At 38.4% G+C, this 1,109,128-nt stretch overlaps 6 protein-coding genes, 1 long non-coding RNA gene and 2 pseudogenes across 17 annotated transcripts; 3 read left to right on the forward strand and 6 right to left on the reverse strand.

Annotated features, from left to right (window-relative positions):
* Positions 1 to 65,068: 65,068 nt before the first annotated feature.
* Positions 65,069 to 79,906, forward strand: PMPCB (peptidase, mitochondrial processing subunit beta). Of its 2 annotated transcripts, NM_001133726.1 has the most exon segments (13): positions 65,092 to 65,208; positions 66,197 to 66,337; positions 67,078 to 67,164; positions 67,850 to 67,979; positions 71,517 to 71,715; positions 72,085 to 72,164; positions 75,271 to 75,383; positions 76,420 to 76,563; positions 77,794 to 77,954; positions 79,103 to 79,188; positions 79,268 to 79,356; positions 79,518 to 79,593; positions 79,671 to 79,820. In NM_001133726.1, coding segments are annotated over 13 exon segments (1,470 nt in total). In that variant the 5' UTR covers positions 65,092 to 65,109; the 3' UTR covers positions 79,736 to 79,820.
* A 103-nt stretch (positions 79,907 to 80,009) lies between these two features.
* Positions 80,010 to 112,597, reverse strand: DNAJC2 (DnaJ heat shock protein family (Hsp40) member C2). 2 transcript variants are annotated; one of them, XM_002818317.5, is made up of 17 exons: positions 112,288 to 112,597; positions 109,512 to 109,702; positions 105,498 to 105,573; positions 95,428 to 95,526; positions 94,314 to 94,455; positions 92,254 to 92,334; positions 91,359 to 91,424; positions 90,459 to 90,550; positions 90,262 to 90,383; positions 89,412 to 89,561; positions 87,202 to 87,290; positions 87,054 to 87,123; positions 84,260 to 84,444; positions 83,423 to 83,523; positions 83,200 to 83,307; positions 80,438 to 80,592; positions 80,010 to 80,134 (listed from the first exon to the last, which is right to left on the reverse strand). In XM_002818317.5, the coding sequence occupies exons 1-17, from the start codon at positions 112,349 to 112,351 to the stop codon at positions 80,060 to 80,062; spliced, it is 1,866 nt and encodes a 621-aa protein (XP_002818363.2). In that variant the 5' UTR covers positions 112,352 to 112,597; the 3' UTR covers positions 80,010 to 80,059. The 2 variants fall into 2 exon arrangements, with proteins under 2 accessions (XP_002818363.2, XP_054415622.1); XM_054559647.2 differs by lacking the exons at positions 105,498 to 105,573; positions 109,512 to 109,702; positions 112,288 to 112,597 and adding an exon at positions 95,104 to 95,150 and having other exon boundaries at positions 95,428 to 95,481.
* PSMC2 (proteasome 26S subunit, ATPase 2) lies at positions 111,887 to 133,690 on the forward strand. Of its 5 annotated transcripts, none has more exons than XM_009243090.3 (13): positions 111,887 to 112,254; positions 115,039 to 115,296; positions 121,425 to 121,462; positions 122,372 to 122,453; positions 123,201 to 123,300; positions 127,395 to 127,526; positions 128,152 to 128,224; positions 128,805 to 128,900; positions 129,604 to 129,768; positions 131,543 to 131,630; positions 132,881 to 133,083; positions 133,182 to 133,278; positions 133,366 to 133,624. In XM_009243090.3, the coding sequence occupies exons 2-13, from the start codon at positions 115,227 to 115,229 to the stop codon at positions 133,521 to 133,523; spliced, it is 1,302 nt and encodes a 433-aa protein (XP_009241365.1). In that variant the 5' UTR covers positions 111,887 to 112,254; positions 115,039 to 115,226; the 3' UTR covers positions 133,524 to 133,624.
* On the forward strand, positions 115,303 to 121,408 carry LOC134761780 (small ribosomal subunit protein uS14-like; annotated as a pseudogene).
* A 5,892-nt stretch (positions 133,691 to 139,582) lies between the features above and the next one.
* On the reverse strand, positions 139,583 to 187,004 carry SLC26A5 (solute carrier family 26 member 5). The gene is made up of 18 exons (XM_024250169.2): positions 186,800 to 187,004; positions 186,165 to 186,304; positions 178,519 to 178,629; positions 176,890 to 177,056; positions 175,856 to 176,020; positions 173,308 to 173,460; positions 163,445 to 163,527; positions 158,466 to 158,613; positions 157,155 to 157,268; positions 155,963 to 156,040; positions 154,862 to 154,957; positions 154,543 to 154,649; positions 145,952 to 146,021; positions 144,718 to 144,810; positions 143,922 to 144,028; positions 143,075 to 143,282; positions 142,282 to 142,336; positions 139,583 to 140,060 (listed from the first exon to the last, which is right to left on the reverse strand). Exons 1-18 carry the CDS (start codon positions 186,949 to 186,951, stop codon positions 139,867 to 139,869), a joined length of 2,241 nt encoding a protein of 746 aa, XP_024105937.1. The 5' UTR covers positions 186,952 to 187,004; the 3' UTR covers positions 139,583 to 139,866.
* A 45,659-nt stretch (positions 187,005 to 232,663) lies between these two features.
* Positions 232,664 to 232,791, reverse strand: LOC129060764 (U4 spliceosomal RNA; annotated as a pseudogene).
* Positions 232,792 to 235,450: 2,659 nt separating this feature from the next.
* Positions 235,451 to 757,009, reverse strand: RELN (reelin). The gene is made up of 64 exons (XM_024250358.2): positions 756,491 to 757,009; positions 683,872 to 683,982; positions 599,870 to 600,005; positions 537,215 to 537,285; positions 513,944 to 513,976; positions 510,192 to 510,270; positions 495,577 to 495,673; positions 490,601 to 490,652; positions 467,467 to 467,563; positions 464,414 to 464,654; positions 448,693 to 448,838; positions 428,035 to 428,186; positions 420,782 to 420,894; positions 419,237 to 419,445; positions 418,355 to 418,483; positions 416,952 to 417,061; positions 408,491 to 408,557; positions 404,197 to 404,430; positions 403,361 to 403,522; positions 398,004 to 398,240; positions 379,297 to 379,489; positions 378,368 to 378,480; positions 371,975 to 372,112; positions 370,930 to 371,116; positions 364,093 to 364,298; positions 361,958 to 362,129; positions 361,317 to 361,517; positions 354,967 to 355,199; positions 339,362 to 339,519; positions 337,762 to 337,969; positions 335,868 to 335,944; positions 330,295 to 330,453; positions 329,918 to 330,106; positions 328,952 to 329,225; positions 325,522 to 325,662; positions 325,241 to 325,418; positions 321,681 to 321,765; positions 320,693 to 320,875; positions 317,395 to 317,566; positions 317,196 to 317,298; positions 314,830 to 315,059; positions 308,902 to 309,122; positions 306,527 to 306,674; positions 303,999 to 304,257; positions 302,884 to 303,133; positions 299,137 to 299,305; positions 287,216 to 287,356; positions 285,818 to 285,995; positions 283,434 to 283,627; positions 279,336 to 279,592; positions 274,982 to 275,136; positions 266,612 to 266,826; positions 264,332 to 264,509; positions 261,709 to 261,884; positions 261,456 to 261,562; positions 260,154 to 260,396; positions 259,354 to 259,529; positions 255,596 to 255,669; positions 254,354 to 254,515; positions 253,440 to 253,597; positions 249,845 to 250,064; positions 247,330 to 247,527; positions 246,550 to 246,648; positions 235,451 to 236,603 (listed from the first exon to the last, which is right to left on the reverse strand). The coding sequence occupies exons 1-64, from the start codon at positions 756,714 to 756,716 to the stop codon at positions 236,507 to 236,509; spliced, it is 10,377 nt and encodes a 3,458-aa protein (XP_024106126.2). The 5' UTR covers positions 756,717 to 757,009; the 3' UTR covers positions 235,451 to 236,506.
* Positions 757,010 to 771,618: 14,609 nt separating this feature from the next.
* LOC129060443 (uncharacterized) lies at positions 771,619 to 848,868 on the reverse strand. The gene is made up of 4 exons (XR_008527174.1): positions 848,719 to 848,868; positions 829,911 to 829,995; positions 823,124 to 823,351; positions 771,619 to 771,889 (listed from the first exon to the last, which is right to left on the reverse strand). It is a non-coding gene; the product is annotated as an uncharacterized LOC129060443 (long non-coding RNA).
* Positions 848,869 to 903,258: 54,390 nt separating this feature from the next.
* On the reverse strand, positions 903,259 to 1,004,420 carry ORC5 (origin recognition complex subunit 5). 5 transcript variants are annotated; one of them, XR_008527175.2, is made up of 16 exons: positions 1,003,630 to 1,004,420; positions 999,962 to 1,000,054; positions 996,578 to 996,778; positions 993,610 to 993,684; positions 991,040 to 991,151; positions 984,177 to 984,307; positions 980,057 to 980,105; positions 979,877 to 979,967; positions 950,094 to 950,146; positions 948,389 to 948,501; positions 946,798 to 946,845; positions 942,643 to 942,753; positions 918,813 to 918,925; positions 909,001 to 909,164; positions 907,659 to 907,784; positions 903,259 to 907,008 (listed from the first exon to the last, which is right to left on the reverse strand). XR_008527175.2 is itself a non-coding variant. In XM_002818322.3 (14 exons), exons 1-14 carry the CDS (start codon positions 1,003,699 to 1,003,701, stop codon positions 909,119 to 909,121), a joined length of 1,308 nt encoding a protein of 435 aa, XP_002818368.1. In that variant the 5' UTR covers positions 1,003,702 to 1,004,420; the 3' UTR covers positions 908,612 to 909,118. The 5 variants fall into 5 exon arrangements, 3 of the variants coding, with proteins under 3 accessions (XP_002818368.1, XP_054415624.1, XP_063581830.1); XR_008527176.2 differs by having other exon boundaries at positions 903,259 to 907,784; XM_002818322.3 differs by lacking the exons at positions 903,259 to 907,008; positions 907,659 to 907,784 and having other exon boundaries at positions 908,612 to 909,164.
* Between the last annotated feature and the right edge of the window lie 104,708 nt (positions 1,004,421 to 1,109,128).

Below are 1,109,128 nucleotides of genomic sequence, written 5' to 3' on the forward strand. Positions count from 1 at the left end.
ACACCCTGGGCCTGGTAGTTAAAGATCAACCCCTGCCCTAATTGGTTATGTTATCTATAGATTACAGACATTGTATAGAAAAGCACTGTGAAAATCCCTATCCTGTTTTGTTCTGATCTAATTACCGGTGAATGCAGCCCCGAGTCACGTACCCCCTGCTTGCTCAATCGATCATGACCCTCTCACGTGCACCACCTTAGAGTTGTGAGCCCTTAAAAGGGGACAGGAATTGCTCACTCGGGGAGCTCAGCTCTTGAGACAGGAGTCTTGCCAATGCCCCCGGCCGAATAAACCCCTTCTTTAACTCGGTGTCTGAGGAGTTTTGTCTGCGGCTCGTCCTGCTACATTTCTTGGTTCCCTGACTGGGAAGCAAGGTGATTGGCAGATGGTCGAGGCAGCCCCTTAGCATAAGCCTGTCCTGTGGAACATCCCTGCAGGGGACTCCGACCGGCCCAAGCAACACGGATCCTGAGAGTGCTCCCGGGTAGGCATTTGCCCCGGTAGGATGCCTTGCCAGAGCAGTGTGTGGCACGCCCCTGTGGAGGATCAACGCAGTGGCTGAACACTGGGAAGGAATGGGCACTTGGAGTCTGGACATCTAAAACTTGGTAAGACTAGTCTTTGAGACTTGCCCGTTCCATTAGAGTGGAAGCGTGGCCTGATCACCCATGGCGTGTCTTTATCGGCACTTTGGTTTTGGTTTTGGTTTTGGTTTTGACTTGGTTTGAATTGCTTGACAGGAGTGGTCTTGGGAACTTGTCCACTCTGAGTGGAAGCGTAGCCTGGTCACCCACGGCGTGCCTTTATCAGCACTTTGGTTTTGGTTTTGGTTTTTGACTTGGTTTGAATTGCTTGATAGAACCGGTCTTAGGAACTTGCCCACTCCCTTTGAGTGGAAGTGTGGCCTGATCACCCACGGCATGCCTTTATTGGCACTTTGGTTTTGGTTTTGACTTGGTTCGAATAGCTTGACAGGATTGGTCTTGGGAACTTGCCTATTCCATTTGAGTGGACACGTCACCTGATCACCCATGGTGTGCCTGTACCCACACTTTGGTTTTTCTTTTTGACTTGACTTGGATTGCTTGATACTTTGGTTTTGGTTTTGACCTGGCTTGGATTTCTGGATACTCTGATTTTGGTTTTGATTTTGGTTTGGTGCAAACTGCAAAAGTGTGTGTGTGTGTGCCCTTTTTACCTGTTCTTTGTTTTCTGGTGTGCATGTGGTGTGTGTGGTGTTTTGTCTCCAAGAAGCATAGGTCAGGCACAAATAAGCCCACCCTACTAGGAACTATGTTGAAAATTTTCAAAAAAAATTTAAAGGAGACTATGGAGTACTATGACACTAGGAAAACTTAAAACTTCGTGTAAGATAGGCTGGCCAGCATTAGAGGTAGGCTGGCCATTAGAAGGAAGCCTGGACAAGTCCCTTGTTTCAAAGGTATGGCACAAGGTAACCTGTAAGCCAGGGAACCCAGACCAGTTTCCATACATAGATACTTGGTTACAGCTTGTTTTAGACCCCCCGCCCCCAACACACAGTGGTTGAGAGAACAGCAGCATAAGGGGCTGGCAGAGGCAGGGAAAGAACAGCAGAGAGAGAGAGAAAGGAAACAGACAGAGAGGAAAAGAGACAAAGGGAGAGAGAAAGAGACAGACAAAGAGGGAGTTAAGGAGAGAGAGAAAGAGAGAGGCAGAGAGAGAAGAGACAGAGGCAAAAGGAAAAGTCAAAGAGAGAGATACACAAGTAGTTAAGAAAAAAAAAGTGTACCCTATTCCTTTAAAAGCCAAGGTAAATTTAAAACCTATAATTAATAATTGAAGGTATTCTCTGTAACCCTATAACACTCCAATACCACTTTGTTGTCAGTGTAAACAAGGGCGTATCCCAAAAGCACTGAGGTCATCCTATCAAAAATCCTTGACCCAGTAACCCGTGGATGGCCCAAATGCATTCAATCTGTAGCGGCAACTGCTTTGCTAACAAACAAACAAAAAAGGTAAAAAAAAAAAAATAAATAACTTTTAGGGGAAATCTCATTGTGATCGCACCTCACCAGTTCAGAAGTATCCTAAAGAAAAAAAAAAGGAAAAAAAGGGGGGGGCTGAATTTATATAAAAAAAGTATTATGTGGTAAATTCTTGTCCTGAAATAAATTAACTGGTTGTTTAAAGAAATAAATATCTGTAATAAGTCAGAAAGTTGAGGCATGTCGAAGAATTATCTGCGAAAGTCATGAAAAAGAAAAATGTTATAAAAAAGAATTTATGCAAAAAATTTTGTATAATTTAAAAGTAACTAGGCCTCCTGAATGTAAAACTATTGAAAAAAAAAAAAGAAAACAGTTTATGTGCAAGATGTATAAGAAAAGTACAATGTACCTTTGGTAAAAGGATTATAAGGAGGCCTAAGAATGTACATTTTTACCTGCATTAAAAAGTTTTAAAAAATTATTGTTTTGAAGGTTTAAGCAAGTTTTAAAATGTTAATTGTAAAGAAAATGATGTGTGTAAACATATTAGCTAAAGTTAAAGAAGTATCATCCAGTTTTTCTGTGAACTGGACATTAAATTAAAAGCATAACAGGTTTTTCTTAAAGCACCAACCTGCTCTTTAGCAAAAATTACAGAAGGTTAAAGAGTCTATAAAATCTTACCTTGTAGTCAAACATTAAAAATTAAATAAATATGTCTACAAGGTTTTATTAAAATTAGGTTTAACATTAATAACACACTAATATAAAGATAAAATTTAGCTTATCTGGTATAAAAATCATATGAGCAGCATTGTTAAATGTAAAATGGTATTTGGCTTTCTTTGGTTTAAAAACTAATAAAAATAGGTGCTAAAGGAAATTTCTCAGTAAAAAGGCACTAAGGACTATAAAGTCCACTGCCAAGGGCCCCATATTTAAAGCAAAAGGTCAATTTCTTAAAAATTATATACTTGGTTTATCTTCCACTTTCCTTTCTCACAAAAAAAGAAAAACTAAAAGTCTTTTAGCACATGTACCACCCCTAGAATTTCTGGTAAACTAGCACCAGCTTGAAGATCACATTATCATCAAAGAGTGGAAAGAAGAAAAACTGGAGCCAGCCTAGGAAGGACCCTACCTTGTGCTGCTAACCACTAAGACTGCTGTTCGTACAGCAAAAAAAAAAAAAAAAAAAAAAAAGGATGGACTCATCACACCTGAGTCAAGAAAGCACCACCCCCTCCAGAGTCCTAGGCCATAGTCCCAGGGGAAAATCCTACCAAACTAAAGCTAAGAAAAATTTAACTCTTTTCATCTATCTATTACCCTTTCTTCTTTCCTCATTCTATTGCTGACCATCTAGTTATTAACATAACCAAGTTGATTTCACCTCAAACTATTGCATTTAATGCTTGCCTTGGGAACTGGTCTTGGGAACTTGTCCACTCTGAGTGGAAGCTTAGCCTGATCACCCATGGCATGCCTTTATCGGCACTTTGGTTTTGGTTTTGGTTTTTGACTTTGTTTGAATTGGTTGACAGGACTGGTCTTAGGAACTTGCCCACTCCATTTGAGTGGAAGTGTGGCCTGATCACCCACGGCATGCGTTTATCGGCACTTTGGTTTTGGTTTTGACTTGGTTTGAATAGCTTGACAGGATTGGTCTTGGGAACTTGCCTACTCCATTTGAGTGGAAGCGTGGCCTGTGAGGACTTGCCAAGTCAAAGACAGCTTTCTACTTCAGAAAAGCACTTCTGTCCCTCCTGACTCTCCTCAGGCTGGGCATTAGTAAACTAGGACCATTTAATCCGGGGAGATATAGATAAAGACCCCAGTGCCAACAAGGAGTCTTGCCCCCCGATGTAGAGCTTTCATGCCATAGTTGGTCCAACGTTCTGTGGACCACTAAAGAGCAAGAATGGACTGCCTCAACCGGTTTTGTTATTTCCTAAAACCATACATTTATTTTACTAGAGGATGATAGAAGTTAAAGACTTAAAACAAACTTTAGCAATTAAGACAGGGTACCAAGATGCAAATGCCTGGTTAAAATGGATCAAATATTCCATCTGCACGTTAAACAAAAGCAATTGTTATGCTTGTGCACATGGCAGGGCCAGAGGCCCAAATTGTCCCCTTTCCACTAAGGTGGTCCTGCAGTCGGCCAGGTGTGGGCTGCATGGTAGCTGTTTTCCAGGATTCTACAGCCTGGAGTAATAAGTTGTGCCAAGCTCTCTCTGCTATATCCCAAAGTCCAGCGCCCTATGGGTCAGCCCCCGAGGGCCATCCAGCCTCCGTCTCCCAACACTAAGTTCACTTCGTGTCTCTCATGACAGGGAGGAAACTTAGCATTCCTTGGAGACCTGAAAGGATGCAGTGAGCTTAAGAATTTTCAAGAGCTTATCAATCAGTCAGCCCTTGTTCATCCCCGAGTGGATGTGTGGTGGTATTGTGGTGGACCTTTACTGGGCACTCTGCCGAATAACTGGAGTGGCAGTTGTACTTTAGTCCAATTGGCTATCCCTTTCACCCTGGCATTTCATCAACCAGAAGGAAAAAAAATAAGACATCATAAAGTGAGAGAAGCCCCTTTTCGGTCTTTCGACTCTCATGTCTATTTAGACGCAATTGGAGTCCCATGAGGAATACGAGATCAATTTAAAGCTTGAAATCAAATAGCTGCAGGATTTGAGTCAATATTTTGGTAGGTGACAGTTAATAAAAATGTAGATTAGATAAACTACATCTATTGGAGCCAACAGCAACGAGCTTTTCATGAGTTAAAAGAAAAACTCATGTCGGCCCCAGCCCTGGGGCGACCTGACCTGACAAAACTCTTTACACTCTATGTGTCAAAAAGAGAAAAAATGGCAGTTGGAGTTTTAACCCAGACTGTAGGGCCCTGGCCAAGGCCAGTGGCCCATCTCTCAAAACAACTAGACAAGGTTTCCAAAGACTGGCCCCCAGGTCTAAGGACCCTAGCAGCAATGGCCCTGTTAGCACAAGAAGCAGATACACTAACCCTTAAGCAAAACCTGAATATAAAGGCCCCCCCATGCTGTGGTAACTTTAATGACTACCAAAGGACATCATTGGTTAACAAATGCTAGATTAACCAAGTACCAAAGCTTGCTATATGAAAATCCCCACATAACCATTGAGGTTTGCAACACCCTAAACCCCACCACCTTGCTCCCAGTATCAGAGAGCCCAGTTGAACATAAATGTGTAGAGGTGTTGGACTTAGTTTATTCTAGTGGACCCAACCTCTGAGACCATCCTTAAACATCAGTAGACTGTGAGAGGTACATGGACGGGAGCAGCTTCGCCAACCCCTGCAAAGTGACTCTGAAGAAGACGACAAGCCCTGCTGCAGTCACACCCGCAAGCTGACTAGTCCACGCACGGCCGAAGCATGAGAAAACTCATTGCGATACTCATTTTCCTTAAAATTTGGACTTTTACAGTAAGGACTTCAACTGACTTTCCTCAGACTGAGGGCTGTTCCCAGTGTACACATCAAGTCACTTAGGTAGGACAAAAGGTTGCTACAGTCCTATTATTTTATGATTTTTATAAGTGTACTGGAACTCTAAAAAGAACTTGTTTGTATAATGTTATTCTATACAAGGTGTGTAGCCCAGGAAATGACCAACCTGATGTGTGTTATGACCCATCTGAGCCTCCTACGACCACAGTTTTTAAAATAAGATTAAGGACTGAGGACTGGTGGAGGCTCATAAACGATATGAGTAAAGTGTTAGCCAAAACGGAAGAAAAAGGGGTGCCCAAACAAGTCACCTTGAAATTTGATGCCTGTGCTGTCATTAATAGTAATAAGTTAAGAATAAGGTGTGGTTCTGTTAATTAGAAAAGAGGCTATATGGCAGAAAATAAGTACATCTGTCATAAATAAGGACTGTGTAGAAATAAATGTAAATACTGGTCTTGTGTCATTTAGGCCACTTGGATAAAAAAAAAAAAAAAATGAAAAGGATCCAGTCCACCTTCAGAAAGGAAAAAATGGCCCTTCCTCTGCTAAGGGATAATGTAACCCCTTAGAGCTAGTAATAACCAATCCCCTTGATCCTCGCTGGAAAAAAAAGGAGCATGTGACCTTAGGAATTGACGGGGCCGGACTGGATCCTCGAGTAAATATCTTGGTTTGAGAAGTTTACGAACGCTCTCCTGAGCCAGTGTTTCAAACTTTCTGTGATGAACTAAATGCCAGTACCAGAAATTCCAAGAAAAACAAGAAATTTGTTTTTGCAATTAGCCGAGCATGTAGCCCAGTCTCTCAATGTCACTTCATGTTATGTATGTGGAGGAACTGTAATAGGCGATCAATGGCCATAGGAAGGCCGAGAATTAGTACCTACAGACCCAGTTCCTGATGAATTCCTGGCTCAAAAGAATCACCCTGATAATTTCTAGGTCCTAAAAGCCTTGATTATTGGACAATATTGCATAGCTAGAGAAGGAAAAGAATTCACTCACCCCGTAGGATGACAGTTGTCTGAGACAGAAACTGTGTAATGGTATCACAAAAATAGTCACTTGGTGGAGTTCAAATCACACAGTGAGAAATCCATTTAGTAAATTCCCAAAGTTGCAGACCATGTGGACCCACCTGGAGTCCCACTGGGACTGGATAGCCCCCACTGGATTATACTGCATATGTATGCATAGAGCTTCTGCCAAATTACCTAACCAGTAGGCAGGTAGTTGTATTATTGGCACTATTAAACCATCTTTCTTCTTACTGCCCATAAAAACAGGTGAACTTCTAGGCTTCCCTGTCTATGCTTCCCATGAAAAGAGAAGCATAGCTATAGGAAATTGAAAAAATGATAAGTAACCCCCTGAGAGAATCATACAATGTTAGAGGCCTGCTACTTAGGCACCAGATGGCTCGTGAGGATACCGGACTCCCATTTACATGATCAACCGAATCATACGGTTATAAGCTGTCTTAAAAATAATCACTAATAAAACCGGCAGAGCCTTGACTATTCTGGCCCAGCAAGAAACTCAGATGAGAAATGCTATCTATCAAAATAGATTAGCTCTCGACTACTTGCTAGCAGCTGAAGAAGAGGTCTGTAGGAAATTTAACCTTACTAATTGCTGCCTACACATAGATAATCAAGGGCAAGTAGTTAAAGACATAGTTAGAGATGTGACAAAACTGGCACATGTACCCATGCAAGTGTGGCATGGATTTGATACCGGGGCCATGTTTAGAAAATAGTTCCCAGCTCTAGGAGGATTAAAACTCTTATAATAAGAGTTATAATAGTAATAGCAACCTGCTTACTGCTCCCTTGTTTGCTACCTGTACTTCTTCAAATGATAAAAAGCTTCATTGCTACCTTAGTTCACCAAAATGCTTCAGCACAAATGTACTATATGAATCATTATCTATCTGTCTTGCAAGAAGACACAGATAGTAAAAATGAAAGTGAGAACTCCCACTATTAAGTGAGAGTCTCAAAGAGGGGGAATAAGGGAGGAGACCACCCCTCATATTGTCTTATGCCCAATTTCTGCCTCCAAAGAAAGAAAAAGTAAAAACTACAAGGCAGAAATGAAATCCACAAGCAGACAGCCAGGCACCACACCCTGGGCCTGGTAGTTAAAGATCGACCCCTGACCTAATTGGTTATGTTATCTATAGATTACAGACATTGTATAGAAAAGCACTGTGAAAATCCCTATCCTATTTTCTTCCTATCTAATTACCAGTGCATGCAGCCCCCAGTCACGTACCCCCTGCTTGATCAATCGATCACGACCCTCTCACGTGTGCCCCCTTAGAGTTGTGAGCCCTTAAAAGGGACAGGAATTGCTCACTCAGGGAGCTCAGCTCTTGAGACAGGAGTCTTGCCGACGCCCCTGGCCGAATAAACCCCTTCCTTCTTTAACTCGGTGTCTGAGGAGTTTTGTCTGTGGCTCGTCCTGCTACATTCTGAGGATATTTGGGCTGTCTCCAGAGTTGCAGTGTCTTGGGCTGTGGGAAGGTGGTGACATACAGATCTTCTTTTTGTGCCTGTGGACACCTTTCAACACTGCCTTCTTGGCCTTCAAACCCTTTGCTTTGGCTTCGGCTTTAGGAGGGGCAGGAGCTTCCTTCTTATCTTTTTGTGCCATCTTGTGGAAAGGGCACTCCCATTCTTTATTGTGAAAAAAATCTAAATATACAGGTAATAGATATGCCTTTTTGTAATACTGTTTGAATAAGTTGCAGACATCAAAATGCTTCGCCCCTAAATAATTCAGCCTGTCTCTCCTAAGACTGAGGACATTTGCTTCATAACCACAGTATCATTCAACCTAAGAAAATATCAATTCCCCAATATCACTTAATAATCAGTTTTCAAGTTTCCATGATGTACAATCAAGGAATGTCTTTAACAGCTGTTTTTTTCTGAGCTAGGATACTACCTACGCTAGTGTGTTGCACTTATGTATTATATTTAAATAAGAAGCAATCTAAAGTATTCACTCACTATTTTCTATACATATCGTGTTATGTTTAAATAAGAAGCAATCTAAAGTATTCACTCACTATTTTCTATACATATCATACAGACATTATAAAGAGACAGATGTTCACAGGATGTTTTTCACTGAGAACGGGTGCTTTAGAAAAGCGTATCTCTGTGTACACCAGAAAAGTCCAGGAGGAATGTCTTTTAACACAACGCTGACAGTATAATTGAAGCTGTACTAATTAAACAGTAACGTTTATACTTTCTTAACTCCTGGAATACTACATCAACTTTATGGATTATGTGGGAATCTCAGCTCAACACGACTTCTAAAGTGTAATTGGCTGGCTTTTTTCTAGACAATGGAAAGAAGCTGTTTAGTATAATAATTTATATCACTCCAGACAGAACCTCTAGCTTGCCTTGCTTCACCTTACAAAAAAAATGAACATTGCACCCTAAGCATTTTACTCATGGTTTAATTTTAGATCCTGGCCTGCTGCACTGGGCTTTATTTGTCCTTCCCTTTTATGCCACCCCTAGGAAGTCAGACATTCAGAAAATAATAACTATTTGTCTTCTAAGTTGTTACTTAATTTTTAAATAAGAAGCAATTTAAAATATTCACTTGCTATTTTTTGTACCTATCATTGACCTTCTTCCTTACCTGTGCTGTTCATTAATTCTGTCAAGAAGGACAGAGATACACAATTCCCTAAAAGTGACCAGTGGCCAATGTAACTTTTTTCTTGGAGAGTAGTACTGTATTAAATAGGATTATTTTAACATTTAATAAAGTATTAGGTGGTACTTAAATTTTAGCATTGTTTTAAGGTAAGTTCTGTAATCAGCACTGTTCTTTTTTCTCCTAGCTCTAGTTTTAGAAGCACAGAGGACTAGAGGACTCATTTCTAGAGGATTTTTAATTTAGTCTATATTTATAGTGGCACCTGTAGAATTCAGTTGTGAAAATAAGTAATTTGAAATCTAAGTTGTTGGAACTCCAAATTATTTTGAGCCTTAAAAGAATGTGATTATGGGGCCTGAAAAGCAGCTATATCCTAGACAGCTGTAACTAGGCAGCTGTAAACTTTGTTTCTCTAATTATAGACCTTCTTCCTTACCTGTATTGTTTTGTAAAATGTTGTAAATGACTGAAGAGTGTCAGGGAAAACCTCTTCCCTCTCCATTGTTGATCTTCATTATAGATTAGCCTCCCTCTTACCTTTCCCACAGGAAGACTTAATGGCTATTTCATTTTCTTAAGATGAAATGTTAAATACACTCTTTTAAATTGGAAACAAAATGAACATCCTCTATAAAGAAAAGAAAACAAGCTGTATGGAAAAGAAATCAAATGAATTAATGTGTTGTAATTCCCAAACCAGCTTTGTATAGAAACTGTAATCCTATTAAATTTCTTTGTCTTCTTCCTATAAAAGCAATAACTTAATTTTAACTTCAGAGCACTGACCCCATTTCTCTGGAGTCGGCGTGTCCTGGAATGGCTATTACCAGCTTTTCGCTTGAATAAACTCTTTAGAACGCGATTCTGACCCTTTTCGTTATTTCAGGTTGACACAGCTAAAGACTGCATTCACTCCCAGTCAAATTAAAGATTGTTCTCCTGATCATTAAGAATCTATAGATAACTCCAAATAGCAGTAGATCTTGGGCAGCTAAATTCTTTTTTTTTTTTTTTTTTTTTGAGATGGAGTCTCGCTGTCACCCAGGCTGGAGTGCAGTGGTGCGATCTTGGCTGACTGCAACCTCCACCTCCCTGGTTCAAGCAGTTCCCCTGCCTCAGCTCCCAAGTAGCTGGGATTACAGGCGCATGCCACCAAGCCCGGCTAATTTTTTTTTTTTTTTTTTTTTGTATTTTTAGTAGAGATGGGGTTTCACCATGTTAGCCAGGCTGTTCTTGAACTCCTGACATCGTGATCCACCCGCCTGGGCCTCCCAAAGTGCTGGGATTACAGGCGTGAGCCACCACGCCCAGCCTGCCATGTGTTTTCATAGTTTTAAGTTTGCCATCAGTTGTCTTGTTCTGTGAGCTAAGAATGGCCTTTATAGTTTTAAATGATTGGGGGAAAAAAGAAAAAGAAAAATAATATATCGTGACAACTGAAAATTACTTAAAATCCCAGTTTTGTTGGCCCACAACCACACCCATTCATTTACATATTGATGGCTTTTGCACTACAACAGCAGAGCTGAGTAGTTGCAACAGAGACTTATGACCCATACTACCTAAAATATTTACTATCTAACCCTTTACAGAAAAAGTTTATTGACCCCTGTGTAAAGCCACTTTTTCCCCCAACCTCTTAGTATCTGGCAGGGCAGAAAAAGAAAAGATAAAGTACAGAGTCAAGGACTCAGGACAAGATTGTATTATCAGTGATTTTAGTGTTCTCCCTGAAGGAAAGGGATATTTAAGAAAAAGTTTTCCAAACTTTCTCTTCTTCTTATAAAGCAGAGCTAATAGGTAAGAAAACTCTTTTCTTCATTAATTTATTTTTACTTGACAAATAATAATTGGGAACTATATATTTTTCGGGCACAATGTGAGGTTTTGCTCTATCTGTACATTGTAGAATGATTCAAAAGCTAATTAACTTACCCATCACCTCACCAACTTATTATTTTTTTTTTTTTGTGGTAGGACATTAAAAACCTATTCTTTTAGCAATTTTGAAAAATATAATACATTCAGGCTGGGCGTGATGGCTCATGCCTGTAATCCCAGCACTTTGGGAGGCCAAGGCAGGCAGATCACTTGAGGTCAGGAGCTTGAGACCAGCCTGACCAACATGGAGAAACCCCATCTCTACTAAAAATGCAAAAATTAGCCAGGCGTGATGGCACATGCCTGTAATCCCAGCTACTCGGGAGGCTGAGACAGGAGAATCACTTGAACCCAGGAGGCAGAGGTCGCACTGAGCCGAGATCCACCATTGCACTCCAGCCTGGGCAACAAGAGCGAAACTCCGTCTCAAAAAAAAAAAAAAATTGGAGACCAGTATAGGTCTCCACATTAGAGAATAGTATTTGCAACTGTGGGAAACAGCTGACACAAGAAAATAACTAAAAATTAAACTCCTTTGCTTCTTAAGAGTAATTTCGGCAGAAGACGGGTGATTTCTGCATTTCCATCTGAGGTACCGTGTTCATCTCACTAGGGAGTGCCGGACAGTGGGCACAGGTCAGTGGGTGAGCGCACCGTGCGCGAGCCGAAGAAGGGTGAGGCATTGCCTCACTCGGGAAGCTCAAGGGGTCAGGGAGTTGCCTTTCCAGGGGTGACATGGCACCTGGAAAATCGGGCCACTCCCACCCAAATACTGTGCTTTTCCAATGGGCTTAGGAAACGGTGCACCAGGAGATTATAGCCTGCACCTGGCTCAGAGGGTCCTACGCACACGGAGTCTCGCTGATTGCTAGCACAGCAGTCTGAGATCAAACAGCAAGGCGGCAGCGAGGCTGGCGGAGGGGCGCCCGCCATTGCCCAGGCTCGCTTAGGTAAACAAAGCAGCCAGGAAGCTTGAACTGGGTGGAGCCCACCACAGCTCAAGGAGGCCTGCCTGCCTCTGTAGGCTCCACCTCTCGGGGCAGGGTACGGACAAACAAAAAGACAGCAGTAACCTCTGCAGACTTAAATGTCCCTGTCTGACAGCTTTGAGGAGAGCAGTGGTTCCCCAGCACACAGCTGGAGATCTGAGAACGGGCAGACTGCCTCCTCAAGTGGGTCCCTGACCCCTGACCCCCGAGCAGCCTAACTGGGAGGCACCCCCAAGCAGGGGCAGACTGACACCTCACATGGCTGGCCGGGTACTCCAACAGACGTGCAGCTGAGGGTCCTGTCTGTTAGAAGGAAAACTAACAGAAAGGACATCCACAGCAAAAACCCATCTGTACATCACCATCATCAAAGACCAAAAGTAGATAAAACCACAAAGATGGGGAAAAAACAGAGCAGAAAAACTGGAAACTCTAAAAAGCAGAGTGCCTCTCCTCCTCCAAAGGAACGCAGTTCCTCACCAGCAACGGAACAAAGCTGGACGGAGAATGACTTTGACGAGCTGAGAGAAGAAGGCTTCAGACGATCAAATTACTCCGAGCTATGGGAGGACATTCAAACCAAAGGCAAAGAAGTTGAAAACTTTGAAAAAAATTTAGAAGAATGTATAACTGGAATAACCAATACAGAGAAGTGCTTAAAGGAGCTGATGGAGCTGAAAACCAAGGCTCAAAAACTACGTGAAGAATGCAGAAGCCTCAGGAGCCGATGCGATCAAACGGAAGAAAGGGTATCAGCCATGGAAGATGAAATGAATGAAATGAAGCGAGAAGGGAAGTTTAGAGAAAAAAGACTAAAAAGAAACGAGCAAAGCCTCCAAGAAATGTGGGACTATGTGAAAAGACCAAATCTATGTCTGATTGGTGTACCTGAAAGTGACGGGGAGAATGGAACCAAGTTGGAAAACACTCTGCAGGATATTATCCAGGAGAACTTCCCCAATCTAGCAAGGCAGGCCAACATTCAGATTCAGGAAATACAGAGAACACCACAAAGATACTCCTCGAGAAGAGCAACTCCAAGACACATAATTGTCAGATTCACCAAAGTTGAAATGAAGGAAAAAATGTTAAGGGCAGCCAGAGAGAAAGGTTGGGTTACACTCAAAGGGAAGCCCATCAGACTAACAGCGGATCTCTCGGCAGAAACCCTACAAGCCAGAAGAGAGTGGGGGCCAATATTCAACATTCTTAAAGAAAAGAATTTTCAACCCAGAATTTCATATCCATCCAAACTAAGCTTCATAAGTGAAGGAGAAATAAAATCCTTTACAGACAAGCAAATGCTGAGAGATTTTGTCACCACCAGGCCTGCCCTAAAAGAGCTCCTGAAGGAAGCACTAAACATGGAAAGCCACAACCAGTACCAGCCACTGCAAAATCATGCCAAAATGTAAAGACCATCGAGACTAGGAAGAGACTGCATCAACTAACGAGCAAAATAACCAGCTAACATCATAATGACAAGATCAAATTCACACATAACAATATTAACTTTAAATGTAAATGGACTAAATGCTCCAATTAAAAGACACAGACTGGCAAATTGGATAAAGACTCAAGACCCATCAGTGTGCTGTATTCAGGAAACCCATCTCACGTGCAGAGACACACATAGGCTCAAAATAAAAGGATGGAGGAAGATCTACCAAGCAAATGGAAAACAAAAAAAGGCAGGGGTTGCAATCCTAGTCTCTGATAAAACAGACTTTAAACCAACAAAGATCAAAAGAGACAAAGAAGGCCATTACATAATGGTAAAGGGATCAATTCAACAAGAAGAGCTAACTGTCCTAAATATATATGCACCCAATACAGGAGCACCCAGATTCATAAAGCAAGTCCTGAGTGACCTACAAAGAGACTTGGACTCCCACACATTAATAATGGGAGACTTTAACACCCCACTGTCAACATTAGACAGATCAACAAGACAGAAAGTCAACAAGGATACCCAGGAATTGAACTCAGCTCTGCACCAAGCGGACCTGATAGACATCTACAGAACTCTCCACCCCAAATCAACAGAATATACATTTTCTTCAGCACCACACCACACCTATTCCAAAATTGACCACATACTTGGAAGTAAAGCTCTCCTCAGTAAATGTAAAAGAACAGAAATTATAACAAACTATCTCTCAGATCACAGTGCAATCAAGCTAGAACTCAGGATTCAGAATCTCACTCGAAACCGCTCAACTACATGGAAACTGAACAACCTGCTCCTGAATGACTACTGGGTACATAACGAAATGAAGGCAGAAATAAAGACGTTCTTTGAAATCAATGAGAACCAAGACACAACATACCAGAATCTCTGGGATGCATTCAAAGCAGTGTGTAGAGGGAAATTTATAGCACTAAATGCCCATAAGAGAAAGCAGGAAAGATCCAAAATTGACACCCTAACATCACAATTAAAAGAACTAGAAAAGCAAGAGCAAACACATTCAAAAGCTAGCAGAAGGCAAGAAATAACTAAAATCAGAGCAGAACTGAAGGAAATAGAGACACAAAAAACCCTTCAAAAAATTAATGAATCCAGGAGCTGGTTTTTTGAAAGGATCAACAAAATTGATAGACCGCTAGCAAGATTAATAAAGAAAAAAAGAGAGAAGAATCAAATAGATGCAATAAAAAATGATAAAGGGGTTATCACCACTGATCCCACAGAAATACAAACTACCATCAGAGAATACTACAAACACCTCTACGCAAATAAACTAGAAAATCTAGAAGAAATGGATAAATTCCTCAACACATACACCATCCCAAGACTAAACCAGGAAGAAGTTGAATCTCTGAATAGACCAAAAACAGGAGCTGAAATTGTGGCAATAATCAATAGCTTACCAACCAAAAAAAGTCCAGGACCAGATGGGTTCACAGCCGAATTCTACCAGAGGTACAAGGAGGAACTGGTACCATTCCTTCTGAAACTATTCCAATCAATAGAAAAAGAGGGAATCCTCCCTAACTCATTTTATGAGGCCAGCATCATCCTGATACCAAAGCCGGGCAGAGACACAACCAAAAAAGAGAATTTTAGACCAATATCCTTGATGAACATTGATGCAAAAATCCTCAATAAAATACTGGCAAACAGAATCCAGCAGCACATCAAAAAGCTTATCCACCATGATCAAGTGGGCTTCATCCCTGGGATGCAAGGCTGGTTCAATATATGCAAATCAATAAATGTAATCCAGCATATAAACAGAACGAAAGACAAAAACCACATGATTATCTCAATAGATGCAGAAAAGGCCTTTGACAATATTTAACAACCCTTCATGCTAAAAACTCTCAATAAATTAGGTATTGATGGGACGTATCTCAAAACAATAAGAGCTATCTATGACAAACCCACAGCCAATATCATACTGAATGGGCAAAAACTGGAAGCATTCCCTTTGAAAACTGGCACAAGACAGGGATGCCCTCTCTCACCACTCCTATTCAACATAGTGTTGGAAGTTCTGGCCAGGGAATAAGGCAGGAGAAGGAAATAAAGGGTATTCAATTAGGAAAAGAGGAAGTCAAATTGTCCCTGTTTGCAGATGACATGATTGTATATCTAGAAAACTCCATTGTCTCAGCCCAAAATCTCCTTAAGCTGATAAGCAACTTCAGCAAAGTCTCAGGATACAAAATCAATGTGCAAAAATCACAAGCATTCTTATACACCAATAAGAGACAAACAGAGAGCCAAATCATGAGTGAACTCCCATTCACAATTGCTTCAAAGAGAATAAAATACCTAGGAATCCAACTTACAAGGGATGTGAAAGACCTCTTCAAGGAGAACTACAAACCACTGCTCAAGGAAATAAAAGAGGATACAAACAAATGGAAGAACATTCCATGCTCATGGGTAGGAAGAATCAGTATCGTGAAAATGGCCATACTGCCCAAGGTAATTTACAGATTCAATGCCATCCCCATCAAGCTACCAATGACTTTCTTCACAGAATTGGAAAAAACTACTTTAAAGTTCATATGGAACCAAAAAAGAGCCCGCATCGCCAAGTCAATCCTAAGCCAAAAGAACAAAGCTGGAGGCATCACACTACCTGACTTCAAACTATACTACAAGGCTACAGTAACCAAAACAGCATGGTACTGGTACCAAAACAGAGATATAGATCAATGGAACAGAACAGAGCCGTCAGAAATAACGCCACATATCTACAAGTATCTGATCTTTGACAAACCTGAGAAAAGAAATGGGGAAAGGATTCCCTATTTAATAAATGGTGCTGGGAAAACTGGCTAGCCATATGTAGAAAGCTGAAACTGGATCCCTTCCTTACACCTTATACAAAAATCAATTCAAGATGGATTAAAGACTTAAACATTAGACCTAAAACCATAAAAACCCTAGAAGAAAACCTAGGCATTACCATTCAGGACATAGGCATGGGCAAGGACTTCATGTCTAAAACACCAAAAGCAATGGCAACAAAAGCCAAAATTGACAAATGGGATCTAATTAAACTAAAGAGCTTCTGCACAGCAAAAGAAACTACCATCAGAGTGAACAGGTAACCTACAAAATGGGAGAAAATTTTTGCAACCTACTCATCTGACAAAGGGCTAATATCCAGAATCTACAATGAACTCCAACAAATTTACAAGAAAAAAACAACCCCATCAAAAAGTGGGCGAAGGACATGAACAGACACTTCTCAAAAGAAGACATTTATGCAGCCAAGAAACACATGAAAAAATGCTCACCATCACTGGCCATCAGAGAAATGCAAATCAAAACCACAATGAGATACCATCTCACACCAGTTAGAATGGCAATCATTAAAAAGTCAGGAAACAACAGGTGCTGGAGAGGATGTGGAGAAATAGGAACACTTTTACACTGTTGGTGGGACTGTAAACTAGTTCAACCCTTGTGGAAGTCAGTGTGGCGATTCCTCAGGGATCTAGAACTAGAAATTCCATTTGACCCAGCCATCCCATTACTGGGTATATACCCAAAGGACTATAAATCATGCTGCTATAAAGACACATGCACACGTATGTTTATTGCGGCATTATTCACAATAGCAAAGACTTGGAACCAACCCAAATGTCCAACAATGATAGACTGGATTAAGAAAATGTGGCACATATACACCATGGAATACTATGCAGCCATCAAAAATGATGAGTTCATGTCCTTTGTAGGGACATGGATGAAATTGGAAATCATCATTCTCAGTAAACTATCGCAAGAACAAAAAACCAAACACCGCATATTCTCACTCATAGGTGGGAATTGAACAATGAGAACACATGGACACAGGAAGGGGAACATCACACTTCGGGGACTGCTGTGGGGTGGGGGGAAGGGGGGAGGGATAGCATTGGGAGATACACCTAATGCTAGATGACGAGTTAGTGGGTGCAGCGCACCAGCATGGCACATGTATTCATATGTAACTAACCTGCACATTGTGCATATGTGCCATAAAACCTAAAGTATAATAATAATAAAATAAAATAAAATAAAATGGAAAAAAAAGGGTAATTTCACATACTGTCATTGTGACACCACACTTTGAATTTCATCTAGAATTTATCAGAAACTGGAAAATACAGGCTAGCCAGATACTATAGTATTTCCGTTGTGAGAAAAGTAATATTTGTCTTACTAATAATTGGCCAATTTCTTTCTTTTTCTTTTTCTTTTTTTAATCTAAAAGACTCAGGATATGGTCTTGAAAATGTAAAATGTAAGACCCAGGTAGTTAAACTTGATAACTAATGCTGATTAGTTTGGTGATTTAAAAAATATAAATTATAGCTTTTTAGAAATACTATTTTCTATGTGGATCAATAACTGCAAAAATACAGGGGAGAGCTTCAAAAGTGAAGGGATTAGTCTACCATCTTTATCATCTATTCCACCTTGAAAAATTTTGTGCCTCCAAGAACATGTAAGTACCCAGCACTAAGATAATACAAGTGAATGTGCTACTTTTCATCACAACAACAAATGTTTAGACGTGTTTTTAAAACAAAAAACGACAAGAAATTAGTAAAAGAGGAACTACAGTAGCCAATACATATTTTATGATTAAGAATTATTAGACTTTCAGGCTGGATGTGGTGGCTTACACCTGTAATCCAACCCTTTGGGAGGCCAAGAAAGGAGGATGGCATGAGGCCAGAGTTTGAGACCAGCCTGTGCAACATAGCAAGACCCTATCTCTAAAAGAAAAACAAAGCAACGCAAAACCATTAGCCAGGCGTGGTAGTGCACACCAACTACTTGGAAGGCTGAAACAGGAGAATTGCTTGAGCCCAGGAGTTCGAGGTTACAGTGAGCTCTGATCATGCCACAGCACTCCTGCCTGAGCAATAGAATGAGACCCTGTCTCTTAAATAAATAAATAAATAAATGATTAGACTTCAGTTTTAGTCTTTGTTAATTAGTTTATCCAGAGAAATTCATTGCTAAATCCACCGGTAGAATTTTGACCTTGAGAGCTTGTTTGGAGGTTCTAGCAGGGGAGCGCAGCTACTCGTATACCCTTGACCGAAGACCGGTCCTCCACTAGCGGGGATGGTAGTCCTCTTCGACTGAGCGCTCAGCTTCAGGAGGGATGCACATGGAGCGGTGAGGGAGGAAGGTGACACTCACCTAGCCAGCCAGATCAGCCGAATCAACTCTGGCGATCAATGGGGTGACAGATGTCGCAGCCAGATCACCCTCACATCCCAGCCGGGAGAATTTTGAGAAAATCCATCCTGGTTTTCTCCAGTGAGAAAGGATCCAACCTATACCTAAGTGATTCAAAAGACATGATTTGTGTGAATCTTCATGGAAGGATGCCACTTAGGAAAAATCACTCATTGTTTTGTTCTCTTAGATTTTTTCTAGCATTCTTATGCCGCTGAATTACATAGTTATCATAAGATTGGAACTTAGGAAAAAGAACCAGACATTTTTCAAAATCTAAACACTGAAGACTAACTTAATGTTGAAGGCATTAAATCTTGTTTATTCTCCTCACCCCAGCTAAGTAAATAAACTATTTCATGAATGTTGAGGCCCTAAGATAGATATTGCTGTCCTCATGATTTGAGATTAATTGGTCTTCTTTTTAGATTCAGCCTACTGCCCAAAGAACCTTGACTCAATTCCTTCCTATTATGGTGATTTGCTTGTGCCGCTTGGTTGGATGTGGCCACCTCTGACAATTGTTGCTATTTGTGGCAGTGAGTGTAGCTCTGGCCAGGCTTGCCACTCGCATGCACAGTACCCGAGGTAAGAGTACTAGCCCACATCCCACATGTCTAGTTATTTAAAGTGTATAAAGCAGGCTGAACAACTGTTAAGTACAAGATATTTGGTCCTGCTACCTTGACAGATACACCTTCATAAGGCTAGACTGAGTTCTCAGACTCTTCAGAATTCTTGTCTTCAAGGCTTTGTCCTGTTCAGTGACAGCCTGGAAGTTATCCATGCAGACCCTTCCCATTGTCTAAGTTCAGCCTGTCTCAGTCTGTTCAGGTTGCTACAACAAAATACCATAAACTGGGTGGTTTACCAACAACAGGGATTTTTTTTCATCACAGTTCTGGAGGCTGGGAAGTCCAAGATCAAGGCACTAGATTGGCTAGTTCAGTGTCTGGTGAAGGGTCACTTTCTGGTTCATAGATGAGTACTTCTCACTGTAACCTCACATGGTGGAAGGTGCAAGGGAGCTTTTGGTGGCTGTTTTTATAAGGGCACTAATCCCCAATCACCTTTCTAAGGCCCTACCTCCCGATACCATCCTCTGTTGGGTCAAGATTTCAACATATGAATTTGGAGGACACAAACATTCAGACCGTAGCACCATTTATCCCCAACAAAGAGCTGACCCTTAGCCATCCCTGGACCTAGGAGTACACACAGCAGTGTTGCCTCCTGACCTTAGGAGGATGGACCTGGGGAACATGTTGGTACAGGCCCTGGAAGCAGACTTGGAACCATTTGGACAGGACCCTAAATTCCTGGATACCTGAAGAGTGGTTGGGGAAGGAGCTTGGACTCCAAATATGCATGTCCCCTTGGCACACATGGGGAGAGGCACAGCCAATGGAGGCTAGAGTAGGTTCTCAAGTGCAGGCCTTGGAGCAGGGGTCCTCTTACCTGGGTCTAAAGGAGTTCTGCTCTGAGACTTTGGCATGTTCTGAATTGTACACACAGCCAATCCAGAGTCAGAAACTATGAACCTCATGTATTTGTACATCAAAAAAGTTCACTTCCAATGCTCAGTCATGTGACTGCCATCGGTGATCAGTTAACACAAATTTTAGAAGGAGGCCAGGCACTGTGGCTCAAATCTGTAATCCCAGCACTTTGGGAGGCCGAGGTGGCTGTTTCGCTTGAGTCCAGGAGTTTGAGACCAGCCTGGGCAACATGGCAAAACCCTGTCTCTACAAAAAATAGAAAAATTAACCGGGGATGGTGGTGTGCACCTGTAGTCCCCGCAACTCAAGAGGCTGATGTGGGAGGATCATTTGCGCCTGGGAGGCAGAGGTTGCAGTGAGCTGAGATCGTACTGCTGTACTGCAGCCTGGACAACAGAAGACCCTGTCTCAAAAAAAAAAAAAAAAAAGGAGAAAGAAAGAAGAAAACAATAAATTTTAGAAGGAGCCCTCCAACTCATTTAAAATTGCCAAACACATTTCCAGCACAATGTTAATTCAACTAGACTGGCATTTATTACGAGCAGAGGAAGAATAGACTATTGCTTTCCTCCCTGCGAAGAACAGACCAAACCCCTCAGGTATATCTGATTCTCCACAGATTAAGTAATTAATGAGGGCTGCTTGTCCCAGCACTTACCAGTTACAATTGAATTCCCAAGTCCCCAGCCACAAACAGGTATGTATCTGCTACATGCTTCCAATGTGGGGACCATGATATTATTTTATTATAGGCATGGCTGTCAAATGTAATTGGACAAAAAAGGAATGATCATAGACTAAGTGGGGAGAGCCAGCAAATCCTGTCTGTTTAGATTCTTCTGAGCTCTTCTTCTGCCCAGCATTCTGTGTGTGTATTCACAGACACACACACACACACACACACACACACACAGTTCTTGGCTCATAATTCCCATAGCCCTTGTTATCATGTTGGGGTGCTTTAGGCCTCAGAGAACAGAATCTCTCTCTCTGATCTTCTCCTACCCTCCTTTCACCTAACCAAGACAGGACTTTAATCTGACTGTGGGTCATAAGACCCTCATTTTGGAAACGGTCCTGCCTGATACCCTGGAGGAAGGAAGGCCATGCAGAAGAGCCCAGAAGAACCTAAACAGACAGGATTTGCTGAGTTTTCCCACTCAGTCTATGAGTATTGAATCATTCCTTTTTTGTTGTTGTTGTTTTGTTTCGTTTTGTTTTGAGGTGGAGTTTTGCTCTTGTTGCCCAGGCTGGAGTGCAATGGTGCGATCTCAGCTCACCGCAACCTCTGCCTCCCGGGTTCAGGCAATTCTTCTGCCTCAGCCACCCAAGTAGCTGGGACTACAGGCATGCACCACTATGCCCAGCTAATTTTGTATTTTTAGTAGAGATGGGGTTTCTCCATGTTGGTCAGGCTGGTCTTGATCTCCTGACCTCAGGTGATCCACCCATTTCAGCTTCCCAAAGTGCTAGGATTATAGGCGTGAGCCACCGTGCCCAGCCTAGATCATTCCTTTTTTGTCCAATTACATTTGACTATCATGCCTATCCACTGAAGTCTCCATAGAAGGCCTAAGAGGACAGGGTTTGGAGAGCTTCTGGATAGCTGAACACGTGGAGATCCCTGGAGGGTGGTGAGTCCAGGGAGTTCATGGAACCTCCATGTCTCTTCTCCCTTACCTTGCCCTATGCATCTCTTCATCTGTGTCCTTTGTAATACCCTTTATAATAAACCAGTAAACGTGTTTTCCTGAGTTCTGTGAGCCACTCTAGTAAATTAATCAAACCAAGAGTGGGTCGTGGGAACCCCAACTTGAAGCTGGTTGATCAGACATTGTGCACACCTGGACTTGTGACTGGTGTCTGAAGTTGGGAGGCAGTCTTGGGGACTGAGCTTTCAATCTCTGGGATCTGACTCTATTTCCAAGTAGACATAATCCAGAATTGGATTGCAGCTGACGTCTGCTACAGAATCGATTGCTTGCTAGCTGGTGGAGAGAATTCTTCACATACTTTGGGGTCACAGAAGTCTTCTGTGTTGATTGTTGTTGTTGTTGAGAGAAAAAAATAGGAAAAAAGCACTCTGTGTGAGTGTGGTTTTTTCACTAACAGAGACTAAGAATATTATTCTCTGTAGCAAACTGAATAATCCCCATCACCACCAGCAACCGAATATCCACTTCCTAATCCCCAGAATCTATGAATGCTGCCTTATATTGCGAAAGAGATTTTGCAGAGTGATTAAAGACCTTGAGATGGAGAGATTAGCCTGGATTATCCAGATGGACCTGGGACCTAAATGTGATCACAAGGGTTCTTAAAAGAGGGAGGGAGAGGGTCAAAGGGGGAAAGGGGCAATGTGACAACAGCACAGAGATTGGAGCCAAGACATGTGAGCAGCTTCTAGAAGCTGGAACAGGCAAGGAACAGATCCTGCCCGAAAGCCTCTAGAAGGAACCAGTCCTGCTGAACGTTGACTGTAGCCCAGTGAAACAGATTTCAGATTTTGGTCTGCAATCAGAACTATTGTGTTGTTTTAAATCACCAAGTTGATGGTAATTTGTTTCAGCAGCAATAGAAAGCTAACACAGTTTCCTTTAAGCAATCTTTGAAGTCTGATAATGATATATAAAATATTTGTCAAATTAGTATAACATTAATAAGTAGGCACAGGTCTATAGATCTCAACTCCATACCGTAACCTCTAGATTGAGCTAGAACTGTGGCAAAACATTTTACCTTTGAATTTCATGTTTACATGTTATTGCCATTACAGTCTCTCCTCAGCCTCCCTGTTCACCATGAAGCCTGTATGTCAACTGCATGCACATCTGAGCTTCTGCACATGTTTTTTTCTTCTGCTTGGGTTTTATTCCTGGCCTTTACATCCCTCAACACTCAAATCAAGAATCATCACCTTTGAGAAGCTATCCCACCTTCCCAAAGCAGAATGGTCATCTCTGCCTTGGTGCTTTTGTAGAATTGTAAAGTAGTCATTGTCATGCACATCCATGTGAAGAGACCACCAAACAGGATTTATGTGAGCAACAAGGCTGTTTATTTCACCTGGGTGCAGGTGGGCTGAGTCTGAAAAGAGAGTCAGCAAAGGGTGGTGGGATTATCATTAGTTCTTATAGGTTTTGGGATAGGCAATGGAGTTAGAAGCAATGCTTTGCGGGCAGGGGGTGGATCTCACAAAGTACATTCTCAAGGGTGGGGAGAATTACAAAGAAACTTCTTAAGGGTGAGGGAGATTACGAAGTACATTGATCAGTTACGGTGGGGCAGAAACAAATCACAATGGTGAATGTCATCATTTAAGGCTATTTTCACTTCTTTTGTGGATCTTCAGTTGCTTCAGGCCATCTGGATGTATACGTGCAGGTCACAGGGGATATGATGGCTTAGCTTGGGCTCAGAAGCCTGACAGTTATCAAATTACATTGTGACTATTTGTTTCCATTTCTGTTTCCCAAATCAGAATGTGAATGCAAATATGCATATGCAAATACTGTGTGATCCATATTTATACCACTAGTACCTACTTCTGTGCTTGGCACAGACACTCCTATCTATGAACTGAATAAAGAGATGAATGACTATTCCCTGAATTCTGAAGAGCTTACCTGGGGGTGGGTAGGGATGGTAAGTGGGGAGGGATAGAGGTAAAGGACAAGGCAACAGGAAATTCATGGTCCAGCAAGATATCCAGAGTCTTGGAGAAAAAGACGAGGCTGATTTGTGTGATGATTCAATTTGAGGCTACCTCAGATGCTCATTATACATGCAATTTAGCGTCTCTCTTGACCTTGCTTCAAAGTCAGTTTCTAAGTGGAGTTAACAGTATGTGCTACCTCACACAGCAGTCTGCTGATTAGAAGCTCTTAACTGGGGTGGATGGCAAGCAGCCACACACAATTTGTCAGCTCTGCATCCTTGAATGGCTCTAGGCAGAGGCTGACAACTTTAGGATTTTATAGTAGCTGTTTAACAACTCTGTCTTTATAGACCATTCAGAGTAACAACTCATAAAACTATCTACATTTAGTTTTCCTTCTTAGGCATAAAAAATACCCTCCCTCTACCCCTCAAGTGCTCCAGATGTATCTTCCTTTTATCTTGATCCAAAGTACAAAGGACAAACCTACGCTGAAAACCTCCTTTCAGTGGAAATGAGGCTGTCAATTTCACACACCTAGAAAACTTATGAAGTCAGTTTTTGCAATATATAGATGTTAGTTTATGGTGTTAATTAAATTACTGATGTTAATTTACGGTGTGTCTTTGATCATGCATCACTCCCCATGATGTAGTTAGCTCTGTGTGCTCCTTTGCTGTTTTATACTATATATCTGTGTTGGTTTAGAATTTTACATTTGAGATTCAGCTTATTTTTCAAGGTACCACTTACTGTATATTTTCCATGTGCCAGACACTATGCTAAGTGCTTTACAATTCTCATTGAATCCTCATAACAAATTCAGGCACTAAGCATTATTACACCCTTTTTATAGATGGGGAAGCTGAGATTTACGGAGGTAATTAGCTTTTTCCTTAAGGCTAGTGGGATGTGGAGGCAGGACTCAGGTTTATGCCTATTGGATGGAGAGATTCGATCTTCTTTCTTGCTTTCCACGAGTCTAATGTGACATTAAATTGCCAAAGAAATGCCATTTAGCAATTAACAATAGCCTGTGGGGAGAAATTTTTAAATGTAACCTTTACTTCCAAAGTCAAAATTTCCCTTGAAAACCAAGTGCTGTGGACTGAATTATGTTCCCTCAATTCCTATGTTAAAGCTGTATCCCCCAATGTGACTATATTTGGAGAGAGAGTCTTCAGGAGATAACTAAGGTTAAATGAGGTCATAAGTGTGGGGCTTTAATCCCATAGTACTGTGGCCTTATAAAACAGAGAAAGAGTCTGGGCATGGTGGCTCACACCTGTAATCCCAGCACTTTGGGAGGCCGAAGCGGGTGGATTACCTGAGGTCACGATTTCGAGACCAGCCTGGCCAACGTGGTAAAACCCGGTCTCTACTAAAAATACAAAAATTAGCCGGGCATGGTGGCAGGCGTCTGTAGTCTCAGCAACTCTGGAGGCTGAGGCTGGAGAATCACTTGAACCTGGGAGGCGGAGGTTGCAGTGAGCTGAGATCACGTCACCGCACTCTAGCCTGGGCGACAGAGCCAGACTCCATCTCAAAAAAAAAGAGAAAGAGATAGAGAGAGGGAGAGAGACTCCCCCACTCTAACTCTCCTTGCCTGGCATGTGAGGACAGTGGGAAGGCGGCGGTAGGCAAGCAAGAAGAGAGTCATCACCAGAAACTGACCATGCTAGCACCCTGATCTCTAGAACTATGAGAAAATAAATTTCTGTGGTTTATGCCACACAGTTTGCGGTATTTTATTACTGCAGCTTGAGCAGACTAATGCACAAAGGACCACCATCTTGGTGGCCCAAGGTAACATATATTTACATCTTGGTGGATAGAGTTGTGTATTACATTGTGTTCAGAGTTTCTTCAGCCTCAAAGACTGGTGGTTAAATCACTTATAAAACAAATTATTCTCTATTTTATCTATTTATTTATTTTGGAGATGGAGTCTTATTCTGTCACTCAGGCTGGAGAGCAGTGTCGCAATTACAGGCCGCTGCAGCCTGGAACACCTGGGTCACAGGTTCTCCCGCCTCAGCCCTCCAAATAGCTGGGACTACACGCATGCATCACCATGCTCAGCTAATTTTTAAATTTTTAAATATTTTTAAATATTTTTAAAAATATTTTAAATTTTTAAATTTTTAAATATTTCATAGAGCTTTCAAGTTTTTAAAAATTTTTAAAAATTTGTAGAGTCTTGCTATGTTTCCCAGGCTGGTATCAAATTCCTGACCTCAAGCCATCCCCCTGCCTAGGCCTCCCAAAGGGCTGTGATTACAGGCATGAGCCACTGGGCTTGGCCTCTATTTTAGTTCTTGAAGTTAGAGACAGAGCAAAGCTAGAGGCCTAAGGATTCCCTATATCCAACTGGGCCAAAAGTGAAATATAGTCTTATAATGTGCATGTAAATGTACATTAGGGGAAAATTAGCAGAAATGATAATGCTCTGTAGAAATTCAAATTAACCTATGACCCCTACTCATGTTCTGTGCCATCATTAAGATGAAACTTTGTGGATTCAGTTTTATTTATTCCTTATTTTGCTTTATAAGGGGTATATGGTATCCTGTAACCTGATGTTTCTATGGAAGTATAAGGACTTGTGAAAGGTTTTCCAAGGCAACCACAGTGAACCTACAGAATGTCTCAGATTCTCAAAGATTGTTCTGAGATTCCCTCTTCAGTTGGTCTTGCTTCCTACAAGAAGCTGCTCAACTCTCCAAAGAGCAAAAATCATAGACTTCAATGGTTTCTGCAGATGTCTATGGGTAAGCCCATCTGGTTGCATAAAAATTACTCGAGAAGTTTGCTCAAAATACAGACAGATGGACCTAAATTCAGAGGAGGTCTCAGTAATAATAACAATAATAACAGCTAATACTTACATAGTGTTTACTATTGGCCAAACTCTGTTCTAAGCACTTTACAAACATTTACTCATTTAACCTGCCCAATAATCCTGTGAGGTAAATATGATTATCATCATCATCATCTATCAATAAGGAAACTGAGGCACAGATAGGTTAAGGAACTCGCCCAACGTCACATCACCGGTCAGGGAAGGTCCAGATTTGAGCATAAGCTGTCTGACTCCAGTCTGCACTTTAACCTCTATGCTGTGCTCTTCATATCTGTATTTTAATAAGTTTTCCAGGTGATTCTGATGTGCAGCAAGGCTTGGAACGCTGAAAACTCTCATCTGATGTATGAATCTTCTTCTCTTGCAACTTTTTACCTGGCAGTCTCTGAGCTAGGGTTGGAAGCCAACCACCTCAGGACAGCCTATTCTTTTTTTTTTTTTTTTTTTTTTTTAGATGGAGTCCCACTTTGCTGCCCAGGCTGGAGTGAAGCAGCACGACTTTGGCTGACTGCCACCTCCACCTCCCGGCGATTCTCCTGCCTCAGCCTCCTGAGTAGCTGGAACTACAGGTGTGTGCCATCACACCTGGCTAATTTTTGTATTTTTAGTAGAGATGGGGTTTCATCATGTTGGCCAGGCCGGTGTTGAACTCCTGACCTCAAGTGATCCACCCGCCTCAGCCTCTCAAAGTGCTGGGATTACAGGTGTGAGCCACCGTGCCTGGCCCTATTCTATTTTTTATATAATCCCAGGCATCAACTATTGCATCCTCTGCTCTATGGAGACTAAGTCTGAGCCTGAGAAGAAACATGATGGGATGGAGAGCATGGACTTGGGGGTCAGTAAGGCAGTATACTGGAGTTGGCTCATACTGACTTGGAAGAGTTGTTTATGTGCATCTCTTCCTAGCACTGTGTTTAATGATGCCACGTTGTGAGCTTGAAGCCAATCTTGATAAAAAAAATATTTACACCACAGAAATCAGCAAACACTACAAACCAGGGCTTCTTTTTCCCCAGACAGCTGGTAGCTAAACATGTAGCAGCATGTGGCTAAATATATGGCATAATTCCCATCTCAACCACCTATTGTGTACATTATTACATCAGGCATATTCTTCAAGCTCTCCAAGCCTCAGTTTTCTCATTTGTAAAAATGGAAGGAATGGCCTGGCACGGTGCTTCATGCCTATAATCCCACCCAGCACTTTGGGAGGCTGAGGCGGGCGGATTGCCTGAGCTCAGGAGCTCACAACCAGCCTGGGCTACGTGGTGAAACCCCATCACTACTAAAAAATACAAAAAAATTAGCCAGGCATGGTGGCACGTGCCTGTAGTCCCAGCTACTTGGGAGGCTGAGGCAGGAGAATTGCTTGAACCTGGGAGGCAGAGGTTGCAGTGAGCCGAGATTGTGCCACCGTACTCCAGCCTGGGTGACGCAGCGAGACTCCATCTAAAATAAATAAATAAATAAATAGATAAATAAATAAATAAAAATAAATAAAAAATGGAAGGAATTACATCTATGGGAATCAAATGAGATAAGAAATGTGGAAGCCTTTTGCTTAGTGTTGAACAAATCAATGAAGACCAGGCACTTTACAAATGTTCTTTCCACTTTTTCTTTCCACTTCCCAATTATTCCCAGTTTAACTGTTTAGCTGACATCTCATATTTTTCCTTGTTTTCTGTTTTCCAAGCTCAATTTTCTTTGAATTACTATTCATTTGCTGGTGTTTTCAGACCCTTTTTTGTATTTCTGGATATGTCAGAGTTCATCACGATCTGCAAGGGAAGCTCCCAGTGCTCCCAGTGTTGGCAGCGGGCCTCTTGCTCCAGCTCTGCCTGCCAGCATCACCATTCCCTGCAGCTCTGTGGCCTGCATCAGACACTTCTGCTGCCTCTGGGTACCATTACTGATGCCCCAGAGCCCAAGATGTGTCAGAGTTCTGTGGCAAAGCTGGAAAACCACTCATATTCCCATATGGTTAATTATTTTCTACAAGTACCAAGGACATGTTGCTTAGACCCCGCAAGGCCCCCAAAGTCCTGAAGAGTTTTGGTGAAATTGCTGTTTTAGTAGTTTTACTTACATCCTCTCTCTGTAAGAATCAGGTGTAAATTTGTGTGTGGAGTGTGGGTTTCGGGGTGGGGGGGATTGTTGTCTGAGTCAAGAGATAAATTTAAGTGACAAGCAAAACATATGCCCAGATAACTCCTTCCATCAACAATTAAGGATTTGTAACTCGGCCACGTTTAGCTGCCTATTCTTTTCCGCTTTCTCTCCCATGAGGCTCATTTGTCTGTCAGCCAGCTAGACACATCCATACCTATCTGAATTCCAGAGGTGAAACAAACAGACTCAGCCTGGGGCCTCGCCCATAAAATTTCTCTGAAAGAGCTGAACACCATTTCATGTGCAGCTGGATGTGCAGAATGGACAGGGAGGATCTCTTCTCCAGGATAGGACACTATAGTTTTACAAAAGTCACCTAAGATTGACTTACTTTTTTTAGTCATCATACTATTGATTTGCTTATATAAACTGAACTTGCAGTTATGGGAAAAAAAATTGCTTTTAGTTTGTTTAGTCCTATCTTCCACTAATCTCATATTGGTACAGTTGATTCTTTAAACATAAATGGAGAGCTTTTATGCCTGTGAAATCTTAATGTAATACAGTAGGTCCATCATCCTAGCCTTTTTTTTTTGAGACAGAGCCTTGCTCTGTCACCCAGGCTGGAGTGCAGTGTCACAATCTCAGCTCACTGAAACCTCCACCTCCTGTGTTCAAGCGATTCTCCTGCCTCAGCCTCCCGGGTAGCTGGGATTACAGGCGTGCGCCAGGAGGCCCAGCCAACTTTTGTATTTTTAGTAGAGACGGGGTGTCACCATGTTGGCCAGGCTGGTCTCAAACTCCTGACCTTAGGTGATCCACCCACCTCAGCCTCTCGAAGTGCTGGGATTACAGGTGTGAGCCACCGTGCCCGGCCATCCTAGCCTTTTGAGGGCATTTTAGGTCCCAATTTTTTCTCCATAAGGTATTCATTCATATGGCAAAAAAAAAAAAAAAAAAAAAAAAAAAAAAAAAATCTATTGTTATTGAAAGATATATAAGGTAAGGGCCTCACAGAAAACTGGACAAATACTTAGCAGTTAGGATACAGCTATAGCTCTAAACATTTTTGGTAACCCCAAACTGGCCCAAACATCTTTGGTAACCAAGAGCTAGTTCAAATGCCAGTGACACCCCCATTTTTTAGGCCGTACATTTGTATTTGTTCCCCTATCTGCTTTTCCATTAACTCTGCTTCTATTGCTCCCTGTGCAGCTATTTACTTCTACTGCCTTCCCTCTATATTTTCGATTCAAAATGCCCTTAATATGAATTTGATGAATACGAATCTGATAGTTACAATCTGTAGCACACTGCTGGGCAAATTTTTCATGCAGACCACTCCAAGGCTGCTTCTCTACCATGACTAGCCTAACGGATGATTTGTACTTGAATAGTAATTCCTGGTCCCCTTGGATGTGGCCAACACAATAGGATCACTTGACAAAAATATATTCATATCAGGGAATCTGCGCCAATATTCACGTAGGTTCTTTTCTATTTTCCTTAAGCGTCGGCCAGCTTGAGAAATAAAGGGACAGAATACAAAAGAGAGAAATTTTAAAGCTGGGCGTCCGGGGGAGACATCACATGTCGGTAAGTTCCGTGATGCTCCACAAGCCACAAAAACCAGCAAATTTTTATTAGGGAGTTTCAAAAGGGGAGGGAGTGTGCGAATAGGTGTGGGTCACAGACATCAAGTACTTAACAGGGTAATAGAACATCACAAGGCAAGTGGAGGCAGGGCGAGATCACAGGACCACAGGACAGAGGCGAAATTAAAATTGCTAATGAAGTTTCGGGCACCGTTGTCATTGATAACATCTTATCAGAAGACAGGGTTTTTGAGATCAACTGGTCTCACCAAAATTTATTAGGTGGGAATTTCCTCTTTCTAATAAGCCTGGGAGTGCTATGGAAGACTGGAGTCTATTTCACCTTTGCAGTCTTGACCATAAGAGACAGGCGCACCTGGGGGGTGCTGTTTATAAGCCTACACCTCCAGGCGCGTGTTCTCTTTCTCAGGGATGTTCCATGCTGAGAGAAAGAATTCAGCAATATTTCTCCCATTTGCTTTTGAAAGAAGATAAATATGGCTCTGTTCTTCCTGGCTCACCGGCGGTCAGAGTTTAAGGTTATCTCTCTTATTCCCTGAACAATTGCTGTTATCCTGTTCTTTTTTCAAGGTTCCCACATTTCATATTGCTCAAACACACATGCTGTACAATTTGTGCAGTTAATGCAATTATTACAGGGTCCTGAGGTGATATACGTCCTCCTCAGCTGACAGGATTGAGAGATTAAAGTAAAGACAGGCATAGGAAATCACAAGGGTATTGATTGAGGAAGTGATAAGTGTCCATGAAATCTTTACAATTTATGTTTAGAGATTGCAGTAAAGACAGGCATAAGAAATTATAAAAGTATTAATTTGGGGAACTAATAAATGTCCATGAAATCTTCACAATCCATGTTCTTCTGCCATGGCTTCAGCCGGTCCCTCTGTTTGGGGTCCCTGACTTCCCACAACATATTCATTCATTAATTCAACAGATATAAATTGAGTACCTGTTGTGTGCCAGATGTTGTTATAGGCTGGTGATACAGACTAAGACCCCGTCTTCAGAGATTACTTATTCTAATGGGAAAGAAAGACAATAAACCAATAAATAGGTTAAAAAATAAGGCTGGGCACGGTGGCTCATGCCTGTAATCCCAGCACTTTGGGAGGCCAAGGTGGGTGGACCACGAGGTCAGGAGTTTGAGACCAGCCTAACCAACATGGTGAAACCCCGTCTTTACTAAAAATACAAAAATTAGCCGGACATGGTGGTGCATGCCTGTAATCCCAGCTACTCAGGAGACTGAGGCAGGAGAATCACTTGAACTCTGGAGGCGGAGGTTGCAGTGAGCCGAGATCGTGCCACTGCACTCCAGCCTGGGCGACAGAGGGAGACCCTGTCTCAAAAAAAAAAAAAAAAGTAATAATAATAATAATAATTTAGTGATACATGCCATTAGGTAAAAAATAAGGCAAGAGATGGAGAGACCAGGCTGGAGAGAAGAGAACTAATAGGGTTGACAGGAAAGGCCTCTTTGAAAACATAAAGTTTAAACTGAGACCCAAAGGATGAGAAAAGGAGTTACTCTGGTCAAAATCTTTGTACCAGCATTCCAGCACATTCTAGCCAAGACCTGGGTGCAGGAACAAGGTCAGTGTTAGGGAACAGAAAAGCCAGAGTTGTGAACCTCAGGAGGAACAGGAAGAGTGGCAGAAACAAATTGGAGAGGTAGGCAGAGCCCAATCGTTGGGAAGTCTGGCTTTTATTTTCAGTGCACTAGAAGGCTGGTTGAGAGTTTTAAATACGGAAGTGTGTTGGAGGTGGGAGAGACCATCTGGTTTTAACAGAGGTGGGAATACTGTAGCATCAGAAGACACTGGCTGGTGCTGCTTTCTTCAAAGCATTTGGGGCTGGTGGGAACTTAGGTTTCACAAATTGTCCAGTTCAGTCATCCAGAAGGTTATATCCCTCCACGTTTTTGACATTTATAAGCATGCTTTCATTGGGGTTATGATATAAACATTGCTTCAGAATGTAGGGCTAAAGCTGCCAATGATGACGATAGGAAGATCTGGATTTCACAGTTGGCCAGAGCGGCCCCTGGAGGACAAAAGGCAATCTCCCAGCTTTCCTCCTCAGATGACTTCACCCCTTCAGTTTCCAAAACTGAAAGATGAAAAATCAGCTTGAACAGAAGAACAAGGCAGCCCTGCTGTGAGTCAGGCTGGGAAGAAGAGGACAAAGAAAGACAAAGCCAGCCATAAAGTTACCAGAAAGCATTGTCTGTCCCAGGGTCTTGCAGCAGCTGTACAATGCCACACTGTCCCCTCTTTGAGGGACTATTACTTTCTTTCCAATGATGCTCCCAAACCATGTTATAATTCCCGTCTTTCACTGGGGATCCTAATTGCTAGGCCACCCCTCACCTCATGGCAGCACCCAGCCCCTGGACTAACCCCACTTCTCATAAACCCACTGTAGAAACCAGTGGTTTACCCACTGGCCAGGCACAGTGGCTCATGCCTATCATCCCCACACTTTGGGAGGGCAAGACCAGTGAATCACAAGGTCAGGGGTTCGAGACCAGCCTGGTCAACATGGAGAAACCCCATCTCTACATATAGAACCCCATCTCTCCATATATATACATATATATATATATAGCTGGGCGTGGTGGTGCACACCTGTAATCCCAGCCACTCAGGAGGCTGAGGCAAGATAATCGCTTGAACATGGGAGGCAGAGGTTGCAGTGAGCCAAGATCGCGTCACTGCACTCCAGCCCGGGTGACAGTGCGAGACTCCATCTCAAAAAGAAAAAAAAAAAAGAAAAAGAAACATCACCCACTGCACAGGTGATCCCCACTTCCCTTCTGCCATCCTCCACATCCTTCAGAGGGGACCCAAAGATGCTTCCTTGTCTCCTCTGTTGGAGTCAGTAAATCTGATTTCATCAGACCACAGAGTTGCACCTGCTGGTCTTGTGTCCGGAATTGGTTCCTTCCAGTGGGTTCCTGGTCTCGCCGACTTCAAGAATGAAGCCCTGGACCCTCGCTGTGAGTGTTACAGTTCTTAAAGATGGTGTGTCCGGAATTTGTTCCTTCAGATGTTCAGATGTGTCCGGAGTTTCTTCCGGTGGGTTAGTGGTCTTGCTGACTTCAGGAGTGAAGCCACAGACCTTCGCAGTGAGTGTTACAGCTCTTAAAGGTGGCGTGTCTGGAGTTGTTTGTTCCTCCTGGTGGGTTCGTGGTCTCACTGACTTCAGGAGTGAAGCCACAGACCTTCCCAGTGAATGTTACAGCTCTTAAAGGTGGCGTGTCTGCAGTTGTTTGTTTCTCCCAGTAGGTTCGTGGTCTTGCTGACTTCAGGAATGAAGCCACAGACCCTTGTGGTGAGTGTTACAGCTTATAAAGGTAGTGCGGACCCAAAGAGTGAGCAGCAGCAAGATTTATTGTGAAGAGCAAACGAACGGATTTTCCACAGCGTGGAAGGGGACCCGAACATGAAGTGGTGGGTTGCCCCTCCACACCTGTGGGTGTTTCTCGTTAGGTGGAACGAGAGACTTGGAAAAGAAAGACACACAGAGACAAAGTATAGAGAAAGAAATAAGGGGGCCCAGGGGACCAGCGTTCAGCATACAGAGGGCTGATTGGTGCGTTTACAATCCTTTAGTTAGACACAGAGCACTGATTGGTGCATTTTTACAGAGGGCTGATTGTTGCGTTTACAATCCTTTAGCTAGACACAGAGCACTGACTGGTGCATTTTTACAGAGTGCTAATTGGTGCGTTTACAATCCTTTAGCTAGACACAGAGTGCTTATTGGTGCATTAACAATCCTCTGGCTAGACAGAAAAGTTCTCCAAGTCCCCACTCAACCCATGAAGTCCAGCTGGCTTCACCTCTCAGTCTCAATCCCTTCAGTCTCAGGCTGTTCCCTCCCTGCTTCATTTCTTTCATCACCCTGAAGAGGGTCATGGCGAGGTAGTCATACAATTTTGAAACGAAGATCCTGGAATTTGGGATTGCAAATGGTAAAGACACTTCCCCTCTCAAGGCTGTGCTTTGTACTTTTTGGCTAGGGGAGTTGGCAATGACACTGCTGGTTTTGCTTGGGAAGAATGGGGCTGGGTCCCAGGATGCTTCTTAGAAGCCCATGACCTCAAACCCTCCCACCAGGATTCCTGTGCCTGTTGACAGTTTGCCTTAACATACAATATATAGTCTTTGTTTTAAAATGACTCTAATTTTGTATAATAAAGCTCCAATGGCTACCAGCTGACGTTAACTTATGAGATCTCTACAGAGTTAGCAAAATGACCAGCAAGAATGTCAAAGCTCCTACCAGTTCCTGTCACTTCAGGAATGCTTTTTCTTTTTCTTTTTTTTTTTTTCTTTTATTATTATTATTATTATTATTATTATTATTATACTTTAGGTTTTATGGTACATGTGCGCAATGTGCAGGTAAGTTACATATGTATACATGTGCCATGCTGGTGCGCTGCACCCACCAACTCGTCATCTAGCATTAGGTATATCTCCCAATGCTATCCCTCCCCCCTCCCCCCACCCCACAACAGTCCCCAGAGTGTGATGTTCCCCTTCCTGTGTCCATGTATTCTCATTGTTCAATTCCCACCTATGAGTGAGAATATGCGGTGTTTGGTTTTTTGTTCTTGCGATAGTTTACTGAGAATGATGATTTCCAATTTCATCCATGTCCCTACAAAGGACGTGAACTCATCATTTTTTATGGCTGCATAGTATTCCATGGTGTATATGTGCCACATTTTCTTAATCCAGTCTATCATTGTTGGACATTTGGGTTGGTTCCAAGTCTTTGCTATTGTGAATAATGCCGCAATAAACATACGTGTGCATGTGTCTTTATAGCAGCATGATTTATAGTCCTTTGGGTATATACCCAGTAATGGGATGGCTGGGTCGAATGGAATTTGTAGTTCTAGATCCCTGAGGAATCGCCACACTGACTTCCACAAGGGTTGAACTAGTTTACAGTCCCACCAACAGTGTAAAAGTGTTCCTATTTCTCCACATCCTCTCCAGCACCTGTTGTTTCCTGACTTTTTAATGATTGCCATTCTAACTGGTGTGAGATGGTATCTCATTGTGGTTTTGATTTGCATTTCTCTGATGGCCAGTGATGGTGAGCATTTTTTCATGTGTTTTTTGGCTGCATAAATGTCTTCTTTTGAGAAGTGTCTGTTCATGTCCTTCGCCCACTTTTTGATGGGGTTGTTTGTTTTTTTCTTGTAAATTTGTTGGAGTTCATTGTAGATTCTGGATATTAGCCCTTTGTCAGATGAGTAGGTTGCAAAAATTTTCTCCCATTTTGTAGGTTGCCTGTTCACTCTGATGGTAGTTTCTTTTGCTGTGCAGAAGCTCTTGAGTTTAATTAGATCCCATTTGTCAATTTTGGCTTTTGTTGCCATTGCTTTTGGTGTTTTAGACATGAAGTCCTTGCCCATGCCTATGTCCTGAATGGTAATGCCTAGGTTTTCTTCTAGGGTTTTTATGGTTTTAGGTCTAACATTTAAGTCTTTAATCCATCTTGAATTGATTTTTGTATAAGGTGTAAGGAAGGGATCCAGTTTCAGCTTTCTACATATGGCTAGCCAGTTTTCCCAGCACCATTTATTAAATAGGGAATCCTTTCCCCATTTCTTGTTTTTGTCAGGTTTGTCAAAGATCAGATACTTGTAGATATGTGGCATTATTTCTGACGGCTCTGTTCTGTTCCATTGATCTATATCTCTGTTTTGGTACCAGTACCATGCTGTTTTGGTTACTGTAGCCTTGTAGTATAGTTTGAAGTCAGGTAGTGTGATGCCTCCAGCTTTGTTCTTTTGGCTTAGGATTGACTTGGCGATGCGGGCTCTTTTTTGGTTCCATATGAACTTTAAAGTAGTTTTTTCCAATTCTGTGAAGAAAGTCATTGGTAGCTTGATGGGGATGGCATTGAATCAGTAAATTACCTTGGGAAGGATGGCCATTTTCATGATATTGATTCTTCCTCCCCATGAGCATGGAATGTTCTTCCATTTGTTTGTATCCTCTTTTATTTCCTTGAGCAGTGGTTTGTAGTTCTCCTTGAAGAGGTCTTTCACATCCCTTGTAAGTTGGATTCCTAGGTATTTTATTCTCTTTGAAGCAATTGTGAATGGGAGTTCACTCATGATTTGGCTCTCTGTTTGTCTGTTATTGATGTATAAGAATGCTTGTGATTTTTGCACATTGATTTTGTATCCTGAGACTTTGCTGAAGTTGCTTATCAGCTTAAGGAGATTTTGGGCTGAGACAATGGGGTTTTCTAGATATACTATCATGTCATCTGCAAACAGGGACAATTTGACTTCCTCTTTTCCTAATTGAATACCCTTGATTTCCTTCTCCTGCCTAATTGCCCTGGCCAGAACTTCCAACACTATGTTGAATAGAAGTGGTGAGAGAGGGCATCCCTGTCTTGTGCCAGTTTTCAAAGGGAATGCTTCCAGTTTTTGCCCATTCAGTATGATATTGGCTGTGGGTTTGTCATAAATAGCTCTTATTATTTTGAGATACGTCCCATCAATTCCTAATTTATTGAGAGTTTTTAGCATGAAGCGTTGTTGAATTTTGTCAAAGGCCTTTTCTGCATCTATTGAGATAATCATGTGGTTTTTGTCTTTCGTTCTGTTTATATGCTGGATTACATTTATTGATTTGCGTATATTGAACCAGCCTTGCATCCCAGGGATGAAGCCCACTTGATCATGGTGGATAAGCTTTTTGATGTGCTGCTGGATTCTGTTTGCCAGTATTTTATTGAGGATTTTTGCATCAATGTTCATCAAGGATATTGGTCTAAAATTCTCTTTTTTTGTTGTGTCTCTGCCCGGCTTTGGTATCAGGATGATGCTGGCCTCATAAAATGAGTTAGGGAGGATTCCCTCTTTTTCTATTGATTGGAATAGTTTCAGAAGGAATGGTACCAGCTCCTCCTTGTACCTCTGGTAGAATTCGGCTGTGAATCCATCTGGTCCTGGACTTTTTTTGGTTGGTAAGCTATTGATTATTGCCACAATTTCAGCTCCTGTTATTGGTCTATTCAGAGATTCAACTTCTTCCTGGTTTAGTCTTGGGAGGGTGTATGTGTTGAGGAATTTATCCATTTCTTCTAGATTTTCTAGTTTATTTGCATAGAGGTGTTTGTAAGATTCTCTGATGGTAGTTTGTATTTCTGTGGGATCGGTGGTGATATCCCCTTTATCATTTTTTATTGCATCTATTTGATTCTTCTCTCTTTTTTTCTTTATTAATCTTGCTAGTGGTCTATTAATTTTGTTGATCCTTTCAAAAAACCAGCTCCTGGATTCATTAATTTTTTGAAGGGTTTTTTGTGTCTCTATTTCCTTCAGTTCTGCTCTGATTTTAGTTATTTCTTGCCTTCTGCTAGCTTTTGAATGTGTTTGCTCTTGCTTTTCTAGTTCTTTTAATTGTGATGTTAGGGTGTCAATTTTGGATCTTTCCTGCTTTCTCTTATGGGCATTTAGTGCTATAAATTTCCCTCTACACACTGCTTTGAATGCATCCCAGAGATTCTGGTATGTTGTGTCTTGGTTCTCATTGGTTTCAAAGAACATCTTTATTTCTGCCTTCATTTCGTTATGTACCCAGTAGTCATTCAGGAGCAGGTTGTTCAGTTTCCATGTAGTTGAGCGGTTTCGAGTGAGATTCTGAATCCTGAGTTCTAGCTTGATTGCACTGTGATCTGAGAGATAGTTTGTTATAATTTCTGTTCTTTTACATTTACTGAGGAGAGCTTTACTTCCAAGTATGTGGTCAATTTTGGAATAGGTGTGGTGTGGTGCTGAAGAAAATGTATATTCTGTTGATTTGGGGTGGAGAGTTCTGTAGATGTCTATTAGGTCTGCTTGGTGCAGAGCTGAGTTCAATTCCTGGGTATCCTTGTTGACTTTCTGTCTTGTTGATCTGTCTAATGTTGACAGTGGGGTGTTAAAGTCTCCCATTATTAATGTGTGGGAGTGGGAGTCCAAGTCTCTTTGTAGGTCACTCAGGACTTGCTTTATGAATCTGGGTGCTCCTGTATTGGGTGCATATATATTTAGGACAGTTAGCTCTTCTTGTTGAATTGATCCCTTTACCATTATGTAATGGCCTTCTTTGTCTCTTTTGATCTTTGTTGGTTTAAAGTCTGTTTTATCAGAGACTAGGATTGCAACCCCTGCCTTTTTTTGTTTTCCATTTGCTTGGTAGGTCTTCCTCCATCCTTTTATTTTGAGCCTATGTGTGTCTCTGCACGTGAGATGGGTTTCCTGAATACAGCACACTGATGGGTCTTGAGTCTTTATCCAATTTGCCAGTCTGTGTCTTTTAATTGGAGCATTTAGTCCATTTACATTTAAAGTTAATATTGTTATGTGTGAATTTGATCTTGTCATTATGATGTTAGCTGGTTATTTTGCTCGTTAGTTGATGCAGTCTCTTCCTAGTCTCGATGGTCTTTACATTTTGGCATGATTTTGCAGTGGCTGGTACTGGTTGTGGCTTTCCATGTTTAGTGCTTCCTTCAGGAGCTCTTTTAGGGCAGGCCTGGTGGTGACAAAATCTCTCAGCATTTGCTTGTCTGTAAAGGATTTTATTTCTCCTTCACTTATGAAGCTTAGTTTGGATGGATATGAAATTCTGGGTTGAAAATTCTTTTCTTTAAGAATGTTGAATATTGGCCCCCACTCTCTTCTGGCTTGTAGGGTTTCTGCTGAGAGATCCGCTGTTAGTCTGATGGGCTTCCCTTTGAGTGTAACCCAACCTTTCTCTCTGGCTGCCCTTAACATTTTTTCCTTCATTTCAACTTTGGTGAATCTGACAATTATGTGTCTTGGAGTTGCTCTTCTCGAGGAGTATCTTTGTGGCGTTCTCTGTATTTCCTGAATCTGAATGTTGGCCTGCCTTGCTAGATTGGGGAAGTTCTCCTGGATAATATCCTGCAGAGTGTTTTCCAACTTGTTTCCATTCGCCCTGTCACTTTCAGGTACACCAATCAGACGTAGATTTGGTCTTTTCACATAGTCCCACATTTCTTGGAGGCTTTGCTCGTTTCTTTTTACTCTTTTTTCTCTAAACTTCCCTTCTCGCTTCATTTCATTCATTTCATCTTCATGGCTGATACCCTTTCTTCCATTTGATCGCATCGGCTCTTTTTTTTTTTTTTTTTGGAGACGCAGTCTCATTCTGTCACCCAGGCTGGAGTGCAGTGGAATGATTTCAGCTCACTGGAACTTCTGCCTCCTGGTTTCAAGCAATTCTTCTCCCTCAGCCTCCTGAGTAGCTGGGATTACAGGCATGTGCCACCAGGTCCAGCTAATTTTTGTATTTTTAGTAGAGATGGGGTTTCACTATGTTGGCCAGGCTGGTCTTGAACTCCTGGCCTCAAGCAATCTACCCACATCAGCCTCCCAAAGTGCTGGGATTATGGGCGTGAGCCACCACACCCGGCCAGGATTGTTGATGCCTTCTTAAATTAATGACAGACTTCACTGTTACCTACAGTATGGAATTATAAAAATATGTTATTGATACTACCAGCTTGAGGCTTGAGCTTAATTTTCCATGAATAAAGTGTTCTTGTTTTAACATGAATTATATGTTACTTACATGGCATTGCCTCTAAAAGCAAAAACATTTGGAATCCACTGGGCTTATATATAGTAAGGAGTAAAGGTGTTTATAGAGTAGTAGAAAGATCATGAGTTTAGAGTCAGGTGGACCTCAGCTCGTCTCTTCTGAACTCTATGACCTTGAGCTATTATTTATCCTCTCTGAGCTCCAGTTTCTCATTTATAAAATGAAAATAATAATACCTACTGTATTCGTCCATTTTCACACTGCTATGAAGACATATCCAAGACTGGGTAATTTATAAAGAAAAGAGGTTTAATTGACTCATAGTTCCACATGGCTGGGGAGGCCTCAGGAAACTTATAATCCAAGGGTAAGCAGGCACATCTTACATGATGGCAAGCGAGAGAGAGCCAGCAAGAGCAGGGAAAACTGTCTTATAAAACCATCAGATCTCATGAGAACTCATTATCACAAAAACAGAATGAGGGAAACCGCCCCCAAGATCCAATCACCTCCCACCAGGGACCTCCCTTGACACCTGGGGATTAAAATTCGAGATGAGATATGGGTAGGAACACAGAGCCAAACTATATCACTACCTTGTAGGGGTTTTGTAAGTTTAGTGACAATGAATGCAACATTCTAACTTACTTATTCTAACACATAGTAGGTGCTCAGTGAGCAGTTGCTATTTTTATCAATGTCAGATTCTATCTAGTCTCCAACTACTTAATTCTTTCTCCCTACCAAGTCTGATGCCACCTTACACCCACAACAAGCCCCATTCCCCACCAGGTGGCTTAGCCCTGGGCCAGTGTTTAGGCCAATTCTGACCTTCATGTCCACTCATGCAGGCTGCTGGTTTTCCTGCTCACCTGCTTCTGCTATGAGAACTGGAACTCCGCCCTGTATCCATGGTCCTGAGTCTTGGTGCTCTGCACAGTACTGAGTCTCTCTCTGCAACCCTCTTGTCAAACTTCCCAACCCCTACAAAAAAGATCAAGGACAACAGTCCTGCTCATTAGGTCGGCCCATTACTGCTGTCCTACCACCTGCTAACAAGCCTCCCTGGTTGCACTGCCTGGATTTTCAAGGATCTCTTGCTCTGGACTTCCAGGTCTTGTCCCCCACCAGTTGGTTTATCCCAGTCACTTTGAGTAAGATCTTCCCTCACCTGGTTTGGGTAGTGTGTTCTGTCTCTCTGACTGCACCTTTCTCCCAGTACTGCCTTCTGAATACCTGTTTCAACCCAGTTTCAGGTCTAATTCCTGAATGCTATTTATTCCTCCTGCCTATTTATATTGGAAGTAGTATCAGGGTAATAAAACTACTCTGAAGCCTTTAATTGAGGGTCACATTGAGGTGTATAAAATCTGGTTAAATTTTGATCTGGGGACTTGTAAATGGTAATGGAGGCTGCAAATGACAGGGTTAAAGTGCTGTGGGTTGCAGACAAGTCATTGCTTTAAATTAATCTGGAATGTTCATATATTAAAGAGCTGGAGAGTTCAGCTGTTCTTAGCATTTAACAGTTTGCTGAAGACAGAGTTTCAATTTAGGTTGTAGATTAGTGTTGTAATATTGCCAATTCTCAAAAAAAAAAACACAGCTGCCAGCTTGTTTTTGACTATGTTTGGGAGCTAAAAAGTAATAAGAAGTAGGCATCGTTGGTACTGTTTTATTTTGTCAACATTGTGCTGGAGGTAAGCCCAACTCAGATCCAGTAAGTCACTGGGCTCAGTCATCCTTTCTTCCTGATGGGGCGTCTGGGGAAATTTTCAGCACCACGTGTTGTTGTTTTTCTAACTCTTCCACCTGCCTGGTGACAGTCATCCAAATTAGGAAGAAGACAATTAAAAATAACATTTTATGTGGTAAAGTAATGCATGTTTACTTTGGAAACTTACAAAAATACATTGAAGTATGAAGAAGCAGTAAAATTACCATCTATTCCAGCATCCAGAGGTAAGTACTGCTAACATTTTTTTTTTTTTTTTTTTTTTTGAGACAGAATCTCGTCTCAAAAAATCTCTGGGCCTGTTGCCCAGGCTGGAGTGCAGTGGTGTGATCATGGCTCACTGCAGCCTCAACCTCTAGGGCTTAAGCGATTCTTCTGCCTCAGCCTCCTGAGTAGCTAGAACTACAGGCATGTATGAACACGCCTGGCAATTTTTTTTTTTTTTTTTTTTTTTTTGAGATGGAGTCTCGCACTGTCACCTGGACTGGAGTGAGTGCAGTGGTGCAATTTCAGCTCACTGCAACCACCGCCCAGTTTCAGGTGATTCTCCTGCCTTAGCCTCCCCAGTAGTTAGGACTACAGGCTCCCGCCATCACGCCTGGCTAATTTTTGTATTTTTAGTAGAGACGGGGTTCATGATGTTGGCCAGGCTGGTCTTGAACTCCTGACCTTGTGATCTGCCCACCTTGGCCTCCCAAAGTGCTGGGATCAGGCGTGAGCCACTGCACCCAGCCCTGCCTGGCAATTTTTTTTTTTTCTTTTTGAGACAGAGTCTCGCTCTGTCGCCCAGGCTGGAGTGCAGTGGCGCGATCTCGGCTCACTGCAAGCTCCACCTCTCGGATTCACACCATTCTCCTGCCTCAGCCTCCTGAGTACCTGAGACTACAGGCACCTGCCACCACGCCCGGCTAATTTTTTGTATTTTTAGTTGAGACGGGGTTTCACCTTATTAGCCAGGGTGGTCTCGATCTCCTGACCTCATGATCAGCCCGCCTCGGCCTCCCAAAGTGCTGGGATTACAGGCGTGAGCAATGGCGCCCGGTCGGCAATTTTTTTTTTTAAATTGTTTGTAGACATGAGGTCTCACTATGTTGCCCAGGCTGGTCTCAAACTCCTATGCTCAAGTGATTTTCCCACCTCAGCCCCCAAAGTGCTGGGATTACAGGCGTGAGCCACCACACCCAACCACTGCTAACATTTTAATACTGATCATGCTTTTAGTTGAAAAATAACTTTGTTTGCATATAATAATAATATTTTTATTAGAAAACAACATTTGGGAGAAAAAGTAATAAAAATAATGACAACCACTTATTGGGCACTTATTGTATGCCAACTACTGTACTCAGTGCTACAATGTGTATTAACCTATTTAATTTTCCCAACAGCCCTGCCAGGTAAGCTGGTAAGAAGAAAGCAGATTCAAGCCAGGCAGCCTGTTTAGAGCATGTGCTCTTACCCAACACAGTCTTCTTTGTGCACAAAGAAAGAAACAGTGGTCACCTGGAATCCCATGACTTAGAGGGCCACTGTTAGCATGTTACATTTTAAGACACTAATTTCAAAAACATCAGTACAAAAATTAGCCAGGTGTGGTGGTGCATGCCTGTAGTTCCAGCTACTCAGGAGGCTGAGGCAGGAGAATTGCTTGAGCCCGGGAAGTGGAGGTTGCAGAGAGCTGAGATCGTGCCACTGCACTCCAGCCTGGGCGACAGAGCAAGACTCCGTCTCAAAAACAAAAAACAAAAAAAAACATTTATGGCCGGGCGCGGTGGCTCACACCTGTAATCTCAGCACTTTGGGAGGCCGAAACGGGTGGATCACGAGGTCAGGAGATGGAGACCATCCTGGCTAACACGGTGAAACCCTGTCTCTACTAAAAATACAAAAAATTAGCCGGGCGTGGTGGCAGGCGCCTGTAGTCCCAGTTACTCGGGAGGCAGGAGAATGGCGTGAACCCGGGAGGCGGAGATTGCAGTGAGCCGAGGTTGCGCCACTGCACTCCAGCCTGGGGGACAGAGTGAGACTTCGTATCAAAAAAAAAAAAAAAAAATTTAGTATTTGCACATGGCACTGCTCCAAAGTGCAACATTTTCTCTCACAAGCAGAATGATGGTACAATGACTAATCTTTTGTCCATTCCTTTATTCCTTAATGCATTCAAACTATTTTTATAGCAGGCCCTGTTGTGGGTGACACTGAGCAACAGTGACTAAGCAAAAAAGTCTGAATGAAGAGGGAAATAATGAAGGGCCAGGTGCGGTGGCAGGCACCTACAGGTCCCAGCTATTCAGGAGGCTGAGGCAGGATGATTACTTGAGCCCAGGAGTTCAAGACCAGTCTGGGCAACATAGTGAGACCCCCCCCATCTCTAAAAGAAAAAAAAAAGGGCTGGGCACGGTGGCTCACAACTGTAATCCCAAAACATTGGGAGGCCGAGGCAGGTGGAACATCAGAGGTCAGGAGTTTTGAGTTTGAGACCAGCCTGACCAACGTGGAGAAACCCCATCTCTACTAAAATTACAAAATTAGCTGGGCATGATAGCTCATGCCTGTAATCCCAGCTACTCGGGAGGCTGAGGCAGGAGAATAACTTGAACCCAGGAGGCAGAGGTTGTGGTGAGCCAAGATCGTGCCATTGCACTCCAGCCTGGGCAACAAGAGCGAAACTCCGTTAAAAAAAAAAAAAAAGGAAGGAAGGGAGGGAGGGAGGAAGGAAGGAAGGAAAGAAGGAAGGAAGGAAGGAATGAAGGAAACAACAGTGACTAGAAAATAAGCTGTAGTGGAACACAGGTCTGAGACGAACTTTCTAACACTGCAATTTAAAATCAGCATCTTCTGGACTAGATTATGCTTCTACAGACTATTGCAGTCATTATCTCACTAGTCTACCAGCACTCACTCTGGCATCCTTCCATCCATCTTCTATGTACAACAGCCAGAGTTCCCGTGTACAATACAATCTGGGTCTGTCACCTCTCAAGATGATGACTAAGCTCCTTACCTGGCCCACCAAACCCCGTTGGCCCCGTTTCCAGTCGCACCCACTGGCTTCCACGACTGCTTCATCCTCCTCTTCCCTGCTGCACCCTCTGCTGCACCCTCTGCTGCACCCTCTGCCTACATTGCTGCCTACGATCATTCTCCTTTCTTGGCTCAGAGGACATTTTCTCAGAGGAGCCTTTCCTGACCTCCCTGAATAAGCCAAATTCCTTTTCAGTGGGTATTTAAGACACTGACAGCACACCGAATGCACACCTCTCCTTCTTAGCACGTGTCACAATCTCAGTTTTACATTTGTGCACTTGAATTCTTTATCTGCTGTCTGCCTCCCTGACTAGAGCATGAGCTTGTGACAACAGGCTCCATGTCAACATTCTGGACCCCCAAGGTCTGGCATGGCTCCTGGCACAAGGCAGGCATCCAAAAGGTGAGTGAGGAAATGGATGACTAAATCAGTCTTTTTTTTTTTTTTTTTTTTTTTTCCTGTGAGACAGAGTCTCACTCTGTCACCCAGGCTGGGAGTGTAGTGGTATGATCTCAGCTCACTGAAACCTCCGCCTCCCAGGTTCAAGCGATTCTCCTGCCTCAGCCTCCCGAGTAGGTGGGATTACAGGTGCCCACCACCATACCTGGCTAATTTTTCTATGTTTTTAGTAGAGATGGGGTTTCACCATGTTGGCCAGGCTGATCTCGAACTCCTAACCTCAAGTGATCCACCTGCCTCGGCCTCCCAAAGTGCTGGTTTTACAGGCATGAGCCACTAGGCTCGGCCAACTAAATCAGTCTTTACTAGAAAGTGTACTAGCTGCTATTTTAAAAAATAAGTCATCCATTTGAATTACTATGTGACCATAGGAATAAGAATAACATTAAAAGAAAACACAGTCTGAGACAGAGTGAGCACTGGGCTGACTTTACTGTCCAACAGAGAATAGGATGTTGATCTAACAGAGAAGGGTTCAACTCTGGGATGGAGCCTCAGGGAATAGAGATGATACAGGCTCTTAGAGCAAAATCCACAAATGGTCCATAGTGTAATAGGTTTCCTGATTGGTTGAATCCAGATCATACAGTTGAATCACAGACTGCAGACAGCGACCATTTTACCATCAAGGTGTATTTCTGCTGGTTCTAACAAGTATTTGGAGAAAAATTGTCCCTGTTCTTTCTTAGGTGGGGGTGGGGGATCCTTACCACTTGTTATCTTGAAATTTATCTTACCCTCCAAAGCTCAGAGTTCTGCAGATCCTCACTTTGAGGGTTCATTCATAAAGACAATGCTTTCTTATTTTTACTTGGCTGAGGCATTGGTTTGCATTCATCTGTAAAATGGGGCCAATAATATCTTCCTCAAAGAATTCTTAAGAGGATTATTCAGATAATTAAATGAAGGAAGATAGAAGTGTGTAGTCTACCTAATAAAGACTACTTAGATGTTACTGAAAATGACGCTGGGTGCGATGGCTCATGCCTATAATCCTAGCACTTTGGGAGGCCGAGGCGGGTGGATCACCTGAGGTCAGGTGTTCGAGACCAGGCTGGCCAACATCATGAAACCCTGTCTCTACTAAAAATACAAAAAATTAGCCAGGCATGGTGGTACATGCCTGTAATCCCATCTACTTGGGAGACTGAGGCAGGAGAACTGCTTGAATTCGGGAGGAGGAGGTTGCAGTGAGAGCCAAGATCATGCCATTGCACCCCAGCCTGGGCAACAAGAGTGAAACTCTGTCTCAAAACAAACAAACAAACAAAAAGTTACTGAAAATGGTGTTAGTAATTCAAATGGTAACATTCTTTTTTTGAGGACCAGTATGCCAGACCCCACTAAGTTGTGCTATGCCAGTACAGACTTCACCTACTTCTATATTGATTCTCTAAGACAGAATAAGAATGATATCTTGTGGATCTTGTGGAGAGTCTTCCTGAACACATTTTTCTTCACTGTGTTAAATGAACTTATGCCTTCAGTATCACCAGATTCAAGGCCCAATTTGTGGGAATGAAATTCCTTAGGCAGTCATCTTGTGAGATAATGTCTTAGGATAGTGGAGTCAATGAAACAGAGAATTTGGCCAGAACCCTAGGTTCTTTTAAGCATCTCACCTTGATTTCTTTCTTTCTTTCTTTTCTTAAAAGACAGGATCTTGCTCTGTCACCCAGGCTGAAGTGCAGTGGTACCATCTCAGCTCACTTCAACCTCCACCTCCCAGACTCAGGTGATCCTCCCACCTCAGCCTCCTGGATTGCTGGGATTATAGGCGTGCACCACTACACACAGCTAAATTTTGTATTTTTAGTAGAGATGGGTTTCCCCATGTTGCCCAGGCTGATCTCGAACTCCTGGGCCCAAGTGATTCGCCCGCCTTGGCTTCCCAAAGTGCTGAGATTACAGGCATGAGCCACCGTGCTGGGACACACCTTGATTTCTTACAAGCTATGTGATCCTAGGAGGTTTCTTAACTTCTCAGAGCCTCGATTTCCTCATCTGTAAGACAGCAGTGATAATATTAGCTTTATCATCAGGTGAATTATAAGGACTAGGAAAGAAAGGTTTCATGGAAAACTGTAAACTCCTGTATAAACTGAGTAATGATGCTATGGACTGTATGTTTGTGTCATTCACATGCTGTAGTCCTAATTCCTAATGTGATGGTGTTTGAAGAAGAGGCCTTTGAGAGGTAATTAGATTTAGATGAGGTCATGAGGGTAGAGCCCTCATCATGGGATTAGTGCTGTTTAAAGAAGACACAGGAGAAAGCTAGCTTCCATCCTCATGTGGATACAACACAAAGAGCTGTCTGCAAACCAGTAAGTGGGCCCTCACCAGACACTGGATCTGCCAGCACTTGATCTTGGATTTCTCAGCCTCCAGAACTGTGGGAAATAAATGTTGTTTAAGACAGCGGTACCCAACTTTTTTGGCACCAAGGACCAGTTTTGTGGAGGACAGTTTTTCCATGGAATATGAGGGAGAAGGGGGATGGTTTGGGAATGAAACTCTTCCATCTTGCATCATCAGGCATTGGTTAGATTCCCATAAGGAGTACTCAACCTAGATCCCTTGTGCAGTTCACAGTAGGGTTCACACTCCTATGAGAATCTAATGCTGCTGCTGATGTGACAGGAGGCGAAGCTCAGGCAGTAATGCTCACCTGCCTGCCGCTCACCTCCTGCTGTGTGGCCTGGCTCCTAACAGGCCATGGACCAGGGTTTAAGTCATCCAATATATGGCAACTTTGGTATAGCAGCCCAAACTAAGATAAACTATTGTCGTATATACAATAATAATAACAGTTTGATATACAATAATGATAATAAATTGGGCCTAGCTTTCCATAGAAACACAGTCATATTATCCTACCACTTTGCAGTAAGTTGATCATATGCACTTGATAGAGCTCAAAATAGTAAGGTGTTATGGGAATCAAAACATAAATGTAAAGAATGAGCAAATGACCATTATTTGAGGCTTATGAGGTTTAAAACCATAACATTATGGTTTTATGAGGTTTAAAACCATAACATGACTGAGTATGGTGGCTCATGCCTATAATCCCAGAACTTTGGGAGGCCGAGGCTGGAGGATCACTTGTGCTCAGGAGTTCAAGACCAGCCTGGGCAACATAGCAAGACCTTGTCTCTACTAAAAATAAAAAATTAGTTACGTGTGGTGGCATGTGTCTGTAGTCCCAGCTACTTGGGAGCCTGAGGCGAGACGATTGCTTGAGCCGGAGAGGTCAAAGCTGCAATGAGCCATGATTGTGCCATTGTACTCCACTCTATCTAACCTGGGCAAAAGACCAAGACCCTGTCTCAAAATAATAATAATAATAATAATAAAACCATAACAATTGGCATATTTTTCATATTTTCATCTCTCTAATCAACCAGAAGAGAGTACATTAATCAAATGTGTGAATGCAGCATCCCTACCTAGTTAAAACTAAAGGCATTCTGTTATTGCTATGTTAATGCCGTTCTAAATGAAATATTTTTAGGCTGGGCACGGTGACTCATACCTGTAATCTCAGCACTTTGGTAGGCCAAGGAGGGGGATCACCTGAGGTCAGGAGTTCGAGATTAGCCTGGCCAACATGGCAAAACCCTGTCTCTGCTAAAAATACAAAAATTAGCCGGGCATGGTGACAGGCACCTGTAATCCCAGCTACTCGGGAGGCTGAGGTTGGGAGGCCTGCCTCGGCCTCCCAAAGTGCTGGAAGGCAGAGGTTGCAATGGGCCAAGATTGCGCCACTGCACTCCAGCCTGGGTGACAGAACGAGACTCCATCTCAAAAAAAAGAAAAAAAGAAATATTTTAAAAGAGAAATACAGATACATACATAAGATTTTAAGTGAGGTAAACCCAAGTAAATTATCTAAAAACAAGTAAAATAAACATGTTATTAAATTTAATCCTGTATGAATACTGGTTTTAAAGAAAGATTTCTAGGTAGAGTTGTAGATGAGAAAGGATTTACTTTCCCTGTGTGTATATGTGTGTGTGTGTGTGCATATACACATATGTACGTATATATGGCATATATTTCCCAAAGGAAGTTCTATTTATTTGCTGCTAATAAAAGAAATATTTGCTTTGTCATTCCCCTCATCTTTTTATTTTTAATGTGGAGAAAGAATTTCATGAATCATTCTCTTTTTTTATGCCTGAGAAAGGTTCTGCTTATGTTAGAAGCTGAATGATTTGAGACAAAGTGACAGGCCTACTTTTTGTATATCTTTTAATATTCTTGGTGGTTAATGTCTAGAAGCAAAAACTGTGTGCATAGACATTGCAGCCTGATCCTCCCTGAAGGAAAATCCTAATCACCAATTTCAAAAGCAGGAGCTTTACTAATGAGCGGAACAACTTGCAATCTGCAGCCATTATGTTTTACTTTAACCAGATTTCCTTACAACTCACAAGTACAAAGAATCAATCTCAGTGCCCTGAAGACTCTTCAGGCTGTTACTCAGTGATTAATCATGGGGAGGGAAAAAGCACTATTTTCAACTTAATCGGTTGGAGGGCAACGTATAGACATTAAAAAAAAAAAAAGCAATTTACAGCCCACTAATGAACAGCTATGCAAGAAATGCACACATTGAAAACACTATATACTCTGTAAGGAATGTATAATGCAGAACACTGCTTAATTCACACAAAACCCTTCTGGTCTTACTTGTTTGTTCTGTCTTTTCAGTTTCTATCCGCTGCTTCAATGAGATAAAGAACCTCTAGGCAGAAGCCATTGAAATACTCTCTAAACCTTGTGCCGCATTTTTCAGGCTGAATCATAAATGCTGGTGCTGGCAAAGTAGTTACTGTGGAACAAGGGAGATTTTTAGGTTGTCTTTCCAACACTTTTTATTACTATTGTTATAAAGCTTTGGGGGATTGTTATAATTTGACTGTCTGTGTCACTAGCTTTTATTATATTTCAAAATGCAGTTGAGAAACTCTCTCCTTACCAATACATGGAGTGGTAGGATCTCTGGTTCGGAGGCTATTGTTATATTCTTTTTTTTTTTTTTTTAAGATAGAGTCTCGCACTGTCACCTGGGCTGATGTGCAGTGACACGATCTTGGCTCACTGCAACCTTCGCCTCCCAGGTTCAAGCGATTCTCCTGCCTCAGCCTCCCGAGTAGCTAGGATTACAGGTACCTGCCAACACACTCAGCTAATTTTTTTTTTTTTTGTATTTTTTAATAGAGACGGGGTTTCACTATGTTGGCCAGGCTGGTCTCGAACTCCTGAACTCGTGATCCGCCTGCCTCGGCCTCCTAAAGTGCTGGGATTGCAGGCGTGAGCCACTGCACCGGATTCCTGTATCTATGAGGGTCCTGGCAGAAAACAGAATCGCATACGAAGAGTTTAACTGAGCTGACGAGATCATTTACAGGGATGTGGGCATGGTTAAGGCATATTCACAAGGGGTTAAGGAAGCACCCAGGATTAACAGGGTGGCTGTCACTATCCTGGCTCTGAAGGCAAGGGCAGGAAACAGTGTTGTGAGCACTGTGAGAGCTGGAGCTGAGGGAACTGTCATCCTATGCAGAGGAAGATGCAGCCCCTGAGGCAGGGAAGAAACAGGAAGAAGTACCTCAGTCTCTGTCTTCTGCCCTCCATCCCCTGTGAGTGCCTCCCACTGGATAAACCCCAAGGGAAGCTGGAGGCAGGGAACCTAGACTACACTGTCAGTAAGGCTCAGCTCCCACCTGGGAGCACAGATCAGGTTACAGAGGGGCAGGGAATGAATTGGGGGAGCAGGAAGGCAAACAGAATAATCAGAAGAAACCTTTAAAGGGCCACGTATCTAGTGATTCTCAGACCTGTTCGGGTGGCAAAGCACATGAAGATCAGCTGATTCCTTGTACAACACCTTCAGTCTAACCAACTTTAACTGCCTGCCTACTGCATGTTACGCCCTCTTAGAAGCAGATGAATTGGGAGATGCATAAAGCATCATTTCTTGTCTCAGAGGAACCAATAGCCTAAGCCAAGAGATAGTCTGGTAGGAAGATCATGTCAATATAATGTGGCATGTACAAACTGATGCATATGTGCAGCCATCTCTTGTAGCATTGCCTGCGATAGCAACAAATTAGAAATAAACTAATTGCCCATCAATTGGGGATTGGCTAAACAAAGAATGGGGCATCAATTCAGTGAAATCCTATATAACTGTACATTTAAAATGAAGAAGATCTTTATGATTGTCCTATGTTATGGAATTATCTCTAGATATATTGTTTTAAAAAAGAAGAGCTGGGCTGGGCATGGTGTCTCACGCCTGTAATGCCAGCACTTTGGGAGGCTGAGGCGGGCGGATCACGAGGTCAGGAGATCGAGACCATTCTGGCTCACACGGTGAGACCCCGTCTCTACTAAAAATACAAAAAAATTAACCGGGCGTGGTGGTGGGCGCCTGTAGTCCCAGCTGCTCGGGAGGCTGAGGTAGGAGAATGGCATGAACCCGGGAGGCGGAACTTGCAGTGAGCCACCACTGGACTCCAGCCTGGGCGACACAGCGAGACTCTGTCTCAAAAAAAAAAAACCACAGGAGCTGAATGTTTTTTATGGTATGATACCATTCGTGTAAAAGGAAGGAAGGAAAAAAGGAAAGGAAGGAAGGAAAGAAGAAAGAAAGGAAGGAAGCACAGACAGAATTTACAGAATGTACGTATACATTTGTGAGATATACTGGTCAATCTCTGGAAGGATTCTTATATAAGTGATAATGTTGGTTGCCTCTGTATAAGGGAAAAAGCTGGCCAGAGGACAGGGTAAAAAGGAAGCATGTTATCATTTACTCTCTTGAGCCTTTTTAATTTTGAACCACATGAATGTATTACAAATTAAAAAATAAATGAATGAAAATGAAAATTAAAAAATCAAAACAATATGGTAACGGCACAAGGCCTATGGGAGCCCACAGGAGGGATCTGTAGCCTGGCCTTAGGATCAGCCCAGGCCTTCTGGTGAATGTGCTGCCAGAACTGAATCTCAAAGGAAGAGCCCAGAGCTTGGCAAGAAAGGAAGAGCCCTGAGGTAGCAGAGATGGTTTAAGCAAAGGCAAAGAGGCTGAAGCTGTGGAAGGGTGTACCTTGGAGTATAAGAGGCTGTGCATGACTAGAGCCAAAAAAAAAACCAAACAAACAACAAAAAAAATGGAGAGTGACCAGAGATGGGGCAGGAGGCTGGCAAGGCCAGGTTATGGGAACCTGATGGACCCTGCTAGAGAACTTGAGTTTTGACTGGGTGCAGTGGCTCATGCCTGTAATCCCAGCTACTTGGAAAGCTGAGGCAGGTGAATTGCTTGAACTCGGGAGGTGGAGGTTGCAGTGAGCCGAGATCATGCCACTGCACTCCAGCCTGGGCAACAGAGCAAGATTCTGTCCCCCCTCCCAAAAAAAAGAAGAGTTTTTAGTTTTATCCTGAAGAGAATGAAGAGTTACTGTAAACTCTTGGGATAAGGATGGATTTAAGGATATGAGACTGGAGACACCAATATATTTAATTCCATCAGATGAACCCGGAACAATTGGTCCAGCAGGAAATCCAATTGTTTGATACAAATTGACAACAAACAAAAGACGGTTTCCTAATAACATTTGATGGTATTTTAAAATATTAAGCTACCAAGACTTGCTTACTCTAGGTTCATGCATTTCGACATGGATCAGAATAGAGTTCCTGGAGAAACATTTTATCCATTAGCTTAATATCTGGATTGGGAAACAGGCCTCAGGGCAGGGCACCTTGTTAACACAACACTACTTTTCCGAGGGGGCACAAGATGAGAACCACAGATCTCATCCAACCCACACCTCCTGGCCACCAGACCAGACTCTGACTTAGAAGTGGCTGGAGTAGGGAACGTCTCATTCTAGAACAAACCCCCTATCCTCTAGGGCATACAGCTTTTCCTCCTCCGACTGAAACAGAGTGGATAGTGAAGCATCGTTGGATTTAGAGGCACAACTTTAGTTTCTCTTCTTGGATTTCTCCCTTACTAATTATATAAACTTGGGCAAGCCCTTAGAGCTCTGATTTCCATATCTACAAAATGGAGATGTAGATACTTGTTTTTTCTGTCTCACGAATACATAGATATATAAAGAAACCTAGATAATATATGTGAATGTGCTTTAAGAACAATAAAGCATAAAATAAACTTGACATTTTAAAAGTAAATAAATAACTAATAATGACTCTGTCCCAGACACAAAACAGACTGTCGAGGCTGGGCGTGGTGCCTTAAGCCTATAATCCCAGCACTTTGGGAGGCCGAGGCAGGAGGATCGCATGAGCCCAGGAGTTCCAGACCAGCCTGGGCAGCATCATGAGACCCAGTCTCTACAAAACAAACAAACAAAGAAACAAAACAGACCATTAAACTTATAAGCCCTGACTTATTCAGTCATCAATTAACAACCAGAAAACCACAAAATCACAACCACAAAAACAATTAAAACCAGAAAAACACAAAAACGAAACAAAATATCATCTCCAATGAACTTCCTTTATTCATGGCGAGATCCATGTTTAACACATTATAGATGTTCAGTAGAATACCATAGACTAACAGTGTTTCATATAGACCAACAGAACTTTAAGGTTTATGTCTAGTTATGACATTTATTAAAGCACAGGAGCTTAGGTATTAAAACTTACTTATAAATATTTAGCTCATATTTAGTATAAAGATTTACTCAAGTAAGAGTGGTAGTAGTAACTTGAGGGAGTAAAATTTAATGGGAGAAAAGAAATGGGTTTTAGAGTCAGAAAGTCCTCGATTAGGTTCACAGCTCAAACTTTTACTTATTTTATGCCTTGGGCAAGTGGCCTAATGCCCCTGAACTTCGGTTTTCTCATCACTATAAGGTGAATAGACAAATACCACCACTTGACCATAACTGTGTTCTCCTCCCATCTGTATCTACTTAGGAAGCAAGAGTAAGTTCCTGAAGCCTTGTTTTCTAAGTGCCTCCACTTAGAAATGCATAAAGAAATATAGTGTACTTATTATTACTATATTATTATTCTATGACTATATATTGTGTTATAATGCAGCATTGAACTCAAATGACTTGTAGTTAAAGAGGGTTTTCCTCCCCTCTGTCTAACAGAGTGCATCCTTTATTCTTCTTTACTTTTCCTCATAGCACTCATCATTACCTGTTACGTTTGCTTCTTTGTCAGTGATTGCCCCTCCCTAGTAGACACTGAGTTTCATGACAGTAGGGGTCCTGTCTGCTGTTCAGTGCTATAGCAACAGCAACTAAAACAGTGCCTGTACCTAGTAGGGGTTACATAGATCTGAATATGAATGAACAAAGAGACAAAAGGGCTCATACTATTGTAAAATCTCTATAGGATACAGGCGTATGAATTGATTAGAATCACAGAAATCATTATTGTTAGTGCAGGGTGTATTTCTCGTTTTCTGGGAGAAGAGACTCCTAGCTTGGTCCCAGTGAATAGGAGCCACAGGGATGCAGGGAATACTATTAGAAGACTAAACCTCGGCTGGGCTTATTTATTTATTTATTTCAAGACAGTCTCACTCTGTTGCCCAGGCTGGAGTGCAGTGGCGTGATATCGGCTAACTGTAACCTCCACCTCCTGGGTTCAAGCAATTCTCCTGCCTCAGCCTCTCGAGTAGCTGGGACTACAGGTGCACGCCACCATGCCTGGCTAATTTTTTGTATTTTTAGTAGAGACGGGTTTTTACCACATTGGCCAGGCTGGTCTTGAACTCCTGACCTCAAGTGATTCGCTCACCTTGGCCTCCCAAAGTGCTGGGACTACAGGCGTGAGCCACCGTGCCCCGCCTGGCTGGGGCTTTGAGATCTATCTAAGCTCCATGCCAGCCATACTCGTCTTGAAGAAAGACACCAAACTCACAATTTCATTCATCCGTTCAATGACTTCTGAGCTCCCTGCTGATACTGGGCACACAAAGGAAGATGAAACAGGTGTGGTCTCCACCTTCACAGAACTCACAGCTCATCAACCTCATGGCTAATAGGCAAACAGAAAAAATGAATAAATCCACAAACAGATATAAACTTGCTATTTTTGAAAAGTGCAATAAAGGAAAAGAGGGTGTATATGAGAAAATAATGAGGAATATCTTTTTTTTCTTTTTTTGTACGGAGTCTCGTTCTGTCGCCCAGGCTGGAGTGCAGTGGCACAGTCTCGTCTCACTGTAACCTCCGCCTCTCAGGTTCAAGCGATTCTCCTGCCTCAGCCTCCCGAGTAGCTGGGACTACAGATGCATGCCACCACGCCCAGCTAATTTTTTTTTTTTTTTTGGTATTTTTAGTAGAGATGGGGTTTCACCGTGTTAGTCAGGATGGTCCCCATCTCCTGACCTCGTGATCTGCCTGCCTCGGCCTTTCAGAGGGCTGGGATTAGAGGCGTGAGCCACCGCGCCTGGCCGAAGAATATAATTTCTATCGGGGATGTTGTAAGGTAGGTTTTCTAGAAGCAGAATTTGGGGTGGGCATTTTCATGCAGTGATTCATGAAGGGCAGGCTCTCCGGAGAAATTTGTAAGGGAGTGAGGGCAGCAGGATAGGGCAGGAAAAGAATGTGAGCAATGTTGTTGTTTCAAGAGAACTCTAGACTCAGCCTGACCCCACAGGGAGTTCTGGAGCAGGAACTGCAGGGCCAAGTCTATCCGTTCAGACACAAGGGGGCTGAATGGTTTTACCCCACATCTGTCGATAATTGGCTTAGAAGAGCCACCTTAGAAGAAACTTCCAGGAATCTTTCAGCAAGGCAATTCCCATCAATCAAAGTCTATGCTCTGAAGAAAGGTGCAAGTGTGCAAGTGTGAGTGGCTCACAGCAGCCACACCTGCTCTGGTTGAGGGGTGGATGCACTAACTGTGTACACATGATGTAGATGGGCCATCAGGAGTATCTGCTACAGAGTATGTGCAGAGGCTTCTCTGTAGAAGTTATTTTGAGCTAAGATTTGAAGGATGAGTAAGAGGTAGACAAAGAAGAATATTCCAGGCTTAGGGAACAACATGTGCAAAGGTGGAGAAAAACAAACAAACAAAAAAATCAGCAGGGCTAAAAAATTGTGGGGTATAAAAAAAACGGGTCAAGATTATTTTGAGGCCAGGTGCGGTGGCTCATGTCTGTAATCCCAGCACTTTTGGAGGCTGAGACACGCAGATCACCTGAAGTCAGGAGTTTGAGACCAGCCTGGCCAACAAGGTGAAATCCTGTGTCTACTAAAAACACAAAAATTATCCAGGCGCAGTGGCATGTGCCTGTAATCCCAGCTACCCGGGAGGCTGAGGCAGGAGAATCGCTTGACCCGGGAGGCGGAGGCTGTGGTGAGCCAAGATCACACCACTGCACTCCAGCTTGGGTGATAGAGCAACACTCTGTCTCAAAAAAGAAAAAAAAGATTATTTTGAGGGCCCAGATCACTCTGGATTTTGGACAATAGGGCACCTTTGAAGTGATGGAATCTTTCCTTCAGCATTTTAGTATCAGTTTGGACTGGTCAGGAATGAGTTAGAGGAGGGAAAGAGACAATGCTGAGAAGCCAGGTAGGAAAATGGTTTTAGTTGTCTGGGTCATAAGTGATGGTGGTTTAACTAGGATGGAATGGGAATTGAAAGAAAAAGATGGACTTGGGATACATTTTGGAGGTAGAATTAACAGAATTTGATGACCGGGCCTGGTGGCTCATGCCTGTAATCCTAGCACTTTGGGAGGCCAAGGCAGGTGGATCACCTGAGGTCAGGAGTTTGAGACCAGCCTGACCAACGTGGAGAAACTCCATCTCTACTAAAAATACAAAATTAGCCAGGCATGGTGGTGCATGCCTGTAATCCCAGCTACTCGGAAAGCTGAGGCAGGAGAATCGCTTGAACCCAGGAGGCGGAGGTGGTGAGCCAAGATTGTGCTATTGCACTCCAGCCTGGGCAACAAGAGCGAAACTCCATTTCAAAAAAACAAACAAACAAAAAAGAATCTGGTAATGACTTGTATTAAATGGGAAAATCTTATATTTTGGGCAGGAAATGGGAGATTAAGGTAAGAATTTCTATTTATACTTCTTTGATATGCAAAATATAGGCTTAGAACCTGATATTAAGTGGTATTTTTTTTTCTTTTCTGTCTATCCCTGTCTAGTTGGTAGGACATATTGAAAGAGACTGACAATAAAAGCAAGGTAACAAAACAGCCACTCTGCAACAGCCTGCCACATTTCTGGAGGTTTTTTTTTTTTTTTTTTTTTTTTTTGAGACAGAGTCTCGCACTGTTGACCAGGCTGGAGTGCAGTTGCGCGATCTCAGCTCACTGCAACTTCTGCCTCCTGAGTTCAAGTGATTCTCATGCCTCAGCCTCCCGGGTGGCTGAGATTATGGGTGCGCGCCATCACATCCTGCTAATTTTTTAGTATTTTTAGTAGAGATGGGGTTTCACCATTTTGACCAGGCTGGTCTTGAACTCCTGGCCTTAAGTGATTCGCCGCCCCACCACGCCCAGGTTCCCAAAGTGCTGGGATTACAGGCATGAGCCACTGCACCCAGCCACTTTTGGAGATTAAATGGGGTATTTGTCTATATTGCTGCATTATAAATTAACACGAGCCTAGTTGCTTATAGCAATACATTTATTATTTCACAGTTTTCATGGGTCAAGAGTCTGAGAATGGGTCCTTTGCTCAGGGTCTCACAAAGCTGCAATCAATGCATCAGCCAGGGCAGCGGTCTTACCTAAGGTTTGGGGTCCTCTTCAAAGTTCACAAAGCTGTTGGAAGAATTCATTTCCTGGCAGCTGTAGAACTCTTGGTGGCTTGCTTTTTTAAGGCCAGCAGGGAGAATCTCTTACCTCTAGATCTTCTAACAAAGGGTTCAACTGATTAGGTAAAGTCCACCCAGGATAACCTCCTAGATGATTAACTTAAAGTCAATTGATTAGGAGCTTTCTTGACATTTGAAAAATCCCTTCACCTTTGCTGTATAATGTAACCTAATCATAGGAATGAGATTCCATAGGGAGGGGATTATAAAGGGGCTTGGATTATTGGGGGACATCTTAGAATTCTGCCTATCACAAACTAAAACTAAAAAGAGATCAATAATAGAAGAGTTTCTTGCCACCCTATAGATTTGATGGGAATTAAAAAAAAAATACTTTTACCATTAAATTTCTACTGCAAGATAAGAGCTCTCCACCCAAAACTAGTGAAATCAGCCAGGAGTGAAGAGGAGGATGCATGCAGGTGATCCAGGCAGATAGATAATAGAACTGAGTAGACTACCTTTTCTCCCTGGAAGTCAATACTAAAACAATGCTCTAGGTTACTTAATTGGAAAATCACCATCCCTGCATTTTCTGAATCTCCTATTATGTTTTCAGATACCAAACAACTGAGCAGATGTTGAAAATAGGTTCGGTTTACTTCTGTAAGAATCTTATACTCATCTCAATAACAGCATTTTGGGACCCAAGCGATTTGGTATTCTTGAAAATTTGTGTTGAGATCTTTACTAAAGCTTTCCCTCATGAAATTAGAATCTGGGCTCTGTTCCCTTCCCCCCACTTTCACCTTACCAAGCCTCTTGCTAAAGGTACCCTGGAGACATCTAGAGCAAGATACTTGTCTAGAAGGCCCTGCTGGTCTCCACAACAGATATACAGAATCTCCAGGAAGGTTTGTGGAATGAATGGAAGTTGGGGCAGAAACTCTCAGTACACATCAATCCAGGGTCAGTCAAGGAGCACCAAATAGAGGAATTCTGGAGAACAAAATGAGGAAACAATTCATGATTCAACCATCCCAGAAAGACCAGTGAGCACAGAAAGAGCTTCACAATTTGGGATCATCATAGACCATGGGGAAATGAAGTTGATGAAGATAAAAAATCAGGTTTCACTAGTATCATACAGGCTGGGCTTAGTTTCCTATAGAAGAGATATAGTGGCTTGCATGGGGATAAGTGGGAGTTTTAAAGAAATCCTTGATTATATAATAGTTGGTTTCTAATGGGCACAAAGCAGAAGCTTGAAGGATGTGAAGTTGTTTGCATAAAGTGCCCATATTTTTTTCAGCTTCTGTCCTCAAGGACAAATCGGCTAACCAGTAAAGCATATACACACATAGGGAGGGACATATACACTCACTCAAACTCAGAAACATTCAGAACATTAAAAAGTGCACAAGAAGGTCGGGTGCAGTGTCTCAAACCTGTAATCCCAGCACTTAGGGAGGCCGAGGCGTGTGGATCGGTTGAGTCCAGAAGTTTGAGATCAGCCTGCGCAATATGGCAAAACCCTGTTTCTACAAAAAATACAAAAAATCAACCAGGTGTGGTGGTGCACACCTGCAATCCCAGCTACTGAGGTGGGAGGATAGCTTGAACCCGGGAGGCGGAGGTTGCATGAGCTGTGATCATGCCACTGCACTCCAGCCTGGGTAACAGAGAGAGACCCCATCTCAAAAAAAAAAAAAGAAAAGAAAAGAAAAAGGAAAAAACAGTGCACAAGAAGGATTTTGACAAAAGGCATATGGGGGCCATGGGCCACATTCCCAGGGATTAACTGTAGCCTCAGTTCCCATGGTGATTATACATTCAACTCAGGGACTGCTTCCTACTCAGTGTAACCTCCATCAAGAGGCAGGAGACAAAAAGGAGTAAAGCCGAAGCACTTCAATGACACCAGACTGTGCACAAAGGCTGCCAGCACCACAGTCAGACACAGGGAGCTACTCAAACTGTCACATTACACATCTCATAGCACACTAATCGCTCCCTCATCACCAGCAACCATTGTAGAAAAGGCTGGATCAGAAACGCTTTATGAAACATGCAAAGATTTTTTTGCTCCAATTCATCTTCAGTTCCCTTTATTATGTTATTAGTTACGGCCAGATGAACAATTCTGAGATTCTCTTCCTATTTCAATTTGTGTAAGAGCTCTTGTGATGTGTGTGTGTGTGTACTTGGATGCATGACTATAATACATAACGGTCAACAGATAGAAAGCAGTATTCTTCTCCCACTGTCCCCTTCCCATAAAAAGAAAAAGGTTTTGGAAATGTAACCTCATTTTTTCTTTTAATTAAACTTTTTATTGTGAGATAATTGTAGGTCCACCTGTAGTTGTAAGAAATAATACAGAGAGATCCCATATACTTTTCATCCAGTTTGCCCCAACGATAACATCTTGCATGAATAGAAACAATATCAAAACCAGGAAACTGAAGTCGATACGATACACTGAACTGATTCGTATTTTACCAGTTTTATGTGCGTTCATTTGTGTGTATTTAACGCTATGCAATTTTATCTGTGTACATTCGTGTAACTAGCAGCACAGCTGAGATAGAGAATGGTCCTATCGCTTCAAGAACCTCTTATGCCACCCTTTCATAGCCATACTCATCTCCCTCTTGTCCCTGCCCTTCTCCCCTCCCCAGTCCAACCCTTGGGGATCACGAGTCTATTCTCCATCTCTATAATTCTGTCATTTCAGGAATGTTATATAAATGGAATCATATAGCATATAACCTTTTGGTATTGTCATAATACCCTTGAGGCCCATTCAAGTTGTTGCATTTATCAGTAGTTCATTCCTTTTGAGAGCTGAGTAGTATTCCGTGGTAAGAATGTACCACAGTGTGTTTAACCATTCACCTGTTGAAGGACATTTGCATTATTTCCAATTCTTGGCTATCATGAGTAAAGCTGCTATGAATATACGTGTAGATGTTTTTGTGTAAACTTCAGTTTTCATCTTTCTGGGACAAATGCCCAGGAGTTCAATTACTGGATTGTATAATAAGTGGCTGTACTACTCTGGAGTTTTATATTCCCACTAGTAATGTATGAGTGATCTTGTTTTTCGACCTCCTTGCCAGCATGTGGTGTTATTGCTGTTTTTCACTTGAGCCATTCTGCTACATGTGTAGTGATAGCTCATCATTTAAATTTGCATTTTGTAGTGATTGATAATATTGGACATCTTTTCATGTGCTTATCTGCCATCTGTATTTCTCCTTCAGTGAAATGTCTGTTCATGTCTTTTGCCCACTTTTTTTTCACTGTTTTTGAGAGGGTTTTTTGCATAATTTAGACACAGGTCCTTTGCTGAATATGTGGTTTGCAAATATTTTCTCCCAGTCTGTAGCTTGTCTTTTCATCCTCTTAACAGCATCTTTTTTAGAGCAAAAGCTTTTAATCTTGTTTTTTTTTTGTTTGTTTGTTTGTTTTGGATGGAGTTTTCCTCTGTCACCAGGTTGGAGTGCAGTGGCACGATCTCAGCTAACTGCAACCTCTGCCTCTCAGGTTCAAGCGATTCTTTTGCCTCAGCCTCTTAAGTACCTGGGACTACAGGCGCGTGCCACCATGCCCAGCTAATTTTTGTATTTTTAGTAGAGACGGGGTTTCACCATGTTGGCCAGGATGGTCTCGATCTCTTGATCTCAGGTGATCTGCCTGTCTCGGCCTCCCAAAGTGTTGGGATTACAGGCGTGAGCCACCGCGCCTGGCTTTAATCTTGTTTTAAGCATTATATTTTTGATATCAGGTCTAAAAACTCCTTGTCTATTCCTATATCCCAAATATTTTATCCTACGTGTTTTTCTAAAAGCTTTATGGTTTTATGTCACATATTTGCATCCATGATTCATTTTGAGTTAATTTTTGTATAAAGCGTGAGGTTTAGGTTCATTGGAAGTTGGGGAGCGGGGAGCCGTGGATATGAACATCTAATTGTTCCAGCAGCATTTGTTGAAAGGCTATTCTTTGTCTATTGAATTGCTTCTGCACGTTTGCCAAAAATTAGTAGGGCATGTTTGTGTAGGCCTACTTGTGTCTTGAGATAATCACAAAAAAAGTAGAGGAAAATGACAAAGCTTTAAAAAGTTAGAGAGATGCTAATAAATATGAAGGACAGATAAAGTCATTCAGCATAAGGAGAGCTGCAGTCCTTGAAAAGATAACATACTGAATGGAATGCCAGAATATGTATTCAAAGAGACTTTCTCTAAAATGAAGGAAGAAGTGAAACTGCAGAATGAAAACATACTATGTTTTTGAAAATTTTGATAAAAATCATGACACAAAAATTACTCAGCATTAAGATATAGCCTAGTTAAGTTACTGAACTTCAAGAACAATTTTTTAGGTTTTTAGGCAGATAAAACAGGTCACATTTAAGGGTGGTAAAAAAAGAAAAAATCTGGCTAGCCTCAGACTTCTCCAAAACATTTAACTCAAGAACATAATGGAGTGATGTTTATAAAATTCTGAGAAAATGAAACTGTGACCCAACAATATTAAATCCAGACAAAAATGTCATTCAAGTATAAAGATAAAAGCAGACATCCTCAAACATGAAAGAATTAAAGGAATATGACATCCATGATGAAAATTTCCAAACAACAAAAATAGCAATGACTCTGCCAGTAAAATCCAGTCAGTTAAGAAATCATTTAAAATAGGCCAGGTGCAGTGGCTCACGCCTGTAATCCCAGCACTTTGGGAGGCTGAGGCGGCAGGGTCACTTGAGGTCAGGAGTTGGAGACCAGCCTGGCCAACCTGGTGAAACCCCGTTTCTACTAAAAATACAAAAAGTAGCCGGGTGTGGTGGTGGGAGCCTGTAATCCCAGCTACTTGGGAGGCTGAGGCAAGGGAATTGCTAGAACCCTGGAGGCAGAGGTTGCAGTGAGCTGAGATTGCACCATTGCACTCCAGCCTGGGCAACAAGAGCGAAACTCTGTCTCAAAAAAAAAAAAAAAAAGAAAAGAAGTTGTGGATACTGTTGTGGGTGTAGGGCTACTTTGGGAGTAGTCAAAGTACTTTGATTTCTTGGCTCTACTCTGGTGCACTTAATTTCTGTAGGCTTTATGTTCTAAGATATTGACTGTAAATAATGACTAATAAATTAATACCATGGAGTATATTAGATTGAATACAAATTCTTGCTAAAACTTCCTAGGTGCTTCCTGTGATTATACCTAAATGTTTTTGTATATATGTATGCATGTTTGTATTTATTTTTGGTTAACACACATTTGTTTTAGAAACATGAGAGAATAACCTTGGTGGTCCTTTATTACATTACATCATGAGTCTTGTGGGCTGAACCTGCGAAGCATAGCAGCCGGGTAGGTGGAGGGAGATGAGTCTGGAAAGATAAATGGGAGTCAGATCATGAAGGGCCCCACCTGCCATGCTAAGGACCCTTTACTTTATTGTGACCAAGTGCTCCCTGGTGGATTCTTCATAACGGGATAGCTGTAACAGTTTCATTTGTAAAAGATCCCATAGGTAGTAAGGTGAAAAAACTGACAATGGGCCTGGAGTAGATTGAAGAGGCAGGAAAGGGGTGTTATCAATTGAATGTGGAAGATGGAAAAAGAGAGGAGCTTCCGGGTGGTTTGGATTTTTGGGTGAATGGAGGTATGATTGGCTGTTTAGCATTGCAAATATGGGAAGAGATTCAGGGGCCACAGTGAATTCCCTTTGGACAAGTTGATATTGAGTTTCCAATGGGATATTCAAGTGTAGTTTCCTAGTAGTTGATGGTTAAGTGGGCTGGAACTCAAGAGAAAGGCCTGGGTTGGGCAGATAGGTCCTGAAGTGGAGGGAAAAGCCCAGAGGGAGAATGTTCAGTAGAAGAGGCTTAGAGTCCTGGCAAACACCAGCTTTTAGGGCAAAATGTAGTGTTTCACAGCACAGTCTTTGGGATTAACCTATTACTAGCAGGGTAACCTGGGGCAAGTTATTTGACTTCAGTGTCTTAATTGCAAAATGAGCACAATAACATCTACCTGAGTTAGAAAAGCATTTGCAATTTTTAGTTCCTTGAGAGATCTGTGGGCTGGGTGCAGTGGCTCACGCCTGTAATCCTAGCACTTTGGGAGGTGGAGGTGGGCAGATTACCTGAGGTTAGGAGTTCGAAACCAGCCTGACCAATATGGTGAAACCCCATCTCTACTAAAAATACAAAGTAGCCAGGCGTGGTGGCGCACGCCTGTAATCCCAGCTACTTGGGCGGCTGAGGCAGGAGAATTGCTTGAACCTGGGAGGCAGAGGTTGCAGGGAGCTGAGATTGCACCACTGCACTCCAGCCTGGGCAACAAGAGTGAAACTCCATCTCAAAAACAAAAACAAAAAACAGATCTGTGAATAAAGAGGAGTCCAAGAAGGTGCAGAGGGAACTATGAGGAGGTGGAGCTCTAGAATATATTGAGAAAAGAGAATTTCAGAGAAGCAAACAATGTCAAATCCTCCAACAGGACTGTAACATAAGTCTGTAAAGTGTCCAACTTTTAGCAATTAGTGACCTTACCAAGGGCAATTTCTATGGAATGAGATGAGCCATATTGTAGAGGTTCGAAGAGTGGATAGTGGTCAACACGGATACATCTTTTCCTCCCCTCACGGCATCTGTCTCTCCCACTAGACTTTTCCTTTAAAGGCAGTGACTTATGAATATTATTCCACTGTTTTCAATCAATTCCATCCACCAGTGAGATATATTGCATCAGGTTATCTTTCATTCCACCGCATTTGTGCCTTGCACTTAGTAGGCGATCGATAAAATAACTGATGATACAGGGGCTTCTACAGATTCCCCAACTCATTTGGTAAAGACCGCTCAGCATCATGTTCGAGCCCTGATTGCTTTCACGACCGCTTCGAGGCGTGTCATTCCCATTACGGCCACAAGGTGGAGCCCGCTTCCCTGCTCTGGGACCTCAGGTCGCGACCCCGGAAGTACATCCTTCATCCTCTAACTTCCTTCTAGCAGAAATGGCGGCTGCGGCGGCTCGAGTGGTGTTGTTACCCGCGGCGCGGCGGCGGCTCTGGGGTTTCAGCGAGAGTCTCCTAATCCGAGGCGCTGCGGGACGGGTGAGCTTCCCTCCGGGCCGGCCCTGGCCTCGAGATCTCGCCAGACCCGGCGCAGCGCACGTGAGAGTCGGCGCCACAGATCCGAACAGTGGGTCGGGCAGGGCCTCCTCGACCCGGACCCGCCGGGCGCCTGGCGGCCTGGGGCTGCTGAACTGGCCGGGGGTGTCTGGCTTGTGGCCACCCGCCGGGAGACCTGCTAGTGACGTGTGGGATGACCCTGGTTTTCGGCTCCTCCCGCCAGCTACTGAGGAGTGCGTGTTTGACCACTAAAAACGTAGTGCTTGCAAATTGGGGAAAACTAAAAAGTGAAATGGGTACCGCTCCAGAGTTCTGTTTTTGCCTAAGACTGAACTTCGTCCTTAGCTGGGCTTCCCGCGAACCTGGACATCAATGAAGTAAAATTTTTTATGTATTTGCATTTTTCTCATGAGAGAGTCTCTGACTTTCAGCAAAGGGATGTGAGACTTTTGTATAAGGGCAAAGAAAAACTGCTGAAAGGCGAATAGTTCCTGGCCGAAAAGCCAGTCATTTGCATTTTGAACATCGGCCCATCTTCCTATCCTCTCTTTTTTTTTTTTAAACCATTTCCAAACCCTGTTGCTTTTCTTGAACAATGAAAACCCGAGTGTCAGTTCTGTCTTGTGTGTAGGTAGTTTTACATCTTTTCCCTCTCTTTTTTTTTTCCCTGCTTGTTTTCTCCGTAATGAATATAAAACATTTCTAGAAGAGGTAGTGAAATAAAGTCAATTTCTCTCTGGGTAATGATAATAACTGCTCATCTTCCTGAGGGAAGGGCATGTTTATAATCACGTTGCTGGCTTTAGGACAGTGGCTGGTGACAGATGTTTCTAGGCCAGGCAGAGATCCCAGTGGAACCAAAATTCAAGAAGAAAGATTCTTTTATAGAGACAGCCTATTTAAAATATATTTGGTTTTAAAAGCAACATTTAATATCAGATTAGTAATGTGTTTTCCTACCCCCAACCAGTCATCATATTTTGGAGAGAACAGATTAAGAAGTACACAGGCTGCTACCCAAGTTGTTCTGAATGTTCCTGAAACAAGAGTAACATGTTTAGAAAGCGGACTCAGAGTGGCTTCGGAAGACTCTGGGCTCTCAACATGCACAGTAAGTGACTCAGGCAACCTTCTCTAAGTGATTCTTCATTTAGCGTAGCAAATTGTCGATTTTAATCTTTAGCTTTTTCGTTGGCTGGTGGTTCAAAATAACTGCTGGTGGCAGTTATTTTGCCTTGACAGATTTCCATGAGTTGTGAACCTTTTCTTCCAGTGGTACTTAGTTACAGGGTGTATATGTGTCCTGTTGCATTGTCTGCATCTTGTTCTTGTAGCTTATTATTGGTTATTTATTGTCAGTAGTATTGATAATAATGAAAGAGATATATTTGCAGGGCTACTCTGCCAGGTGTTTTTACTGATGTCTTATTTGCTAAAAAGCAATTGTTTGTAGTGGGCGTCCTCACACCTGTTTTATAGTTAAGGAAGTGAGAGAAGTTAAATGGTTTTGTTCAGATAACTCAGCTAATACATGACAGAGCCAGGATTTCAACCGAAGTTTTCTGACAGTCTCTGATGTTCTTGATACTACAGTTATTAATTGGCTGGATTAATGAGTTGGGCAAAGAATCCTCAGTGAAGGTGGCAGGTAGATACTTGTAGCACCCAGCAGTATCCTGATCAAAATTTTTAAATCTCATAGTTCACAGGAATGAACTATCAATTCACTCAGGTCAAGAAAATCTTAGTGTTAAGACCAGAAAGCATTTGTCAGAAAAAGGAAGGAGACTGTTCCCCCCAACCTCAAATAAATAAAATGGATTTATTTAATTGTTCTTTGATTGCATTAAGGTTGGACTCTGGATTGATGCTGGAAGTAGATATGAAAATGAGAAGAACAATGGAACAGCACACTTTCTGGAGCATATGGCTTTCAAGGCGAGTTGTAAGACTTTACAAAAAAATGCACTCTCTTTAAGAGATAGTAAGCACAAAGTCTCATTCTTTAGAGGCAGGGAGAGCTCTTTCAGTAGTATAGCATGTTTTATGTTTATTTTTCCAGGACAGTATCTAAAATAAGTACTGATAATTGCTTTGTAAAGCTGAAATGAAAACTTTCTCTTGGGATGCAGGAGTCATCTGAATGTATACCATTTCTGAAGCCTGATGTACCTTTTTTTTTTTATTTAATTTTTTTTGAGATAGCATCTGGCTCTGTTGCCTAGGCTGGAGTGCGGTGACACAATCTGCTTACTGCAACCTCCGCCTCCTAGGCTCAAGCCATCCTCCCACATTTACTTCTGGAGTAGCTGGGACTGTAGGTGCATGCCACCACACACAGATAATTTATATTTATATATATATAGTTTTTTTTTTCGTAGAGATAGGGTTTTGCCATGTTGGTCAGGTTGGTCTCGATCTCTTGGGCTCAATCTGCCTGCCTCAGCTTCTCAAAGTGCCGGGGTTACAGGTGTGAGCCATCATACCCTACCTGATGTACTTTAGGAACCAAATTTGACCCTGCATGAGACGAACTTATGTCCTCCATATTCATTATCTGAAGTATTTAGAATAGATGAAGGATAAAGGGAGGTGGCATAATTTGTTTTTCTTTTATTTCAAGGGCACCAAGAAGAGATCCCAATTAGATCTGGAACTTGAGATTGAAAATATGGGTGCTCATCTCAATGCCTATACCTCCAGAGAGCAGACTGTATACTATGCCAAAGCATTCTCTAAAGACTTGCCAAGAGGTATTGTTATTATTTATACAGCAGATAATATAATTTTCATGAGAATCAGAAATTATTTAGTACTATTTTTATTATGTCTGTTGTAAAAGAGTAAGTTCCAGAAATGTGAAAAAGCGAAACTGAATTCTGGGTGAGGGTACAGCTGATCTTATTTTTTTTCTAAATATGACAAATAGTAAGATTATGGATGATTGTTTTTCTTAATATGTAGCAATAAAATAGAGATTATTTGGTGGGAATAAAATATTTTGACAGGACAGCAGTTTGTTAGTTACCATGTTTGTAGACTGTTTTGACTCTCTTAAAAGTTATTACACAAAACATTTCCCAGTGGAAGAATTAACAACAAAATTTAGCAGTTTTAGAACTAATTGGTAAAATCATTATTTTTGTTTAGAGAGAGTGTCTTGCTCTGTCACCCAGGCTGGAGTGCAGTGGTGTGATCTTGGCTCACTACAACCTCTGCCTCCTGGGTTCAAGTGATTCTCCTGCCTCAGCCTCCTGAGTAGCTGGGATTATAGGCTCCCGCCACCGTAGCTGGCTAGTTTTTATATTTTTAGTAGAGATGGGTTTTACCATGTTGGCCAGGCTGGACTTGAACTCGTGACCTCAAGTGACCCACCCCCTCCTCGGCCTCCCAAAGTGCTGGGATTATAGGTGTGAGCCACTATGCATGGCCATTAGTGAAATTTTTAACCTTTAAGGTCCTTCTGTAGTTGTAGTTAGTACTTTGCAATTTTGGATTCCTAATAGACTTTCATTAATAATGTTTAAATGGCACTTAACACAAGTACTTTTGTGTATATATTATCCATTTGATCTGCATAGGTGTTTCCACCTTGCAGTTGTGGAAATTGAAGCCCAGACTCTGACTTGCCCAGGATTACATAGCTATCAGGTGGCTTACTGTGGACTCAAGTGCGTGTCTTCTTACCAGATTCATTTGCTTTGTCAAAACAATAAAATAAGAAATCTATCACCTATAAATAACTGAAATACTTAATATGATACCCTAACTTTTGCATTAAAACAAAAATGACAGCAACGATGGAGGATGTGTTGGTTTGAATAACAAAATCAATAGAGACAGTTTTTGTTCCAGGACTAATTAGGGACCAAGAACATAGGGCTAGGCCAAGCTTCTTTAAAGAGTTGTTCATTCCAGCCTAGTTTCTTCCTTTATTTACACAGAACAACAGGGAAGGCAAAAAGGAGAAACAGAAAAAGGAAGGGTGAAGTTCAAAGACTTTTTCCCCCCCTTTTCTCCTGGCATCTAGCTGGGAAGGACAGAGCCTCTGTTAGTGGCAGTGGAAAAACAGAGGGGCTCTCCCTGAGGAATACAAAATGGAAGTGCTCTCTGAAGCAGCTCCAACTTTGGGGATTTATTTGGAGTTTTTCACCCTTCACCCTGGGTGTGAAGCCTGGTATATGAAGTAATAATTAGATGTTTAGACTAATGGTCTCCAGGTTTTTATGATCACTTATTCTTTTATTTTTATTTTTGTTTTTTATTATTATACTTTAAGTTCTAGGGTACGTGTGTACAATGTGCAGGTTTGTTACATATGTATACATGTGCCGTGTTGGTGTGCTGCACCCGTTAACTCGTCATTTACATTAGGTATATCTCCTAGTGCTATCCCTCCCTGCTCCCACCACCCCATGACAGGCTCCGGTGTGTGATGTTCCCACCCCGTGTCCAAGTGTTCTCATTGTTCACTTCCCACCTATGAGTGAGAACATGCAGTGTTTGGTTTTCTGTCCTTGTGATAATTTGCTCAGAATGATGGTTTCTAGCTTCATCTATGTCCCTACAAAGGACATGAACTCATCCTTTTTTATGGCTGCATAGTATTCCATGGTGTATATGTGTCACATTTTCTTAACCCAGTCTATCATTGATGGACATTTGGGTTGGTTCCAAGTCTTTGCTCTTGTGAATAGTGCTGCAGCAAACATACGTGTGCATGATGATCACTTACTTTTATTGGTAAGAAAGTTGATCATATATCCTTAATGTATGTATACTTGTAAGTTAAATACATGTGCTGCTATACTAACATATATTAAATATACATTTTTAAAAAAAGATTCAGATTAAAACAGACTGGGAAATAGAAGCCCCCCTCCCCACCTTTGGAAACTACCAGTGTTGACCACCAATCCCACATAAAGGAGGATTTTCACACAGGAATTCTTGTCCTTCCATTTGTCTATAGGCTCTTTCTCACCCATTTTACTGGACTGTGTTCTCTCATCTGGACAGATGGGTTTTATTTGGTTTTACAGATAATTTTTTCCTTTTGGTCATGATCTCAGCCACAGCTTACTATAATAGTTTGTTCTGTCATGTTCTTAATATTTGAACATAATCAGTTTTGAGACAGTGCTCCTTAAAGTGAACTTAATTAAAACAAGGAACAACAGTTTATAGTAGAGTAAAAAATGAAACCTAAACCAGACATGGTAGTACATGCCTTTAGTCCTGGCTACTTGGAGGAAGCTGAGGCAGGAGGATTGTTTGAGCCCAGGAATTTGAGTCCAGTCTGGGCAGCATAATGAGACCTTGTCCCTTAGGGGAAAAAAAAGAAACTTAAGATTGTAAGTTTATTTTATAACATTAATTGTATTAATGAAATTTAGATTTATGATTGCAACCATGTACTAATTCTTGAAGAATGAAGCACAGTTTTTTTTTGGAGAAGTATGCGCTTTTTCTGATAAAATTGCTTAATGGCCTAATAGGACATTTTCCACTTCACTTTTGGGTTTTTGCAAATTAGGGTTTGAGAACACACAATTCTGTGATTCATTTGGGGCATATTTTAGATTATAAGGATTCTTTTCTCTGTTGCCCAGGCGAGAGTGCAGTGGCGCAATTGCAGCTCACTGCAACCTTTGCCTCCCGAGCTCCACCCATCCTCCCATCTCAGTCTCCCGAGTAGCAGGGACTACGGGCACATGCCACCACACACAGCTAATTTTTGTATTTTTTGTAGAGACAGGATTTTGGCATGTTCCCCAGGTTGGTCTCAAACTCCTGGGCTCAAGCCCATATTAGCCTCTCAAAGTGCTGGGATTATATAGGTGTGAGCCACCGTGCCTGACCAGTTCTTTGCTTCTTAACATAGCACTGTCATTGCTGTGGGAACTTGCATAGTAAATACTTGGGTGATATGAACCCTCTGTACATTGCTAGCTAGGTATTTTCAGACTAATATATATAACTTTGTAATTTTCATATAGAACAATCTATTAATATGCAAATTTCCATAGTATTTTTTAAGTAGGTAGAGTCATTACAAGGTGATGGCAAATTTATACTTTTTCCCCAAGGAAAAAATCTTTTGTACTATAGGGGTTTATATGTTACATTTTAATTTTGTCCTCTTAAGTATATCTGATGTTTTTCTCCTAGGCTAATCATTTAGTATTGAGTGATGGGTCAGTGTCATGATTTCTGATTTTGGCTTAATAGATTTTAATAGTGAAAGTTAAGATTGCTGGTGCTTTTTCTTATATTTTATTTTCAATTAGCTGTAGAAATTCTTGCTGATATAATACAAAACAGCACATTGGGAGAAGCAGAGATTGAACGTGAGCGTGGAGTAATCCTTAGAGAGATGCAGGAAGTTGAAACCAATTTACAAGAAGTTGTTTTTGATTATCTTCATGCCACAGCTTATCAAAATACTGCACTTGGACGGACAATTTTGGGACCAACTGAAAATATCAAGTAGGTGTAACAGAATTTCTTGGTATATAAGGGAATTTATGAATTTTGAAAATTAACATTTACAGACTTTCAAAAAGTATGTTTCAAAAAGTAATTTTCCCCCTGGTAATCTAAGTGAAATTGTAGTTAGCTATATTTTAGTCCCACCTAGCTCCCAAGCGCGTGAGTTCATAGGTACTTCGGGAATAAACCAGTAATGGTGTATTTTTTCCTCGATGTAAAAAAGTTGAAGTTCTTCGATGTGTTGCCTATATCCTATTTCTGACTGCATTTTAGGATACAGTTATGGTCCAATTTGATTTCAGGTATATTACGTGAAGATCTGTTTTTTTTTGGTTTCCTTTAAAAATTGTTTTACTTCATTTACAGATCTATAAGTCGTAAGGACTTAGTGGATTATATAACCACACATTATAAGGGGCCAAGAATAGTGCTTGCTGCTGCTGGAGGTTAGTCAATTTAAATTTCTACAGATGTTTTAAACACAGTTGTTGGAGTGGTATGCTTATTAGTTTGATCCTGTTGGGAGATATCCTAAGAATTTTTATTTACATAGCAAATAACTGTACTTGATATTGTCTAAGGGGAATGTGGAACACTGGAACCAGACTTTGCCTCTATTTTTTTTTAAAGTAGGTTTCATTTAGGCCAGGCCTGGTGGCTCACGCCTGTAATCCCAGCACTTTGGGAGGCCGAGGTGGGCGGATCACGAGGTCAGGAGTTCAAGACCAGCCTGACTAATATGGTGAAACCCCATCTCTACTAAAAATACAAAAAGTAGCCGGGCGTGGTGACATGCGCCTGTGGTCCCAGCTACTCGGGAGGCTGAGGTAGGAGAATCGCTTGAACCCGGGAGGCGGAGCTTACAGTGAGCCAAGATTGCACCACTTCACTCCAGCCTGGGAGACAGAGTGAGACTGTCTCAAAAAAAAAAAAAAAAAAAGTTTTTATTTATAGAAGGACTTAATTACATAAGTGTACATAGTAGAACGTGCAAGAAAAGGGCAAAGGAGTGAACTGGGAGAGAGTTGGAAGATAGTGTTCCGTACTTTGAGAATTTCTTGAGATTTTAAATTATTTCTTGAGAACCAACTTCGTCCTTGTTCAAGCATGGAATGGGTACGTTCATTCTTTGATTCGTTCAATCATTCATTTAATAGATCTAATTTTTGGGAAGGAGAAGCACATAGGGAGCTATGAGAATGTTGAATGGGAATCCAAACATGCAGGTGACTTTAGAAGGTTTCCTTGAGGTCACGTTTGAAGCCAGTGAATGAAAAAACAAAAATTGACAACAGATATTGCCAGATTTCCTGGCAGTCTGAATCTAGGCAGCAGTACATTTTAATTGGTTTCCAGTTGTTTTTTTTCTTTTTAAAATATATTTATAGAAATAGAGATGGATTCTTAACTATGTTGCCCAGGCTGGTTTCGAACTCCTGAGCTCAAGTTATCCTTCCACCTTGGCCTCCCAAAGCTTGGGGATTACAGGTGTGACCCACTGCACCTGGTCTCCAGTTTTCATTTCTTTGTATTTTTTAATATTAGAGCAAAGCGAAGCGTTCTTTCATGTTGTAAATTTTTTTCTTTTTAGAAATTATAATTTAAAAATTCTAGTTTCTCTGGATTGATTTCTGAGCTAATTACCTGGGGGGTAATGGAGAAGATGAAAACATTAAACATCAAACATGTTATTCATTGTAGCTACCTTCATTGTACATGGCAGGAAGTGCACTCTGAAATTCTCTTGAGTAACATTGTTTCTAAATTGGCTCTTGCAGACTTGGGCTTAAGTGTTTGAAACTGCCTTGGAAATGGGACAGGAGACTTGTTAGATGGGTCCTTAACAACCAAGCTTTCTGGGACCTCTCTGCTATTGTTGGTGGCATATGGACAAAATGAGTTTTACTTTGGTTCATGGGTTCATTTTGACGTAGCTAAAGTTGAGATATCTTTAGTTTAATGGCTTATAGATTAATTAGTATTCATTTTAAATACTACATAAGTGATGTGCCTTATAAATGATTGCATCTTAAATTCAATGAAATAGGCCAGTTTTAAGTTTCTGCTGACCTCTGAATTATGTCTTGGCTACCATTTATCTCTTCTAGGTTAATCTTCAGGATGTGTAGCTTTTATTTGCCAAATAGTTTTTTGTATCCTAGCTTCATTTATTATAAAATTATAATTTAACATTTTAATTATAAATTAAGTTAAAGAATCTTAATTTGGGTCTCAAGTAAGGGATATAGAGTCTAAGTAATTCCTGAGATTTTGCATTTGGATACCTATTGATGTATTCAGAAATTTAGATGACACTGTTTTGTTCCTGAGTTTTTTTTTTTTTTTTTTTTTTTTTTTTTTTGAGATGGAGTTTTGCTCTTGTTGCCCAGGCTGGAGTGCAATGGCATCATCTTGGCTCACCGTAAACTCCGCCTCCCGGATTCAACTGATTCTCTTGCCTTAGCCTCCCAAGTAGCTGGGATTACAGGCATGCGCCACCACACTCGACTAATTTTGTATTTTTAGTAGGGATGGGGTTTCTCCATGTTGGTCAGGATGGTCTACCTCTGATCTCAGGTGATCGCCTGCCTTGGCCTCCCAAAGTGTTGGGATTACAGGCGTGAGCCACCGTACCGGGCCCTGTTCCTGAGTTCTGATAGCAGAGCGTGGAGAATAAAGTATATCTGTGTATCCAGCTTTATTTATTTATTTAATTTTATTTTAGACACAGTCTTGCTCTGTCACCCAAGTTGGAGTGCAGTGGTGTGATCTCAGCTCACTGCAACCTCTGCCTCCTAGGTTCAAGCAATTATCCTGCCTCAGCCTCCTGAATAGCTGGGATTATTACAGGCACCTGCTACCATGCCCAGCTAATTTTTGTATTTTTAGTAGAGACAGGGTTTTACCATATTGGCCAGGCTGGTCTTGAACTCCTGATCTCAAGTGACCTGCCCACCTCGACTTCCCAAAGTGCTGGGATTACAGGTGTGAGCCATGGCACCCAGCTTTTTAAATTTATTTTATTGAGACAGAGTCTTGCTATGTTGTCCAGGCTGGTCTTGAACTCCTGAATTCAAATGATCCTCCCACCTCAGCCTCCTAAAGTACTGGGATTATAGGCGTGAGCCACCATGCCCAGCTCCAGCTTTTTAAAAATTAGATAGAGCCCATATTTGCATTTTCCACTAAAAAAATTTTTTTTTTTTTTTTTGAAAAGTGGCATTTTTTGCTAGTTTGGATCCCAGAAGTTTTTATAATTTAATAGAACATGATTTTGTAAAAAGTGGAGTTTTCAAGTTGTCTTCTTCTTAGCTGTGAATCCACTGGTCTGTTGATGAAAACTGTCATTTGCTCTACAAAATGAGAAAGCTGTGCAACCTCAAGCTTTGCAACACCAAGGAAATAGGTGTGCTATGTGAGCTTACTCTTAAATAATGGCTTTTAGTGAGTGTAGACAGTTCATGTGTAATGTACATCACATTATACCACCTAGGGTTTATTGTAAACTATATTGCTGCTAGATACATGTGAAAATATTTTCTTTCAATTTAGGTGTTTCCCATGATGAATTGCTTGACTTAGCAAAGTTTCATTTCGGTGACTCTTTATGCACACACAAAGGAGAAATACCAGCTCTGCCTCCCTGCAAATTCACAGGAAGTGAGGTAGGGCAAGCCTCTCAGCTAGTATTTAGCCTTTTGGATTCCTTGTGTTGTATTTACACATAAGTAAACAAAATGTGCATATTTCCAGTAGGAATAGAATGGAATAATAGGAAAAGGGAAGAGGATGTACTCATTTGCTTACATTCCTTCCTTGTCGTATTGTTTAACCACGTATTTTTCTTTCCTAAGGAAGCAAGGGGTTTTTTTTTTTTTGTTTTTAAATTTCTCCATTTTAGTCTGAAAGGAAGCAAAGTTTTAAGAGCAGTTTATAATTTGGTCTTTTTGTGCTTTTTCTTTGGCACTATGCCAATTTACATATTGTAATATCTAGAAGTAATCTTTTAAACTCCATATTTTGACTTTCACTTCAGGTTTACTCTTGGCTCAGTTTTGCCCACAGTATGTTTTGGGAGGAGGGTAGTAACTCTTAGAGCCAGAACGTGCAGGGAATCTACTAGTTATCAACTAGCTTTAAGCCCCACTAGCGGCTTGGTTTGCCATGTTAAGGATGATGCTCAAACATGGTGAAACTCCGTCTCTACTAAAAATACAAAAATTAGCTGGGCATGGTGGTGCATGCCTGTAGTCCCAGCTACTTGGGAGGCTGAGGCAAAATTGCTTGAACCTGGGAGGCAGAGGTTGCAGTGAGCCGAGATGGCGCCACTGCACTCCAGCCTGGGCGACAGAGTGAGACTCTGTCTTAAAAAAAAGAAAGAAAAAGAAAAATTCAGATTGACAAACATAAAGGGTTGATTTCTACCAGTGAAATGATGCAACCCTTTTTGACCAGGTAAACCATGTGGTGCCTGTCTGTAGTAAAATGCTTTGGGAAAAGTAATTTTTCCTTAATTTAATCTAAATTCTTCTAGATTAAACTCAACAATGTAATGAGGCCTGATAGTTAAAAAATCAAAGTAGAATCCTGGTGTGCATTTTAACTTTGCAATTAATGGGACTGGTGATTTTTTTTCTTGTTAATAAGCATGTTATATAATGTTAATCTTAACTAGAGGTCCTCCTGCTTTATCTTAACTAGATTCGTGTGAGGGATGACAAGATGCCTTTGGCGCACCTTGCAATAGCTGTTGAAGCTGTTGGTTGGGCACATCCAGATACAATCTGTCTCATGGTTGCAAACACACTGATTGGCAACTGGGATCGCTCTTTTGGGGGAGGAATGGTAAGTGATTTTAAAAGAAATTTTCCATAACAGATGGAAGATTATGTTTTCTGAAATATAAGTTCTTTGTAAGAATCCTTGTTTAAAGTGGCAGAATAGAGCCTTGTACTGTGAATTCTGACTTAAAAATATAAACTGATCCTGGATTGCATGTGGGCCAGAAAAAGTTTGTTTTTTTCTTTGCCACAAAGTTTATTAGTGGCAAAATTTGAATAAGGACAGAAGAATTAGCTAGAAGTACTATATCAATGTTAATATCCTAATTTGAATAGTCAGTAGGCCCTCTATATCTGTGGGTTCCATATCCATGGATTCAACAAACCATAGGTGGAAAATTTTGGGGAACAAATGGATGGTTGCATCTGTACTAAACATGTATGGACTTTTTTTTTGGTCACTTCCTAAACAATGTAGTATAACAACTATTTACATAGCATTTACATGGATTGGGTATTTACCTAGAGATGATTTAAAGTATACAGGAGAAAGTGAGAATGTGCTTATATGCAAATATTACATATACCATATTACATGAGGGCTCTAGCATCTGTGGATTTTGGTATCCACAGGGATCTGGGAACCAATTCTCCACAGATACTGAGGAACTATACCAAGGTGATGTAAGAAAATTAATTTTCCTTGTTTTTCACAAGTACATACTAAAGTATTTGGGGCAAGAAGCATCACATCTAATACTCAGTTGAAAAAACTTGTATAAAGAGAATAAAGGAAACATGGTAAAATAACAGGGAATCTGGATAAAGGAAATTCTCTGTACTGTTTTTGCAACTTTTTTGTAAGTTGGAATTATTTCAAAACACATTGTATAGATTTGTCTTTACTCATAGATTTCTCCAAAATACATTTCATCTAAATAATCTTAAGCTTCATATGCAATGTAACTTTGAATCTTTAAGCGTATGTAGCCAAGAGCCCTAGAAATTGGGTTGATAATAGCAATCTAGTTTTAGAAGTAGGTATAGCTACTACATTAATTATAAGGATTCATTGCTTTTATAACATGAATTTCTTCAGGGGGTGCACTGGGTAAGTGAGATAATAAGCACAATTCTTAGTCATACTGAATTTTAACTCCGCTACTGAGATGTTGAATAAAACTAGGAAACTTAGCCTCTACGGATATTCACTATTTTCCACATACTCCATTTTTTTTCCTGTATTTTGGACATGTGTAATTAAAATTCTCTTGGAATTTTTTTTTCCTCGCAGAATTTATCTAGCAAGCTGGCCCAGCTCACTTGTCATGGCAATCTTTGCCATAGCTTTCAGTCTTTCAACACTTCCTACACAGATACAGGATTATGGGGACTGTATATGGTTTGTGAACCATCCACTGTTGCAGACATGCTACATGTTGTTCAAAAAGAATGGTGAGAAAATAGCTTTAAGTAAATTTAAATTTTGCCTTTAATTCGTTTTAAACTAGTTTTTTATTTATACTTTATGGTGATCTATGGTAATTTTACCTTTTAATTAAGAGACCTAGATAAACAGGAGTTGCCATGTTTTTAAAGGTTGCAGTTGGTTTTTCCTAAGTCTCAAGATGTGAAGCTGATTTATACTATAGAACTTTTTTTTTTTGAGATGAGGTTGCTCTGTTGCCTAGGCTGGAGTGTAGTTGCGCCATCTCGGCTCACTGCAGCCTCTGCCTCCCAGGTTCAAGCCATTCTTCCACCTCGGCCTCCTGAATAGCTGGGATTACAGGTGCACCACCATGCCCGGCTAATTTTTTGTATTTTTAGTAGAGATGGGGTTTCACCATGTTGGCCAGGCTGGTCCTCAACTCCTGACCTCAGGAGATGCACCCTTCTCAGCCTCCCAAAGTGCTGGGATTAAGGTGTGAGCCACCACACCTGGCTGAAAGTTTTAATCTTTCAGAAGCAGGTTAATTCAGAAAGATGATCCTAAAAGTTTAAAAGCCAACTAGAAGTTGTTTGGAAAATATCTCTGAACGTAATCTGGTTGAAGGGAAAGTAAATCTGAAGTTGCCACTGCTAAAAGAAAACAAAGTATATTGAGTCAGTAGATGGGCAGAAAGGCTCACAGCTTCTTGGAAAACATTCAGCTCTGGTTCCTTTCTTCCACTACTCTTAATTGGCTTACATCTTTCTAAATCTAGTCAACTAGGATGTAATTATTAAGTTAAAAATTAGATTTAAGTTAGACTCTACTCATTGTTTTCAGAAACCAATGAATGACCCACTGACTTTTAACCCATAGCAGATCAGACTCCAACAGATGAGGACTCATGAAGTCTCAAGATGCTTATAGCATTTCTGAAAATGTGATCAGCCCATTTGTATTAAGCCATTGTCTGCTAATGTGTAATTAAGCATGTTTATGTATCATTTTTGAGAAATTAATACTGGGGAAAATAATCATTTTAGCTTTTGCTTAGCATTGGAATTAAATTGTAATCACCTGTATATTGTGTGTAGACGATGGCATCATTCTTAGGTCATTAACTCATGAAATACAACATTTTCCAACTACTACTGTTTTTCCAAATGTTTTTTAGGATGCGACTCTGTACAAGTGTCACTGAAAGTGAGGTCACACGAGCCAGAAATCTTCTGAAAACAAACATGTTGTTGCAGCTTGATGGTAAAAATAAAGACATAGGTTCTGTTTTCATATGGTTGATCTATATTCCAATACTTAATTTTTCCTTCTCTTTAAACAGGCTCAACTCCAATTTGTGAGGATATTGGTAGGCAAATGTTATGCTATAATAGAAGGATTCCCATCCCTGAGCTTGAAGCAAGAATTGATGTAAGTAGTCCTGAGTTAGTATTGGGTCATGTGTAAAAAGATCCTTGTTACAAAAGCTGAGAATATGTATCTTTCATCTTGCTTTAGTTTTAAAAAGTTCCAGGTATATAGACTTTGTCTTTACTACAAAAAGCTGAATGACAATGTCTTCCGTATTTCAGGCTGTGAATGCTGAGACAATTCGAGAAGTATGTACCAAATATATTTATAATAGGAGTCCAGCTATTGCTGCTGTTGGTAAGCCTGGCTTCTTTTCTTCTGTGCAAAAAGTTCGCCAAGTACTTTTAATTAACTGTCTTCTTTTTAATCCTTAGGTCCCATTGAGCAACTACCAGATTTTAAACAGATTTGCAGTAACATGTGTTGGCTTCGTGATTAAAATGCTCCTAATCAAGATTGTTTGAACACATGTATTTATAAAACAGATCTAGAAAAAAATAAAAATGAACATGTATATATATTTGGAAATTTGAATTAAATACTGTATCATACTTTCAAACGATTGGAAATGTATCATACTTTCAAAGGATAAAAAGACTACCCCTCTGAAGGTTGTTTTGTATTAATGGTCAGTCTTTGTTCTCTGAGAAATTACGTTGGAAGCAGCATACTTTCAAATTATTACCATGAGTATAATTTTAAGAATGAAAATGTTTACAGTATTTTCAGTTTTATTATAAAAATGCACACACAACAAAGATTGTCATTTCTTGGCTCTACTGGCATTCAGCACTTGTTCTTGAGCAGCTTTCTTTGCTTTTACCATCTCGACAAGTTCCTAGTAAGGGAGAAAGGTGTGATTTAAGAAGTTGTCAGAATTTAAAAACAGACATTTTAATCTAGTGTTTGGTGTAAAGAATTCAAACAACTAAGATAGATAGTACTAAATAAACTGATTTCAGTATCTGTCAGGGCCTAGAAAGTTTCTAAGGTGGTTCATTTCTTCCTAATAATATTGGCCCCGTAACTAATGGTATTGAAATAAGCACTATATTAACCACTTAATAGACATAAAATATGAGCTATATAACCCAAGTTACAATTTAAAATACAACAATCTATAAACTCTTAAGTCTGCAACCTTGTATCGTTTCATGCAGTCCTTCTTTGTCCTGCCAGGCACCGCTTCTGCTATTTTTTCCCATCTTTCAGGTGTATTTACTGGGTATGTTTTCAAAGCTTGTTCCAAAAGCTTCTGTTCTTCCGTTGTCCAAGGGGTGAAGTCTGTGTATGGACCTGTTTAAGAAAAATTTTTATTTGAAAACTGTCTTTGAACATGTTCCCAGACAAGTCTTGTGGTCCACAAGTGTTCGCTAAGTGCCCATTTCAATCTGGGATGTGTCATTTTGAAAATAAACTTGTAGAGATGAGTGATACATATAGCCCTCTGAGTGTTAATAAGAGAAAAAATTTCAGATGTCTCACATCCCAGAAAATCTCAAAGGCTTTTAAAACACAATAGTAAAGATCTGCCTTGTACTGTTTATCTCTTAAAAATCAATGTAATATACTCACCAGACTGGAAAGCCATATTTAAATTTATAGTACTGTTGGACTCTTGGACTCAGAAACACAATCACAGTTCATTAAGAGTTCTGATAAATCTACTTCCTTACAGGATAGGTAAAAGAGCTTCCTCACAGTTAAACTTTTGCTGGATAGAAACCCTGGAAACCATTCTTGTTTTACACTGAAGGAAACCTAGCAAAATTAAGCCAAGTGCCCAAAGTACCAGTGCTGGAGAGGCAAGCTGAGATTAGATTGTGTTGTAGTGTGGTGGTCTCTTCATCACATCTGCTAAAATCTTGGGAGCCGATGCTGAACACTTCAATAACTGCAATTGTGGTTCTTCAACTAAACCTTGTATGTTTCAGAAAACATCTAAGATGTGTGTCAGAAACAAATATCTTAAGGATGTTAAGTATTACACAGTCCACTTGTGTAGGTAAAAGGAGAATGTTAAGTGATAGAAAGCTGATTTGGTTAAGTTAATGGACTTCTGGCAATTTAGTTATTTCAGACTATGCAGTGACAACACAGACTAATACTACCAGTAGCCTGACTACTACTAGAAACTGCGGCTTGTGAGATCTGTTACAAATTTAAGCCTAGAAACCAAAGTTCCTTCTCAATTAAAGAAGGAAAAAAACCCCAAAAAAACAAAACCACCACCTATTCAAAACAAAGCAGAGAATCTGTATAATATTTGAAGGTACCTAAGGTGCCTAAGAAGCTTTTTTGAAGGTAGCTTTTAAGTTCTGGGAAGTCTTTTGTTGAATTTCCTTGTATTGGTTTAAAGCCCTAAATACCATAGGTTTTATTTCCTCTCTTGGAAAAAAGATGGAAGTGACATGGCAGTATTTCCTGCTGTTCTCCAATTACTTCACAATACCAAAATAAACATACTGTTGCAAAACTATGAGAAATCACTATTCAAAAAATGGTGCCAGCTTGCTGTTTAATGGTACAACTGAAGAGGAAGGAGCCTTCCCATTTCCATAAAAGAGGCAAAGGGGTCATACCCACATAGCACTACTGCCAGTCACTCTTGCCTTCACAGGGTCACCTCTCCACAGAAAGCAGACTGGACAAATATCAGGGCCCACCTCCCTCCAACATGGAAACAAGTCCCCCTAAGAAAGAGCTGAGACTAGTGTGCTAATACCTGTTGTATTTTGTGGAGATAAAGGTTCAGGAGAATAAACTCCTTTAGAAGTGTCTTTCAGGTGTTCTGAAACCCTGCCTTGTTAATTACCTTTATTAAAAGAACTGAAATAATGCCTAACTCAGCCAAACAAGTCACCCCTGATTTTTGCAATGATTTTCCTCCCCTATATAACACTGTAAGTCTCATATTTTTAAGTTGAAATTTTGGGATAATAAGATTAAAGACTATAGGTAAAACTGGGACTCTCAGAAGAAACAGCTTATTAATTCAAAAGCATCTTTCTGCGATTAGTTTAAGAAAGGATTGATGGCTCAGAAAACATGAAGTGAAAGAACTTTTTTCCACATAAACTGCTTTCAAACCTTGTCATAGCAAGAAAAAAATTTATATCACATCCCAAACACAAAGACACACATCATCAAGAGTTTCACAAGTATACCCACCTATATAATGGGTGTAACACATTTTCTATTCAAGACACTAAATTGACTTCATGACCCAGCGATGGGTCATGATTTGTAATATGAAAAGCATTGGGCTAGAGTAATCAAATTAGAACACCCAAGATAATATCAAACCCTAACTTTTTTTTTTTTTTTTTGAGAGTCTTGTTTCCCAGGCTGGTTTTGAACCCTAACAATTTTTAACTTTTTATTTTGAAATAATTTTAGAGGAGTAGAAAGAATCCCTGTATACTCTGTCTACATTCCCTAAACGTGAACATTTTCATATTTGCTAATTCTTTCTCTGTATGTACAGACATACTTTGAACCATAAGTTACAGACATGATGCCTCTTTATTCCTTAACACTTCTGTGTTTTTCCTTAAACATAAGGACATTTTCTTATATAATTACAGTACATTTCTCAAAATCAAGCAATTATCCCGATAAAACACTATTCTTTAGTCCCAATAATATCCTCTAACACTGATTTGTAAAACCTGATAAGCAAAACAAACACAGCCCCCTTCTCTAATGGCATCTGAAATGGAAGAACTCCATTTTTAATGGTTAGGTGAAGTAAATCTTTGCCCTGGAAATATTTGCTTACAGCTTCCAGTCTGCTAAACATTTTATTTCCCTATCATTCTGAACACAGACCCTAAGTCTTGTACATCCAAGCAGCACAGATACATGGCTAGCATTTTCTACATTTAGAAAAGCAAAATTTACCTTCAAATCGTTCTGAAGGCGTTGCGTTGTCTGCTTGAGGTACCACTCCGTGTTCTTTTTTAAACTTATCAAATGCCTTTTTATTTATGTCATCTTTTTGATGAGGGTCTGAGAAATGAAAAAAATTTAATGCTTAACATCATCTCATTTAATTTTCATTAAATTGCATAAGTTATTTTAAAAATAGGTGTTTAAAGTAACAAATGGACTTCTCAAAACTCACCAAGTTTTTGGAGACTCTTTGCTTTGCCAATAACATCTTTGGCAGTTCTTTTGACTCCAGAGGAAGAATGTATGTTCATGTAATTAGCAATAACTTCCCATCTGATAGGATATATTATACCAATAATATAATAGTAGTAAGGAAAAACAAAACAAAAACCATTAGATTTTTACTGCAGAAAGGTTATAGTATGTACAGAATGAGCTCAAATTGGTGGTCTATGTATGCTGCTACTATAAATTCCTGTTGCCTGGACTACGGTTTTTGCTTTTCTTATGTTTAAATCAACTATATAATCTTGGTTTTAAGTCCATACATCTTACAGATTCTGTGTACAAATCAACATAAATAAAACCACTTATTTGTGTGTACTGCCAGTTTAATACATTTCTTCAGAAGATCAATCATTCTGAAAACAGCCTCGGTTTCATCTATAGAATTAGGGACACTGGATCTCTAGGGCTTTCTTGGGAGTTAAACTCAAGCTCCAGCTTGAGGTGGGAAGAAACAAAGAGCAAAACTGTAAAAGAAAAACTACAGAAAACCTAATCCCTAGCACAAGCCATGACAGAGTAAGCCAACATAAGTCAAGACTTTTCTCATGATCTTCAATTTCCTGAGAAACAAGTATTCTGTCATATGTATATGTGCATGTGTACTGATGCAATGGGTAAGACTGACAGCTTCAAAATGCACCTCGCTTTTCACACTTTTCTACTGTGGCATAGAATTTATCTCTGCAAGTTTCTGTGATAATAAGTGCTGCTATTTGGAGTCTGTCTACATTATCTCCAGGCTCCAGCGTGAGTTGAAGAAAAGTTTCATTAAAACCAGTACCTTGAATTTGTTCCAGCAGGGAACAGATTCACAGCTTTAATTAGTAATTGTAGATCATCTTCTGACCAATTTTTACTTCCATTTCCACCTCCACCAGTTGATTTCTCTGTGTTCTTAGATGCTTGTCGCATACGAGCCTCAGCTTCCTCTTTCTCTTTTCTGATTTGCTCATTTATTTCTTCTATCTGCACAAATATCATAAGTCAGGGACTTAAAAGTATATTGTATTGCTATTCTACACCTTCTTCCTGGCTAGGTCTTTGTGGTCCTCAACTCTCAATGTCATTCTCACTCTGACCCCATACTCCTCTCAGGCCAACCCAAAAAGAAGCACCAGCTTTTCACTCTGGCTTTTCGTGCTCTGGCTTCCAGTCTGCATAGGTCTGCCTGAGGGACCAAGAACTGCCCACAGCCTGCCTGATTTTCCCAGTACTCATGTCACGTGACTTCCATTAGCCTTGGACACTAATTGACAAGTCTGTGGGTCACTGAGTTATTCATCCACAAGGCCATTTCAAACCTCTCTTTAAACTCATATTCACCCTTTCTGCAGACAATCTCATTTATTCTCTACCAAAAGGTGAAGGCATAGCAAAATGGCCTCTATTTTATTCTGAAGCTCTACCATTTACATTGTTCCTTCTAGACTACCTTCAAACATGCACAAGTAAAAAAAGAAGACCTTTATTTGCCCTTGTTGCTTCTGTCAGCTGCTATCATCTTTGGCTCATTTCTCCCTTTCAATCCCTTAGAACCAGTAAAGTCCCAATAATGCTAACCTTGAAAAATTTTTTTGATTCCCATCATCACGTTCATAGTGCAGGTTCTTTTTCTTTCTTTCTTTTTTTTGAGGTGGAGTCTCACTCTGTCGCCCAGGCCGGAGTGCAGTGGTGTGATTTCGGCTCACTGCAACCTCCGCCTCCTAGGTTCAAGTGATTCTCCTGCCTCAGCCTCCCAAGTAGCTGGGATTACAGGTGCCTGCCACCATGCCCAGCTAATTTTTGTATTTTTAGCAGAGATGGGGTTTCATCATGTTGGCCAGGCTAGTCTCGAACTCCTGACCTCAGGGGATCTGCCTGCCTTGGCCTCCCAAAGTGCTGGGATTATAGGCATGAGCCACCACGCTCATAGTGCAGGTTCTTAAAGTAAGATTCTTGTAACTAGTTACATCTATCTGATGCACCTTATCCACAAACGTCAGATTAGTAGTACAATGTTGAACCTTCCGTTAATCAAAGATTTGCAGTAATGGAAACTAGTCAACAAGGTATTAAAAACCTGATCATTGGTTCTGCTTTTCCTAACTGATTTTGTTTCCCACTCCTTTTCCCCATAACTTTCTACCCTTTTTTTTTTTTTGGTCTATTTTTTTGAGACAAAGTGTCGCTCTATTGGCCCAGGCTGGAGTGCACCAACGTGATCATATCTCACTGCAGCTGTGACCTCCCAGGCTCAGGTAATCCTCTAACCTCAGCCTCCTGAGAAGTTGGGACTACAGGTACAGGACACCATGCCAGTTAATTTTTGTATTTTCAGTAGAGATTTTGTTCATGTTGCCAAGGCTGAACCATACTTTATACTTCTATTTTATAGTTTGTGGTATTCTTCTGACCTTCATTTTAACTCTGTCCTTCCTTTCAGGCTGGTTCAAACTACACTGAGCCTTCCCTGGTCACTAAAACTTGTGGCCCTTCCTATCCTACACCGCATTTACTATGGGCTCTCCATCTTTTGGTCCTTAAGGTTCTTCTCAGGTTCTTCTCAGCATAAGTCCTTTGTGGTGCAATAGCATTAGGCATTTCTCCAAAAGAACCTAGGTATAGTGCTATATATAGTAGGTACTAATACTTGTTGAACTGAATTGAATTTCTGGGCCTGTTTTCTTATCTGTAAAATAAAAGGTATAGACTAGACAGAACAAAGATCTCTTTTGGTTCTAAATGTTATTACCCTATGAAAATACTCAAGGAATAATCAAAACAATTATTTTTTTCTAATGATGATTTTGCAAAAGCTATGATTGTGATCGATACCACAAATCAAACACTAAGCATGGTAAAAACCATAAACATTAAATCCAACTTAAATCAACAACAGCACTTACTACATAAACAAAACACAGGCTGGGCATGGTGGCTCATGCCTATAATCCTTTGGGAGGCCAATGCGGACGCATCACTTGAGGTCAGGAGTTTGAGACCAGCCTGGCCAACAGAGCGAAACCCTGTCTCTAGTAAAAACACAAAAATCAGCCGGGCATGGTGGCACACACCTGTAACCCCACCTGCACTCCAGCCTGGGTGACAGAGAGAGACTCCGTCTCAAAAACAAACACAAAAACAAAAACAAACAGGCTGGGCATGGTGGTTCACACCTATAATCCCAGCACTTTGAGAAGCTGACACGGGCGGATCATAAGGTCAAGAATTCAAGACCAGCCTGACCAATATGGTGACACCCCATCTCTACTAAAAATACAAAAATTAGCCAGGTGTGGTGGTGTGCCCCCACAATCCCAGTTACGCAGGAGAATCACTTGAACCCAGGAGGCGGAGGTTGTCGTGAGCCAAGATCATGCCACTGCACTCCAGCCTGGACAACAGAGCGAGCCTCCGTCTCAAAACAAAAAACCAAAAAACCAAACACACAAAACAACAACAACAACAAAACAGTGGGAAACACAAAGAGAAATCAGATACTCCTTGCACTTGGTGACTTATATATTAGGTGAAGAAACAGGTCAAAGCAGAATTAAATGCTACATATAGGTAGGAGTGACGTGTTCTTCTATTACCTGTTTTTCCAAAGCAGCCTTTCCTACTTCTTTTGTGCATGATGTGAGTGTTTCATTCAAGCACTGTAAGCTAAAGAAAAAAAAAAGAAGAAATGAAACTTTATCCTAAGCTCAAATGAAGACTTCAATAGCAGTTCCATAGGTATACCTTGCCAGTTCAAGCCGATCACAAAGCTTTTCCACTTCTTCCATCATTTTAACCCGCTCTGCCTCATTATCAGAAAAATGATTCCAGGTCTAAAAGCACAAACACAAAAATTATCTTATATCTACACTCAAAAATACATCCATCAACATAATTACAAAGCTGTAATCCCAGCTACTCGGGAGGCTGAGGGAGGAGAATCGCTTGAAACCAGAGGCAGAAATTGCAGTGAACTGAGATCGCACCACTGTACTCCAGCCTGGGCGACAGAGCAAGATTCTGTCTCGAAAAAACAAAGAGACAATGACAACTAAACAGGTATATAATTTTATCTCAATGTAAGTGTTTTTAACTTTTTCTTTTTTTTGAGATGGAGTCTCACTCTGTCGCCCAGGCTGGAGTGCAGCGGCACGAAATCGGCTCACTGCAACCTCCACCTCCCAGATTCAAGCTATTCTGCTGCCTCAGCCTCCCGAGTAGCTGGGATTACAGGCGCCCGTCACCACACCTGGCTAATTTTTTCTATATTTAGTAGAGACGGGGTTTCACCATTTTGGCCAGGCTGGTCTTGAACCCCTGACCTCGTGATCCACCCACCTCAGCCTCCCAAAGTGCTGGGATTATAGGCGTGAGCCACCACGCCCGGCTGTTTTTAACTTTTTCTAAATTTCAGGTGTACATATTTCAGTTTTCAACCCTGATAGTTTTTTTCTAAACATAATCATCTTACCATTATCAAACAAAAAAACAAGTTAATATTCTAAAACTGTCCCAGCACTTTGGGAGGCCAAGGCAGGCGGATAGTGAGGTCAGGAGATTGAGACCATCCTGGCTAACATAGCGAAACCCCATCTCTACTAAAAATCCAAAAAATTAGCTGGGCGTGGTGGCAGGCACCTGTAGTCCCAGCTACTCGGGAGGCTAAGGCAGGAGCATGGCGTGAACCCAGGAGGCAGAGCTTGCAGTGAGCGGAGATTGCGCCACTGTACTCCAGCCTGGGTGACAGAGCAAGACTCTGTCTCAAAATATATATATATATATATATACACACATATATATATATATTCTGAAACTGTGTCTATATTCATATCTTCAGTTATCTCAGCAATGTCTTTTTTTTTTTTTTTGAGATGGAGACTCGCTCTGTCTTGTTTAGTTACATTTGCATAGTAAAGAAAAGAAATACATTTGTGCTTGGCCAGGTGCAGTGGCTCATGCCTATAATCCTAGCACTTTGGGAGTCCAAGGCAGGGGGATCACTTGAGGCCAGGAGTTCAAGACCAGCCTGGCCAACATGGTGAAATCCCGTCTGTACTAAAAATACAAAAATTAGCAGGGTGTGGTGGTGTGCACCTGTAATCCCAGCTACTTGGGTGGCCAAGGCATGAGAATGGCTTGAACTGGGGAGGTGAAGGTTGCAGTGAGCCAAGATGGCACCACTGCACTCCAGCCTGAGTGACTGAGTGAGACCCTGCCTCAACAACAACAGAAACAAAAACTTAATTAAAAAAATTTTTTTTTGGCTGGGCACAGGTGGCTCAAGCCTGTAATCCCAACACTTTGGGAGGCTGAGATGGGTAGATCATGAGGTTAGGAGTTCAAGACCAGCCTGGCCAACACAGTGAAACTGTCTCAACTAAAAATACAAAAAATTAGCCGGGCATGGTGGCAGGCACCTGTAATCCCATCTACTCAGGAGGCTGAGGCAGGAGAGTTGCTTGAACCCAGGAGACGGAGGTTGCAGTGAGCCAAAGTCGTGCCATTGCACTCCAGACCAGGTGACGGTGCGAGACTCCATCTCAAATAAATAAATAAATAATAAAAATAATTTTTTTTTTCAAGAAATATTTTGGCTGGGTGCAGTGGCTCATGCCTGTAGTCCCAGCACTTTGGGAGGCTGAGGCGGGGAGATCACTTGAGGTCAGGAGTACAAGACCAGCTTTGCCAACATGGCGAAGCCCTGTCTCTACTAAAAATACAAAAAATTAGCCAGGCGTGGTGGCACGCGCCTGTAATCCCAGCTACTCGGGAGGCTGAGGCAGGAGAATCGCTTGAACCCGGAGGCGGAAATTGCGGTGAACTGAGATCACGCCACTGCACTCCAGCCTGGGCGACAGAGCGAGACTCCATCTAAAAAAAAAAAAAAAAGAAATATTTTTGCTTAATAAGCAACTTGATTTACTTGTGCCTAGTGTTTGTTCAGTCTGACATACCTTGCATGAGTTTCGAAGTTTTTGCCTTTCCTTCTTAATGGCTTTTTTCTGGATATCTTTTTCCTTCTTTGCCAGCAATGCTTGCTGTCTAACTTCCTCCTCTTCTTTCTCCTTAGCTAACCGAGCAGCTTCTAATTCAGCTTGTCTTTGCTTTAAAAAAAGGGAGTAAAATCATTTTAATAGGTACAGTAAAATTCCTAAATGTTTTATAATTTTAAAAATTTAAACTTTTAATAAATTATATTAGGAAAAAAGGCAACATAAACTTATTGAAAACTGAAGGATGAACTCGGAAAGACAGCTGGTAAAGATCTATAAACATTTATTAGAAAATGTAAAATTGACATATTAGAAATAAGCATAATATTAAAGGAACTTATTGAGAGGTGACAGCGTGCTGGCAGTCCTCACAGCCCTCGCTCGCTCTCAGCGCCTCATCTGCCTGGGCTACCACTTTGGCGGCACTTGAGCCCTTCAGCCCACCACTGCACTGTGGGCGGCACTTGAGGAGCCCCTTTCTGGGCTGGCCAAGGCCGGAGCCCACTCCCTCAGCTTGCAGGGAGGTGTGGAGGGAGAGGCGCGAGCGGGAACCGGGGCTTCATTCTTGAAGTCAGTGAGACCAAGAACCCACCAATTCCGGACGCATTATGACACAATTTTTTGCTCAATAAAAACTTGCTGGTAAGGAAGATCTCTCTCAATTATACCAACTGGTCATGATTCATTCACAGTAGCACCCAATCCTCTGCTTTCAAATTATAGTTTTTTTAAAAAATAGATGTGAAGATTAAAGTGAAGATTAAAGATTTCATAAACATTTAAAGTCCACCTTCATTAAATGTTGTCTTACTTTTTCTTTAGCTTCTTGCTCCTTCCGTTTAGCTTCTACTTTTGCTTTCTTTTCTGCTTCTTTCTTGGCTTTTTCTTCTTCCTTGAACTTTTTTATCCTTGGATCACAGCTATATGCATTGTCTAGCAAAAGAAAAAGTTAATCTCATTTTGAATTTCTAACATTTAGGGGACTTAAAAAAAATCAATTCTACTTACCAACTAATGTTCTTATTCTGTTCATTTCTTCTTTTTTTCTTTGTGCTCTTGTTGCTCTGTTCTGCTTTTCAATCCATCTCCTCTCATCACGACTATAAAATAGAAAATATTGGAAACAAACTACTCCTTATAGATGCTATGACTGGAAAATGCAATATTTTATAAAATATTTATATGTAAATAACATCCTAGAGTTTAAAATGCTGTGTCATTACTAACATTAAGCAACGATTTTTTTTTTTTTTTTGAGACGGACTTTTGCTCTTGTTGCCCAGGCTGGAGTGCAATAGCATGATTTTGGCTCACTGCAACCTCCACCTCCCAGGTTCAAGTGAGTCTCCTGCCTCAGCCTCCGGAGTAGCTGGAATTACAGGTGCCTGTCACCATGCCTGGCTAATTTTTGTATTTTTAGTAGAGACAGGGTTTTGCCATGTTGGCCAGGCTGGTCTCGAACTCCTGACTTCAGGTGATCCGCCCGCCTCAGTCTCCGAAACTGCTAGGATTACAGGCATGAGCCAGCATGCCCGGCCTAAACAGTGGTTCTATTTAATATTAATTTTGGTTATTTTTTGCACATTCATGTCAAAAGCATTTCTGCACACATACAAAAAAAAAAATTAATAAAACCTAGGTTAAGCAACCAGAAGAAAAAGATTTTGCTGAACTGAGCTATCTGACATTATATTCCTTGGCAATTTCTTAAGCATATCCTAACCAATTATTGATATGGGCCCACCTAGTTTAACTTGTGAGGAAGGATTTCAAAATATTAAAAAATTGTTTAAAAAAGATGTACCAAGAGAAAATATGAAAGAAAATTTATGTGACATATTTTTACATCATCACAAAGACCAGAGAACCAAATAAATACCTTCCATTATTAATGATTTGCATACATACCATTCTGCTTTTTCTTTTTCTTCTTCATCTAAATAAGAAAATTCTCTCCAAGAATCAAAATTATACCTAATATAGACAGAAATAATACACAATCAAGACAGAACAAAAGAAAAAAAATTCCTTTTAATGCAAGTGAATGAATTTGTTTTAATAGATACGTTTCCTTCCCTTCTAGTATTGAACTAAGATCAAGTCTTTCTCCTTTTTTAAGGACACTGCATTTGGTATGAAAATCTAAAATGCACACATCACTCCATAATCAAAACCACACCTCCCTGCTATCTCTTCTTTGTTAGGTTTTTCGCTTGACCAAGACCTATTTTTAAGTTTTCCTTGCCTTCAATTTTGCTAGTCCGTCAAGTCTGAAGGTAACCCTAGTAGTGGTTATCTGATCTCCAGTTTGTATCCTCTGAAGGTAAAAGCAATTACAACTGATAGAGCTAAATCTTGTTATTTTTGTTCTATGTGATTTTATGTTTTTGTATTTACTAGACATTTGATGAGAAAATGTAGCACATATAAAATGGCCACTAACTATTGTGCATATTAAAAATTAGTGAATTAGTTACAGGGACAAATAGCACTGTCTCCTTCCTCATGAACTCAAGTACTTTTAGTAGAAAGTAACTAAATAAAAATGTACTTATTTTTATTCAAATGACTCCCCAATTTTCATTTTTTACTACTATCATGTGCTTGATATCTAGAAATCTCATTAATAGAAAACAGGCTGAAAATCTTAAAAGCGTAAATATCACATAGGTAACAGAGTGCTTTTCTTCAGTGAAGGTTCTGCAATTTGCCCATCTGAATTAATTTATAAACAATCAAGTACTTATTGAATACTTTTCCTTTTAAAAAATGACAGCATCATACAAACAGTATATTCACTTACCAGAAAGAATAAAATATATCTACATCTTCAAATGATGAATTCATATCACCAAGTTTAGGAACATTTTTTTTATTTGACCATCTGAAATATCAAAGGAAATATTCTTACAATTCTTCAAAAATTATGTACAACAGTTCAACAAACAACTTAATTTATTAAAAACAATGATTTTTACTAATTCCTCTGATTTCCCTTCCCTACAAGCTCTACAACTCGAAGATGGAGCTGGAAGGTCAGCAGTGGGGCATGAAACAACGCAGGTGTGCGAAAAGTGAGGCCAAAGATAGACTGGGGTGAGGAGAGAAACAACGGGACAGATTTCTAATCACAGGTTACCTTCAGTTCTATAAAATACAATGCCATAGCAGCTGCTAGGCAGGCTAGAAAAAATGGCAGCTAGCCCCTTTTGCCAAGCTCCTGTCCCTAAATAGTCAGCACAACAACCTGTAGGCCTAGCCCTTTAAAAATGTTAATATTCACAGAGGGAACTCATGTCCACCCCATCACCAGCACCACCTTCCCCTTAGAGCCAGATTTCTCGGCTCAGCACTTCATCGATCACTGCTGAAAAGGATCCTGAAGCTGCTACTGATCCATGTTTTCTACTCTGTGAAATCATTACACAGAAAAATATACTACACCTTTTTACCACCTCAGCACTGTTATAAAACAAACGTGGCCAGGCACGGTGGCTCATGCCTGTAACCCCAGCACTTTGGGAGGCCGAGGCCAGCGGATCACCTGAGGCCAGGAGTTTGAGACCAGTCTGGCCAATATGGTGAAACCCTGTCTCTACTAAAAATACACAAATTAGTGGTGGCAGATGCCTGTAGTCCCAGCTACTCAGGAGGCTGAGGCAGGAGAATTGCTTGAACCTGGGAGGCAGAGGTTGCGGTGAGCCGAGATTGTGCCACTGCACTCCAGCCTTGGCAACAGAGCAAGATACTGTCTCAAAATAAAAAAGGAAAACAAAAAACAGGTGAAATCCAAGGGAGAAAGGATGGCGGAAATACTAGGCGGCGCCAAACCGCTAATCAAAGTGGTTCTCAAATTTGGCTGCACAGTAGAATCACCAGGGAGCCTTAAAAATCCCCACAGAAATTCAAACCAATAAATCAGAATCTTTCCAGGTGGAACTCAGGCATCAGGAGTTCTTCCTGTTCTCCAGGTAATTCCAATGTGCAGCCAAGATGTGCTTTAAGGGAACCTGCCAATGCAGATGGAAAAAAAAGATGTAAAATAATATTGGTACACACTATTTTAAAACAAACTTTAATGAAATAAAATATGTATGCTTTAATCGTAAATATAAATAATGTTTTGTCAAAGAAGCCTTATGATAATCAGATGATCAAATAAAGAACAATGGATTTTCTCAACTGACAATGAGTCAAAGAGAGTAGTATACCGATTGATAAAGAACAAATCAAAGAATGGAAAATTACTGTCACCTAAGTGTAAGAATCACACTATAAAAGTCAGATACTGTTATTTCTCTCAAAGCAAAATTTTTTTTTTTTTTTTTTTTGAGATGGAATCTTGCTCAGTGTAGTGGCACGTCCTCGGCTCACTGCAACCACTGTCTCCTGGGTTCAAGCGAAACTCCCGTCTCTGCCTACTGAGGAGCTGGGATTACAGGCATGCACCTCCACGGCCGGCTAATTTTTGTATTTTAGTAGAGATGGGGTTTCACCATGTTGGCCAGGCTGGTCTTGAACTCCTGACCTCAGGTGATCCGTCCACCTCGGCTTTCCAAAGTGCTGGGATTACAGGTGTGAACCACTGCGCTCAGCCCAAGTAAATTTAAAAGAGAAACCTCTCATAAATTGTACAGAAATTTTACTATGCAAATGTAGAACTTCTGTTTAGAAAGCAATATAAATGAGAACAATTAAGTTCACCAGAAGGGCTCAATATTGCAGAGGAGGAGGAGGAGGAGGAAGAGACAGTGGAAATAATCTATAAATGAAGCTATTATCAGAGGGAAAGAGCAGAAACCTGGAAGACTACAAGAAACAAGCCAACAGGGCACTATGATCAAAAGGGATGCCTTAACTCACCTGGAATTCCTTTCAAACACTGGGGTAAACACTTCGAAGAAATTATCCTTTGCTTCACTTTTAGAAGGAACTGAGTTATCAAAAGTAGGATCTACACTGTTAAATGCTCGTCTTTTCACTGGATCAGATAACATTTCATAAGCTGAGAAAAAAATTGTTAAGATCACATCACCATAACTTTACCTATTTTTTTCTGCAAGAAAACAAGTATCTCCCTCCTTAAAACATATAAGTCATTAATTTTCATATTCGAAAATTCTGTTTGCAAGTTGGGGAGGATTTAATTTAGGTAACAACAGCTTTAGCACTACTGGATATAACTGGACTTAACTCCTTCTTTATTTTTCTAGTAGACAAGTGACAAAACAATAAATATCACCCACCCCTCAAGAGAAAAGATGACTCTGGGGAAAAAGAAATAGCTAGTAAGTTAATTGTTAGATCCCAAGGTTGTAATAGATCGAAGGATCTTAGGCTTCTGGAGCACTGTGTAAGAGAACCGGCAAAGAGTAAATTTGAACGGTGTGCATACAACTGTTCAAAAATTAGCATCAAAATGTAAAATCACATTTAAGGAAACATTTAGAAATGGTGGTAACCTACAATAATTTGCTTAGTGATGTGTATGTAAATAGCAATAAGTAACTGTAGGGTCTGTACTAGGATATAATCAACTTCTTGATTTAAACTAGGCTAGCAAAACATCTAAGGAACAGTTTAGTCCCATAAAGCATCTGAAACGAAAAAAAAAAAAAATCTTAGTATTCTCATCATTAAATAGAACACTTACATGAATTAACTGTAGGATGAGCTTCTGATAAGAATCACCTGGGGATCCTGTTAAAATGCAGATTTTAATCAGTAGGTTTGGGGCAGGGCCTGAGACTGCATGTCTAATAAGCTGCCAGGTGTTGCTGATGCTGCTGGCTGGGGAAACCTCACTTTGTGTCGTGAGGCTCTGGGGTGATGATTAGAAAGAACTTGATATAACTGAAATGTTTTAAAATGTCAAAGGATAGTTGAGTGAACTACAGTATGCGTAAGAAACCCAATCCCAGCAATTAATAAATAACAATTACTATTAGAAATTCCTGACTCTAAAGCATTTTCTTACCTTTAGTTATGCAAGTGAAGTAGTCATTATCTCCTTCTTTTATTGGTTCACCAGCTGCTTTCCGTTTGTCTGGGTGATGTTTTAAAACCATTGCTTTATCTACAAAACCAGTCAGATTGAGATAATTTGTCACTTTAAGCACCAAAACTAAAGAATGAACTACATGTAGACCATTTCTAAAATCATAAGGCTAATATTAGAATCTTTTCTCCCACAGTAAAATATATGCTTATTCAATGTGAAAATTATAGAGAAACTGATTTATTATTATTATTTTTTGAGACGGAGTTTCGCTGTTGTTGCCCAGGCTGGAGTGTAATGGCATGATCTCGGCTCACTGCAACCTCCACCTCCCGGGTTCAAGTGATTCTCCTGCCTCAGCCTCCGGAGTAGCTGGGGTTACAGGTGCCCACCACCATGCCCAGCTAATTTTTTGTATTTTTAGTAGAAACAAGGTTTCATTATGTTGGCCAGGCTGGTCTCAAACTCTTGACCTCAGGTGATCCACCTGTCTCGGCCTCCGAAAGTGCTGGGATTACAGGAGTCAGCCACTGAGCCTGGCTTGAAATAATTATTTTAAGAATTAGCCAAAGTGCCCCTAACCAATGACAATGACTCTTAACATTTTGGTGTATTTCTGCATAGACATTTTTTTTTCTTAAACATATGCTTTAAAAAATTCAGGTGTAGGCTGGGCATGGTGGCTCATGCTTGTAATCCCAGTACTTTGGGAGGCCGAGCTGGGAGGATCACTTGAGGTCAGGAGTTCAAGACTAGCCTGGCCAATATGGCAAAACCTGGTTTCTATTAAAAATACAAAAACTAGCTGGGCGTGGTGGTGCATGCCTGTGGTCCCAGCTACTCGGGTGGCTCAGACATAAGAATCGCTTGAACCCATGAGGTGCAGGTTGCAGTGAGCTGAGATGGCACCACTGCATTCCAGCCTGGGTGACAGAGTGAGACTCTGTGTCAAGAAGAAGAAGAAAAAAAAAACAATTCGGGTGTAATCGTATGTACTAATTTATATTCTGCTTTTTTCAGCTTCACATTATAGCATTTGCATTTTCCATGGTTTTTTCCTTGCAAACTCTTCAAATTTTTCTTTCAAATGACTGCTTAATACAGTATTTCAAGTAGATTTGTTATAATTTAGGCATTTCTCTACTGTTGGACATTTGTGCCATTTCCAATTTTGCATTATTATAAATAATGCCAATTTGAATAATTTTAAATGTAAGTATTTTTCCTTATTTAGGATTCTTTCTTCTTAGGATATAACCACAGAAGTGAACTTCATGAATGGAAATGGAACAAGTTATTTTCCAAAAGGCATACTATTTCATACTCCTACGTGAACATCCTTTTACCACAGCCTCAGCCACAGTAGGTCTAATTATTTAAAATTTGTGATTATCACTGGTGGTCAACAATTTTTTTGTTTTTCATCCTTTAACTGGAAAAAGGAGGGGCTGTCTCAGTTTTTCTTCTGACTCTGTGTGTCACTTACAATAAATAATGATAGCTGTTAACATCTACAGAGCAGTTGACATGTGCCAGGCCTGTTTACCAGTTAATCTTCTCCATGATCCTATGAGGAAAGTACTATTACTGTCTCCATTTTATAGATGAGGAAAATGAGGCACAGAGACGTTATGTAGCCACTACCACTGCAACTTGCTTAAATTTCCGGCCAAGTCGGGCTCTAATCCAGACAGCCTGACTCCTCAGCCTGTGTTTGTATGCTGCCTCTCCTAATTCATTATGTTTATTAATAATTTTTCCCCGTTTTGTTAACACTTATGTTTTAAAAAAAATTGTCATCTTTATTTACATTTACCGATCATTTCTTTTGTAATTTCTTCTAGTACTGACAATAGTTCTGGTTTCATTAACATTTCCTATAGATTGAAAAAATTTTTAAATCTTTTTGGAATTTTAATATAGTCAAGAAAGTATCTAAACTTGTCATTTTTCAAAATCTTACTGTCATTTAATAATCCTTCCCTTTTCCACTGATTTGTGACACTATCTTTATAATAGAAAATTTTACAAGGGCTTGTTTTGGCTACTTATTCTTGCCCTGGGGTTATCTTTAAACTGCCACAGCTTTCTAATATATTTGATCGTAACTTCCAAAAACTGTGTAATTTTTGCTTATTTTTCTTGCGTCTAGTCACTTAACTCTCTTTTGCTTTTCTAGGCAGATCCTATATTATCTACAAATAATATATTTATTTCCTTCTTTCCAATAGTTGTCTCTTATTTAATAACTTAACTCACTGACCCAAACTCCCAAAATAGCATAAAAAATAAAAAGCAGTCTGCTTCACCCCTGGATTTTAGGTAATAGCATTAACGCCACATAGCTAAAATTTTGCTAGCTGTGGGCCTGAAACAGTTATCAAAGTAGGGAATTAACTACATTTCTTTTCAAAATTCTTATCAAAACAGAATGGGTGTTAAATTGTATTCTATGTGCTTTCACTGCCTACTCAGGGAATCACATGGATTTATTATTATCTGAGCTATAATTCTGCTATATTAATATACTTCCTAAGTTGGATTCCTGAGAGAAACTCTATGTGTTCATGAACACTATTATTCTTTTAGTGTACTGTTAAATTGCATTTGTTATTTTATTTTATTCTTTTTTGAGACAGGGTCTCACTCTGTTGCTCAGGCTGGAGCACAGTGGCACCCAATCTCAGCTCACTGTAGCCTTAACCTCCCGGGCTCACGTGATCCTCCCACCTCAGCCTCCCAAGTGGCTGGGATTACATGTGCTCTCCACCATGCCTTGCTAACTTTATTTATTGAGACGGAGTTTTGCTCGTTGCCCAGACTGGAGTGCAGTGGCACAGTCTCAGCTCACTGAAACCTCCACCTCCTGGGTTCAAGAGATTCTCCTGCCTCAGCCTCCTGAGTAGGTGGGATTACAGCCATGCGCCACCACGCCTGGTTAATTTTTGTATTTTTAGTAGAGATAGGGTTTCACCATGTTGGCCAGGCTGGTCTCGAACTCCTGACCTCGTGATCTGCCCACCTCAGCCTCCCAAAGTGCTGGGATTACAGTTGTGAGCTATCGCATCCAGCTCTTTTTTTTTTGTAGGGGAGGGGTTTCATTATGTTGGCCAGGCTGGTCTTGAACTCCTGGGCTCAAGCGATCCTCCCACTTTGGCCTCCCAAAGTGCTAGAATTACAGGCCTGCACCACCACGTCTGGCCACTATTTTTTCATGATACAAGTATCTGTACACACTTATGGCATACATGTGATATTTTGTTCATAATACATGAACAAAATCCTTTTTTTTGAGACAGAGTCTCACTCTGTTGGCCAGGCTGGCGTGCAATGGCACAATCTTGGCTCACTGCAACCTCCACCTCCCGGGTTCAAGCGATTCTCCTGTCAGCCTCTGGAGTATCTGGGATTACAGGCACCTGCCACCACGCTCAGCTGATTTTTGTATTTTTAGTAGAGACAGGGTTTTGCCACGTTGGCCAGGCTTGGTCTTGAACTCCTGACCTCAAGTGATCCGCCTGCCTTGGCCTCCCAAAGTGCTGGGATTACAGGCATGAACCACCGTGCCTGGCTCATTTTGTGCATAATTCATGATACATGCATAAACCACGTAATGATCAAGTCAGGGTATTTGGGTATCTATCAACTTGAGTGTTTATTATTTCTATGTATTGTGAACATTTCAAGTTCTGTCTTCTAGCTATTTTGAAATATACAATACATTATTGTTAACTATCATCACCCTACTCTGCTACAGAACACTGGGACTTATTCCTTCTAACTGTATGTATCCACTGACCAACCTCTCTTTATCCCTCTCCCCCCCAACACCCTTCCCAGCCTCTGGTATCTATCATTCTATCTACTACCTCCACGAGATCAACTTTTTAAGCTCTCACTGTTCTCATGAGTGAGAACATGCAATATTTGCCTTTCCGTGCCTAGTTTATTTCACTCAACATAATGACCTCCAGTTCCATCTATATTGCTGCAGACATTTCATTCTTTTTTATGGCTGAGTGGTATCCCATTGTATACATATACTTTTCTTTATCCACTAGTCTGCTGATGGACACTTAGGTTGATTCCTTATCTTTGTTATTATAAACAGAGTCGCAATAAAAACATGGGAGTGCAGGTACCCCTTTGACATACTGTTTTCTTTTCCTTTGGATAAATATCCAGTAGTGGGACTGCTGGGCTATATGGTAATTCTATTTTTAATTTTTTGAGAAATCTCCATACTAATTTGCATAGTGGCTATGCTAATTTACATTCCTACCAACAGTGTATAAAAATTCCCTTTTCTTGAATTTGCTATTTTTTTTTTTTTGAGGCAGAGTCTTGCTCTGTCACCCAGGTTGGAGTGCAGTGGCGCAATCTCGGCTCACTGCATGCTCTGCCTCCCGGGTTCACGCCATTCTCCTGCCTCAGCCTCCCGAGTAGCTGGGACTACAGGTACCCGCCACCACGCCTGCCTAATTTTTTTGTATTTTTAGTAGAGACGGGGTTTCACCGTGTTAGCCAGGATGGTCTCGATCTCCTGACCTCATGATCCGCCTGCCTCGGCCTCCCAAAGTGCTCGGATTACAGGCGTGAACCACAGCACCCAGCGAATTTGCTATTATTCTTAACATTTTACCTGTTTTTTTTTTTCATTATATTAATAGGAATTGTTTGTAGGATTTTTTGGGCTCTCTTTGCTAGGTTTTGCATACTCAGATTACATTAAACTTTACAATTTAACAAAATGAATTATTCCAAAACAGTTTATGATTAACCGATTCTCCAATTACAAAATAAAACATCAAGTTTATATTCAGCATTAGAATTTTTAATTCTTTAACACTTGAAACAATTCACCTGAAAAATTATCTGGGCCTAAAAATTGTTTTTAGGAGTAAATTCTTTGGTAACTTTAATGTTTTTCATCCTTTTTTTTTTTTTTTTTTTTTTTTTGTGGGGGTGGGTGGGGACAGGGTCTTACTACTGCTCAGGGTGGAGTGCAGTGGTGTGATCACGGCTCACTGCAGCCTTGACCTCCTGGGCTCAAGCGCTGTCTCAGCCTTCTGAGCAGCTGGGACCACAGGCACGCACCACTATGCCCAGCTAATTTTTGTATTTTTTGTAGAAATGGGGTTCTGCCATGTTGCCCAGGCTAGTCTTGAACTACAGAGCTCAAGCAATCCACCCACCTCAGCCTTCCAAAGTGCTGGGATCAAAGGCATGAGCCACCATGATTAGCTCTTTGTGTATTTCACTACATTTTGAGTATCCTGTATCTGAAATGCTGGGGTCCAAAAGTGTTCGGGATTTCAAATTGTTTTAGATTTTGGAATATCTGCATTATACTTACTGGGTGAGCATCCATTCCAAATCTGAAAATCCAAAATCCTCCAGTGAGCATTTCCTTTGAAGTGTCATACTGGCACTCAGAATTTGGAGCATTTTGGACTTTGGAGTTTTGGATTAGGGATGCTTAACTTTTATTTGTTTATTCTTCTTATAAAACCCATTTTGGGATACTGTCTTATTTATTTTCTTCCTACATCTTCCTTTGTGCTATTCTTTTAAACCTCTGAATTGAATTTCCACCTTATCTTTTCCCTCTTTTGAAAAAAGTAACAGAATAGGTTAAGGCAATGAATTTACTTAAGGTACACATCTAGCTGCCAGTCCTTAAGTTTTGATAAAGCAGTAATCTTACTTTTGTGGAAAAAAAGAAGTCTATTAGCATAATTTTTAATTCTGTCTAGGCTCAAAAGAATATATTTAATTTCCAAGGACTGGTATTTTTGGTTTGTTTCATCATATCTATCTGATTCAACGGAGATAAAATTTAAATAAAATAAATGCCCAGATTTTAAGCATTCATTAAGTTCAATGAGTTCTGACAATCATATACACTCATGTAACTACTATCCAAAAGAAAATATAGGCCATTTCCATCATCCAAAAAGTTCCCTTGTACCCTTTTCCACTGGGCTCCCATCCTCTACCAGCTAAGGCAACCATTTTCTGATGCCTGTCACCACTTCTGCATGTTCTTGAGCTTCAAGTAGATGTAACTTACAGTATGTCTGTGCCTGGCTTCTTTTATTCATGGTTTGAGATTCATCCATGTTTTTCTGTGTATTGGCAATTTGTTCTTTTAAAAATTGCTGATTAGTATTCCACTGCACCAAAATATATAGCAGTTTGCTTATCTATTTCCATGTTATTAAACATTTGGGTGATTTCCAGTTTCTGGACATTGTGAATAGGCTGTTGTGAACCTTTTTTTTTTTTTTTTTGAGACGGAGTCTCGCTCTGTTGCCAAGGCTGGAGTGCAGCGGCGTGATGTCAGCTCACTGCAAGCTCTGCCTCCCGGGTTCATGCCATTCTCCTGCCTCAGCCACGCGAGTAGCTGTGACTACAGGCACCCGGCCACCATGCCCGGCTGATATTTTTGTATTTTTAGTAGAGATGGGGTTTCACCATGTTAGCCAGGATGGTCTCGATCTCCTGACCTCGTGATCCGCCCGCCTCGGCCTCCAAAAGTGCTGGGATTACAGGTGTGAGCCACCGTGCCCAGCCTGTTGTGAACATTTTTGCAGAAATCTTTTGGCTGGGCACGGTGGCTCATGCCTGTAATCCCAGCACTTTGGGAGACTGAGGCAGGTGGATCACTTGAGCTCAGGAGTTCGAGACCAACCTGGTCAACGTGGTGAAACCCAGTCTCTACTAAAAAATACGAAAATTAGTCTGACATGTTGCCAGGTGCCTATAATCCCAGCTACTTGGGAGGCTGAGGCAGGAGAATGAGGCAGGAGAACCACCTGAACCCTGGAGATGGAGGTTGCAGTGAGCCAAGATCACGCGACTACACTCCACCCTGGACAACAGTTAGACTCTGTCTGAAAAAAAAAAAGAAAAAAAAAGAAATCTTGAAAAAAAATTTTTTTTAATTAAAAAAAACAAAGAGAGACAAGGTCTCGCTATGTTGTCCAGGTTGGTCTTGAATTCCTGAGCTCAAGTGATCCACCAGCCTTAGTCTCCCACAGTGCTAGGTTTACAGGGATGAGCCACCATGCTTGGCCTATAGAAATCTTTTCATGAGCATAATAAAATTATTTATTTCAACATATACTGCAAGGGTTCAGAAACAGTGACAAATATTTTTGGTATTTTTGGGGCATTTTTTGAGACAGTTTCCCTTTGTCGCCCAGGTTGGAGTGCAATGGTGCGATCTCGGCTGGCTGCAACCTCTGCCTCCCAGGTTCAAGCGATTCTTGTGCCGCAGCCGCCCAAGTAGCTGAGATTACAGGCATGCGTCTCCATGCCTGCCTAATTTTTATATTTTTAGTAGAGACGGGGTTTCGCCATGTTGGCCAGGCTGGTCTCGAACTCCTGACCTCAGGTTATCCACCCGCCCCAGCCTCCCAAAGTGCTAGGATTACAAGTGTGAGCCACCGTACCCGGCTCCTACTTCACACTTAATTAATTTTCATTATTGACATTCAAAATATACTCAACAAAAATAAAACTTTGCTTGTAATATGAAACAAGCACTCAAAGGACCTCAAATAGTACCAGATTTACATTTTTATTAGGTTTGTTTGTGCTAAGAATTACAGATTTGCAAAGAGTAACTTTGCATTTTAACTTTTAGATAGATTTTCAGAAAGCAATGAGTAGCAACTGTGTTTTACAGTGACAGAGGTAAGAGAACGACAGTTTCTTTCTGAATAAAGACTGACGGAATATTCCACAAGGGTGGTAGAGAGTAAGTTAGAATTACCCTTATTGTTAACAATCTCTACATTGGTGCTGCAAAACTTTTGGCTAGAGAATACATATTCAAAAGCTAAATTTCTTTTCTTTTTTTTTTTTTTAAATGAGACGGAGTCTCACTCTCTCACTCTGTTGCTCAGGTTGGACTGCAGTGGTACAATCTCCGCTCACTGCAACTTCTGCCTCCCGGGTTCAAGTGATTCTCATGCCTCAGCCTCCCAAGTAGTTGGGCTTACAGGCATGCGCCACCGCACCTGGCTAATTTTTGTATTTTTAGTAAGAGATGGGGTTTCACCACATTGGCCAGGCTAGTATTGAACTCCAGCCTCAAGTAATCTGCCTGCCTTGGTCTTCCAAAGTGTTGGGATTACAGGTGTGACCCACTGTGCCTGGCTAAAAATCAATTTCTACAAGGCCAATAAAAAGAGTGGATTTAGGCCGGGTGCGGTGGCTCACGCCTGTAATCCCAGCACTCTGGGAGGCCGATGTGGGTGGATCACCTGAGGTCGGGAGTTCGAGACCAGCCTGACCAACATGGTGAAATCCCATCTCTACAAAAAATACCAAATTAGCCGGGCGTGGTGGCACATGCCTCTAATCCCAGCTACTCGAGAGGCTGAGGCAGGAGAATCGCTTGAACCTGGGAGGCGGAGGTTGTGGCGAGCCAAGATGATGCCATTGCACTCCAGCCTGGGCAACAAGTACGAAATTCTGTCTTAAAAAAAGAAAGTGGATTTAACAGAAGCATATGAATGTTTCTTTTACAATTAATAGCACATTTTTAATCTTTTGAGAAACAAAGAATTCTTTCACCTTAAAACACAAACTATTTTCACAGTTCTATTATCAATTCTAATTAACAAATTTATCTGTACTGAGACATATTTGGTATTTGTATGCTATTCTTTTTTTTTGGAAACAGAGTGTCGCTCTTGTTGCCCAGGCTGGAGCGCAATGGCGTAACCTCGGCTCACTGCAACCTCTGCCTCCTGGGTTCAAGCGATTCTCCTGCCTCAGCCTCCCAAGTAGCTGGGATTACAGGTGCCCGCCACCACACCCAGCTAATTTTTTTGTATTTTTAGTAGAGACAGGATTTCACCACGTTGGCCAGGCTGGTCTCATACTCCTGACCTCAGGTGATCCACCCGTCTTGGCCTCCCAAAGTGTTGGGATTATAGGTGTGAGCCACCACGCCTGGCCAATGCTATTCTTTCATATAGTAAAACTTTGCCAACACTTGTGCGTGGCAAATGGACTTTTCTGGCATTTATGTATACTGGAATAACTATTCACATGCATTACCATATGCTTTGTCTAGAATCATGCCAGCCTTTAAACAAATCCAGTTTAAAATAATCTGATAAATTCCTTCACTTTGTTAAAAAATATTTCCTATGATTTTCCTAAATGTAAGCAGTAATGGGGACAATTTTGAGTTCATCTACTATGCTAAGTACTGACTAATAATTTTTAGCATAGACATCTTCCTCCACGTATAATACTTCCTCTTCTTGACAGGCCCTGACTCCCTACACCTTTTCCATGTGGCCACATTCTTACCCTCTCTGACCTCAATATCCATTCTCTAGAGTGGAGGGCAGAACATTCTCCTAAGACAGAAAACTGATCACCTTCACCTCTTATCTCTTTCACTAAACTTTATTAATCAGTTGAACTGATCACGTGTATAAGAAATTATGTCCACAGGATTGCAAAGCATAGGACATTTATGAGCATTAAGGGATGGTGTTTTATAAGGCATATGAAGACTGGGGTCCCAACATTACCCTGTCCCATGCCAAATTTTAACCTTGTCAATGAAAACAACAATAAAACATCAGACAACTTTTCTTGGACAGAAGACAGGGTGATATCTACAAAGGTGTGACCTAAGATTACAAAATAACATTAAAAAAAACCCAAAAACCAAAAAACAATAAAAAGGCAGTATCCACTAAGTGCAGCTGCTATACTTCTAAAGAGAGGTGAAGTATTATTTTTTAAAAGCTTGCCATTGGGGGAGTATTCTGTATCCACACACACACACCCATCCTAATTTCTTATCCCTAATGGGAAAGTCTATATGTAAAATGGATTGCTTTCTTCTGATTCTGAAGGCAGGGGAGACCGTGGTTTTTTGCTTGTTATGACAGTATAACACATGCTGTTAAATGTAGTTATGGCTGCAGACTATGATACTGTATATCTTTTAAAAAGCATAGCCAGCCTGTTCCTATACAAGATATTTGATTATTTCAAAATAACTAAGTACTTACGAGCTGCTTTGATCTGTCTCTGTGTAGCCTTGTATCTCACATGGCCAAGTCCAAGAACTGCATAATGATCTTGGTTCTGGAAAAAAAAACACAAAAGGGAGTCAAATTTGAAATGGAGCCAATATATTCCATCCCTTGTGTTCTGGTACCTTAATACAGCATTTCCTAAAGTGACATTTCATCAGGAGTCCAGTAAGAGGTTCTGTATAAACCAGGGTCTATGGTCAGGTAAGGCTGAGAAATGTGGATTAGGCTGGGTGCCATGGTTCATGCCTGTAATCCTAGCACTTTGGGGGCCCAGGTGGAGGATTGCTTGAACCCAGGAATATGAGGCCAGCCTGGGCAACAAAGTAAGATCCCTGTCTCTACAAAAAAATTTTAAAAAATTAGCTGGGTGTGGTGGTGTGTACCTGTAGTTCCAGCTACTCAGGAGGCAGAAGTAGCAGGATTGCTTGAGTCTGGTAAGTAGACGCTGCAGTGAGCTGTGATCATGCCACTGCACTCCAGGATAGGCGACAGAGCAAGATCTTGTCTTTTTTTTTTTTTTTTTAATGATTTTAAGATTTATTTTTTTGAGATGGAGTCTTGCTCTGTTGCCCAGGCTGGAGTGCAGTGGTGCCATCTTGGCTCACTGCAACCTCTGCCTCCCGGGTTCAAGCAATTCTCCTGCCTCAGCCTTCCAAGTTGCTGGGATTACAGGTACACACCACCACGCCTGGCTAATTTTTGTATTCTTAGTAGAGATGGGGTTTCACCTTGTTGGTCAGGCTGGTCTCAAACTCCTGACCTCAGGTGATATACTTGCCTTGGCCTCCCAAAGGGCCAAGGGATTACAGGTGTGAGCCACTGCACCCGGCCAAGACCCTGTCTTTAAAAAAAAAAGAGATAGGCTGGGCATGCCAGCTCACGCCTGTAATCCCAGTGCTTTAGGAGGCTGAGGTGGGTGGATCATGAGGTCAGGAGTTTGAGACCAGCCTGGCTAACATGGTGAAACCCTGTCTCTACTAAAAATACAAAAATTAGCCGGGGGTGGTGGCGCCCACCTGTAATCCCAGCTACTTGGGAGGCTGAGGCAAGATAATTGCTTGAACCTGGGAGGTGGAGGTTGCAGTGAGCCAAGACTGCGCCACTGCACTCCAGCCTGGGCAACAGAGTGAGACTCCGTCTCAAAATAAAATAAAATAAAAAATAAATTAAAAAAAGAGGTAAATATGGACTATTATATAGCCTCCTTGATGATTTGTATGCACAAAAGCCTAAGAAAGGCTCTGAGAAGTCCTGTAATTAGATTTAAAAAATAAACAAACAGAAACCTGTAAAACCTAGCATTTTCCAAACTTACTTGACCAAAGACCCCTTTTATCTCTTAGCACCTGTTGATAGCTTATGGCCATCCTATGGAACTTATGGCTACATGTTCTTGTTTACTTATTATGTCACTGGAATATAAGCTGTGTGGAAGCATTAATACTGTCTTGTTCAGTACAGTATCCTCGGCACCCAGAACAGTATCTGACATGGTGTTTGATCCATACTTGATGAATGAAAATAAACTGAACAAGTGAAAGAACCCTGCTACCTTACTCTGATACAATCTACTTCTTTCTATACCAAAGACCTTCTTCCTCTTATAGATCTCAACACTCCCCAGTTCTGTCTTTTCCTGACTCTGCCTTCTCCTGAAGTTACTATCTTCTCTCATTTTCTTTACTACCCAGCTTTGAAAGAGTACTTTACACTTTGATCCTACTTCATCACTTCCTAATCACTCCTCATCCACTGTAATCTCTTGCCTTCCCAATCATTTTACTCAAACTGCTTTCAATGAGGACACCGAAACTTTTAGTTTGCCAAATCCAATGGTTTTTTTTTTTTGAGATGGAGTTTCACTCTTGTTGCCCAGGCTGGAGTGCAGTGGCACGATCTCAGCTCACTGCAACCTCCACCTCCCAGGTTCAAGCGATTCTCCTGTTTCGGCCTCCTGAGTAGCTGGGATTATAAGCATGTGCCACCACGCCCGGTCCAATGTTTTTTAAAATAATTTTTCATGTTATGTGATTGACCTCTTTCTGAAGCAGTGACACAGGTGACTCTCCCCACTCCTCCTTTTTTTTGAGACAGAGTTTTGCTCTTGTTGCCCATGCTGGAGTGCAATTGTATGATCTCGGCTCACAGCAACCTCCACCTCCTGGGTTGAAGTGATTCTCCTGCCTCAGCCTCCCAAGTAGCTGCGATTACAGGCATGTGCCACCACGCCTGGCTAATTTTGTATTTTTAGTAGAGATGGGGTTTCACCATGTTGGTCAGGCTGGTCTCGAACTCCTGACCTCGGGTGATCTGCCCACCTTAGCCTCCCAAAGTGCTGGGATTATAGGCATGTGCCACTGCACCCTGCCTCTTTTTCCCTCTTGCTCCTCCCTTAGTTTCTGGAAGAATACGGTGCCTGATGTTGAGGAAGTATTTCTTCAAATAACAAAGTGTCTTTTTCTTTGTTTTCTTTCTACTTCTGTCACCCTTCTTAGTATCTTCTGCTGTTTTTCCTCCTCTTCCTACCCCTTAAATATCCATGCTCCTCAATGTTGTCTTTTTCTTTTAAAATGGATAAGGTGGTGGGAGAATCAGCTAACACTTTCTGAGTGCTTACTTTTCTAAATGTTTTATACATACGCTTTAGCTTATTTAGTCCTCTAAACAACCAATGACATAGGAACTCTTATTATCCATTATTTGTTTGGCATTTATCGTGCGGCAAGTACTAGCTTAAATGCTTTATAAGCATCCTTTTATTAATCCTCAAGATAAACCTTTGAGCTGTCAATCTCACTGTAGCAACAAGGGAAATGAGGTACACACATATCTGGGAACTTTCCCAAGGTCCAAGTGCCCCAAATGGCAGAACCAGATTTGAATTCAGGCACTCCAATTCCACAGCATACACATTTAACTATTATACAAGTACCTACTAAAGCATTATCTATTTGTTTATACTTTTGTCCCTTGCTGTTGTCATTCAATTCCTCACAGCAACCACCACTATGTGCCAATGACTTCAAAAAGTCTTTGGCTCTAACCTCTTTTCGGAGTCATAGACCAATTTCTAACCATCTACTAGACAGCTTCACCACTATGGTACCAAAACCTCAGTCTTCACATAGTCAAACTTGGACACAAACAGCACCTCCCACAAACATTCTTATCCTCATCCCAGCATTGGTTACTGACCACACACTCTAGCAGGTCACTCAAGCTCTAATGCTGGGAAGGACCTCTGAATACTTCTCTTTCTCTTGTGCCACATAGCCAGGGTCACCAAAGCCTGTTAATGCTACCTTCAAAAAAAGGCAAATCTGACCCCTCTTCCTCAAAACCCAGCCACATAGTAAGTTCAAGGATTCAGTCACAGGTCTGCCTTAGTGCACTAGCGCTATTAACAGTAAACCATTCACTTCCCCTCCGGCCCCTTGCCCCCTTTCAAGCAATTTCCTGTACTGCCAAGGGAATTACTTTTCTCAAATTAGCTAAGAAACTTTTCATGGTATCTTACTGTCCTCAAAATAAATTTTAATTCCTTCGTTAGCATGGTGTAAAAAGGACACAACAGAGTTTGGTCTAGTGTCCTTTTAAAGACACTAGATTTCTCATCACCATACTGCATGTACCCTATATGACTTATCAATCCCTCAAGAGGCACTACATATTCTTTTACTCCTTTGTGTCTTTGTATATCTTACTCCTTCTGCCCAGAATACTTTTCTCACTTCTCTGCTTCACTAATTGTCCTTTTAAGACCAGTGCAAACATTATCTTTTCTGTGAACTCTTCCTGGATTTCTCCAGCAGAGACAGTATCTCATGGCTAGTGCTAACCCACTCAACACTTAGTAATAAACAGATGCTAAATTATAGTCATCTTGCTGAATCATCTTAAAACATGTTTATTAATGGAAAACTCGCAAGAAAATTGTCTATGTCTAACAAAGCATCTAACTGAACAAAATTTTCAGATATTAAATACCTTCCAGTCTTTGGGATCAAGTGTTTTCAGCATGGGAAACTCTTCCAACTGCAATTCTTCATCTTCTGATTCCTCAGATAACTCTTTCTTATCCTCCAGTTCCTGAAAAGAGGCAGAAGCATTTCTGTTTCTCCTCTTAACAAAAGCTTCAAACCATCTTCCCACAGGTTCAACTCGACAGAGTGTAGAGGCTGTGATTGAAAGTGTTAAGAGAGGCTTCAATGTATTGCATGGAATAAATATGTTTCAAGGCAATTAATTTTTTCAGGAAATAAAATCAAAACAGTGATACCAGCATATACTTTTAAAACCACCGACTAAGAAAATAATTGCAGTCATCCAGTTTACATGAGGGTTAGCAAGAAATTATCCTTTTCTAGTATTAAAGAGTATTTAATCAACCTCTTCCAGTTATCTGACAAAACCAAAAAAACTCAGTAATGTCAACAATAAATCAGAACTTTTTTGGGGATATGAGAGTAAGGTTAGGAACAAGAAGAAATGTTGCAAACTACTTTACTTTTAGATAAATTATTTTTTTTTTACTTTTTTTTTTTTTTTTTTGAGATGAAGTTTTGCTCTTACTGCCCAGGCTGGAGTGCAATGGCGAGATCTCGGCTCAATGCCATCTCCACCTCCCGGGTTCAAGTGATTCTTGTGCCTCAGCCTCCCAAGCAGCTGGGATTACAGGCATGCACCACCACGCCCGGCTAATTTTGTATTTTTAGTAGAGATGGGGTTTCTCCATGTTGGTCAGGCTGGTCTCGAACTCCCGACCTCAGGTGATCTGCCTGCCTTGGCCTCCCAAAGTGTTGGCATTACAGGCGTGAGCCACTGCGCCCAGCTAGACAATTTTCTTTTTTTTGAGACGGAGTCTTGCTCTGTCACCCAGGCTGGAGTGCAATGGTGCGATCTTGGCTCACTGCAAGCTCCGCCTCCCGGGTTCAAGTGATTCTCCTGCCTCAGCCTCCCGAGTAGCTGGGACTACAGGCGCCCGTCACCTCCTCTGGCTAATTTTTTGTATTTTTAGTAGACACAGGGTTTCACCATGTTAGCCAGGATGGTCTCGATCTCCTGACCTCGTGATCCACCAGCCTCGGCCTCCCAAAGTGCTGGGATTACAGGCATAAGCCACTGCACCCGGCCTAGACAAATAATTTTAATAAAGTAATAAATAGTGATAAATTGTCACAAAGAGCTAGCCTCACCAAAAATAAAAAATCTAAAAACAACTCAAACTATCTTTTTTTTTTGAGACAGAGTTTTGCTCTTGTTGCCCAGGCTGGAGTGCAATCGTTCAATTTCGGCTCACTGCAACCTCCGCCTCCCGAGTTCAAGCGATTCTTCTGCCTCAGCCTCCCAAGTTGCTGGGATTATAGGCGCCCCACACGCCCAGCTACTTTTTTGTATTTTTAGTAGAGACAGGGTTTCACCCTGTTAGCCAGGCTGGTCTCGAACTCCTGACCTCAGGTGATCCACCCCACTCGGCCTCCCAAAGTGCTGGGATTATAGACGTGAGCCACCGCACCCAGACAACTCAAACTGTCTTAATTATTAAAATCTTGAACTATAGCTCTTAAAAATTTTAAGAATTCACTAACAAGAATTTGTCCTGAAAGCAATTTTCCAAGCAGCAAATGGGGATTTACTAATGCAGCTAAGCTGTAATGGAACAAGCTCTCAATCTGAAACCAGACACTCTGGGTTTTATACTAAGTCTGACAGTGGCTATGTGACCTGAAATGAATCAGGATGTCTTCACCTGTAAAATGGGAACAATACCTATTTATCTCATTCAGTTCCTAGGAAGCTTGAATGAGACCATAGAAACTCTCTGAAATTACAAACTTGTAGTAAAGGTATCATCTATTCCTGGGAAGTGGGGGTAAATCACTGTACATGTGTATATTAGCAATTCAAAAAAGGAAAATCCCTGAACAACTTATTTTAAGATTTCCTCCACCTTACACAGGAAAGGATTAAAACACTGTCAAAAAGGTACTACCTGTGTAGTATGGGTGTGTGGCTTTTAAGAACACTGCCTTTTAAGCCTTTTCCTCTAGTTGTAAGAGGCACATGGAGACACACAAATGCAACACGTACCAGGGGTTATGTTCAAAATCACATTCAAAAAGCGCCTATGTGACTGGCTATGGGAATTACTGTAGATCACTGGACCTGGAGACTCTTTAGTTTACAATACTCATGACTGTCCTGGGCCATAAATCTAAAACCTACAGCAGCAGGACAAGTTTCACTTGTAATAACTGCCTTTCAAAGTCTACGCGGATCTTTTCAGCAGCACAGTCTTTGAACGCCGAGTATAAGAAGCGGTGTCTGAGTTGTGACATTTAAAAAACAAGGCCGGAGCAAACGTAGAGAGGGAGAAAGGTGTTTAAGAGGGCGCCAGTAGCAAAGCTTTGTACGACCCCAGGCACGTGGGATGCTCCCTGCGCGTAGTCTTTCCACCGCAGGCAAGGAGATGCTTATGAGAACCTTTCTGGGGTACTGGGGGGTTCCGTCCCGAAATGCTCAGCCCAATCCATGAGTCAGCAGCGGTGAGAGGAGGAAGCAACGGTAGGAGCAAAAGGAAGGCACCCCTCACCCTCCTTCCTTCTAATCTATGGTAGGATTACTTTAAAACACGGAGCAACCCCACACGGCCCCGGGACTAGTCGCCAGCGTCAAGGGTAGAGAGAGCCCAGGGTTGCCGAGGCGGAGGACTGAGGCAGGGGCGGCTGAGGTGAGAAGGAACCGGGGTTGGGTGGGCACTTACCAGAGGTCAGAGCGTGGGTGATGGCGGTGCCCCGGCCGTCCGCGGCGCTTGGCAGAAGCAGCATGATGGCGCCGGGTCTAGCCCGGTGGGCGCAGCGGTTCACGTCCCGGGCGGAGGGCGCTTAGGGTCCCCTCCAGCTCTACCTCTCACTCCGAGCCTCGCGCCTTGGCTCTAAGACGCCCAGGAACCGGCGCATGGAGACGACCAGTAAGCACTTCCGGGATAGATCTTTCGTGGCGTGGAGGCCAATCTCACACCCTCCCACCCCCGCCAACGTGTGCGGCAACCTAGTTCTATACTGACTGAGATCCGGCTGGAGACCAAGTCGCACGAGAGAATGGTTCCTAGGCGCATCAGTTTTCCTGTAAAAGGGCTTATATTCCACGTCCCAGTGCAATACATAGAACATAACCTTTAAAAGCAGCTCTTTTTATATTATCTTTAAGTTCTTACTGCTTTATATATTAATCTGAACCTAATCAGTGATTTTCCCAGGAGCGCTATACTTTTAAGTAAAAAATGAAAATACCTGTATGAACCAGTATCGACTAGTATATACATTTGCGGAGAATTACGTACGTATATTTGTGATACATTTGTGTTTAACTTGATGATGATAATGGCAGCTAATATTTGTCGTGCTATTACTAATTTACCTGCATTATATCTTTTAATACTCACTTGGAGAAGAAACCTCTCTCTAGTGTGTTAGATTGTATTCCAAGGCCAGTAATATTTTTACCCTGTTCTAATGAAGTTTTCATTCAAGATATTCCCAATTATAGGACACTGGGACTTAATTGTTTAATGTATAATAAAATCAATTGTATTCCTACTATATGCTTCCTTCTAAGACTGCAGTCAAAAGCAAAACTAGCAAAAACAAACAGTGGGTAAAGGCTCACCCCCAACAGCAGTATCTGAAACAGGTTCAATAAAATAAACTTGATATGCCACTCTTTAGCAAGGACCACCAGAAATTAGTAAATTAGAAAATAACTTACTAAATACATTTAATTGGTCTGTATATCTGCTGCATGATAAAATTGTCACTTCAAAACTGACATTTCAAAAATTGACCTAAGGGAGGCTGAGGTGGGAAGATCGTTGAGCCCGGGAGGTGGAGGTTGCAGTGAGCTGAGATCGCACCATTGTGCTCCAGCCTGAGTAACAGTGAGACCCCGTCTTTAAAAAAAAAAAAAAAAGAACTAATCTTCTGCCCCAAAACCTCTTCCTGATCCCTATTAATGCAACCACTGTTAAAACTCCAAGGTGCAAAGTAACCTGACTCCACTTTCTTCATATTAATATATTTTTTTCCTCACACCTCCTCCCATTCAATTTTACCATTAACTCTAAGGTCATAGGGTTTTTTTTTTTTTCTTTCTTTCTTTTCTGAGACAGGCTTGCTCTGTCGCCCAGGCTGGAGTGCAGTGGCCTGATCTCGGCTCACTGCAATCTCTGCCTTCCAGGTTCAAGCGATTCTCCTGCCTCAGCCTCCTGAGTAGCTGAGACTACAGGTGCGTGCCACCACGCCCAGCTAATTTCTGTATTTGTAGTAGAGACGGGGTTTAGCCATGTTGGCCAGGCTGGTCTCCAACTCCTGACCTCATGATCTGCCTGCTTCAGCCTCCCAAAGTGCTGGAATTACAGGGGTGAGCCACCGTGCCCGGCCGGGGGTTTTGTTTTTTAAAAAAATTGTGCTAAAATACACATAACATGAAATTTACGATCTTCACCGTTTTTAAGTTTACAGAAATGTTAAGTACCTTCACATTATTGTGTAACATCCCTACAAAACTATTTTTATCTTACGAAACTGAAACTCTATACCCATTTAATCTTACAAAACTGAAACTCTACGCCAGTGGAGAAAACTGTGCACTGGAAACCATCCTTCTACTTTGTCTTTAGGAATTTGACACCTCTAGGTACTTCATATTTGTGGAATCATATAGTATTTGTCTTTTTTTGTGACTGGCTTATTCACTTAGCATAATGTCCTCAAGGTTCATCTGTGTTGTAGCTTATACTAGAATTTCATTCCTTTTTAAGGCTGAAAAATATTTGTGTGTGCGTGTGTGAACACACGTGCGTGTATCACGTTTTGTTTATCCATTCATATGTAGATGGACACTTGGGTTGCTTCCACCTTATGGGTATCGTGACTAATGCTGCTTATGGACATGGATGTACAAATATCTCTTTGAGATCCTGTTTTCAGTTCTTTTGGATACATATCCAGAAATCGAATTGCTAGATGGCATGGTAATTATTTTTAATTTCCTGAGGAATCATCATACTGTTTCCCACAGCAGTTGCACCATTTTATCATTTTACATTTACATCAACAGTGCACCAGGATTCCATTTTATCCAGCAGCACACGCAAGGGTTGGCTGGACCCAAGGGTCATCCTTTCCAACACTTATTTTCTGTTTTGTTTTTGCTTGTTTTTAATAATAGCTATCTTAATGGGTATGTGGTGGCATCCAACTGTGGTTTTGATTTGTATTTCCTAACAGTGATGTTGTCCATTTGTATATCTTCTTTGGAGCAACGTTTATTCAGGTTGTTTGCCCATTTAAAAAATCAGGTTGTTTACTTGTGTGGTAGGAGTTCTTTATATATTCTGGATATTAACTCTTTACCAGAAATAGATTACCTTCACTATATTTGTAGATGTGGCCACTACTTATTGTGTCTAATATGCCAGGCGTTTTACAAACACTGTAAAGTTTCCTTCTCACAGGTAATCAGGCCAAAAACCAGCGTGCCAAAGCGTTTCCCCAGGGCTCTCTCCGGACTCTCAAGCCCTGCATAAAGGAGTCTGTCTGAGCCCAATCTACTTCCGGTGGGGAAGGGAAAGGGAAGACACCACCGGAAGCAAGGAAGGTGCTGTGTAATCATTAAGGAGCGGAGGCTTTTGGAGCTGCTAAAATGCCGGATTACCTCGGTGCCGATCAGCGGAAGACCAAAGAGGATGAGAAGGACGACAAGCCCATCCGAGGTCAGTTGACATGGGCCGGAGCTCGGAGCTGGGGCGGGACTGGAGCGGAGCTGCCTTGGCACTGGAGAGGAGCTGGATTCCCGCTCCTGGCTCTGTGCTCTGGCCCTTTTGTGCCCCTAGTAATTTAGTCTGGACGCCGGCCGGATAACTTGCCTGCCATCTCAGTCTCCCTCATCCACTACAAGTTCTGTATTATCTGCTGATGGAAATTTTTATTCGTTCTCAGCTCTCGGGTCTTGAAGAAGTCACTCAGCCTGCTTAGCCTAATAGGCCTTGAAAAGTTCTGCCTGGCGGTGCTCGGTCACCTGATCCTTTTTCCTCTCCTCCTCCTTCCCCCTGTGACAGCCGGGAGCTGTCACTGTGTAGCCACAATTCTGAGACATAATTTTCTTAAAAAAAAAATTATTTGACCAGATAATACATTCACAGGGTTCACAATTCAAGAGGCAGAAAAGATATCTTTGAAAAGCCTCGCATCCTTGGTCCCAGCCACCAACTTCTCCACAGAGACAACTAATGTTGCTATTTTGCATATCTTTTTAGACATATTCTATACATATACAAGCAAGTGTGCTTATCTATTCCTTTTTTTTACACAAATGTAGCATGCTGTACATACTTCAACATCTTGATTTTTAAAAAATTTAATATATATTAGAGATACTTTCCTATCATGTCACTTCCTCTGCATCTGCATAGTATCCTGTATTATGCGTATACAATAATGTATTTAATTATTATTGATGGACATGTAGATTTTTCCAATTTGTTGCTGTTATAAAACAATGAATACCTTTTACCTTGTTGCACTCTGAGACCAAGATGGGTCACCAGAAGCTATGCTGGAGCCACCCGCGAAAATTCGGTCAGAGTTCTCGCTCTTGTCGGCGTCTGTTCAAACCGGCACGGTCTGATCCGGAAATATGGCCTCAATATGTGCCGCCAGTGTTTTTGTCAGTATGCGAAGGATATTGGTTTCATTAAGTTGGAGTAAATGATCTTCCTTCAAAGGATTATCCAAGGCATCGACCCAATGAAAAACTATGATAGTTCTTTGTACATAAAATAAACATTTAAAAAAATGAATACTCTTGTTTATGTAACTTTTACCAAGTGCACAAGTACAAATTGTAGGATAAATTCTAGAAGTGGAGTTCTAATTTTGTAAGTGCCAAACTACTCTCCATGGAGATTGTACCAGTTGACACTTTAACTTACAGTGCATGAGATATGCACACCATTTTTGGATATAACTTCTTCCCAGTAGTCCCGTTTGTAGTCTCATCTTTATGCTGTTTCTCCTTTTGTTCCTTAAGCTATTTTTAAATGTTCTTTTGGTATTTCTTATGTTTCTTCTTACTTTTACCTTTCTTAACATCTTCAACTCTTCCTAGCACCCTTCTCCATTTACACTGTCCCCCAAAAGAAAGCATTTCCTTTCTACCTTCATCTCATTCTGCTGTTTCTTTTAAAAATATTTTAGGACACTGAAAATGTCAGAGATACTCAGTATTTATCGGAAAACTTAGACACAGAGATTTATCATTTGATCTGTGCACAGTGATCTGTGTGTTTCTCTGGGTTTTTTATTCTTTAAAAATATTAATACATTTATTCCTTGGATACAGTTATGACTAACATGTATACAGGATCTTATGCGTTTATTCATACATACCCTTTTTTTTTTTTTTTTTTTTGAGATGGAGTCTTGCTCTTGTCACCCATGCTGGAGTGCAGAGATGTGATCTCAGCTCACTGCAATGTCCGCCTCCTGGGTTCAAGCGATTCTCTTGCCTCAGCTTCCCAAGTAGCTGGGATTACAGGCACCCCCCCCCCACGACGCCCAGCTAATTTTTGCATTTTTAGCAGAGACCGGGTTTCACCATGTTGGCCAGGCTGGTCTTGAACTCTTGACCTCAGGTGATCTGCCCGCCTTGGCCTCCCAAAATCCTGGGATTACAGGCGTGAGCCACCGCATCTAGCCTGATTAAGTTACTTTCAATTTAAGCTTTCAGATCTCATCTTGGTCCTAATTGCCGTTAACTTTTTGTGAATCTCCTATTGACACACTTTGTTTGAGTGGTTATTTCAAGCCTTTTACATGTTTTTCAGGTCCTCAGTTCAGTCTCTTTCTTCGTGACTGATGACTTTTTTCTCTCCTGAGACGATTGAGAATCCACTTAAGAGTTCTCTTAACTTCTCTGACATTTTCCATTTTCTGTTTTAATCCTGCCTTAGAGGAAGTGGTATCAATTTTTGTTATGTGCAACCTTCCCCATTTCTGTCTTTGACCTTATGCCTTCCTCCTCTGGGCTTTGTTTCTTCAGTCACTACCTCTTCTATTTGTTGTCCTATGGAATTTTTCCCTTTTGTTCTTGTAAGCATGCTAATATCCATTTTATCTTAAAAACATAGTTGAGAAAATCTTCCTGCTCTCCCAAGTTACAAGTCATTTTCTTTTTTTTCTTTCACTGCCTAAAAGTGGCAGAAAGGACAGGCTTAGGAGTTAGGAAGACCTAGGTTTGAATCTTGGCTTTGAGTTTTGTCTAATAAATTCTGTGGAACTGTTTTTCCTGTCTGTAATGTAGAAATAATTGTATTTACTTCACAGGTTTATATAGAATTAGATAATATCAATATGTATCTCTAATCACGGTGTCTCATACAGTGATCGTCTCAATTTATAGCAGCTATTACTATTCGCCCACAGTACATTTCTTTACTACTTATATATTTATTTTTAGAGACAGTCTTGCACTGTCGCTCAGGCTGGAGTGCAGTGGCACGATCATAGTTCACTGCAGGCTGGGAGCTCCTGGGCTAAAACCATTCTCCTGCCTCAGCCTCCCTAGTAGTTAGCACAACAGGCGTGTACCACCTTGCCATGCTCATTTAAAACTTTTTTTTTTTTTTTTTTGTAGAGACAGGGTCTCATTATGTTGCCTAGGCTGGTTTCAAATTCCTGGGCTCAAGTGATCCTCCCACCTTGGCCACCCAAAGTACTGGCATTTCAGGGGTGAGCTACCATGCCAGGCTCTTATTTTATTTTTAAACTTCTTGCACTTTAGTTTCTATCTATATAAATCAGTTGAAACTGATCAGTAGTTTCTTAATTCCCAGATCTTTAGTATTTCTCAATCCTAATCATTGTGTTTTTGACATTGTTGAGCCTTTGAGCTTCCCTTGGTTTCTCTTGCTGAACCTTCCCGTTTATCTGCCTGCTTCTTTTCTTTCCTTCATTGTGTCCTCACGTGGTTTCTCTAGTTTTGTTTCTGTTAATTTCATCCATTCTGGTCTTGGACTCTATATGCTTCCCTAGTCAACCTTTTTAACCTCAAGCTAGCATCTGACCTCTAGAGCCAGATTTATCTCCGCCTTTTAGAATGCTGCATCAGGATGTGCTGGTGTGTTGGATAGTCTTCATGCCTAACCTCAGGCTCAGTAATTTGCTAAGAGCATTCACAAGACTCAGCGTGTAGTCATACTCATGGCTATGATGTATTTTAGTGAAAGGATACAAAGAAAAATCAGCAAAGAGAAAAGACACATGGGGCCAAGTCCAGGAGAAACCAGGCACAAGCTTCCAAGGGTCCTCTTCCAGTGGAGTCACACAGGATGTGCTTAATTCCCCCAGCAACAGGTAGTGACAATATGTGTAAAATGTTGCTAACCAGAGTAGCTTGTTAGAGATTTGGCACCCAGGGTTTTTATTATGGGGTGGTAATGTAGGCATCTCTGCCTAGAACATACCAAAATTCTAGACTCCCTGAAGGAAGGTAAGTGTTCTGCATAAACTCTGTAGTTTGTATAAACATTTTAAGCACAGTGAACCACCTTTTTCAGTTCTGGGAATGGTAGGAACCCTCTGAAATTGTTCTCAGACAAGAGCCAAGAACCAACCTTATAAGCAGGCCTTTCAAAGGATAGCAGTTAACTCTTCTGTGCAGATAGCAGTACCACAAACTTAATAAAATTAAAACTGAACTTCGTATCTCCCTCTGCTAACCACTTTCTATTGTGACTTTTGTTGTGTGGTACCCAGGTCCAAAGCCTGGGCATCATGTTTAATCCTCTCCCCTCAGCTTCTCACGTTCAGTTATTTGCCATGTGCTGTAGATTCTTCCTCTGAGGGGTGTTTTTTAAATCCAACTCTTCCTTTCTCTTTTCATTGCTACCATTTTTATTTAGGTTCTTATGACTTCCGAATGGCCTCACTCCAATTTGTTCTTCATATCTCAGTGAGCTAATTCTTCCTAAGGCACAGTTCCTATAATGTCAACTGTAGTGGCCCTAATTACCTTATTCTGGAATTTATGGTCTACCTCACTAGAGCTCCAAACCTCCATCTACCTAATTTCCTATTACCGCCTAATGTGTATACTATGCTTCAGCTTACCTGGTCTAGCTGCTGTTACCTAAGCATACTCTACTCATACTTAGTTAAAAAAGAAAAAGGCCTGCCGTTTTTTTCCTTAAAATATATATGATTGTATGATTGGTTCTTGTTTTTCATGATAGATATATTCTATAAAGTTGCTGTGAATGGTGAATTAGGAAGTACTGAACACTTGATCCTAGGAGAAATATATATATATACATCTCACATAGATTATAATCTTTTTTTTTTTTTTTTGAGACAGGGTCTCTCTTTGTTACCTAGGTGGAAGTACAGGGGCACGATCTCAGCTTGCTGTAGCTGTCACTTCCTGGGCTCAAGCGATCCTCCTGCCTCAGCCCCCCAAGTACCTGGGACTACAAGTGCATACCACCATGCTAATTTTTGCATTTTTTGTAGAGACACGGTTTCGCCATGTGGCCCAGGCTGCTCTTGAACGCCTGGACTCAAACAATCCGCCTGTCTCGGCCTGGGATTACAAGTGTGAGCCACAGCATCTGGCTGATTATAATCTTAAATCCTAAAAACAACTCATCCTGGTAGATTCTTTTTTTCTTTATTTCACAAAAGAGAAAACAAAGTTCAGAAGTGTTAAGTGACTTGGCTGAGGTCACCCCACTAACAGATTCCAGAGCTGGCATTCAAACCCTGTCCACCTGGCCCCAGAGCCTGAACTGCTTGGATTACACTGCATTTCCCCTACAGTCTCCATCTTCTGGTCATCTCTGTATGAAAGCTGAAACAAGGGGGTAGAGTGACTTGTTCTTAGTTGTGAACTTACATTTTTTACCACTCTGGCTATTTGCAAATGACCATGAAAGCACATGAGTATTGATTTGGGGATTACAAATTTGAGCAACTAAGCAAATTCAGAAATGCAGAATTTGTAAATAGAAAAGATTAACTGTAAATCACTTGAAATCCCAGATAATCACCGTAGAACACCATTTCAGGTTACTCTCCACATGTATTTTAAGTGATTTTTATATAAAAACAAAATATATGCACATTATATCCTTTTTTTTAAACCTACCTGATTCACTGAATAGCGTTTGTTGGATTGCTTTCTATGTCTATGTTCTGTTATCATTTTAAATTGCTGCATTGTATTTCCTTTTCTTTTTCTTTTTGAGATGGAGTCTCTCTCGGTCACCCAGGCTGGAGTGTGGTGATGTGATTTGGGCTCACTGCAACCTCTGCCTCCTGGTTTCAAGCAATTCTCCAGCTTCAGCCTCCCAAGTAGCTGGGACTACAGACATGCGCCACCATGCCAGGCCAATTTTTGAATTTTTGGTAGAGACGGGGTTTCGCCAGGTTGGCCAGGCTGGTCTCAAACTCCTGACCTCAGGTGATCTGCCCGCCTCGGCCTCCCAAAGTACTGGGATTACAGGCATGAGCCACCGCACCTGGCCTGCACTGTATTTCATTGTATGACTATGGTATAATTTAACCAAGATCCTTAATGGATGTGTTTTATGTATGTACTATATAAAATAGGTCATCATGTATATTATGTACTTTTAAAAATCTGTTTTCCTCCCAGTTAGATAAAAATTACTTGAGTCCAGGAACTATTTGATTGAATTTATATCATCATAATCTTGCTTGATTTTTGACACTCAAAACAATTTGAATCGAACAGAAAAAAAGCTCTAGTTTCTTTTTTTTCTTTTTAAAAAAATTTTAATTCTAGTTTCCTTTTGAATCTCATGTATTGTCTCTCTTCTTTCAGCTCTGGATGAGGGGGATATTGCCTTGTTGAAAACTTATGTAAGTCCTTTCAGTGTCTACAAACTATAGATGTTTTATGTTGAAATAAAAACTGTTTTGTTATTGTCCTTCCAAAATAATTAGAAGAAGTTAAGAAACCAAAAATTAAAAAACCAAACAAAAAATAAAATAAAAAGAAACAAAATAATTAGAAGAGAATGTCTGGCAGCTTATAGTAATCTTCACTAAATGAAGTTACCTACCTGAAGTTTATAGAATAGATCAAAGTATTTGGCATGTCTCAGTTTATGTATTATTTGAATACTATTCGTGATTAAAATGTGATGCTGTATTGAAAGATATTTGAAATCATTTACACAAGTTTACTATATTTAACAAGTATTACTGAATTAGTTCTGAAATGAAGTTTTAATGCATAGAAATCGATAGTTTTGCATAATTTCACACGATTTTTTTTTTTTTTTTTTTTTTTTGAGACGGAGTGTCGCTGTTGTCACCCAGGCTGGAGTGCAATGGTGCGATCTTGGTTCACTGCAACCTCCGCCTCCTGGGTTCAAGCGATTGTCCTGCCTCAGCCTCCTGAGTAGCTGGAGCTCCCACCACCACGCCTGGCTAATTTTTTGTATTTTTAATAGAGACAGGGTTTCATCATGTTGGCCAGGCTGGTCTTGAATTCTTGACCTCAAGTGATCCACCCACCTCGGCCCCCTAAAGTGCAGGGATTATAGGCATGAGCCACCGTGCCTGGCCATGATTTTCATTTGTTACCTTGCATAATAGTGGATTGTGTATTTAGGGGGAAATATTGGGTCAGGAATACCTCTCTACTTTACAAGCTTTGGGATAATGATAGCTATTGAAATTGTAACTTAAAAATAATTTTTACCTGTAATTTTAAGAAATTGTTGATATCCTGATATTCTAACTAAACTGACCTTCATCACCTAGGGTCAGAGCACTTACTCTAGGCAGATCAAGCAAGTTGAAGATGACATTCAGCAACTTCTCAAGAAAATTAATGAGCTCACTGGTATGTATTTTTAAATTCCCATTTCCTTCCTTTAAATGTAATGTGTGAATAATATCAAGAGTTTAAATACAGATTTTACTCCTTCATGATTATGGATTTAAAAAAATCATTATTCTTCCTTTCTGTTAAGAAATTAGATCTCGTTTAACCATATCTTTCACTGCTTTTTACAACTAGGTTTAATGCTTATGCAGTTAAAAAATAAGAAACAATATCATCTTCTAAGCCAGTAATGTTTCTATTGGTCAAAACCCAGTTCAGTAAACTTCAGTTAACAAGTCAAAAAACTTTTCTGGATAAAAATAAGATCTCACAACATAGTTTTGCTTAAGTAATTGGGCTCTTTCCTGGAAGTTGGAAACTTTTTAGGGGGAACTTGAATGATGAAGTTTTATAATATTTGACCTACACAAAAATGTGAAATGTGGCATATTTTTGGGTTGACAATTACTTTAGGGCAGGGTGTAGTTTTCAGCTGGGGTGATTTTGTCCCACCCTCCCAACCCCTCCCAGAGGACACTGGGCAATGTCTGGAGACATTCTTGATTGTCATGACTTTGAGAGAGGGTGGTGCTGCTGGCATCTAGTGGTGAGAGGCCAGGGATGCTACTAAACAGTCTATAATGCACATGATAGTCCTCACAATGAATGATTCAGTGCAAAATGTCAGTAGTGCTGAGGTTTAGAAAGCTTATTATAGGGCGATGCATTACATTTTAGTAAATTTTGTCATCTTTCTCTATGTAGGTATTAAAGAATCTGACACTGGCCTGGCCCCACCAGCACTCTGGGATTTGGCTGCAGATAAGCAGACACTCCAGAGTGAACAGCCTTTACAGGTTGCCAGGTATGCACGGGTGCTCTGTGGCAACTTACCTTTGTCTGTATTTTCAAGCACTTAGAGTCTCAGGGATAATGCAATAGTTCATAAATAATTTTTATTCCAAATTCCAAGTAAATAAAGCTTTCTACAAAACTGGGGTTAAAATTTTATGCCTTAAACAATTATTCAAAAATACATGAAGGCATAATCATTTAAAAGATTTAAATGATACAAAAAGATGTAGAGCAAGAAATGAAAAACTCCCTTCTCATACTTGCTTTCCTATTGCCCTTTCCTCAAACATAACTACTGAAATAGTTTGGCCCTCCTAATCCTCTTTCTGTGTATCTTCCTGTGTTTGCATGCAAAGAAACATATCCTGATTTTTTTTTTTAGACATAACTACATGTTTCGGGACTCTCTGTCTTTAATATAGGTATACTTATTTCTTTTTTCTCATGTTTTTAAAAAATTGCAAAAAAATTGCATAATGTGTAGATGTTAGGCTGTAACAATTTCTGTTACTATACACAGTGCTGTAGTGAATATTCATGTTAAATGTTTCTCAGTGTATGTGCATACATTTCTGTAGGCTAGCTTACTACAAGTGGAATTCTAGGGGTCAAAGATATTATAGTTTTAAAATCCTGTGAAAATTTCTTTGGCCAGTTTATGCTTTTATCAAGAGGCTTTGAGGCAAATGTCCATTTGTCTGATCAATGTAAGATACGCAGTTTTCAATTTTTGCAGTTTTGCCATTTGAGGGAAAATAATTTTAATTTGTACTGTGCTGATTACCAGTATGATAGCTACTTCTTTTGTTTACTAAACATCTGTATTTCTTTGACTACTCATGTTTTCTTCTTGGGTTGTTTCTTGTTACTTTTAGAAACAGTTCATATATTGTACATATTATCTTTTCTTAAGTATGCTACAAGTATTTTTCCCTAGTCACTTTTAACTTCTTGGTACCTTTTGTTGTACTAATGTTTTACATTTTTAGGAGATAAAATATACCAATATTTCCATTATACCTTTAAGGCCTTAAAGAAAGCAAAGATTATTTGGAAAAAGTTTCCATTGATTTTAGTCTCATACTCTTTGCTTAAAACTCTTGATAAAATTTGTGTATGTGTAATTTTTAGCTTGTGAATTTTTTTTTTTTTTTTTTTGAGACAAGGTCTCACTTTGTTATTGAGGCTAGAGTGCAGTAACATGATCTCAGCTTGCTGCAGCCTCTGCTTCCTAGGCTCCTACCTCAGCCTCCCAAGTGGCTGGGACCACAGATGCACACCACCCCATGTCTGGATTTTTTTTTTTTTTTAATTTTTAGTAGAGACAGGGTCTTGCCATGTTGCCTAGGCTGGTCTTGAACTCCTAGGCTGTCAGGACAAAGGCCATCTGCCCACCTCAGCCTCCCAAAGTGCTGGGATTACAGGTGTGAGCCACCGTGCCCAGCCAGCTTATGAATTTTTTAATAACAATCTTATTGATATAAAATTCAGATATCATGAAGTTCACTCTTTTAAAGTATACAATTTAGTGATTTTTAGAATATCTAGGAAATTGTGCATTGATCATTACTATCTAATTCCAGAATAGAATATTTTTGTTACCCCAAAAACAAACCCAATACCCATTAGCAGTCTTCATTCCCCTCTCTTTCCAGCCCCTGACAACCATTAATCTATTTTCTGTTTCTATGAATTTGCCTATCCTGGACATATCATCTAAATGGAATCATATAGTACATGGCTTCCTTCACTTAGCATATTTCAAGGTTCATCCATATTCTAAAATGGATGGAACTTTTTAGGGCCAAATAATATTCCAGTCTAATTTCTCTATCTATATTCACTATTGGTGAGACATTCTTCTCATCATTCCTATAAACTTTTTAAATATGGTTTCCTTTAGCTTTTTGAAAATATTTCTTGTACTGATTTAAGGTTTTTGTTTGACTGGGCGCAGTGGCTCATGCCTGTAATCCCAGCACTTTGGGAGGCTGAGGCAGGTGGATCACTTGAGGTCGGGAGTGTGAGATCAGCCTGGCCAACATGGTGAAACCTGTCTCTACTAAAAATATAAAAATATTAGCTGGGCGTGGTGGCAGGCACCTGTAATCCCAGACACTTAGGAGGCTGACGCAGGAGAATTGCTCAAACCTGGGAGGCGGAAGTTTCAGTGAGCCAAGATCGCGCCACTGCACTCCAGCCTGGGCAACAGTGAGATTCCGTCTCAAAAAAAAAAAGTTTTGTTTAATAACACCAACATCTAGGCTTCCTAAGGGACAATTTCTATTGACTGCTTTTTTTCCCCTTATGTATGAGCCATGATGTCATACATAAGGGAAAATGCATTTCATAATGTTTTGCATCTCATAACTTTTTGGTGATAACTAGACATTTAAAATAATGTAATGTGTCACCTCTGGAAATCAGATTCTTCCTCTCCCTAGGGTTTGGTATTATTGCTGTTTATTGTTCTTGTTTTTCCTTTCAGGTTTTTTGGTCAGCCTCTTTTTTTGTTTTGGTAGAGAATAGGTATAATTCTTCATCCCTAGCAAACGTGGTTGGTAACAGAAAACAGAGTCCTTCACACAATTATGCTGTCAGGACAAAGCATTCTTTTTTAGCCTTGACATCCTGGGCTCAAGTGATCCTCCAGCCTCAGCCTCCCCAGTAGCTGGGACTACAGGTGCATCCCACCACACCCAGCTAAGCCAAAGCATTCTTTACCTTACTTTTAGTTCTACCTATGTGCACACTCCACAGGCTATTTTTGTATTTCTCTGTAATTCTTGCTGTGGCTTATGTAGCAGCTTTCTAATGTGAGTTCTGTTTTTTGTTTTTGTTTTTCTTTAGTAGATAGAGACTATAGAAGGGGAAAGGCAGTTGACTATTTTATACTGTGATGTGCATGGCATTATAAATTCATTTTTACCGGGCCATACAGAAATGAACATAATTAAGTTAAAAATAGCTTCTACTGGCTGGGTGCAATGGCTCACGCCTGTAATCCCAGCACTTTGGGAGGCCGAGGCAGGTGGATCACTTGAGGTCAGGAGTTTGAAACCAGCCTGGCCAACATGGTGAAACCCCATATATACTAAAAATACAAAACAATTAGCCGGGCGTGCTGGCGCGTTCCTGTAATCCCAGCTACTTGGGAGGCTGAGGCAGGAGAACTGCTTGAACCCAGGAGGTGGAGGTTGCAATGAGCCGAGATCACACCACTGCACTCCAGCCTGGGCTACAGAGCAAGACTCCGTCTCAAAAAAAAGAAAAAGAAAAAAAAAACAAAAAAGCTTCTATTGCCTCAGTTAAAAAAAGAAAAAAAGTAGCAAAAACAATAAAAATGGATTTAAAGTCCGGGTGTGGTGGCTCACGCCTGTAATCCCAGCACTTTGGGAGGCTGAGGCAGGCGGATCACCTGAGGTTGGGATTTCAAGACCAGCCTGACTAGCCTGAGGTTGGGAGTTTGAGAGAAACCCCCTCTCTACTAAAAAAAAAAAAAAAAAAAAATACAAAATTAGCTAGGCATGGTGGTGCATGCCTGTAATCCCAGCTACTCGGGAGGCTGAGGCAGGAGAATTGCATGAACCCAGGAGGTGGAGGTTGCAGTGAGCCAAGATCATGCCATTGTGCTCCAGCCTGGGCAACAAGAGTGAAACTCCATCTCAAAAAAAAAAAAAGAAAAATGGATTTAAAGTATAAACTCAGGAAAAGAATGAAAACCCATTTATTACTGAATTTGGTGTAAGACAAGATGACCATCTTTTTGTAGGGAAAATAAAAACGAGAGCAACTTAAGATATACAGGAGCATCACTAATAATAAAGGAATACAAATTATGGAAATCAAGAAATCAGAGAACTTCTTAATGATGAGATATTTGGGTTTAATTTTCCAGGAGAATGTATTTGAAAATTTTATGGCTTGGCTAAAGTCGAATGGACCTTTGGAGTTGAGTATAAAAAAGGATCTTTAACAATGTCCCAGTTTCTGTAGTTCTAGTTTATGCCTATATATTGCACACTCAGGATATAATCTAGTTAGTTGAATTCATTATTAGTAGCTTAGGTTCCTTATTCTAATCAAGCTTTTTTGCTGTGTTAGGTGTACAAAGATAATCAATGCTGATTCGGAGGACCCAAAATACATTATCAATGTAAAGCAGTTTGCCAAGTTTGTGGTGGACCTTAGTGATCAGGTGGCACCTACTGACATTGAAGAAGGGATGAGAGTGGGGTAAGATTTCTATTTACAATAAATACTTTTATTTCACTAAGGATACTGTCTCACATTCATATCCTTGGCTTTGTAGTAAATAAATGAACTGAGTTCCTTGGAATACCAAGGGATGATCTAGTAATGTACTATAGTTGAAAATTCTTTCTTCTGCATCTGCTTCCTAACTTCCCATCAGCTTCCCTGACTCCCCTACTCCCACTGTTGTTTATTATGAATGGCTTCAAATTTCAGAGTTGAGGTTACCAGTCCATTTAAGGTAACATGGTATAGGTTGGGGGAGTACTTGCTTTAGGGTAGTTGTGATGCTAAGTGTGTTAATGTCTATAGAATACAATTATAGAATACAATGTCTATACAATAACAATTCACTCAGTAAATTAAAAAAAAAAACTCCCCTCCTTCCTCAAGGGTTTGGTTGCTGTTGGATATGTTGTTTGCCACATTAGACATATAGTTTAGTATCCTCAGGTTTCATGCTCTCTTTATTTCTCTTTATATAACCTTAGGGACTCTGTCTCTCTCTTGTTTTCTTAAAGTATGGTTTTGGGGATAAAAGATTAAACATAAAACCACTTTGAAAGCTTAAAGAATGTATTAATGACTATCTTTTTTACTTCCTTAGTGTGGATAGAAATAAATATCAAATTCACATTCCATTGCCTCCTAAGATTGACCCAACAGTTACCATGATGCAGGTAAGAAACTATGGGAGGGAAAAGGAAGGCTATGTCTTTTTTTTTGAGACGGAGTTTCACTCTTGTCGTCCAGGCTGGAGTAGAATGGTATGATCTTGGCTCACTGAGACCTCTGCCTCCCGGGTTCAAGCAATTCTCCTGCCTCAGCCTCCCGAGTAGCTGGGATTACAGGCACCCGCCACCATGCCCGGCTAATTTTTGTCTTTTTAGTAGAGACGGTGTTTCACCATGTTGGCCAGACTGGTTTCGAACTCATGACCTCAAGTGTTTGGCCCGCCTCAGCCTCCCAAAGTGCTGGGATTCCAGGCGTGAGCCACTGAGCCTGGCAGTATTTTATATATATTTTTTTGAGACAGAGTCTCAGCCTGTCTTTATTTTACTAGTTTGTCTTTCATTCATTAGTGTCATAACAAGTTAATACAGCAAGTAGTTCCAGGGCACTGGGCAATGTATTCAATTTTTATTAAAATTCTCACTTGTTATGAGTTTTTCTTTTAAGGTATTAGGTCTATTCTGTTGAATTTGGACAGTATCCAAAAAGCCTGTGACTGTATGTTGTACATTTCTGTCCCTCTCTTAGGTGGAAGAGAAACCTGATGTCACATACAGTGATGTTGGTGGCTGTAAGGAACAGATTGAGAAACTGCGAGAAGTAGTTGAAACCCCATTACTTCATGTAAGTAGCTGAGTGTTGTATTTAAATTTCATTGTATAAAGACGTCTTTTGTGTATTGAGCACTAAAATTGCTTGTATATTAGATGGCTTTTAATATTTTCCCTAATGAGAATTTTTTGAGAGGGTGGAGAGAGGAGGTGTGGAGAGTTGGCAAGTTCTAGGGGAGAGCAAGCAAAAAGGATTGAGTGGTCAAGTATATTTAAAAAAGAAAGATCTGCTGTTTACAGTGACAGAGGAGGCACATTGTAACCTTTAGCAATATGTTAAATATGTTACAGGCTATTATAGAAGAAACTGGTTCTTCAAAAGACATCGAGAAGAAAGGGGCTTAAATTGAAGCAGGTTAAACTTGGGAGGATAATGGAAAACTACGATATTGAATACCAGATAATTTTGTTCCTTAAACACCGTAATTTTTTTTAAATTAGGAAAATATTTTAAGACTGGATAATAGAAGTGCTTTTTAAAAGCCATTTAGGCTTATGTATTGATAGGAGTCTAGTTTAGAACTTATGTCTTAGAATAAGTAAAATTTCTTATTTAGTTCAAGTATGTAGATTGTGGACTTAATAATTTTGATTTAAATATTAAAGTATGGTTTTCAGGATAAAATACTAAACATAAAAGCACTTTGTTGATGTAGAAGTAGTCTGGTTTTTGTTATACAGAAGTGGTAAGTGTGAAAATTGTGTCTCTATCACAGCCAGAGAGGTTTGTGAACCTTGGCATTGAGCCTCCCAAGGGCGTGCTGCTCTTTGGTCCACCCGGTACAGGCAAGACACTCTGTGCACGGGCAGTTGCTAATCGGACTGATGCGTGCTTCATTCGAGTTATTGGATCTGAGCTTGTACAGAAATACGTCGGTGAGGTAAAGTAAATTTATCAAAGAATATATAGCCTTGTGAAAGATTTTACAGTATGAATGAAATTAAAAATGGTACTTCTGCATTGAGGGATCCAGACCTGAAATTTCTTTTTTCTTTTGTTGAGACAGGGTCTCATTGTGTTGCCCAGGCTGGAGTGCAGTGACATGATCTCAACTCACTGCAGTCTCTACCTCTCTGGGCTTTGGCGATCCTCCCATCTCAGCCTCTCAGGTAGCTAAGACCATGGCTACGTGCCACCACGCCCAGCTAATTTTTCTATTTTTTGTAGAGAGGGGTTTTGCCATGTGGCCCAGCTAGTCTCAAACTCCTGGGCTCAAGTGATCCATCTGCTTTGGCCTCCCAGAGTGTTGGGAGTATAGGCAAGAACCACCATGCCTGGCCTGAGACCTGAAATTTCTTGATTGTAATTAGTAGTTTAGAAGCTGCCTTTGTGGTCATTTGGAAATAGGCAACCACTTAAAATTTTAACCAGTATGCCCCCTCCTCAAAAGGGTGACATTTTCTACAGATGTGGCTTTTCTACGGAAATGCCTGGTAAATGAATTCAAAAGTATACTTTTACTTCAGGGGCAGTGTTTTCAGTCCTAATGAGAAAGGGAGAACATAGGTTGTTTTTATGTTTGTAGACATACATATACATATATATACATATATATATATTTAGAGAATAAGTCTAGGGCTATACGTATTGTATCTGAAACCTGTTGATGATTCGTGTATTTACAATAAGAATTAGCTACGGAGCTGCATGAGTTGAGGTATCCTTTTATTCCCTAACTAAAACTTGCAAGTCAAATTCAATGATCAGGAATTCCAAGTGATAGATCAAATGATTTTATTTACTCAAGTTTTACTAATTAGAATGGTTCCTTTATTTAACTATTAATTTGACCTCTTCAGATCTGAAACCTATTGCTATTTAATAGATACAGAATCATGAAAATGACAATATTTTAAGGCTGGCAAGATTAATTTGGTGGACTGGGGAGCAAACTTCAGTCTTTTTAAAAAAAGTTTAGGTAGGCCAGGCATGGTGGCTCACGCCTGTAATCCCAGCACTTTGGGAGGCAGAGGCGGGCGGATCACCTAAGGTCAGGAGTTCGAAACCAGCCTGACCAACATGGAGAAACCCCGTCTCCACTGAAAATAGAAAATGCCGGGCGTGGTGGCGCATGTCTGTAATCCCAGCTCCTCGGGAGGCCGAGGCATGAGAATTGCTTGAACCCAGAAGGCGAAGGTTGCAGTGAGCCAAGATCGTGCCATTGCACACCAGCCTGGGCAACAAGAGTGAAACTCTGTCTCAAAAAATAAAAAATAAAATTAAATTAGCTGGGCGCAGTGGCTCACGTCTGTAATCCCAGTACTTTGGGAGGCTGAGACGGGTAGAACATGAGGTCAGGAGTTCAAGACCAGCCTGGCCAAGATGCTGAAACCCCGTCTCTACTAAAAATACAAAAATTAATGAGGCGTGGTGACACATGCCTGTAATCCCAGCTACCCAGGAGGCTGAGGTAGGAGAATCGCTTGAACCCAGGCGGCAAAGGTTGCAGTGAGCCGAGCTCGCATCACTGCACTCCAGCCTGGGCGACAGAGGAAGACTCCATCTCAAAAAAATAAAAAAATAAAAAACGTTTAGGTAATAATGGGTGAGAATACTGTTAGGAATAAATATTGAAAAGTTTGAAGCATAACTTTTTATTTATTTTAAAATATTTTAAAATCAATTTTGAATTAATAAATTATTTTTCTCGTTAGGGGGCTCGAATGGTTCGTGAACTCTTTGAAATGGCCAGAACAAAAAAAGCCTGCCTTATCTTCTTTGATGAAATTGATGCTATTGGAGGTGAGAATGATACGTTAGAGAACTGCTTTAGGATTCAGTTTCATGAAAGCTGTAAAGTGATATGTTGTGATATGTTAATCTTGTACAGAATTTTAACTCAAACTCTTCTATGAGCTCTGAAACATTGGCGCCACAGATCTAATAAGTAGTAGTGCTAAACTATAAAGGCAAGAAGACACATTATATACCACTGCCATTTTTTCAAAGCCTTTATTTTTGTGCTATGGGTTGAATATCCCTTAGCCGAAATGTTTGAGAAGTGTTTTGGAATTCACATATTTTGGATTTTGGCTTTTGGAGTACTTGCATTACACTGATTGAGTATCCCAAATCTGAAAACCTGAAATCTAAAATGCTCCAATGAGTATTGCTTTTGAGCATCATGTTGGTGCTCAAAGTTTCAAATTTTGAAGCATTTTGGATTTTGCATTTGCAAATTTGGGATGCTCAATCTATATCTGATTTCATTCATACAACACCTATTTCCACACTTTAAACTCGTAAATTGCGAAGTATCATCTAATGTCATAAGAAAGCACTAGGGCATAATTTAATTGACGGTGATTTGTTTTTCTTAGTGCACATAAAATAATGTTCTTATTGGCTTCACAGATTTGATGAAATACAGTATTAGCCATGAAATCTAGACTTTTTTTTTTTTTAAAGAAACAGTCTCGCTCTGTTGCTCAGGCTGGAGTTCAGTGGCGTGATCTTGGCTCACTGCAACCTCTGCCTCCTGGGTTCAAGCAATTCTCATGTCTCAGCCTCCTGAGTAGCTGGGATTACAGATGCCTACCACTATGCTTGGCTAATTTTTATATTTTTAGTAGACACGTGGTTTCACCATGTTGGCCAGGCTGGTCTCGAACTCCTGAGGACAAGTTATTTTAATCTCTGAGCCTCAGTTTGCTCATCTTGTAAAGGGAATAATTCTTGCCTTGTGTACTTCATGAGTTTTTGAGAGGTTCAAATTAAGTAATAAATGTGGTAGACTTTGAAAACACTAAACTGCCCCATAGGCAGTTTAAAAAACGTTAAGTAAATCTGTGATGAATACTTTTGAAAGCAAAGATTCACTTTCTAATTAGTTTTGTATAAAGCAGGCTGTTCTTACAGGATTTGCTTCAAAGTGGGATGTGCACTTGTTCCTGAGGACATGATTTGAGCTGAGATTTATGGTACTTTCAGGTCATGCATAGTGCTACTGTTGAGTGGACTTGAAGAGCTTATCTTTCCTTTTGTCTTCTCAGGGGCTCGTTTTGATGATGGTGCTGGAGGTGACAATGAAGTGCAGAGAACAATGTTGGAACTGATCAATCAGCTTGATGGTTTTGATCCTCGAGGCAATATTAAAGTGCTGATGGCCACTAACAGACCTGATACTTTGGATCCAGCACTGATGAGGCCAGGGAGATTGGATAGAAAAATTGAATTTAGCTTGCCCGATCTAGAGGTAAGAAAACTATTTCATTTTAGGAAAGGGATTTTTGAAGTTTTTTATTCCTGTGATTTTTTTTCCATTTTAATATTTGTCAATTCTCTCATTTTTAGGGTCGGACCCACATATTTAAGATTCACGCTCGTTCAATGAGTGTTGAAAGAGATATCAGATTTGAATTGTTAGCACGACTGTGTCCAAATAGCACTGGTAAGTAGAAAGTTCTTGCTTATATTTGCTGGTCTGTCTGCTCAGGCTGCTTTAATTAAGCCTGTTTATTTTCTTTTTGTTTGAAAGGTGCTGAGATTAGGAGTGTCTGCACAGAGGCTGGTATGTTTGCCATCAGAGCACGGCGAAAAATCGCTACCGAGAAGGATTTCTTGGAAGCTGTAAATAAGGTCATTAAGTCTTATGCCAAATTCAGTGCTACTCCTCGTTACATGACATACAACTGAACCCTGAAGGCTTTCAAGTGAAAACTTTAAATTGGAATCCTAACCTTATATAGACTTGTTAATAACCACTTCATAAACAAATAAATGGCTTCAAAATTGTATGCTTTTTTCCATATCTCTTCTTGTAATATAATAAAAGGTTATCTCTAATGTTATTAGGCAGAAAAGCTTGTTAGAATATATTTTGACTGTTTTTTTGACCCACACCCGTTTAAGGATTTCACATCATACAAAGCGCTTGCTTAGATGGCTTATATCCTAGGCATATGCTGGCTGGGTGCTCTACATATAAATTCTCATTGTATCCTCCCATCTGTCCATTGAGGAAGATTATCAAATGGATCTTCATCCAATGGATGCATAAACTTTCCTACTTACTTGTAGTGGCAAAGCTGGGTTTCAAGTACAAGTTTGTCGGCTCCATTACCTATGCTCCTATTATCCGCTTCTGTCCCACATCAAAGTAGCTCACTTAGGCGTATGACCACATGCATTATGATAGTTTCCCACCACCATATTGAATAATAAAAGCTTTGGCCAAAGCTTTTTTAAAGTAGGAGAAACATTGGATATATATGTTTTGCATTGCCATTTGATTTCAAATTAATCAGGAAGAATTAGTGATTTTAATGGGCAGTAAAGTGGTGCAATAAAGCAGAAAGAAAAATGTTCAGCCAGAGGTGAAAGACTAGTAAAAAAAGAAAAAAAAATGTGTGTACATAGGATCTAATTTAGAAAGTCCAGAACTGGCTTCATACAGAAAAGTGATTACTTTCATTTTACCAATTAATTTAAAATTTTGGTAAAGTTTCTGTTAGGCTTCTGGTCTACAGTGAGGTATTTTAAAAATAAAGGTTATATTAGAATCCTCAACAGATCTCTTTAAAATTATCTCCTGTGTAACCACCACCAAATCCTATCTTCTACCACAATTACCCCTTCCCCCAATGCCAAGACCAAAGCACAATAATGAATATTTTTATTGAAGTTCAATATTCATAAATAAGTTGCAAAATAAGAGTTGGATGCATTTTTAATTCACAATAGAAAAATTGACAACATAGAAAATGCTGCTTTGCACTGAAATACTTAAAATTATGAAAGTTTTCAAGAAATTAAAGCCCTTTATAAAATCCAACCAACATTCTTGATTTTTCATTTTTATGAACTTGATCAGAAAAATTCATCTTTTTTTAACCCTGCCCTAGTTTTTCTTGAGGAATTAAATAGAACTATTTGCAGGTTATGCTTACAATAAAATATACTTAAGAAAATGACTGAAGATGTATGTTTTTGAATGTTTTGATTAAATAAATGTACACATTTAGAACACACTCTGAAGTCTTTCCACTTTGTCATGGCCACGTGCTCATATATACCAATTAAAGACAACTCAAATTAGATAATGTTGAGCACACTCTGTTCTAACGATACAGAGTGACTATCGTGATAATTAACTTAGGTCCATAAGGAAAATCTAATTGGCCACACATCAAATATAACATCAACTACTTTAAAAATTTGGGTGTTTCTGTCAAGGCATATTTATGCAGGTAGCATCAACATTGCCTAGGTCAGCATGTTTGTACTCTACTTAAAAAGATGAAACAGACATTTACCAGTAACTTCCTCCACCTAAAATAGATGTGTCTATATACATGTGTGTAGATGCACATATATATATATATATATACACACGTGTCAGGGTGCTGATAAGTTAGAATACAAAGGATTTATGACTTTAGAAAAATATACTGTAGAATCCTGTTTAAAAACTTCTTAGTGTTAAAAATGTGATTAGGTTTATTAAAAAACTCAATTTTCATGATGCTTCTGAGGTTTATCTGTTACGTAAAGTGAAATGCAATACACCAGTACAATGAAAAGCCTGGTATGCCTTTCTCAAAGGCCAGGTGGAGTTTTAAGATGCTCAAACTTGATAAAATCTAAGTCACTAAGCAGGCACGTTACCTGGTGTGGTGCTAACTTTTACCATTGTGTTGTTGGGATTGGGGGAGTTTCAAAACCATTGCATGCATTTTGGTTAGCTGTATGCTTGAAGAATTCGGTAATACTTTTACAATTCTCAAACTTTTATGAGCATTCAAAACAGTAAGAATCTAAACATCTTGAATCCTAAAGGCACTCCTGAAAGGTAAGGTGCACTAAAAAGGACCAATAGCATTTTTTGCACTCAGTAAAGCATACAAGCTCACACCAAGGAAGTTCTGTTTCATTTTAGAATTTAAATTGATTTACTATCTTTAAAGGGGCAGACATAATACAGCCTTCCCCACCACTTACTCTTCCCTCCCTCATCCCCACACAAGGGCACATCCCCACCCCCCAACACACACAAAAAAAACATACCCACCCACCCCAGGACAGATTCACTAGGTTTGCTACCCTCTCTTTTCTTCATCCACACAAGAGAGCAGACTCATTTTCTCAAAGTGTACACTCAGAGGGTGGTACTGTCTTTCTCTGCTAAACAGGTAAGGACACAGGATCAAACCATACAGAGTGGATGTTTTAGATGTTTCCTGCAACTACAAAATGAGCTATTCCAGGGCTTGAAGAGGATCCATACCCTTAACAGTTTCTTGGGGTTCCACTGCAGATGAGATTGGCAATTGGGATCCCATTATCAGCTGTCATATACTAATACAGAATCAGTGTCTAAGACATAGATTGGAGTTTCCTGGGCCCTGGTTCACAAATGTTTTCCAACATATTCCATCGATTCATGAGACATAGATCAACCACTGTCATACTGCACAGGATTTCAGAAGGTCAAAGGACTTTTCTTTATGGGACCTTCTTCAAAATAGTGCTTTCCCATATATTGCCATAAAATAAGGCTAGTGCTTAGATTATGTAGATTATGCCCATTTTGATAGGACAATATGAACCTGAATTTGAATCAGGGTGGAAAAACATAGAAGATACAGTAGGAGCTATTAAGGCCCAGAAAGAACAGGTGGGCTTATATATTATTTCCTTGAAAGGCAGAGACAAGACTGTAAGACAAAAAAGGTCAGGAAATTTTTGCTGTATGAAATAATTCTGAGTAAAACATTCTGACATATTTACATATGGATGAAACGTATTTTGAAATGCACTTGTTCTCAGATGCTAAGTGATAAAAATATATTTTCCCACCTTAAGACTTGTGCTTTTAATATACATAACAATTCTATTCAAAACAGTTTAAAAGTTCAACAGAAAAGTTAAATACAAATGTATAACAGGCAAATACCTTTTTTTGTACACTACTGTTTTTTTTTTTTTTTTGAGACGGAGTCTCGCTCTGTCCCCCAGGCTGGAGTGCTGTGGCGCGATCTCTGCTCACTGCAAGCTCCGCCTCCCGGGTTCACGCCATTCTCCTGCCTCAGCCTCCCGAGTAGCTGGGACTACAGGCGGCCGCCACCACGCCCGGCTAATTTTTTTGTATTTTTAGTAGAGACGGGGTTTCACCGTGTTAGCCAGGATGATCTCGATCTCCTGACCTCGTGATCTGCCTGCCTCGGCCTCCCAAAGTACTGGATTACAGGCGTGAGCCACTGCGCCCGGCCTGTACACTACTTTTAATCTATCAACCACAGTATCTGCTAAGTGGAAGGCTGGTGCTAAAGAATGTGCAATTAATTAATTTTTTTTTTTTTTTTGAGACGGAGTCTTGCTCTGACACCCAGGCTGGAGGCGTGGTCTCGGCTCACTGCAACCTCCGCCTCCCAGGTTCATTCCATTCTCCTGCCTCAGCCTCCCGAGTAGCTGGGACTACAGGTGCACGCCACCATGCCCAGCTCACTTTTGTATTTTTAAATAGAGACAGGGTTTCACCATGATGGCCAGGCTGGTCTCAAATTCCTGACCTTGTGATCTGCCTGCCTTGGCCTCCCAAAGTACTGGGATTACAGGTGTGAGCCACCGCGCCTGGCCGAAGTATTTTATAACATAGTTTAAAATTCTTAAATTCTACTTAAGTGGCTGAAATGATATTAGCTCTTTTACAAAAGTTTCTAGTGTAAGCTGAGGTTCTACAACTACATGCTCTTTCAGAAGGCAGTCCGTATCAGAATGCAGATGTATATGATCTCATGTGATGATTGCAAAGAAAATAACTAAGCCAATCTAAATTTCACTCTAGAATTAGTTAAAGTTTTGATTAAAAGGAGGAGTTTATTTTGAATTAAATTAGTAAAGACAGTGAGAAACCTGATAGGAGTTAGCATGAACACATACCACAGGCTTTGGTTGCAAGTAGGCCATGCTAACAATTCTACTGGGATCTGACTACTTTCTCCTGGCAGTATCTTATTCATGAAAGCTATAACAAGATGTCAATAAGACAACATATTAAAGAAAAGACAAACTCACTATCAGCAGGAATTCTTAGCAGAGGAGGCTTTAGACAGGTTGGCTAATGCCTGTGCTTTGATTTGTAGTGAGCTGGTAATTATAAACAACTGAAAGTGACGAACTGGTTTAAAGGTATCCTCCTCCAACCTTTGACATTCCATGTTTCTGTGGAATGACTAAGATGAGCATTATGCTTACTCCTAGGCTGAACATTGAGTTTGATGTATAATGAACTGATAGCTGTTATGAACTTCTAAGGAAGATTTAAGTTATATCTGGGGGTTAGTTGTCTTAAAAACATGGTCTTTAATGCTACTTCATGATTAGCAACAATAGCAAAGCTTCTAAGGACTTATACTGGCCACAGTTGTGACAATTTGAGCATTGAAAAGAACATAATGGATTGAAACCCATTAAAACTGTAAAAATTCACAAGACCACCATCACACCAGAAAAGAGAAATCTAAAAAAAAAAAAACCACTAATTTGTCACCATCTAATAAACCAGTTATTTAATTTGAAGTTCATAATTAAATGAAAATAATAAAGCATTCAACCTGCCCTTCTAGTACAACTGTAGGTAAGAATGACCAAATAGCTCAAGTGGAGAAGGGAAAGCTTAGTTCACATAGAACAACCAACTAACAACGCAGAAGAAATGAAAGAACTAGACAACCAACTCACAAACTTTAACAAAGTTAATGATTTAGGCAAGAATTACCACCTAATGTTAAAACTCCTGGGTAAATGGTAATTCATTCAATGCCAAAGGAATACCACACAGATAAGTCTGTAGTCACAAAGGGGAAAAATCTAACTGGAGGATCAGACTGTCATGCTGATCCAGTAATCAAACTTAGATCACTAGATTAGTTAATGGTAGATCAACTAGATATTACATGTTTTCTGAAGTGATGCGATATGAAGCATGTATCTTACCTATGATATAATCTAGCACAAAATGTTTTAACTTGAACCTATAAAGGCTTTAGATATAACTTCCAGATTGCAGGTAGTACAGGCAATATAAAAACAAGTTAAACAACACCATGAAAAAGAAGCTAGGCAAATTCACAAGACAGGATTCTACAGGACTGCTGCCCCAGTCTCTTTAACAAGTCAATGTCATAAAAAAGGAACTGTGCTAGATTAAAATAGATGTAAGGGACTTTAAAGGTCATGACCAGTTGCAATGTAAGGTCATAGAATGAATATCAGTTTGCACAAACCAACTGCAAATCTGGGGACAATTGGGGAAATTTAAATATGGGCTAAGGTCAAAAATGTGCTGGAATGAGAAAGTAGAGATTGTTGATTAAAGAAAAATCAGTTATAAAACACTATAGATGTGGTCTTACTTTGGTTAAAAATGTAAATGTATATGTATGGAAAAAGATCTGGAAGGATATTAACAGTGGTAATCTCTGAGTGGTGGAAATATGTTTTATCTTATTTTTGCTTGTCTATTTTTTTAAAATGTCCTCAATGCATTTATATTGCTTCTATAATAAATAAAAGGTTATTTTAAAACAAGAACTTCTAGAAAATTGCAGTTCCTGTCTTCTGTTAGATAACTGATTATAGACAGTCTGTAGACCAACAAGTACAAAAACAAAGAACCACTACTTATCTGTAGACCAACAAGTACAAAAACAAAGAACCACTACTTAATATCTTATTCGTAGGTAAAATACTTGATTGAAATAAATTTTTCAGTGCTTAGCTTACAAAGATAATACTAGAATGTAGCAGAAATGTCTCTCCATAATAAATGCAGGCAACAGGCCAATTTATCTTTGAAATATTCAATTAAAAAAACTCAAGTACAATATATCTTGCTAGGCGTCATTCACCCTCCAAATCCAGCCTCGACTACTAGTATTCACACTTAGAAAAAAAAATCTAGTGTCTAGTATTTAAAACGTGTGAATTATGAACTTCATGAGAGGCTTATAACCCCATCCTAGGGTGAGGTCCTCATCTATGCCTCAGGAGTGGCAGGAGTGGCATTGGGCTCCAAGTCCTCCTGGGAAGGGGGAGCCGAGGCTTCCTGTTCAGCAAGTGCCTCTCTAAGTTGGCTGCCTAAAACTGCATCATGAATGCTGTGGAACAGCAGCTCCCATAGGGCAGGATTTTCAAAAAATCTGTTCCGAGTGAGGTCATTCACAACTTGTGCTATTAAAAGAAGAAAAGAAAATTAGTCCACATTCTGGGTATCAGTCTTCAACAATTAAAAAATAGTAAAAGTTCCATATAGTGTTTTTTTTTGTTATTGTTTTTTGTTTCATTTTTTTTTTTTGAGACAGAGTCTCACTCTGTCACCCAGGCTGGAGAGTAGTAGTGTGATCTCAGCTCACTGCAACCTCCACCTCCTGCGTTCAAGCACATACAGTTTAAATATTAAAATGCTATAGTAAAAGTTTCACTCCAAATCCTGTCTCCACCCATCATACCCTCAATTCCAGGAAACTATTTTCTTGTGTGTTCTTCCAGGATTTCTCTATGTAAATATAAATAAATATAAGTATGTATTCTTATTCCACTTTTCTTATCCCCAAAACAGCACATTTTATATATTTGGGGATAAGAAAAGTGGGAAATACATATACACACACACACACACACACACACACACACATATATATACACATATATAAATATATATATACACACACATATATATAAATATATATACATATATATATAAAATGCTGTTTTGGGGATAAGAAAAGTGGGAAATATATATATTTATGTTATCTATATATAATATATATAGATAATTCTGAACCCTTTTTGCTTAATTTTTTACCACTACGTCATATTCTATTCTACAGATGTTCCTAGTTTATTTAACTAGTCCCCTTTGTTTGGCACTTGAGTTTTTTGTTTTATAACAATGCTGTGATGATCAATGACATACAAGTGTCATTTTGAACATATGCAGCATATTGCTGGATTTTCTGTGTTGAAAGGTAAATGCACTTATAATTTTGAAAGCTAATGTTAGTCTGCCCTCCACAGTGGCTGTTGCATTTTGTGCTCCCGTCAGTAATGTCTGAGAGAGCCTGTTTTCCCACCATATGCCTATGGAGCATGTTGTCATTTATTTTTGATTTTTGGCAATCTTACAGGTGAGAAGTGGCATCTTCATGCAGATTTCATTTTCAAGCACTTTTTTTAATTATTAATTTTTTTTTCTTTTAAATAAAGATGGGATCTCACTATGTTGTTTAGGCTGGTCTTGAACTCTTAGACTCAAGCGATCCTCCTACCTTGGCCTCCCAAAGTGTTGGGATTATAGGCATGAGCCGCACACCCAGCCTCAGGCACTGTTTTACTTTTTTTTTTACTTTTTTTTTTTTTGAGACAGAGTCTTACTCTGTCACCCAGGCTGGAGAGCAGTGGTGCAATCTCGGCTCACTGCAACCTCTGCCTCCTGGGTTCAAGCGATTCTCCTGCCTCACCCTTCCGAGTAGCTGGGACTAAAGGCATGTGCCACCAAGCCGGGCTAATTTTTTGTATTTTTAGTAGAGACTGGGTTTCACCATGTTAGCCAAGATGGTCTTGATCTTCTGACCTCTGGTGATCCGCCTGCCTCAGCCTCCCAAAGTGCTAGGAATACAGGTGTGAGCCACCACGCCTGGCTCCTTTTTTAAAAGATCATTTTCTTTCTTTTTTTTTGGGAAACAAAGTCTCATTCTGTTGCCCAGGCTGGAGTGTAGTGGCGTGATGCTGGCTCACTGCAACTTCTGCCTCCAGATTCAAGACATCCTCCCACCTCAGCCTCCCGAGTAGCTGGGATTACAGGCATGCGCCACCACATCTGGCTAATTTTTGTATTTTTAGTACAGATGAGGTTTTGCCATGTTGCCCAGGCTGGTCTTGAACTCCTAGGCTCAGGCAATCCACCTGCCTTGGCCTTCCAAAGTGCTGGGATTACAGGTGTGAGCCACAACACCCGGCCTCAAGCATTGTTTTAACCAAAATATAATATAAAACAAAAATAGCAGGCAAAGTATTGCCAAATGACTGGATAGAGAAACAAGCAACCTGAATGATTATATGTAACTGTTTATGGCAGCCATTAGATAATTGCTACTGTGGTAATGTATATATTATAATTACTATATTTATAGCAGCCATTAATATTATAATAAATGATGGCTTATTGGCTTCTTTCCTCCAACTCCAGTTCAGGAGGGTTGTCACAAGTAACTTGTAATATGAATGCCTCCATGTGGCTAATTTCAAAGCTGGCTTTAGAGTGATTTTTCAGAAGAATAATTTTCATTTTGGTAAAATAACTAAAATTAAGGACATTTCCAAGTGCAATTATTTAAATAAGAGAAACAAAACTAAAATATTAAGCTTCACCCCATCTTAGAGGTATACTCACCACTGCATCCTGCTAAGTATACATATATACCGACATCTCCATATTCTTTTACAATCTGTAATAATGTTGAAATAAAATTTAGTTTCTCTTTACTCTGTGCCAGATGAAAGTATCTTTTTACCAATGTTTTTTAGTGATAGAAGACACTCTAATTCATTCACTTGAGTTACTTTGCTTCAATAATGATGTATTTTTGAGCTAATCAGTTAAAAATAATTTTGTATTTCTTTTACTTTTTATGTGGACGGTGATAATTAGGGGTAGCAAAAATACTGTTAAATTTTACTTAAATATAATAAAACTATTACATTAACTTAAAGGATATTATAATTTTAAAATAAAGAGCAATTTTTTTTTAGAGACAGCATCTCACTAGTTTACTCATGCTGGTCTTGAACTCCTGAGCTCAGCAATCCTCCTGCTTCAGCCTCCTGAGTAGCCTAGCATATTACAGTAATGTTTTCTAAAATGAATCTTCTTGTAGCAATACACATTAAAATATTTACAGATGATGTTATGACTGGGATGTGTTTCAAAATAAAACAAGAGAAAGTGAATGTCAGCTATAAAGGAAACCAGATTGACCATAAATTGATCATTGTTGAAGCTGAGTGATAGTTCACGGGGGTTCAATATACTAAAATCTTTACTTCTATATATTTTTGAAATTTTCCATAATCAAAAGGGGATAGATCTTTTGTTGAAAAGAGAGCCTAGCCCACCTCCCTGATTTTGCTGATAGTACGACACCAGGCATAGAGGTGTTAAATGACTCATTCAAGAGGATGCTTACCCCTGCCAGAGTTTTCACTCCAACAGAATCAATAAAATTGACTTGAGTGAAATCCAAAATGACAGTGTGGACGTTATCCCCTGGGGGCATAAATCTTTGCATTTCCTCAGGAAATGTGCTTTTGATCACTATTGGGGGATATTTTACTTCACCATCCTCTTCTTCAGGCTTGGTAGCATCTTCTCCATCTACTTCTGCATCCTGTGTCAAAATTAAACCAAATCAGAATTTTATGAACAACTCACATTTCTGGTTGTGAGAAAGATTTATAATGGAAAATCTGCCCTTGTATTCTTAAGCTACTGACTCTACCAGACCCCTTGTAAAATATTTGTCATATTCTAGCCTTGTAACTGAACAAAAAAAGGATGTATGTATAACATTCCATTTTAAGTCAACTTTTCTCTTTCTCCTTCTCCTCCTTTTTTTTCTTGTCCAACAAAATCCACTCTCCTCAGTTATCCTATCCATTTTCTGCTAACTTCTAAAATAGTTCCATTAACTTTAGTATGATGGGTCACACATTAGCATGCCTGAACAGCAAAAGCCACCTTTGAGCTTTTTAAACTATCAGCTGAATAAATCTACGACAAAGTGCTAATGGTAAAATCTGTTAAGGTATTGTGTAATTTTTATTTTTTAAAATGATGTTTTCCTTACTTTTTTCAGAAACAGCCTCATAACTGACCTTATCAGGTGCTTGTAAAATACAGAGCATACTAAGGTGGTTTCCAAACTTTCCTCTTTTAGTAACTTTGTGCTGTGTTTAAACTTCAGTCATGAGTAAAGATGGAGGACATTGCAGAACAAGACAGAAGGTAACATTTCAATGAAAAGACCACTCACCGCTTTGAGAACAGTTGCGTTGGCCATATTTGCATTTCCGACTTCCTTAGCGTACTTCCGCATGGCCTTTCTCCTTGCTCCCATGATGACTGCTGGGTTCACTCCAGTCTTTACAGAAGAGCAACATATGCAAAATCACTTCATGGCTCTCAGGGACCCACCTCGATGCCACTCCCCTTCAAATCTCCCCATTTAACTGCTTTCTGTGTCAGATTCTATCACCCCAACCCTTGCACTGCCTTTCCCTCAGAGGCCCTGAACTGGTTACTCCCTTACATTAGTAGTCTTTCTTATTCTCAATCTTTATTTAAGACAACCAGAAGCTAAAATATTAAAGACAATTTTTAGAGTAGTCTTTATCAAGCTCAGATCTGTCAGGTTGTTATATTTAAGAGACTCTGTGGGTTGACAGGGAGCTTTTCCTATATACAGGGTGGTGTAGGGTTGAGTTCTAAACGTGACCAAAGGAATCTACATGATCCCAAGAGTAAGAAACCTAAAATTATTTTCTCATTTTTTCTTAAAATTTTGTTTGAAAAGTAATATATATATATACACAATAAGAGAGAATGAACAATGGTGATGGCTGCACAATGTTTATGTACTTAATGCCACCCACTGGACTGTATATTTTGAAAATGCTTAAAATAGTATATTTTATGTTATGTATATTTTACAATAAGAGAGAGAAACAAAGCGAGAATGAAATAGTATATACAAGGGTATACTAGTGATCCTCATATCCCTGTCAACCCACAAATCCCATCCTCAGAAATAATCAATTTCTCATGACTCACCTTTCGTTTTAATGCATTGCTATACAAGTCGCTATTTGCATAGTAAATTGGTGCATTTATTTGAAATATTTTTATTCCAGGAATTTCTTTCACCTAAAGAGTAAAATATTGCTGAATTTAACAAATGGAAATATTTCAGAATCAAAACTGCATAGCCTCCCCACCCCAAATAGAAAATGAATGCAGAAGTTGCTAAGGTCCCCTTTTCAGGGCTTAGCTAAAATGATGTCACTCTAGCACACACAGACAAAAAAAAAAAAAAAAAAAAAAAGATAAGAAAAGTTACTCTTATCTACTCATGCTCTGAATAGAAGAGAACTGACAGAGACCTTTTAAACATGCACATCTTTCCATTTGTTTTAAAAGTTGTCTTTGTTTTATTTTTACCATTAAACACAAAGAAGAAACTGAAAAATACCCAAAAACAGAAAAGAAAATGGACAGGAGATGGAAGGCTGCTGCCCAGACTGTGAGAGGCAGGTAAATAAAGTGAACAGAGGTTTACACTGGTTTGAGTCGCAGAAGCAGGAAGGAGCTTAAATGGATACAAGTGAAATTGAGTGAATATTTTATCAAGAACCCTGGTGGAACTCTGGGAGGCAGGCTGGAAACAAGTAATCCTGCATATAATTCTTTGGATCGAGGAAAAATATAGCAATTCTAACACCTTTACCTTAGAGTGAATTTTATTTCCTCATTTCCTAATACCTTAGAGTGAGTCTTTCTTCCCAAGCATAAGACAAGACAGACAAAACTAGTTTTAAAAGATTTTGTAAAAATCTTCGAGATTCCACAGAAGAAAAGAACGTTCAAAATCAAGAAAATCTGAAGCCATAATTTTAACCATTAAAATGAAGTGGGAGAATTCCACAGTCTCACCATCTACATTTTACATGGTTAAAATTATTTTACCATTGGTATACATTCATCAGAAAAAAACCATGCACACACAAACCATCCTTTCAGTTTGAATACTGTATAAATGTATACTTTAATTTCAACAATATATATTTATCCCCATTAAAAATGAGGAAAAATAAATATTGGAAATTGAGTAATTAATGCATAGTATAAATTATAAAATTGAATCCATATAGTAGATCAAAGCTCAGATTTTTCACTTTGACCACTATACCTCCCACCTTACTCCTACTTTTTGTCCTGAGTAAAAACAGTACTTAGCCAAGCACATCACATGCTTACAACCTTTTTAAGTGATAGAAAAAGGTCCTACCTCCTCATATGCGTCTATATCAATATACACATCAGTTTCAGGAAGCTGTCCAAGGACTTTGTAGCTTGGACTGAAGATAAAGAGTGTTAAATATCATTGTGTTGAGGCACAGCGTGTGATTTCAACAGGAGGTTGTGTATGTTTATGTCAGGCTGGGGTTTGCTAGTGCATTTGGGAATGCTTGAACCTTACATGGTGCCTTTGCAGAAGGGCTCCACACATATCACGTTCCCAGTGCCATTCCAAGCCTAATAACACCCCACACACCTCATGCCACTTACACATCACATGCCACACACACACATACATACCACATATGATACGCACACACCATGTACACCTCATACTACACATACACATCCCAATACCTACCTCACACACCACACACATACACAATACACACACCTACACATAATGCACACATACCACACACATATACACATAATACACACACACTACACATACAGAACACACACACATTACACTATATACCACACATATACATACACACATGCATACATACCACATGTATAATACACAATACATACCCCCCCCACATGCATACACAATGTACACACACCACACATACATACCTCATATCACACACAATATACACACACAACACTACATACCACACATATACACATCATACACACCGTATATATACTACACAATGCACATCCCCCCCACATGCATACACACCATGCACATACACACCACACATATGCAATACACACATACCACATACACCTCATACCACACATATACACACTCCCACACATACACAATACACACACATACAATGTATATACACCCACATACCACACACACATACAATACACACATCTACACATAATGCATGTACACCACACACACATATAAACAAAATATACACACACATCACCCCACATATCACACACATACATACAATGTACACACACCCCACCACATACGCAATACATATACCTACACACAATGCATACACACCACACACAAACACACAATACACACACATCACACACACATCACACATACACAATATACACAATCACACCATATACCATGCATACACATCCACACATGCATACAAAGCACACACACACTACATGCCAAACACAATACCATACACAATACACACATACCATATACCTCACACCACACACACCCCTACATATACACACACACATACATACACACAACACATGCAATATACAATACACACGCTACACACACGCGTACATACCACATATATGCACACACTACACACAATACACATACATGCACACACATGCATACATACCCCCACACTACATGCCACACACTATACCATATACAATACACACATCACATACCCTTCATACCACACACACACATACACACATGCATATACAACCTTCATGCAAGACACAATACACACACCACACACATGCATACACACCACACAAACACACACATAATACACATACATACACATCACGCACATATACATACATCACATACACCTCACACTTCACATCACACACACATCACGTATATCTCACACCACATACACGATGCACATCACACACCCTATACGTCCCCTCCCCCCAACACCATAACACAAACACTATCTGGTCAGGACAAAAGGTTCAGGCATTTAGAGGTGGAGGCAACACTGAATTTCGCAGAGTTCAAGTTATGCCAGGGATATATGTAACACAAGTTCTCCTCATGCCACTCAGTAGACAGAACTGTCTTTCTGCTCTACCTCTAAAGTAGGAGAGGGAATTTTTGTTTGTCATTAGCAAGAATCACTGACTCATGGTAGGGGAGTAGTCATTTGAGGGCGTGGGGAGAAAATGAAAATCTCAAATTAGCATAGAAGTTAACTTAATTTAGTCTGAATAGATTTTAAACATTATTTTTTGAGAGCCTTAATTCCTTTTTTTTTTTTTTTGAGGCGGAATCTTATCCTGTTGCCCAGGTTGGAGTGCAGTGGTGCAATCTTGGCTCACTGCAACCTCCACCTCCCGGGTTCAAGCAATTCTCCTGCCTCAGCCTCCCAAGTAGTTGGGATTACAGGTGTGAGCCACCACACCCAGCTAATTTTTGTATTTTTAATAGAGACAGGGTTTCACCATGTTGGCCAGGCTGGTCTCAAACTCCTGACCTCAAGTCATCTACCCGCCTCGGCCTCCCAAAATGCCGGGATTACAGACAGGCATGAGCCACTGTGCCTGCCCCTAATTCCTAACTCTTTATAGGATCATCTGGCTCAAATTAGATACTGTAATAATAACAGATACCACTTCTTGAACACCTGTTATTATATCCTTTGAACAATGCTACTGGGCACATTAATAATATTATAATAATAGTTAACATTATTAACAATTCTGCCATCGTGTAGATGAGAAATTGAGGCTCAGTGGGGTTAGGTAAGTTGTTCAATGTCAGAAAGCCTGCCAGAGCCAGAATATGGCTCAAGGTCTTTGACATTCCACAGTTTTGCTACTATGTCCTGGTGCTTCTTAGCATGAATGTCAAAGTACTTTGTAAATTAGAATATACCACACAAGTGTTAGCTGTTTTGCTGGGTAGATTCCCTCCATAAGCATTCAGAGAACACAAATGATGTGCCTGGTACTAGACTCCAGGAACATCACTTCTACAAACAAGATGCTCACAGTCTAGTGATATCTGTGGACAAATATGGCTCTGAGGACTGATATTGCAGATAGGGGGCTAAGGCTCTCAGCTGAGTTTGCAATTATGAGAAAACCTCTAAGAGACTCAAAGTGCCGTCCATGTGTTGCAATCCAGTACCACAGGGGAAGCAGAGTAAGGGATGGGCACATGGATCACAAGTACACGAGTAGCTGAGATGGACACATGAAAGGTGCTGGGGAAGGATTAGAGCATCGTTGTGGGTACACAGGGGAAGTTGAGGTCCCTGACTGGGTGAGCTGGGCCTCAAAGGATGAGGATTTCAAATGTAGATGATGAACAGGCCTTCCTGACAACCTGCAGTGCCCTGGCACACCATTTCTGCAAGTCTAAATACTATTGCTCCCAGTGAAGGCCAAGTCCTTACTACTTCCCTAATGACACCAAGAGCAAGAAAGTCTCTTTTAATGAAATCCCATGGGGTTTTATTTGGCATCTCTTATGCTTATCACACTGTACCTTGCTTACACCTGTTGAGGCACTTATAACTGTGTATTCTAAGTCTTTAAAAATTTTTTTTGTTTTATTATTTACTTATTTCTTTTTTTAGAGATGGGATCTTATTCTGTGGCCCACGTTGGAGTGCAGTGGACTGATCACGGCTCACTGCAGCCTTGAACTCCTAGGTTCTAGTGATCCTTGTGCCTCAGCCTCCTGAGTAGCTGGGACTATAGGTGTGCACCACTACACCTTGCAAATTAAAAAATTTTGTAGGTCTCACAATGCAATATCTCACACCTGTAATCCCAGCACTTTGGGAGGCTGAGATGGGAGGAACACTTGAGCCCAGGAGTTCAAGACCAGCCTGAGCATGATGGCGAGACCCCATCTCTACAAAAAATTTAAAAATTAGCCAGGTGTGATGGTGTGTGCCCATCATGGGAGGCTGAGGTGGGAGGATCCCTTGAGCCCAGGAATTCAAGGTGGCAGTGAGCTGTGACCGTACAACTGCACTGCAGCCCATGTGGCAAAGTAAAACTGTCTCTAAAAATAATAAAATAAAAAATAATTTTTTTTTTTGGTAGAGGCATGGTCTTATTATGTTGTCCAGGCTGGTCTCAAACTCCTTGCCTCAGCAATCCTCCTGCCTTGGCCTCCTAAATTGCTGGGATTATGGGCATGAGATGAGCCACTGTGTTTGGCCTATATTCTAATTTTTTGAAGATGGATTATAAAATGCTGATTGAGGCCAGGCGTGGTGGCTTATGCCTCTAATCCCAGCACTTGGGGAGGCCAAGGCAGGTGGATCATGAGGTCAGGAGTTCAAGACCAGCCTGGCCAAGATGGTGAAACCCTGTCTCTACAAAAAATACAAAAAATTAGTTGGGCGTGGTGGTGGGCGCCTGTAATCCCAGCTACTCAAGAGGATGAGGCAGAGGCAGAGAATTGCTTGAACCCAGGAGGCGGAGGTTGCAGTGAGCTGAGATCATGCCACGGCACTCCAGCCTGGGCGACAGAGCATGACTCTGTCTTAAAAAAAAAAATGCTGATTTGTCAGCTTCTGGATTTGCAAAAACTCACATCTGAGTCATTGCCTCACCACTTACTGTGATCTTGGGCAAGTTACCCAGTCATTCTAGGCTTCAGCTTCCACATCTGTGAAACAGGGTTGCTGATTGTCATTGGTTTATAAGGTTATGTGAAATGGCATAAAGCATTGATCTTTGCACAGAGCCAGGCACATAAGTAATTATAATAATTTGTGCCATCATTACTTCATTGTCCTTATTAACACCATCATCATGATTACGTGTCTGGTCATCCTTAGGACAATGCAACCTTTGAAGGGAAGGACCACATCTTATATACTGCACTGTCCCTCGAGTCTAGCTTCTCCCTGGGAATATAATAGGCCCTCAACAAATATCTATTTAGTGAAATTATAATTTTTAAAATTTTATAATGCTAACCAAATTGTGAGCTTTGGGGGGCAGAAGCTGAACCTCTGTCACATTTATAACACATGCAAGTGCCTGAGTTCAGGAATTATCTGCAGAATGATGTGATTGTCTCTTTTTTGTCGTTTTTGTTGTTGTTGTTGTTTTTGAGACAGAGTCTCGCTCTGTCGCCCAGGCTGGAGTGCAGTGGTGTGATCCGGGCTCACTGCAAGCTCCACCTCCTGGGTTCACACCATTCTCTGGCCTCAGCCTCCCCAGTAGCTGGAACTACAGGCACCCACCACCACGCCCGGCTAATTTTTTGTATTTTTTGTAGAGATGGGGTTTCACCGTGTTAGCCAGGATGGTCTCGATCTCCTGACCTCGTGATCCACCCACTTCGGCCTCCCAAAGTGCTGGGATTACAGCACGGCCGGGCCATGATTGTTTCTTAACTATGCCTACTCTGAGGGAAAATGAGGGTTTTGAATAAACGGCCAAACCCAGTGCACCTCTACTCCTCTCCAGAAGTGTGCCCTAACTACAGAAGAAGCCAGCTGAAAATAAACACATAATCTGAGGGCTGATCTCCTAAACTCTAACATACAAAGATCCAGCAAAATCACCAACAAAGGATAGAACATAAAAAATATCAACTTCCGTTAATTATTATTTGAGGAAGAAAGAGAAGTATTCTTTTTTTTTTCTTTTTTTTTTTTTTTGAGACAGGGTCTCAGTCTGTCACCCAGGCTGGAGCGTAGGGGTGCCATCTCAGCTCACTGCAACCTCTGCCTCCCAGGCTCAAGTGATCCTCCCACCTCAGCCTTCCAAGTAGCTGGGACCACAGGTGTGCACCACCATGCCCGGCTAATATTTTGTATTTTTGGTATGGATGGGGTTTTACCAGTTTGCCCAAACTGAAGCTTTTTTTTTTTTTTTTTGTGATGGGCTCTCACTCTTTCATCCAGACTGGAGTGTAGTGGTGTGATCTTGCCTCACTGCAACCTCAGTTTCTTAGGTTTAAGCAATTCTCCTGCCTCAGCCTATTCAGTAGCTGGGATTACAGTTGTGTGCCACCACACCCAGCTATTTTTTGTATTTTTAGTAGAGATGGGGTTTCACCATGTTGGCCAGGCTGGTCTTGAACACCTGACCTCAAATGATCCGCCTGCCTCAGTCTCCCAAAGTGCTTGAATTACAGGTGTGAGCCACTGCGCCCAGCCCAAACTGGAGCATTAAAAAACAAACTTGCTGGACTTTAAAATTTATGATAACTGGTCAGGCACGTGCCTCATGCCTGTAATCCCAGCACTTTAGGAGGCCGAGGTGGGCAGATTGTGAGGTCAGGAGATCGAGACCATCCTGGCTGATACGGTAAAACTCTGTCTTTACTAAAAATACAAAACATTGGCTGAGCATGGTGACACGCGCCTGTAGTCTCAGCTACTCAGGAGGCTGAGGCAGAAGACTTGGACCCAGGAGGTGGAGGTTGCAGTGAGCCGAGATCATGCCACTGCACTCCAGCCTGGGTGACAGAGCAAGACTCTGTCTCAAAAGAAAACAAACAAAAAAATTTTATAACTCAGGTGAGTTCTCTAGTGTTAGAAAAATAAAGACTAAGTAAATAAAAATAAATAAAATTTATGATAAGATACCATAAAATCCTATTCAGTAAAGAAAACAAAAAACACCACCACCAACAAAAAAAATCTCAAATTCTATACTGTAGGTTGTTAAAAGTTATAGATTTTTTTTTCTTTTTCTTTCTTTCTTTTTTTTTTTTCTGAGACGTGTGTCACTCTGTCGCCCAGGCTGGAGTGCAATGGCTCCATCTCAGCTCACTGCAACCTCCGCCTCCTGGGTTCCAGCAATTTTCCGCCTCAGCCTCCCGAGTAGCTGGGATTACAGGCACCCGCCACCATGCCTGGCTCGCTTTTGTAATTTTAGTAGAGATGACCAGCCATGTTACCCAGGCTGGTCTTGAACTCCTGACCTCAAGTGATCTGCCTGCCTCAGCCTGCCAAAGTCCTGGGATTACAGGTGTGAGACACCACATCCAGCCAAAAGTTATAGATATTTTAAAACCATAATGTTCACCAAAGTTCTGAGATAAAGAACTCTTATATATGCTAATAAAGTTCTTTATAAAAATGGGAAACACTTCTTTTAGGTAAATACGGGCAACAGTGTTGGAACTTGTTATTAAAAGTAGTTAAATTCTTATCCTGAGTTTAGAATCTCACATATTCTTAACATTTTTCTGTTATGTCACTTGTGATGATGAAAATGCTCATTTCCCACCCTTGAGGGTAGGGAGCATCCTGATCTCCTGCAGATAAGGGGTCAACATCCTCATAAAGTGCCCTTTCAACACATCACAGTCAACTTTAAGATTTCATGTGATTTGCAACCATAGGCAAAACCACACTAGCTTCATTTTCATTTCCCTCTGTGTTAAAGCAGGAAGGGCACTGGCATTGGTAGAGTGGGTGGCACTTGTCAGGCACTGTGCTGGCTGTTTGTAGGCCTTGTCATTTAAGCCTTATTGTAACTATATGAGGTAGGAAGTATTAGTATCATTTTACAGATGCAGAAACAGGCTCTGAGAGGTATGCAAAATCACAGAGCTTACAGAAGGTGCTGCCAGGACCTGACTAAAGTCCAGGCTATTTCTTCATTTTATTTTATTTAAAAAAATTTTTTGAGATGGAGTTTTGCTCTTGTTGCCCAGGCTGGAGTGCAATGGCACGACCTCGGCTCACTGCAACCTCTGCCTCCCAGGTTCAAGCAATTCTCCTGCCTCAGCCTCCTAAGTAGCTGGGATTACAGGTGCACCTGCCACCATGCCCAGCTAATTTTTTGTATTTTTAGTAGAGACAGGGTTTCACCATGTTGGCCAGGCTGGTCTCGAACTCCTGACTTTGTGATCCACCTGCCTTGGCCTCCCAAAGTGCTGGGATTCCAGGCAAGAGCCACTGTGCCTGGCTAGTCCAGGCTATTTCTATGACAATGTTTCCTTTTCATCTTTATGGTGATTTATCACAAAAAGGTGTTTTTTTGTTTGTTTGTGTTTTGGTAGAGATGGAGTTTTGCTATGTTGCCCAGGCTGGTCTTGACCTCAAGTGATCCTCCCACCTCAGCCTTCCAAAGTGCTGGAATTGGGATTATAGGTGTTAGCCACTGTGCCCAGCCCATAAACAGTTTTTTTTTTTTTTGAGATGGAGTCTTGCTCTGTTGCCCAGGCTGGAGTGCAGTGGCATGATGTTGGCTTACTGCAACCTCCACCTCCTGGGTTCAAGCAATTCTCCTGCTTTAGCCTCCTAAGTAGCTGGGATTATAGGTGTGTGCCACCATGCCCGGCTAATTTTTTTTGTATTTTTAGCGGAGATGGGGTTTCACCACGTTGGCCAGGCTGGTTTCGAACTCCTGACCTCAAGTGTTCCGCCTGCCTTGGCCTCTGAAAGTGCTGGGATTACAGGCGTGAGCCACTGCGCCCAACCATATTTTTTTAAAAATTTATTTTATACTTTCCCTAGTGGGCTCAGCTTCCTACTAGGGAGAAGAGATAACAGGAGATAGTGGTTCAGGGTGGAGGAAAGGACAATGGAAGGAATGCATACGATAACTTGGCGTCAGAGTTTGCTTCATGTCATTGAAACTCATGTCAGTATGTGGTGCCGAAACAAATTGCAAGAGGGTAAATAAACCAGCATAGCACTAGACCGGGAATGGCAGAAACAATGATGGAAATTAGGCTCTTTTAACATAACCATTGATGGGAGCATAAATTGTGACATAGAAGAGCATTTGGCAAAATTATATGGAATTTTTAAATTGGCATTTTATTCATTTAGTCAACAGGCTACATGAGTGTTATAGCTTCCTCTCACGCTAACTAGAAACCATCAAAGGGCTCCACTTCTACCAACTTAAACTTTGGTCTACACTTAAAGTCAACATTGTCATCTCTGCCGGAACACTCACATCTATTCCAATTTGGGCACTCACCTCTGTGTTCTGTAAATCACAGTCAGCAGAGCAATGATCACAGCGGTGATCAAACCATAGTCCAATCCCAGGAACAAGGAGGACACAAAAGTGGTAAGCCAGATGGTCTAAGCAAAAGACAGAAAACTTGATGGAGAACCATGTTAAACATCCCACAAGAGTTAAACACGCAAGTGTGCACACACACATGCTACTTTTACCTTGCCTAACTGGATACTGCACACAACGACTGCATTAACTTATCTTTCTCACATTTTTCTTAGCACGAATCATGTTTGCTCTATGACATATTAACAGAGCCATCACCTTTGTTACTTACCAGCTCTATTTTGCTGGTTCTCCAGAAAAAGGGGAGATCTGAGAACTGCATAAACATTCCCTTCAGGTTGACAATCACAATGGCCGACAGCACAGCCTGAAACAGAGCACATCCCCCATGCCTCTCCTCTTGTGTCCACAGAGTGTCCTTTGCTGGTTCCTCACTGTCCTCCTGCTGTTCTCCCCATGCCTTCTCCCTACTCACTTCCTATATGGCACCGATGGTAGCTTTGAAGCCATGAACACCTGGATTTTCAGGACCTGGTTAGCTAAAAGGGGCCTTGGAAAATCAGTCTTTCTTTTTTCTTTTTTTGAGATGCAGTCTTGCTCTGTCGCCCAGGCTGGAGTGCAGTAGCATAATCTTGGCTTACTGCAACCTCTGCCTCCCAGGTTCAAGCAATTCTCCTGCCTCAACCTTCCCACTAGAGTAGCTGAGACTACAGGTGCATGCTACCACACTCAGTTAATTTTTGTATTTCTAGTAGAGACGGGGTTTCACCATGTTGGCCAGGCTGGTCTCGAACTCCTAACCACAGGTTATCCGCCCGCCTCGGCCTCCCAAAGTGCCAATTACAGGCGTGAGCCACCGCACCTGGCTGGAAATCAGTCTTATATCCTAATAGCAAACCTGCATGGTGGCCAAGAGGTTCAGAATTAAACTTGGTACTCAAGGAATTATTTCACCTATGGTCTTTCTACATTATGATCTTCTCTACTCTATATGGTTCTGATCTCTACTAGATTAAATATGTCATCATGTAAATGTCTTATGAATGTAGGCCATCTCAGATTTTTTTTATGAAAGTATAAGGTTATAGAAGGTCAAAGAGAGAAGGGACGTTCAAGATCAGCAAGTCCAAACCCCGACTTTGCAGATAAGGAAACTGAGACTCAGAGGAGTTAAGATGGCTTTCCCCAGGTCCTGCAGGCAGCTGTCAGTAGGTTATAGAGCAGGATCTTGGTCCTAGCCTTGGCCCTTTCTCATACCATCCTGTGAGGGTTACAGTAAATAACCCTAATATAGCCACAAAAACATAAACAAATAAAATAGCAAAATCTCTACACATGAAAAAAACTTCACCCACGTCCACATTACACACACCTGGGGCAATGATTCAAAGAGGAATCCAGTTGCTAATATGACCAGCAGAATCATTAATGAGGCCAAACAACCTGCAAGCTGAATGAGAGAAGACACATGGAAGGGGCTTTTAGGAGACTGGAATAAGAGGCAGGGCATAAGTTGGTTTTATTCTTTTGATAATTACTATGGGAAGATCAAGAAAATATGGATTCAAATAAATCAACTAAACCACTACATAACCTATAGCTCCATCACACTCCCTCTCTGAAGTTTTGGTTCTTCTTATGGCTTTTAAATGGAAGCTGAAATGCTGTAATATCCTAATTAAAATGTCCTTTCCAGAGGTGGAGGAAAGATGTCTGGTGCTAACCTGAGACCTACAAGGGCCACCAGAAGAGTTCAGCTAAGTGTCTGCTGTCCAGTATGGGAGCCAGTAGCCACATGTGGCCATTTACTTTTTTTTTTTTTTTTTTGAGACAGAGTCTCACTCTGTTGCCAGGATGGAGTGCAATGGTGGGACCTCGGCTCACTGCAAGCTCTGCCTCCTGGGTTCGAGCGATTCTCCCGCCTCAGCCTCCCAAGTAGCTGTGACTACAGGCGCCCGCCACCATGCCCAGCTAATTTTTGTATTTTTAGTAGAGACAAGGTTCACCATGTTGGGCAGGATGGTCTCGATCTCTTGACCTCGTGATCTGCCCGCCTTGGCCTCCCAGAGTGCTGCGATTACAGGCATGAGCCACCGCGCCTGGTTGGCCATTTACATTTGTGAAAATTAAAAGTCAGGTCTTGGTCGAACTAACCACATTTCAAGTGCTCAAGAGCCACATGTTGCTAGTGGCTGCCATATTGGACAGTGCAGATATTGAACATTTCCATCATTGCGGAAAGTTCTACTGGATGGTGCTGGCATACTGCCCACACTCAGTCTCAGGCTTTCATAACAACATTCCATGTCTGAACTTTGAGGTTTACTGGTAGCCGAGTGTTGCATAACTTTCCAATGTAACTGGAGAATATACCTCTTTCCTATAGATTCAGTTCCTTGTGATTCACTTCAACCAATCATGCCTTTCTCTGATTCACTATACAGCTCACTGGAGCATGGATCTGCAGGCCAGAGTAGCTTTGTTTGGGTTCAGAATATAATCAAAAGATTAAAATTTAATTACCACCCATATCATCAGGTCTTAGAGGCCTGTTATATACACACCTGTGTCTTCCCACCGGTTCCCTCCTGAACAAGGCTTCGAGACAAGGAGCATGAAATTGAAAAGGTCTGGAAGAGTGAGCCAATGGAATTGCACAGTCCCAGGGCAATGAGCTCCTTTCCCATGTAGAAACAAAACACAAAAGAGATAGGTCATTCTTCAGGAAAAAAGGCATAATAGCCCATTTAATACACATTGTCAGCACTACAGCCTATCTCTTCATTTTCCTTTCAGATGTAAGAATTTGTTTAGCATGAGTTCAAAATAGGAATTATGGCATATTTTATAGTTAGAGGGGGGAACACTTTGAATTTTTATTTTGTCAGGGATAAACGCTGGGCTCCCTGCTCAGCCTCCTCCTTTCCAAACCCACCCTCTACATAAATAACGCTTAAGAAGAAAACTGCACTAAAAGGGATAAACTATTTTTACTGAAGAGAAAGTTATTGTTGTATAGGACTCTTGGCATCTTTTTAATGCCTGGGCTATTGCTCACAAATGAGTACATGCCAGTGTCTTCCTGGGGCAAGTGAGTCCTGCTCTTAGGTTTACTTTGCGTATTTCTAGTTTGACAACCGCATCTCAGATGAATGTGGAGCATCTAGTTTCTCCTTAGAATACATAAGGTATTGAAATAGACATCGTTATGTCAACATTATAGGTCACAGTGTTTGGATTAAATACCTTATCTGTGGCTGTGTTATAAAAGTAGGTGACAAAGAGAATATTGTGGAGTTAGTGACGAATCATATACCCAATGTTTAACGAACAAAGATAAACCTTCCTGGGGAGCAAAAACGCCCTGGAAAAACATTTAATCCCAAGCTGTGAGCTTCAAAAATAGGAATAACATTGCAGATTGAATAAATACATGCTTCGGATACATCAATCACCAGTACAAAAAGTTTTTCTACCAAGATAGAGTAGTTCTTGTGCCTTCCATAACCGACCTTGGTGATTTTTTTTTTTTTTTTTTTTTTTTTTTTTTTTGAGGCAGAGTCTCGCTCTGTCGCCCAGGCTGGAGTGCAGTGGCGTGACCTCGGCTCACTGCAAGCTCCGCCTCCCGGGTTCACGCCATTCTCCTGCCTCAGCCTCCCGAGTAGCTGGGACTACAGGCGCCCGCCACCACGCCCAGCTAATTTTTTGTATTTTCAGTAGAGATGGGGTTTCACCATGTTAGCCAGGATGGTCTCGATCTCCTGACCTCATGATCCACCTGCCTTGGCCTCCCGAAGTGCTGGGATTACAGGCATGAGCCAGACCTTGGTGATTGTACTGCTATGAAACATCTGCAGGAAACTGATTATCTTTACCTGATTGCCGTCAACCTGGTAGCCATGTTTATTTGCTAAGGTCTTGGCCATGGAGATGGTCACTGAAAATCCAACGATGGCTATGGCAATGGCATCTACGTACACAAGGTGGAAGAGGCTGGTGTCCGGATTGGCTGGAGGTAGCAGCCTGAAAAGTCAAGCTGCCTTTAACTTGTGTTGTGACCACAAGGGAAAAGAAAAAAAAAAAACCCTGCGACTGCAGGGAAGCATTTTAGGGGGGCATTATCTGCAAATGAAGCAATGAATGCTTGGATACTTATTTGCTCTGGTTGGCAAAAAGGAGCGCCCTCCTTGACACGAGAGGTTCTTTTCAGGCTCAAACTGCAAAGTGTAGCTTTCTACCTGGATGGGTTATCAGAAGAGATCAGATGCCATTTTATTTATAAAACGAGTAACCTCATACCTCATGGCACCCTGATGGCAAGTGTAAGTAAGACATAGAAACCAGGAAGAAGAGAGGGTCAGCAAAGTGCTCAGATGCCACCAGGCATCTGAACCCAAGTCTTGGGGTGGGGAGGAGAGTAGTCTAAGGGCTACCTTAGAGGAGAATTAATGTCCTGGCAATGCTAGGCACCACATACTTCTCCCCCTTGTCATCTGATGTAAGGACTCCGAGTCTGCTACCTCTTCCTGTGTGAGTGCGTGTGTGTTTTTTTATCCCATTAGCTGAGTTTGTAACATGGGAAAGGAGCAGCAGAAGACTATACTCCTCGGGTGTCACCTGGGAATCTTGTGAATCTGGAGGAGATAAAAGTGTGACTCCTGGAATCCCACAATGGAGAACCCAGCTTTTGTGGTACCTACTTGTAGTCTGGGATCCTTATCCTAAAGAAACAGAATAGGGATTCCCTAGAATGTTATGGGGGAAGGGGCAATAGGGATTTTCAGACATTCTCCTCCAATTCAAGGCATTGGGCTAAACAATAATAACAATAACTTAACTGATACTAATAATTATTACAATAACAAGCATTTATTATGTGCCTTCTCTGTGCCAGGTTCTGTGCTCATTTAATTGTTTTCAATGGCCCTGTGAACTAGGCACCATTATAATTCCCATTTTACAGATGAAGAAAATGAGGCATAGTGAGGTTCAGCAACTTGTCCAAGGACAAGCAGCTCATCTACCAAGTACAACAAAACCATGAAGAACCTGCTTGGCCACAGCCATTTCTCGACTATGTCATAGCGCAGTGACGGAAGGGATGTTTCACATCATGAAGTAAGGAAACAGACGAAGAAAGGGAAAGGAACCTAATGTCTGTTAAGGTGAGTTTACCTGCTATATGCTTTACATAAGTCGTCTCATTTTCTCTCACAGCACTCCCATTACATAGGTTCTACTATTATCCCAATTTATAGGTGAAAAAATGGATTTTGACAGATGTTAAGTGATTTTCCCAAACTGCAGCAGGGAGTCAAACCTGGGGGGGTCTGACTATAAAACCTGTTGTCCTTCCCTGCTCTTTGCTGCACAGGCATGAACTAAGAGGGAAGGCCTAGCAGCAGGTTTGAGCCTAAGGGAATAAGAACATAAGAAAAGGACATATTTTGGAACAAGTTAAGGAAAGTAAACAAACAGACGAACAAGAAAACAGGATATAGTGCTATGATTGGGATCTTTAATAGTCAACTGTCACTTTCTGGGCACTGCAAAATGCACTGCTCATCTACCAAGTACAACAAAACCATGAAGAACCTGCTTGTCTACAGCAGACGCATTTATATGTGTAGGTATGTGTATTTAGAAGCATGGTAGTTTGCCTCCAAATAGGCCACTAGTCATTCCTCCCATACTTGTATGTGCATGTCTCTCCCCAAATCTAGACGTGGAATCTGTTTCCCCTCCAGCTGTATTTGGGCTGGCCTCGTGATGTGCTTTGAGCAACAGAATGTGGTGGAAGTGATGCCGTATGAGCGCCTTAAGAGGCCTGGTAAATTCTCTGCTTTTCTTTCCTGTTGCTCTGGGCCACCATGTAAAGAGGTCTGGCAATGCCGCTGGAGATACCAGATGTAGAGAAGATGCCCGCTAGCCCTCACCTGTTCCAGTCACTCCAGATGAGGTGTCAGACACATGACTGAAGCCCTCTTGGATCCTCCAACACTAGTCACACCTGCAGACATCTGCAGATGCATAACAAACCCCAAGTGAGACCTGCCAAAGAACCACCCAACTGAGCCTAACCTAGACTAAAGAATTATGAGCAAATTAATGGTGGCTGTTTTAAGTCACTGTTTTGAGGTAGTCTGTTATCAGTGGAGCAATAAGACTCACAGGTAACTGAAATGGTATGATTGTATGTAGATAGGTAGGTAGGTATTTGTTACCTACTTGGTTTTGGGCAATGTTCCAGAAAGATAAGGTCTCCTCTGGGTAGCCAGTTGCCAGAAACATAAGGTCTTTTTTCTTTTTTTTTTTTTTTTAGTTAAGCTGTCACATACAGAAGGGAAGCAGTATGTTTGAGTACAATGCAATAGGGAAAGGAAGGTATTAAGTAGAAATTATAGTGACAAGTAGATTTTAACATATATATGTATTTTGTTTGTTTGTTTTTTTGTTTTTTTTGAGATGGTGTTTCGCTCTTGTTCCCCAGGCTAGAATGCCATGGCGTGATCTTGGCTCACTGCAACCTCCGCCTTCTGGTTTCAAGCGATTCTCCTGCTCAGCCTTCCAAGAGTGGGATTACAGGCACCCGCCACCATGCCCGGCTAATTTTTGTATTTTTACTAGAGACGGGGTTTCACCATGTTTGCTAGGCTGGTCTGGAACTCCTGACTTCGTGATCTGCTCGCCTCAGCCTCCTAAAGTGCTGGGATTACAGGCGTCTGCCACCGTGCCCGGCCAATAATATGTTTTAAAAGTGTACAGTTAGATAATATAGATGAGGCAAAGAAGTAACATGATTAGAAACTAAAAACTCATTGAAATAACAGCCTTAGAACCCATTACTAATAAGTAGTTAACACGACCTGAATGCTTACTGTGTCTTCAGGTGTTCACTCATTGCCTTGCATGCATTATCTCCTGTAGCTCTCACAACTGCCCTTGAGATAAGTATTAATTACCATGCCTACCTGGCAGGTAAGGAAATGGAGGCTTTGAGAGGATAAGTGGCCTGCTTAAGATCACACAGCTAGTACGTGGCAGGATAGGATTTAGGTTGTTTTGCTCTTAAATCCCATGTCACTCAGGGAGAGATTTTTAAAACTATTAAATTTAGGAGAACAAAAGAAAACAGAAAACCACTTGCCACTATTGGTGGGATCGTAAAATGGCATAACTACTATGGGAAACAGTATGAAAGGCTCTCAAAAAAGTAAAAATAGATCCAGCAATCCACTTACATGTATATACCCAAAAGAACTGAAAGAAAGGTCTCAAAGACATATTTGCACACCCATATCCACAGCTGCACTATTCACAATAGCCAAGAGGTAAAGGCAACCCACATGCTCATCAATGGATGCATGGAGAAATACAATACAGTATATATCCACAATGGAATATTATTCAGCCTTAAAAAGGGAAGAAAATACTGTCATATGCTACAATATAGACAAACTCTGAAGACGTTACGCTAAGTGAAATACGCCAGTCACAAAAAGACAAATGCTGTATGATTCCACTTATATGAGGCATCTAGAGAAGTCAAATTCATAAAAACATAAAGATGAATGGTGGTTACTAGGGGCTCGGGGAAGAAGAAAAGAGGAAGCTCTTGTTTAAGGGGTATAGAGTTATAGATTTGCAAGGTGAAAAAGTCCTGGAGATCTGTTTTACAGTAATGGGAATATATTTAACACTACTGAACTGTACACTTAAAAATGATTAAGATTGGCTGGGCATGGTGGCTCATGCCTATAATCCCAGCACTTTGGGAAGCCGAGGTGGGTGGATCACATGAGGTCAGGAGTTCGAGACCAGCCTGGCCAACATGGTGAAACCCTGACTCTACTAAAAATACAAAAATTAGTCGGGTGTGGTGGCACACACCTGTAATCCCAGCTACTCAGGAGGCTCAGGCAGGAGAATCACTTGAACCTCGGAGGCAGAGGTTGCAGTGAGCTGAGATTGTGCCATTGCACTCCAGCCTGGGCAACAGAGTGAGACTTGGTCTCAAAAAAAAGAAAAAAAAAAAAAGCCAGGCACAGTGGCTCACACCTGTAATCCCAGCACTCCAGCACTTTGGGAAGCTGAGGGGGGCAGATCACCTGAGGTCAGGAGTTTGAGACCAGCCTGGCCAACATGGAGAAACCCTGTCTCTACTAAAAATATAAAAATTAGCTGGGTGCGGTGGCTCATGCCTGTAATCCCAGCACTTTGGGAGGCCAAGGCGGGCGGATCACGAGGTCAGGAAATTGAGACCATCTTGGCTAACATGGTGAAACCCTGTCTCTATTAAAAATACAAAAAATCAGCTGGGCGTGGTGGCGGGCGCCTGTAGTCCCAGCTGCTCGGGAGGCTGAGGCAGGAGAATGGCAAGAACCCAGGAGGCGGAGCTTGCAGTGAGCTGAGATCACGCCACTGCAATCCAGCCTGGGGGACAGAGCGAGACTCCATCTCAAAAAAAAAAAAAAAAAAAAAAAAAAAATTAGCCAGGTGTGGTAGCATACACCTGTAATCCCAGCTACTTGGGAGGCTGAGGCAGCAGAATCGCTTCAACCTGGGAGATGGAGGTTGCAGTGAGCCGAGACGGCGCCACTGCACTCCAGCCCAGGAGACAGAGTGAGACTTTGTCTCAAAAAAAAAAAAAAAAAAGGTTAAGACAAAAATTTGTTATGTGTTTTTTACTACAATAAAAATAAAAATAAAATGCACCCAACCCCCATAAAGCCCTCAGCTATTTGATTTATAGAAAAAAGATTATTTTTCATTGTAAGAGAACTAATGTAAGAGTTAGAGACAATAGATCCATTGATTATTTCAGTCACACAGTTACTTAAAACTACTTTCCTACCCTAGAGGAAGCGTTCCAACGACATCCACATTGTATGATTCTTTCAAGTTAAACCCAGCTGAAATGCCAGTTCCCATTACAACCTAAAAAGACACAAATCCAAATGCATCTTTAGAAATGAATGTTCAAATACCGCAAAAATCAGCTTCAAATAATGTTAGTCAAGTCAAATCTATTCTCACTTTTAACACTCAGATTTAAAAAGAAGATTTACCATTAGCTTCAACAATTCTAACTTCTCTTAATGACCCTACCCCACATAATTAAAATGAACTCTACAGTGTATGACCTGGCATTTTCTTCATGCTTTGTCCTTTTCTACACTAAGGTGTCTGGCTAGTTGACTGCTACAGAAAAAGGCCATAAAGCCTTTCAAACGTTGACCTTACCTTTAGGGTAGTGAAATGAGTCTCTGGCCACAATATTATGAATAAAGGATATTTAACTCTGTACTTCGAGGGTGGTACAATGACACTGTATGATTACAAAATGTACGTCTGGATTTAGAATCCTCCTAGTGATCCTGTTTCTGGGACAGCAGCCCCAAGTGTGGTGACAGGGCCCCAGCAGCAACCCATAGCTGTCTCCTCCCATTTCAGCTACAAAGTCAGGGTAGAACTGTACATCAAACAGAGGGTCACTTTACATAAGCCCATCCTGGATTGGCAGGGCATAGATTTACTTGGGGTGTAAAGTACGATCCCTAATGAGTTACAAGAGAAACACAACAAAAGGTGAGATAGCAATTTGCTCCATGCCCAGGAACTATTGCCTATAGAGCTTTCTAAGTGAGTTACCCAACAGAGAAGAAATTAGAGCTGGCCAGAGAAGGAAGCCAGCCCCTCCTGAGGACGGCCACTGCAGGAAACAAATAAGGTAAACTTATTATCAGAAACAGCAGCCTGGGAGACCAGGGGCATGGGTGATTCTGGCTCTTTTGATGGGAGGATCCTTTTCTGTTGATGACAATTATTTTCATCACCCTTAATTGCATTTTTTGTGCATCTCTAACTGGGGAGTGCCTAGAGTATTCAAATCCACAGAATATATATGGCTCAAGCTCCTGGAGCTATAATTTTATACAGTGGTAAGTAATTTAAACCATTGTTTTCTTATCAAGACAAATAGATGTATTATAAAATTGAATGCAAAACTCAAAAAATATTTTTATAATAAAAAATAAATTTGACACTTAAAGGGAGTCATAAAGATGCTGTCCCTAAACTTTCTAGAATTCTGGGAAACCATTCCCCTGGGAAACATGGAAGAGTCTTTAAAGGGAATCTGGGAAACAGAATTAGTAACCCAAAGCAGGAGAGGCAAGCTGTGTCCTTTACTTCATAATTGGGGCTTGCCTGACTTCTTTCCCATGCAAAAGTGCTCAGAACCTCTTGCTGTACTCCAAGTCAAAACGGAAACTCTGTGCCTAGCCCCAGTGAGAGAAGAGGTTTTGAAACTGTTAGAGATATATTTTGTTTTGTTTTGCCTGTTAAAAGGTACTAATGCCATGTAGACAAGACTGAGGAAAAGAAAAAGTTTGAAGGTATTGCTTCCTTGTGAGCTACACCAGCCAGTTGTTTCAATAGCTAGAACTTGTTGCTATAATTTGGATCAGACACCTATACTCATTTCTTTTTTAAAATTTTAAATTTATTTTATTATACTTTAAGTTCTGGGATACATGTGCAGAATGTGCAGGTTACATACATACACAAGTGCCATGGTGGTTTGCTGCACCCATCAACCCATCATCTACATTAGGTATTTCTTCTAATGCTATCCCTCCTCATGCCCCCCACCCATGGACAGGCCCCAGTGTGTGATGTTCCCCTGCCTGTGTCCATGTGTTCTCACTGTTCAACTCCCACTTGCAAGTGAGAACATGTGGTGTTTGGTTTTCTGTTCCTGTGTTAGTTTGCTGAGAATGATGGTTTCCAGCTTCATCCATGTCCCTACAAAGGACATGAACTCATCCTTTTTTTATGGCTGCATAGTATTCCATGGTGTATATGTGCCACATTTTCTTTATCCAGTCTATCATTGATGGGCATTTGGGTTGGTTCCAAGTCTTTGCTATTGTGAATAGTGCTGCAATAAACACATGTGTGGATGTGTCTTTATAGTAGCATGATTTATAATCCTTTGGGTATATACCCAGTAATGGGATTGCTGGGTCAAATGGTATTTCCAGTTCTAAATCCTTGAGGAATTACCACACTGTCTTCCACAATGGTTGAACTAATTTACACTCCCACCAACAGTGTAAAAGCATTCCTATTTCTCCACACCCTCTCCAGCATCTGTTGTTTCCTGATTTTTAAATGATTACCATTCTGACTGGCATGAGATGGTATCCCATTGTGGTTTTGATTTGCATTTCTCTAATGACCAGTGATGATAAGCTTTTTTTCATATGTTTGTTGGCTGCATAAATGTCTTCTTTTGAAAAGTGTCTGTTCATATCCTTTGCCCACTTTTTGATAGGGTTGTTTTTTTCTTGTAAATTTAAGCTCCTTGTAGATTCTGGATATTAGCTCTTTGTCAGATGGACAGATTGCAAAAATTTTCTCCCATTCTGTAGGTTGCCTGTTCACTCTGCTGGTAGTTTCTTTTGCTGTGCAGAAGCTCTTTAGTTTAATTAGATCCCATTTGTCAATTTTGGCTTTTGTTGCCATTGCTTTTGGTGTTTTAGTCATGAAGTCTTTGCCCATGCCTATGTCCTGAATGGTACTGCCTAGGTTTTCTTCCAGGGTTTTTATGGTTTTAGGTCTTAACATTTAAGTCTTTAATCCATCTTGAGTTAATTTTTGTATAAGGTGTAAGAAAGGGGTCCAATTTCAGTTTTCCGCATATGGCTAGCCAGTTTTCCCAACACCATTTATTAAATAGGGAATCCTTTCCCCATGCTTGTTTTTGTCAAGTTTGTCAAAGATCAGATGGTTGTAGATGTGTGGTGTTATTTCTGAGGCCTCTGTTCTGTTCCACAGGTCTATATATCTGTTTTGGTACCAGTACCATGCTGTTTTAGTTACTGTAGCCTTGTAGTATAGTTTGAAGTCAGATAGTGTGATGAGTCCAGCTTTGTTCTTTTTGCTTAGGATTGTCTGGGCTATGCGGGCCCTTTTTTGGTCCCATATGAAATTTAAAGTAGTTTTTTCTAAATCTGTGAAGAAAGTCAGTGGTAGCTTGATGGAGATAGCATTGAATCTATAAATTACTTTGGGCAGTATGACCATTTTCATGATATTGATTCTTCCTATCCGTGAGCATGGAATGTTTTTCCATTTGTTTGTGTCGTCTCTGATTTCCTTGAGCAGTGGTTTGTAGTTCTCCTTGAAGAGGTCCTTCACATCCCTTGTAAGTTGGATTCATAGGTATTTTCTTCTCTTTGGATCAATTGTGAATGGGAGTTTGCTCATGATTTGGCTATTTTTGGTGTATAGGAATGCTTGTGATTTTTGCACATTGATTTTGTATCCTGAGACTTTGCTGAAGTTGCTTATTAGCTTAAGGAGACTTTGGGCTGATACGAACGGTTTTTCTAAATATATAATAATGTCACCTGCAAACAGAGACAATTTGACTTCCTCTCTTCCTATTTGAATACGCTTTATTTCTTTCTCTTGCCTGATTGCCCTGGCCAGAACTTCCAATACTATGTTGAATAGGAGTGGTTAGAGAGGGCATCCTTTTCTTGTGCTGGTTTTCATAGGGAATGCTTCCAGTTTTTGCCTATTCAGTATGATATTGGCTGTGGGTTTGTCATAAATAGCTCTTATTATTTTGATATGATCCATCAATACCTCATTTGAGAGTTTTTAGCTCGAAGGGCTGTTGAATTTTCTTGAAGGCCTTTTCTGCATCTATTGAGATAATCAAGTGGTTTTTGTAATTGGTTCTGTTTATGTGATGGACTATGTTTATTGATCTGTGTATGTTGAACCAGCCTTGCATCCCAGGGATGAAGCTGACTTGATCATGGTGGATAAACTTTTTAATGTGCTGTTGGATTCAGTTTGCCAGTATTTTATTGAGGATTTTTGCATTGATGTTCATCAGGGATGTTGGCCTGAAATTTTTGTGTGTGTGTGTGTTTCTGCCAGCTTTTGGTAGCAGGATGATGCTGGCATCATAAAATCAGTTAGGGAGGATTCCCTCTTTTTCTATTGTTTGGAATAGTTTCAGAAGGAATGGTACCAGCTCCTCTTTGTACCTCTGGTAGAATTCGGCTGTGAATCCGTCTGGTCCTAGACTGTTATTGGTCTATTCAGGGATTCAAGTTCTTCCTGGTTTAGTCTTGGGAGGGTGTATGTGTCCAGGAATTTATCCATTTCTTCTAGATTTTCTAGTTAATTTGCATAGAGGTGTTTACAGTATTCTCTGATGGTAGTTTGTATTGCTTTTTTTTTTTTTTTTTTTTTTTTGAGATAGAGTCTCATTCTCGCTCTGTTGCCCAGGCTGGAGTGCAGTGGTGTGATCTTGGCTCACTGCAATCTCTGCCTCCCAGATTCAAGTGATTCTCCTGCCTCAACCTCCCAAGTAGCTGGGACTACAGGCATGTGCCACCATGTCCGGCTAATTTTTTAAATTTTTAATAGAGAGGGGGTTTCACCATGTTGGCCAATATGGTCTTGATCTCTTGACCTTGTGATTTGCCTGCCTCGGCCTCCCAAAGTGCTCGGATTACAGGCGTGAGCCACCGTGCCCAGCCAGTAGTTTGTATTTCTGTGGGAGCAGTGGTGATATCCCCTTTCTCATTTTTTATTGTGTTTATTTGATTTTTCTTTTCTTCTTTATTAGTCTGGCTAATGGTCTATCTGCTTTGTTAATCTTTTCAGAAAACCAGCTCCTGATTCACTGATTTTTTTGAAGGGTTTTTCTTGTCTCTATCTCCTTCAGTTCTGCTCTGATCTTAGTTATTTCTTGTCTTCTGCTAGCTTTTCGATTTGTTTGCTCTTCCTTTTCTAGTTATTTTGTGATGTTCGGGTGTCGATTTTAGATTTTCCCACTTTCTCCTGTGGGCATGTAGTGCTATAAATTTCCCTCTAAACAGTTTTAGCTGTGTCCAAGAGATTCTGGTCGTTGTGTCTTTGTTCTCATTGGTTTCAAATAACTTATTTATTTCTGCCTTAATATTGTTATTTACCCAGTAGTCATTCAGGAGCAGGTTTTTCAGTTTCCATGTAGTTATGCAGTTTTGAGTGAGTTTCTTAATCGTGAGTTCTAATTTGATTGCACTGTGGTCTGACAGACTGTTTGTTATGATTTCCATTCTTTTGCATTTGCTGATAAGTGTTTTACTTCCAATTATGAGGTCAATTTTAGAATAAGAGTGATGTGGTGCTGAGAAGAATGTATATTCTGTTGATTTGGGGTGAAGAGTTCTGTAGATGTCTATTAGGTTTGCTTGGTCCAGAGCTGAGTTCAAGTCCTGAATATGCTTGTTAATTTTCTGTGTCATTGATCTGTCTCATATTGACAGTGGGGTGTTAAAGACTCCCACTATTATTGTGTGGGAGTCTAAGTCTCTTTGTAGGTCTCTAAGGACTTGCTTTATGAATCTGGGTGCTCCTGTATTAGGTGCATATATATTTAGGATAGTTAGCTCTTCTTGCTGCATTGATCTCTTTATCATTATGTAATGCCCTTGTCTTTTTTGATCTTTGTTGGTTTAAAGTCTGTTTTATCAGAGACTAGAATTGCAACCCCCCTGCTTTTTTTTTTTTTTTTCCTTTTCATCTGCTTGGTAAATCTTCCTCCATCCCTTTATTTTGAGCCTACGTGTGTCTTTGTACACGAGATGAATTTCCCGAATACAGCACACTGATGGGTTTTGACTCTTTATCTAATTTGCCAGTCTGTGTCTTTCAATTGGGGCATTTAGCCCTCTTACATTTAAGGTTAATATTGTTATGTGTGGGCCAGGTGTGGTGGCTTATGCCTGCAATCCCAGCACTTTGGGAAGCTGAGGCAGGCGGATCACCTGAGGTCAGGAGTTCGATACCAGCCTGGCCAACATGGTGAAACCTCGTCTCTGCTAAAAATACAAAAATTAGTTGGGCATGGTGTCAGGCACCTGTAATCCCAGCTACTCAGGAGGCTGAAGCAGGAGAATTGCTTGAACCCGGGAAGTGGAGGTTGCAGTGAACCGAGATTGCGCCATTGCACTCCAGCCTTGGGGACAAGAGCAAGACTTTGTCTCAAAAAAAAAATATATTGTTATGTGTGAATTTGATCCTGTCATTATGATGCTAGCTGGTTATTTTGCCCATTAGTTGATGCAGTTTCTTCACAGTATCGATGCTTTTTACATTTTGGTTTGTTTTTGCCATGGCTGGTGCCGGGTTTTCCTTTCCACATTTAGTGCTTCCTCAGGAGCTCTTGTAAGGCAGGCCTGGTGGTGACAAAATCTCTCAGCATTTGCTTGTCTGTAAAGGATTTCATTTATCCTTTGCTTACGAAGCTTAGTTTGGCTGGATGTGAAATTCTGGTTTGAAAATTATTTTCTTTAAGAATGTTGAATATTGGCTCCCACTATCTTCTGGCTTGTAGGGTGTCTGCAGAGAGATCCGCTATTAGTCTGATGGGGTTCCCTTTGTGGGTAACCCGACCTTTCTCTCTGGCTGCCCTTAACATTTTTTCCTTCATTTCAACCTTGGTGAATCTGATGATTATGTGTCTTGGGGTTGCTCTTCTTGAGGAGTATCTTTGTGGTATTCTCTGTATTTCCTGAATTTGACTGTTGGCCTGTCTTGCTAGGTCATGGAAGTTCTTCTGGATACTGTCCTGAAGAGTGTTTTCCAACTTGGTTCCATTCTCCCCGTTACTTTCAGGTACACCAGTCAAACATAGGTTTGGTCTTTCCACATAGTCCCATATTTCCTGGAGGCTTTGTTCATTCCTTTTCATTCTTTTTTTCTCCTTTAATCTCGTCCTTATGCTATATTTCATTAGGTTGATCTTCAATCTCTGACACCCCTTCTTCTGCTTGATTGATTTTGCTATTTATACTTGTATATGCTTCATGAAATTCTTGTGCTGTGTTTTTCGGCTCCATCAAGTCATTTATGTTTTTCTCTAAACTGGTTATTCTAGTTAGCAATTCCTCTAACCTTTTTTCAAGGTTCTTAGCTTCCTTGCATTGGGTTAGAATATGTTCCTTTAGCTCGGAGGAGTTTGTTATTACCCACCTTCTGAAGCTTACTTCTGTCCATTCGTCAAACTCACTCTCCATCCAGTTTTGTTCTCTTGCTGGCGAGGAGTTGTGATCCTTTGAAGGTGAAGAGGTATTCTGGCTTCTGGAATTTTCAGCTTTTTGCACTGGTTTTTCCTCATCTTCATGGATTTATCTACCTTTGGTCTTTGCTGTTGGTGACCTTCAGATGCGGTTTTTGTGTGGACGTCCTTTCTGTTGATGTTGATGCTATTCCTTTCTGTTTGTTAGTTTTCCTTCTAACAGTCAGGCCCCTCTGCTACAGGTGTGCTGGAGTTTGCTGACATCCACTCCAGATGCTGTTTTCCTGGGTATCACCAGCGAAGGCTGCAGAACAGCAATGATTGCCACCTGTTCCTTCCTCCAGAAGCTTTGTCTCAGAGCGGCACCCGCCAGATGCCAGCCAGAGATCTCCTGTATGAGGTGTCTCCCAGTCAGGAGTTTCGGGGGTCAGGGACCCACTTAAGAAGGCAGTCTGACCCTTAGCAGAACTCAAATGCTGTGCTAGGAGATCTGGTGCTCTCTTCAGAGCTGGAAGACAGGAATGTTTAAGTTTGCTGAAGCTGCGCCCACAGCTGCCCCTTCCCCCAGGTTCTCTGTCCCAGGGAGATGGGACTTTTATCTATAAGCCCCTGATTGTGGCTGCTGCCTTTCTTTCAGAGATGCCCTGCCCAGAGAGGAGGAATCTAGAGAAGCAGTCTGGCTACAGCAGCTTTGCTGAGCTGTGGTGGGATCCACCCAGTTGGACCTTCCAGGTGGCTTTGTTTACACTGTGAGGGGAAAACTGCCTACTCAAGCCTCAGTAATGGCAGACGCCCCCTCCCCCCACCAAGCTCAAGCGTCCCAGGTTGACTTCAGACTGCTGTGCTGGCAGTGAGAGTTTCAAGCCAATGGAGCTTAGCTTTCTGGGCTCTGTGGGGGTGGGATCTGCTGAGCTAGACCACTTGGCTCCCTGCCTTTAGCCCCCTTTTCAGGGGAGTGAACGGCTCTGTCTCACTGGCGTTCCAGGCACCACTGGGGTATGAAAAAAAACTCCTGCAACTAGCTCAGTGTCTGCCCAAATAGCTGCCCAGTTTTGTGCTTCAAACCCAAGGGAATCTTGGTGGTGTAGGCACCCAGGGGAATCTCCTAGTCTGCGGGTTGTGAAGACCATGAGAAAAGCATAGTGTCTAGGCCAGAATGCACTGTTCCTCACAGCACAGTCCCTCACAGCTTCCCTTGGCAAAGGGAGGGAGTTCCCCGACCCCTTGCGCTTCCTGGGTGAGGTGATGTCCCACCCTGGTTCAGCTTGCCCTCTGTGGGCTGCGTCCATTGTCTAACCAGTCCCATTGAGGTGAGCCGGGTTCCTCAGTTGGAAATGTAGAAATCACCCACCTTCTGTGTTGATCTCGCTGGGAGCTGCAGACCAGAGCTGTTCCTATTCGGCCATCTTGCCAGCCCTTTACCCCCAAATGTACTCTTCATTTCTTTTGAGACAGAATCTTGCTTTGTCACCCAGGCTGGAGTGCAGAGGTGCGATCTTGGCTCACTGCAACCTCTGCCTCCCAGGTTCAAGCAATTCTCATGCCTCAGTCTCCCAAGTAGCTGGGATTACAGGTGCATTTCACCACATCTAATTTTTTGTATTTTTAGTAGAGAAAGGGTTTCACCATGTTGGCCAGGCTGGCCTCGAACTCCTGGCCTCAAGTGATCTGCCCGCCTTGGCCTCCCAAAGTGCTGGGATTAAAGATGTGGAGTCACCATACCTAGCCTACTCTTCATTTCTTATCCTTGCAGCTCCCACACATGTGCAAACAAGTCCCAGGGTGCCAAGGGCACTCTATGGGACACTTTGGATATTAAAAGGTCTCCAGTGAAACAGTGACATCTACTGGGCACTGTGCAAACTTCTAGTTGGCAGTAGTTCACAGTTTGAACACTGTGTTCTTTTTGCCGTATCTTTGCAAAGCTAGGTGTTCAGTGGTTGCTGTGATGAAAAAGCAGGAACCACAGGCATATTCATGTGAACAGGAAATGAGGGTAGCAGTGTCCTTTTTGATTCTGACGTTTGAGGATCTATGCAGTTCCCATCAGGCATACGCATTCCATGATTAAATAATTGTGGTTACTTAAGAACATAATAAAATATTTTTATTCCAATTTATGTGCATATTTTTATAAACAACTACAAAGTTGTTAATCATAAATATTATTAAAGTGTTTGGACCTAACTACTTAATAAATGGAACTGTGAGGTATTTCTTTTGGCTCAGGAGTGTCAAGGGATGGAGAAAGTTTGGAAACCTTTGTTTTGTCAAAATGGAAATGGATTTTCTTTTAGGTTATTAAAGTAATATGTGTTCATTACAAAACAATTAGCCAATAAAAATTTGAGGAGAAAATCCTCCATAATCCCATCACTTATAAATTAATGTTAAAATTTTCATGCATAGTCTTACATATAATTTAAAAAATCATCTGTGTCTATGTTTTAAGGCTTTTTCTTTTTACTTTCTTGTCAATGAATTTGTGAAATTTCTTTGACAAATTGTAACCTTCTTTTGGCAGAATTGAGAGCAAAAAATTCCTTTCATCCACTTCAAAATCCCTCACAGAAATAAGTAAATGCAGTTGTAGAAGCTGAATAGGTCACTGACCGAAGGTGACTTACCGCAAAGAACTCTAAAGGAATAGGCGCCGGCAATTTCTCTTTAAATCTCTCATTAAACTCCTTGCCACCCAACAGCAAACCAAAAACCATCAGCCCGACGCCTAGGGAACACACGTTGAGGTTTTTAACATTCTGCAACACAGCAACTGTACTCTGTAACACAGTGAATGCTGGATGTTTACATCAAGAAATCGCCCCTGAGAGAGACAGAGACACTCTAGTGCACTAATTCACACCAGCCATTCCGTTATTGGATATTTCTAGCTGAAAGTTCTCAGGATGAAATGTCTTTTTGTAGCTTCTACCAATTAGGAGGCATTTTTACCCAGTCTACAACTTTATAGTTGTTACTCTTTTTTTTTTATAGCTGTAATTTATTTATTTATTTATTTATTTTTGAGACACAGTCTTGCTCTGTTGCCCAGGCTGGAGTGCAGTGGCATGATCTTGGTTCACTGCAACCTCTCCCTCCCAGGTTCAAGCAATTCTCCTGCCTCAGCCTCCTGAGTAGCTGGGATTACAGGTGCCTGCCGCCATGCCCAGCTAATTTTTGTATTTTTAGTAGACACGGGGTTTCACCATGTTGGTCAGGCTGGTCTCAAACTCCTGACCTCAAGTCATCTGCCCGCCTCGGCCTCCCAAAGTTCTGGGATTATAGGTGTGAGCCACTGCGCCCAGCCTTATAGTTATTCTTATTAAACAATTATTCTTATCATATGCTGATGTCTCAATGTAATATTATAAAATCCAGAAAAGGAACCCTGAAGCTGAGTCCTGAGCATTTGGAAAGAATTAAGGGTTGATAGCAAAGTACTCCAAAGGTAAATACATTGAAAAGCTTTTAGGAGCTGAAAGAGAGAGAAATTATTGTTAGCAGGACTTTGTAGTCAAGAGTGCTGATGTTTGGGAAAGGAACCTAGGAGAACTAGAGAAGAAATCCACTTAATTATATCCTAGTGTTACCAACTGGGCACCTCAAATATAGTCAGTTCTCATTTGAAACCCAATAAAGTAGACTTCCCACTCAGCCCAGGCCATGCACCCTTTCCTATCAATGCCTAGAGTACTCAGTATGTTTTATTTCCTTTGTGACAACGCATTTCGACAAGTCTCAGAGTAAGAAATACGATAATAGCTATTATGGGAAACTAAGAATTTTGTTATTTAGAGAATATTCCTAAAGTCTGATTCCATTTTAATCAGTCAGGGACTCAACTTAAATGTCAAAGTGCCTTTCCTAGACCCCTAATCTAAAGAACTCCCTATTTAACTTTCAGAGCAGCTGGTACTTCTTCTTCACAGCACTCAACACAAATTGTAATTGATTACACATGTATGCGATTAATGGTTTACTACCTTCCCACTGGACTGAAAGCTCCAGAGGGCAAGGCCTGGATCTTTTCAGCTCACAGCTGCATCTTGGCACCTAGCAGTGTCTGGCACATAAATACCTACAAAGGCTACAGGCCTCTTTTTCCAAGGATAGCTTTAACAGCATCTCAGAGGTTTTGATATGTAGTACTTCTGCTGTCAATTAATTCTAATTATTTCCTAATTCCCTCTTTATTCGTGGGTCATTTAGAAATGTTTTTTGGTTTCTAAATATATGGGAGTTTTAAAGCTATGTTTAGTTTTTGATTTTTTTATTATATTGCACTGTGTGAAAAAACATTGAATTTTTAGAATTTGTGATCAGTTTCACACGATCGATTTCAACATGATCAGTTATTATCATTGTTCCTTAAGTGTTTGCAAATAATTTATATTTTCTCTGTGTTTGGTAAGGGGTCTACATAACTAAAAGATTCATGTTAGTTAAATGTTTTATAGCCTTACTTGTTTTTTTTTGCCAGTTTGAACTAGCAGGTTTTTTGTTTTTTGTTTTTTTGAGACGGAGTCTTGCTCTGTCGCCCAGGCTGGAGTGCAGTGATGGGATCTCGGGTCACTACAAACTCCGCCTCCCAGGTTCACGCCATTCTCCTGCCTCAGCCTCCTGAGTAGCTGGGACCACAGGTGCCCGCCACCACGCCTGGCTATTTTTTTTGTATTTTTAGTAGAGACGGGGTTTCACTTGTTAGCCAGGATAGTTTCCATCTCCTGACCTCGTGATCCGCCCATCTCGCCCTCTCAAAGTGCTGGGATTACAGGTGTAAGCCACTGTGCCCAGCCTTAATTAGCAGCTTTTGAGAGAGATACGTTCTCCCTTCATGCCTTTAAATTATTTCTTAGTTTCCAAAAAGACCATGATTTGGTTGTAAGAAAAAGGTCTCTCTTTACCTAATCAGAGTGATGGTGCAGTCACCAAATAAAGACCTAGCAAAAAATTCCTTGTGAAGTATGCAGTATCACATATTAATAATATTTTAAGGTTTAGTCCTCTTTGTAACACTCTTTTCAGAAAACCTTAGAATAAATGAATTTTTCCCTTTTTATGGAAATTACTGGAGAAAAAGAAAAATGAGTCTTGAAAGTAAAAAGAGATACAGAAGAGAAGGTGGTGGGGGGAATAAAGAGAAAAGTACTGAATGTCAGGTAGTTGCTTACTTACATACACCACTGAAAAGATTCCACTGTACCGCTTTGTTTTAACTCCAAACAGATATTTTAACATGGAGGTGAAGACATGCACAGCTGCTGCAGTGGTAAACCCACGGACCAGAGGCTCTGTGAGATATATGGCCACAAATCCAAACCTACAGACACCTAGGCAAAACTATTTTTTTTTAATGACAAAGAAACAAATGAATCACATGATAGGTCAGGAAGTTATGACCCACAGCAAATATACAAGTTATTTCTTGACCATTTTCTTTTTTTTTGAGATGGAGTCTTGCTCTGTCACCCAGGCAGTGGCACAGTCTCAGCTCACTGCAACCTCTGCCTCCCGGGTTCAAGCGATTCTCCTGCCTCAGCCTCCTGAGTAGCTGGGACTACAGGTGCATGCCACCATGTCTGGCTAATTTTTATATTTTTAGTAGACACGGGGTTTCACTATATTGCCCAGGGTGGTCTCGAACTCCTGACCTTGTGATCCGCCTGCCTCAGCCTCCCAAAGTGCTGGGATTAAAGGTGTGAACCACTGTGCCCAGCCTCTGGACCATTTTCTAACACTGCAAACTTGTACCTCAAGCGGGTAAGTAGCTAGCAAATCAACCACTGGTTATACAGAAAACAATGGAAGGTCTGGAGTGGCTTGGTGCCCCACAGTGCATTAACCACACTAATGCTTTCCCTGTCTCTCATTGAGCTGGGGGCATGCTTCATCATGTAGACTAAAGTGCATGATCGTGATCACTGGCTGTTTCTTCTAAGCAGAGAGGAATGTCCTCTCCCAGCACTAACCAATCCTGCCGTGTCAAACTTGTTTTGCTTTTGGGATCTTTAAAGCACCCACCTGAAGCTTGCTTGCTGGTCACTCATAGTTGTGAATACGGCATGCGGTTGGTATGCAGTTACTCCCAGAGCTCTGGGGTTTTTCTGGCTGACCCCGTCCACCGTGTAGTAAGACCAGCCAAGAGCACTCAGTAGATACTTGTTAGGTTAACAAATGAGACAGTCCATTTCCCCATCTTTGAGCCTTACCTGAATGATTCCTGAAAGTAAGGTCACAGACATGGCGACTTTCACTCTCAAGGCATCTCTGGCCTCTGTGCCATTGGTTGCATTTACTCCTCCTGGAATGACTATATCATCTGGTACTAATCGAACAGCCACACCACCAATCATCAGGCTAATAACAGCAAAAGGACCTGAAATAATGAAGCATGAAGATCCCTGTTCAGGGTTCAAGGACACTATCTAATTCAGAGTATCTGATATGGTTTTTGCCAGTACACCAAGAGACAAAGGTGAGGTCAAGAAATCATGCGTGAAGGAAGGCTACGCTCCCTTCTTTAGTGTCCTGCCCCTGGTGTATGAGCAACCGTATGTGTGCGTGTGTGCGCATGCAACTGTGTGTGTGCACATGCAGACTGTATTTTCCAAAAATAGACATAGCAATATCTTTCATCCACATACTCCTCTTGACATTTCTCCATCAAGAGGTGGAATCTAATTTCTGTCTCCTTGAATCTGGGTTGGCTTTGACTTGTCAGTAATCAAAAGAATGCAGCAGAAGTGACGTTGTGTGACTTCCCAGGCTAGGTAATAAAAGGGCTGCAGCTTCCGTCTTCTGCTGAAGCCCTAAGTCACCATGTGTAAGAAAGCTCCAACTAGGCCAAGTGGAGAATTCCTGGGACTGCATGGAGAAAGGAAGGCAGGGAAGAGGGAAGGGAGGGAGGAAAAAGGGAGAGAGGAAGAATTACCCAGACCAGCCCTTCCCAAGCCCTGAACTGCAGGCACTATGGAAGATATAAACATGATTGTTGTTGTAAAGCTGCTACATTTTGGGGGTATTTGTTACCAAACAGTAGATATCTGGAAAGTATGTGTGTGTTAGGTGGTAGCCTTATGCAGCACCAGAACTATTATGAAATCCATATGCCTCTGATAAACTGAAAATATGTACAATTCAGAGCCCAAAATATGACAAAAATGAAATACATGCATAGCGATTAGGAACTTGAAGTACTACCATTAGTATAAAAATAAAAACCAGATGTTGGCAAATTACATTATGAAATCAAGCATTTATCTCATTTCACAGATTTCAACAATTGCCCTTTTACACAAGAAAATTGTCTTTTTTATTATTGCAAGATTATAAGAAAATTGTAAGTTCTAGAAATCTAGGGAGGAGTGTAGTGTTTTTTTTGTTTTGTTTTGTTTTTGTTTTTTTGAGACAGAGTCTCGTTCTGTTGCCCAGGTTGGAGTGCAATGGTGTGATCTCAGCTCACTGTAATCTCTGCCTCCCGGGTTGAAGCGATTCTCCTGCCTCAGCCTCCCGAGTAGCTGGGATTACAGGCACCCATCACCAAGCCTGGCTAATTTTTGTATTTTTACAAAGAGATGGGGTTTCACCATGTTGGTCTGGCTGGTCTCAAACTACTGACCTCACACGATCTGCCCACCTCGGCCTCCCAGAATGCTGGGATTACAGGGATGAGCCACCACACCTGGCTGAGTGTAGGTTTTTAAAACACCTATTGTGTATGCAGTAACAAAAGTTGTTATTAAGACAATTTTTAATAACGACCATGCCATTTCTTTGGCACATTGCAAGGTTGGAAATACACAAGGAAAGGTAATAGAATATCAAGTATAAGCTTTTACCTATGGATATGTGTCTGGAGGTTCCAAGAAAACAATACATGATAACAGGATAAAATGAAGAGTACAGGCCAAATATCGGAGGCACAGCTGCCAGCATTGCAAAGGCTAAGCCTGTGGGATTAAAAACCAAACAGAAATGGGGGATCATTAGAAGACAGAGGGGTTACATGTGTTTTTCTCTTCGTTCTTTATTTCTGATGAACGAGTGAAGCCCATCTTAATTTAAGCTGCAACCTGCCCTACCCCAATTCTGCACATCATCTTACCTTGGTGCTGATACAGTCCAAGCTGAGACACTTTGCATTGTCATCTCCTTTTTGCCAGTGGGTGATTTTTTTTTCTGCTTTATTGTTTCACAAATTAGATAAAAGCAGAAAAATGTCTTATCTTAGTGGGTGTCATTGTAATTTGGTGTTGATGCACAAATGCAAGCTCTTTCTCCAATGGGGTGTTTTTGTGGGTTCTCTAGAGACCCCTTTGCAATAAGGGACTCCCAGTTACTACGCCCTAACCTATGTAATGCTCCCTCCTCCTGACTCTTAGATATCCCTCGTCCAACTCTTATCAGAAGGTACAGCCTTCCACGTTCTTTCAGCTGGCGTATGCTCATCCTGTAGGCAGTCTTCTTGGGCAGGTACCTATCAAATGAGCCAAGTCTCGTTACCTTCCAGTTACTCAATGGGAAAGCCTGGCATTTTACTCCCAAGAAACTTTGGAAGTGAAGGTCATACGCTCTAGGGGACTCTTTCCCTCACTCTGCTGTCCTAGGCAGTTCACATCATCCTTTAGACTTTTTTTTTTTTAAATAGACTTTTTAGAGCAGTTCAGGTTCATAGCAAATTGAGCAAAAGATACAGAGGTTTTCCATATATTCCCTGCCCTTATGTATGCACAGCCTCCCCCACTATCAACATCCCCCACCAGAGTGGCACATCTGTTACAAGTGATGAACCTACATTGACCTATCATTATCACCCAAAGTCCATAGTTTACATTAGGTTTACTCTTGGTGTGGTACAGTCTATGCAAATGTACAATGACAGGTAGCCATCAGGATAGTATGATATAAAGTAGTTTCACTGCTCAGAAATTCTCTGTGCTCTATTCATACTTCCCTCCCCCCATCTCCTGGACACTAATGATATTTTTACTGTCTTTGAAGTTTTGCACTCCCCCCCTTTTTTTTTTTTTTTTTTTTTTTAAAGACAGGGTCTTGCTCTGTCACCCAGGCTGGAGTACAGGGACATGTTCATGGCTCATTGCAGCCACAACCTCCCAGGCTCAAGCAATCCTCCCACCTCAGCCTCCCTAGTAGTTGGGACTACAGGTGTGTACCATCACATCTGGCTAATTTTTGTAGAGACAGAGTTTCCCCATGTTTCCCAGGCTGGTCTTGAACTAGGCTCAAGCAATTTGCCCACCTCAGCCTCCCAAACTGCTGGGATTACAGGCATGAGTCACTGTGCCTGGCCAGTTTGGCCTTTTTTAGAATGTCATTCAGTTGGGATCATACAGTAGTAAGCTACACAAGGCTGACTTCTTTCACTAAGTAATAAGCATTTAAGTTTCCTTCATGTCTTTTCATGGCTTGATAGCTCATTCCTTTTTAATATTGAATATTTCATTGTTTGGATGTACCACAGTCTATCCATTCATCTACTGAAGGCCATCTTGATTGCTTCCAAGGTTTGGCAATTATGAATAAAGCTGCTATAAACATCCATGTGCAGGTTCTCTTGAAAGTTTTTTAAAAACTAGTTTTCAGAGCAGCTGTACTTTTTCATGCAAGAATTAGGCAGCAGTCTTCACAAACTCCAGAGGGTGCTGTTCAGCACTCTGAGTAGCTTTCTTGTAGTCCTTTCTTACTTGACTACAGGTGGAGGGGAAATGGATAGGGTTTTAACCTCTCCCTGGAAAATTCTCATTCCAAATCAGTCTCCTCGTTCTCTCATATATTCCGTTAAAGTGACACACTCAAGAGAGCCTGGGTCATTCCTTCATAGCTTGGGATAGATTGACTGGCATCCCTCTTCAGAATGTGTAGGCAATAAGCCCTTTTTATTCTCAGCTTTGCGGGCTCAGCCAAATTTCTGGGACAATTAGAAAACTCATTTAATGCACTGTTATGCTGTGGAGAAAACAGCTTTAGCAAAACAAGAGTTGGGAAAGCAGCCTAACTTCATGTATAATAACATGGTCACTCGAATGTTGTTAAAAAATTTATTTCTAGCAAAGAAATGTATGCATACAATTTAAAAAGCCAAGCAGCAAAGGCTCTCTGGAAAAGCCAGCTCTTTTCTGCTCACCCCTCTTCCTCCAGGTTTTGCTTCTCAGAGCCAATCACTTCCAACTTGTTTAGCTGTTTTTCTCTATTTACCTCCATTTTCCTAAATCAGCATTCTCAAAGGACAGCGCTCCCCCACCCCCACTTCTGGCAGGAGACATTTGTGGATGTCTGGAGACATTTTTGATTAACATGATGGGGATAGGGGTTGGGAGTATTACTGGCATCTAGTGGGTGAAGGCCAGGGGTTTGTTCTAAATATGTTTGTATCATGGTTTCTCAATTTATCAATTTTAGATGCAAACTTAATTTTCCATTATGTTTACCTTTTCAGCTTTTCATTATGTGACTTTTTTTCTTTCTAGTCTGAGATCCTCTATTTATCCCTGATATTCTATATTTTACTATGGTGTACCTTGTTTTATTTTTCATTTATTGTGCTGGGTATTTAATGATTCCTCTCAGTCTGAAAACACATGTATTTCAATCCTGGGGATTACTCTTTGATCATTTCTTCCTTCTGTTTACTCTCTTCTTTCTTTCTGGAAGTCCTATTAGATGTATGATGGGACATCAGGCTTGATCCTCCGGTGTTCTTATGTTTTCTCTCTTACTGTCTTTTTCTTCTACTTTCAGGAGATTTCCTCTACTTTATCTTCCAACCCTGACTAAATATTTATTCTAGTTATCATATTTTTAATTTCTATGAGCTCTTTATTGTTCTCTGAATGCTCTTTTCAAAATAGCATCCTGTTTTTGTTTATAGGTTCAATGTGTTTTTGTATCTCTTTTAGGATACTATAGTTTTAAAGTTTTTTATTTTGCCCTGTTATTTCTGTTCCTTATGAATTCTTTTTTGTGTGATTTCGTCTCTTTCTTGAAGCTTCTTGTGTATTGGCTCTTTGTTTACTGATGGGCCTTATTGTGGGACAACTGGGTTGCCAGCCAGCATCTTCACTGGGGGACCCCCACTTGTCACTATAGGTGTTTTATAGGTCACCATCTGCTTTGGGCTATAAGTTTTTTTGCAGGCACTTTGAAGTAAACAAAGTAGAGAAGGGAACAGCCTTTGTTGGCTCACAGTTCAGCGTGCAGACTTTTAGTTAACCTTCTTGACATCTGTTGGTATTTTTATCCTACCATCCACTGCATCATATAAGTGTGGGAGCCTGAGTGTATTGATGCTACTGATTGCAAAGACTTTGAACCAGTTCCCTTGCTTTTAGCCTTCTGCCTGGCTTCCAGCTTTGACAATACTTGGAGCCTCCAATTTCCCAGTGTTATGTAGTGTACGTACCTACATTTCAGCTTCCTCTACTCTAATAATTCAGCTGCCCCTTGTCCATCTGCTTGCCATATATAGATTTTTCCTGTTCCACTGTGTTTCCTCTCTCATTTTCTTCCTCTTTGCTAGTTTATACCATTTCCCCCTCTTTTATTGTCATTTTAGAGGGATTTTTAAGACAATTAGAGATAAGAGCATACTTTCACTCTGACATGCTTAACACAAAATCTTTTTGGTAATTTAAATTATTTACCAATCACAAGAAATGTATTTACTTTCTCTTAGATCTCTATCTTTGTTATATTTTGTTTTTCATATTTATCTATCTTCATTAATAATGAGCAGAAAAATAACTTTCCAATGCAAATTTGATTGTGGGATGATCTGTGCCTCTCAGCAGTGTTCCACCTACTGAATTATTCCCTGATTTGAAATAATTTCTTCCTAGGCTGGGCACAGTGGCTCACCCCTGTAATCCCAGCACTTTGGGAGGCCGAGGCGGGTGGATCACGAGGTCAAGAGATCGAGACCATCCTGGCCAACATGGTGAAACCCTGTCTCTATTGAAAATACAAAAATTAGCCGGGCGTGGTGGCACACACCTGTAGTCCCAGCTACTCGGGAGGCTGAGGCAGGAGAATTGCTTGAATCCGGGAGGCAGAGGTTGCAGTGAGCCGAGATCGTGCCACTGCACCCCAGCCTGCCAATAGAGCAAGACTCTGTCTTAAAAACAAAAACAAAAACAAAAAAAAGAAAGAATCTCTTGTTTCTGTAATAATATACACTCCTAGTTTCCTTTCCAGATATTTTTCTATCTCTTCTGCTGGTTCCTCCTTCTGTATTTGGTCTTTAATGTTGGACACAGCTTGATCTTAGCTCCCTTCTTTTTTCACTCCACATTCTCTCCCTAGGCGCCGTGGTCTATTGCCATGGTTTAAATGCTTTCTATAGGTCTGATTCCACAGTTGATATCTCTAGCCCCTACCTCTCTTTTGAGCTCACCATATATTAAATACAAACATGAAATATCTACTTGTCTATCTCACAAGCATCTCAAATTTAACATAATCAAACTTACTCGTCAATCCTATTCCTGTCATCTTTTTTATTATTTTTATTTTTTGAGATGGAGTTTTGCTCTTGTCACCTAGGCTGGAGTGCAATGGCACGATCTCAGCTCACTGCAACCTCTGTCTCCCAGGTTCAAGCGATTCTCTTGCCTCAGCCTCCCAAGTAGCTGGGACTATAGGCGTGTGCCACAATGCCTGGCTTATTTTGTATTTTTAGTAGATACGGGGTTTCACCATGTTGGTCAGTCTTGAACGCCTGACCTCAGGTTATCCACCCGCCTTGGCCTTCCAGTGTTGGGATTACAGGCGTGAGCCACCACACCCAGCCCTGTCATCTTTACTATGTCTGCAATTGGCACCTCCATCCCTCAGGTGGTTGAAACAGCAACCTGAAAGTCATTGTTGACTATCCCTCTTCTTTACCATGCCCATACATCCAACCCATCAGCCCAGCTGCCTTAAAGTTGTTGTTGACACACTCTCCTCCTTCTTTCTAAATTAATCCAACAGCCAGTTTTGCTGATCTCACCTACAAAATATATCATATGTCTTTCCAAAGTCTTTCCATTCTTACAGCCACCATTCTAGTTCAAGATGGAAGAGTCAGCTGGTTGAAAATAAGTTTGCAGAATGACTGTGAAAATTCAACTAGGCAGAATCCTGAAGAGTTCTTTGAGTGTGAGCTTGCGTGGTTGTCGGCAGTCATTCCTGCAGCTCTGTCAGTCCAGCTTGACTGAATGTCAGTTTGATTTCTGCTTCCTGTTTTGGATACTGAGCCCTTATCCGCTCCTCACCCTGCCCTTGCCCCTGCCTTTGAATCTGTCCCTTTCTCTGTTCTTGGGGTGATGGCACCAACATGATTGTAGGAATCTGTCCCAAATCTGCCTTAAGATGTTGTATAATAGATTTAATAAATATGGTAAATCAGTCACTTGGAAAACAAAAAGCTCAGCTAATTGATCATTAGGGGAAGTGATTTTTTTTTGACAAGTTTTTTTTTTGGAAACTGGCTAGAAGGGAATTGATTTTTGGCCAGCTGACCTACAGCTGTTCAAGCCATTATCACCTTTGCCTACCATGAACTGCTGTCACCTCTACCTGGTTTCCTCACATCCATTCTGGTGCCCCTCCCACTACCCAAATCCATTCCCCCCACAGCAGTCTTCAGTGACCTCTTACAAAGTGATATGGTTTGGCTGTGTCCCTACCCAAATCTCATCTTGAATTGTAGCTCCCATAATTTCCATGTGTTGTGAGAGGGACCAGGTGGGAGGTAACTGAATCATGGGGGCGGGTCTTTCTCATGTTGTCCTCATGATAGTGAATATGTCTCATGAGATCTGATGATTTTATGAAGGGCAGTTCCCCACACAAGCTCTCTTTTGCCTGCCACCATGTAAGATGCGACTTTGCTCGTTTGCCTTCTGCCATGATTGTGAGGCTTCCCCAGCCACATGGAAGTGTGAGTCTATTAAACCTCTTTTTCTTTATAAATTACCAAGTCTCAGGTATGTCTTTGTTAGCAGTGTGAGAAGACTTATGCACAAAGAAAACCTAAATAAAAAGTAATGCCGATAGCTTTTCACTGCACTCAGAATGAAACCCAAAAATGGCCTAAGAAGACTCTGCAGGCCTACCTCTGCCCACCTCGCCTGCCACTGCCCCCTGCTCCCTCACACTGCTGGAACACTGCTTTTCCATTCATTCTTTGTACCACATCCAATTCTTTTCCTGCTCAGTGCCTTCACACACGCTATTCCTTCTGCCTGAAATGCATTTTCTCTCTTTCTTGACCTGAGTCAGGTCTCAGCTCAAACCTCATTTCCTGGATCCACTATTTTTTTTTTCCAATACAGTCTTGCTTTGTTGCCCAGGCTGGAGTCCAGTGGCACGATCTCAGCTCACTGCAACCTCCACCTCCCAGGTTCAAGTGATTATCCTGCCTCAGCCTCCTGAGTAGCTGAGACTACAGGCACATGCCACCATGCCTGGATAATTTTTATATTTTTTGTAGAGATGGGGTTTCACCATGTTGGCCAGGCTGATCTCAAACTCCTGACCTCAGGTGATCCACCCACCTCAGCCTTCCAAAGTGCTGGGATTACAGGCATAAACCACCACAGCCGGCCCTAGATCCACTATTTTTATTTCACAATACCTTATCTTTTCCTTCATTTGGCTTATCATTATAATTAAAATTTTTGTATGTGCTTTTTTCTGCTTAGCAATCTCATGCCTTGATTGGATGGTTAGTGAGCTCCATGAGGACAGTGAGCCAGATAGGTGCCTAATAGACATGTACTGTTTAGAATACATGAATAAGTTAATGAATATTTTCTTAAGTTCTTATATCACATATAAAACCAGAGAGTTGCTGCAATATACTACAGAAATTTAGCATATCATGGTCCCTTGTAATTAGAAAATGGACTCAGAAGCCACAAACCTTAACAACAACCACAACAATAAAATGTTTCTTGAGTGACTGACTTAGCAAGTGGTAAGATAATGCCCAAACAGTGTACTGATCTGCAAAATAGTAGCACCATTTTCTACTATTAATATCCCTGGAGCTTTTTTTTTTTTGAGACAGGGTCTCACTCTGTCTCCCAGGCTGGAGTGAAGTAGTATGATCATTACAGCCTTGAACTTTGGGGCTCAAATGATCCTCCTATGTCAGCCTCTCGAGTAGCTGAGACTACAGGCATGCCCAGCTATGTTTTTTGTTTTTGTTTGTTTTTTCTTTGGTAGAGACAGTGTCTCACTTTGTTGCCCAGGCTGGTCTCCAACTCCCAGTCTCAAGTGATCCTCCCACCGTGGCCTTCCAAAGTGCTGAGATTACAGGTTTAAGGATTACATGTTTCTGAAGAATGCCTTTAGATAGGTAAAGGTTACTAGAAAGACATGATAAAAATTATGAATTTGCAATCATGATGAAACAAACAGAAGGTCAAGCAATTGTTTGAGGACAGCAAGGGGGGGGGGGAAGAAAGAAAGATCTACTGACCTTGAGGAAGCTGAAGCACCCCTGTGCTTATGCCTGAGACCAAGTCACCCAACACATATTCCTTGAATTTGTATGCTGGCAGCCATTTAGTTATGGGTAGGAACATATAAATGATATTTCTTATTTTTTTAGGAGTACATCTGAAAGGACAAAGACAGACAGAGATAAAGTTACAAATGAGAAACATCTCTGTAGAATTCAGACCAAAGCATTTTCCCTTCCTTATTCCCAGGAGCAATCTGGAAAAATTTCCAATTGGTGATTCAAGATGTTGCCAAACAGGGTAGGAGTCAGGGATGGGGAAAAAGAGAGTGGCTGGAATATTCCTGGGAGACAAAAGGTATTTTGAAGGTGGGTGGAGAATTAGAAAGCGTGTTGGTTATGTTAACATTTACACAGACAAAAGGCATAGTAGGAATTCAATAAATATGGTGAAATTCATGATGAAGCCTGTGTGCAAATATCTAACACTGACTGAACCTCGTGAACAGCTTTGCAAACCATGATGGCTCAGCATTCATTTTTCTCTCCACTTCACCAAACAGATTTTCTTTACACATTTGACCTTGCGCCTCTCACAACTGAAGAATTTTGTTTTCTGAACAATATCAGAAAAAGGTTAAAAGGCAACATACGTGAATGCCTGTTTCAGCTTATCCGCAATGGAATCAGGAACCTTGTCCTTTGTGTGTAGTCTTTCCTGGAGGACCGGATGACTAAAGATAGGCCTTTCCACATAGTACCTCTGGGTTGCTGCAAGGATTTCATTTTCTTCAGCATGATCCATAGTACTCTGAAATTATTCATTAACAGCCGGAGACAAGCATTTCCTGAGTGTCACTAGGGGAAAAAAGAAAAACTCCATTTTACTTGCCAAAATCCTACTGATGACTTTTCCTAAGCATCTCTTCTTTGTGGTGTTCCAAGTTCTTCTGAGGCTTTCTTTGGATGCCCTAGAGGACCTAATGTATTGATCTGTATATAGGAGGCAGTAATTAATGAAATCGAAATCAATTAAAAAATAAACGTGACTTATTCCCTCCCAGGGTAATAAATGGTCAATGTGTGTACTTTTAACAAAAGCTCATATTAAGTGCAATGGCTAAATACTAGTGAGTTCCCTCTAGGTCCATATAAGAGGAATTGCAAATCAGGTCAATTTTGACCAGCTATATGTCAAGGAAACAGAAAAAAAGAGTATGATCAGTCCTTAAATTGACTCAATGTTTCTTAAAGCTATATTAGCCTCATTTCCAATTCTATATTTATGGTTGATTACTCTTTAAATTATTCTATGGTTCAGAGTTGAGGCTTACATGTCTGTTTGAGGGAAGTTGCTGGTGACCTTTGTGAAAGGCAGTAAGTTAAAAACATCAAATGGCCATACTGCCCAAGGTAATTTATAGATTCAATGCCACCCCCATCAAGCTACCAATGACTTTCTTCACAGAATTGGAAAAAACTATTTTAAAGTTCATACGGAACCAAAAAAGAGCCCGCATCGCCAAGTCAATCCTGAGCCAAAAGAACAAAGCTGGAGGCATTACACTACCTGACTTCAAACTATACTACAAGGCTACAGTAACCAAAACAGCATGGTACTGGTACCAAAACAGAGATATAGATCAATGGAACAGAACAGAGCCCTCAGAAATAATGCCACATGTCTACAACTATCTGATCTTTGACAAACTTGAGAAAAACAAGAAATGGGGAAAGGATTCCCTATTTAATAAATGGTGCTGGGAAAACTGGCTAGCCATATGTAGAAAGCTGAAACTGGATCCCTTCCTTACACCTTATACAAAAATTAATTCAAGATGGATTAAAGACTTAAACGTTAGACCTAAAACCATAAAAACCCTAGAAGAAAACCTAGGCATTACCATTCAGGACATAGGCATGGGCAAGGACTTCATGTCTAAAACACCAAAAGCAATGACAACAAAAGCCAAAATTGACAAATGGGATCGAATTAAACTAAAGAGCTTCTGCACAGCAAAAGAAACTACATCAGAGTGAACAGGCAACCTGCAAAATGGGAGAAAATTTTCACAACCTACTCATCTGACAGAGGGCTAATATCCAGAATCTACAATGAACTCAAACAAATTTACAAGAAAAAAACAAACAACCCCATCAAAAAGTGGGCAAAAGATATGAACAGACACTTCTCAAAAGAAGACATTTATGCAGCCAACAGACACATGAAAAAATGCTCATCATCACTGGCCATCAGAGAAATGCAAATCAAAATCACAATGAGATACCATCTCACACCAGTTAGAATGGCAATCATTAAAAAGTCAGGAAACAACAGGTGCTGGAGAGGATGTGGAGAAATAGGAACACTTTTACACTGTTGGTGGGACTGTAAACTAGTTCAACCCTTGTGGAAGTCAGTGTGGCGATTCCTCAGGGATCTAGAACTAGAAATACCATTTGACCCAGCCATCCCATTACTGGGTATATACCCAAAGGACTATAAATCATGCTGCTATAAAGACACATGCACACGTATGTTTATTGCGGCACTATTCACAATAGCAAAGACTTGGAACCAACCCAAATGTCCAACAATGATAGACGGGATTAAGCAAATGTGGCACATATACACAATGGAATACTATGCAGCCATTAAAAAGGATGAGTTCATGTCCTTTGTAGGGACATGGATGAAATTGGAAATCATCATTCTCAGTAAACTATCACAAGAAAAAAAACCAAACACTGCATATTCTCACTCATAGGTGGGAATTGAACAATGAGAACACATGGACACAGGAAGGGGAACATCACACTCTGGAGACTGTTGTGGGGTGGGGGGAGGGGGGAGGGATAGCTTTAGGAGATATACCTAATGCTAAATGATGAGTTAATGGGTGCAGCATACCAGCATGGCACATGTATACATATGTAACTAACCTGCACATTGTGTACATGTACCCTAAAACTTAAAGTATAATAAAAAAAAAAATCAGCACACTATTCTAATACTGTTTTGAAGTTGATTACATTGTCATGTTTTTGATTATTAGAATGACTGGTAGTTTTTTTCATTGCTACATAGTGATACTACTTATATGAGTAAAAGAATGATTAAAGAATAAAAATACAACATATTTGTGCATATGGAGTTGTGTACAAAAATGTTTTCTGCAGCCTTATAACAGTGAAAAGTACCTGTATGCAGTAAAAAATACATTTTGGTATATTCATAAATGTAATTCTATGTAGTAATTAAAAGAAATGCACTAAATCTATGTGTCATCATCAATAAATCTCAGAGGCAATTTTCAACAAAAATGTAAGGCAAAGATGAATACTGAGAGGATTCAATTATTTAAAGTTTAAAAACATAAAACAATAGTATATGTTATTACATATATTTGTAGTAAAGGTATAAAACCACTCATGACAACAATAAATAATGAGATCAGGATGGTGTTACCTCTAGAGAGAGGGAAATGAGACTAAGAAGGGATAGTAGAGGGCTTCTACTAACTGTATCTGCAATGTTTTAGTTTGTAAAAAAAAAAAAAGAACTGGCACAAAGACAGCAAAATGTGAAGATTTGATTATGCTGCTTAGTAAGTAAACTGGTGCTTGTTACATAATTGTACTTATCTATACATTTGAACTATATACTTCATAATAAAATATTAAATGCACAACAACTAAAGCCAGTATTCCCAACTGAAGGAATTTAATGGCACAGCAGGCAGAGGTTAACATGAATGCATGGTTAAGTGTTTGTGTGGTGACTGTGGAATTGTGAGGGCTACTAATGTTGGTCAATACAACTCCTTCACAGTGAAAACTCAGGTTTTCATCAAAATGAAATTACATTCAAATTGAAATCAAAGCCAGGCGTGGTGGCTCATACCTGTAATCCCAGCACTTTGGGAGGCTAAGGTGGGTGGATCACCTGAGGTCAGGAGTTCGAAACCAGCCTGGCCAACATGGAGAAAATCTGCCACTACTGAAAAAAAAAAAAAAAATTAGTGGGGAGTGGTGGTGCACGCCTGTAATCCCAGACACTTGGGAGGGTGAGACAGGAAAATCTCTTGAACCTGGGAGGCAGAGGTTGCAGTGAGCTGAGATCGTGCCATTGTACTCCAGCCTGGGTGACAAGAGTGAAACTCCATCTCAAATCAAACAAAACAAATTGAAATCAGGGTTGTGTATGATCTACCACAAAATATTGTGCAAAATAAATACCTGTGTCCAAAGAGGTTGAAAATTCAAGAGCCTATAATAAAAAGAAATTCTGGCAGCAAATGCAACCAAGTACCACCAAAGATGATATTAAAATGTTATGGTTTGACTGTTTTTGTCTCTTTCAAAATTCAAGTTGAAACTTAACCCCCAATACAAGAGTATTACGAGGTGTGGTCCTTAGGAAGTGATTGATTATGTGGGCTCTGGAACACTCACGAATGGGATTAGGTTATAAAAAGACTTAGCAGAGGGAGTTCACCCCCTTTCATCCCTTCTGTCCCTTCCGCCATGTGAGGATACAGTGTTCCTCCTCTCTAGAGGATGATGCAATAAGACACCATCTTGGAAGCAGAGACACCTGGCCCTTAACAGCTGGTGCCTTGTTCTTGGACTTCCCAGCCTCCAGAACTGTGAGAAATAAATTTCTATTGTTTATAAATTTCTGTCTGTGGTATTTTGTTATAGCAGCTCATATGAACTAAGAAATGGTAAATCTGGAGAAAGAATTTTGCAGCAGAACCTGAGAAATAAAGATGATATGTTTTTTGTTTCAGACTAGCAAGGTGGGTTGGCCACCTCTTATCTAGCTCTTTAGGGCCACTCTAGGAACTCATCAAAATACAAGAATGACTGGGCTGATGTACAAGTGGAGTTTGACACATCACAAACCCTACCACTGGCTTCCACCTGCCCTAACTCCTCCAGATCATTACATGACAGCATTATAAAACCATTTGTAATCCAGGCAACATACCATGCTGCTTTAAGCCTCTGTGCCCATCCAGAGTTTCAATTCATTCTAATAAGAGATGTTGTTTCTTTCCCTTCACTCCTTCCATTTTCCCCACAGCCTAATCATTCTATCTTCCAAACCCTTGTTCTGTCTTCTGCTTCTCTGTGAGGTCTCCCCTCATTTATAATCCTTTATGAAATGGGCCTATGCATGTTACTTGGTGTACGCTTCCATTCTTCTATTCTAATAGAATCATTGATCTCCTCTTCTAGACTGTAAATTCCTTGAGACAATATCATACTCTGAATTCCCAGGACCTATCTCAGTACTTGTATCTTAGCAGGTGCTCAGTAACTGGGAGGTGAATGAAATCTTTGAATGGGTATGTTATGATTATTGATAATGCATGCCATGCTTTCTCTCTTTCATCTTATAGATTATGTCTGCTTTGAACTTTTATTATTTTTTGTAGGTATCATCTTCTTAGTCTTCTTTTGTCCTAGTTCAGAAAGGTAATTTCTTCCTACATATGGCCACTTGAAGAGAAAAGGAACAGGTAGACCTGAGGAAGGTCTAATAAGAATAAGACTCTAGTTTTTCTCCTGTTGCAGAAACTCAGTTTTATCATTGATTTTCCTGTTACCCCACAGGAGTTTGCTCAGCTGTCAAGCAGGTGAATTATGATGATCATGTCTAGGGATGTTTTATCACCTACAAGGCAGTGGTGACCAAATGTGGCCAATCACCACAATGGTCTGGGGAGGGCTTGAATTACTGGGTTCAGGGCCTTATCCTGAACCTACCCAGTTAGGATTTCCATTGGGTGAGGCCTGAACAATGGGTATTCACTACTTGTGGATGTAAGCGTGTGTCTCTTACCCATGTATGTGGCAACCTTCTCTGGAGATTTCAGGCCAACAGAATGGTTTACACTGAAGCATAGCACAGAAAACACGTAAAACACTAGGCATCTTTATCTTTAGTCTTAAGAGTCCTTTGGCTATCCCCAACATCAGGAATTCCTTGTGACACCCATGAATCTGAGAGTATAAAGGCAAGAGGGTGGTCACTTACCACGCCCTTATTTCTCCTTCTCCCAGAACCTCAAAATTCCTTCTATTTCATTAATTATATTTATGTATTAAAAGTTAAGCTATATTTATGTATTAAAAGTTCCCCAGGACATGCAGTTGATCAGCTAGATAGGTACTTGACATATTGAAAACATTGGCTTTCAACTCTGGCTAAACCTAGAACTTCCTTAGGTATTTTTACAAAACACTAATGCTTAGGCTCCACACCTGACCAACTAGAGCACGGCCTCCAGGAGGCAGGCTTGGGCATTTCTTTATAGCATCCTAAGATGATTCTAATGAGCAGTTCAAGTCGAGAACCACTGGCTTAGAATCTGAGAGAGAGAGAAACACATATGAAAAATACATAAGAAAAATCACAAAGAAATATTTGAAAATGGAAACCAATTATACATGTTGAAGAAATTAATACTGAATCAGTGACAAGATTAAAGCCTCATGAGATCATTTTTTAAAGTAAACTTTATATTATACATCATATATAGAATATATAATACAAAATAATAAATGTAATTGCCATAAGATGCTTACTGAAAAGTACATGAAATCAGTTTTGAAGAGGATTAAAATATAAGGTCATAATTTAGTAGTAAAAAGAGCTTTTTCAAATTTACCATTTTCATTTAGGGCATTGGTTCTCAGCCATGGCTACACATTGGAGTCACCTGGGCAGCTTTAAATACTGATGCCCAAGTCTATTTCCAGGGATTCTGATTTAATTGGTCTGCAAAGCAGACAGGGATTGAGAGCTTAAGAAGCTCTCAGGTGATTCTATTGTACAGCTAAGGCTCAAAACCCCTGACACAGGAGATGGCAAAACAAACACCCTCACCCACCCATCCATGTACCCAGCACCCAAACAAACAAAAAGAAAAAAACTAAATAGGGTGTAAATAAATTCTGTGCAACGCATTATAGCACTATCTTTACTTATGTGTGTCTGCAAAATATTTAATACAAATTACAAAAGAGTACTATTTAACTTAGGTTTCTCAAGCAAAGTCTTGTTTCTATGCTTATGTTCTCACAACAAAAGAGAGTTGTGTGGAGGTGGGCAGTGCAACATCCACTATACTTCAGGCAAATGCAGTCTTAACTGTCACAATCATTTCATTGTGGGTTTCAATTAGGAGCAAATCTCAAACAAATTTAGATCTCAAAACATTCAATGGATTTTCTAAAGCATTAAGATATGCACTATCTGTAGGGTTGCCAGAGAAAATATAGACGGCTCAGTTAAATTTGCATATAAGATAATCAAGAAATAATCTTTTAGTATGTCTCAAATATTGCATGGGATATAATTATATTAAAAAGTATTCTTTGTCTCAACTTTAACTGGGTATCTTGTATTTTTCTTTGCTAAATCTGGCAACCTTAACTCTGTAGGTTAGGAAGAGACACAGAGAAGAGACGATTCTCAAATATTTTTGAGATACTGGCACCCTGGCTATAATCTATGTCCTTTTTGAGATAGCTGGTTGGTAGTTCAGGGATGTTTCAACTGGGAAAGGAAAGGAGAAGAAGATGGTGTAATGAAAGGCTGTCCTTTTGGGGGACTTTTTATTTGCATCAACAATGATTAAATAATTAAAGCCTCAAAGGCTATCAATAACCATCTTATCAGAGGCAGAGAGGCAAAGTAACCGAGGAACCAACACTAGGATATCAAATAACCAGACTCTTATAAGACAGATAATGAGCTTCCAGTGTGCTGATTGAAATTATAAATCACCAAATTGTAAAAGTACACAAATCCTTACATGAGAAAAATCACTTACTAAGATCACCTAAAGGGACACGTCTTCTGGCAGGTCCTCAAACACAAAATACTAATGACAGCAAAGCAAATTGACCTAGAGCTTCAAGGTCCATTTCCCCACAGGCAGGAAGGGAGGAATTTGAAGGTAACTTAGAACATTTTTCATCATAGACTTTTTTTTTTTTTTTTTTTGAGACAGAGTCTCACTCTGTTGCCCAGGCTGGAGTGCAGTGGCTTGATCTTGGCTCACTGCAACCTCTGCCTCCCGCATTCAAGCGATTTTCCTGCCTCAGCCTCCCGAGTAGCTGGGATTACAGGTGTGCGCCACCACGCCCAACTACTTTTTGTATTTTTTTGGTAGAAATGAGGTTTCCCCTTGTTGGCCAGGCTGTTCTCAAACTCCTGACCCTCAGGTGATTTGCCCACCTTGGCCTCCCAAAGTGCTGGAATTACAGGTGTGAACCACTGTGCCTGGCCTCATCATAGATTTTAAAATCTAAATTTATCGTAACTCTCTCACTTTGTAGATGAGAAAATGGATCCACCTACACTCACTTGGGGTAAGAGACTTATCCAAAAATATTCACAAAACACAAACCCTGCCTCCTATTCAAAGTAGTCTTTAAACACCATCTCTGATACTTATAAAATATTGCCATGATAAATATTTACAAATAAAAAAATAACAAAATGGTAACAACATTTTAAACTTCAGACTAAGAGCCAAAGTCAGCTGCATGCCAATAATGAAGATTCACTGTGGTTCTGTGGCGGATGCTCTGAATTGGAGGTCATGATCAGGGTAGAGCCCTGGTTCTGTACCTTAAGTGTCTCAGTCGTTCTACATTGTTATGGCAGGGTCAACTACACCAGGGTTTTCTATGCCTTGCTGGCATGTCACAATCACCTGGGGAGATTAAAACCACAATTTCCAGGCCTTCTAGAGATTCTTTTTTTTTTTTTTTTTTCTTTTGAGATGGAGTCTCACTCTGTCACCCAGGCTGGAGTGCAGTGGTGCAATCTTGGTTCACTGCAACCTATGCCTCCTGGGTTCAAGTGATTCTCCTGCCTCAGCTTCCCAAGTAGCTGGGATTACAGGTGCCCACCACCATGGCCGGGTAATTTCTGTATTTTTAGTAGAGATGGGTTTTCACCATATTGGCCAGGCTGGTCTCCAACTCTTGACCTCAGGTGATCTGCCCACCTCAGCCTCCCAAAGTGCTGGGATTACAGGCATGAGCCACTATGCCCGGCCCCCTCTAGAGATTCTAATTTAGTAATTCTAGAATCTGTATTTTTTTAAAGCTCATGGAGTGAGACTGATGCACAACCTACTGGGAAAATAGATTGTGAGCCTCATGAAAGGAGAAACGCAATACTAATTTCTGTACAGTGATTGGTACTTAGGGCTAAAAAATGCTTACTGAATGAACATATAAAAATAATTTGCCTGAGTCTTAGTTTCCTCACCTTTATTAACTTTTAAACCACTTTATTGAGATATGACTGACATACAAAAAGCTGTATATACTTAGTGTATACAAGTTGATAAGTTTGGAGGAATCTATGCCATAAATATATCACCTCCAAAAGTCTGCTTTTGCTCTTAATTTATTATTATTATTTTGTGATAAGAACACAAGATCTACCCTGCCAGTACTTTTTTTTTTTTTTGAAACCTGCTCTTGTTGCCCAGGCTGTAGTGCAGTGGCACCATCTTGGCTTACTGCAACCTCCACCTCCCAGGTTCAAGTGATTCTCCTGCCTCAGTCTCCTCAGTAGCTGGGACTACAGGTGTGTGCCACTACACCCGGCTAATTTTTGTATAATATTTTTACGAGAGATGGGGTTTCACCATGTTGGCAAGGCTGGTCTCGAACTCTTGACCTCAAGTGATCCATCTGCCTTGGTCTCCCAAAGTACTGGGATTACAGGTGTAAACCCCTGTGCTCAGCCAGTTAGTGCATTTTTAAGTGTACAGCAGTGGGTGGTTAACTACAGGTACTATGCTGTACAGTAGATCTCTAGGATTTCTTCATCTTGCATAATTTTAACTTGGTTTCCTTTGATTAACTTCTCCCCATTTTTCTCTGCTCCCAGTCCCTGGAAATAACTATACTATTCTCTGCTTCTATGTTTCCTTATCTTTAAATGTTTCCAGTGACAACATTCTGGGAACAGTATCTGGCAAGTTTCAAAATGCCAATTAAATCTCTTGGTGCTTAAACTAGCTAGAATGGATTCAGTTGTCTGAAACTAAGAGCCATCATCAGTAAAGTAATGATTTTCTTTAGTTTTGAAATCGTATTTTTCTCTGTGAACCATATATTAACCTTTTAATCTCAAATATGCAAGCACATGCCCAAGCTTACTGTATGTTTCACATGACTTCTCTATGGGACTCAATATAAACAACAAAAATAAATTTTACTATGAATTTTTTCAACATTGCCCTGAGCAACAGGATGTGAACTTTTCTATAATGTACACAGCAAATAGCAAAAGTCTCATGAATTAGAACCCAGAAAAAACATATTTTCACTTATGGCTTTATCAGCCTTTCCTAAAAGGAATTTGAAAAAGCTGTTTTCCATTCTTATTACTTTTTGGACTGTTAGCAATAACTAGAATATATTATCTATCTGTTTTCCCTTATTAACTATCATTGATTAATTATAGTGGCTCAATATGTAGAAAGAGCAAAAGGCCCTAAGACCTATGCAAGCTGGTTTTGAATGTAGACTGTAAGCTCGATGAGGGCAGGACTGTTATTTCTGAGCATCAAGTGCACAGCCTGGCATGCAGCCAGCTACCAGACATTTGTTGGCTGAATGATCTTGAGTGAGTGGCGGGGGCCAAGGTTGCCATAGCATGTAGTCTTGTGCTGTGCCCATCCTTTCCCTCTTCTTTTATATTAGGTTGGTGCAAAAGTGATTGTGGTTTTTGCCATTACTTTCAGAGGCAAAAACAATACTTATCCACTCCCCTTAAATTCCTCTGCCAAAGGACTCTTACACGTTAATATCTGTAGAGGCAATACCACATGCAGAGCCTAGGGTTCAGGACTGTATTTGAAGGCTGCAACTGGCACTTTTTTTTTTTTTTTTTGAAATGGAGTTTCACTCTTGTAGCCCACCCTAAAGTGCAATGGTGCGATCTTGGCTCACTGCAACCTCTGCCTCCTGGGTTCAAGCGATTCTTCTGCCCCAGCCTCCCAAGTAGCTGGAACTACAGGCACGCGCCACCACACCTGGCTAATTTCTTTATTTTTAGTAGAGGTGGAGTTTTACCATGCTGGCCAGGCTGGTCTCAAACTCCTGACCTCAGGTGAGCCACCCTCCTTGGCCTCCCAAAGTGCTGGGATTACAGGCGTGAGCCAACGCGCCCAGCCAGAGCTGGCACTTTAGAGCTTCATGTTTTTTTGCAAGATATACAAGATTTCTGTACCCTAATTTCCTTATCTGTAAATGGCAACTGGGAGTACAGGCTATGGAATGACATAGACCTCAGTTCAAGTCCTGGTTCTGCCACTATGGTGGGACATCTGGCGAGTTACTTGATCTAAGTAGGGTGACCAAGGTCCTGGCTTCTGCCTGCTGTTCCAGAGGATGGCTTTGGAGAGGATACTGGATTTGAGTGGCTCTCAAATAATGGATAGAAGGCAAAAAGGCAGGCACGTGATTTTGCACAGAGATGTGAAAAGGTAAACGCTAATATGACATGTTCATGGAATACCAAAGGTACTGGTAGAAATCGTGCTTTGGGTGGTTACAGGAAATAAAACTGGAGAGGTCAAGTAGGATCAGATCTTTAAAGTCCATGAAAGGCAGGATGCAGGTTCCAATTTGCAGCCATGGGCTCTTGCTATTTGACCATACCCCAGTCCTCCTTTGTCCTATACAGAACTACTGCTCAAAATCACTCTGCCACGGATAAATTATTCCATACCACTAAATAAGTTGAATCCTTTCCAGCACTAATTTGCTGTGACTCCCTAAGTTAATAAATAGCAAGATTTATTTTCCAGCCAGAAACACTTGAAAGATCTTTAACACTCACAAGATATGCCTTTAGAATCTTCTTTGAGGTAAAAAGCTCAGTAATTCAAAGTGGTGCTTAGGTTTGAATGACAGATACTTTAATAGAAAAAAGTTCTCTAAGCAAAAATGAAAGGAGAATCTACTGGTTGACTAGTCATTTCTTTTTCCAACATAATATACCATGATAAAATTGCAAGTATTATGAAAGAACTAATAATGAAAAGCAATAGTTTTCCATCCTATTCTCCCCAACTCTAGTTCTATTTCCTGAAGCAGCCATTTTCTTTCTTTTTCTTTTTCTTTCTGAGACAGATGTCACTCTGTCACCCAGGCTGGAGGGCAGTGGTGTGATCATGGCTCATTGCAGCCTCAACCTCCTGCACTTGAGCTGTTCTCTTGCCTCAGCCTCTTGAGTAACTGGGATCACAGGCATGTGCCACCACAGCTGGCTAATTTTTAAATTTTTCTTCATAGAGAAAGGGTCTCATTATGGTGCCCATAATGATTTTCTGGTTATGGCTCCAAAGTCACAGACAACAAAGGCAAAAACAGACAGATGAGATGGCATCAAACTAAGGTTCTGCAGAGAAAAGGAAACAACAAAATGAGGAGACAACCCACAGAATGGGAGTAAATATTTGCAAACCACACATCTGACAAGTGCTTAATATCTAAAATATATAAAGAACTCAAACAACCCAATAGCAAGAAAACAAATAACACAATTAAAAAATGGGCAAAGGACCAGAATAGACATTTCTCAAAAGACGCAGAAATGGCCAAGAGGTACATGAAAAAATGTCCAGCATTACCAGTATTTAGGGAAATGCACTTTAAAACCACAATGATACATAACCTCACCTGTTAGAATGGCCTTCATCAAAAAGATGAATGATAACAATTGTTGGTGAGCATGCAGAGAAAACGGAACTCTTACACATTGTTGGTGGGAGTGTATATTAGTACAACCATTATGGAAAATGGTATGACAGTTCCTCAGAAAACTGAAAATAGAACTACCATATGATCCAACAATCCCACTTCTGGGTTTATATCCAAAGGAGTTGAAATCAATATGTCAAAGGGATATCTGCATTCCCATGTTTATTACAGCATTATTCATAATAGCTAAGACATGGAACCAATTTAAGTGTTCATCAATGGATGAATGAATAAAGAAAATGTGGTATGTAGACACAGTGAAATATGATTCAGCCTTAAAAAAGAAGGAAATCATGTCATTTGTGATAATATGGATGAATCTGGAGGATATCGTGCTATGTGAAAAAAGCCAGGTACAGAAAGACAAATACCACATCATCTCACTTACATGTGGAATCTAAAAAACTCACAGAAGTAGAGAGTAGAATGGTGTTGACCAGAGGCTAGGTCATGGGTGGGAGGGAAGGAATGGGGAATTGTTGATTGAAGGGTACAAAGTTTAAGATAGACAAGAATAGGCTTTGAGAGCGATTGCACAGCAGCGGGACTGTGTGCTTTGTTGGGTCTGCACATTGCTTCATGAAAATTTGCATTGGTTTCCAACATTTAAAAATTGAGAAAGTTTTTATTAAAATGTAGTTTCAAGTTCTCCTTCCAAACTCATGTTCTATATGAAGTTCTAGAATAGGCAAAACTAATCTATGGTGATAGAAATCATAACCGTGACTTCAGCCCTCTATATCCACAGGAGAGTGGTGCCAGGACCCCACAAGGATATCGAAATCCACAGATGTTCATGTCCCTAGTTGGCCCTCTCTATCTGCAGAACCTGTGGATACAAAGGGTCAACTGTATATTTTTAAAAAACTAAGAGTAAATTTCAAATTATAAAAACCAGGTAAGTAAGCAGGTTGGTGGACATGTTAGCTTGATTTAATAATTCTCCATTGTATACATATATCAAAACATCACGTTGTATCCATAAATATATAAAATTATAATTTGTCAGTTAAAATATTAGTTATAATTTTAAAAAATTTTCTTTCTATTGAGATTTCTTTTTTTTTTTTTTTGAGATGGAATCTCTCTCTCGACTCACTGCAACCTCTGCCTTCCAGGTTCAAGCAATTCTCCTCCCTCAGCCTCCCAAGTAGCTGGGATTACAGGCATGTGCTACCACACCCAGCTAATTTTCATAATTTTAGTAGAGACAGAGTTTCACCATGTTGGCCTGGCTGGTCTTGAACTCCTGACTTCAAGCGATCCACCCACCTCAGTCTCCCAAAGTGCTGGGATTACAAGTGTTAGCCACTGCACCCAGCTATATTGGGATTTCATGTACACATAGTGAACTATACGGATCAGTATATGGTTTAATGAGTTTACTGTGCATTTCAGACTACTAGAAATATAATCTTTCATTATCTAGAAATTTCCCTTCTGTCCCTACCCAGTCAATCTCTGATGTGTCGGCAACTGTAGTTCTGATTTCTATCACCATAGATCAGTTTTGCCTATTCTAGAACTTTATCAGGAACATGAATTTGGAAGGAAAACTTGAAAATACATTTTAATAAAAAATTTCTCAATTTTTAAATGTTGGAAATCAATCCACATTTTCATGAAACAATGTGCAGACCCAACAAAACACACAGGTTCAACTAAGCTCAACAGCAACACAACCACTTTGTGACTGGTCTGCAGTATAAACTAAGAATACATTTTGCATAAGTTTATTAAGATTTCTTTCATGACTATTGGGTTGGGTGCTACCTGACAGTTTTTATTCTTTAGCAACTAGCAGCACATTTCTTAGAATAGGAGGGGCAGACTTATCTTCAGGGCAACAAGGAGAAAGGGAAACTGAAGCCCTCTCTGCAGCCAGCCTTGGGGGAAAGGAAGCACAAGAGTAGGAATGGGAAGAGGCTAATTTGGAGAGGAAAGGAAAGCTGGGGGACTATCCAGGAGGTATAACAAGGAAGAAAGAGAACACAGGCTGCTGCTGTTTCAACTAAACAGTAAGAAACCCCATCTTCACATCACCTTACAAGTATCCCACTGAAAAGGGGCCCTGTGTGATCTTTAGCACCCTCTCAAACTCTTGCCCACTGCTCCTTTCCTTGCTGTGGTCATTTTCTTTGCCTTCCCACCTTGTCACTCTGCTCCAGTCACATGGACTTCCTTGCTGTCTGTTGTTGTTGTTGTCTGTTTGTCTGATTTGAGACAGAGTCTCACTCTGTTGCCCAGGCTGGAGAGCAGTGCTGCGATCACAGCTCGCTGCAACATCTGCTTCCCGGATTCAAGTGATTCTGGCACCTCAGCCTCCCGAGCAGCTGGGATTACAGGCGTGCACAACCACGCCCAGCTAATTTTTGTGTTTTTAGTAGAGATGGGATTTCACCATGTTGCTCAGGCTGGTCTTGGACTCCTGGCCTCAAGCAATCCGCCCGCTTTGGCCTCCCAAAAGTGCTGGGATGATAGACATGAGCCACCGCAGTTGGTCTCCTTGCTGTTTTATGAACATGCCAAGCACTTGTCTGCCTCAGGGGCTTTGCACTGGCCAGGATGCTCTACTCCCAGATAGACTCGTAACTTCCTCCTTCACCACCTTCCGGTCTATGCTCAATATCACTTTCTCAGGGGAAGATTTTTCTGACCACCTTCTTTTAAAAATGTCACAGCCAACACCTCTACCACCTTCTTTCTAGCTGTATTTTCCTCCATAGCACTTAACACTATCTAACCTATATGATGGTTTACTTCTTTATTTTCTGTCTCCCTTCCCCTCTTCATAAGAATGTAAGCTACATGAAGTCAGGGGCATAGGGGGAACTCATTAGATATTTGTTGGATAATGAGTGACTCTAGGAAGAAAGGAAGGAAATAATAAAGCAAGAAAGGAAGCAACGAAAACCCTGTTACCTTTCAGATTATTGTTAAAAGTGTTCAATAAACAGGGACTGGCTAAGAAATTTTTACCGTTTCTAATTATTTTGCAAAATTGTAATGCTTTTTGGAAGTAAAGATTTAAAAAGCAAACTAATGATAATCCTAAGGACTAGCACAACCTTATTCTTATTATCAAGAAACTAGATGTATGTAAGGATACATTTTTATTTATAAACACATAAATGGGCCATTGAGTTTAGTAATAATTAAGTTTCCAGTAGAGTTGAAATTATGACAAATCTACCTTTTCCTGATACATTTCTTCCTACTTTAATTCATTTTAAGAAGTAGGTCAGGAATAAATTATGAAATAACAAAAGAACATGTGCCCAATACTACTAAATCTTTGGGAATAACGATCAGCAATAAACATATAAAATGACTCCAATCCTAGAATTGTTTTGTTTGTTTACTGGCAATGAGTACAACCAGCTCTAGGTGGCTGGAGAGGTGGGGGCTGAGCTGGTTTTTTAGGTCTGCATTGGATTTTTGACATCAGGTAAAGGCCAGTCCTCTGAGATACAGAGGTAAAGAACTTTACGCCAGTAGCTTTTCCACTCCAGGAAAAAATATGCTCCAACCTAAGCTGTGATTTAGAATTAAGTCAGGCCCTGGGATTGGCCAATGCTGGATTAGACCAAGTGTGTCCAGGCTGCCAGTTCACCCCTGGAGACAGTACTGCATGCACTGTGTATGGAAGGCTGCAGGGAACATGCGGGAATCAAGGGCCATAAGCCCACATTTGTCAACACGGAGCAGGTGGGACATGGTGATCTGCCTGCATTTTGGCAAGCTTGAGAATAGGCTTATAGCAGAGATAAGACTAATCAAGAAAGAAAAGAGAGAAATTAAGTGTAGCTCCTGGTAACCCACGTGCCTCTTACCCTTGTCAGTTTTTCTTCCTTAATGCCTTTCCATTTTTGGTCACCTCATGTCTGTCTCTCTTACCGATTTGACAGTCACATATACGCACTGTTTTTTGTCTTCTAGGTATTTTGGGAAATGAAAGGTAGTAGGAGATTAAAAGAAAAGTAGAGTAAACAAATACCTTTCATGGATTATAATTTAGAAAGTCCTAACTCTAAATTTAGAAGAATTTTCCAAGTGTGGAAATCTAAAGAATTTACAATGTAATGGCAACATGATTAGGTCCCAAGAAATAATTAAGGTAAACAATGTGCTCTTTTTCTCCTCTTTCAGTTCTGGTAACTCAATAGTCTTCAACTACTTGAGAAGGTGTGAGGATCATTTTTTATCTCAGTTTGGACACTGAAGCTCACATTTCAGCTACGGTCAAGTTGATCATGCTTATCCCCTGCTGACACCTTTCTTCCCCACCTCAACAAGTCACAGATCACTTCAAGAAGAAAATTTCAAGAGGCTATTAAACACTGGCATGGATACCCAGAGCAGAGATGTTATCATCTCTGGGGACCTTTAGGAACAGCTGATCATCCTGGATAGGCAGACTTACACCTAATTCAGTCCATCAAAAACTACTGGGTGCTGCAAAGTCAGCAAAGGATTGTGGGAATATCGAAAAGGTGAGCAGGCACAGCAGCTCCCCCTGAATAACCTGAAATGGCTTGATCTGGACTGCTTCTGAGAAACGCATGTTTAGGTTTGGTTACCACAGAGGAGGCGCAATGCTGGGCCAGGCAATGTTTAACAGGGACTCTGTGGGCCTGCTTTCCATCCTAAGATGACACAATCTTAGAATCAGTTCTTAGCAATCACTTAACCCAGTGAGTCTCAATCCTGACTGGACATTAGTATTTGCTGGAGGTACTTTTAAAAAATAAAGATGCCTAGGCCTATGCCAGTCCATTATCTCCTCCCCACCTTCATCACTCTTTTTTTTTTTTTTTCTTTGAGACGGAGTCTCCCTCTCGTTGCCCAGGCCGGAGTATAGTGGTGCAATCTCAGCTCACTGCAACCTCCACCTCCTGGGTTCGATTCTTCTGCCTCAGCCTCCCAAGTAGCTGGGATTACAGGCATATGCCACCAGGCCCAGCTAATTTTTATATTTTTAGTAGAGACAGGGTTTTGCTATGTTGGCCAAGCTGGTCTCGAACTCCTGGCCTCAAATGGTACACCCTCCTCGGCCTCCCAAAGTGCTGGGATTACAGGTGTGAGCCACTGAGCCTGGCCCACACTTTCACTATTGAAAACAATTATATTCTGGAGGGCCATGAGGGAGGGGACAGGTCTTTTTCAAAATCTAGGGAACACTAAGGACTTTATCCTCAGAATAAATCTGATTAATAATTAATCAGGATCTCTGTTGGGTTTTTTTCTAAATAAACTCCCAGGCAATGCAAATGCAATGGAATCATACATTAGTTGCTGAGAACCACGGGTCCCATATAACACCCTCATTTTATACATAGAAAAATTAAGGTCCAAAGAATTTAACTGACATGTGACTTACCCAAGATCATATGCCTGGTTAGTGGCAGAGCTTGGCTTAAAACCGTGATCTCCATTAATTTACAAACCCAATAAGCATCTATCAAGTACATTCTAGGGTTGTTGGCCCACCACCTAGTTGCTACTCAAGAATACTTTAAGTCAAAGCTGGTTGATAACTTAGGATATCTTAGGCTGATCCTGATCCAAGTTAAAAGTGTAAGGTGTGATGGTTCTCGCATTCTCTCTTATACTTTTCTTCCAAATAGTGTTGTGTGATTTAGACCTCTGGAAATTTTGAGGAATCTTTTGATCTGGATAAAATCCATCACTACCTCTGACCCACTCTCCTATTTACTAGTTCCAGGGGGCTGTCTACTTACCCAGATCCAAAGTGCAGCACAAAAGTCAGGACAGGGGACAAGATCCCCCGCTGGGAGCTCCAGTGCAGTTCACTGAAGCCTTGATCACTGGGGCTGAGAGCTGGAGAAGGGTGAGCTTGCTCCTTGGCCCTATGTATAGAAGAAGAAAAGGAAGTTAATTCAGCAGTTGCTGGTTTGTTTTTTGAAAGAAGCTATGTCCAAAATATTTCTTAACACTGTCCTTTCATTCCTAATACCAACCCACTCCCTTCCAAGGCACAGCTACCGCTATCACAGTGGCTTACATGGGATAGACTAATTACATATAATTATATCTTCTTCCTAAGAGTGAACTGCTAGGGTGTGAGAAAGCTATAGTTCAATTTTTGAACTCAACCATTCCCATATGTAGCAATTCATGAATACAAGTTTGCATATGAGAAATTGTGTCCCAAATGGGGCATCATCAGTACTGGAAGCAAACCCTCTTAGAGCACTTGCCTTGAAAACAGCAAGAAAAGTAGAAAAATGAGAGACTCATAATGTTCAAGATAAGAGCTGATCTTGATCAATTAAAAACTTAATTAGGCTAATCTGTCTTTAGTCTTTTACAAATAATACAATTATTCCTTCCCATTCACAGAATACTTACTCAAGGGGCCACGTATTTATTCCATTTGAAAGTAAATTAAGTCATACCCACTCAATTTGTGAATTTACCCACGTTGCTTCACTTCCCTTTCCCTCCATCTACTTACCCTCTGACTAATTTGCTGACCCGTTCTGAAGCAAGCTCTCATAACCTGGGCACCAGGAATCCTCTGAAAGGTGTACAAGATTTTGAATGGGTGTGCTTTTTTTATTTTTTTTCTGGGGTAAGTCCCTAGTGTCCTCCAGATTTTGAAAGAGTCCTGTCCCCTCCTTCATAGTCATCTAGAATACAATTGTTTTCAAGGGTGAAGGTGGGGAGAAGATAATGACGTTAATAGTTGTTGGTACCTACAATAAAACATTTTATGAAGTTGGTCCTGGAACTAGTCTTCAAAAGAAGGATTAAATGAGTTCATGAAACTGGATCTATCCTCCAAAAGAATAGACTTACATAAAATGTACTCTGAAGCACAAAATGATTAAATTTAACCATGCTGTGTCTTTTGTGCAAGATTTCACTAGTTTGAAACCAAAAGAAAGGAAAATCATCATCTCATTTTTCTTAACTTTATTAACTTAATGATAATGAGAACACCTGGGAATATGGACGTACTTCCCATTTATCATGATTTCCCTAGAAAACTGTTTCACTTGGGTTGCTAAAATGCAGACTACCTGCAACGGTAGAAAAATTAAGATACCAGGGGGCAACACATGATATTTAGAATGAGATGAAAACTCAACTGATTTTGATTGTCAACTAAATAGGCAGTGCACACCTGCATCTACACCGCACAAGGCAATCCATTGATTGTTAGAAACTTCCTCAGTCTTCCATTCTTCTGTTCTTAGCAAAGCGCCTCTATGCGAAAGGCACTCAAATACTTGTTGGATTGAGTCAATTCTTTTGGTTTCACTCATAAATTAATGAGGAAAGTGTAACTCTGTACAGTTTCAGAGTAGTTAAAGAGAGAAAAAAAGAAATGCTACGTAAGAGAATTGGGGGTTCAAGTGTTACCTAATAGACTAGAAAGCTTTCCAACAGTGCACTTAAGATATGAGCTATAGCAACCTTACCTGGGAATTCTTCACCCTAAGTTTCTTTCTAATGCAAATTAGTTTGAATTTCTCTCTCCTCCCTCCTGTCCTCTGCCTGAAAGTCTTCTGATACAAAGCAATACTACAGTAATTAGAAGGGATGCCTCGCAAAAATACATTTTAAATTTCATTTTCAAAAAGGTTGATACTTCCTATTGCATATTCCGAATTCCCCTGCATTTCTATGCTGTAAATTCCTAAACTTTAGATAATACCTTTATATCTAGTGCAGATTGTTCAATTTTCAGACAGGAAAAAGCTAAATCTCAGTCTGTCCCCGCAAAAGGTTACTATTTTTTTGTTAAGAGTCTCCATGAATGTTGTTTAAATTCTAGAATCCACTGCACTCATCGAAGCTAGGAAAAGAATTTTGCCCAACCCACAGCGTATCTGAGGCTTTCTTCATAGCTAGCAGATCGGATCCTTGCAGCTGTTTCTTCTGTAGGTCTCGGAGCTCATTGAGAACGTCCAGCACGCCTTCCCGGCAGGGCCCGGCCCAGGTGCGCACTAGATGAGGCAGTCAACCAAGTCAATTGGTTCCCGATCAACTAAATCTCTCCTAAAAATAAACACTGCCGCGAGCTTCGAGAGTCCAGCGTGTCAGAGCCTCTATGATGGCAGAGCACCTGCCGCGATGCCTGATTAGTAGGGAGAAGGATTTCCCGGCAGGGGGCCAATACCAAATTTTAGGGCTGTTAGGCTCTGAGCAGTCCCTTCGTGAGCGGAGAAATCAGAGACCCGGGGTTCGAACCTTGCCCGGCGCTGAGCGGAGGGCCCAGTCTCGGGACCACAGCCTCGCTCCCTGGGGTCTCCGGGCGGCCAATGCCGGGAAAGCCCAGCCCGGCACAGGAGGAGGCAGGGCCGGTCTCCGGAGAGAGGGCCAGAGGCAGAACTGAGGGCCTGGTTTTGTGTAATTCGATTTGGATACAAACAAGCCAGACCCAAACCGGAAACGGCAAAGGGCTGGATTAGCACCGAAGGGATTCGAGGAGGCAAACGTGAAGTAAAAATGCTGTGTGGAGCTGCAGAGGGCGAGGGGACGGGGGTTGCAAACGAAAGAGCTTCGTGAGTGAGACTTTCTCCTTCCTGGCGTATAGACCAGCAGAGTGCCGGCAGGTCAGCCCTGTCACCTGTTCGTTTAGGGAAAAAGCGCGACATGGAGCCCGGAAGAGAGGGGCAGAGGCGGTGACAGCGAAGGCCCCTGCTCAGCCCCCTCCCAAGGGACCGCGACCCCAGGCCCCGCGGCCGCCCGCGCGCACTCACCAGCCCGGGCTGCCCTGGGCGGAGCCGCCCCGCCGCGCTCCCCAGCCGCTGCCTCTTGGACGCGCGCGCTGCCTCCAGGTGAGGCTCTAGGAGGAGGCGCCGCGGGCAGTGCCGGCCGCGCCCCACGCCTCCTGGTAACCCGAGCCCGCCCAGCCCCTCCCCGCCCCGCCCCTCCCCGCCCCACGGGTGTCTTCCCAAGCACCTAGAACTTTCCAAAGTGTGTTTGGAATTTAACACCTTGGTCGTCAAGCCCCGCAAATGTACTCTGATGAGACCGGCTTTCTTCCCCTACCGCCCAGGAGTTTCTCCAGGTGGCATTCCGGTCGCCTTGAGGTGGAACGTTAGTAGAGGCTCGAGGCTGAAGCAAGCACAATACACAAGGTATATCGTTCAAGTGGAAAACATTGCATATTGTGATTTTAAAATGAAAAAAAAAAAAAAAAAAACCCTGACTTACCTTTTCAATTACAATCATTATAGAGGCTCGGATTCGGTTTCGTACAGGAACATTCGAAAACTTAGGAAATCCTGAGGACAATGTGAATGTGAGTTGTTTTTTTTTTTGAATTTTCAAAAATCTTTGATGAACTGCCTTTGGTTAACACTTTGCAAATATTGACTATTGCACATCAAGGCAATGCATGATAGGTTATTTTCCGGGCTTTTAAGTTAGAATTTATAAAACAACTTTTGCTTTTTATTAAGTAGAATAACATAACATGTTACCCCAAGATGGGAGAATTGTTTGAGCCCAGGAGTTTGAGACCAGCCTGGGCAACAAAGCGAGACTCCGTCTCTTAAAAAAAAATTAGATAGGAAATAGCTTGTTTTGCTTCTAACAACTCGGATACAAGACAGCACCGCAGCCAGAGTGCCGGGCTCCAAGAGGGTGAGGGGTAGAAAATGATTTCAAATACACACTTCCCTCTGGCTGTATGTCTTAGCAAGGATTATAGTTGGTTCATTAAGAGCATCTTTTTTTTTGCTTTGTGCATTTCTGCGCGTGCACACTGTAGTGACACGTGGTGGACTAGCTGTTTGGTCTTAAAGCTGTAAATGCACGCCTGCAGACACCAGAGGCTTCTGCCGAGGAGACCCCACCTCTAGAACCTAGGCCAGGCCTTTGGCTTGGAGCGCTGGTGCTGTTCTTCATCCAAGAGGAAAGGCTAGAGATTCCCTCCCTACTCCACACGAGGGCGATCTCTTCAAGGGCACCAGACAACTCTCCGCGTCCCTAGCTGAGGAAACCAAATTTGCTTTTCTCCACGCTTTTGAACGTCTCTAAACAAATCTTAACAGGGTAATTTACTAACGAGGAGTTGGGCTCCTGGGACGTGTATTTCTGGTGTCCTTCATTTGCCACTTGGCCTTTGCCATCCTATGAAATTATTTTGTCACATACCTGTCTGTAGGCCAGTACTTCTTACACTTTAATGTGCATAGGAATCACCTGCGGATCCCGTTAAAAATGCAGATTCTGATTCAGTAGGTCTGGGGTGGGGTCTGAGATGTGCCTTTCTAACGAGGACCAAACTTTGAGTAGCAACACTGGAGACAGGTGGATGATAAACTGGTTTTGCCGGTAGCACCAGGTACCTGATATACTAACACAATAATAGCAATGTTGCTAACACCTGTTCAGTGTTTACATGTAGTAGGCACTGTTCTGAGTACTTTACATGTATTTACTTGTATAGATATTGCTATTATTTCTGGTTTAGAGATGAGTTTACTTTTAATATGAGTCTTCCCCACCCCCTACCCCCTTCCCATCCTTGCTGGCTTAATTACATTTCTTTAGTATTAGAATATTAGGGACAGTATCAGGAAGAACAGCTAGTGGATGCTAGACCTTAATACCTAGGTGATGGGGTTGACCTGTGCAGCAAACCACCATGACACACGTTTACCTGTGTAATAAATCTGCACATCCTGGACATGTACTCCAGAACTTAAAAGCGGATAAAAGAAAAAATTAAAGAATATTAAAAAGATCTGAAAATGTATACTCAGGGAATTGTCTTCTCTCCTTTTTTCCACACATTCTAGCCAATCCTGTGTGAGTAAACAACGTCATGATTTCTCATGTATTCTTCCTGTGTTTTTGTAAAGCCACACAGATATTTGTTATGTGTTCTTGCCAGCTTGCCTTCCTTCCTTTCCTTCCTTCCTTCCTTGCCTTCCTTCTTTTCTTTATTATGCTTTAAGTTCTGGGATACACGTGCAGAATGTGCAGGTTTGTTACATAGGTATACATGTGCCAGGGTGGTTTGCTGCACCCATCAACTAGTCATCTACATTAGGAATTTCTCCTAATGTTATCCCTCCTCTAGCCCCCCACCCCCGACAGGCCCCAGTGTGTGATGTTCTCCTCCCTGTGTCCAAGTGTTCTCATTGTTCAACTCCCACCTATGAGTGAGAACATGAGGTGTTGGGTTTCCTGTTCTTGTGTTAGTTTGCTGAGAATGACAATTTCCAGCTTCATCCATGCCCCTGCAAAGGACATGAACTCACCCTTTTTTATGGCTGCATAGTATTCCATGGCGTATATGTGCCACATATTCTTTATCCAGTCTATCATTGATGGGCATTTGGATTGGTTCCATGTCTTTGCTATTGTGAATGGTGCTGCAATAAACATACATGTGCATGTGTCTTCAGAGTAGAATAATTTATAATCCTTTGGGTATATACCCAGTAACGGGATTGCTGGGTCAAATGGTAATTCTAGTTCTAGATCCTTAAGGAATCACCACAGTGTCTTCCACAATGGTTGAAATAATTTATACTCCCACCAACAGCATAAAAGCGTTCCTGTTTCTCCACATCCTTTCCAGCATCTGTTGTTTCCTGACTTTTTAATGATCACCATTCTACCTAGCATGAGATGGTATTTCATTGTGGTTTTGATTTGCATTTCTCTAATGACCAGTGATGATGAGCATTTTTTCATACGTCTGTTGGCCACATAAATGTCTTCTTTTGAGAAGTGTCTGTTCATATCCTTTGCCCACTTTTTGATGGGGTTGTTTTTTTCTTGTAAATTTGTTTAGGTCCTTTGTAGATAGTGGATATTAGCCCTTTGTCAGATGGGTAGATTGTAAAAATTTTCTCCCATTCTGTTGGTTGCCTGTTGACTCTGATGATTGTTTCTTTTGCTGTGCAGAAGCTCTTTAGTTTAATTAGATCCCATTTGTCAATTTTGGCTTTTTTTTTGTTTTAAATTATACTTTAAGTTCTGGGGTACATGTGCACAATCTGCAGGTTTATTACATAGGTATACACATGCCATGTTGGTTTGCTGCACCCATCAACTTGTCATTTACGTTAGGTATTTCTCCTAATGCTACCCTCCCTGAGCCCCGCACCCCCCAACAGGCCCCAGTGAGTGATGTTCCCCACCCTGTGTCCATGGGTTCTCATTGTTCAACTCCCACTTATGAGTAAGAACATGCAATGTTTGGTTTTCTGTCCTTGTGATACAGAATGGGAGAAAATTTGTACATCATTTATCTGACAAAGGGCTAATACCCAGAATCTACAAAGTACTTAAACAAATTTACAAGAAAAAAACAACCCCATCAAAAAGTGGGCAAAGGATATGAACAGGCACTTCTCAAAAGAAGACATTTATGCAGCCAACAGACATGAAAAAATGCTCATCATCACTGGTCATTAGAGAAATGCAAATCAAAACCACAATGAGATACCATCTCATGCCAGTTAGAATGGCAATCATTAAAAAGTCAGGAAAAACAGGTGCTGGAGAGGCTGTGGAGAAATAGGAACGCTTTTACACTGTTGGTGGGAGTGTAAATTAGTTCAACCATTGTGGAAGAGAGTGTAGTGATTCCTTAAGGATCTAGAACTAGAAATACCATTTGACCCAGCAATCCCATTACTGGGTATATACCCAAAGGATTATAAATCATTCTACTCTAAAGACACATGCACACGTATGTTTATTGTGGCACTGTTCACAATAGCAAAGACATGAAACCAACTCAAATGCCCATCAATAATAGACTGGATAAAGAAAATGTGGCACATATACACCATGGAATACTATGCAGCTATAAAAAAAGGATGAGTTCATGTCGTTTGCAGGGACATGGATGATGCTGGAAACCATCATTCTATTGGTCTATATATCTGTTTTGGTACCAGTACCATGCTGTTTTGGTTACTGTAGCCTTGTAGTATAGTTTGAAGTCAGGTAGCATGATGCCTCTAGCTTTGTTCTTTTTGCTTAGGATTATCTTGGCTATGTGTGCTCTTTTTTGGTTCCACATGAAATTTAAAGAAGTTTTCTCTTTTTTTTTTATTATACTTTAAGTTTTAGGGTACATGTGCACAACATGCAGTTTTGTTACATATGTATACATGTGCCACGTTGGTGTGCTGCACCCATTAACTCGTCATTGAACATCAGGTATATCTCCTAATGCTATCCCTCCCCACTCCCCCTACCCACAACAGGCCCCGGTGTGTGATGTTCCCCTTCCTGTGTCCACGTGTTCTCATTGTTCAGTTCCCACCTATGAGTGAGAACATGCAGTGTTTGGTTTTTTGTCCTTACGATAGTTTGCTGAGAATGATGGTTTCCAGCTTCATCCATGTCCCTGCAAAGGACATGAACTCATCATTTTTTATGGCTGCATAGTATTCCATGGTGTATATGTGCCACATTTTCTTAATCCAGTCTATCATTGTTGGACATTTGGGTTGGTTCCATGCCTTTGCTATTGTGAATAGTGCCACAATAAACATACGTGTGCATGTGTCTTTATAGCAGCATGTTTTATAATCCTTTGGGTATATACCCAGTAATGGTATGGCTAGGTCAAATGGTATTTCTAGTTCTAGATTCTTGAGGAATTCTCACACTGACTTCCACAATGGTCAAACTAGTTTACAGTCCCACCAACAGTGTAAAAGTGTTTCTATTTCTCCACATCCTCTCCAGCACCTGTTTCCTGACTTTTTAATGATTGCCATTCTAACTGGTGTGAGATGGTATCTCATTGTGGTTTTGATTTGCATTGCTCTGATGGCCAGTGATGATGAGCATTTTTTCATATGTCTTTTGGCTGCATAACTGTCTTCTTTTGAGAAGTGTCTGTTCATATCCTTTGCCCACTTTTTGATGGGCTTGTTTGTTTTTTTCTTGTAAATTTGTTTGAGTTCATTGTAGATTCTGGATATTAGCCCTTTGTCAGATGAGTAGATTGCAAACATTTTCTCCCGTTCTGTAGGTTGCTTGTTCACTCTGATGGTAGTTTCTTTTGCTGTGCAGAAGCTCTTTAGTTTAATTAGATCCCATTTGTCAATTTTGGCTTTTGTTGCCATTGCTTTTGGTGTTTTAGACATGAAGTCCTTGCCCATGCCTATGTCCTGAATGGTAATGCCTAGGTTTTCTTCTAGGGTTTTTATGGTTTTAGGTCTAACGTTTAAGTCTTTAATCCATCTTGAATTAATTTTAGTACAAGGTGTAAGGAAGGGATCCAGTTTCAGCTTTCTACATATGGCTAGCCAGTTTTCCCAGCACCATTTATTAAATAGGGAATCCTTTCCCCGTTGCTTGATTTGTCAAAGATCAGATAGTTGTAGATATGTGGCATTATTTCTGAGGGCTCTGATCTGTTCCATTGGTCTCTATATCTGTTTTGGTACCAGTACCATGCTATTTTGGTTACTGTAGCCTTGTAGTATAGTTTGAAGTCAGGAAGCATTATGCCTCCAGCTTTGTTCTTTTGGCTCAGGATTGACTTGGCAGTATGGGCTCTTTTTTGGTTCCATATGAACTTTAAAGTAGTTTTTTCCAATTCTGTGAAGAAAGTCATTGGTAGCTTGATGGGGATGGCATTGAATCTATAAATTGCCTTGGGCAGTATGGCCATTTTCACGATATTCATTCTTCCTACCCATGAACATGGAATGTTCTTCCATTTGTTTGTATCCTGTTTTATTTCATTGAGCAGTGGTTTGTAGTTCTCCTTGAAGAGGTCCTTCACATCCCTTGTAAGTTGGATTCCTAGGTATTTTATTCTCTTTGAAGCAGTTGTGAATGGGAGTTCACTCATGATTTGGCTCTCTGTCTGTTATTGGTGTATAAGAATGCTTGTGATTTTTGCACATTGATTTTGTATCCTGAGACTTTGCTGAAGTTGCCTATCAGCTTAAGGAGATTTGGGGCTGAGACAATGGGGTTTTCTAGATATACAATCATGTCATCTGCAAACAGGGACAATTTGACTTCCTCTTTTCCTAATTGAATACCCTTTATTTCCTTCTCCTGCCTGATTGCCCTGGCCAGAACTTCCAACACTATGTTGAATAGGAGTGGTGAGAGAGGGCATCCCTGTCTTGTGCCAGTTTTCAAAGGGAATGTTTCCAGTTTTTGCCCATTCAGTATGATATTGGCTGTGGGTCTGTCATAGATAGCTCTTATTTTGAGATACGTCCCGTCAATACCTAATTTATTGAGAGTTTTTAGCATAAAGGTTGTTGAATTTTGTCAAAGGCCTTTTCTGCATCTATTGAGATAATCATGTGGTTTTTGTCTTTGGTTCTGTTTATATGCTGGATTACATTTATTGATTTGCGTATGTTGAACCAGCCTTGCATCTCAGGGATGAAGCCCACTTGATCATGGTGGATAAGCTTTTTGATAGGCTGCTGGATTTGGTTTGCCAGTATTTTATTGAGGATTTTTGCATTGATGTTCATCAGGGATATTGGTCTAAAATTCTCTTTTTTTGTTGTGTCTCTGCCAGGTTTTGGTATCAGGATGGTGCTGGCCTCATAAAATGATTTAGGGAGGATTTCCTCTTTTTCTATTGATTGGAATAGTTTCAGAAGGAATGGTACCAGCTCCTCCTTGTACCTCTGGTAGAATTCAGGTGTGAATCCATCTGGTCCTGGACTTTTTCTGGTTGGTAAGCTATTAATTATTGCCTCAATTTCAGAGCCTGTTATTGGTCTATTCAGAGATTCAACTTCTTCCTGGTTTAGTCTGAGGAGGGTGTATGTGTCCAGGAATTTATCCATTTCTTCTAGATTTTCTAGTTTATTTGTGCAGAGGTGTTATAGTATTCTCTGATGGTAGTGTGTATTTCTGTGGGATTGGTGGTGATATCCCCTTTATCATTTTTTATTTCGTCTATTTGATTCTTCTCTCTTTTTTTGCTTATTAATCTTGCTAGCGGTCTATCAGTTTTGTTGATCTTTTCAAAAAACCAGCTCCTGGATTCATTGATTTTTTCGAAGAGTTTTTTGTGTCTCTACTTCCTTCAGTTCTGCTCTGATTTTAGTTATTTCTTGCCTTCTGCTAGCTTTTGAATGTGTTTGCTCTTGCTTCTCTAGTTCTTTTAATTGTGATCAGTTTTGTTGATCTTTTCAAAAAACCAGCTCCTGGATTCATTGATTTTTTTGAAGGGTTTTTTGTGTGTCTATTTCCTTCAGTTCTGCTCTGATTTTAGTTATTTTTTGCCTTCTGCTAGCTTTTGAATGTGTTTGCTCTTGCTTCTCTAGTTCTTTTAATTGTGATGTTAGGGTGTCAAGTTTAAATCTTTCCTGCTTTCTCCTGTGGGCATTTAGTGCTATGAATTTCCCTCTAAACACTGCTTTTACTGTGTCCCAGAGATTCTGGTATGTTGTGTCTTTGTTCTCGTTGGTTTCAAAGAACATCTTTATTTCTGCCTTCATTTCATTATGTACCCAGTAGTCATTCAGGAGCAGGTTGTTCAGTTGCCATGTAGTTGAGCAGTTTTGAGTGAGTTTCTTAATCCTGAGTTCTAGTTTGATTGCCCTGTGGTCTGAGAGACAGTTTGTTATAATTTCTGTTCTTTTATATTTGCTGAGGAGTGCTTTACTTCCAACTATGTGGTCAATTTTGGAATAGGTGTGGTGTGGTGCTGAAAAGAATGTATATTCTGTTGGTTTGGGGAGGAGAGTTCTGTAGATGTCTATTAGGTCCACTTGGTGCAGAGCTGAGTTCAGTTCCTGGATATCCTTATTAACTTTCTGTCTCGTTGATCTGTCTAATGTTGACAGTGGGGTGTTAAAGTCTCCCATTATTATTGTGTGGGAATCTAAATCTCTTTGTAGGTCTCTAAGGACTTGCTTTATGAATCTGGGTGCTCCTGTATTGGGTGCATATATATTTAGGATAGTTAGCTCTTCTTGTTGAATTGATCCCTTTACCATTATGTAATGGCCTTCTTTGTCTCTTTTGATCTTTGTTGAAAATTCTTTTCTTTAAGAATGTTGAATATTGGCCCCCACTCTCTTCTGGCTTGTAGAGTTTCTGCCGAGAGATCAGCTGTTAGTCTGAAGGGCTTCCCTTTGTGGGTAACCCGACCTTTCTCTCTGGCTGACCTTAACATTTTTTCCTGCATTTCAACTTTGGTGAATCTGACAATTATGTGTTTTGGAGTTGCTCTTCTCGAGGAGTATCTTTGTGGCATTCTCTGTATTTCCTGAATCTGAATGTTGGCCTGCCTTGCTGGATTGGGGAAGTTCTCCTGGATAATATCCTGCAGAGTGTTTTCCAACTTGGTTCCATTCTCCCCGTCTCTTTCAGGTACACCAATCAGATGTAGATTTGGTCTTTACCCATAGTCCCATATTTCTTGGAGGCTTTGTTCATTTCTTTTTATTCTTTTTTCTCTAAACTTCTCTTCTCACTTCATTTCATTCATTTGATCTTCCATCACTGACACACTTTCTTCCAGTTGATCAAATCGGCTACTGAGGCTTGTGCATTCGTCACGTAGTTCTCGTGCCATGGTTTTCAGCTCCATCAGGTCCTGTAAGGACTTCTCTGCATTGGTTATTCTAGTCAGCCATTTGTCTAATTTTTTTTCAAGGTTTTTAACTTCTTTGCTGTGGGTTTGAACTTCCTCCTTTGGCTTGGAGTAGTTTGATCATCTGAAGCCTTCTTCTCTCAGCTCGTTAAAGTCATTCTCCGTCCAGCTTTGTTCTGTTGCTGGTGAGGAGCTGTGTTCCTTTGAAGGAGGAGAGGCGCTCTGATTTTTAGAGTTTCCAGTTTTTCTGCTCTGTTTTTCCCCATCTTTGTGGTTTTATCTACCTTTGGTCTTTGATGATGGTGACATACAGATGGGGTTTTGGTGTGGATGTCCTTTCTGTTTGTTAGTTTTCCTTCTAACAGTCAGGACTCTCAGCTGCAGGTCTGATGGAGTTTGCTGGACGTCCACTCCAGACCCTGTTTGCCTGGGTATCAGCAGAGGAGGCTGCAGAACAGCGGATATTGGTGAACAGCAAATGTTGCTGCCTGATCGTTCCTTTGGAAGTTTTGTCTGAGAGGAGTACCTGGCCGTGTGAGGTGTCAGTCTGCCCCTACTGGGGGGTGCCTCCCAGTTAGGCTACTCGGGGGTCAGGGACCCATTTGAGGAGGCAGTCTGTCTGTTCTCAGATCTCCAGCTGCATGCTGGGAGAACGACTACTCTCTTCAAAGCTGTCAGACAGGGACATTTAAGTCTACAGAGGTTTCTGCTGCCTTTTGTTTGGCTATGCCCTGCCCCCAGAGGTGAAGTCTACAGAGGAAGGCAGGCCTTCTTGAGCTGCGGTGGGCTCCAACCAGTTCAAGCTTCCTGGCTGCTTTGTTTACCTACTCAAGCCTGGGCAATGGCGGGTGCCCCTCCCCCTGCCTCGCTGCTGCCTTGCAGTTTGATCTCAGACTGCTGTGCTAGCAATGAGTGAGGCTCCGTGGGTGTAGGACCCTCCGTGCCAGGCGTGGGATATAATCTCCTGGTATGCTCTTTGCTAAGACCATTGGAAAAGCGCAGTATTTGGGTGAGAGTGACCCAATTTTCCAGGTGCCGTCTGTCAGGGAATTCCCCGACCTCATGCACTTCCCGGGTGAGGTGATGCCTTGCCCTGCTTCAGCTCACACTCAGTTCGCTGCACCCACTGACCGACACTCCCCAGTGAGATGAACCTGGTACCTCAGTTGGAAATGCAGAAATCACCCGTCTTCTGTGTCGCTCACACTGGGAGCCGTAGACTGGAGCTGTTCCTATTCAGCCATCTTGGCTCCACCGCCCCCCAACCCCCAAAGTAGTTTTTTCTAATTCTGTGAAGAAAGTCAGTGGTAGCTTGATGGGGATAGCATTGAATCTATAAATTACTTTGAGCAGTATGGCCATTTTCTATTGTTTGGAATAGTTTCAGAAGGAATGGTACCAGCTCCTCTTTGTACCTCTAGTCGAATTCGGCTGTGACTCCCTCTGGTCCTGGACTGTTTTTGGTTGGTAGTCTATTAATTACTGCCTCAATTTCAGAAACTGTTATTGGTCCATTCAGAGATTCAACTTCTTCCTGGTAGTCTTGGGAGGGTGTATGCATCCAGGAATTTATCAGTTTTTCCTAGATTTTCTAATTTTTTTGCATAGAGGTGTTTATAGTATTCTCTGATGGTAGTTTGTATTTTTGTGGGATTGATGGTTATATCCCCTTTATCCCTTTTTATTGCATCTGTTTGATTCTTCTCTCTTTTCTTTATTAGTCTGGCTAGCAGTGTATTTATTTTGTTGATCTTTTCAAAAAACCAGCTCCTGGATTCATTGATTTTTTTTTTTGAAGGGTTTTTCGTGTCTCTGTCTCCTTCAGTTCAGCTCTGAGCTTAGTTACTTCTTGCCTTCTTCTAGCTTTTCAATTTGTTTGCTCTTGCTTCTCTAGTTCTTTTAATTGTGATGTTAGGGGGTCGATTTTAGATCTTTCCTCCTTTCTCTTGTGAGCATTTAGTGCTATAAATTTCCCTCTACACACTGCTTAAATATGTCCCAGAGATTCTGGTATGTTGTGTCTTTGTTCTCACTGGTTTCAAAGAACTTATTTATTTGTGCCTTTATTTTGTTATTTAGCCAGTAGTCATTCAGGAGCAGGTTGTTCAGTTTCCATGTAGTTGTGCTATTTTGAGTGAGTTTCTTAATCCTGAGTTCTAATTTGAGTACACTGTGGTCTGAGAGAAAGTTTGTAATGATTTCTGTTTTTTCATATTTGTTGAGGAGTGTTTTACTTCCACTTATGTGGTCAATTTTAGAATATGTGTGATGTGGTGCTGAGAAGAATGTATATTCTATTGATTTGAGGTGGAGAGTTCTGTAGATGTCTATTAGGTCTGCTTGGTCCAGAGTTGAGTTCAAGTCCTGGCTATCCTTGTTAATTTTCTGTCTCATTGATATGTCTAATATTGACAGTGGAGTGTTAAAGTCTCCCATTATTATTGTGTGGGACTCTAAGTCTCTTTCTAGGTCTCTAAGAACTTGCTTTATGAATCTCACTGCTCCTGTATTGGGTGCATATATATTTAGGATAGTTAGCTCTTCTTGTTGAATTGATCCCTTTACCATTATATAATGGCCTTCTTTGTCTCTTTTGATCTTTGTTGGTTTAAAGTCTGTTTTTATCAGAGACTAGGATTGCAACCCCTGCTTTTTTTTTGCTTTCCATTTGCTTGGAAGATCTTCCTCCATCCCTTTATTTTGAGGCTGTGTGTGTCTTTGCATGTGAGATGGGTCTCCTGAATACAGCACACTGATGGGTCTTGACTCTATCCGATTTGCCTGTGTCTTATAATTGGGGCATTTAGCCCATTTACATTTAAGGTTAATATTGTTATGTGTGAATTTGCTCCTGTCATTATGATGCTAGCTGGTTGTTTTGCCTGTTTGTTTATGCAGTTTCTTCATAGCGTCAATGGTCTTTACAATTTGGCATGTTTTTGCAGTGACTGGTACTGGTTGTTCCTTTCCATGTTTAGTGCTTCCTTCAGGAGCTCTTGTAAGGCAGGCCTTGTGATGACAAAATACCTCAGCCTTTGCTTGTCTGTAAAGGATTTTATTTCTCCTTCACTTTTGAAGCTTAGTTTGGCTGGATATAAAATTCTGGGTTGAAAAATTCTTTTCTTTAAGAATGTTGAATATTGGCCCCCACTCTCTTCTGGCTTGTATGGTTTCTGCCAAGAGATCTGCTATTAGTCTGATGGGCTTCCCTTTGTGGGTAACCCAACCTTTCTCTCTGGTTGCCCTTAACATTTTTTTCCTTCATTTCAACCTTGGTGAATCTGATGATTATGTGTCTTGGAGTTATACTTCTCGAGGAATATTCGTGGTGGTCTGTGTATTTCCTGAATTTGAATGTTGGCCTGCCTTGCTAAGTTGGGGAAGTTCTCCTGGATATCATCCTGAAGAGTGTTTTCTAACTTTGTTTCATTCTCCCCGTCACTTTTAGGTACACCATTCAAACATAGATTTGTTTTTTTCACTTAGTCCCACATTTCTTGGAGGCTTTGTTCGTTTCTTTTCACTCTTTTTTCTCTAATCTTGTCTTCTCGCTTTATTTCATTAATTTGAACTTCAGTCACTGATATCCTTTCTTCCGCTTGATTGATTTGGCTACTGAAGCTTGTGTATGCTTCATGACATTCTTGTGCTGTGTTTTTTCAGCTCCATCAGGTTATTTATTTTCTTCTCTACCCTGGTTATTCTAGTTAGCTGTTCCTCTGACCTTTTCTCAGGGTTTTTAGCTTTCTTGTGACAGGTTAGAACATGCTCCTTTAGCTTGGAGAAGTTTGTTATTAGCCACCTTCTGAAACTTACTTCTGTCAACTTGTCAAACTCATTCTCCGTCCAGTTTTGTTCCCTTGCTGGTTAGGAGTTGTAATCCCTTGGAGGAGAAGAAGTGTTCTAGTTTTTAGAATTTTCAGTCTTGAGGCTCTGGTTTCTCCCCATCTTTGGTCTTTGATGTTGGTTACCTACGGATGGGGTTTTGGTGTGGATGTCCTTTTTGTTGATGTTGATGCTATTCCTTTCTGTTTGTTAGTTTTCCTTCTAACAGTCAGGCTCCTCAGCTGCAGGTCTGTTGGAGTTTGCTGGAGGTCCTCCCCAGACTGTGTTTGCCTGGGTATCACCAGTGGAGGCTACAGAGCAGCAAATACTGCTGCCTGTTCCTTCCTCCAGAAGCTTTGTCCCAGAGGGGCACCCATCACATGCCAGCCAGAGTTCTCCTGTATGAGGTGTCTGTCGGCCACTACTGGGAGGTGACTCCCAGTTAGGCTACATGGGGGTCGACCCACTTGAGGAGGCAGTCTGTCTATTATCAGTGCTCAAGTGCAGTGCTGGGAGATCCACTGCTCTCTTTAGATCTGTCAGGCAGGGTTGTTTAAGTTTGCTGAAGCTGTGCTGGCAGCTGCACCTTTCCCCAGATACTCTGTCCCAGGGAGATGAAGGTTTTATCTATAAGTCCCTGACTGGGGCTACTGCCTTTTGTTCAGATATGCCCTGCCCACAGAGGTAGAATCTAGAGAGGCAGTTGGCCTTGCTCAGCTGTGGTGGGCTTCTCCCAGTTCGAGCTTCCTGGCAGCTTTGTTTACACTGTGGGCATAAAACCGCCTACTGAAGCTCCAGCAGTGGCAGACATCCTTCTCCCTGCCAAGCTCCAGCATCCCAGTTCGATCTCAGACTGCTGCGCTAGCAGTGAGAATTTCAAACCAAAGGATCTTAGCTTGCTGGGTTCTGTGGGTGTGGGACCCGCTGAGCCAGGCACCTGAGAGAATCTTGTGGTCTGCTGGTTGCGAAGACCGTGGGAAAAGTGCAGTATTTGGGCAGGAGTGTAGCATTCTTCCCTCTCTCACAGCTTCCCTTGGGTAGGAAAGGGAAATCCCCAACCCCTTGCACCTCCTGGGTGAGGTGATGCCCCGCCCTGCTTCTGCTCTTCCTCCGTGGGCTGCACCCACTGTCTAACCAGTCTCAATGTGATGAACCAGGTACCTCAGTTGGAAATGCAGAAATCACCCGTCCTCTGCGTCCATCTTGCTGGGAGCTGTAGACTGCAGCTGTTCCTATTCGGCCATTTTGAAGTCCCCTCAGTTTTGGCTTTCGTTGCCATTGCTTTGGTGTTTTAGTCATGAAGTCTTTGCCCATGCCAATGTCTTGAATGATATTGCCCAGGTTTTCTTCTAGGGTTTTTATGGTTTTAGGTTTTACATTTAAGTCTTTAATCCATCTTGAGTTAGTTTTTGTGTAAGGTGTAACGAAGGGATCCAGTTTCAGTTTTCTGCATTGGTCTAGCCAGTTTTCTCAACACTATTTAATAGGGAATCCTTTCCCCATTGCTTCTTTTTATCAGGTTTGTCAAAGATCAGATGGTTGTAGATGTGTGGTGTTGTTTCTGAGGCCTCTGTTCTGTTCCATTGGTCTATATATCTGTTTTGGTACCAGTACCATGCTGTTTTGGTTACTGTAGCCTTCTGTAGTTTGAGGTCAGGTAGCATGATGCCTCCAGCTTTGTTTCTTTTGGCTTAGGATTGTCTTGGCTATGTGGGCTCTTTTTTGGTTCCATATGAAATTTAAAGTAGTTTTTCCAATTCTGTGAAGAAAGTCAATGGTAGCTTGATGGGGATAGCATTGAATCTGTAAATGACTTTGGGCAGTATGGCCATTTTCATGATATTGATTCTTCCTAACCATGAGCATGGAATGTTTTTCCATTTGTTTGTGTCCTCTCTGATTTCATTGAGCAGTGGTTTGTAGTTCTCCTTGAAGAGGTCCTTCCTATCCCTTGTAAGTTGTATTCTTAGGTATTTTATTCTCTTTGCAGCAATTTTGAATGGGAGTTTGCTCATAATTTGGCTAATATTGGTGTATAAGAATGCTTGTGATTTTTGCACATTGATTTTGTATCCTGAGACTTGGCTGAAGTTACTTATCAGCTTAAGGAGATTTTGGGCTGAGACGATGGGGTTTTCTAAATAGACAATCATGTCATCTGCAAACAGAGACAATTTGACTTCCTCTTTTTCTTATTGAATACCCTTTATTTCTTTCTCTTGCCTGATTGCCCTGGCCAGAACTTCCAATACTGTGCTGAATAGGAGTCGTGAGAAAGGGCATCCTTGTCTTGTGCTGGTTTTCAAAGGGAATGCTTCCAGCTTTTGCCCATTCAGTATGATATTGGCTGTGGATTTGTCATAAATAGCTCTTATTATTTTGAGATACATTCCATCAATACCTAGTTTATTGAAAGTTTTTAGCATGAAGAGCTGTTGAATTTTATTGAAGGCCTTTTCTGCATTTATTGAGATAATCATGTTGTTTTTTGTCATTTGTTCTGTTTATGTGATGGATTACATTTATTGATTTGTGTATGTTGAACCAGCCTTGCATCCCAGGGATGAAGCTGACTTGATCGTGGTGGGTAAACTTTTTGATATGTTGCTGGATTTGATCTGCCAGTATTTTATTGAGGATTTTTGCATCAATGTTCCTCAGGGATATTGGCCTGCAATTTTCTTTTTTTATTGTGTCTCTGCCAGGTTTTGGTATCAGGATGATGCTGGCCTCATAAAATGAGTTAGGGAGGAGTCCCTCTTTTTCTGTTGTTTGGAATAGTTTCAGTAGGAATAGTACCAGCTCCTCTTTGTACCCCTGGTAGAATTCAGCTGTGAATGCATCTGGTCCTGGACTTTTTTTGGTTGGTAGGCTATTCATTACTGCCTCAATTTCAGAACTCGTTATTGGTCTATTCAGGGATTTGACTTCTTCCTGGTTTAGTCTTGGGAGGGTGTATGTGTCCAGGAATTTATCCATTTCTGTTAGATTTTCTAGTTTATTTGCATAGAGGTGTTTATAGTATTCTCTGATGGTAGTTTGTATTTCTTTGGGAATCAGTGGTGATATCCCCTTTATCATTTCTTATTGTGTCGATTTGATTCTTCTCTCTTTTCTTCTTTATTAGTCTGGCTAGCAGTCTACCTATTTTGTCGATCTTTTCAAAAAACCAATTCCTGGATTCATTAATTTTTTTGAAGGGTTTTTCATGTCTATCTCCTTCAGTTCTGCTCTGATCTTAGTTATTTCTTGTCTTCTGCTAGCCTTTGAATTTGTTTGCTCTTGCTTCTCTAGTTCTTTTAATTGTGATGTTAGGGTGCCAATATTGCATCTTTCCTGCTTTCTCTTGTAGGCATTTAGTGCTATAAGTTTCCCTCTACACACTGCTTTAGCTGTGTCCCAGAGATTCTGGTACATTGTGTCTTTGTTCTCATTGGTTTCAAATAACTTATTTGTTTGTGCCTTAATTTCGTTATTTAGCCAGTAGCTATTCAGGAGCAGGTTTTTCAGTTTCCATGTAGTTGTGCAGTTTTGAGTGAGTTTCTTAATGCTGAGTTCTAATTTGATGGCACTGTGATCTGACAGACTGTTATGATTTCCTTTCTTTTGCATTTGCTGAGGAGTGTTTTACTTCCAATTATGTGGTCAATTTTAGAATATGTGTATATGTGGTGCTGAGAAGAATGTATATTCTGTTGATTTGGGGTGGAGAGTTCTGTAGATGTCTATTAGGTCTGCTTGGTCCAGAGCTGAATTCAAGTCTTGGTTATCCTTGTTAATTTTCTGTCTCATTGATATGTCTAATATTGACAGTGGGGTGTTAAAGTCTCCCACTATCATTGTGGGGAGTCTAAGTCTCTTCATAGGTCTCTAAGAACTTGCTTTATGAATCTTGGTGCTTGTGTATTGGGTGCATATATATTTAGGATACCTAGCTCTTCTTGTTGCATTGATCTCTTTACCATTATGTAATGGCCTTTTTTGTCTCTTTTGATGTTTGTTGATTTAAAGTCTGTTTTATCAGAGACTATGATTGCAACCCCTGCTTCTTTTTTTGCTTTCCATTTCCTTGGTAAATATTCCTCCGTCCCTTTATTTTGAGCCTATTGTGTCTTTGCTGGTGAGATGGGTCTTCTGAATACAGCACACCAATGGGTCTTGACTCTTTATCCAATTTGCTAGTCTGTGTCTTTTAATTGGAGCATTTAGCCCATTTACATTTAAGGTTAATATTGTTATGTGTGAATTTGCTCCTGTCATTATGATGCTAGCTGGTTGTTTTGTCCATTAGTTTATGCAGTATCTTTATGGTGTCGATAGTCTTTACAATTTGATATGTTTTTGCAGTTGCTGGTACCGGTTTTTCCTTTCCTTGTTTAATGCTTTGTTCAGGAGCTCTTGTAAGGCAGGCCTGGTAGTGGTAAACTCTCTCAACATTTGCTTGTCTGTAAAGGATTTTATTTCTCCTTCACTTATGAAGCTTAGTTTGGCGGACATGAAATTCTGGGTTGAAAATTCTTTAAGAATGTTGAAAATTGGGCCCCACTCTCTTCTGGCTTGTAGGGATTCTGAAAACAGATCCACTGTTAGTCTGATGGGTTTCCCTTTGTGGGTAACCCCACCTCTCTCTGGTTGCCTTTAACATTTTTTCCTTCATTTCAACCTTGCTGAATCTGACGATTATATATCTTGGGGTTGCTCTTCTTGAGGAGTGTCTTTGTGGTGTGCTCCGTATTTCCTGAATTTGAATGTTGGCCTGTCTTGCTATGGTGGGGAAGTTCTCCTGGATAATATCCTGTTGAGTGTTTTCCAACTTGATTCTTTTCTCCCCCTCACTTTCAGGTACACCAATCAAATGTAGGTTTGGTCTTTTCACATAGTCGCATATTTTTTTGGAGGCTTTGTTCATTCCTTTTCATTCTTTTTTCTCTAATCTTGTCTTCATGCTTTATTTCATTAAGTTGATCTTCAATCTCTGGCATCCTTTCTTCCGCTTGATCGTTTTGGCTATTGATACTTGTGTATGCTTCACGAAGTTATCGTTCTGCATTTTTCAGCTCCATCAGGTCATTTATGTTCTTCTCTAAACTGGTTTTTCTAGTTAGCAATCCCTCTAAACTTTTTCAAGGTTCTTAGCTTCCTTGCAATAGGTTATAACATGTTTAGCTCGGGAGGAGTTTGTTATTACCCACCTTCTGAAGCCTACTTCTGTGAATTGGTCAAACTCATTCTCCATCCAGTTTTGTTCCCTTGCTGGTGAGGAGCTGTGATCCTTCAGAAGAGAAGAGGCGTTCTGGCTTTTGGAATTTTCAGGCTTTTTGGGCTGTTTTTTCCTCATCTCTGTGGATTTGCCTATCTTTGGTCTTTGATGTTGGTGACCTTCAGATGGGGTCTATGAGTGGACATCTTTTTTGTTGATGCTGATGCTATTCCTTTCTGTTTGTTAGTTTTCCTTCTAACAGGCCCCTCAGCTGCAGGTCTGTTGGAGTTTGCTGGAGGTACACTCCAGACCATGTTTGCCTAGGTATCACCAGCAGAGGCTTCAGAACAGCAAAGATTGCTGCCTGTTCCTTCCTCTGGAAGCTTCATCCTAGAGGGCCACCCGCCAGATGCCAGCTGGAGCTCTCCTGTATGAGGTGTCTGTTGACCCTTGCTGGGAAGTGTCTCCCAGTCAGGAGGCACAGGGATCAGGAACCCACTTGAGGAGGCAGTCTGTCCCTTAGCAGAGCTCGAGTGCTGTGCTGAGAGATTCACTGCTTTCTTCAGAGCTGGCAAGCAGGGATGTTGAAGTCCTCTGAAGGTGTGCCCACAGCTGCGCCTTCCCCCAGGTGCTCTGTCCCAGGGAGATGGCGGTTTTATCTATAAGTTCCTGACTGGGGCTGCTGCCTTTTTTTTCAGAGGTCCCCTGCCCAGAGAGGGAGGAATCCAGAGAGGCATTCTGGCTACAGCGGCTTTGCTGAGCTGTGGTGGGCTCTGCCCAGTTCAAAGTTCCCGTTGGCTTCGTTTACACTGTGAGGGGAAAACCATCTACTGAAGCCTCAGTAATGGTGGATGCTCCTCCCCGCACCAAGCTCGAGGGTCCCAGTTTGACCTCAGACTGTTGTGCTGGCAGCGAGAATTTCAGGCCAGTGAAGCTTAGCTTGCTGGGCTCCACTGGGGTGGGATCCGCTGAGCTAGACCACTTGTCTCCCTGGCTTCAGCTCCGTTTCCAGGGGAGTGAACGATTCTCTCTCACTGGTGTTCCTGGTGCCACTGGGGTATGAGAAAAAACTCCTGCAGCTAGCTTGGTGTCTGCTCAAATGGCCGCCCAGTTTCGTGCTTGAAACCCAGGGCCCTGGTGGTGTAGGCATCTGAGGGAATCTCTTAGTCTGTGGGTTAAGAAGACCGTGGGAAAAGTGTAGTATCTGGGCCAGAGTGCACCATTCCTCACAACACAGTCCCTCACGGGTTCCCTTGGCTAGGGGCAGGAGTTCCCTGACCCCTTGTCCTTCCAGGGTGAGGCAATGCCCCATCCTGCTTCGGCTCACCCTCCGTGGGCTACACTCACTATCTAACCAGTCCCAATGAGATGAGCTGGGTACCTCAGTTGGAAATGCAGAAATCACCCACCTTTTGCGTTGATATTGCTGAGAGATACAGACCGGAGCTGCTCCTATTTGGCCATCTTGTCAGCCACCTCCTTCCTTTTCTTTTTTTGAGACATAAGTCTCTCTCTGTCACCCAGATTGGAGTGCGTGGCACTCTTATGGCTCACTGCAGCCTTTAATTCCTGGGCTCAAGCGATCCTCCCTCCTAAGCCTCGTAAAGTGCTAGGATTACAGGTGTGAGCCACTGCGCCCAGCCTCCCCTTCTTTCTTACACAAAAGTGGCATTCTTCATATATTCTTCTACACTTAGCTCTTTCCACTTAACAGTATCTATGGAAATCACTCCACGTTATGTCACAGAGATCTTCCTCCTTTTTTTTTAAATAGCTACACAGTAGTACATTGCATATATGTAGCACAGTGTGTTGAAATACTCTCCTATGTTTGGATAGTTATGTAGCTTACAATATTTTGTGGTTACAAATAATGCTACAATTAATAACTTTGTGCATGTACATTTTCATATTTTTGGAGGTGTAGCTTTAGGATAAATTCCTAGAAGTGGGATCAAGTGTTTGGTGGGTCAAAAGGTAAATGCATATGTAGTTTTCTTAGCTATTGCTATAATCCTCTCCTCAGGGCTTATGTCATTTTGCATTCCTACCAGCAAGGTATGAGAAGGCCAATGTTTCACAGCCTCTTCAAGCTTATATTGTCAAGCTTTTGAATTTTGCCAATTTGATGGGTTAGAAGTTGTATCTCAGTGGGGCTTACTTTACACTTCTATTATAATGAGTGATGTTGCACACCTTTCATATGTCGAAGGGCCATTTTTTGTATGATTTTCCTGAATTATCTATTCATATCTTTTGCTCATTTTTCTACATAATTTTTGGTCTATTTTTACCTTCAATTTAAAAGATCTTTGTATATTAGGAATATTTGCTTTTTATCTATGATATGTGTTACAAATATACTCTCAATTTCTCATTTGTATTTTGTCTTGAAAGCATTGTTTTTGCTTAGAGAAAGAACTGCTTATTTTTTAAGGGACACACATATATTTTTACTTAATTCTTATAGTTTCATGAGTGGCTATCATTCCTCTGGTATTACAGACAGGCTAATATTAACTGACTAGCCGAAGAATGTAAAGCTAATAAATAGCATAATATAAAATTTTGTAAATACTTATGGGTTCATTTATTATTTTAATAACTGCTAATTTTTCAAACAACATGTGGCAGGCATTGAGACTGCACTAGTAAGTTGCTCACATGGAATTTACAGACTAACAGTGGAGGAGAGGCCAGAGTTTGGTTAGATAATCACACTGATAACACTAACTACCAACTTGGATAAATGCTCTAAAGGCAAAAAAAATCCAGAAGTATGAGCATATTTAAATGGAAAAACTCAATCCAAATCAGGAAGTGGTGGGGGGTGGGGTGTCAAACATTAGGAGTCAATTAGATAAAGGGGTGGAGGTAGGGTGAGGAGCTAGCACCTGCAAACACCCTGTAAGTGCAAGTGGCATGGCACATTGGAAAGACAGAAACAAGCCTGAAGAAGGCCCAGGTGGATGGAGCACAAAGGGTAGATTGGCATAAGATACAGCTGGAGAGGAAGGCAGGGCCAGTTCTCTGCTCACTGCAAACTCTGCCTTCCAGGTTCAAGTGATTCTCCTGCCTCAGTCTCCCGAGTAGCTGGGATTACAGGCACCTGCCATCATGCCTGGCTAATTTTTGTATTTTTAGTAGAGACGGAGTTTCACCATATTGGCCAGGCTGGTCTCAAACTCCTGACCTCAGGTGATTTGCCTACCCCAGCCTCCCAAAGTGCTGAGATTTCAGGCATAACCCATTGTGCCGGGTCAATGTGAACTCTTTGAAGAGGTTGAACAGGAGATGACATGATTGTATTTGCATTTTGAAAAGATCCACCACATCAGTGCTTGCAAAATGGATCGGAAAGGACCAGAATGGATGCAGCAGGGGACCAAATGCTGGCTACTGTAGTAATTATTATCAACAAGTAGACTGAGAAAATACAAAGAGAACAGTAGGTGGAAAACCAGAAGAAGGAAAGGGCAAGGCCATTACTAGATGTTATGAGAATTAGAAAGTGGTGCCGCCTCCAGGGAGGCCAAATTTTAAAAAGGTTTGTGTTTATCCTGCTTGAAGTTTGCTGAGCTTTTTAAATCTGTAGATTTATAGATCCTTTCAAATTCAGAAACTTCTAGTTATTAGTTCTTCAAATAAATAATAGGGAGTTCATCAGGTGTGTAAAATTACCTATTTTATATGTATATTGGATGACATCTTTGGTTCTTTGGTTTCTTTTTCTTTTTTCTTTTTGAGACAGGGTCTCACTCTGTCACCCAAGCTGGAGTGCAGTGGCGCAATCTTGGCTCACTGCAACCTCCGCTTCCCGGGTTCAAGCGATTCTCATGCCTCAGCCTTCCGAGTAGCTGGGACTACAGGCACCCGTCACCATGCTGGGGTAATTTTTTTTTTTTCAGTACAGACGGGGTTTCACCATGTTGGCCAGGCTGCTCTCAAACTCCTGACCTCAAGTGATTAGCCAACCTCGGCCTACCAGACATCTTTGGTTACTGGTCCATCTTTTCTTGATGAAGTCTGGCAGTTCCAGATAGTATTTATGAAATTTGTCAATTTTTCAATATTTATAAATTTGTAACATGTTGCGATATCTTTTCTTATTTTAAATATGCACTTTTGTACCTAATTTTGTATTTCTCATATTGAGGTTTTTTTTTTCCTTACAGAGATTCTACCAAATTGTGTAAGTTAGCCCATCAAAACCTGGATCTGCCCCAATCCCAAGCAGCATGGGAGGTAATAATGACTTGGGGTGAGAGTGTCACCCAAGGAATAGGTGTAACTAACACATTATCTCTGGCTTAGGCAGCTCCTTAATATCTCTTTCAGCTGAGAATCAGGTCTATTTTTTTGGTTTTAGAAGCTCGCCTACCAGGCCAGCATGAGCAGGGCAGGGCAGATGTGCCATCGAAGGTATTTAAACTATCAAATGCTGAGCGTTTGTGTGCACTGAGTTTGAAACAGATCTAGTGGACTAACCTGTAGGTCAAAGTCTTACAGGAAGGTGGGCCCTGGAACTTGTGTCACCGGATTAGCAACTCAGTGTCTGATCCATCCAAATGGAAGACTTCAGTTGCCATGGCAATTGACAAAGCTATTTTGCTAAAATAACTACCTCAATTACCTAAATACCCTCCTCAGTTACCTAAATACCCAAAGTCTCTCCATTAAAAACTCATTCTTTTGGATCTGGAAACAGTTCTGGAAGTTTAACACTACTTACTAAAATGTAAATCCCTCAGGGACAAGTTACAGTTATATTATTTATGTAATCATTAATTATACTAACAATTTTTTGTGAGATATGTAAATGCCTACCACTGTAAGTAAATGCCTACCTTTTCTCTCTCCATTATGAGAGTTGGTTAATCTGTAGGACTGGGGATGAAAGCTGGTTTTCGTGATGTGGGAATTTGAACAGATTTCTGGTTGCATGAAGGTATGTATTAGTCCATTTTTATGCTGCCGATAAAGACATACCAAGACTGGGCAATTTACAAAAGAAAGTGATTTATTGGACTTACAGTTCCATGTGGCTGGGGAGGCCTCACAATCACGGTGGAAGGTGAAAGGCACGTCTCACATGGCGGCAGACAAGAGAAGAGAGCTTGTGCAGGGAAAATCCCCTTTTACATCAAATCTCAAGAGACAAATTTACTGTCACAAGAATAGCATGGGAAAGACCCGCCCCCATGATTCAATTGCCTCCCAGGTCCTCCCACAACACGTGGGAATTGTGGGAGTTACAATTCAAGATGAGATTTGGGTGTGGGCACAGCCAAACCGTATCAGGGTGTGTCTTAGGTAGAGAGGCCAAAAGACAGCTTTCCTTCTCTGGTGTTTTATCAAGCTCAACACACAGAAGGTGCTAGAAAGTAAGTATTTGTTACAGTTAGGAAATTTAGAGGCAGAGCAAAGAACCAACTTGAAATTGCTTAAAGTATCAATATGAAAGAAATTGTGTTAGAATTAATAGTGATTGAGTTTCTTCTTTAGCCTTTAAGGGAGCTGTTTAGTTTCTGTTAAGGTGATTGTAGAGGTGTTAAAAATGTCTGACTTGTCTCATTGTGTCTGCTTTCTATGGTTAGTAACATTAAGGGGGTATTGTAATAACTTTGATATAAGTTAGTTTACTGTTTCTAGATTTATGAGGCAATATTTCTTACACACATTTCTGTGCCTTTTTATTATTCACTTACATATCTCCATATATTATTCTACCAGTACTCTCTCCATGAAAAGTTATATTTTCCAGACATTATCTTCTCCTTCTTAGCTGCACTGGCATGAATTCTGGGACAGGGGATCCAGGTGCTGGGATATGGTAATAGGGCCACTGGAGAGTGGCAGACACTCCCATTGTCATTGCATGGTCTCCCATGTCTATAAAGGCAGCATCGGTTTACAGCCATGTTGGATTATTAAAAACAAAACAAAAAAACCAACTGTAACCATTTATTTATAATAAACACCCAAAGGACTACATGGAAGAAACAGTAATCATGACAAACCCTCTCACTTCTGAAATGGAATTCTTTTAATAACAGCTGATTTTTTTTCCTGAACAATACATACATGCATAGTTACTTTTTGTCTTTATTATTATATTTTGTAGGTGAGGAGTTTGTAGTTACTGTGGATAAGTATGAATCCTTAGCAAAATTCTCGTCAATTTAAAAATATTCCTTAGCTGTTATCTCAGGACTACCTATAAATTCTAGTCTCCCACCTTCTCTTCTTCACTCACTCCAGCCATTCTCCACACCTTGGCCAGAGTGATCTGATCAAAAGTCGTCTGTTTAAAACCCTCCAATAACTTCCAGTAAATGCCTCCTGATTAAAGCTGAATTTTGTTAGTATGAGAAATTACTGCCCATCTCTCACTCCTGCAACACCAGCCCCTCCCCACCTTTTCAGGCTGCTTCTTGTAAGCCCCTCAAATCCAATGCTCTGCGTCTCCCCTGAGGAGCCAAGCTAGTTCCTGACTTTGCGATTTTGCACATACTTTTATTTTTAGAATATATCTTCCCACTAAGTCAGCTTGATACATTCTCCTTATTTTTTTGCTATATTTAGATCTTCACATGAGAATAGAGAATAATACAATAAATAATTTTGTAGGCACACAATTCATTTAAACCTTAACATTATTCTATTTTATTCTGACTTTTTAAAAAAGGAATAAAACATTTTAATAGAGCTGAGATCTTCTGCATACACTTCTCTGATCTTATTCCCCTAACTGAGGTAACCACTATCATGAATTTTTAAAACTTTTTTTTTTCTTAAGGGAGAGTCTCACTCTCATCACCCAGGCTGGAATGCAGTGGCACAAGATCGGCTCACTGCAGCCTTGCTTCCCAGGCTCAGGTGATTCTCCCACCTCAGCCTCCTGAGTAGCTGGGACTACAGGCGCATGCTGCCACCATGCCTAGCTAATTTTTTGTAGTTTTAGTAAAGACAAGGTTTTGCTATGTTGCCCAGGTTGGTCTCAAATTCTTGGGCTCAAGCTATCCTCCTGCCTCAGCCTCCTAAAAAGTGCTGGGATATAGATGTGAGCCACCATGCCTGGTTTGTCATTTTAATTATTAATAACTTGTCCTATTACCTTGGCTCACACTTAATATAAATTAATGTTTAAGAAGAGTTTTAAAAAACATTTGTTCATTGCTAGTATATAGAAATACAATGATCTTTTCAACTAGCAATAATTGTGCTTTGGATAAATCCCACTGGCTATGATACTGCCATTGCACAAAGTTGTAATTGATCTTTTAAAACTTTTTTTTATTGTTTTTGATTGACAAATCATAATTGTACACATTTATGGGGTACAATGTTTTGATATATGTGTACAATGTGGCAGGATTAAATCAAACTAATTAACATATCCTTCACCTCACTTGCCTATCATTTTTCATAGTAAGACATCGGGAATTTACTAATGTTTTGAAATATACAATAAATTATTATTGACTATAGTCACTTTGCTGTGCAACAGATCTCAAAACTTATTCTTCTTGTCTATTTGAAATTTTGTATCCTTTGATCAACAACTCTCCATTCCCTCCCTCCCCACCCCCATCCCTAGCCCCAGCCTCTGGTAACCATTGCTCTACTTTTGACTTGTAGGAGGTTCAGCTTAATTAGATTTCACATGTAAGTGAGATCATGCAATGTTTGTCTTTCTATGCCTGGCTTATTTCACTTAGCATAATTTTCTCCAGATTCATCCAAAAGCTGTCACAAATGGCAGGATTCCCTTTGTTTTTAAGGCTAAATAGTATTCAATTGTGTATATATACCACATTTACTTTTTTGGGGGGACAGAGGCTAGCTCTGTCACTCAGGCTGGAGTGTAGTGGTGCCATCTTGGTTCACCGCAACCTCCACCTCCTGGAATTAAGTGATTCTTGTGCCTCAGCCTCATAAGTAGCTGGGATCACAGGCACACACCCCCATGCCCAGCTAATTTTTGTCGTTTTAGTAGAGACGAGGTTTCGCTGTGTTGGTCAGGCTGGTCTCGAACTCCTGGCCTCAAGTGATCTGCCCGCCTAGGCCTCCCAAAGTACTGGGATTACAGGCATGAGTCACTGCACCTAGGCTCACATTTTCTTTATCCATTTATCCATTGATGGACATCTGGGTTGATTCCGTATTTTGGCTATTGTGTGAATAGTGCTACAGTGAACATGGGAGTGCAGATATCCCTTTGACATACTGATTTTAGTTCCTTTCGATATATACCCAGAAGTGGTATTCTTGGTCATATGATAGTTCTATTTTTAGTTTTTTGAGGAACATTTATACCATTTTTCATAATGGTTATACTAATTTGCATTTCCCTCAACAATGAAGAACAATTGATCTTTGTATATTGATTCTGTATCCTGTAATCTTACAAAACCCAATTATTAGTTCTAGTAGCTTTTCATAGATTCCATGGGCTTTTCTATGCACATAATCATGTTGTTTCCCAATAAAGACAGTTTGACGTGTTACTTTTGAATCTGGATGCCTTTTATTTCTTTTTCTAACCTTATTGCTCTGGCTAGAATTTTTAGGACAAGGTTGAGCAGAAGTGGTAAAAGGAAATATCTTGTTTTGTTCCTGAATTTAGGGAGAAAGCATCCAGTTTTTCATCACTAAGTATGATATCACTTGCAAATTTTTTATTTTTTACTTTTCTTTGAGACAGGATCTTGCTCTGTCACCCAGGCTGGAGTGCAGTGGTGTGATCACAGCTTACTGCAGCCTCAACCAGGGCTCGGTTGAGGCCAGATCCTCCCACCTCAGCCTCCTGAGTACCTGGGACCACAGTGCATGCCACCACACTCAGCTAATTTTAAGGTTTTTTTTTGGTAGAGACAGGGTCTCACTATGTTGCCCAGTCTGGATGTTTATATGTGCCTATTAGACCCAAAATACATGTCTATGGCAGCACCTTCTTCTTAGTATTGTATGTATTAGTTGGTATTTCTGAGTTTCTGTCTAGACTACACATTGAGAAACAGAACCATGCTTCATTCATGGTAGTTTCCCAAATAATGTACATTAGTATGGTAGATGTTTAATAGATGCTTATCAAAAGAATATTTAGTGCTTAATGAGGTATTTACCCAGTTATCCATTTATTTATGTGATTATTAGTAAATATCTTCCTCCTCCACTAACTGTGACTTTCCTTAGTGCAGAGAGAGATTGTGTCTCCTTTTGTTCACTATTCCATCTTTAGTGCCCTTGCCCGTGCTTGGTACATGGTATCCCTTAATAGATATTTGATGGAGGGCTGCATACACAAAATGACTCAAGTGGGCCATGGTAGGAAGAATCCTCTGAAGTCAGTTATTTCTTTGACATTTAAGTGTCTTAAAAGGTGCTGTCCTCCAGTGGGTGTATTTGTTCTTTAAAATATTAATTCATTCATTGTAGGAGTATTTAGGTTCAGCATTAGAGGGGTCAAAAGTATTGAGAAAGTTTGCCATTGCTGAAACCTCTAGTTTTAACGTTTTTTTCTTTTTTTTTTCCTCCTCTTGAAAGTTAAAAAAAAAAAAAATCAATGATATTAACACACTTTTTATTTTGTAGATGTTAAAATCAAGAAGGGAAAATGTTTCAATCACCATTTTATCCTCAACACTTAGCACAGTGCCTGGACCATAGCAAACACTCAATAAATATTTACTCAATGAACACGAGTGCTTATGATGAGACAAGCGTTAGCAGCTAACAAAATTCTCAGGAGTGAAGTCATTATCTATTGACTTTTCTTAGTGTAATTACAGAGTAATTAGCAGAAAAATGGCTAAATTGAAAGTGTGGCTTCATAATTGCTATTGTCAATGATGAAACAAAAAACTGGTGCAAATATTTGACATCATAACTTCCAAACTGACCAGGCTTGCAAATCTTACATAAAATTTAATTAAAAATGAATGACGACCAATGAACTTCAATGGCTTTTGGACATAATTTTTATTTAAGCATGGGCTTTTAGCTTGGTTCACCCTAGAGTGCAACCTTTCAGTTACACAAATAGCGTTCAGAGCTACAGGGCCATTATAATGTTGCTGGTGTTGTACAACTTCATCAGAAGGTATGAATATGACCCGCAGATAAAACAATCCACGAAGAAAACACAATGAAAAAACAACCACTGTTTTACAAATCACTCTGTTATCACAGACACAAAATGGCAGTTACTGTTAGTAAATCAGCCTCAGAACACTTAAGAAAATCTTTAGACAAGGAAATGGGAACTTATTTGTGGGAGATAGGGTCTTCATCCACAATTTAAAGTAGAAAATATTTCAAGGTCAAGCATTTTTCTTATCCACAAAACAACGCTAAACCAACATACATTTTTAAGGAGTATATTAAAGGAGATACAATATCTTTACAACTATCTTCTTGAATAGGTATTTCAATTAATTTTCTGCAGAATATAAGTAGCCCCAAATTCAGCAGCAAAATATTACAACATAACAAGTAAATACAGTTTCAATGTGTTATATTGTAGAAGAGAATACATAAAGGACAAACAATGATAATTTAATCATATAAAACATGAGACATAGCTGAAATACAGTCCACTTAAATAGCTTTGTGACCAAGAATGTTAAATACTGTGCTCAATGCCATTTTAAACATAAAATCTCTTAAATTTTTTGTTCTTAAACTCCATTTTTTCTGTTAAACTGTTTCTTATTGTCAATACTGCCACTGTAACCGATATTACAACAGATCACAACTTTCATGGACACATCAACATGAAGACATTTACTTATGAGCAAATAAGTCACTTGTCATTAGTTCACAGTGTGGGAAAGTGGTGTACACTCGGTCTTGAGAAGGGCTTTCAGGTAAATCACCAAGTCCTTCACAGATATTTCCTGATATCAGATGTAGTGCGAGATTTAAAAGAATGGAGAGCAACACATCACATGTTGGAAGAAAAAAAATAAACTTTTTGATTCTTCATGGGTATCGCCTAAGTGACCTTCGTCTTCTGTTGTAGAAGTGCCTGAGCCCATGTTGTCGTGAAAAATTCATCATGTAATTTTGTTTGCGAGTGCTGTTAAAATCAAACAGGATAGAGGCAGGGAGGGAAAGGAAAAAGAGCATGTAAGTCCCATCATTGAACGTGCAATCTATTCTAGGTCCTAAGTTAGTCTGATATTTATTTGAAAATTTTCAGGGTTAATAGGTCATGTTCACATTACCACCCAGGGTCAGAGGAACTAAAGGCTGGGACCTATACTCACTGCCTTTGGCCTTGAAGAAATCCCTGTCTTTTCATGAGTGAGCTCTGAACCAGAAAATATGTGAAATTCTCTTGATTCATAGCAAAAGCAAATTAAATTTTAATTTTATTCTTGAATGCTTCCTGAAAATATTTACTTGGGTACCTTTCATTTGAGAAGTGTGCTCGATACCCATTGCCTTATTTAAATATATCTTTAACAAGTAGGAAAAATAATTTGGTTCCTTTAGCAAACATTCTCATTTAAAGCTTAGAAACTAAAAACAAAGAAACAGACTGTTAGCTGGATCAGCTTGACATTCCTAGTTCATGCAGTCCCATGAGACAAAATAAGGAGGTCAGTTTTTCTCAGAATGTTGGATTCTCTTGTCTTCCCCAAACCATAAGCATCTGGGTTATATTTTATAAACATGGCCTTAGGAAAGAGACACTCCACTGAAAAGAGGTCATAAAATACTAAGAAAGTGTAACCAAATGTATAATTGTAAATATGTATGTATGGATTCCCCCACATATGTACATACACACATTTATACATATATGCTGTGTGTGAAGCTGATAAAAATACTGAAGATGGATTTCAGGATCCTGTAGGAAACTGTACAATACTAGTAGTGATAGCTGTTAATGTTTTGGCATGGTCCTTTAAAAAGGATCGTGAGCTATAACATCACTGAAAGGATCATATTCTCACGCTCTGACCTGAGTGACAACATATCCATATGTGGCATTAACATGTGGTTTATGAGAGTGAGCCTATCAGTATTTTTCAAATTCACTGAGTTTCCTCATGGTCCCAAAGCCTTTTCTCCCTAATTCCATGAAGATATAAAATGCACATAATGTCATGTGATGTGATTCCAACATAAAGATCAATATGACATGAACTTGAGTTAGGGTAAGAGAGGGGGAAAGGGTAATTTTGTTCTGAGCAGTATAATCTTCATTATCAATCATCAATATGCTAGTAAGGTGTAAAATGATGTTTTACCTAGTATAATAGGCATTATACTTAGGCATATTATACTAGCACCTGTAAAATGTAAACTTTAAAACAAGATAATTTCATAGGTTCATCATTAGAAAATGTATAATAAAATATCTCAAAGGAAAAGACATGAATTTCATCAGATATGTATAATCAAAAAGAAATAGCATCTGTGCTAAAATACTGATACAAAGACGTCAAATTGATACATATTTTATAAAATAAAAAAGATACTAATAACATCCCCTGCTAGATTTCAATAATATCAAAATGCTAGAAACAATAAAATGGAAACAAAGAATATATCCTGAAGACATTGTAGAGAAAAAGATTTCAAAAAAATCAGGTTTTGTCTTTAGGCAGATTTACTATCCTCCCCCTCCTATCCCCTCCATGTAACAATAGTACATGTATCAACTAAGTTGATCAGTTTCAGTGTCATAGTTGAATGACACAAATTTATCCATTTATTAGCTGCTATAAGTACTAACTGCTGCCTATGTAAAATTGAGTTACAAAAAACCTCCCAAAGAATTAATGTATTGAACTAATCAAGTGTCAAGAAAAATTATCCTGTTGCTCCTTTATTCACAAAATCTTGGTACTGGAACTAGCTGTCTTACTGCCAGCATCCTCAGTCGCCTTATAGTTCTTTCCCTGAGCTATTATAGTGGCCCCCTGAACTAGCCTCCTTAACTTAATATTTTTCCTTTTATGAAAAAAAAAACTCCACTGAAAGGAAACCCCTGAAATACTAAGAAAGTATAACAATGCATAATTGTATATATGTGCATGTATACCTTCCTACACATACATGCAGTTGATTTTGCACACCAGATTCAGTAAACTTTTCCTCAAACACTGGCTTCACTTAGCCCAAAACCATGCAGAATCCTCTTATCTATGGAGCAACAGCTAAGCCAACTTAAACAGACATTTCAAGTCCTCTTCATGCTTAATCTTATTCTGCCCTTTCTTTTTCTACATTCCTATACAAACCGCTCTACTCAAATGCCTTGAGTCCTTTCTACCCGCCTCATTGGCCAGCTGTCAACATCACTTCCTAGATTCTACGTGTTCAAGTATTACATTTCCTTTGTTTACTCCCTCCATAAGTGAACATTTTTTTTCTACTTTGAACTCTCATAGTGCTTATTTCCTGCTTTGAAGGAGTTTGTGTTCATATCTTGGCTCCCCACAACTAAACTTTTGTTGGTATGGGGGCCAGTCCCCCAACTCCCCCCACCCCTCACCATAGCACTGAGCCTCCTGCCTGACCCGTGCATGGGTGGTCAAGGCATGTTTGTTGAACTTATGGTGACTTACTGATTGGATTCCTGCTGTAAATCATTACTCTTTAACTATAGGGAATAATTGCAAAGTTAAAGCAATGAAAATTATTCTGTTAAAACACGTTTAAAGGTATAAGGTACTCAAAGAGAATTTAAAATAGTTAAAATATTTTACATCAAAAAAGATAAAAGTTAGAACACTCAAGATATTTTGTTATCTCAATGCAACTTAGATTGACATGAAAGTTACCTTAATATATAGGAACAAAAGAACATTCAGTTTTAACAAAACTTGATGTGCCTACTTAACAGCTTTAAAGCAACGTCTCCATATAATTATTTACTTATTATGGAGCTGATTGAAAGTCTCCATCTTTATAGAAAATAAATACTACCAGGTTGCAGATCTTTAGTGTCCTAAAAACTAGTCCAAGGTGGAAACTTAAAACCAATTTAGGGGACATTTTGAATCACTGGATGTTCTTTTTTAAATAACATTTTTTTCTTAAAAGATTTTAAATATATTTCTTATTTTTTTGGTAGAGACAGGGTCTTGCTATGTTGGCCAGGCTGGTGTCAAACTCCTGGCCTCAAGTGATCCTGTTGCCTCTGCCTCCCAAAGTGCTGGGATTACAAGCATGGCCACTGCGCCTGGCCTGGGTGCTCTTTAATTTTGAATAAGTTTATGTATCAGTATCATATCTTTGGATTCCTGAGAATGTTGATATGCATATAGTAATAGACTTGATATAAATGCCTAGTGTTTATATAGTCACATTAAAAATGGCGGCTGGGTGCAGTGACTCACACCAGTAATCCCAGCACTTTGGGAGGCTGAGGAAGGTGGATCATGAGGTCAGGAGATCAAGACCATCCAGCTAACAGAGTGAAACCCCATCTCTACTAAAAATACAAAAAATTAGCTGGGTGTTGTGGCACGCCAGGCGTGGTGGTACGCGCCTGTAGTCCCAGCTACTTGGGAGGCTGAGGCAGGAGAATTGCTTGAACCTGGGAGGAAGAGGTTGCAGTGAGCTGAGATTGCGCCACTGCACTCCAGCCTGGGGCGACACGGCGAGACTCGGTCTCAAAAAAAAAAAAAAAAAAAAAAAAAAGCCACACTATGAAAGCATCGTGGAAACTAGGTGGTAATTTGGTATGTGAAATATAAAAATCTTTTGAGTCAGTTAGGTTGGAATCTAATGAAGTGGATATTTCCAGTTTATGAGCCTTTGAAAATCAAGCACTATGGCAAGCTATACTAAAATGCTGTCTGCCTCTAAGACCACTTAATAAATTGACATCGTTACTAAACAGTTATTGTACCTTCTAAAATGTCTAACAGCCTTGGGAATTAGGGGAATTTTTAACAAATTTATCTTATATTTACTCATTTTTTGGTGTGTGGTATATTTGTGAGCCTATTTTTTGTTTTTGATACATTTTGATGTACAGCTATAGATAACCTTATAACTGAAATAAGAAGTGCAATGAACTTTTAAAGATTTATTTATTCACTGCAATTACCAGAGAAAGTAATTTTTAAGTTCAATAAAAGGAGGTAATGTTCATCCCAAGGCACATCAGCTATGCCACTTGACATATCAATTTGCTTTGGTTTTGGATAGAACTAGGTCCATTTTTAAATTCTTCCATTATGAGTAAGTAATTGAAAGAAGGGAGAATGAACAACAAAGTCTTCTTGGAAATGATAATGTAAATGTGCGTTATTGCCAAGGGAGTTTAGGGACTTAGACGGCATATAGAATTATAAAGTGTTTCCTTGTTTCTGCATAGGAAATATGGCCATTGCAAGATCTTTGAATAACTAGTGACTCTGTGCTCTTTTGAACTGTTACTCTTTAAAGGAGACGCAATCTTAGTTCATTTATTATGATGAAAACAATTCAATTGATTTTTTAATGGATTCTAAAGGAAATGGAGGAGATAGAGAATTGATACTAATTTGAGCTCATAGAAATATAGGCATTTCTACTTGTCAGTAATTTATCACCAAAACATATGGTAGAACACATAATGATTTATATGAATGCAGACATAAGAATCCAGTGGACTGTTCAACATATCTTAGAAATATTGGTGAGCGTAAGACAGGAAGCTGCCATTCGAACTATCACTGAAACTCCCCTGCATAGAGGATGCCACACATTTGACTTAAAGGCCATGCATTTGCAGGAAGGCTATGCAAAAATAAGTGCAGGCACAAATATCTCACACATACTGAAGATTTCATATTTCTTTTCTCTGCTAAATGGGATGAGAATAATATCCAATAATGTGCACCTCAGGGAGCTGTAAGGATTAAATGAAAACTAGCACTATATATAGATGTTCAATAAATTATAACCATTTTGCCTTCTTAAATTTTAAAGAATCTCAGAGGACAAATACAAGTATATATTAAAAGTGGCCAATCTTACCTAAGGACAAGATCTAGAACTCGTAAGTATTATGAATACATCTACTCCGTCTGCCAATTCATTTATTAACTTAGAGGAGAATTGGTAAGTCAAGGGACCCTCATGCATCTTCAGCATAGTAGGTCTTTTGACAGACATTCCATTTAATCAGAGTCCCTAAATCTTTTGCACACATTTCTATTTTCCCTTGTCTCTCAAAACAAATTTATCAACTGTGAGCACTTCAAGGGCACCCAATACAGTGTCAAGCACTGAGCAGAATCTAAGTCAAATCTGTTGCCCAACGATGAAATGCTGACTAGCACTCTGGTCTATGCTGTTGTGCCCTATATTGTATATATTAGGGACTTATCTCAATTTGACTGACTCTGAATTTACATGGAAATAAGTTTCAAATGTTCCAGTATATACCAGTATCATTTATTACTGTTTTCATAGATTTTTTTTTTTTTTTTGGTTGCAAAGGTGCTTTACAAAACTTCTCAGTTAAGTTTGGTGTCACTGATGAAACTATTATTAAACAGTTCCCCAGATTTAGTAAGGAGGACTTACCTTACTCTAGTGGAAAACCAATGACAGCAAATAATGAAATATAACACAAGTTAAAAAATGCCTTTCAATGCATGCAGCACTGTGATTAGTCATAAAAGTCTGATCAGGTTTAGACGCAATATAGGATTTTTCATCTCTTTTGAAAATAAAAATTAAAGAAGTTATTTCTTATTCTTCTATACCCAATATGTACATATACTTTTCTATGTAATGCAACATGCAATATTTGCTCATAACCATATGTTAAGGTACATGTAGCTGTAGTACTACATTTGGCATAAATGTTGCATATAAATTATAAATATTAATAGCTTAATAACTACTAATTTTATTATCTGATTTTTCAATTATTTTACATTTTAGGAAATACTAATTCCTGAATATATTAAGGAATGGGCTTTAAAAAATACAGAAGTCTTCTATGTCAGATAACAATCATATTTAATAAAGGACAAATATGCTTTGCAACAAATGTAATATGCTCATTTCCATAAATCATTTGTGCCAAAAATGTGACAGTATCTTGATAATGAAGAGCATGAGGGGATGGTCACGATGGAACTCATTTTAAAATCTGATAAATGCTTTTAAGACCATAGTTAGCAACATAAGGTTTGCAGTTCTCCGTAAATGTGGTAATAATTCACTTTTTAGTAAATTCATTCACGAAGGCTTTTTACTGAGCTTTCAAGGTACACATGCAAAAATTGGCCCACTTCATCATACACATGACAGGTGTGACTTAGACACGTACACAGGAAATGTGATGTGTGAATGAAATGCGAATTGGGTGAGGGAGATTCTTAGGATAGAAGTACGAGTGCCCAACAAAAGTGGTTAAGACAACAAATTCTCTTTTATCCTAAGAAGAACCTCACCAGCATGGATCTTGTAAGGGATCTGCCCAATGTATTCATAAACATATACTGAAAAATAAATATTCTGTGCTAGCAAATGAATTCAGAGAAATTAGATTTCTGACACTTGATTGTCAATGATCGTGTTATGCCACATCATTCAGACTTTATGGAATGAGGACTTTTTGTAAGCTAGTGAGGCTGGAAAAATATTATCTGTCAATTCGGTTCATCTGTTATATGGCAGATTAGCGGGGCTAATCATGGTGAAGTGCTTTTCATGTGCAGGTTTTATTGGAAAATATGAGAGTGGGAAGATTACACTCTCAAACAAGCGTTAAGAGACTGCTTGTTAAATGCTAAAGGGTGGTCTTCATCTTTATGGTGTGGGGCTTGTCATTCTGTATGTCCATATTTATGAAACTCAAATCCTTCCACATGTAGTATTTTAGAATTAAACCATTTAATTAAAAAGACATTACAAATCTTGTTCATTTAGGATGCACTCTTAAATCCTGAAATATTGTTGAAAGTGCTAAATTTGTTCTCATTAAACTTGTGTTTTCTTGGTTAATATGGGCAGTACTGAGGTTAAACTCAATATAAGATACCATGCATGACCATAATTTTTCTAAGAGTTTTTAGCATGTGTCCTTGGTGCACATGCACAAAAGCGAAACTATGGTAATAAAGTTAGATTAAAGCCAACCTTCACTTAAAAAAAGAAGTATATTTCTAAAAATTCCTAAGTGAAATGTATGCCCCAACCATTAGTTGCAAAAACATATCAGTAGCCCTGTTTGTAACATACAGTTAGGTAGGGTTTGTATCTCTTAAGATACAAGCCTCAGTCTGCTCCTCTCCCCGCCATGCTTGAGGAGTTAACATTGCTAGTGCAAATAATCAAGTGTTCTGATACAAAAGTGCAGTTAATTAAGAGAATGCTTTGAGTTAATAGGGGTTTATGGAAGTATTCCACCTATTTCTAAATATACATCCTCTGAAGCAAAGTTATAATTAAGAATATTTGTGATCATGACATGAACCTTGGCTTTAGCTTCTTTGTGCCTCATATGATTGAAAGACATTCTGGAAAACTATTATATTTAATTTTTTGAATTATCTGGAACTTTACTTTGAGCTCATCAAATGAATGAATGAATTGAAGTAATTATTTTGTAGAGCTACTAATTGCATACTAATGAATGCCTTAAAACTCTTTGTGGCTCTTTTGAAAAGAAGTACTTTGAAAGGGTAGAGTGGTATAGAAATGTTAAACTCTAAGACCAGAGCAAAACATCAAAAACATAGTTCTGGAAATATAACATCTTAGTATTATATATTTTTTGAAACAACTCATTTATTGAACTCAGCTTTGTGAGATATTTCTTTTCTTCAAAAAGAAGGAAAATAAAGTAATTCCTTTAACAAATTTTTGAAATGTCATTAAAGAGACTGCATTTGCTTTTGAAATTATATATACATAAAAGCATATGGTGGTATATATGAAGTTATAATTTTTAAATTATTCCTGAAAGAAGACTTGGAGTAAAATTCAAAGCATACAACACCATGCAAATGTAGCAATGCTCTTGTCTCATTCAAAATGTTTTAGTGCTCTGAGAGTTTGAGATAATAATGCAGGATAAGAACAGACTTATAAGGATAAGAGCCTGGTAGATGACAAATTCTTCAAAGTATTTAAAATACGGAGCTTGATGCTAGTTGTTGCTTATAAGCATTAATTCCAACACCAGGTGACCTGGGAGATTCTCTTGGGTGCTGTGTGCTGAGGCTTCCTGCCGGTGCTCTGACAGCCTCTGAGGCAGCATGTTGACAGGGAGCAAGGAATAGAGTCCTGTTTCCAATATGTGAAAGGGTTGCTTTTACACTGGCTGGTATATTGGTGCCTCTGAACCCCTTGCCCCTGCTTTTTAATCTTAGTACAAGTGAGGAAATTACTGGTGATGATATGTCTCTGAAATCCAAAATAGGTAAGTGCAATTGATTGTTTGGGCAGGATGAAAATATCTACTCAAATGTGTGATATGTTAAGAATTATTGTGTTTACTCAAGGGCAGGATTACTATCCTGCCTTCTTTTGAGGACTGTCAGATTTTGAAGTTTCCACAGGAGTTGGTAATGCTTTGTCAGGCACAGGAAGCCCCATTAATGCAAATTGTATTGGCAAGCCACTTGAAAGATAAGAAGTGGTTATTGACTCTCATTTTATTGTCTACCAGTTTATTAGAATCACCTGAGCTGCTTTTAAAACAAGAATGATGCCCAGTTCCCACTGCAGATCAATTTAAAGCCCCATCCAAAGGGATGGGCCTGGGCATTGGGATATTTTTTGATGTCTTCAAAAGCTTCCCAAGTGATTTTGACGTTCAAACAGATTGAGAAGTGCTGTTTTGAAAGGCAAGTAGCCAGGGTAAAATGGTTCTAGGGTTGGATTGTGGTCTATCTGGAAATCTCTCTATGGCCTTACTGTACATAGATTCATTTCAGGCCCCAGGTTATTTTATTCTGCTGGAATAACGTGGTCTGAGGAAATCAGTATCTAAGTAAAACATCAGCCTCATATTTAGATTCAAATGAGTCTGGACTGTTACTTTAAACTTCAACTTTGTCTTGTGGAGGCAGAGCCCAGCAAGTTGTCCAAAAGCAGCAGCACGCACAGGAGGCTAGTGTGGGGACCAGGTTGCTCTTGGATTTGGGGGTTGATATGGATGCCATGCAAGCAGGTGCCTCAGTGAAAACTAAGACGAGGGCTAGCTCAAGACTGAAAAATTCAGCTCATGGCTATGACTGAACGAAAACAAATCTGGTAGTTTTCCTACCAATTAATCACTTAAATTTGCTTGTAAAATGATTGAAATCAGCCAAGGGACTGATTTCATTTTGGATTTGGTAAACAGAATGAACATTTGAACCTATCTACCGAGAAGATTCGCCTCTCCTTGCCAACCACTTGGAGCCATCAGTCCGAACCCGTCGAGACATAAGCATTCCAGTTCTACAGGAACTAGATCATTAGAGAAAAAGCAAGTCATCTCTCTGTGAGGGAACAGTCAACCCGGCCAGGTAAGAGTGGTGACAGCTTTATTATATAAAGAGGGAAAAACACCTTTAACTTGTTAGGTGCTGGGATTGGTCAGGAGGAATCTGAAACCAGAAATTCTTTGTTCTAGTTGCAACCACATTGTTCAATGGAGAATGTCTGTAATTGGGCACATTAGCTAGTAACACTTCAGACACCGCCCACTACAGATCCTTCCTCTTCAAGGATGTCATTTCATTTTATAAGGCAACCCAGATCTGCCTTAAGACATGGTTTCCCATTTACCTGGAGACTTTTGTTTTATCCAATTTAACCAATATTGTCAACCCTTAAATAAATGTTGTGCTTATGGAAGTTTTCTAAGGTACATTACATTTCATTTGGGGCTTTGCTGTTTCACCGATGACTTGAGCTATAGCTTGCAGTTGCAAAAGAGTGTAAGCCAAAGTGCTCCTGTGGGGGCTTCTCATCAAAAACGGATCTTACTGAATTAAGGGTCATGCTATATCAAAGGAATTTCAAACCTTCCTGAAATGGACATGGGATGCCATGTAACAGATACTCACAGGACGACCTCCACATGGTCCAAAGCCCATTGATCATGACCTGTTCCATTGTGGCGTGGTTGCCACCAGCGCAGTAAGACTCCTTTCATCCGTGCCTCCCTGGGTCACACACAGAAGGACAAAGAGATTATACATTAGGAAACAGAACTTTTTGGTATTTGACTTCTAGATGTCAAATATTATAATAGGCTAATCTAAATCAACAAAATGTTATGCATGGAATTCAGATTTGCTTAGGTCATAGTATTCTTCTGAGCAGCATTAAATTTTATTGGCTACTCAAGGACTTGTAAAACTTTTCCATCTCTCTCCCTTCTTTCCCTCGTTCCATTAATATCTAGAAGATACTTGGTCAAGCATGGAGTGCTTTCTGTGTGACAGACACTGTGCTAGAAGCTAGGCTTACAATGCAAAGCAAAACTGACATGACTGCTTAACCTCAGTAAAATTTCAAACTAGCACACCAGCAGAAAATAAATGTTTTCTAAGACTAGAAAAACTGGTTAAAGCAAGGGAAATCAGCAAAAACTGCCCTTGCATTTAGTTATTATTGTCTATTCCCTCTTGTCCTTATTCCTTGCTTTAATTTGTGCCTTTCTTGTCCTAATCGAAAACAGTAACAGCACTTTGGAGATCTGGGTTAGTCTTCGTTCTGCCGCCACCTAGTTTTGTGGCATTGGTGCATTAACTTTACCCAACTTCTACCTCAAACTTTGTGATTCCCAGGGATTCGCAAAGGGATTGTGCATGAGACCATGCCTTTCCATTTGGGCCACTTACAGGGGGACATTGTAAGACACTCTCTGAGCTTGTGTGAAGTCCTTTGGCTGGTGCTGGGCGATGACATGCCAGGTGATCCCGTTGTTGACGCTGTACTGCAACAGCACCGCCTTGTCCACAGCGTGGGGGCCACTCAGGTCACTGTTGCAGCTGTCCGTCTGCGACGTGCTCCCAATTTGCAAAACAAACATGATTTTGCTGAAAAACACAGGGAAATCATCTTTATTTTTATTTATTTATTTTTTGAGATGGAGTCTTGCTCTGTCAGCCAGGCTGGAGTGCAGTGGTGTGATCTCGGCTCACTACAACCTCTGCCTACTGGGTTCAAGCGATTTTCCTGCTTCGGCCTTCCTAGTAGCTGGCATAACAGGTGCGTGCCACCACGCCTGGCTAATTTTTGTATTTTTAGTAGAGACGGGGTTTCAACATGTTGGCCAAGCTGGTCTTGAACTCCTGACCTCAGGTGATCCACCTACCTCAGCCTCCCAAAGTGCTGGGATTACAGGTGTAAGCCACTGTGCCCGGCTGGGAAATCATCTTTATACTAAATTCAGGAAGTATTAAAGGAATTATACTTCCTTAATCTTTTCTTGTTCCTAAAGTCCATAATTTCCAAGTTCATAATATAATAGAAACAGAAGCAGCCAGTCTTGAGAGCTTGTTTGGAGATTCTAGCAGGGGAGCGCAGCTACTTGTAGTACCCTTGACCAAAGACTGATCCTCCCCTATTGGGGATGGTCATCCTCTTCACCCACACGCAGCTTTGGGAGGGACGCACATGGAGTGGCGAGGGAGGAAGGGGACACCTGCCTAGCTAGCCAGATCAGCTGAATCAACCCTGGTGACCAATGAAGTGACAGATGTCACAGCCAGATCGCCCTCACATCTGTGAAGCGGCCAGTCTTATGACTACATCACTGTTAGTAACAAAATTTATTTATATTGTCTTCTATATTATACATGTGAAAACCTCATAAGGCTTATTTTCTACACAAAGAAAGTATTTTCGACTTTCAAAGATGTGTCCTCTTTTCATGATGTTGGAAATCTTGTTAGAGTATTTCATTTAAAACACCTTCTATTCTCTGAAAGGTAACGTGGGCCAAACAGACAGCTGAGGACATGGAATACAACCACAATATTTATGCTGCATTCTTTTTACAAATAGCTCCAAGCTGAACACATCTGGATGGGGATAAATTATTATGACTGTTTTAGGAAAGGCTGTCTGGAGATCAGAGCTGAGGGAAAACTGAGTTAGGACGTGCAGGTTCTGAACCATGTCTGCTATTCCGTTCAACATGACATTTTGCTTTTCATTGTCATCCTTGCCCTAGATAGAGCTTTTAGGCATGGGAAATAAATCCTCATAAGATTCCTCATGATTAACAGAGTACCTAATTTAAAGTAGGTGGTGGAATAAAGAGCTAGACTTAAAAACATATAAATGCATAAACTAATTTAAAACATAGTGTGCCATTGCTAACTATGCACCTAGATGCAGCTATATATGGTGGTGTTACAGAAAACACCAGGTTATCTCTAGATTAAGTATATCTTTTTAGTAGGCAAAAAAAAAAAAAAAAAAAGGAAGATGATAGATGCAACTTTTCTCATATCATGGTTTCCATACAGGAATTAATTTTACTTTCATTGTTTATCATATTAAGGGCCCCCAAACCTGCCTTTCCGCTTGTGAAAATACAACACTGATATTATATTTTCCAAAGTGAAAGGTTTCAAGTAAACTATCTTCCCATTAATCAGACACATCTAATTCTCAAATATTCTCATAGCTACTGAACACTTTTCAGCATTCAAGAAATACTCTACAGTAATACCTAGCAATCTTTTTTAAGCCTTAGAATCTTTTCTTGAATTATATAGACAAAAAGCTGTGTTTACTCTGGATAAGGTAGCCAAAGCTGGGAAGGGCAGGTAGGGAAGGAAATTCAGTCCTCCTTATGTCTTTCTTTGTCAGTCACTTCCCTAGTCCATTTGCAAGGTCTCTGCCCACTCTACTCTGCATTAACCCTCAAAAATTATAGCACATAAATTTTTAAAGATCTTATCCATCCAACCATCCATCCATCTACCCTCCATTTCTATTTACTGTACTTACATAAGCTAAATATAGGCATATGTTTGCATTGCTACAAATTTATTTCACATACACATTTATATACTTGGCTGTGCTCAACATTAAATTATCTATGTAGTTTATCCCTAACCATTTTTTAAAATATTTGGCCATTTCTCTGGGCTTATGCCTACATTACCACCACTCAGCCACTGTGGGTGAAGAAATACAAAGCAATTCTCTAATGAACTTAAGCGAAGCATAATTCTGAGTTGTGATACATATATGCTTCCTTGTCCCAAATTCAAATGAAAGGTTTTCACTGCTTAGTGGCATCTGTGCCATGAAGTTCACAATCCTATCTAACAGACAGTGGACAGTTACTGGGCTTGTGACTAATTCTATGTCTGGACTACAATACGGAGGTTTGGGTACCTTGCTCGAGTGAGATCCAGAGGCTTGGTAGCTGCTTGCCTGATCTGACAGCCATTAAAGTATAGCGAGTCTCCATGGGCGTAGGGGGCCAGCTGCCCACAGCCACTTCCTATGACTCCACCTTGAATGGTCTCCCAGTTTGCCTCGGTGACTCTTGCAGACTCAAAATTATCTTTAATATAACTGGGAAGGTCGTGACTGAAAACAGAGCAGTCATCACCTAGAGGACAGGGAACAGTCACAGAAATTAAGTGGACCAACCAGAGTCATTCAAGATTAAGAACAAGTATTCAAGTTCAGATTTAAGTAGTTGTTATTGTAAGAATGGCAAAATACAAGGAACTTAAACAACTTTACAAAAAAAAAAAAAGCCAAACAACCCCATCAAAAATTGGGTGAAGGATATGAACAGACACTTCTCAAAAGAAGATACTTATGTGGCCAACAAACATGAAAAAAAAGCTCATCATCACTGGTCATTAGAGAAATGCAAATCAAAACCACAATGAGATACCATCTCATGCCAGTTAGAATGGTGATCATTAAAAGTCAGGAAACAACAGATGCTGGAGAGGATGTGGAGAAATAGAAACACTTTTACACTGTTGGTGGGAGTGTAAATTAGTTCAACCATTGTAGAAGACAGTGTGGTGACTCCTCAAGGATCTAGAACTAGAAATACCATTTGACCCAGCAATCCCATTACTGGGTATATACCCAAAGGATTATAAATCATTCTGCTCTAAAGACATATGCACACTTATGTTTATTGTAGCACTATTCACAACAGCAAAGACTTGGAACCAACCCAAATGCCCATCAATGATAGACTGGATAAAGAAAATGTGGCACATAAACACCATGGAATACTATGCAGCCATAAAGAAGGATGAGTTCATGTCCTTTGCAGGGACATGGATGAAGCTGGAAACCATCATTCTCAGCAAACTAACACAAGAATAGAAAACCACATCACCTCATGTTCTAATTCATAGCTGGGAGTTGAACAATTAGAACACATGGACACAGGGAGGGGAACACCACACACTGGGTCCTGTTGGGGGATGGGAGGCAAGGGGAGGGATAGCATTAGGAGAAATACCTAATGTAGATGACTAGTTGATGGGTGCAGCAAACCACCCTGGCACATGTATATCTATGTAACAAACCTGCACATTCTGCACATGTATCCCCGAACTTAAAGAAGAAAAAAAAAAAAAAAAGAAATATAACAAAATCCAGAAAAAAAAAAAAAATGAATGTTGTTACAGTAAAAAAAAAAAAAAAGGCAAAATACTAACTAGATACAGACTCCCAAAGTAAATGTTTTATTTGGCAATTATTGGCTTATATTGTTGGAAAAAAATTCCAATTTTCTTTGAGTCAATGTTTACTAAAATATGTAGTGCTTATGTCCGTATTTGCCGTGTAAAACTGTTGTTTAAATACCACAGCATCTGGCTGGGCCTTGAATGTTTACCAATGGTGGGTCTCAGTAGGGAACTCTCACCCTGGTATGAGAGGCCTATCTAATTTCTTTTTTCCTAGCATGATTTGTTGTAGAAAATACAGGTTAATGTATACTTGATGATTCTTAAGAGCAGTGTCTATATTTTAACTTGTTGGATTCCAGCACCTAAAACAATATTTAGCACATATAAGATATTCAGTAATGTGTGGGGCGCGGTGGCTCATGCCTGTAATTCCAGCACTTTGGGAGGCCGAGGTGGGATCGCCTGAGGTCAGGAGTTCGAGTCCAGCCTGACCAACATGGTGAAACCCCATCTCTACTAAAAATACAAAAGAAAATGAGCTGGGCATGGTGGCATGTGCCTGTAATCCCAGCTACTCAGGAGGCTGAGGCAGGAGAATCACTTGAACCCAGGAGGCAGAGGTTGTAGCGAGCTGAGATCATGCCACTGCACTCCAGCCTGGGCAACAAGAGTGAAAACTCCGTCTCAAAGAAAAAAAAAAAAAGATATTTAGTAATGAAGCTGGGATAAATAAATAATCATAAAACTAGAAGTGTCTCTCAGAGACCACTGAACTGAATTACCGCCATTTAAGTAAGATATTATATTAGCAAACGTGTATGTGCTTGCATTTCCCCTTAATTTAAACAGTACCTTTTTTCTACATGTCCTTAATAGTTTCAAATTAAGGTTCAGGGGAGAGGGCAAATTCCAGACATCTAGGACTTCTTGTGAGACATTTGATTCACTCATTTGCCTAGAGTTAAAATTCTCCAGCTAATATAGTGACAGACCCAGCCGGTCTCAGTGACAATGACACCAGGGGAAAAAGGAAATGGCTAAGTAATTTCTAACATCAGAGATGTGCAGCAGTCTACATTAATTGTATCCATTTGATTTCAATGCAAGGAAACAACATCAACCAAGAAATCTAAATAGATCCGACTCCAGAATTCAAAAACATGGATTCTTACATTGTATATCTGGGGGAAATTGTGTTAACTCTGCTCCTCCTTGGATAAATCTCTCAGCCATAAGAGACAGCAAGGTTGATTGGAAAGAACAACTTGACTAGTGGTCTTTCTGATATATGCTGGCTGTGTGACCTTAGGCAGGTCATTTAGCCTCCCTGAGTCTCAGTTTCTTTGCCTGTAGCATGGGAATAATTATATTAACCATAGATAACTGATGGGGATATCATAGATAATAAGCGACTGAAGAATAAGTTGGTGTATACTATGTAAATAGTAAAGCATAAGACAGTGTAAGGATTAATTCAAAGAAGATTAATTAGCATTGCTATCACCCAGGTATTAAGCTATGAGGATATAGAATGTTAACTATGGAAAGCGAACTTTGTAATGATAGAGGCTGAAACCTGTTAGAAACATTGGATCAAAGGAAAGCAGGCCTGCATACCTTCTAACAGACCAACAGAGCAATTTCCTGTGATGTGAGGGGTCGAGTAGATATTCTCTGCCCTGGATATATTCTCAGCCTCAAGAAACTCAAGGAGTGAAAATGTATTTCTTTGAGTCATAAAGGTGTGTGTATGTGTGTGTCTATGTGTGTGTGTACATATATGTGTGTGTCAGTGTCACAGTGACCTGGAAACCAGAACATCTTGAGTTTTCAGCTACATCTTAGGAGAACAGTGGCAGCTGCTGCTGGAAGAGGCTGAGAAAGGAGGGATACTGGTAGAAAGGAGGGATACTGGTCAAGTATGTAGGTACAGGCAGCTACGCCAGGAAGGAGGGAGGCCCAGAAGTGGAAATTAAGTGTTGGGGCTGTGGGTGGGGGCAGGGAGTTATATGAAAGACGGAGAATGTGAGGTACTATACCATATCCTGATTTAGCATATCTGGATTTATATGTTTATAAATTTATAGAATGTCTGGAGTAGATTTCATTTGTATATTTTAAAAAATGCCTTCAGGAATATTGCATAAATCTATGCTTAATAATTTGTCCCAAAGTTAAAGAGTGACCAAGGAGGGTGTCATGAATCTCAGATCCCTCAGGCTGGAGTTTCTATCCATTTCCAAGTGGACTTTTGTATATATGTTAAGATGAGGAGAACCTCTTGGTCTCCTCTATCAAAGTCGGCAGCCTGGGATTCAGACCTTGGAAGCTCTCGTCGCAGATGCAGATGGCACCGGTCGTGCAGTATCCATGCCCGCTGCAGAGCTTGGGGCAAGCCTCTCCAATGTACACGTGGTCAATTGCCCAGCTTTGCTTCTCAGTTTCTTCTCCCTTCTGGATCCAGCGGAACTGTGTCGCACTGAAAGAACCAGAGAGAGCAGAAGGGATTCAGTAGGTTGTACTTCCATGGCTGCGTCCTGCCTCCAGCCTCTGGGAGAGGGGACAATTTGTGAGAAAAGGGCTTCCCAAATGTCTTCCTGAAGCACCCTGCTGGCAGAGGTGAGAGAACTTGTATTTCTTAGACTCTGGGAGTATAACCCAAAATGCCATTCTGGAAGCTTGTATCTTCTCTGAAAATTTCATGTGAATTTCCTATTCTAGTCCATAATAAATCTGTGTCCATTTTTCCTACACAGGTGTATCGTTTTCCTCTTTGAGTAAACCGAATGCTGCTCTAAGAAGATTGCACTCCATTGTATTTATCCTGCAGCTTTGTGTAACCTGTCAGCCCTGCACACCCAGCTGGTATTTGTATCTGGATGAGAAGCGCAGCCTTTTGGAGGGCAGAACACTGGGGCAGAACTGGTGCCAACGCCAGTCTTGGATTGGGGTCTGTAATTCAGGGCCTGTGATTGAGTTTGGTACATGCTATTGTATTAAGTCAAAGGAAATCTGAGATCTCTGAATCATTTACAGACAAACTCCAATTTCCTCCTGGAACACGCAGTTGCCATTTGGGGGCATGGGATGGTGAGAGGAGGGAGAGAAGATGGGAGAGGGCACCAGGGCTGCATGTAAAGCTCTGGCTCACACTGTCAGTTGTTTTCAGCTCACTGCATGAACTCTGTAGAGAGGCCAGATAATTTCACAAAGTTTACCTTAATTTGCAACCTACCTAGAGGAGACATGGTCAGGCAGCTGGATGGTGATTCTTTTCCAGCTTGAGCTGTTGACAGAGTTGTAGATGGTGGCTTCATGGAACTGGAAAGGGGAGCAGCCAATGCTGTTAGAAGAAGAAGGAAGGCACTGGGTCTGTACGAGCTGCCAGGAATCCGATCTGCAGAAACCAAAAGGCTTTGTTAGACAAATTGTAAGAGAAACATATAATCTGTCTAATGTCAAGGTAATGCTTTGTGGTCGGGTTAAATTAAAATATTTGTATAGAAGTTTCCTGTTTTCTATACACATTTAAAATTACAGATTATAAAAAAATTAAAATATTTTCTCTTAAGAAATATTCTGACTCTTTAAAAGCACACGGACAACAGAATAAAATAATAGCATGCATAGCAATGAATTCTGGTGGATTCTTCCTACTGACATTGTTACTAGAAATATACCTGGAGTTGAATGACAAAATTGTCCGTCTTCTCAAACTTAATGTAATTAATGTTTAAAGGTGATAGTCGGAGGGCTATTAATCCTAATAAGGTAACTGAACTATGTCAGACTTTTATTCAATACTGCTAATATGCTTTAGAAGAGGTGACTCTGGCTGATGCATATTCAGATCATTCATTGATTAAAGTTTTTGTTAGAGGTAGTTGAAAATGAGTAACATGAATGAGAGAGTTCTACTCTGAGGACAAAGTAGTGCTTTGCTTATTTTGATAAAATTTAAAATATAAAGTTTCTTGGTGGCAGCCTTGTATGAAAATGGATTTTTTTGGTTTGAAGGAAAATTTTGAAAATAAGACATATGTATACATTTTGTACAAGTAAAATTTATATAAAAACATGCACGAACTGTCACTTTTAAGATATAAGGTTATTCCTCTGTAAGCAGCTGCCTTAGCCTGTAATTCCCAGCACTTTGGGAGGCAGAGGCAGGCGGATCACCTGAGGTAGGGAGTTCAAGACCAGCCTGACCAACATGGAGAAACCCCATCTCTACTGAAAATACAAAATTAGCTGGGCGTGGTGGCACATGCCTGTAATCCCACCTACTCAGGAGGCTGAGGCAGGAGAATCGCTTGAACCCGGGAGGCGGAGGTTGCGGTGAGCCGAGATCCCACCATTGCACTCCAGCCTGGGCAACAAGAGCGAAACTCTCTCTCTCTCTCACACACACACAAAAGACAACCATTTGGATTGGGTATTCAAGTTTGGAGATAATGTTAAAAATTATTTCACAAACCTTGCATCCTTAGTGTATTCCAACATTACGGAATGAAGGTCACCACAAGAAGTGGCTTCACAACCCACCACAATCTAAAACAAACATAAACAATCAATACACAGGTAAGATTAGATGATACTGAATCCCATTAATTAAAAATCCCATCCCTCCATTTATTACTCTGATAGGTAATATTCAGAGAAGCTTTTATAGAGCAGCCTGCTGGCATACCAAGAATACATTCTTTTGGATTCTGTTAAAGACGTTCAGTTCTGCATGGAGATGAAAATTAAGGTTTTAAAAGTTACATTTCTATGTACTAAATTAGTATAATGCATTAATCACAAATCTGGGTAAGATAAACTGGCCAAAAAGAAAGTAACATTAGGCAAATTTATAGACAGAAACTGAAAGTATCACTGATTCAAAACATTTTCATTCATAGCCTAACTTTCTTGATTGTTACTATTAAATTTTTATTTGGAATTAAAATCAGCAATTTTAATTACTTAATATTTGTTCTTGGGGTTTTCTGTATTTCCATATGAATGAAAGCTTTCCATATTATATGCAATTAAATGTTTGAATCATTAATAATACATAAATGCTATAAAAATTTGGTGATTCAAATTTAAGTCCTAATCATCTATTTAATCATGTCCTATTTCAGCACTGATAACTAGGGAAGGTTAGTGCTAAAAATTTCAGGCCATACAGTCATGAATAAAACAACTCTAAATTCAGAGAGAGAATAAGAAGCATAATGATAGTGGGAATCATAAGACACAAATATAATGCTGTGGTGCTTCAAAGGAGATAGTATTTGATTCAGTGGATTAGAAAATAATCAGATAGGGTACATGCGAGCTGCCCCTGAAGACTGGGAAGAGTGTGAGAGGTAGAGATAGGAAAAAGATATTTAAGTGAAAGAAAGAGTGTGAGTGAAGACAAAGTAGGGAATCATGGTGGGACATCTAGAGCACAGTATATAGCATGTTTTGGTCCAAGTATATTGTATATGAAATATTCAGAGATGAGGTTAGAATGGTCGGTTGAATTTGGCAGACCAGAAGCTGTAGTCTAAGGTGTTTGACCTTAATTTGATAAGTGATGGAGAGTCATTAAAGGTTTCTGTGGAATGATGTGCTGCTTAGAGATATGCTTTATAAAGATCAATCTGACCATGATGTCAAAGACAGATAGGAGTGGAGAGAGATTGGGAGTGAAAAGAGTACTTAGTTAACTGTTGATTTAGTTAGGGCCAGAACGGAGGTGGTGATAGTGCAAACAGAGAAGATTGGATGGATACCAGGAACATTGGAAAGTAGAATTCAAAGGATGCAGTCACTGATTAGATATGAAAAGTGAAAAATCAAAGCCTAGTTGAACATTTCAAGCTAGTTACTAGGTGAATGGTGGTGCCATCGACAGAAACAGGAAAATCAGAAAGAGGAGTTGGTATGGTGAGGGAAGATATTAAGTGCACTGTTAGACACATTCAGTTGAGGTGCCAATGTGCAAAGGTGTAGAAATGTGTAGGAGCTATTAAAAATATTGAATTAATTGTTAGCCAGTCAAGGTTGGATGTACAGATTTGAAATTTGTTCGAGATATGATTCTTGAAGCTAGATGATTGGATACAATTCCTGATAGTGAGAATGTCTATGGAGAGAGAAGAAAGTTGATACATAATGAGAAATGCTGACATTTAGAGGGCTGAGGGGAGAAAAGCCATAAGAAGATAATAGGTATCAAAGAGGTAAAAGGAGAACGAGCAGAGAACACAGAAGCCTAGGGGAAAGAGAATTCCACATGTTGAAGAGGGCAAGAATAACAGTGTCAAACAGTGTAGAGAGGAAAGAGAAGATGGGGAATGTGCAAAAACTGTTGATATTGGGTACAGTAAGTCTCTGGTGACTTTCAAGTATGTAGTTTTAGTGATACTTTACTAAATTTTTGAGGATAAACTCTCTTTTTTTTCTAAAGAAATTGCCTTGGTTAAAGAAAGAGAGACCCTGTCTCTTCAGTGCAGTTACTTCTGTTACAGAAGTAACAAAAGAGGAGGCTCCAATCAACTCAATCAAATATAATACCTTTGATCTGGGCCACAATGTGAACCTGGGAGAGGGAAAATCTTCACTCTTAAGGAACAGGGCTTAGAAGTAGAGGAAGTATAACACTTCTTCATATCACTAAGCTAAGAATAATCCTGAAGGAGTGGTAGAACTTGGGGAGCTTGCCTTACCCTCTAGTCTCTGAAGGAGAGTTTAACAGAGAGCTGAGGCAAAAAGCAAATACATTTTTATTTCTGCTAATAAGGATTTTTACTATTAACTGTCATTGTAGTACATCAAAAAAGGGTATTAGAATAACTGATGTCTTTAAAATGACCTAGTAATACATTTCTGTACTGAATTTTGTGTGTGTGTGTGTGGGATACGGTCTTGTTCTGTTGCCCTAGCTGGAGTGCAGTAGTGGGATCATAGCTCACTGTAACCTCCAACACCTGGGCTCGAGTGATTCTTGTGCCTCAGCTTCCTGAGCAGCTAGGACTACAGGTACATGCCACCATGCCCAGCTAATTTTTTTTTTTTTTTTTTTTTTTGGTAGAGATAGGGGTCTTGCTATGTTTCCCAGGCTGGTCTTGAACTCTTGGCCTCAGAGATCCTTCCTCCTCGGCCTCCCAAAGTGCTGGGATTACAGGTGTTTGCAATAGAGATACATCAATTGATATTGCTTTGCCTTTCTCTCTCTGAGTGTCTATTAATTATGTCATCACTTTCATCCTATATGAATCAAGTATTCAGTTTAAAATATTTGAGAGTCCTCCTTAATTTTTTGAGGATTTAGGAAGTTCCAACAGGACTAATGTAGTATAGGCATATGAAGTCAGAGACACAAGAAAATAGAAAGATATACTGAAAAAAATAGATGGAGAAAAAATGGCTCAATGCACATAATAGGCATGGAGTAAGATAAAGAGGAAGGGAGAGAGAGAGGAAGGGAAGGGAGAGAGAGAGAATTGAGAATTGTGCAACATAAAAAGGAGATAGTGTTACAGAGAGCTAGAAGTAGGCAGAGTCTCCTATTTGAGCTTTTTATTTACAAGGGTAGGGAGACTGAAATCCAGATTACATATATAAGATAGAATATATTCACAGTTGGTGTAAAAGTAATTGCGGTTTTTGCCATTAAAAGAATTGGCATTAAAAGTAATTTTTTTTTTTTTTTTTTTTGAGACAGAATCTTGTTCTGTCGCCCAGAGTGCAGTGGTATGATCTTGGTTCACTGCAACCTCTGCCTCTCAGGTTTCAGCAATTATTTCTCAGCCTCCCCAGTAGCTGGGATTACAGGTGTGCACTACCACGACCGGCTTTTTTATTTTATTTATTTTTTTATAGAGACAAGGTTTTGCTGTGTTGGCCAGGCTAGTCTGGAGCTCCTGGCCTCTTGGCCTCAAGTGATCCTCCTGCCCCAGCCTCCCAAAGTGCTGGGATTATAGGCGTGAGCCACTGCATCCGGCCTGCAATTACTTTTGCACCAGCCTAATAGTTACATTTCTTGCTATGTCCCAACATTTTCAGGGATTTTATCTATCCTCAAATAATCATACTTGAATGAAGGTCTTTGCAAAAGATGACCTCTTTTATTCATAAGATAAAGGCTTTTTTAATGAATAATATCAGTCATTTCCTTATAGTTGTCTGAATAACCATTCTACCCGCAGACCCCAAATGCAATGCTACTTTCTGTTTTAAAGAGCCACTTTTCCTTACTTTAAACTGCATCATGTATCCTGGCTGTATAATGAGTTCTCGGGAGGAGAGAGCATTGTGAGTCTTGTCCTTCTTTTTATTTGGCCAATAGAGGTGGAAGGATGGATTGCCACAAAATCCTGCTGTCCTTACAGCATTAGGGTAAAAACTCCAGTTTTCTTCATGGGAAGTGCCTTCTGTTAAGGAAAAGTTGGAAGCAATATGGCATGTTATTCTCTTGAGGAAAATTGGAAGCAATATGGCATATTATTCTCTTGAACTGACCGATTTATTGTTGAATTCCTTAAATTTTTATGCTCTACTAGCTTTCTGCTTACACTTTAGGATTGATTTTTATTTTATTTAACTGGGATAATGCATAAATCCAACGTGAGAAATCAAACTTAGACAAGACATTAAATGGTAGTATAATGATTACCGTACTTTTAAAATGTAATTGCTAGTCTAGGTAACCTAGCACTGGAAAGTTCTGGATACACTTTGTCAGCCAGTGCATTAAGTATTTCTGTGACACATTAATTACTAAAACTAAAATTAGTTTGGGGTATTGAAATTTCAAATTATATTTAAAGCCAGACATTGAGCCTTTAACAGGATTTATTGAATGCTTAGTGGACATTTCAACAGGCAGCCAACTTTGAAGATTTATAAACCACTGGGCAAAATAACAGCTAACATTTCTTGAGCAGGAGTATGGCCTAGGCATTCTCATGAATGCTTTTCATGTGCTAATGTATCTGAAGACATAAGCAGAAAAATGGCTCACTGGAAAGAAAATTGTTCAATGTCTTGTTTCTTACCATCATCAAAAGTGTCCACCAATTGGCTGGGATTGATTTCTGCTCCACCAATCAAAATGTTGTCCAGTGCCCACTGAGCACGCTCCACCCCAGAGACCACAATTCCATTGCTGATCACAAAAGGCTGCCACCAGCGAAGTCGAGTTGTGTTGGTGAGGGCATCTTCAGGAAGAAGTATGTAGTCGTGTCTAACAGAAATGTATTTCTGGTAATCCATCTCATGGAGCAAAGTCCAGGTAATTCCTATAATAACAAATGTACCAACATAGCAATATATCTAGAATCTCCTGCCTCCTCATAAACCACCAGTATACTTCAGATACTGTGAACTTCCCAAAGAAATTTTCAGCCAGGAAATGACAACTGATTTTTCTGACTTTGATATTAGGTATTCACTACTTATAAATACTGTTTCTGTATGAGGCTAACGATATGAGGGGAAGGATATTTCGAAAGAGTTGGCTAAAATAAAAACACTGAAGTAAAAATAAGTTATGTTTTGCTTTTAAAATTTAGTTCTAAATTCTTATTTCTCACAAATAATGAGATACACCCATGCTTTACATGTTTCTAGGCAATAGCTTTCAGTATTAAAATAGTTATTGTAATTTTATGCAATTTGTAATTGTTTGGACTGGTATAAAGTTTATCTCTTCTTGCTTGATAAGACTGCAGGTGGGATGTTTAATTACTTAAGAAAACATCCTTCAAATACCTTAAAATACTTTAGGGTCATCTGTTAATCAGCTAGTTATTAAGAATGATATCTATCTGCTAAAGTAGATTTTTCTAAAGACACCATGGTATTACTGGTATGGTTTTAGCTACTTCAAAATAACAAAACAGAATTCTATTAAAATATTCTATGACAAACTCACAAAATCAGATTTTTTTTTCACAATTTTTGAATATTTCTATAGATTATAGCATTTATTACATGCTTATTTACATGTAAGCTTTTAAAAATGCTTTAAAGTTTTAAAAATGATCTTTTACTTGGAAATCATACAAAATGTATTTCTTAATTGTATCACTCAAGCTTCAGTAAAGCATAGAGGTTGTTTTCTTTATTCATAAAGTTTGGACTTTATTTTTTAATGTGATTTCTCTCTTGTTCCCTTTTTGTATAACACAGAAGTCACTTGTACGGAACATGTAATACAAACAAAATCTGTAGTTTTTTCTTTGTGAGTTTCACAATTCAAATTGTGAAGTCAGCAAAGCTTTGCAGAGACTTTTCTGAGGGTGTTGGATGGATTTGGGAATCTGCTCCAAGGGGTGGTTTTCACCCCTGACACGTGCCTCCATCGGTAGAGTAGTCCAACAGCACGCCTTCCTTCCGGCAGATGGGACGATGGCAAGAGGTCATGTTGTTCTCACTACCGATACGCCCCCAGTATTGCAGGAACCTGAATGCAAGCATATTTTATCCATCAGAATAATTCAATAGAACAAATACTCTACTCAAGTCCTGGATAATTTCTTCCATACAAGTGTTCCTTGCTTTGGGACCAATTGGCTATGTTGCAATAGAAATAACAAAAAATTGACTTACTTTGCACCTCGAAGATCCAAATCTTGTGTAATCGCTTGTCTCACAGTGGATCCCCCAAAATAGAGTGCAGTGTCCTCGGCAAGAATTCCACACTCAGTGCAAGTACTTCCACCTTCTAAGGACATCCATAAGTCAGGTTTGATTTCTTCACTGTCAAAGCGTTCCTTCAGGAAAGTCTGGAAATAAAATAAGCCAGATGTGGTTAAAAAAACAATTTCAGATAACTATGGAATATTTAAGAAAATACAGAGTGATGTCTTGGACTTAAAAAAAAATAGAGCTGATTTCAAATGCTTTTCAAAGATGTTTAAAAAAGGCTATTTCCACAATGTTTTTTCCTGCCATACATTGAAAATCATTTAAACTGCTCAAATAATGTTTGATAATTGAAATTTAAAATAATTGTAAAGTTGACTATATCAATTTTTTTTTTTTGAGACGAAGTCTTGCTCTGTCACTTGGGCTGGAGTACAGTGGCACGATCTCAGCTAACTGCAGCCTCTGCCTCCCAGGTTCAAGCAATTCTCACGCCTCAGCCTCCTGAGTAGCTGGGATTACGGGTGTGCGCCACCACACCTGGCTATTTTTTGTATTTTTAGTAGAGATGGGGTTTCACCATGTTAGCTAGGCTGGTCTCGAACCCCTGAGCTCAAGTGATCTGCCCACCTCCACCTCCCAGAGTGCTGGAATTACAGGCGTGAGCCACCATGCCTGGCCATATTATAGTAACACTTCTATTTGTAAAAAGTTATTTAAGCATATACCCCCAAATATGTATATTTGTTTATATAGTATATAAAAGTATTATTGTAATATATTATATTATGAAACATGCCAAAAAAAGGAAATTTGAAAGCAATAAGATAAAATATAAACATGTAATCCAGCACTTTCCCCCCGACATTCCCCAATGGATTGTCCTGGTGTGTGGGCCCTCACTTTGGAGACTGCTTCAGGCAGCCAGGATCCTTCAGCCTCTAGCACAGAATGAACCTTGAAGGTCTATATGGTTAGGTGGGGACACTTGAAACCAAATCTCTCTATGTAAAGTCAAAAGAAAGTAAACCTTAGAAGGCAGTTTGAAAGATGTTTCACCTGTTTATCAGGGCCAAGTTGCAGGGTGTTAAGTACTCAAAATCTAGAATACAGTATTTTCCCCTGGGTCTCCAGTTTATCCTTTTAACTAAGAATGACTGACAACCAGAAAGTCTATTTTTCAGAGAGTGTACAAAGTATAAAGGTTCTTGGCTACATTTTTTTCTCCTCATAGTCGAGGTCTTAATTTCCCTATTCATTCTGTCTACAGTACTTTCATTTTATCCATAATGCAGATTTGTATTAGGTAGAGACACATTTCTTGTTTAAAATGATGAAAAGATATCATAAAGCCAATTTGTTCTAGTTGCAATGCAATAACTGTATACAGAAAAACCTATATTTTTTCATTTAAGGAGAGTTCTATCTTACTGTGTAGTTAAAATGATTTAAACAGTTTCTTTTTTCTCAAACTTAGAAGATAATCAATTCTATAAAGACATACAGTCAAATGTCAGTCTGCCTTTGTCTCACTAATGGATAGCAAATGAATACGTTTTATAATTGAAGGTTTGTAAGAAGACAAGTGTTAGACGAAACGCATGGTTAACTAATCAGGGTTTATAATTTATAGATTTGTACAATTTCTTATCCAACTGAGGAGTACTAATAAAATTTGAGTGCTCATGAAAGAAATTAGATTTTCAAAAGTTTATTAATTACCTGTGATATATAAAGCTATGTTTTTTATGTGGTAACCTCATTTGTTAATAACATACTTACATCTTCAGACACAAATGAGCATTGTTCCAATTTTATTTAAAAAATGTTCAATGCCATAGTTGAAGTATTAGAACAAACACAAATGACAGAACAGGTTTGGTTTACATTGTTGCCTCTCATATGTTGGATTTCAATCACTAAGAATTTTGCTTTTTTTAGCCTAGTCATTTTTCTGTTACAGTAATGACAAATGCACTATGTTTATTCACAGAAATAGAGTGCATATATGGCAACTGTGTTGGGTAACTGTATTTGCTTTGCATATTAAATAATGATGTAACAGCTAAAGCTTTCAAAAGTGACCTCTCCATTCTTAATACACAACCCCATTTCAGCAGTCAACAAATCAGAACACCGAATTCTCTAAACAAAAATTCAGGTACTGTTTAGGTCTTTTTGAAAATTTGGTCTTTTGTGATAATGTATATTATTTGCTTTATTTCATAACAACAATAACAATAATATCCTCCTTCAAATAGTGCATCAATTGAAAAAGTGAAGTAAAAAAGCCTTAATACTGACTTTAAAAATAGTCTACTTAAGAAAAAAAAAAGAAACCCAGAGTGTTTATCATTTGTAATCCATATAGTCTGGCTCATTTTATGAAGGATAAACTATACTAGAACTTGATCCTAATATTCTTGTACTTAGGAAACATAAGACATTTTTAAAGTTTCTATTCGAAGGATTTTATTTCCTGGGGCACCCAAAGGACATTGTTATAGATTATGTCTCATACATAAGTTGGTTCCCAGGCATGGCCCATGATGTGAGTAATGTTTCTTGTCCAGGGCTTTACCCTTACCTTCAGAGTGTGGGTCAAGTAGCAGTTTGGCCCTGAGTATCCCGGATCACAGATGCACTGTTCCCTTAAGCAATCTCCATGGCCCCTGCAGTTGTCCAAGCATCCAGGGCCCAGGTAGAAATTATCGATTGCCCACTGCATGTCTGAGTACTTCTGATAGAACCTAAACCTTACCGGACTATTGACGATGCAAAAGCAAAGGAGTGAAAAACAAAAGTTAACTTTATTTAGGTCCATTGTCCCGCATGTGTATTCAGTACTCAAGAGAAAAAAACATTTAAGACACTCTTACTAGATGAAATAGGTTAGTAAAAAATGTTTTCTGACCACTCTTATCTTTCTAGTAATGGAACTTTCAAGCTGGTTTTATTTAAATTTCAGAATATCTGAGCCCACTTGCACAACAAAATTAAAATCAATCAGTGGAATCTCTGTGTCAAGAAATAGAAATATTTAAATATACAAATCTGTAACTTTCATAAATCAGGTTTCTTCTGAATTGGAGTTCTGTGGTCATGATGCAATTTATATTCACTAATTGCATTTCTGAAATTGTGCAGAAGGTGAGTGACGCCTTTGACAAGAGCCTTGTCAGCATACACACAGCCCTCAGGCGGTTGGGAAGCAGCATTTTCTGAATTCCCTGAAGACAATCAATATTCTCAGAGGAACTATGCTAATTAGAAAACAATTTTGAAAGGGTTATATTAAAGGACATTTTCTCTGAGATTTTAATTTCATCTTTGTTCTTCTCTGTCTTCTGGGGGAAAAAAAAGCCTCATAATTATCCTTATATTAAAATATGCCATACTATTTTGGTTTAAAGAGTCCAAAGTACATGAACTTTCTGGGGTGATATAAATGTTCTGTATCTTGTTTTATGTGGTGGTTACATGGGTTACACAACTAAAAACTCATTGATCTGAACAATTAAGACGTATGTATTTTACTGAATGTAAATTATACCTCATTATTACAAAAAGAGAGAGAATGGGAGGGGAAAATGAGTCTGTGATAGACATCATGGTGGGTCCCCAGCGTCCATTTCACCCCAGATAATCCATGAAATAATCATTGTAATATCACTTTCCTAACTATTGAGTGGTTAATTGGTACCAGTGGGATGCAAGGTGGCGCTTGTTCTGGCTGTCTTGGAACAAAAGGCAACTATCTTTCTTTCTTCCTCACTGGACATAAGTATGGAAGCATCCTGCTCCAGTTCTCTGGCTGCTGTCTCATGTTCAATAGCAAAACCAGCCTGAGAGAGCTGAGTATGCCGCCAGTGCTGTGGACAGCAGATATTCTCTTAAGAAGGAAGAACAGTGTCCCTGAAGACACCGTTCAACTTACAAATCAACAAGCCATTGAGTTCACTTATCCTTGGATTCGTTCATTATAGATATAACAAATTTCGAGCTGGTTTGCATTGGGTTTTCTGTTCCTTGCAGCTGAAAGCATCCTAATTTAATTCCTTAGTATGTTAATTGAATAAGCTCTTTAGATACATTCCAGAAAACCATGAGTGGTAATAATAATAATAATATCTATGGGACACTGGGAACTGTGTGTAAGCACTTTATTCAAAGACTCTATATGTTTCACAAGATTCGTTTAGTCAGACTATCTGATTAATACAGTCTAGGTGCACCTGTTATTTTCTTTTGTGTATCTTTTTCTCTACTTTTAAAGTAGAAGAGAAATCTTTTGGAATTGCCTTAAATTAATATATCCACAGACTTTGCAGAGCAAGGTTTAATCACCTCTGCTCATCACTGGTCCAGGCTAATTACCTCTCACTGCAGGATCAGAATATAATGCTTTGATAAGAGAAAAATGGATCCTGTAAGTCACACTGGTAGAAATAGCATGATGAGGTAGGATTTGCTCCTGGCTCTGTCTATCATGGATTGATAAGGCAATAATGTGGAAAGTATATAGTGCACAGAGGTCCACAGTCTACAAGGCTGAGAAGGTAGGGTACACCTTTTCATCTGGCTCCAAGGCCATCACTATTGCTCTGTTCCCATTTTAAGATACTGAGGGTTAGAAAATAGAAGAGTCTGCGAAAGCCCATTTTGCCAAGTGTGAGGATTACAAGTTGAGGTCTGAAGTTAGCTCATCATAGAAGTTATGATGAAAGTCACCAATTAGAGAACCTTTAGAGTTAGGGAGAAAGAAAGCACTTTACCCACAAATACACATAATTTCAGGCATGACAACAGTGTACCTAATGGGCTTCTGGATGCTTGGAACCAGGCTTTGTTTTAGTTTTCTACTTACTTTCCCACTAAGCTTTCAGGAAGTGGGTAGGTGATCCTTTTCCACCCTTTAGTTGGAAAGAATACAGATGGCTGAGAAACACTTCCAGAGCATTTTGGGTCGGCAGGCAAGCACTGAGGGACCAGATAATTCCAGCTCACACCGAAGTCAGTAGAATACTGCACATGAATTTGATTCTGGGCAATTTTTTCAGACACCTTACATCCAACCGAGATCTAATAAACAGAAAAACAAGATCAAGGTATTGAAACTATATTATATGATTCTTCTCCAAGGACTTGGCAGCAAAAAAGCTGCTGATCACTTGATATACACTGTACCACATCCATCCTGTATTTTCAGATTCATTATTTGTTCTGCTAATGGACAGAGAAAGTCACCATGATTGCCCTAGGTGACAAATTATAGAAAGTGCCAAATATATTGTGTAGGGGGTTTGGAGAGAAACTCAAACCCCGGGCTTCTGCCATGCTGGCTGAATGCCTTGGAAGGCCTGGGCTCACTCCTACAAACTGTTAGTTGTGCTAATGGTCTGGCACTTCTATTTGGCAGAATACTTAACCAAGAAGAATAGCTAACAGCTTTACCAATTTTACTATTTTGTTGTACAATTTATGACTCTCAATACAACACTTTCAACTACAAGTAAGATGAAATAATAACTGAAGGTAGTTTAAACAAGGCACAGCACCCTTCGTTGATGGTGATAGCCATGATGTGACATTGCTGTCAATACAGTGGGATTTAGGTAGACAGAATAAATTGGTTCACACAAAATCAGCCAAAGTTGATGTTGACATTAATGCTAATCATGCCTTAGTTTTCTATAATTTTTTTTTCTCCAGAAACATCCAAATGTTCTTGTAAAAAAAAAAAACAAAAAACTAGAGTCTGGGTGCCGTGGCTCACGCCTGTAATCCCAGCACTTTGGCAGGCCGACGGGTAGATCATGAGGTCAGGAGTTCGAGACTAGCCTGACCAACATGGTGAAACCCTGTCTCTACTAAAAATACAAAAATTAGCTGGGCATGGTGTCGTGCACCTGTAATCCCAGCTACTCAGGAGCCTGAGGCAGGAGTATCGCCTGAACCTGGGAGGCAGAGGTTGCAGTGAACCAAGATTACGCCACTGCACTCCAGCCTGGGCAACAGAGCAAGACTCCGTCTCAGAAAAAAAGGTCTTATTTAACCTAAATTTCTAAGTTATAGTTAGTATTAATAGAGAGATGGGTAAGAGGAAAAAAAGTAGAAATAACCATTATAGCTTTAATCTTCTCTTGTTGAAACAAATTGCTTAAGTCATAATGATTTAACTCAGGGAGTTATAATCAGTATCCTACATTTTTATTGTTGATATTTTTCTCTATCAGTATTTCATCCTGAGCAGGAACACATTTACTCTTATAAAAGTTTCAACTTGAGAGACAGCTGGCAAGATGGCCGAATAGGAACAGCTCCAGTCTGCAGCTCCCAGCAAGATCAATGCAGAAGGTGGGTGATTTCGGCATTTCCAACTGAGGTACCCAGTTCGTCTCATTGGGACTGGCTGGATAGTGGGTGCAGCCCATGGAGGGCGAGCTGAAGCAGGGTGGGGCAGAACCACAAGGGGTCGGCGGATTTCCCTTTCCTAGCCAAGGGAAGCCGTGAGCGACTGTGCTGGGAGGAACAGTGCACTCCGGCCCAGATACTGGGCTTTTCCCACAGTCTTTGCAACTGGCAGACCAAGACATTCCCTTCGGTGCCTGGCTCGGTGAGTCCCACCCCCACGGAGCCCAGCAAGGTAAGATTCACTGGCTTGAAATTCTCGCTGCCAACACAGCAGTCTGAGGTCGAACTGGGATGCTTGAGCTTGGTGGGGAGAGGGGCATCTGCCATTACTGAGGCTTGAGCAGGCAGTTTTCCCTTCACTGTGTAAACAGAGCCACCCATAAGTTTGAACTGGGTGGAGCCCGCCTCAGCTCAGCAAGGCCAACTGCAACTCTAGATTTCTCCTCTCTGGGCAGGGCATCTCTGAAAAAAAGGCAGCAGTCCCAGTCAGGGACTTATAGATAAAACTTCCATCCCCCTGGGATAGAGCTCCTGGGGGAAGGGGTGCTGTGGGCACAACTTCAGCAGACTTAAACGTCCCTGCCTGACAGCTCTGAAGAGAGCAGCGGTTCTCCCAGCACAGCATTTGAGCTCTGATAAGGGACAGACTGCCTCCTCAAGTGAAACCCTGACCCCTGTGTATCCTGATTGGGAGACACCTCCCAGTAGGGGCCGATAGACACCTCATACAGGAGAGCTCCGGCTGGCATCTGGCAGGTGCCCCCCTGGGACGAAGCTTCCAGAGGAAGGAACAGGCAGCAATCTTTGCTGTTCTGTAGCCTCTGTTGGTGATACCCAGGCAAACAGGGTCTGGAGTGGACCTCCAGCAAACTCCAGCAGACCTGCAGCAGAGGGGCCTGACTGTCAGAAGGAAAACTAACAAACAGGAATAGTATCAATACCAACAAAAAGGAGGTCCACTCATAGACCCCATCCTAAGGTCACCAACATCAAAGACCAAAGGTAGATAAATCCACGAAGATGGGGAGAAACCAATGCAAAAAAGCTGAAAATTACAAAAGCCAGAAAATTCCAAAAGCCAGAATGCCTCTTCTCCTCCAAAGGATCACGACTCCTTGCCAGCAAGGGAACAAAACAGGATGGAGAATGAGTTTGGCAAATTGACAGAAGTAGGCTTCAGAAGGTGGGGAATAACAAACTCCTCCAAGCTAAAGGAGCATGTTCTAACCCAATGCAAGGAAGCTATAAGAACCTTGAAAAAAGGTTAGAGGGACTGCTAACTAGAATAACCAGTTTAGAGAAGAATATAAATGACCTGATGGAGCTGAAAAACACAGCACGAGAACTTCGTGAACCATACACAAGTATCAATAGCCGAATCGATTAAGTGGAGGAAAGAATATCAGAGAATGAAGATCAAATCAATGAAATAAAGCAGGAAGACAACATTAGAGAAAAAAGAGTGAAAAGAAACAAACGAAGCCTCCAAGAAATATGGGACTATGTGAAAAGACCAAATCTACGTTTGATCGGTGTATCTGAAAGTGACGGGGAGAATGGAACCAAGTTGGAAAACACTCTTCAGGATATTATCCAGGAGAACTTCCCCAATCTAGCAAGGCAGGCCAACATTCAAATTCAGGAAATACAGAGAATGCCACAAAGATACTCCTTGAGAAGAGCAACCCAAAGACACATAATCGTCAGATTCACCAAGGTCGAAATGAAGGAAAAAATGTTAAGGGCAGCAAGAGAGAAAGGTCGGGTTACCCACTAAGGGAAGCCCATCAGACTAACAGCAGATCTCTCTGCAGAAACCCTACAAGCCAGAAGAGAGTGGAGGCCAATATTCAACATTCTTAAAGAGAAGAGTTTTCAACCCAGAATTTCATATCCAGCCAAACTAAGCTTCATAAGTGAAGGAGAAATAAAATCCTTTACAGACAAGCAAATGGTGAGAGATTTTTGTCACCACCAGGCCTGCCTTACAAGAGCTCCTGAAGGAAGCACTAAACATGGAAAGGAACAACCAGTACCAGCCACTGCAAAAAAATACCAAATTGTAAAGGCCATTGATGCTATGGATAAACTGCATCAACTAATGGGCAAAATAACCAGCTAGCATGATAATGACAGGATCAAATGCACACATAACAATATTAACCTTAAATGTAAATGGGCTAAATGCCCCAATTAAAAGACTGGCAAATTGGATAAAGAGTCAAGACCCATCTCATGTGCAAAGACATACAATAGGCTCAAAATAAAGGGATGAAGGAATATTTATCAAGCAAATGGAAAGCACAAAAAAGCAGGGGTTGCAATCCTAGTCGCTGATAAAACAGACTTTAAACCAACAAAGGTCAAAAGAGACAAAGACTGGCATTACATAATGGTAAAGGGATCAACGCAACAAGAAGAGCTAGCTGTTCTAAATATATATGCACCCAATACAGAGGACCCAGATTCATAAAGCAACTTCTTAGAGACCTACAAAGAGACTTAGACTACCATACAATAATAATGGGAGATTTTAACACCCCACTGTCAATATTAGATGAACGAGACAGAAAATTAACAAGGATATCCAGGACTTGAAGTCACCTTCGGACCAAGTGGACCTAATAGACATCTACAGAACTCTCCACCTCAAATCAACAGAATATAGATTCTTCTTAGCACCACGTCGCACTTATTCCAAAATTGACCACATAATTGGAAGTAAAACACTCCTCAGCAAATGCAAAAGAATGGAAATCATAACAAACTGTCTCTCAGACCACAGTGCAATCAAATTAGAACTCAGGATTAAGAAACTCACTCACACAGGAAGGGGAACATCACACTTCGGGGACTGTTGTGGGGTGGGGGGAGGGGGGAGGGATAGCATTGGGAAAAAAAAAAAAAAAAAGAAAAATCTGAAGACTTTTAAAAAATATTGATGCCCAGGTCCCATAAGCAAATATTCTCATTTGATTTGTCTGGTATGGAGAGACAGTTTAGCCTACTGCTAAAAATGTAGACTTTGGGGCCAGACTATCTAACTTTGAACCCAAATTCAACATTAACCCTCTGTTTGACTTCTTTAGATGGCTTCAGTTTCTGCACCTTTAAAATAAGGGAAATAATAGTTGCAGGCTGTTGAGAGAATCAAATAAATTAACACATGCAAAGTGCTTAGAATTTTCCCTAGCACGGGGTAACCAGGTAACTGTCAGCTGTCAATTTTAATCTGAGTTGGTTAGTAAAAGAATTCATTTTTGAAGTAAAAAAAAAAATAAAAATAAAAAAAATTAAAAAAAAATAAAAAATAAAAAAAAAAAAAAAAGAAACTCACTCAAATCCACACAACTACATGGAAACTGAACAATCTGCTTCTGAATGACTACTGGGTAAATAATGAAATGAAGGCAGAAATAAAGATGTTCTTTGAAACCGTTGAGAATAAAGAAAAAACATACCAGAAGCTCTGGGACACATTTAAAGCAGTGTGTAGAGGGAAATTTATAGCACTAAATACCCACAAGAGAAAGCAGGAAAGATCTAAAATTGACACCCTAACATCACAGTTAAAAGAACTAGAGAAGCAAGAGCAAACACATTCAAAAGCTAACAGAAGGCAAGAAATAACTAAGATCAGAGCAGAACTGAAGGAGATAGAGACACAAAAAACCCTTCAAAAAAATCAGTGAATCCAGGTGCTGTTTTTTTGAAAAGATCAACAAAATAGATGGACCACTAGTGAGACGAATAAAGACGAAAAGAGAGAAGAATCAAATAGATGCAATAAAAAATGATAAAGGGGATATCACCACTGATCCCACAGAAATACAAACTACCATCAGAGAATACTATAAACACCTCTACACAAATAAACTAGAAAATCTAGAAGAAATGGATAAATTCTTTGACACATACACCCTCCCAAGACTAAACCAGGAAGAAATCGAATCCCTGAATAGACCAATAACAAGTTCTGAAATTGAGGCAGTAATTAATAGCCTACTGACCAAAAAAAGCCGAGGACCAGGTGGATTCACAGCCGTATTCTACCAGAGGTACAAAGAGGAGCTGGTACCATTCCTTCTGAAACAATTCCAAACAACAGAAAAAGAGGGAATCCCCCCCAACTCATTTTATGAGGCCAGAATCATCCTGCTACCAAAACCTGGCAGAGACACCACAAAAAAAGAAAATTTCAGGGCAATATCCCTTATGAATATTGATGTGAAAATCCTTGATAAAATACTGGCAAACCAAATCCAACCAAGATCAAGTTGGCTTCATCCCTCAGATATAAGGCGGGTTCAACACACACAAATCAAGAAACGTAATCCATCACATAAACAGAACCAATGACAAAAATGCCATGATTATCTCAATAGATGAAGAAAAGGCCTTCAACAAAATTCAATAGCCCTTCATGTTAAAAACTCAATAACTAGGTATTGATGGAACATATCTCAAAATAATAAGAGCTATTTATGACAAATCCACAGCCAATATCATACTGAATGGTCAAAAACTGGAAGCATTCCCTTTGAAAACAGGTACAAGACAAGGATGCCCTCTCTTAGCTCTCTCTCCTATTCAACACCGTATTGGAAGTTCTGGCCAGAGCAATCAGGCAAGAGAAAGAAATAAAGGGTATTCAGTTAGGAAAAGAGGAAGTCAAATTGTCTCTGTTTGCAGATGACATGATTGTGTATTTAGAAAACCCCATCGTCTCAGCCCAAAATCTCCTTAAGCTGATAAGCAACTTCAGCAAAGTCTCAGGATACAAAATCAATGTGCAAAAATCACAAGCATTTCTGTACACCAATAACAGACAAACAGAGAGTCAAATCATGAGTGAACTCCCATTCATAATTGCTACAAAGAGAACAAAATACTTAGGAATAATACAACTTACAAGGGATGTGCAGGACCTCTTCAAGGAGAGCTACAAACCACTGCTCAAGGAAATAAGAGAGGATGCAAACAAATGGAAAAACATTCTATGCTATGGTTAGGAAGAACCAGTATCGTGAAAATGGCCATACTGCCCAAAGTAATTTATAGATTCAATGCTATCCCCATCAAGCTACTATTGATTTTCTTCACAGAATTGGAAAAACTACTTTAAATTTCACATGGAACCAGAAAAGAGCCTGCATAGCCAAGACAATCCTAAGCAACAAGAACAAACCTAGAGGCATGATGCTACCTGACTTCAAAGTATACTATAAGGTAACAGTAACAAAAACAGCATGGTACTGGTACCAAAACAGTTATACAGACCAACAGAACAGAACAGAGGCCTCAGAAATAACATCACACATCTACAACCATCTGATCTTTGACAAATCTGACAAAAACAAGCAATGGGGAAAGGATTTCCTATTTAATAAATGGTGTTCGGAAAACTGGCTAGCCATATGCAAAAAGCTGAATCTGGACCCCTTCCTTACACCTTATTCAAAAATTAACTCAAGATGGATTAAAGACTTAAATGTTAAGACCTAAAACCATAAAAACCCTAGAAGAAAACCCAGGCAATACCATTCAGGACATACACATGGGCAAAGACTTAATGACTAAAACACCAAAAGCAATGGCAACAAAAGGCAAAATAGACCAATGGGATCTAATTAAAGAGCTTCTGCACAGCAAAAGAAACTATTAGAGTGAATAGGCAACCTACAGAATGGGAGAAAAATTTGCAATCTATCCATCTGACAAAGGGCTAATATCCAGAATCTACAAAGACCCTAAAGAAATTTACAAGAAAAAAAAACCATCAAAAAGTGGTCGAAGGATATGAACAGACACTTCTCAAAAGAAGACATTTATGTGGCCAACAAACTTGAAAAAATGCTCATCACCACTGGTCATTAGAGAAATGCAAATCAAAACCACATTGGGATACCATCTCACACCAGTTAGAATGGAGATCATTAAAAAGTCAGGAAACAACAGATGCTAGAGAGGCTGTGGAGAAATAGGAATGCTTTTACACTGTTGGTGGGAGTGTAAAGTAGTGCAACCATTGTGGAAGACAGTGTGGCGATTCCTTAAGGATCTAGAACTAGAAATACCATTTGATCCAGCAATCCCGTTACTGGGTATATACCCAAAGGATTATAAATCATTCTACTATAAAGACACATGCACACGTATGTTTACTGTGGCACTGTTCACAATAGCAAAGACTTGGAACCAACCCAAATGCCCATCAATGATAGACTGGATAAAGAAAATGTGGCACATATACACCATGGAATACTATGTAACTATAAAAAAGATGAGTTCATGTCCTTTGCAGGGACATGGATGAAGCTGGAAACCATCATTCTCAGCAAACTAACACAAGAACAGAAAACCAAACACCACATGTTCTCACTCATAGGTGGGAGTTGAACAATGAGAACACATCGCCACAGGGAGGGGAACATCACACACTGCGGGGCCTGTCAGGGAGTGGGGGAAGGATAGCATTAGGAGAAATACCTAATGTAGATGACGGTTTGATGGGTGCAGCAAACCACCATGCCGCATGTATACCTATGTAACAAACCTGCATGTTCTGCACATGTATCCCAAAACTTAAAGTATAACCAAAAAAAAGGTTAAAAAAAGTTTCAACTTGAAATAGTTCAGAAATAAAATACTTTTAATTATTAAGCAATATATAGTTGAGTTGTATATTAGTTTAATAGTAAATTTTACTTTTCAAAGTATATACTAAGTCAGTGAAATATTAGATCATCTTTTCTCTGATATTTTTGATTTGTTATATTGCTAATGTATGGTTGTTTATATAATCAAGATAATAACATTTCACCTTGAATTGCATAATCCAGCCTTCAGTGGGAGTCAGGTCGTGGGTCACTGCATACACCTCCCGTCCATCATGACTGCCACAGAGCATCACACCGTCAGGGGAGTCACAGAATCTTTCTACTGTACAATCATCATGGAATAGCCAGTGCTCATTCACTTAAAACAAAAAACAAAATTTTATGACAAATTTGTGACAAAAATACTTGAAGCAAATTTTCACTTTAAGCAAGACATAGAATTATTTTAAGTAGAAACTGCTCATATTATATACACTCTATAGACAAAAGACTAATGTAAATACATTGCTTCAGGAACATAAATACTAGGAGGATTGAGATGTATGCCCTTTGTCTGATGTTAGTACACACACAACCACAGATATTAGTCTACACATGAAAAAAAGTATATTGTACACATTGTAAATGAAAATCAAAAGGAAATAACTAATTTTTTGACAGATATTTAACTTTTTAGGTAGCATATAAAGAAGTAGAGATAATTTTTTTTTAATTTTAAAAATTTTATTTACAGTGTCTTGTTTATTAGGAAAGAATCATGAAGAATCACAATTGCACTGGGCTGGTCATTTTTTTTTTTTTTTTAATACCGGATAGGGAAGAGAGTTAACTACTTCTACTCAAATTCTGAAGGTATTATCTGGGTAACTAAAAAGCTTGTAATGAATTTTTTTATAGCTTTATCAAGATATAATTGATATACAAAAATTACACACATTTAAAACATACATCTTGGCTGGGTATGGTGACTCATGCCTGTAATCCCAGCACTTTGAAAGGCTGAAGTGGATCACTTGAGGCCAGCCTCAGCAACATAGTGAGATCCTGACTGTTAAAAAAAAATTAGCTGGAGTGGTGGTGCACACCCATAGTCTCAGCTACTCAGGAGGCTGCTTGAGTCCAGGAGTTCAGGGCTGCAGTGATTTGTGATTGTGCCACTGCACTCCAGCCTGGGCAGCAGAGTGAGACCCTGTCTCTAAAAAATTTGTTTTAAAAAATGAAATATACATTTGATGACTTCGGAAACATGCGCAACCCATGATACTATCACCACAAGCAGGGCACCAAATCGATCCATTACTTCCAAAAATTTCCTTGTATTCTTTTGTGTGTGTGGTTTTTATTTTTTGTTGGGGGGTTGCTGTTTAGAACACCTAACAAGAGACATATCATCTTAACATATTTTCAGTGCACAATATCATCCTGTCAACCACAGACACTATGTCATACAGCAGATCTCTAGAACTTATTTCTTTTGCATGACAGAAACTTTATAGCTACTGAAAAAGTATTCCTCATTTCCCCTTTCTCCAGATCCTGGCAACCACCCTATTTAGTTAGATAAACAAATGATTTTTGAGTTTAAGAAATGAGTTTATAACAAATGAGTTTATAACAAACTTGTTATAAAGGCTAATTTTAAGTCCTATAATGTGAAGCCATGTTTAATTTGGCCAAAAGTAAAATAAAATCTTATTAAAGAGATTATTTAAGAAATTAGGATTCTAAGATAATACTGTTATAAATTTACCTTGGTAATGTTCTTAATATTTTATTATTTATGTATGGATATTCAAGTATTCTGGATAGATATTTCTTTTAATAAGTCTTGACTCCTAAACCTGATTAACAGTTAACACTTTGAGGAAATGTACTCAGCAAAATACTACTGAAGAAATAGATTTGGAGGAGTCTAAAGAAAACCTAAGTAGTAAGACTATGAATTGATTAATGCAGAGTACATCTTATGTGTTGATCCTCTCTCTCTTTCTCTCTTAACCCCTACCTCCACAACCCTCACAGTTCCTTTTCTCTTCTGGAAGAGGTGATTTTACATTAATTTTATCCCAGAAAAGCTAGAAATTAAACATATCCATAATATATGTTGCATCTCATTCACAATATGCTTTGATTTTATAGGTCCAATTCTTTTCTAAAAGTTTTCTGGCTAGTCCCAGCATTTCCAGGGAAGCTGAACAGGTGCAGCTGGAGGCTTGGAGCCACTATGGAAGCAGCACAGTTGATGCCTCAGAGGATCCAGAGAAAAGACCAAATAACTATAATTCAGCCTTCACCCATATTGTGTCTTTTTGATTTTGTCTGAGCATATATGCCACACAACAAGCAGCTTATCTCTGGGATTCAAATAGTGACTGCAATACCATTATCTGTTTTTTTACTGTGAGGGATTTGGAGCCACATTTAGTCCTACCTCACAAATACAGGACTCAAGAGTCAAAGTGCACAGAAATTTGAATTCCAATAAGAATACTCTGAGCCACTTTATTCTGGGGTACATACTTCATTTTATGCTAGAACTCTGCAATCCCGATGAAAGAGGGCTTGCATTGCTCAACTAACTCACCCGTCTCTCCTGCAGTATTAGAAACTACTTCTGTATGTACACGTTACAGTTTCTAGGAACTCCATTTTTGCAAGACAGATAGGAGCCAGAAAATTTGTTCCTTCGATTGTATATCGCTAATTAAACATAAAATCAAATCAGCATTTTAGGTACTTGAATAACTAGTTTGTGCTTACTTTTATTCATATGGAAGCAGTGTTTAAATTATTCTTTGATTGTAAACTCACTTATGTAAACCATTATACAGGAAAAAAATAAATGAGTAATGAAGCAAAGTTCTGAACCAGATCTATGTAAGCAAATTTCAATAACCTTCTTAAGAGAATATGACACTTAGTAGTGGCGAGGGACATTTTAAGCTTTTTCTATTTACAAGTTTTTTTTTAAACAAGGGTGTTTCAAAGTAAATATTTGCTGTTACGTTATGCCACATGATATACTAATAAATGAATTAATGAAATTAACCTAAATATCCAGTATTATTATTGAGTATATAGCTACTAAAATTTTATATTCAAAGATATCTAAGGACATGAGGAAATAAGGATTTAATTCTAAACAAAAAAAAGAAGCTATGAAATATATATAATTTAAGACTATAATTTTGTTAAAAATATGTTTATGTAAAAAAACTAAAAAAAGTTCTCTAAGAATATATGCCAAAATATTGACAATGGTTATCCCCTGAGTGATTTTTATTTTCATCCTTAGGATTTTCTGTATTTTCTGTTTCACATTTTGAACATGTATACTTTTACAAGAAAATATTAACTAAAATTAAAATTTTTTAAATTCCTCAAGTTTCAATTTTTTTTTCCAGGACATGCTATTCTTCTGGAAGATTCTTATCAGTCTTATTATTGTAAAAATGAACCAGACTGTCTTTTCCCTGCAAGATGCTAGGGGCTGAGCTGGGTGTGACAAGAGTTCCACTGTCTGAATCAATACTGGCATAACAGTATATCGATCTTTACTGTTTAGATACATGTTAGTGTGGGATAGATAATGAATATCACTGCTTTATCTGAAGATACCACGTTGCATGTAGTATAACAGATATGTGGCATGGCAAAGATACATACTTAATATAAGACACCACTTTTTATAAAGATGACCAGAATAGTGTCATGAAATGAAAACAAGACATTAGAAATGAGAGGAGGATAGGCTGGGCACAGTGGCTCACGCCTGTAATCTCAGCACATTGGGAGGCTAAGGTGGGCAGATCACCTCAGATTGGGGGTTCGAGACCAGCCTGGCCAACATGGTGAAACCCCATCTCTACTAAAATTACAAAATTAGCTGGGCATGGTGGCGCATGCCTGTAATCCCAGCTACTCTGGAGGCTGAGGCAGGAGAATTGCTTGCACCTGGGAGGCGGAGGTTGCAGTGAGCCAGGATTGTGCCATTCTACTCCAGCCTAGGCAACAAGAATGAAACTGTCTTAAAACAAAGAGAGGAGCACAAAGAGGTCCTTCCTGCTTCACCAATATCATTGAATACCCATATAGGGAATGAAGGGTAACAGGCAAGACCTGGGACATGACCTAAGACATGGAATTGCATTAGAAATGTGTCTGCCTTGTAGCAAAACAAAATATTTGTCTTCAGTTACTAAAACAAATGACCGGGAAATGTCATTTGTTGGGTAGAAGATTTGGGTAGAAATCTTTGGCTTTCTACCCAAAATAGAAAACAGGAAACACTGAAAATTTTCTAAGAAAAGCAAATCCTGTTAATAAAATTATAGATTGCTATATATAAAAACACACTAGCTGGCTTGAATGAAAGAAAAGATTTAGTTAAAATGCCAACCAGGAAGGCTGAGAGGAACAAAAGGATGACACCCTTTTCAGTGTTTCTACACCACTGGAACATCTGAAAAGGTTCCATATTTCGCTCTTTTGAAAAGACCCAAATCCAAACCACTCCATTTCCAATGGGCTTTTTATTTAGCGCTGTGCATAATTTACCTGAAGTTTTGTCTTCCATAAACATGTCAAAGGCAATCCTCCCGACAGGGCCGGCATCTGCAGGGGAGCGCTCGTGCTGGGGTACTGGGGCGCTGCTGAAGGTGTCCAGCATAACGGTCCTTTGGTCAGCAGAGCCTGAGATGAGGACATTGTCAATGGCCCAGTCGTTCTGATCCAGGCCGTCATGTCTTGGCTGCCACCAGCGGAAGCGAGTGGCAATCTCTTTAGCATCAGGAGGGAGAAGGATATTCACAAATCTATAGGAAAATGATGGGGGAGGGTGTGGGGAAGAACCCTTGTCAAATATCTCCTGTGAGTAAAAGATTTACAACCAGCCATAAGATACTGTATGTCACATGGTGGGTGAGGGAAGGACATAAGCTAAAATAATTTTCAAAAACCACGATTAACTGGCTTAATTTTATGAAGTCTCAGTAGTCACTAAATTGGGGGAAATAGAATGTGAACAGATTCAAGTATCCCGGAACTCCCAATTGGTTCTGTCTGTGGGCAGGCTTTAGAGGGACTACACAGTTTTTTGCATACCTGGTGGGTATCTGTAGGCCTAGAGTATATGCACTTTGGTAGACATAAGCCAATGCTGACTTTTTTCTGTCACCTAGTGCTTGGTTCCTTCTGCTTCCTTCCCTGGCACCTTGTTTTCACTCTGTTTCCATGAGTGCTGGCAAGTGACTTGGGGTATGGACACTGGATTGTGGGAAGACATTTGAGTTCTCAGCCTGAGGGTACCAGGTCCATTATCAGTTGTCTATGGTGCAGACACTGACTTTGTTTATATGCTTTGTTGAAAATATTTAAAAGTGTATATATTCGTAGAAAATATCATGTGAGAACCATGGGCTAGCAAGCCCAGCATGCTATCTATCCCTGTCTCACTCACCAGGGACAGACATGGAAAAATGTGGCTCCATGCTCCAACAGGAAACAGAATTAGCTAGAAATAAGGTCTAAAATGCCCCTTAATCACAATTATACATGAAAACCCAGGAACATATCAACCTCTTGAATTTATATTCATAACTCATAAAATCTGTTGGGGAAGACAATGTCCTTAGATTTACCATCCTCCACACAAAGTATCTTTTTTTTTTTTTTTTTTTTTGAGACGGAGATCTCACTCTGTTGCCCAGGCTGGAGTACAATGGTGCAATCTCGGCTCACTGCAACCTCCGCCTCCTGGGTTCAAGCAATTCTCCTGCCTCAGGCGCGCATGCCAACACGCCTGGATAATTTTTGTATTTTTAGTAGAGACGGGGTTTCACCATGTTGGCCAGGTTGGTTTCGAACTCCTGACCTCGGGTGATCCACCCACCTCGGCCTCCCAAAGTGTTGGGATTACAGGCATGAGCCACTATGCCCAGCCAGTATCATCTTATTTTTTAATCTATGCTAATCTACCTCCCTTTAACCTCAAGGGATGCCTCTTAGTGTTTGCAGAACTCCAAGGCAAGACAACCAGTCCAAGTTCATCCCATGAAGCCCCTTAAACTGAGGGCTTCAGTGACACTTTTAGTTCTTGTCTTTCACATTAAAGAGATTTCATTATATTAATTTTGTTTATACAGTATCTCCTTGTTGATTTTATTTTTCCTTTTTTTATTCTGTCTTCCTTGAGGTAGAGTGGCCAGAACAGTAGGTAGTATTCCAGATGGAGGCCAACCAAGATTCATTCACAGGTAGGATGCTTTTAGTTGGATTTATACAACTTGAATTTTAAATACTTTTTTCTATTATGCCATCATTCTGTGCACCCTTTGGGCCATGATAGCTTAATGGATCTTAGTCTTAGGGAAGAACAGTGTAGTCTAGAAAGTATGAATCTTAGACCCTCCCCTGTGCGGGTACTGGCAGCTGGGAGACATCACCCTTTATGCAGAGTCTTTTCCAAAGTCTATTTCCTCATTTATGTCAATTTTGAAGCTCATCTGTCTTCCCTGCACCTTTTTTTTTTTTTTTTTGGTATGCTTATCTTGTGAGATGTTCCTAAAATTTACCTCGATTGGTTTGGCATGTTTACATACTATCCAAAATCTGTCAGTTTCTGGAGGGATACACAATTGCACTTCTTCACACAGAGCAATGATCTTTTATCTCTATTTTTTCTTTCCTATTTCTAAATTAGTTTTTATTTTCTCTGATAAGTCTTTGACCACATTTTAAAAATCTCTGGAATGGAAATTTACCTAAGGCTACTTGAAAGTCTAAATAAATTATGACCACTGTTTCTACCTCAGTCAATTTGATTCCCCTTCAGAGAACTAAAGTAGATTAGACAGTTACGCTTTTACCCTACAGAAACATAACTCTCTCTTCCTTGCACGTTATGCTGCTTAAGTGTTCAGGAACTCATACTTGAGGTCTTTATAAATTCCTCCAACAAGACCAAGGAAACAGTTTACTTGGCTTCTCTGTTATCTCCTACTAATAGTTGAGCACAGGGTACTCTGTACCACTTAGCTTCTAGTTGGATTCCTTTATTGGTGTCCAACTTTAATGCAAGTGGAAGATTTAAAAGTTTTGCTTGTGGCAAAAACTGCTTTTATTTCCTCAATGGCCATTCTCCCTTTCTTCCTTCCTAATAGGAGCCTTTTTATCCAAGTGACTGGTCGCCCAGAATAAAGACAGCATGTCCAGCCTTCCTTGCATCTGGGTGTGGCTATGTGGCTAAACTCAATAGCTAATGGAATATGAAAGGAAGTATGTGCAGCTGTTAGGAAATGTCCTTGAAGAGAGAGCACACCCTTCTCGCCCCAACCTCCTTCCTATGGACTGTAAAGTTGGGGAGCTAGTGGCCCTTTTGGACCATGAGATGAAAGTCACATGCTGAGTGGGGCAGAACAATAAGACAGGAGGAACCTGGGTCACTGGTGCTTGTGGAGCCTACAGCAGTCCTGGAGTACTTTTTTTTGGGATGTAATTTACACAGGAGAGAGAGCAAAATTAAGTTATTTTGTGTTTCCTGCCATTGACAGCTGAACCTATTCTTAACTGATATATTGAATTTAAATTATCATTTATAAGATTCTTTTTATTTTACTCAAATTTTAGCCTGTATCTGGCTTGCCATGCATTAAAGGATTATCTATGTTTCCTTTTTTTTTTTTTAAAGATGGGGTCTTATTCTGTCACCCAGGCTAGAGTATAGTGCCATAATCATAGCTTACTGCAGCCTCAAACTCCTGAGCTCAAGCAATCCTCTTGCCTCAGCCTCCTGAGTAGCTGGGACTACAGGCACATGCCACCACACCCAGGTAATTTAAGTTTTTTTTTTGTTTGTAAAGTGTCTTGCTTTGCTGCCCAGGCTGGTCTTGAACTCCTGGCTTCAAGTGATCCTCCTGCCTTGGCTTCCCAAAGTGCTGGGATTACAGGTGTGAGCCACCATGCCCAGCATGTGTTTCCTGTCTGGGCTATATTTATTTCCTCTTCTCTTCAGCCTCCCCCTGGACCCTGCCTTTCTCTCTCTCTCATTCTTTCTGTCTTCTCTTTTCTTACCCTCTTCCTCCTCCTACTTTACTGAATATGCTATTTTCCTTCTTAACAACTCTTTGACATTTCTAATTGGTCATAATCATTGCTTTTGGCCTTTCAGTACTTTTTTAAAAATGACCCATACGTTGTGTTTATTCAAGGTTTTTAAATAAGGGGTTTAAAAATAATCTCTAGGCTTCTTAAGGATATTTACATTTTATTGTGTTTCTTTGCTTTCCAGTCCAAAATTATCTAAAAACGGAGTGTACACTATATAAATAAATATTTATTTTTCTGTTTCCATTTTCCCAAAGCATTGCTGAAATTAATCATACTAGTTAATTTCTGTGGGTTTTTGCACTGGGTTTATTCACGGTTGGCATTGTGGTAGAATATTTCATCTTATTCTGGGATGTGAAAACTAGTTGTTCTTAAAATAAAAACCCAAACCAGCTATTTATCCAGCTCAGAAACCCTTCTTCATTTCAGTCTCAGAGGCATCTTCTAGTGAGGCATAAGTCTGAGGTCCCCCTCAGTCTCCCATGATTGATTGCTGGTAGCAATCTCTGCTCAACGTACTCATTATTAGATATCAAATCGAATACAAACCCGGGCTTACTGTACTGGTCATAGAAAATCTCCATGAGCAGGTTCCAGGTAATGCCTCCATTGACAGAATATTCCAAGAGAACACCTTGGTTACGGTTGTTTGGTGTAATCAGGCACCCATACATGAAGTAAAATTGGATGAACTCAGCATTAGTGAGGTTTAGATCCACAGTGACTAATAATCGACTACAACCCTAAGAAAAAGAAGTAAAATAAAAAAAAAAACAGTCATAAGGAATCTCCATTGCAGATTATAGATTTTCTATGGATTTTTTTTTTTTTTTTTTGAGACAGGGTCTTGCTCTGTCACCTAGGCTGGAGTGCAGTGGCACCATCACAGCTCATTGCAGCCTTGACCTCCTGGGTTCAAGCGATCCTCCCACCTCGCCTCCCAAGTGGCTGGGACTACAGGTACATGCCTCCATGTCTAGCTAATTTTTTGTAGAGGCAGGGTTTTGTCATGTTGTCCAGGCTGGTCTTAACTCCTGGGCTCAAATGATCTGCCTGCCTCGGCCTCCCAAAGTGCTGGTATTTCCATTCTTTTAATATTTATTTTGTGATACAAGCCACATAGTATTGTAGCACTGATTTTCTTATCCTCTTTCTTACTATGCTAGCTCTTAGTATTTTGCCTAGTACACAGTAGGTACCCAGCTCATGTTTGCTGAACTTTGAAATTTCAGCATTCAAGACTTATTTACAGAGAACAATGTATTCCAAGATAATTTTCTCTTTTCTTTTTCCTTTTTTTTTTTATATGAATGTCTATTTGGGCCAAGGTTGAGTATCGCAGCCCAGGACACATTTCCAAGTTGCCTTGGCTGTTTTTTTCTCATAAGCAAGATGAGAGCTGGAACTAAGATAACTGTCCTTTATTTTTATTAAACTATCTCCAGTTATTTTCAGACACTTATTAGATTTTTAAAAATGAATCAACCACTAAGAAAATAGCATGTTGAGATGACTATTTTATTATGATTATTATTATTTAATTTTTTCAGACAGTCTGGCTGGAGTGCAGTGGTGCAATCTCGGCTCACTGCAACCTCCATCTCCTGAGTTCAAGTGATTCTCTTGCCTCAGCCTCCCGAGTAGCTGGGACCACAGGTGTGTGCTACCACACCCGGCTAATTTTTGTATTTTTAATGGAGATGGGGTTTCACCATGTTGGCCAGGCTGGTCTTGAACTCCTGACCTCAGGTGATCTGCCCACCTCGGCCTCCCAAAGTGCTGGGATTACAGGCGTGAGCCACCGTGCCTGTAAATAGATGACTATTTTAATATGAAATTTAAAAATAGCTACATCTGGAAATTTTATAATTATAGAGATAATCTCTAATTATTGTAATGTTTTAAATTCACACTTTAGCAGAATTTAATGGCATCTGTATTAATTTCTTAATGTTGATATATGGATCTTTTTTCACATATGAACATATGTGAAAAACTCACTTTTAGTTCTAAGTGAGGAAAAGTATCCTGAACACTGCAGTCTTTGTCAGTGTTGATGATTATAAAAAGCCTATATGCTATATGTCTTCTTGTTACTCGAGCTAAAATGTTGAATATAAATAATACACTTCATTGGCACAAATGTAAACTCTAAGGTAGGGCATGCTAAGGAAATAAAAAGCTGGCAGTAAATTTGTTATTTTAAAACATTAATTTGTCTATCTAATCATGGTATAAAAGAAACTGTATTTTAAACAGAGTCGCCTTTGGCAGAAAAGTAGAGTGACTATAAAATTTCTCAAAGAAAGTTTCCAAGCTTGCTGCTGTCACTCACAAGATAATATGCTACACATACAAATGTCTAGTAATTTCTAATAATTATTCTTTCCTGGATAATCTATAAAAATGATTCATTGTTGTTAATAAATTCAGGAACCATCGCAGCTCATTTTCCAGACTTTTGGCTCCCTAAATCCAAAATCTGTTGCAAGCTCAGGAGTTGTCAATTAGAAGGGCTCCATGCAGATGGAAGATTGCACAAGTGCTCTTTTCCAAGACGAACATTCACTCGCATTCTTTTATAATATGTACTTAAATATGCCCTGTGCTGACACTACTCTGAATAATTAAATAGTCTCAACTGATTTGTGGTAGAGAAATCCTGGGAATGATTAATATTTTCTGATTCCTTAGTATAAAACATATCATAAAGTTATACTATATTTATTTTCTAATTACTTGGTATAAAGTGTAGTATAAAGTTATCTTTATAGTATAAAGATTTGTATAAAGTTACAAGTTCAGATCAGGGTTGTACATTTAGGGTAACTAACTCTGCATCTTGATTTGCCCATTAAACTTCAGAAGAGAGTCAACTATTTGGAAGGAACTTAAGAGGAGCAGAAATGAATAACCAGCAGCCAAACACTCACCCCACTGAAATGGAGAGCCATTCCTGACGCCACGGCTCCACACACTGTACTCAATTTCCCTCCGTTCACAGTCAGCCAGTTCTGACTGGATGGAACTCGATTGAAGTTGTCTTTGAGTTGGGTTGGAAGAGAGGTCTCGGGGTCATCACAGTACAGGCCACCCCACTGTTCATCACAGCTGGGTGCAGAACAGGAGAGAGGAAAAGTCAACATCAGACAAAGCCCCTGCAAGCTTGTTCTCAAATTGTGAAGACTACTCTTTTCCTAGTCCAAGATGACGAAAAGTTACTGATTTTCAGAGAGCTTGCCAGAATACACCTGCTCTCCTTAACTGTGCTTTAGGTTACAAATAATCTATGAATTAACTAACTCTAACATTTCCTAAGGTAGTGATTCAGGGTTATAGGTGGAGAGAAAGAAGCAACTTCAAAGAATCTACTAAAGGCCCATCTCTTATATCACACAGCTCTGAATGGCTGATAAACAATGGGAGCTGTCAAAGTAAACTGGTGGGTCCTAATAATTTACAAAATTGGTCTTTTTAACAGAGGCTTTGAGCCACTTAGGAATCCAAGGGGCCATGGTCCTAACAGCAGAAGATACTTTGGGCAATAACTGTCACTTCTTACCAAAAGACTGACTTCCCTGTTTAGGGTGGAAGAGAATATGAATATAGGACTGGGAGGCTCAGGGGTCTCAAGGGTCATCCTGGGTATGGGCTAAAATCATTAGCCAAAAAAAGACTTCCCAGGTGTATGGGGAAAGCATCTTCATTCATACTTCCCCATTAAACAGCGTAATCTCAAAAATAAAGCATAGAGGCCCACATACCATGGGCCTCTATGCTTTACACACACACGCACACACCCCTTCATTTAAATTATTCCAAACATACTGAGGTTCTCTAAGAGTAATATAATAGGCCTGTGCATCAAATACCTCTGGTAAATTGACCAGACATCTACATACTTTCTTAGGCAAACAACATAGCAATATAAATTAAACAACGACATGTGCATATCCTTACATATATTCAGACCTAAGTGAGAAAAATACTTAATGATGTATTAGTTTTGATCAGAACTTACTGAACTCCTGAACCTTTTCTAATGTTATTTTCAAGGCTCAAGTGTATCACAGAAACACAGAAGGAAATAAAATATAGTTAATTATAATTCATCCGTCTCCTGACAAGATAGCTATTGTTCAGTTCCTAATCTCTAAGCAAGAATGAAGATACAGCATCCATCAACTTCACAGTTAGCTCAAGATCATATTTCAGAAAAAATGTTTAATTTAAGGAGCATGGGAGTGATTCAAAAACCAGTTACAGAAAAATCTCCTAGATGGAATGTGAATCAGGAGCTTTCAACAGAAGGAAGAAAAAAATCGACTTACACGCAGTTTCCCTGGATGCATCTCCCATGGCCACTGCACATGTCTACGCAGCCATCCCCGATATAGACATTATCTATTGCCCATGTCTGCTGCTTGTCAAAAGGAGCTGGTTGATGCCAACGGAAACGAGTGGCTTGGGACCTTTGAAGAAGATGAGAATTTTAATGAAGGATGCTTGGAAAAGAAAATGTGTTCCAGTATGTGTGAACAAGTGCATGGAGAAGTGTAACACAAAAGCATGTACATTCCTACTTCTTTTCTGAAAAGAACGTTCATTATTACAATATTCTTCTTTTCTTTTTTTGATGGAGTCTTGCTCTGTCACCCGGGCTGGAATGCAGTGGCGCCATCTAGGCTCACTGCAGCCTCCGCCTCCTGGGTTCAAGCAATTCTCATGCCTCAGCCTCCCGAGTTGCTGGGATTATAGGCGTGCACTACAACACCCAGTTAATTTTTGTATTTTAGTGGAGACAGGGTTTCACCATGTTGGCCAGGCTGGTCTTGAACTCCTGACCTAAAGTGATCCTCCCACCTCAGCCTCCCAAAGTGCGGGGATTACAGGCATGAGCCACTGTGCCTGGCTGGCCATTATTACAATATTCTATACAAAACATTGTTTATAGTCAAACCAAACCAACCAAACTATGATAGTTTGATCATACAGTTTGGCCCAGTGATCTTTCTGAGCCTTGTAAAGAACAGACAGTCAGAAACAAAAACGAATCCTAAAACTGGAAGCCTCAGGGGAGCTGTGAGCCTTGGATTTCGTGTGGGAAGTACCATGGAGTGACACCAGAGCTGCTGCTAACTTGTAAGTGCAAAATCAGAAAAGATGACTCCCTGAGCAGCCGCAACCCCTCTGCATTTGGCTTGGGAACAGAACATGGGCTGGATTTCAGCTGCCCACTTGCTCCCTAATTGGACAGAGAAAATTGTACAGAGAAAAGAGAGAGCATAATAAATGAGACCAGACTTATTTTACATCGCTATAAAAGCGATATAAGTAAAGCTAAAACAGAGGTTCTCCCATTCCAGAGGCAGAAATACATTTGCTCATTCACAGAGTTCTGGAGAGTGTCTTGCTCAAAAATACAACACGTGTTTTCAGAGGCACTAGATGGCAGTAAAATCCAAGCAATGCCTGAGGCTCAAGTGCATTGAACATGAAAAGACTTCTAGAGGAAACCATTTGTGTTTATTGATCTATATATGTTCTGTCATTAAGAGACCGTTAATCATTTGACTCAGGAATATCTGTTTAAGGCAGGACAAAAGACCAAACAACAGGAAGGAGTTTGCATTTTCCAAATGAAAATATTTCTATAAAGTTTAGAAAATGGAGAACAGACTAGAACTAAAATCTTCACCTGAAATGGTCAGTCCGATACATGTCTGTTGAGCGTCTATGTACAAACTGGTTTCTCCATAATTTTGCTTGCTCCCCAGCTTTGGCATGTTCCCTCAGCAGAGTGATCTCTGCCTAATAAACTCCTGTCACTTTCTACTGCATTTTACCGAAACCCCTAGTCCTCTCCTTGGCCCACAAGGTCCTGCCTGAGATCCGCCTGAACCTGGGCCTCTGCTTCCCTCCCTCGTCATGGTCACTCGCCTCTGGAGCACTGTTTCTCCCCTCAGGCCCCAAAGCACACCAAACTCATTCCCACCTTTCTGCCTACATATTCTCTCTTTCTCTGTCTCTGTCTCTCTCTCTCTCTCTCTCTGCCTCTCCCTCCCTTCCTCTCTCTGCCTCTCCCCCACTTCCTCTCTCTCTTTCTGCCTGGTTAACCTCTGTGTGTCCTTCGGGTCTCAGAGGAAATGTCAGGTCCTCACAGAGAATTTTCTTCCTGACCCCTTTTAAGACGATTTTTCTTCCTTGATATTCTCTCTCATAGCAAACTGTTGTTTTCCTCTTATAGTATTTGTCACAGTTATAGTTATACATTTATTTGCATACATATTTGATACATGTCTGTCTCTTCCTTGAATGGTAAGTTATAAGGAAGAGGGTAGGGTTGATTCCTTTTTGCTCAACATCGTAGACTTCATGGACAGCACCTAGAGCTTAGTAGGTGTTCTAAAGGTCCAGGAAGTTGGTATCCAGGGGCTTCCATTCTCACAGTAAGCAATGTGGAAATGCACTCATCCCTGTAAGCTGTGTAACTCAGCGGTTTTAATGATAAATTATTTTTAATGACTAAATTTATTTATAGCTATGTCTGTTTATCTGCAGCAACAACTTATAATTAATGTAGTGGAATACCATATTTCCATAGCACATAATTACTCGGAGTTAACATTTATATATTTATTCTGTTTTTTTTTTTTTAGACTATAAGCTTCTGAAGGGCAGAGAATATCTCTGTATCCCTTAGGGAATATTGGTTTGTATCCTCAGTGCTTATAGATAGTAGGTGAGTAATAAACTTTCTTTGTTCCTCTAATATCTTACACATACTTCACCAAAGCCCTCGTCACCTTGTATTAAAAGTGCCTATTCATATGTAATTTCCTGTTAGATTATTTTCCTTATTTATCATTTTATTGTTGGTGGCACCTACAGATGGAGCTTCATAAACATTTGCTGAAAGACTATTAAGTTGGTAGCAATAAAGATGCCCAGGAAGATCAAAACACCCTACAAGAGATGTCCTGTAGGGTAGATGGGCAGGGCCTGGTGTAAGCTGTGGAGGGGTGGTGATTTGATGGCTGTTAAAGGGGGCAGACAGCTTCCCAGCAGCTGAGAGGTGGCATGGGTTGCCTAGCAGGTGGTTGCTTTCTGAGCATTGGCTGTGTTTAATCACAATGTGGGCAACCACTTAGAGAAACTGTATGGAAGATTTAGGAGCCAGATGCATTGTTGGAGTTGACAGCATTTATAGGGACTTCCAATGCTGACATTTTCAATTTGTGCAACTCTCTGGCATTTCAAAGAAAAGAAAACAGTAAGAAACTACATGCAAAATGTACTAACATGGAAGTTGGCCCCTCAGGAGTAAAGATAAGTGAGGGCTTTCATTTGTACTCTGGCACTAGTAGGTTCTATGTCCACGGTGAGTAACTAAACATGTATAATAAGGGAGTTAAATGAGATGATTTTTAAGGCCCCTTCTCAGATGTGATTTTATATTCTTAGGAATAACTACACCTAGTAATTATGTACCCATCAAACAAGGATACACATACTATCCAACATTAATTTGTAAGAAGAGGAAACATTTTCACTAAGAACTGGAATATAAGTTAAAAATGAGAGTTTGGAAGCTGAATTGCCAGGACTTCTTATTCCCAGCCCTGTCACAGCTCCACTGTGTGAAGGGGCCACATCACTTATGTTTATGTGCTGATGCTTCTCTGTCAGTAAAACTAGGAAGATGCTACTTTCTGCCTCACAAGGGTGTTGTGAAAATTAATTAGTTCTTGTTTACCAAGACCTATGAGTGTCTTGGTGGAGTTCCTCGGCAGGTGTTATCATTTATCTTTATAATGATGGCCACCATCAGCTGCTACTTCTTGGAGTTGGGGGAAAAATGGTCCCAGAGACGATCTCTCATTTTTCCATATCCTTGAACTCTCTCCTCTTGCTTCTTTTGTGGAGTTATACCATTTCTTCCCCATCTACAGTATGTAGTAAGTGTTACATCAGTTTTGTTTAATAGATATCCATTGCTAAGTACTTAAAATATTACTGTTAATAGTATGGTTCCCCTCACTGGTCTCCCAGGTGTCTCTCCCCACACTACCTCTACACCTTTTAACAAATTTCACTACACATTACAGAGTCTTCATTTTTGCTCTTTTCTTCAGAATGACTCTGTCTACCTATGAAGTCCTCACTGTCATCATCATCATGAGAAAAAGCCCTTTGAAAGGAACATAATGTTTTAAACCTCTTCATCCTTCCCTGAAATATCTTTTACTTTGAAAGAGATACATAAAATATTTAAGCCTAGAAAATCTAGCCTAACAATGCCATTCTAGCAAAGATGACGATGACACCCAGTGACCTAAGTCTCACACTGATTCACTAACAAAATTGAGACAAGGCAAGGATCTCTTGGTTCACAATTACTTTGTATTCTCATTAAGTAAATCTTTCAAAACGCCACTGCAACCTCCACAAAATCATCCTACCCTTATCATTACCAGTAAATATGAACAGTTAAGCTATGGGAGGCTGTATGTGTTGCAGCTATATGTGTCTTGACTTTTGTGTCAGCTTCAGCGCTGAAGCCCCTGGCCCTCTGTGTTTGAGCAACAGACTCTGTGATGTCAGCCCATTTCAAAATGTGTGTCTATTTGCCTTGCAAGCCAAGACCCTTCCTTTATGTTTTGCATAAAATTTCCTCCACTAGCCTATTTCTTTGTATTAGCCTATCTTCTTTGACAAAGTTGGAGAATATTCCAAAGATATATAAATGGCCAATAAGCACAGGAATAAGAAGCCCAACATCATCAGCCTTTAGGGAAATGTCAATGAGAACCACAATGAGATACAACCTCACACCCATGAAGATGGCAACAGTCAAAAAGACAGTAACAAGTGCTGGTAAGGATATGGGGAAATTAGAATCCTCTACATTGCTGGTGGGAATGTAAAAGAGTACAGCTGTTGTGGATAAAAGGTTGTCAGTTTCTCAAAATGTTGAACATAATTACCAGCAATTCCAGTCCTAGGTATATAGGCAAGAAAAGTGAAAACATACATCCACATAAAACTTGCACAGGAATGTCCACAGCAGCATAAAAGGTGGAAGGAACCCAAGAACCTATCAAATGATGAACAGATAAATAAAATGTGGCATATCCATAAAATGGAATATTAATCAGCTGTAAGGTGGAATGAGGAGCTGATACATTCCACAATATATCACACTACACTTTGATGCTAAGTGAAGGAAGCCAATTGTAAAACAAACACACATTGTATAATTCCATTTCTATGAATTGTCCAGAACAGACAAATACAGGACATAGCTTAGTGGTTACCTAGGGCTGGGGTGAGGGGTGGGGAGTGACTGCTAATAAGTATAGGATTTCTTTTAGGGGGGACAAAATATTCTAGAATTACACTGTGGTGATGGTTTCAACAACCCTGTGGGTTTTCTTTTTTTATTTAGTAATGACTAAAAAACATTGAATTGTACACTTTATTTTTTTGAGACAGGGTCTCATCTTGCTCTGTCATGCAGGCTGGAGTGCAATGGCATGATCTCAGCTCACTACAATCTCTGCCTCCCAGGTTCAAGCGATTCTTATGCCTCAGCCTCCCAAGTAACTGGGATTACAGGCATGCACCACTGTGCCCGGCTAATTTTTGTATTTTTAGTAGAGACGGGGTTTCACCATGTTGGCCAGGCTGGTCTTGAACTCATGACTTGAGGTGATCCACCTGCCTCGACCTCCCAAAGTGTTGAGATTACAGACATGAGCCACTGCACCCAGCCAATAAGCTTTTTTTAAAGTAAAGAATATGGCCGGGCATGGTGGCTCACGCCTGTAATCCCAGCACTTTGGGAGGCTGAGGCGGGTGGATCACGAGGTCCAGAGATCAAGACCATCCTGGCCAACATGGTGAAACCCCGTCTCTGCTAAAAATACAAAAATTAGCTGGGCATCATAGTGTGCGCCTGTAGTCCCAACTACTGGGGAGGCTGAGGCAGGAGAATCGCTTGAACCTGGGAGGCGGAGGTTGCAGTGAGCCGAGATCGCACCACTGCACTCCAGCCTGACAACAGAGCGAGACTCCATCTCAAAAAAAAAAAAAAAAAAAAGTCCTCTCTAAATTTGTTTACCTGAAAGTGTTATAGCCTCCCCTCCCCATCTCTTTCCCCCATTCCTTCCACAATGTTGCCCTTTTTGTGCACAGCACCTTTCCTTACAACTTCCTGCAGACATTAAGTAGCTTCCACGCTGTGGCTAAAACCACCTGGGCTTCCAAAGTGTAGTTAATCTTTAAAGAAGGTGGTATCAGTTAGGTCATTAGGGCTAGTAGAAGGGAATAAGATCATCCTCAAACTGTGACTTAAAATAGCCAAGTCACACCTGAGCCTTTCAGTGGCCACTCCCCTCCTCCCTTTCTCGGTGGATTTGGGTTACCTGCCCTTCCACTGACTCACCCTGGGTCTAAGGTGATATTCAAGAACCCCATGCTATTTGAGCCACCTCTTATTTTTAGGTCTGGGGTTAGTAAGGAGGAGGAGGCAGATTCAGAGTAGCGGCTATGAAACTGATGTTGGCATCTTCCTCTCTTCCTTTTCAGTCTCTCTCAATAACTCCTGACATTCCTGCCTTCCTATTTCTCCTCGGCCCATCTCTTAGGCAAGCAATAAAGAGGCAGTACTGATATAGTGGTTAAGCCCATGGGCTCTGGCACCAGACAAACTGTATTTATTTCCAGTATCTTACTGAAACTGTTCGTTCGAAGGTCACTCATTCTCTCAAATTGAAAAATCCAGTAAAGTTTTTTGTGAAACTTTAAAATTCATTACTCTCTATAGTTTATGTCATTGAAGGCCATCTCTTCCTGCTTGTTAATCTCCTCTCACCTGGCTTCTGGATACCATGTTATTCTGAACCTTCTCTCTGCCTGAATCCTCTCAGTCCCCTTGCTGGCCATTTCTGCTCCTTCTGCTATTAAATTTAGGAGTCCTCTCTCTCCCTCTCTTTTTAAACACTCTCTTATGGAGGAAGGTGCAGCTTTACAGCATTGCCTATTACTCTATGTTCATGCCTCCGAAGTTCATTATCTTCTCTTGGGCTCATATCTTCATGTCTCTGTCAAATGGACATTTCCATTTGTACCTCCAGCCATCACATGTAATCCAGCATCATTTGACTAAATTTGCCATATTGTCCCTCCTGGAATCAACTTTAGCTTGCTCCCCACATCTTCTCACTATTTTACTGGGCTTCAAACTCTAGAGTCATCTCTTGATGTATGCAATTGAGAAGGAGAAATTAGTGACTGGGTTTTAATCAATTCTTCCTTTGAAATGCTCTGTCATATCTGCCTCATTCCCTCAGCTGTAGCCCAGACTTGTTATTTCACTTAGAAGTTATTGTCACAACACCTTTGCCACCTCCTCTTATGTGAATCTGTCTGTTGTTCCGATTTTTTTCTTGGAAGAATATTCTCAGCTCAAAACCCACCACAGTTCATTTTGCCTACAAATCTAAACTCCTTTGCCTTGCTTCAATGCTTGCTATAAGTTAACCCAACTCTGTGAATCAGCATCTTGTCATAGCTTCCAGATATAAGCCCTCTGCTTGAATTGGCAACTCATGTGCTTCCCCTAGGCCCATACCTATGTGTCCTTGCACTGTCCACATTGTTCCCCTGATTTAGTGTTCTTTCATTTACCCACCTAATTCCTAGCCATCCTTCAAGGCCAGGCCCCATCTCTTCCACGAAACTCTAGAATTCTGGCTTTCAATATCATCTCCCATTTCTTGATACTGCAGCATTTCTAGCCCACTCCTCAATGAAGCACTAAATTATATAGAGCAGGTATTATTTTTCAGTTGTTTCTTGGGTATATGTCTAATTTTCCTTAAATAGATTGTAACCTCCTCCAGTGCAAGAATTTAAGACAGTGCCCTAGCCATTATCATGGGCTCACTCATTCAAGATTAAGCTGTGACTTAGGAAAACTTCTTAGTCTGAGGTTGAAGTCTGATAATAAACCTGTGTTATGGTTAACAAGTGTGATTATGTGGTTAACTCATAAAAGTAGAAATAATTTTCATTTTTAATAAATCTTGACAATGTTCTCAACACTTCCATGCACATTTATGAGATTTTCATATGGTGAAAAGGATCTCCATTTTTCAGATGAAGAGACTGAAGTTTAGAAACACAAAATAACTTGCTTAAAAGCTCATAGGGGTGAAAAGGCAGAGCCCTCCACTCTACTACAATGCTTTTTGTTCATTTATTTATAAATCATCTTCTTTCAGGAAGATCTAACTTAACTAATGTGTATGGCAAGGAATAGAAACTATGAATCTATCTACTCCAATTATTTATGTTTTAACATAGCAATGTCTGGAGCAGAGTGTGATGTAGTCTGGAGCAGAGTGTGATCTATCTTGTGTTTAGTTTCAGTGTTCCCTTCCTAGTTAGGAGCACCAGCATCCGTTCAGTTTTGCAACTCAAAGACCAGGGAGTCATCTTCAGCCTTGCCCTTTCCCTCAAGCTCCCACGTCAATTTCATGACCCAGCTTGGTCAGTTTCATTGCCTCCCATGTCTCTTGACTTTCTCCACTTCTCTTCATGTCTACTGCCTGTACCATCGGCATTTCTTATTTCTTCAAGAGCCTCTTTACATCTACTCTTATCCTCTCCTATTTGTTTTCTGGTTAGAATGGGCTTTTCTGTGGCTATTACAAAAGTAAAAAAAAAAAAAAAAAAAACCCAACAGATGCTGGCGAAGTTGTGGAGAAAAAGGAATGCGTTTACCCTGTTGGTGGGAGTGTAAATTAGTTCAACCATTGTGGAAGACAGCGTGGCGTTTCCTCAAAGACCTAGAGGCAGAAACAGCATTCGACCCAGCAATCCCATTACTGGGTATATACCCAAAGGAACATAAATCATTCTATTATTGATACACACATATGTTCATTGCAGCAGTATTCACAATAACAAAGACATGGAATCAACCTAATAGCCCATCAATGATAGACTGGATAAAGAAAATGTGGTACATATACACCATGGAATACTATGCAGCCATAAAAAGGAATGAGATCATGTCCTTTGCAGGGATGTGGATGGAGCTGGAAGCCATTATCCTCAGCAAACTAATGCAGGAACAGAAAACCAAATACCATATGTTCTCACTTATAAGTGGGAGCTGAGCAATGAGAACACATGGACACACAAGGGGGGGAACAACACACACTGGGGCTTGTTGGAAAGTGGGGAGTGGGAGGAGGGAAAGCATCAGGAAGAATAGCTAATGGATGCTGGGCTTAGTACCTAAGTGATTGGATGACCTGTGCAGCAAACCACCACGGCACATGTTTACCTATGTAACAAACCTGCACATCCTGCACATGGAACCCTGAACTTAAAAGCTGGAAATAAAAAAAAAAAGAAGAAGCTTTTCTGAATGCAAATCTGTTCATGTCTCCCTATTGCCAAACACTTTAACAGGCTTTTAAGTGTTCCTATAATACAACCTACAATGCTCTTCATGGTCTGACACCATCTCATACCTCACCTTGCTCCTCTCTCTATCTGATCCATATATTCAGCATCTCAAATACACCTGCCCCTTCCTACAATTGGCTGCTATCCTTGCTTGGAACACTCCTACCCTTACACTTTACCTAGTTAACTTGTATTCAACCTTCATATCTTACCTCAATTATACTTTTTTCAAGAAAGCATTCCTTGGCCTTCTTGACCAGGTCACATCACCCTATGATACAGAAACTTAGAGCATCATGTACCTGTTCTCCATCACTTATCACAGTTGAATTTTATATTTACTCCTGTGATTATTGGTGATTTCTGGCCAATACTCCTCTCCTACCAAATTAAAAGCTCCTTGAGGCAGGGATCAGTTCAGCTCCCTCATAGGCCTAGCACATAATTAAACAGTTAAAAATATTTGTTTAATGAGTGACTGAATGAATAATTGCTACTGATGACTAGTGACCATTTTACTTTGGTGAATGGTTTGACATCAATTTGTGACCAGCCAACCTCAGCTGACACTCACTAGTACTGTGCCAACAATACTGGGATCCTAGCCTTATGGTCATGTGTTGAGTAGACAAGGCTGCAGTTGTGACATGGTCACAGTCATTCCTAACCCTTACTGAGCACGTCTTTAAGTTGTCAGCATCACGTTTCTTTATAGCAAAGAGCTACAAACTGAAATCCTCAATTCTGGCCTGCTGGACCACATAAACATTGACATTTCAACACGTTTCCAGATAACAGAGACAGTGATTTTAATTTAAAACAAGGAAACACCATATTTACCAAGTAACTGAATGTAAAAGTAGATGTAGTATAGATATGTTTACTCATGTTTGAAACAAAACTCTGAGACTGGCATATTGTTCTAATGATCTTTGGCATATGGCAGAGAAGTGAGTCTGGCTTGGGCTCCCTCCATGCACATTTCTTTTTGAATTACCCAAAGGGCCTTGTTACAAGGCAGTGTCACCTTTAAGAAAATTGTACATGAGCCTTGAGGGTAATATAATAAACAAACTGCTTATTTTCAGTACAGAACAGGGGGAAATGGATCCTCATCAGATTTTTCAAATAACATTTGAAAGGGTCAAAATTCTTGTGGGTATGTACAAGAGACAATTAAAAGATAGATTAAAAGATGAGAAATAATGATTTTTCTTGAGTAAAAGACTCAAGGGCATAATGACTAGCTGGAGTAAATCTTAGAATGTCGCTTATTTGCAAAATGTGACTGAGTAGCTGGGTAATAATTCATAGAATTCATAAAGACTTAAAAGACTGTTGCCTTAATGAAGTTTTTTTTCTATTTTACTTATTAAGATCGCTTTAATAATTCATGCGTGGCAACACCTTTAATGAGCAACAAAATCTCACGTATCTCATTTAAACTTGGCAACTCTGCTGACAGTTAATATAGTCTCATACCTCTGAGCCAGCAATTGTAAAGCAGCCCTAGGCTGTTACTAACTGAAACCATTCCATTTATGATAATCCTAAGAAAAGTTATGCCCTAGATGAATGGTTGAATTTTATGGTCATTTGCTAGGAAAATTTATTCATTCTTCATTTGTGGGAAGATGACAAAACAATAATGAGCCCAAACTATAACTCCTATTCCACACACTGGATTGGTTGCTTTGCTTCTTTCTTAATGCAGCAACTGAAAACCATTTTCTTGGAGGAAATAGGAGTTTCTATCAAGATGTTAAAGCTTTCCTATAATTAGCACCTAGTTTAGATGGTGAAAGAGAGAGTGTCATGTAACACTATTCCACTAGGCAAAGCTAATTCTCTGCTTTACTCAAACAGGAGTGGAAATGCACAGATAATTTAGATTTAACTTCTTTATCAGAATTTACTAGGCAATTTTATTTTTATTTACTTTAATTTTTAATTTTTTTTTGAGACAGGGTCTGGCTCTGACACCCAAGCTGGAGTGCAGTGGCATGATCATAGCTCACTGCATCCTCAAATTCCTGGGCTCTAGTGATCCTCCTGCCTCAGCCTCCTGAGTGGCTGGGACTACAGGTAGGTACCACCATGCCTGGCTAATTTTTTAAATTTTTTTGTAGAGATGGGGTCTCGCTGTTGTTTCCCAGGCTGGTCTTGAACTCCTGGTCTCAAGTGATCCTTCCGTACCAGGCAATTTTATTAAGCCCTGATCCCTTTCCATAGAGACAAGAATGAAAGGTTTTTCACATAAAAGAATGTTTCAGGTGATAATTCCCAAGATAAGGTCCAAAATAAAATTTTAAAAGCAGACATAATTTTAAGGTACATTTATTTGCTACATTCATTTATAGGACATCACTCACTCCTATATTTACAGCAGTCTCACTAGCAGAAAACAGACTCCGTTTAAGTCTATTCTGTATCCAATGGGCCTATTTTAAATGACTTGTCTGGGCATCTTTGAATTAAGTTGGAGAAGCCAAGTGATGCAGCCACTGTTTTCTTTTGTAGTTCATTCTTTAAAAATATTAGAGTTAAAAGTCAGTAAAGGCCTGGCTTTTGGGAAAACATGGAATAATGTCACGATAAAAACTGGTTTCTATTTTACTCATTAAGACAGCCTTAATAATTCATACATGGCAATACCATTAGCAATTAACAAAACCCTCACATATCTCATTAAACTTGACATGCCAAATTTTATCACATTTGGGCTCACTATATGTAGAAGCATGTGGTGAACATGTAGAAGCATCCTTACCGGGTATAAGGAGGGAGAGGCAGAGTGATTCTGGTCCACTTGTTGAAAGTGTCTGACACCAGGATCCGCTGCAGGTGATAGCGACTGCATTCCACGTTGGTCGGCAGACAGTCCCTTACCAATGGGTGCCATGACAATCCAAGATCTACTGAGTATTCCAATTCAATCGCTGAAACAGGAAACATTATTTTGGATATAAACATATATCTGCAGACCCAGGAACCATAATTGCTTATCATATTTCTGTAAGTTTGTTTCATTCAAATGTCAGTTTGATTTTTTCCCTATATTTATATTTCCTACTTTGAAATACTTCCTAGTTTAATTTTTCTCTCTGTATATTACTAGTTATTATTTTTAAATTTCCATGTTGAAATAACTTTTAAGGGGATATGATCAAGTGAAACATAAAGTAAATTTTTGTGAATCACATAATGAGAAGCTTTTGGAACAATCATCATGACAAAAGTATTGCTTCACATACAGTTACAGTATTTGAGTAACTGCATATAATTGCTAAGATATATTTGTAATTTAATATTATAGTGATAGAATATATATCACAAACATCATTTAAATGGTATATTATTTAATATAGTATAATACTTAAAAATTAATATAGTTTGTTTATTTAATGGTTAACATACAAATAAGGAACATATATATTTTAATAATTAGTGTTCAAACTGTTAATAAATTGAGCAGACTTCTCCAATTTTGACCATTTTATAGGAATCCTGACCAACTAATGTCAATTTTGACCCTGGTATGGGTGAAACTTCTTAGAAACTGTAAATTCTCTTTTGCTTATATATCTTGCTCTGCTGTGTTATAGAACATATATAAAATATGGAAATCCAAGGGGTTTAAGGAGGGAGTTGAAGGCCACGGAATATGTGCCAATGCATGCCATCAGGTTGTGGGTCTAAAGAAAGATATTTATTTCTTTCCTTTTCTTCTTCTGGAACATTCAACCCATACCCCCTGTCTTATATTTCTCTCTCCCTATTCACTTTATAAGCTGCCTAAGTCCCTACCTCCCTTCCGAAATTGCTTTCTCTAAGGCTGTGGTTCTCAGTCTTGGCTGCACACTGAAATCACCTGGATACCTTTAGAAATGACTGATTGCTGAGTCTCCTTACCAGAGATTCTGATTGAACTCTTTTGGGGCATGGCCAAGGCGTCAGGAGCTTTAAAGCTTCCCAGGTGATTCTCCCGTGAAGCCAGTGTGAGACCACACACTGCCCTAAGGTTTCTAGGTAAATACAATGGCCTGGTCTCAGTCTTCATTGTGCTTGCCTCCTAACAGCATCGGACATTATTGATTACTCCCTGATTCTTGAAATGTTCTTTTATTTTGAGGGACATCATTCAGAGTCTCCTGTCTTTTATTCTGACTCCTTTGCAAGTTTGCCCAGCTATGGGCATTCTTCTAGACCCTGTTTCTGGCCATCTATTCTACAAGTACACTCTTGATTCAGTGATCACCTCTGTGCCCCAAATTTCCTGGTTTTATATCTCAAAATAGAGTTTGTGTCTACTGAGTCTGGCACGTGCTGGATGCTGGGTGCGCTGTGATGAGCAGTATACACACAGTTCCAGCTTTCTATACTGTATGTCATCTTCACTAAAGGATATCTTCACTTAGAAGTCCTTTCACTTGAATTAAGAAAAACTCACCATTTTCCCTCATTAACAAACATCTCCTCTTAACTACCACATTTTATCAATAGCAATACTTTTACACTGGTTTTCTGGGTCCAAAATTTAGAAGTTATTTTAGCCTTTGGTATCAGAGGTTGTTAAGAAAAAACACAATTTAGAAGTTATTTTAGAAATTTTACTTTTCTGTGTCCTTTACCCTCTATGTTCAACTCAGTCCTGAGATCTGCTGATTTTTTTTGCATTATCTTGTATCAATTTTATCTCTTCCATGTCTCTTCATGCCACGTAGTGCAACTCTACATTGCTTCCTACAGAGATGACCACTGTGGTTTCTTTACTGGAATTCTTCTGTACCCACCTTCATTGGCTCTGGAGCTCATCTTCGTGAAACACATCATGTCACCCCTCTGCACTTGTACTCTCTTGTTCATGACCTTACCAAGCACAAATCCCCATGCCTGCTTCTTAAGGCCCTTCTTAATTTGTTGCCAACTCCACTCAGCCACTTTACTCTTTCATTTTATCATTCATTTTAACCTTTCTCAGGAGGCTGCACCAGCCTGTACACGTGACTGGGCTTACGAGGGCAAAATTTTAGTCCTGGTGCTGTGCTGCAGGTTGACCATGTGATAACTTACTTCTTTGGGCTCTCCTCTACTTTCTATGTGAAGAAGGGAGTAAGAGTCTAGACTGTTTTCAAAATCACCACACTGTGCTCTTCTCCACTAGATGCACACCAAGACCTGTTGAGGCTGGTCTGCTCTCAGTTTTAGGAGAACCCCACATCAGCTTCTTTGCTTCTACTTACAGCCTAGTTTGGGGGCCCTTTCTTTTCCATCCACCCTTAGAATCTACTTCAACCATCAAGGTCCACTTAAGACTTAGCTCCTTTGTGAAATGTTCCCTAACTTCTTAGATTGGCCAACCATTGGTCATCTCTTGCTCCTTTGAGTTCTCATTACATTTTGTATCAGCACTACTCCATGGAACACTTGATTTACTGGACTTTCTTTGAGGTATCCCATCAGGTAGTCTGTATCTACTGAAGACAGGGTGTGCACCTTCTACTTTTCTGTCTTCTCTTTTCCAAGTTCCATCCCCACTGACTAATCTAATCTTGACTGACTGTGTCTGAGGTAGAAAGAGTATCTCTGGTATTCCTCCTAAAGTATGTCTATTATGTTCAGACTAATGAGAATAATAAAAATTGTGAATTCTGTAGGACCTTGAAAATAACCAAATTCCTCAAATTTCTGCCTCCCTTCTGCCCAGAATCTAAAACTGAACGGGGCCCTTGTGAACATTCTAGTTTTTGTCTTTGGAAGAAGAGTTATATGGGGATGTGAAAGACCAGGAGACCCAGAATCCTGACAGGTCTGTAAGTTCAGGTAGAGAGTCCAAGTGTGCAATGATGCCAGCTTTTATCTCTCCTAAGATGGGTCTGTGTGAGTGCATGGTACATATGAGTGTACACATGCACATACTCATTCTAGGGGATGCAAATTGGTCACAATGAGGGTGGCCTGGAATGTGCTATGATCCATGGTGGCAAAAAATATAGGCAAAATGGGAACAACAAAATGTCATCATTTGGGACGATATGGAGAGGAGACAATAACTGGTTTAATCTAATGCCCCAAGAATTTAAATCTGTGAATACATACATTAATAAGTCATATATATATATATGAATAAATCATATTGCTTATTCCTGGCATTCTCTATGTGATGAGAGTCCTTACTGGAAAAATACTGCAAGTGTATCCTTTATTCTGCGAGTCTAATACTATAAAACCTGGATTTACAAATTATTACTATTTAGGTTATTTACTTTACAAAATAAGTCTTCACGTACGTATGCTTAAAAAATAAGCTCACATTCTATTGCTTTCAAAAATCAACTTTTAAAACTCAGTTTATTAATACATGCAGTATTTTCAAGAATGCAGTGTGGTTTGACTCAAAGTGCACTTGTGTTTTACTTACAGACCTATCAGAGAGGCAGAGTAGTCCTATGACAGAGGCAGCCACAGAAGCTCATGCACACATGCCTGTCCCTCTATCTGGAGACGGCATACTTACCATAACAAGAGTCTGTGACCGAGCAGGAGGCAGCGAAGTCTATCTGTAGAAAGGAATCCTCATTCACGGCAACGTCTGTGCTGACCACGTAACGGGTGCTGGCCTTTTCAATGAAGACCAGGGCATCACCAGTAGAGCCACACACGGGCATCTTGGTGCCTCCGGGGTGAAGCAGCCATTTCCTACTATCAAGGGTTGTGAAATCATCTTCCAAGACCGTATTACCAGAAATATTTCCTCCAATAAGAATCTGAAATGCATTTTTAAAAAATCCCAAATTTTCCATTTAGTTTTAAGAAATGGAAAGTTCTGCCTTTTTCATTTGTTTGTTTGTTTTGATCTGTCGGCCTGCTCAGAACTGGCGCTGGATGGCCAGCAGAATGTGAGGGGCCTTTCAGAATGCTCTTGTTTATGTCTGCTTGCCCATCTGGCAAGAAACTACAGAAAACAAATCAAAGGATTGACAAAACCATTCACAGCCTACATTGGCCAAACTGTGCCTTTGGAAATGACATGTACCCAAGCTGGGAAGCAAAATTTGCCTTATGTGTGAGTATTTTCCATGTAAAATTTCTATTTAAGGACAGTTGTACCCTAAGGCATTTCAGTTCCAATTCTTTGCATGAATTCTACGGTTTGTTAACAGGTTCTTTGAGTTCTATTTGATATACATTTTATTATGTATAAAGATCCTTTGGAGCAGTCTATAAGGATGTGGGGGAGATTGATTTATTTTTTTTCCTCAAAGGCTAGGAAAGAGGATTTGGGAACTACTGCATGTGGCACCAATGCTAATTTGCACATTTTCCTTTTCAGAGAATTATAACTTTGTATCACACTTGATAAAGTCCCTCTATCCATATGGCAGAATCCTCTATGAGCAGGACCTAGTCCTTCTGTTGTGTCGTTTATTTTTATAAGCTTAGGCAATTGAAGGAAGAGAGAATGAAAGGAAGCTAAATGTCATATCTAATCTAACTGTGTGCCCTTGGGCAAGTCACTCAACTGTCGGTTCTGGGATATCTACTGAGCAAGCAGGTTGAACTAAATGCCTTCTAAGGCCACATGCAGCTCAAGTGACAACAATTAAAATAGTTAATCCTGAAGGGACTGACCTGATCGATAACCCAGGGGCTGTAGAAGTGCCCATTCTCAGACGGTTGCCACCAGCGAAGGCGAGTAGAACCAGAACGGGCTTTCAAGGGTATCTCCAGGGCAATGTACCTGCCCACATTGCTGGAATTGCTGAAAAGGAACTCCTGAAGAAGACTCCACGAGAGGCCGCCGTTGAGAGAATACTGTAGGAGTACGGGTTGGCTCCTGGGGTCAGGAATGCCTTTACCACATCCCAGTCTCATGAAGAACTGCACAAATCTGACATTTGTAAACGTTACTGAAGACTTTCACTTCCAAAAGAAATCCACATGCTTAACAACAGACAAGCACATGGGGTAATGCAGGGGAACGAAAGGCCTCAATAAATATGGTGATTTAATGAGTGTCCAAAGCAATCACTTCAAAGTCTGATTTCCCTTTTTAATCAGAAAGGGAGTTAATTAAATGTGAAGTCTGAAAAAAGGCAATTCTGCACCCATATTTGTGTCTAGAGACTCTCCTCAGAGGAGAGCCTGAGGGACTTGAGTGTTCCCCACACCCTCTGGCTCTTCTATAAAAAGATGGGAGGGATCTAAAGGCGGTTTGAGTGTCTGAGTGTGTGTTGTCATCTATTTAAGGTAAGTTTAACTCCTTAAACTTTGAAACTGAAAGTGTGAAACGGGAAGAATGTAATTAATGTAGTTTATGCCATATAACTGGCAGATTATTTCTTCTCATGTTTCACCAGTCGTTTTTCAGATCTCATATTATTGGCTTTGGGAGGCACATTTAAATTCACCAGTTGTAGCACCTCTTTGTGAAAGGCCAGGCATCTTTTGGAAGAGGTATGTCAAGCCTGGGCCTCTTTTCTCTCTTTTGTGCTGGGGCAGGGAGCATGAGTGTGGGGTGGTGGTGGTGGTGGCTGTGCTAGGCTCTGACTGTTGCTGGGTCTGGGGATGGATGATACTGGCCACTGAGAATGGTGGCAGCCGGCCAGTGGCAGCATTCTCAGCTGGCAGGGAGGTGGACAGAGTGGCAGCAACCAGCTGGGATGCCAATGAAAACTAGCTCACATGTTATCTTTGGCAGGCAAGCTGCTGCTTTCTGGTCTGGCCACGATGCTAGCTGGTAATGCAGAATAAATTTCATATGTAACACAACACACATACCCACTAATGTATGCATGCTGGACACAGGAAATATATTAAGATGTATAATAAAAATATTATCAGTACCATATGTAAAACCATTCATTCCTCATGAGTTCCCTTCCCCACCCCATTCATTTATCTCATGACCCTGAAAAAATTGGGATTTTACATGGAGCATATTCAGGTCAATATATGCAAATCCTACACAGCATGCTACTGAGATGAGCTAAATAACGGAGCTTTTAACATTGGAGTAATGAAAACATACATGGTTGTGTCTAGTGACGTTTACATTTGTAAAAACAATAATCATTTACAGAGAAATACTTTTAGTATATTGTCTACTTGTATTGAGAAAATCTTTACATTAACTTAGTGATAGATAAACCATGAGATAATTACTTATTTGGGAACACCTAATAATTTCTAAATTAGAGAACTCAGCTGCTAATAAAAATCTGAAATAAGGAACATCAAATTAAACTATATGCATTAAAGTGGGATAATGATAAAATATTGTTTTTATAACTGTAATTATTTCACAGAACTGTATTTTCTATGAAGTGTGATCAAATTTATGATCAATAAATGAAGCATTTAGGAAAAAGAAGGGGTAAAAATGTTAAGATGTATTTTAAGATACTCTGAAATATCTCAAAAGACAAAAACATGGTTTCTTTGTTCACTTGCAAAATTAGGTCAGAGTTCCATTTTACACATATTAAACCATCTTTTTTATCGTCCTTGTTAAGTTTTTGGCCCATCAAATGATCAAGGGATACACATCTTGACAGGACATAATCCTCTGAGCCAGTTTAAAATGTTTGTTTCTGAGTGACTGTGTTCAATTTAGAAAATGACTGCTTAGAATGTGTGAGTGAATCATTGGAAAGATGCTTATAAAGAATAATGCTGCCCTTCAAATGTTTTTAGCTTAAATTGCTGGCAGAGATAAAATTAATTATGAATAATTTGAAGATATATTGCATTTCAACTAAGCTTTCTACTAAGCATGGTATAAGTGTAAATAATTTCTACATAGTGCAAGTGCTAATGAAAAGTATGTTATACAGAAAGATAAAGAAGACACAATATTTTATTGAAGTTAAAGTAAATTAAACATTGTTACTTCCTAATCTCAATCTTATAAAATATCAGATGTTAATTTTTGGCTGTTTAGGTATGTTTCCTTTCTGATTAAGTTATTGAATAATCTTTTTCAGTTTTAGAATAGAAATTATGTAAATTGTGTCTTCCTGAAAGCTTTGATAAAGAGAGAAGTTCAGTATTTATAATGGAAGGCCTTGTCCTTGAAATCTGCTTCTTTCTGATTTGATTATGTCCTGCTATTATACGTTACGATGTGTTTTTTTTCAACAGCATCTAAAAATGATTACCTAGCATGTGATAAATCCAGGTCTCGTGTCATCAACATGCGCAAGCCATCTTCATTGAAAAAGAGGTTGTTTCCACTAGAAAGGATTCCACACTTTCGAGATGGTTTCCCACCACTCATTAATAAGAATCTATCAGATTCTAGCTGACCTGAAAAAATTGGAAAATATGGTTTACCTATGACCCCAACTATAGTGAGTTGTATTATATTTTTAAAAGGAGTATGGTAAATGCATTATGTAGTTTCAAAATATGAAGTCATAAATATTAAAGTCATGTTTTAGGATAAGAGGCCTTTTCAACATTTTAGCTTGTTTGAATTGTTTAGCCTTGGCTGGTATAATTTAAAGATTCTTGTGATAGGAGGGGGGGGGTATTTTCTTGAGTATCTATGGTCCAGATAGATGGATCCCTCCTTTCGGCTTGTTCACACTGAAAAAAAAGACACTGGTTAGTCAGAGAGTAGTTCAGCCCATCAGGAAGGTGGGGGCTGTGTAGCCTTTCTACCAGCCTCTCTACTGTGTCCTTTCTAATTTAAGGATAGTGTCAGGCAGGGACAACAAAATATTTAAAAAAGCAGTTTTAGTGGGAGAAATTTCAATACCATTTATTATTGCCTATTAAATAACGTCTTTAAGGCTGGGGGCGGTGGCTCACACCTGTAATTACAGCACTTTGGGAGGCCGAGGCAGGTGGATCACCTGAGGTCAGGAGTTTGAGACCAGCCTGGCCAACATGGCAAAATCCTGTCTCTACTAAAAATACAAAAATTAGTTAGGTGTGGTGGCGGGTGCCTGTCATCTCGGCTACTCGGGAGGCTGAGGCAGGAGAATTGCTTGAACCCAGGAGGCGGAGGTGGCAGTTAGCCAAGATTGTGCCACTTCACTCCAGCCTGGGTGAAAGAGCAAAACTCCATCTCAAAAAATAAATAAAATAAAATAAAATAAAATATAAAATAAAATACCGTCTTTAAAAACCAGCTCTTAAATCTATTCAGATACTCCGATTTAGTTTATTTTTTCATTGTGGTAAAATACACATCACATAAGATTTACCATTTTAACCATTTCAAAGTAAACAGTTCAGTGGCATTTAGTTGATACACTCTGTTGTGCAGCCATCACTACTACCTAGTTCCAGAACTTTTTCATGAGCTTGAAAGGAAACCCTGTGCCCGTTAAACTGTCACTGTCCCCTCATTTCCCCCTCCTCCAATGCTGGCAAATAATAATCTGCTTTCTGTCTTTATGAATTTACTTATTCTGAATATTTCATAAAGACAGATTGACATAATATGTGGCCTTTTGTGTCTGGCTTCTTTCATTTAGCATGTTTTTGAGTTTCATCTATGTTGTAGCATGTATCAGTATTTCATTCCTTTTTATGGCTGAGTAATGTTCCACTGTATGGATATACTTAGATCGTTTTAAAATGTATTGTAAAACCATAAATATAACAATTTTACAAAAACTGAGCAAAAAAAAAAAAATCTTTTTTTTTTTTTTTTTTTGAGATAGAGTCTCGCTCTGTCGCCCAGGCTAGAGTGCAGAGGTGCGATCTCGGCTCACTGCAAACTCCGCCTCTCAGGTTCAAGCCAATCACCTCCCGAGTAGCTGGGATTACAAGTGCCTGCCAGCGTGCCCGGCTTTTTTGTATTTTTAGTAGAGATGGGGTTTCACCATGTTGGCCAGGCTGGTCTCGAATTCCCGACCTCGTGATCCACCTGCCTCAGCCTCCCAAAGTGCTAGGATTACAGGCATGAGCCACCGCACCAGGCCGAAAGAAAATCTTTTAATCTCACTACCCTAATATAGATAGCTATTATACTTAAGACTTTCTTTTATGGAGGTGTTTTTCCACAGTTTGATCAAAGTGCATATATAATTTAAATGCTTTTTTCTAATCATTACATTACATGCATTTTACTATGTTGTAACATTGTCTTCACACATAATGATACTGAATTCTAGGTGTAAAACTAAACTATAGAAAGTGATGACAGGCTATTTAAGCAGTTTGTGGTAAAGCAGTAACAGAAATTTGTATTTCTGGAAACCCTTCCATCCAAGATTAACTCTCTATAGATATATTCTAAAATTGTCATTAGTCAGAAATTACATGTGGTAGAAAAAGTTGTGAACACAGCCTTAGTTTTTCTCAGTAAAGGTCTTGTAGCCTGTATCAGTATTTCACTCACTGACCATTGTTTCCAAAATGGAACCCTATAAATTCAGAACTAAATGAATTCTTGGATGTTCACACTTGAAATAATAATGAGATATTAGAATTAAACTTAATGATTAGTTATCTACCAAAAATTGTGTTTAACATATAAGTTCTTTCACAAGACTACATAGAATTTGTATGAAAAGACTACCTTCGAAATCATCTTTGAGAAAATCAGGATTTTTGGTGCTTATTTTACAGGTTGGACCTGAGTAGCCAGGGTCACATATACATTTGGTTCCATTGATACAGCTCCCCTGTCCATTACACATCTCCTCACACTGGGGACCGATGTAGACATTATCAATGGCCCATGTCACTGGCTGAGAGCCGGCAGGGTAAAATCCCTGGTACCATCTGAAACGGACAGATCTGGAAAAGAGGACAAGTCTTTCAAAAGCTAATCAATGGAACAATATACCTTCAAAGTAAGCACATCTGATCAATGAACAATGGGAAGCTTCTACCTATGCTCAACACCCAAGAAATAGAAAACATTTGCCATTTCAGGAACAAAACTCCATTCCTCAATCTCCAGGATTTTGCCAGTAAAGTTCTTGTTTCTTGTAAGCTTTTCCTAATCCTATCAGAATGTCAACGTTTCACTTGATCTTCCCATCTTTTTCAATATTGACTTCCTTGGTGAAGATTTCTCCATCCTTACTATTTTTTTTTTTTTTTTTTTTTTTGAGACAGAGTCTCACTCTGTCCCCCAGGCTGGAGTGCAGTGGTGCAATCTCGGCTCACTGCAACCTCCATCTCCCGGGTTCAAGTGATTCTCCTGCCTCAGCCTCCCGAGTGGCTGGAATTACAGGTGCACACCACCACGCCTGGCTAATTTTTGTATTTTTAGTAGAGATGGGGTTTCACCATGTTGGCCAGGCTGGTCTTGAACTCCTGACCTCAGGTGATCCGCCCACATCAGCCTCCCAAAGTGCTGGGATTACAAGTGTGAGCCACTGCGCCCGGCCCCTTCTGTCTATTTAATACACTCTGTATAACTAACCTTTTTTTAAAAAAACTGAGGTAAAATTCACACAACATAAAATTAACCATTAACCATTGAAAGTGTACACATCAGTGGCATTTAGCACATTCATAGTGTTGTCCAACCATCACCTCTTTCTAGTTTCAAGACATTTTTATCACCCCAAAAGGAAACCCCATGCCCATTGAACAGTTTTCCCCATCTCTCCCTCCCTGACAACTGACAACCACCAATCATTTCTGTCTCTATGGATTGACGTATTCTGGATATTTCATATAAATGGAAAGATAGAATATGTGACATTTTGTGTCTGGCTTCATTCACTTAGCATAATGTTTTCAAGGTTCATTCATGGTGTAGCAAGTATCAGAATTTCATGCCTTTTGTGACTGAACAATATTCCATTGTATGGATATACTAGCTTTATTTACCCATTCATTAGTTGATGGACATTTGGTTGTTTCCATTTTTTGGCTATTGTGAATAGTGATGCTATAAATATCTGTGTACAGGTAATTGCTTAAATACATGTTTTCAATTCTTTTGGGTAGAAGGGTAGTGAAATTGATGGACCTTATGGTAAATGACAATCTTTTAAATTTTTCTATCTTACTTTCTCTTCCATAATTTTGATGGAATTTCCATTATTACAGTTATCACAGCTGGAGTTACTTAAAAGTGTGTCTATTTCCTCCATTGGCTGTGAGCTCATAGAGGCCAATGTCCACGTCTCTTTCTTTTTTTGTACCTTTTTAAGGCACCCACATACTGTTCACACATAGTAGATGCTCAGTAAATGTTTGTGGCATGTAATTTGTTGTGAAAGTCCTTATGAGTCAAACTAAGGTTTTTTGGATTTTATCTGACCAGAAACAGAGAGCCCAAAAAGATTATTTTTTAAGAGAAAAAGTGGCAAAATCTGATGTATTTTTAGATTCTCTTATTTCTTAACTTCTTTTTAAGTCAAAAATAATTTTCCTTTTGAATTGTCCTATCATGTTGCTGATAAGTTAGCTCCTTAGAAATAATCTATTTAGGTAGCTGTCCAGAAATGTTTTCATGTATTTTATCATGTGTAAAACTCAGTTCAAAGAAGACAGATTTATTTTAGAATGGCAGGATGCAGAGATGACATGTGCACTTATTTTTGTGCCCTGTGAATCTTCCCAATTTTCAATTACCATAGAAACTAAATTCTGAATAGTTTTCTAGTTTGAGAAACAGAAATTAGAAGTTAAATACCAGGATTAAGGATGGGTGGTGGGGGAAAAATACATTTGTTAGGCTTCTAAAATTTAGTGGATAGTAAAGCGACAGATTCAAGTTCCTACATATATTTAACCCTAATTTCATTGTTCCATCTTGCTCTGTTGCCCAGGCTTGAGTGCAGTGGCACGATCTTGGCCCACTGCAACCTCCACCTCCAGGGTTCAAGCAATTCTTCTGCCTCAGCCTCCCGAGTAGCTGGGATTACAGGCGCCTGCCACCACGCCTGGCTAATTTTTGTATTTTTAATAGAGACAGGGTTTCATCATGTTGGCCAGGCTGGTCTCAGAGTCCTGACCTCAAGTGATCCGCCTGCCTTGGCCTCTCAAAGTGTTGGGATTACAGGCATGAGCCACCACATCCAGTTCCAAACTCCAACTATGTTAAGCTGCCCCCAAAATGCCAGTCCATAATTAAACTTTATTTTCAAATACTTGTCAGAGTTTAGTCTTGGTGAGAAGCACTTCTTACCTTTTGAACTTTCAGACTGCTGAGCTGAGGGAAATGGCTGGTTTTCCTTTGAACAAAAGCCTACAAGGATTTTTTTTGAACTTCTTATTTATTCAAATGTTCTGAATATAAATGAACCACCTTAGTTGGATATTTATTATTGTTCACCTGCCTTGACACAGAAACTGCAAGCACTATGATAAATGGGCTGAAGGGTCTGGTTTCACTGTGGTTCCCTTCTGCTGAAATCTTATTTTGAAAATTTCTCACTGCCACCCTCCTTGGTGAATGTCAGCATCTGTTCTCCTAAGCCAGTTGTATTCAAAAGGATCTGTTTTTTAAACATAAACTTAAAATTTCAAGCACACAACATTGCTTTCATTAAATAGGGGTTTTGGTTGACTCATTATGAAATTGCATAAAGCAAAAACAATTAGGAACTTCTAAAGACAAAAGGACTCTAAAAGCACACCAAGGTGATGTGAATAAAATTAGATGAAAGCTCATAGTTATTCTTTGAAGGTAAATGGACTATATATGTAGAGGGAACAAAATTTGACTATTTTGCACCTGAGAACATTTAATACACTTTTTGTGTGTATCTAGTGTCCAACAAATGCAAGAAAAGAGTAATTTAAACATGGATTTTTGTATATATATATGTTTTTAGCATCCAGCACTTGTGCCATTACTATGTACCATGTTGAATACCAACCAAGGGATGGTTCACTGAGTTGGAGAAAATTTAACTTTTGCCTTCCAGCCATTCATGCCTGCATGGGTTTTAAGAAGAGTGCTAATTCTTTTCCTGAAACAAGGACTAGACAACACCCTTAAGGCAAATTTTTCTCTTCACAGAAATGGTTGAAGGCAGTTTGAAAGGTGGGTTTATACCATTCTGAGAATAGGCATGCATGCCTCCTTGATACATTTACTTTCTTTTCATGGAAATAAAAATGACATGGAATACAAATAATGTGACAGTCTAGGTTCTGTACACTATTATTGGGTTTTGTAAGTGGCTTTATACCAGTGGGTGAAAATATAGATGTCTGCAATTCTCTTGTTCAGATTTCAAATTATATTGTCATGCCTTATGTGGAAGCACAGCACAGTGGACATTACCAACGCTGAGCGAGGTAGTCTCTGTGATGCTGGAGCACTCCCCTGGCGTGGGCATCTTCACTCAGTGCCTCTGACTGGCAGGTCTTGGTCATTTTGTTTCATACACCTTTAGATGGGATTATTTCCAAGTGGGAACTTGCTGAAGCAAGTCTCAGTTGGCAAAACAATCTAAAATCATAACCTACAATCTATCTTTAGGGTGGTTTTCTATTTAATTCTTAGCTGGATAATTGGAGGAAATTAGAGGTCCATTAAACAGAAAACCTAGTGCTTGTCCATAATACCATAAGGGAGTTCAGTGGACTGCTCTGTATCTAGAAGCCTGTCTTACTCCATTCAGGCTGCTATAACAAAATACCATAAATCGGGTGGCTTATAAATAACAGAAATTTATTTCTCACACTTTTGGAGGCTGGGAAGTCCCAGATAAAGGAGCCAGCACCTCAGTGTCTGGGGAGGACTCACTTTGTGGTTTATGGATGGTGCCTTCCTGCTGGGTCCTCACATGGTGGAAGAGGCAAGGCAGTCCACTGGGGTCTCTTTTATAAGGGCACTGATGCCAATCATGAGGGCTCCACTTTCATGAACTAATTGCCCCCTAAAATGCCCCATCTCCTTATTCCATTACCTTCAGGAGAATGAAATGAGACATGTGAATTTCAACAAAAATTCAGACCATAGCAGTGCCTAAGCTATCTAGGCCTTTCCCCTTGCCTGTCCTGCTCATAGGCATGGTCTTTCGACAGCTATGCTTCTCTTGGAACACTTGGCTTTCAGGCTACAGGTGATAGGTTCAGATTTGGAAATTTGGAATTAAGAGCTCTAGAAAATGAAAGCTCTGGTGTGCCAAGTGATGTTAATGTGAGCACAATAAAAACAAGGATCATAAACTTCTGTTGCTAAGTCCCCCACGCTTTCTGAGTGAAGTCCATGCAATTCCCCAGTATCTTTCCAATAAGTTCTTTCACCTTTTTGGTAAGCCTCTTTATATTTCTTGCAACATATGATCTTAAATAATACAACCATTTTGAATAAAAACTTTTTCCTGGGTTATTTTCCCCTGCCAGATTCTTCTACAGATAAGCTCCCCACAACCAATGGTAGCTTTCTGGTTGTGCTGGCTGTGTCATCAGCTCCATCTATCCCTATGATCTCCAGAGACACTCTTTGCCTCCTCCGGCTATCAGTTCTTGAGGACTTTTTGCTTAGTAATGCTTATTTTTAAAAAGATAGTTGGATTTCCTATTAGAATCATATCCTGGCATAATCGCAAGGATTAGTAAATTATATATTCAACAACCCAAAATATTAAAATCCTTAGCAATCAATTTATAAAAGTTATGCTGATGATATAATGAGGAGTGGATAGATTCATGTTCAAAGAGATGCAGACTTTAAAAAATTCACTTTCACCCTTTGGGAAAAGTACTAGGTATTAGTAGTCTTGTTTGAAGACGCAAGACTTCTAATTATGCTCCATGTCACATCAGGAATATAAATCTATTTCCATCTTGAAAGTATGATATTAGTACTTTCTTCTTTTTTGACATACTCTGAAAGAAAACATTCTTAATTCTGAGAGAAGAGACAGAAATTTGGAGGCAGACTGCTTTGTTGACTTCCTCTCTTTGTTCACTTTTATTATTAGTTTTGTTTTTTGAAATATACTTTTCATTTCATTTCTATTAGGGGTGAAGTCCTTTATCTCTAAGTCGCTTTTCAGCAGAAGAGTCAAATATATGTAACAAGAATGCTGAGAGAGGTTGGAAAAGTAGAGATGCCTGGGGGAAATGTGCTAACTTTTTTTTTTTTTTTTAATGAGACACCAGGAATATTCTGTGGGCTTCTATGCTCCCTATATACACTCTCCCTGCATGACAGACATAGGCAGGTGTTTGAAAGTCATAATATTCTAGCTGCATTTATATTGTGAGGTGGGAGTAGGCAGGAGGAACGCGTGGAAAACCTTATTTTTGTTGCGTTCTAATTGATCTAAGAGACATTCACAAGGATATGAACCCCACTACAGAGGGCAGCCCATGGTGTGCTGTTAAAATCTACCTTCGAACTAGAAATTAGTAGTTATGTCAGCTCCATGTCCTACATTTTAAATATCCACTGATCTGCTTGAGAACTGAGGAAGAAACGTCAGGTGGAAATTTCCCCATGATAAAGTGGCAAGTGAATGATGACTTCAGGAATAAACTGTCAAAGGAGAAACAAATGTGGCATCAAGCAGTGGGTCCTTACCCACAAAGGTGCAGCTTCCCGAAGTGCACGACCTCCCTCCTCCAGCCCTGCATGGTTCCCGCGTAGTAGGTGCTGCTGGGGTGGTGCTCGGTGGAGCATAAAGAGCTGACGTGGCTGCTGCTGTGGTAGCAGAGGGGCAGCAGAAGGTGCCAGGTCGCCCCGAAGTCCCTTGAAAATTCCAGTTTCACTGGATCCGCGGATGAGCTATCAGTCGAACAGCCAACGTTGATCTTGGGGATGAAGAAAAAAATGATACAAATTACCTCAGAGCAACAAGCCTTGAAATGATTCACCACTTCATTATTTTCTAGGGTCCATTTTCCTAGGAACTGTCTTGCTGAAATATTTAATACTATAAAATTATGTTTTGCCTTACTAATATTGTATATTACCTTGAAATTATAATTTTTCATAAAGAACCTCAAAGGGCCTCATGAAAAATTTATTTCCCTTCATTTTATAAAAAGCAGGAAGTGGGTAAGGCAGAGGCTGGGACAATTCCAAATTTTACCTTTGGCCCATTTTCCTAGCCAAGCCAAGCAAATCATACTGAAAAGACTGTTTCCCTAATCCTAACTGTTAGCTTCCCCCGCATCTGGGTAGGATACCTTCTATTTTCCTTCTTATGACACCTTCCAAATAATCCTAAGAGTTTTACACATGAATCTTCAATGCATATTCAATACCAAAAGAGAATACAATCATTGTCATCATTTCCCTGGCACAGGGAAAGATTTTTTTAAAATTATATATACTTAAGGTGTACCCATACTGTTTTGATATGATATAGAAAGTGAAATAATTACTACGGCCAAGTGAATTAACCTATCTATCACCTTCCATAGTCACCTTTTGTGTATGTGTGTGTGTGTGTGGTAAGAGCACCTAAAATCTATTCTCTTAACACATTTTCAGCATACATTATTATATTATTAACTATGCTCTTCATGCTGTACATTGGATCTCTAGACTTATTCCTCCCTCATAACTGCAAGCTTGTCTCCTTTCACCTACTTCTTCCCACATCTTTCTCCTTCCCACCCTGGTATCCACCAGTGTATTCTGTCTTTATGTGAAGACCTTTTTAACCATTAGGGAAACAACCACTCCATTCCTTTTTCCATGCTTTCAAGTGCATTAAAATAAATTATATAAATGCATGCAATTCTTTCTATAAAAAATTTCCCCTTTCCAATTGAGATGAACATTTTCTTACTATCATGCCATCAAAGCATAGCAACCAGTTAGTGATATATATAGTTACATATAACCATCTATAGTTATATACAATAAATATACACTATACATATTATGTGTGTGTAGGTATGTGAACTTACATAACTTTTACCTTCCGATGAGTAAACTATTGACATTTGATAAACTTTCGATTATAGGCACTTGTTTCTTCCTGAATTCTTTTTTTTTTTTTGGAGATGGAGTCTCACTGTTGCTCAGGCTGGAGTGTAGTGGCACAATCGTGGCTCACTGCAACCTCCACCTCCCATGTTCAAGCAATTCCCCTGCCTCAATCTCCTAAGTCGCTAAGATTACAGGTGGGCACCACCATGCCTGGCTAATTTTTGTATTTTTAGTGAGACGGGGTTTCACCATGTTGGTCAGGCTGGTCTTGAACTCCTGACCTCATGATCTGCCTGCCTTGGCCTCCCAAACTCCTGGGATTACAGGTGTGAGCCACCGCGTCTGGCTGATAATAGAACTCTTAAAAGGGCTAAAGATGCCATCTTTTATTAGTTATGAAAAAAATATTCTGAAAAGTTAATATTCTAAAACACTGGTATAATATACCTTTGGTTCTGCTGATTTTATCTAAGTTTTTGAAATATGTAAATATTTTTATGTTAATTATCAATTTGCTCTCTTGACAAATAAAAGTGCATAAATATTAATAAAATACACAGAGCAAATACATTTGAAATTATAAAACAGTATTATCTGTAAAATTAATAACATCATGATAAATATTATATAAATATACTAGCATGGCATAGACTATAGTTACAATGACCTAGTCCCTAAGAAATTTTAAGTTTCACATAAAAAGTGTGGAAATATAATACAAGAATAGTATGAGCCTTTTCATTTTTATAATGTTTAAAATAATTTATTTCAACTTCCCATTGTAGCAGGTGGGGAAACTACGTCATAAAGGATAATACTTCAGAAATAAACCTTAGTATGACAATTGGCTCTGTTAATAAAAGTAAATTATGATGCCAAAACCTCTTACATCCTTGCACAAAAATGGGAGGTCATAATGCATGAAATTATCTGAGATTTTCCTCCTCTTTCCTAGGTTTTGTTCAATATAAAATTTAAAGCATTTATTATAGAACAAAGTCAAGTACCTCAAATTGTATGATGGTGTTCTCATTCACATTTAGGTCACGAGTGGTAATGGAATGCTCACCAACTTCATTTGAAACAAACACCATAGCTGAATCTTCTTCACTGTTATACGGGAAAACAACCAGGAATCCATTTAGGCAAAAGTTCATCATGATATGTATACAGCAGTGGTTTTATTTTTAGATTCTTAATACTTACGGTGCCCCCTTTGAAGAATATGGACAATAAAGACCAATGTTACCACCAGGATAGAAAAACCAATTGTCTTCTCTGGGCCCAAAGTCAAATGTATCCAAGAGCATCACAGGGTTGTTTAAATTATTTCCATCGATAATGAAGTCATCAACAATCCAGATTTCTTCTTTCTTACCTAAGGCATTTTTGAATAAAGCAAGTTGTTCCAGTGATGAAAATCAAATGAACACTTTTGCTCATTTAAAGAAAACAAAGGACAAAAGCAACTCAGTAACAATAGGTTAAACATATGCCTTCTACAGGAGGACTGTTTGAGCCCAGGAGTTCAAGAGCAGCCTGAGCAACATAGTAAGGGCCTATCTCTACAAAAAATAAAAAAAATTAGCCAGGTGTGTTTGTGCATGCCTGTAATCCCAGCTACTCAGGAGGCTGAGGTGGGAGGACTCCTTGGGTCCAGGAGTTTGAGGTTTGACCATGCCACTGCGCTCCAGCCTGGGCAACAGAGCAAGACCATGTCTCAAAAGAGAACCACACAAACCACCCCCCCCCAAACCCATATACTTTCTGGGGAAAAAAAAATACATAACGTACATAACAGTATATTGTCAGTGATTAAAACTGGCCAGGCGCGGTGGCTCACACCTGTAATCCCAGCACTTTGGGAGCCCAAGGTGGGCAGATTGGCTGAGCCTGGGCAATATGGCAAAACCTCATCTCTACCAAAAAGCAAACAAATAAACAAAAAATTAGCTGGACATGGTGGTGCATGCCTGTAGTCCCAGCTACTCAGGAGGCTGAGGTGGGAGGATGGTTGAGCCTGGGAGGTGGAGGTTGCAGTGAGCCAAGATCACGCCACTGCACTCCAGCCTGGGCAACAGAGCAAGATGCTGTCTCAAAAAAAAAGAAAAAAAAAAGTGACAAAATTAAGCTTGCAACCATATTAAATTGATATAGCATGGAACTGCCTTGCTAATTTCAGAAAGCTGTGACAATGCTTTGTATATAATGTGTGTGAAAGCATGCTGTCCTTCAAATAATAGCGATGCTATGAACCCTCCCCTGGCAAGAGTGGGTTTTGAGTTGTGTTTTAGTGGTTTAGGAGAATCTTTGAGACATGCAATCTGTGAGAATGGATGGTCAGTTAGTGGACTTAGAGCCGAGGTACACTAATCAGTCTATTCAGGGAGCAATTCATGCTTTTTAGGGTCAACCCATGGCTTAGCACCATACTTCAGTCAGGCTGAAGGACTATGGCCATTAAAATAATGCCCTGATACATAATTGCATTTATTTGTTTATTTAATACAGAAGAAAAATATTCTATGATCAAGAATACTCCATGTTTTCTTAATGTTTTTCATATCTTCTATGTTGATCTGGAGATACTATGGGAATATATAGGAAACTAGGGAAATCACCCTTTATACTGCTATATGATTTGATTCAGTGATTTAGACCAGGTGTTTAAGGAATATGTTAGAGTAGATAAGAACGGCAAAAGCCAGGCTGCTTTTGTAAAGCACTGTTTGGACTGACCTTGAAACAAGGTGATAAGTCCATGCCAAGCAGGAACGTCAAGATTCCCTATGTTGCTTCTTCACTGATTTCTACTTTAGTACAATTCTTACAAAACATAAAAAAGGATCTGTAAACAGGAGCCTGTAGAACAAACCTGATGCTTTGAATGAAATCACAGGTCTCTATCTCTAATCCTATCAGTGTTCTAATTCTAGTGGCATTCTTTCTTCTTCTTGTTTAGAAAGTGGTTGGTGGAATCAATGAAAAAATAATTAGGTGAGCACTCCAAACATAGTATGAAGACAGCAATCCTTCCGTCACCCAGGCTGGAGTGCAGTGTCATGACCTCGGTTCACTCCAACCTCTGCCTCCCAAGTTCAAGTGATTCTCCTGCCTCAGACTCCTGAGTAGCTGGGATTACAGGTGTGTGCCACCATGCCCAGCTAATTTTTTTGTATTTTTGTAGAGATGGGGTTTCACCTTGTTGGCCAGGCTGGTCTCGAACTCCTGACCTCAGGTGATCCACCCGCCTCGGCCTCCCAAAGTGCTGGGATTACAGTTGTGAGCCACTGCGCCTGGCACATTCCTTTTTTGGACTTTTATTCAGTGACAAGATGTATGTATACATATATGTTTCACAATACATTAAAAATTATGTTTTAGTTTTAACATATTGTTAAGGAAATAGGTTAAATTTTAGAGATGGAAGAACCTTTGCCTTTTCCATTTTTGTGTTACCTCTGCAAAGAATCTGCTGCTTAATGTGGCATCTCCATGCTTATTTAGGTGATTATATGCATGACTTGGTAAAGTCTGGTCCTTTATAATCAGCAGTTAATAGAAATATAGGAAGCAATAAAACATTACCAATTTGTAGAATCATTTTCTGTAACCATTTGAAATGCTACTAAATTATACATTCACTTTAACTTATCACTGAAGCAAGTGTATGTGATAAGAATATTTTATCTATGGCACTATCTGCTTGATCTAAGTCCCTCTCACTTCGTCATGGCATTTTGCTATAGTATTCTATTTCACTAATGAAACGCCACACTCAGAAGAACTATGTATTCCCAAATAAATGCAACAAAAATGTCATTACAACTGATGAGTGCCTAATGATAATGCTGGATTATTTTTAAAAATCTTTAGCTCTGTAACAGAATTCAGCTATATTTACATTAACAGGAGAACCTACTAGTCAAATATGAAGAGATTATATATACGTGTGTATATATATATATATATATATATATGTTAAATATTTAAATATTTATTGAGACTTGTTGATATGGCTTGGCTCTATGTCCCCACCCAAATCTCATCTTGAATTGTACTCCCATAATTCCCATGTGTTGTGGTAGGGACCCAGGTGGGAGACAATTCACGAGAGCAGTTTCCTCCATAATGTTCTTGTGGTAGTGAATAAGTCTGATGAGATCTGATGGGTTTATCAGGGGTTTCCACTTTTGCATCTTCCTTATTTTCTCTTGCTGCTGCCATGTAAGACATGCCTTTTGCCTCCCGCCATGATTCTGAGGCCTCCCTGGCCATGTGGAACTGTAAGTCCAATTAAACCTCTTTTTCTTCCCAGTCTGGGTATGTCTTTATCAACAGCATGAAAACGGACTAATAAATTTGTCAAAAGTGAAGCATGTAAAATGTGTGTGCTGTGGACGGCTAAGCTGCTCAGTTGATAAACACTTCCTCCACACCTTAGAACAAATGTGTTAACATGCCACTGTCAGTTTTGATCACAGGAGAACACATGCATTTTTACCGTTATTATAAGGTTGCCAGAGTCTGAATCTTGTAGCATTGGTTTGGGCACTGTATGGCAAGGGAACATTGATGAAAAGTATATTCGTTGTTTGAGGAAAGTAAAATTCATCCATCAGGTGCCAAGTGATTCCTCCATTGATGGAGAATTGTAATAGAATAGAGTGAGATCTCTCTGGGGTACCTAGGAAGAAGATAACACAGGTATAAAACATACTGTGATAAAAATGGGGAAATGGTATGTTCTTAGCTGAATCTTTAGGCATCAATGCATAAGAGAACTTATGTTTACATGAAAGCTTTATAGTCCAAATGCTTCAGAAGCAACTTAAGGGGATGACAGGTTGGGCTCTCTGTATATCTCGAAATACACACCAAAGCTTGGATTTGCACACAATAATACCTCCCTTTCTCTCTCAGATATGCACAGGCATCTCTCTGTATTTAGGAAACATTACATCAAAACATTTTGATTCTACAGGCATCACGATTTTACAAAGGGTCAAACATTTAAATCTCAGGATATAAACAGAAAAACTATTTGAATATGTATTATATCTACAATCAATTTGTTCAGGAAAATTATTTAGTTAATATGAAAAGCCAGAATGACTAAGAATAGGCTTTTTTTGGATTCACATCTGTAAAAGAAAATCCACGTTTTTCATAAGTTAAACATTTTAAAATTTAAATTTCTTTTAGTTAGAAAGTAGTGGTGGAAAGACTCAGGGACATGATGATAAATTTAACTACCATAGAACTAATATGATTACAGCTATATGAAATTATCTAAAATCAGTAGTTTTCTTGCCCTTATATTAAGATAAACTTACATTAAAGAAAAACATTTGCAAACATTTATGTATACTAATTTATGTTAGCTCTTCCATACAGCAAAACTTATGGGCCTTAAATCCGTGATTTCTTTGTGGAAAAGGAATTTCACAGGGGAGAATTCTCTTGAAGGAAAATAATAAATTCATACTTACTTTTTGCTATAAATCTAAGTGAAAACTGGACATACATTGTATTTGCACAATCTAGATCTCTTGAAATAAGCATCCTTAGTCCTTCCTGAAAATAAAAACATATATGTTAAGCAACTTTTTTTCACTTGCAAAATTGTATCCCTTTGATTTTATACACCTAACTTGCATTAGCTAAGTAATAAATACATATCATGATCAAGAAACAAATTTTGCCTAGTTTAAAAGGAAAAATGGGATGATCCTTGTTTCCCCTCTCTTAATGGCTTTCATATCCTGTGCCTGACTGACACAGTTTCATTGTCTCAACTCTAAATCATACTTTTCTGTGATCTTCTAAAAAGCGGTGCAAAAATGATAGCATTACATATCTACAGGCCTTTTTTAGAAATAGCCTCCTTTGATCACAGCATGTTATGAGAGGAGTAACGAGGAAGCAGATGGAAAATGTGCCAAGTGCTCCCGCTGGAAGATGGGAACTAATAGGTAACTTTCTCAGGGTTCCAAGGAGTCTTAGGAACTTACTACTCCTTTGCTCACTCTGACAGCCCCAGGGGCTCTCATTCAGGCTGACACAACACCCCCAAGTTGGTCAAGTTAAATAAGGCATAACTAAGGCAAGTCCTGATGCTCAGGCTGTAAGCATTCATGCAGAGAAGTCAATGAACAAGGAAAGAGATCACATTAGCTTTTGTAATTTTTTTCTGCTAATTTAACTATTTCTGGTTGCCTAGGATTGACAACTCCAAAGATTCTTTTCTTCATGGGTACATAAGATTGCAGTGACAGCCAGTAAAACAGAATTTCACTATGCAAATAGCCTAAGGTCCAGACAGGTCTTTTAGTTTTTCAGCTGCAACTTCTGAATGACGTAACTCTACGGATGCATGGCTGTGTGATAATAAGTGGACATTGTCAACTGATTTCTCATCAACTAACAAATGCCAAATGTAATTTTAGCTAAAAGAGAACATTCTCCTCTTCATCATCATATATATTATAGATCACATTCCTCAATAGCTGAAAAAAATTTAAGTAGAGCAAATTCCACAATAGCAACCATATATTGAGTGCCTATACATGCTGGGTGCTAAGATAGACATTTTACTCATTTAAAGCACCTAGCACTACTGAGAGAAAAATATTATTCTCATATTGCAGATAAGGAAACTAAAACTCAGAAAGGGAAAGTAACTTTCTCAATATTACATAGTTTATAAGTGGTGATGGTAGGATTTGAACCCAGATATGTCAGATTCTAAAACATCTATCCTTTATAAGATACCAGTGTTTTGTTTATTAAACTATCTTTTGGTTTGGGGAGAAAAATATCCAGATAATGCCAAATGTAGAATTTGAGAATTATTTGATATTGTAATGAAAACACAACTGCATTTAACCCATCTCATAACTTCACAAAGCATAGATTAATACTTCAGGACAGGTTGCCATGTAAAAGCCTTATATTTCTAGTCTTTGTTTTTTCTTTTATGCCTAGTAATTCAGTGCTCTGCTTGGTCCATGATACCTAACCCATGCATCTTCTTCATTTCTTCATGTCTTAATGTCTTTACCCTCTTCCTTATACACTTGCATAAAGCCTTGGATTTTTTGTTTTGTTCAAGAGACAGAGTCTTACTCTGTTGCCCAGTGTCTATTTATAAATGTAATCATAGCTCACTAGAGACTCGAACTCCTGGCCTCAAATGATCCTCCCACCTCAGCCCCCACTGTAGCTGGGACTAGAGGTGTGCACCACTGTGCCTGGCTAAGTGTTGGATTCTTTTAGAGCTCAATGCCATGTGGAAGTTGAGGTTGAGAGGAAAGGTCCCTTCTTCAGATTGTAATGAAAAAACTTTGAGGTAGATAGTTGATAGACTAAGGTAATAAATATCCCTTGCTAACATCAAAATATAGAAATATGATTATTCTTTCCCCTTGATTATGGAATGCAAGTATAAAATTGTTCCCATGGGTCAATACAAGTCACTCATAAAGGGACCTATTTTACACTGTATTTTGTAGGAGCAATTTTATTGAAAGTGGGCATGATTTGTAATCTGAAAGTATCTTTCTCTTATATTTGCAATATTTGTTTATAGGTTAGCATTTTATATTGATATTTATATAGCAGAACTGTCAAACTTTGCTGCCACATATATTCTAGTTCACAAAGATATGTTTCTTTTCTCATCCTTTTTCAGGTTCAGTGATCCATTTGTGCTAAATGTGAGAAATTCTTTTGCAACAAACAAGCTATTTTAATAGTAGATAGTATTCCTGGAATCTATAAACATTAAAAAGAGACTATCATATCCTTTTTCACGAAAGAATGACTTTCTAGGTCAAACTGCAACCTACTGAATGGCACATGCTGAGTCCTCTCTACATCTTGCAGAGCTGATAGATAATATGTCTAACACATATAATGCTTGGCTGCTCTTGCATTTGGATGGCTAAAGGGAAAATATAAAACATTATGCATCTTTCTTGTTTAGAGGCTCAAAAGACTAGGTTAATTCTACTGCTTAAAAATTTATCAGATAAAGATCTTTCAATCATAAAAAGTTATAGGACTTCTGCTTTTTAGTCTTGTCAACTGGTTCAAATGGGTCAGATGTGAGCCAGTGGTAATTAGAACTAACGTCTTAGATAAGACAAAACAAAACAAATCCCACCACCCCCAAAACCAGGAGTTTCCACTCTGAAATGTTCTACCTCAATTTCTTCAGTCCCTCAAAACTCTCAGGGACTTGTAAATCTCTCTTGGGCACTATGCATTTCTTTCTTTCTCATCCAAAACTTGAGAAGAATTTGGATTCAAACAAGGATGATAACTGGCATCTATTAACTATAATTGAAAAAGTTCCAGGGTATCTAATTTTCTAGGTGTTAGATGTTAATCATTAGGGCTGTACAGAAACCCATGCAGGTTTTTGTCAAAGATTTCATTTGCACACCTAGGTTAGTCAATTTCCCCATGCTGAGAGAGATGGGATGTGGCATGTATTCACATATGAAGATGTGCCAGCTTAGCACAGAGATTCACACAATTGCTTAACATCTCTCTAACCAGACATCTCGGTTGAAATACAAAAAGATATTAACAATGTTTGAGAATGCTATTTTACTTGACTTAAATATTTGATTTTCTTAAAGTCACCAAACGGTTCTATTGGCAGAAAAAAAAAAGAAAAGGAAAACTAAAGACTGTTCATAAAGTCGTTTAGAAAATATTCCAAGTTAAATATTTAGTAACATAAAATCTTAGATTATGGAAATTTACATTCTAAAAACTATATACGTATAAATTTATGTAAATAATTCCAGCAGGAAGTAAGGAAGGTCTGATCACAAAAGCAGAGGAAAAATTTTATGCCCAAGTGATCATGAAAAAATGATTGCACTCAGAAGAGGAAACATGGTTTGGGCTACAAGTCAATAACTATGTATTAAATATTATGTCATTTGAAGAGATTCAGAAATGCATTTGTGTTGAGCAGTGACTGAAGAAGACAATGTTAGTAGTAATGTTGAGAAGGAGAATCTTATCTGTATCTGACCCCTTTAAACATTAGAGATGTTCCAGATTTGATGGTTTCACCATTCAGATTCCCCCTCTCTGCACCATACACTTCAGGCCAAAGGTCAGGATGTAAGTTCCCATTGAAATCATCTTTAAGAATCGAGGGCAGAGGAACAACAGGAACACAATAGGGTCCACCAAAGCCCCGGTCACACCTAAGAAAGAGAGGGAGTGGAGAAAAGACATTTGTCATGTGTTCAACGAGCCATATTTATTTTTGCATGGCAAAGAAAGAAACCACCAGTTTTATTAACTTACACACAGCGTCCAGCATCACAAATCCCTCGTCCTGAGCACATCCAAGGGCACCCTGAGGCCAGTACAACATTATCAATCGCCCAGGAATCAGCCCCCACAGTGTAGTTGGCCTGAATCCATCTGAACCGGGTCCTGGGAGAACTAACCAAAGAAAACACACCATTGGTTTGACAAGCAACCTTGAAAGCACAAGGACATTTAATTCCCTTTTCTCTTTAAAGTGCCTTCCTACAGGGTCCAGTTCTCTCTTCCTTGACACACTTTATTTTCCTACGAAGTAGTAGGAAATGCTGTTTTCTGTTGACTCATAAACAGGAGAGTAGAAAGCATGTTATTTAAATATTTCACTATCTTTTTCATGTAAGATTCTACAAACATGTGTGAAATGGAAAAGTTATTTTGAACTATCCACTTGTTTTGTTTTTGAAATACATGCAGAATTTTAGTTTTTGCTTTCAGACTCTTATTGCTATTCAGTACTGGGAGGGACTGAAGGAAAAGTTGGAGTCTTACAAAGTTCTGGCAGTGAGGTCTCTATTTTACTGTCCCGGAATGGTTTCTGAGAGTAAATGGAAGCCCTTGATACTTCTGCACTCTACTTTGGTTCTTGAGGTTCTGGCTTTCTAAAGCTGAGGTCTAGAATGATGTGACGTATTCTCATATTTTCTATTTATTTGCAATCTGTTATTTGGAGTATCTTGGGTCACAGGACTGCTTTATCCAGTAATAGATGCAGACTTACCAAACAACAGTAACAGCCCCTCACTTAGGAAAAGTTTGCATAGAAGTGTGTTTGTCTTTATGTGGAATGTGGAACACAGTCTACTTGAAGTAGAATTTCAGCAGCACCATTCTAAGTAGTATTGTTTCCCCTACACAAGTTCTCCGTGGATGTGACACAGCTGTCAGCATGGTGGCTTTAACATGGAAACCTAATCACAGCACCACTGTTTAACACCCTTCAGTGGTTCCCCAACACATGCACTGTCAAGACCAAACTACTCAGGATGACATATATGGCTCCTCCATTGTCTGTCCTCTTTCCTGACTCCAGACCTCCTACTTCTTACCTCGCAATTATATTCCGGCAACACTGAACCCTTGAATTTCCCCATCCACTCATGCTTTTTCTGGCTTCCTGGATTTTGTTTTGGCTTACGCCAGCACAAATGCCCTCTCGCTCCCCTCTTCTCCTGGAGAAGCCCTACTCAGAGTCAGCTGAGACATCAAGTCCTTCAGAAAGCTCCCTCCAGTTCTCCCCAAATGAGTTAGGTAGTATCCTCCTGTGTTTCAATAATATCTCCGAGTACTTCCTCTGGTATCATCTTATAGCATAAATAGCTGCTTAGAGGTTTGTTATCTAAATACAGTGATGTGCTGCGTAATGACGTTTCTGTCGATGATGGACTGCATTTATGACAATGGTCTCATAAGATTATAATGGAGCTGAAAAAAAATTCCTATTGCTAATTGACACCTTGATGATTCCGACCTTGTGTATGCCAAGGCTAATCATGTGTGTTTTTGTGTCTAAGTTTTTAAGAAAGAAGTTTTAAAAGTTAAGGTTCTCAAAATATTAAAAGCTTACAGAATAAAGATAGAAAGAAAACATTTTTGTACAGCTGTACAATGTGCTTATGTTTTAAGCTAAGTGTTATCACAAGAGTCCAAAAGTTTTTTTAAAAAAGTTTATAAAATGGAAAAGTTATAGTAAGGTGAATTTATTATTGAAGAAAGAAAAATGTTCTTTTTTTTAAATTTAGTGGAGCCTAAGTGCACAGTGTTTATGAAGTCTATAGTAGTGTACAGTAATATTCTAGGCCTTCACATTCACTCACCACTCACTCACCCACTCACCCAGAGCAACTTCCAGTCCTGTAAGCTCTGTTTATGGGAAGTGCCCTATACAAGTGTACCATTTTTAAATCTTTTATACCATATTTTTATTGTACCTTTCCTATGTTTAGATATGTTTAGATATACAAATACTTGGAATTATGTTACAATTGCTTACAGTATTTAGTATAGCAATATGCTGTACAGCTTTGTAGCTGAGGAGCAATACGCTATATCATACAGCATAGGTGTGTAATGGGCTAAACCATGAAGGTTTATGTAAGTTCACTCTATGATGTTCACACAACAACGGAATTGCCTAACAATGCATTTCTCAGATGTATCACCATCGTTAAGTGATGCATGACTTTAACACATTTGGATCCTGGCATCAGCTTATTCATTTAGTACCAAAGTGCTTAAAACACACTAGATATTCAATAAGTGTTTGTTGAATTAAAAAAAATGAATAAATGAGCACTATTTAAAGCTTTAGCAGTCATAGGAAACTATTTTAGGCTAAATACTAAAATGTTTTGGCTTCCTGAATCTTCCCTTGCCACTTGGTTGTACATGTCTGGATCAGGTTTGATCCAGGAAAACAGAAACCACTATAAACACTTAACACAGAAAGAAATTAGTGCAAGGAACTGGATGTATAGCAAGTGGCAGAGCAGAGAAGCCAGTAGAAGCAGTGAGGAAACCAGAGTTTAGCAAAGTCAGGAAGCCACTTACTCTTGAGTCTGAGACTGGAGGGACACAGGGAGGAAGTGTTGTTGCTGGTGCCCAGGGACCAGGGTCACCTGGAGGGCCACCCAGGGGAGCTAGAGCCACAGAAGTTGGCCAAGATGCACTTGAGGCAGAAAGAAGGGGGAAGAACACCCTGATTTATCCCTTACTTCTCCCCTCCATTCTCTTGCCAGTGTCTGCAGCAGATGTAGGAGGCTGGGAAATGCAACCTGCCATTCAGAACAGAGCACAAGAAGGGAGAGGCAAGTATCTCGGGGGAGCAGTTCCAGAAGGTACAGCCTCTAACTGGTCACCACAGTACCCGTTAGTTCCTAGAAACATCCTCCAATGATCCAAATGCCTACACCACCAAAGTGGGAGCCTGCTGTAAGTCAGTACAACTCTTGAACGTGATCTGAAATGCCAGGGAGGGGAAGACAGATGCAAACCAATATGAGCATTCCAAAGGAACCAACCTTCTGTTTATATTGTGGTATTGAGATGAAAAAAGCCTAAGAGTACTCTCCAATATGTGGTAATTTCACATACTGCTTTGTGTGAATAAGTATCAGTCTGGTTTATGGGCAAAGACTTATTTTTACAACAGTTTAAAAATGGAATCTGGTGGGCAGCCTTTATGTTGGCAAAGAACAGAAAAGTTCAGCCTCGTAAAACTTTTGGTGCTCTCTAGCCACATTTAAAACGTGCAACCCAAAGCACCTTGTACTTTTTTTTTTTCTTCCTGGCACTTCCATGCATAATTATCATGAAAGAATAATAGAATCCCCAGGCCGAATCACAATTATTTTCATATTAAGTGACAGGCACCCAAAGTTCTGACATGTAGCCAAATGACAATTCTCACATGGTGGAGAGTGGAAGGTAGACAGTGATCCGCTTCCAATTCTGGAATCTTTCCGAGGTGTAAATTGAACTTTCCGTGTAGTGCAGACAGCCAATGGTTGGAGGAACACATTCTTCAGTGACAAGATGCCAGTCCTTGCCATTGTTCAGAGAATACTGGAGCTGTACACTGTGGGAGTTGCTGAAGGGCTTGCTACAGCCCATGCTCATTTCAAACTGCAAAAAGGTAGATGCTGACACATGAAAATCCCAGGTCTCAGCATAACGAGGTTTTCCTGAAAAAAAAAAAAAAAAAAAAAAAGTGTAATGGTAGCATACATGTGTGCCATTTTCTTATTTGGTGTTTATGCTTATAATAAACATTTTCAATAGCAAACAAAAATCATGGCCTATCTTTAGTGCCCCATATGTGCTTTGACTTTTCTTCTTATATTTTCTGTTTTTATTTGGTTACCATAGATTTGGAAATATAGAAGGCTGCTAATTTGAAAAGCATTACCACCTTGGAAAGGGCTAACATAGTATCTTTAAAATACTGATACATTATAGTTGTACATATTTTGGGGGTTACATGTGATATTTTGATACATTTATACAATATGTAATGATCAAATCAGGGTGATCGGGATATCTATCACTTCAAACATCTATCTTTTTCTGAACATAGAGTCTTAAGTCTACAAGTTATGAAACACAGGCATGTCTTCTCATAGATTTTTTTTTGCTCTTCTAAGAAACCTTACTCATATCATTCATGTTCTGTGAAAGACAGTTCCAACAAAAACCGTCACTAGGATCACCAAGTTGTCTTAGGACAATAAAACTTCTTTTTTTTTTCCCTGAGAGCCGCCCTCAGCAGGGGTAGTTAGGCACACGGTTTTGCATTAGAAAGTTTCCTCCTGAGTTTTAGTTAATTTAGTCCTCTAGTTAATCAGATATTTTCTCTTTATCTGGTGATAATATATACCTATGTTTTCAGTGAATATCAGAGCAGTATCCATAGAGAGACAGTCAATATCAACTTGACCTCCTTGGATTCGATACCAGTTGGCTTGCAAATCTATAGAGCCATCAAATTTGTCTTGAAATCCAGTTTGGGAGCTGTCATTCATTCCTATAAGAACATCATCCAAAGCCCACTGGGCTGAATGCTTCCCTGCAATCAGATGAATAAAGGCGGTTAGAGAAGTTTCATTACATAGCAATATGAATATCTTCATGACTGTGATTTTAAATCAAATTGTCTAGAAATTGACAGCAAATTAAGAAACACACAGTGCAAGGTGGGTATGGATACTGCATGACCTAAAAGCTACCAGAAAGCTGGAGTGAGCAGTAACTTACCATGTTGCGGTTGCCACCATCGAAATGCTGTTGCAGGTGTCTTCGCCTCCTGTGGCAGGTCAATGGAAATGATCTGTGGTTCCAGGAAGGACATGAAGTCCAACTCTCGAAGCAAATGCCAGAGTATCCCATTGTCATTTGAATACTGAACAATAAGCCCTGAGTTAAAAGACATAAATCCAGTTACTCGGACACTTTCCTAGAGGGGAAGGAATAGTATTTCTTAAATGGTGAGACTGCAGCAACCTCAAATTTGTGTCTCCTAGAATGAGGGCACATTTGTGTAACTTCCAAGGAATGAGTTAGTGGACCCGAAGGCTCATCAATTTTTTGACAGTTTCTAATGCACTGACTCCCAGGAAATGAAGGAAAACATACATAAGCTCTTATAAGACTACTCAGCTTTGTATGAGTGATGAGTAAGTTGGTAAGGGGAACATAAAAACCTGTGTCAGATCATGTATCTGAATTTTAGATTCTGTTCTAAACATTACAAAGTCTCATATCATTATTATATATTCAGAAGAAATATCTCAATCTCCCTGGCAAAAAATCAAGTAGCTCTTTGCTGCTGATGCACTAGGCAGTAAGCACTGCCTGGTCTGAAATTCTATTAAGCAGAAAGATCCTTTTACTCGCACTTCACACTTTGTCAGATCTTGGTCAGTGAAGCCTAAGTGAAACCAAATTATTAAGTGGTGAAGCAGAAAGGCTCACGCCTCTCCAACGTTAGTCTGACTTTCGTTTCTCTGTGTCACCTTTTCCCCTTTTCTTGTCCCATTCATCCATGCCCCTCCACTGTCACTAGGGTGACATGATCCAGGGAACTGCACATTAAAGTGTAAGGGACCTCCTGTCCCTTCTAAAAGAGGGTGCAGAGAAAGCATAATGTTGACTGAAAGGAAAAAGTTGCTAAGGATGAAACTGTGGGAATCAATTATGTACATATGTGTGTGTGTATAAGTAGGTATAAATCAGTGCCTGTGTTAAGAATAAGACTGTGCCAGCCTTTATACCCGCTTCTTTGGTAGGAGGGGGCAGAGTGGTAGAGGGTATTGATCTAATTGCCTATTCTACTATTCCATAATTTTCCTAAGACTGGCACTACATATTCATAATTACGACTAGGGATACTGAACTACTTTTTGAGTATTCATAGATATTATGCTCAGTAAAGTTGTTATTTTTACTTTATTTTATATATATATATTTAATATATACATATATTTTTAATTGAGACAGGGTCTCACTCTGTCACCCATGCTGGAGTGCAGTGGCACGATTACAGCTCACTGCAACCTTTGCCTCCCCAGGCTCAAGTGATCCTCCAACCTTTGCCCTCCAAGTAGCTGGGACTATAGGTGTGTGCCACCTCGCTCGGCTAATTTTTGTACTTTTTGTAAAGACGGGGTTTTGCCATGTTGCTCAGGCTGGTCTCAAACTCCTGGGCTCAAGCGATCTGCCTGCCTCAGCCTCCCAAAGTGCTGAGATTAAAGGCGTGAGCCATTGCACTCAGCAAATTCTAACTCTTTTGGAAAATTATAATTTTTTTTGCTACACACAACCTTTCTGTTTCCCTATTCTCGACTAACTAGAACTTCTCAACCCTTTATCACATTGGATAATTATTTTAGTTTCAAAAATATTACAATAAAGTGTAGTGCTAAAAGAAGGCTGCTTATGGTTAATTAATTGCACATGGAATTATTGTCACTACATCTGACAAAGGATGATGCCAGGAACAAAAATGACAAATATGCTAAAATTAGAAATCTCAAGAGAATCAAACCTACTGTACTTAAAATAAAAGAACTAATCAGACTGAATGAGAGGATGAAAATATGTTCATATAACAGAACTCTTTGGAGGAGATAGCATGCTATATACAGGTGTAGGGATGAGGGTTACAGCTTCTGTTGAATAAGGTGAGACCCATGTGTTGGGAAAGGGACAGTCACACCAAAGTTCATGAAGAAAATGGAAGCAAGGCTGTTTCTTGTCTTTATTCTAGTCAAGTTGAGGAATGTGTGGCATAAGCTCTAGTCTCCAAACTCTGATGTTGCTCAATATATGTCCTATGGGCTTTTTAGTGTGATATTGGATGTCTGAGGGTGCAGACACTTCAAAATTCAAGTTTTCTTGTGGCTACTAATTTGCATTAATATGGTTTACATTTAATAAGATGAGAGAGAGACTGAGATTGAGATTACTTAGTTATTTTGAGGTGACCTAATCAGAAGGTAGATAATACTAGAAATGAAGCATCATGAGATAAACTGTCATTGGCTGGTCCTTTCTAGTGCCTTTGACTCAAAGTATGGTCTGAGACCAGCACCTGAATCACCTTGTAACAGGTTTTACAACCTGTGATGGTTTAAAAAACGTCCACACATTCTTTGACACTCATCCGTTCAAAAAGTGGAGCTTAATTCTCCTCCCTCTGAGTGTGGATAGTTTTAGTAACTTGCTTCTAATGAATAGAATATGGTGGAAGTAATGGTGTGTAACTTTGGAAACAGTCATAAAAGGCATTACTGTTTATTCCTTGCTCCCTCTCAGATCTCTTGCTCTGGGGAAAGCCAGCCTACATTTAGTAAGGACATTCAAGCAGCCTATGGACAGGTCTGCAGAGTGAGAAACTGAAACCTCTTGCCAACAGCAGAACTAAAGGCTTTTGCCAACAGCCATGTAAGTGAGCCATCTTGGAAGCAGATCATCTAGCCCTGGCTAAGTCTTCCAGTGACTGCACCCCTCCTGGCTTTTGTCTTGACTGCAACCTCACCAGAGACCCTGGGCCAGAACCATTTAGCTAAGCTGCTCCAAAATTCCTGACTCACAGAAAATGTAAGATAACAAATATTTGATGTCTTAAGCTACTTAGTTGTGGAATAATTTGTTATGTAGCATACCACTCCAATCCTACTAAATCTAAATTTGCATTTTAACAAGCCTCCCAAATGATTCAGGTGAACATTAAATTATAAGAAACATGGCTCAGGAGGTACATACTTCATTTGGTTTCTGTCTTCCTCCTCATTAGCTTTTTAAGGAGTGTCACATATACCTTCAGGCAGTAACAAGGTCTGCAGAGATGAGGGCTCCAATTCCAAAGGACAAAGAAGGGGAACCTCCCAGATAAGAATGAGAGGGTTGAGGAATGCGAGAAAGGGAAACAGCAATATACATATCTCATATCACTTGCTGAACCTCATTAGCCATGTCATCGAACACACTGTACATCTGAATAAACCAGGCCCTTTAACTCATCTACCAAGGTTTAAGGCATGTGAAACATTTCTCTTTTTAAACAGCAGCTCCATCTGCGTTATGCCCAGTCTTACTGAAAATAGCATAATTTTGATTTTAATTCCAACTATGTAAATTGATGCTTCAGCTTGAGTAAGTAAAGAATCTCTACTTTCATCACTGGAAGAGATTTGTTCAAGGATTTAAGCAGATTTACATTTTAACAACCAGTTTTCAATAAAAGGCTAAGAAATGCCTGTGGGATGTGAATTACATGGCCGCATTGAGTTTATGAAAGTGGCTCAAGACTAGTTGAGAAAAAGTTGCTTGTTACTAAAAGGATCCTCAGGGAAATCTGCATCGCAGGGCAGAAAATAGCACTTGTAAACAGAAGTTCAATACAGAGCAAAGACTCCTGTCTATTATATGATAAGCAGATGCTTTCTATTCTACCTTGCTCAGGATTTAATTTTTTAGGTCATACACAAATAAGGGTATGGATTTGTAATTTTCAGAAGGGTTATGCACAAAAATGTCCTTTAAATTTCAGTGTATCAAATGTCACTTCCTTGGTGAGTCCCCACCCAGACTATTTTCGAATCTAAATCAGCACCTCCCACTGCATAAATTTACTTTCCACCTCACCAGCCTATTTGTTTCTGTCTAGCCCTTACAATCTAACATTTTCTTGCTTATTTCTTTTCTTGATTGCTTACTATCTGAGTCTTCTCACTAGAATGTAAGTTCCCCTGAGGGCAGGGATTTACCCTTAGGTGGTCATTAGTGCCCCACTGGTTCTTCACTCTCTAGCACATGGTAGGTTTACACTTCTTTTCCCCTTCACCACACTTTTTCTTTCCCTCTGTCACATGGCTGGCAACATCCAGAATCTATGCGGCAGCCACCTTATTATTCTGGGTGCTGGAATGAGGACCTCGGATGACCCATGAAGAAAATGTAGCACACTTATTTTAGCCCACTGATATTAGAGGTTTATTTATTATTGCAGCATAACCTACCTCATGATGAGGGACATATCTGTCTTTTGGTGATATTGTATCAACAAAAGCACCTAGAACAATGTCTGGCTTAGAACAGATTCTTAATAAATATTTATTGTAGAGATTAGGGAATGCAAAAATGGTCTATAAAGCTTCTATACTGCTTCAGTAAATAGATGACTTGGATAATTACTAGACTAAAAGTACTGAGATATTCAGAAAAAGTTATTAAACCTTTCAGTTAGTGATAATATGGCCAAGGAAATGGAGAGCTGATGAACACAGCTGTTGGTAGCTCTACTGACTAATAGGTACTGTTTAAGCCCATGTGTTTTACACAGTCATACTGAGATATTAACAAACTTAGAAGGTGCAAACTCTTTACATGTTGCTGAGACCACGGTTTAGAGGAGGATGCATCTGAGAAACCTATGAATTTTGTGCGAAAAGTCAGTTCACATTCAAGGTCCCCTAAGGAATTATATCATATCTGTAGAGCTCCCAGAGGCCACCTATGCTTCAAGCCTTTTGCATTTCTTTCAGAACTGAATCATTTGAGGCAGAAGATGGTATGAGTGCCTAGGAAGGGTGGAGTTCAGCGCAAGGAGAGAAGCAGTGTAGTATGATAGTTATGGCATACATTCTGGAGCCAGTGTGAGTGGTTTGAATCCCTGCTCATCCACTTATTTAGTGCATGATCATGGGCAGCTTACTTGACCTTTCGGTGCCTCAGTTTCTACATCTGCAAAATAGAACTAATTATATTACTTATGGCAAAAAGGGTATGCTGGAAATAAAATGAATTGACACCAGTAAAATACGTGGAACAGTGTCTTGCATATAATAAGTCTCAGTAAAAGATAACATGTATTATTGCCAAGAAACTGCTCCTCCTACACAAGGATTCTGGTCTGCCCAGAATATAAGTTTATGGGCCGAAGTAGACTTTGATCTGCATTCAGTAATGCCCTATGCAAACAAGTCTCTAGCTTTCATGCTATATGTAAGAGTCTCTGCTATTGTTTTGGGATTTTTTTTTAGTGCCTCCCTGCGGATAGTATAAAGGAATAGGGTTCCCTAAAACAAATGGCACTTTGATTCTGCCTACACCCAGAGCAGACATGATATATTTCAGGCCTAAGGATCTGTATAACAAATCTTAGAGATCATGGCTCTGTGCAGCCACCGATTCTACAAAGCAGAAGAGAAGAGAAGGAACAATTCAGGGTAATGTATCAGTTTTCAAAATCCTGGCCAAACTTTGGGAGGAAAAAGGACTAATCTGCCAATAGTAACTGTAATTTCCATGGAAATATAACAGCTTACCTTCATTTCTAGTTCTTGGTTTGATGCAGGTAATGCCTGAAGTTTTGCTTCCAATTTGTATATAAAATTGAACAAGTCTGGGGAATAAAAACTTTAGTTTACTTACAACCATTTGCATTTTGACACATTAGAAAAAAAAACCTCTCGTATTTATTAAGTACTACTTTCAAACTCAAAGGGCATATGAGAAGCAGAAAATATGTAAATTATAGTAAGTTAATTCTGTAACCATTTAGAAAAAGTTAATTAATATGACCATTCATTTTATTCTGTAATAATGATCTAAACAAAAGGAAACCATTGAATATCACTTCATTGTGACAGTCTTATAATTTTTTTTTTTTTTTTTTTTGAGACGGAGTCTTGTTCTGTCGCCCAGGCTGGAGTGCAGTGCCGCGATCTCGACTCACTGCAAGCTCTGCCTCCCGGGTTCACGCCATTCTCCTGCCTCAGCCTCCCGAGTAGCTGGGACTACAGGCACCCGCCACCACGCCTGGCTAATTTCTTTTTGTATTTTTAGTAGAGATGGGGCTAACATGGTGAAACCCCGTGTCTACTAAAAATACCATCTGTTATAATTTAATGGAATTACTAAAATGGAAATTCCTTAAATCTAGTTAACACTATCCTTGGAAACTCAAGATGAAGATTTTTTTTTAAAATTATACTTTAGTTTCTGGGATACATGTGCAGAACATGCAGGTTTGTTACATAGGTATACACATGCCATGGTGGTTTGCTGCACCCATCAACCCGTCATCTACATTAGGCATTTGTTGCCCAGCCTGGAGTGCAGTGGCACAATCTCGACTCACTTCAACCTCTGCCTCTTGGGCCCAAGTGATCCTCCTGCCTCAGCCTCCTGAGTAGCTGGAACTACAGGCATGCGCCACCACACCCAGCTAATTTTTCTATTTTCAGTAGAGACAGGGTTTTTCCATACTGGCCAGGAGCTGGTCTTGAATTCCTGACCTCAAGTGATCCACCTGCCTCAGTCTCCCAAAGCGTTGGGATTACAGGTGTGAGCCACCGCATCCAGCCAAGATGAGGAAAAATCTAACTTAAGAAGTTGAATACCATATTTGTTTAGAGTCAGATAATTACCCGTCAGTTGCTGATGTAGACTCACTTGTCTAAATTTTTCACAGTGGGCCTTCAGTGAGTATGATGTAAATTATGCCTCAGTCCATAGCGACTGACAGAGAGCACCTGCTTCACAGGCACACCTCTGAGAGAACAATGCAGATGGAAAGGGAAGGAAATTGAAGGCAGAAAAAATATGACACAGGACCTCAGATTTTGTGAGGAGGTCTAAAAATTTTAAACATTTTCTCTATTTCCTTTCTTCCACTTCTCAAATAATTTAATTGCTCTTTTAAAAAGCAGTTTTATTTTAGGTGTGCTATTATTTCATGTGATCTTAAAAACCAAACAGTTCTTTATTTTTACCAGTAGGTGTCAGTGTAGGCATTTAAAATTTCTGGGGAGCATTTTTCAATAAGTGAATACAAATCAACTTAGATAAATGAGGATTCATCAATTTCGGACATAGAATGTAAGGTTGGAAAAATCTTTGTTTCACACAGCACACGCTAAGAATAATACCAAATGGTTTTCATAATAATATGAAACTGTAGAAAATCAAGCTGGCATACCCTAGACACACAGGCCTTGGTGATGACCACACATGGATTCATGAATTGCGGCACGGTCTTTGTAGAAACCACCTATTTTATTCCAAAGCTAAAGTTATCTTCATTTTTACATATCATAATCTATATACAGAAACATTATTGTATATATTCTCCATAACAGAACAGAATGTTTTAAGTTAGACTACATCGTGTGGTAAATAATATGTTTGTGAAAAACTGTACCAGTTAATACTTTTTACCTGATATTCCTGGTGTCCAGAGGGACCGTCCTGGCTTCCCTTTTCCCAGGGCCATTGAAGTAGAGAGATTTGCCATCATTAAGTGTTCCACAGCCAGTTCCAACCTGGGCGCCTGTTATCTTGTACCACAGAGGGCTGAGCTTCCCCTCAAACCTATCGAACATCTCATTGTGATTGGGGACATTTGACACACAGGTTCCTTGTGCAGCTTCAGAAAAAGAAATAGAGAGGAGAGATGCTTTGTTGGAATCATGAAACACGAGAAGGTCTATTCAACACATGGGCAAAGGAAGAATGTCCATATGGATTAACATTAGGGAGAGACGCCACATGAAAATTTGTATCTCACAACTGTTGGTCTTAAAGACATTATATACCTAATGCTAAATGGCGAGTTAATGGGTGCAGCACACCAGCATGGCACATGTATACATATGTAACTAACCTGCGCATTGTGCACATGTTCCCTAAAACTTAAAGCATAATAATAATAAAATAAAAAAAAAGAAAGACAGCCATCACTACCATAATCAAAAACACTATTCTGCCTCTGTAAGTTTTTATTTTTTGATAGAGACAGACATTGGGAAGACATTGGGAACCAAACCTTTTCATAGTTCCTGCTGCTGAGGATTTGTGTAAACTGAGAAACAGATTTCATCCACAATAAAATTTGCTCATTTGTTATCCTTCTATTCTAGGATCAATAGGGGCAGTCAGTCTCAAATTAAAAAAAAAATCCTTGAAACTGTGAGTGACAGCACTCTCCATAGAAGGCCTGCAACAACATATGTTTGTCTTTGGTCACGCGCCAGATGAAGGCTGGGATACTGAAAAGCTGGGAAGAAGCCTTTTGAAGTTGTCTCCAGGAAAAATAAAAAAAAAAAGATTTCGAAGCTTATAATATTTTCTCAATATTACTCTTTAATCTCAGCTCTTTTCATTTTTGCTTGCAGCAACATCCAAAGGTCACTGTGCTCAGAGATACTTTTTTTGTAAAGTACTCTTTTGGCAGACTTAGGTTTATCATAAGATGCATTTTTATTTTAAATGTATAAAATTACGTTTCCTATAGTGATGTAGAGGGCTCACAGAGGCCATGCAGCCATGCAGTATGTGGTTAAGAGCTTGGGTTTGGGTTTTGGAGAATGACTGCCAGGGTTTGATACTTAGCTCCAGCAACTCCCAGCTGAATGATCTTGGGATAGTTATTAAATCTCTCTGTGCCTCAGTTTCCTCAAATATAAATAGGGTTTACAGTACTATGACAGAGTTATTGTTAGAATTAAAGGGGATGAAATAAAAAGAACCTCAATGTCGGGCATGAAGTAGGACCTCAAGCAATATTAATTATTATTGCTATGAATAATAAACAAATCCTCTTTAGGAAATGAAATTTGTATTAGTATGTTTCCTTTTTGGAGCAGCTCAAAACTACAAAATATCCTAGCACCTCATGTGCCTGGGTTGCGAATTCCTACAATTCCTAGACTTAAAGAATAAATTCAGAATTTATTTCTTTGGGAGAATAACATGAAACACAGCAACTAGAGATGACTATTTTACAATAAAACCCTCAGACACATGTATTTAGCCTTACCAGTATACCCCAGGTCACAGAAACACACTCCTGAAATGCAGTCCCCATGGCCACTGCAGTAACTGGGACAAGGCTCGGATATGTACACTCCATCTAAACCAAATGGAGGCACGTTTTTCTGTGAGCTGCTCTCCTGGATCCATCGGAATCTGGTCTTGCTGTTGGGAAAAACAACACACCTGTTTCTTGTACCAACATCTCATATCAAAGCATTGGAATATAGAAAAATTCAGAAAAACTCAACAGAGACTTAATATTTAAAGTCATGTCTGCTTGACTGCACTTAACCTTCATAAGCTGTCTCTCTCTCAGACCTTTCTCTCTCTCTCTCTTTTTTTTTTTCTTTTTTTGAGACAGCATCTTGCTCTGTCACCCAGGCTGGAGTGCAGTAGGGTGATCTCGGCTCACTGTAACCTCCGCCTTCCAGGTTCAAGAGATTCTCTTTGGGAGGCCGAGGTGGGTGGATCACAAGGTCAGGAGATTGAGACCATCCTGGCTAACACGGTGAAACCCTGTCTCTACTAAAAATAGAAAAAGTAGCCGGGCGTGGTGGCATGCGCTTGTAGTCCCAGCTACTTGGGAGGCTGAGGCAGGAGAATTGCTTCAACTGGGGAGGCAGAAAATGCAGTGAGCTGGGATCACACCATTGCACTCCATCCAGCCTGGGTGACAGAGCGAGACTCCGTCTCAAAAAAAAAAAAAAAAAAAAAAAAAAAATTCTCGTGCTTCAGCCTCCCGAGTAGCTGAGATTACAGGCACATGCCACCAAGCCCAGCTAATCTTTGTATTTTTAGTAGAGATGAGGTTTCACTACGTTGGCCAGGCTGGTCTCAAACTCCTAGCTTTATGTGATCCGCCCGCCTCAGCCTCCCAAAGTATTGGGATTACAGGTGTGAGCCACCATGCCCAGATTGATTTCTTTTTCAGCATAAATGTTTGAATATTTTCTCACCTTCTGCTCTTTTAGTAATAAAATCCAGAAAGATATTCCATTATTTTACTCAATTAATATTCACCCTTCTATCACACTCAGTTTATGGATATCTGCAGAAGAGGCTGTTTGGGAATGTCTGAAACAATCTGTCTTTCTTAGGACAGATAAGGAAACTCTGGCTATTTGCTGTTGACATGCTTCAGGCGGGAAGAGCTAAGTTTGTACCGACAGCTCTATTCACCTGCGCCTTCCCTCCTTTCCTCTTCATCTCTCATCTTTAAATCACAAACATCAGTTTTAACTGCCAATGAACAAAAGAAGGACCTAGTCACAGTATTTCAAAACCCTGGAACACTAGTGGGCTGGGCTACTGCCCAGTTCTTCATCTCCTAGAACAATAGTTTTGAGGTTGCCAAACTAAAATTTGTCCCAATTGCTTTCCAATTTTTAAAATACATCTTTTCTTTTCCAGCATATGGAAACACACACACACACACACACACACACACACGCACACACACCCCTAAAATTTCATACCAGGGAACTATCTCTTCCTTCTCAGTTCCACTATAATCAAAGGATGAAGATGTATTGGTATATCCACATTCCAATTTATTTTGCTGCCAATATTTATAGACTTTTGAGTTAATCCAGCTTCTTAGTACACAAGGATAAAGAATCTTAAAGATTAATGAAGATTGTTAAAGACAACTGTAGATCAAGACAGCTCCCTCTCCCCTCTATTATTGTGAGGATAACATGGCAAGATCAGAATGGATTTCTTTTTGGCTCTTCAAGTGGCTTTGGAAATTTGGCAGCAATGAACCATAACCTTGGCTTTTTTCCCCCTTTCATTATTTTAAGTTACCTACTCATGGCAACTTTATAAACTGTAACCAGTAATGTTGTTTACTAGGTTTAAAAATGTTCAGAGATAATTGCCTATTAACGTAAGCACCAAGCCCCAGTTTCAGTGTAAGAGGAAGGTGAACATACAAATGTATTTCCTTTTGCAGCTAATTTGAAATATATTGATCTTATTCTTTTTAAGGTAAAAAGAATTGAATTAAAGAAGTTTAGAAAAACAAAGCGAAAGCAAAAAAAAAAAAAAAAAAGTACAGTTGTCTTAGTGTCATGGACCTTGGGAAAATTCCTTCCCTTGGAGCTGTAACATTATTCAGCCTCTGAAGGTATTTGTCCTCTTGAAGGAAGTAAATGGAATTAATGAACACCAGCATTTGTCAACTACTCTTAAGGAAAATGTTAAGGCCTCTATGCCTCTTCCAAAAGATAGACTGTATGTCTGTGATAAATGAAGAAAACATGCCAATTCCCTAATACAAGTCTTCTTGGATTAGAAGTCATGCTTGCTTCTTCTTTTTTATGCTTCTATGATAGAACCCAGAGAAACATGGATCCACAGCATCTGTGGTAAGGAAAGTGATGAAAGAGAAAGGAAAACTCCTTTCCCCAACTCCAGGCTCTCTCACCTGGGCAAGATGAGGGCATCTCTCCATCAGCTGCCCCATTTCATGGAAGAAGCCAGCTCAGATTTGGGCCCAGAAGAATTCAGAGGGTTGAAGAATCCTAAGTTTAGGTAGAATTTTAGAAAAAGTTTTGACAATTTGACAGTGAATGAAGGACAAGTGAAATCCTTTGACCTGTCTCTGATTCTTGGGCTCTTATAGTTTTTATTATTATAAGAGAATCAAGTTCTGATTTGGCCAGAGTGAGGAGGTATCCTTGTTTGCAGTTATAGATCCTAACACTTCTGTAGACCCAAGAAGCAGAATGCACTGTTATATGTTTGAGAAGGTAAAAGACCCCAGGAGCTCAGTACTAAGGAATGCTTATTCAGATTTAAAAAAGAAAAACACCAAAAGACTAATCATTTGGTTAATAGGGTAAGTCCAGAACATGGTGAATCATAGCTCAGAGTCCTAGATAGAAGACTGTATTTCAGAGTGAAAGGGCAAGAGATGGTTCCTTTTTCCCTTTCAATCTTTGCTAGTTTGTTTTTTGTTGAAAGGTGCAACTCAAAGCAATAAAGATTTCACTGGCCATGACCTCAGTACGTTTTGCTTCATTTCCATTTCTCCAAGTTATGCCTGGTTCCTGACGTCTGCTGCTACTCTGTTCTCTTCTCAGTGGCAAACTCTTGGGATTGAACACAATTGATTTAGCAACCTCAGGGTTTCTGGAATAGGAGGAAGAACTGATAAAGAATTCATTATAAAAAGTAGTCACTGAGAGACCATGAGAAGAAGAAAGGAAATAAGTAGGCTAAAGTTAACTTAATAAGTATGTCTCAATTCTATACTTTTAAATTAGAGGAGATACCGCCTTGCAATTGTTACTACTAATGTATTTGTGCACATGTTCTATTCTTGCCTTTTCAAGGAGACACAGTAGAACGTGGAACAATGATTTCTTGTTAAGTAGCACTGGATATATTTTGGAAAAATATGAAAAAGGAAGGTGTCTTCATTACAGCTAACACCTACTGCTGGTCTTTATTCCTTATTCAACATCCCTTCATTCAGTTAACATCTAGAAAGCATCTACAGCACGGTAGGCACAGTGCTAACGCTAGTAATACCATGAGGAGCAAAACCCAGACATGGTTCCTGCCTTCATGTGGCCCACAGCTGAGTGAGGAGACACACTTAATCAAACACCCACACAAATAAATGCACCCGTGCAACTCCGACAACCATTAAGAAGGACATAGAGAAGAGCATTTAATAGAGGTCTTGACTTGACAGGAAGGTCTAGAAATAATTTAGAGGAAGTAATGACTGAGAGAAAGAGTTTAATCTTATGTAATTTTATTAGAAATGGATCAAAGGTCAGGCGCAGTGGCTCACGCCTGTAATCCCAGTGCTTTGGGAGACCTAGGTGGGTGGATCACTTAAGGTTATGAGTTCGAGACCAGCCTGGCCAACATGGTGAAACTCCATCTCTACTAAAAATACAAAAATTAGCTGGGCATAGTGGCACATGCCTGTAATTCCAGCTACTCGGGAAGCTGAGGTCGGAGAATCACTTGAACTTGGGAGATGGAGGTTGCAGTGAGCTGAGATTGCGCCGCTGCACTCCAGTCTTGGTGACAGAGTAAGACTCCATCTCCAAAAAGAAAAAAAAAAGGTACATCATAGTGTGGTTTGACTATTCTATTCAAAAAGCATTCCCTTTTGTTTTGCATGTCCCAGATAAGGAAAAAGAAGAAGATATCATTCTTTCTCTTTGTTTCCTTCCCCAATTTTCATTTTTGTCTGGAGGATACCTAAGTGAATCGATTTCTGCACTGTACCCTTCCATCACCACACATTTCAATGTGATGTTGCATCTGCCTCTCAAACTAGGAAGGTTTCTGCTTGTCCTTTGCAGAGATGCAGGGTATTCTGAAGAATACCGAGCAACTTTTTTCTAGTCCTGCCCAGAGACACCCACTTTTTTGCACTCTACACAGGGTACCTAGAGCAGGCTACATAGCATATGGCCTGGATGGGGATGTCTCTGAGAGCTGTGAGAGGTGTACCAACATATATTCACCATCACCAATGTGTTTTCTGTAGGCAAGAGCCCAGTGAATTAATATGAGCACAAATGGCTCCTTTGATAAAATCAACTTAGACCTATTTCTGAAGGAGCAATTTTCTTGTAACTATTATAAGCATGTTTGCCTCATGGCAAAACAGCTCCAAATTTTAACAATTTTAACACTTAGAATTCTCAGTTTTCCAACACCGCATTTGGAGATATCTGAGTTTAACATATTGCAGAAGGAGCAACAACAGCTCATTTACTTGGGGGTAAAGTAGAAACATATTTACTATTCTTCATTTGAGGGCTCTTCATCACAAATGCCATCAAGCAGCAAGCTGGATGGTATCCAAATTAACCATGAAGCTGGATTCTAATGATGAATATTTTGTTTTCCAAAAGCTGAGGTCTAAGAAAATATTGATACATTGGGAGCCTCAAAATATTGGCTCACTTTGTGATGCTAAGGACAATCTGCTCTTACTTCTCATAAGTGGCTTTACCAACTGGGTTATTCCACCCAACATCAAACACACTGCAGTTTCAGATTCAGCTGCGTATTTATTACTTAATTCTTTTTTATTTCAATAGTTTTTGGGGGTACAGGTGGTTTTTAGTTACATGGTTAAGTTCTTTAGTGATTTCTGAGGTTTTATTACAGTGTACCCATCACCTGAGCAGTGTTCATTGTACCCAATATGTAGCCATTTATCCCTCACCTTCCTCCCAAACTTCTCCCTCTGAGTCCCCAAAGTCCACTGTGTCATTCTTATGCCTTTCTGTCCTCCTTCAGCTATAAATTTATTATTGGGCTTCAGGGAAATCAAACAAGATTTGTATTCCTTGGCTCCTCATTGCAGCATTGTAGCAATGATGTGCCACTTGATGTTCTCTAACTTCATGGCACATTACACTGATCTATTTGGAAGAGCTGCAGTTGGGCCACAGTTTTGGAAAGTATGGAGGGAGGAATGCAGTGGTGAAGGTGAGGAGTACAAGGGCTGCACGGCTGGAGATGGGCAGGAAGGAGAATGACATAGCTATGTAGCTGCAAAAACAGATATGGTCTTATGGAAAAAGAAAGATGTTCTCAGGGGGTGAAGCCTGGAGAGTACAATCAAGAGCTGAGAAGAACAGTGGATGAAGGAACCACTATCAGGGAACAGACCTGTCTTAATCATTGGAACGTTCTTGTCCTGCACATTGTTCTCAGAGGAGGGAGCCTTAGTAACAAGTCTCTTGCTGCATTTGGAATTTCTGAGGGCCAGTGACTGCTATGTGCTTCCCATTCCTTCCTTTTCGTTTATTATTATTATTTTTGAGTGGGAGTATCTCTTGTGGTTATCCTGACATTGTCTCACCATTTTATGTTGGGTAAGGGTAAAGCAGATTACCTGTCTTTACAGGTCTAGAAATCAAGGACCCATATTCACATCCCAACCTGATGGAGATAATACAACCACGGACTTGGTGTCTGGTGCTGTGATGGGATGAGAATTTGGGGAGTCTTGGGAGGACAGTGAATGCATTTTTCAAGTGGAAGAGATGTGAATTACTGGGGCTAAAACAGACCATGGTAGGTAGTTACAATAATGCCTCCCACTTAATCACACTTCCTTTTGTATATGCTCCTCTGTAGTGCAACTTTAATGCACTTCTTATTAAAAAAGGAAGTCTCTTTAGCCACCATTTAAATCTAGACTGGCTTTGTGACTTGCTTTGACCAAAAGGATGTGGCAAATGAGATGAGGCTTTGCAATTACTTTTCCTGTCTTGGAATGCTGGAGCCCGCCTAACTGAAAAATACTGAGATGAAGACCACATGGAGAGAAAGGTCCAGCTGACCCAGACTCTTATCAACTCATCAACGGAGTGCAGCTAGATGATGGAGCCCAGGAAGACCAGCAGAAGAACTGCCCAGCCAACCCCACGAAACCATGAGAGATAATAAATCATTATTGTTTTGAGCTCTTAAATTTTGGAGAAGTGTGTTGCATAGAAATAGGTAACTAAGCAAATATAATCCTAGGCTCTCTTGAGGAATCTAAACAAAAAGTAAGGAGGATTTTTCTTTTAAAAAGTAATTTATCTGTTTATCCCTGACTCTGTTTTCCTCCCACTGGTTAAGAGATGGCAAGATCTGGAACAGATGCCCTGGATCCAGAGATGGAAGTCAGGTGTTCAGGATGGCAGAGCCAACTTGTCAACTCTGAACTGCTCATTTTTGGACGAGTATATGAGAAAGAATGAACTTCTATATTGTTGAAAATTTGTTAAGCATTTGTGTTTGTGTGTTTCTCTGTCATAGTAGTTGGGTCTGTATCCTAACTAAAGCATATGGCAAGTCAAATTCTTAATTTCATTAAAGGTGGTAAATTCATCAACTCTGCCACCTATACAACAAATTTTGAAGGCATTTGCATATCATTTTGATAAACTACAAAGAACATTAGCATATAAGGACAAATAAATTACTTATGAGTTGGAGCCACTGATTGACAAACTTTCTTGAGATAGCTTGTGTTTAAAGATTATGTTTCAAAGTTTAGCAGATCACAGAAACTGGTACATCCTTAACCAAACAAATTCCTTCCCTATCCAGGAAGTTTGCCTACCAAAGGCTGTGGTGTAATTTTTTGAGGTATGCACATCTAAGTAACAAGGAGGCAGGGAGCACAACCAGCTTATCTTGCCAGATGATGCACAGTAAACTGGTGATAAATCAGGTGAAAGATGCCACAAACAGAATGGCCTCCAAGAACTTTATGAGTAAGACACGCCTATAGATTGTTAAGCTTTTACCATATAAGTCAGAATGAGATAGTTATGTTGTGGCAACAAACAACTCTCAATCTCTATGGTTTAACCTAGAAAAGTTTATTTCTTGCGTATTTTATATGTCCAGTGTAGGTTGGCAAGGGAGTCTGCTTATTGTAGACACTCATTGAGATGTAAGATTCTTCTCAATACAAGCTTCCATGGAGCAGGGAAGATGGCGAAGTGTACATGGGCTCTTAAAGCCATATGTCTCATTTTCATTCACATTTCATTTAGACATGCCAAACTTTATAGGCTGTGGGGAAAGTAAAATCCTCCATTTTTCTAGGGAGAAAGAAAGCTGGAAATATTGTTGAATGGCAATAATGAGTATCCAAACCATATGCTGTGTCATCAGGAAGCAGTGCAAATAGACTTATTATATTATCTCAGTTCTGAACAGAAATGCCTTGACTGAGTCACGATTAATGTTATCATGAGTGACAATTAATGTTGTTTTCTAGAATTCAATCAAGAGGCACCTACTTGAAAAACGTTTCTTAATCTTTTGTAAAATGATATAGTTAAAAATACTGATCTCTGTGTTACCTCTTCTATCTAGTACAAGCATAGATGCTATAAATTTATTCTGGAATACCAAGCCTAGAAAAAAAGCACACCTTTAAAAAAATCAGAATGTGTCTGCTTTCCTTTTTATCACTCAACAATGAGAACTAAATGAGCCTATATTTTCTCCCTTTGTCTTCACTGCCAGGAAGCTAAGAGTTAAATTTGTTGCTCCTTTAATGAAACGAATTCACTTCATGTTCTCAGTCCATTGATTTCATTCTTCCCATTAATTGATTTTTAATTTATTGTTTTATTATTTGTTTTAATAGTCATTTAAAGGGATCATTTATATTGCAAGATATCTCAACTTGTCTATGTATATGTAAGGAGGCATTAAATCATTAACAATCTATGTGTAGTGAAAGTCTGACATAATAATGTCTTATAACTCTTTTAGCCTTCAATACATTTTGTTCATTGCTATACTCTCAGTGTCCAGAACAGCACTTTTGTACATGCACACATAGATGCTCAATAAATATTTGCTAAATAAATGAGTAAATGTGTCTTACTCACAAGCAGGTGCACGTGCTTACACACACAGACATTTTGGAAATTTTGTCCCAGGGCTCTTTACCTCAAGAGTCACTACTTCAACTTGGATAGGTATAGCTAGACTATATAAATTCTTTTAAGTTATTGCGATCATCGAGATACATAAATGTTCCCTATAAATTGCAGCCACAGCACATAATAAGAATGTAGGCTGATCATAAACCCAAAAGACACAATCATGAACGCCATGATCCCTAGTGTTGAAATCCTGAATGATGAAAATCTCTAAAACCTAAAATTTCTAACATCTAAAATACCCCAAATCACAAACCCAAAAGATGAAAATCCCAAATGTTGAAATTCTGAAAGCTTAATTCTGGGGAGGGGATCAGTGCATTCATCACTGTATGCAGGATTGTCGCATCATATTAGTTGCACCATGTTCGGTGGAACTATTAACTTGTCTTTATTTGAAAAATAAGTATGGTTTAAAGAGATGCATATGGGTGCCAAGTTGACAAGAGATGGACTGTGGACTTAATTTCAGGTGTCAACTAGACTGGGTTAAAGAAAACCTAGAAACCTGGTGCAGCATTATTTCGGGCCTGTCTGTGAGGGCGAGTCTGAGTGGACTAGGTGGGAAAGATCTGCCCTCAGAGTTGGTGGCACCATCCAATTAGCCAGAAGGCCAAGAGAAAGCAAATACAGAAGGCAAACTGGTATCTCTCTGAGATCTAGGACAGACTTTTCTTCTGTTTCGCTGGTCATCAGAACTTCAGGTTTGCCAGCCTTTGGACTCCAGTACTTATATCAGAGACTCCCTGGGGCCTGAGGCTTCCAGCCTCTCTCTGAGAATTACACCATTGGCTTCCCTGGTTCTGAGGCCTTTGGACTTAGACTGAGCCATGCTACTGACATCTCAGGGTCTCCAACTTGCAGATGGTCTATCATGGAACTAGTTAGCCACCATAATCGTGTGAACCAATTTCCCCTAAAAAAATCCCCTCTCATGTATCTATATATATACATATCCTATTGATGCTGTCTCTCTGGAGAACCTAACTAATTCAGATTTGGTATTGGGGAAGCCAAATATCACTCCTTCTTACTGTATTCCTTATAATACAATGAAAGAGATCTGCAAATTTGTTTCCTCACAAAAAGGCTGTGACAAGTTAAGTGTATGAGGCGACTTAATAGTGAAAGATAAAAGTTTAGAAGATTCCAATTCAAGATGGCTGACCAGAGATATCAGACACCCATCCTTTCCACAAGGAAGAACCAAAATTATGAGTAGATAACCATACCTTGAATAGAACATCTAGGAGAGAATACTAAAGACCAACAGAAGACTCACAGGAAACACCTGAGGCACAAAAGGAGAAGGAAACAAGTAGCCAGCATGGCTGAGATTGGCCAGGAACCTAGAAAGGCTTGGAACTATGGGGAAAGAGCTTCAGCAGTCCACATCCCTGCCACAGACTGCTGCAATCCAAGCTGTGGGAGAGCGCCACTACCCACACAAACTCTGAAACTAGCATGGGTGGTGATTTGGAGACCCTGTGAAGGCAATGCACCAGAGAGGGAACTCATGCTGGGTCACTCATGCCCCACTCCTGAGACCTGAATAGCTGCAGCAGGCAGCCATTTGGGGACTGCTGCTGCCATAGGACTGCATCTTGCCCTTGGTAACAGCCCCCATATCTCCACATCCTAGGAGTTCCTGCTGATATTCCCAATGCCCACTTGGAAGGCTGCAGTGGAGTAGCACTGGCTGGACGCAAAGGTTCTGCAAGGTCCCCCAGTTCTCTAGCCCACAGGGAGTATTGCTCCCCAGGGAAAGGACAGTGCAGTACAACAAAAGGCACAGAACCTTACATATCAGTATTAGCCTTGAACGTAATGGGCTAAATCCTCAACTAGGAAGGTACAGACTGGCAGACTGGATAAGAAAACACAGATGCAACTATTTGTTGCCTACAATAGACCCACTTAATGGGTAAAGACACCTATAGACTCAACATAAAGGGGTGGAAAAAATATACCACACAAATGGAAAACAAAAATGAGTAAGAGTAGCTATACTCATGTAAGATAAAAGACCGTAATTCAATAAAAGTTTAAAAAGACTGAAAAGGGCATTATATAATGATAAAGAGTTCAATTCAACAAGAAGAGACAACCATCCTAAATATATATGTACCCAACCATGGAACACCCACATTCATAAAATAAATACTGCTAGGCCTAAGAAAAAAGATAGACAGCAACATAATAATATCGGTAGCTTTAACACCCCTCTGACAGCACTAGATAGATCACTGAGGCAGAAAATGACCAAAGAACCTCTGAACTTAAATTGGACTCTAGGCCAAATGGACATAACAGACATTTAAAGAACATTACACCCAACAACCACAGAATATACTGCTTCACTTCTGCACATGGAACATTCTCAAAAACAGTCCATATGCTAGGCCACAAAGCAAGTCTCAATAAATTTTTAAAAATCAAAATTATAGTAAATATCTTAGACCATGGCAGAATAGAATTAGATATCAATACCAAGAGGAACTCTCAAAACTATATAAATTACATGGAAACTAAACAACTTGCTCCTGAATGATCTTTGAGTAAGTGATGAAATTAAGGCAGGAATAAAAAAAATTTTGAAACAAATGAAAATAGGGACACAATATACCAAAACCTCTGAGAGACAGCAAAAGCAGTGCTAAGAGGAAAGTTTATAGCTTTAAATGCCTATATAAAAAAGATAGAAAGACTGTAAATTAACAACATTGCACCTCAAGGAAGTAGAAAAATAAAGACAAAACAAACCCAAAACTAGTGGAAGAAAAGAAATAACAAAGATCAGAACAGAACTAAATGAAATTGAAACCAAGAAAATGAATACAAAGGATCAATAAGATGATAAATTGGCTCTTTGAAAAGATAACAATAGACTGCTAGATTATGCAAGATAAAAAGAGAGAAGATTCAAATAAGCACAATCAGGAATAATAAAGGTGACATTACAACTGATATCAGAGAAATAAAAAAGATCATTGGAGACTCCTTTGAACATCTCTATGCACACAAACTAGAAAACCTAGAGAAAACGGTAAATTCCTGGAAACATACAACCTCCCAAGCATTAACTAGGAAGAAATAGAAATTTTGAACATACCAATAATAAGTAATAATTTTAAAGCAGTAATAAAAAGTCTTCCAACAACAACAACAACAACAAAAACCCCGGTACAAGATGGATTCACAGATAAATTTTACTAGATGTACAAAGCAGAGCTGGTACCAAACTTACTAAAGCAATTCCAAAAATTGATGGGAAGGGATTCTTTCCTAACTCAATCTACAAAACCAGAATCACCCTGACACCAAAATTAGGCAAGGGCACAACCAAAAAAGAAAACAGGCTAGTATCCCTGATGAACATAGACACAAAAATCCTCAAGAAGATACTAGCAAACTGAAAACAACAGCACATCGAAAAGATATACATCATGATTGAATGAGTTTATTCCATGGATGTAAGGATAGTTCAACACACCTAAGTCAGTAAATGTCATTCACCACATAAACAGAATTAAAAACAAAAAACATATGATCATTTCAATAGATGCAGAAAGAGCATTAGATAAAATCCAACATCCATTCATGATGTCGATATGATATAAACCCTCAACAATCTGGGCATCAAAGCAACACACCTCAAAATAATAAAAGCCAGGCTGGGCCTGATGGCTCATGCCTGTAATCCCAGCACTTTGGGAGGCCGAGGCGGGTGGATCATGAGGTCAGGAGTTCAAGACCAGCCTGAACAACATGGTGAAACCCTGTTTCTACTAAAAAATACAAAAATTAGCTGGGCATGGGGGTGCACACCTGTAATCCCAGCTACTCAGGAGGCTGAGGCAGGAGAATTGCTTGAACCTGGGAGGCAGAGGTTGCAGCGAGCAGAGATCACGCCACTGCACTCCAGCCTGGGCGACAGAGTGAGACTCCAACTCAGAAAAAATAAAAAATAAATAAAAAATTAAAGCCATATATGACAAACCCATAGCCAACATGATACTGAATTAATAGGGAAAAGGTAAAATCATTCCTCCCAAGAACTGGGACAATACAAGGATGCTCACCCTCTCTACACCTGTTCAACATAGTACTAGAAGTCTTAGCTAAAGCAGTCAAGCAAGAGAAAGAAATGAAAAGCATCCAAATTGAGAAACAGGAAATCAGATTATTTCTGTTCACTGATGACATGATCTTATACCTAGAAAACCCTAAAGACTCTTCCAAAAAACTCCTAGACTTGAAAAATGACTTCAGTAAAGTGTAAGGACACAAAATCAGTGTACAAAAATCAGAGCCTATACACCAATAACACTGAAGCTGAGTACCAAATCAAGAATTCAATCCCACTGACAATCTCCAAAATAAAATAAGTACCTAGGAATACATTTAACCAAGGAGATGAATCATCTCTGCAAGGAAAACTAGAAAACACTGTAGATGGAAGAAACTGTAGATCACAAAAACAAATGGAAAAAATCCTGTGCTCATGGATTGGAAGAATCAACATTGTTAAAATGACCACAATGCCCAAAGCAATCTACAGATTCCTATGAAATTACCAATGTCATTTTTCACAGAATTAGAAAAAACAACCCTAAAATTAATATAGAATCCAAAAAGAGTCTGAAGAGCCAAAGCAACCCTAAACAAAAAGAAGGAAGCAAGAGGCATCACCTTACCTGACTTCAAATAACGCTACAAAGCAATAGTAACCAAAACACCATGATACTGGTATAAAAATAGACACACAGACCAATGGAACAGAATAGAGAATCCAGAAACAAAGCCCCAGATTTACAGCAAACTAATCTTTGACAAAGCTGACAAGAACTTACACTGGAGAAAGGACACCCTCTGCAATAAATAGTGCAGGGAAAATTAAATAGCCACATGCAGAAGAATGAAATTGGACCCATATCTCTCACCATATACAAAAATCAACTCAAAGTGGATTAAAGACTTAAACATAAGGCCCCAAACTACAAAAATTCTAGAAGAAAACCTCTGGGAAACTCTCCTGGATATTGGTCTAGAAAGAATTTGTGACTAAGACCTCAAAAGCACAGCCAACAAAAACAAAAACAGACAAGTAAGACTTTGTTAAACTAAAAAGCTTCTGCACAATAAAATAAATAATCTACAGAGTGAAGAGACAACCTATGGGATGGGAAAAAATATTTGTAACTTTTCATCCAACAGGGGACCAATATAATAGGAACAGAGTATACAAAGAACTCAAACAACAGCAACATAAATAAATAAATAAAACCAAAAGGTGGGCAAAGGCAAAGAATAGACATTTCTCAAAAGAAGACATACAAATGTGAAAAGGTATATGAAAAAATGTCAACATCGCTAATCATCAGAGAAATGAAAATCAAAACCACAATAAAATATTGTCTTACCCCAGTCACAGTGGTTATTATTCAAAAGACAAACAAACAGATGTTGGTGATGATATGAAGAAAAGGGAACTCTTATACACTGTTGGTGGGAATGTAAACTAGTACAGCCACTGTGGAAAACAGTATGGAGATTTCTCAAAAAACTAAAAATAAAATTACCATATGATCCAGTAATCCTACTACTGGGTGTCTACCCAAAGAAAAAGAAATCAATATATCAAAGGGATACCTGCACTTTTGTGTTTATTGCAGAACTGTTTGTTCACAATAGCTAAGATACGGAATCAACCTAAATGTTAATCAACAGATAAATGGATATACACAATGAAATACTATTTGGCCATAGAGAAGAATGAAAAAATGTGATTTCCAGCAACATGGATGGAACCGGAGGTCATTATTTCATGTGAAATAAGCCAGGGTCAAAAAGACAAATATTGCATATTCTTAGATATGTGTGGGAGCTAAAATATCAGATCACATGTTTTTCATACATGGAGGTAGAGAGTGGAAAGAGAGATAACAGAGACTAGGAAGGGTACCAAGGGAGGGAGTGAGGAGGATGAAAAGAAGTGGGTTAAAAGGTACAAACATACAGTAAGATAGAAGGAATAAATTCAATGCTTGATAGCAGAGAAGGGTGACTATACTTAACAAAAGTATACTGTATTCAAGTGATGGACGCCCTAAATATCCTGACACAATCAGTATGCATTATGTACATGTAACAATATTTCACATGTACTCTGACAAATAAGACAAAAGTGTAAAAGCTAGTTATTACTGGTGCTATGAAAGCAGAAAATTGCTTAATTGCAATGGCTGAACAATAACCAGATTTTCAGACAGCATATCCCTACAAACTTTGTAGACCACAACCACTCTCCAAATATAAGCATAGTGAGTATTTTGAAGATCATAGAAGTGAAAACAATACAAGAAATCTCCAAAAATACAAGAAATCTCCCCCCCCTCAAATTATCCAGTCATAGGATTTCTGCCCTTCCCACACTGTGCCAATTTGCTATGCTTTCTATTTGATGAGCTATATCTTCACATAATTTCCAATATGGGATGTGTAAATTATGTAAGGACTTTTAGAGAGTTATAATTTGTTTTATGCATTTTTTTTGCGCAAATTTGACTCCACAAAAGTGCAATGTTGACGTTGTGTGTATGTCGGTGTACCTAAAAATGTTGAAAAAACTTCCTCAGTAAAGGGAGAGACATCTTTTTCATACATCTGCTTTTGTGAAAGATAAAATTTCTTCAGGTCTTAGCTTTTTGGTGACTGCATATGCAGTGGTGACCCACTGAGGTTTTTGATCAATCTCATCAAAAGAGTTAAATTGTCTGTATTTCAGATGGCCACATTTATAAAGCTGAGTGCAAACAATTACCCACCACGGTGATACACATTTATACATTTTGCTTTTTGACCTATTTCTTTATGTATACATTTTGTCTGCTCATAAATGTTAAGCCAATGCAACAGTCTTTAGTATATCTGAATGTTTATGCTTGCAAAAATAAGTATTGTGTAAAGTGGCCTATGAAGTGTTCTGTCATGTTTTTGTTTCTCAAATAAATCCCCTTTTAAGATATAAATAAATGTTTTAAAAATTATTTTTCCCAGAATTGTATTTTCAGGATTTTGATCTTTCAGGATTACAACACTTAGGGTTATAGCATTTGGGACTGTGTCTTTCTTAATGGCCCAAACCCATTAAGAATGATTCCTTTACCTGGATGCAAGAGACCTTGGAATAACAATGGTGATTCTTGTCCATTCTTCAAAGTCCCCTGTGTGATACATGGTGGGCTCACTTAGTTCTCTGGAGTTTCCTTCACATCCTTTGCCTGCAGAAGCCGGGTAACAGCCTTCTTTCACCAGAAACCAGGACATTCCAGCATCATGAGAGTACTGAAGAAGAACTGGAGCAGTACTGCTGAATTGATTGGCACAACCTATGTTTAGCTGTTAAAAGGAAGGACAAGAATTATATAAGATTTTGGTTCTAAGTCATCACTCAACAAATTAGATGCTACAGCATCCAGGGTGCCTTCTAATGGGTCTGCATTGAATTTACAATGATAGGAATTGTGAGCTCAGTCCCAACCAAGACCCTTCAATAGATTCTGGAATTCTTTAAGCAAACAACAGGTACTTTTTACTAGAAAGCTGGACTCATTTTGTGGATTTCTTGGGATTATAGGAGAGAAGAGAGAAGCACAGTGTCTGTGGTTCTTCAGTCTCAGACAAAAGATATGCCAAGAAGCTGCTTTTTTCTCCCTCCTCAGAGGGTGCAAACAGAGGAAACCATAAGATGGAGAAGCAGCTGTTTTCTTCAGTACAGGAAGGTTTCAGTGGAATGAGAATCCTTCTTCTGTCTCCTTGCCAAAGCTCATTAAAGATCAGTGTCAACTGGCTGGGTGCTGTAGCTCACGCCTGTAATCCCAGCACTTTGGGAGGCCAAGGTGGAGGGATCATGAGGTCAGGAGTTCAAGACTAGCCTGGCCAAGATGGTGAAACCGTGTCTCTACTAAAAATACAAAAATTAGCTGGGTGTGGTGGCAGGCACCTGTAATCCCAGCTACTCGGGAGGCTGAGGCAGAGAATTGCTTGAACCCGGGAGGCGGAGGTTGCAGCGAGCCGAGATTACACCACTGCACTCCAGCCTGGGTGACAGAGCGAGACTCCGTCTCAAAAAAAAAATAAAATAAAAAAATAAAAATAAATAAATAAATAATAAATAAATAAATAAAAATAAATAAAATAAAATCAGTGTCAACTTAGATGAAACAGCTAAGTGTTTATCACAGCATCAAATAAGCAACATAATCCAGAAATGAAACTGTTACTGTTTGGTGTACTTGTATGGAGGATTGTCATCATAGGATTAATAACATTTAAAAAATTGTAAAAATACAACCTAAATCCCACTGGCCTATCATAACTGCCCTTACTTTTCTATTTTCTCTTCTGATCTTTATAGGGAAGCTATATTTTGGTCATATAGTTGAAGTTAGTACACATCTAGAGCTTTCCTCCACATTGTGTTATACATAGCATTGCAGATAATATACCTTTCTTCTTTGATTTGTCATCATCAGATAAATTCCTGAGAGAGCATTAATGAGTCAAAATGTAGAAACACTTAAAATTTTCTAGTTATCTGTGCTCATTTTGTATTGGTTGAGTCCAAATGAATCAGTTTAGGCATTGGGTATTATAGTTTAGGACAGTTTATTTCCAAATAAATGTGTAAATGAATTTTATTACTTTTCATAATTATAAATGTCAAACTCTTTTTCTCATGTTCATTTAATTACCTGCCCTCTTATATGAATGGCCTATTCACATCTTATTTCATTTGTTGGCTGGAGCCACAAATTTTGTTGTATAAGACTTTACTAAATAAGAACAGTCTGATTTTTAGAGGGAAAATTGAAATCAGGAATGAAAAGAACATGATATGACAAAAAAAAAAAATAAAGGCAGAGACATGGGCTAATAATATTGAGCCATAGCTCAGGAGGTCAATCAGTTAATCCTCAAGGCTGTAAGGTAGCTTTATCTAGTTTTTAAAAAGAAGGTTTAGTGTCTTCTTTATTTCCATACTCAGAGCTAGAAAGCATTTTAGAGAATTTATAATTTGGTTAGTAGAAATTTTATTGTGCACAATTTATCCAAGTTTATATAGTAAAACATCAAGAATATAATTAAAAACTTAACCCTCTCAGATGCATGATTAAACTCTTCTAACACAAATTCCTTTTACTGATTTACTCAATAGTAACAATGGCCTTTGGTTGGTATGTGGTGAGAGCAGCCACATTGGGCACGCCTAGTTAACTTTTTGTCTTAAATTTGCCATGATTGCTGTTGTTTCTAACATAGACAAGTTGTTGGAACTTTAAGTTCTGTGACAAGTTTGTGCTTTAGAAATCAGATACAGGGTAGCGTAGACATACTCTCAGCTGTATTAAACATAAAATTTATCTTAAACTTTCCATTCAGGATTTAGGCCTACCTTCAACAAATATTTACTTGTGTACCTTCTATGGATCAGATACATAGGTTTAAGTCTCTCCTATCTTTAAAAATAAAAATAAAACAAAAGAAAATAAAAATTCTCCCTGATTTTTGGTGTCCCTCTAACTACACAGCTAAACAAATTGAGAGAAAGGTCGTATTCACTGTGTAGACCTCTTTACTCAACATTTTAAAATCCATTGTAATCTGACCTTTGCTGTTGCTGCCCCAGTGAAATTATCAAGAAAAATGTCTGTCTCACAAAATGCAATGGGAAAATTTAATCCTTATTTTACTTGATTCTTCTATTGCTTTTAACACTGTTAACTATTTCTTTTTTGTTGACCATCTAGCCTGCCTTTTAAGTGTTGGTGTTTTCTATGATTCAATCTTGACTTTATCATTTTACTGTATTCATGCTTCTTAATCTCATTCACAATCATAACCTCACGTTTCTTCTGAATGCCTGTAGTTTGAATAACAGATACGACCTCTCTCCTTCTTTCTGGACAAATATACATTACCACTTCTTTTTCATTTCCACTTCACCAGCCCATCAGCACCCTAACTCCGTATGTCCACGCCAGTTCTCTTCATCTGCCCTCCTAAGACAAACCTTCATCTTTCTGTAGTTCAGCAGCGAGAATCAGAAATAGGAGAATAATTCTAGACTCCATTCTATTACTCAACAGTCACCCAAATCTGTTGATTGTATTGCTTTAACATCTTTAGACTCATTTATTTATCTTTATAACCCGTGTTATGCCTTAACCTGGACTTCTCATTTCTGACTTTGATTACAGCTCTACCATCCTTACTTTACTCAAAATGTATTTAAAAATCTGATCATTTATCTCTGCCTCTTCCACAGGTCCTATCTCCCATAATCTCTTACTTGGATCATTGAATAGCTGCTCAATGTTTCTGCCCTTGACCCTGCACAGTTACCAGAGCAATGATTCTTTAAAAGCCTAAGTCAGAACGTGTCACCTTTCTGCTAGCCATTTTATTCAGAACAGAAGTCAAAGTTTGACCTTACTTTTTTCACCTGTCCCACCCTTGCTCACTTTCTCTGCTATGGTCACAATGGCATACTTGTGGTTTCTAGAACATTTCCAAGAACATTCCTACCTCAAGATGTTGGTCCTTTTTGTTGTCTGTGCCTGGAATGATCTTTTCCACATAACTGCATGACTCACTCCTTTATTTTCTGTAGGTCGTGGCTTAAGTGTGTCATTTTATCAACGAAGCCAACCAACCTGACAACCTTTTATAAAATGGTAATCATCCTCCATTACTCTCTGTTTGTATTTATTTTCATAGCCTAGAAATGTGTCTAGAATATAGAGACTTTATAAGTATTTGCTGAATGAAGGAAGGAATGTATTTGCTGACACTGGTTTCCTCTCTTATTAGGTCAACATCCATACTGCGGCTGAATGATTCTTCTAAAACACAGGTCTGATTCTGGCATTCAGTAGGTTAAAACTCTTTCATGACTCATTGCTCTTGGGATAACGTTCAAATGACTTAATGTAGAATTTAATGCCCATAAGGATCAACTTTATCTCTCATCTCTGCTGCACATACTCTACAGTCCTCAAAGTTAGACTTGCCCCTTTTCTCATTTGCACTTCTGGGTATTTTCATGTATTTGCTCATTTTGTTGTCTCTAACAGGAATTCCTGCCCCTCCATTCTTCAGCTGGTTAAGTCTCTGTATTTCCAGAGACTTCCAATTTCAACCCTTCTTTCCTCCCTCCCTCCCTCCCTTCCTTCCTTCCTTCCTTCCTCCCCTTCCTTCCTTCCTTCCTCCCCTCCCTCCCTCCTTCCTTCCCTCCCTCCCCTCCATCTCTTCCACCCACCCATCCATCCATTCAACCATCCATCCATTTATTCAACTAACAGACATTTTTTGAGTGCCTGAAACATGTCAGGCACTATGCAGAGTATTCTTATAGTATCTAGAGCCAACTGATACTGCAGCATTCTTGTGACTTTATTGTGACTGTTCACTTTTCTGTCTCATTCTCTAGTTTCTGAGTTCCTTGAAAGCTAAGGTCACATTTTTCTTTTTCTTTTTCTTTTTTTTGTTAAATTTTACTTTAAGTTCTGGGACACGTTACCTATGTAACATGCAGGTTTGTTACATAGGTATTCATGGGAAAAATGTGGGGTCACATTTTTCATTTCTACAGTCCCAGTACTAGCTAGTGTTTATCACACAGCAGGTAGTCACAAAAAATGCACCAGCACTATATATTTTTGTACAAATGGCACCCCAAATTCTTGCATACAGGTTTCAAACATATATTAATTATCAACCCCTGAATGATCTATATTCTATACTTATTATTAAATAACCACAAATTAATAGCTTTCTGCTTGTGTGATATGAAAATTAAGATTTTTAAAATTAGCTTTTATTTTAGGTTCATGGGCACATATTTGTTACATAGGTAAACTGTGTGTCTCGGGAGTTTGCTGTACAGATCACTTTGTCACCCAGGTAATAAGCATACTACCCAATAGATAGTTTTTTGATCCTCTCCCTTCTCCTACCTTTCATCCTTAAGTAGGCCCCAGTGTCTGTTGTTCTCCTATGTGTCCATGTGTTCTCATTGTTTAGCTGCCACTTACAAGTGAGAACATGTGGTATCTGTTTTTCTGTTCCTTTATTAGTTTGCCTAGGATAATGGCCTCCAGCTCCACACACGTTGCTATAAAGGTCATGATTTCATCCTTTTTTATGGCTGTGTAGTGTTCCATGGTGTATATGTACCACATTTTCTTTATCTACTCTACCACAGATAAGCATGTAGGTGGATTCCATGTCTTTGCTATTGTCAATAGTGCTTTGATGAACATACACATGCATGTGTCTTTATGGCAGAATGATTTATACTTCTTTGGGTATATACCCAATAATGGGATTGCTGGGTCAAATGGTAGAGAATTAAGATTTTTCTCAAGCAGTATGCATTCCTGATCATTGTCTAAGTGCTTGAAATATTTAACACTATTTTTTAAATTAAGATTTTAAAAATTTCAGAATATTATCTTGCAAACTTTAATGCCTACACAACCATGGTTTGTGATTAATTAAATAGAAAAGGTGTCAGAGGAGAAACAGCATAGTATTCTGGAAACATATTTGCTATTAACATTATTTTGTTACTACTTTAGGTATTACCAACAAATGAATATAGATTCTTATATTGTTATTGATATTTTTCCATTGTAGTTTAGCATCAGAATCTAAACAAGGAAGGATAACATTTTACTAATCATATTATTTATGACTCACTTCCTTGTTTACAGACCTGTGGAAATTGTATTTGAAAAGCTGCCTATAAACATCTGATCTCTTTAATAATTCCATTTGTAAATTATTTAGCATCTGCATCCTGCCATTATGTAAGGACCATGTAGTTGTGCTAGCTCATTAAAACTGCATTACTTTCAACCCCAGAAGTCACCTATGGGATTTTATTATAAACACAATGAAATTTTGATTAGGGTTCTGAAACAAGACCTTGTCAAAGTAAATACTTGCTATACATGTTGATACGTTATCACAGAGCTGAAAAACAAGAAGCTTTTAAAAGAACAATGATGACTGGAGTAAAAATTTACTGAATTTAAGTAAGATAATTTGTTTGAAAATAATACAGCAAAAGCATAAAATACCTTGTAAGTTCAAATATCACTAGTAAGATGAAAAGGACAACTTATTCATCATTGTTTAGAAGCATGACATTCATTAAGTCACAATCAGATTGAAGTCCTAAAAGTCAACTTTATTTTTAATTCTGGTAGAGTTCCTTGAGTACCTAAAGAAATGGTATACCCAGAACTTTTGGGACTCCTTAAAAACTAATAAGCTGCTTTCGAGTAGAGCTGAAAAGCTTCGCAATTCTAACACTGTTAAGCTTTCGTACAGGTGAGTCCCTTCTTTAATAGAATATGAAAAATTTGTGTTCTTTGTGAGTTCCACTTATACGTCTGGAAGATATTTTACTCCTTAACTTGCTCTGGGAAGAAGCTTGTGCATAAATACCTTGAACTGTAGCACATATCCAGGTTTCAGGGTCAAATCTCGAGTTACTGCAAATCGATCTCCATCTGATTTTCCAAATATCATTGCTGATGGTGTGGCAGCACAGAAGGTTTCATTTTTAACCATTCCTTCATTAGCCAACATCAACCACACACTCATCTGATTCATAGGGTAATCAAAAGCTGGCTTCTCATAAAAGTTCTAATAGAAACAATACAAATAAAACAAAAGGCAATTTGATAGCTTTGAAAACAAGAAAGGAATTTTCATCTCATGACATGCTGGGCCATGTACCATTTGCATTTCTAGGAAAACACAAAAGAATCTCTATTTTTTTTTTACTGCTATTAACTTTTTCTCCTGATGATTCAAAAACTGAAAGTGTTTTACCACTGTGTATCTAAATCATTTTATAAACACACTAACAATTTTGCTTGATGATTTAAGCAGACTTCAGTCTTTTTTACATCTAAATTATCCGTGAAGTGGTAGCATAGAGAGGTAACAAAAAATTAAGTACAAGCCCTTAAACTTATATTATACATTCAGTGTCAAGCGCTAAATCCTTAAGGAAATGAGTTCCTTATGCCATTCACTTTTATAATTATCTGTCTTCTTGGAGTTCAGACATTGGAAAATACCTGAGGTAAAGTTGGATTGATAACTGGGATGATCTGCTTCTGCTTCTCGGACAGAATGATGATGTCATCGACTGCCCACTGGTCATAGTCCTCCCCTGAGAACACGGGCTGCCACCAGCGGAACCTGGTGCAAGGGGTCTTGGCAGCAGCTGGAAGCTCCAGATAGACAAATCTGAATAAAAGTAAATCATTTACGGTTGGGAAAAGAAAAGCTGTGCTTTTTTTTTTCAGCTATTAAAACAAAAAGGGTAACAACAAGAGAAAAGTTTTGTTTGGTTTGATCTCAATATTTTTCAAAAGCTTGTAAGTTTGGACATATCAGACTTGAGGTTTAACCTTGTAGGCAGGTTTAGTCCTGGTCATGTTTATTTCATTTGGAATTGTATCTTTTGGAGAAGAGGGAGAATATTTCAACTGAGTTTGATTCATTGAACTATATCTCTTGACTACCATGACAATGGTCATAACTTTTTAAAGAAATATCAAGATAAAATTGTTTAATATTATTACATGATGATAACATTTAACATTTTTTTCAAAGGAATTGTTTCTCATTGTGGGAAAACATAAAAATGCATTAAAAATGAAACATAAATTGCCCATAATCTACTACATAGGGCTGGCTTCTGTTAACATTTTGATGTATCTCATCACAGCTTATAATCTTTTATATAGGCAAGGCATTATATGTATAATTTGGTGATCTACATTTTAAAACTTAACATTACATCATAAGCACATGCTCATGTTAGTAAAATTATATTTTTTAAGATCATTTTGTGTATATAATTTTTCATCATAAAGACATGCTATTCTGCAATTTGAGGAAGCCATTACATTTTTATTTACCTATAAAGTTACCTAGTCACCTTACTGAACTCTCAGTAATTTCAGATTGACATATTACTTGGAAAAAATAATTTATTTAAAATTATTGTTTAAGCCATTTTGGCACCATTATCAATTCCCTCTCTGCTATATTGCATCTAGGAGAATCTCACAAGGCTTCATCTCCCACCCTATTCCTACTGTATCTCTCATTTCATCCAGTTGCCTTTTTTCTGTTTTCTCCTTCTCCCCTAAATCCCTTAGAAGAAATGCTTTCTGCTGGTCTGTTTGCATGTCTACTTATGTTTTATCTTGGAAAGTTTTGTCACCTTTAAATGATCTAATACTTTAAAAAGTCAAACTTACGAACCTTCAATCTACAAAACAGGTATGTTTTAAGTAAAATGTTTAAAACATATTCAATCTGTAAGAACTGGGTTTATATATTCTTAAATAATTTTTTTCAATAAACAAGTCTCATTTGTAAAATGAAAACAGGGACAAGATCCGTATATTCAAACTTAATAGTAGTCAACATACAAAAAATTATTTTTTTATTAAAATGAAAATACAGAGATTATAAAAAGGAGTATTCTAAAATAATATCATTGAACAGACTTTAATAATACTTATATAAAATATAAACACAGAATTTCAAAATACTACATAATTGCAAAAGAACTAAATTTAAATACATATAAATACATTGCCTGGTACAGGTATTACTATTAAACACGAGTCATCTCCCCAAACTCTTCAACAGTCATTGCCTAAGACATTTTATTACATATATTCCCCATACATCAAAATTTAAGACAGGGATAGGCCAATGCAAAATTTTTAGAAAATCTGAGCTCTATACACTTACTCATACACTGTTTAGGGATAGCCTTGGGTGCAGCCATGTGAAACATTTTAACAAAAAAATCCATCTTACTGTTAAAATCTAAGAGCTAAGCATACTTTGTGTGTGTACTAAAAATAATCAAACAAGCCTGCAAATGGGAAAATGAGCACGGAACATCCCCATATTCCATGGTTTATTTGAGTAAACAGTGGTTACTTGTCTTGCTTTTCTTCTAGTCACAAGTTTTTAAAAATCTTTAAAAATTCAAACATGAATACAAATGCTTTCTGTCCAGTCACTTAAGTGAAATAAAATCTTTATATACTGGGCTATCATTCATGTTAAATATTTATAGGTTTGTCTATTTTTGCAACAGTTAACATTTTGGAAACACATCAACAATGATTTAACCTTTACCATTCCTGGAAACTACTGCAAGACCCATCAGGTGGGTGGTTACCTGGGTTTGCTGAAGTCTGAAAAGTACATCTCTGCTAGCAGGTGCCACTGGATGCCCCCATTGTTGCTGTACTGAAGGAGGACGCTCTCCTCTCTGCTGTCAGGCTTGTTGCATGAAGCACTCTCTCCGCCTATCTGGATGTAGAACTGGACAAAATCCACCCAAGAAGTATCCAGGTCCCAACTCACCAGTTGTCTTTTCCCAGCCTTTCAGAAAAGAAGAAAAATCAAATTCAGTAATCTGGGAGTTCTTTGGCATTTTGTTGTTTCAGTTCCAAATTCACATGGACATCTTAGCATTATGTGGAAATGGTCTCGTCCCCATTTATTGTGGAGACAGGGGAGTCATGCCATTTAGTTGTTTCCGATCCGACTACGGTAACTGTTGCTGGATACCTTTGCTTAATGCCTACATTACTGATTCCCAGGCTGGGTTATGAGAGACCCTTGGGAATTGCTAATTACACCAAAGAGTACTAAAAAGCTTTTTAAAATTTTAATGAAAACACTCCAAATCCTTACTTTGCATATTTCCTCTAGGCAGAACAATGGAGATGAAAGACCATCTATTTGAAATCTGTTGGAGCTGGGTTTGAATCTCAGCCCATTATTCATACTGATCACTAGCTGTGTGACCTTTCTGAGCTTTTATTTTCCTCAAAGGTACAATATGGATAATAATACCTTCCTCATATGGTGTTGTGACAATTAGATGAAATAACATGTTGCATGGAACTTGCTAGTACACAGCATGTCTTCCAGAGGGAACATCCTCTCCAGAGATATGCCACTGACCCTCCTGTCCTGTGGGAATTAAAGTAGACCAGGCAAGGTAGAAGCTTCTTGACAAAAAGAAAGAGTACTTGAGGCCAGGCGTGGTGGCTCATGCCTGTAATCCCAGCACTTTGGGAGGCCGAGGTGGGTGGATCAGCTGAGGTCGGGAGTTTGAGACCAGCCTGGCCAACATGGTGAAACCCTGTCTCTACTAAAAATATAAAAATTAGCCAGGTATGGTGGCACACGCCTGTAATCCCAGCTATTCAGGAGGCTGAGGCAGGAGAATCGCTTAAACCTCAGAGATGGAGGTTGCAGTGAGCTGAGATCAGGCCACTGCACCCCAGCTTGGGTGACAGAGTGAGACTCTGTCTCAAAAAAGAAAATAAAGAGTACTTGAATTGAATCTCTCAGGATCCTAGTCTCCTTCCCTTCTCTCTCACAAACAGAGGTTAGGAGAGATGATTTAAATAAATTGTTGCAACCACTAAATGGTCTCTGTGTCTTCAAAGTGTTACAAATTTCCTGAAATCCAGTAACTTGCTTCCTTTGCTTAGTGAGTCCCCTGCAGGTCACAGTCCTGTGGTGAGGTGCCAGATAGAAATTAACAAGGTTTGTCATTGTTCCTGTTGTTCAAAATGATTTCAGCTAATGGGGCTGAAGAAAGGTTTGCTTATGAGAGTCTTCCACCTAAACAGATTCTTCCAAAGCTCATCCATGGATTTCTCTTGAGCTGGTCTCTGAGAGTTCCCAGGAAGTTCAATTAAAAGTCGGGAAGAAAACCTGAGATAATATACATAGTATTAGAGAAAAATGGCTCTCACACTTAGGATTTAAACTCTAATCCACTAAGTTAATTAAGAAAGGGTTTCGGTTATTAGAAGTCACAGGGGAAATACCTGGGGTTAATTAAAAGACTATACTGCTACTGATAGGTCTAAAGCCAATTAAGAGTTTTCAAAATAAACAAGGGTGCTAGCAAAATAAGAACTGAAGTTAATTCAGAGACAGAAACTCATTCTTCGGAAATCTCAATTTTAGATATGTATTTGGGGAAATCTTGTAAGTTACATGCATTTTTAAGTTGTTATATATGCCTTTTAATTTTTCCTGTTCTTGATTTGAAATATTGTAAGTGAGAACAACTCAGAGATCCTAGCATTTTCAAGCCTCAGGATCATTACAGGAAGAATGATTTTTGGAAGAAAAACTACAGAACCTAGCAGGTTAATTCCAATCCAGCAAACTCCTATGAAAAACCTGGCATGTGGAAATGAGCCAGAAGGATAAAGATCTAAGGTGAGGGGAATTATAAAAATCCAATTATCGCAATTAGTTGCTTGAAATGATTGCTCTACTGTGAAATTCAGAGTAGTGTTGTTTTTCCAGGAGACTATGGTGTTAGTCTACAGAGGTTTTGAAAGAATGTTTTGTGGGATTTTTGTAAATGATGGAAAATATCACACAAATGCTTAGCTTGGCACTGAAAGTGTTTTTTCCTAGAGAATAGCACAAATCATTTTCTTTTGTTTGGTGACCTGAAATGCTGAACATTGTTTTAAAGGAAGAAAAAAGAAAAGGGAAATGGCTCATGGCAAAGTTTTTGCCAGAATTCAGAATTCAATGTAACATATGCTTTGCAGTTTTTCTGCTACGCTGTGATCAATGTATTTATGTGTATATGTGTAAACACATGTAATGTGTGTGTGTGCATATGTGTTGGAGTAGTAATATTGTGTCATTCCTGGTATATGGAAAATCGCCTCCAATTTCCCCCCAAAGTCTAGGTTAAAATGATTTACTGCTGTAACGGTTTAGCTAAAATAAAACAAGTTTTAACAGGTAAGCTTTCAGAATCTAGAACGTTTATAACAAAACCTCCAAAACATTTCATGACTAATCACCTTTTGCTTTCCATTAAAGTCTTTCTAAATTAATCAAAATGTCACTAGAAAGCAATTCTATTTACTTGAAAATAACCATTTCTTTAGAATCTTTGTTTCCCAGTTTTCTTTCTTATTTTTTTTCATTCATTTATTCAGTCTTTCTTCAACAATTATACCAGGCAGAACACCATGTGTTATAAAAACAAAAATGAAGGGATTCACGGACTTCTGGCAGAGACAGGAATGGCAACTGAGGGCTGCAGACCCAATTCTGATTTCTTGTCAAGCCCCATTTAGTCATATGATCACTTATTAATTTTCCAATCTATTTAGTCTCAAGAGTATGTATTGATTTGTAAATGTCTAGTGCATGACACGCATTTCTAAGCTGAACACCTTAGCCAGAGTTTGGCTCAGTCTGTGGGACTCCACATCCTGCTTGGTATTGTGAGGATGAAAATTTAAATATGATCTTTATATGTAAAAATCAGAGAGGAATTCTAAGAAAAGAGAGAAGTACAGTTTGCCAGAGCTCCAGAAAGCTTCAGGGAGGCAGTGGGATTTGAACAGAACACCGAAAGTTTATGTGAATGCAGAGAAGATGAAAGGCATAATGGTAGGCAGTGGCAAAACCTTGGATGGTGAGAAGAGCTTCGTAGCTGGAGCAAAGGGCTCATGCCTAGAAAACGAATATAAGCTATGTAGTTAGGGCAGAAGTATCAGAGACCATCTTGAATATTTGTGATCGGATAGGGAAAGAATGGAAGTATGTATGTATGCATGTATTATTTATTTATTTGAGACAGGGTCATGCTCTGTTGCCCAGGCTGAAGTGTAATGGTGTGATCATAGCTCACCGCAACCTCAAATGCCTAGGCTCAAGCAATCCTTCTGCCTCATTCTCCTGAGTAGTTTGGAGTACAGGCATGCCCCACTATGCCCAGCTAATTTTATTTTATTATTTTAGAGACAGGCTCTTGCCATGTTGCTTGGGATGCTCTTAAACTCCTAGCCTCAAGTGATACTCCACCTCAGCCTCACAAAGTGCTAGAATTACAGGTGTGAACCACTACATCTGGGTGGAGATAAGTTTTAGATTATATGATCTAGGCTGGTGGGCAAATGGTCTAAGGAACCCTTCCTTTGGGTTACTGCCCCTTCACTTCAACATGCTTGCTGGTGGGGGCTGCCACACAGTGTATCCACCTTGCTGCCAAACAAGTGAGTGCAAGAATCTAGCTATACAATCACAGCACACCATTCCTCCCAGGACACTGTGACTGGCCGCCAGGAGTCTTCCCTGTTTTTTTCTATGGAGCTGGTTGGAAAGCCCTGTGGCTATGGTTCCATTCTCTTAGTGAGAGCTGGCCTGAAAAACAGGTCTACTCTTTCAAATCGGGTCTACTCTTAAGGGGAAAGTTCTGTGAGCTTCAGAGTTACTGGCTCCAGGTCTCTCTTGCACCAGTCCCATTTAAGCCCTCCTTCTGTTTTCCCTCCCATAAATCAAATTTCTCCCTTTTTTTAACTTAAGATAGTTCCTTTCACTTAGAATTCAAAACAGTTCTGAATGAATCAACAGAAAAAAGTAAAATATAACCCAGGGATATTTTGACAAAAATTTAGGAGGAAAGCTGAATTGGAAGGGGCAGAGAATTTTACTTTTGAAATGATGATTTTTAGTTGCAGGGCATAAATGTGAAAATATTCAATAAGACAAATTTGGAATTTATTCTCATAAAATTCAACCATGATACCTAACGCATATGATCTCTTTCTGTGTTCCCAACATTATTCTTTACTCTTTCCTTGCACCGGCTCACTTATTCCTCTCAATATCCACTTTTCAGTCAAGAAACCTGAGATACAGACAGTTGTTATAACTTTGCAATGTGAACCAATCAATAAATTTTGGAGCCCAGATAGTCTGTCTGACTTCAGAGATCATCTTGAATTAAGTGGAAGAAATATTGATATGTAACCCTTTACATGTTAAAATGTGTGTGTGTGTATGTGTGCTCACTGGGGTGTCTGAGTACCTACTGGTAAAAGCTTCACAATCTTACTTTAAAATTGATGCTTATAGGACCACAACCTTTCCATTTCTGAACAATTATACAGGGGATCCAGATATGTGCAATGCATTTTGATAATTGAGCGACTATTATCTTTAACAATAATCATCAGGGGAGGACCTTCCATGTCAATGGATAGGAAATACTGCTAAATGGACTCCTTCCCTGATTTTCTATAATCCTCTATCTTGTTTACTTGCTGTTTCTTTGTTCTTCACCTGCATTAAAACAAAACCTGCAGCTATTTTTGTATTTGCATAAATTAACACATCTTGGATTTCTGCCCAGATTCTGCAACATATCAGCCCTGTAGCATATCACTCACACCTGTCTACTTGTTACATGCTGTAAAGTGGGACTCCTCCAGTTGCCTTAGAATTGGTGGCTACATTACCTGCTTGAAAGAAGTGATATTACACACTCCACATTCTAAAGATTAGGGTTAGACACATTGCTCAGGTTGGATACTGGACCTGCTCTCTTTTTAGTCCCTTTCAAGACTATATAAGGAGACAGATTGGAAAAGAGAAAAAGAATGTCCTGCCTAGACTGCAGTGAGGGAGGAGAGAGAGGTGGTTACCCCTCTCCCATCCCTAACCAAGCGACACAGGTTGAGGTATTCCAAGAGCATCAATTTTAGTGATTCTGGTTGGCACCTCAGTCCTTAGTTGGTTTCCAGCAATCCGCATGCCTAATCTGGTGCTACGACTAGGGAAGCTGACTACTGCAAGAAAAACTTTCATACAGAGTCCCACATCAGCAGATGCCACCAGCAGCCACCAAACCAAGTCAGAATAGGACCTGTGATGTCTTCCCACCACAGACAGCTGGTCAGTTCTCTAGGAACAGCTCTACATACCCCCAGTCTCATCACTATTCCTCCTTCTTCCAATCATATTCCTAAAATTAATGGATTGACAGATTTAATAAACACATACAGAAGTGCTTCCTACATGTTATGAACTGTTCTACATGATTTACCAATATTAACTCACTTAATCTACATACTAACCCTCATGAGGTAGAGATTCCATATCCCTGCTTTACAGATGGGGAAGCTAAATCACCAGAGGTTAAATAATGTGCTTCAGAAATCACTAGAAATACAATTTGACCCAGCAATCCCATTATTGGTATACACCCAAAGGATTATAAATCATTCTACTATAAAGACACATGCACACGTATGTTTACTGTGGCACTGTTCACAATAGCAAAGACTTGGAACCAATCCAAATGCCCATCAATGAGAGACTGAATAAAGAAAATGTGGCACATATACACCATGGAATAGTATGCAGCCATAAAAAAGGATGAGTTCATGTCCTTTGCAGGGACATGGATGAAGCTGGAAGCCATTATTCTTAGCAAACTAACACAAGAACAGAAAACCAAACACCACATGTTCTCACTCATAAGTGGGAGGTGAACAATGAGAGAACACGGCCACAGGGAGGGGAACATCACACACTGGGGCCTGTTGGGGGGGTGGGGGACTAGGGGAGGGATAACATTAGGAGAAATACCTAATGTAGATGATGAGTTGATGGGTACAGCAAATCACCATGGCACGTGTATACCTATGTAACAAACCTGCACGTTCTGTACATGTACCCCAGAACTTAAATAATTAAAAAAAAATCAAAGCATCATAAAGTGGTCAAACTGGATGGAAACAGGCAATCTGGCTCCAGAGTTGCTGCCCTTAACCTCTAAGCTTATCCCCTCGTTGCCCCCAGGCCTCACACTGACACACCCTCCAAAGGCCAGGGTAAGAAGAGACCAAAAGCCTTCCCTATGCAAACTTCCTCAATACACAAGCCTGGCTGGAAATGGAGGAAAGGAAAGCAATGGTATTTAAATCAGGTACAGGAGGGTAGAAGTTTTAAACTGGCTTAACCTGATTTTTTAGTAACCAAAAACAATAATAAAAAAAAAACAAGAATTTCCCAAGACATAGCTAAGGAATAGGAATTTGATAGAGCCCAGTTAAAAGCACGGAACATGGGGAACAATAAAACCATTTCATATTTGTACATTTGGAATTCAGAGTCTCATATTAAACTAGCCATTGCCCCAATGACTTATCCCAGCTGTTGGTCATACCTTGCTGAAGTACAGAGATGATCCAGAAGAGATGACACCACACCCTTGTTCTGGTTTTACAATTTCTCCCCCAATAACTTCTTGCCAGTCAGACTCCCAGCCATTCTGGTTCTCAAAATCTGACATAATTGTGGACGGAAGGGCAGCTTCCGGGTGGCATTCAGTGCCTTGGTACCCCTGGTCACACCTATGAGAGAGCAGGGCTGAGTAGGCAAGTTACAGGCCCACCTGCTAATGCAATGGCCCCCTGACCTCAACCATTTCCCATGTCTTACTTTTGCTCAGGTCTTATCATTCACACTAGATTCTTCCCTACAGTGTTAATCTGGGTATATGGTAGTAACAACCCTCAGTTTTTTTCATACTCCCCTTAAAACTGATAGAATCTTTTCTTAAAATAAATAATGCTGTAAGGGTAGAATTTGGGCATCAAGTATTTATGAAGAAGGACATTGGTGTGTGTGCTTATGTGAGTGTGTGTTGGTGGGGGTGAAGGATAGTGGGATTTCCCTATAGCCTTAAAAAGTCACATATAAATGTCTGTCTGCTCAACCAACATCTAACTCAGGCCACATTTTATAGTTCCTTTTTCTGATTAAACTATGCCTTTTTTAGAGTCTTTAGGTATTCAAGTGTGTTCCTCTGTCCTCATTAGCAATAATCACCATCTCCCCATGTATACAACCTTGAACTTCTGGTGAAGTGGTGGAAGAGGGCATGCAGCAGGGTTTGACTAGTGCTCTAAGACTCTCAGTGGATGAAAAGGGAAACAATGGCAAGGCTCTTTTAATAAACTCTGATGTTGAAGCCCAGGAGGCCTTGTCTTGAGGTTAGAGTTTGAGATTTAGAATAAATGGTTTCATACTTATTTTAATGTAACAATATCTTTTACATCTAAAATAAGAACAGAAAGGAGGACTTGTTTCTTTTGGCTATGCCATTATTTATTGGTCTATCCATATCACTCTGATGACAACTGCTGTAGTATCCTCCAGCCACAAATCTTGAGAAGGATGGACCTCGCCGCGCTTTCTGGTGCACATACCTGCATATGCCATGATCGCATGAGCCATGCCCACTGCACATGTTGGGGCACTGCTGCCCAATGTAAATGCTGTCCAAAGCCCATTCGTCTTGAGCAGTGTAATAGCTCTGGCTCCAACGGAAGCGGGTAGCACTGGACCTAGAAGCAAGGTATAGTATAACAAAAACTGTTTCAGCAGTGACATTAGCAAAGAATGTCAGAGTCCAAAATCTTTCAGCTAACTAACTTTCTGGAACTTGAGCTTGGCTGGCATCATTTTTCTTTAATTTCCACTCAATTATCGTCCAATGCAACAATTCTATCATGAAAGAAACTTAAAGAGAAATCTGTCTATTGGATGCAATTCAATCTTAATTTGAGATGTTTTAAAGAAAAACACAGTATCAGATTTTGTTGGTTGCACAGATTTGTTGCTAGAAAAAGTACTAAGAAAGAATATTAAAAAATAAAGACATCTACTAAACTGAACCTATCTTTCTTTTTCTTTTCTTTTCTTTTTTTTTTTTTTTTTTGAGATGGAGTCTCACTCTGTTGCCCAGGCTGGATTGCAATGGTATGATCTTGGCTCACTGCAACCTCTGCCTCCTGGGTTCAAGCCATTCTCTTGCCTCAGCCTCCCAAATAGCTGGGATTACAGGCACACACCACCATGCCTGGCTAATTTTTGTATTTTTAGTAGGGATGGGGTTTCACCATGTTGGCCAGGCTGGTCTTGAACTCCTACCTCAGATAATCCACCCGCCTTGGCCTCCCAAAGTGTTGGGATTACAGGCGTGAGCCACCACACCCTGCCAACTGAGCCTTTTATAGACAAAAATGTAAGATGTTTAACCTTAGAGTAATAGAATTTCTTACAATAAATACAGTAGTTATTAGGACACTTTCAGCTAGTTCATAATATAAAACAAAAGTTTTGTTTGGGGGTATTGTTTTGGGGTTGAGGGGACATACCACAATGTACTATATTACAAAGAAGAATATCTGGATGCTAAATTCTGCTTATTTCTGAAACACTAACTTGCCTGAGTTTCATGGATAAACTGATCTTAAGTGGGGATGAAAATTAAACAGTTCATTACACAGACAGAAACACTTGGGACCTTAATTCATTGAAACGAAATACAAAGTCCAGAGAAGTGGATATTTTGAGAGTAATGTCAAGAAGGTGTCTGTCTATTCATTGACTGCTATAAAACATTCTTTTAAAATTATAGCATATTTTTCACCTGTAGGAATTTTCAGGGACCTGTGGTTCTTTTGGTCAAAGGGATAAATGAAACAAAGAAACAAAACATGATTTGCAAAATTACTGTGGATGCTCAGTTCCACTGAAGGAACCTTTCCCAAGCACACTATATACAGATACCCTTGATCTTAATGATCTAAATGATCCATTAAAGTCTACTGCATCAATTACCCACATATTAAGTACTCCCTAAGTACATAACAGACTGTTAAAATTCTGACTAAGCCTTTATTGTTTATTTTATTCTTTATTGTTTATTTTATCAATGATCTGTGACTAATAGGTTGTATTTTCATTTCTAGTAGGATAATACCAGGATTCACAGAGGTGCATCCAGTAGACACAGGGTTGCTGCATATCAGTGCTTGTCATGGAACATACGATGGGACAGATGCACCACCTCTTCTATGGTAATCAGTTTATATTTGTAATCAAACAGCCATCACAGTTTTCATAGTCCCACTAAGAAATGGTTTTTAGAAAAGCCTGCTATAAATGTAGATGCATTATCTCAGAGCAGAGAGCGCTACAGAATAGAAGTAAATAAGACTTATGCACCTTGTCATCCCGAAAAGGAAAGCTGAGTTTACTTTTAAGATAGATTTTAATCTGAGTCAGGTCCACGGCCATGGGTGACTAGATTGTGAGCTCTTTGGGGATAGGGATATCTTTAGTCTCCATAGTTTGCACAGGAACAGAATAAAGTAGGTGTCCAAAAAAGTTTGCTAAAACAGTAAGTCAGTGAGTGGATGAACAGGTCAGTAAAGGGCAGCCTGCTTATGGCTTCTGTAGGTGACGGAATGAAGAATGCACTAGTAGTTGGGGGACAAGGCCCCCAGGACCCTGGTTCTGCAACTTAGCAGCTCTGTGACCTTTAGTGAGAAATATAAGCCTTCACGGGCTTGTAGTTCCTCACCTCTCAAATAAAAAGTTTGGGCAAACTAATTTCTAAGATCCCTTCCAGCTCTCAAATATAATGATTCCTCTGCTGGTATGTTGACCAAGTGACAACTTATTTTCTTTACAGTTACATGCCTATAAAAAACCCATGGCACCCATTAATTTGAGATTTTTTTTACTTCCAAATGTGAAAATGGGCAGGGGGAAGGGTTTCAGAAACTTGTCTTAGGTTACATAGTTTATGCTTCTAAACAGTCACATGCAGACACATTCAAAATTGTTTTCCTAAGTAAATTAATCCTTATATGCATCTTATGAACTTTTAAAAAAGATATTATTTCCTTAGGACACAAAACTTCAAGGGGACAATTCCATTTAAAACCACAATCCGGTATGTGATGTTCCCTTTCCTGTGTCCATGTGTTCTCATTGTTCGATTCCCACCTATGAGTGAGAACATGCGGTGTTTGGTTTTTTGTCCTTGCGATAGTTTGCTGAGAATGATGGTTTCCAGCTTCATCCATGTCCCAACAAAGGACATGAACTCACCATTTTTTATGGCTGCATAGTATTCCATGGTATATATGTGCCACATTTTCTTAATCCAGTCTATCGTTGTTGGACATTTGTGGGGTGGGGGGAGGGGGGAGGGATAGCATTAGGAAATACACCTAATGTTAAATGATGAGTTAATGGGTGCAGCACACCAACATGGCACATGTATATATATGTAACAAACCTGCACGTTGTGCACATGTACCCTAAAATTTAAAGTATAATAGTAAAAAAAAATAAAACCACAATCCACAGTTTAATGTGCTAATGTTAATTAAGAGAAAAGGCAGGAAAAAGAGATTGAATATTGGCTTCAGTTTTATTGAGAAAAAAAAATTAGTTGTGTGAGCAATTTCCAGCTGTCACACGTGAGAAGACAAGGTGCAAAGTCTCTGATCTGCAGCATTATCATTGCTGTGTCTCTCCCTCAATACAAATATTTAAATTGCCAATTTTTTCTTTGTCTCCCTCTCAAAACTAAGTAATCTTAGGAAGAAAATCTTGTCCACTTTGGATTGAGTCTGAAGGCAGAACTACTGCTGTGTGGGTCATGAAATGAAGTTGACTTGCATTTAAAATCTAAACTCTCTGGATTCCCCAAAGCAACAAAACTTGACTCCTTTATTTGATTTTTCCTTCCCATATAACTTGAAGACTGAAATGAAACAGTATTGAATAGTCTCTTCATACTTAGGTTACCTGAGGAATCAAGGTAAATGAAGGCTGACTAAATTGTATTTTCCACCTTCAGAGTTCCTGTAATTACATTTACCCAATTATTCTGAAACTCATTCACTCATTAGGTGTTGATTTGTTTATGAAGTCAGCGATTGACAGCTGTTTGAGTCTCATCAGGCCATGTTCTTATGTAAATGTCTCTCATAAAAACAAAATTAATTTTCATTGGGTAACAAATGTTCATACACAATATAATTTCTCTACGCAGGTATATACATTCAGTATTTCCATTCTAAGTTGCCCTATCTAGCACATTTCCCAAAGTTAACAAATATGTGATAATGCAGGGACCACATTTGCTTTCATGTATTCAATTTATAATTGCATATGTTTAAATCAAAATGGCAGAACAAAGATTTGGCCAAAAAAAGATTACTGCTACAAACTGCATTCCCTTTCCCCAATGCTTGAGAAAAACCTGCTATTTGCAAAGGTTTAAAATTATCAAAATAAATAAAGTTATCAAGACTTCCAAGGAAAGTAAATATACTTTATTTTTATGGCAGAGCTTTTAAGCATTATAGATCCAAAAACAATGACAATAACTAGTAGAATATGATTTTTTTTTGAAATGTAGCAATAATGTTTAGTTTAAATATTAGTCAGTAGGAATGTTAAGATAAATATCCTGCTGGGTTGTTTTTAAAAAAATATTTTCACTTTTTTTTTCCAGGGCTTTGAAGGATATTTGGAAAAGCAGAATTAAATTACTTGTTACATATACTTAAAGGTAAGTGGTCTCGGGAATAATTTAGTAGAAAATTTATCTAACATCATAATATTAACTATTTATTAAAAGAGATACTTTATAATAAAACATCTCTTTAGCACATTGAGGCTCATCAAGTTAAAATTCTATTTAATTCCCCAATGTCCAATAAGCACAACTACTACCTGCCAGGTACTCCAGGGAACTTAAACGCTTATGGGTTAATATATTTCCTTTCAGTGTGTATTTAACACTGATGATAATTAACCTTTTCTGACTGTACTAAAACTTCCAACTTGGTGTTGCTATCTTTTGAGCTAGAAAATAATAATGCAGCATACAATTTGAGTGTCAAAGAACCTGCAAAGGCTTTTCTGATAAGGCCAACATTTTCTGAATTTGCCTAAGCTACATCAAATAAGAACAATAGTTCATAATGTTTCTAGGGACAAAAAGACCTCTCTAAAATATACTATTAGGCCAGGCGCGGTGGCTCATGCCTGTAATTTCAGCATTTTGGGAGGCCGAGGTGGGTGGATCACCTGAAGTCAGGAGTTCAAGACCAGCCTGGCCAACATGACAAAACCCCATCTCTACTAAAAATACAAAAAATTAGCTGGGTGTAATGGGGCATGCCTGTAGTCCCAGCTACTTGGGAGGCTGAGGCAGGAGAATCACTTGCACCCGGGAAATGAAGGCTGCAATGAGCCAAGGTCGTGCCACTGCACTCCAGCCTGGGTGACAGAGCAAGACTCTGTCTCAAAAAAAAAAAAAAAAATACACTAACAATAGTATTTTACCATCATAATTTTGAAAGTGTGCTTCACATGTTAATGAGTAAAAAACAACAATTTTTATATGAGGGAAATATACTTAATTGTAAAATAATGAAAAAACAAACCTCAGTAGCTCTGTTTTGAGTATGAGCAGTATTTCAATTGTTTGAAGTGTTGTTTTGCATAAATTTGACACATATGCTTGGAATACCATTGAAATTAAGTAAAAGTCTTGACTATATTCCCAGCAGTAGACATAAAAAAGGAGAATGCTAGAGAAAGTAGCAACTTGTTATACAAGGCATTAGTAGAGTATCTAGGAAATGGCTCACAGTTGGAAACAGAAAAATCTGTGGAAATCAAATTTCAAGCATTGTATTCCAACTGACATAATAATGCATCCTTCAAAATAATCAAAAAGGGATTTTTACGTAATGCAGGAATTCAATCTTCAACTAAAGGTGTAAAAATAACTCTAGGTTGGTATCTAACCAATTGTTTTTGTGTAGAGTCTAACTTTTATATAAAATAACCTGAGAGGGTTTATTTAGTAATTTTCTTTTTACAAAAGAGTGATTGTTAGGCAGATACTACAGAATAATATAATACTTATCTCTTTCATGCTTTTTCTTCTGCACAAATTACAGAATCTTAGAACTACAGGACTGGAGGGACCTGTAAGATCATGTAATTAAACCTTTTCATTATACTTACAAGGATCTGGCCTTGAAGAGGTTGTGAATGGTTAAGATCACGTGATTAATTAATCATTGGTAGAGCTACAATGAGAATTCAGGCCTTCTAATTTCTAGTTTAAGGATTTTTCTTTGGGTGAGTTCATCCTGAACCAGGAATTGTTTAATTTTTTCCCCAAATATTACATTTTTTGAGTGATCAATCTAACACAAAACAATGTAATATTTGGGAAAAAATGATTGTGCTTTTTTCTTTCACACTATTGAACGCTTAACTTTCTTCCTAGTTTACTGAGGCCTTTGTTTCCTGGGGGATAATTTTTAGTGTTACTGAAAAAACATGAATAGAGAAAGGGTGTATATTAAGCTTTTGATATACAAAAGTAAGGGTTTGCAACGAGAAAACAGCTTTGCAATCCAAATTACTTGAATTTCTAAATTCCTATATTCCTTTTTGCATGTCAAACTGAAAGTAACCGACTCACTGAGTTCTCCCATAAAAAGAAGAAGCCAGGTCAAGTAGGAAGGTCAGAGAAGGCTAGGACAGTTTGGAAACCACATTTTCATATTTGTCATTAGCTCTCTTTTTCAAATATCATTCACATAAATGAAAGGTTTTGGTCTTTTGATAATGAAATAAAAAGAATAAACATCATGCTATTGTGCTTAACTTGCCTTCATATTCAAGTCATACTTGAATCAATAGAGATAGAATTGAATCAAAAGGGATAGTCAAAATTAAAGTGACAGCCATATCTAAAGATGTCATCTCACCAAGTTTTCTGGGGAAGAAGCACTATGACTCTTCTCCACTGTGTAAACTCACTGGCATGGTAAATACTTGCTGATGTAAATTCCTGACAACTTGGCATACTTGGAAGGCATTCCTGAAAGAAAGTTAGGCACAAATCAAATGCAGCTTCTGTTTTCCTCAGGTGAAATATATCTACTCACCCACTGTAAGTGAAAAAGACCTCAGAGAAATCTAATGTCATAATCTTAACTATCTGTGATATGGAAACAATCCATGATTTTTCTTTCCATGAAGCTAAAACTTCATAGAAAGTCTTAAAATTATTTAATAATTTCAAATGAGGTGCCATAATGAAATTGAATATTTCTCAATACTCGCACGTACAAACAGACATGGATTAGGATTCTGTTTTTAGGCCTGTTATCATAACATTGGCATTTGGTAAAAATTAGTTTATTCACTATGATATTTATCCATTTGTTGCAATGGCAGATTGCTAAGATATATATGAATTTTATTCCACGATCTATATATTTCTTCTCTGTTTCTAAAGACAAGAGATACCACATTCTTAATATGGTCTACCTATAGGTAGGGACAGATGAAGACACCTTATGGGGAAAAAAGAAAGGGACACATTTATAAAGAAAGAGGGATAGAGAAAATAATACTCAAAACATCATTTGAGGGTAGCCAGTTTTGGAAGTTATTTTCATTTCTTTTTTATTTCCAATTATTCTTTAATATCTGTCATGAAGAATGTGGCATTTTTGTAATCCTTTGCTGACTTTATGTTAATTCTAAGTTACAAATACTAAATAACACTGTTTCTTTTCAACCAAAGCTAAACTTCTAGAACGGTATTTTTTTTTTTTTTTTTTTTTTTGGTGGCTTCCTAGGTAAAAGGCAGAAGGTTACCTGTTACAAGGTTTAGGGAAACTAGACTTACTTCTTGGACGAGGTGCCAGGTAAGGCCATGGTTGGTCGAGTACTCCAGCTTCACCTGGTTGTCCATGTGTGGGGTGTATTTCTGGCCACATCCCATCACCAAACTGAACTGAATCATATAGGATGCTCCTATCTGCATTGATTGTGTTTCCACATAGCGCATACTTGAGGCAAGTTTAGAATCTCCTGTAAAACTGAAAGAGACAGAGATGGAAATCAGAAAATTCTAAACACAATGCATTAGAGAAAAATTAAAGTCTTCACTTCACACTATATACCAAAATAATTTCATTTTACTTATTTAAACCTTGCCAAATTGTAGAATGGATTTCGGTCAATCTAATAAATGCAATTTGAAACAAGCTTTCAAAGATGCAACTTTTTTAAAAAAAGTTAACATCCATAGTTGTCAAATGTACCTAAAATTGGGTACCCACTCATATAGTGCTCATGAATATAAACCTTTTGACTCATTAATCTCACTGGTTGAAATCTATCCTGAGAAAATAATTTTAAATTTAGAGACAGTTTTTATAAAATATGAAAAGTATTACAGGATTACTGCTAATAGTAATTGGTAACAATGTCAATGTCAAAATGGAAGGCTTAAGTAAAATGGTAGAGCACTTGACAGAACATTATCCATCTTTCACATATTTATAGATAATATAATCACATTAAAATGTATATGATGAAATAAGTCCTTTTTTTTTTTTTTTTTGAGACGGAGTTTTGATCTTAGCTCACCGCAACCTCCGCCCCCCAGGTTCAAGCGATTCTCCTGCCTCAGCCTCCCTAGTAGCTGGGATTACAGGCATGTGCCACCACGCCCGGCTAATTTTGTATTTTTAGTAGAGATGGGGTTTCTCCATATTGGTCAGGCTGGTCTCAAACTCCCGATCTCAGGTGATCCGCCCGTCCTGGCCTCCCAAAGTGCTGGGATTACAGGAATGAGCCACCGTGCCCAGCCTGAAATAAGTCTTAAAAAGCCATAAAATCATGCATGAAGGAAATTCACCAGAATGTTTGCAGTAGCTGTGTTTGGTGGCAGGAAATTTGCGATTTACAATTTTCTTTTTGTTTTCCTTATTTTTCAAATGGCCTTTACCGAAAACATCATAATATAGTTTTAATGGTTGTGTCTCAAATCAGTAAAATTCACGTCACGGGTACCAATTAAGTACTATGTAATTGCAGATTGTTTGAAGGTAGGCAAATTAATTTTTTAAGAAAAAACTGCTCAGGAGTTTGTAATCTATCACAGAAGATTAAATTATAGACATATTATATTGTAGTTACATGAGTCAATGTAAATATTCCCAGGGTCAATCACACTAAGGTTTGTCCATCACAGTACTTGTTTCTGCTATTCTGAAGCAGTTTCAGTACCATTGTTAGTTAACCTGTTAGTCAGAGGGCACAGCTGATGTGGACAAAAAGGCTAAGGCAATACTCTGTGAAATCGTTGAGATATTTAATAAATTTTCTTAATTACCTTTTGCTGAATCAGCCAAAAAAGGATAACTATTCTGACTTGCTTCTGGCAGAGATTAAGATGTTATTTAATGATGGAATATTGTCCACATACAGGATTACCATGGACTTAAACTCAAGGTTATAAAATATAAGCAGCTTTCCCCAACAATGAATAATTACCATTAAACTAACAGTTTCAAAAGTAAGGTTTTGCAGTTGGACAATGAAGAGAGGAATAAAATGGAAAAGCCCATTCTCTGCTTTAGGTGAATGGTCAATAAAAGAAAGGGAAAAGTCATATTCAATACCGCTAGTCTTGCAAATCCAGTTAAGAGACAGCAAATGCCACAACTTGTTTATTATCATTGTTAAAGATGTCTACCATTTGTGGAATCTTGGCCATGTCCTAAGACACAATATCCACATTACTTTCCTTAGTTCCATCTTTCAGTAACTCTGTGTAGTAGGAATAATTATTTCTTTTTAACAGATGAGAAAATGGGGCTAGTATATGGGGTACTCAATGGGAAACCAGCTTTGCCTGACTCTACAGCTTCTTAACCAATACACTATATCTTTGTTTTTCTATTACTGTAACATTGGGAGAGAAAAAACACTGCATTTTGGAATAATTTTTTGTTTTGTTTTTGTTTTGTTTACAGTGAATGTACAAATCACTAACTTTCAGTTACTATGCAATGATACTCTGATGTTAAAAATATAAAACCATGATTGCTGTTATGTGTTTGGATCCACAGGATGCAATCTGGAAAATACCAAGCTGTGGAATGCAATTTTTAGCAATATTGGAAAAATAAATCAACACAGAATAAAAATCATAGTAAGCCATAGAGGCACACATTTGTCTATACTGCTCCTAGGGTCTTTTAAGTAGTCAAAAGAAATCCCAAATGCTTACCTCTGCAAGAAATAGGCATTGCTTTTAGCTTCAAGGGTTAAATGTCTCTCTAAAATCCTTTATGAGGAAGATACTTAGAGGCAGCCAACTAGGCTTCATTTAAATTGTTTGCTTTAAAGACACACCAGTCTCCTGGGCATCGGGGGAAAAAGCCTAACAGTGCCTGGTAGTACATAGGCTGAAGGGTCTGCAAATGACAGAGCCAACAATGCTTTCTCACTCATGCCATCAACAGTATTTCCCCACCTGACCATTTCTGAAATAACTTAAGATTATTTTTACAATCAGCTTCTTGTAAATTTCTCCCTTCTGAGATGGTTTCATGTCCTCATAATTCTATACAGAAACAGAAGAAAATGCTGTGTTTTACAAATATTGCCTGCACCTAATGTTTGCATGATTACAAATGTAACTATGAAATTGGCTGAAGAGAGGAAGTATTCAATGCTGAGGAGAGTCATGTGCTCTGTGAGCTATTTTGGAATAGCTGATAACAGATTTTAAAGGTGCCAAGACACCAAGAAAGAAACGAGATAAAAATTATGTAAAATAATAGATTAAATAAGCAAAATGAAGGCAGTTAAACAATGATAACCAAATTTTTGCTTAGCAACTGTATCTGTTCAACCGGTAGAATAGGAGTCTAGAGTTATTTGGTGTTTCCCATTTCCTATTGCAAATGCTTTAGTGTGGACTGATCCAGCTGCCAGTCACAGCCTCTTCCTTTTAGTCACTATCCAGTGATTGGTCCAGGGGTGGCCATGTGACCAGCAATGGGTTCTCACCAATGAGATATAAGTAAAAGGTGGAAGGTGAATTTATCCATTTGGCTTTCATTAAAGTGTTTTAAAAGGTAATCAGTGGAATTGGCTGCCACATCCTTTTCCCTGTTGCTCCTATGGTCATCTTTCCTCTCTAGGGGGCAGCAGCCATCTTGTGACAATAATGGAACATTATTAGATAAAGACCTCTCTGCTGAGATTGTGGAACAGAAAAGTGAGAGAACCTGGGTCCCCAGTGGCCTTGTTAAGGTGCTCACAAGCCCAGGACTGCCTATTCTAGGACTGCTTGTTACAAATGACAGGCAAGCCTCTTTAATTTATGTTATGGTCAGTCTTTTCTTGTTGTGTTTGTTGTAATCTACAGCTGAACGCATTTCTAAGTGATACATCTGTCATACTTCCTGGTACTATATGATATCTATCCTGATGCCTTAATATGAAGCAAAATAACACAGAAAAGCACTTTAAACTCCAGACCATTCATAGCATTAGTCTACTTGATTGTCTCTGGTTTATTCAAGACTGGCAGTGATACTGGGTCTGTTTTCTTTCACAGACTGTGATCCTTTAACTTACAAAACTGCTCCTCTTTGCTGCTTGTCTAAATCAAGACATATTTATAAAGGCAAACATGAAGCTGAACTTCTTTTCTGTTACAATCATAGGAACAGAAAAGAACAGCCCACATCAGCATTTTGGGGAGAAATTCTGGAGAGAGAAGGCATTGGGAATCAGGAGGCTTAGCTTTATTTATATTGACTTGCAAGGTTGCCTCAAAAATAAAGCTCCTACATCTAATTGCAAGATTTAATGAGAGAATGGGGATAACTCCACTTAGGACAGGGTTACCTTTCTAGCATTCTTTATTCCCACCTCCAAGAAGGCTAGTAGGCTATGACACTGGCCAAATGGATAAGAGCTTAGTGGAATTTGAGTCTCCACAGTTCTCTGATTAGTCCATACTACAGCTCCTTTGCCTCACCCTCCCTTGCTTAATCTCATGTATTGCTGAGGATCTGTTTTTTGATAAGGTCGGAAGCCTGTCCACAGGGAGGGATCATATCTTATTCATCTCTGCATCCCCTAAAGCCCTCAGAACCTTGCCTACAACTCACAGAAGCACATTGTTTTGGACATCGTGATTTTCTAACAGCTGGATTATCTCACTTGACCTTTGAGTCAAGACCCTCTGGGAGACCATCAGGGATCCTTAACATTGTGTTATGGAGAAGGAAAATGGAGAAGCTGAGTTGTTGGCCTCAGGGTCACACAGTTACTAAAAAGCTAGAAACTAGGCCTTCTGGTTTCTCCTTTGAAGTCCTTTCTACTATGTCCTGCCTATCAAAGGCTCCCAAAGAATGTTTGTTAAATAAAATGAGCATGTGAGTAAGGTCTCTCAACTGGGGAGTAGGGAAGTTTAACAAAACTATAGTTACTTAAATGCTGTAATGAATACCGACAAGGTTTTGAGGTTATCTTCACTTAAGTAAATCAGTTTCTGCATTTTCCCAGAGCCTCTTTCCCATCTCCAGAAAAAAGCCTCTTTTATATGAAAGGCAGACACACATAGCCAAAGTGTTAGAATACTTGAGCCACAAAGTTTCTTAAAAGCAAATTCATGTCAAACAGCCAAGCTACCTAGGGAACTGAGCCATTTTTTGCAATGGAGCCCATCTCTTTAAGAGCAGTTTAGTATATAAGTCAATATGGATGAAATCTCACTATTCATGTGCCATAAGGGAAGCTAATGCATCCATATTCACATTTCTTAGAAATCTAAGCAACATTCTATTATTTTCAAGGGTCCCACAGAAAAAACAGCTCTGCAGAGCTCATTTCTAGAGAAACAGAAGAGCCATACAATGTTGTTTTTGTTTTGATACCATTCAGAAGTTATATTCATCTGAAGAAGAAGAGGTGAATGAATCTACGCCTCTCTGATATCATTCTTTTATTGGTTATGTTCTTGTAATCATCAAAGAAATGTTTACCAGATTAGATAGAAAAACTTGTTGATGTTGTGGGCTTAAAGGCAGCATTTTAACTCACTTGTTATTTCTATGATATTACATTTCAAAACAAACAACCATATTATTTTAGTGGATTATAGAAATTGTATACTTATTGGAAAAAACAACCCGATAATATAAAAGCAGCATTTTTTAAAAGGTAAAAATGGGCAATTCCACCTTCTAGAGATGACCACAAAATGTACAGTTATGTTTTGGTAAAAATACTTAGACAGTTTTTCTCATGTGTACACACACATACTTACTTTTCTTTTTTTAAAAAAATTATGAAATCATAGTAAATATGCTTTACTCCTTTTTACAACTTTTAATTGCCATCTTTCTATATTGAAAAAATATGGTGAGACATTTGATTTTTAATGAATCAAGCCAATCTTCAATTATAAAAATTTGGGGAGGTTGTTTTCACTTTTTACTATTATAAGAAATGCTTCTATAATATACAGTATATCTTTGTGCACTTGTCCAATTATTTTCTTGGGATAAATTCCCAAAAGCAGATTGCTTTGTTAAAGCAAATACACACTTAAAAAGTTGACACTTATTGTCAAGCTGCCCTCCAAAAAGATTGCACCAAGTTACATTTACCAAGAACATCAACAACGACTGAGGTGCCACTTCTTACTACTTGTCAATACTGAACTTTGATGATACTTTTTATTTTGGTCACTTTATGCCTACACTCTCTTAACCTACATTTTTTGATTAGTAAAGAAGTTAAGAGGCTATTCATGTTTATTGGCTATATACATAGTGTGTGTGTGAAGCTTTTTCATGGACTTTGCCCATTTTTAAAGTGGGTTTATTTTTACTTACTGATTTGTAAGAGTTCTTTACACATTGAGGATATATAGTCTGTCATATGTGTTGAAAATATTCCCTTGCTTCAAATTTGTTGTAATGTTTTGTTTCTTTAGGGAGGTTTGTCCTCCCAAAACACAAGTTTAAAATTTTTAAGTAGTGGAATATGACTGTTATAGTCCCTGATTCTGGTGTCATGTTTTATTGGTATCTTTTGAGACTGTCTCTGAGCCTAGTTCATGATATTTTCATAAATGTCTACTTGACATCTGAAAGGAATCTATATATATGTGTGTGTATATGTATATATGCATGTGTGTATATATATATGCATATGTGTATATATGTGTAGATATATGTATATATATGTGTGTGTGTATATATATATTCCTTTCAGATATATATATATATACATTTTATTTGTAGGGTACAATCTTTATCTACTAAATCTTGCCTGTTAATTACTGCTATAGTTTGGATGTTTGTCCCTCCAAATCTCATTTTGAAATTTGTTCCCTAATGCTGAAGATGGGTCCTAATGGGAGATGTTTGGGCCATAGTGGTGGATCTTTCATGAATGGCTTGGTACTGTCCTTGAGGTAATGAGTGAGTTCTTGCTTTATTAGTTTCCCTGAGAGCTGGTTCTTAGAAACAGCCTGGTACCTCCCTGCCCTGTCTCCTGCTTCCTCTGTCGCCATGTCATCTCTGTACCCACTGGCTCCCCTTCTCCTTCTGCCATGAGTGGAAGCAGCCTGAATCCCTCACCACAGGCAAATGTCGGCACTGTACTTCTTGCGCAGTCTGCAGAACTGTGAGCCAAATAAACCTCTTTTCTTTACAAATTACCTAGCCTTGGGTAATCTTTATAGGAACAGAAATGAACTAAGACAATTACCTTCTTAATTTGTCTATGTTCTCACTTATTTTTTGTTGGCTTGATCCATCAAGGACTAGAGCATAAAATTAAAATAACACTCTAAATTATTGTGGTTGTAATTTTCCATTTGTAACTTGAACAGGTTTTGCATGATAGTCCCCATTCTACGGTATTCAATGTGTGGACTGATTTTACCCTCCCATGGGCTTCTCCCTCTGATACCACCACCTGTTACTGGTCTCTAGCCTCTCGTTCTGCCTAGAAGAGGCAGAAGCTACAGCTCCAAATTTGGAATCTCTCTACCCATGCATTTTGGCATGTATTTACCCAATACTTCATTTAAAATGTCTTTATGGATTTCTAAGTGGATAGAGAACTTCTTATTTATCTAGTTAAGATTTTTGGGTTATGTCAGGAATCAAAAATTTTTTGGAATACACGTGCTTCTCAGCATCTGTTTCAGGCTCTTTTTATACTTTTTTTCCCTAGCACCTGTGTTGTTTTGCTTATCTTTACCTTTCCTATTTAAAGTTCACAGTGTATATTCTTCAGCTTTTTCATTCCCATTCCCATTCTCTCAGTTTGGAAATTTACACATAGTTATTCAATTCAGGGCTAGAATCTTACTTTAAGCTAGATAAACTTTTAGGCCAGTAAAAAACATAAGTTGAGTTTCTTGGCTGCTGTTAATTAAGTATTTACACTGGCCGGGCACGGTGGCTCACACCTGTAATCCCAGCACTTTGGGAGGCCGAGGTGGGCAGAGCATGAGGTCAGGAGATCGAGACCATCCTGGCTAACATGGTGAAACCGAGTCTCTACTAAAAACACACACACACACAAATTAGCCAGGCGTGGTGGCAGGCACCTGTAGTCCCAGCTACTCGGGAGGCTGAGGCAGGAGAATGGCATGAAACCAGCTTGCAGTGAGCCGAGATCACGCCACTGCATTCCAGCCTGGGTGACAGAGTGAGACTCCATCTCAAATAAAAAAATGAAAAAAAATTCAGCATTTACAGAAAGATGCTATCCAATGAAAACTCACATCAAATTGGGTACTTAGTGGCAGTTTACTCTCAAGGATCAGATAACTTCATGGGAGATAGAATTGGGGGGAATGTGTCCGCTGTGAGGTTCAGGTTGTCTGTACACAATGGCCATGATGACCACAAATGAACGCTGTCTCCTCTTTCTAACTGGGCTATGTGCACTCACAGCAGTGCTGCTGTGGGACGGGAGATTCTTTCAGAAGCCACAGAGAGCAGCTCCTCCACCCCTTCTGTTGAAGTCCAGATTCCATTTTCAGCCCAGCCACTCGCCCGTGTCTCCTGTGGAACTAGGCCAATTTACCCAACATTTCAGATGCCAGCAGCTAATTCCAAAAACTTTAACAAATATATAGTTTTAAAGTTTATAGAAATTTGTTGGTGAGATCATGGTTTCAAAGATTTCTGTCAAGTTTCTGTTGATGAGTCTTCATTTTGCCCACCTCACGGCATTTTTAGAAAATGCGTGTCAGCTGGAGCAATCTGTGGACGAAAAAGCAAACCTCTGCTAGGTGCCTGCTGGAGGGGAGTCAGTGCAAAGCACAGTGTGGGCTGTGGCCCCCAGAGAAGAAGGGAAAGAGGGAAACCAAGGGTCAGAGATGGGCCGACTGCAGGAGACCACGCACCCAGGGAAGAATCAATCCTCACAGCTCTCATGGTGCCTGCCCGCCTTTTGTCAGGAAAGAGTGTGTGTGTATGTGTTCGTGTGTGTGTGTGTGGGTGGGTGTGTAGATAAGTTGTCAGGGGCAACATTTCCCTGCCACTAATGTGGGGATGAAGGTGATCAGAAGAGCCTTAGCTGTTTCCAGCTCCTCCTGCTTCTGTCCACAACTTCTGATATGGTTTGGCTGTGCCCCACCCAAATCTCGTCTTGCATTGTGGCGCCCATAATTCCTATGTGTTGTGGGAGGGATCCAGTGGGAGACAACTGAATGATGGGGGTAGGTTCATCCATACTGTTCTCATGGTGGTGAGTAAGTCTCATGAGAACTGATGATTTCATAAGGCTTTTGCTTGACTCTCATTTTCTCTCGTCTGCTGCAATGTAAGACATGCCTTTTGCCTTCTGCCATGATTGTGAGGCCTCCTCAATCACGTGGAACTGTGAATCCATTAAACCTCTTTTTCTTTATAAATTGTCCAGTCTCAGGTATGTCTTCATTAGCAGCGTGAGAATGGACTAACACAACTTCAATTCATCTCTGATCTCATGCTATCCAGAACTCCCTGACTCCTGTTTTTCTTATGTTGCATCCACATTATCTCCAGATTCAATTTCGGTTGAAAAGAACTCACCTGATCCACATTTTTTTTTTTTTTTTTTTTTTGAGATGGAATCTCATTTGTCGCCCAGGCTGGAGTAACACTGGCACGATCTCGGCTCACTGCAACCTCCGCCTCCTTGGTTCAAGCAATTCTCCTGCCTCAGCCTCCTGAGTAGCTGGGATTACAGATGCGCACCACCACACCCAGCTAATTTTTGTATTTTTGGTAGAGATGAGGTTCCATCATGTTGGCCAGGCTGGTCTTGAACTCCTGACCTCAAGTGATCCACCCGCCTCAGCCTCCCAAAGTGCTGGGATTACAGGTGTGAGCCACTGCGCCTGGCCTAACCTGATCCATATTTATACCACTTATCATTAGGATTTGCCCTTTCAACACACTCCTGTCTCTCTCAGTTCTTTTCTGTCTCCTCTATTTCCTTGAACATCACTTCCTTTTAGAACAGAACACACTGGTTGATGTAGTCAGGCCTGACAGCCCTGGCTGAAAACATTTAGCATGGAGGGGAGAGAGAAAATACACGAAGAATCTTTGAAATTATCTTTCTTTTTCCTTCCAACTATGTGCAACCACGTGCCTTATTTAGAGCATACTCAAGCAGAGCCATTTTAGGACTTCTGTAGGATCTCGATACTTTTAATTTTGAAATTTCATCTCACTTCACAGCAAACATATTAAAATGCACCTATGTCTCACATTAAATATAAATATTTTGGGTTGCAAAAAGTAGTCAAATGGATTTTGTAACATTGCCTTTAAATTTTATTTGGCTACTAGTAATGCATTTAATATACTTTTGCTGTGACTTCTCAGCACACTCAGGAATCTGACCAAAAAATTATTTTCATCTTGAAATTTTATGAAATTAAATTTAGCAATTAATGAAGTTAGCCTAATGTTGTATTTTGTAGACATTTAATTAAAATGTATTCATTTCATTTTGGTGAGTTTCTTATCATATTTTTGAGATAATACACATTTTTGCAGCCCTCGGACTTTTCCCAGTCTCCTGGAAATCTTGGAGGCTGCAAGCCCTGTGCCCAAAAGGAGTAATGGGAGAGATTCCTACGCAGAGGCACAGCTCACACAAAGGTGCCGGGAGAGGAAAGAGCTTGGCTTGTTGGTGTAGAGAGAAGGAAGTGCAGTGTGACTGGAGTAGACTGAGTGAAAGGCAGCAAGGCAGGGGAGGAGGCTGCAGAGGCTGACCCACATGGCTCAACCAGGGCCTATAAAGGAGATTTTGTGAACCACTGTCCATAGAAAATAACTGTGTTAGACTAGGCTGGGTGCCGTGGCTCATGCCTGTAATCTGAGCACTTTGGGAGGCAGAGGCAGGTGGATCACTTGAGGCCAGGAGTTTGAGACCACCTTGGGCAACATGGCGAAACCCTGTCTCTACTAAAAATAGAAAAATAAGCCATGTGTGGTGGCAGGCGCCTGTAATCCCAGCTACTCAGGTGGCTTAGGCACGGGAATCGCTTGAACCCGGGAGGCAGAGGTTGTAGTGAGCTGAGATCGTGCCACTGCACTCCAGCCTGGGCAACAGTGTGAGACTCTGTCTCAAAAAAATAAAAATAAAAATAATTGTCTCAGACTGCTAAATTTCTGTTTCAACAAACCAGAAAGAAGCACAAATCTAAACCATCAAATGTAGACTTTTCTTGCGGTTAATTTGTTTAGCGGTCTGTCTCCTTACTTCTGAAACCTCACTCAGCTATTTAGTCCAAAATTTTATTTAGTCCAAAAGAAAATTTTTAGAGAACTCTAACTTTGGAGAAGTACATGACTTAAAAATTAACGCTGTGGACATCAACATGCCATAAGTTTTAGAATATGGCCATTGAATCCATCCCTTAGGCAGGTCCTGATCATTACTACATCCTCTAATATATATCTTCAAATAGTCCATTCATCCACTGCCACCATCTTATCCTAAGCACATGCAGGTGACATTACTAGCATCCTCGCTGAGCTCCTTCTACTGCTCCTTCTATTATCCTCTACCTCTATTCTCCACAATGCAACCACAAATATTTTTTAAACATAAGGAAGATTATGTCATTCCCCTGCTCCAAATTATTTGTTGGATTCCTGTAACACTAGAGTAAAATCCAGAATCTTTATATTGTCCTATGAAGCTATATGATCTAGTTTCTTGGCTGCCTCAGGGTATCTGCCTTGCTGTTCCCTCTGCCTGCAAAGCTCTTTTTCCATACTTTTACATAGTTGTCTCTTTCATTATTCTAGACTCTCATGTCTCCCAAGGGGGCTTCCCTAACCCTCTTACCTAAAATAGCTCCACTCTCCACTTCTGCCACATAAAACCCGATTTCTCTTACCCTAACAGCACTTATCACTGTCTGGAATATTATTATGAATTTGAGTACTTGTTATTTCCCTCTAGAATGTAAGGTCCACAAGCAAAGGGCCTTTCTATCTTCGTCTCCAACACTAATTGCTACACTTTTAGTACAAATAGTGCTTGTACATCAATCAATAAATAGCTGAATGTATAAATTAGTCTATCAATAAATGAAAAACTTCAGGTAATGAAATCCTCATGGTGCAAAAGCTAAATAAATATGCTCTAGCTTAGAAATTCACTTATAAATCTATTCCATTATGTTAGCAATTTTATAGAGGCACCAAAAGTCTTCAGTACCAAGAATACTCTTCACAGCTGTTGAGAATAATAGGAAGTGACTTTTCCATTTGTCACTCAATGTATTTACCTATCTATCTGCTAAGCTTCCTAGACAATCATTTACTGTGAAATGGTCGTTGAGGTGGTTCCTGGGAGCCATCTCACCTGGACTGACTTCCTTCAGCAGTACAATTTTAGTTGATTTACTGCTCTTTTTAAGAGTCTTTGTAAGAAACAATTCCAAGAATACTCTAAGCTTGCTAATAAACTATTTAAACAGACAAAATTTCTGTATAAGCTATAGGTTAATGTTTCGTGAAAGGAAAATCCTAACAAAATTTACTTGGCTGTTATTCTATAGGTTGATTCATTTTATAAAGGATTGTCAGTAATTTTTTTCCTTGTAAACCAAGGAATACAGCTATCTAATATTCCATTTAGGCACTAATCTGACTCCTCCTTTGCTCATGTCTACCAACAACACAATCCTTACATTAGTATCAGGCAAACACTGACTAGTTTCCCAAGATTGGTCTAAAGGAATAAAGATCTGCATGTAGTAAAGATTCTGATTCTGATTCTGCAAACACATATTCCTATTTCAATAAATTAACCAAAAGGTAGCAGAAGGAGAGGTAGATCTCATTTTAAAATGTGTGGTATAATGCTTGCTAACTGTGTGCAGATCCTTCTGTGGGCCTGAATGTCCCTACAGAAGCAGGTTTATGCAGCATGAGCTCTGATGGTCATTCTCCAGGTCATTTTGGAAAACTCTTTGAGTTACCCATTACTACACATTATTATGGATTCCTGATGGTCCCTATAACCTACATGTACCTTAACAAATAACCCATCTTGTGTAACTTAAAATTTCACCTATCATTCAGTTCTGTCACATTATTATATAATAATATAATACTAAATTACTGGTTAATTGTTAATAAGCCACGGTACTATTTTCTAGTTCTTATGCCAAATGAACTGTATTTAACTTATGAGATAGACAGGCTTTTAGGATCCTTTTTAATCTGGGATTTTTGCCTGGGTGACTGCTGCTTCTCATAAAATATACAAATAATTTTTTCTTGTTCATGCTCATAAATACCCCGTGAAATATGAACATATACTTTTAAAATGTCCTGAACATGCAGCATTTGTCAATTCCCTTTGACTTGGGCCACCCACACTGCAACTGTTCTCTTCATTTTACACCTCTAGCTTCCTACTCTCTCGGGCTGATCACGCCACCTGGGGCTGGTGTGGAAAATCAGGCTTCAAAGGTCCTCCCACCACATCATCACATACCACTCAATGTTACCCTTTTTTCCTCATGTCCCCCCCCCCACTTTTTTTTTAAGTCGGAGTTTCACTCTTGTTGCCCAGGCTGGAGTGCGATGGCACGATCTCGGCTCACTGCAACCTCTGCCTCCCAGGTTCAAGTGATTCTTCTGCCTCAGCCTCCCAAGAAGCTGGGATTACAGGCATCTGCCACCAGGCCCTGCTAACTTTTTGTATTTTTAGTAGAGATGGGGTTTCACCAGATTGGCCAGGCTGGTCTGGAACTCCTGACCTCAGATGATCCACCCACCTCGGCCTCCCATTGGGATGACAGGTGTGAGCCACCGTGCCTGGCCTCCTCATGCCTTTTCTAATTCACAGCTGATTTCACTTTTTTCATTTTGCTCTTTTACTTTCTTTGTACTTTCACTACTTTAAGAAATTTCTTTCTCTAAAAAATGACCAACAGATGACTAGTGCCAGTGATTTACTTGTGTTAAAAAAAAGAAAGCTTTAATTAAAAAAAATAAAATTAGACATAAGGAATGAGTACCTTCTGTCTTTTATGCCCATGAAAGTACCCAAGAGGCCCTTCGAACGTTTCTACATGTGTCTATCTTTAAATCTTTTAGTTATATCTGCTGTTCCTCAAGCATCATTAATGATAAACAAAAACTATAGCTTTTCTTATCTTAATTTTTCCTTTAATTATTAGTAGAGTCATAGTACTTTTTTCTACCTTTTTATTGCAAATGAACTGTGTTTAAGTTACATTATGAGATAAACAGGCTTTTAGGATCCTTCAGGTATGAGATTTCCTAGTAACCTAATCACTCACCATTCACAAAATACTTTCTATGATAACATATTCAGTGTTGCTAGAATGTAATCCATCTGTGTAGTGATGGTGATTGGCATTTAGATAGGAAAGTACTGGCAAAAATAAGTACACCCACTATGAGCTTTCTGTTGCACAACCCTTCAACCTTCTCCCTCAGCCAAATCTAGTTTATACAACAAAGCTTTTATTTAACATTTCTTTTTTGATCTCATTAAATTTCAGAGAATGCTCTTTTGTATTGCTCAGGCAAAATAATGTTTGTTAGCTTCTAAAATTCAAAAAAGTTGCTCATTATGTGGACCTTATAGGTACCAGTTGTCTTCCTTTCAATGAGACAGTGAAGGGAATGGAAATGGCAGGCTCATGGTAGGTATTTGCTATCTATGATCTCATTTAATCTTTACGACAATTTTGAGAGTAAGTATCATTGCTCCCATTTTACAGATGAAAACCTCAGGCTCACATGTATCCCCCCTTTTTTTTAAGAAGAAATAAAGAAAAAAATAAAAAAAAGATAAGGTGCAAAGAAAAAAAAAACTCAGGCTCAAAGAGGCTAAATAAATTTCCTTGAATATGTGGCCTTTTGATGTTACTGTTTTGATTGATATGGGAACAGGTTTGGTGATTCAAAAAAGAAATCATTAAAATATGTCACCTTCTAGAAATTATAAAAGAATGTGCAAGACTGGTGTTCTCACTCTATGCCCAATTAATAGTTCATTATTAGGGACTGGCAATGGAGTGAAGCTCAGATATAGGGCAGTGGTTAGAGTTGGAGTAAGGGTTAGGGATGGCACTAGCTCATGAATGGGATGAAAGACAAAGATGGGATGAATGGGTAGAAATTCTGGGTGGAGCTAGAAGTCAGGGATGTCTGCCGTACATTACTAACAAAACTCAGTTATTTCCTCTTTTGATAAAGTTGCTTTGATGCAAACTTCCTAAAGCAGCTACATCAAAATATATACTTCTCAAAATTCCTCTTTAGTTAAAATTATCTGGCTTTAATTTTACAGCTTCTAAGTGGCAGTGTGAGAATTTGAAATCAGGCCTATGACCTCAAAGCCTATGTTTCTACCACACCATATTTCCTAAAAACAATTGCCAATTCTAAATGCTACAACAACTATTCTCTCTCAATTGTATACTTATGTATTTATTTAGAGACAGAGTCTTGCTCTGTCACCCAGGCTGGAGTGCAGTGGCATGATCTTGGCTCACTGCAACTTCTGCCTCCTGGATTCAAGCGATTCTTGTGCCTCAACCTCCCAAATAGCTGGGATTACAGGCATGTGCCACCACGCTCGGCTAGTTTGTGTATTTTCAGTAGAGATGGGGTTTTACCATCTTGGCCAGGCTGGTCTTTGAATTCCTGGCCTCAGGTGATCCTCCCACCTTGGCCTCCAAAGTGCACGAGCCACTGTGCCTGGCCTACACATTTTAAAACCCAAACTCCATATTTAATACGACAGCAATTTCCTTCAAACCTGTTGTATCTAGCTGGTTTATTAGATGGGGCAGAGGAATGTTAATGTTCCCTTGGTATTATCACTAATAGTATTAGATGCAATATTTAATAAACTTCAATTAGAATTCTTCCCTTAGTGATCTTAAAATATATGTAAGAGATTTTAAGGAATATTAGAACCTAAAGCAGACAGAAGTTCTGAGTTCAGACACTATGTATGGAAGAAAGTATTCAAAGAATTCAAAGCAATTCATTTCTCCACTGGAAAAAAGTGCTCTAGGATGACATACTGGAAAGTGATTTGTAGCATATTGACTGTAGTTCTTCTAATGAAAAAGCAATTGTCCAAGTTTTCCCTGAAGAACACTCTGAGTAACGACAGTCTATGCTCATGGAAAGTCATGAGTTAGAAAATGAGAACCAAATGAACTAACAGCTGAGAAAAACCAACAATAATTTGACACCAGCCATTTGTAAGACCACACATATATTTCAAAATTTCCCTTGAGAGAAACAAGGTCATTGAAGGGCAGAGACTGCATACTTAAATATGTTTAAATAATTTTTACTTAATAAGACAATATGCTCCAAAGGTTTTACATTTAAAAAATGACAGCTTGTTTTAGGACTATGAGATTATAATAAATAGTTGGTCAATATCATCACTTAAATTTTAATATTGTAACAAGTATTTCTGAAAAACATCCCCAAGGCGAATTCACGTTAAATCTTGGACAATGTATTCCCCAACAGGGGCAGAGAGAAAACAATGTCACTAAAAGGGGTTTATTCTGACTCACTGGCTAAGAAAATAGGAACAGTTTGAGATCTTCCATGTTGTTTCATTTTAATGAGAAGCAAGCATTTTTCATGTCCTTATTAAAGTGGTTAATGTGTTTCTCTAGTCTCATTATCACCACCAGGGTATACTCTCTGTTGTTTCATAACCAAGACAACGCCTTTTCCTTTCAGAGAAGATCAGAAAGTCAAATCGATTGCTCACATGTGGTTGTTAATAAAACTCCTATAGTGCTGCTCAAAGTGCCCATGGGGATTGTACAATTATTTATGTTTTCTTATGGTTTTTCTATAATTACTGTGATTGTACGTTCACAAAGTAAATGTATCTCCACCAATTAAAGCAGTGGTGGGTTAAGAATATTCATCAGACTTGTGTGAAGGGATATTGTTCTTAGGGTTTTGATCAAAGCACAGAAATTAAACTGCTGTTATCATGCATTCAATGCAAGTGTTAAATTAAAATGCTCAGCAACTTTTGCATTTATCTGAGCAGATGCTAACTATGTATGAAAATAAACATGATACAGGACTTGCATTCATGATATGATTCTTTGTTATATTAAAAGTGTTAGGAAAAAACTCTTCTATACAAACTTGAAGGATATAGTTTATGGTACATGATCAGTTTGAATTACTGTCAATTCAGGTCAATTTAAATGTTCAGAAGCATAAAATTCTAAGAAATCTCATTTTGTTCTACATCTTTACACCTTATTTGCTTTAATCCTTTATTTTCTTTAAAGTCTCCAGGACTAAGAAAGAACATCTGTAAAAACAAGCATCTGAGGCTATCAAATAGAAAATGTGTTGCTTGAGCCCGGGAGGCGGAGGTTGCAGTGAGTTGAGATCGCGCCATTGCACTCCAGCCTGGGTGACAAGAACGAAACTCTGTCTCCAAAACAAAACAAAATAAAACAAAACAAAACACAACAAAAACCAGAAAGAAAATGTGCAATATAACCTTCCCTACTCTGTCTTATAGAAATTTAGAAATTTCATTCTATCCAGTTTGACAGTGCTTGCAGCAAAAGTGACCAGCTGTACTTCCATTCCATTAGCTGTCATTTTGATGCTAGAATTTTAGCCTGCTGTGTGTGAGGTCTGACTATACATGCACAAGTCCCACCAAAGGTAATTTTCTGTGCGATAGTGTGTAAAATTTACCTCTAATTATAAGGTCACTGATGGGTCATTTATGATATGCTCTCTGGAGGCAACAGTGGTGAATAGCTTTCAGTGAGATTCATCTGAAGGAATTAAATTGGTCTGACCATGACTCAATACAAAATAAAAGTCTCTTAGAAAATTATTCTTCAATCGTATTTTCAGTCCTAAAGGAACCTAGAGAGGGGCAGTATACACAGTGGTGAAGGTTGTGGGTTTTGGAATCATGCAGGACTGTGTTTAAGTCCAGGATCTCTGGGCCTAGAAGACCCTAAAAGATCTGGCCTCTGCACATCTCTTGGTTTCCTTGACACTCACTACCTCACTACCTGGTCTCCAGGGCAACTGGCCTCCTTCCTGGTCCTCGAACATGCCATGGTCACTCTTGCCTGGGGGAACTGTGTGCACCGCAAAGTTTCCTGTAGTTGCATTTCTCTTCCTCCAGATCTTCATGTGGTTGGAGCTTCCATGTTCTCCCACTTTCCAATCAGTGGAATGTGTTATATCCACCATGTGAACTACACAAAGGTAGCTTTCTCAGAGAAGCCTCTTGGGAGTTTCCTGTGTAAAGTAGCCAGCTCCTGACCCTACTCAACACTGTTGTATTATCCTACTGATATACATGAAGTACTAATCACCTTTAAATTATTGACTGTTTGTTGTATAATTAAATTCACATATGACCACAAGAGGAAAAATCTAAAAATGAAGGGTACCTTAATTAGGTTATCCCACAATTTTGAAACCCCACTGGCATTAACTATATGAGTCACTGGTCCAATAGTGTTTGATAACATGGATTAAAAAGGAGATGTTGGCTAAAAATACTTCTGGGGACTTATATAAGAGAGCATGAAAACAGAGCTACTCATGATAAATTTTATTAAAATAGTCACTAGAGTGACTTCATGTTTCATTATGAACCCCATGGGCCTCTGAGGGAGAATATGGTTGTCACTTTAATTACTAACACTTTTTGAAAAGGTTTTTTTTTTTTTAAATTATGTAACTGGGAAATTAAAATTTGAGATTAATAAATATGGGAAAATTTTGTTTATTTAAATCTATCAGTATTTTGTTTTCAGTCCTCTTTCCCAAGACATTTTACTTGTAGACACACAAGTAGGGTTGTGCAGACATACTTGTAACGACTTGAAAACAGTAGTTCTGTTTTCAAGTAGTTCCTGTTTAGTAAATACGTGCCAACAAATGACTAAGTGCTGAACAGACTGGAAGATCATCCTCATGTTCTAATTCCTAGTGCAAATTGTAACAATAACAATGATGAAATCCTTACCAAAGGGTCCAGTCGTGGCCACAGTATGGCTGAACATTTCCAAGGTAGAATCCCAGAGACTGAGTAACCTCCACAAGATTGGTAAAGTCAAGACTAATGCTGTTGAAAAGTACAGACGTCATGATAATCTCATCAATAGCCCATACATCTTCTCCCTGGGAAGAATGATATGGTTGCCACCATCTGAACTGAATTCCAAACTGCCTTGCATCATCTGGTAGTTCTACGGAGATTATTCTACAGAAAAAAAAAAGTCAAAATTCAGATTATTTTGGTATCTTAAAACACAAATATTTATAGTGGGATAGATTTCCCCTGAAGTATAGTATTAAAGAAATAGTTCTCCCATGATTATAAACATTTTTTTTTGAGATGTCCAGTTTCCTGTCTGTTTCCAACAAAGTCTTCCACACACACCCCAAAATGTAACTTTGCTTTCACTCATCTGCTTTTGAAAAAGCTCTCAATAAACATGGTGGTCAAAGTGACAGTATTCATCATAGTCTAATAAAGGATCTTGGACAGCTTGTTACACATATCACAGTTTTGGCTGTTTGGAACCAGGACACTTCCTCATTCCCATGAGTTTAGCATAGTGTGTGAGGTCATCTGCTGTGTCATGGCAGCTATGACAATAAACCTGTATCTGACAAATGGGGAAGAAAATTAAGAATAATATCTAATTTCCAGGAGCAATTATTGTACACAGCAGCAGGAACCATATATTAATTGCCACTGCAATGACACCTACTTGAAAGCTCCATAAATCACAGTACCATGCTGATCGCATCCATACACAGGTGAGATGTGAAGCAAATGGCAAATGGAACATTTGTCACCGTCAAAGTACAATTAAACACCAGGAAAGGTGCTTGCAGTAAAGACACATTGAAAGGGCTGAGTTTTTTTTTTTTTTTTTTTTAAACTAATGAGCAAATAAAAACTTCCTAAGCCAGGTGACTAGTTGAATAACTTAGAAAGAAATTATTTTAAAACTTCAACATCTAAGGCTGAATTTACTGAGAAACTGGATTGGCTTTCATATTTTTATTGTGTGAAGAAACATGCTAAACCACCTCTTGGGAATCTGCTGTTTTACATATTGAAAGTTATTTGAAAAATAATTACCTATTTTTCCTTTAGATAATTTGTACATGGATATATGGGGTAGACTAACATGACTATCACCATTGATTATACAAAGAGTACAGAACTGGTAGGACTTGTTGCAATAGAAGAAAACATATTTTCTAAATAAAGGAAAATCCATATGCAAATACAGAAATAAAACTTTAAAAACACTTTTTTTTTTTTGAGATGGAGTCTTGCGCTGTCGCCCAGGCTGGAGTGCAATGGCGCAATCTCAGCTCATTGCAACCTCTGCCTCCCAGGTTCAAGTGATTCTCCTGCCTCAGCCTCCCGTGTAGCTGGAACTACAGGCACATGCCACCACACCCAGCTAATTTTTGTATTTTTAGTTTCACCATGTTAGCCAGGATGGTCTCGATCTCCTGACCTTGTGATCTGCCTGCCTTGGCCTCCCAAAGTGCTGGGATTACAGGCGTGGGCCACTGCGCCTGGCCCTAAAAACACTTCTTAAACTAAAAATACATAGCTATAATACATTTATGAATTTTAAATACTTTCTAAAATCCGTAAAATTTTTCATCAGTGTAAATTTATTAGAAGAGTCAGGTTTTGTTAAATTAAGTATTTTACTAATTTTCATTTTAATTTTTCGAATCTGTTTATTAAACAAATGCATATATTTATAAAACTACATAATATATAGAAAGAAACTAAATAAACTATATTTAAACTGGTTTAACAATGAAGATATCAGCCATTGATTTAATAATTTAATTTGTTTAGCATTATGTTATTAGAAAGTTATATTTTTTCTTCATATTCATTATAAAAACAGTTAATATTCTCTCTGATGAAAATAAATTATTATTTTTTAACATAACAACTGGAAACTAGAATTTCCCAAGCAACTTTTAAGGAAAATAGTGTATATGAATGTGATAGTAGTGACTGAAGTGACCAATATTTTCATGGCAGAGGTGTTAAGACTATGGGTCTGTAATCCGACTCTTGGGCCAGAGTTCCCACTCTGACACCTAATGGTTAATGATTTTGCAACTGTAGATAAAGCACTTGGCTTCTACGTGTCTCGGCAGCTTTATCTGTGAAATTAGAATAATGCTATTCTTATGGCAAGGGCCAGAAACTTTTTTGTCTGGTTTTCACTATTATGCCTTAGTACCTAGAGCGGTATCTGGCACATAATAAGGACTCAACAAATTTTTGCTGGATAGTACGCATTATCAGTATATGCCTGATAGAGATGTGAGTACAGACGCACAAGGAGGTTAAATAATCTCTTTAAGGTTAAGCAGACTATAAGTGCTAATGCCAGGATTTGGACCTGGGGAACTTGGCTCTAGAGCCTTGTTCTTAACTTCTACATCATATCTTTGGGTGTAGGGGGAGTTCTTGATGATTTCACCACTCTTTGCCAATTATAGTGGCTGGTTAGAATAGCTGTGTAACTGTCTGGTTAGAATATTCCTAGAAGAGAACGCAGAGACTTAAGTCAACCTTCTGCCTCAATCTTCCTTTTGTTTGTAGGTCCTAACCTCATAGATTTATTTTTTTAATGTTTTATAGTAATATGTACTATTGAATTGGGTGACATATAGAAACAAAGAGGAGGCCAAATATAAAGATCAAATTGTTTAAAAAATGTTTTACAATGATATACACTATGGAATTGGATGACACGATAGAACAAAGAGGAGATCAAATATAATAATCAAGACATAAAAATAAACTAAGATTAGACTTCATAGTAATTTTAGAGTAAAAACAAGCCCTATAATTAAGAAGAAAAGCTAGGATAATTTTAGTCTCACCAGTGATACATAATTTTAAATTAATAAAAATACTAATTAGTTCACAAGACATTCTAGTCAGTTTGAATTAAAAGACTTAGATATATTAAATTTTTATTAATAACAAGCAGATAGAGTTCTTTTATTTACTGAATGAACCATAGGCAAGCAAATTATTTAAAATAGTTGAGGAATAATAGTGGTTAGCCAACTAGCATGTCTAATTTATGAATCACACTTCATTTTTGAACAACCATGGCATAAAAAAGCAATATGGAATTCACGGCAATTACAGGCAGCAATTTACACTGAAGGAAATACAGCAAATGGCTAAAGGCATCAAGATATATTTAACTTTCTTATGAAGAATTTACATGGTTTGTATTATTTATCATATAAAATATGTTATCTAGAATATATCAACTTCCCCTTCTGCCATGTCACCTTTTATTAATATTTGTAAGAGAAAGGGGGTGGGAGGAAGAATCTCATGGACAGAGATAAATATATATATATATATGTATATATATATAGAAAATTAAGGCGTTTTTGCTACCATTACCACGTTCTCCTTTTAAAAAAACTCCACTCTGATCTTAATCTTTCAAGCCATGCACATATCTAATACTGAAAAGCCACCTTGATTCTTAGAAGAAAAATGTTGCTGTCAAATGGCAGGCAAGATTAAATGCGCCTTTGCAATAGCACATTAAATGTGTAATTATTTTTCATATCAACAAAGATTAATTAAATTTCATGATATAGATTGATTACTGAATTTTGCAGCTGTCCATCTTTGTTAGAAAAAATTGTGCTTTAGGCCAACTTAACTTAGGATAGTGACATTTTCTTCATGCTTTCATCATCATTAGCTTGATTTTTGTTTAATTTTCTTTAATGGTTACTATGGAGAGTCTATGAAAGGTTTCTTTAGGATTCATGTGTCTCTACTCAGTAAAAAAGTTGAGTTTAGCACTAGATTTTTACCTATACAGGGAAAATACACAATACAGCTGGTGCATTCTTAAAATTTTATAATGTATAACATTTATAAGTTATAATAGATGTTAATCATTATCTGTTACATGCTACTTCATTTTCTATGAAAATAAAAGTTCTCATCTATTTGCAAATACTTAAATATGGGGGCAGTTCTAGGGAAAACTGTAAAATATATAAAATATATCATCAGTCCCCTCTCTCCTACTTTCCTTAACCCTGTCTTTTTTCCAGGGTGCCAATGCAAACTTTCGTGTCCAAATCCTTCTGTCTTTCTCATCGCCTCATGATTAAAATATACTTCCAGGAAGTGAAATGGAATGTTAGTCCATTTATATGTGACTGTGAATGTAAGCCACAGTATCAACTACTCTGATGGAATTTTAACTTTAAACCTTAATTTTAAGCTTTCCCTATCCTCCTTGTCCCTTGATATTTTTAAAGGAATTTCAGTGAGTAGCTCAATAAGTGTTTAGGAGTGGAAAGGATCTTTCAGACACACCTAAAATTATACCACTAATGGTGCTACTATTCTGCCAACATTGAAAGACAGCCCAGCTTCAAGTAAGACTTAAATCTGACAACTGATACTACATATGATGAAATCTATACACTAAAGAAAAATAGAAATGGCCTAAAGGGCTTTAAATAAACCCTAACACCCCATTTTTGCCAGAGACACTATACATGCTAAAAAATTTCCTTGTATTCATTACTTAACTATATTACATGTAAATCTTAATAACATATTGGTTATAAGATATATATCATATATTTTATTACAACATATTAAAATATATCACTAGTATTTATCAACAGCATTTATAATTTAGTGCCATATTATAATCCTGTGTAATAGTTTACATTATAGTTAAATAAGGAAAATAGTGTTAATTACTTTTCTCTCTTTTTTTTTGAGACAGTCTCGCTCTGTCACCAGGCTGGAGTACAATGGCGCAATCTCGGCTCACCGCAATCTCTGCCTGCCGGGTTCAAGTGATTCTCCTGCCTCAGCCTCCTGAGTAGCTGGGACTACAGGTGCGCACCACCACACCCAGCTTTTTTTTCCGTATTTTTAGTAGAGACAGGGTTTCACCATGTTGACCAGGATGGTCTGAATCTCCTGACCTTGTGATCCACCTGCCTCGGCCTCCCAAACTGCTGGGATTACAGGCATGAGCCACTGCGCCCAGCCTACTTTTCTCTTGATGCTTATAAGCATCAGAATATTTCCCGTAGATCCATATTTAAAACTATGACAATAAATTCCTTCAAATGATCAGAAGTCAGTGGGACAAATGGATGGGTCAGCTTGGTAGTTTTTCACTGCAAGACACATCAATCTTTGTGTGCTCCATCTGTCAATGGAAAAATATCTAGAATTTTATACCATTTGAATTATGATTTCCCCAGGAGAAGATTTCACTCTACAACCATTTTTCCAAATGCTTTCCAACATACCTGGGCTCATGATAGCTGAGATATGAATAATGCTCCAGGAGTTTCCAAGTTATCCCATTATCATAAGAATAATGCAACAAAACTCCTTCACCAGGCTGGTCAGGGGCTCTGCATGTGCTCAGAACAGATTTGCTCCCCAGTCTCAGCGTGAACTGGAGAAACCTAGACAGAAATTGTCTATAATTACTGTATGCATAAACATTTTTAATCATAATGTTCATTTTGGTCTTTAAAGAATTTCAAACACATTGAAGTGAACTACTCCCAAATTAAGTTTCTATTCACCCCTCTTTCATAAAATGTAAGTAATTTCATTGTGAGATGTATGAATATGTGTAGATATTTATGTACATGTTGACATACATATTTTATATACAGATAGATCCATAAAAATATTGACTGGATGTTTATGCACATTTGTATACTATGTACTTGTGTACATACACTTAAAATGCCAATCACTTCTTTACTGCATTATTTATTAGACACTGGGGGAAGGGAAGTTGTAGAGTAAATCTAATCAGCCTCTGCAAGCTGTCAAATAAATAAAACTACATAAATAATTAACTAGCTCTTGGCTTAAGAACATAGTTTGATGCTAATGTTTCATATTTTAAAATACCTAGTCAGTCATTAATATCCAAGTCATTGGTGAGCCTCCTAATTTACTAAAAACTAGGGCAAATTAACTCTCAATAAACTGTAAGCTCCCTCCAACCCTAGTTAGAAATGAGAAGATGTCTATCAGAAAAAACATAAGAAATAAAAATTGACATATAACTAAATTCAACATCAGTATCTGGTTTTTGTATGTATTCTACCCCGCCTTCACTCACCTGGATTGGGAGCTGTCAAGGAAGGATGTAATTAGCTGACGCCGCCCATCTTTGTTGAAAACCAGGGCCTTACCGCTGGCCAAGACACCACAACCAAAGCTGACTTCAGCACCACGGATAGAGTAAAAGTTATGGTAAGAGGAGAGCCTGGAACTGCCAAAGCTTTCAGAAATAAACATTGGGAATGTCTGGGATGCCATCTCACAAGCTGGGCCAGAAAATCCAGGGTCACACCTGAAAGAAATATGGTGAAATTAAATCTTAAACTGTTGGCTGTTTCGGAGATTCTCGAATCTACTCTGGGGAGGAAGAAGTCCAGAGGCTAGGATTTGATTGAATGGTAAATGAGGCTCATTAGTCTTTGGAGACTACTGAATCTAAAGACTTGATAAGGGCTAATCAACTGCAAATATTCCAGACAAATACAGTCTTTGCACAGTCCTCCCATAAAAAGCCTACGATTAGAAGAGTAATTCAGCAGTTTATCTAAAATACATCTATGTTCATACACATTTCCAACTTAAAATATCTGTAAAAGGTTTATGTATAATTTTATTCATAATAACGCTCATTAAATTTATAAAAGAAACAGCATAAAGCACTTCTAATAAGATACCCAGAATAAATTTTTTCCAAGAACAAATGTTAAAATACATGTTATGTTCGTGATAGGAATTAATTTAAATATTTAGAAACTATTGGAAAATGAATCTATCTTTAACTATTTCAAATGTATAAAGGGAATGTGTACACCCTTGACCTAGACAGATGTCCTTAGCAGAACTGTGTTGTCTCTCAGTGGACTCTCCCAAATTAGTGGCACTTCAAGAAAAACAAACCTTTCCCCACTCCCCAACAACCTGCTTGCTTCTATGTGAGAATGTGCTGTATTTGTATTAGCTGACTAGAATATACAGGAGTGCCCCAAGTTTTCTATCAGTGAGAAAACCTCATCACAGATGAATCAGCAATGGAAACATCTATGTTTTAAGGAGATTATTCATCAGGAAATAGTTTCAAATTATTTGTTTTTACTGTGCTATTTCCTTCTCACTACATTTATAATGTTGCTCAATTGGTATCTTTTTGAGTGGGGAATTCTCGTGGGAGCATTCAAAGCTTGCTGAAGTCTGAAACAAGCCTTTACAAAGCAAGTGTACCAATGAAGTGATACTATGGCATGACTCAGGATACTTCTTTGGCAGTACTACTGAGACTCAGGTCTATGCTGGCCTCTCAGGGAGTCCATGGAATGTAAAAATATGCTAAATTAAATGCCCAGTTTTATGTATATTGGATTTTCTGGGGAGGAGGTCCACAGGTTTTATCAGATTATGAAATAAATTGGAGCCTAAAATGCTAAGAACTACTGTAGCATGAAGTTTGAAGGTTGTCTTGATATCTTAAGTAGCATCAATAAGGGGATGAAAGGAAAGCCAATATTTACTGGATGAGCCTTCTTTCACATGTTGTCTAATGGACTTAGACTGAATAGCCAAGTTGTTTCCAAAAAAGAATTTTTAAAATCAGCTAAATTGAACACATTTTAAAGTCAGGAAAGTGAATGTGTTTTACCACAGTCACGAATTGGAATTAATTTTACTTAGCAAGACTATCTATTCCAGAGTGCATTTCAGGGCAATTACATTTTTGTGTATCTTAAATGTGTCTTCTCAGGACAAGTGACTGGGAGAAACTGGTGATCGTTTAGAGATGACTCACATTGGAGTCACTTTCCATTTAGTCGTTTTAAAAGTCTACTTTTAATCAAAGGTTATTCAATTGACATATAATGCTGATAGAGATAAAGCAGTTTTTTAAAAATAATTTTTTAAAAAAACGAAAAACTTTGTAGTCTTTGTTTCTCAGCAAAACGACAAGGTCACACACATTGGTGATTTCGGGTATGACACGAGGCTCTCCTGACTCCCAATATGTCTCCTACTGATCCATCTACACATGCTTAAATTTAGCAGTATAGTCACCCTGTAATGTCAGGAAAAAGACCCCACTGTTAAGCTACATGGATGACACTCGTGAAGAAAGGGTTCTAATGCTCTGTCTCCTCATTAGCATCTCTAACAGGGTTGGGCTTATCAGGTTAGTAGGGTGTCCACCTAGAGAACCAGGCCTGGGATTGTACACAGGCCAGGAAGTGTTAGAGGGAACACGAGAGGGTAGAATCTTGATAGCAAATAGCAGTAAAACACGGGGGAGAGGCGGAGTAAAGAGGAGAGAGAAAAATATCAAGTTGCAAGGGTCCCAGATTCAATGATTTATTTAAAGGAAGTAAGTGGTATTACATATACATTTCTTTTCTGTGCAATTTTGCTCAAATTCAATAAGGTACACATTGCTGGAAAAGGAGGTAGTAGTCAAATTTTTGCCCAGCCGTAAGCGAACAAAGCCAATGAGTATTACATAAAACATTGTTAGAAATAGGGAAAAACACTAAAGTTCCAAATGGTGAAAATATTCTGTAAAACCTCAGAAGGAGGAAAAGACTATGACTATTCGGAATAATGTATGGTGTCGAAAAAGAACAATGTCCAAAAGCATAAAGCTACCATTTAGATTTCCGTTTGTATCCACCATGGGTGGCATAGATGGTAGCCTTAATAAAACCACTTAATTCTAAGAGGAATATGATACACATAAAATGAAGTCTGAAGTATAACTACTGTAATTATAGATAGGTCGTTTTAGAAATACCACTTTCTATTTTTTGAAAATAAAAGTTGTCATTTTAGGATTTTTTTTTCCCAAAACTTTTTGGGAAAACATCAGGATTTGCAAAACTATCTGGCCTCATGTTAATTTTATTTGAAATACACTAAGAAGATAGTCTGATTATGGATAATGGATGCACATAACAACTTGAGGAAAATATCAGCCAATGTTTCATAGATCTAATGAGCAGTGTTTTGGAATAGGAGTTGGTAGTTTTACTAGAAAACACAGGGATGCATATTCAGTTTTGAAATATAGATGGAAGCTTTTCAATTCTTCACATACTTTATAAAAAATGTCCATTGGGCAAAGTGATCCCTTTGCTAATTAAATTCACTGAAATATAGTTAGAAAGTTAAAAAGCCACACTAATCTAAATGTCAACAAGTGCTTGGCTCATACATGCAATTTCTTTTTTTTCTTTTTCTTTTTTTTTTTGAGATGGAGTCTCACTCTGTCGCCCAGGCTGGAGTGCAGTGACGCGATCTTGGCTCACTGCAACCTCTGCCTCCCGGGTTCAAGTGATTCTCCTGCCTCAGCCTCCCTAGTAACTGGGATTACAGATGCACGCCACCATGCCCGGCTAATTTTTGTATTTTTAGTAGAGATCGGGTCTCACCATGTTGGCCACGCTGGTCTTGAACTCCTGACCTCAAGTGATCCACCTGCCTCAGCCTCCCAAAGTACTGGGATTACAGGCATGAGCCACCGTGCCCAGCCTACAATTTCTAAATGATCCAGGTTCAAAGCTCTTTTATGAGTTCTCTACTCATTAACTACTTAGCTAATTGATTAATTACTCTTTTTGTTGGACAGACAAGAAAAAGTAGACTAGATGATCAGCTGTTGAACACTTATCTTTATAACAAATGGCCTGTGGTTTCAGGAATTCCCAGAATATTTTATAATTAAATATTAATATGAGAATAACATAATAAATGTGAATATCCATTTTTTGGTATAAACATAAAATAATTCATTGGTGGTAATTAGCTATTACATTATTAATGTATAATTTCAGACTTCATATTCAACAGCGTTGTTTTGTAAAATACTTTATAATTTATTAAAGACTCAAATGATTTTCAAAAGTAAACAAGATGCTTAAGTTATATTTAAAGATGATGAATTTGCTTATCAAATCTGCTAAATTTGGTCCAGTCCAGTTTCCTTTAGCATTGGATCTATGGGTCATTACTGATTTTTATAATCATTTACAAAGCATGCTAGGAATTACAATGTGACTCATGAACACCCAAACAAGTTTATGGAAAAGGATGTAACTACAGGCAGGAAAGGCAGCCATCAAGCTGTGAGGAATTCCAATTTGTTCACAAATTCACATGAGGAATGCTAAATTTGTCCACAATTTAGCCTAATATAAAATGTATTAATTTTCACTTAAAAATACATTTGAATTACACTTAAATTCTATTAGAAATATCCAACTTTTTGTCTTAAAAAGATCCCCAATCCTAAAAAAGGTTATTAAATGACTTGTGACTTCAATACATAAATTACACATCAAAAAGGAGAAGCATAAGTGTTATTTTAAGATGCTTACTTGCAACCATGTCTAGTGCACTGTCCTCTGCCAGAACAGAATTTGAGACATGACGGGCCAATATAAACTGTGGGGGGGAGAAAGAGAACATAATCACAAAAACATAGAACACCAGTACAATTTTGTGAAGCAATACTCATGAAATATGGCCCCTTGTGTGTATGTTGTGTGCAGGAATCCAGGGTGACATATGGAATGCTGTGTGATAAGGTAACTGCTTAGTTACAAAGCTGCTGAAACGGTTACAAGTTATACAGATAATCCTTTTAAGATTTTAACATTTCATATCAAAGAAGACAGGAGCTTATAATTTGAATTCCTTAATAGAGTCTATTAGACAGTATTAGTGCTTCTGCCTTGAACATTCTACAAAGTTTATATTCATTAGGTAGAAAAAAATATTTAAAAAGGACCAATCTGATATATCACAATATGGAGAAGTCACACCATAATTTTCATTCCTATCAGGGGAAAATCCATAACACTGTGGATGACTGTTACATATATTTCTAAATATTAATCTACCCTTCCTGGAAATGAGGAGTTAAGAATCTGTTGTTGAGCCTAAAGGTTACTGATTGTTGAATGGTCAGTTCTGAGATACTCAGACTCCAATATACTTAAATATTATTAATTCTTTTGTTAATCAGCAAAATTAATAATATACCAAATGGTGTAAAAGTGGTATTAAACTAATGAGAAATTCAAGATGCAATAAAACCTCATGTATTCAATTTTTTAGGCATAAGCAAATTTATAACCTGTTATCATTTTCTTCTCTGTCCTGTAGTCATTTCAAAGTATTTAAATAATTTTATTGTAAAATAAACTTTCCTGTAGCTTATGCTCCTATAAGCACTTAATATCTGCCAATTAACGGATGGAGTAATTCAAATTCAGTGAATTTCAGGCCAATGGAAAACTCTTGGTGATGGAAACTGCTGGTTTAGGAAGAGATAAGATAGCAGGCTGAGTCATTAAAGGTACTGGTTTCAGGTGTCAGATAATCCTGGCTTCACTCAGGAAATTCTGATAAGTAATTTATCCTGTCTAAGCCTCAATATTCCTATTCCTTAAAGTGGGATAATAATACTCCTTGGAGGAAATAATTAAAGAAACATATTACGTTTAGCATGGTACCCAGCACTATATGGTTATAATCAGCACCATACTGAGGTCAAGTATTCCTTGACACCCTCCAGTCCTTTTGCTTTGATGTGCTCCACTGTGCAACAAGGAACAAGAAAGGGGCTGGCTCCATTCTTCTTCAGCCTGGAAAAGCATATGGATTGTTTTCCCAGCACACTTGATTTTATGGCTGAAGGAACATATGCTCTAAGAGATAGGCACCCATGTCATAGTTCAAAAAGCCTCCATCATAAAAAATTCAACAATAAATTAAGACATTCCAAGTCAATGAAAAAAGTTGCAATAAGAATTTTATTGTCATCTCTTCCTGCTAATGATGAAGCCATTAGGACTCATAACAGGCTTCTTTTTTCCTAAGAGTGTGAATAGGATAGAACAGCTTTCTTCACTATTATCAGTAATACAGTCAAGTTGAAAAAATTTTTAAAATGACAAGAAACATACTTTGCTTTAGGACTTTCCATTTTGCTAAGATTTTCAGGGTGATTTCCAAAGTAATTTCTTTACACACTAGTAGAAGTTGACTCTGCCATGAAGGAAGACTATACCTAATAGAATTATGATATTGATCTGTTTTTCTCTATTTTTTTTCTGTGACATAATTCTGGAATTACATAGTGAAATGGGAGAGATTTCAGGTTTTTTTTTTTTTTTTTTTTGGCAAGTAAGCACACATTTCTCTTGGGAAGGAGTATGTGTCCTCTTCTTCCCTTGTAAAAGAAGCCAAAGAGTGGGTCCTGTTTCTGTGAAAACCTCACATAGAATGATAACAGAATTAAAGAGATTCTGCACCAGGTTTTGCATTCAACATACCTTGCTAACCATGTGCATTCCATATATCTTTACCCTTTCCCATTCTACTCAAAGTGTGATTCCACTCAAAGCATGGGAACTCAGAGGATGTGTAGTGAACACTTTCTGAGCTAAACTTGTGTTGTAACAGCCTTCTTTAGGAAATTGAAAGATTCTTTTCATAGGCTTACATGTGCTTCATTGCACTCTTAATTTTCTCACATACTTTTTCATTATTGGTTTCTAAACCACTTTGATGATTATCAAAGTAATAAAGGTTCATTATAGAATCCTTAAAAAGTGTGACAGCAAGAAAAAGTCACTCGTATTCTGCTATCTAGAGGCAAATGCCTACTCCCTAGAGCTAATGAACAGGTGCAATACTTAAAATGCTATGCAAAATGTTCCACCAATGAAAAAACTCCATTTTAACCCCTTCATCTTTAGATGTTTTTGCAAATTCACTATGTTTATATCCATATAACTCATAAGGTCTTTGAGGGTGGGCCTTCCATTGGTCTGCTTTTTGGATACATATTGGGAAATAATTCATATTGGTTCATCAGCAAATTATTTGTCTAAAGTTTTTCTCCAGTTTCAAGAATTTAGTCATTTCTCAATGTCTAAATTATTAAAAAAATAACAAAGACCTAATTAAGACATGGAAAATCAACATTAAACAAGGGTGTACATTTTCTCCATTTTATAGAATTGACCTCAAATCAGTGGCTATGCTAAATTTGCTTAGCTATTGACATTTTGTCCCTTCTCCTCTCTTTCTCCCTTTCTACTTACTTGTAGTATAAGCCTTCAGCCAACTTATATGCTCTCTGAAAATAGGAACGCTATTAATCTGCCTGTAATTAAAATAAGAAACCAAACAATCCGGCAGGGATTTACCATCTTGTCTCATGGCTTCTGAAAACTACAACTTCTGTTTGTAAATCCTTATTAAGGGTGTCTTCCTAAGAAACTGAATTTGTCAGCCTCCTTCTTTGGACTCTCAGCTTCCACGGTCTTTGGGGAGATGAGATCTTGCTATGTTGTCTTGGAGTACAGTAGTTATTCATAGCTAATCTTAAGATTAGCATGAGAAAAATGTCTAATTATCTGTAAAGAAAATTCCATCAGACTAACAGTGGAATTCTTAATAGAAACCTTATAAGCCAGAAGAGATTGGGATCCTATTTTTAGGTTTCTAAAGAAAAAAACTGTTAACCAGAAATTTTGTATTCTATTAGAATTAAGCTTCATAAATGAAGAAGAAATAGTCTTTCCCAGACAAGCACATGCTAAGGGAATTCATTACCACTAGACCAATCCTACAAGAAATGCTAAGGGAGTTCTAAACATAGAAATTAAAGATCAATACTCACCATCATAAAAACAAATGACAGTATAAAACTCACAGGTCTTATAAAACAATTACACTAACGAGACTGCAAAGCAACAAGATAACAATTAACATTATAACAGGAATAAAAACTCACATGTCAATATAGTTCTTGAACAGAAATGGATTAAATGTTCCATTTAAAAGATACAGATTGGCAGAATGGATTAAAAAACACAATCCAACCATACACTGCTTACAAAAAACCCCACCTATCTGGCAAAGACACTTACAGGCTAAAGATAAAGGGATGGAAAAAGATATTCCAAACAAACAGAAACCAAAAATGAATAGAAGCAGCTATACTTAATCTAAGATAAAACAGACTTTAAATCAACAAGAAAAAAATAAGACAAACTTATTATAAAATGATAAAAGGATCAATTCAACAAGAAGATATAGTAGCAATCCTAAATATATATGCACCCAACACTGTAACATACAGATTCACAGAACAAATACTACTAGACCTAAGAAAACAGATGGGGTGCAATATATACAATAGTAGTAGGAGACTTCAACATGCCACTGACAGCACCATATAGATCACTGAGACAGAAATTCAACAAAGAAACACTGGACTTAAATGGGACTTTAGAACAAATGAACCTAACAGACATTTACAGAATATTCTACCAAACAACCACAGAATATACATTTTTCTCATGAGTGCATAAAAGATTCTCCAGGACAGGCCATATGTTAGGCCACAACACAAGTCTCAATAAATTTTAAAAAATCAAAATCATATCAAATACCTTCTCAAATGACAGTAGAATAAAACTAGAAATTAATTCTAAGGGAAACTCTTAAACTATGCAAATACATGAAAATTAAACAACCTGCTCCTGAATGATCTTTGAGTTAATGACAGAATGAACACAGAAATTAAAAAAATTTTTGAAATGAGTGAAAATAGAGACATAACATAACAAAACTTCTAAGATATAGCAAAAGCAGTGCTAAGAGAGAAGGCTATAACCTTAAATTCCTACATAAAAAATAGATCACAAATTAACGACATAATATTGCACCTCAGGGAACCAGAAAAACAAGAATGAACCAAATCCAAAGCTATCAGAAGAAAATAAATAATGAAGAACAGAGCAGAACTAAATGAAATAGACACCAAAAACAAAATTCAAAGGATCAACCATATGAAAAAGTTGTTCTTTTAAAAGGTGAACCAAGTTGACTAATCACTAGCTAGACTAACCAAGAAGAGAAGAGAGAATATTCAAATAAGCAGAATAAAAAATGAAAAAGGAGACATCACAACTGATACCACAAAAATACAGAAGATAATCAGTGATTACTACAAACATCTTTATGTGCACAAACCAGAAAACCTAGAGAAAAATGGATAAATTCCTGGAAACATACCTCCTCCTAAGATTGAAGCAGGAAGAAATAGAAATTCAGAACAGACCAATAACAAGTAGTGACACTGAATTAGTAATAAAAAATCTCCCAACAAATAAAAACTCTCAGGACGAGACTAATTCACAGCTGAATTCTACAAGATGCACAAAGAAAAACTTATACCAATCCTGCTAAAACTGTTCCAAAAACTGAGGAGGGAATCCTTCATAACTCATTCTATGAAGTCAGTATAAACCTGATACCAAAGCCAGGCAAGGACACAACAAAAAAGGAAAACTGCAGACCAATATCCCTCATGAACACAGATGCAAAAATCCTTAACAAAATATTAGCAAACTGAATCCAACAGCACATCTAAAAGATAATACAACATGATCAAGTGGGTTTCATTCCAGGGATGCAAGGATGGCTCAACGTATGCAAATCAATAAATTTGATTCACCACATAAACAGTATTAAAAACAAAAAGCATAAAATGATCTTAATAGATGCAGAAAAGCATTTGATAAAATTCAGCATCCTTTCACAATAAAAACCCTCAACAAACTAGGTGTAGATGGAGCATATCTCAAAATAATAAAGGCCGTATATGACAAACCCAAAGCCAACATAATATGGAACGGGGAAAAAGTCAAAGCATTCCCTCTAAGAACTGGAACATGATGAGGATGCCCACTTTCACCACTCCTATTCAATATAGTACTGCAAGTACTATCTAGAGCAATCAGGCAAGAGAAAGAAATAAAAGGCACCCAAATTTGAAAATATAAAGTCAAATTATCTCCGTTTGGTTATGATATGATCTTATACCTAAAAAATCCTAAAAAATTCTCTCAAAGACTCCTAGATTTGATAAATGACTTCAGTAAAGATTCAGGATATAAAATCAATGCACAAAAATCAGGAACATTTATATATAATGATAATAAACAGAGGATAAAATCAAGATGTCAATCCCATTTACAATAGCTACAAACAAAATACCTAGGAATACATTTACACAAGGAGGTGAATGATCTCTACAAGAAAACTATGAAACACTGATGAAAAAAAAACTGTAGGATAAAAACAAATGGAGAAACAACCTATACTCATGGATTAGAAGAACCAATATCATGAAAATGATCACACTGCCCAAAGCAATCTACAGCTTCAATGCAAATCCTATCAGAATACTAATGTCATTTTTCACAGAATTAGAAAAAACAATCCTAAAATTCATATGGAACCAAAAGAAAGTGAATAGCCAAAGCAATCTTAAGTAAAAAGAACAAAGCTGGAGGCATCACATTACCTCACTTCAAATTATACTACAAGACTATAGTAAACAAAACTGCATGGTACTGGTATAAAAATAGACACATACATCAATGGAACAGAATAGAGAGCCCAGAATAATGCCACCTACAGACAGCCAACTGATCTTCAACAATGTTCAAAAAAAACATACACTAGGGAAAGAACACCCTATTCAATAAATGGTGCTGGGAAAATTGGATGGTCATTTGCAGAAGAATGAAACTGGACCCATACCTCTTTACCATACATAAAAATTAACTCAAGATGGAATAAATACCTAAATGTAAGATATGAAACTATAAAAATCCTAGAAGAAAACTGATATGGTTTGGATTTGTGTCCCTGCCCAAATCTCATGTCAAATTGTAGTCCCCAATATTGGAGGAAGGGCCTGGTGGGAGGTGACTGGATCATAGGGGTGGATTTCCCCCTTGCTGTTCTTGTGATAGTGAGTTCTCACAAAATTTGTTTGTTTAAAAGTGTATAGCACCTCCCCCTTCACTCTCTCTTCCTCCTTCTCTGGCCACGTAAAATGTGCCTGCTTCCCTTTGGCCTTCTGCCATGATTGTAAGTTTCCTGAGACCTCCTAGCCATGCTTCCTGTACAGCCCATGGAACTATGAGACAACTAAATCTCTTTTCTTTATAAATGACCCAGTCTCAGGTAGTTCTTTACAGCAGTGCAAGAATGGATTAATATAGAAAATCTAGGAAAAACTCCTGAACACTGGCCTAGGCAAAGAATTAATGACTAATAGCTCAAAACCACAGACAACAAAAAAACAAAAAGACAAAGGGGCTTTAATTAAGCCCAAAGTTTCTGCACAGTAAAAGAAATAATCAACAGAGTGAACAGACAACCCACAGATTGGGAGAAAATATCTGCAAACTATGCATCTGAGAAGGGACTAATATCCAGGATTAACAGCGAACTCAAACACCTCGACAAGAAAAAACATATAGTTCCGTTAAACAGTTGACAAAGGACATGAGCAAACAGTTTTCAAAAGAATACATACAAATGACCAACAGGTATATAAAATGCTAAACATCACTAATTATCAGAAAAATGCACATTAAAGCCACAATGAGATACCATCTTACACCAATCAGAATGGGTATCATTAAAAAGTAAAAAAATAACAGATATTGGTGAGGACGTGGGGAAAAAGGAAACTCTTACACACTTTTGGTGGGAATTTAAATTAGTAAAACCTCTGGAAAACAGTATAGAGATCTCTCAAAGAATGAAAACTAGAACTACCATTTGATCCAGCAACCTCACTACTGAGTATCTACCCAAAGAAAAAGAAATCAATATATTAAATGGAAACCTGCACTTGTATGTTTATTGCAGCACTGTTCATAACAGTAAAGTCATGGAATCCACTAAAATGTCCATTAATGGATGATTAAAGAATATGTCACACACACAAACACACCATGGAATCCTACTCAGCCATGAAAAAGCTGCAACATAGCTGGAACTGGAGGCCATTATCCTAAGTGATATTACTTAGAAAGTTGTATACCACATGCTCTCACTTATAAGTGGGAGCTAAATAATGTGTACACATGGACATAGACAGTAGAATAATAGGCACTGGAGGCTCAGAAAGGTGGGAGGGTGGAAGGGGGGTGAGGGATGATAAATACCTTGTACTCTATTTGGGTGATAGTTACACTAAAAGTCCAGACTTCACCACTATGCAATATATTAATATACAAAACTACATTTGTACCCACTGAATCCATAAAAATAAAGACAAAAACCAAAGAGTTGGTGATTAGTAACAAGTATAAGAAATGTACAGACATGCAACCCAAGAGCTTAAAATATCTTCTGTCATTGTCATAAGTGGTATCGACTTTAAAATGATGCAAAATTCCAAAAATTCACTTGAAAATGAAAGAAAGATAAAAGATTTAAAAAGGCATATATCCAAGTTTTCTTTCTATACTATTTTCTGAAAAGGAGGTAAAAGTTTCACTAGTTTTTTTAGAGATGATGTTTCCTTCTGTGTGATATCTGCATGTAAAAGAAAAGCATTCCAGATGTTGTGGTAGTTACTAAAAGAAGAGTGGGTCTTATTTAATACATGCAGTATAAGTATTTATGTTAATTTTATACAACATTCAAAGAAAATGTTAGGATATCCCTTGTCATCAACTGTGAATTTCAGTTTCAAGGTTTTATGCATTTTTTAATTTATGTATGTTGAAACATTCTAGCATCTAATACTGCTGACTTCACTGGCTTTTTTTTATTTTTCCTGATTGCACATCCCTGGGCTTCTAACAGAATGCAAAGGAGACATGGAAGAAAGGGTGTTTAATGAATTGCAAGACCATGACTTAGAAATGTGATTAAGTCTGTGCTGACGAACAAAAGCACAGGAAGACTCTACATCAATGGCATGTGATTATGATAGGCATAAACACTAACCATTATCAATTGCCCACATGTTTCCAAGGATTGGTCCTGTTTGTCTCCAGCGAATCCTGGTGTTCCGGGTTAGTGCTGCGTTAGGAAGCGGAATTGTTATTCGGTTCCACCTGCAAGAAATTTAGCACAAAACCATCTTCACAACTAAGTTCATATCTTTAGAATCTATTTTACATGGTTTTCATGTTCTGGCTTCTGTGTGCTTGGAAAAGCACTAAAGTTTACCAATAAACTCTTTAAATTCACTTGTGGAATTTGTTTGTATCTTTAAAACAGACATACAATTTGTAAAAACATCCACAGTATGCCAGAGTAATGGATTTGTTATTTTATATTACTTAAAAATTTTTAAAGTTTTAATTTATTGTTAGAGACAGGGTCTTGCTCTGTTGTCCAGGCTGGAGTGCAGTGGCACAATCATAGCTCACTGCAGCCTCAAAATTCTGGGCTCAAGCTATGCTCCTGCCTCAGCCTCCTGAGTAGGTAGGACTACAGAAGTATACTACCACCCCCAGCTAATTTTTATTTCTGTAGAGACAAGGTCTCATACTATGTTGCCCACACTGGTCTCAAACTTCTGACCTCAAGAAATCCCCTTATCTTGGCCTCCCAGAGTGCTGGGATTACAGGTGTGAGTCATCATACCTAGCCAATTTGTTCTTAATAGTGAGCGATATTTAGTTTTTATATATTCTTTTAAGAAATTTTTCCATCAATACGCAGACCTTAGATATTATCTTATGCTAGGCATCTGTGCAGAGATGTACTGCTAATTAGCATCAATTACTTTTTATTTTTTGTTCTCCCCTAGCCCTACACACGTTTAATAGGGGATAACAAAGAAAATAATTCCCAACTTAATTTTGCCATTCTTGCAAAGATTTTTACTATTCTCATAATGCTTATTCTGTAATGTGGCAAGTATTTTATATAATCATCTTTAATTCTCCTAATAGCCCCCAATGAGGTATATTATACCCTTAATTATACAGAAAAAAGTAGAAAGTCAGGGAGAGTAAATATGGTTACACAGAATGGAATCCAGGTCTAATTTCAAAACTTAACTTTCTTCCATTTTTTCTATGCTGCATTTCTCTATAAGTAGTGTAGCAATAAATCTTTTGGCAATAACCACAGAACTGCCATATAGAATTTAAGTTCATGCAGTCCAAAGTATAAGTCAAGTACATAAAGAATGAATGGCCTTACAAATTGTAATTGTAATCTTGCATCCAGTTTACCAAAGATACTATCTTTCTTTCTTTCTTTTTTACAAGACCACTTTTAAAGAGGTTAGGTTTCTTACCTATTATGACAAAAATGCTAATTTCAGGATTACTCATTGATTTTTATTCTGCAACATGGATTCAAGTATTTCAATATTTCAGAGAGAATGTACTCACCCACTGTAGTTTTCAGAGGAGTAGACAGTGCTGTGGGGGAGGTGGGGTCCAGCACAGATCTCAGGTAAGCATTCAGTGTGAAGGAGGGACCAGGAACGCCCATGGTTGGTAGAAAACTCTAAGCTGACACTAATAAAACCAGAACAAGCACACACAAAAGGTGGGGAGGGTAAAGATAACAAATAAAGTGAAATTTTCAACTCTGGTTAAGTACATTAAACAACTGTAAAAACTGTGTAAAATGTTTTAAAGATGCTGTTTCCTAAATGATTGTTTTCTCTTTCACTAAAGTCTGACCAGCTTTCAAAGGGCAATCAGTTAAATTACTGCTATAAACAATGTTTTAAAGGCAACAAATGGTAACTTGAGTTTGTGTTCTTGAGTTTGATAGGTGGCAAGGCAATTACCATGTCTCACACTGTCACTTCATCCTGTGAATCTGACACTGACAAAATTCTTAGAAAAAATACGAGCAACACTTGGGCAAGTGAAACTGAGAAGTCATAGCTCTTGAAGTGCTAATTGATTTCCATGCTTATTATTAGCGGGTCACCAGCCGACAGGAGGTCAAGCTTTTTTTCAGTTGCTTTTTTTTTTCTCTCTTAGCAATCTGTTGTAATGGATGGTTGCCACAGCACATGCAAACACCTCTGATACCTAAGATCAAGCTCTTAGAATGAAGCCATTCCTACTTGAAATCTATCCAATCATACCCCTCATATTAATTGAAGAACTTTTCTTTTGGGAAAAGTGTGTTATTTCATCAATGAGTATTTTACTTAAAATCCAGTTAAAACTCTACCTAGAAACTACCTCTTATTTAATAGCCAAATCTGCAAGCTCATTTTTAGTTTTGCACACTTACAAAATAGGGCTTCCTACCTGTTACCAGGCTGATGTGTTCCACATCCCAGATTGATGGAAAACTGTATCATGTGAGACATTGTAGAAGGTAGAACAGGCAAGACATGGAAAAAGTCTACAGCCCAGACATTCCTATTATGTCCTTCATGGTTCTTTTGCCTGAGACAAAATTTGGTAGCAGGAATCTGAAGTTCAGGATTGATGACCACAGAAACCAAAGACGGAACCTTTCAAACAAAGGAGACCAGAATCACTCATAATCCTTTCTATGCTAGTCCATGTAGATTCTCCTAGTTTTGACCTAGCAAACACCATGTACACAACTGCCATTTATTAAGCACCAGGAAATATCCTTTGTGTTGCATTTGTTATTTCATGAAGAAGATGCTATCCTCAAGGAGCATTCAATTTAGTGACTCAGAATTCCTCCTGTGCACGAGATGGGGGCCTCTGTGTGTGTTTGATCAGGCTCTCCCTGCCTGAAGATAAACTGATATAAGGTCTTTAAGAGTTATCTAAGCATATGCATTCATTTTACTTAATTAGCACAAAACAAAGGCAACTTGACATTTATACTTTATCATCAGTCCTCTTTGAAAGTGGATTGGTATCATGCTAAGGGCTTTCCAAACAAGTATTGTGAAAATAGGACAGAAACAACCAGAGCCAATGAGTCAATGCGTTATAACTTACAAAGCTGATTTGATATGAGGCATGAAGATGACCAGGGCAGGTGTAGTTCTACCTTGCCACTGCTGGAAATATAGTCTTTTATGAAATCCCAAATGGTATAACTTGGGTTACCCTTGCACGTGGAATGTGCTGGATATTCACTCTGGTTGTTTCCCATTCTAACCTTGATGTTTGTTTTGTCTTTCTAACTTAAACCCTGAAATGCTAGATGTTAGCTGTGTTTAAGCTTTTAAAAGTACTTAGGGTACCATCAGTGCAAAGAAAAGGCTAACTAATAATGAGCATGTGGGTATGGCCTCAGCACAAACAAATCTACTTTTACAAAAAATAATTTTACACTTTATGACCAGCATCTCACATAATTTTGAAAATGTTTGCAAATAACCAGAGCTAACACCTGTTCTATATCCAAAGGGTAAAGAAAAAAGGCCAACCTCAATCGGTAGCTCTAATTAGCAAAGAAAAAAGCAAAGGTAATAATAACCTGTGCTTCTACAGTGTCTTCTACCTAGGAGATCTCAAAATGCTGGACAAATACTCATTATGACTGACAGCAAGTGCATGAGGGGGCATAATTAGAGCTACATTTAGGGCTTTCTTGGGGACAAGAATAACTGTCAGAGTATTGGGTTCTGCCCTACTGTCTGATGGACTGTAATTCACTCTTCCTTCCTGATAACTCATTTTTCATTTTATTAGGAAAAAATATGAATGTTAAAATGTCCATTTCTCTTTTAAAGAAACCTGGCGACCTCTGGCCTGCCGGAACAGGGATGTATCTTCTGTATCTGGAGTGCTTTGTGGTTTTGACTTGGGCTTGTCCAGGGTGGTCTGAGGTGGTCTATTTGCCACACAGACTGGCATGTGTACCTTATATGAGGAATAGGAAAGGGTATCCAGTGCTATGTGCTCTTTTCTTCCTTCAATTTTTGCATACAGGATTATGTCATTTTCATGAGAATTTCCAGGGTCACAAATTCCTCCTGCATAAAACAAAAATTTTAAGTTGTTAGTACCAACTAGCATCCATAAACATATCAAATATAGTGTTAAATTTCAGAATAAAAAATCATTATAGTACCCAGATGTCACTTAAGAATAACCCTAAACAAAGGTAAACAGACTGAAGGAAATAATTTATAACGATAGTTCAAGTAGGCCATGCTAAAGATCAAAGACTTGACATTTGTGAAAGCCAAAGTAGCTATTTGCTTCATGAAATTACTCAAATAATTGTCTACTTTAAGCAGCAACTACACGTCCATGTTGTAAGCCACATTAAAAAGATGTGCTCTGCTTTTTAATAAACTGTTATTTCCTTAATTTGAGGTTTTTATGACCAAAGTTCAGAACCTGTTGGTTATGGTTTTAAAACAAGGGTGATGACTTCCTGCATCAAGGAATTCTGAAGTAGTGTTAGTCAAACTGTTGCACATAGTATCTTTAATATTTTAGCATATTATTTGTACTTTAAATGCAATTTGTTTTACATTTTTCATTTTTATATTTGGTACCTCATTTGATTGTTAGAAGGTAAATAGAGTGTTTTATTCTCTATTACTCTACTTTATAGTCATGGAAAACAACATGCCATTGAAGCTGAAGAGCAATTAAGATCATCCTGATGATGGCACTGAACGACAGAGCAGGTACTTGAAGCTAAGATCATGTAACTAACCAGTAGAAGAGCCAGGGGTACATGTATGTCTTCTAACCTATTATTTTCATGACTGCATTCCATCAATAACTCTTTTTTAAATATTTTATTTTGTAGAGACGGGGTCTCCCTATGTTGCACAGGCTAGTCTTGAACTCCTGGGCTCAAGCAATCCTCCTACCTTTGTCTTCTAAAGCATTGAGATTGTAGGCATCAGCCACCACACCCAGCCCCAGTCAATAATTCTTGCTACTGTTTGCTTCTATCAACTGTCTGTATAACGTGAATATTAAAGGATGACATGTCTAACTAGAAGACTCTCTTAATCCACCATTATCCTTCATAATAGTACCAACCAAAACAGCTGGGACTATGGGCATGTACATGTATTTCCTGGCAAATATTCTATCCCTAAGTCCCCACATTTATAACACTAACTTTTCTTTTATTATTATCTTTTTAAAAAATTCCTTCAGTTCCTAAATCAACCACCATCAATGCTAATTTTTATCTACAGGCAACTGCTGTTGCTAATACTCTCTGGTGACATTAAAACAACATCAACATTCTAGAATAAAACTACCCTCTGAGAGTTAATCTAGTAAAATACACAAATAATGGCTGAGACTCAGCATCTGATATTAAATAAACTAAGAAGAAAGTGTCAGTTGTTTGTAAAAGCCTGGGTCAAACTCAACCTGAGTAATTGGGTCTGATCTTGGGGAGAAATGACTGATATGCGACATTAAGCGGGAAAGCTAGAACTGAATTAGTACAATAAACTTCATGAACAATAGAAGGAATATTAGACAAAAGTAGATATCAGAGGGCAAGACTTTCATAGGATGTCCATACACTAGGTAGGAATAGAGAAGTCCTTAATGACCAAGGCAAATCTTGAGGATTCATTTGCAAAATGTGTCCCACAGTGGAACAGGATGCATCAGGCTATCATAGTTCTGGAACCACTGCCATTAAAATTACTGGGTGATATATATCTTTTTTGATCCCATAAACATTGATTATTCCCTCATGCTTAGCAGTTAAATTTCCATAGTCTATTGATGAGAATTATGATTTGTTCATAAGCCTCCTCTGAGCTTAGAGCATGAGTCAGTCTCCCATATGTCAGCTCTGGAGTAATTAAGAAAACTCATTTTCTGAATCTATAAACCTGAGACCTGCACAGTTGACTGCAGTAACCTCATTAAGGTCACCTATGAGGCCCATTCTGATTGGCCAGGTGTCTTCTCTATATGACACATCTTATTTCATCTTCCGCAATGCAACAACTTTTGATGATCTAAATTAATAATTTAAATAACAGATGATTTATATTTGGCTTTGAAAATACACTATTGGAATTATGTTGTGCAAATATTCTTAACTAAATTCTCCTAGGTGAATTCTAAAATTATTTGGCATATCTGAGTATACATCAGTTGGAAGCAACCCAGGAAGTTGGCCTGATGGCAGAAAAGCTAGTGTCTGACTTGAAAACTAAGCCCTTTAAGACAAACTGGAGAGGGCTGTAGGAATCTGGGGATGAGCCTGTTACTAGAGTTTCTAGCTGAGCCAGGGAAGGAGAGAGTTTAGCACACATTCTCACCCCATTGGTGTGCTCCTAGAACAGCTCAGTTTATGGGATAGCAGGGAGTTACAGGGTGAAGCCATGGTCTGAAAGGTTTTACAAGTAGATCAAATTTTCCAGCTCATGACACACTGATTTTATGTTTGAGTCATTTGTGAGAAAATTGCCCAATAATTTTGTTTATTCCCAAGGAAATTTGTGGGTTTTTCTTTTGACAAAGAGTTGATGTTGCAAATGGTGGTTGGTACTGTCTGGATCAGGGTTTCTTTTGGAGCCAGACTCCTTCAGTACTATTAATAATAACATAAGGGTAAAAATGCCTACTTTTCATTAGGTACTTACTATGAACCATGCACCATGTAAAATCAAGTACAAGCATTATCTCTTTTCATCCCCTAACAACATTTTCAGGTAAGAATTAATATAGATACACTTTGCTGATAGTGAAACAGAGGCCAAGAAAGGTTATATAATGTGCCCATAGTCCCAAAGTAAAGCATGTCTTTAATATTATTCTGTTTGACTTCAAACCTTTACTACCACTCAATAGGTAAGCCTTGGAGGATGGTTTTTGCAAAGCATTAAAATCTGGCATGCTACATAAGTTAGGCACATGTAATTTGGCATATAATAAATATTTACTGGATCAGGTAATTTGAACTGAAAATGGAGAAGTCAGGTATGGTGACAATGTATATCTTATCCTAATAATGTTTACTGTTCAACAACCTGTGGAGAAAAATCTTATGATTTTGATATTTATATCATATATTCAAGCATTTCCTTACATACTTCAGTGTTATGATAAATACAGCTACTAAAGCCATTCTAATTGATGGTCTCTGGAGAAAAAATCCATGTGAAAATGAAATTCCTATTAGAACACAGAACTTTCAAATTGAGTATATATATATATAATAATTATATATTAAGGATTTACCAAAAAAGGACAAAAAAGGTGAATAATCACAGGTAGTGTGGGTTTAGTGCACCATACCTAATGACGCAGGCACTGAACTATCAGTTTTCTCTAATTTCATTAATCTGTTTTCTGTAACTTCTCTCTGCTCTCTTAAGAACTGTTCATGAACTGCATCTGCCCCTCAGAGACAACTGAAACACACTTGAGAGCCACACCCAGCCCAGAACGGCAGAAGAAAAAAGTCCTAAAGGAGCCAAGACTTTAAAATGATGACAGATTTTATCTGAAAGATTCTTCTGGGAGCAATTTATAGTTCTGTGAAGTGTCAATGACAGCAGCTTCTACAGGGAGATATGGATTCTTCTTCAGCTTCATAGCCTTTGGCACCTTGTGGAAAGGTGTGACTGAGAGGCATCTTGTACAGAAATTAAGGTTCAGGAAGATTTCAATAAAAACAAACGGGGCAGTCAGTTTTAAAATATTTTAAATATTGTTTTAAGTCATTTTTAAAGAATAATAATAGGCAGTAAACTGTGTTGTGCTGCCCTAATTGCAGTAAAAATTCAGAGAAAAGGGTACAATGTAAGCTAAAAGAGCTGGGCATATAGCAGATGCCTAGTAAATATTCGTTAGAGGAACAATAAACAAATACATGAATGAGTTGATGTCTGTTAGGTTATTTTTTGTCTAATTCACTGCATTCTGTTTCTAAGAACAGTGCTCTATACTGGTCCTCAATGAATGTGTTGAATATGTGAATATATGAATGAAGGAAATAGACATTGAATTGAACTTTGAAAGTTGAGCAAGTTTTCCAGAAATACGCTTACAGCAGACTGATATGAACCAAGGGCAGAACATATAGTCAGGGCCTGAGAGGGAGAGAGTGTGATGTAGTCCAGATTAACAATCAGTCTGATTTTCCTAAGGTACTGTATTTAGTGAGGGGCTACTTATAACTATCTCATCCTAAATCTCTTTCCATATGGCTTTATTTCCCATCAGCCAACAAAGTTTTAAAGTATTTTCTGTAGGTCCAGTCCCATCCTATCTATCCTGCCCTTATCGTATCCTACCATATCCCATCGTACCATAACCTACCCTATCCTTACTCTACCCTATGCCACTCTACCTTATCCTATCCATCTATCCTATCCTAAAAACACTTTTCCTGGGTGCTGCTGTTTCCTCAAGATCCGGCCTCCACTTTTTTTTTTCTCTCTACTGATAAAACTCTTGAAGTAGCTGTCCTCCTCTTTCAGTGACACATTTTTATTTTTATCTCCACCTATTATACTTGGGCTTTCCAGGAACCACACCATTGGGAAAACTCTCTCCAAAGTCACTGGTGGCCTCTCAGCCCTTATCCTGGTTGATCTCTCTGTCTCTATGTGGCATTCCTTACACTGTTGATCATCTCCCTGCCATCACCCCCGAACTACTGTCTTCCTTCCTCCTGTAGGCTCCAATGACACCTTCCACCCACCTCTGTTTATGTTCTTTCTCAGTCTCCTTTACTACTATTTTCCCCTCCACCTATACCTAGATGAGGATTCTCCCTAAGAATTGTTTGTCTTATGCTACCTTCTGTTTGGGAGAACACAGCAGTTCTCGTGGTCCAGTTATCACCTGCATATGGATGATTTTCGAATCTGATTCAAATCCTGAATAGAACTTCTCCCTTCATATGGCATTCCAGAAACCTGATCTTACCATTAGTAACATCAAAATATTCTATTCCACACTTACTGTCTTATACACATATTTCTTTTCTAAATCTAGCAACCCTGCCCTAACTGATCTCTTGCCCTTTAATTTCTGATTATTTCAATCTTCCATCATACTCCTGCTAGAATTACCTTTCTAAAACACAGGTGATAATGTAATACTGAACTAACAGGAATTTTCTGATAGCTCCATACTACCTAGAGAAAGAAAATTCAAACTCCTTAGTAGGAATTAAAGAAAATCACTACTCTGGCTCCAATTTGCTTTTCTAGTTCCATCTTACGTGCTTCCATTTACCTACATTGGGAAAATCACCCAGCCCCAAACATATCACATACCTTTATTCTTGTGTCTTTTTTTCATAATGGCTTAGCTTGGAATTCTCTTCCTTAAATTTAAATCATGCCCATCCTTCAGGGGTGAGTTCAAATGCCATCTCCTTCATGCAGCTTTACCCTAATCTCTCCACTGCAATTACAGCTTCCTCTATATTCCCATAGCATTTCATTCCATTACAGCACACTGCATTCTACCTTATAGTCAGATGGTACTTGTGGGTGGGAACTCTGATTAATTTTTATATCAATAACAACAGAGATATACTGAGTCTAAATATTTATTTGGCATTGTTTTGAGTGCTTTTCATACATTAACTCATTTGACCAGCAACTCTGTGATTTAGGTGACATTATTCTCCCCATTTGTATTCTCCATACATCTTAGCTTAAGGCTCTATATTCAATAGGCATTCCTTACTGTTTTAACTGAATGAAGAGGCTTTTACTTGGGATAATGTACTTCTTTGGGCTCATTCAAATCAATTCCCCATCATAGTCAATACTGTTTTAATTCATTGATTAATAATATGCTTTGTTCCAGAAAAAATTAAAGATTACTTAATCTCTTATATAAAGACAATTATATAAAGGAACTTATATAATGATGACTTAGTCTCATATAAATCACCAAATATGGTTAATTTATTATAATAAAATCAAAATATAGTATGAAATATGCTGTGTCAAAAGTGGGGAAAAGGGAAAAAACTTAAATTAGGCTGGCATACTAAATGTTTATTACAACTTTTTTGGAAGAGGGCTGAAGGTTTTCCAGGAATCCCTTTTGATAAAATGAGAGCCAGTTTGAATTCCAATTATGTAAAGAAAATGAGCTTGGGCCTTTAAATATACAAACCAGTTCAGAGTGAAGGTGAGGTTATCCTTAAATGTGAGATTACATTACTTCATTTTATATGCACAATTTCTCTGTTATCAAACAGATCATTATGGAAAATGAGTTAGCATCACATAGGTAATATGCTTGAGAGCATGATACAATCTGAGGTTTCCCATGCAACCCTGAGCTGTATGATTATCAAAAAGGTGAAGTGAGGAATACGAGAGAAATAAATCGTCAGTGCTGAAGTCAGACTCAGGAGACCTGTTTGTCCTGATGAACTGACATCTTTGCTAGTAAGTTCAAAGGTAGACAGTGTTTATTTCCTGTTTCACTTCCAGATGTTGCCTGTGCTTTTCCAGTCACTCAACAAAGAAGGCATGTGACACCTACTCACATTTCTGGAATGACATCAGTGAGAGAATATGTAACTGTGGCTCTTGTTGACTAAAAGGATTAACTTTGGAGGTCACAAAGTTCAACCCTCTAACTCCTTTTTGGGTAATTTTCCAACTATCTTTATTTGCTCTACAATACTTTGAAGAAAACTATAACTTATGAACACATGTTTTTCTTAATGTGTTTGCAAACATATTAGAAAATAGAGAGTATTATTAAAGTATTAAGCTAAATTTCTCAGCTTCCTACTACAAAAGAGTTATGCAATGACGAGATAGTCATGAAAACAAAGGCTCACCTTGATGACTATTTTTGGGGGGAAGCTAGGAAAAAGAAATCGCTTTGTTTTAGCTTATCTCTCATTGTCTTTTCAGCTATGACCATGGAGGGAGAGGTGGAAGGAAGGTATTATGGCATTTCTTCTTCAGGCCTCATCATGGCAAGCCATGACCAGATCTCTTTAGGCTGGCTCCAGCGGGGCTGGCCTGAAACACGGGGGAGTACCACAGGCTTCTGCTCTGTCTGGAGAGCTCACATTTCATGAATTTTCATTTTATGTAGTTGACAACAAACAATCTTACTTCCTCAGGAATAGGTGCTGGCCTAGGATTTGCCCCAGGGTGAACAAAGTTTGCGCAAAATGTACTTACCCATCACAAAGTAAAACCTCAGGTTCCCATAACCGGTAGTGTCCATGGATGGAGTGCATAATTTCCTCTCTCCATCTTTGAGGAAGACCATTGATAAGCCTGATTCTATTGTTCCACATTCCGTACCAATGACAGCTCCCAAGACATCCCATCTAAAAAAAAAAAAAAGGGGATTAAGAGTTAGAGTTAGAATATTAAGCCAAATCTTCATAAAGCATAACATTTTGTTTTTAGTGAGGGACACTTACTTACTTAGTAATGAATAATTCTGAAATAAAGATATGGCACTTTATTTAGGTAATGAATAAACTTTAAACACAAATTTTAGGTAGTGAATACACTTTAAACGCATTACATTCACAGTTATAGTTTTCCTGTAGAGGGATGAATTTAATCAGTCTTGTATATGGTGTATCTACTTGTGATCACAGCCATGCTCCAGACTGAGATACTTTTCATTCTTTAAGTACTTATAGTTGAGTTGGGAAATCAATGAACTAAGGAAACAGTGAATTATAAAAGACAGACTCATAATATAAATACTTGTATGATGTTTTACATATTGAAAATAGTAATAAAATGAAAAGTCATGAGAATTGGCAAAAGTCTAGCAAGTTTTCAAAAAGGAGATGGGATTTAAACTGGGTCTCATCAAACAGGTAATTGGATACGTAGAAGAGAATAAAAATAGCTGGCTTTTATTGAGTGCTAAGTACCTGGCCAGATCCTTTTCTAGGGCCTTTACACATTAAAGTCATTTAATTCTCACAGTGACCCTATGAGATAGTCACCATTACTACCCCAATTTTAGATGAAGAAACTGAGATGAAGAGAGGTTAAGGATGACTAGCAAAGGAAGAGGACAGTATTCAAACCCATGCAGTGTGACTCCAGAGCCTATGCTCTTACCACAGTTGCATAATGTGTTGACGAAATCACGAGTATAGGCTAAGAAATGGGAATGACGAGAGGGCACGGTGGCTCATGCCTGTAATCCTAGCATTTTGGGAAGCTGGGGCAGGTGGATCACGAGGTCAGGAGATCGAGACCATCCTGGCTAACAGGGTGAAACCTCATCTCTACTAAAAATACAAAAAAATTAGCTGGGTGTGGTGGTGCATGCCTGTAGTCCCAGCTACTCAGGAGACTGAGGCTGGAGAATGGTGTGAACCCAGGAGGCGAAGGTTGCAGTGAGCCAGCTGAGATCTGAGATCGCACCACTGTACTCCAGCCTGGGTGACAGAGCAAGACTCCGTCTCAAAAAAAAAAAAAAAAAAAAAAAAAGAAATGGATGACACTATTAACAGTGCAGAAATCAATAGACCTTGGTGGAGGATGTGTGTTGGGGAAGAGTAAAAAATACATTTTAATAGTACAGTAGAACAAATCCATGGAGAGTTTGGAAAGAGGGGAATTCAAACTCTATTTAGTAGACACTCAGTGATATTTCTAAACTGCGTATATGATTACATCTCTCCTTTGTTTAAAGTCTTTCAGGGGCTCCCCCATTGCTATCTGGACAAATTCCAAGTTCCTTAATGCAGAATACGCAGTCCTTCTTGGCCTGGCCCAAGAACATTTCTAGCACAATCTCTCGCCTTGTACCATGTCTCTTCTGCCTTGTACCCAAACTCTTTTGCCATATAATGTGAATTCAAAGTCACTAAAACATTCTCTGTCAGCCCTCTGAATCTTAACTTATTGTCTATCAAACAAACTCAGGGTCATTCTTCAAGATATCCTTGAAATATCAAACACCTTTCTGTACAGTCTTTCCCAAACTTCCTGGCTCCTCCTATACAGCCCCACCACTCCATCTCAGACTCAGTTAGATTCTTCCTTTGTGAACTCATTTCTCACAGTACACTGCCATTGTTCCTTTGCTTGCCTTTCTTTATCCCTAATATGTCAGCTCCTAAGACAGGATCTGCATCTTATTTTTGTGTCCTTAGATCCTAGCTCAGTGTTCAACACCCAGCAGATCCTCAATAATTTTTATTGAGTGATGGCAGGATTAAGGGATTCCATCTTCAGAAAATAAATGAAATCTGTAGAGTGCCCTGACTGTATCCCGTCCTCACTTTCCTCTGCTTTCTCTAGTCACATCCTTGCTCTATCCTCTGAGACAATTCATGCCATTAGCACGAATTGGCACGAACTGGAAAGCAGCCTTTCCAATTGGCACATTGGAAAGCACCCTCTTCTGCTCCTGACCACGTGTCAGGCAGGTCTGACCGCCACTTCCATTCAAAGTCCCCTTGTACTTGTACTTAATGCCTATTGCTACTATTGCTCCCAGGCTTAGGCTTTGGTACTGAATCAACTTACAGTCATAGCTCTGATGGTTCAGCCTCCTCTTCCCGTTAGATATTTGCTACACCATCTGCCTGTCTAGATCCAAGCCCTGCAATGACCACTTGGTCTTTAGCTTCTCTGTTAGCCTAGGTTCTAGACACACACTTTAAATGCCCAAAATATTCAGAGAGGTTTTCAGGTTTAGATCTCTTTTAAAGATTCACAGGCCTAAATGAATGGTCTTATATAGAGGCCTGACCTCGATGCCCCCAAGTGCCTCTCCCCTTACTCATACTCTTTCTCCACTCTTGCTACCAGTCTGTCTGATTCCTCTTTCCTCGCCTTTTCAAGGCGGACCCATCTGTTGCTACACAAGTCCCGGTTGTGTCAGTGAGAAGCGAAAAACAAATTAGAAGGTCAAAGACAGCTCCATGGTTAGGGGAACAGGTATTTACAGCACACCACATTCAAGAGGACTCTGAAGCTAGTCAAACAAAAACTTTGCAATACATGTTGGCTATAACAGAAGTCATAAACTGGTGTTTGGGGGAATGACCATAAGCTTTTGATAGACATTTAGGTCATTTCTATCTTTTTTGTTATTATTAACAATGCTACATAAAAGGTCCTTGTGTGTTTACATATGCATGTGGGAGTTTCCCTATCAGCTTTTCTTAACTGGTGTCTGTGAGAGAAATGAGTCCTAATGCCCCAAGGCACCCATTATAGTAGTGAATTGCTTTTTCTCCTTTATATCTAGAATCGCAGGTGCACCTGCTTTAGGAGAACTGAGGACGTAGCCAGATCATTTTCTGTGTTCTGGGGTTATCACAAAGGAATCTCTGCTGAGAAAGGCTGGTAGAGTATATATTTGGAAGTGGAGTTGCTGGGCAATGTGGTACTTCATTGTTGCTCTTCAAAATGGTTGGATAAATTTATGTTTCCACCAGGAGAGTAGAAGGTTCCTGTTTCCCCACAAGCTTGCCAACACTTCGTTTTGCCAAGCTTTTAAAATTTGGCCTATTAGATGATTATGAAATTTTATCTCACCTTTGCATTTACATGATTAGTAGTGAGGCTAAATATATTTTCATGTTTATTGGCCAGTTGGGGTTACTCTTATCTTGAGTTGCCAATTTATGTCCATTTTGTATTAGGATTGCTCTTTTATTTCTCTCACTTTCTTATGATTTGAATTATTTATATATTCCAGGTAGTAATCTTTTCTTGGCTATCTGTATTGTACCTTTTTTCACTTTGTTTATGTGTTGTTGGATGTATGGATGAGTTTTAATTTTAATATAATAGAATTTATCTATCTTTTCTCTATGCTTTGTGCCTTTTTTATCTAATTCTCCCTTACCCTCAAATCATAGAGATACTCGTCTATATTTTCTTCTAAAAGTTTTAAAGCTTTGCTTTTCACATTTAGGTGGTTTTAATGAACCTGAAATTGATTTGAGGTAAGGAATGAGTTTGAGATCCAATCTGGTTTTTTCTATATAGACAGCCATTTATTCCAGAACTGTTAACCATTGGCCCTAATTATTGGTAATGCCACTTCTGTCACATAACAATCCCCTATAAACGTGAGTCTGTTTCTACAACGAACTCGTCTTTTTTCCTCTATTAGTCTATATGTCCATCTCTGTGTCCAAACCAATTTAAATATCATACATATGGTATGTGTATGTATACATATATATAATCTGTACACGTAAAATAGCTCTTGATAGCTGAGCTCCCTCTGTCCCTCAGCCACACCTTTCACTTCTTCACAATTGTCTTGGCTACTCTTGCCCTTGTTAACTCTTCCTAATCAATGTTAGAATCACTTTGTTGAGTTCTATTAAAAACCCTACTTGGATCTCGACACGAATCTGATGTCTCTTTAGTTACTGATAAGAAGTTATCTATTGAATTGTTGCTCCTTTGTAAATAATCTGTCTTTCTCTCTGGTTGCTTTTTGTCTTTGGTATTCTAAAATGTTTCTGCAGTGTATGTAGGTATAGGTTTATTTATTCTATGGAAACTTGGTGTACCTTGTCAGTTTGGGGATTCAAACCTTTAATCAGGTGTGGAAAAATGTAAGTCACTATCTTTTCAAATATTAACTATCCTCTATTCATTCTATATTCTTTCTGGAAATTCTATGGGACCTGTATTGAAATGTCATATTCTATTCTCCATGTCTCTCACTCTCTCATTAATCTTTATTTCTTTTTATATTGCATTATGTGTTTTTTTCTCAGATCTGTCTCTAGTTCAATATACTAATTCTCTCTTCAGTTGTTTCTATATTTTTATCTTTATAGTTAATACTTAATTTCTATCACTCTATTTTTCATTTTAAAAAGTTTTCTTTGATTATTTTTTATTTTTATTTATTTATTTATTTTTTTTTGAGAAATGGTCTTGCTCTGTTGTTCAGGTTGGAGTGCAGTGGGGCAATTCATGGCTCATGGTAGCCTTAACATCTCGGGCTCAAGCGAACCGCCCACCTCAGGCTGTCCTCAGAGTAGCTGAGACTACAAGGAGGCACCACCATGCCCAGGTAATTTTTGTATTTTTCCTTTTAGAGATGGTGTTTTGTCATGTTGCCCAGGTTAGTCTGAAACTCCTGGGCTCAAGCAGTCTACCGATGTTGGCCTCTCAAAGTGCTGGGACTACAGGTGTCAGCCACTGCGCCCCACTTCTTTGATTCTTTTTAATATTTGCTTGTTCTTTTCTATAGTACCCTCTTCTTTCAAAATGACTTAGATTAAAACAAATCTTTTAAATCATTTAATCATATTTATCTCATATCTCTCTGTTATCTCAATTGGAATGCACTTATTCTTCTGTTTGTCATATCTGATGACTGTCCTTTTTGGTGAATCATAAAATCACATAGATCACAATTCTTGTTGTGAGCTCATCTTCAGTGGACTTATTTCCAGTGTTAATTTTACACACTTTGTGTAGAAGAAATATTTTTACAAAGGGGTTTTGCATTTGCGTTTGTGAGCATCTTGGAGGTTCCCTGGTCCTGAATTTCTTTTTACATTAATTCCTCAGTTTAGAATTTTCCCACCACCTGGGTGGAATGAATGTGAATTTCACATTTGTTTGGAGTTTCCATTCTTCTGGGAGATTTTTTTTTTCACTCTTGAATCAATGAGAGAAGCTGTTATCCTAATTACTTCTTTATGGAGAAGGAGCTCTTCAGGGTCCCATATTTATACAAGAGTATCAGTTCTGTCATCTGCCAAAGATCCTGTGTGAGTATTTTTAACTCTAATTTTCAGCCTTCGATTACATATGTTCAGTCCATCCTGAACTGCCTAAGTTTCAGCTAAAGGCTTATTATTCAGGTTTTTAATTTCCCTTTGTTTTAGGTATCTGCTCATTTCCTCCCCTATCCTAGGGCTACATATTGAAGAAAATTATCATACTTGATCCAACATTTCTATGGATTTGCAGAGGAAAAGGAATTGCATGAGCTCAGACAGCCTTGTTGCCACAGCTTCAAATTTTCAACTGGCTGATTACTATTACCAATGATGGGGAACTAAAAGAGGTAAGCTAATTAGTTCATTTTAGGCTCTCATCTAATTATGTCATCAGGAGTGTTAACAAATTAAAGGACGATGTCATCTTTCAAATCAGCAAGCTTCTCTTTAGGGTAGGTTCAATTTATTTTAACATGTTGAATAATCAATTTTTAAATGTAGTCCGGTTATTAACTTTTTTCTTGTTTCTAAATATCCTTGGTGACTTTATTATATAAAAAGCAATTTTATAAATAAAAACAATTGTTAGTTACTGAATATTAATAATTATCCTAAGGCATGAAGATATGTTTCTTTTCAGGAAAATAAATATAATGTTTATTCGCCATAACTTCTTCATCCAAAGCTTATATGTCAAAGTGTCTCTAAGCAATGTATTTAAGCCACAGGCTCAGTTCTCAATATATGGACAGTATTTTAATTAAATTTCATTAAGCAGTCAAACTTTGTTGGAAATCATGATATGCAAACAGAATTACAGCTATTTTAGGTAAAATGTTTAATCATTCCAGTTTTTGAAAACATGTATATTTATTCCTTGCACAAAGTTTATCATGTATATTTACTTTAGAATTAGTTAATTCTATTTTCAAAGCAAAGACTATCCAGGGAAATAATTTTTAGGAACACCAAATAGCATATATCTGTAATATCACACATTTGGCAACAGATATCAAAGGAGATATGTGAATTATTTTAAAATACATTACAGGCTGAGAGTGGTGGCTCATGCCTGTAATCCCAGCACTTTGGGAGGCCAAGGTGGGCGGATCACTTGAGGCCAGGAGTTCAACTTAAGCCTGGCCAACAGGGCCAAAACCCGTCTCTACTAAAAATATAAAAATTAGCTGGGCGTGGTGGTACACACCTACAATCCCAGCTACTTGGGAGGCTGAGGCATGAGGATGGCTTGAACCCGAGAGTTGGAGGTTGCAGTGAGCTGAGATTGCACCACTGCACTCCAGCCTGGGTGACAGAGGGAGACTCTGTCTCAAGTAAAATAAAAGGTATGACATATAATTATATATGTATAATTGTATGCTTTGTATAATTTATGAGAGAAGTTTGATACTTTGATCTTGTGTTTAATATTTAAAAAGTTGAAATATTTGTTATTTTAAAACCGATTTCTCTTTAGTTTCTGGCCATGTCTAATTTGGCCTTTGTTATTCACACAATTAACTGGTCTACATTTGGAAGAAACTGGGACACACAAGGGTAAGTGGCTTGCCTAAGGCCAATCACCTGTTCAGCTCTAAAATTTAGATCTTTTCTTTCTTGATTTGCTCTGATTTTCTTAGTTACAGTTGTAAAAAGGATATTATGTATACCAGGATGATTATGTTGAACCATCCCAGTTTATAAGAGATTTGGGACAAAAATATTAGAAAATTCTTTAAAAAAAATTTTAACAGATTATATCAACCATTCAAGGAGCAAGCACATGGAATAGTAACTTTTTGAAACAGCTCTTAATAGTATTGCATCATTTGCAAATTAACCAGGAGCCTCTCTTGATGCATACATGAAAATTTCACACTGGTTCATTGGTCTTTTGCTTGCTCCATTTATCCCAATTAAACCACTCAGCCTACTGATCCACAAAGCAAGTTAAGGTTATAAATGATGCAGATGATGACTCCTTTTTGATATCTACCTGCTTTAGAGTATTTTTAAAGTGAAAAATTAAACTGAAAAAGAATTTTCATGGGCTAAAAGAACCTTCTATTTAAGTGAGAAATGAGATTAGTAGTCTTTTTCTTTTATTTGTCGTAAATGAAAAACTTTTCTAGATTAATTTAAATGAGTTATTATCACTTCTACCACAACATTGTGTGAGATATGATTCAGACCACATAATAACTTTCAATCTTTATTTAAGTCTGACATATCTATTTTTTTCTCTCAATTAGGTTTTATTTCTCCCACGCTAACTGTTGGAAGATAATAAAAGTGAAGTTACTTCCTTTAGAAATTCAAATATTTATAATCAAGTAAAATGGGAAGTTTAGTCTACTTTGAAGAGAAAAAGGCAGAGATAAATCTGCTTTACTGAATTTTTACAAGAGTCATGTTTTGCAAAAGTCCTGTTGCTTTGAATAACTTACTTTGCATTTATTAAAAATTCAGGAGGAGCCTGTTATAGCACAAGCTCATTCTTTCATGAATTTGTATAAACACTGGCTCAAACATGGTTGGAGGCAAAGTATCCTTAAGGAGATCCCAGAGCTCTATCAACTACCGGGGGACTTCAGGTAGAGTCTTTACTCACCAGACTTCAAAGTCCCAATTTACAAGGTCACAAAGTTGTGGTCATTTCCAGTTACAAAAATTATATAGTCCCTGACTCTCTCCAAATATAATAGTTACATGAAGTGAAATTATAACATAACCAAATCTTTGAGACCAGTAGTGGTTATTTGAGGAGCTCTATAGTTCTGTCAATATCTCAGATGGCATGGCAATTTTCCTCCAAAGGTATGTTACTTCTCTGTGGTTTAAATTACGCTTTCCCTAAGGAAATGCAGTTCCATGTGAAGTGCATTTGAAGGAATGTCTGCCTGAGGGACAGAGCTCTCTACAATGCAGCAATTTATATTTATTCTTTTATGATTAATTCTAAAATTAAAAAGCCGTTACCTTATTTATTATAAATACAGTGGTATCTATTATTTATTACAAATAGAGTGATGTGAAGTTGGAGCACAGAAAAAGTTTTCTAATCAATAAAATGCCTTAAGGAAACTCTGTTCCTTAGAGATAGCAAGGTCACAATAACATTTAATTTATATTTTTAAAATAAGGCTTTCTGTTTTTTCTGTCATTAAAAGAGTAACATGTTTGTAAGCAAAAAATAATGTAAAGAGGTGTCTTAGCTGGAAAGCTGATGGTCTTCTCTATCAGGTGTTTTGGAATGCTTTGTAACTAGGATTAATTATATTTTAACCAGCTCATACTTCAATACTTTTAAGAATGATATGTATTCTTGGTAGGGTAGCTTGGCAATAACTATCAAAACTGAAATTATATACCTACATAAGTATGTATATGTGTGCATACACATCTGATTATCTAGTTTTCCTTTTCCTTTTAGGAACTTACCTTTCAGAAATATTTTAACAAGCACACAAGAATGTTTACTATAATATTCTTTGCCTATCAACAGGGGGTTCAGTTAGATTAACTAGCCTTTGTGAAATAATGAAGATCTATATTTATTGACTAGAAGGGACTTTCATAATATGTTAAGTTTTGAAAAATCAAGTTGAAGTATAATATGCAAAATGTGATTCTAGTGTTTTGCGGGGTTTTTTTTTGGTATCATCACAGAAAAATTTCTGAATGACTATATGCCAACAGTTTAACAGTGAAGATGGGAATTAGCATGGGGTGGAAATTTTAGACTTTTACTTTGCTCATTTTCTTTGCAGTAAGCAAATAATTTCCAGGAAAAAGTCAGGCATTCAGTTTATATGAATTATAATTCAGAGTGAAAATTTAAATTATCTCATTATAGGTTGATGAAAATATTAAGAATATGAACATAGGAATTAGAGATCTAATATCTTAGCCAGATCCTTTCCCTACTAATATTAGCATAAAAGGCACTAAAAGTAATGGAACATTTCATATTTTCTATGAATTTTTAAATTATATTATCCAGAACATATTAAAACACCTAGAGTTGGCAACTTTAAGTATGAACTAAGACCCAGAATAAAGCCTGGCTATAAGATCCTATATTGACCAAATTCATAAGGTTTTTAAAAAATCTCATATAAATTCTCTGAGGTTGAAAAAGTTCATTACATTTATAAGGTCTATATTTGGGATGGATGCTCTGCTCTGTAATAAGGGATGTGCCATAGGTAAAGACCTTCCACATTCATTTATATTCATGAGGTTTATCTCCAGTACGAGTCCTCTGAAGTCTAGCAAGATGTATACTTTGAATGAAGCCTTCTCCACCTATCATTGCATTTATAGGTTTTACCTCTAGCATAACAGCTTAGGCGAAGGTAAAAGGATGAGCTCAATTTGAAGGCTCCCCTGAATGCATTACATTTCGAAGATTCTTCTCTTCAATTGGTCCCTCTCGAATTTAATTTTTAGGTTTTTATGACATGCATCATGTTTATTTACGCTCTCGTTGGAACAACACTAATAAAGAATATTGGGCTTCAGAACGGTTAGAAAGCACCCAGCTTTCTCATTAACAAGACAGTAATATAACCTAGACTAGAGATTGTTTAGAGAAAATGATGTGTTGCCTGGGACATTACAGAATCTCAATAAATGTTGGTTTCCTTTTCTCCTCCTGTAAAATGTAGTGCTATTTTCATTTTAAAATAAGTCAAAGTGGTAATTCAAATGAACTTCTAAATTATAATGAGTGTTTTTACTTTTTTCATGCTATAATTAATAAACAACCTTAGATGAAGTTGCAGTACAGTATGCAAAGCGTTATTGCTCCAGCAATTTTTAATCAAGGAAATACTTAGCAAAAGATAAACTGTGCACTTTATCTACCTGTAGGTCTTTAGCACTGTTTAAGATTTTAGCTACAATGTATCTGAACTCCTAAATTTATTATTTGTTATTTAAATGGTTAAGTTTTACTTTTATAAGAGTGAACATGACTGTAAAAACAAAACCCACTTAATACAATGTTAACTCAGACTGCCACACTACCTTCAATTCATTTACCTTGAATTGTAAGCTTACATAAAATCCCTCTATAGCCTTATGAGCATTTTGTGAAAATATTCTAAATCAGAGGTAACAATTCTTAAATTTTAGTTTAAGAGGGGATAATTTGTGGAAAATAAGAAGATGCTTAAACTGTTCCGAAGAGCTCTAAAGAAATTTCAGCCTATTTTTAATAAAAGTGTCAACTTACATCAAAAGGGCTACAATAGAGATTGTTCTTGTTGCTCTATATGCAAATTTGTTTTTTCCTGGTAATATGTTAGATTCATTGGTTCTCTCTCTTGGGAACAAGAATAGGGAGTCAGTTGCTGCATTCTGGATGCTCACATGGACAGCTACTTTGGGGCTGGGGGCCTATTAACCAACTCAAGTGCCAAGAGCAAAGATGGCGTGGAAATGTGCTGTAAATTAAAGAAGGGCTCAGGACTTCTATGAAGGAGCTCCAGAACAGCTTCGGCATAGAGAACTTATATACTTGTCATTTGAAAAATTACTGTTTTTATTTTTAAACTATAAAAACAATTAGCTTAAAAAGAAAGCAATATTAGCACCTAGGTCAAAAGAAAATCAGAAAAAGAAGGAAGCAGTACATCTCTTTTAACAGCTTGCAACAAGTTTACCCTGATCCATTTTAGCACTTGTGTGGTTTTTAAGCATATCCAATTCTTTTAATTAATATTGTTCTTTCCCCAATAATATATTTCTTGTTTAGAGAATGATTTAGGTTTCACTGGCTATTTAACTTTGTGTTTAACCTTTTATATCTCATTAATTAATATTAGCATAATTTTCTTTTGAGCACCACTTTGGCCATATCATATTACTCATAGTGATTATGTTTTGAATAATAACTAATTTTTAACTTGTTTGTTATGCGCCATGCTTTATGCAAAGTGCTCTACATGTACTGATGCATGAAATATCCCTTTTTGGTCCTTTTAATGCTGAAACCTGAATTCTATCTTATTTTAATATGCCTCCTTGCTGCTTCTGTTACATTTGCCTGGTACAGTAGTTCCTCTTTGACTTTCTATTTCTTTTGTTATGTTAGTTTAAGTCTCTCATAAGGGCAAATATACAGCTTATTTTTCAAAACTTACTGTGAGAATCTCATTTAATAAGTGAATATAACTCACTCTAATTTATCACATTACTGGTATGTTTGAATTGGCTCCTGACAAATTGTTTTCTATTTTCTATTTACCCTGTATTTTATTGTTTATTTTTTCCACTTTCCTGACATTACTGAACTGTCTTCTTTGTTCTAATGTTAACCTAATGCTTTAGAAGTTATATAACCTCTATCTGGCTTATCTATTTTTTAACACACATATTTATATTTTATTTAAAGTTTTCTATTAACATTAAGAGTTAACAAAGATCTACAGTTTCATTCTAAACAGGTTAAGAACTTGGGCAGTATTTTATTTCCTTTTTCTGCTTCCTTTCCTGTCAGCCACCTTCTATACTTTTCATGTTGCAATCTTCTGGGTTTTAATTCCAAGTTTTTATTAAAGTTTTCAAATAATCCATACTTATTTAGACTGAACTACAAGTTTTATTTTTTTACTTGTTTACTACTCTCTCTTGAATATCTCATCTTCCTCTTGGATTAGTTTCCAGGAATGTATCTTGCAGTAATTCTTTCACAGAGGGTGGTAAACTTTCTGAATCCTGTGTGTCTATAACAGTTTTTGTTTTTTCCTAATACTTGATATTTGGCTGGAGAAGGAATTTTACAACTCAAATAATTTTCAGAACTTCAAGATAACTGCTTCCTTTAAAAAAATGCTTAATGCTACCAAGGAGAGTACAATAAATCTTACCTAGAAGGTTTAGAATTTTCTTTTATTGGTGTTCTAAAATTTCTTCCTGATTATCTAGGACTGGGTACTTTTCCATTCATCTTGCTAAACACTTTCACTCACAGCCACTATACCTTTCTCCTCCTCCTCTTCCCTGCCCCCCTCCTCTTCTTACTCCTCCTCCTTCTTCTCTTTTAATCTTTGGAACTTTTTTCAATTATTTATTTGAATATTGCATTCCATGTATTCCTTCTGGCTTCTTCTTTAATTCCTATTTCTAATGTTGGAAGTGCCACTTTCTCTCCATACTTAACATCTCTTTTTCTGTAATGAAGTAACATTTCAATACTCAAATTTCCAGCTCACTAATTTGTTATTTAGCTCTGCCTATACTGATATTCAGGAAAAAAAATCCATTAAACTTGTTTCAACAATCATATATTTTCATTTCTCGCATCTCTAATTGTTTCTTCCTCATAAAATTTGTTCTAATTTCACAAATGCAGTATACGCCCTTATCCTGCTGAGGATATTAATTATACTTCTTATGCAATCTCCATTGGTTTAATCTGTTACTTCCTTTTACTTACTTGGTTCCTAGTCCTTTAGTTTAATGCTTTTTTTTTTTTTTTTTTTTTTTTTACATGGAGGTGATTTTCCTTAGATTTGGTGATTTAGGTTATTTGCTTAAATTCATATCTGCTATTCTTAGTTTCAGTAGAAAAATGCCCACTAACTGGGAGCAGATGTGCCCTTGGGTGAGAATTCCCATGGGGACACAGTGCCCTGCTTCTCCATTCCACATGTCCACATTCATTGCTTGTTCCTGGGGGCAGAAGTCTCTGCTTAGAAGTGGGTATACTGCTGGATTCGGTTTGCAAACCAAATCCAGCAGCACATCAAAAAGCTTATCTACCATGATCAAGTTGGCTTCATCCCGGGGATGCAAGGCTGGTTCAACACATGCAAATCAATAAACATAATCCATCATATAAACAGAACAAAAGATAAAAACCACATGATTATCTCAATAGATGCAGAAAAGGCCTTTGACAAAATTCAACAGCCCTTCATGCTAAAAACTCTCAATAAACTAGGTATTGATGGGATGTATCTCAAAATAAAAAGAGCTATTTATGACAAACCCACAGCCAATATCATACTGAATGGGCAAAAACTGGAGGAATTCCCTTTGAAAACTGGCACAAGACAGAGATGCCCTCTCTCACCACTCCTATTCAACATAGTGTTGGAAGTTCTGGCCAGGGCAATTAGGCAGGAGAAAGAAATAAACGGTATTCAATTAGGAAAAGATGAAGTCAAATTGTCCCTGTTTGCAGATGACATGACTGTATATTTAGAAAACCCCATCATCTCAGCCCAAAATCTCCTTATGCTGATAAGCAACTTCAGCAAAGACTCAGCATACAAAATCAATGTGCAAAAATCACAAGCATTCCTGTATATCAATAACAGATAAGCAGAGAGCCAAATCATGCATGAACTCCCATTCACAATTGCTTCAAAGAGAATAAAATACCTAGGAATCCAACTTACAAGGGATGTGAAGGACCTCTTCAAGGAGAACTACAGACCAGTGCTCAACGAAATAAAAGAGGACACAAACAAATGGAGGAACATTCCATGCTCATGGATAGGGAGAATCAATATTGTGAAAATGGCCATACTGCCCAAGGTAATTTATAGATTCAATGCCATCCCTATCAAGCTACCAATGACTTTCTTCACAGAATTGGAAAAAACTACTTTAAAGTTCATATGGAACCAAAAAAGAGCCCACATTGCCAAGACAATCCTAAGCCAAAAGAACAAAGCTGGAGGCATCACACTACCTGACTTCAAACTATACTACAAGGCTGCAGTAACCAAAACAGCATGGTACTGGTACCAAAACAGAGATATAGACCAATGGAACAGAATAGAGCCCTCAGAAATAATACCACACATCTACAACCATCTGATCTTTGACAAACCTGAGAAAAACAAGCAATGGGGAAAGGATTCCCTATTTAATAAATGGTGCTGGGAAAACTGGCTAGCCATATGTAGAAAGCTGAAACTGGATCTCTTCCTTACACCTTATACAAAAATTAATTCAAGATGGATTAAAAACTTAAATGTTAGACCTAAAACCATAAACACCCTAGAAGAAAACCTAGGCAATATCATTCAGGACACAGGCATGGGCAAAGACTTCACGTCTAAAACACCAAAAGCAATGGCAACATAAGCCAAAATTGACAAATGGGATCTAATTAAACTAAAGAGCTTCTGCACAGCAAAATAAACTACCATCAGAGTGAACAGGCAACCTACAGAATGGCAGAAAATTTTTACAATATACTCATCTGACAAATGGCTAACATTCAGAATCTACAAAGAACTCAAACAAATTTACAAGAAAAAAATCAAACAACCCCATCAAAAAGTGGGCGAGGGATATGAACAGACACTTCTCAAAAGAGATATTTATGCAGCCAACAGACACATGAAAAAATGCTCATCATCACTGGCCATCAGAGAAATGCAAATCAAAACCACAATGAGATACCATCTCACACCAGTTAGAATGGCGATCATTAAAAAGTCAGGAAACAACAGGTGCTAGAGAGGATGTGGAGAAATAGGAACACTTTTACACTGTTACTGAGAGTGTAAACTAGTTCAACCATTGTGGAAGACACTGTGGCAATTCCTCAAGGATCTAGAACTAGAAACACCATTTGACCCAGCAATCCCATTACTGGGTATATACCCAAACGATTATAAATCATGCTACTATACAGACACATGCACATGTATGTTTATTGAGGCACTATTCACAATAGTAAAGACTTGGAACCAACCCAAATGTCCACAATGATAGACTGGATTAAGAAAATGTGGCACATATACACCATGGAATACTGTGCAGCCATAAAGAATGATGAGTTCATGTCCTTTGTAGGGACATGGATGAAGCTGGAAACCCTCATTCTCAGCAAACTGTTGCAAGGACAGAAAACCAAACACCACATGTTCTCACTCATAGGTGGGAATTGAACAATGAGAACACTTGGACACAGGGTGGGGAACATCACACACCGGGGCCTGTCGTGGGGTAGGGGCAGGGGAGAAGGATAGCATTTGGAGATATATGTAATGTAAATGACGACTTAATGGGTGCAGCACACCAACACTGTACATGTATACATATGTAACAAACCTGCATGTTGTGCACATGTACCCTGGAACTTAAAGTATAATAAAAAAAATGTGCCACATATACACCATGGAATACTATGCAGCCATAAAAAAGGATGGGTTGCTGTCCTTTGCAGGGACACGGATGAAGCTGGAAACCATCATTCTCAGCAAACTATCACAAGATCAGAAAACCAAACACTGCATGTTCTCACTCATAAGTGGGAGTTGAACAACAAGAACACATGGACACAGGGAGGGGAACATCACACACTAGGGTCTGTGGTGGGTGGGGGACTAGGGGAGGGACAACATTAGGAGAAATATCTAATGTAGGTGACGGGTTGATGGTTGCAGCAAACCACCACGGCACGTGTATATCTATGTAACAAACCTTCACGTTCTGCACATGTAACCCAGAACTTAAAGAATAATAATAATAAAAAGAACAACAACAAAAAGAAGTGGGTGTAGTGAGGGCCAGGCACGGTGGCTCATGCCTGTAATCCCAGCACTTCAGGAGGCCGAGGCGGGCAGATCACTTGAGGTCAGGAGTTCGAGATGAGCCTGGCTAACATAATGAAATCCCGTCTCTACCAAAAGCACAAAAATTAGCTGGGTGTGGTGGTGCGTGCCTGTAATCTCAGCTACTGGGGAGGCTGAGAGACGAGAATCACTGAAACCCAGGAGGCGGAGGTTGCAGTAAGCTGTGATCGCACCACTGCACTCCAGCCTGGGCGACAGAGTGAGAATCTGTCTTAAAAAAAAAAAAAAAAAAAAAAAAAAGAAGGTGTAGTAAGGGGTTCACCTACTTAGCAGTCCTTATAGCCCCACCCTGATTCCTGTGTGCAACATCCGTGACCTGGAGCAATACTGAGACGCCTTCTGTAGTGTCTTATTCAACATGTGTTCTGGGCTATTGTTTACATGCTTCCATCAGATCCCTCCTCTCTCTGGTCCGACTACAGGTCACTTTCTTGTTTTTTAGTGTCACTATAGACTCATTTGCTCATTTTCTGTCATTTCCAAGGATTTGTGGCAGGTGGGGAAGACTACAGCATACTGTCTTGATTCCAGCTTTTAATATTCATTACATTTGTGGAGTTTCTCTTTAGCACAAATATTGTGGCAATAGCAGTAAAACAGATTTTTTTAAAAAGGTGTTTGAATAGTAAAAGCATATAATATTTACGTTTGGGATGAAAGGCAAATATACAAATTCCATATTATAGCAATGTTCTACAAAACTGCCTTCCACCTAAAGACAGCCTCAGCTAAGTGAGATGTGATAGCTTCTAATTAAATGATGTGTTTGTAAGGTTAAGCCAAAGTTCAGAAAGACTCACATAAATTATCAGTGTATCTATTAAAGTTTCTCCCTTGCTGAAGTAACAGATGTGTCTTCTTTAGAAAAAAGAAAAAAACAACTTTAAAATCCCACTTAAAAAAATAAACCTATCAACATTGGATTTCGGACAGCTAAGTGATGTGAAAGGCACACAGCTCTTGCATCCTTGTGATCTGAGATAAAATACTTTAATTCAAATGGTGGGAAAATATGGATAATTGGGACAGTGGTTTCCCAAAAAAGCCATAATGGCTTACTGGCTCTCTTTTCTTCCTTGCCATTCATATTAAGTCTTTTGGAAACGTTATAAGAGAGGACTGCATACTCTTTTTTCTCTCTCATGATTCTTATGGAAGAAAAACATTGCTAAAGAGATGAAAGCATTATATCCACATTAATAATTTTTTATTTCTTAAAAAAGTGAACTCAAAGCAGTAGAATTCAATCAATTCAACTGGCCACCCTTGAATGAGTGAGGATTTGCCATCTATGTTTTCTGTCTATTTTAGCAGATGAGCTTACCATGATAAATTGTTTGTGTGGGTGGTGGTGGATGAAAGAAGAATGAGACAAATATTCGATAAACTGAGCAGAGAAAACAGAACACATCAAGAATTTCACTACCAAATTTTTAATCTGTTTTTCTTTGTCAGCTCTTACCCTAGGTAAACATGCTTCACACTAATTTGATTTTGTGACTTTTAAAAAAAATTCAATCTGTGACTAAAAATTATTATATCAGCATTCTTTCCTGGACCAATAAAGCAACATTTGGGACCAGGTGGGAGTGCGGGCCCCCCAACCCCCAACACATGCAAGCACACAAAACGCTATGGATTAAACTATCATTTTTATCATCACCCAAAACAGAAAATACTAGGTCTTCTCATTATCCTTTTATACTGTATAACATAATGCCAACTTCATGGCCGGGCCACCAGATGACAGCATGGATGAAGTAATTCTGGCAGTGTAGCCTGACGTCCTGGCCAAAAGCCACAAATAAGCACAAGGTGTGATTGCTAGAAGAATTACACCACTTTTAGAATTTAGATAAATTAATTGCAGAGCAATGAGAGTGGTACGGTGCTTTTCTCAAGCACATTATTATATCTTATCGGAACAGAAGTCTGCTGACAATGCCATGGCCTGGAAGTACCAGCTCCTTAACTGTGACCAAAACCCTGGTCAATCTTCAGTCCTGAGAAATGTCCAAAGAGCATAATTAAAACTACCTGAGTCATTTGGTTAATGGAATTTCCTCTGATGTTCCTCTGTGTCCATATTGACTTCAGCTCTTTTTTCAGGCATAAATAGTTTTAGTTCTTTTTTTTTGTTTTGGGGGGAATGATCGATTTAGTTGTAGCCAAAAATTCTCTTCTATTATTTGTGCTCTATGAAAACAGAATGTCTGATCTGTTAACTGGAATATATAATTTTTGCCAGCTATGTTTCTGGACTAGTACATTAATCTTCTAAACTATGCTTGGTTTCTTCTAATATCAAGTCAATTCCTTTCTAAGGTTACTTCATGAAGGGGTTTTCCATGTTTTTGTACCAAGTCTCCACAAGTGTTACTCATAGAGAGCTGAATGGACTATTCATTCTTTTACTAAGGCATTTCTTGTGTCCTTTTATAGACAGGCTTTGCTAATAGAATAAACTAAGAAGATGGGGGGCATTTTGGGGGAGAGAACAGCTGGTATGAAGACCACAGGTAAAAATAAATTTTATTTCCCCCCCAAACAATAAGAGCAAGTTACATTTAAAACACTGATTTTTCTTGGAAGATACAGGCACACACAGAGAAGGAGAGAGAAGTGGAGGGTGAGAAGGAGAGGGATGAGGGAGAGAGAGACAGATTAGTATTTATGTGTGTATCAGAATGGTACTCCTGGAGAGGAAATGCACCTCTTTAGCTCTGCTTTAATGGGATGGGGGCTGGTAACACTGGGGAATCATCTGAGTCCCCAGGGTCTCTGGGACTCCTTGAAGAGGGTGATTTATCCCTGATATATGGATGGAATTTGTGTGGAGAGATGAAAGCATGGGAGTAAATGAGTCTCCTGTGCCTCAACATTTGGATCCCCTCATCTGTGATCAAGCTCCATAATCAGGAAAGGGAGTTGAATTGGTCTTTTTTTAATCAGCAGTCAGAAAGAACTGATATGCTGGTGATCCTTTATCTCCAGAAGATAGGTAGAAAGCCTTCTGTGCATTGTCAAAGCTCTGGACTCCACCAAAGCTCTTTTATCGGGGAGGGGAGTGGACTGTTCTTACAAGAGCTAGAAGGGACCAGAAACCACTGTTTCTTTTTTTCCCCTCTAGGGTCTCCCCAGCCTGACCCTGCAGAGATCCTAGAGGCTAAAATGAGAAACAGTGGTTTCTGGTGTCTCAAGGAGACATTGGAGCTATACTGCACATGGAACTTCAGGGTGTCAGGAATGTCAGAAAAGGCCGTGTGGGCTAAAGGACTGAGCCTTGGTGCTGGGCCTGCAGAGGTCAATAGGCCCTGAGTGGGTGGAGTCATTCAGAGTCTCAGCCTTCTGCAGAGGCTTAGCCTGCTGTGCCACAGGCTGAACCTGAGCCACTTCCCTGAGGCAGGGAGGAGCAGGGCTGGGTCAACTGCAGTAGAAATTCAGTGTTTGACAGTGAAAGACCCCATTGCGGCAGCAAAGGGTCACAGTGGCAGTGTGGCTCAGGCTGAGGGTAAGAATTTTTGTGTCTTTCATAGACAAGCTTTGAGGACACAACAAGCTAAAAAAGAGGGGCCCTTCTGGGAGAGAGAATGGAAGAGTCTTACTGGGTCTGAATGAAGTTCTTGGGCAAGGCACAGGACAGGGAGCGCAAAAGAGCAATACTAGCCATCTTGCTACTCAGGAACTTCAAAGTTTAATCAGTTTTGATTTAATTTGTTGAGATCAGAGTGACACGACTATACCTCAAATGTTGTATTATGGAAAAGTTTCTCAGTCAATAGTTAAATTATTGCTATTTTATATTCATTATGAAATTATATTTAATGTTAATATAATTCATCCTTATCATAGTGTTACAAAACATAAATTTACCTCCAATTCATATCACGTTATGGGTTTTGAGTTTCTAATCTTATTAATGTTTTTTTTCAACTTGAACTTCTGAAAGTGCTGCCCAATTAGTAGGATATATCTTAGGGACTTAAGACCCAGAAGAAGGCACACAGCTCAGAACAGCAAGAAAACACTACCATCAAACAATGCTCACTGCTTCAGGTCTCCTCTATTTCAACCTCAGTCCCAAATTCCCCCTTTATAAATCTCTGGAAGATAAATTTTATCCCCTAAACAATTTTTATAGATCAAAGCCACATTCCAATGAAAATCAGGTAGCAGCATCCACAAATCTCAGACCCCAGGAAGACAAATGAAAATCTTAGTATAATAGTAGTGGAAAGATTTTGTATTCTATAAACACTGGGGAAAAAACCTTTCTCCCAGTAAAAGCTGAATAAACCAAAATGAGATATAAGTGAGTCAAGTGAAGTTAAAAGCATTTGCAATCACAAATTTTTAATATGCAAAAAAGAGTTAATTATAAGCTTAGAATCTTTAGGGTAAGTGCACCCCTTTTGGCTTGTCTATGATAAGAATCATCAATATTGATCTAAGTATGCTTTTGTCATTTAACAATATGCATTTAAAACATGTCCAGTAGAATAAATGTAAGTGCTACGTACACAGCATGGGAGATAGCAATTACTTACCCTGTAGGCTGGCTCTCAAATTCTTCTGACCATTGCTCTTGAATATCTTCTGTGGAAAGATCTACATCCCGGGTGGTGGCAAAATTGAACTCGCTGCCTTCATTTCCATGGAAATAAATGGAATTCCCATCTGACTGACAGCTATGCTGTAGATGAAAAGAGAGCATGGGGTGCCTGCTGAATTGGTGTTGTAGCTGTATCTGTCTTACTCATGTATAATTAGAGTTTTTAGAAAAGTTATTATATTAGCTCCTCTATGATGGACTCTCAAATCAAAAGAGCTTGTTACCTCTTTTTTGCCTTGTTTAATTCAATTACAATTTCTTTCTAATTTATTAAGTTATCACAAAAAAGGAGTCAAGAGGGCATTTGAGCTTTGCCATCTGTCTTCAGTATGAAACAAGAATATTTCAATTGGAATAATTTCCCATCTTTACCACTGTCCTTGTTGTGGGAATTAAATTTGATAATGACTTGTCATGTATTTTAAATTCTGTGGTTATCGGCTAAATAGCATTGACCTTTTCAATATTCCATATATTTCTTACTTGCCATTCAAGTCTTTCACAATTTATCTGTAAATGGAATATGAGTAGAACAGCCAGCTAATCTAAACATGCAATGCAGAAAAGGTCAAAGTAAACCCAGATATAATCACATATTCTCAACCAGTTTCTGAGTAAAAGTTTCTGACCAGACCTAAAAAGTGCACACTATCCCAAATGAGGAACTGGGAAACTACGAACTTTGTTAATCCCCAAAAGAACACATAAAAAACAAAGAAAATATATTTCTTGTGATACTTTTTCTAATGACATTTTTTTCAACTTGAAGAGAATAAAGGCAAGATCAAACTTTGGAGACAGTAAATGTTAGTTACTTTAAAAAATTATTATAAGTTTGCATTAACATTTTTTGGTAATAAGTCATATACAGAGAAATGCTTGGGGCTGGGCATGGGAAACTAAAACAATAAAAAGGAGAAATAAAAAGAGAAATGCTATACATGAAACATCAAACATTCTTTTAAGTTTTATACACTCTTAAAATGAAACAGAGATGAAAAAAACCAACTGGACAAAACCTATCAGTCAAGCCCAGGGACTGTGAGTTCTGTAGGGCAAGGACAATGTCCATTTTGTTCCTTGTTATATTCCAGGTCTTAGCACAGTGCCTGGCATATAGCAGGCATTAAAAAATATTTGTTAAGTAGTTCAACAAACGAATGAGTGAATGACATGGAAATGCCCTTTAAGGTAATTATTATTTTTTAAAAAAGATAAATTTACTGTGTATGCCTAAGATATATAACATGATTTTCTAAGACACATACAGTCATGTACCACATAACAATGTTTCAGTAAATGACAGACCGCATATACAATGGTGGTCCTATAATATTATAATGGAGCTGAAAAATTTCTATCACCTAGTGATATCATAGTTATCATAACGTCATGGCATGATACATTACTCATGTGTTTTTGGTGATGTTGGTGTAAATAAACCTACTGTGCTGCCAATCCTATAGAAGTATAGCATATAAAATTATGTATGGTACATAATATTTGAAAATCATAATAAGCGACTTTTGGGTGTGGAGGGGAGTGAAGTATTGCTCTTTGAATATTCTCTTCTTTAGAGTCTTAATAAAGTGACATATTACCAAAGAAAGGCTGCAACACACCCAAAGGAAGCAGCCATCCCTCAGCGGGAGGTGGCTGGATGTTCTCTATCTCTTAGCAAGATGGGACTGTCACTCTCTAGGGAGCAGGGTCTGGAGATGCACAGAACCCACACAGCTACAGATGGCTTGCTCTGCTCCTCACCATGCTAAGGAGATCAAGATATGATTTCTACCTCTGCCATTCTGAATAGAACCCAGTGTTCTCAAGGTTTGCAGTGATAAAATGCTCTTTTAAGGATATATGAGCCCATAGTATAGTGGGCCTGTAAAACTGGGGATGGTCTTTGTGAAACCAGTGAATTCCTGAGCTATTTGAGAGCAATGGGTGTACTGAGTCTCCATTTCTTTCTAAGGAGTTGATAATCATAGGCCCTGTATTTTGGAGCCTTAGCCAGCGTAGGGGGCCATAGTAGGGTTCTCATTCTGAGAATGCCTAAATCAATTACAAGACAAGTTAGAATTTCATGTTAATTCTGTTTTAGGATTGGTCACAGCGGGCTTGGTGTCTTGGAATTAGCCTGCTTCCTAGATGCTCTCCAAACTACAAATTTATGCCTGAATGCATTCAGATTGAGATAGTGTCCCTGGGCCTTGCTTGCTTTCTATCTGCATTTCTGGCTCTGAATGGGAATCCACGGCTTCCTTGGTTAGGCATTGCTTGAGCTTTCTCCTAGAATCTAACTCAATTAAATTCAGCACCTACATGAATTGAAGAAATTAAGATTGGAAAAGAACAAAAATTGGAAACCAAAAACAATCAAGATGATAAGGACTGAAATCCCTCAAGGAGTTTCAGGATTGGGATTAGAAAGCGTGTTGAAATACATTTTCTCTGTTTAATGGCTCCATGTTTTTGCAGAAGCCATTTAACCCCTCTAGGCCTCAGTTTCTCAGGTTGTAGAATGGAACCAATAATATCTACTTGCTAGAGGTGTTGTTAGTGGCACAAATAATATATGAGGAAATGCATTTTGAAACTTCTAAGTGCTACAAAATAATCATTATTTCTAAATATACATATTTTTTCAAAAACATGCTATTATATTCCATATGCCTAGCAAAGGTGATGGAAAAATAGAAGAGCATTTCAATCTATTTTAAACTGCTTTTCATCAGAATAGTCATTACAATTCTTTGGATCAACTTAAAACCTTTAGTAACATGCATGGAATATGTCCCACGATACAACAGGCAAAAATACTGCAAACATTCATTCATCTTCAGGGCAGACTGAATCATTAATTAGAACTTTAAAAGCCCTCCTCCAAATTTTGGCAGATTATCAAATATTCTCCTAAAACAGGAAAACTTAATGCAAGATGTCTGATGCCACTTTTCTTACAGACAAGTTTGCATTGTATAACATCGATCTACTATGTTAAAAATCCAAATGAAACATTCATTGAAAGTATGAAAAGAATTTTAAAAAATTGGTCTCGATTTTAATACCCAGCTATTTTTGTTCAACATCTATTCAAACTCCTATCATTTATATGCAATAACAATTAAAATCTAAACAACTTCAAAACCAATTAAATATGTAACTTTGTAAGATACATGAGCTCTTGATATGAAAAAAAAAACAAGAATTTTTGGAATTCAGGACTATTTTATTTTGAGCATCATGAAAATCTACTAGGTTTTCTTTAGCAGATTATTCTAAATCACATGTGATTTGTTGAGCCACAGCTTTTGATTGACATATGGTGAATGTATATCAAGCAACTAAGCATTTATTTGGGGTAAAATAAAGGTATAAATTCTGCAGCGGTTCTAAATTTTTATCTGTATTTCTAGCACTACTAATGTACATTATTATACAATTATAATTGTTTGTACTTGTTTCATTATTTTAGCCTTGATCAATGACATACACTTTATGCTTCTAAGTACTAGTAGATTACAAATTTCTAAAGTCCCTTAAGTATGGCTCTTATGTGTTTTCTCTTTGTCAATCAAAAATATTTTCCTACTTTGCCATTAAATGGATTTCCTTTACTTGACAAGCAGAACACAGAGTAACTAAGTGACAAGAATTTGCCATTCAGAAAATCATCAACAGGAAACATCAGTGCAAATTCCTCAATATAGCAAGTCCTTGGCCACAACTCAGGACAGCAGTTTTCTAAGGTTGCTCCCTATACTCTGCTGAAAATGTTAACGACTTCACCTCTGTACTTGTAAAAGTGCTTACATTTGCCTCCACCATTGTTTTATTAGGTTTTCATCAAAGATGAACACCGAGGCACCTCTTAATATGATCTCCCTGGGGTCTAATGACCCTGATGATTCTTTCAGGCATCTGTAGCCTTACCATTTATTTTTTGACGACATCCTTTTTGTTGGAATGAGGATATTGGGCATTTGGGCAATGCCAGCTTGCAGAGAGCTGGTGGCAGATGGATGAAATCTGCCTGGTATGCCTTCCCCTCCACATGAGCAGAGAGCCATCCATTTCCTCCATTAAGGAGTTGTCACTCAGCCCACCCAGCTGGAAGACCATTTTTGATAGCCAAGCTGGCTGGTGGCAGACAATTCAGATACAAAGTGTGCTTTAAAAGGAAGCTAAAACATCATTTGTAGGAAAATTGAAAATGCATGGCTTCCACCACAGCCAATTTTTTAATGACTGTAATATTTTAAGTGATTATTTTTGCCACTTCAGATTGCTCCTTAGAGAGGAGAGGTTTTTTAATTAAAATCTAGGCAATGCAAACAGATGAGATATGAGGAACAGAGGAAAGAGAAATAAGATGAATAAAATTAATTAAAATGGCATTGTTGGCAGTCATAAATTAGCCACTGTCTGGCTGGAAATAAAATATATTGTTATAGGAATTTCTGTATTAAAGTGAGATGTGTGTTAGAGCCGTTGGAAGTTGACTAATTTATAGTCTACATATTATTGTGTTTTTCAAGTCTTTTACTATGCTATACCCATTATCATATAGAAATACATATTTCCTACATCCCAGTTCAAAAGACTTTAAAGGTATAGACTTTCATGCTACATTAAAAGAAAACTTAAAATAGAAAGAGAACAATTTCTCTCACGAGGCAAAATAAATTTCTATCATTTTCCACACATTCAATTTCTAGGAATTTAATGTCAGTTAAAAAACTGAAAACTTGGCTATAAATACAGTCCAGGTGCAGGAGGGCTGAAGTGCATTTTCTCTAGTCAACACAACAGATTCAACCATGGTGAGTGAATTTTAGGGAGCTTAAAGAGTGTTTTTTTCTCATTCATTTCTGGATTCAATAAACACATTTGAATTACTTTGTACTACGATTTTTAAAGATTCAATTTATGGTATATTTTGTGACAAGTGTACAATTATTTGGCAATAATTATGACAACTCTAAAATAGCAAGACTGACAGATTTGAATCGGAGTACTGAGAGGCCGAATAACAATGTAAAATTCCAAAGTGCAGTTGTTAACCTTGTCTTTGGGGATCAACTTGACTTTCACAGTGTTGGAGGTTTTCAGACTTGCCTCCTCAAATTAAGGGCAAAGACGCCAGGCACAGTGTGGGAGACTGCAAGATAACATGGAGTGGTTGGGTTTTACAGTAAAATAGACCTGGCTTTGAAAGTTAAAGCTATTTGTTCTTGGGGAAGCCATTTGGCATCTCTGAGCCTCTGTTTTTTCATCTGTGAAATGGGCATAATTGTGAGCATTAGATAAAATACTGCAGGGAACATACCTAAAGATTGCTGAGTCTTAGGAAATTTGTAAACACTATTTCCCTCCTGATTTTTTTTTTTGCCCCCATCTTCATTCATTAACAAACCTTACTTTAATGAATGAACGTCACTATGCAAGCTATTGTGCTAGGTGCCATGCTAGGTACAAAGATAACAGAAACTGTAACTATGTTTTTAATGTTCATTTGGAATAAATTTCACCTACTGAATATTGTGTTAACTCAATTAGTGATTGAATGTGTCAGCCTCAGACCAAATAAATAAATAAATAAGGCAAAAGATGCATTAGGCAGGGAGCTTCTGCATATTTGTTTAAATGATTATTTTCTGTATAAATTATCAAAATTAGTTGTTTCTGTGCTATTGCCACTCTTGTCATGGCGATCTGGCTCATTTCCATGTTTCACTAATGTTATTCCACATTAATTACTGTACAAATAGGCCTCATTGGGGGGAATTGTGAAAAGCACACTACTTACATTTAACCCTTCAGCCCCAAAGTACTCTTATTAGCTTAACAAATTATATTCTGGCTCATTCTACAATATCATGTACCCACCTCTTGGGGGAAACATGACAATAAGAGCAATACGATCCAAAGTGAAGAACATCCCAAGCAAAGGGAATTTAGGTAGACAGCATGCAATTAACCATGCGGGAATCTGGCCAGGAAATCATAGTTAACATTCTGATTCTTAATGAAAAAAGACATGGGAACATGGGCTAGCCACAAGTCTAACTGAGCTCAGGTTTATCCTCATTAGAAAGCCACCACACAAATCCCTCAAGTTACACACTAGATAGTTTCCAGTAGAGTGATAATGCAAAGCACATTTCTGAAAAGTAAATCTGATTTTCTCTTATTTGTCCTGTATATTGTCAGAATATAAAACCATCAAGTGAATTGCTGAAACCTTTTTTCTGAGGTGCCCAATCAAACATTGCATGGAAGATGAATTAGGTATGATAGTATTGCTGTGCCGGGGGTTATAGTCCCAAAAAGTAGGTTTAAAGGTGAATTCCACCTTGAGTGTGATCTTTCCTTTCACCATTTGTCTTAGATTTTTTCCATTAGCCTTAACTTGTGTTAAGGCTAAATTTTTCAGACACATTACATTTTTTTTTTTATAATTTGATATAATGACCTTTTTTCTCCATTGATGGTTCAGCAATTGTGACAACAGTACTAGATGGGTGACAGCAGAAGCCCAGAATAAAAGATTCAGTTCTTATTCAGGACTGGAGACTTGCCTAGTGTCCACTGGGACAATGAATTTGGCAAATGCATAACGTACAAGAGCAACAGAAAATTAATAGACTCTTGTGTTCAGATTTAATGCTTCCCCTTAATGGGTTGTTGATTTACCTAACGTCTGTTGTATTCATTAGGGCCTTTTGATGTTTGTTAAACTAGAAAAATTGTCTTTATTATTGGATATTTATCAATAGTAAAGGTAATAAAGGGGAGGCAGTCAAATTCAAAGTAGTAGTAGAGGAAACATTAAGATATGACCCTTCTAAATTCAGTAACTTAGTTACTCCAAATCCTTGATATTAGTTTGCAAAATTCAACAAATTACTCTTTTTAAAAATAAAATTTCTTTTAAATACATGTGATCAAATCACAGCCTATTCTAAAGGAGAAACAGAGTAATCAGACATTTAGTGCTGATTTACTTCTTAAAACAAGTTGACATAAATGTGTAGAAAAGGTAATCTGGAATTCTTTGCTATCCACACAATGAACTAGGGTAATAAATAGAAAAAGATTAGCAGGTGCAGGCACAGCAATCAGAGTGGGAAGATTTCTTGAAAATAAAAAAAATATGTGGAAAGTATCTATCTCATAGTGATCTGCATTTAATCTGTAGGTCAATTCCAGAGTTGACAGAAGCCAGTGATTTATGCCTTTGCAAGCTGAGGGTAACCAGGATAGCTGAGCAGATATAAACATTTATTAACTGTGAGTGAGCAAAGCACTCTTTTTTTCTCTTTTGAAAACATAGACACACACCCACACAGACACACACACACCAAGTGTTCAGGGATGATTCATGCTTTCAAAATAAAAATTTTGGCTGCCACCAAAGATGAGCGTAAACAAACAAAATGAAGCAGCTGCCAGACCAATATTCACTTCCATGGCATATTGATCCATTCAGAAACACTGCTTCATGGGGTACTATTAAAGGATGAGGAAAAGAAAAAAATAAAAACAAAAAGCCCTGCTAACAGTTCTTTCCAAATCAATTGTCCCTGGGTTCTCTGCGACGTACTTCACTGACCTTTGCAGCTCTTGATGATAACTTGTGGAAAGCAGGCAGCTGCAGCAGCTCCAGGCTGATGCTCTGGAAACTTACATCTAATGTTTTTCTTTCAACTTAAAATTAAGAATATTCTCAGATTGCAGGATGTGTATTTGAGGAGTTGGGAAGAGATGACTTCGATGGACTTGCCTAGATGTTTCAAGAGTGACTAAGGAAAATTGAGCACTGAGCATCCAGGGTTTTTACAGACACAAAATGTTCATCTACTCTAGATACAAAACTGGATGGCAAGATCTTCCTCATGGTTCTGGCATCTACAAAGCATTCATGAAATGCTATCAATACGTCTCCTATCATTATTATTACTATTATTTATCATAACTATGGTTACTAGTATTTATTGTTATTATTATTAATCACTATCCAGTATCTATGTAGTGTTCATGCCACTGCAAGTATCATTCCTGAATATGAGAATTCTGCCCAAGGTGATATGCTGAATCTTGTTACTATATGTCTTAAATGGAAGGAGTGAAAAATAAATCAGTTCATAGCCTTTAATCCTTGATGGCAAAACCAAGACCATTCTCACAGAGCTGGTGCACTAGATGTTCCTTGAGATTAATCATTCCCCCACTACAGGTAGGAAGAATGTGCCTTTCGTTCTTAAATGTGGAACACCCACCCACAACCACATGACAGAGGCCCTGCCATGGCAGGAATAGCTATTCTAGTAACTGCAGATGATGAGCTGATACAGTGTACCCCTTATCTTCAGAATAGGAGCAGCTGGAAAAAAATACTTGATTATTCTAGAAATCATATACACAAGTACAAGGAAGGATACAATATTCTGTGAAAGAGGGCAAAATCATCGTAAACAACAGTTGTGACAGGTGATTTGATACTGAGTGAGTTTCAGGCACCTTCCATTGCTGAGTGCATGAGCTGCTTACTCTGGGAGATTACTAATGAGGGTGGGGCTCTGGGGAGCTTTTGAACTTGCAGCACTGTATTTATTGGTATTTAAAACCCTACCTCCTTGATAGTGAACAAAGGGCTGCTTAGGGATTTGTGGGAAATAAAAAATTATGATGGTAATTAGAAGCAGGATAGGTATGTGGTACACCTTTTCTTCCACATGGGAAGTTGTCTGTAAAAACACTGTAAGATGAGTGAGGCCAGGCCATGGACTTGGAAAAAGAAAGGAGGAGAAACAGACGGTGACATAGAAGAATAGATTAATTCTGTAACCATTTACAGTCCTCCTCAGCTTTCCAACCCCAATTCAAAAAGCACAACAAATATAAGGCCAGGTTCTACATTAAAAGCTGATAGTGTTATACATCTATTTCATATTAATTACTAAAAAGGCCAACAGATGGTAAAGCCTTCTACCAACCCAGGGCTGATTTAAACTTGTGACCTATAATTGTAATTCTCCAAATCATATAAAGTCCTGAAGCTAATTACTCTATTTGAAACTATTTGGTCTTATATCATTCTGCCCTACTTGAGATAAACAAGAATAGGCTCAGATGAAATGGTTTAGATAGTCCCCCTGCCGAAAAACAGAAAGAAATATCTAAAGGAGACAACAGTAATATGTACTGTGAATGACAATGGTTTATTTTTCTCTTTTCTATTTGACCTGCCACTGTCAACATTATTTTCAAGATCAGCAGTGGACAGTTTACATACTCACTACTCTGTGTATTCCCTTGTTTTATTGACAGTAGCATTAAAACAGTCATTCGTAGGCCGGGAGCAGTGGCTCACACCTGTAATCCCAGCACTTTAAGAGGCTGAGGTGGGTCAATCACTTGAGGTCAGAAGTTCGAGACCAGCCTGCCTAACATGGCGAAACCCCATCTTTACTAAAAGCACAAAACTTAGCCGGGCATGGTGGTGCACGCCTGCAGTTCCAACTACTCAGGAGGCTGAGGCACAAGAATCACTTGAATCTGGGAGGTGGAGGCTGCAGTGAGACGAGATCATGACGCTGCACACCAGTCTGGGCAACAGAGCAAGACTCTGTCTCAAAAAATAACAATAAAAACTAAAAAAAAATAAAAATAAAAAATCATTTGTAGTTAATAAAACTACTATACTTTAACAGTATTTACTATTTAATATTTTCTTATTTAGTCGTGACAACATGAGGTGGATACTAGTATTATTCCTGTTATAGGCAAGGACACTGAGAGGTTAAATAGCTTACCCAAAACCACATTGCTAACAAATGGTTAAGCCAAGATTTGAACCCAGACCAGTTTTAACAATTGTGTTATATCTAGTCCCTTTCATAACATTTTCAGTGTCTTTAAGTCATCACTGAATTAAAAATTAATCTTCCTGCCTTATAAACTAGATCCTCTTGATATTTTTCCAGCTTTTCTAGGTTGTCTGAGATCCTGCCCCAGTGGGATCATGAAGGGGCAAGGAGCCTTCAGCACAAAAGTGTTGTATTCATTAGCCGGAGATGCAATGCTAAGAGAGGAAGCATGCATGATCTGCCTGAGAGATGCTTTGGGGTGAGTGAGCCCCAGCTTTGGTGAAGAGTGGGAGGATTTCCAGAAAACCTACTGGTAGATTCAACAGAAAGCCACTTTTGATCACTTGCCAGGCCCAGGAATCAATGCCAGCTCACAATAATACCTGCCACTTGCCTCTTCTTCTTCTTCCTCCAGATCCAACCCTGGAGGGTTAAGGATCTGAAACTAATTGGGATTGGGGGTGGTGAGTGAGGAGGGAGAAGGAGCTGACCACTGTCCCCATTTCTACTGCAGGAGACCTACGCTGGAGGTGAGCAGCTGTGGATGAAATCTGGAGCTTGCATTATCATCCTTAACTGATCATATTGATAGTGAACTGAGGTATCTGGGTGACTAAAGTAACTAGATGACTCTTTTGGTCTATCAGCAGTCTTGGGACCTACCCTAGTTTCATGCAAAGAGGGCAAGGATAAAGGAGCTGCCACAGCAAATTTGAATGACCAGTGGAAAAAGAGTGGCATTTTTTTTTTCTGTCACCTGTCCCCACCGTGACAAGTCCTGTTTGTTCAACTTAATGGTTCCACTAGCACAAAGAGGAGGGAGACATTAGCTATGCAAAACTTCGCAGAGACAATGGCATTTGAACTGAGCCCCTAAAGATGCAGGGGAATTACTAGGAAGGGAATAAAGAAATGTGGAAAACCACACCTAAAGGAATGCGAGTGAGAATTTCTGAGTTGGTTGTATTTGTGATGCTGGAGCCCAGTGGATCAGGAGATGAGGATGAAAATTAGGCTGGATGACTAACTACAATAGCAAAGACTTGGAACCAACCCAAATGCCCATCAATGATAGACTGGATAAAGAAAATGTGGCACATATACACAATGGAATACTATGCAGCCATAAAAAGAATGAGTTCATGTCCTTTGCAGGGACATGGATAAAGTTGGAAGCCATCATTCTCAGCAAACTAACACAGGAACAGAAAACCAAGCACCACATGTTCTCACTCATAAGTGGGAGTTGAACAATGAGAACACATAGACACAGGGAGGGGAACATCACACACTGGGGCCTGTCGGGGGGTTGGGGGGCAAGGGGAGGGAGAGCATTAGGACAAATACTTTATGCACATGGGGCTTAGAAGCTAGATGATGGGTTGATAGGTACAGCAAACCACCATGGCACATGTATACTTATGTAACAAACCTGCATGTTCTGCACATGTATCCCAGAACTTTTAAGTATATATAAAAAAAGAAATATAACAAAATCCAGCAAAATAAAAAATAAAAAATAAAGGATGAAAAATGGTTAAAAAAAAAAGAAAGAAAGAAAATTGGGCTGGATAAAAATTGGAAAGGGCCTTGAATTATAAGTGAGGGATTTTGGCTTGTATCCTCTAGGCCTACATAGGAAGTCATCAAAGGTCTTAAGCATGGAGGCAGCGTAATGTAATTTGTATTAAGGAATGATGCTAGAGTTTTTGCCAGTGGCATTGCTTTGGATGATCCTTGGTTCCAACATCTTGCCAGGCAGTTGGCTACATTAGACTGTTGATTTCTCTTTCTTTATTGTTCCAAGGCCCCTACTCTATTTCACCTCCTCTGTAGATTATTGAAAACACCTCCTGCCTTCATAAGAGAAATATTTTAATACTTTTTATTCCTTAAATACACAATAGGTTGCCTATCAATACCTAAGATGAACCAGTAAATAGAATTTTGAAAACAAAATCAACTGTTACGACGTGGAAGAAAGGGAAGCAAACAGTGCTTGGGCTGCACTTGCTAAACTGTAATGTATAACAAAATCAGTCTTCTGGAGGAAGGAACAGGTGGTATGCATGGAACAAAGCTGGAGCAAGATCAAGAGACGTGAGAAAAACAAGAATCTTTTAACCTACAGCCAGAGAGTGATAGGGGAGAAAACACACAGATAATTTAACAGGTGGATGTTGGGAAGAAACACAAGACAATCAAGAAGCATGTCAGTTACTCACTACTTGTGAGAACAAAACTATGTGGCAACTGAGAGCAAGAGTTCTAAAGTCAGTTCCTGGATTTGAATCCTTATCCTGCTACTGGTGAGAGATGTATTTTGGACAAAATCTCTATGCTCCACTTTCCACATATGAAAAATGGGACTAACACAGCATCTTCTTTACAGGTTTATAAGGATCCAGTTAAATGAGATGATGATGATGATGATGATGATGATGATGATGATGATGATGATGATGGTGACGACAATGATGATGTGTGTGTGTGAGTCTGGAACAGTGAGTGCCTAGAAAAGTAAGTGTTCAATAAAAAGTAGCTTTTATTATTTGGTCAAAGGTAATCCTATCTGTGCTTGGAAATTTTTCCGTAAATAGCTCCATTTTATAATTAAGCATTGCTGTTAGATGTACTCTGAGATAATCAGGATGGAAACATCTCGGAAATTTTTTTTTCAGATCATAGCTCACTGCACCTTGAAGTCCTGGGCTCAAGCAATGGTCCCAACTCAGCCTCTGGAGTAGCTGGGACTACAGGTGTGCACCACCATGCCTAGCTAGTTTTTTTTTTTTTTATTTTTGTAGAGACAGGGTCTCTCTATGTTGTCTAGGCAAGTCTTAAACTTCTGGCCTCAAGTGATCCTCCCACTTTGGCCTCCCAAAGTGCTGGGATTACAAGCATGAGCCTCTGTGCCTGGCCATCTTGGAAACTTTTAATGAGTAGGTGGAACAAAAAATAGAACTCCAAAAACTAAAAGTCCAAAATAAAGCAATGTTTTAAACACATCTCGTGACCAATAGGAACACTGAGATACGCTTTCTAATTTGCTGTATTTCGTTTTCACCTCAGAGGCCACCAAGTAAAGAAACAATATTTGACAAAGAAGTTGCATATAGTCGAAAGAAACAATTTTTATTTCTAGAATTCCAAATCACTTGGCAAAAGCAATTCTTTCATTCTCAGATGGCGGAACCAAAAAACAAAAGGGCAGTCATGTAAATGAATTAAAATGACAAATTCTTAGATTTTATTAATGCATTTATTTGAAGTTTTAAAAAGAAACATCAGAGAAAAATTTCTACTTAACGGCCAAGTCAAAGATAATGTTATAAATCATTACTACAATGATTTTTTTTCCCTTAATAGACATAGGTCACTCGGCAAGTCTCAAACGTGTGATTGGAAAGCTTATAAGTAGGATGAGAGACCACAAAGCAAAGCATATTCCACATAAAGTTGTAATATAATTAAAATTACTACCGAAGCAAAACCACACTTCATGCATTTTTATCATGGGTGGTACCAAAGTACATGCAATGAGAAACCAAATAGCTAATTAGATTAGTGTAATGGCTTGTAAAATGAAACAGAAAGTGCATTTATGCCATAAAGGGTACTCAGACCAAATGACAAATGATCATCATCGCAAAATGATGTGAATCCCAGGCCCCGAGATCTCCTGAGTTTATGCATCTGCTTGCCAGTGTTGAACAATGACAGCAGAAATTCCTCTTTTAATCGAGTGGTAGTGGGATATGACATATGCTATTCTGACGAATGTTTTTTTCTAGACTCATACAAAAGAAATCCATGGCTCTTGAAGGAGCCATGACTTCAGACTCCGCCAGAATAAATTTCCATAAGGTTTACTGCTTGTATTGAGCAAAGATGATGCCTGCTTCTAATGTCAATTAGTATACTTTCAAATCAAAGCAACATGACTAGGGTTTGACTTGTTAAGCAAGAAGTCATTTGCATCAGGAGAGTTCCTGTGTTGAGGGTTCACCAAATAATTTGTAATAGTTTTTCTGGTGCGCAACTCTATTATTAAAAGGAGGTGAGCATTCTCGATCTTTCTATTCTACTTGCTACTTTTCTTGTGATCCTCACCCCTTTCTAGCTCGGGATGTTCTGTAAGCCGTGAGACACATGTTAAAAAATTCTCCAAGCTGTGTTTGTATTTTATTTTCATATGTTGGAAACTTGAGAAGATACAGTTGAGGGTCTCATGGCATTTTCATATCACCTAAGTGCAATTTCATATTCCACGCACTCTCCGGGCAGGCAAGCCCATGATTTGAATCCCCATTCATAAGGCTAATGATTGCCAAATTTGGATCTTTCTCTGAGCTTCTCACCCAAACATCTAACCTCCCACCAAATAGTTCTTCTTGCTTTCCCTCAAGATAATCAAAATTGATATGTCCAAAGGGACTCACCAACTTCCCATGAACCTGCTCCTTCATTATGTTTCCTTTTCAATGAACGGCACCTGTCCATTCAGCTGCCTACACCTTGTCCCTGACATCTATCATTCCTTCATCTTCTCAACATGTCCCCAATCTTTTCTGTTCCCTGTCCTATAAATCTGAAATAGCCATATTTTTCCATCCTCTCACTCCTAATTCTGGCCAATATGATCTCCCATTGAACTACTATCATAAGCCTCCTATTTGGTCTCTCTGCATGCACTCTTTCTTCCTTCCGTTCAGTCCTCTATCCTCAAAGGGATATTTCAAAAACAAATATGATTGGCTCCTGTTTAAAGCACTTCAGTGGCTCTCTATCACCTTCAAGATAAAAATTCAAACTCTACAGAGTCTTGCAAGATCTTCAAGGTCTTGTCACTGGCCATATCTTCAAACTTTTCTATCACAAGTCTCAAATTAAAATGTGTTAGACGACTATTCTGAATTTTGTCCAAGACTTTTACTTTGTGCTCTCACCTTCCAGCCTCAGTCTGGGCTGCTATAACAGAGTACTATGACTGGGTGGCTTAAACAACAAATATTTCTTACAGTTCTGGAGGCTGGAAAGTCCAAGACCAAGGCCCTGGAAGATTTGATGTTCGGTAAGGGCCACTTTCTGGTTCTCAATGTGCTCTCTGGGGTGTCTGTACCCTTTTCACTTAATTACCTCCCAAGGCCCCACCTCTAATGCCACTGTATGGGAGTTAGGATTTCAACATATGAATTCTGGGGAGGTGGAGGCATACAAACATTGAGCCCACAACACAGCCTTAATGTATCTGATTTATAATTCTAGACACACGATTCCTCCTACCTGGCCAACTCCAAATTACTGTTCAGTCTCTACTTGGAGTCCCTATTCTCCTACCCTGCCTTTGTAATCCCCCAAGTCTGGATTTGGTACTGTTATACTGTAGTTTCTCAATACTCTCAACTTCCCTAGCAAATCATAACCATTAGGCTGTTTCGTATTTGTATGTTAACATATTTAACTCCCCTAAACTAAACTGACATCCACACAATGGGAAGACACACATCTGCCTTTTTGTGGTTATATTCTCTGGGTTCAGCCCAGTACACAGCACAATGAGTTCTCAAAACTACTTGTTAAATGAATGAATAAGTGAATGTTTTGTACTAATGACTTTCCATCCTTAAAAGGTAGGGTAAGATAAATAAGTATATTATCTGTTCCTTTAATAGTGGTTTTGGTAAAATAGCTATCTTTATACAATTTGGTTTACTGAGCTCCACTTTTAGAAAGGAGATGAAGGATTAAAACAACCCGAAAACCAAAAAGAGCTCTAACCTTAACTGTAGCTCCTGGGAAGAAAAGCCAGTTGCCTGTGTCCACTGGGTCGAGACTATCTTCTAAAACGACTTGTCTGTGAGCTGAATTGATGATCAAGATGTTATCTAAGGCCCAGCAGGCTTCATACACTTCACCTACACGAAGATTTTCCTGCTTCCACTGAAACTGGACATTCTCCCCTTTGGCGTCCTCAGGAAGGTAGAGGATATGGATGATTGTGCTGACATTGGAAGGGGCTCTGGAACATATAGAGAGATGGCAAGTTTAGCAAAGTTGACTTTTTCTTTCTTAGAGATGAATTTTGTTTCTTAAGGTTGTAGTTACATGATCTCAAGAGTGTTATATTTATTACAGATAAAATAGCCACAATCTCGTAGCCCTTAAATCTTTTAATATTTGCTGACTATTAAGATTTTCACATTGAATGATGACAGTTCAAGTATTAAATACCTACAAAAGGTTTACATGGAACACAAGTCAGGCACTAAGTATGTTCAAGTAAGTCAGTAAAGGAAAAATTAAAGAGAAAATGGCACACACTGTTATGGCTTGTGTAAAAAAATTACAAATCACAAAGTATATCCAGCACAATTTTTTGCACATGATAAACATACAATCTAAAACAGGTTACCCAATAATAAGGATAAAAAGTATAAAAGTGTGATTTTTTTTTTTGAGACAGGGTCTTGCTCTGTTGTACAGGCTGGAATGCAGTGGCGCTATCACAGATCACCGTAATCTTGAACTCCTGGCTCAAGTGATCCTTACTCCTCAGCATCTTGAGTAGGTAGGACTACAGGCATCCATCACCATGCCCAGGTAATTTTTATTTTTATTGAAACAGGTCTTGCTATGTTGCCCGGGCTGGTCTCAAACTCCTGGGCTCAAGTGATCCTTCTGCCTCAGCCTCCCAAAGTGTTGGGGCTGCAAGCGTGAGCCACCATGCCTGGCAAAGCTGTGATCTTAATGTTGATTCTTACTTTGAAATTATTCACCTATTACAAACCACTGTGTGCAATATGTTTAATAATCAATCTAAATTATTTTATTTCTGCTAACCAGATATGTTTTCATATGTTTAGTCTATATGAAATGTGAGATTTGCCATAATTAAATGCTCTCACTTATAATACCTCACAATTTCACATAGATCATCCTTAAAAACATGATATAACATGATTTTTTTATATTACCTCTACTAGAATCTAGATCCTTCTGCTATATAATAAAATATTTTTATTAAACATTTTCTTCCACCAAAGTAGAAACCCGCTGTAGTAAAAATGATTGCCTTTGCTAAGATTAAAAGTGGTACTAAAATGCAAACTAGTGGTACCCTGGGCTTGTCATAAATCAGTTTTGAAAGGACTAGAGAAGAGCCATATTTCTCACTCACCAATGAAGCACATATATATCCGTAAAATTGTCACCATAGGTTATAGATGGTGTACCTTACCTTTGGGGGTAATCAATTCTCTTTTCTTTTAAAATATTTCACGGTGACTATGCTTTTAGCTTCAAAAAGAATTGAAATTGATGAAGAGAATGTATTTAGGTAGTGATTGGGAGCACTTTCACTCTAACCTCCAATGGTAAGGGAAATTTCCATTGGTTTGTTACATGGCCTAAAACTGAAAGTACCATTTAGTGAAAAATAGATGGGTTCAGCTGAACACAATCTTTATATGTTCTAATTAAATCGGTAGTTTCATTGTTCATCATATCAAAAACACGCAGCTGTTTTCCAGTAAGAAATATGTACCATAATTTACTTAAACTATGATATACAGCATACTAGAAAGAGAAAAAAATGGAGACATAGGTAAATTTTTCAATATTTATCCTTCTTTGTTTAAAGACATTCATACAAATATTTAACATGAATGCATTTTCATAACTACTAGAAATTACAAAGAATAGCAAAATGTTCTGTTATAAAATTGTCACAGCTCAGCTTGTATCAGGTGCCTATACATTACATTTTGTCCTGACACAGGGAGAGACAATCTATTAAAATCCATGAGTTAGAAACACTTTTCTCAGTTTTTGGTTAGACTAAAGATTTGTGAAGTTTTTATTTTATTATTATTCTTATTTTTAAACACCACTACCAAAGAAACTTTAGACAAACGGGCTTAATATTATACTGACAGCCTAATATTTATTCTGCTACCCTAAATAATAGTTATTTTAATATGGAAATATAATAAAGAAAACAGCTAGTAGAAAAAAAGAAAGCTGTCACAAAACTGATAGGAAAATATTCTACTTAAGTTATGCTAATTTAAGAGCTAACCCAATCATAATAATCACTTTATAAAAGTTTAAGGTATTTTTTCCTTTAAATATCTTATACGTAAAATTAAGTATCCATTTAGAATTTTATTTCATGGTTTAAACTGTTCAGTAGTGGCAAACATAATTTGAGTTTTGCTAATCTAGCCAAATCTTTTTAACATGAATGAGTTTCTTCATCCTCAAGCATCCTACCTTATTTTCTTATTGAGGGATATTTTTTAATAAAGAAAGTGTAATATGTAATTACAAGTCGCATCACAATTATGATAATAGAATTTTAGAACTGGCCTTAGGGAAGTTAGAAAGGATGTGACAGAACTGGAGATTAGATGTAAAAGGCCCTGTGGCTATTAACTCAATATCATCACAGACTGGAAGGGATTTAAGTAGTCATCTAATGTATTTCCAGACCATAAGGCAGGCCAGAGTCAGGCCACCTAGAGCAATGGGTGGTGATATTATTTTGTGGAGAATGCTATCAGAAAAGCTATGATTGCAAATTTACTTTTACCAAAAATAGTTTGTTATAAGTACTGCTGATGGGAGGAAGTTCTGAATGGAAAATGACACTTTTAATAATATCTTCTCCGAGCAGGGCCAGTCATAATATGTGCATCCATAGAATTCAACATAATTAACAACCAGAGTCCTTTTTACCCTAAAGAAAAAGTTAGTGGTGGATTAAAGGCATATAGGAGAGTAGAATTCCATCTATGTCAGAATTTATTAAAATACTTTAAATTACAACAAACCTAATTTTCTCTAGCTGAATCCAGTCCGCAGAGTTATTCTTGGCATATAACACGATGATGCTGGGGTCTGAATAACTAAAGCGACATGAACCTGACCCTGTAAATAGCAATAACAATAAATTTCAAGGTTAAAAAATGGTGCAAATACATATTATCTTTTCTGATAAATATTTTAGATAATTTTTAAACTACTAGATATTTGTCTGGTAACTTCCCCATTCTTCTAACGATGCTGAAATTTCCTGTTATCTGTTCTGGTAACTACCATTTGATAAATAATCTTAGGAACCAGAAAAAAAGGTAAAAAAAATATAAATTGCAGATTTCTTTAGAGATACATGAACTACTAAATTAAATTGTAAAATAAATACTTAGTGCTATGCCAAGAAATAACTAAATATTATGGGATGATTTATAAGGTCATTATGGTTCTTGCAAGTTAGTATAAGTTAGGAGTGATTATATTAAATGGTACATAAATGATTACATTGAGGAATAAAAACACCATCATTTTTCTGTGTGTGTATTATCTAAATGATGAGACAGTACATGAGAAACTAAAATACTGTAAAGAAAATTCAAATACTAAATGAATGAGTACTATTATGGATGTGATTGATATTACTCTCCCATAGCCCAGCATTACAGATTTAAAATATAGATTATGTCCCTTTGTGAATATTTGGTGATTATTTATCATTATTATTTTCAATAGTGGAAATACCAGCATCAAAGAAAAATTTTAAGCTGATAAGAATTTGTTTCTACATGTCGAATGAATTCATATAATAAAGCATAGTATGACTACAATTTAAAAGCTCTCAGAATGCCCAAAACAGCCCTGAAACATTTGCCAGAAGTTTATTGTAACGGATGTAGCACAAATTTTTATACTATCTTTAAAACGAATGAACCAAAACAAAAAAAAAATAGTGCAATTTATGTTTAACTTTCACCCATCTGATAGAGGAGCCTCAGTTTCAGCAAATGGCATCTGTTGACAATTTTACATTTGTAGTGCTCAGGGGTTCCAAGCTTTAATCAGACTCATTTATTTTATTTCAGTGGTGTTTAGTACAAAACCAGTTAGTTTGTAATTGCCAGAACTGGCAATGTACTAAAAGGCCAAACAGCAGTTTTCCTAGATTTATTCTCAGAGCCAAAATATAAGTGAAAAAGCATGAAAGAAGAGGATATTCAAAGGAAAGCTACTGAGCAATCCTGATCTCAAATGGAAACCCCCCTTATGCTACTTTAATTCTTGCTAAAACTCTAGTTTTCATGAGCAGCTGCTTAAAATAAATATCAAACTGTGAGACTGGAAATGGTGACAGGCAGGATTATGTAGGACAAACTTCAATACAAACAAGAATGAGGTCTAGCAGAGAATCTGATTTAGAAGGAAAGTTCAAATTAGCCTCAAGAATTTAAATGTGACTCGTGTGCTTCCTTTATGTCTTACACACCATAACCACTTAAAAGCAAATGTATAAGGCAAATCTCTGAAAAAGGAAAGCATTCAACAAATGATAACCAAAAATATTCCTTACAGAATGCAATTTCTTGTGAATTGTTTACAAATTAAGAAGAGAGAAGGAAAGCTGATACACATCAAAATAAAAATGAGTCTAAATATGGCCTTGATGACAAATATGACTTCTCTTGTCTATTTTCTTATGCTACCATCTCAGCGTCATGAGGTTAACTTTTTTATGCATCTAGAAAACAAAAAGGCACCCAGCAGATGACTCACTTTTCCTCAGCCACTCAGTCACATTTTCTTATTATCTAGAACATTAGTTTTTGTTGAATGCATCTCTTCCTTGCCATTGTCAAGGGACCCTCACTGGCTCTTGCCAGATCTCTGCAATAGTGATTAGTCAGTCTCCCTGTCCCAGCCTCACCAGTTCTCACCCAGCTAGTGTTGCCAGTGCTCTTTCTGCAAGTCAACGGAATCATGTTACCTCTGTGCTTATAGAAATTCCTCAGTCCTTTGAGGAAAAAGCTACACTTCCATCCCTAGTAGGGTAAAGGTGCACAGTTCCTACAGATCAAATGTGTACCCTGAGAAACAGAACTGGCCCAGGGTTATCTTGAAGCATTCATGCATAAAAAGATGACCAAAAAGGCAAGGGGATTCCAACAGAGGGGTGGACAAATGGAAGACCATGATTGGGGCTCAGGGTAGGAGTGGTCAGTCAGTGGAGAGGCACTGCCCATGCCAGAGGAACTGAGGTGGAAGGTACCAGCTGGAAGGAGCACCCCCAAAGAGAGCGCTCAGCTTTGGAAATCTGCCTCACTCAGAGGCCACTCCCACCAGATTACCCTTCCAAACATACCAGGCCAATGATAAATGATTCCCTACTCCCGCCCGGTGTAGCTGTATGTATAACTAGGTAAGCTTTTTCTTCACACAAACCCTCCAAATTGCAATCCCACTGTCCCATAGACTTTGGTCAGCAGAACAAGTTTTGTTCTTGCCCAGATGGAAATGGCTCCTTGATTCTGTCTGGGGTAAGACAAGGAAAGAGTTAGTCACTGTTCACCCCTTTCTCATGTGCCCAGGTGCCTAATGTCACTCCTGGCTTCCTGTACCCAGATACTGTGACACCTCTCAAGGTACCTTCTTAGGGAGTGAGGAGGGAATGCTAAGTAGGCACCACCTGTAACAGGCACTTCTTTATTTTCTCTCTTAAATCAGAGATATTTAATCACCAAAATTTAAATTTAAAACCAGAAAGGAAGGACAATTTCAAATGTCAAATGCAAAATATCATGTTACTTGCCTGTTCGTTTCCCTCCTTCAGGTCACTTCCAATGTAATCCTTCACTCTGAGGCAGCAATTTTTTAAGGATTTAAGGAGTTGTTGAAGGAGGAAAGGTAACGGAGAACCTTGGCTATCGAGGTATGGTCTGAGAGGCATTGAAGAACTTAAACTGGTCTAAAATGCAAGCACTTTCTTTTGTTCTTTCAGGCAAATGAGGACAGCCCATATACTTCATTTTTACCCACAACAAGGGTAAAAGTGACTAAGGGTTTCTAAGGTTTGGTAGTCATAAACAGAATTAGCAAACATCCTGAATTTACTGAGGACCCCACAGTCTAAGAAATCTGGCCCCCATACACTGATGTGCACAGAATACTTCTATGCCCCCAGTTTGGGAGAAGAAAGGATGTTTTTTGTGAAAGGTAGTTGGTTCCAATGGTCTTGGTTATCAATTCTTGATTTTAAATTGACAAATAAATTGGTAAATGATAAAGATAAACCTAGTCATAGAAACTGTCACACTATCACGTTGTTTACTCAACCCCATAATATATAAGGCAAATTGTTTTCAATTGTGCCTATGAATTTGTCATTTTAATAACTTCCTTTGTATGATCAAGTATAAAAATTCTGGCTTTTAAAAAATTTCTAGTATTTTAATGTAAAATCCTATGTACACGTTCATTCTTATTAGGTTAACAATGTAAAACATGTAATTACAAAAAATAGGAACACAGATTATAATGCCCTCACCTTTCACCACCGATCCACACGTACCATCCTACCAGTGTTTTCTGTCATCCTCTTCTTAACAGTGGATGAAATATTTCTGTTATAATCAAAGGTTAATTTCCTCATGCGGTCTATCTAGATCCTACCTCCTCTTGCTTCTGAAGAGTCCTCCACTCTTCCTCCTGCATCATCAATTTCTCACAGTGATTTTCCTGGATAATGTCTATTATCTTACAAACACCTACCAATATACAACTCATCTCCTACCTAAAAAAAAAAAAACCTTTCTCGCTGTCATGCCCCCACCTTCTGCTCCTTCCCTTCCTATTTTTGCTCCCTTTTTGGGCAAAACTTCTCCAAGGGGTTGGCTGTCCAGTGATTGCCTCCACTTTCTCACAATCTATTTTCTTTTCCCCATTCCATCCAGGCTTCTACTCTCAAGTACTCCATTGAAACCACTCTTGGCTAGTTCCCAGGTCACTGGGGAGTTCATGCTGCCAAATCAACAGATCGCTTTCCCAAATTCAGGTTATGTGACTTTGCAGCAGGATTTGTCAAGGCTGATCCGATATTTCTGAGATGTTCTCTTCTCTTCACTTCCACCACCCTCTTGATTTTTCTCCTGCTTCACTGGCCATTGCTTCTGAGCCTCCTTTGTGGCCCTTTTCCTCTTACTCTCAAATATTTTTATTAATTTAATTTTTAATTTATAATAATTGCACATATTTATGGGGTACAGTTTGCTGTTATGATATATGTATACGTTCCAGAATGATTAGATCAGCCAGTTAACATATCCATCACCTCACATACTTCATTCATAACTCCTAAATGGGCATATCAATCTTAGTAAGTCAAAATTAGAAGTATTGATTTTCCAGCAACCAAATATTCTGTGTGTCTTTTCATTTCGAATGACACCACCCCAAATACAAACAAACAAACAAAAAAACCTAAAACACTTTGGTGTTTAGGAAGAAATATAATAAAATTGTAACCTTATAGAAAAATGGTTCTCTAATTTGTAATACGATGAAGTAATGAGAAAAACCTGATAGTAGGTGTATCTTATAATGTATCACCTAGCCTTAAACAGATCATACTTAATTATTCTTATTTGACAGAAGTCTACATGATAATGAATTCAATGCTTATTAGCACTAATAACAATTATACACAATTTTGTACTCCACTTTTTAGAGCAAAATTGCCTCTGATATAAGATATCTTTCAGAGAGGCATTATATGTAGGGTTAGAAGAATGGATAGAGGAGACAGGCTGCCAGGGTTGCAATCTGAGCTTTGACACTTCTAAACTGTGTGGCCTTTGGAACTTCTAAGCTGTGTGGCCTTGGGCAAGTCACTTAGTCTTTCTGTGTCCTAACTTCCACACTTGTAAAATGTGAAAAATGACAGCAACTGCTTCTCAGAACTGTTGTAAAGATTAAGGCATTAACACAAGAAAAGTACCTAGAAAACAGTTATTGGTGCGTTCTATTTAATGAACTTTAGCTATGATTGAATGTTTTAAAATTTCATTTCATAAATTCATTTATTCCAGAAAAAGGAGGTAATGCCTGATCGTATTTGTTCATGGGCTAAATATTAAATTCATTACTGCTTACTAAAGAACTTACAGTACATTTTTCTTCTATAGTTTCTTTTACTTTGGGCTATTTCCCTACTCTTTACTGGACATGCTATAAATTCAATAACGATATGAAAACCAAGACCTAACTGAGTAGCCCACCTATTTGTTAGCATCATTGGTAAATATGCTAGTAGGGAAAGAGAAGAATCTCCTTTTACTTGTTAAAAAAAAAAAGGAGCTGCTCTGAGAATAGGCTAGTAAGACAGATTAGGATGAAGAGATACACTTTGTAAGGTCTATACAATTGCTAGAGTGGAGTTAAAAATTTAATTGTGCAGTTCCAAGCATTCAAAGAAACCAGAAAATCTGATTAGTTAGAAATTTAATGGCACCCATCCAAAAAAAATGTCCAGCAACTCAAGAGAACAATTATAGGGGTTATGAACAGATAGGCCCTGCTATTAGTAGGCATTTCTACTTTACAAGCAAGGAAACTAAGGTAAAGAGTTTAAAAATTTCACCCAAGGACACCTACCAACAAATGAGATACAGAATGGAGTACATATGAACCCATGCTTTCGACTACTTCATTATACTTCTCCTGGTGTACAAAACACCCTTTCTTCTTCTTGCTTCTTTATCTTTTTTTTCAATAGTGCTACATTTTCAAAGGGTACATGAACACATTAGGACGGGTTTATGTGCTGCTGCTTCTACTCAGGCTCATGACTTAAGGCCATAATGGTCTTGTTTTTGATAAAGAGAGAAAAACCAAAAGGACTGAACCTTTAACGCACCTGCTAGTCATCATCTCAACTCTCTCTCAGGTTTTACCATGGGAGAAGATCACAGAACAACTGAACCAAGAAGAAATACCATGTGTACTTTCTCTGCACATTCCCTGACCATTCCTCTCCTTTCCCTGCCCTCATAGCCTGTCATCCAAACCTGCAGACCCTCCTCCTTCTCATTTGTTTATAGACAGGGGTCTCACTATGTTGCACAGTCTAGAGTGCAGTGGTGGGATCAGAGTTCATGCAGCCTCAAATTCCTGGGCTCAAGAGATCCTCTCACTCCAGCCTTCCACGTAGTTGGGACTACAAATGTGAGCCACCATACCCAGACTGACATATTTATTAAATTTATACCCATTTTTTCCCTTCACCACCACTTCCTTAGATCATCTTTCACCCAGACCAATATGAGACCCTCCTAACTGGGTGTTCAAAAGAAATACACAAAGATTAACCTTCTAAAGAATTTGTTTATCATGTATTTGCTTAAAAAAAAAAAGAAACTATGGAAAGGCACTATAAAGAGAGCTAAAAAAGGTGTATTCCAAGAAAAGTAATATCCCAACATTTCCCAACTCAATTATGTGAAAAGTGTTAACCTGATATAATACTGCAATCATAAATTTAAGATACACATGTAATTCATATTTGCTTCCTAAATAACACTTCCATGATGGCTTGCAAATCTATTTCTTTCTTTTTTTTTTTGAGACGGAGTCTCGCTCTGTCGCCAGGCTGGAGTGCAATGGCGTGATCTTGACTCACTGCAATCTTCGCTTCATGTGTTCAAGCAATTCTCCTTCCTCAGCCTCCTGAGTAGCTAGGACTACAGGCGCGCGCTACCATATCCAGCTAATTTTTGTATTTTTAGTAGAGATGGGGTTTCACCATGTTGGCCAGGATGGTCTCGATCTCTTGACCTTGTGTTCCACCCACCTCGGCCTCCCAAAGTGTTGGGATTACAGGCATGAGCCACCAAGCCCGGCTGCAAATCTCTTTCTTTTTTTTTTTTTTTTTTTTTTTTTTTTATAGTTTTTTTTTTTTTCTTTTATTGTAATTATTATTATTATTATTATTATACTTTAGGTTTTATGGTACATGTGCCCAATGTGCAGGTAAGTTACATATGTATTTCTTTTTTACAAAAATTTGGCCTCTCAGATAAGCAAAACAAACAAACAAACAAAAACTATTTCTAAAGTTACAATTTTACCATAAAGAAACAAATAATATTTACCAGTGTAAAACAGTACCCTGTACTTGTTATTTAAAAATGACGGAATAAAAACAATGACAGATATTTCTATACAGTTGCTTCCTTTTAATGTTGGAGAGATTCATCAGTATAATTCTAACAAATATTTTATTGTAAACTTGGTCTGATCTAGGAACTACTTTACCTAATCTAAAATTACAACTGCAATAGGTATCCACTTTTACTCTGGTTCTATTTAAATAGTACTGTTCCTGGTATCATTCAGAAAAAATAGACAAGTAACTTCCCACTTTTGTCATAGGAAGCCAGGCCAAGATGATGAAATAATCAATCAATTCATCAATGAGTCGACCAACTATTAAAAGTATCTCTTATGTTAGAGGTACATGTGAACTCAAAAGCCTAGTTGCTGTCTTGTGATTCAGACTCATTTCTTTTCACCTCAGCTGTCATTCAGAAAAAAAAGTAGGAAAAACAGACCTCTCAACAGCCTTTCTCACTTAAGAAGTAACACATCATTTAATACTGACATTTACATGAAGGCTGTTGTGGCCACCCAAACTCCAGTGGGTATGACTCTTAACGCTGGTTAGTCTTTCTGCTGGGTTAACACTCTTACACGACTCGGGCCTCTGTTTAATGGTCACGCTCCTCAGAGGCCTTACCCTGGCCACCTGTAATAAAATGCTAACCCCATCACTCGTTGACCTCCGATTTAATTTTTTCATTGCATTTATTACTCCCTGACATGTCCATTTATTTGACGGTTGCCTCCTCTCACCAGAATGTTGGCCCCTCCAGAGCAAAGATTTTGTTTCACAAACTCTAAGTGCCTTGAGAGCTGCTTCACACAGAAGAGGAGTTCATTGAACACTTGAATGAATGAAGGCAATAAAGCCCTTCCGAGACTCGTCAGTTAAACTCCAGGAAGAGTGTCTTTTGGAAATACAATAATACTATTATTATTATTAGCTTTTCTGTAGCATCTATTTTCACCAGGATAGGGAGATGGGGTGATTTACAGCCCCTGTCTACTATTATACACACTGATGCTCTTCTAGGAAGAGCCAGAAGGACGGCATCTCAGGGTGGGACCAAGTATTATCTGGGTAACAACATCACATGGTTCTGCCAATGCTACATTTCTGTTCCTCTGTTTAATATCTTTCCCCAGTGACAAAATAAGCTACAAGTATAAATTACAATTGGTTAAAGATATTGTGACTGCTTTAACATTTCTTGTAAGGGCTGCCTTAACTGAAACAGAAAACATAATAACCATGTTTTTAGCCAAACTAAATTCCTGCTTAACTCATGGTTCTTGTTGTTACCCAGTTCTAGGACTTAGGACCACAGTGGTAAGACATTTAAGAGATCACAAAGATGAACATGCTTACTTGTGAAGGCCCCAGGCAGCCTCTACTACTACCCACGGTTATGTGGTGAGTGTCAACTGGCAGAGAAAGGACTACATGGCTTGACTCCCAAATCAGTGCTCTTTTCCCTCTGCCCATTGATACCAACAGTAAAAGTGGTTTGTCAGTATATATGAGTCATAAAGTGATGTGCGTATGCTGTAGAATATTCCAAATATAAAAAAATAAAACCATGGCTTAAAATATCTACATTAAATACAAAATATTGTTTTGCATTAATGATTATTTCTTATTGAGAATCAGAACAGTAGCTATAGCAGTATATAGAAATCTCTATGGTCCCTATAAGACAAGGCAAAAGCAATAGAACATCAAATAAAGGGAAGATAAGATGTAATCAGAATTTGAAAGGGAAAGTTGAGGCAACTTGCAGGAGGATAAGAAAGAAGGAAGGAAGTGTCGATAAGACAAATGCCAGAATGTGAACGTATATTTATCAATGTAACAAATCTAAGTGTAATGTTCAATTCCAACATGTTTGTCATAGACAGAAGAGGATTTACCATAAAGCTGATGAAGCTTTGGCTTCATGGCCCTCACTTTGGTTAGCACTGTCTAAGGTCCTGAGAGAAGCTCTAGCAATATAGTCTGATGGCCATATTTTCTAACACTTGCAGTTGGTTAAGATCCTGTCTTCATTTGGACTACTTCTTCATCACGTTGCCCCTCATGTCAGGAGGTGTCAGGTGTCAGAGTGGACCTAACTGCTTTTGGGATTCTGCTAAGAAGAAGCTGAGTTGGAAATACATTTATTTTGGGTTAGTGTGATATAGTTATGTAGTTTACTTTCTATTTTGTAGTCTAGTCATTCTCAATATAAAAACAACTTCCAGGAACTCCTACACCCACTGTGCTGATGCATCCAGCATCATGACTAAAGGATAATGATGATACACTATTTAATGAGTGACGTCAATTCAGAGAACAGCTAAGATTAGTCACTACACAAGGGAAGTTGAAATGTCCTGTAATATAAATAAGAGAGAGGTTTTCCAATTCTATAATGATTCTAAAAATCTAAATAACATGATCAATAAGGAGTTGCAAAGGCAAATATTAAGCATCAACTCTGATCTAACAAGCTAGAGGCAGAATACCCTTTCTATTATTTCCAGAAAATATTACAGAATTGTTGTCATAGGAAAGGCGATTTGAGAGTACACGGCCGGCTGGGCTTGGCGGCTCACGCCTGTAATCCCAGTACTTTGGGAGGCCAAGACAGGTGGATCACGAGGTCAAGAAATTGAGACCATCCTGGCCAACATGGTGAAACCTCGTCTCAACTAAAAATACAAAAATTAGCTGGGTGTGGTGGCCCATGCCTATAGTCCCAGCTACTTGGGAGGCTGAGGCAGGAGAATCGCTTGAACCCAGGAGGCAGAGGTTGCAGTGTACTCCAGCCTGGCAACAGAGCGAGACTCCATCCCAAAAAAAAAAAAAACAAAAAAACCAAAAAACTAAATAAAAAGAGTACACAGCTAAAAAGATATAAGGAAAAAAGTACTACAGAACATTTCAGGCAGTTAACAAAAATGTTATATTTCTTGATTTCGTGATGTTTGTGGTACAGTCAATTTTGAAAAATTTGTAATTTGTTTTTATTTCTTTTTGCATTCTAAATAAATTTTCACATTTGTACCTAATTTGGAATGTGTAACTTTGTATTTTTTTCCTCAGAGAGAGACCCTAACCCTCACCCAAGTACTATAAGCTTCAAAGGTGGACCCACACAACTCAGACCCACCTCTGTACAGAGCTTGTACTGCACTACACTCCTACATTTCAAAAATGTAGGATGGGATCTAATTAAACTAAAGAGCTTCTGCACAACAAAAGAAACTACCATCAGAGTGAACAGGCAACCTACAAAATGGGAGAAAATTTTCGCAACCTACTCATCTGACAAAGGGCTAATATCCAGAATCTACAATGAACTCAAACAAATTCACAAGAAAAAAACAAACAACCCTATCAAAAAGTGGGCGAAGGACATGAACAGACACTTCTCAAAAGAAGGCATTTATGCAACCAAAAAACACATGAAAAAATGCTCATCATCACTGGCCATCAGAGAAATGCAAATCAAAACCACAATGAGATACCATCTCACACCAGTTAGAATGGCGATCATTAAAAAGTCAGGAAACAACAGGTGCTGGAGAGGATGTGGAGAAATAGGAACACTTTTACACTGTTGGTGGGACTGTAAACTAGTTCAACCACTGTGGAAGTCAGTGTGGCGATTCCTCAGGGATCTAGAACTAGAAATACCATTTGACCCAGCCATCCCATTACTGGCTATATACCCAAAGGACTATAAATCATGCTGCTGTAAAGACACATGCACACGTATGTTTATTGTGGCACTATTCACAATAGCAAAGACTTGGAACCAACCCAAATGTCCAACAATGATAGACTGGATTAAGAAAATGTGGCACATATACACCATGGAATACTACGCAGCCATCAAAAATGATGAGTTCATGTTCTTTGTAGGGACATGGATGAAATTGGAAATCATCATTCTCAGTAAACTATCGCAAGGACAAAAAACCAAACACCGCATATTCTCCCTCATAGGTGGGAATTGAACAATGAGAACACATGGACACAGGAAGGGGAACAGCACACTCTGGGGACTGTTGTGGAGTCGGGGGAGGCGGGAGGGATAGCATTAGGAGATATACCTAATGCTAAATGATGAGTTAATGGGTGCAGCACACCAGCATGGCACATGTATACATATGTAACTAACCTGCACATTGTGCACATGTACCCTAAAACTTAAAGTATAGTAATAATAATAATAATAATAATAATAATAATAATAATAATAATAAAATGCAGGTCCCAGAGCAACGGAATCCAGACTACAAAGTTCATTTTCCACTTTGCTTAGCATGGCACAATCAAATGTATTTAATGACAGGACAAGAATAAAGAGAGAATAAGAATTTCAAATTTTTGAAATTCTTTTCTTCCCTTAAGGCAGGTTTGACTCAATTAAAATATTTATATATGGAAATGAACCACAGTACAACTAGATTAGAATTGATGAAATGACTTTTAAGCAATGTTTACACATACAGAAAACCTATTTTTTTAAAGGCAGGGTCTTGCTCTGTTGCCCAGGCTGGAGTGCAAGTGGTATGATCACAGCTCACTGCAGGCTCAACCTCCTGGGCTCAAGGAATCCTCTTGCTTCAGCCTCCTGAGTAGCTGGGATTGCAGGCACCTGCCACCATACCTGGCTAATTTTTTTGTATTTTTTTGTAGAGACAGGGTTTCACCATGTTGCCCAGGCTGGTCTCAAACTCCTGGGCTCAAGTGATCCACCCGCCTTGGCCTCTCAAAATGCTGGGATTACAGGTGTGAGCCACCACACGTGACCTGCCATTCATTTTTGACTGTGTTGTCAAAATGAAGTCTACGCTGACCCTCATAAACCTCATTAAATCTCAGGGACTCAAGCTGGAGAGAAGCAGAAATTTCCAAGGCTTGCTAACTGGAATGTTTCTGTACTATGCCTGCCTGGAGAATCCTAAAGAGCTTTTAGAGTTTATAATCTCAAGAATACACAAGCACACGAACCTGCAGCAATTATGTACTAATCAAATGCATCCATATTAAGTACATAAAAATTCTGCTCATTGTGCAGTAGCCTATTTACCGTAATATACACGTAACATATACAGAGCCAGGAAGTTTCCAAAATTCACAAATAAACTTTGTTTTTTCTTTCCATCCCTCTTGAGTACTTGGCATAACAAAAAATATAAAGAATAGCTTGATTTGATATAAAATCAAAGCCACTTAAAAATACAAATATTAGTAACTCCTACTGAAAATTAAAGAGTTACTTCCTCCCTTGGAATAGTAGCCATATAGGTCCATAATCCCTTGAGGTTAGATGAATTCTATAATTCAAATAACTTAATTAACTTATAGATTTCCAAAAGGTAATATGGTGCATATGGCATGCCTAGAGCAGCACTCTGTAATCCAACACATTAATACTTCTGCAGTGAAATGCATGATAATTCACATAAGTAACAGAAATAATGATCATAAATAGCTTTAAATCCTTTCAACTCAGGTCTTACTGCCAAATGAATTCAGCTCATGTCAAACTTTGCCACCACATACATTTTTTAAAAACTGGCTTGTGATATCTCCATATTTTTTGTAATACGAAATTACAGATTAGGGATTGTGAGTCTGTATCTTCAAGAATTTCATCTATTTTACTTTTATACAAGGATCAATCAATTGGTGTTTAGTCTCTCAAGGCCTGGGTAGTTTTGGGTAGTAGTTTTTTTTTTTATTTGGTTATATCATTCCCCATCAATCCCAGGACTTTTCAAAGTAAATCACAGTAGAATGCAATAGAAGAAGCTACTGTTATCTTGGGGATTGGTAGTGGTTGCTGGGAGCAGCCTCTTTCCCCAAAGCTTTGCCTTAAAAATGAGCTGCCTTTTCAAATGCAGCACAGGGCCACAGAAGGAGAGAACTGATCTCACAGAATTTATAGATGGGGAAAATCACTGCCAGAAATCATGCCTCTAGATAGCACAGTGGGACCCATAAATACTGAAGGCTTGAGGAGTGTCTGGACAGAACCCTATTGAGGATTCCTGCAGCGCGAGTGCTGCCACTGCCATTACTCAAAACTCAGACCTCAGAGACAAGCACAGCTCTAGGAGCTGCATGTAAACAACAGCATTTGATATAGAAAGATCATAAAGTTATAGAATGGATGCAATCTGGCTACTCAGAACTCCCTGCTACAAACTAGAACAACTCTTAGCAGGATCAGCACATCCTTTCATCTTTTCTAGATAGATAAACGGAGAACAGGACCATTAACTTGAGGTTGCAGTGAGTGGAAAGAGAAAAAGAGATGAATGGACAAATTTTAGGGAGCTTTTAAAAAGCTAGAAACTGTTACTCTCAGGGGATATTACATGTTACTTTAGCCTAGGGCATTCAAGAGCATTCAAGAAACAGACTTGCCTCATGCTACATTGAAATGTGAAAAATGTGATGAGCAACATGAAGATATTGGTATAATAAGCAGTTCTGGCATTTATCCTTTTTTTTTTTTTTTTGAAGCTAAGAGTGAATTTTGAGGTCAGTATTATCACTAGAGAGAAAACACTCTTACTCTACCCCACCAAAATTAAGAAACACAGTAAAAGCTTCTTTGCTACTTTGCAATTATTTTTCAAATAATTCTGCCTCAGATAAGACCTTTATTATCCAGATTATCAATAGTTTGATAGTTCTATGAGCAGCACTGTAGAAAAATGATTATATCATACTTAGATTTTTATTTCCTTCTTTACCATCTGCCAGAAAATCCCTAAAAGTATTAGCTCTCTTGACCCATGGCATCAAAATAATCTACTGTTAAGTAGAGCAACATCTTGATGACATGGCAAGTCTAGGAATACTAACTCATGAACAGTATCTAAACTATGACTCCCAGTCTTAGGCATATAATGCTGTAATTTCCAGGATGGCTGGTTTAATATGTTTTTTGTTTTGTTTTCATGCTGTTTTATTCCTCTCCTAGTATAAAAACCTATGCTATATAACATTTTATGTATCTGAGCATTTTGTTTAATAACATAACTATCTATATAAATTTGTTCCATTAATGTTTAAATTTTATAAAAGTATGATTGTTTATTTTCTAGTATCTAGCTTCTTGCTTGATAATATTCAAAGCATATTGTTTTTATTACTCTTATTACCTTACTGTACATCATATATCCACAGGGTACTTTGGAATACAGAGTTCAAGACAAGAGGGAAAATCTACTGGGAAGATGAGAATTTGGTCCTAAGTGTGCTATTTTACCAATTCTCCGATCACGGGTAAAATAAATGCATGAGGAATGGCTACATAGGGAATGCGGTTGAATCAACAGTCTGCCTGGTTGGTATGCTCTCAGCTGCTGTCCCCGACGTCTGACAGTGTGTGCACATCCCACCATGCAGAGCAGCTTCTGGCTCTCATGAAATACAGGCTCGATTTGCCCTGCCTATGCCTGCACATAGAGGCAGCTCATGCTTTGTGGAAATTCAGGGGCCGTAGCCAAAACAGCAGCAGTTTGATTCACGGGCAAGAAGCAGAGCAGGAAAAAATGGTTACTGTATCGAATAATGCTTTGTGGCAGCCCAGGAGGGAAGTGTCCTGGGGCTTCTCAGTCCCAAGTGACAGGGATGGCAACTGTGACTGAAAGGAGCCCACAGATATTACTTTAATTGAGAACAGTTCCATTCTGCATGAACAGAAATCCTCTAATTACTCTTGGATCTGTCAAGAACTGTTCTTGAAAGAGCAAACAAATTTAATTTTGGTAAAATATGGTCACCAAAGTTAAGATAAGTTCATTATTTTATGAATAGAAATTGTAAATTTAGAGAAATGAATTATGTCCAAAGTTTTTGGTCAGCCCAAATTATCAATTAAACAATTATTTGGATAGGGAAGTCTAGAGTTAATGTCTATACCTCTGTTTTGCCCACCAGAAAATACCCACGGGGAAATTTAGCGTTTATTAACTTAGAAAACATATTTCAAGGACAATGTTGTATGGGGGAACATAATATGCAAGCAAAATTTTCATTCTAAGCATCTACTAAAAATGGATATTAAGGATTAAGAGAGGTCAAATAAAGTAGAAAAATAAAATCAATAAAAATCTTCAAAAATATTCTGTACTTGAACTAAAAACATGCTTCCTTTATACTTGAAATACTTTTTTTCATAATATATAGAAAAAGAACCAGGTTCTAAAAGCAACTGTCTTCCACTTTCTGTTTTATATTTATGTTTAAAATGAGGCTACTAGTAATAATCTCTGTTTTGACTATCAGACTTACAAACCTTTCTTTCTGACTAAATGTGACAGTGCGTGATTTATTGTACTTAATATTTTGTCCCTCAGTCACTTTCCTGGCTGAGTTTCCCAAACCTCATTAGGGGACTTCTTCCAGTTCATGGCAGATGGACAATGACCACAGGATATAAAATGAACAGCTGTCATCCTCCCTGCTTGTGCCTTTCTCCCTTCCAGTCCTATCCCTTTTCCCTCACTTCCAAAATATTTGTATTTCTTCACTGTCACTGGTACTCCTACCATAATGGAGAGAGGGATCCATTCTCTCCCAATTTATGGAATGCCAAGCCACATTCCAACCATTTCCAAGTGCCCACCCCCTGCAAGTTTTCTCCCAAGCCCACAGTAGTTTCATTGCCATGTTGCATGAAACACAAGGAAGAGAAATGTGTCTGGCTTTGCCAGGTTCTCTGCCATGCCGTCCTCCTTTCCCCAGGGCCCACGTAAACTACGCCCGAATGCTCGTGTCTGGCCCATTTTCTAGGAGGACTAATCCCCATCCTGGGCAGCAAGTGTTAACTATCTCCCCTCCTCCACTCATGGCAATCTGGAGACAGCATTAGTATCATTGTTGCTGCCTGGCTTTGACCTTGGTCCCCAGTTCTTAGCAGGGCTCCTGCGTCTTGTTCTTCCTACAGGGTGCCATTCCCGTAACCTTCACCATGACGCCTGACCTTCTGGTGGTACCATGCCTGCTCTTGTCAATCTCTTTCCCAAATAATGAAGTCCTCCCTCCAGCCCTCCCTCTTTCCTGGACTTTCCAACAAATTAAACTCTCATTCTCCTCTGTAGTCTGCATCTGTTAATCAGCAATGTTTACTGCCATACTTGTTTTCTTCTCCCACGTGGACTCTCCCCCCACCTCCTCTCCTCTATTTGATAATGAATTTCTCAAAGATTGGGGCAGCATCTTAGGCTTTGCTTTCTCTACAGTGAACATAAGCACATTATGATACATATAATAAACATTCTAAAGATCCTAAAGATCTTCTCTGTGATAGATGAGTCCCTGGTTAATTGACAAGAAACTGGAAACTGCAGGCTCAGACTAAATTCTAACAATGCCCATGGATTTCATTTAGCATACTCCCTTGCTTCAGAAGTCAAGAATGAGGATAGTATTCAGCACCAATGTAGAACAGTATGAAATCCCTAACCTAACCTTGGAATTCAATTTAGTTACATTTTTTTTTTAGTTCTAGGTGTGAGCCGAATTCTGTCTTACATACAGAAAGGGACACTTGTAAGTTCCTTAGCCCTCAAGGAATATTTAAGTTAGAAAAGGTGAAAGTGAATGTGCAGAAATGGTCAGTGTATCTATCAAAGCAGAGTGAAGTACCTATCATAAAATAAACTCAGAGCAAGTGGGGTTTCAGAGATATCAGGCTGGGGCAACGGGATGAGTTTTCATGGAGGAGTAGTGTTTGAGAGACCATTTGGTCTACATCAATAATGAATTTCTTCTCATCCTGTAGTTCACTGCTGTATTCCTTCTACTAAAACAGTCCCCCCAAAATGTTAATAGCATGAATTTATGAATGAATTACTGACATTTTCCTAAGCCTCATGAGATGAGTGACAAACTGAATATCTCAAAAGAGAAAGGGGATAATACCTGTGTCAAATTGCGCATTTTAATTCATATAAAAATATTTAATTATCAGTTCTAATAATTAAAAAACATTTATAATTAATCTCAACAATCTTTGCCAGAACTTTGGGTTTAGTGTTATTTTATAGGATTTCAGAATATTCTCTTTTATTACTTAAGCTAGGGCTTAAGAGTTTGGGGTGAGGTGGATTTGAAATAAAAATATATTTATAAATATTATATATATATATATTTTATATATATATATATATCATTTAAACTCATTTTAAAAATAATGAGTTTAAAAAATAAACATTCCCTAAAAAGGTCAACTCTGGGATGACAAAGCAGGATACCCTGCATCATAATCAGTTTCACACCTTTACTTGCCAAATTTTAGTTAACATAGAGGTATTCCATATATAAATATTTCATTTTTTGTTTTAATATAGATATTTGAAGATCTGGAAATCAAGTCTTAAATCTTAGTTGAATACATTTGTATCCAAGAATCTTACCCTTAAATAAAACATGTATTTAACCTTATAAAACATATGTATTATTTTTGCCATTAAAATTTTCTAATGTTTCATTTATTTTTGTTTTGGGCTTAGGTCACCAAATATTTTGTTAGTCTCATACTTAGAGGTGTCCATGTTTCAGAAGAGGTGTTCACTATTTCATAATAAGTTCCCCAAGGTCTTACTCACCAGGGAGAGTGATTCTGGAAAAAAAAATGAGAATCTAATTTTAAATATATTTCAGTAAGTTCGTGGAGGAAATGAGCAATAATTCATACCAAGATATGGAGGATCGATTTCTCCTCCTCTTGAATTACCTGTTCTAGAGGAGTTGAGAGAGAATTTCTCTACTGAATCAAATTCTGAGTAATTAAGATGTTTATGAATTAGGCTCAAAGGAAAAATCAACTGCTTTTCTCATGCTGAACGAAATAGAATACCTTTTACAAGTGACATTTTATCCTTTACATCTATTAAAGAAAAAAATAATACCAGATCTCTTTTCTTTCACAAAGCAATATTCCAATTCAGCTAAGAGTATTTTTAGCTTTTGTAATTTCCAGTTTTTATTTTTCAAAATACACTCGTGTAAACAGAGTGGCTCTCATTCATCTCTGAGACTCCGTAGCATGTACAGTACAGAAGGAGAATAATTCAGGCCTAAGAACATTTGTATATCTTAATAAGTAAATATAAAGCATTTATGATTTAATGACTTCCTTCTATCTTGAAATGATAAAAACAAAAACAAAGCAGCAAAAAAAAAAAAAAAAAAATTAAACACACGTACAAAAATAAAACCCGAATGTTTAGGACATCCGTAAGTAAAACTCAAGAGAAAAGGTACTAATTCTATAAATCATGAACAAATAAGATTCCAGTTAGCTCAGTAATTACGTACTGATAAACACATGCATATCTATTTCTGTCTACTTGTTTCACTTAAAGCATAGTTTACTGGTGATTCTGTTTCTTTCTGGGTAATCTTTTCCATTGACTGTGGTCCTCAGATCACCTCCCCCAAACCCCCTCTTGGCATGAAATGTCTGCATCACATCAATTTAACACTTGGTAACATACTATTATAGATGTCTTTGTAATGGTTACTTGTCACTCAGGCAAGAAATATTTATGAGCATCTATTTATTATGAGTCCCTGGGCTAGTGACTGAGGATACTGTGATGGACAAGATAGATTTGTCTGGCAAGCCAAACTATCTATTCTTCGTGGTGTGTTTTTAGATGCTTTACCTTTATTCCTTGTTTGGCTAATGAATCCTATTAATCTGATGTAAGAGGTAAGCTAAATTGAATAAGTATATTACTTGGTAAATTCTTTTAGAGTGACTCAATGCAGATCTCTATCAAGGAAGTGACAAAGTCACTCCTAACACAACTACCCAAACAATTTTTCTGAAGAATTAATTTCATTCTATTTCTCTATTGCTCAAGAGAGAAAGAGGTTCTTTTGCAGACCTCTATTAAATAACTAAAGAACAACATTATTTTACTTTTAAAAAGTTAAATTAAATGAGTTTAAAACCTCCATTTAACATTTATCCCTCTATTAAATAAGTTGAAGCCCTGAGCTGATACAGATTAGTCTTCAGATAGATGCAACTTTATCTGACATTGCTCATAGCTACCAGGCCCAGTTCCTCTGCTCTAGGAGGGCACCCACGTTCCCTTCCAATGCCTTGCCTGTGTTCACTCTGCCTCTTCACTTGAAAAACCTTTCTCTGTCTTTTCAAATGACTCAGGTTGTTGGCAGGGATTCTCCTTCCTAAGAAGCCTTCCTAAAGGACCTCATTAGGCACTGCCACCCTGGGGACCTATACACAGACCCACCCTGTTTACAACAATGCCATTTTCTAGAGATTTCATGCTCTCTATGTACCCAGTGCCTTCTACTGCATTGTTAAGTGCTGTAAAAACGTTCTGTTTTCTCACTTATTTTGTTTTCCCAGAGTTGAAGGCAGCTCAAGCAAATACTGAGCACACAACAAATATTCAGTGAAATTTTGTTAAGTGAATGATGGACACAAAGTACTACCGCCATTTCCTTTGGACCCTCAACCCTGCCTGAGAAAGTAGAGTTCGGAGGCATCTGTAAGATAACACTTTGCAAGGGTATCATCTCAAATTTTTCTTCCTATCCCAGAGGAAATCTAAAGGAAGCGGGTAAATGCCCCTAAGGCTACAACCATAAATTCCACAAGTTGCATCTAATGAATCAAGTGAGGATGGTAGCAAATCGATGTCTCAGCACAGAAATGGATATGAGATATTTCACTGGAATGGAAAAATGAAAAGTTCTTCTAAGAATATTTTAGGACATTTTCCAAGATGATTTAGCTGTGGATAACATGATAAATTTCATCTTGCAGAACTGCATTTTCAGGATTCTTTAACTTTAAAAATCATTGGTTAAGACAGCCTTACATTTATGTATATATATGTATATGTGTGTATATGTATATATACACAAGTACATAATCTATATACACATGTATAATATATATAATTATATAAACACATCAGATACACACATGTATGTATACATATATAATGTAATATATGTATATATTGTATATACATTGTGTGTGTGTGTGTGTGTGTGTGTGTATGTATCTGAAAGAACTGAGAGAGTATTACAGCTAAACATTGGCATGATGGAATTTATTTGAGACCCCCTTAGTAATTCAAGCAATTTTTGTATGAGGAACTTGGGAGTCTTTTGGATAACATTTGTTATGCAACTGAAAATGTTTACAAGAGCAATATGAAAGTATCAACACAATAATTTCTCCAATTGTGGTTATATATGCCCAATTATGAACATAATTGATCACTTAGGTCATAAATAATAATAGAATTCCCTAGAAAACTGCTTGAATCATTGTGTTATACAGTGAACATTTAACATTTAATATCCTAAAGGACTTCCTAAGGAGTGACACTAAAACTAACTGGACATATGTAACCATATTATTAGTATAGATTTGGAGAATTCCACAGTACACAAGGAAATGTAAATGTTGAATTGTTCACATATAGTTTTTTATAACATAATCTTAATATAATTTTTGAACTGAGTATAAATAAAATGGCTATTGTGGCTGCTATTGGATTGGTTGGATTCATTTTAATTGCTATTTTGGTATCTGATTACTAGGGATACCCACAATTACGGCATTTCTAGAATTTGTGAGTGTTCCTCAGTCTGGCCCTCATATCACCCAAATAAACAGAATGATGCCACACCCTTATACCTCATAAACATCCATATAAACAAATGATAATGAGATACACAAAACATTTCTGGAAAGTTCTGTCCACTATACTGTATTCACCACATACCACCACACACCATACAACAGATGGTTTGCTACTACATTGTTTCTTTGCCATTCTAACTCTTCTTGGTTTCCCCCAATTTTTTACTCTCACAGTGTAGTAAGTAAATTCACCAATGAAGTTTATAAACAATAAGTTACAATTTCTTTTACTAAATATGTTCCATTTCATTCCTAAGGATATGTTAAAATTTCACTTTTGATTCTAAAACTGCCACCTGAAAAGATTTATAAATGTATTTTTAGTTATAAACTTGAGATCTCTTTTTCTCATTTCCTTCCTCCCTCTTTCCTTCCTCCTTCCACCCTTCCTTCATTTTCTCCTTGCCATCTCTCTCTCTCTCTCTCTCTCATTCCCCAATTCTGTTACTCTTCCAGTCTTCCAGCAGGATTCAAATCCGTGCTTTAAATAACATAAGTTGGCCTGATGGGCTACAGTCCTCAGGCTTGTGGGGAGACCAAGGGCTCTTGCTAAGTCCCATGTTTGTGTCTAGTCCCGAGACCTTGGCCCTGGTGCTTGCTCTGGGTTTTGAGTCTTAGGTAATAAACCCTTCATTCTCTGATTACCTCCTCTTCTCGGTACTTTTTCATCAACTCTATTGTAATTGGTACAAATGAAAGGCAAGGAAATAGAGAATCTATGCCATATTAGCAGTACACTATTTACCAAAATAGTAATTTTTTCCCTGTAACAAAGGATAATTTAATTGGTGTAGGAGCTCTCCACCCTTGAATAAAGTACAAATAATATTAGAATTAGGAGACATATATTTTAAAATTGATTCTCTTGTGTTCTTTAATTGCTTAAGGACAATATCCAAAACTAATGTTCATTTCTCTAACAAAAAGAACAAGTACTCAGAATACTTATACATTATTAACCATTATTCAGCTTATGTTATATATTAATAGCATAATTAATCTAAACACATTTATTCTGATTAAGAGGCTCTAAGTTGCCTGTCGTGCTACAGTTAAAAAAATTTGTTTTTGTAGCACCACAACTCTTTTTTTTTTATTATAAAAACATTACATGTTTGCTACAGAAGAGTTAGGATACACTTGTTAATAAGTCAAAGAAAACTCTTCCATCAAAAAAAACATTATTTTTGTTTTTCCTAACACTTTACTTATGATCACACATGGACTTCTGAACTGTCTGTAAATTGTTGTAGGTAATACTGTCAACTGGAGAAGAAAATAACCCAAAATGTAATCAGGTGACTTCACATAGTACCTCCTACACAGGCTGAAATAAGGCACAGTGATGAAAAAGTGACAAATACATGACTTAAAGAAAACTGTTCTTTAGCACAATCAACCACAGTGGGCTCCTGGCTGTAGAACACTGACTTGCAATTTGGAATAGAAGAATCCTGAGAGAAACAGTCCTTTTGCCAACGGCAGAACTTCTAAGATATGGAAGCGACTGGAGGATGCTGTTCTGAGCATGGCTGGGGGACATCTGCAATTCTCATGCCATAGGGAATGGTCAGGAGGGGGTTTCACTCTAATGGGACCTAGGCCCCATTAAAAGACAGCATATTTCTTCCCCTAGAACATTTCCTCTGTAAATTTACACAAGTTATTTATAAATACATGCCCTTGAAAAATAAAATGGAAGGTAATAGAATAGACAGCAAAACTGCAAACACTTGACCAAAAGGCACCTTATTTTACTGAATGCTTTGGGTAGGAACTTTTAGCTCTAAAACAAAAGCACTTAAAACAAACACTGCCAGATACAGTCATTGTTTTCATTATCTATGTTTGAATTTAACATAGATTATTTATGCCAAACATGAAGCCTTAATTGGTTTCTTTTGGTTACCAGTAATTATCTTTCTCACTACCAGTCAGTCAGAGCTCAGGAAATGGAACATATTTCAATCTTAATCTGAGCAAAACACAACCAGCAAGGTAATCCTGCTGTAACAGAATAAGCCAATGTATGCAAAATACATATGTAAATCATCTTAAGATTTTTTGAATTATCTGCAGTATTTTTAATACCACTCATTGCTGGAGAGAAATGAGAACAGAATATAACATTTAAAAATATTTATTTCACTTTAAAAATGTTGTAGATTATTTACTGCAAAATTAAGACTTACTATTCTGTAAATCCAAAAGCATCTGGCATTATAATCCTGATTGCACACTATGTTTAAAGCAAACATTTCCAAGTTAAATCGTTACAACTGCTAAAAACACTTACCAATGGAAAATTGGAGGACAGAAGCTGTTGTTGTATTAAGGCCTGTGGTAATCTAGAGAAAAAGAATATATAAAAATAAGACAAGATAGAGAGGAGAAAGAGAAGAAAGATGCTGGGAGGGGTACGGGGAGGGGAAGAGTTAAAAAAGAGGAGAGAGGAAATCCATTAACAGAAGTTGCATTTATCCAGTTGTTAGTTCATTTTATCAATGTGTCTGAACACAGACCTGTTTCTTCTTCCCCTGTGGGGAATAAAGAAGTGAAATCCTGACTTGGGGACAGATAGCATATTTCTCAATGTCCTTTCATAAACTGTTTTTAGTGGAATCCAGCAGGTTATCTTGTGAAGGCATTTAACAAAGCTCCTCTCCACTCATTCCACCATCTCCCCTCCATCCTACCAGATCAATAGATCTGGGACCCAAAGAAATGTAGCAAAAAGGCTACCGAACAAAAATTGGGAGATAAATTAAGAACAAAGGAGTAGAATAAAATTATTTTGAAAAGGAAATAGAAATACAATAGCTAAAGGTCGTAGGCTTTCTTTGTGGAGGGGTGGGATGAAATGGTCTAAAGCTGATTGTAATAATGGTTCCATAACTTTGTAAATAAACCAGAAGCCTTGAACTGTACACTTTAAAGAAGGTAGAATCTGTGGATTATTTCTCAATAAAACTGTTACCAAAAAAATGAAGAAAAGAAATAGAATTATGGACCTAGAAATAGTCTTCCAACAAGTTTCTGCTACTTTTCCTTAGTTTCATGAAGAAGCATGCTTAAGCAAAACCTCCCCCTTCTGAAAGAAGAATGGTGCTTCTTTAATTTTAAAATTTTATTCATTTATCCTTTAGAGCAGTAGCTTTGACCCATACCAGCTCAAATGAGACAAGAATTAAGGTTCTCATTTTGCTGGGTTCTGAAACTCTGTACACTACAATATAGGACATTTTAGTTACTCCACCCTATGCAATAGAAAGTGGATAACTCTTTTCACTGTGGCAGAGGCAGTAGGTTGTCTTACTTTTGCTTCTTTTTATTTTTCGTTGTTTTGTTTTTTGAGACAGAGTCTCTCTGTTGCACTTTGCTTCTTATATGTCTTAATAACATCTTTAGACATATCCCTGCACTTTGTTGGCCCTTATATGATAGAGTCCACAATTGCAGAAGGGTCAAGGTGCTATACAATTCATGAACAGCTGTAGGAAATGAGTGAGCAAGGCTCTTGCTCTGTCGGAATTCAGTTGGGACGTGAATATTAAAAGATCAGATACATGTGAATATCAAAATATCTATATCATGACTTGGAGAGGTGACTGAATGTGTGCTTTAAATACATGGCTATAAAGCTACTGCTAGTGCATTAAATGTACTGAATGAAGAGTCTTAGATACTTATCCTGATGGTGTAATAAATGATGCTTGTACCTACTTGATCAAGTTCCACAGCTGTGACCTCTGCTAGCGAGCAGCAAGTTGTGTGAAATATCGCCAAATTTCAAATTATGTGTGCTAACTGAGGGTGACCGTAGACTTTGATTGGTTACTGATTCTAATTTTTTTCACCAGGGAAGTTTAGGACTGGTATAATGGTTGACTCTCATTTCTTTACCTTTACCCATTTATTTTATTAGTAAAATATCAGCTACAAGAAAGAACAGGAAAGATGAAGGAAAAAAAAAGAAGCACTGCCAATGAAATCTATTCTGAAATCTATTCACCTATATTTATACTTGAGTATTATAAATATAAATTATACCTATATTTATAATTGGGTATTATAAATTATTAATCTTGACTTCAAATATGAGTTATTAAGCCTTTATATTTGACATTCTGAAAACAAAAGGGGCCCTTAAAGACCTTTTGATAAATAATATGGTAACTATGAAGGTCTGATACATAACTTTTTTCTTACCAAATCTCTCTTAAATTATTAAATACACTCAAAACTATAGGAAATTAGTATGATAACTAAATGAATCAGAAGAAATCACTGTAGGTCGAAGCTGTTCATTCTGTACTTTTTCTCTAAAAATTTTTATTGAGTTTGATATTGTTTTAGTCCAAACTCACCCTTGTAACTAAAATGCATTTCCAAATATGTGAGAATAATTCAGTAAATAGGCCTGGTGCAGAGGCTCATGCCTATAATCCCAGCACTTTAGGAAGCCAAGGCAGTAGGATTGCTTGAGCCCAGGAGTTCAAGACCAGCCTAGGCAACATAGGGATACCTCATCTCTACAAACAATTAAAAAAAAATTAGCTGGGTGTGGTGGTGCACGCCTGTAGTCCCAGCTACTTGGGAGGCTGAGGCAGGAGTCTGAGGTGGGAGGATGAGGTCGTAGGATCACCTGAGCCCAGGAGGTCAGGGCTGCAGTGAGCCATGATGGCGCACCTGGACACCAGCCTAGGTGACAGAGTGAGGCCTTGTCTTAAAACATAATAGTAATAATTTAGTAAATAATTTCTTTTTTTAAAATGGAGGGTAACATAACTCATTTCATTTTAAACTCTGAGAGCATATTTTCCTTTAAATGAGTGAGAAAATGAATTCCTTTTTCCCTTTATTTTATACTAACAACATTAATAAACTTCAGTGTCACCACCTGAAATACACAGACTTCACTGGGTTAAATAAAACCCAGTGAGGGGTGCATGGCACAGCAGTTAAAAAGAAACAAAAAACTTGTGCTATGTCCAGGTAACAGTTTCTGCCACCCCTCACTGACTAACTTCTCCAGAAATGAAATGGCTATTTAACTACATTCACAAAAATGGAGATCCTCTTTTTAGCACTTTAAAAGATAAAACCTCAGCCTACTAAGGTTCTTTGCTTGTGGTTCTTTTTCTCACAACTTCAGTAAGAATGGGCTTTATGAAAAATAAGAAGGCATATTGTTTAAAAAGTGATGTTTGGGGGCTGATAACTTTCATCAGTTCTCACGCACAACAATTTTGACGGCATTCAGTCATAAAGTACCATGCAAATGTTTGGATTTTAAGTAAATATTGAATATAATGTTAACTGAAAACTGAATTCCTCACTTTTCATTTGATTGATCTGTTTTCTATAAACACAACTTGGATACAATGTATATTTTTGCTTTGGGAACACCAATACAGTATAAAAATTATGAAAAATTAGAAGTTAGTATAAAGTGTGGACATCATCGCCATCATTCTCAATCTGTTTGATTTTATTCCCTTTGAATCTCACCATACAAATTCATCTTAGGAAAATACTTATAATGGAAATACAAAAACTACATACTTTCTTATTTCCCAAATGAAGATAATTATTTTGAGTATTTTTCTTTTTAGTCGAAAGGCTAATCCCATATTAATTATAAAACACAATTCAAAATTAGCCCACTGAATATATCAACTCTAATGCTAAATAAACATGGATATAGTGAAACAATCAGGACTAAACATACATAGGATTAAATAATACTTCAGTTTTATGCTATGAAAATATGAATTTTGGCATTATATTCTTAGATATTTTTATTTCCTATTAACCAGTGGCAACAAAAATAACTTGTCAAGAATTTCCAGGAATATTACTAAATGAGACACCTTCTAAAACAGGCATTTAGTCTAAGCTCAATTAACTACAGTAAAAAAATTAAATTTGTGTTAAGGTTTATAGATAATTAATTCTGTAATGGCATATTATTTAAAATGTACTAACAAATCTATTTTTTCAAGAAAAACTTCACCACCAGAGTCATACTTGTCTGCAGGAATATTATAGTACTTGTGAGGCTTGAATTATGAGCACCTATTATTTTAATTTGCATCCAATTAATTCTGTTTGTGTTGTAATTTCAACTAAAAACTCCTCAATTCATCAATGCTCTGAAGCTTGTATCTTTAATAAATTAAATGTATCTATTGGCATGAAAGGGGTATTTAAGCAGCATAAAATAAGAACCATCTTACAACAATTAATTGGCTTTCACATTTTGATAACTAAATCTTCTTTTAATTGCCCATCTAGGCACCCCCTGCCCCACCATTTACATGGGAAGTCAGTCATTTGAAAACTTTTAAAGTTAATGATTTTGAGACACAATTGTGACAGAAGGGTGAAAAATACAACCTATTACTAGAAGCCCTCTGAAAAGGAAGATGTGGGAAATAAAAGAACAAGCATTAAAGCCCAAGCTGAAAAGCAGAAAAGTAAAGCATAAGAGATGGTACAAGAAGAGTATTAGGGACAAAGGAATTGAGACAGGATATAACAATTGCTTTATATTATTTTTCAAGAAGGTAAAATGAAAGTAGTCTTCATGCCAGAAATAATTACCAAATTAACAACAACCAAAAAAAGGCTCATTAGCCACATGTTGATGGCTAGTAGTTTTACTTCTTTCCATTTTGAATGCTCATGTTTAATTTTACATATGATTTGGCAAGCAAAAGCTACAATCAATCTAAAGTAAAGGAAAATAATCTGCTTCTAAGTAATTTGAGATGAATTAAAATTTTTAAAAAACTGGTTTATTCAGTGTGCTCTTTCACGTAAAGAAAAATCCATCAGGTTCTTCTATGGCTATGAACCAAAGTTTTAAAATAAAGTGATAAAACTGAACATCTAACAGTTTTGACTTGCAAGGAGAAAATAAGAACAATTTTAAGAGCATGGCTTTATAGAAGAACTTAGAAGGTCATAAATTGTTTATTATGGATATTATAGCAAATACTGATATTTTTAAAAAGCCATCTAATCATAGTGATGCTCCATGTTTAATGATCTCCGTTGATGCTGACAATTTTATTACTGAATTATTTATTTTTACATCTGAAAATAGGCCATAGAATCGCTCCTCCCAATTTTAAGATATTTGTAATAGGACTCACAAATCATATTTGAATTTTCATCTGAACTTTAAGAGCATAAGAAAAACTTTTGTTGACAAAAAGCTCAGTAAATACTATAATGGAATAATGTACATGAATAGCACATACTTACCAGTTCTCGTGGGCCATATGGTTCACAGAAGGTGACGGCATTGCCATGCATAATCGCGCCACACTGTTCTCCAGTCTCACAGTTGTTACATTCAACCCTGCGGGAACACAGAACACATTCCCAGTCTGAGAACTAAGTAGCACACATGGTTTACTGCTCAGGTAAGAAAAGATGTAATATTTATTGTTACTCAGCTCAAATCACCATTTTGAGGAAAGTAGGGGTGTTTTGTATTATGATAAGGTTAAGAAGACCTGCAACCAAAAAGACTTGAACATAAATCTCAATTCTTTCAGTTACTTACAGTGGTGGGTAAGTTACTTAACCTTCCAAAGTTTCAGTTTCCTCACCTGTAAAACGAGGCTAACCATACTGACCTAAATCTCACATAGTTATTGTGAGGATGAAATGAGAGATTATATATAAAACACAGAGTACAGAACCAATGTCACAGCAGGCACTTAATGAAAGATGATATTATAATCAATAATTACATAATATATACATGCCCAATACAAGGACGTTTGCAAGTATTAAAAATAAGCAGAGTAATATCCACTTACATAAAAACTTGTATCTCTGAAATTAAAAGGTGTTTTATACATTTTAAACATTTTTCTTTGGAGTTATGGTTAATGTAAATGTTTAAAATGACTGTCTTCAAACAAATCTGCATGTATACGTTCCACCGTGCTAAAAACAATGAAATCAGATTGTATTTAATCCATGTATTACTATGATATACACACAAATTCTAATTCAAGCACATTTTAGATACTGAGCTATTATGCTAACCTCACGAATAACGGAATTAGCTCCTATCTTTATTACTATAAAACGAAGTGGTTATTAAAATCTTACGACAGGATCTCAAAAATAAATTTATTCCTATCTCTATCTAGTAGAGATTGAAGGTATGTGTATGCTGGATTTGACCTTGTATATTTACAGTAACATTTACAATTTTCTGCATTGTGACATTTCAACCTACAATCATTACATTCCTAACATGTAGAAAGAAAGAGCTATGTTTCCCCCGTCTGAACCTCAAACCACATGAGAGCTATATTTCATGCAGAAAGAACATTTTCAAAGACTTTCACATTCCAGGTGCCAAACATTGCAGAAAGGGCATTATGCCCTTTGTTTAGGAGATTATTGTATTATGCCCTTTCAGCTGTTTGTTAATTTTAAAGAAAAGGAGTAGAACACCCATCCAAATAGGAAGAAGACAAAAGTATGAAAGGAGCGCATAAAGCCAGGAGGCAGAAACACTGCACGTCAAAACTTGGCAAAGAAATGAAAGTACTTCCTATATGTTTACCACATTGATTAAATGATATTATTTTCATCTTTTGAGCCGTGTTCCCACACAAAAGATCAACAGTGCCAAGTATTTTAAACATATTTTAGAAAAAACATAAACAAATTTGATACAGAATTTGAAATGTTAGTATCTCATAGCATCACAATTCTTAGGAGATTCAAATCTTCCCTTGGTTACTGTGAAGGAAGACATTAGAAGAGACACAGCAGTAGCTTCATAAGGACAATAAACCTGTCTCTTGTTCATCATTTATGGCATGTTCCTTTTGAGCACATTGTATTCCTGAAATATTTGTTGAATGAATAAATGCATATAAGACAACTTCATAAATATAACCATTTTAAAGGTCCGAGGTCTAAAGAACTTAGAATAGTGCCTGACACATAGTAGGCATGTTGTAAGTGTTAGCTGTTATTATTGCTAAGAATTTCTCATGGATTTCCACCATTTTCCTCGACTCCAGAACTTTATATTAGGGTTTTTTTTTCCCATAGAGACTGTATTATGCAAACGACTTCTTACTACTTTTCTAATTCCTTAAACTGATTGGGATTGTGATAAAAGTAAGTGAAGTGGCACAAAATTTATAGTAGGCTTCTTACTTTAGTGAGAGATGAAGATTATTTGGCCTCCAAATCGTTGTGAAATGGCTTAAGAGAAACATCAACTTTGACAGAGAAAAAAAGTAAAGGAATGTTCAAACCTCATAATGGCTATTTGCCATTTGTCTCCAGTGACTCTAAACTAAAAGTGTCATTGTTGATGTGAAATTTGAGGCCTGCTGTTTGAACTTCCATAGCAATCATTTTGTCTATAATATTGCTCAGCAGTTTCCAAATCAACTATTTATCAAGAAAATATCTATATATAATATATGTATTACAGGCCCCCTCCTTCCATAGTTTCACTTAAACAGAATTCAGGTAGAAACTGGGTAACTGTGTAAAAGTTATGGCCTACAGCCTGGAATTAGAGAACCAGTACCTAGATGACAGATGTTCGATGTCTTTGGAGAATCACTTCTATGTTACAGAATAGCAGGGGTTTAAAGAAAAAAACAATAAACACAAGAGAAAAGAAAACAGATAAAGCTATTCTTCCCATTGAACTCAACAATCCACTAGACGCTTCTCTTCTTCATTGTGCTTTATATCCCCAGAAATTTATAACAAATGTAAAAAGGCATTGGTAACCCTGCTGAATAAACTAAAAGATTTATAATTATCAGATATTACCCACTGTGTGGTTGCTACCTCCAGAAACAATGGCTTCACCAAGGACTGATGGGACAAATCTGTCAGATTTCTGCCAAGGTCTTTTAAATGTCCTTTACTTGAATTTCTCACAGTCTGACTGGGTTTGTCAACATAATTTATTTTAATTTACCCTGAATGCCCATCCCTCTAGGAGGTCAAATCTAACCCTCTCTTAGATGCTAATGGTGTTATTTATTCATCCATCATTTATTAATTCATTCTTGTATTTAACAAACTTAGGTTGAGGGCTCACAGGCACCGCACTAAGCTTTACTGATACAAGGACCAATGAAACACTTGTCTTTTCTTCTAGGAGCTTACGTTTCAAATGGAAAGGCAGAGAAGTAAACAAACAGTTACAATAGAGGGCGTCAATGCAACGATAGCTATTTATTGCATTCTATGATGTATCAGATACTCTAATGCCTTTTAATCTCTAAGACAGTTATCAGTGTCTTATTTTACTAATGAGAAAATTTAGCTACAGAGAGGTTAGGCATTTGCTCAAGGTCACACAGTCGTGAAGTTGCAATTTGAACCAAGAGTTTGTAATCTGGACCTAGAACTTGCTAACTCCAACACCCATGACACTTGTCATTGATCTTCACTCATAACAGGAGCATACACTGGTTGCGATGGTACCTAATGCAGAGACTGGGGAAGTAAGAGAAAGCCTCTAAAGGAGATGGTCCCAGAACTGGTCCTGAATGAGAAATAGGAGTTACTCAAGCAAGGAAGAAAGATGAGCGTGTGATAGGGCACATGGAAGGCAGAAATTATGACACACAGCTGAACTGTTAGTTCAGTGGGTCAGTATGACTGGAACTACATTGGTCCATGCAGAAAGGCAGCAAAGGATGTGTCTAGAAAGTGGCAACCAGCTCACAAAGGCTTCATGCGCTGTTTACCATGTGATAGGTGCTGACAGAAGCTCTACAAACAATGCCTCAATTAATTGATACAAAATCCTCTCCTTCTATTTTTAATCTCCACTTAGACGATGCTAGAACTGAGATTTAGAAATATTAAATTATTGTCCAAGGTTACACACCTAGTCAATTGCAGACTTGGGAGTCAAACTCTAATTATTTTGTTTCCAAAGTCATGTGGCAAATCTAACTTTTAGAAAAATTACTATAGCAAATTATGGGCTGGAGGTAGAAAAGACTGGGGGCTACTAATGTAACTCAAGTAAGATATAATGGTGCCTTGAAATAAGGTGGGATGGAGCAAAGTGGACACCCTCTACTGCTCTATAAAAACCTAATGTAAGCCACTTTTGTCATTTTCCACTTCTAATGGCTGCATTAAAAAGAAACATTAATTTTAACAAGATGTTTTATTTAACTCAATATATTCAATTATATTTTCTCATGTAAGTAATATAAAAATTATTAATTACACTGTTTACATTTTTAAATACTGTCTTCAAATTATGGGGTGTATTCTATACTTACAGCACATCTCAATTCAGACTAGCCACATTTCAAGTGCTCCGCAGCCGTATGTGACTAGTGCCTACCATGTTGGACAATACAACTCTAGAGAATTAGAGGGCTTGGAAACTGCATGCTTTTTAGTTACACTGAAAATTGGAGATGATCAGCTGAACTTTCAGAGAAAGGAGACTGGGACTGATATGACAGTTTAGGATCTAGTTGAAATCATGGGAGTGTATATCTTTAGGGTCCTCGGGATAAGGGAGGATATACAAAGTAAGAAGAGAAAAGGCCCAAAAATGAAACCCTGGGGAACAATCAGATTGCCCATGGTCTGGTTTCTGGAAAGCTCTAACCATTATCATAATCCTTTAGTGTGTATCAATCCAAATGTATCTCCATTTACTTCTCCATAATTATTGGTGGTGGGGTTCATTTCTATGCATGTTCTTAACTAATCTGTGCTGCCCATTAAGGTGATCTTCCTAATTTTTTTCTATCAATAGAGTATTGTACAACTACACATATGAATACCATTATGATAAAGGGAAAGATAAATCATAATTTCATGATGAACACCATGATCCTAATGGAGACCAGGCAAGACAGTACAGAGGGCAACTGGTGGTCATGGCTTCCAAGAAGAGAATAGTGATCCATGTGAAAGACGAGGTGAATTTTAAAAACCTATGGATACAAATAAACATTCAAATTCCAAGGAAAGTAATTCCTGGCTTACCCCAGAATTTGAAACAATACTTAAATGCATAAGTGCTCTTTAAGTCCTACCCTCCTCACTTTCTCAGAATGCCTCTGTGTCTAACAATTTAACTTGGTTAAGTAAAGTGAGGTATTTAACCCCCAAAAATGTTCTCTATGAAGACCACGCGTAATCTGAAATTCTACTCTTCCTTTATGGAAAAGTTCTATGAGTTCCTAAGAACTAGGATTTCATTTGCTGGATAATGAGTGGTTCAATTTTCTTTAGGCTCAGTGCAAAACAAAAACAAAAACTGCTGTTGTTTATTGCTGACGTATAAATCTGTAACCTCACAATTAAATGTTTTCTACTTTCTCATTTTCTCAGGAAAATGTTGGGCTTTGTAAAGTTAGGTACCATATTCTTCAGAGATTTGTGGGAAGAAGGAAGTTTTCAATAATACCAGTTAAACAGACTTCTGTTGTTCAACTTGAAAAGGAATGTGACCTCTCAGCCTAAGGATTAGAAATGAATTGCTTCTCTGCCTAATAGTAAAAGTAATACTAAATATTTCTCTAATCTAAGAATGCTTTTCCCCTTTTATATTTCCCAACATGAAAAACAGAACATAAGAATCTGACAAATACTTTGGCGTATCATATGGATTGTCCACCTCAAAAATATATTTTGCCATGAACAACATGATTAAAAGACATTTTAAGGGAAATACTAGTAATTCTCAAAAACTATTGAAAGCTTGAACATATTAAACCTTCTCTGAACCAATTTATCACATGCTTAGGTTCCACATGAAGCTTATCTATTACTTGAGTTTACAGATCATCAAGTGAGAGGGGACTTGAAATATCACTGCATCTCATCACTCCCTCATGATGATGAAACAGGACTAGAATGCAGGTTGCCTGATTTCTTATCCAATATTGTTCTCATTCTGCCTAATGCAGCTAGTGAGGGAAAAATTCCAATTCTATAAAAACAATGTGCATTTCAAGGAATGTCTGTCATTTTTACTGTGAACATTTATTTTGAAAATTTACAATAACTTTTCTTAAAAATTGTTTTTTCAATTATAGGATAATTTTTTTGTTTTGCTGACAAAAATGTACAAAAAGTAGAGAGATGAGTGGACTTCATAAAAGACATTAAGAGTGAATTCACTGGACTGAAGTACATGACAATCAAATTCAGTACCCCTTTGGCTATATATATTCTTAGATAATTCTTCACAATCTATTTTATATGTACTCTATCTCTTTTTTTCACTAACAAAAACATAAAAGAATCAGTAAATATAAAGACTGGTACTTGCTGACCAAAAAAACTAGGATCAAAACATAAACATAAAAGAAAAAGAAAGGCTTTGAACCAGGGTTTTGTCTTCCACTGTAACAAGCTCCTTGGCAGATTGCAAGCTTGTTATTTTGGTATTAGTTCTCTATTTTTTGTTATTTATTATTCAGGTGGCTGTTTTTTTTCACAGGACAAAATATTACATGTGATGGTACCTTTGAACAGTAGAGAGTATACTTCTGAAGATATAACTCGGTTTTTTAATCCTGATTTTTAAATTATTAGACATGAAAATATGCTCAACCACCCATTCATTGGACACAGAGGAAGACGAAGTGAAATGTCCCTGTAGTCTGGGGTCCCCACATAGCAGTGACTCAGACGGGCTCTCAGGATGCAGGAAAGAGGAGGAGGATGAATGAGAAAATTGAGCTCCTTTGCACAACCAGAGATTTATGAATGGTTGGTGGTGACATCATCTTGATAACAATAAATAAATAACTGAAATATTGTTTTCTCAAGAGCAGTCTAATGGCATGACTCATTCTTTTTAGATCACAGTGAAATCACTCACCCTGTAGTCAGGTACTTTGCTGAAGCAAGTTAATCACCTAGAAACTCGCTGACAATCAGTTATCATCAAATTCTCATTTGAGATACATGTAATTTGTCCCCAAGACCAAGGACATCATATTATCTCTCCATAATGTATTGCCACTGAAGCGGTCAGTGTCTGATGATCAGCTCCACCAGAAGCAATCTGGCATTCTATAAGCCTGCATTTCTGAGCCACTCTCACCAGTATTTCTGAATGCAGATATTCAGATAATTTTAACTTTTGTTCTGACTACTTAAAGGTCCCTTCTTTAAAACCGAAAAAGGAAGAGAAAAGTTTCTTGTAATTTCCTGACCCAAAGATAATGTGTCTGCAACCCCAGGTACAGATCACACTGCCTGTGCTAACAAGAATCTGAGGTGTGAGCTTGCAAAGCAAGGCCAAATCAAGGACTGATGAATTCATCAAAGTAAATGAGACCTTGCCAGCCATTTGGTAGCTGGGCTGTCAGCTGACTTATTCGGAGACACCAGAACTCTTTGTACTTTCCATTCAAACCTCAACAACCAAATGCTCAACTTCTGACCATATTTTACAATATAGATAATGTTTTATAATAAAGAGGGCATGACCATTATACCTGTAAGCAATTTACATGATCATTTTCAAGAAATGAAAGATAAAGGTTAATTTTTTTTAAATCCTATCCTCTTTGTAAATGTGGAATCTTTTTAGAGAAACAGCAAGGAAAGTTCATTGTATAAGACTGAGAATAATATTACCTTCAACTATGTCATGTCTTTTTTTCTAAGGAGCTAACACATGCTGTAAATGTGAAAATGACAAACTCCATTTATAGCTCATTCTTTCTCATTACTTTTCACTGAGGAAGGTAAGATAACTCTTCTTATTTCACTAGGGAGTTAAAAAATTTGATCTCTTCTTCATTAACAGGTACAAATGACTAACGTTATTTGGGTTAAAAATAACACCTCTAAACTCTTACTACTGCACACAGTATTCTGACCTCCTACTATGGTAAATTCCACTACATGCTGCTAGAAGAAATATTTTCTTACTTGTTTCAAATGTACTTGACATTTAATTCCTTTGAGTGAGCTCTTGTTTTTTGCCACCTAAAGCAGAAATTAAACAAGGAAGTAATAAACCTCTAGATTCACACCTTATTTTATTAGTTGGACACCCCCTGGTTAACCTTTCTATTGTAGATGAAGCTTTTCCCTGGAGCAATTACATCATGATAGAAAAAGAGGGGAATGAGGGGGAGGAAGCTAGAGAGGAAAGTAAGAGAAGAGTTTTGTAATAAGAGAAAAAAGTTATTAACAAAAGAGAAGGAAAAGTAAGAGAGAGTAGAAAGTGGTGAAGAAATCAAGAGGGAGGAGGTTAGAGAAAAAGTAGAGAAAGATTCATATATGATCAAAATAGTGAACCATTAAACTCCAAATATTAAATGATAATTCCATAACCTGAAAATGCACAGATATACGAGAGGTTCTGGCAAGGGTATGTTATCAGAGAAAATATTTATTGTGTCTGATTTTTTTCATCTATTCACCATCTCCTGTAGCCACTTGCTCTTGATAAAATGAAGAGCTTGCTCCCTTTCACCAGCACTGTCTTTCCGGCTCACTGCCCATGGGCATGTTGGACACTGAGCAAAGTGGAGATACTTTTATTATCCAATTTATTTCTCAGTTGTTTGTTCATCAGTCTTACTTCTTTCTGATTACCTAGAAACTCCACTTATAGTGTAGTTCTCACACTGGGCTACTAAATGGAGGAGTCCTCTTTGTTTTTTATTATTTATGGCATGGGGGTTGTCCAAGATAGTAATGAACTATAAAGTGGTTTTACTGCTTGCTTGACTTCTTTTCGTTTATGGGCTAAGCTATTATTAAATAAAGTTTCAGCTAGAATAATTCACCATCATCTTGAAATCTCAGTATTTCTATACTCTTTGTTCAGACAATTATTTTTCTCAAAGGAATTTTAGTAAGCCAAATCATCAATCTTTTTCCTTATTTCATATTAATTGCTCCAACAAATTAGTATTTTCAAGAGAATACCAGATGCAGCAGAGTCTGTGATTGCTATTTCCCCAGTCCTGTAATATTGTCATTTACATATGAAAATGGAAATATTCTAGTCTTTTCTTGATTCTAGCAATCCAATGCAATGCCAACCATGGCTTTAGCTTCCTTTGTTGTAAATTGTGGGCCTTTCTGTATCATTATCCAACTGATGGAGGTCTTCTTGTACCACAAGACCTGAAACAACTTTATTTGTGGCTTTCTTGGATGTTTCACATCTCTGTTGGCATCACAACCCAGTCATCTAAGATGCTATTTCTGAGGAGTAACTCCTGTTCTTCCCTGATCTCTGCTGAGTAGGGTACCTCTGCTATTATTATTGTTCTATCATTGTGTTGGAGGGGAAACATCTGTTGTCATCTAGTTGCCATTTATCATTGTGTTTTTTAACAGTTCTACATTTCCCACTAGAACATCAGAGGCTGGTGATATTAGAGTTCTGGATGCCTTCTGTGATCTTCAGAAAATAAGCATTAAAGGGATAACTTAAGTAAAACAAAGATCCTCTCTGACTTTGTAATTGCTTAGAGGGTAAAACACTTCTCGAGAAAACTAAAATCCATTCATGTTTTAGTTGCTTTGCAGTCTCTCTCTGTCTCAAGTTATGAATCAGAAATATCTCCTATGTCTTATTTTTTTCATTGCCTTTCTTGTCATTGAAATTTTTACTGAGGAAAATTTACACACAGTGGGATACACAGATCTCAAATTCTGAAAATGCATCCATTTATGTAATCCACATCCCCTCATGATATACAACATAATCATCACCCCAGAGAGGTGCCTCATGCCCTTTCCCAGTCAACTCTCTGTCCCCGAAACAACTACTGATCTTATTTCTATCATGTTAACTTTGCCAAATCTGGATTTCATATAACTGGAATGAACTCTTGGGTCTGGCACCTTTCCTTCCTTCCTTCCTTCTTTTTTTTTTTGAGACAGAGTCTCACTCTGTCACCAGGCTGGAGTACAGTGGCATTATCTCGGCTCACTGTAACCTCCATGTCCCGGGTTCAAGTGATTCTCCTGCCTCAGCCTCCCGAGTAGCTGGGACTACAGCTGCACGCCACCACGCCCAGCTAATTTTTGTATTTTTCATAGAGACAGGGTTTCACCACGTTGGCCAGGATGGTCTCGATATCTTGACCTTGTGATCCGCCCGCCTTGGCCTCCTAAAGTGCTCGGATTACAGGCGTGAGCCATTGTGCCTGGCCTGGCATCTTTTCATTCAACTTAAAATGTTTGAGATTCATCCATGTTGTTGTGACTGTCAATAATTCATTCCTCTTTATTGCTGAATGTTAATAGTATTCAGTTGTGTGGACATATCACTGTGGTGTATCCATCCTCCTGCTGATGAACACCTGGGATAATTCTAGTTTTTGGCTCTTAGGTATATTTATTTTTTAAAAAATCAAGATTTTCCCCATTCACATAAAATACTGGCAGTGTTTATATTATAGTGCAATAATTTAATTCATAAAAAGAAACTATGGTTATGTAGTTGATGTTCAATAGTAGCTGCATAAGTAAAGTGTTAATAAAATACCACGTACTTGTGGTCCCTTACATTCTTCTGAATTTAGTTATATGAGGTTTTTCTTCCCATTTTGTTGGGGGAGGTTTTGGAGGGTTGTTGCTGTGTGACTAAGACACCATTGATGCCCTCTCTCATCAGTAGTGCAGCCACATTGAACACACTTGCTAACAGCATTGGTAAAGTGGTATTCATTCATTTGTGCTCTCCCTCACCCTCTTGGGTTCAATGGCACATTGGAATTGATGCAATTCATGTTGAGCTCCAGAGGTATAGTGCTTGTGGTCCAGGGTAAAGTGCAGAAGCTTCATTCTCATCAAGGCTGAGCTGCCATTATATTCACATGAAGGGATTTTGTTACTCTCTTCACTTAAAACTTTACTTCTCATCTCTCATTCAAACAAGTCAATCAGAAGCCACTTGGGGGAGTGGGGATATGAAGGGCCACTTCCCTAGCAGAGCCCTAGAGAGATCTAGGAGGCAAAGAATAGAAGGAATCTATGCTCTGCATATGAAGGAGGCAGAAGGACCACAGTTGCACAATTGCACACCAGAATACAGCATAGAAAAGATGCCCATGGCCCAGGACTGGGAACAGCAGAACAGTCTCCATGCCCTCAGGCTGGGCTCAAAACAGAACCACTGCTTGGAAACAGTGGTGAGGACAGGGACAAAGCCGGGCTGTGTGGACTAGTCACCAGACTAGATGAGATAATGGAAGATTCAGTGGATATCTGCAGGAACAGATAGATGGCTGGGGACCAGAGGTGCATCCTCATTCTACCTTCTACCTTTGCACTAATAAGACACCTGACACTTAGCTCAAAAACAAAAACAACAAAAAAATACAAGATGACAAGACAGAGTTGACTGAAATTAAGTTTCCACCAACATGGTAGGAGGAGGAGAATATAAAGAAATTAGGTTGGGTTATGGAAGAATAAAGAAAGTTTTATTTCTCTGATACTCAAGTTTCTGGACAGAATTCATAACTGCTACACTTGTGTAAGCATAAACAATTTCCAGAAGGACTCCCAGAAACTATTACCCAAGTTGTTGACCCTGGAGAAAGAATAAAGGTCTAGTGTGGGAAGGAGGCTTATTTTTACTGCTTATATTTTTGGATTATTTGAAATTTTAACCACATAAATTTTTAAATTTTTAAATAATTTCAAATATTCAAACTGCACAGATAGTACATTCAATATTGAGTTGACATAAAAAATGTTTCTTATTTCTATTCCAACTGTCATAGAAAACTGGGAAGAGTAACTTATCTGTTACCTTCATTTATAATATCATTTTATGTTCCTCATTTTTTATGTACATGTACAGTCATTAGCACATGAGATAAACTTGAATATTAAATTATGTGAAATAGAATTAAAAGTTGAATGCATCAGGTGAAGTTAATGGAAGTAAATACAGTTAGTGTTTTAACTTTTAAATTGACCTACCTCTCTAAGATTGTACAGACATAACTAGTTTCTTAATTTCTCTTTTGCTTAACAATAAGAAGTACAGAGTAAATAATTCACATAAAGCTTTTAGAATCCCAGGGGAGAAATATGCTCTTATAAGTAGCACATTTTTTCTTTTGAGGTAAATTATTTGGTGGTGTATTGAGTTATAGGAATTTGGCTAAATGCAGCATACCCAGGCACTTTGCTTCTATCTGGTGGTATGTGGCAGTGGTATAGGGACCGTGTTGGCCGCAAGGATTCTCTTTTCCATACTGTTACAAAGCTCCACTGGGTTTCTGATTCTTTTGTGGGGTAAAGAGAATCAAAGACAATATTATAAGGGACAAAACTCATGTGACAAAACATGTAGCAAGAAAATAGAAGCTTTGGGAGAGTTAAAACTGCCTTATCAGTTTCCAAAACAAAGTGGGGCTTTGTTAGTTTACTGGAAATATTTCATGGGGCTATCTGATTTCACCAGATGCTTGTTTCTGACTTTACGAAGTTTACATTGACTTCTAACGGGTTCAAGACATCTAACACCTTATTTTTCTCTCCTTTATGATTCTGCTGTAATGCTATTTTCATCAATATATATTCCATAGATTTTATAATATAAATATATTTAATTTGGCATTTGTTTTTTATGAAAATGCAATGAAGGAAGAATTGGGGACTCAAATAAATTAGCTTAAGATTATTTTAATAATAATAATGTTTTCATCATGTCTAGGCTTAGAAGAGACAAACAGTCTAATGTACAAATATATCACAAGAGAAAAAAAGGAGGATGGGAGAGAAGAAGGAAGAAAAGGAGGGTGAGGGGAAGTAAAAGTGGCAGAGAGAAAGAAGAGGGAGGAGAGGGAAAGGGAGAGGAAGAGAGGAAAGAGAGAGAAAGGGAAGGAAAAAGACAGGAAGGGAGGGAAAGAGAGGAAGGGAGAGACGAAACTGATGGGTATTGAGCACCTACAATACAGTAGACCTCTTCATACTGAAACTTTAATACAATGCTGCAAGAATGGTATTTGCCTACTTTTATCGCACAGAAATAGAACTCAGAGAGGTGAAGCAGCTTTTTGCTTTTCTCATGGTATCCATTTGGCAAGTGGCTTGGTCAAGGGTCAAACCAGGGTAGTCTGATATCAGGACCTCTGCCACGAAGGAGACTGTGGGCAATAAGGGATAAAGTAAAATTACTCCAAAGCATATTTGATAAAAGGCAGAAGGACTCGGCTTTTAAAGATAAAAAAGGATTGTTTTAAAAAGTAGGAAAAAACTTTTTTTAAAAAAGGTAGGAAAAACCACAGCTTAAGTAAAAGAGACATAAAATCCATAACTTTGGTGAAGAAAGCATCTATCAGATCAGTCATGAAAATGGGTGAAGAAAAATCAATCACATTTTATTGATTTAAAAAACAACAGAATTTGCACCACTGAACAGTCACATTTTGTATTTGTCAAGAAAACTCACTGAAGAAAATGAATTAGCTTGACAGAAATGAATTTGCCCTGAAAGAAACAAATCATATGATAACATCTATATTAATGGAATATAAAAAAGCAAAATCTCAGAAGTAAAAAACTTTTCCTGGCTAAAAGTGGTACTTAGAAAGGTTTTTTTTTTTTTGGCCTCTTATTAATAAAGATTTTCAATTTATTTTAAGAAAATGTATATTTAGGGAAGCAGAGTTCTATTGATAAACTGTTTCTTTAAACGGCATATAAAGTATAAGACTTTATGACTAGAATTTCTGGCTAGCCTGATAATATTTTTTTCTATATTTATACTATCTAGATCTATATTTCTTTCTAGAAAAGAAATAAAAGTTTCTTGTGTAATATTGAAGCCTCAACACACTACCTATATGTCATCCTCAACTCCCAGGTGAAGGGCAACTTTCTCCAACAAACTCCCCCCAGAGTCATCTCTCCTTTCTTCGGAACTCCTCTAGTACGTTATCTGTTCCCCTCAGTCACATTTAAGGATTTCTATCCTGTATCACAAGCTTTTTAAAGACGTGGTCTTAGTGTCTTCTCTACTAAACCATTCGTTACTTGAGAGAACCATACCTCTTTTTAATTTACTATAAAAATAAAATGATTATTGCTAAATATTTGTTAAAAAGTGAATATAAAACAGAAATGAATATCATATGCTGACATTCAATGATGAAATGATTATTTTCTTTTTAGTCTTGAGTATTACATTGCTTGAACTTAGTTTACATTAGAGTTTCTAATTTATCTTGAACTCTTCTGTCCAAACAAAAAACATTTAGCATAACAGAAAATCCAAATTCAGATATTGTTCCAAATTATGCAGATTGATTTTCATCGTAACTCTGGGTCGATAGGACCTATTTCTTCAAAGTCAGCAAAAATGCAACAAATTGCCAACAAATTCAGGCATCCATTTATGTATTACACAAGTTTTTAATGAGTGAATTTTGGTTCATTATTTACTTGCCCTCAAAAATTCCACAGAGTTACACTTAAATAGCTTTTGAAGGAGAGACTGGAGTATACATAATGAGTTGACCTAATAATTTAGACATTATTTGGAAGTATGACTCAAATCATTTCTCATTTCAGATAAACCATTTCCCTTCTTTGCTTGGCATAAATGAAATTATTAGACATATAATAATATTTTCTATGTAAGGATATTGCAAAATTGAAAAAAAAATCTAACCACACCCACGGCTTTGAGGAGCACCTGGATTCAGTTCTTAAAGAAGTCAAGTAATAGACATTATATGCAGTCTACATTAAGCCCAGTTCCATAGCTTAACAAGTCTCACTGATACCTTAGCACTAAACATCAATTTAATTTTAAGTAACTGCTCCTTAAGGGAGCAGTCAGCATCATTTGTTGCATTAAGCAAACCAAAGTGAGGAATGTTCCTGTAACTTACCATATATTTGGATTTAATTGCAGTTGGTGATAGGAGTCAAAGTCATCTCGCAGGATAATGCTGTCACTATGTATTTCGGCTAAAAGAAAAAGGAAGTATTTAGGAAAGAAATATACTACAACAGTATATTTAGCTAAACACAAGTGTCAACATGCTGTATTTATGAAGAATAATGTATTTTAAAACTAAATTTTAAATGAGCAGTTGATTTGCTTGGCCCCTAAACTACTAAGGGACAAGTGTAAAAAGCTCTGCGGTTTAGACACCTAGAAGTTGGGAAAACCAAAGACCCCAAAAGGAAACCTACGAAGCTATCACTAGGCAAGGGAGGCAGGAAGGCCAAAGTCAGCACCAACCTACAAGGAGAGGCTATTCGGGACTTGTCTTCCATCAGTATGGCTTGGCTGTGTCCCTATCCAAATTTCATCTTGAATTGTAGTTCCCATAATCCCCATATATCGTGGAAGGGACGGTGGGAGGTAATTGAATCATGGGGGCAAGTTACTCTCATGCTGTTCTCGTGATAGTGAGTTCTCATGAGATTTGATGGCTTTTTTTTTTTTTTTTTTTTTTTTGAGACAGAGTCTCACTCTGTTGCCCAGGCTGGAGTGCAGTGGCACGATCTCGGCTCACTGCAACCTTCGTCTCCTGGGTTCAAGAAATTCTCCTCTTTCAGCCTCCCGAGTAGCTGGGATTACAGGTGCCTACTACCACGCCTGGCTAATTTTTATATTTTTAGTAGGTGGGGTTCCGCCATGTTGGCCAGGCTGGTTTTGAACTCCTGACCTCAGGTGATCCACCCGCCTCAGTCTCCCAAAGTGCTGGGGTTACAGGCGTGAGCCACCGTGCCCGGCTGAGATTGGATGGTTTTATAAGAGGCATTTCCCTCTTTTGCTTGGCACTTCCTGCTGCCACCATGTGAAGAAGGACATGTCTGCTTCCCCTTCTGCCACAATTCTAAGTTTCCTAAGGCCTTCCCAGCTATGCTGAATTGTGAGCCAATTAAACCTCTTTCCTTTATAAATAACCCAGTCTCAGGTATGTCTTTATTAGCAGCGTGAGAATGAACTAATATATCCATATTTCAACGTATACTCATCCACGGCTTCCAAGAGAATGCCCAGACAGCATCAGTGTCTAATTCACTTTAAAGCATGGAATTGGATAGAACATTCTGGCTATTTATTGTCAGTTAAAATTGCTGTAATCTACTGATCCATTTTTTCTTCTCTTTCCCACTATCCTTCTTGCCCTGGCTTGCTTTCTCTCCTTCCCTATATTCACTCATCTTTTATTGAATGTTTTTAAATTTGTTAACTTTTTTTCTCTTTCAGAACTGCATAAAAGAATTTATCTATATGAATAAGTAAAATTCCTAAATAAAATCAATTTAGAAGTCAGGAGGAATGCCAGGGAGCCATACATGGTTTTAAATATATTATCACTACACATTTGAGATATATTGAATACCTATTTTTAAGTTCTAGAAGAACTTTGGGCATGTCAAGCGCAATATTTTCACGAACTGTAGAGTTCATATTTCCACTGAATAGATGATGAATAAGTAAAATCACTTTCATGGCTGGCTACAATGTAAGTGTGCTCATTTCAAAGGTTGTGTGAAAAATGATAATTATTTCTATTCATGTTGTAAAAATTAATTTAGTACTTTAACAATGCTCTCATCTGATTCATGGTTTGCTTAGGAAGTTTGTTCCAGCTACTCTAACTTCTTTGGGTCTTGACAATTTTGTGTGAACTAGCTAACAGACTGTCTTTTGGAAAAATTAAAATAATATCTGATTAACAAAAAACTCTCATAACTTTTTCTTTTAAAGGTGATATTTGTAGGTTTTTTAGGCTCACTCAAATATAATTCTCTGAAATTACTGAGTAATTAAAATCACTTCCCAATATCAGGAAGCATACTTTCACATTCTCTTTGGTGACATCCCCAACCATGGCAGTCCTTGCCTCCTTTATACCAGGTATGCCAGCAGGCAAGCACATAATGAAGTCATGGAAACCAGTGAATCAGCATGTACTGAGAGGACTGGATGCTCAGACTCGAAGCCTTAGGCATGAGAACAGGGAGAATATGGATATACACTGGAGAGAACGCTGTGATGTATTCTGTGCATGGGAGTGATTTAATGATTCCTCTGAGTGATGAGATGCAGTGCCTCAAATGCCTACAGGGTACAGCTCTCTCAGATACCCAATCTGGCCGAGACTCAGCTGGGCCACTGTGGGTCACCAGCCTGTCTTGGCTGCCAGAAGGCATGCTTCTAAGCGCTTGCATTTGTCTGCCAAATAAGAGGAGCCCCAAGCTGTAGCATTACATAAAAGTAGAGCTTCTCAAGGCAGATTTTCCAAAGAGGAAAAAAAAATTAATTGGGTTTATAGGTTGAAAGGAAAAGCCCAAGAGACAAATAACTGACCTATCTAGAAAGTCCCATAGTGAAAGACATTTGAAAAGGCTGCAACCAGCTAGGATGATTTCTTTTCATTCTTATTAAATACTATAGTGTAGGAAATTGCTTTTAAAATAAGTCTTCACTGACACAAATGAGAAAATTAATGCTTAAAGATCACTTGTTTTCTAGAGACTTTTCTATTTACAAAGGCAATGGGTAAGCCTCATTGGATACCTGTTTGTGTATTGATTTACTTCCAGACACTACTATATTATTTACCATATGCTTTATGAAAACGAAATCATTTAATCCTTATACCAACCCTATGAGGTAGGTACTATTATTAATTCTACTTTGCAGATGAGAAAACTGAGGCACCGAGAGGTTAAGTAACTTGCTCAATATTGTGTGGCTAGCAAGTGGTAAAAGTGAGATAAACCCAAGCAGTTTCCCAGAATCTGTGATCCTAACCACTATACACCCTGCCTCAAGAACTGTGGGCCACTAAGAGCATGACATTATGAAAAATCCATGGTGCCATTTTAAGAAGCAGGTATTTATTTAAACAGTCTCATTTCAATTTTTTTTTAAAGAAACAGGATCTTGCTCTGCTGCCCAGGTTGGAGGACAGTGTCACAATCATAGCTCGCTGCAGCCTTGAAATGCTGGTTTAAATGATCCTCCCATCTCAGCCCCCAAAGTAACTAGGACCCAGGTGCACGCCACCACACTGACTAATTTTTTTTTGGTAGAGATGGGGGTCTTGCTCTGCTGCCCAGGCTGGTCTTAAACACCTGGTCTCAAGTGATCCTCCCACCTCTGCCTCCCAAAGTGTTGGGGTTACAGGCATGAGCCACCGTGCCCGGCTTCAGTCCAATTTTTAAAGAAATGACAAAATAATTTCTTTTTCTTAACAATTCAGTACTAATTTGAGCATAAATCTCAAATCTTACATGACTTCAATTCTTCCACATTGATGGCTTCTTGCCCACTAGCTCTATGTTCTAATATTTATGATGGCCATCTAGCATTATGAGGGACTCTGGGGAAAATTCAGCATTAGAATTCAAAAGCTTACACTCAATAGGATCTCAGGGCTGAGGGTACTAACAGGTGCGAAAGTTCCTGCATGAGCCCCCAGCTGGGCAGCATGAATGTTTCCTCAAGGAGGTTCTGTGTTCAAGTATAATCCGTACCCAAGTCCAATTTCAGTGACTGATCAATGATCAGAGAGGACAGCTTCCTTGCCTCTGTGACATCTGCTTACATAGCCAGAAAAGCCAAACAAGTAGATCAAGTACTAAGGTTAATGACATCAGAGTCTTAAACACTTACCTAGATGTGGGTGCACAGTGGCATCTGTTGGAGCTGAATCAAGAGAGGAAAGAAGAAAGACAACTGATCAGGAATGAAAGCAAAATCCAGTAATAAAGAGTCACAGCACAGTTACAAAATTTAAGTCACATTTAGCAAATCAAATGGCTACAGACTTTTTAGTCTTTTTAGGAGTTTCTGGAAGTCTTGAAAAAATAGAAGACAATAAATTTAATGATCTTGTATTTTGTGCCAACACTTACTGGTTAAATCAGAGAAGAGTTTTGCAAAGATTCATTGAATTGTTAACTCTAATTAAAGATTTTCTTGAAACAAAAGGAATACTTGCCAATTATCCAATAATGAATAACAAAAACCTGGCACAATGATATACATTCTCTCACCAGTATCACAGTGCATATGAACAAGCCAAATCTGAAGCTTCAAGGAAAACAAGGGTTTATTTGCAAACTAGCTAGAAAAGTAGGAAAGTTTATGTTGAAATTGAAACTTTGAAAATACAAATTAATAATAGTTTTACACATGAATTTCCTAACGTGAATTCTGTCTCCAGAAGATTTTAACTGTAATTTCCAGTATCTTCTAAATTGTCTGCAAAAACCTACAAGAAAAATTTGAAGAATGTCTTGCTGATGTTAATTATTTTAGACTTGCTTTTCAATGTATGCAATATTTCTGTGAATTCCATGTTAATAATACTATGCTAACACAAGAATAATACTTGGACATAGTTTTGAAACTGATATGTTTTTGCATTAAAGGTAAATCAGCTCTTCTAATGAAAATGAAAACATTTTGTCAAGGTGGATCTGGACATTAAAGGAAAATGATTTTTTGATACTCAATTCAGTTACTGGAAGATCTTTAAGCAGGTAAGAAACACTTGGGCATGTGGATCTACTTTTCAATTGACAATTTTATGAACTCAATACAGGCCAAATATTTCTTAAGATGTGCTATAAGTGTAAAGCACATACTAGATTTTGGAGATTTAGTACAAAAAATGTAAAATACCTCATCAATAGTTTTAAATTGACTGCATTATATCAAAATGTTTAATATTTTACATATTCTGTATTAATAAAATACATTATTAAATTAATTTCATCTATTTCTTTGCATTTTTTAGATGTGACTACTAGAATATTTAAAATTGCACATGGGGCTTACATTATACTTCTATTAGACAGTGCTGAACTACAGCTAGGAGGGACATTTGCACTGTATATCAATTAGGAAATCATTATCAAGCAGGAGGTGGTGGAGTTACAAAAGGAAGACCGAGTCACTCAGAGAGAACGTAAGGTATAAAGTGAGGCTGAGAGAAGTAGCTCATGCCTGTAATCCCAGCACTTTGGGAGACTGAGGCAAGAGGATTACTTGAGGCCAAGAGTTTGAGACCAGCCTGGGCAATACAGTAGGAGACCTCGTCTCTAAAAACAACATTAAAAATTAGCTGGGCATCGTGGTGCACACCTGTAGTCCTAGCTACTCATGAGGCTGAGGCAGGAGGATCACCTGAGGCCAGGAGTTTGAGGATGCAGTGAGCTAGGAATGCAACATCACACTCCAGCCTGCGCAAGAGAGTCAGACCCTGTCTCTAAATAAATAATAAAAAGAAAGAAGTGAAATGCACAGTCAAATGTATATTTAACGGACAGGTGGAAGAAGACAAGCTAGCAAAGGTGACTGAGTTAAAGTATATTCCATTAAGGAAATAAGAAAAAGAAAGAGTTTTAAGAGCGAAGAGAGTTGAAGGAGAGGCCAAGATGATCCTAATAAAGCTGATATCTATGAAGAACACCCTGCTATTAAGGCACTGTGCTAAGAAGTGTCTACAGATGAACTCAGAGATTTTGGCCTCAGAGTCTAGACTCAACTACTGTACAGACTGCTCTTTCCAGAAAGTTAGCTGCAAAGGTGAAAAATTAGATCTTATATGGACATGAGGACCAAAGGGATTTTTTTGTTTGTTTTGTTTCTTAAGATATTATGATAGTGGCCGGGCCCGGTGGCTCATGCCTGTAATCCCGGCACTTTGGGAGGCCGAGGTGGGCGGATCACGAGGTCAGGAGATCGAGACCATCCTGGCTAACACGGTGAAATCCCGTCTCTACTAAAAATACAAAAAATTAGCCGGGCGTGGTGGCGGGCGCCTGTAGTCCCAGCTGCTCGGGAGGCTGAGGAAGGAGAATGGCATGAACCCAGGAGGCGGAGCTTGCAGTGAGCTAAGATCACGCCACTGCACTCCAGCCTGGTAGACATGGTGAGACTCTGTCTCAAAAAAATAAAAAAAAAAAAAAAAATTAAATTAAATTAAATTAAATAAAAAATTAGCCAGGTATGGTGGCGGGTGCCTGTAGTCACCAGCTACTCGGGAGGCTGAGGCAGGAGAATGGTGTGAACTTGGGAAGCGGAGCTTGCAGTGAGCTGATCGCACAACTGCACTCCAGCCTGGGGGATGGAGCAAGACTCCATCTCAAGAAAAAAAAAAAAAAAAAAAAAGAAGATATTGTGATAGTTTACCATGCCTAATGTTAGCTATATTGCAAAAGGGATTCTCTGTATTCATGTTATAAAGTGTTAAAAAGAAAAGAAAAAACCTGTCTACACAATATGGAACTTTTGAAATTATTTCACAGGTTGTGAAATAAACTGGTTAAATTAAATGTAGGAAAAGTTATAACAATTATTAATTAGAAATATTTACTATGCAATACAATAGTTAGATATGTATAACAAAATATCCACAGAAATATTGTTGCCTACTTTACATTAAATGACTTTGGTGACTAAGGCCTCAACTCAATAAAGGGAATAAGTTATAAAATGCTTTACTTTAAATTGTTTATGGAAATGGATATCTACCTTTGCTAAATTATCTGGACACATGGAAGCTTTCACTGAAACACCTACATCACAATCATCAGGAGAGGGCCATTTTAGAAAGACCCACTGAGTCAGGATCTCTGAGGGTGGAGGCCCGGAAGTTGTATTTTTTAAAACCTCCTTGACTGATTCCAATAGAAAGCCTGATTTAAAATTCACTGGTTTAAACTATACAATCCACTGCTTATTTTTACAGCATGCTGAACTGTTCTCTGTGTTAAGTACTCATCTTTGCTCTGAAGAAGAAATAGCCTCCTCGAAAGCAGAAAATATGTCCACCCAAGACATAAGCCAAAGCTGGTAATAGTGTCTCAATAAATAATAAATTGATTTGAAAGCTACTTCTTAGTTGTAATATATTTTATGATATTTCAGAAAATAATTGAAGATCCAAACCTTTAAAAAATGCCAGAATAGACACATAACATTGTCCAAAAGTCCTTCATTATAAGTGGTCTGGGGAGCTTCCACACCAAGTCAGTATTTACCTGCATTTAATTTAACTCAACAAATTTACATCGTATTTTAAATCACTAGTTAGGAAGTTTTGTTTTAATATATTTTAATAAAAATGTCCACTATCTGAGATAACTAAACATTATTTCCTCAAAAAGATAAACATTTAGTATGCAAAACTTAATGAAAGGAAAAGTACAAATTTTCTTGAAAAAGATTCACGCGTATGTGGCATAAAAATGGGCCAAAGCCTAGTAAAGTACTGGGCCTAGAAGCTTATTTTAATCATTTCTCAATAAGTGACCATATCAATCTAGTTTTATGTAGTCTAAACAAATTTTCTAAGCCTGTAGGAAGTTCACCATCTTTTCAACATTTACTGAGGTAAATGCACCACGGAAAAATTAAAGTAGCCTGAGGAAGAATGATATAGTTCAACATTATTTAGTATACTCCCATTTGGATACTACCTGCCTTGCCTCATACTAGTGACTATGAGTGAATTATTAAGTTCTTATATTATATGAACTGGGCATAAAGGCCTTTACTCGTTCTTTTATTAAGTGTAAAATGCATGCTTGCTAGACAGGTCCTCATTTGTCAACTGTCCAAGTGCTTACCCAATGGCATATCTCCAAGTCTACCTTTCCTGTTCCTCTGCCATTGAACTAGCTCTAGATTGAATCACTGAATTTTTCTAGATTGCTCGTATGTTTTTATCTCAACATTTTATTGGTCTGTTACTAATTTTCTGTCTCTCCCAGGATCCTAGAATGCCCCACCCCACCTTGCATCTTGCCCAGTTTCTCAACTCCTTTGAATTTAAAATTGCATGATTAAAACCTAGCAATGACATAAAATTGTCAAATGGCTTCAACTAGGGAGTTTTTGTTTCTGAGAATGAGAAAAAACAGAAATGTTCTTAAAGAAGTGGGTTTTGGTTTTGGAGAAAGAATGGGATGGAATACACCTTTAACAGAAGTGTAAAAGATATCGCAGTTTCTTCCAGGTATTTCTGTGGTAGTGATAAGATCAGGTCAGATGACCAAAGGTGTGCACACAGGGAAATGCACTAGGGATGGGAACCCTGCTACTTGTCAGAGGATACTGAATTGAAGAGAGAGAAGATAGGCTGGAGTTGTTCTGTACCCAGAGAGATCACTGTGGGGAAGCTTCATAATATGGTCCTAATTTAGTTTCAATGGTGAGACCCATGAAACTGTACATAGAGGCTGGAAGTAACTTATGGAAAGATAAATGATTTAATAAGGAATCAAGTGTTTGTATAAATCAAACTGAATTTCTACATTTTTTCAGAAGTGAATATTTTTTCTATAAGGTAGGATGTTCAACTAGGAATGAATGTTCAGCTAGGATGAATCTAGGAATATCCAATTCTGTTAAGAGTTCCCTGTTAGAAATTGCATGTGAATGTATTTGTGTTTCAATGAACTTTAAATCTCATTCAGAATAAGCATACATCTCTGTAATCTTTATCCAGAAATACAACGCCATTGAAATTCACAAACATTACAGAAACTATATCCTTTGTAAAGCTTGATCAAGTTCAAATAACTGGACTGAATTGGAAATTGACCTTAGGTATATCATGATAACTTAAAGAGTATGCCAAATGTCCTCAGACTGAATTAACTTAATTAAGACCACAGATAAAATATAAAATGTTACACAGGTAAGTTAAAATAAAGGTTCTACTTTGCCTAAAAAACAAGTAAAAGCAAGCCAACAGAATGGAGGAATTAAGATACAATCTCTCTAAAATCACCAGGGTTTTTAAAAGCTTTTTTCCAGCTAGGGAATCAGAATGAAAGCCTAGCCTACTTTGACTTGTTTTTAGTTGAAAAAGCCAAACTTCTTTAAAACTATCAATACAAATTGGTAGCAATTTTTACTAGGAAAGTATTGATAAATGAGAATCTACTTAATTTCATAAGTCAAATCCCTCTTGAGAGCAGAGCAGTTAAATGAGAAAAAAATGAAATTTTAAAGTTTTCAGCATAATACAATCTTTTCATACTAGATAAGTAAATAAATGTTATGAGTGTCGAAACCACTCATAAATGTGTACTTATGACTTCTTTTCCAGATTCTTTTTGATGTTTGTGATAGTGTCACTTAAAAGTTATTTGTCCTCCAAATTCTCTCTCCAGTGGGGCCTATTCAGATGACGTTTTGGCAAAATACAAAGATTTAGATCAGCAATGAAATGCTTCAGCAACATTCTAAGTCTTTCCTTAGCCGGGCATTTTCCTAGATGTTTGAGTATTATTAAGTGACTTGAAGATTACATATGTATTTTACTAAGATTTCACAGACTACGCAAAGAGGACAGAAATAGATTTTTAAAATTAATAAGCGCAAACATGTTAAGAATAAAAATAAACAATCATTGTTTTTAGAAGGTACTTTCAAGTTTGAAAAAAACAGATTGCTTATAGAACTTCTTTTTTTTTTGATTCAGTTATTTTCTTAGGCTATATTTCTAGAATTAAAACTGTTAAGTCGATTATTACATACAGTTTTAAAATCTTGATGCATACTACCAAGTTGCCTTCCAGAAATTTAGTACCAATTTGTATCCTTAGCAGTAGACTATTGATAGTATGTATTTTCTTTTTTTTTTGTCTTCTTCTTCTTCTTCTTCTTCTTCTTCTTCTTCTTATACTTTAGGCTCTATGGTACATGTGCGCAATGTGCAGGTAAGTTACATATGTATACATGTGCCATGCTGGTGCGCTGCACCCACCAACTCGTCATCTAGCATTAGGTATATCTCCCAATGCTATCCCTCCCCCCTCCCCCCACCCCACAACAGTCCCCGAAGTGTGATGTTCCCCTTCCTGTGACCATGTGTTCTCATTGTTCAATTCCCACCTATGAGTGAGAATATGCGGTGTTTGGTTTTTTGTCCTTGCGATAGTTTACTGAGAATGATGTTTTAAAAATTCAACTGTAGTATTCTTGAAATGATTTACTAATCACCATAAGCTAGCAAAAGAAAGAGACTGGAACTGCCTTGAATGAACACAAGAACTCTGTACTAATGCAGATTTGATAAAGATAATTATTCAAAAAATAGTGAGGGTGAATGATTATTACGTGGAACAGTCATGAAAAGACCCAGTTCATAAGTTCTTAAGATAAGCAATTCATATCACAAGGCTTGATTGAGCCTAACATGAAAGCAAGTAAATTCAGTATCAAAAGTTTCAAAGGAATAACATGCTTCTTGGTCTCTTTAAACAAGATTACTATTTATTTGCTTAAAATGAAAGCAGAAAAAGTACATACTGATACTTTTTTGAATAAATTATGGAAAGCTCTTAGCTCGTATATGTTAACATGTTTGTGTGTTGGTGATAGTTCTAGTCAGAAGAGATGCAGGTTTTTTCCCAAGGAATGTCTTTGGGAAAGGTGAAAAATTATTTTTAAAAACTCACTATTTTCACTCAGTGTGAATTAATCTGGCCTTCATCACGATATGAGAAGAACCACTTTTTACTCACTTTTTAAACTTTAAAGTGCAACTAATGTATTGCTTGTCATTAGACAGACTTACTTTGTGAACATTACCTTTAATTTACTAAATATATTTTTGTCTCCAAAATTATCTCCAATTATTTACAGCATCTCACAGATTATAATGAGTGGTTTATCCTTATGACAGTTTCTCTTGCATTAGCACCAGCTGAGCTTTGCAGACAGAAATGAAAGTTAGAACATTTCTGCAAACTAAAACAGGCAGCAAATATCTCCACATTAGCTTCTGTGACTACATTTGGTTATTGGTTCTCACAGTCATACTTTTCTTAATAACATTTTAATAGCTTAAACTACTGGGCCTTTCAAAATAAATATTATAAACATGGATCCTTAGATGGTACCTCAACATTAAATTGAAGCCTAAATTCCTCCCCTCATCAATTCAATTTGTCCAGGAGACAAATCACATGCTAAAAGTTAAAAAAAAAAAAAAAAAGCTTCATTTCTTAAGAAGCATTTCTGTGCATACGCTCTTTCAAAAGTTGAGCCTTCCAGAATCTCATAGATCACAGCAGCCTGAAGTAGGCATATTAGAAAGAATGAGGTCGTGTTTAATTCCCCCAAAGGTTATTTTCTTGACATATGTGTTTTTTTCTTTCAACTGACTTATTTTGGATGGAAATTTTAAAGTAATCATCTGACTCCAAAATATAGCAGTACTAATAAATTTCAGCCAACTTGTTGAACAAATTACTCAGCGCAAAGAATGGAGACTTAAATATGTGGAGCAGAAAAAGGAAAAGATGCCTGAAAATGAATTGAGGAGGTGGTAAATGAGCTTTGAGCTAATATTATTGATTACTTTAAAAAAAAAAAAAAAGCCTTTGAGTCAGACAAGCATTATATGTAGATGGCAAGCAATTCTTACAAATACAGGTATTATGTTACAGGGACTATATCTCCTGAATCATTTTGGAATTCAAAGGCCCTAGGTAGTTTTGCCTCAGGTATCTCTTCACCTAATTTGAAATTCAAATGTATTAAACTTCCAAAGCTAAATATGACAAATTAGACATGGGCTCTGAAGTTAGCATTTAATGAGCTATGAACCTAGACTTTCATCTCCCCAGGAATAATTTCTTTATTACTTTTTGTATTTTATTGCAATAAAGCACCATTTGACCTTCAAGTATGATAATTAAGCTTCCAAAAAGTTATACATTTAGAGTGAAAACAGTTCTGTGTTCAAGAACATACTTATGATCAGCATAAAAGATTTCTTAATATTTAAAGACAGCTAAATTATACACAGAACCAGCAATATTAGGAATTACTTTTCTCTTCCCTCTCTGATTTTCCACCTCAACTTGATTTGTGTCTCAAAACAATTTATCATCTTTCATATTCTAAAATAAATGAAATAGGAACAAAATGAAAATATATCTTTATAACCTGCAACTAGGAGATAGAGAACTCTTTCAGGTAAGATTTATTGCAATAGGAGCTATAAATAATGGGGCCTTAAACATTAAAAATTATGGCTCATTGTCTTACCATGCTCATGTCCCCACCTTTTCTGGGGAGATACCCACACATTTTTCAAAAATTTGCTTACGATATAAATACAAGTTTTAAGTGAAAAATCAGAATGCAAAACAATATCATGTGAATTGTTGGTACATTTTTATTTTTATATTTATTTATATTTTGAGACAGTGTCTCACTCTGTTGGCCAGGTTAGAGTGCAGTGGTGCATCTTGGCTCACTGCAATCTCGACCTCCTGGGCTTAAATGATCCTCCTGCCTCAGCCTCCCAAGAAGCTGGGACTACAGGCATGCAGCACCAAGACCAGTAAATTTTTTTTTTTTTTTTGGGGGGGTAGAGATAAGATCTTACCACATTGCCCAGGCTGGTCTTGAACTCCTGGGCTCAAGCAATCCACCCGCCTCAGCCTCCCAAAGTGCTGGGATTACACGTGAGCCACCATGCCTGGCCAAATTTTAATTTTTAAAAAATTCTTGCTGTGTAGCAACTTTTTTTAAAAAAAATCCTAGCCCTTTGAGAACTTGAAGAGATGAAGTTCATAGATGGAGCAGATGTGAGAAATTGCAGGTATAAATTGACCCAAAACCTGAGAATGTATGGCTTTTAAGTAACATTTAGAGGTTGGAAGGAAAATCACTAGGCTCAAAAAAGGAAGGAGAAGGAGGAGGAGGAAGAAGTGGAGGAGAACGAAGAAACCTTGCTGCTAACATCAACAGAAATTGCTAGAGATTTTCCAATGTCTATTCTTCTTTTCTTTATTTCTTTATTTCTCAGCGCCCCCCTATAGCTTCCTGTGACAAAGGAATTAAGTTCTGCCCATATGAGGTGAGCAGAAGTGACTAGGGTCACTTTCAGGGCTGGGTGATGTCCTAAAGGAATGGGCATGCTTCCTTGGGCCTTTCCCCTCCCTGCTGTAGGAGGTGGTGAGTGCTGGAGCAGCCAGCTTGGCTCCTAGATTTGGAAGCTACTTGCTGTGCACAGTAGAACGACCCTGCCAGCCCTAGACCATCTATCCTCAAACTGGTTTATGACTAAGAAATAAACTTCTAGTCATTTAACCCACCCACATGTTGAAGTACTTTGCTTAGTACCTCAAGTACATAGAAGCTTAATTGATACTCTAACTACAATCGTTAATTTCCCATGGGTGAGGAAAGGGTCCCTTTTGGGGAAAAGTTTCTTCTCTTTATCTCAGTCATAATCTTAAAGGCCACAGTAGCAATTAGAGCTGATCAAACTGCAAATTCCTGTGAGTAGAGAGACTCTATCTTGAATATCTCTGCATTCCCAATGCTGAGCACAATGTCTCACACATGGCAGTTCCAAAAATGCTAGTTGAATGGATTCTGATAACATCAGCAAGCCAATATTACTAAAACCATTGTTGTTAGAAAATTCTAATCATCTCCTCTGTTCCTTTTCTTCCTTATTGCTTGTACATATGTCGTCTTCTTCCTTCACTTTTCTTCATATTTCTTTTCACTTTCCTTTACATACCTAAGGATGAATTGTACAATCTGTCTTGCTCTAAGATAGATTTAAGGCAGCTTACAAAAAAAAGGCAGATAGCTGAACAAGATAATAAAGGGGGGAATCAAAGATGACAAACAAGGGTAGAAAAATAATACATGCCGTGTTGAGATATGCATGCAAGATGCATGCCCCCAGGACTCCAGTTTGGTTCTCAAGCCATAAAGTTACAGAAATAGAAGAGTTCATAACTTTAAAAGAACACATATTGTTCAGGAGAAGGACAGTTATTGCAGGTACACAGACTGTATAGAAGTTTCTTCTGTAGTTTCTCATAGAGGACAGTGAGCAATAAAGCGAACATCATCTCAAATACCATCTAACCAACTCTGAGTTTTGTTAGGCTACTCCCAGTAAAGTTCATCAATGAAAAGAGTGCACAATGCCTAAATACAGATGTAAAAGCACTTCTGGGGACATGGGAGGTACAGACTGGCTGGCAATTAAAGAAATAAGAGTAATTCGGCATTTTTGGAAAAGTGTCCTTGCTTTATATGGTTCATTCATTTCCTTAACTAATATTTGAGTGCCTGCTAAGTCTCAGGTACTGTGCCAAGTTCTGGGAATATAAAAATGATCCAGTCTCTTCTGGATCAAGGGATCCAAAGTGTAGTATAAAATACATTTAGAAGTCAATGCATTACATACAATATGGTGAACTAAATTCAGTTAGCAAATATAAGGTGGGAGAGTGATAAAAATAAAGATGATATAGGAGGAGACACTTGAACTGGATCTTTAAGGATGAGCGCAACTTCATCAGTTAGACAGCAGAGGAGGTATGGAGGAAAGCACATCAGGGAAAGGAGTTGGCATATATGAGCTACAGTGATAGGGTCAGGACGGCATCTCTGATGAAGGATGTACTTATTCTAGCTGAAATAAAGAGTCTCGTGTCAGGTGAGGGTGATGGGTGTGGAAAGATCTAAATGTGGAGATGAGGTTGGAGAGAGAGAGAGGTGGGACAGATCAGGGAAGTCCCGAAAGCCAGGCTGAACTGGGGGGAAATAGAGGGCAGTTATAGGGTTTGATGCCAGGAGCATTTTGATCAATGCGTGAAAGGCCTGAATAAAAAAAAAATGGCAGTAGGTACGGAAAGAAAAGGGTTGGTTTAAGAGATATTGTGTAAATTGGCCTTAGACACACTGGATATAGACATGGATGACAAAAAGGAATAAGCAAATAAATGTGTTACCTAGGTCTCTGTTTAGTGACTGGGGTGATGATGAAGATGCTAACCAGAACTGCAATAGAGGGGTACAGATTTGGGAGGAACTAAAGTTCAGTTTAGAATATATTGAGTTCAAGGTGCCTAAATGACACCCAAATGTAGTGTCCAGTAAGAGTAGTGAGAGCAAACATCTACAGAGTATGTGCTAGCCACTATGCTATGCACTTCATCATGACATTTAATTCTCACAAGCTTATGATGTTCCTTCTGGGCACAAAATATTGTACCAGGTTCTTGGGAATGGTATGCAGTGGCCAAAAAGGTTGATACTATCCCTTTCTCTATTTTACAGATGAGAGAATTGAGACTCAAAAATTACATGGCTAGAAAGTGCCAGAGCAGAAATTCTAACTCAGGAGTATAGGTAACTGCAAACTTCATGTTCACAATCACTTTACCTTCTTGACTCTTTGTATAAGCACCAAGGAAGTGGAGAGCTAGGGAGATGAAAATTATAGGTGTGAGTGAGTTCAACAGGGACAATATAAAAGCACAAAAAGAAGGCCGGGCATGGTGGCTCATGCCTGTAATCCCAGCACTTTGGGAGGCTGAAGCGAGCAGATCACGAGGTCAAGAGATTGAGACCATCCTGGCCAACATGGTGAAACCCTGTCTCTACTAAAAATACAAAAATTAGCTGGGCATGGTGGTGTGCGCCTGTAGTCCCAACTACTTGGGAGGCTGAGGTAGGAGAATTGCTTGAACCCAGGAGGCGGAGTTTGCAGTAAGCCGAGATCGCACCACTGCACTCCAGCCTGGCGACAAGAGTGAGACTCCTCTCAAAAATAAATAAATAAATAAATAAATAAATAGTGCAAAAAGAAGCCCAACCCCAGAATGCGTGATGTGGGAAGGAGAAGGAGAACAACTCATTATGGAAACTGAGAAAGAAAAGAGAAGTCAGGTAGGGTGAGGATCCGAGTCCTCTGGATTAGTTGGCACCCTAGTGGGTTATTGGTGACCTTGAGGATGATGGTTTCCAGGGAGCGCTGGCGGTAGAGGCCAGATGGCAGGGTTAGGACGAAAGCCTGGCGACACACACTGCTCTTTCAAGAAGCTGGAGTGTAAGAAGGAAACATGGCCGGGGGTACCTGAAGTTCAGGATGAAATACTTGGTAAAGTAGCAGTGGCTTCAGCATATTTAAGCACAGAGGAGGAGGTGGCCACTGCAGAGGAAGACATTGAAGCTAGAAAGCACAATTATTGGAGCAAGGCCTCAGACGAGATGAGATGAACACCATTCCACTAAGTTTATATTTTTCTGCAAATGTGTCTTGGTCCTTCTCTTCTGGGTTTGCATTAGTAAATCTGTACTATAAGCTTCTTAACAATGGGATAGGAGACTGCCTTATGTTGCCACACACCTTGCCTGGGGTCTGGTGCAGTTTCACATATGCCCACTGGGGATACAGCACAATATATATTAATTAATACCAATGAATTCCAACTCTTAAAAACTTGATTATAAAAAATCTATATTAATTTTTACATGAAACAACTGAATTTTCACATGTACATTAAAAATAATGTTGGATTAACAAATTGGATGAAATAATATTTCACAAGCCAAACCAAATTGTGAATTATGTATGTTTGCAACAGCTTTGCCCTCTTCCCCCAAGTGATTGTATAGATCCAAACTTGGTCTTTGTCCTTCAAAATACGGAGGAATCAAGCAGGTTATATAGCAGCATGTGTAGAAAGAATTCTTCCATGGGCACCCAAAATAACTCAATGTAAAATTCTTCTTGGGCATAAATCTAGGAATTTTGACTTTGGACTAGATAAAGCTGTCAAGTGGGAATGTATATAGCCCTCAGAACTGAAAAGAAGGCTGTTTAAATCTATGTTCAATCATCTTGGGATAAACAGCACCAGTCCAAAACATCATTCTTTAGGAAATTAAAAGAATAATCAGACCCACCTCCGGAGTCAGTACCAAGAAATTTTACTATGGTCATGTGAATCAGCTCTTTGTCATTCCCCTTAATCTGCTTGTCTTCAGATCACTTACGGATACTTTCTGCCTGCCATAGCCCCAGGAGGGCTTTAGTTTCTTGCTTTGTTGGGTGGTTTGTAAGACCTTGAAGCAAGATCGGGGGTTCCTGGATGGTTTTCCCTGAGCCTTTTAATTCAGTTGTCTTTGTTTATAAATCACAAAGCCTAGGGATGTCATGAACAGGAGCTGTAACCACTAAAATAAAATATAAGTTACAAAATAGCCAAGGGGAGCACAGATGCCTTTGACTAGCAAACACTTAACACTGGGCACATTCAAGTGAAATACATCAGTATTTATTTTTCTTTTCAACAATTAATGTAGATACGTTAAAACCCAATTCTGACCATGAGAGAGAAACAAGTCTGAATTAATAAAGACTTTGCATTTCAGGATACTGGAAAGATATTTAGTAATATAAGCTGTTGAATAATCAAGGATAGCCAAGAGAAGATTTTGGTAGATCTGATCTACAATTTTTACAATATTTGGGTATAAAGTTACACTTAAAGTGCTAAAAAATATAAAAGGAGGTTAAACAGCCCATTCACATTCTGGACTTCTTGTTAAACTCTCCTCTGCCCCTCTCCATCTCACAGTTTCAACTTTCACCAATCCTTAATACAAATGATTTAAAAATTGCAAAGAGTTTGCATTTGGGATGAAGCATATATGCTGCCTAGCACCATGATCCAAGGGCCCTTACAGAGCACAGCCACAGTTTCTACCACTCACTGTTCTGAGGGTGATGAACAGCTGAAAAACTGCTGAGCCTGGCAGAAAGCAGCCAAGGTTTTCTGTGCCAGCTGTAAGCCCGACCTCTTTCCTCCTGACATAAAACGTTTGCCTTTAGTTATAGCCACTTCCATCAACACAACAACAGAGAATTCCAGGGTGGTTTATAAATGGCATGTGCCCTTTGGGGGCACTACAGGGCATGACTGCTGTCAGGCCACTAAGCCTGCCATCTGGTCTTGCTAAATAATCAATGTGTGTGTTTGAAGAGGGTATGCCAAGAAGCCCACAGGCTAATGAATATACACACACACGATTATTTTCCCTGCTCCATCTTCAACTGTGATGTGTGCATACTGCTGGACCAGTGGCAGCCATGCTGATGCACTCACATCACTTTTGCCTTAACTGTGTAGATTTAGGGCACCAAAGAGTATATGTGTTCTTTCCAAGGTTTTCAGGGAATTTAGGCAGTAGCAATAATCTTGTTTATTAGGGCTGTGGTTCCTGAAGGTTTTTAATGTTTAATCTTTTTTTAACTTTAAGAATCTACTTGGTATAATGGAACCAGCATTGGGCTGTGAGTCCAGAAATTTGAATTCTAGGCCTGCCACTCATGAGTACCGTAGATTTTGTCAAGTTAGCTTGCTTGGCTTCATCACTAATCCACAGATAGGAACCTATAGTTACAAGATCATAGCATGAATTCAAATACTAGTCCTCATCCTAAGTCTATCTATACCACACTCATATTAACATTTTCAATAGTACTCATGTGGTTCAGAGACAGACATATTAGGTCTGCAGCTCTTTTTAGGTTGTTCAGTAATAATTGCTGCAAAAAACCTGATTTCTCCTAGTTCCTTTCAAGTTTTTAGTCTATTCTGATAATTGTGTCTATTCTTTGTTTTGGTCATCTCTAACAGTACTTCAAAAAACACCACAATGTTTATCTTTAAAATCACTTACTGACATTTTGGACAATTTCCAAGATAGTCACTTGGCTAACTCCTTTATCCCCTTCCTGGTCTTTGCTCTAATGTCACCTTCTCAGTGAGGTCTACTCGACTTACCTGCCACCCTATTTAAAATTGCAATCAGCCTCTTCCAACTCCATCCAGCTGTATGCTCTTTCCCTGCTATATTTTAGTGGTCTATTTCCCCCTACAACACTTGCCACCTTCTAACATGGTAACACATTTAGTCATTTCTTATGTCTAATGTTTACTGTCTGTCTCCCCTTCACTGCAATGTAGGCTTCATGGCAGCAGGCATCTTTGCTCTGTTTATTGGCATATTCCAAGACCTAGCCTAGAACAGAGCCTGGCACATGGTAAGCATTAAGTAATTTTTGTTTAGTACTAAATATTGAATAATTTCAGTTCTTTTTGTTTTACAGCTAGTGAATGAACCTAAGCATCTTTTACTTTCAAAACAATTGAGGGTATACAGCCCAGCCAACCCCGCACCCCAGACTAAAGATGGGAAAACTCTAGCTCCTTGTGTGCACCATGACACGACAGCAGAACTCAGATGGGGATGTGTTTACAATTACTTGGAACCTCAGAGATATAAAAAAAAATCTCTGAACCTGCTCTATGTTCCAAGAACATTAAGGGGACTCCTTACAGTTTACATGAAAATCCATGAACAATTTTCAAAAATTTTTAATATGCTGGTACATGTATTTTACAACCAGAGATCAGTGTGAGGAACATTGCTAGTAGCAGCCACACTGACTCATCATGGTCCACAGCAAACATTCAGGGTTAAAGATTTTACAGTAAGGACAGTGATTTTTCAATTGTAAAATGTTTAAGTTGACCATTCAGCAAACATTTACTGAGTCTATGTTTCATGCCAAACATGATTAAACGTTAAAAAAACCAAAAAGCTAAATCACGGTTCCTGCCGTCAAAAAGCTCTCAGCTGGGGGAAATGAGTGTTTAAACAAATAATTATGACACAACAGAGACAGAGCATGTTAAGGGAGTCAGGTAAGTCACCATATAGGAGGAGACATAGGAGTTGTAATTCAGAATTTTTCTTCAATTCTTGAGAAGGGATTTATTCCCCTTGCCACAGCAGACTCGTCCCTTCTCCTTCCTAAGTCTAACCCCATATGTACACTTTTTGGAGGAAATGTGTGCTATTTCTTTATAATACAAATAATGTAAGTTCACTGTAAACAAATTACAAAATAGAGATACATTTTTAAAAAATTAAACATTCACAATTTTACCCCACTGATCTACTTATGCTTTTTATTTCACACCAACTGACCTTGAATAAAATTTTGCTTCAGCAAAATCCCTTCCCTTTATGATGTACTAAACCTGTGCTTTGCGCCAGGGACTCTGGAGAGTAAGGTCACACAAGTGAAGCCCGAATCCACACTGTGATCTGAACGTGTCCCCTCCAAAATTCAGGTGTTGCCAGCGTGGCAGTAGTAAGAGGTGGGGCCTTTAAGCAGTGATTAGGTCATAAGGGTTGGTCCCCCTGTGAATGGGATTAAGGTCCTTATAAAGGAGGCTTCACGCTCAACTGGCTTGCCCCTTTGCCTTCCACCACGTGAGAACACAGCATTCCTCCTCTTAGGAGGATGTATTATCAAGGCACCATCTTAGAAGCTTAAAGCAGCCTTCACCAGACAACTAAACCTGCCAGCACCTTGATTTTGAACTTCCCAGCCTTCGGAACTGTGAGAAAATAAATTTCTGTTCCTTATCAATTACCGAGTCTGTGGCACTCTGTTATGGCAGCACAAACAAAACAATCCACTTCTCTATGATTTCAAAGCCCTCGTAAAGCCTAAAATCCAAAAGTAAATCATGCCCACTAGCATTCTCTCCTCAGTCTCATTTAAGAAAAAAGTAGCCTCTGACATCCAGAACCTGGCCTGGCAATCCCTGCTGGGCCTTGGTGTCCTCCTATTGAACATAAACAATTTCACAGAACATCAACTTCAGACAAGGCTACTCTGTGACCGTGATGAATCAAGATAGAAACACCATCTATTTCTTAATCATGTCTCAACACAGACACAACTTTAGCACTGTCCAAGTCACAATGTGCCAAGCACCCTCTCTCCTGGTTCTTAGGAGCGACTGCTGTTTCTTTATCCATTACAGCAGTAGCCTTGCTCCAGTCTGCCCTCATGGTAGATTTATCGAGATACCTAACCACAGAATTGTCCCCAATTCCAGACAGCATCGAATCCAGAGCAAAGCTCCACTTTCTTAAACCCTACTCCAATCACTAAATACAGCACAAATCTTTTTTACTTTTTTTTTAATTTATTTTTTTTAGACAGAGTCTCACTCCGTCACCTAGGCTGGAGTGCCATGGCATGATTTCAGCTCACTGCTACCTCCACCTCCTGGGTTCAGGCGATTCTTCTGCCTCAGCCTCCTGAATAGCTGGGACTACAGGCATGTGCCATCATGCCCAGCTAATTTTTTGTATTTTTAGTAGAGATGGGGTTTCACTATGTTAACCAGGATCGTCTCAATCTCCTGACCTCGTGATCCACCCGTCTTGGCCTCCCAAAGTGTTGGGATTACAGGCATAAGCCACCGCGCCCCACCCAGCTGAAATCTTATAATAACAATTCCTTTTGTAACCTCCTCTTCTTGAGATGCCCCATGGTTCCCCCATGGTTTGCCTTCTCCCACACTGCAAGAAGCACTAAAGCAACCTGTTCAACCTATTCAACTTCAACTAGGTGTGTTCTGGTGGTGTTTGGCTGCAAGGCACTGGAAGCCTATTATAAACACACTCTGATTTGGAAAGAGGGAGAGAAAATCCAGAATCTTTTCTTCTCTGGGTGCCTACCTCTTTCCTTCCTTATTTTTTTTTTTAAATTTTTTTTAATGGACAAATAATAATGGTACATATTCATTGGGTCCACAGTAATATATATAATGTATAGTGATATTTTTTCAAAGCCTCAATTTTAAACTGCCCAGGATTTATTTCTCATGTCACAGTAATCTATCTTCCCTTGACCGCCTGACTCCAAAGATTGAGCAAGAAGCTTTCCATGCTACAAGGCTGCCTCAAGTGGTCTCGCCTCACCTAAAACCACCCTTATTTTCAGCCAAATTGCCAATCGCCTTTTTTTTTTTTTTTTTTTTTTTGAGGTGGAGTCTTGCTCTGTTGCCCAGGCTGGAATGTAGTGGCACAATCTAGGCTCACTGCAACCTCTGCCTCTCAGGTTTAAGCAATTCTCTTGTGCTCAGCTTCTCGAGTAGCTGGGACTACAGGCACCTGCCACCACGCTTGGCTAATTTTTTCTATTTTTAGTAGAGGTGGGGTTTCACTATGTTGGCCAGGCTGGTCTCAAACTCCTGACCTCAGGTGATCTGCCCGCCTCGGCCTCCCAAAGTGCTGGGAGGCCAAGCCCAGCCCAAATTGCCAATCACCTTCTGATTGTAAAACCCTAAGGTCCTTTTCCATCCTGCATCCTCTATGTTTGTCCTTGTTGGACACCTCTACCATGTTCAGATTTCTTCCCTCCGTTCCCCTCACCTCAGAGGCTTGCCTCTTCTCCAGAGTTCCCTCTTCTTCCCACCCCTGCTCAGTCACTGGTCTTCCTCACTTGGCTGCTTCCTCCATGCTCCAACCATCTCCCTAATGAATGCATTGCCTCCCCAGCATCAATAGGCTGCTGGTTCTCAAATCTCCTTGGTTGCCCCAGCCAGTGACAGGCCCCCTTCTCAGCAGGCTGCTGCAGAACTCTGCAACTCCCTCAGAGCCAACATATGGAAGTGCAGTTGATTATCTTTTTTCCAAACACCTCTAACATTTTCTTTATTTCTTCTCTGTTCCTGGCATCAATATCCACCCAGTCACCCAGGCCAGAAGTGACAGAGTAGCCCCAGATTTCCTCCCTGTTCTCACCCGCACCCCCATACCTTCTCTAGGTCTCTCTAACATATCCCCTTCTTTCTGGCCTCCAAGATCTAGTCACAGTAATACATATAATGTATAATGATCATGTTTTTTCAAAGCCTCAACTTTAAACTGCCCAGCATTTATTTCTCATTTCACAATAATCTGTCTTCCCTTGTCTGCCTGTCCATCATCTGCCTTTAATCTGTCAATAACCCTGCAACACATTCCACCCCCAACCCCCATTAGATTTTCTTTAATTGTTCTATCACTCTCCTGCTTCCTTCCCACCGCCTGCAGAATGCCTAAGTCCCTGAGCATTAACAGAAGGCCCTGCATGATCTGCTCCACTTACCTTTCCAGGCCTCATGGTTTAGCTGTAACGAATTACTGGCTAGCCTCCTCTTTCTTATCTATCAGATTATTGTAGTTTAATTGTTCGCTCATTCATTTCACAAACATTTATGAGATGCATACTGTGCACCACATATTGTGAGAAGCTTTAGAGATTCCACACTAAAAAGCACAGCCCTTACCCTCAAGGAGCATATATCTCATGGAAGACAAGGCATTGTGATGATGTTCTTATGACAACATGCAATAAATAGTTGTCAAATGAATGAATGAATGAATGCACAAGTAAGTTGCTCTCCCTGTGCCTTTGTTTCCTCATCTTCAAAGTGTAGATAATAATAGTTTCTTTTTCAGAGGGTTGCTGTGAAGATTAGATGAGTTGTGAAGATTAGATGAGTGCTTGGAGTGGTGTCTGGCACATAACGGTGTTGAGAGCGTTCCTATTTAATGTGCCTTGAGAATTCTGTAGACAGAGTTACGTATGAGGGTTGTCTAGACCAGCCTGAGGGGAAGAGGGAGGGAATCAAAGATGTTTTCTCTGGAGGGAGGGAGTAATACCCTAAGCAGGTAACCTATGATAGCCCGAGTTAGACAGAACAAAAGGACGTAAAAGGATAGCCCAGGCAAAGAAAACTTGGAGAGTATAGGGTGCAGATAGCACCAGGATGATAGAGCGAGGTGCACTCAGGGAGTTTCAAGGTAAAAATGAGAGGATGACAAGAAATGAGGTAGGAGAGGAAAACTGAAGCCACATTGTAAGGGATTTTCCTTGCACGTTGATAAGCAGTAGGAATTTCACTCTGAAGATAAACTATTGCTTCCAATTGAGATAGTGAAGGGTTTTAAGCAGGCAAATGAAAGAAGCATATTTCCGTTTTAGAAAGCTCATTATAGCAGCTCTGTAAAGGCACCATGAAAATAGGAGCAGAAAAATCCTGAAGGAGGATATTCAGCCGTTCCCAAAGGACGCACTGCTGGGCCCTGATGTGAGGTGGGTCAGTGAGAATGGGAAGGAGGAGATAGATGGTTCTCCTCTCCTCTTTTCTTTTTTTTCTTTCTTTTCTTTTTTTTTGAGACAGAGTCTCACTGTCGCTCAGGCTAGAATTCAGTGGTGCAATTTCGGCTCACTGCAACCTCCGCCTCCCAGGTTCAAGCCATTCTCCTGCCTCAGCCTCCTGAGTAGCTGGGATTACAAGCCCACACCACCACGCCTGGCTAATTTTTGTATTTTTGGTAGAGACAGGGTTTCACCATGTTGGCCAGGCTGGTCTCAAACTTCTGACCTCAAGTGATCTGCTTGCCTCAGCCTCCCAAAGTGCTGTGATTACAGGCATGACCCACTGCGCGTGGCCTCCTCTCCTTTTTTCTTAAACCTCACTAGCCATTCAGGTCTAGCTTCCTGGGATGCCTTTCCTAACACCTCCAGGCAAACTTAGCTACCTCTGTGATCCGTAGATCTGTCATTTGTATCTTAGCCTGTGAGTTCCTCATGAACAAGAAATGGGTCCTTTTCACTTTCATATCCTTATTTAGCACTGTGAGCTAGGACAGAGGTCTTGCAGGTGCTGTATAAAGTTTTGCAGAATAATGACTTTCGGTCGGGTGCGGTGGCTCATGCCTGTAATCCTAGCACTTTGGGAGGTTGAGGCGGGCTGATTACCTGAGGTCAGGAGTTCAAGACTAGCCTGGCCAACATGGTGAAACCTCGTCTCTACTAAAAATATAAAAAATTAGCCGGGTGCAGTGGCACACACCTGTAATCCCAGCTACTCAGGAGGCTGAGGCAGGAGAATCACTTGAACCCAGGAGGTGGAGGTTGTGGTTAGCCGAGATTACATCACTGCACTTCAACCTGGGTGACAGAGCGAGACTTTGTCTCCAAAAAAAAAAAAAATACTTTCAATGAATGTTTTATAAGAAAAGGGATTAAAATTACAGACCCTCTAAGACATAATGAGTACATTTGCTAATCCTTTTACTTTTTCAATATGTTTAGCAAGCAATACAGTCTTGTAATAACAGATATCCTCAGGATCCACAGAAAAAAGTTTGCTTTGCTTGAATTGTTTAATTTGATTAAAATCAACAAACATACTGAGCGTGTTAAAATGGAAAGGCACTGTGCTGTGGTATATGGTGACTGCAATTGTTTTTCCTCTAATAAATATATTAGATATTCCTTACCCAATACATAAATAATGATTACATGATAAAATGTTATTTTATTTGAGGAGACAATTACTGTTTTAATTAAAAATAGATAAGGCCAGAATAAATATATAGTTTATAGCACAAATTGTTTTCCTTATTATTTCCTGACAGTAGAAAGCCATCACTCTTGCACTCTTCTTAGCATTATTTTTCACTTTATCTTGGATAGATTGATATAATTTCGATGAGTCAGATGCTATTGAAAAGCTCAGTGTTTTTCTTCTGGTCCTGGGCTGTACAGCATTTTTAATAATATCCACATCTACCATCGTGTAAATCATGCTCATGTGTAATACTACTATAGAACGCATTTTTCTTTTCCTCACTGGTTGGGAATTCTTTCCCATTGGTTTTTCTTGGCTTTTTCTTTTCATTTTAAATGAAACCAACCCCAATAATTCATTTATAATAGAAAAGACTAAAAAATTTAAGGCTTAAAAGAAATTAGTTTTTAGACAATGGTAAATGTTAATAAAATTAGACATTTCTTTTTCTGACACTATAAATTTTCCAGGATATTAATGTTCACTGCTATGTGGTGTTCTATATTTCAGTAATGTGAGCAATTTCATAGTCTGGAAGAAGATTTGTATTATGATCAAATTCTTGAGTCTACCTACAAAGGCACATTTTAATATCTGTATTCTCAAAAGTCACAGGATAAAAATCTGTTAAACCCAGGAACACTGATAATATGTCTGAAACTATAACTAGAATGAAGTTTTATAAGTCAAGAACTATGTGTGTAAATAATCAGGATTTTGCCATTAATAATCATTAACCATCATGTTACTTAGATAAAGCCATATTGTGATATATATAACTAATAATAAATGGTATTTTCTTAGGTATCTCAAAAACCGATATAATTTTTCCTCATTTCTCTCGAAAGCCCATCAGATATTCTTTAGCAGAGAGATAATTAATAGAAATTTCCTTTAAATTCAATAATATAATTCTAAAAGTTAACAAATTCCCCCCCAAATGTCATTCTAAACAAAAATTAATACTATACTTAAAATAAACAATGAAAATGGCATGACATTTACAAAGACTGACATCAAGTGTTTTCATTATCAAGATGCTGAAATCAAGGAATATATGTATGGCTAAGACAAACTTGTATTCAATCTATCAAGATTTTTAGAATGACTTACATGGTAAACTCTATGTCAGCATCTGGGGAACCAAAGTCCCTTAAGGCATAGTCCCCATACTTGAGAAGCTCAGTCTCTCTAAGGCAACATCCACCCCTTTTCAGAGAAAAATTCTCTATGAAGTGGTAAATGCTATAATGGAAACACAAAGTAGTGTGGAAACTCAAGGGATAGGGGGAAAAAATGAGCATCAGAGCGTGGATCCTGGTTTTAACTTTTTCATTGTGCTGTGTTTGTGTGGGCACGTGCATGCATCCCGGTCACACATATCTGACATTATGTAAAATTTAATCTAAATTGATACAATGTCTAGACACACAAGTCCGAAATTAATAGTGCACACAGTTGAAACAGGCTCATAGATACTGTACACATAATCATGTATAATATGATCAAATGTTAAAAGCAATAATCAGAAACATTTTCAACAAAGCTGACAGGACATTTAAGTGGTAAATTAAGCAGACACGGTTTGTAGAATTTAAAAATTACTACTAAGATTTGTACTTCCAGAATAACTAAAGGTAATTCATTAGAAAAAAATTACGAAAATAAATTTTCTTTTGCTCACACTTAGTATCTTCAGAAGTCTATAGATCTTTGTTAGTAATTACTAAATAACTATTAGTGATACGAAGGGTCAATACTTAAATTTTTAAAGCTTATGATTAAGTAATCATAATGAAATGCTTACTTGGTACATAGAACACAGGACCTGCCATGAATAGTTTGGACATAACACAAACAAATCAAATGTGACGCTTACCTCCTTGTTCACACAACTGCTGGGCTAAAGCATCTTTGAAAATAACCTGGCCCCGGTGTGTTGCTGTAGCCCTGGAAACAAATAGGAAAAGGTTAATTCAACTCTTGTAATATGTTTGGTGAAAATGCATTTTTAAAACTTTTTAAAAAGCTTATTCTTAAACTTTATTGTGTGGATATGATATTTTTAATGAGTACATCAGAACAGTGATATAAATAACATGGAGTGAAAGCTTAAACCAAGACACCTGGGTTGAGGACTGTCTTCTGGTTTTACTATATAAAGACACTGTAACAGTTGTGAGCTTGTTCTGAAAATAGCAGATGTGCGTAAAGCCTATAGAATAAAAAGTATGGAGAGGAGGCTTATTAAAATTTCTTCTTCAGAAGACTTTGATATAAAATGTTTTGTGGAGCAATATTGATATTAGTACTGGAGAAAGATGCTCTTAAGGTACTTTTTTTCTGAAATCAATAGTCACCGTAACATATAGAGTTGAGACAGAGAATTACATTTTTAAAAAGTATTTTCTTAAAAAGAGGGCTATTCAAAGCTTTCATAATAAAATCTGTCATAACAAAATAAAATCACATGAAGGAGATTCACTATTTGAAAGAGATGTGTATCTTTTACTTCTTCTAATCAGAGCTGTGCACAAGGACTGATGAAAAAAAAATAACATCCTTGCAGCAGATGTGTTATTCAATGGCTATAATAAAAAAAGTCTTATTAAAGGAATAATTATGCTTTACATATGAAGGGTTTTCCCTCAAAAAGAATCTTTCTGGCACAAAATGTATTATTTAAGCAAAATTAAAACAGAAAATCTTGTCTCTAAGAAACTTGATTTTAGAAAATAAGCCATACACAAAACCTTTTTTAATAACAAAAAAATTAGCATGAAATCTTAACTTTAGTTTTAGCCAAAACCATCCTAGGGCAAAAATAATTCGATTTAACTATCATCTGCTGAAGATGGATTATGTACAAGGCACTGTACTAGCTCACGACAGGGCAAAGTTTAGCCTATGTATTCCCCCTTGATATGTGTGCCCTTCCTTCGCTCAACATCTTGTTGTTTGCTGGGCCCAGGAGGGCTTCCTGGCTCCCAACATTCCTTGCTCTGGCCCATGTGTGGATGCACCTTTCCCCTCCCTTCTGCAGACCTTTCTGAATTCCATCCTGATTGAATTGTAAGTAGACCCTAGTGTCAGTACCCGCGGACCCAACTCTCTGAAAGTAATCTGATAAATTAATCCATGTTGAAGTGTTAATGGGTGATATCACTTCAAGCTAACATATTTCAGCAGTGAAAGTGTTATACCTTCTCACACACACACACACACACACACACACACAATGGCACAATAGTGAGAGTTTTGAATGGTGGAAGGGAGATATAATTGGAAAGAAAAATCACTGGGTGGCCTTCAACTCACACCATATGTGAAGCCTATAAGGGGCGTCAGCCCTTGTTGTTGCATATTAATCATTATCAAAATTAACACATAAACAGATGCTATTCTTTTTATATATTCACATATGTTTATAGGTTTTTCTTTGCTTTCAGAAAGCTGAAAATGTGGAGAACTAAACATAGGGCCAATCCAAGCCATAAACATGGCCTAGAGGCTCTCTAATCAGTACAGATTTTATGACCAGAGGGAACACCATAACTTTTTTACTTAAATACACTGTTCAAACCAACCAATCCAAGAGTGTCTGAGTTCACATACACTTCTAATAGCAACACAGTGATCACCAATGTAGAATTTTAACGTGACATTTGCTTTGGAAGGGACACATTTTCTGAAATCACTAACCACCAAGAAAAGTCCTACGACAAGCAGTGTTTAAATAACTGTTCGTTTTTGTTGTCTTCTGGTTGTAAGTATATAATATTCCTATGATAATATTTCTTATTGGTCCACAAGCCTACTTGTCATTGTGCCAGCCTATGCTCCCATGAACACGATCAGCCAAATTATCAAAATAAGATTCAGGTAACAGAGGTTTCACCTTTTCTCTAAATATCAGATATACCAACATCTCCTAGTCACTTTACAGAATCTTGTGAGGAGTCCACACTGTTTTCCCCATTACTCAGTTTCCTCAGATTTATTATTTGTTGCCTTCATTAATATTCTTACTTCTGCTACTTTGGTTCAATAAATCTCATAAATTTCTAAAGAATAATGACAGAGTAATTGAACCTGGACGAACCTTTAAGATCATCTGCTCAGAATGTCTTTAGCAGTGGTACTCATGCTTCAAACAAATGTGGAATTCCAATGAATAAAACAGAGGAACCCTAGCTTTTCAAAATTATGGGGCTCCGCACTACCTATTTCCCAAATCTTGCTATTGTGCTTCTCTGGAACTCTTAGGGTTTAAGGGAGCAGAGTTTGAAAACCACTAAACTGGTCTAATTCTTACAGTATACGGATCAGGAACGTGAGGCCAGGGAGGATATTAACCTACTGAAGGTTGCACAGCCCATTAATTTTAGATAAGATCTGATTTCAGGTCTTAGATTCGAGGCCTTGGATTCTTTCCCTTGCATCAGCAGTTTTCCAAATGTGTTCCACAGTGATGCCCTAGGCGTCTCCATGAGAGTCAAGAGAAGGAGGGGCAACAGCCAATGTTCCAGGCACCAGCCAATTCAACCAAACCGTCTAGGCTTTATATGTCCTAATTATTTAATTTTGTTTAAAGAAAGGACTCAGTAATTAAAAGCCAGCTTGAGAAGCACAGCACACCATGCACTCAATGCCATTATCTGAAGTCCCCTGCTTGGGAAAAGTAGAAGTAGTAATAATAATAGTGGCTGGTATATATACTTACTGTTATTCTAACAACTATTATGAATTGAAATTTACCCCCTAGGCACTGTTGTAGGGCTTTACATAAATTAACTCAGTTAATCCTGTTAACAGCCCTACAAAGTAGATACTCTTATCCATTTTTCCTCGGACACAGAGCTATTGCATGATTTACAAATGTCACACAACTGGTGGCAAAGCCGGGATTCAAACCTAGGCAGTTTGAGTGTAGAGTCTTTGCTTTTAAGCATTACAGCAATATTTCATTAACCTGATTCAAAAATACGATGGTAGCTTTCAGTCTCTTTTCAGAGGAAGAGCCTGCTTTCAGGGTGTGATTTTCTTTTTTCTTTCTTTCTTTCTGTTGAGATGGAGTCTTGCTCTGTCACCAACCTGCAGTGCAGTGGCGTGATCTTGGCTCGCTGCAACCTCCACCTCCCAGGTTCAAGCGATTCTCCTGCCTCAGCCTCCTGAGTAGCTGAGACTACAGGCGTGCGCCACCATGCCCAGCTAATTTTTGTATTTTTAGTAGTAACGGGGTTTCACCATGTTGGCCAGGATGGTCTCGATCTCTTGACCTCGTGATCTGCCTGCCTCAGCCTCCCAAAGTGCTGGGATTACAGGTGTGAGTGACCGCAACCGGCCCAGGGCCTGATCTTTAAAGAAATGTCTTCTCTGACTTGTGTTCTCTACTCCAACCCTTCAGGCTAAAGCCATTTTAGTTAACCTCATTTTGGACAAACTTTTTGTCATTTCTGTTGGAACTCTGGCCTCTTGGCCAGCAACTCCTTGCAATTTGCCTTTGAAAATACCATTTCTCTCTCTCAACCCCTTCTCCCACAGTGTTCTGTGAGCCCCTCAACTTCTTTTCAACTTTTTGTTATTTAATGTAAAATCTAAGACAAGATACATTAAATCCTTATTGGCATATATTTATTCTTCACCTAGTACATAGTATTTGTCCAATTTTAAACTTTCTTCCATTTTATAGGTTTCAATTAATCTTTTTTTCAAAAAATGTTTTAACATTTATTTTAAGTTCAGGGGTACATGTGCAGGTTTGTTACACAGGTAAACTCGTGTCATTGGGGTTTGTTGTACAGATTACTTCATCACCCAGCTATTAAGCATAGTACCCATTAGTTATTTTTTCTGATCTTCTCCCTACTCCCACCCTCCACCCTCCAATAGGCCCCAGTGTGTGTTGTTCCTCTCTATGTGTCCATGTGTTCTTATCATTTAGCTCCCACTTATCAGTGAGAACATTTGGTATTTGGTTTTCTGTTCCTATGCTAGTTTGCTAAGGATAATGGCCTCCAGCTCCATCCATATCCCTGCAAAGGACCTGATCTCATTCTTTTTTATGGCTGCGTAGTATTCCATGGTATATATGTATCACATTTTCTCTATCCAGTCTACATTGATGGAGCCCCTAGACTTCTATCAGTTTATTGTAGTCCCCTTTCGACTCTTTGTCATATTTCTTCCAATGAAGACCCCTTGCATCTTCCTGTATGCTACAGCCATAAAATTACTGGATGACGTTCTCAGCCATGCTGCTGCCCAAACCCTGGAACATACGTGGATACCCAATACACATGTGTGCTGACAGATAAACATCACTTGCATCACTTTCTTTCCAAACCCTTGGAACTCTCAGATAACATTTTAATCTAAAACGATCCCACCCTATAGAAGACGCATGGTTAGTATTTTTAAAGGTTTGCATATTGGCGTCTTATCTTGGGGAAAAGAAACAGCAGAAGCCCAAGTGACCAGCAATAACACAAGCTCTCTTGCTTTATCCCATGAACCGTCTGCACTGCACTCCTTAGGGTGGGATTAATGTCAATATGGCAAGCCTATTTGAACATATTTAGAGCTGTCAAATAATTCATGGTGGTTTACCCACAGAATCACAGCATTTATTTCAAATCTTCTATGGAAATATATATTCTACCACATAAATATATATTATATATTCCAAAATTGCTAAAAGCATGGTAACTTAGAATTAAGTCTCTAGAGGTCCGGTCCTCCAATTTTTAAAATTACATTGACAGATAAAATTGTATGTAAAGCTGTGTATTAAATCTAGCTAATTAACATATGCATTACCTCCTATAGTCATCGTTTTTGTGGTGAGATCCACATCCACTCTCTTAGCATTTTCAAGAGTACAATACTATAGTCACCATGTTGTGCAATAGATATTTTGAACTTATCCCTCCTGTCTAACAGAAATTTTGTATCTTTGACCAACATCTCCCCAACCACCTCCCCAAACCACCCAGCCCCTGATAACCCCCATTCTACTCTCTACTTCTATAAGAGCAACTTTTTTAGATTCCACCAAGTCCTCCAATTTTAACACACAATATGTTTTAAAATAAGAATACAGAGTTATGGTGACAAGCCGGATTCATTTCCAGAATTGTTATTTTATGCAATTTACAGCTCTCTCTCAGGGGGAAGGTCCATCGCATTGATGGTGTTATTAACTATGCTGGTACTATTTGCACTTAATTTTACATAATTAGAAATAATTTTTCATAAGAGTTCAGGAAATATGCTCATTGTTTACTGTTTTGGAAAGTAGACCAAGTTTCTTAAACACGTTTCTAATAAGCACTTATCTTCTTCTTGGGAGATGCACAGATCTCTAAGGCAAACTTGCCAACAAGAGCCCCTATTAACTAAGTAATTTTAAAATCCCTTTGGACTGTTATTACCTATCATTTTAAAAGCTCTACAGATTCTCCAAAATGAAGAAAGTTCATTATGATCATCATATTCAGTGCTTGAAAAAGCATTTGTTGTCATGATTTAAAAAAAGCCTGTGATATTTTCAACCTAACTAAACAACAGAGTAACTGTATGCTCAAAGCATTTAAGAATTAAGCGTGCATTGTGCTGCGGCACAGGGCTGAGGTATAGTCTCTGCAAGGAGAAATACCAGTGACAGAACACAGTTAGGTGCCACTTATGAGCTACATGACTTTGGACAACTTCTTTAATCACTCTAGGCAACAGGCTCCCTATCTGAGGATAGGGATAACTTGAAATAATAACTATTACTTCAAGATATTAATATTCACTCTTAAATACTTATAGTCTCTCAACCTAAATAGATTTCAAACTTCTGGAATAGGAATCAGTAATTAAAAAGAAATTATCCCCCATAAGGCATTGGTCATAACGATTTGAACATATGAAGGAATCAGAGCTATTTCTATTTTTGACTTATATTTGTATTTGATTTATATTTTTCACTCCATAATTTGCTTACCATGTATTGCCATCCAGTTTACAAAGAAGGAATACAAAAGTATTTTAATATAGTTGCTATAATGCCTAAATTCCCAAGTATATTACTATTTGTTGATTTCATGAATCAATTTGCTCATAGATTAACATAAAGAATCACACCAGCTGGTTCATTTTTAAACCTATGACAATGCACTTTACCTCCAGGGGTGGGTTCCTTTTTCTATCTACTGCTTTGTCAATAAGGTCTGGTATGTTAGTTGACTTGTCCATTTTACAGCTGGAAGAGCATTCATTAATCAGCATTTTGAAGTTAGTCTTGTGTAATTCAGTATGCCTGTGCCAAGCCACCCTTCAGGAAAGGTAACTAAATATGTGGAATACGGGGGAAAAAGAGTTTATCTGAGTTCGGTAAATTTGATCTTCAAAGGAATCAATTCACCCTTTAAAATTCTTATCCCTTTGTATCAGCAAATTACAGTACTTTCTTTTCTCTTTCTTTCTTTCTTTTCAAGACAAGGAAGGTCTCACCATGTCACCCAGGTTAATCTTAACTCCTGGGCTCAAACAATCCTCCCACCTTGCCTTCTCAGAGTGCTGGGATTAAAAGCATAAAACTTACAGTGCATTCTAATTTGGGGATATATATTGATGTTTATCAAAATAAGCTTCAAAACCCATACAAAAGAGACATGAATAGCTTCAAGGAGTAATTATTTTTGTTAAATCTCAACTTCAACTATGGCAAAACCATTGCAAAATAAGCAAAGGATTCTGTATGTTTTCACAATGCTTTTGCTATCTTTACTGCCCTAATTGTTTTTATAGTTACATCTTTTATTCCGAAGCCAGAGAATGTTTTTTCTGTCAAATGTATAAATACTTTTTCTTCCTGAAAACAACAAATTTCAGTATTAATGTTCATTATCCAGTAATCACAAAGTCTACGTGTCCTTAAAGGTTACCAAATAGATGGTTTAACCTTGATTTGTGATCAAAGTATACTTTTTATTAGCAAGAGAAGGAACATGCAGATGAAATCCTTTAAGTATGGCAAATCAATGAATGGTTAATAGTAACTTAGCTTTCTTCCAAAGTGATTCAGCAAACTCCTGAAATGGAGATGGCGGCTTTATGTTCCTCCGACAGTATTTGTTCATCCACGGTATTGTATGCATTCAGCCACATGTAGTGCGAACTGTTTTACTTAAAGTATTTTTAGTAACATCACTAAATGATTTTGCACTGAAATAAAGAGTCATCATTTCGGTGAAAAACACTTGGTAGTTGCAGGATATGTAATACCAAAGAGAAGGAGACATTTATCATTGGCAGAGTTATATATCCTTCGTAAATCACCAAGGAAGTGAATCTGGGGAGGGAAGATACCCACAAGCAGATTAAACCACATTTTATTTTGTCCATATGCAGAAGAATGGCTCGTCTAGTAAAAGGAAGAAATGACAAATTTCTCAGGATTATCACAAAGTTTTAATGTAAGGGGACGTTGATTGGACTGATGTATGTATCAAGAAGGATCACCATTAAGGTGTTAAATGTGTCAAAAGTTCCCAACTTACATTTAGGATTAACTTTAATTTCCAGGAATATGTAATTTATTTCAGGAGAAAATAACTTTATGAGTTAAGTCCATTGAGAAATGCAGATTAAAAAATTCTTCAGCAGCCCTCACCTACGTCAGTAAGAGGTGAAATCCTCAGAGCAGCCCAGCTAACAGTGACCTGGCGTGAGCATGTGAAAGCATCCACATTTCTAAAACTGAATGCAGGAGTGCTGTCTACCAAGAGTGAGTGACTTTTTATTGTTTAAATTTAAAATGGCTTTATTTGGGTTTTATCAGGAATTTTCCTGGTTTTTCCTGGTTCACAACTAACGGATCCTTGATTATGAACAACAGCAAACAGGATACATAATTTTTTCTTAATAAAAAGATGATGTTATCTCTGCCTCTTCTAATAATTATTCAACAAACCATTACGGATTATGAATCTGAAGGGGTGTTAATTATAAGCCTACTTTAGGTGCTCACATTTCTTACCTTGGCCGTGTTGGCATATAACATAAACTCAGCAAACATTCTTTTTGAATTACGTCTTCTTTGTTATGTTATGTGTACCCTAGGCACAGGGATTTTGGTCTGTTTCTTTTTTAATATTTTACTTGATAATTGACATAAAGCATCCATGCAGTAAATGTTTGTGAAATGGGTGAATGATTAACGTATGTTACACTTGATACAGAATGTTAAACGCTTTAAAAAGTAACCAGCAAGCTACTGCATAAGAAACACCATGAAAAAGATGATTAGATGATAATAATAGTCAAGACAAACATTGTTATAAGTAAGATTTATCTTGGAAATCAGTTAACAGCAAGAACTGTAAAAGTAAATAAGCTGGTGTATTTGCTTTATTATCACAATATGTTTCATCATTTAACATCTTCCAGAGTATCCTTAAACCAACTGTATTCTGGAAATGCCTTCTAAAACGTTAAAATAAAAATGCTTTCCATACCACCTTTTAAAATATTAAAATTATTTGGGAGGTTCTGCTGTTTTAAACACCTTTTAATTAAGTAAGCCTATGGTCACTTGTCTCAGAGGCATTCTTAGGCAAGGCAAGAACAAAACTGGAAAAATGGCATGTCAATTCCAAAGAAAATCCTAGTAAAAAACAATGTTTTATGCTGGATATGAATTAAAGAGTCTGTAAATTTGCTGAAAGATGTATGCAAAGTATTTAAGTATCACATTTAAGTAGACTCAAAGAAAGAGCACTAGTTTCCACAATGGAAGAAGGGGAGTTTTGCTCTAGGATGGGCATCCATTACCTCCATGATTTATACTGTGTCACTTAACTTCTGTGTGTCTTACTTTCTTAATGTATAAAATAAACTGAATGGACTGAAGAATTTTAAGGCTCAAACAGCAGATCTGGAATCAGAAGATGTGGGTTTGCACCACAGCTCAATGATTTATGTTGATCTAATATGAGTGTTAATTTTCTGAGATAGGACTAGAAATGTTGTGCTATTTATTTTCAGGGCTGTGATGAAAATCAAATGTGATCAACTCTGTGAAAATATTGTGGAAAATATAAGGAATTATGATGATAATGTCTGGTTAGTCACTTCAGAATACAGCACAGAATTGAAAGGGAATTAAAGGAGCACGTTCTATAGGATTTAAGATCAAATGCTGTTTTTGATCTTAAAAGGAAAAGAAGGGAAGACTGTAAACTCTATTTTTTTTTTTGACTGTGACGAAGTCAATGAAAGCTCCAATAAGGGATATGATTTCTAACCTAGTTAATTAATCATAACAAATTAGGACAATAATGGTGTATTCCTGCAAAGAAATCCTGCCAAAGTACATACAAGTGTTGCTTTGAAGCAAATAAGCTGTAAAGCAAGCCTCTACTATAGCACACAATATTAAAAAACTTTTTTTCCATTATAAAGGTAACTTGTATTATGAAAAATTTTAAATACATAAAAGTATTAATATGAAAATAAAATTACTCATTCATACTAAGGAGAGATAATCACTATTCATATTTTAGTAAATCAAATACCCTTGTAGTTTTTAAAATTAATTAATATAAAGTTGTTTAAAAAAACTGCTTCCCTAAACAGCTGTTTTCTATTTGCTTATATTTAATATTTGTTATAAATAGTTGCCATGTCATTAAGTACTTTTCAAACAAGATTTTTAAAGGCTAACCCATCAATGTGCTGTATTCAGGAGACCCACCTCATGTGCAAAGACACATAGGCTCAAAATAAAGGGATGGATGGAGAAAGATTTACCAAGAAAATGGAAACAAACAAAAAAAAAGCAAGGGTTGCTATCCTAGTATCTGATAAAACAGACTTTAAACCAACAAAGATAAAAAAAGACAAAGAAGGGCATTACATAATAGTAAAGGGATTAATGCAACAAGAAGAGCTAACTATCCTAAATATATATGCATCCAAAACAGGAGCACCCAGATTCATAAAGCAAGTTCTTAGAGACCTACAAAGAGACTTAGACTCCCACACAATAATAGTGGGAGACTTTAACACCCCACTGTCAATATTAGACAGATCAACGAAGCAGAAAATTTACAAGGATATTCAGGACTTGAACTCAGTTCTGGACCAAGCAGACCTAATAGACATCTACAGAACTCTCCACCCCAAATCAACAGAATATACATTCTTCTCAGCACCACATCACACTTATTCTAAAATTGACCACATAATTAGAAGTAAAACACTCCTCAGCAAATGGAAAAGAAAGGAAATCATAACAGTCTCTCAGACCACAGTGCCATCAAATTAGAACTCAGCATTAAGAAACTCACTCAAAACCTCACAACTACATGAAAACTGAAAAACCTGCTCCTGAATGACTACTGGGTAAATAACGAAATTAAGGCACAAATAAATAAGTTCTTTGAAACCAATGAGAACAAAGACACAACATACTAGAATCTCTGGGACACAGTAAAAGCAATGTTTAGAGGGAAATTCATAGCACTAAATGCCCACAGGAGAAAGCGGGAAAGATCTAGAATAAGTACCCTAACACAATTAAAAGAACTAGTAAAGCAAGAACAAACAAATTCAAAAGCTAAAAGACAAGAAATAACTAAGATCAGAGCAGAACTGAAAAACCCTTCAAAAAAAATCAGTGAATCCAGGAGCTGGTTTTCTAAAAAGATTAACAAAATAGAGGGGGAGGAGCCAAGACGGCCGAATAGGAACAGCTCCGGTCTACATACAGCTCCCAGGGTGAGCGAAGCAGAAGACGGGTGATTTCTGCATTTCCATCTGAGGTACGGTGTTCATCTCACTAGGGAGTGCCAGATAGTGGGCGCAGGTCAGTGGGTGAGTGCACCGTACGCCAGCCGAAGCAGGGGCAAGGCATTGCCTCACTCGGGAAGCGCAAGGGGTCAGGGAGTTCCCTTTCCAGGGGTGACAGACGGCACCTGGAAAATCGGGCCACTCCCACCCGAATACTCTGCTTTTCCGAATGGTTTAGGAAACGGTGCCCCAGGAGATTATAGCCCGCACCTGGCTCAGAGGGTCCTACGCCCACGGAGTATCGCTGATTGCTAGCACAGCAGTCTGAGATCAAACAGCAAGGTGGCAGCGAGGCTGGGAGAGGGGCGCCAGCCATTGCCCAGGCTCCCTTAGGTAAACAAAGCAGCCTGGAAGCTTGAACTGGGTGGAGCCCACCACAGCTCAAGGAGGCCTGTCTGCCTCTGTAGGCTCCACCTCTAGGGGCAGGGCACAGACAAACAAAAAGACAGCAGTAACCTCTGCAGACTTAAATGTCCCAGTCTGACAGCTTTGAGGAGAGCAGTGGTTCTCCCAGCACGCAGCTGGAGATCTGAGAACGGGCTGACTGCCTCCTCAAGTGGGTCCCTGACCCCTGACCCCCGAGCAGCCTAACTGGGAGGCACCCCCCAGCAAGGGCAGACTGACACCTCACATGGCCGGCCAGGTACTCCAACAGACCTGCAGCTGAGGGTCCTGTCTGTTAGAAGGAAAACTAACAGAAAGGACATCCACACCAAAAACCCATCTGTACATCACCATCATCAAAGACCAAAAGTAGATAAAACCACAAAGATGGGGAAAAAACAGAGCAGAAAAACTGGAAACTCTAAAAAGCAGAGTACCTCTCCTCCTCCAAAGGAACGCAGTTCCTCACCAGCAACGGAACAAAGCTGGATGGAGAACGACTTTGACGAGCTGAGAGAAGGCTTCAGATGATCAAATTACTCCGAGCTACGGGAGGATATGCAAACCAAAGGCAAAGAAGTTGAAAACTTTGAAAAAAATTTAGAAGAATGTATAACTAGAATAACCAATACAGAGAAGTGCTTAAAGGAGCTGATGGAGCTGAAAACCAAGGCTCGAGAACTACGTGAAGAATGCAGAAGCCTCAGGAGCTGATACGATCAAATGGAAGAAAGGGTATCAGCCCTGGAAGATGAAATGAATGAAATGAAGCGAGAAGGGAAGTTTAGAGAAAAAAGAATAAAAAGAAACGAGCAAAGCCTCCAAGAAATGTGGGACTATGTGAAAAGACCAAATCTACATCTGATTGGTGGACCTGAAAGTGACAGGGAGAATGGAAACAAGTTGGAAAACACTCTACAGGATATTATCCAGGAAAACTTCCCCAATCTAGCAAGGCAGGCCAACATTCAGATTCAGGAAATACAGAGAACGCCACAAAGATAGTCCTCGAGAAGAGCAACTCCAAGACACATAATTGTCAGATTCACCAAAGTTGAAATGAAGGAAAAATTGTTAAGGGCAGCCAGAGAGAAAGGTCGGGTTACCATCAAAGGGAAGCCCATCAGACTAACAGCAGATCTCTCGGTAGAAACCCTACAAGCCAGAAGAGAGTGGGGGCCAATATTCAACATTCTTAAAGAAAAGAATTTTCAACCCAGAATTTCATATCCAGCCATACTAAGCTTCATAAGTGAAGGAGAAATAAGATACTTTACAGACAAGCAAATGCTGAGAGATTTTGTCACCACCAGGCCTGCCCTAAAAGAGCTCCTGAAGGAAGCGCTAAACATGGAAAGGCACAACCGGTACCAGCCACTGCAAAATCATGCCAAACTGTAAAGACCATCGAGACTAGGAAGAGACTGCATCAACTAACGAGCAAAATAACCAGCTAACATCATAATGACAGGATCAAATTCACACATAACAATATTAACTTTAAATGTAAATGGACTAAATGCTCTAATTAAAAGACACAGACTGGCAAATTGGATAAAGACTCAAGACCCATCAGTGTGCTGTATTCAGGAAACCCATCTCACGTGCAGAGACACACATAGGCTCAAAATAAAAGGATGGAGGAAGATCTACCAAGCAAATGGAAAGCAAAAAAAGGCAGGGGTTGCAATCCTAGTCTCTGATAAAACAGACTTTAAACCAGCAAAGATCAAAAGAGACAAAGAAGGCCATTACATAATGGGAAAGGGATTAATTCAACAAGAAGAGCTAACTATCCTACATATATATGCACCCAATACAGGAGCACCCAGATTCATAAAGCAAGTCCTGAGTGACCTACAAAGAGACTTAGACTCCCACACATTAATAATAGGAGACTTTAACACCCCACTGTCAACATTAGACAGATCAACGAGACAGAAAGTCAACAAGGATACCCAGGAATTGAACTCAGCTCTGCACCAAGCGGACCTAATAGACATCTACAGAACTCTCCACTCCAAATCAACAGAATATACATTTTTTTCAGCACCACACCACACCTATTCCAAAATTGACCACATACTTGGAAGTAAAGCACTCCTCAATAAATGTAAAAGAACAGAAATTATAACAAACTATCTCTCAGATCACAGTGCAATCAAGCTAGAACTCAGGATTAAGAATCTCACTCAAAACCACTCAACCACATGGAAACTGAACAACCTGCTCCTGAATGACTACTGGGTACATAATGAAATGAAGGCAGAAATAAAGATGTTCTTTGAAACCAATGAGAACCAAGACACAACATACCGGAATCTCTGGGACACATTCAAAGCAGTGTGTAGAGGGAAATTTATAGCACTAAATGCCCACAAGAGAAAGCAGGAAAGATCCAAAATTGACACCCTAACATCACAATTAAAAGAACTAGAAAAGCAAGAGCAAACACATTCAAAAGCTAGCAGAAGGCAAGAAATAACTAAAATCAGAGCAGAACTGAAGGAAACAGTGACACAAAAAACCCTTCAAAAAATTAATGAATCCAGGAGCTGGTTTTGTGAAAGGATCAACAAAATTGATAGACTGCTAGCAAGACTAATAAAGAAAAAAAGAGAGAAGAATCAAATAGATGCAATAAAAAATGATAAAGGGGATATCACCACCAATCCCACAGAAATACAAACTACCATCAGAGAATACTACAAACACCTCTATGCAAATAAACTAGAAAATCTAGAAGAAATGGATAAATTCCTCAACACATACACCCTCCCAAGACTAAACCAGGAAGAAGTTGAATCTCTGAATAGACCAATAACAGGAGCTGAAATTGTGGCAATAATCAATAGCTTACCAACCAAAAAAAGTCCAGGACCAGATGGGTTCACAGCCGAATTCTACCAGAGGTACAAGGAGGAACTGGTACCATTCCTTCTGAAACTATTCCAATCAATAGAAAAAGAGGGAATCCTCCCTAACTCATTTTATGAGGCCAGCATCATCCTGATACCAAAGCCAGGTAGAGACACAACCAAAAAAGAGAATTTTAGACCAATATCCTTGATGAACATTGATGCAAAAATCCTCAATAAAATACTGGCAAACAGAATCCAGCAGCACATCAAAAAGCTTATCCACCATGATCAAGTGGGCTTCATCCCTGGGATGCAAGGCTGGTTCCATATACGCAAATCAATAAATGTAATTCAGCATATAAACAGAACCAAACACAAAAACCACATGATTATCTCAATAGATGCAGAAAAGGCCTTTGACAAAATTCAACAATCCTTCATGCTAAAAACTCTCAATAAATTAGGTATTGATGGGTCATAACTCAAAATAATAAGAGCTATCTATGGCAAACCCACAGCCAATATCATACTGAATGGGCAAAAACTGGAAGCATTCCCTTTGAAAACTGGCACAAGACAGGGATGCCCTCTCTCACCACTCCTATTCAACATAGTGTTGGAAGTTCTGGCCAGGGCAATTAGGCAAGAGAAGGAAATCAAGGGTATTCAATTAGGAAAAGAGGAACTCAAATTGTCCCTGTTTGCAGACGACATGATTGCATATCTAGAAAACCCCATTGTCTCAGCCCAAAATCTCCTTAAGCTGATAAGCAACTTCAGCAAAGTCTCAGGATACAAAATCAATGTGCAAAAATCACAAGCATTCTTATACACCAATAACAGACAAACAGAGAGCCAAATCATGAGTGAACTCCCATTCACAATTACTTCAAAGAGAATAAAATACCTAGGAATCCAACTTACAAGGGACGTGAAGGACCTCTTCAAGGAGAACTACGAACCACTGCTCAAGGAAATAAAAAAGGATACAAACAAATGGAAGAACATTCCATGCTCATCGGTAGGAAGAATCAATATAGTGAAAATGGCCATACTGCCCAAGGTAATATACAGATTCAATGCCATCCCCATCAAGCTACCAATGACTTTCTTCACAGAATTGGAAAAAACTACTTTAAAGTTCATATGGAACCAAAAAAGAGCCCGCATCGCCAAGTCAATCCTAAGCCAAAAGAACAAAGCTGGAGGCATCACACTGCCTGACTTCAAACTATACTACAAGGCTACAGTAACCAAACAGCATGGTACTGGTACCAAAACAGAGATATAGATCAATGGAACAGAACAGAGCCCTCAGAAATAACGCCGCATATCTACAACTATCTGATGTTTGACAAACCTGAGAAAAACAAGCAATGGGGAAAGGATTCCCTATTTAATAAATGGTGCTGGGAAAACTGGCTAGCCATATGTAGAAAGCTGAAACTGGATCCCTTCCTTACACCTTATACAAAAATCAATTCAAGATGGATTAAAGACTTAAACGCTAGACCTAAAACCATAAAAACCCTAGAAGAAAACCTAGGCATTACCATTCAGGACATAGGCATGGGCAAGGACTTCATGTCTAAAACACCAAAAGCAATGGCAACAAAAGCCAAAATTGACAAATGGGATCTAATTAAACTAAAGAGCTTCTGCACAGCAAAAGAAACTACCGTCAGAGTGAACAGGCAACCTACAAAATGGGAGAAAATTTTCGCAACCTACTCATCTGACAAAGGGCTAATATCCAGAATCTACAATGAACTCCAACAAGTTTACAAGAAAAAACAAACAACCCCATCAAACAGTGGGCGAAGGACATGAACAGACACTTCTCAAAAGAAGACATTTATGCAGCCAAAAAACACATGAAAAAATGTTCACCATCACTGGCCATCAGAGAAATGCAAATCAAAACCACAATGAGATACCATCTCACACCAGTTAGAATGGCAATCATTAAAAAGTCAGGAAACAACAGGTGCTGGAGAGGATGTGGAGAAATAGGAACACTTTTACACTGTTGGTGGGACTGTAAACTAGTTCAACCCTTGTGGAAGTCAGTGTGGCGATTCCTCAGGGATCTAGAACTAGAAATTCCATTCGAACCAGCCACCCCATTACTGGGTATATACCCAAAGGACTATAAATCATGCTGCTATAAAGACACATGCACACGTATGTTTATTGTGGCATTATTCACAGTAGCAAAGACTTGGAACCAACCCAAATGTCCAACAATGATAGACTGGATTAAGAAAATGTGGCACATATACACCATGGAATACTATGCAGCCACCAAAAATGATGAGTTCATGTCCTTTGTAGGGATATGGATGAAATTGGAAATCATCATTCTCAGTAAACTATCACAAGAACAAAAAACCAAACACTGCATATTCTCCCTCATAGGTGGGAATTGAACAATGAGAACACATGGACACAGGAAGGGGAACATCACACTTCAGGGACTGTTGTGGGGTGGGGGGAGGGGGGAGGGATAGCATTGGGAGATATACCTAATGCTAGATGACGAGTTAGTGGGTGCAGTGCACCAGCATGGCACATGTATACATATGTAACTTACCTGCACATTGCACACATGTACCATAAAACCTAAAGTATAATAATAATAATAAAAAAAAAAGAAAAAAGAAAAAAAAATAGATAGACCACTGGCCAGACTAATAAAGAAGAAAAAAAGTGAAGAATCAAATAGACGCAATAAAAATGATAAACGGGATATCACCACTGATCCCACAGAAATACAAACTACCATCAGAGAATATGATAAACACCTCTACACAAATAAACTAGAAAATCTAGAAGAAATTGATAAATTCCTAGACACATACACCCTCCCAAGTCTAAACCAAGAAGAAGTCAAATCCCTGAATAAAACAGTAACAAGTTCTGAAATTGAGGCAGTAATTAATAGCCTACCAACTAAAAAAAGTCCAGGACCAGATGGATTCACAGCCTAATTCTACCAGCGGTATAAAGAGGAGCTGGTACCATTCCTTCTGAAACGATTCCAAACAACAGAAAAAGAGGGAATCCTCCCTAACTCTTTTTATGAGGCCAGCATCATCCTCATACCAAAACCTGGCAGAGACACAACAAAAAAAGAAAATTTCAGGCCAATATCCCTGATGAACATCGATGCAAAAATCCTCAATAAAATACTGGCAAACCGAATCCAGCAGCACATCAAAAGGCTTATCCACCATGATCAAGTCAGCTTCATCCCTGGGATGCAAGGCTGGTTCAACATATCCAAATTGATAAACGTAATCCATCACATAAACAGAGCGAACCAATGACAAAAACCACATGATTATCTCGATAGATGCAGAAAAGGGCTTTGATAAAATTTAACACTGCTTCATGCCAAAAACACTCAATAAACTAGGTATTGATGGAATGTATCTCAAAATAATAAGAGCTATTTATGACAAACCCACAGCCAACATCATACTGAATGGGCAAAAACTGGAAGCATTCCATTTGAAAACCGGCACAAGGCAAGGATGCCCTCTCTCACCACTGCTCTTCAACACAGTAATGGAAGTTCTGGCCAAGGTAATCAGGCAAGACAAAGAAATAAAGGGTATTCAATTAGGAAAAGAGGACGTCAAATTGTCTCTGTTTGCAGATGACATGATTGTATATTTAGAAAACCCCATCGTCTCAGCCCAAAATCTCCTTAAGCTGATAAGTAACTTCAGCAAAGCCTTAGAATACGAAGTCAATGTGCAGAAATCACAAGCATTCCTATAAACCAATAATAGACAAACAGAGAGCCAAATCATGAGCAAACTCCCATTCACAATTGCGACAGAGAATAAAATACCTAGGAATACAACTTACAAGGGATATGAAGGAACTCTTCAAGGAGAACTACAAACCACTGCTCAAGGAAATAAGAGAGGACACAAATAAATGGAAAATCATTCCATGCTCATGGATATGAAGAATCAATATCGTGAAAATAGCCATATGCCCAAAGTAATTTATAGATTCAATGCTATCCCATCAAGTTACTACTGACTTCCTTCACAGAATTAGAAGAAAAAACTACTTTAAATTTCATATGGAACCAAAAAAGAGCCCATATAGCCAAGACAATCCTAAGCAAAAAGAACAAAGCTGGAGGTGTCACGCTACCTGACTTCAAACTATACTACAAGGCTACAATAACCAAAACCGCATGGTACTGGTACGAAAACAACAGATACATAGGCCAATAGAACAGAACAGAGGCCTCAGAAATAACACCACACAAATACAACCATCTGATCTTTGACAAACCTGACAAAAACGAGCAATGGGGAAAGGATTCCTTATTTAATAAATGGTTCTGGGAAAACTGGCTAGCCATACGCAGAAAACTGAAACTAGAACCCTTTCTTATACCTTATACAAAAATTAACTCAAGATGAATTAAAGATTTTAACGCAAGACCTAAAACCATAAAAATCCCTAGTAGAAAACCTAGGCAATACCATTCAGGACACAGGCATGGGCAAAGACTTCATGACTAAAACACCAAAAGCAACGGCAACAAAAGCCAAAATTGATAAATGGGATCTAATTAAACTAAAGAGCTTCTGCAGAGCAAAATAAACTATCATTAGAGTGAACAGGCAACCTACAGAATGGGAGAAAATTTCTGCAATCTATCCAACTGACAAAGGGTTAATATCTAGAATATACAACGAACTTAAATTTACAAGAAAAAAACAATCCCATCAAAACGTGAGTGAAGGATATGAACAGACACTTCTCAAAAGAAGACATTTATACAGCCAACAAACATATGGAAAAAAAGCTCATCATCACTGGTCATTAGAGAAATGCAAATCAAAACCACAATGAAATACCATCTCACACCAGTTAGAATGGTGATCATTAAAAAGTCAGGAAACAACAGATGCTAAAGAGGATGTGGAGAAATAGGAATGTTATTACACTGTTGGTGGGAGTGTAAATTAGTTCAACCATTGTAGAAGACAGTGTGGTGATTCCTCAAGGATCTAGAACTAGAAATACCATTTGACCCAGCAATCCCATTACTGGGTATATACCCAAAGGATTATAAATCATTCTAGTATAAAGACACATGCACATGTATGTTTACTGCGGCACTATTCACAATAGCAAAGACTTGGAACCAATCCAAATGCCCATTAATGTTAGACTGGATAAAGAAAATGTGGCACATATACAACATGGAACGCTATGTACCCACAAAAAAGAATGAGTTCATGTCCTTTGCAGGGACATGGATGAAGCTGGAAACCATCATTCTCAGAAAACTAACACAGGAACAGAAAACCAAATACTGCATGTTCTCGCTCATAAGTGGGAGTTGAACAATGAGAACACATGGGCACAGGCAGAGGTACATTACACAGTAGGGCCTGTTGGGGTGGGGGCGGGGACAAGGGGAGTGATAGCATTAGGAGAAATACCTAATGTAGATGATGGGTTGACGAGTGCAGCAAACCACCATGGCACATGTATAACTATGTAACAAACCTGCACGTTCTGCACATGTATCCCAGAACTTAAACTATCATAATAATAATAATAATAATAAAATAATATTCCACTGGATAGCTATATCATAGTTTCTTTATTCTATTGTTGTTGGAATTTTACTTCTTTATAATTTTAAATAATGAAGTGTATAAACCTTTGACCATATCTCTTGCATTTTAAGATGTATTTTCAGGTCTGGGGTAGTCAAAATATGGGCATAAGCACTTAATGCTTTTGTTATGAACTTCATGTTTGTGTCCCACCCTCCCCCCTCTCCAAATTCATATGTCAATACCCCAACTCCCAATGTGATAGAGTTTGGAGATGGGGTCTTTGGGAGGCTGATAAGATCATGAGGGTAGTGCCCTGGTCATAGGATTGGTGTCCTTTAAAGAAGAAAATAGGCCGGGCGTGGTGGCTCACGCCTGTAATCCCAGGAATTTGGGAGGCCGAGGCGGGTGGATCATGAGGTCAGGAGTTTGAGACCAGTCTGGCCAATATGGTGAAACCCTGTCTCCACTGAAAATACAAAAATCAGCCAGGCGTGGTGGTGCATGCCTGTAGTCCCAGATACTCAGGAGGCTGAGGCAGAAGAATCGCTTGAATCTGGGAGGCGGAGGTTGCAGTGAGCCAGATCATGCCACTGCACTCCAGCCTGGGCAACAGAGCAAGACTCTGTCTCAAAAACAAAAACAAAAACAAAAAAAGACAGAAAAAAAACAATTCCATTTATAAACTCATTGAAAAGAATAAGGTACTTAGTCATAAATTTGCAGAAGTGGTGTAAGACTTGTACATAACTACTAAACATTGTTGAAAAAAAGAAAGATCGAAATGAATGGAAAAACATCTTATGTTCGTGACTTAGAAGGTGAACTATTAAGATGGCAATACTACCTAAATGGATCTACAGATTCAGCGTGATACCTCTCAAAATCTCAGCTGGGTATTTTCCAGAAATTGATAGCTAATTCTAAAATGTAAATGCAAGGGGCTCAGAAGAGTCAAAATAATCATGATAAAGAAGAAAGCTGGAGGACTTGCACTTCCTTATTTCAAAATCTACCACAAAGTTACCATAATCAAGACAATGTGATACTGCCACAAAAACAGATGTATAGATCAATAGAACAGAATTGAGAGTCCAGTAGTATACTTTTACATTTCTGGTTAATTTTTGACAGTTAGGATAATTCCATGAAGAAAGAGGTCTTTAAAACAAATAATGTTCAGTCAACTGGATATCCACATGCAAAAGAATGAGGTTAGACCTCTACCTCACACCATATACAAAAATTAACAAAATGGATCATAGATTTAAGTGTAATATAACTAAAACTGTAAAACTCTTAAAAGAAAACATAGGGATAAATCTTCATGACCTGATACTTGGCAGTAGTTTCTTAAATATAACATGAAAGGTGAAAGAAAAAAATAGATGAACAGAACTTTATTAAAATTAAAACCTTTGTGCAACAAAGGATACCATTTAAAAAGTTAAAAAAAAGACCCACAGAATGGGAGAAAATGTTTGCAAATCATATATCTGATAAAGAAATAGTATCCAGTATATATGAAGAACTCTTTACAACTCAATAAAAAGTAAGTAACTCAATTTAAAAATGGGTGAACAATTTGAACAGACATGTATCCAAAGAAAAAATACAAATGGTCAATAAGCACATGAAAAGATGCTCAACATCATTAATATTAGGGAAATGAAATGAAATGAAACACCATTCTACTCTCACAAGATAGAATACAAAAAGACAGACAATAATAAGTGTTGACAAGGATGTAGAGAAACTGTAATCCTCAAATATTGCTGGTGGGAATAAAAATGGTATAGCCACTTTGGAAAACAGTTTGGCAATGCCTCAGAATGTTAAACATTGAGTTACTGTGTGACCCAGCAACTCCACTTGCAGTTGTATACACAAGAAACAAGTGAACACATGTTCACAGAGAAAAAAATGTACACACAAATGTTCTCAGAAGCATTATTAATAATAGGCAAAAGTGGAAACAACCTAAATGTCTGTCCACAGATGATTGGCTAAATAAAATGTGGTATATATCCATACAATGGAATATTATTCAACCATAAATGGAAATGAAGTACCATTCATGCTACAATATCAATGAACCTTGAAAATATGCAAAGTGAAAAAAATCCAGTCAGAGAATTCTATCTATTATATGATTCCATTTATATGAAATGTCCAGAAGGGGCAATTCCATAGCAACAGAACATAGATTAGTGGTTACCGGGGGATGCGGGGATGGGGAAATGTAAACTGACAGCTAATGGGTGCAGGGTGTCTTTTGGGGGTAATAAAAATGTTATAAAAATTTTTATAATTGTGAAACTCTGCGGATATACTAAAAGCCACCTAATTGTATACTTTAAAGGGATAAATTTTATGGTAAGTGAATTATATCTCAATAAAGCTATTATTAAAAAATAAAATGGAAATATATTATGGAAGGCTGTAGATAAGCTAATAGGAAATGGAAGCATAATAATACTGGGGACAGTCTGGTGTGTTTTGGGGACATCTGTTTTTTGAGACTGATATTATAATGGAAAAAATATGTTTTTGTTGCTTGAAACATGCAGAGAACAAAACTAAATTAGTATTTTTTAAATACTGCTGTCCTTCAATGCTTCATTAAAAAGAATGCAATAGGTGGCCCAAGGAAACTATAAAGCCTCAAATTGCAACCAAATTTCAATTAAACCAAAGTTGAATTTCTATATATTACATGCAACTTTGAGCCCAGGGAGAGAATAATTTTTCTTTTGCAATATATAAGTAGTTCTTCTTTTACCTGCCTCAGGACACATTTAGATGAAAGAAAACACATTAAATTATTGATGTAATGATTAATTGAAAGTCCCTTTAAATCATCTAGCATATCTATAGCAAAGCCCTTTGGCCTCACTCAGGCAAATCTACAACTCTTACAAGTATATTCCAAAGCAGTCATGTGTACCATGTTTTGATAAATTAAAGAATTGAAGTAACCAAAATGAATGCTGAAGATGTTGTCTGGATTACAGCTGATTTTATTCTGTGTGCTCCTCACCTAGAAATACACTCCCTTAAGTCTACATAGAACCATAATTAGACTGACTCTCCTCAGTGTTTCATGAAAATTCCAGCATTGCCATGTTGCTAAGCATCCAGGTGATATTCCTGGTGATTATCACCAGCTCTGTCACTAGTAAATCCAATTTTAGAATAGTAAAAGTTCCAGCACAAGTCTAATAAGAAACTTTAGAGGCTAGTGAAAAACAGATAGTGGCCCTAGCAGGTGCATTTTCAGGGAAAGCAAAAGGAACAAGAGATGGGAAAGGACAGTCAGAGTGACAGCGGTTGTCACTGGTAGGACGAGTGAACATTTTGCTAAACAGAAGGTTGTTTATTTGAGGCAGACTCTTGCTTTGTCACCCAGGCCAAAGTGCAGTGGCACAATCTCGGTTCACTGCAGCCTCTGCCTCTCAGGTACAAGTGATTCTCGTGCCTCAGCCTTCAGAGTAGCCGGAACTACAGGTGCACACCCACACACCCGGCTAATTTTTGTACTTTTAGTAGAGATGGGGTTTCACCATGTTGGCCAGGCTGGTCTCGAGCTCCTGGCCTCAAGTGATCCACCTGCCTCCGCCTCCCAAAGTGCTGTAATTATAAGCATGAGCCACAGTGCCTGGCCATAAACAGAAGTAATATTTTTTAATTTTGTAGATAATATTTTTTTATTTTAAGGGTATTTAAAATGCTGATACTAAACTATCTAGACTAGTGATTCTAGAAATGGGCAACTTTAAAAATATACACATTGCCATGCTCCACCCTTGACCACTTAATTTAGAATCTCTGGGCTCAGGGTTCAGGCACACATGATTCCAACTGTAGCCAGGCTCGAAAACTACTAGTCTGAACAGACAAACTGCTATACATCCCCCTATGAGTCAGACATATTTCATGCTTCCTCTAAGTAACAACTTCCATTCCTGTCACAACCATCACTATCAGCAAGCTGTTTTATTCCTTCTTTCCCCAACCAAAGACCCTTTGGTAAGGATTAAAATTTATCCTCTTGGCCTGGCAGTGGATTATCTTCCAGTCCCCTTTGATTTTTCACTTTCCTTGGTAGATGCATATCACATGCATATCTAAGTTGCAACAACAACAACAACAGGCAGAAAGAATAATTTTTCAGTGAAGTAGGATTCTCCCATGAGCCAAAAAGGACACCAAATGAAATGATGCATTTTCCGAGTGGTCTTTGGTAAAGTCATTTACAAACTGGTGAAAAAGGCACAGTTTCTCAACCTTAGCATTACTGCACTACTGGACATTTATTTAAATTGGATCATTCTTTGCTGTAGGGGGGCTTTCCTGTGCATTGCAGAATATTTAGCAGCACCCCTAGCACCACTAGATGCTAGGTATGACAACAAAAAAATGTCTCCAGATATTGTCAAATGTCCCCTGGGAGCATAGGTAAAATCACAGCTGATTCAGAACCCTGGTATATAGGTTTGTAAGAACTCAGCCCATATCAAAATTTCAGTATTTACACAGAACGTCGTGTTTACTATACTGAATATCATATGCATTTTGACACATTATGATAAATATTTCAAATTTGGCTCATGTCTAGGAGTTTAATTTTCTATAATATCCCCTAATGCCAACTAGTAGTATCTATTGAAGTCAATTTGTATGGAACAATCATAACCAGCTTCCTGCATTGCTTTGGGCAAAAGAGAAAAGAAAGATTTGACAAACACACACTCTGCAGTAGATATCTATATAAATGGTCCTCACAGGCTCAAGCTAAGTATTGGCTTTAGAAAGTTGTCTTGTCTGACTCACATTTTCTGTGAATTTACTGTTTGACTAACACAGCCCTTAGGCTTGGGAAAATCAAAATGTGTAGTGTTTTTGTATAAAAGGTCTTTCCTGGAAGTGAACAAAATATTGTTACAGGAAATCCAGTGTGGATAATCGGTACAAAAAATATAAGGTATAAACATGAAAGTTCAAAGCCAAAACTGTAACAAAAAAGCCAAGAACTTCCTAATAGAGCAAAAGAGACTGAATCAACTCATCAAAAAATTAGGTAGTTTAGAGTAGAGTCATATGCTTTATGGTTTATTTTTCCCTTTGCTGGGAAGACATGAACCATCCAATTTCAGGAACTTCACTACTTTGTTTTTGCAAACAAAGGCAGGTTAAAGGTATAGTCAAAAGTGAAAAGTAAACCATGGAAAATGAACATTTTAAATTCCTTTGGAATTACAAAGCACAGTCCCCTTACTAACAGCAGGAAAATAATGGCCCATCATTACAATTTTGCCCCAGTAAACATACACTATTTGGATTACATTCTGGATAAGTAGCAACAAGGAAGACCATTTTGACACAGCTGGGGCTCTTGTAATGTCATTCTCTGCCTTTCTGTAAATATTCCATTTTTGTATAGTGCTAAAGAAATCACATTTTCATTTTTCTGCAGTTCATTATGGCTCATTGCTGTAGCAACTGCCAAACCAGTCAATTTGTATAAATAATAGAACAAGCTTCTATTGTCTCTCATCTGACACAGTGCCAACTAGTTGGTCTACCTATTTCAATAGGGAAATCATGTTTTTAAACTCTTTATATAATTTAAATATCCCTGGAGTTACATGCAGTAAATTATTTTGGAACACTGAACTGAGTGTATGTACTCAAGCACTTATCCCTTTAAATTAGGTCATACAGAATACTGATTTCCATATTACCATTACGTAAAGAAGAAACACTATGTGAGTATTTGGAAACGCAAATGAGTTTGTTATTTTTCTGATATTTTAAAACTATAGCAATTTTGTCATCTTAATTCTTCTTAATTACTCATCTCCCAGCACATCAATTAATGTTTGCCTAATTCAAATTTCTGGAATCTATCATCCTTCCCAGAGAGGAAAAATGTCTGTACTTCTTGTTTTGCAATTTTAATTTGTGGTTTGGATTTTGTCTTTCAGTATCATTTATTGTAGTGAGAAGAATAGATATAATCTTCTTTCCCTGGATACAATTCATAGCATCCAAAATTTACCAAAGAGAGAAATAGTCAAGAAACTTAGAGTCTGTAGAAAGTAAATGGATACAGTCTGGGTGTGGTGACGAACGACTGTAATCCCAGTACTTTGAGAGGCCATGGTGGGCAGATCACTTGAGGCCAGGACCAGCCTGGCCAACATGCCAAAAACCTGTCTCAACTAAAAATATAAAAATTAGGCAGGCGTGGTGGCACATGCCTGTAATCCTAGCTACTCGGGAGGTTGAGGCAGGAGAATTGCTCGAACCTGGGAGGCAGAGGTTGCAGTGAGCCAAGATTGTCCCGCTGCACTCCAGCCCAGATCAGGCAACAGAGCTAGACTCCATCTCACAAAAAAAAAAAGAAAAAGAAAAAGAAAAAGAAAGTAAGGATACATAACTATGGAACCATCCTTATATACTTCTGTGGTAAGACCTGCCTGCCTAAAATTTCTTACTTAGAGATTTGTTCTTTAGAATATTAATTGATCTCTCCGTAAGTTCCTTTTACTCCTTTAAATGTTTTATTTGGGAATAATTTTAATTATTTTATTTATTTTATTTTTTTGAGACAGAGTGTCGCTCTTGTCACCCAGGCTGGAGTGCAACGCTGCTATCTTGGCTCACTGCAACCTCTGCCTCAGGTTCAACCTGCCTCTGCAGGTTCAAGTTATTCTCCTGCCTCAGCCTCCCGAGTAGCTGGGATTACAGGCACCCACCACCATGCCCAGCTGATTTTTGTACTATTTTTAGTAGAGACGGGGTTTCACCATGTTGGCTAGGCTGGTCTCGAACTCCCAACCTCAGGTGATCCACCTGGCTTGGCCTCCCAAAGTGCTGGGATTACAGGTGTGAGTCACTGTGCCTGGCCAGGAATCATTTTAGACTGATGGAAAAGTTGCTAAGATAGAACAATGCCAAGATAGAACAAGACAGTTCACAAATACCTTTCACCCAATTTTCCCTAATGTTAACTTCTTACATAACCATGGTTCATTTGTCCTTAAGAAATTAACATTCCGATTTTACCAGATTTTTTTCCTGATAATACCTTTATCCCTCCAATATCCAGTCCAAGATACCGTATCACAGTTAGTGAGACCCCTTTTTTAAATAAAAAAATTTCCAGGCAGTGTAATTTATTAAATTACCAACCAACCCTATTATGAACTCGTTTATTACATCAATTTTCTTCTGGAAGGAGAGATAAGGGCAGCATGAAAATCCGGGGCATGTGGTGTATATAAAGGAATTGTGAAGGGAAAGAAATGCTGCCAAGAAAGGAGGTAACAAATCAAAGCCAAAAGACATTCAATTTTGCCTGGGGCTGGCCCTGTGCAGCTATGTGTAATTAGCTTCCTCAATCACTACATCTGACAAACTCATTTTCATTTGAGAGCAAACAACAAATCATTAATTATGGTAATAAGTCACGGATTAAAATCTTTTTGTGTGGATTCTACATGCACTGTGATTTGTGCCTTTGGTCAGCCATCATTTTGCTTCTTCAGGCTTTCCCTGCTCCGTACTCTTGGGAGTTAGTTCCATGTGAAGACATCTCTGACTGCTCAGGCCTGGACAGTACTACTCACTGCCTTTGCAAAATAAATTCTGGAGCAGTTTTGTTACTGAATATACCTCATTGTGAGCCCTTACTAGCTACAGTCTTCTTCTGACAGCAACTTGAAAACAAATATGTATTTTAAGAAGGAGAAAGGTATCATGATTAAGAACATGAGCTCTGCAGTCAAATCTAGGTTCAAATCTTAGCTACAACACTCCAAAGTATTAAGATCTTTGGCAAATTAAGTAATGTCTCTAAGCCTCCATTTATTTATCTGTAAAACACTGGCAATAAGGAGGCCTACCTGTTATCGTTGGGAAGACTCAATGAGCTAATGCCCATGAATATCTGCTTGGCAGGTAATCATGCCTGTCACTCAAAAGGTGAAGCTAAACCAGTTATAAGGGCAGGAAGAAGAATATAGTGGTTTGGCCTGTTACCCAGTAAGGTTTAGAATTTATCTGACTTCTCAGATACAGGATCTCAGAGGCCAATCATCATTCCTGAGCACCCATGTTGTTCTCTATAAATCTCCTCTGCCAGGCAGACCCAGGACCCCTTTCCCACAAGGACATCTCTAGGGCATTCCTTTGCCCACCTCTATGCTATCTCAGTGTTTAGGGCTTCTATCTAGGTGCATACTTCCTTGGAAGTAGGTTATAATGCCAGGCTCTATTTTAGGTACAGGAGATAAAGCAATGAACAAACGTTTTTGTGTTATCATGTTTATACCATGGTCACCCACAGCTAGAGCTTTAGCTCCAAACCAGCCTTCCTCCCGCTTCTGTGTTAGCTACCAAAATTTTCTGTCACTGGGCTCCAACCAAGGGAAACCCAAGTATCACTGTCCCTTGGTCTTTGCGCAGGGCCTATAGCCATTCCGTCATGTAGCATCAGTTTCTCAAGCACTGGTTTCAGACCTACCCCCTCTTTTCTTTTTGCTTCTCACATGTCACAGGTTGCCATGAGAGGCACACCTAGTAAAAAAAAAATTGCAATTTGCAATAAGAATATCCTTGGAGTTACAACCTTACTAGTAATATTGAATTGAAATGGTGCCAAAATTATCTATATTAAGTAACTAATTTAGAGATTCTAATACTTTGTACTTCCAGGTCTCTTCAATCTTGAGTAGGAAACACACAGGAAATCACACAGCTATGATAAAGATGGTCTCAAATAATGCATTATCTACCCCTAGTCTGCATTTTTATATGACTAGGTCTAGTTACATAGGATGCTACTACAATTAGAACCATGGCAAAGTGATACTGCACAAAAATGGTGCCCCTGTGGGAAGAGACCAGCGCTTCTGTAATTCACGTTACTCTCTTATCAGTATTCCTCTGTCACCTCTCACACTTACAGCCCAGTTCATGCTTTCAGTTCCTCTAACCTAACCATCTCCTACCTCAGAACATTTGCACGTGCTGTCCAATTATGTTTGGGGGAATCCTCTTTCCTGGCCAATTCCAAGTTATCCTTTAGTCATCCCAAGATGTGGTATCATCTTAAATGTCTTCCTCAGAGAGGCCTTTCCCAAACTAAACTAAATTCCCCAACTAAATCAAATTTCTTATTCCAGCTGCTCACTGTAACTTTGACCCCTCTTTCATGGCATTTGTCACAGTTATAATTAAGCGTTCTATCTGTGTATAGCAGAGTGGTGAAGAGCACAGGCCCTGGAATCTGAGTCTGAATCTGATTTCAGTACTTACTGAGGCAAAGCACATTAGTAAGTGACTTAACCTCTCTGTGCCCCACTAATGATAGTACCCACCTCATAGGGTAATGGTGAAGGTTTAAAGAATCAACAAAAACCACATGATTATCTCAATAGATGCAGAAAAGGGCTTCGAAAAAATTCAACAGCCATTCATGCTAAAAACTCTCAATAAACTAGGTACTGACGGAACATATCTCAAATAATAAGAGCTATTTATGACAAATCCACAGTCAATATTGTACTGAATGGGCAAAAACTGGAAGCATTCCCTTTGAAAACTGGCACAAGACAGGGATGCCCTCTCTCACCACCTCTATTCAACATAGTGTTAGAAGTTCCAGCCAGGGCAATCGGGCAAGAGAAATAAATAAAGGGTATTCAGTTAGGAAGAGAGGAAGTCAAATTGTCCCTGTTTGCAGATGACATGATTGTATATTTGGAAAACCCCATCGTCTCAGCCCCAAATCTCCTTAAGCTGATAAGCAACTTCAGCAAAGTCTCAGGATACAAAATCAATGTGCAAAAATCACAAGCATTCTTATACACCAATAACAGACAAACAGAGAGTCAAATCATGAGTGAACTCCCATTCACAATTGCTACAAAGAGAATAAAATACCTCAGAAGTAACACCACACATCTACAACCATCTGATCTTTGACAAACCTGACAAAAATAAGATATGGGGAAAGGATTCCCTATTTAACAAATGGTGCTGGGAAAACTGGCTAGTCATATACAGAAAGCTGAAACTGGATCCCTTCCTTACACCTTATACAAAAATTAATTCAAGATAGATTAAAGACTTAAATGTAAGACCTAAAACCGTAAAAACCCTACAAGAAAACCTAGGCAATACCATTCAGGACACAGGCATGGGCAAAGACTTCATGACTAAAACACCAAAAGCAATGGCAACAAAAGCCAGAATTGACAAATGGGATCTAATTAAACTAAAGAGCTTCTGCACAGCAAAAGAAACTACCATCAGAGTGAACAGGCAACCTACAGAATGGGAGAAAATTTTTGCAATCTACTCATCTGACAAAGGGCTAATACACAGAATCTACAAAGAACTTAAACGAATTTACGAGAAAAAAGCAAACAACCCCATGAAAAAGTGGGCAAAGGATATGAACAGACACGTCTCAAAAGAAGACATTTATGCAGCCAAAAGACAATGAAAAAATGCTCATTATCACTGGCCATCAGAGAAATGCAAATCAAAACCACAATGAGATACCATCTCACACCAGTTAGAATGGTGGTCACTAAAAAGTCAGGAAACAACAGATGCTGGAGAGGAGGTGGAGAAATAGGAATGCTATTACACTGTTGGTGGGAGTGTAAACTAGTTTAACCATTGTGGAAGACAGTGTGACGATTCCTCAAGGATCTAGAGCTAGAAATACCATTTGACCCAGCCATCCCATTACTGGGTATATACCCAAAGGATTATAAATCATGCTACTTTAAAGACACACGCACATGTATGTTTATTGCAGCACTATTCACAATAGCAAAGACTTGGAACCAACCCAAATGTCCATCAATGATGGACCAGATAAAGAAAATGTGGCATATATACCCCATGGAATACTATGCAGCCATAAAAAAGGGTGAGTTCATGTCATTTGCAGGGACATGGATGAAAATGGAAACCATCATTCTCAGCAAACTATCACAAGGACAGAAAACTAAACACTGCATGTTCTCACTCATAGGTGGGAAATGAACAATGAGAACACATGGACACAGGGTGGGGAACATCACACACCGGGGCCTGTCATGGGGTGGGGGGCAGGAAGAGGGATAGCTTTGGGAGAAATACCTAATGTAAATGACAGGTTGATGGATGCAGCAGGCCAGCATGGCACATATATACCTACGTAATGAGCCTGCACGTTGTGCACATGTACCCTAGAACTTAAAGCATAAAAAAAAAATAAGTGACTTAACCTCTCTGTGCCCCACTAATGATAGTACACACCTCATAGGGTAATGGTGAAGGTTTAAAGAATTTATCCACACAAAACACTTATCCTGGCATATAGTAAGTTCTCAGTATGTGTTAGCCACAATAATAATTTTGTTTAATATAGTAGTAATTAGTAGTACTAGCAGTACCAGTAGTAGTAACATAAGTTCTATGAGGGCAGGGACCACTTCTACTTGTTTACTAATGCACTGGTACGTATTTACATATTTCTAGGGCTTGGCATAATTCGTGGCATGTAGTTAAGTGTCAGTATATATTTCTTGAATTACTGAATTAATGAGAAACAAAATAAATACAAACCAGGTTCCCTCTTGGTCAGAAGGTTGTTTGAACGTGAAAATAAGAGAACAAAAGTAAGAGCAAGATGAAAGATCAGTAAGTTTCACAAATTCAGGAGAAAATAAAGGAAACAATCTTATAGCCCTCAAAATTTAGTCACAGGGTCTTGCAAAACTTTTTAGAGGGAAAAAGAAAAATGATCAAGTGCTAAAGTTTATCATTTTCAATGCCAAAGTAGAATTAAGACATGACTAAATAAATCAAAGTCAACTGATATTTGCTTCATATGATGTAATATGTATGTTACTGAAAAGGTATATTAGGACATTTAAATATTAAGTACACAGTTAAAAGGATTATTACTGTAAAACAAATCACAATGCCCTAATTGGCCTTTTTTGGTGGACTTGGGTTTTTATATATTAGATTTACTCTTAGACCAAGATTCACCAGAATTTAAATTAATTTAAATATAAAAGTGCTGTAGAAGTCACACAAATTCAAGATACCCAAATGTGAAATTTTGAGAAGCATCTTGTTTAGTATTAGTAGCAAAAGATAACATTAGCACTGTGCATTAAATCCCTAAGAAAATAAACTAGACTTCTAAGTACCAATATAATTGCAAGTCTCCTTATGAAATCAGAGTACGGGCTTCATTTAAAGGCACAGATTGGCTTTAGGGATAGATATATAACTACATCTGAAATATCCAAGAAGGGATTTAAAAAGTATACCTTTCACATAAAATGTAGATATAAGAATTCCTGCAATGCTTGTATTACTGGCTGAAACAAAAACAAAACCTCCTAATTAACACCATCACAATATAAAACTGCTTTAAGAATGCCGGCAACTTTTTCACATGAAGTACATCAACAGCATTTGTTTTACAAAGTAATATAACACTGTAACATTATTTTCATTTCTCCAATCAATATGTAGGATGAACACTCCCAGGCCCTATTTCAAAGTGAATTTACATTTGGGTCAAAACAGAATCACTCACATAGATACATGAAAACCACAGTGTTGAGTCTGTTTTGTGGGCCAAGAATAAGCTCCTTTCTTCCCCTAAAACCCTGTCCAGCTTAATGATTGCAACACTAAAATACTCCACCTTTACTCCTACTCAAACTTACTTTATAAATGCATTTACGATTGCTGCTTTTTCACCTGCCATTTCACTAAAGACATTAATCTTTTGTTCACACTAATGTACTCACAGTGATGATTAAAACACCTTTATATATCTAGTAATTTTAAATACATCTTAACTCTTAATTCATTGACCTGCTTAATGCTTCTTTATATGCTAGATATCTTTAATATACTCAGCGTTCTTTCCTTATATAATAAACTTTAAGAAGTCAGAGATTGGACAATTAGCACAGTATTCAATAAAACACACCTGGCTGGAGTGATGATAATTGCAAATTATGACACTAACTCCACGACTACCTAGTCGTCCAATGGTTGATTAAATAAATACTCTTTGGCACTTTCTAAGACTTTATGCTATACTCTATGGGGGATAAATACCCAGTAAACCTTGTTATCAAGTTGCTTAGAGATTGAAGTTAGATATTCAGCTTCTAAGGGTAGAAAGAACTTAGAGGCTTATACAGTTTTTCAGGCACTCCTGCAAATTATAATGGGTAAAGATCATTATAAGACTCTTGATGACAACCTTGACTACTACATTTCCAGGATAACAGCAACTGGCAAGGTTACAGATCTTAGGAGCCTGTCATTTTTCTTCTGCTCCTCTCCTAGCAACAGATGCAGTTACAGGAAATGCTTTAGAAACTGGGGTTCACTAGATAGTTTTAAAGGTGGAAATTTTTATAAAGGGTGGAAAATGCACCTAAACATATCTCAAGGCCATCAAAACCACTGAGAATCTTTGAGTTCTGTGTTTAAGATCTTCAAATGATGTGTCATTGGAAAGAAAATCTCCATCATGTAATTAGCTTCACCTTCAGTACTGCTCAGAGAGACAGAGTCTTTATCACATCTAGGCATTTCCTCATCTTGCAGAGGGAAAAAATTCCTACCATTGCAATATTTTTAAATTATTCATATCTTTAATCTTTCTGTCTTGCATTTGTTTATTGAAAATTTTTAAAAAGTTGATTCTGTTTGGGGTTAAAAGTAAGGTTATTTCAAGTACATATAAGAATTATTCTAAATTATGTCTAATATACCTGCATGATTGATAACAAAGCCAAAATATTAATGAGGATAAATCCCAAATTTTGTCTGAAGTTGCTGGAAATTTTTTCTATTTCAAATAAAATGGCACTAAATAGTGGTATGAAAAGAAACCCATCATTTATGCTCTGAATGTCTGACAAATTAGGAATAATGCCTGTTATACTATGCAGGTCACAGCCTGTCAGGTAAGCATTTCTTACTGTGTGGCAGCGACAATGCATATATTAGCTATGTAAATGTAAAATCTACACACAGCTTCTAGGTTAGAATATGTTTAAAGAAATATGGTCATAAATAATGCGTAGTAACACCAAATCTGATTCTGCACTGGCTGGGTATCCACAAATTATTTAGAAGGAATAAGAAACAAGATCTTTTAGACAGATCTAATAAACTAATGCATGTTATCACTAAGAAATAATGTAGAAAATAGTAATAGGTTACTTCTTGTAACAAATCAAACTCCTTAATCTTAAATATTAGTTGCAAAGATAGGTTAGAAAACAGTGTGCCCACGTTATTCAGTGAGGAGTGACTTTTTGCAATGTATTTTCTCTCCATTTTTCTTTTGCTAGATATCACATCCAGCCAACATAGTTTTAATGATAGTTTTAATGTGGGGAAGTAAACAAATTATCATGGATGAGTAACTTGCAATTGTTGCTCATCAGGAGGTCTAGCAGGGACTTGCCTTTCATGAAATAATTTAATACCTAATCGGGTATCTAATATCTATTACATACGCATTATATATAATCAGGTATATAATATATATTTCCTCACGTTGAGTGGAAAAAAAACAACTCAGTGTCAAGAAAACTGGATTCTGCTCTTGATTTTGCCACTAACAATCTGGCTGAGTGAACTTGGGTAAATAGTATAACCTGTCTAAGCACCAGATTCTTCATCTGTGAAATGGGAATGATAGCTGGCTTGCCTATCTCACAGGTTGCTACTGTGAGTACCAAATAAGGCAACAGATGTGAAAGTGCTTTGTAAACAGTAAAAGACTCAATACATGTAGAGAATTAAAATCTAATTTCCCAAAAGTCTTTCTAACCAACTTTAGATATATGAACGTGCATGTGAAATGAGTACATATGTGTGGCACATCCATGCATAAAATCATATAACTGACAACTATATGTGTTGCCAACTTTCAGATTTGTAAAACTGTCATTACAATTTGAACTCTATTTTCAATGTTCTAGTCCTCTGGTCTAAATAAATACTTAAAACAACATGCCAAAGTGTATGTCAGAGACATGAGTGGTCCACCCCCTCGCAAATCCTCCTGAATCCTCCAGCCAATTTCCTTCTAACTGGATTGTAATCTGAAGATTCTTCTCTCAGCCTTGGCCTGGTGCTCACTTAATCTTGGAGATGTGCAAGATTGTTCACATTTTGCTGGGTCACAGGCTTCTTTTACTTATCAAAGTGTGCTACAATTGGTCCCTTAGTCATTTTTAAAATGAAGTATAAGCCAAATTGTTGGCTTTTACTAAAGGGACATCCCAAGAGAGTTTCTTAACAGCCATTCCATGGGGAAGGAGCATTGACTCACCATGGTCCATGGAATTTTTTTTTTTCACACAAAAGAGAAAATATGTGGAAGAAAACATGAATTTTGAGTTGATAAGTAAGGAGAAGTCAAGCTTTCACAATTGCAAGGAGTTTTTACCCATCTTGGAAAAAATGCTCTACATGTTGGTAAGGAAAACATAGTATGTATTTTTAGAGAAATCTAAAATAGTCATGCTTAATTTTTCAGGTGACAAGGGCATAATACTACCATATGTATTCAAGAAGAGAAAAAGAGCCAAACATTTCACTAACATCTGAGCTAAACACCAGATGACTGTTACATCTATTTATAATTATTGGGGAGAAGGACTTCACCTTAGTCCAGTTGTGAAAATAATCATTATCCTTGCTATTGACAGGGAATGGAACTCCCTGTAAGCACTTTCTTTCTTTCTTTTTTCTTTTGTTTTTTTTTTAGACAGCGTCTAGCTCTGTCACCCAGACTGGAATGCAATGGCATGATCTCAGCTCACTGCAACCTCCGCCTCCTGGGTTCAAGCAATTCTCCTGCCTCAGCCTCCCAAGTAGCTGGGATTACAGGCGCCCACCACCACACCTGGCTAATTTTTGTATTTTTAGTAGAAAAAGAGTTTTTCCACTTTGGCCAGGCTGGTCTTGAACTCCTGGCCTCAAGTGATCCACCCGCCTCAGCTTCCCAAAGTACTCGGATTACAGGCGTGAGCCACCGTGCCCGGCCATAAGCACTTCTTATGGAAAAATATGATTTATCTCTCCCACATTCTAAGAAAGAAGAAAAACAGTGACTTGAGTAACCATCAAGAGAATCTGAAAAGCGAATTATTATCTCTTTTTAAAAAATCAATTTATCTTCTTCTTGGCCTTAAAAATCAAGTACTACTACAACTAAATCCATTAGAGTCAGTATAATCCTTTCAAGACAGATGAAGCCAGGAAAAGAGCCTCTTCCTTCCTATCCTAATATCCACACTTAATCATTCAACAAGTTCTTCCTGACACCTAGTGTTACAGGCTCCACACAAGCACTGGAACTAGGAAGAGGAATAATATACCCCTTCAAGTCAATGGCTTTACAGACACATGAAATGACAATCACAGTGGAATGTGGTAAGTGCAATGGCTGCACAGGAAGATCCTAATCTGAATGGGGAGACTGAGAGGAGGTACCGGAGCTGAGTTTTAAATGGCAACTGAGAGATTGCCAGGTTTTAAAGATGTGGATTGAATACAATATTAGTTTCCATTTCTTCCTGAAACCTGCTAGAATACAGTAAAGAGTTTTTTAAAAGCATACACCCAAAGAGCCAAGAAGACAAGAAAGATGACAACAATATCAAAATGTGAGAAACTGGAAACCCAACAGATGAGCTGCAACTAACCTAACACACTAAAACACTGAATCCTAAGCCAGCAGTAGGGTAAGTGGAAAGAGGTTCAGAAATTGGTGGCACTGGATACTTTTTGAAGTTAGGATGGAGATGAGACTGAAAACAGACACTACTTGCTGAAAGTCTATTCGTGAAGCTTTTTGTTGTTATTTTATTTTTCAACTTTTAGTTTAGGTTCAGGGTATACATGTGCAGGTTTGTCACATGGGTAAACCGCATGTCTCTGAGGCTTGGTGTACCAATGATCCCATCACCAAGGTAGTGAGCATAGTCCCTCATAGGTAGCCTGCTAATCCAGGCTCCCCTTCCACCCTCCCTTCTCAAGCAGTCCCCAGTGTCGATTGCTCCCATCTTTGTGCCCATCTGTATTCAGTATTTAGCTCCTACTTGTAAGTGAGAACATGTGGTGTTTAGTTTTCTGTTCTGCATTAGTTTGCTTAGGATAAGGGCCTCCAGCTGCATCCATGTTGCTGCAAAGGGCATGATTTCATTCTTTTTTATGGCTATGTAGTATTTCCTGGTATATATGTACCATATTTTCTTTATCCAGTTGAACCAAAGAGCTCCTCTCTGCAATTCTATGCAGCCCCATAACAGGCCCTCATTCTACCAGCAGAAGACTGGAAGTTTATTCTCCAGAGACACTAGGCACAACTGAGGGTGAGACACTCTTCTGAGAATAGAGATAAGTAAAAGTTTAGATGTGAATGAGATCCCCAGCTTTCTTCCTCCTCTTGGATTTCGTAAGGCTGGAAATTAGGTATACTTCCTCCTTCAAGAGATTGTAAAGTCTGTTTAAAAGATTCTGGCCTAAGAGAAAAACCTGATACTAAAATATGAGACTCACCAGGTAATCAGCCAAGTCAGAGCAACCAACAATAAAGATAACCATCAAAAACCTTTCTATGGACACATGGACACAGGAAGGGGAACATCACAAACCGGGGACTGTTGTGGGGGGGGAGGGGGGAGTGACAGCATTAGGAGATATACCTAATGCTAAATGATGAGTTAATGGGTGCAGCACACCAACATGGCACACGTATACATATGTAACAAACCTGCAGATTGTGCACATGTACCCTAAAACTTAAAGTATAATAAAAACAAAACAAAACAAAAAAACCTTTCTTCAACTCCTGCTCTCCCTGGCACAGAACTTCCAGGCCAAGAATCACTAGACTTTTCAGGAAAATCTGTATTACAAAAGAGATCAATACAAACAGCAAGGAAAAAAAAAAATACAACTTCAAGAAAATAGAGAATATACAGTGATACAAAGAAAAAATATTTTACAGAATTTAAAATATTTCTATGAAAATAGAAATATTCACAAGGAAAAAAAATCTCTTGGAAATTTGAAATATGGCAGAGCTGAAAGACCAATAGAAGATTTGGAAAATATAGCTGAGGAAATTACTCAAAAAGTACAAGTAAAAAGAGGTAGAAATAGGAGGAAAAAAACGAAATTTGGAAGATCTGTCCAGAATGTTTAATGTTATGATGGAGGCATTCCAGAAAAAAGAGAAAAGAGAAAACTGAAACAGAAATGGGGTTAAACCTCAATGACATAAAGCAATAAAATTTCCTGGTCCTCAAAAACATGAGTTTGCAGATGGAAAGGCCCACTGAGTTTCAATGGTAAAAACAGAATCATAAAATGTACATCATCAAGAAATTCAAGGTTCCTGAGATCAAAGGGAACACCCCAAACAAGCGTAAAGAACAAAAGTTTCTTCCCTAGAAAGGGTCAAGAATGGGAATGGCCTTGGGCTTCTCAAGCCACACTGAAAGCTAGAAGGCAGTGCATTACAATTCTGAGCAGCATTGCCTTCCAATTCTGAGGGACACATTTCCAACTTAAAGTTCTATACACAACCAGCCTATCATTCAAGAGGGTAGAACTAAAACATATTCAGACCAACAAAGTCTCAAAAAATGTTTCTGTCGACTCAGTGAGGTATTGGAGGATTTTCTCCAAATAACGACAGTGGTAACAAAAGTGGGGGTGAGGGTGCAGGTAGTAGAAAAAAAGAGAAAGATGTAAAACAAAGGAAACGAGGTCCAAAGCAGCAGGAGAGAGAGAGGGAAACCCCAGGGTACCACCTGTGCTACAGTCCTTGCGAGCAGCCAGCCACCTCCAGGAGAGATTTATTCAAGAGGTTTAGACTGATGGAAACTGTAGTGGGTTTGAATGTGTTGAGAGAAGATTTATACAATTAGGGGAGGTATAAACGTTTAGAAAACAAAGCAAGTGAAAAGCAAGGCAATTACTAATTCTAGGAAAATAGAAAACTTGGGTTTGGAAAGGAAAAGAACTTACAGTGCAGTCTTTGACCCAGCTGGGCTGTGAATGGTATTTACATAATCAGCATTGTAGATCATTAACACTGTAGATCATTAACATGACAATCTAATTGTCATTTGTAGAAAGTTAATAGATAATGTCTAAACTAGAAAAAACAAGAATTGGCAAAATAAGCATGTTATTTAGAGATATGGAGGAAAATTTAGAAACAATCAAGAGATATGGAGGAAAATTTAGAAACAATCAGCTAAAAGAGGATCCCTGCTGTGACCATAAGCATCAGAGACACACATAACAGGGGAAGTGTGACTTTTATGACTTCTTGGGTGAGACTCATATTTTTTAAGCCACTAAAACTCAAGTTTTCTCTTGTGCACAGTGGAACCTATTCCTAAATTATACAAATTCCAGAAAGTAGATTTCCTGGCTGATATTGTTTACAGAAAATCTCTACTTTTAATAAATTCCCCACTTTTAATTAATCTCACAATTCAGACCAAAGGAACTACTTCAATTATCTTGCTGTTACCATTGCCCTTCTGTAGTAATTTTTCCCCTCCAAGGCACCCTACTCCCTAATACTTGTACATTTACTTTCTTTCCCTTCTGCTGACATGCCCGGGGCATCCTCTGCTCTCATGCGTGCATTTACTCTGCCCCTTGCCCCAAGCATTATGAAATCAATTACTTATTAAGCTACTAAGTAATGTCATTTCCTCTCATCCTTTTGTCACTCGGGCCTTGAAAGCAATAGGTCATCCATCTTCTTTTCAGTGCAAGGCGCAAATAACTAGGTCTTAACAATCATCACGACCTAAAGCTAGGTCTAATCAACTGGAACCAGAGGAAGGAGGCGAAGACATTTGTGTCAGTTTCTTGCATATGTTGGAATTATTTTCTTTGGCAGAAATATGTCACATTCTTTCTTCGTGACAGTAAGCAGAGCCGATCACAGGACTACACAGCGGGCCAGTGACAAGGCGCGCCAACCTGGCAATCTCACTATTATCTTAGTGCTCCTGGTTGCAGCACTGCTGGAGACAGATTACCCTTCCCTGCAGGAAAAAAAAAAAAAAAAAAAAAAAAAAACTTGCCTCTTCTGCATGGATTACAGTTCATGTGCACAGTGTTTGTTCAAAGAATAAATACTGGTCATTGTAGCAATAACAACAACGCCAGAAAAATTCTCCTGACACTGGAGAGTTAACTTTCTCTCCCTTTTTAAAGAAATTACCATATAAATATATCTTGATTTCTCTTTTTCTGTATAGTTGTTTGCTTCCAAACAAGAAAGGAACTGACTTTCCTTGCTGCATATTAAGCTGTACTATGTTTTTGCTTGGATTGGAATAACAAGAAAAGATAACCAGGTCCATTTTCCCATAGTTACTTAAGCACTTTGAAAGTTACTAAAGAAAATAAATGTTAAGGTTTAAAATAAAAACTATTTTGATTTGGCATTAATGTTCAATTATTTATTTTTTAGAAATCTTACGCAAAAGGTATTTTTAAAAATAAATTGTTATTATTGATTCATATATAACTACTTAAGGCATATACGAAAATTACAAATGATGTAGCTGTTTGTTCATTATACTTCTCTCAGTGTTACTTTCTAAAACATATCCTGCTTGTGGGGCAATAGAAGCCAATCTGCCTAAATAAAAATAAATTGCCTGTATCTGAAAAATGGCATAGTGTAGAGCAACCTATTATTTTCACCTGGTGCATAAAGTCACGCGGAAGGGCCTGGGCTTAATCACAAGAGGTACTGTAAAACACATTTGTGACATCTGTAACCTAACTCACACCCACATGAGAGATTGGTACATCTTATGAATTAAACATAAGTCCTGATTTATGTTCAGTTATCCCTCATATCAAAAACCACAGTTGCAGAGCCGTGTCACTATGAATTCATTTAATGATATTGATGAGATAGCCTGCAAAGAGACTGCAAAGTAACCACCAGTGCATAGCACGGGCCTATAAATCACTTCTGCAGAGTAGCTAAGCAATAAATAACAAGTCATTAATTCACCGTAAGCTATGCTAAGAGGCTGAAACTACATATGTACCAGATTGTAAAGAAATGCCTCTAGTACGATATTAGAAACAGGCAATGTTTGGTGTTAAAACAATTTCGTAAGGGCAAAAATTCATTGAGCAGAATTAATTCCTTATGGATTTCCCTTGGCAGACATAAACCAACACGGATTTTTAAAATCGACCCCCAAAACTTCCTTTCATCCAGAAGTAAATACATGTCAGGTATTAAATCCAATGCAACTTTTTTCAGAGCCCAAATTATGAATCTATCCAATGAATGATATAATGGTATTGGCATAAAGCCCTTGGATAAGCTAATAGCATTTCTATAAAGAATAAGCTGGTGAGAATGATGCTAGTTATTCAAATGGCTTTGCCTTGTTGCATCCATAGGATCTGTAAAAATAGATAGCTGTGGCCACAGTCACTTTGTTTTCTTATGTGGATGAGAAAATATTTGCTTTCAGGTGACTTTCACTAACCGAGATGACTTTCACTTTCACTCCTTACAGATGACTGACTTTCACTCCTTAGGGTGATTTCCCCAGTCAGCAACCTTCTTGTCAGCACTCCCCTAAGCATCCTTTCTCCCCAGACCCTCAGAAACTGGGTCCCTAAAGCTGCCCAGGACTTCACTATCTGGCCCCTTCTTGCCCTTCTGACCTTGTGCACAGAGTCTATGTCACATATTGGGCTGTCCTGCCCCCTCAACTCAGAATCCTGCTTTCTGCCACATTGCTGAAGTTTTTGAAACAAATTCATTTCCAGAGTTCTTCTTCCCAGGTGATCAATGCGCAAGTGAATGGAAATGTTGGAATAGCAACCTAAATGAAAGTGGTGACTCTAAAGATAAGAACCTCATGCACTTGTTCAGACAGGTAAGGGAGATATTTTGAGGAAAGAGGGTCTTCCATTGCAGTTTATAGCTGGCTAGCACTGGATTTCCCTGGGCTGTAGTATATTTGCACACATATGACAAAGGCTAATCTTTTCTTTTTCTTACTACTTTTAGATTTAAGTCTTCCCTGAATTAATCTGTAATCAAGTAACTCCAAGTGAGCTCTTATCAGCAAAGAGTGTTTATCTGATCCTTTATGCAGAATCTCAATACAAGAATACTAAATACAGTAGCATTTTAACTATATTCCATTTCAAGCTTCTATCTAATTTTCTTCCTAATATCACCTTAGGCCTCTTTTGTCATTACTGCACTCTAATTCTAGCTTATCTAATATCAGTGTTTAAAATTGCTCCCTCTCTAGACACATTTTCTTGAATATTTAAGCTCAATTCTTTCCTAGTTATTTCCTATCTCTAACAATCTCCAGATACCTTTTAAATTTTGTCTTATTCTTCATTGGTATTTTGCAACAAACATCTCTCCGTTTAGTATCATCTGAGAACTTAATTAACTTGCTCTTTTCCCTCTGTTTTAGGTCAATGATGAGGATGTTAATGTAGATACTACATTTGTTTCCCCAGAAGGTCATTGGAAACCTTTTCTCTTTCTACATATTAATGCATGGCCAATTGTCGTTTATGATCCTCTGGCTAGTCTCTCTCCCACCTCCATTATATGATAACACCCCACATCCTTGTCAATTTGAAGTTTCTCAGTAACACTGCAGGGGAAATGAGAAAAGTTATAGCCAAGTGACAGTGCTTTGTGTCCTTACAGTTCCTAACACCTAGGAGTATCAAAGTGGCATACACTTAAGCAATTCTTCATGAACTTTTCTCTGAAATAAATTAGGAAAATGTTAAATAAGAGTAACTTTATCTTCAGATGGAGAAGCTGAGGTAGAGAAGCCAATCACATCAGGACTTTAATGAGTCAATCTGATTACTTTTGTCTTATACTTAATTTAAGGGGAGAATATTTATAATTTTAGAATATTTATAATTTTTGTACATACATATATATGTACGTACAATAATGCTTCATTATTTGGACATAACTGAACGACTGAATTTTCTACGTAAGGAAAATTTCCAGATGAACCCACAAAAATGGAATCTTATGCCATGAGCATAGCAAGAAAATCTTAAACATGGAGCACAGCAAGAAAATCTTAAACATGGAGCACAAGTAATATTGTATTAGGAAGATCTACAAGAAAAAGAGGAAAGCTTGAAGATTTTTCTCTGTATTTTTGTCTTTTTCTCTACTGTTCTAGTGTAACATGCCATTCTGACTCCTCAAATGAATCACAAGACTACATCTTCATTCTCTTAAGTTTTTCTTTTCTTTTCCCCCAGAAGTTTTCCTAAAAACTCAAATCAATACCTATTAATCAGTTTATTGACCATTTCCATATTCATGGACCCCACATGACAGTATTTTTAAGAGTTTCTTTTATTTTCTCATTTTCTTTCTCTACCTTTACATATAGTAGTAATCAACTTTGTGTGGTCATAGGAAGAGCATTGGTTAAGGGCCTGAATCGACTCAGGATAAGCCTGAGCTGCAATCCTGCACTTATTACTCTATGAACTATCTGGGTCAGGAGAAAACTCTGATTCCTCATCTGCAAAATGGGCATAATAACACTGCTTATTTCATAAGACTGTTGTGAAGATTAAATGAGAAGAATGAGGCAATGAGCCTAGCAGAGTGGATGGCAACAGAGAGAAGACATTTAGAGAGTCACATATGCTTAAAGAAAATGAAAGATGAAAGTGGATCACCTGACAGATTTGTTCTGATTTGGAAGTTTATTCTGATTCACTTATGATTAAAGATTGAATTCTAGTTAGTGCTATACACTTAACAAATGCCTTTATTGGAAAGAATATAGTTATCTGCAAGTAAGCCTGTTCCAGAAAACCAAGAATATAAGGTCATGGTTCATATACATCAACAAATCCAAATGAAACATCCCCATCTTCATCAGCATTCGAGGATCAGTGTTGTGGTCTTCAAGTGCTATGCTTCGCTGCCTTGGCCACATTATTAGTATATGATGGAACAGATGGAGAGCAGAAGGGTGGAGCTCAGCCTGCAATGCCCTCTGAAGGCCTAGAGGATCACGGAGTGAAGGTTCATCATGGTGTGATGAAAAGGGAAGTAGAAACCTTGGGTTCTCCCGTGGGCTGTCACCATGTAGCTCTGTGACACAGAGCTCACCCCTCTCTGGGTCTCAGTTTCCTCATTTTTGAAGCAAGAGTTTAGGTCTTTCTAGCTACCATTAGAACTTGAAATTATGCCAGGCCAAGAAAAGTTTGCTCTTGTCAATACATCTATTTAGCAATGTTTCTAAAAAGATAGTATTTTCCAAGCTAATTTATACATCTTTGTCCAGAGGAAGGGACAGTTGCAAAGTCAATTAGAGATGGAAGAAGGTACAGAAATAAACATGGGCAGTCTTAATACAGAAATATGTTGGAGTCTTTGCTGTATAATTTTACATGGTCAGCTTTCAGCTATCCAACTGTCATTCAAGCAACTTTATATACTGAAAATATTTGTTCATGAAAGTGATTGAATTTGTAGAAGTGCAGACAAGTATTACAATAAGCTATTGTAGAGCTATTTCTTGAGTCAATTTTGCTATGGAATTTTTTTTCCATCTTTAAACGTTTGAGAAATTCAGCTATCAGCCATATAATCATATACTGTTTAATATTTAAACTTGTAAGGTTTTACACATAATGAATCAACAGTTTTACTCTTTCCAGGCAAATAAAATCAATCTTTGCTCATTGATGAGGCTTCTAAGACAAGTAGCTGGGTGGACATCTTTAAGATGTAATCTTCCTCAGATTTAAAATCATAAGTGTGACTTGATGCATGAAACAAAAAGTAAATTATCTATGAAAATTTAAAAAGATGAGTATCATTATATTTCCTGCAATTTTATTAATTTCAACACTTGATTTGCCAGTGATTCATACTTCTCCATCAAATACTGGACATTTTGACAATTTTATATTTAAAAATAGAACTTAGACTTACAGATTAGCGTTATGAGCTGTGAAAAGTAATTCCTGAGATCTGGCAGAGGTGTACTAAAGTGCTATAATAACACTTTTGGTAGTCCCTTTTTAAGACAAATGTCTATCCCCCAAAGACTTTTTAAAATTGACACACTGAGGTGTGTTACTCTGAAAATCTCCATGAGAATGTAACATTTCTTACAGACATGAATTGTCCAAGACTCTGTCCATTCCCAGCATTGCTGTGCTGAAAAGCTCTGTGTAAATGGATATGAACCAATAAAAATGTATTTCCAGGGTTTTTGATACTTAAATCCCTGATTACATCTTTCATTAAAAACACTTATTTTTTAAATTCAATCATGTACAATATCTAGCAAGTTAAACTGTTATATGTCAAGTCCTCTAAAATAGAAAAAAAAGGCACTTCTGATTGCTCTAGAGTTTTATCTTCATTTTCTTAACGTCAAATTAGCAAAAGAGGAATATAGCTTTCAAGACAGGTTTCACTGGCCAGGCGCCATGGCTCATGCCTATAATCCCAGCACTTCGGGAGGCTGAGGTGGGTGGATCACTTGAGGTCAGGAGTTCAAGGCCAGCCTGGCCAACATGGTGAAACCCCAGCTCTACTAAACATACAAAAATTGGCTGGGCATGCTGGCAAGCACCTGTAATCCCAGCTACTCAGGAGGCTGGAGCAGGAGAATCCCTTGAACCAAGGAGGCAGAGGCTGCAGTGAGCCGAAATCGTGCCACTTCACTCCAGCCTGAGCAACACAGTGAGACTCCACCTCAAAAAAAAGATAAGTGGCATTACATTAAAAAATGTTTAATGTAAATAATCTTTTTCTTTTCATAAAAATACAAGAAGATCAATATGCACATAGTATCTCCTAAAAGAAAACAATGAGATTTATAGTGGTTATCCAGAACCATCTTTCTCTAGAAACACACACACACACACACACACACACACACACACACAACTAAGGCCTTCCTTCAGGATTGATATAACATAGGTTCTACATGAAAATAATTTTATCTAACACTGCAACCATAATTCCAGGGATCTGTAAGACCAACATTCTCTATTCTCCTTTCAGTGGGCCTTGAGAGGCTTCTCCATACTTGGGGATCATGTAAGCTACAACGACACTGATTTATTGAAGATACACCCCATAATTGCTCCTTGAGTCTTCCTCTTGGAATAGAACTGATAACTCACAGACCACCATTTTGTAAAACAGCTCAGATTATTTTTCCTTGCTTATATTTCTTTTTTTTCTTGAGACAGAGTCTTGCTGCGATGCCCGGGCTGGAGTGCAATGATGCGATCTTGGCTCACTGTAACCTCCACCTCCCAGGTTCAAGCGATCCTCCTGCCCCAGCCTCCCAAGTGGCTGGGACTACAAGCGTGCACCACCATGCCTCACTGATTTTTGTGTTTTTAGTAGAGACGGGATTTCACCATATTGGCCAGACTGGTCTTGAACCCCTGACTTCAAGTGATCCGCCCGCTCTGGCCTCCCAAAGTGCTGGGATTACAAGCACGACCCACCACGCTCAGCCCCTTGCTTATATTTCTTTATGTTTGTCTACATATTGATTCTGTTTTCCACTCTTCTGCTTACCATGTATACAATATCACAATTTATTCACATCAAGTTAGCATTTCGCTCTCTAGAACAGTTTTGTGTCCCCCATAAACTTGAATATTTCACTGTAAATCCTCACTTCTAGGTGATTTATAAATCCATGAATTGAGACCAAGGACAGGCAGATACCCAAAAGAGGAGGACAGTATCTAAATATGTGGCCAGGCCCTCTCTATTTGAGATAAGGCTCTGCTTTTAATTTAGCAAAAGCAGAGATGGAGGTGAAAAAGACTTTTACTCAGGTGAAAAGGACTTTAAAGGCTCTCCTAAATGGTAAAAGTTGTTAATATTAATCATGCTCACATTTGTGTTTGTACAAGAAACCGTGATGTCAAAGAAGAAATCTGTAGGATTTCCTTTGTGAAAAGCTTAGTTATATTTATATTAAAATTTTACTTTCCCAGTGAAGACTAAATAGACTATAGAAGAAAAGGTGCAGTGGCTCATGCCTGTAATCCCAGCACTTTGGGAGGCTGAGGCAGGCAGATCACCTGAGGTCAGGAGTTTGAGGCAAGCCTGGCCAACAAGATGAAACCTCGTTTCTACTAAAAATACAAAAACTAGCGAGGCGTGGTGGTGCGTGCCTGTAGTCACAGCTTTTTGGGAGGCTGAGGCAGGAGAATTGCTTAAACCTGGGAGGCAGAGGTTGCAGTGAGCTGACATCTGCACTCCAGCCTGGGTGACAGAGTAAGACTCCATCTCAAAAAAAAAAAAAAAAAAAAAAAAGAAAAGAAAAGAAAAAAAAGTGAATTTACATAATATAATAAAGCCAATTCTCACTTTTTAAAAAAAAGATCAATATGCAGGCACAATCACTTATCAATCACACTAGTGATTCCACTAACTTACATTATCTTATGTTACCTTACAAAAGAAAAAATGGGAATTTTATATTCAAAGTATACAGTTAAAAATAACAAAAGATTTTTTAAAAATATAAGTATCAGACTAAGAGGCTCACTCACTACTAATTAATACTAGTTAGTTGCAAGGCTATGCATTCCAGGGAGCTTTGGAAAAGAGACAGAATGTGTTGCTTTTCAACTGAATTAGTGTGCCTTACAAAATAAACATTTAAAGGCATTTATTGAAATTCAACAATGAAACAGAAAATACTGCAAAATGAGAGACAATGTTTTCTTAATGTGATGACTGAGTAATTAAAATAGTGATAGGAACCTGGCATTATCTTAACTTATGAGTAATTATGAAACATTATTATACAAGACTCTTACTGTTAAAAGTTGAAAAGTTAACTACTATTAGTTTTTGTGATACTGGCCTTGATACAAAAATCATATATAGTTTTATGCATGTGTCTTAGCTTTTAATTTTATCAGGTTGACTTCATAGTTAACCTTAACATAAAAATAACATACTTTCATAATGAAAAGAGCATTAGTTACAAGGTTGTTCTTCACAAAGCTGTACAATAGTGAGTATTGGAAACAAGCAAAATGTCCAGAAATAAGAGACTGATTAAACACATTATAATACATCCACATAGAATTTGAGCCAGATGATGTTGTAGATGCATATTTATTGGGAAAACACTCATAATATAATGTAATGTTAGAGTTTTTTTCAAGCTAGATTAGAAAATAGAATGTATAATAGAACCCCAAGTTTGTAAAAACTAAAATTGAACACACGCATATTGGGAAAACACTCATGTTACTTTTTTTTTTAAAAAAAAGGTAGATTAGAGAATAAAATGTATAAGAGAACCCCAAGTTTGTAAAAACTAAAATTCAACACACACATATATCTAGAGAAATATACCCCAAGATACATACTGTTCTTATCTCTGGGATAGTGGAAATATGCATATGTGTGTGCATATGTGCAGGTGTCAGTGTGACTGTGCGTCTCTGTACATACATAAATATTTGCTTAGCTGTATTTTTCTGTATATAGACATTGCTTTCATAATCAGAGGTAAAATTATTTTAAAACTCATTTTAAAATAAGTTTTACTGTCAAGTTTAAATATTAAAAATCAACTCTATTTATGACATATATTTATTTACTGAAATTCTTTTAAATTGTAAGTCTAAACTAGGACATTTTGCATTCTAACCCAAATGTGAAATACAGAAAGCCAAAACAAAATTAACTCAACACTTTTACAAAAAAAAAAACAAAAACAAAACTCAGAAAGATACAATGTCTGAAGCAGTTGGTAGTGGGGTAAGTATATATTCTAGATATAATACAATCCTTGGATTAAACAACTTAACTTTTTAAATAAAAGCTCGATTGAGAGTTACCAAAGTGCAATATGGAATCGAAGTTACAGAATAAATACCCTTCAAGAGAAGTCTCTGATTCCCTTTGATCTTTGGAGAGGTCATCTCCTCATGCTCCAAATGAGCCATTTAGAAATCTTCCCTTACTATATATTTGTATGAGATATCTGATTGCAGAACAAATCTGAGATCCATAGAATGAAATATTTATTTTGCTTTTCAAATAATGAAATATTTCAAAAAATATTTCAGATAATGAAATATTTCAAAAAATATTTCAGATAATGAAATATTTCAAAAAATATTTCAGATAATGAAATATTTCAAAAAATATTTCAGATAATGAAATATTTCAAAAAATATTTCAGATAATGAAATATTTCAAAAAATATTTCAGATAATGAAATATTTGAAAAGCAAAGTATAACATTTAAAAATCAGGAATTATTTTCACTGATCAGTCAGAATTAAAAATCACTGATCAGAATAAAAATCAGAAATCCTTTCACTGATGCCTTAGAGCAGTTATTCATGTTCTCAGTTTCTTTTAATAAGTTTCTATTTTCCCTAAGTCCACAAATATTGCTTTAATTCTTAATATCCAAGATCTTTAAACAGAAATGAACACTAAACCCTTGCTCCTATTTATAAGTTCTGGTGATATATGGATAATATAGATTTAATTGTTCATTTACAAAATACACAATAATAAAATCTCTATAAAACTATCCATTTCAATATATCTTTAAAAAATTTATCCAGCATGGCATTTATTATAAATAAGGAAGTCTGAAAAATATCAGATATTTCATTTAATGTCTTAGGGTTAAATAGTACCATTTAAAATTCCCTAAGATAAATTTATTTGGATTTATTTATAAAATTATAAAAGTAGTAATAGCATTTCATTTTAACACCAGAAAATAATCAGTGCCATAGTTGGTATGATACTTAAACGACTTGATGTTTTCGCCTAATATGATTGTAAGGTACATTTTTCTGTTCCATCTTTCCCTCCCACACACAAATTCATTCCATGCCAAATCCCTTAAATTCCTCTTTTGAAGTTTAAAATTAATTCCCATGGTTACTTTTCAATAATCCTCCATCTTCTAAAAATGCAAAATATGTTTATACTTTTTGAGAAATTAGATGAAATCCCAAATATCCTATGTGAGTATGTGCTATGCTTTTAAAAAGAAAAACACTCATTCTCAAAAAAAAAAAACTATTAAGGAGTCTGATTCTGTAATTAATAAGAACAAGGTAACAATTTGCTTTAAGTGTCCATTCATAACGTTAAATCAGTGTTAAATTATAAAGAATTTCCATGGAAATACACAAGACATCCACCTTGATTCTAAATGAAATTCATTATGAACAGCTCTATTATACTGAATGGCAAATGAATTCTTAATAATGAGGCACTTGATGTGTTATCCAGAACGGGGGTTGACAAGAAAACCACTTAGCTTCACTTTCTAATAATATTATAGCAAGTAACTGATAATAGCACACACACATACACACACACACGCACACAGACACACGTTTAATTTTGAAAGAAAAACTTTAAAGCATGTTTATCGAACCTTTACAAATTTTTTATTCTTTTATTTTTTAGTGTTTTACTTGTTAAAAAAAGTCATATCAAGAGTAATTTAAACAATACTGAACTTTTTAAATATAATGTTTTCTCTGTAAAAGGTTTTGCTGTTTCACAAGCTCATCTTGCCCTTACCATCAAAAGTCCATAACAACAGATGCTACAATAATTAAAAACCTATCACTATAGACTCTTCCATCACATTACAGACTAGGAAAATGAAGGAGGTTTATGGTTGTCCTTGTCTCACTTTATCCACCTCTTTGTGGTTGATGTGTAGGCTTTAATGTGCATCCTTGCACCTCTCCTTCAGCAGGAAGCCTGTCTCTGGGGATCACTTGCAGAAAACAGGACATTGAGTCCATAATTAAAGTAATCTCTTTCCAGGCAGATGCTGCAGTTGGCTCTGTTATCACATATTACAAAAGGCATCTTGAGGGTTATAAAATGTGCAGCAAATAGCTTTGGAGATGAGAAACAGCAATTTTTCACCTAATTTTGATCCATAGACATGTAAGTACTGTATTGCTACTTTTTGGTTTTGAGCCAAATAACTATTATGGTGCTGAGATGAGCCAGGCGGTAGCCAAAATTAAAGAATACTTTAGCTTTTATCCTCAAAGTGAGAAAAGCTCTTTTGTAACCATCTTTGCACTTAGCAAATAAGGATGCCATCTCAAATCTGAGCATTAATGCCTGCAGGCGGATTTAGAAGAAAGGCTTATGTGGCTTAGCTTTACAGCCACACTTTCAATATATTTACTTAGGTTAAAACCAGGGGTTGATTAAGGGACCTACCATCTTTGCTCCTTTGCAACTACAGTGTACATTTTTAATTAGAAGGCTTTTAACTGTTTATCTTTCCTATAAAATTTAGGACATTGCTCTTTGAAATATATGTCAGCCTGGATAACGAATATGCTCATGCTATTCATAATCCCTTCTATAAATACTAATAGTGGAAATACATGGAGGAGATTTGACTAACACATTTTTGTTTCCAGCTTTGAACTCGTCAATGTGGATAACCAAAACCTTACTTTAATATTGTGAGGTGCTAAAATAGAGATGGAAATAATAATTTTATTTAATATTTATTTCTCAGTGCCAAATAAAACATCAATATGCACTGATTTAATTTTAAATAGGTTATCTTATAATTCTAGAAAATATGTGGCTTATATTTTTTTTATTTCCTCAAATTGTTTTTCTTTTAAGTTTGTGATGACAAAGTTTTACATGAATTCAGGCCATCAATTTAAAAATGTTATTAATATTAACCTTCTAAATTTTTTATTAGACTAAATAGCATTCAAAAACCATAAAAATCTAATTTAACAATAGAAATATTTATACTCTAGCAAGTTTAAACCTTCATAATATTTAGAAGAGGAATGTATGCAATGTCATTTGAATTAGTAAAGAAAAACTAACTGCAAATCAAAAATTCAAATTATTGGTAAAATTTTGTTAAATTACCAAATTGGTATTTCCAGAGCACCTAAGATACTGTAATATAAAGCTAGCTGTCACCAGCACATGCCTAAAGATAGAAATGGCAGAGTATAAACTCTAATTCTATAAAATAATCTTCTGGCATATTCATATATTTTTCCACTCATGTAAGCATGTATTCATTCATCTATTCAACAACTAATGTTTACAGAATTACTTTGCCTAAATATTTTCATAATACTACCTGCAATTGAAATACTAGAAATACATACTCAGTATTCTGCCACCTGAAAAACAGGTTTCAATTTTGTATATTTCCTTCAGCTTTGTCTACACGCAAGTTATTTTGTTCTTAGGTAATTGCCCTTTTATCCCTAATAATTTTTTACTTATTTTGTCTGATATTAATATAGTAACACTAGCTTACCTTTGGTTAGCACTTGCCTGGTATGTTTTTTCCATCTCTGTGCTTTCAATGTTTTTGTGCCATTATGTTTAGTTTTATCTCTTAGAAACAGCATACTGCTGTATTTTTGTAATAGCATTCTGAAAGTCACAGTGTTTCGCCTGGTGAATTTAATCTGTTTATATTTATTGTAATTGACAATTTACTTAAAATTATTTGTTATCTTATATTACATTTTATACTTCTATGATTTTTAAATTTACCCTTTTCCTTTATTCTGATGTTTTAACTAACTGTTCTTTAATCCTTTGCCCTTCCCCTCCCTATTTTGGAAGTTATAATTTTATTTCTGTTCTTTACATTTATATCTTTAACAGTCAACTGAGCCCATAACCTTCTTGCAAAATAATTTGATGACATTAGAAAACTTTAATACTGATTTCCTTTTCCCTCCAAATTATACACTAATGTTGCTTCATGTATTTTAGTTATATGTTGCCTTTAAATTCTATCCTAAAATAATTATTGGTATATATGTTATACATAAATTTATTTGCATGCTCAATGCTTAGAGTTTCTAATGTGCTTACTAATTTCTTTGCTTACTATTAATTATTGTATCATACCACAATTTCTTGTATCCTACACCTTCCTTCTGGGTTTGTTTTCTTTTTACTGAAGGGCATCCTTTAAAATTTTGCTTTAACATGGGCTATGTGCAGTAAAAATATCAAACTGCATTTTTAAAAAATATATCTTGTTTTGTTTTCACACTTGACTGATAATTTATCTAGGTACAGAACTCTAGGATGACAATTCACTTTGATGATATTGTTCCATTGTCTTCTGGCATCTTTTGTTGCTGATGAGACCACTGTCAGATTAAATTTATAGGTAATCTGTCTTTTCTATTTTGTCACCTTTGATGTTTTCTGTCTTTGATATACTGAAGGCTTATCATGACCTTTATCAGTACTAATTTATTTTATTTATCTTGCTTAGATAGAAAACACACACATCTTCCTTAGTTCTAGAAAAATTTCTGCCATTATCTCTTCAAATTTGTCTCACTATTTTTATTCTCTCCTTCTAAAACTTCAGTTAGATGTTAATTTCTTCACCTGGAGTTCTACACAGATTACTAATGTAAAGCTAGACTCCACATATTGAGGGTTTTATCGTCTTACAAGTAACTTATCTTGACCAAAGGCTCCACTCAGATGACAAATTTCTTTGCTGTTTTCCCAGTCAGGCTTCAATCAGTGGGCCCAGTTCCAGCTCCCTCTCCTTTATTATCTCCTGCTGTCTTTTAAGAGGCTCCTGACAATAGCTCCAGGCCCCACATAGGTTAAAACTCCAGATCTAGGACCTAAATCAGGTATAAGAGACCTGTAGGCCACCACAATGTCAGTTTCTATTTCTTGACCCAGCTTTGATATCTCTCCTTTCTTCTGGAAACTAGTGTTTTCACTTTCTTTCAAAACAGTGTGTGTGTGGTGGGGGTGTATGTGTGTGTGTGTTTGCTTCATTTTAGCTAGAGTTGCTATTTTATTTCAGTGGGAAGAATTTCTGCTATGCCAGTGAAGTCTGCCATGATGCCAGAAATCCTCTACAAACATATTTTTATGTGTCTGAAATTGTACCACAGAAACAAATATTTTGTTTATGTCACTTAATATTCCAAGCATCTCTCATTGCTATACTATCTTCATAAATATTAATTTTTAAAAGAAATATAGAGTGGTAGTATAGGATGGTGGTTTAAAGAACACGTTTTGGATCAAAACACACCTGTCTTCGCGAGTTTTTGAAGCTCTTGCTTCAATAACAGGTGGTTCTAGGAGAGTAAAGGAACTTAGTAGGCTGCCTGGTACACCAGTACTCAATAATTAAAGTTTCTTTTTTTATTATTACTATTATTACCATCATTATCATAAAATGGAGTTTCAAATTCCATTAATGCTCATTTTCATATTAATAGTCTTCCAGACTAGCTAATTTTTAATATTAGGTACATGACAGTAAGTTTTCATGCGTAAGAGCACATTTGAAAAGATGCAGAATCTAAAACCTTGTAGCAGGGAAGTGGAAAATCAGCAAGGGGAAAGCAGGGACTGAGATCCAGGCAAGGGGCGGGCAGAGGAAAATGCCTTAGCCCAAGGCAGCCAAAGAGCAGAACTAAGTCCTGGGCACTGTAAGGGATGATAACCAGAGGCAATTCTCACTTGTCATATTTGGCTACCATTGCCCATAAAATAAAAAACCACAGAAACTGTTGCACTGGCAAATAAAACTAAAATGAAAAATTAGGTAACCAGCTCTTTACACAAAATTGTCTTATTTGGTGAGTTTAGAAGTTATGATGGTTCAAGTTCACATAACAATGGCAAAAGACTTAGTTTTGCTTTCTTCCTTCTATGTGTCCTTCGAATTGCATGGTTAATTTCTGTAAATGTCACGGTAATATTTGGGGAAAAGATAACCCAACAGATTATCAAATCTTGTGCTATACAACAGAACTTTCTACAATAATGGAAATATTGTATATTTGTGCTGTTCAATAAAATAGTCACTAGCCATATGTGGCTACTGAGAACTCAAAAAGTGGCTGGTACAACTGAGGAACTGAATTTTTTATTTAATTTTAATGAATTCAAACTTAAATAGCCACACATGAATTGCTAGCTACCATGTTAGAAAGTATGGTTCTAAACAAATTTTAGAATGCGTGTGTGTGTGCTTGTATGTGTGCTATGGTTTAAATGTGTACCTTAAAGTTTGTGTGTTGGAAACATGATTCCCAATGCAACAGTGTTGAGAGGTAGGACCTTTAAGAAGTGATTAGGTCATGACAGCTCTGCCCTCATTAATGGATTAATGCCATTATTGTGGGAGTAGAGTAGTTACCTCAGGAATTGGTTCCTGATAAAAGGATGAGATGGGTTCCCGATAAAAGGATGAGATAGGTTCCCGATAAAAGGATGAGATGGGCTCCTTTCTTCTTTCAGGCATGCTCAGTTTCTGCCATGTGATGCCTTGCACCACGTTATGACACAGGAAGAAGTCCCTCACCAGATGCAGCCCCTTAATCTGGGACTTCCTAGTCTCCAGAACCATGAGCCAAAAATCTTCTATTGTTTATAAATGATCCTGTCTCAGGTATTCTGTTACAGAAGCACAAAACAGACTAAGACAGTGTGTGTGTGTGTGTGTGTGTGTGTGTGTGTGTGTGTATGTGTGTATACACATACATATCTACATATCTAAATAGGTCACAGAGGACAAAATAAGTTCTTTAAAAATTCTTATCTGAAAGAAGCAATCAGTTTTATTTCACATTTGTAATAAGGCCTTAATATACAGAGACTTTACTAAAAATAGAGCTTAATAATATGCTGCTGCTTGTATCCAAATAACTATACTGGAAAACCATACAGTTGTTGCTGCCATGGAAAAAATTTATTCACCTGTTTCTCAGACGTCTTTGTCATCACTGTTTTTGACTGTGTAGGCAGTTTGGAAAAATGAAATTTCACACTTCTAAAACTGGTTTAATCAATTCTAGTAATAGGGAAATAACCCAAATCTCTGGCCATACCTCATTTTAAAAAATTTCTACTAGATTTAGAGAACTTCTAATAATTATAACAGATAAATATTTTAGATTTACTGACTTTGGTCTTTTTGCTTTCACAAATGTTCTATGTGGTTTCAAGTAAGAAGTGCCAAGTACAATAGTAATCCCATCTTAACCACAAAGCCTTGTAATAAGGAACATCTTGTGGATACCAAGTTCAGTCCATTTACTTGAGTGATCTCCATAAGTTCTCACACCATTACATGAGATGAAAAGAAAGGAAGAGGTTGTTTTGCTATAGCTTTTTTTTTTTTTTTTTTTTTTGCTTCCAGACTCAACATCAGGATAAAACTAACATTTTTCTCTAAAAAATAAAAAAGTAGAGATTAAAAAAAAGAAGAAGAGCAAATCTGCTAACACAACTATTTGCTGTGGCATAAAATTCCATAGAAACAGGTACATCTTTGGACTGTCGTTAAAAAATATTTTGTTACTGGAATAGAAAATTTTCCCATGGTAAAGCACTTCCACTTCTCTGATGGTCTTATGATTTTGATGCAAAGCAGCATCCTGTGGAGACTCCAGAAGATTCCCCTAATACACCCTGTGCTGTTTATACCATGACTTCTTGGAAGGAGGAGGAGACAGGAAAGGAGAAAACGGGGGAAAATGAAGGGAATAACTTTGCCCATTGAATATCTGTTAAAATAGATATGTTGTACAATTAATATAACAAAAATAATTTATTCAAGCCTTCTTGGAGATTTATTGACATATTTTATCTCAACCATACTTCCTAAAATTAAAAATTAAATCCCTAGGAAGCATTCTGACCTCAAGCATTTGACCATTTGCTAAAGTGTTGATACATAAGAACACACATTAGTCCCTGAACTTAGACTTTCTCATTGTTCAAACCTAACTGGCTATTTAAATGTGATGAAAAACAGGGGCTTATGGGAAAGTGAGAACTATCAGTTAGGCTCCTAGCTGTTTACCTTTAAGGCTAGACAATATTTCTTTTATCTTGTCATCTAGAGGTATATTTTTGAGAAACACTGACATTGTCTCAAGTTGGGAGATGTCCGCTTAAAAACAGGAGACTGTCAGAAAAAAAAAAAAAAAAGATGTGATTTAAAAGAAAGATGAAATTTCTCCTTTAGAAAATAGCATATCCAGTTTTATCTCAGAGCATAGGTACAATCATTTCAGACTTCAATGGGAGGTAATTTATTTTTGCAGTAAGCTATATATAATCTAGAAAGTAAAAGAATATTTGTATGCATCCATTGTTGGCATCCTTATCCACAGGTATGAATGCACTTCCAATAAACACACCCATGGGGGAATCCCTGATCTTATTTCAAATGTTTAAGTAACAAGGCATATACATCTGTGATGTGTCCGTCTGATGAATGGATATAAATGGGCAACCACACTATATTTTCTGAAGAATTCTCCAGACAGTCTAGAATGGCTCTCATCAAAAATTAAAGGCATCTGAGATACACTCAAGGCAGCACTTCAAATCTCTGCATCTGTATTATTATTTTGAGCCCAGCAGGTGTTCAGAAACTGCTAGTGTCTTCAATTTTTAAAATGATTTTTTTTTGCCCTCTTGTTTAGTGTACTTTAAGAAAACTATCCCTCTAGGAGATACTTCCTTTAACATATCAAATGTTCAAATATGATCCTCCTATGTTCCTCTTTGCTGACCTAAGTTCATTATTTGTCCATGCTCAGTATCTTAAATAGAATATTGCTTGGTTCATTCTGTTTTCAGTTTTGAGAAAGTTCACATAATATTAAATCATCACTAATTTATGCACAAACCTGATCTTCTTTTATGTTCCATTTTAATCCTAATATTATGCTAGTATCTCTGCCCAGACAGTTAAACCTAAACCTAATTGTGATGAATTTTGCCTGTAATTCACACATTCCCCATATGAAATCCCCTTGTGATGAAGGATAGGATATGATCAATATCCATATATCATACATATCAAGATCAAACCCATGTTCATCACATTTCAGAATTTTAAAGTGGCACCTCTCATTATTTGATGAATTCAATAATATTCCTATATTCATATAGAGATAGATTTCAAAAGTAGATGGGAAACACGTGGGCCCCCTTGAAAAGTTAGAGAGATTCCAATGCCATACTGCAAACTCTTATTTAATTTTCGTTGTATGACTATTGTATTTTACCAAGATAAAATAGACAAGTGATCATTTTAAAGGCAACTGGAGTGAAGTAGCAAAAATCACCGGCTTTGAAACCAGACTGCCTTTGAATCCAGGCTGTGTCACTCACTGGGTGAGTTACCTTAGGCAAGTGATTTAACATCTCTGTCCTTCAGTTTCCTCATCTGCAAACTGAGATAATAATAGTACCGACTTTACAGAATCACTGAGAATTAAATGGATTAAAAGAGGTAAATAGAAAAGTGGCTGGCACATTGTAAATTTTCAAAAATAGTATTAATGTTGTAGTTGTTATTTTACAACCCCCTTTCCCTGGTAGTTTCTTGCTAATTTTTAGGGTTAGATGGTTTGGAGATTGACTTTCTTTCTTCTTTCTTTCCTTCCCTCTTTCCCTCCTTCCTCCTCTCCCCTCCTCCTCCTCCTCCTTCTTTCCCTTCCCCAGACCCCTTGGGACTTGGGGGTAGGGGATTTATATCCAAGAAATTTGGATAATTAAGTGCCTCTTTTAACTTGAGACTTACTAGTCACTAAAGACTATAATCAGATATAAAAGTAAAAACAAACTGTATTGCCACAGGATCTGAATATCCAGCAAATCTTGAAGTAAAATAACACTTAAAATATAAATTTTATCAAGAGGTGTCATAAAAGTAGATAAAATAATTTTGGTCATTTTTCTACATTTGTACCAGTATAGCCATCACTTTATCCTGAAATCATCCTCTCCTCTATGTCTCTCACTTGATTATTTTTAACAAGAAAGGCCATAAACAGGCAGCCCAAATGACTATGTGGCTAAGTGGTTTACCAATAAAACACAGTTTATTCAGACAACACGCCTCTTACTCTTCACTGGGAAAGGCACACACAGCACATTATATAATCATCTTGAATTTCAGTTTAAATGCTTCCTAATTCTTACTACGGGATTTTTAAAAAAGGATTTTAAATAGGTAACTAGGGTTTCAAAAATCACAGAGTTTGCATCATACATTGGCTGTACTAAAATGAGATTACAGAATTGACTGTAGTGTCAATTCAACTGCCAGCTTTAGAAAGACCATGTAAATGGTAAATGATAAATGTTAATTTCTGGGTTTCTTCCAATACAATGCACCATCAATTGTAAGACGTTAAAAAACAAAGTAGACACTGCCAATTATAATTGTAGGATGCCATCAAATGTAAAATACAACCCTACTTCAGAGATGCCAAAAATGTAAAAAAGTCAACAAAACTGTATCTTATAATCAATGAAATATAATATCATTATTAGCTACTAACAAATATTTATTGAGAGCATTCTATTGATCTATAGTTCAGCATTAGAAACTATTAGGTATATAAAAATATTACACACTGTCCCTGACCTTAAAATCCAGTTAGTAAAAGAAAACAAGCATGTGGAAAATTAAATAACGGTATGAGTTAACTAATAATATCAAAAAGTCATGCAGAATATACTACAAAACCATATAAGCATGGCTAAAGTTTAATTTCTAAGAAATAATCTTTCTTACCATAAAAAGTAAAAGCCTTACTTTTTGAGGTTAATGAGAAAAGAGAATCATGGTATATTTACCTTCAAATGCCAGAAGCTGTGTTTTTTTTTAGTTTAATATTTAAAATTAACATTGAATATTAGCAATCCTCTTCAAGGATTCCTGGGCACTTGCTAATTACAGATACTAACTCTTATATATAGCTCTACTCAATATGTAACAAATATTACAGTAAAGAATAAAGGTAAAAAATTGCAAGAATTTAGTTCAGAAAATTTCAAATGAATTCCTTCAGTGGCCCATGTTCACTTTTAACTTCTCCTGTACTCTCTCACAAACTGAGTAGGGAGAGATCAACAAAAGCATCCTGCCCACAAAGGAAGCAGCTACTCTATATAGGTTTCAATATTATCATGGCTTATGAGAAAAAGGACTTAACCATTTGTCAAGAATGTTAAAAAGTGCAAACTGTATCATCAAAATTTTATTGAAAGATATGGGTGAAGATGTGTAAACGTTTTTGTAGTCAGTAAAAACTCTGACTAAACTATTTTTCCAACTAACTGCTAAGAAAACACTGTTTGAATTTAAGACTTAAAATACCTAAGTTATTTCTCAGAAGAAAATAGAGTTTTATATCTCAAAAGTAGTGAGATCATAAGCTATCAAATATCATTCTTAAACAGATTCAATTAAAATAATATCTGCTTGGAAGTAGGCAGTTCTATATTGCTGATATAGATATACTTTGTGTTTTGTCTTTCAAAAAAGCAACTTTTGTTTTAAATTAAGAAGTTATGCATGGCAAGAATTCAATTCATCCTTGCAAGTGCCAATATGAGTAAGAGAAAGCGTACCAAAAGAGTCAGTGATCACTATTAAGTTAAAGGTAATGACAACATTGAACATCATATAATTCAAGGGGAATTTTCCTTGACATCTTACATATAAGACACTGTAGCAACTAATGGAGAATCAAAAAGAAATAAGAATTTGTCCCTGTCCAATCTAACAGAAAAGACAATAACTTAATTCAAATAAGTATATAGTAAAATATAATGAGCACTACAATAGAGTTATAAGCAAAATGTGACTATACACGTCAATTTTGTTGTTGATGCCTTGGCAAGTTTTACAGAAGAGCTGGCATTTAAAACAGGTTTTGAAGAATAGGTAAGATTTTAACAATTGAGGGTGAGATTGAAAAGCATTCCAGGCCAAGGAAAAAGCATGGAGAAAGGAAGTTATAGTATCTGTAAGGGAATTGTGGGAAGGCCTGCCAGTTTCGGCTCCATCAGGAGGTGTGCGCCAAGGGAGATATCAGAGAAGATAATAAACAAAGACATTGGAAGAGCCTTCAAACATATACCAAAGGTTTGGTCTTCAGAAAGGAGTTTGAGCCTTAGCCAAATTTTGAGTAATCAAGGCTGTACCTTCAGAAGATTAACTGGACCACAATATGTAGGATATACTGAAGGAAAAATGGGCCAGAGATGAGCAGACAGACAAGTTAGGAAGCTACTGCAATCATCTTAGCAAAACATACTGGAAGGAAAATGTTCATTCACTTATAAAAAACTTTCTGAGGGAGAAAATGATGGGTTTAAATATCAACCAGTTATGTAAGATGAGTCTGATGGTGGCAGCTTGGGTAACTCAGAGGACAGGCAGAAAGAGTATATATTTCAGTGATGTCTGACCCATAGAAACCCCAGACACTGAACTGTTTGTCATCAAGAGGGAAGAAGAGGCAGTGGTAAATTTTAGAGTACACAGGTTTTACGGGATTTTGTCTGAGCATAAAGTCTGAATAGAAAACCATTCAAGATGCCTTCCAGCTCTGTTTTGCTTGACTGCCTATAGAACAGCTGTTTCTGAACTGCCTTTGACCTTACACCATTGGATTATTCATCTATTCGACAAATATTTAGTGAGGGCTGACTGTATGCCAGGGACAGTTCTAGACAGTTGGGACAAATCAGTGAAGAAAACAAACAAACAAACAAACAAAAAAACCGAAAAACCGAAAAAAAATTCTTGCCTTCAAGGCGCTTGCATTTTAGTAGGAAGTGACAAATGAGAAACAATGTTTGTAACTAAATAAGTGAAGGATATCATGCATTAGAAGTTTAAAAATGCTATGGGTGGAAAAAGGAACCCTGAATAAGAAGGATGAGGCATGGTGACTGTAGGGTGAATGAGGGGTAGGGGTTAGGGGTATAGTCTATATCAACAGATGTCACAGTCACAGCCTTGGAACCATAGTGTAGTGTTTACCTAAGGATGCTCTTGAGAACACTGTTCAGAACATCCTCTAGTTTCCTCCAAATGAAAGCACCTGGGAGAGCTGTTAGGTTCTACAGAGTACCTGACTTCTGGCCACCAGGAATTTCCTAACTGATCCCATTTTCCGCTTGGCACTAATGGCCAGAAAGCTCAAAGCTAATTCTGTGGTCTTCTTGCAAAAGGTAGATAAGGCCTTATAGCATTTTGTAACCCGTTTTCACCATATTTTCTGAACATTCATTTTCCAATTGCCCTGATTTATTCAATTATTTTTGTCTGTTAAAAATTGATAATACTTATTGCATATATTTATGGAGCACAATGTGATGTTTTCATATGTTTACATTTGGGATGATTAAATCAAACAAATTAACATATCCATTACATCATATGTCTTTTTTTGTGATGTGAATGTTTAAAATCTCTTTTAGCAATTTTGAGATATGCAGTACATTAACTATAGTCACCATGCTGTGCAGATCTCCAAATTTACTTCTCCTAACTGATGCTTGGTACCCTTTGAAAAATTTCTCCCTGTTCCCCACGTCCCCTACCCTCCCGTCCCACCAATTAACTTACTTTTATTTTATTCTGTATTTTTGTCAGCTAAAATCCAATTTAGACCTTTGGAGGTACATATAACTATGCAAAAATAGACTGCTAAATTTACTTTTTAAAAAAGTTTTTATCTTTTTTGGCAACAAAATTAGTGATTTTAATTAGGGTTAAAACTGTCAAAATAAAACACTTAAATAGTTACTCTATATGTAATCCCATGAGAAGTCCTAAGTATTTGCCTTCTGTACGTATGGCAGACACTTTGGGTACTTACATGAAATTCACACAGCCTGTGCCCGCAGGTGGAGCAATCCAGATGAAACTGAGGTTGGTTGTGGGCAGGTGACTCACGTGAGAGGCTACCACACTGCACATAAACTGGTTACCAAACTGGTGGTCAGACATGATCCCTGAGAGAAAGGAAGGAGAGTTGTTACAAAGACAACAAAACAAACATCTTCCTATCATGGCATCACAGTATTTTCTGAATAGTTTTCTTTCATGTTAAGGTTCTATGCTATTTGGCTTCCCAATAAGTTATGTAATTTTTCACTTTTTATTGCTACAGGGAAATTAATCATTTAAAATATTATTGTTAAAGGAGTGACCTGCTGGAATCATTGCTATAATATTTGCTTTGCTTTGGTTTTGTTGATTGATCTTTGCCTATCACCAAAAACCACCAGGACCAACCTGCAGTTGAACAAGGTTAGATTTATTGAAACTGTCTGCAGCAAGGGAGACCAAACGCCATAGGGAGGTGGGAGGCATCTCAGTAAAAGGATGTCAGGAGAGGCTTGTTAAAATATTTAGGCTTCTGTTAGGTTATTTCAGAGGGCAAGGTGATCAGGTTTGCCTGGAAAACTCCCCAGTCCTATTTGGGAGGTTTCAAGAAAAGGTCCTTTGCCTCTGGATTTGGTGCTATCACAAAGTACAGGCAAACCTTTCACTGAGTATCTTAGTTTGTTGTTGTTGTTGTTTTAATCTCAGAGGCATGAGGAATGGGGTGAGGCTAAATTTGTGATTGGCAGAAAAGCAACAGCAGTCCTATTTGCATGGATGGGGATGTTGGTCACTTTTGTGATTTGCTTCATGTTCTTAGTCTTGTCTGTGTTCAGCTATGTTACAGAGTGGTCTTGTTTTTGCCTCATAACATCACAGTTGTAAAGTGGTCTTGTCTAATGTTGATGTTCTGTGAATTGCTCACGTTCAAAATGAGAACATCATGGCCTAGCTGTGAACAGGTCAGCTCCAAGCTGAGCTATCAGGGGATGCTTTTCTTTTTTTAATAAGGTGATTATCTTAGGTGTATCTCAGATATAAAATAGTAATAAGTAACTCAACAATTAAAAAAACAAACAACCTAATTAACAAATGGCCAAAAGACCTAAACAGATACCTCACCAAAAATGATACACGGATGACAAATAATCATATGAAAAGATATTCAGGATCATATGTCATTAGAGAACTGCAAATTGAAACAATAATGAGATACCACTACACACATATTAGAATGTCCCAAATCCGGAATACTGATACCACCAAATGCTGCTGAGATGCAGAGCAAAAGAAACTCTCATTCATTGCTGGTGGGAATGCAAAATGGTACAGCCTCTTTGGAAGACAGTTTGGCAGTATTTTTACAAAACTAGACATATTTTTACCATATGATGTAGCAGTTGTACTTCTTGGTACTTATCCAAGTGAATTGAAAACATATGTCTGACAAAAACCTGTACAGGGATGTTTATAGCAGCTTTATTCATAACTGCCAAAAGTTGGAAGCAACCAAGATGTCCTTCAGTTGGTGAATGGATAATGTGGTACATCTAGACAATGGAATGTTATTCAGCACTAAAAAGAAATGATCTATGAAGCCATGCAAACACATAAAAGAAACTTAATATGCGTATTACCAAGTGAAAGAATCCAATCTGAAAAGGCTACATAGTGTATAATTCCAACTGTATGACATTCTGGAAAAGGTAAAACTATGGAGACAATAAAAAGATCAGGGTTTGCCAGAAGTTAAAGAGGGAGGTAGCATGAACAGAAAAGGCACAAAGGATTCTTAAGGGAATGAAACTACTCTGTATGATACTGTATGGTGGATATGTGTCCTTATAAATTTGTCCAAATGCATAGAATGTACACACCAAGAGTGAACCCTACTGTTAACTATGGACTTTGAGCAATAATGATGTGTTGATGTAGGTTCATTGGTTGTACCAAATGTACCACATTCTGAGGCAGGATGTTGACAGTAGGGGAGGTTTTTTTGTGTGTAGGGATAGTGGGTGTATGGCAACTCTGTGCTTTTTATTCAATTTTGCTGTGAACCTAAAGCTTCTCTAAAAAATAAGTTTATTATTTAAAAAATTACTAAAAGCACTGCCAGAAATGGGAAGTTAAATTTTAAATTTCTCTCATTTACTGGCTTTGTGACCTTGGACAAATGATTTACTCTCTTTGAGATCCAGTTTTCTTGTCTGTAAAATGGAAATACCATGCCTTCTATACCTTAAAGTTGCTGTAAGTAGTAAATGGCCCAATACATATGACAGCACCTAGTACCCTATCTGGAAGCAGTGGTCTCTAATAAATCTTGATTTTCTTCCTGCCTACCAGAGCGATCTTTCTAAAATATAAACTTGTTCACACTGTTAATATTCCTCTTTATGAAACTCTCAATGACCCTTTTTTTTTTTTTTTTTTTTTTAATAGGCAGAGTCTCACTCTGTCACCCAGGCTAGAGTGCAATGGTGCAACCTTGGCTCACTGCAACCTGCAATCTCCACCACTTGGGTTCAAGCGTTTCTCCTGCCTCAGCCTCCCGAGTAGCTGGGATTACAGGTGCCTGCCACCACAGCCAGCTAATTTTTTTTTGTATTTTTAGTAGAGATGGGGTTTCACCATGTTGGCCAGGCTGGTTTTGGACCACAAGTGATCCACCCACCTGGGCCTCCCAAAATGCTACTATTACAGGCGTCAGCCACCGCACCCAGCCTACCTCATATTGTTTGTAGCTGCACTGTCTAATATGGTAGCTGCTAGCCACAGCGATTATTTAAATTTAAATTAATTAAAATTTGATACAATTAAAAATTCAGTTCTTCAATTGCACTAGCCACACTCCACATGCTCAATAGCACATGTGGCTCATGGCTGCCACATTGGACAGCACAGAACAGAACATGTTCATCATCATAGAAAGCTCTATTGATGTCACTGGCCATCAATAAGACTCTGAATAGTTAAGACTGAATTTGCCTCTCACTGCCTTCTCCAACCTCAGTTTCAGCACTTCCCGCCCCCAGGTCTTGCCCATCCTCTTGCACTTTGCACACCCAAAATACCAAATGAACCCTCCTCTATCTTCGTACAAGCTGTACCCTCTACCTAAAATGCTCTCTCTCCTCAACTGCTCTCAACCACCTGACAGATCCTACATGAAGACTTGGCTCACTTTCTGCCTTTTCAAGCCTCTCCTGTCCACTTCCAAGCAAACCCAGGTAGCTGCTCCTATGAGTCCCCACTGAATCTTTTACTTAATTCCAACACAGCATTTAGCCCAAGGCATTTGGAATGTTCTGCTTCTTAACTTTCTTTACTTCTTAAGCCCCTTAAAAGCACAAGGCAGGTCTACTAATCCACATTCCTCTAGCATCTAGTACCTTACACATAGTCAAACATTCATTTTTGTTATATTTTGGCCTTTGGTCTCTTGCTTTCCTTTGAAAGGACTCCTCAATCCCCAAGATTTAAAAAAATATTCTCCTATGTTTTCTTTCTACTATTTTATTTTCACATTGACATGTTTCTGAATGTTATTTTGTTGTGTGGTATAAAGTAAGGATTTGACTTTTTTCCCTAAATGGTCCTAGGTTCCCATCATTCTTCCCCTGGCTTATCATGATTACTCTTCACAGGTCTCTGTCCTGTCTCACTCCCATGTTCCATCAAAATGATTTCTCTAAAACGCATACATGATCATGTCAATCCCTCTGAAATCTCCTTAAACGGCTCCCATCAGATTCTAGAGAAATACAAACTTCTTAGCATCAGTTAGAAGGTTTGAGACAATCTGACCCCTACTTGCTCTCCCTGTACACACTTACCATCCTTTGTGAACCAGCAATGCCATCACTCTCAAGCACTAGTGGCTGAGCCACCCTCACTCTCACCTCTAAGCATATGCTCTGCTTGCAACACAGCAGGCCCCAGACTTTTGCTCTCCTCCCACCCATCCTTCTTCTCTACTAGGCTAACTTCTATGTGCTCTTCAAGGCAAGGCTCAATGTAGCCTCTGTTTAACACCAAACATTGAGAGAAGTCACTTACTATGCTAGGCCTAATGATACAATCAGACATGGCCAGTCCTCAAAGACTTCCCTCACTGCCCCTCCCTCTCTCACTGCCCACTCGCTGCCCCTGCCCCATGTTTGGACAGGTGTCCTCCCTCTGTGGCATCAGAGCAGTTCATACATCCTTTTACCACAGCACTTGACCATCTCCCCAAGTTGCCCATGTGGACACCGCTTTTAATCTTTATATCCCAAGTGCCTGCCACAGTGTCTGACATACCACAGATTCTCAAGAAATATTTTCTGAATACATAGAAACGGTAAAGACTGTAAAAAAGAAAAGAAGGGCCAGGCATGGTGGTTCACACCTATAATCCCAGCACTTTGGGAGGCCGAGGTGGGTGGATCATGAGGTAAAGAGATCAAGACCATCCTGGCTACCACGGTGAAACCCCGTCTCTACTAAAAATACAAAAAAAAAATTAGCCGGGTGTGGTGGTGGGCGCCTGTAGTCCCAGCTACTTGGGAGGCTGAGGCAGGAGAATGGTGTGAACCCAGGAGGCGGAGCTTGCAGTGAGCTGAGATCATGCCACTGCACTCTAGCCTGGGCGACAGAGCGAGACTCCATCTCAAAAAAGAAAAAAGAAGAAGTAGTAGTTTTTGAATAAATACAACTTATAATACAAATTATTTATTCAGCAGCAGGACTGAAAAAAAAGACAACAGAAATTATAACACATATTTCACATTAACTAAATGCAATAGAATATTCCACAGTATAAAGTTGTTCAGAATAGGTCATAACTGGTCTAAAATACAGAAAAACAAATCTATGTTTTGACATATCCAAATGGTGTTCTTTTTCCCATGCAAGACTCTGCATTTTTAAGCTGAATCCTGAGACAAAAATCATCAAGCTGGAGAAATCACAAGGTTGGGGAGAATAAGAGAGTCCCAGGAAAATCACAGAGTGCCCAAGAAGACTCAATAGCATGACTCAGGAGCTGCCACTCCCCTCTGGTCAGGCATAAAGCAGGGATCTGGTGTATGGAAAATGACAAGTCTGCAGGAGTCTGCCTGGCCAAAAAGGAAAACAAAGTCCTAGCCACAGTCCTGTGGGAAGGGAAACAAATCAAGCAAAATAAAGTTTCAGCGTTATAGAGCCTTAGTAAGAGGAATCATGGTCAAATGCCTCCTGATTCCTCAAAACCCCTCTTCAAAAATGAGTCAATGTCTAGGCCACATATTACTTGACAATTTTGTAAGTTGTTACCTTAACGTCCTTGGGTGAATATGCCATAGAACGATATTTTTGCAATCTAACATTCTAGCATAGTTCTCCCAGTTGGCTGCCCAGTGGCACCAGGAGATTTAATAAATACTGTTACCCAGAGATTCTGAGTTAACTGTTTTGAAGTATGGTGTGGGTATTGAGATTTTGTAAAGCTCACCAACCAATTCTAATGTCTAGTCAATAATTTGCATTAAAAATGTGCCTTAGTAAAATGTGTAGAATTCAGGGCTTAGAGTAATACTATTCATATCATTATGGTGTCAATGTACAGTTTGAAGACAGCCAACAATACCTTACGTAATGTCTCTGGTAGTAACACAAAATAACCTATCCTCTCACTCACTAATCCTAAAACTATCCCAAACGTGTATTCTCTAGACCTTTCTATGCAACTTCAAACACTATGACTATACGGTGGTCTTTGGTTTGTTTGTTTTTTTTTTTAACATAGAACACTGGCATATTATATTGCTACACAATGTAATTGGCATTTTCTTTGAGAACATGTAAACATCGCCTAGAGGTGCAACTATTAGAAATCCATTTATCTAAAATCAACCAGCAAGAACAAAATTATTTACAGAATTCCTATTTTGCATCAAACACTGTGTTAGGCTCTATGGAGGTATATAAAAGAAATAGAGAAGATAGTCCTTGCCCTGATATGACTTGAGCTGGGAAGAGAAAACTGGAATAAACTAACATCTTAAATAAAGCAGCTAGAAAAGAAGTAAGTGCTACTTGGGTGGTATTGATAAAAAATACAATATAAGAGTGAAAAGTTATTAATAAGGACAATTATAATAATCACAACTAATGCTTATTAGGCACTTACTATGACCTGGCACTACTCTAAGTGCTTCATAAATATTAACTTATTTAAGGCCCTTCATAACCCTATGAGGTAGGAGTGTTACGTTCTCCATTTTACTAACTAAGACACTGAGAAAATAGAGTGATATGGTTTGATTGTGTCCCCACCCAAATGTCACGATGAATTATAATTCCCAGTGTTGGGGGACAAACCTGGTGGGAGGTGACTGTATCATGGAGGTGGATTTCCCTCTTGCTGTTCTTGTGATTGTGAGTTCTCACGAGATCTGGTTGTTTGAAAGTGTGTAACACTTCTCTCTCTCTCTCTCCTGCCAGCCATATGAAAACACACTTGCTTCCCCTTCACCATCCATCATGATTGTAAGTTTCCTGAGGCCTCCCCAGGAGAAGCCTGCACAGCTTGTAGAACCATGAGCCAATTAAACCTATTTTCTTTATAAATTACCCAGTCTCAGGTAGTTCTTTATAGCAGTGTCAGAATGCACCAATACATGGAGATAAAAGAATCTGTTTACATTCATTCAGCAAGTGTACAAAGTAGCCTGGATTCCAGCCAGTGCCCTTAGTCAGAAATGGCTCCTATTGGAGTGTGAGACTGGAACTGGGTCTTAAAGAAAAAGCTAAGACTTCCCATATTTGTTTTTATTTACACAAAGCAGTAGAGCATAATCCAGAGATGGTTCCCTCAGTTCTGTTACACACTACTGTATGACCTCTGTCAGGGCACCCATCTCAAGCTTCATTCTGACATCTCTAAAATGCTGGTCATGATCACTAAGACTCCTTTCTTTTGGGGCTCCTCATTGTAATCTATGAGTACAATTTAAATGAATACAAGAAAAATGGGAGAACATTACACAAAGGCAGACATAATGAGCAAGGGTGCATATATAAACTGAGAACTAGGAGAATGAGAGAACTCAGACTCAGCTTCTCATGTTCTATGAAATGCAATTTACTGCATCCACCATGGTGATCTTTTTAATGCCTTTTGTACCATGAAAGACATATGCCACCTAGTTAATATATGTAAGATGGAAACCATTCTGGGGATAACTAAAATTTTGAGTTTGATAATAAATTCAAATTTACATGCTGCTTTCCCTGCTGCATGCCGAATAATAGGATCCATATTGAATTTTTAATATTATTTGGAAAAGGGAAAACAGGATCTGTAACACAATAATTTAACTACACTTTTTCTCAAAGAGATATGTACATATAATGAATATGTGTGTATGGTGTACTTATAATAATGATTTTATTTTCATTGTTTTGGTTATATGTAAACTTATGCAAAAAATGTTCACATGAAATTTCTTCCCCAGAGAAAGAGGCTACACTTTTTCAAGAGAATTGAGAGAAAGTAAACAAGTCAAATGTGGCTCTCCTGATGTAGATTTGGGCAAAGAAAGGAGTTTATCCTTCAAACTCTGAAGTTCTATAAAGTTGACAACTTTTTGAGTAAGACTTTAAAGCGTCTATTGTTACAAAATGTTTTTCTTTTGCATATTGTGTACAAACATCTTAAAAAAAGAATCATAACTTTGCTGTAATTTCTGTACCAACAATCAATATCACTCTGTAAAGCCATGATTCCTTTAATAAAGTATGGATGTTTTAAAATCATTGTCATACAAACCTTGGGTATCTAGATAACAAATATCAAATTTTGTCTTCTTTATCAAAGTTGTGGTTGAAGGATAGGAATCAATAGCAGAGTTTCCTTTATCTGCATTATACTTCAGCAAGATTTGTCTCACAATGTCTTTAATTAGTTTAAAGTTGCCCCCACACTCTCTTTTAAGACAGTGACATACATTTCTGTTCCTTCCAGGATGTCATTTTCCTTGACAAGTCCTCAGTTATTTTAAGTTTGTGACTAAACCTTGTGTGAACCCCGTTTTCCCCCAGGAATACTTTTCTGTGCTTTTAATGTGCACAATTTGAGTCTTCAAAACTGTAACTAGAAGTTCCATGATCCCCCATCTCTACAATAAAACGTACATATGCTCATAAAAATGTAGGCTACTCACTTCCAAGAAACACAATGAATATTTCATTACCAAAAATAACCTGCCTATTGATAAAATTACACATTCATGTTGGGTCAATTCTATATTTCGTAGATGAAAGATGTGGATTACTCAAATCTCTTTAGTTTATAATTTGCCATGGTTAGTGTTAAAGTGGGTTTAACAAGCCTTGGTCTATTTTTCATGGGTTTCAAGAATTAAGACATCTGTGGATAGGGTATCACCAAACAAAGGGCAAGTACATTAAAATTATGATTTATGTGAAAAATATAACCCCATATATAAAAATGATACAATTGTAAAAGAAATATTTTATTATTTCAAACACTTTCAGAAAGCTTGGTACGATGTTTTGTCAGGAAGTTTAGCAAAGTTATTACCTTATGTCTACATAAGAAGTGTAAGCTAAGAATGGCACAAATATCTAAGATGATTTCCATTTCCTTTCCTTTTCATCATTTGCTCTTTCTTTAAAAGGGATACCTAAAGGCTTCCATCAGTTAATAAAAAAAAAAAAAAACACACACAGACTGTTCTGAAAATGTAGTTTGGAAAGTTAGTGTTATATTGTAAATGAAAAAGAAAAAATGAATTATAGAATTCCTTTTTATCACTCTTTAATCTGTTAATTCAAATATGAATAACTGTCTACTTACAGAATTTGGCTTGTTTATTATTTGCTTTCTTTGGTAGGTCAATGTACTCAGACATTTCAACAAAGCCAAACATGATTTCATATGCTGAAAAGTAATCACGGAATTTCCTAAAAACACCCTTATTGTAGCTTATCTGTGAAGTATCAGCCTGATGAAAATAGGTATGAAAACAATAGCTCTTAAGTAGAGTAATGCTACAAGATATTGAATAGTACGTGCACACACACTAACACATATACACTGTGTATATTTACTTTTCAAAGCACTGGTTTGATTATTTGGTTTCAGATTTAAGTTTAAGAAGCCAAAAAGCACTAAAACCTTTTAAAAGTCATTCTGGAATTGTGTATCTATGGACATAAGTTAGAAATGGAAGAGAACCTACCTATTTCCACACCTCTAGTTAGTTCTATAAATAGAGCCAATTCTAAGTCAACTTGATTCTTTCCTTGCTCAGTGCACTTAAAAGATGAGAGGTCTTGATGCTGCCTCCCCATTCCTCTCCCAGAACTACCATTTACTGAATGCCTCTCTGTGCCACATTTAGAGAGGCAGGAGAGGGGAAAAGTTGACAGCATAGAAACCCTGTCTGCCTATGTTTAGATCCTTGCTCACTGCCAAAGAGTTGTGGAATCTTGAGCAGGTTACTCTATCATTCTGTTCCTCAGTTTCCTTTCCAGGAAAATGAGGATGATAATAATAGGGTAGCTGTGAAAAGTAAATGAGTGTATGGCACACAGTGTTGTACATGTTGGCTATTATTATCATTCCCATTTTAAAGATAAAGGAACCACAACTCAGGAATTTTTTTTTTTTTTTTTTTTTTTTTTTTTTTTAGGAGACAGAGTCTTGCTCTGTCACCTGGGCTGGGGTGCACTGGTATGATCACAGCTCACTGCAGCCTCAACTTTCCAGGCTCAGCCTCCTGAGTTGCTGGAATTACAGGCACACGTCACTACGCCCAGTAAGACTCAGTAGATTTAAGTGACTTGCTAAGGATAATAGGACTAGTGAGTGGCATCTGAACACAGGTTCCGCTACACTGTCTGCTGGCTTCCTCCCCACATCCCTAAATAGTAGTACCTTAGTTCTGGGAAGACATGTGTCCTGATCCAATAGACCTGTCCAAATCCAGTTATAGAATGCAAACCATCTGAGAATGAACAGGAAGAGAGCCCCTCCTATAAGGCACAAGCTTAGGCTCTCTGTCTTTTTCTCCAAATGCCTAAATTTTTCATCAGTTATTGTATACCCTTTGTCCTCTTGGTAGACACATCTCTGAGTTAGATACAGATATGAGAGAGATATTTCTAAGTCAAACACTGTTCTCCTAAGGGGCAAAGCCAACCAGTTATACTTGGGTCTGTGTGACCACTGAGTTTGACAATACAGCACCCTTTTCAAAGAGCTGTGCAGACTCTGCCCTGCCTGTCTGTAATGGAAGCTCTCTGATCTGCTGACCCAAAGCTTATCTCTGCTGCCTTCTCTCATAACACTGCATACTCTCCCTCCCTGCTTAACAGCTGCATGGTGGTAGATAATCACTTCCCACTGCCTGCCCCCAGCCTCTCCTCAAACTAACGGCAACATGCTGGCTACCTGTCCAGAAATATATTCTGCCTTAACACCTGGTGCCTGCTCCTGTGACCTGCTCTCTTGTGTGTTTAATTCACAACCCAACTTCCAGTTTAGGAGTCAGATTTTACACATATGCAGGCCACAGAAACTCAAAAAGGAGGAGGCTTTAGAGATACAAATCCAAGCCATGTAGGAGACTAAAAAGAGCCTCAACAAGGCTTTCTTTAAAACAAAACAAAAATAAACTATCACCAGGTCCTAAAAGCTACCTCCAATATTCTCAAGCCTGTCTCTTCTCTCTCCTCACTGCCAAAGAAATGCCCAGTTGACCTATCTGGGAAGTTTACTACAATACCAAAATTACTACTCAGCACCATGGTTCAGACTTCTGCCTACCCTAATGCTCAAAAAAGAGAGAAAGAGAGAAGATTCTGGACAAACTAATAACAGCTAACATTTGCTGAGTATTTAATGATGCAGGCAAAGTTCTCAGTGTTTTACAAAGATTAACACATTTTTTCATTAAAAACCCTGAGAAGTGTTATTATTATTCCTATTTTATAGAAGCTTAAAGGGGTTAAGTAAGTTGTCCACGTCACTAGTGACTTCAGTGACTACTAGTCACATGGGATCCAGCCCCGTCAGTTTTTAGTGGTGTGATCTTGAACAAGTTACTTAAACTCTCTTAAGCCCCAGGATCATTATTTTGTTATAGATAGATAACAAGATATACTCAATAGAACTGTGGGAATGATTAAGTAAAACAATTCATACTGTGAGGATTAAATGCTAAATTGCATGTAAAGTGATTAGGATAATGTTCATTAAATGTTGAAATTTTATTTGCAGAATTAAAGAATATATCTCAGTCCCCTCTGTTTCTACTGCACTCAAATAAAATGTCCATTTAAATAGGTAAATGAGCTGGAGATCACTCATGCTGAGCATGAAACCCCAGCCAAAGTAAGGAACAAGAGGCGTGATAACCCTTGTCTAACTCCAGAAACCCACTGCATGTAGAAACAGGATCTGATTATTTTAACTGTACATCCAGACTGGCTAAACTAAAAGAACTATCCATAGCAATGTTTTGTCTAAATAACCTATGACTGCTGCCATATAGAAATAGCTCCAGGTAGAACTGTTTTATCAATTTTTTTTTTGTTGTTGTTGTTGTTGTTGTTGAGATTGAGTCACCCAGGCTGGAGTGCAGTGGTACAACCTTGGCTCACTGCAACCTCTGCCTCCTGGGTTCAAGTGATTCTCAGGCCTCAGTCACCTGAATTATAGGCATGCATCACCACGCCTGGCTAATTTTTGTATTTTGAGAAAAGACAGCATGTGCCATGTTAGCCAGGTGGGGCTCGAACTCCTAACCTCAAGTGATACACCCACCTTGGCCTCCCAAAGTGCTGGGATTACAGGCGTGAGCCACGGCACCTGGCCCACTCTCAACATTGTGGTTGACCACTGTAGCCCATACTGGCTGCTGTCATATCTGTAAAGTCATCTGTCACCCATTTAGTTGATGACAGTGTTCTCAATCTATTTTTCAACATCATCCATCTAAAAAGCCTTTTTAGACATTCTCCTAATTTTCCCCATGTAATTTTTTTAATGATATAATATCATTAAAGTCTCAGGATATAAAATCAATGTGCAAAAATCACAAGCATTCCTGTATACCAATAATAGACAAACAGCCAAATCGTGAGTGAACTCTCATTCACAATTGCCACAAAGAGAATAAAATACCTAGGAATACAACTTACAAGGAACATGAAGGACCTCTTCAAGGAGAACTACAAATGACGGCTCAAGAAAATAAGAGATGACACAAACAAATGGAAAAACATTCCATGCTCATGGATAGAAAGAATCAATATTGTGAAAATAGCCACACTGCCCAAACATTCCATGCTCATGGATAGGAAAGAATCAGTATCGTGGAAATGGCCATACTGCTCAAAGTAATTTATAGATTCGAAGTTATTCCCATTGAGCTGCCGTTGACTTTCTTCACAGAATTAGAAAGAAACTACTTTAAATTTCATATGGAACCAAAAAAGAGCCCATATAGCCAAGACAATCCTAAGCAAAAAGAACAAAGCTGGAGGTATCACGCTACCTGACTTCAAACTATACTACAAGGCTATGGTAACAAAAACAGCATGATACTGGTACCAAAACAGATATACAGACCAATGGAACACAGCAGAGGCCTCAGAAATAATACCACACATCTACAACCATCTGATCTTTGACAAACCTGACAGAAACAATGGGGAAATGATTCCCTACTTAATAAATGATGTTGGGATAACTGGCTAGCCATATGCAGAAAACTAAAACTGGACCCCTTCCTTACACTTTATACAAAAATTAACTCAAGATGGATTAAAAACTTAAATGTAAGACCTAAAACCACAAAAATCCTAGAAGAAAACTTTGGCAATACCATTCAGGACACAGGCATGGGCAAAGACATCATGACTAAAACACCAAAAGCAACGGCAACAAAAGCCAAGATTGACAAATGGGATCTAATCAAACTAAAGAGCTTCTGCACAGCAAAAGAAACTATCATCAGAGTGAACAGACAACCTACAGAGTGTGAGAAAATTTTTGCAATCTATCCATCTGACAAAGGGCTAATATCCAGAATCTACAAGGAACTTAAACAAATTTACAAGAATAAGACAAACAACCCCATCAACAAGTGGGTGAAGGATATGAACAGACACGTCTCAACAGAAGACATTTACGTGGTCAACAAATATATATATAAAAAGCTCATCATCACTGGTCATTAGAAAAATGCAAATCAAAGCCACAGTGCAATGCCATCTCATGCCAGTTAGAACGGCGATCATTAAAGAGGCAGGAAACAACAGATGCTGGAGAGGATGTGGAGAAATAGGAACACTTTTACTGTTGGGGGGAGTGTAAATTAGTTCAACCATTGTGGAAGACAGTGTGGTGACTCCTCAAGGATCTAGAACCAGAAATACCATTTGACTCAGCAATCCCATCACTGGGTATATACCCAAAGGATTATAAATCATTCCACTATAAAGACACATGCACATGTATGTTTACTGTGGCACTGTTCACAATAGCAAAGCCTTGGAACCAACCCAAATGCTCATCAATGATAGACTGGATAAAGAAAATGTGGCACATATACACCTGGAATACTATGCAGCCATAAAAGGATGAGTTCATGTCCTTTGCAAGGACATGGATGAAGCTGGAAACCATCATTCTCAGCAAACTAACACAAGAACAGAAAATCAAGCACCGCATGTTCTCACTCATAAGTGGGAGTTGAACAATGAGAACACACGGACACAGGGAGGGAAACATCACACACCAGGGCCTGCCAGAGGGTGGGGGGCTAGAGGAGGGATAGCATTAGGAGAAATACCTAATGTAGATGATGGGTTGATGGGTGCAGCAAACGACCAATGCATGTGTACACCTATGTAACAAAACTGCATGTTCTGCACACGTACCCCATAACTTAAAGTATAATAACAAAAAATGATATAATATCATGTAACTGACAGATAGGTCAAATTGGCATTTCTTTGGCAGAGAGGACAGAGGAGAAGAGAAAGGCTTGAGAAGATTGGAGGTAGCTTTTAGGACTTGGTGATAGTTTATTTTTGTTTTGTTTTAAAGAAAGCCTTGTTGAGGCTCTTTTTACTCTCCTACATGGCTTGTATTTGTATCTGTAAAGCCTCCTCTTCTTTGAGTTTCTGTGGCCTGCATACGTGTAAAATCTGACTCCTAAACTGGAAGTTGGGTTGTGAATTAAACACACAAGAGAGCAGGTCACAGGAGCAGGCACCAGGTGTTAAGGCAGAATATATTTCTGGACAGGTAGCCAGCATGTTGTTGTTAGTTTCATTTAGCAAAGAAAAGAAAAGACAAAGAATAAAAGATTTGATAAAACATTTCTACCTGGAGCTGTTTGTGTATGGCAGCAGTCACAGGTTATTTAGATATAACATTGCTAGGGATAATTATTTTAGGTCAGCCAATCCGGAGGTACAGTTAAAATAATCAGATCCTGTTTCTACATACAGAAGCTTTCTGAAGTTAGACAAGGGTTACCACGCCTCTTGTTCATCACCTCTACTAGGGTTTCATGCTCAGCATGGGTGATCTCCAGATCATTTACCTATTTAAATGGAAATTTTGTTTGAGTGCAGGAGAAACACAGCACTGAGATATATTCTTTAATTCTGCAAATAAAATTTCAACATTTAATGAATTGAAGCCCTGGGTACAGCTATTGATATTTTCAGTTGGAAAGCACAGAATATAACCTAATTGAGGGGATTTTAAGACATATAGCTTTTCTGGGAGGCCTGGAGAAGTAAACTTGGGCGTTGCCCAGCAAAGAGTCATGTCCACCCCACCATGGGACAGGTCCAACATAAAAACAACAGCTACTTCCCCCCGAATCAAGAGAACTTTCACCGCAGCTATTCCTCCAAAATAAGAATCTTCACTTGATAGAATACTGACCTCGCCATACTGGGTCCCCAGGTCACACTGCACTCTTCAATATCCAGTCTCATGAGGCTGAGTCTGATAGGTGCAAACTAGGTGACATGCCTTCACCCCAGAAAGGAAGGAACTATGGGAATTGTATTTTTGGAAGACTATACTCACAATGTGGGAAACTATATAAAAATGTTGGGCAATCATGGATGGTACATGCCCATTACAGAGGGCAAGTTCAAAATCTACAAAATTTTGGACTTCTCGATCCAAAAGTAGCTAAAATAACTGATAGTGTTTAAAAACTACGGCCTTTAGGACTATTTCCACGAACCTACACTTTGCGTACCTTATCCCTTACCTTGAATGAGCATTCTGCAATGGGAAGATATTGTTTATCACAGTCAATCTACTTGATGAACAGCAGCAAAAGTTCCCCATTCCCTACCTGGGACAGCCTAACAGACTTCCCACAGCCTACCAGGTGTGACAGGGTCACATCGTGTCAGAAGATGTGACAGTGCTGTCTGACCCCAGATGATGGGATTATGGACTAAATATCAGATCCTTTTAACAGTCACAGTTCCTGCTAAATAATGAACATTAATGAGTTTGCATAATATTTATAATCTCAGTCAAAGCAACGCTATCATGTCTGGGAGTAATTATTGACTACTTTTCCTACTCAATCAATCAACAAGGAGTCATTATTGATTACTTTCCCCACTCCAGTCAACCAATCACAAGTCTTTCTTATTATATCTTAAGATTTTTTTCAACAGAATCTTCTCTTGCCTATTCTTCTCACCACTGCGTTATTTCAGGCTTTCATTACCTCCTTTTTGACCATTGCCAACAGCTTCCTCTTTGAGTTCAGTTTTGTTTCCTCAGGGAAATTCTCAACACAGCTATCTTTCTAAAATGCAAATATGATTTTATCATTCTACTGATACTCATATTCATAGATGTAGGTCTAAATTTCCTCAATGTGACACTCTGCGTATCCGCTACCTACATCTCTGGGCTTATCTATCATGACCCTTCTTCAAACTTCATACTCTGTCAAGACGAGACTGTATATAGTTGTAAGTACACATCTCTCTTTTTGCTACTACTCTTTCTGCATAGAACCAGGGTCAGCGAACTATGGACCACATGTCCAACCTGGGCCACAACCTACATTTTACAACCCTTGAGGTAAAGATGGTTTTACACCTTAAAAATTTGTAAAACACAAAGAATATGCAACACAGACCTACCACATATAACCTGAAAAGCCTAAAATATTTACTATCTGGCCATTTACAGAAAAAGTTTTTCAACTCCTGACCAAAACTGTCTTCTTTCTCTCTGTTATGGCAAAACTCCTACTTATGACTTAATAAAACATATGAAATCATAAATCATCTCTTTCAAGAAATTTTCCTATGCAACTCCTTCTTGTACCCAAGATTAATGTTAGGAACATCTCCATAATTTCATAACACCAAGTGAATGGTTCTATCATTGAACATACCAATTGCATTACAGAGAGTTTTATCTTCCCACTGATGGTTATGTGTTATGACTTTTTCTATCCACAAAATATATTATAGGTTCACAACAAATGTCAAGGAATAAACTGTTGTTGAAAAGACATTACGATTTATATGAAAGGACCCACAGACGCTCTGAAGGAAGCGGACTGCTCCTGCAGGACCCAGGAGACACCCCAAATACTGTGGGTGCCCCAACTGTGGAAATGGCAAAGGGAGACCCTCCTCTCCCTAACATACGCCCCCATTGGAGAAGCTGAAGGTCTGTTTGCGGGAGAAATTTCCAACTTTACCTAGAGCTGAGTCAAGTTAAAATGCCAAGTCAAGTGAAATCCAGAGGTAGGGGAAGCAGCAGCAAAGCCCTGGGAGCTCGCTGGGTTGCCAGGCGGCCCATTCCTGCCTGGCACCCCAGGGATCCATCGAGAGGGTAGCCAGAGAAGCAGAAGATAAAACTCCACAGGGAGAAGGAATTCTCTAGCTGAACTTTGTAACAATTTGAATGGGGTGAGAAGCCTCCTGGCCAGAACTCAGAGGAGGGCATGAATCAGGCATGCAGACTTCACAGACGCGGGAAGAACTAAAGCCCCTTTCTTTCGCAGCTGGGAAGCATTTCTCAAAAGAAGATATACAAATGGCCAGCAAACATATGAAAAAATGCTCAACATCACTAATGATCAGGGAAATGCAAATCAAACCCACAATGTGATACCACCTTACTCCTGCAAGAATGGCCATAATAAAAAAATCAAAACACAGTAGATGTGGGTATGGATGCAGTGTACAGGGAACGCTTCTACACTGCTGGTGGGAAAGTAAACTAGTACAGCCACTATGGAAAACAGTGCAGAGATTCCTTAAGGGACTAAAAGTAGAACTGCCATTTGATCCAGCAATCCCACAACTGGGTATCTACCAGAGGAAAAGAAGTCATTATTCGAAAAAGATACTTGCACAGGCATATTTATTGCAGAACAATTCATAATTGCAAAATCGTGGAACCAACCCAAATGCCCATCAATCAACGAGAGGATAAAGAAATGGTGATGTACATATATAAATGATGGAATACTATGCAGCCATAATAAGGAATGAACTAACAGCATTTGCAGTGACCTGGGTGAGGTTGGAGACTATTATTCTAACTGAAGTAACTCAGGAATGGAAAAACCAAACATTGTATGTTTTCACTGATATGCGGGAGCTAAGCTATGAGGATGCAAAGGCATAAGAATGATACAATGGACTTTGGGGACTTGGGGGGAAGAGTAGGAGGAGGTAAGGGATAAAAGAGTACAAAAATGGAGCAATGTATACTGCTCAGGTGATGGCTGCACCAAAATCTCACACATCACCACTAAAGAACTTACTAATGTAACAAAATACCACCTGTACCCCATTAATTTATGGAAAAATAAATCCCCCAAAACAGAAAAACAATTTACGTTATATGCAAGCAAGCAATGTAAATGGAGGAGCTCTCCGTGGTACTGAAGTCTTTGCTACAGCTTCTTCCTGTGGGGTGCCGAGAAACTTAATTGTTTTCAATTCCTCAATTACCTTCACCAGCCCCTATCAATGCTTTTTCTGCCACTCTTCAGTCAACTTCCTGTAGGATCCTAACTAATTATTGCCCAACACCCATTCTTTTCCAGGTGACATACATACCTCTTGGTGAAGGCATTAATTGCTCACCAAATAGTTGTATGCTCCTACACATTATCCAGCTCCTATGCAGTTCAAGTAGGCATTATTCAATCGGATATTAGCAGAAATGAAGTATATTATTCCCTAGTTGAAACACGGAATAGAAAATGTGAGCCCTCTGTGTTCTTTATTCCTTTGTCTTGATGATAACAGAGGCCACATGCTGAGACGGCACAGCCATCATATGGAAATAGTTAGACTGCTGAGTCCCTGTATAAAGGACAACTATGTAAGATTGTTGAGTTAAGCTGAGATTTGGGAGTTAATTTGTTACCACAGCAAGATGGAACTTACCTGAGTAATACACCCTTTTAATATAACACTTAACACAGTCCTTTTACTTCTACTTACTTTACTAAATTTTAAGTTTCTTGGGAGAAGTGTTTTGGTCTTATTGATTTTGAAGATCATCACCAATGATCATCACCCAATTGCTAAACAAATGAACAGACTTCTGTTTTTCTCTTCTCCATGGTATTTCATACCCTCAAACAGAACAAACTATTTTTTTTTACAACAGTCAAAGAAAAACTGTAATGAATGCAAGCTGTATAGTAGTAGTCAAGAACAAAGATTGTGGAGACAAATTACCTGTGTTCACATCCATTTCTGTCATATACTAGTCATATACTTGTCATATACCAAGGCTATGTCCTTGGTAAATTATATGTAAACTCTCTATGCTTCTCTTTTCTCACATGTGAAATATAGAAGACAACACTTCACTGGGTTACATAATCGATGTATGTAAAGTGTCTCGCACATAGAAAGTACTATATAAATGTTGACTATTACTATATTGCTAAAACTTTTCAGGAGCCCTAAATTTCTATCTACGTCCTTAATGACTGACAAAATCAATGACTTTTTTTTTCTGGCAAAGAAACTTCATTCAGTAACTCACCATTGTTTTTGTTTTTTGTTTTTAAATAGAATAAATTAAATAACATTAAATCACGTATAATACCAAAAAATTAGAGTACAAATGTGTATCATATTACAATTATTTCAAGAACTTTATTATATATTGGTAGCAGATTATGTACAATAAGAAAACATCAACAGTTAATTAATTCTGATGATAAAATGTATTTCATCATGTTTGCATTTCTTCTAATTCCAATAGTGCCTAGACAAGAGAAATAACAATACTTTTTAAAAAGACAAATCACAGGAAGAATTATTTTTCACATGATGTATACTACTACTTTCACTTAAGTTTTATTAAAATTCACACTTCACTGAGGAAATAATTTGAATAATTTGGATCAGAAAACTGATTGTTTCATACCCCTTGAGGCTAAGTGATTACAAATGTAGTCTCAGAAATTCTGAAGTTCCCTCATATTTAAAATAGATTGGGGGGAAAATAGACAAACTCAGCTCTCTAAAAATTGCTATAATCTATTAACTTGAAGTTAGGCAGAGCATATTGGATTGACTAAAAAATGATATTGAGATTATTTGAATACACATTCACTTGAAAGATCACAAAGAAAAGATTCTTAAAAATTCGGGTTATTTGTTAAAAAGTAAATTTAATTTTGTTTCTCCCCTGTAGCTTTAATTTATTTTTAATAAATCACAGGTGATGATGTGAACCCTTCAATATTGTTTTTTCATTCAAATTCTATCATTCTAACCATCAATCTGAATGATTATATTTCTACCATATGGCTTCTTTTAGGCTTTATGTAGAAGATATTATCTTTAATGTGAATTCGTAATCATATATTGCTTCTTACATTATTGGCAAACCTGACATCATTTCCAGTTTGTATTATTCAAGAGAAACAAATTTATTTTTAAATTTGGAATTATTTCACCTACAGTTTCTAACTGAAAAGAACATCAAATAATTTTTTTAAAAAATTCATTTATATACCTCTATCTATAGTTGGGAATAAAATATGAGAATTTTTATATTTTAATGTCAAATTTATATGTCTCATAATATACAAAATATGTTAGAACATGAGTTTATTATATAATTTGTAGATTAAAAGTAAATAGACAAATATGTAATTATACATGGATGATAGAAAAATTTACTAATAGAGGAACCCAGTAAAAAATGGCTACCAAATACAAAGTTACAGCTAAGTGGGAGGAATAAGTGTCCTGTAGCACAGTTGGGTGAATATGGTTAACAATAATTTCGTTTATATTTTCAAAAAGCTAGAAGAAGGGATTTTGAATGTTCACAACACAAATAAATGATAAATATTTAAGGTGATGGATACGTGAATTACTCCAATTAGATCACTACACATTGTATATATGTATCAAAATGTCACTGTATCTGATAAATATACACAATTATTATGTGTCAACTAAAAAAGGAAAAATTCATTATTTTCGAAAGTTAATGCTTATGTAGATTCACCAACCTCCTTGCTATTATCGATTCATCTGTTGTAGTCCTTGCTGAAGCACATATTTTAGAGGTTATTTTAGTCCTGGTGTGAAAATGACTTTAGTCACCATTACTCATAAATAATCGTTTGGTTAGGTGAAAGACTGAGTTGATGTTTATTTTCTCTTGTACTTTAAAGTCACGATTGAATTACATTCTGAACTTTTTTTGTTTCTGATCAAATGTAGGCTGCTAATCTAGCTGTCATCTCTTTGCTGGTAGTCTTTCTTCTTTTTTCCGATTGCTTTTTTAAAGTATTTTTATTGAGGCATAACATACATACAATAAAGTACACAAAATCTTGAAAAAAATGGCTACAATTGCTTTAGAGACTTCATCAGGTCAGGGATGAATTAAGGGATTAAGAGATTTAGTAAGAAAAAATATCATCTCCCTTGTGACTTTCTGAGATGAGGGAACCATCAGATTCTTAACTCAGCCTCTTGTGGTCAGAAAGGACATACCAAGTATAATAGTGATGGGAATAAGAACACAAAAGTCCTTGATTTGAGTCTACTGCGGTACCCTTCAAGGGAACAAAGAACGTGTCAGGAGGAACACATCTGCCTGAAATTGGCAGAATGTGTCTCCCTCGTCTGTCGTGGAACTGTGATCTAGCCTGAGGATTCTGGATTTCTGCCACAAAGGGCTAAAGATGCCCTGAGGGCTGAAGACAATGAAAGATTACTGCACAAACATCAATAATGCAAAGAACACTATTATAAGTTTTTTTTTTAATTTTATTATTATTATACTTTAAGCTTTAGGGTACATGTGCACAATGTGCAGGTTAGTTACATATGTATACACATGCCATGCTGGTGTGCTGCACCCATTAACTCGTCATCTAGCATTAGGTATATCTCCTAAAGCTATCCCTCCCACTCCCCCCACACCACAACAGTCCCCAGAGTATGATGTTCCCCTTCCTGTGTCCACGTGTTCTCACTGTTCAATTCCCACCTATGAGTGAGAATATGTGGTGTTTGGTTTTTTGTCCTTGCGATAGTTTACTGAGAATGATGATTTCCAATTTCATCCATGTCCCTACAAAGGACATGAACTCATCATTTTTGATGGCTGCATAGTATTCCATGGTGTATACGTGCCACATTTTCTTAATCCAGTCTATTGTTGTTGGACATCTGGGTTGGTTCCAAGTCTTTGCTATTGTGAATAGTGCCACAATAAACATACCTGTGCATGTGTCTTTATAGCAGCATGATTTATAGTCCTTTGGGTATATACCCAGTAATGAGATGGCTGGGTCAAATGGTATTTCTAGTTCTAGATCCCTGAGGAATCGCCACACTGACTTCCACAATGGTTGAACTAGTTTACAGTCCCATCAACAGTGTAAAAGTGTTCCTATTTCTCCACATCCTCTCCAGCACCTGTTGTTTCCTGACTTTTTAATGATTGCCATTCTAACTGGTGTGAGATGGTATCTCATTGTGGTTTTGATTTGCATTTCTCTGATGGCCAGTGATGGTGAGCATTTTTTCATGTGTTTTTTGGCTGCATAAATGTCTTCTTTTGAGAAGTGTCTGTTCATGTCCTTCATCCACTTTTTGATGGGGTTGTTTGTTTTTTTCTTGTAAACTTGTTTGAGTTCATTGTAGATTCTGGATATTAGCCCTTTGTCAGGTGAGTAGGTTGCGAAAATTTTCTCCCATTTTGTAGGTTGCCTGTTCACTCTGATGGTAGTTTCTTTTGCTGTGCAGAAGCTCTTTAATTAGCTCCCATTTGTCAATTTTGGCTTTTGTTGCCATTACTTTTGGTGTTTTAGACATGAAGTCCTTGCCCATGCCTATGTCCTGAATGGTAATGCCTAGGTTTTCTTCTAGGGTTTTTATGGTTTTAGGTCTAATGTTTAAGTCTTTAATCCATCTTGAATTAATTTTTGTATAAGGTGTAAGGAAGGGATCCAGTTTCAGCTTTCTCCATATGGCTAGCCAGTTTTCCCAGCACCATTTATTAAATAGGGAATCCTTTCCCCATTGCTTGTTTTTCTCAGGTTTGTCAAAGATCAGATAGTTGTAGATATGCGGCGTTATTTCTGAGGGGTCTGTTCTGTTCCATTGATCTGTATCTCTGTTTTGGTACCAGTACCATGCTGTTTTGGTTACTGTAGCCTTGTAGTATAGTTTGAAGTCAGGTAGCATGATGCCTCCAGCTTTGTTCTTTTGGCTTAGGATTGACTTGGTGATGCGGGCTCTTTTTTGGTTCCATATGAACTTTAAAGTAGTTTTTTCCAATTCTGTGAAGAAAGTCATTGGTAGCTTGATGGGGATGGCATTGAATCTATAAATTACCTTGGGCAGTATGGCCATTTTCACGATATTGATTCTTCCTACCCATGAGCATGGAATGTTTTTCCATTTGTTTGTATCCTCTTTTACTTCGTTGAGCAGTGGTTTGTAGTTCTCCTTGAAGAGGTCCTTCACGTCCCTTGTAGGTTGAATTCCTAGGTATTTTATTCTCTTTGAAGCAATTGTGAATGGGAGTTCACTCATGATTTGGCTCTCTGTCTGTTATTGGTGTATAAGAATGCTTGTGATTTTTGTACATTGATTCTGTATCCTGAGACTTTGCTGAAGTTGCTTATTAGCTTAAGGAGATTTTGGGCTGAGACAATGGCATTTTCTAGATATACAATCATGTCATCTGCAAACAGGGACAATTTGACTTCCTCTTTTCCTAATTGAATACCCTCTATTTCCTTCTTCTGCCTAATTGCCCTGGCCAGAACTTCCAACACTATGTTGAATAGGAGTGGTGAGAGAGGGCATCCCTGTCTTGTGCCAGTTTTCAAAGGGAATGCTTCCAGTTTTTGCCCATTCAGTATGATATTGGCTGTGGGTTTGTCATAGATAGCTCTTATTATTTTGAGATATGTCCCATCAATACCTAATTTATTGAGCATTTTTAGCATGAAGGGTTGATGAATTTTGTCAAAGGCCTTTTCTGCATCTATTGAGATAATCATGTGGTTTTTGTCTTTGGTTCTGTTTATATGCTGGATTACATTTATTGATTTGCATATATGGAACCAGCCTTGCATCCCAGGGATGAAGCCCACTTGATCATGGTGGATAAGCTTTTTGATGTGCTGCTGGATTCAGTTTGCCAGTATTTTATTGAGGATTTTTGCATCGATGTTCATCAAGGATATTGGTCTAAAATTCTCTTTTTTGGTTGTGTCTCTGCCAGGTTTTGGTATCAGGATGATGCTGGCCTCATAAAATGAATTAGGGAGGATTCCCCCTTTTTCTATTGATTGGAACAGTTTCAGAAGGAATGGTACCAGTTCCTCCTTGTACCTCTGGTAGAATTCGGCTGTGAATCCATCTGGTCCTGGACTCTTTTTGGTTGGTAAGCTATTGATTATTGCCACAATTTCAGAGCCTGTTATTGGTTTATTCAGAGATTCAAATTCTTCCTGGTTTAGTCTTGGGAGGGTGTGTGTGTCAAGGAATTTATCCATTCCTTCTAGATTTTCTAGTTTATTTGCATAGAGGTGTTTGTAATATTCTCTGATGGTAGTTGTATTTGTGTGGAATCGGTGGTGATATCCCCTTTATCATTTTTTATTGCGTCTATTTGATTCTTCTCTCTTTTCTTCTTTATTAGTCTTGCTAGCGGTCTATCAATTTTGTTGATCCTTTCAAAAAACCAGCTCCCAGATTCACTAATTTTTTGAAGGGTTTTTTGTGTCTCTATTTCCTTCAGTTCTGCTCTGATTTTAATTATTTCTTGCCTTCTGCTACCTTTTGAATGTGTTTGCTCTTGCTTTTCTAGTTCTTTTAATTGTGATGTTAGGGTGTCAATTTTGGATCTTTCCTGCTTTCTCTTGTGGGCATTTAATGCTATAAATTTCCCTCTACACACTGCTTTGAATGTGTCCCAGAGATTCTGGTATGTTGTGTCTTTGTTCTCGTTGGTTTCAAAGAACATGTTTATTTCTGTCTTCATTTCATTATGTACCCAGTAGTCATTCAGGAGCAGGTTGTTCAATTTCCATGTAATTGAGCGGTTTTGAGTGAGTTTCTTAATCCTGAGTTCTAGTTTGATTGCACTGTGGTCTGAGAGACAGTTTGTTATAATGTCTGATCTTTTACATTTGCTGAGGAGAGCTTTACTTCCAACTATGTGGTCAATTTTGGAATAGGTGTGGTGTGGTGCTGAAAAAAATGTATATTCTGTTGATTTGGGGTGGAGAGTTCTGTAGATGTCTATTAGGTCTGCTTGGTGCAGAGCTGAGTTCAATTCCTGGGTATCCTTGTTAACTGTCTGTCTCGTTGATCTGTCTAATGTTGACAGTGGGGTGTTAAAGTCTCCCATTATTATTGTGTGGGAATCTAAGTCTCATTGTAAGTCTCTAAGGACTTGCTTTGTGAATCTGGGTGCTCCTGTATTGGGTGCTCCTGTATTTAGGATAGTTAGCTCTTTCTTGTTGAATTGATCCCTTTACCATTATGTAATGGCCTTCTTTGTCTCTTTTGATCTTTGTTGGTTTAAAGTCTGTTTTATCAGAGACTAGGATTGTAACCCCTGCCTTTTTTTGTTTTCCATTTGCTTGGTAGATCTTCCTCCATCCTTTTATTTTGAGCCTATGTGTGTCTCTGCACGTGAGATGGGTTTCCTGAATACAGCACACTGATGGGTCTTGACTCTTTATCCAATTTGCCAGTCTGTGTCTTTTAACTGGAGCATTTAGTCCATTTACATTTAAAGTTAATATTGTTATGTGTGAATTTGATCCTGTCATTATGATGTTAGCTGGTTATTTTACTCGTTAGTTGATACAGTTTTTTCCTAGTCTCAATGGTCTTTACAATTTGGCATGATTTTGCAGTGGCTGGTACCGGTTGTTCCTTTCCATGTTTAGTGCTTCCTTCAGGAGCTGTTTTAGGGCAGGCCTGGTGGTGACAAAATCTCTCAGCATTTGCTTGTCTGTAAAGTATTTTATTTCTCCTTCACTTATAAAGCTTAGTTTGGCTGGATATGAAATTCTGGGTTGAAAATTCTTTTCTTTAAGAATGTTGAATATCGGCCCCCACTCTCTTCTGGCTTGTAGAGTTTCTGCTGAGAGATCTGCTGTTAGTCTGATGGGCTTCCCTTTGATGGTAACCCAACCTTTCTCTCTGGCTGCCCTTAACAATTTTTCCTTCATTTCAACTTTGGTGAATCTGAGAATTATGTGTCTTGGAGTTGCTCTTCTCGAGGACTATCTTTGTGGCGTTCTCTGTATTTCCTGAATCTGAATGTTGGCCTGCCTTGCTAGATTGGGGAAGTTCTCCTGGATAATATCCTGCAGAGTGTTTTCTAACTTAGTTCCATTCTCCCCGTCACTTTCAGGTACACCAATCAGACGTAGATTTGGTCTTTTCACATAGTCCCATATTTCTTGGAGGCTTTTTCGTTTCTTTTTATTCTTTTTTCTCTAAACTTCCCTTCTCGCTTCATTTCATTCATCTTCCATCACTGATACCCTTTCTTCCAGTTGATCGCATCGGCTCCCGAGGCTTCTGCATTCTTCACGTAGTTCTCGAGCCTTGGCTTTCAGCTCCATCAGCTCCTTTAAGCACTTCTCTGTATTGGTTATTCTAGTTATACATTCTTCTAAATTTTTTTTCAAAGTTTTCAACTTCTTTGCCTTTGGTTTGAATATCTTCCTGTAGCTCGGAGTAATTTGATCGTCTGAAGCCTTCTTCTCTCAGCTCATCAAAGTCATTCTCCGTCCAGCTTTGTTCCGTTGCTGGTGAGGAGCTGCGTTCCTTTGGAGGAGGAGAGGCGCTCTGCTTTTTAGAGTTTCCAGTTTTTCTGCTCTGTTTTTTCCCCATCTTTGTGGTTTTATCTACTTTTGGTCTTTGATGATGGTGATGTACAGATGGGTTTTTGGTGTGGATGTCCTTTCTGTTTGTTAGTTTTCCTTCTAACAGTCAGGACCCACAGCTGCAGGTCTGTTGCATTTTGCTAGAGGTCTACTCCAGACGCTGTTTGCCTGGGTACCAGCAGCGGTGGCTGCAGAACAGCGGATTTTCGTGAACCGCGAACGCTGCTGTCTGAGCCTTCCTCTCGAAGTTTTGTCTCAGAGGAGTACCCGGCTGTGTGAGGTGTCAGTCTGCCCCTACTGGGGGGTGCCTCCCAGTTAGGCTGCTTGGGGGTCAGGGGTCAGGGACCCACTTGAGGAGGCAGTCTGCCTGTTCTCAGATCTCCAGCTGCGTGCTGGGAGAACCACTGCTCTCTTCAAAGCTGTCAGACAGAGTCATTTAAGTCTGCAGAGGTTACTGCTGTCTTTTTTGTTTGTCTGTGCCCTGCCCCCAGAGGTGGAGCCTACAGAGGCAGGCCGGCCTCCTTAAGCTGTGGTGGGCTCCACCCAGTTCGAGCTTCCTGCCTGCTTTGTTTACCTAAGCAAGCCTGGGCAATGGCGGGCGCCCCTCCCCCAGCCTCGCTGCTGCCTTGCAGTTTGATCTCAGACTGCTGTGCTAGCAATCAGCGAGACTCCGTGGGCATAGGACCCTCTGAGCCAGGTGCAGGATATAATCTCCTGGTGCGCCGTTTTTTAAGCCTGTCAGAAAAGCGCAGTATTAGGGTGGGAGTGACCCAATTTTCCAGGTGCCGTCTGTCTGTTACCTCTTTCTTTGACTAGGAAAGGGAACTCCCTGACCCCTTGCGCTTCCCGAGTGAGGCAATGCCTCGCCCTGCTTCGGCTCGTGCATAGTGCAGTGCACCCACTGTCCTGCGCCCACTGTCTGGCACTCCCTAGTGAGATGAACCCGGTACCTCAGATGGAAACGCAGAAATCACCCGTCTTCTGTGTCGCTCACGCTGGGAGCTGTAGACTGGAGCTGTTCCTATTCGGCCATCTTTGCTCCACCCCAGTTTCATAAAAGAAGTACGCATTATTTTGTGAGACCAAAGAGATGGCAAATGCATCTACTTAAGAGGGAGAATTAATGTACAGCAGCATTTGAATGTATAGAATCAAATGAATGTATCAAATGCATATAATCAAAATGAATGTATAGAATTGAACATATAATTTGAATGTAGAGTATCTGGTGTACAGACTCTATTATAGCAGCATTTGAAACAGGTCTTGAAAGAGGAGTAAAATTCTCCTGGGAGGTTTGTTGCAAAAGGAACAGCACGCTTGAGGCGGAAAAGTGCTGGTCGCATCCAGAGAACAGGAAGAGTGATGCGGCCGAAATACAGTGGTGTGCACAGGCAGCACAGTGTGGAACACACTGGAAAGGCAAGTGAAGTCAGAATGGGAGGCCATCAATTGCGTCACTAAAGAATGTGTGCCACTGCAGACACAATGGGGAGTGACCGATGGAAATGTGTGTGTGTGTGTGTAAGAAAGTAGTAAAATAGTAGTGGCATCTAAAATGGATGGGTGCAGACCAAGAGAGCACCAAGGAACATGCCTGGAAGATCCCTGCAAGAGGCCAGCCAAGGCATGAGAAGGGCAAGGATTCTACTATTAAGAAGAGAGGCAGAAAGGATTTTGATTTGAATTCCTTGCTTTATGCCATTTATTAGTTTTCTGTAACAACTTATTATAAAGTGAGCGGCTTAAAGCAACATAAATGTATTGTCTCACAGTTCTGGAGTCTAGGAGTCCAACATCAAGGTGTCAAAAGGGTTAGCTCTTTCTGAAGGTCCTGAGGGAGGATCTGTCCTGAGCCTCTCTTCTAGCTTCTGACAGCCTCAGGCATTCCTGAGCTTCTCCATCTTAACATGGCATTCTCCCTGTATCTCTGTATCCAATATGACACCAATCACATTGGATTAGGAGGACACCCTACTCCAGTATAACCTCATCTTCACTTAACTAATTATATCTGCAATGACCCTATTTTCAATTAAGGTCTCACTATGAAGTACTAAGGGTCAGGACTTCAACACAGCATTTTGTGGGGATACAAGTCAACCCACCATATGCCTCAAGGGAATGAAGAAGAATCCAAGGAACTGCAGTGTTCCTACTGAGAAAAATAAGAGTTTGACAGTGAAAGCATGAACGGTGTTCTGTGAATCAGAGTTGGGTAGAAGAGCTATTCCTTATGAAGATGATAACTCACTTCCTAAATACTGTTTGATTTTACCGTTCAAACTTGCCTAAAATACAAGGTATAATAGAATATAATGCCACATAAAATGGGGGAGGGGCAAACTGGAAGAGTAGACAGCAGCGGTGGGAGGGAAATTTACATCACAAAGCAAATATGGGCTGGGTGCGGTGGCTCACACCTGTAATCCCAGCACTTTGGGGGGCCAAGGCAGGTGGATCACCTGAGTTCGAGACCAGCCTGACCAACATGGTGAAACTCCATCCCTACTAAATACAAAAAATTAGCCATCTGTGGTGATGCATGCCTGTAATCCCAGCTACTTGGGAGGCTGAGGCAGGAGAACTGCTTGAACCCAGGAGGCGGAGATTGCAGTGAGCCAAGATTGCCCCATTGAACTCCAGCCTGGGCAACAAGAGTGAAACTCCATCTCAAAATAAATAAATAAATAAAGAAAAGAAAAGAAAAGAAAGACAAAAAGCAAATATGTTGACAAAAATATCTAGAAAAAAATTCTAACTTTGCAATTGGAAATTGTACATAGGAGTAAGCATGGCTTTTTCAATTAAGCATGTCTGTGCCTTTAAAGAGAGACCAGTGCTGCAGGACACTTATTCCTCCTCCCATTTAAGCTGGAACTTTGTATTTGGTGGCCAAATATTTTTTACTAGATTCTTCTATTAGCAAAATTTTTTTATCATGCATGCATAATTATATATTTGTCTATTTATGTACTTTTAATTTGAATATGTTCCTGTTCTAACCCATCATCACCCATACTTTAAAATATATATGTTGAAAAATCACTGGCTAAGGTAAACTCTGAAAGAACATATAAACATTTACAACATAATGATCATTAAATTTGTCATTTAAAGGCTTTCAAATAGGAGGAAGTAACTGTACCTAGCAAAAGTTATTAGTAAAAACTATCCTAGTTGGTTACTTGCCAACTCAATTAACTGCATTACCCCTCTCTTGCAACATATGTTACTGTCTGCTTATATCATCTGCTCATATGCCAAGCAGAGATTAGGTTTGCATTATAACAATGTAGTTTCTTAGAAATATGTCACAAGAGGCAACATCAATATCTCTTTGTAAAGACTCACTGCATAGCTAGGAAAGACCTCTATCTAAGCTATCATTGAATATAAATTTTATGAATGTTTTTAGGAAACAAGGAGAGCACCATTGCAGTATTGTGATTGCAATCACATTCCTTGAAAGGCTGTGGTTGCAAAAAGCTCACCCATAGTCTCCAGTTTTTAGAGGAAGTTGAATTGCCCTCTTTTAAGCAGATTGTGTTTTCTTCTCCATCCACCACGCAGGAGTGTAATACAACCTCACCTGGGTGTAGAGGGATTTGCAGACACAATTCCAATTACAAGGAACAGGATTTGCACACGTAAGGGCTTGCCCAGAGAGCTGTGAATTCACCTTCTAATTTGCAGTGTTGCCCCCAGAGGCTAAGCACGAATCTGCCTGCATATGGTGAGTGTGTGGACGCTTGCGCCCAGTGCACCAGGTGGGAGGTATGTAATGGAGCTCACAGTCAGGGAGGCTGAGCAGATGATTTACAGCTGACGTCTAAGTGCTCCTTAGAGGACCGCCAAGCACTGCACTGAACACCACCAATCACGCAAATCCAGTTGTGGTAAACAGGCTTGGCATGAACAACAGAAATAAAATATGCTAATCAGCTGTTCTACTCCATGAAAATAAGTCAGCAGGGAAGGAATTGGGGAAAAAAAGCCACATCTTTAAGACTTTGGAGAGGGTTTTGGTTAATTTTTTACATTTCTCTCTAGCTATAACTTCACTGATATTTTTATCCTATTTACAACATAGTAATGTTTTATAAAACTACCCTCTTCAATGGTTTTTTTTTTTTTTTTGAAATCTTCAAATCCCCTTCTATGTCACCAGAAGTTAACTAAGGCATCTGAATAAATGTATACATTTATATAGTGTCTAGTTTGTTCAATAATCTCTACAGGATGCAGTGTAGTGTAATGGTTAAGTACAACAGGGCTGGCACTCGGCAGCCTGGGCTCGAATCCTGCCTCTACCACTTCCTAGCTGTGTGGCCTTGGTCAGATTTCTTAAACTCTCTAGGCTTCTGTTTCCTCATCTACAAAATGGGATTATAACAATACCTGGTTTTTAGAATCACTGGGAGGGTTAAATAAGTCAGTATAAGCAAAACTCTTAGTGTAGTACCTGGCACATAGTAAGTGCCCAGTAAATGTTAGCTACTGTAACTCACTATACTGTCTGTTCATCTTTGACATGGTAGTTGTATTATTAACAAATACAATATTATAAAATCTGAGTAACCAAGCCAAATACTCTGATGGCTTGTAATGGGGGCTAGGAGTTAGAAGCATTTAGAAATAAGATAATTTTCATGGAACTATTAGAGGCTTTGCTTTTTTTTTTTTTTTGCAGTTGGAAGAACATAATTATGAATCCTAAACATCATTAAAACAATATAGTATATAATACTTAGCTTATTTACATGAGCCTTTCCTTTCTGATCTGCACCAACACTGTCATTAGTGGATCCTTTACTGTACATCCCTAGCTCATCACCTTGATTACTCAGGCTTGAACACACAAAATGCAAAGATGCTTCCATGGTGTAGTAGTGGTGCTCTGACAGCTTTCATTTTTCATTATGGCAAATGTGGACAAGGTGATACAAATTTTATTTACCAATGAATTGAGTCTTTTGTATCTAGCTGGCCTTAGAAATGAATAGCCCTACAGGAACAACAACAAAAAACTCCTGTACATTTTACTATACTTAATGAAGATGCAAACACAGGCTTGCCTAGAGAACAGAGAAAGAAGAAGACTGGAAGTGAAAGACCTCAATTCCATATTTTCAGCTCTTCATGACTGTGAACAGTCATTGGAGAATGTAGCAAATACTTGCTCCTTTTCACTTTAAAACTGAAGTGGTAAAAATAAACGAGTCAGGTGCGTGGGGAGAAAGAAGTAGAGAATAATACATAAATTATCAGATTAGCTTTAATAAGAAAAATATGTATGTTCTGGGAATTTCTCAAGTGTGTGCAGAATTCTAATATTAATACCAGTCAAAGAATGGACACTTCAGTGTCACCATGATAATACCTGGCACATTTGGAATCTTCAAAGGTTTCATATTTATTTTATTTATTTATTTGTTTTGGGACAGAGTCTCACTCTGTTGCCCAGGCTGGAGTGCAGTGGTGCGATCTCGGCTCACTGCAAACTCCAACTCCCAGGTTCAAGTGATTATCCTGCCTCAGCCTCCTGAGTAGCTGGGACTACAGGCGCCTGCCACCACGCCTGGCTAATTTTTTGTATTTTTAGTAGAGATGGGGTTTCACTGTGTTAGCCAGGATCGTCTCGATCTCCTGACCTTGTGATCTGCCCGCCTTGACTTCCCAAAGTGCTGGGATTACAGATGTGAGCCACGGTGCCCGGCCAAAGGTTTCATATTTAATCTTATGAAGATTTGATTAAAGATAATATACATAGAATATTAATTGGGTTTTTAACAACATGGCATGCACTCTATCCAATTTCATTATATTCCCCATAGTGAAACAACTTTATGGCACTTGAACTTTTATCCACAAAATATAGAGTTCCAAGCCTAACTTTGTTTTTGTATCAAATCTTTAGCAAGTTTTAAAAAATGTGAGTAAGTGGAGCATAGAACACAGTAAGAAAGGTTTCAAGATTTGTTTGGCCATCACTGAGATTACACAGATAAAAGAAGATATCCAATGTAAGACACCAAGATGACTTCATTAAAAAAACATGTTCACAATGACAACAATTAACATTCCTCAAATCCCCATGAACAAAATATCAACCCTATGTAAGTAAACCATTAAGCTCTATCCTCTAAAGGCGTGTAGTACAATTACTTCTTTTATTGGCGTTAAACATGCGAGCTTAGCCACGATAAATTAAATCAGTCATACATTGTTCATTATATCACAACTATCAATGGAAATTCTTAATATTCCCAGATGTTTCTGTCAATAGAAGTTTGTAATTAATGATGACAAAACAAAACAAAGATCCAAAATAACTTCATACTCAACTCTCAAAACATTTAATATTCATCATATCATGAATTCTGTGAGGCAAATATTTTAACACTTTTTTACTATATTCCCTAAGGGATTAAGGTATTAAGTTTTTGTTTTAATTATAATATGTAGCAAGCCAATTATTATAAAGAATAAGGCAGTAAATGAGATCACACCGCTTTATTGGTCCTTTGATAGTACTGAAACCTGAATGTTTAGATGCAGAAAAATGTATAATGAGGACTTGTTGAAGAACTCTCTCAAGTGAGGAGGTAGTTTCATTAGACTAAAAATAATAATAAAATTAGAACTACATTTATTGATGCTTACTATATAACTTGGATTTTAAAAAAATCCTCACTGCAACTCTGTGAAATAGCAGCAGCAGTATGGCAGACATGGCTTATATTGGCTAGAGAAAGCTGATTGTACACATCTCTTCCCAAGATCCACCTGTCTCAGCCTCCCAAAGTGCTGGGATTACAGGCATGAGCCACCACGCCTGGCCCCAATCATAATTCTAAAACAAAAATATCAAAAAGAGTTCTATGAGGAAAAACTAAAACTTAGCAATGTATTATTATCATCATCATCATCATTAAAAAGAAAAATGACTTGCTGACTTCTGGTCAACTTCCTCCAAGTAATCAACATAACTTTGCTATGAAAAGTTCATGACACCTTGAGGATAACTCTACCATGTTTTTAGCTTTGTAAAATTTAATAACAGGAATATGTATATAAAATGCAAAAATAACAAATATAACAAAAATAACAACAAAAATCTTATATCCTAGTTGAGGACAAACAATATTAAAGCACAAGACAGAAGATAATTGCCAATTTACAAATGCTAAAGTAATGACAGAGTAGGATGTATTCTCTTCTCCTTGCATAAAGTGAGGAGGGACTTTTAAAATAACAGTTTCTTTTTTTCTGACATACACAGTTATTATGATTGAAGGTACTAAGATTCCTAGAAGTTGGTGTTAAACTACACTTTCAATTCTCTGTGAAATCTTATCTCAAGCAACTACAAATATTATTCAAGTTTTTTAAAAAAATAATTGTCTCAAATCCCTGGTATACTAATAGGCTCTTGGGGTTCAAAATTAGGAAAGAATGCAACATACTACAAATTATTGGATTATCATCAGTGCAGGGATGGGAAGGGAAGAGGTGGGACTTCAACAGGCCTAAAGGTTGGCAGAGCCTATTCTATGAATCACAATATTTGGAAATAGGTAAATTTTAGGTGTCTCAGTAATAGGTATATTTTAGAGAGTGGCACGCTGCCTGACTATACACTAGGTAACATATAGTTGCTGCAGTAAGGCTGGCCATTTTGAATCAGGGAAACTCCTGCTCACCAACAGGAAAAACCTGTTTACATTCCAAAGCAAAAAGAGAAGTTCCACATACAGGAGTTGTCAACAGTGTCACATATTGCAAAGAGACCCAGAAAGGTGAGAAATTAAAAATAGGTCATCGGATTTGGCTCATAGAATGTCACTGTTGACTTTTATGAAAGTAAAATTAATACTATGATGGACAAAAGAAAGCTTTATAATAAGTTGCAAAGTGGTGAGTAGAAGATGAGGAAGTGAAATTACTAAGTGTAGTATTTTTACATAAAGTTTGGTGATGAAGGAAAGCTGGGAGGCATGATGATAGTCTTAAGGCAATGTAAGATCAACTACAGGGTTTATTTTTTGGTTTTGGTCTTTGGAGGATGTTTGTAAGCTAAAAAGAAGCAGAAGAGAGGAAGAAATTAAAAATAAAAACATAGAAGTATGCAAAAATAAGGTGAAGCTTTGCCAGTGGAGGGCTTATGAATGAATTTGGTGGCTGCCCATCAGCTACAGCTCACTGTGGTCATAACTCCAACCTCTCTTGGATAAGGTCAAGATGTAGGAAATCAGAGGAGAGTGAAATAAAACAAGTATAAATTTTCTAATTAAAGAAGGAAAAAGCTAAGATTATTCCGGTAGTACAGAATGGCTGACCTTTCAGTAAATGGATCTGAGTGCTTGGCTGCCAGTAAATTTGAAATATTGCAGCATTATCTGAGTATTTGTATGTGATTGCAGTTGATAGATGTTCATAGTCTTCAGGTGGATAAAAGGCAGTTGTAGCTGGAAATTAATTTGTAATTTTGGTATTGGCCATCCTATTATAGAACTAGTCTCCTCCATTTATGCTTTTGTCTGTCTGTCTATCTATCTATCTATCTAATCAATCTATCTAATCTATCTATCTATCTATCTATCTATCTATCTCTATCTATCTATCTATCTATCTATGCATCTTCTCAATCTTTCTCCCTCTCTGGCTGTCTCACCCCATGTTCTTCCCATCCCTGTCTCTCTGTTCCTTTCATTCTCATGCCTCTTTGTTTTATTTTTTCCATTTCTCTTTTAGTGTTTTCACCTTTCAGGTTCTCTGATGGTTCCCACTCATACCTCCAGTGCATGTCACATGATGGGTCTTCATTACTTTTCTAATGAAATAAAAAAATTTAATTTCATGCCGCAAAGTCTTCCTCTAAAGTCAAATATAATGAAACAGAAAGCTGAGAAAGAACAGAAATCTAAGCCTTGGATGTCCATTGGCAGCCAGGACACTGTCTTCCAGCAGCTAGGTGACAGGAGCAGATGGTCTAAAGGTTGATAAAAACACTTGATTTGTTGCAAAATAGGCAGGAAATCAGAAAATGGACATGGCTCTTCTCCCAGTAGAAGAATGTAAGGATTACTTAGGGAGAGCCACATACTGAAGAGTGACCATCTATTCAAGTTCATCTCAACAGTTACTGGGGGTCAGAATGTCCAACAGGCTAGGCAGCCAGAGCACTGAAACAGGCCAAACACCAAGAGGGCAAAAGGAAGAAAAGCTTTAAGAGCTCAGTCATCTACTATTAAGACAATAAAGCTCAGCAAGAGAGACTGAAAAGAATAAGCCACAATGTGGGCCAACAGCAATGATCAGCTTGGCAACTCTGAAAAAAAGAGGTGGATCATTTTGAGTGAAGGTGTCAAGATGCTTATGAATCTAAAAAAGACATGAAGCATAAAAGCAAGAGGAATAATTATAATCATTATAGTATCTTCAAAAGACAATTTTGACACATGCACCATATGAAAGAATCATAGAATGTTAGAGCTGGAAAGGACCCTGGAAGCATCTGACCTAATCTCCACCTTTTACAGGTAAGGAAATTAAAGCCCAGAAACACGAAGTGATTTGTCCAAGGACACAGAGGTCATTAGTGAGAGAGAACGAACTGGAATGCAGGTCTCCAAGGCCCAGGTTGCTATTCCAAAAATCCTTTATCCGTGCAATGGGAGTAGTTTTTTTAAACAGCCTCACATCAGTTTTCTTAACCACATCTTCACATCAGTTTTCTTAACTACATCTTCACAAGACACTAACCCTTGGAGTTTTAAGGAAGAGTTTTATAAAAAGCTTTGGAATGGGGCTTAAAGAGAGGGCATCCAAAGGACCCCAGGTGCATTCAGGACATTTCCTAACCTGAATCTCCTCTGAGATTAGTAAAATGGACATTATTAGCCCCATTCTACATGTGAGGAAGTTTCACTCCAAGACCATATGATGGAATAACATCTTAAATTTCACATGAGATAAATCCTTTGCAATCAATTTTTTTTATTTATTTGTTTTTTTAGAAAAAAAATCCTCTAAGTTTTGCAGCATTGGAAAGAATCACTGTTTTGTTGGCTGAGCACCAAATGAGGTAGCAGGCTTTCAGGAGGACGACATGTTGCACAAAACAAATGGACTTTAAACAATACACTTTAAACAATAAAGTTACACCCAGCCTGGGGATGCTCACACTACTGGAGCCATGTGAGAACTCAGACAAACTGAAGGAACAGCAGATTCACATCTTGCTTTTCAACTTCACTCAGAAGTGTGTGCTCTCTAGATGGGCAGGTAGGTAGGATCACTCACATCATTTACTTTTTACTCTTCTGTCTCCGTCAACCGTAATTGAAATCTCGTAACTTAAACACATCTATGATGCAACTTTAAGCGACTAGCCCAAGTTCACATGGCTAGTGTCATCTCAGACCTATACATATGTGGTATCATGAAAAAGTTAATAAAAAGTGTTTTTTTTTTTATTATAGTAAGAACACTTAATACGAGGTCCACCCTCTTTAACAAAATTTTAAGTGGCCAGTGCAGTGCTGTTGACTGCAGGTTGTACAATGCTGTGCAGCAGACCTCTAGAACTTACTCACCTTGTATAACTAAAACTTTATACCTCTTGAACAGCAACCCCTATTTCCCCCGCCTCCTAGCACCTGGCAACCACCATTCTATTCTCCACTTCTGTGAGTTTGACATTTTTAGATCCCGCATAGAAGCGGATTCATGCAATATTTGTCCTTCTGTGACTGGTTCATCTCACTTTGCATGATGTCCTCCAGGTTCATCTGTGTTGTCACAAATGACAGGATTTCCTTAAATAAGCAACCTAACTTTATACCTTAAGGAACTAGAAAAAGGGCAAACTAAGCCTAAAGTTAGCAGAAGGTAGAAAATAAAGATTGGAGCAGAAATAGAGAATAGAAAAACAATAGAAAAAAACAACAAAACTGAGTTTGGCTTTTAAAAATAAGTAAAATGGACAAACCCTTAGCCAGACTAATAAAAAGAGAAGACTAAAAAAAATTAGAAATGAAAGAGGAGTCACTACAATTGATGCCACAGAAATGAAATGGGTAAGAGACTATTATGAACAATTATACACCAACACTGACTAACCCAAAATAAATAAATTATGTGAAATCCCATCTCTACTAAAAATACAAAAATTAGCCAGGTGTGGTGGCAGGCACCTGTAATCCCAGCTACTGGGGAGGCTGAAGCCGGAGAATTGTTTGTTGAACCTGGGAGGCAGAGGTGGCAATGAGCCGAGGTCATGCCATTGCACTCCAAACTGGCCAACAAGAGGGAAACTCTGTCTCAAAAAAAAAAAAAAGAAAAGAAAAGAAAAGAAAAAAGAAAGAAATTCTTAGAAACATACAAGCTACCACGATTGAATCATGAAAAAATAGGAAATTTGAACAGACCCAATAATGAAAAGAAAATTGAGCTAGTACTTAAAAAATTTCACAACGAAGACAATCACAGGACCAGATGGATTCACTGGTGAATTCTACCAAACGTTTAAAAAAGAAGTAATATCAATCTTTCTTAAATTCTTGCAATAAATTGAAGAAGAAGGGATAATTCCAAACTCATTTTATGAGGCCAGCATTACCTCGATACCAAAGCTAGATGAAAAAGTATTACACTAAAAGAAAACTACAGGCCAATATCCCTAATGAACATAAATGCAACAATCCTAAAACAAAATGCTAAGAAACAAAATTCAACAGCTCATACAGGATCATATACCATGATCAAGCGGGATTTATTTTGGGGTGGCAAGGATAGTTCCAACAAACACAAATCAACTGACGTGATATACCACATTAACAGAATGAATGATGAAAATCACATGATCATCACGATAGATGCAGAAAAAGCATGACAAAATTCGAAATTCTTTCATGATAAAAACTCTCAAAAAACTATGTACAGAAGGAATTTACCTCAATACAATAAAGGCAATATATAAAAAGCCCATAACTAACATCATACTCAATGGTGAAAACCAGAAAGCTTTTGCTCTAAGATCAGGAACAAGGTAAGGATGCCCACTCTCACCACTTCTATTCAGCACAGTACGGAAAATATTTATTGTGAAAGGCAAAGTGTGGGAAACCCTGCACTTATAGTTAAGGTACTTTGATATAACACCTAAATCTGATATTTGAAAGCCATGGAACCTTTGATCAATGTACCTAACCACTTGATTTCAGTTTATCTGCAAAATGAGATTATTACTAATATTTTATTGACAGTATGTTACATGGATCAACTGAGATAATGCCAGTTAAAATGTTTTGTAAACTGACAACCATAACAAAAGCAAGAATTATTATTTTAAAATATCAGTTTCTGTCTTTGAACTAGTCCTGGAAATGTGATAAGCTTCCCAGCCTATTACTAAGCAAAGAATAAAGACGATTTCACCATATATAAAAGAGCACTACAGCTTTAATACAACAACAACAAAAACCCAGGTTAAAGTTGAGAAAAACATATCAAAACAGATTTGCTTTGCCTTTCTGGTTCTCCCAAACCAAGCTAAGGTGCAGTTTGAGGACTTGCTTTCGGGTATGTTTGACAGCAAGCATGACCTGGCTTCTCTTTAGGGATGGATATAGCTTTGGTAACCCAATTTTTTAACTGCATCGTTAATTATATTTTCTGAAAACTAGATATTTGTGATTGTGCTCCTGACATCATTTGGACCCCAATAAATCATTTAGGTAATCAAAATAAATAACTAAATGGTTATTTTTCTTATTTTTGTAATTTAAATCAAAAGAATAGTTGTAATTAGAACACCTATATTTCTGACAGGCATCCCTATCAGAAATATTTTTATAACATGTATCCCAAGATGTCTTTATTTCAGAAAATAACGCACTAATTACTGTACCATTATGTGTATTATAAACATACCCCAAATTAGAAATCCTCAAAGGATGAAATCATGAATAATATATAGGTAGAAGTTCTAATATTTTCTTTACATCATCCAGTGGATCATCCCGTCTGCCCTCTATCACGGCTACACAGCCTGCTCCTACCCTGACATACACACTCTAGAGACACAGAATTAGACAGTGCTTTGTTTGTTAATTAATTAGACAGGGAATCATTAGCTATCCTATTTACTGCCCTAACAGATCAATACGTTTCATGGATTAAACACCAGGAGATATGTAAAATGTAGTTGTATTGTTTAAAATTAAGTAACCCTAACCAAAAATGAGACCTGTTAAGACTGAAATTAGATTACTTCTATCTCACAATCATCAATGAATAGATGTTACATGAGTTCTGCAACAGCTGAATAAGCGACAGTTAATATTTACCTGGAGCAATTTAACTAAACATTTCTGTGTGGATCTTGTTACAAAGTAAATATTATTTATGTGCTGTTATCCCTGCACAGAGTGCAGTCAAACCATGAAACAGTACCTTCATTTAAAAAGAGAAACTCAATAAACCAGACCATTTATATTTCCCAGTTTGATAATAGTTCCCCAAAATGTCAACCCCTAAGAGAAAGATTAGTTCATTATATTGCCTTACTAAAAAAAAAAAAAAAAATACAGGCTATCTGTCCTTGGGGCATAAAAATATGAAGTCATAGAAGACTCGTGCTACTTTTTGTTTTGGAATATATATTACAAACTATTTCCAATGTACTGGATCAAAACTGTGGAGGAGCTTCCTAAGCAACTATTAAACTTACGTAAGAAAAGAATAAAAATTTAAGTGGGAAAATCTGAAAGTATTTCCTAGAAGAAAAATCAATATTCCTTCCATTGAAATAAACCCAAATTAATTTGGGAGTCAGAATTCTTACCTTTAAATATGCTATTTAAAAAATCTTGGTGTTGTTCCTGATTTAGCTTATTTTCCTCTGTGCCATCCTGAAATTTAATCTCTCCTTGACTGCAGGAGGCTACGATGTTTAGTAATCATACAAGCGGATATACTCTTTATTTCATTTTACAGAATAGTAAGAGAGAAAAAAAAAATGACCGATTTTTTTCTGTGATAAAACAATGTGTACCAATCACAAACTGCCTAATTCATATTCCAAACCAGAGCAGACCCCAGGCAACGCTGTGAAGTCAGCCAAATCCATCCACTGTGTCCTCTCACCTCCCTTTTCAAAGTCTTTTTTCCTCCTGGCGCCAAATGCCCTCCTGCTCTGTCCAAGTGCTCGACAAAATTCAAAGCTCTATTTTGAGAAGAAATTTGGCCCTTTCCAAAGGCACCCCTAAGGCCACCTCCATGCATAAGTAGATGGCACTCCATATGAACACGAATACAGAGAGCTCCTGGATTTTCACAATGAGGTGCCACCTGCATCTATGCAACCTAAAACACATGGATCTCTTCTTAATCAGTAAAATAGGATATTGGGAACCAATTTGGAAATTCAGCCTCAAACCGAGCAAGCTAAACATTTGGTTGAACCATCTGATATACAAAGAAAGCTTCCCAGGGCCATGTTAATATTTTTAGGCTTCCCAAACTCTATGTCTGTGTTAAGATAAGTCAATTTAAAAGGCAAAATAGTATTTTCTAAACCTACCTCCATATAGAAATGAATATATTTTGTTAAGTTTTATTGTACAGAAAACGTAAAATGAGAAACTCCATCTGAAAATTGTTTCCACATCATTTCAGAATCTTCATCTACTAAGAAATTGTCCTTAGTTTAATTATTTGTGCCATAAGTCTCTCCCAGAGTTTAGTGCTAGGGAAAGTCTGTCCATCCAGATCACCCTCCACTAATCAGACAGGACTAAACAACAATTATAATCTTTCCTTTTTTTTCCCAGTATGCTATGGAATTCAGAGTTAAATTTAAAATCTCCAGCTATGATCTTGGCTTTGGCTATTTCTCTCTTAGGTCTTTCAAACGCTTCGCTTTATTAATTCTGAGACTGTTAAACAGTACATATATATGTTATTTAGGATCACTTTTTACTGAATCATGCCTTTTATACTCATGAAATGTTCCTCTTTATCTTTTGTAATAACCTTTGTCTTGACATTTTGTTTGGCTATATTAATATAGCCAAATAAAGTTTTTACACATATTGTTTGCAGAGTATATATTTTCACTTTCAATCTATTTGCTTTTTTTCTAATTAAAATGCACTTCTTGTAACAAGATACACGTGGACCTTGGTTTTTATATCCAGTTTGAAAAATATGCCTTTTAATTGAAGTGTTTATTCTTAGTGTAATTATCGATATGGTTGGGTTTAAGTTCAATGCTTTTTATTTGTCCCCTCTGTGTATAAAGGGTTGGGGGCAAGTGGTAATCTTACAAATTTTGTGAAGTGTAGGATGGGGAGTTTCAAGTTGTAAAGTAAGAAGTTCAAAGTGTGAAGAAGGATGTGTACAGGGTCAGGTGTGAAGTGATACAATAAACAGGCACCTTAAGCCCCACATTTTCAGGTTGTTTGTCTTTCTTTCTTTTAGGAAATTACAAGGATTAAAAACTCACTATTCTTAATATTCACCCATTTTTATACCATTTCCAGTGCTCTTCTTTATACCTTTTTTTACTTCATATAGATCTAGAATTTCACCTACTATTATCTCCCTTTATCTGAAATAATGTTGTTTAGAATCCCCTGTTGTACAAATCTAATGAGAAAGGATTATTCCAGCTTTCACTTATTCAAAAATATCTGTAATTTTTATTTTGAGGATATTAGGATATTTATGATGCATATAGTGTTCTGGGCTTACAGTTTTATTTTTCTTTAGCAATTTAATAGTGTCACCAAGTGTCCTGGCTTCCATTGTTTCTGATAAGAAATAAGCACTTTAATTTATATGTAAGTTATCTTTCTTCCTCTGGCTGCTTTAAATATTTTATCTTTAGCTTTGATTTCTCATTGGCTACAGTGTGCCTAGTTATGAATTTCTTTGTGAAAAAACACTGCATGACATTTGCTGAGCTTCTTGAATTTGCAAATTAATGTTTTTCAACAATTTGAGACATTTTTAACCATTATTTTTTCAAATATCTGTATATCCAACTTTCCTTCTCTGTTTCTGGAAGTCTTATTCTTCATATTTTGGACCATTTCATATTTTCCCATAGATCCCCGAAGTCTTTCTTCAAACTCTGTCCCATTTGGTCTGTAGATTCAGTAATTCCTATTGACCTGTCAAGTACACTGATTCTTTCTTCTGCCATCCTCATATGCTTTTAAGATCATCCAATGAATCCTTCATTCCAGTTTTTGCACTTTGCAGGTCTAGAATTTCGGTTTGGTTTTTTTGTTACAGTTTATTTTTCTCCTAAGATTCTCTATATATGCTAAACTCAGACCATGCTTTTTTTTTGTGCTTTGAACATATATTGCTTTAGTTCTTTGTACCTATCTATAATATCTTTAAAGTCTTTGTTAAATTCAACATCTGGGCCATCTCAGGACTGGTTTCTATTGAATGTTTTTTTCTTGATGATGGGTCCCGCTTTCCTGTTTATTTTTATATACATATTATTAATGATACAATATAGAGAATCTGGTTTCAGTTTTTTTTCCTGAAGAGTTTTGATTACTTTTTGGCAGGCAGTTCAACTACAGGCTGATCAGCTTAAACCTGTGTGAGCTCTGCTTTATAAAATCTTTGCTAGGATGGATCTCTAGAATGCCCAGTGAATTTCCTAGGTCCCTCTAACGTGGCAAGATTCAGCATCCAAGCTCAGTCATCCTTGAGGATCTCTATCAAGCACTGGTAATTCTAGAGGAGGTCTTACTCTTGGTCATGTCCTTATTGCCAAAGCATGACCCTCCTGGCCTTCTGGTATCTCAGCTAGATGCCCAGAGGTGTTTTCAAGGTACTAACCTAATCTTTTCACTTTGGCAAGACCAGACCTTCAGTGTCCTCCATTCCTACTCGTGCTCTAGTATCTCTATTTTGTTCTCAACCCTGTAGCAGCCATTGTCTGGAAAACATCATGTGGTCTCTTCCTACATGTGTGCAGCTGAGCCCTGAATCAAGAACTCATGAGCAATATCCATCCACGAAGACTTCTGCAGTCCTCCTGCTGAGCAGCTCCCTCCTGGTTCCTAGCTCCATAGATTCCTGCCAATTCACCTGCCTCGAATTGTGATCTCTGCCTCTTCATCTCAGCAGGACCACTGTGCTTTTTCTGGACTCCTGCTCACTGCTCTGCAGTTAGGAAACTGTCTCAGGCAGAAAACAAGGGTGATCATGAAGCTCACCTTTCCTGTTACACTGCCTGTTGTCCAGTAAGTAAAAACCCAATCTATTTGGTCCAGTTTTAAGATTGATTATGGTGGGTTATCTAGTCAGGTACCAGTTGGCTAAAGAGGAAGTGCCTCAGGGTTAAATTTAGTACTGAATTAAAGTAATTAACTGAAGAATTAAGGTGTACCTCTAGCTCTTTTTCTATTTATTTTTTATTCTTTCGAAAAGAATAAATGAGTGAAAAGAAACAACTTTTCATTCTTTAAGAACTATCTTTTGTAATTATTTTTATATTGTAAGTAGTTGTTCATAAGTGAGGAGCGACAGATCACAAATAAATAATAGCAACCAAATTTATATGTTACTACTTATCATACTGTTTTCAGTGATATAAACACTAAAGTGACACGTAGATCACAAAATCTTTAACTACCAAGAACGTATTTCCCAAGCAAGAGACTATATTTGCCATATTAATAGGACAGTCATGGATTTTTAGGTCTCTAGTTTCAGAGGAAGCATGACCACTTTGCCTCAGTGACTTGCTTGTTTACTGGCCTACTGCAGACCATGGAGGGCAGGAGTGGAGAGGCAGCAGAGAACGAGCTAGTCCATTAAATGCTGACAACAGCAAAGGGTCACAGACAACTCTTGTGGGAAATATTTTTATTTTAGGCCTCAGGTATAAAGTATGAAGAGAATACGATGAGAGAGAGAAGGAGAATGGAAGAGCAAAACAACATTTTGGCAACCACTATTTCACTAACATGGTATCAGTTCCCCTTTGGAAGACAGGGCAATCCTTGCTTTGCTCATTGGTGTATTTCAAGATTTCTTTATTTCTGGAGACCTACCAGAGATTTTAAATAGTAGAGTCTATATTAGAAATATTACATTCATTTTACTATTATGCAAAGTAAACCAATGAGATATAATGCTAATTATTCACATGATCACTTATTACATTCTATCTACAGTATATGAATATATTTTTGACTAACAAATTCCAAATTCCAAACATCTTAACAGACTACATTTTTGAAATCCTGGTCAAACATTAAATATAGATTGGCACTATACTTAACAGATATTTAATGTGTTACACCAGAAAGATGCTAAATATCAACTGTAATCTAAACAAACTGAACAATGAGAACACATGGACACAGGAAGGGGAACATCACACTCTGGGGACTGTTGTGGGGTGGGGGGAGGGGGGAGGGATAGCATTGGGAGATATACCTAATGCTAGATGACGAGTTGGTGGGTGCAGCGCACCAGCATGGCACATGTATACATATGTAACTTACCTGCACATTGCGCACATGTACCATAAAACCTAAAGTATAATAATAATAATAATAATAATAATAATAATAATAATAAAAAAAAACAAAAAACTACCAAGTGGATATAAACCTATGACTTGCTTCTGAAATGACCACGGCAAAAGAAAATATACATAAGACTTAGGGATTTTTTTTCAGGCATAGTCTGGAAATGTCAAAGATTGCAACCAGTTAAAACTCAAAACCCTGAATCTCTCTTTCATAATTGATGAATGGAAATCACCTTGGGACCTGCTAAATGAAATTTCCTTGGAGAAAGATGATTCTGAAACGATTCAAGAGAATGAAATTTCCTTGCAGTAAGATGATTCTGAAGAGATTCAAGAGGCTTAGGGCATAATTCATATTTTAAGCACATGTGAGAGACAACCCCCAAGAGTCAATGCAACATCACAGAAAAGCCACTTCCCTGCAAGCATTCTTGAGGAAGCAATCTAAAGACAACATAACAACAGGAATTCCCAAGTAACCACTATGTTCTTGTTGCAGGGTGGAGATTTCTTTGTTTGATTATGTACTCCTAAGGGGCTACGAATTCTAGTTTCTGTCTTTCACTTTCTCTAACAATTGGTCATTACTGATACTTTTTTTAGGATTAACTTGTATGGAAAGATGAAAAGAAAGGCATTTTATTACGGGATTCAATTAAGATGAAACGTTAGAATGTGTCTTTTTTACCCCTGCAAATACATTAGCTTCATCCTCTAAACACAGATGTCTGTGAAAGGCCATACACAAGGTGAGGCTCACACAAGATAAAGATATGGAGCATTAATTTGGGGATTTATCATATTGTTGAAAGCTCTGAACACACACACAAATAAAATTACTATTTTCCTCAATCACAGTTACCTCCTGTCCTTGCAAAAGTATTTATTGGTCTATGCACTTTTGTTCATGTTTAACTACATATGGCACAAAATACTATCAAATGTAAGTTATTACTATCATTAAGCTTTTATTGCTCTTGTTTCTTCTACTGACATTAGTAATACTTTATATTATAATTACACTAAGCATTAATAGGGTAAAGCCTGATGCATGGTTGATTTTATTTGCACTGTGTGAACATGTGACTTACTAATCTCCATCTAAAAAGTTTGATAATGAGAGCTCTTTTCAGAAATATACTATGTGATGCTTAATGCTAACTTAAAAATTCTCATTCAAAATATAAGAAAATTATCAGGTCACATGATAAAACATCTGCTCTTTTTTTAAAAAAAAAAAGAATGAAAAACTCTGCGTTAAAAAGCACTACTTCAGGCTTAAATTTTTTTTTAAGTCAGTTACTTTCACTTATTGCTTTCTCGATAGAGAAAATCTAACTCAAGGTCACTAACAGCCTCTATGCTGCTAAGCCCTATGGACACTTTTCAGGCTTTACTTCACTTGATTTCTCCATAGCTTTGACCTCCTCACTCCCGCGCCCCTTCTGGAAATGCTCTGTTCCTTGGCCTCGGGGCTATTCCCCTATGCCCTCACCCAGTGTCTTCTATCTTTTACCTGTCTCTTCTCAGGGCTGTTTGCAAATTCCTGTTCTGCCTGTCCCATAAATATTGGTACACCTCAGAATCTAACACACAGCTCACCTCTCTTCTCCCTTTCCCCTGCAGGGTGATCTCATCTACTCCTATGGCTTCACTTGTCATCTACGGAAAACAGTTCATTTCCAGGTTTCCATCTCAGGCCACAAACCTCCCCTGAGCTCCTTACGGTTGTATACTGGACACTTCCATTTGAACATCCCAACATGCCTGCCTCAATTTATCTGCCCGTGATGTGCTCCCTGTCAGAGTGAAGATCATCACTTTATACTCAAGTCAGAAACCAGAGCGTTACTTCTGACCCTTTACTCTCCCTTCAACTCCAGCTTCCAAAATTGTAGATTTTATTTCTCTAATATTTCTTCAGTATATGCACTTCTCTCTATTCCCTCTGCCACCATCTTGGCTTAGCTCTTATTTCTTTCCTGGATTACTGCTGAGTCTCCCTCTTCCATTCCTGACCTTCTCGACTGAATTCTCCAGAGCCCAGAGTGATTTTTCTAAAGTGCAAATTCATCATACGACTTCCCTGCTAAAATATCAAGTCCAACTCCCTAGTATAACCCATAAGACCCTACAAAGTCTGACTCTAGCTTTTTTCTCAGGATTCCATCTTCCATCTCTTCTCCAGCCATCCTAAACTCCTTCCAGTTATTCAAACTGCAGTACTCTCTCCTGCCTCCAGGCCCTCCCTTCTTCCTTCCTCCTCCTCCTTCTTCTTCTTCCTTTTCTCTCTCTGTCTCTCCCTGCCTTTTTTTCTTTTTTCTTTTTTTTTGACAAGGTCTTGCTCTGTACCCCGGCTGGAGTGCAGTGGTACAATCTCGGCTCACTGCAACCTCTGCCTCCTGAGTTCAAGCAATTCTCCTGCCTCAGCCTCCCAAATAGCTGGGATTACAGGCATGCACCAACACGCCCAGCTAATATTTTGTATTTTTAGTAGAGATAGGGTTTTGCCTTGTTGGCCAGGTTGGTCTCGAACTCCTGGCCTCAGGTGATCTGCCTGCCTTGGCCTCCCAAAGTGCTGGGATTACAGGCATGAGCCACTGTGCCCGGCCTAGTCCCTCTTTCTAAAACACCACTCTTTTACCTGATCCCTCAATTTCACACAAGTAAGCATCCTTTATGATTTAGCTGAGAAGAAACTCTGCCCCTCTTCTATCCTCCTAATGTAGGATTTGTTCTTACCCTGACCTTTGCACAGCCACTTTACCCTCAAGCTACCACTGTGACTTAGTCAACATTGTATCTTTGATGTCTACTTTGATAAATACTTATCAAATTGTGGGATATTTATCAATTATTGCTGTTTATCTCCTTCTCCCAACTTCTAGGTATACATATCTCAGAACTGTTCCTGAGAAGTGGCTCATCCAGTAATGTGATGGAGGGGTCACTACCTGCTCTAGAAACAAGAGTAGGTGTTCACTAGAGACCTCACCTGGGGCGTTGACTAGAGGTGTGTGAATGGGGCTCCAACAACGCAGGCTCTGGCACATTGATGGGAATGAACGCATGACAAAAATTCCTTCTTCAAAAAAGTTAGCTCCAACAGATATATCAAAAATTACACAATCATTTGTACCCAGGTTGCGGGGCAGGATATCAAAACACTAGAATTCAGTAAAGAAATAATGTCTAATATCTTTCCCTGTCTTCAAATAGATTCCCATAGTCCTTTTAAAAATATCTGTCTAAATGATTGCTTCCAACAGAATATATGCTTCTGACTGCAGACCTAACCCAGATTGATTTTCTATTATTTACCTATTCCCTGACAAGCAGGCAGATAATCAGAGTTTGGTTCTACTCTTGGTCAATCTTCAAACACCAGACTTGGAGTGAAGTCATAACTCAGGCTTTTACTAACAAAGTGAACCTCAGGCTGAGACCCTAATGCTTATCAATGCAAAGGAAAACAGACATGTCTAAGCTGTTTTGAATTTCAAGCTATGTGTAAACTATTGTTAACTACATCCTCTTCAGACATGAAAAGGAGTATAACTTTATGGCTAAGAGGCTGAGCTCTGCAGTTAGAGAGGTCCAGATCCTAATCTCAGTTAATTACCTGTATGATTTTGGGTAGGTAACTCAAATTCTCCTAGCTTTAATTTTTACACAGATTATATCTCTTTCAAAGTATTTTGTAATAGAATAATTGAGCTAATACACACAAAGTGCTTAACACAATACCTGAAACAAGTGTTAGCTACCTTAATCGTATTGCTACTGTTCCTTCCTCTTATGTTTTACAAGTCAGGCAGAGATAACTGGAGTTATCAAGGGTAGAAAGAACATCTCTGTTTTTAATGTTCTGATGTTTGAATGAAGTGCTATGGGATTGCCTACCACAGTGAGGGAACCAAACCACACTTTCATATTCCACTGGAGGGAATATTCAGTCTTCCTAATGCCAAAACATTTGTTTCACATTTATTCAGAGGAGAGAATGACCTGCCGAAACACCAACAACTAGGCTTCCTGCAACATGTGACTAGATCTGACAGGTGTCTCCATTCCAAACACTGACCAGGCCAGTGGTAGCTAGAACAGATGGCCCAGTCTGCAACATACGCATTTTCATCATTTTGCAGTTTCTCACAGGTGCTGGGAGCGGGTGGGATAACTCAGTGTTTTCTTATGTTTGGATAACCTTGACTGCTGTCTTTCCCACAGGCCAATTTTCTTTTGGACATATTTTAATTTTTTAATATGTGACAACTAAAGCACTGGTAGGAAAAATAAAAACATTTTTCTAAAAACTGATCTTGCACATGTATAATCATGAAGCTGGCTTCTTCCCAGCCATCATTAATTTTTTTTTCTCTTGAGCCATTTTTCTCACCTACATATCATTGCAATGTTTATCAAAATATCACAAAAACTGCTTGTAAGCATTTTCCACAAGCTAGGCTTAATGTGTGTTTAAATACGACATTCCCCCTTTTCTGAAATGAAAAACTACAAAATTACCATCATTCTGCCCAACAGCAGCCAAGGCTGAGCCCACTTGTTCTTCATCTCTGTTACTTCCAGACTAAAACAGATGGCTGATTTAAGAAGCAGGTGATGTTAACATCCACCATCGCAAGTAGAAAGACGGCAAAGCATGCCTAAGTAAAAAAGCTTATACATTCTTGGTGTAATTTATTAGTAGCTTTCATTTAGAACTTGAAAAAAGGTTTAAAACATAGAATAGAATTTTATAAATGCAAAAACTTCATATCTTTTTAAAGCTATTTTTGCTACTATTTTATTTTTAGCTCATCTGTGATGCAGATCATGAGTCATTACCATTATAAAGCTGCTATTTCAAATGTGAGAAAACTAAGGTACCAATAATTATAGACTGTATATATTCAATGTCCAGTTCATTTGTCTAAATTCAGTGGGAGAGTCCCTCCTTTGTCATCATCATCATTATCATTGTGTGTAGTGGTTAAGAGCATGAGCTCTGACAAGGGGGACCAAGGTTCAAATTTCTGCTCCTTTTCTTCTTAGCTGTATGGTCTGGAACAAGATGCTTAACTTCTCTGAGTTTCAATTTCCTCATCCAGAGGCCTAATAAGCACTTAATAATGTATTTCTTCTTCTTTTTTATTTAGACAGAGTCTACCTCTGTCACTCAGGCTGGAGTGCAGTGGCAGTGGCACAATCACGGCTCACTGCAGCCTCAACTTTCTGGGCTCAAGCAATCCTCCCACCTCAGCTTCCTGAGTAGCTGGGACTACAGGCATGTGCCACCATGCACAGCTAATTTTTTTCAGTTTTTGTAGAGATGGGGTTCCACCACGTTGTCCAGGCTGGTCTTGAACTCCTGAGCTCAAACAATTCACCCACCTTGGCCTCCAAGTGCTGGTGTTATAGGTTGAAGCCACCACATCCAGCCTATTTCTTACCATTTATCAGTTACTATTAACGTAATATTAAAGCATGCCAAGGACTCTTTTATCTTAAGCAAACAAACCAACTCCCTCCACCCTCATCTTATTCTAGCTACTGCTCTCTTTTTTCTTTCTTTCAATTCCCTACTACCTATTAAGTGCTCTATCCATTGTAATATGGCTTCTGCTTCTACAAAAACTGGTCTTAACAAGGCCACTGAGCACCACTTCTCATTGCTAAATGTAATGAACATTTTCCATTCCTCATCTTTCTTTACCTCATTAGAGCATTTGACCCTGTTGGTTATGTTATCCTTCTTATAAAATTCTTCCTTTGATTTCAGTGATAACCCTCTCTCTTGATTTTCTTTCCTACCTTACTATGCCTGGCACTTCTGATTTCCTATAAACTCCTCTTCCTCCACATTCTTAACTGTTGGCATCATCATCAGAGACAGAAAGAGCTTTAGGTTCAACAAACCTAAAGCTCTTTCTTTATTTCTGCCCCCCTTCTTGCTGCCCCTTTATGTCATTGACCTACTTCCAGTTCCCTGAATGCATCATGTTGTATCCTGTTTGTCAGCCTTTCAAATGACACTTCTTTTTGTTATGTTCTTTTTCCTCCCTTCACTTGCCCTCTGTATTTGTCCTTCAAAACTCAGCTCAAGCATCACCTTATGCTCCAGCCATTCCAGCAGAGACACCAGATTTGCAAGTGAAAAAGTAACATCATCTTGGATGTTCCACCCTCAACAGATACCTCATGGAACAGAGACAAGCTAACTCAAGAAGCCCTACCCAAAGTAAAACATCATGAATGAATAAACGTTACTGTTTTAAGCAACAAGGTTTTGGATGGTTTACTAGGCAGCAATGGATATACAAAACACCCCCAAGCCCACTGGATTTTAAGCTGCTGAAAGGCAGAATCATGTTTCATTGAATATTGTATTAAAATGAATGCATCCCCTGGTTCATGAAGTGCCAATGAATGAATCAATCAATCAGTGAACCAACCAACGAATCAACTAACCAATGAATGAGCGAGTCCATCAACCAAAGCTCCCTACATGTATTCTTTCTACCTTATTTTAATTAAATGATTCTCTGAACCAAAGCACAGGGAAGCCAACAAAATGAGAGAAAAGGAGAAATAATGAATGTTAACTGGTGTTTCTGGAGCAACTTTCAAATCTAAATCTCTAGCTCTGATCTCTATTATAACTACAGTCTCACTTCTGTTTCCTATAAATATTTGCTCTTAAGTGTGTCCCTGCTCTTCAACCTCAAAATTCAACTTTTACAAATCCGCAAACCAGGGCCTATTTGATCATTCTGGCTATATTACGATGACTCTTCATTCTCTAAATCTCAGTTATCTTTGAATGAGATAATTACTTATCTCCCTATCAATATATCCAGGCTCTAGTTCTCATTAATTTGGGTTGGTAAATTTTATTTTTATTTTTTTGTATTTATCCTGTCCTTTAAAAATCCTCCTGCCTGCTGGTTTTTTGAAAATCTTATCAAAATAGATAAACCGCTAGCTGGAATAATAAAGAGAAAAGAATCAAATAGACACAATAAAAAATGATAAAGGAGAGATCACCACTGATCCCACAGAAATATAAACTACCATCAGAGAATACTATAAACAGCTCTACACAAATAAACTAGAAAATCCAGAAGAAATGGATAAATTCCTGGACACATACACCCTCCCAAGACTAAACCAGGGAGAAGTTGAATCCCTGAATAGACCAAAAACAAGTTCTGAAATTGAGGCAGTAATTAATAGCCTACCAGCCAAAAAAAGCCCAGGAGCAGACGGATTCACAGCCGAATTCTACCAGAGGTACAAAAAGGAACTGGTACCATTCCTTCTAAAACTATTCCAACAAAAGAAAAAGAGGGACTCCTCCCTAACTCACTTTATGAGGCCAGCATCATCCTGATACCAAAACCTGGCAGAGACACAACATAAAAAGAAAATTTCAGGCCAATATCCCTGATGAACATTGATGCAAAAATCCTCAATAAATTATTGGCAAACCAAATCCAGCAGCACATCAAAAAGCTTATCCACCGCAATCAAGTCGGCTTCATCCCTGGGATGCAGGGCTGGTTCAACATATCCAAATCAATAAACGTAATCCATCACATAAACAGAACCAATGACAAAAACCACATGATTATCTCAATAGATGCAGAAAAGGCCTCTGACAAAATTCAACACCCCTTTATGCTAAAAACACTCAATAAACTAGGTATTGATGGAACATATCTCAAAATAATAAGAGCTATTTATGACAAACCCACAGCCAATATCATACTGAACGGGGAAAAGCTGGAAGCACTCCCTTTGAAAACCGGCACAAGACAAGGATGCCCTCTCTCACCACTCCTATTCAACATAGTATTGAAAGTTCTGGCCAGGGCAATCAGGCAAGAGAAAGAAATGAAGGATATTCAAATAGGAAAAGAGGAAGTCAAATTGTCTCTGTTTGCAGATGACATGATTGTATATTTAGAAAACCCCATCGACTCAGCCCAAAATCTCCTTAAGCTGAAAAGTAACTTCACCAAAGTCTCAGCATACAAAATCAATGTGCAAAAGTCACAAGCATTCCTAAACACCAATAACAGACAAACAGAGAGTCAAATCATGAGTGAACTACCATTCACAATTGCTACAAAGGGAATAAAATACCTAGGAATACAACTTACAAGGGATATGAAGGACCTTTTCAAGGAGAACAATAAACCACTGCTCAAGGAAATAAGAGAGGACACAAACAAATGGATTAACACTCCACGTTACTGGATATGAAGAATCAGTATGTGAAAATGGCTATACTGCCCAAAGTAATTTATAGATTCAACACTATTCCTATCAAGTTGCCATTGACTTTCTTCACAGAATTAGGAAAAACTACTTTAAATTTCCTATGGAACCAAAAAGAGTCCATATAGCCAAGACAATTCTAAGCAAAAAGAGCGATGCTGGAGGTATGACACTACCTGACTTCAAACTATACTACAAGGCTACGGTAACAAAAACAGCATGGTACCAGTACCAAAACAGATATACAGACCAATGGAACTTACCAGAGGCCTCAGAAATAATGCCACACATCTACAACAATCTGATCTTTGACAAACCTGACAAAAACAAGAAATGGGGAAAGGATTCCCTATTTAATAAATGTTATTGGAAAAACTGGCTAGCTATGTGCAGAAAACTGGAACTGGACCCCTTCCTTACACCTTATACAAAAATCAACTCAAGATGGATTAAAGATTTAAATGCAAGACCTAAAACCATAAAAACCCTAGAAGAAAACTTAGGCAATACCATTCAGGACATAGGCATGGGCAACGACTTCATGTCTAAAACACCAAAAGCAATGGCAACAAAAGCCAAAACTGACAAATGGGACCTAATTAAACTAAAGAGCTTCTGCACAACAAAATAAAGTATCATCAGAGTGAACAGGCAACCTACAGAATGGGAGAAAATTTTTGCAATCTATCCATCTGACAAAGAGCTAATATCCAGAATCTACAAAGAACTTAAACAAATTTACAAGAAAAAAACAAACAACCCCATCAAAAAGGGGGTGAAGGATATGAACAGACACTTCTCAAAAGAAGATATTTATGCAGCCAACAAACATATGAAAAAAGCTCATCATCGCTGGTCATTAGAGAAATGTAAATCAGAACCACAATGAGATGCCATCTCATGCCAGTTAGAACAGCAATCATTAAAAAGTCAGGAAACAGATGCTGGAGAGGATGTGGAGGAAGAGGAACACTTTTACACTGTTGGTGGGAGTGTAAACTAGTTCAACCATTGTGGAAGACAGTGTGACGATTCCTCAGGGATCTAGAACCAGAAATACCATTTGACCCAGCAATCCCATCACTCTGTATATACCAAAAGGATTATAAATCATTCTACTATAAAGACACATGCACACATATGTTTATTGCAGCATTGTTCACAATAGCAAAGACTTGGAACTAACCCAAATGCTCATCAATGATAGACTGGATAGCCGGGTGCAGTGGCTCACACCTGTAATCCCAGCACTTTGGGAGGCCGAGGCGGGCGGATCATGAGGTCAGCAGATCGAAACCATCTTGGCTAACACAGTGAAACCCCGTCTCTACTAAAAACACAAAAAGTTAGCTGGGCGTGGTGGCGGGTGCCTGTAGTCCCAGCCACTCGGGAGGCTGCGGCAGGAGAATGGCGTGAACCCAGGAGGTGGAGCTTGCAGTGAGCCAAGATAGCGCCACTGCACTCCAGGCTGGGTGACAGAGCGAGACTCTGTCTCAAAAAAACAAACAACAAAAAATGATAGACTGGATAAAGAAAATGTGGCACATATACACCATGGAATACTATGCAGCCATAAAAAAGGATGAGTTCATGTCCTTTGCAGGGACATGGATGAATCTGGAAACCATCATTCTCAACAAACTAACACAGGAACAGAAAACCAAACACCACATGTTCTCACTCATAAGTGGGAGTTGAACAATGAGAACACATGGACACAAGGAAGGGAACATCACATACCGGGGCCTGTTGTGGGGTGGGGGACTTGGGGAGGGATACCATTAGGAGAAATACCTAATGTAGACGATGGGTTGATGGGTGCAGCAAACCACCATGGCACATGTATACCTATGTAACAAACCTGCACATTCTGCACATGTATCCCAGAACTTAATGTATTTTTAGAAAAGAAATCCTCCTGCTCCATCATAGTTCACACTCTCATTACCCCACTACTCTAAAAGCTTTCTAAATGCCTTACAAGTTTTAAATGTCTAACAATTAAAATGCTGCATTGAGATACTTACATTTCCAAGTAATGAAGTGTCCAACCTAAAGTGCTTTTATAACTTAAACAATTCAATGTCAGGCTAAGTACGCTTTTTAAAAAAAGAAAAAGAAGAAATGGTGATTATTTTAATCACCATTTTTCTCTTCCAAAAAGAAGTTATATTATTTGTAAGGGTGAAAGTAAATAGATCTTAAAAACAATTTATGTGAAGTGACTACATATTAGAGACCATTATTTTATGAGTTGTGTTTAAGAACAGTACCATTAGAATAGGTGATAGATGATGACTCCACTGAGGAAGCAATTTAAACTTGTTTTTGTTATTCTTAAAGCCAAAATGAAATAGGCAAAAGGAAAGGGAAAAAAACCTACATTGGAACCCCATCTCTTTGGTATACATGAGTTTAACCTTTGTTAATAGGATAGAGAACTCATTATTCATATAAAAAGGAAATGGACAAACATTTTATGCCTGATAAGATTTTTTTTCTTTATGCATCAAATTCTTTAAAGGATATCCAACTGAAAGATATTCTTCATCGTGGGAAGTTTGGAGAAGGGATTTATCCATATGCTAAAATCTATCAAAGCTATTTTGTGATTCTGTACTAACAAAAGGTAACCCCAATTAGCCTTTTTCAATCAAAGGATTATCTTTCATGTCCAAATTAATGCACATCTTGATTTTAAGCAATGGTGAATTATTTGCTTTGTGTGAACATGAAAGTCATCTTGATATTCAGAACAGAAAAAAAGTAATTCTAATTAAGTAAATCCCATAATGTTATAATCTTATCTAAAAAACAGCTGTGAGATAAGTATAGCTGTTTGTGAAGTAACAATTGTGATAACAATTAAGGTCACCTAAATTTATCAATCCCTAATGAAATGTCATATTTTCCAGCCATTGTAAGAATGTATCTCATGGCCAATAATAATTCTATACTCACAATGTATTTGTCTTCATAATAGGTGCTACAGAGTATATACTTTTAGGCAGCCACCACCCTTGAACTCACTTGCTAGCAATCTAGTGAAGATATAAAGTGGACAGGAGGAAATTAAGAAGAGGAACAGATAAATACATGTAGCAGGATAATATACAAATAAAACTATAAAAAGATAATATAAAAACCGGCACAAGGTGATTTTCTGTTTCATGCAAATGTTTATATCCAGATTACTATTAAGAGGTGTTTATTAATTAACAGAATAGTTATTCCAAAGCCTCTGCTTGTTCTCATCCTTGGACAATTTTGGCAATTTAATTGCCAAGGAAGAAGCATATCTGCCTTAACACAAGGTGGCTGCTAAAGAGCTGAAATAGAGTTTGGGGGAATTTAGAAACTACTTCCTCTTCAACTTCAATATTTGACACCCCAGACAGCCTCATGATTTACACCAATCTTGGTGTCGGCTGATTAACAGTTACATGGAAGTGAGGATTAGTTATCTACCTTATGATAGGTCTTACGAGGGTCTTGGTTAACAGACCCTAGCCATTGCACCTGAAAAGATGCAGAACGGAGGTGTCTGCTCCTGGTACAACACAAAAGACCAAACCAAAAGATGAGTTGCAGAAGAGAGGAAAGTTTGCATGGATGGAAGGATACTAACTCAAATATTGGCAACTGAAAGGGAAATTATATAAGGGACATCCAAAGTGCAAACAGAGGATTGGGTCTCCTGTGTAATAAAAATTCAAAAGAAAAATGAGTTGGGGGTGTAACACGATCATGATTTGCAGTCCACTCTGGCTATGGCAGATGGGATGAGAGAATTAGGAACTGGATGTTATATGAGTAAGAGACTTCTGTGGTCAGACATGAGATCAACACAGTCTAGACAAGAAGGGAATACAAGAAATGTCAGATGGGGAGGAGGTGCTCTGTCTTTCCCCTAATTAAAGTGTTTTGGTGTATACATGGGTGTCTTGGTGGAAGGGAAGATGGGTAGTTGGATTTAATGAAGAAGCACCAGAACTGGGAAAGTTCTTCCATTTCCTTACCTTTGACATTTTCAGAAGAGTTCTAGGAAGAATATGTTCATCTCTCATTACATACAGCCATAAAATGGCAAAATAACTAGGATAGAACCAGCCCAGAGAGTTCCGGGGAAAACCCTCAGTGACATGGATCAACTGTGCTCCTTTTGTGCTAGAAGTTAGTGAAAAAACAGTAACTAGCCTCAGACTGCCAGCATTTTCACTGCCTTACCCTGCCCTGTAGGGGCTCTCTATTGCTTCCAGATATCCCTGGACATCATGAGAGTTCTAACTCATCCTCCAGTCTGTCTCAACAATTTATACAAATGCTCTTTCCCCTAAATAAAATTTCCTGGTCTCCCAAACTGACATCTGGACCTGAGCTCTGTATCACCCGAGAACCTGAAATCAAATAAGTATTTATGAAGTGAAGGTATAGAGAGACCTAGAGAGGAATCACAAGAAACTGCTCTTGCTCTCCCCACCTTACCAGCCATCTTTATGAGCCTCTTCCCACAGATGGGGCTTGGACCAAGAACCTGAGATTGGCCACTGAAAGCCACAGGAAATTCCAAAAGCTGAATCAGAAACTACTTTAGTGTTTATATTTCCTCTATGATAGTACACTTATAAACAACTTTTGGCACCACCTAATCCCATCTAATCATTTAACTAGGTTTCTAAGGACCATTTATTTAACATTTTGCTAAAGAGATGGCCTCAAAATCTAGTAAAGAAGACTCCCTGGCAGAGCCACTACTTGCCTGTCCTTGGCCTTCGTAGAAAGTATAAAGATACCCCCATCTCCATCAAGGAAGCCCCATGATGCCACAGCTTGGTAATCCATGAGTGTATTCTCCTAACAGACACAGGCCTGCACCAAAGCACAAGACTCGGCAAGCACAACATGAGCCAGATTTCAGCCCCACTTGTCACGAGGCTTAAAGCACAAACTACACAACACTGCAAGGCAGCACTCCATTTCCCAGATCCCAACCACTTGCAGTACGTCTCCAGATGACTCCTGCTGACCCACCCTTATCATCCTGGATTTCTGGTTCTCAGATCCCAGGAGGGTTCTGACATTCTCAGTTGGCCTGCTGATCACTGACCCCAACTCATGACCTCAACATGCAGAGGACTCATGCACTGCAGCTCCTTGTTCTGACCCTTGTCAACCAGCTCTGTTTCTGACAAGAGAAAATGCAGAGGCCAAAACAGCCAATTATAGAAACTTATCAAGGGTGATTGTGTCAGGAGCAGAGAGACCATTTATGCTATCTTTTAACTATTCTAAACCCTAAGATCCCAGACTACTTTAGAACATGAAAACAATCTATACTTCATGTCATGTAAGTAAAACACTCTTGCTTTTCCGATATCACACTTTTAGGAGGTGATCAGCTTTGCTGGCAGCTCCTGAGCTACACAGGAATGTTCATGGCAAGAAGTTAGCCAATTCTACCCATTGAGAGCACTGACAACAGAGGACAGAAGGTTAGCCACCCTTATTTCTCTGTTGGGAATGCTACCAAGAACTTAATGTGTAACTTACAAGTTAAAGTGCGTAACTCATGGAAAGTGTGAAAAGCCATATACAATTTTATACTTCTGAGAGTCAAGAGGGTTTAGTGAGCCTAGTGTAAGGCTACCGGAGGGAAACCTTTTAACTTTTCAGTCACTGTTGATAGAAACAGGCTTAGATGGAGTCAGAGCCATTCCTTCCCCAGAAGATACTACATCTTTTCCAGCATTATCTTATTCTTTCCACCTGACAGACAGATTGAGAAAGGGGGGCAGGGCAGGCAGAGACTCTGAAACTACAAAGGGGTTTGACACTGTAAATATTGAGGAAGGTTCTGTCAAACAAGTAAGTTTTCCACAGTTATCTACAAAGACTCAAACACTCTCTTGTTAGAGGAAAATAAGACACTATTAAAAGCACCAACCCTAAAACCCTAGCATAAAACCAGGCACTAGAAACATTTTCCCAACCTCCTCCAAGCAGGTAGCACAACACAGAATTTGTGCCAGCTAAAAACGTGACCTTTCCAATTCTGATTTAGTTAGCACTTTTAGTGTGGAGTTCTCTGAACTCTGGCCAAATAGTTACCACCAAATGAATTCTTTTTTCAGTTCTGTGACCTTTTTGTTAATGCACTCCTCCTCTCTCACGTTTGACTTCACTCCAGCCCTTCCATGGCACCTCTGGCAAACACTTTTGCAGTCTGCTCATCACTATGTCTCTGGTTTTCTTCTCCTATGTCTTACAGGTCTTCACCATTGATATTGCAGTTATACCTATGTCTTGGATCTGCATAGGCACTCTGAACTTTTTTTTTAAGGTTTTTCTTTCCAGTTAAGAAAGACTGTCAATTCTTCTCATTGCAGCTTTGGCCCAATGTGTCCATCAGACTGTAGAAGATTGTCGTTGGGATTCACACTATAACAGGGGTCCCCAACTGCAGGGCCACGGAGCGGTAGTGGTCCCTGGCCCATTATGAACCAGGCCACACAGCAGGAGGTAAGGTGAACAGCCTGAGCTCTGCCTCCTGTCAGCTCAGCAGCAGCATTAGAGTCTCACAGAAGCACAAACCCTACTGTGAACTGCCCATGCAAGGGATCTAGGTTGTGTGCTCCTTATGAGACTCGAACAATAAATGTAATGTGCTTGAATCATCCGCAAACCATCCCCACCCCCAACTGTCTGTGGAAAAATCATCTTCCAAGAAACTAATCCCTAGTGCCAAAAAAGGTTGGGGACCGCTGCACTATGATACTCAATTAAGGGGGACACCAGGGCCTTATAGCATTTAAGCAATCAAGCTTCCCCTATAAGCACCAGGACATGGTATGACCCCAGAGCCCTGTCCTGTCTCTGAATCACAAAGTGGGTAGCAACAATTGTAAGTGGAATTACATCCTCCAGGCACGGTGGCTCACGCCTGTAATCTCAGCACTTTGGGAGGCCGAGGAGGGCAGATAATGAGGTCAGGAGTTCGAGACCACCCTGATCAACATGGTGAAACCCCGTCTCTACTAAAAACAGAAACATTAGCTGGGCATGGTGGTGCGCACCTGTAATCCCAGCTGTGATCCCTCAGGAGGTTGAGGGAGGAGAATCGCTTGAATCCGGGAGGCAGAGGTTGCAGTGAGCAGAGATCACACCACTGCACTCCAGCCTGAGCAACAGAGCAAGACTCTGTCTCAAAAAAACAAAACAAAGCAAAAAACAAAAAGAAAGTAGAATTCCATCCAAGTGTTTATTTGCTAGAGAAGACATTAACAACTGACATCTAGCTGGGTCATCATTTTCTCCAAAAAGTCTTCCTCACCCATTCTGCTTGAGCTAGAATAAACTCTTCTATCTTAAAAACAACACTGTTCAGCTTAGACACTTTAGGGCTTATATTAATTGGGATTATATGCATGAAACTGGTTTGTAAATTACAGCATATCATACAAATGTTCTGGTCAGAATGGTGATTCTCATCTTATTGTGCTGCCTATGGTAATTAATGTCTCCTGTGAAGCAGGAGGCCCATTTCCAATGAGTGCACAATGACTCTACATCAGGCTCAGTATTCTCCCGTCTAGCATAACCCCTACTATAATAGTGAGCGTGTTCAATGCTTAAATGGGTGACTCCTCCTGCAGCTTTTACTCCCAGCTTTTTGGCAAATTTCTGCTAGTTCCCTTCTCCTCTACTCCACCTCAGCAACACTTCAAAGGACATGCTGGGCCTTATCCTCACTTGGAATTGTTGTACCTGTGAAGCTTCAACTCCCCACCATCCTGGATCTCCCCACATGCTCCTCTTCTTCCAGCTCTTACCACCTTATCTCATGTTACTATCTATTCATTATTCATTTTTTTCAATAAAAATTGTATCACCTATATGACCACATTGAGCTCTTTGATTTATTTACTTCTCTTAAATTCCATTCCTAATACCCTCAAGCCTGTTTTTTTTCTAACCAGTTCATATCCAATGCACTCTGGATACTTTCTTTCCAGCATTCTAGACACCCTTTCTTCAACCCACAGGAACAGAATGAACAAAAGGAAGGAAGAACATCGTATGTAGGGTAAGACGAAGAATGTGTCAGAGGCACAGAATGGAATTATTGCTGGGAAACAACTGTCCCATCTAAAACTATATTTTTCAGCATCTCCTTCCCTTACTCCAACATATTCAGACAAAGCCATACAACTATTTTTCACTCATATTCCAAATGATGTATTATTCTGAGCCAAGACAGTTAAGAAGCAGTCACACCTTCTTTTCTCTGCTTTCCTTCTTTAATCAGCTGGAAATTGATGTCCAAAGTGACCTTGGAAGCCTTATGGAGAGAGTAGAACCTCTGTCATTCAGGAACCAAATGACTATGTGGAGCAAAGCCTTCCATGCTGACCAAAAACACCCATGATGGGCTGACACACAAGTGAGGACAGAAATTCTATTGTTTACACCACTGAAATTTTACACACACATGTGACAGCACCCACTAATTTCCTAACAAATTTAAAGGGTGAAAGGGAAGATTAAAAACATTTATTAAGAGCATGTGTTAGACATTAGCACTTTTTTCCTCTGTGATTTCATACAATTCTTACCACAGTCATGTGGAAATATATCCACTTTCCAGATGTGTATTAGGGAATATGGGTAACTTTTTTATAACATCACAACCAATTTCTGTTCAGGTTTATTTTGGAGTCTTTAGAGATTTTATATAGCGCTAACACATTTGTAGTATTTTATACTCTGGAACTCATAATATTTCCCAAATATTTGAAAGAACAATTATGAATAGGGAGCATAAAACTCTTATTCAATAATTGGAAAAATACTTTAAGATAAACTTTTATGGTATACTTTAAAATATAATTTCCAGTAGAGACTCATACTATCACTCTGAAACTAGGATCACTGTAGGAAATTCCTGTATGCATGTAGGAAATAACATCTTTCAGACTATACCTATGATCAATCACTAATCTCTATTCACAAATATAAGAGGAAAGCTGATGGCTTAGCCAAAGGGGTCTTTAGTTCTGAGCCTAACACAGAAATTTTGAAAGAGAAGGGACTGACAGGTTTCTGTGACTGATCATATAGAAAGGGTCTTGAAGGGAGGCCAAAAGGAATTCTCTGTACAGCCCAAGTTCATGGGTAGAGGAGAAAAATATATTGCACAGAGAGAAGAGAAAAAAATTAGTTTCTCTTTTCTACTCCCAAAAGCTGTGTTCACAGGTGACTCCACATGAAGATGGAATATAGGGATGCCAGCACTCAGCTAGGGAGAGCCAGACCCCCCAGAAATTCCTATACACGATGCAGAACTCTCAAGTGGGACTCATGAAGTTAGAAGCCCAAGAATGTGTGTATCCAGGCTAGGACTTGTCTCTTTTCTTCCATGTCTGTCTCCAGTTCTTGATCTCCTTTGTAGGGTAATTTTCACAAGGAAATAAAGTTCTTGTCACTTCCTTATTGCATGAGAACTATTAGAAAAACACAAAACTGCATTGGAATATGAATATTGAGAGCTCACTAAGTCTTAAAATGTTTATCTTTCCAATGTTTCCTTAGCCAAATAAGGTAATGCATGACCTTGTTCTCTGAGGAGGCTTACTAGTCATTGAAAGTACAAATGCAAATTTTATATGCCAAAGATCTAATGTATATATAGATATCCAAACATAAATGTACACACACTTAAGCAACCACAGTGTTGGAGAGACCTTTTAAGGCAGTGAGTACTTTTCAAACTTCTTTTAATACCACAGTCCAGAGCAGAGAATAGACATTTTCCTTTGCAACCAAAGACACGCAAGTACACCCTCACATAACCAAAAAAATTCAAGAAACAATACTTATGTTTGTCATGACATGTTTAAACATTAACTGCAGAACAGCGCATAGCCCCCAAAGGTTGAGGATCATTAAGATAGAGTAATGTGTATAATGAATCAGTACCTTGGTTAAGTGATTCCCCACCATAAGAGCGGACTAATATATAAGTAAAACAATCACACAGCACTTATTCTCCTTCCTGTGTTCCTTGAAGAGAAACTACTCTCAGGCATAGCCGAACGCTGAATATAAGGGAATAAATTATAACTTATTAAAATTCCTATTTCAATAACTTCCAAAATTTTCAGTGTGTTAAATGTGCATGTATAACTATTAAAATGTTACTGCTACAAAGTCTTCCTCATGCATTTTCTTTTATTTCAAGAGAAACTAGAAAGAACATTCTTCATCCACCAATCTATGAAACCATAGTTTTACCACATGTTCTACCACCTCCTATCTTTTGAACAATTCAGCATTTCGTTATTCATAAAACTTTTCTAAGTTCTAAAAGATTTTTGACCTATAGTATACTCTTCATTGCAGTAAATATTTTGCAGAAATAGTTTTAATAAACAGCATGCATCATAAATAATTGAAGTTTTAGGCTTTGCCTAGTGACTAAAAGACTCCCCAAACAAATGCAATTTCAAAACACTTAAATCTCAAGCAGTGCGTATTAAATGCCTGACAGTACCCACGCCCTCATTAGTCTAAATAAAAAAATTGAAAACAGATTTAAAAGTGTGCTATTTTTTACTAAAACTGTTAACTTTTTAAAATGGTTTAATGTACGTGTTTTCAAATACGTTCGAAGAATGACATAATGGTAATTCCTGCATTAACGAAAAAAAGTAAATGGGAAGTCAAGTTTTTATTTTCTTCTTTGTGAATCTCCAGTTACCGATTTCATGTACTCAAGTCCTAACTCTAATATGTAGAAAAATGCAGAGGCAGCTGTGGACCAATTTCATAGGGAAATATTAAGGCTGAGAAAGCCCATGCAATTATTAGGATCAAGAGAAAAGCAAATTATGAAGCCTCAAATTTTGTATGTAAGCAGCAGAGAAGCAACCAGCAGTTGGTGTGTTTAATACGAAAAGCCAAAGTAACACTACATCTTTAATGTAATGACCTGACCTCTGCCTTAAGCACTCTAATGCAGAGCCAAAATCATACACATTTACCCTGCTCATGCTCTGCTCTGGCTCAACCATGTAATCTTTACATAATGTGTATATTTATTTTTTTATTTGACAGGAGAACTTCATCTGTAAACTTTCTTGACTAAAATCAACTTGGCACCAACTCGTCAGTTAATTAACTGTTAACAGATTCTTCTAGATATGACTGTTACACGGATATTTTATCTTCCTGTTAATCAGTAATTACGCACTGGCAAGAAAAACAGTGTTTCTTTCCAATTATCCCAGAACTCAGTGATTATTTAAACTTGGCTAATTAGCATTAGAGGGCTGTACATCTTCTGGGCAAATTGTGTTTGATAATCCTTATTAAAATATACATGGCGGTCGGTGACTTGTTAAGGAAAAAAAAAAGTGGTAGTTCAAAGGGTATTAGATACCACACGAGGCAAATGGGGGCCCATTAAAATTTCCCCAACTGCTCTAATGAGAATGCCGAGGGTCATTTCTGCCTAGTTTACCATCTGTTTGGTTTCTGGCATGTGGCTCTGGTGAGAAGGGAGTGTCCGGAAGCCCATTTGGCTTATCACAGTATAATCCAGGGGTCTGAAGCAATTTCAGTCATTTATAAAGTGGTACATTGAAGTCAGAAACTTATACATGCAGAATGAAAAACTTTTAAGTGTAAAGATGATGCTACATCATGAAAATGGGCCTGACTTTTTTTTTTTTAAACAGGCAGGCACTGCTTAAAAAGAAACTTTCAGAAACGTTGTATATCAACTCTAGTAACTACTTTGGAACTCACCCAAAGGTTGTGAGATTGAAAAATAACTACTTTTTAATAGCTAGGCTCTATCACCAGGAGCATACATTAAAAAAGTTACATTGAGGTAGGCAGTGGCTTGCTAGACAGCATACAGAAAGCAATTACCATAAAAGAAAAAAATGATAAATTAGAATTTATCAAAATAAACTACTCAACTTAAGGCAACATGGAGAAAAAAGAATAGGCAAGCCATGAATGGGAAAATACATTCACAAAACATGTATCTGATAGAGGACTGATACACAGGATATATTACAAACTACTATTACTCAATAATAAAAAGACAACTCAATTTTTTAAATGGCTGTAAGATTTGAATAGACCCTTGACAAAAGTGGCCATTAAGCACAGGAAAAAGTGCTCAGTATCAATAGTCATCTGGGAAATGCAAATTAAAACCACAGTGAGATAACACTACACACCTACCAACATGGCTAAAATCAGAAACACTGACACCACCGAATGCTGAAGACACAGAGAACTGCAACTCTAATGCTATGTTGGTGAGAGTGTTAAAAGGTACACCATTTTGAAAAAGAAGTCTGGTAGTTTCTCACAAAACAAAACCCAGCAACGCCACTACTAGGTATTTGCCCAATAAAAGTGAAAATACATATTCACAAAGAGACTTGTACAAGAATGTTCATAGCAGCTGTATGCATAATAACCCAAAACTACTAACAACTCAGGTGCCCAATAGCAGGAGGATGGAAGAACAAACATAAACATACTACTCAACAATAAAAAAGAACAAACTACTGAGTGAAAGAAGTTGGCCAAAAAAGTACATACTGAATGGCTGCATTTACATAAAGTTCTAGAAAAGGCAAAACTAATCTATGGTTGAATAAAATCAAAACAGAGATTGCCTCTGGGTAGTGGGGTGAGAGGTGACAGAGAAGAGATACGAGGGAACTTCTGAGATTAGGGTAATGATAGGAATGGGCTGGGGTTACACAGGTGTGTACATTTATTAAATCTCACCTCATGTATCCTTAAGATGTGTGCATATCATTGTATACAAACTTTACAAACATGGTATTTACTGTAAAATTCTTTCAATTTTGATGTACGTTTGAAATTTTTCATAAAAAAATGTTGAACAGTAGACTGATATGACTTCAATTAAATACATATTAAATTACTGTATTAGTCTGTTCTCATGCTGCCAATAAAGACATACCTGAGACTGTGTAATTTTTAAAGAGGTTTAATGGACTTACACTTCCACGTGGCTGGGGAGGCTCACAATCATGGCAGAAGGTGAAGAAGCAGCAAAGGTATGTCTTACACGGCAGCAGGCAAGAAAGCTTGTGTAGAGGAACTCCCCTTTATAAAACCATCAGATCTCATGAGACCTATTCACTATCACAAGAACAGCATAGAAAAAACCCATCCCCATGATTAAATTACCTCCCACTGAGTCCTTCCCACAACACGTGGGGATTATTACAATTCAAGGTGAGATTTGGGTGGAGACATAGAGCCAAACCATATCAATTACTTTTAAAAATAAAATCAGTTCATTAGCCGAGTGTCGACACACAATATAAAACCATGCAAATATAACTGTTGAAACAGCAATTTCTTTCACCAAAGTTGACAGCATTCCTTTCACCAATTCACTTGCTGACATCAGCTACGGACACAGGAGAGTAGGTGCTGCTGCTTGCGTGTTTGTCTTCTGTGCTTCTACCAGTGTGCTTACCTGGTGTGTGCTCACATGTGTATTTATGTGGTGTGTGCTCCTACATTTGTTTATTCCATTTGAACCTGTTATTTTCCTAATATTACTTCACTAAATATTAGTTAAACTGATGAAAAATGAATATTCCTAAGAAAAGAGTTGTTTATATACAAAACTAGCTGGAATGTTTTGGAAAGACTTGACAAAAATAAGCTAAAGAAATCTTATTTTACAATTATGGTGGAAAAGGCACCTGTTAAAGATTGCAAAATAAAAGCCATAAGGATCTAGAATTCTGCACACAGACTCCTTCACAAATCTGGTTCATTTTCTTGCTCCACTTTAAAGAAACCAAAGCCGGAAACATGGCTTACGTAACAAAATCCTAGTGAAACTCCAATCCGTGGATCCATATTTAAAGAACAATTCTCAGATGACATCTGAAAACCAGCAAATTTATGACCCAGCCATCCTATTTAATATCAAGATCCACATAAGTACTTCCAGTCACTCTCTCCCTAGCCTACTTCCTCCCTATTGGATTGATCACTTTTTAACGAACTATTTAAAACTACAGTTTAATTAGTTATTCATAGAAAATAAACAATGAGCATGTCTGACCAATTTATTAACTGACTCAATGCTAGCACTGACCATGTCAAATAACAGTTTCTTAAGTAGGTGAGTGTGGATATGGGTGTGTAGGTATTTGAAGAAGGAAGGTAAATTTCTAAACTCTCTTTATTTCAATTATGCAGTAATCATTTTGTCCTACCATTAATTATTATTTAAAAATATTATTTTAATGACCGTATACTAGTCCTTGCTCTTAATATGATAACTTATTTAATCATTTCCCTATTATTGGGCATTTCGAAATTTTTCAAAATTTTCCTATCATAGTGTTTTGATGAACAATGATACACAAACTGTTTGTATTTCCATTTATAAAAATTTATAAAAGATTCCCAAAAGCAAAATAACTTACATTAACATTTTAATGGCTCTGTTTATATAGTGTCAAATTGGTTTCTAGATAACTAAACCAATATACACTAAAATCAACAATAAATATCTATTTTTTTTAGCACTGGTGCCACTATTGAGTGTGCATAATTTTAAACATTTTTGCCAAAGTTAAATAAAGGTGTTTCATAGTGTTGTAATTAAGCATTTTTATTAGTAGTAGGTTGAATATTTTGCTCACATATATTGAACATGTGTATTTCTTTGTAAATGCTCTGAGTTTTTGAGACTTTTCTATTAGGAAATTGGTTGTTTAAAAGCTAAAGATCCCTTTAAAGCTAGAGCAAAATGTTTGTTCATTGTTTTAATTTTTAAAAATTAGCATTTTTAAATTACACAAGCAATTGTTCTTCACTGTCAGAAAATTAGAAAGTAGAGAAGAAAAGTATTAGATGTTTTAAGACTAAGCCATCCTTATAGTCCAGGGATTTAAATAAATCAACTTAGTCATGATGGATTACTCTTTAAAACAGTGCTTCCCAAACCGTCCCATACAAAGCTAGTTCTAAAATAGATAGACCACTAGCCAGACTAATAAAGAAGAAAAGAGAGAAGAATCGAATAAACGCAATAAAAAATGATAAACGGGATATCACCACTGATCCCACAGAAATACAAACTACTGTCAGAGAATACTATAAACACCTCTACGCAAATAAACTGGAAAATCTAGGAGAAATAGATGAATTCCTGGACACATACACCCTCCCAAGACTAAATCAGGAAGAAGTCGAATCCCTGAATAAACCAAAAACAAGTTCTGAAATTGAGGCAATAATTAATAGCCTAGCAACCAAAAAAAGCCCAGGACCAGACAGATTCACAGCCGAATTCAACCAGAGGTACAAAGAGGAACTGGTACCATTCCTTCTGAAACTATTCTGAACAATAGAAAAAGAAGGACTCCTCCCTAACTCATTTTATGAGGCCAGCATCATCCTGATACCAAAACCTGGCAGAGACACAACAAAAAAAGAAAATTTCAGGCCAATATCCCTGATGAACATCAATGTGAAAATCCTCTATAAAATACTAGCAAACTGAATCCAGCAGCACATCAAAAAGCTTATCCACCATGATCAAGTGGGCTTCAACCCTGGGATGCAAGGCTGGTTCAACATACACAACATACACAAATTAATAAACGTAATCCATCACATAAACAGAACCAATGACAAAAACCACATGATTATCTCAATAGATGCAGAAAAGGCCTTTGACAAAATTCAACACCCTTCATGCTAAAAACTCTCAATAAACTGGGTATTGATGGAACATATCTCAAAATAATAAGAGCTATTTATGACAAACCCACAGCCAATATCACACTGAATGGGCAAAAGCTGGAAGCATTCCCTTTGAAAACCAGCACAAGGCAAGGATGACCTCTCTCACCACTCCTATTCAACACAGTATTGGAAGTTCTGGCCAGGACAATCAGGCAAAAGAAAGAAATAAAAGGTATTCAAATAGGAAGAGAGGAAGTCAAATTGTCCCTGTTTGCAGATGACATGATTTTATATTTAGAAAACCCCATCGACTCAGCCCAAAATCTCCTCAAGCTGATTAGCAACTTCAGCAAAGTCTCAGGATACAAAATCAACGTGCAAAAATCACAAGCATTTCTATAAACCAATAACAGACAAACAGCCAAACCATGAGTGAACTCCCATTCACAATTGCTACTAAGAGAATAAAATACCTAGGAATACAACTTAGAATGTATGTGAAGGACCTCTTCAGGGAGAAATACAAACCTCTGCTCAACGAAATAAGAGAGGACACAAACAAATAGAATAACACTCCATGCTCATGTATAGGAAGAATCAATATCATGAAAATGGCCATACTGCCCAAAGTAATTTATAGATTCAATGCCATCCCCAACAAGCTACCACTGACTTTCTTCACAGAATTGGAAATAAACTACTTTAAAGTTCATATGGAACAAAAAAAGAGCCCGCATAGCCAAGACAATCCTGGGCAAGAAAAATAAAGCTGGAGGCATCATGCTACCTGACTTCAAACTATACTACAAGGTTACAGTAACCAAAACAACATGGTACTGGTACCAAAACAGTGGTACCAGATGGGGTTTTCTAAGTATACAATCATGTCATCTGCAAATATAGACCAACGGAACATAACAGAGGCCTCAGAAGTACCACTACACATCTGCAACCATCTGATCTTTGACGAACCTGACACAAACAAGCAATGGAGAAAATATTCCCTATTTAATAAATGCTGTTGGAAAAACTGGCTAGCCATATGCAGAAAACTGAAGCTGGACCCCTTCCTTACATCTTATATAAAAATCAACTCAAGATGGATCAAAAACTTAAATGTAAGAAATAGGACCATAAAAATACTAGAAGAAAACCTGGGCAATACCATTCAGGATGAGGCATGGGCAAAGATATAAATAGATGTTCCTTGGGGTGAAAAAAGAACTCCATGTTAACATAAATTTTTGAAAGAATGCTTATCATATGGTATTCTTAAAAATTCACACTGTGCATACTGTTACAACTCAACAACAAAAAGACTGATGGCCTAATTTAAAAACTGGAAAAAGACTTGAATGGACATCTCTCCAAAGAAGATGTACAATGGCCAATAAGCACATGAAAATATACTCAGTGTCATTAATCATTAGGGAATTGAAAATCAAACCACAATGAGATACCACTTGACGTCTGTGAAGTTGGCTATAAATAAGTAAAACAAAAAAAAGCAAATGTTGGGAAGGATGTGGAGAAACTGAACCTCTCATACATTGCTAGTGAGAATGTAAAATGGTACAGTTGCTACATGAAGCAGTTTAGGAGTTCCTCAAAAAATTAAAAGAATTACCACAAGACCTAGCAATTCTACACCCAGGTATATACTCAAGAAAATTTCAAACAGATGTTCACATAAAAACTTGTACGTAAAGATTCATGGCAACATTATTTATAACAGCCAAAAGTAGAAACAATCCAAATTTCCATCAATAGATTTAATGGATATAAAATATGGAATATCCATACTATGGAATGTTATTCAGTCACAATAAGAATAAAGTACTAACACGTGCTTCAATATGGATAAACTTGGAAAACATGTAAGTGAAAGAAGCTAGTCACAAAAGGTCACATGTTGTATGTTTCCATTTATAGGAAATGTCCAGAATAGGCAAATCCAGAGAGAGAAAGAAGACTAGTGGTTGCCTGGGGATGACAGGTGGGGGAATTTGGGACTGACTGCTAATAGATAGAGGATTTTTTTCTGTAGTGGTAAAAATCTTCTCAAATTAGTGGTGATGGTTGCATAATATAGTGAATATACTAAGAATCACTGAATTGTATACAAAATGCTAAATTTTATGTATGTGATTTGTGTCTCAAAAGAAAAACACATTACTGTTTAACTTTGTTTAACCAGAATATTCCAAGCTTTTTTATATTGCAATACTCTTTTTCCATGTGAGACTTATTAATATATCATGCAGCACTAATGTTTGTAACAGCACAGTTGGGGAAAGCTGGCTATTAGCACAACATTTTCAAATTCATTCTAAGATATGGCTAACATCAGCTCCTTGCTGAAAAAGGGATAATAATAAGAAAGAAACAGAGAGGCTAGGGATAAACTTCATCAGCCTCATAATTACTCTAGAGCTGGTTGTTTGTCCCACTCTCTAGAAAAAGAAAGCCAAATCCCAGTTAAGTTCTTCTCTTATTAGTAACAGATTTATCTGTTTTTGTTATTATTGAAATGCTATCCAATCATATAAGTTAAAAGTCAGGTTAAAAAAGAATCTTCTCATAATCAAATAATTATCTTAAAAAGAAAACTATTAAAGCAAAACATCTTCCCAGAATATGATCTTTGATAGCTATATTTATTTTACTTTTAATTTGCTATTTACAAGAGTTCAAGTGGAGAGGAACTTTTCCAAAAGAGAATCAGAAATATCATAATTAACTTGATAATAACAACAACATGGTTCTGATGTATGAAAACATGTAGGAAGAAAAGCAGGAGAAGAGCTCAATCTGAATTTTTACCAAAATATTAACAATTTTGCTATTCTGTTTTCCAAAATGGCAACTCCCACACTAACAAGTATGTTTCCATTCAGACATTCAGAGTCCCAAAAACAGTAATTTAGTTGTGTGCTTGCCTCAGAGAACAGCCTACATGTCTATTATGCTAAATGCAAAACTCAGCATTGGAGGGTTGAAAACAAACTACAAAACAGAAGGCAAAAGTGGAAACAGAACTCGCGTTTGGTGAAGTGTCTTTATTGGACTCCTACATCTACTTTCCAATTCATATGTTGCATCAAGAACTATTTTCTAGGACATGCCAAGAATTCACTTTCACTACTTTAAAAAATATCTCAATGATAATTATCAGAATCATATCTAGGAAGTAATAACATTATAAAATTATTTTAAGTTTTTCTTGGATTTAACTGCCAGGAAAAGTCAACTTTATCCAAGAGTATTTCTAAGTCAATGAGTGTGAACATGGAACTCATTCATCATTATCTGGAAACCCCAAAAAAGGGCTGGAAAACGTCAAACCTCAAGAGTAAACCACACTACAAATAAAATGACTGCGAGGTCAGAGTCAACCTTTGAAGTTTATTCCCTGAAGCATATACTTCAATCCTGTCTCCTGTTAAAATGAACAGTCTGGCATACTCAGAAAAATGCCACTCTTCTAGAAAACAGCATCTCTTATCAGCAAAGATCCATGATTCCTAAGTGTTGTTGTTTTTTTTTTCTTCTCAATTTGTATTTAAGAAAGAGAGAGAAAAGTATTCCTGATTCTGTTTTTATCTGGTGAGGGATAAGGCTTCATTTACGGAAACTTATGTTCCAGAATTCTTAAACTTTGGCACATGAGAAAGTATCCCATGTAATGACCTCCTGCTGTGTTCCTGTTCGTTCTCTCTCAGTCATCAGAGCAAATGACTGCTTTAATAACAGAAATAAAGTTATGCTTTGCCAAGACAGAAGAAACATCTCACAAATACATTTTTAACACTAACAGGCAAAATTATAACAATATTTTCAAAAATCATAACTTATAAAGCTTAGTGGCAACTTCTATAAGAATCTGCTCAAAAGTGTACATTTCCTGACGTTCTTTGTTTTTGATACGATTATATGTTTCCTATATATGATTTATATACACATCAATTTTCTATATGATTCTGAGCATATTCATTTGAACAGATATAAGGAAGAGAAAGGAACTAGAAGAACTTCTCTTCCTTAGGGATACATTTTTAAAGTATCTACAATGGTTTCTGAGTACATATCTTTTTTTTTTAAGTTCTGGGATACATGTGCAGAATGTGCAGGTTTGTTACATAGGTATATATGTGCCACAGTGGTTTGCGGCACCTATCAACCCGTCATCTAGGTTTTAAGCTCCACATACATTAGCTATTTGTCCTAATGCTCTCCCTACCTTCACTCCCCACCCCCGACAGGCCCCAGGTGTGTGTTGTTCCCCTCCCTGTGTCCATGTGTTCTCATTTGTTCAACTCCCACTTATGAGTAAGAACATGCAGTGTTTGGTTTTCTATTCCTGTGTTAGTTTGCTGGGGATGATGACTTCCAGCTTCATCCATGTCCCTGCAAAGGACATGATCTCATTCCTTTTTATGGCTGCACAGTATTCCATGTGTATATATACCACATTTTCTTTATCTAGTCTATCACTGATGGGCATTTGGGCTGGTTCCATGTCTTTGCTATTATAAATAGTGCTGCAATAAACATACGTGTCCATGTGTCTTCATAGTAGAATGATTTATATCCCTTTGGGTATATATCCAGTAATAGGATTGCTGGGTCAAATGGTATTTCTGGTTCTAGATTCTTGGGGAATTGCCACACTGTCTTCCACAATGGTTGAACTAACTTACATTCCCACCAACAGTGTAAAAGCATTCCTATTTCTCCACAGCCAGCATCTGCTGTTTCTTGACTTTACGTATCTTATCAGGACTAAATTCCTGTATCTATGATCTGTGAAGTGCCCAGAGAAAATGGACATGAAAATTTTATTAAGGAGTTAGGAAACAGATGAGTCTCATGTGGAATATGTGTTTTAGTTTGCCTAAAGGAAAGAAAACAAGTGACTTAATTACTTTTTAACAAACACTTCATTTTCAATTTTATGAGAAATTATATGAGAAAGGTGCTGAAGTTAAAGCAAGGGATTGCATCTTCACACAAGGGAATCTTCCTTAATCATTTCAATTGACAAAATATTAGAATATATTCCCAGGAAATTCTAGACTTATCATTTCTGGAAAGAAGATGAAATAAAAACTGGAAAGAGATGAAATAAGAACTTAATAATGTATCATTAAGATACCAACACGCTGTAAGATATGAGGTTGGACTGCCAATCCCTTGAAGTTCTTTCTTTTTTTTTTTTTTTGAGACAGTCTCGCTTTGTCGCCCAGGCTGGAGTGCAATGGTGCAGTCTCTGCTCACTGCAACCTCTGCCTCCCAAGTTCAAGTGATTCTCCTGTCTCAGCCTCCTGAGTTATTGGGACTACAGACATGTGCCACCACACCTGGCTAATTTTTATATTTTTAGTAGAGACATGGTTTCACTGTATTGGCCAGGCTAGTCTCAAACTCCTGACCTCAAGTGTTCCACCCACCTCACCCTCCCAAAGTGCTGAGATTATAGGCGTGAGCCACTGCTTCCTGCCCTCTATTTTCTTAATTCTATAGAAGATACTTAATCACTGTCCTACCTGCAAATATTAGTGTCTGCCACCTCCAGGAGAGAAATGGACAAAGCGGTAGCCAGGATGATCAATTTCCCCAGGACCTCTTTTCATAAGATTAACATATATTTGTATATTTTTAAATGCATGTATAGATGTGTACACATATATGGACAAATATAGATTTAGAAATATCCTCAAACTTAAAGACAGTAATACTCTCCTCCCCACCTGCCACCCCACCTGGCCCAGTCTATACCCAACCACTTGTGCAGACACATGCATTTACTAAGGGCAGCTCAAATACCTTACGAATCCTCAAAGATTGTTATTGGTTTATTCATTCAGTAAATATTTATTGAGCACTGGCGATGTGCCACAGGAGTGAAGATGACTAGGTTATCTCTTTGTCTTCAAAGAGACTTACAGGTTTTTAAACAAGCAAATTTGGTAGCTTGTTAGAGGTGAATGGTGGAGGTCCAAGAAGACGGAGAAGCACAGAGGAGGGAGTAGAGAATTCCACGGAGGTAGCGGGAGGGGAGGAGCAGAGGGGAAGGGTTCTAAAGTTTTAATAGAGGAGGTAAGTATGGAAGGGGGCCCTAAGAGATGGCAGAGGGTTTGCCCCGGAGACTGAGCCAGAAAGAATTCCAAGGGACACACACAAGGGCAGTAGACGTTTAAAACAGCTGGAATTTTGAAGCTGTGTATGGGTTATTTTAATTAGTGCAAGGGGGTATATGTGCATATGTAGTGGGAGTAGGTGTCTGGAAAAGAGGCTGAGAAGAGGTGTGGGAAAGGACAGCAGGGTTACAGCAGAGAGGGCCTTTTCTCAGTCAAGGTTCTTTGGGTGATAATAAAAATCAAGTCAAGCTGGCTTGGGCTGCAAGGGGAGTTTAATGAGAGGTTGCAGGGCTCAGTCTGAATTACAGCTCTGCAACTCCCTAAGCAAGCATAACCTCGAGCAAGTTACTTATGCACTTTGTGCCTTGGGTTCTTTATCCATAAAATAAGGAGAATTATAGTATAATTTTTTTTAGGATCAAAAGAGTTAATACCTGTAACACACTGGGCAGATAGCAAGTGCTTGATAATGTTAGCTATGTTTATTGTTTCTTAGAACCCCCAAATATCTGAGCCTGATGAAAAGTAAGCCTGAAATAAGAGCCTGGAAAGCTCTGGTACCTCAGGCAGCATTCTGACTCTCTCTCCTCCTCTCTCTGCTCGTGATTCCTCTGAGCCATTATACAGCATAGCTGCCCATAGCTCCTGAATGTTTACTTGTTCGGTGGATTCTGCTCGTAAAGAGTTGGGCTGGAATTGACATGTCTCAATTCCTAACTCCAGTGCTAGTATATTTGACGTAGCTTGGCTTTTGTACCTTATGGTTTAAACTAAGGTCAAAAGGTTAGGGTAAAAACATGATACAGTGGCCTATCTCTCCTGAGTGGCAGAAAAGGAGGGCAGAGGAGAAATCTGTCTTGATTTCCAAGCATAACTATTTTCACATCTGAGCCACAGAACAGGCTAAGCAATTTTAATCTTTAGAGGTTTTGAGCCACGGATGAATATCTAAGGAATGCGGTGATCCTATTGCTTTGTGTCCTCCTTAAACTTTTTTTTCCTATTTACACAGCCCTAATTCCTTTTAAGAATCTGGTAACTGCCAAATATCCATCCACTAAACAACATAAGACATATCCATACAATGGAATATTATTCATCTACAAAAAGAAGTAGTGATATATGTTATGCCAGGATAAACCTTGAAAACATGTTAAGTAAAAAAAGCCAGGCACAGCCAGGCGTGGTGGCTCATGCCTGTAATCCCAACACCTTGGGAGGCCGAGACGGTTGGATCATGAGGTCAGGAGACTGAGACCATCCTGGCCAACGTGGTGAAACCCCGTCTCTACTAAAAATACAAAAATTAGCTGGGCATGGTGGTGCACACCTGTAGTCCCAGCTACTTGGGAAGCTGAGGCAGGAGAACTGCTTGAACCCAGGAGGTGGAGGTTGCAATAAGTTGAGATGATGCGCCGCTGCACTCCAGCCCGGGCAACAAGATCAAGGCTCTGAAAAAAAAAAAAAAAAAAGCCAGGCACAAAAGGCTGCATGTTATATGGTTCCACTTAAATGAAATGTCCAGAATAGGCAAATCCATAGAGACAGAAAGCAGATTAGTGGTGGCCTAGGGGCTGAAGGGAGAAGAGAATGGAGAGTGACTGCTAATGGATACAGGACTTCTTTTGAAGGTGATATTAGCTTTCTGGAATTAGTGGTGTTAGTTGTACAATCTTGTGAATATACTGCAAATCACTGAAATGTAGCCTTTAAGATGGTAAATTTTATAGTATGTAAATTATAGCTTTAAAATAATATCTGAGAACTGGATATGATGCCAGAAAGCCTGTTTTTTTTTTTTTTTTTTTTTTAAATTATTTTTTTTTTAAATTTTAAGTTCTGGGATACATGTACAGAACATGCAGATTTGTTACATAGGTACATGTGTGCCATGGTCGTTTGCTGCACCTGTCAACCCGTCATTTAGGTTTTACGCTCCGCATGCATTAGGTATTTGTATTAATGTTCTCCCTCTCCTTGCTCCCTTACCCCCGCCACAGGCCTGTGTGTGATGTTCCTCTCCCTGTGTCCATGTGTTCTCATTGTTCAACTCCCACTTAAGAGTGAGAACATGAGGTGAACACCTGGTTTTATCCTCACACTTACACTATCTCCTGCAATAGTCATCACTGGCCTTCCCAAGCACTGCTTCCTTACCTATACACTGGGGGTGGTGCTGAGCCAGCCGCTAGGGGAGGTCCATTTCAGCTCTAAATTCTGTGAGTAAGAAACTGAGTGCAGCTCCCCGAAATTAAAGTGAACTTCTTCTCAAACCTCTGTCACTGGAACAATCTTCTCATTCTATTGCCCTTCTCAAAGAAAGGATTCTTACTTCATTCCAAGTCTTTAAATACCTATTTTGAGCATATAATATATACTAGGTATTTGAACTGATAATCTCATTTAATCTATCCAGCAACTTTATGAACTGGGCACCATGGTCATTCTTGGTTTACAAATGCAGACACGGAGTTAAGTATGTTGCCCAAGTTAGCAAGAAACAGGGCTGGGCATGGAACCTGAGCTGCCTAACTCCAGAGTTCATGTACTGAGCCACAACGTTGAAATGACTTTCTCTACTAATTCCTCCACCTTGGGTCAAATCTCATGCCCTTGAATATCTGCTTTAACAATTTATTGGGTTAATTAATTCAATAGCTTTATATTTATCATGCTCACTATTTTAGTAAGTGATTCTTTTCAAGTTAGCTATTTGGAAGTTGGGAAATATCCCTGAATTATTTATCATATGTCAAATATAAACTAGATAAAACTATTTCTTAATGAAGGTAAGAATGGAATACTCAAATGGAATGAATAAAGACCAAATGTAAGTTAATATCCTGTTAAAAGGAGAAATTAATGGCAATTTCATCTCGTCAGCTCTGCTCTTTGTACCATTGGCTAGAGTAATTTGTTTAATTAATCTGAAGTCTTCTTGTTAATTACAGATCATTTACCATACCCAATAAAAGATCATGCCTTTGAATTCCTCAAGTATGCTTAAATTGCATTTACTTCTGTGTTTCTTTGTAAAGAGGCAGACAAAATAAATTTAGCCAGGTTATTCTAAGTAAAGTATTAGCTTAATTTAAGCTAGTAAATAAGTACCACTACTTATACAATACTCTATTTAATGAAATTGTGAATGGCTGTCCCTCTTCATGAATATTAAGCCCTAAATATGTTCATGCATTCATAATGTACATCTCATAGTCACACAGACAAGACACCTAAGATTCAACTGCTGCTAATGCCCTGGGGAGTAAGGGTCTTGGCGATAATTAGCAAATTTGTAATAGGTTCTACTTAGTCTTAATGTGAAGGATAATAAAAAGTTAGCATATATAGACCCTGTATTTCTATGTTCAGTGAAAAATAAAACAAAATAGTAAAAACTTCATCACGGCAATGAAACATTACCATAAAATCTAAAATTACTAATGAAGTACAATTTTTATTAACTAGCGACCAATATAAGATTTACTAAAGTTTGAAGTTTTTCTTAAAATATTTAAATAATTCACTTGGGAGGCTGAGGCAGGAGAATTGCTTGAACGTGGGAGGTGGAGGTTGTAGTGAGCTGAGATTGCGCCACTGCACTCCAGCCTGGGTAACAAAGCAAGACTTCATCTCAAAAACAAACAATATATATTATATATGTATTAAATAAATATATAATATATATTTAAATAATTCATTTTGTAATTATACTCCTATCTACCTAAAGTGTCAAATCACATTGAAAATAATCTGATAATTAAGTTAAAAATTTCCAATACTATGTTTTAAAGATAGTGTTGAAAATACTAGTTTTATGTTAATTGCTTAATCTCTATTAAAAATATGACATGAATAACTGAATGTTTAAGAGAAAAATTACAAAGAAAAAATTCCTACACCTGTTCACTACATTCCCCCCCAACTTGGATTTAATCAAATTTTGTCACTTTAAGTTTTTTTTTTTTGAGACAGAGTCTTGCACTGTCGCCCAGGCTGGAGTGCAACGGTGTGATCTCGGCTCACTGCAACCTCCACCTCCCGGGTTCAAGTCATTCTCCTGCCTCAGCCTCCCGAGTACCTGGGATTACAGGTGCCTGCCACCATGCCTGGCTAATTTTTTGTATTTTTAGTAGAGATGGGGTTTGACTATGTTGGCCAGGCTGGTCTTGAACTCCTGACCTTGTGATCTGCCCCGCCTTGGCCTCCCAAAGTGCTGGGATTACAGGCGTGACCCACTGCGCTCAGCCTTTTAAGCATTTTTTAACTTAAATTATTGTATCTAGAATTCCTAATTATTACAGAACAAAGAAATGAAACACACAGAAAATACAAGAGTTTAAGTAAAAAAGTGCTATAATGGCTGATGTATTAGCTGAGCAAGATTATCTGGGAAGTACAAAGACCTTAATTTATGGAAGGTCTAACAATTTGAAATTTGGCTGCATTCATCAGACCTGCAAACCTGATTCTCAGGTTTCAGAGCCAGAATATCAAAAATTGGGTAAAATCTCTCTCTTTTATAACCAGAATTCTAAATCTTGAGTAAATGCATTTCAGCCCTGGAAAAGGAACAATTTTGTATGAAAGGATATTCAAATAACCCTTCATTGAGCGACCACAATGAGCCTTGAAGATTTACATGATTGAGCTGGAATTCAAAGTCAAAGACAAGAGAGAAGCATTTTTTTTTTCTAGGATGCACAAAGAGATATCCATAATTAAACATCACAATTCCCAAGGGCAGCATGTTTTCTTATATTGACAAGTAAAATGAGGTATTTCAAATCAGGCATTGCTGGCTTACAGTCATCTTTTGCATAGCTATTGTCTTAACGTATTTCTGGCTATTAGGCATTTGTCTATTTTTGGTCAATGAGGCATGCATGCTAAAGAATTCTGGCTTTGCATAAAAAGCTGTAGTAATGTTAGTGGAATTACATTTCTACAGCAATATCTTAAGTATAATTATGGACATTTTGGCTAGTCATACACACATTTTACATTCAAAGAAGAGTAGCTGTAACTTTAGTGTAATTAGTACAATTAAAGTAACTACTACAAGTAGGAAAAAAACTTTCAGAAGTACCTATTTAGACTTACTAAATGCTTTACTTTGCCTTATTTGTCACAGCTAGTTAAACATATTGCACATTAATCTTATGATATGTTGGGGAAATGCCAAATAAACCACATTTGCTTAACATTCCATCAAAAAAGTCAGAGACTAATGATAGATTATGTATCCAACAACTCTTTTGTTCTAGGTCAAAAAGTGCCACATTACTTTAGCCTGATCCTACCATAACTACTAACTACCAAAAAGCAGCAATATTTAGAAATTATACCTTCTATAATTTTCCTCTACTTTCCTACCTGTACCCTAATCAAATTAAATGTTTAATTTTGTTTTTAACTTGTAAAGAATATGTTAAACTTAGATCAAATACCCCAAAAATTAATGTGCTTTTTTTCAAAAGTGACCATTTTATTTAAAAAGACATTTTACCTCCTGCTTTCCATTCTAAACATTATTCATGAAAATTAACTTTGTTATATAATATCCAGGCATATTATTAAATTTTACTTTTAAAGTTATTTACTACTGCCACATAAATACACATAAAATTATTTGGATATTATCAGAACTTAATAAAATATCTCACCTACCTATACATCCATATAAAACACATGTCCTATAAAAATGCAAAGGATCTAGTGTAAGACCTGAGCTATGGAAGTCACTGATGGGCTCTGCCCAAGCTCAAAAGCCTCTTTGGACCACTAAACCAATGATACAGGGTTGCCTGTGAGGGGAAGGCTAGGTGCAATTTAGGCTAATCAAAATACATTTTAATTCAAGTACAAATCGACTTTTTACAGCTTTCAAACTTACCATAGGAAATGTCTTGAAGACCAGGTTTCTTAAATAATTTGTAACAATTTTATTCTTAGTTCGTTTGTCTTACTAGCTAAAATCTGAGGCAATATGATATATGCATTTTATATGTTCTTTCAAAATGTGCTTACAACACACTTAGGAATGATCTTTAATGATTTTCCTTATGTAAAGCCCCCGCACTGACAAATGATAGTTCCTTAATTCAGCCAAGTCTCCTCAAATCATCTCAACTATATATCCCAGATTAATTACATTTCAGAACTGGTTTTTTTTGCTCGCCCCACAGGAAGTGTATATAAGCCCTGGACTAAGGAAATGGTCTGCTTCAGTTTCCAAGATTATAATCTGGAAAAGCTAATTTTCTCGAGTGTTTTTTTATGTGCTAATGGCTTTACATAAATCACTTCCTCCTTTAATTATCAGGGCTACCCAACATCTTATGAAGAAGGTAACCTTATCATTATCATTTCATATATGAGAAAATTAAGCTTAGAGAGGTTAAACGACTTGGCTGAGGCACATAACTAAGAGATGAATACTGGATCTACAAGCAGGTCAATGTGACTCACAGCCTGAAATTCTTATCCCCCCACATCTGGCTCCTTCTTGTTGCCGATGCCAGCCTGTACCTTGGACACCTTACACGCTTTGCCATAATCAGAATCTTTAACCACAGAACAATCTTTCTGAACCCCCTACTGGGCTCTACAGTGTGTTCTCCATACTGACCTCAGAGTGATCTCCTTAAAATGAAAGGTTGGTGGAATCACTCCTCAGCCTAAAACCCTGAATGCCTTTCCTTTCACTTAGGATAAAGGCCCCAAACTTACAATATCCTGAATGGTCTGGCTCTGGTGTCCTATCTAGCCGTATCCCCTTCCCTCTTGATTCCAAGTCCAGCCACTCCAAGGTTTTCTTTCAGTTCCTAGAACATAGCCAGCCTCTTCCCACCTGTGGCCTTTGCACCTGCTTTTCCTTCCTTTGGGTATGCTGTGCCCCACCACCCACAGACCTTTAGTTAATAATCTCTACTCCTTCATAGCTCTACTCAAACACCATTTCCTCAGGAACACCTTTCCAAATTACACCACACTTTACTCAAGACTGGATCTAGTTTCTCTGTCATACCCTTTCCCAGCACTCAGTATACTTCTTTGCCAGCCCCTAACAAGGTTTGCTATGACATATTTACATGATCATTTAATCAACATCTGTCTTTCCACTAGAATAGAAGTCCTCACACTTTAACATGGATCAACATCACCTGGAGTATTTATTTCAAAAAATGATCACAGGATCCCACCCCTAGAATTTCTGATTCACTGTGTTTGAAGTGAGGTCTACAATCCTGCAGTTACTACTTTCTAGGTGATGCTGATGGCTGGATTGGGCACTGATCCAGTACAGTGGTTCTCAATCCTGGATAAACATTAGAATCACCTAGAGAGCTTTAAAAAATCACCAGTGCTCAGGCCCTCACCCCCAGAGGTTTTGATTTAATTGGACTAGGCTGGAGCCTAGAAGGTCTTATTCCAAATATTGCATACTTATGCTAAAAAAATTTTGTTTACCTAAAATTCAAATTTAACAAAGTGTCTGGTAGTTTTACTTGCTAAATCTGACAACTCTACTTATGACTCCTGCTGTAACAAAACAGGCAGTATGTAATATACTTATGTACTTATATTATATACATACGACTATGACCTGACCCTTCCTCTCTGCAGAGCAGAAAAAGGATGGGACTAAATAAGTGGAATTTGTAGACCTAAGAGGACATTTTTCCCCTGAGGTTTGGGCCTTACAAGTAGTTACCAACAGACTGTGAAATCTAACCTGGGATCTTTTTAAAATAGAGCAAATTCTCAAATGTGAAATCATTTAAAATGATGACTGAATGACTTCGAGGTTTCCTTAAGCTGTGGGCTGTGGACCTCATCTTGGGCAAGCAGTGACAACGCAGCATCAACATTGTTGCTCTGACATCAGCCAATGAGTCATCTGGGCAGGGCTACTGCTGGGACTCGACACTTCATATATCAAAAGGAGGCAGAAAATTATTTATTTGATAAACATCATAGAAAAAAATAAAATGTTGAACACATAACTTAGTGTCTGATAATGCAATTCTATCCTTCTCACATCTATGGATGAAGTCCTGTGTAGTCTTTCAATTTTGGAGTAAGATCAGTAATTTCGTGTCCTACATAAACTGATATATTAAGTTTGCATTTCTGATGCTGTGAAGGATCTACTTAATCCCAGCCTGGCATGTTTAACAGCATTATGGGTAAACCAGAGATTCCTAAGTTGAGACTCCTCTGAGATTAATGGACATCACGTGGTCTTCTGTTTCTCTACATAAGTAACCTGCCAGGTCTCTGATTTAAGGACATTCAAATATTTTAAGTATTAAATAGGATTCTTCTATGAATACTCATAGAACTCAATAATTTTATCAAATATTGCTATCTTCTGCTTTATGCAATGTTCAATTGCCAGATTTAACACGACACTTTTCACTAACCACCATATTTTAAGAACTGTTTATGAGAACAGATTACTGAATGATTGCATGGACATCAGAGCAAATTCCAGCAACGTAAGTAACAGAATATGGAAATTTACATGAACCCCAGAGGACCAAGTATAATTGTGGCAGTGGAGGGAGAGAATGATAGGAAGTTTGTCATGCCAAGATCAAGGTTAGCTGCACATTTACATGACTTATTTCAATTCACCCAACTTCAAGCAAACACACACAAAAACAAAACACTTCAGATTGTTTTCTTGGAAGTAATAAATGTCTAACACTATTAAAACAGATACTTTAAAACATAAGACCTATGACTGTATAAAATACCCCCAACTTTCTGGTTTGTGAGAATAGCTTACCAAATCCAAAAGCACTGGAACCTCCAATGCTCTGTGATGCCTGAACACTCGTAGATGTGTATAGTCCCGTCACCAGCAAGCCATCAAAGAAGGTGCTTGTTGAAATTGTCACTGAAATGTAAGAAAGAAAAAAAAACTCTCAATACAGTCAGAATAACACAGTATATTTCTGAAGTGTTAGACACTGTCAAAACAATCTTTACTCATTAACAAATTATTTTTATACTATCCCTAGTTGGTATTTTTTGTATGAGAAATTACAGAGGAGAATAAAGAAGCTCGGAACTCCAGTGTCTACAATTGCTGGTCCTAAATTTAGAACATCAGTCCTACCTTTCTGCATTCATTTACACATTTCCTATGTGAACAATCATCTGAAAATAATGTAATATTGAACAGATGGTTTCCCCACCTCCACTACCACCCCTGAAGGCAGTCAAAGGCATTGCTGGAGTTTTGGCATTAGGATAAAATGCTTTTTTTTTTTTTTTTTTTTTAAGTATTTCATACTGTGGGAAACAACTGTACATCAGCTGAAAGAAGAACAGTAAGATAAACCACATTTCTTATTGTGAGCCCATATTTCATAGATGAGTTCCCTGAAGTTTTCAACAAAAGCAGACTAATTTGCATGAAGACAGCCAGTCTTTTTCCTCTTGTGAAGAAGAAAGGAAGATCACTGCATGCTTTAAGTTTGAGAACAAAGTCTGGAAGAGGAGTGGTTTTATAACCATAAAATCAGGACGTTGCTGGGAAGAAAAGGGTAAAATTAAATGTATATGTATGCTACTCAGGCTTGGCTTCTTCAAATTTTACCTTGCTCACCACCCTAAAACCTGATCATAATTTCCTGCTTGACATAACATTTTCTCCTGCATAGGTTTTATAAGATTGAGATGATGCCATTTGTAGGAAGCAACCAAGGGAAGGTAATAACATTATTTAGGTAGCACACAGTACAAGGGTGTCATCATCCTTGGTGGCAATAAGGAGAATGACCAGAGTCACATTAACTTTAATGAGAATGTTTAAATTAAACCCCAGAAAATCCGGTGAACAGAGCTAAATGGTCTGAAACATCCATATTACAAAGCATAAAACAAGACACATATCAATAGAATAGCCTGACATCATGCTACTCCCATAATGGCATGGGAGATTGGAATAAATCACCTTCTCATCTTTTAACAAGAAATAATAGCTAATATTTTTTAGTGCTGGCATGTCAACCACTTAGTTGGGCACTGAGGTAAGTAGTTTACATATATTATCTCATTTAATTGTCAAAACATACCTATAAGAGGGATACTACTATTATTTCCAGCATACAAAAGAAGAATGTGTAGAACAGAGCCATTAAGAACCTGGCCCAGGACCATGTGATACCATCTAAAATGTTTTGATGCTGTCTACATGGGTTATTTCCTGTTTCTTCTTTGCTCCCCTCAGATCCCAAAGTGGCAAAGTAACCATGGTGAAACTCCATCAAGGCAGGCATCTCAAGTATTTCGTTCACTGATATATCTCAAGTGTCTAGAATAATTTATGGTACTCTTAGGTGCTCAATATTTAGTGAATTATTAATGAATAATTTATTCATATAAAAGTAGTGCAAGGTTGTTTTATCTTTAGCTTGTTTCCAGAGGAAAAGTATGCTATGAATCCTAGACTTTATACATCAGATGAGCCCCACTTGAAAAAGCCACACGGAAGAAAAGAAGACAGAGAAAAGTTGGCTATTTAAATATGTAAAATGCTTTCCAGAGTGCAAGACAGATCAATGCAGAGAGAAACTGACTAAAAGACCAGCCAAAGACATTTTTTAAAAGGCATAAGTATGCATAAATTTTATCAGATGCTGTATGCTTACACAAATCATCTAAAGAAAAAAAATACTTGTTTGAAATGAATTGATTATAATCTGCTTGCTAGAGTTCAGAATTTTTTAGGAAAAAATGATATTTGCCTTTGGAAAAACACTACTCTTTTGACAGTGGAATAAGCATTCCTTACCCTCATTTAAGCAGATGTGATGCATAATCCATATGTGAACTGATAATCGGTCTCTTTTTTTTTTAGAAAGAGGAGGAAATGTTGCCCAGACTCTCATGGGATTTAAGGCATATCTTTCTGGTCACCAGGCTTCCCCTTCTTCAAGAAGATAATGGGTCCAATCTCTGCATGAAAAACCACTGGACACAGTGTGGATTCTCTGTTAGCATGCAGACCATTTCAGAATGTCTGCAGTCCACATGTTTTCACTGACTGGAACACTGGTGGTGAACCCATGAGCAATATAAAGGAGCATACTAAAAACTTCACACCAAGGAACTTCAACTTTGAATCTATGTCAGGAACACCCTTCTCTCCACCCTCTTTCTTTCCCTTTCACTGAAAGGCTTCCACTTATCTCTACTTGCAGCCCACTGTTAATCTGCCCAAGTTTCCTGTGACATCGGCCCCTGCAGTTTTCGGTTTTCACATGCGGCCCTCTCCCCACACCTTCTCCCTTTAGTGTCTGCCTGATTCCTTTCTACCAAGCTATGTGACTCCGCACGTGCACCAGCTCTAATCTTTCCTCTGTGCCCTGATGACTTTCTTTCCTCTAATTTCACTTGACTCACTTCTCAAGCACTATTTTAGCCTCTCTAGTCTTAACTCATCACTTACATCCACAACCTGGTGCCATCCAGGCAATTGGAATGGTTCTTGAAAGTGGAAAAGTGATTTATGACAAGTTAAAGGGAAAATTTACCATACACAGAAATAATATGGTACATGATTTTAAAAACTGAGGTTCACACTTGTGAATGTAAAATTATTTACATATGTATATGAACTAGAAGGAAACTTATAACTTTCAGGTCACCAATTTGGCCCATTGATGAAGCTGATTAAAGACAGAGATAAAACTGCTGTCTACTATTTAAAATAAATAAGCTCTCCATGAATCGTAGGATTATCCATGTGTGTAGATCTAGATATACTCATTTGAAGAATGTAAAATACACTAATTCCCACTACAGATATTTTTGCAGTTTTCTGATACTCTGATTCAGAATGTTATGGTTCCAAGCTGCATAGTTTAAAATGTTCCATAGTGATTGTCACTTTAAAATGTTTCCTTTAAAAATATTTATTTATAAAATAGACTTGCATAAGTAGAAGTTGTAGTTAAAAGACATAAATTTGGGTATATTAGGATGGGGATAATTGGACAAATTTTTTATATTCGAACTACTTTTAAGAAAAGTAACTATTGGGCTACATGTGTCTAACTGATATCTAACTCAAACATGTTAATAAGCAAATCCTTCATGCTCTTTCCAAGATTATCAGTCAAGTGCTCTAATTAATGTTAAAATGGGGAACAAATAATATTTTCCATGTCAATTCACTTTCAAATTAGTATATTATGTACTACGAACGATTGCCAAGTCTAAGTAGCGGGTATACACATGTTTGTTGTACTAGTCTTTGGGTTTTTTTTTTGTTTGTTTTATTTTTTTTGAGACAGAGTCTCGCTCTCTCGCCCAGGCTGGAGTGCAGTGGCACAATCTCAGCTCACTGCAGCCTCCACCTCCTGGGTTCAAGCCATTCTCATGCCTCAGCCTCCTGGGTATCTGTGACTATAGGGGTGTGCCACCATGTGTGTCTAATTAATGTATTTTTAGTAGAGACAGGGCTTCACCATGTTGACCAGGCTGGTCTTGAACTCCTGGCCTGAAGTGATCCACCTGCCTCAGCCTCCCAAAATGCTGGGATTACAGGCATGAGCCACCATGCCCACCTGTTGTACTAGTCTTTTAACTTTCATTTTAGAAAACATTTATATTAAAAAGTTGGTGAGGAGAAGAAGAAATTTGTGGTAAATGCACTTCCAATGAGCAAACTAAGCCAAATAGTAAAATGTACTAGAAGGTACGTAACGCATTCAGACTTAAAGAATGAAGCAAGGTGTATGATTGATTGAGACAGAAAACTAAGTAACTTCTATGAGCTAAGACTTGTGTAAGCACTGTAACTTGGGTTTTATTAACTAGACGGGCAGAGATATTTAGAAATAGTTCTCGCTTGACAAAAATGTTTATAAACTCCATCTGACATCCTGTCAATTCTAGCTATTTTATACAAATTAAAATAGATCACCACTATGGGATAACACCCACAAGTTATCCATATCAGACACCAAAGGTTTATGTAAAATCATTAAATAATAATCTAGTGAGCTTAAATAGGTAAACACCTATTTAAACAATCCATTCTCCCACATAATCAGTCTCTATTCATGGCTTTACAAATTTTTATGGTCAAATTTGTAAAATTCTTTCCCAAGGGACTTCTTCCCTCTTGGAGTCAATTTTTATATCTTTCATAGTTTTGCATTAAAATGTCGAGAGAACTGGCTACTTTATTACAGAGGAAAATATCAATATTATAGATTTCAAATAGAATTCTGAACTTGCCAGTCCATTTTAAGGGGGAAATAATGCATGTATATTATTATCTATAATTAGAAAGCAAATGCATCTTAGATCACATAATTCCCTTGTTCAATCAACATCTCTAGCTTCTTAACGTCTGTAGATTAAAACCCTAAATCTTCAATGTGGTTTCAAAGACCTTTGGGTTGTGGCCATAACTAGTCCCTCCAGTCAAATTTCTCCATTTCAGCTGAAAACATCTGATTAAAGGATGTTAACTGGATTAAACAGTTAAACCAGAACATGTTCTATACTTCTCTGCCTCCTGGCCTCTGCTCTCACCTAGAATGACCCCTGGCCAGGTTACCTTTTGTTAAGGTATTCAGGTGCAGGTTCAAATGCCATCTCTCTCATGCAGTCTGTTCTGACCTCCTGGGGAAAGTCATCTCTCCCTCCTCAGTGACCCCAGAGCTCATTCACAGACTACTTTCCCCAGAGTTTGGCTCAAGGGAGAAGCTCAACTTTTGTTGAATTCAACCACATAGAAACATGTATTACAACATAAGATAACATATAAGAGTAAAATAAGATAAAATTGAGAGTATAATGTAGTCAGTGTAACCAAAATTGTAAAATCTAACTTCTACAGAAAAAACTGGGCTATTGTTATTCTTAGAGATACATGAAAAATAAGTTTCCTCTGAAAAGTAAACAAAAAAATAAAAAATAATGCAGTATTCAATTATAGTACTCAAAAACCAGGTAGGTCTAAGAAAATTTTAGTTGGATTTTACATTTAACCATAATAGCTTTTCTTTTATATATCTGTATTTTGTATGTGTGTGTGTATATATATATATATATATATATATATATATATATACACATACATATAAATGTATATACCAAATTAATCTTCTGATAATTTTTGTCACTAAGACTTTACACCATTATCCTCACTCTTAAGTTACTCTGCCACTTCCTCAAATAAAATATAAGGGATCAAAAGGCTGAGCAGGTTACAAATATCTCTTCCACATCTGTGTTAAATTGGCAATGAGCTTAGCACCAGGAGACCATGAATACGGATTGCTGGGGTGTGACTACAGAATGAAAACATGATGTAGTGACACAATTCAATTCTTACCAGTGGCTCAAAGAGTACCTCTGTCTTGAAATGACTAATTACAGAGTCAGTTATTATCTATTATAGCTTCTATTAAACATTCCCCGCAAGACCCTAATACCATTCTTGCAGAAAATCACTATAAGATGAAAGTCTAAAAGAAAATAAATTTATACATTTAATGCTGTTTGCATTTCATTCTAAAGCTTCTGGTCTACAAATGCTCTATGGTCCATTAAATTTTGATCATTTCCAGCATATTCCATTACTACTTTATACAAAAGACCTTTAATATGTGCAGAAAAGAAATATATTAATACTCGAAATGATGTTCCCATTTTTTTTTCAGAACGACAAGCATCAGAGGATAGCAAATTGCAAAAAAATTGAAATTAGGTACATAAGCATTACTGATGATGCACCGATTGCAAAGAGTTTCCATTTCTTGATTTTGTATATTCTGAAGATGAAAAACGCCAGCAGAATCTAATACTGTCAATATTTAAGAAAACATCATTGCATTTTGCCTTATGAAGAGAAATTCGTTTGCTTTTTGAATACAGAACAAATTAAATAGCCTAAGGAACAAATATCTTTCTCTGAAAATGAAATAAACTGAGCATATTTGCTGCAAAATTTCATCAACACTGTATGTTCAACTACTGATTCTTCCTTAAAGTGCCACTAGCTCTGGGCACCAAATAGAGACCATAAAAAAAAAAAACATTATAATTTCCATTCCAAACCTCTAGAAGAACACAACCCTCGCACTACTTCTCATTACATATATTAACTCCATTTTGACATGGTTTTGTGTGGATTTCAAAAATTAAGTGAAATATTTCAATAGCATTCCCAAACCAACAACAGCAAAGGAAAAAAAAATCACCCCAATAAATACTTAAAAGAAATGACTGGAAGTCAAGATTCACTGAGTGAGGACATGAATCCATAGAAATGAAAAGAGATCTTAAATAATTAGATCAGGATAATAAACTCAGTTTATCCCAGGAACAAATGGACTCCAGTCAGCCTTTTGTGAGGGGTAGAGAGAGATCGTTCCTACCTTACCTATCTATTCCAACAACTAATGATAAGGGGCACGATGAGGAAGGAGCTGGCTGCCCACCTGGTATAGTCTCCTGTCCATCTCTAGAGGAGCATTGCTAAATGTACCACAGCCACCCTTTCCTACTTCCAAAAGGCTTTTGATGGCTGACCTAGATCATCTTTAAGAGCTCTTTACCCTCAGATTTAATACACACTTCCTTAATAATAATAATAATAGCTAAACAATATTTGAGCACTACATGCCAGGTACTGTTCTAAATCTTTTATAGGTATTAATCTTTTCAATATCCTAAGTGATAATTACTATAATTATACCCCTTTTACCCATGAAAGCTGAAACAAAGAGAGGAGGGCTAAGTCATGTGCCTTAACTAGCATGTGAAAGGTAGCTCTAGGACATGGAGGTCATGTTCCCCAACCTGAATGGACTGCAGTAAGTAGAGCAGCCTCTATCTATCTCATGCTATGCCCAAGAGGGTGGCAGGTGCTTGATCTTTTCCTGGAATGCAGTGCTTCCATGCCCTGGGTACATGGGTATAGTCTCCTGGAGTATCCCCAGCAGGCTGCTCTGTAGAATGTCCTTAACCTGATGTCTGCTGTACCAATTATTGTTACAGCCATTTATTATCATTATTATTACTCCTCCTTTTCATTTTATATGGATCTGTGCTGTTCTTTGTAGGGGAGAAAGGAAGGAGAAGGAGTGGCCTCCAGGAAGGACTAAACGCAGTGTGATAAAGGACTAAGCTTAAGATCAAAATAATAAGGTCAAAGAGCCCTGGATCAGCCCACCTCTGAAAGCAAGCGGAGAATGCCCCGCAAATGCTTTGCACCTTTGTCTCTACATGCAAGGAGAGGAAAAACTGAGCATGATCCAGGAATTCTAGCAGGTGCAGGAGACCCATCACATGCAAAACTTAATGACCAATGAAAACACCTTCCAGGGTCTGGAAAATGTTCTTTGCTGGCTAGAGGAAGCGTACAGCATCTCTGTGGAACGCTGTTATAATATACTTATTACTGATTCAGAGATTCAGATGAACCACACGTAGCCTCTAAGTCTTATTTTCTGGCACCACCAGTAATAAAAGGAGATCCACTGAATTTTTTTTTGCTTCCTTTAAGTTCTTGGGAGATAAAACGGGTGCAGTCAAATGTGTTTGTCAATTTATTATTTTAAAATTAAGCCCTTTGGAAGTAAGTTTAAATGAGAGCACTTGGTGAATATAAATCTCTCCTACTCAATCTCTCTACATTGCCTTTTCTCTTCTTTATGTTCCAAACCCCAACCCACCCTACAAGCACTCTCTCTCTGACACACGCGTGCATGCGTATACACACACACACAAACACACGCTCATTCAGAATTTCTAAAAATATTAACCTTGAGGTAAAAATCTCACATCTTATTCAGGTGATCCCTTCCCTAGACTTGGAGACGCAGGTCAGAATAAACTACCTGGAATGAGGTCCTAAACAATATTTTTGAAATCTCCGAAGACTGTCCAATCTAGCCTAAATAAAAATTCCTAAATAGTAATATTAATGATAAAGAATTAAAATATAATTTTACAATTCTCTACCCATTTTTAGCCCCAACCGCACTTAAAGCAGGAATAATTTCATTTTATCATCCACTTTTGGCCTTTATAATTTAATTCTGAATTTTTAAAAAATTCTACAAATAATGATAATTAGTTTCTATTATATAACCCCAAATTTTTTTCTTTATAAATGACACTTTATTATAATTTAGAGAACCATAGACAAGAGTAACTGGTATTTGTGATTTATCTCTGACCTTATTTTTCATGTTACTTTTATATGAGGCTGGATAATACTCATCCATGAAAATTTCATATTGTTGGCCCTGCACTCAATAAATTATTAAAGTGATGTGAATAGGAATGTGGTGTTCAGGTTTTCAGCAATTTTCATCCTTTTGTTCTTGCTTTTTTAAAGGAAAGACTATCTTGTCTAAAACTCAACATATCTTTGTAAAATTTAAGCAAAGATTAGCCTTAAAGGAAATCATTTTGGGAGATTTATTACTCTGAATTGCTACAAGAAGTTTTAACAATGTTTTTCTTTTGAGGCATGGATAATCTTCTAGGTTGAGAAAAATAAGCCTAGTAATTCTTATAAGCACATACACAGGTGAATACATTACAATAAAATACACGGATGCCTAGAGAACAAATATATGTGTGATTTTTCTCCCCCAAAATCATCAGGTGTGTAAAGCTTTTATACAATAAAAAAGGCTTCTAACTTTTCTGTTTCTATTATGTTTTTTAATGTTGTTTTGACCAAAGGTAACTAAAGAAAATCTGAACTCATGTAACAAATAACAAAGTAACTCCTAATAGTGCCCCAAGTAGTTTAAAACATAAATATATGACCCCCACCCAGCTTTTTTTTTTTTTTTTTTTTTTTTTTTTTTGAGTTGGAGTCTCACTCTGTCTCCAGGCTGGAGTGCAGTGGCACAATCTCAGCTGACTGCAACCTCTGCCTCCTTGGTTCAAGTGATTCTTCTGCCTCAGCCTCCCAAGTAGCTGAGACTACAGGTGCGTGCCACCAGGCCAATTTTTGTATTTTCAGTAGAGATGGGGTTTCACCATGTTGGCCAAGATGGTCTCGATCTCTTGACCTTGTGATCCACCCACCTCAGCCTCCCAAAGTGCTAGGATTACAGGCGTGAGCCACTGCACCTGGCCAGCTTTTGATTGTAGTTCAACATATTGAAAATATGCCATTACGAAATTCTTAAATATTTTCGTATCTGCAACAACTTTGTGCTTGTGCAAGAACATGCCAAGAGTGACCTTGACTCATGTGTATGTCATATATCTGTTGCTTGTAAAATGTCTAGATCAACATTAATAGTAATTGGCAGAATTCCTAATACACATAGTTAAACCGAATGCAGCTCTAAAGTATCATAAGTTTTTTTTTTTTTTTTGAGACGGAGTCTCGCTCTGTCGCCCAGGCTGGAGGGCAGTGGCGTGATCTCAGCTCACTGCAAGCTCTGCCTCCCGGGTTCACGCCATTTTCCTGCCTCAGCCTCCCGAGTAGCTGGGATTACAGGCATGAGCCACCACATCCGGCTAATTTTTTTGTATTTTTAGTAGAGATGGGTTTTCACTGTGTTAGCCAGGATGGTTTCAATCTCCTGACCTTGTGATCCACCCGCCTCGGCCTCCCAAAGTGCTGGGATTACAGGCGTGAGCCACCATGCCCAGCCTAAGCTTTTTAAACAAGTTTTTGCACAGTATTCTCTTTTAGTACTTCCATATGTTCATTTCAATATACTAAAACTAATCATAAGCAACTGTCCTAAAATAAAAAATTCATTTAAATATATGCGAGTGTATTACACATGGCATATACATGATTAAACTAACTATAAAATTCTATTACTAACGTATATAAGACAAATTTTAAAACTCACTTATTTTATGATCAGACCCTGTGGGTGTGAGACTATGTGTGTATTGCTCCACTTATCCATTTATTAAGCAAATATTTATAAAGTGCCACTCTTGATACTGAGAACATAATGATGAACCATCTGTATGTTTATAAAAATAACATTTGAATTGTTCCTGTCCCTTTTAGAAGACTCTCTATTCCACATTTCAAAATCCAATTCATAAAATCTAAAATTGTTATTGCTGACATCGAAATTCACAAAATAAATGTTAAATTCACAAAATAATGTTAAATAAATGACATTCAGGTACTAGCACAGATAGTTGCTCTAATATGCTACAACTGAATTCTAATATTTTCAGATTAAAATAATTACCAAATAAGGATATAACATAAATGACATTTACACTGATAGATGGCATCTGATATTTGGGAAAGTATAAAAGATGAAATAAGTGCACAACTAATTTGTGTAACATTAAATTGTAATTATAAATAATATTTCTCCTATGGGTAAAATGGAAAATGCTGTACTTTTTATTTTACAGCATGGCACTTAGTACAATGAGTCTTAAAATTTCTTAAAATAGCAGAATATCTTTGTGGTTAAGTATAAATTTGTGTTTTCAATATAGCTATAAGACAATTTTTCCAAGGATAAGGATGAAGAAAAACTCCAGGTGTGAATAATTATCAGGCGATGTCTTGAGGCCTAGGAGTTTAGGAAAAAGTTAAGTGATTAGTTATCTAAAGAGTGTTTAATGAAGGGACTTTGCAAAGGACTAAGTATGTTTTGCTGGCTTTAGTATTCCTCATTTCCTGGCATACAATTTCTAAGTAAATCTTAATCTACCCTTAGCACATATTTGGTTTTGATTCGTTGATTTTTTTTTTTATTTTAGAAAACTGATCTAAATTCTTAAGTTGGTGACATGGCATAGAAAACCAGAGTTGGATGAAAGGCAAACTAAAATATAGATATATTTTTATAAACATATCTTGCTCACAATTATCTGTACACAGAAATGCTTAAGATATATGTTCTAAACAATTTCCAATATCAATTAAAATACCTATTCAACATGGATGGACTCAAATTCTGTGTGCTGGACTCAAATTCTGTAAGCGCCAATTTGATCAATACAATTATTACTTTTTAGTCAAATAATGAATATTTGTTAGAACTATTAGCCAACTAAATTCTCCCAAAGATCATTTTACTTTTATAACCAAAACTTTCAATCACCTGAGAAGCTTTTTAAAATTCAGACTCCCAGTTCCCAATTGGATTCTGTTTCTGTATTATTGGGATAAAGCCCAGGAATCAGCATATTTAACAATGTCCATCTAGGTGGATTCTGTGTGAGTGGTCCTGGGATAGACCAACTACAGTGATAGAAAAAGCTGCAAATCCACAGCTCTTAGGAAACAGAATTTCCAATGAAGGCTATCCATGGATGAAAAATTATAATTGAATTGAATTGAGGCTACATTAAGAATTCCACTACAGTAAGAAGCCACTTTGCCTTTTATTATACTGCAGTTTCCTCCTAGTGTAAATGATGTTTAACAAGATGAGGATGTAATGGGACACCTGTTCTTAGGAGATCTCATGTATGCCAGAGAATTTTCTCTAACTGACGAGGACTGAAACCAATCCAGAATAAGGATGATGAGCCAACATTGCAGGGGCTTTTGGGTGAGCACTAAAGAGCAACATCACAGCCCTCCGGTGATGTTCTTGGCAAACAAGGCCACTGTATGTTCTGGCTGAATTGATAACAAAGAAAAGTCCCTAAATATTTTCTGAATTTGGCAGGTATATGTTTAAAGAACATTTAGCCAATGTTACATATATTATAATAATTCAATCCAAAAAAATAACTAGAGGTGAAGAGATGAGGTTAAGTCAGCATATCTTGTTATGGGAAATCCTTGCTGGATGCCAGGGTGCAACCTGCTCTTTTCTGACTGCCTTTAAGTCATCAGAATTTCTTGAATTTACCAATGAGCCAACATCAAGTCAAATGGCGTCTAGTTGCTGCTGGAGTCTTTATTGTAGTACTTATCTAATCCATGAAACAGAAATAGTGGTCAGTGATCATGTGTAACTTTTTCAGCATAATGGCTGAAGAACTGAGCTCACTGCCAGTGTCTAGGTCATCTCATTACCTCTTTACCCACCTTGAGCTTCAACTCTTATCTAAAAAGCACTTGTGTTCTAAATTTTTCATTTGGAATAATCTTCTTGGTGAAGAAGGTCAAAATAGAATTCGAACAGCTAGACTCTCCCACCACCAAAGTCACAACAAACACTGAATTAGCAAATATTGAACCATTTCTCCTAGGAGACATACAGAGTTAGGTTCCTGTGAGGCTTTGGTTACATTTTCATCAACTGATCATACATAGTTTTATACGTGTTTGTTTCAAGACAACCTTATTTAATATATATTGTTGATTCATTATAACATTGAACTCATGGCCAACAGCAATATAACTAGTGCCTGAAGCAAGCTATCTAACACCCATATTTTCTCTATAAGGCACATCACTACCTTCAGCACTTTGGTACTACACCTGGGGGCCATTTTAAACAGTGAAATCACCAACAAAAATTTGAAAGACGCACTCTAGCTTGTGAAAACACTTGTTTACAATAGGAGAGCTGAGACAAGAAGGCAGAGCATTTGACTTCAGCTGGCACGAGCATTTGACTTCAACACATCCGACAACTCAAAAGTTTTCACTGCTCTGCACGTGTCTGCGAATGACTGTCAAAGTGCCACAAGTGTTGATTTTGAGGTCACAAATACATTTTAGTCAATAGATGAAATCACAAAGAAGGAACTTGCAAATAATGAGGATCATTATCTGTCTTATCTGCCCTAAGGCAAAGGCCTCATATATTGCTCACCTCATGCCAAGTCTATTAGTTTGGTAGGGTTGCCATAACAAAGTACCACCGACGGGGTGGTGTAAACAACAGACATTTATTTTTCCACAGTTCTGGAGGCTGGATGTCTGAGAGCAAGGTGTTCCCAGGTTTGCTTTTCCTGAAGCCTCCCTCCTCGGCTAGCAGACGGCCACCTTCTCGCTGTGTCCCCGCATGGCCTTTCATCTATCTGCACATGTCTGTATCCACATTTCTTCTTCTTATAATGACACCAGTGATATTGGATTAGGGCCATCCCAATGACCTCATTTTAATTTAATTACCTCTTAATAAATTTTATCTCCAAATATAATATTACGAGTTACCGGGGATTAGGACTTCAATATATGAATGGCAGGGGCTTGTGGTGGGGGACAGGTGGGGGGCGTGGACAGTTCAGCCCCCCATAATGCATTTCTTTCTTTTTTGACAGGGTCTCACTCTGTTGCCCAGACTGGAGGGCAGTGGCACAATCAAGGATCACCACAGCCTCAAACTCCTGGGCCAAGTGATCTTCCCTCCTCAGCCTCCTGAGTCACTGGGACTACAGGTGCACACCACCATGGCCAGCTAATTTTTAAAAATTTTCAGTATAGACAAGGTATTGATATGTGGCCCAGGCTGGTCTCTAACTCCTGGGCTCAAGCGATCCTCCTGTCTTGGCCTCCCCAAAAGTACTGGGATTACAGGCATGAGCCACCGTGCCCAGCCCCATAACACATCTCTATTCATTGCTTTTCTTCATGCTTCATTTCCTTGCAGGCTTGTACTTCTCAAAAGCATTCTTCAAGTTATGCTTCTCGGGTGTGAGCGTGTGTGTGTGTGTGTGTGTGTGTGTGTGTGTGTCCTTCTGTTCTTTTTAAATGACTTTTGAAATCCAAGCCGATCAGGACTTTCTCTCCTTTACTCCTCATTATAGCAAGTTACGATATATAATTAGGATTGACTTTTTAGAGACTGCTGCCCTTCCTGAGTCTTCTTAAAAAATTTTTTTTTTATTATTATTATACTTTAGGTTTTATGGTACATGTGCACAATGTGCAGGTAAGTTACATATGTATACATGTGCCAAAATTCCCTTTTGGAGCCTCTGGCCAGGGGATCAGATCCCTTATATAGTTTCAGTGCATCCTTAACTTTTATTAGGTGGGTACCAAGAATGCCCCAGAATCCCATCCAAGTCTCCCCATCCTGCATCTCACCTGCCATTCCAGGCTTTCCTCTGACTCCATGCTCCGGCACACCTCTATGTGTCCAATATGTGAATACAAGGGTTGTTACCCCAGTTTCAGGCCTTTGTTCTCACCATCCTTTCCACCTAGAATCCTTTTCCTCTCCATCTCTTCCTGTTGAAATCCTCCCAACTTACCAATGCTTTGTCTAAATGTCACCTCTTCTATAAAGCATTTGAGACTTCATTCTCCCTCTCAAGAGCTACAACCACTCTCAGCTCTGTGAAGCTTACCACTTCTATCTCAAAATAGTTGTGGACACATCTGACATCCCTTGGTAAGTTGTAAGTGCCTTGGAACCTATGGCAATGTCTGATTCCTCATTGCATCCCCACACCACTGAGCATAGTCCCTAAAAGGTTATTAGCAAGTGTTTTTAAAGCAGATATGCCCTGCTATTAGAATTTGAATTTAAATTAGGTAAATACAGTTGAAGTCCCTTATGACCCTTCTATCTTGCTTTCCTGGCAATTTTGTGATAGCTATTAGAAAATCACCATCCACATCCGCCATCTGGCTGGTTTAATGTCAATTCGCACAGGATGTCATACTTCTGCCTCTTCCCTTAGTCCTACCCAAAAGTCTCCAATATGCTTCCACTGCCCAGGCAGCACTACACTCCTCTTTTGTATACAATTCTCTCAGAAGTAGACCTGGAGGTGGAGGGAACACCAGAACAGATGCAAAAGAAGTGAAACAGGCCAGGAAGGGCAGTCAATAAGAAGGACACGATACACTGTTTGGTGGGAGTGTAAATTAGTTCAACCATTGTAGAAAGCAGTGTGTCAACTCCTCAAAGAGCTAAAAACAGAACTACCATTCAACCCAGCAATCCCACTACTGGGTATATACCCAAAGGAATGTAAATCATTCGACCATAAAGACACCTGCACGCATATGTTCACTGAAGCACTATTCACAATAGCAAAGACATGGAATTAACCTAAATGACCATCAATGGTAGAGTGGCTAAAGAAAATATGGTATATATACACCATGAAACACTACACAGCCATAAAAAAGAACAAGATCAGGTCCTTTGCAGGAACATGGATGGAGATGGAGGCTATTATCCTTAGCAAACTAATGCAGGAACAGAAAACCAAATCTGCATGTTTTCACTTATAAGTGGGACCTAAATGATGAGACCACATGAACACAAAGATGGGAACAACAGACACTGGGTTCTACTTGAGGATGGAGGGTGGGAGGAAGGAGAAGAACAGAAAAAAACAACTATTGGGAACTGGGCTTAGCACCTGGGTGATGAAATAATCTGTACAACAAACCTCCATGACACAAGTTTACCTATATAACAAATCTGCACGTGTACCCCTGAACCTAAAATAAAAGTTTTAAAAAAGGTTGCTAGGCAACCATGCTGATTGGCAGCACATGCTCCTGTTATTCCACCTTGTGGTGGAAGCAGCACCTATTCATTGGCTCTGGAGTCAGAATGGCTGGCAGCAACAGAAAAGGGCACTTCACTGACATAGGATTCCCATTAATCTAGAGGCAAAAGCAAGCTACCAAAGTGGGCAACTGAAACTTAATCATCAGGTAAAACTTTGGGAAATGGTGTAAAACCCTTGCTTCAAAACTATCTTACTTGAAGGTCAAGGTGATGGCAGCTCCTGGGGGCAGTTAATTCCTTCCAGCAGTGCACACGGGCAGGAGGAAAGTGACCTTCCAGAGAAAGTCCTCTGGCACACAGATGCAGACATTGACAGACAGACACATGCTAGAGCTGCTGGGCTGGAGCACAATGAAATGGCAAGATTCAAGGGCTACAGGCAAAAGTGTGTTGGTAAGTGTGCAACAACTGCCCCTCTAGGGCAAGACACTCTGGTTTGTGGTGTTTTATAAATACTACCAAGTCCCACCATGGTGGATTCTAAGCTTCCAACTAGCTCACCCGACACTGAACTGGGAAGGACAACACAGAAGCATACCATTAGCCCACACAGAGTATTTTCCCCATACAGACACAGCAGACATAAACAATAGTAAAAGGTAGTAAAACAATTAGGAAGTGATGACTTTTGAGTATGCATTACCTTTGTTTTTGAGATAATTTAATTATAATTTTGCATAATTTGATGTTTACTAATTACCATTTAACAACTGGCTTGCAAAATTCCTGAAAATTTAACCAATGGCGTTCATGAGCTAATCAAATATGAGAGGGCACTAAAGTAGGTGTTCGTTTTGAAAATGTACCCTTTTGGCCAGGCATAGTCGCTCATGCCTCTAATGCCAGCACTTTGGGAAGCCAAGGCAGGAGGATCACTTGAGCCCAGGAGAAAGGAAGGGAGGAAGGGAGGAAGGAAGGGAGGGAGGGAGGGAGGGAGGGGAAGAAAAGGGAGGGAGGGAAGGGAGGCAGACAGGCAGGCAGGCAGTCAAGAAGGAAGGCCTTTCTATGCCGTATCCTACCTCTGAGGCACAAGCAGAACCATCCACAAGCTCACAAGAGCTAGTTAGAGATGGGTCCATCATTTTGCAACAGAAGAGGATGTACTCAAGTTCAGCTTCCCACAGAATGGGGGTCTTCCTCCCCCAGTGGGGCTTGCAACACTCCCTGGACCCCAAAGTTTCCAGAGGCTGGACAGGCTAACTTTCCAGACAACTCAGGTTTCTAACCACGTGACCTCATGCAGATTGATTATTCCTCCACTGCCAAAACTGTTTTGTTTTTGTTGTTGTTGTTTTCCACTTTCTCAATAAATAGAACCACAGGGGAGGGGAGGGTTCCTTCGCTAAAACACAGATACACACGAAGGGTTCTGTGGCACCCTGATCCCTGCCCACCTTTCCATGAGATGATGAGAAACAGCCAAAAAACCTTCTGTTCTTGTTCTTTAAGTGTTCTCAATAGTGCCTATTTGTTCATCCATACCATGACACTGTGGAATTTGTCCCAATCTTTTTAGGACAGTTGGTGACCACAAAGTGACCCATGTTGCATGACACTTCCAAATCTCAATAATATCTAGGAGACAGTACTGTCTTGTATTAAAATTTGATATTCACTCTGTGTATCTTTCCCACTATGGTTCTAGTTCTACTTTATACCTGGTGTCCTCTGTAAAATTTCTTTTTTGTTTTTCAGATTATCTAGGCATTTGTCTCCCACTTCCTCATATTCAATGAGAATCGCATGCCTGCCAGACACATTATTTCTTGTTTCATGAGATACACCTTATCCTTTGCCAGAAACCCATTATTCTCCTAGCTTAAGCCATAGCCAGAAACCCAAATCCTATTTTTCAGTACTTATCTATGTAGCCAGATGATCATATCCTACATCCCCCTTTCACTTCCAAATTTAGCTTCCAAAGATAGTCCAGCTTCCCAGCCTCAGAATCACAACTTCTAAGGCTGACATGGAGGGTCCATGTAATCGTGTTCATCAAGCACCTTAAACTAAAACATATTGTGCCCCCACACTGATAGACAATGAATAGCATCTCCTCCTGTTGCTAGGCAACCATGCTGATTGGCAGCACATGCTCCTGTTATTCCACCCGGTGGTGGAAGCAGCACCTATTCACTGGCTCTGGAGTCACAATGGCTGGCAGCAGCAGCAAAAGGCACTTCACTGATGTTGGATTCCCATTAATCTAGAGGAAAAATGGATTCCAGAATGGGAAAGGGAATAAGAAGAATGTTCACCTCATCTGCTCTAGGTGAGAATCACAGTCTTTGAAGACAGAACCACACTAGGAAGGATCCTACACAGGAGAGCACTTTAACCTATATACTTACCTAGACATTTAAATAGAACAATTAGCAGCTAAAGTGCAGAGCCAAAGACATCTCCAATCACTGTGGCTACACAAGAAAAGCCATCAGACTGACATGTTTCTTTAGCACAAGACCTGGAACTGAGTGCTTCATAAATATTTGGTGAAAAAGTGAATGAAATTTATCTGTATCCCAAGAATTTGTGTTGAAGTACATTCCAGTTTCTGGAATCTCCTAGATTTTTAGTTGGTCTGTAATCATATTTTGTAAGTGATCAAATGTGCATATCTTTTGCCTCCATACTGCTGCATTTCTTCCCTCAACCCCCATTCACTTTTCAGTCAATTCCAAATTAAGCTTCCAACTCAAATGGTCCACTAGAACAGTTCTCACTAAGGTCACTAATGACCTTCATGGTGCTGAATTCAACGGCATTTTAGTTCTCATCTTACTTGACTCCTCTGTCCCGGTCTACTCTCTTCCCTTAGCTTTTATGAGCCTCATCCTCATTTTTTTTTTTTCCTGCATAACTGGAAATTCCTTCTTGTCTTTTATTGGCTGATACCTCCCCAACCCTAAAGGCCAGTATTATTTAAGACTCTGTCCTAGGCCCTCTTCCACTCCTATTCTATTCCTACTTCCAGGCAGTTGCAGCATCTTACATGCCATCTACATGCCAAAGGATCCCAAATCTCCCTCCTTTAAGCTCCAGCTTAACTCCCTGTAAGACCAGTAAGACCAGACCTGTACTTGACATCACCATTTGAATGTCTCAATGACATTCAAATTCAACCTGCCTAAACCTGAATACATAATTATGTAACATACTTATTGAGTACCTACTGTGTGCCAGGAACTGTTCTGGAGTTCAGAGACATCAGTGAATAAGTCTGTGCCCCTGAACTTATGGGGCATAAAAACACCCTCTATTCCACCACTCCCAGTTTGATCCTTTCTCAGTATTCCCCACCTCCCTGTGGGGCACAGCTGTTCAACCAGGTGCAAAACCCAAGGACCGTAATCACCTTTAACATGTCTCTCTCTCTCTCTTCCCACCCTCAGCCACATCCATTCTTAATACTGCCAATTTGATCTCTTAAATACATCTGATGTTGATTCAAATCTCAAGTCTGTTTATCTGCTCTATTACCTCCCTATTCATCTTGCATGAATTGCTTCAATGGCTTTTTTTTTTTTTTGAGATAGAGTCTCACTCTGTCACCCAGGCTGGAGTACAGTGGCACAATCTCAGTTCACCAAAACCTCCACCTCCCAGATGCAAGCAATTCTTGTGCCTCAGCCAACCAAGTAGCTGGGATAACAGGTGTGTGCCACCATGCCCAGCTAATTAATGTATTTTTAGTGGAGATGGCGTTTCAACATGTTGGCCAGGCTGGTCTTGAACTCCTGACCTCAAGTGATCTGCCTGTCTCAGCCTCCCAAAGTGATGGGATTACAGGTGTGAGCCACTGCACCTGGCCTGGCTTCTAACTGGTGTTTCAGTGTTCATTCTAGTGTGCCTCTTCACATAGCAGCCACAGTGGTCTTTTCAAAAGGTAAATTTGATCATGGGACTCTTCTTCCTCATTCATACCCCCAGGTTAAACCTCTCATTCTCTTCTATTTATTCCTTGGATATAAGACAAAATCCTTAGCAATGGCCTAGAAATCCTTGCTTACTATTCAGCCTCATCTTGAACAATAAATGCCCTTGTTGCTCTATCCACACTTAACTTTTCTCTCCCCCAACAGAGTATCTATCTATCTACTGTTTCTTTTACTGGGAAATTCCTACACACACACACACACACACACACACACACACACACACACACACACACACACACACACACACACACACACACACACACACACACACACACACACACACACACACACACACACACACACACACACACACACACACACTTTCCTGGTAAAATTCTATTTCTTATGCAATCATAGCATATAAGAGTTCCCTAACTTTCCATGTGTTCATTCAGTTTACAACTATATTATTTGCTTTGAACTATTTCCAAGGATATCCATTAACCAATTAATGTTATCAAAAGTTAGCATAAGATACTTCTAGATAATCTTTTATTTCATTTGTTCTTGTAAAAAAATTGGTTACCATGTTCACCTTGAGCTTCTTCTAAAATTTTAGCTCTTTTTCCCCAGTGGTTTTTAAATATCTTTTTCATCTTTATTTTACCTTCCTTATGGATGTGAGTGTGTGTATTTATTGTCCTTAGCCTTAAATTTGCTTTTGTAAGTGATGGCATGTATATAGTAAATAAAATAAATATATGAAAATATCTGACAGAAGTGGGCACGCAATAGATATTAATCAATTCATTAGAAGAAAGAAAACCTGGTCTCAAATCACCTCTCACACTAATTTTACTAGAAAGATCAATTTATCTTTAAAATAAAAAGATTACAGACTGCAATTTGGAGGCCTACAGGCCAATGTGTCCCACAGACATGTTTTGTTGGGATAGCACAGTGTTTGAATAAACTTTAAAACTTGATGCCTTTAGGCTGGGTTTATACTTTCTAGTTTGTGTAGTCATTATCACTTCCTACTATATTATCCCTGGTAAGGTCATATGGATATTATTGGCCCTGGAAGGCATTTGGATTTGAGGATCTAAAGGATGATGTGATCTTGAAGGTCTCCTCTAACTGTAAAAACCATGTATGTCTTTATTTTATGAGAAAAATTTATGAAATGATGGGGAAGAACTGGATTTAGCTAACATCAAAATGTAGAGTAAAGAATAACAGGTAAAACTCAGTTAATGACCAGGTACTCTCAACAACAGAGAATATTCTAGAAAATTTATTTACAAAAGAGGAAAGAATGGCTTAATGCTTATAACATCTGGAGATCAGAATTCTGACATAGAGATTAAAACAAACATGTTAAAATGGTCTCATCTTAATAAGCTCAGAACTGCAGGTTAGTTGTTCATGTAACACAAGACACAGCACAATCTGCCAGTCCTGGCAGCCTCTGCTCACTAACCAGGCTCAGGATAAACACCAGAGGCAAATAGAGATATATCTGACAATGAGACACAGATCTTTCATCCCATCCCCACTAACCTTCATTTTTGTGAACGAATTTTTTATTTTATTAAAATTCCTCTGCCTTCATGCAAAAGCTACTTTAGAAAAACCCTAGTTCCTGGCCGGGCGTGGTGGCTCATGCCTATAATCCCAGCTCTTTGGGAGGCCAAGGTGGTCAGATTACTTGAGGTCAGGAGTTCGAGACCAGCCTGGCCAACATGGTAAAACCCTGTCTCTACTAAAAATACAAAAATTAGCCAGGTGTGGTGGCGCATGCCTGTTATCCGAGCTACTCAAGAGGCTGAGGCAGGAGAATCACTTGAATCCAGGAGGCGGAGGTTGCAGTGAGCCGAGATTGCGCCATTGCACTCCATCTCAAAAAAAAAAAAAAGAAAAAAAAAGAAAAACCCTAGTTCCTGAAATTAAGGCTTCCTATATTGTGTCTCCTAGACATGTTTTTAGAAATATAATATATCTCTAAAGACTGGGAAACAACCGTAATATCAAAATTTTTTCATATACTGAATAGCCAACTGTAAAACCTTTGATATAATTTTTATTTTAATTTTACTTATAATCCTTAAATTTCACATTGTATTTCTCAAAAGGTGAAAAAATGATCTAAAACCTTGTCCAATCCTATTCTCCAGATAGGAAATATTATAAACAGGGATGTGCAAATTTCTAATAATAACTGAATTATCTAATTACATTGTGTTTCACTGATTCGAATACATACTATCTTCCAACATTATTTATTTTTCTGATACAAGAATAGTAGTCTGACCCTCTTGAATAAATGAGTCACCACATTAGGACCACCCATCTGTGAGGAAACAGTGTGTCAATTAGACATGTCAATTAAGACTCAAATGTCACCTGGATCTATCTAGAGCAGCTTTCGGGAGTAGATGATTTTTCTCTAAAACAGTTATATAGATGCTTTGAAAAAGGTGATCATGAAGGGAAAACTTATTTCATTACTTTCCCAAATTTTTATGAGCTAAAAAAGACATTCTCCTAAAGTTTTATAAGCTTTTTATTTTTTTCTCTCTGAAACAGAATTTCGTTCTTGTTGCCCAGGCTGTAGTCCAATGGCGTAGTCTTGGCTCACTGCAACCTCTGTCTCTCGGGTTCAAGTGATTCTTGTGCCTCAGCCTCCCAAGTAGCTTGGATTACAGGCACCCACCAGCACGCCTGGCTAATTTTTTTGTATTTTAGTAGAGACAGGGTTTCACCATGTTGGCCAGGCTGGTCTTGAACTCCTGACCTCAGGTGATCGGCCCACCTCGGCCTCCCAAAGTGCTGGGATTACAGGCGTGAGCCACTGCGCCCAGCCATAAAGTTTTATAAGCTTTTATCTTTCAAATAAATTAAAGAAAATAAGTAAGGCGTAATTTTGTAGTGATTAGATATAAAATAAATAGAAAATAAAGCAACATGTCCAATAAACATATAAAAATATACTAACCTCATTAACAATGAAAGAAAATCCCAACAGTAGTCAGATAAAAATTTTTGTCTATCAAAAAGGCCAAGATAAATACAGGCAATCACAAACACACACACATGCACACCATGCACAGATGATGAAATGAACGAGTATTAGAATATGAGCACTCATGAACAGTGGTGGGTTGGTATAACCATTCTTTGTGTACTTTGCCAATATACATCTAGACCTTTAAAATAATCATGCTCCTTGATCTGGCAATTACACTTTTACAAATGTATCCTAAGGAAATAAACACACAGCCAGAGATTTATGTTTAATACTACATACCACAATGCTATTTACAGTAATGAAAAACTGGAACAGCCTAAATGTTCAATGTTCAAAGGATGGTTATATAAATTATTGTACAATCACCTGAGGATCTATCATGCAGCCATTAAAAAGCTTATTTGTGAGAGATACATACTAATGTGGTAAATATTTGACAATAAAATATTAAGTGAAAAAAGTAGGAAATCAAATTCTATGTAATGGTAGGATCCGATTCTGTTTAAAAGTATATTTATACATGTTCTGCTTGTTGAACTGGAGGAAGGTTACATGGGCCTGTTTAGTTCGTGAAAACTCAACAATCTGTACATGTATATTATTTATTATTTTTCTATGTCCATGATATACATTAAGAAGCCATTTGTTAATGGTTGATGTTTTATACATATACCCAGTCCAAAAAAATGGGAAGAAATATGAACAAATAACCATTTTAATCTTCCCAGTATTTGCCTCGGTAATTTACTGGGGTTGGAGGAAGGCTCATCTGGAAAGCAAAAGTGCTCCAAGACCAAGCTTCACTACTTATTGGCTGGGTTGCCTAGGGCTACATGACCTCTTTGAGTTTCACTCTCCTTATCTGTCAAAGAGGGTTACTGTGATTCAGGAATTAAATAAAACGATTTATATGAATTTTTTTAGAAGGCTGTCTGGTCCATTATTATGAATAATTGAATACATATAACAGTTACGTGTTCAAACTATTAGATTTGTTATTACAACCTTAAAACTGCTATACAACGGGCATTAAGTTCTTGTCAAGAATGTGGTTACTGAAAGTAATCACTAAAAACACAAAGTATACTGTACTACGGCATCAACCTCCTGTTCTGCAACTATCTCTGCTGGGCAGCTGCTGCTATCCTTTCCATATCCCCTTATGTGGACCCCCAAGCTCTCATTCCCTGCAGCACCCAGTAGAGTTCCAGGGCTGGCCTGAGAGCACCTTGAGGCATTAACCTCTCATATCCCTGATAAAATAACCAAATCTGAAAACTGAAAGGAACCAAATTGCCTTAATTTGCTTCCAGATTCAATAAAATTGCTTCCTTTGGTGGTGGATTGGCTGGGTGACTGACTGGATAATGGATTCAGAGAAGAGATACCTGAAATCAAAAGTTTCCACAGTTATTTTGTTAATGAAATAATCTTATGAGATATCAGTTGTGAGTACTATTTCCTTCCTTTGTTAAGCTTTTGCCTACTTTCTAACATTTTGAAGGACATTTTGGATTCCATCCAAGCCTGGAAACTTCATCACTAAATTAATAGTAACCTCTAATTCTAAAGGTCAACAATGAATTGAAGTTAGCTTCTACGCAATAAATGTTCAAGGCCCAAATCTTCCTCCCTGAATGTTATTACCCCTGGGTCACCTCCCCTTCCCTTCCTGCTCCCTCACCATCAGGTTGACACGAGACTGACATGAGACTGTTACAATTTCTCTAAGACATACTACCCCTCAGAAGAGCTCAGACTTCCAAAACTGTCAACTTGGGAGAGTTTTAACGCATCTGGAAAAAGAGAAAGATGTATTGAAGTTTCTACTAGACTTACTCTGACCATAAATCCCAAATCCTCCTGCGTTTCCTTTAAGTGGTAGGTAAAACATTTTTAGGTAAGTGAACTTATTAAGACAAATATCAGTTGTCAAGATTGTTCGAAGGGCATGGAAGAATACAAACCATTTCTTTCCTCTTAAAGCAGACTGGCTTTCTCCCCCTTCAGTCAAACTCACAAGTAAAACCCCCATCTAGAGCTAATTGATTTCTTATTTGGAATATCTATTTTATTTTATTAGTCTCTATCTTCAACCATACCTAGTCAAATGAAAATTATTTTTCATGTATTAAAATAAAGTTAAATGTTTTCTAATCGTAAATTTAATGTCTACTCATTCTAAAATTTTGAAAAAAATTTTAAATGTTCTAGAAAAAAGATAAAATTATTTGAAACATCATCATCCAGAAATCACTGCTGTCAAGATTCTAGTCCAAACACATATATAAAATCATAACATTTAACAATGAATGTTTGTTTACTACTTCCCTGGTAATCAAAGAGCCGGTGACTTTTTGAAACTAAAAAGTTACAAAGGAGGCTATGAGTAAACTGGTAACATTATCAGACTGTTTCAGGGATCCGCAGAACACTAGGCCACTGTGAAAGAGAGAGAGAACTTGCAAGGCACCGGTATCTCTTTAAATAAAGCTGACATGTACATCATAATGTCAAAATACTATATTATCATTATATTTACTATATAATAAATTATATGTAATTACTAATATATTAAGTATTAGCATAGTTTTAAGAATTAAAATACAATTTGATTTACTGTACTTTATACACTATACATTTTCATAAAGCAAAAACTAAATTTGTGCCTATAACACTTATTAAGAGATACTTTTTTAAATTAACATCAATCACCTCGCATACTTATAATTCTGTGGTGAGAACATTTAAAATCTGCTAACTTAGCAATTTTCAAGGATACAATAATTAATGATTACAGTCACCATGCTGTATAGTAGATCTCCAGAATTTATTTATCCCGTCTAACTGGAACTTTGTACCCATTAACCAACATCTTCCACTCTCCCCAACAATCCCTTGGCAACCCCCATTCTATTCTCTGTTTCTGTGAGCTTGAATATTTTAGGGTACATATATAAATGAGATCACAGAGTATTTGTCTTTCTGTGTCTGGCTTATTTACTTAGCATAATGAGAGAGACATTTCCTAGCTCAGTGATTCTCAAAGTGTGGTCTACAGAACACTTTTAAATAAATCACTTAGGGGACTTGTTAGTAATGCAAATTTTCAACCCTTACCAAAAATCTAAGAAGCAGAATTCCCGGCAGAATGTGGGAATGGAAGAGAGGAAGACCCAGGGAAGATGCATGTTTAATAGGTATTCAAAGAATTTTTGGCTGAGTGTGGTGGCTCACGCCTGTAATCCCAGCACTTTGGGAGGCCAAGGCGGGAGGATCACAAGGTCAAGAGATTGAGACAATCCTGGCCAATATGGTGAAACCCCATCTCTACTAAAAATACAAAAATTAGCTGAGAGTGGTGGCACGCACCTGTAGTCCCCACTACTCAGGAGGCTGAGGCAGGAGAATTGCTTGAACCCAGGAGATGGAGGTTGCAGTGAGCCAAGATTGCGCCACTGCACTGCAGCCTGGGAGACAGAGCAAGACTCCATCTCAGAAAAAAAAAAAAAAAAATCTTAAAAGTGCTAAAGTTGGAGAACCACTGCTTTGTTTCTTAGTAAACAAACACCAACTAGGATTGTCTCAAGAATCAAAACTCAAAGAATCATTTATACTTTTTGGTGTCACTGTACAGACACGGCCAGAAATAAGTGCACACTTAAAGGATTTATTGAAGACAATGACTTTCTTCTAAATCGAATACAACAAATAATGTGATGGGATAAGAAGAATTATATCATTGCAAACCTAGTTTTCTCTCTCAAAATAGAAAAGCTGCTCCCTTGCTAGAAAGAAGGCAAGTTTAGCCTTGGTCATAGTGGATGTAAGAGGAGTGGGTACCAAGTTGGAGATAAGATGGGACACCACTTGTATTAAAATTGTGACAGCTGCCCTGAGCCAGAAACACATTTACATCCTGACCACCAGCCTGTTAGAATAACCATGTAAAGCTTTGTGCAGGAGATTTAATGAAGGGGAAGCCATGATGTTTAGTGGCATAACATGGAAATTTAATGAGACCTTCTTGAGATTGCACTCAAATTAGATGTGCAAATTTGGAGAGAATAGACTCCTGAGGACTAACTATATCCTCCAGAGAAGTGTTATGTGAGTTCACAAAAGTTGAATCTAAAAAGCTCTACTTAGAAGTAATGAGGCCGGGCACAGTGGGTCCCACCTGTAATCCCAGCACTTTGGGAGGCAGAGGTGGTTGGATCACTCGAGGTCAGGACTTTGAGACCAGCCTGGCCAACATGGTGAAACCCTGTCTCTACTAAAGATACAAAAATTAGCTGGGTGTGGCGGGTGCCTGTAATACCAGCTACTTGGGAGGCTGAGGCAGGAGAATCACTTGAACCCAGGACGCAGAGGTTGCTGTGAGCTGAGATTATGCCACTGCACTCCAGCTTGGGGAATGGAGCAAGATTCTGTCTCCAAAAAAAAAAAAAAAAAAAAAAAAGAATTGGAAATTACTAGTTTCCCCACAACATCCATAGATAAAGAACTTAGAGTTCTTTATGCATGCCAAGATAATGTTGAACCTGATCAGACTGGTTTAAGGCTTCAGCACCACACACTAGCCAAGCCAGACCTCTAGGGATTTGATGGCTATAGTAGGACTGGAGATCAAACAGGGACTGGAACTCCTAGATGAACCTAGATGAACCTATTGCCTCCAGAAACTTGAGAAACCCTTACTTACTGCAGGGGAATGGAGAAAAAACTGTGGCAAACTAGACCGGTGGCCCTATAGTAGTGGTAGTAGTAATTCTTATTAATAAAGAAATTAATTAATAAACCATAAGAATAAGAATAAACCAAAAGAAAAACTCTTATTTTTTTTCTACATAGAAGTACTATGCGTGTGGAGGACAGTAGGTGAACAGTGACTGGGACTCCTAGACCAAATTTCTAAGTTTACTAAGCCTAGAGGGGGAAGAACGCTCTGACACCGTGTTCTCCTTGGAAGACATACTGCCTTTGGTCCTTTGCCAAAGGCTGGCAGAACAAGACTTGCAGGCCCAGAGACAGCTAAGTCCAGTTCAAGGAAGGGTGATGTAAGTCAGGAATGGATACATTACATTGGATTACATCAGGACCATTAAGGAGCCCTCTGACTTCTTCCTTTTGATGGTGTTATTCTGGGCTGAGAAGAAAAACGAAAGGATGCCTATCCTTTAAGTGAGGACTTAGGAAGCCAGTTGTACTACAGCTATGCCTTTTGTCTCTTGAAAATGAATCCCTGACTGATAAAATTCTAGCAGGTGCAGAGCAGTAGGTTGCCAGGTCATGGGCTGGGTTGGCTTCCAATGTGGCAAGGTGAGCCAAAAATGGGGATCTTCAGCCACTCACCCCTGGTGTTTTGCAGACTGGGATGTGAGTAAAGAAACCACTGAAAACCCTGACAATGGCTAAGCTTTGGGTGTTTGATATGGCCCCAGGCTGTTTTGGTTTGGGATAACAGAGCCAACCAGTACCTTTGTGACTCCATAATCCCTTTACCAAAGCCTTTGGAGGAAGAGTCTGTCATGCTTGCTCCCTGAGAAGTAAAAAATCCCAGTCCCCAGGTATGTTACTAAAAAACAAACAAAAAAAACACCTATGGACGTCCTTGTAGTTCTACCTGGCAGTGCCTCCAGTCCACTTGCAAAATACAATTACAATATGAATTGTGACAAGAGTTAAACAACTCACAGAGAAGCTACAAATAGCAAGAATCTCTGAATTACATGGCAAATACTGGGAGCTCCCAGAGGGAGCTCTCAAAAGACCGACAAGGGGAAAGAACAGCAGAACAAAATTGACAAATTTGACAAAATTGACAAAATTCACCCAACCCAACCCCTGCCAAAAAAATCCTGTCATTTTATTCCCTTACGTAGGATCAGTCTTGACCATGAACACTCATAATCCATTATTACAGAGATTATACTCCTGATTCTCCAGGCCTCTCAGACACTTTCCAACAGCTGATCCTAATCTGTAAAGAAAACCAGTTCTCAACTGTAGTATTATTTTGTCCTTCATACCTGATTCAGTTTACCCCCTTCCAAAGACAGATGAGCCTCCAGGCCTTCAGGTATGGTCCCCCGCTTGCAGAGAATGCTCTTCCTTCTAGCTGTTCCTCTGGCCAACAAGCCACATGATACTTCCTTTTCCTCAGGGAAGATTTCCCTAATCCCCCCAACCAGGTTACAAACTCCATTAAATATTCCCTCAAAACCTCACACTCCTCCTGCTTAGCACTTACCATACTGTAATTAAATAATTAGAGTACAATCAAGAGCCATGTAAAGACATTTTGGCCAGTGACGGACCTCATATCTGGCAATGGTCCCCTAAGATGATAATACCATATTTTTATGGTACATTTTCTGCATTCAGATATCTTTAGATACACAAACATTTACCATTATGTTACCATTGCCTCTGGTATTCAGTGCAGTAATATTCTGTGCAGGTTTGTAGCTTAGGGGCAACAAGGCTAGAATATACAGCCTAGGTGTCTCCTAGGCTGCACCATCTAAGTTTGTAAGTGCCGTACACTCTGATGTTCACAAAATGACAAAATTGCTAATGACACATTTCTCAGAATATATCTCCATTGTTAAGCAATGCATGGCTGTGATTATTTGTTCAATCTCTAAATCTCTCAAAAGACCATAAGCTTCATGAAGCACTGACTGTTTGCCTTGTTCATTGCTACTGTTTTCCCAGTGCTGAGTGCATAATAGGTGCTGAATAATATCTACTTAATAATAGTAAAACACCTAAAAATTGAAATCAATGTAAAGTTATCCTAAGGTACTTTTACTTATTAAAACTTACTAAAACTATTATTATTATTCACTTATTAAAACTATGCAAACTTAACCTCAACTACAACTTTTTAAGATAACTATGGCTTAAAATGTTTAACAGATAAACCTTTAATTTTTCTAGTTTATGAAACATTGAACAAAAAAAGGTGAGAAGTTCAAATTAGTATTTACCTAAAGTAAAACGAATCACTTTGTAAACTGGGTCTGTAATTTAAAATGGTAACTAAGTAGTTCTACAGTGACCATGGCTTCAGTTAAATAATATCCAATCAAGGCAAGATATGAGTATTAAACATTCATGAGCTGCTCAGAATATTATGAATTAATCAGCACTTCCTCATGTAAATGTTTAATATTTAATGCTAGTGCTTCTACAGTCTCTTGGAATTATTACACTTTACTATGTCTCTTATAACTGACTAACAATAGAGTTGCTATATACTTTCTTAGAATTCTGGTTATGGAATCCACAGTGATCTGTATGTTGGAGCAGAACACGATTGTAATGCATTAGGCTTTTGATGAAATTCTCAACACATTTGTCTCAGATGCAAAAAGATAATAAAAAACACTCATGATAAGCAGAAGTAAGCGCTTTTGAAATGTGATTGCCTTTCATCCATGATGAATTATTTGCAGAAGCTTACTAAAAATCTGGTTTTCATGAACTCCCCTAGACAAATGTAAGCGGTATGCTAAAGGCATTTTAGGCAGTACAAAGTATTAGTGTTGGAATGTTAGTCTACTAAATCTTCTAAACACTAGCTGTGGAAATAATAGGATAATATCCCCCCAAATGAATTCGCCCATTCCGAGTCCTCTCAGGCATCTTAAAACTAATGTTGGCATTTAAAAATTAAACAACAGCCATAATGCTTTATTCTTACATATATCTCATCATTCAAGTCTCAAGGAAATTAACTGTGACTCATTATGTCTTACAACATACTCAGTTCTTTTAGCCCTAGCAGGGAAGTACCTTTGTGCACCAGATATAAAACAGTGGTGACTGTTACAGGTTGAATCGTGGTTCCCTTCAAAGCAATCATTTGCTTAAGTACTAATCCTCAATACTCAGAATGTGATGTTATTTGGAGATAGGGTCTTTACAGAGGTAAACACCTTAAAGTGAGATCATTAGGGTGGATCCTAATTCAATAAGACTGATATCCCTACAAAAAGACAAATGTTAGATCTAATGACAGACATGCATAAAACGAATGCAATATGAAGAAACATGGAAAAGATAGCCATCTACAAGCCAACGAAAAAGGCCTGGAATAGATCATTCTCTCATTTATTGTCTCACAGCTCTAGAGGAAATCTGCCTGGGGATTTCAGACTTCTATCCTCTAGAGCTGTGAGACAATAAATTTCTGTTATTTAAGCCACCCAGTTTGTAGTACTTTGTTACAGCAGTCCCAGCAAGTGAATACAGTAACATAGTAAAATGTTGTGTGTTACAACAGAAATATTCCATTCATAAAATATAAAAATTATATTTCCCAGTGCAGCTGCAATCTGACTCTAGTGCATATGTAAATGAGAAATTATCATATATTAAATATTACCCCTTGCAATGTCAATCATGCTTAGGAGAATTATAATTACAATGGTATTTGTTCCTCTGAAATTTCTAACTTTTTCACATTGATAGGAATTTTTAGCATGAAATGATCTTTTTCCTTTTTTAAAATAAGCTAATTTCTGTCTATATAGATAGCAAAACTACAACAAAGAAAAAGGTATAAAAAATAATCATTTTCATCAGATGAATAACATTACTTTTGTTTCAGTAATGAAAATTCAGAACAGATACACAAAGGCATAAATAAACATATTTACAAGTATATTGATGTTTAACACTGTTAGTGCCTATAACCATTATAATCATTAATGCAATAAGAATATTCAATACAACATGTGAAACATTTTTAAACATTTAATACCTACTTGTATTTTGTTTAGATGCCTTGTACTACATTTTCATAACTAGAATCACATTCTAGGTGCTGGTAAACACACACATGCACACACACATATACTTCTTTCATTATATAATCAGTATACTTACGTATGTCTGTTTTTTTAACTTCCTTCATCCTATCTCAATTCATCTTTCAAAAATAATTTGGGGCCGAGCGTGGTGACTCACGCCTGTAATCCCAGCACTTTGGGAGGCCGAGGCAGGTGGATCACCTGAGGTTAATAGATGGAGACCATCCTGGCCAACATGGTGAAACCCCGTCTCTACTAAAAATACAAAAATTAGCTGGGCATGGTGGCACACGCCTGCAGTCCCAGCTACTCGGGAGGCTGAGGCAGGAGAATTGCTTGAACCCGGGAGGCGGAGGTTGCAGTGAGCCGAGATTGTGCCCCTGGACTCTAGCCTGGTAACAGAGTGAGACTCCATCTCAAATAATAATAATAATAATAATAATAAGAAGAAGAAGAAGAAGAAGAAGAAGAAGAATTTGGGCATTTCACATCAGGTTTGCATAAATTAAAACATACAATTCAAGCCAGGCATGTGGTTGATGTCTGTAACCCTGGCATTTTGGGAGGCCTGGGTGGGCAGATCATTTAAGCCCAGGAATTTGAGACCAGCCTGGGCAATGTGGTGAAATCCCGTCTCTACTGAAAATACAAAAAATTAGCCAGGCATGGTGGTGCATGCCTGTAGTCCCAGCTACTTGGGAGGCTAAGGTGGGAGGATCAATTGAGCCTGAGCAGACAATACTGCAATGAGCCTTGGCCCTTGATTGCACCACTGTACTCCAGCCTGGGTGATGGAATGAGACATTGTCTCCAAAAAAAAAAAAAAAAAAAAAAAAAAAACCATATATATATACGGGTATATATACACACATATACACACACACACACACACACACACACATTGCATTTTTAGTTTTAAAAGTTTTAATTCTCAAAAATTTATGTGTCAAAAATCTAGAATGGAGAGTATTATTTACAATAACAAATCTCTACTGAAAGAAAAGTAATTTCCCCAAGATCATATCAAATTCAAAAGCCAAATCTGGAACAGCCTGCTGCTGTGGACTAAATGTTTGTGCCTCCACCACCAAATTTATATGTTAAAATCCTAGTCCCCATCCAAATTTGGATTAAAACTTTCAACTTAAAAAAAAAAAAAAAAACCCAACCCTAATCCCCAACATGATGGTATTTAGAGGTGGGGACTTTGGGAGGTAATTAGGTCATAAAGGAGGAGCCCTCACGAATGAGATTAGTGCTCTTAGAGGAAGAGACACAAGACAGCTTCCTTTTTCTCTCTCTCTTCCCCGCCCCCCAACCCCTGTCAACAGACACCAGAGCTGCCAGCACCTTGATCTTGGACTTCCCAGTCCCCAGAACTGTGAGAAATAAATTTTTGTTTAAGCCACCTAGTCTACAGTAATTTATTATAGCAGCAGGAACTAAGACGCCTGTTCAAATGTGAGGAAAAGAGATAATGATATCCTAGATTACAACCCTTTCTTTCATAATTGGTAGAAAATTAACCGGTATGGTTTCTCAAGAACGTAAACTCAAAAAGAACAGTTTCCTTCCTACTCTACACCTCTCACATACTCTACACTCAACATTTAATTACAAGATCCATAGTTAGTGCCTAGAAGTTCAGTGAACTGAATTTATATTTCTGTGTCAAAATGCCAAAGAAAGCAATTTACATCAAGCTTACAGCATGTAGGAAACCATGTTGTCTGTTTAGTTTTGTCAGGTTGCCACAATAAAATGCCACAAACAGGGCAACTTACAAACAACATAAATTTCTTTTTCACAGTTCCAGAGGCTGGGAAGTTCTAGAGTTTTGGTGCTTGGTGAAGGCCTGTTTCCTGGTTTATAGATGGGGCCTTCTCACTGTCCTAACATGATGGAAGGGCTAGCTAGCTCTCTGGGCTATCTTTTATAAGGTCACTAATCCTTTCACAAAGGTTCCACCCTCAGGACCTAATCATAGCTCAAAGGCCCTACCTCCTAATACCATCACTTTGGGGATCAGGATTTTAACATATGAATTTGGGGAGGACATAAACATTCACACCACAGCATAGTTTCTACAGACATAGTCACATTTATAATAATTAACACATTATAATTTAATGAGATTCTACTATATTCTAAAATAAAATTTCAAGAAATGTATAAATATAAAACTACTAAATTGATTCATGATACACTAAGATTATGAAAAAAATCAGCAATATGAATTTAGTTATCCAAAAAGGCAAATAAAACACTAAACCTAGATATGTTTATTTAAAGTGGTTCCTCAGCATGTGCCCATATTTATGCAAATATAGAAACTTAAGATAAATACCAAACACTTCAAGCATCAAATATTACTAAGTGATTTTTAACATCATTTTATCTAATTATCTAAATGTATTTCCTAGTGCCTTCTACCAGAAGAAAATTCTAAATATTTTAAATTTAATTTTATTTTTTACTGAAAGACATTTTATAAACAATTTTGACTTTTAAGGAACAGTTGTGATGAAGACATTTCCTTTCCAATGTTGGATAACACCATGATCTATTCCGCTTTCCTGTTGAAGATACTACTGAAACATTACTGAAAATAAAATTTGTATAAATAAGATTGAAATGTTGTTCAGCAAAAAAGAATCTCCAGTGCTTTGTCACTATGACTGCAGCTGTTTTTTGACGTTTGTTGTTGTTGTTGTTATTTGAGACGGAGCCTCGCTGTCGCCCAGGCTGGAGTGAAGTGGCACGATATCAGCTCACTGCAACCTCCGCCTCCCTGGTTCAAGCGATTCCCCTACCTCAGCCTCCCAAGTAGCTGGGATTACAGGCACCTGCCACCACACCCAGCTAATTTTTTGTACTTTTAGTAGAGATGGGGTTTCACCATGTTTTTTAAATGAGTGGGTCCCCCACTCCTCTCAAATCTACCAGCAATCAGATCCACTAGAAATCTGACACCACTTGCACCAACTGCTTTGTCAGTTTTCCAACTGCTAATAGTCGAGTACATTTACAATCTATAAACAAATCACATATATATCAAGATACTGTCTTTGAATTATATCAAAACAAAATAGATACGAAGGAACAATATTCTAGAGACACAATATTTTGGAAGGGAAATAAATACTACTTTAATTTAAATCCTATGATTGTCTTATCATTATGGAATGACTACTTTGAATATTGCACATATCACCAAATCACAGTCCTAACAAGGCACACTTGACTGGGTGGGAGGAATGTTCATCTCTACTTTTTTCTACAGAATCCTGCTTTAATTAGACCTTCCTTTCACCCTAGTATGCCACCCCTTAGTGCAGCTGAACTTTTTAAATCAAATCTTCCAACACCCATTGCCATGAAAACATTTTCACTATATCTTTTGTGCTCATGTGATTTAGCTCCCACATTTCTAGCCCTTTTTTTTTAAACATACAGAATCTTGTTCTGTTGCCCAGGCTGGAGTGCAGTGGCACGATCTCAGCTCACTGCAATCTCCACCTCCCAGGTTCAAGCAATTCTTGTGCCTCAGCCTCCCAAGTAGTTGGGATTACAGGCACATGCCACAATGCCTGGCTAATTTTTGTATTTTTAGTAGACACAGGGTTTGCCATGTTGGCCAGGCTGGTCTCGAACTCCTGACCTCAGGTGATCCACCTGTCTTGGCCTCCCAAAGTGCTGGGATTACAGGTGTGAGCTACTGTGCCCGGCCCTCTGGGCCATCTTTGGCTTTTGAGCCCTTAAATCAAAAAGTCTGATGAACTGATATTCAGATATTCAGTTATTAGTTCTTATTTTGGGTAGTCAAACATCTTTTCATTGTCAAGTTAGTTCTCAATAAAATAATTTAGGTTGGGTGCTATTGGTATTTATTGCTTTTTAGGGGTTATTTAACCAGTGGTTTTGCTGTCATTCCATTTTGTTTTGATTTTGTTAATTATTTGGTGAACTTTAAGGCAGGAAATGGGTGAGTCCAAGGATCAGTGAGAACCTTCAGTCTGATTCTTTGTGTCACCCTTCAGTCTACCAAATCAGGAAATGGAAAAATGATAGAATGTTAGCTACATACAACTCCCTATGATTCCTGACATTGCAGATATACTGTGCAATATTACTTTTTAAATAACTTTACTTAAATTTATTCTAATATGCTATATTTTAGGTATTTACTTATGAGCTAACAACTTTCATTTCCAGTTTCCAACTAAAATTTTTATGTCTCCTGATGCATTTTTATAAACCTTGCTTTAAACCTTAAACACACACACACATACACATTCTCACTCTCTCTCTCTCTCTCTCTCTCTCTCTCTCTGGATATAAACTTGACACTAAAGGAAAATCTCTGGGGTACTGAAATATGTCACTGCAAATGATCTTAAATGTATAAATCTGTATGAAGTAAATGGAGACATGAAGAAGTAGTAAGTATCTTGCCCATATAAAGCATTATGTAGATGCACACTCAAAAAACCTTACAAAGAAGCTGTTTATATTCAAAAGGTCAGGAAATTGCATTTAAAATCATTATATTGTTTAAGCATAAGGATGCTGAACAATACATCTCTCAAAACACTCACAGAGGATGAAAAAATATTTTGAAAAAATGTCTTTTGCTTTTTGTTTTTAATTCCATCTTTACTAACCAGGAAAACGGTATTTTAACATGGAAATAGTCTCTGGCCTCATTAAAAGGTGTTCCCCCCTCTCCCCACTATGCACTCATTAGATGCTATACTCCTCTATAATCTCATAGCCACTACTGCATTCGCCTCCCATTGTGCCTTATGATAGAGACTAGCCACCAACGTCTGGTTTCTACCGTTCTCTTCCTCATCCCACGCGCTGATTCAAGGTCCAAGGTTCCTGCTCACTTCAAAGAGATATTTGCTCCAAGATCAGCACCACAGGGGAAAAATCAGGGCAAGAAAAGTCTTCCCATGGAAGATGAGCCCTTGAAGGTGTCCTCAACTCATATTTATTGCAAACAGTTGATTGAAAAAGTTAAAATACTGCCTTACCTGAAACTCACAATAACAAGTGAAAGGGTTACTGTTTTATCGTTTGCTTTCGGGTCCACATTCATAGCGTATTGCACTCTCTGCCACAGACCATCAAGAAGACTCAAGACAACTCAGATAACGTGATTCAATCACTTGCAACATTCAGTTTTCTTTGTAGCTTCATTGAAAGCAGTTCTAATGTGCTCTTGACAAATCACATTTTGGCAGTACTGATATTTTTAAGGCACTGGTTGGGGGACATACACACACACAGAATTTTATATAAAGAATATTAAATATGCCAAATGGGAGTGTAATCTCAACTAGCAGTTGTAGTAAAATTGTTTCAGTAAAAATAAATGATCAAAACTTACCAGCCTCCGCTGGGTGCAGTGGCTCACACCTGTAATCCCAGCACTTTGGGAGGCTGAGGCGGGTGGATCACCTGAGGTCAAGAGTTTGAGACCAGCCTGGCCAACATGGTGAAATCCTATCTCTTCTAAAAATAGAAAATTATCCAGGTGCGGTGGCACACACCTATAATCCCAACTACTTGGGAGACTAAGGCAGGAGAATCCCCTGAACCTAGGAGGCAGAGGCTGTAATGAGTCAAGACCGCGCCACTGCATGCCAGGCTGGGCGGCAGAGCAAGACTCCATCTCAAAAAATACAAAACAAACAACAACAACAACAAAAACAGGCCGGGCATAGTGGCTCATGCCTGTAATCCTAACACTTTGGGAGGCAGAGGTGGGTGGATCACTTGAGGTCAAGAGTTTGAGACTAGCTGGCCAACAGAGCAAAACCCTGTCTCTACTAAAAATACAAAAATTAATCTGAAGTCTCAGATTAATTAGGAAGAGAACGGCATGAGTTTGTGAGGGCGTGTGTGTGTGTAAATGAGGATGTATGTGTAAGCATGTATGTGTGTGTGTGTGTGTGTGAGCACACACATGCATAAGTTATTTACTCCCATTTTCCTTTATTGGGAAAAAGACTTCAATTCATCCTTTCTGGACATTCACTGACAATCATTTCCCAATTGCAGGCCATCTGAATTAAAGTCTTAGCAATGCTGGTACAGAACAAAATACACACAAGATATTAGAATTACCAAATACTCTTGAGACCAAGTTCTGGCATGGAATCTATAAGAAGTATATTTAGCATAAAATTAATATGTCATAAAGAGATATTATAATTAGGTTATCAAAGTGCTTACATTTGGATAGGCAAGAACTGATTTTTGTATTCCGATAAGCCAACACAAAAATCATGAGTTATTAATCTAGATACAGACTAAACTTCTATATTTCAAAGCACAATGACAGAAGTAAAAGTTTCCATTTATCTTTTATGCTAATTTTTTTAAAAATAGTAATTTTTAAAGCCTCAGAAAATACAATCAGCAAGACTTTAAAAAATAAAATAAAAGCCTTTTTAGCTAAAGAGAAAGCCAACGGCCATCCTTGGCTTTAAAACTGGTTTTAGCTAATGCCAGATCATTTGTTCATTAAAAGCAGAAAAGGATACCAGCCAATGGCCTAGGTCTGGTGTTCAGATCTCAAAGGCAGATCCAACAGAAATGAACTACTTATATTTTTCAAACAGCATATTATTTACTTCAACCTTAAACAAAAATCATAAGTTAAGAAGCCAGGGATCCAGTCTTATCTATGCCTATCTATGAGACCTTGAGTAATAATCTGCTTTTCTGGACCTCAATTTAATAAACTGAAACCCACTCAATGACATATGTTTCTCAGCTCAAAATTTCTTACGACCCTATGGCATTCCCATAAGATGTTTTAATATATTTCCATGAACAGTAACTAAATTCCTTTCTCTAGAAATTAAAATGAGTAAAAATAAAATCTTGTCCTAGTAGACCTTAAGGTAATTTTCTCCAGCAGCACAGAAATGGTTATGACTTGGTAATTCCTTGTGATTCTGCAACATCCAAATTAATCCTATCAATGACATTCAGTGTGTATTTTCAATACCAGGACTTACAACCTCTCCAATTCTAGAAAATCATCTGCTAGTATCCGTCTGATTTTGTATTTGGCTTCTTTGCTGCACCCTGAAACTCCTATTAGATGTAGGATAGTGCTGTTGTTTTACTTTCCTGGCTCAGGTTTCTGACAGTGAGTTGGGCACTGTAAGGCCCTGACCTACATGTAAAACACTTTGGTTTCTGTTTCTCTCCAAGAACCCAGACAAGAAACCTCCATGTCAAACAGCAAGTATGATGGGCAGAGATTGTCTGATAATTATGCAGGGACAGGAAAAGCCCATCCCAGCTTCAGACCTTGTCCTGAAAGCTGAGATCCATCTTTCTTTTGAGCTCAGGGGTCCTGAAGCCTTGATTCAGACATTAAAACTCTCAGCTCCTAGGGTATGTATCAGATCGGGATAGCCTTGTGGGCCACTGTAGCTTCCATTCTTTCTATCTAACCACTATGTCTTTGGGTTTATCCTCTTTCCTGGCACCTAAAGATTTCCTGTAATTTTTTTGTAGCTCAACTATGCACTTTTTAGAAAATTTCTGTCATATTTTACCCAGCATCTAATGTGTGTTCCATGGTATCAGGGTTTTCCCATGTTAGTTCCCCTCCTAGCTACTGCTTTATCTACATTGCTCATAGACCATAAAGTGCTACATCCCAGGTGGTCACTACGGCACATTCAAAGGTTCAGTTGCAAGGTGAGCTCTCTCTACTCACTATGCTGATGGTAGTCAAGAGAGTCTCTCTTCTTTCTAGAAAAGCTGTTACCTGAAATGAATAGCTTTCCTGAAAGATGTGCAACCACAGTAAAACTGATGTTAGTGTTAAGTGTTCAATAAAGAAACAAAGTAACAACACTGCTGAAGTAATCTCCTGTAAACAAAAGACCAGGATAAACCCAAACAAAATTTTAGAAAGACACGAAATGAGAGTTCTAATCAGCACAACAGAAAAGTATATCCTTACAGCATGACTTCTGGATATAATAAAAAATAATCTTATGAGAAAATCTCTCCTTTGGGCTAGTTTTCAAAACTTTTTAATTAGGAATCATACTGATACACTGTAATCTTTGGATAGAAGCCTGGTTTAAAAGGAGAAGATGTAAAAGTGTATTAGACTAAAAAATCGTGTTTACATCTTCTCCCAAAAGGGGTTATTAGCAAGGATTTAAGAAGGCTTAGAAGTGCTGAAATTTCAATGTAGACTTGAAAAGGAGGTGGATATGCTAAGGATGAAGCTGTAGATGGCAAGCAGTGTAGTCCTGGACCAAAAATAAAGAATGGAATCACTGGAGTGTTAAAAGAGAACTGTCCTGGCAACTTTACAAGTTGTGCTTAGAAATGACCGTCAAAGAGGTCCATGAAAAAGAAAAAAGTAAGTGGGGAATGAATGGATATTTTTGGTGTCTTGGGATTCCCTAAGCCAAAGAGAAGATTAACACTTCATATATGGAATAGGAAGCATAGACACAGGTAACAGGAGACTAAGAATTTTACCCTAACACAGAAAAGGAAACTGGCAGTGTGCAGGGAAGGAGAAATGGCTCATGCTGCACAGATGAAACTGGAGGGACACCGAGGTGTTTGCCTTGGCTTCATCAAGCCATCCTCATTGGAGATATTTATGGAACTCATTTCCCTTGAGTTGAAAAAAGGAGAGAGTGCTACACTAAAATCTGTCTCAAGTAAAAAGATGACTTTTTCAATTTGTCTCAGCACTCCAGAAGAAAATAAATGAAGGAAAACGAATTATTCTTTTTATATACAGTTTGCTGAATGAAAATCAGTGGAGTTGCGATAATTAGCTCGGGGATTCAAAATAGAAAAATAAGAGCCCTGAACTATAATAAAAAGTTACCTAATTCTAAGGGAGTTGACTCAGTCATAATAACAGTCCTTTAACATGTGCATAACACTTCATAAAACACTGCCACATGTCTAATTTCACCTTCGTGGCAATCTCGTATTATAGAGAAACCAGAGGTGACTGGTTTGCCCTTTTGTGAATCGAGACACAGGGAGGTGAAGTTACTTGTCCTGGTCACACACACATGCTCATAAATGCACACACATGCTCACACGTGCTCACTCATCCCCTTGTGGCCCAAGCCCTCTGCACTCCCCTCTCTTTCAGTGTACCTGTATTCATTTTACATGTATTGGAATACTTCAGATAAAGCTTTTTAGATTTCAGAGTCATTCCTGGATTGTTGGCTAAGTGATGCTCGCCCATCTGTGGAACAGAGAGGAAACACACTAAATCTGCAAAATAATCCTCATGAAGGCAAAATATGTACCTTAATAGCAGATTTACAAAAGCATTAGTAATAGTCTGAAGGATAATAACATATTATCCAGTTGTCTCACAAGCACTGGAAACACTAGAACAGCACACACCAGAGGTAATGTGCAGCTTCAGACTCAGACCCCTTCAGGCTCCCTTTGGCAGACCCTACCTCTCCCAAATTCGGCTCTCTTTACAGTCAGATCCCTTCAGGCTCCCTTTGGCAGATCCTGCCTCTCTCAAATGTGGCTCTCTTTACACTACCTGCACCTCAGCCCTGAGCTATACAATGGGCAGAATAGTATCTACCTTACTGTGTTCATACAAGGATTAACTAAAGCAGGATGGTGCACATGAAGTACCCAGAAGTGCCTACATGGATTAAGTACTTAATGAATAATCCCCTCCCCGAGAATAAATTGCCCTTCCCTGGCAACATATGGAGCGCATTTATTCTTCTGTCACAAAAAAGACCCAGTGACAGCCATCGTTCTGAAACTCAATCTTGTGTAAGTCTGGCACATGGCTTCCTATGTAAGGAAAACTACTAAGATCCATGGGCTGATATTCCTGAAACAGGAGTTAAGGTCTGATTTGTGACAGATTTCCTTCAAGTCTGAAGAGAATCCACGTGTACTGTGGTGTGCTTCTGACCCAATATGAAGCAGCTTCATAGGTAGTTTTCTGTGACTCACTGTCCTCTTAGCCACTCAACCATCTCCCACTCCCACCAAAGAACACACAGGGGAAAATCTCTGTCATGAGGCTCTCAGTGTATTTCTGATTTCAGTGAATATCTATGTGTGTGTGTAGGAGTGGATGGGTGTACTTTTTGTCAGATCTTACATTTAAACAAGGGCAAGGAGAGGGTAGAAACAGTACCTGTCATCAGCCACACACAAGTGACTCATTCTGCAATGGCTTTCAGAAATAATCTTACTGAATTGAGATTAAAGTATTTTAGCTTCTTCATTGCCAAACTAAAATCTGCAAAAAAAAAAAAAATCAGAAACATTAGACTTTATATCTTAGAAATAGCCAGAGCCCTAGGGATCATCTAGGCCAACAAAGTGAGGTCTGAGGCTATTTCCTTTTCCACTTTACAGACAGAAAAATAGGTTTGAAGATGGAGATTTGTTCAGTAACACAAACCTCCAAACACCCAGTCCAATAATTTTTTCCTGTTTTTTGAGACAGTCTCACTCTGTTGCCCAGACCGGAGTGCAGTCGCATGATCTCGTTTCACTGGAACCTCTGCCTTCCAGGTTCAAGCGGATTCTCCTGCCTCAGCCTCCTGAGTAGTTGGGATTACAGGCACCTGCCATCACACCTGGCTAATTTTTGTATTTTTAGTAGAGACAGGGCTTTGCCATGTTGGCCAGGCTGGTCTCGAATTCCTGACCTCAAGTGATCCTCCTGCCTCAGCCTCCCAAAGTGCTGAGATTACAGGCTCGAGCCATCATGCCTGGCTGATTTCTTCATAATCATACACTGTTCCTTTCCTCCTGCATCAGTTAATGAATTCGCATGAATTTCCTCTTTCTTCTAGCAGCATTCATTCCCTTTTGAACCATTTATATGCAGGTGATGTCCATATTTATATCCCAGCCCAAACCCCTCCCAAGAATTCCAGACTTTTCAACACCTGCCTGCCAGAAATCATCACATGTGTGTCCAACAGTTCTCTCAAACTTAACATGTTCAAAACTGAGCTCCTATCTCTGACATTCCTCCCAAACTTCTCTCCCTGCAGATTCTCCCACTGAAGTAAATGACAACTCCATTCCCCAAGTTGCTCAAGTCAGAACTCTTGAAGCCAGCCTGACTCCTCTCCCTCTTTTTTTCTCTTTCTCTTTGAGACAGGGTCTCGTTTCATCATCCAGGCTGGAGTGCAGTAGTGTGATCACAGCTCACTGCAGCTTAAACCTCCCTAGCTCAAGTGATCCTCTTGCCTCAGTTTCCCCAGTAGCTGGGACTACAGCATGCACCACCACACTTGGCTAATTTTTTAACAGTTTTTGTGGACATGGGGTCTCACTATGTTTCCCAACTCCAAGGCTCAAGTGATCCTCCTGCCTCAGCCTCCCAAAGTGTTGAGAATACAGGCATGAGCCACTGCACCCACTGACCCCCCAAATCTTACCACATCTCACCTTCAACAAATTCAAATCTGACATTGCCATGGTCTAACTCATCAACAGTTGCCAACCATAGTGTTACAAAAGCCTCCTAACTGGTCTTTCTGCCTCCATTCTTGCCCTCTGCCCCCACTACCCTCCACTTCTCTGGCCGTTCATTCTCAATTCAGCAGCCAGAATTATCTTTTTGAAAAGAAGAAATTAGATTATGTCGTTCCTTGGCTCAAAACCCTTTAAAATGTTCCCTTTCACTCAAGTCCTTTCAAAAGCTCATGAGACTCTACATTATTGGCTCTGTCCTTCCTCTACTTTTCTCACCTTCCTATACTGTCCCCCTCCAGACATACTGTCCATCCTTGCTGGGACCGAAATACAGAGGCAGTGTCCTATATGTTTATGGTTGCTTCTGGCTGGAAAATTCTTGCTCTAGTGAGCTGCAAGCTCACTCTCTCCTCTCTTTCAAATCTTTATTCACATATCACCTTTGGCATGGGGGACTTCTCCCCACCTCCCTATCTCTGACATTCCCTATCCTCCTTCCCTGCTTTTTTTCCTCCTTAGTTTTATTTATCTCATCTAACATACTATATATTTTATCGTATTTTTTCTGACTGCCCTCATCTTGGTTATAACAGAAAAACAGAAAATATCTGGCATATTTGACAAGTAAATGAGTAAATCAATGAATGGATAGAATTCTCTTTAAATCAGAACGGTTCCCAAAGCAGGATTAAAGCAAATGCTAAGAAAAAAATTGTTTAAAGATACTTACATATTTCATTGATTTATTTGTGCACATGTGCCTGCCTGTGTATGTACATGTATTTATTTGCTGTGAGGATGCCTGTGAATAACCAAACTCTCCGCTCTGTCCCCCCCAATCCTTCCTTATATACAGAAAAAAATACTGCATAAACTAGAAATGGCAAAGCCAATGTAATCGATAAAGAACAGTGCTTTAAGGTGTTTTCCTCACATACAAGCTAATTTTACTCTTCGGAAATCACTAGCAAGCTTAGGCAAATTTTTATGGACATCTGGTGTTTTTTGAAGATATGTGTGCACACAAGAGGGATATTTAAATTGCTAGGGCAGATGAATTTCTTTAAACCTGACTACAGACTACATGTTTGGTCAGCAAAGTGCTAATGAACAGAGAAATATAAAACGTTGCTTGTGCAAGAAATAGAACAGTAGACATGCCTGTTATAGGTACCTGTATTCTTCACTAAGGTAAACCATGACAACTGTGAGAGAAAACATTTTTAAGAAGATACTCTCCACCTGCTAGGTCCTAATGAAAAACCCATCTTTTTTCCCCCAAACTGTATCTTTTTATATACTTTAAATTTAAAGAATTCATGACTGAACATTATAAGTTATGGTCGGCCATCTGAGAAACATTTTGATCTATTTTTGCTTTACCTATAGAGCAAATAAACTGGAGCTCAGAAATCAAAAGACTGATGAATTTAGTTTTTTTCCCCCTTTTTGAATCATTCATATTTTTCGGCAACTAATAAACAAGAAAATGGGCAAGACAATACTAAAAAAAGAAATGAATTGAGTAATTCACTCACCAGGTAATTTACTCGTGCATAACGGAAAAATGGTGTATTCTTACAAGCTCAAGAGCAAAGCATATATAAACATAATGTCCTGCTACCGTTGTCGTTGTTGTTATTTTGCTTTGCTTTAGAAGACAAGGACATTACAGGTAACTTGGGATTGTGAGTCTAGGCTTTAGAAATCATCCTCGTGGGTCGAATTCTGCTCTGCCTCTTATTACCTCTAAGGCCTTGGGAAAGTCACTCAGTTCTTTTCATGTTTCATTCTCTCCACCTGTCATAGTGCATAAGAGTATCATTCCAAACAGGTGTGAGAATTAAATGATATAATGTCTATAAAATATTTAGTAGGGTGTCTGAGAGTAGGAAGCATGAAGTATTAGCTATCTTTTAGTAAGAGTAGCTTTTAAATTCAGAGTTTCCCAAACACCATTGGAAGGTCTTTCTGTCTCATCACCAACACAAAATAAAAATAAGCTCTTGTTTTAAAAGTTTTAGGGGTGAGGGGTAGAGAAGCCTTCTCAAAGTTCTTTCTTCCTTCTGAAAGACCGTTATTTCTTTTTCTTTTCCTTTTTATATTTGGTCACACTTTTTCACTTCTGGATCATTTTATTAAATCTCTAGTACTGTCAATGACCTACAGCTGGTTATAGAAAGCGATATTCAACACCTGTAACAAAACACGTTTCCCTGTTCCCCGTGCTGAACTCATCATCTTCCCTGCTCACTGCCATCCTTTACCTAAACTACCAAGCAGCACAGCCACTCCCTCCACTCCTCACCACTGGCAGCATTCCTTGAACTCTCTCCTGGAACATTCCTGTCAACCCCATACACTCAGCACTTCAGAACCGCGGCACTCTTCGCTTCTTTCTCTTGTCACAGCATCACTCCCATCTTTCCCTGCGGCCTTCCCTCTCTTTGCTCTTCCTGCTCTTTGATTGCCTTTCTAATTACCACCAAGAGGAATGAGTGAGGCGCCTCCACCGACAGAAATAGGTGCCACACACAGGTGGTCTGCCAGGAGGTCATTGCACCTCACCAGTAGATTTCAGCTCACAGAAACACCAAGCGGAGAAGAGGACACCTCCCAAAGATGAAACTTGAAATGCATTTTAGAGAGGACCTGTTGGATTTTCCATTCAAAAGTTATTGTGTGTGTGTGTAGCTAATATATATATTATGGACTAATGAATTCAGGAGTCTGCCATTACCAAAACATAGCATGACAAGAAAGAATTCTTCTGAATGTCATAGAACACATTTTGAACTGACAATCTAATCAGAAAGGTTAAGTTAAAGTAAAAACTTACGGCTTCATAATTAAGGAAACTATTATGAGTTTAGCTGATAGGAAATATTTTAAATGTGCCTGAGAAAATAGGATAAAAATAAGGTAATATAAAATTTTACTTACACTGTCTAAGGACATGGTACCCTAAGCCAGGGAAGACACTGGGAAAAGGTTGAGAAAGAGTCCAGCTTTGCTAGGTGTGCCAGAGACAGAAACACCAAGAACAGGAGACAGACGTAAGCCAGTGATGGGAACAATAAGACAATCTGGAAAGCCTCGAAACCAGGCTGCCTTAGACAGGATTCTCTCTCTCTCCTCTTTTCGCCTTCTTTTTTTTTTTTTCTTATTGGCGCTTTCTACTCATTTCTCTTCCTCCTCATTCCTCTGTCTTCGCTTTGTCCTTTCTTCCTACACAAGCCTTTTCTGGACAACCACTTGCAATCATAAGACAAACCTTAAACCTACATGATATTATCCTACATTACTGTATATTTCTGTATCACTTGACTACAAAGCATTTTCACATACATGATCTTATGTCACCCTCTGAGGTAAGTAAACAAAATATTTTAATTGTCAATGTATAACCAGATAAACAAAGGCTTAATGAAGTTCACTTCAGATGTTCTAGGTAGGAGTCTTCATAGACATTATCTATGTTATTTATCAAAATAATTCTTGTGGATATGAGCTTGCTTGTGGATTTCAACCATCCCTAGGCAGATTTAGGGGGGCTGTGGTCAGGATAGCACTGGGTTTGGTAACAAAGAAGCTTTTATCTTTTTAAAAAATTTCTTTTAAAAATCTGAGAAACTGTGGTAAATATTAATATTTGTTATATCTGCATAGCAACGCACAGGTGTTAAATCATTCATTTTGTTTTCTCTATGTTTGAAATATCTCATAACAAACAGAAAGAAAAGAAAAAAATAGCCTTGTTAAGGGGATATCAGTATCTCCCTTTTCAGATGAGGAAAAGTAGAGTGCAGATAGTTAAGTGATTTGCCATGCAGAGTTACACTAATATCACAAGTTGTAGATAGAGGACTCTGACTATTAATAACTAACAAAGGGCTGGACATTGTGGCTCATGTCTGTAATCCCAACACTTTGGAAAGTTGAAGCGAGAGGACAGCTTGAGGCCAGGACTTTGGCAGCCGGGGCAACACAGAGAAACCCCATTTCTACAAAAATAAAAAAATCAGCCAGGCATGGTGGCACACACCTGTAGTCCCAGCTACATGAGAGGCTAAGGCAGGAGGATCACTTGAGCAGGGGAGGTTGAGGCTGCAGTGAGCTATGACTGCGACATTGCACTCCAGCCTGGGTGACAGAGCGAGACCCTGTCTCGAAATAATAATAATAATAGTAATAATAACTAAGATCTAGATATAAATTCCTTAGTTCTGGGTATTGTGATAGATTTGCTTATTATGTTACTCAAAAGAGAAGCAAAAGAAATTGGAGTAAGTCACTCCTTTTGTGATCAATATCAATCTAAATATATAAATGATTAATTTCCTAATAGTGATCTGAAAATGACCAGACAAGATGAATCACACACAATTTGAGGATCAAGCTGTGTCTCTCTTCTAGACCAGATGTTGCAGGAAGAGAATTTTAGTGATGTCTTCCAGCTAGCACCAACCACCACCAATGGATGATGTCACCTACAGCAATAATATCTCACCTATCCAGATGGCTCAGTTAGGGCACAACTTACAATTACCACAACTATCACTCCTGGGAGTCCACTAAATAAATTATTTAAAGAATTGCACCTACATTTTCACCTGTGTAAAGGCATGAGAAACTTTTATTTGCTTCCCCCTTTTTATGATCCAAAATTTAAAGTAAAAAATAAAGTTACTGACATGAAGCACTTAACTTCTGTCGTTCATTCATGTTTATGCATAGTTATCACTTTACAGTCCCCAAGACACTGTGAAATACTTTAGTTCATTAAGTCCTCTAAAATGGGACCACTGGAAGAGTACTGTTGAGTGAGACCACTTTGACATGTCTGTGCCCACACAAATATAGTCAGGGACTTGAAGCCAGAGTTCTGTGCATACATGTCAGCTCCCCCAGTTAGGTGAGAATAACTTAGGACAAGTTACCTACTGTTTCTGAACTTCTGTTTTGTGATCTCTAAAATAAGGATAATAATGCTACCTCACAGAATCATTGTGAGGAAGAAATAATTTACATGAAGCAATGTTGAAAACTGCAAAGCACTATAAAAAGGTAAAATTTAATATGTATAGCAATGTTATTAAAGACACATTTTCATGTAAACCCAACTGTGCTTTTTAAACTAGTGGTCAGAGAACCTTTATTACTTGCATAGACCTTAAGGCCAAGATTTTTCAAACTTGCTGCCTTATAACATCTATTTTTAAATCAAAATGAGAGAAATTTTTAAAACAGGTCTTGTAAATATATTCATAGGCTGCCTAGCACAAAGTGCATCAAATAAATGTAATAAATTAATATATCACAATAAATGCTGAAAATAACTCAGAAGTCACAACCAATGAAGTGCCTTTGTCCATGAGAAGAAAATGGTTGCCCCAAGCAATTTTATCAACATACGTCGTAGAAAACACATTATAGAGTGGCCTTCTAAAATGACAGTTTAAATAAATAAAATGGAATATTATAGCCTTATACTCATAAAATCATGTCTTTGAATGGAAACAATATAATGAAACCATCATTTTTATATATTTTCAAGGACTCTGTAACATATTTTGGTCCTTCGTCTCCAGGTATCTTCAAGGCTTGGACGTTATTCTAAATAATCCATTTGGGCACAGAAAATTAACCTTGACACTAGTGGCAACAATAACACATTTCTTTGCATATTTCCCTGTTTACCTGGTTGGATCAATCCAATTCCCAGATCTTTTCTCTTTCTGCCAGCCCTGCAAAGTCCTTTGTTTCATACAAAAGTCTAGAGTAGTTGTGTGAACAGTATTCAACATTTGGAAAAGATTTTATTTTATACCCCAAAATTAAAATTTTAAATTATGTAAACATTTATTTCATTAAGTAAAAATTTATTTAAACCAGTGTGCTCTTTTCCTATTCCTAACACTTGAATTATTCATAACTATATATATGTTTACCACGTCAAAATCTCAGATTTAGAATTTATTAAGAAAAATTAAGTCCTCACATTATTGATAGATTCTTAGAAACTGAGTCTTTAAACAAAATGACTATAACAAAGCCAATTTTATTACAGGCTAATTGATAAAAACAAGACAAGTTCCTATGGCATATTTCTGGTCACAAAAAGTCACCAAACTTCTAAATAAAGACAAAATGCTTATAATATTAAACACCGAAATGTGAATTATAGATACATTTAAGAAAGATTAATAAAAACAAGTGAGAAAATTACCCGCTTTTTCCAGTTCTGGCTCGCAGGTGGCCAGAGTGTCTCCCAGCAGCTCAGGGTACAAGGTGGGACCCAGCCCTGCACAGGCTGTCAGGGCTCATTCACACACACCACGCTCACCCAGACTGAAACAATTAGATACATGGATGAACCTAATGTGCACATCTTTGAGATGCGGAAAGAAACCAGAATACCCAGAGGAAACCCCAGAAGACATGCCGAGAACATGTAAACTCCACACAGAGGCGGTCCAGGTACAGAATTGATTTCTTTTCTCATCAACATTATAATGAAAGGACATTAGAAGAAATGACATTCAAGGACTAGCTGTAATGGAATGTTTTGCATATAACATATAATAAGGATATAAAATATGAAAAATAATCTATTGTGATTCAGTTTAACAATGCAGAGCTAAATAGTTCAGATTAGACATAAATGTACCAGAAGCAAATACCGGAAGCTACAAATGTACCAGAAGCTAGGCTATCAAACTTCCTTTATTTTCCAAAAACAGATATTGAATGAATAAACCAAGCAAGTTGCCCATTTTAGAACACTAATTATCTTGGAGTGACTCATACATCTTTCCCTTGAAGGAAAATTATACACTGAATAAATCCTCAACTTCACACGGGAACCTGCACATCTTCCCAAAACTTCTCCAAACTGCCAATGCTTCCACCATTTCTTTAACATTTCAGATGTTGGGGTCACTGATGAGTCTACCTTTTTCTGTTCCACCCCTACACCTAATCAAAGCTCTACCTTTCCGTCCTGTGTAACTTCCCTGTGACCTTTTGCAGCTGTCCTCATTGCCAATATTCGATTAAGAGCTGACATTTATTGAGCATTTACTATATGCCCACTAACAGGATAGACTCTTTATAGGCACTGACTAAGATATGGGTGTGGTTATGCTACGTACGAGAAAGCTAAGGGCTAGTGGTAGTAGAGGCAGGATTCTAACCAATGGAGACCAACTCCACTCCAAAGCCTACGCTCTTAACCACTCTGCCAGCCTGCTTCTGCTCCTATCACTAGTACCCAATATTGGATCTTCCTTCCTCCCTCAGGCCTCTACAACTCCAGTCCATTCTACAAAGCCCTACAAGAAACCAAAACACTTTCAATATCAAGGGGCTCCTGATGTTGAAAGTGTTTTAGTTTCTTATGGGGCTTTCCGAGATGAAGTGTAGTGATTTAGGTGGTTGTCTGCACTTTCCAGGACAACCCTAGAGCAGTGAACCTACCAGTCATCCCCAGATGGAGCAGGCCTTTTCTTCAATTAGGTTCCAGGCAGCTTCCCAGCTTGAAACTGCAAACAGGCTTTCAAGACACAATTCCCCACCTGATAAATGTTCAGTGGCTCCCTGCTGCCCACAGACAAAAGGAGAATGCCTCTATCATGTGAGCAAGGCTCCACCGTCAGACAGAACCTGCCTGAAATCAGCCCTCTCCCCTGCCGTTCTCCAGATCAGTTCTTCAGCTCCAGCAGAGCTGTTCTGCTCACTGTTCACTAAACTTTTCCCACAAGTCTCTACAGGTGCTCCTTTGCTTATGCCACACTCAGGCCTAAACTACCATTTTCCCCTCCTTTCTTGTCAAAATTTCAAGCTTCAAGGTCCATACCGGAGCCATCTTTGATTCCTCTGGATCTAAGGCTTCTCTTGTATCTACGCTCTAATAACTCATGTGGCCCAGGCCACTTTCCTGTCGCACTATTATTTCATATTTACAATTTCCTTTGGGTTTGATTTTCAAGTATATATTTCTCAAACTATATAGTTTATTTCTATAATATATTTATATATAACATTAAATATATTTATATATATAAATATTAAATATATATTTATATATAACTATAAATATATATTTATATATAACTATAAATATATATTTATATAACTATAAATATCTATATATAAATATAAATATCTATATATAAATATATATCTATATATAAATATATATATCTATATATAAATATATATATCTATATATAAATATATATATCTATATATAAATATAAATATATATATAAATATAAATATATATTTATATATAAATATTAAATATATATTTTATATATAAATATTAAATACATATTCATATATAAATATTAAATACATATTCATATATAAATATTAAATACATATTCATATATAAATATTAAATACATATTTATATATAAATATATATGTTTCTCTAACTATATATTTCTCAAAGTATATATTTCTCAAACTTGATGGCAGGAAAAACTCAACTTTTATTTCATTGATGAAACAGAATACTTTCTACAAAGTAGGCCCTCAACAAATGTGTATTGATTTTAAGGGAAAATAAATAATTTTCCCCCAAACAAGAAAAATATATTGGGAGGCTAAACATTACTTTATATTATATACAATCTTCACACAAATGACTTGTCAAACATGGTTGAAGGTAAGAGGAATGTCTTAAAATTCTGCTTAATGTGAACTCAGAAGTAAGAGAACTAAAGAAGAGTATATTAGATTATCTCAGAGATGCTGCCTGGAACACCAAGTGCCCTTTCATCAGTTGGTTTGACATCAGGTCTGCAGGCACCATGCGTTGCTACTGAGGACTAACTGGTGGCCTATGAGAAATAAGGGGACAGAAAAAAAAAATAAAAGTATGAAAGAAATTGTAAAAGGTAAGCAAATGTAAAAAAGAAGAAATTAGATCTCCTCAATGAGAGATCCAACAAGACAAAGGATATTACTGCTTCCTTATTCAAATCTAATCTAACCATCTAGTAATTCTTTTCACTAAGCTATTTCTGCAACTCATTTGCAACTAAAGAAAGGAGGCATTAGATTATTAAGAACCAGTTAGAAAAGATGAAAATAGAACCCATGAGAGATGTATTTTTAAATGATCATCCAAAAATGCTAAAGGATGTCAAATTTACCACTGACATTCTGCCTAATAACAACAAAAACAATTACAGACAAAACTTCATAACATTTAAAAGAATTGTATATGAATTGTCATGGTTTTATGGAAATATAACAAGCCAGTAAGTACCAGATTTAATTAAAATTTCAGAATCATGAAAAAGAAATGACCTATTTAACTTGACATTTTATAGGTTTCAATACCTCTCTGTGCCTTCATTATCTCAAATGTAAAATAGGAATAATACTAGTACCTACCTAATAAGGCTCTCCTAATAATGAGTTAATTCCCCAAAGGTTTAGAGAAAGGCCCACATCTGGTGTGAATATTCCTACTATCCTTGTTTTCCCACTAATAAAACAGAGGTTTGCATTTGCAAAAAAAAAAAATGCATTTAAGATTAATAAACTGGGGTTTTTAACTCCTCCAATAATTATGGCAAAGTTCATGCCCTATGAACTGTTGAAAACAAATTTTATTCAGCAAGATGCAAAATTAAATTCTGTGGCCCATTCTGGTTTGTATACAATCTGCCTTTTTGTCCATATTGCCCGATTCATTTTAAATGCCATAAAAATATTTCGTAAAAATGGAAGAAAATCAACCCCAATCATTGTTTTTAAAAACATTTACAGAGTTCAATAAGATGTCTAGGTACAAAATATGCGGCAATCAATTACATTCTTATATGCCAGAAATGGCCAATTAGAAGATGTAATTTAAAAGATCACTGCGTAAAATCCTTAGGAATTAGTAGGAGAAAAATTTTCTATTAATAAATGATACTGGGAAAACTGGCAGAAAATCTAGGAAACAAATTAAATAGGTATCACTCTTCTTAGCCATAAATTTCAAATGAACTTGAGAGTTAAATGCAAAAACCAAACATTATTAAAGTGCTAGGAGAAAGGATATGAGAATGTTTTTGTAATCTGAGGATTCAGGAAGTTTCTCCATGCATCATACTGAAGGCAGAAACCATACAACAATAGCAGCCAATACTCACCAGCTTACTATGCACCAAACATATATTATATTTTATTTATTATCATGTCACTATGTGACATGCAATTCTTCATTTTACATATAAGAAAAGGGACTTAACGAAGTTGAGTACCTTTAAAGAAAGGAGACTCAGATAAGTAACTTCCATGTCAGTGTATACAGTGTATCCTCATTATTCACAGATTCCTCATTTATGAATTTATCTGTAACTCCAATATCAATACTCACAGTCATTTGAAGACATGTACATGCAGAGTGGCAAAAAATTTGAGTCATCGGATACGCACCCCCACAGCTGAGGTCAAACAAGGCTGCCTTCTTTCAGATCTCATACTGTATTGTCCATTTTTTTTTCTTTTTTTTTTTAGAGATGGAGTCTGGCTCAGTCACCCAGCCTGGAGTGCAGTGGTGTGATCTCAGCTCAAGGCAACCTCCACCTCCAGGATTCAAGAGCTTCTCCTGCCTCAGCCTCCTGAGTAGCTGGGATTACAGGCACGTACCACCATGCCGGGCTAATTTTGTGTTTTTAGTAGTGATGGGGTTTCACCACGTTGGCCAGGCTGGTCTCGAACTCCTGACCTCAAGTGAATCCGCCCACCTGGGCCTCCCAAAGTGCTAGGATTACAGGCATGAGCCACCACTCCCAGCCTCTCATTATTTATTTAGTGCTATTTCTTTTTCTTTTCCTTTTTTTTATTTTTGCACTTCACCTTGGTGATTTCACTGTTTAAAATGGCTCCCAAGGATAGTGCTGAAGGGTTGTCTAGTGTTCCTAAGTAAAAGAAGGTTGTGATGTGCCTTACAAAGACAATCCATTCAAGCATAAGTTACGTTGCCTTTGGTCATGAGTTCAACATTAATGAACCGAGAACATATAGTTAATAAGGTGTCTTTAAACAGACTCATACATAAAACAAAGTTATGTATTGATGCTTTGATGAAAATGTGACAGGAACCTAACTCTATATTTCCTCCAGGAACAGTGGTTCTGTAGTCACTAATTCAGTGTTCACAGTCTTCATTGAGTATTACTACTACAGACAATGTGAATCAACTCTTTTTTTAAAAAGTGGTCAAGGCCAGGCATGGTGGCTCACGCCTGTAATCCCAGCACTTTGGGAAGTTGAGGCGGGTGGATCACCTAAGGTCAGGAGTTTGAAACCAGCCTGGCCAACATGGCGAAACCCCGTCTCTGCTAAAAGTACAAAAATTAGCCAGGTGTGGTCTTGGGCGCCCGTAATTCCAGCTACTCAGAAGGCTGAGGCAAGAGAATCGCTCGAACCTGGGAGGCGGAGGATGCAGTGAGCAGAGACCGTGCCACTGCACTCCAGCCTGGGTGACAAGAGTGAGACTCTGTCTCAAAAAAAAAAAAAAAGAAAAGAAAAAGAAAAAGGAAAAAAAAGGTAGTCAAGTCAGGATTAGAATCCAGGCATGTCTGATTCCAGAGATCATACTATTACACACTGTCATGCTCATTCCATATAAACGAAACAACTGATAGATTTGACTACCCAAAAATTAAAAGACAAAGGACAAACTGGGGGTGGGGGGAATACCTGTCATATATATTACAAGGAATTACTAACATTAGCAGTTTTTCAAATCAATATGAAAAAGAGAGAACTTTAAAAATAAGGATTTAACAGATAATTCATACACAGATATACACAAAATTAGTAATGAGACAGAAAATTATTCAACCTTTCTAGTAATCAAAGAAGTAAAAATAAAACAATTATAAAATACTCTTTTTAAACCTATAGATATACCAAAGACTAAAAAGAATTATATCACCCAGCATTTAATGTGTGTATGCAGACAGGCTGCCTGACAAAATGAAAAATGGTATTATCTTTTTGGAGGACAATCTGACAGTAGGTATCAACAGCTGTAGTGTTATTAACAAATTTTGAACTGGAACTTTCAGTTCTAGGAATGGATACTGTGAAAGTATTTGAGCATCACTGAATAAATAATAAACATAAACTTTAAAAAAATATTGGCCAGGCATGCTGGCTGATGCCTGTAATCCCAGCACTTTGGGAAGCTGAGGCGGGAGGATCATTTGAGGTCAAGAGTTCAAGACCAACCTGACAAACATGGTGAAACCCCCGTCTCTAGTAAAATACAAAAATTAGCTGGGTGTGGTGGCCTGCCCCTGTAATCTCAGCTGCTTGGGAGGCTGAGGCAGGAGAATCACTTGAACTCAGGAGGTGGAGGTTGCAGTGAGCAAAGATCACGCCACTGTACTCCAGCCTTGGCGACAGAGCGAGACTCCCTCTCAAAAATAAGTAAATAGATAAAAATAAAAAAATAAAAAAATCTCTGCAATGATGTATGTATTATCTAAAACTTGAATATTAGAGGGAACTGAGTATGTTTGTGTGCATCCATACACTGTAATACTAAACAAAGGTGTAGCTCTGTACTTATGGGCATGGAAAGATGCTGAATACATATAGCTGAGTGAGAAAAGCTGACTGTGGTAGGTATAGTTTGATTCCATTCATGTCTGCATGTACGTATGCAAATTAAAACACAGATTGCTTACAAGTAAGAGATTGGATTTAGACACTAGTTTCCTGTCTTGCGCTGGAAGACCTTGGTCCTGAGAACCACATGAAAGAGGATTTCATTGGATCTCATCACTAAATATTCTAAATCTTCCCAAGAAATTCTACAATATTTCTTAGAATTAGAGTAAATAGGTGTGGATGGCACTGTCCCACTGAGAAGCACTGACAGGGATGGAATGCAGATGAAGTATGGGCAGATCCCCATCACAATGACTGGCGTTGGCCATCTGACTTCTGTTTGGAATAGAGGGGCCATCATCCATCAAAGACTCCTAAAGTTTGACATTACTAGATTTAGGAAAATAGAATGCCATGATGAGATGCAGCATCACTGTCAGGCAGAGCCTTACAAGAAAGGATGAGATGAGAACTGAGAGCAGCAGGAATCACTTTAAAGCTAAATTAGAAAGAACAAGAAACCTACACAGTTTGCATTTCATATGTGTTCCTTTTCTGGCTTATTAATATTTTCTTTCATAAAGAGATAGATGCTTCACACACTGCTAATGTATGTGGGCATATGATTATGTGTGTGTGTGTGTGTGTGTGTGTGTGTGCTACAAGATTAGATAGAAAAACTTTATGATTGACACCAAAAAAGAGGTACCATCAGCAAGAATGTATTCATGATGTCAGCAGTTACTGTGATCCAGTTGTTTCACAACAGAGAATATTAGAATCCCAAAAAGAATTCTGTGCAGAATTCCAGAATTTTGTTGAAAGAGCAAAGGTGCCCTGAAGGTTTAAGTAAAGGCATCTGGCATTTGCACTCAACTGTCACAGCCAGTAGCGATAATCCAACCCATTTGGTGCATGTGACAGCTTTTTCAAGAGCATTTCTAACAGTGGCTGGAACAAGGCAGTTAATGGCAGAAGTTACTGTAATAAGAGAGAGTGTCTGTGTGGTTCTAGGGGAACCCTTTGCTCTACAGGAAAAGAAACATAAACAAGTGAGATAAGCCCACTAACAATGCATGCAAGTTATTATAATCCACAATTTAAAATATAGTAAGATAAGAAAAATATTTATGTAAATATTTACCTTGTCTATGATTAGGAAAAGACTCAGCACAAAAGCAGTATGAGAAAACAAAAGAAACCAAAATGTATCTGTTTTCATAAATATATTAACACAATGTGCATATAAAAATTCATGAAAAAAATAAAAATAAAACCACAACTTGGGGAAAAGAATTTTGCCAAAATTTAAAAGATGTACAAAAATATTGATCATAATGTTTATAACATTGAAAACAAAAGAAAAACACCTAAAATGTGAAACATTTATAGATTTTTAAGTTATGCTACAGCATACAGTAAAATATTGTGGAGCCACGAAAATCATGTTTTTGAAAAATGTTGATATCAAGAGCACATAATGTTAAGATTAAAAAGATTATAATTCCTAAGACTATAAACAGATTAAGTAAATATATTCCTTTTTAATCACAGGAAAAAATAACAAAAAGTATGTCATAATAATAATAATACTCAGCCAGGTGTGGTGGCTCATGCCTATAATCCCAGCACTTTGGGACGCCAAGGCAGGTGGATCACCTGAGAATAGGAGTTCGAGACCAGCCTGGCCAACATGCCGAAACCCCATCTCTACTAAAAATACAAAAATTAGCCAGGCATGGTGGTGCGTGCCTGTAATCCCAGCTACTCGGGAGGCTGAGGCACAAGAATTGCTTGAACCCAAAAGGTGGAGGTTGAGGTGAGCTGAGACGGTGCCACTGCACTCCAGCCTGGGCAACAGAGCGAGACTCCATCTCAAAAAGTAAATAAATAAATAAATAGTACTTAACATTTTCTGTGACAGGCATCATGTTGTTTTTCATATGCAATAACTCACTGAAGATCCAAAACAATCCTGTGTGACAAGTACTATCATCACTATTTTTCAGACGAGGAAACCGAGACATAGAGAAGTGAGATCACTTGTCCAAGGCCACATGACTTAAAAGTGCAAAGCTTGGAAATGAACTCAGCCAGTCCATTTCCTGAGCCTGTGGGCTATCCACTACCACAAATCCCTGAGAGTTAAGTCATCTCTGATTTCAAAGGCTCATAAATTAAAATATCTAAATATGTTATGGATAGAGTGGAATTTTATTTCTACCTTATCTAAAAGATTTGAGCTATTCTCACTAACAAGTCCTGGAAACATTCATGTTAATTTCCATAAGTTTGGAGCCTCTGATCCTCTCAACTTATAGGATATCAATATATGTAATTTAATGAAGATGCAGAATTCTCAGCTGCTGTTCCCTTTGTATGTTCATCACTGTCCAAGTAAATTTCTCTTAGAAGACAAAATCTTTGGGGAAATTTGTCGAGTTTCCATTTTTGTGTGTTTTCTATAAGGTTATTACATATCTGTTGAGTATGGAGCCAAACGATTTTGGTTTCTGTCCTTCCCACTATTTATTCCTATTCAAATGAAAATTTAAATACAAACTAGCTACCCATTCATCAAGATTGTTTCAAATTTATTTATGGCGCAGCATAGAGAAGCTTCTGGGAATAACAACTTTAAATCTATTATAGTTTCTATTAATAATTGTAGTCACTAATTGCTATGAGAACTATTTTGGATATGCTAACATATAGTTAAAGTAAACTCATTCCAACAGACTGCTATAAATAGCTTTGCATATTTTCACAGAAGACATGAGAATTTTGTAAGTTTGAAGAGTGGGAAAGTAGAAACATGGTTTTCAGATTTTCTTTTCAAACATTGTTATCATAGGTTCAAAGCCAAAATTTAGAAATTATACTCACAAACCCATCTTTATAGATGATCCTCTTGATTAACTATCTTGGCATTGCCACTTTCAGACAACAATTTTAACTATATCTCATATTAAACAGGGATCCCAAGTGCTATTCTTGCTCACCGATTAAATAAAAATGTTTATGCACCTGTTGTGTGCCAGGCACTGTTCTAGGCACTAGGAATAGAAGCAAAACAGGCAATAGAGGAGCAAGCAAAACCCTGCTTTGATGAGGTTTTAAGGTATTTATACTGATAGAGCACAGAAAGGGAACAAGGTAAAACAGCAAAATACAGACAGTATGATAATAGCAATGAAGAAAAATATAGCAGTCAAGGGGATGTGGGTCCTGGGAAGAATGGAGCAGTATTTATTTATTTATTTATTTATTTATTTATTTTTTGAGATGGAGTCTCACTCTGTCGCCCAGGCTGGAGTACAGCGGCGCAATCTCCACTCACTGCAAGCTCCGCCTCCTGGGTTCACGTCATTCTCCTGCCTCAGCCTCCCAAGTAGCTGGGACTACAGGCACCCGCCACCACACCCGGCTAATTTTGTGGGGGTTTTTTTTGTATTTTTAGTAGAGATGTGTTAGCCACGATAGTCTTGATCTCCTGACCTCATGGTCCACCCACCTCGGCCTCCCAAAGTGCTAGGATTACAGGCGTAAGCCACCGCACTCGGCCAGAATGGAGCAGTTTTAAATGGTGTGGTCAGGGAAGGCCTCATGGAGAAGGCGACATTTGAGTATGGACCTGAATCGGGAAAGGACAGGCATACAAGGCCAGCTAGGGAAAGGCACGCTAGACAAGAGAATAGCACTGCAAAGGTCCTGAGGTGGATCTGAGCTCCTACTGTGTTTGAAGAACAAAAAAGAGGCCCTATGGTTTCACTGGAGGAATAAGAGGTAAACTACTACGTCAGAAAAGTAACCAAAAAGGCAGATGCTACAGGGTTTGAGAGGCCATGCTGAATATTTTATCTTTTTCTCAAAGACAGACTGGGAGCAACCAGAGGTATAGCTAGAATGACTATATAATTTACTATTCAGATTTCGTTATTTTTGTTGGTAAAAATGCTAAACTGGATGGACACTGGGAAAACAGAGAAAGACCAGGGCTGTTACAGGCAAATGGGGGAAATACATGGTGTCTTAGGTGTAGATCAGAGGAGTGGCATCATCTTGGCTTTTAGCAGAGCATCCAGGCTGCTGTTTTCAGACTAGAATGCAAGTGAGCAAGCGTTAACACAAAGAAAGGTGTAGGAGCCTGTTGTAATATCCAGGTGAGAAGTGGCTGTGGCAATGGCAAATTCTGGGTGTTTTTATAATGCAAAGCCAGCAGGACTTAGGAATGGAACTGATGTGGAGCATTAGAGAAAAAAGATTTTGAGATTAAACAATTGTAGGAACGGAGTTGGCCTTAACATAGCTGGAGAGACTACAGAAGAAGCTGATTTAGGAGAGTCAGGGGAGGGGAAACAAGAAGCTCCAGTAGCCATCCAAGTGGAGATACTGGGTGGGCAGTAAGACACAGAAGGCCTAAGACAGTCAGGGAGTCATTAGGCAGTCACCGGCATGAAGGTGGCACTGAAAGCATTAGAATGGTCGACCTCCTGGCCTGAGCATGGTGGCTCACAATTGTAGTCTCAGCAATTCAAGAGGTCAAGGCAGGCAAATTGATTGAGTCCAGGAGTTCAAGACCAGCCTGGGCAACACAGTAAGACCCCTATCTCTATAAAAAATACAAAAATGAGAGGGGTATGGTGGCACGTGCCTGTAATCCCAACTACTCAGGAGGCTGAGGTTGGGAGGATCACTTGAGCCCAAGAGGCTTTGATATTCCCTCGCAGGTTGTTAAGTGTAAGATCTCTGGCAGTGCCGGGCATGGGAGCTCACGCCTGTAATCCCAGCACTTTGGGAGGCTGAGGTGGGTGGATCATTTGAGGTCAGGAGTTCAAGACCAGCCTAGCCAACATGGTGAAACCCCGTCTCTACTAAAAATACAAAAATTAGCTGGGCATGGTGGTGCGCACCTGTAATCCTAGCTACTTGGGAGGCTGAGGCAGAAAAATCGCTTGAACCCAGGAGGCGGAGGTTGCAGTGAGCCGAGATCACGCCACTGCACTCCAGCCTGGGTGACAGAGTGAGACTCCGTCTCAAAAAAAAAAAAAAAAAAAAATTCCCTGGCAGTTTGAAGTGAGGCAGAGCAGATACAATCCCAGAGTATCTGGGCTTCCTGTATGAGGAGAGGTCACCTATACTGCAGTGTGCAACTTTCAGAAGAGAAGAAGACATTTCCACAAAACTAAAAAAGCGTAAGTCCCTTTTAGGCTAGATCTATATGTACAATAAGAGGGCAATTCTACCCTACCCCTGCTAGGCCAGTAATGTTTGTGGTCCCAGGAACTTGAATCCAGTATTCAATGACACAAAATGAAAAGAAGTTGGAGAGGATTCATCCCAATTGTGAGGCCAGAAAAGCCTCCCCACTGGTTCCTACTACCACGACTCCTTTAGCAGTTGACCACTCCCTCCTCCTTGAGACACGAATCATTTCCACATCTCGTGTTTGGATTTTCCTTCCATTCTGCAAGCTAACCCACCTCCTACTAATAAATCCCTTTAGCCCAAGTTAGCCAGAGTTGGTTTCTGTTGCTGGCAAGCAGAGTACCCTGACACACCTGCCACTCTCCAAAATGGCAGCTAAGAAAATTTACACTTTTCCAAGTTGGGTCAATTTTCCAAGGTAAATAAAAATAAAGGTTTAGAGACGAATACCATACCAGCAAAACAAAAGCTTAATACTCTAATAACCATCCTTAAATTCTGATTATAAATGTTTCTTTCACTAAGAAATATTTCTAAGGAGAAACATTCTTTTTACCCAATGAAAACATCTATTTGTCTTAATCAATGAACATCTTTTTATTTGAGATTAAACATCTTGATAACAAGTATATATTGTTATTAACTACAGTTACTGTGTTATCCAATAGATCTCTTGAATGTATTCTTCCTAATTGAAATTTTCGATCTTTTGCCTGACATCCCCCCACCCACCCCAATCCCTAGCCCCTGGCAACCACCATTCTATTCTCTACTTCTATGAGTTCAACTTTTTTTAGATTCCACACATAAGTGAAATCATGTGATATTTGTCTTTCTGTTCTCTGGCTCATTTCTCTTAATATAATGCCTTCCAGGTTCATTCACATTGTCACAAATGAAAAGTTTCCTTCTTTTTTAGGCTGAATAGTATTCCATTAGTGGCTGCTTCTACAGGATGGCATTCCTGTAGTATTAGGTATTCCTGTAGTATCTACAGGAATAATAGTATTCCATTAGTGGCTGCTTCTACAGGATGGCAAGGAAGCACACACCTCGTTCAATATTTCCTAGTATTGGACTAGTATTCCCGTAGTATTAGGTATTCCTGAAGTATTCCTGTAGTATTCCTGTAGTATCTACAAGAATAATAGTATTCCATTAGTGGCTGCTTCTACAGGACGGCAAGGAAGCACACACCTCATTCAGTATTTCCTATTCTTATACATTTGCAGAGCTTCTATATTGTTCATTGTGTTGTAGAAAGAGTTAGGAATGACTGGTCTAGATGGTACAGGACAAACTTGTTTGGATGAGCAAAAATCACTAAGCAATACGTGTCAAATCAATCATTATTTTAATAATTGAGACGAATCTGATCTCTAGAGCATTTGCATTTCATTTCAATGAATACAGATGGCTATCCCCTGGGTACTCATTAGTGATACCAATTCTGAACTCTTCATTTATTGGAGTTCTCTATGTTTAAAATATTTCGGAATTGACACGTCTGCCTCAGTTTCTTTTAGCAGTCTGGCATAAACCACTTACATTTGAAATAAATATTTTAAAAGTTGTAATACCTGCCTCAGGTGAAATCACGTTAGTCTCACGGCTTCCTACTCTCCCCACCCTGGAGGCTCACAGATTTGCACAACAGAGCTACAACTTAGCACAGCTCATCAGAGAATGGGACAGGGAGAAATGATCTGGTGTTTCAGGCTTGAGAAAAGAAAACATCTATATGTGGAACATCTCTACACTTTTTGGTGATGTTTGTATAAAGGCTCCTTTGAGTCGTTAAAGTCCAATGAGGCAAATTTTTCTCTCCTAGTAAGAACATGAGCCCACCTTCAAACCCTCTGAGAACCTCTGTAGGTTCTGAATAGGAAGCTCTCAGCCTGAATCTCTCCTCGGCCCTTTTATTTAACTTCTACCAGGGGTCAGTGGATCTTGGTTCAGCTCTGACCGCAAACTTTGGAATAAACTATAATGGTGACAAACCAAGAAACACTCCTAAACTACTGGAGAATAAGACAAGGGCAGATCCCACTTCTTATCACTAGACATGACACATGCCTTGCCATCCCTCATGCTTCAGTCCTAGCCTGGTTGCCATAAAGTCTAGAGCTGAGCTCTGCCCTCTGTGGCAGCAGGTGGACTACTTGGAGGCAAGGGCTGGAAAGGATGCTTAGCAGTTGCTCTCCTTTTTTTCTCATTCAAATTAGCTCAACAGAAAGTGATTTTTGAAGATCTGATCCATGTATGAAAAATAACTCCACAAAGGCAAGTAAAAACAAATGTTATCCCGTTGGGTTTATATCACTGTAAGAGCAGAACTTTGAGCAGTGAACAGGTCAGACTGCAGAAACTCAGTGGTCACCAAGGACTTCTACTCTGTGCCACATCATTCAGTTTCACAGGCTGTGCCTGCAGACTAACAACATTTACTGGAATTTCCTAAAGAGAGGAATATACAATAGATAAACTTCAATAAATATCTTTTAAAATGTCCCTCCCCACCTACATTTTTCAATTCTCTTATATTCAAGTCCTACATAAGTTCTATTAGTGTGTGAGAGAACACGTTTCTTCATTACTTAAAATTTTTTGGCCAGGCGCGATGGCTCACACCTGTAATCCCATGACTTTGGGAGGCTGAGGCGGGCGGATCACCTGAGGTCGGGAGTGCGAGACCAACCTGACCAACATGGAGAAACCCTGTCTCTACTAAAAATACAAAATTAGCTGGGTGGCGCATGCCTATAATCCCAGCTACTCAGGAGGCTGAGGCAGGAGACTTGCTTGAATCAGGAGGCGGAGGTTTCATTGAGGCAAGATCATGCCATTGCACTCCAGCCTGGGCAACAAGAGCGAAACTCTGTCTCAAAAAAAAAAAATTCTTAATAAAAATTATATTATCAAAATATTAAAAATACATTTTAAAAAGGTTGTAAATCACTATTTTTGTATTTTTATGTGTCATTATACTTTGAAGGCATGTTAACTCTTTCAGGCCAACAGTATACTAGGTGATTGCTTTGTGCTTTACCTGGGAGACAATGTCTGGTCAAAGAATTATGGACTTATGGGTACGAAATTCCAGCTTTGTTTAGCATAGATAGCAGCTTTCTGGTTTGATTTTGCAATCTTTATTTTAAATAATAAAATTAACTTTTACTTTTCTTTGTTTTCTCATTTTTGAGGTTAGTTTTATTATTTATTATTATTTTCCTTTTCTGAAATAACCACCATTTTGAAAAATAAATGCGTACTATCTAAAAGGATGGATTCTGGAGAACTACACAGCAGCTTTGCCATCTTGGGCAAAACACTAACCTCTCTGTGACTCAGTTTATGCATTCATAAAATGAGAATAACAGTACCTTCCTCATGAGGATTTTGTGAAAATTACATGAATTAATATGTGTAAAGCATTTAGCTCAGTGCCTGGCACATATTAAGTACTACTTTAGGGTTTGTCATAATTCATTCATTCAGGAGTCTGAGTTGCCTTTTTTTTCAGGTAATATTAGTGCTTGAAATTGGAGTGTAAATCCACTTTTTCTAAGAGCTTAGAACCAACCAATTTCGTCATATTCCTCCATCACACACACTGGACATATAACATTATTTGCAGGATGAGAATACAGGAAGTGTTTATGTAAGAAAAGGAAATGTGAAAAGAACTGGAACTATGATCATAACATATCTCAACATTCACAACAAAGGTGGCCCAAACAAAGAGATTACATGTTCCTGAAGGTAAGACTCAGATGTCTGTTTCCTATGTCAATATGTAATAAGCAAAAGAAATGACAAACTTGGATATGGTCCTACAGGCTGAGCCAGATGTGACAAACAAGGTTAAGGTTGGGGCAGAGCTCACATTCACAACCATGTCACACGTCTAGATATTTTAAATGTCAACAGGATTTACATATGGTGACACTGCATTTTAGAGAGATAGTGTCAGGAAATAAAGTTAGGTGAAGGAAACTAACAAGCAAAAATTATCAGTATATAAGAAACTCCAGAAATTGAGGTCAGGCACAGGTTACCTTCTCAAAGCATAATTAGAAAAGCTAACATATGCACTATCTTTGCCACCTGTAAAAGTAGCATACCTTAAGGGATATTTTGAAAATATATTGTCAAAAATTTCCTAGGAAACACCTCAATTTTATCAAGGTTACCAAAAGCAACTCTATGAGAAGATCAGAACAATTCAGAGCTTGATACAGGAATTATGACTGACCTAAAAGCAAATGTTAACTGGGACATCTGTGTGTTTAGATGAAATACATATTAATTAGGATTGCATTCAGCTACAAGTAACAGAAACGACTTAATTTTTCTCACAATACAAGAAGTCCCGTCATTATTTCAGGGCTGGCATAGCTGCCTGAGGATATAAATGAGGACCCAGCTCCCTCTAAAGTTCTGTTCCACCATCATTGGCATGTGGCCATTATCCTCAAGGTCACAAGATGGTTGTATCATCTCCAAGCTAGAATAGGCAAGGTTAGGGCAAAAAGTAAATGCCTGCTGAGTCTTTTATAAAATATTCTTTATCAGTTTTATCAAGAGTCTTCCCAAAGACTTTGACTGGGTGCAGTGGCTCATGCCTGTTATCCCAGCATTTTGGGAGGCCAAGGCAGGTGGACCACCTGAGGTCAACAGTTCAAGACCAGCCTGGCCAACACGGCAAAACCCTGTCTCTAGTAAAAACACAAAAATTACCTGGTCTAGTGGTGTGCACCTGTAGTCCCAGCTATTCAGAAGGCTGAGGCACGAGAATCGCTTGAACCCAGGAGGTGGAGGTTACAATGAACCGAAAAGGTGTCACTGCACTCCAGCCCGGGCGACACTGAGACTCTGTCTCAATAATAATAATAAAAAGAACCTTCCCAAAGACCCTAATCAATAGATTTTCACTTCATATCGCTGAATTATACCACCAATAAATGGCAGAGCAAGATATGAACACGAGTCTATCTTCAGCATCCAGTTAAAAATACTCACCTCCACGGCTCCCTTGCAGCTCCACGTAATTCAGCGATATGAAGAAATTCTATGGGAGGACCACAGCAATTCAGAGCTTGATAAAAGAATTATGACCGACCTAAATAGTTGATAATAAATGTAATGATTTTTTTTCATATTACTATCAGTAAGAAGAGAAAAAGGGTGTAGAGATGGCAACGGGGGAAACCTGAAGGGAAGAAAGTGAAATAATTTAAAAAGAAAAGGAACAAAGTTGTTAAGCAGAAAGGAGAAAGGAAGAGGAGAGGGAAAGCAAGGACTATGGCATGGAGTCAAAGGAAACAAAGGAGGAAAGACAGAGATAAAACTTAGAGGGAGGAAGAGAAGGTGAGATACAGTGTGAAGGAGAGGTGAAAGGCAGAGAGAGATGGCTAAGGTGACCGTAGCACTTATGGTCTACTGTCACTCCTTTTCAGGTCACTTGGTTTGTGGGCACCAGTGGACATCAATAATCGGTGCTATCTATAACATGTCACCTTTCCTATCATGTAAGAGTATTTTAATCAATAATTTTCTTTTTAAGCGGGGTCTCACTTTGTTGCTCAGGCTGGTCTTGAAATCCTGGGCTCAAGTGATCCTCCTGCCTCAGTCTCCAAAGTAGCTAGGATCACAAGCATATCCCACTGTGCCTAGCTATAATAAAATTTTATTTTGTTTTCAATAGAAATTTTTATTTTTTTAAGGAAAGCTAATTCAGCAATAAAGGATAACCTGCATTTTGAACATTTACTTTGAAAACTCAGAACGCTTATAACTATTTCTTAGTGGTATTCAATACTATCTAATTATCTTAGCTTTGTTTTTTATTTTGAGTGATTTAGGGCTGCCTTATACCACAAATCAACATTTCTACATTTGTACTGATCCCCCTGCCACACACACATCCTCAAATACATTTGCTATAATTGGTTCTTAGAGAGGATAGAATAAAAAAGAAAAAAATAGGTATAGTTTTAGAGAAGCAGACATTTTAAAAATAATTGGCTAACCTATAGGCACAGCATTCAACCCTTCAGAAGCTCTGCCTTCAATGAGATGGGCATGGCAGGTGACTGTGGTGAAAATTACTCTCTGAGCCACACAACTGACACCAAAGTGAGATCATATCATTTCATGCGGAATGTCCTGAGAGCCAATAATTTTTTAAAGCTACACAATTCCTGTGTTTGAACAGTCATTATGAGATATTCATATTTGAAAATTCAATTCAAGTATCTGAAATAGTGCTTTTAAAATGCTTTTGCTTAAAGTTGATGAGACTGAAATGCTATAGAGTTCAGTTATTTTTAAAATGACTCTAAAATCAGGTAAAAGAGGGTGGATTAATCACCCCGATGTTTTTGAAATGAAAATACTTAGATAAGTCAATTTCCCTTTTAACGTGTATTAAGTCATTACTCAGGCATAGCCTAAACCACCTGTCTCTGTCCATAGTGAACCTGCCCATTCCAATCTAATGCACTCCACCTTCCTTTTCTTCCTGAGTGTAGGGCTATCCAGTTTTTCTATTTCTATGTGACACAAAGAACTTCATATTTCTGTGTGTGTGTGTGTGTGTGTGTGTGTGTATGCCTTTTAAAATGTAAATGTTCAAAAAGTACTGGTCAATTTATTTATGCTTTTCAAATGTAAAGGTTATTTGAAATAAAGGGGTCATTGCATCAGCAACTATTTATGAAGATTAAAGACATAAGTTTCAAACTAGCACTTGAAATGATCAGAAAAACAATTATGGCTTAATATGCAACCAATCTTAAATAATTGATGGAGTAAGGCTTCTAGTTTATTCTATAAAGTTGACCAATTCCGAGGAGGTAAAAAAAAAAATCAAAGACAGATTTTTAGATATTTTCTTTTGAATAAAACTAATCTATAAAAATTTGAAAGTCAAAAATGCTGACTTTAAAATCTTGGTAAAATATCACTCCTTTTAAAGATGGAAAGTCAAATTTATTGGAATAAAACAGTTCTGTAAAAACTATATTCATATTATTACAACGATACAACATTACCATTTTATTAACATTTTCAATGCAAATAAAATTAATAGTTTAAACAAAGATTCACACAAATTGGAAGGAAATATAATTAAATAACTCCTAGTAATGTAGGAATGAATGAAGTAGGAATTTCTGCCAAAATGAAATATTTTGAACTATAATTCTAAAGACTTGATTTTAGTTTAAAATTGGAATTGAAACTCACAGTGAATATAAATTACAGGAAGCAAGATTTATGATTTAAGAAACAATCTGAACCACATCAGTAAAATATGTATGAAATAAATTGTAGAGAGTAAGATAAATATGTGACAAGTAGAGCAAAATGCTCTAAAATGCCCAGTTTTCATAGTCCTATATAAGCAGGATGCAGCTTCAATTCACTTATAAATTGATTTGACAAATGATTTTGAAAGTTTAAATATACTGATTCCAGAATCAGACATATGAAGGATAAATAACCCATCACCTGATCAGCAATGCAGTTACTTTAGTAATGGCAAATTACTTTATTTCAAATAATAAAATCATTCCTTTGAAAGGAATTAAATCTGGAATACATTTCCAAAAATCATGTCTGACATAAATATCATCTGGTATTTGAAAGGTCATTAAATTGCACTCTCTTTGAACAATAATTTTTAAATAGCAACCAGTTAATTTCAGAACACGCATGTCTTTAACAGCAATACTGGAAATTATCAAAATAAAGTGCCCTCAATACTCTATCCTGATTATACCTTTCTTTAAAGTAAATGTTTAGTTTTAGGAATAGAACATTGATTTTCCTGTCTGTCTCACAATATAATTTTTTTAAAAAATGGGAGAAGATATACAGCATGAAAAAATTACCAGTAGTGACACCGGACTTACAAAATACAATAAAATCTCCCTTTTAAAACATCATGCCACATCACCAATTCAATTCTACTCAAGGCCAAATTTTTTTCTCTCAGTTGATATTTTAGAGCATACTTCTCATTGTTAATGGAACACTTCCCCCATCTTACGCTACCATAGTAACAGAAATTCTAGTCCATTCAGAAATTTAGGTACATTGTCTCACCAAAGCTCAAGTATTTTGGGCAGACTCATTTACTTAACGCTTGTCTTTCATGCACAGTGTCTTCTTCTAATGGCTGACCTCTCCTTTTTGGTGGGGACTGAGGAAAGCCAATCTTGTGAGGGGCAGTTCCTTACTGACATGATTTCAGGGGCATCCAAGTCTTTCTATCCCCAAAACTATTATCTGGCTGTTCGGTGATGCTAAACTTACTTTAAGCAAAGAGGGGAAAGACATCTATCTACAACTATAAGCAAAAATGTGGGAAAGTTTAATACTGACAAGTCACATTCACCATAAATTGATTGGGGGCAAGGGGAGGAGTGGCAAACAAAATGGATGGTAGATAACTGATGGCTGGGGGTGAGGAAAAGGAACGATCATGGGTGAGGAAAGGTGCAGACTTCAATTCAACCATCACACTTTTCACAATACTGCCTTTGTCCCTAGGAGAAGGTGCGCTGACCACGGGGCATGGCTGGAAAAGAGAAATGGCTACCTGACTAAATCATGTAGGTTCTTGTTTCCTATTTCCCCATCATTTGCAACTTTCTACCAAAAAACAAAACAAAAAAAAAATCCAGGTTTGGTGCCTGAAACGCACACTGGGGAAACTGACCATGTCTTAGGATTTGCGCAAAAGAAAAGGAAATTCTAGAAAAAAAAATGTTCTGACCCTGAGACCTTTCTAATTCAACATGACGTATATGAGACCTCTTTTTGCTGAGCTTCTACATCGTGGTATACTCATGGTTCATTGCGACCAATAATGCCCTTTCAAAAGAGTCATAGACAACGTAATTTAAAAGATATATGACGATGAGAAAGAGATACCAAATGACATTTAATTGAGAGATGAGAACATACCAGATGTAACCATGCACTATTTATAGAGTTGCCAGTACTGAAAATAGATGGATATACTACTTAATGTAAAAATCTGTGACAACTCTGTTAGACTCGAAAGCTCCAGATTTTTTAGTACTATATATTTTTTATTTTTGTTAAAGATATTCCATAGATATATTTAAATACGACACATACAGGGACCTATAATTGTGAACCACTTTTATTCTAGACTGGCAATTGCCGCCCCATTTTACATTCAGAGCTCTGCCACACACCCCAGTGTCAGAAGGCAGCTGACTGATCTACAGAAATGTTCTATGTTAGGTGCTATTGTGCACACCACCTCTACCTCAATGCATTCTTTTAGGTAAAAAAAAAAAAAAAAAGTCACAACTATCAGCTCTACACCTAAACACAGTTCATTCAAATGGTGACTTCAATGTAAATCATAAATGTCACTGATTTTTTTCTGATATAACTGTTCCACTTTAAAGATCTAGAAGGTTAGAAATAAAGTCTCAAGCTAACATTTTACAGATTTCTTATAAGTTTAAGAAGACTTCTTGGGCAAAAGTCCTTTCATTTTGGTCACATATCAAAATGGGCCAACCACAAAAGTACATGAGATTAAGTTTTCCTACTGGCAGTTCAATTATTACAGAAGGGGTGTGTGTGTGTGTGTGTGTGTGTGTGTGTGTGTGTGTGTGTGTGTGTGTGTGTGTGTGTGTGTGTGTGTGTGTGTGTGTGTGTGTGTGTGTGTGTGTGTGTGTGTGTGTGTGTGTGTGTGTCTGAATTTGTTAAATTAATTGTGTGTGTGTGTCTGAATTTTTTAAATTAATTTTCAAAAGCCTAAAAGAGACATACATAAGCAGCATCACTTCATTTTTAAACATGTCTTCTACCTTTAGAACATTTTACAAAAAAAAAAAAACTCTTACTTTAAGGCCTATAGCTACAGCTAGTTCCAAAATCTAAATGTTTAATAAAATAGATAACAGAAATTTAAAATCTGACATAATTCTCAAAGCTTATAATAATTTGACCTTTCATAACTTACATAATACAATTTCTCTACCTTTTCTGGTGGTGGAAAAGAGGTGGAAATTGAGATTCTCCTCAGCAATGTCCAACTTGAAGTATTTACACTTTATTCTTACTCTGTTATCCATTCCTTTTCAGACTTAGATATGTGATTATGGTGAGTCTTAAGGTGACTTGCATTTGCTAGTCAAGGGTGCAAGGGAGCAAAACCAAAGGGTGTATGATATTTTGGTGTTTTTAGTTAAGTTTTCGATATCGAGACCTTCCAAAGGATGTGGAAAACAGAAAAAATAATAATAAAGCTTTGTATCATCACATGGTCTTCCATCATAACCTGACAGTCACGCCTTTGAGAACAGCCTCGCTCACTTACCCACCGTTCTCACTGAGAGATCATACCGGGCAAGAACTTTTGCTAAGAGTCGCACGGAGCAGCAGGCTGTCAATCAGGCTTTGGGTTAGGTCTGGTTGTCATCACAGTAGCTGCTCCTTCCACTTAAAGATTCTCATTACCTCAGAAAAGCACTAGGTTGTTCTTGGGAAGAGGGGGTAGTAAGCACTTTTATCTAAAAAGGGATTAGTTACAGAACATTAATTTTCCAAAATTATTTCTAAAATTCTACCAAATTAAACTCCTGCTTTACGGACAAGGCTGCCACCATGCCACAAGGAAGTTGTAAAAGCACTGTTTAAAACCTCTAGGAGACATTTATTTAGGCTAAATATTTTATAATAGATATCAAGGTTTTTTAAAACAGAAAACTCTTAAGGATTCTTATAATTTTTAAATGCTTGTCTATCTTAAGTGCTAGCACCCCATAGATTATCTCCCGCCATGGCAATGATTGTTAGCCTATTAGAGATAGAAACTATTAACAGGAGCCTACTGGACAATGGTTTCTATTTAGTTGGGTATAAATATTTTGGGGTTGAAATTCTAATTAAATAGTGCCTCTCGCTGCTTAAAAGCTCCATAGACGTGAAATGTTCAGAACTCCCAGAAGAAATACAGAAAAGAAACATTTTTTATTTTTCCACATACTTGATGTACTAGCTTAAAATACATGCACTACATAACATTATATTTCTTGGAGCTGAATTTTATTTCTTCTCTAATGTTTATTTTTGATGCAGGGCTGCATAATGATTCCTTTTTTAAGATACCTCTAAATTATAACGGATTCCAGCCTCTACCTGGAAATTAAAGCTGTGCAGATAAAATACAAAGTCATTAATAAACATCACAAAGATAATTCTAACAAGAAGCACCATGTAAAAGTAAGGCAGGAATCAGAAAAATCATCAATTACTGACATATTAAATCACACTTTCAAAAGAACAGGGAGCTGGAGGCAGCTGCTCCCTTTCAGGAGGGCTGTTTGACACTGAATGAAATGCCAGGGACTCCTGGCTGGTGAGCAGAGGGAACTTTGCGGGCGAGCGGCGCGGGGCAGCCACAGACCTGGGCGCTTCAATCTGTCACCAGCCTGCCCGCAAAGCCCAGCGACAGCCCCCAACGCCCCCCGGGGACCCATCTGGGGGGACTGGGAGCAGGACAAAGGTCTGAAATCCAAGTCCTAGGATTAAAGAAACAAAATGCGCAGGTTCAATTTCAAGTGCCTGCGGTAAGTACGGGGAGTGAGGGGGAAAGACACCGGTCCCTAAGAATTCTCAGGCGTTTAGCACAAGCACCAGCTCATTACCAGGAGATGCGTTCGGGGAGTGGGGACATGGAGAATGAATCCCAACTCGTGACTCCATTCTCCACTAACTTTATTCTCGCTCCCTGGACCGAGCGCATCGCTGGGGCCAGGGTTGTCATGGTTCTTGTTTCCAAGGCCCCTTGGAAGAAGGAAAGGGATGAGAAAGGTGCGCTGGCGGGCGCACGCGGCGGCGGCGAGCGCGGAGGTGCTGCGGTACCTACCATGGTATTCTTGTCCCGGAACGTAGTAGGTGGGGTTGCCCGCAATGTGCAGGGAAATGAGCACCTCGCCCTGCTCCCCATCCCCTTCCAGCTCCCCGTGGTGGGTGCACAGGAAAAAGAAGGGCGAAAAGCGGGGGTAATAGCCCGCCGCCGCGCGCGCCCTCAGCGTCGCCCCCAGCAACAGCGCTAGGAGGAAAGTCTGCCGGGCCCAGCCACCGCGCTCCATGCCGCCGCCGCCGCCGCGCGCCCTACGCGCCGCTCGCTCATTCAGTTTTGGAGACGCCGGGACGGAGGAGCCACGCGGAGACAAGGCGAGAAGAAGGCGGATGGGAGCGGAACGGGCTCGGGAGCGGGCCTGGGAGCGGGCCCCCGCCGAGAAGTTCCGCGGGAGACGGCAGCTCCCAAAGTTACTTTGGGCCGCGGGAGCGCGGGACCGGGGCTGCGGGCGCCGAGAGCGCGTCGTCCGCCGCCTCCGTGCGCCGCCGCCGCCTCTGCGCGACGCCCCTCGGCCAGGCCTGGGAAAGCGCCCGCCCCGCTCCACACCTTCTTAAAGCCCCGGGCGCCGCGTCCCCCCCGCCGCCGCCACACGTGTCCCGGCCGCTCCCCCGCCCCCGCGCGCCGCCCCGCCCGCCTCCCGCCCTCTCGGGCTGGCTCGGCGGCACCTCGCGCGGCGAGGGGCGCACGCGTCCCCGGAGTCCCCGGCCAGCGCCCAGTTCGCACCCGGGAGGACAGGGAGGGGCGCGCGCCGGGGAGCGGGACGGGGACGCTGTCGAGGACCGCTGAGCCCGCGACTCTCCTGCGAGGGACGTCAAAGCCCCGCAGAGGGTACCTCCCGCCCAGCTGTCTGAAGGGGAAGGCCAGCCCCTTTGGCCGTCAGTGTGCCCTGTTTTTCCTGGGAGGATGCGTGAGGGAAGGAGAGGGGCGGCAGGGACGGCCGCTGGCGCCGGTTTCTTTGTCTGCGCCGGCTGCGTCCCGCGCCCCTCGGGGCTCGCAGCCTGGCAGTCCGGGCGGCCCGCACTCGTTCTGGGAATCCGCCCGAGGCCGCGAACCGCTAGGGGCCCTCGCGATCCCTTCCCACCCAGGCCCCCGTCCCTCCCGCCGCCCCCGCCCGGCCCCTCGCGGCAGCAACAGAGCCTCATCTGTAGCGGATTTTAAAATGAGATTAAGCGAAAGTGGAATTGGCAGCCTCGAGTGGTGCCTGGAAATGGTGATTTGTGCTGCTCGGTTGTGGGGAATTGTGAGGCAGGAAGGGCTGGCGGAGCTAAGATCCGACAGGCTCTCTTCGCCGGACTGTTCTGTTATTCATTGCTTCTGGGCTCTTCAGGCGGAGATGGGTGTCTTAATTTTTTAAATCAGTGTTTATTTCCTTTAAATGTCGGCTATGACCAATGGCCCTGAAATCGGGGGAGGGAAAAACGTTCAGGGGAGATGCTGGCAGCGGTGATTGAAGCGGGTGGTAATGAGCGGCTGCACATGAACTACAGGGAAGTGAAATAATCCATAAGCACGTTTTTAACCCAGGACGGCTGGCAGGAGCCCTGCGGCATCCGGAGATGGGGGAGCGGGGTTGCCAGGTTTTAATGCCTCTCCCCACCCACCCTTGGCTTGCCACCAAGCCAGATAAACCCGCACGTACAGAAATGAGTAGATTATAACATTGGAAGGGATGGTGCCTTTGCCTGCATTTGTGGGGCGAGGGGCGGTGAAAATCAGGGTCCAAGGGGAGACCTCTGTAATCACTTCGTTGCAAAAGGAAGAAATTCTTCTTCTTCCTCTTACTGAGACCGAATGACAGGTAGAAAGGACCCATTTCTAGCTGGCTTCTTGTTTCCCTTACTTCGAAATTCCCAGAGGCTTAACTGCCATATAAATAATATACAATGTACACATATAAGTATGTGTATATGTATATATGATGTGGTAACAATTGCTACACTGTAGCTCTGCGGGGTGCAGGCTATGGGGCTAGACGTATTTTACCTTTTTAATCCTTACACCAACTGGAAAGGCAAAAAATATCCCTATTTCACAAGGGAGGAGGCACTCAGAAATGTTGATAACTTGCCCAAAGTCAGTGACAAAGGCTGGATGCAGGGCAGACTGGCTGGCCTCAGAGCCTCTTGTCCTGCACTGCCCTGCCACAGTCGACAGCCCTAGCTGGAGCAGGTGGTGTTGCCCCAAACAGAATTAGGAGATACTCGCCCACAGCTAACAAGGCTATTACTGCCTTCCTGTCCAGCCATGTGAATATAGCCAAAGACAAAATTAATCACTTGTAGAAAGAATCCAAAACTATTTAATGTTTTTGGCTTACTCTTTTAAAATGTTTAGTTACTATGCACTGAGCACCGTCCTAAGTACTATACATACTAACTCCCTTATTCCTCATAACAATACTATGGGAAAAGTACCATTAATATCTTCATTTTACTATGATGAAACAGCACAGGGAGGTTAAGTAAGTTGTCCAAGGTCACACAGCTAGTGAGAGCTGTGACTTGAACACAGGCAGTCTGATTCTGACACTTGAACCACTGCAAATCGCCTCTAAAGAATGCATGTTGGTGTTGTTAGAGGGATGGGGGGATAATTATTCTTTATCTGGTGTCAGAATACCTCATTTAATCCTTCTATTAGCCTGCAAAGTGGGTATAATTATCTTCATTTTTAAAGAGAAAAAAGTTGAAATTCATAGAAGTTAAAGGAGCTTGGGATCAAGTCTGGCCATGCTTGATGCCAAGGTCGCTGCTTAAATAAACTGTCTTTAGTAAGCGCTGACACTTGGTCCAGGACATGATTGGAACTTAATTCATATAAGGTCCTCAATTCCCAGGAAGTCCCCTTCTTTCCATTGTGTTGTGCACTCTCAGAGAAATATTCTTTCTCATATCTCTCGACATGGCTTTCTTAACATTCAATTTGTGTGACCAAGTTTATTTTTCAATCTTCCCCTTTATTGTGCTTCCTTAATTTTTACTACTTTGCTTTGCTATTACATTTGAATAACTTTTATACTCTTAGCCATGAAGCAAGCTCATATTTCTGGCTACAGCCCTGCAGTTGTTCAATAACAGACACAAAGACTGTTTAAATAATGTCCTGAGTGGTGTTGAGCCGGTCAAGAGGGGAGTAGATGTTGGTACACTCCAGTCTGCAGTCCTTAGGACTAACATGAATACCTTGTAGAGGCTCAAGTTCATATTTGTTTCATCTCTGACACTTTTTTTGATTAGACCAATTCAACTAGTCATCATTAAAAACTTTTAAATAACCTTTAGAAAATCAGAAAAATCAATAAATCATATATAAAATCCATTGAACTGAGAGTAGCATCTTAGTGAGCAACTTACTTGAAATCACACAATAAGGTGGAAACCCAGGTTAGTTAGCAAACTTCCTGTTTCCCAATTTGTGTGCTAACCCTTACACCTCGTTTCTGTTTAGTGAGCCATAATAAGTATCTCCAAGAATATTTGGTCTGCAAAATCCAAAAACCTTCTGAACTAATAGAAAAATAGAGAAGTGCTTTTCCAGAAAAAAATGGTTTACATCAAAAACATCTGCAAAAAATAAAAGGTGATGTCAGGTGAAAATGAGTATGCTTGTGGGAAAGGGAGTTTAAAATGGGATGAGGTTTATTTTTAATTAAAAGAGTTTTGAAATAGTAATTAGTCTACCAAAAGAATTAAACTAAGTATTCTTAGAAGATAAATCCACTTCTTCTTGATAAGTGGAAATTATTGCCCAGTATTTGAATAATCATAACACGATGGGAATTAAATTCATATGTATATATATTTGCTATGTATGTGTATATGTATATATCTGCTGTATCTCTCTATATATACATGTATATATATATACATATATCAGATACATAGCTTTTAAATTATTGGGAGGTGATTCATCCAAATGAAATACAAAGAAGACATTAAATTATATTTTAAGGTTGCAAGAATTTACTCGTCTGCCTTCCATTGATATTTTTTGAGATGAAGCATTAAACATTTTGGTATATGTGGGAAAGTGAGTCACTATTCTTATTTACCATGTAAAAATCAAACAAAGTTTATAAAGTCAAAAAAATGTAAATATAAATATGAAGAGGGTGAACAAACTGAAATCAGTTGACTTATTAGACTCTAAAATGGTAAGAAAAGGCCACATGAGAGCAAACCCAATAGCAGCTAATAAACTTATAAAATCTATTACTCATAAGACATGGTACTGTATGATAAAATTGAGGCTCCTAAGCAAAAAACAAAAATCAAACAAACAAACAAACAAAAATAGACCCTAAAGATCAGTAAGCCCTTTGCAAATGAAATTGCACTGAGAAAGGTGGGATATTAGAGGGTTGGCTCTGTTACGTATGTCCTGCCAGAACATGTTACTTATTGCCATCCCAGATTGAAATCCCATGATGAGATAAACTATGGGACAACAGAAAGTCATTATATTGTAAGATTTCTGAAACAGAATCTGATTTCTCAACACTAAAAATCCCTTTTTTTTAAAGCGTCTCCACTTCCTGGGATTTGCCCTGCCCCTGCTTCTCTCCGGAATGCCCTTCCTGTTTCCTGTGGCCTAAAAAACACATCTTCCACCCTCCTCTCCCTCACCTCACTTCTTACTTGGCTATAGCAACTCATGCTCCAAGTCTACTCTCACACATTTTTGCATCTGAGAGATCTTTCCTGATCCCTCATCCTAAATTATGTCCTCTAGACCAGCACTATCCAATATAGTGTCCTAGTCCCCAGGTAGCTATTTCAATTTAAATTAAATTAAATTTAAAAATAAGTTCTTCAGTCACATTAACCACATTTCCAGTATCCAATAGCTAAGGGTGGCTAGTAATGGGATAATCTGTAAGTCTGCACTGTCTGTACTGGACAGTAAGTACAGACTTCAGATTATCCCATTACTGCAGAAAGTCCTATTAGACAGCACTGTTCTACATTGAAAATGTGAATGAATGCCCAGTCGCCAACACATTCATTCAATCAATATTTATCAGACACCTCCTATGTGCCAAACTGCTGGATGCAGTGGACTCAGTGAATAAAGCTAATACAGTGCCCACCCGTTTGGCATCTACAATCTAGTGCTGGGGACAGACAGTAAACTTATACAATAAACAAGATAATTTCTGACACTGGTAAATGCTATGAAGAAATAAAACCAGATGATGTGGTAGAGAGTGTCTAGGGCAGGGAGGCGACTGTAGATTGGGGAGTCAGGGAAAGCTTCTCTGAAAGAGTGAAATTGGAGCTAACACTTCATTAATACGGAAGAGTCCATCATGTTAACGTGGGGGAAAGAGCAGTTCAGCTGGAGAGATCAGATAATATAAAGGCCCTGAAGCAGGGCTATGCTTGAGATGTTCAAGGCTTAGGAAAGGTAGCAAGAAAAGGGAAGAGTGAGGCTGGGCACAGTGGCTCATGCCTGTAATCCCAGCACTTTGGGAGGCTGAGGCAGGAGGATCACTTGAGGCCAGGAGTCTGAGGCTGGCGTGAGAAACATAGCGAGACCCTATTTCTACAAAAGATTTTAAAATTAGCCAGGCATGGGGGTGCATGCCTGTAGTCCCAGCTACTTGGGAGGCTGAAGTAGGAGGATTGCCTGAGCCCAGGAGTTCAAGGTTGCAGTGAACTATGATTGCATTACTGTATTCCAGCCTGGGCAACAGAGTGAGACCCTGTCTCTGAAAAATCATCATCGTCATAAAGTAAGTAGAATGAAAGAAAAGGAAAGAGTGGTATGGGTACGAGATGAGGTCAGAGAAGCAGGCAGAGACTAGATCACGTTAATGTCATGGGGAGACTTGGGTCAGGAAGTAACGTGATGTGAATGAATAATTAAAGGAAAGAGTTGAAGAATGCCAAAATAAGTTGAAGAAACATTTTCTAATACTTTTTCTCCAGGGTTTAAATAATATCCAACACAATATTTTAATGTTATTGTCTACAGCACAGTATTACAGTAAACCAAGTACATTCACTAGGCACTAGCATGGACAGTGCTACAGTGAAGATTTCTTTTTTCTTATTCCTGAAAACAATGGTGAAGCATGGAAGGGATTTTAAGCAGAGACATACCATGGTCCTATTTGTACATTTGGAAGATCATCTTGGTTATAAAGGGGAGAGTGGATTGGAGAGCAATGAAAAGTAGATGCAGGGAGAGAATTAGGATGTAGAGCAAGTATCTCAGGTGAGAGGTGATGGTCTTCAAAGGAGATGGAGAGAAGAGAGTAGAACTGAGATGTATTGAGGAGCCAGAACTACAGGACTGAGTAACAGATAGAGTGACTGACTGGGCATAGGAATAAAGGGAGAGAGATGTGTTGAAGAGGATGCACAACTTTCAGGCTTTTGCAGCTTGGTAATTGTTGCTGTTAGATAAACTATTAGATAAAAAGTATTTTTTAATTAAGTAAACTTTTTAATGAAGTATAGTAATAGGCACAAAACCATGAACAAATCATAAGTGTAGTGTGCAATGCATTGTCACAAATGGAACACCTCATGTAAGCAGTGTCCAAAGAATATAAACAGAAGTCTCCATGACCACTTTGAGTAAGCAATCATATTCCCCAAGGCATGGAGAAAGTTTCAAGCAGAAACATAACATGTCTTCAGGATGGTTATTTTTGCCTGTTTCCAAACTTTATGTAAGTGGAATCATACAATATATATGATTTTATATCTGGTTTCTTTGGCTCAAAATCATAGTTGTAAGAATTATTCCAGTTGCTATAGGTAGCAAAAATTTGTTCATTTGTATCTTGTAGAGTATATGGGGGGAAAATCACAATTTTCTTATTTGTTAGTGGAAATTTTGGCTATTTTCAGTTTAGGGGAACTATGAATATGCAGTTAAATATATTCTTGCATATGTCTTTTGGTGAACATGTGTGTACATTTCAGTTAAGAGAGGGAGTGTTGGATCATGGCAGAAACTCCTTTCAACACATTGATGAATTAGTGAGAAATAAAGATAAATCCTTAGAGGTCAAAAATGAAGTGACAGCAGGAATCCAGAGATAAAGAATGGAGTATGTAATCCACCCAGGACTCTGAGACATCTGCCCACTTTAGTAACACTTGAATTTCCATTGTAATGGACATGTGGGGTTGGGAACGCAGATAAAGCTTAGGGCCTGCTCAAGGTGGGAAGAATGATAGGATAGTGCTACTCAAAGTGTGGTTTGCAGATCAGTCTTCAAACTATCTGTTGCCAGTACACGTTGAGATAGGTACAGAAATGGAGAGTGTTTAAAAACTTTCATAGTTATTGTATAAGCAGTAGTATCGAAGCAGCATTCCATTTCCCTAGTAATTCATATTGACCTTAGTTTTACAAAAGTATCGGTCTGTGATGGATTATGAGTTAGTATGCAAAGTACTGTCCTAGGAAATCCATACATAAAGCTATTACCCATCCCCAAATAGCTCGGCCCTCAATGAAAGGTGAACTAGAAAAAAAAATCAGAAATTCTCTCACTAAAATTTGAAACCATAATCTGGCTCTCAGGAGGTTGTGACACAAATTCACATTTCTGTTTGATTTGAGAAACCTCAAGCTAATGATTAATTTTAAAGTGGTTCTGGGTTGAAAGTGTTCCCAGGCACCTGGCAAAACCAAATTCAAATCACCTCTAGCATGGACCCTAAAAACAAAACAAAAACAATTTCTTTAAGTCAGGCTTCAAAGAACTACAACAGATGAAGATTCACAGAACATTGTGTTTACAATCAAAAATCACTAATACTGTGAGAAAGCAGAACACAGTGGGACAGTAGAAACAGGAGGTAACCACAATCAGACTCACAAAGACTTCAGATGTTGGAATAACTCTATTATCTAAGATATGTATATTTAATACATTTAGAAAAGTAAAATAATATTCCAAAAATAGAACTAAAAATAAGAGACCATCAAAAACGACCAGCCATTCTCAAAGTAAGAAATATAATACCTAAAATTTAAAACTCCAAGGAGAGAAGTATGTGCTTCTGACAGTATAGTGTATTAGATATTCTGGAAGGCCTTCTTCCTGTGAAACAACTAGATCCAGCATAAAACATAATCTTCTTGTGTTATCAGGCTTATAGAAAGAAACGGAAGTCACTAAAAGACCAGGAAGTTTTATGGCTCAAGGACATCAATTAAAAAAAAAGACCAGGAAATTTTTTAAAGGGACCAACTGTAAGGGAAAGCCAGAGTAGTAAGTATGTGCAGTGCATAAGCCAGAGTAGTGAGTATGTGCAGTGCATACATATGAATGTGGGTTTCCAATTACATGGAAATGCAATGTATGGCAGCTGTCACTGCAAATCAAAAGAAGAAAAACTTGACTTTCCAATAAATGTGCTGAGACAATTGGTTTTTCATAGGAAAAATAATCAAATTGGACCTCCACTTCCCATGAGGGCCATAGGCTGAAATACAGGGCCTTTCAGTTTCATGAGTCTCTTCTAAGGCCTTGAGAGAAGCCTTGGGTTCACATGTTTTTGTTTGTTTGTTTTTCAGATGGAGTCTCGCTCTGTCATCCAGGCTGGAGTGCAGTGGTGTGATCTCGGCTCACTGCAACCTCTGCCTCCTGGGTTCAAGTGATTCTCCTGCCTCAGCCTCCTGAGTAGCTGGGATTACAGGCGTGTGCGACCACATCTGGCTAATTTTGTAGTTTTAGTACAGACGGGGTTTCGCCGTGTTGGTCAGGATGGTCTCAAACTCCTGAGCTCGTGATCCGCCTGCTTCATCCTCCCAAAGTGCTGGGATTACAGGTGTGAGCCACCACACCCGGTCCATATTTTTTTAAATTTGAAAAGTAAGATATTTTCAACACATTCGTTAAGATCACCCTCTTTTTCTATTCTGATTACTCCTCCATCACATTTTTCTTTGTGTAGACTATCACTGGAGTCACTGTGAGCATTTTTTTAGATATGGCTAAAGAAAAGTTGATTTGGAGATTCACTGCATTTGAGTTTAGTTGGATATTTTTATATGGTTTACAGTCACTCTGTGATTGCAAAGTTATTGAAAGAATGACTTATAGGAATATTTCTACTGGTACTATGCTGACCTACCTCGAGCCATGACATGTAGGTGCAGAATAGGAGTTGCATCTTAGAATGTGTCCTATGGACACTGGCTCCAAAAATATGCAGACAGTAGAGAGGTAACAAGGTGTGAAATGTATGAAGCCAAAAGCTAATCTGTGAACACATTCTTCTAATCCTAATTCTTCTAATTCAAATGTTTCAAAACATAAGATCTCTGCTGTCATAAATGATGACATAATGCAGTGTTTACAATTATATTTTTAAATGATTATATAATAAAATATAATGAATCATGTATTTAGTGTATCTAATGCATTTTGCTTGCTTTGATAATCTGATGGTTCCAGACAAAACAGCACACAAAACTGTCACCAATGCAGTGAAATGGCCTAAATAAACAAGTATTTCAGTGACAAATCTCTCAGTATATTCTTCAGTAGAACTATCTATATAAGATTAGTATGGGTAATTTGATGATATGCATTTCATTGCTTTAGGGATGCCTTAAATTCAGAAAATTTTATGGTTTTTCATAATTGTTGATTAAACCAATATTCAAATATCATGAGGAATAATTAGTCTAAGGAATGACAAATATGTAAATCTAAATAAATGATATGGGGGATGCATTCCAGCTTTGTTCTTTTGGCTTAGGATTGACTTGGCGATGCGGGCTCTTTTTTGGTTCCATATGAACTTTGAAGTAGTTTTTTCCAATTCTATGAAGAAAGTCATTGGTAGCTTGATGGGGATGGCATTGAATCTGTAAATTACCTTGGGCAGTATGGCCATTTTCACGATATTGATTCTTCCTACCCATGAGCATGGAATGTTCTTCCATTTGTTTGTATCCTCTTTTATTTCCTTGAGCAGTGGTTTGTAGTTATCCTTGAAGAGGTCCTTCACGTCCCTTGTAAGTTGGATTCCTAGGTATTTTATTCTCTTTGAAGCAATTGTGAATGGGAGTTCACTCATGATTTGGCTCTCTGTTTGTCTGTTGTTGGTGTATAAGAATGCTTGTGATTTTTGTACATTGATTTTGTATCCTGAGACTTTGCTGAAGTTGCTTATCAGCTTAAGGAGATTTTGGGCTGAGACGATGGGGTTTTCTAGATATACAATCATGTCATCTGCAAACAGGGACAATTTGACTTCCTCTTTTCCTAACTGAATACCCATTATTTCCTTCTCCTGCCTAATCGCCCTGGCCAGAACTTCCAACACTATGTTGAATAGGAGTGGTGAGAGAGGGCATCTCTGTCTTGTGCCAGTTTTCAAAGGGAATGCTTCCAGTTTTTGCCCATTCAGTATGATATTGGCTGTGGGTTTGTCATAGATAGCTCTTATTATTTTGAGATACGGCCCATCAATACCTAATTTATTGAGAGTTTTTAGCATGAAGCGTTGTTGAATTTTGTCAAAGGCCTTTTCTGCATCTATTGAGATAATCATGTGGTTTTTGTGTTTGGTTCTGTTTATATGCTGGATTACATTTATTGATTTGCGTATATTGAACCAGCCTTGCATCCCAGGGATGAAGCCCACTTGATCATGGTGGATAAGCTTTTTGATGTGCTGCTGGATTCGGTTTGCCAGTATTTTATTGAGGATTTTTGCATCAGTGTTCATCAAGGATAAGCCAAAAGAACAAAGCTGGAGGCATCACACTACCTGACTTCAAACTATACTACAAGGCTACAGTAACCAAAACAGCATGGTACTGGTACCAAAACAGAAATATAGATCAATGGAACAGAACAGAGCCCTCAGAAATAACGCCGCATATCTACAACTATCTGATCTTTGACAAACCTGAGAAAAACAAGAAATGGGGAAAGGATTCCCTATTTAATAAACGGTGCTGGGAAAACTGGCTAGCCATATGTAGAAAGCTGAAACTGGATCCCTTCCTTACACCTTATACAAAATCATTTCAAGATGGATTAAAGACTTAAACGTGAGACCTAAAACCATAAAAACCCTAGAAGAAAACCTAGATTACCATTCAGGACATAGGCATGGCCAAGGACTTCATGTCTAAAACACCAAAAGCAATGGCAACAAAAGCCAGAATTGACAAATGGGATCTAATTAAACTAAAGAGCTTCTGCACAGCAAAAGAAACTACCATCAGAGTGAACAGGCAATCTACAAAATGGGAGAAAACTTTCACAACCTACTCATCTGACAAAGGGCTAATATCCAGAATCTACAATGAACTCAAACAAATTTATGAGAAAAAAACAAACAAGCCCATCAAAAAGTGGGTGAAGGACATGAACAGACACTTCTCAAAAGAAGACATTTATGCAGCCAAAAAACACATGAAAAAATGTTCACCATCACTGGCCATCAGAGAAATGCAAATCAAAACCACAATGAGATACCATCTCACACCAGTTAGAATGGCAATCATTAAAAAGTCAGGAAACAACAGGTGCTGGCAAGGATGTGGAGAAATAGGAACACTTTTACACTGTCGGTGGGACTGTAAACTAGTTCAACCATTGTGGAAGTCAGTGTGGCGATTCCTCAGGGATCTAGAACTAGAAATACCATTTGACCCAGCCATCCCATTACTGAGTATATACCCAAAGGACTATAAATCATGCTGCTATAAAGACACATGCACACGTATGTTTCTTGCGGCATTATTCACAATAGCAAAGACTTGAAACCAACCCAAATGTCCAACAATGATAGACTGGATTAAGAAAATGTGGCACATATACACCATGGAATACTATGCAGCCATCAAAAATGATGAGTTCATGTCCTTTGTAGGGACATGGATGGAATTGGAAATCATCATTCTCAGTAAACTATCGCAAGAACAAAAAACCAAACACCACATATTCTCACTCATAGGTGGGAATTGAACAATGAGAACACATGGACACAGGAAGGGGAACATCACACTCTGGGGACTGTTGTGGGGTGGGGGGAGCAGGGAGGGATAGCAGTGGGAGATATACCTAATGCTAGATGACGAGTTAGTGGGTGCAGTGCACCAGCATGGCACATGTATACATATGTAACTAACCTGCACATTGCGCACATGTACCCTAAAACTTGATGTATAATAATAAATAAATAAATAAATAAAAATGATATGGGGGAAAGTTTTGAAATGTCAAGAACAACCTCATCTAGAATAATGGGAATCGAAAACTCCTATGGTCAATATCATGAAGACAAGGAAATAATTAAAATAGGCAAGAAAATATAGATGATAAAAATGACAATAGAAAAAATAAAGAAAATTATGTGAATTAGTTCCCTTCTAAACAGGAAATAAAGATGAAAAGGAAGATAATAAAACACAATATATTTGATCAATAGAACATGCATGAATGTCTAAACAGCTTCAATTTGATGAATTTGTTGACTTGGAGAAGCACCATGCTCTTTCATTTTTTCCTGTTCAGATAGATAATAATTTCATTCAACATCATTTAAGGAGAGAGAGTTTATTTTGAAAGTTCCAAAACTGTGATTGAGCCCACTAAGATTTATAGAGAATCAAAGACATCATACAATGGACAAAAGAGCTTCCCAGAAAGATATTTTGAAAAACAACTTTTTAAATGGTCAAACCACTATCAAATCCTGTCTGGACTGTTGCAAGAGTAGAGGATGCTTTTATTGTTTTGTTTGTAATGTCTTTTAACAAGACATCAGACAAGTTTGCTCATATCAAATCAGAGTGGAGGAATTTATTAAGAGCCCCCAAAATTTATGATGACTCCTTAAAGCACAAGAAGTTTATGACATCTGAAGCAGTTTATTGAAGAATATGCACATAAAAAATGTAGCTAAAGAAATATTATATATGTGGATTAGGCAGTTAATAAAAGTATTATGCTACTTATTTGGATTTTGTGATGTTTTGCTTTGATTTTAAAATGTTTTACTTTGTTGTCATTTTTCTATCTCTTAAAAAATCCTTTTTATACATAATGTATTATTTTTCTTAAAGAGAACCTCTTGATTATATGTAAGTCTCATGTCCCACAAAGCCTGGATCCACCTCTTCTGAGATGTAATATTCAGCCAGTGTGCCCAGGTTTGATCTTACCTGACACTGATAGGCAGCATCAGTTATGACTAGTGGGGCATGACTAATGTTCCTAATTGATTGTGACCATACCGTATCAGTGTTTATGTATTCTGAATATTAAACTCTACTTATACTACAGACAAAAAGTCAATTGCTAGAATAAAGTTTCAAATGAGAAAAGCAAAGCTTCAAAACTTTTAGAAGAAAATAGTGTACCAAATACCTTTCATTTCCCTCTCCTTCCCAGATCCACTCTCCATCCTTCTCCTCCCTGAACTATGCCCAAGATGCTGATCTATGCAGATGGCTTTACCAGGGTGCCTGTGGCCTCTTTTCTCGGCGAGTTTGGTGAATAGAAGGACCTGACATTAGATCAAAGGGAGGAAGTGATTGCTAGGATTAGAGTGGTTGAGTGAAGCATTACTCTTAAATTTGCCTCTCTACATTCTATCTAGTCTCACCTTCTGGAACTCTCCTTAGATGTAAACTACACTTTCTCACTCACTTTTCCATATATTTTAACTGCTCTGTTATATTTTCCATCTATTCATTTTTCTGCACCACATTTGAGAGAATTTCTTCAGATTTGCCTTTCAGTTCATTAATTCTTTCCTTCCAGTGTGTCTCAGCTGCCATTTTAACCTGTCCATTGGGTATTTATTTATTTATTTATTTATTTATTTTGAGATAGGATCTTGCTCTGTCTCCTGGGCTGGAGTGCAGTGGCGCAATCTCAGCTTACTGCAACCTTCGTCTCCCAGGCTCAAGCAATCCTCCTACCTCAGCCTCCCCCGTAGCTGGGACTACAGACACAGGACACCAAGCCCAGCTAATTTTTGTATTTTTGTAGAGACAGGGTTTCACCATGTTGCCCAGGCTGGTTTCAAACTCCTAAGCTTAAGTGGTCTCCCTGCCTTGGCCTCCCAAAGTGCTGGAATTACAGGCATGAGCCACTGTACCTGGCCTTATTTTTAATTTTTATTATGCAGTATTTTATATACATTGAAGAAAGGTCTGAGACACAAGAAGAAACTGTAAGCAATATAATGGTAATAATAATGAGTAATAATAGTAATGAATAAATGTTATATATATCAGAATAAAAAGTTAAGTTGTGGAATATATTTTATATGTGTTTTCATATATGTTTCAGATATATTCTACAAACATATCTGATATATGAAAACGCAGAACAAAACATAGTCCAGAACAAAGAACTTAAATTGAGGATGGTGTAGTCAGAGTTAGAGTGTTCAGGAGGAACGTTCTGACTAGCTTCAATCTTTAGTATTAAGAGTTAAGTTAAACATCATGTCCACACATAAATGGACATACATAGTGAACCTGATGTTTAACTTAACTGTTATTACTAAAGATTGAAGCTAGGGTTTTGCACTGCAGAAGAGTGCTCACTGAGGGGCAGAAGTGGCAGATGAAATCATCCTGTGTTCCACTTGCCAATCGCAGACAGGATAATATAAGAATGGAAAATTATGGGCCAAACTCAATCACTCATGTACAAAGATTTGCAAATCCTAAACAAACCTATTGGTAAACTAAATCCAGCAAAACGTAAAAAAGGTAATACAGGATAGCAGTTTTAGGTTCATTTCATGACTAAAAAAGTAATTTAGCATTAGAAAAGTTATTACTATGATTTGCTATGTTAACAAAGGAAAAAACTTTTAATATTTCAAACAGATATTGGAATTCAGCACCCTTTTATGATAAACTCATAGAAAAATGAAAATTGAAAGAAGATACTTTAATCTGATAAAGGATATTTACAAAAGTTCCACAGAAACATTATTCTTGCTGGCAAAACATTAAAAGCACTCCCTTTAAGATCATGAATGAGATAAGGATGTCCTCTATCACCAGTTTTGTTTAATATTGTGTTATATTTAATATCCTGGTTCTAAACAGTAAAATAAGAACAGAAAAATAAAAATAAAATATGTAAAGGTTGAAAAAGAACAAACTAAATTCTTAGTTGGCAGTTAGTTTCTTTCAGTTTATTGAAGATATAGTTACATTGGTTTTCATAGTTGCTGTTGAGAAGTCAGTCCTCATTTAAACTGTTGCTCATTTGAAGGTAATCTGGATCATTCTTTTTTTCTGGATCTTTAAAGAATTTCTCTTTGACTTTGATGTTTTTCAGTGTAACTGATACTTTTTTCTGGTGCATAAAAATCCAACTAGTTTTTGTAACTCACATATTCACTCTCATAGCTTGTCTGTATATGTCACAGGTGATATGATGACCTACATGGAAAACAGGAAAAAATATAAAATGAAATGAAAAGAAGCAACACAAGAACTAAAATATGGCCTTTAGGAATAAATGTAAGCAATTATATGAAGTTATATATGAAAAAAATTAATACTTTTCCCAAGTTACGTAAACTCTAGAAAGTGGTAAAGCCATAATTCAAACCTAGTCAGAAGTTCCCCAGCACCTAACCACTACACTATCTTGCCTTGATTCACAGAAGGGGAAACACCAGTGTCTCATATCATTGAAAAAAGGTTGCAAAGCAAATTAAAACAAGGTATCATTTCATGCCTATTAGATTGTCAAAAGTTAAAAGTCTGACCATACCAAGTATTGGTGAGGCTATGAATTAACAAAAATTCTTACACATGGCTGGTGGAATATAAGTTGTTGCAACCATGTAGAAAACCATTTTTCAATAGTAAAGTAGAAGCAAGATAGTAATTCTGCTTCTAGCTATACAACATGAAGACATGCCTGTTGACAGCAAAAGGTGATGCACTAGAATACTCATAGCGACATTGCTATTAATAGCAAAAAAAAAAAAAAAGAGAAATAACAAGTATCCATTAATCAGAAAATAAATGATCTGGTTATACAATGGAGCAAAAATTCTTGGTTTTTTAGTAGCTGCATTATGGTTTAATTTAAATATCATAAATTTCAGCTATTTCAAGTGTAGAATTCAGTGATTTTTAATAAATTTATAATGTCGTGCAATATTACCACAATCCAATTTTAGAGCATTTCAATTACCAAAAAAAGTGTTGTGTTTATCAAATTTATTATTTAATAAATTTACAAAGTTGTGCAATATTACATGAGATAATAAACATGAGATCCCTCATGTCCATTTTCAGTTAATCCCATCTTCCCCACCCCCATGCTGAGAAACCACTAATTTACTTTCTGTATCTATGGATTTGCCTTTTCTAGACATTTCCTATAAATGGAATAAAATTTGTGGTCTTTTGTATCTGGCTTCTTTCATTAGCATAATAGTTTTGAAGTTCATCTGTGTTGAGTCATGTATCAATAGATAGTTCCTTTTTATTGCTAAAGTGATATTTCCATGTATAGCTAGACCATTAACTTTTTGGCTATTACAAATAATACTGCCATGAACATTCATATACAAGTCTTTGTACTAGCATACATTTTTATTTGTCTTGGGTAGATACTTAAGATTTTTAGTGGAATTGCATAGGAGCAAATGTGCTTAACCTTGTTTATGTGAAGAACCTCTCTGGCAGTCTGATGAAGTCTATGAAACCCTTCTCAGGATAATGTTTAAAAATTTTGATGCCTAGGCTGGGCGTGGGGGCTCACGCCTGTAATCCTAGCACTTTGGAAGGCCAAGGCGGGCGGCTCACGGGGTCAGGAGATCAAGACTATCCTGGTTAACACGGTGAAACCCCGTATCTACTAAAAATACAAAAAATTAGCCGGGTGTGGTGGCAGGCGCTTGTAGTCCCAGCTACTTGGGAGGCTGAGGCAGGAGAATGGCGTGAACCTGGGAGGCAGAGCTTGCAGTGAGCCGAGATTGCGTGACTGCACTCCAGCCTGGGCAACAGAGCGAGACTCCGTATCAAAAAAAAAAAATTGATGCCTTTATATAAAATATATAGGATTACAAAGAAATTACATTGAAGCATGATTATTATCAGCATACTAAAATAGTTGTGGTACTATGGTGTTGTATTAACTCATTAAATAATAAGATATAGTAGCAAGATTAGCAACTAACAATCTCGAAGTAATAATGAGTTTAGTCTGTTTAGTAATATAGAGTTTGAGATCTCTATATCAACCATAATGTAACATGGAAATATCTGTAATTTCAATTGGTGACAAAGTCACATATTACTATAGTTGGTTGTTTATTTTATAATTGAAGAAAATGCTAATTCTTCGTGAAATTTTAGCGAAAATCCTATTTCATAGATTTTCCTTACTGCCAACCAGGTTCTCAAACTGTTAAAACTTGAAATGTTGTAAAAATGAATGAATGAAATGAGTTTTTTCTTTTTTTTTAATTTTATTATTATTATATTTTAAGTTTTAGGGTACATGTGCACAACGTGCAGGTTTGTTACATATGTATACAGGAAGGGGAACATCACACACTGGGGACTGTTGTGGGGTGGGGAGAGGGGGGAGGGACAGCATTAGGAGATATACCTAATGCTAAATGACAAGTTAATGGGTGAAATGAATTTTAACATGAATGAATTTTGCAAGCATAATGTTTAACTTAAAAGGCAAGTTGAAGAAGAAAATATACACTCGTTATATCACTTACATAAAGCTTAGATACAAACTAACACTACCTGTTGTTCAGGCTTTTACGTATATGTAGTGAAGTATGAAGAAATGCGTGGGAATAATAAATGCAAATTCAGGGTGGTAATTACTTCTAGGAGGGAAAGAGAGGGATTTGTCCAGGGAGGGATTTAGGAACTTGAACTTTACTTACAAAAATATATTTATAATACAGACCAATAAGTTTGCAAGTGTTATATTATTTTATATTTGTATATTTTATGTTTCCATTATAGTTTCGTTTATATTAAATATTTCATAATATATTTTTAAAGAATGAATTAATCCTTTAAAAAATATGTAATTAAAGAAAAAGTATTGCCTTTATTTAATATCAATTATAACATTCAAATTATTAATGCCCAAAATGACTAAAATATTATGTTATACTCAAAATTATGAAATTTAAAACTAAAAAGTGAAAATACAATAACTTTCTGTTATGTATTGTTCCAAGTTGAGTTGAATTATTCCCAAGGCAATTTGTGTAATTTTTGAAGCTACCTTCAATAGATATTTAGAGATATTTAATGCTAATTCTCTTTATATTTTACTTTTCTGTTATTTGAACTCTGGACTTTTCTTAGATATCTTTTCCAGTTAATTTTTTAATTTCATTACAATATTATTTATAGGTTAGAGCTAAAAGAACTGTTTGGTTGCAACCAATAAAGACTGTAACTCAAATTAAATTAATTTTAAAAATTTATTTATTTATTAAGATAATTGAAAAGTCCAAAGGAATTTTCAGCCATTTGGCATAACTCAGATGATGCTGCTAGGACTCCCTCCATCTCTTAGCTCCACTCTTTCCTGTAGAGACATCACTCTCAGGCAGGCCCTGTCAACATGGGAGCCCTTGGCAATTCCAGGTATAGTGTATTATTAAAGAACTGGCCGAGAGTCATACGCTATCCTTGAACCAGACACTAGGATGGAAATGCAGATGGGCCCAGTCTGGAGCATGTCTCCTAAAGCCTAGAGTAAGTGTAGAGTCAGGCCCACCGAAACCACATGGACTGTGAGGGAGGAAGCGGTGGGTCGCCAAAAGAAAATATACCAAAAGAAAAGAAAGTGAATGTTGAGCAGAACAAACAACAAATTTCCACTGCATCAGCTGAAGACTCAAAAGTCCTTCCATTGCCTGGCAGTGGAGGTTCCCTCCTGTGCCATATTGTTCTCCAGTAGTGGCAGGACGTCTGACAATATGTCTGAATGCATTCTCATGTTTAATAATGAGTGCCGATCAAGGCTGTTTTCAGAAGTAAGTTGACTTTAATTTCAAGCCAAGTCTGGGACATCGTAAAATAGAGGCCAGGACTCCCACATTTTATAAAACTTGATAGTATTAATGGTGTTTCCTGTTTGGGTCCTCAGCTTGCTACTTCCATGATAAAGTCCTGCATGAATAATATATAATTCTGTAAAGCTTTCCAGTAAAGTTAAATAAAGAAGAAGGATTTGTTTAATATTGTTGGATTCAATGCTGAGTACTGACGTAATGGAAAAATTATTCACAAACATTTCAGTCTTGAGAAAATACTTCCCATATTACCAATGCTTTGGCACACCTGAGCTTACAAAAGCTACAATTCATACTTTCTGAGCACATGACCTTGTTCAAGACTTTTCTCCACACAAAAAAATTATCTGGAAATTCAATACCTATTAGCAGTGCTCTGAAAGTCAGTTTGCTATAACAGATAAGGATACAATTATAGATATCTACCCATTTTCTTTTCACAGTATTCAAGGAAATTTTCTGAGAAAATGCTCTGCTTATGGGCATTCCTGCCATTGAAATACGTAGCCAGAATTTTACTTATTCGGGATTAGACTCAGGGAGATGAATGAATATTGGTTCACTACGTACTATTAACCTACCATATGCCAAGCACCATGCTAGGGAATGTAAGAGTAAAGAGAGATGGTCTGTGCTCTCAAAGAGTTTATAACTTAATGGAGGCAACACACAGATGGATAATTATACTGTGATAAATACTTTGGTAAAATAAATAATATGCATTATGGTTGAGATTGAGATTAAGCAAGAAAAAATATTGGGATGGGTTGGAAGAGGTGTTGAAAAGCCTTCACTGGGGAATATCTTACATGAGATTTGTGCTAAGTTGTAAGAACAGGTAGGAATTATCCAGGTACATGGGAATGGTGCAGGAATGGAAAGGACAACCCAAGCAGAATAAACAGAGACATAAGCAAGCACAGTGTGTTGAGCTAACTAAAAATAGGCTTAAATGAAGTATGTATGTAGCTGAAAAGGTAGGCACTTCCTGGTAGGCCTAGAGAAAGATAGCTACTAAAAAGTATCTGTCACCCACTGAGATTTTATTTATGTAATTGTAATTTATTTTGCCTTGAAAGCATTTTACTAGGTTAATCTTCTTGGAGATGGGAGAGATTAGTCATCCACACCATAATGTCAAATAGTTTAATCAGTTTGCTACCCTAAAATTTGGTCTAGATGGGGTCGGCAAACTTTTTTATATGAAATACCAGATTATAGATATTTTTTCTTTTGCAAGCTGACTTCGTTCATTCTGCACTGCTATAACATAACACTTGAGGCCGAGTAACTTATAAAGAACAGAAATTTATTTCTCACAGTTCTGGAGGCTGGGAATCTCGAGAACAAGTCACCAGTATCTGGTGTCTGGTGAGGGTCTGGTTGCTCCTTCCAGGATGGCACATTGAATGCTGCATCCTCTGGAGGGGAGGAACGCTGTTTGTCACATGGCAGAAGAGCAGAAAAGAGCAAACCTTCTCCTGCAAGCCCTTTTTATAATGGCATTATTCTAACCTAAACATTTCCCATTAGACCCCATCTCCCAAAGCTGTTCCATTGGGGATTTGACTTTCAACACACAAACTTAGAGGAGTCAAACACATTCAAACCGTAGCACAAGCCACACAGTTTTCGTTGCAACTACTCAACTCAACAGTTGTATCATGAAAGCAGCCAGAAGCAACATGTAAACAAATGGGTGTGGCTGTGGTCCAATTTAACATGAATTAAGAAAACAGGAGACTTCCCCAAGGTCTCTACTAAGTAGGAGAGCTGTGAATTAAACTAAAGGCTTTGGCTTCCTAAAATACTGCCCCTTCCTAGCCATGCTGACCCCAATGACAAACTCCTAACTTTGAATATCTGTCTGGGCAGCCCTTCTCCCTCAGTTTTTCCCCCAGAAGCCATATAAGAAGCTTTTCTTCCCTTTGAAAAATGATGCTGAAGAAAGAAGGGAAGCCCTGCTTGATTCATCGAGGCAAGAGGTAGAAATTCTAAACCACTAAGTGGTTCTTCTTGTTCCTGGGGTAAGCCTCCCTTCCAACTTTACATTGTCAAGCATTGGACTTTCCTCCTCATCTGCCTGGCCTGTGCATGGCACACAGGTGTACAGGAAAGTAGTTTTGGCTGCGTGCAAGTTCCAGGAAACACTCTAAATCTGAATTTATCTTCCTCCCTTTACACCAGCCTCCAAATATGGTAAATCATAGTTAGGGTTGAAGCCTAGGCATAAAGCCCTATTTAACACATTACATAGCTGAAATATAGCACTATCCCACTGCTAAAAGTTCTGTCATGTTTAGTAAATGCACAGGTCCTGGACCATGAAACTCACTCTGAGAGGCATGAAAATATTCAAGAACTGGGAATCCCAGGACTATTATTTTGGGGTGGAGTTGGGGGAGAGTAAAACTGGCTACCTTTAGTAATTTATTTCTCTCATTCCTTTTCCATATTTGAATTTTAGAAAGTCTATAAAGCTCAGAGGGAATTTGTTCATTCCACACACTTTATCTCTATGAATCCCTTTTTTGTACACTTCCCATGTCAGAACCACACAGTAATGCAACCATTACTTGCCAGTTGCATGAACTTTGGTCTCAAATGGGTCATGGGTCAGTTTCAAACAAAGCACTAAATGTGAAATGATAAGCAACTTCCATGCCTATGATATTACGAGATTTTATTTTTCACATAGTGGACACAATGGCATAGTTTTGTCTTTATTTTTCAGTTAATGACGATAATGTGGATATTGCTCAAAGCCAGGAACAGGTCTAACAATTCTGCCAAAGACATAAACTTTTCAGCATTACACAGTTCAATAAATATGCCTTTTCTTCCTAATCATTTAATGAAAATTTTCTTGTTCATGAATAGTAAAGGATTTCATAAGAAAAAGGCCATTGACAAAATTTGACTTATATAATGGAAAAATCTAACACATTGAAAGTTATAAAACTGGTCACTGTTAAGACATGGTTGCACACATTTGTGCTAATGCTACAGGTACTAATGCAAAAAGTAATAATAATTTTTAAAGCCTCGACTTAGTAAAATTTCCTATCATTTATATAATTCATACAATAAATGCTAAATATCACAAGTTTTACATTCAAAAGCTAGAGAAGGTGTTTATAACAAGGTGAATACTATAGCTTTAGTATTAACATATGTAAATGAATTTGAACCCATGACTAAAAAGTGTTCAAATCCATCCAGTTTTGTAAATAATCAAGTGGTACAAACAGTATGACTGTAGCATTAGATTTTTGGATTGTGACCAAGTGTCTCTAACAAAATTCCCAGTCCTTTGCATGCACTGCTAACCCTCAGTGGTTCTGATTATTCTAAAGGGCTTTGAGTTTTGTTTCATGATAACCCACAAGCCTAGAATCAAATAATATAGTTCTGACCCAATTTATAAGTCTTATAACTATAGGTTATATGCTCACTTTTAAAAACTTATAATTATTTTAAAAATATAATTTTATGAATTATATAAATGATATAAATGATAGCTTGACTAAATTGAAGCCCACACAATTATCACCATTACTATTATTTTACCCTAATACTTGCAGCATAAGCAGTAAATGTGAGCAAACAAATCTTAACACTCACAAGTTTTAAAAGTTTTAAAGTGTTAGATTTCTCATGCATAAAGCAGATGTTGTTAATGGCTTTTTTTTTTTAATAAATTATTTTAAATAACACTCACAAAATTATTGATGACATTGTTCTTCCTTTCAGGCAAAACTGCTAGTTTAGTTCACAGAACTACTGCCTGCAAGGTCAGTTTAGTTTACAACTTTTAAGTTTTACTTGTAAGTGTTTATTCTGAATAGCCTTTTTGAAACATTGACGATCACAAAAATCTCCTGCTTTCATTTTATAACAATTTGTAACTTATTTTAAGGTACACAAAATAACATAAACCACTAACTGTTTGCCTTTTCTGTAAAAATAGAATTCAAGTCAAAGGTATTCATAATTGTGTTCTCTATTCGGCATGATTAAGTTCATACCTTTGGGGGTCATAGGCTGAGAAAGCTGGCAAAGTACCTTTATTTTATACTATAGTGTATGACTCTTACATATTGCACTGAAATACTCTCAGAGTTAAATATCCATGCAATTGAGATTGCCCATCAAATGTGATATATATAATATAAGGGTTGATTTCCTAACTCCCCTCTCGTGAAAACACAATCCAGCCCCTGCAGTGGGTGAGCCATGATTCTTCCAAGAGCCATTTAAAGTGCCTGAGTGAGGATTTTCTCCAAGAATAGGGCAATTTGAAGGCTCCCCATGAGTTGAGGTGAGGTGAGAAATGCTTCCCAGTCAGAGAACCCAGGGCCAGGGCATCCCACAGTGGGCGCAACACACCCCTCTGTCTAAGGGACCCATGCTCTCTGACCTGGGTGGTCAAGCTGATCCTTACTCAGGGGTGACAGAGGATGGTGAGTGATGTGAGGTCAGGAGCTTTGCTTGCTGACTCCAAAACCCCAAACTTTGGAAGTCAATAAGCAGCGCTTTCTGGGAACTCAGCTATGGGCTTCTGCCATAGTCCTTCTCCCTGATTCTGTTAATCATTGAGCTCTCTTTTTCCAATTTAAGAATGAGTCATGGCTTTAACTCTAGGGCAGCCCGATAAAGATTCAGCATCAATGGCCTGCCCTGTGATTTCCAGGTCAAAGGAAAAGAAAAAAAGAGAGGAAAATGACAACTGCCAACTTAAGAGAGGCCTGTGAAGAGTGCTTCTGGTGAAAAATAATGCTGACCTCCAAATGACCTTCAGTACAATAGTGCTTCTGCTCAAGGATAAACTGAACCTAGGTTAAGGTCTAACATCTTAGACCTTTTCTTTTAACTGCCATATTTTGACATTTGCTAATATTTGATACGAATGGCTAATTTTTATTGGGACAGCTAAGATAGAAAATCACATAGAAATCTTCCAAGATTTTGAAGGTCCTGGCTTAGTGATTACATCATCCAGTGCTTACTATTGATATGACAGGGCAGGATTTGTTGACTTGGAGATATTTATTTTGTTACAGTCATTTCAAACATCTAATTGCTAGTAATTTTTGGATAGCTTGAAACCATAGTAAGTTTTTTTCTCGGCCAAGTTAGATACAAACAGGGAAATCTGAACTTTGGGAATATATCACATTTCAAATACTTGATAATCATAATAATTTTCCTTATTATCCCAGCAGATGAAATTTTCAGAGCTCAAATCAGAGTGGAATATGTTAAAGTAGGTCAAATGTATGGTTTTTGTGGTCAGATATCTTGTTTAATTACTAATTTTTTAAAAAATACACAAAGTTGGAGTTCAGGGCCTGAGAAAGCCCCGAGGTCACATTTTACCATGAACCAGGCAAACCATATATGCTGCCCCATATCCCAATGAGCAATCCATTGCTGCTGAAATCTATTTGATAAATCAGTTATTATTGGATGATAAACTATTAAGCAGGGGTTAAGGAAACAAAAACACAGTAAGTGACATATAAGTAGATGAGTTATCAGACCAAGAATTTAATTCTAGTACAGTTTCAGGCCAAAGGTTTTACATTTTCGTAATGTTTTATAACTAACAAAGTATTTGCATATACAAGCGCTCATTTTATTTAAACCTCAGGATAAACTCCTGTGGTTGGTGTTACCATTTCACTCTACAGATGCAGATGGTGAAGATATAGTTTGAATCCATGTCCTTACTCAAATTTCATGTCAAATTATAATCCCCAATGTTGGAGGTAGGGCATGGTGGGGAGGTGATTGGATCATGAAGGTGGTTTCTCATGAATGGTTTAGCACTATCCCCTTGGTGCTGTTTTGATAGTGAGTGAGTTCTCATGAGTTGTTTAAAAGTGTGCAGCATCTACCCCTACCCCTTGCTCCTGCCATGTAAGACACCTGCTCCCACTTTGCCTCTGCCAAGAGTAAAAGCTTCCTGAGGCCTCCCCAAAAGCAGAAGCCACTAAGCTTCCTGTAGCACCTGCGGAACTGTGAGCCAACTAAACCTCTTTTCCTTATAAATTACCCAGTCTCAGATGTTCCTTTATAGCAATGTGAGAACAGACTAATATAGTGACACTCAGTGAGTTTAAGAGCATGCAATAGATATTCATTAATTCAAATAGTTATTAGTCGAGTGCCTACAATGTGCCAGGGACATGTGGTAACTAGCCAGAACCTGAACTTGGTTTGGATAACTAAATCTATTGTCGAAAACGTTGTTTCAAAGAACACTAAGAAGCAGGCAGCAGCTTCCAATCTATTAAGTTTGTCACATTAGTTGACATCTCTTTTCCTCCCAGCACTGTGCCAAGCTACTTTTGACAATCTAATGAATAGAAAGCAATGACTTTATCAACCCCTGAAATACTAATTATAGGCAAACTGTGAGATAGTGCTGAGAGGCAGCTATCCCCATCTCACCACAGGGTCTTTCTCTGTACCTGCTCTCCTCTATGACTGTCTCACCTTTTCCGCTTCAACTCACTTCTATTTGAAAAGCAATCTGAAACAAAAGCAGATTCTTTCAAAAAACTTGATTAAGAAAAGGAAGAAAGAAAAATATACGTGTTTAAAATGAGAGATTTAACCACAGATGTAGGAGAGACTACATTTCTGTTGAAAAGTATATGCAACTCTATGGAAATAAAATTGAAAATCTAGAGGAAAGTGGTAAATTTCCAACAAAATATAAATTACTAAAATTAGCCTAAGAAAAGAATAAAAACCTAAACAAACCAATAATCATAGAAGATAACTAAAGCCATGCTTTGAAGAAAAGATACAGGCCCAGGTGGTGTTACAGATATATCTAGTCTTTAAAAACTGATAATTCATGTTATTTAATGTACACTAGCTTATAGAAAATACATTAATCTCCATTTTATACAATTAGAAATACCTGTTTAACAAAACCCAATAGTACAACATAGATGAAAATTTTAAATAAAATATTACCAATCTAATCCAACAATAAATTAAAAGAGCAACAATTGGAGTTTATTCTAGATATTCAAGGATAGTACAATGTTAAACATTCTTTTCAGATAGTTCATTACACCAACAAATTGAGTGTGAAAATGCATATTGTTATGACTATAACAATAGTATACAAAATGGGATTTATAAAAATTCACCATATATAATTTGTAACACCTCTAAGTAAAATAGAAGTAGAAAGAAAATATAATAGACTATTTGCCACACACCAAATTAAGAGCCAGCATCAAGCTTAACGGTAAAATGCTAATGTCATTTCTATTAAAACCAGAAACAAGGCAGAAAGTCAACATCAACATTCTCATTCAACATCATTTTAGAGCTAATGCACTAAAGAAAAAAATGAAATAATGCATACAAATATTGGAAAATGAAAAAGTTATTCCTTTTTGCAGAGTATGAGTATAGACTTAGAAATCCAAAGAGACTAATTTAATAAATTAACAGTACTAAAAAAGGAATGGATTTAAGGTAAGGTACAAAAATATTTAATTTCTCTTTATACTAGCAATAACCAATAGAATAGAAAAACATAGCATATTAGAAATATCATTCACAATAGGAATAATTATGACAAAATATACATGACAAAAATATAAAATTATACTAAAGACATAAATCAAGACTTGAATGAATTGAATGTATACCCTGATCCTGAATGAGGAGCTTTAACATCATAAAATGTTACCCTTTCAAAATTAACATGTAAATTTTATTCAATTCAAATATACATATTTTGGAGTTGAGTAACATTTCAAAGGTCAACTGAAAGCATCTGAGAATAGCCAAGAAGACTCAAAAAATATTTTTATATGGGGCTAGCCTTATTAGATATTAAACCTACTTCAATGTACTGTAATAAATGGAATAGACAATAAAATGTGGAATTAAATAGAGAGTAAAAGAAAAACTATGTATATATGGGATCCTGATAAGTGGCAGTGGAAAGCAGGTTTTGTTAAATATGTGATACAAGATGGGCATGGTGGTGCATGCATGCCTGTAATCCCAGCTACTGAGGCTGAGGTGGAAGGATTGCTTGAACCTAAGAGTTCAAGACCAGCCTGGGGAACATAGTGAGAATCCATCTCAAAACGAAAAATAAAGGAATAAAATAGAAAATAGAAAACACATCGTGCAAATACAGTAGGCTAGTCATGGAGAAAAAAGTTATTAGTTTGCATAACGGTTGAGCAGAGGAAATCTTCATGCACAAGACAGGAAACTCAGAAGCCATTAAGTAAACTAATAAATGTAGATTCTATATGACAATTTAAAAGGCTTGTAGAGCAAAATACAGTATACAAATAATACTAGTAAACAAAAAATATTGACCTACTCTGTACCAAATGCTATACTACATGTTTCACATTTATTAATTCATTTAATCCTCATTCCATTCTATGAACTAAGTATGATTTTCATTTCCACATTTCAGAAGATAAATCTACAGCCTCAGGTCACACACCAATAAATAATAAACCTAAAATCTGAACCTAGACAGGCTGGCTCTAGAAACTGGACACTACACTAAGATGCCACTCACATCATTCATTGACTTGGAAAATATATTTGCAATATATAAGACCACCAATTATACCACAAATACACAATAAATTCTATAAATTAATAATAGTAATGAAAGACAAGCAACCAATAGAAACACTGATGAAGGAGATGAATGATTAATTCACAAAACAGCAAATTCAAGTGGCCAATAATCATAAAAAATTTACCCTACTGGGCAAATACAAATAAAAGCAGTAGGCAAATTATGAAGCATGACAAAATCCAGTGCTATCAAGGATGTGGGGAAACAATCACATTCAGATATTGCTGGTGGAAATATGAGGATGAATTGTCAAACTTTTACAATCTGGCCATATGGCTGAAAATGCAGTATGTATATATACTCTTTCACTCAGCAATCTCACTTTTGAGTATTTATCTTATCCAAGTAAAAACACAAGAATGTAAGACTACAATGTAAGAATATTTATTACAACATTGTAATAAGTATTACATTGTTACAGTGTCAATTTTAAGGAATATTACATAGCTGTTAAAAAGAAAAAAAGGAAGGGCTGGGTGGGCACAGTGGGTCACATCTGTAATCACAACACTTTGGGAAGTTGAGGTGGAAGGATCACCTGAGCCCAAGAGTTCAAGACCAGCCTGGGCAAGACAGTGAGACATAGTGAGACATTGTCTCTACAAAAAATTTAAAAATTAGCTGGCCATGGTTGTGCATGCCTATAGTACTAGCTGCTCAGCAGGCTAAGGTAGGAGGATTGCTTGAGCCCAGGAGATGGAGGCTGGAGTGAGCCATGATTGCACCACTGCATTGCAGCCTGAATGAGAAAGCGAAACCCTGTCTCTTAAAAAATAAATTAAGACTTACATCTATTATTTTTGGGGGAGTTCATGTATTGTTTAGCAAGAAGAGAATTACCAAATAATGTGTAAAATATCCTCCCATTTAGAGAAATCAGACAAAGATATTATTTGCTTTTATTGGAGCACTGAGAAAGGCTATTAATTTCATTCATATTGGTTTCCCTTGGGAGTGAAATAAAGGAGGAGAGTGTAGAGACTATTGTCCTTTCCCAGATAGATGGACAAGAGGTGGAGAGGTAGTAGTGGAGAGAGAGAGAGAGAGATTGTCCTACTTGAAAAAGAAAATCTGAAAGTAAATGCTTTGATATGCAAAGAAAATTCCTGGAAAATACACAAGAATGTGCTTTGATATGCAAAGAAAATTTCTGGAAGATACACAAGAATGGAGTGGAATTAGAGAATGAGTAAGGGAATGAAACTTCTCTTAATACCCCTTTGTTTTGTCTTGTTTGAATTTGGTTTTTGAACAAGGAACATTTATTCATCGTTTAAAATCTGGCAAACTAATTCTAATGGTTGAAAGTAGCTTAATGTCACCTTTCAAGGAATATTTAAATTTTAATGAACAACTCTGAACTCTGAAGAATCAGTCTATTTCTAATAGATCATCAGGGCCATTTAGAGAGGAACTCCTCAAGACACACCATATGGACCTACTAAGTTGGTCTGCCTACTCACATTGTTTTCAAATATTTCTTGTCAAACATACAGAACTTCAGTTCTTAAAAGCTTTTGCTCTCAGGATTTCATGGAAGCTAGGAAGGGCATATTTAATATTGGGATAATAATCCATGAAATGTGGAGATTGGTAAATGTATCTTATGTGTCTGTTAACACTATTCATATTGCCTCTCTATAGATCATTTTTTGTATCAGGGTGATTCACAGATCAGAAAGAACCACAAATCTCTATGTGTTGTTTTGTTGTCAAACCTATTTGTTGTGTATCAGTCTCAAGGAAACTTAAAGTTGGAGATTGTATTTCACAAGGATAGATACTATGAAGAGCCATTTGTAGCTATCTGATTTTAAGTTACCAGTAGAAGGTAGACCTTGATCACGTAAAGCAACAGATGGTAATATTGAGAAAATAAATATTCTGCTGTTAATGCTTACAGGCAACTTCAGCAGGTGAAAATTATAAGAATTAATAAAAGAAGAAATCACTTGCATAAGTCAATGTTATAATATCAGAACTGGCTGGATACGGGGGAGCACAAAGAAACACTTAAAAGTTATTATTTAGAGGTCCTGAAATTCAATTTTTCTCTTTGCATTGTCTTAATAAATCACACATCAAATAATACATTTGAAAGAAAAAAATTCAATGAAATGAGAGTTGAATGCCAGGTTGAGTAGAAAATTTTAATTGGAGAATAATCGTCCTTACAGATACAGATGACACTTATAGGTGAAGTTATCACTTCCTTTTTCTCTCCCATCTCAACTCCTAAAATGAAGTGATAATTACTTTAAAAGCAAAATGGTTCTGGATACATTGATAGGTATTTTTTCCCCAAAGACTATAAGTAGCAAATTTTAACACTTGATGAATCATGTTATTTCTCATCTCAATTAACAAACTATAATAGCAAAAAAATCTACGAGCTATTCATTTATCTCAGTACAAAATGTTTGAGGTTGAAATCTGGCCCAGAAAATGGAGCAGAAAGGTTAGGAAATGGAAATCATATAACTGTCATCATGAGTAACATTCTGTTCTTCTGGACCTGAAACATAGCATTTGCACTAGAAATACCTATACTTCCTTCCAAGAAAAATAAAGAAATCATCAAAAACTTAGAAATATAAATAAAAAATAGACAAACATTGAGTCTTCTAAATGAACTCATTGTGAGAGAGTTTTTATAAAAAAATGAAAAAATATACATCAGGGTTTTTTACAGAAATGGAATAAACACTTGCAACATTCATAGAACAGACAGAAGATAATTGTGGTCAATTATATTATACTCCTACTCCTGAGAAAATATCACACAGTCCAGGAAATGAGTTCTGAGATCCTTCCTGTATGTGGTAATATGTCCCACGGAGCCTTATTGTCTATCAGATTCCCTGTTTTCACACAGTGGATATGTGTTTTTATTGATTTTTATGTACCACACCTTCTGTTCCACAATGGACTTAAGATAGCTTAAAGAGACATATAAAGTGCAATAGAACCTCATAAATTAAAACTTTGAGCATAGATGAAAAAATATGGATAGAAACGTAAATGGTGGCCAAAAAAGATACATTATAATAGCCATGCTCTAGCTGTTGATGAGCCACAGAATTTGGTGCTAAGCTTTCTAGCAGTGACAGAGAAAAGGAAGACATCAAACTCTAGCATATTTTTGGAAAAGGAAAAAACCCTGATGAACCTTGAGTGTTGGTTTAAATTATTCTGTTTTTAATAGAAGCAAAAGTATAATAGTAGTTAGTGGAGATCTAACAGAGTGCTTACTAGAATTCCAGATACTTTTCTTAGTACACTACATACACCAAGTCATTTAATCTTCACAAACTCTAATTAAGTAGATAATACTATTACCTCCTTTTTGTAGATTAGAAAGCCAAGAAACAAAGAGTTATATAACTTGTCCAAGATCATGCATCAACATATAAGATTTTATTCAATGTGTACTTAGCTAAGCAAGGTACAAACTCTGTGTGGTTATAGCTTTTATGTATTCACCTATATGAAACAAATTTGATTGCATATAAGCAAAACTACAAAAACAAGGCAAGCTAATAACCTTAATTTTACACGATAAATGGTGTTGTTTGAAACTAAGTCCTGCTTGCACTTAGTATAGAATTGAGTGCTGAGATGAAAGTTCATTCAAGTTTGGCATGCTACAATTTGATGACTCAATTCTCCCTCCATTTTTCTCTAATTAAACTACTGAGACACCTAGTTCATATGGCCTGTTGAGATACTGTTTGGCCTTCCTTAGGTGAGAAGACATCCTCAATGTATCAAGCCCACCAGTGTTCTTTTCTTTTTACCTGGCAACAAATCAAGAAGTATCACTTGATATCAACTCTAATGGAAGCACAAACATGAACTCAGACAGTGAAACTGTGGACCAGTTTTAATTATAAGATGCAAATGATCAAAATATGCTTATATTAATTTGTTTTCCAGAATATCACTTAAAAACACAAAATTTATGTCTTCTTATGAATAACTCTAGTCTCCTTTTTTGGGAAATACTTTCCTTATGGAGAAACAATTTATAATGTTCTTCATTTTTAAAAATAAATTACTCAAGTATTACTAATCTTCATACTAGAAGACAGTTATTTCTCATGGGACAAAGGAATATAAGGAGGACAGTGTCAAATTAATTACATTAATGATGGCTTTGGCAACCATCCTATGAAAAAAGACAAGTATTTGAAAATATAATGATGACATCACCCCAACAATCAACTCAGTAAGAGTAACCCTGATGATCTGGTTTTATTTGGGGGTATTTTGAAGCAGGGGAAACAAAGCGTTGGGGAAAGAAGTTTGTGGCAATAAACTCAAAGATGTCAAATACCTCATTTCAGCTATTACATCTTGGCTTCCACATGGTCTTCAATAGCAAGAAGGTCTTCTATAGAAAGCTAAAGAGCCAAATAGGAACTTGAACCTGAATAGACATGTTCCCTTTCACTCACAGGTTGAGAGAAGAATATTCTTTGGAAGTGTACATCCAAGAATGTTTACTTGTATAATGTCTTTAAGCTTGGAAATCAACAAGATCTTAAAGATTCATTATGATTTCCATTTGTTTCCATTTTCAGTACTGTTACCCATTAGAATGTTTTAAAACTTAAGCATCATAAAATTTATCATCTCATATAATAAAAAGTCCAGTGTTGGTGTGGCTTCCGCAGTGGCTGATTTAGCAGCTCAAGGAAGTCCAGGCCCCATATCTTTCTATCTCATTGCTTTCCTTCCACAGTGTGGACATTTTCCCCACAAGTTTTCCCCAGAAGTCAGGAGTATCATTGCTAGTAGTGAGAAAGTACGTTATTCCTCATTCATATCCAGCAGACAACAAATGAGTTTCTCCACCAATTATACAATATAACTCCTTTAGTCTGATTGGCTAATCATAGGTCCCATTGCCAACAGAATTCCTGAGCTAATTGCTTAAACCATGTTGCCTAACCAATCCATGCAAGAGACATGAGATTACCATGATTGCCATAGACTAGTCAGAGCCCAACCCAGAAACTGGAGCTGGCGTCACCTTCCCCTAAGTCAATTGGGCTGCACTTTGTGGATGCCTGCATAAAATTAACGTTGCAGTCTGGAGGGGAAAGTGGGGATAGGATGCTGAGTAGGCTATCAACAAATCTAGCAATAAAACCTTTTCCTAAGAATGTTACAGGAAAACATTTTGAATTGTGCCCTTGTATCTCTTGTATGGACTATATGGGGGCAGTAGTAGCTCAGAACTCAGTGAAATTCTTGCATGTTGTAGTGAGGGCCACTTCTCTGTGGTGATGTTTATTTCTTTAAGGGTCAAACATCATTTATTGTCCATATATTCTAATAAGTATTTTTATCAATTAAAACCACTGCTGCTTGGTGTCAACTACATAGAAATAATAACTTTTTCCTTTAATTAGTATCTCATTATAGGGCCTTTCTGTTCCATTACTTCAGTGACAGGATGATTTGAGTTAGCAAGAACAGTTTATTTATTTGAAGACCATATCTTCCTTACCAACCAATTGCCAGCTATGTGCTATAGAATGGGTACACAGGCAACAGTTATTTCCATGTATTTGTTTCACATTCTATGAATTCATTCCATACAAAGCAGCATGGTTAACATTAAACGCAGTAGAAAGACAAGCTAATAAACATGTCAACAAGTTAATCAGTAAGATTCTTGCATGAGTTAGTCCCTGAGCTGGATTTGAATGAAAGAGCAAGAGAGAGAGGGAAGATATTCCAGAGAAGCAGGCTCCTGTGGACAAAGGAAAAAGGCAGGGTGGTGACTCTGGGAAGAGAGCAGTGGATAGGAGGATTGCAGAGAAGACCATGGGATTAATTCACCAATGACTTAGGTTGGAATCTCAATTAGTGGAGAAGGAGAAACCTAATGAAAGATATAGGAATAAAATGAACATTTGTTGGATGTCTGTACTAGATGCTATGTTGGGTATTTTATACATTCATTCATTCACTCATTTAGACTAACTCTCGCCCAGGATGGAGTGTAGTGGCATGATCTCAGCTCCCTGCAACCTCTATCTCCCAAGTTCAAGCAATTCTTTTGCCTCAGCCTCCCTAGTAGCTGAGACTACAGGTGCCCATCACCATGCCTGGATAATTTTTTTTGTATTTTTAGTAGAGATGGGGTTTCACCATGTTGACCAGACTGGGCTTGAACTCCTGACCTTAAGTGATCCACCTGCCTCAGCCTCCCAAAGTGCTGAGATTAGAGGTATGAGCCACTGTGCCTGCCCTATATATTTATCTTATTTAATCTTCACAAGAATCTAGCAAAGTAAGTATGATCATTATCGTTTTCTTTCTATGGGTAAGGATCAAAGAAGTTAAGTAAATTGTCCATGATCACACAACTAGTGATGGGCAGAAGAATTTTAATCCAAGTCTGTTTACTCCAGATCTTGATCTTTTCCCATGGCCTGATACTGTCTCTTGTTGGAGGAGAGAATGCTCTAATAAGAACCTTAGCATTCAGAATTGACCACAGTCTGTAGAAGGAGGACCTGAGAAAGGGTACTGCAGTCATCTAAAAGCAAGGTGGGTGGGGGGTGATGGCAGACAAAGTGTATATGAAATACTTGATTATGGAGATATAGATGGGATAATGTATAGTTACAATCAATTAACTATGGGAGGCAAAGAATTCTACAGTAACTCCAGAGTCTGTGCTAGGTTAATTGGTGAAATGGCTCTGCTTCCAACCAAAATACAGAAGATAAAACATCAGAACTTGATGGTCCTTGGACCAAGGATAGTAATTCAGCCAAGAAACATTGGAAAGGTATTTTTATATGTAGACGTGTGGGTAATATTCTACAGGCCTCTCATTTCAGAACAGCTATATTTCAAATTTTCATAAGGTGTACTTAGAATTCAACTCACTTGGAATTTGTTCTAATTTTGAAAAGGGTTGAGTTAAATTTTCCTTTTTCTTTTATATATTAATGACATAAGAAATATATTTTAAAATCCATATCATACTCTAAAGTTTAACATCTAAACAAACCCAGTATTGCTTAAGGTCAATTGACAAAAAAAAAAAACTAGACAGTGACTATCCATATACAAATATAATTTATAATAATTTATAATAGCACTTCACGAAATAGCCAGTTTTTCTGGTCAACTTTAAATACATATTCAGTACGTATTCTAAAGTCTCATCTTCTTTTGATTGCATATGTTATAACTGAGGTTTGTTTATAGGTCTCAATAGGGGATTTCAGAGCAGAGAACTTCATTTAGGATTTAAGAGGTGCATGGTAAATGTTTGTTGAATGGCAGTGATAGCAGCGGTGGGCCATCTGGAGCGGCCACTGCCATCATGCCAGCTGCAGCAGGGAGGCACACCAGGGGCTGTATGCTGCATGGAGCCAGCAGGAGCTGGGGACAAGAGGGGACTCCACCCCTTCCAAGTTGGGGCAGGAGCTTCCTGGGTGCCACTGCAGCTGCCCAACCCATGGCTGCAAATCCAGGCATCCCTGGGCCTCAGGGCCCAGAAGCAGATGAGAGCCCTGCCCTCCTGGGCACAGCTGCAGCTGCCCAAACTGTGACTGCAGACCCAGGCCTCCCACTATATGGAGCAAGCACCCTCCCCTGGGCACAGCTGCAGCCACCCAAACCACAACTGTGGACCCAGGCATCTCTGCACTCTGGGGGACCCAGGAAGGCCCCCCTGCCCTTCTAGGCTTGGAAATGCCTGCTCTCACTGCCTGGCTTCTCCAGGCTGTCAATGCCTGCTCTGATCTTGGCGCAAAGTCAGGGCAGAGCCTGGGTACTGTTGCAGCCTGGCCAGGTGTGCACATGCTTGGGGCAGTGCTGACCCACCAGCCCCTTGCAGCCTCAGGCCCCTCCAGACTTTGGGCACTGACAAGCATAGGAGGGAAGCTGAGGTGGGGCTGAGGGCAGCTTGGTGCTGGCCTGCAGGTGAATCTTGGCACCTACAGTTTGGGCACCATGAATGGCAGCAGGAGGCAGACAGGTTCCTAGGCAGAAGGGGGCCAGTCCCTGGTGAGGCCCCACCTTCAGGCCAGGGAAGGCCTGAAGGCTGGGGGCCAGGCGATCAGACTGCGGACCTGAATGGGAACTTGTGGTGCCTTTTCTGGTCCTATCCATGGCCACCCATGGGCCAATCAGTGTGTACTTTCTCCCCTCTAGGGCCCATAAAAGCCCTGGGCTCAGCCAGAGCTGAACTGGTATCAGGATGACCAGCTGCAGGGAGGACCAATCAACTCTAAGGCCTCCTCTCTACTGGGAATGCAGAGACAACAGGAAGACCTGCCTGCAGAGAGGAGCCACCCAGTCAAGGGCCTCCTCTCTGCTGATAGCTGAACACTTGTTAGGACAACGTATCTTGCAGAGAGGAGCTACCCTCATCAGGACATCCTGGCTGCAGAAAGGAGCTACCCCCCTGTGGGTTTCCTCTGAACTGTCCTATTGCTCAATAAAGCTTCTCTTCATCTTGCTCACCCTCCACTTGTCTGCATACCTCATTCTTCCTAGTTGTAGGAAAAGAACTCGGGACCCACCAAATGGTGAGGCTAAAAGAGCTATAACACAAACAGGGCTGAGACATCCCCCTTGCTCTCCATGTTGCGGGAGAACAGAAGGAAAGAAGAGTTGTGGCCCTTTGGGGATCCCAGACCTGGGAGTTCCCCAAGCCAGGCTATGACTCCTCCCTCTTTGGGGCCGTGCAGTTGCTGGCATCTCCAATCCTCCAGGAGTCACTGTGTTCCCTGGTGCCAGCTGTGGAAGCTGCTTGCAGTGCATGTGGTTCAGCCACAGCCTTGCAGAGAGCCGGCACCTGTGCTGGCTCCTGGAACTGCCTGCCCCGCTCCAGCAGGTGGCATGTCTGACTGCAGAGTGGCCAGACTCCATGCTCGCTCACACACTCCTCACCATTCCAGGCCTGACTCAGCCTTGGCAGGCGTGGGACCTAGGCCGGTGGCATGAGCCCAGCACATCCTGCCAGGCCGAGTGGGCAAGACACAAGCCCCACCAGGCCCAAGCAAAACTTGGGCAAAGGCATCACGAGCCACAGAGGTTTCTGGCCAGAAAATTGACATCCCAAAGATCCCATAACAGAAGCATGTTTCTTAAATGTAAATTTGACATTTTATATTAGTCTTTTGGAAAGGAAAAAGCTCCTGTTTTTTTGCTGCTTATTTACTGCATAACTTCAGCAAGTTATGCTTATTTGCTGCATAACCTCAAGAAAGTTCTTTAACATCCTGAGGGTTGTCAGTGATGCTTACCGAACAGCATTGCTGTGAAGATCAAACATAGCAGTAAATGCAAAATCACTATATAAATATTTTTATTAAGAAAATTAAGTAGACTAAACATGGTGGCTCACACCTGTAATCCCAGCACTTTGGAAAGCTGAGACAGATGGCTCGCTTGACCTCAGTAGTTTGAGACCAGCCTGGTCAACATGGGGAAACCTAATTTCAACAAAAAATTTAAAAAATTAGCCAGGCGTGGTAGCATGTGCCTGTAGACCCAGCTACTTGGGGGCTGAAGTGGGAGGATCACTTGAGCCTGGGAGGTCAAGGCTGTGGTGAGCTGTTTGCGCCACTGCACTCCAGCCTGGGACACAGAGCAAGACCCTGTCTCAAAAAAATTAAAAAAAAGAAGAAAGAAAAAGAAAAAAAAAATAAGCAAACAAACAAACAAACAAAATTAAGTTACAACTGTGAAATATTTTAGCTAGAATGCTGTTGAGCACCTTTGCCACAGCGATAAGGCAAACCAACATCCTTTAATATGAGTATTTGATGCAAGTGAATGACCTTTAGATTTCTGCAGCACACCCACTCTGTACAACTCAAATCAGTGATCATATAACAACTCCCAAATGTCTTAAGTAAGTTTTGGACTAAAAACAAATATTGATGTTAAGTGTGTAAGATGTCGGAGAGGACTCCATTGGGGAAAAAGCTGGAGAGCACACACAGAAAAGAATGATGAAGGTAGCTAACAGCTACAGTTAGCTTGGAATTTTGATGGTAGGAGGGAATAAAAAATGCCAGTCTCAGCTTGGAATTTTGATGGTAGGAGGGAATAAAAAGAATCAGAAAGGCCATAAGTTTGGAACATCCATCAGTAGTTTCTACAATGGTTCTAAAAATGTGATTCCCTTAGACACAGATGCTTTTTCAAACCTCCACTCCTCTCAGGTACAATGCAAAAAAATTATTTTTAGGTATTGTCTATAAGAGCTACTATCGTGCTGGAGAACAAAAAGTAAATACAGAATTAGCTCAAAGGTCAATGTTGTTTTCATATAGCTCTAGGCTATACTACAAAATCTCTACCCATGACCTTGCCCTGAATCCTGACAAATGGACACAGCAAAAAAGAAAAAAAAGATAGGAGGATGAATCAGAACCTTTGGTTGCCATCGTCCTGAAATTGCTAGCTTTTCTGCCATTCACAAATAAAGTGGGCAACAAATTTGACCCAGCTACTCAGGAGGCTGAAGTGGGAGGATCCCTTGAGCCCAGGAGTTCAAAGCCAGCCTGGGAAACTTAGTGAGACTCTTTTAAGAAAAAAATGGTTTTTTTCAACAAAAAAAAATCAAGTTTAAAATGCAAATGGAATCTAGAGATTTTATTGAATATTAGAATGGCTCTGTGAAGTATTATTGGGCTTTAAAGGCTTCACTGAAGGGCTCCCTCTCTTTTCGTCCTCCACTCCCAGGATGGTTATTCTACCTGTCAATTCATGGGGAAAGGAAATAGAATAGAGTAGCTCTTAAGAGCTCAAGTCCTGGAATCATACAATCATAGGATTGAATCCAAGTGCAAATGCCTACTCGCTGAGTGGTCCTCAGGAAATTACTCAACCTCTGTATCTCAGTTTCCTCATCCTGAACAGACATAATAATACCTGCCTCATAGAATTATTGAGAATGTTGCTGAGCTCAGTACTTGACAAAGATTCAGTAAATGTGACCCATTCACATTAAACACATTCCTTGGGGGAGGAGCCAAGATGGCCGAATAGGAATAGCTCAGGTCTACAGCTCCCAGCATGAGCGACACAGAAGACAGGTGATTTCTGCATTTCCATCTGAGGTACCGGGTTCATCTCACTAGGGAGTGTCAGACAGTGGGCGCAGGTCAATGGGTACGCGCACCTTGCGCGAGCCGAAGAAGGGCGAGGCATTGCCTCACTTGGGAAGCGCAAGGGGTCAGGGAGTTCCCTTTCCTAGTCAAAGAAAGGGGTGACAGACAGCACCTGGAAAATCGGGTCACTCCCACCCGAATACTGCGCTTTTCCCACGGGCTTAAAAAACGGCGCACCAGGAGATTATATCCCACATCTGGCTCAGAGGGTCCTACGCCCATGGAGTCTCGCTGATTGCTAGCACAGCAGTCTGAGATCAAACTGCAAGGCGGCAGCGAGGCTGGGGGAGGGGCGCCAGCCATTGCCCAGGCTTGCTTAGGTAAACAAAGCAACAGGGAAGCTAGAACTGGGTGGAGCCCACCACAGCTCAAGGAGGCCTGCCTGCCTCTGTAGGCTCCACCTCTGGGGGCAGGGGACAGACAAACAAAAAGACAGCAATAACCTCTGCAGACTTAAATGTTCCTGTCTGACAGCTTTGAAGAGAGCAGTGGTTCTCCCAGCACGCAGCTGGAGATCTGAGAACGGGCAGACTGCCTCCTCAAGTGGGTCCCTGACCCCTGACCCCCGAGCAGCCTAACTGGGAGGCACCCCCCAGCAAGGGCAGACTGACACCTCACAGGGCCCGGTACTCCAACAGACCTGCAGCTGAGGGTCCTGTCTGTTAGAAGGAAAACTAACAAATAGAAAGGACATCCATACCAAAAACCCATCTGTACATCACCATCATCAAAGACCAAAAGTAGATAAAACCACAAAGATGGGGAAAAAACAAAGCAGAGAAACTGGAAACTCTAAAAAGTAGAGCGCCTCTCCTCCTCCAAAGGAACACAGTTCCTCACCAGCAACGGAACAAAGCTGGACGGAGAATGACCTTGACGAGCTGAGAGAAGAAGGCTTCAGACGATCAAATTACTCCGAGCTACGGGAGGATATTCAAACCAAAGGCAAAGAAGTTGAAAACTTTGAAAAAAATTTAGAAGAATGTATAACTAGAATAACCAATACAGAGAAGTGCTTAAAGGAGCTGATGGAGCTGAAAACCAAGGCTCGAGAACTACGGGAAGAATGCAGAAGCCTTAGGAGCCGATGAGACCAACTGGAAGAAAGGGTATCAGCCCTGGAAGATGAAATGAATGAAATGAAGCAAGAAGGGAAGTTTAGAGAAAAAAGGATAACAAGAAACGAGCAAAGCCTCCAAGAAATATGGGACTATGTGAAAAGACCAAATCTACGTCTGATTGGTGTACCTGAAAGTGACAGGGAGAATGGAACCAAGTTGGAAAACACTCTGCAGGATATTATCCAGGAGAAATTCTCCAATCTAGCAAGGCAGGCCAACATTCAGATTCAGGAAATACAGAGAACGCCACAAAGATACTCCTCGAGAAGAGCAACTCCAAGACACATAATTGTCAGATTCACCAAAGTTGAAATGAAAGAAAAAATGCTAAGGGCAGCCAGAGAGAAAGGTCGGGTTACCCTCAAAAGGAAGCCCATCAGACTAACAGCGGATCTCTCGGCAGAAACTCTACAAGCCAGAAGAGAGTGGGGGCCAATATTCAACATTCTTAAAGAAAAGAATTTTCAACCCAGAATTTCATATCCAGCCAAACTAAGCTTCATAAGTGAAGGAGAAATAAAATACTTTACAGACAAGCAAATGCTGAGAGATTTTGTCACCACCAGGCCTGCCCTAAAAGAGCTCCTGAAGGAAGCACTAAACATGGAAAGGAACAACCAGTACCAGCCGCTGCAAAATCATGCCAAAATGTAAAGACCATCGAGACTAGGAAAAGATTGCATCAACTAAGGAGCAAAATAGCCAGCTAACATCATAATGACAGAATCAAATTCACACATAACAATATTAACTTTAAATGTAAATGGACTAAATGCTCCAATTAAAAGACACAGACTGGCAAATTGGATAAAGACTCAAGACCCATCAGTGTGCTGTATTCAGGAAACCCATCTCACGTGCAGAGACACACATAGGCTCAAAATAAAAGGATGGAGGAAGATCTACCAAGCAAATGGAAAGCAAAAAAAGGCAGGGGTTGCAATCCTAGTCTCTGATAAAACAGACTTTAAACCAACAAAGATCAAAAGAGACAAAGAAGGCCATTACATAATGGTAAAGGGATCAATTCAACAAGAAGAGCTAACTATCCTAAATATGCATGCACCCAATACAGGAGCACCCAGATTCATAAAGCAAGTCTTGAGTGACCTACAAAGAGACTTAGACTCCCACACATTAATAATGGGAGACTTTAACACCCCACTGTCAACATTAGACACATCAATGAGACAGAAAGTCAACAAAGATACCAAGGAATTGAACTCAGCTCTGCACCAAGCAGACCTAATAGAGATCTACAGAACTCTCCACCCCAAATCAACAGAATATACATTTTTTTCAGCACCACACCACACCTATTCCAAAATTGACCACATACTTGGAAGTAAAGCTCTCCTCAGCAAATATAAAAGAACAGAAATTATAACAAACTATCTCTCAGATCACAGTGCAATCAAGCTAGAACTCAGGGTTAAGAATCTCACTCAAAACTGCTCAACTATATGGAAACTGAACAACCTGCTCCTGAATGACTACTGGGTACATAGCGAAATGAAGGCAGAAATAAAGATGTTCTTTGAAACCAACGAGAACCAAGACACAACATACCAGAATCTCTGAGATGCATTCAAAGCAGTGTGTAGAGGGAAATTTATAGCACTAAATGCCCACAAGAGAAAGCAGGAAAGATCCAAAATTGACACCCTAATATCACAATTAAAAAAACTAGAAAAGCAAGAGCAAACACATTCAAAAGCTAGCAGAAGGCAAGAAATAACTAAAATCAGAGCAGAACTGAAGGAAATAGAGACACAAAAAACCCTTCAAAAAATTAATGAATCCAGGAGCTGGTTTTTTGAAAGGATCAACAAAATTGATAGACTGCTAGCAAGACTAATAAAGAAAAAAAGAGAGAAGAATCAAATAGATGCAATAAAAAATGATAAAGGGGATATCACCACCGATCCCACAGAAATACAAACTACCATCAGAGAATACTACAAACACCTCTACGCAAATAAACTAGAAAATCTAGAAGAAATGGATAAATTCCTCAACACATACACTCTCCCAAGACTAAACCACGAAGAAGTTGAATCTCTGAATAGACCAATAACAGGAGCTGAAATTGTGGCAATAATCAATAGCTTACCAACCAAAAAGACTCCAGGACCAGATGGATTCACAGCCAAATTCTACCAGAGGTACAAGGAGGAACTGGTACCATTCCTTCTGAAACTATTCCAATCAATAGAAAAAGAGAGAATCCTCCCTAACTCATTTTATGAGGCCAGAATCATCCTGATACCAAAGACTGGCAGAGACACAACCAAAAAAGAGAATTTTAGACCAATATCCTTGAAGAACATTGATGCAAAAATCCTCAATAAAATACTGGCAAACCGAATCCAGCAGCACATCCAAAAGCTTATCCACCATGATCAAGTGGGCTTCATCCCTGGGATGCAAGGCTGATTCAATATACGCAAATCAATAAATGTAATCCAGCATATAAACAGAACCAAAGACAAAAACCACATGATTATCTCAATAGATGCAGAAAAGGCCTTTGACAAAATTCAACAACACTTCATGCTAAAAACTCTCAATAAATTAGATATTGATGGGTCGTATCTCAAAATCATAAGAGCTATCTATGACAAACCCACAGCCAATATCATACTGAATGGGCAAAAACTGGAAGCATTCCCTTTGAAAACTGGCACAAGACAGGGATGCCCTCTCTCACCACTCCTATTCAACATAGTGTTGGAAGTTCTGGCCAGGGCAATTAGGCAGGAGAAGGAAATAAAGGGTATTCAATTAGGAAAAGAGGAAGTCAAATTGTCCCTGTTTGCAGACGACATGATTGTATATCTAGAAAACCCCATTGTCTCAGCCCAAAATCTCCTTAAGCTGATAAGCAACTTCAGCAAAGTCTCAGGATACAAAATCAATGAGCAAAAATCACAAGCATTCTTATACACCAATAACAGACAGAGAGCCAAATCATGAGTGAACTCCCATTCACAACTGCTTCAAAGAGAATCAAATACCTAGGAATCCAACTTACAAGGGACGTGAAGGACCTCTTCAAGGAGAACTACAGACCACTGCTCAAGGAAATAAAAGAGGATACAAACAAATGGAAGAACATTCCATGCTCCTGGGTAGGAAGAATCAATATCGTGAAAATGGCCATACTGCCCAAGGTAATTTACAGATTCAATGCCATCCCCATCAAGCTACCAATGACTCTCTTCACAGAATTGGAAAAAACTACTTTAAAGTTCATATGGAACCAAAAAAGAGCCCGCATCGCCAAGTCAATCCTAAGCCAAAAGAACAAAGCTGGAGGCTTCACACTACCTGACTTCAAACTATACTACAAGGCTACAGTAACCAAAACAGCATGGTACTGGTACCAAAACAGAAATATAGATCAATGGAACAGAACAGAGCCCTCAGAAATAACGCCGCATATCTACAACTATCTGATCTTTGACAAACCTGAGAAAAACAAGAAATGGGGAAAGGATTCCTTATTTAATAAATGGTGCTGGGAAAACTGGCTAGCCATATGTAGAAAGCTGAAACTGGATCCCTTCCTTACACCTTATACAAAAATCAATTCAAGATGGATTGAAGACTTAAATGTTAGACCTAAAACCATAAAAACCCTAGAAGAAAACCTAGGCATTACCATTCAGGACATAGGCATGAGTAAGGACTTCATGTCTAAAACACCAAAAGCAATGGCAACAAAAGCCAGAATTGACAAATAGGATCTAATTAAACTAAAGAGCTTCTGCACAGCAAAAGAAACTACCATCAGAGTGAACAGGCAACCCACAAAACGGGAGAAAATTTTCGCAACCTACTCATCTGACAAAGGGCTAATATCCAGAATCTACAATGAACTCAAACAAATTTACAAGAAAAAAAAAACAAGCCCATCAAAAAGTGGGCGAAGGACATGAACAGACACTTCTCAAAAGAAGACATTTATGCAGCCAAAAAACACATTAAAAAATGTTCACCATCATTGGCCATCAGAGAAATGCAAATCAAAACCACAATGAGATACCATCTCACACCAGTTAGAATGGCAATCATTAAAAAGTCAGGAAACAACAGGTGCTGGAGAGGATGTGGAGAAATAGGAACACTTTTACACTGTTGGTGGGACTGTAAACTAGTTCAACCATTGTGGAAGTCAGTGTGGCGATTCCTCAGGGATCTAGAACTAGAAATACCATTTGACCCAGCCATCCCATTACTGGGTATATACCCAAAGGACTATAAATCATGCTGCTATAAAGACACATGCACACGTAAGTTTATTGCGGCATTATTCACAATAGTAAAGATTTGGAACCAACCCAAATGTCCAACAATGATAGACTGGATTAAGAAAATGTGGCACATATACACCATGGAATACTATGCAACCATCAAAAATGATGAGTTCATGTCCTTTGTAGGGACATGGATGAAATTGGAAAACATCATTCTCAGTAAACTATCGCAAGAACAAAAAACCAAACACCGCATATTCTCACTCATAGGTGGGAATTGAACAATGAGAACACATGGACGCAGGAAGGGGAACATCACACTCTGGGGACTGTTGTGGGGTGTGGGGAGGGGGGAGGGATAGCATTGAGAGATATACCTAATGCTAGATGACGAGTTAGTGGGTGCAGCGTACCAGCATGGCACATGTATACATATGTAACTAACCTGCACATTGCGCACATGTACCCTAAAACCTAAAATATAATAATAATAAATAAATAAATTAATTAATTAATTTTAAAAAAAGATAAAGTAAAAAAAAAAAAAAGAACAAAAAAAAACGAAAAAAAAAACACATTCCTTGTTAACAGAGTAGGAAATTAAGGGGCTGCTAGCTTAGGGAAAAAAATGTCTTGAAATGGTACACCAGCATCTTGGGCACAAAGGAAAGATGTACTGTGGACTCCTAGTAAGAGTTAATAGTGGACGGCTTAGATCTGTTATTGGAAGTGAATATAGAAAGTGACAGCCCCACCATTACCCAGGAAGGGCAGAAAGGATGCAGTCTGCCTATAGCTGTCCTTGTTTGAATGGATATTTGTGTGAGCAACAGATTAAGGTTTAACGTTTTTGCTTTTAACTTTTAAAGCTCTTGAAGGCCCGCTTCCAAGTGAGCTTTAGGAACTCTGAGCCAGCCCTTGCCTTCAGGGGGTTTGAGGGAATGGAGCTTTGGACTTTGGGGCTTAGTAGAACATTAAAAGGATTGTACATCTCTTTCCTTATGTAGCTCCCAGGCAGGGAAGATCATTGCTCATTTTAAAAAGCTTTCGTTTTTCAGGGGCCCTTGGCACCTCAGACTCATTTTATATCTGAATTTATAGCTGTTACTTATAAATTTTTTGGTGGTCTACATTTATCTTCTTTATGGGTTTTTTTTTTTTTTTGGTCTCTCTTTTCAAGTATTGTTTTTTAGAGAATGCACTTTGGGTTTAGAACCCAGCTAATATGCAAAAATGACCACTGTGAGGTTTTGAAATTGATGGATAACAGATCAGTAGATTACTTTTAAAACTCTTTACAAGATGATTTTTAAAACTATTTTTAAAAGTTAAGGATACCACTTTACAATATATAGTCATTTAACACATGTAATTTAAGAAATGGCAACATGGGGGATGTTTTTAAAGCCTTTTATCTGAGGCTGTCTGAATTAGTTTTTTTTGTGGTGAACCCACTTGTCCAGTGTATTATGTAGAAAACTGAGGTTCCAAGAGGCTTAACAGAATCACCTAAGGTCTTTAATAAATTGTAGCCAATCCAGACATAGAGTTCAGGACCCTTGACCGTGCAGGATCCTATATGTTCATCAGAATGACTTAGAAGCTTTTCAGAATTGAAGGCTTTCCCAGCCTTACCTGCTAGAGTTCATTTCAGGAGTGTGGGAAGGTATCCAGGAATATTCCTCTTTATACATACTGCATTTAATAATCCTTAGTCTGGTAGTCCCTGAATCACACTTTGAAAACCACATCTTCAAATCCAATTCAGAGCCCTAAAACAGTGAGCCCCAAACTTTGTGATTATAGGAACCAGTTAAACTTTAAAAATTTATCTAGGATCTCAAAAAGTTTTTGTTTTTATGGGTCATGTCTATCAATATGTATTGTACTAAAAATTTTAAATGAGATGTTTTAAAAATATTTATGGCTGGATGTGGTGGCTCACACCTATAATCCCGGCACTTTGGGAGGCCAAGGCAGGTGGATCATGAGGTCAGGAGTTTGAGACAAGCCTGACCAACATGGTGAAACCCCGTCTCTACTAAAAATAAAAAAAAATTAGCCTGACGTGGTGGCAGGTGCCTGTGATCCCAGGAACTCGGGAGGCTGAGGCAGGAGAATTGCTTCAACCCGGGAGGCAGAGATTTCAGTGAGCCAAGATCATGCCACTGCACTCCAGCCTGGGCAACAAGAGTGACTCCGTCTCAAAAAATTAAATAAATAAATAAATTTACTTATACACTCATAAAAATAAGAAACCTATTACACGTTAACATAATAACACATTGGTTATAAAATAACTATATTTTCTAAGATAAAAAATATGTAGTGGTATAATTTTAGATTTTTCCAAATCTCTTTAATGTCTGGCTTACTAGAAGGCAGCTGGATTCTCAAATCTTCTGCATTCAATCTGTTGCAATCTGTTGGTTTGGGCTAATGGATATGAAGAAATCTAGCCTCACACAGATAGTTGGAAAAGAAGGGACTATTTTAATAACCTTTTTATATAATTGTGGGTATTCTTTTTTGATATTACATCAAAACTCAAGTTTCTTAAAGATTCATTACAATGTAGAATTTGAAACCATGTGGATTAACTTTTCATATTCTGTCACATTAAAATTCATGGTTTGCTTCCATTTTGAATAATCTTTTACCTATTCTTGATTTTGTAACATTATATGTTAGTCATTTGGAAAATAATGTTTCATTGAGGTAAGCAGATCTTCCACATTTTGGCATATTTCACTACACAATATTTTAAAACTCATACTCATTACTATCACCTGAAAAAGGCATCAAATATTGAGAAGTTGTCAAGCTAATAGTGGCAAATATAAATTTTCCAAAATTCGAATTTTCACTTGAAAGTTCGAACTTTATCATTGGCAACAAATATCTAATAGTTTTTTTTTCTTCTTATGACAGGCTTACTTGGTTAAGTTTGGAAAGGTTGAAAAGGCATATTTTATATGTCCATTTTTCTTTCAAATTAAAAGTGTTCCATTAAAAAAAAAAAAAAAAAAGCAGCTGGTTTAGTCTGCAACCCAAACACTTGCACTATTGCTTGACCTTGAGGCAACCTTTGGCCTCTGGTGCTTTCTCAGCACTTCCCATTCTCATACAGATTACAATGACATGTTCTCAAAGGTGGAGATTTCATAGAGTTAATCACTTGTATTGCTTTACCAGGGACACTCTTAAATGAAACTAGGTTTTGTTTGTTTGTTTGCTTAACTGCAAATGCAGGATGGTGAGGAACACAATGACTACTAGTGCAATTTGGTGCCACTGCCTTAATCTGTGCTAAGGGGCCAGCAGTTTGCTTTTGCCCTTACAAGGCAAATGTCAACACTGAGACAAAGGCAAATAATGTCCTACTATTTTTATAAACCAGTTTTGATCTTGCAGGTCTTCTGGAAAGGTCTCCAGGACTCCCAGAATTTGTGGACCACACTTTGAAAAAAACACTGCTCTAAAAAACCAGCTTACTATGATTTTAATATAATTCAGACTGGAAAACAAAACACAAATTTAGCAGGACGTCCTCATTGTTATTGGCTTATCCTCCCCTAGAGAAGGGACACAAATGAGTAGAATTAATTAACTCATCATTCTTTTCAAACCATCTTAAAAAATCAGTTGTCTTTGTAGAGCTTAGCAAGCTGGGAAGTATGCAATATGAGATAAGAACTCATCACCATTTATAGAGTGGATGATAACTCCAGTGTAAAATAATTACAATGTTTGGAGAGTCCATAACTTATTTTAATCTTGGCCCAATACAAAATCAGGATTTTGAAAGCGTTTAGGAGAAGTTTAGGTGACGGTGGCTCTTGGGGATCTTTCATCACAAAGGAAAACATATTTCTTGGCTAGGCATACTTTGTATACCATTAGCAACACAGAAAAAAAAAAAAAAAACACTCCACCCAACCATGGATATAGTGTTATGAATGTTGGGGGCTGAGGGAATTGCTATTGAAAAGATAACAGTGGCATGGGGGGAAGTAAAAATGAATTTCTCTTTGCCTCTTAGGCATTCATCTGTCAATGATTGGATGTTACCTTTGTATGCCTTTCTCCCTTCAGGCACAAAGATGGAATGATGCTTGGAACTCAGAGTAAAATTTGAATAGGCCAGACATCTGCCTTCTGGCTATAACTTTCTATACAGCCAAAGCAGCTAAGAGCCTTAAAGTCCCTTCCATCTGACACAATTTGCCATAACTAGGAAGCTTTAATGTATACTTTAGAAATTGAGAGACATTGAATGACTTTGCAATTAGTTTTCAGTTATTGCCTTCAGTCTGTTGGGCACTGGTTTGGAGAGACAGTAAGAGCCCTGGGTGCCAGTGTTTTCTCATCTCCTCATTAACTAGTAGTATGACCTTTAGCAAAGGACTCCAGTCTCTCATCTCATATGTATAATGAGGGGGCCTAGATTTGAGAACACACAAAATCCTGTAGTTGGAAGATATTTGGAGAATTGTTAACTAATTCAATTATCCCTGTTAGAACAAAAATAGTCACTACTAATTTACCACTTACTACATCCGAGTTTTATCCTAAGTCTTTTGTATATGTGAACTCAATCATGAGCCTTATGAGGGAGACATTTATTGATATTAGTAAGTTTTGTTATAACATGATATATTGGTTCCCCAAAATCACTGTTCTATGCAAAATCATGCAATAAAACACAGGTCTTATAAGGAAATGGAGCTGGGGTATAATATTAAAAAACTTTTAAGTGGTACTTTTTTTAAAAGATAGATACCTAATAAAAATGGTGAACTATTTAAGAAATACATAATGACTACAAAAGACCTGAAGCTTCCTTGTGGAGGTAAGCATCTGAACTCCCACTGGCCTGCCCACTTGCCACATGAGAGAAGAAGATTTATGGGCAAAAAAAGGAAAGTGATGTACAGGAAATGGAACTGAGGTGCAGAAACAGTGGAACTGGTTACAGGTCTACAATTTGCCTTATTTAAACTCAGTTTGAATTTATTTGAACAGTCAGCTGCCTTTGATTGGCTGAAACTCAGTGGTTGGCACGAGAGTGAGTTACAGTCTGTTTACACATCCAGTTAGGTTACAGTCCACTATGTAGAGAGAAACCTGTAAAATATGTAAACAGGCAGGTTTAGGCTAAACTTAACAATTCTCCACTATTAGTCAACCTCTCAATTGAGAGACTGACCAAAACTTTAGGCATTGGTGTCACTCTGTCACCTTTGTAAATGTACTTATTTGGTTTCAAATCCCACTGAGAAATATCAGAACAGTGGGTTTTATAAGGCAGGAAAAAAGATTTCAGGTTATTATTATTTTTTAAATGTTAGAGTAGGGGGGACTTTTTGTGCTGGAATCTCAGGAAAAAGACAAAACCTGGTCTGTTTTAGGATCTATTTCCTTAAAGTTTCAGTTTGATTATGTTGCATTTAGCCTAAGTGACTCCATTTTGGTTTGGACTGGTCTGTTGGGGACTAGGGCTTGAGCTCAGTCCAAAACAATGGCTTCTCACAATTTTGTTTAAAATTACACTTTGATCAGAGTCTCACTTAGGTGAATGATATGGTTTGGCTGTGTCACCACCCAAATCTCATCTTGAATTGTAGCTCCCAAAATTCTTATGTGTTGTGGGAAGGACCTGACCTGAGGTAATTGAATCATGGAGGTGGTTACCCCCATGCTGTTTTTGTGATAGTGAATGAGTTCTCTTGAGATCTGATTTTTTTTTTTTTTTTTTTTTTTTTTGAGATGGAGTCTTGATGTTTCACCCAGGCCGGACTGCAGTGGCGCTATCTCGGCTCACTACAAGCTCCGCTTCCCAGGTTCATGCCATTCTCCTGCCTCAGCCTCCTGAGTAGCCGGGACAAGAGTCGCCCGCCACCACGCCCGGCTAATTTTTTGTATTTTTAGTAGAGACGGGGTTTCACCGTATTAGCCAGGATAGTCTTGATCTCCTGACTTTGTGATCCGCCTGCCTCAGCCTCCCAAAGTGCTGGGATTACAGGCATGAGCCAATGCACCCGGCCAAGATCTGATGGTTTTATAAGGGGCTTTTCCCCTTTTGGTTGGCACTTCTCCTTCCTGCTACCATGTGAAGAAGGACATGTTTGCTTCCCCTTTGCCTTCTGCCATGATTGTAAGTTTCCTGAGGCCTCCCTAGCCATGCTGAACTGTGAGTCAATTAAACCTCTTTCCTTCATAAATTACCCAGTCTCAGGTATGTCTTTATTAGCAGCATGAGACTGGACTGATACAGTGAGAATGTGAATAAAACTTAGGGCCTTAGCACAACTCTCAGTTAACATCATTTTGGATTTCCAGTCTCAGCATGTCATTCATAGGTTACAGTATCTTCACGTTCATACATTCCTTTGAGTTTTGTCAGTCCAGTTGAAGAGAGACCATTTAACATTCTAGATATGGCTGCATGTAAACATTTAAAACTTTTGAGAGAATTCAGCGCACCAGGGAGACTACTATTACGACTATCAGGAGGATAATACCAAGAGCTTAGAGTGTCCTCCTTAGAGTCTCCATGAACGAAATGAATTAAAATCAAACAGATCAAAGAATGAGCTAGAGGAAGAGTCTTCATTTCAACCAAGCAGCCTGTTTATTAATCCCCTACAATAGAATCTCTATAATACCCATTGTATTCCTCCATGTACAAGAAGTGTCAACAACTACAGATATTTCTCTGTTTGGCCAGTTAGTAATCTAAAGCAATTCTATTATTTAGCACATTAGCAAGACAATTTAGTCTGTTGTGCAACCATAGCCTTTACAGTAGAATCTGCTACAGAACCTAGAATGAGAGATAAATTTCTAATCATTGCCTCATTTACTCCAAATCATGAAAGAAAGAGACCTAACAAATGATGCCCTTCCAGAATAGTGAATGCCTCCTGGAATTATTCTCTTTAACCTATGATCTAGGTTAGGAGAAGTAGACCAATGTTCTGTTTATGACTGATTATGAAGCAACAATATACCTCACATTTGCCCTTCATCTTCCATCTGTCAAGGCATGAGATTGTCCATGTGTAAAGCTGGCTGCAGAATCCTTCACAAATAAAAACATACCTCATGATTGCACATAACAGACTCTTTTTCACTTTTACTTTTCATAGAGGCATAAGCAGGGGAAAAAAATTAAGACCTCATGATAGCAGAGGTCTTGATCCCTGATCTTGGAAAAAAAGCTGTCTATGTCTGGGATGCTGTCTGCTTCTGGAGATAAACATCACTGATTAGCTTTACCTTACCATTTTCAAGGGGTATACAGTTCTAAGAGTCTGGAGGGGTCCTTCTGAGTTGTGAGATTATGAACCCAAGGTCCAAGGTGCCAAAGTTTTGCTGAAGTATGAGTGACAAGGGCAGTCTTTCTCTGATGTTCTCAGAATCTCCAGGTTCTAGATTGTGAAGGGTTTGATTGTTCTCAGTCAGTGGACCATGAAAAGCTTTATTTGCCTGGTGGAAATATAGTTTGGTGTAATTCATAATAATATATTTGGCATAGTGCATTAAAGCCTTTAGTTATATCAGAATTCAGTAGCAAAAAATACAGGAGGCTCTATTTTTAGGTGGATTGGCCTTCCAGGAACTATTTCACAAGGGGTCAAGTTATGTTTTTGTTTCATGGTGGGCAGTTTTACACAAATCTTCCCCAAAGTCTGAGGAAGCTGAGAGGCTGAAGAAAGAGGATGACATATCCAGTTTCTCAGAAAGAAACATTTAATAGGGACTTACAAACAGAAGCCACATCTGTGTCTCGGGTGGTGGTGAGATAGGGTGGTGGATCTCTGTGCCATTACTCCCCAGACATAGGGCTTATATGCCACAGAGAAAGGGTGATTCAGAAGAAATGTGTAGAATAATTGAAGTATGATAACATCAAGGTTGTTACAGGGCAACATTTACAGTAAGATTTACAGTAAGTACCTGCTCTTACACAAGGAACAATAGGTAAACTGGAAATCTTTACAGATTTACAGTAAGGGCAAGATTTACAGTAAGTACCTGTTCTTACACAAGGAACAATAGGTAAACTGGAAATCTCAGAGACCTCTCCAGAACTTGGGTTAATAGAAGCCAAAATGTTGAGGTGAACTGCTTCCACAGTTTTCTACCGGAAGTGGATCTGATTGTTACAAGACAATCCAGTCAATTAAGTTAGCTTTACCTAATGGTACTGTGTCTGTAATACCTTATTTGACTATTTTACAACTTGTCCAGTGAAACAAGTACCTCTATTATTAGATATTTCTTCAAAAATGTCCCATGAGAAAAACACATTTTCTAACAACCTTTTAGATATCCTTATAATGACAGCTCTCTTTCATGGGAAAGCTTTTATACAACCAGAAAACATGCATTGAAAAGGACAATTGAATGAAATCTCTCTATAAATGTTTAAATGGCCCATTAGGTAACAGAAATGTACCTGAAGTTTTGATAATCTTCCCAGGATTATAGGTTTGACAAACCATTCAAACATTGTTCATAAAACATTTTAGAAATTTAGAAAAGTCACGACATATTTATTTATTTAGGATTATTTTATCTCTTCCATGATGAGTCATGGAATGCAGAACTTTTAATAGTGGAAGCCTTAAGGACTTAGGAAGAACCAGGTGGCTGTCCACGCTCTTTATGGGTCCATGTTTAGCAATGGACTTATATCTTATTAAATACCAATTTGGTTCTCCAATTAAGGTACGTAGCATTGTTCATTAGATGGGTTATCACAGGTAATTTGACTTGAACCATGGAGTTTATCCAAAATGCATATTTAAATAATTTTAGTACTAGCTAATTTAGCATGAAAATCTGGCAAAGTATTTTCTTGGCATTCAATTAATTCTTGTCGTGCTTGGGTTAGCAGTTTTATAAGCCAGTCAGTCTCTTTATTAGAATTTTGGGAATTTTTACTCAGTCCAAATGATGTGATCCTAAAGTTATCAGAAACCTGTATTCAAGAGTGCTTGTCAGGGTCCTTTTCATCCTTTCTATGAATCAAGCTACCAAGGTTTATAGCCAGTTTGTAAAAGTCCTGGATATTTAACATTCAGCTCTTCCAAGGAAGTAAGAGCAGGTTTAAGGACAAGCATGGAAGCTCCCTGACTTTCAATGCTATTTATTTATTTATTTATTTATTTGAGAGCTGGAGACTCACTTTGTTGCCCAGGCTGGTCTCAAACTCCTGGGCTCAAGCCATCCTCCCACCTCAGCCTCTCAAATTTCTGGGATTACAGGCATGAGCCACCACACCTGGCCTGACTTTCAGTATTGATGGAAGCTTGGAGAAAGGCCTGACATCACAACAACCAATAAGTCAATAGCTATGGTTATAGTCAAGCCATTAAAAGGATGAATCTCAACTCCTATTTACAGATAAGTATACTGAGGCCCATAGAGGTTCATTGATTTCCCATGGTCACACAGTATTGAAACCACCCCTATAAACTTTATAAAATTAATCAGGGAAGAAGAGAGAGGGAGAAATGAAAATAAACCAAGTTTGCAGCACATTCAGCATTAATCATGAGGTGAGCTTGCTCTCTGACTACTTCCTCATAGTCATTTGGTGCCTATTACCTCAGAATCATGTAGATCCTATTACAAGATTAGAGTTCCCCTTAACTGCTCTATAGGTAACAACTTGAACATTATTAAATGTTTTTTTCCCTTTGAGATATTGCTTTAGGACCTTCAGGTCCTGTATGCTGATGAAACTACTGACTCAGCTAGTCTGAAGAACCCCATGAGGAGCCAAGTCACCAAAGAAAGCAGTTTCCACATCTTGATTATATCATCCCCCTTGCCCCGACCAATCAACAATCCCAATTTTCCAGCCCCTCACCTTCCATGATCCCCTTAAAAACCCTATCCCAGAACTCCTCAGGGAAATAGATTTGAGGGTCTCCTCCCATCCCCTGGCTCAGTGCCGGGCAATCACTAAACTCTTTCTCAGTTGCATCCCTGTTGTCTCAGTGCATTGGTCTGTTACTGCACAATGGACACACAAACCTGTTGGTTTTATAACAGTAGGATGATTAGATCTCAGGTATTTGCACTCCTATTTTATTTAACAGTCTAAGGCAGTGGTTCTCAGAGGTTAGCCTGAATTAGAATAACCTAGATAAGTATAAAATGCAGAGGTGAAATGTAAGGTCTGGAAGAGCATGACTTAGACTTCAATACCAGCCTGCCACCTGACAGCCGTGTGACACTGGGGAAGTTGCTCAACTTCTGTGTGCCTCAGGTTCCTTATCCTAAAATGTTGCCAATAATAGCATCTTGGTCATTGGGTTGTTGTGAGGATTAAATGAGTTAATATTTTTAAAGTGCTTAGAAGTGTGCCTGGCACAGAATAATTACTCAATAAACATTATCTTTCACCTGTCTGTCATTCTTTCTGGGCTCTGAACAAAGACTTTGATTCTGGGATTCAGTTTCAGTCAATATCAGTTATTGGTCTCAAATATATATTTGATGCTTGTGTCCTTGATAACATGTGTTAAGAGGTGGCATTAGAACAAAGAGACAGCAAAAAGCAGAGTTCATTCGTCCCAGAGGCTCAAAGCCACAATGAATGTCAGTTCATTGGTGAAAATGTCACTGGTAAGTGTTCTTTCGCAAGCATCTTATCTGAATTACTGCAGTCCTAAAGAATGTCTAGTGATAAACCTTGTCATAGGCAGGCGATGTGTGAAGGATGCAAACGAGTTTCTTGGGGAGTTTTTTGAAAGTCCTTGGAAACGGTTCTTATTTTGGACATGAAAGCATGAGCCTCCTCTCCCCTTCTTGTGTTTCTGGCCTTATTTTGTCTAGGTCTGGCAAAGGTGATTTCATCTCGTTATCTACAACTTTCACACCTCCAGAGACTTGAACTCAGTTGCCTGTGATAGGGCCCTGGGATATGCATTTTGTTTTTTGTTGTTGTTGTTGGTTTTTTTGTTTTGCTTTTTGAGATGGAGTCCCGCTCTTCCACCAGGCTGGAGTGCAGCGGCGCGATCTCGGCTCACTGCAACCTCTGCCTCCTGGGTTCAAGCGATTCTCCTGCCTCAGCCTCACAAGGGTTATGCACTTTTAGCTCTAAATATACATACATAATTCCTCAGGTGATTTTGAAGTCAGTGGTCTAGAAACATGAACTTAAATACCAGCAACATTTTGCATACAATTTCAAATGATTCAGAAACTCCTGCAGTGCACTTGTGCATTCTCAGGTTCAGAAGGAAGAGACACATATAAACAAAAATAATGTCAATCATGACACACCATGAAAAGGTCTATAAGAAAGGAATGGAAGGAAGGAAAATACCTTCTACTGGGAATACTGTGTTTTTTTTGAGACGGGATCCTGCTCTGTTCTCCAGGCTGGGGTGGAGTGGTGTAATGATGGCTCACTAAAGCCTCAATCCCCTGGACCCTCCCAACTCAGCCTCCTGCATAACTAGGACCCCAGGCATTTGCTGCCATGCCTGGCTAATTTTTTTAAAAAAAATTGTAGAGGTGGGATCTTACTATGTTTCCCACTTTGGGCAACCCCTGGGCTCAAACCCCTGGGCTCAAGTAGTATTCCCACTTTGGCCTCCCAAGATGTTGGGATTACAGGTGTGAGCCACTGCACCTGACTGGAACGTTTCTTAAGGAGGAAAGACCTGTTCTGGACCTTGAAGGCGAGGAAAGTCTAACATGGGGCTCTTAGGGCAGAGAGAGTATATTGAGTGAAGGCCCAAAAAGTGTGAAGATGCAGGGGAACTTGAAAAATAGAGAAGCAGGCAAGAACAATAGCTACAGTGGGAGCGAAGTCTGAATTGTATTTTGACATCCTAAATTTGAGGATTCCCGCAGGGCTTGCTTATGGAGAAAGGTGGCCTGAATGAAGGTTAGGAGGGAGGTCAGGGATAGAAACATGAATATCAGAGAGAGCCTTGCAAAGGCCATAGTGGAAATGCTGAACATTAGTAAGATTACCAACAAGAGGAAAAAAAAAGAGCAAAAGAAGAACCTTGAACAACCACATTAAAGTCCCAGGCTTTTCTTAGCTGTAGATAAAAAACAGCATCAAAGGCTGGGCATGGTGACTCACGCCTATAATCCCAGCACTTTGGGAGGCTGAGGTGGGTGGATCACGAGGTCAGGAGTTCAAGGCCAGCCTGGCCAATATGGTGAAACCCCATCTCTACTAAAAATACAAAAAAACTAGCCCAGCATGGTGGCACGCGCCTGTAGTCCCGGTTAATCAGGAGCCTGAGGCAGGAGAATCACTTGAACCCAGGAGGCAGAGGTTGCAGTGAGCTGAGATTGCGCCACTGCACTCCATCCTGGGCAATAGAGGGAGACTGCATTTCAAAAAAGAAAAAAAAACTGCATCAAATCAACAATCAGTGATCAAAAAGACAAGAGATAAATGTTGGCAAGTGTGTGGAGAAAAGGGAACCTTAGTATACTGTTGGTGACAGTGTAGACTGGTGCAGCCATTATAGAAAACAGTACAGACGTTCCTAAAGAAATTTAAAATATGGCCTGGTGTGGTGGCTTAGGCCTATAATCCCAGCAGTTCGGGAGGCCAAGGCAGAAAGATCACTTGAGCCCGGGAGTTTGAGACCAACCTGGGCAACATAGCAAGAACCTGTCTCTACAAAAAATAAAAAAATTAGCCAGGCGTGGTGGCATGCATCTGTAGTTCCCACTACTTGAGAAGGCTGAGGTGGGAGGATCCCTTGAACCCAAGAGGTTGGGGCTGCAGTGAACTGTGATCACACCACTGCACTCCAGCTTGGGTGACAGAGTTGAGAGCCTGTCTCAAAATTTTTAAAAAGGATTTACAAAAGACACACACACACACACACACACAAAGGAATATTATTAAGTCTTATAAAAGCATGAGATCCTGCCATTTGCCACAATATGGATGGACCTGAAGAATGTTATGCTAAATGAAATAAGCCAGACACAGAATAAAAAATTGTATCTCATATATATGTGCAATCTAAAAAGAAAGTGGTCAAATATAAAGAGGTAAAGAATAAAACAGTAGTTACCAGGGGCAGGGTGAGAGAGAGGAAATGGGAGATGCAGGTCAAAGTATATAAAAGTATACAAAGTATACAGAAGCTATGTAGGCTGAACAAACCAAAAGAGCTAATGTACAATATGAGGCTTATAGTTAATAAAATTGTATCAGGGATTTGTGTTAAATAAGTAAAGTTTGTCTGTTCTTGTCACAAAATAAAACTGTGTGAGATGATAGATATGTTAATTTGCTTCACTACTATATCCATTTTACTATCCATAAGCATACCCTAACATCAGTTTATAAGTCTCAAATATATATAATATGTATTTTTAATAAATGAATTACTACTTAAGTCACTATAAATTTCATGCTGACTTGTGAGAAAAGAAAAATCTGAGACTATTTCCTATTGTGGGCTTTATTCACTTCTAAACACTCAAAGTATTACAATTAAATTAGGGTGATTGGAAAGTTGTGTTACGACACTGGTCTTTGGACAAAGAACATGAATATCACCTGAAAATCTGAGAAATGCAAGATTTCTAAGGGTCTCACTCCAAACCACAAGTTTTCCAACAATCTGTGTTTAAATAAGTTCTGTGGGAAATTGTGTCACACCCTGAATTTGAGGACTATTGTCTTAAGAAAAGGAAGGTCAGAAAATGTTTGCACAGATCTTCAGTACTGGTTGTGAAAAGCAAAAGAAAGATGATCTGGTCGAATGAATAGTGGTCATTTTATTTTAAAACTTCAACTTAAACGTAAGATCAAACACAAATCATGTTGATAAAATATTCTTGGACCAGAGACAGATTGCTTGCCTGAAAATATGTTGGGTATTTGATCATCTGCAATCAAAGCAAATGTTTATGAGAATGTTAGAAAGAAAGGTCAAAGGGGTGCTTGAAAATCATTAGTTGATCATCACTTTCTACAGTCCTGTAAGACAACCCCAGCTTTATCAGAATATGGCAAGAGTAAATACAAGCCAGACCTCATGGATTATAATATTTTTCCCACCTCTTTCTGTAGCATATTTAGCTGAAATATGAAGCCCAAGAAATTCTGAAAATCAACTTGCCACACATAAAACTTAGAATGTGGCACTTTTAAATGGGTTACATGGACTTGATTATCTCCTTTGTGAATACTTGTATTAAATAATTCATTTGTAGAGAAATATAAAACCTTTTCAGTCTTTCTTATATTCTGCTACTGATTGTTATAATTATCAACCTTTTGTATCAGAGTGTTTTGGCTGCAAGTGAGATAAAACTCCAATTTAGAGTGGCTTCAACAGTAAGAAAATGTAACTGGGAGCCCAGAGATAGAGCAGCTCCAAACTCAGCAGCTCAGGGTTCCAGCTCCCCTTGCTCCTTTGTGTATCGGCTTTATCCACGGCCTGGCAGCAAGGTGGATCCAGCTGTTCCCACTATCACATCCAGGTATGGCAATGACCAAAGGAAGAAGAGGGACCAGCTCTTTCTTAAACCTCTGTTTTAGGAGCAAGGAAACGTTTCTGAGAAACTCCCCAGAAGACTTCTCTTCCTGCCTTACTGTCTACAACTGAGTGACATTGCTAATCCTAAATTAGCCGTCATAAGGGGAAGTGTGTAACTGTGACTATCTTGGACTTACTCTACAGGCTGGAATAGGTATTGGAAAGTCAACCACTAATATCACTGCAAATAACGATCTCCACCAACACTTACTATGTTTACTTTCTATTGTGCTAGAGACTATGCTAAACCCTTTCTGTGTATTATATCATCTAAAAATCAATCCAGAAGATATATGTTTTTATTAATTTCATGTTACATATAAGAAAACTTAGCCTGAGGTCAGCGAATCACTTCAAATTCACAACCAGAAAACGCTGAGCCAAGACTCAAGCCTAAAGACCACTCCAAAGCTCAACTCACTCTAAAGCTCAGCTCTAACAACCACTCTGCTATAAAGACAGAGTACATGTAAAATACTTTGTAAATTTAAATGTACAATTCAAATATCAGGATTATTATTTAGGTAAACATAAGCCTCAGCAAAATAGGAATGTAAAGGTAGGAGAGGAGAGAAGACAACAAGTAAGGATATACTTTGTTGTTCTACATGCATTCAAACTTTTAGGTTTTAAAAATCCTATTCTGAAGCATGGGAAGAATCTGTATATATGACTATATGTGACATTTGTGACATTATGGAGAAGGAGCAAGGAGCCAGGAAACCAAAGAAAAGCAACTGCTTCAATTTTAAAGGAACAAAAAAAGAGGAGATTGCAAACTGAATAATAACAGCTAACAATTACTGAATACTTCCTCTATGCCTGGGATTGTTCCAACAATTCTGTGATGTAGAATTATTATTCTCTGCATTTTATAGATGAAATACTGAACTCATGGGGTTTCTAAAAGGATTAAATAAGTGGTTAAGAAAGAAATGTATTTAAAACAACTCTGACACACAGTAAAACCCTCCACAAATGTAGGTTATTATTGTTACACAGAAATCAAAGCAATGCTCCGTATGCCTGGAGTATGCCATCTTTATTACAGACAATTTAACTCACAATTTATACCTGTCATTTGCCTTTCTAATTATTTTTATTAGCAATATTGTATTTAAAGGGAGTGCAATGTTATATCAATTTGCAGGTAACAAAAAAGTCAAGTACATTGAACGATTGATGTGAGAGTCTATAATTTGGTTAGTCGTTGAAGAAGGATTAGCGCCACTAGTAGTAAGACATGAGGGAGCTTAAGGCTCATCGTTCTGACTCACCAGTGTCAATGACACTTGAATCCAGCCTCTTCAGCAGTCTGGAGTCTGAGAGCTGAATTCCTCAGCTGAGCTTAAATTGCTGATCTGTTATTTACTGAGCTTCCTCCCGCCCCCCTAAACTTTGTGTTTCTGGTTTTTGTCTGCGAGTAGTCATAAAAGTTTCATATAATGACAGGTAAGGGACTGGGAAAAGATGCAGGCACTAGAAATCTAACACTCGAAAGATGTATTTGTCCTGCAATATATTCCAAACAAAGCATATTTCTGGGCATTAAAATAATAACAGTGAAAAACCCTACTCTTTTCTAATGCTCAATTGTTTTAGCACTGGAGTCATTTTACCCCGTAAAGGGTTCCTTTTTTTCACATAAAACTAGATTTGAGTTTGGTTCTTCAACATAATTGAATCTTTGGAATGTCTGAATCGTTTGGGAATGAGCGATTGTGCAAATTCTGAAGTCTGAGGGCACTTCTTCCTTTTTTTCCCTTCCTTTCTTCCTTCTTTCTTTCTTTCCTTCAGGGAGGAATTTAGGTTTTAGTAATTGTAGGTCTTATTGCTGCACAATTCCCACTAGATGGCTGTAGCAAATTTCTGGAGATTTATTCTATTTGGAGCAGCAAATCATTCCAGATTCATGAACTCTTAGCGTTTTAGGTTTCCCTGGGATGTTTATCAAAGAGTGTTGGCATTTAGGCATATTTGTAAAATTATTGAATATTTTTTGTTTTTCTATCAGTAAAGATATTAACTCTGAATCCATTCCTTTCCATTCCTCTAATTTGGTATCATGCTTATCTTCACCCTGAATGTATTTATTTACTGGTATAAGCAAGGAATGCCTCATAAAGCAACCTGTACAGCTGAGCCCCTAGTATGTGGAAATTTTATGTATGTATGTGTTGTGTGTGTGTGTTTGTGCGTGCGTGTGTATGTTTCATGAAAAGGTGCTGAAATTTGTCAAATGCTGTTTCTGTATCCATTAGGATGATCATGTGCTTTTTCTTCTTTAGTCTATAATATACTATATTAACTGATTTTTATAGATTTAACCAGTGGTATGGTTTGGCTATATGTTCCACCCAAATCTCATCTTGAATTGTAATCCCCATAATCCACACATGTTGAGGGAGGGACCAGGTTGGGGGGTGACTGGATCATGGGGACGGTTCCCCCAAGCTGTTCTCACGATAGTGAATTAGTTTGCATAGATCTGATGGTTCTATAAGCATCTGGCATTTCCCCTGCTTGAACTTCTCTCTCCTGCTGCCATGTGAAAAATGTCTTTGCTTCCCTTTTGCCTTCCACCATGATAAGTTTCCTAAGACCTCCTCAGCCATGTGGAACTGTGAGTCAAACCTCTTTCCTTTATACATTACCTAGACTGAGGTAATATCTTTATAGCAGTGTGAGAATGGAATAATACAATTAGCTTGTATTCCCGGGATGAATCCCACTTGGTCATATTGTATAATATCTTTATATGGATTTGATTTCCTGGTAATTGTTGAGGATTCTTAGATCTATATTTCTAAGAGTTACTGATTTTTAGTTTTCTTCTCATAATCGTCTGGTTTTGCTATTAGGATAATACTGGCTTCATAGAATAAGTTAGGACATTGCCCTGTCCTATTTCTTGGAAGAGTTTGTGAAAGGTTGATGTTAATTCTTTTTTAAATGTTTAGTAGAATTGATCCGTGAAGCCATGTAGGCCTTGGATTTTCTTTGTGGGAAGTTTTAAAATTATTAATTCAATGTCTTCTTATATGTTTCTCCAGATTTGCTTATTCTTCTTGAGTCAGTTTTGATAATTTGTGTCTTTCTAGGAATTTGTCTGTTTCATTTAAATTATCTAATTTGCTGGCATACAATTATTAATTTCATTCATACTTTTCTCTCTTTAAAATTTGTTTTCTTTAACCAATCCAGCTGTTTCTGTATCATTCATATTTTACTTCATGCAGGCACTGATTTATTGGGGCAACATTATTTTAAGCAGAGAGCATTTAAAATTACAATATGAAAGTGGCCATCTTCTTGATTACAAAGTTGTTCATTTGTTTGTTCATTCAACAAACATATTGAATGTCTTGTATATGCCATGTACAGCTTCAGGCTCTGGGAATAAGGGGTGAGCAAGAGACAACACCTCACCCTATGGAGCTTATATTCACATAAGAAAGGTAGACAAGGAGTAAAAAGTGTTATATACTACATAATATATCAGGAAGAGTTTAATTATTAAGCACAGTGTAACAGATGACAGCATATCAATCTGTTGGAAATCATATTCCAATCATAGTAAGTTAATACATGAATATAACATACCTGGGATGCCTATGAGATTAAATAGATTCTAATTTTGGGAAGTGGAAAGGGAAACAAGGCATTAGATATTGATGTAATTTAGTGGGTTTTAACACTGGCTGCACATTATGTGCATAAGGAGAGATTTTACTATATCCAACTCCTGAAATCCTCCTAGACGTTTTTATTTAATTGGGTCTAGGTGAAGCCCAGGTAAAAATTTGTTTTGACAACCTACAGAATGGGAGAAAATATTTGCCAACTATGCATCCAACAAAGGTCTAACATCCAGAATCCATAAGGAACTTAAATCAACAGGCGAAAAACACCCCATTAAAAGGGGCAAAGGACATGAACAGATAATTTGCAAAAGAAGGCATACACATGGCCAACAAGCATATGAAAAAAATGCTTAATATCACTAATCATTATAGAAGCACAAATAAAAACCACAATGAGACACCATCTCACACAAGTCAGAATGCTATTATTAAAAAGTCAAAAAATAAAAATGCTGGTGAGGTTGTGGAGAAAAGGGAATGCTTATACACTGCTGGTGGGAGTGTAAATTAGTTCAGCCATTGTGGAAAGCAATTTGGTGATTTCTCACATAACTCAAAGCAGAATTATCATTTGACCCAGCAGTGCCTTTATTAGGTATATAGCCAAAGGAATATAAATCATTCTACCATAAAGACACATGCACACATATGTTCATCACAGCACTATTCACAGTGGCAAAGACATGAAATCAACCTAAATGCACATCAACAGCAGACCGGTTAAACAAAATATGGTACATATACACATGGAATACTACACAGCCATAAAAGAGAATGAGATCATGCCCTTTGCAGCAATGTGGACGGAGCTGAAGGCCATTATCCCAAGTGAACTAACACAGGAAGAGAAAACCAAATACCACACATTCTCATTTATAAGTATGAGGTAAACACTGAGTACACATGGACACAAAAGAAGGGAACAACAGACACCATGGCCTACTTGAGGGTGGAGGGAAGGAAGAGGGTGAGGATCGAAAAACTACCTATTGGGTACTATGCTTATTACCTGGATGGTAAAATCATTTGTACACTGAACCCCCGTGACACACAATTTACTTATATAACACACCTGCACATGTACCAGAACCTAAAAGAAAACACCTGTTCTAAGAATTCCTTTGTGATTCAAATGTGAAGCCAGGGTTGATTATCAAGTACCTACTATGTCCTAAACAATATGAGGTGCTTTATATGTGATTTTATTGTTCTAGTGTTAGCGTGAGTTGCACTTTATTATTCTTATAGGCATGTGAGAACAACTCATGTTTAGAGAGATTAAATGATTGGCAAGTTACACAGCGTCTATTTCACCCTTTGCTCTTTAAATGGAGTCATCTTATCTGTGTGTTCCATCAAAGGGCGCTTAAAAACTCAGGAGTAAGGTTGCCTCTCTTCTGTTTTCCCTGAGTGCCCTTCTTTTGCCCATTCACTGGCTTTTATGCTTTTCATTTTTATTATTTTTTCTGTGTCTCTACTGCCCAGATTTTATTCTTAAACTCAACACTTTGGCTACATATTCTTCAGTCAATACTACCTAATTTGAGGACTTATTTGGATCCCTTTTTCTGGCTTACTGACCTCAGCATGATCTGCACAACACTTGACTTTGTATCTTCCTAACTTTTAACGTAGCAGATAAAAATTATTAGCATAAGATGATAGTGTAAATAATTTCACACAGTGTCGTTAGATTATATATTTTTACCCTAATTCCCACACCACCAAAAGAAACTTATTGCAGCTATACCTTGAAATTCTAAAGTGCTTTTGTGTATTTTGTAACAGTAAAGGTTCTGTTTGTGTGTCTCTTGTACCTTACTAACAGCTATGCTAGTGGTTTATACCAATGGTAAATAGGAATAAAGGTAATGGATCAGTTGGCCATTTGGTTCTTCAATAAAGTTATATCATTAGAGGACAAACTCATTAATGATGAAATTTTCATATGTATTTTATTTTTAAAATTAAGGTGTATCCAAAAAGATATTGTTTAGTCAATTAAGAAAATTCATGGAGGGAGGGGGTACAAATTAAGTCAAAGTAGTTGTCCATGTAAGTGGTTAATTGTTTTGATGGCACTTAATCCCAACATAAAACCTTTGTAAGGCAGTTTGTCAGTGGTCTAAATTTAATTTAGTTAAAATAATGGCTACATATGCTGAATGAATGGAAAACTATCTGCTTGATAGACTGCGTGTCCTGTACAGCGCTCAGTACAAGCTGTTTGGGTTTCTTGGATTGTGTCATATGGTCTAGGACTCAGAGCTCACCTCAGGACCTCGGACAGCATCTGGTTAAGCTCATGTTAGCACGTGCAAATGACCTTAATTTTGAAAATGTGCTAAATTATTTATAGACACAATCTCATTATCCATCACAATGACTCTGTAAGGTACATAATATATTTTTAATTGTTTTGCCTAATACTGATGCTCATAAATATGATATTATTTTATTCTCTTTATAGATATGTGTAAAATGGAGTAAAAGTTTAAGCTACGTGTTTCTATTTTCTGAATATATATACAGCCATCCCTTGGTATCTATGGAGAATTGGTTCCAGGAACCTGTTGCTCCCCACCCAATGAGTACCCAAATCTGTAGAAGCTCAAGTCCCTTCTATAAAATGGCATGGTACTTGCATATAACATACACATATCCTCTTTTATACTTTAAATTTCTCTAGGTTACTTACAGCACCTAATACAGTAACTACACATCACTTCATTTGCATGGATTCAATGCAGTACTCAGCATGCAACAAATCCTAGTTTTGCTTTTTAAAATTTTGTGGAATATTTTCTCAAATATTTTCTATCTAAAGTTGGTTGAATCCAGGAATGCAGAATACATGGATATGGAGGTTAACTGTAGAAAAACACTTTTAGTTGTTTTGTTCTCTTTGGGTTTCTTAGAAAATAAAATGGAAGCAGCTAGAGTATTTCTAAAAGAATCCAAAGACTAAATAATGGTCTTGCTGAAGGTCTGCTCATCTATCATTGCTTTTTTCTTTTAACAAACTCAAAGTCTTTTATAACAACAGAGAAGTGAAACTTTCCTAAAAATATCAGGAACCAACATTCAGTACAAATCCTACCTTCAGGTACTACTGGTAAGAAAATGAATACAACCTCAAGCATGAAACCTTAGGACTAAAACAAATGGAACAGTCTGATGACAGGCCACTTCTTGATGTTCCTATGCTGAGAAGCTTACTTCTATCCTAAAGCAATTTAATACTGTGTATTGTGGTTCCAGTGCCTGTGTAAGACACAATTGCCATAATAGGGCCACTTGGTTCTCCACCTGCACCATGACAAATACATCTGATGAGCTTGTGGGAAAATGTTCACAAGCACCATCATTCATTGTCTGGAGATTTATGATTCTCATATAAGATCAACAGTCTGGTGCACACTGATTATTTTACTGCTGAGCTACACCATTTGTCTCAACTCAGAAATATTAAGATTTCTTACATAATGTTGCAGGATCATCTTTTAAGAAGCATTATCAATGGCCTTCCAACCTCTTTTGACTAAAGCAAAATTGATAGTGCTAGCCAGTCACTATCAGAAATTAAAGGACTCATTACAAATTAATACCCAATCCATGAAAATAAGCTTTTATTAACAGTTATAGCAAAGGGCAAAAATTGTATACTCCACAATATCTGAATATTAAATTAGACATGCCAACACCTACTCTGTTTATAGACTTAAGAATATAAAATGTGGGCCGGGCATGGTGGCTCATGCCTATAATCCCAACACTTTGGGAGGTCGAGGCGGGCAGATCATGAGGTCAGGAGATCGAGACCATCCTGGCTAACACGGTGAAACCCCATCTCTACTAAAAAATACAAAAAATTAGCCAGGCATGGTGGCAGGCACCTGTAGTTCCAGCTACTCGGGAGGCTGAGGCAGGAGAATGGCATGAACCCGGGAGGCAGAGCTTGCAGTGAGCCGGGATCGAGCCACTGCACTTCAGCCTGGGTGACAGAGCAAAACTCCATCTCAAAAAAAAAAAAAAAAAAAAAAGAGTATAAAATGTGGATTCTGAATACATTAGGGCTGCCTGACTAAAATAAACACTATTCAAAGTGTGGCCTGGGAGCTGTGCTTAGCTACAATGACAGACTGTGCTTACCAAATACCCATGTGCCCTCCCTATGGTAGTGTCTTTAAAACTTATGCTGAGTACAGCATTCTTTGGGTACTTACTTTCTAATGATCAGCCTACACCTTCATTATGTATTTCCGATTCCCTTCTCAGTTAGGTTAGAGCCATGTAACTAGATTTGGCAATGATCTCTTATGCATTCCTTCCAGGATGAGGCAAGTAGGAGCTGGTACATTTTCTCCATCACTCTCTTCCCCAGTGTGGGCAAACTTGGAGAGCATGCGTTCCAGATGTCATAGAAGATGGAGGTCTGCCTGGCCATTATTGGGCTGTGATGAGAGTGAGAAATAAACTTTTATTGTGTTAAGCCCCTGAGATTTCAGGGTTGTCTGTTGCAATTAATTACTCTGAATAATGCAGCCACAAATATCAGACCGTGTTGAGGTTTCTCACCACTAAGGACAAATCTCATTTTCACTATCAAATTAGACTTAAGTTAGGAAAGAAGTTTTTCTCTTATCAAAGGAGAAAAGAATTCTTTAACTCACGCTATGGCATTGCCTTTAAAAGTGATGTTGGTCACAAGTTTCCTTGGGTGCTTTTTTCTAAAGATCAGACTACACCTTAATCATGTTGATGGATGTATAAAATAAAGATTTCTGCTCAGTTATTGTTATTTTGGTCTTAATAGTAGGTTAGAGGAACAACATCTAATTTCAATACCCCAGGCTACTTGTTCTAATGAATCCCCAGACTATGGCAAGCCACCCCTCCTGCAAGAGCTTCAATGTCAAATACTTTCTTGATCTATTTTTCAGGTGGAGTGCATTATATTAATTGCCTGGACTCAAATGCAGTGTGGAAGGACCATGAGAGAAGGGCAGAGGAACCCAAGCTTTTAACAAGCTTCTATCATGAGCTATCTGTCCATGAAGAATGACTTTTATGGGGAAATCTCACTGTTATTCCACAAGGCATCTGTCACATTATCTTAGCCACAATAGGTGAAGCACAATGAAGCAATTATTTGTAAGAGGTCCTTGGCCATAAGCTACATTTGGTGACCCAGAATTGATTACAGTATTGTAAAGATTGTAAAAGACTGTGGTGTATATAAGAATACTGCCTGTAATTCATTAAAAGAAATCATCTTCAGCAAGACATGACTAAGAAGTTTTAGTCAGAAATATATGTCAACTTTCTATACCAACTCTAGGCGAGAAATCTCTGTTTTAAAATATGTCTCAAAATATTTTTCCATTATTAACTGAATTTCTGTGTGTCTTCCTTTTTCCCCTAATGGCAGGCTTACTGCTGCATTAGGGAAGACCAAAGGAGATTCTTGCCTCTATGGGCATGGTGGACACAACAATGAATAGGGAATCAGCAGGCTCTAGGGGAACTGCAGGGTACTAAGTATTTCTCCCTCCATAGTTATTGGTCCATGTAGAGGCCATTAGCACAACACTCCTGGACTCTCTCATTTCATCTTCATCCCCAGGAAAAGATTCTTTGATCTGGTGAGTGACGTTAGGAGCAGGGACTTTGACCACGTAGCCTAGTCCCTCCTACCCTTCTTTTCTCTTTGAGATTTGTCTGGTTGGATGTGCTTTGGTCTGCTCTCAGCCTCAAGGTAAGTTTAGTGGTAAAAGTTCTGCCCCTGCAGGGGGAGGCCAGTTTTCCCCTGCTACCTGTTGTGGTGGGTGGTTAAGCTGGTCAAATTCTGGTATTCAGCATCAGGTATCTCTTATCACACACCTAAGTTACCACCTCAAATTTAACATCAATCAGCAATAACGCTGATACTTTTATTTTCATTTGCTTGACTCTTTTATCTCCCGGTGCAGAATGTGATATGGGTTGAAGAGTGGACCAACCCAGCCCAGAAATCCATCATCCTAACTATGGGAAATTTTCTAGCAGAGAGTTTAAAAAGTCCCAAATTGGAAGTATTCAAATTCTCTGTATTAGTTGACTGCAACTAAATGAGGAGAGGCAAAGAGAATTTCATATGAAGATGCAGTAATAATATCTCATTAAACTCGGAGCAAAAAAGCTATTGGACCCTAGAAGAGAACTGGAACTAGGAAATATGAGACTGACTGGATTCTTTCCACCTCTTGTCTTGACATCTCTGTGCACTTTTTTCATTCTTCTCTTTCTCTGCAGACCAGCTTTCTCTGCTTCTCCAGACCACAGGGAGTTTTGTCAGAGATGGGAGTGGGATTCATACTTATTCAACCAAGTGTGGTCATGATGGGGAGATTCATATGCAGAGCAATGCATCTACTGTATCAATAGATCAATAACATCGGTTATCTGCTAACAGTAAGGAATAAGAAATTACTGCATGAAGTTTGGGGACTAAGAAGATAATTTAAAATAATTGGATGAGAGAGAGAAACTAGAAATTAAGTAAAATAGGATAGGTAATCTGTGCTGAGGGTCCCTGTGAGGTTTATAGTCCTATATTTAGAGCAAGCCCAATCGTTGGAGCTGCAAATGTTTCCTCAGTCATGCATAGCTGCTGATGTCAGACAGAGCCTAAGCAGACAGTTGAGTTTACCCTGCCTTTTTTGGTCAGGTTAGTAAATCAGAGGAAACTGTTGGTGTTATAGAACAGGGAGTTATGAGACTGATGGACTATGAAGTACACACTGGAAGAAAGTGAGATATATGAGGTGGGTGATGGAGAGTTAAAATGTGGTGAAATCAACAGTGTGAAGGGGGTCAAAGATTTATAAATGATCACTCCTACATTGTAGTTGGTTTAGTTCATTAGTTGCTTATAGAGATTTTTGTATTTCTTTGCCTTTTTATTGGCCAGGAAAAGAACTATGATTTTTTTCACTATATTGCTTACAATTTGTTCTTATCTGCTTCTTATTTGTCTATTGCATGGAACCAATCCTTAAACACATTCTTATAGGAGCCCCCTGGCTTGCTTTCCTAATTTGAGCCAATTGGTTTTTCCATGCTTGCTAGAGAATTCACCTCTTGGAATTTCTTTACAGTGTGCACCTGAGTTAGTAAGATCATTTATTGCAGCCTACAACTCTCCTGTATTATTTTTTATCTTATTTTGTTAGAAGAAAATTCCTCAGAAGGAATATTTTACATGTAACTTTTCTGAGACTTTATGTTACCATCAATATTGGTTGATAACTTGGCTGAGTATAGAATTCTAACTTGAAAATTATTTTCCTTGGAATTTTGAAGGCATTGCTTCATGCCAGTTTAATTCTAATTCCTTTATAAGGTGATGTCTGTTTTCTTCCAAGAAAATATTTAGGATCTTTTCTCTATCCTTAGAATTCTGAAATTAGCAATGATACATCTATTTGTGGATTTTTAAAATCGATTTTGCTCCAAATTTGGTGAACAAAGTTAATCTTAATTTAAAATAATCTAGTTCAAATTAATATTAATTTGATTTCAATATTACATAGAAACTTTTCCTCAATGCATATCCCTTCCTCCATTGTGCTGTTATATTGTCATAAAAATTACGTCTTTTCATGTTATAAGCCTATCAACATTGTTTTGTGCAGTTAGCCTTTAACACAGGAGAAGAAAAGAGTTATGAAAAAGTAATTTTAATCTAAAGACTTAGGTCTCTCTTTAGTACTGGGATATTTTCTTCTATTATTTCCTTGAAAATATCCCTTTTTCTGTTTGTTTTTTTTTATGAAGTTCAACTAGTGGGATTTTCTGTCTCTGTATATTTTCTGTTATACCAACCCTTCTGTTATTTCATCAATAATATTTTTAATTTCCAAAAGCTCTTTGTTCTCTGATTGTTCCTTTTTCATAGTATCCTGTTCTTAAGTTACACATATATTATAATTAATTTAAATAGTTACATATACCCCTGGGACAAAACTTAACAGGTTAAAAAGTATATTGTGACAAGTAAGCTCTCTCAAAGTTGTAGTCCTAGAGACAACATTATTAATTTCTTACATATCCTTCCAAAGATACTTCATGCATTTAAAAACATACATACATACATACATTCCAGCTTTGCTTTTCTTATTCTCATTCTCTTGTCTTTCCTAAATTATCCCACATTTATTGAAGACCAGCTATTTTCTTTATATTAGACTTTCCATTTTGTAAGTCTGGTTTTATCCATATGATTTGTTGTCCATTCCCATGTAAAAATGGAGTAGCCCAAGTGCGGTGGCTCATGCCTGTAATCCCAGCACTTTGGGAGGATGAAGTGGGTGTATTCTTGAGTCTCGGAAGTTTGAAACCAGCTGGGCAACATGACAAAGCCCTACCTCTACCAAAATAAATAAATAAATAAATAAACAAACAAACAAACAAACTAGCTGGGCATGGTAGCATGTGCCGTAGTCCCAGCTACTCCAGAGGCTGAGGTGGGAGGATCGCCTGAGCCCAGGAGATTGAGGCTGCAGTGAGCTGTGATTGTGCCACTGCAATCACACACAGGGTGACAGAGGGAGACCTGTCTCAAAAATAAATAAATAAAAATTAAAGTGGAGTAGATTACCTTTTTAAGGCATTAGATGTTGATTTTTCTCCTGTTGCATATGTTAGTATGTTTTCTTACTTCTTCTCACCCTTGAGTAGAAAAGCTACCTGGAAGGTGCATGTTTATGTGTAGCAATGATGGCAGAGAAAATGGAGGGAGTTGGCACACAGTATTTATTTAAGAATAAGTGGGGCCAGGTGCAGTAGCTCACACCTGTAATCCCAGCACTTTGGGAGGCTGAGGCAGGCGGATTGCCAGAGCTCAGGAGTTCGAGACCAGCCTGGGCAACACGGTGAAACCCTGTCTCTATTAAAATACAAAAAATTAGCTGGGTGTGATGGCATGTACCTGTAATCCCAGCTACTTGGGAGGCTGAGGCAGGAGAATTGCTTGAACCAGGGAGGCGGAGGTTGCAGTGAGCTGAGATCACACCACTGCACTCCAGCCTGGGTGACAGAGCAAGACTCCGTCTCAAAAAAGTAAATAAATAAATACATAAAATAAAAAATAAGGATAAAGACTTGGTCTACATGCTGGGCAGGTGAATGAATAGAGAGGCCAGAACCCACCTAGCAGCCCTAATCCTCTCCCGGCAGTTTGTTTCATGTCTTCCGCTTTCAATTAATGCCATGTTTTCCATCTTCTTTCTCCCACATTCTACCCCTGCTCACTCCAAGTCCAGAGTCCCTCTGTGTTTTGTCTAGCAGCTTGCCTCTCTCCACACTATCATCCTTCTTTGCATTTACACAGGACTATTCAGGACTATAGCTTCCTCCTATTCACAGTACTCCTTAACATCGCTCATCTGTTCATGGTTCCCTCTAGTACATTGTCCTTATAAAGGTGCTGGGCATTGGAGAGTAATCTAGTTCAAGTACTCCAGACTACCCTTTTATGACATTTGTTTAGTAATTCAAAAGGATATCCTACATTGGGGCAGGTACTTCTCTAGAGAAGGAAATATTTTAATGAAAGGAAATTGTCAATCTGTCATTGTAGGTTTGGAGACATAATTTTGGGGAGCCCCAGGATGAGAAGGGAGAGAAAATGCTATTTTTATTAATTTGTTCCTATGTATTCCCCCACTCCCCATCTGGAGGATTGGTATTTTCATGAGAGACATCTGGCAGCCCTGTCTGTTCCATTCCATGGTTTCTCATTAATAGAACCTACAAGGAAAATGAGCTGCAGTTATTCTTTCTTTCTTGTAAATATAGCATCTTGCAATGATTGCAGCACTTTGGATATTATCATGGCTTTATCTGCCTGGAATAATTTCTTATTTTCTATTTTGAGGTATATTGTTCTATTCTTCTGATCGAAGGACTTTCACTCATTTTGATTCTAGCAACACTATAAAATTAGAGGGAAAAAACTTCAGAAGTTGCAAAACAGTAATGCTGTGGCCTTATTAAGTTAAGGGACATCACGCTGTTTACCCATTCACACATGCTTATTGATTTAATGTTTTGTAAATTTAGCTTTCTTCAGTCTCAGCTGATGTGTGGGTGCATATACCAACCAGACTGATATTTATGCCATAAGTGAGAAATGACTTGATAATTTATGAGTGGTGAAACCCAAAGTCAGTTTTTCCCTCAGGAAAGGAAAAAAGGAAAAAAACACATGCAGCACATCCTAGACAACTCTTTTCTTTGATTCTTTCAAGAAAGTGCACACTTATTGATGGGGTAATTGGAAGAGGGAATTATGCATTTTGGTCAGCCAGCCCACATTTTCCTCTATGAATTATCTCTGAGAGAAATGTACCTGACTAACAGATTTCTTTTTCTTGCCTTTTCTCTGCATCTGTGCAGAGGTTGGGCCTACACTAATGAGGACGTCCTGGGAGTTTAGTGCCTACATATAGAATGTCTGAGGGTTAATACTAAGTGACTGGCCCATGAAGATGCCATGCTGAGGGCAGAGCTAGTAAAATACGTCTAGGTAATGATTGATATATGAATACCTCCCCTCATTCTATGCCTCTGTGCTTTACAAAAGAGTTCTCTGATATTGTTTTGTGTCCCTTTAAACAAGAGAAGTAGATTTGATCACAAAGGGCCCATGCTCTAATGGAGAGAAGGACATGTAAGTTTGGGGAAGAGAGGGTAGGGGAGAGTTGTTTTAATGCCCTCTGGGAAAAATATCCAAATAAACACACACACATGCATGCATGCGCATGCATGCAAATACTCATTCTCACATACATGTGCTCAGAGATGAGAATGGGGAATCCTAAAGTTAAAAAAAAGTCAGCTGGTCAGACTCTTCTTCTCCTCCTTATCCTCCTCACTCTCCTCGCATTTGGAGATGTCTATGGAAGCCCAAGGGCATGTAAGCCAGGAAACTGATCAAAAGTACAAATGTTTGTGTCAAAAATTTCTTACCCCCACAGCAACATGAATCCTTCAGAGACCATGGGCTTTGATATAAGACATAAACTGTTCTGACTTAGTTTTGCCACTGGTCATCCTAGGGGAGAGAAAGAAACAGAAGTCAGGAAGTTGACTCAAATGCTAAAGCTGAAAAAAGAAGGAAATCTTGCAGGGTGCCACACAGCATTCATTGGTCCATAGCAATTCTGATAAACAGCCAGGAACCTGTCATTAATTTCTTAATAAATGCCCAATGCTGTTCCTTGGGAATGACGCTCTGCTTTTCAAGGTTCTTTGTTCAAATTAGCAGTGCTTCTACCAGAATAAGTCTCTTAAATATTCTGTGGATTCTCAGTGAATCATATAAAGGTTCAATCCTTCTAAAAAAAGGATTTTTTTTGAGACACAGTCTCATTCTGTCACCAAGGCTTGAGTGCAGTTGTGCAATCCTGGTTCACTGTAATTTGAACTCCTAGACTCAAACAATCCTCCCACCTCAGCCTCCCAAGTAGCTAGGACTGCAGGCTTGCTCCACTATGACTAGCTAATTTTAAAAAATTGTTTTGTAGAGACAGAGTCTCACTATGTTGCTCAGGCTGGTCTTGAACTCTTGACATCAAGCAATCCTACTGCATTGGCCTCCTAAAGTGCTGGGATTACAGGCATGAGCCACTGGGCCTGGCAAGAAAATAACTTTTAAGAAAGCTACAACTTCAAATCTTTTAAGATAAACTGTCTTCAACATTGGAGTCCTTATGAAGCTGCAGTGTCATAATCCCTTAAAATTCTAAGAAGCCCCATTGCTTAACAGAAAGGTTGTGAGGCACACCTTTAAGATCCTTAGAAGGACTTTCGTCTATTGAAAAGAGTCTATGGGGTCTCATCTTAAATCATTCTGAGGTCTTAACAAAATATTTTACAGGCCCATTCTGGATTTAACCTTTGTCTGAAAGCCATTTCTTAATTTAAGAATATTTTGCCAACTTTAAGACATTGAAATAAGACATAGTTTTATTTTCATATCTCACTTCTTTATAATTCCTCTAATTTTTGCTTGAAAATTAAATAGTTACTTTGTTAGCTATTTCTGTGTAACCAATTACCATACATTTAACAGCCTAAAGCAATACAAATGTATTATTTCATAGTTTCTATGGATCAGGAGTCCAGTATGCTTTAGCTGGATCTTCTGTTCATGGTCTCACAAGGCTGAAAGAAAGGTGTCAGCCAGCTGCAGCCTCATCTGGAGGCTCAACTGGGGAAAGATCTGCTTCCAAGCTCCCTCATTCAGGTTGATGACAGAAATGATTTCTTTGGACTGTATAACTAAGATTCCTATTTCTTGCTGCTTTCAGCTTTTACAGGACACTATCAGGTTCCTGTCATGCAATCACCTTCATAGACCCTCTACCCCTTCAAATCTTTTCACAAAATGGGACCAGGACCTTTTAAGGGCTCACCTGATTGGGTAAAGAGCCCCCCTAGGATAATCTCCTTTTGATTAAATCAAAGTTAATGATAAGGGGATTTAATTACATTTTATATTTTAATTACATGCAAAATTCTTTTTTTCCATATAACCTACTTATGAGTGCAATACCAGGGGTTGAGATGGTGGACGCCATCTTAGAATTCTGCCTACAACAAGATTTTGGTTCATCTCTTCTTCCATTTTACTACAGGCAGCTAAAAAATCCCAGGTAGCATCATCAATGTTCTACATGAAAACTCCCTTAGCTAGATCATTAGTTTATTATATCTTTCTATTTTTTACATTCTGCTACTTTATAAGGGTTCCCTTTTCTGCAGCTTCCAATAACATTTTCCTTAAGGCTCTTATACCTTCCCTGGGACCTCTTAGGCTTCCACTAACATTATTTGCAAGGCTCTTTAGGTTCCCACTACATTCTTCCAGCTTCCACCAATCATTTGGTCCCAAAGCCAATAACACATTTTAGTTTTGTTGTTGTTGTTGTTGTTGGTGGTGGTGGTGGTGGTGGTGGTGTGTGTATGTGTGTGTGTGAGACAAGTTCTCACACTGCCACCCAGAGGCTAGAGCACAGTGGCGTGACCTGAGCTCACTGCAGCCTTGACTTCCTGGGCTCAAGTGATCCTCCCACCTCAGCCTCCCAAGTAGCTGGGACCACAGGTGTATAGCACCACACTTGGATAATTTTGTATTTTTTGTAGAGCTGTGGTTTTACCATGTTGTCCAGGCTAGTCTCAATAACCTGAGCTCAAGAGATCTGCCAGCCTCAGCCTCCCAAAGTGCCAGGGTTATAGGCAAGAGCCACCACGTCCGGCCTTAGATTTTTCTTATGGCAGCAGTACCAAAAGCAGGCACAAGCACTAAAATCTGCATCAATTATACACAGCTGTGTAACAAGCCACTCTAAAATTTAGTGGTGTAAAACAACAACAATCATTTTTTTAGTTCACAAAACTGTCAAAATTCAGGCATAGCTCTGTGTCTATTGAACCAATTACTCTGATAAGAGATGAAATTGCCCTGTAAGGTTAAAAATCTCAAGACTAGGAGTTCTGCTTTTTGGTCACGGAAAATTAGTTGTTTGGACCAAACTCCCCACTGAGAACTAGAAAAGCTGGAAGACACAAACATACTCACACCAAGGCAGTTAGGATGTGTGGGGAAAATATCTTAGGGAGAAGATGAAAGCCCAAAGGTGAGTCTATCATTTGTCACCCCTATCCTTTGAAGAGAGATGGCATTCTTACGAGCAGTAGATGAGAAGCAGAGCAGAATTTTTAGCAAAGATCAGGGGGCAACAACTAAAGTTCAAGGCTTAGCAAAGAGGAGGAATCTAGGTCTAAAGGAAAGTTGGAACTCCAGAGGGATATACACTGGGAGTATACTGGAAATATACGAGCCTCCCCAGATACTGAAATCCAATTTCAAATCATTTTAATTCTTAATTGCAAGGTAATCTGGAGGCCTTAACTCAAGGCTGACTTCCAGAAGTAAAAGAAAATTCTCTCTGAAGGAAGATAAGATTATCCAGAGCTTTGATTTTCTCTCCATTTTTCATATCCAGTGCATGGTATCCCATCAAAAACATTTGGGTATTTGAGAAAATATAACTTAACTACAAACCAAAGTGACAAAATATATGATAGATGTTTATTACTTTATTTGATAGGTAGCAGATATGAACTTTAAAATAATATGTTCAAAGAACAGAATAGAGAATTTCAGCAGAGAAATAGAAATTTTGAAAGAATGACACAGATATGCTAGCTGGTAAATCCTAATATTAATAATAACTGATATTAAGTAGTCATTGATTAACACATTTGACCTAATTGTCATACGCAGAACAGTGCACTTAACAGCTGCACCACCATTTATCAAAACTGAACATATGCTATCCATAAGCTACTCTAACAAATTTCATAAGATTAAAATTAGAGAGTATATTCTCTGACTACAGTAGAACTGAGCTAAATATCAATAACAGCAATTATTAAAAAATAGAAAATTCACATTTGGAAATTAAGCAACACACTTCTAAATAACCCATGTGACCCTGAAGAAATGATGATGGAAATTAGACTATGCTTGAACTGAATAATAATGAAAATAGTACATAATACATCTTGTGTGATGAAACTAAAGCAGTGCTTAGAGAAAAATAGACCTTAACATATATATTAGAAAAGTAAAGGGGCTTGAAATCAATGATCTAAGTATCTACCTCAAAAAGTTGCAAAAATAAAATCAAATTAAATCCAAAGTATTAGAAACAGAGAAATAATAACTGTAAGAGTGGGAATTATGTTTTTCAAAAGAAACATAAAAGAGAATTTACAAAGGCAAAGTTGATTCTTTGAAAAGACTACTAAATTTGGCCAGGCACAGTGGCTTATACCAGTAATCCCAGCACTTTGGGAGGCTGAAGCAGGAGGATCACTTCAGCCCAGGAGTTTGAGACCAGCCTGTGCAAAATGGTGAGACCTCATCTCTACAAAAAGTAAATCAGCCAGCAAGGCGGTACATGCCTGTAGTCCCAGCTACTCAGGAGGCTGAGATGGGAGGATTGCTTGAGCCTGCAAGGTCAAGGCTGCAGTGAACTGTGATGGCACCACTGCACTCCAGCCTGGGTGACAAAAGAAGACTCTGTGTCAGAAGCAAAACAAAATGACACTGGTAAACCTGATAAAACTCTGGGATGAATGACGACTCAAAAAAAGAGAAAAGGCCCAAATAACCAATAATAGAAATGAAAAAGGGATATTTCTGATATCCCTTTCTGAACAGGTTCTTCTGATAAGTAAAAGGATATTGTGAGGATATTAGAATTATGATGAGATTAAAATTTTTAAGAAATATGAAAAAATTCCCAGAACACACTGATTGCAACTGACACCAAAAGGTAGCAATTGACCAACTGATTCTAAAGTTTATATGGAAATAGAAAGGACTAATAAGGCCTGAGGTAATCTTGAAGAAAAAGAGTAGTAGACTTAGAGGAGCCACACTACTGAATATCAATACATGTTATAAAGCTATTATAATCAAGATGATGGTATTGGCACAGGGAAAGACTACTAGAGAAATGGAAAAGAATAGGATCCAGCAAAAGACCTACACACATGTAGACATTTGATTCATGTGAAGGGTGGCATAGCAGAGAAGAAGGGAGAAGATGGTCTTGCAATAAATGGTGCTCAGTCAATTGGATATCCATATGAAAAGGAAAACTGAGGAGTTGCTTCCAAGATGGCTGAATAGGAACAGCTCCGGTCTGCAGCTCTCAGCGAGACTGACGCAGAAGATGAGTGATTTCTGCATTTCCAACTGAGGTACCTGGTTCATCTCATTGGGACTGGTTGGACAGTGGGTGCAGCCCATGGACGGGGAGCTGAAGCAGGGCGGGGCATCGCCTCATCTGGGAAGCGCAAGGGGTCAGGGGATTTCCCTTTCCTAGCCAAGGGAAGCCATGACAGACTATACCTGGAGAAATGGTACACTTCTGACCAAATACTGAGCTTTTCCCACAGTCTTACCAACTGGCAGACCAGGAGATACCCTCCCATGCCTGGCTCGGCAGGTCCCACACACATGGAGCCTTGCTCACTGCTGGCACAGCAGTCTGAGATGCATTGCTGCAGCTTGATGTGGGGAGGGGCGTCTGCCATTGCTGAGGCTTGAGTAGTTCACAGTGTAAACAAAGCAGTCTGGAAGTGCAAACTGGGCAGAGCCCACCGCAGCTCAGCAAAGACTACTGCCTCTCTAGATTCCACCTCTGGGGGCAGGACATAGCAGAATAAAAGGCAGTAGACAGCTTCTGCAGACTTAAATGTCCCTGTCTGACAGCTCTGAAGACAGCAGTGGTTCCCTCAGCATGGCATTCGAGCTCTGAGAATGAACTATCTCCGAAGTGGGTCTCTGACCCCCGTGTAGCCTGACTGGGAGACACCTCAAACAGGCAGGTGCCTCTTTGGGATGAGGTTTCCAGATGAAGGATCAGGCAGCAATATTTGCTGTTCTGCAGACTGTGCTGGTGATACCCAGGCAAATAGGGTCTGGAGTGGACCTCTAGCAAAGTCCAACAGACGTGCAGCTGAGGGTCCTGACTGTTAGAAGGACAACTAACAAACAGAAAGGAATACCATCAATATCAACAAAAAGGACATCCACACCAAAACCCCATCTGTAGTTCACCAACATCAAAGACCAAAGGTAGATAAAACCACAAACATGGGGAGAAGCCAGAGCAGAAAAGCCGAAAATTCCAAAAAACAGAGCATCTCTTCTCCTCCAAAGGATCGCAGCTCCTCGCCAGCAAGGGAATAAAACTGGACTGGACAAGAATGAGTTTGACGAGTTGACAGAAGTAGGCTTCAGAAGGTCGGTAATAACAAACTTCACCGAGCTAAAGAAGAATGTTCTAACTCATTGCAAGGAAGCTAAAAACGTTGAAAAAAGGTTAGATGAATGGTTAACTAGAATAAACGGTGTAGAGAAGACCTTAAATGACCTGATGGAGCTGAAAACCACGGCATGAGAACTTTGTGATGCATGCACAAGCTTCAATAGTTAATTCGATCAAATGGAAGAAAAGATATCAATGACTGAAGATCAAATTAATGAAATAAAGTGAGAAGACAAGATTAGACAAAAAAGAGTGAAAAGAAATGAACAAAGCTTCCAAGAAATATGGGACTATGTGAAAAGACCAAATATACATTTGATTGCTGTACTGGAAAGTGACAGGGAGAATGGAACGAAGTTAGAAAACACTCTTCACGATATCATCCAGGAGAACTTCCTTAACCTAGCAAGGCAGGCCAACATTCAAATTCAGGAAATACAGAGAACACCAGAAAGATACTCCTTGGGAAGAGCAACCTCAAGACACATAATTGTCACATTCACCAAGGTTGAAATGAAGGAAAAAATGTTAAGGGCAGCCAGAGAGAAAGGTCGAATTACCCACAAAGGGAAATCCATCAGACTAACAGCGGATCTCTCGGCAGAAATCCTACAAGCCAGAAGAGAGTGGGGGCCAATATTCAACATTCTTAAAGAAAATAATTTTCAACCCAGAATCTCATATCCTGTCAAACTAAGCTTCATAAGTGAAGGAGAAACAAAATCCTTTACAGACAAGCAAATGGCTGAGAAATTTTGTCACCATCAGGCCTGCCTTACAAGAGCTCCTGAAGGAAGCACTAAACAAAGAAAAGAATAACCGGTACCAGGCACTGCAAAAACATGCCAAATGATAAAGACCATTGATGCTATGAAGAAGCTGCATCAATTAATGGGCAAAATAACCGCTGAACATCATAATGACAGGATCAAATTCACACATGACAATATTAACCTTAAATGTAAATGGGCTAAATGTCCCAATTAAAAGACACAAACTGGCAAATTGGATGAAGAGTCAAGACCCATCAGTGTGCTGCATTCAGGAGACCCATCTCATGTGCAGAGATGCACATAGGCTCAAAATAAAGGCATGGAGGAAGATCTACCAAGCAAATGGAAAGCAAAAAAAAAAAAAAGCAGAGGTTGCAATCCTAGTCTCTGATAAAACAGACTTTAAACCAACAAAGAAACAAAGAAGGCTACTACATAATGGTAAAGGGATCAATTCAATAAGAAGAGCTAACTATCCTAAATATATATGCACCCAATACAGGAGCACCCAGATTCATAAAGCAAGTCCTTAGAGACCTACAAAGAGACTTATACTCCCACACAATAATAATGGGAGACTTTAACTCCCCACTGTCAATATTAGACAGATCAATGAGACAGAAGGTTAACAAGGATATCCAGGACTTGAACTCAGCTCTGGACCAAGCAGACCTAATAGACATCTACAGAACTTTCCACCCCAAATCAACAGAATATACATTCTTCTCAGCACCACATCACACTTATTCTAAAATTGACCACAGAATTGGAAGTAAAGCACTCCTCAGCAAATGTAAAAGAACAGAAATCACAACTATTGTGAATAGTGCCGCAATAAACATACATGTGCATGTGTCTTTATGGTAGCATGATTTATCATCCTTTGGGTATATACCCAGTAATGGGATGGCTGCGTCAAATGGTATTTCTAGTTCTAGATCTGGTCTATCATTGATGGACATTTGGGTTGGTTCCAAGTCTTTGCTGTTGTGAACAGTGAAGGGGATTAGTGTCCTTATAAAGAGGCTTGAGGGAGTCCTGTTGTCCATTCCCCACATGAGGATGTAGCAAGAAGATATCATCTGTGAGCAATGGACCTTCACCAGATACTGAATTTGTTGGTGCCTAGATCTTGGACTTCCCAGTCTCTAGAACTATGAGAAATAAATTTGTATTGATTATAAATTATCCATTCTAAGGTATTTTGGTATAGCAGCAAGAATGGACCAAGACAGAGACCCTTAAGCTCTGTTTGGATTCCCCCTTCCTGAGCTGAGACCTGTAAACAGCCACCAGGCAGTAAGCTGGAGCAACTGAAAGGCTCACCTCATTTTTTTTGCCTTCATTCATGTATCTCAGTCTTGCTTGGCCTGTTAGCCGATGTCTGAAAACTATAGTTTGTTATATTTCCCCCAGTTTTCTAGTTCTTTATGGCAAGATGGCAGTATTAAAAGTGCAAATATTGGCTGGATGCAGTGGCTCATGCTTGAAGCACTTTAGGAGGCCAAGGCAGGAGGATCATTTGAGCTCAGGAGTTTATGACCAGTCTAGTCAACATGGTGAAACTGTCTCCACCAAAAATACAAAAATCAGCCAGGTGTGGTGGCATGTGCCTATAGTCCCAGCAACTCAGGAGGCAGAAGTGGGAGGATCACTTAAGCCTGGGAGGCGGAGGTTGCAGTGAGCCCAGATCAGGCCACTGCACTCCAGTGTGGGCAGCAGAGTGAGATCCTGTCTCCAAAAAAAAGTACAAATATTTTATGTGAATCCCATTTGCATTCCTGAAAATCTGGATTCACCAAGTCCTAGATGGGGCCCAGCCATCAGAATTTTGAAAAAACATATAAAGGTGATTCTGCAATGCACTTTCCCAGTTGCCTGTAACTAAAAAGAGGCCATCACTACTAATTGACAGCCTCTGATCCCCGATTTGCAATACTGATGGTCACATTTATACGCACAAATGCACACACACATGCATTTTCATTTAGCATATATTATCATTTCAATTATTACTTATTTTTACATGTTATTTTTAACCACATTGGGCATTGCAAACTATGAATATACATTTTAAAGTAAACATATATTCAACATTTTAAAGTACAAAGTCAAGCTGACTTGGTGAGCATGCTTAATTTTTAAAAAATGTTTGATATCTCTATATAAATGACATCTCCAAGGATTTTAAAGATACACTGATCTTTTAAGAAAACTGCTGAGCCTACTCACATCTGGATTCTGTAATCTGTAGCAAAGTTTTTAGATTATGCAAACACACATACCATAATTTGCATACATATATAGGTTTTTGAATATTACAATAGCATAGCTAATGTTTATTGAGCACTTATGTGCCAGGCACTGAACTAAATTCTTTTTTTTTTTTTTTAATTCGTGAGCATGGCCAGCTTTATATTCTTTTTTTTTAATTTTTTTAATTTTATTTTTATTTTATTATACTTTAAGTTATAGGGTACATATGCACAACGTGCAGGTTTGTTACATATGTATACATGTGCCATGCTGGTGTGCCGCATCAATTAACTCATCATTTACATTAGGTATATCTCCTAATGCTGTCCCTCCCTCCTTCCCCCACCCAATGACCGGCACTGGTGTGTAATGTTCCCCTTCCTGTGTCCAAGTGTTCTCATTGTTCAATTCCCACCTATGAGTGAGAACATGCGGTCTTTGGTTTTTTGTCCTTGCGATAGTTTGCTGAGAATGATGGTTTCCAGCTTCATCCATGTCCCTACAAAGGACATGAACTCATCATTTTTGATGGCTGCATAGTATTCCATGGTGTATATGTGCCACATTTTCTTAATCCAGTCTATCATTGTTGGACATTTGGGTTGGTTCCAAGTCTTTGCTACTGTGAATAGTGCCTCAATAAACATCCGTGTGCATGTGTCTTTATAGCAGCATGATTTATAATCCTTTGGGTATATACGCAGTAATGGGATGGCTGGGTCAAATGGTATTTCTAGTTCTACATCCCCGAGGAATCGCCACACTGTCTTCCACAATGGTTGAACTAGGTTACAGTCCCAGCAACTGTGTAAAAGTGTTCCTATTTCTCCACGTCCTCTCCAGCACCTGTTGTTTCCTGACTTTTTAATGATTGCCATTCTAACTGGTGTGAGATGGTATCTCATTGTGGTTTTGATTTGCATTTCTCTGATGGCCAGTGATGATGAGCATTTTCTCATGTGTCTGTTGGCTGCATAAATGTCTTCTTTTGAGAAGTGTCTGTTCATATCCTTCACCCACTTGTTGATGGCGTTGTTTGTTTTTTTCTTGTAAGTTGGTTTGAGTTCTTTGTAGATTCTGAATATTAGCCCTTTGTCAGATGAGTAGATTGCAAAAATTTTCTCCCATTCTGTAGGTTGCCTGTTCACTCTGATGGTAGTTTCTTTTGCTGTGCAGAAGCTCTTTAGTTTCATTAGATCCCATTTGGCAATTTTGGCTTTTGTTGCCATTGCTTTTGGTGTTTTAGACATGAAGTCCTTGCCCATGCCTATGTCCTGAATGGTATTGCCTAGGTTTTCTTCTAGAGATCTTATGGTTTTAGGTCTAATATTTAAGTCTTTAATCCATCTTGAATTAATTTTTGTATAAGGTGTAAGGAAGGGATCCAGTTTCAGCTTTCTACATATGGCTAGCCAGTTAACTAAATTCTTTATATTGATTATATCTTTTGAAACTAAACCACCATAAAAGGTAGGTCATTATTTCCTTTTATAGAGATTGGTATCTTGCCAGCTTCTACTCATGTCTCCTCATCCTTACAACAACTCTATGAGATAGGTATCATTATTATTGCCAACTTCCAGATAAGGGAGAGAGTCACAGAATGGTTAAGGCAATGAATCATTAGGCATATACAATAATATATACAATAATTATTGGGTAATGAAAAAGTGTCAGAGCCACAAGTCAGCTCAGGTCTTTATGACTCCAAAATCTATGTTCACAATAACTGTGCTAAAAATAAAACACATGTAGAATCAGGAAATACTTATTTCTAAATATTTTGAAATAAGAAAGTAAAACAATGAAAGAATTTTGGCCATTTTTTCCTCAAATTAATATTTTTAAATAAGCCTTTTTTATGGAAAGTAGAGTGAAAACTTGGCAAATGGGAATTTTTCTAATGATAACCTTTTTTCTCTCAGGTAAGCAATGACCTTTCAAGTCAATATTTACTATGATTGATTGAAATCTAAACATACAGTAAGTTCAACTGAAAAAGAAAGTTTTGGTATATCAAAGAACTTTGATGCAGATAAAGAAGAAAATTATTAATCCTGGGAGAGTCAGAACTTTGATCCCATGTTTACCCTCAAGTGAATGGTAGCGGACACATAACCAAAGAAAAGTCATTAAAATGAATCAGTGACTTCAGGAATCCCTTGGATCAATACATAGCTCTCCCCATGTTTGTAAAAGTTCATTTATCTCTGTGCAAACTGGATGAGTTCTGTTCAGACATCTCACAATACCACATATTCTCTGTGCATTAAAGTCACAAAGGTGGAACTCAAGATAGTTCAGCCATCAGGTAACATATTGTCCCATCTCCAAAATAAATGTCTTTTATTAACTTTCACTAAAAACACTAAGGCAATCTGTGCACATGTGCTTCAAAGACTACCATAAAAAGAAAGAGCAGGAGATGTTTTTCTATTGCTTCTGGGTTTTGTTTTTTGTTTTAAAGATATACTACTTTCTTCTCCTTTGCCCTTCTATACCCAGAAGCATTTGCCTATTTCATAAACACAAAGTTAAAGAAACTTGCATTAATGGACTCTACATGAATATAAATAATGTCCAGGTTTCCATAGCAAACAGTGCTGTTCATCTTCTCTACCCCTTACAGCAACTGCAAAGTGAAAGTTAGACACCAGCCTGGAGGTCTAATGAGCACCTGTTTCTTTTACTCAGGTTATAACTCAAGCTGCTGTAAAAACTGCATTTGTAAAAAATATGAGAAATGATAAACAAGCTCCTCTTCCCAGAGGCATAGTATAGTAGCTTATCCATAGCTATTGCTTCATAAACAAATTCAAACCAATTGTCATCCCTTGGTGTCCCAGAGGAAAGCAGTACCTGCTTGGAAACAGGAGAACAGGCTCTGGCCCCTGGCTTTAGATCAACTTCCTGGCTTTAGAACCCAACACAAGGACCTACTGGCTGTATAATCTTGGGCAAGTCACTTAACCATTCTGTGCCTCCCTTCCTTATATGGAAGCTGGGAATAATAATAATAATAATAATACCTATCTTGTAGTATAGGTAAAGATGAGTAGGAATTTAAAAAATAGTATTCAGGACTGGGTGCAGTGGCTCACATCTGTAATCCCAGCACTTTGGGAGGCCAAGATGGGAGGATCACCTGAGGTCAGGAGTTCAAGACCAGCCTGTTCAATATGGTGAAACCTCGTCTCTACTAAAAAAATACAAAAATTAGCTGGGCATGGTGGCGCATGCCTATAATCCCAGCTACATGAGAGGCTGAGGCAGGAGAATTGCCTGGGAGGTAGAGGTTGCAGTGAGCCAAGATCGTGCCATTGCACTCCAGCCTAGGCAACAAGAGTGAAACTCCGTCTCAAAAACAAACAAAAAACATAGTATTCAGCTATTATTTGGCTGCTCCCATAGTTGTTGCACAGATGAATTCTCCCAAATACATATCCATTTTATTTGCAATAGGATAGATGACATCTGGTAGAGTTAAGAAATCTCCAGATTAATCATATTTGCAATATATCCTGGCTAATTCCATCCAACCTCAAGATCCTTTACAAAAACCTCCTTCATGTAGACTCTTCCATGACTAACCTTGACCAAAAAAAATCATGTATATTTCTCCAAATTCTCAAAAATACCATAACTGCTGCCTGGCCCATCCTTGTGATTTAACACATATTGTCTTGTATTCTCAATTATACTTCTTTTTATTTATGAATTGTCTTCCTAACAAGACTTTGAGCTACCCCAAAGTAGCTCAAAGTTTAATGAGCTACTTTCTTTATTCTTTGTTTAATTTCCTCCTCTCTATGTTTAATTTCCTCCTTTCTTCCTCCCTTATGATAGCAATAGTAATAATATTAATAATACTCTCTCATATCTTTAGCTAAGGCAATTCCCCATAAGGGCTGACAGCTGAAGGCTCTCTGCTGGCAGCACTCCCAACAGATAAATCCTTCACTCCTAAAGGGGGACCTGGTTGGTGCATCGAAATTTCCATCATAATATTAAATTAGTAGTAGATATAATAAGCATAAGATACTTTCTCACCTTAGGCAGAGATTTTCTATATGTCCCTTTGTGATAGTGTCTGTGCAGACTTTTCTAGGGGAATAGATTGGATGACCTCTGTAGGTTAACCTTGTTTATTATCAGCCCATAAATCAATGGCAGGTGGGAGGTTTCCCTGGGCAAGCAATTATGTTTCTAGTAAATACTAACGTCAGTGTGAACCAAACGATAGGTATCTATTTGAGTAACATGTTCAATTACAGGTTCAAGGAATCCCATTTATGGTTCTCTTCCCCAAACCAAACCTAAGAGACACTGATGAAAAGCTCAGAGCTGGCACTGAAAATGTTAAAAATTAAGAAACTGTGAGAAACTCTTTGAGAAATAGAAGGTAGTTGGGTCTAGGGTAGGGTAGATAATAAGAAGCTCTCTAAAGCCCTGAATGAGGATAGGCTGGCAGATAATTTTTTAGTTGTGTTATTTTGTCTCCCCAGCATTGTCCTGGGAAGATCACTGCCTTCTCTGCTATAATCACAGGATCAGAAGGATAATATCCTAAGAGTGTCAAAAGCTGCAGAGCTAAGTAACAAATAACAAAAGTGTAGGTGGACTAGCAGGTACCTGAGAATCTTGCTCCTCCTAAAACTATCCTATAGTTTGAGCAACGATAGTATCGTTGAATAAAAGCTATTCCTGGGAAGAGAAACTAAACTCTGAAGGTGGAGAAAATGCATACAGCGGTAGCTTAATCTTGTGTTTTAACACAAAGGCCTCTCCACCATAAGGCAGTCCCCCCGAATCACTTGGTATAACACTCCCTGTCTCCTAACTAACCTGGTGAAGAAGTAGCCAGGGTCTAAGAAGTTTTGCTTTTCTCTCCAGGTAGACATTACTAACTGAATATACTAGTCATGGTCCCAGGGAGATGACGGGACCATTTTAATAATAAGACTATTTACAGTTACGCAGTCAGCATATCACAGTATCTAAGTGCTAGTTACAGGCCTGAAAGGGGACAGAGAAGTAGGTACTATCAGAATCAAAAAAAAAGGAAGCCATTTGGAGAGGTCTGTCTTGATAGAATTCTGATCTTTAATCATTGACACAGCTGACAGCATAAGGAGTGAAGTGAGAGAATAAATACCCTTGACTTCACATTCTTCTCTCCCAATATTCTCCTCCTGGAGCTCCCCAGTGGCTGAATCCAATGGGAAGGCAGAGAGCAAGGGGGTTTATTGATGTTGTTTGTACAGGTCAGCCTCCAGGAGCACTGAGCAGGGTAGGAAGAATGGAGAGGGGATCTGGAGGGGTAAACAGAAGATCTCCAGAACACCAAGTTAGCAGATAATCCCAAGGGACAAATAATGAGATATCTTGTGAGCACAAACACTATAAAATAAAAGCAAATAATGAAAAACTTGCACCAAAAATAAGCAAAATGAAAGAAACAGACAAAAACTTAAATAAATCAGAAAATTCAGGGATAAGGAGGTATATCAGAAACACAAGGTAGAAAAAAAGCAATGATGAAAAATAGCCAATAGGACATTTGCCATGGAAATTAACACAAATGGATTTAACAGCGGGATAGATACAGTCAAAGAACAAATTAATGAACTAGAAGATTAGGCCAAGGAACTCTTCCAGAAGGTGCTGGGAAAGTATGAAAAGATGAAGAGAATGAAATATTGGAGAAAAGTTAGTATCTATCTGGTGGAAGCCCCAGATGCAGATTAAAACCAAAGAAACAAAATACATTTTAAGATATAATAATCAAGAGTCTCCCAGAATTGAATAAACATCACAAACTTCAGAAAGTCAGGATTTATAGTGCTGAAAAGGGCAGAGAAAAAAAAACCCACCCTAAATGCGTTAAAGTGAAATTGTAAAACATTAAAGAAAAAGAAAATCAGATTTCTTAACTGCAAAACTGAATAGAAGACAAGTATATAATCTTTTTAAAGCACCAAAGGAAAACAACTTTCAACCTTGAATTTTATAATCAGCTAATCTATTACTTAAATGTAATAATGAGATAAAAATATTATCAGGTATATATGTCTCAGAAAGTTTACTACACCAACACTCTCTTTCACAAAACACTTTGAGTATGTATTCTAGCAAGAAGAGAAATTAGTACAGAAGGAGGCAACAAAATATGGAAAGAAAGGATAAACATATAGTAAGATTTATTTTTGTTTAGATTGTCTTGGCCAAGACAAACAAAAAAACTATATCCATAATCATCCAGAAGTAAAATGTTAGCTGATACTCATATGGTGGGGATGTGCATGGGAAGGTATCAAAGAGAAGGGAATGACAATATGCTAAACTTCCTGACTTCCTTGGGAGGAACCATAGTTTCTGACTATCTATGACATTGATAGATAAAAGATAAGCATAAAAGAGAATTTAATAAATTAGCATTAACTATCTTGAGAATAGTAATCATCTTTTAATTTTTAATTATGGCTACATTTTAGTTGACATATTTATAGAGTATATGTGATACTTTGCTACACACACACAATGTATAATAATCGTATTACTCCATTTTTATGCTGCTGATAAGGACGTACTTGATACTGAGAAGAAAAAGAGGTTTAATTGGATTTACCGTTCCACATGGCTGGGGAGGCCTCAGAATCATGGCAGGAGGTGAAAGGCACTTCTTACATGGCAGCAGCAAGAGAAAATGAGGAGTAAGCAAAAGCGGGAGCCCCTGATAAACCCATCAGATCTCATGAGACTTATTCACTATCACAAGAATAGCACAGGAAAGACCGGCCCCCATGATACAATTACCTCTCCTAGGGTCCCTCCCACAACACGGGGGAATTCTGGGAGATACAAGTCAAGTTGAGATTTGAATGGGGACACAGCCAAACCATATCAATAATAAAATCAGAGCAATTTGGACATCCATCACCTCAATAATTTATTTATTTGTGTTAAGAACATTCCAATTCCACTTTTTAAAGCTAATTTGAAATATACAATGTTATTGTTAACTATAGTTACCTATTGTGCTTCTTCACGCTAGATCTTGTTCCTTCTATCTAACTGTATTTTTGTACCCACTTACCATCCCCTCTTTAACCTCCCTATTACCTTTTCCAGTCTCTAGTAGCCATCATTCAAGAATAGTAATAGATTTTTAATGTTCAAACACAAGAAGACAATTGTAATCTATCCAATAGAAGACAGGAAACAACAACAAAAAAAGAACTTTTGTAAATCGGAAATCTACGTAAATGGGGCAAACTAATTGCAAATTTTTAGATTGGATTTAGGGGTAAAATCCAGTAATAAATTGTTTACAACAGACCCTTTTATTTATTTATTTATGAGATGTAGTCTTACTCTGTCACCCAGGCTGGAGTACAGTGGATTGATCTTGGCTCACTGCAACCTCCACCTCCCAGGTTCAAGTGATTCTCCTGCCTCAGTCTCCTGAGTAGCTGGAACTACAGGCATGTGCCACCATGCCTGGCTAATTTTTATATTTTTAGTAGAGACAGGGTTTCACCATGTTGGCCAGGCTGGTCTCGAACTCCTGGCCACAGGTGATCCACTCGTCTCAGCCTCCAAAACTGCTGGGATTATAGATGTGAGCCACCATGCTCTGCCAACAAATCAGTTTAAATTGACCTCAGATTCAGTTTCCACTGACACACACACAAAAAGAAGAAAAATAAATTGACTTCAGATATGGTTAAATGAGAAAAAAAAGAGATAATTTTAATAAATGGGGAAAATCATTTGATAAACTTCACCTATATTTTCTGATGCAGGAGCAACACAAATAAAACAGAATAGAGATTCTAGCAATCAATCCACAAATATATAAGAACTCTATACACAATAGTGATAACATTATAAGTAGTAAAAAAGCAAGAATCATTTAGTAGATGGAGTTGGAATATATACAGAAAAATAGGTGATGGATTGAGAATAATTTAGTAGAGGTTATTTCACTACATAGAGAACAAGAAGGATGCTCTCTATGTTGAACTATATTAATTAGAATTGGGTTTATATACATTTAACAAAAAAAGTGGCAATGGTTTAAACAAGGGAGAAGTTTATTTCTCTCTCCTGTAAGAGAAGTCCAGAGGTGGGATTAAGGACCGGAATTGTAACTCTATAGTGTCATCAAATCCTTCCCATCTTTCTGCTCAGCCACACTCAGCATATAGCACCCATCCTCAAGGTCCTTCCATGGCCCAAGATGGCTGCTGATACTCCAGACATTATTTCAGCAGTCTAGGTTGGTAGTAAAAAGAATCAAGCAGAGAGAAGGAGGAACTTATATTCTCCATTTTAAAGAATCTTCCCAGGAATAACCATAGTACATATTTCAGAGAGTTGCTGTGAGGTATGAACACAATAAAGTTCTTGGTCCACTTTCTGGCCATAGAAATGTTAGCTATTATTGTTGTTGAGAATGCAGGCACAAACAGTAATTACAATTCAGCCTAGTAAATGTCTGGTAGGTGATATAGGCACAGAAAAGGACCCTGTGTGTTAGGGAAGGCTCTATACAGGAGGTCATAGTGAGAGGTGACAGCATGCTGGCAGTCCTCACAGCCCTCGCTCGCTGTGGGTGCCTCCTCTGCCTGGGCTCCCACTTTGGCGGCACTTGAGGAGCTCTTCAGCCCGCCGCTGCACTGTGGGAGCCCCTTTCTGGGTTGGCCAAGGCGGGAGCCAGCTCCCTCAGCTTGCAGGGAGGTGTGCAGGGAGAGGCGTGGGCGGGAACCGGGGCTGCGCCTGGTGCTTGCCGGTCAGCGTGAGTTCCGGGTGGGCATGGGCTCCGCGATCCGGCACTCGGAGCCGCCAGCTGGCCCCACCGCCGCCCAGGCAGTGAGGGGCTTAGCACCTGGGCCAGCAGCTGCTGTGCTCAATTTCTCGCCAGGCCTTAGCTGCCTTCCTGCGGGGCAGGGCGTGGGACCTGCAGCCTGCCCCGCCTGAGCCTCCCCTCCACCCCTCCCCCCCCACCCCCCGTGGGCTCCTGTGTGGCCCCAGCCTCCCTGACGAGCACCACCCCCTGCCCCACACGCCCAGTCCCATCGACCACCCAAGGGCTGAGGAGCACAGGCACAGGGCGGGACTGGCAGGCAGCTCCACCTGCAGCCCCGGTGGGAGATCCACTGGGTGAAGCCAGCTGGGCTCCTGAGTCTGATGGGGACTTGGAGAACCTTTATGTCTAGCTAAGAGATTGTAAATACACCAATCAGCACTCTGTATCTAGCTCAAGGTTTGTAAACACACCAATCAGCACCCTGTGTCTAGCTCAGGGTTTGTGAATGCACCAATCAACACTGTATCTAGCTACTCTGGTGGGGACTTGGAGAACCTTTGTGTGGACACTCTGAATCTAGCTAATCTGGTGGGGAAGTGGAGAACCTTTGTGTCTAGCTCAGGGATTGTAAACATCAGCGCCCTGTCAAAACAGACCACTCAGCTCTACCAATCAGCAGGATGTGGGTGGGGCCAGATAAGAGAATAAAAGCAGGCTGCCCGAGCCAGCAGTGGCAACCCACTCAGGTCCCCTTCCACAGTGTGGAAGGTTTGTTTTTTCGCTCCTTGCAATAAATCTTGCTGCTGCTCACTTTTTGGGTCCACACTGCCTTTATGAACTGTAACAGTCACCGCGAAGGTCTGCAGCTTCACTACTGAAACCAGCCAGACCACAAACCCACCAGAAGGAACCAACAACTGCAGATGCGTCGCCTTGAGAGCTGTAACACTCACCGCGAAGGTCCACAGCTTCACTCCTGAGGCAGCAAGACCACGAACCCACCAGAAGGAAGAAACTCCTAACACATCTGAACATCAGAAGGAACAAACTCTGGACACGCTGCCTTTAAGAACTGTAACACTCACCACGAGGGTCCGCGGCTTCATTCTTGAAGTCATTGAGACCAAGAACCCACCAATTCCAGACACAATAGTTAGGCTGTGGCTTGAAGTATGAGTAAGAGTTCACCTACAAAGAGATAAATTAACCGCCAGTTAGAAGAAACAGCACATTCACTGGTGTGGTCATTAGAAAAGTGTGGAGTATTCAGGGGATGTTGAGAAGTTCAATGTGGCTAGGTTAATGGGCATGTGTCCAAGTTCAGAAGGCACACTGGGGCCTTCTCTGCCATATCCTTGAGCGATGGGAATAGAAAAACAGCAGAAAAGAACTTCAGCTTGTGAGTGACACAGTTATACTTGTATTGTATTGCATTTTCTTTTCCCTTATCCTCCAGATTCACATGAATAAAACTGTGATTATGCTTCTTTCAAAAAAAAAAAAAAAAGGAATCTTCCCAAGGGTTTTATGCATACTTTTGTTTATATCAAATAGATGACAATTAAGTAAAATGGCCTCACCTAGCTGTAAGAGAGTCCAGGAAATGAGTCTTTATTATGGGCAACAATATGTTCATCTAAAAACTGAGGTTCTATGCCAAAAAAAAAATAAAAGAAAAGAATAAATATGTAGAGGTAACTAGACAGTATTAACTACAAAAAAAAGCTCCAAATTGGTTAAAGACCTAAATATGAGAGGTACAATCATAGAGCCAATTAAATAAATAATATAAAGCTAAGAAAATAAAATGTAGAAGACACTTGTAAAATGTATAAAAACATCTTTGTAATACTAGGGGTTGAATTTCAGAAATGAAACATAAGAAACCAAAACCATAAGAGGAAAATGAGTAGATTATATTACAACAGAAGTAAAGATTTCTGTTTAACGAAGGACAGTATAAATCAAGTTTCCCACAGAGGAGGTGACAGCCTGGAAAAGGTTCTTTGCAAGACCTTAAACCAACAAGGGATTAATGTCTAGAAGATACAAAGAACTAAAATTATCAAGAAAAAATAGCTGTATTTTATAACAAGGTCTCTAAAGAGGTGAGTGAGTTAAAATGAGGCTGCTAGGGTGGGATCCTAATAAAAAAAGATGCTCTTATGTCAGAGATGAGGTTTTCCCCAGCAAGAGTCTAGGAGTACAGATTTATTCACATGGTAGGACACTGGTGAATGCCAGTAAGCTAAGGACCAGCCACTGAGGCAGGTAATAGATGTGCAGGGAACCAGTTACATGGAGATTGTATTCTAAGGTGAGGACCCCAGTTCACAAGAGACTGGGGTTCCAAGCAATGGCAGAGCTGAATCAAAGCAACTCTGCCTTGATACTAAGCTCACAAACATCTTCCACTCCTTCCTTTTGTTCCCTACCCTCTCATATACACCACATATTCCCCTAGCCTTCCTCAACTCTATCCCCAAGTACGTAAGACCAAAATTGTTCTTAAAAATCTACAAAGGGAGTTTCCTGAATGAGTATAAGGCCTAACAATTACCAGAACTCAGAGGTGACTCATGGAGGCAAAATCAAAAATCCTTAACCTCATTATGAACTGGCTTCCAAACCGAAATGAACCAGAATGAACTTATTAGGCATAGTAAGTTTGAAGTCAGAAACTTTGCTCTAACCTGAAAAAGGTAGATTGTCAGAGTTCGAAGGAACCTTACATATTACCTGCTTTATAAACCATTTTGTCATCCATTTATTCAACAACTATTTCCTGAGCATCTACAATGTTTCTGGCATGGTGTGGCACTCTGGGAATTCACTGATGAGTCAAAACAGATTGGTTTCTGCCCTCACCAAGCATGTCTAGTGGTGGAGATGAACAAAGCTCCTCCTTGCCTCTTTAGCTTTCACAAATGCTATTTCTTCACAAATGCCTGGAAGAATCTTTAAGTGAAAACTTCCTTCCCAAACTTTAGGTTGTGGTGTGGGCCAGGTCTGGTGGCTCATTCCTGTAATACCAACACTTTGGGAGGCCGAGGTGGGCAGATCACTTGAGGCCAGCAGTTTGAGACCAGCCTGGCCAACATCGTGGAACTCCATCTCTACTAAAAGTACAAAAATTAACTGGGTGTGGTGGCCAGCTACTTGGGAGGCTGAGGCACGAGAATCACTTGAACCCAGGAGGCAGTGGCTGCTGTGGGCCGAGATCGTGCCACTGCACTCCAGCCTGGGCAACAGAGTGAGACTCTGCCTCAAAGAAAGAAACAAACAAAAACAACTTTACATTGTAGTCTGAATGTTAACCTCCCCAGAGAGGCTTGTCCCAACAACTTTGTCCAAAGTAGGTGCTCCTGTGCACTGGCATCGCTCTCTATCACGGCACCCTTTTCATATCGTTCATAGCACTTATCACTATTTGTTACTATATGTTTATTGACTTGCTTTGTTCAATGCCAAAAGTTTTCAGACGGGAAACTGAGGTCCGAAGAAGTAAGCAGACATTCAGCAAGTCATCAAAATCTGAATGAAAACTCAAATTGTCTAAGTACATGAAAACTTTAAGAAGCTGCACAACTTCTCTGAATCTCAGTTTACCTATCTTTAAAATGTGGCCACTAATTATCCTGCCAAGGGAATCAGGCAAGAAAAAAAACAAAATAAAATGTGTCCAGATTGGAAACAAAGAAATAAAACTATCTCTGTTTTACATCATATAGGTGGCATGATCTTGTGTACAGAAAATACTAAGAAATCCACACATGGAAAATAAAAACAAAACCATTACAGCTAATAAACAAGCTTAGCAAGGTTGCAGCATACAAAATCAATATACAAAAATCAGTAGTATTTATATACATAAATGAATAATCAGAAAGAAATTAAGAAAATAATTTCATTTACATTACATCAGAGAGATTCCAAATACCTAGGAATAAATGTAACCAAGGAGGGGCAGGAATTATACATCATAAGCTACAAAATATTGTTGACATAAATTAAAAGAAAACCTAGATAAAAGAAAAGACAGTCCATGTTCATGGATTGGAACACTTAATATTGTTAAGATGGCAATTCTACAGATTCAATTAATCTCCAGATTCAATACCATTGTTATCAAAATCTCGGTTGGCTCCCCAAACAATTTTGAAACACACTTTCCATTTCAAATCTTTTATAAAACTACTGTCATCATTGGTATATGTATATTTATAGACACAGATCAGTGAATAGGATAGGGAGTCCAGAAATAAGCCCATGCATTTATGGTCAACTGATTTTGGGCAAGGATGTCAAGAAAATTAAATGTGGGGTAAGAACAGTTTTTCAACAAATTGTGTTGAGACAACTGGATATTAACATATGAAAGAATCAAGTTAGACCCCTATCTTCTACCATATACAAAAATTAACACAAAATTAATTATAGACCCTAAATGTAAATGCTAAAACTATAAAACTCTTAGAAGAAAACATAATGATAAATCTTGGTGACCCTGAATCAGGCAATAATTTCTTACATATGTCACCAAAACAACAAACCACAAAAGAAAAAATAGATAGATTGAACATTATTAAAGACTTGTCTTTCAAAGGACAGCATCAATAAAATAAAAATGCAGCTCAGATAATAAAATATTTGCAAATCATGTCTAATGGGTTTGATATTCAGAATATATTTTAAAAACTCTTATAGCTCAACAGTAAAAAGACAAATAACCTAATTTTAAAACAAGACAAAGATTTAGATAGATCTTTCTCCGAAGAAGATATATAAATGGCCAATAAAGACATGAAAAGATTCTCAGCATCATTAGTCATTAGGGAAATGCATGTCAAAACTGCAATGAAATACTGCTTCAGATACATTAGGATGGCTCTAAGAAAAAAGATGGCAATTACAAGTATTGGTGAGAATGTGGAGAAATTGGAACCCTCCTATCTTGCTGGTGGAAATGTAAAATGGTTAAGCTGCTTTGGAAAATAGTTTAACGTTCCTCAAAAAATTACACATAGTTATGTCCCAGCAATTCCACGTATGGTTATATATTCAAGAGTTGAAAACATATGTTCACACAAAAATTTATGTATGAATGTTCATAGTAACATTATTTGTAGTAGCCAAAAGTAAAATCAATACAAATGTTCAGCAGCTAATGAATGGATAAACACAATGTGGTATGTCCAATCAATGGAATGTTATTCAGCTGTAAAAAGGAACACTTTATGCTCAACCTTCCATCTCCCACAGCCATGATCATGGAATATCTAATAGAACAGCCACGTTTTTATAAAACTGTACCTCCTGGCCTCCATCTATTGTTTCCTATTAATCACTACAAATTGGGATCCTGCTCCAAGATTTTAAACTTTGGAACAGATTTAAGAAGTAGTCAATCCCTCATTATGTTAGAAGCCATAAGAATTAAACCTAAATTAAAATCAGAAGCTGTTACATACTATGGGAGGAAAGCCAGTGTGCTTTGAGAGGCAAACTAAGCTGATCTCAGGAAGCAGGAGTGCAAAACACAGAACATGTCCTGGGGACATCCAAGTCCTGATTCCAGACTTTCTGGATGCTGGATGCATCTGGGACCTTCCCATAGGTTTGGTTGTCCAACCTTTCCTTGGATTCCATGAAGCACTAAGTTGCCTCTCTGCATAAATTAATTCTATTACTGGCAACCACACTAAGGACACTTGAACACTGCAAAGTTTATTGTCAATAACAATAATCTTCAGTTATAAAAAAGAAAATGGAACTAAGAGCTAACATGTATGGAGTCCTTACTCTGTCAGACACCATTTTAAGTGGTTTAATGTGTCTTAATTAATCCTCACAACAATCTTATGAGGTACGAGCTATTCTTTTCCTGTTTTATAGATGAAGAAACTGAGGCACAGAAAGGATAGAAACTTATCCATGGTCACGGAGCTAGTGTGTGCCTTGAATAAGTTAGCAATGTCAGTATTCTTAATCATTGTACTATATTGCCTTACATTGGGTAAAACACTATATATATGTAAATTATTACTATTATTTGGAAGAAATTGACATAGGAAGTTGCCATGTTATTATGACTAAATAACTTCTGAGATGTGGATTTCCTTTACACAGCAATATCTCATAAAGAAACTTTCAAGAACTGTCCATGGCATTGGGTACTTTTAACCTATATTTTACATTTTCTGCCTTTAAATATTTCCATTTATTACCTGAATCCAAGTTAACCCACATAGTGGCCTCAGTTATCGTGGATGACTGATAAACAGTATTTTGGCTTACACAGCCACAGAGCTGCAAAAAAAGTCTCTCTCTGTTATGCTTCTGAAGAAAGATATATTCATATTCTGATGTTTTTATTATCAGGAGAGTCAGTAAATGATCTACACAGAGTTCACACTAGAGATGTTGACAGTGTATGATCCCATCATCTGAGATGCATGTAGGTTCTGCTATTGCAGCTGTAAATCAGAAAGACAACACTTGTGCTGCCTGGTTCTCCTTGCAAGATATCTCTAAATTAAAGTTAAACTCATAAACTGCTTTCTTGAGATGATCAGAAAATCAGATTCTGGGGAATCCAATGCCTACCCAATTTATCCCCAGCAGAGGTTGGAAAGTTGTACATTGAGTCTTTCCTGTCTTTCCTCTCAGCCCTCCTTGCTGAAGGAACAAAAAGTATCAACTTTCTGTTAAAAAAAAAAAAAAAAAAGAAAGAAAAAAGAAGCAGCACTTAGGGGAGAGAGGTTTCTTCCTGTGGGCTGTTCAATCCCCTGTGTCTGATTTCCTACAGAGTGCTAATTATCAGTAGAAACTTGTTAGATGAAGTCTGTGCATTGGGCATCTTTGTACAAGAAACAGAAATGAAATTACCACTTCATTTCACATAAATATCAAGCAGTCACTAAGAAGGCAAGAACCAGTGCCAGCTTCAGATATGAACTGGTGACTTCCAGGGAGCATGCTGGCTTTAGATGTAAGTTTAGTTGGATGGTGGGATGGGTGAGGAAACCAAGCTAGCCAGAAAATAGCTCCTGCTTGTGCTAGATAATACCTGCAATTCCATGGTGTGAGTTTCACTCCTTAGTTTAAGACTTTCCTAAGTTATTAAATTGCAATTAATCTGAGGAAGGGAGACATCTTAAATCTTATCAGTTTCTTGTATCTTATTGTGAATGCGTTTCAGATCCTATTCCGTGAGTACATTTTAGAAATGGAGAGAATTAGAACAGAATTAGAAAGAGAGACAAGGGCAGGAGCTTAGAACAAACCCAAGTTGTCTCAAATCCTGCTTTGCAGTGCTGGCTCTGACTTGTCAGTCTTTTGCTGGACCACTCAGTCATCCGATCCCAAAGGGAACCAGAAAGCCCTCAACTATTCCACAGGAGGAATTGGGAAGAATTTTGTGGTTAAGAGGAAATCACAGCCCCCTCCCCCCGACAGGTTGGTAACACCTAGTTAGGTCATAAGCCAACATATTTGATCTACTACAATGGAGTAACTATTTGGGGCAACGTTCTATTTGAAGGTGGTGAAGGAAGAAGACCGAAATGAAATACAAATGAAAGTAGTTGTCCTTGTCCTTTGATAATACAGTAAGAAAAATCATGTAACATAGAAAACAAATAACAATAATGCAAAGCAACATGTCTGATGGTACAAATGAATAACATAGAGGCAGTGTATATAAGTGAAAATTGAACCTGAGCAGGATTGGTTACAGAAGACTCCTTCTGAAGAGATCAGAGCCCCATCAGAAGCTAATGTCAGACACAAAGGAGAGGCCATTCCCAGGATTTTTTCTTTTTTCTTTTTGGTAGAGAAGAAGTCTTGCTGTGTTGCCCAGGTTGGTCTTGAACTCCTGGCCTCAAGCAATTCTCCTGTCTTGGCCTCCCAAACTGTTGGGATTACAGGCGTGAGCCACCACTCCTGGCTTCCAGGAATTAAAAACAAACAAAAAAAACAACAAAAAAAAACTACCCAACATGTACACATGAGGGTAGACATTGGTTATATGGGCCTCAATTACCCTGTTAGAGAAGTGGCAATTCTTCAATGAAACAAACTGTTCTTGCTGTCACTGAAAGTACTAATATAGCTATGGATTGTAACTGTGAAAAGTTTTCCTAAATCTCCCTTCATCTGCGATCTCATAATATCCAGTACACATCCTTTAGTTTGCACTAAAAGATTATGATGATTTGTTTATGGCTATTTTCCTTAAGAGTTTGGAAGTTCCTGAAATGCTAGGATCATGTCTTACTCATCCTAGTAACCCCAATACCTGACACAGGGTATGATACATAGGTAGCACTCAATAATAATCATCAATATTTATTGAGCACCTGCAAAATGCCAGGTAGGATAGAGTGGTGAACAAGATCGATGGGACTCTTGTTCTCATGCAGGTAATGTGCAATACCAGTCAGTGCATAGGTAAATGGGTGAAGCACTGAATGGACGTATGTTTGTGTTTTCAGGTACTGCAGATGCTGTCAGGACATTAAAAAGTCTGTAAGGCCTTTTTACTCCTTGAAAGGGATAAAACACCTTTGTTGAAAACTTCTCTTTGTCATACTGATAAAGGTTCCACAGAGACACAAAGCTTCATCCTCCAGGAGAAATCTTTGTGGCTGGATAAGCCAGAAGGAGGCTACCAGGGATAGATGGACTGGCAGGATGACAGAGTTCAGGTAAACAGTCCACCAGCCGAAAGCACCGAGACAGCCTCTTCATCAGTGGTAAGGAGGTTTGTCTATACAATACTTCACATAAACTCTCTATTCTCACTAGTTCCTGATTCAGTAAGCCCATCAATCCTATTTATAAGATGTCTAATACTTACATGCTGTTCCTCTCAAGAATCCCATGGTATGAATTTCTAGCTAAGTCTGATGTTTCTGTTCTTACTCTCCGAAGACTGCTCTGATGCATTTTTTTCACGAGAAGCTTGGAAAACAAAGTTAGCTATCAAAATAATAGGTCTCAACAATTCATCATCTAATCCTAAGTGGCCCTGAAATTTTTCTAAAAAGAATTCAGATTGGGCAGTAAAGCATGTCTTAAATTTATAAAATGAAAGAATGAGGGTAGAAATTTGATTCATCCTAAAATAATGGTTTTGTATTTCTCACAATTTATTGGTGATAGATGCTTCAAGTCCTAGAAATGCAGAATTTTAAAATAGTAATCATTAACATCTGTATAGCATTTTACAAATTAAGTCTCACAACCAACCCATAAGGGAAATAAGGAAGGAATTCACTATGAGACAAATAATGAAACTTTAGATTTTTTCTAATGTTTTCTAATATTTTTCTCCAATTTTATTTTACGAAAAATTTCAAATGCAGTAAAATTGAAAGAAAAGAACATTAGACACCCAGGTACCCATCACCTAAACTGAACTATTGCCAATATTTTGCTAACTTTGCTTTATCTATACATTTATTAAAATATTTCTTTTTGCTGAACCATTTGCAATTAAGCTGCAAACATCATAAATGTTATTCCTAAATGTTTCAGAATGCATCAATTAAAAATAATGATTTTTATAATGATAATTTCATTTTTACCCTAAGAAAATTGGTGCTTATTCCCTAACATCATCTAATATTTAAACTATATCTAAATTGCTTCAGTTGTCTTACAACGTTCTTTTTTGTTTTTTGTTTTAATTGAGACACAATTCACATACTGTAATGGACACCCTTTCAAAGTATAAAATTTACTGGTGTTAGTGTACTCCATGACCACTATCTAATTCCAGAACATTTTCATCACCCAAGGAAATCTTTACCCACTCATTAGCAGTCATTCTTCATTCCCTCTTGCCCTCAGCCCCTGCCAATCACTAATTTACTTTCTATCTCTATGGACTTACTTGCTTATTCTGTACATTTTATATAAATGGAACTATACAATATGTGTCCTTTATGTCTGGCTTCTTTCACTGAACATAATGTTTTCAAGGTTCATCCATATTGTAGAATGTATTTTGCCACTAAAAGTAATGACAAAAATGCAAATACTTTTGCACCAACCTAATAGCACTCCATTTCTTGTTACGGCTGAATAAGATTCCATTTCATGGCAATACCATATTTTCTTTATCCATCCATTCATTAGTTGGCAGAAAATTTGAGTTGATCCCATTGCTATGAACATTCATGTACAAATTTTTGTGTGGACACATGTTTTCAACTCTCTTGAATATACATATATCTAGGAGTGAAATTTCTGGGATATATGGTAACTCCATGTTTAATATTTTAATGAAGTGCCAAGGGTTTTTCAAATGGCTGCATCATTTCACATACCCACCAGCAATGTATGACAGTTCCAATTTCTCTGGGTTCAGTGCATACTGCTCGGGTTATGGGTACACCAAAATCTCACAAATAGCAACTAAAGAACTTACTCATATAATCAAATACCACTTCTTCCCTGAAAACCTATGGAAATAATTTAAAAAATAAATAAAAATCAAATGATATCATAAAAAAAGAAAGGGTTCCAATTTCTCCATATCTTCACGAACACGTGTTATCATGTATCTTTTTTATTATTGCCATCACAATGGTGTAAAGTAGTATCTCATTATGGTTTTGACATGCATTTTCCTAATGATGAATGAAGCTGAGAATTGTTTCATGTACTCATTGACCGTTTATATACTTTCTTTAGAGAAAGCCTATTCAAATCCTCTGCTCATTTTAAAATGAGGTTGCCTTGATTTTACACCTAGAAAATCTCATCATCTCAGCCCAAAAGCTTCTTAAGCTGATAAGCAACTTTAGCAAAGTCTCAAGACACAAAATCAATGTGCAAAAATCACTAGCATTCCTATACACCAACAACAGGCAAGCAGAGAGCCAAGTCATAAATGAACTCCTATTTACAATTACTACAAAAAGAATAAAATACCTAGAAATACAGCTACCAAGGGAAGTGAAATCAGAGAGGACACAAATGGAAAAACATTCCATGCTCATAGATAACAATATCACAAAAATGGCCATACTGCCCAAAGTAATTTGTAGGTTCAATGTTATTCCCATTAAACTATCGTTGACATTCTTCACAGAATTAGAAGAAACAATTTTAAAATTCCAAAAAAGAGCCTGAATAGCCAAGACAATCCTAAGCAAAAAGAACAAAGCTGGAGGCATCACATTACCTGGCTTCAAACTATACTTTAAGGCTACAGAAAACAAAACAGCATGGTACTGATACAAAAACTGACACATAGATGAATGGAACCGAATAGAGAACTCAGAAATAAGACTGCACACCTACAACCATCTGATCTTCAACAAACCTGACAAAAACAAGAAAGGTGAAATGACTTCCTATTTAATAAATGGTGCTGGGAGAACTTGCTAGCCATATGCAGAAAATTGAAACTGGACCTCTTTCTTACACCTTATACAAAAATTAACTCAAGATGAATTAAAGACTTAAATGTAAAACCCAAAACTGTAAAAATCCTAGGAGAAAATCTAGACAATAACATTCAGGACATAGGCATGGGCAAAGATTTTATGATGTAAATGTCAAAAGCAATTGTAACAAAAGCAAAAATTGACAAATGGGATCTAATTCAATGAAAGAGCTTCTGCACAGCAAAAGAAACTATCATCAGAGTGAACAGACAACCTACAGAATGCAAGAAAATTTTTGCAATCTGTTCATCTGACAAAGGCCTAATATCCAGACTCAACAAGGAACTTAAACAAATTTACAAGAAAAAAACAACCCCATTAAAAAGTGGGCAAAGAACATAAACAGACACTTCTCCAAAGAAGTCATTCACGCAGCCATAAATATATGAAAAAAAGCTCAACATCACTGATCACTCCAGAAATGAAAATCAAAACCACAATGAGACGGCATCTACACCAGTCAGAATGGTGATTATTAAAATGTCCAGAAACAACAGATGCTGGTGAGGTTGTGGAGAAAAAGGAAGGCTTTTACACTGTTGATGGGAGTGTAAATTAGTTTAACTATTGTGGAAGACAGTGTAATAATTCCTCAAAGATCTAGAGGCAGAAATACCATTTGACTCAGCAATCCCATTACTGGGTATATACCCAAAGAAGTATAAATCATTCTATTATAAAGATACATGCATGTGTATGTTCATTGCAGCACTATTCACAATAGCAAAGAAATGGAATCAACCCAAATGCCCATCAAGGATAGACTGGATAAAGAAAATGTGGTACATATACACCATGGAATACTATGCAGCCATTAAAAGGAATGAGATCATGTCCTTTTCAGGGACATGGATGGATCTGGAAGCTGTTATCCTCAGCAAACCAAACCCTCCATGTGGGAGCTGAATGATGACACCACATGCACACATTGGGGGAACAACACACATGGGGGCCTGTCAGGGGGAAGGATGGGAGGAGGGAGAACATCAGGAAGAATAGCTGGTGGATGCTGGGCTTAATACCAAGGGGATGGGTTGATCTGTGTAGCAAACCACCATGGCACGTGTTTACCTATGTAACAAACCTGTACATCCTGCACATGTGCCCTGGAACTTAAAAGTTGAAAAGCACTTCACGATATTAAAAAATAATAATAAAATAAAATAAAATAAAATAAAATTAGGTTGCCTTTTATTGTTGAGTCGTAAGGGTTCTTTGTATATTCTGGATATCAAACCCTTATCGGATATATGATTTGCAAATATTTTCTCCCATTCTGTGAGTTGTATTTTTACTTTATTGATGACGTCTAGACATAGACATGGGCGAAGACTTCATGACTAAAACACCAAAAGCAATGGCAACAAAAGCCAAAATTGACAAATGGGATCTAATTAAACTAAAGAGCTTCTGCACAGCAAAAGAAACTATCATCAGAGTAAAGAGCCAACTTGCAGAATGGGAAAAAATTTTTGCAATCTATCCATCTGACAAAGGGCTAATATACAGAATCTCCAAAAACTTAAACAAATTTACAAGAAGAAAACAACCCCATCAAAAAGTGGGCAAAGGATATGAACAGACATTTCTCAAAATAAGACATATATGCAGCCAACAAACATATGAAAAAAAGCTCATCATCACTGGTCATTAGAGAAATGCAAATCAAAGCCACAATGAGATACCATCTCATGCCAGTTAGAATGATGATCATTAAACAGTCAGGAAACAGCAGGTTCTGGAGAGGATGTGGAGAAATAGGAACACTTTTACACAGTTGCTGGGACTGTAAACTAGTTCAACCATTGTGGAAGACAATGTGGTGATTCCTCAAGGATCTAGAACTAGAAATACCATTTGACCCAGTCATCCCATTACTGGGTATATACCCAAAGGATTATAAATCATTCTACTATAAAGACACATGCACACATATGTTTATTGCAGCACTATTCACAATAGCAAAGACTTGGAACCAACCCAAATGTCCATCAATGAAAGACTGGATAAAGAAAATGTGGCACATATACATCATGGAATACTATGCAGCCATAAAAAAGAATGAGTTCATGTCCTTTGCAGGGACGTGGATGAAGCTGGAAACAATCATTCTCAGTAAACTAACACAGGAACAGAAAACCAAACACCGCATGTTCTCACTCATAAGTGGGAGCTGAACAATGAGAACACATGGACACAGGGAGAGGAACATCACACACCAGGGCCTGTTGGCATGGGGGGTTAGGGGAGGGATAGCATTAGGAGAAATACCTAATGTAGATGACAGGTTGGTGGGTGCAGCAAACCACCATGGCACGTGTATACCTATGTAACAAGCCTGCACATTCCACACATGTATCCAAAACTTAGAGTATAATTTAAAAAAAGAAAGAAAATATGGCACACACACACACACACACACACACACACGCCATAAAAGTTTTACATTTTGATGAAGTTCAGTTCTTCTGTTTTTTCTTTTGTGATTGTTCTTTTGGTGTCATTGTCTAAGAAATAGTTGTCTAATCCAAGGTCATGAAATTTACTCCTATGTTTTCTTCTAAGAGTTTTATAGTTTTAGCTCTTACATTTAGGTCTATAGTCAACTTTGAATTAATTTTTGTATAAGGTGTAAAGTAGGGATCCAACTTAATTTTTTCCCACATAAATACCCAGTTATCCCAGTACCACTTACTGAAAAGATTTTTTTTCTCCATTAAATTGTCTTGACACCCCTGTTAGAATCAGCTGACCATATACCTATGGGTTTATTTCTGGGATCTCATTTCTATTGCACTGATCCATATGTCTGTTCTTATGCCATATTTATGCTAGTCTTGATTACTGTAGCTTTGCAGTAAGTTTTGAAATTGGTAAGTATGTGTTCTCCAACTTCGCTCTTCTTTTTTCAAGATTGTTTTTGCTATTCTAGGTTCCATGTATTTCCATAAGAATTTTAAGATCAGCTTATCAATTCCTGCAAAACAGATAGCTAGGATTTTGATAGGGATTGTGTTTAATTTTTTTTTTTTAGCTTACAAAGAGTGGCTTTTAGGTAATAGTCAATAAGCTTTTCTAAGCGAAGAAGTTTTTCAAGGACAATCACTTTCAACTATTTTAATTGTTCCAAACGACTAAATATGGGGTATTTATTGTCATTTTTAAATAACTTCATTCATTTTGAAGAAAAATTACATTAAATATATGCAAAACTGAGTTTCCAAGGGTGTTCATGAATAAAGATGTGTGCTGCCAAGTAATCTACAGCACTCTTAGCAAGAACCAGTGCTAATCAGCAACTTTTTTTAAAGATAATTTTGCAAGTTTTTTTGCTTTTAAAGAAATCTGATTGCTAATTATTAAAAAGAGTACTACATAGCTCTAAGCACTAAGAAAGTGAGGAACAGATTGAAAGATGAATTTTCAGTGAATGAAAATTCAAAAAGCAACAACCACACTTCAATCTGTTGGGGTAGGCTCTTAAAATGCCCCTTTATGGAAGTCTGATTGCCTGGGATTTCAGTTAGCAATACCGTAAAAGAAAAATATCTCACAATGCTTCCTCTTATGAGTTTGCATGCCTAACCCTTGTAAGTGATTTTTTTTTTACCTACTGCTTTCTTCTCCTCAATGCCTCTTCATCGCTTACCTCCACTTCCTCTTCCTTGAGCCCTCATTTTTTTCTTTTTTTGGAATTTCATGTTTAGATTTTAAAAAGTATTTTAGGCTGGTCGTGGTGTCTCATGCCTGTAATCCCAGCACTTTGGGAGGTTGAGGCAGGGGGACCACTTGAGGTCAGGAGTTCGAGACCAGCCTGGCCAACGTGGCAAAACCCTGTCTCTACTAAAAATACAAAAATTAGCCAGGCGTGGTGGTGCACGCCTGTAATCCCAGCTACCCAGGAGGCTGAGGCAGGAGAAGAATCACTTGAACCCAGGAGGCAGAGGTTGCAGTGAGCCAAGATCCCGCTGTACTCCACCCTGAGCAACAGAATAAGACGTCTCAAAAAATAAACAAATAAATAAATTAATTAAATAAAAAGTATGTTAAAGTATAGTGAAAATACATCGTTACTTACATAATTTTTTCTACATCAAGATCACTGCCAACTGATTATACATCCTGCAAAAGTGCCAGGGTCCTGGCTGGGGAATGTGGGGATCAGTTTGGATGAGCATGCTGATATATGTCAAGACATGATGCTATCTATTTGTCCACTGACTCTCCAACAAGACAGACTTAGGTGTAATGTTTCCTAACAAAATATTTTGGTACTTCTAAGACAAATTTTTCTTCAATAGGACTCAAGATTGAAGAGACAAATTTTTCTCTATGGCAAACACTATGCAATAAAGGAAATAACACTTAAATATATGTGTCATAAATGTGAATTTTGCCAGCTGTAAAATGTCTTATCAAATGGCCACTTCGTGGATTATATGAGAAAAATTTTAATTCCATGGTGGCAACTTTGGCGCACTTGGTTCGCTTCTGAATCAGCCACCTTCCTACACCATCAGAGAATCTATGTTCAGGGAAGAAAAGTCATTTTAATATAACTGTATATGAAATATAAATAGCGGAGTAAATCTTAAAAAAAAAAAGTAGCATTTTCCAAAACAAATATGTGATTTTTTTGCTTATCTATTATTTCGAATTCTCTGACCCACTAGCCTCCCGTGTATTATCCTAAATTACTAAAAGTTTAACACGTGTAGATTTAACATGTTTGGGCTTTCTTTAAAAGGTGACACATTTGGTTGGGTGCTGTCGCTCACACCTGTAATCCCAGCATTTTGGGAGGCCGAGCCAGGCGGATCACTTGAGGTGAGGAGTTAGAGACCAGCCTGGCCAACACAGTGAAACCTGGTCTGTACTAAAAATACAAAAATTAGTCGGGCATGGTGATGCACACCTGTAATCCCAGCTATTCAGGAGGCTGAGGCAGGAGAATTGTTTGAACACGGGAGGCGGAGGTTGCAGTAAGCTGATATCATGCCACTGCACTCCAGCCTGGGCAACAGAACAAGACTCCATCTCAAAAAAAGAAAAAAAAAGTAACACGTTCAGTTAAATACCCATTTACCCACAGATACATTCACCATCACTGGTATTACTGAAAGATTTAATCTGCTAGGTAGGTGTGTTTCTGAGAATATCCTTGTTTAGTCTGATTTGAAAAAACTCACATCTCTCCTTGGGCTCTCCTTGCCACAAAACCCTTGTGGAAACTTATTACAAGAGTACACTTTTGCAAATAATTGGTATTTTTAAGCCTTCTATGTTTTTCTTAATTTGTAATTTGGTATTATTAAAGAATGTACTCCATGACAGTAGCTTTGAAACTGTTTTTGATTATGGCTCACATAAAAAATACATTTTACCGTACAACTCACTACACATACACAGGTGTGTGTTTGTGTGTGTGGTATGTCAAACAACAAAAGTTTTATGAAACAGTATTTACCCTTACCACGTGCAATGCATTTCTATTTTCTATTCTATTTCTTTCCTTTTGTAAAGATGCTGAGTAATCTACCTAGCTGATACCCAGCTGATGTCACAACTCAATAATGGTTCCCAATCTGCAGTTTGATCAACATTGTTCAGAGAAAAGACAGTCTTATCACACCAGAGTAATACAAGAATAGGATCTCAGTTTGTCCCCTGATAACCCTAGCTTTGAATGAGACGCTACCCCATTTTGAGTAACCTCTAAGCCTTGCATTATTTTCTATTTTCCTTCTTCTGTGATAATCTCAGATGCCACCTACCATAGGTAAATACAAACATTCAAAGAGATAAGACAGTAATCTTATAGTAGTATCAGTCACAGGCTTTTTAAAAAACTCCTCCTCTGGAACATAACATTCTGTAAAATTGGTGGTTATGTAATCAGCAATCAAGAGAAGGGCAAATATTGAAAAAGAAAGAGTCCCACAAAAGCAAAACACAAACAGCATTAACAGTTTACAATCTCTCTCTCTCTAGTCTTGCTTTTTATCCTTCGTCCTCTCTAATGTCAATTTTTTTTTGCCCAGTGGGTAGAATACAGTTGCCTTCTTTACCCTAATGTCTGCTTTCTTTCCCAGAAAGTTGCTTTTCTGTTAGACTCATGGCAGCCTTCCATGCAGTCTCTCCCCATTCTTGTCTAGCACTCTCTGAATAATGGAAGCTCTTTTATTCAATCCCGGGCACTAGCTCTCACTTGACTCCTCACCCGCTAATCAATCACTCGTCGCCCAAGGACTCCCAGTAAACTCTGGCTCCCCTTCCTCCCCTGCCAGAACATCTTTTCAGCTTTCATCAAACAAAGGCACATGATTACATAGCCAACATAGACAAGAATAACACAAAACAAAGGAAGGGTTTAAAAAAAAAAAGTTTATTTCATTGCAGACAACATAGAATTATATCGGGTAGATATTATCCACTGTATCAACTCAGCATAAGATAAAGATTTTATTTGATTTACCCAGGGATGAGGTGAAATTAATTGAGCAATAGGGAATTCCCTGCTCCTGCTCTTGCTGGAGGAAAAGTCCCTTTAGTAGTTATGGCCTTTCTGTTTGACTATACATACACGGACCCTGCTATCGAGGTTGTGTTATTTTTTATCTTCCATCTTACCACTTGTGAATTTTGTTAATTGCTTTTCCTTTTTCTACAATGAATCTTTTATTGTTACTCAGACACCCAAACTAAATAAAAATTAAACCTGTAACTCAGAGTGGAGTAGAAGTATATCATCAGCTTCCTGTTCAAAACATGTTGTTTCAGCATTTGCCATATTATCTTTTTGGAATCCATACTTAATTATATTATTCTATCTAAAAATATTGGCTAGATAACTTTAATATCAGGTAGACAAAGCTCAAAAAGAGAATTAACCTATTTGGGTCTTTTCGCTTTATTGTTTTTTTCCATGATTTTAATTAATAGATATCCATATATATTTTTTCTAACATTATATAGTGGTATAAAAATAAAAGTGAAAATCAACTATTATTTTGCCCCCTAGACATAACCACTGAAAACACTTTGGTATATAGTCATGGAGACATTTTATATATATATATGTATGTGTGCCTCACACATATTAATGCAATATTTTAGGAAATCTCAAAAGTGGTTGCCATTGAGTGATTAGAGTAGAAATACTTTTTTCCCTACTTCTTTACATTTTTCTCTGCTTTTTAGATTTTTAGTAATGTCCATACATTGGTTGTAAGTCATAATAAATGAAAGTAAAAAAGTAAAAAGACTAGCCAAGGAGCCACGGCAAGGAGAGAGGTCATTTTGCTGGCAGAGCAGATGGATGGTAGGGGAGGTAGGGTGCTGGGGAAGGGGAAGGAGTGTAGGTAGGGTGGGGAGGGGTCTACAGAGGCAGGAAGTTCTGACTAATCATACCTAATCTTCAGCTCCTGTTGTTGTTTGTTCAAAACTTTCATACTTGGGGGCAACCTCATAGTCACTTTCACATATATGTTTATATTTTCCAGGACTTCATAAGGGCTGATTTAAAAAAAAACAAAAAAACAAAAAACAAAACAAAACAAAAATACCTAGGTCTTTTGCCAATGTCAAGAAGTGAGGAATAATTTAGAAGTATTTCCTTAACTTCTGCTGTTTGGATCATTATGAAAAATCTCACTCATAGATAGGATGTAGCTGGCAGGAAAGATGTGATTATTATCTGTGTTCCCACCTTCAGGCGCAGAGAGGAGGAAATGCACATGTTTTGGCAGGGCTGGGACTGCCTCCCCATAGACCACTATTTCAATACAACTCTATTAAATTACACTCCTTCGCCAATCCCAGGAAACTCCCCTCTTTCCCTAATGAAGCATTTATCACCATCTCCACACTGAATCTACAACCCATGCACTCTCTTGCATCCTCATATCTCAGCCCCATCCATCTCTTCTTCCCTTTGTTTTACTTTAGGAGGGAGGCTTGTTATATATTGCTTGTATAATGCTTTAATCATGGATTATGGGTTGCTTTATAGCTCCCTGAATGTCTTGGCAAGGTCTCTATATAAATAAAATTATTATTATTAAAGTCAATTAATCAGAGACACAATTCACTTTTCAGCATCTGACATCCCGAACACTTACTGATGCAGAAGTCTGTTTGCTCATCTCTAGTGTAGGGACATTTTTTGGAATCAGTAATATAGTACATAGTTCTACAGATTTCTTTAATTAGATTTGTACATATGTACAAATACATTGACCTGTTAAGGATCAACAATTGATCAGCAGTGAAATAAGATATGCTAATGAGTTTTTTGTTTTGTTTTCTTTGAGACAGCGTCCCATTCTGTTGCTCAGGCTGGAGTGCAATAATGCAGTCATAGCTCACTGCAGCCTTGATTTCCCAGGCTCAAGCGATCCTCCCGCCTTAGCCTCCCAAAGTGCTGGGATTACATGCATGAACCACCACACCCAGCCAACTACTGAGTAATGATCTTTAGAAAGAGCTAGTAAGACTTATCACATAATTTACAAGCTATTTTTTTTTTTTTGAGACAGAGTCTCGCCCTGTCACCAGGCTGGAGTGCAATGGCGTAATCTCTGCTCACTGCAACCTCTGTCTCCCGGGTTCAAGTGATTCTCCTACCTCAGCCTCCCAAGTAGCTGGGACTACAGGCATGCACCACCACGTCCAGCTAATTTTTGTATTTTTAGTAGAGACGGGGTTTCACCATGTTGGCTGGGATGGTCTCGATCTCTTGACCTTGTGATCTGCCTGCCTTGGCCTCCCAAAGTGCTGGGATTACAGGTGTGAGCTACCGCACCCGGCCTACAAGCTATTTTTATTCATACTCAGCAAAAGAAACAAAGGAGAAGTAGCTCCCTGTGTAATTAGAATCTCTTATCCACCTTAATTTCTTTTGATAGGTTATCTGTCTGGAGTAGCTAATTATTTGATTTTTTCTTTAGTAAACTTTTTGTTAAAGCATACATAATACACATACAGAAAAGAGCACAATTCATAATCGTACTGCTCAATAATTTTCACAAAGAAAACACAAAAAAGGGCCTCCCGGATATTAAGCAAAAGAACATCGCAATTCCTCAGAGGCCCCCTCATGCCACTCCAATTTACTACTCCTGCTCAAAAGTAATCCTGACTCCTGTCCCCAGAATAGTTTTGCCTGTTTTGGAACTTTCTGTGCACACAATCACAGAGGGTGTATTCTTTTGTGTCTGGCCAGTGATTTGTATTTTATGGTTCTTAGGTTTTTAAAATTTATTATCTGTTAAGTATCTGCCATGAGGCAGGAATGATATTAAGGGCAGGGACTACAAAGAGTTAACAGACACAGTCCCCACCCTTGATAATCTTTCAGTCCAGCAGGACGACCGACATATACACAAATGGGGACAGGTAAGTGTTAGCGGTTCTGTGAAGGAAGACAGTGGGGCTCAAGGAGACAAGGCTCAGTCCCATGGGGGCTCACAAGGTGGATAGAAAAGACTGCTGAGACACCCACCCTGATACCTATTATATGCCTTGAAATTCTCTAAGGACATGAAGAAAGGATAGGAAGATATGGAATTGGTTGGATGAAATTATTCTGGAGGGCCTTCCTGGGTTGTTGCTGGGATCCTCTTTTTTCCCGGGTCATTTTCATTCTTCCTTTTTTAGTTCTTCCACACCCTTGACCTCCTCTACTTCCCCTTTCTCTCAATTCTCCTCCCTCTCCCCTCTTCCTTGGTATCCCTTCTATCAGAATCGGCAGATCCTCCTCCCACAACTGCCCTGGATCTTTCTTTCTGACCGGTCCTTGCTTCTGGGATGAGAAGAGACAGGAGCTCTAAGCCTCTACACCCATGCTGCCCACAGGCTCTACCTACTTGCCTTCCCACGGAATTTTCTTATGGGTAGTGGGCCCATGGCACTTCTGGTGGCCGAGGGTTGAGCAGGTGGAAAGAATAGATAAAAGGAATGATAGATGTGGGTGGAGGATGGATAGACAGGACGAGCAAAACCATTTCAACCAATTCTTTTTGGTGTTCCACTTTGAGTCCTTCAGTCAATCGAATTGAGTTTTGTTGATTTAATATTTTTTGTGCTCCTTGTACCATCACCAAGTACTATTCAATTTCAGATGTTGAGGTGGAGTGGATGTAGTTTTGCTCTATTGTTTTGCTTTGGCTCCAGCAAATCCATCTTTCTCTCCAAGAACCCAAAAGGTGGTTTGTGGTGATTGCTTGTCCACTGAGAAGAAGCTGCTCTTGTGTCCCCTGCCAGAGGGATGCTCTCTGTTCAGTGTCAACAGGAGACCACTTAAAACACCAGCAAGGGATCTGGACCTCTTGCTTCATCATTATGCCAAGAATCCCCAGCCTGTGTTTCTTTTTCATCTGATTCTGACAGCGTGGTTTTTGTATCTTACCCATTGGCTGCCTAAATTGGAGACTTGGCTGAAAATACACTGGCTGAAGTTCAGTCCAGACAAGATGAATGCCCAGGGTTGGTAAACTATAGAAATTGGAAGAGATAGCCCTAGTACCTCTTTTCATGGGATTTTTCCTTAAGGGGATGTCGGAGTTTCAAGGGACAGAAAGTGACCATCATTTGGCAAGTGTTACGTAATATTAAGAGGCAGAGTACTGAGATGGGGAACATCCAAGAGCTTTGCATCAAACAATCTGAGTTTAAATCCTGGCTGCATCAACTAGCTGGGGGACCTTGAAGCCTATTCAGTCTGTCAATTTGGGGTGGTAATGCAGGCCTCAAAGGTAGTGAGCTGGAATCAGTGACATAGTGCATGAAGAGGGCCTGGTAGGTGCTTGGCACAGCTCCCTCCATGAGTTGTGTCTTTATAGCTCTTGGATAGGATTCTGTTTTAAAACCAGAAGATCCTCTGGTATAAAATGCAAGGGTTTGCCAATGTCAGTGCCCTGTGATAAAAAGCATTTTGGAGGTCAGATTTCACAAGAGGCATGGTTGAAACTAAAATTTTAAATCTCCAATTTGCATGTGATTGAATACATCTTATGGAGTGCCAGATCAAAGGCCTACTGATCCCATCAACTCTTCAACATGTAGATTCTGTGTGAGGATCAATGAGCCTACCTCAGTATCCAAGTCCTGAATAATAGACTGGCTGCAAGTTCGTTTAGAGACCTAAGGTGCTTATTGTTAAATACAAGGAAAGCTTGCTTTATGATGTCTGGAACTTCCTAAAGAGGTTCTTTGTGCTTCTTTGAGTTGAGAATTCCAACAAAATCAGAAAAAACAACTTAACTAATATGGCAGCTCAAATATCCAAGTCCCATTCTAAGGTAAAAACCATAGAATAAGAATACCCTGGCCGGTGGCAGTGGCTCACCCTTGTAATCCCAGCACTTTGGGATGCTGAGGCAGGTGGATCACCTGAGGTTGGGAGTTTGAGACCAGCCTAACCAACATGGTGAAACCCCGTCTCTACTAAAAATACAAAAATTAGCCAGATGTGGTGGCACGCGCCTGTAATCCCAGCTACTCAGGAGGCTGAAGCAGGAGAATTGCTTGAACCTGGGAGGCGGAGGTTGCAGTGAGCTGAGATCGCACCACTGCACTCCAGCCTGGGCGACAGAGTGAGACTCCGTCTCAAAAAAAAAAAAAAAAAAAAAAAAAAAAGAATCAATACCCTATAGATATTGATAGAGATATTTAATAGAGGGTAAGTGATGATAGGGTGCTGAGGTTATTTGCTGATTAGTGTCTTAAAGGATGTATGGGAGAATTACATGTGTGTATCTTGTGTGTGAATGAAAGTACAATATCCTTCTTATGCCATAAAAAGCCTGTTTTGTACCCGGAGTCATGCCTTGTGTTGGAGTTAGAGATGGGAAAACACACAGTGCCTGTTCCGAAGGCGGCCACAATCTGGTATTTGAAATCCAGGCTCCTCAGTGCGGTTTTAACACGTGATGGAAAAATTTCTCCAAGGAAGAACATCTTTGAAGTTATAGTAGAAAATAAGATGTGAGGCCAAAAAAATTGATTTCCCTTTTTTTTTCTTATATGCTACATAAGGAAATCCCCTTAGCTCTACCATGAAAATATGACTGGACTCTATCCACTTCTCACCACCCCTCCTGCTACCACTCAAGACCATTGCCATCATCATCTCTCACTGGGAATAGCCTCCTAACTAGGTCCCCCTCTGTACTCTATTCTAGACACAGCAGTCCACTGATTCTTTTAAAGAGCACTACTCCTGTATTCCAGGTCCTATGCTCACTCAGAGTAAAAATCTAAGTCCTTACAATATGAGATCTGAGCTCATATTCCCTCTCTGACCTCATCTCTCACCTCTCCTTGACCACTCTGTTCTGCTCCACTGACCTCCTTACTGCTCTCAGACCCCCCATCCTCTCAGCTACACTACCCCAGGACGTTTGTACAAGTTCTCCTCTTAGCCTAGACCATCCTTCCTTCATAAAGCCACATGACTAATGTCTCTTGGTCCTTAAACTTTTATTCAATTGTCGCAATGAGGCTTACCCTTACCACAGTATTTTAAATCATCCCCCCGCCACACACACACCACCCCGACTCTGCTACTCCGGTACTCCTTTTATATTTCCATCATTGACTTACTGCTCTATGTTTGTGTAATTTACTTTTAATTATGGTTATTGTTTGTTCTTTGTTTCCTTCCACTAGAATGTAAACTCCATTTTTGTTATTTTATTCACTAGTCTATTCTAATCACCTGGAACATTTAACAACACATATTAAATGAATAAATTAATCACATAACCAGGATAGAAAGATACCTTAGAAATAATCTGATCTCCAACTTGATACCTAAGATTTTTCAGGATGCATCTAATATACAAACCAAGGACAATCTGTACTCATTGCTCTAAATTCAGGTATGCTAAGAATGGACTCCTTGGCAATGGATTTATTTACAAAGTTCAACTCAATTTCGACCAGTACTCCTAAAATTATCTGTGGTGAAGAAATTTTAAAAATTCAATCCGCCATGAAGCAAGACTATTATATGTTACAATAATGATGAATTTCTAGAATACCAAAATTTAAAAATATACATACAAAAATAATTAAAGATAATATATAATGTATGTGTATTAGGTTCAGTAGTAATGTAACTACTCTATCAAATTTCTATACAAATTTGGAACACTTACTTTTAATTTCTTTTCTTATGGCACGGTGGGCGAGTAATGACAGTTGGAGAAACACACATTGAGGAGCACGTCTAGGCTTGACTTTGGAGCTCACTCTTCAATTGTGCCCTTGCCAGACTCTCAATACCGCCCTCTCGTGCCCTCAGTTTAAAAGGGTTGTCCTATGCACTTTGCTAATTGTGCTGTCCACAGTGTCTTTCTGGAGGAGACCTCCAGAGCCTTCCTTTGGAATTCTTGCAAATTCTAGTTTTCCAGAAGCCCAGTGAGTTGACCTTCGGAATGTGAGGATAAAGCCTTAGCTTTCCAAAGTTGCTTATTCTTCTCTTTATTTTATATTTTATTATGTTCACTCTTTTTAAAAAACACATTTCTTAAAAGGCAACAAGCTTAATACGATTTGTAAGTATAATACCTGGGGACATCTAAAAATAAATCTAAAATTTTATCAATCTGTATGAATGAAGTGAACAATGTATTTCTCTTATTTCACAGCAGTTGAGTCTATTGCCTGGATACAGTAATAATAAGAATTGTATCCATAAAAAAGATGTGACCATTTAATGTTTTGGGGGAGGAAGTTGAAATATAATTTAGAAATAAGAAAGCAGTAAACTCATGTTTCTCTAGATATTTTAAAAATATGATACATGCAAAAAGAGTTCACATTTTATCATGTTGTAATTTCTCTTCTGAAAAATATCCTGACTGAGGATGTAGCTTTCCAAAGTTGCTTATTCTTCTCTTTATTTTATATTTTATTATGTTCACTCTTTTTAAAAAACACATTTCTTAAAAGGCAACAAGCTTAATACGATTTGTAAGTATAATACCTGGGGACATCTAAAAATAAATCTAAAATTTTATCAATCTGTATGAATGAAGTGAACAATGTATTTCTCTTATTTCACAGCAGTTGAGTCTATTGCCTGGATACAGTAATAATAAGAATTGTATCCATAAAAAAGATGTGACCATTTAATGTTTTGGGGGAGGAAGTTGAAATATAATTTAGAAATAAGAAAGCAGTAAACTCATGTTTCTCTAGATATTTTAAAAATATGATACATGCAAAAAGAGTTCACATTTTATCATGTTGTAATTTCTCTTCTGAAAAATATCCTGACTGAGGATGTGTGATGTTACCAAGCATTTGTTTTCAGTTTATGTACAGGATTCTCCATGGAGATATGTCCATAACATGAAGGCATCCAGTATAGAAAATGACATGCAATGCCTTTATTCTTCCAGTTTAATTAATGCTATGACAACCACTTGGCAGAGACTGTGGTGAAGAGGAGGCCTCTGTAGGGAACCGCAGGTTATAAGCAGTAAGGAGACTGTCAAACTGTTATTGGTACCCAACATGCCAAAACCCAGTTTTTTAGCAGCATCACTGGAGATAAATCCCAAGGAAAACAAGTAACTCAAAAAATTGGGTTGTTTAGTGTAACAAAAGGAAAGTTGATAGTGGTAGGAAACATATTTTTAGAATGCATTCTGAATACCTAGAAAATGGTTTCCCAAATTTAGAAAAAAAAAAAAAAAAATCCTGGCTGTGCATGGTGGCTCACGTCTGTAATCCCAGCACTTTGGGAGGCCGAGGCGGGCGAATCACGAGGTCAGGAGATCGAGATCATCCTGGCTAACATGGTGAAACCCCGTCTCTACTAAAAATACAAAAAAATTAGCTGGGCGTGGTGGCGGGTGTCTGTAGTCCCAGCTACTCTGGAGGCTGAGGCAGGAGAAGGGCGTGAACCCGGGAGGCAGAGCTTGCAGTGAGCCGAGATTGCACCACTCCACTCCAGTCTGGGCGACAGAGCGAGACTCCGTCTCAAAAAAAAAAAAAAAAAAATCCTAAACCTACCCAAGCTATGTGTGTTCACAATGCCCTGAGTGCTTTGAGAAATTCAAGATTATTTCCTTCCTTCAAGGCTGTACTCTTAAAATGCAACAAGCTTAAAATGCAACAAGCTTAATACGATTTGTAAGTATAATACCTGGGGACATCTAAAAATAAACCTAAAATTGTATCAGTATGTATGAATGAAGTGAACAATGTATTTATTTCTCTTATTTCACAGCAGTCGAGTCTGTTGTGCAGTGGACAGATAAGCAAATCGTCAGATACAGAATAGGTGGATAATGAGAAAGACTGGGGAAAAATAAAACACTTAGGACTAGAGAGCGAAGCGGGGCTGTCATTGCAATCAGGGGAATCAGGGAAGGCCTCTCTGATGTTTGGGCTGAGACCTAAGTGAAAGGAGGGAATAGGCCACCAGGAAAAGTGTTCCAGACCAGGAGAGAATTAGGGCAAACGACCAAAGCCCATGCCTGTTTGCTGAGCTTGAGAAAGAGCAACAGACCAGTGTGATGGAGCACAGGAAGCAGGTGGAAGGTGGCAGGAAGGGAAGTGAGGGAGGAGCCAAGAGTCCATCTTTGCAGGACCTCATGAGGGTTCCCAAATCTATGAAACCAAGGCCCCCTTTAGATAACTAATATTTCCCAATGGCCCTTTTATTTATTTTGTTTATTTATAGAGATGCTTATAGAAGTTTCATTTATAATAATCAAATGATAGAAACAACTCAAATTTGTATTCTGGGCTAATTCAGTGTGTGGTAAAACCTTGTAAAAATTTGTGTTTATGTGTAAAATGGAGTTAGGATCTAGGCTCAGGTCATAATTAATAAGACTTTCAAAAGTCTTGCTGGACCTACGACAATTTTTCATTGTGTGAGACTGTTCTGAGCATTGTGTAACAGCTGGCATTCCTGGCCCCACCTGTTAAATGCCAGGAGCACCTCCACAGGTCTCCCATAAACCCTCAGGAGACATCATCTTCTTGAAAGCCATTGTGATTGGCTGTGACAATGATAGAGTCTTTGGGTTTTATGAGACGGTGTTGGGGAGTTTAGAGCATTGCTATAGATCAGTGCTGTTCCATAGAACTTTATGCAGGGATGAAAATGTACTATAATTACCCCTCCAACAGGTAGCTGCTAGCTACAGGTTGCACAAGGACTTGAACTGTGGCTAGTAAGACTGAGGAACTAAATTTCTAATTTAATTTAATTTCAATTTATTTAAGTTTAAATATCCATGTGGCTAGTGGCTGCCATGTTGGACAACACAGCTACAAACTATAAACATAGATCCCCAACAACCAGTTTTTTCTCTTGCTCCTTTTCCACCCCTTTTTACTTTCATGGCCATTTCTTTTTGATTCTGCTGATTTGAAAAAGCCAACTCCTTGGAAATGTTGGACTCAGAGCACTGCACCAACACTTACTTAAGGGCTAATAAAGTAATACATAATGGTGGCTTCCCTGAATTCCTTATGTCTGGTTACAGCTGGGAATAAGCCCCTTTCACTTAATACCCAGTGTCTCTTACCAAATACTGGGCTAACAGTGACTGAGGCAGTTACCCAGAAAACAGAATGCCTGAATGCAGAAGTGCCTCTCCCCTATAGACAGGGACTGAAGTAGCCCAGCAACTTGAGCTTTACAAGACCAAGTTGCAGCACAGTGAGGGTGGAGATGAGAGAAGAAATAATAGGGAAAATTAAAAGAGAATTGATATGGTTGGGCTGTGTCCCCACCCAAACCTCATCTTGAACTGTAGCCCCCATAATCCCCATGTGTCATGGGAGGGACCCAGTGGGAGGTAATTGAATCATGGGGGCGGGTTTTTCCTGTGCTGTTCTGGTAATAGTGAATAAGTCTCATGAGATCTGATGGTTTTATAAAGGGCAGTTCCCCTACACATGCTCTCTTGCCTGCTGCCATGTAAGATGTGCCTTTGTTCCTCCTTTGCCATCTGCCATCATTGTGAGGCCTCCCCTAGCCGTGGGGAACCATGAGTTTATTAAACCTCTTTTTCTTTATAAATTACCCAGTCTCGGGTATGTCTTTATTAGCAGCCTGAGAACAGACTAATGCAAGAGTAAAAGGAGCCAAGAGAGGATGCAGGAATGATCCATGAGTACAGTTTAACCTGGAGCCGAGTGAGGGAAGCCTTTAACAAACAGTACAGTAGGATCAAAACCAGGAGACAAAGGTATCTTGCTACATGAGTGGTGGAATCCCTTGGTGAGGCTCCTCTGCCAACTAGACCCCACCTTCACTCTTCCTGAAGAAGAAAGCATTTCTTTTCCCCTCCAGTTTTTGCTCACCATTTTCCCTTCAAATCGTACCAGTTCTTCAGTGCCTAAGTCACAAGTCACCATCTTTCTTCTAGACCTTCCCATTCCTCCACCCTGTGTGCCTCTATCACAGCACTCATCCAACCAGCTGCAATGAAGCCTCCCCAGAACCTCTAGTGGGGATGGCTTCCTTTCCTGAACCCCCTCAGCACTTCCTTGGTCACGACGCAACATGGCTGTGTGCATCCTGGTCCATCTCCTTCACTAGAGGAAGCAACTACAGCCAAGGGTGGGGTCTCATGCATTTATGTATCCCCTGCACAGAGCCTGGACAAGGTGGGTGCCTGATGAACTTGGATGTATTAGAATCTAGTTACTTTTCTCCTTAACAAAGAAGAGAGTCTGCATATGTTAGCATAATAATGGCCCCCCAAAAAACATCCACCTCCTAATCTCCTAAACCTGTGAACATGTTGCCATGAATGGCAAAAGCAACTCTGCAAATGTGATTAAGTATTTTTAAATAGGGGGATTATCTTGGTGGGCCCAATGTAATTACAAGTGTTCTTACAAGGGAAAGGAAGAGATAGAAGAGGCAGAAGATGACAGAAGTGGGGCCAGAGATGGGGATTTGAAGACGCTATGCTCCTGGGTTTGTAGATGAAGGAAGGGGCTAAAGCAGGGAATGCAGACAGCTCCCAGAAGCTGGAAAAGGCAAGGAAACCATCTCCCCTAGAGCCTCCAGAAGGAACTCAGGCCTGCCAACACATTGATCTTCAGCTCAGTGAAACCCATTCCAGACTTCTTACCTCCAGAGCTGTAATATTACCGCTGTGTAATTGCTTTAAGCCACTGGCTTTGTGATTTGTTACAGCAGCAATAGTAAAGTAATATTCCCTGACTGCCCTTGAGCTGCCAGAGGCCTCTCTCTTTGGGCCACTTGAGCCCTAGGGCAGCCTCAAGGAGCACTACTTTGAAGTCTGTGATTGCCCTTTAAACAATGAGGATGTTCCAAGTCTTTCTAAATGTGTCCACAGGCTAGGCACGGTGTCTCACGCCTATAATCCCAGCACATTGGGAGGTCAAGGTGGGTGGATTGCTTTGAGGTCAGGAGTTTGAGACCAACCTGACCAACATGATAAAACCCCATCTTTACTTCAAATACAAAAACAATTAGCTGGGCATGGTGGTGGGTGCCTGTAATTCCAGTTACTCAGGAGGTGGGCTGAGGTAAGAGAATCGCTTGAACCTAGGAGGCGGAGGTGGCAGTGAGCCAAGATCATGCCACTGCACTCCAGCCTGAGCAACACAGCAAGACTCTGTCTCAAATAAATAAATAAATAAATAAAAATAAATAAGTGTCTCAACAGAAGCAGAGGCCACTTCCCACCCTACCCTCATAGGGACCAGGGTTTTCCTCAAGGGAGGAAAGTACCACTTAAGGAAAGCCTATATTCGATAATGAATTGTTTTTATTTAATACATTGATAAACCCATAAATATTTTTATATTGTGTGTCCTGAGTCTGGGCAGAGGTGGAACCTCCCTAGGGCAGCCTGTGGAGATGCCAGGGAGCAATAATTTTTCTGTAAAGGAGTTGGGCACCCCCTTGGCACTACCTGTCTGTCAAGGCAGCTCTCACAGACTCAGCGTGCTCCTGGCATTCCCTGAGTCCCTTCACCATTGATTGTTACTGCCTGTCCAGTAGCCCTCTTTCCTGCTGGAGTGTGTACCTTGTGGGCACATGGTCTGAGCCTGATTTGCTGCTGCATCTCCAGGCTCAGCACAGTGCCTTGCTCACAGTGGGTGCTGGACACCTATATGGAATGAATGAAGCCACTACCAGGTACATTTCCTAGAAGGAAAGAACTATTCAAAACTAAAGCCTGTGGGCAGCTTAGGAAAGTAGGTGCATCAGTTGGGTCCCTCACTCAGGTGCCTGGCTGTCAGCCTTTGCACAGGGGTTCTCAGTATTGGCAGTATGTTGGAATTGCCTGGAAAGCTTTAAAATATTGCTGTCTCAGAGATTCTCATTTAATTGGACCAGGGTATAGTTCGGGCTTGGGTTTGTTTTTTTTTTTAAGTTTCCCGAGTGATTCTAATATTTAGCCAAAGTTGGAAACCATTGCTCTGCATCAACTTCCCTTGCACTGAGGAAAGTTTTTGTCATTTTGTTTTTATCACCTAGAACCTCAAACTCATCTGAGCCTCTTGTTCTTAGATAATGAAAATAGCTACCATTTGTTGTTTATTGACTATTGCCATGCACTATTCTAAGCACTTTATGAGTAATAACTCAATCCTCAAGCAGTTCCATGAGGTGGCTGCTATTATTCCTTTTTGTTTCTTTCAGACAGGGTCTCACTCTGTCACCCAGGCTGGTGTGCAATGGCATGATCACAGCTCACTGCAGCCTCAACCTTTCTGGCTCAAGCAATCCTCCCTCCTCAGCCTCCGAAGTAGGTGGAACTGCAAGTGTGCACTATCATGTCTGGATAGTATTTTTATGTTTTGCAGAGATGGAATTTCACCATGTTTCCCAGGCTGTTCTTAAACTTCTGGGCTCAAGTGATCCTCCTGCCTCGGCCTTCCCAAGTGCTGGGATTACAGGTGTGAGCCACCATGCCTGGCCTAGTCCCTTTTAATAGATGGGGAAATGGATAAGAAAGGTAACTTTGCTCATAGATGGTAAGCAGTAGAGTTGAGATTTGAATGTAGACAATCTGACTACAAAGACCCATGGCCTTAAATACCTGGTTCTACTGGGAAAGGTAGGAGGGATTTTGGGACTGTACCTCAGAGCAATGGCTACCCATTGGCCTGCCCTCCAGCTCAGCAAATTGTTCTCTGGCCTTGTTACAGTAGGCAGCTAGTCAGGTATGAGCAGGGCAGGAGAGGTGTGTTCGGCGACCATCAGGATGGTCAGGCAGTTGCTAACTGCTTCTCAAAAGTAATAATTGGTCACAGCCAGAACCAGGGGAAGGCCGGCTCCTAATAAATAGAAAACACCTGAAACTGGATCGCAGCTTCCCAATAAGATCACGGAAGTAAGCCAACCTATAAAACCCCAAGTCAAGAGGTCAAGTTGCACACTTGGTTTTTTAAGTTGCTCGCATGTCCCTCTTCCAAGTTGTACTTACTTTGCTTTCTTCCTTCCCTTTTCTTACTGTTCCAAGATTTTTTAAGAAACTTCCACTCCTGCTCTGAAACTTACCTTGATCTTTTCTTCTGTCTTATGCCCCTCAGTCGAATTCTTTCTTCCGAGGGGGCAAGAATTGAGGTTGCTGCAGATCCCTACAGATTCACCACCGGTAACTCAGAGCTCTTCCACCACTCACAACCTTAGTCCCTGGTGTCTGTGCCACTGCCTTGGTCACCAGTCTAGGGAAAATATTATGACCATTAGCTTTAGATGGCTATGGTTACAAACCCAGGTCCACTGCACCTGGCTGTGAGGGTTGGCTTCTTCCTTTAAATGATAGCAATATTTTCCTTGCTAGAAAGAGTCACTCTGGCTGAAGGTTAGGGAGAGGAAAATCGTTTCAGAATTGAGCCTCATTCAAATCTGCTTGATCTCCCTCCTGTAAGGGTTCTGAGGTCCGAGGGGAGTCGGTGGGCAAGTGGCGGGTGGCTGGAGAGACACTTGAGGAATCGTACACAGTTTCGACATGGCTTTACTCTCCCTGGGCATAAGTGAGGCATATTTATAGTGTTAGCAGGGTAATTATACCTTTTACAGACAATAGTGGCTCGAGCCAAGCACGAGCTCACGTGGGTGATCATCTAATGGGCCTCACATGGCGTGGTTACATAACATGTGGGGTTGTGTGCCTGAGCTCCAAACCCACTGAATCATGCCATGCAGGAAGGCTGCCTCCGCGTACTCCTGACTAAAGTGAAGCCATTTTTCTTACACCTCCCTTCGACCTTCTGCCAGGAGTTAGCTAATTTGAGTGGGAGGGCTCACAGGTAAATCTGGCATCCAGTAGGGGAGGTCTGGTATCCTTTCTGGTTCCTCTGCTGTCCTCTGGATCCCCCCTGTCCCCTAAAGATGGCCTTTGTCTTTGTTCACCGGACATTCATATCTTGTGAAGTTTGTGGTGCCTGTTATATTCTCAATCTTGAAGCCCCCAGGCTCAACAGCCACTCCATTCGTCACAGATTGCTGGGTCTCCTTGGAGCTGTGCTCCTCTCATCTGCTCTCTCCATACCATCCTGGAATGAGATCACAGTCTGCAAGACTACACTTGTGCCCACTCCCTCGAACAGTTTTCTTGTCATTTTGAATCTACCTATAGGAAGCCCTAGGTGGATCAGCTCTTTCACAGGTATTGACCACTTTGCTATGTCCTTGGAAATTCTTCAAAACACAAAGCTATGCTTTGGTGAAAGAAAGGAAAGGAGGGAGGGAGGGAGAAAGGGAAGGAGTGAGAGGAGGAAGGAAGGAAGGAAATCCTTCCTCCCACTCTAGGATTTTCCCAAAAGTCCTCATTTGTTTCTAACTCATACCCTACCATCCCCCGAGGATTTCCTTTGTGAAATTGAGAGGAAGGACTAAGAAACCCACCTTGGATTTCTTGCCCTTTACTTCCTTTCTGTCCTTCTCAGCCACCACCTAGCCCCATGGCACCTATTCTCATCCCCTATTCACTCACCTGCCTCACCCCCATGTATTCTCTTTTTACAATAGGAGAAGAAGTCAAAAAACTCCTCTACATCATAATCTTCCACTTTCTGAGTGTCATCTTCCTCCTCTGTCCCAGGAAAGAAGGGAAAACTATCAAGAGCATTTCCAAAATTAATACCCCAGTTGCAGAGGTTACTTTTGTATGATCCCACATGGATAGAATATGAATCAGCATGTGGAGGTTATAGGGAGAAAAACATGTGGTTCAATAGAAGATGTAATTTTTAATAGATCTGGCCAGAAGGGAAATGGATTATATAGGTAGGTGGGTGACTATGAATGAGGCAGTCAGGCCAAGCCTAGTCAACTCCTGAGCAGACTGAGTGTAGATTCACCCATTGGATAGCTCAATCAAGGTCTCATAACTAAATCATATAACTGATTTAGTTATAAGAGACCCTGGAGGACATTTATGCCAATGATTTATAACTAAATCGACTATGAGCAACAAGACTCTAGGGCACAGGCATTCAGCCCTGGCTGCACAGTAGAACTCCAAGTCTTGAGCTCCACCCCAAGAGCTTCTAACTCAGTCTGGACATCATTTTCTTGTAACTTTTCAGATAATTCTGATATGTGGTCAAGGTTGAGAATCAGTGATCTAGGACAGTGGTTCCTAAATTTTAATGTTTTGAATCAGGTGTGTATCTTGTTAAATGCAGATTTTGATTCAGAAGGTTTGGAGTGGGCCCTGAGTTTTCCATTTACCCCAAGCTCCCAGGTGATGCTGATGCTGTGATAAACCACACTTTGAGTAAATAGGTTCTAGGGGAAGATAATCAGACAGCATGTATGTTTTGAGGTCTAGTAACTTTCTAGCTATATGGGGGCATAAAAGGAAAGTGAGACCTAATTCCGTATTTATGCTTGGTACAACCTAGAGCAAGTAAGGTCAAGCCAAGAGTGCTTGGAATCGAGGATTGGTGACTGAGGAAAACAGAAAGAGGCAAGAGACTGGACAAGGGCAGCAATCATAAGGCTGGTCTGATTCCTCCCAATAGCCTGACAGTTCTCTGGCTAACAGTTCCTGAGAAGCCAGAACACATACTTGTTGACATGTATCTTTTTTTTTGCTCCCTTTATTATTCCCAGCCACAGCTATTACACATTTTCATCATATTCTCCCCTCAGCCTTTTTTGTCTACTCTTGTATTCTCCACTCGCTTTCCAGCAGATGGCCTTCTCTCCTCATCCAGAGAACATGCCCAGCAGCTGCTAACACTCAGCTTTTTACATCATATAAACCTAGCTTCATCCACAGGCATCCTTCCTCAATACCTTCTTCAGTGAAACACAAGGCACTTTCTTCTGCCCAAGGCTCATCTCTGCCTTGTCCTCTGGGACTGTCCGTTAAAACATTGTTGACAACCCTAGTTTATTACAACCAACATTTTCATCTTTTGTTTTGATTTTGTATGGTCTATATTAGGTTATTTTTCTAAGTAGTATTTAAATAGTAATAAATAACATTTGGTATTTAGTTCACATTTTCATTATTATTATAAGTAGGGTAAGGAAAGTTTTATTTAAATTATGTGCATGCACGTGTATACTGAGTCATGCTGTAAAATGCATTTCTTACCACAGGTTGCTAAGAGTTTGCAAAACATCTTGCTAAAGCCCATCTCCTTCGTATCTTGCCCCATCTATTGTGCTTTATCTGTCCTCTATGTTCTTTTCTCTTAAGCATAAAAACACGTTCAATTTTCCCTCACTTTGAAGAGAATAGCTTTCCTCAACCCTGCATTTTTTCTATATAGCATCTACACTACTGTATTAGTTTCCCAAGGATGCCATAACAATGTGCCACAAACTGGGTGGCCTAAACAACAGAGATTTTTTTTTATTTTTTTATTTTTTTTATTTTATTTTTTTTATTATTATTATTGTTATTATACTTTAGGCTCTATGGTACATGTGCGCAACGTGCAGGTAAGTTACATATGTATACATGTGCCATGCTGGTGCGCTGCACCCACCAACTCGTCATCTAGCATTAGGTATATCTCCCAATGCTATCCCTCCCCCCTCCCCCGACCCCACAACAGTCCCTGAAGGGTGATGTTCTCCTTCCTGTGTCCATGTGTTCTCATTGTTCAATTCCCACCTATGAGTGAGAATATGCGGTGTTTGGTTTTTTGTTCTTGCGATAGTTTACTGAGAATGATGATTTCCAATTTCATCCATGTCCCTACAAAGGACGTGAACTCATCATTTTTTATGGCTGCATAGTATTCCATGGTGTATATGTGCCACATTTTCTTAATCCAGTCTATCATTGTTGGACATTTGGGTTGGTTCCAAGTCTTTGCTATTGTGAATAATGCGGCAATAAACATACGTGTGCATGTGTCTTTATAGCAGCATGATTTATAGTCCTTTGGGTATATACCCAGCAATGGGATGGCTGGGTCAAATGGAATTTCTAGTTCTAGATCTCTGAGGAATCGCCACACTGACTTCCACAATGGTTGAACTAGTTTACAGTCCCACCAACAGTGTAAAAGTGTTCCTATTTCTCCACATCCTCTCCAGCACCTGTTGTTTCCTGACTTTTTAATGATTGCCATTCTAAGTGGTGTGAGATGGTATCTCATTGTCGTTTTGATTTGCATTTCTCTGATGGCCAGTGATGATGAGCATTTTTTCATGTGTTTTTTGGCTGCATAAATGTCTTCTTTTGAGAAGTGTCTGTTCATGTCCTTCGCCCACTTTTTGATGGGCTTGTTTGTTTTTTTCTTGTAAACTTGTTTGAGTTCATTGTAGATTCTGGATATTAGCCCTTTGTCAGATGAGTAGGTTGCGAAAATTTTCTCCCATTTTGTAGGTTGCCTGTTCACTCTGATGGTAGTTTCCTTTGCTGTGCAGAAGCTCTTGAGTTTAATTAGATCCCATTTGTCAATTTTGGCTTTTCTTGCCATTGCTTTTGGTGTTTTAGACATGAAGTCCTTGCCCATGCCTATGTCCTGAATGGTATTGCCTAGGTTTTCTTCTAGGGTTTTTATGGTTTTAGGTCTAACATTTAAGTCTTTAATCCATCTTGAATTGATTTTTGTATAAGGTGTAAGGAAGGGATCCAGTTTCAGCTTTCTACATATGGCTAGCCAGTTTTCCCAGCACCATTTATTAAATAGGGAATCCTTTCCCCATTTCTTGTTTTTGTCAGGTTTGTCAAAGATCAGATAGTTGTAGATATGTGGCATTATTTCTGAGGGCTCTGTTCTGTTCCATTGATCTATATCTCTGTTTTGGTACCAGTACCATGCTGTTTTGGTTACTGTAGCCTTGTAGTATAGTTTGAAGTCAGGTAGCGTGATGCCTCCAGCTTTGTTCTTTTGGCTTAGGACTGACTTGGCGATGCGGGCTCTTTTTTGGTTCCATATGAACTTTAAAGTAGTTTTTTCCAATTCTGTGAAGAAAGTCATTGGTAACTTGATGGGGATGGCATTGAATCTGTAAATTACCTTGGGAAGGATGGCCATTTTCATGATATTGATTCTTCCTACCCATGAGCATGGAATGTTCTTCCATTTGTTTGTATCCTTTTTTATTTCCTTGAGCAGTGGTTTGTAGTTCTCCTGGAAGAGGTCCTTCACATCCCTTGTAAGTTGGATTCCTAGGTATTTTATTCTCTTTGAAGCAATTGTGAATGGGAGTTCACTCATGATTTGGCTCTCTGTTTGTCTGTTATTGATGTATAAGAATGCTTGTGATTTTTGTACATTGATTTTGTATCCTGAGACTTTGCTGAAGTTGCTTATCAGCTTAAGGAGATTTTGGGCTGAGACAATGGGGTTTTCTAGATATACAATCATGTCATCTGCAAACAGGGACAATTTGACTTCCTCTTTTCCTAATTGAATACCCTTGATTTCCTTCTCTTGCCTAATTGCCCTGGCCAGAACTTCCAACACTATGTTGAATAGAAGGGGTGAGAGAGGGCATCCCTGTCTTGTGCCAGTTTTCAAAGGGAATGCTTCCAGTTTTTGCCCATTCAGTATGATATTGGCTGTGGGTTTGTCATAGATAGCTCTTATTATTTTGAGATACGACCCATCAATACCTAATTTATTGAGAGTTTTTAGCATGAAGTGTTGTTGAATTTTGTCAAAGGCCTTTTCTGCATCTATTGAGATAATCATGTGGTTTTTGACTTTGGTTCTGTTTATATGCTGGATTACATTTATTGATTTGCGTATATTGAACCAGCCTTGCATCCCAGGGATGAAGCCCACTTGATCATGGTGGATAAGCTTTTTGATGTGCTGCTGGATTCTGTTTGCCAGTATTTTATTGAGGATTTTTGCATCAATGTTCATCAAGGATATTGGTCTAAAATTCTCTTTTTTTGTTGTGTCTCTGCCAGGCTTTGGTATCAGGATGATGCTGGCCTCATAAAATGAGTTAGGGAGGATTCCCTCTTTTTCTATTGACTGGAATAGTTTCAGAAGGAATGGTACCAGCTCCTCCTTGTACCTCTGGTAGAATTCGGCTGTGAACCCATCTGGTCCTGGATTTTTTTTGGTTGGTAAGCTATTGATTATTGCCACAATTTCAGCTCCTGTTATTGGTCTATTCAGAGATTCAACTTCTTCCTGGTTTAGTCTTGGGAGGGTGTATGTGTCCAGGAATTTATCCATTTCTTCTAGATTTTCTAGTTTATTTGTGTAGAGGTGTTTGTAATATTCTCTGATGGTAGTTTGAATTTCTGTGGGATCGGTGGTGATATCCCCTTTATCATTTTTTATTGCATCTATTTGATTCTTCTCTCTTTTTTTCTTTATTAATCTTGCTAGTGGTCTATCAATTTTGTTGATCCTTTCAAAAAACCAGCTCCTGGATTCATTAATTTTTTGAAGGGTTTTTTGTGTCTCTATTTCCTTCAGTTCTGCTCTGATTTTAGTTATTTCTTGCCTTCTGCTAGCTTTTGAATGTGTTTGCTCTTGCTTTTCTAGTTCTTTTAATTGTGATATTAGGGTGTCAATTTTGGATCTTTCCTGCTGTCTCTTGTGGGCATTTAGTGCTATAAATTTCCCTCTACACACTGCTTTGAATGCATCCCAGAGATTCTGATATGTTGTGTCTTGGTTCTCGTTGGTTTCAAAGAACATCTTTATTTCTGCCTTCATTTCATTATGTACCCAGTAGTCATTCAGGAGCAGGTTGTTCAGTTTCCACGTAGTTGAGCGGTTTTGAGTGAGATTCTTAATCCTGAGTTCTAGCTTGATTGCACTGTGATCTGAGAGATAGTTTGTTATAATTTCTGTTCTTTTACATTTATTGAGGAGAGCTTTACTTCCAAGTATATGGTCAATTTTGGAATAGGTGTGGTGTGGTGCTGAAAAAAATGTATATTCTGTTGATTTGGGGTGGAGAGTTCTGTAGATGTCTATTAGGTCTGCTTGGTGCAGAGCTGAGTTCAATTCCTGGGTGTCCTTGTTGATTTTCTGTTTCGTTGATCTAATGTTGACAGTGGGGTGTTAAAGTCTCCCATTATTAATGTGTGGGAGTCTAAGTCTCTTTGTAGGTCACTCAGGACTTGCTTTATGAATCTGGGTGCTCCTGTATTGGGTGCATATATATTTAGGATAGTTAGCTCTTCTTGTTGAATTAATCCCTTTACCATTATGTAATGGCCTTCTTTGTCTCTTTTGATCTTTGTTGGTTTAAAGTCTGTTTTATCAGAGACTAGGATTGCAACCCCTGCCTTTTTTTGTTTTCCATTTGCTTGGTAGATCTTCCTCCATCCTTTTATTTTGAGCCTATGTGTGTCTCTGCACGTGAGATGGGTTTCCTGAATACAGCACACTGATGGGTCTTGAGTCTTTATCCAATTTGCCAGTCTGTGTCTTTTAATTGGAGCATTTAGTCCATTTACATTTAAAGTTAATATTGTTATGTGTGAATCTGATCCTGTCATTATGATGTTAGCTGGTTATTTTGCTCGTTAGTTGATGCAGTCTCTTCCTAGTCTCGATGGTCTTTACATTTCGGTATGATTTTGCAGTGGCTGGTACCGGTTATGCCTTTTCATGTTTAGCGTTTCCTTCAGGAGCTCTTTTAGGGCAGGCCTGGTGGTGACAAAATCTCTCAGCATTTGCTTGTCTGTAAAGTATTTTATTTCTCCTTCACTTATGAAGCTTAGTTTGGCAGGATATGAAATTCTGGGTTGAAAATTCTTTTCTTTAAGAATGTTGAATATTGGCCCCCACTCTCTTCTGGCTTGTAGGGTTTCTGCCGAGAGATCCGCTGTTAGTCTGATGGGCTTCCCTTTGAGGGTAACCCGACCTTTCTCTCTGGCTGCCCTTAACATTTTTTCCTTCATTTCAACTTTGGTGAATCTGACGATTATGTGTCTTGGAGTTGCTCTTCTCGAGGAGTATCTTTGTGGCGTTCTCTGTATTTCCTGAATCTGAATGTTGGCCTGCCTTGCTAGATTGGGGAAGTTCTCCTGGATAATATCCTGCAGAGTGTTTTCCAACTTGTTTCCATTCTCCCTGTCACTTTCAGGTACACCAATCAGACGTAGATTTGGTCTTTTCACATAGTCCCACATTTCTTGGAGGCTTTGCTCGTTTCTTTTTATTCTTTTTTCTCTAAACTTCCCTTCTCGCTTCATTTCATTCATTTCGTCTTCCAGAGCTGATACCCTTTCTTCCATTTGATCGCATCGGCTCCTGAGGCTTCTGCATTCTTCACGTAGTTCTCGAGCCTTGGTTTTCAGCTCCATCAGCTCCTTTAAGCACTTCTCTGTATTGGTTATTCTAGTTATACATTCTTCTAAATTTTTTTCAAAGTTTTCAACTTCTTTGCCTTTGGTTTGAATATCCTCCCGTAGCTCGGAGTAATTTGATCGTCTGAAGCCTTCTTCTCTCAGCTCGTGAAAGTCATTCTCCGTCCAGCTTTGTTCCATTGCTGGTGAGGAACTGCGTTCCTTTGGAGGAGGAGAGGTACTCTGCTTTTTAGAGTTTCCAGTTTTTCTGCTCTGTTTTTTCCCCATCTTTGTGGTTTTATCTACTTTTGGTCTTTGATGATGGTGATGTACAGATGGGTTTTTGGTGTGGATGTCCTTTCTGTTAGTTTTCCTTCTAACAGACAGGACCCTCAGCTGCAGGTCTGTTGGAGTACCTGGCCGGCCGTGTGAGGTGTCAGTCTGCCCCTGCTGGGGGGTGCCTCCCAGTTAGGCTGCTTGGGGGTCAGGGGTCAGGGACCCACTTGAGGAGGCAGTCAGCCCGTTCTCAGATCTCCAGTTGCGTGCTGGGAGAACCACTGCTCTCCTCAAAGCTGTCAGACAAGGACATTTAAGTCTGCAGAGGTTACTGCTGTCTTTTTGTTTGTCTGTGCCCTGCCCCCCCAGAGGTGGAGCCTACAGAGGCAGGCAGGCCTCCTTGAGCTGTGGTGGGCTCCACCCAGTTCAAGCTTCCAGGCTGCTTTGTTTACCTAAGCGAGCCTGGGCAATGGCGGGCGCCCCTCCCCCAGCCTCGCTGCCAACTTGCTGTTTGATCTCAGACTGCTGTGCTAGCAATCAGCGAGACTCCGTGGGCGTAGGACCCTCTGAGCCAGGTGCGGGCTATACTCTCCTGGGGCACCTTTTCCTAAGCCCGTCGGAAAAGCACAGTATTCGGGTGGGAGTGGCCCGATTTTCCAGGTGCCGTCCGTCACCCCTGGAAAGGGAACTCCCTGACCCCTTGCGCTTCCCAAGTGAGGCAATGCCTCGCCCCTGCTTCGGCTGGCGCACGGTGCACTCACCCACTGACCTGCGCCCACTGTCTGGCACTCCCTAGTGAGATGAACACGGTACCTCAGATGGAAATGCAGAAATCACCCGTCTTCTGCGTCGCTCGCGCTGGGAGCTGTAGACCGGAGCTGTTCCTATTCGGCCATCTTGGCTCGACATTCTCAACAACAGAGATTTATTGTCATACAGTTCTGGAGGCTAGAAGTCCAAAATCCAGGTGTCAGCAGGGTGAGTTCTTTCTGCAGGTTCTGAAGCAGAGCCTGTTCCAGCCCTTTCCCTTTGGCTTGTAGATGGCCATCTTCACTTCCATGTGGTGTTCTCCCTGAATGCACTTCAGTATCTCAGTTTCCCTTTTTATAAGGATGCAAGTCATGTTGAATTAGGGCCTACCCTAATGACCTCATCTTAACTAATGATATCTGCAATGACCCCATTTCAAAATAAGATCACATTCTGAGGTGCTGGGGGTTAGGACTTCAACATATGACTTTTGGGGGACACAATTCAACCCATAAGAATGATTTTCTCTGAGTCAAGATTTTGGAATGTGAAACCAACATTGACTGCCTAGTCTCTTACCCAGTATTCACCCTTCAAGTCATTGCAATCTGCCTTTTACTCAACTTAAACTCCAATGGGAATGCTTTTTAATCAATTCATTTATGCTAATTGTCAAGTCCCATAGATAACATTTGTATCCTTATCTAGTTTATTAATATTGTGATTTAAAAGAGTTGATACTCTTTCCAGTGAAACTCTCTCGTTTGTTGTTGTTTAACTTTTATTTCAAGTTCAGAGGTACATGTGCAGGTTTGTAATATAAGTAAACTTGTGCCATGGGGGTTTGTTGTACAGATTATTTTGCCACCCAGGTATTAAGCCTAGTGCCCTCTAGTTATTTTTCCTGATACTCTGTCTCCCCCCACCCTCTGATAGGCCCCAGTGTGTATTGTTTCCCTCTATGTGTCCATGTGTTCTCATTTAGCTACCACTTATTAGTGATCATATGTGGTATTTGGTTTTCTGTCCCTGCGTTAGTTTGCTAAGGATAATGGCCTCCAGTTCCATCCATGTCCCTGCAGTGGACATGATCTTGTTCTTTTTTATGGCTGCCTAGTTTTTCATTGTGTATGTGTACCACATTTTCTTTAGCCAGTCTACTATTGATGGGCATTTAGGTTGATTTCATGTCTTTCCTATTGTGAATACTGCTGCAGTGAACACACATGTGCATGTATCTTTATGATAGAATGATTTATATTCCTTTGGGGGTATACCCAGTAATGGGATTGCTGGGTCGAATGGTATTCCTGTTTTCAGATCTTTAAGGAATCGCCACACTGTTTTCCACAATGGCTGAACTAATTTATACTCCCACTAACAGTGTGTAAGCATTCCTTTTTCTCTGCAACCTTGTCAGCATCTGTTATTTTTTTGACTTTTTGTTGTTGTTATTTGTTTGAGACAGGATCTCACTCTGTTACCCAGGCCAGAGTGCAGTGGCCCCATCTCAGCTCACTGCAACTTCTGCCTCCCAGGCTCAAGCAATCCTCCCACCTCAGCCTCTTGAGTAGCTGGGACTACAGGCGCACACCACCAAGCCCGACTAATTTATTTATTTTTTTTGTATTTTTGGTAGAGATGGGTTTCACCATGTTACCCAGCCTGGTCTCAAACTCCTGAGCTCAAGCGATCTGCCTGCCTCAGGCCCCCAAAGTGCTGGGATTATAGGCATGAGCCACTGCGCCCAGCCTATTATTTTTTGACTTTTTAATAATAGCCATTCTGACTGGTATGAGATGGTATCTTATCGTGATTTTGATTTGCATTTATCTAATTGTCAGTGATATTGAACTTTTTTTCATATGCTTTTTGGCCACATGTACATCTTCTTTTGAAAAGTGTCTGTTCATGTCCTTGGCCCACCTTAATGGGGTTGTTTTTTTCTTGTAAATTTGTTTAAGTTGCTTATAATGCTGGATATTAGACCTTTGTCAGATGCATTGTTCGAAAAATTTTTCTCTCATTCTGTGGGTTGTCTGTTTACTCTGTTGATAGTTTCTTTTGCTGTGCAGAAGCTGTTTAATTAGATCAATTTTTCCGTTTGTTGTGATTGCTTTTGTCATCTTTGTCATGAAATCTTTGCCAAGTCCTATGTCTAGAATGGTATTGTCTAGGTTGGCTTCCAGGGTTTTTATAGTTTTGGGTTTTACACTTAAGAGTTTAATCCATCTTGAGTTGATTTTTGTATATGGTGTAAGGAAGGGGTCCAGTTTCTGTTCATCTTCTGCACATGGCTAGCCAGTTATCCCAGCACCATTTATTGAATAGGGAGTCCTTTCCCCATTGCTTGTTTTTGTCAGCTTTGTCAAATATCAGATAGTTGTAGGTGTGTGGCCTTATTTCTTGGCTCTCTGTTCTGTTCCATTGGTCTATGTGTCTGTTTTGTACCACTACCATGATGTTTTGGTTACGATAGCCCTATAGTGTAGTTTGAAGTCAGGTAGTGTGATGCCTCTGGGCTTTGTTCTTTTTGCTTAGGATTGCCTTGGCTGTTAGGGTTCTTTTTTGGTTCTGTATGAATTTAAGATAGTTTTTTTTTTCTATTAATACTTCTGTGAAGAATGTCATTGGTAGTTTAATAAGAATAGCATTGAATCTATAAATTGCTTTAGGCAGTGGCCATTTTAATGATATTAATTCTTCCTATCCAAGAACATGGAATGTTTTTCCATTTGTTTGTGTCATCTCTAATTTCTTTGAGAAGTGTTTTGTAGTCTTCCTTGTAGAGATCTTTTACCTCCCTGGTTAGCTACATTCCTAGGTATTTTATTCTTTTTGTGGCAATTGTGAATGGGATTGCATTCCTGATTTGGCTCTCGGGCTTGACTGTTGGTGTATAGAAACACTAGTGATTTTTGCACATTGATTTTGTATCTTGAGACTTTGCTGAAGTTGAAACTCTCTTATTTGGCATTGATGACCCAAACGTCCCTGGTGTCTACCTTGGCCTTCCTCTCTTTTCACCATTGCTTTTTGTAGAATCTCACCTATGGTCAGGGTTTCAGCTGCCACCCATAAACTGATGACTGTCAAATTTATCCCTAGTTCAGAATTGCTCCAGAGATACTCATCATCTTAAATACGACTGACAGTTATAGGCATAAGCCTAACTTAGGTAGCATAATCTTGAACAATACAAAATAATAAATCATGAGGCCTGAACTCATTTGATAAAGTCAAATGGTTTTCTGGCCTTGTCACCTAACAAGGATGAAGATAACACTGATTTTTCAAAATAGTCATTAACTTTCCACTAAAATTGATTGCTTAAATTCTGTGTCTTGTTTTGGCTTCTGTGGGTACAGATGGCAACTATAAGTAAGCATTCTCATTTCAAAAATCCTTCATCAAACAATAAGCCAGAAATGTAGTCACCTCTTCACCTGATGTGAGAATAGATGGAGGAAAATTCTGAAGGAATAGAATCAGCTGGAACAATTACATGTCCTCGATGCAAATTCCCACACTCCTACCCTAAGCATAACCCTCTTAGACAGCTACCATGCCACTGTAGGATGCTAAGGCCAATTACTGGTTCCCCATCACCCAGGACATATTTTGGCATTACAGTCTTGTGGGGGCTTCTTACATTCAACAAAAAAATATTCAACAGAACTTGGTTATAAAAATACTGTCTATAAGCAACATCCTTGAATTCATCAAGGAGTTGTCTCGATGATCCTTGAAGTAAGTCACTCTCTCAGACAGAGACACACTCTGTGATAGTAGCATTGTCTGTTTCTTAGTTTGTTTTTGTTTTTTAGTTTTTTAATGCTCATCTTGGTTGTCATTTGTCTTGATTATGTATATATTTACATATATATATTCTGTCCCATCCATTTATAATTTAATTTTTTATTTTAATATATATTTTGTCTTGATTATTTATATATGTATATATGCATATATTTATATCCATTTATAATTTAATTTTACTAGTGCTAACGCTTGATTTGCAACCAGGATAATGATTAAATGTCATTAATGCACTGTTTATCCCATGAAGCATATTTACAAACTTAGGTCACGTAAGAGTCGTAACCTAAACCTCAGCCTCCTCTGAGCTGTCCCTCACCGTTTAGCGTGTTGCTATTGAACTGCCCTGTTATGGGTTTAATATGTTAATCAATATACTTTTTCTTATATAATTTATAAGAACTAATTTGGGAGAGGTTTTTTCAGATAATTTTTAATACAGGTATCTAGTGATTTTTCTTGTTCATTAGGTTTGTGAATCTACAGATATAAGGTTATGATATTTCACAAGTAATTTTCAAACCCTGCTGTGTTCTTAATAAGTCCCTTACATTTTCTCAGCATCAAAAGTCATAGATTTTAAAGTAGTGTGTTATGCTCAATGCATTTTCTTCCTCTCACTGTCAGCATTTGAAATAGTCAGATTCCCATAACAACTGAACCCCACAGGGTCCCCACTGGCCGCTCATGACTTACTGGAAGACTAAAAACCTAGCTGAGACTGGTTGCAGGGTTTCAAGCTTCAGCTAAGGCCCCTCACCATAATCCAAGAACATTTTCAGTGGGAAAGAAGACATAGGCCTGGGTTAAACCTGTCAGTACTGCTTGCCTCTTCCCCATACATGAAATTCCTTAATGGTACTCCCTCTCTGAACTAATCAAGGGCAAGGCTTCAAATGAGAAGCAGACCAGCTCCTTATGACAAACATCTTGGGGCCCCTTAGATTAATGTATAATGCAAATAGGCTGACTATGCCTTTGGCAAAGGTAGACGATGAATTTATGTCCATGGTGTTTACATTGCCACTAACTAGGATTCTAAAGTTTTTCTCAAGGATTCAATAGCTCATATCCGTAATCCCAGCTGGAAGGCTGAGGTAAGAGGATCACTTGAGGCCAGGAGTCTGACACCAGCCTGTGCAAACAAAGTGAGTCCCTGTCTCCAGAAAAAAAAAAAAAAAAAAAAAAGGATTCAACCTAGGATGCCTGTTGTTTCTAAGGAACACAGTATTGACAATACACTGATTAACCAAAACTGTACTCATGATATAATGGTGTAAAGTAGGGTTTGGTTCTGAATCCTGGCTCCACATCTTACTTAGCTAAGCCTTAGATCCTACCAGACTTCAGCTTCCTCATTCATTAAAAGGAAGTGTAGTATATCCTTTGCAGGGCAGTTGAAAATGTAGCAGAATTTTTCAAAGTGAAAAATTTAAATTTAGTGTCCTTTACCCCTATTTTTGCCTTTTCTTTGTTTTACTTTAAAAACAATTAATTAGACAGGTAGATCACAAAGTCAGGATATCGAGACTATCCTGGCTAACACGGTGAAACCCCGTCTCTACTAAAACGACAAAAAAAAAATTAGCTGGTCATGGTGGTAAGCATCTGTAGTCCCAGCTACTCGGGAGGCTGAGGCAGGACAATCACTTGAACCCGGGAGGCAGAGGTTGCAGTGAGCTGAGATTGCACCACTGCACTCCAACCTGGGTGACAGAGTGGAATTCCGTCTCAAAAAAAAAAATTATTATTATTTTTTCCTTTACTGCTAAGCCAGTGATACTGACTCATGGAGGAGGTTACATAGGATCTAGAGAACAGAATCATTGCTAGGTTTGACGAGTTTGTTTTTGAGGTACCAGAAAATCCATGTGATGGAATGCATAAATTGCATAAATCTGAAGTGTATAGCTCAACTGAATTTTCATATACACCAGTGTAACCACCACTCAGATCAAGATATACAATATTTTCATCACTCCAAAGAGCTCTACCATATCCCCTTTCAGTTAGCAATGCCACCACTACCACCACACTTTGAGGTAACCACTATTACGATGACCATGGATTGATTAGTTTTTTCTGTTTCTGGCCTACTTCACTCAACAGAATGTCTGTGAGATTTATACGTGTTGTTGTATTGGTTTTCATTATAAGAACATGCAATTTTTAAATTTATTCTATTGATCAATATTTGGTTGTTTCCAGTTTGTGCCGCTGTGAAATATTCTTGCACACATCTTTTGGTAGGCAAAAACACTCATAACTTTTAAGCATAACCCAGGACTGAAATTGCTGGATCAGGAGGTAGGCATAAGTTCATCTTTCAAGGAAACTGCCAGTTTCCTAAAGCAGCTTACTACATTCCCATCAGCATGTATGGGAGTTGCAACTGCTGCCCTCAATTTGGCATTTTAATTTTTGCTATTCTGGAGAGTGTGTAGTGTTATCTCACTGTGGTTTTGATTTGCCTTTTCTTGATGAATAATAATGTTGGGCATCTTTTCATATGCTAATTATCCATTCAGAAATTATTTTGTATGATGAGTCTCTTAAAGTTCTTGGCCATTTTAAAAATTGGGCTGACTTTTTGTTATTAATTATAGGCATTAAGTATTCTGGATAGTAGGTCTTCATCAGATATATGTAATGCAAAGATTATCTCCCAGTGTATGGCTTGCTTTTTCACTCTCTTAATATCTTGGATAAATAGTATCTCCTAAGTTTAATTTTGTCCAATTTATCATTCCTTTCCTTTATAGTTAGTACTTGTGGAAAGAAAATTTTATCTACATCAAGATCATAAAGATACATTCTCTCATTTCTTCCCCTAGAATCTTTACCTTCTCATTTAACTCTAAAATAATCTAGAATTTTTTTTTTATATATGGTATGAGAGCGGTGTCAAGATTTGCTCGAGTTCTTTTTTGAAAGATCATTCTTTCCCCATTAAATTGCATTAGTGCCTATGTAATCAACCCAGTGGTTGTAAATGTGTAGACTTATTACTGAACTCTATTTCATTCCATTAATCTATATGTCTACCCTTACATTAGTACTACAACATCTGGATTACTATAGCTTTATAATAAGCTCTGAAATTCGGCAGTGTCAGTCTTCCAATTTTTTCTTTTTCAAAATTGTTTTGTCAATTTTAGTTCCTTTACTTTCCACACAAATTATCAAATCAGCTTGTCAATTTCCATAAAAAACCTATTGGGATTCTGAGTGGGATGGCATTGACAAGATAAATCAGTTTGGTAATAGTTAACATAAAAATATTGAGTCTTTCAATCCATGAACATTCATTTAAGTCTTTAAAAATATCTGTCAGAAATATTTTGTAATTTTTTTCAGTGTAAATGTATTGCATATCTTTAAGTACCTCTATTTATTTTTATGATTCAATAAATTAATACTTTTATTTTCCAACTGTTGCTACTATATGGACACACAATATTGGTTCTTATATTTTGTTTGTATATTCTTTTGGATTTTCTACATACACAAAGATAACTTTACTCCTCATTTCTAACATTTCTGCCTTTCATTTATTTTTCTTTCCTTATTGTGCAATGTCGGTATTACTTTAAGTGTTTAGTAGAATATGCTAGTGAAGCCGTCTAATCTTGGAATGTACTTTGTTGGAGGAACTATTTATGAAATTGATTTGTTCAACAGATATTGGAGTGATTGTATTTTTTTTCCTATTTATTCTCGTGCCAGGTTTGGAAAGTGATTTTTAAAGAGTTTGTTCAGTTCATCTAAGTTGCCAAATTTATTGGCATTTTTAATGATATGCTCTTCTTATCTTTTTAAGGTATGCGGAGTCTATAGTATTGTCCCATTTTCATTTCTAATATTACTGATTTGTGTTTCTTCTCTTTTCTTGTCATTACTTTGCTAGACATTTATCAATTTTCTTATTTTTTTTAAAGACTCCCTTTGGCTTCTATTGATTTTTCTGTATTTCCCATTTGTTTTCTATTTTATTTATTTCTACTTTTTATTTTGTCATTCTACTTATTTGGCTTAAATCACTGTTCTTTGCCAGGTTCTTGAGATGAAAGTTTAGATCACTGATTGAAAATCTTCTTTTTAATAGTAGATATTCAAAGATCTAAATTTTTCTCTGAGCACTACTTTAGCCAAATCTCTTGAATTTTATGTTGTATTTTAATTAAAGTTTAAAGTATTTTCTAATTTCCATTGCGATTTCTTTTTTTGACCTATAGATTACTTAGAAGGTTTTGATTACACAATTGGGGGTTGCTAGTTATCTATTATTGCTTCCTAGTTTAATCCTGCAGCAGGCAGATAATATACATCATATGATTTCAATACTTTAAAATTTGTGAGACTTACTGTGTTCTATTTTGGTAAATATTCCCTGTGCACTTGAAAGGAGTGTGCATTCTGCAACTGTTGAATATAAATAATGTCCTATAAACTTTAGTTAGGTCAGGTTATGTGCTGTTATGTGTTGGTTATGTGTTGAATATTATGTCCTATAAGCTTCAGTTAGGTCAGGTTATGTGTTGTTTAAATCTTTTGTACATTTACTGATTTGTGTGAGTGTGTGTGTGTGTGTGTTTGTGCACGTGCATGCGCGTGCATGCTTGCGCTTGTTTTATTACTTGCTGAGAGGATACTACAAACTCAAACAATTATTGTATATTTGGGAATTGAACAATGAGAACACATGGACACAGGAAGGGGAACATCACACTCTGGGGACTGTTGTGGGGTGGGGGGAGAGGGGAGGGATAGCATTAGGAGATATACCTAAATGCTAAATGACAAGTTAATGGGTGCAGCACACCAGCATGGCACATGTATACATATGTAACTAACCTGCACATTGTGCACATGTACCCTAAAACTTAAAGTATAATAATAATAAAAAAAACAAAAAAAATTATTGTAGATTTAGAATTACCGTCCTTATTCATTATATTGTGTCCCTTTTTCATTGATTGGCTTAAAGCAAGTCTACTTTGATATTAGTAAAGCCAGATTATCTTTTTATTTGGTTAGTGTTTCCGTGATCTATCTCTTTCCAACATTTCACTTTCTGTTTATCTGTGCCTTTATATTTAAACGGTGTTCCTTGGAATCAGCATATCATATTGTTTGCTCTTTCTTTAAAAATCTAGTTGTATGAGATAAAATTTACACACAATACATCTGTTTTAGATGCACAGTTCTTTGAATTTTGACAAATGCACAGTCACTTAATTTCCACCACAGTTAAGATACAGAACATCTCAATCCCCACAAAAAAGTTCCCTAGTGACTCTGCAATCCAATCTTCCATCCCTAGGACTTGGCAACAACTGATCTGTGTTCTATCCTATAGCTTTGCCTTTTCCATAGTGTCACAAAATGGAATAATACAGCACGAATCTGGCTTTTTTACACTTAGCATAATGCATTTTAGTTTTATCCATGTATTGGTAGTTTGTTCTTTTTTTGCTTAGTAATATTCCATTGTATGAATGTCCCACAGTTTCTGTTTACCGGCTGATGGGTCATTTCCAGATTTTTGCTATTATGGTTTAAAAACACTATAAACATTGAAGTGCAGTTTTTGTTTTGTTTTGTTTTGATCTCTCTTAAATAAACCTTAAAGTAGGATTGCTGAGTTGTATGGTAAGTTGTATGTTCAACTTTTTAAGAAACTGGTCAACTCTTTTCTAAAATGACTGCGCCATTTGGCATCCCTGCCGACATCAACATTCAGAGAGTTCTGGTTGCTCTGCATCCTTGTCAGAACTTGATATTGTCAGTTTGTTGTTTGTTTCCTTTCTTTAGCCATTCTAATAGGTATGCAATGTTATCTCACTGTGGTTTTAATTTGCATTTTCATATTGATTAATGATGTTGAGTATTTTTCATGTGTTTATCTGCCATCTTTATATCTTCTTTGATAAGGTATCTGTAGAAATCTTTTCTCAAAAATTTAATGGGTTATTATTATTGAATTGCGTGAGTTCTTTACATATTCTGGATACCAAACCTATGTGTTTTGCCAATATGTTGTTCCAGTGTGTGGCTTGTCTTTTAACAGTATCTTTTGAAGAAGAAAAAAATCTAATTTTGATGAAGAACAACTTATCAGTTTTTTATATGGTTTGTGCTTTTTGTGCCTGATAAGGAATTGGTTCTTTTCACTTAAATTATCAAATTTATGAGTATAGAATTGTCTATAATCTTCCCTTTTATCCTTTTAGTGTCTGTGGGGTCAGTGGTTGTGCCCTTTCTATCATGCCTGATATTGGTAATTTGTGTCTTTTTTCTTGGTTAGCCTGACTAGAGATTTATCAATTTTATTGATCTTTTTGAATAACCAGCTTTTGGTTTTATTGATTTTCTTTGTTTTTGTTTTAATTTCATTAATTTCTACTTGAATGTTATTTCCTTCCTCCTACTTGTTTTAAATTTATTTTGCTCATCTTTCTCTAGTTCTTAAGGGAGAAATTTGAGTTCAGACTTTTCTCTTTTCTTAATATTTGCATTTAATATTATAAATTTCCCACTAAGCATTGGTTTAGCAGCTTCTCACAAATTTTAATATATTCCATTTTCATTTTCATTTAGTTCAAAGTACTTTTAAATTTTTCTTGAGGCAATCTCTTTGGTCAATGGGCTATTTAGAAGCGTATTGTCTAATTTCCAAATATTTGGTAGTTATCCAAATCTACCAAACATTTTTTAGCTAAATTCTTACCAGATTATATGACACCCAGTGCTGCCCCAGGTAAGTAAATGCCCATATCCTATCTTTCTTTGATTTCCAGTCATCCATCTTGCCTTAGATTTCTAACTATTTGATTTTATTGTATTAATCATTAGATAGGCCTGTCAGTCTCACTCTGTTCAGCCTCCTGAATGTCATTGATCACAATGGGCATGAAGAAAGAGAATCAGTGCAAATCAATCCAACATCTGGAGCCATAACTTGAAGCACATACTCTGCTGAGTGTGATCTATGATGAATTCATCATGATTACGGCAAAATCTCACAAAATATAGATATTTTCAGGAAAAAAATGTTAAGAACTAATAACCAGATATTCTATACTTAGATCTACTTAAAGGGCACCTTTACACTTAATGGATAAATTCAGCATATTTTTTATACTTCAGAAATGATAAAGTCAATGCTTGGTAATAAGAACCACTTTAAAACAATAAGCTTTTGGAATTTAATTAGCACATTTAATCTGCAAGTGAAGTATTGTGAAGTCATTTTGTCTGGGCTGGGCATGTATATATTGATATAACTAAATCTGTGACCCACCCACTTCTCTTCTGCCATTTTGCTTTATCTTAATATTGCAAGAGCCATTTGAAATTTTATTTTTTATTTTTTTGAGATGGAGTCTCACTCTGTCACCCAAGTTGGAGTACAGTGGTGCAATCTTAGCTTACTGCAACCTCTGCCTCTCAGGTTCAATTGATTCTCCTGCCTCAGACTCCCAAGTAGCTGGGATTACAGGTGCACGCCACCACACCCAGCTAATTTTTTTGTATTTTTAGTAGAGAGGGGTTTCACCAAGTTGGCCAGGCTGGTCTCGAACTCCTGACCTCAGGTGATTTGCCCCCATCAGCCTCCCAAAGTGCTGAGATTATAGGCGTGAGCCACCACGCCTGGCTGTCTTTTGAAATTTTAGTAATACAAGTTAGTAACTTGGTATTTGAAATTTTAGTATTTAAAAAAAAAACTTCAGTTGCATCATAAATCCTACTTCTTCATAGAAAAGACTAACAAAAAGTCCTTACAGTTTAGAAGGGACTCCCCAGGGATGGGGGTATGCTTTCTAGAGGAGCTGAGTGCACTTGTGCAGGCGCTCAGCTTTTTCCAGTGAATAGGTGGAGTTTTCTAACCCAGAGGAGCCAGCCATATATATATATACATACACACATTTCCCTTACACATTTTCATTTAGTTACTGACAACCCTCAAGTTTATATCTCCAGCCTGGGCTTCTACCCTGAACTCGACTTATCTAACTGCCTCCTTGAGTATCTCCATTTAGATGCTGTGTTAGCGCATTCATGGTGCTATAACAAAATACCTGAGACTGGGTAATTTATAAATAATAGAAATTTATTTCTCACAGTTCTGGAGACTTGGAAGTCCAAGATCAGGACAATAGCAGATCTAATGCCTGGTGAGGGCTGCTCTCTGCTTCCAAGATGATGCCTTGCTGTGTCCACTGCAGGGGAGGAACACTATTTCCTCACATGGTAGAAGGTCAGAAGGGCAAAACAGCAAAAGGGATGAACGTTGTGTCCTTACATGGCACAGGAAGCAGAAAGGCAAAAAGGAGTGCAGAGCTCCCTCACACTTCTTTTACAAGGTCACTAATCCATTCATGAGGGCAGAGGCTTCATGACCTAATCACCCCCTAAAGGCCCCAACTTCATGTAACACTATTATACTGGTGATTAAGTTTCAACATAAGAATTTTTGAAGGACACAAACATTCAAACCATGGCAGATACCTAATAGAAATCTCTGACTTGCTATGCCCATACCCAAAGCCCTGATTCTATCCCTCTTACCCCTCAAATTGTTCCTCCAGTCTTCATCTCAGCTAGGGTCAACCCCACCCTTCCAGATAATCAGGTTAAAAACCCCAAAGACTTCCTTGACTTTCTTCTTTCACAACTGATATTCAATTAATTAGCAGGTCCTATAGAAGTTTCTTTCAAATTATATCCAGAATCTGACAATTTCTCACCACCTGCACTAACACCCTTATCTGAGCCATTATTTCTCACCTGCATTATTTTAATAGCCTTCTAGCTGATCTTCCTGCTTTCTCCTTTGGCTCCCTATAGCCTATTCCCAATATAGTATTCAGTAATCCTTTTCAAAATCTAAGCCAGATGATGTGACCCCCTCTGCTTAAATATCTCCAGTGCTTCTTTTTTATTTTGTTATTATTATACTTTAAGTTTTAGGGTACATGTGCACGATGTGCAGGTTTGTTACATATGTATACATGTGCCATGTTGGTGTGCTGCACCCATTAACTCATCATTTAGCATTAGGTATATCTCCAAATGCTATCCCTCCCCCCTCCCCCCACCACACAACAGTCCCCAGAGTGTGATGTTCCCCTTCCTGTGTCCATGTGTTCTCATTGTTCAATTCCCACCTATGAGTGAGAACATGCGGTCTTTGGCTTTTTGTCCTTGCGATAGTTTGCTGAGAATGATGATTTCCAGTTTCATCCATGTGCCTACAAAGGACATGAACTCATCATTTTTTATGGTTGCATAGTATTCCGTGGTGTATATGTGCCACATTTTCTTAATCCAGTCTATCATTGTTGGACATTTGGGTTGGTTCCAAGTCTTTGCTATTGTGAATAGTGCCTCAATAAACATACATGTGCATGTGTCTTTACAGCAGCATGATTTATAATCCTTTGGGTATATACCCAGTAATGGGATGGCTGGGTCAAATGGTATTTCTAGTTCTAGATCCCAGAGGAATTGCCACACTGACTTCCACAATGGTTGAAGTAGTTTACAGTACCACCAACAGTGTAAAAGTGTTCCTATTTCTCCACATCCTCTCCAGCACCTGTTGTTTCCTGACTTTTTAATGATTGCCATTCTAACTGGTGTGAGATGGTATCTCATTGTGGTTTTGATTTGCATTTCTCTGATGGCCAGTGACGGTGAGCATTTTTTCATGTGTTTTTTTGGCTGCATAAATGTCTTCTTTTGAGAAGTGTCTGTTCATATCCTTCGCCCACTTTTTATGGGGTTGTTTTTTTCTTGTAAATTTGTTTGAGTTCATTGTAGATTCTGGATATTAGCCCTTTGTCAGGTTGCAAAAATTTTCTCCCATTTTGTAGGTTGCCTGTTCACTTTGATGGTAGTTTCTTTTGCTTTGCAGAAGCTCTTTAGTTTAATTAGATCCCATTTGTCAATTTTGGCTTTTGTTGCCATTGCTTTTGGTGTTTTAGACATGAAGTCCTTGCCCATGCCTATGTCCTGAATGGTATTGCCTAGGTTTTCTTCTAGGATTTTTATGGTTTTAGGTCTAACATGTAAGTCTTTAATCCATCTTGAATTAATTTTTATATAAGGTGTAAGGAAGGGATCCAGTTTCAGCTTTCTACATATGGCTAGCCAGTTTTCCCAGCACCATTTATTAAATAGGGAATCCTTTCCCCATTGCTTGTTTTTCTCAGGTTTGTCAAAGATCAGATGGTTGTAGATATGTGGCATTATTTCTGAGGGCTCTGTTCTGTTCCATTGGTCTATATCTCTGTTTTGGTACCAGTACCATGCTGTTTTGGTTACTGTAGCCTTGTAGTACAGTTTGAAGTCAGGTAGCATGATGCCTTTGTTCTTTTGGCTTAGGATTGACTTGGCAATGTGGGCTCTTTTTTGGTTCCATATGAACTTTAAAGTAGTTTTTTCCAATTCTGTGAAGAAAGTCATTGGTAGCTTGATGGGGATGGCATTGAATCTGTAAATCACCTTGGGCAGTATGGCCATTTTCACGATATTGATTCTTCCTACCCAAGAGCATGGAATGTTCTTCCATTTGTTTGTATCCTCTTATTTCATTGAGCAGTGGTTTGTAGTTCTCCTTGAAGAGGTCCTTCACATCCCTTGTAAGTTGGATTCCTAGGCATTTTATTTTCTTTGAAGCAATTGTGAATGGGAGTTCACTCATGATTTGGCTGTTTGTCTGTTATTGGTGTATAAGAATGCTTGTGATTTTTGCACATTGATTTTGTATCCAGTGCTTCTTAACTCACACAGAATAAGAACCAAAGTCTTTCAATGACCTGTAAGGCCACATACCACCTGGCCCCCCATCATTTCTGATGCCATCTACTACCACAATTACCCTTGTTTCCTGTGTTCTGATCACATTGGCCTTCTTGCAGTCAGAGTTCCTGTGTTTTGGAAGCAGATAGGCAAGATACTTGGGGGAAGCATAGGCATGGACAATAAGCAGTCTCTGCCGTACCAATTCAAATTTTGAGATGACATAAAATATATTCCATCTGTATCCTATAGTATTATTTTCGGCCTACTATGTTCTGTGTGGTGATTTAAAGCCTGTCTCCAAGTTCTTTAATATCAAGTGGGTCTAATTCCCTTCCTTTTAAGTATAGGCAGGGCTTTATCCCTGCCTCAACAAACAGAATGGTGCAAAAGTGATGCTATGTGACTTCTGAGGCCAGGTTAGAAAAGGCCATGCAGCATCTGCTGTTTCTCTTGGGATGCTGGCCTTAGAACCTAGTCACCATGCCATGAGGAAGTAGAGAGAGCACATAGAAAGCCCATGTGATCTAACATTCTCCACAGAACTAAGACTCTAAGAGGGTTTGATTTTTCCTTCCTGAGCTAGATACTAAATAAGATCTAGCCATGTCTCTTACTGCCACTTCACATGCTGAAGAGAATCAGGGTTATATGAACAGTGAAGAACTGTTATTTGAAAAAGAAATACAACTTGTAGTTCTTGACAAACAATGGTGATGATCACTTTCTATATATTTTCCTAAACTCACTTGAACATGGTTTCTCCCTCACCATGTGATGGATACTACTTAAGGATTAAGACCTCTAAATCACCAAATAACCATCTCTATCCTCATGATGCCTACATTTATACTTGCAGCAACTCTGATCTCCAATCTAGATCCAACTACCTGTTTCACATTTCCACTTGGATTTCTCACAAGCACTTTAATGGCAACTGAACTCATAATCTTCTCCACCCCTACAGACCTAGTCCTCCCCCAAGATTTTCTATTTCAGAGAATGACTCTACCAATGCTGGTAGTACCTATTATCCAGGCCAGAAATCTCTCTCATTCTGTATAACTCATGTATCCTATTCACCTAACACAATGCCTGGCACATAACTAGTATTTAGAATCTGTTGAATTAAACACTTTTAGGGAAACTGCCATTAAATCGAACCCTCAACTCCTTGAAAGAAAAATGAAATGGATTATGGTTTATCTAAAACCCAAGCAAATCTCCAATCCTCTAAAACCCAGGCTCTTTCCATCATGCCAGAGCTACGACTATTTACTCAAACAGTTGAATGCTTTCTAAAATTCCCATCATTACTGTGCATCAACATGCAGTTATGAATGAATTGATTATAATTTTCTCTGCTCTACCAAATTTCTACTTCTCATACTGTGTCTCATGAATGTGTGCCACTGCTGAAAAATGAACATTAACTGTGTATTCAGGGCATTTAATGACAAACTTGAGTGAAATGTTGTTATCTTTATAGGAAAGATTTTGTTGAGCTCTACTAAGCATTTTTGAAAGCAAAGTGTGTCAGCAGAGTGAAATTATATGCAAAATTATCTAAACTATTCACATGATAGGCAGCCATACTTTGTAGTAGATGAAGCTTTCTAAATGTAGGAGATGAAGCTGAATAATATCAACCTCTGGTCAAATTAACTCCAATCCAAGCCTCTGCCTATGGCTAAAGGCACAAAATGCAAACAATTATAGTACACAATAGTGTGAGAATTCAGGTAGCAATGGAGGACACTATTACAGCTCTGATTACACATGAGACAGTTTCTGAATTTCATCTGCTATTTTTGATACTTATTGAGTACTTAATGTGATAGGAGATGCATTATTCCTGGACTTGGTCCCTGACTTTTCTTCGGAAGTATAAGCAGAGTGATGCATACTTTGGAGAGACTGAGTAGGCTTCTTACAGTCTGTTTTTCATGCTCCAGACAATCTTAATTAATCAGTTGTTGGTTAACTAAATCTGTTGGAGGTATACCACTAATTGTTCAGCCAGTACACCTTGAGGGAAAAAAATGTAAGTCCTCAGTCACCTGCTCTCTGATTTGATAACTCTCAGCTATAATTTTGACCTATCCCACAGGATATTGAAAAATAAGTAACGAAATCTGTGTACAGATTGGAACCCAGTAGATAACATTTCAATTCTAAAAATTAAAATCCAAGGTATTGTTTCCATTTGAGTAACTCCAAAATTTAAACAAGAAATAATTTTTCTAGGTATGAGGTAAGATTACAGTAAAAAAGGGATGTGCCTCTTTCTAGTAAGAATGTCACATTCCCTCATTTACCTCCTCCTTTCTAGGCCACAAATACACATTTCAGGATAATAATAGCTTTATTGAACAATTACTCTGTGCCAGGTACCTTACTTAGATCAGGGTTTCTCAACCTCTGCACAAGTGACATTTGAGGGTCAGATTATTCTGTTATGGGATGTTAATTTTAGTATACAGTAGTCCCCCTTTATCTACAGGGGCAGTAAGTTCCAAGACCTCCAGTGGACGGCTAAAACCTCTAACAGTCCTGAACCTGATTACCATAATTTGAACACATTTCGGTTCACATCTTCTGCCTTTTCCATCTTAACTAAGCACTTATCATGCACTGTGGCCACAACTCTTGCAGTTTGAGGTACAACAGCAAAACTAGCATGAATTTTTTTTTCTTCTTTACAATTTCACAGATAGAAGATTCATTCTTACCACATTCTTAGCAACTTCAGCATATGATGTTTTTCTTTCCTTATTGAGAACTTACACCTTTTCATTTAAAGGAAGCACTTTATAGCTTCTCTTTGACATATCCAAATTGCCAGCATTACTACTCTTGCACTTTCTGGCCATTATTAAGTAAAATAAGAGTTACTTGAATGCAAGCACTGAGATACTGCAAGAGTCAATCTGATAACCTAGACAACTACTAAGCAACTCACTGGCGGGTGGTATGGACAGCATGGACAGGCTGGGCAAAGGGATGATTCACATCCTAGGCAGGACAGCATGAGAGTTTGTCACACTACTCAGAAAAACATGCAGTTTGAAACTTATGAGCTGTTTATTTCTGGTATTTTCCATTTAATATTTTCAGACCACAGTCTGAGGATGACAGACGGTAACTGAACTCAAGGAAAGCAATATCATGGATAAGCGGGGACTACTGTATTTAGCAGCATCCCTGGCCTTTACCCTTCCCCACACCCATTTGTGACAACCAAAAATGTCTCCAGAAATTACTACGTTTGCTGGTGGGCAAAATTTCCCTAGTTGAGAACTACTGCCTTAGATATATTAATTTATTTAATCCTGTAAAAATGCTATGAAGTAAATTCTACTTTCCATTGTACAGGTGAGAAAAGTCACATAGACATATTAAATAACTTGCCTAAGGCCAGACAGCCAGTAGCAATACAGCTGGTATTTGATCCAAGGATTCCAGAGCCTGGAGTCTCAACTGCTATCTTGGTATCAAGACTTTGACCCCTTTATGACGAATGAGATGAGGCTTGGTAGGTAGATCAGAATCCCTTCCCGAGCTGTTGAAAGGAATTGCTGCATCAACGAAAGCTTGAAATGGGCTTGAAAATGACTTGAAAGTAAGAGGGAAGAGGGAGTAAGGTCTCCACCTATGTATACCTGGCTCACGGTAATTGAAAGAAGACATTTGTAAAATGGAGGACCACCTATGTATAGTCTAAAAACCTACAGCTTAGTAACTTTCTTCTGCTACCACCTAAATTACTTTTACACCGAGGTAGAGTAGATGCTGAGTATAATTTAAGTGCCTCCTCTCAACAGAAATTTCTGGCCCGCCGGCCAGCATAATTCTCATTATTGGATTCCCTCCTGTAATTGGAGATTCATATCTTCCAATTAGAGAATTCCACTTGCAGATGACCCTTGTTAAAATGCCAACATCCATATTAAGCTCTGTTAGTATTCATCTAAATAAACTAATCAAATTAGCTGGTGAGTCATTTAGCAAGCCATTAGAAAGTAAATTACAAAACAGGAAAGTTCTGATGACCCAGTCAGGGGCAGGGAAAATCTGGTTACAGTGTTATGCCGGGAAGCCACATCTGGGGCTGGTAACAAGGTGGGGCAGTACAGGAGAGGAAATGCACTGGGCAGGAGACAGGTGACCAGCTGTGAGGATGCACGGACAGTCACTTATAGGAAACTTCACCTCCTTTCCATCCTTCTCTCCAGTTTCCTATTTGATAATTTCTCCCCTCCTGATATCCCAGAGTTCTTCCCTCAAAATACAGACTGGTTCCGCTTATCCGTGACAGGCTGCACAGCAGACATGCATCTGCAAAACAAAATATGAGGGGCTGAAAGCTATCCTAGGCGGTGTTGCTCTTCCTTCAGTCAGCTACCCAAATTGTTTTCTACACCTTGATGACATGGATTTCTACATGCTGGAAACTAAGCCAGAATCCACACTACACATGGCTTTTCCCTGACCCTGGCATCTCCAAACATCTTGTGAAACACAAACTTCATTTTCTGTGGGACAAGAGACTGACAGTGGGGATGCTCTATCACTTGCTGTGTATGTCAATCTTCGGGCAAGAAAGTCTGTCTTATTTATGTAGGGAGGCAAAAGGAATTCCATTCCTTTTCTCCCTAACTCATTACCTCTAAATAGTAGATAACTATTTGCTTTCTTTGAACCAGATAGTTACACTAAAAGTGCCTATTGTGAGAATTTTTCTTCAAAAAAATGAAGAAATAAAATGCCACTGAAATTTACACTAGGTTCTATAATTAAGAACTTTAAGTCTGCTTAAAATAATTTTCAGGCATTCAAACGCTAAAAGAAAACTTGTTCAAAAATATGGACAAGAAAATCAAAACCGAAGTTCACAAGTGATATAACAGGAAAAAAAATTATTGTGGAACTCTTAAAGGCCAGTGATTTTAAAAAAAGAGAAAGAAAGAAAATAAAACCATGATACTGATAAAAAAAAAAAAAAAAACTGGATTGGGTAGCTAATTTTAAGAAAGTGACCAGATAAACCTTATACAAGCATACCATAGTTATTAAGTAGGCTGAAAGAGGGAAAGTTGGTCTGTTTCTGATCAAACTACCTTGCCTTTTGAGAAAAGCAAGTGAAAAGATAAATACACACAAGCTTGGATTTTAAAAAGAACTTGTATTTATTATATTTTGCAACTATGATCTTTTAAAACAGTGGCCTTAGGAAAATCTGCTTTGGCAAGTGACTGCAGAGGCTCCTGTGGAGAGGAAGTGAAAAGAATGGGCATATAAACAAGGGCTGCTGGCACGTTCAAAGCGCAGGGGATAGTTCACAGAGCAAAATGTAGTCCTAAGTAAATGGGTTTCAGGCAATTTCAGTGTTAAGATAACATCATTAAGAGTAGAACAGATTGTGCTCAAACCCTGCTGTTTATAATTAACACGTTGCTTCCAAATACTCCAGGGTCCCTGGTAAATAGTCTTCTGCTCACATCCACCCAAACCAATCAGAATATTTTCATCAGATTCCATGCTGGGCCAGCACCTGTTTGGACAAATCCAATAGAGCCAAAGAACTCCTCTCCTTGGCCAGCTAAGTAGTTGGATGAACACAGCTTGGCTTAGTCATTGTCACAGTGTCCATATGGCTTTGAAGCTTGTTTTCACAAGAAATCATACAAGTATTTTATTATGTCAAAGTTCACCGTCCTAAAAACAAAAACAGATAATATGTTAGCATTCTCACCCCTAGATTGCTCAGCTTTGTATGATTCTGGAAAGCACACGCAAAATAATTCACGACTAATGCTAAAAATCCTATAGTGCTATCAAATGCACCCTGATAGGACTGACATTAATTCTTTAAAATGTTATTAGGAACACAATATTTTAAGTTTTTTTTTGTGCCATTCACAAAGTTTGCCTTTCTAAAAAAAAGTAAACGAAGCTAGAGCTATTCAACATTCTGTACTTCAATTGTACTACAGAAAGTTTAGACTTCATTTGAAAGCTATTTGCTTTTTGTCTAATAACCAGAATAAAGTAATTAGAGATTCAAAAGTATTTAAATCTTCTTTGCTTCTGAACATTGTTTATCTTCCGAGACACCTGTTTTGTCATTACATAATGCATAGCTCATCTGTCCTCATTTGTAGTTTTCATTCTTTTCAGTCTTTTAACGCTGGCTGACCTGTGTGTGTATTGTAACTAAATCTGTATGATCCAAGAATACGATACAACAAACAGACGATGTGAATGTATATTTTTGTACTCTGATGGCAGGCAGAATAAAATAGCAGAGAGAGAGACATATAATTATTCTCCTTTCACCAAACTCATTCTTCACTATAAATATTCAGACTTGGAGGTTTATTATTTGAATAAATGGTCAAAATAATTGGATATAATCATCTAGCAATAAGTATAAAATTAAAGCCTTAAGTATTCAATTCTGCAAAAATAATCATCCATGTGAGAACAGCCTTTTAAACATTCACTAATTGCATGCTCTTATTTATTAAACCATCATCAATTAATGTTTTTGTCTATCATTTTGCAATATACTTTCTAAAAAAGTTTCTAAGCAAATGACTGACATATCAAATATTTTTTAAAATGTGGAATGGGGAACTATAGATACTGCTTATGAAAACACATTTAAAAATAGCTAAAAAGAGATGCTATGGCTATTGTGGTACCTAATGTTGGACTGAAGAATAACTTGCTTCATTGTAACAGTGCCTCTCTGAAGAATACTAAGCCTTTCCAAATGGTATAAAACTGCCAAAACAATACTGCAGAACTAAAAATAGTTTTAAAAAAATCTTATGCATAAAGACACAAAAAGTATGGTTATTAAATCATAAAGTTATTTTATATGTTTTTCTTTCATTCAACTCTAGAAACACCCAAATTTATGGGCACCAAAGTACTTTTGACACATGATTCTTTTTGTTTGTTTCTGAGATGGAGTCTTGCTCTGTTGCCCAGGCTGGAGTGCAATAGCGTGATCTCGGCTCACTGCAACCTCCACCTTCCCGGTTCAAGCAATTCTCCTGCCTCAGCCTCTCAAGTAGCTGGAGCTACAGGCATGTGCCAACATGCCTGGCTAATTTTTGTAGTTTTAGTAGAGATGGAGTTTCACCATGTTGGCCAGGCTGGTCTCGAACTTCTGACCTCAGGTGATCTGCCCGCCTTGGCCTCCCAAAGTGCTGGGATCATAGGCGTGAGCCACCGCGCCCGGCCAACACATGATTTTTAAAAAATCATGATACTGATTGAAAAGATTTAGAAGACCATAGAAAGGAAATGGATATAATAGACTACTTTTAACCACGGACCAAAAAGGCAAGTGGTATTTGTCCATCTCTCCAGGCACATTTCTCCACAATGACTTTGGGTCTTAGGTTATAAACCTAAAGTAATATGGTAAAATGGACTTAAATATTGTGTTGCTAATTTTTTTTTTTTCTGGACTTGGGTGAAAACAAAATTTTTGAAGCAGGTAAGATTAAAACAACTTAAATTCCAATACTAGGAGAATCCATAAATTACAATACGTTATTTCATGAAATATTATACAGCCATACAAAATGATCAATATGAAGATATACTAACAATATTAAGGGAGAAAGGGAGAAGAAAGAATTGCAAATAAGTTGTGATGGCTGCAGAGAAATGTTTGTCTAATGGACTAGTACTAGAAGAGCACAAATACATGAAAATATTGTGATGTCTGTAGGACTTCTCTATTTTTTGAGAAATCTGTTTGTGTTACTATAGCATTCGAATAGTTTGTAAAATAAACAAATAACAGAACAGACTTAATAGAATGAATGGAGTGACTTAAAAATACTAAGCAACTTAAATGTTCATAAAATTTTCATTATATTCCCTTTCTGTACTTTGTCAGTGGTAAGTACTCATGCAAACTGAATCACAGTAAGAGTTTTAGATTAAAAAAAAATCAATCAGGAATTGAATATAAGATCATTCCTTTAAGAAACATTTATTTCCCAAGATGTGTCACTATCTCTACCATTCCTCCACCCCCAATATAAATAGGTAACTTGCCAATTGATCTCACACATATTATTTTAAGACATGGCAGAATTTGTTAGAATAACCACAGGAGCAACGGAAAAAACTATGCCACACATCCGAAAGATAACTTTGTGCTTTAAAGTACTTGAAGACAAACAATCCTCTTTAAAGAAAGGTATAACTGACAAGAGAATTGTGTAATTTGCATGGATGTTCCCTGGCTTTCCATGGTCACAGATGCATATTAGAGTCACGTAAGTATAATTTTAAACTTTGGGATAACTTTCAATATACTATGGGAGATTCTCCCACAGAACATAAACGAATTTTCTAAAGTAACCAGCTGGAAAGAAATACAGTAAACACAAATAGTGTGGTGGCAATTTTCCTAGGAGTAATTCTTAAATCAGAATTTAGAATACGTTAATACAAGTTAATTATATGGCATATATTTAAGGATTTAATTTTGCCTTTATCCTTTTATTTCATTTTATCGATTCATTAAAATACTTTTTCTTTCTTTTAGGATACTATTTTGTTTCCTTTTACTTTTGTGGGCAGTTTGAGTTTGAGTTTTTTAATTTATTTTTTCTGACAACTTGCAACCATACAACTTTAAGTTGTAACCTCTATTTATCTTATAGTGTCTTCCCACTGACTGTGGAAGAAAAACAATTGAAAATGTGTAACTACCATTCACATTAAGAACAATCCAAGAACAATTAATTTAGCAAGCTTCTCAGTCATCTGTTATCTGCCTTCTCCCATACCCTATCTCCAAATTTTATGTTCCCTTTCTAGAATCAGCTTCCTACAGCTTCTCTGTCCAAACCTTTCCACTGTAGTCTCTATATCCTCTATCTCTTCAAGGAATGGTTATTTTCCCCTTCCAGGCTTAACTGAAACTAGGCTCCCCTCAAAGGACATAGTCTTTTCTTCAGCTCCTTCCAATGAATGTTTAACTCTCTACTGTACCCCCGGATAGTTCTGTCAGGTGGGGCTGGTGTCCTGTGCAAAAAGCTCTGCTACTCTGAGATTAAGACCATTCTGCTCACCATCCCCACCTCTTTGTGGCCATCCCTTAGTCACTGAGTAATTTAGCATACAGTTCAGTCTTCCTTTCCAACCCAAGACCTGCGTCAGCCTAGTGACTTCACTATATATTTCTCTTTCTTACCTCCAATAACCTTTTCCACTCTCATAATCACACTCAGAAATGCTCTACTTCTAAAGAAATAAATTCAGACATTCTACCTTATGATCCCCAATTTCTCCCTTTTTTGCTATCTGGAACATGTTAGGACAATCAGTTCACAAATGTCTTCATTTTTTCCTGATCTACAAACATTAACTGAGTATCTATGTGCTAGGCACTGAACTATTAGCCCCCCAACTGGCTTTACTTCCTTCCTGCCCTTCCTAGCTTAGACTCCATGATTCATCAGGTCAAGTGGTTACTTGCTGGAATCCACTGAACTTACCTGGCAAAACCCCAGTACGATGTGATTTCGATTATAATTCTTTGCTGTCTCAGTCTCTAGCACATGGATTGGTGTTGGAGAAGACCACAAGTCTCACAGATTGGTGCCATTGTAAATTCAAGGTCAAAAACCTCAACACTCCCAACAAACTGCTTTCCTTTCAACAGTTTCTTCCATTCCCCATGGCAGCTATTTCAAATGTTCCAGATTTCTCTAAACTGCTACTATTTCTGCCCTTAGTCTCAATTTTGTCTCCTCCTTCTCAGAGAAAATGGAAGTCATCACATCAGAACTCCCTCAACTTTTTGCCACCAAACCTCCAAATTCAGCTCCATCAGAATCCATCTTTTTCTCTTGTTATAATGCAAGAGGATTCTGCTCTCTCATCTACGGCTCTTGCAACTCAAATTCTAAATCCCATGCTTATATAACATTTCAGTAATTGTGTGCTTTAAATTAATCTTTCTCCCTTTTGTATCGTTAACTCTCCTTCTCTATCTGTTCTTTCCTATCAGCATTTAAATATGCTCAAATCTTTAAAAAATAAATAATAACCCTCTCTCAACCACACAACCCCTTTAGCAGTTATAATCCTCTCTCGGCCAGACACAGTGGCTGATGCCTATAAACCTAGCACTTTGAGAGGCCGAGGTGGGTGGATCACCTGAGGTCAGGGGTTTGAGACAAGCCTGGCCAACATGGCAAAACCCCATCTCTACTAAATATACAAAAATTATCTGGGTGTTGTGGCACGCGCCTGTAATCTCAGCAACTCAGGAGGCTGAGGCACGAGAATCACTTGAACCTTGGAGAAAGAGGTTGCAGTGAGCCGAGATCGTGCCACTGCACTCCAGCCTGGGTGACAGAGTGAGACTCTGTCTCCAAAAAAAAAAAAAAAAAGAAAGAAAAAGAAAAAAAAAATCCTCTCTCTCCTTTATAGCAAATAAATAAGTAAATAAATGAATCCTAGAATACAGGCTAATAAGAATAGGATATAGCTATGTTATACTTGTTGCTGTATCTCCCCAAAGCCTACCACAGTGTTTTGTTTATAATGGGCAACACAATAAATGTTAAATAAATGAATGAAAAACATTGTCTCTCTTTGTTACACCTACTTTCTCATAAATACTACAGTATGACTTCTACTTCATCATACCACTGAAAGTGTTCTGGATAAAGCTACAAATGACTGCTTTATCAGTAAATCAGAGAATTCTGCTTGATTTCTTGGTGACAACTGACTTTTGACCATTACTCCCTTCCCTTATAGTTTCCTAGTTTTCTTGTATATACAACTTTATATGAACTGTTACATGCACTTAAGCTTACATCATGAGTTATTTTCCCAAGTTACTATCCTTCAAAAGTGTGATTTTCAATAACTGTATAAAAATACATGATGCTATTGATTGATTGCCATTTTAGACATTTGGGTTATATCCTGTGATCCCTACTATCTCATTTGTTCTCTGCCACAGGTGTCTGGAATGAGGCCAGCCTTCCTTTTCTTTGGTAACTATCCTTGGGACTTCCTCTCCCATCAAGCCTTGATTTGGAATGAGACTGTCTCTGAGCTCCCTTCTTGCTGTCCTCAAAAACAAATTCATATGGTTCCCCTTCATCTGAATTTTTACTGCTAATCACTATAGGAAAACATGCAATATTTATTTAGCACATACTAAGTTTACAGCACTGTGCTAGGTTTGAGGATAAGGCAGTGATAGACATAAACACAGTCTGCTTTGAGCTTATGAGCTTGTATTCTAGAAAGAAAGATGAACCCTAATTACTCAACTATTTAAGTAAAACTTGTTACGTATAATGAAGAACAAAATGGGAACTTCCAAATCGTGTGTGTGTGTGTGTGTGTGTGGTATAGGGGGGTGATGATGGTGGTTGTGGTATTTGTGAGAATGCGTCTTTAAGGAGCAGACATTTAAACTGAAATCTAAAGGTTATGTAGCAGTTAGCTAGGTAAAGGAGAAAAGAAGTTGGAAAATGCTGTATATACAAGGATGGGAAGCAGAATGGTGAATGTAAAAAAATGGAAAAAAGTGGTTAAAGTGCAGATACAGAGGAAAGAAGGTGTATGTGCTAGATGGGGCTAGGCACAGGTAGGGGCCAGATCATTGGGGCCTTGTAAGTTATTTAAAAGATTCTGTTATTTATCCCAAGAGCTATGGGAAACTACTGAATATTTTTAATGAGCAGGGTGACATTAAATTTTTATAAAATCATTCTGGCTACAGCATGGATAATAAATTATAAGAGGATAAGAGTAGACAGAAGATCAATTAGACTGTTAGAGAAGAGATGATGGTGGCTTGATCTAGAGTGGTAAAAGTATCATGATAACAAGTGAATGAAATTGAGACAAATAAGAGGGGCTTTGTAAGCTCAACAGGACTAATGGTTGAATGTTAGGAGTTGGGGAGAGAGAGATGTCAAGAAGGACTCTCAAATTTCAGGCCTGGGCAACACAGCAGACTGCAGTGCTTATCACTGAAATAAGAAACACTGGAAGAAAGCCAGATATTTCACTTTTTGTTGGTGGGTTGAAGCAGAGGTTAGAATTCCTAAGTTCAGTTTTGGAAATGTATTAATATAGCTGGGAAACAGCAATAAAGGTCAAGAATTTTATAAAAAATACGTCTGGTCTTTAAAAATAGGGGCATTATTAATACACAGATGATTGTTGAAGTCACAGGTGTGGCTCAAGTTGCCTAGGAAAAAACTGTAATATTTTTTCCTAAAGAGCCTAGGGCCAAGCCTAAAGGAACAGTTATATTTAAAGGTCAGGTGGTAAAGATAGCCTTTGTTAGTAAAAACAACCAAAGAATAAAGAGGAAAACCAGAATACTGTGGAATCATGTCTAAGAGAAGAGAGTTTTAAGAAAGACAGAGTAGCCAACAGTGTTAGGTGCCACTGAGAGGACAAACAGCCGAGACTAACAAAGGTTCTGGGAAAGTGGAGGAGATGGAATTCAGAGCATGGGTAGAAGAATCTACCTTAGGAAGAGGAACCCCATCCTGCTGAAAAAGGAAATAAAGAGAAGATGGACACTAACACAGGTAGCTCAATTCTCAATTGATGGCTTCAACCTTGTTCTGTGAAACAGAGTGAAGACTGAACAGAATGAACTCAGGCATTAGAATTTGGGGTTTAAACAGAGTCAAGAATTTAGGTGGAGGCTGGGCGCGGTGGCTCATGCCTGTAATCCCAGCCCTTTGGGAGGCCGATGCAGGCAGATCAACTTGAGGTCAGGAGTTCAAGACCAGACTGGCCAACATGGTGAAACTCTGTCTCTGCTAAAAATTAGCCAGGCATGGTGGTGTGTGCCTGTGATCCCAGCCACACGGGAGGCTGAAGCAGGAGAATCGCTTGAACCCGGGAGGCAGAGGTTGCAGTGAGCCAAGATCACACCACTGTACTCCAGCCTGGGCAACAGAGCAAGACACTCCATCTCAAAAAAAAAAAAAAAAAAATTTAGGTGGAAAAGAAGTCTGGATGCCAGGTGCCCTATTATCTCAATACATGAGGTGGAATGGCTGAAGAAACAAAAATCAGTCTTAAGGAGAATAGGGAAATAGAGCCAGATTGCATGAGTCTCAAGGAAGTCCACATTTTTATAAGAAGTTGGAGGCAGTAACAGTCTGGAAGTGGCAACAAGAAGGATGGCACCGAAATGACCTCCAACCCTGAGGGATTAGGGTTTGAGAAAATACATAGCTACAACTAGAGACAAGTCGAGGGAAAGCAGCATTCCAAAGAAGGAATCAGGTTTTAGCTAAGGCAATGAGGAAGACTATTAGGAGAATAATAATTCCTAAGGCACATGGGAGGGAGGGAAAGAATGAAAGGTAAAGTCAGCAGAAAAGAAGTACAAAACACGGGAATGAGAGAATGGAAGAGGGCAGGTGTGGGGAGGAGCGGGTGCTTATTCTATGGATATTGCCCATGGGAAGTAGGGAACAGTAAAGAAAACAAAAGAAAGTTACAGAGCCCCCAAGTTCTATGTCAAGATTCCAGGTCTAAAGTTCTTGCTTCCTTCTGAGGTGGTAAATGAAAGTGCATGTCTCTGGATGTGTTTAACACCCATCACTGTGATGCTCTGCACTAAGTAACGTCAAATTAAGTCGGATTCAATGGAGATTCACTATATTAGGAACCCACAAACTTCCGTTTTGCACATGATTATGTTAGGGCACAACCTAACACATTCAGAGTAATAAAATTCCTGAAATGAACAGGCTTCACTCCAAATTTATGCCTTGGATAGAGGCTCTTAGATATAGAAGTTCCAATATAATTGTTTTTTTTAAAGGAAGTAATTGTTTTGTGATCATACTTAACACACTAAAAAATAAGTTACTGCTCAATTTTCTCTGCGTAAAAGTTTGCCTGGTTTTATTAAAATGAAACATTAAAACCCTTGAATTCATGTTTTACAGCCTATATGCCACAAAAATGTGGTAAATACCTGCATCATATTATCACAGAACTTAAAAACATTTTTTATAGAGACGGGGGTCTCACTACGTTGCCCAGGCTCATCTTGAATTTCTGGCCTCAAGCAATCCTCCCACCTCAGCCTCCCAAACTGTTGGGATTACAGGTGTGAGCCACTGCACCTGGTCATTCATTCATTAATTTATTATTTATTTATTTTTCAGAGCATTTTTAATTCAGAAGAGACTTCAGGGAGAAGCTGCAATCCTATGGACTTCAGAACCTCAAGAAGCTGTAAAATTAATCATCATCAGAGATTTGCAAATCTATACTGATATCAAGCACTGTTTTAGGCTGAAAAAAATAATGTCTCAGCCTAAATACTGTTAATTTTGAAATATATGTAAATACTTTCATGACTAATTTTTAAAGGGTGCTAAAATGGAATCTTCATATTAAAAAAGATAAGGAACACACTGTCTATGGATTGCCCTGTTCACCTTGCCAGTCTACACACTCATCACCTCTTCCATTACAGTCCTGACAGATTGTTATCCAGCTGCAACTGTATGATGAAGTCACTTATTCATATAAATGGTCTGAACATTTTCCATAACACTAAGAACACCTCTTTGTAAGGAAACTTGTATTTTTAGACAGCTTTCATTTTGACAAATGTACTTACTTTCTTCCCCAGAACTTCTAACACTCTAGAATTACTCAGAATTAGCTTCATTCATTTTGCATGACAGCCCCTGAAATACTTAAGACAGTTCACATGTCTTTCCTAAGGCTTTTCTCTCCCACTCTGTCCTTCAGTCAGGGATGTGACACAATTCCTCATTCTACCACTCTCCTTGTGTCCCTTCAGCATGTATCCATTTGTCTCTCTGAAAACTCCAAACCCAGCACAGCACACTAGATTTGATCTGCCTGTGACAACACACAGGAGAATGATTATGTCCCCTGACCTAGACACTATATTTCTATCAGTGTTACCTAAGTCAGGATTTTTAAAGCCTTGTAGTCAGCTAAAAAATTTAGGAGTTAAGCCAGCTCTCTCCCATCTTATTTCAATACAAGAGAGTTTTCTGTAGCCAACTGTCCATTAAATCTTACCTTGCTACTATGGGATCATTTATTCCAGCCTATTAAGGTCTTTCAGAATCTTGATTTTTGTCCTCTAACATATTAGCTATTTCTCCCAATTTTACGTCATTTGTAAATTTGAGAAGGTTCATTCTACAGTACAGCCTATTCATTCTTGGCACTTAAATAGATGATTTTTTCATGTTTAAATGTCATGACTAATGACATCACATTAGGAAAACACTAATTTTTATATTTGGTATATCATTTACATAATTCAAGACATTTTACCTTGCAATAGCTCTGATGAAGTCTAGAGACACTGTGCATTTGTATTTTGGTCCATCAAGCTGATCGTCATGGCCAACCAGGGTTAACAGCTGAAGGGTCACTAGAGAGGTAATCTAAAAGAGAACATTTTTATAAGAAACTGTTTTAATAAGATTATGTAATACTTTTGTTTCTGAAACTCTTATAGTCTGATAAAGACACATAACTGAATCATAAGAAACGTCTGCAAAGAAAATGACTACTTTGCAATCTGTAAACACAAATTTGTACATATGTTTTCTAGTCTGACAACTAAGACTAGTTGTCAGAGTCCTAGTTTTTTTTTTTTTTCTTAGAGATATGGTCTCGCTGTGTTACCCAGGCTAGAGTGGCATGGCTTGATCACAGTGCATTGGAGTTTCAAATTCTTGGGCTCAAGTGGTCCTCTCAACTCAGTCTTCCCAAGTGGCTGGGACTACAGGCACATTTTTTAAACGTGCCTATAAAAAAAAACAATTTTTTACTGTTTTGTAGAGACAGGGTCTCACTGTGTTGTCCAGGCTGGTCCTGAACTCCTCGCTTTGTGATTCTCCTGCCTTGGCCTCCCAAAGGGTCGGTGATACAGAAGAGGGGCAGGGAAGTGCTGGGCAGAGAAGGGCGTGGTCCCTGGCTAGTGCTCCACCCCAAGTCTGTGCCCACAGACCTAGGTAAAGGCTGGCATTGCAGTTTTTGTGCCTAAATGTTACATTTTCCAAGACCACCCTGGCCGCCATGCCCCCATCCTGTGCCTATAAAAACCCCGAGACCCTAGCAGGTAGAGATACAAGCGGCTGGACATTAAGAGAAATACACCGGCAAAAGAACACACAAGTGGCTGGACATCGAGAGGAACACACTGGCAGACACCAGCAGATGCCAGCAGGCCATCTACGGTGGGACGACACGGAGTTTGGCCAAGAGCGGCTAGACTTCAGGGGAAAACTACCTTCCCACTCCATCCCTCTTCGGGTTCCCCATCCATCTGCTGAGAGCTACTTCCACCATTCAATAAAAACCTTGCACTCATTTTCCAAGCCCACATTTGATCGGATTTTTTGGTACAGCAAGGCAAGAACTCAGGATACAGAAAGCCCTCTCTCCTTCCAATAAGGCAGAGGGTCTAATTGAGCGAACACAAGCCACCTATAGATGGCAAAACTAAAAGAGCACACTGTAACACGCCCACTGGGGCTTCAGGAGCTGTAAGCATTCATCCCCAGATGCGGCCGTGAGGTCGGAGCCCCACAACCTGCCCGTCTGCATGCTCCCATTAGAGGTTTGAGCAGCGGGACACTGAAGAAGCGAGCCACTACCCCTGTAAGGGGGACAAGGGAACTTTTCCTGTTTCACTGGGATTACTGGTGTGAGTCACTGCACTCAGCCCAACCAAGAGTCCTAGTTTAACAACTGATTCAAACAATCAGTCCTTAAGAATTCCACTAGAGACAGCTTTGTTTCATTAGTGACTCAGACACATGACTGCTAAACCTTTAAAAGCTGCAAATAAAGCACATTCCTCCTCTAAAAATTTTACAGAATTTCTATCTAAATAACTCAGAATATAAAATCTATACTCCTTTGGGTATAAAACAATTATAATACGGATTTAGGCCTTTTTAAGAGTTAGGTAGCTGGTTAGATGAGAGATAAGAAATACATCCTTCAGACCTGGGCTTAGTCTCGGTTTAAAACTTTCTTTCCTTCTTTTCTTTTTTTTTTTCTGAGGCAGGGTCTCACTCCATTATCCATGCTGGATTGCAGTGGCGCAATCATGGCTCACTGCAGCCTCAACCTCCCCAGACTCAGGTGATCCTCCCACAGCAGCCTCCTGAGTAGCCGGTACTATAGGCACATGCCACCACACCCGGCTAATTTTTTGTATTTTTTGTAGACATGGGGTTTTGCCATGTTGTCCAGGCTGCTCTTGAGCTCCTGGGCTCAAGTGATGCACCTGCCTAGCCTCCCAAAGTGTTGGGATTACAGGCGTGAGCCCCCGCACCCAACCATTGCTTTAAAACTTATTGCTGATCATGTACTCAGGAAAACACCAGAAGGATTATTAGTAAAAGCAAAAGTGTATCTTGATAGGTCAAAATCAAAGTACAAAATCACTTAACATTCATATGGCCAACTAAAATATTAAGTTCTCTGAAATCTAAGAAAGGAAGCTGATCCAAGAGCTGAAATTCTTTGAGCGCCCATTGTCTTCTCCTAATTTCTTATTTTTGTCTCCCATAAGCCAGCAGGAAAAAGAGCAATGGCAGTAAGATAAAATTTGGAGACTTAGTTACCTGTAACTGCTCAGTGGCAATATGAATAAGAGTTTTAAGTTAAACTATCTGTAATACCTAATCATATGTCTTAGGAATTAAAAGGCTCACTTAATTTGAGACTAATACTTTACAGATGCTAAGTAAACATCCTATGAATAATAAAAACACTAACAGCAGTAGTAATTTGCTTGGTATTAAGTACTCTATACACATTATCTCATGTTATTCCTCATTACCCTCATGTCCACAAGGTGGACATTATTATATTTTTTTTATAGATAAGCCTTAGAGATCTTAAGTAACTTTGTCCATATTCCAGATCTACTGCCTTAGCAAGAATTCAAGAAACCATGATCATCTTACTATATTACATTTCCCATTACCATTTTAAAGGGAAAATTGTCATGCAGTATTCAGTCTACTACTTTACTAACAAATTAAAGGGTGAACAGATAATAAATATCTCATATAGAGTATCTTATATAGAGAAAACCCTATATTCAGTAAATATGAAATATTTCAACTGGAAAAGCAATTTATATTAACACATCAAAATACAAAGCTCTGCATTCAAAAGGCTAAGACTTTAATTTCTAATTCAGTATCAATAATTAGGTTACACCTTGAAATACCTCTTATAAATATTCTGTGTGTGTTGAAAAGAATATGTATTTTGCAACTGTTATGTGCTTTGTTACATGTCTATTGCTTTGTTACATATATGTCTATTACACAAGACACATGTAACAAAGACATTATTTGTATTGTTAAATCTTTTTTTTTTAATTTTTTATTTTATTATTATTATACTTTAAGTTTTAGGGTACATGTGCACAATGTGCAGGTTTGTTACATATGTACACATGTGCCATGCTGGTGTGCTGCACCCATTAACTCGTCATTTAGCATTAGGTATATCTACTAAAGCTATCCCTCCCCCCTCCCCCCACCCCACAACAGTCCCCAGAGTGTGATGTTCCCCTTCCTGTGTCCATGTGTTCTCATTGTTCAATTCCCACCTATGAGTGAGAATATGCGGTGTTTGGTTTTTTGTTCTTGTGATAGTTTACTGAGAATGATGATTTCCAGTTTCATCCATGTCCCTACAAAGGACATGAACTCATCATTTTTTATGGCTGCATAGTATTCCATGGTGTATATGTGCCACATTTTCTTAATCCAGTCTATCACTGATGGACATTTGGGTTGGTTCCAAGTCTTTGCTATTGTGAATAGTGCCACAATAAACATACGTGTGCATGTGTCTTTATAGCAGCATGATTTATAGTCCTTTGGGTATATACCCGGTAATGGGATGGCTGGGTCAAATGGTATTTCTAGTTCTAGATCCCTGAGGAATCGCCACACTGACTTCCACAATGGTTGAACTAATTTACAGTCCCACCAACAGTGTAAAAGTGTTCCTATTTCTCCACATCCTCTCCAGCACCTGTTGTTTCCTGACTTTTTAATGATTGCCATTCTAACTGGTGTGAGATGGTATCTCATTGTGGTTTTGATTTGCATTTCTCTGATGGCCAGTGATGGTGACCAAAAGCAATGCCAACAAAAGCCAAAATTGACGAATGGGATCTAATTAAACTAAAGAGCTTCTGCACAGCAAAAGAAACTACCATCAGAGTGAACAGGCAACCTACAAAATGGGAGAAAATTTTCGCAACCTACTCATCTGACAAAGGGCTAATATCCAGAATCTACAATGAACTCAAACAAATTTACAAGAAAAAAACAACCCCATCAAAAAGTGGGCGAAGGACATGAACAGACACTTCTCAAAAGAAGACATTTATGCAGCCAAAAAAAAAACATGAAAAAATGCTCACCATCACTGTTAAATCTTATATACACCATTTTCAAAATCTGCCTGATCAAAACTGAGAGGTATTAAAATTCTTTTGTTATCATAGAATCTTTCTGCTTTGTAGTTTTTAAGCTATGTTACTAGGTAACGTACATACAGATTTAAAATTACCTTTTGTTGACAAACCTTTTCATTATAATAACCCTTTTATTCTCCAGTAACGTCTTAGCTTACGATGTATTTTTTTCTAATCTTAATATAGCTATATTAGCATTCCTTGATGTGCTCTGCCTTTTTCTTACGTTACTTTTCATGATTCTACTTCCAAGGTTCATGTTTTCTCAATTTAAAACAGTTCTCATGTAAATAACATATAGTGGGATTTGGTTTTTATAGTCAGTCTGACAACTTTTACCTTTCATTAGGACCATAGACTCCATTTGTTTTTAATACATCTAATGATTTTCTAAAATTTTTCTTTCTACTGTTATATTGACTTATTTGTCCCTCCTTTCCTTTTTCTCATTCCTTTCTTACCTTTCGTTGTAATTATATTTTCTTATCTCTTTTTACTTTTACTACCTTGTAAGTAGTTCTATAGTCCTTTTAATTCGAATGTCCATTTTGATTTCTTTTTTGGCTCTCCTGCTATTTTGGAAGTCCTCCTTTATTTCCAACTTAGAGAGTTTTTCCAGTTTTTTGTTTTGTTTTTGGGGGATCACAGAATGTGATCCGCATACTAGCAATCCTCTGAAATCTGTTGAGGCAGCTAGGTTCTCTGGGAGGAAAGAAGGGTGCATGGGAACCTGGGTGTCACTGTGACAGAGTGAAAATAACCATGGTGGCCACCCTGCCTGTTCTGCCCACCAGGCCCCTTCTTGCTTTATTCCAAGAATGTCTCCAGCTGATGACAACAGAGCACAAAGCATGCCCACCATGTGGGATGACCTACCCCAGGCAAATGAGGTAGGGTGTAACAAGAGTTTTTTCTCTTATTTATTAAGGTATCTACATAATATCCTACATTTTGCCTTTTAGCCTGCAAAGTCTAAAATATTTACTATGTATCCCTTTACTAAATAGGTTTGCTGACTTCTGCATTAGAAGATTGCTAGATTCAAATTGTTAATTTAACCAACATTAAAACTAAGATGTTTAGTAACTTGATCAAAGTGGTAATGCCTGGATGGTGCCAGAAACTCACTTGACTAGGACTTCAATCTCCTAACTCCAACTCCAAAACTTTTAAAAAACATGCATAAGCTGTGATCACAGCTAAGAGAGTGCAGATCTAACAGATGTATTATACTCTTGCCTGAAAAGAATGTGTGCTAAAAGAATTAGGATGATCTGCAAAATAGTCATAAAGGGAGCATTCAACAGAATAAACCCAGCAGTATGTCTTTAGCACTAAGATACAGGACTCTTTGCCCATTAACTTAGAAATCTGGTATATGCTACAAGTTTGTATCCACTGTAGAGGTGGAGCTGCCTGGCTGTCGCTTAAGGTATTAAGATCATCCAATTACCTCATTCCCACTCTCACCACTGGGCCCATTCAGATTCCATACTTAATCTTCTGATTTCGGAAGAGAGAGAACATAGTTTAAGAGAAAAAAACATTTAAAGTTAGTAAGATCTGTCTTTTGCCACTTGCTAGCAGTAAACTTCAGACTGATCAGTTAAACAATGTGGACCTCAATTTTCAAAACTAAAAATCATCATAATAATCTTTCAGCCACACAGGGATGTTCTAAATATTTATAACTACAAATGAGCACCAAAAAACTGTTAGAACTAATAAATGCTTTCAGTAAAGTTGCAGAATACAAAAATTAACAAACATGTCTATACACTTACAATGAACTATCAAAAAAGGAAATTTAAAGAAATCTAATTTACAATAGCATCAAAAAGAATAAAACAGGTAAGAATAAATTTAATCAAGAAGGTGAATTATTTATACACTAACAACTATAAAACACTGATGAAAGAAATTCAAGAAGACACAAATAAGTGAAAAGATACCTGTGTTCAAGGACTGGAAGAATCATTATTATTAAAATGTCCATACTACCCAATGCAATCTACAGATTCAATGCAATACACATCAAAATTCCAATGGCATTTTTCACAGCTAGAGGTATCACAATTCCTTATTTCAAAGTATATTATTAATAAAAAACTATAGTAATCAAAACAGTATGGTAATGGCATAAAAACAGACACACAGATCCACAGAACAGAACAGAAAGTCCAGAAATAAAACCACACATATAAGGTCAACTAATCTTTGACAAGTGTACCAAAAATACATAATGGGAAAAGTATAGTCTCTTCAATAAATAGTACTGGAAATACTGGATATCCACATGCACAAAAAATAAAACTGAACTCTTATCTTACACCATACACAAAAATTCATTCAAATGGACTAACGACTTAAATGTAAGACATGAAACAAAATTCCTAAAAGTAAACATGGGGAAAAAAACTCCCTGATATTAGTTTTGGCAATGATTTTTTTGGATAGGCTGCCAAAAGCACAGGAAACAGAAGCAAAAATAAACAAATGAGACTACATCAAACTCAACAGCTTCTTCACAGCAAAGGAAACAACCAATAAAATGACAAGGGAATCTACAGAATGGGAGAAAAAAAATTGGGTAAATCAAATGGCATAAACAAGATAATAGAAACAAAATTATATTAGCGATTGCATTAAAAGTAAATGAAATGCTTCAAATAAAATAAAAAGACTGAAAAAAAATCAAGCTGCATTTTGTTTAAAAGAGATACATATAAAATGGAAGCATATGTGAAAGTTAAAGGTCAAGGACAAAATTGAGATATGTCACACAAATTCTAATAAAAAGAACAATAATGAAAATCTGTTAAACATCAGACAAAACAGACATGAAATGAGGTTTAAAGAAAGGTTCACTTAATAATGATAAAATGCAGGCCCTGAGCTCATATCTCTTACAAGATTAATTGTTTGAGACCTTTACTATGAAGAGAAGAGACACAGAACAGGATGGACAGCCAAGGGATCCAGGAGTCTTCGTGGGAGAGTAAGTACTGCTAAAACCCAAGACAAGACAAATTCAATAGCCTTCCCAGTTGGGAAACAGGTAGAAATCTATAATGACAGTAGGCCTGAAATTTTAATGAATGGGAAGATATGTAGTAAAGAGTGAACACAGTCTTCTATTGCTAAGTATATTAACTTCAACCCTTTCTATTTTTCTGTAAAGGATTCATTTGCTAAAACAGGTTAGTAATAGCTATTTGAAAAATCATGCATTGAACTCTATTATTAAAGGCAGTTCTCCTTAGTACTTTTTTTTTAATATAGAAGAAAACATTAATTACCTTGTACTTTGCCACTGACATTTCCTTATAATATTTCTCATAACTGAAACTTTCCTGTTAATTCAAACACTCACATATTTAGATTCTTTAATTGAAATTGTATGCTAAATTACTTTTTCCACAATTTTTTCATAGAAAAACACAAAATCTGTCTTTAATATAGTTAAGTTAGGTTCTCAAGAATATTTTCAGATGCCTTACAGTTTTTTACTTTTAGCACATTAGTTATAACAAATGTCCAAAGGCAGAAAGTTGGAACAAACAGGCCCTTGAAGTCACTTTCAGTTCTACCAAGATTCCCTGGCTAAATTAATCATGTAAATTGTGCAAAGGATATAATATCACTTCAGCTGAAGATGTAGCAGCTAAAAGGAACTTCCAAAATATTAATAAGATGACTGATCAATTTTTTTAGGGGTAGGGCTGATTTAGGAAAAGCTAATACATTAAAAGAACTAAACCTAAAAAAAGCAATTAAATTAGAACGTGATTTTTCACATTAAAAAAACTCATTTCAATCTTTTATTTGTTGACTTTATCATATGAAAATCACTGAAAAACTCAACATAAAAATATTCATATATATAAATTGTACATAAATATACAAATAATAGATATTCAGAAGAATATCTATTACATAAAGCAGTGAACAGGCCAGGTGCGGTGGCTCACACATGTAATCCCAGCACTTTGGGAGGCAGAGACAGGTGGATCACTTGAGGCCAGGAGTTTCAGATTAGCCTGGCCAACATGGTGCAACCCCGTCTCTACTAAAAATACAAAAGTTAGCCGGGCATGGTGGCACGTGTCTGTAATCCCAGCTACTTGGGGAGGTTGAGGCATGAGAATTGCTTGAACCCAGGGGGTGGAGGTTGCAGTGAGCTGAGACTGCACCACTGCACTACAGCCTGGGGGACAGAGCAAGACTCTGTCTCAAAAATAAAAATAAAAATAAAAAAAGGAGTGAACAAATGTACCAAATATTGAAAGGTACTTTCCCAGTTTATTAAAATTTTGCTAGAGTAAAATTGAAAACAAAATCAAGCACAAAGATTAATTAGTGGAGTCAACATTTTGAATCTCAAACGTATTAGTTTATTAACTTACTAAATGAAAACTTCTGGAAAAATACATATAAAACTTTAAAAATTATTTCTATACATGCATAAATAGCAGAATATCCACCTTCCTTTCTATTATCCAATCCTTAAATTAGCTAATTTTTATTTCCAACTACATATCCATGAAACTCTTGAGGACTTACTCTAGGTACTGTGCATTTAAAAATGAGGCTGGGCACGGTGGCTCACACCTGTAATCCCAGCACATTGGGAGGCCAAGGCAGGCAGATTACCTGAGGTCAGGAGTTCGAGACCGGCCTGGCTAACAGGGCAGAACCTCGTCTTTACTAAAATTACAAAAAATTAGCCGGTCGTGGTGGCATGTGCCTGTAATCCCAGCTATTCTGGAGGTTGAGGCAGGAGAATCGCTTGAACTTGGGAGGCGGAGATTGCAGTGAGCTGAGATCATGCCACTGTACTCCACCCTGGGCAACAGAACGAGACTGTGTCTCATAAATAAATAAATAATGAATAGGATCACAAAAAATACTTATTTACTTCCTTGCTCCACTTTAAATGTTCACGACAATATGAACTCAGATCTCCAGGCTAGTATTAATACCTTCATAGTCTGATATGGTCAGTGTGGATCTGACAAAAAGTCTCTAGACAGTGAGTACTCAGATTCATCGTGGTGTCTCAGTTTCACATGAATGCATGTATATGCATAAATAAGGGAGAGGTGGGGCAGAGCCTTTCCCATCTAACTGCCTGAGACCTTTACTATAAAGGAAAAAGACACAGAACAGGATGGGCAACCAAGGGATACAGGGGTCTTTGGGGGACAGTAAATATTGCTGAAAGCCAAGATAAGACAAATAGCCTTCTTAGTTTGGAAACTTGTAGAAATCCATAATGAGAGTAGGCCTGAAATTTTAATGAATGGGAAGATACACAGAAAAGAGTTAACATAGTCTTCTATAGCCAAGTATATTAACTTCGACCCTTTTTATTCAGTGACACATCTGTGAGTTAAAGAAAAGAGATACACAACAGTCATTCCTGTTGTTAGGTCCCCAAATGCAGGGAGTGATTTTCACAAAGTCTGTAGTTCCAGCATGGAATAATAAATTGAAATATTTTGCAGTAAATAAATTAATGACTTAGAAGGATTTAATCTCTGTTGGAAAAAAAAAGCTCTCTAAACAATAATGGTAAAACATTCTGTAATCTTTTTTTAGCACTAATTTACAGAAGGCTTCTCATTCAATTGAGCTTTGAATTACCATGGAACACATTTCAGGAACAAACACTAACAAAGAGCCTAGACAGAGGGTTAGAAAAAAAGATAAATACAGAAGAACTTCCCACCCAGACAGGATGCATAGATTCATATTTGTTATTCTTCCCTGCTAAGTACAACTATAAATCCTGGAAATAATATAAGAGGCGACCAAAAGAGGACTCTGAAAGGTAGAAAGAGATAGGTGGGCTGCTTAGGGACCCTAGGGCTACAGAAAGAATATAGAGGGTGCCTTAGAATTCCCCACCCAAGAGCGAAAGGTGAACCAAGCCCAGCACTTTCCAATCCACAGCTGAGCGACAAAAGGCTACCCAGGTAGGCTCATTCCTCCCCTGGATTAAAGAAGAATCCTGACGAAAGATCTAGAAATTCTATATCTAGCAAAACTATCCTTCACGAATAAAGTGGAAATAAAGACATGCTCAAACAAGGTAAAACTGAAGAATCTGTCACTAGCAGATGACCTTCAAAGAAGAGCAAAAGGAAGTTCTTCAAACAAAAGGAAATAATAAAAGTGAAAGAACGAACAGTGGAAAGAGCAGATTTGTGCATAAATACAAGAGAATATATCCTCATGAGTTTTCTAAATCACATTTGATTAAACATTTTAATAACTTCTGATACTCAAGACAGTATCCAAAATAGTGGGAAAGTAAAACGAACGGCAGTATGGTTTCCACACTTCACTTGAAGTGGTAAAACACATACGCCTTATAAAACTAAGCAGGCAATTACCGTATTACCCTGCAATTGCACTTATGCATTTATCTCAGAGAACCGCATGTTCACATAAAAACCAGTACATGAATGTTCCTAACAGCTTTAATTGTAGTAGCTAAAAAACAGGAAAGAACCCAGATGTCCTTCAACAGGTGAATGGTTAAACAAACTGTGGTATATCTATACCACAGAATACTCCTCAGTAATTAAAAGGAATGAACTATTAATACATGCAAAAATTTGGATGAATCTGAGGAATTATCCTGACTCAAAGAAGTTTATTCCCAAGTGTTATATACTATATGATTATGCTTAAACAAATTCTTGAAATGACAAAATTCTAGAGGTAGCAATTAGCAGTTAAAAGGAATTGGGGAAGGGGAGGAAGAGAGGAAGGTATGGTCATCAATGAGTAACACGGAGAATCCTTGTGATAATGGAACCGGTCTTGACTGTGTGGTGAATTAATAAAACTATGCACAGGATAAAATTTCATATAATCAAATATATATAGACATACACAAAAGAATACAAATAGAAGTAGGGAAATCTGAATGAGATCAGTAGATTGCATTAATGTCAATTTCCTGGTTGTGATATTTTACTATAGCTTTGCCAGATGTTACCACTGTGGGGAACCAGTAAAGGACACACAGGAAGAGAGAGTACACATTATGTTTTACAACTGTGTGTGAGTCTATAATTACCTCAAAAAAGCTTAATTAAAAAATAAAACACTGATAACATACTCAAAATATAGAGGGCTTTGAGAAATACCTTGTAAACTGTCAGAATAAATTTTATCTCAAAATGTTTTAAGTAGCTATGAAGCTAAAAAAACTACTTGTAAAAATAAAAACACTTTTTAACCCTTATTTGTAAAGATTTTTAAATCTTTCCTACTTAAAGGCAGATGATTAGTTATGACTTGGGGCTCAGACTCAAGGAGGATTTGTAGCTACTGGTTTCATGCTGTGAGTCCATAAAGGTCCTTAAAAAGTTGCCACAAACCTGTGACTAGTAAAACTTATTACTTCCTCTACAGCAAAGGAAGATTATAGCAAAAGTATTACTATATAAATCCCAACCTGAGTGTTCTATTTTTCCAAATTCTTACTTTATATATTTTTTAATGATAAAAGTTCTGTTTTTATTTGTTTGTTTTGGGGCTATAAAAACCAACTGCACTTCAAATTTATTAAAAATAAATTTTTCAACATAAAAATAATTGCACAATAAAATTCTGAGCTTGCCCATCAGGACTTGAAACTTCGGGGATCAATACCTTACTTAATAGATGAGGACAGAGACATCATAAAAGGACAACTGGCATTATCAGTCCCTAGTCAGTTACCCACACAAATGAATGCTTCCAAATATTTAATCCAAAAGTCCCAATGAAAAATAATACAACACATATGTCATGCTAAAGGTTTACTAGAAAACATTTTTGAGTTGTAACAACAAATTTTAAATTAAGCACTTGTTTTAAGAATACTTAACAAATTAAAAACATTTAGTCAAAATAATACTTCACATTGGGTGCTGATGATTAGAAAATGGTTTGCCAAAACTACTGCTACTGTGAATAAAGAACATCAGTATGAGTCTATGTGCTTTTATCTTTTCTTCTGCTGTTTTTCAAAATTCCTGAGAATGACACATATGTATTTTGGCATTCACTCCTTCCCTCAGGTTCTAGCAGAGGATATGGACAAAACTTGAGGGGGCAGGGGTCAGGGAAAGATAGCTATAGGAACTAATTAATACTATTAATGACCATGGTAATTAGTGGCATATGGACTGGAATTTATTACTGTGTCTAGGCTCTATGACAGACATTGTGCATCCTCAATTCTCACAAAAACCCTCCCACGATTACTATAAATAAAACTCTCTTTTCCAGATGAGGACACCACCTCAGAGAGATTAAATTGCTCAAGGTCACGAAGCTAACAGTGGTTAAGAACAACACTGGGTTTGAATACTGTCTGAATCCAAAGCCCATATTCCTTATACTACTCCAAACAAGGAGCTATAGAATACAAAGAGATAATTTTGTTGGGAGAGATTAGGAAAGCTTTACGGAAGAAGGAAATGACTACTCCAGCTTGCATTCTACAGTGAAGGCGATAACTATTAGTATGCTGGAAAAGTAAGAAACCCAGGAGAGCAGGCAATGCAAGTAAAACAGTGAAAAAGCCTGAAATGAAATTGTAGTAATAAGGACAAAGAAGTATCTCAATACGGTATAGGCAAATGTCATGCCACAGGGATACAGAATAACCTTGAGAAGTAACAATTAACAATACTGTGAACAAAATTGTTAGATGTATGAGTTTGATGTCACAAAAGTAAAACATTAACGTGGAACTGATTTAACCTAATGACAGGTTAATTTTTCATAAGTCAGATTATATATTACATTAGACATTAAATTGCTGTTTTTAAGGTTTAATTTGTAAAAGGTAAATATTGGCCAAGGATGGTGGCTCACACATGTAACCCCAGCACTTTGGGAGGGTGAGGCAGGTGGATCACTTGAGGTCAGGATTTCAAGACCAGCCTGGCCAACATGGTGAAACCCCAGGTCTACTAAAAATACAAAAATTAGCTGGGTGTGGTGGCGCATGCCTGTAGCCCCAGCTACTTGAGAAGCTGAGGCAGGAGAATCGCTTGAACCTGGGAGGCAGAGGTTGCAGTGAGCAGAGATCGTGCCACCGCACTCCCACCTGGGCGACAGAGTAAGACTCCGTCTCAAAAAAAAAAAAAAAAAAAAGTAAATTTAAGGTTGGGGGAAAGCATGATTTCTTAAATTCAGAAATTATTAGATGATATTGAAGATGGTATCCCAAAGCAGTTTCTTCCACATTTGTGGATTAAAGATCATTTACAGAAACATTCACAACTACAACTCATAAAATATTAAAATACATTAAAAGAAAGGGTAATGAAAAGGTCTTTTTCTGAAACACTAGAATCATTTTCAAGTAAAGTCATCTTAATTATTTAGGTAAATATAAAAATTGTGGGAAAATTATAACTCCCCTTCTGGGTTTCTACACCCTATGAAGATATATTCTATTGTCAGTAATGTTCAGATTTTAGGGGATTATATACTGCTTTCCACAGCTGCTTTTCTTGTCCGTTTTGTCAAGCTCAAAGTCAAATGAATAAAACTCAAATGAATAAAAAAGTAGCCTGGGCAGTGGGTTCTCTTTTTCAAAGTTAGGATTCAGATTTCATGTTAGAAAATACAGAACAAAGTTTTGTTTTTGTTTTTTTAAAACTGTATTAAAAGTCCGTGGTTTTACTACTAAATTTTTAGTTATGTTTTCCACTGACGTTTTTCCTCAAAATAAAAATTGTTATTTTTTGTCCTCCTCAGTTTAAACAAATCCCCTAAAAATCTGAGGCATCCTGTTATCAAAGAGAATAGTACTTCCCTAGCTTTCATACATCAGCAGCATTCTGATACTGCCTAACAGATTTTATTTCACCTTAGCTTAAAATAATCAATCTATCTGACTCAAAAGCCACAGTATATATTCCTTTTCCTTTGACTAGGTCCTACATTATGACTGAGGCATTCACAAAGAAAAATAAAAAACAAAAATCTCTATGTGTACAATACTTTAAGATTTACATTCTAAATAGGGTTATATGATATTTGTTTAATCTTTGCTCTGTGTACTATTATGTCCTTTGTTCTCATCCGTGTAGGGGATGAGCTGATTATTTATGTCGTAACAATAGGAGTTCATGTACCACAGTGAGGATTTTTTTTTTCCTTAATCTGAGAGGCAGCCACTAACAAGCTTCAGCTGGAAATGCTTGATGTAAAAACAGTGTGAACCTGTTCCTGGGCTAATAAACTGTTCTTTCTGCCAACAAAAGAAAATCAATTTACAACTGTAATTAATTTTTAACATGCTCATTATTTTTATACGTTCATAGGTTGTTATATGTCCATTGACTTAAGAAATATCCTATCCTGCTTGTCCTGGAGGAGCTTCACAATCTGAAACATATTAAATTATTTAAATAAACAAACTTAACACATGAAATTTCAGTGTATGAGTTCCACACAACCCAACAAGCACCACATTTGATCTGAATTCAGAAGACTTGACGGTTCATGGCATATATCAAGAGAGTTCAACTGACATTTTTACACCCACAAAGCAGAGGTGGTAAATGCAGCACATGGCAGAAATAGGTAAATATCATCAAAGCAGTTCAACTTTAAATCACTACCATAAATTTTCATTTCAAAAAAAAAAAAGGAGAGTGGTTTGCTAGTCTTCAAATATGCTCAGATAAACAAAAAGTAGCATGTATGTTTATACATAGAGCAACTGAAGATAAAGCCTCCAATCTCTGGAACTTTTTAGCATGAAAACTGACTGCAAATCTTTAGCAACCATGAAGACCATAACTGCACATTAGGAGAATGGGAGGCCATTCAATGAATGACTCCCATGATCATGGATGGCATTGTGCAAGAGATACAAAAATGAACAGACAACGTCTATGCCCTCAAACATCAGGGTAGTTGGAGACAAACACATAAAATGGTAATGACATAAAATGAGTGCTATGTTAGTATTATAATATGCATAAACATAATTATCTGACTATAGAGAAGAAAATGAACAAAAAGGGAGGGAGGCAAAGTGCAGATTCATTGAGAAATGGCATTTAGGAGATGGACCATGATGCGTAAAAAGAGAGCTCGATAGTTTTAAGGGGAGAGTACATGCAACAATATAAAAACATTTAAAATTAGTGTGTTTTCAGAGAGGAAACAGCTTATTGTGAATGGTATATATGGTGAATGAAGGAAGTGGTAGAAATTGGGGCCAGATTATGAAGGACCTTGCAATAAATGCTATTGAATGTAGACTTGGTTCTGTAGATAATGTAGCTCATCAAAAAAAGTGTAACCAGAAAAGAAAGACCAAATGTATTTTTCAAGATTTATGCTGATGACTGTATGTATGATGAACCAGCAAGTGCCTAGTGACAAGGAGACCAGATAGAAAGCTGGTGCAACTGCCTAATAAGGAAGCTACCAATTTAAGGTAATGTCAGTGAGGGTGGAAAAAAAGGAGTATGTTTAAGAGACATTTGTATTTAAGAGGAAAAATAGACTGGACTTGACCAAGTAAATGAAGGGGAGAAAATGAGATGGTTCAGAGATAATTTCTCCATTTAGCTAAACTAAAAACTAGAAACTGTATATTATCTTTGTTTTTCTAGCATCTAATAATGTGTATACTACATGGCAGGTGCTTAGTACTAGATGAATTAATAAATGATTAGTTTTGAAATCTAGGTAAGGCTGAAAACCCAGGGAAAGATTTAGGGAATGATTTGGTTTGGGGCACACCAGTGTGTGACATATATGGGTCATCCAGGTACAGTTCAGGTTCAGCTGGCAATTTGGATGGAGAGCTAGAGAATAAGCACTAGAAATATGTATTTCAAAAGCCACTAAGAAACACACAGCATTTAACGCCAAGGCAGTAGATAAGACAGCTCTGGGTAAACCTAGTTCCCTTTCTTGTTAACTGTGGAGGCATGATTACTTTTGATTCTAAGAATTCAATTAACCACCGCCATTCAGAGTGACCAAAGGTGAGGGAGCATTCAGGTTCTAAAGGCTACCTGGGCCTAAGAACCCTAATTTTTCATCTAGGAAAAAAGATAAAGACTTCTCTGCAGCACCAGCTACTGCAGTATGTCTATAGATGGGCAGGTGTGGCCAGTCTCCTTCAAAAATCTCCAATTCATTGTGTGCTGACAAGGAATCAAGACAATTTCTTACTCGAAACCCTCTTTAAGCACCAACATGTCTTTTAATCATCTTTTATAGATTTTGTTTTTTGGGGGGGTGGAGTCTTGCTCTGTCACCCAGGCTGGAGTGCAGTGGTGCAATCACAGCCCACTGTAGTCTTGACCTCCTGACTCAAGCGATCCTCCCACCTCAGCCTTCAGAGTGGCTGGGATTACAATCATGCACCACCACACACGGCTAATTTATTTATTGTAGATACAGGGTCTCACTATGTTGCCCAGGCAGGTCTTGAACTCCTGGGCGCAAATGATCCTCCTACTCCAGTCTCTCAAAGTGCTGGGATTACAGCGTGACCCATCACGCCCAGCCAGAAGTATTTTTAAATGTACCACACATTTCCATAAAGAAGATTTTTTTCTAAATCATTTATCTCCTAATCCGTTCTCATTAAAACTCTTCTCATTTAAACAATCTAGTCATTAAGTTCTATCTAATGCACAAATTTGCCTATACAGTCGCTATATATTAGTAATATGGAATCTCTTAAACATGCATTTGCAAGCACATATCCACACAAACTTTTTTGTGTGTTGTCAGCTAAAAATCTGCCAAGTTAAATAACATTTATTGGGGTTTAATATATTTCTCCAAAAAATGTGAATAAAGGATACACATTTAGTAAACTTATCGGAAGTAACACTAAGCTTTGAGAAAGGTAGTTATAAAATATTGCCCACAAAAATAAAGTACCAATGTATTATTTTATACAAAAGTAGAAAGCATAATTTATGCAATTTTTAAAATCCCTTTTGCATTTTTTTATATGTCACCCTTAGGCACTGGTTTCATTTTTCTAGAGTTCGGTAAAAACACCTACTGCTGGACTGATACATTCACAAAGGCAAAGTGATTACACTAAGAAATTTAACGGCAGATTTATAGAAGATAAGAAAATAGCAGGGGAAAACACTGTTCTTTTACATATGAGCAAGAAAAACAATCTTTTATCCCTGGGCAGTAAAATAAAATATGCTGTGCTTTTTAGTATCCTTGGTAATAATTAATATTGGTATTCCTTACAACAGTAGTACAGCTAGTAAAAATCATAGGTTAACTTTACTCTCTGCAAACATGAAACATCCCAAAGCAGTTTTTAAAAAAATCTCCTGAAGTAGGTATCTACTGCAGAGTGGTCTGATGGCAGAACAGTAATATGTCCACACCAGGGGTAGTAGGAGATTTGAGAATCTCATTTACTGCACCAGTGGAGACTGAGCATCATGGCGGTGATGCTCTTAGCATCTAGAAAAGAGCCGGCCTCTATTAAACAGCATCCCTGCTGACCTATTCATCAGCGAAGTAGGCATTAAGTAAGGCTCCTTTACCATCCTTGGAATGGAATGCCTCACAATCTCAGTTGTTGTTAAGAAAAAAACGTAGTAAGATTATTAGGAAATGTTAGCATTCAAGCTATTTTCTATGATTTACATAATTTACCTTAATAGCATCAAGCATTACAGTCAAATATTACAGAAACACTGGAATGCTGGTACAGGACAAACAAAATGCAGAGAAATTGCAAAGGAAGAGCTCTTCACATTTCTAATAATTTAGTATCCACGGAATTTTAAGGAAAACTGTCCCTTTTAGTCACCAAGTTTAATGTATATAAAGATAATGCCCACACTCAAATCAATTTATATAAATATCTTACAGCTAGATTTTAGGATGTTATGCTTTATGTTTACAAGATTCAAATTGTTATCTGATCAATAAATGGATTAGATATTTTTATCTACTAGATTTCTAGTGTTATCTGACTAGCATTTAATGAATATAGCTACTTTTTGTAGAAATATGAATATTATGTAATATGCAAATTAACTTTCAAGGTAAAGAAATCTTATAATCATAAAGTCTTCATAAAATTTATTTAAAGTGCTTTTGGTTAAAAATCTATAAAAGCAGTTTGAAATAATGTATATTTAAAAAGGACATGAGTATAATTTTCCATTATGAAGTATTTAAATATAGCCATGTAACTTTTTAAGAAAAGCCACTCAGACTATATATACTAGGCCATATACAATATACTGATTACGTCTCCATAACTTAAGTTCCAAGTCTTGAGACTGTCTGACACCAATGTCATAACTAAATTTAATTGGGTATTAACAAAATTTAGTTATAAATATCAAACTATCATTGCTTCAAACACTAAGTTCAAGGCATGTCAAAAGGAAATATTCAACAAACAGGTTTGTTATGACTCAGTAGAAAACACTTAAATATCTAAGTTATCAAATATTAAGAACTACTTAAGTAAAAACTCTTATTTATTCACTTTAAGTACTTATTAGTATTTACTTTAAGTATTTAAGTATTAGTTCCTTCAGCATATATATGTCCTCACAGTAAATACATATATACACCATTAACTCTAAACATATAAAATAGAATCTGGTGGCTGCACCAGCACAAATGAAGGGCTGTGGAATCCACAGACACATCCTCATTTCTGTATTCTCTTTATCCAAGACAATGCCTGAAACATAGTAGACACTTAGTAAATATTTGTTAAATGAAATTTTAAGCAGAGAAATATAAATTTAATTCCAACCATGGAAAAAAAATAAATACTGACTTTGAACTTGAAATGTGAATTAGATTAAAATATTTTTATTTACAAACGTTTTAGAATTAAATAAAAATTAACAACGTCTCCTCTTTAGAAAACTGAAAACTATATAAATTTACCACATATCTACCTGTATTTGAAGAAATATGTCAAAATCTATTTTTGGTGTAATAAAACGTTAGCTACCTTAACAAGTACAGTATAGCAAAAACATCTTCCTACAGCTATGGTGATTTACAGATGAAGTATTTGCTAAAAAAAAATTTTCATAGCTAAAACAACTAAATTGTCATTCTGCTTTCTGATTGATGATAAATTCATTTGGGAAAAACAATTGGTTTGGATATATCCTATATATCTTATAAAACAACACCTAAATGAGTAGTAAGGTTGTCTAAATGCTATTACAATAAATAAAACCTCTGTAAGAAACGATTGTTGATTCATGACCAAAAAGTTAAACTGACGTAACAAATAACTCCAAGTGTATCCACAGTATCATGACATGAGCTCATAAGCAGAGAAGGTACAAACAGAAAAGATATATATTTGTATATTAAACTATGCTACAAAATGTTTATGTTCTTATAAATGAAAATAAATTTGCAAAAACACTCTAAATTTTTTATTATGTACAACTAAGTATGAAACCACTCAGAAATTAGGTATTAATTATGGAAAAATCTAACTTGTCAATATGGTACACAGAACTATTTTTTAAAAAGAACTACGCTCCTTTTCTAATCTTTCAGCTGTTTCTTGGTATTAATTCAGAATATATTATTTTTATAATACAGTAAGAAAATATTATTAAAATAAAACCTTTTAAATGGCAGAATTACAGTAAACTACTTTCAAAAATTATTTTCCAAAATGCAAATTGATCGAAGCAGATCAATGAAAATTAAAACTATTTCTTTTACAAGTCACTTTAGAAACCTATACCAATGATTTTAGAAATAAACTCTCCAGCAATTTTATTCTCTGGGAAAAAAATAAAGCAATATGGCTTTGAGATTTTAAAATAAGTGGTATCTCTGACAATCTTAAAGAACTGTACTCCTATTGCTCTGACCTAAATACAAGAGTATTGGGGTGGGGGAGGTAAGAATGAGTAAGAGAAGATACAGAACTATAAAAAGAATGAAACAGATAATTCAGAAATTCCCATATTTTTTTAAGAAAAAAAGAATTAAAAAGCATAACTTGGCTTTAATATATTTCTGGAAAAAAAGACAATACTATTTCTTTAAAAGCTGACAAATGGTCTTCAAAACCATATCTGATCAAATTAAAAATTTAGAAAGAATACCTATAAACTTTACCCATTTACTGCATGTATTCCATTCTATCTTATGATGAGAGCAGAAAGGAAAGGAGAAAAGAATGAAATACCAGAATTAATGCTTTGTTACCCATGAAGTTCAGGCATACATAGAAGGGCTACATTTATCTTATTGGAATGAAAATTTTAAAAATGACCCAAGATAATGACTGCAAAATTGTACTAAAGGTAAAAACCAGGTAAGACTAAAATAATAATCTGAAAAAAAATTTAAAGTCATATTTAAGTTCAATAAATCTGAACATTAACATAAAATATTAAATGTGCTACTATTCTCTTTACTTGTGAAACTAGTCAATGAACAGAATTTTATTTAAAATTCAATAGAGAATAAAGAAATTCAGAATAATGCCAACTACAATACAATATTGCTGCTAGTACTATTATAAATTTATTATTCTCAATTGGAATTTTAATAAACTTTAAGGAGTCCTTGAGTTAGTATTTTTATAACTTCATTATAGAATAGATTAGATTTGAAATACAATGGAAATAAACTTTTGCTTCAGGAGAATTCTGAATGTCTATATCATACATGATCAATTTATACATGAAAGAAGTTTAAACAGTTATTAAAGCAGTAAATCCAGCTATAAAAATAGCACATCACTATAAAATAAATTCTTAAAACAGGTGAATACAAAAATAATACATGATCATCTCATATAGACACATTATAACTAATAAAAAGCAATTTACCTCCAGGTACAAAATATAATTCATTGCCAATTTTATTGACATTTTCATAAAAGTGTAAATACACACATACATGTTTATAATTACATTTTTCAGCAAGTTTATTTCCATTCAAATGACCCAATGTGTTAACAAATTTCTCTAGATGTGAGAGACAGTATTAACAGGTAAAAGGTCTGTTTGCCTGGCTCATCTTAAAGCTAGAATGCAAAAACATTGCCATCTAGTGTTCGTACCAAATAAGCACTTTGAAAACAAAGGTATTTCTCTTTTTCACTTAAAAAATTAAGTGTATGTAGTTTAAATACAAACTGCCATTCCCATGGTTAAATGTATAATTTTGACAGAAGAATAAAAGGAGAAAGAAGAAAAATAGAAAAGGTCACTGGGAGTCAATGGGAAGAAGAAAATATAAGGCATGTGGGAGAAATACTCTTTGGATGAGATTCCTGCCACATTTTGTTCTTGAACACAATATATATGTTATTAGATTTTCTTGGATACTTTACTGACCAAGCAAAAGTAAAGATCAACTCCTTAGAACTAGTTGCATCTATCTCTACGTACTCCCCAACCCTTTGTATACCCAATGAGAATAACTAAGATCGTGTTCCTAAATGACTTGCTATTAAATTCACCTAAATTCACATATATCAATACTTTAAATATACAAATTTATCATTTTGATTATAAAATGTTAATTAGAAGAGATAAAGAAAAAAAATATCACAACTACAATTGTCAAGTTTGAAAAAATTTTAACTTCATTAACAGACAAAGATACATTTTGGGCAAAGTTGTTTTCTTAACTATGTAATATTACTGGCACTGCTATAACCACGAAGACTGCTGACATTGTTCATCATAGTCAAAGGCTCAGAGCAGCTAGTAAATCTCTAAATCAGAAGCCTCCCATTGTTTTTAATTGCCATATTTTTCCCCAGAGGATAAAATTGCTGAAGAGTTTATTTCTAAAAACAGAAAATGCTCTATGAATGTAAAGTACAATATGTAAGGTACCAATAGTAAGGTTTGGCATGTGGTGGCAGTAGTGTTACTATGATGCTACTATTACAATCACAACTACAATGACAACTACCACTACAATGTAACCCCATTCAATTCCAACCAAACCAGGGTGACAGTTCACAGGTATGCCTTGCTTTTCAAACCTTTCTTCAGATCATATTAACCTTTCTTTCTGAATTTCTAACCTAAACTCTATCCTTTGGAAATAAGACATCAGGTGATTTTAAACTATTATTACCCATTTATACATTTCTGTATAATAAACATGCATCACTTATGTAAATGAGAAATATTTAAAAAACAAAAACTCCTACTCATTCTCCACAGCCAAGCCTCATTTTTCTTTTCTTTTTTTTTTTTTTTAAACACACATGCTAATTATTTTATTTTAGACAGGTATTTTCTAATAGGATTTATCAAAAGGGTATGAGGATCTTAACTCTTAAAACTGTTTTTTTACATATAGAAATTTTTATTTAAATAGAGACGAGGGTCTCACCATGTTGCCTAGACTTGTCTCGACCTCCTAGGCTCAAGGAATCCACCCTCTTTGGCCTCCCAAAGTGTTAGGATTACAGGCGTGAGCCACTGTGCGTGGCGGAGGATCTTAACTTTTATTAGATTCAGCTGATTACTTTCCGAAGCGGTTATAACAATTTGACCTTCTCTCTGGCACTATATGACAGTTCCAGTTGCTTCCTCATCCTCACCAGCACTAAGCATTTTCTATCTACGGGAAAAATTAAAACACTTAATGGTTTTAATTTGCATTTCCTTGTGAGTGAAATGTGCCTTTTTTTTTTTTCTTTTATTATTATTATTATTATTATTATTATACTTTAGGTTTTATGGTACATGTGCCCAATGTGCAGGTAAGTTAGGTAGTCAAACTCTTCTCTAAATGAAAAATTAAAAGTTACCAGCACACATTAGATTACAAAGTCTGACAGCTATTCTGGGGCCAGATTTATTCAGTGAATTAATTAAAATGCAAGTATTATTTACATATTTCTCAACCTAAAAATGCATAGAGAAAACAAAATGCTCACTGCAATATCTGACATGACTTCGCTTTTAAATAAATACTAGTTATATCATTTCGCTTTTTCTTCTATCCACTTGTACCATGTGCTAAGCATTGTTTTTCTGGACCATTTAAGAAATCTACTGTGACTATAATTTTAATAAATTGTTTTTTCTTAAAATGTCAACTAAAAAACAAACCTTAACTACTTGTTTTTTTAAAGTCATATTTTCTATTTTTATGCTTTGCTGCCACCTAGTGAAATTCTGAGAACTTAATTATTCTGGAAAACAGCATTTTTAAATAAAAGCACATCTATCTGCAAAGTACATAAATGAGGAATAAGGACACTGTAGATTACACTCCTACAAAAAAAATTTTTTTAAATTTTTTTTCATTAAATTACAATTCATCAACTTAGTCATAAAGCCACTTGTTTAATTAGCAAGATAATTATGATCATTTAATTTTAAAAATTCCTTTATTGAAAAAGAGCCAAATTAAATTATTTGCCATGAGGTTATACTTGTAAACATATGTAAATTTAGTGATACCCCCAAAGATTCTATATACGTAATTTTCAATTACTTACCAAAAACATGGTTCATTATATAGTTAAAACAGTAACATATGTTGAACAAAAATCTGAACGCCTGGAATTCTATTGACTCTACTATCTGAAGAATCTCACAAAGATGACAGATAATAACCTATGATTAAGCTTACCTGGGAAAAAATATTTGCTGTTGGAGCAACTCTGCTGTCCACGATACTATATAATATTGCTAATAATCTGTCTAGTGGAAATGGTTTTGGTCCAAGGAGATGATTGCTCGTCTGTAAAAAACAAAACAAAAACATGGATTTTCTTCTTATACCAGAGCACTCACTTTCTGTACTACAAAACTGCCAGTAACAATGTATTTATGTTATATATAGTTCCCCTAAAAATGCTAACAAATCTAACCTGCAAACTCTAAGTTAAAAGTTTACCTGATATGATCATGATTTATCCTTTTTTTAAGTTTGTTTTGTTTAGAGACAAGGTCCCCTGTCACCCAAGCTGGAATGCAGTGGCAGCACAATCACAGCTCACTACAGCCTTGAATTCCGGGGCTCAAGCCATCCTCCCATGTCAGATTCTCCTCTTGAGTAGCTAGGACTCTAGGCACACACTGCAATGTTTGGGTATTTTTACAAATTATTTTGTAAAGACAGGGTCTCACTATGCTGCCCAGACTGGTCTTAAACTCCTGGCCTCAAGCAATCCTCCCAACCTTGGCCTCCCAAAGTGTTAGAATTACAGGCATGAGCCACCATACCCAGCCATGATTTATCTTTTAACATATTCCTCAAGATTTCTGACTTAGTATCAACAAATATTAATTAAAGAACTCACAGTCATCCGGTCTAGTCCTAAATATGCCTCCTATTTTGCTGTTATAACCAGGTGTTAAGTAATTTCGCCAAATCCAAGATAATAATCAAACCAGATTCCTAAGTTGTAGACTAGAGCTTACTACTTATTTCTCACAATTCCTGTTTGTACCACTGCCAGGAAAATTCAACATTAGTAGCTCTAAAAAGATCAATTACAGTAAGGTGTAGCTTAACTTAGAAAACTAATAAAATATTTTATAAAGTAAATAAGCCAGCAGCCTAAAACAATGTAAAATTTAAAAAAAATTTTTCAAGATTGTAAAATGTTCATACTTGTGTACAAACTCATATAGTGTAATTCATGTCATCAGAAACGAGACAATGCTATTAAGAGATAATTTTAATAGCCGATAAATATTTATTTCTTTTTTTTGAGACACAGCCTCACTCTGTCACCCAGGCTGGAGTACAGTGACATCATCTTGGCTCACTGCAAACTCCACCTCCCAGGTTCAAGTGATTCTTGTATCTCAGCCACCCAAGTAGCTGGGATTACAGGCATGCACTGCCACACATGGCTAACTTTTGTATTTTTAGTTTTGCTGTGTAGGACAGGCTAGTCTCGAACTTCTGACCTGAAGTAATCCGCCCACCTTGGCCTCTCAAAAGTGCTAGAATTACAGGCGTGAGCCCGTGCATCCAGCCACAAATAAGTACTTTATATTAGCAATGGCAAATAAAATGGGAAACTATATTTACATGCATGGCAGTAACTATTTATTTAAAAGAAGAATGAATGTAAAGAAGAATACCTACTCAGAATTATACAATGAAGTTTTTACCTCAGATAGAAATTATTTTCCACGTCTTAAATTTTGTATGCTTTTGTCATTAAATACTTCAAATATATAAAAGAGTACAGAAGTGAATATAATGAATACCAATGGACTCACCACTCAATTTTATCAAATATACTGTGCAATACGCGCAGAGAAAGAAAACATTAGATCACATTACAGATAAGTTGAAGCTTCCTTGAACCCTCTCCCATCCTATTCTCCCTTTCCTTCTCTAGAAAAATTCCACTATCTAGAATTTGATGTACTCTCATGAAGGTTTTATACTACTGCATATGTATCCACAAACAATATACAGCATTGTTTGCATGGTTTAAAATTTTATATAAATGATATCATTTTAAACATACTTCTCTACCAACTGCTTTTTGAGATTTATCCATATAGATACATGTAGCTCTAGTCTATTTCTAAATTACCTTACAGAATTCCATTTTATGACTACTTAAAAAAATTCATTTTTATTACAAATAATCCTGTGACTGATAATCTTGTACATTTCTCCTTGTGCACATGTGTGAGTTTCTCTAAGTAGGATTGCTGGATTAAAGCACAAGGCAGAGTCAGTGCTATGTGTTTGACAACACTGTTTCTTCTCTGACACACAAGAAGACTACATTTCTCAGTCTCTCCTGCAGTTAGATAGAGGTCACGTAACTGGGTTCTGCCGGGCCAGTGAAATATGAATAGAAGTGATGTAAACTACTTCCAAGCCTAGTCTTTCACCTTCTTTCCCTTTAGTGGCAACTTCAGAGGCCACAATGTTTCACTTCATATCACTGTAAGATGAAAGAGGGTCACTCAATTCACATTCAGTTATGTTGTAAGCAACATAAAAACTTCTGTTGTGTAAAGCCACCATGGTTTGGGGGATTTGTTGGTTTGTTTGTCTGTTTGAGAAGGAGTCTCACTCTGTCGCCCAGGCTGGAGTGTAGTGGCGTGATCTCGGCTCACTGCAAGCTACGCCTCCCAGGTTCACACCATTCTCCCGCCTCAGCCTCCCGAGCAGCTGGGACTACAGGCGCCCGCCATCATGCCCGGCTAATTTTTGTTTTTGTATTTTTAGTAGAGATGGGGTTCCACCGTGTTAGCCAGAATGGTCTCGATCTCCTGACCTCATGATCCACGTGCCTCGGCCTCCCAAAGTGCTGGGACTACAGGCGTGAGGCACCCTGCCCGGCCGGGGTTTACTTTTTACTACAAGCACAACCAGTCTATCCTAATATTAACATATTAACTTCTCATATTAACTTCAGTAGATATTGTCAACCTGCAGAATAGGCAGACTCTTGCTCTTCTACATTATCACCAGCACTTGAAATCATAGACTTTTTTAGTTTTGTCAAATCATGAGTATGAAATATCTCACTGTTGTTTTAACTTTTTCTCTCATTAGTGAATAAGGCTGATAATCACGTCATGATTATTAGACATTCAGGTTCCTTATTGTATCATTTATCCATTTTGCTATCGAATTTTTGTCCTTTTCTTATTGGTTTGTAATGAGTCTTTAAAAATTCGAGACATTAGGTCGGGCATGGTAGCTCATGCCTATAATCCCAGCACTTTGGAAGGCTGAGAGGAGTGGATCATTTGAGACCACCCTCGAACTCCTGGGCTTAGATGAGTCCTCGGTGAAACCCTGTCTCTACAAAAAATACAAAAATTAGCCAGGCACAGTGGCGTGTGCCTATAGTCCCAGCTACTAGGGAGGCTGAGATAGGAGGATCACTTAAGCCCAGGAGGTTGAGGCTGCAGTGAGCCATGATCACGCCATTGCACTGCAGCATGGGCGACAGAGTGAGACCCTGTCTCAAAAATAGATAAATAATAAAAATTCTAAACGTTAACCATTTGTCTGTTGTAGGAGTTCAAGAACAGTGGTAAACATCATCGTAGGCTTTGGAGTCAGGAAGTCCTGGAATTGAGCAAAACTGCCTCTAAGAATAAGGGAAACAAAACTTGCAGTTTCTATAGTGCAGAGTTTATAGTTCAAAATTCTCCATCTTCTGACAAGAGAAGCAACAGTGGTTTGGACATACAAAGTGGAAGAAGTGATCTAAATAGTCTAAATGCTTCTTTCACCAGTTTCAACCTTACCTGACCCCATCTTCGAAAGTACTTAGTGCTTCTAATTCCTAAGCTTTTTCCAGATTCCTAAGGCCAAATCAGCTAAGTTTGAGGCTTAGGTTTTAGCGTTTTCTCTAATCTGCTTGGTCACCTCAATATCTACCTACCATGCAATTCCAAATTCTGGGGGTCTCCCATCTGCTTAGTATTTATGAGTTTACCTTTTTTATTTCCTCAATGTCATTGTCGTGGGTGCTTCAAAAGGGAAAGAAAAGAGGAAAATGCCTATATTCAATTGGCTGTATTTAACTAAATAATCCAAGGTAAACTTCTTCGTCTACTAAGTTGCTAACAAACTTTGTCAACTCAGTTTTAATCTCCAACACCAGCTCACTTAAATGTGCCTTCAATCACTATATTCAATATAACAAAATTCTATTACAGTATAACGGTACCATATCAACACAAATAAGTTCCTATATTCAAATGACAAATACAATTACAGATGTACCTATTTCCCATATTATCTTCATTTCTTAAGTTTCTTCCATTAGAGAAATTAAAATGTAAATACCTTTTCGTGTTTTTTTAGAAAGTTGGTTTTCTTGATTTTTCCATGATGCTGCAATTAAGGAAAACAAATTTTAAGTTGAAGAGACAGTATTCCACAAAACCAGAAAACATTATTTATTTAAAACATGGCACACATAATACTAATCTGTATATCTCAGGTTTTTAAATAGTTTTTCTTCTTATCACCTTGTATATATATTAGACTTCAACATATTTTAGGCCAATTTCATTTAGACTTGGATTGGATATAAAATTACTTTTGCAAGTAAAAAAAGAATTTCTAAAATAAAATAATGACATTTCCTAAAAGAGCTTATTATATTGATTTAGTACAGCATATACATTGCTATAAAAATGAAACTTCCAAAGAGATATGGATTTTTATTCATCCCATAAACAAGTCTGGCAATTCACATAATACACGCTGACGGAGAGCATCTTAGTTATGCACAGTTCACATAATAAACACTGATTGAGAGCATTTTAGTTAGGCACTCAGGATTCAATAGTAGGGGAAAATAATAGATGTGGTCCTTCCCCTCTAGAAACTAAAGAGGGCCAGGTACAGTGGCACACACCCGTAATCCTATCACTTTGGGAGGCTGGGGTGGGAGGATGACTTGAAGCCAGGAATTTGGGATGAGCCTGGCCAACATGGCAAAACCCTGTCTCTACCAAAAACATAAAACTTAGCCAGGCGTGGTGGTGCACACCTGTAATCCCAGCTACTTGGGAGGCTGAGGCACGAGAATCACTTGAGCTGGGAGGCGGAGGCTGTAGTGAGCCAAGATCACACCACTGTACTCCGGCCTGGGTGACAGAGTGACACTCTGTCTCAAAAAAATAAAAAAAAAAAAAAGTCCTGAAGAGTAGCACAAGACATGACAAAAAAAAAAAAAATATATATATAAATTGTTGTAAGTCCAAAGAAGAAAGCAAACATCGTGTGAAATAGGAAACAATAAAGAGGACCTACTTTAAGATAAGACAGGTTGTACAGGGAGAACTGCTTTGAGAAGGCAACATTTAAACTGAAGCCTGAAGAATGAGGAGTAGAGAAGGAGCTTTCCAGAAAGACAGAACATAAAGACAAAGACCTTAAGGTAGGAAAGAGATCAGAATGTTTTGAGGAAAGAGGAAAAAGGAAAAAGTCTAAAGTGACAAGAACATAGTGGGTGAAGAAGCAGCAAAAAACAACAACTCTAAACTGGGATTTCTCCAACTAATGTATGTACAGGAGAGGCTCCTTCAGTGTGCTGGATAATAATTCACTATAGTGAGAGTTTCAGAACAACAAAGAGTTACCGCTCTTAAAATTATTTCCATCCTCCACACTTTAAACAAAATCTACGTATTTTTTAAAACTGAATTATTACCTAAGGTATACCTGATTTCCTCTTTTCTATGAAACTGCCTACCTTTTCTCAAATTTGAGGTTGTGACATTAATGTAAAGCCTTCAAAGAATGAGTCCTAAATACATATTTGGCAATCTTATTCTAATCTCTTCCCCTTAGAAATTTACAAGTGTTAAGAAATTTCAAAATATTCCTGGGATCTTAAAAAATAAAGTGAAAAGAAGTATGTTATTACCTTAAGAAAAAACCTCTTGTCAGTTCTTGCTGGATTGTATGAAGCAAGGTATGCAGCAATTAGAATGAACTTAGAGTAATATGGAAGTTCCACATGAGTATGCGCTGAGAGGCCTATATAACAAAACACTTTGATGAAGTACTTATTAGGCTAACATTGGGTTTCAAGTATCTCTTCTCACTTAACTTTTCATTTCCATATGGTATTCTCTAGTCAAAATGACCTATTTCCTTATCTTAAAAAGTGTCATGATAATGATGGTCGTGGTGGTGATCAACATTATTATTAATGACAGGCTTTACTCAATCTATTATTTCTGCTTGGCTCTTCTCATTCTGAAGTCTAAATCCTACTCGTTCTTCTTTTCAAGGCCACGCTCTCCATTAAACCTCTGATGTTCCCCTACCACACCAAAATAGAGAAACTTATTTCTACTATGAATTCCTACTCTGAGTATTCCCACATAACGTGATGCCTTATATTAACAGTTAACTGTACAGGTTGAGTATACTTTATCTGAAATGCTTGGGACCAGAAGTGTTTTGGATTTTTTCAGATGTTAGAATACTTGTATATACCAGTTGAACATCCCTAAATTCTGAAAAATGAAAGAAAACAAGCATTTCCTCTGAGCTTATGTCAGCACTCAGAAAATTTTGGAGCATTTTCTATTTGGAAGTTTTGGATTCAGAATGCTTAACCTGTACCTAAATCATACCCCTTAGTAAACAATACTATTTGTTGAAGGAGCTATGTCTAACGTTTTTTTGTATCCCTACACTGCCTTGCACATAGAAAATAACTGATGAATGGATAAATAAAACAGTAGGGTCAGTCAAGTAGCACTGATTCTTAAGGGAAGGGAAGGAATCTGATATTTACTGAAACTCTACTATGTGTCAGACACTGTGTTAGGTGCTTTACTTAAGCATCACTTTGAATCTTTGCAGTAATGCTAAATATTCTTCCTATTTCACAAATGAAAAATTGAGCTGCGTTCAAGGTCAAACAGACAGAAAGTAGTGCAAATCAATTATTACAGATTTGTTCTAACTCTGGCATTGATCCCTTTTCCTAAAAACACACAACTAGAAGTCACTTGTAAATCATCTGGAACACATAAAAACCAAAAAAACACAAAACAGCACTATTTCATACCATTTTCTTTAACCATCAGCCACTGACTTTTTAAAAAAAAAAAACCAACATTTTCAATATTTGCTTATTTTTTAAAGTAAAATTAGTTCTATTTAATATTTGGGATGAATCCAAAGTAGTAGTTTTCTTAAATAAAACAAAAGCACAATGTTTTCAAAACATAACCACCAAAGTGCATACCCTAAACTGATTAACATAAAATTACATTTTATTCCACAAAACTCATGAAATATAAACATGAGATAAAACTGTCACATAATTAGATTGCTTTAATAAAAGCATTTAAAGAAATAGAAACTGCTTGATTTTCATGATATAATCCAATATTTAGAAAATAGAAAGCTGGTATTCAAACGTTATTTCCTCTCATTAAATTAGAGCTTCAGTTAAAGAAAAATCATTAATCAAAATAGCATTATAGCTTGAAAAGTAAATTCTCTTTTATAACACTATTTCCTGACTGAATGCTCTTTAGTATTAACTTTAGTATCTTGATAATTAGCTGAAGAAGTATCTCTGGTAACTGTCTCAATACTTCCTTTGATACCTTTCAGTTGCCCCGGATCTGTGTCATCTTTCTGCAGCTTTTCCCACTGGGAACTAAAAAAAAATAGAAGACCAAAAATGAATTAAAAATAAATAAAATCAATATGGTGTACTTAAAACAGAGCCCTAGAAAAACTAATTTTTTTTATTTATTAACAAAATAGAAAAGAAAAATATATACATGCAATAAACATGTTTGTACCTGTACAAAATAATTTAATGTATATATTAGAATGGCATAAATTTATAAAGCAATATCTACATATTAACTATTTTAATAATCTCTTTTACTATGATCACTGTTGCAGCTATCAAAAAACTTCACCCAGGCCGGGTGTGGTGGCTCATGCCTGTAATCCCAGCACTTTGGGAGGCCAAGGTAGGAGGATCACATGAGGCCAGGTGTTCAAGTCCAGCCTAGGCAACATGGGGAAACCCCATTTCTACTAAAAATACAAAAATTAGCTGGGTATAGTGGTGCATGCCTGTACTCCCAGCTACTTGGGTGGCTGACGCACGAGAATCACTTGAACCCGGGAGGTGGACGTTGCAGTGAGCTGAGATTGTGCCACTGCGCTCCAGCCTGGGCGAGAGTGAGCCTGTCCTTAAAAAAAACAACAACAAACAAAAAACCAATATACTACCACCTACCATTCGGTAAAACTCCCAATGTTCTAGTTACCGTATTAGATGCAATTGTCATATACTATTTCTAAACTCTATAGCAATCCCTCAAAATAGGTATCATACCAGAAAACTGAGGCTCAAAGGTTAAGCCACCCAAGGACATTTAGCCAGTCAATACTAGAGCTACGAGTCGAATCCTTGTAGGATGCTTGTAGAGCTCAAGGTATTTTAATTGCCCCATCCTGGACTTACACATGCAATTAAAACTGTTAAACAACCAAGACACTATTAAGAATATGAAGTGATTATGACATGAAAAATTGAATTTATAAGGCAACACACTATAGTATAATGAATAAAGAATACCCTAGGACAGTTTTAACTGCATGACTTCAAAAAAATGAATAGTTTACTCATTAAAAAAATAAGGCAGTTTGATGCAAAGGTGCTCGCCAACTCTAAAACTCTCACAGAACTCTTAAAAATGAGCTAATTTACAAGACTAATTTAAAAATAATGCCAGATTAGAACAATTAAATACCCAAAATCTGCATGAAGAACAGGGTGGAAGTGATAAGGATGAGTGTGGGCCTTCTTTGAGTATACTTTAAAAAAAGTAGTTTTAGCTTTTGAAGTATTCTTTGATACCCATCTCTCACCTGTATAGCAATCAACAAGTTTATTTTCCCCTTTCTCTTTTCCTTCTTTTCCCATTTTTTTAAATTAATTATTATTATTATACTTTAGGTTTTAGGGTACATGTGCACAATGTGCAGGTTAGTTACATATGTATACATGTGCCATGCTGGTGCGCTGCACCCACTAACCCATCATCTAGCATTAGGTATATCTCCCAATGCTATCCCTCCCCCCTCCCCCCAACCCCACAACAGTCCCCAGAGTGTGATGTTCCCCTTCCTGTGTCCATGTGTTCTCACTGTTCAATTCCCACCTATGAGTGAGAATATGCGGTGTTTCGTTTTTTGTTCTTGCGATAGTTTACTGAGAATGATGATTCCCAGTTTCATCCATGTCCCTACAAAGGACATGAACTCATCATTTTTTATGGCTGCATAGTATTCCATGGTGTATATGTGCCACATTTTCTTAATCCAGTCTATCATTGTTGGACATTTGGGTTGGTTCCAAGTCTTTGCTATTGTGAATAATGCCGCAATAAACATACGTGTGCATGTGTTTTTATAGCAGCATGATTTATAGTCCTTTGGGTATATACCCAGTAATGGGATGGCTGGGTCGAATGGAATTTCTAGTTCTAGATCCCTGAGGAATCGCCACACTGACTTCCACAAGGGTTGAACTAGTTTACAGTCCCACCAACAGTGTAAAAGTGTTCCTATTTCTCCACATCCTCTCCAGCACCTGTTGTTTCCTGACCTTTTAATGACTGCCATTCTAACTGGTGTGAGATGGTATCTCATTGTGGTTTTAATTTGCATTTCTCTGATGGCCAGTGATGATGAGCATTTTTTCATGTGTTTTTTGGCTGCATAAATGTCTTCTTTTGAGAAGTGTCTGTTCATGTCCTTCCCCCACTTTTTGATGGGGTTGTTTGTTTTTTTCTTGTAAATTTGTTGGAGTTCATTGTAGATTCTGGATATTAGCCCTTTGTCAGATGAGTAGGTTGCAAAAATTTTCTCCCATTTCGTAGGTTGCCTGTTCACTCTGATGGTAGTTTCTTTTGCTGTGCAGAAGCTCTTTAGTTTAATTAGATCCCATTTGTCAATTTTGGCTTTTGTTGCCATTGCTTTTGGTGTTTTAGACATGAAGTCCTTGCCCATGCCTATGTCCTGAATGGTAATGCCTAGGTTTTCTTCTAGGGTTTTTATGGTTTTAGGTCTAAAGTTTAAGTCTTTAATCCATCTTGAATTGATTTTTGTATAAGGTGTAAGGAAGGGATCCAGTTTCAGCTTTCTACATATGGCTAGCCAGTTTTCCCAGCACCATTTATTAAATAGGGAATCCTTTCCCCATTGCTTGTTTTTCTCAGATTTGTCAAAGATCAGATAGTTGTAGATATGCGGCGTTATTTCTGAGGGCTCTGTTCTGTTCCATTGATCTATATCTCTGTTTTGGTACCAGTACCATGCTGTTTTGGTTACTGTAGACTTGCAGTATAGTTTGAAGTCAGGTAGTGTGATGCCTCCAGCTTTGTTCTTTTGGCTTAGGATCGACTTGGCGATGTGGGCTCTTTTTTGGTTCCATATGAACTTTAAAGTAGTTTTTTCCAATTCTGTGAAGAAAGTCATTGGTAGCTTGATGGGGATGGCATCGAATCTGTAAATTACCTTGGGCAGTATGGCCATTTTCACGATATTGATTCTTCCTACCCATGAGCATGGAATGTTCTTCCATTTGTTTGTATCCTCTTTTATTTCCTTGAGCAGTGGTTTGTAGTTCTCCTGGAAGAGGTCCTTCACGTCCCTTGTAAGTTGGATTCCTAGGTATTTTATTCTCTTTGAAGCAATTGTGAATGGGAGTTCACTCATGATTTGGCTCTCTGTTTGTTGTTGGTGTATAAGAATGCTTGTGATTTTTATACATTGATTTTGTATCCTGAGACTTTGCTGAAGTTGCTTATCAGCTTAAGGAGATTTTGGGTTGAGACAACGGGGTTTTCTAGATATACAATCATGTTGTCTGCAAACAGGGACAATTTGACTTCCTCTTTTCCTAACTGAATACCCTTTATTTCCTTCTCCTGCCTAATTGCCCTGGCCAGAACTTCCAACACTATGTTGAATAGGAGTGGTGAGAGAGGGCATCCCTGTCTTGTGCCAGTTTTCAAAAGGAATGCTTCCAGTTTTTGCCCATTCAGTATGATACTGGCTCTGGGTTCGTCATAGATAGCTCTTATTATTTTGAGATACGTCCCATCAATACCTAATTTATTGAGAGTTTTTAGCATGAAGCGTTGTTGAATTTTGTCAAAGGCCTTTTCTGCATCTATTGAGATAATCATGTGGTTTTTGTGTTTGGTTCTGTTTATATGCTGGATTACATTTATTGATTTGCGTATATTGAACCAGCTTTGCATCCCAGGGATGAAGCCCACTTGATCATGGTGGACTTTTCCCATTTTTTTAAGTTGTAATATTCCTACCTTGTCAGAATACATAATATTTACATACTATTCTCCTACTCTTATTTCCACCTTAATTTTAGTTTGGAGCTAAACTTAATTAAATTCAACGTGCATCATCAATCCTTTTGTTAGTTTCTCCAGTCATCTCTTTTTCACATCAAGGTTGTCCTAAGAAATGTCTTATGAGTAGTGTTCTCTGAGTTCTTCCATGTTTAATATTGTTTTTCTCTAGCCTTGATAGTTGAATGACAGGTTGACTGAACATAAAATTATTTGGCTTATACTTCCTTTCTCCTAGAGTTTCTTGCAATTGTTTTTTTTTTTTTTTTTTTTTTTTTTCCTTTTATTATTATTTATTATTATTAAACTTTAGGTTTTATGGTACATGTGCGCAATGTGCAGGTAAGTTACATATGTATACATGTGCCATGCTGGTGCGCTGCACCCACCAACTCGTCATCTAGCATTAGGTATATCTCCCAGTGCTATCCCTCCCCCCTCCCCCCACCCCACAACAGTCCCCAGAGTGTGATGTTCCCCTTCCTGTGTCCATGTGTTCTCATTGTTCAATTCCCACCTATGAGTGAGAATATGCGGTGTTTGGTTTTTTGTTCTTGCGATAGTTTACTGAGAATGATGATTTCCAATTTCATCCATGTCCCTACAAAGGACGTGAACTCATCATTTTTTATGGCTGCATAGTATTCCATGGTGTATATGTGCCACATTTTCTTAATCCAGTCTATCATTGTTGGACATTTGGGTTGGTTCCAAGTCTTTGCTATTGTGAATAATGCCGCAATAAACATACGTGTGCATGTGTCTTTATAGCAGCATGATTCATAGTCCTTTGGGTATATACCCAGTAATGGGATGGCTGGGTCGAATGGAATTTCTAGTTCTAGATCCCTGAGGAATCGCCACACTGACTTCCACAAGGGTTGAATTAGTTTACAGTCCCACCAACAGTGTAAAAGTGTTCCTATTTCTCCACATCCTCTCCAGCACCTGTTGTTTCCTGACTTTTTAATGATTGCCATTCTAACTGGTGTGAGATGGTATCTCATTGTGGTTTTGATTTGCATTTCTCTGATGGCCAGTGATGGTGAGCATTTTTTCATGTGTTTTTTGGCTGCATAAATGTCTTCTTTTGAGAAGTGTCTGTTCATGTCCTTTGCCCACTTTTTGATGGGGTTGTTTGTTTTTTTCTTGTAAATTTGTTGGAGTTCATTGTAGATTCTGGATATTAGCCCTTTGTCAGATGAGTAGGTTGCGAAAATTTTCTCCCATTTTGTAGGTTGCCTGTTCACTCTGATGGTAGTTTCTTTTGCTGTGCAGAAGCTCTTGAGTTTAATTAGATCCCATTTGTCAATTTTGGCTTTTGTTGCCATTGCTTTTGGTGTTTTAGACATGAAGTCCTTGCCCATGCCTATGTCCTGAATGGTAATGCCTAGGTTTTCTTCTAGGGTTTTTATGGTTTTAGGTCTAACATTTAAGTCTTTAATCCATCTTGAATTGATTTTTGTATAAGGTGTAAGGAAGGGATCCAGTTTCAGCTTTCTACATATGGCTAGCCAGTTTTCCCAGCACCATTTATTAAATAGGGAATCCTTTCCCCATTTCTTGTTTTTGTCAGGTTTGTCAAAGATCAAATACTTGTAGATATGTGGCATTATTTCTGACGGCTCTGTTCTGTTCCATTGATCTATATCTCTGTTTTGGTACCAGTACCATGCTGTTTTGGTTACTGTAGCCTTGTAGTATAGTTTGAAGTCAGGTAGTGTGATGCCTCCAGCTTTGTTCTTTTGGCTTAGGATTGACTTGGTGATGCGGGCTCTTTTTTGGTTCCATATGAACTTTAAAGTAGTTTTTTCCAATTCTGTGAAGAAAGTCATCGGTAGCTTGATGGGGATGGCATTGAATCTGTAAATTACCTTGGGAAGGATGGCCATTTTCATGATATTGATTCTTCCTACCCATGAGCATGGAATGTTCTTCCATTTGTTTGTATCCTCTTTTATTTCCTTGAGCAGTGGTTTGTAGTTCTCCTTGAAGAGGTCTTTCACATCCCTTGTAAGTTGGATTCCTAGGTATTTTATTCTCTTTGAAGCAATTGTGAATGGGAGTTCACTGATGATTTGGCTCTCTGTTTGTCTGTTATTGGTGTATAAGAATGCTTGTGATTTTTGCACATTGATTTTGTATCCTGAGACTTTGCTGAAGTTGCTTATCAGCTTAAGGAGATTTTGGGCTGAGACAATGGGGTTTTCTAGATATACTATCATGTCATCTGCAAACAGGGACAATTTGACTTCCTCTTTTCCTAATTGAATACCCTTGATTTCCTTCTCCTGCCTAATTGCCCTGGCCAGAACTTCCAACACTATGTTGAATAGAAGTGGTGAGAGAGGGCATCCCTGTCTTGTGCCAGTTTTCAAAGGGAATGCTTCCAGTTTTTGCCCATTCAGTATGATATTGGCTGTGGGTTTGTCATAAATAGCTCTTATTATTTTGAGATACGTCCCATCAATTCCTAATTTATTGAGAGTTTTTAGCATGAAGGGTTGTTGAATTTTGTCAAAGGCCTTTTCTGCATCTATTGAGATAATCATGTGGTTTTTGTCTTTGGTTCTGTTTATATGCTGGATTACATTTATTGATTTGCGTATATTGAACCAGCCTTGCATCCCAGGGATGAAGCCCACTTGATCATGGTGGATAAGCTTTTTGATGTGCTGCTGGATTCTGTTTGCCAGTATTTTATTGAGGATTTTTGCATCAATGTTCATCAAGGATATTGGTCTAAAATTCTCTTTTTTGGTTGTGTCTCTGCCAGGCTTTGGTATCAGGATGATGCTGGCCTCATAAAATGAGTTAGGGAGGATTCCCTCTTTTTCTATTGATTGGAATAGTTTCAGAAGGAATGGTACCAGCTCCTCCTTGTACCTCTGGTAGAATTCGGCTGTGAATCCATCTGGTCCTGGACTTTTTTTGGTTGGTAAGCTATTGATTATTGCCACAATTTCAGCTCCTGTTATTGGTCTATTCAGAGATTCAACTTCTTCCTGGTTTAGTCTTGGGAGGGTGTATGTGTTGAGGAATTTATCCATTTCTTCTAGATTTTCTAGTTTATTTGCATAGAGGTGTTTGTAATATTCTCTGATGGTAGTTTGTATTTCTGTGGGATCGGTGGTGATATCCCCTTTATCATTTTTTATTGCATCTATTTGATTCTTCTCTCTTTTTTTCTTTATTAATCTTGCTAGCGGTCTATCAATTTTGTTGATCCTTTCAAAAAACCAGCTCCTGGATTCATTTATTTTTTGAAGGGTTTTTTGTGTCTCTATTTCCTTCAGTTCTGCTCTGATTTTAGTTATTTCTTCCCTTCTGCTAGCTTTTGAATGTGTTTGCTCTTGCTTTTCTAGTTCTTTTAATTGTGATGTTAGGGTGTCAATTTTGGATCTTTCCTGCTTTCTCTTGTGGGCATTTAGTGCTATAAATTTCCCTCTACACACTGCTTTGAATGCATCCCAGAGATTCTGGTATGTTGTGTCTTGGTTCTCGTTGGTTTCAAAGAACATCTTTATTTCTGCCTTCATTTCGTTATGTACCCAGTAGTCATTCAGGAGCAGGTTGTTCAGTTTCCACGTAGTTGAGCGGTTTTGAGTGAGATTCTTAATCCTGAGTTCTAGCTTGATTGCACTGTGATCTGAGAGACAGTTTGTTACAATTTCTGTTCTTTTACATTTATTGAGGAGAGCTTTACTTCCAAGTATATGGTCAATTTTGGAATAGGTGTGGTGTGGTGCTGAAAAAAATGTATATTCTGTTGATTTGGGGTGGAGAGTTCTGTAGATGTCTATTAGGTCCGCTTGGTGCAGAGCTGAGTTCAATTCCTGGGTATCCTTGTTGACTTTCTGTCTCGTTGATCTGTCTAATGTTGATAGTGGGGTGTTAAAGTCTCCCATTATTAATGTGTGGGAGTCTAAGTCTCTTTGTAGGTCACTCAGGACTTGCTTTATGAATCTGGGTGCTCCTGTATTGGGTGCATATATATTTAGGATAGTTAGCTCTTCTTGTTGAATTAATCCCTTTACCATTATGTAATGGCCTTCTTTGTCTCTTTTGATCTTTGTTGGTTTAAAGTCTGTTTTATCAGAGACTAGGATTGCAACCCCTGCCTTTTTTTGTTTTCCATTTGCTTGGTAGATCTTCCTCCATCCTTTTATTTTGAGCCTATGTGTGTCTCTGCACGTGAGATGGGTTTCCTGAATACAGCACACTGATGGGTCTTGAGTCTTTATCCAGTTTGCCAGTCTGTGTCTTTTAATTGGAGCATTTAGTCCATTTACATTTAAAGTTAATATTGTTATGTGTGAATTTGATCCTGTCATTATGATGTTAGCTGGATATTTTGCTCGTTAGTTGATGCAGTCTCTTCCTAGTCTCGATGGTCTTTACATTTCGGTATGATTTTGCAGTGGCTGGTACCGGTTGTGCCTTTCCATGTTTAGCGCTTCCTTCAGGAGCTCTTTTAGGGCAGGCCTGGTGGTGACAAAATCTCTCAGCATTTGCTTGTCTGTAAAGTATTTTATTTCTCCTTCACTTATGAAGCTTAGTTTGGCAGGATATGAAATTCTGGGTTGAAAATTCTTTTCTTTAAGAATGTTGAATATTGGCCCCCACTCTCTTCTGGCTTGTAGGGTTTCTGCCGAGAGATCCGCTGTTAGTCTGATGGGCTTCCCTTTGATGGTAACCCGACCTTTCTCTCTGGCTGCCCTTAACATTTTTTCCTTCATTTCAACTTTGGTGAATCTGACAATTATGTGTCTTGGAGTTGCTCTTCTCGAGGAGTATCTTTGTGGCGTTCTCTGTATTTCCTGAATCTGAATATTGGCCTGCCTTGCTAGATTGGGGAAGTTCTCCTGGATAATATCCTGCAGAGTGTTTTCCAACTTGTTTCCATTCTCCCCGTCACTTTCAGGTACACCAATCAGACGTAGATTTGGTCTTTTCACATAGTCCCACATTTCTTGGAGGCTTTGCTCGTTTCTTTTTATTCTTTTTTCTCTAAACTTCCCTTCTCGCTTCATTTCATTCATTTCATCTTCCAGGGCTGATACCCTTTCTTCCATTTGATCGCATCGGCTCCTGAGGCTTCTGCATTCTTCACGTAGTTCTCGAGCCTTGGTTTTCAGCTCCATCAGCTCCTTTAAGCACTTCTCTGTATTGGTTATTCTAGTTATACATTCTTCTAAATTTTTTTCAAAGTTTTCAACTTCTTTGCCTTTGGTTTGAATATCCTCCCGTAGCTCGGAGTAATTTGATCGTCTGAAGCCTTCTTCTCTCAGCTCGTCAAAGTCATTCTCTGTCCAGCTTTGTTCCGTTGCTGGTGAGGAACTGCGTTCCTTTGGAGGAGGAGAGGTACTCTGGTTTTTAGAGTTTCCAGTTTTTCTGCTCTGTTTTTTCCCCATCTTTGTGGTTTTAACTACTTTTGGTCTTTGATGATGGTGATGTACAGATGGGTTTTTGGTGTGGATGTCCTTTCTGTTAGTTTTCCTTCTAACAGACAGGACCCTCAGCTGCAGGTCTGTTGGAGTACCTGGCCGGCCGTGTGAGGTGTCAGTCTGCCCCTGCTGGGGGGTGCCTCCCAGTTAGGCTGCTCGGGGGTCAGGGGCCAGGGACCCACTTGAGGAGGCAGTCAGCCCGTTCTCAGATCTCCAGTTGCGTGCTGGGAGAACCACTGCTCTCCTCACAGCTGTCAGACAGGGACATTTAAGTCTGCAGAGGTTACTGCTGTCTTTTTGTCTGTGCCCTGCCCCCAGAGGTGGAGCCTACAGAGGCAGGCAGGCCTCCTTGAGCTGTGGAGGGCTCCACCCAGTTCAAGCTTCCAGGCTGCTTTGTTTACCTAAGCGAGCCTGGGCAATGGCGGGCGCCCCTCCCCCAGCCTGGCTGCCGACTTGCTGTTTGATCTCAGACTGCTGTGCTAGCAATCAGCGAGACTCCGTGGGCGTAGGACCCTCTGAGCCAGGTGCGGGCTATACTCTCCTGGGGCACCGTTTCCTAAGCCCGTCGGAAAAGCACAGTATTCGGGTGGGAGTGGCCCGATTTTCCAGGTGCAGTCTGTCACCCCTGGAAGGGGAACTCCCTGACCCCTTGCGCTTCCCGAGTGAGGCAATGCCTCGCCCCTGCTTCGGCTGGCGCACAGTGCGCTCACCCACTGACCTGCGCCCACTGTCTGGCACTCCCTAGTGAGATGAACACGGTACCTCAGATGGAAATGCAGAAATCACCCGTCTTCTGTGTCGCTCGCGCTGGGAGCTGTAGACCGGAGCTGTTCCTATTCGGCCATCTTGGCTCCTCCTGCAATTGTTGATCCATTTGTTGTCTTGCTTTTTCACTAACTTTCCTTTGTAAGTGACTTTTATTTTTTGCCTGAAAGCTCAGAGGTTTTTTTCTGTTATTTTTAAAGTCTAAATGCTTTCTAAGAAGTCTCTGTAGTAGGCTGAATAATGGCCCTGCCTCCAAAGATACCAAAGTCCAAATCCCTAGAACATGTGAATACATTCTTTTGGGGTAAAAGGGACTTAGCAGATGTGACTGAGTTAAGAATCTTCAGATAGACATTACACTGCATTATCCAGATAGGCCCAATAGAGTCAGAAGGATCCTTCTAAGAGGAAGACAAGTCAGAGACAAGAGAAAATGCTACACTGCTAGCTTAGAAGATGGAGAACGGAACCAGAAGCCAGGGAATGAAGGCAGCCTCTAGAAGTTAGAAAAGGCAAAGAAACAGATTCTCCTTGAGAGCCTCCAGAAGGAAAGCCCTGTGGACCTGTTTTAGACTTCGGACATACAAAACTGTAAGACAGTAACTATGTGTTGTCTTAAATCACTAAATTTCTGATAATTTATTACAGTACAGTATACTAGTACAGTTTCAGAACTGATCATTCTGGATTAATTGGGAAAATGAACTGTTTTGATGTGTAAAGCTAGGTCTTCTATTTCTGGAACGTTTTCTTGGATTATAATTTTAGATCTTAATTCCAATCCATTGTTCTTTTCTGTCTTCAGGAACTCCAATTAAATATATGTTAAATCTTCTTTGTCTATCATATTTGTCACATCCTACCTGATTATTTTTACCTCTTTTTTTAGTTTTGTTCTCTTGGTTATTTTCAGTCCTTTCCTCAATGTCTCTTACTATATTCTCAGTTGAATCTACTTTCCTTTGGATATCTTATTTTTTCCTTTTCATTTCTGAGATAACTACTATTGCCTGAACTCTGCTCCTGAGTTTGATCAACTTTTATTTCACAACCCCTGTTCTTTGTCCATTTATTCTAAGTTACTGAATTTCAAACTTAAAGTATGCTTTCCATACCTGAAAATGCTTTTTAAACAAACCTAAACCAAGTAAAGGTGTGGTATTGCAGTCTTCCTCTGCTTTGTTTTGGGTGTTAAGGGGGAAATTTTCATCAAGTAAACTGTTTTATTCACATTTTCTGTTTCTTCCTAAATAATACCTTTACATGGCTTTTCCATGTTGTCTTTTATTCATTTTGAAATACCTAATGTTTGGCTTGGTCAGTAATAACAGGTGATTTTATGAATGCAGGGGTAAGGTTGTGGGGTGGCACGATTACTTAATTCTAAAGTGCTCCCTTCTGGAAAAATAATGAAGTCAAGTTTCTTTAATATATGGTGCTATTATGAAAAGGAGGGATTAGCTTCTGATTTTGTCATTTCTTTTTTATTTGGGGGATGAGAGGAATCTTTAATTTCTATCCTTTCTTTCCATTCTTTTCCTTCATTACCAACTCTCAAAGGAATACCACACCCTTCTGAATCAACTACTTGTCTTTCCTCAAAACAGTACTTTCCCAAGACTATCATGCTAACTCTGGCCCCACATACTCTTAAAACAAAAAAAATACAAAAAATTAGACAGGTGTGGTGGCGCATGCCTATAGTCCCAGCTACTTGGGAGGCTCAGGTGGTAGGATCACCTGGACCCAGGGAGGTTGAGGCTGCTATGAGCCATGATCTTGCCACTGCACTCCAGCCTGGGCGAGACAGTGGAACCCTGTCTCAAAAAAACAAAAAACAAAAAACAAAATGTCACTTTGATTCTCCAGTAGCCAGTGCTCTAATCCTTCCAGCCTCAGAACTGTTCAATACTTTCTCACTCAGGGTTGAACTCTCTTTCTTCAAGTAATTTCATTTGTATTTCACCACTACTAGTCAACCTATCCCTTGTCCCAACAATCTTCTCTTTTCCTTTCAGTCTTTGACTTTTCACCTCAGCATGAGCTCCAGAGCTGGCCCTGTTGGTTTCAGTTGTTTACTTCACTACTGATATATAAAATGAAGCTTGTAGCAATCTCTAACTCCTATTAATACAGCAGGCAAGAGTTACGGGTGGTTTTATTAGCTCTCTTTATTGATATTGTGGACAGAATTGAATTTAGGTGGCCATAATTATCCTATGGGACTAGAAGTCCTTTCATTATTATGTAAGAATCATTTTAACAAGCAAACAAGTTTTCCTACATTTAGAAGATCACAAGCTTTTCCATTCTATGATTTCTAAAAACTCTCATTAAATGAATTTTTGTTATTGAAAAGGGAAAAGGAGTAATAGTATCTTTGTAGTATTTCTGCTAATTAAGAAACTACCAAATTTTTACCTGAATTATAGGCTAATCAGTTAATTAAACTGAAATCAAACAAAATTATTAAGGAAAAGTAGTGATAGAATAAGGCATTCATGAGAGAAAAATGATTTAAAAAAATTGACTAGAAAGAAAAGCAGATAGTGTTGATGTTTTTAGGTTTCCTATACTGATTTGTAATCTGGGCTTAATCTAATATCTATAAGACACTTTAATATTTACAATAATTTTCAGATATATTATCTAAATCTTCTAAGGACTATTAGAGGAGAAAGCCAAAGCCTAGAGGTTTTAGGACTTGCTAAGTTCACATATGGCAGACAATGGCCGAGCTGGAAGTCAAAATCATGTTCTTCTCACACACTATGTGCCACCATGTCTCTCCTGAGCTGTTTCACTACTAAGAAATTTTAATTATAGACAAATGTCGATTTAAAATGGTTCATCTACTTATTTTATAATCAAATTTTCATTATATCATTCAAATATCTAGCATAAATATGGCAAAGCTAATATTGACTTTCCTACAGCTTTCCAGGTTAAAAAAAAAAAAAAAAAAAAGGCTTTGTTACAAATTGTGTAACATAATGGAGTCACGTGTGCTAAAACCCCCAACAAGTAGAGCCAGGGAGGGCCATGAAGAAAGTGTTCTCATGGATAATGCCTGATAGAAGAACCATCACAAAAAAACTGAAAAAACCACAACCTTGCACAAAGGCCATCATAACCTTATACAAAAATCCCGTGAGGATGTTTGCCCAGCAACTGCCTGTCAAACTCTGAACTGGTACCACCTTTGTTGTTGATCCTTGTAGCCAAGAATAATTATCTCAAAACAATTATGTAATTCTCCTCATTCTTCCTTTAAAAACCTTTGTCTCCCTTTACCTTCCTGAATATGCAGAGTTTACTACAGCATGTGCATTCCCACTCCAATGTCCATCCTCAAATTGATAATCATTTTCTTTTAGAGTCCTTCTCTGTTATTTAGGTTGACATATCCGGAGTCAGAAGTGGGACTTGCAGCAAGATCACCTTCAGAAGGAATCAGCAATTCTTAGAACTGGTATATAGTACTCACTTGAACCCTCTGAACTTTCTGCTTCCGCAGCTCACCTTTTCTGCCCTGGTGAGCCTCCTGCTTTTTGATGGAAGCTCCTGAATTCATTCAGGATCTCATTAAGGGCACCTTAATAAAGGGCCTTGCAATCCTCTTGGGATAATAACAACTTTTTGCCTTTTCTGGCAATCGCTTTCTGGTAAGGACAAGTGTCCTTCTTGTTTGAATACTCTGGTTACTATAAAATTTGTGTTCCGTGAGGTATGTCTTTTTGGTGAATTCACTTCTGGTTCTGCATGCCTAATTTAGTATTTTGTTTAATCTGCATACCTGGGTTTAAAATTTTTGTGAATACTCTTATCTTGGTTTCATTTTGGTTTGGTAACACACATCTGTAAATAATTTAGCTCTTTTCCCTTGCTTATTTCTAAGAATCTACAAGAAGCAAAAATAAACATTCTAAATGGTGGGCACAGGCTAGCTAATTAAAAGCCACTACGATGGTCCCCACCATCTAAAACACTGGTCCAAATGCCTACTACTCTCTGACAAGATTTTGGGATTTTCTTCGTTTTTGAGTGATTAATAAGAAACAAAATGGGATCCTCAAATTCTAAAGGCATGCCAAAACAATCTGCCTTTGGGGATTCCAGCCAGCTATATTATGGACTGTTCTTGGGCATATTTTTTAACTGATGGACAAATTGTTACAGAAGGTAGCTAGTCAGGCATGAGCAGGACAGGAGAAGGCTGCCCCTACCCCACCAGGAATGTCAGGCGACCCTAGGGTGGTGGGCAGGCTATTGTCACACTGTATCGCTAATAATTGGTCACAGCTGGCACCATGCAACGGCGGTCTCCCAATAGATAGAAACACCTGAAACTGGTGATCAGCGGCTTTCCAATAAGATCTCAAGAGCTGGTTAGGTAAGCTCAGGCATGTGCAGTAAGAGGCAAAATAGAGGCGTTTAACTAGTATATGACCTTCCAGGGACATTCCACTGGTAAGGGAAGAACACCTCCAGTGAGCATGTGTACAAGGCCAGTAAACACACTGCATGTGCTCACCTCCCAAGGGTTAGCAGGCCACTGCACACATGGACAGCCCCACCACAAGGGAAGAATCAGAGAAGGGTTGCAGGAACCCAGAAGTAAGCCAACATATAAAACTCTAAGTCAAAGGTCAATGGGGCACTTATCTTTCAAGTCGCCTGCTTGGCCTTCCTCCAAGTGTACTTTCCATCCTTTTGTTCCTGTTCTAAAGCTATATAATAAACTTTCACTCCTGCTCTAAAACTTGCCTCAGTCTCTCCTTCTGCCTTGTGCTTCCTTGGTAGAATTCTTTCTTCTGGGAAGAAAAGAATTGAGGTTGCTGCAGGCCCAAACGGATTTGCTGCTGGTAACAAAATGACATCAAGGAAAATTTGGAGCACAATGGCCATTATTTGAACTCTTTAAACTTTTTTAAAAAAAAACTGCAACCAACTAAAGAATTAAAATACGTAGAGCATTCTAATTTCTCTACCTCTCTATTTTTTTCCTGCCTACTTTGAATCTAATAATTTTTTCTGCTGGTATTGAGATAAACTTGCTGCTATGGCATTCCAGCCAAGATAGAAACAAAGGGGGAAAAAGTTCTAGAGTGCTTTCAAATTATTGTTTTACAAACTACATCAGCTCCATGGCAACTGACAACCTAGACATTTTCTGGAAATGTAAATTTAGGTTTGCCTTACTAACAACTGCTTTGAGTGATGCAACAGTTAATGAAAGAGTTGATGTTCTAAAAGAAAAGAAGAGATAAATGTTTATAAGAGTTAGGCTCTCAGATCAAAGAGGTCAAAATCTTGAGCTCAGAGCAATAATATAACATTTCTCTGTCTGGCATAAAAATGGCTCTGTCTGCCATGCAGGGACTAGAAAAAGCTGAAACAAACAAACCAAAACCACCCTGCTAAAACGCTTCCCCATCCACACTGACTAATCAAGCAAATCAGACCAATAAACAAAAGATAGATTTGTTACTAATTCTAGGATACTTGGAGATTTTTCTCTTATATAATTCAGCTAGTCCTATCTAAAAAATATAAACATTGGAATGTGTAACACTAAACTTATTTGAAACTGAGAAAAGGATAAAAAGAAGTGTTTTTAAAAATCAAACTGCTATGGAAACTGCTTTATCCAAAATGTTGGTACACAGTCTTCATAAGATTGCCTACTGGGACAAATAAAGTTTAGTCATGAGAACAGGTCCCAATTTTATCAGAAATACAGTTTGGATCCAACTACCTTTTTACAAACTGGTGTGTACATGTGTTTGTGTTTATACATATATACATGTGTTATGCTGTATGTTGTGTCTACCTGGTAAAATCTGGCACAGTTGTCCAGAAATCCCTTAGGGAATTCTACTCAGATTGGCTTAAATAATAATGAAAACTGTTAAAATAAACAGTAATCAAACGAAATGACATGTGACTTAAATGAACCTTTAATAAATAAGCTAGTTATCTGGGAAAGGCACAGAAAGGGAAAGCCTGGCTGCATTAAAAAGGCTTTACAGGGCCATTTCAAAATATGTCAAAAAAATATTTTGCCGTAAAATACTTTGATTTCCTTCAGTGTCTGCTATCTGTCATGTGATTCTATATCAGAGTCCAGTTGGAATTTGGTTTCTTATTGACACAAAGAGTCTGTTTTGTCAGTCTTATGATCTCTCTGCTTTAATGTTAATGATGGTCAGTAGTGCCTAAGCTCGAAAAGGGAGGGGCTATAATGGACGTGTCTACCCTCCCTTTCCCTCATGGCCAGGAATAGAGTTTTTCAGGTTTTTGTGAGGTCCCCTTTGCCCTGGAGTCCATTTAGTTGGTTGGGGAGCTTAGGATTTTATTTTTTGTGTACAGTAGTTCAATACTTTTTTAAATATAAAAATAAATAAGCAAGCTGGTTTTAAACTTGTTGATAAAATAAAAATAGAAATGTCTTCAGAATTGTCAGCATAACTTTTTGCCAGGATTTATGTGCCAGGCAGTTTTATATTTGTTTCTACTAGACAAGAGGTTTTAATAAGGTATAAGGGTTTGACACAGAAGTACAAAACTATAAACTCAGCCTAAATACAGAACAATCTTTGTGTAACTCTTTGATAAATAAGACTAATTTAATATTGTTGGTTTAATAAAAACAGCTGTATCTCCAAAGTAATCAGCAAAATACCCACAACTTTAAGATTCTCTCTTAGGTGAACACCTGATATTCATAGGCTATAAAAATGATTAACATGGAAATAGCCTGAACTAATGACTAGCCTTGCCTAATGCCTCAGTTTTCATAAGAAATCTACTTATACTTGTTAAAAATAAATAAATTAGATGAATGTAGGTGGCATAAACATTTATAAATAGTTGAATTAAATAACACTCATTAAATGTCTGAATCACTTCCAAATAAGAAAAAATACTGAAATATAAATTACTAAACATAAGTTTGTTCTTGGCTTCTTAAAGTCTATAAAAAGACTATATTTGGGACTATCACTACACATAAAAGTTAGGTTATAGAGAAACATATTTATAAAATTATAAAATTGCTCTTATCTATAAAAAACTGATATGTGACAAAATTTCTTGCTTCCTAGGTTTTTACTAGAAATTGAGGTTACTAAAAGTAACCTTAACAATTCTAATTAACATATATAATTCTGTACACAAAGTATACCCCAAAAAATGTGTTTTTAATGAGAATTATTGTTTTTTTAAATTTTACTTTAAGTTCTAGTATACATGTGCAGAACGTGCAGGTTACACAGGTATACATGTGCCATGGTGATCTGCTGTAACTTTCGCCCCATCATCTCGGTTTTAAGCCCTGCATGCATTACGTATTTGTCCTAATGCTCTCCCTCCCCTTGCCTTCCACCCCGCAAAAGGCCCCAGTGTGTGATGTTCCCCTCCCTGTGTCCATGTGTTCTCATTGTTCAACGTCCACTTAGAGCGAGAACATGCAGTGTTTGGTTTTCTGTTCCTATGTTAGTTTGCTGAGAATGATGGCTTCCAGCTTCATCTATGTCCCTGCAAAGGACATGAACTCATCCTTTTCATGGCTGCATAGTATTCCATAGTGTTTATGTGCCACATTTTCTTTATCCAGTCTATCATTGATGGGCATTTGGGGTGGTTCCAAGTCTTTGTTATTGTGAATAGTGCTGCAATAAACATATGTGTGCATGTGTCTTTATAGTAGAATGATTTACAATCCTTTGGGTACGTACCCAGTAATGAGATTGCTGGGTCAAATGGTATTTCTGGTTCTAGACCCTTGAGGAATCACCACACTGTCTTTCACAGTGGTTGAACTAATTTACACTCCCACCAACAGTGTAAAAGCATTCCTATTTCTCCACAGCCTCATCAGCAACTGCTGTTTCCTGACTTTTTAATAATAGCCATTCTAACTGGCTTGAGATGGTATCTCATTATGGTTTTGATTTTCATTTCTCTAATGACCACTGCTGATGAGCTTTATTCATGTTTGTTGGCCGCATAACTATCTTCTTTTGAGAAGTGTCTGTTCATATACTTTGCCCGCTTTTTGATGGGGTTGTTTTTTTCTTGTAAGTTTGTTAAAGTTGCTTGTGGATTCTGGATATTAGACCTTTGCCAGATGGGTAGCTTGCAAAAATTTTCTCCCATTCTGTAGGTTGCTTATTCATTCTGATGATAGTTTCCTTTGCTGTGTAGAAGCTCTCTAGTTTGATTAGATCCTATTTGTCAATTTTGGCTTTTGTTGCAATTGCTTTTGGTGTTTTATTCATGAAGTCTGTGCCCATGCCTATGTCCTGAATGGTACTGCCTAGGTTTTCTTCTAGGGTTTTTATGGTTTTGGGTTTTACATTTAAGTCTTTACTTCATCTTAATTTTTGTATAAGGTGTATGAAGGGGTCCAGTTTCTGTTTTCTGCACACAGCTAGCCAGTTTTCCTAGCACCATTTATTAATAAGGTTACTAAAAGTTACTTTAACAATTCTAATTAACATATACAATTCTGTACACAAAGTGTATCCCAAAACATAAGATGTATTTTTAATGAGAATTCTTACAAAGCCAAAAAAAAGTGTTCTTTATTGAGAAAAAAATAATTTTGTCTAAATTCTGAAGGTTATTTAAGGTTATTTTAGAAAGCAAATTTAAGAAAACAGAAACATGATAGAAAGGAACCAGTAAGTAGGAGACACAGATGTGTAAAGTTAAGGGTGTAAAGATGTATTTTTGGTAAAAGAAGGTTAAAATGAAAAGTGAGTTTTTTTTTGGTTTTTTTTTTTTTTTTTTAAGAGACAGGGTCTCACCATGTTTCCCAGGCTGGTCTTGAACTCCCATGCTCAAGCAATTGTTCTGCCTTGGCCTCCCAAAGTGCTGGAATTATATGTGTGAAGCATCACACCCAGTCAAAAAAAAGGATAAATTTGAGAAGTAATTTTGTGTGGTAAATAGTTTGTCCTAAATGTAGTTATTTAAAAGTATAAGAAAATAACTAAAGATCTAAGCATGTCATGGATGGTTTATGTAAGTCATTACAAGGTTTGTGAAGGGTAGATTTATTAAATTTGTGCGTGATCAAGTTGGCTGTAATTAGAAGGGAATTATTTGTAAGTCTTTCCAAAGATTAAACATTGACATAAATATATCCCTCAATCCACAATATAAAACTAAAAATTTGGTCCACTACATTAGAAAAAAGGTTTTTTTTTCCCTAAGTATTGATCTGCTCTTAGTAAAAATGAGAGGTTTTCACTTTGAATTCTGAAATCTGCTTCTTTAACAGCCATGTTCTAAACTGCAGGGTTTTTTGTTTTTTTTTCTGTTTCACAGTCTTCATTTAATTTTCTAGTTTCACGTTAGTAAAGCTGTCTTCTTCACTTAGGATGGTAATTTCATTTCTTGAGGTAGAGTTTTCCTCTTAAAGCTTCTCAGATTTATATCTCAGAAGTTTAAAGTTTGCTGCATCTTACTGCATGTCATACATCATTGCTTTCAACTCTTTCTCCCCTTGAAAAAATACACCTTTAATCTTGATTGAGGTGATAACTCTCTCCTTTAACTTTTTCATCAGCTCCTGTAACTTTTTTCCTCTGATTATAACTCTGCTGTTAAAGTCTAACTCTAAAATGTTTGTCTTCATGGCCTACGAAAATGATGTTTTCCTCCAGTATAACTTGATTCTGTACACTTGGCTTTTCTTAATGTGTCTGAATTATTCCATGTAACCAGGAAAGTTCCCATGCTGTTACTAAAAGCCATGTACTTCCCTGCTCAAGGTACTAGTTTTCTTGTTTACACTCATGGTGTGTTCTCACAACCTTGACCACACATTCTTCCTGTGTCTGATTAAATTCAAGTACTGTTTTCACTGGTTTCAACTTCCAGGTTATCCAAATGGGCTTCCCATAAGGAGAAGCAATCATACTGCAAGAGGTTTTTCTCTATTTTTTTGGTAACTGGCCCAAGAAACAAATATTTTGCATTTTATCAAGATAACTTTCTGTGTTGTTCTTACTAGTTTTTTATTTTTTATTACTTAGGAAAATAGCTTTGAAAGGGTTAACGTTTTTTAAATCCAGGTAACTTTCTATATTGCTTTTGAAGTCCTTTCATTATCATTCTGGTTAAATGAATGACTATCATTTCACAGTGACCTGTGATCCTGTTTTGACCAGGTGTTTTAAACCTTTGAATGACTATCATTTCACAGTGACCTGTGATCCTGTTTTGACCAGGTGTTTTAAACCTTTTCACATCTTTGATAGACCTCCCCAGTATCAAAATTCTAAATTAAATATTTTTGACCTAGAACTAACTTATGGATTTTCTAGCTAGGCCCCTGGAAAGCCTCAAAGGACATATTTCTCACATTGTAAAGATATTAAATGATTAAATTTATTTTGTAAATTGTGTAAGAAGCATTGCCAAATGATAAGTAATACTGGATCTTATTTCAGTTATATTTATAGGTATGTGTTTAATATCAGTGTTCTAAAATTATATAAAACTTAGAGATCTAATATATCATCAAGTAATAATTATGGTCATTATATGTATGCCACAAAAATAATCAAATTTCCTTGTCAATTTCTGATTATGGTAAACTTTCATCAAATTTTTATCCATGGCTCTTCTAAGTCTCTGTCATCCTACAGTTATTGTTCTGATTTTAATCTAAAAGCATTTGCAATCCGATTCATAAAAAAAGATTCTAACAAGTACTCTTAAATACAAGTTTCTAGTAACTTAAAAATCAATGGACTAAATAAAAATCTGTTGGAACTCTAATGAAGAAATGATGGGCTCAAGAAACTGCTAATCAAGATCAAACAGAACATAAATTAATTACGACACTGAATAACTGATGAGGATGTTTTTCTGATTTTTATTTGAAACATTATTAGTTTTTTGCTTGTTTTTGTTTTCCAGATTTGAGAAAATTTTCTCCCTTAATCTACCTATAGTTTATAGTTTCATGAAACTGCTAATTAGCAATTTAGTAAAGTATATTTTGTGAACGAAGGTGAAGCATCTGCTTTTTCTCCCCATTTCATTCCTCTAAAATTCAAAAACTATTCATGGGTATTTTTTTCCTCCTTGAAAATACGTTTATTTATGGGGGAGGAGCCAAGATGGCCGAATAGGAACACCTCCGGTCTACAGCTCCCAGCATGAGTGACACAGAAGACAGGTGATTTCTGCATTTCCATCTGAGGTACCGGGTTCATCTCACTAGGGAGTGCCAGACAGTGGGCGCAGGTCAGTGGGTGTGTGCACCATGTGCAAGATGAAGAAGGGAAAGGCATTGCCTCATTCGGGAAGTGCAAAGGGTCAGGGAGTTCCCTTCCAGATGGCACCTGGAAAATCGGGTCACTCCCACCCAAATACTGCGCTTTTCCGACGGGCTTAAAAAACGGCGCACCAGGAGATTACATCCCGCACCTGGCTCAGAGGATCCTACGCCCACGGAGTCCCGCTGATTGCTAGCACAGCAGTCTGAGATCAAACTGCAAGGCTGCAGTGAGGCTGGGGGAGGGGCGCCCACCATTGCCCAGGCTTGCTTAGGTAAACAAAGCAGCTGGGAAGCTAGAACTGGGTGGAGCCCACCACAGCTCAAGGAGGCCTGCCTGCCTGCCTCTGTAGGCTCCACCTCTGGGGGCAGGGCACAGACAAACAAAAAGACAGCAGCAACCTCTGCAGACTTAAATGTCCCTGTCTGACAGCTTTGAAGAGAGCAGTGGTTCTCCCAGCACGCAGCTGGAGATCTGAGAACGGACAGACTGCCTCCTCAAGTGGGTCCCTGACCCCTGACCCCCGAGCAGCCTAACTGGGAGGCACCCCCCAGCAGGGGCAGACTGACACCTCACAGGGCCCTGTACTCCAACAGACCTGCAGCTGAGGGTCCTGTCTGTTAGAAGGAAAACTAACAAACGGAAAGGACACCCACACCAAAAACCCATCTGTACATCACCATCATCAAAGACCAAAAGTAGATAAAACCACAAAAATGGGGAAAAAACAGAGCAGAAAAACTGGAAACTCTAAAAAGCAGAGTACCTCTCCTCCTCCAAAGGAACGCAGTTCCTCACCAGCAATAGAACAAAGCTGGATGGAGAATGACTTTGACGAGCTGAGAGAAGAAGGCTTCAGACGATCAAATTACTCCGAGCTACGGGAGGATATTCAAACCAAAGGCAAAGAAGTTGAAAACTTTGAAAAAAATTTAGAAGAATGTATAACTAGAATAACCAATACAGAGAAGTGCTTAAAGGAGCTGATGGAGCTGAAAACCAAGGCTCGAGAACTACGTGAAGAATGCAGAAGCCTCAGGAGCCGGTGCGATCAAATGGAAGAAAGGGTATCAGCGATGGAAGATGAAATGAATGAAATGAACCAAGAAGGGAGGTTTAGAGAAAAGAGAATAAAAAGAAACGAGCAAAGCCTCCAAGAAATATGGGACTATGTGAAAAGACCAAATCTATGTCTGATTGGTGTACCTGAAAGTGACGGGGAGAATGGAACCAAGTTGGAAAACACTCTGCAGGTTATTATCCAGGAGAACTTCTCCAATCTAGCAAGGCAGGCCAACATTCAGATTCAGGAAATACAGAGAACGCCACAAAGATACTCCTCGAGAAGAGCAACTCCAAGACACATAATTGTCAGATTCACCAAAGTTGAAATGAAGGAAAAAATGTTAAGGGCAGCCAGAGAGAAAGGTCGGGTTACCCTCAAAGGGAAGCCCATCAGACTAACAGCGGATCTCTCGGCAGAAACCCTACAAGCCAGAAGAGAGTGGGGGCCAATATTCAACATTCTTAAAGAAAAGAATTTTCAACCCAGAATTTCATATCCAGCCAAACTAAGCTTCATAAGTGAAGGAGAAATAAAATACTTTACAGACAAGCAAATGCTGAGAGATTTTGTCACCACCAGGCCTGCCCTAAAAGAGCTCCTGAAGGAAGCGCTAAACATGGAAAGGAACAACCAGTACCAGCCGCTGCAAAATCATGCCAAAATGTAAAGACCATCGAGACTAGGAAGAGACTGCATCAACTAACGAGCAAAATAACCAGCTAACATCATAATGACAGGATCAAATTCACACATAACAATATTAACTTTAAATGTAAATGGACTAAATGCTCCAATTAAAAGACACAGACTGGCAAATTGGATAAAGACTCAAGACCCATCAGTGTGCTGTATTCAGGAAACCCATCTCACATGCAGAGACACACATAGGCTCAAAATAAAAGGATGGAGGAAGATCTACCAAGCAAATGGAAAGCAAAAAATGGCAGGGGTTGCAATCCTAGTCTCTGATAAAACAGACTTTAAACCAACAAAGATCAAAAGAGACAAAGAAGGCCATTACATAATGGTAAAGGGATCAATTCAACAAGAAGAGCTAACTATCCTAAATATATATGCACCCAATACAGGAGCACCCAGATTCATAAAGCAAGTCCTGAGTGACCTACAAAGAGACTTAGACTCCCACACAATAATAATGGGAGACTTTAACACCCCACTGTCAACATTAGACAGATCAATGAGACAGAAAGTCAACAAAGATACCCAGGAATTGAACTCAGCTCTGCACCAAGCAGACCTAATAGAGATCTACAGAACTCTCCACCCCAAATCAACAGAATATACATTTTTTTCAGCACCACACCACACCTATTCCAAAATTGACCACATACTTGGAAGTAAAGCTCTCCTCAGCAAATGTAAAAGAACAGAAATTATAACAAACTATCTCTCAGATCACAGTGCAATCAAGCTAGAACTCAGGATTAAGAATCTCACTCAAAACTGCTCAACTACGTGGAAACTGAACAACCTGCTCCTGAATGACTACTGGGTACATAACGAAATGAAGGCAGAAATAAAGATGTTCTTTGAAACCAACGAGAACCAAGACACAACATACCAGAATCTCTGGGATGCATTCAAAGCAGTGTGTAGAGGGAAATTTATAGCACTAAATGCCCACAAGAGAAAGCAGGAAAGATCCAAAATTGACACCCTAATATCACAATTAAAAGAACTAGAAAAGCAAGAGCAAACACATTCAAAAGCTAGCAGAAGGCAAGAAATAACTAAAATCAGAGCAGAATTGATGGAAATAGAGACACAAAAAACCCTTCAAAAAATTAATGAATCCAGGAGCTGGTTTTTGAAAGGATCAACAAAATTGATAGACCGCTAGCAAGACTAATAAAGAAAAAAAGAGAGAAGAATCAAATAGATGCAATAAAAAATGATAAAGGGGATATCACCACCGATCCCACAGAAATACAAACTACCATCAGAGAATACTACAAACACCTCTATGCAAATAAACTAGAAAATCTAGAAGAAATGGATAAATTCCTCTACACATACAGTCTCCCAAGACTAAACCAGGAAGAAGTTGAATCTCTGAATAGACCAATAACAGGAGCTGAAATTGTGGCAATAATCAATAGCTTACCAACCAAAAAGACTCCAGGACCAGATGGATTCACAGCCAAATTCTACCAGAGGTACAAGGAGGAACTGGTACCATTCCTTCTGAAACTATTCCAATAGAAAAAGAGGGAATCCTCCCTAACTCATTTTATGAGGCCAGCATCATCCTGATACCAAAGCCTGGCAGAGACACAACCAAAAAAGAGAATTTTAGACCAATATCCTTGATGAACATTGATGCAAAAATCCTCAATAAAATACTGGCAAACAGAATTGAGCAGCACATCAAAAAGCTTATCCACCATGATCAAGTGGGCTTCATCCCTGGGATGCAAGGCTGGTTCAATATACGCAAATCAACAAATGTAATCCAGCATATAAACAGAACCAAACACAAAAACCACACGATTATCTCAATAAATGCAGAAAAGGCCTTTGACAAAATTCAACAACCCCCTTCATGCTAAAAACTCTCAATAAATTAGGTATTGATGGGACGTATCTCAAAATAATAAGAGCTATCTATGACAAACCCACAGCCAATATCATACTGAATGGGCAAAAACTGGAAGCATTCCCTTTGAAAACTGGCACAAGACAGGGATGCCCTCTCTCACCACTCCTATTCAACATAGTGTTGGAAGTTCTGGCCAGGGCAATTAGGCAGAAGGAAATAAAGGGTATTCAGTTAGGAAAAGAGGAAGTCAAATTGTCCCTGTTTGCAGACGACATGATTGTATATCTAGAAAATCCCATTGTCTCAGCCCAAAATCTCCTTAAGCTGATAAGCAACTTCAGCAAAGTCTCAGGATACAAAATCAATGTGCAAAAATCACAAGCATTCTTATACACCAACAACAGACAAACAGACAGCCAAATCATGAGTGAACTCCCATTCACAATTGCTTCAAAGAGAATAAAATACCTAGGAATCCAACTTACAAGGGACGTGAAGGACCTCTTCCAGGAGAACTACAAACCACTGCTCAAGGAAATAAAAGAGGATACAAACAAATGGAAGAACATTCCATGCTCATGGGTAGGAAGAATCAATATCGTGAAAATGGCCATACTGCCCAAGGTAATTTACAGATTCGATGCCATCCCCATCAAGCTACCAATGACTTTCTTCACAGAATTGGAAAAAACTACTTTAAAGTTCATATGGAACCAAAAAAGAGCCTGCATCGCCAAGTCAATCCTAAGCCAAAAGAACAAAGCTGGAGGCATCACACTACCTGACTTCAAACTATACTACAAGTCTACAGTAACCAAAACAGAATGGTACTGGTACCAAAACAGAGATATAGATCAATGGAACAGAACAGAGCCCTCAGAAATAACGCCACATATCTACAATTATCTGATCTTTGACAAACCTGACAAAAACAAGCAATGGGGAAAGGATTCCCTATTTAATAAATGGTGCTAGGAAAACTGGCTAGCCATATGTAGAAAGCTGAAACTGGATCCCTTCCTTATACCTTATACAAAAATCAATTCAAGATGGACTAAAGACTTAAACGTTAGACCTAAAACCATAAAAACCCTAGAAGAAAACCTAGGCATTACCATTCAGGACATAGGCATGGGCAAGGACTTCATGTCTAAAACACCAAAAGCAATGGCAACAAAAGCCAAAATTGACAAATGGGATCTAACTAAACTAAAGAGCTTCTGCACAGCAAAAGAAACTACCATCAGAGTGAACAGGCAACCTACAAAATGGGAGAAAATTTTCGCAACCTACTCATCTGACAAAGGGCTAATATCCAGAATCTACAATGAACTCCAACAAATTTACAAGAAAAAAACAAACAACCCCATCAAAAAGTGGGCGAAGGACATGAACAGACACTTTCAAAAGAAGACATTTATGCAGCCAAAAAACACATGAAAAAATGCTCACCATCACTGGCCATCAGAGAAATGCAAATCAAAACCACAATGAGATACCATCTCACACCAGTTAGAATGGCAATCATTAAAAAGTCAGGAAACAACAGGTGCTGGAGAGGATGTGGAGAAATAGGAACACTTTTACACTGTTGGTGGGACTGTAAACTAGTTCAACCATTGTGGAAGTCAGTGTGGCGATTCCTCAGGGATCTAGAACCAGAAATACCATTTGACCTAGCCATCCCATTGCTGGGTATATACCCAAAGGACTATAAATCATGCTACTATAAAGACATATGCACACGTATGTTTATTGCGGCATTATTCACAATAGCAAAGACTTGGAACCAACCCAAATGTCCAACAATGATAGACTGGATTAAGAAAATGTGGCACATATACACCATGGAACACTATGCAGCCATCAAAAATGATGAGTTCATGTCCTTTGTATGGACATGGATGAAATTGGAAATCATCATTCTCAGTAAACTATCGCAAGAACAAAAAACCAAACACCGCATATTCTCACTCATAGGTGGGAATTGAACAATGAGAAAACACGGACACAGGAAGGGGAACATCACACTCTGGGGACTGTTGTGGGGTCTGGGAAGGGGGGAGGGATAGCATTGGGAGATATACCTAATGCTAGATGACGAGTTAGTGGGTGCAGCGCACCAGCATGGCACATGTATACATATGTAACTAACCTGCACATTGCACACATGTACCCTAAAACCTCAAGTATAATAATAACAAATAAATAAAAAATAAAAAAATAAAAAATAAATAAAAATAAAGCCTAAAAAAAAAAAAAAGAAAATATGTTTATTTACTAAGTTCAATAAGAAGTTGCTCTCTCTTTATGACAGGATATAATTAGAAACACTGGTTATATTACCAAGACTTTGACTGTCATATCATATTAGAAAATGTGCACAGAGGCCGGGTGCGGTGGCTGACGCCTGTAATCCCAGCACTTTGGGAGGCCGAGGCAGGCAGATCACAAGGTCAGGAGCTGAAGACCATCCTGGCTAACACGGTGAAACCCTGTCTCTACTAAAAATACAAAAAAAAAAAAAAAAAAAAAATTAGCCAGGCGTGGTGGCGGGCACCTGTAGTCCTAGCTACTCGGGAGGCTGAGGCAGGAGAATGGCATGAACCCGGGAGGAGGAGCTTGTAGTGAGCCGAGATTGCGCCACTGCACTCCAGCCCGGGTGACAGAGCGAGACTCCGTCTCAAAAAAAAAAAAGAAAACGTGCACAGAATTGCCTGGTTTCAAGGATTCCCAGCCTTACAGTGAGTGAGTAAAAAATGCCACTTCCTGGCAGGCCTAGGAACTTCAAGATTGTAGATATTAAGTAAAATCTTACATTGGCCTTGGTTTGACTTCCTAGACTCAAGAGCTTTTAAAACCTATGTGATCAACATAGAGAGAAAAGGTTGTTTCTTTAAAAAAAGCTATAATGCACCTGTTATTAGTTTGTAGCTTTATGCATTGTATTTGAGTTTTTATAATCAACCTGTAGCCTAGACTAGATTCTAAATTCTTCTAGGTTCCCCCAATCCAACTTTCTTCTATAAAATTACTAAAAAGGGGGACTACTTTGTTCCTGAAGCCTTATACATTGAAGCTAGATGAATTTTAAGGAACAAACCTAGTACCTGATGTGTGGACCACACAGAAGGGTCAAGAAACCACTAAATGCCATAACCAGAGACAGTTGAACTGCAAAGCAGGATAAGAAATTGACAGTTTCAGGACAGAAACAGTTTTTTCGAAGATATTAGAACAAGACTCCACATCATAATGAGACTCTTACTCCTCTTAATGCCTACCATTTTCACTTGATAGGATAATGGTATAATTGAAATTTCACAATTAGTAGCTTCTGCTGGTAAGTTGACAGAACCTGACCTAAAAGATTCTTTAGTCCATCTAGTGGGCAACTTTGGCAACATCCCTAATACAACTGTTGCTCACTCTGCTTTGTTTCAACTCAGTCATGTAATACTAGATGATAAACGGATTGGTTACATAAGGAAATGTCTGTGTTACTGCTAATACCACAAGCTGTACCTGAACAAATTCTTCTGGAAAAGGTGAGACCCATATATACCAAATAAGAAAATAGGCCACATGGTTAGAAGTCTCACCTAACTCTCTGTGGTCATTTGATTTATTCAGTAGGTTCCCTTTAAGCAGAGATTCACAGTTCAAAAGCACTATACAAACTGGGATTGTCATATTACTATACACTTTACTTTGTATTTTCCTTTGTAAACTTTGTACTTGTTGCCTGTCAAATTTCTGCAGTGACCGGGTGCGGTGGCTCACACCTGTAATCCTAGCACTTTGGGAGGCCGAGGCAGGTGGTCACTTGAAGTCAGGAGTTTGAGACCAGCCTGGCCAACATGTTGAAACCCTGTCTCTACTAAAAATACAAAAATTAGTCAAGCATGGTGGTGCGTGCCTGTAATCCCAGCTACTCGAGGGGCTGAAGCAGGAGAATCGCTTGAACCCAGGAGGCAGAGGTTGCAGTGTGCCAAGATTGCACCACTGCACTCCAGCCTGGGCAACAAGAGTGAAACTACGTCTCAAAAAACAATTTCTGCAGAAGTACAACTCCTAACAGAACAATGCTGGCCCAAGCACTTTGCAATGATAGCCAACACCTATAGAACAGACAAAATTAAACTTAACAACGGACTCTAGGTAGACTCAGCCACTCCCTTCAAACCTCCCTTGTGGCTAAAAGAGTTCTGACACTGACTCCTAGCCACCATTCACTCCCTTCGACATGTGAACAGACAACAACCCAGGACAGCTCCGTTCTGGCACCAAGGGACAATAAAAATCTAACTACAGGATGACTGATCAGCAATGATTTTGGAGAAAAATCTTGATTAAAAGAAAAAGTAAAAGTTGTCAGAATCAAAATGGAGTCACATGTGTTAAAAATCCTGACAAACAGAGCCAAGAAAGGCCATGAAGGAAGGGTTCTCATGCATAATGTCTGATAAGAAGAACTATTACAAAAGACAGAAAAAAACATAACCTTGTATAAAGGCTAATGCAATCTTCCACAAAAAATACCTCCATGAGGACATCTGCCAGGCAAATCCCTGTCCAGCTCTGAACTGGTGCCATCCTTGTAATTAATCCTTGTAGCGAAGAATAATTATCTCAAAACAATTACGTCATTCTCTTCATTCTTCCTTTAAAAACCTTGTCTTCCTTTACCTCCCTGAAGATGCAGTTTACTACAGCATGTGCTTTCTCATTGCAATGCCAATTCTCAAACAGGTATCATTTTCTTTTAGAGTCCCTCTCTCTGTTATTTAAGTTGAGAGAGTACATATCCCGAATAAAGATATAAAAAATAGTATGCATACTAAATAGAAAATTACCTTGATATTTCCCTGAGATAAACAGTCTGCATAGCTTTCTTCAAATGAGGTTCAATATTTCTCCACAGTTTGCGAGTATCACGTTCACTTGCTACCCCAAAGGGAAGAAAATTTCAGTAATTTATATCTTTTAAAAACCTTTCTCAAAATAAATAATAATGAGTAAAATTACACAGTTACCTTCTCCTTTAACCACAGGTTCACAATATTTAGGAAAATTAAGTACTGCCTGTAAGTAAAGAAAAAAAAAAAGAGAAGAAAAAAAGCACTGATCGATCACAATTAGAAATTTATTTTTCAAGTAAAATCTGTATTACAATTCAGGAAATTTTATTAAACACATTTGCTCAAGTCAAATGTAATTATACGCAGTGGCATGCGCCTGTAATCCCAGCTACTCAGGAGGCTGAGGCAGGGGGATCGCTTGAGCCCAGGAGATCAAGCCTGTAGTGTGCTGTGACTGCATCTGTGAACAGCCACTGCACTCCAGCCTGGACAACATGACAAGACCCTGCCTCTTTCTAAAAAAAAATGTAATTGTAGCTTATTACTATAATAACAAAACAGCAAAAATACTAATAATGACAGCACAACATAAAATATTCTTTAATTGGCTAAATTCTGCCTAATACATTAGCCTCTGTATACAAAATTAGGAGAATGGAGCGTCTCGCCAAAAATATACTTCTTTGGTATATTTTGATATGGCTAATCAGAAGGGCTGCAAGCACAATAGCCCTGAAAAGCTGTTTTTTGTGAGGGAGATTTGCATCTATAGAGGAAATAAGAAAACAGCAGATGCAAACAGGCTTTCTCTGATCATCCCCCATCTCGGATCTAGGAAAGAGTAACTCTCAAGAAAGAGACTTGAGGGTCTGACACGTTTGAAGGTGTGACAGAGAAACTTAGCTCAGGCTACCATCTATTCTTTCTGAAAGTTGCTACCTGTGAGGTTTCATTTGCACAACAAGACTGCCTTCCCTAACCATGTCTTTCCTCCTCTCCCTCCAATAACTTGTTATGCCATGCTCCAAGCCCATTTTCTTTCTGTAACCTCAGGATGGCATAAAAATTTGAACTAGCTGGTCCCCCTTTCTGCCCCCCACCTTTTGAGTCTCATATTTTGTGTAAGGCTCCTGTGCCCATATGCATATTAATAAATTTGTATGCAACAGCTAATGCATGCAGGGCTTAATACCTAGGTGAGGGGTTGATAGGTGCAGCAAACCACCATGGCACACATTTTACCTATGTAACAAACCTGCACGCCCTGCACATGTAACCTGGAACTTAATATAAAATTAAATTTAAAATTAAATTAAAATTAAAAAATAAATTTGTATGCCTTTTTTTCCCGTTTATTATTAGTTTGTTTTATAGATTCAAATTATCAAAACTGCAGGGTAAAAATGTGAACTTCCCTACGGTAACAAAGCATAATTTGTACTTTTAGGTTATATTTATGTCACATAGAACCATAAAACATATAATGAAAAACCTCAAGCCCAAATAATTAACTGTTGTTTTCTAAGGTCTGAACATTCTCATAAATTAAACATCATTGAGTTTCGTATGACTCAAAGTATTTGGATTGGCAGCACTACCTGAGATTGTTATAAATGTAAATTCTTGGCACCATCTCAGGCATACCAAATCAGAATCTCTGAGGATGAGACCCAGGAATCTATGTTTAACGATCTCTCTAGAAACTCTATGTATTCTCAAGTTTGAGGAGTACTAATTAACTAATTATAACTACTTAGTAGTTTTCCATGAATCAACACTGGAATTCTACTGAACAGCAGTTTAAGCAAACTGGTTAAAAACATACTGCTTCCATTTATTTAAAAAAAATATATATATATATTAGTTTGTTCCCAAGTATTTCATATCGAAATAATTCAATAAGGCATAGAAAAAGGTATATATAAATGTGTAACTATATAACATGTAACTAGATAACAGAAAACTAAGAACCAAATCATTAAAATAATTTCTTTCTATTCTACTTCATAAAAAACAATGATTTAAAGTAGAAAAATCTTCCAAATTCTACTAAGTGTAGAGAAGAAGAATCAAGAAGAAATTATTCGCTTCAGCCGAACTTTCTTACCTTAATTTTAGATTTTCAGATCTAAGCATGGTGTGATAACACTAAAGTGTCATAATGTTAACAGCAACTGGTACACAATTTGGCTAATCAAAATAAACAACTGACCCTTGAAAGACATAGGTTTGATCTGTGAGGGTCCACTTGTCCACAGATTTTTTTTTTTTTTTCAACCAAACACAGACCACAAACACAGATCAAAAACATAGTATTCAGGGAATACAAAACCCATGTATATGGAGGGCTAACTTTTTTACACTCAGGTTCTGCAGAGTTGATCACAGGGTTTGAGTGTGCTAGGATTTTGATATATATGGGACTGGTCCTGGAACCAATCCCCCAAGCATACCAAGGGGCAACTGTATTGATTTCCTTTTTGGTTGAAACACTAAAATATGTTTAATAATTTATGAATAACAGTTAAAAAGGCAATATCATAAGGTTTGTCAGAGAAAACAAACCTAAATGACTATCAAAGTAGTATTTCATTTTCTCCTATCTTAAGCTACCTACAGAACTAGCCTCTGAAAAATACAGAAATATCAATTCATAAAGCATCTTTCCAGAAAAGATCCCTGAAAAGAATATTTTTCAGGTGATTTAATAAACTTTCAAGAAATATGCCACTTACAAACTTTGAAACAAACACAAACAACACTATCTGAAGAAAAAAAGAAAATGAATATCTTTATTCTTCTATGTTCTATACATAGAGAAAACTAAGAACATTGTGCTATTTTTCTCTAATGTTTAAGGATCCTTTTCTCTATTTATTATTACCAATAGTAGTATAAGACTTAAACCATACTACACATTTATGAATATTATTTTTAAAAAAGCTGTAACCTCACCCTAAATAAAATCATTCCTCAGTGAAACCCAAAGAACTTTTAAAAATACCATATTTAAATATATATTTCTCTCTTTACATTTTATTTTCCCATAAATATTTTCCCTAAATTTTTCCTTCTTGTACTTTATAATCTACTTTGAAATGGCTGCCAGCACAGATTCCCACAGGATTCGAACGCTAAAGAGTGGTAACTGCAAGTTACTTTCCAGGAAAGACAGAGGAGGATTATTTGCTCCTAAGTCCATCTCACTCAGGTGCGTTTTCCTGACCCTCTCCTCTCTGTAAGTCTCTTGTGTTATCATTTCCCTCAGAAGCCAGGGATCCCAAGACATCCAACTTCTAGAGAAATGTTAGTGATAAGCTTGAACTGGAAAAACTGTTTTGTTTTTTCCCAGCTGAGAAGATGTCTGAAATCTACATGTAAATCAGAGGAGCCCTGAAATCTGAAACTTTCAAAAACATACTACATGTGAGCATAATTTTAAATGATTGCCTTCTATGTTCTGTCTCAAACACACACTGAATCTAAGTAATACTTTTCAGGGCAAAAACAGAAAAAGAACAAAGTGAAGAAAATCTGCTAAGAGACATAGAATCTGTTACTTTGAAAGTGACTGTTTTCCAGCCTCAGATATATTACTATTTTCTGTTAAATGGAGATAAGATCTTAATTAATTGAAGATTTCTAAAAGGGAAACCAGAAATTCTTGTCTCCTTCCTTTCCCATCCCTACAATTAAAACAAAAAAGGTCAAAGAAAAATTAAACATCAACATTTTCCAAACTGTCTATGAAATATAAACAGCTATTCTAATTGTTAAAAAAAAAAAAATTAAAAAGAACCATCTACACAAAGATTACCAGCTCAGGGTCAGTGGTTAATGAAAGACCTGCAATGAAAGCTCCTGACCATACTCAAATCCATTTAGATTCTAGACCTCAATCACTGCATACATAAAACTTGAACAAAATCTGTTACAAAATATTAACAGAGTTGTAAAACTGCTTAAGTTTTTACATCTCTTTTCTGTTATTCCTCATTTTGATTTTAATGGAGTTCTGCATTTTCTGCAATTAGAGAAAAAACAAGGAAGATCTGAGAATGACATTTTTCTGATCAGATCAAACAATCAAAGTTTGTACTAACCCACAGACATCTACCTTCTTATGGTATGTTAGCCTCAAGAGGCCATATGCAAATTCCCAGAATAAAATTTCAGTTTCTAACCTATCTCATACCATTTCTACATAGAAAACATTAAAAGACATATATACACACATATTAATACACACACACACACACACACATATATATATTCAAGCAAAATGTTCATTTACCAGATGTCTGAGCTCTTTCAAATCTCGACAAACAGTGTAGAAAACTCCAAGAAGAATGTTAATGTAGGCAGCATAAAAATCAGCTGAATACTCTGGAGGATGATCATGGGACAGGATCTTTTGAAGGCTGCCTGTTCACAGGACACAAAATAACTTATAATGATTAACATAGTACCCCAATCATATCTTCAAGCATTTTATAACAAAGGTATTAAAAAAAAAAACACCCAGACCCAGCAACAATTAAGGAATAATAAAACTATTACAAGATTAGAATACAAAAGTGTGATTTGTGATATAATAAAAAATATGTATTTGATCTTCACTGCAGTTCCTGGCACAGAGCTTCTAAAAACCCTCATAATTCCCTGAATGAGAAGGATAAGAGAAGTATCTTTTGTTACTCATAATAAGTCCTTTTAAAACATACCTCAATTTATACTAATGAGGTGTTTCTTGATGGGTGATACGGTTTGGCTCTGTGTCCCCACCCATATCTTATTTGAAATTTTCAGTGGAGGAGGGGCCTCGTGGGAGGTGATTGAATCATGGGGCAGACTTCCCCCTCGCTGTTCTTGTGATAGAGTTCTCATGAGATCTGGTTGTTTCAAAGTGTGTAGCACTACCCCCTTCATGCTCTCTCTCCTGCTGGCCATGTGAAGATGTGTTTGCTTCCCCTTCACCTTCCACCATGATTCCAAGTTTCCTGAGGCCTCCCCAGAAGCAGAAGCCTGTACAGCCCGCAGACTGTGAGTCTATTAAACCTCTTTTCTTTATAAATTTATAAATTACCCACTCCCAGGTATGTTTATAGCAGTGTGAGAATGGACTAATACAGCGGGCCCCTAGATAGCTTCAGGATGGGGACTGGTTGTCAGAGGAACCAACCAAGTGATTAGAGGCCTGTATTCTCACATACACTGCTATGAAGAAATACCCATGACTGGGTAATTTATAAAGAAAAGAGGTTTAATTGACTCACAGTTCTGCATGGCTGGGAGGCCTCAGGAAACTTACAATCATGGTGGAAAGCACTCTTAACAGAGCAGTAGGAGAGAGAATGAGTGCCAGCAGGGGAAATGCCCGACACTTATAAAACCAACAGCTCTTGTGAGAACTCAGTATCTTGAGAACAGCATGGGGGAATCGCACTCGTGATTCAATTACCTTTCACCAGGTCCCTCCATGACATGTGGGGATTACAAGATTATAATTCAAGATGAGATCTGGGTGGGGACACAAAGCCAAACCATATCAAGGCCCCACCTCCTGTCCTTGGAAAAAGGAGAAGGGCTAAAGACTGAATCCATGACCAATGACCAATGATTTAATCAAATCATGACTATATAATGGCACCTCCATAAAAAAATCCTAAATGATGAGGTTCTGAGAGTTTCCAGGATAGTAAATATATCCACATGCTGAGAGGGTAGCACACTCCAGCCCCACAGGGACAGAAGTTCCTGGGCTTGGGACCCCACCGGTCCTTGTCCTGTGTACCTGTTCATCTGGCTGTTCATTTGTATCCTTTATGATAAATGGAGTAAGTACAGTGTTTTCTTGAGTTCTGTGAGCTATTCTAGCAAATTATCAAACCTGGGGAGGGGGTCATGTGAAACCCCAATTTATAGCCAGTTTTCCGGAGTACAGGTAGAAACCTGGGACTTAGACTGGTGTCTGAAGTGCTAATATTCTTGTAGGACTAAGCCCTTAACTTGTGAGGTCTGCACTAACTTCTGGTAGTTAGTGTCAGAAGTGAATTGAATTTTAGGACACCCACTTGATATCTAGAGAACTGAAGAATTTGTTGTTGGGTGAACAAAAATACCCCACACATTTGGTGTTAGAAGTGTTTTGAGTAAAAATACTGCTGAAAAAGTAATCAAAATTTTGAAACTGAGGGTTAAAAAAAATTATTAAATACTAAGACAAATAGAAAACAATGACATCTAAAGAAAATCTCAACCACCTTATTACCAGCAAAATCAGTAACAAGGTAAAAAATACTGTAGATTCTAGTTTATTTTTCTTCCTATTAAGTAAATCAACTAGGAAAAAAAAGGGGATAGTACATAAACTGCCAACAAACTAGAAAATGCTCTTCATGTTTTGTAAAATGGAAAGAATTAATTTTTTTTTACAATAATCATCACCTGATCCTAGTCCTTACTTTGTTATTCTCCCTTTTATAAAACATATTTTCTCCCTACAACTTTGATATCTTTACTCTACTTCTATTATATCTCAGACTCTTTATAAAATATCACATTAAGAGTCCTAACCTTATACTTTATCCTGCTGGAAATAATCATATTTTAGAAACACAGTAAAATTTAAAGGGAAACAACCATATATTATTCAAAATTTCCCAGTCATAATACAGGAATCAATTAGTCATTCATTCTTTATTGTAAGATCCTCTGACTTCTTGGCGCAATGGTCTCCTTAGACTTCTTAGTTAAGAGCTCTTTGCATATAACTAGAACTTTAAACCTAGTTCCAGAGGGCTCAAGTTTTTTGCAAAAATTACAGGTAAAAACTCTTCCAGGATATTCTAATCATGTCAATTTCCTTTTCTTTAAGGTTCCCAGTAAGTTAGTATTTTTAGCCAGGCCATTGACCATTGGCCCTTGATTTTAACCACTCTTGGGCCTGCCAATCAATTAGACACAGGCACAAGATCAAAAAATATATATGAACTATCTGAAAATTTATAAACAGAAGTTTAGAAATAGCTCTATTAAGGAATATTTAAACACAGAAGTTGACAAAAAAAAATTTCAAAGCCTAGTTTTATACTTAGAATATTATCCTGAATGGATACTAGATGAGACAGTTACTGAATTTGCTTTTTTATTTCAAAACTGCTGAAAAAAAGAAAAAAAAAAAAAAGCCAAAACTTCCCTTTGGAGTCTATGTACTTTTACATTCTAATAGCAAACTTTAAATATAATGTCACTAAGTTTTTTTAACTAGGCATGGGGAAATAGTTAATATATTGAAAATTTCTAAAAGGTACCATAAAACTTAGAAACAAAGATATCTACCTATAAAACCTACCAAATAACTGGATGGATGTAAGAATAGGGAGATGGAAGGAAGAGATAAATGATCACAGAGATGAACATACATAAAGCAAAACAACAACAACAACAACAACAAACTTCTATAAATGAATGGCTAAGAAAATTTGGAAAACAGTTGAGTCTCCAGCTCAGACTGCACTTCTAAGTACTCCTTGAACATCTCCATCTAGGTATTCCTTACAGGTAGCCCTCTGTATCCCCTAAGACAGTTGATTAGATGTTATCACTGGCCCATTTCAGCCCTGATGAAAGTCTTAAAAGAATCGGAATCCTCACTGTGTTGCTATAAAAGTAACCTAGCAACTTGTTTATAGACTACAGACAAAAATCTCAGAGTATAATTCTATAATAAGCAAGTCATGCCAGCTCTAATAGTCTAGGACTATTCAAATTCATGAAAAAAAATCCCATCTATAACAGAAAGCTGAAAACAGTGTATCATCAGGTAGTAAATAAAGGGTAGGAGAAACCCACTGGTTGTCTCCTTGGGTCTTGAAATTTCACTGTCCAAGTATAGGCTAATGTGCAAAGAAATGCCATTCCTAACTTGGAGAGAGACTTCTGCTTCCAGTTGTAAGGGAATAGGAGCATCCAGAAATACCCTCCTCTAATAATCAATTAAAAACTGGACACACTATAGAAAACAACTATTTTCAAATACCAAACAAATGGCAGTAACGGACCGTAATACCTGAGAAAAGTTAAACAGATAAGGTGAGTCCTACCATCAGCCACGCTTTCTAACAAGAAGTAATTTTAAGACTGTGGTACAAGGAGAGTTCCAAAAGGAGCTCATTTATCCTACTGAGTTGAGGAGACAGAGACCAGAGCTGAGGGAGCTGAGGTAGCTAGAATTTGCAGGGCAGAGTACCTGACAGGAGGAAGCTATGCCAAAAAAGAGTTCCAGAAATCTGTACAGGGGTTCCCCTCAAGTCTTAGCTTAATACCAACTTGTGTATGCATGGGGTAAAACCCTAGCCAAGCAAGAACAACTTTTAGGGAAAAAACAATTATTGGAGAGCTATATGTCAATTACCAGAATTCACACAGGGCTGTGAATTTTTCATGCTGCCACTAGTCAGAAGGCAGAGACCATGCAAAACATACAGGGCATTCAGTAGAGATTCCAGAAAAACTATGTCTTAGAAGTAGAGCTAAAATTAGCCCTGGAATAATGCTACTCTGGATCATCTCTCCAAAAAAAGCGTAAAAATAGCCTTAAAAAGGGTCAACTGTATCTGTAAGTAATTAAAATGCTAATGAGAAAAAGTCCAAAACACAACAAAAAACACAATGTCTATAATTCAATCAAAAACTACTAGACACATGAAAAAGCATAATGGATACCCAAGATGGAGAAAAATTAGTCGGTGGGAACAAATCCAAAACAAAAGAGGTAACTGAATTAGTACACAAGAAAATTAAAACAACTATCATAGTAAGTATGCTCATATGCTCAAGGATATAAAAGAAAACAAAAGCATAATGAGATCAGTAATGAAAAATTCTACAGGATTAGATTAGCTGCCCACTAGACACTTGTAAAAAAAAAAAGTCAGTGAACTGAAAGATATAGAAACAAAAAACAATCCCAAATAAAACACACACACAAAAAGATTTAAAATTTAAATAAACAGACTTTCAGTGGGACAATATAAAGTGCTCTAACATACCTATAATGCAATCCCACACAAAAAAGACAGAGAAGAAAAGGTGAGGGGTGGCAGACAAAATATTTGAAGAAATACTGCCTGAAATTTTTCCAAAGCTGATGAAACTATACACCCACAGACTTAAGAACTCAACAAATCCCCAGCAGGATAAACAATAAAAGTTATTTTCTTTTTTGTCCTGTTATTTTTTAAAGCCAAAATAATAATATTTAATATCTGAGGTTTATAATAATAGTTGAGGTTTATAATTAATATAGTATTACATGGTTTATAATAAATATAGAAGTAAAATGTAAGACAACAGCAGTACAAATGTTCTTAGGTAGAAAACTGTTAAGTCACTGAAATTTCAGATTGTTATCAGAACATAATTTAATCTATCCAAACTGACACAATAACTAAACCAAAAACCTAATCAAAAGCATTATAATCTCTCTAAAAAAAAAAAATCCATCATTGAAAGATGAGTAGTCTGCATGAGGTAAAGACCAGAAAACAAGACTTCCAAATTGGGCTCCTAGCCATAACTGCTAAGAAGAGAGCAATCCTTAAAATCAGACACTGTATTCCTGAAAATGACATGTTACATGTTATTATGACAAGATAACACTAACCACTTAGATATCTCTTTGCCCCGGTTCCACATTTAACCATAATTTCAACTTATCAATTAATATTCTCCTTCTGAATGGCTTTTTGTCTGACTACAGTGTTTTTGCTTAAAAAAAAAAAAAATGAATGTGTAAAATGCCCTAAAATTTAATAATCAGAATTTAACTTGGCTCCATTATTATATACTTTGCAAAAATCTATTATCCTATACTCACTAAAATTAGTAAGACCATTTTATTTACTTTTGTCCTCAAACTCTCATCTATGCTGCTTTGTATCTTTACTTTTTAAATTTTAAATCTATAAATTTAAATTATAGAATTTTAAAAATTTAATTCTATACTTACATTAATTCAACTTGACTGAAATGTATAAAATCAACATTTTTTTATAATTTTCTTAAATTCTAAATAATTTTTCAGTACTTAAAATTGGTCATGAAAAAACTGAACTATGAACAGTGCTGACATAGGTACAGAGCCTTTTTTTTTTTTTTAATAAAATCCTTTATCACTTTTCCTCCTACCCTTTTTTATTTTGAGATTTTTATGGATGAGAAATTAATGACAATAAAGACTCCATCTATTTTGGGCTGCTGTTTAAAAAAAAAACTCAGCTAATTAGCTATGACAGAAGGTGTTATTTGACTGCTGTTCTGGTGAAAACAGACAAAACTGTGTTAATCTTAAAGTATGTTTACAGCTGATTAGTTCAGCGGGATAGTGTTAATGAGGCCAAGGTCATGGAATGCTATTTTTTTATAGACTGCTAACCATCTTATACTTCACAGTTATAATCTCTGAATCCCAAGTATCATCTCTGTATGACAGCCCAGTCTTAACCCACAAAGCTATTCAGCAACACAAAAAGCTATTCAGCAACACAAAAAGCTATTGTGTTCTTCCAAAGACCAAAATCATCAGGATCTATGAAATTTAAGATTAAATAGAGCTCCCAAGAAAATAAGAAACACAAGGGCTGGTAATTGGTACTGTATGAGTTACAGTAAAGAAAATGAGATTTATAAAATCAAAAGATATAAGCGCACATGGTACTTAACCCAAGTATACGGTAAATGAAGATTTCAACACTCTTAATATGCTTTACAAGTCTAGTCTGAATTTGTACAGATGTCATAATCACAATATATATACATCTTAATGTAGTAACTAAAAAAATGAAGATACATTAGCACAAATATGAGAGCTGCTCATCCAAAAAAATTTAGTAATTATACAATAACCTCTCACAGTTCCAAAACAAAAATTTTGTAAGTGCAGAAATACAAACATCTTATTTGAGATCGGCAGCAAACCTTAACAGTTTAATACTTTGATATTCCCATTTGAATATCAACATTTTTTATAATTCCCATTTGAATATCAAATGGGAATATCAAAGTATTCCCATTTGAATATGCTAGTTTAACCTTTCAAACAACAAAAACTATTCTCCCGCATATCATTTGCCAAAACAATGTTTTAAGGTTTACCTATGCTGTAATCAGGGAAATACAAGACAAACGGCTCAAAGCATCCAGTATTTGGACGAAACTTTTCCCAAACAATTTCACTGAGAAAGAGAACAGTCACATTTCTGTCAGCCTGTAAAAAGAAAGAAATAAAAGTAACTTTGCATTTAAAAATCTTAATCAGAGCAGTATTTCCATTTGGATTTTTCTTTCAAATAAATCCCCCAAAGTTTAACCTATAACAAATTATTTGCATATTAATAAACCATATTTAGAAAACCTAATCAAGGAGCTCATCCGTTTGCAAACTGTCACACACCCAAGCTGGAGTGCAGTGGCATAATCACAGCTTACTGTGGCCTCAACCTCCTAGGCATAAGTGATCCTCCTATACCTCTCAAGTAGCTGAGGCATGTGCCACCATGCCCAGCTAAATTCTGTATCTTTTGTAAAGACAGGATCTCTGTATGTTGCCCAGGCTGGTCTTGAACTCCTGGACTCAAGCCATCCTCCTGCCTCAGCCTCTCAAAGTGCTGGAATTACAGGCATTAGCCATCATATTGGGTCTGATTTTTTAAGAATCTCTGAATTTATTTCTATAGGGGTAAAATAGCATGCCCTAATCACAATCCTAATAACAAATTATTGAATTGTTTTTGCTATAAAAATATGATTATCTAAAAGCATTTTATAAAATCAGTTTAAATATATTGAGAGGCTAAAAAGAAGAGGATATTTATTGGGCAGAAAGATTTTAAATTGGTAATGTTGTCATCTATTCATCTGATAAGTACTTTCAGTATATATGATATCCACCATATTTTAAACTTCCTTTTACTTAGATAAATACTTAATATAAAAAAATGAGAAATGCTTTTGCCAGATTTCTCTTAAATACATTTTTAAAAATCAAGCATGTTTGCAGAAATGTCAAAACAATTCTCTTTTCCAGTTCAGCTGAGATTGCTCTAAATCTTTTAATTTTCTTCAAACAGTTTCTATAATTGAAACTAAAAAATGGTGAAAAGTCCTAATTGTTGTGAAGGGATGCATGATCACCATTACTGGGCATAAGGACGAAAAAACAGGGTGATCTACACTGAAAAGGCAAAAAGACAATAATGCACTCTGGATACCAGATGGTGAGTTCTAGAGCAAAGCAACAGGAAATAGTGGATGAGTATGCAAAAACCCGCAAATACAAATGAAACAAATAAATAAAAGGAAAGGAAATAGGAAATGAGTAGACATCTACTCAAAGAAAATAGATCTTGAGTCTCAGTAATAAAATGTCAAGAGTTAATGAAACCAAGAAAAGCAAGACTGTGTGAGGTTAACTTCCAGAATAGGCCACCAATAGCTACACTTATTATCCTGTCCTCTCTATACCTCTCCTCCCTCAACTATTACTAAAAGTAAACTTCAGGAGTCAGCCTTGGGCACACAGTAATTTCAGTGGCCTCTCTAAACTTCCAGCAGATTCTCAAATTTGAGTAATGTATTTAACTTTGAAAGGCAGAAATGCTTTACGCACTTCTCCCCAAGTATTTACTTTATTATAATATTACTTAATACTTTAATACATACAAATAAAAAATTAGGTAGGTATAAATTGCTTATGCTCAAAGCACTTACAAAATTATAAAACCAAAATAAATTTATAAATACAAACTATAAAACCAATAAAATTTAAATTAACTGAATATACTGAACAGTATTGTTTTGCTCAAACTAAATCTTTATTCCCTTTATGAATACGGTGAATATGGTTCCACCTGAAAACAACCACAGCTATTTCCCTCACCAATCTTCCTTATTCAAACTATTACAAAACCCTGTTTCATCTGTGATATTATTTGGCTTTCACTTGACACAAATGCCTAGTAAGTCCGCCCCTGTCCTTTTCTTACTGGGCCATGACATTCACAGTAGAATTAATTAGTAACCCTTAGCTTAATGTTGTTGCTAGGTTCTGGGAAATTGTGACTTTAAGCGCAACATATAATGAAACCAATTTTTTTTCCTCAACAATGTTATAACAAAATGATGCTGAAGGTACGGAAGAACCTGCTGTAGGCTGTTTCACTTAAAGTTGTAGTTTCCAAGAATCTGCTGAGATGTTAAGTGAGGACTTACTGTACTTTGTGAAGCCAACACAAGAGTAAATTGAAATACAAAAATAAACTCTGACACTGAGTGGTTATAAGATAGAAATCCAGATGATCCAGAATAGCCATGCTATTCTTATTTTAGATTATCCTTATTTTGAAATGCAAAGAAAATTTTAAAATCCTGGAGATTTTAAAGTCTGGCCCTCTGCCATTTATTCTAGCAACATCCAAAAACTTTTAATAGAAAGCAGTGACTTCATAATTACAGAGAAAAAGCTAAAATAATTGAAGAATAAATGCTATCAAATCACCAACTGATTTTACCATGAAAAAAACACTGAGCTTTACTGATAAAAGAAATGCAAACTAAAATTATATTAAAATACTAATTCTCACCTATCAAATAGCAAAATGAAAAAATTTTACAACACAATCCATTGATTAAGTTGTGGGGAAAAAGCACTTTCTCACATTACTTACCAATTCTTGTAATCTAAGAAATCCAGGCAAAAGATTTGCTTCCATATCTCTTAGATACTCTGCTTTATCTAGAACCTTTAAAAAACAAGAAAACAAAACAAAAAGAAATGCATTTACAAAGCCTTTACAAAATCACATGATTTGACTATGTCCCCCAAAGTTCATGTGTTGGAACTTAATCCCCAGTGCGGCAGTATTGGGAAGAAAAGCTGCATAAAAGATGATTAAGTCATGAGGGCTCTGTCCTCATGAATGAATTAATATTGTTATCAAGGGAGTGGGTTATTGAAAGAATGGCTTTGTTATAAAAGGGACTTCTGCCACCTCTTGCTCTCACTCTCATCCTCTCTTGTACTTCTACCTTTCATCATGAGAGGAGGCAGCAAGAAGGCCCTTGCCAGATGCAGGGCCTCAACCTTTGACTTCCTAACCTCCACAACTGTGAGAAATAAACGTCTTTTCTTTATAAATTACCCAGTCCTTGGTAGTCTGTTATAGCAAGTGGGTAACAGGCAGAGGCTGGAACAGGTTGGAGGGCTCAGAAGACAGGAAGAAGTGGGAAAGTTTAGAACTTCCTAGAGACTTGTTGGATGGCTTTGACCAAAATGTTGATAGTGATATGGACAATGAAGTACAGACTGAGGTGGTCATAGATGGACATGAGGAACTAATTGGGAACAAGGAATAAAAGTGACTCTTGCTATGTTCTAGCAAAGAGAAGGTTGGCATTTTGCCCCTGCCCTAGAGATCTGTGGAACTTTGAACTTGAGAAAAATGATTTAGGGTATCTGGTGGAAGAAATTTCTAAGCAGCAAAGCATTCAACAGGTGACCTGGCTGATTCTGAAAGCATTCAGTCATATGCATTCACAAAGAGATTATCTAAAACTGGAACTTATATTTAAAAGGGAAGCAGAACATAAAACTTTGGAAAATCTGTGGCCAGACCATGAGGTAGAAAATAAAAAACCCATTTTCTGGGGAGAAATTCAAGCCAGCTGCAGAAATTTGCATAAGTAACAAGGAGCCAAATGTTAACAGCCAAGACAATGGGGAAAATGTCTCCAAGGTCTTCACGTGGCAGCCCATCCCATTACAGGCCCAGAGGCCTAAGAGGGAAAAATGGTTTCGTGGGCCAGGGCCTTGCTGCTTTGTGCAGTCTTGGAACTTGGTGTCCTGCATCCCCACTCATGGCTAAAAGGGGCCAGCATATAGCTCAGGCCATTGCTTCAGAGGGTGCAAGCCCCAAGCCTTGGCGGCTTACATGTGGGGCCTGCAGGTGCACAGAAATCAAGAATTAACGTTTGGGAACCTCTGCCTAGATTTCAGAGGATGTACAGAAATGCTTGGATGTCCAGGCAGACGGTGGCTGTAGGTGTGGGGCCCTCACGGAGAACCTCTACTAGGGCAGTACAGAAGGGGAATGTGGGGTTGGACCCCCCCCGCCCCAACAGAGTCCCCACTGGGGCACTGCCTAGTGGAGCTATGAGAAGACGGCCACCATCCTCCAGACCCCAGAATGGTAGATTCAACAGCTTGCATTGTGTGCATGGAAAAGCCACAGATACTCAACACCAGGCTGTGAAAACAGCAGAGAGGGCAACTGTACCCTGCAAAGCCACAGAGGTGGAGCTGCACGAGGCCAGGGGAGCCCACTCTTGCATCAGTGGGCTACATGTGAGGCATGGAGTCAAAGGAGATCATTTTGGAACTTTAAAGTTTAATGACTGCCTTATTGATTGCAGACTTTCATGGGGCCTACAGCCCCTTTGTTTGGGCCAATTTCTCCCATTTGAAAAGGCTGTATTTACCCATTGCCTGTATCTCCTTTGTATCTAGGAAGTAACTAACTTGCTTTTGATTTTACAGGCTCATAGGTGGAAGGGATTTGCCTTATCTCAGATGAGACTTTGGACTTGGACTTTTGGGCTAATTAAGCTGGAATGAGTTAAGACTTTGGGGGACTATTGGGAAGCCACAGTTGACTTTGAAATGTGAAACCAACATGAGATTTGGGAGAGGCCAAGTGTGGAATGGTGTGGTCAGGCTTTGTGTCCCCATCCAAATGTCATCTTAACTTGTAATCTCCATAATCCCCATGTGCCAAGGGAGAGACCAGGTGGAGGTAAATGAATCTTGGGGGTGGTTCCCCCATGCTGTTCTTGTGATAGTGAGTTCACATCTGATCTGACGATTTTATAAGGAGCTTCTCCTTCCTTCTACTTTGTGAAGCAGGTGCCTTGCTTCCCCTTTGTCTTCTGCCGATTATAAGTTTCCTGAGGCCTCCCGAGCCATGCTGAACTGTAAGTCAATTAAACCTCTTTCCTTTATAAACTATCCAGTCTTGGGTAGTTCTTATCCAATTCCAAAGATGATCATTTTAACATGTCTTCAGAGTAACCAGGCATATTTGTTGCTCTAAAGTCTTTACTATCTCCTATCCACTCCCTAAGAAATTAAATAAAGTGCTTTAGTATAGTTTTCTAGACCTTCCATGATCTGTCCCAACCTATCTTCCAGTCTTCTTTTTCTCCCTTCATACTTTATAACACACTAAAACTAGACTATTTGGTACTCTCTGGCCTCCATTTTCAGCTGCATGCCTTTATTTATATAATTCTATCTGAAATTCCTCTACTTCAATTTCTTCCTAGAATACTCTGATTCATTTAGGTCTGTCTCAAATGCTAATACCTCATGAAGCTGTATTGGACACACACAGTCAATATTTTGCATCTGGTGACAATCACTTATCACATTCTGCATGTAGTCATATGTATGTGTCATACCTTTTCTATTAAATGAAGCTTCCCTTGGATAAGGAATATGTTTAATACATTTCTGTATACTAAAAGCACCTGGCACAGAGCACTGTACATAATGAGACTCAAAACAAATATATGAAAATTGATCTAATAAATTATCAGTTTTCAAGATAAGAGATGATCTAATCAAATGAAATTACTTACAATATATACAGTCTGATCTTTAAGATTTTCAGCTGTGGTTACTTGTTTAAACAAGCGAACAAAGTCATTAAATGTTTCACAGGTTATTTCAGTAGAACATCCATCCTCTGAAGAACTAAGATGATTCAATTTGTTTAAAATTTGTTCCAAAAGCAGCCTCAAGGTAAAGCATTCAACACAATTCACAAAGACATGTGGGAGCTGAAAATGAAAACCAAAACACTGTAAGTAAAGAAGAAAACACACAGACACAATAATGGCTGTGCTGGATATTCTCCATTTGCCTTTCTAAATCTATATCCCACCAAACCCACCCCATGCCCCAAGAGCCTGACAGCTACAGAATTACATCACCTGGACTCTCTTATTTTCTGGCTCTGGATGGAGAAGCCAATGGAAAGAACCAGCAGGAGACTAAGGGAGAATGGTGGGAGAGAAGTTTGGATATTGATTCCTTGATTCTCACCATGACCCCTCAGTGGCCCTAGCTTGGCAGTGGATACTCTTCTACCAAAGATCAAGTTGGACAGCCCCTCTTCTAAGGCTATACCTCTTGTTTGGTTCCAATAACAGCTCCTTTCTATGGTCCCTTCAGGCCTGAAGGTGGTAAAGGCCCTGGTGTACCATCATCCCTTAGTGATTCCCATAAAATTTCCCCAATCTTTATAAAATTGTCCCTTCATTAAACTCACTTCAATTATTTCTTTCAGCTTGCCATTTCTTTCTTATGGAAATTCAAAGCAAATCTGTATTTTCCTATAAAGAATTCTTATAAAGAAATCAGCCAGGCATGGTGGCTCATGTCTGTAATCCCAAGGCTTTGGGTCAGGAGTTCCAGACCAGCCTGGGCAACATTGCAAGATCCTGTCTCTATTTAAAAAAAAAAAAAAAAGAAATCTAAGTATATTTGAATGTTAAAATTCTTAATAGGAATTTCACACTTATAACTTTAATATAATATCCTTGAATAAATGTTTACTAAGTCAAAAAAAAGAATTTTAAGAGTTAGAAACCATAGCAATCCTCCTACAAGGACTGTAAGCACTAGTTCTTTGCTAGGCATATGGCTCCTGCCTGTAATCCCAGGGCTTTAGGAGGGGTGGGAGGATCATTTGACTCCAGGAGTTCAAGATCAGCCTGGGAAACACAGTGAGACTCCGTCTTAAAAAAAATTTAAAAAATTAGACAGGCCTGGTGGAGCACGTCTATAGTCCCAGCTACTTGGGAGGCTGAGGTGGGAGTATCACTTGAGCCCAGGAATTCATGGTTGCAATGAGCTGTGATCATACCACTGCACTCCAACCTGGGCAATAGAGCAAGACCCCATTTAAAAACAAAACAAAACAAAAAAAACTAGCCCTTCATTTAAAAAACTATCAAAATATCAAAATGAGTTAACTCCAGAAGTAATAAGGTCACAAACGAGACTTGCTCACAAATACAGTCTATCCTCAAAATAAGATCACAAAAGCAGATTCATTCTGAGGAAGACAACTTGTGGCATTTGGCACAAATAATGGAATTGGTAACTATTTTTAGTGATTTTATAAACTTTATCCAATAAGGAGGCTTTTCTTTCTCTGAATAACAGTGTCACTAAAGCCACATTAAACTTACTTGGGGACAGTTTCACCAGCATTTGCTAACTCACTTCTCTCTCACTCCTTTACTGTCCTTTACGAACAAAAGTCCACAACATCTCTGTTATGGATAGTGTCTTGCTTATGGCATTTGTGCTATCCATGACCTTTAAAGGCAGCATATTCTAAGTGCCTGTCTGAGTCCCTGTATCAGAAGTAGTAACAATAAACATACATTACACTGATTAAGTAACAGCAGAAACTACAATGTGATAAAAAATGGAATACAGTCCTTAAATATAAAACTTCCTTATTGGGTTTTATTGCTTTTATTCAACATATATTTTGGGGGCACTTCATTCAGGGGGTTCTGAAATGCAAATGCCTGGACCAAGACCTTGTACACTCAGATTCTGAAGTCTAGTATATAGCCCAGGCATATGTGTTTTTAAAATGCACAGCTGATCTTTGGGATCAAAAGCTGAAATCCACAACTTAATAAGCTGAAATCCACAAGTTAATACGTACCAAGTAATGTGCTTGGTGCTGGGGATAATTTCAAGAAACTCACAGTCTAAAGCCAGGGAAACATAAACACAAAATCATAGCTGAGAGGGCTAAATATTATGACAGAATTAAGCACAGGGTGCTAAGGTTGCAAAACAGGGGGGCATCTGATACAGCCTAGAGGATCAGGAAAGACCTTGTAGAGTATAAGTAGAAGAAAACCTGGCAAAATAAATAAGCATTTGCCAAGCAACAGGAAGAGCGAGTACAGGAAAGCCATTCCAAGTAGGGGAGCAACATGTGCCATGGCTTGAAAGTAAGCGAGCAGGAACTATACACAGTTCAGTATGCCATCCTAAACATGCATCCTCAGCACTAGAGGAGGACGGGGTTAGCAAGCCAAAGCCTGAGGGCTAGCCACCTGTTTTTGTACATACTGTTGCTTTGAAACACAGTCATGCCCATTCACATAGAGAATGCCCATGGCTGCTTTCACAATACAGCAGAGTCAAGTAGGTGAGACAGAAACTACGTGGTCCACAAGCACAAAATGTTAGTTATCTGGCCCTTAAGAAAAAGACTGCCCATCTCTGGTTTAGGATATGAAAGGGAGTATGGCAATACTCATCAATAATAGCAGCTAACCTTTATTGAGTGCTTACTATGCACTATGTACCGCATAAAGCACTTTCCATGTACTAACATTTACTTCTCTTAATCCCAAATGTTGTCACTCTGAGCCAACTCTGCAGATGGAGAAAGCACTAACTGGTGAATCCAAAAAGGAACATGAGTCTGCCAGACTCCACAGCCCAAACTCTTAACCACTGTGTTATGAAAGATAAATTCAGCTCATGAAAGGTCTTATACATTGGGCGAATTACTTGAACACTGCCCTGAAGATATTAAGTAAGATTTGCATGGCCTAGCTGCTGGGTGAAGATTGCAAATAAGAGGCTTACAGAAATACATGGAAAAAAACAATGGTAAATGAAAATCCTAGCAGCAATGGCTAGGATTAAAGGTAGATGGAGACATGATTTTAAGAATGTGAAGCAACGGACTAAGTTTATTGATGTGATTTACTAAATGAGGGAAGATGGGGAAAAAGTTAAGAAAGTGCAAGTTTGGACTACTGTGTCAATGACAGTAGATCATTCATGGAGAAAGATAATATGGGAAGAAGAGCAATGTAAAGGTGGTATGTTCAATTTTGCATTTGTGGAGATTCACAATTATCAGTACCAATATTATACACTAAGAATGGCAAAGAAATATTTAATATTTTTATTCTTACCTCTAAAGTTTTCAACAACGTTTGTGTTACATAGGTCTTTCCACTAGCAGTATGTCCATAAATAAAAATGGATGGAAAGCTGAAATGATGTCTCTAACGAGAGAAAAGACAAATATGAGGCTGCACATACAAAATAGAAAATAAACACTTATCAACTTGTGAGAAAGTTGTATGTGGAAAAGTAAAATATTCAATCCAAATTCCTAACAGTGAGCATATTGTGGATGCGTCAACACACTTTGAACCTACTTGAATTCAACTCCAAGCACCTTCTTTGTTATGAAATTAAAATTTCTGTAACATATTTGGCATATTTTATTATGTACTATATATTTACATTTTTATTATTGTACAGGTTTACATATACAAACTTGTATTTTCAACTTCACAGCAGATTTAAGAGATTTTTCAAGGATAATTTTGTTCATACTCCATTTTTATATTACTCCTTCTTAAAGACTCTTATCTCCTGGGATGCCACAACTTCACTATACATTTTACTGCTATGAAATTAAGTACATATAATCAAAAGATTAAAAGGAATTTCAAAGGTCCTCATTCTTAGGAAAACTTACAGACTACTTCTGAACTATGCATACTCACTGATGCTGGCATAAATGCATACATTAGATCACATAAAACACTAATAAAATCTACATAGCATTTATTTTAAAATACATATTTGCAAGATCCTCCTGCAGTACATTAAGTTAGCAGCTTAGAGAAAAGTAAATATTGTCAAAGGTCTCTCTGGTCTAGTTAATACTACAAATACTTCATTCCTTAAATGAACACTTTCATTAGATACCTACTAAATGCTGAAAACCATGAGGTACTGAAGAGAATAAATATCAGTAAAAGATATTATCTACTTTGAAGGAAATTATAGTTTACATTTTTAAAATAATTACGGGAAAACTGGATTATTTTTTAATAATACTCTTTTTTTTTTTAGATGGAATCTCACCCTGTCACCCAGGCTGGAGTGCAATGGCGTGATCTCGGCTCACTTCAACCTCTGCCTCCCGGGTTCAAGCGATTCTCCTGCCTCAGCCTCCTGAGTAGCTGGGATTACAGGCGTGTGCCACCACGCCCAGCTAATTTTTGTATTTTTAGTTAAGATGGGGTTTCACCATGTTGGTCAGGCTGGTCTCGAACTCCCGACCTTGTGATCTGCCTGCCTCGGCCTCCCAAAGTGCTGGGATTACAGGTGTGAGCCACTGCACCTGGCCTATTTTTTAATAATACGTTTTTTAAAATAATTACAAGAAAATGGGATTATGCAATTTCTATCAGAAAGTTGAGTCTCTATTAATTATCATCGATTACAGCAACAGTCACAAACATTTATTACATTCATGTCACTAAGTTAAACATTTCCTTTTACAAGACAAATCAGGAACTCAGATTTACGCAGGAAAAAGACTTTCTAAATGGCAAACAGCTACGGCAAAAGTAGCTCAACTGCTAAAAATAGACTAAAAATTTACTGGAAATGAATAGGTAATTTAATACATGAATCTTTTTCTAAAGTTTATATGTAACAATCATATAAATTAACTGGCTCAAAAATTCTGTCTCAGCAGGGTGCAGTGGCTCAAGCCTGTGATCCCAACACTTTGGGAGGCCAAGGCAGGCAGATCACTTGAGTTCAGGAGTTCGCCTGGGAAATACAGTGAAACCCCACCTCTACAAAAAACACAAAAATAGCCAGGCTTGGAGGCACACACCTGTGGTCCCAGCTCCTCGGAGGCTGACGTGGGCGGATTGCTTGAGCCTGGGAGGCAGAGACTGCAGTGAGCCAAGATCATGCCACTGCACTCCAGCCTGGGAAAGAAAGCCAAACCCTGTCTCAAAAAACAAAAACAAAAAATTCTGTCTCAAGAATTAAATGCTGAGTATCTCTGCTATCCATTACATGTTGCCTAATAATACCTTAAACATCCTTCCTATTGTGACCTGGAATTATATTGAACTGTTCCACTGTTATTTAACCTTTCACCTTTATAAATCTCGCTAACATAAACTGCAATAAGCTAGTGCCTGATACAGAAAAGGTGCTCAGTAAATATTTATTTATTGAACAAATAAATGAGTCTTCTTAAAAACATGAACCAATTTTTTATATTTCTTTGCTATAGTTCTTTGTATTTCCCACATGCACAGCACCTTGCAGAAAACTGATATTAAAATATTGTTAAACATAATTTTCATTAAGAGCAAAGGTCAAAAACCCTTCTGTGATCCACCACTAAGTCAATACTACTCATCCTTATTTGCCAATGTTCTTTTTCAGCAGAAGCATTTCTGGCTGGAGTGATCTGCGTTCCATAGATGAAATGCAGAGAACATAATCAAGAAAATGCTCCAGTAATAATATAACTGTAATTGAAAGCATTATAAATAGAAAATTAATTGAAGATGCAGTTGTTGACCTCTAACTTCCCTAAATAATGCACCCCTTTAGACAGAGAGTAGTACTTTTCCATTAATGCTTCACAGGCCACCTCAAATTGCCATGCAATATTTCTAGTTGGATGAAAGTACAGTCACGTGTTCAAAGATGGACCACATATACAACAGTGGTCTCATAATATTATAATACCCTATTTTCACTGTACCTTTTCTATGTTTAGATACTTTTAGATGCAGACTCATCACTGTGTTACAACTGCCTACAGTATTCAGTATAGTAGCACCGCTGTAGAGGTTTATAGCCTAGGAGGAACAGGCTACACCATACAGCCTAGGTGTATAGCAGGCTACACCATCTAGGTTTGTGTAAATATACTTTCTGATATTCACAGGGATTAAATTGCCTAACGATGCATTTCTCAGGACGTATCCCCCTCATTAAGTGGCAGCAACGCATGACTGTACTTAAAAAAGCAAACCAGAAGATGGGGGTATGAGTATGACCCTAAATTCTCATTCACTCTCTTCGCAGGTAAGATCCAAGTTTGATTAATTCCAATTCTGATTGAGTCTGAATCAAAAAGCACATCAAAGACCACCAGAAAATAGTCAAAAATAGTTAAATTTTGAATTGGTGAATGCTACCCTCTGCCTATTGAAAGGACTCCCTACGTATCTATGTTTATCAAGAGACGACAAACTCCTCTCTAGGGCATCCTGTGAACTATCAGTTAAGGAGAAAAGTTTACCCTAGACCTCTTCGGGACTGTTATAATTCTGGAAAAGCCAGTAAATTTTTAAATCTGAAGCACTGCTTTGGCCCTTAGTGGCCTTGAAAGCAACCACCTCTCTACACTTGACTCACTCCAACTACCGCACAGAAACGTGTGAACTTACATTTGAATAAATAACACCCTGCAAACACATCTGTTACATAAATGTCATTGGGTTGGGGTAAGATAATAAGCAATTTCTAGGAGCTAATGTGGGCAAACTTCTCAAAAGTGTGGCGTGTGTCAAACACGTCTTAGGCAACGTCCTATAATGCAGGCCGGTCCTTCTCAGACAGTCTCTTCTTCAATATTCGGAAGAGACTGTGGGTGAAGGTGCAGTACAAAATCACAACACCCCTATTTAACATAAAAACGGACTTTTGGCCCTAAATTCAAACATGTAAAAAAAATATTGGAACAGGTCGCACGACTACCGAAACGTCTGCCTCCAGGATCTGGAAGACAGTTTAACTACAATACCTCTCCAAACAAGGACTGCAAGATGGACACTTGAGACTCGCGACAAAGCACCACGTTTTCCAAGTGGGGCATTCTGGCGGGCACCACCGCAGAGGCCAGTGCAGCCAGCCCACAGGACCCTTGCACAACACAGAGCCTCTTCCGAATCCGGCGGCCCACGCTCCCGCCGGAAACCGGACCCGCAGCGTCGTGGGAGGAGCCGGCACTGCCGGGCTGCGGCGTGACGGCAGCGCGTACGCCGAGCGTCGCCGCCGCTCTAGTCTCACGGCCGGAACCATCGTCTTCTCGCTGGTCCTGTGCGCGCCGGGTTTTGCGGGTTCTTCGGCTTGGTGGGGACTTCGGGTTGACGCTTTTTCCACTCAAAGGCTAAGAAGACGACATGGAGATGGGCGAATAGGGAAGGGGTGGAAGGGGTTAAGGGGGTGCCGTAGGCCTCCGATGACCCGTGAACCCCGTGCCTTTAGTTTTCCTGGCTGGAAGCCCCAAGTTTAGAAACCTTGAGTGCCTAAGAAGACGGACCGGGAGCTGGGGCCCTTAGAGGGACGTGGAAGGCGGACTTAGAAGACTAATATTGTCAAAAAATGTTTTTTTTTTGTTTTGTTTTGTTTTTTCCTGACGAAGTTGTGGGAAATCAGTGGCATTGAGTACAAAACAGGGTGTAATGGGGTTTAATGCACAGCTTGGAATTACTATTTTTCGTGCAAGCCTGAAACCAGATGTGGAAGTCCTCTCAAGCCTAATGGGAGGAAGGCGTAGTGTGTGTTGGTGAGGGTGATAATAAAAATAATGCTACTTTTAGCATTAGGCTTTCACGTGTATTTATTGGTGGGGCACCTACTAGCAACTAAACACTAGAAGATTCTGGAAATAAGATACAGAAGTAGGTAAGTGCGTGGTGGAAAGAGAGCTTGGCGTCCTGAAACCCCTGGGTTGGGACCACTGACTCAACTGCTGAATAGTGGGACTTTGGAATAGTTGAGCCTCAACTTCCTTATCTATAAAATAGGGATAATACTGGCTAGGTTATTGCTAGGAGTAAAAGATCCTGTACATACTACCTGTTATACATAAATTTAAATCGCGGACTTCAATCTGCCCATAGATTGTAGATCAAAAGGACGGTCAAAAGGATCTTTTGAGAATTGTGGTATATAACGTATTAGCTAGTCAAAATCATATTTTCACAGCAACAATTCAAAAGCATTTGCCCAGGTACTTTTAATAGAGAATTCTAAAGGTTATAATGGGACCATCCATTAAATTTCAATGTCTCCAAGGGAAGCTGGCCTCTGCTACTCTCCCAAGACTTTGTTATATATCTGTAACATACTATGCATATAATGTATACATATATTATAATCATAACAATACATCTTTATAGCATTCAGTAAAACTGACTAAATTGTCTAAAATGTTAGTCTTCCGCTCTTATATACTTTATGAGGGCAGGAAACACTGTCTTCACAGTTCAATTTCCAGCATACACAGTTAATGCCTGGCAGTTACATAATAAACAGTCAAATAATTGTTGATCTGAGAGAACATGCCTTACCATCTGGATGATTTAGGACAGTTTCTCAGAGGAGAGAACCTGGAAGCTGAGGCTGAAGAAAAGATTCACCTGTGAGACCAAGAAGGAAATTGTAAACAAAATAATGTAAAGACAAAAAGGGACAAATGGGCAATTCCATACCAGAAACTAGCAAATAGTTTTTACGTATAAACCTGGAGAGTAGTAGGAGGTCAGGCTGGGGACCAATAAAGAATTTTAGGCAGAGAAGCAAATGTTGAGATTTGACTTAGAAATATCCCTTCCGGCTACAGTGTGGAACGTGGAATCAATTTCATTTGTTGAAAAGACTATTGCAATATCCCAAACAGTAAATAATAATGGCCTCAATAAACAATGGGAATAAGTGAGAGGGAATGGTAATTAAAGTTTATTAAACATAATGTGGCCGACACTGTGATAGATGTATTACTCCCATTTAAATTTTAACAATATTATAATAGATACCATTCTTGTTTCACATTTGGAAAAACCAGCTGAGGTTAGGTAATTTATCCAAAGATTTATAGTTCATAATTACTTGAACTTAGATCTGGTTATTCCTAAAGCCCTTAATCTTTTTACTACCCCATACTGAGAATGGGCTAAGTCTGAGAGAAATTTAGAAGTCTACTTTGTAGAACTCAGTAGCTGTTTGTAAGAGATGGAGGGAGGAGTCATAGAGACTAGCATTTAGGTTTCTGACATAGGTGATTTTAGGTTTTGCCAGTAGTGAAATAAGAAATAAGGAATACAGATGAAAAGCCAGATGGAAAAATAAGGAGCAGGTTTATAGATTTAGTTTTATCTTTATGGAATAAGAAATGACCCAAGCGAGTTTGTTATATTAAATTTGAAGTGTCTGAAAAATAACCAGATAAAGAAGTCCAGTAAAAATGGGATCTGTAGCTTGAGAGAGAAGGGCCCGGAGAAGGAGACACAGAAATATATACATATAGGTAGTATATAGGTAGTTGAGCCAGTCATCTAAATGAGATTATTCATGGGTGTTTGTTTCATGGATTTCATGGAATTATTTGAAAGTAATTAACTAGGACTAGGGAATAGAAGGGAATTTTCTCAACTAGATAAAGAGCATCTATGAAAAAAACTACAGCTAATATAATTAATTGTGAAATACTAATGCATTCCCCCCTTCATTCAGGAACAAGGTAAGGATGTCTGTTCTCATTCCTCTGTGCACCATTGTGCTGGAGGTTGTAACCAGTGCAATAAGAAAAAGAAATTAAATGCACTCAGATTTGAAAGAAAAGAACCCGAATTTATTTGCAGACAACATGATTGTTATGTAGAAAATCTGATGGAATCTACAAAAAAGTTTCTAGAACTAATAAGAGAGCTTTGCAAGGTTTCAAGATGCAAGATTAACGTAGAAAAAATAGTATTTCTATGTACTAGCAGTAAGTGATTGGGAATTGAAATTTAAAATAACAGCACAATTTCAATAGCATCAAAAATTATTAAATACTGAAGAACAAATCTGACACATGTAAGACTTGCACACTGAAAACTACAAAATATTACTGAGAGAAATTAAAGAAGACATTATTTTAAAATAGAGAGGTACCATGTTTAAGACTCAGACTCAATTTTGTTAAAATTTGTCACTTTTACCCCAAATTGATGTGTAGATTCAACACAATCCCAGTCAAAATCTTAGTGTGCTCTCTCTCTCTTTTTTTTTTTTGGAAGAAAATGACAATTTAAAAATAGGCTTTGCCAGGCGAACTGGCGCACACCTGTAATCCCAACACTTTGGGATGCCAAGGCAGGTGAATTGCTTGAGCTTAGGAGTTCGAGACCAGCGTGGGCAACATGGTGAAACCCCGTCTCTACAAAAATTGCAAAAATTAATTAGCCATAGTGGCTTGTGCCTGTGGCCCCAGCTACTCGGGAGGCTGAGGTAGGTGGATCACTTGAGGCCAGGAGGTCGAGGTTGCAGTGAGCTATGATAGCACCACTGCACTCCAGCCTGGGCAACAGAGCAAGACCCTGTCTAAGAAGAAATAAATAAGTAAAATGAGTTTTACAAAATAAAAATAGCCTAAAGATTTGAACAAGCACTTTACTGAAAAACGATATACTGACCACAACTAAGCACATAAAAGAATGTTCAACATCTTTAGTAATTAGGACAATGCAAATTAAAACCACAATAAGATACTACTACACACCTATTAGAATCTAGCCTGAAATTAAAAAGACTGACCATTCCGAAGTGTTGGCAAGGGTGTGGAGCAACTGAAACCTTCATACATTGTTGCCAGGAACGTAAGATGGTACAGCCACTTCGAAAAACAGTATGACAGTTTCTTAAAATTTAAGCAGACACCTACCATATGACCCAGCCATTCCACCCCTAGACGTTTACCTAAGAAAACATGAAAACATGTGTTCATACAAATACTTAGACACTACTATTCAGTGGTGTATTTGAAATCCAAGAATTGGAAACAAATTCCATCAAGAAGTAAATAGATTTAAAAATTCTGGGATATTCATACAAATATTTTTCAGCAATATAAAGGACTAAGTATGTGAAATAGCATGGATAAATCTCACAAATAATTATGCTAAATGAAATAAGCCAGATTCCCTCCCCCCACAAAAAATGTATGTACTGTATGCTTCTATTTTTATAAAATTCCAGAAAAAATAAACTAGGAAGTAGTAAAGTAGTAGTTAAAAAAGTGATAGTGACTGTCAGGTAATGAGGAGGTGGGTCAGAAAGGAGGTATTATAAAGAAGAGTGAGGAAATCTGGGGAATGGTGGATATTATAGGTTGAATTATGTCCTCCTCCCAAAATTCACTGAGGTTCTAACTCCTAGAAGCTGTGAATATGGCCTTATTTGGAAATAGGGTCTTTGCAAGTTTAATCAAGTCAAGATCAGGTCATTTGGATGAGCCCTATTCCAATATTACTTTTGTGTTAATAAGAAGTGGCCATGTGAAGACGCAGAGACATGGGGAGAATGCCAAGGGGAGAATGCCAAGGGAAGATGGAGGTAGAGATTGGAGCAATGCATCTGCAAGCCAGGGAACGCACAGGATCACAGGCCCTCACCAGAAGCTAGGAGAGGCACATGGAACAGATTGTCCCTCAAGGCCCTCAGAAGGAATCTATATTGCTGACACCCTGATTTTGGGCTTCTAGCCTTCAGAACTGATAAAGAATACATTTCTATTGTTTTCAGCCACCTAGTTTGTGGTACCTAGGATATAAATACAATGATTATAGTCATTATCTTGATTGTTGCATTGTTTCATGGAAGCATATATATTTCAAAACCTATCAAGTTATTAAGGTATGCTAATTATACCTTAATAAAATTCCTCAAATTTAATTAATTAAAATAAAGGAGGATTGTGCATAGAATAATGATGATAGTATGTTATGACTGATAGTACTGATTAATCCAATTCTATTTCTCTGAAATCCATTTAGAAAACACAGAAAACCATCATCAATCTGTGACTGCTTTACTTGTGTCTGCAGTACATGTCTGTGCTTTCTTACCTTCAAGTCTTTGCTTCTAGAGTCACTTCTTGCACTACCCCACCTACATCCAAATTGAATAAATTATTCATTCATCAAATGAATTGAGTACCTACTTTCTCTGAAATGTTCTCAGTGTCCACGTAGAGCAGTGAATAAAACAGAAACCCCCTCCCTACACAAAGGGTCATTATGAGGCTTATATTTTTGTCCACCTACACCTTTAGGCTCCATTTGAATCTGCCCAGTTCTGCCTCTAGAACCCCAAATCAAATACATGAAAGAGTGCTGGGCCCCGCCTTTTGCAATCACCATGAAGGCAGGCTGACTAGTGCCTCTCATTTACATATATATATCCTATTGGTTTTGTTTCACTGGAGAACCCTAATATATATATTTTTTAAATTCAGATTTATTGAGGCATAGTGCATATTTTCTCTTTTTAGTGTACAGTTCTGAGTTTTTATAAACATATACAGTCATGTCACCACTACCAAAATCAAGATATAGAACAATTTCATTACCCACAAAATTCCCCAGCACTCCTCTGTAGGCAGCCTCTTTCCCCTTCCCCCAGAATCTGGCAAACACTGATCTTATTTCTTTTCTTATGGTTTTACCTTTTCCAGAATGTCATACAAATGGAATCATATAATATGCAACATTTTGAGTTTACTTCTTTTTCTTCACATAACACATTTGAAATTCATTCATGTTATTCCACGTATTAGCAGTTCATTCCTCTTTATTGATGAGCAAAAATCCATTACATAGATGCATCATAGTTTATTTTCCCGGTTAAGGACACTTTGTTTACATCAAGTTTTTAACATTATGAATAGAGTCACTATAAACAATCATGAACAGGGGTGTGTGTGTGTTTGTGTGTGTGTACGGTAATCACCTGACAGATTCTTCTTGTCCGTTGCACAGATAGAGCCAATTTACTGAGAGCTGAGACAGTGGTATTGCAATAGAGAAAGAAGTCAATAATTGCAGGGCCAGCCAAGCAGAAAGAAGGGAGTTTTTACTCAAATCAGCCTGCCTGAAAATTTAGAGGCTAGGATCTTTCAAGGGTAGTTTGGTGGGCAGGGGGCTAGAAAATGGGGAATGCTGCTTTATTGGGTCAGCGATGAAATCATAGGGGGTCAAATCTGTCTCCTTTTGCTGAGTCAGTTCCTGCCTGGTAGTCACAAGACTAGATGAGCCAGTTTCTTGGTATGGGTTACCAGTCCAGATGGTGCCAGCTGGTCCATCAGAATGCAGGGTCTGGGAAGTACCTCAAACACCAATCTTGGGGTTCACAATAGTAGTGTTATCTATAGGAGAAATTAAGGTTACAAATCTTGTGACCTCTGGCTACCTGACTCTTGAATCATAATTCCAAGTTTGTGGCTAATTTGTTGGTTTTACAAAGGCAGTTTCAGTCCCTGAGCAATAAGGGAGTTAGTTTTGGGAAGGGATTGTTGTTATAGATTCCTCCCATATTTAGCTGGGCCTATACTCAGGAACGAACAAGGGAAGCTTGGAGGTTAGACGCAAGATATAATCAGTTAGCTTAGATCTCTCCATTAAAATTTTTGTGAGGGCAGTTTCAAACATAGGTATTTCATTTCACTTAAGTAAAATATAGAAGTGGGATTGCTGGGTTGTATGATAAATATATGTTTAAGTTCATAAGAAATTGCCAAACTGTTTTCCAGAGTGACTGCACTATTTCACATTCCCACTGGCAATTATGAGAATTTCAGATATTTGACATTCTTATCCTGTTGCTTTTAGCCCACCTGTGTTCTATTTTAAAACGGGTTTCTTGTAGGCAGTCTGTACAATTGGCCTTTTGTATCTGTGGTTCCACGTGCATGAATTCAACTAACAGGATCAAAAAATATTAGAAAAAAATAATAAGGAACAATACAACAATACAAATAATACAAATAATACAGTATAACAACTACTTACATAGCATTCATATTGTTTTAGGTATTGTAAGTAATCTAGAGATGATTTATACAGTATACAGGATGGCATGCATAGGTTTTATGCAAGTACTGTAGACATTTTATATAAGAAACTTAAACATCCACATGTTTTGGTATCCTTGATGGTCTGGGGGAACCAATCCCCCACAGATACCAAGGGACAGCTGTAGTGAGAACTTTCTTATTTATCCTTATTTATCTTGTCTGACAATTTCTGTGTTTCAATTTGTGTCTTCAGATGATTTATATTGTCTTAATGATTGATATAGTTGAACTGAAATCTATCATCTTGCTAGTTGTTTCCTATTTGTTTCATCTGTGTTTTTTCCTTTTTTCTCGTTTTTGCTCCTTGCTTTTAGGTTACTTGAGCATTTAAAAAAATTACATTTTGCCTCTGCTTTGGGCTCATTATGCCAGTTTTTAAAGTTGTTATCATGTTTGCCCTAGGGTTTATAATACATACGTTTAATTAACCACCATCTACCTTTAAACATATTAAACTGCTTCAAGACTACTGTAAGAACCTTACAACGGTACTTTCAATTCTCACCCCCACCTTTTGTGCTTTTGTTGTCACATCTTTTACGTCTTATTATATTATATAAACCCAAAATACGTTGCTACTAGACCAGTGCTGTGCAATAAAGCTTTCTGTTTTGTCCAATATTGTATTCACTGGCCACATGTGGCTGCTGAACTCTTGAAATGCGGCTAGTTATAACAATGGACTGAATTTTTAGCTTTTATTTTTAAATTTTTAATTAGTTTACATTATATTGCTACCTTTTGTTAGTGGCTAGTGTATTGAACTGTACAGATTTAGATAAACATATTTTAGAATGACTAAAATAAAAAATAAAACAGGGACTGGGCACAGTTGCACACTCTTGTAATCCTGGCACTTGGGAGGCTAAGGAGGGAAGATCACTTGAGCCCAAGAGTTTAAGACCAGATTGGGCAACATGGGGAGACCCCAACTCTACAAAAAATAAAATAAAATAATTATCCAGACATGGTGGTGTGCATCTGTAGTCCCAGCTACTTGGAGGATCTAAGGTGGGAGGATCGCTTGAGCCAGGGAGGTTGACACTGCAGTGAGATGTGATTGGATGACAGAGCAAGACCTTGTCTCAAAAAAAAAAAAAGAAAAAGAAAAAGAAAATTAAAATTAATAAATAAATAAGGCTCAGGCTTTTATATTAACATTCATTTAATCATTTCTGGAAATTTTTTATTTCTTTTTGTAGATCCAAATCTTTGCCTAGTATGATTTTCCTTCTGGTTGAAGAATTGTAATATTTCTTTTAAGGCAGATCTGCTGTTAACAAATTCTCTCATCTTTTTTTTCACCTTTATTTCTGGAAGATATTTTAGCTGAGTATATAATTCTGGGTGAGGATGGATTTTTTGCAGCATTTGAAATTGACATTACATTGTCTTCTGCTGTGGACGTCTTCAAGATTTTCTCTTTATTTGTCTTCAATAGTTTGAATATGATGGGTACAGGTGTATTATTTTTACTTTTTCTGTTTTCCTGCTTGGGTGTTCTCTGAGCGGTTTAGGTCTGTAATTTGATTCTTTCATTATTTAAAAAATTTTTTAGCCATGATCTCTTCAAATAGTTCTGCCCCTTTCTCTCTATTCTCTTCTGAAATTCCAACTGTAAGTATGTTAGATCACTGGTTGATGTCCTGCAGTATTTATATGTTCTGTTCTGATATTCCCATCCCACCCCTCCATACTCTATTCTGTCTGTGTTTCAGTTTCTGTTGCCTTATATTCAGATTCACTGATTGTTTCTTCAGCTTTGTCAAATCTACTGATGAACCTATCCAAGGCATTTACCATCTCTGCTACAATATTTTTTATTTCTAGCATTTCTATCTCACTCTTTTCTATAGTTTCTATCTCCAGTAAAATTCCCATCTGTTCCTTTCTACCTTTTCCTCAGATTCTTTTCTTTTTTCTTTTTCTGAGACAGAATCTCACTCTGGAGTGTGGTGGTACAATCCTAGCTCTCTATGACCTCCACCTCCTGGGTTCAGGCAATTCTTCTGCCTCGGCCTCCCATGTAGCTGGGACTACAGGCATATGCACCATGCCCAGATAGTTTTTTGTATTTTTAGTAGAGACGGGGTTTCACCATGTTGGCTAAGGCTGGCCTTGAACTCCTGGCCTCAAGTGATCTGTCTGCCTCAGCCTCCCAAAGTCCTGAGATCAAGCCCAGATTCTTTAACATACTAATCAAAGTTATTTAAAATTCTCTGTCTAATGGCTCAAACATCTGGATCAACTGAGTCTCATTCTGTTGATTGCTTTGTCTTTGTCCGAGGCTTTTTTGTACTTTAAAAAAATTGTATGTCTCTTAAGTTTTTATTGAATGCTATACATCATGTGTAGAACAGTGGAGATTGTGGTAAATACATGTTGAATACTCTTTATCTGAAATGATTGGGACCAGAAATGTTTCAGATTTTGGATTTTTTCAGATTTTTGAATATTTGCATTATACCTACTGGCTGAGCATCCCAAATCTAAAAATTGGAAATCAGAAATTCTCCAATGGGCATGTCCTCAGAGTTTCAAATTTTAAATGCTCAAATTTGGAATGCTCAAGTAGATATTAATGTGTGCCTGCATCAAGTCAAAGTAGTTCTGAGTGAGCTGCATCTGGGTCTTGTTGCTATGGTTACTTTCAGCTTCAAAATTTCTGTAGTTTTTCCTTATCCTTAGGGTGGGAGCTGGGTGATGACAGGGTTTGCTGCCTTTCTGCCAAAGGCTTAGGACTTTGTTTTATAAAGGACAAAGGTCAAGGCAGGGCTTTATTCATTTCTCAGTTTCCAACATTTTCCCACATTCATTTCCCAAAGGAGAGGTCGCCCCTCCTCTTCTTCCAGACTTGCACATCTGAGGGAGGCTTTCTCCTGCTCTGCCCTCAATCTTTCTTGTGAGTATCCAGTGAAGGTTCGTGGAGATGAGCCTGTGAATGAGTGTGAACTCCCTTTTTTTCTGTGGCTCCATGCTAGCCACAGTTGGCCTTTACCAAATCATTAAAAATTTTAGCTGAATGTTTTTGCCTGCTTGTATGGCAGCTGCCTTTTTTCCTCCAATATTCTTTTTTTTTCCTTTTCTTTTTTTTTAATTATTATTATTATTATTATTATTATACTTTAGGTTTTATGGTACATGTGCGCAATGTGCAGGTAAGTTACATATGTATACATGTGCCATGCTGGTGCGCTGCACCCACTAACTCGTCATCTGGCATTAGGTATATCTCCCAATGCTGCCATCAGTGACTCAGCGCTCATGTCTCATCTCCCCTTGACGGAGCCTGTCTTTTCCTACATTTTAGGCTACTTGGTTTCCTTGTCATTTTATTGTTATTGTTTTTGTTATTTTTTGAGATAGAGACTCACTCTGTCACCCAGGCTGGAGTGCAGTGGTGCAATCTTGGCTCACTGTAACTTCTGCCTCCTGGGTTCAAGCAGTTCCCCTGTCTCAGCCTCTTGAGTAGCTGGGATTACAGGCATATGCCACCATGCCTGGCTAATTTTTGTACGTTTATTGTACAAAAATTATTTTGTACAATTTTTGTACTTTTCGTAGAGACACGGTTTCACCATGTTGGCCAGGCTGGTCTCGAACTCGTGACTTCAAGTGATCCTCCCTCCTCAGCCTCCCAAAGTGCTGGGATTACAGGCATGAGCCACCACTCCCGACCTCCTTGTCATTTTAGCTCTCTGACTGGTTAAAAAAGAATTACAATTTTTTAGTTTATCTAGCTTTTCTTATTGGAGTAGGAGCGATGCTCTTTCCAGATTATTGCACTCTAGATAATAGTAGAACTCAACTAGATATTTTTAAAATCCAAGCTCACATATCTTCTCTTGTCTCAATTTTCTTTTTATTCACCCTCTGTCCTGAGTTTGAACCTTTCACATACATGCTTTCATCATTGACTCAGGCTGCATCTTATAGGGAACCAAACCTAAGACATCTACCTATATAGTTTATTTCCAGCTCCAGTGCTATAAAACTCCCCCAATGTTCACAGCCCATAGATTGATTATTTGCATTTGTTATAGCACCTAAAATCTCAATCTTGTATTATGGCTATTTCTGCTTGTGTTTTTTAGGTACCAATGGGATTAAAATACCCAGAGTCATTTATTAATTCCTTCATTCATTAATCTAGCTTTTGTTTTTTTGAGATGTTTTTACATTTTTTTTAGAGACAGGGAGGGTCTCTGTCACCCAGGCTAAAGTGCAGCAGCTGTTCACCAGTGCAATCATAAAACATTATGGCCTCAAATTCCTGGGCTCAAGTGATCCTCCTGCCTCAGCCTCCCAAGTAACTGGGGCTACAGGCATGTGCCACCATGCCTGGCTAATCTAACATTTGCTGAGGACCTGTTATGCTAGAGTGCCAGACTGTGACCAAGAGACATATGGTAATAGTTCTCATGAAGCTTACAATCCAGTGGGGAAGACAATGAAGATGTAATTAGAAGCTTACTGAGCGCTATAAATGCAAAGCCTCAGTAAATAGAAATATAAACACAGAATAAATGAGAGGTTGAATAAATGTATAAATAATCCCTTCTCCACAATTACTTATCTCTCTTCTTGGTATTACATTTCACCTAAAATATAATGCTTCTTATGTTCCTGATCATATTATTCTAGAATTTTACCATAAATAGCTGCCCCAATTTTTTTATAAAACTTTTTCTCTGTTTGACAAATGATCAAAAAGTAGCTCCAAGCATTGACTTTATATTGCAGGACCACAGTCTCCAATGCTTCGTATTCCCTGAGAGCTACTAACATATATTAGAAGTCTTATATAATATTACATTGACTAGGACAAATATTTTGAAATTTGCCTCAACTAAAATTTATTTCATTTATTTCAATGAAAAATATTTTTAAAAATTATATTATAATAGAAAAAGAAAGTAATAAGAAAATGTAATAAAACTATATTCAAAAATGATTTATATAATGAAATATAAGAAAATTCAATATCACAGTGAAATTAAATCAATATTAGGTTGAAAAGCAATTCAGTTAACTTTTCCACTGCAACAGCCAGATCAATTATTTTTACATTACTTCTTTTCAAACTTTCAACATTGAATTTCTAAAGAAAAATTTATCAGACAGGCTAATTTAACATTTCTTAAGAGACATATTCACTTCTACAAGTAAATATTCATGAAAACATTTTTATTCGAAAGATAAATAATAAAGCACAGGATCTAGACTTCAATAGACGTGGGTTAGGATCTTGGTTTTGACACTTCTTAACTGTGACTTTAGGCCTTGGTTTCCTCATTTGTAAAGTTGTGGGGAAGGGGAAAAAAATAATATCCACCTCACAAGGCTGACATCTCTGTATTTCCAGGAAGAGATTATCTCGCCCACATTGAATTTCCACAACAGTCTGACTATCCTTCATTAAAATACAAACACCACAGTGAAGACAGTGATTTTTGTCGACTTTGTTCAATGCCCTATCCTTACCTGCAAAATAGTGACTAGTACATATAAGGAGCTCAGTTAGTATGTGTTGAGTGAACGTATGTGATGTGTTTAACCTGGTTCCCAGCAAATGGCAAATACCCAATAAATATTATTATAATTATTATTTTATTGATTCATTAACTTTACCAAAACCAAACTTTAATTCTTACCCTGCCGTTCCTATAGCCTTTCCATCTCATTAAATTGGCACTTCATTTTTCCAATAGTTCAGGCCAAAATATTTTGAAGTTTTATATTTGTTTCTCTTTTTGCTCAGTACCTCACAAATCTCTCATAAGTCCTGAGTCTACCTTTCAAATATTGTTGTAAGACATTGCTCCCAGGGTCTCTCAGATTTCTCAGATTTCTGCATATCTTGTGAGTAAGCCATTGACTGCCCTTTCTTTAGGACTATGTATTTCAGGATATTTATCTACCAAACAGTTTGGAAGCTAGAGATAGTGTTTCCCTCTCTAAGGGAGCAGAGATGCATTTCTGTCCAGTATGGTAAAGATAATGTATACCATATAAGCCAAGAGCAGGCATGTTTATGTTTACTGCTCATTGTAAAAGTTTCAGGTTCCCCAAGCTCAAGGTTTCATCTCTTGTAACAAAATCCACTGCACATGCAACTGTCATCATCTTTATTTTGTTGCCCTGTGGGAATCGAGGTTTGGAGAACTGACACAAAAATGCTTATACTGGGACATGGAACCAATTGCATAGATCATAGAAGACTTCCTAGAGGAAATGATATCTATTATGAATAATGAAATATATGTAGGAGTTACTGAATGAGAGAATAATGCGCAAAGCTTCAATGCTTAGAAAGAGCATGAAAACACCGGGACACCTGTGGGGGTTTCAGCAGAGCCCAAGCGTTGGGTTCACAGTAGAGAAAAGAAGATGGAATAAGACTGAAAAAGAACGTTTAAAAAAAAAGAATAGAAAACTGGGGAGGTAAGGGTGTCCTGACATTAACAATCTTGTGTGCCATGACATGGAGTTCAGACATGATATAAAGATCATGAGGAGCCATTGAAGGATTTTAAGCATGGATATTTGCATCTTGGAAAGATCACAGTATCAAAAACATTGAAAACAACAGAATTGGAAACACAGAGGCCTTTAAAATCTCTTACTTGGTAAACTGGTTTAGAATTTATAAGGAATTCAAATAGGAAATGGCAAAAGTGGGTCACATTAAGGACTCAACTATTGCAAAGATTATGATGTATACTACTGTACCCCATGTATATTTCAAATAAAAACTATACTGAGCCACAAAAATAATTGCAAGAAAACTCAATTATGTTATGATATTTTCTTACATTAAATATATATTTTTGATATATCAAATATTAAATTACTTTCAATTTTTGTTTGTTTCCTTGATTCCTGGTGTTTTAGAGAAGTTATTTGACAAAGATTAAGGATGACTTTCTCCTCCTTGCAAAGGTGTAAATTAATCATCTGGTTTGAAAGACTCTAAGCAACAGATATCAGTCAAAAGTTTTTTTTTTTTAATAGACAAGATTTTTCTAATAGACAACGTTACCCAGGCTAATTTTGAACTCCTGGCCTCAAGCAATCTTCCTGCCTCAGCCTCCCAAAGTGCTGGGATTACAGGCATGAGCCACCACGCCCAGCCCAGACAAAGGGCTTTTAAACAATGTCCTTTTCTTCTTCTTTAACATTTTTATTCATTTACAGTTAGATATTATCTACTCACTGGTTTCTCAATTTTCTACTGGTGAATTTTCTTTTTTGAAACTATTTCTTAATTCTAAAAGTGAATTCCTTTCCTGCCCTCTGAGTAGCTGATAATGTCTATTTACAGTTCAACTCTGTAGATATGATCTGGTCATTGCTTACCTATGGAGGAGGTTGCAAAGTAAATGCCTCTTTTTTACATTTGAGTTGATCAATATTGAGAATGTTTAAGTACGGTGTTTCTTCTTTCTTATTTGGGGCTTTTAGAAATGGGCTTCCTCTACTGCTTATCACAAACATGACAAAGTAACAAGTGTACAGAAATTCCCAAGACTGAGTAAGATAAAAGGATTCTGAAGAACATTTGATGTTTTCATTTCTTCCACTTACAGTAATGTATCAATTATTTCTTAGAAAGAGGACACTGTAGATCTTTCAGTATTATGGTCTTCTGGTACCTGTTTATCAATGTTCATCTTTTTCTCAGATGAAGGTATTATAGAATTGTTACATGACAAACAGCCTAGAGTCTTGGCCAGTGAGGAATTTCTGAGGGCTACTTGAAACCCCATACTCTGCTAGTGCCTTACTTAGGCAACAAATCTGTCTGTTAGATAAACCAACACCAGGAAGAGAAAATGAGGAGAAATACACAGATTTGAAAGCAATTTAGATGGTATAATAAAACTTGTTTGGTTAAAGAGAGGGAGAGTACAACAATGACTGCCAGGATACTGAGTGGAGCAGTGGCCATCACGAGGTCAGGAATACTAGGAGAGTGAAAATGAATTCTTTTTCAGGCAGGTAGAATATGAGGGGCCTGGAAAACATCCAAATGGTGATGCCAAGTTAGCTAAACGATTCAGGAGCTCAGGAAAGCCATTTGAGCTAAACACTTAAATTTAGGAGTCATTAACATTTAGATGGTTGTGAAATTCATATAATAAGTGAAGTCAGTCAAGGAGAATGGATAGAATGAGAAGATAAAAGAAGGAGAGTGTAGAAGCCTGAGAAACATTAGCATTCAGAAGTGAGCAAAAAATAGAGGAGTATCAGATGGAGAAGGCCTAGGCAGCTAGAGAAATTACAGAAAAATTAGGAATGAAGAAAGAGGTGTCATAAAAACTAAGAACGATTTAAGAAAAAGGGAATAATCAGCAGTGTGAAATGACGCAGAAGGTCAAATGAGACAGTACTGGGAATTGTATTAACCCATCCTTGCATTGCTATAAAGAAATATCTGAGATCGGGTAATTTATAAGGAAAAGAGGTTTAATTGGCTCGTGGTTCCACAGGCTGTACAACAAGCATGGCAGCATCTGCTTCTGGGGAGGCCTCAGGGAGCTTTTACTCATGTCAGAAGGCAAAGCAGGAGTAGGCTGTCTTCACATGGCTGGAGCAGCAGTAAAGATGGGGGGAGGTGCCACATGCTAACTCACTCACTGATTATCGTGAGAAAAGCACCAAGGAGAAGGTGCTAAACCATTTACGAGAATGCTAAACCATCTCATGATGGTGAAAACCATTCATGAGAAACCACCCTCAGGATCTAGTCATCTCCCACCAGGCCCCACCTCCAACACTGGGGATTACAATTTGACGTGAGATTTGTTCAGGGACACAGATCCAAACCATATCAGGAACATGTTACACGTACTGTTTTGTAGATTGCTTTACTCCTTACAGGAAATTGTGAATATGTTTTAATTTCAGTAACTACAGATCTGCATTGTAATTTAAAATAGCTACAACATAGCTGTTACATAGAATTCATTTGCATGGGTGCACCGTGATTAATTTATCCAACCACCAACTAAACCTTAAAGTTATTCTCAATTTTTCCTTTTATAAAAATTTCTCTGAATATGTTTGTATATAGATCTTGATGTGTTCACTTATTTTCTTGGGTTAACATCCTAGAATTGGAATTACTAGGACAAGATGTCTGTAGAGTTTGAAGACTTTCAATGTGTTTACCAAATTGCCTTTCAGTAAGCTGATTCTGAAACTTCTAGTTTAAACCAGGGAGACTGGAAAAGGGGTAGGTGGTCTGGTAGTGTCACCTGATTCTGGGCAGAAAAAAATGGATATCCTCTAGAGAGAAGCATCTATGGATGGGAACTCCATAGATTAAGATCAAACAATTGCAGGGCCTACTATTGCTGGAAAAATTGCTGGACTGACCAAGGAGGAGGGGGCAGGCATGTACTCCCCATTCTTGAACAGTATTGACGTGAGCTTTCCCTGAGCCAGAGGCTGCACCATCTGGAGACAGCATGCCAAATTAGGAAAATCCCTTAATTGAGTGGAGGGGTTGTCAAGGAGAGTGATGAGGTCTGGCTCTGGGCCCAATTCCTTGGGTGTTTGCAGGCAGCTGCAGCTGTGGGATAGAGAAAGAAAAAAGCAGAGGACTGATAGAAAAACCCTGACTGGATGCACAAAAGCTTCTGGGGCTGGGTAAATGGGAAAGAAAAAAGCTGGAGCAGTTTTTGGGGGGGGCTGGGGGACCTCTTGGAAGGTCAGTGAGGAGGGAAGAAAGCCATGAGGAAGACAATGGGCAAGAAGGTCCTGGGGATGGCGAAATTCGATTCTCCTTAGAGATCAAGGCAATTGTCCTTGCCCTCCAAATCCACAGCCTCCCAGTCCTAGAAGGTAAGTGTGACCCGGCCAGGCCTCACCGTGGCCCCATCCACCCAACCCTGGTGCCACCCTGCAAACCAGCGCTAGCAGAGAGCCAGAAGATTCCTACCCTGGTCGTGTCTGTTTGGACTGGAAGACACGTGTGGGGCTTGGTCGTCTGCTTCATCTGCCCTCCTTTCCCGCTCCAGGGGGTTGCTGATGCTCAAAGCGGGGAGCACTCTTCTTACCGGACTTAGTTTTGGGTCTTTTGGCTAAATCTTGACAGTTCATCACGACTCCCTGCTGATGGCTTCCAGAGTGGAGGGCCAAGTCTGACCGGAATGCAGTCTGAAATGGGAATGAAGGATCGAAATTGAGGGAGAAGTCTCTGCCCGCGGCCCCTGTCCCCTGGCCGTAGTCCTGGTCACCCGGGAAAGGACCTCAGCTGATGGCTGAGAGGAAGATTCAGATACTGAAGGTAGCGCTGCAACTACTCGGCTCTGCCTCTAGATGTCGCCCTTGGAGTCAAAATAACAACTGGCTCCCCGAGAGCTCCTCACATCACAAGGAAAGGACCCAGAATGTGCCTTGCCCCTCAGGGATTTAATAAACCCCAACTGGTGAATTAGACATATCCAAACCCCAAAATAAAGGGCTCTGGGGTGCAAGTGGAAGCAAATAACTGCTCACTCTCTCTCTACCTGTGTCAGGTATGTGAGGAGAGCTGAGGTTAGAGGATGGAATGATGGTACCGCAATGAAAATAACTGAAAGAGATTCCAGGACTCTCTCCTTTGCCTGGACAATGAACTAGTTTGGGCCAGGAGCTACCTTCTACCCGCAACGGGAACAGCTGCAACTTCTTACTGGCCCCAAGGCTTCTAAAGTGCTAGGCAGCTGGTTTTCCCAGAAAATTCCTGTAAACAGCTAACATCTAAATTAAGTCAACATCAAAATGAGCATTTCCCTATCACCAAGTAATCTATAGTTGACCCACTGAAAAGATTATTCTTATGCTTTCCCAATTAAAAAAAAAGACATGGGAGGAGAGGGATGCCTCTTCACCTCAACTTGGCCGCGTGTCCCACAGTGGCATAGCTCTAGACAGGTTAGAGGAAGAACTGGGACCCACAGATTCCTGCTCACTGTGAATGTTGCCCAGTACTGCCTGTTCCTCACCCATGCCGTGTGATGCTGCAGAATTTACTTATATCCATCTCACCACCCTGCAGAATACCAAAAACAAACAGAAGATCATACAGACAGAGTAAGAGGAAAGTCAGATACCTAACAAGGAACCACAAATAGCCAGTAGACTTCTGACCTCAACAATTAAGATCAGGAGGGGGAGAATAGCTATAAAGTGCTGAGAGAATATATCTATCTCAAATTTTGTATGCAGAAAACCTTCCTCCAAGAATGAGAACAAAATAAATAAATTATTTAACTTGATAAATAAAACTTAGTTTGTCACCAACAAATTTACACATAAGGAACATGTAAAACTTAACTTCAAGAAGGAAAATGATATGAGAGGAAAGGTCTAAAATGCAAGAAGCAATGGTGATGAAAGTGATTTACAGATAAATCTAAAACATTGCAAAAATGATGATAATAATAGTGATAATGTCTAATTAGAAGGATTTGAAAAGGGACAGAAGTAAAACATGGGACACAAATGGCATGCAGATGGCAGGGAGCTGATAGGAGTCTAAGCATTCCAGGGACTTTCCCATAGGGGAATAGGTTAAGATACAGTATCAATTGTAGACATCAGTACACTTTTTAAAAACATATATTGCTTTATATAAATAAAATCTTACATAAACTTCATAAGGGAAAAAGAGAATGTAAATCTGAAAACTCTAGAAGTATATAAAGTAGAAAGTGGAAATCTCTCCTTATTTCTATACTTTATACTCCTCAGATGAAATATTTTGTTTACATGCATATGTGCACCCATACACACAAGCATAACCTTTTTTTTTAAAACAAAAAGATCACTCTTTATCTTGCTTTTTCACTTAGGAATAACTGTGGACACTGCTCCATTTCAACATGTTTGTATCTACCTCATTCCGTTTAACCGCTGCATAATATTTTATTGTTTGAAGGTACCATAATTTTTAAAAATTCCATTGATATGTAGTTTGGGTGTTTTATTGTTGCTACTATTATTTCATATAATGTTGCAGTTGACATTTCTCTACATATATTTGCTAGTTTGTGTAATTATTTCTATAGGATAGATTCCTAGAAATGTATTAAAAGATATATGCAACTTCTATTTTGATAGATACAAATTACCCTTCAATCCACAACCCCACAACAACATATGAGAATGCCTGTTACTCCCCACCCTCCTCAACAATGGATATTATAAATCTTTTGAAAGTTTTTCATCTGATAAGCAAAGATAATTTTTAAAACTTGTTTCAAGTTGTCTTGATTGATAATTAAGGTATCTTCTTGTCATTTTATTGGCCATTTGCTTTCTTCCTTTGTGAATTGGTTATGCATACCCTTTACTTATTTTTATTGGGTTTTAGCCTTGAGTTGATTTCTTGAGATTTTTGAAGTGTAACTGAACATATAATAAACTGTATAAATTTGAAGGATACAGTTTGATAAAGTTTGACATAATATATACCTGTGAAACCATCACCACCATCAAAATAATGAACATATCCTCACCCCAAGAAGTTCTGTCATTACTCTTCATCATTCCATCCTCTTGCATCCCAGCTTGGATCAAGGCAACCATTGATTTGCTTTTCATCACTACAGGTTAGTTTGTATCATCTAGAATATTTTTGTATTTTGTTACTGATATATCATAGTTGTACATATATTTGGGGTACATGTAATAGTCTGAAGCATATATACAATGTGTGTTGATCAAGTCCAGGCAATTGGGCTATCCATCACCTCAAACATTTATCTTTTTTCTTTGTGTTGGGAACATTACAATTCTTTTCTTCTAGCTATTTTGAAATATACAACAAATTATTGTTAACTATAATTTCACTACTGTACTATCAAATACTAGAACTTATTCCTTCTACGTAACTATATTTTTGTACCCATTATAGAATTTTATATAAATGGAATAATGCAGTATGTAGTCTTTTTGTTGTCTGGCTTTTTGCCATTTGCCATAATCATTTTAAGATTTATCCATGTTGCTGCTCTTAAGAGCTCTTTCTATATCATAAGTATTAGCCCTTTTTCTGTTACATATAATGCAAAGATGTTCTGGAGTTCTGTCTATATCTTAATGGATTTTGAAGTCTTTTTTATCATAAGAAATTAAATTTTAAAATCTCTAGAAGCACTTTGCTTCATGACCTGATTCATAGGTTTAGAGTCATCATCAAAAAGCCTTCCTCATTCTACAATTAGAAAAACATTTCAGAATTTCCTAGTACTTTTTTTTTTGGATTTACATTAAACTTATAGATTGATTGGGAGAGAATTCAGACCTTTAGAATATTGACCCTTTCTGTCCAGTTACATCTTTCTCCATTTATTCATATCTTCCTTTATGTGTTTCACTAAGATTTTACAGTTTTTTAAATATAAGTTTTGCCCATTCCTTTTTGTGAGCTTATTTATAAGAACCATAAGTTTTGGGCAGTTATTGTGAATAATATTTTCTTCCTTCTATTTCTTTTGCTGGTTTTCTAATCAGATTGCAATGTACACTCTGATTGTTGCTCTAAATTTTATAAGCATAAGCAATACATACTATGTCAACTCAATGTAGTCCTCACTTTGCACAGTTCCAATATCCACAAATTTTAGTTACCATGTTTTAGTTAGTTCAAAAAAACACAAATCTCCCAACAATTTGGTTCAGACTTTAGTTACCATGATATGTTAGCTGTGAGTAATTGCATAAAGAGCACGTTCCCTAATCAGTGCATAAAGAACAGATGAGCATCATGATCAGTGTCCAATCATAGTACTTCTTCCAAAATCTAACCATGATTGGTCACTGCATATGTTATTAAGTGCACATACAGACAGCAGAGCATGGAGTTGCATTGCCTTATTGTCTCCTAGTGATAAATCCACATGACATTTAAGAAATAGATACTCAAAAGAGGGAACTCATTACCAACTATGAAAGTGCAGCAAAATAATGAGAAGTGATAAGGCTGAGAGTGAATTTGAATCACTCATCAATTGGGTTATTGAAGAAATAATGTGTACCCTGCCACCATTCAAGAGACTCTAGACATGCAGCCAGAGGAACTCTGCGAAGGTGAACTCATCAACATAAATAAGGAAAGGATTATGAAAAGGATGATGCTGTCTCAGAGGAAATGACACTGACAAAAATCTTCCCCTTAAAGGAATTCTCAGAGATACTTTACATCATTGAAAGCACAAAGGATGAAAGTCAATAACATGTTTATATAACAGTAATACTATAAAAATATAATTTAAAGGGAAATTTTTGCCAAAGCAACAATAAAAGCAAATGAGTTCCCATAAATAGATCTAACAAAAAATAAGCAAGAGTTTTAAGAAACCATGGGCTCATCACTCTATACATGTATGAAAACTTAGAGCTATTTGGCCCCATCTGCAGCCACTTGGGAACAACACCTGCAAAATTTGCAGGAAGGAAGACCCTGGGGGATGGGAAGGCAAGGTGCAGAGAAGGCCTAATATGAAGCTGAATAGGTGTACCATCAGAAAAGCCCCAATTTTGTACTGCTCCTCTTTTACAATACTTTGCAACCAGATGACTATGGCCCATTAACAACGTGGAATGCTATCTGAAGGGTCTACTGGAGGCTTCTCTGTGGGCAACTTCCTGTGGCATCTTGGGAACACTTTTATGTCTCTGAACACCCTCGATATGCAGTTACCAAGGTTCACCCTTCATCTTTTATGCTCTCAAGGACATAGCATTGTGTGGGTGGTGTCAGCTAGACAGTATTGTTGCAGTTGTGGAGGACCTTATTCAAGGCACTTGTTCATGCCTGCTTACACTTGGCCGCTGTCATTCACTATCAGCTCAGCAGCAAGGAGCAGAACTCTGCTTAGGGCTTCCCCACTTTCACACCCAATCCCTGTTCCCAGTTTCCAGCCCAAGCCAGAGCCCTACCTAGTAGGCGACATAGATGAGCCAAGGCTATCAAGTAGAAACAAATATAGTTTAATGGATTTGTTTGTTTTGGCATTTTGCATTACATGAAGTCACACTCAAGCATTCCAATGCTCTGTCTCTATTCTTGTCCTACTAAATCACCTTCTGAGAAGAGATTATTCCTCATCAGGAAAAGAGGAGAGTAAAATGGAATGGTAAGAAAGAAATGTGAAGTGAAAAAAAAGTAACATATAAAGAACGAAAAACATGTATCAAATTATGTGTCAGGAGTGGGAAGATAATATATTTTAAAAAGCAGCCAAGAGATAATAAAGAGACAGAGAGAAGTTGGAAAATTAATGATGGTAAATATGAATCTACATACTCATATGTACAAAATCACCTCAGTAGGGTATCTTGCTAAAATCTAACTTAATTTAAAATCTAATTTAATATGACATTGGCCCAGTTTCCATGACCAGGTTAATACAAAGTTTAATCTCAGTCATATTGGAACTTTCTGGCCTCCCCTACCCCTCACACCATGAAATATTTCAAGGGACTTGGAAAATATTATGGGTAGCACCTTCCATCTTCAGTCCATTGTCATTACCACTGATACTACTGTCCTTGCTAGACTTTTGGAGGGTTCTTCTATTTCTTTGGGCATGTGCGTTTCTGCCAAAGTTAGGTGACCATGCAGCCAACTTTCCACCCAAGTTCTGTCACCTTCCCCAATCCAACCTCAGGTCCCCACTCCCTGTGAAGCCTGCTGACCTCCAAACTCTTCTATGGCTTTAAAAATTCCACCTTTTCTCCTCTCTCTCAAAATCATACACTTCTTTCCATTACTTCCTAATATAATCCCCTTGGGATCTCAGGCTTTTGGAAAACAAATGACACAGAGGGAAAGTAGTTTATGTAGAAGCCAAGAAACATAAGAAGTCTGACTACCTTCTTGGAACTGAGGGATTGGGAAAAACTCTGAGGAAAAAAATACAAATTTATATCTCAACAAATTATCCTTTTGCATAAAGTCAAAGGAACCTTGCATAGCCTCAGCCAGCTTCAGCACCTTGATTAGGCCCCAGATGGATCACACAGGAATAGGTACTTGCACTTCCCGGACTCAAGAACAGGGCTGTATGAGTGAAGACCCCTGTCCAAAGACCCCTGATTCACAGTGTCAGCAATGCAATAACCTCAGCAGGGGATTGGCCAACTCTGGATAAATAACCACACACTACAATTTGCACTCACCAAAACCCCACTATTAGCTACGGTTTATAATAGTTCAAAAATCCAGTGAACTCTGAAACTGAAGAAAGTTGGTGGAAGAGTACTTTGATCTTACTGGTTCATGCACAGGGCAACTGTTCCAGATAGACTCCTCAAGTCACCTATTTCCAACCACAGAGAAATATAACATCAGAGAAGACAAGCAGGATAATCACTCTTGAGGTTGATTAACCTGGAAGGTTGACCTCTCCTGAGGGCAGACAGGGAGCAGTGAATTCTGGGGAGAGCTAGCATCTGATTAGGGCTCCCTGGCTCTCTATCTGGCACGTAAGTCTGCTGGCCGTGGAAGCAATAAATACAGGACCACATTAACTTCCTGTTGGCTGGGCTCTATCCACACATTGGAAAAAAAGGGAAGCTGAGGCTTCTATGTCCTTGAGATGGAGGTGAGGGGTAGGAAGAGAGGGAAGCTGCTAATAAGCTGCTGTGACCCAGCCTACAGCTTATTAGCAGAAAGGGAGCTTTCAGTTTATTCTGAAAGGCATCTCCATGTTTGGTGGCTTACCGAGAGGTTTTACCAGGGAGAGACCACATGCTTAGTAGATCTCAGTCGTACATGAAAAAGATGATGAAGGCAAGGAAGAGAAAGCAGTGAAGAAAATGAAATCAGAAATGGTCAATTTCTTTTTATGAGAAGACCCAGAACTAATATTCAAAGAGGGAATGCTCTAGGAAGTGAAAGTGCAAACAAGAATCCGAGAAAACTAAGAAGAAAGGTTCATATGTGGGCCTCTTTGCAGCTATTTCACAGTGGGAAAAGATACCTGGGGGTTATTTTCACATTTTGAGGAAGCTCCATAATGTGAACATTTTATTTTATAAGAAAGCATTAATGTAAGCTGGTTCAAATGCTTTGGTGATCAAGGGAGATATAAATAAGTAATTAAACAAATGGAATTTAAAGTTATCAACCACAACATATATAAAACATATTTATCTTGGAGATGTTCAGCATATTTCCTATATGATACTATTTCTGTGAGCTTTAAGGAACTCACTGCAGGATTTGACTGGCTTAGAATCTTTCTTCACCATTTGCAACCTGGAAATCTATCTGTCCTGTAGAGATCCTTGTTAGCTATATGCATTAGAGTAATGCTTGCTCCATAATGCATATTCTCATGAAGCAGGCCGAGAAGGAGGTATAATTCTCACTCTCACAAGCTGATGTATTCAACAGATCAGCGTAAGGTTCAGGCAAAGTTCCTATTTTCCTATCTAAGTTGTAGATGTGGCAGGGCGGGCTTCTACCCCTGTGCCTTCCCGGAGAACCACTGGCAGGTTTCCGGCAGAAGCTATAGAAGAGGCCCTTGACCTACTTTCATATGCTGCTGGGCTCGCATTTGACATGACTTCCAGCATCTTACTAATTGTCTTTACTCTCAGCTTCTGACTGTTTTCTCACTTTTTCTTGGCTGCCTCCTGGGATTACCTTCTGTTCACCCTTGGTTTGTGTTTTACTCTCTGGCTTTGGAATATCATCTATTTTACTTGCTTGCCTGTTTCTCATCCCAGATTATCTCTGACTAGATTCAATATATCTTGTCCCCTCACCCGTTTTCTGAGAGAGGCTGTATTATTTTTTCCTCTCATTTGCCTCTTTCTTCTATGCCATACTCTCTTTCCCAGCCTCTCCTTTATTATTTACACATTTAGAAACCAGAGACTGCCAGACATGTCATTTAAATTCTGCATAATGCTTATCTATGTTACTGGGAATTATTAATTTCTCATTGAATATTTGTCATAGTGAATATGAATCAAACTAATTTTCAAGCTACTCAATTAATTGTGATCATAAAAGTAGTTTGGTGACTCAGGATTTTTTACAAAATGAAGTAGAATGTGATAGAATGGAAAATGCCAGAGTACATAGTAAAACAGAGTATTGTAAAGTTTTTGTGAAACTTGTGTTTCACAAAAGTTGGGGATCATAGAATAGAGTTATTTCTTAATACTGTATGTCATGGTTAAAAAATTTGAAAGCCATGATTTAGACTGAAGGGTGGGTTAGATAAACAGAGTTTACCCCACCCACCCAGGCCTTGTCATTAGGCAGCTCTATGCTCTGGTCATAGTGATTTGCCGAGGAAGACACATGTGACATAAGCCAATTCAGAGTCCTCTCTGAGATTTTTTTTTTTTCTTGAGTATCAGGAACAACTTTTTCTTTTCACTGGAGTGACCAAATTGATAGAACATGAGTTTAAGGTTACTGGTGGACATATTGGAGAAACTGGGAGGCAGAGACAGTGCCCCTTGTCCCAGTGTATTCCTGGACTTTTAATTACGTAAGGCAATGCATTCCCTTTTTGGCTTAAGATAGTTTAAGTTGGATTTTTGCCCTTTGCAACCAAAAAATCCTGGGCAACTTAAAAGAACATGATGAGGAGTGAGAATAGCTGGATTTAGGCTTGCCAGTGTCACACACTAAATATATGACTCTTGGAAAATCTCAAAGGCTCTATAGCTCTCAATTTTCTTCTCATCTGAAATAAGAGGAGTGCATCAAATTGGTAACTCACAGTCCTTGTTGGTCGTCAGAATTCCCTGTGGAACTTTAAAAAATACAGATATCTTAGCTCCATATTAGGTTTTCTGAATCAAAATCTGGAGGAGTGTGGTCCAGGCAGGTACTTGCAATTTTTTAAATGACCTTAGATGATTCCGATGCACAACCAAGGTAGGTAAGTGCTGATCTAGGTCATCTCTCTAAGATGTTTGTACCCCTAATACCAGTGCCTTGTGATTCCTCAGAGGTCACACAGTCTGATTGAATTTTCAGCTGTTGGTATAGTGACAAATATAGAATTTGGACTCACTCTATTTTTGTTCAGTGGCCTAGGATGAATGATGTAATGTAAATGGGAATAATGACTAATAAATAAATGCTATCACAATTCCTAATTAGCTTTATAGACAAGCAGCAATCACCACTGCATCAATTAAGTGTTCTTAGTGCAGACACTCACAGGATGGTCTAGCATCCTAACAAACTCTTTTATTCTTTTGAGAAGTAGGGGGTTCAAGGGGAGGAGTGTTAAAGAAAAAAAAAGTGCAAGAAAGTTGGATGATTAAATTTTCTTTGTGTCATTACAAATATTTCTAGTATCCAGAAGTGTCACACTTCAGTTCTTTCCTGTGCCAGAGCACAAACGTAAATTAGAAATGTTAGACAAGCGATAATACAATGGCCTCAGTGATTTTTCTTAAGTAATTTTCTCTTGCCCAAAGCTTTCATTCTGTATAGAAATGGCATATTTCTGTCATTAATAAAAAACACACGGAGATAAGTCTCACTACCCTTCCAGATTCGTGTCTATTTTCCTCTTTAACATGCTTCAAGATAATTTATTCATCTATTCATTGTTTTTCACAGAAACACTAACAAGACGAGCAGACTTGAAATGCTTTGTCTAGGAGAGTGGTGTCTTGGTACATTTTCGTTATGCTCCTCTCACTCCTACTCTTTGGTGGAAAATGCAGTGAGTTATGGGATAGCTGCAGAGATGTATACACATCCTTCAAGTGCACATATTCATCAGTTTCACATTCTGGGGTCTCCAGGGCAGTGGCCACAGAGGAGAGAAGGATGTGTAGTGTGTGTTCTTGAATGATTGCTGAAGACCTTTGAGGAGGGGAAGGAGGATAAATGAGGACTGCCAAGTAGGTCGAATGGGGGAAGTAAAATAGGATACATTTTTGCACCTAAGGGAATAACTATTTTTGAAATGTTAGAGTAGCCTGTCAGCCTTGACAATTTTTTTTTCGGGTTTTGAGGAAACCAGGATGAGTAATTACAGGCAGTGACTGTCATTGTCAAGATAGTTCTGTAATTAGAGAAACACAAAATATGTCTCATTTAGAGGCACCTCAAATAGAGCCACTGGGTCAGCCATCAGTTGGAAAAGGTTAATAAAGTCAGAATGGCCAGGCGATGGTGACACTGAGGACTGTAGCAAAGGTCCGTCATAGGAGAGGATGTTCCTTCCTCCTTAAAGCATGGGCTTTCTTTTAAAGCCAATTTGGAAGGAGCAGTCTGGAAGGAGAAATGGATCTGAATTGAACTCTGCAGTAAAATTAAAGGGAGGGGCAGGCAGGAAAAGCCTCGTCAAGTTCCTAGGCATTCACTGGTCAGGGTTTTTAAACCCTAGTTGCTTTCTTAAGTTAATGGAGTAAAAAATACTTCAGGGGGAGGAACAAGATTCTTTCTTTAGACTCATGATAAAGTTAGAATCCATTTTTGCCCATGTATAAATCTTACGAAATGCTTTAAGCTGGGCAGCTCACAGTCTAAGCAATCAATGTTTTAATAAGCATGGAGTCAAAATCTTAACTACCTCACAATTTGAAAATAAACAAGGAGCCTTTACCCACAAAAGCATGTAGAAAGCAAAGCATGTAGAAAGCCAGCATACATGAATTAAGGTGCGAGTTGGAGGACATGATCATCATTTATTTAATGAATATGATAAGCAGTTGGATGCAGCTGCCTTCAGGCATCTGGTATAGATTTATGGTTGCCCAAATAGACATCCTGAATTCTAATAAAGGCAGCTGATCAGAATAACTGATTGCACAGACAGTTATGTTATGTGTGGTTTTCATTTTGCTTTTAAATTTAGAAATGTCTCCCTTGTTCTTATCACACTGATAATAAGTGCTTAAGAAATGAACCTATCTTTAGCTTTTAATGGAATTACACACCTAAAATGATTTTCAGAATATCAGAAAAATCCAAGAAGTTTAAATTCTCTATAAAGCCAGGTAATGTAGTCTCCTTTTCTCCTTTCCCTCTTCCCTTTCTCTACTCTCCTTTCTTTGCATTTTATATTTAGGATGTGAAATTTCTCTAAGCAAAATATGAGAACTATGTGAAAATTATGCTAAAATGGAATTTTGTTCAAGAAAGCTTTATTTATCAGCCCCCAATGGATGTGATCTTTAACTACTAACACAACATCTTAGTCTGGATATAAGAATAATTTTAAAAGTCAGGCTTAAAAAGGAAACCAAAGTATTAAGAATTCAATTGACTAGACCAAAGGTGTTTGCCCACATACCTAACTTTTTTCCTTCTTATTTAATATTCAGTGTAACAATGTCCACATTTTTTAATTATACTGTGAGTTCTGGGATACATTTGCTAACATGCAGGTTTGTTACATAGGTATATATGTGCCCTGGTGGTTTGCTGCACCCATCAACCCATCCTCTAGGTTTTAAGCCCCACATGCATTAGGTATTTGTCCTAACACTCTCCCTTCTCTTGCCCCCACCCACCGACAGGCCCCGGTGTGTGATGTCCCCCTCCCTGTGTCCATGTGCTCTCATTGTCCAACTCCCACTTATGAGTGAGAACATGCAGTGTTTGCCTTTCTGTTCCTGTGTTAGTTTGCTGAGAATGATGGTTTCCAGCTTCATCCATGTCCCTGCAAAGGACATGAATGCATTCTTTTTTATGGCTGCATAGTATCCCATGGTGTATATGTGCCACATTTTCTTTATCCAGTCTATCATTGGTGAGCATTTGGGTTGGTTCCAAGTCTTTGCTATTGTGAATAGTGCTGCAATAAACATACAGGTGCATGTGTCTTTATAGTAGAATGATTTATAATCCTTTGGGTATATACCCAGTAATAGGATTGCTGGGTCAAATGGCATTTCTGGTTATAGATCCTTGAGGAATTGCCACACAGTCTTCCACAATGGTTGAACTAATTTACACTCCCCACAATAGTGTAAAAGCATTCTATTTCTCCACACCCTCTCTAGCATCTGTTGTTTCCTTACTTTTTAATGATTGCCATTCTAACTGGCATGAGATGGTATCTCATTGTGGTTTTGATTTGCATTTCTCTGATGACCAGTGATGATGAGCTTTTTTTCATATATTTGTTGGCCACATAAATTTCTCCCTTTGAGAGTGTCTGTTCATATCCTTCACCCATTTTTTGATGGGGGTGTTTGTCTTATTCTTGTACATTTGTTTAAGTTCCTTGTAGATTCTGGATATTAGCCCTTTGTCAGATGGGTAGATTGCAAAAATTTTCTCCCATTCTGTAGGTTGCCTATTCACTCTGATGATAGTTTCTTTTGCTATGTAGAAGGTCTTTAGTTTACTTAGATCCCATTTGTCAATTTTGGCTTTGTTGCAATTGCTTTTGATGTTTTAGTCATGAAGTCTTTGCCCGTGCCTATGTCCTGAATGGTATTGCCTAGGATTTTTTCTAGGGTTTTTATGATTTAGGGTTTTACATTTAAGTCTTTACTCTATCTTGAGTTAATTTTTATATAAGGTGTAAGGAAGGGGTCCAGTTTCAGTTTTCTGCATATGACTAGCCAGTTTTCCCAGCACCATTTATTAAATAGGACATCCTTTCCCCATTGCTTGTTTCTGTCAGGTTTGTCGAAGATCAGATAGTTGTAGATGTGTATAGTATTATTTCTGAGGCCTCTGTTCTGTTGCATTGGTCTACATATCTGTTTTGGTACCAGTGGTATACACTTTCGGTTACTGTAGCCTTATACTATAGTTTGAAGTCAGGTAGCATGATTCTTCCAGCTTTGTTCTTTTTGCTTGTGATTGTCTTGGCTATACGGGCTCTATTTTGGTTCCATATGAAATTTAAAGTAATTTTTTCTAGTTCTGTGAAGAAAGTCAATGGTAGCTTGATGGGAATAGCATTGAATCTATAAATTACTTTGGGTAGTATGGCCATTTTCACAATATTGATTCTTCCTATCCATGAGCATGGAATGTTTTTCCATTTGTTTGTGTCCTCTGGTATTTCCTTGAGCTGCAGTTTCTAGTTCTCCTTGAAGAGGTCCTTCATGTCCCTTGTAAGTTGTATTCCTAGGTATTTTATTTTCATTGTAGCAATTTGAAAGGGAGTTCACTCGTGATTTGGCTCTCTGTTTGTCTATTATTGGTGTATAGGAATGCTTGTGATTTTTGCACATCAATTTTTTATCCTGAGACTTTGGTGAAGCTGCTTATCAGCTTAAGGAGTTTTGGGGCTGAGACAATGGGATCTTCTAAACATACAATCATGTCAACTGCAATCAGAGACAACTTGACTTCCTCTTTTCCTATTCCCTTTATTTCTTTCTCTTGCCTGATTGCCCTGGCCAGAGCTGCCAATACTATGTTGAATAGAAATGGTGAGAGAGGGCATTCTTGTCTTGTGCTGGTTTTCAAAGGGAATGATTCCAGTTTTTCCTCATTCAGTATGATATTTGCTATGAGTTTGTCATAAATAGCTCTTTTTTTTGAGATATGTTCCATCAATACCTAGTTTACTGAGTGTTTTTAGCATGAAGCGGTGTTGAATTTTGTCAAAGGCCTTTTCTGCATCTATTGAGATAATCATGTGATTTTTGTCATTGTTTCTGTTTATGTGATGGATTATGTTTATTGATTTGTGTATGTTGAACAAGCCTTCCATCCCAGGGATGAAGCTGACTTGATCATGGTGGATAAGCTTTTGATGTGCTGCTGGATTCGGCTTGCCAGTATTTTATTGAGGACTTTTGCATTGATGTTCATCAGGGATATTGGCCTGAAATTCTCTTTTTTTGTTGTGTCTCTGCCAGGTGTTGGTATCAGGATGATGCTGGCCTCATAAAATGAGTTAGGGAAGGGTCCCTCTCTTTCTTTTGCTTTGAACAGTTTCAGAAGGAATGGTACTAGCTCCTCTTTCTACCTCTGGTAGAATTCGGCTGTGATCCCATCTGGTCCTGGGCTTTTCTTGGTTGGTAGGCTATTAATTACTGCCACAATTTCAGAACTTGTTGTTGGTCTATTCAGGGATTTGACTTCTTCCTGGTTTAGTCTTGGGAGGGTGTATATGTCCAGGAATTTATACATTTCTTCTAGATTTTCTAGTTTAGTTTCATAGAGATGTTGATAGTATTCTCTAATAGTAGTTTGTATTTCTGTGGGATTGGTGGTGATATCCCCTTTATCATTTTTTATTGTGTCTATTTAATTCTTCTCTCTTTTCTTCTTTGTTAGTCTTGCTAGTGGTCTATTTTGTTGATCTTTTCAAAAACCCAGTTCCTGGATTCATTGATGTTTTGAAGGGCTTTTCGTGTCTCTATCTCCTTCAGTTCTGCTCTGATCTTAGTTATTTCTTGTCTCCTGCTAGCTTTTCAATTTATTTGCTCTTGATTCTCTAGTTCTTTTAATTGTGATGTGAGGGTGTCAATTTTAGATCTTTCCTGCTTTCTGATGTGGGCACTTAGTGCTATAAATTTCCCTCTTAACACTGATTTAGTTGTGTCCCAGAGATTCTGGTACATTGTGTCTTTGTTCTCATTGGTTTTAAAGAACTTATTTATTTCTGCATTAGTTTTGTTATTTACTCAGTAGTCATTCAGAATCATGTTGTTCAGTTTCCATGTAGTTGTGCAGTTTTGAGTGAGTTCCTTGATACTGAGTTCTAATTTGATTGCACTGTGGTCTGGGAGATTATTTGTTATGATTTCCATTCTTTTGCGTTTGCTGAGGAGTGTTTTACTTCCAATTATGTGGTTAGTTTTAGAATAAGTGCTATGTGGTGCTGAGAAGAATGTATATTCTGTTGAGTTGGAGTGGAGAGTTCTGTAAATGTCTATTAGATCTGCTTGGTCCAGAGCTGAGTTCAAGTGCGAGTATCCTTGTTAATTTTCTGTCTCATTGATCTGTCTAATATTGATAGTGGGGTCTTAAAGTCTCCCACTATTATTGTGTGGGAGTCTAAGTCTCTTTGTAGGTCTCTAAGAACTTGCTTTATGAATCTGGGTGCTCCTGTATTGGGTGCATAAATATTTAGCATAGTTAGCTCTTCTTGTTGCATTGATCCCTTTACCATTATGTAATGCCCTTCTTTGTCTTTTTTGATCTTTGTTAGTTTAAAGTCTGTTTTATCAGAGACTAGGATTGCAACGCCTGCTTTTTTTTTTTCGTTCTATTTGCTTGGTAAATATTCCTCCATCCCTTTATTTTGAGCCTATCACTAAGATACTTCTTGAGAAGAGTAACCCCAAGACACATAATTGTCAGTTTCTCCAAGGTTGAAATGAAGGAAAAAATGTTAAGAGCAGCCAGAGAGAAAGGTCAGGTTACCTATAAAAGGAAGCCCCTCAGACTAACAGTGGATCTCTTTGCAGAAACCTTACAAGCCAGAAGAGAGTGGGGGGCCAATATTCAACATTCTTAAAGAAAAGAATTTTCAACCCAGAATTTCATATCCAGCCAAACTAAGCTTCATAAGTGAAAGAAATAAAATCCTTCACAGACAAGCAAATGCTGAGGGATTTTGTCACCACCAGGCCTGCCTTACAAATGCTAAGGGTTTTTGTTGCCACCAGGCCTTACACCAGGCCTATCCTTTACAGACAAGCAAATGCTGAGGGATTTTGTCACCACCAGGCCTGCCTTTGTCACCACCAGCCCTTCCTGAAGGAAGCACTAAATATGGAAAGGAAAAACTGGTATCGGCCACAGCAAAAACATACCAAAATGTAAAGACCAATGACACTATGAAGAGACTGCATCAACTAATGTGCATAACCAGCTAGCATCATGATGATAGGATCAAATTCACACATAACAATATTAACCTTAAATGTAAATGGGCTAGGCCAGGTGCAGTGGCTCATGCCTGTAATCCCAGCACTTTGGGAGGCCAAGGTGGGCGGATCACCAGAAGTTGGGAGTTCGAGACCAGCCTGACCAACATGGAGAAACCCTGTCTCTACTAAAAATACAAAATTGGCTGAGCGTGGTGGCACCTGCCTGTAATCCCAGCTACTCGGGAGGCTGAGGCAGGAGAATTGCTTGAAACCAGGAGCCAGAGGTTGTGGTGAGCCAAGATCATACCATTCCACTCCAGCCTGGGCAACAAGAGTGAAACTCTGTCTCAAACAAACAAACAAACAAAATGTAAATGGGCTAAATGCCCCAATTAAAAGACACAGACTGGCAAATTGGATAAAGAGTTAAGACCCACTGGTATGCTGTATTCAGGAGACCCATCTCATGTGCAATGCCCACTTTTAATTCTGTGCTTGAGCCAATGGTATCATAGTCAGTGTTCAACTCTACCCACAGATTGTGCTACCTGTTAGTAGGTCCAGGGCTAGCTAGCTGAACATTACTGATGGTAAAATGATAGTTATGGTTATGTGTGTGTGTGTGTGTGTGTGTGTGTGTGTGTGTGTGTGTTTTAAGTACCTGTAGTTTAAACCATTGTGGCCTAATGAGGTGGCTAAAAGTTAACATTTTTGTTTGAAGCAGTAAAGAAGGGAAATAAAATGCTGTTCTTTAAAATTACAATTTTGTATTTGAGAGGTCCTGGGCATAGAACACCATCAGGCATGTTCCATCTCTGTGAATTGACCTCTCACCCAGAAGCTGGGAAATTATCTCTATAGAAATTATATAAATATAATTTCCAGACTCTCCTACCTTCAAACATGTTGGAACTATTCTTTCATTCCTCAAATATTCATTAAGATACTGGAGTAGAGATGCTAAACAAATTAAGATGAAGGAAACATGGCTCTACCATCAAGAAGCCCACAATTTAGCCAAGAAGAAGGATATTTACAAATACATGTGTGTTATGTTCAGACATGGAAATATGTCTAAATGTTAGGAGAGTCTAACTCTACTAAAGAGAGTCAAAGGAAAGCTTAAGAAAGAATTTGATTTGGGTTTCAGTTTGAGTTCAGTCATGAAGGATGATTTGATTTGAGTTTCAGTCATGAGGGATGATTAGAAGTCTTACTGGCAGACAAGAGTGCTCCAGAAAAGTGAAGTGTGTGCAAGGACATAAAATGTTTGAGAGCAGTAAGTACATAGTTTAATTTGGCTAGAACAGAGATTGAAGGATTAGAGGTTAACCAAATAGGAGATGAGAAAGATAGCTGGAGGTCACATGAAGTTTGCATTTTATCCAACTGACCATTGATTCCTAGCCTCAGTAAATGCACACAAATCATATTGCAAAAAATTTCAACATGATTCAGACTCTTTCCCTACCCTCTACCAAAGTTTTCAGGTTAAGAACCACTAAACTGCTAAAGGCAGTGGGGATCATTGAAGTATTATATTTTAATCTAGAGGCTGATACAATAAAACTAATGTTTTAGAAAGACCGCTCTTATAGCAGTGTGGAGATTGTTACTTATCACTTCTGATGTGCCAGGTTTGAAGAGAGACAGATGAGAGGCCAAGAGACCCATTAGTGTCTCACCCAGCTCAGTTTCTTTAAAATCTGGCTCTCATTCCCATAGGTGATTAAAACTACATAAAGAAACATGTCAGTGTATGAGTGGCATGTGTGTTGTCACTGGTTTCCAGCCCAGCCTCTCTCACCTGTCACACGAATTGACTTTCTTCCTGACCTATGACCTTTTGACTCACTGCCTGGATCTTGATTAAAATTCATCATTTGACAGGAAATCTCACATATTAATAATTTGCTACAAAATCCCTTTTGGCACAGCCTCAAGACCTCTCACATCAATGTATGTTTCTCACAGGCTGCTGATAGCAGATTTTCTCTAGTTCCATGGGCTAGTCTCAGAAAGTAGGTAAGTCAATGTCATCTCTCGGTGAGAGCTGACAAAAGACTAAACAAAGATAGGGGTCTTGGAGATAAAGATCTGTCGCAAGTAGAATTAATAGGACTTGGATACCAGTTGGATGCAGAGGATGAAGATGGAAATGATGAGGGACTGACAGCTCTCAGGTTTCTAACTTAGGAGACTGAGATGCTTGACAAAAAGGTAAAGAGGAAAAGGAAAGCAAGTTAGCTCAAAGAGAAATCAGCTTGTTTTTGATCTGCTGATGTTGAACCTTCTTCAATTTATCCAGGTTCAGTAGGGCATATTCTGCCTATTAAATGTTGATGAGTCCTGGGGTTTGATTCTTGCTTGCCTTTTCTTACCCTTGCCTGCAGACTCTGCATAATCTCATCCATTCTCCTGGCTTCAACCACCACCTGCTAGTCTCTCTGCTTCCATTCTCTCCTCTTTTCAGCTGGATACTCAATGAATATTCATTGAATAAATTAATTATGGTTGAGTGACTCCATCTTCCATAATGCCTCCAGAGTTCTTTTTCTTAATTTTTTTTCTGATATGGGGTCTCTCTATGCTGTCCAGGCTGATCTAAAACTCCTGAGCTCAAGCAATCCTCCCATGTCAACCTCTGCCACCATGCCAGGCTAACAGTTCTTTTTCTAAAATATGAACACAAGTCACTCTGGAGCTAAGATCCATTAATGTAGAATCAATAAATAAAGCCATGGCAATAGAAGAGTTTGCCCAGGGAGAATACATGGCTAGATAAGTAAATATAATAGAGAAAAGAACAGAATTACACAGAGGACAATGAACCGGGGAAGTTACTGAGGAAGAGTGAAGAGGGAGGCAGGAATAAAACCAGAAGATCCTTGTATCTTGGAAGTTAACCAAGAAAATGTTTTGGCCAGGAGGGCCCATGAGTGAAGTCGCCATGGTGACAGTCCCATGGATGCCCAGCAGCATGGATATCCGCTTATCAAGACTGATCTAGTTATAGCCATTGGTGAATATCCAACCAGCTATTAATAGAAACCAACACTGAGCTCCCAATATGTTATCATCACCTCAAAAGGCTGTTGATCACTTGGTGATAAGTTGACCACATTGGACCTCTTACACTCTGGAAGAGCCAGAAATTCTTTCTGACAACAATAGATAAATATTCTGGGATAGGTTTGCCTTTCTACCCCCAAGGCCTCCATCAGCACACTATCCAAAGGCTTATAGAATGTTTGATCTATAGACTCAGGATCCCACATAATGTCATTTCAAATCAAGGCACTCACTTTATAGAAGGGGAGGAGTGGGCATACACCTATGACTATGTAATTTACTATTCCTGTCATATGGGATCACCCAAGAGTGGATAGCCTGATAGAGCTTTGGAACATCCAGTTAAAGGTATAGCTGACATGTAAGCTCGGAGACAATACTTTACAACGATGGGAGGATCAATATACACTCTAAGTTAAAAAAGTTAATAAGGTGCTGTGTACCTGGTAGGAAGAATAAATGGGCCCAGGAAGCAAAGTGTGGAAGCAGGAGTGGCTGTGCTTGCCATCACTCCCAAGTAATTGGTGCTTCCCATCCCTGCAGCTCTGATCTCTGCAGGTTTAGAGGTTCTGAGTCTAAAAGGGAGGATATGTCACCCAGGGAATGAAGCAAAAATTCCTTTGAATTATAAACTGACTGCCACCTGGGCACTTCAGGCTCCTTGTTCCAAGGGACCTGCAGGTAAGGAGAGTCACCATCCTGGAAGCAGCCATTGATCCTAGTCATCAAGAAGAAGAAGCAGGGAAGAATATGTTTGACAACTTTGGTGGCCCTCTGGTGGATGGGAAAGTACAGTAACCTTGTTCGGAGTGATATGACAGACCAGCAGAGGTGCTGGCCAAGGATGAGGGGAATCTAGAATGGATAGTGGGGGAGGGTGATGATGAGTATCAGTTGCAGCCTTGAGACTGGCTGGAGTAGCAGGGGCACAATTCACTCCCTTGACCTTCTCTGCTAAGTTTCCCCATGAAAAGTAATCCACTAGAATCCTAGAAGACCTGCTATGAAGTGGATCAAGATACATACGAAGTGGATCAAGCAGCACAAACTGTTCACTAGAGTAAACTCTGTGAGGCACTGCCCAGATTCCTCTTCAATGAAGGATTTGTTGTCCCGGTTGCCAGGAGTGCTGTTTGCAAACAACCTTCAGCTCTCAGCCCCTTCAGGGTTTGCCTCAGCTTCTCAGATTGGCTTTGCTTAAAGTCATGCCCCTTCTCAGGACAGTTTACATGTAGTAATTGATTGACATGGAAGTATAAAATCTTGGGCATCATGGCCCACCTCCGGGTAACTTTGAAGGTCTATTCTAGCTCCAGCGTTCCCCTCATGGTCAGCCAAGGCTGACGTCAGGCTTGCGCCACAGCTTCACTTCTCCTCCTTTCCAATCTGGTGTTCTTTCTCTCCTTTCCACAGTTATTAATCTTAAGGATTCATTTTAATAAGGATCCTGCATGCTAAACTCAGATTCTGCTCCCCAGGGAGCCCAAGCTGTGACACTTCCCTAATGCCTAATCACATCATTATTCCCAGGTGAGGATCCTCTTCACCCCATTGCTCATCACATGTTCAAGGTTGAGATCAGTATCCTCCTTAGGGTTCTTAAGCTCTTGGTTTCAGCTCATGGGGTGCTTTAGTCATAGGATCTCCTCTGAGCGGAGATCCATCTGGCTTGGCACCTTCTCTCAGCCAATCTCAAACATCTACATTTACCCTTGCATTACTGTGATTAAAAAGTAGCGCCTTGGAAGCCAGGTGTGGTGGTTTGTGCTTTTTATCCTAGTTACTCAGGAGGCTGAAGTAGGAGGATTGCTTGAGTCCAGGAGTTCAAGATCAGCGTGGGCAATGTAGCAAGACCCCATCTTGGAAAAAGTGAAAAAAAATAGGTGGGCATATTGGTGTGTGCCTGTAGTCCCAGTTATTTGGGAGGCTGAGGCAGGAGGATCACTTGAGCCTAGCAGGTCCAGGCACTCCAGACCGGGCAACAGAGTAACACCTCTTTAAAAAGATGAAAACAAAAAGTAGAGCCTTGAAATACCCTATCAGTTTGTCCAGAAGTGATACAGTAGAATACACAGCAAGGGAAATTCAATTCAATTAATGTTTATTGAACATTGTAGTAGGGTGGATGTTAAGGAGTAGGACATGGAAATGCAAGAAAACAAAGAATCTAAAAAGTATGAAAATAAGTGGCCAAGTAGAAATTAGGCTTCATCCCATTAAAGAGAAAAGAAAAATACTAAAACACTGAAGACTGAGCACCACATGGACACAGGGAAACATCCAGGACAGTCTAGAATTCAGGGGATGAGGTTCAGGGAAGAGAAATGAATAGGTCTTTTAAAGACAAACTGTGAACTATGTCTGTCCCATACTAGGAAAGCAAAGCCTCTGAGTCTTGCTGATTGACAAGCAATGTCTGAACTTGTTGGATAAACGAGTACTAGACTAGCTGGAGGTGGTCTGCAGCATGTGTGGGGTGCCTGATATAGGCTTATGACATTGGCTGCCTCTGGTGCTGACATGAGAGATACCTGCCTCGAGATTATGGTGTTCAGCTCACCTCTGCTTTGTATGCAAAGTGCTGGAGTTGGGATTATGCCACCCAATCTGGTCTGTACTGCTGTTGTACCAGGTGTTTCAGGGTTTATCGGCTTTCAATCTTTCTCTTTCCTGAAACTTTACACCTGCAGCTCTCTCACCAAGGCCTTGATGGGAATACAGACCGTCAGCACTCTATGCCTAGATTATTGATCTAGATCCCTGTTAGCCTCCAGGCTCTAACTTCTTTCTGCCTTAATTCTCATTACATTGAGTCTGTCCCTCCCTTACAGGCCCTTGCTTGTTTTTCAAATTGAATTAAAATTCCAGCTCCAAGGATTCACCCCATCCTTCCATGGAAAGCTCCTGCTATGTTCTTGTGTATGCATGTGCTTTCTTCCATTAGGCTGTCCTTTGTACCCTCGGGCTCTCCCTCTCTGAATCTGGGCCAATTCCACTTCCCACTTGCAATGGCCTCCCCAATTTTCTCACCATTTGTAATTGTAATTTATTATTTTAATGTTGAAAGGTGGGTTTATTGTGATTTTATGGAAGTTCAGCATAGGAATGGAGTGACTCAAAGGGTAACTGACCCAAGCATGGTTTATTTATCTGAAAAATGGCCTCATCACTTTGGAAAGGACACACATTCTGTGGTAAGAAAGGAAGTGATGACTTCACCTGAACCAGGGTCTGGAAGCTACAGCTTGTCCGTCTAATCCAGGCTGTTGCCTGTTTTTGTCAATGAAGCTTTATTTGAACACAATTGTGCTCATACATTTACATATTGTTTATGGTTGCTTTCATGCTACAATGACAGTATTGAGTAATTACAACAGAGACCATATGGGCCAGAAAGCTTAAAATTAATATTCGGTATCTAGCCCTTTACAGAAAATTTTGCCAAACCCTGACCTAGAGCTTTCTTGTTTATTTCGGCCTGCCTGGTCTCCTCCATTAGACTGCAGCCTGCTTAAGAATGTGTCCATTTTTCCCCCATTGCAACTTGTAATGCACTCCATATAGTGAAAGCATTGGATTCCTGATTGAATGACAGGCATTCATCCAAGAAACATTTTTAAGTGCACCAGATGAGCAGCAAAACCTAGAGATGATTTATATTTTATGTGGTGAAAAGGCTATTTCTATGCCTTTTCTTCTCAATACATTGATTTTTTTTCTTTGTTTTACTCCACAAGGTCATTTTAATATAATTTTTTAAAAAAAACCTTCAAAGTATGTTGAGATTTTTAAGGAGACACAGTCTCTTTGAGGAAAGGGACTATCTGGTTCACTGTTGCAGCCTCCATCCTACTACAGTGCTTGGCACAGAGATGCTCAACAGACATTAGTCAAATGAATTATGAATAAATGAGCTTCCTTTTCTGGTTGCAAATAATTTTATTTAAAATATGTTGTTTGAAAACATATGTACACTTGAATTTCACAATGTTCATAGCTCCATGGTTAATTAAATAACACCCAGGCATATGTTTGTGTGGATGATGCCAACGGATTTGCAGGGAGATGATCTAAAAAGCAAGCATTGATAAAAGGAGCCCATTAGGCCAATTCTGTATATTGTGAAGAACCCCTGCCACCCCAGAACAAATAATAGTATTATGATTAAGATGAATATAGGCAGTCTCCATTTAAAAAACAGGTAGTGTTTCAGAATTGTGTTTGTAAGGCAAGACTTTGACCTACATTTCCTTACATAAACATTCTTAGAAGGAATGGCTAGATTCTACTCCAAAGAAATTATTGTGGGGAAATGGCTTTGTTTAGAAGAAAAGGAATCTGGGTTCAATAATTCCTGGCTGTCATTATTCAGCTGACTTGGACAAGTCACTCTCTGTGGCAGCTTCTGATCTTTGTTTATTTAATCTGTTAAATGAGAGGAAGGCGACACAGGGACTGTTGGGATAATTAAATGTGACAATGTACACGAATTGACTTTTACTATTCCTGGAACCTAGTAGATACTTTTTTAAAAATTTAATTTCCAGCCGGGCACAGTAGCTCACACGTGTAATCCCAGCACTTTGGGAGGCCGAGACGAGTGGATCACTTGAGGTCAGGAGATCAAGACCAGCATGACCAACGTGGTGAAATCCTGTCTCTACTAAATATACAAAATTAGCCAGGCGTAGTGGTGCATGCCTGTAATCTCAGTTACTTGGGAGGCTGAGGCACGAGAATCACTTGAACCCAGGAGGCAGAGGTTGCAGTGAGCGGAGATTGTGCCATTGCACTCCAGGCTGGGCAACAAGAGTGAAAATCCGCCTCAAAAAATAATAATAATAATTAATTTCCCTTTCCTATAAATTGGTAAACTTTATATTTGAAACCTCTTCTTTTCTGCACTTTTATTTCACTTCTAAAACCCCTTTCCTCTCCCATAGCTAAGTGACCTAAATATTAAAAATATTTTTGCCATTAAAATTAATGGCAAAAACCACAGTTACTTTTGCACCAATTGAATAACTTTCCAGGTTCATCTCATTTCCCTTAGTGGAAGTTTCAGAATAATTAAAACTCTTCTTCCTCCAATGTATCTGATCTTGCCTAGGTGTTAAAAGAAAAGCAATTTGATTGAATTCACTTACACTAAAGAGTTAATGGATCACCATCCCTTTACTCTCCCAAAATTGTTTATGTTTTCTTTTATTTATTTATTTATTTATTATTATACTTTAGGTTTTAGGATACATGTGCACAATGTGCAGGTTAGTTACATATGTATACATGTGCCATGCTGGTGTGCTGCACCCACTAACTCGTCATGTAGCATTAGGTATATCTCCCAATGCTATGCCTCCCCACTCCCCCCACCCCACAACAGTCCCCAGAGTGTGATGTTCCCCTTCCTGTGTCCATGTGTTCTCATCGTTCAATTCCCACCTATAAGTGAGAATGTGCAGTATTTGGTTTTTTGTTCTTGCGATAGTTTACTGAGAATGATGATTTCCAATTTCATCCATGTCCCTACAAAGGACATGAACTCATCATTTTTGATGGCTGCATAGTATTCCATGGTGTATATGTGCCACATTTTCTTAATCCAGTCTATCATTGTTGGACATTTGGGTTGGTTCCAAGTCTTTGCTATTGTGAATAATGCCGCAAGAAACATACGTGTGCATGTGTCTTTATATCAGCAGGGATGCCCTCTCTCACCACTCCTATTCAACATAGTGTTGGAAGTTCTGGCCAGGGCAATTAGGCAGGAGAAGGAAATAATGGGTATTCAATTAGGAAAAGAGGAAGTCAAATTGTCCCTGTTTGCAGATGACATGATTGTATATCTAGAAAACCCCATTGTCTCAGCCCAAAATCTCCTTAAGCTGATAAGCAACTTCAGCAAAGTCTCAGGATACAAAATCAATGTACAAAAATCACGAGCATTCTTATACACCAACAACAGACAAACAGAGAGCCAAATCATGAGTGAACTCCCATTCACAATTGCTTCAAAGAGAATAAAATACCTAGGAATCCAACTTACAAGGGATGTGAAGGACCTCTTCAAGGAGAACTACAAACCACTGCTCAAGGAAATAAAAGAGGATACAAACAAATGGAAGAACATTCCATGCTCATGGGTAGGAAGAATCAATATCGTGAAAATGGCCATACTGCCCAAGGTAATTTACAGATTCAATGCCATCCCCATCAAGCTACCAATGACTTTCTTCACAGAATTGGAAAAAACTACTTTAAAGTTCATATGGAACCAAAAAAGAGCCCGCATCGCCAAGTCAATCCTAAGCCAAAAGAACAAAGCTGTTTATGTTTTCAAAAAGGACTACTAGATCTCCCACGTGTTTCTAGCAGTCAAATTAAATTGCAGGCAAAAGAAAGGAAGTGCCATTCCATTTCTCCTCCTGAAGTGGCCTCCCCACTTTTCTCCCTGTAGGTGTGCTGGTCCTCTTTGGGAGACTGCTGTTGCGGTCAGTTTTTCTAAGCCTGGATTTCGGACTCTAGAAACACCCTGAAATTCCGCGTGAGTAAGCAGAGGTGCATTTTTGTGGGCAGAGGGGCTTCAGCTTTCCTTAGATCCTAAGAGTGATACTTCCATGACTCCAGAATGGTTAAGAATCTCTGTTTTATGCTGTAGCTGATTCCACAGCTTCTTTCCCACCTGCACTTCTGAACTCTTAGACGTGCTAAACACTCAAGTTCTGACTGCCTTCACTACAGGCACCTGAGTACTCCTAGTAGTTGAGAGAAAGGGGAAGGCAGACAGGGCATGAATAGTACTATTTTCTCTATAGACATTTTTTCGGAACATAATTTTTCCTTGTATAAGTGAAATCTCACTAAAGAAAATTAGAAACAGCTGGGCGCGGTGGCTCAAGCCTGTAATACCAGCACTTTTGGAGGCCGAGGCAGGCGGATCACCTGAGGTCAGGAGTTGAAGACCAGCCTCGCCAACATGGTGAAACCCCGTCTCTACTAAAAATATAAAAAATCAGCTGGGCGTGGTGGCGACGCCTGTAATCCCATTTACTCAGGAGGCTGAGGCAGGAGAATCGCTTGAACCTGTGAGGCGGAGGTTGCAGTGAGCCGAGATTGCGCCACTGCCCTCCAGCCTGGGCAACAAGAGAGAAACTCCGTCTCAAAAAAAAAAAAAAAAAGAAAGAAAGAAAGAAAATATAGAAACTAAGGACAAATAGAAAGAAGAAACAGGAGAAAGGTACTCATGTTTTAAGCATATGTACCACTTTTGTAGCTGCGTGACTATTGTTCCTTAGTTTCTTAACTTTTAAAATGGGTATACTAAAAGCATTTGCATCATATGGTGGTTGTTTCTGTATTAATTTCTGGTATACGATTGGCATTCAATGAGTATTAACCATTTCGTTACTCTCAAGCCTGAGTTTGACTGTAAAACTGAGAAGGTGACATTTCAGTTATTGTGGGGCCTAAAGATATACCTGTAAAATACCTGACACATAGCTATTATTATTGTGGTTATTATTATTAAAACCTTTCATAAAATAACTTTAATAGCAGCATACTATCCCATTGAGTGAAGACACTGTCTTTCACATGACCATTCCCTCATAGAGGGCATTTCAGGGGTAAGAGGTCCTTTTTGGGGTAAGAGGCGTAACAGCTATATAGTTTTGTATTTAGGCTTATGATCTCAGTATATAGTCCCAGAAGTAAAAAGTACTGGTCAAAGTACTTCACTTGTCAAAGTACTTTACTTTTTAAAGTACTTTAGAATATACTCTTAGGTCAAAGTATATCCATATTTTAACGATTTGATATATATTGCTAAATTAGTTTTCAAAATTGTTGTACCATTTTGCCACTGGTATAACGATGTATATAAGATCCTACTTTACAACATCTCATCTGCAGCAAATAGCAATATTAATATTAAAAGTGATTCTGTTAATTTGATGGGAAAAATGAGGCCAGGTGCAGCGGCTCATGCCTGTAATCCCAGCAGTTTCGGAGGCCAAGGCTGGGGGATTGCTTGAGGCCAGGAGTTCAAAACTAGCCTAGAAAACGTAGTGAGACTCCATCTTTCTCTCTCTCTCTCCCTTTTTTTTTTTGAGATGGAGTCTCACTCTCTTGCCCAGGCTGGAGTGCAGTGGTGCGATCTCAGCTCACTGCAACCTCTGCCTCCCAGGTTCAAGTGATTCTCCTTCCTCAGCCTCCTGAGTAGCTGGGACTACAAGTGCGTGCCACCATGCCCGGCTAATTTTTTGCATTTTTAGTAGAGACAGGGTTTCATCGTGTTAGCCAGGATGGTGAGGCTCCATCTCTACAAAAAATAATTTAAAAAAATAGCCAGATACAGTGGTGCACACCTGTAGTCGCAGCTACTTGTGAGGCTGAGGTGTGAGGATCCCTTGAGCCCAGGAGTTTCAGGCTGCAGTGAGCTATGATTGTACCACTGCACTCCACATTGGGGACAAAGTGAGACTATGTCTCTAAAATAAAAAACAAAGAAAGAAAAAAGAAAAATAATACCTTGTAGTCATTTTCATTTGTAATTGCTAGGTACTGTTATGGTGAAAGAGAATTATTTTTTTTCCTACACGATTGTTGACCAGCTTTCATTACTCTTTTGTAAATTGTTGGAACATTTTGTCCACATATCTAACATGGTCTTAATGTTTTTCTCATCAATTTCTATATGGTCTATTTACCTGGTAAGAATTAGTCCTTTGTTTGGTTTGGTTAATATTTTACCCCTACTTTATCTTTTTAGTGGAGTGCATTTTATTTTTTTAATGGCCAAAATAATTTTATTTTCATGTAGTCAAATAGACCAATTGTTTCATTTATTTTTAAAATTTAGTATTCTTCCTCTTTCCAGAAATAATGTAAATATTCTCATCTCCAGTTCTTCTAGATTTTATTTTTTAATGATTTGAAATTTTTATATGTAACTCTAAATCTACCTTAAACTTATTTTGATATATGACTAAAAAGTAACAGTCTAAATTTTGGTTGAAATTACTAATTCACAGTCTCAACACCATTTATTAAATAATCCTTCCTTTTCCAAATTGGATGCTCATTTATAAAATAAATGTTTAAAAATTAGAGACCACTGGTAGGATTTTAGATATGGAAGGCTCTGAAACTCTATTTTTATTTCCAGACATCCAAATGCAAATACCTGCAGTGTTAAGCAGGTAACATAACATGTAAAGTACTGGATGTTCCTTGTAAAATCAGGTGATTTTGAGGAGTACTGGTCAGGTATATTGTACAATGCTCTGTTATTGGAATTTGTCTGATGTTTTTCTCATGATCTTACTATAGTTATGAGTTTTTGGGAAGAAGATCACAGAAATAGTTCCATTTTTACCACAGTAATCAAGGTTGCATACGATCAACATGATTTATGACTGTTTATGTAGACCTTGATTACCTGGTTGAAATCGTGTTTCTCAGGTTTCTCCATTGTAAAGCTACTCTTCCCCTCCAGCCCACCCACCCCCCCGGCTTTCTGTACTTTATTCTTTGGAAGGAAGTCACTATGTGTAGTCCATACTTAAGGAGTGGGAATTACACTCCTTTTCCTTTAAAGTGGAGTATCTACATAACTGTTTTGGACTTCTGCATAGGAGAGTTGTCTCTTTTCCCTGATTTGTTGAGTTTTAAATTTTTTTTCTTTTTTTGCGTTCTGGGGTACATGTGCAGAATATGCAGGTTTGTTAATTTGTTAAGTCATTTATATCACTATGGATTCATGTGTACTTATTTTATATTTTGGGTTATAATCCAATATTTTGTTCTAGCTTTGACCATTGAGAGCTCTTTTACCTGGCTTTTGTGCCCCTTTGATATATTCCTGTTGATATGGATTTTGTTGTGTTTTGTTTTGTTTTGTTCCTTACTTTCTGTTACCAAAAACTGCTCCAAGCTCATGTTATATATTTTCTGTGACAGTCCTAGAATCAGCCATTTCTTTAAGGACCCCTATCCCTTTTACTAAAGAATAGCATTAGAAACCTATACTGGGTGCTACATGTGCTTGTTACTATAGAGTGTCATTTCTTTAAGGCTCTGTCAGTCAACAGAGCAAAGAAATGTATATGTGTATACTAACCTATGTATATATACATATCTATAAATATTTTTATATATAACCACCTGATCTATATGAAGTTAAACATGAATCTTAATGATGTCTCCAACTCTAATTCATTACTACAAGTATCATTTTAGCATCCTTCCCTTGACTATCTGTAAATTTTCACTCCTTTGGTGAGAAGTATATCTCTCACAATCTGACATGCATTTACTTGTCTAATTCCTGTAAACATCGATAGCAATATCCGAATTGTTAACTTGTACTCCCCTGAGAAACTATTTTATTGACTACAGTATTTATGTGCAATTCCTTTTGTTTTTGTTTTATGTTAAAAGTTGGTCTATCTACATCAAGAGTTACTCTCGTGTTATAATGTTCTATGGTTTTGACAAACACGTAATGTCATGTATCCATCATTGAGTACCCAGCATTCATATAGAATAGTTTCACCACCCTAAATATCTCTTATGCTTCACCTATTCATCCTTTTCATTCCTCCTTGAACATCTAGCAAACACTGATCTTTTTTGTTGTCACTATACTTTTACTTTTTCCAAAATGTCATATATTTGGAATTGCAGGGTATGTAGCCTTTTCAGACTGGCTTCTTTCACTTTGTAATATGCATTTGGGGCTCCTCTGTATATTTCTGGGCTTGATATCTCACTTCTTTTCATTGCAGAATAATACTCCATTGTATGGATCAACCACAGTTTGTTTATTCATCACCTATTGAAGGAGATCTTGGTGGCTTCCAGGTTTTAGCAATTATGCATAAAGCTGCTATAAAGGCTCCTATGCAGGTTTCTATGCCTAATTTTCTACATGGACCTAATTTTTCAACTCAGTTCGATGAATTCTGAAGAGTGCAATTGTGAATCATATGGTAAGACTATGTTTAGCTTTGTAAGAAACTGTTGGACTGTCAAAATTGTATCATTTTACATTTCCACCAGCAATGAATGAGTGTTCCTATTGCTTCCCATCCCTGCCAGTGTCTACTATTGTCTGTTTTTTTTTATTTTAGCCATTTGAGTTATGTGTAGTGGTATCTAATTATTGTTTTAATTTGCAATCCCTAATAACGATGATGTTGAGCATCTTTTCATAAACTTATGTGCCATCTGTATATATTCTTAGCCCAAGTATCTGTTCACATCCTTTGCTCCATGTTTTTCTTGTGATTTTGGTTTTCTTCTTGTTGAGTTTTAAGAGTTCTTAGTATATTTTGGATACAAGTCGTTTATCAGATATATGTCTTTCAAATATTTTATCCAAGTCTGTAGTTTTTCTTTTTTAAAAATATACTTTATTTTATCTATTTGTTTATTTTGAGATGGAGTCTCACTCTGTCACCCTGGCTGGAATATAGTGACGTGATATTGGCTCACTGCAACCTCCACCTCCCAGGTTCAAGTGATTCTTCTGCCTCAGCCTCCCAAGTAGCTGGGACTACAGGCGTGAGACATCACGCCCAGCTAATTTTTGTATTTTTAGCAGAAATGAGGTTTCACCATATTGGTCAGGTTGGTCTCAAACTCCTGACCTCAAGTGATCCCCCCTCCTTGGCCTCCCAAATTGCTGGGATTACAGGTGTGAGCCACCACACCTGGCCAGAGTTTATTTTTTAGAGCAGTTTTAGGTTCACAGAAACATTGAGCAGAAAGTAGAGAGTTATCATACACCCCCATCCCCTACTGTCAACCTCCCCCACTATCAACATCCCATATCAAATTGGTACTTTTGTTACAATTGAAGCTACACTGATACATCATTATTATTCAAAGTCCTTAGTTACATTAGAGTTCACTCTTGGTGTTGTATATTCTGTGGGCTGAGACAAATATATAATACAACGTATCTACCAACAGTATCATACAGAATGGTTTCACTGCTCTAAAACTTCCCTATGTTGCTGCTATTCATCCCTCTCTCCCTGCAACCTTTGGCAATCACTGATCTTTTTACTATTTCCATAGTTTTGCCTTTTTCAGAGTTTCATACAGTTGAGATAATACAGTCTGTAGCCTTTTCAGATTGCCTTCTTTCACTAAATAATGTACTTTTAACATTCCTTTATATCTTTCCATGGCTTACTAGCTCATTTCTTTTTAACACTGAATAATATTTCATGGTCTGGATATACCACAGTGTATCTGTTCACCTTCTGAAGAACATTGTGGTTGCTTCTAAGTTTTGGCAATTATGAATAAAGCTGTTATAAACATTCTTGTGCAGACGTAAGTTTTAAACTTATTTAGGTGAATTATAAGGAGTACAATTGCTAAATTGTATGGTAAGAGTATGTTTTGATTTGTAAGAAACCACCAAATTATCTTCCAAAGTGGCTGTAGCACTTTGCATTCCCATCAGCAGTGAATGAGAGTTCCTGTTGTTCCACATCCTTACCAGCATTTGGTGTTGTCAGTGTTTTGGATTTGGGGCATTCTAATTGGCATGGAATGGCATTTTGTTATTGTTTTAATTTGCATTTCTCTGATGATATATGATGTGAAGCATCTTTTCATATGCATATTTATTGTCCGTGTGTCTTCTTTGGTGAGATAATTGTACAGATCTTTTGGCCATTTTAAAATAATGTTGTTCATTTTCTTATTTGTGGATGAACTTTTCATTCTTTTAACCATGTCTTTTACAGAGCAAAGTTTTTAATTTTAGTGAAGTCTGACTTCCCAATTTTTTCTTTCATATCTAAAAACTCATTGCCAAATCCAAGGTCGCGTAGATTTTCTTCTATGTTAACATCTAGAAGTATGGTAGTTTTGCGTTTTACGTTTATGATCTATTTTGAGTTAGTTTTGTGAAAAGTATAAGACCTATATCTAGATTCATTTTAAAATCTTCTCCTCTCTCCTCTTTTTCTGCTTTCTCTGGTTTTGCCCAGTATTTTATATAATTCCATTTTTTTCTCTCAGCATAGCAACCATTCCTCTTTTTAAAAACTTTTTAGAGGATGCCCTAAAGTTGGTGAAATATATATTTAGAACTAATCTTAGTCCACTTTCAAATAATACTTTATGGCTAGTGCAGGTACTGGACAACAGAGTCCCAATTCCTCCCTTCTCACGTGGCTGCTATTCGTTTCATGTAACCATACACTATTGAAACTGCCTTTGCAAGGATTATAGCAGTGAAAGAAATCTAACCTAACTGACTTCATCTTGCTGCTAACCTCACAAGCTAACAGCTGTTGCTCATTCCTGGATGTAGGCCTTGCTAACTCTGGAAATAATTAAGTTTGTAGTTTAACTTTGAAGCAAAAATGGTGTCACCTCACAAAGCTGACCCTTGTGGGGACTGAAACTCCTCTTGTAAGGCTAATGAAAGGCCACAAGTTTAGGATTATGGGAAGGGCCTGAATTCTGCTAAAGCGTATGCACAGTTAAACAATAACCAGTCATTATTCTTTAGCTTACTTTTCTGTAATCACTTACTGCTCAAGAGTCATGTAGCCAGAAGTCACAAGATGTGTATTCTCTCCAACTGCTCCTACAAATAATATCACTATTGTCAAACCTAGGATTGGTCTTTGAGATATTTCACACTTTCGTATTCTGACAACTAGCTGACTCCACCCAGGCCCATGGCTCATATCAATGAACTGACTCAACTGGTCCTGGGATCACACTCAGAATCTGACTCAGTGCACAAGACTGTTTTCAACACTACTATGATTTCATCCCCAACCAATCAGCAGCATCCATTCCCTAGCCCCCTGCCCATCAAATTATCCTGAAAAACCCTAGCTTCTGAGCTCTTGAGAAGGCAGAAAAACATCTCCCATCCTTCTACTTGGCTGGTCCTGAGATTATTAAACTTTCTCTACTGCAAGTTCTGCTGTTCTCAGTGTTTGGCTTTTCTGGGCAGCAGGCAAGAAGAACCCATAGAGCAATTACACTATAGTCACACAATACATTGTTACTATTATTATTTTGGTAAAAGCTATCTCTATTAGATCAATTAAGAATGAAAGTAAAAGATATTATTTTGTTCTCATTCATTCTTCTCTGATGTGCTCTCCCTTCCTTTATGTAGATCTGAGTTTCTAGCCTACATAATTTTCCATTTCTCTGAATAACTTCCTTCACAATTTCTTGTGGAGAAGGTTTACTTGTGACAAATTTCCTCAGTTTATGTTAGTCTGAGAAATTTTTTATTTCTCCTTCACTTTTGAAGGATAATTTCACTGGATATAGAACTCTAGGTTGATGCTTTTGTTCTTTCACCACTGAATATTGTACCCCACTCTTCCCTTGTTTCATGATCTCTCATGAGAAAGCCAATGTAATTCTTATCCCTGTTCCTCTACAGCTAAAGTGTTTCTCCTTCCCCTCTGGCCTCTTTGAAGGTTTTCTCTTTGTTTTTCTGTAGTTGAAATATAATATGCTTAGGGTATTTTTGTTGTTGTTGTTGTTGATGGTGATGTTGTTGATGATGTTGTTCTTGTTGTTTTGTCATTGGTCCTATCCTGCCTGATGTTCTGTGAGCCATTTGGATCTGTGGCTTGGTGTCTGCTAATTTTAGAAAATTTTCAACCATTGGTACTTCAAATGTTTCTTCTGCTCCTTTCTCTCTTTCTTTTCCTAACAATATTTCAACTACACATATATTACCCCTTTTGTAATTGTCCCACAGTTATTGGATACTCTGTTCTGGTTTTTCCATTCTTTTTTCTCCTTGTATTTCAGTTTAGGAGGATTCTGTTGGCATATCTTCAGTCTTACTGATTCTTTGGTTGGCCACGTCTGGTCTTATTATAAAACCATTAGAAGTATTCTTCATTTCTATTACAGTGTTTTTTATTCTTTTGATTGTTTCTTAGCATTTCCATCTCTTTGCTTACATTATCCATCTATTCCTGCGTATTCTCCACTAGAACCGTTAACATATTAATAATAGTTGTTTTAAATTTTCTATCTCATAATTCCAAAATATATCATATGTAAGTCTGGTGCTGATGCTTGCATTGTCTCTTTAGATTGTGTTTCTTTCTTACCTTTTAGAGTGCCTTATACTTTTTTTTTGAAATCCAGACATGATATATCAGCTACATAGGCCTGACTAGGAGCTGGGCTGTGTTTAATGTTTTCTGTAGTGGTAGGTGCTAAAGGCTTCAGTTTCCTCTTGTCCTTGTCTTTTTTTTTTCCTTCCTTGTTGTCCTTGAATTCTTTTCTACTTCTTAAATAGAGTCTGTGTCATGCATTTCTTTCACATGTAATCCACTGTTATTATTTTGGAGTCCTGTTGATGTAGTGACAAAATGTAGGGGAGAGAAAGTGGTTTATAATCTTGTGATTAAATCTCAGCCTTTTTGTGGGTCTGAGTCCTTGGGCTGTGACATTCAGAAGTGTTTCTTCTTTTCTTCTCCACTTAGGTGAGACTGGAAGGCTAGAGGTGACTGCAAGTTAGGCAATTGCCCTTCCTCAGGGAGATAAGACCCTGGTGAAATTTATTCCCTTGGATAAGCAGGCCTTTGTTTTGGAGAATGCTTGAGCTCTGGTCATGTTTTGGGTGTTTTAGAAAATAGTTACTTTTCCCCTTCCACCTTCTGAAACAGGAGAGGATTTTCTCAGACCTTCACTTGTGAACTTCATGGGGTTCCTGGAAATAAAACCCACAAAAGTTTAGAAGCCCCTCCTAACATCACCCCCAAGGAGTTTCTTAAGCTCAAATTAATTCACACTCAGTCTCCAGAAATTTGTCAAAATGACCATTTCAGTGTTCCTACAAGTTTATGGTCCCAAGAGATCCTATTCCACACAAGCAGATCTTGGCTGTTTTGCCACTTTCCAGATTTTAGGTGTCAGTTTGCTGTATGATTTCAATTCTCTAATGGTCTAAGAAAAATTGTTATCTTTCAGTTTATTTAGACTTTTTCATGTTGTAAGGATTGGGGTGATAACTTCCAAGTTCTTTACATGTTGGAGCTAAAACCAGAACTCCGTGTGATTAATTTTAGTCATAGAACCCATTCTGAAACAGGTCTGCTACATTGGCCTTTTTCTCCATATGCTCCCCTGATTCACTGTCTCCTATTTTCTCAGACCAAACATAGTTTAGACCATTATCCTATATTCTGTACCTTAAGTCTGTGTTTCCTCCCATCCTATCCTATACTCCAAGTTTCCTTGTGTATTTGTTATTACTTTGGATATTTTAAAATATATTTAATTTATAGCCTTCAACTTGTCTTACCTTCAGGAATACATTTGTTTACTTCTTCTTTTATTTCTACTTTTGGAATAAAGTTTTTGATGAAAAAAGTGTTGTCATAGCTGGGATATATTGTTTGTATATGCAGTAATACTATAAAGAATGCTCACTAAATATTGTTGAACAGGTCTTATCCAAGATCGTACTTAGCTATTGATTTTAAATATAGTTATTTTATTCTAAAATTTACCTAACTATTCAGACTTTTCTGATTCATTTCTTTATGGGTTAACTCTCTTACCCACTAAAGTTTTTTCTTTACAATTTTTTCTTCATTTAGAACAGCCAGAAAATAATATATTCTATGTGTATGGATAAGGACTAGCTGAAATATGAGTAATAGAAGGGTAAAAATGGGCTTTAATTCCAAAATAATCTACTTCTACTATTTTTATTCATTAAAAATGGGAAGACAGAATTAGAGTAATCTAAAATATTTTTAAAGTATTTTTTAAAATTGCTTTGCATAGAAAATAATAAGTCAATTTCAGTTTAGACTTTCATTGTAAAGTCAAAGGAATAGAGAATAAATGGTAGGAGTCCAGGAACCATTGATAGTGGCAATTAATATTCATAACAACCATCATATAGCTATAAAATGTTACTGATTGTTATAGCTACTATATAAAATTCAATTGACTTCCTCAGGATTAGCACAGTAATGTCATTATAGTCTGAAATCATGTTATAAAGTTGTAATTATGTTGGCCTAAATAAAATGAGAGTTTGCACCAGAAAAAATTAATCCATTTACTTACATGTTGCATTTGACTTATCTCAAATGCCTTTTATCTAAATTGTACATCACATAGTCTTATCAGAATTGCATGAACTTAGGAAAAAATGGGAGCACCAACTAAGGTGCCATCTACAGGTTATCATAGAAAATGCAGAGTTTAGTAGTGGGAATATTTGGTTAACAAGAAATAAACCTATAAGCTACTTTATTGGATAGAGGACATCCAGGAGCAAGGTCTCAAAAAACAAAGCAAAATACAGAATTGAAGGAGGTAGTTAATTACTATTTTGACTGGATGGAGTCAACTGCTTATTTCCATTAATGAGCTTCCATTTTAACTTGTATTTGATCTTACGGTTTTCTATGCACCAAATCAAGTGAAAAAAATTATTGTGCAAAAAATTCCTTCTGTAGGTTTGATTTGTCCAGGGGGCATTTTAACGAAATAAATGCCCTTAAAACAATGAGTTAAAAGAGAGCTGGGGGTTAGGGGTGGTAGCCCAACATTTTGGGAGGTCGAGGCAGGAGGATCGTTTGAGCCCAGGAGTTCAAGACAAGCCTGAGCAACATAGCAAGACCTCATCTCTACAGATAATTTTTAAAATTCCCAGGTATGGTGGCATGTGCCTGTTGTCTCAGATACTCAGGAGGCTGAGGTGGGAGGATGGATTGAGACTGGCCAGTCAATGCTGCAGTCATGCCACTGCATTCTAGCTTGAGTGAGACCCCCATCTTAAAGACAGACAGAGAGAGAGAGAGATTGAGAGAGAGAGAGAGAGAGAGACCTGGGGTCAAGTCCAACTACCTCTTACTGCTGTGTCATCTTGGATTATCATGATTAGAAGTGTGGGTGTTGGAGGCCGCATCCTGGATTTGAATTTTCTCCTTTCTCTCCCAGCTCTTCCCCTCCCCTCATGAATTTCCACCCCCTCCAAATTCTTTCCTTTAGCATGTCCTCTAGATTCTTCCCTTTCACTCCTGCTGCTCTCTCACCCTCATCTCTGCCCTCCATTTTGTCTCCTTTTCTTTCCCCCAGTTGCTGTTCTTTTCTGGTCTTTTATCTTCTAATGCTAAAAGACATTCACAAAACTTGTTGTTTTCAACCACTCACCAAATGTTGATAAAATAGCTAAGTAGGCACAGCTTCATGTCTTTTATTATGATATTTTATTTTCATTATTGTGAGTAGCATCTGTCATGTTTTCTGTCTGCCCAACCTATTTTTTAACAACCTTGCTATACTTGAGGAATTTGTAGCTTGTGAATTTGATGCCTCCTCCCCAGTCTTCTTTGCAGTCAATGCACAGGCGTGTCACATAGATTCCAAATGGGACTCATTCACATGGCATTTAGATTTGCAAGAGAGCAGCTTGGGGTAGGAGCATCTGCACACTGGCAAGGCATGGTGACAGAGGTGTAGCCACCACAAGAGTGCACACCAGACCTCCAACTGTGGGGAGTATAATTAGCCATGGGGCCCCAGCTGCTGCCCTCGAAAAGCCACCTGCACTGAGGCCACACTTCCACATGGCTGCCCAGTGAGTGCCACAGGATACCTAGGCAGTCCCTATCCCTGTCCTCTGAAAACTGACATCAGCTGGAAGACTCCCTGATGGACCTTCCCGAATATTCCTTAGACTGTACAGCAGCCCAGCACACTTCTGCCTACCCTAACTCCCTTTTCCTGAACTCAAAGTCAGACTTTGGTGGAGGTCTGATGGCTCTCCCTGCTATTCTAGCATGCTCCCATTTTTCTGTCACACACATGTTTTCCCTAACAAAATCCCTGCATGCTTAGCTCTACCTTAATGTTCACTTCTGGGAGGACCCAGATCAGCATAAGAGGTATTTAGCTTTGAGGGAAGTCAGTGGCTGCAAGTTGAGTCCCTGGCACCAGTGTAGCAGTGGTTACAGAAAAGTCAAGGTCTTGATATCAGTGCTTGGTGAGGGCTATGGTAGACATTTCTTTATCAGGGAAGTTCTAACATATGGGTTGGAGCATTTTCCCTAGAAGCATAGCCTCAAAGCTCACTGTCTAGCTCTGCCTACACTTCCATGAGCTTCTTAATATCCTAATATAAAGCAGAGTTTGTGGTTAATCAGCCAAAGTCACTTTTTTTCCTTATAACTAAGAACTTTTGATATAGAAATCTATTACAAAAGTGATTACAGGCAACAGAAATGCAGAGAAATGGAGAAAAATTGGAATAGGCTATTTGAACTAGTTGGGACTGGTGACTCCTAAAATTCAGCTAATACTAAGAGATGGATTCTGGCATCACATGAAACACACACAGTGGCAAATGTGCTAATTAAATTAGGTCATACAATTAACATCTAGAGTATCCATTAAAGGCAAGGCTTTTGGTGACCCAGAGGCTGCTACTACAGGAAAAGTATGAAGATTGTGAGGAATTTAAGGGATAAGTCAGTTGCTTCCAACTGTATTGAATACCTTAAAGAAAGAATAAAAGCCTCAACTTTCTAAATTCTCAGTTCACAGAAAAGAGAAAATCATGGAATGTCTATGATTGTGTTGTGAAAATCTCTCAACAAAAGTAATTGCAGGATAATATACTAGAGAATCAAATTTAAAATTCATATCAGTTGAATTCATAACCATGCCTGTCTCTTATAAGAAAGTTAGTGGAAAGAAAGGGACCCTAAATTGTCATGGGAGCTTATGGAAGGATTTAGGGGCTGAGATGCCAAACCTATAAGCTCCCCTGAGCCTCCTTCCAGGAGAGGCACCACGTACTTCTCTGCATGAAGAGGCCCCTCCTGCTTGCAAGTGACATAAAGACCCTGTGATTATCTCATCTCAGTTACCTTTCAAGGAAAAGGCAATTCTCCTTCTACCATACTTGTACCATCTCTTATTGTTTCCAGGCTTTTACCCGGAATCAAATCCCATCAAGCCCGAGGTATGCAAATGTAAAGTCATACACAAACATAAAAGATGCACACACTAAATGAATTGCAAGATTTAGCTAATTTGTGTTGATGAAAGGAAGGGAAAGAAGGGAGGGAGAGAAGGAAGGAGAGAGGAAGGAAGGATGAGTACACATAGTAATAGATCCTAAAAGAGATAGAAAAAGGAGGGGGGAATATACAACTTTACACTGGCCTAAATTTATCAATATGAATGTACTAACCAGATTATTTGGATTAATGTTTGAGAAGATTATATTGGTATTGTTTGAATGGTTGGTTGACTAAAACACAGACTCAGGGTTGGCTGCTGTGAATGATCACCAGATGCCCCTCTGATAATCCTCTGGGTCAGCAGGTACACAACACAACCCACCCTGAGGCTGTCAGACAATCTCTTTCCTCTGCCAGTCCAAGGCTTACTCAACGGGCTCATGGAAAACATAGCTAAGTCAGCGAGAGTCAGATTCTATTGCTTGAAACTGAGAACTCTAATACAATATGTATCTTACATTTTTAAAATTAGGCACCATATGTATTATTCGGGGTACTCCAGAAAAGCAGGACCATTAGGATGTGTATGCATATATAGAAAGATGTTCGTTTTAAAGAATTGGCTCATGTGATTATGGAGTTTGGTAGGTCCAAAATCTGCAGGTTGGGCTGTGAAGCTAGAGACCCAGGAAGACCCAATGGTGCAATTCAAGTCTGAAAAGATGTTTGCTGCAGAATTCCCTCTTGCTCAGGGCCGGTCAGCCTTTTGTTCAGGCCTTTGGATGAAGCCCACCCACATTATGGAGAGCAATCTGCCTTAATGAAAGTCCACTGATTTAAATGTCAACCTGATCCCAAAACATCCTCACAGCAACATTCAGAATAATGTTTAACCACATATCTGGGCACTATGGCCTAGCCAAGTTGACACATAAAGTTAACTATCATAGCAGATAAATAAAGATCTTTATCAAAAGAATTTTGATTATTAATCAGAATAATAATAATTATTAACTTTCAATCTGTATTATACATTAATAATTATTTCTATAGATTACTGCATTTAGTCTTTTTGTAAGTAAGTAATTGAAAAACTAAATGACTAGGACTATATAACTTGAGTCCAATTTAAAATGATGAACTTAAATCTACAGAATTCCCTACCACACATTTAAAACAATTGCTTATTCTAGTGATTAACAGTTAGAATAGGAGGGCACCAACCTAGTATGTTTACTCTCACTTCTTTTCTCTAAGTCGATATGCTTTATTCAGAGATTCCAAGTAGGTAAACTTGGTATTCGTGGCACATGCATAAATAAAAGCCTGTGAAAGATCATGAGTAAACATTAAGATCCAAAGTTCTGATCCATGGGGTCATCAGGCTATTGATCTTGCTTGTTTATATTTGTCTTGCCAGTGAAAATCATAAGATATGTCACCTTAGTGTGTATTACTAGACAATAACTGCAAAATCAAAGAATAGATCATACACTTCAGTAAAAGGCAAACATATAAAAATGAATGAGATTTAGAGAACCTTTTTTCCCCCTTAGAAAAATAGAGATTTAACAATGAAAGCATATACTTTTAATTTAATTCAAGTCAAGGTTACTTTTCCATGATGTTAGGGTGATAGAGGCCTTATAGATAATATTCTCATAAAATTTATCTTCCAAATATGTACACTCAAGTGAGATATAAAAAGAACCAATGAATTAAATTATTCTGTTGAAAGCAATTTTAATAATAAAAATCTACAGAAAAAGAGAATTAATAATATAATTGTCTGATCTCCTTTGAATGGAGAATTTCAAGGACTCTGAAAGCCATTTAAAGTCACTAAAGATTTTATAAGTGTGCTTTTTAAACTAGGCTTGGGTTAAACCTCAAGGTGATGATTACTTAGTGATTCCCAATAGGTTCTTGGCCACTAAGAGAAGCAATATACTAAATACACTCGTTTCTTACCAGCCTTTCGGTGTTAGAACCCACAACCACGCCTCAATTCTGCCCCTTTGAACAAGCTTCGCTATTCTAAAAGCTGTATTTGACAGTGTAATGCTTTAGAACAGTCACTTAATTATTATTTCAAATCATCTTCAACAGTTTACTGATATAGCTGGGGATGGCATGGTAAGACATTTTCTCTTGTCTCCTTTCACAGTTCATAAAATGCCTATGCAATTTGTGGCCATTGCAGTAGATGGCAGTGTCTTAAAACTTCCTCTGTTTGCAAATCAGGCTGGTTGGATGATTATCTGTAATCAGGCTATTTATATTATATATAGATGAGTCTATACAAAACAGTCACGCTTTGATTCTTGCATTTATTACTTCCTGGGCAAATGCTAAAAGGCAATGAAACTTGAAATAGCAAACTATCTGTGTACTTGAGAGTTGTCAGATGTTACTTGGGGAGTACATAACATTCCCTAAGTTATAGTAGCAGGAAAAGTCAGGGTTAAATTGTATTAATAATGGTTATCAGCAGAGACTAATAGGGCCCAGAAAATATTAAATGTGCTTTAAAAGGAACACAATACTGAAATACAAGTTTATGTCTTATATATTGGACATTTAGTAAACCCACACGAGGTGAAATTATTCTCCGCATTGAAAAACTTTTCCGACATTTAGATTTGCATTGGAAATCTAGAACATGCTTTTGGCTATTGTGATCAGTAATATGTTATTTATTTTCTTTCTTTTTTCTTTTTTTTTTGAGATGGAGTCTCGCTCTGTCGCCCAGGCTGGAGTGCAGTGGCTCTATCTTGGCTCACTGCAAGCTCCGCCTCCCGAGTTCACATCATTCTCCTGCCTCAGCCTCCGGAGTAGCTGGGACTACAGGCACCTGCCACCACACCCGGCTAATTTTTTGTATTTTTAGTAGAGACAGGGTTTCACCGTGTTAGCCAGGATGGTCTCGATCTCCTGACCTCATGATCTGCCTGTCTTGGCCTCCCAAATTGCTGGGATTACAGGCATGAACCACCGTGCCCGGCCATGTTATTTATTTTCATTGATTATTATAGGCATATATGTCCTAACTTTTGCCAACTAGCACTTAGAAGCAGTTGTTTTTTTTTTTCTTTTTTGTTCATTGCGTCTTTTTACCTTATAGCTACCATGAAAATAAAATTTTCTCCATTACCCCTATATTGGTTACTACAAGCCCTCCAGAAATTATTTTCCTACAGTTAGAGAAACTTTAACTGTAATGAGTTAAGGCTCCTCTAACTGAAGGAAAGTAATTTCTGGAGAGTTTGTAGTAAACAAGCATAGCCCCCGATTATTTTGTGGACTCCATCCTTCTCCAGCCTGGCACTTTATTCTTTTCCAACACTGCCTGTATGCAAAATACTAAACATTTCATCGACCAGTCACGAGCAGTTGTCCTGAAAATCTTTTTCATACATACCCAATATGTGTTTTTCCTATTTAAGACCAATCCCTGCATCATGCCCTCAGTCCTACTTCCTACTGCTTCCTTGGGAGTTTTGCTCCATTGATTATTCATCCTATCTTCTGTCTCTTAAACTTTTCTTTTTTCATTGGCATCCTCCTCTCATCGTAGAAACAGACTCAGTATTGCCTATCCTAAAATAATTAAGTTTAAAAGCTTTTCCCTTGGTTCAGAATAGCATTTTTGTTATTGCCTGTATTAGTTAGCTCAGGCTGCCATAATAAACTATCACAGACTGGATAGCTTAAACAACAGAAATTTGTTCTCACAGTTCTGAATGTTTGAAGTCTGAGAACAGGGTGCCAGCATGGTTATAAGGCTCTCTTCCTGCCTTATAGATGGCCAACTTCTTAATGTGTCCTCACATGGTGGAGAGAGCAAGTGACTTCTTTCTCTTTCTCTCCTTATAAGGCCACTAATCCCATCATGAGGGCCCCACCCTCATGACCTAATCTAATCCCAATCACCTCCCAAAGGCCCCATCTCCAAGTACCATCACTTTGTGGGATAGTACCTCAACATGAGTTTAAGGGGGATACAAACATTCAGTTCATAACATTGTCCCCATTTCCCCTCCTCTGGAGCCTTTCAGATAACATTTTGGAAGAAATAACCTTCAGTGCCTGCTCCCTTTTGTCACTTCTCATTTTCCCACAGTCCTTTACCACTTGGCCTCTGTCCTCACAACGTGACTAAAATCACTAAGATCACCGATGACATTCTGCTTGTGAAGTCCAAAGGCTGCTTTTTCTGTTCTTGTTTTACTTTACCTCTCTTTAGTGGAATGCTGCTGGCCATTTTATTCCTTCTTGGCTTCCTCATTTAGCTTCCAAGAAATGATACTATTTTCTGTCTCTTCCTAATTCTAGAGTTCCTCCTTCTCAATCACATTGGATTGTCAACAACTTCAAGTCAATGTTTCACCCTCAGTAATCTTCTCTTCTTAATCTATACCCTCTCCTTTGAATCATTACGTGTCTTAATTACTGCCTGTGTGTTGTGGTAGACCTTTCTCAGACCTACTGTAATGCAAATGAAAACCTGTAGCACTGTGCAAGTTATTTAAATAAGCATTCCTAAGATGGATCTGAAATCTTTTCCCTTATTGATTCTGCTTTTGTCGTTTGTTTTTAAATGAAAACAAATTTATTATCTCATTCCCGTAGGAAAAATGTTCAAATATATATTTCTAAATCTCTGTGATGGTCTTTCTTAGTTTTCTCTTATCCACATGAATCTATTGCTCTTCAGTTACCATAGTGTCCAGGTTGCTCCAATCACCACTGGATACTTCACAATTTGTCAATGTCTTCCTTAAGATGTGCTGCTAATAAAATAAAATACAGTATTCCAGACATAAACTGTTCAGCCTAGAAGTCAAGAGACTATTAATCTCATGCTCTTGACTCTATTCTTTTAAAGGTGGATTGATGTTCTATGTGTTGTTTGGCGGCAGACTCACATTGCTTGACACTGGCTCACGTTAAGTTTTTTTTTTTCCTGTGTGAAAAACAACCTCTTTCCATACTTTCAAAGCATACATTTTTTTACGAAAAATACAGGAATTATCATTTATTTCTACTGAATTTCACCCATAGATTTTAATCCAATGTTCTAGCTCATAGAGATATTGAATTGTAATTATGTGATCTATGGTATAAGTTCTTTCTATTGCATAAATCATCATTCCTAATTTTGACCTCTGAAATCTTGCTTTCTGGGAGTTCAACCAAGTCACTGATATTGTTGACTTCAGTCACTTAAGTAAAGGAAAAGCCTCTAACACACTACTGGAGATGCTGCTCTACTGGCAGTGCTGTGTGTCAACATTCACTCAGGAAGTGGCAAATGACATCCACATGATATCATTCATAAGCACCGACAGTGGTTGTGAAAGCTCCCGTGACTCACCAATGGTACTGTCATGTCAACAACCCACTCATCAGATTGTCATTAAAATACACTTTAAATATTTATTAGAAATCAAGATATATCACATGCCTATGCTGTTTCTCTGTTCTACCAAACCAAAATCTCATCCAAAAGGGAAAAGACTACTATAATATGATTGTTCTTTCTGAACTCATTTCTGTAGCCAATGAGTACTATGATTTCTGTTAAATAAATACTCTGTTTTGTCATGTCTAAGACTTTCACTTTACCTTGATTTTAATTTTCAGAGAAATTACAATTTAACTTTTTATTTTCTTTCTCATTTGCATACTTGCCTTGAATAATTAGGATAGGTCACTGGCCAGAGAGAATTCCTCCATCAAGAATTGCTTCATTGTTCTAAGGTGTTTCATTGATACAATTCTGCAGCATGGTTTGTTACAGTGATTAGAAATTCCTCATAATCTGAATAATATGGATTCCTTTCCCTGAGTAAGTCTTACCACTGTGTCACACAAGAGCCCAAAAATATAAAATGTGTGCTTTTATTGTGCTTTGCATGTCAGAGTCTCCTAAGCATGATAGTGAAGTTCGGAGTGGTTTTTATTCAGTACTTTAATCCTAGACATGTGAACATAAGCATATTTCAAGAAACCCTGATTAGCTACATTATGGGTTTGTATCACACTCTATTACAAACATTTCAAACGCTTTGATTGGAGTATAAATGCTGAGCCTCAAGATTCTTCCACCTTCAAAAATATTGCCTCATAATGAACAGTTGTGGATCCTTTCCTCCCAATCTTCCCACCTTTCCAGAAACGTCTTAACCAAGCAAATACACATGTATAAATGCCACCACCTCTGAGTTTTGCCCCTTCTTGACTTTACTCTATTTGTCATTAGAGTCTTACTCAATAGGGCAGAACAACTCTAGCTTCCCAGCCTTCTGCCCACTTACCACCAGGCTGTATTTCCCCCGCAGCTTCTCCTTTAAGTCTACTCCTATCACCGACAACCTCCTCATTATTACAGTCTTCACAGTCTATCTTCCCAAGCTTACATTTTCAATACCCATAACAGCATTTGCAGTTAGATGGAATCTCATGTACACTGAAGTGTAAATCTTCCAGGTGTTTGCTCTTGGTTTCTAGCTGTAAAATGAGACACTTCGATTCCTGTGAAAATAGTATCAGACCATAGCCAGCAGGTAAACAAAAGTGTTTTGTTTTGATTTGTTTGTTTTGTTTTGTTTGTATGTAGGGGGGAGTTATCTCCTCCTTGATCCTGAATCAAGATTACGCCTAAAGCTGGCCCTGAAAGTAAAGCTTCATTTAGGATGCTTGGGATAAAGGGGAGCTTGGTCAGAATTCAGAATGGGTAGTGGAGATTCTGGTCAGCCCCTTAAGACAACTATTTAAAGAAAGCCACAGAGCAAAGTTTTGGGAAGAAAAATAAAAACATGTACCCTCCCCAAATTTTATTATATGTCGCCATTAATTTGACTAGTTATGTAATTGTTGGGTTGATCTTAATCTATAGGAAGGTTCAACACAAGGAATCATAAAAGATCTCTAGGATAGTAAAAATTGCAGTTACATTTTGACCTCTATATCAGCCAAAAGAAAATCAAATAACGTATCTCCTTTATAATTTTAGGACTCCCTGTTCCTTAAGAACTGTACTGAAATTGTATTTTTGTTTCACAAGCCTCATGAGTTATAATGAGTTATTGAATAGTGTAGTAATCAGCACTTGACTGAAGTTAATTCTATACTCCTGATGGAAGAAAAAGTCCTACATGAGGTCAATTGTAATTTCAGATAAAAAATGATTAAGTCATGGTTCTTAGCGAGGTTGGTTGAGACAGGAAAATATTGGTCCCTCTGGTAAGTAGCCATGTTGGAGATCAATGGATGATCCATCCAGCCAAAATTTCGAGTTCTACTGTAACTCTACATATTGACACACCATTATCAATTCCCCATGCAAGACCAATTTCATGCAGGAAAGAAAAAGCCCAGGAAGTGTGAAAGTAATCTTTGTTTCATAAAAATTAATCTACCCCCCAAATTGATTCAAATTATAAAAAATGCAGTATTTCATCTGGAAGAGTGAGATTTTAATCTTCAACACTCTACAGCAAGTTGAAGGGGTAGTATATGAATAAGGCTGACATGAGAAGTTTCTCAGGTTTACTTAGTTTCCCAGCTATAAAAACCAAAGAAAAGAAGGCCATATTAAGTGTTAGTATAGATTTCCATAAATATAATGAGGATCTATTATTATTACATACACTATATGAGGAAGGCTAGCAACTTGAGGCATAATGGGAACTTCTAAGCAAGTAGTTCATGTTTGGCATGTATTGCTTAACAGCAACAACAACAGGGACAAATTCTGAGAAATGTATTGTTAGGCAATTTCATCATTGTGTGAACATCATAGAGTGTACTTTCACAAACCTAGATGGTGTAGCCTATTCACACCTAGGCTATATGGTATAGCCTATTGCTCCTAGACTGCAAACCTATACAGCCTCTCACTGTACTTAATACTGTAGGCAATTGTAACACAATGGTAAGTATTTGCGTATCTAAATATAGAAAATGTACAATAAAAATATGGCATCATAATCTTATGGGAGCACTGTCATATGTGCTGCCCATTGTTGACTGAAACATGGCTATGCAGTGCGTGATTATACACTGCATGCTTATGAGACAGGGATAACTGGAATGCGTATGTTTGTTTGGTTGATTCATTCTTGCTAATAAAATAAACCTTAAATGCTGGAATTTTTGTAAAACTCAAAAAAGTTTTTCATCCAGATATTTTGAATATCTTTTAAAATATAGTCTTCCTTAGAATGGTAGGGAGATACTACGTACATAGATATATTTATCTTTATTCACTTATGTTGGCATATTTTCAAAGAAATTGAAACTGGAAAAAGGTATGAAATCTACTATGTAAATGCAAAAGTCCAGTTTCAGTGAAATTGGTATTCTATCAAAGGTAGGAGGTTGTCTAGTGACCAAATGCAAATGAATGAATGACTTGCTAACATATCTAATTCCACCTACATAAAGCAGACGGCCTTCTGAGGTCACTCAATATCCCTCAGTCATCTTCCTCCTCTCTGTCCGGGATTAATTAGGATTGATTGAGAAAATAGTGTTCTTAAACTATTTCTACTGCTTTGGTATTAGCTTTTGCACTTTCTCTCTCTCTCTTTTTAATGTGACTGGTAGAAACCATTCAGAAACAAGTCTTTGGGAATGGGGTATCTGTTTCTATAAGAATAAATAAGTTTAGCTAAATAGAGAGTCATAAGCATCTTATGCAACATTAGAGAACTCTATACCAGCAAAATCAAGTGATCCAGGAAATGGAATAGCCCTAAACTTCATGGGAACTTCTGAGTAAGTAGTTCATGTTTGGCATCTCCAAATAGCATCAAGGTCATGTACTGCTGATCTTGCTTAAGAATTTGCATTGTCTTCACACAAAAGCTGTGGCTTCTTGTGAAACAACCGAAGCAGGGCTCACAAGGTGGGTAGCAATCAGATGATTGCTGAAAGTTTTTAGTAAAGGTAGACCATGAGGCAAGGAGCATGTGTTTTAAGGAATTGAAGCTCTGCAAACAGCGGTCTTCCTTAGAGTATACCGTTTTCCTGTCGGGAAAGAAGAGCTGGTCACGAATGGACATTTTTAGCCACAGCTGGTCTATTGTACCTAGCAATAACAGAAGCAGTAGCAGCAGCAATAATATGAATGCATGAGTTTATATACTGGTGCCTATATGTCATATGTGTTTCTATATGTTGTGTCACTTAAACTTACTGAAGAGGTACATCTCAAGTTGTATGTGAAGTTTATTCATTTAAGAAAAAGGCATTACAGGAAGATTTTACCTTTCAGTAATCTGTGGTCTCTTGATTTTAAAATAATCTAGTGTTCTCAGTAAAGACCTGTGTTTGCTTGGGAAAAAGCCAAATTAGCATTGAGAGAGTGTTAAAATATGGAACAGCATGGTAGGTGATGAGCAGAAGAATAGACTGGGTTGATCTATAACTCCCCAAAGCATGGGAATCAACGTTTTCACCTTTTGAAAGGATTAAGGCCTGGTGCAGTGGCTCACGCCTGTAATCCCAGCACTTTGGGAGGCCGAGGTGGGTTGGGATGCCACGGCGGGTGGACCACCTAAAGTCAGGAGTTCGAGACCAGCCTGGTCAACATGGTGAAACACCATCTCTACAAACATACAAAAAATTAGCTGGGCATGGTGGCAGGTGCCTGTAACTCCAGCTACTTTGGAGGCTGAGGCAAGAGAACTGCTTGAACCCAGGAGGTGGAGATTGCGGTGAGCCGAGATCATGCCATTGCACTCCAGCTTGGGGGCAATAAGAGCAAAACTCAGTCTAAAAAATAAAAAATAACAAAAAAAGGAAAGGATTAAAAGGAAATATGTGTGTGTGTGTTCAGCAATATCCCAGCATTTGCCATTAATTGTAAGTTAACCCAGTTGCATATTGAGGAGCAGTTACAGTCCTTCAAGATTTATGTAACACTTATAGCAGTATAATTTATTTACAAAGAGCTTCTTTGATGTGCTCTTTGAAATGGCCCAGTAAAATCATATGTCTTCCATCCAAATAATGTTTGATTTGAATTCCAAATTCAGTCCTGGAAAGGAATGCAGACAGTCAAGTGCATTTTGCTTTGGACAGGAGCCATGTAAGGATTCCACATGAGCTGCCCTGACCCGTCTGGGCTCAGTAAGGCCTCCTAAGGCTACCTTCTTTATCAGCATGGTACCTTGAGGGCAGTGATGGTGAATACTGTGATTTTCCACTGGTTACCATCTGCTCACTCTTCTGTCAGTTGTCTCAGTTTTGTCACAAGGGATTACCCCTCCCTCCCTCACTAGATACAAGCTTGATCGATGTATCAATCAAGGTGTCCTGACATCCTCTGGCCAAGGGATAGAACTGTGGCCCAATCAAGGCCATTAGAGACTCTTTTCTGGGGATTTGACTTTTGAACTGAGACTGATACAGGAAATAATCTGTTTCAATCATGGCCCTTGAAGAGACTGTCCATTGGCTCTTGTAGTACTGAGGTCCCCAGACAGCTCTAGACCCTCTCTTTACTGTAGACTTCCTTATTTGAATTTGCAAGTCACCCCAACAATTTAGTTTCCCTTCCCTTCCCTTCCCTTCTTTTCACTTCCCTTCCCTTCCCTTCCCTTCCCTTCTTTTCACTTCCCTTCCCTTCTCTTCCTTTCCCTTCCCTTACCCTCTCTCCCCCTCCTACTCCATCCCCTCCTCCCCTCTCTTCTTCTCTTTTCTTTTAAGGCAGTCTTACCCTATCACCCAGGCATAGTGGCAGAGTCATGGCTCACTGTAGCCTCAAACTCCTGGGCTTAAACAGTCCTTCCACCTCAACTTCCCAAGTGGCTAGGACTAAAGGTGCACACCACAATACCTGGCTAATTTTTATTTATTTTTATTTTTTTGTAGAGATGAGGTCTTGCTATGTTGCCCAGGCTATTCTCCAACTCCTGACCCTCCTGCCTCAGCCTTCCAAAGTGCTGGAATTACAGGCATAAGTATGGCACCAGTTTTGTTTTTTTTTTCTTGATTAAGTTAGTTATTTTCTTCTTCTTGATGGCAAAAAAAGAGCCCTCACTGTTGAGCTATGCCTCTCAGCCTATAAAACTTTGCTCTCTGGAATGCCTGTCCATAAGGCAAATTTCTACACTTATTCCACTCTCTTCACAATCTCTAATTGTCACTTGGTGAATGATCCAAGGACTGCTAAGTGGAGATTATTCAAAAGAATATAATAAGGACAGGAAAAGAGATGAATAAGGATTTTAGGAACAAATATTTAATATTTAGATATCAGTCCCTTTTTTCCTAAGGTTGGACTTTCTTTTACAGCTGAATCCCTGATAGACCAAAACTGGATCCTACTTGATCAGAAATTCAAACAAAGATGTTCATCATCAACTATCAGCAATTCAGATAAGCACCTGGCACTCCTCCAGAGAATGTTGCATATCCCCACTTCTCTCAGGAATTGTTCTTGCTTATTTCTCTCAGCAAATTGTGTACTGGTCAGGCTAATGTGGGAGATTTCTCATGAGTTATGTCCTGGAAATCACTGTGGTGAGAGCCAAAATGTGTCCCCTAAAAGCTTTCTCTTTCTCACCTTTTCTTTTATCATTTCTTGTCCTTCAAATTTATCTAGCTCCCAATCCCATATTCCCTTTCTTATTTCCTAGACTTCTGGTTTGAGGTCTAGAGAGCTAGTATGAAGTTCTTTATCTAGAAAAATTGCTTTTTATTAACATGGTAGAATATTGCCCTATTACAAATAAAGACTATGTGAATCTTCATTACAAATCCTAAAGCAATGTTCTTCAAACTATGGATCAAAACCCATTTGTAGGTTGCAAAATCAATTTTCGTGAGTTGTATCCAGGATTTTAAAAAATGAAATTGTGTACAATAGAGCAGATCTGAATAGAAAACATCAGAGTATTTCACTCATAATTTTTTAAACAAAATTTTTTTTTCTCAGTAATGTGTAATTCACGGTCAGGTCTCTTTAAACTAGGTCAAGACCCAATTGAGATGCCTGATTCACATGATTTATTCTCCTCTTTCACTCACTGAAAACACCAGTTTCTGCCATATCCTCCACCTAGCCTTTGGCCTTACTGGAAGATGCAGTAAGACATCTACATGACGGTACAAAACTATGAGCTGAGTCCTTCAAGCTTAGAAGTAGATATGCCAAAGTAGGACATGACAAAAATTTTTTTGCAATACAACAATGTGGCTAGCAAAGCTATTATCTTGTAGCCTAATCCTATTTTGCATGTCAGAAGCTGAATACAACGTTGCCATATTCTTACTCTGTATTCCTTCTGTAACGTTCCTAATCTCTCAGATAGACCTCCTCACCCACATTTGGATATCCAGGCTCAATGGAGTAAAGGTTAAGTATGCAGGAAGGCCGAAGAGAAAATCACATTAATTTAAGAACCATTACTAGGTTTCTCATATGAATGTTTCATGCAGTGCCATGAAACATCCAAATGAGTAACATAGTAATGGTTCTTAAATTAATACCATTGTAGTATGTCCATGTTTCTCTGAATGATAGTTTTGATTTGACACCCTCTAAGTTTCTATTCAACTGAAGACTGTCATATTGAGAACATCTGTACCAGTTACTCTTTAAAATGCTTACCTATAACTCTCTCCACCTTTCCAAGAACCTAGTGCACTTTTGCTGTTTTATGGGGATTTCTTTCTTTGGCCAATGCCTCATTTACTGTTCTTTTTGGACTTTTCTCCTCCTAAGAAAATTGTTCTAAGTTGCTTTCCTCAGGAGTCCTCTCATGGATCTCCCCTCTTAGTGTTTTATATACCTTCCCTGGGAAATCTTATCCAATATCATGACTTTAATTCTATTTATATAATATTAACATTCATGTCAATATCTCTACCCTGAGCCTCAAGACAAAATTTTAACTATTTATTGAAACTTTCTACTTGTATATCTCACAGGCTCTTAAAATTCTATTATGTAAAATAAGATTAATAATTCTTTCCCCCAAAACATTTTTGCTTCCCTGAACTGGTTAGTAGCAGCACCGTTTAAATAGAACCATTAATTTAAAACTTCAAATCACCTTTAATTTCTATTAGTCAATATTTTCCATCAATTTTACCTACTGAGTGTCCCTTTTCCATCTCTTCTTACACTATCTAGGTTTTGGGGCTAAAAACTTGTCAACTGTTCTATTGAAACAGCTTCTTGACTGGCCTCCTCGTCACTGCAATGTTCATTTTCCACAGTGACACCAGAGTTATTTTGAGACACAAATCTGATCATGGCATTCTCCTGCTTAAAAATGGCTAAGGGCTCGTGACTTTTTACGGGACAAAATCCAGCTAAGACCTTTCAGAGTCTAGGTAAAACTTGTTTTTTGTTTGTTTGTTTGTTTTCTTTTTAACAGGATGCCTCACATTTCCACTGGAACCAAACCAAATTTCTGGTTCTCACCTCAATCTGCCTTTTCATGTTTTATTCTGTCTGCCTGAGATGGGAGAAGGAGACCAATAAGCGTGGAATGTCCATTATGTGCCAAGCATTGTGCTATCCACTTCCTCCTTCAATACTCCTAGAAATTGACTGTTTTTCCCATTTCGAAAATGAGGAATATCATGATTAGAAAAATTTTTAACTTTGCTTAAATTCACAGAATGATTAAGGGCTAGAACTAGAATCCAAACTCCAGCCTTCTTGAGTCTAAAGCCTAAGGTCTTGCCACTAAACCAGGCTATGCTACCTTTGCTATGGACTGAGTGTTTATGTTCCCTCAAAATTCATATATTGAAATGTAATCCTCACTGCAATGGTATTTGGAGATGGGGCTTTTGGGAAGTAAATAGGTCACAAGGATAGAGCCCTCACGAATAGGATTAGTGCCCTTATAAGAGAAGATGTGGGAAGCTTGCTTCCTTTCTCTCTGCTCTCTGGCATATATGGGTACAACAAGAAGACAACCATCTGCAAAGCAGGAAGCAAAGTGGTTCCTCTTTGAACACAAGATCTGCCAGCACTTTGATCTTGGACTTGCCGGCCTCTTTAGAAGTGTGAAAAATAAATGTTGCATAAGCCACTACCCTATGGCATATTTGTTATACCAGCCCTAATTAACTAAGACAATCCTGGAACTTATGCCCTTTTTGTCTTTCAAGACCCAGCCTAAAATACCACCTCCTCCATGAAACTTTTTCTGACTCCCCAAGGTGGAGTAAGTCATTCCATTTTCTGCGCTCCAGTACCGCAGTGTACACATCTCTGTGGCAGCTCTCTTCACATTGTATTGTAGTTATGTATGTGTCTGCCTTCACCTTAACCTGAGGAACAAGAGCCACTTTCAATCCATCAGCAAGAAGGCCAGTTGGAGAGGCAGAAACAGCAACAATTTGCGAAGAATTGAATCCCATTTCTGTACTTATTAACCATACAACCTTGGACAATTTACTGAACCTCACAGAATCTCTTCACTTGCCAAATAGCGATGATAATTCTATGGGCAAGTTTTCTAGGATATAGGAGGCACCTCATACATGTTGAAAGAAAAACTTAGAGGAATATTCAATTGTTTAGTAGTCCTTTCCAGACATAAATTAACATTTCAACGTATCTTCCACCGAACTTTAATAGTGGGATTTTTGGTATTGCAGAAGACTGAAGGGAGAGGTGGTTTGGGGCAGCAGAATATCCAATATTCCCACCTCCCCACATCGTCCCTGGTATTTCGTTATCCCCCATTGCTTACATTAGTGGAATAGGCCTGCCCTCTAATGGAAACAACTTGTTCTTAGCTCTGTTTAGCACCTCTGCAAGAGCCAGAGCCCACCCCTATGCTAAGCAAGTGTGGAGAACATACATATTAATTGACTGCTTTAATTGAAAACTCTTAGCTTTATAAAGGAAAAATAATGTGTTTTTCTATACATCCTAGAAAACCATTCAGTAGTAGACATTGTTTCACAAAATAATTTTTAAGAAAAATGTACCCCCAAAATATCTTTTACAAAGCTGATCATTGTGCTTTGTATTTTATGTGAATCTTTTTATCTAAATAGACTTGAAAGCATTTTTCAAACAGATTTATTACTTATATAGTGTGTTCAAGTCAATTAAAGTAAAATTCAATTAAAAAGCAACCACCTCCGAAGTAAGGCACAGCAGATGTTTAACAGCTCACAGCGACACCTCACAGCAGTGCAACTTAAGCAGCAGTTTATGAACAAAAATGAAGAATTCCATTTTCTATTTAAGCAACAGGAGCAACAGAGAGAAACAGAACATAATTATCCAAATTAGAAATTTTCTGTGAAACCAAGGTCACCATCTCCACTATTCACAGAAAGGCCATGAGATATTTACTGATCACATGCAGCCAAGACTTCTGCTTTATGTCTCTGCTGATGGACAGCCCCCTCAGGCACCCAGCTTCCAAATACCACAGTCATAAAAATTCACAAGGAAGCTGGGAATGATCTTCAGGACTTAAAAAGGCAGTCCTTCCCTCCTTATTCTCCTGCTCCTGGGCTCAAGAGAGGGCTTGACCACCAGATTGTCTACCAAGGGACACAAATAGAATGGAATGTAAAGGATGCAGCCATAGTGTATCTTTTTGTGTAATGCAGTAGGGATTTTACTCCTATCTAACTTGATCTTGAGTCTGGATGGAGTGAAAAACATTCTGACCACTTCACTCCATGATTTTCATGTTCATTGCTACTGAAGACTAAGGGGTGCTGAGGTGGGTCAGGGTTTCTTTCAGTGTTGGGATGTGATTCGAAAAGAGTGACTCCACAATCTCAAAGCAGCCTTACAAAAAGCTAAACAGGAAAAATTAACTCAACCATGATACTGAAAAATGCCTGGGTGGAGAACTGAGTATGTCTCCCTTCCAGATGTGAGTTTGTTCTGCATCCCCCGACTAGCTTGATCACCACGAATGTACCAACCTTATGCCTATTATATTGCTTTTAATTTAAAACTAAATAGACTAGGTTTCCAAGTAAAAATGAAAAAGAGGGACTCCTTGGCTGCAGTTTATGTTAGACTAAATAATGATTTGACTCAGTTTTGCTTTTATCTGATAGAATTCTAAAATTAGAAACAAGCAGAAACATGTTAATGGATTTATCTTTGGGTCAAATTTCTTCACCAGCTTGTCATCATGATGCTATTAGTTAATTTGTTCATTTTGGTAATGGCCACTTGCAAACAACTTACTGATACATATAGAATTAACAATTATTCTCTCCCTGCCTGCTGATAAAAGGGCATCACTCTGAAGGAGAGAGGAGCCAGCAGTTTCGGTAGAAGCACTGTTTACCTCTAAATCAGTCTATTCAGATATTGTTATAACAATTTTACCTAATAACAAATATAATAAAGGCTGTTCAGAGATTGTATGACCTTTAGCCTATGGATTGCAGGGATTAAATACTGAGACAGATGTTTTCTTTCTGTGTGAGCAAATAGAAGACTTTCTCAAAAAGATTACATTGACCTGATTTTCTCAGGATCAAGCAGATGCAAATCAACATGATTATTATACACCTACCATGTGAACAAAACTGTGCTGAATGCTAGGCAGACATAAAGATCAACACAATGATCTCTTGAATCCTTACAATATTTCAGGGATCTACAGAGATAAGAAGGAGTAAAAACTAAGTAAGTCACAGGGGTCACACAGCACGTTTACAGTAAAGGCAGAAATTGTGGCTATTAGAACTTCTTTTCGTAGTCTGGTGCTACTCCTCAAAAGCACAGTTTTGAATTGGATCCTATAGGTCTCAAATTCTGTCTTCAAGAGCATAAAGAGTAATGGGACCAAGTAGGTCACCTTCAAGGCAGCAAAAGAGGAATTATTCCTGGTCACACAGAGGGGATATACTAAATTTAGAGAACGAGGTAGATGCTGTCATATCTCTCCAGATTTAGATTTCTTCTGTCACCTGATAAATTTTATTCTATCAATAATCTTCCTCTCTTGTATCCACCAGCCTCTTACTGACCAACTGTGTCTTTCTCAGCAGAAATTTGATCAACTTTCTTATGTCCCAACTAGTCACATAGACAAGGGAATTTTGCTTGAACCCTGAGCATCAACTGCACATCTGTCCATCGTTTGCCTTTCCTTCAAAGCCAGACTTAGAGAAGGAGTTGCCTGCACTCATTGCTTCTGCTTGCCTCAGGCACCAGCAATTCAGCACCACATTCTTGAGATTGCTCTTCTAAGATCACCAACAGCTACTTTTCTGCCGTCCATCCCAAGGTAGATCCTGTCGATGGCTTCCTCCATGTTGAATCTCTCCTTCATCATTGCCTCTGTGACACCACTCTTTCTAGTCTTATTCTCCCTCTCAGACCACCCCCTCTTCCTCCACCCACCTCTTCAACATCATTCTTTCACAGGGTTCCATGCTTGGTCCATCTTCCAGAGCACCATGGGGAGTAGAAATAAAGTGAAATTTGGAGACAGGCATGTTGGTTTGACCATTGATTATTCCATTCATTAGCTATGTGATCCTGAACAGTTACTAGCTATGTGATCCTGAAGTTATTTGACCTCATTGAAATGCAGTTTCCTTGTCCTCAGTATGACAGGGTGAATCATGCATAAGTCACTAAGTTCTTGTGAGAAATAAATGTGAAAATAAGTAAAGAGAGGAGCTCAAGTCTGCCACGTGATATGTGCTCATTAAATTTTCATTGTTTCTCACCTACACCTCTGCACTGATAATATCCTAACTTATTTCTCTAGCTTGGGCCTTACCCTGTCTCAGTCAAGGCATAGCATCACGTTAGGTCCTGCAAGTCACCTTAGATGCCAACCTTTTTCTTACCCCCCCAATCCCCCCACAAAGGAGGCTCTTTACCCTAAAAATTCTTGCATCAATTATCCCCTCATTTTCCCACTACTGCACCAGTCTCAGTCTGGGCTACCATCAATTTTTATCTAGACAATTGCATCCTCATCAAGGAGATTTCCCTTCAGTTATTCCCACTACCTTCATCTCCACTCTGTCTCTCTCCATAGCTACCATCTAATGCATCATCTCTACTGGCAAGCCTTTGCTGGCTCTCTATTGCCTAGAGAACTAAGCTCACATCCTTTGCATGGTATAGAAAGCCTCTCAGAATTGTCTTCTTTATCTCCATCTCCTTTTCATAGAAATCCTGCCTTCCCATCTAACTAGTCTACTAGTACATTTCCTAACTGACATATCCTTACATTCTCTCTGCCTTTGACATATTGATTCTCTATTGGGTATGCCCTATGCCCTCTTGTTTATCCTTCAATCTTCAGCTCAGGTATCACCTTCTCTATGGAGCCTTCTCTAATATTTCCCCTAATTGCTACCCCATTTCCACCCTTTATGCATTTTTTAGGAACAATGTCTCTCTCTGTCACCCAACCTGAATTGTAGTGATACAATCACAGCTCACTGCAACCTCAGACTCCTGGGCTCAAGTAGTCCTCCTACTTCAGCCTCTCTAGTAGCTAGGATTACAGGTGTGTACCTCCACACCTGGCTAATTTTAATTTTTTTTTTTTTTTTTTTGTAGAGATAAGGTCTCACTATGTTGCCCAGGCTGGCCTCAAACTCCTGGCCTCAAGTGATTCTCCCATCTTGGCCTCCTAAAGTGCTGGGATTATAGGCATGAGCTACTATGCCAGGTCGATTTTTAAAAAAATCAACAAACATTTATTTTTTTATTCAATAAATAGTTATTGGACACCGAATTCGTTTTCTATTATTTCATAAAAATTACCTCAAAATTTAGTAGCTTAAACAACATTTATTAAATAGCAATAGTTTCTGGTCAGGAATTTGTACACAGCCAAACTGGGTTCTCTGGCTCAGTCAGAGCCTCCCACACACCTTAAATTAAGATGTTGTTGAGTGCAAAAGTTGTCTTGAGGTTTGACTGGGGAAAGATTTGCTTTCAAGCTCACTCATGGTGGCAGGATTGAATTCTTAGTGGGCTGTGGGCTGAGGGACTCGGTTTCTTGCTGGCTGTTAGTCTGAGGCTATTCTTAATTATTTGCCTCTCCACAGGTCAGGTCACAACATGGAAGCCTATTTCATCCAGAGAAAGCAAGTGAGAAGATGAGGGAGAGAGAGGGAAAAAAAGGACCATTGTCTTAGTTTGGGCTGCTGTAACAAAAATAGCCAAACTGTGTGTCTTAAACAGCAAACATTTATTTCTCACAGCTGTGGAGGCTGGAAGTCTAAAATCAGGGTGCCAGCATGGTCAGGTTCATGGTGAAAGACCTCTTTGGGGTTTACAGACAGCTATCATTGTGTTGTATTCTCATGTATCAGAGAACAGAGAGAGAGGAAGCAAGCTCTCCTAAGTCTCCTCTTATAAAGGGCACTAATCCCATTCAGGAAGTCTCCACCCTCGTGACCTAATTACTACCCAAAGGCCCACCTCTTAATACCATCCCATTAAGGATTTCAACATATGAATTTTGGAGGGACACATTCAGCCCATAACAACCAGCAAGATGAAAGATACAGTCTTTTATAACCTCATCTCAGAAGTGATACCTTCTAACTCTTTCCATAACTTATTCATAGAAGAAAGCCACTAGTTCTAACCTACATTAAGGGGAGGGAATAAGAGTCATTTCCAGGCTAGATCAGTTAGATAAGTTTCCCCAAAATGAACCCAAATGTAAGAATTTAAACTACTGAATATGTTAGAAATATTGCTGCTAGATTACTATAGTTGATTTTTATGAATTGATATCTTACTGTATTAATGGCTTTCAATTTTTAGGAACCACTTTTTCTTTGAAAATCATAAACATGTGGAGTTTATTCACATCACCCACTAGGTTCCATAGAAACTACTGGTTTTCTTAAACTGTTATTAATAGCAATTTTAGGCAAGAATGACAACACTTTCAGCTACCAAACCTGGAATATTAAAGCCTGACTTCCCATCTGTTGTACATTTAATTCATTCAATTAACTTAAGCCACTTTAATTCAGTTGAAAATCAGGAATAATTACACTTAGTTAAAGAAAAAACCCTCTATTTATAAAGAACATGATCGTTAAGTTCACATTACCTCTTACATTTTTCCTTTTCCGTTTTTTTTCTTTTTTTTCTTTTTTTTACTATCAAAGAGGAAGCAGTTGGTTAATGTTTAAATTTGGTGGTGGTGGAATGGGGAGAGAGGCATTATGAAAGCTTTATGTAACCCAGTCTAGAAATCTTCATCTCTGAGACAACCACCGAAGGAAATTAGCTTGGATATTTTCCTGCTTTCCTATTGGAATGAATCCCAAATTTAGGTTCAGAATGTAAGTTTGTCACCTCTGGTCACAAAGGAAGATCCCTTTTCATTTCACTTGGGAAATGCTTCCTGTAAGGGATGAGATTTCTAAATATAGGGAATGAGAATAGTCTGTTCATTTACATCCCAAAGTGTAAGTGCCTGGGCACTGGAATCTGACTTCCTGGATGCAAATCCATTGGTCACTCACTGATTACACTCCCTGTGTCTCATTTTCCTTCTTTGTAAAGTGGGGGCATTGATAACAATAACAGAACATGTGTCATTGTGTTGGTGTTGGTTTTAAATGCATTGGTAAATATAAAGTGCTTAGAATGAGTCCTGGTCTGTAGGAAATGTTACCCCTTTTTGGCCAGGCATGGTGGCTCACGCCTGTAATCCCAGCACTTTGGGAGGCAGAGGCAGGTGGATCACTTGAGGCCAGGAGTTCGAGACCAGCCTGGCCAACATGGTGAAACCCCATCTCTGCTAAAAATACAAAAAGTAGCCGGATGTGGTGGCATGCGCGCCTGTAATCCCAGCCATTCGGGAGGCTGAGGCAGGAGAATCACTTGAACCTCTGGGAGAGGGAGGTTGCAGTCAGCTGATATTGTGCCACTGCACTCCAGTCTAGGTGGCTATTCTGAATGATTTAGTGATTACTTACAAAAGTTCTATGTGATTTATTTCATCAAATCACAGAATGTTTGTACTGGAAAAAAAAATCCTAAAAATCACCTGGTCTAATCCCTTCTTCAAGTCTTCTCTATAATAACATTTTCTTCCCCCACACAGTGGTCATAGTAATTATTTTTCAATGCACACATGGCCAATGACTTACCACTCTCAAGGTAAAGACCAAACTTATTTTACCTGGTTTAACACTGTAGCAGCTCCCCTGCTCCCTCCATCGCATATCAACAATTCAAGTTTTCTCTTTTGCAGAGATCTCTTCTACCTCTACCTTGGGTTTTCTCAGAAGCTGTTGCTGCTGCCCAAAATATTTTTCTAGTCTTTTAACTATTCCAACTCCTACTTATCTTAAGCTAAGTAAGTACCCTTCCTATGGGCTAATAGAGAGGCCCTGTACTTTCTTCATTAATACTGATCACATTATATTGTATTGTCTCTTTGTTTGGCTGAATCCAGCTACTTATCCCAGTTTTTTGTTTGTTTGTTTGTTTTTGTTTTTGTTTTTAGATGGAGTTTTGCTCTTGTCATCTAGGCTGGAGTGCAGTGGCATGATTTTGGCTCACTGCAACCTCCACCTCCCGAGTTCAAGTGATTCTCCTGCCTCAGCCTCCTGAGTGTCTGGGACTATGGGCACCCACCACCACGCCCAGCTAATTTTTGTGTTTTTGGTAGAGAAGGGGTTTCGACATGTTGGCCAGGCTGGTCTCGAACTCCTGACCTCAGGTGATCCACCCACCTCAGCCTCCTAAAGTGGCTGGGATTACAGGCACGAGCCACTGCGCCCGGCCTACTTACACCAGCTCTATGAAGAGAAGGATCATGTCTGTCTTCTCCGTAGGTTTAGCTTCAAGACTAAGTAGGTGGCATAGAATAGGTGCAAATAAATATTTGTTTTTTAAATGAACAAATCAATGATTTCTCCCCTAGATTACTCAGAGCAAAGATGGACTTAGAATTAAGGTCATTTCTCCACAGACATTTGATCAATTCTTTGAGCAAAATGGAAGGGCTTTATTTATCAGTCATTGGAATTGCCAGAAGAAACATTTTTTCCAAATACCAAATGTATACACCCTTATCAGAGAAAAAAGCATCAAGATTATATTTAAATTCAGTCATTTTTTCCTACGTCTATTCCTCACTTCACCTTCTTACAAATATAAACATATTTTAATTTCTTGATGATTTTATACTTTCTACTTGGCAGATAATTGTTTTTTATTTGTGTGTGTATGTTTAATGGAGCTGAGATCAACACAGATATTTTTGCTTGATAACTTCAATTTCTGAAGCTTCTTCTTATAACCAAACATCTTTAATTTGATGCCATATCAGTGATTAGGAAGAAAAAAAATCTTATGATGGGGAGTGTACATCTCATAGTTACTGACTGTTATCATAGTGAGAGAGATAATAAAATCATTCACCTGCTCTTGTAAATGTGGTGGAAGTTCTAAGTTAAGCAAAGACTAATTCTCTTTTATGCAAAATTGAAGAGAGAGTTTCAGAGCTCAGAGTTTCAGTGCTCAGTATAAGACCACTCCATCCCGGCCTTCCCATGAACGTTGGGAACAGGAGATGGAGCCCCAGCACTCTGAATGTTCGTGGCAGTGCCCTTGCCTGTCCTCCCCACTCCGACAGGCACAGCTCTCTGGCCTGTTCTGTCTTGAAAATCCCAGGACTAATCTCATTATGTTCTTTATCCCTGCTGCTTTAGCTACCAGTAGAAGCTCAAGTTGCCAGGTCATCTCTCCTCCTCCCACCACTGTAATCCTGAAACGGTTCTGCATGTCTCCCAGGGATTTATCCCACTCTTTCCCTTTCTACTAATTCTTGGAAACTCATGTTCTACCATTAGAAAATCTCCTTGATCTTCTCTAAACTTTTGTTTAAACTTCTTGTCCCTATTAAAAGGCATCAATCCCCTCAGGATTCTCGAACGAAGTCAGTTGTCTCTCCCACACTCTTGTACAACTGGAATTGGAGGTGGTCCTTGCTTCTCATTGTCATCTGTAGATAATCGTCCTCTTTCCTCCCACCACCCAATACCAGTTTAGAACTTTGAGTCATCAGATTCTGCCACCCACTACTTGTCCTAGTTGATGTCACCTACGGACTTCCCTTCATTATTTAATGACTTTACTTTAGATCCATGAAACAGGCCCTGTGTGGGATATTTTCATGCAGCAGGTTTATTGAAGCATACACTGTGAAACAGAGCCTGGAAGGTAGTAAAGACAGCAGGATCAGACTAAATAGAATTCATCTCTCATCTAGCTGCAAGGAGACTTCAGCTCATCCCATGGGGAGTGCTGGAGTTGGGCTGTTCCTTCAGAGTTGGCCTCAGTTGATGGAAGGGAGTCAGGACTTTGTACTTCATCATCAAACTCTTACTTTGTGAAGTGCATCTTACCAAGGCCTTCAATACACCTACTATGTTTTGCTCAAGCAGTCTGATGAGCATGATCTCCTGGACATAGTGGACCAATGTGGTATTCTGCAGAAAGTCCAGATGTTCTTCAAACTATGACTGATGAGATAATAAGAGAGTTAATATAGTCCTGGATCAAGACATAAATGTGTACTGTTGTCTATGCCTCATTAATACAAATTACTGTTGATCTTCTTTCCTGATAGTGATGAAAAAGAATGCATTCACCAGATCAGTGGCTGCATACCATGTACCTAGGTTGCAATGATCTGCCCTAGCAAAGATACCACATCTGACACTGCAGCTTCTACTTGGTTGATTTTTCAGTAGTCCATTTTTATCCACCTAAAAATCATCCTTATTTTTAGGAGCCAGACTGCTGAATGACAAAAGAATATGGTGGGTTTCATCCTTTATGTCTTTAAGGGTGGTACTAATCTCTGTAGTTGCCTCTAGAATGTGACCGTTTAAATTTATTCTCTTGGTTTAGTGAGGGGGGATTCCTGAAGACTCAGCCTTACTGTTATTGTTCAATAACTCTTCCCCTGAAATGCCATCTCTGGTCTCTATGCAGAGCTTGACTGCCAAATCTCTGTGTCCAGAAAAGCTGGCAGTCTGTTACAATGTCAGAAGTCTCAGCCACGGCTCCATGACAGACCTTAGCCATGGTGGGTGCTAGTGATATTTAGATCACAGCCTAGATGGGTTAGCCGACTTAAGGATTTAGAGACCCAACTTGTGGAGGACTTGAAGGCAATATAGAGAAGTTTAGAATTGATCTAACTCACAGACGAGAAACCTTTGAAAATTTTTGAGCAGGAGCAGTGGATGGAACATGGCAAAGATCTGGGCCAAGAATGATGGAAAGTATTACAGTAACATAGGCAAGAAGTGATAGAGTCATGAACTAATATGGCAGCTGGGAAAACTGGAACAATGAAGTAGGAATAAGATTTTTTTGTTGTTGTTAAAGATTCAAAAGACCTTGATAATGTCATTAGAATCAGGGGATGGAGGAGAGATAGCTGTCAAGAGTGAGTCTGCCTTTTCACCCTTAAGTAATGGAGAAGCGCTATTGTCTTTTAGGTAATTCAGAAATGGAGGAGGGTGTGGAAAAGAAAAAGAAAACATTTAAAACAGAGCACGGTGAATTGAGTTTGGACATGTTGAGTGTGAGTTGATGGCAGAATTGCCTATTAAAATTGTCCCTTAACAATTGTAAATGTGAAATGATGGACTCAAATGTGCATTCAAAACCATAAAAATTTAAACCAGAAAGGAACTTTTTTAAGGGACCAATTAGAACTTATTCAGGTGCTTCAGTGGAGAATGACAGTGGTGGTTTTTAAGAGGTTGTAGAGTATTTGTGAAGTATATGCCTGAATAATATTTGGTGATATTAGTTCATATTTTTCCCCACAGCATTTTCCTGCTCATTTCCTTCTATTAACTCAGCAATAAATTCTGTGCTTCCTTGTCTAAGGGAGAGTAAAGGGCAGGCAGAAAGCCCAAAAATAGTCTATAGGACCTAGTATCTCTAAAAGCATAAACCCTTTGGAAGAGGTTTAAGGAAGAAACAGTAGACTCAAAGAAGGAGAAACGAAAGAGAGGCTCTCTCAGATAAAATAGAGACCCTCTTGGGCTGAGGAAGAGCTGAGAGGCCTATGGCTCCTGGAACAGTGGGAACTTGTGTTTTATTTCCTGACAGTACATGGGACTGCCAAACCCCAGTGGGAAATAGCTTCATGGATTGTCCAAAGCAATAGTATCCAGCCATGGTTGCACATCAGATTATCTGAAGAAGTTTCTTTAAAATTTTTTAAAGTTATTTTTTATTTAATAGAGGGGAGGTGTTGCTGTGTTGCACAGGCTGGTCTTGAACTCCTGGCCTTGAGCATTCCTCCTGCCTTGGCCTCCCAAAGTGTTGGGATTACAAGGATCAGCCGCTGTGCTCAGTACAGAGTTGTTTTTGTTGTTGTTGTTGTTTTTTATCCCCATACCCAAGTCTATCTTAAATATTCTGATTTAATTGGTCTAACTTGGGCCCAGGAATAGGTGTTTTTCAAAAGCTCTCCGGATGATTCACATTGGCGCTAGATTCGCTGGTCTAAGGCAGAGTTTCTCAACCTCAGCACTATTAACATTTTGGATGAATAAGTCTTTGCTGGGGATGGGGCTTTTCTTGCGTTGTAGGATGTTTAGTACTATCCCTGGCCTCTACCTGCTAGATTTTAGTAGCACTCACCCCCCAATTATGACAATCAAAACAGTCTCCAGATATTGCCAAATGTCCTTGGGGGACAAAATTGTCCCAGTTAAGAATCGCTGTGCTAGGGAAAGCATAGGCTTTGAGTTTCCTGGACTCATCCATAAATGACACAGAAGCAAGTGAGAGCATTTAAACCTAAAGGAGACAGTGGACAACTCAGAGGAATTATCTGAAGACCATGACCTATATGAACCAACGAATGATGATCAGAACATCCTCCTCCTCATTTCCCAAACCTAGGGCCATGCACTGTGACAGCTCCTGATGTCTTGCCACCACTCAGGAGTGAGTGTGAAGGATAGGGGACTGGGAGGAGAGCTCCAAATTCCACTATAGTAGAATTTCCTGCCAGCCTGGTAGTAGGGGGACTTAGAATTAAAGAGGGAATATTAAGAGAGAGAGAAAGAAAGAGAAATGATATTTCTTGCACACTTGAACTTGTGGCCTGATTTTCATGCCTTATACAGTTTCGTATCGTATTGACTTATTAGCTAACAGAAACATCACACAAAGCTCTACTATGGATGTATGCCCATGCCAATCCTGAGGTAGCCTGGAAGACCAAAGCAGATTGGCTAAAACAGAAGCAGAGCTGCTAGAGTGACTGGCTAAAAAGTCCATAGGAGACATCTGAACTTATCTAGGAGATATCTGAAGTGGCACATTGCAAAATATGTGCTGGAAAACAAAGAACTTTGGGGGCTTCTTCAGCAGCTAGAGCAACCTATCAAGTCTTGCTAGGGCCCCCAAACTCTCCCCCTATGTGGAAGTTCAGTGATCTCAGGTGGATAGCTTAGAGCCCAGGGAGACAACTGAATGAGGCTTTCTGTCCCCCATGGAGGGAGGACAGCTATGCCCCAGGAGGTTTGTAATCCCAGACTAAAATGCCTATCCCAAATAGCAACTGTTTATCTTCCAATCATCTCTTGCATTTATGAGTGGATTTGTTATCTCAATTACGTTAAGAACCAAAACATTCTTAATATCATCCAGTCAAATCCCATCATTTAATAAGTAAGAAACCTGAAGTCCAGAATGATTAAATGACACCGCCTAAGGTTATATACTTGGTAAGTAACAACACCAAGACTAGAGCTCGGTTCTGATGACAAGGCTGGTAACTTCACTCATTGGGATACTTTAAGTCTAAATACAGATTTTCAAAAGATTTCTCTATTTACTCCTAGAGATTAACATAAAAAGAAAAGCAAGATATGACAAGTATATAAATATTCTTAACTGTAAGGTTATTTAAGGCATATTTGACCCAGACTCCAGGAAGTCCTGAGCAACAGGGATAAGGAAATGACCCATATATTTCAGCAAGATGGCAACTCTTAGAAGGTTTGTCATGGGCGGCCTTGCCTTGCAATAGTTTGTGAATAGGGAAAGTTCCTCTTTGTTCCTGGCATAGCCAAGGTCCATTTGCAAAAGAGTTGACTCTCAGATGTGCATATATTCCCCACAGAAACTTACTTTTGCCATCTTGGGTCCCCCTTTATTATCTATTTTCCCTTAAGGCTCATGGAAGGAGCCTGCAGAGAGGGCTTGAGGCTAAAGGTCAGGTTCCTCGCATTCAGAGTAAAACATACCTTCAAAAGGAAGTGGTGATAGAGTACAAAGAAATTCCTAAGGGAGAAAGTGTCTTCAATATGGCAGGAAATTCATCTGATCCAGACATCCTGTATCATCCTTTAATGTACAGAGTGGATTCTGGGGTAGTCTACTATATCTGTGGCACCATGTGATGACTCTTCAAGGTGTCACTTGAATCCCTTTAAAGATATACTTGTTTAGAATTGAAATCTCTGAGTTTCAATGATTGGGTGACCTCATGATTCCCAAACACTGATGAACGGTGACACAGCAGAGATGAAAGGTGTCAAAGAGCTGGGAACAGTGCTGGCTGGTGGTGTTGGAGCCAGAGTGAAGTGGAAACAGAAGTGGGGTCAGCAGGTGGCATCAGAGACTAAAGTTATGTTGGAGTCCGAATTGAAAAGATGACGTGATAGGTCTTGGAACAGCAACATTACCAGCCCAGTAGAAGTTAGAACTGGTGTGGCATGGGAGGTGATCCACTTCCCCGATCTGTGTTTCTTAGTAGTACCCTTCACCTTTGTCCTAGCGGTCCTACCAAGCCCAGTTCTGCAACATACCAGGAGCACAAGAAAATCCAATGAATAGATTAGGTATTAAAAGAGTTTTCCCTTCCAAGCATATTTGCATTTTACAAAGGGTCCTTTATTGAATCAAACACTTATTCAGACCTACTTTTCTCATTCTAGAAAACAAACAAAAAAACAAATAGAAATATTAAAAATTTACCTTTAAACATTGAGGAGTTGACAAAATAGTGGAGAACTGCCAGGCCAAATTCTGAGAGAAAGCCTGATTCTGGAGAGTAAGGAAAGGAGCCAGGCACCAACGCTGCCTTGAGGGCATTTGCCAATATTAGGCAAGATAACAGAAAACTTGAGCTTTGACTCAGCAGCCTCACAGGTAGGGGAACAGAAACCAAGTCCTCCGGTAGAAAATTCTACCAAACATTCAGTGTGGAAATAAATCTGGCACAAACACTTCCAAAGTATAGGAGGTGGGAACATTTACTAATTACTCTTATGAGTTTAGCACACCCTTGATTCCAAAGCTCAATAAGGGTAGTTTAAGAAAGGAAAAATAGAGGCTAATTTCAACATATGAAAATAGTTGCCAAACACAGGATTGTAAGATTGGGTTTAATGTTAAAAATCAGTCAAAATGTAATTCATCACAATAAAAGATTGAAGTAGAAAAATCATATGGTCAATTCTAGAGATGAAGAAAATAAAGCCCAAATATCTATCAACAATAGAGTCCAATGGAATGCTATACACCAATGAATGCCACAACATAAATGAATCTTGCAAATATAATGTTGAGCCGAAGAAGCAAGACATAAAAGACTACTTTAACATAATTCCATTTATATAAAGTTTTTGAAAACAGGCAAAGTGTAATTATATTGTTTAGAATACAGTATAGCTGGAAACACTATAAGAAAAAGAAGAAATTCTTACTGTAAATATCTGGAATGTTATTACCTCTAGGAAAGAGGGAAGGGGCTGTGAATTGGAAGGGTTATGTGGGGGGGTTTTGAGAATGCTGTCATCTCACTTCAGATGCAAAAACAAAATTTAAAAAAAAGAGGGCTGTCAATGTTTTATTTCTTGAGTTGAGTGGTGGTTACTTAGGTATTCACTTAATAATTACTGTAATTTTTAAACATTATTTATGGTTTATGCAATTCTAAATATAGATATTATTTCACACCAAAAATATTTTTAAAGAAAGCCTTTTAAGATCCACAGAAATGAAGCTTAAATAGTGACATTTCAGGCACCATATATGACAAGCAGCAGGAGAGATATTTTTGGGTAAGGTGGGCAGGCCTATGGGCAGGCCTAGTGTGGTCCCTTCCACTGCACTTCACACCCAACTGTTCACTCTGCTACTCAGACAACCTGGCCCTCCGCAATCTACCTCACTAGACAGGAAAGTGTGATCCTGGTCACTTATGCAGTCTATTGATCTTGCCATAATATTTCAGACCAACCAACATTGTGATTAATTCAACCATAACACATCATAAATTTAAATTGAAAGCACAGCAATTATTTACATGTCTTTTAAAAAATCTGAATTATCCAAACCAATGAATGTGATTCCTAAACAACTACGATGATTATTTGCTGCTTTGTAGTTTGTCTGGCCATGGGCCATAAGAAATAAGAAGAAAAAACACACCAAAAAAAGTCAGTGATAGAAAATAAAAATGCAAAACTTAGTATTTTTTTGAATGATAGTTACAGCTCATCAGAGAAGAGCCGGCAGTTACCATGGCAACAGTAACACAGGAAAGTGAACCTCCAGCCTCCAAGTCTCCTTTTTTTCTCTTTCCTAGTCCTGGCACTAAATAGTAAAGAATGGTCCCAGACGATGTGTAAAACCCATAATGTTTATAAATTAGTCTCAGTTAACACATACAAGAACCTTGAGTTTCTAAACAAATAACATGCTGATGAATGTTAAGAGGATAGAGACATCTTTGATGAATGTACAATGCATTCAGATCCCATAAAAATAAAATAATAGGGCATATGTTTGTGTTTACTGATGGTCTCCCCATATTACACCTGATTTGTATCATATGTAGTCTCAATTTCTGAATTCCACTCCATCATTATGACACTTTACTGTAATATACCTCATCTTGGCCCTCACTCACAGATTCTCACCCACAATCTTCAATTAGTACAGACTTATCTTTTATGCAATAAATAAGTAGTATAATGTACTGATTAAGATACGGGAATTTTGGATCAGATATATCTAAGTTCAAATTCCAGTAATACCACTCACTTACTGGGGAATCTTGAGTGAGTTGGTTAATATTTCTAGACTTCAAATTCCTCATCTATAAAATGGAGATAACTATAATTATAATACCTCTTATAGAGTGGTTATAAGGGTTAAATGAGATAATGTATGTAAAAGCACTTAACACAATACCTAGCACATATTAAACTCCAAATATTAATTTTTTATTATTATAAGTAAAATACTGTCCATGGCCTATGGTCATAGATATATCAAGCAATTTTTGAAAACCACAGAAAAATTTGAGTTCTCAGAATTGTAATTCTCAGCCACTTTATTCTATTTCTGTTTCTATTCCTGCTTTGGTGTGTTTTATTTCTCAGTTAATTCTTGGAAGCTTTATCCAAAGACTACTGTGCAAGCCTTATTCTCTAGCTCTTCCTGCATTGTCATGCTTCTGCCTGGGTCCCAATCTCAGTCACAATCAACAAGGTCAAATGCTAAGAGATAAGTTCCGCTTAGTCTCTATTTTGGCTACTGTTTGATAAGTGAGATAAGAAAAGGGTATAAATATGTCATGTCTATGGGTATAAAAAATGGCAAATGGGCAATAGCTGGGGAAAAAAAGCTCAAATGAATAACAACAATATGAGAGGACAATCCCACAGGAAGAATTGGTCAAAAGTGTGAAGACAAGGATTGGTAAGGTCTAATGAGTAGGAGAAGGATTATGGTAGGCTTATTGTGTCTACCCATTCTAGAAGGCAAAGAAAGGCCATAACCAGCCACCTGGAGCCTCATTCCATCCCTTGGCTTCTGGAAGTACAACAGAGAGGATGTAGAGAACCAAGGGTGAGCTTCGTGACCATAAAATAAAAACCTTCCCCATCAGCTAACACCTATGGGTTAGGAGCATAGACTTGAGCAAGATTACTTCCCCCTTTACCCACCTAAACTGTGCATACATACAGAAGCACAAATCTTTTGTGTATAGCTTGATGGATTTTCACAAAGTGAATATACTTGTGTACCTACTACCTAGACTAAAAAATAGAACATTATCAGTATAACAGGAGGCTTTATTAGGCTCCTTCCCAGTCATTACTACCTTCAGTAGTAACTACTTGCTTATCTATCATTATCAATTAGTTCTGTCAATTTTTAACTTTATAAGTAGAGTCTGCTACAGTTTGGAAGTTTCTCCCCAAAAACCTCATGTTGAAATTTGATCCCCAATGTTGGAGGTGGGGCCTAATGTGAGGTGTTTGGATCATGAAGTTTTATCCCTCATGAATGGCTTGGTGCCATTCTTGCAGTGAGGAGTGAGTTTCACTCTATTAGTTCCCAGGAGAGTTGGCTGTTAAAAAAGTGATGGTCACTTCCAACTCCGTCGCTTTCTCTCTCACCATGTGATCTCTGCACATGGATCCCCTTCTCCTTCCACCCCATGTGGAAACAGCCTGGAGCCCTCACCAGATGCAGATGCTGGTGCTATTCTTCTCATATTACCTGCCAAATAAACCTCTTTTCTTTATAAATTACCTAGTCTCACGTATTCCTTTATATAATACTAAATAGACTAAGACCGAATCATACACTGTATGCTCCTGTGTTTTGTTCCTTTTCGTCAACAATATGCTTGTGAGACTCATCCATGTTGTGTGTAGTTACGGTTTGTTTATTTTTTTGCTATATAGTATTCCACTGCATGAATGTATTACAGTTTCTTTTTTTTAACTCATTTATTGTTGGTGGACATTTGAATTGTTTCTATTTTGGGGGCTTTACAAATGATGGTACAATAAATATTCTTGTACCTGTCTTTGGCATACATCTATGCACAATCCCATGCATTTTGGGTGGTTATATCTATGAGTTAAAATGCCAGATCATAGAGTATGAGAATGTTTAGCTTTAGTAGTTGCTGGAAAACCAATATATCCACTTCTTTAAAGTGGTTCTATCAAACTGTACTCCCAAAAGCAGTATAGAAAATTTCCAGGTACTTTCCATCCTCGCTAATAGTATGTCTGTCTTTTTAATTTTAGCCTTCCTAGTAGGTGTGCAGTGATATCTCACTATTGTTTTGATTTTCATTTTCTTGCTGAATAATGAAATTGAGCACATTTTCATATATTAATTGGCCAGTTGTTCTCCTCTTTTGTCAAGCACCTGTCCAAACCTTTTACACGTTTTTCTGTTGTATTGTCTTTTTCTTATTAATTGGTAAAAGATATACACACGCACACACACACACATACACACACACACACACACACATATATATCTTCTGGACATTATTCCTTGTCAGATATAGATATTACTAATATCTTCTTTCAAACATTGTTTTACCTTTTTACTTTCTTAATAGTGCCTTTTAGAGAATAGAAGTTCCTAATTTTAATGCAATCCAACTTATCAACAGCATAGTGGTTAAATAAATAGGCTCTGAAGTTGGACAGATACATGTTAAAAGGCTAGTTCTGACTCTTACTAAATGTCTGTGTGACTTGGGTAATTATTTTCTCTCTCTAAAATCCAGTCTCCTCATCTATAAATGAATAGTAATCTCATATCCTTCATGGTGCTGCTGTAAAGATTAAAGAGGACCATTGGTGAGAAGCACTTAGAACACTACTATGTGCTAAAACTATGATTATTCTACTCCACATCATTATCAATGTAATACTCATTATTTTATTCCCATGTTAAAAATATATGCAATAAAATGTCATATCATGGGGTAAAAATAATTAATTTGTTCATATTAACTCTAATATAGAAACATGCTTTTCTAACACCATTTGGGATAGTGTTGCAGGCCTGGATCAGGCAGTGGAGTTGAAGAAAATTTCCTCTTCATCCGGTCTATATGATTATATGAAAATTTCCAATCTATATGACTGTTAAATACTTCACTTTCCAGCATAGTTGATTTTGAATTTTTAATTGTCTTAATACACTTTTATAGTTAATCATATCAGTTATGTCTCTCTTTTTTTGAGACAGAGCCTCACTGTCACCCAGGCCAGAGTGCAGTAGAGTGATCTCAGCTCATGGCAACCTCTGCCTCCTGCATTCAAGCGATTCTTGTGCCTCAGCCTCCTGAGTAGCTGGGACTACTATGCACCACCATGCTTGGCTAATTTTAGTATTTTTTGTAAAGAAGGGGTTTCACCATGTTGGCCAGGCTGGTCTCAAACTCCTGGCCTCAAGTGATCTGCCTGCCTTGGCCTCCAAAAGTGCTGGGAATACAGGAATAAGCCACCATGCCAGGCCGGTTGTATCTTAATATAGTAAAATTCCATCGCACTATGTAGTCAAAGCCTTTGAAAAGGAAACATACTACATTATTGTCCGTTTAACCTCCCTGTGAAATCATTCTTATGATCATATTTAAATACATGTTCATCTAGATTTACCTGAAGCTTTATTAAAAAATTCTACGGTGGTAAGTTTCTGGAAATCTATTAAAAAACACTATTGTATTGTTCAGTGTGCTGTGTACTTAATTTTCTAAATGACATTCTCGTTCCCCAAGTTACCAGAGTAAACTGGGAGTTAGGGTTCTTCTTTGGCTGGTGAACTTGTAATAAAATTGCAACAGGCCGGGTGCGATGGCTCACACCTATAATCCCACCACTTTGGGAGGCCAAGGTGGGCAGATCATGAGGTAAGGAGTTCAAGACCAGTCTGACCAACATGGCAAAACCCCGCCTCTACTAAAAGTACAAAAATTAGCCGGGGTTGGTGGTGCATGCCTGTAATCCCAGCTACTCAGGAGGCTGAGGCGGGAGAATCGCTTGAACTCGGGAGGTGGAGGTTGCAATGAGCCGAGATTGTGCCATTGCACTCCAGCCTGAGTGACAGAGCAAGACTCCATTTAAAAAAAAAAAAAAAGCAACAAACATGGTCACAAGAGAAGTAGAAAGGGGAATGAATGATTTGATATGGTGAGAGATAGTCTTGCAGGTTGTAAACAGACTCATTTCTTCCAAAGTTGTTTCACATACATCATAGTTCTATAAAGGTCATGCAGAGATTGGCTATATCGAATGAAACTGGAAGCAATGAGTCATAAGATGGACACAATGTAAGAGCTGGCACTTATTGAGCACTTCCTATGGCCAAGCACCTGCTGAATGTTTCACATGGATTATCCCCTTTAATCTTCCTAATAATCTTCAAGATGTGGTATCATTTTGTACCTATTACACAGCTGAAAAATTGAACTTGAAAAGAATAATTAACCTCGCCATAGTGACGTAATTAAAATATGATAAGCCAGGATTCAAACCCAGGCAGCCAAACTGAAGACCTGGCACTCTTTATTTACAAGGTACTATGCTCTGTTTGCATCCTGTCAGTAGACACTTAACTTTAATGGAAGACTGGAGCCGTGCTTATTATCAAGGTGTACTTCAGGGACAGATTAATGATATGCCCACCACACAAACATGAACACTTTACCAGCTTAATCAGCAGCCAGGTTGCAGCAAATCCAGTAAATTTCTCAATTTGTACATATCCAGTTAGCTACATGCTGCAAAGCATAAAAAGTACAATCAAGAACCTAAACTATTCCAAATAATTTTATTCAGAAGAGTTGTCACTGAAAATTCCTTTGATCAGGTATTTCTATTATTTTTGTAATAGTCTTTTAAGCTACTTCTCTACGAATCACAAAATTGTCATCAGCCTGAACCCTATATCACAAAATTTAGAACAAAGCAATTTTGTAGATTTAAATAGTTTAAGAATGTGAAATTAAGGTAGGAAAGAAGAGAGACTGAAGAAGAAAAAGAGAGTGGGCAGAATAAGCATAGAACTGGGGTCTAGATTGGGTGAAAAGGCATACATCCTTAATAAGATTTCTTTTTGACTCTTTAATGTGCTGCTTTGATGGTTACTTCCTCTCTATTCAATTATTGAAATGGTTAATTGAAAAGCACTTTAAGAGTGATCAAATATTCAATCTGACTTAGTGATCTTGACAACTTAATCTGGATATTTTGTCAGTTAAGTATGAATTTCTTTTAGTATATGTTCCAGTTCTCTCTTGCTATGTACAAAATCACCCCAAAACTTTGTGGCTTAAAACAATAGCAGTAATTTATTTGGGGGCAGGGCTTTACAGAGATGGCTGCTCTATATGATACTAGCTGGAGTGGCTCAACTGGAGGCTGGAGGATCAATTTTCAAGATGGCTCACACTCATTGCTCCAAGATGGTGCTGGCATTTTAGCCAAGACTGTGAAATGAAGGTCTTAGTCCTTTATTCCGTGGGCTTCTCTACAGGCTATTTGTTGTTGGGTTTTTTGTTTGTTTGTTTTTTCTTTTTGAGACAGGATCTAGCTCTGTCACCCAGGTTGGAGTGCAGTGGCATGATCTTGGCTCACTTCAACCTCTGCCTGCTGGGGATCAGGTGATCCTCCCACCTCAGCCTCCCAAGTAGTTTGGACTATAGGTGCAGGCCACCACACTGGCTAATTTTTTTTTTTTTTTTTTTTGTAGAGATAGGGTTTCACAGTGTTACCCAGACTGGTCTCAAACTCCCGGGCTCAAACAATTTGCCTACCTCAGCCTCCCAAAGTGTTGTGATTACAGGCGTGAGCCAATATGCCTGACCCAGGCTATTTGGATTTGGACTTCCCCATGACATGGTGGCTGAGTTCCAGGAAAAAGTGTCTCAGTAGAACCAGGCATAATCTGTTGCCTCATATGGCCTAGCCCCAGAAATAACACAGCATCATTGTATTCACTAACCTACCTAGACTTAAGAGAAGGGATCATAATTTTCAGCTCTCAGTGGAGGAGCATTAAAGTTACATGTTAAAAAGAGCATGTGGAATAGAAGATATTGTTGTGGCATTTTTGGAATATGCAGTCTGCCAGACCATATGTTTTCATTTATTGATTCATTCAATGAATATTTATTGAGCACTGAATTAGAAGTTAAATTTTCAGTAGTGGGGAGAAATATAAACTTACTGGTGTATATGGGGGGAAATAGGCATTATTCAAATAGTCACATAAATAGATGTATTATTGTAAGAATCATAAATGGTAAAAATTAGAGATCCATGGTACCATGACAGAGTATGAGGAAGTCTAAGAGGTCAGTAAAAGCTTCTTTCCAGAAAAACAATAATTTTTTTTTTGACTGTAAGGACTACGTTTTATGTTTTCTGATCATTAGTGCTTGCCATCAAGCCCTAAAACTTAAAGTATAATAAAAAATAAAAAATAAAAAAAATGACAAAAACAAACAAAAAAACAAATAAATTTATACACTCATATTTTTAAGGGAAAAACAATAACTGAATTGAGATTTGAAGGATGGATAGAGGTGAATTTCTAAAAGAGCATTCCATATACAAAGAACAGTATGGTAAAGGCCCTATTGCAGAAGGAAGACATATAATGAGAACAAAAATACAGAGAAGGGCTTTGTAGATGATGAAGTGGGTGGGGAATAGAGAGTAGAGTAAGTTGAAGCTGGAGAAAATGGTAGAGGTGCTCAGAGCAGGCAGGGGCATGCTAAGCATTTTGTCTTTGGTCTCAGAGCAGCTAGAAGCCATTGAATTGTTTCCAGCAAGCGCAATGGCATACTCAGATTTATACTCAAAAAGTATACTGTTCTCAGTGTGAAAAATAAACAAGAGAGGGTGAAAGCAAGGAGAACAATGATATGGCTACTATAGTAATTTGAGAAAAGAGGTGATTAACAACTTAGGCTAGTTTGGTGGTAAAGATGGAGAGAATTAAACACATTCAATAAAGAGGCAGGAGCAAATTATATGTCAACAAAAAGGGTAACCTAGAAGAAATGGAAGAAATTCTGGAAACATAATTACTTGGCCACCTCCCGGCAAAGAAAAGCCCAGGACCAGACAGCTTCACTGTAGAATTCTACCAAATATTTAAAGAAGAATGAATTACAATCTTCCCCAAACTCTTCCAAAGAATTGAAGAAGAAGGAATACTTCCAAACTCATGCTAATGAGGCCAACATTACCCTGATACCAAAATAAGACAAAGACACAACAAGAAAAGAAAACTACAGACCAATATCTTTGATGAATATTAATGCAAAAATATTCAACAAAATATTATCAAAACAAATTTAACAGCACATCAAGAGCATTATACTCCATGCCCAAGTGGGATTTATACCTGGAATGCAAGAATGGTTAAACATATGAAAATCAATCATTATAACACACACAATTAATAGAATGAAGAACAAAACCACATGGTCAACTGAATTGATGCAGAAAAAAAGCATGTGACAAGATTTAACATCTTTTCATGATGAAAATATTCAACAAACTAGGAAGAAAAAAAACCCTACTTCAACATAATAATAAAAGCCATATATGACAAGCTCATAGCTAACATCATATCTAATGGTGAAAGATTTGAAAGCTTTTTCTCTAAGATTAGGAACAAGACAAGGATGCCCACTCTTGCCACTACTACTCAACATAGTACCGGAAATCCTAGCCAGAGCAATTAGATAAGAAAAATAATTAAAGGCATCCAAATTGGGAAAAAAGTAAACTTATTTGTTTGCAGCAAACATGATCTCATGTGCAGAAAATTCTAAAGATTCCACAAAAAGCTGTTAAAACTAATAAAATATTTCAACAAAATTACAGGACACAAAATCAATACACAAAAATCAGTTGCTTTTTAAAAATCACTAATAACAAATAATCTGAAAAGAAAATTAAGAAAACAATCCCATTTAATGTAGCATCAAAAAAGATAATCTTAACCAAGGTGGTGAAAGCGTTGTACACTGAAAACTACAAAATATTGATAGAAAAAAACAAAGAAGATACAAATAAATGGAAAAAGATCCTGTGTTCATAGATTAGAAGACTTAATTTATTTTATTTTTTTGAGATGGAGTCTCACTCTGTCACCCAGGCTGGAGTGCAGTGGCATGATCTTGCCTTACTGTGACCTCCATCTCCTGGGCTCAATTGATTCTCCTTCCTCAGCCTCCCCCAGTAGCTGGGATTACAGGCGTGCACCACCATGTCCAGCTAATTTTTTGTATTTTTCTAGAGACAGGGTTTCACCATGTTGGCCAGGCTGGTCTCAAACTCCTCACCTCAAATGATCCGTCCGCCTTGGCATTCCAAAGTATTGGGATTACAAGCATGAGCCACTGTGCCCGACCTTAGAAGACTTAATATTATTAAAATATCCCTACTGCAGAATGCCATCTATAGAGTCACTGCAATTCCTATCAATATCCCAGTGGTGTTTTTTGTAGAAATAGAGAAAATCATCCTAAAATTTGTATGGAATCTCAAGGGACCTCGAATAGCCAAAATAATCTTGAAAAAAGGAGAACAAAGCTGGAGGCCTCACACTTTCTGATTGCAAAACACATTACAAATCAACAGTAATTAAGATGATGTGGTACTGGCATAAAGACAGGTATGTAGACTAATGGATCAGAAAAAAGACACCCAGAAATAAATGATGCCCAAATTAATGAATCATTTGGCCTTCCTTACAAGGTCAAATGATTTTCAACAAGCGTTGAAAGCTGGAAAGCCTGGTAGACGTGCTGAAGACTACACAATGGGGAAAGAATAGTCTCTTCAACAAATGGTGCTGGGAAAACTGTATATCCACATGCAAAAAAAAAAAAAAAAAAAAAAGAAGTTAGACCATTATCTTATGCCATATACCAAAAATAGCTCAAAATGGAAAAAAGACTTAAACATAAGACCTAAAACTATAAACCTCTTAGAAAAAATATAAAGAAAAAGCTTTGTAACATCATGTTTGGAAATGATTCTTTAAAACATGACACCAAAAGCACAGGCAACAAAAGCAAAAATAGATAAACGGGCCCACATCAAACTTAAAATCTTCTGCACACCAAAGGAAACAATCCACAGAGTAAACAGGCAACCTATGGAATAGCAAAAATATTTACAGATTATATATCTGATAAGAGGTTAATAGCCAGAATCTATAAGGAATTTTTATAACTCAGCAACAAAAAACAACCTGGTTAAAAAATGGGTAAAGGATTAGCAGGGTGTGGTGGTGGGTGCTTGCAGTCCCAGCTACTCATGAAGCTGAGGCATAAGAATCACTTGGACCTGGGTGGTAGAGGTTGCAGTGAGCCAAGATCATGTCACCCACTCCAGCGTGGGTGACAGAGCGAGACTCCATCTCAAAAAAAAAAAAAAATTGGCCAACAGGCATATGCTAAGATGCCCAACATATGAAATCATGAGAGAAATGCAAATCAAAGCCACAATGAAATATTACCTCATACTCATTAGGATGGACACTATCAAAAGAATAGAAAATAACAAGTGGTAGCAAGGATGTGGAGAAATTGGAACCCTAGTACATTGTTGGTGGGAATACAAAATGGTGCAACCATTATAGAAAACATGAAGCCGGGAACAGTGACTCAAGCCTGTAATCACAGCATTTTGGGAGGCTGAGGCGGGAGGACCACTTGAGCCCAGGAATTCAAGACCACCCTGGGTGACATAGGGTGGCCCCAGACCCCATCTCAATGACAAAAATGAAAGAAGAAATAAAGAAAACATTATGGAGTCTCCTCGAAAATAAATTAAAAATAGAACTAGTATATGATCCAGCAATCCCACTTCTGAGTATATATCCAAAAAATTTCACAGCAGGATCTCAAAGAGATATATTTATATCCATGCTCATTGCAGCATTCCTTACACTAGCCCATAGGTGGAAGCAACTTAAATGTCTGTTGACAAGTGAATGGTTAAGGAAATGTGATATATACATGTAGAGTAGCATATTATGCAGACTTGAAGGAAATCCCATCACATGCTACAATATGTATGAACCTCCAGGATATTATGCTAAGTGAGATAAACCAGTCACAAAAGGATAAATACTATATGACTCCACTCATATGAAGTATCTAAAGTGTTCAAACTCATAGAAGCAGAAAGTAGAATGATGGTTGCTAAGGGCTTAGGGGAGAGGGAAGGGGAGACTAGTGTTTAACAGGTATAGAGTTTCAATTTTGCAAGATGAAAGAGTTCTAGAGATATGTTTCACAACAATGTGAATATATTTAACACTACTTCACTGTAAACTTAAAAATGGTTAAGATGGTAAATTTTATGAATAATTTAAAAAAACGCAGGAGGTTCTATATTTATTTAGGTCTTTCCTGATTCACTGGACTCTGCTTCCTCTAAAGTAATAGGAGTAAAATCTTAATAACCTTTGAGTCCCTATCATTTAGATCAACATCTGGAATTTAACAGAATTACTATGAATGTTGGATGGATGGATGGATGGACAGATGGACTGATGGATGGACAAGACTAATGAATAAGAGGACAGACATACCTCTCCTCTTTAATTCCAAGTTCTCTAATTCTGTCTTGCCTTAGTGCCTTTGCTGGTATTGTTTCTGCTTCTTGCAACATTCTTTCTGCCCATTCTCACCACCATCCATGCCCTCACCAGTCTGTTCCTCATCAAGGGAGCTTTTGTGAATCCCAAGGTGGTTATATGCTATCTGCCTGTGTCCTCGGAGGCCATCTCTATCAGATGTAAGAATGTACTACACTGCATTGCAATGCTTATTTTGCATGTCTCTTTAACTTGATTGTGTGAACTCCTTCAGACAGAGGCTGTGTCCTGTAACCCCAGCAACTAACACAGTATGCAGCCTACTAACAGGAAGCACTAGTTAGTATTTATTATATTAATGAATAAAGAGAATTAATTCACTAAACCTTGAAGATCTGAATAGTTAGACTGTCTTTTCAAATTTCTCTCAAACACCAGATTTTTAAAGTTAAGTTTTAGAAATGAAATCTTTGCAGAATTCTCTGAAAAATTTGCAAATGACAATGTAATATTACTCCATATCGTTGATTAATCAGAATTCTATGGGTGCAAGATCCCCAAATTCAGAGCCAACACTCTGTGGAGAAAATTTAGAAGTGCAATTAGTCTTCCTTCCTAAAAGGCTGCCATCGCCTTCGCCTGAGGGTGGGCCAGAAGATTGCTAGTGAGCAGCCTTGATTTCCTCCTCACCCTCCCCACTGTGCGGCCCCTCCACACGTAAGGATCTGCTTCAGTATTTAAATAAGTACTCAGCTGAGATTTCAGAATTTTCCACCATAAGATACATCAGAAATGAATTGTACCTGAGAAATATTTAAAGACAGATGTTTTCAATGAAAAAGTTAAAAAACAGAATACCCCCCAGAATAGAATAATTAGTTGAAGCACTATTTCATACTTTTATTGAGGATACTAATGAAAAATAATCACTCATAAAACTGAGAAACATTACCAGGTGAAACGCACAATGAGTTAGGTCAGTGCTTCTTAAACTGAGATCTGCAACATGTTCTTCAGCATTTGTGAGTTCTGTAGGAGAGTTTTAAATTTTAGTTTTTAATCAAATGTTAATTTAAAAATTAATATAAGCATATTTCAAGTAATAAGATTCACTTACTGTCTGGTGGGGAAATGGCCTGGAAAACAGTACTGGCAAACACTTTTAGAGTAGAGGGCTCATGTTTATGACTGCATTGATACTGAGTGATCCACCCAGGAGTTTAGTTCTTAATATATTGGTAAGCATGTCCAGCTCCACTAGACATTGTAACAACAAAATGACACTTATTCTACAACTACTACTGTGTAATTATTACTAATTTCAAAGACAAAGCAAGCAAACAAAAAATCTTTTCTCTTTTGCAGTGATAATTTGCAACTAAAATCATTTTCATGGAATAAGATGTTAATTTCTCATTTAGTAACTATGATACTGCCATTTGAAAATGATACACAGTACATCAAAGTAATATCGTAAAATACTAACACATAATGAAGTGGACTTTATATATATATTATTCATTTATTCTTTCAACATATACAATATGCCATGCACTGTTCCATGCTTTGGGGATACAGCACTGAGCCAGAAAAAGTTCCTGTTTCTGTGGAGCTTACATTCTAGTAAAAGCCAAAGCACATTATAGTCCAACTGTGCAAAGAAAGGTTTTGTAGTAGTTTGAAGGAAGAAAGGTGGTGAGAGAATTGAGTTGCCAAGGAGCACACTGTAGTCTAGACATTGCAGTCTCTAAAAAAACCTGACTAGATCAACCATGGCCAAATTTATACTGAGAGAGGATTTATTGAGTTGATCTTGTCTTTCTGCATATTAACTTGCACCATTAGTATAAGTGAGTATATAATATGCCAAAAAAATTTGCTAGGTAATATCTTTAAATTTCTCAGTTATATTCTGGAAAAGTTCATTTGAATTTTATTAGTTTGGTTGTTTGACATATTTAATTTGTGGATTTCTTTTAGGCTGATAATTTCTTGAGTTGTTTTTATAAAAGGTATAAACTGTCCACAAATGCAATCATTTATCATGACTTACATGGCTAATATGGTCCAAATTACCCTTAAGCTCTCACTTTAAGGTCCATTAATAGCCCTAAGGAAAATCCACCATGGCATACGCAGTCCTTTCTTGCTGAAGCACCCACTGTACTCTTCTGCAGCATACTTTCTAATAAAACTTTCCTTTTCAAACCTAAAAAAAAGAGGTTTAAACATTAATTTAAATTTAATTTTGCAAACAGTTTTATTGAGGTATAATTTACATGTTATAAAGTTCAACCATTGTAAGTGTGCAGTTTGATGATTTCTTAGTAAATGTCTAAGTTGTACAACCATCACCATAACCCAATTTTACAACATTTCAATTTCCTCAAAAAGTCCTCCTTGTGCCCATCTGAAGTCAATCCCTATCCCAACTCCAGCTCCAGGCAATTATTGATCTACTGTCTCTAGAAATTTTCCTTTTCTAGAAATTTCATATAAATGGAATCTTTTGTGTCTGGAATCTTTCACTTAGCCTAATGCTTTTGAAGAATCATCCATCTTATAGCATGTATTAGTAGTTTTTCATTTTTATGGCTGATTAATTCTGTTGTATAGATTGAGCACATTTTGTTTATCCATTACCAGAAGGCATTGATAGATATTTGGATTGTATTTTAGCCAATCTGACAATCTCTGTATTTTGATTGATAGTGTTTATTCCATTCAGTTTTTTTGAAGTTTGGAATATGTATACATTTATTTTTACATATAATTTTAAAAATTAGACTTTCTATTTTGAGATAATTATAGATTCATATGCAATTATCAGAAATAATACAGAGAAATTCCTATGTTTTCTTTAGCTAATTTTCCCCAATTGGCAACACTTTGCCAAAATATAGTACTGTAGTGTGACCAGGATACTGAATTATCCTTCGACTTTGAAGGATAGTTTTCTTGAGTGTAGAATTTTTGGTTTATAGTTTTTCTTTCAGCGCTTTGAATATGTTACTACAATGCCTTCTGAGCTCTGTTGTTTCTAATGAGGAGTTAGCCATTAATTGTATTGTCATTACTGTTTTCCCATTAATTACTTTTCTCTTGCTGCTTTCAAGATTTTCTTGTTGTCTTTGGTTTCAGGAGTTTAAGTATATGTCTATGTATGTATCTTTTTGTGTTTATCCTACTTGGCATTTTTTCACTTTTTTGGGTCTGTAGATTAATGTTTTTCATTGAACGTGAGAAGTGCTCAGCCATTGTTTCTTCAGATAAACTTTATGGGACTCTCATTACACATTCATTGGTACACTCGATATTGTCCCACAGGTCTCTGAGGCTCTATTTATCTTTCTTTAATGTTTTTCCTCTCTGTTCTTCAGACTGGATACTTTCTGTTCATTTATCTTCAAGTTCCCTGATGCTTTCTTTTACCATATAAAGTCTGTGTTAACTCCATCAGATAAATTTTTTATTTCAGTTGTTATACTTTTCAACTCTAGAATTTCCATTTGGTTCTTTTTTGTAGTTTCTTTTTCTCTATTGAGATTTCCTATTTGTTGAGTAGTAGTCATTATACTTTCCCTTAAGTCTTTAAATGTGGTTTCTTTTCATTTTTAAAAATATATTTTACATTGCTTTGAAGTTTTTGTCTGCTAAAACCAACATCTGGGAGTCAGTTTGTACTAAAAATTTTTTCTCCTAAGGGTGATATTTTCCTGTTTCTTTGCATGTCTCATAATTTTTAATACAAAACTCAATATTTTGGATAGTAAATGATCGCAACTCTAGATTCTGATTTTCTCTCCTGAGGGATTTTTTTAGAACACCTTTCCTGAACTTAATCTGTAGAATCTGTCTTCCTATGGTGTGTGGATGCTGATGTCTTTGCACAAGTTTTTAAAAGTTTTTCTTCTCATTTTTATTTTTTATCCTGGTTTTCTAAAGGTTTTCCCTGAGTCTGCAGATCTTAGTGGTCAGGCAATGATTTGGGCAGAGATCATACACAAATACATTAAACCTGTAAGAATTCCGTCCTCTGACAATGGATTCAGCCATTTCTCAACTCTTTCTCAGCCTCTACTTTTTGCCAAGAAACACTCTTTTGTCTCCCCTGAATATGCATGTCATTCCAGGGTTGGCTAGAGTTGTGTGGAGAGCTTATTTAGCTTTTGTACAGTTCTCTAATTTCCTGTGTATCTTCATTAAATTCTGGACTAGTCCTGCTTGCTCCAGCTGTGATCTCAAGCTAGCAGAACTGCGGGTTTTCCATACTCATTTTCTGTTGAGCTTGCTACTTTCAGTGATCGTATTTTTTGGCATGTATCATATTCTTCTAGCCCTTCAAATCAAGTCTTCCCTTTCTGGAAGAAGCTGCTAGTTTTCACTGCTGGCCCTGTCACACTAAAACTAATGTGCTGATTGAGCTGGGGGTGGATAAGAAGGGTGGCACCCCACACAAAAGGTCACAAACTCTTTTCTTACCCAAACTCCAGCAGTTCTTATGAATAAACACCTCTCAATTTACTGTTTGCCTGTAGTCAGTCTTCAGAGCCCTGAAATGAATGTTTTGACAATTTTATTCAGTTTTACTTGTTCTGGAGGAGAAGATACACTAATTTCTTCATGCTGCCATGACTGAAAACTGATTAAATTAAATGTTATGCTTTTAGTATTTATACTGTCCATTTAAGAAACATTAAAAAAATAACTCAGCAAGTCATTATAGTAGGTCCACTAAGGTGTTTTTTTTTTCTTTAAAAAGATTCAGGGTGGGCACGGTGGCTCACGCCTGTAATCCCAGCACTTTGGGAGCCCAAGGAGGGTGGATCACGAGATCAAGAGATCGAGACCATCCTGGCAAACATGGTGAAACCTGTCTCTACTAAAAATACAAAAATTAGCTGGGTGTGGTGGCACGCATCTGTAGGCCCAACTACTTGGGAAGCTGAGGCAGGAGAATCGCTTGAACCAGGGAGGCAGAGGTTGCAGTGAGCCGTGAGCCAAGATTGTGTGCACTCCAGCCTGGTGACAGAGTGAGACTCTGTCTCCAAAAAAAAAAAAAAAAAAAAAAAAAGATTCATATTCAAGCTTGGAAAACACTATAAATAGTCCTGAAAATTCATAAGGTAACTTTTTTTCTCCCCTTTGAAACTAAATACCATTTTTTACAATATACACTTTAACAGGCAGAATGATATCTCATGTTTGAATATTGTAAAGTGAAGAGATCTAGTATAAATTTAGCTTTTCATTGGCCTTTTAAAGTTTGCAATTTTTTTAAATAAAAAGACAAAAAGAAACATATTCTTCAGTAAAATAGTGAGTGGGATAAAATGGCTATTCATTTTGAAATGATTATTTGATTTGAAAGCCTATAGCCTTCACACAAAAATCACATGTAGTCTTGCCAGGAAACACTTGGAAAAGTAAGTTGGTGTTAAAGTTTTATCAGCACAGAGGGTGAATGTAACAACTTTTATTAAAGTTCTTGAGTTTTTCACTGGGCTGTTTTCTTTAAGAGGATAATACATCCCCATCACATTGACTTTCGTATGATCTGCTTTAGCCAGTGGAATATGCTTTGGCCAATGGAATATAATATAACGAAATTTGAGCAGAAGTTTTCAGCATGCCATATTTGAGCAGAAGTTTTATATACAGTTTTATAATTTGCCTGAGCCTCTTGTAGTTCTGTCCTCGTCATAAAACAATATGTCCTCAATAGAGGCTTTCAACTTGGACCCCACAATGAGAAGATAGATCTGCAGTCAGGTCCACTGCCTAGAGCAGGACCACAGCCAACCAACAACTCTTCATGTGCTGTGCGTAGGAAGCAAATGATCGTGGTTATAAGCCACTGAAAGTTTGGGGTGCTTCTGCAGTAAGAGCTGACTAATACAGATATAAAAATGTGCCTCTACTACAAAAGTACTGAATTTTCAAGATTAATGTTTTTGTGTTACTATGGCAGTAAAAGAAAGCACCTTTAGATATGTGTTTGGAATTATAAGACTTAAAATATAGAATATGTGGCTTGGGGATCTTCTCAAAAAGGCTGAACTTGAGGTTTGAGAGACGCAAGTGATTGCCAAGTAGGAGAAACAAGCTGTGTGGATACAGATGCCTTTAGCAGAGATTCCAAGTAGTGGGTTAAAATACAGGCCCCAAATTGAAGGTACAAGGGTAGATGTTTCAAATTGTAGGTTTTTATTTTCAATCAAGTTGCACCTTGAGTGGGAAACTTCATGAAGCATGTTCAGAAGGTACAGCAGATAGAATTTTCTTTTTTAAAGATCAAGAAGACCAACTAGTGTTAGATTCAAAGAGAATAGGACCTGCATTCTGAACTTTAAATTTTAACATAATATCACTATGACAGACTTTAAAAAAACCATACTTCAGGTGATGGTCATATTTCTATAGTATTTTATTCAATAGAGGTCTCTACGTATCTTTAGACAGAATTATTCTAAAATTATCAAGGGCTTAAACAGATTAATAGCAAGATAGTTCTTTTAGTATGTTCTTTTAGATGGTCAGCCTTATGAGAAAACAACTTATGCTTTTAACTGAGTTCTGGAAAAAATTAAAAAAAAAAAAAGAAACGGGCAATTTACATATAATCCAATTCAAAATAGAGGAGAAAAGGAAAGAAAGAGAAAGCCTGGCATTTCTATTTCCCATTTTCCTCCCCATTTGGAGTTCTACACAGACCAAGGTGCAATGAATTCAGAGCCCTATGATGAATTTGGTCTTGATTTGCAGGGAGAGTTGAAATACTCAATCTATCTGATTGCCCCTGCTAACTTAGTGATTGATTATCTAAGAGGTGGTTCCTGGTTTCTGAAAATCCCTAAAAGAAAACTAAAGGAGAGCAGAGGAAAGCCTTGATGAGTGAAAAGAGCTTCATTATTAAAATCTTTATATTCTGGAGTGGAATCTGATACTGATTTTGGCAATAGCCCTAAAAATCGATTAAGTAACAGATTCTAGAAATCATCTCTTTCTCCATTATCCAAGGTCATAGCAATGACTCATTTGAAAACTCTAAGCAGCCATTGCTTGAAAAATTATACCGATGGGATTTCAGAAGGGGTCTTCGATTTTAAAGAAAATGTCTATTTCACCACAGATATGTATTCCTTATGTCTCGACTAATTTTTTCCCCAAGTGCTAGGTTGTATCTCTCTTTTTATATTTTTTTTGAAAGTTATCTTGGAAGCATATTCATAGAATATAATAAAACTACTGCAGAAAGGCAGCTCAGGATAAATCTGATGTCCTTTCTCCTTCACCATAATTTTAGAGATGAGAAAATGGATCCCTAAGATCCTTGGGCTTTCGTAGTTAGACAAAGATGGTGCTAGGTCTGGATCCCAAGCCTCTTGTCCTCTAAGGCTTTCACACTCTCCCATACTGTCTCAGATTAGTTTGGGACCAAAATATTTAGCTCTTTACCTTACCCAGGATCTTTTTGCAGTGTTACAAGGCCCCCATTCTTCTTTTGTTGCTTTCTCTTGTATAGTCCTAACATCCATTGAGACACAGTTTGCAAAAAGTGAGGGTGTGGGTCTCACCACTGACCCTTTGCAGCAGTCACAGAAAAACATCTTAACAGTGAAGTTTGAGTTTGTGTGTTCAGTGTTTCTAATTCGATGCTGTCAATGACACTGGCTTCTACTAGTTATTTGGCACATACGAATCATGTTATAGTTTCAAAATACTTTTCTATCAATAGCAACTTCTTAGCATGAATCAGGCCCATTTTATTATTTCCTCCTCCCCAAAGCAGCTTTCCTGGTCACATCAGATTTAATGAGGTGCAATAAGTTGCCCAGATGCTTAGCTGTCACAACTCCTAAAGTGTACAGGGTGCAAGCCAAAAGTTTTAGATTAAGGGGAGAAATTGTCTTACCTCTGGGATTCCTGGTTACTAAGGACAAAGTTGGGGGGTGGGTGACAAAGGGGTTTGGGAAAGGGTAGAAGAACATCTTGCATTCGTTGATAGCAAGCCAGGAGTTCACAGGTATTTTAGCTCATCCCTAGTTGCTAGAGTCTTTAAAGATCCTGCTTCATCCTGAAAATCTGCTGTAGTATAGGGAAAGGTGAAGGTAGGGAGAAGGGCAACTGGCAGACTCCAGTTCATCCCTGACTGACCCTAACTTCAAGAGGCAACAACTGAAATTCTCAGAGGGAATGGGAGCACTTTAGATCAGCAATACACCAACACTGGTCTGATCCTAGTTGCTGTTGACAAGAGTGGACACTTTGAGTGTGCCCCTTGGCATGGTGATTCTGAACATGAACCCAGAGGTGATTCCAAACCTGGAATAAGAATAAGGCTCTCCTTGGGCATGACTCAAATAGAAAAGCTCTTTGAATCACATTTGAATCTGAGTCACTCACCAGTCTTTTCTTTGTCCCATAAAGGCAATTCAAGCATTGAGGTATAAACCAGGCTTTTTGATTCTCAGCCTTCCCTTCTCAGCCACCTCCCATCTCAACCACCCCATGGAAACAGTAAGATTTCTTTCAGACATTTATTTTAAAGAGAGACTACTTCATACAACCAGGTTTGGGGGATTTGAGGGCTTAAGAGAGTTACTAGAAATTACTGTCAGTTCTTGCTGTAAAGCTATCTCTGTCCCTGGGACACATGGCCTGCCAAATGGCCCCATAAATCTGATTATTCTCCTTTCCTTTTTCTCTTTCCATGTTAAAATTCTTCTGATTTACCAGCAACTTCAGAAGAGTTAAAACAAATGAAACCTAACAGAAATTCTGACCCTCCACTGCCACCAATGCACTCAAGATGCATCATCATGAACTGTATTTTTAGAGACTTGCAAGTGTTATATTGGGCTAGCCCATATTTAGGTCATCTTTGTCAACTCCTCCAAATCCCTCTGATATTTATTTTGAAGACCTTCTGAGAGTCTACAACCACACTTGCTAGAAATTCTTACTCACTTAAACTTACATGTCTCATGCTACTGTTTAATTCTGTTCTCTTGATTTTCAAAGCTCTGTCTGATGGACCTTGAAGTGTAATACATGAATTACATACCTATAGAAAAAGCTGAATGGAAGATTCTGAAACTCACGATTTTAGATCCTTTCCCAGTTTCAGTAGCAGCTCCTTCATTAT

This window comes from Pongo abelii, chromosome 6 (assembly GCF_028885655.2).
Source record: "Pongo abelii isolate AG06213 chromosome 6, NHGRI_mPonAbe1-v2.0_pri, whole genome shotgun sequence".
Lineage (NCBI taxonomy): Eukaryota > Metazoa > Chordata > Mammalia > Primates > Hominidae > Pongo > Pongo abelii.

Excerpts from the sequence above, each read along its gene's own strand:
- PMPCB (XM_009243091.4), top strand. The coding sequence starts at position 65,110 with ATGGCGGCTGCGGCGGCTCGAGTGGTGTTGTTACCCGCGGCGCGGCGG. Across the intron at positions 72,165-75,270 it reads AGTGCTTGCTGCTGCTGGAG|GTGTTTCCCATGATGAATTG; the intron begins GTTAGTCAATTT and ends CTTTCAATTTAG. Across the intron at positions 75,384-76,419 it reads GCAAATTCACAGGAAGTGAG|ATTCGTGTGAGGGATGACAA; the intron begins GTAGGGCAAGCC and ends TATCTTAACTAG.
- DNAJC2 (XM_002818317.5), bottom strand. The coding sequence starts at position 112,351 with ATGCTGCTTCTGCCAAGCGCCGCGGACGGCCGGGGCACCGCCATCACC. Across the intron at positions 87,291-89,411 it reads AACTTCGAAACTCATGCAAG|ACCTGGAATCATTTTTCTGA; the intron begins GTATGTCAGACT and ends TTGTGCTTTTAG. Across the intron at positions 83,524-84,259 it reads CCTGCTGGAACAAATTCAAG|ATGGGAAGTTATTGCTAATT; the intron begins GTACTGGTTTTA and ends ATATCCTATCAG.
- PSMC2 (XM_009243090.3), top strand. The coding sequence starts at position 115,227 with ATGCCGGATTACCTCGGTGCCGATCAGCGGAAGACCAAAGAGGATGAG. Across the intron at positions 127,527-128,151 it reads GAAGAAGGGATGAGAGTGGG|TGTGGATAGAAATAAATATC; the intron begins GTAAGATTTCTA and ends TTACTTCCTTAG. Across the intron at positions 129,769-131,542 it reads TACAGAAATACGTCGGTGAG|GGGGCTCGAATGGTTCGTGA; the intron begins GTAAAGTAAATT and ends TTTTCTCGTTAG.
- SLC26A5 (XM_024250169.2), bottom strand. The coding sequence starts at position 186,951 with ATGGATCATGCTGAAGAAAATGAAATCCTTGCAGCAACCCAGAGGTAC. Across the intron at positions 186,305-186,799 it reads AAGCTGAAACAGGCATTCAC|ATGTACTCCTAAAAAAATAA; the intron begins GTATGTTGCCTT and ends TTGTCCTTTCAG. Across the intron at positions 143,283-143,921 it reads AACGCAACTGTTCTCAAAGC|GACACAGGATGCAGAAGTAG; the intron begins GGTGAGTGGTCT and ends TGGTTTAATTTT.
- RELN (XM_024250358.2), bottom strand. The coding sequence starts at position 756,716 with ATGGAGCGCGGTGGCTGGGCCCGGCAGACTTTCCTCCTAGCGCTGTTG. Across the intron at positions 420,895-428,034 it reads GAGGTTTTACTTTGTGATGG|GAGGAATTTGTGACCCTGGA; the intron begins GTAAGTACATTT and ends TGTTTTATGCAG. Across the intron at positions 403,523-404,196 it reads CTTGACAGCTCCCAATCCAG|GTTTCTCCAGTTCACGCTGA; the intron begins GTGAGTGAAGGC and ends ATTTCTGTCTAG.
- ORC5 (XM_002818322.3), bottom strand. The coding sequence starts at position 1,003,701 with ATGCCCCACTTGGAAAACGTGGTGCTTTGTCGCGAGTCTCAAGTGTCC. Across the intron at positions 991,152-993,609 it reads TTCTTAGATTACAAGAATTG|GCTGACAGAAATGTGACTGT; the intron begins GTAAGTAATGTG and ends TTCTTTTTACAG. Across the intron at positions 942,754-946,797 it reads TTCTAAAAAAACACGAAAAG|ACGAGCAATCATCTCCTTGG; the intron begins GTATTTACATTT and ends TGTTTTTTACAG.